Raw genomic sequence first — 1,051,056 nt, 5'->3', positions numbered from 1 at the left:
CTTAGGGATTAATAATGATAATTTCTTCAGCATGTGATGAGAGATGCTGGTGCAGTTTCTCAGTGTTGCACCTTTTCTGGTGCCAGTCTTGAAGAGTGGCTTAGGATCACCATGCACCTGGGTGGGGGAAAGAGGGGTTTCAGCCCCTCCAGGTGCTAAGTTTCTCAGTTTTTATGACAGAGAGAGAAATTATCAAAATCCTGGTTTTCTGGGGAACTAAAATATCTTTTTGATTGTACAACTATGAATGTATTTTTTTAAATAGTGAAAAATTGAATCATGAGGTTTTTATCTGGCAAAAACATTGACATTATTCAACTTGAAATATCTAAAAGATAATAAAAAGACCAAATGAATTTAGTGAAATTAAACACAGGTGCACTTGGCCCTGTAATTTTTTGGTAATGTATTTGACATACATAGTTAGCAAATTCACCTACCTTATTACACTTGGGGAGTGAAAAGATGATTTCCAGATGCTCCCATCCTTTTCTTTTTAATCCTGAAAAGCCAGTGATTTTGCATGTGATCTGATAAATACACGGAATGTAAATTGGCTCTCTAATGTTGTTTAACCCTTCTCCCTTTCTCCTGGCATTGGATCCTAAGGCATAATCAACCACACATCATTGCCGCACACCTTCTATGCGACTCTGTGACAAAAAATGACAAGTTGATTATGCTGGCAACCACAAAACATGTAAGAAATGCTCCTACACCACTGTCTATACTGAGAGAATAAAACAAAGCTTTCATGGCCCCTAAAAGTGGAGACAGATGACACTACTCGGAGACTGAAGGACCATTAAATGCCATAATGTCAGTTTGCAATTTCAACAAACGGAGATGTGCAGATAGGCTATGCCCAAGTGCACATGCTTTGCTAAGCTCAGGCTGAAGTGCTGCCTCATTCCATGGTTGATATCAACATTAAGTGACTCATCTTGTGCAAACTTTTGTCTGTTATTTATGCTGATTACATCATCCTGGCAGTAAAGGCCAATTACCCCATCGCTGTCAGTGTTGCCCTCTTCCCCTTCAGCCAGAAGAAATACCTTCAGTCCTGGAATCCAAAGTCCCTAGAAGACCCTCAAGCTACCAGGAAAAAACTCACATTTCTGTAGCTAGCAGGCATGAAATGACCGCACTGAAATCCCTGCTGTAACACGATGCTGTAGTTTTACTTTAAAACATCACCTGGAAAAAGGCATACGGTGAGATAAAAAAGAAGGTAGAAGCATCACCCGGAAGCTTGCAGGTGCCGTGGTGGTGCGCTGCAGCACAGATGCTTTGATGGCAGACTTTCACCCTGGTGTGTTTAATTGCTGGACTTTGCCTGCCAGCCAGGGTGGGCAGCACGCATGACTGCGGTTTCCTGCCAGGACAAGAATTCTTTATCAGCTACATAAAAGCCAGCAGCCTCTCTGGCGTGAGCCCTGACACTCACCTCCATGGGCTGGCCACATCACTCCAGCAATGCTTGACACCCTGGGGTCCTCCACAGACATGCTAGAAGTCTCAGCCCACTCTGGACCTGCTAAAGCATCCCCATATGTTTCTGTGGCCTATAGGATAACCTTATGCAATAATGGTGCTTGTTCCAAATCCACACAAATCCTGGGTGGGGAACAGGCAGCAAAGCCATGGCCAGAGCAAGGCACCCGAGGAGACTAAAAGCCTGGAGAAGCCCGTTCTACAGTGCCTCTGCATGGCAGCAGGCACAGCAGGGCCAGCTCAAGGTCCAGAATGGACCGGTGGGAGACTGGAAAAGGTCAGGAGGTTTGGAGGCTTCAACATATGCAGCACAACAGGAGTCCTTGGTCACCAGTGTGTTTGTTTCTGTCCACATGCAGCATGCCGACGCAGAAGACCATGGCAGCTCTGTGAGCTCTGTCTCTGGTAGGGACCTGCCCCTTCTCAGGGAGCTTTCAAGTCTGAAGAGGGAAAATGCAGGTGATGGGAAATCCCTGGTCCTGCTCATCCCCAGAATCTCCCTTTCCATCTGAAGCCATTTCATTTTATCTCCATGATTTAGAGCCCACAGGAGTTGATCGGCTCCAGAAACCTGTCCCAGACTGCCTGGAGCCTGAGAGAGCAGCTTGGCAAAGCCAGGTGACTTCTTCACCCCTCGCAGGCAGTTAGGATTACAGTCAGATTTGGTGACTTGACACCCACATAGAGTCATAGAACCATAGAATGGTTTGGGTTGGAAGGAACCTTAAAGATCATCTAGTTCCATCCCCCCTGCCATGGGCAGGGACACCCTCCACTAGACCACGTTGCCCAAAGCCCCATCCAGCCTGGCCTTGAACACTTCCAGGGATGGGGCATCCACAACTTCTCTGGGCAACCTGTGCCAGCGTCTCACCACCCTCACAGTAAAGAATTTCTTCCTAATGTCTAATCTAAATCTACCTTCTTTCAGTTTAAAGCCATTACCCCTTGTCCTATCACTCCATGCCCTTGTAGACAGTCCCTCTCCAGCTTTCTTGTAGGTCTCTTCAGGTACTGGAAGGCTGCTCTAAGCTCTCCCTGGAGCCTTCTCTTCTCCAGGCTGAACAACCCCAACTCTATCAGCTTGTCTTCTTCGGAGAGGTGCTTCAGCCCTCTGATCATCTTTGTGGCCTCCTCTGGACTTGCTCCAACAGTTCAATGTCTTTCTTGTACTGAGGACCCCAGAGCAGGATGCAGTACTCCAGGTAGGGTCTCACAAGAGTGGAGCAGATGGGCAGAATCATCTCCCTTGACCTGCTGGTCACACTTCTTTTGATGCAACCCAGGATACAATTGGCTTTCTGGGCTGCAAGCGCACATTGCCAGGTCACATTGAGCTTCTTGTCCAACAATACCCCCAAGTCCTTCTCCTCAGGGCTGCTCTCAATCCATTCTCCGCCCAGCCTGTAGTTGTAGTTGGGATTGCCCCCACCCATGTGGAGGACCTTGCACTTGGCCTTGTTGAACTTCACCAGGTTTGCACTGGCCCATCTCTCAAGCCTGTCAAGGTCCCTCTGGATGGCATCCCTTCCCTCCAGCATGTCAACTGCACCACGAAGCTTGGTGTCATCAGCAAACTTGCTGAGAGTGCACTCAATCCACATGCTACGCTCCACAACTGTGTCCCAGGGCTGCCCTCCTAATGTGTGGTGCAGCAGCACCATGCAGCTCCATGGAGCAAACAAAGCCAGAACAAACCCCCCTCCCAAGTGGAGACTTTCCTGGGGAGACTTTGCCTTGACCTGAAGCCGCCAGAGAGTCCCAAGCAGGGGCTGCCCTGGCCAGGGGTCCCAGGTGCTGCACCTCAGCCGTGGGGCAGCAGGGCTGTGGGCAGGCGCTGGTGCAATCTGCCAGGCGTCAGGCTGAGCACACTGCTGGTCGCTCTGCAGGAACTAAGCCACAGAAAGGACATTGTCAGAGCGGAGGATTGTTCTGGGAGAACAGGCCACACAAAGAGAGATTGTTTTGCTGTGAAATGAGGCCGTGTTGTAGCTCCAGCCAGGGCTGGGCTTTGCCTGCCCATCCGAGCTGCAGGCTGGCAGGGGATGCTGCCTGCTCCCCAGTGGCTGCCGTCCTCTCCAGCGGCTGCCGTCCTCCCCAGCCTGCCTGGCATTTTCTCTGCTTTCAGGTTCTCCACCGGTGCAGTCAGCAGCACAGTGCATACCCTGAGACCCACAGTGGGTGGGGAGGAAAAGGAAATGAGGGATAAGAGAGCTCATGGCAGGTCCTGCCATGGGCTCCCACAGCTGCCTGGCAGGTTCAAGGGGCACAGGGTCAGGGGAGAGCAGCAGTGGGGCAGCTCCCATGGTGAGGAGCTGCAGTGTTTCTCCCAGATAGCCAGGAACAACCATCCTCCCTTGAAGAGACAGATGTAACCAGGAGGAAAACAGATATGCAGTAAACTGCTCCAAGATAGTGGAAACAGAACATAGTGGCCTCCTTTCTGCAAATACTCATGTCTCCAAAAAGTGTTGTTGATAGTGAACATCACAAGCCTCCTTGGATGCCTTCATGCCTGCACTGTATATGGGGACAAGCATCTTGCACTTGAGCTCCAGCAAGACACAGCAAGGAGCACAGGACATGAAGAAGCAGAGGGAGCTACATGCTCTAAATCTGGGTTGGAGCATTGCTATTAATTCCCATTTTCTTAATTGCCTGCATGAGTGAATACAAACGGTTAAGAGCGGTGGTGGGCGCACCCACAGAGGCTTTGTGTGAGTCATTCCTGGCTTGGCAGCTGCTGTGGGGCTTCGGCAGCCCAGGGCTGCGGGTCCTGCTGCCCGTCTCCTCCTGCCTGCAGACCCATGCTGCCCAGCTCCCTGCCCAGCCCCGAGCTCTGCGGCGTGGGGCAGCACATGATGCATGCTCCCCCAGAGCCCCATGCAATCAAGTCACAACCTGGTGCATTGTTCTGCTGACTGGATTAAAACAGGCTGAGCTACGATGGTGATAATGACTGTGGCTGTTTCTATTGCTGCAATGCCCATGGGAACGTAAATACACACAAACAAGACAGCCAAAATTATGGCTTCTCAGTCCCACTTACGCAGAATGCATTTCTCAGGGGGGATACAAACCAGTCCCGTATTAGCTACTGCCATTAGCTCTTCAGGCAGAGCTTTGATGTCCCACCATGCTGCTGCAGCAGAGCAGGAGACAAGAGCCATCTCTCCCATCCTACACAGCAAGACCCTGACTTCAGTACTGCATCAGTACCAAAAATAAACTCCACGTAAACATTCACCTCACACTTCAAAGCCCAGTTCCCGCGGGAGCAGCATCTCTGTGCTGCCTGTCAGGGTGGGCAGAGCCCAGGACTGGCACATGACAGTGGGAGACAGACATGTCCCACCGAGGCCACCTGGCAATAGGCGTAGAAGGGGGAGGTCTGGGTTCAGAAGAGGAACGTCCTGGGAAATGCTGCAGCTTCAAAATAACACCCACAGACAGCAATGATGCCCCTTTGGCCCACAGCACGGCCAGCAAACACTCAATGAAAAAAGGAATGCAGAAGTACCGCAGGGTACAGTCTTTACTCAGAGGAAGGGAGCTGCCGTGCCAAGCGGCACCTTAGCACCACTGCTAATTCAATGCAGAAACTGCTTGGACATGATGGCAGCAAAGGGAGAAGCCTTACGGCAAGTGGGTAAATCAGTGACAGAATCTGAGCAGCAGTGACAAGATAGGTGCTGCAGGAACCACAGCTCTTGATCCTCTGACTTTGGAAAATATGTGTCTCAGTCAGAAAAATACATCCAGTGATTCCCTTTCTTTAAAAAACCATACACACACATGCTTCTCTGCACACACACAATCACACACATGCTTCTCCTTCAGAGGTGCCAGCCAGCACAATTTGCATTACTCTTATGTGCTTCCTCATGTAACAGGGTTATCCCTGAGCAAATTGCAGAAGGTTTTAATTAATTTCTAAGTGCAGGTTTCCACCAAGGCAATGCTCATGGATCCAGCCAGAGAGCTACTGTATCATAAGGACAATAAATAAACTGTGGAGTCACATCAGCCTGAACTATTTTTACAGCATATATTACACATACATCCAAACATCCCATCTCTCAAGCATGTACTTTTACTACCACAGCATCTATGTGAGGCACAAAGTGGTAACATTTTACTTCTAGGACAGATAAAGATTTATCACACCCGGTTAGAAGGAAGAGCTCCATGGGATTTTTCCAAAGTACCTGTATACTCATGTGTAGGCACCAGCTGTCACGTAGACATGCTCTGGGTCTCCTGGGGCCACCAAGATCATGGGGGGAGCCCAGGGGAAAGTGGAGAGCCACCCTGGGGTTTCTGCTTCTACCACCTGGCCATTTTTCCTCCATTTGTGCCTTTGACTTTCAAGCAGTTTCCGAGCTTTTCAGTGGCCGGTTCAGAGGCACGTTTTGCTGCTGTTTCCATGTGTTTGTCTCTCTTCTGTGAGCTGCAGGTGAAGCTGCTTTGCGGATGCCAAACTTGGCTTACTGCCTTTTGGCAGCACACACCCTGTTATGTTGCTTCTTAGCATTAAAAAGTGCTCAGGATCCTTCAACACAACCACCAGAAGACTTCTCCCTTGATCCCAGAAAGGTCTCATCCTAGCAGGAGAATGAAAAACAGCCACCCAGCTCATGCCAAGAGCCTGCCACCTGCTGTGGTATGGAGAGTGGAGAGCTGCAAAGGTCCCACTCCCTCGACTGTCCCCCTGATCTTTTTGGTCATAGCTCCCCTCCCACCTTATGTACTTCACCTCCACCAGAAAGGCTTAATGACACCACTTAAAAGATGTGTTGGTTAAAAAGCCAAACAAAAGTGTTGTTTTCTTTTTAAAACAAAAGACAACACCTGTGTGCACATCTTTGCTTGGGGACGGGACAACAGAACACACAGACACAGCAGGTATTAGTTGTGCTGATCAGTGGGTGCAAAGAGATATGTGGAAGTGGTGGCACCACACTGAGCTTCACAGCTCCCAGAGGCAAGGCGAGCCAGCCCAGGGCAGCAGCAGGACAGGCTGGGCACCACCCAGCACGGCTGGATGCGTGATACGGCTGGGAATGGTGGGACTGTGGATAGCTGGGCAGGAAGGAAAGGCAATAAATATCTCCCTCCTGTGTTTTGGAGGAAGCCAGATGAAGCATTCCACTCACAAGGGTGAAACACTTTCCACTCTAATAGTAACTCAGGAAGATGTTAAACAACACTTGCATAAGGCAAATGTTAAACTCTCCGGGTATCCTGCATCTCAAAAAAAATAATAATAAAAAAAAAATCTGTTTTTAAAAATCCAAATGATTCATGCTGACATTCAGTAAGACAAGGAAGCCTGGAGAAGCTCCAAAGAACAAGCAAGCTGATGTTATGCCAGCGTTTTAAAAAAGTAAACAGGATGGCCTTGTAAACAGGTGTGTCTATTCAACACTCATCCCATGCAAAATAATGACCAAAAAATATGTGATCGTATCGATAAAGAGTTAAAGCAGAGTAATATAAATACCAATCATCAGGGATTACAGACAATAAACCTGTCACGATAATTTTTGTGGCATTCTATACTCTTAAATATCAGAGAGTGAGCTGGCTGGTATGGCAGCATGTGCGATCAAGGAATGAGAGCACCAGCAACCTGGCTGTGAGGCAGCAGAGGAGATGCTTCCCGGGAAATTGGCACCGAGGATGTGTTTCTAGCAGGGAGTGCTAAATAGCGTAAAGCTGCTGACCTGGAAGGAAACAAAGTAATGACAGGTAAAGCATACTGTCCTGGGAGCTGGGGACACATCAGCGATCTGAAGCTCTTGGGATCCCCAGGGCAGCAGGGCCACGTGGCGAAAGGCATCCATCCTCTGCACTAGAGCCCAACTGGTACCGAGGGGGCCTTGGGGGGCCAGAACAAACCAGCGCCTGCACTCTCCATCACGCTCCCGCACCCAAGCTGGGGCCCAGACAGCCTGGCAGTGCCTGCTGTGCTGGGGCTGAGCCTCCTCCCTGCCAAAATTATCCTACTAGGGAGAGACAAGTTCAAAAAGGGATTGGACAAGGCAGGGGAAAAAACCCCGAAGGCTCGGTGTGGCAGCACATCCCATGCTCACAGGGAGAGTGTGCTTCCCCCATCCCTGCCACAGTGGGGCACAGACCGAGCCTTTGCCCTGAGCCAGCAGGGCTGTGCTTTTATTCTGACACAGTGCACTGGGAACGGTGAATCGCTGTTGGACTTGGAGGCCATGGTGGCAAGCAGCAGACCATGAATTTCCACTCTGTCTTTATGGGTAAAAGGCCTGTTCCTGTTCCCTGTTTAAACATTCAAACACTGGCAGCGACTGGATAAGAGGTTAAAGTCGCTCTGCATTTGAAATTCCCATTTCCACAATTAGAATAGCATGTCCTAGTCCAGCGTCCCAAAGGACATGGATGCATAAGAAGATTTGGACTTCAGCCAAGAAGTGGAAAATGGAAAATATGCCTTATAGCAAAAGGGACTTTCATCAGTTCAGTTTATCTTAAAAAAGGATCAGGAAAGCTTGGTCATAATATCTGACTCCTCTCTCTGGGAGTAACAACTCAGGGGCTCACTCCCTGGCTGAGAAGATCCATTGACTTGAAGGGAATTAAATGCAGCCCCAATATAAGGTGCAGTAAGAAAATTAACCTTTAGAACAACCTACCAGCCAGTGTAGCAGAGACATATCAGGTCAAGATCAACTGTTTTCCTAACAACAGTGCTCTAATTTACACAAGAACTAATTCAGTGCGGCCTGTGTCATGCAGGAAGTTACACTGCTGAGCCTAGCCGGCCTCCCCGGCTCTATAATCTATGGAAAAAAACCCTGCCTGTATTTCCCTTCCTCCCGTCCAAGTGTGTGAAAGGTCTGGCCTGCCTCACTGGAGGCGTTTTCGGGAGAGCCAGGTTAGCGCGGGTAGCAGGCAGCCACACTCTGCCTGTGTCCCAGGCTGCCCGAATCGCCCTGGCCGCCGTGCTGAGACATTTTAGCTTTATAAGGAAGCCAGTCTGGGGGACAAAGTGAAGCAGCATCCTAGAGCTGAGGCTCCATGTACGATGAGTGCCAGGGATCTGACACACTTTCCTCTAACTGTTTTTTGCCTTCCTTCCCAGCCAAAGCAGGGGCATGAGACAGAGCAGGGAACAGCCATCCCCACGGTGCCCATCACAAGGCACAGCCCTGCAGGCTCTGATTCCCCTGCCATCAGGCTCCAGGCATCACACAAACCTCTTGCACCAGCACCAGCAGCGTGCCCCTGCCTTTACACCAGCCCCCCACCACAGCTGGTGGCTCCTGACAAAGCCGGGAGCACGGTGTCCATTAGGAGCAAAAAGCAATCCCATCAGTCTGGCTGGGCTAGTGCCGTTGCAGACATGTCACTGGGCTCGCTCATAGTGGAGTGGCTTTGCTTATCATATAAGCTGCTTGTGTTTCCAGCTCAACTTTCTACTTCCCAGCTCAGTGCTTTTCAAGGGCCCACAAATCAAAATGGGTCGATAGCTGCCCTAGTCACAGCTTTGTGGAAGGTTTTGTTTTCAGAGAACGGCCCACAGCCTCCACAAATAAGCTGGATCTGATTAGCTCAGAGGCAAGCAGTGCAGGAGCAGCTGCAGGCTGTATCTGCTGAGTGGAGATTTCCTCACTTGTAAGATTGCTGACAGATGCTATTGAGTAAAATACAGTGCTGGCTTTCACCACAAGTCAAAAGGGAAGTCCAGGCAAGAGCAGCAAGAGGCACGATGGTTGTCTTTAGGATAGTAGTGTATGTACTGACATGGTCTGTAGGCACACGTTCCCCACCCTTTATTCTCAGAGGAATCTTTCATTAGGCAGATGGTATGTTACAGCTCAAGGGCAGAAAGTGCAACAGGGATGGCTTCACAATGCCCAGTTCCAAAGAGAAACGGGCGAGACCTCACAGCCTGGCTGATTCAGAGGTGCCACGGTCCTGAGCAGATCAAAATACCTCTCTGAAGTGATGAATTAATCCTGAAGGAGCGAAGAAACTTTACAGGAAACACAGAAGCAGAGAACTATGGAAGTTAAATCAGATCCAGGTGATATTTGCAGCAGCATCAGAATAGAAAAGCTCTGTGTTTCTGTCCCTAAAGTGCTGCCTTCTTGCTGTGGTCCTTGTAATGGTCTTTCTCACTATTTTGCTTTCTGGGGAATAGTCATAATGGGTTTACAATGAACAAGGTATTTGCTGCTTATGTTTGTACCCTGCTGACTCACTTCATAACCACCCTTTACATGTAAGCCTGCAGCTCCAGCACTCAGAGTCCAACATTTTATGCGTATTTTAGATTGGAGCTGCTCTGTAGCCTTACCCAAAGGGAAATGAGGGTCCTTATGACCCAAGAGATGAACACCAGTGTCTCACAGTGTACATAACAACGTCTTTATTCAACAAGAGGGAGTAAAGAAAGAACATCCCGAGTGAACAAACAAAAACAAAGAGCAGAGAGCTCCATGCAGCTACTCAGGTTCTGTATCAGGAGAGGATAGCTGTCCTCCAGGCCAGACTTGAAGAAAATGGGATCAATACTAGAAGCAAAGTCCTCTGCTCTGACTGAACAGAGAAGTACTTGTGTCCAGGAGCCATGGCCACTAGCAGCTCCACATAAGCAACCCAGCACTAAATAAAACCCAGGGAAGGGCCTCATAACCCCTATCTCCCTGGATATGGTATGTGGATAATATGTGAAGGGACTTGGAAGTCCTAGAAGGAATCCAGGTGTGGTGGCTGCAGCAGGAACAATGCTGGTACCTGCTGTTCCCTGGGTCTGGTTCATCTCAGCTCATCTCTGATATGGATGCATCGAAGCAGATTTGATGTTTGTTTTTATGCCACTTGGCATTTTTCCTGGAGAGAGAAAAAAAGAAAAAGCAGTGCAAAATCAGCTATATGAGAGGACATTTGCTGCAGAGCATGCAAGACTCACAACAACCCTGTCTGGGCTTTTCCTGTTCCACTCCAGGTACCACACTAGGCTTACCTGCTACAGCATCTTCCAGCTTCTGACCTAACACAGTCGATCTCTTCTACAAATTGGCATCTTTCTCTGTTGAGAAATCTCCTTAACATTTCTTGTGTCCCCCTCTTATCCCCCCAAATGCTATCCTTGTTCCATCTTAAACAAGCCTTTCTCTTTGTCAGGAGGCTCCTACAGAAGTGCGGGACTTGTTTGGTGTCACAGAAGTTGCTGGCAGCAGCACTCACAGAAGTACCCACACTGATCTCCGCTTCCATTTCAGAGACGCAAACACAAGAGCCTGTATCCCCTTCTCTGTAGCATTATTTATCGTCAGGGCATGTATTTAAATTACTAAGCCTCTCTCAGATCTCTTAATTTCTCTTAACCACATCAACCTCTTGGGCATTATTTCTCTTTGCTGATACCAATCACACATGGGAGTGTGTTCAAAGATACTGTACTGGCAGCTTACAATAAGTGTACAGTGCTAAACAAAACTAAGATGATCAGAAAAGATTTGATGAGCAAATGGTTAAAAGAGTAAAGATGATTAAACTTTCTCAAACATATCCAAAGCGGGTCATTGCCTGCAGTGAATTGGCAGGCAATCCGATATCACTTCAGTGCTAATGAGTAGACAAATACTGTCAGACAGTACTCCAAAAGAAAGAGTGAACAGGACTGTACGGTTCACCCACATCTGGAATACTGTGAGTGGTTCTGGTCCTCCCAGTCTTGAAAACAAACAGAAAAGGTCCAGGTAAGAGTGACAAGGATGGTCGAAGATACACTGTTAATTTTCACGCAGACATATAAACAGAACAGGACTCAGTAGCGGGGGGGGAAGAAAAAAAAGAAAAAAAAAAAAGAGATGGACAAAGAGAGGAGGACATAACAGGAAGACATGACAGACTTCCAAAAAATGAAAACTAGTATGGAGAAAGTAGCTGAGGAATGATTATTCGCTGTTTCTCACAAGACGGGTAAAAAGGAAACATGCAATAAAATTATCGGGAAAAAGATTTAAACAAAAAAAGGAAGTTTTTTTAAGCAAAACATGTGATAAAGCCGTGGGACATATTGCCATAGGTGTTGTAGAAGTCAAAATTGTAATTCAAAGAGGAACTGCAAACATCAATGGTTGCTATACCCACTGGTCTCAAACCAAATTCTGGCTTAAAATCCCTAAACAACTGCTGTCAGGATGTACTTTGTTCTTATATTCTTTCAGCCTTGGCTATGGGCCACTGTCAAAAGCAGGATAGTGGCAAAACCCAATATAGCTGTTCTTATCAAACGGGAACTCCCCAGTAACACAGGCTGGACAAGTGGTCTTGTTACCAGTGCATTCTGCTTGATGTACAGAATGTCGTCCCATCCTGCAGCCAGAAATCATGGGCCTTCTCTGTTTCCAAATCACAATGGAAATTACTTTCTAACTCTTACATAAATACATAATTAACTTAGGATTAATATTGTTGCTCAAGTTCATTTCTGAACAACAGTTATTATACAAGCAAGAAAACACCAATTAGGATATCCGATATCCAAAATCTCAATTACCGTGAACATAAGGATGACAGTACAGGGTTAGGCCTGCAGGCCCCCCAGGCCAAACCCATTCCTGACAGCAGAGGACATTTAAGGAGGAATACCAGAACAGGGCAAGCCTGCAGTGATACCTCTGCAGAATACCCCCTCAGCTTCTAACATACTGTGGCTCAGGGACTTGGAGTCAGAGATGGTGTCTTCAGGACTAGCTGTTGACTGATTTCTCATCAGTTTACCTACTTACTTACTTTTCCATCTCATGTAAACTTTATGTACCTATCACACACTTAGCAATGTGCTCTACAGTGTAATTATTTAGTATTCAGAAAAGTATCTCCCTTTTGTTCTGAATCTACAAGCTGGTATTTTCATTCATGCAATCTCATCGATCCTTCTGTATCATGGGAAACAGTGAACAATCATTTCCCACTCACCTGCTGTGTACAATTTGGGATTTCATAGGCTTCCATACTTTCTTCTCCTACCCCAAAGCTACCCCCAGTAGCAGAGCAGAGATCAGAACTGCACATAATATTGCAGGTGTGGATGCCCAATGCATTTATACAATGGACTAATGATATCCTCTATTTCTCTGTTCCTTTTCTAGTAATTCCTAACATTTGGTTTGCATTTTTGCCCCAATTGAATATCCAATTAATGTCTTTACAGAACTATTATATCATGTATCTATTTCCCAAATGCAAGTATCTAGATTAGAGTCCAGGTGCTGGACATGTAAAGTCAAATTGCTACGCTTCTGTGTTTCGCTTTATGTTTAATACAAATGTAATCTGCTATTAAGTGAAGTCACTTGGTATATGAAATCCTTCTGACTCTACAGACAGTTTTTGTTTTTTTCTTACCATCAATTACTCATTATTATCAAACTTTTCCACTTTATTACCTACTCCCAACTTAAATTTGACAGCAAAACACCCAGTATAGATCCCTGCAAAACTACACTGTGATCTCCCTCCATACTGATCCCTATGTTCACTAAGTCTATTACTAAAATGGTATTGCAGCGTGAGTTAAGAAGCTGAAGCTGGATGGCTGGGATCCATTTCAACCTCTGAGCCAATTTTAAGCAGGTATTACTCCACTGTTACAACCTGACTCATGTTATTAAGGCCAGAAAGGAACCTCTTACTCAGTTATATCTAAAAGGTGACTCGGGAAGGATCTCTGCATCTGCATTTATTGCTCCCTGCATTTCAATTGCTCTCAGATACGCAAATTATTTACCTGGCTGACCTGCTTGTGCCATCTGCACGCCTGCCAGCATTGGCTGCTGCTGAGCTGGTGCACCTGCCATTGGGACCTGCTGCATGCCTGAAGCACCCGCAATGATGGCACCAGCTCCTGGTTGGCCCGACTGGACAGATCCTCCAGAGCCAGGGGGTCGCCGATTTGACAATCCTTTCCCAAAGGCCACAGCTGCTACCAGAGCATTGGTATCTGCAGGGTTGAAAGTCTGCTTGTTCTGTCGTAAACCTGTAGAAAAGGAAGTGATTTTGGAGCATTTTAGCAATCAAGTCTAAAAAGTAGCATAGCTGGTCCTGAATTTACTTTTCTGGTATTTTGGTGCACATAATAGAGATCAGCCTCTACCAAGCTGTCCTACAAGAGTCTCAGCAGGGTCAAAGCGGCTGCAAACTCCAGGGGCAGTCGTGATCCAAGAGCTTCTCCACTGAGAGCAGGGCATACGCTGCTCAGGGAAGGGGGACAGAGAGAGCCAACTCCTCCATGCCCATGAGAATGTTCCCACTAAAAGCTCTTCCATGCTGAATCCTATGGCAGGTAACAAGCACTGTGTTTTAGATAAACAATGGCAACATCTCCTTTCTGAGGCTCAGAAGCAGCATGATGCCTGCAACTTTTTCTACCACACACCTGCCCAGTTATACTATTAATCCCAGAAACTAGACAGAATCTGTACTTAGGTCCTTGCTTATACTATGTGTGTGTAAAGGATGACCAAAAAAATCCCCTCTACCTTTGAGAGCTGTGCATAGTACTCCCAGGAATAGCAAACAGCTGATGGCAGAGACCATTAAAATAAGGATGTCGAGCATCAGAGTCAGAACCAGAAAAGTTTAACCATGAGTCTGAAGAAGCCACCATCTAGAGGACTTCACACAAAAGCCTGCCAACAAACATGTTGGGGACTCATTCAGAGCATAGCTAAGGGGTTTCCCGTTCACTGCCACTGCATTTTCACAGCTATTTTTATTAATTCAAGTTGATTGGAATGTTTTCTTGGTAAACACTTATCACTTCCTCAAAGGGGGATATGGCAAAGGGTTGGAATGACTTTCCTGCCACACATAGGTCACACAAGCAGGACACATTGCGCACACAGGACCCCTTTTCAAATTAGGGGCCTCCAGGACAGCCAATCTTGCATCTTCCTGGATGCTTTTGTCTACGCTGCTCACCTGCATTTCCCATGCTTCCAGCTCTCTGATTTTGCCATTGCTTTCTCAAGCCTGCTGCTTGGACCCTGAACCCCACTTCCACCCCAATGGCATACCTCCACTTTCAGATTCACGCTCCTCCTTACTGATTTTCTCCAGCAGATTTGAGCACATTTTGTTCAGACTTTGGATCTGTTTCTGCAAAATGAAAACCATCAGAAACCACCAAGATACCTCCAACCCAGTACAAGTCAGCAAGATAAACGAACAAGCTTTCTCTTCCCAGGGTCTGTGTAACCAAACATAAGCATTTTGGTAGCAGAGCTCAGAGCGCCCAGTGCTAATGCATGCGGGGGGACTATGGAGATGGGATAGCCTTTGCCTTTCCCTGAATGGTCTGATGGTACCTCTTGTGAACAGCCAACGGGCTGGATACCCTTGCTTTGTGAAATTGTGGAGGAAGCCAAACTTCAGCTAGGGTCAGCTGGAGAAATCTCAGACAGGAAAGGACACAGCAAAAGAGAAAACTGTCAGAAGGAAGGGTGAAGGAAGCAGAGTTAAAGGGCATCTCATGCCCGAGGACTGAGGCAGAAGTATCAAACTCTTCTTCACCTACCTGTGCCACATCAGGGCTAATTCGAGCTGCATCTGTGATCAGCTGCTTCTCCTGCTCCTCCACCTCGGGGTCAGGCTTAGTTCGAAGATGGTCAGGCACGACCTCATGGCTGAACACTGGCACGCGCCCCTCTGTCTGACGCTGCAATAGTTGGACAAGACACACTCAGAGCCTCCTCCTCCAGCCCAGCACTCGGACAGCTCAAGGCCAGAGCACAGACCGTGGTGGTGGAGCAAGGCTAGTAGCATGCTGTGGGGAAACCTTGATCTGGGGAGCACTAGGAAGTTTCAACAATTTATCTAGGAATTTGCACTGTGCCTGTGTGGTCAGAGCAACCCATGGGGGCCTGCAGTGCAATCCTCCAGCATGGCCATGATTAGTTGAAATGTTTTCTCACTCAGGCTGAGAATAAACATTGCCAGTGCATGCCAAAGGTTCTGTAAAACACCCCACGTTGGTCAGATGACAAACAGTGCAAATCTAGATGCAGATGTCTGGCTACAGCAGAGAAAACCAGGAGCTTGCAACCCAGCTACACAACAAGACACTATATTTCTTTCAGCCCCAACACCCTGAAAATAACATATTTATGAACAGAAACACCTCCTGTAAAGTGTACCCAGTGCAAGTGTTTGTAGGTGAAAGCCCCCCAGCAAAGCAGCTCCCAGACAGAACTACTTATCACCCTTTCTTTCTCTACACACAGAGCTGAGGAATGCCAAGCACAAGGAACGGCAAGCTGGAGCAGGTACACAGGCATTTTATGATGCTTCAAGGCCAACATTCAGAGGGCAGTTTCTTACCATGATCTCCTCATCACGGTCTGGAGACAGCACTAAGGGTATGATAACCTGGTTTCGCAATAGTGGTGTCTTCTCATGCTTTAGCACTTTATTTAAGGTGTTCAGCTGCCCTGAGAGCAACGCAAAGCTGTCCAGAACTGAAGGCCTGGGAAAGTAAATAAAGAGGACAGGACATGGAAAGGGAGGCCACAGATGGCTTTTTTTATCACTCAAATGTCTGGGAAGTGAGGAAATAACACTATTACTCCTCAAATCAGTCCAGACAGTAAGCAGTAAAACCTAGGGCTGAATGTGCAGGTGTGGACAAACTCCATTCCCTACACACAATGCTGCAAATAGCTCAGGGACATTGCAAGCAGTACCACTGGAAGTGGCGGTTGTTTGAGATTTCAGTAACGTACACAGAAGCAATGGTTTCCTTATCACCAACTCTCCCCATGCAATTCTAGAGCAAGGTCTGAGAAACAATCTAACTGCTAAGCAGTACAGCCAGGAGAGAAAATATTTATAGCTTGGCTATCCAGACTAAGGAATAATGAAGCAAAATAACTGATAATCTTGTCAAGGATGTCCCCTTCAGCTTGCTCTCTTTGGGGGATTCATCACCTCTCCTGCCTTCTGCAACATTAACTATAAAGGCTAACTGCCTGTGAAGCTTTGCTGCAGTGACAGACACTGTCTAAGATACTGTATAGTTTATTAAGCCATAGCTATAACATCTTTATGCTCCAGCAGGAAGAGAATGCCACCTTGCAAGTCTTTCGAACTGTCTGGTAAAACATGCAGAACCAGCAAAACAGAAGAGCTCAGTTTATACCAGAGCCAGAAAAAGCCAGAAAGGTCAAGAAATGCAGAAAGAACCATTGCTCATTTTATAGTGTATGTGAGTCTCTAAGATATTTTGTCCAAGAAGCTTCCAGTCACTGCAGATACAAGTCTAGTTCTCATAAAGTGTCTAGATTAAAAGGCGTTAGCATGACTCTGTTACTATACAGAATGAAACCAATGGATTTCAACTGGTTTTCTGGTGCAAGACCTGTAGTGGTTCCTCCAGCAGAAATGTGAAAAGCGAATTCAAACCTACTGACAATAGGCTAATGGTTTTTAATTATACTTTGTGGTCCTTTGAGCTGAGTCTCGAACAGCTTCAGCAGTGATCCAGGGTGCTCCCAGCTCTGTGAGAGACCTTACCATGTGAGTCGGTCGTACTCGTTCTCCAGCTTGTAGATAAAACTGACCAAAGAGTTCTTCAGGTCGGCCACCTGACTGATGAGCGCCTCCAGGGTCAGCTCCAGCTGCTTCTCCTCTCTCTAAAAAAAGGCAAGAAGAGACAACAGATGAGGACAAAGCTTAACACCTTCCCAAGGTCTTGTGGATACACATGCATACATCCATAGCCCAACCTCTCCTACAGAGAGCCTCCTTTTCAGGGGAAGCAGAGACTCTGCAAATAAAAATCCTATGGTTTCACACTGAGCTCTCTCCTTGGGTTGGAACACTTAGGCAAGAGACTTATGCCTGAGACAAACCTTGACTAGCTGTCCTTTTTAAGACCTAGATGAGTGAAGACATGATTGCTTACAATCTGCTTTTTACCACATCGGGCAAAGTCATCAGTTAGCTCATACCACCTCTGTGAGCCATTTCAGCTAACCCAGCTCATAGCAGACTAGCATTCCCTCAACCTTTTCTGACAGCAGATGTGGGTGCAGTGATGTCTTCATCCAAAACAGCCTTTTGCAAACTGAGTTTCAGGTCCATGGCCTAAAGACTCCAGTTTCTGCCCTTCATCTCATTCTTTACTTTCTTTCTGCCCAAGTGCCACTTCCAGCTGCTAAAGAAACTGGCAGCTCCTATTCTACTTGTGCCTTACTGGCTGTGGGAGGCCCTGCCATGACAGGGACCGCACATACCGACACATGCCGCATCACCTCCTGCCTTTTGCTCTGGATTATTTTGTTTAAATAACCTTTTCCACTGATATCCCTGGGTGAGGGAGGATGGTGACAGACAAAGCATCAGGACAGGGGATCTGTTGCTGAAGACACCAAGGCATACCCTTGACTCTTGCAAAAACCCACTAGAATCTTATCTATTCTAACTTATTCATACTACAGTATTGCACAAAATATAATTAAAGTCCCAACCCTCAGGAACTGCTCATGCAAGCTGAGAACTGTACAATAATAATCCATGAGGAGGGTGGGACAAAGCAATCAAATAATAGAAAGGGAATGCCGATTGGGAAAGCAGATAGAGTGACTCAGGCTGTTGGCACACTTGCTATTGGGTTTGTTGTTGTTCTGTTTAAATACACTGGACCAGTGTGAGCTTCACTGGAGAGACTATCAGGTATTATCTTCCATGTTCATGAGAACACAAAATTCTTCTGTTTTATTTGTAGTCTGACCAGACTATAAAGGCTTTTTTTAGTAATAACTGACCAGACTTCACTTAATCGCCTTAGAAGAAATGGCTGCGTCAACTCTTAAAATTTGATCCTCGGTCCACAGAGTGGAGTCACAGAGCAGATTGCTGAGTGTTCCACCTCGCGATACAAGCACTCTCCTCCATCTTGTGATGGGACTAGTCAGTTCCTGTGCAATTAAGAAATGAGTCTACAACTGTTTGTGTGCACTGTGTTTGTGCAAGAAGATTAACTAATGCCTGTATTACAAGTTGGGCTGGTAGCCAGCCTTTTACTGCAGGGGTGCCAGGCATATGCACCCACGACAATTCACCTGGCCCGTTGCCTGTGCTTATCCAAGCAGCCCTCAAGAGGATGAACGAAATCCTACTGCACACGTGCTGCTCTTGCGGCAGCAGCATACTCCAAGCCTCCTTCTTTCGTAGGCTCTCTGCAAAGCCATTAAGATTTTGAAGCAGATGTAAGCACTGCAAAGCATGCACGCAATAAGATCGACCGGTGTTTCCAAGGAATGCTGTGCCTCTTGCAGGCATATACTATATTCAAGCGGTGCTTTAAGGAGTTTGTTAGCAACAGTAGATTGCCCCGAGGTAGTAAAGATAGGGCTTATGGGAGGGGTTGCTGAAGGACCTCCTGATACAGAGCAACTGACATGTAATGGTGAAACTCATTGTAGGTAAATGTAAAGCAATGCACGTGGCAAAACAAAGGGGAAAAAAAAAATCCTGACTTTCCATACACAAGGACATTCTCTGAGCTGATAACATTATCTCTCAGAATCAAGATCTTGGGATTATCTGTAACCCATGAAAACATCTGCCCAAGGCTCAAGCAGCACTCCAGGAAGTAAAAGCGATAATAAGATTTATTAGGAAAGCAACAGAAAACTAAGCATCACTATGTCATCGCAAAAATGCATGCCTCATTTGCATCTCAAATATTATATGTCACTCTTGTCCCTCCAACTGAAAAGGGATATAGTAGGAATATGTACAAATAAAGGCAACAAGGATGATAAAGAATATTCATCAGTTCCATAGATGCAGCAGTTAAAAACAGAAGAGACCAGTATGTGCGAGGGGCTGAAACAAGGAGAGACAATATAACAAACCCTATAGATGAGGAATTGCAGGACAATCCATTTTCACTTTATTTTCCGGTACGACAACCAGGAGACTTGCATGAAGCCAGCAGGTAGCAGTTTCAAAGAAACCAAAGGAGGTGGATCTTTACAGCCCATTAACCTGTCATTAACCTCTGCAACTCTTTTTCCATTGGATGTTATGGATGCTTAAAATTCACAGCGCTTCAAAAAGTAACTACATCCTTCTTCCATCAATGAAAATTCATTCAAGGCTATTAAACACAAAGAACGTGCTAGCAATAGTTTATACAGAATGACATCAGCAGCCTATTTTGTTCTCACAACTTCTTTTGGACGTTGGCTTCTCAGCTAGCACGAAGCCAGGCCACTGGGCAGGTGGACCTTTGGTTTGACGACTCTTAGTGAGGGCTGCAGCAAGGGCCGAGCGGGAGAGGTGCACTCAGATACCTGTACACACGCTCACCCTGCAGCCGTGCAGCAGGAGGAAGTTGTTGCACAGCGAAGCATTGCACCAGCCGCTCCAGGGCGAGTTGTCTCCCACCCAGGCTGCTTCAGCCCGGGGCGGGTTTGACCCCCGGGAGCAGACGGGCCGAGAACCGGCAGGAATCGCAGCCGGCGGGGGGGGGGGGGGAAGGGAATCGCCGCTCGACGGCCGCAGCCCCCGCCAGAGCCGGGCCAAAGGCGGCAGCAGCGCTGGTCACCGCCTCGGGCCGAGCCCCGCGGTGCTCGGGGCGTCCGTGGCAGGAGGCGCCGAAACGCAGGGCCCGGCCCCGCCACGGAGCGGCCCCGCAGGCCGCGCTGGCCTCCTGCCCGCGGCAAGGCCCCGGCAGCGGCTCGGGCGGGCGTACAGCGCCTCCGAGCCGCGCCCCCGAGCCGGCCCGCAAATCCCGCTGTCCCCGGACGGGCCCCGGCCCCGGCGCCCCTCACCTGCATGGCGGCGCCGCTCCGTTGCCACGGGAGAGCGGCGCTTCCGGGTCAGCCGCGCGCCGCGAGGGGCGGGGCCGGGCGGGCGCGAGGGCGGAGGTCAGAGGGCGCGGGGTGGGGCCGCGCCGGACATGGCGGCCGCCGAGAGGCCCGACTCGGAGGTGAGACGGGGCCGGGGCCGAGCAGGGCAGGGCAGGGCAGAGCAGAGCTGGGGAGAGGGCAGCCGGGGGCAGGAGCGAGGTGAGGGGGGAGCCACGGTGCGGGGGACAGGGCCGCGGTGGGGAGCAGTGGGGCTGGCCTGGTCTGGTCTGCTAGGGAAGGCGAGGGGCGCGGGGCCGAAGCAGCCTGGGGGTGAGCGGCAGGGCGGGGAGCTGGCCGGGGGGTCCTGCTGGGAGCCCGCCGAGCCCTGGCGTGACCGGCACCGCTGTGCTCTCGCCGCAGGTGGAGGAGGCAGGGCACGTCTTCCTCCTGATGAAGAAAGACTATCGCATCTCTCGCAACGTGCGCCTGGCCTGGGTCCTCAGCCGACTCCATCAGGTCATCTGGGCTGTGCCTGAGCCGGAGCTGGTGAGTTGGTGCCCAGGGCTGGATGGTGTCACCAGGGCCTGATGTGGCAGGCTGGCTCTGCACCACTCGTGAGCAGCTGGAACCCTGCAGAAGATTTTAACCCAGTTCCTTTCTCTGATTCTTTCTTTGGCTTGGCTTGATGTTCTCTCGTGTACCGTTTACTTGTTCTTGTAGGTAAAGTCAGAAAATGAACTTGATGTTCTCAGCATCCTGCCCAATGGGTGGCAGCCAGATGAGCCCGTCCAGCCCAGGCCCTATCTCCTCGTGCCCTCTACACGGGTCACTTTCCTGGCCCGCCAGTACCGATTTGTGATTGAACTTGATCTGAGCCCTTCCACAGGGATTGTGGTAAGTGCAGAAACTGCCTCTTTGTGGTATTCTGCGTTAAAAGGTTGGACCCATTTCTATTTGCTGAGAAGGCTTATTCCTCTCTGTGTTAATCTTAGCTTTTGCAAAAGTCTTGCTTTTCCCAGGAGGGAGCCACGCAGTGCTCCTAGCTAGGCAGCTTAATGGCAGAGCCATTTCTGCTGAATGCTCAATACATGACTTGCGTTTACAGGGAGCTGTCATTTTAATCCAGCTGCCGTTGCAGAAGGATGTTTGCTGTTGGCTCTGCGAGGCAACCAGAAGTGAGACTGAAAGTCTGAGAAGATGAAAAAGTTGTTCCCTTTTCTGTTTCTGTAGGATGACTCAACAGGGGAGATAATTTTTGATGAAGTGTTTCATGCCCTCTCCCGATGCTTGGTGGGGTTGTTAAGACCCTTTCGTATCCCTGGTTCAGACATTATCTACCAGCCAGAGATCTTTGTCACCATCCAGGCATATTCCTCCATCATTGGCCTGCAGTCCCATCAGGTAAAGTTCTGCCTCTCCCTTGGCACGGCTTAGCACCTGAGCAGCTTGCTGTATGGGCTTCCTGTGAACACAGAGGAAAGTGGGGGCATGTGGTAGCTGGGCTCTGTTATCTGTGATACTGCAGACTTGTCGCATTAAAATGTGCAGCCTGGTGCAGTGGGGAAGTGTATGTGAGCGACTGCTTCTTTCTGGGCAGGAAGCAGAGGTTTCTCCTGGGGGAGCAGGGCCCAGCAGAGACCGCCTCCCACAGGCATAGTCGCAGAGTTGGGCCGCAAAGAATATTTCCCTCATGTCAAACGTGTGCTTCTTCTTGTTGTTGTTTTGTTGTGTGGGTTTTTTTTTTTTAATTTCTGTTGACTAATTCTTTTTGGCCGGTTACCGTTAGCTTGAAGCATTCAAGAAGAGCTGGTGTGCCCAAAAGCTTGTCTGCCTGCTCCAACTGTGTAGCAGTGGTTTATTCAAAGATAATTGCCTCTTCCTACAAACCTCTTTCTCTTTTTGCACTGATATGATTAAGTTTCTCTTTGCTCAAGAGACCAGCTGGCCCCAGTATTGAGATTATCGATGAGATTTTACTTGAGCCAGGGCAGGTCTGCTTAATACATAGGAGTCTGGTTTGTGGTGCCAGTGGTGGTTTTTGAAGTTTATCCTCGATCCCTTCCACCTCACAGTATTTTCCCATTATTTTCATGTTTCTAATGGCGTATTTCATCCCTTTGCTAATACCAGGGAAAGTGGTTGGTAACAGGAGGAACCTGTTAGCCTGTGCTTGTTCTCTCCCTCTCTTGCCCCAGCCCACCTTTGGCCAAGCCTTCTGCGAGGCTGCAGCCTTTAATGGTCTGTATAGCGCTTGAAGAGCATGGCCCTTGTTTTGGTCTGTTCTTAGGTCCTACTAAAGTAAGCGTAGCAGGAATTTCTCCATTTTCCAGTGAAGCTTTGTGTGTCATCTTGTCCAGCTATCCTGCAGACACCATCATACTTTGCAACATTATCTCCCCTATTTACACTGAATTGAGCATGCTGAAGTTACTACGTTTTTCTTCTTTGGATCTCTCTAAAGACCTATTTATTGTTTGAGGCCAGGAACTGTAATCTCTGCGTAAACTGGATAAGCTTTAAGTTCCTTTTATGGAGGAAAAGGCTTATATGCGTATCACTCATCCAGGAAAGTCTGTCTATATTGTAATCATTTACTTTTCCTATGTCACTGTGAGGTCTTGCCCCTCTGAGATTGAGGGAATGTGGATTACACACAGCATCCCACCTGTCTGTTGAATTCTTTGTCTAGACATTGTATCTCCTTTGCCTCCTGGTTGTGAGCAGAGATTGCCTGCACAATGGTGGTGTCTGTAAAACCTAGTGTCAGGCCTATCAGTTTGGGAGGCTCTGTGGTGGCAGGCTCACTCTGTCATATCACTCAGCCTCTTTTGTAATGTCCAGTCTGTTTTTTTTCTTTATTTCAATTTGCTGTTCCTTTATCCAGCCACTTACTGGAAGATAATTGCATCACTCTATAGGTGAGTTAGATTAGAACAAACAGGCCTTCCTTAGAAATGTCAGACCAGAGTTAATGCCTTCTAACAAGGATCCCACATCGCTTTCTCCTGTTTATCCTGGAAGAAGGCAAATGAAGTAGAAATTTCTCGCCCAAGTGATGTGAGCATCTGTTGCAGAGTGCACAGCAGATGCCACGAGACACCGCTGCTTACAGGCAGTTGGCCTGAGCAGGAATGGTGAGAAGAGGCCTGCGCTGTACCTGTACTTTGTCAGGGACATGTCGGAACTTCACCATGCAGAACTGTGTTCCTGCATACCGTTTTGGGGGCTGGTACTATAAAACCTTAACTTGATGACTGACACATGTGTCCTTGGGCCAGGTGCTATTCCAAGGCTGTCAGCTGGATGAGACAAAACGAGAGGCCTTTCTGCACCAAGTTTACACACAGCTATGTGCCTTCGAGAATAAAGTGGCAGAGATGCTCCAGCAACAGTATGAACCCAAACCGCAGGTAAGGAGGCAGAGGTGGTTGGTGTCTATCGGCTCCCTGGAGATTTGCACTCTGAGGCCCTTCTGGGGTGGGGTGGCAAGAGGAACAGCGGCGTAGGTCTGGAGAAGGAACAGATAAAGAGTTTGTAAGATAACTTTGTAGGATCTAGTAATCAGACATGAACACTGAGGAAAGCAGAACCAGTAAGTGTTTAGAAGGACTGATGAGAATGGTTACCTTCCGCAAGATTATTATGCAATAAAGCAGCCTGACCTCTTGTACATCATGGGACAAACTGTAGGATGTGTTTTCTCTCTGAAGAAGATGGTGGGAGAGGTGATTATGTCTTTATGATTAATCTATAAATAGTTGTGAATGTGCCCTTGGCCCTTGTTACATTTCCTGAATGAAAATACTTCCTTGTTACCACAAAAACTGACCATGAAACTGAATAAACAGCTGGTGCAGTTTCTAATACTCCTTGAAGTCTGTGGCAGATGCTGTTTAGTAGCCATGGATATAGGTATCAGCAAGTTAATGATAGCACTATAAAATCAGCTTAGGATGAAATCAGAAGTGACGTTCTGTAGGGATTCAGAATGTCTATGGATTTCTCATCAAGATCATCTCTCCTGATCTTGGAAATGAAGAATGTGAAGGTTACATTGTGATCCTGCCATGTTCACCTGGCAGTCACGGTTGTATCTATAGGCACGCTTCTTGCAGTCAAAGGCATTATTGGCCTGTCTGAGGTTATTTACTCCTTATTTAGCATTAGTTATGAGAGTTTGGGCAAAAAAAAAAAAAGTCTGAAAATCAGATGAGCAAGAGGCTGCTGATGATCTATTGCAGTTACATACCTGAAGTGCTTCAAAGAATAGCTGAATAGAAAGAAAGATGAATAGAAAGCTTTCAACTTTCTAGCTGAAATTTGTATCTTTGAATGCTAAGACTGTCAGTCCTGGAGCAGAAAGAAAATTGCAGGAAGTAAATACCTTTGCCAGTGCATCCAGCTGATGTTTTTGCAGTGCTTTGCATGCATCCCTGCTTGTTGCAATGTTTCTCTCACGCTAAACTACCCTATAACTTCTTCCATGCAAATGGGGAAAAGAGACGCGCTTGCAGGCCAGAGGGACTGGCGAGTCCTGCCACAGGCTGTGGGGTGGAGGTGGGAGGCCCCAGGGGAAGGGCAGGGACTGAAACTTTTTTACTTTTGAAGTTGCATTAGCTGTATCATTGTCAACAAGTGTCTGAATTTAAGGCATCTGGCAAATTAAAATGATGGATCGTCAGGTTTTTTGCTCACAGCCACAGACTGTTCCCATGTGTGCAGAACAAAATTTTAGTTATTTCTAATTTTATTTTCCCATCTCAATCTGTAGCTTTGCAGGGGAGGGTCTCACTCATTCTCTGTGTTAGTAGTGAGAATGAAGCAATAGTTTATTACAGGGTTGAACTGCCAGAGCCTTCTGGAGATGAGGGAACTATAAACATAGTAGGTTCCTCACCAGTGTAATTATACAAATTTCAGGCTTTGCCTGGGGGATGTTTTTCATAGAAGATGCAGGAAAAGCCTACCTGCATTTGCTTATATCAGCACTGCATAAACAGTGCTGTTTGAACAGAGTTAAATGTATAGGCACTAGACTTTATCCTTATGAGGCTCCTTACCACCTCTGCTGTGGTGTTTCATAAGTGAGACACAGCCATCTCTGCCTCTCCAGTGTTTCTGGGCTTTACCTGAGTAGGTGCTGAATAGCTGCAGCTTCTACTAAATGACAAGGGAAAAAAAGAGGTATTTACTATCTCCTTTAATTGGGACCTGCTTTGCTCTGCAGAGGAACTTTAGTGACCCCAAAGTATCTCATCTATCCCCTAGTGTGAGAAATCAGCTTATAATAAAGCTCTAAGCATGTTATCTCCTTCCTCTGCCTCCAAGCAGCCTTGCCCAGCTGTTCCAAGGGGCCCAAGTGACTAGGACTTTGAGAGCACCTGGGAATTAAACTTAGAAGTTGAGTCTGCTGAAGTGGTCCAGGGCTGTGGTACCATGGGGCTACTAAGGTGAAGGCTGTTTGGGAGAGTGAAAACTAGAGCTAGGCTGAAGTCTGTCCCATGGGGCCTTGTGTTTTGTTGGCTTTTTTTTTTTCTTCACTTTTCCAGGTGGATTTGTCACCCCTAAGCCAAGAGAGCCCTGGTGACATGCAGGAGCTATCTGGGAGGAAGCCCAGTGTGTCTGTTGTCACTGCTGATGTTGGCCTCGTCAGCATGGTCCGGCAGGGGATCCTAGCGCTGCAGCTGCTGCCATCCAACTCCAGCGCAGGTTGGCTTCATCCTCTGGGTTAAGGGTTGCCCAGTAGTTTGTGAAGAGTTGTATTCCTCCTGCCTTAGGCTGAGATTAATTTTCTAAGGGCTGGTGCATGGACCCTTCTGTTAGGGATGAAATTTCAACAGCAGCTTTTGCTCTGCACTCTGTGGGCAAATTGTGGTGGTGGGAATGGGGAGGAGAAGAACGCTGCACCATGTGCCGTGTGTCAGCATTAGGGAATTTGTGAAGAAGCACAGCTGTGACTGTTGCTCAGAACAGCCCAGGGTGTGCAGAGCAGTGTCCAGCCTGAGGGCTTTGCTGCACCTAGTTGGGAACACCTTGGACACTATAAACCAACTTCAGGATTTTCCTTTCTACTTTTGCCCCACCTAAATTTTATCTCTGGTAGATATACTAGGAGACTTGTAGCCTGTTGATATGGAAGATACACTAAGATACCACCTTGTTTGCAGGTATAATAATAATTACGGATGGTGTGACTAGTGTCCCTGATGTGGCTGTGTGCGAGACTTTACTCAACCAGCTCCGCAGTGGCACAGTGGCGTGCTCCTTTGTACAGGTATGTCTGCTGTTAGCAGGGACTGTGGGGGCTGCTGTCTGCCAGAGGGAGGAAGGTGGATTGCTGTTGGTGGCGTTCACCTCCAGAGGGGAAGAGGGGACTTCTCTGCCTGATTGAGACCTTTACTGGTCCTCTGCCTTGTCTTCAGCACTGCTGTACTCTCTCAGGTTATCTTCATCCCATATCATCTCAGGTATCTTCATCCCGTAGGTGGGTGGTGTCTACTCGTACGATTGCAGCTTTGGCCACGTTCCCAATGTGGAACTGATGAAATTCATCGCCATGGCCACTTTTGGTGCTTACCTCTCCACGTGCCCTGAGCTGGATCCCCTGAGCCTGGATCTGAATGTGTATCACAAGGCATTTCTGCTATATTCCTTTCTGCGTACTGGGGAGTCCCTGAATCCAGAATACTACTGCGGTGAGGAATGTGCATGTCCTTCTTCCAGCAATGGGTGTCTTACAGCACCTCTCTTTGGGGTTACAGTCCCAGGGTTGGGTTTGCTGATACTCTCCCTCATCCCTTCTGGGCCATGCCTCCTGTAGGCTCTGGGTGCTATTGGGCTATGCAGCCTCATCTGTGACTCTCCTCCTGGTTCCAGGAATTGGGTGGATTGGGGAAAACTAATGTCCCATTTTGCACCATTCCCCTTTCTGTGGACTTCACTCAGCAAACTGCAGTTACGCCACTGTGTCAGAACTTGGAAGGGGCAAGAGAGCTTCCTGCACACTAGCTAGCTCGCAGATGGGGACGTTCTGGAGAGCTTGTCCAAATCAGGCTTGCAGATGGCAGTTTGGATTGAAAAGCCAGACCCCTGAGAACCATCCCAAATGCCTCTCTTGGTGGTTCTTATTTTGTGAATGTTAGTGACTAAGACTGTGCCAGGAGAGATTAGTTACCAGTAAAACATGGAAGCACCCTTTCATGCCCTGGCGATACGCTGGTGCCATCTGCGCTTTCTGTAATGCAGAAGACACATACAGTGACAAGTGAAGAGACCTGGCCTGGGACTTGGAAATGTTGAATCAAAAAGATCAGGTGTTAGTGGTTTAAATTCAAGGCTGACACATCCTGATACCTTTTTGAAAGCACCTGGGAATTCAAGGTTTTTCAGGGAAAGGGATAAAGCCCAAAAACTTGCTGTGCAACTGTTGCAACAGCTGTGCGGTTTCTGCCTGTCTAGGCCAAGTGTGTAACTCCAACATGTGCCTTGTCACAAAGGCTGCCCCAGAGGAAGCAGGGCTTGGCACCCCATCCTGCCCCTCTGCCAGGCCTCTTGGCCACGCTAGTGGACCTGTTTGCTGCGTTGTAGGATCAGGAGTGGGTGTCAGTGGTGCCTGAAGGACGTACTGTTCTTCAGGCCAGCGAGTGTTCCTGGCGGCTTTTGTAAAGCACTTTGGGAGGGCTGTTGCTGTAGGATGAGGAGCAGGGGAGTTGCTCCCTCACAAACCCCATCTCTGCCGTTTGCAGTGTCCCAGCACAGACTGTTCAATGAGCACCTGGTGTCTGCAAGCAGCAACCCTGCTCTGGCGATGAGGAGGAAGAAGCACACTGAGAAAGAGGTGCATGCTGACCTCGTGAGCATTGTCTCGGTCCGGCTGCGTGAGGGCTACAGCATCCGTGAGGTCAACATCACAAAAGGTGACTGTGCTGCGTTGGGGGCTGGAGGCTCAGACAGGACTCTGCTCCCAGCTGATTAGAGGAAAGTGCAGGGTCTGCCAGCTCAGCAGACTGGCTGGTATTGTGGAGGAAGGAGCCATTTTCTCCAGACTAATTTTTTTCATGAATAATTGCTTGACACAGGACTGTCCAGTATTGTGCAGTTTTGCACTTGCCAGGCTCATCCTCTGTGGCTATAAGTGTCCAGGGAGGGACAGACGGATTGTGACCCTTTCTATGTTGGAAATGAATCCCCACAATTGCAGGGAAACTAGTGACAGAACTTGGGGTTTTGCAGAGTTTTCTGGGATTTCCTCTGTGTTTCTCCTTTTTCCATCCCTCTCTAGTCCTTTGCTAGATGCACTCCAAAACACTAACACAAAGTTGAGCCCTTTGGCACGACAGATTTAATGCCTCTAAATTGCAGTCTTCCGATGGAAGAAATTGAGGGAAACAAGGATATTGTTAGGTGAAAATGCCAGATCAGTCAGGACCACGACCGATAGTGGAAGAACATAAAACCATCCAGTGGTCCTGTTCTCTCATCTGACTTGCTAGAGTTTATGGCACCTGGAGTATGAGAACTAGCTGCTGACTAGGGACCTTGAGGGATTTGAGTATCCCAAGGAGTGCCAGTAAACCCTACCTAACTTTCTGTCTCCAGCTATGACTAGTGGTAATGCTTTAACTGAAGGAGAGATGAAAAAATCCAAATGTGAGTTATGAAGTGCAAGCAAAAGAAGAAATTATTCTTGACCATCGCAATGACCAGCAGAGAGCCTGGAGGATCAGATTCTTAAAACACAGTGTAAATGTGTACAACACATGGTGATCCAGTGTCTTCACTGTTCTTTTGGGGATATTAGTACATGGAATATGTTTTATATCAGAAAATTAAAGTCTGTGATATAACTCAAAAATCATTCCAAACTTGCCATATGAGGTGTTCTATGAATTTACTATGGTCTGCTTTAAAAGCATATAAATATCTTATGCCACTGCTCTGCTTGGAAGATTGTCCATAGCTTCACTGTTCTTTCTTTAGCTTCCTTTCTAAACTCATTCAGACCAAATTAGACATGTGTGACTTTATTATCCTTAATTAAGTTTATCCTCCTCTGGCATTGCACAAACGTGTTTAAGAACAATGCCTTTCTCCTTGTAACCTTCCTTTTGGCAGGTTAAGCAAGTCAACATTTCAGCCTCCTTTTGTAAGGGCAGACTTTCTGTTCTGTTTATTCATCTTAATAGCACTTTTTTTTTTCTTCCCCCTCAGTTGTTTGCTTCTCACAGTTTGGTCTCGTATTTCTTGTAGCAGTTAAGAGTGTTGTAAATGTGGTTTTATCGGTGTCTTGTTCAGTAATGCTAATATTTCTCTGCTTCTAAAGTAAAATACCATATCTTATAGGCCAGGAATCACATGAGCTTTCTCCATGATTGCATTGTTAGTGCAGAAATCCCTGCATCTTTCACACACCTTTGCTTCCACCTGATGAGTCCTTAGGGGTATTTTATTGGTTTTTGTTTGTTTTGTTTAGTAGTCCCTGAATGTGCTGTTCTTCACATAAGAGTACTCTTAAGTTCGTCTCTTCAGCTCACTGTTCCTGTGTGATGATTGGGAATTGCAGTTCTTTTGGCTTGATGCTTCTTACAAACTGAATGGATCTAAACCAGCTTTTTTGGGAAGGTTGCTAACAGTCATTTTAGGTGGGATAATTTGTAAAGTTGATCTTCCAGGAATATCCCTAATTTCTTGTTTCAGGAGTTTTCTATTAAAAGTAAGAACCTGCTAAGGTTTCCCATTGAGACAGCTCTTCTAGTAATGTCTGCAGATTGCTTTCAGTAATCTCCTGTAGGTGTGGCATGAGATACTTCCCTTAAATTGTGGCAGATTAGGTCCATTGCACTCTCCTTGTCTAGGAATGTCTATGAAGCAGACTGACAAGTCAGTTCCTGCCTAAGCTGTGTTCAGTATTGTGTCTTTTATCCTTCTGTGCACCAGTTCACTTGCAGCTTGGACAGTGCCGGAGAAAGAGCCTTTCTTTAATCTGGCAGCAATGGTGAAGTGCTCTTGGTGGCTGTGAAGTCCTATATAGAAATCCTGGAAGAGGTAGCAGGTGTGAGTCATTCAAAACACGATCAGACAAGTTCATGTTGTACCTTTTTGCATAAAGGTGTAGCTACAACCTCTGGCTCAGGATATCATAAAGCAACAATTCCTGGACTCTGGAGGAATGTGTCAGAAATATCACCACATGTTCACCATTCTCCCTGCACTTCTCTCTAAATGTCTTCCCGCTGCCTTTTAGCGCTTGGAATGCTAAATGGATTGGTCTTCAATTTTACAAGAACAGAGAGCAGAAGAGCAGCTACACTGGATCGGAGTTATCTTCTGTGGTGAATAGCTATGGGCAGGTGCACAGGGACGAGTAAGAATAGAGTAAACATTCATGGTATCTCCTTTCTCCTTTCCTATTTTTTCTTCCCTTTGAGCACTCTTGAGCTCTTTGCAGCTCAGAGGCTCCCTGAGCCAGAAATACTGTCTGTGTATTTTGATGGAAGTTTTTTTAGAAGGGATTGAAAAATGAAATGTCAGAGCTATCAAAAATACATTGTGTATTTCTACGCCAGCCTTCAGATTAGTAGCAGGTAATGTTACTTTATACTCTGGAAAGGCTAAATGCTATGGGGAGTTGCTGGCTGTGATCAGAAAAATTGTTGAACTAACATCTTAAAGTAGAATCTACAAAAGATCAAGACATTTAGACATTCAGCACTGCCTCTGCTAAGGAAAAGCATGTTTGGCTAATCAGGGCTCTCTGGGCCATTCTGTAGAGAAGTATATAACAAAGAACAGTTAATTAACCTGGATTGCCAAAAGCTTTTGCCAAAACTTGGAAATTAAAGGCTGTTAAGGAGCCAGCTGGCTGTGAAGCAAAAGGAAGGAGTGCAGTTGTGGACTTTGACACTGTCGCTTTTCTGCTTCACTTTGCCAAAGGCAAAATAGAATAAATAGCTAGCTTTGTGCTCAGAGTTGCCTGGAGAGGTTGTTTGTGATATTTATAAGTGCTCTGGTTACCCTCACTATTTGAGTTTAGATATTTAGGCATTTAGAAGGCTACTATGGTTAGTTAGGAATGCAGAAGCGCTTGCGAAAGGGGGAGGATTGGAAGGTGTGGAAGGGAGAGAAGCTGTGTCTGAGAAGCCGTGGAGCCATGGCGTGTAGTGGAGCTCAGCTCCTCCCCTGTTTCTTCCTGGGACAATGTCAGAGGATTGCCCTCTGTAACGAAACAATTTCTCACTAACCATTTTGTGTTGCTGTGTGTTGAGGTGAGCCTGGAGGACGTTTTTCAAAACTTCATCTTCCCCTGTTAATCAATCCAGGACCAAAAATGGCTGGGCATGAGCTGGCCAGCGAAAAAGGCTGTTCTCGGTATCAGGAATTGGAAAGACAGTTTTCTAAAAACCAGAGCTGGACTTAAAAGTTTTTGCTGCTTCAAATTCTTTCATTATTAGCTATAAAGTCAAGAACCAGAAATAGATTGCTTTGCAGTAAGAACAAGCTAAAGATTCATCTAGGTATGACTTCAAACTAAGCAAATATTTTGCCTGTGTTTTTAGTTTTGCTTGTGTTGGATCGTAGGAGTGAAGCCAGGATGACTAATGGAAACACAGGTGGAAGTAGGAAATATTTACATTAATGATCTAGGCAAAAAATGTCGGAATTTACTTATCATGTTTGCTGTTGATGAAGTAGAAAGGTTTTGTTATGAGAACCAAAATATTGTGCAGAAAGCAGTGGATGACCACTAAAGCAATAAGAGTGAGGTGACAGTATGAAATGGAAAGAGACAAACTTATAAATTCTTGTTTATCCTCTCTGATAAACTAGACAATCTTCATATAGAAACAACAGATGGTACAACCCTGTCAAATGCATTTATAGTAACACAAAGTGCCCACTGTGGAAAATATTAGTGACCTTAAATAAAATCCTAGTGATCCCTCAGATGAAATACAGTTGAAATATAGTATACACCTTTGATCATCTTTGTTCAGGAAAGATGACTTTGAGGTGCAGAAAGGTCTCGGACTGTTAAGGGGAATGGATATTCTGTCATAGGCTGATGACCATGGCTTGGTTTAACCTGTACAGTAACAGCTGAAACTGGGTAAGGATTTCTTTCCCTAGTGCACACTCCTTGTCCATGTTACGGAAATGAAGCTTCTCAGAACAAAAATAATTGAATCAAAAGAACGACTGAGCATGAATTTGGCATGTACTCTGGAAGGTTTCTTCTAAACATTGACAGGGGAAGGGTACTCTGAGGGAGCGTCCCAGCAGGGACCGTGGGAGCAAAAAGCAAGATGGCTTTAAAATGGAGTGTAATCAGCCTCTGACGGGGATGACATGATGTGCCTATGACAGCAGCAAATGCAACTCTGCAGGAAACATAGGATCCAGGCTGATGACCTGTTCGGACGGTTTCCAGCACATCCAATCACTTATCTCACAAATGCTGCAAGTCTGACAAACTATAGTGCAGGCTGGACATCAGAATAGATGATTGAGCAGTTGAAACAGCAGCGTGGCACTGTTATAGAGAGTCATGTGTTTCCCTGGGTTGTTTTGGTACAAATACACATGCACAGTCAGCAGGAGTGTGACAGTTTTCTGCTCTTCTGGCTCAGTGAGGCTTGCTGTCAGGTGTTTGTGTTAATCTTACTAGAGATGCAATGGCCTGCTTAAAGAAAAAGGTAAAAATGTAGTTTGAAGAATGGGTGAATATTCATTCTTAAATTTGGGAGGAGAAGAGAGTAAGCATGGAAAGAAGGTTTTGATGCTTGAAGTTCTAGACTGCATAAAATACTGTCTGTGCAGGAAAAACATGGAATTTAATTCAAGAATTGGGCCTCACCTTCCAGGTTGTTTATGATATGGCCCATCATGTCCAAATGTCCATGTTTGTGCAGTGGGATAGATTAACTCTGCAGAGTGCAGATGAGAAAACTTTATAGCTTAACAGCCCTGCTCATCTGTGCAAAGTAACAGTTTTCTTGGAAACAAAGATGAGGCTGTGAAGAAGAGAGCTCATTGCAAATGTCAGCACCTCCTCCGAGTTTCAGTTGCCTTCTCTAGTGTAGATACTACCTGTACATTTAAAGATCTGTTCATGAAATGCTACTGTGTAAGCAAAGCCTCCCCCTGTTGAGAAGAGAATGACTTCAGCTACAGCAGTTGTTAGATTACTCTATCCTCCTCGTAGCAATCAGACAATCTCATGGTACTCGGGACGGTCAGAGGTAAAGCTCAGATGTGTACCAAACAAGCACTTGAACTTGTTCTTGTGGTCCCATGCAGGTGGGTCTCAGCTGGAGGTGAAGCTAGTGCTGCTTTGGAAGCATAACATGAGGATAGAGTACTTAGCTGTGACACCCTGGCCCCTGGACCCATCAAAGCGCAGCACATGGGTGGAGGTGACGATGGAGGGAAGCTATGACATTTTGCATGACATCAGTTGCACCATGAGGAAGCCTATCACCAGTCTGTACCGCACTACAGTCATCCGGCGCTTCTGGAATACCTTGCAGAGGTGAGCCAGACCATCCCCAACAGTTCCCAGTGTCTGATGTAACCAAGACATTGCTTCCTTGGCATGCTGGGTTGTGGGTTATGCAGGTGGCCATCCCAGCCTGGGGTGCCAAAGGACTGTGCTCTGAGGAAGAGGCATGACTGGCATCAAGCTTGCTGTCTAGCCAAGGAAAAGATTCAAAGTGGCCTGTTACCTAGTCTGTAAGATTGCTTCATGGTGAAGGTATTGCTGCCCCTGACTCCTGATCCTGTGATGCAAACCTTAACTCTGACTGCCATCCCCTGGAGGTGGTGTGTTCTTACAACACAGCCTTGCAGCTGTGTGGCATGTTCACACTAGGAGCAACACCTCGTGTCTCTGGGCCAGGGTGACTGTTACTTCCTGCTGTGTGGCAGATTCTTTTTTCTAGCACTTTATTCCCAACTCTGATCATCCTCCTTATATATTAGGCTGTTACAGTTGAAGTCCCTTAACATGCTCTTTGCAAGCAGGCATTGAATCCCACATTGCCCTGGAAAGCTATGTTGGTGCAGATGGGCTCCCAGTACGTAGGAAGTGCTGCATGTGCAGGCACTGGGCTGACTGGGGCAGCAAGGGGGAGAGCGTGGGCTTTTGTGGCTAGCTTCCTCTTCTCTTTCAGCATCAACCAGACAGATCAGATGTTGGTTCATCTGCAATCTTTTGACACAGTCCCAGAACACTTCACCATTCCTGAAAGCACCAAGAATGGGGTGCCCCTCTTCTACATCCCCCCAGGTTCCACCACTCCGGTATGTTCCTTGTCTCTCCTATTTAATGTGGGATAGGTTGTCTCTCCTGCGTAATGTGTCTTGCACCAGGGCTTGCTGAGTTCCAACAGGCAATCGAGATGATCTGTAACTCCCAAGCTTGATCTCTTGCTCTTTGTCCCACTCAGTAACAGAGTTCAGTTGCAATGCAGTGCCTGTGAACATCCCATAGTTTTTCCCCTCTGAGATGTCACTATATGTCTTCATTACTGCAGCTACACCTCTAAGTCCCACAGCAAGTCTCCTAAGTGTGCTGTGAAGCCTTCTCCTGTAGTGATGTGATGTGTGAGACCAACAGGGAGTCTGACACTCTTTGCCATGCTTTTTCAGTGGATAACTCGTATGTGTGGAGTTGCTGCTGGCAGTCTTGTGCCCTGGTGATGTAGCTCAGCACTGTCAGGTGAAGATATAGGATGTGCTGAGTAGTTGTTGTTTAATAGGCTCATTGCTCTGAGCACTCATGTGGAAGGTGCAAGACAGATACTTGTCTTCTGCACAGTAGAAACTAAACAGATATGAGCTAATATTTTCCACTGCAAAATTGAAATTCATTGAAGCTCGCTGAGCAGAAGTGCTAGCATATTATCTGGTCCCTGCTAGCAGTGTCCTTGGCATTGGTAGATGACTAGGAGATGTCAAAGCTAGGAGAGCTTTAATTAAAGAGAACTGTACCTTTAATTCTATTGCTTAAGCCCTTCTCTAGGTTTGTCTATAAATTTTCACCATGTAGGGTTATGTATCCCACAGTGTATCTGGAGCATCTTATCTTATGGCTAACCACCACTTTATTTCTGTGTCAGCAGAGTTGCTATAGCTGGTGGAATACAGCGTTACCATACAAACATGTTAGAGTTGCCCAGTGCCACCCATTGCTGGTACTGTGTTTGCATGAGCACTGTGAGTTACCTCAGTGTTGAGTTGCTCTGCTGACACAAGCCATGTATCCCCTTCTCAATCAGAAAGCACACCATTACGTATGCCACCTTTTCCATGGTTGATTTACCTGATGCTAAGTAGTTGAAGTCCTAATTAACTTGGTATTTCGAGAACCTACTTTAGTTTTGCTTATATTGTACTGTCTGTTACAATGTGAACGCACTTGGTTATTCTGTTGAGAGGTAGTTAATGAAAGCCAGGGATGTGGCTAGCCTTCTAGGCCTACACAGCTTAGCCGCTAGAGAAATTCCTACTCTCTCTGGGTGGAACCAGACAGTTTCTTTCTGAATATTGCCCTGTCATTTTCTCAGGTGCTGTCCCTGCAGCACAGTGGGTCTGACTCGAGCCATTCCCAGTTTGCCTCCTACTGGAAGCCTATCCTTTCCATGGATGCCAACTTCTGGCAGAGGTGGCTGCACATGCATCGTATAGTCCTCCTTCTGGAGCATGACACGTATGTAACTGGCAGGGCTGAGCTCAGGGGCACAGTGGGGGCCAGCCTGGGAAAACAGGCCATCCAGTTCAGTCCAGTTGCAGAGTTCCCTTCAAGGGAACGGCCTCACTAGTGGAACCTGGTGGATGGTGAAGGCTCATTTGTCTGGGAGGGATGGTGGGTTGGGAAGTCTTCTTTGTCGAAAGGGAGGCTGTTCTCAGGAGCATAAATTGTTTCTCAAGACTCTTTTGGGTTTGAATTTGCTGATTGCAGGGGGTGTGGACCATCCAATTGGAGCTGTCCCACGTTTTTGTTTGCTGCTGGAAAACATCTTCCCCAAAAGCATTGCTTTCCTGAGGCTGGTCCTAGTTGCAGAATTATGTAAATAATAGCTACATATTGTGTGGAGGGAGATACAAATGATACAAGGGTTTGCTCTCTGCAAGGTGGAGAGCAGGATCCCTGTGCACTCAGGGGGTGTGGCTCTTGCCAGCAGGCACAGGTAGAGCAGGTACTTGGGTATCGGCTGCTGTGGAGGAATAAGGCCAATGTACCAGAAGATGAGTTGGAATGCATGTAGCAAAGTTTCTCAGGGCTTTGGGGGGAAGAAGAGAAACTGTGATTCTAAACTAATTTTCTGCCACATCCTGCAGGCCTGTGCCCAAGCACCTGCACACGCCGGGCAACAATGGCCGCTACAGCACCATCCAGTGCCGCATCTCTCACTCTGCGCTCACCTCCTTGCTGCGGGACTGGAGCAGCTTCGTGCTGGTGGAGGGCTACTCCTATGTCAAACTGATACACAGGTGAGTGGCTCTGACATGGTCCTGTGTGAGGAATCAGGCATATGGCCAGACCAAAGATCCAGTTAGACCAGTACGCTGTAATGGGCCAGAAACAGATGTCTAGAGGAGAGTATAAGAGCAAGACAAGCGGGTATGAAACCCTGCATATTCTGAACTGCTGCCACTGCGTTCTAGGCACAGCCCAGAGGGAGAGGGAAGCCAGCTAGGGGATTTCTGCATGCTAGAGCTAGAACTGATGTGTTGCTGCCAGGTTGTGTGGGCTGTTGAGCTCTGCTGAGCAGGCCTCCGCTTGGTCTGACACGACAGAGCAGCAAGATCCGTGCTGTTTCAGCCCTGTCTTAATCCCTTCTCCCTAGCTCTGAGGATCCCACACCTTCCTCGTTTTATGTGGTGCGGATCATCTCCAAAGCTCCCTGCATGGTTCTCCGGCTGGGGTTCCCCATTGGCACACCTGCACAGGCCAGAAACAAGGTGAGTACTGGCTGGCTGCTTCCTGGGGTAGGAGCGAGCAAGACGTTCTGCATGTGGAAGTGATGGATAGATTGCAGGTGTCACTGTGGGCAGGTATCCTCTAATAACTAACTACTATGTTAAGGCTTAGATGGGTGCGAATTTACTGTAAGAGAAAGGGACAGTTTGGACAAAGCTTTCTGTGTTAAGTCTATGAAAGAGCTAAACCCAAAGCCTCAAAGATCAATAGACTAGCTGGTCACATGAATGTTTTTCCCACTGCTTAATTCAACTGTGGGGCTTGAGATGACTCAAAGGTTATCTAGTCTATCCTTGTGACCAAAGCACAATCAATACTGTCTGTCCGCAACAGCAGATATGTGTCTGACTCATCTGTAAAGACCTCTGTGATGGATGTACTACATGTTCCCTAGGCTATCTGCTTCACTAGGTCGTGTGTTGCATATGTATATCGTATCATTTGGCAAGGAGGAGTTAGAGTTGAAATGCAAAGAATGCTCTGCATGAGCAGTACAGGGAGAGAAAAAAAATGTAGTACTCGGAAAATGTTTTAAAGAGATGCAAGTCTGCTAGATAGGCTTTTAATAACCTTTTTGTATCAAAAGAAAGGGGCTGCCCTAGTCAGATGCAAAAGATGGGGTTACTGTGTGGACTGTTTCTCCAGCTCTAATGGCTGAGACCAGTCTAAGTGTTCCTAGGTAAAACAGTAAGTATGAGAAACATGTCCTGCTATTAAGCTGTGTGAATTAAATTATCATTAAATCTTGATCTTTTGTCTTCATGAAGGAAATCTTTGGTTTGCCTCACTTAGCTTTAGTGTTAGATTAGTCTGAGGAGAAGCTGACAGACGTGGGAAGGGCCATCTCTTTCTGAGATAACGAACCTAGATAACACTAAATGCTTTGGCACTGAGCACTCTGCCCTTTCATGTCTTTAGGGGATCCAGGCTTTGGGCACTGGCTGCTGGGCCAACGTGTGGGTTGGTAATGCCAAGTGAGAGGTTTTATGAAGGAGTTCCCTCTGGCAGGTGTAAGTTAATACCTGTCTCACTAAGAAGGTGTGAGACAGACACCATACCCTGCAGCTCTGGGCAAGTTTCAGATCACTGCAGCAGGAGCTGTATGTAGATCATAAATTGTGTCATGCACAACCTTTTCCTTTTTCTTTTTTTTTTTTTTTTAACCTGCCATAGGGCTGATTAGCTACCCAGTGTGGAGGATGCCAGTAGAACTTAGCCTGCCTTGTTTAAGGGGAAGGGCTTTTTGTGTTGAGCTCTTCAAATTTTCAATGTTTAAGGGAAGGAAAGCACCTGGTACAGTCTGGCTTTCAAAAGGCTTTTGGTAAGACTCCATATAGGGCTCAACTGTAGAACTGGAGTAGGAATGAGATGTCATAAAACAGAAAGTGTGTTAGGGAACAAGGCAAGGAAATTGGAAAAAGTGCTCTGTTCTCATCAAAGGAGAAGCTGTTTGTGGTTTTTCCAATCTTTTTACTGGTCGAAAGTAGGGAACTCTTCTGCAGATAGTTAGCAGGTAGTGAGCTGGGAAAATCTCCAGGTGGCACAAAACTGTTTGGTTTTCTCTGCCCTTTCAACCTATGTGCTTTGTGGACACCTAAGCAGCATGGTGATGGCTGGAAGCCAGCATTGGTAACTGCAGAATAGTGCACCTTGGATTTGGGAACTTAAACACCACCAGCATTTCTGTGTTATCAGTATGAAACCACAAAGGGGACCCAAGTGGCATCGTAGTGCAGAAAAGAGCTCTGCTTAACATTTGGATTTGGGGACCCTGTTTTCCTTGAAAAAGACATAATAATGATGGGAAAAGTTGCTGAAATAATTAATGTTGAGGAGGGAGATGGGGAGCTGCTGTTCTCCTGTTTGCCTACAATGGTAATGGAAATTAAAACAAGTTGAACAAAGATCATGAAAAGAAATCTAACCATGGAAATTTCAAAGAAAACACTGGGGCATTGTGGGGATCAGATGCTGCTGTGGGCAGAACCATATTCAGAGCTGCTAAAAAGAGAAATCAGGAAGTCGTTTTGAAAGTATCTTGGAAAAAATTAACTTAAAAAATAACCTAAGCTCTTGAAACCTTTTACCGTAAAGGTTTGACACATGAACACGATAGCAGGGGAACACATCAGTTGTGGGAACACTCTGGCTCTGTCTTATATCTACTAGTTTACATTTACTATAGTCTGTTGAGAGGAGGAGGGTGGGTACTCAGACTGCTTCTGTGGAGGAGCTTGCATGCAATTAATTTGGTTTTCATCAGAGTTATGGAAGGCAATTTCTTCATCCTTGAGATTGTATTTGGGTTTTTTGGACCTTTCTTTTGCTTTTAAAAATATTTGTAGTTGTTTAGAATGTGGACCTAAGAGCCTTGTGTCATCTTGATCTTGGTCTTTCTAGTGCCTCAGAAGAAAAAAATGACCTTTAACTCCTGCTCATCTGTATATTCAAGGAGTGTTCTATTCCTTTTAGTCAGGCTCTTGTTCTGGAAGCTTATTTTGAGTAGCTTATGTCTCCAGACAAAGGTGATCATGTTTACCTTCTGCTTTTGCCATGACAGATAGTGGAGGAGTTACGGGACCGAATCTTGCAGCTGCGCTTTCCCCACAGGGTCCAGAGCAAGGAGGCAACTCCAAAAGCAAAGAGAAAAATGTTTGGCAGTAGCTCTCCCTCCAAGTCTCCACCTGTGGCTGGGGCCCAGTCAGCCCTCTCAGACAGACCCTGCCTCGTTGTGCTGCACAAACCATTGGAGAAGCTACTCATCAGGTAGTGATGGAGATCCAGGCCATCTGCACAGCCACCTTGCCCTGGGAAATGGGAGAGAGGAGGATCTGTGGATGGTGCTGCCAGTTGCAGGATGAGAGTGCTCTGAAGGTGGTGCTTGTTGGGCTGGGTTTGGGTTGTGTGGCTGGGAATGGCAGCTGTCATCTGAGAGGGCTGTGACTTGCAGCAAGGGACCTTGCTGGATTTGTTACTCCTAACTAATATGATGCAGAAGTAAATCTAGTTACTGCTGTCTGAGCAGGATCCTGTGCTAGCCATGTTCTGCTGCTGGAGGGCTCAGTCCTGGGCCTAGCAAGTTGGCCCTGAGCAGAACTTTCTTTCCACCGCAGTGAGCCACATGTCTGCCCTCTCCTAGGTATGAGAAACTGCCTTCTGACTATCGAGCCCCCTTCATTCTCAACCTGGAGCATCCTCCTGTGTCTGGCCCACTCACTATGGTGGCCAATCGCACTGCCTCTTCTACCCTGGCCTCACTGTCCCGCTACTTCTATCACCAGCGATGGATCTGGAGTGTCCAGTCAGGGCTGGCACCAGCTGTGCCCATCACCGCTGTAGCCCAGCTCCTTTCCACACTCACGGAGTAAGTTCCACACCTGAACGGGGCTGCTTTCTCCAGCTAGTCCTGGGGATGCAGAGAAAGCAGGATGGATCTGAGGCCTTATTATAGGTAACAGTTGAAGCTCCTGTGCAGAGAGTTTTGGTCCTGTACACAGCTTCTAGGGCTGCTTGAGCTAGTGCTTTACCCAGTTCTGCAGCTGAGGAAAAGGAGAATCCTGGAAAGCATACAAAAGGGCAAGAGGTGTTATTGTGCCTAGGGTATGCTGATCTTCACACAGGCTGTCCTGTGCAAAGTGTCACATCTCTGCATTTTCTGTATGTAGCTCCCTGTCTTGGGAAGGAAGGTGTTATGGGTTGAAGGATACAGTCATTCTTGTATTTAAGGCCTGTGGTATGAGTAGAGAAGTCCTCCATGTCTGACTGTCTCTCTGTTGCCAGGGTTCGTCTGTCAGAGGGTTTCCACTTTGCATCCAGTGGGGATGGAATTATCAACATGGTGCTGGAGCTGCCCGTACAGGTGAGCCTGGCTGCTGCAGTGTGGACACGATCCTTCATTGCTTCTTCTGAGGTGGATTCACCTTCCCGTGATGGGATTTCCCATCTGCTTCTAGCATAACCCTTGATGTGTACAGGGAGACCTGCCTTCTCCCCTGAAGTAAAGCAGCTTGTGGGTTGGGCATTTTCCTGTCTTCACCTGCAGTCAGAGAGCTGCTTTGCTGGTAGGGACACGCTGTGCCAGAGGAGTTCTTGGGGCTGGGACAGGCTCTCTCTCCACTGCTGCTAGTGGAGCTGGGTGATGGGGCTGTGTTGTGTAGGGGCCACTGAGTAGGTGTGGGCTGTTGTTACTGGCCAGGCTCACACCTTGTTTCCCTTCCAGATTGATGGCTCAAGTGAGAGCAGCAGCAGCAGGGATAAACACACCTGTGTTGTCCAGTACATCCTCTTCCCGCCACACTCTACCTCCACCAAGGACAGGTGAGGCTGTTGCCCTGCTCCCAGGGAGGGCTGGCAGTGGAGTCACGGCTCCAGACTTGCACTTTGTGGGCACTGTGGGAAGGAGGGAGTCCTCCATCATCTCATACAGACAACTGGCTGTCATGGATTGACCACCAGTTAGCTTTGCCTGCAGCCCTAGGGTTTGTGTGGCTGCTCTCACAGCTCTGAGAGGAGCTGCAGTGGACTGCTGGCTCTGTGCCATCTCGCAGGACTCGTCTTATGTCTTTCCTCCAGCTTTTCCACAGATGATGACAATGATACAGAGGTAGAGGCCATTGAGGTGGACACAGAACTGAACCTGGTCACTGAATGCTGGGTGGAGCCACAGAGCGGCCATGTCCACAGTACTGCTGAGAATTGGAAGCACCTCCATGGCTTGCCCTACCAGAAAATACCAAAAGCGGTGAGTCCTTGAAGGGTATGGGCTTTTTTGTGAAGGGAGAAGGGTTTATTGCAAGTGCACCACAACACTGCAGATAAATTATTGAGAGTCGGAAGGGATGGAAATGTTGTTAACAAAAGAGCTTGAGATTTCTAAAAGAAGGACTAGACTGCTAGTTTGCAAGGCAGTGGCTGCTCTGGGATGGGTGGGAACATACAAATTACTTTGTCAAGAGCCATTCCATTGGAGAGGAGCAAGCTGGACCAGAGCAGGGATTGCAGGCAGTACTGCCAATGCACCTGCTGAACAAGGCAAAAAGAGGCTAAAGGGGTGGTGGAGAAGGAGGGAGCAATGAGTGAGAATAGGGCAAGTCAGGGGATGGGATTATGGGTGTTTCCTTTCCTTGCTTTTAGACTGTTTTCTCCTGCATTTGGGGGTAATTCTGCTGCATACAGCTCAGCCTTGACTGCTTATTGCAGCTCTATCCCCGGGACCTTGCATGCATTACCACCATGCTGACCTTCGAGTACATCAGCCAGTTGTGCCAGAACAAGGAGTGGGTCTGCCCTCCTTCAGACACCAAAGCTACTGAAGGTGAGTCCAGCATATATGTCCCAGCAGGCTTGATGGAGCAAGAGGCAGCTAGGCCCTGAATGTCTTGGGGCCTGTTAGAGGTTTCTGGAAGGTAGAACAGATATTTGGACAACGACTTTCTAGACTTTGATGGCTGTCAGCCACTGTTGCACTTGTGCTCAGCTATCAGAGAAATGGCTTCATCCTGGAAAGACCAAAAAAGCATTCAGGCTTTCTGCCTAGGCTAGAGAGGTGACTAGGTGACCCTGCTTGAGCAGGTGGGTTGGACCAGGTGACCTGCAGAGGTCCTTTCCAACCTCAGCCATTCTGTAATTCTGTGAGAGGGGCTGACTTCTGGAGCAGATGGAAGATGAGCTCACCTATACAGTGATGGGCAGAATATGCCTGGGCAGATGGTGTACAGAAGTTCTAAATTATGTGAAAGAAGAGCTCCTCTGTTCTCAGTTACTAGACACAGTTTCCAGAGCAGTTTGTGGGATGCTTGCTTTCTGGTGGTCCTATTCATCTCTGAACCCTCTGTGAATGCTCCATTAGCCAACAAAGATAGGGAAGGGAACCTTAGGAGGTCTGGTCTGTCTTCTTCCTTCAGGATAGGATTGTGTATCTGATCTGACATGATTAACATAATTCACCGAGAACTGCAGGAGTATGTGGAGGGTTCACCCTTGTCAGGCAATGTGTTCCAGAACCTCGCTAATCTGGCTTTCCTGTCAGTAGTTCACCCCATCCTACATCTTTTGTTTGCTTGCCTTGCGGTGAATAACACAGCAGATATCGGGTGGATTTGAGGGAGCCAGAATCATCCCAAAGCCTGAGGGCAGGACCTGAGGGAGCTGTATTGGATGATAGCACTGGCCCTGTGGTAGGGGTGGAGGGCCAGGAAAGCTCAGGGTCTGGAGGGCAGAGACTCCTCCCTGAGGAAAAGGACAGGAAACAATTGTAGGGTTGTGCAGAGCCTGCCAGATAGGAGATCTCTCCAAAGAGCAGAGGTCCTTTGTCCCTGACAACGTTGGTAATTCAGGCTGCCTCTGGCTCCCAGCGTGGTCATTGTTCTCCAGCAGTGTTGGCTGCAACAGTGATGTTTGGGTTTTGCCCCCTAACAGCTCTGGGCCTGAGCTGTGTAAGGCCTTGTGGTGACTCCCTGTCCCTCCTTGTATGAAGGTGGCAGTAAGCCCAGGGGACTCTAACAGTAAGGTAGCTCACAACCTGCTGCAGCCTCTGGCAGGCTTTGCCTTTTCCCCGTGTTCATTCTCTGTATCCCTCTGCCCTTCTCAGCAGAGGGAGCTGGGGTGGTGTTGCTGTGTACCCTCATTTGTGCTACATGCACTGCATTGAGGGCTGGCACCATGTGTGTGGAGGTGGCCTGGGAGGCAGGGCTGTGTGGTGCCCACAGGCACGTTACATTCCTAATTCTCATTGCAGATCCAGACATGGGGGCTGGTTTTCGAGTGCATGAGATCCCATTCCAGTTCAACCTCATGAAGCTGTTGCCCAGGTGCCAGCAGGTTGAAATGTTCTTCCTAATGCTGACAAAAGGTAGGTGCCTCTTCACCACCTGCCTCCCCTTGTCCTCCCTCCATGGCTATGGGCACCCTGCTCTGTGTGTTTGTCCCCTGGGGCAGCAGGTGGGAGAGCTGCCATGCCTCTTTCAGCAGCGCAGTGCTGTTTTTCCCATCTCTGCAGCCCCAGGGCTGTCCAGGTTTATTGCTCTCTTTCTTGGGATGATAGTTGTGGAAGAGTTGCTTTTGAAAACATTAAACCTAGATTATTGCTCTGTGGTGGTGGATTCTTGTCTTTAGCCCCAAACATCTCCAGAACAGTCACAGTAGTATGGTGAGTCAGTGCAGGGTAGCTGATGATGCTGGAACTCCAGGGCTTCCTCAACACCCTCCAAGTCAACCTTGCAGAGGTGCTGGGGAAAATCCTGGCTGTGTGGAAGTGTCACTTTGCAAAGGGCTGTCACCTGGGGGCCTGGGCAGTTTGTGGCTGTGGAGATGCTGTCTCTGAAGCTGCCATGGTTCTGTTTTGGAGCAGAGAATGAGGAGGTGACCAAGGACTCTTCGTTTGTGCCCAATGAAATGCTACTAAACCTCTTCCATGGCTGCCTGCAGCATGACCTCAGTGACCGGGAGATCCCCATGGCTGATGCCGATCATGTGGCTTTCATGGAGCAGGTTCTGCAACGGGATCGTGACGGCCATCAACCCCCCTTCACACTCCCTGTGATCAGAGGTAAGGGTCAGGAGCGTGGCAGCAGTGACACCAGGAGCTGGGGTGTTTTGGGATCCTTGCTTTCAAGTCTTTTCCTCAGCTGGTGTTTCTCAGCTTGGTTTCTCTGTGCTCCATTTCAGAAGAAACCCTGAAAGTCTCTGGGACCCTGGAGCAGCAGGATGCTTCTGCATCCTATCATCTTGTTGGCAGCAATGGCACCAGGGATATGACTGGCTCCACAAGTACTCTGCAGGTACTGCTACACTGCTGTCCTTTTCCTGAGCCCCCTCTGAAGGCAAGGCAGCAGCTGTGGAAGAGCAGGAGAGTTAGTAGAAGGGTTGAGAACAGATTGAAAAGCTGGTGTTTTCCCCACGCTTCACAGCAGTTTAAGCTGTAGCCTGTGGCTGAAGTCAAGCAGGAATCTGGTAGGTGTGTGGACAGTTGCACTCACCATGGGCCTAGCCTGTTACAGCAGCACTGAGGCTGTGCTGCAGATTGCTCAGAAACCATAGGCAGTCACTGCCTGGAGGTCAGAACCAGCCCCAGTAAAGCCGGCTAAGCATCTCCTGACTCTGTGCGCTGGGTTTCCTGGGACCAGGCAGCTCTGAGAATGGTGCAGGGGTGGCCAGGGTGATTACAGCACTGTGCCAACCAGCAGTTATGGAGGAACTTGCTCTGTGTGCTTGCTACCTGCCTTAAGGTAGGCCTGTGCCATGTGCTATGAGCTTATCCAGCCTCTGCTCTTTCCTCAGAGCCTTGGTAACACAGAGCTGCCTGAGGATGATGTGACGCTGAGTGACACAACGGGGCCCTTTCCCCCACAGTGGCGATGTTATGCCAAGCTGGTCAACCCACAGCATGTGTTCCTGACCTTCCTGCCAGCCACCTTCTCAGGTGAGGCCACCTGTTGTGGGGAGCAAGAGGAGGTAGCAGTCTCCAGTGTCTCCTCAGGAAAACAGCAAAAGCAGAATCAGCTCTGGTAGAAAATTGAACAGCGGAGTCTAGACCCAGTCTTTTTGTGCCATATGGCCAGGAATAGAGTAGTGCAAAGTGCTGAGCGTCTTGTTCATCTCCTCTTGGATGTGGTGCTGCCCACATAGCGTTTTCGGGCAGGGGATGTGGTCTAAAGTCATTTGCCGGCTGCAACCATTGGACTGTTTTTCCATTTGGATTGTTAATGAATGGAGAAAGAAGACTGCTAATGGGATGGGCTGGTAGAGTTCCCACTGCTGGGCATTGGCACTGGTCTGGCTTCCACTGAGCTGCTGGTGAAAGCTGCTAGGCTCAGCTGGAAGTACTCTGTAAAGCTGCTCCCCCACACAAAGAAGTAGCAGGGACATGTGCCCTCTTGGGAATGTAGATGGAGAGGTTAATCTGTTATCACTGGACAGAGGATGATTTTATTTTGTTTTCTTCCAGATGTACAGAAGCTGATGGCTTGTGGTTTGGACAAACCTCCAAAAGATGAGAGTCGATCTGGAGAGGATACCCTGGGACCTGTCTGTACAGAGCGAGTCAGAGCTGAGGCTGAAGAAGGGGATGCTGCAGTGCCCTTACCTACCCTCAGCATAACACCAGCTCACGGTACCGTCCTGAGGACAGCACCTTGAAAAGTATTAGTATCCTTGCTATGCCCGAACGTGTTGTTGGGCAGATTGAGATAGGAGGAATAACAGGCTGCTACAGCCTGTCAGCTCCGGCCTGCCAGTCAGCAGAGTCAGAGTCAGGACAAGGGGCACAGTGAAGCCTCAGTCGGCTTTCATAATGTTCATGGGAGGTGAGGGAGTGTAGTATAAGCTGAGTGGCTATGGCCCAAGGCTGGCTCCCTGTGGACAAGGAGCTTGCAGGTAGGTAGAAGCTACTAGGAATGGCAGTACTGGGCTGTAGCGGATAGTCAGTGACTCTTGTGTTGTGATCCAGACTGGCACTAACAGCAGCACATTGTCTTAGGGAGGAGGACACAGGTCTTGAGGTATATGGGATTTGATTGCACAGCCCCTGTTCAGTCAGCCAGGCCTACAATGAGGATGAAGGGTTGTAGAAGGTGATGGTGGTGACCAGTCGTGACTGCCCAAGAAGGGGATTAGTGTGGCCAAAGCACTGGGCTGAGTGGTTGGGTGCTGAGTGAGGAGAATGGCCCCTGAGGCTCAAGTGGTGAAAAGCTTGTAAAACCGATACCCACCTGCAGGTGCTGCTGTGAGGTCTGTGACCTCTCAGACCAGGAACAAGTTGCCCATTGAAAGCCTTTATCATAGGATTTTTTCTTTTGCAGAAGTGAGCCATGACCCTGGAGAACAGGGTGGCCCGTTGCGGAGAGACGTACATATCTCCTTCTGTCGCCAGAACTCACAATCTGAGCTGGGCGAGTGCCGCCGATTTCGCTGCCCCATTTACATCTACAGCTGCTCCTTGGAGCTGTTACGAGAGCAGCTTGTCAGCCCACGGGCACACCGTCCTCCGCGGGACATCTTTTTCAGGTAATACCAACCATACTTGATTCCTAGACAGGAAACAGAGGAACTTCCTTAACAAGAGGCTGGCTCTAGCCCTGCCTTATCCTCTTGGAGTGGCCTCTGCCTTAGAGCAGCCACGGCCTGTGCATGCCCTAGGGCCCTGGTTTTCTGGTGGCCAGAGCTGTTTATCATCTCACACATGCTTCATTGGTGCTGAAGGCTGTGGTTCCTCTTTTCCAGGTCCCAGTCTCTGGAACGTCCTCCTACTGCTGCTTGGCTAGACCACAAGCATAAGGAGCTGGTGAGTTACTGCACGCTGCTGCAGGAGCACTCCCACCAGTGCTATGTGAAAGGTGAGGAGCAGCATGATGGGAGCTGAGACAGGGTTGGGGTTGGACCCTGGATTTTCTTTTTAAGAAAGCAATGTCTCATTTTTCTTGTGATCTTACGCTGAGCAAAGGGAGGAGCTGTGGGACTGATCTCCCACCAGGAGGGATTTAAAGATGCTTCTGTGCCTTCCCTATGGGCCTTCTATAGGCTGTTCCAGGACCTGTGTAGTGCTGTGGAGAGGGGTCCTTTGAGTTTTTCCTCTCACCTACAGGGTGGCAGATCCCTAAGCCACTCTAGTGTGACACAAGCCCAGGCCAACATGTAGCATTAGGCATCCTGGCTGAGTCTTGTCTCCCAGCACCTGCGCTGACTGCAACCCTGTGTTGGGACTTGATGAAAATCTGTATATGGCTATTGCCTTGCATCCCTGTGCTGGGGCGCTCAAGCACTGTGTTTGATCTGTAGGGCTGTTCAAGAGCCTTCAGCAGTCACACAGCATCAGCTCCCAAGACCTGCTTACAGCCATGGATTACTGTGAGGAGCTGCTCCAAGAGATTGATATCACCAACTTCCTGCTAACGGTGTGCAGCCATGTCCGCTCATTCAGAGAGAGCCACCAACATTTCCGTACGCACTCCAAGACAGCCAGCTTCCAAGTGGGCAGCGTAGAGCAAGAAGAGGAGCAGAGCTCTAGGGAACGGGGTGTCTTGGTCTCTGAATCAAGGTAGGGGCCCACTTCAATCTTGCTTCTATTCTTAGCATTGGGCCAGGACGGCTCTTTCTTCAAGCATCTTCTACTGCCTGCTAGAAGGAGTGTTGTAGGACAGGGTCTAACAGAACCACATGTAAGGACAGATATTTCCAGTGGGATACCCACCTGGCATGGTGTCCACCAGGACCTTCTCTTTTTCATAATCTCTGGTGACATCCATCCTTTTGCTTTCTCTTGTAGTCTTAGCTCATTACTGTCCCATCTGGCCTGAGCTGGAGGGCAGTTTGTCTGCAAGTAACTCTCAGACTTGTTGTTTCTGGAGAAATTACGCATCTCTTGCTGCTTGACTCGTTTGAGTTTGCTGTTGACTCTGGTGAAAATGACAAGTTTTTTATCTTTTTCTAATGAATATAAAGTGTCTTTTAATTAAAACTTTGAGAAAAAAAATCCCAAGAGAAATACCAAGACAGAATTGGAATATGCTTGATGCTAAACTTCTGTTCTGCTATTCCTTAGGGTATTTCTGAGGTTTGTATTGCCTCTGGAAACCTAAGCAGGGTAAAAAGTACTCTACTGTGCCTTAGTGTCTGTTGAAGAAACGCCCTCTTTAGGTCCTTCGTCCTTTGTTTGCGGTTGACTATCCTCAGTTCCTTTATGTGAATTCACTAGTATTTGTTGAGAATGCCCATTCCTATTTCTTCTTATACTGTCAGTCATTGAGATGAGGCTGTGGTTTTGAAGAACACTCAGTGTTTGGAAAGTCAGATGACTACTTCTTTAAGTGCTACTTTCCCAGAGAAAAAACTGTGGGAACTTTTTTTTGTTTATAAGATAGTACGAATCACCTATCCCAGTACAGATTGTATAAATGTTACTGAAGGGCATAAAGCTTGTGACACATTGCATCCAGATCTGCCATCTGTATTACTGATTTGAATATCTGAGGAGTACTTTGACCAAATGACGTCCCACTCCCCAGATTGCTTTTTCTGAGTTTTAGGGACTGATTCTGTCATGTAGCTGCTTGAGTGAGCATGGGCCTGAGCTTTGAGCTCTGCTCCATGCTGCCAAGACACTAGGGGTGCTGATGTGGTGGTATTTGCTGCGAGGTGCCCTGGACTGGGTGTTGGTAATTCATATTGGCCCAGGCCTGGGCCAATTACTTGGCCACATGTCTCTTATTTCCCAGGGAGGGTGTGCAGCGTGATATAGAGTACCTGGCCCCAGGAGCAGCATGGTTAAACTGCCTCTGGCTTGGCTTCAGACAGCCTGAGCGTTTACCTGGGTTAGTAGGTGGCAGGAGAGGTTCTGGTGCTGTAGGGGTGGGGGCTGTGTAGGTCACATCGTGTCTACACAGATGAGATGTGGGGAGCTGTGAGGGGGGATGCTTGCAGGATAGATAATACATACAACTATTCTTGATATGCCTGTCTAACCTGTCCACAATCCTGTCAGTGCGGAAATGGAAGACTACAGCGAGCAGGACTCCCATAACATTGCTAGCCCCACAGAGGAGCCAAAGAGCAGTTTGGGCACCAGCTGCTGTTCAGAGTTTCCCCTCTCACTGCTGGAAATCGGACAGCCCTGCCAGGCACACCCTGACCTGCATAAAATTATCCAGGTGAGGAATGTGGGAGCTTGGCTTGGCTTCTGCAGGAGGGTAGAGCAGAATGTCTGCTTCATATTTGGGATTTCTCTTTTAGGAAAAATTCCTGGAAATCGGAAGTTTACATTTCAAGCCAGTGCCATCAAATCCTCACTATTTCTTCTATTGCCCACCATCAGCCAAGAAAGAGGTAGGCATGGTGCTGCCCTGGCAGGCACCTAGTTCTTGTGGAGGGAAGTAGCTTTGCTCGGTGTCAGGTCTGAATTTGGGGCTGACAGACCCATGGGTAGACTGAGCCCCCAGGGGGGCCATCAACAGCCTGCTTCACTGCCTGGCATGGTTCTAGTATCTGCCCTTCCTCTCTCCATCTCAGGAAGAGGCATCTCGGGATCAGGCAGACAGGAAAGGCAGTGAGGACATGGAGGGATCAGAGGCAGAACTGGCAGCTGAAGAAGGTAACATTTGCTTCCTCTGTCCTGGAGAGGAAAGTGTAGTCTCACTGTAGTGATGCCTTTCAGAGCTTGACTTTGTCTGGTGGGGCCTCTGGGGATGTGGGCCTGGTTTGCTAACAGGGAACCTGTGTCAACAGGAACTGTGTCTGGCTGCTGCATTGCCACAGAGAGTGACCCAGAGCTAGAGGTGGAGTACCGTGAGAAGCTGGAGCATGAGTTCCCAGATACAGATTCTCTCTCAGACTCCAACACGGTGAACCAGGATGATGACTCTTTCAGCGTGCTGGGAGGAGATTCGCTCAATGAGCAGGAGTTCCTGGAGCAGGAGATGCCTCCGCTCTTCGTACACCTCACCTGCTCAGTAAAGCTGCGTAGTCAGCACAGCTCAATGCCCGTGCAGTCCCTGCCAACTTGTCTAGGTAAGAGCAAGCCTTGCTCTGAGGTTAAAGGGCAGTAGGACTTCTGTCAGGTCCCTGGTGGGTGAGCAGCCACTGGAACAAACATGCTGTCCTAAACAGCAGTCACTCTGGACTAGCCCTCCCTGTATGAAGCCCTGAGGGTCTCCCAGCATTAGACAAGGGCTTTTTCACTAGGTCTCCCACTTGCTGTGGGATTGGTTGTGGAAGGATGAAAGGATCATGGAGGATGGTGGCCATCTTGAACCTGTCCAGCTGTGTGGGACAGCCACCTCTTGCAGTCTCTGCGCTTGCTACCGGGCTGTGTATGTGTGTAAACAGAACTGTTTGTTGCTTGATTCCCTTTGTCTGTGATCTCTCCTCAGGGGAAGTTCTGGGCTGCCTGGAAAGCTGCCAGGGCTTGAACACCATTGACTTAGGGGACCTCTGTGTGACCCTGGACATCTTCGTGCTGACATTGCCCCTGGAGATAGAAGTTGTGAACGCAGACATTCTCCACAACAGGTAGGGCACCTTCTGCCTGTCCTTCCCAGCCAGCCAGCCTCAGCTCCTCTCCATGTGCTGAGACTTGGGATTCTCCTTCTCAAAGAGCCTCCCACAGCCCTAAGAAAAGTAAGGTTTTTCCAAGATGGCCTCACCTTCTCTAGAGATCCCTTTTTCCTCTCTGGCTCAAAAAGCTGATGTTCAGCCTGCTTTCTCTCCTGTGGCAGATGTACTTCGGAGAGCAGCGTGTCCTTCACACGCTCTCCAGGGCAGCCATCCTCTTTCCGCTCGGATGAGGATATCATGCACAACTTGGAACGGCTCCCATCCACAGGAGATGAGAGGTATGGCACTGCAGATATAGCAAGCCCCTCCTGGTCTCCTTTTGCTGCCTTGGAGCTGCACTGTGGTGGCTGCAAGAATGAGAATGACTGGTTGATTCTTCTCCTCTCTCCTAGGCACCCTGCACTTTCCAACCTTCCTGGAGTGCACAGGCAGGCTATTGAAGCCACTATGAATGAGGTAAGCCAGCCTTGCCTGCTTCTTGCTTCCTGCTGGAGCAATGTGGCCACAGTGCACAGCTGTTGTTCCACACTTCATAGCCTGCTCCAAGCTGCAAGTTCTGTCAACTGAAGTGACTTTCAGGCCTTGCCACTGGCCTTGTGCTCCCCGAAAGCATGGGATTATCCTGACAAAACTCTCATTGCAGTTGGGGTGGGACAAACAGACCTCTCTTCCAAAGACATTTTCTTAGGTACATTCAGAAGGACATGAGGGGATGTAGGTGATGAGAGGGGCTGCCTTCATCCTGTTGGGACTTAGATCAGAATTGGGGCAGGTGTGCAAATGCTGGTCACCCAGGTCTTGCTCTGTGTCCTTGCCCTGCTCAGATTCGCTGGCTCCTGGATGATGAGATTGTGTCTGCGCTGCGCCACTCGCAGGTCATCAGCACCTCCATCCTGCACCGAGTGGCCACCCACATCTATAACTCCAAGGGGCGACCCAGCTGCCACAGTGAGGTGGTGCTGCTCCAGTTTGTCTTTGGACCTGAGCACTCTCTGGAGAAGTTCAAGGAGGTAAAAAGAAAGCCCTGAGGCAGCATCATACGCTTAACTAGCAGGATGCTTATTCTTCCCTGTGTTGCAGGAGTTCAGAAGAATGGCTCTGCCAGGCTACATGCTGAATGCAGAAGGCAGTGACTACCACTACATCTCTATCAGCCGCCTGCACTCCAGGCGGGCAGCTCCAAATCCTTCAGGGACACCCAGCTTGCAGCAGCCAGCTGGAGGGGGCACCAGGACAGCCCTGGGCCACGCGGGCCAAGAGGGAAGCTGTGAAGTAGAGACAGAGAGCTCTGAGCTACACCATGCAAGCTGTGTCCTCCCAGAAGAAGCCCAGGGTCTCTGGGGGTGGCCGGAGAGTGAGTCACGCATTGTGCCAGACTCAGGAAACCCCATACGTGGGGGCAGCCACGCACAGGATGAGGTGAGAGACACTGAGGTGGTCTATTGGTGGGAAGGTGTGGGATGCTCTGGTAACAGAAGGTAGAAGGATACAGGAGTATGATCAGACTTTTTTTGGTGCCTGTTTTTCTGGTAACTTTTGCAACCTTGGCTTGTGTGCAGGTCCCAGGAGAAGCGCTGAGCCTTGAGCAGAGCAGAGCACCTGGTCATGACTCCTTGGAGGAGGCAGCTCTAGAGACAACCATACAGTCGCTGCCATCCTCATCCTCTGAAAAGGGCAACAGCGAGAAGTCACCATTGGTGACACCATCTGCAGCAAGCCTGGCTGACTCCGTAACACAGGGCAGGGAAGGTAGGAGCTGTGAATGTGGTCAGGATGCACCTCAGCCTCAGGAACTTTTAGGGGAAGGGCCTGTTTTGGCTGTAGCATACAAAACATGACTGCTACTCTTGTTCCAGTCCCTAACCACCAGAGTTGGTGGTGTTGCACTGTTGGTCTCTTCCTTGCCAGGGTGCTGGCAATTCACTACTTAACGGTACCTGGAGTACTAGGCTGTGCTGCCACACTGATATCCCCAATGACATGAAGTTCCTGGTGACTCTAGTAATGACTGCGAGAAACCCGTACGCCAGCACTGCCTGGTTGTCCTGTGCCGTAATGTTTCCCCAGCAGATGGGTCGTGTGAAGGGGGCTGAGCAGGCCCTCTCATGATCAAACCCCTCTTCACAGGCTCCAGCAAGCAGCGTCCCAGCCGCGTGCAAAGCCTCGTGTCGAGCCAGGGCAGCATGGACTCCGACCACCTGGGTGAGTATGCCGGGGCAGGGGTGACTGCCAGCGTGCAGGGAGGCACTGGCAGTGACGTGATGGTGTGTGGCCATGGGGGACTGTGCACCTGGGCTGGGGTGACCCCTGAGGACAGGGCTTGTGAATGGCTCTGGTCTCCTAGAGCCTGCTGTGCTCAGGGAGGAGGCTGGCTTGCCAGGCAGTCTGGGACTGAAGCGAGGATACGTTGCAGGTTATGATGGAGGAAGCAGTGACTCGGAGTATGAGGAGGCGCTAATGAGTGACCAGGAACCCAGATGTCCCCTCATGCCAGATTTCTGGCTCATCATAAAAATCCAGCAGGACCGAGTGGAGGTCTATTACCACACACGGTAAGGAGGATCCCTCTGCCTGGCCACGGCTTCTCTGTATCAGGACCTTATTGCTCCTCCCTCATCTCCAGACAAGATCTCCTTCCTGCCCCACGTGGGTGGGAGCTGCAGGACCAGACTGGTGCTCCATATGGGGAAAAAAGCCACCCTTCCCCACTGTGTTCCTGTTCCCAGCACACAGGGACAGGCACTGTTGAGGTGCTCTGCTGACCTCTCTCTCCCCTTCCCTGTAAAGCAGCCTGAGTGTGGAGAAGGCAGCATCAGCAGAGACAGAAGAGGAGCAGCCAGGGGAGTGCCAGAGTCTCAACCAGGTGGTGGTGAAGAAGATAAGTGAAATCTGCAGGGTTGTCAATCAGGTAACAAATCTGCAGAAAGCAGGGGCAGACCTGATAGTCATGAGATTGCTTAGATGAGAAGGGATGTCTGGAGGTTGTCTGGTGTGGGCCCAGCTCAGAGGAGGGCCTGGGGAGCCAGTTCAGTTGGTGGAGTCTCAGCTTGGGGGTCAAAGGGAAAGAGACTCAGTCCAGCCCTAAGCCCTTCTCTGTGCTGTCTTCTGTGGGCTGTGCAAGCAACATAACCACTCTTTTTCATCCTTTGCAGCGCTTGCTGCTGCAGGACCTGCATGACAGCCACATATGCAACTCGTTACTGGTGGCAGAAAGTGAGGAGGACATCTGGAAGAGCGAAACGCCCTATACTTCGTACAGGCAGCGTGTCATGCCCACAGATGGTATGAATATGCCTTTGGCCATACCTCAGTGGCAGTGCCACTGCCTGCCCATGGGTGACTAAAAAGATGGTGACTTCCACACTATGGCCCCAGCTGTGTCCTGTGTTCTTTGTAGATTACTCTGTAGAGGAGAGCTACCAGCCTCGGGACTACTTGGCTGCTACCATGCAGTTCATGCCAGGGCACTTTGCTTGTGATGTTGTGTGGAGCACACTCATCCACGTGCATTCGCGCCTCAAGATGGGCCCCAACATGGGAGTCTCACGAGGTGCGTACAGCCCAGGTTCCCCCTCGTTTTGTGTGTCAAGAGTCTGGCTTCTGGCTGGATTTGCACACCAGAGGAGGGTGTGTGGGATAGCTAACATCCCACGTTGCCCACAGCTATCCAGGCGCTTCGCTCGGTGCTCAACGCCTTCTCTGTGGTGAACAGGAAGAATATGTTTGTCTACCAGGAACGTGCCACTAAATCTGTTTTCTACCTCCGGTAAGAAGCTAGCGTGACTTGTTGACCTGACCCTGCCCTGCGACATACGTTACACCAGACTGAGAGCTCCTTAGGTCAGAAAGTGTCTGCTGGCCTCAGGGACTCTGCTGTGACCCAGGCAGCAAATACCTGATTTCTGATGAGTCAGAGTCACATCAAGCTAGGCCCATCCTGCTCTCCCTGTGCTAAGCCTTCACATGGGAGGGAAAAGGATGATTTTTCTGGGGGAGCCAGAAAGCAATTTTTCACAAGCTCCATATCATAAGGACTAGTCCCCAGAAAGTGCACAGGGGAGAGCAAGGAAGATGTGGATCTTCTGTGGAGGTATGATGCTGTCCTCCTTGGGAATGGAGGCTGACATGTCTTTCTCCTGTATTCAGACTGACTGAAACCACCTACAGTGGGAAGGTGTGGGAAGCAGAGGGCGTCCTTAGTCCAGCATCTCGCTCACTGGCATTGACACGCAGCCAAGAGCCCATTTACACTGAAGATCTAATGGTGAGTCTGCCACTCTGTGAGAGTGGATGTTGGTGCTCTTGATTACAGGAGTGGAGGGAACTCAGTAGTTCCAGCAACCTGGGTTTTATGTAGGATACAACTTATATTGTAGATGTGTGGAGTGGGGCAGCAGTCAGTGGGTTCTGCCTGACCTTGCTGACAGCTCAAGACAATGATGGATCTAGAATTCACATGGAAACTGTTTCAGTGTGGCTGTTTCTGCTTTTCCAGGGTTCTCGTTCCTCTCTGGACACAGCCTCGTGCCGTAGTGTGGACTCCACACGCCCTGTGGGACAGGTAGACAGGCACATCCAGCTCATGGTCCATGGTGTTGCTCCAGCAGGTAAGCGTTACAGCACCTGGCAGCAGATGGACTGTGCTGATGCAAAGCAGAGGAATAGAGCTCCAGTCTCTACCCTCTTTGCTTGAAGAACAGGGAAGGCATCTCCCTCCTGAGCAAGCTGCTTTTCCTTAGCCTAGAGCTGCTCTGTGTTTTATCTGGATGGCAATGTGAGGAAAGGATCCATGGCCCACAATGAAACCTCCCGCAGACTGGGTGGCTTATGCCAGCTTTCGCTATGCAGGAGTGCATTTGTCTTTGCCTGCTGTTCTAGCAGTCTTTTGTGATCATGAATGGGTAGAAAAAGATGCCTGAATAAAGTGATGGTGGGGAAAGACATGTTCCGTGTGGGAATTGACTGTGAGGGTGGTACATCCTGAACAGGCAGGGAGGGGTGGTTGTGGTCGTTCTTACTGGATGAGGTGAAAAAGCTGCTTGTACCTCTGCTTACTTGTCAGGGCCCGAGATCACAGATGAGCTGGTGAAAGTGCTGCGCAGACGCCTGGATGAGGCCACCCTGGATATCATCACTGTGATGTTGGTGCGGAACTGCAAGCTGACCCCAGCAGATGTAGAGGTACCTCACTGGATACCTGCTCTGCTCATCCCAGAGCCCATAATGCTTTCCTACACTTCGACCTGTCTCAGCCTTTCCTGTCCCAGGGCAGTTTGCTGCATCCCATTCCCTGCTCCAGTGGTTGCTGAGGCATATACTGTGTGTTTGCCAGGGTAGGTGGGAGATGCCCTTTGCTGGGGTTTGCTGCATGACAGGGCCTCCCTGCGAGTACCCCTGGAATATCTGCCCACATCTGTCTCACGATGCTGCTGTGGGACTGCATTCTGCCTATCACACTCTTCCTTTGCATAGCCAGCTGGCATAATTTGGATCAGTATCAGAGCCCCAGGGCATCCTGCTAGTCTCAGCTGACTTTTAAAGCCTTCTCTCTGCAGTTTATTCAGCCCCCTGGGACGCCACCCACAGAGGTCCTGCAGTTTGCACTGTCACCCTCCGCTCTGCCTTGGCTGCATGCAGTGGCCTACTATCTGCGCCAGAACCTGCTCATCTTCTTACACACCCCAAAGTACACGGACAGCAACGTGGAGCACCACTTCAAGGTGAGGAGGGGTGTGAGTTGGGACAGCAGTCTACCCAGCTTCTACCTGCTGCTGGGGGTATTTGTTGGGGCAGCTCAATACCATGTTCCCAGCTCTGCCATGTAGTGTTAGAGAGGAACTGACACTGAATACTGAAGCCTGGAAGAGTTTTGCAGGACTGTGAGCAGTTCCTATTTGGCCTGGACAGGTCTTGCTTTCGCACAAGCAGTCGCTTTCTGTGGAAAAAGCCAGCAACCACAAACCTCACGCCCATAATCATCTCCCAGGATCATGGGAGAAGACTCCCTTGCAAAGCTGTGCTTGGCTCCTTGCAAGACTCCTTCAGATCTAAGGACTGAAACATCAAGATTAATAAAGGTTTGGGAGTAGCTACCCACCCTGTCAGCATGGCCATAGCAAGGGTAGAGGGTGATGCCTGATGCGTAGTGCTGTACAACTCTGCATAGAGCTGTAGGAGGTTCCTTCAGCCCAACAGCGGCAAGGGCTCTGCTGGCAAGTGTTTCAAGTAGGTCTGGATTGCTTGCTGCAGGTGTGGGGATGAGTTCTGCACACACATGGGCCTCTGCTCCCACTTAAGACAAGTTCTCTAATCTCTGTCGCTTTTCTGCCTTGCTCTCCTTAGCACTACTTCAACCACAGTGGGAGCATCCCTGACCAGGATCTGTATCTGTACAACAAGCCGGGTGGCCAAGGCACTGGTGGAAAAGGTATCACGCTCAACCCTTTTTCTGAAACAGGATATGGGGCTGCATGTTGGGGAGCTGCTTCCCATGTTGGAGAGCTCTGAGTGACTGAGGAGGGCCAGTGCTGGGGTAGTGTGTTCCTCTGATGGCTGGGAGGTGGCAGGGTGTGTGCTTGGAGGACCACGCGCCCTTGCACATGTGGTGGAGCGAGCTAAGGCCTCTCACAGAGCAACTCGCTAAGCTTGGCCTGTTGCTGTAGGAAGCAGCTCTAGGTGGCAGTAGCTGTGGGGCAAGACACAGAGACACCTCAGTACGAAGTGTGGGGCACAGAGGCTCAAGGGGGCTGGAGGTGGGAGCAGGGACAGTTGTTGAAGGAGCCTTGCTGCGAAGGGGTAGCTGGATGCTGTGTGTAACTGAGCGTGGGCTGTGGGGGCAATGTCACTTCTTTCTTCTCTGGATTGCTGGAGGAGGGATTGGATAGGGCCCATCCTGCAGCAGGCTGTCATGTCATGTTTTGTCCATGCCATGTGGTCTGTCACCTGGCCGTTGTGTGTCTTGTGCCCCTTGTGCACCATCTGAATGTTCTTCTGTTATGTAGGTACCATGTCGGACCTTGTGCAGCACCTATTTCCACTCTCCCACTTCCAAGGTAGCACCTGTGGCTCCAAATATTACTCCGGTTCCCTTTCCCTGGCCCCTCTGATCCCTGCTGTTCTTGTTTTCCTTGTGTTGTGGCTTCAGCTCTGACTCCTCTGTGTGTTTGTGTGTGTGTGTGTGTCCATTTAGCTGAGCCTCCTCTTTTTTGCTGGCTGGATAGATGAGCAAACAGAACCTGCTGCCCTGGGATGGCAGCTCTGCAGTTCTTGGCTGCTGAGGGTCCATGTGCTGCCCTGTTAGCTTGCAAGCAGTGAACTCCAAAACCCTGCACCCTTTTTTCCCACAGGTCCAAACAGGCATCTCCTCCCTGAGACACACAAGGAGTCATGATGTTTCAGCTGTGGTTTCATGCTCCAGGGTGTAGCATCATTCCTTTCCCAGTGGCTGTGTCCTGGAGTGAGAGGTTCCCTTGCAAGGGGCCAGAGTGGCCGGGCACTGCTAGATGTGTACTTTGTATTTCAGTGTGCCTGGGTCAGAGGGGGCTCAGAGTCCCTCTCAGATGGCAGGTAACAGCTCCCTAGCACCCCACCTCTCTGCAGAGTGCGATGGGTGATTACGTAGCCAAACTCCAGCGCACTGGGCAGTAAGGTCCTTCCTTAGCAGCTCTTGCTAACTTACCTCTTCCCATAGCCCCAGAGCTCAGGTCTCGAGTTTCTTACCTGTTTCTTACCTGTGATTTAGTGTTGCATTTCAGCTTCTCTGTGCTCCTGTAACAAGTCTGGAAGCCTTGTTCCATGTGGTGAAGAGATGAGCCTTTCTGCTGGTGGGGCAGGGGCAGCTGTCACCTCTGCCCCAAGAGACTGAGCGAGCTGCAGGGTGCTGAGTGCTTGGCGCTTGCTTGGCAAACCTGCTCTGTCTCAGGGAGCAAATGAGGAGTCTGCTCCTGCGGCTGCTGACCTGGCCTGCTTGAAAGCACTGCCATGTGTGCTCCATCTCTGGAGCATGTGTCCCAGCACAAGGAGGACGTGGGACATTGTGCTTGGTTGTTCTCATGTCCTCACCTCAGATAGACTGAAGCAGAGCAGAGGTACAGGAATGGATGTGATAGGGAAATGCTGCAGAGAGGGGGAGGCTGACGGGACTCAGTGTGGTAATTTATCCAGGAGGAGAAGAGGGGGTGACTACATCTTGGTCTACAATTACCGCATGAGCATGCACTGTCATTTTGGTGGGCCCGGGCTTGACTGTCAAGCCAGACAGATAAAGAGTTTGTGCCCCTTACTGTTTAAAGAAAGAAAGTAAGTCTGCTTGATAGAGCTTATATTCACTGCCATGTGGGGCAGATTTGCTGCTGTTGATCCCTCTGTATCAACACCCACATCCCAGAGAGCTGCCCTGCTGCTGTTAGAGGCTGGGAGAGCCCTGTGTGAGGCTCCCTGCCCTGCTCTGAAGGGGGATAAGGCTGGGTAAAGTCCTGGTCCCCTCTGTCTTTGCTATTTAGGGAATTAGGAATTTCTCCATTGTTTGCTGGTTAAAGGGTTGTTCCTGTGCCTGTCTGGGGGAGAGATGTGTTGGAGGCTTTTGCAGAGTACCTCTGAGACCAGGCAGCTCCTGTACTTTTCTTCAAGTGGTGGGGTGCTCATAGGTGTAGAGTTTCCTTTCTTCAGTGTGAGTGCAAGTGAGCTGCCCTCTGAATTGAATGCCCAGCTCTCTCCTTTGGGAGCAGCTCTCCATCTCAGTGCCCTCTCCCTTGCATCTGGCCTGTCTTGGAGGAAAGGTTGCTGTAGAGCTTAATGCTTCATTACAAATGATGGAGATGGGTGGTTGTGTTGCTGATTTAGACCTGGGTGCAGTCTGCTGGGGCTGGATTTGTCTTAGCACAGAGAGGGCACCCATCTTCCACATGGTGCTGTGGATCCAGTCAGGTGCAGTTTGGTCACTGTGTGGCAGCGGAGCCTGGTGTCACTCCCATCCTCGCTGGGACGGAGAGGGACAGAGTATGGGCTCAGCAATGCTCAGATGGCTCTATCATCTATACAGCCTTCCTTTGCAGGGACTCAAGGTCCTTCATAGCCTGAAGAGGGCTGCTGGAGAGTATCTGGGCTCTGTACTCTGTCCCTTTAGAGGATAAGGATAGTGAGCCCCATCCTGGATCTCTCTGCATAAAGGCCCTCCTGGGGCAAATGGAGTGACTTTCCCCTTGCATATGGGGCTGGACAACCCAGGAAGCTCCTGCAGGGCAAGGTGAAAGCTGCTGTGACTCTGCAGGAGAGAGATTCTCAGATTGATGGGGACACACCATGCTTCTTACCCTGGCTCCCCACAGGCACAGCTAGCCTCTGCTCCCATGGCTGCATTCCTGTGAGCCCTGCCTGCCGCATGGCACTGTGCAACCCAAGTGGTGACATGACAGTCCCAGCTGCGGGGTGGCAGGCTGTAGGCAGGGCTTGTAGGGGTGTACTCAGTGCTGGGCTGACGGAGGCTGTCTCGGGTTCTCCCCTGCAGGAATTGCGTGCATTGCACTGACGTTCGTGGATGAGCATGGCAGCCCCACCTCACTGCCCCATGGGGAGAGGCCTGACCCTCTGAAGCTGTCTTCCTCCTCGCCCATCGTGGGCCTGCTGCAGGACACTGACTTTGAAAGCCTCACTGCAGTCAGCAGGCACCAGCCAGAGGCTGGCACCCTGCATTCAGGTATGGAGTGAAGCAGGCTGCACGCTGCCAGTTCCCTGCTGCCTCTGCATCCCCTGGGGCGCATAGGAGGGCTGGCAAAGGTGGGGGTGCAGAGCCATGCAGGACTGCCCTTTCCCCGCAGAGCCACGCGTGCTGGTGCGCCTGGATATCTGGGAGAAGGGCAACATCAGCCTGCTGCAGCTGTCAGAGAAGCTGCGTGGCGCCCTGCGCCATGCTCTCTGCGATGCTGTCATGGAGTTCCTTGTGCTGCCAGCTCCACTCTGTGTGGAATCTGCTTGCCCCCTGGGTGCCACGGACCTGGAAGAGCTGAGCTCTGCAGGTGAGAGCCTGGCCAGGATGGCCACCCCGAGCCATCCTTGCTCCTCCTGCCTGGCTTGCAGGAGCTGGGCTGTGCTGGGGGGATGCGGGCTGGGAAGGAGGAAGCTGCTCTCCCCTCTGCAAGCTGTGCTATGTGATGTCTCGGGGAAGAAGCATTGTAGAAATTAGGGTTGGAAGACATATTTTAAAGTCTGTCTTCTCCCTAAGACTGAATCCACTTTGCTGGATGTTACTAAGGGCTCTCTCCCTTCTCTCCAGCCAGGCTCTGGCCAGCCACAGTGGGGTACATGGGGACACCAGCAGTGTCACAGCAGGAGGCTCTGGGGAGTCTGATTTGACCTGTCTCCACAGGAGGCCTCAGGAGGACCATGTCAGAGACCAAGGGCCTGGCCCTGGCCACTGGTGGGGCTGGTAGGAGCTGTCCTCCACCGTTGCACTTCACCTCTGCCCCTTCATCCAGCTCTGGGGAGCCAGTGACACCCACAAGCAAGCTGGGACGCCGCAGCTTCTGGGACATGCTGGTAATGTTGCTGGGGGACCAGTGGGGAGCAGGGCCTGTAAGTCCTCGTGGTGTGTCAGGCCAGGAGGAATGGAGAGGAGGGATCTGGCTGGGGTTGGGAGGCCAGGCTGGTAGGGACTTTATGATGAGGCTTTGGGCAATGTGGTCTAGTGGAAGATGTCCCTGCCCGCAGCAGGGGGGTTGGAACTAGATGATCTTTAAGGTCCCTTCCAACCCAAACCATTCTATGATTCTGTGATCAGGGCACTAGCCAGGCTGTGCATGTCTGCAGCATTAACTTAGTCCCTTTTCCCTAGAGCAAGGCAGAGTCTTCAGAGCTGGGCAGCCCCAAAACTACTGATGACATTGTGCTGGAGAGACCAGAAGAGGCTCGCACAAGGCGGCGGCACAAAACTGAGAGCGTCAAGCAGCACCCAAGCCAGGATCGGGCCACAGCCACAGCTGAACTGGAACAGGCACAGAGGCAAGCAGGCTGGGCAGCCAGGGTGTTGTTCCCCTCCATCTGCTGTACATCACTGTGCAGCCTGGCAGCCTGCTGGCTCTATATATGCGTCTCAACCATCTGGACCACATCCTCTTTCCTTGTAGTTTGTCCCTTACACAGCCAGTTAGGGGAGCTGCCTTCTACATGCAAAGCCTCGATCCTTATTGCTGGAGTGCTGCTGGTTCTCCATGCCAGAGACCCCTTCCCTGCATTGTGGGGCCCTGTGCAACACCTGATACCCCTATGGCTACTGACCCAGAGGCACCAAGCTCATGGGCTGTAACAACCCAAAATGGGCTCTGCTCTGGAACTGGGAGGGGACTGTTGCACTTTTGTGCCTTTGTTGCTGTTGACTGATCTGGTATAACTGTGCTTCTCTTCCCTCTTTCCAGGCGCCGAGCCTGCCAGTTGGAAGAAGGGGATGTAGGTACCATGCACCCGCTCTTCAATCAAACCTGCCAGAAGTGGATGGCATTCATGAACCACTTGGGTACGTGTCTCAGGCCCTAGGTCCTCCAGATGGGCTGAGAGTGGGCCTTTCTACCTAGAGCTCTGGGGACAAGTCCTCGTACGATACCAAGCCATCCATCTTCATCCCTTCCTGATCTCTGCCCTAGTTTTGCACCCTGTCTCTCGCCAAACCTCACCAGAGTCCCATTGGTCTCAGAGCCAGCATTAGCTTTACGAAGCTGTGGCAGGAGTCCTGGCATGTGTCCGTGCAGCTGAACAAGCCTGCTAAGGTCTGTGGTTGCGTCTGCCATGCTCAGAGTCCAGGGCTTGCTGGACTTGGCTGCAGCTGCTTTGGAGAGACCTGAACTCCAACAGCAGCTGTGGTAGTGATTTAGCTCCCAGATGTAGGAGGGAGGGAGGATCTGAGCCTCTGCAACATGCTCTGGGGCTGTGAAGCTGCATGGGAGACCCCCCCTCTTGCAGGGAGGGAGAGAAAGAGGGATGCCCTTCATACAGTGGGGTTTGGGTTTGTGTGGCTGCCCTGTTGCTGTTTTCTGGATACCCCTCACTTCAGTGTTTGTACATCCTCTCACACCTCCTGCTGGCAAGGTAGAGATGTCCTCCTTCTCTGATGAGGAGTAAGCCAGGGAGCAAGGAATAAGCAGGGGAATAAAGCGCTGTGCTCAGGGCATGCAGGGAGTTTGGTCCAGGTCCCACTTCAGGCCAGAGCCTGAAACCAGGGGTTATTTCAGCCTTCATCTTCTCCTCCATATAAGGTCCTTGTCCTGCAGCTCTGCCTGCCTCAGTCCCTGGCAAGGCAGGAACTTGGCCTGCTCTGGGCAGCAGGCCTGCAACAAGGCTCCCTTAGCCCTCTCTGCTGCTCAGGTGGGCAGGGCTTGGCTCTGGGGCAGCTTGGCACCTTGTCCTACAGTACTTCTTCCATGCAGGGTGCCCGTCAGTGCAACAGTGCTCGGTGGAGATTGTGTCCCGTTTCCTCCTGTCCTCCATCCTGGTGGAAGTGGTGAGCCTGGTCACTGCCCTGGCGAGTGACACCACTGTCAAGGTGTTTGAGCAGATCTGGTGAGTTACGCGGTTCATAGGGTGCTGTTTGGCATCAGCAAATGCTGATCAGCTGTGCTAGCCTCTGCTCCCATGGCTCTACTTGTCAGCCACCTGTGATGCTCTTCCTTGCAGCTGCCATCAGAGCACTGCCTTCCTGCCCTATAAGCCTGGCCAGAGTGCCAGCCCTCGCCCTGCAGCCGTCAGACACTTCATCCTGCTGGGACGCAACTTCCAGCAGTGGCGTTGCAGTACAGAACAGGGTGAGTGCCCAGGCAGGGTCCACGGGACTGTGGACTGGGGGCTCTTGGGGTGGGAGATGTATGAGCAGGGTTCCCCTCCTTGCTGGGACAGAGTGCTTGTGCCCAGAGGTGAGCAGTGGGTTGTCTATTTTCAGCTGAGACCTTACTCTCAAATTCGCTTGTAACTGCTTATTTCAAGACAAGCTGAGCAGTATTGTGGCAGAACATCCTCTCGTGCCACCTTAATGGCATGTGGAATGTGAGAGCGGGATAAACTGGTACTGAGGGTCATAACTCTGACTTCTTCTAGCTCACAAAGGGCTCCAGCGCTTTGAGGCCATGGAATTCAGCTCAGCAGAGAGAGGGTCCGATCCAAGCCTTGTTGGACGAGACCTGGCACCCCGGCAAAGGTTCCTCTTCATGGAGATCATTGACAAAAAGGTAGCAATGGTGCCTGTCTGATGTTGTCTCCTGAAAGCCTGGCTGTTTCCAACTGGCCCAGGGCTAGAAAGAGGAGAGGAAGAGTGCCTCTGCAGGCAACCAGCCTTGTCTGGGCAGGAGTCCTCCAAAGCAGCTGTGCAGGATGTCTCTGTGCTGCCAGCAGAGCTGGGGGTTCCCTGCAGCACTCTGGGGGGTGCCGGGGGGCAGCAGCTATTGCTGTCTGACTTCAGCTGCCCCGCTGTGGACTATGATTTCCCTTTCCCTACCCACAGCAAGGCCCGCATCGGGCTGGGCAGTTGTGCTGCCGCTGCAAGTACCACCCCCCCCCCGCTGTGGCTGTTAACGGGGGGCTGTGAATGAGCTGTTGCCACTGTTGCCGCTCTCACTGTCCCTGCCTGGTCATCTGAAACAGGCTGCAGCAAGTACCACCCAGAGCACCTGGGGCAGCCTGTGTCACCGTGCAGGCCCTCTCTGAGCAGGTTCTTCAGCCTTCCTCCCTCTCCTCTCTCTCCAGCTAACACTCTACACCTACAACTGGTCCCCAGACCTGGGGGCCAACCTGAACTGCTCCCTCACTCGCCTGCTACAGTGGCAGAATGCTCGGTCCCACATCGTGCACTGTCTGCTCAGCCAGAAGCTGGGACTCTTCCACCACCACTGCTTTATGGACACACCGTGGCACGAGGACAGCAAGCAGGTAGGGCACTCTGCTGGGCAAGGCAGTCCCTTCCCTTTCAGGAGGTGCCTTGGCAGTGTGGGGATCTGAGGAAGGTTGCAGGCATTTGTGTGCTTTTGTGTGCTGGTTGGCAAGGCATCCCTAGGTTCTCACGTGTCCGTCTGTGGCCGTGTCCAGCCAGGCTGTTGCTGTCTACTCTTGGAGACAGCCAGAGGTGGAAAGGGAAGTCAGGTCCTGCTGCTTGCAGCACTTATTTGTGACTGGATTATTTAGGGTGGAGGAGGCTGGGGAACAGGCATCCCACAGCACATTAGGGTCATGCTGGGACAAGCCCTGCTGTCCTTGGGACTGGTGATGGAGAAGGCTAACAGAGATGTCTGCAGATGGTCAAAATTGGGTTTACTCTGGTTTTGTGGGTCCTTGCTTCAAGGCTGGCAGTAAGGAGGCTTTCATGGCTGTGTCTGCTTGCTTAGGAGCCAAATCCTTTCCTCAACTCCACTTTGGAGGTGGATGCGCTGATCCGAAGCTCTAGTCCCCCACCTAGCAAGGAACAAGGCCGGCTGAGCAGCTCTGCCCGCAGCCTGCCATCTCTGCACTTCCATCCCGATGTGGTGCCCTTTGATGAAGCTCTGCGGGATGTTACCACCATCAAGCGTATATCCCATGGGCCTGACTTGGGACCTTTTGACCCCGTGTCTCGGCATGGGGCCCAGTTCCTGGAAATCAAGAGCATGGAGAGGAAAGGTAAAGCAAGGGGCCCAATGTCATGGGAGCCTGCCTGATAATCTCACTCCTGGAAAAACAGAGCTTGGAAAGGGCAGAACAAGAGTTCTGGCAGAGGTGACAGTTCTCGGCTCCTGTTGTCAGGGTGCTGGGAAGGAATGGGTGGGAGTGAACAGGAGTGGCAATACTTGGGGCTGTGGCTTGATACTCTTGTGGCTGCTCTCTTTCCTCCAGAACTGGAGAAGCAAATGAAGATTGAAAACCTCTTTGTTACCTGGCAGCAGAGATCAGCGCAGTCCAACATGCCTATCAGTGTGAGTGCAGTCCAGTCAGGTGGTAGGCTGGGCCCAGAGCAGGGTGTATGGTGGGGATGGTTTTTGGCAGTGGAGCAGCGCTCTCTGCTTTAAGTTCTGGGGTTGCTTGGGCTCTAGCACCACACTTGGGCATGGGGCCTCGCTGCCCAGCACTGGAAGGGCTGTAAAGCAGGGGCTACCCTCTAGCATTTGATCTCCATTTGAGCAGCAGTGCAGTGTCATGTATAGCTTGTTCCCAGGCTTGATGAGGGATGTGTGCTGCAACCATGTTCCTTTTGTGCTGTGCAGCTGGCAGACCTAGAGACCCTGAAGCAGTCTTCACGCCTGGTTCACTACTGTGCTACCCCCTTGCTCTTTGACCCGGCCTTCCGGCAGCAGATCCAGACTGACCAGCAGGGCAAGGTAGAGGGGAAGGTGAGTGTCAGCAAATGCCACTGGGGCAAAGGATGACTTTGCAGTCTTCCCAAGACAGGGCTGCTCTGAGCTTGCTCCTGCATTACAAGATGAATTTGCACCCTGTAAGATGTAGACTGAGAAAATTCTTGGGTCCTCAAAGCCTTTCTCCTGCAGCTACACCATCCCTGGGGAAGACTGACTTCCTTTTTCTACCCAGGGAATTCAGGGCCGAGTCTAGCAAAGCCATCAGAGAGCACTGTCTGGTACTGATCTGTTGGAGAAGCAAAACTTCCCTTTATGCGTTCAGCAGCCAGACCTGGTAAACCTTTCTTGGACCCAGCAAATAGCTGGAACAATTGAAAGCAAACCAGCTGAATCCTGAGCAGGTTGCAACCTGACAGACTCTAACTGGTGCACATCCCTTACCGGCTGTTCATGGTCTGTGTGTGTGTCAAAAGGGAAGAACAGGCTGTTGTAATTTATCTAAATGTTGAAAGGATTCTGACAGGGTCTTTAAGCAGAGGTTGCTGCAGAAATTGAGCACTTGCAAGCAAAAGGCAAAGTATCATCACAGAATGAAAACTTCACTTTGTTTTTGGAACAAAGTGAAATGAAAATTGGTTATTCAATTTGAAGAGCCTGGCAGCAGGGGTTTCAAGGTTGTTTATCGGGTTCTGTATCTCCAGATCATTTATTGCAGTATATATGAGATGCCAAGCTTTGCAGTGCTGTACGGCTGTTCAGATTGGTCAGAACAGAAAAAGACTGCAAGGAACTTGAGGGACCTGAGTAGCCTGTGAAATGAGAGATATTGTGGGAGCTGGTACCTGGTTCCCGGTAAACCAGAGCACAATGTGGAGAGAAATTTTTAACTCAGCAGAGGCTGTACAGAGCAGATAGCTCAGTGGATTTCTTCAATTAGTGAACAGTTGGATACAAAAGGCAAACTGTTTAGAGTATATCAGAAAGGAATGTTAGTATTATGGGTAATATTCCAATAAATTTCTAAAATACTAGTGTATTAATGTCTTCACATCTGGACAGTAAATGTGAGACCAAGCATCTTGTGGCAAAGATAGAAGTATGTAAAAGAGCCGCAGGCTTGAAGTAGATCAAGAAAAGAAACCTCAGTCTCTCACGGTACAAAGACAAGAAGTATTCAAGACATCGAAAGGAGAACTGAAAATGGTTTAAAGGAAACACCTCTCCTATTCACTGCTGCTGAACTACTAGTAAATCCTGAGAAGTCAGCAGGATTTGTGAGGGGATTGGACTCTTACCATGGCAGTAGGAGCTGAAGCTCTGGTGAGCCTTGCACGAACCAGTTGCGAGCCACTAAAACTTTGTGGGAGCTGTTCTGTGGGGGGAGATGTGAATTATCGCCTTTTGCCAGGGCACCTTTTCCTGCAGTCTGTTGAACTGCTGTTAGGTCAGTCCATGGCTGGGTAAAATTTGGATCTTGTGTTTCGGCACATGCACTAGGACAGTGTTCGAGGAACCAGCTGTTAGTGCTGGCTGGCAGAGGGAGATCTGCCCTCCGCTCAACCAGAGCGGCTGGTGGTTTCCCAGACAGTGTCACTTGCTGGGGCCAGACACAGCAGGTCTCCTTAGCAAATTATTTTTCTCTTCCAGAAGCGCCACCGCTCAAATGACTCTACAGCTTCAGGGAGGGACCGCAGCCACAGCTGTGACTCGGCAGAAGCGCTGCCCTGCAAGGTGAAGGAGGAGCCCTGGCTGCAAGAGATGTGCAATGCCTTCTTGCAGCAATACATCCAGTACCTGCAGAGCATGGGCTTCATTCTGGTCCAGGTGCGGCCACCTTCACCCACTACTCGCAGGTCAGTGACAACCTGGGAACTCTGTTGTTGAAGGGCCGACACACTGAGCTATGCCCTGGTTTGACACAACAGGAGACGTTGGCTCTCCTGCTCAAGGCTGTCTCTGCTGTCATTTCCAGTAGCACGAGCCGGATCCGAGCTCTGGCAGCAATGGGTGTGGAGGGGAGAGGGTCCTTTTCCTACACGAAGCCAAAAGCAGAGGGGAGTCCAAAGGTGAGTGCATGTCTTAAAGGGGTGGAACTGGGATGGAAGTCAGGCTATGGAGTGGAGCAGTTATCCTGGTTGGCTTTTGAATCGGTTTAAGACAGAAAGGATGCGAGAGGGCAGAGAAAGCACCAAAGCCAAACAAAGAGTCTGTCTAGACCAGCACTATCTTTGGGATGTTGGGTCAGATGAGACCTCCTTGCCCTCCTGCATGTCTTCCTGCAGCTCCTTCCTGAGACTGGGTGGAACGAGGGCAAATCTCAAAAGGACAGCAACAACTTGGAGGGGGCTCAGAAGAGGAACAGGATGACCTGGGGCCAGGACAGCTACCTTTGGGTGTGATTCTGGAGGTTTACCTGTCAGAGAAGCCTCAGCATCTATGGTGAAGGGCAATTCTGGGGCAGAAGGATCTTTAGTTAAAGTGAGATGAATGCTGCAGTTGAAGAGATCAGAGAAGATAAACCCAAATGGCTGTACTGTGAGAGCAGGCTAAGACTCTTCATTTCTAAAGAAGTGGCAACTAGGGAGGGACAGGACAGAGCTCTACCAAATCGCAGCTATCCTGGAAAGGGATTGACTCCTTGCTGTCTTATTCGGTACAACACCTAGGCACCATCAAATGAAAGTGTTGGCAGACAGTTTCAAAGCAAAAGGGAGTGTTTCTTTATGCAGCAGGTAACAGTGGTCTTTATTGAAAGGTTTTGTGAACACTTAAGAGCTTACATGGGTTTTGTAAGCTCTTACGTTCACAAGAGAGAATAGGTAAGTACCTGGAAGAGGAATCCATCTGAGTTGCTGGACAGGCAGAAACCATCTGTGGCTCATGAAATCACTCAGGGATGATGGGACCACATAGCATTTGCTCACCCTTTTCTGACACTTTATTGGCACCCACCTTTGGCTGATGTTGGTACAGGGTTGTGGGCAAGACAACACTTTGCAGTTAAAATGAGAAGAGAGCAGCCGTCTGGAACAACTTAACAGGGGGGCAAGTGAATTTGCTGGCAGCTAAGCTCTGAGTCTAAACTGGATGCCTGTGACAGCTGCTATGTCAGGCAGATGTGATGGTCTGGGGAGTGCTCAGCAAGGAGAGGTGGGAGTGGGGTTTTGTGGGCAGCATCACCCCCTCAGTTCACAGTGTCCTCAAACTCTAGAGACACCCTGTCCTGAGTAAGCAGGAGGTAAAGGGAGCAGTGTGTCTGGTATGCTCTCTTGAAGGCTGTTGATTAGGTTTGTTAGAATTCTTTTCAGAGTCAGCTCTTGCATGTCTGCTCTGTTCCCCCCGGTGAGGGTGCTCAAATGATGATGCTCCTCTATTTCCACCTCTGCCACAGAGTGTCGTGGCAGCCTCGCACTCTGGTGTGCGGGCTGTTCTCTTGTGCCAGAGAGCCTCTCCAGCTTTGTCCTTCTCTTCCCAGAGCTCAAGCCCTGCTGTTGCCACCTATCACCTACAGAGAGCTCTTCCAGGTGGGATTGTGCTGATGGAGTTGGCCTTCCAGGTAAGAAAGAACAAGAAACAAAGTAGAATCTCTGGGGGTTCGGGGACAGTCTTCAGAGGTGACAAAGTGAGTGATGAGGAGGAGTGCAGCAGGAACATGTGATTCTTCCTTTCTTGTCCTGCCTCTTCTGTGGTCCTGCAGGACTGTGGATCAGCTAGGGTTGGTTCTGCAGGGCTCAGAGCAATGAGACTTGTCTGGAGGGGGGCTAATAAGACGCAAGGGCTCATCCCCAGGTAGAGTGCTCTGTGCTCAGCCACATGTTGGCGGGGCTGGCTTGGTTCAGACAGGAGGGGAGACAAAACATGGAGCAAGAGGGTCTGGGACCCAGCCCAGAGGGTGAAGCATGGGGACTGTTCTCCTTCACTGGAGAGGCTCAAGGCCTGTGCTGTGCTCATGTGCTTTCTCCTCCAGGGCTATTACTTCTGTGTGAAGCAGTATGCACTGGAGTGCTCGCGGATCCCCATGGGCCAGTCTGTGAACTCCCAGGTAATGGCTTTGCAGGCACAGCCGATGCTCCTCAGGGTCAGGGGCCGCTTTGGGGGAGGCGGCAATCTCTGGGACAGAGTGGGCATTTGAGGTGCAGCAAGTTCTGGAGAGGTTTGCTCCCTCCTCCTGGAAAAGAAGAACTGCAGAGTCTTTTGCAGCCACATGCCCTCCATGGCCTTCTGCTTGAGCAGATCTGGAGTGCAGTGAAAGGGAGTGAGAGGTTTGGCAAGAGGATGACTTTTGTCCTAGCTTGGGGAGCAAGACAAAGCAGGCTGGGGAGGAATAGGAGCAATTCTGGCAAAGATGACTACTCCAGGGAAAATCAGTGCATGGAAAGCCAGAAGCTCTCTGCTTCCATTGGAACTAAAGGGAAGCAGAATGGGAACAGGGATCTCTGAATGTGGATGGCTGCCCTTTGCCAGAGGAGATCGCTTTCTGCACCATGAGCCCTGGTTCTTGATACCTTTGTGCCTTGCGCTACAGCACCATGGAGTTGCCTGCTCCCTTCTCTTTTGGTGTGTCAGGGTGCCTTCTGCCTGTCCCCAGGGCACTGGGGTGGCTGGCTAGAGGCTGGCCAGCCCCAGCCCCTCTGAGGCGGGAGGTGTGCATGACCATGCTGTCCTTTCCAAGTGGCTGCGTCTTATATACACCAAGAGTGGCTCTCCTAAGCTTAGAGCCTGCCGAGACCTCACCTGAGGGTTTGCTGAGCCTTTCCAGGGAAGCCTGCACGCGCACAGGGGAGCACTACCAGGCTGCAGCTGGCATTGCAGGGAATATCCAGGCTCTTTCTGGCTGACTTGGTCAAAGACTTTGCCTGGTTTTGCAGTGTGGGTGGGGGGATGGTCCTGGGAGCAGTGGGTGAGAGGCGTGGGGCTTGCTGCAGGGGCCTGGCCAGCCTTCCCACATGCTGGGACTAACCCAGAGTTCCCCCAGGTGGGACAGTTGGGCTCCTCTGCCCCTTCTCTCCCTTTGTCCCACTCTGGGCCTGTGCAGGACAGGCTGGATGCAGGAACAGGGCTGGGCTGTACCCTGTCCCTCTTCCCACTGGCTGTGCATCTCTCTCCATCAGGGCACTCTTACTGCCAGAGCTCGCAGCAAGAGCTGCATGGGACCCAGCTCCGTCTCTGAGTCTGCGGTACGTCCTCTCTTCCCACTGCCATGCTGAGCACGGCAGGACCTGCCAGTGCAGGGCTGAACTCCCCACTGGCTGTGCTTCCACCCATCCTGCCCCAGCATCCAGCAGCGAGAGCTGCCTCTTGCCGCCTGTGCCAGTGCCTTCCGTAGCCATACGTGCCATACTGGGCAGCCCAGCTTGGGAGGAGGGTGGGGTGGGCCCTGGGTGCTGGTGTGGGGGCAGTGTCTTGTATTTCTTGCTCTTCTCCCAGCCTTTCCTGGGGCAGAGCTACAAGCTCCTCTCCAGGCTCATCCTGGCTCTGCGGGTTGCCCTCTGGCTCATGGCAGCAGCAATGTGGGTGGCGCAGAGAGTGAGGGCAGCGTGTTCTCGTGCCAGTGCCTCCTGCCTGCTGGTTTTCCCTGCTTGCCCCCTTCTTAAACCAAGGGATTGTGGTGGGGGTCAACTCTCCAAAGGGATCAGAGAGCTGAAAGACACTAAACTGTGGGCTCTTGGTATGAGGGCAATGCTGAGGCCTTCGCCAACGCTGTCCCCTGGCACAGTAGCTGCGGTTGGGATGGGGGCAATGGCCAGGGGGGTGTGTGTGTGTGAAGGCTGGTGCTGCACCGGCAAAGAACTGGCATGCTGAGCAGAGGTGATGGCCATGTGCTGAAGGGATCCTCTGCAAACACAGCTGTGACACACCAGCAGCCAGTGATCTGGCTTCCCAGCAGCCAGCCTGAGTCCCTGTTAGTTACTGAGCACAGGGTATTAGTAGATCTGTTGTTGCCCATCTCTGGGTCCCGTCACTCCCAATAGGCCCCTGTGCTATCCCCTGCTCTCAGGGGACATTCAGGAAGTCAGTCTTTGCCTGTAGATCCAGAACTTGCTGGGGCTCCAGCCCCAGCGTGTCCTGTACCTGCTCAGGGGCTAGGCAGTGCAGAGCAACACTCAGCTGAAAGGAGGCTGCGTCCTCCTTAACAGCTCAAGGGGGTATATGAACCTCATGGGAGGCAATGCCAATCAGTCCATGCTGCTACTGGAGACGAGGAGTGGGGCCAAGTGTGGAAGGAGCCATCAAGCTGGATCCCTTGGGGCCAGGCCTGCAGGTCTGCTATTTGCACTGTGCACACAGCTTCTTGGCTGCATCCTGCTCTGGTGTTGGGGCAGGGGTGGCTGTACTGGCTCTGCCATGCCTTGCTGTCAGCAGGGCTTTGCACGAGGGTGTGAGGTGCCTGGTAATATTCCTGCCTTGACTCTCTGTCCCTCCACAGCTCTCCATGCTCTTCACGGAGGAGTGTGACAAGGTGCGGGACCTCATGCACGTGCATTCATTCAGCTATGACTTCCACTTGCGTATAGTCCACCAGTATCTGCTGGGTTCCCACATGACCCTCCGCCAGGGCTACCATCTCACCAGCTTCCTGGAGGATTTCATTGCCCACCACCCCGACATCCCCAAATTTGGCCGCAACCACGTTTTCCAAGGTGAGTAGCTTAACATGTGATCAGTCTGGGGTTGATCACCAGCTCATAACTTGGCAAAAGGTTCCCAAGTACTTTATTCCCAGAGTCAGGTTTATTTGTATCCAGGGAGATAACAGGAAGACTTGAGGGGCCCATCTCCAGAGGAAGTCCTTGCTGCCCTGTTGTGGAAGGGAGGCGGGTTGCTCTAGAGCTCTGTCCCCCAGAGTAGTTTGTAGGACATCAGGTAAGATTCACTGAGCAGCTCCTGTGATAGCAATGTGTCCTTCTCCACTAGGCATGCTGGCCCTGCCCACCAACATGATCACTGCACACCAGCTGTATAACTATATTGCTGACCATGCCAACACCTACCACATGAAACCCCTACGCATGGCCCGGCTGGCCACGAGCAGTGACAACAAGAAGGGGACACCAGGCACAGAGCAGAATGAATATGCACTGGTCTCTATTTGGAACAGGTGAGTGCATCTGCTGCAAGTTCTGGAGCTGCTGGAGATGGGTGGGCACCCCCCAGTCCTGGGGACAGTACCCCAAGGTGCCAGCAAAGCTGACTGTTCTACATAGTGGCAGGCAGCAGTTCCGCCTGGGTTTTCTGAGATGGTCAGCGGGGGTGCTGTGCATGTGTGCACAGGCATTTGACATCTCCCATAGCACTTCTGAGTTCTGCTGTGTCAAATTCCCCATGCCCAATAGTTCTGTGGTGACAAAGAGCTGTGGGGGAACAAGGTGAGGTCCCATTCATACTGATGTGCTTTTGCTTCCAGCTCGGGCTCCTACAAAGACTCTGAAGGTCTGCGTCATCATGATGACTTCGATGTGTCCCTCCTGGTGTGTCACAGTGCAGCACCGTTTGAGGAGCAGAGCGAGGCAGAGAGACGCATGCTCCGGTGAGCGCTGGAGGCCAAGAGACATGACACCAAAGCTTCCTGGCTGAGGAGGGGGGCTCTGGGAGGGACTAGCTCTGTCTGGGAGACCTCAAGCAGGTTTGGTGCTGTCTGGGGAGAATTCTCCCAGAGAACTGGGCAGTGTGGTATCTGTCCCTGTCTGGGCAGAGAAGCACCCTTAGGGTGAGAGAGGCCCATCATTCATTCGCAGCCTGGCTGAGAAGGGAGCAGCCCTTCCCCAGGTCACAAGTGTCTCCTTGCTCTCAGCTTGCGTTTCTACGTCATCATGACTAGCCAGCGGGAGCTCTTCCCCCGGCTCACGGCCGATATGCGACGCTTCAAGAAGCTGCCACGCTTGCAGCGGGAAGTGCTGGAGCCTGTGGTGGGCCGGGCAGCGTGGGAGGCAGCAGAGCCAGAGACAAGCCTGGGGCAGCAGCAGCCAGCAGAGCGGGAGCTGTGGCAGGACGTGGAGGACAGCAGCGAGTTCTACGCGGGGGGCACACAAGTCAAACTGGGGCCTGGGCTCTTCTACACCTCGCCGCTCTTCCCCTTGCTGGCCTCCGAGGTGGCCTCGGCGCAGAAGCAGCTCAGCAGCATGGTGCAGCTGGCCAAGTGCCACTGCCGCAGGGACAACCTCTGGAAACGCCTCTTCCTTCTGGAGCCTCTGGCTTCTGACAAACTGAAGCTGGGCAAGCTCTCACTGGTGGAGCTGGAGGAGCTGCTCGACGCCGTGCATGGGAAATCCATTGCCGATGTCGACCCCCAGCTGGTGAGCAGCAGGGGCAGGGTGCACAGCAGCTGCTGTTCTCCTCCGGGGAGGGAGTGGGCACTGGGTGAAGGGCCTGCAGGGCACATCTCCTCCTGTTTGGTGGGAAGATAGAGGCAGGAGTATAGCTCCTAGCTGGCAAGGGAAGGGGAAGGCTGCGTGGACCCTTCTATGGAGAGTGGGTTGCTCTGAGTCAGCATTCCTCAGTGGGCTGTGATGAATACATCTCATTTGGGGTCTGAGGGCTGCTGGTACCATGGCTAAAGGGAGGCTGAAATCAACCCTTCTCCATACCTGTAGGGATGCTTCCTCACCATGACAGTCTCCTGGTACCAGAGCCTCATCAAAGTGCTACTGAGCCGCTTTCCCCAGAGCTGTCGGCACTTCCACAATGCTGAAACCGGCACCCAGTATCTGGTAAGTCCCAGCCTGTCACCCACCTTCACCTCTCTCCCCTGTCCAGGGCCCCTGCCTGCTGTGGCTTCTCGCAGTGCGAGCCTGACTATCAGAACAATGTGGGCGCTGTCATGATGTTGCTCTCCACTCTGCTGCTGGTGCAGCATGAGGTGTGCGCTCTTGTGGTACAGCAGTGTCTGTTTGTCTGCTCCCAGGCAGGCAGGACACTCTTCACACCCAGAGCCTCACGCCGTGTATATCCCCATGGTTTGGCAGTGTCACCTGTGAGTGAGGCAGACTTGCACCTTCATAGCTCTGTCATGCCACTTGTCCTGCAGGTCAGCACATCCCTGGGTGGATGTTGTTTGAATCCCTGTCCTGGGGTTTGTGCTGTCTCCTTTGCAATGTGTGCTGTGGCTCTCTTGACAGGTTGTGCTCAACCAGAAGTTCACAGATTGCTTCGTTCTTGTGTTTCTTGATTCCCATTCAGGAAAGACGGTAAGAACTTGGGAATGTAAGAGCAGCTATATTGGCTCAGGCCAGGAGTCTGTCTAGATTCATCCAGCTGTTGCCAAGGGCAGGTGCCCTTGGGGATAATCAAGTCAAGAAGCTTGTTAACACCTCTCCCAATTACTGTCCTAATATCTGACAAACTGTGGCCCAGGCTTGTCCTGAGCTAGAGGTGGCCTTTGCATTTATTTAATAGCCCTTTGCAGCTTTATTTTCTTTGCTTAATTTGTGGCATCCATAATTTCTCATGACTTGCTGCTCTGTGATGCAGTTACAATGTAGGTGAAGAGCTATCTTCCTTGGCTCGTTTTGAACCTCATTCTGCTCTTTTCATATGATCCCCCTTTATTCTTGTATTGGAAAACAGTGAGCAGTTGATCCCCTTTTCCTTCACAGGGTGCCTTTTGGATCAGACTCTCGGCTGTGTCTCTATCCAGGCTAGAGGGTCCTTCTGTGTTCAGTCCAAAGCCAGAGCACACTGGGTCTGGCTGGGAGGGGTCACCGGTGCTGCGGACTGCTCCTACCTGGGCAGAAAGGAAGGGGACCTGCACTGTGAGGGTCCCAGCAAATCTGCATGGGCCTTGGCCTTCATCGGGCTCGAGGGCAAAGATACTCTGCTTTCAGCTGTGTTCCCGGGCACGGTGTAGGATGGGTTACAGGGAATGCAGCTGCATGTGAGAGCAGCAGGGGATCTACGAGATGCTTTGGTCCACAGTGAGGCTTTAGCAGAGACTGCAGCGTAACCGATCCCTTTGTAAATAAATCAACACTCCATTAAAAGCAGGTAGGGGAGACAGAAGAGGTGGTGCCTGCTGGAAGGCTGCTCAGTGCCTTTTGCCACCTGATGGTGAAGAGCCGTTCCCATTTTGTGCTGGAGCTTTTGTCATGGCCAGTTCTGTCCTCTTCACACCAGTGGTAGCTCAGAGCTGAAACCATTGTTCACTGTGTGGGTGCCCACCTCTTCCCCAGTCCCCTAGATTCACCTCCACATCTGAAAGTGGAATTTTTGCTAACTCCATGCTGCTGCATTAAGCAAGCTGAGCTCTTAAGCCTGCCTTCCCTTCTCCAATGGCTTCATTGTCATTAAGAGCCTTTCAGGGCTCAGGTCAGCCTTTGTAAATACAGGTGTCCAGGACTGTACCCAGTATTCCTGAGAAGTCTCAGCAGAGCCTTCTGCAATTGCACTAAGGCTTTTCTGCCCCTGCACAGTGCTTTTGGTACAGCCTAGGGTGGTATTTGCCTTTTCACAGCCGTGTCTTACTGGTCATAGTGTCACCGTGTGGTCATTGATAGGCTACACCCAGACTCTCCATCACCTCTCCCAATGTCTCCCATCTTAGAACAGAAATCCTTCATGTTCCTCACCTTATATTTTGCGCTTAATGTTCATCCCATTCCTGTGGTCTCTCAAAAGTCTCTAGGGCTTTTTTTTTTTCTTTTTGCATTATCCCAATCCTCTTTTGTATTAGTGCCTCAAATTTTATCACCATGATCCTCATCTTTGTGCCAGGTTTATTAAAGTACTAGGCAATGTGAGTCCCAAAACCTGTCCTGGGGGGAACTCCATTTGTAACCTCTCTCCAGCCTGCTACTTCCCCTTTCAGCACTACCATCTTCACCTTACAGTTCTTGCATTAATTCCTATCTTTTCAGCTTACCTAAATTTCCCATGTGGCAGTACATCAAGTCCTTCCTGAAGCTCAGATAAGATATACCATGATTCCCTTGTCTAGAAATATTACCTTATCAAAAAGAACTCTAGTGTTAGCACATCACTTTGGTAACAAGGAGCTGCATTTTCCTCCTGGTTCTTTCTCTCCAAGTCTGCTGTAAAGCCTTGTACGCTGCTGGAGTTATGATCACAAACCACTTTCTCTTCCCTCTTAAATGATGGTGGTGCATTTGCTGTTTTGCAGTTACACAGCTGTTCTCATGGTTTTATGAGTTTGTTAGGAGACCTTGGCTACTAGATGTGCTGCGTTTCAGCTCTGGAGAACATCCAGTCGCCATGTCTTGCCTCCATGATGCTGATCTCGGTGCACTGAGCTGCTCACATTTTTTCTTCTGCTTCAGTTCCTGTAACCTCCTTTTCTGCCCTTGCCCAGCCTTGTCAGTACAGTCACGAATAAGAATGGAACAGCCAGCATTTATTTTCAGGATTGCAGTTATTACATTTAATCTCCTCCCCTTCCCCATTTGTTGCACTCCTACTCTTTGCCTTGGAAGAAATTTCCCTCTGATTTCCCTGGAAGCCCCTATTACTGTGGAGGCAGTAGGATCCCCTCCTCTCCTGAGGCTGCTGCTGGGGTTGGTATAACTGCAGATGCATGGGGGCTGGGACAGAGTGAGTGGGCAAGTCCTTGCACCTGATTTCCACCAGGAAAAGTGGGAGGAGGCTGAAACACGCTCTGTCACAGGAGGAGGCACTAGCTTGGTGCTGTTAGCATTTTGGGATTTCTCCCACTATCTACCTGACACAGCCAAGCAAGTGCCCATGCGCCTGGGGTTAGGGACTGCACAGGGCTTGTCTGAATCCTGTCCCCTGACCTGCTCCTGCTTCTCGGCAGAGCCTCACCGTGGTTTTCCGGGAACCGTTCCCAGTGCAGCCCCAGAACAGCGAGAGCCCTCTGCCACAGCTTGTGTCCACATACCACCACCTGGAGTCAGTTATCAACACTGCCTGCTTCAACCTCTGGACAGGCCTGCTGTAGCACTGGAACCCACGGCCTGGAGCGATACACGTACCGGACCTCTCGCTGCGGCTGTGCCACAGGTGACGATGGAGAATAACAGGCCTCGGGGTGGAACCTGTGCTCCGGCACTGCAGGCAGCGCTGCTAGTAGGACGCCTGGGTACCAAACTGAGGAGCCTGGGGGTGTGCACCTCCATTGTTTGCTGGCTGGCTGGCATGCCCCTTGGTGCACTGTTTTCGGTGGGTTTGATATTGAATGATCTTGAACCGAACTGCAAAGGCAGGAACTTGGCTGCTGTGGCTTGGCTGAAGCACAGTGGCTCTCAGGGACGTGGCTTTTGCATCTGCAGGTGCCTTCTGCCTGCTGGGAAGGCACAGAGGAGCACACACAGCGCGTCTTATGCACACGGCAGCACTGCACAGCGCTCTGGCTTTAGGCGGAAAGGCTCCTGGACTTCAGGGCTCTGGGCAGTGAGGCTGCCTACTTCTGGCCCTTTGTGTTCATCAGGAGAGTACCAAATGGGACAGGAAGGGTGAACTGGACAAGGGGAAGGTTTTATGGAGATGTACATTAAAGCCATTGATCTATCTGTGAAATAAACTGAACCAGATCCCCACTGACATGCCACAGGCTAGGATGTGGAAAGCCTCCCCCAGGGGATGCAGAGGCAGCCCTGGCTGCAGGGCTGGCTGGTGTTCTACTGGAGTCTCATACTTGCTTGAGTCCTGTCGCCCTGGGCACTGGCAGCTCCCTTGAGAACTTCAGGACTTGGAGCCCAGAGCCCTCTTCCCACAACTCCAGGTACCAGCTGGAGCTGGACTGGGAAAACTCATACCCTTCCTAAAGAGTGAATGCTCCCCTCAGCAGGGGGGACTTGAAACCTGTCCCTGGACAGCCCTGCAGACTGGAGGTGAAGGTGTTCCTGTGTTCCTCAAGTCACCTATGTGGTGGCCAAGTCATCCCCAAATAGGACATGCTGCAGGTGGTGCTAGAGTAGACTATGAGGGTCCAACTGCTTGGGCTGGCCCAGCAGGGCCTGGGGAAGGGCAATAGGCCATAGATGCTCTTAACTTTGCCCTAAGTCATAGAGAAGACAGACATGCTGCTCTGTTAACCCATCACTTTGACTTTTATTCCAGTGTTTTCCTTGTTTTACTTTGCTGCCTTGCTGGTCCCACCATGCTGCAGGCCTCGGCTCTCCCAGTATGAGCGCAGCCAGCCCAGACCTTCCAGAGTGTCTCCTGCAGTGACAGACATGGTCTCCTGTTGGCATTCCCCCCCTCCGGCAAGCTGGAGCAGCTGCTGTTCTGGCAGGGCTCTCATCCCCAGGTAGGGACCCCACGGCCTGCCACCCCCCAGGACGTGCTTGCCTTTGCACAGTCCCTGGCCGACTGGTCCATGCTGGGACCTGCCAGTGGGGCTCCGACCACCCACAGGCCCACTCACCTTTCGGAGCGTACTCGCACCCTACGTAACCAGCATAGCTGAGGGACTCCAGGAGCTCAAAGATGTAGGGGAAGTTCAACTCCCCAGGGCTGTCAGGCTCGTGCCGCCCCGGCACTTGTGCAATCTGGATATGACCTAGGGAGGGAATGGGAGAAGCCCTGTCCAAGGCAGCCCTGCCCGCAGCCTTCTCTCGACATGGGACAAGGTGACCCAGGAGCAGCCCCATACCCCCAGCCAGCCACAGCAGAGCATGGGGCAGTAGGACCCCATCTGAAAGCCATTCCTGCCCCATGGCCACAGAGGAGCTGGTTTGGGTGCAGGGCATTACCGATGAGTGGGAAGTATGTCTCCAGGTTGCGTGACAAATTCCCATCCATGATCTGGCAGTGGAAGAGGTCCTGTGGGAGAGAGAGGAGATGGATGGTACAGCTGTTGAGCAGTCAAGGATGACTGTGCTACGATTCCTGTCCCTCCCCACATCCCCAGGAGGGGGATAACAAGCCCCTAGGACACCCCTGTGGGCTTGTGCAGGGTTCCCTGGTGGAAGGTGGACCCTAGAGATCTTCAGTGCTGACTCACCAGCTGCAGCTTCAGGTTGGGCCGTCCCACCTTTTCCAGGATGGCAGCAGCTAAGGGTGCAAGAAATGAGACACCATCACCACCAGGGCTGCAAACTTCACGGTGAAGCCCTGAGACCCATCTTCATTAACTGTGCTCCCTCAGCATCTCCCTGCAGGTGAAGCAGTCTCCTGCCTTTCAGACTTTGGGGATCCTTCTCCTCCCTTGAAGGAGACTTTAGGGAGAGATGTCTGCCTTACCTTGGTGCGGGGTGTTCAGAAAGTAGCGAGGGTCAGTGATGCGGTTGTTGATAGGCTCCACCAGTCCAATCATGTCTTCCTGTAAGACAGTAATGTCACCCTGCAGAGCATCCTGTCACCTCTGCAGCAGGGAGCACTCCTTCCCTGTGCCAGGCTGGTGGGGGAATTCTCCATCCTCAGTACCCAAAGAGCTGCACCCATGGAGCAGGACCCGTTCCCTGCTTACCTGGCCCAGGAGGTCAGCAGCGTATCTGAGATTCTCAGTGAAGGTGGTTTCCATCTCGCCTGCCACTGCTGCCCGGTCTGCGCCCAGGGGAACCCGCCCAGCCATCAGGTGGATCCTACAGACACAGAGAGATCAGCCACAGGCAGCAGCTCCGCTCTCCAAGCATCTGGTCAGATCTAATACACCTTCCTTTGCCACTGGAAAAGAGTGCCAGGCTGGGGCAGCCGACACAGAAGGGGGTAAGAGGAGCCATCTCCTGTACAGGAAGCACAACAGACTCCAGCAAGCTGCAGGGACACAAACACGCACCATCCCACCTCAGTATGCAGAGGGATGGCTTTGAACCTTTTGCCTGACAAACTGCAGACCTTGATTCTTCCCTCTCTTGCCAACTGCCTCTGGCTCTTTCACTCTGGGGCTGGAACTTTCTTGGGCTCTTGCTCCTGGGGCTGCCCTGAAGCCAGGACGATGGGCAGCAGGCCGGCCGCCTCTGCTTGTCTCACCGCTTGCTGGCTTAGAGGAGGGATGGGATGGTGGCCAGTGCTGGGCTACGCCAGGCTCTGTGCAGAGCAAAATGGCCAGGCGAGAGCAAGGCTCTTCAGCAACCGTTTGGGGAAGGCGTATGGTGGAAACAAAAACCTTTTCAGTCTGCCTGTTACCAGAGAGTGCAAATGGATCTGGGCACCCCCTGGCCTGCCTGGCCCATGCCCTCTGCAGGGCTTTGGACTGCATTTCCAAGGGAGAGAATGATGCAAAGGAAATGGAATAAAAGAGCCACGCTGGTTTTCTGAAGGGGGTTGTGCCAGGCTAATTGCATCTCTTACAGTGTCTCTGCTGTGCTGTGATCAGTGTGGCCTTCAATAAAGCAACTGTTGTGGTGTCCTGGGGGAAACGACTGGTATAACTGGGGAGGAAAAAGGGACTGTTGCGCGGAGGTGTGGACGAGAGCCGCCATGGTGAAGGGCAGGGTCGGACAAGAGCGCCTGGCAGCTTTGGGTCAGCCCCCAGTGAGCACATGAAGGCTGCGGGCCCCGCACAGGGGTCTGCAATGCGCTGGCTCCCACCTGATGCAGCCAAGCGGGGAGACGCTGCCTGGGAAAGGCTCCGTGACCCTGCGGGCTGGAGGCGCAGCGGTGCAAAGGGCGAGCCCCGCTCCTTAGAAGAGCTGGAGCAGGAGGGCTGCGGAGGAGCGCTGCGGTGCCGGGGGAGCCGAGGCGCCGCAGGGGGGGCCCCGCCTCGCACCTACCTGGGGCAGCCCACCGCCTTGGCGTACTGCACCGCCGTGGCCAGGCTCTGGCGGAAGGCAGCCTGGCGCCCGGGCACGGCCGCCAGTCCCATCTCGCCCGCCTCCAGGTCCCCTAGGAGAGAGCGGCGGGGTCAGCGGCACCGGGGCACCCCCCGCGCCCCCCACCCACGCAGCCCGGGGGACGCGGCGGTACCGGGGGGGGTGTTGAGGAGGACGATCCGCACCCCTGCCCGCTCCGCCGCGGTCCGCAGCGCTTGAGCCGGGCAGCCCGCCGGCCAGGCCGCCTCCGCCGCCCGGAACCCGGCGGCCGCCGCCGCCTCCAGCCGCTCCGGCAGCGCCGGGAGCTCCGGGAACAGCCACGAGAGGTTGGCGGAGAAGCGCAGCGACATGGCGGGCGGCGGGGCGGGGCCAGGCGGAGTGGGGCGGGGCTATGCGGAGTGGGGCGGGGCCAGGCGGAGTGGGGGCGGGGTCGAGGCGGAGTAGGGGCGGGGCTATGCGGAGTAGGGGCGGGGCCAGGCGGAGTGGGGGCGGGGTCGAGGCGGCGAGCTCCAGCGCCGCCGCGTGGAGCGGGGTGTCCGGCCCGGCCGATCGCTCCGTCCCGCCTGGGCAGCGGCGGCTGCGGGCGGCAACGGCCCCCCCGTGGGGCTGCTGGGGGGGGCCCGGCTGTGAAGCGAGGCCCCATCAGCTGGGGCAGTGCTGGAGCGCAGCCTCTCCCCGGCAGCTCAGGGCTCCAGCGCCTGTAGCGCTCTGCCCTGCGAGCGTGCAGCAGGGTGACTGCTCCAGCATGTGCCCATGGCAGTGCCGGTGCGTGGGGCCACGGGGGCCGTGTGGGTCAGCGGCCCCACGCCGCGCCCCAGCAGGCAGAGCCGACCCCATGCTGCCTGTAACACGGGTGGGGTTGCTGTCTTTGTCAGAGGGGCCGTGGAACAGGGGCGTGCTGGGGGCGGCCGTCGCGCGGCGCGGCTGGCGTCCTCCCTGGGAAAGGTGTTTTTGCCAGGTGTTGGCCTGACATACACAAAGCGCCGTGTTAATTGGTTTCCTGGGGAGCTTGTCTCTAACAGTGTCTCATTATGCGAGAAGCGCTTTCTCTTTTGTCCCACGCTCTGCATATTTTACCACAAAATGCTCATCTCCACTTCCACAAAGCTGTGGCTCTGGTGTGAGCCAGGTGTGAGCAGGGTCCGACCTCAGCAGTGCCTGCGACCAGCCCCACGTCCCCAGTCCCTGTCCCCTGTGCACCTCCAGGCACAGCTCGCAGGCTGCACCGGTGGGATGGGTGTCCTGTCCAACCCACGGCTGCCCAGGGGCTGTGCCGTGGCTGGCAGAGGTGGCACCGTGAGCCATCGACATTTTGCAGCCCCTTGTGCTGAGCCTGTTCCTGGGGGCTCCCACCTGCCTGCCCGTGCCTGGGGAGTGCAGCATGCCCCGACTCCTCTGTGACCACAGCAGAAGCCCTCTGCAGCCCCTGGCCCCATGGCCCACTGCGAGCCCCAGGAATTCACAGTGCTTTGGGAGAGCCCAGAGGCAGCACTGCCTTCCACAGAGGCCAGCCAGAGCAAGGGGGTTTTGGTGGGAGGTCAGGGTGGTGCCAGCAAAGGGGAAAGCAGTGGTGAAGCTATCCATTAAAGAGTCTCAACTCAATTAAAGCTATTGATTAATCAATTAGAAGAAGCTTGAGTCAACTTCTCAATAATAATCCAAACTGTCCCCAGTGATGGACAGCTGCGCTGGGGGTGGCATCCATGTCCCCAGCACACACCTCCCCAGTGCACATGTCCCCAGCCCACATCCCAGTGCATGTCCCTGGCCCTCATGTCCCCAGCGCGCAGACTGCTCCCTGCCCGCAGTTGCCGGGCCAGAGAAGCCCTGCACCTTTCACGCATCCTTCTGTGGCCTTGCTCCGGGGTGCATGGGGTTTGTCATCCTCTTCAATTACGCCCAGGAGGTGTCTGAGTGCACTGGGCTCAGCAGCAGGAGATGGGTGGTTGGCAAAGCTGTACAGGCATGGGGACCCCAGAATGAGGGGTGGCACCTGCCTGGCCCACGGGTGCAGCCTCGCTGCGTCCTTGCGTTGTGGCCTGCAGAGGCCATGCACTGCTCCAACCATGGCAGTCCTGGCCACATCCCCAGCTGGAGGCCAGGTACCGGGCAGGGGCAAAGCCCAGGAGGCAGTGAGTGGGAGCAGGAGAGCTTTGCTGGGGGGGGGGGGGGGGGCAGTGATTAAACACACAGCTGAGCCCCAGCACACGGGTGACCCAGGCAGCGGGACGGGGATGTGGGGACCCCCTGCAGCAAACCTGCCCTGCCGATGGCAAACGAAGCTGCTGGGCTCCACGCTGTAGCATTAATGGCGTCTTTATATCTCTGGTAATATATCGCATTGATTTTCTCTTGTTATAACTGCGGTTCCTGCATTGCAGGCTGGTGTTTTGTCACTTTACCTTGACAGGGCGCAGTAGATTTACTCCCCGCCGTGCCACTTGCGGCTCTGGAGCCGTGTGCCACGCTGGCATTGGGGCCTGCACCCAGCACCCGCTGTCTGGGGAGCTGGCACCTGTGTCCCCCCAGGGAGGTGGGGAGGGGGCCCAGTGAGGCACTGGTGTGGGAGGTAATCTGGGTGCTGAGCATCCATGCTGCTGCCGGGGAGTTTTATTGGCCCAAAGAAAACGAAGCTCCTGCACATTTTATTAGCAAGCTGACATTTCGGTGCAGACCTGGCTCTGGCCTCTATGACGGCTGGGGTGGGGAGGCGACGGGTGGCCCCCGCGCCCCAGCACGGTGCCTTGGGGTGCCCTGTGGCACCAGCAGCGGCAGCTGAGCCAGCCCCTCCCCAGAGCCCACTGCAGTGGGGGCACCAGTCCCCCCAGTACCCCATAAATCCCCCAGCTCGTTGTGCTGCAGGGAAGGTTTTATCTCTCTCCTTCTTTATGAAACATGTTTTAATTTAAATTGACATTTCTGCATTTTAACTACCTGTCTCCAGGCTCCCAGGCAGCTCAGCTGGCACCCCAGGGACAGGGAGGGCCGAGGTACTGCAGGCTGGGTGGCACCATCCCACCGGGGCTTGTCACCCCCATCCCTCCTGGGCACCCCCAGACCTGTCCCGCTCCCCCTGCACCCTGCAGCTATGCAAGGCAATCCGGGGCTGGGGCTGGGAGGGGACACCCTGGGCATCCCTTCCCCCCAGGCTTTCTTCTTTGCTCTAAAGCACCCCAAAATTTTGCAACCGTGTTTAATTTTCGGCTTTTATAGGTGAGTAAATTCTAGCCTTTTTATGTGTAGAAAAAGGTTGTGAAAAATAATCTGCATGTGACCCAGCATCTCACGGAGGCAGCTGCAAGAGCTTTGCTTCTATTAAACCACATGATTTTTCACCAGTCTTCCCCAAACCCATCCCCTCAGGGTGTGAAGGCACCAAGAGATGAAAACCTCTCCAGCAGGTCCCAGCACCAACCAGCCCCCACTGCATCCCCAAGGGCAGTGTGTCCCCACGATGGCTGTGCCCCCTGCCCCGTCACCCCCAGCCCCTGCCGGGGTGTCCCTCCCAGCTTCCCCATGAGAGTGGCGCGACCTGGCCAGCTGCGTGTGTATCCCCAGCTCTCCTCCTTGCCCAGAATCCCACCCGAACTTCTTGGACTGGACCTCCCTGTTTCATGGCCGTGGGCATCACCATGGGTTTGGGTCAGGGACCTGGCACCAAAGGGATGCACCAGCCCTGTTGCCCACCAGGGACTCAGTGGGATCCGTCACTCTGCCAGGTCCTTCTCCACTTACCACGGTCCATGCATAGTGTGAAGAGATAATTTGTTAATTAGCGTCTTTCTGCTGCTGAGCCGCCTGCTTTACTGCCATCAAAGTCTGCTGTGCCCTTCGCAGCCACCTTTGCTGCTCAGCCTGTTTCCCCCTCCCAAAATGAAGGAGCTGCCAGGGTTGCAAATGGCTAATGATGGGGTGCAGCAGGGCTGTGCCACAGCCAGGGCTTGACATGGTCCTGTGGGGTCCTCCCCTCCCAGTGGGAGCCTCCTTCTCCTCCTTGTCCTTGTCCTTCTCCTCCTCTTCCTCCTCCTCTTCCTCCTGCTGCTCCTCTCCCTCCGTCCCCTCTATACCTCATCTTCTCCATCCCTCCGTCCCCTCCATCCCTCCATCTCCTCTGTGCCTCCTTCCCCTCCGTCCCTTCGGTCCCAGGCACCGGGCAGTATGTGGGAGAAGCGGGGAAAGGTGCCAGCCCCTCCCAAAGCTGTGATGAAGATTTCTGCACGATGCCTTAATGAGCACATTGCCCCTCTCAGGCTTCCCTTTCTTATAGCCTCCAAAAACAGGTAGAATAAAATCTATACATCATATTATGGGAAACAAATGCCCAACCTTTGCTGGTTTATGGCTATTCTTCATCAGGGAGAATCGAACCGGGTGGGACATGATATAAATCCTGGTGGAGCAAAGAGGAGGAGGCGAGGACTGAGCATCCCCATGCCCTCACGGTTCCTGGCACAGGTGGGGTCTCGACTGGCCAGTCGGGATTTTCTTGCTATTCCAAGATTTCACAAGAAATTAATGAGGAGGCCAAATTCTCCTCCAGCTCTTGGAGGAGGCTGGAGCAGGCGGTGCCTGGGCCCGCTGAGCTGGCAGATGTTGTTTAACATTCCCGACAGTAATTAATAGACGGCTTCATCACTCTTGTATGATTCAAGCATGTCGTCCCGCTTCTCTCCAAATACAGAGCAGAAATATTTGTTAAACGTGGCTGGCGTTTTCGTGTGATCATTAGCACTCGAGCAGCTCCAGCGGCTGCAGGATTTATTGCCTTGCCAGGATTTCTTTTGGCCTCACGATGCCGTCACCATCCCTCCCTCCGCTGCCGGCCCCTCCTGGCAAGAGGCTCCCTTTATCACTTTCCCTCTGATTTATGTCCTGCTGGTTGCAACCTCTCCTTTACACCACGGTTACGGATTCCCCCCGCTTTTCCATTCACCGTCCCCCTGACCAGAGGCGCCTGGTGAAATTCATCCCAGCAAGGCTCTGTGGGGATGGCTCCCACCGCCCGGAGCTGGCTGGTGGCGGGATGCAGGAGAAGGGTCCCCCTGGGGATGCTTCAGCCCACAGTACCCAAGTGGGCTGGCAAGGCCACCCCGAGCAGTGACACGTGTGGGGACACAACCTGGGCTGGGCACGGTCACAGCAAGTGGTGGCCTGGGGAGTGGGGGCAGAGGTGGCTGGTGGGAGATGGCAGCCCATCAGCCAGTATCACCAGTGCCCCGGGGAATCACCGAAGAGATAAATTAATAGGAGCCTCCCAGCTCATCCTCGCTCACAAACAAAAACACCAGCACAGTGTCAGCCCCTGCGCCCAGAGCAGGGACGTGGTGGGGACACAGGGAACGGGCACTCAGGAGGGGCCTGATGGCCACACTGATGGCCCGGGGAGGGAAGGGGATGCTCCCACCCCTGCCTGCCTGGCTCAGCCGGGGCTGCCGAGGTGCCCAAGGTCTGGGCTCAGCCCTCCCCTTGCTGGGGGAGCAGGGGCCCGTGCAGCCTGGCACCCCTGGGGCACAGCCTGACCCTGGCTCCCATCCCCTCCTGCAGCCCTGCGGGGCTCAGGGACCAGCCCCAGCTCTGCTGACCCCGGCACGCTCCAGACCCGTGCCCCATGCCATGGGGTGCAGGAGCTGACCCGCGTGGCACCCCTCCCCAGCACGGCCCTCTGCAGCCCGGTCACCATGTTAAGCCATCTCTTAATTAATCAGGCTGATTGTAATGTGGTTTTAGGGCATTAAAATTCAATTGTGGAATTCTCCACTGGCTGGGCTCACAATGAATACAGAAGTTTGCCTAATTAGAGCTGACACGCAGCTGGCGGGAGAACCAGGCAAACGGTCCTGTCAGGGCTGCCCGCCTCGCGTCCCCTCGCCCGGCCCCCAGCTTCCCCATCCCTGTTGCTGCGGGGATTCAGTGGGGACCAGCACCTGCCATGGGCACCCGGACCCTGCCGTGGGCACAGGAAGGGCAGCGCTGCCTGGCCACGGTGTCCCTAGGGACATCCCCAGCCGTGCAGCCATGCCAACCCCCTGGCCAGGCACCAGCCAAGAGCAGCGGAGATGTTTCCTTATCGGCAGCATCAGGTCTTCGCTGTCATTACCACAGCAATTATCATCTCATTTGGAGTCTTTAGCTGCCATAATCTGTCTCTTGCACTGATTTATTCTGCAGGCCTCTTCCCCAGCCATGCAGGAGGGAAGGAGCCATCAATAAGGAGGCAACAAGCTCCATCTCCCGCGGAAGGGTCTCCTCGGCCAGAGTGTAGCAGAGGTGCCCCGTGGCCAGAGCATCCTCCCGGCGAGAGCAGGGCTGTCCCCACAGCAGCACGTGGCTGGAACCAAACCGAAACCCACCACCCCCCAGCACCGGTTCGGAGCCAATTCCCCCAAACCTGACACGTGTTTATTATTTCAGCTGCTGTTGCCACCGGCACGCACGGGGCTCAACTGGCCGTGCACACAGGCAGGCTGGGAAGCAGACGTGGTGTTCACCCGCTGGGGACAGACGGAAGGACACTGAAGCTGCAGCTTCCTTGTCTTTCTCCTGTCTCCAGACCAGGCTGTTGCTTGGAGTTGGTTTTCTCTCCGTTTGCTTCAGTCAGTACCTCCTGTGACTCTGCCACCCTCCAAGAGCTGCGCTGAGACTTTTCTCACCTGCGCTTGCCGACTGCCAACTTGCGCTCTCTGCTCCCAGCTTCCCCGTTTCCCTGGGCTATGGCAGCTCTCGCTTACTCTTTCACCTCCCCTCACAGCTGGGACATCTGGGGCTTTTCCAGGCAGCAATTTGGTGGCCTGGGAACGGTGACAGACACCAGGCAGAGGTCCCCAGGTGCTGTGAGCTGCCCCGGAGGAGCAGCAGAGTGATGGAACAGGGACAACGGGACAGTGCCAGGTGACTGCCAGCCCTGAGTGGGCTCACGCTGTGGCTGAAGCCACCCCGGGGCTGCTGCATGTGGCCACAGCGGCTCCCTGGGCCGGGGCATCGCTCCTGCATGGCTCTGGCACATGAGAGGCCGTGGCTGTGTCAGCAAAGCCCTGCTCCGACCTGCCTGCTCCTTTGTCCCCCTCTCCATCGCTGCCAGGAGGGAGCCGTGCCAGGCCAGGCGCAGGGCAGGCTGGGGCCATGCTGTGGGGCTCGGAGCTGGCGCATCCCCTGGGAAGGGCCCAGCAGTGACGCAGTGGGAGGCCACCTGCTTGCACCAGCTGGCCCCGCTGCCCAGCCCTGCCCAGGCATCGCTGCCTTTAGCATCACCCCAGAGCAGGAGGAGGGTCCCCTGGCTGCTGTGAGCAGCCAGCCCAGCTCCCCAGTACATGGGGGGACCCCAGGCACGGGTGCTGGTGGCAGCAGTCACCCTTGCTGCATGCACGGAGCAGGATGTTGTGCCTGCAGGGGGGACCCTCTGTGCCCCCCACGGCCTCGCTGACACCCTGAGCGAGACAAACCCAGCACCGCAGCAGCCCCGGTGCCCATCCTTGCTCCAACCCACACTCCCATGTTTGTGGTGGGATGCCCGGGGCAGGTGTGGGGTCAGCAGGCAAGGGGAAACCACCAGCTCTGGGCACAGGCAGGAAGCCACCGGCCAAGCCCCCATGCCATGGCTGAGCCCATCTGCAGGGCACAGCGGAGCGGAGCGGGGCAGGACAGGCAGGGTGGCAGCGGAGCCACCGGCCCTCACAGTGGTGCCTGGTCCTTGCAGCGTCCCAGCCCTGCACCCACCATGGCTCAACCTGCCTAATGGAATCCATTTATATGCAAAATCCCCAGAAAAAAGCGGTAATTAATGAAGTCCCTTTCATTACCATTATGCAAATGCGATTAATTTCAGCTGTTATGAATATGCAAATATTACAATTATGATCTAATTGCCAATGTGTGTAGGGGAGCGGGCAGAATATCAAGTCTTAACCCAGGTCCCAGGAGCTTTGGGGTGTGGAGCCACTCTGGGATGGTGCAGGCAGGAGGGGGGAGCCCAGGTGGAGGGTGCCCAGCTAGGGGGGCTCTGCCTGCTCATGCGGGCTTAGCAGGAGCGTGTGTGTGGGGCCAGGCATCAGGGACACACCTTGGCCACTGCCTGGGCCCCCTCTACCTGCCCCCCCAGTGCTCCAGGGCATGACCCCTCAGCCCTGTGCTGGGCAGGTCTGCACCAGGGCTGGGGCTGAAGGACTCCCCAGAAACACTGTCCGTCCATCTGCAGCCCAGTTCAGCCTTATAAGACATTCATCCCTGGCCTGCCGGGAGGAGGAGGAGGAAGGAAGAGGAGGAGGGTTACCAGGCAACTTGGTGTGCATCGATGGAGGGCAAGGAGGCAAATGGCAGCAGGAGGCAGACCTGCCTTGACCCCACTCTCTCCCGTGGCCCCGGCGATGGTGGCCCCGTGCCTGCACGTGCTGCCTGCGGGGTGCCACCGCTGTGAGTAAACACCAGCTGTGTGTCACCAGCCCTGCTGCAATCTCAGCACGGCGCCACTGCCACCCTCACCACGAGGGGGTCCTGTCCTCTGAGCCAGCTGGTGCCCCCCAGCCCTTCACCCACAGTCTTGGGGGGGTGTGGGGGGGTGGCATCCCCCTCTGCCAGGGATGCTCTGGCCTCGTGGTGGGGCTGGGGACAGGCAGCACAGCCGCTCTGTCCCCCGCACAGAGTGAGCCTGCAGCCCGCAGGCTGTAGGGATGCCCTGCGTGGGGATGCCCTGCGTGGGACCATGGGGATGCTCTTTTGGGGACTATGGAGATGCCCTGCGTGGGGCCAGGGGGATGCTCTGCGTGGGGCCACGCTCCCAGAGGAAGGCAGGCTGCGGGCAGGGGCTCGGCTGTGCAGCCGGCAGCCAGCAGGCTGTGCTCCTGCACCCCACAGCGCACAGATGTCACGCAAGGAAGGGCCAGCAGCAGGGCACGGCCCTCCCCGTGCCAGCTCCGGAGCCAGCGGGGGCAGCGGCCTGCAGGGCGGCCCGGGCTGCCCCGGGAGGAGGATGCTCTCTCGCCCGCACCACTGCGCTGAGCCGCCACGCTCGGGCGCGCAGCCCCAGCTCGGCCTGGTGGCAGCCGAGGTTGCGCACAAGGCAGCGCAGCAGCTGGTCCCAGCTGTGCCCGCAGCTGGCAAAAGCACCTTCCCAGGGGGCAGAGCAGCCCACATCTGGCCCAGCGCTTCCCAACCCCGTCCTACCAGGGCGACGGCTCCATCCCTGCCCTCGCAATGGCCGCCGGTACCCCAGGAGAGCAGAATAGGGGTTGCCGCCTGGCCCCGGGTGCCCGCTGCCAGCTGGTGGCGGTGCCTCGTACAGGGGGTTTGTTGTGCCGCAGAGGAGGGGTGTGCTGACGGTTTGGGGAGACTCTCCTGCCTTGGGTCTCTCTGTCCCAACGGTCCCCATCCTGCCACCCCCAGTCTCCCACTCCTGGCCTTGGCACTCCTGGCCTCACTGGTGCACGGGGAGCCCAGGCTGCCACCCCGGGGAAGGTGTGGAGGGTGGGGAGCTGTGAGGACAGTGTCACCTCCCCAAGGGATGCTCATGCTTACCCTCCATGGCCCCAGCTCTGCAGCCCAGCGAGGCCGATGGCCCTGCTCTGAGACTGGGGAGGCTTTTCCTCGCCCATCACCACAACCCTCTTCTCCGCTGCGGCAGGGACCAGCTGGAATCTACTCCTCCCCCCCACCCCTGTGCCCCTGATGTGGGGACGGAGCAGGACCTCCCCCATCGTTCATGCTAATTTGAGCATCGTGTGCTTTAATGTACTTCTTGTACCCAGGGAGGAGGAACCGAGCAAAGCAGCAGGCAGCTGGCATGGGCACGGGCAGGCAGCCCCCAAGCCTGCACCCGGCAGTGCAGCCTGGGCAGCCCCAAACCCCCAAATCCCCTGGCCCCTTCCCGTGGGGTTCAGCTAGGAGGAGGAGGAGAAGGAGGAGGTGGAGAGGCTTCTCAGAGCTGCTGCTCGGTTTCCAAGGCAATGAGACGTAATGGCTGTTCATCCAGGCAGGGTCATCCCTCTGCGCTGGAGCCCAGGAGGAGAGGGCTGGGGAGGAGCCGCAGACCCCATCACCGGCGGGTGTCCTGGCTTCCCACCCTGTTGGGACCTGCTGAGCACCCGCAGCCTCATCCCCACCGGGGCCAGCCCTGCTTCGTGAAGGTCAGTGCAGGCCAGGCACCGTTCGGGGACACAGGGAGTTTCACACAAGCTGTTCCCTGTCAGTCGCCATCACTGCCGGGGATGAAGCAGGATGTTCAATTCCCTGGCACAGCTGCCACCATGTCCTGCAGATGCTGGTGCAGTCCCAGACGCGGTGACCTCAAAGGTTGCAAACCAAGAGGAACACTGATGCACGGCATTTCTCCCATCTCTCCAGGGCAGTGTGGGCACCCATGGGTGCCATCACCACCGTGCCTGGCAGCCCTGCAGTCACTCACAGCAGGTACTGGGTGCCCCATCGCATGGGGCATGACCAGGGCACGCGGCCCTGGCCCCGCTCCCTGCGCCACGCGCTGTGTTTTCCCAACTAATTGAATTCAGAGAGATTTCTTCCCGGCAGTGCCAATCGATGAACCCCGTGTTATCAGCCCCCCCGGCCCTCAGGATGGATATGGGCGAGGGGAAAAATTGAATTTGCGGCCATTTTCATTGGGATTTAATTGGGCAGTCTCACCTCGTTGCCTTAATCCCGGGTGCTGACGTGCACAGCCGAGCCAGCGGCTCCCCTTATTTATCACTTTTCAAATATTTGCCTCTTCGCAGTTGTGGGAAATCGATGCTCCCGCCTGTGGCATGCCGGGAGCGACCTGGCCGGGCAGCCGGGCGGCCGGGGATCCATCAGCCACTGCCATCACTATTGACAGGGTGATTGGGGTTTAAGAGGCACTTTGATAGCAGAACCGGCACACATTAAGTGCTCGTCATCAGGGGATGATCATGACTTATTACGGCTAATTCTCCCTGCGCAGCGGCAGGGCTGCAGGGCTCTTCCTCGCTAATCGCCACACGGCTCTGTGCCGAGGCGCCGGCACGAGGCTCCCGCCCTGCTCCCTGGGGACAGGGTGCCATGCCATCCCCGCCACGCTCTTGTCCTGGCCCTCAACCCTTTTGGAGGTTCTCATCCCCAGGGTGTGGGGTGTTGCTGGAGGGCCAGGGCCTTTCTCTGCCCACTCATTGCAAGTCCAGCCTGGGGGTAGTTGAGTCCCTGCCAGGTTCCTGCCAGCCAGGCTGGGCCGGCAGAGGGGCTGCAAAGCTCTGGTTGCAGCCACAGCTGCGGGTGCTCGCGGAGGGGCAGATGCCCACGCTGCCCCTCTCATCCCTCGCTGGGCATCCTCAGGCCTTGGTGCTGGCTCCAGCTCCCCTATCTCGCACCATCACCCTCCTCAAGCCGTCAGCATCCTGGCCCCTGTGGGTCTCAGCTGGATGGGAGACAGGACCAGCACCTGTGAGAGGGGCAGCAATGTCAGGGTGACCCTGTACAGCTGCCGTGCCAGCCCAGGGACAGGGGGTGTCTGGGCTACATGGTGCCCACCTCTCCTGCAGGCTGGGGAGCAGGGGGAGCTATCTTCCTGAGCTCGTTCCAGGTGGCTTTTGGTGCTGGTGGTTGTGGTCGTGCCAGCTCGGCTCTGGTCCCATGTTCGCCTCCCCAGGTCCCTCCTTGCCGCGATGCTCCAGGATCTCTGTGCAAACCTGGGCAGCCTCCAGCCCTGGTGGCCCCGTTCCCTGGCAGAGCTGTGGTGGGGCAGCCACCGAGCCCTTTGCCGATGCGGGCTCTTGCTGTGAAACCAGCCAGATTAGTGTCATCCAGCCCCGTCACTTGGAAGGCGTCCAGTAATGAGCAGCCAGAGAGAGAGAGATCCTCGGTGGCAGCAAACAGACGCTGCTGTCGCCGCGCAGCGGCTCTGGCACGCGCGGGCTGCCAGCTCGGCGCTGGGAGCAAGACCGTGGAGGCACTTCCCGACAGCCCCATGCAAGGGATGGGAGCAACAGGTGACCCTGTCCTGTCCCCAGGTGGAAAGGGGGATCCATCCTCCCCACAGCGGGACCAGGGCAGGCAGGGGATGTTCCAGGGTTGCATGGGAGGTCCCGCAGCCACAGTGCAGATGAGGACAAGGGTCTTGCTGGAGGGACACCAGAGCCTCACTAGCACAGGGTGGGTGCACCCAAGAGGAAGGGCACACAGAGCTGGGGTCCCACCGGCACCCATCCATCGCCACATGGGGCTTGGCTCCATCTCTAGCCTGGCCTGGGCTCCTGCCCTGGGCAGTCCTGTCCTGGGGCTGCGCCAGGGCTGGCTGCTCTGGCAGTGAGGAACCTGCTTCTAATTTCCAGCCTAAATTTCTTCATGCCCAGTGCAAACCCATCATCCCTGTGGCAACACTATGCTCCAGACTAGCAGCTTTGTGCCCTCCTGGGTGCTCATCCTCGCAGTGTGCTCAGAGCAAGCCCGTCCTCTCCAATTCCTGGGGGACACAGGTCTCCGTGGGGACTTCCTTGGAGCAACAGCAGCCCCTTGCCCTGCGCCCCCAGCCAGGTCATGTCTCCTGCTGCCTGCCCTGGGGATGGAGGTGTCCCTTCCCTGTCCCCAGAGCCACCCCGGGGAGACAGGCTTCACCCGCTTGTCCCCATTGCCATGGCAATGCGTGCATGCTGCCCTCCAGCCCACAGGGTAGCCCTTGAATGGGGCCTAATGAAATAAAGAGGTCAAACAGGGCCTAATGGAGCTGGTGACATGCTGCTGACTCCCGGCACGGCCTCGGTGCCACGGCCACGAGTGACCCCAGCAGAGGTTCCTGGGCTGTGCTGCCCATCCCAGCAGGTACTGCCCCGGGATGCTCCAGAAAGGGCACAGGGGCTGGCTCCCCTCGCTGCTGCCGCCGTGTGGGAACCCCTTTCTGGAGATGAACGATTGAGCGGAGGCTGAGCCAGGGTCTGGGGCTTTGCAGGATGGGAATTGGTTTCCTTGTTAAGCGCTGGGTTTGGTTTTTTTAGTAGCCTGTTTATGGGAACGGAACCGCCCCAGCGTGAATTATTCATGGCCCCTCGCTAGCTCATTCTCAAAATATCAATTTCTCCTGGTCACGCCAAGCAGCACTTAAGCCTAAAAGCCTTGTTAAAATGAACCACCAGCCCAGTGAGCTGGGGAGGGGACGGGAGCAGCCAGGAGTGGGGTTCTGCGGGGGGTGTCCTGCCCTCGGCCCCTGCACCCACCTTGCGGGTTCCCGAGCCGTGGGGCAGGACACGCCAGGAATTGCATGAGGGAACCCATTGTGGGATAGAGGGTGGGCATGGGGATGGCAGGCATCACCCCAGAGGGGAGCAAGGGAAGGTCATTGCAGCACCTGAGGACTCTCCCTCAGGTTCTCTCCCAAGTGAGCTGCTTCCCAGGCAGGGGGGACACGCGGGTCTCCCCGCTCTGGGCATCACAGAGCATTTACGGAGCCCCATGAGGAATTAATCAGGTGGAGGAACAGGGATTGGTGCAGACGTTAGCAGTGGGTGCTGCCGGGGGGCTGGAAGGGAGGGAGCCGCTGTGGCACAAACCAAACCAGCTGCGGCCGCAGATGTCACAGTGCTGCTCCTCTCCCTTGGGGCTGCAGCCAGGACACCGGGGACCACCCACCCCCCCATGCATTCACATGGGGTCCTGCTCAACGAGTCACCCTCGACTGCTGGGGGCCATCAGTGCTAAACCCGCTGCTTGCCTGCTAGCATGGGGAGGGCAGGGCAGGCAGGGTGAGGGCATCTCTGGCTGCTGAGAGCAGGGGCTCAGAGGGCACCAAGCAGCACCCCAACCAGGGCACCACAGCAGCACCCACACCAGGGCCACCCTTGGCACCTGCCAGGGACGCCCGGCATGAGGCAGGTGCAGTGCTACGACCCCGACACTGCCCCAGCGCGGGCAGCCCCGAATGGCAGCAGGGACCCTGCAGGCAACAGCTGGGCTGGAGCAGCACTGCTGGTAATTACTAATTAAAATGCAGATGCTCCCCAAACTGCAACTTTTAGTTTCTCTAGCAACTGCTAAATTAAAAGCAACGAGGCAGGGACACACCAAGTCATGCAGTGGCTGCCACCGTGCTGGTGCTGGTGCCAGTACTGGTGTAAGCAGCGGAGGCTGGTCCTGCCCCAGCACGCCCCAGTCCAGCCACGCGGGGCATTTCCAGCCTCGCTGCTGGGAACTCAGCTGGTGGGTGCCCCACGCAGGACAGAGGGCTGAGCCCACAGGGGCTGGGCAGGCAGCACCCTGCCCTCCTCCTGCTTCACCCCAGCCTGAAGCCCCTACCACAGATCCCCGCAGCCCCTGTGCAGGGGGGGCTCACAAGGCTGGATTTTCTCCTTTGCCCCCTCCAGGCCCACCACCACCTCACACCCCCCCGCTTAACCCCTGCCAGGCCAGCGCAGCCTGCTTTTGCCCTGCATTGGCAGCGGTGTTAGGTGAGCAGAGGGCAGCGTCCACCCCACGGCCAGACTGGGCATCTGAAAGGGGGAATGGGGGCTATTTTCCCCCAGGGCCATCCTCTCCTGCCTCTGAGAGCAGCTGCTCACAGGAAGGCAAAAAAACTGAACAAATAGAAAACTCGGAGATTAACATGCCCTGTCCACTGACCTGTGTTCAAATGTGGTTTAGGAAGGAGGACAGCCCATTTCTCCTTAAACCTCCACGTAAACACCTCCCCGGTGTCACCCCTTACATTGCGCCTGGCTCTGCTGCGCTCGCCCTGGCACCTCAGGCTGTGATGCTGCAGCAAACCAACTTCTTCCTCGTTATTATTTCACAAGTCTTCCTCACACCAGCAAAGTTTTTGCATCCTCACGCTGCCTGTTGGTGCAAACAGTAAATTGGTTTGGTCCCCAGGGCCTCTCCTTGGCACAGCCCTTCCCTGATGCCTCCCCATTACAAGACCGTTTAGGGAATCTGTCCATGAGCGGGTTTTAATCCATCTACTGTGCCCTCTTAATTCCTCATAAAACAAGTTTTTAATCAAAATGTCATGTGGCAATAAGTGAAACGCTGGAGAGAAATCAGTGGTGCTGTGTCGGTGCTGCTGCCCACACCTGCCAGGCTCTGCTCCTGCCCAAAGAGGCAGCAGGTCTGCTGTACAGGGCTGATGCGGGACACACAGCGGTTCCCCTCACAGCTCTTTGACATGACCCCAAGTGAACCATCTGTTTTGCTGAGCCCAGCACGTTCCCACCCGGTCTTTGCTTTTTGCACGGTTCCTATTTCTTTGCCATCCTGGGCCAGGGGAAAGTGGCTCTGCCTTCAGCACGTGGTTCGGGCCAGGCTCCAGGTTTTGGGCATGGCTCCATTTTTCCATCATTTGCACAAATTAGTGGCTCAAGAACTCATCAGCAAGACACCTCGGCAGTGGGGTGGGTTACCTAGACCCAGGGACCTGCCCCTCCTGCACCTGTGCAGCTTCTGCCGCATCCCCTCCCACTGCAGGGCTGCGGGTCACCTGCCTGCCAGCATTGCCAGCCCCAAAGCAGGTGCCAGCGGGGCCATCCGGTACCCAGGTGCCCTGGGTGGGAGGATGTCAGCATGTGACAGTGTAATTACTTCCATGGTAACGGCGTGTGACAGCACAAGCATCAGCTGCTCCACCGTAACGTGCCCAGACCCAGGGTCACCCATCAGTGTGTTTCTCCTGGAGGGCACCAGCACAGTGTGGGCACCCACTGCTGATGATGGGATGCAAGGGGCTGCCAGGAGCCCAAGCTCCACCTGAGCAAACCCACAGCTGGTCCCTGACAGCTGCTCTGTGAAAGTGGGATAGAGGCAGAGGTGGTGCAGGTAGCTGGGGATCCCCTCACCCAGGTCCCCTTGCCCCATGGCAGGGGGAGAAGCCACTCAGGAGCATGACAACACAGTGGGTGCTGCAGCTCCTCCACCAGCATGAGCCAGCGTGGAGCCTGCACCCGCTGATCCCTGTCCCCGGTAGGCATGGGGCAAGGCGGCATCCCCGTGTGCCCTTTGCCCTTCCCCAGAATGGGTGCACCGACACGCAGACATGAAGTTCAACATCCCCGCTCTGAGCAGAGCCAGGAGGAACCCACCCTGAGCCCTGGCGCATGGCACCCTGGCACCCCCTGTTCCCCCTACGCAGGCGATGCCGCAGCCTGCACCGCGCCCAGGGTGAGCACCCATGGGTCAGGGCCTGGTGCCGAGCACGGCGGGGAGGGAGGGAGGGAGGGCAGGTGATCAGCACGGGAGTGCTCAGCCTTGCTCAGCCTTGCTCCCGTCCCCAGCACGCCTGTTGCTTGGAGAGAGCTGCCAGGGAGAATGGAGTGGGCACTTAATCTCCCCCTATAAGTTTAATTAATGGGCTGCAGTGCTCATTCTGTGCTGCTGCCTTAATTGGTACAAGCTGCAAATGCTGTGGAGCCTGGAAAAAAACATTTGGAAATGAAAAATATATTAAGCAGGAAACAGATCAATGGCTCTTAATGAAGCTGATTCGGGGCTGCCTGTCGTCGAGGGGCCGGGGCCCGGAAGACACCGCCGCCACCCAGGCTCCACAGCCCCGGCGCGTGCTGGGCCAAACTGGGTGCACCCACCCTCATTAACACCAACGAGCAGCTCTCGGACAGGAGCAGCGGCCCCGCTCCTGTCTGCGGGAGAGCGGTCTGGGGCTGTACCCCCTCTGTGTGGGGCTGTGAGGCTCTTCCCTTGCATTTTTGGGGGCAGCTTGAGCTCTCCTTGCACAGCTGGAAGAGACAGCCCTGCACAGCTGGAGCCCCTTCCCACCCCTGCACAGCTGGAGAGGCACCCCCAGGCACAGCTGGGAAATCACCTCTGCACAGCTGCAGCCCCTGGCACAGCTGGAAGGTGACCCCAGCTCAGCTGGAAAGGTGACTCTGGCACAGCTGGAAGGGTGACCCAGAGCACAGCTGGAAGGGTGACCCCAGCACAGCTGGCCGATGAGCACCTCCAGCCCCACGGGGCCGGAGCGGGGTGGCCGAGGGCTGCGGGCAGCGCTGGCCGTGTTTCACGGTGGTGGTTCAATCCCGGTTTCTCCCTCTACCCGGGGCACGGAGGGGGCGGAAGGCTGGGGCTGATTTGCATGAGGGGGCCGGGGGGTGGCGGGGCTGCGCTGAGGGCTGCAATTGCCTCGGCTGTGCACAGAACATTAGCTGCGCTTCCCAGATATTTACACAAGGGAAAACAAAGTCATAACTCACCAAATAAATAATCTCCCAGGCGCAGTGCTCGAGGAGCTGGTGCCCCCTCCCACTCACACAGCCGCCCCAGCACTGAGCATCCTCTGTCGGCCCTCGAGAGCTGGCAAAACCCCCCGGGCCATGCGCTGGGGGGGCAGAGAGGGCACCCAGTGAGCAGCAGGGAGCGGGGTCATGGGTGCTGGGGTGCAGCAGTGCAATCCTCCCTACCAGGGACAGAGGGGAGAGAGACCAGGGACTAAGCCCGGGCAGACATCCCAGCTCCTGCACAGAGTGGGACAACACCCAGTCCCCCCCCAAATCTATGGGGTCAGAGGGGTCCTGTGCCACATGCTAGTGCCCAGGCCTGTGAGATGCAGCTGGTGCAAGCGAGTGAGATGTATAAATTTCTCTGAGCCCCGCGCAGTAGCGGAATGCTGCACGGGCAACAAGGACCTCAGCGCCAGCCCCTTTCACACAATACATTTCATTTAATATTTGGCATTTCACTTCGTCTACTTGACAGCCGGCTAACAAATTAGCACGGCATGGTATCAATAGCTCCAGACTGCGTAGATTAAAATCTGTTTAACCAATAGATCCTAAGAATAAAATAGCGAATGAGGGCAGCGTGGCAGTGAGGGAGGCTCCCAGGACCCGGGTGCTGCTCCGGCACAGCTCTGGCACAGTCCGCAGCAGAGCAAACCATGTTCGGGTGACATCCAGGGAGGCTCAGCTACCAGGTGACCGAGCCAGAGGACCCTCTATCTCCCAGTGCCACTGAGAGCAAAGGGGACCCCAGCACAGCCCAGTCCAGTTGTGGCCAGGGAGCGTGCGGGGATGAGCAGCCCTTCCATGCTCCTTGGTTGCCCGGTTCGCTTGGTGATGTGTTGGGGTCTGCAGGGACCACTTTGATTTCCTGCTGCTAAATCCTGACCCCATTAATGTGATTGCTAACAGCACGCAGCCCCTAATGGGGAAAGTACACTAGTGCACTGCAGCCTGCCTGCCTGCCTGCCTGCCTGGGACAAATTGCAAATCTTGTTACGGGGTTGTGTCCAGATTTTTAATATGGTAATAGTTCCCCAGCTCAATTACGCCTTTGGCTTGGTCCCCTGATGGTCCCCAAGAAAGGGCTTAAGCAGCTGCACTCTGCCATGCTCCCAGGGTGAGAGCAGAGGCCAGGGAAGGGGTTGTTTATGGGAACCCCTTTACAATACCCTAGGGTCCCCAGAGCTGCCCCTTCGGTGGCAGTGGCCCCTCACAGTCTCCTGTGATGCCTGGCTGGGGATGAGCATGTGCCAGGCACACTGACCCATGCATGGCCCCCTGCCCCGCAGGCCTGGCTCCCCCATGCTAATCCCAGGGCTGGGCAGGAGCAGATGAAACCCTGCCCCGCATTTGTTTCCCTCTTGCCATGCAGGGGCACTCAGCCCCTGCCGGGCTGGAGCACAGCCGTGCTGCTCCCGGTCAGCCACGCACGGCTGCTCCTCACAATGTCTAGTTAGAAAAAAGAGAGAAAACAAAACCTGAATAAATAATTTAAAACATGCAATCCTTTGCACTTCTTTAGTGCTTTGCACTTTCAAAGCCTGGCATGCCCATTAACTAATGAACCACATCAAATGCGCTCTCGCCTTGCATCTCGCCGGCCTCTCTCTCTGTACCAGCTCCTCGTGACCCGCTGGCCCTGCTGTCCCCAACCCTTCCCAGGCCCCTGGCACGTCATCTCCATCCCCTTCCCCAGCTTGGGGCTCTGTGGTAGCAGCCCTGGCCAGGGCGGGGGGCCCCGTGCAGTGATGGGGTGCCCGTGGGCTCCCCGTGACTCACCCCCACCGTGGGCTGCACCACTCACTGCTCCCGTTGTTGCTGGGATTACTGGTGAGTGCTGTAGCAGAGGGGTGGCGAGCCTGTCACATTTCGGCTGTCATTATGCATTCAGTTGCTCGGCATCTTTTGCAAGCTTTGGAGTGTGTTACGGAGTTAAGACCATGTAAGTACAGGGATCATTTTCCTTCTCCCACCTCCGAAACGCAGCCGCCCCGCAGCAGGGTGTAATAGCTGTTTAGCGACACGCAGGGATGTTACTCAGCAGGGGGAGAGGGATCCCACGTTCCCAAAAGGTGACGGATGCGTAAGTGTAAATTACTCGGAAGGCGTATTTAACTGCAAAAGTGGTGGGCTGGGGCGTGGGGGTCACGCTCAGCCCCCCCACGGGTACACACTACTCTTAGCTCCGCTGCCCCTCCGCATCTCCCCGGCTTGGGAGCCACCCCTGCTCCCAAGGGACATGCAGCCGTGTCGCCAGCGTCACAGCCCCGCACGGAGGATGCTTGGGGGGCCCCAGCCCTGCTGCAGGCAGAGCGGCAGGACCAGGCAGAGCCGGTGCTTTCGGGCAGCCCCCCGGGCACATACTCACTGTCTGCAGGGTAGCAGGAGAAGTGGGGTTTAGTCCAAACAAAGAGGTGTTTTCAGAGGGCTGAAATTAATAAGACAAACCCTAATTTAAAATTATATTAGGCTATCAATTACTCCCCGAGCGTCCAAGAGCTCTGCTGGCAGGATCAAATTGCCAGCTGTGATAAATGATTTTATTGGAATTTCATAAGGTCTGAATTATTTGCAGATAGGAAATTTTTGTAGATTAATTAAAATTTTGTAACGAGCTGGAGCGGTTTGCTGCACTCCTCCTCACTGCTGGCCCAGGGCGGGATCAGGGCTCTCCTGAAACATGTCCCCAGGCTGTCCCCAAGGGACCGCTATGGCAGAGGTGGCTCTGCCAGTGCCTTGGGAGCATCATGAAGAAAAACCCTTCATGTTTGGCAAATTGGTGGTCGGTTATCAAAACCTGAGTGGCTGGAAGATTGCAATGTGCTCGGCTTGAGCCAGCACAGCTTTCGCACAGGAGCATCCAGCCTCATTTGTTACATTAGAGTTCTTCTAATACTTCAGTAAAGAGTGGGTAGAAGAAAAAACCACTCGACATAGTTTATTCAGATTTTCAAAAGGCCTTTCGACGAGATCCAGCACAGGAGGTTACTATAGAAATTAAGTTGTCGTGGAGTGAGAGGCAAAGTATTGCCACGGATCAAAGGCTCACTGAGAGTGGGAAAGCAGAGGAGGAATAAACGGGCAGTTGTCATCCCACCGCAGGGCAGCAGCGGGGGCTTGTAGGCTCCACTGTGACCCTGCGTCACTTAACATATTTATGGGGCATCTGGGGAGAAGGAGCAGCACTTTGAGAGACAGGATGTTGGAGGTATATCAGGGTCCAAGAGGCTGTCAGATGCAGCAGGCGTGGTGCTGGCGTGCAGGTCATGGCAGAGCCGTGGGGCCACGCTGCGGCAAGCATCCCTCAGGGGCTGCTCATGGGCTAGCCCAGCCTCGGGCCTCAACAAACCGCCACGGCATTTCTTGGCTAACAAACTATGAGCCCAGGGAGACACAGCCCGCAGGTGGGGTGTGAGGGGGGCAGTGGGGAGCCGGGGCAGGGCTGCTGGGCAGCTGGGCAGGCCACCCCCCACATCCCTGCTTCTCAGCCCATGCCGTGCCGCCACGGTTATCCCAGCCTGGATGTGGTTTGGGGCAGTGCCAGCCCTGCTGGGCTCTGCGTCCCCCCCAAGGGATCCTGTGCAGGGCATCGTCCCACTAGATGGGTGACACCTCTGCTCCTACAGTGGCAGTGCCAGCAGGAGTGCCGTGGGCACGGCAAGCCCCGACTGCGCTTGCAGGCGGGTCGTGGCAAAGCCCCAGCGCCATGACCAACGTCTTTGGGGTACGGATGGGCTCTCCCACGCTGGCCACGGTGCATTGTGTCCTCACATGGTGCCTTGGTGCGGGGCTCTTGTACAGGGCCACCAACAGGCAAAGCGGTGCTTGCGGGCAGAGGTATCCTGGCGGTGGCACTCCTGGGGGGCCACTGCAGGCAGCGCCGGGGCAGGGAGCTCATGGGCAGCCCACGCACGGATGCAGGCGGGAGCGTGCAGAGCCAGCACCGTACTCACGTGTTTCTCAGGGCTACGGCACATGGTGCTGCGCGGCACGGCCCGGTGAGCCTTTGTTCTTCTCTGGGCTCCAGGAGCTTCTGTCGCTCCCGCAGCCGCCTCCAACTCCACACGTCGGGGAAGTTCCCTCCTTCGCCTGGCAGCGCTGCCCAACCCAGTTGGCCGCTTTGCTGTCATTAGCTCCGGCAAGAGCTGTGCGGGCACAGCCACGGCTCCCTCCTTCCCACTAACAGGCAATTACCAGCCAAGATGAGAGATGGTCATGATTACCACATGGCTGGCTGCTTCCCCCAGCACCGGAGCCCTGCTGCAGGAATGGCCCCAGTCCTGCCCCAGCTGCCCCCCCACAGCCACGGTCCCACAGCTGCTCCTCCGGTGGGAGCCTGGGGGGCCTGTGGGCTGCAGGGCTGTGGGGGGTGGGTGGTCACGACATGTAGCGGCACTGTGTGGGCCCCAGGGAGCCGAGTGTGAGGTCACGCAGCTCCTGCGTGGATCCTGTGTGGGTCCATGTCCTGTTTTTCAGCTGGGATAGAGTTAATTTTCACAAGAAGCTGGGAGGGGACACAGCCAGGACAGGTGACCCAAACTAGCCAAAGGGGTATTCCATACCATACCATGCCCAGCATATAAAGGGGGGTGGCCAGGGAGGAGGTACCACTGCTCGGAGACAGGGTGGGCAGAGACAGGCTGGGCAACCGGTTCCGGGGTGAGCAAATTTCATTGTGTGTCACCCACTTTGTACATTCTAAGTATTGGTGTTGTTATTTCCCCCTCCCTTTGCTGTCCCAGTAAACTGTCCTTATCCCAACCTACGAGTTTTACCTGTTTCTTCCAATTGTCCTCCCCATCCCACCAGGAAAAAGGGGTGAGCGACAGCCCGGTGGTGCTCAGCTGCCGGCTGGGCTGAACCAGGACAGCCCGGCATATGCTGCCTTGCCAGCCCAGCCGTGCCGGTAGTGGGGGATGCCCCAATCACAGGCAGCAGCAGCCGACTTCTCCCAGGTCCTGGGCTGCAAACAGGACACGCTCCCAGGACTAGTAGTTTCCTGGGGAGATGTTCAAGGCTCAGCTTAGTGAGCAGACGGGCTGGCTGTGCCACGCTGCCCTGCAGTCTGGTCCCATCCCTGTAGTCATCCCCTGCTCTGCTGGTGCCCAGGGTGGGAGAGGCTCAGCATCCAGAGGTGCTGCCCGTGCCCACCTCTGGAGCAGAGCCACAGGCCCCCGGGCTCAAGGCACAGCTCTGTCTGCACGCAGCACAACGGGGATGCCACAATCCCCCCCTGCTCCTCCATGGGACCCTTTTGCATGTGTGTCTCCTAGGTGCAAGAAGCAAAGGGGGATTTACACCCTGCCATGCAAAGCCAAACAAGCAAGACCATGATGGGTGACTCAAGAGCCCCCAGATCCCAGACAGAGAGGTGCAGACACAGGAGGAGAGGTAGGGTGTGCTCTGGGGAGCGCCCAGCCTGTCAACCCCCCACAGACACATGGTCAATCAGGCTTTGGCCCATAGCTGCCCCATCCCACGTCCCCATCCCCCGCAGGCAACCCGGGTCACTGAGAAGGGTGCAGGGTGCAGGGTACAGGGCCAGCACTGGCGCCCAGCTCCCTGCTCCCGCACCCACACTCCTCCACCACACCCCCCCTTGCCACAGAGAACCTGTTCAGCGGGAAAGGGGCCCCAGGGGTGCCTGTGCGCAGATAAGGGCGGGAATGTAAACACCCTCCCGGCTCTGGCATCCCAGCTATCTGAGGTAGCAAGTGCCTCCAGAGCAAATTCCTCCCCCTCCGCCGCCCACATCAACTGCGGGGCCCTCCTGCCCTGATCTGCAGGGATGCTGCCGCCCCTCTCACTGTGCTGCAGGGTGAATTTTCATTCACCCCACATGTGTGTTTGCCTCCTTCCCTTCTGCCCTCACCCAGCTCCTCGGGAGCCTCCTGGGGCACCCCACTTTGTCACCCCATCCCACCAGGACTCTCAGCAGAGGGTGGTGATGATCCCCCCCCCTGCTCTGGCAGCCTCAGCCTCCTGCTCAGACCAGTTTTACCAGATCAAAAGTCTCCACCATGCAATCCTGCCAGCGGTCAAGGGGCATTTCTGACTGTTTTTGGCGTTTCTCACTGATTTTAGCAGCCGGAGCACAGCCATGCTGGGGTGGGAGAGGCCTTGGAAGAAGCTCGGGGGGTTGCAGGTCACCCCGGTATGGCAGTGCCTGCCACTTTGGCTGGTGTCAGAGGATAAAACTCTCCTTCCTGCTCTGAAATAAACGCAGCTTCCATCGGTTCCCTTCTGCCTTTCTTGGGCTGGGGGGGGACAGCACCACAGGGGAGCGGGTGCTGAAGGGCTTTGGGAGCAGCCACTGATCCCTGCTGCTCCTTCCCTCGCCCAGCTGCGGGCTCGGTGTCCCACCTGTCCCCCTCGGCACCAGCCACAGCCACTCACACCGCTGCCTTGTGATCAGCACCGGGTGCTGTTGCGTAGCAGGATCTGCCATGCCGTGCTGGCAGCAGGCTGCAAACCGGCATCACCGGGAGAAGCACCTGGGGACATTGCCTGGCAGAGTCCTGGGGAGGCAGAGAGGGGAGGGCACCCGAGGGGACGCAGGGCCATGGCAGTACGAGGGGCTCAGTGCAAACAAGAGGGCTTGCATCACAGCATCCCAAAGCACGGCATCCGCAGTGAGGGGCTCTGTCGGAGAAACTGTTGATATGGCAACCCCGCGTGGTGGGAGCACCCGCCCTGCTCATCTCTGCATCCCCTCCACATCCCCTCCACACTTGGCATCCCCTGGAGCCCCCCGCGGTGTGCAGAGCCAGTGTGGTCCCTGAGGGCCACAGCCGGGCTGGGAAACTGGTGATGGTGGTGGGTGAAATGCAGTCAGATAAAGCAAAATGTCACACGCAGCAGAAAAATAACCCCAGCGTTCACACACAACACAGGGCTTTCAATTGCTGTTTGGATAAGAGACCTCGATGTCCCTGTGGGCTCCTCTATGCAGTGCCAGAGCAGCTCAAAAAGGCAACAAGGAGAGGCATGGACGGATGATGGAAAAAAATGAGAAACTACTCTGGCAGCGCGTGCCAGTGCAGCAGAGCCACAGCCCGAGCAGTGTAGCTGGCGGCTGCCCCAGCTCAGTGAGGGACCAAGCACCACCCAGGCAGGGTGATGAGCTGTGGCCAGCTTTTTGGTTGAGAAGAAATTCAATAGCCTGGGAGTCTTCATCAGTATTCACTGTGTCTCTCAAAACAAGGATAGCACCTGAATTCGATGGTTTGGCAGGTCAATCAAGGAAATATTTTCTTATGACATACAGTTAAACTGTGGAGCTCAAGGCTGCTGGGTCTGGTGGGAGCAGAAGGGGATCACTCCCCACCTGCCCCATTTTTGCCCTTTTTCTGTGTATTCACAGAGTCTGCAAGAGCAGACAGCCCCAGCAGCACTCACCGCTTCACCCAGCCCCGTTCGGCTGCTTTCCCATCACACTCTTCCACGTGCCCACCAGTGGAGTCAGCTTTGGAGCAGTCCTTTCCCCAGGGCTGCCCGTATTTATCAGGAGATGGGAACTGTTGGGCAGAGCCCCCTCCATCCTCCCCCTACTTATTTTTGGAAATGTGAGAGTTTTCCTGACTGTGAAAGTCAGAGCACAGCGAAAAGCTGATGCTCGGGGGTTCAGCAGAGGCACAAGCCTCCCCTTGGCACCCACCACCACCATTTGGGAATGTTCACAAGGTGCCAAAGAAACAGGTGTCAAACATCGCTGGGCACATCAGGCATCGGTTCGCTGGCTGCCGACACTGATTCTGGAGGGGTTGGGGGGCATAGGTGTGGGGGACAGCATGGTGGCACCGCCAGCTCTCAGGGCTGGCTTTGGAAAAGGTGTGCTTGCACTCGCCTGGGAGTTGCTGATGGCGGCAGACTCCGGCTCTTTAAAATCAAACAGTGCTTAAAATTAATTCTGTTCGCTGATCACTGAAGTTTGATGGATGAGCGGCATTTCTCTGCATTTCCAAACGAATTTTTGGTGGCAGCTCTGCTGCCAGCCTCCTCGCCCTCACCTTGGGTGCCAGCCCTGGACATGGTGATGGTCAAGCTGCCCTTGGGGACACACGGGGCACCCTGGCTGTGACCTTGGGGAAAGGTGAGCGCAGACAGCAAGCAAGCAATTGCTATGAGCTGTAATAAAACCAGACAAGGAGCAAGTCCTCATTGCACAGAGCTGCAGTGGGCTGCTGTAGAGCATGATCGGATCCATCTCAAGAGCTGCTGAGCCTTTAATCCCACCTGCTAATCCCCTACCTGAACCTTTCCCTTCATCTTCCAGGGACTTTGGTGCCCTATCGCTGCAGGGTGATCTCTTCAGAGGGACCCCCTGAAGTTTGGTGCCTCAGCACCCTTTTCTAAGGGCCAGAGCCGGTGCTGACATCACTGCAGAGGTTTCTGTCTGGTGGGGGGGGATGGGGCTGCGTGCTCGAGCCCCAGCACAGCCCCAGCCTTTGCTCAGGCTGCTGCTTCATGATGCTGGGGGTGACCCTGGGAGTAGGGCGGCTGCAGAGAAGGTGGGTCACCCCAAGAGCCATTCCAGGGGCAAAGCTGAGACCCTGTGCAGAGCCCTCTGCCTGGAGGCAGGATGTGGGGTGAGGTGTGTGGGCATCGGGGCCCAGGCACAGCCCGCGGGAGGGGATGGGACCACGGAGATGACCTTCAGGAGCAGTGGCAGTATCAGTCACCAGCCCTGCTGCAGGAGGCCGAACGAGGAGGCCATTAGGAGTGTCAGATGTCTGCGATCCCATTACACACGTGATGCTTGTCTCTGCACCCAGTTAATTATTAATGGGGTCCGTGTTGCTGCCAAGGGGGACCCAGCCAAGCTAACCTGGCACTGTCTCTCTGTGCAGTGAGTGCTGCCAGAAGCGAATGTCCCGCTGGAGCATGGCCTTTCCCACAGCAGCCCCCGCTGCCTGCGGCACAGCAGCGAGGCAGCCCTCGGAGCAGGGAATCCCGCATCCCACGGAGGAGCTGTGCCACCAGCCAGGGACAAACACTCGTTCACAATAACGCCTCTCTTTTCTCCCCTGCAGACTTTGTGCCTTTTTTCTCTTCTCCTTCTCTCCTCCTGGCTTTACCATATGCAATAAGGAGTAAATAAAGAACACTGATGTTAAAAAAAAAAAAAAAGAAGGGATCAAGGGAATGGTTTGGAATCCTTTCCCTGGGATCTCGCTCACACCAGCCCCAGGGCTCCGGGACTCCCTGCACATGTGGTTTGCAGGTCAGGGGTCCCTTGATGCTACAGCCAGGAGGGACTTGAGGCAGCCAGGAAAGCTGGGTGAGCCCCGCTGGTGTGAGGGCACCGGGATGCCACACAAGGCCATGGTAGGGACTGGAGCAAGGGGATGACTTGGACAGGTGCAAGAGGTGACTCCCACTCCAAGAAACATATTCAAAGCACTGCTTGGGTATTTTGCAGTATTTTCGGTCTCACGCAAGCCTCAATGTAGCTTCATCTGCTCTTTTAAGTGACTGGAAGAAAAGAAAAAAGATTTCTGAATTTCAGTAAGATCCCCCTTATCTCAGCCTCCTCCACCAAGGCTGCTCCCCATTCTCTGCCCTCCAGCCTCCCTCACACAGTGATTCACATGGTAATGGTGTCTTTGGCCCAGGGTTAAATGGAGAATTTGCACTGGTGCCTGGCTGCTGGCTTGCCCTTGGGGCTGGGGGCCAGGGGAGCAGGGGCCCGGGGGTCTGCCCATTCCCTGCCCACGGCAAAGGCACAGCAGGGAGAGGTGCATGGGGAGAGCCCCGGGCAATGGCGTGTGGGGTGCCCCAAGGCCACCCAGCACACCCATGTGTGTGAGGCGCATGGACGGCACGAGCCTCCCCGCAGGACCGCTCGAGCTTGGCACTCAGCGCTGCTTCTTCCCTGCTCTTGCCAGATGGTGACTGGTGCAGAAAGGCAGAAATGTTTAGTAGATATTTCTGTTCTGTATTTGGAATGAAGCAGGAGGATATATTCATCTCCAGATGATACTGTGGATGGAATATAAATCCTGCCATCTGTAACAATGGGGGATGTGAGGCATGATCTCCTCGAATTCAGCATTTGCAGATCATCCGGACAGCTGATGCTCAAGAGTCTAGAAGGAACAAGCTCAAGCCAATGCTACAGTTTAACAGATCTTAGAAAAATGGGCAAATTCCAAAAGATTGGAGATATGTCAGTGTAGTTGCAGTGCTTAGAAAAATTTAAAGGCACAGCCCAGAGACCTGCACATCAACCAGTCTGTTTCTGGTGTTTTGTGGGGTCTTTTTTTGGATGGACTTACAGTTCTGGTTGATAAAGGCAAGTGTACCAATATAGCAAACTTGGATTTCCTCAAAGAATTTTGCTTATTACTACATGACATTTGGATTAAAAACCCCACGCTATAGAAGGAATTATCAGGGCACACACTAGACGGACTAAAATCTGTCTCAGAGAGATCTCACCGTGCAGTGGTTACTGAGGAGACTTCAGAGGATAGAGGTGTCCTTAGCGGGGTCCCTCAGGGAATCTATTCCTGTTGCAACGCTATGTATGTTTTTATCCAGTGATCAACCTATCACAAAAAAGCTGTGATGGTGAGATCTGCAAGTGACGCAGTGACTGGTAGGGATGTTAATAACAAGCGGGCCAGGTTGCTATTCTAGTATCTTCTAAATCGCCTGGTGAAATGGCCATAATCCAACTAAATACATTTTAACACAGTTGCATGCAAGGGAAGGCATCTGGGAAAAAAGACTGCAGCCTTTATCTCCAGGACAGGACTTGGAAAGATGTGGCTCAGAAGGCGGCTCAGGAATGATTGCAGGTAACTGCCTCGCCATGAGCTCCCATTTCAACAGCATGGTGAAAGCAGCTAACACCTTCCTTGAATATGTAATGGGAGAGTATCAAACAAAATTAGGGGACCAATCTTGCTTCTGTTCACGTTACTGTTGAAATGATTACTATGGATGTTATTTCCAACTTGGGTCCGGAATGAAAAAGGACATGAAAGTTCTGCAAAGGAAAGCCATATGTACAATCCAGGCACCAGAAAACAAGCTCTGGTACGAGACTGGAAGTGTACAAACTGCTCAGCTTGCTGGAGAGAGAAGACTGAGAGATGCCCTGACCTCGGCGTGAAGAGTTTCTGACAGTTCAGCAGTCTGTCTCACAAAAGAGCAACAAGATCTGAAGGCTGAAGCAGAAGTTAGAAAAATTCAGCCTGGAAAGAAGATACAAGATCCTAGCAGGAGGGCAGAAGATGCTGGAAGGGCTGACTAGAAGGCAGCAGATTGACCAATTTCGCGACAAATTCCTGTATGTGAGATAGGTAAATCCAGATTCTGGGGAGGCTCCGTAGCCCTGTTATGCACAACTTCTTCTGCACCTGGGGTGCTTCAGCTGCCCTGGGGACACCAGGACTGCCTGTGATGGCCTCGAGATGTTCATGGCCTGCATGCCACAAGGGACAGGAGGTGGCCCAGGACTGATTTTGTTTCCTTCTCTCCCTCTTTTCCCAGGATGGAGAGTCCAGGTCAGCAGGGCCAGGCAGCTGCTCAGTGCACTGGGTCAGACCCTGCAGAGGTGGTCTGGGATGCTGAGCCCTTGCCGGTGGCTCTGCTCCATGCCCTCCAGGCTACATCCTGACAGTGCTGGGAAAACACAGCAGCGTCGCCCAACACCAGGTACCCTCCTTGTGCTAAGCCAAGCCCTAAGCTCGTACGTAGCAGCACAGCTTGCCTGCGCCCCTGCCCAAGCACCTCTCCAAGCACCCTGCTCCTCTCTGGAAGGTGCAAGCAACTCATTTGGTGAAAAAAAATGCTGTGGATCAAAACCAATGTTTTGGGCTTTTTTTTAAAAAATAAGAAAATACATCTATTTTGTTGAAATCAAAAAGTTTGGAAGTTTGGTGTGTTATTTCCCCTGCCTCTTCTCCCATCTCTTCCCGTTAGTTGTTCCTGCTCTGGAGTGGAGCAGAAGGATGGTGGGTGGGCACTGCCTTATGACTTTTCCCTTTCTAGTTGGAACAGGGCCAAACTTCCTCAACTTTGGAAAAGTGACAAGAGGAAAAAAAGAATCACTAATTCTGGTGATCTGGAATGGCAGATTAAGAAAAACAGGAGTTTGGGGGTTGGATTTTTTTTATTTTTTTTTCAAAGAAGCAAAAGAGGAGAGAGAAAGGAAAACCCATGAAGAAGCAGGTGGAGAGAATGTGGATGGACAAAAACGGGGGAGGGTGTACAGAGAGACTCAGATTTTGGAAACTGAAACAAATTAAGGAAAAGCTTTCATTGGAACCAAGCAAAACAGAAACAAGATTGAGATTTTTCATGAAGTTGCTTTTCCATTTGTCTCTCTCTGGGCAACAGCTAGAGCCCCGGCAGGGGCACAGCAGCATCGCTTCGTGAAATTAGCTCATCTCCTTTGCTAGAGAAATCTCCTGCAGAGCCCCTGCACCAGGCAGCCCTCACAAGAAGAGAGTCCGAGGTGTTTCACCATGTTAGGGCTCTGTCTGAGGGTTTCTGAGTCTGCACAGTCTGTGACGAGAATAGGCAACTTAGGGAGAATTAGAGAGGGAATAAGCAAAATATGTCAGAGCTGTCTCTGCGTTGAGGCTAGAAACCAAGGGAATAGGCAGGAGGAATAAGAGGTTCTCATGCATGAAGACAGTTGCGATTTAGCTGGCATTGCAGAGGCCTGGTGGGACGATATGTGACTGAAATACCGGTGGGGAACTCCACGGAGGCACCATGGTGGGGGGAACCGCGGGGACGAGCGCTGGACTGCCAGCCCCTCAAGCGGGCATGTCGGAGAGGGGGAATTACAAAATCCTGGAGATGACAGCAAAGGCAGCTGCCACCATTGCGCCCGTGGAGCCCTTTTACACCAGGATGGAGCGTTGGTGCCGATCACAGGGCGCATGGGAGGTTCTACCCTTGTTTAGAAGAAAAGCTCTTTTTTATTCATAATTAATTGCAATGCAGATCAGCGGATGCACATGTGACGGGCTTAAACCTTAAAGCTCAAACATAGGATTGTTGAAAACTTAGTGACTCATTAAAAACAGACAGGCTTGTATGGAGAAGATCATTAAGTAAATGAGTTGCAGAGGGCTGTGAGAAACTGCCATAACCTGAACCTCAGCCAGAGGCTTTTGGGGTGAAATTCAGCCTGGGCAGCAGGTCGGCTGCCGGGCGGTACGCAGCTCTCTCCTAAAGATGGGGGGATGAAAAGGCTGGCAGGCGCCAGCCGGGCTCTAATTCCCTCCCCGCAGAATAAGCAGCTATTTACGCTGCATCATTTCCAAAACAAAAACTAAAGACAAAGAAAAGAAAGCAGGAATAAGACATTTTCTGACAGGCAGGAAGTCCCAGTTTGCTAAGTTTTGTTGGAAACGCAAGGTGAAAATCATTTCATATTTAGTCAAATATGCCACAAACCAAGCAGAAAATAATTCTGTCTGGTAGTGGCAGAGTTGTGCCAGGGTGCCTTCTGGCAGAGAGGGCAGAGACAAGACCGCACGTGCAGTGAATGCCAGCGGAGCAAACCCTTGCAGAGGGGCAAATACGCTCATGTGAGCGGTGAAACTTTCCAGGGCAAAAAAAGAGAAATGGGTGTGCAGCCACCAGAAGTTGGCAATATTGCCAAGCACTAAAACTCATGCCTCCATGCACCCGAAATATCACATACTTGGTGTTACTTGCCTTCCAGCTTCTGAGAAGGCAGTTGCATCATCTTTTAATGCCCTTCTCTGAAACTTTGTGGGACATAAACTTATTTCTCTCCCCCTCAGAAAAAAATAAATTGGCCAGAACTGGTGAATATGTTTAAGTGCTGCCCTGAGCCAGCCCTGCCCTAAGCTGTGGGTGCGGGCAGGGGGCGATGGACAGGGGGTGATGGGCAGGGGGTGATGAGCAGGGGGCGATGAGAGGGGGGTGATGAGTGGGGGGGCGATGAGCTGGGGGCAATGGGCAGGGGGCGATGAGCAGGGGGGTGACAGGCAGGGGGTGATGGGCAGGGGGTGATGGGTGCAGGGGCGAGGGGCTGCATAGCAGGAGCCTCCTGCAGGGGAGGCACCAGACACCTCACCTGGGACTGGGGAATGGCACAAACCGCTTCAGAAATCACCATTTGAAAGCAACACAGGGTACCATAGTTGAGGCAATTAATCAGGAGCCTCTAACAAAGACCACTTATTATTTAGGATATAAAAAAGAAAAATACACAACACTGTTTGCCTTTAAACAAGCACCAGGTAATACATTCCCAACAATTCTATCCAGATGCACCACTTGAGAACCTCTCCTAATTGTGAAATTAGAAATGTTTTTGCTGTAAATGCCACAGGATGACATAGAGGGAGATATTCACCCCATGCCACTCCACACTCTTTGTGACAGTCAAGTCCCACTTTAGTTTAAAGGTTGGTGCATAGAATGTCATTTATGTTTAAAAAAAAAAAAAGATTCAGCTGTGAAGTAGGAGAAACATTTGCTATAATAGGCTTAACCCGGGAGGATTCTCAGATATCTGGTTGGGCGGAGGCTGTCTGGAAAGGGAATACCACATTCAACTCCAAAGATCAGTTACTTCAATGATCTCTCCACAACAGAAAAAAAAAAATCCCACTTTTAAGGGGTAAAGCAAAAATGTAACATAATATAGAAAATCTGGGAGTTATTGAAAGGATAAGAAATTTCAGATGGAGCTAATTCTGTATCTGTCATTGAAAAGCCAGCTTAAGGAGAGAGATGCTTTGGTTTACATTATTTAAATGCAGCTGCAACACATGAACACTGTTCTGTGAAACCGCCATATGACAGGCAGGTTCCCAGCAAAAGGGAAAAAAATGACTGTGAAATGAAGGGCATTTGCTTCAGCAAATAAACTGTGAAGAGACAAGCTTAAATCTGACTTCAACAAGATCTTTAATATGCTATTTGGATGTTATAAGGGTATGAGAACGCCCTTTGATATTAGTCCTGCTCCTGAGATATTTCACACAGTAATTGCCTACATCTTTAAGGTACAATGTATTGAAGCCATGGTGACTGCTATTTTAAATTGGGCTATGGCTCTAAAAAAGCAGAACCGAAGAGCCGGGCAAGAACTGCAGAGAGCAGAGAAGACACTTCAGAATGAACTTTAAAAGGTCAAAATTTGGTCTAGCAGAATTACCTGTACTGGCTCTGAGCTGAGCTACGATGGCTTTGTTGCCAATTTAGATAAAATAGAAGCAATAATTAGAATGTCTAGCCTCTAGGATATAAAGTGGATCTACAGAGATTTATGAAAACAATATACTATTTGGCTATATCTATTCCTAAATCTATGGCCAGCATTTCCTCAGGAGAGAAGTGCTGCAATCTGAAATTGCCTGCCGTTAAGGCAGGCAGAGAAGCAAGCGCTGGAAAGGCTAAAGCCATGGTGACGGAGACCCTTTAAGCATGCCCTGGGATTGCTGCCCGACGCCTGCCTGCTCTTTGCAGGCCCTGCCTGAAGGCAGCGGGCAGCGAACCCCCGGTGAGCCATCCGTGGGCTTGTCTTGCGAAAGCCAGGCAGGCGTTTGGCGCTGGAGCAGATTATCTTTGAGCCTTTGTGGGGTCTTTCTCCTGCGCCCGCCAGACAGATGCGGCATGCCCTATGTTTCCCTATAGGTCTGGATGAAAGGGGGGCAGCGAGTTCCGTGGCAGGGTCCTGGCCCCCCTGAAACCTGCTACCTGGGACGTCAGCCTGCGCTAGCAGCGCTAAGCACAGAGAAATACAAAACCACCAAGGGTCTGGCACAGAAGGAGGAGGCTTTGCAGAGCCTGTCTTGCACAAGCCCTGTCCTGCCAGTTCCACCACAGCAAAAAGGATTAAAATAGGCTGCAGACTATTAATTCCTTAGGAAACCCTGCAATTGCTTAAATCCAAGAGAGACGGCACTGCCGAGCGTCCCGGGGGAAGAGTCCTGCTCCATTTCTGCAGGAGTGTGGGATACTTGAACTGGCCTGTTCCCTTTGGTCTGTATAACAATGGTAAAATACAACTGCTGTTGTCAGCATCTAAATTTGGGCTACCAAACGCCGTAAGTAAGCATGCCACACATAGGGGTTCACTTCAAAGGCTCAGCTTCAGGAGGTGCTAAGCACCAAGTCTTTCCCACAGCAAAACACATATACAAGTGTCTTAAACAGCTTTGGAGTCCTGACATACTTTTGTTGGATGCGTGGATGCGTCAGATGCTCTGCCATGTTTATGTCCCACTGCGCAGCACCTCACAGAATCACGCCCGTGGTGGTCAGCAGGCAACAGTTAATAACATCAGTAGTTAGTAACATTGAACTCTGCCCATTGAGATCCAGGTTGAATATCCTTTCCTAGTGACATGCAAGTGCTCCTGTAGAACAGCGAAGCCACCGAGAGTTCCCCATTTGGGTGGGGAGTGGTAGCAAACAGAGGTGGCGAGCCCCACGCCTGCCCCAAGGCAGGGGGACATCGTGAGCACTAGGCGATGACTCACCTGTTTTCCAGGTCCTCCCTGGAGGTGCTGCTGCACCTTCATCAATCCGCTCGCTAGACAGAGCCAGTGGGTCGGTGCCAGGTCCTTTGTCCTGTCCCCACTTAGTTGTAAGCGGCTGATGGATGGTTCTGTCACCCGTGGGCAGTGAATGCCGGGAGGACATCGCGCAGGGAGAATTGCAGTGTGAGCAGCTGGGTGGTGAGCGTAGCGATTCAAAGACAATCCGCGGGTATAAAATGGCAGACGAGAAATGCATAACTAGGAAAGCATAAAAAACCAGCATCAAAATTACAGGAGAGAGTTAGAAAACAAGAAGTAAGAAAACAGTCCATGTATGTGGGCAGAGCCATGACCTACTCATTTAATCTAGCAAAAATACGAGCACGCCAGATCCACATGAAGGCAAGCAAGTGCCAAAACAATGTATACCTGTAACAGTATATGCTCGAACTGTGTATTTTAAACATCCTCCATGTGGATAGCTTTGCTCTAGTCACACTGTGGTGTTTGTGCATTAAGATTTTGTATTTAAAAACAAGAACAGAAGGGCAGAGGAATTAGGGAATAAATCCGAGTCCTCCAGCAACTGAAGGCTGAGTTGGGCTGACTCCAGGGCGGCTTGGGTTGGAGAGAACTGCTCTCACTTACCTTCAGTAATGATAATGAAGAAATTGGAGATTCTTCTGCAGGAAGCAGAGGATTTATGAGAGAGCAGCTGGAGAGGCCAAGAGCAAAGGATAAACAAGGAGATGGTAAAAGAGTATCTGACAAAACTCAACCTACATATTGTAAATCTGCAGGTCCAGACACAGCGCGCCCGAGAATTTTAAAAGAAATCTCTGAAGACAATCTTGAAAAATAATCTTCCCTTCATCACGGGAGTTATCTGGGCCCTGGGAAAGGGCAAATGTGCATCCCATTAAAAAAAAAAAAAAGGTTGAGAAGACAGGACAGGAATCTGCTGCCCACCTGCCCACAGCTCTCTGGCAGGAGGGTTTCAAACTGGACTTTTTTTATCATCCCTCCATCTCTTTCTTTCCTGCTTCTCCTTGTTACAGCCTTACCCAGCCTACAGCCTCTGTCCAAGGCTCCACAAAACCACGGGGAGCTCAGAAGCAAGGCAGCCTGCCTGCAGTCCTCATTGCTTGCCTGCACACAGCCCTCTTTCAGTCCTTCCCGTAGATCAGGAGCGGGTACGTTTCCACTCCACCTTTGCTTTTGCACATGGAGCCTTTTTTTCCAAAATCCAAAGGAAACTGGACCTCAGTGGGAAGCAGGGGGAAGCTAAGTCTACATCTTATTTCCAAACTTCAGCACCTCAAATAACCAGAGCCTTTGTAAGTGCAGTCCCCGGAAAATAAGAATTTCAATAACTTCCATTCTCGGACAACCCACTGAGCTGCTGTGCATTTCTCCCCCTCGCTGGGAAGCAGATGCGTTGCCCTCCTCCCCAGCTCTTTCTTGTTTTGGAAAAGGACTAAGATGTGAGAGAGCTGGTGTGATTCGGGGAGCAAAAGCTGGGGGAATCAGTGGTATGAGGTTTCTTAAGGATGGGGAAACTCCCCTTTGCCCAGCTCCTCCCTGTACACAGCTCACGCCAGGGATGAATCACAGAGAGCTTGCGAGCCGAGCACACGAAAATGTGGTAATGAGGAAGCCGATGTGGGATGTACCTTGAGCTTTACAAGCAGCTTGTGGGTTTGGGACCTCTGGGGTAATCAGAGCTGCTTTGCAATCAGCTGCTGCAAGGCACCCGACCGCACGCTCTCTGCAACCCAGAGGGACATTCAGCAGGTGTGGAGGTGGGACTGCACTGCCTCTAACGCGCTCCGTCCCTATGTGTTACAACTAATTTTCTTCCCTTTTTGAACAGATCGTCCTCATTATGCAGCCTGCTTCTCCATCTCCTGCGTGGCCAGTTGTTCTTGTAGTGCTCTAACTAAGTTTTCTTAAAAACTGAATGAAAACTCTATAGATTTAAAGAATTTGGTGTGGGCTAGAAATTGGTTGATGAGTCACAGACTCAGATAGTAACCATAAAAATGAAACTTCAAAATTGGGAACAATTTTAGTGACGTTACCACAGGAGACAGGACCGGCACTTGCATTTAAAGTTTCATTAAACAGAATGAGGTAACACTGTTCATATCAGCATCACCAGTGGGCACTGAGCACAGCCTGGGATGCATCCAAATCTGCCTGGGAACATTACAGCCATGCACTGAATGCAGCAAGACAAGACCCAGCACTGACAAACAGCAGTCTGGAACCTTGGAAAGAGGAATAGCTCGGATATTTGGAAAGCAGTGAGATCAAGGCTAATGGGTGAGAGCCAAGTTAATACCATATAATCTTGCAGTTTAACAGCCCTGAACAGAGCTGATGCCATTCAGCACGGAAGGCTGGGAAGAGTACTGTACAGCAGCTGCCGTGCGAGTGTCTGCTCCGGCGTCACCCCTCATCAAAGCCAGCAACGCTGCCGGCGTGGTCCCTCACCCATTCTTTTGTCCCAACCGCATCTGAGCGATTGCCAGCCGGGCACCAGCCCCGGGGATGGACCGCTCTTGCACCGGGCTCTTCTCTCCTGCATCCCTGTGGGGAGATGGACCCGAGCAGCAGAGGTGCCGGCAGCATGGTGAAGTGTGTGTCTGCTTGTCTGAATGCAAGTTGTTCTGCATTTAAAATGTGAAAAATGTCCCTCCATTCTGAGAAATATAGGTAATAGGTAAGTACTAGGAACAATGCCAGGATTAAAGCACATAGTTAAGAAAGACTGAAGGAACCAACGTTTCATAAATTAGCAGTGTGAAGAGTCAGAGGGGATGCAGTCTTGCTCTATAAATACCTTCAAGGTAACAATATAAATGAAGGAAGGGAATTAATTCACAGTCTCAGAAGATGGCAGGACAAGGAGCCTGAAGTTAAGGAGGAGAAGCTGAGGCTGGATGTAAGATGCTCTCAGCAGTGAGCATCCCCGGGCAGGGCACTTGGCTCCCCGCGGCACATGAAGCTGGAGCAATACAGCAAGCGGACGGTGCCAAGGAGCAGCCCACGAGCCTGCTCCTCACACACTGCTAATTGCTGGCAGATAAAAGTCGGAAAGAAGTTTGAAGCTCTGGCTCGCCAACAAAATAACACCCGGCAGAGCAGACACACGCTGTGAGCTGGAGGGTTAGTGCATTTGCTGTGGTAAGAAGCTCTGCTGGTGGCCCTGGAGCAAGGACTGTCTCCTGTCCCATCCCAAGGCAGCAGTGACACAGGGCTCCATGGTCCCACTGGGACATGCAGGTTGGGTTAGTGTCTCATCTGCAGAGCAGCCTCTCCTCCAGGAGCTGCCAGGGTGGGTGCTGGCCACACAAGGTACTGCCACACTCCGTCTGGGGCAGAAGGCAGGAGGGAGACTCCAGCAAGACCTACCAGGCATTGCCACCTGTCCCCCATGCCATGGCAGAGCAGCTCATTGGAGGCTTGGGTCCTACTACCTCTTCCATAAATCCAGAACATATTCTGGTTAGGATGTAGGTGAGGACAAATCCAGTATCCAGTGCTGCCACACAGTGGTGAAGAGGCATTTCAGAAAGTAACATCTGCAAAACCACCCCATGGAGGATTTTTGGTTGGAGCCTGAGACAACCCTAGGTTGAACTCAGGGGACACCTGGGCAGGTGCTGGCAAGAGCTCATGGGCACAGGCTCAATTTAAAGCTCTTTGGTGACCAACCCAACTCTTCCCCGGTGAAGACGATTCCCTACAAGGTGCTCCCAAAGGCATGCTTTGCTTTCCACCATTGGTGTTTGGGGACGCGTCCCTCATTATAGTAATATCATTGTGGGGAACATTTTGTTATTATTAATTTAAGTTTCTTCCATTTGATTTCAGCCCAGAGTTTCTGTTTATATCCTCTCAAACCATCCAAACCAAACGGCCTCCCATGTTGGGCTCCATAGACTTCACAGACTCACAGCTCAAGTTTCTCCTTTGGCCATGACCCTGAAAAGTGACACCGTACCAACACAACAGGTTCATACAATAGGTTTTTAAATGTTGGTGCTCAGCTATGTAGAAAGGTACCAAGGGGGACTCCCGAGATATCCAGGTGCCCAACTCACACCTCCTTGCAGGAACCCTGACCTTGCAGCGGTTTACCTTAAAAATGTGATTTCTTGACCAGGCAGCACATACTTGTCTCTGGAACACTGAACAGGGATGAATGAAACACAGAACTCCATTTCCCCATGGTCTGAATTACTCCCCGCAAAATACTTGTGGCTTTCCAGGGTGTAGCTCACTTACTGCAGTAGCTCCTGCCCATATCGCTGAGGTTTACGACCCTTTTGTATTATTTATCTTTCTTCGTGGGTGCGTGCAACACGCCCAGCTTTGGGATGAGCTGCGTGCACACAGTGTGCTATTAATACTCCATTGCAGATCATTACTATAGAAGTTAATTAATACTCTGCCTAAGTATTAGGACTGTAGCAACCTGCTGGAAACTCCATACAATCAGCAGGCTGTAGTTTACTGTTGGTTGTCATTCACCCCGCTGGCATGCCATTTCTCCCATTTCGCCAGTCTCAATTAACTTCTCAGCTATGACAATAGCTGAGATTTAGGCGAGCCCATCATCCAGCAGCTATGAAATTTGATCAAAAGAAATAATTAGATCATGGGAAACAATAAAGTTTTATATAGTATGTATTAATAAATTAAGCTTTATATAATTTAGCTATATAGATATTATAATATATAATAATAAAGAGGCCACACCACAACCGAACACAGAGGCAATGGGATCTCCTGGCCAGCACTTGGGTACTCTACACCCCAGAGTTTGACCAGCTCTTTTGGCCCTGAACCATGCTGGCAGCTCATCTGGAAGTGATTCCCCGCCAAGACCCACGAGCCCTTCTCAGACTCACTGCTTCCAAAGTCCTCATTCCCTATCTGTAGCCATACTTCTTCGGTTTTAGATAAATGAGTTTACTATTGCTCATACTGAAAGATATTGTTTGCCTGCTCCTGTGTTAAACGCTGCAATCTGGATTGCTTAGTAAATGACTCTTTGCTGTTCATCACCTGCGACGCCTGGAAGAGAAGCTGTGGGGTAACAGCCACTGCTCCTGGCAGGCAGCGTGATGGTTCCTGCCAGTTGGAGGGACCTTCTTCCCCAAAGCAGGAAACTGGCAACACGAGCGCTCGCTTTCCTCCTTCACCACCCACTTACCCTCGGCAGGCTGGAAAACACCATTTGCTGGGTTCCCTCGCTCTGTCACGGGCACACAGGTTTCTCAAGACATCTTTGAAGGAGTCTGGAAGCAGAGGGTGAATAGTGAGATGACACAGTCTGAAGATGATACGAGATTATTCAGGTTACTGAAATGAAGCTAAACACAACTAAAGCTGACTGCAAAGAGTGGAGTGTGATCTCATAATATTGAGTCAGTGAATTTAAAAATGAAATTCAGTGTAGCTGCAAAATGATACATGAGGGAAAAAAGTAAGCTTAACTCTACGTATAAAACCCTGGGCCCTAAATGAGCTGTTAGTGCTATGAAAGGGGTTGTGGAGTCACTGCAGAAGGCTCCCTGAAAACAGCACCTCACCCCTCAGTCTAAAAAGTAAATCCAAGGTTAGGAATTACTCAGGAAAGAGTGGAGAACAGAACAGATTAAATCACTGTTGCTCTCTAAATCCCCCTTACAGTCATGTCTTGAATACTGCACTCAGTACTGATTCCTTCTTTTTTCTTCATCTTCCTTCCCTCCCTACATCAAGATCATGTCAATGTATCAGAAGAGGTATGGAAGCCTACACTGTCAGCATAGTCACCAGACATTTGGAAAAGAAAGAGGTTGAACATTGAAGTGACAAAATTTGTTGACAGTATTTATTCAAGGTTAAAAGGCAAGAACTTACCGTGAAGAGATTAGAAGGATCTTACAATTCAGAATGACTGGACAATAAAATGTCATTAAAATCAATGTAGATATCTGCAAAGTGCTGTAACGAGAATACACAAATCTGATTTCAAGTACGTGTGTTGGTCTGTGAGTTGACTGTTGCCACACAGAGAAAAGATTTTGAGGTTATCATCACAGAGGAATGTCTGGAAATGTCATCCAAGTGTTCAGCAGAGATCAGAAAAGCAAGTAGAATAACTGGTGAAATAATACAGACCAAAGCACCAAACAGCACCAGGTCAGTATAAAACCCATGCATGGTGGGTGCTGGGTGCAGATCTGGGTCCCCGTCTGGAAAAGCAGAGAGCAGAGCTGGAGAAGAGAGGAGCTGAGTACGAGGGCAGTTCAAAACCCTGAGTACACAGGGATACAGGAATGGCTGAACAGATGAGGACTCCTAACCCGAACTGACACAACAGTGCTGGATGTTTATAAAATCCTGAACAGTCTGGAAAAGCTGAACGAGGATTTACTGTCCAATGCCTCTTTCAGTACAAGAGGTTGGGGGCAGGAGCAAAGCAACCAGAGGTTCAACACCAACCGGGGGAGATACCCCTTCAGAGGAGCAGCAAATGAGTCGAGGAACTTTGCTGCCAGAGGATGCTGAGCATGATGAAGGATCACAGCGTTCAAGAAGCAACTGATTAATTAAAGAAAATTTTATCATAGTCTATAAACTCAAAAAAAAGTCTCACCTTTTGTAGTTTAGGAAAAGCCTGAGTTGTGACTGGTGGGATGAGGGAGAACAGACCACGAAGGCACCTGCTGTTGTCTCCACAAACTTTTGGTGTGATCCTCGTAACCTTCTTGGGGCCTGTGAGTCATGGAACAACACCTGTGCAAGGAAAGACTGGGATTATGCATCCTGTAAAAGACAGAGCTGAGGAGACACCATAGAAGTCTATAAAATAAAAAATGATACAGAGAAAGTGATCCAAGATAAACTACTCACTCTTTCTCACTAGACAGGAACTGGCAAGCTCCCAGCCGAAATGGGTCACAGGTGTAAAACCAACAAAAGGAAGCACTTTTCTGCACGAGATATATATATATAGAGAGATATATATATATATATAAATACATATATATAAAATTGTGGAATTTATTGCCACAAGATACTGAGTATACATGGGCTTAGAATGGGATTAGACAAGTTCATGAAGGGTAGGCATATTTGTGGCTATGAAACATAATCCTGCGGTTGCAAATTTTCTTTCTAAAGCCGAAAAAAGTGCCGATGTGTTGCAGCTCTAGCTAATTCCTCCCTGGCCCAAGCAACTGAATACAAGTCCTTAGGTTTCTATAAACTGTATAACATTCTGCATATATATTATAAAAAGTATTAAGTGTAAGCTTATGGTTTCTAGTATATTCTTAGCCTTTGATGGAGAATGCAAATGCTATTTTAGAGCATACTGTGAAGAAGGCGCTTTGCCAAGACAAGCCTTTGGTGCAGACTGTCTTCTTTCATCTAGTATCAGGGCTTTCCGCATTCCAGTATTTCCACAATTTTCGTGCCATCGACAAATTAATGATTAACAATTTATATTTTCTTTTTTCTTCAGTGCTAAAACTTTCAAAATGTGCATGGCCAGGAACTGATGGCTTCGGGCTCTTCAGTCACATCTCCTCCTGTGAGCATTCCTCATTTACCATTACACTGCCAAACACACGTCAAAACTGTCGAGGAGCCACCCTCCGATTCATTTAATCTTTAGCATGTTTGCTTGCATGTTTCTAATTTATTAAGGAGAATGTTTGGTATTAGGCAATTAGAAGTCTAGCTGTAGATGGTATTAATAGACTATTACTTTTTTAAATTGAACTTGTCAGCTGTTCAAAAATATATCAAATTAGCTCAGTATTTTCCATAAATTCAATGGGGATGAGTTATATTTGCCAGTTTTAATTCTTCGCCAACGTGCTGTATCAGTCATTTCATTCTTTTTCTGTGGTTAGTTGTCAAGATGAAGGGCCTACAACTGTGTATCTTCTTAAATGTTCGAACAATATTAGTTTTTTAAAAGATCCCTGAACTTTTCTTAGTTCCAAAACTTCTTGAAAACCGATGGTAATCATCCGGACAGCTTCCTGGCTGGCTCCTACAGAATTCTCAGATGTAAATTATCTAAGCTAGTGATTTTAAAATGGTGCTATGCATTGCCTTCCATGATCAACGAGAGTTAATTATGTCTCACCACAATTTAAGATGACAATGTCATCTATCTTTTCCTCTGAAGACAGAGGATGATGATTTATAAAAAAATTGTGCTTTAACAATTTCATCATTTCTAGTAATAGACCAATATTACTGTTAGAATTGTTTTCATTCCAAATACATTTACCAAAAAAAAGGTTTTAAAAATTAATTGTGTTAGGCATAGCTCTCTAGTTTCATCCTGACTGATTCTCCTTTTAAAAAATGATGAAGATTAGCCAGGATTTCAGGTTCTTCTATGCTGATTCTTAAATTTGTTTGGCTTGCGATTATCTTCCGGCAATGAAAAATACTGCTTAGCTCAAACTGAAATGATAATTCGAAATAAATATGAAATGGAAGAAAGGATGCAAATGAGTCAGTACTGGCGAGAGCTTTCTCCCACTTCTGACCATGGCTCTGATTTTCAATTCCTCTCTCAAATTCTCCCTACCTTATTAAAAAAAATAAAATAGTTTAGTAAATTCATCAGTTAGTTCTGGAAATTGTTTTGAAGAAGGGTGAATGTGGTCGTAGGGAGGCCATGCAGAAGGGATACTGCACACATCAAAGTGTGTCCACACAGGAGCTAAGCAGCGGGATGGAGGCAGATGGCCACGGTTAGGAGATGCTGGAGGAGGTGGAGATGGACCGCGGCTCTCTGAGGAGGTGGGAGCTGAGGACCAGCCACGCATCCCCGACATCCCCGACGTGCAGTGCCACCCTTCACACTACAGCAAGAGAAGATAGCTATTATGGCTGAAATACACCTTACATCTCAGTCACACCCTTTAAGTTGCTTGTAATTGCCTTACCCGAGTTCTGCTGGATCTCGAATCCTAGCTCAGATGACATTTTTAAGCCTTTCAGCAAATCCATCCTGCCATTTTGCATTTTGTCTGGGCATAAACCCCCCCCACAGACATGTCGTACAGCTTTCCATCATAAATTTTGCAGAGGCATAACAAATTGTATTAGAAGGAAATAGCTCAGTCAGTTTAAATGCAGAAGTCCTGTTTTCCTTAATACTGATGACCTAAAGATTTTAAAATTTCAGGTAACTTAAGTGTTCAAGAAATTGAGTTTATTAGCCTCTGTAGAATATTAATGATAGATTTGGGTTTTCTTTCAGTTAAGTTAGTAGATTAAATAATATTGATGTTTATCATTCTGAAGATGGTCTCAGAAATACTCTCTATGAAATTAGTAGAATTTTTGCTATTGACTTCGACAGGCCCAAGGTTTTACCCCTAGCAATTAGCAGTCATTCTACTGTATAACATGGCTCCCCGAAGGTCTGCAGAGCTCAGCATAATTATAACAGATTGTGTAATCAGGCTGGCAGGACATGCAACCAGCAAGGAGAACCATGTCTGTCCTTTTGTTTTTTGTTTTTTTTTTTTTTAATTTTAAAATAAGATATTTCCCAAAAGGAAGGGTAAATGTAAATGAATACATTTTCATTATAAATGTCTAAAATGCAAGCTAATGATTAGGATGAATTACAGAAAAAGATTCAACAAAACATCATGTTTGAAAATATTTACATGTTCTATTTAGTTTCTAATGAGGGAGAAGATGATGTGCAGTTAAGGCTGCCAGGCCATTCTTTAATATGACTGGAGTATTCTCCTCTAAAAAGGGAAAAAAGAGAGAGAGGGAAAGAGAGACAGAGACAGAGAGCGAACCCTGTGAGTATAGGACCGAGTCAGCCTTAAATTAGAATTTCCTTTAGCTTTGGGAGTACATGAGACAACCGGCATTATTTAGAAAGACATTGTCAAGGTCGCCGAGCCCCAGACTCACTTCCCTTCCCCCTTACGACTGTTTGCAAACTTGTTAGGATTCTTAATATTTGTTTGCCTTCCTCCCAAACGCTCCAATGCTCTTAGTTTAAATCAAACACACGACACCCCCCCCGGTGTTTCTCTAACCCCAGCAGCCGCAGGCGACCCTGTTACACCCCCGTTACACCAGCCGCACGGTCGGGCTCCCCCGGAGCAAACCCCCAGCAGCGCGTGTGTGCAAAGGCAGCGCGTGTGTGCAAAGGCAGCGCGTGTGTGCAAAGGCAGCGGGTGCAGCCTGGCCCTTGCCCAGGCTACGAGGGACGATGTCCGTGCTCAATGCTCAGCATCAACCCTACACCTGATCTTCAAGGAACAACCCCAGCAGGCTGAAATAGCTGTGCGTTTGCTGGAATTCAGAAGCAACTCCAAAAAAATAAACAACCACCCCACCAAACCACCAGACAAACCCATGTGCATGCGCACCGGGGGGTGGTGAGAAGAGGCTTGGGGAGGGAAGGGAAGCAGATGGGACATTTAATTCAGGGAACAAACTAATTTGAATCTTTCAAGGAGTTTGTTATTATTTCCAGAGTGTTAAGAATGCATTTTTTTCCCTACATATAAAATGCAACATCCCTGCTTGGAAAAGCTCTAAGAAAAAAACCCAGCAATCTAGAATGAAGAGAAAAAGAAGTCCAGAATGTTTTGATGATATCCTTTAAGAATATTATTCTTTACATATTTCACAGATTCATATAAATAATCATAAACGTGCAGTTGGTGTAGGTCTCTTGGGTAAAGGCAAAAGCAGGCAGATTTATAAAATGGGTTTACGTGCCAGGGTGATTGTAATGGCTCCTTCTGTCAGGTAAACCATAATTAGGATGTTTTCAAATAAATGTATTATGCACATGATTGAAGCAAATCCAGGCTGCAGTATAAATATTATGCTTTTTTTTAAAGTTGTATAATTACATATCTACCCATGGAGCTTCTTGCCTGATAGGCATCTATTTATGCAACACCACACTGTGGCTTTTCCACAGGTGCTGTAGCAGATATTTGCTGAACACGCAGCCCGGCTGATTTTTAAACTGCAATATCTCAGCTTTCTCTCAAAATACCAATTCTCCCTCAACCCCTTTTTGCCTAATTGCTTCTTAGATTTATTGTTTAATTAAAACCGTTCTCGGGTTATACAAACAACAAATCCCACTAATGTGTGTTTTTTCCACATACAAATTATTTTCTATGGGGTTATGTATCTTCAGCCCGGGAAAGGATTCCATCCTGCTCGGCTGGGCTGTCATTGACAAGCGCAGCCTCGTGGTCAGAGCTGTAAGTCGAAGTTTATGATGGCAGCGTGACAAAGCTGTATCTATAGAGTCAAAGTGGCAATACTAAACGCCGTTTGAAAGACTGATGCAGTCTTTAAGTCGATGCAGTAAAAACTCTTCCTTACTTTATAGCATTTTCATACGGAGTCTCACAGCACGTCTGGTCGTGCACTAGGGAAACATAAATAAGATGCGAGTAATGAGTTGGATGAGGAGGCACCCCAAGAAGACTCTGAGGGACATCACCTCCATGGCAAGCCTTTCCTCAAAGCCCTCCTTGCCTGGCAGCGTCCCGCGGGCACACGCGGGAAGGGACGGCGTGGGGACACACTGCAGCACTGCGCACACGCTCTGCGGCATCGTCTGAACTCCTCGCTAACAAACTGATGTTTCTAGACGTCTACTCCCAGCCTGGGCATCTACGTCCTGGCTTCAGAGCTGAGGTTTGAGCTCCAGCCCCTCTTTGCCTAGTTTGGACAATACAGGAACCTCTGCTAAAATCCCTGCACCTGGAGAAAGTTCTAGGCAGACACTCAAGTTTCAGCAGCACGACTCTGCCCCTCAGGAAAAAGCGGTATTCAGATATAAACTCGCATTTGGATGTTTTTATAGAAGGAACACTGAAAACATGGAAAGCTTTTCTGCGAGGAGCATATGCTGCAGTTCCTGGAACAAGAACCCAGCTCTTATGAGGATTCTGGCTGTCTCCAGCCTTTCAATATTAAAGGGCTCTCTAGCAGATTAGAGCGGCATAATAAAAGCTAATAAAGATGAAACTGGACAAATTCAGACTAGAAATTAAGATGCACATTTTAAACAGCAATGGAGTTAAACAGTTTCCAAAGGGACGTGATAGATCACCCGAAGCCAGAGCCTGGCGAAGGCACAGCAGATTTGCCAGCAGTCGGAGCGGGCTTGCGGGTGGGATGGAGGATGGCTGGGAGAGGGCAGCTGAACTTAGGGAAGCTCCACACTGGAGTGGGAGGCTGGACAGGGCAGTGGGATGGGGGGGACACTACGAGAAGCAGGCTGGAAGCGTAATGCAACCACCTGGAGGGAGGTTTCTGGGGGCAGAGCTGCCAACTTCTGTATTCCTGTGACCTTCTCCTGTTTCCTTCTCCATCCTCAGCTCATGTCCCTTGGGCAAGGGACTTTCATCCAGCCCAGCCTCTCCCAAGTGCTGTAGGTGTCCCCTTTTTCCTTACAGCCTCTGTGCTCACCTTCAAGTAGCTCCCTTCTCCCTCCTGTTCCTCTCCAGCATCTGTCAGTGCCTCCAGCCTGCTGCAGAGGGGACGGCTCAGGCTCCGCATCCTGCGGGGGAATTGGGATAGGGACTCGCGTAGGAAACAGGAGGAGAAGAGGGTGTTTGTTGCCAGGGCTGAGATGGGGGGATTGCAACTGTTGCTACCGTGAGGGGCTGCCTCCCTGCTCAGAGGTGGGAAAACTGGAGGGTGGAGATGAATCGCCCTCTGGCACAGAGGTTCTCTCTCCTTTTGTCTCTCTGATGCCACATATAAAAAGATGAAGTATATCCCCAATTCACACCAGTGCTGGCTGTGCTGTGCCCCATGGTGATGCAAAGCAGCTACCTGAATTTACAGCTGCTTTACACGGCCAGCGCAGAGCGTAGCAATCAAAGCATGCAGCGCTTTCGGTCCTACGGCTGGAAGTATTGATATATGTTTTAACCTAGGGAAACCTTTTAAATTCAAAGTAGGCACAAAGCAATACCCTTTACATTAGGCTGTAATTTTACATATCATTTAGGCCAGCATAAACTATCGCTGCTGCAGAAAGAAATGTCAGTTGTCCAACAGTAAAAGCATAAAGGAGCCCTGCCGTGGAAAGCAGCCCTGCCTTCCCACTGCCACGGCTCTTCAGCCCGGCCCTTGCACACCTGCACCTTGTGCTGGTGCCAGCATACGCAAGGTTGCAAGGCAAAATGCATTGAGATTAAAACTTGCTTTTTTTTTTTTTTTCAGATGAGTTTTAGTCCAGAACTGTCCCCTGATCTGATTCACAGTGCAGTCACTTCTGTTAATGCAATGGAAAATGTGGAATCAGGCAGGAATAAGATGACATGGATGCTTCTTTTGGTGGCAGCACCAGCTCCTTCTGGATTCAACCATACGTGAAGGTCAGGTCTTAAAACACTGAGTGTGCCTGGCTATGCACGGAGATCCCCCTCATCAGACAGATGGGGAAAGGCTTGTTTTTCAGTGGCAGCTCTGATCTGCCCTGGATGCTGGGGAAGGTGGCAGCGGGTGGGAGGAAGAGATGGAAGAGACGGGGCTCATCGTCCTCCCAGCTCCCTGCAGCAAATCCATACCCGACCACAGCAGCTGAAGCTGGCCTGTCTCCCCTTCTTTGCAGTTTCATTTTTATCAGTTTCAATTGCTCTAAATCAATTCCTAAGACAGTATATGATGCTACAGTGTGCCACAGGAATGCCCAAGGGAACTTATTTGTACAACTTTTTTACAGATCATTTCGTATCTTATGAGAGTGAGATTTTGAGTAGCGGTTTTATTTCTTGATTGCCAAGATAAATTGTTTTAGAATTTAGGGCTCTTTACTTGCTTTTTAAAAATCACTTGGTTTATTACACCTCTCCTCCTGAACTCAGTTTTTCCTTTTCCACTCAGAACCAGCTGGAGGATAGGGAGAGCAGAAACTGAGTCCATCATTTAAACCAAATATGAATCTGATGGTCACACTATTTTCTTTCAATGTCTTTTCTAAAGTGGAGTTCTTACAGTAATTAAAAATATAAAGTATAAATGAGAGAAAAAAAACACCTTCAAGAAACTAGCTTTCTGCTAATATCCCATGGAATGAAAAGTAGGGAAAAAAAAAAAAAAAGGACTGTAATTTTCCTGGTTTTGTGAATTTTGGGGGGGGTACCATGAACAGCATCAACAAAGATTTTTGAGAAACAGAAACACAGAACCGTTCAGCCCGGCCCAGCTCAGGCGTTCGTGTAGCTCCATGTCCTGCCATGACCAGCAGCGATTGATGCAGAGGAAGGTGTAAAAACTGATGGGACACATGGGAACAGCTCTGTTCTCAGCACGTTCTCAGCTTGACCTCTGATAGTTAAAGGCTGACTTGCACCCTGAAACAGAAGACAGAATACTGCTGGATGGTTTTAGTCATTAAATATGGCAATGCAAAACATTCTTGGTATCAGAGGAATGTAGCGCAGAGATAACATAAAAATTGTGAAAATCTTTAACATATCCACAGAGCACATTGAAGGGATGAAAGAATGAAGATTGCGGGTGACAACCCCAGCCTCTAGGTCACAGGAAAATCTCACAAACTGAAACTTTACCCAAACAAAACAAAGACTCCAGCACGGCAGGCACAGCCCTCCTTCTTGGGAGAGAATGGGGAGAGAGAACAAATCACCCGAGCCTGACATGAGTCACATCACTTCACGCATGACTGAAATGTGCTCAGATACTAGAGCTGTGAGCCCAGGCCAAGAACCTATCTAAAGAAAATTTGGCAAGTGACATCCTAAAGACTTGCAGGGGTAGAGAAACAAAAGTGTGGGTGAGTTCAGTACCTCTGTTTTGAAGTTTAACTTGGATGCAGTCTGAGCAAGGAGAGCTTGGAGATCTGGAGAGGGTGGCCCGTCCCCAGGGCGGCGACTCAGCCCTGCAAGTGCTCAGCTGGGGAGTGCTTTGGGGGCGCTGTGTGGGTGCACGCGTGTGTGCATGCGTGTGCACGCGCGTGCAGGAGGGAACACGGGTGGCGAGAGAAGAAAGGCAGACAAACGGCGAGAGCTGCTGGGACGAGGGTCAGGAGAAGGGGAAAGGCAAGCAAGGCTTGGTTTAGAGGAGGGCTGAGGAGGAAGCCTTGCAGCTTTCCCTAGGGGCCACGGTTCAGGCAAGAGACAATCAGAAATGCCCAGCCAGCCCATTTCATTTGCTGAACACGCCTAACCCTTCAGTTTTGGAGAAATGCCATCTCAAGGTGCTTTTAAAAACAAACCCAAACGCCACTCTGTAATATTTGCAGAGTGACTATTGGAGCCAACTCTCCCACACTTTGAACAGCACTGCAGAAACTCTTTATTCCCAAATTTTAGCAAAGTCTCTACCGTGTTTATAGCTTGTTCCTCATCCACTTTATTGCTCTTACTTAAACTTGCAGACAGTCGTCTTCAAAGTTGGGACACATTTTTCAGGAACAGGTTTCCACATCCATTGCTCTGAACACCTTAATGGGAACAGTGCTTAGAAAAGCAATCACCACAAAAGCAATTCTTATGCTGACAGGCTGCACCTTTCTGCTAGAATCCTGATGGAAAGGTTAGTTAATTTAAACAAAATTCATTCCCAGAAATACTGACCATCTTTAATAGGAAAAGCTATCACCTCCCTGATGCACGAAACAGCGCTTGCAGTTGATGTCTGAAGCCGGCACCTGTTATTCCAACAGAGGTGACCTCTGAAACAAGAAAGCCATTCTATATAAACGCTGAGTTAAGTGACTTTCCCCATGTCTCCTCAAATAACACCCAAATATCTTTTCTTGTCAAAATCTTGCACTTGTCCCATAGTATACACAGTAAATCATGACAACCGGTGACTTATTTGAAGGCTGGAGCCCAAAGCAAGAGGTGCTGGTGTTGAAAGAAGTTTAACCAGTCACCAGCCTCTAAAATATTAAGCTATAAAATACAAATCTATTTTTACAAAAGCAGTTTTAAATAACCTGTCAAGACAGCTGGTCCCTGCCGGTTTTTTGGTTGGGTTTTTTTTGAGTGGTAGAAGGAATAAATTAAAGGGAAAAAGTATCATTAGGGGATCGTTTCAGTTTACTTTTATAATACTTGCATGTCCCGCAATAGGGTAGCAAAATTCTGGGAAGCATTTAAGTCCTTTTCGAGCTTGTGAGATTAAGCGTCATATATCCCTCATTCTGGCCTCTTCCTGGGTGCGAATCCTGCCCTGTGAGCGCCGTGAGGATTAGTCCGGCAGGCCAGAGGAGGACCGCTGCTCCAGGCTCGTACCTACCACCACTGGTGCTCGTCATGCCGCGGTCACACTTCACATCACCGCAACATGCCCTGGTACCCTGGCATTCCCGTGCCGTTCAGACGGACCGGCCGCTGCAACCTGGTCTCTGCGCAGAGTTCGGATGCTGAGCTTCACACTGAGAAATTCACTGTTGGTTGTAAGAGGAATAAGCACAATTCAGCCACGCGATTCTGCTTCTGCCAAGTTGACGGCTGCCTGTCGCACCCCAGGCCAGCTCTGGCGCCTGCAATACTTCAACCAGGAGATCCCAGCTTTCCCATACAAAGCTGGGCAGGCCCCAAATCCCTCCTCTGTGCCCTTACTGTAGAAGATCGGAGTGCCCAAATTCTTCTGCGTGATTTCTTTGCAGACCTCAGCTGCGGAGCGGAGCTATAGTAACCATGCCGTGCCCGAGGGCTGCTGCGACCCTTCTGAGGCCACTCTTGCCATTCGCACACAAAAGGCTGCTGAGATTAGCCGATGAGGGAGCAATACTCTATTCCCATCACCTTTTCAGGGCTACAGCTCTAAAACACTGAGGTAAGAATGTGGGACTCCCCATTTATTGCACCTTGATTTCAGATCCGATCTTCTCAGTTAAGAAGAAAATTTGGTAAACGGCAATCGTGTCAGCTCCTTTGGGGATATAAATGTCAATCCAATATATTTGTCCTGTTTGCCTGTCATCTGTTGCAGCAGAGCCGCGGTCAGGGTGATCCTTCTCCCAGTTACGCTTCCTGTCTCTGCTCTCTGAATTACCTTTTTATCTTAGGTGGCTGTTGTCAGAGGGTGCTGCTGCGTGCAGAACTGAGGGCAGAATTCCTCCTGCAATCAGAACTGAGGTCGATGGTATTGTCAAAGAAAAGCACTAGCTTTGCAATCCTACAAAATATTAAAAGTTGGTAAGAGGTGGAGTTCTCCGATGGCAGAGTAGCCATTTGAGCAGAATCATTTTTGGTGCCGGGGAAGAGTATTTTGGGATACTTGCCTTGCTTTAATGTGAAAGATTTGGCATTACCTCATCTGCTACTTGGTGGTGAGCTGAAAATTTGAGGTGGATTTTTATTGCAGAAAGAGGGTGTGGAGAAGTTTAGTCAGCATAAAAGTTCAACCTCGCTAACAAGGTCTATAAATTTGCTGCAAAGATAAGGCAATGCCACTCCCTTTCCTGTCTCAATGCTTATAAGGACAAGCATTTAATCAAAGCCCACTCTTGTAGACATGAGCTGTGCTAGTGGCATTCCTCATCTCTTACTTACAACAAAACCTGAAGTTTTAACACAGAATTGCTTTTAAGATCTCTGAACAGAGCCTCTGGTATTTTCTTAACTGTTTCATGGCTTCTTTTAAAATGCTTTCAACATGTTCTGAAAACTGAATATAAAAGGAAACAGGACTAAAAATTAATATGAAAAAAAAAGAAGGATTGGGCTGAAATTTTGTTTCCAGAAGCTCCTGCTTTTACTGGTGTGAAAGCGAGGAGGGAAGAAGCTCTCAGCCCCCAGATGAATTTTCTGACAAGGCTGAAATCAGCCGAGAGCTTCGATCCAATATTAGGAATCCCTTCTCAACAGTTGTCGGGGGGGGACGACGGGGAAAGCTTCTTCCCCAGAGCAAGTCCAAAAGCCCAGTCACTTTACAAACCTGGCCCAGGCTGGTATTGCTGCCGCTGCCTGACCTGGATCTGAGTGCGAATCTTTCCCTTCCTTCCTAGGTTCCCATGATCTGAAAGCTTGTGCTTTGAATTTTCTGCCCCAGGTTGCCATGTTCTGAAAGCTCATTTCCACAGGGCTATAAAAGCCCGTGGGCACTGACTGGGCTTTCAAAACCCCTTGAGCCAACCTGTCCTCCAGCACGACACTGGGGCTGGCGGCTGATCTCATTTCACTGCTCTGCCACCGGCTCCTCTGCGACATTAGCTAAGTCAATTAGCTTTTGCGTGCATCTGGTTTTCATCTCTAAAAGGGGGACAGTAGTAATTTCCTACCTCACAGAAATCCTGTGAGGATAAATATATTAGCTTAGGAAGTGCTCAAATACTAGTGTGATTAGTGCTCCTCTCCATCTCTTTGACAGCCTGTATTTTGCAGCCTGGAAGCCTGTGGTCTGCCAAAGCATGAAGGATCGGAGCTGAAGACCACCAGAGCAACCCTTGGACTGGCTGAGCACAGATGTCATCGCAATGAAAGCCAGAAAAACATGGATTCTCAGAGACAAGACTGGAAAGAAACGCAGGAGAGGCAAACTCCAGCAGAAACACAGAGCGGAGCAGAGACCACTCCAGCGGCAAGCTCACTGTATGTCGTGTATCGTTTTCTTTAGCTTATGTGTACATGATGTATTTTAGTCTTTCCATTGCCATTCATTTAGGGTTAGGAAAGGACAGTAAGCTGATATCTCGGGGGCTTGAACACATGGAACCCATGCTGCAAAGGATAATTGCTCATCTGTAAATCTGCTTTTCTGAACAAGCCATTGGGTTTCAGGAAGAGTCTTCTGTGGGACGGTTGCCATTAGTACTCCAGATTTTGGCCCTTAGCAGAAGCAGGAGGTCATTTCAATTTCAGTCTCAGTGAGCAGCATTGCCAGGGCCTTCCTCTGTCACATTTTATTCAGTCAGGAGCAGAAAACTTTTCCCATTTAATAATGCCCAAAATATATTTACACACCAGGAACAAATTGTCAGCTTTGTTTGTTGGTTTTTTCCCCCCAGTGAACTTACCTTTCTAGTTTAGTATGAGGAGAAAGGAGGTAAATGAACTATGAGAATTATTACTCATGTTTATGTACTTTGTAGGACCTCTAAGGCATCAATCAAGAGGGGAACTTCGCTGTGCTAAGCACTATGCAAAGCTGCAGTGAGAGAGAGCACGTATCCTGACCAAATCTGGTCAGGCAGCTGAGATGAACAATGCAGAAGGGGAAGGACACTTGTACTCGCTTTACAGAAAGGTACCTGAGGAACAGAAAACGTATGGGCCTTGGCCAGGAAACAGAAGCAAATACTACTTTAGCATTGTGACTGCACTTTTATTAAACCACCAACTTTTATTTCTTCAATCAAGTACAAGCTGTAGTAAAGCAAATTTAAAGGCAAGTTGTTATCCTCAGCTTAAAGATTCCCCAGTCCAGACAACCTAGTGCTGTGGACAAGACAGCATCAGGGCTGTCTCTCCAAGGCTGCAGTTCTTTCAATTGGAGAAGAACAGAAATGGCCAACACAGATTGGTTTTTTTTATTATTATTTGGAGCAAAACAAGAGTATTCTAATAATCCTGTCTTACAAAGGAAATGAAAAAAGTCTTGGGGGTAATATTGAAAAAATGGTGGGCAGTCAGAGTCATGGCCATATGGTCCTCAAGCTGTGCTGTCAAGCAGATCTACAGATGGAGATGTATTATCTTACATGAGCACCAAGTTGAGCATTGCACTAGGCACTTGTGAATCAGACCAGGAGACCTGAGAATACAATATACAATTACTACAAAATCAGGTGAGAAAAAGTCATCAGCAAGAATATTCCCTCAAAGAAAAAAACCAAAAAACAGTTGGAGAAAGCATGAACTTCCGACAGGCTCTGCAGCTTACAGATTCAATCCAGAGTATTTAGCAAGTTTAGCAACACCTGAAACGAAAAGGGAAGTTGCTCTGACAAGTCTTAAAAAATTCAGAATCCTGGTCTTTTGATTTTATACCAATTTATTCTGTTAAAGGCAAGCAAAACTCATCCCACAATATCTATACGTCAGCTGGCTATCAAGTGGCACACATCACAAGACTACGGGTGTGTACATTTGCTCTGAAGAGCTGGATCAAAGGGAAGGAAGAGCTACCAGGAGCAGTGACCTCCAAACCAGGTACAGCAAATACACACCGTGACTTTGCTTTCCAAAAAGCTTACTACAGAAACGGCTGGGCAGGCTGGAGCCATGAGAGCTACCGAGATGACACAACAGGGTGCTATATATAAAGCGGCGGATCAATGTCAGGACTTTAGGACTCTTGTACGCTTCCTTCCAGAATACAGCTCTGGTGACAACGTGCCAGTGTATCCTGCAAACTGCTGAAGTGGATGCCTTTGCTTTGAGGAGCAGTGCCCCGTGACTGCGGAGTCCTCAGGTGACAAACTGGCCGCCTCGTATTCATCGAAGCACAAAGCACCAGCGCCTATTGGACTCACACTATTCATAGTCTTCCAAGTTTTTACGTCATGAAGGCATGGAGTGCACAGGGGAATAATACCGAGCTTTGGGTGGTAGCTGTATGTGAAAACTCTTTGTTTCGTGATTCAGATGATTAATGGCTTACGCTTATGGGACAATCATTTACCTGCAAGTCTCGGCTAGAAGCTCCAGGGCATCAAAAGTTTATGAAGCAGCTCTGTGTCAGTCACATGAATCCAGATTTGTGAAGGTGTTTAGGAACCCGCACCTTTAGGTGTCTAAAAATATCTCAAAAATCTGTCCCGTGGATTGGCCCAACATTTCAGTGTCTCCACTCAAAAGTTCTTAAGCATCTGACAAGATTAGCAAAGGAGCAGTAAGCCACAAATCTTCCATTTTTCAAGCAAACTTCAAAAACCTGTCGCTTCCACAGAGAATGAACAGGGGTCAGGTTGACCTTAAACTTGCCACCATGGCTGCTGTGCGGGCCGGGGGAGCAGCTCTGGCGGCTCCGCAAATCCCCGCTCTGGAGTCGGGATCTCCCGGCTTCCCCGTGGTCTTGTGCTCGGGAGCATCCTGAAGCAGATCCAAATTTTAGCACGGAGAGTGGAGCCCATGGGCACTTTGGCAGTGCTGCGTGGCACCTGGCCAGCACCACTTACTCTAAGCTCCGTGGCCTCGCTGTGTAATGCACAGAAGGGCTGTTTTGCAGCAAAATTTGGATACCGAGTAGGAAGGAAAAAAATCCCCAGAACCAAAGGCTTTCAGTGCCAGAGCTTCCCGCCGTGTGGCTGGGGTGTAAGACTGGCTTCAGGTGCTCAGTTTAGGGCAGAGGCGAGTGACGCACAAGCAAACAGGCATCGAATTCAGGAATGTGAAGCCCAGTGCTCCTCAGAGTGCTTGAAGCAACCACGCTGGGGCAGGGGAAGAACTTCTGCGAAGTATTTGACTCTTACCGCCGCCCTGGCTGAATGGAGATTGGAAGACAACGGCAAAAGATCCTCAGAGGAACACAGTTACCATGCACGAGGAGAAATCCTGGAGACCACTGAGGGGAAAAATATCGACATGCCATGGGAAATGGCAGAGTGACCCCAGTACAGCGCAAAGGAGAACGGCAGCAGGGCGAAACCGCCGAGCACCGTGGTGCTGCCCGTGCTGACGCAAGCCCAGCGCCTAGGAAGGGTTGGGCAAGGAGCCAAAGAGCACCAACACAATCGGTGCAGTTGACTACCTTAACCCCTCCGCCATCTAAAGAGGCCGCAGAAAATCATCCTCGGTTTGGGGATTTCTTAAGTCAGGGCACTGGACGGGGAAGCAGAAAGCACTGGAGTAATTAAGCAGCTGAAGCAGCAGCGCGCTCGCTGATTGCATGGGCTGAAACAACTCCGAGCAGCCACAACACGGTCAAACCCATCATAAATCGCAACAGGTCTCAGCGTGGCGCTCACCCGCCGCCGCCACAGACGGGGAGACCCTCGCGGGGGGGTAGGGAAGGCTCCGGTCCGCCTTGCCGACGGGCGCTCCTTGCACCTACCGGTTCCACCTCCCGCCGGCGGCCCTCGGGCCACCTCGGCTCTGACCGACACAGCGACCCGGGTTTACGAGCGGAGGGACCGGGCGCGGGCAAAGGGACGTCCCTCCGAGGCACGGCGGGGCCCCGGCTCTCTCCCGCGGGCCTTCGGGCGGCCGCTCCCGCGCCGGCGGGGGAGGGCGGCGCGGGGCCCCCCGGCTGCCAGGCCGGGTCCTTCCGGCGGCGCCGCGCGAGCGCCCGCCCCGGGCCGCGCCTTCCCACGCCCCTCCGGGCCGCCCCCCCCCGCCCGCCCGCCCGCCCGCCCACACCTGGCCGGGGCGGGCCCTGCCCGCCGGCTGCGGGCCGACTCGGCGGGCAGGGGGCGGGCGGGCAGCGCAGCGGAGCGGAGGTTGCGGTGGAGCGGGAGGGTTCGGCCGGGAGCAGCGCCGTGCCTCGCCGCGCCTCGCCGCGGGGCCGAGCGCGGCAGCCGGGGCCCAGCCCAGCCCAGGTGAGCCCGCGGGCGGCAGGTGGCGGCGCGGCGGCGGCGGCGGCGGGGCGGGCTGGGCTGGCTGGCGGCGGGGCGGGAGCGGCGCGCGGCCCCGGCGGGGGCGGGCTGGCGGCGGCGGCGCGCGCGGAGCGCGGTCCCGCGCGGCGGCGGCGGCTGAGGCTGAGGGAGCGGAGCCGCTGGGCGGTCGGAGGGAGCGGAGCGGGTTCTCGCGCGGCGTCCGGAGGCAGCATGCGGGCGGCGGAGCCCCGGAGCCTCGGTAAGTGGCTCGGCCGCGGTGCTTTTTCCCCTCAGCCCCGCGCCCCGCTCCCGGCGCTGCGGAAGCGGCTCCCGGGGAGCCGCCAAACTCCGCCGCCTGTTGAGCCCCGCGGATCGTCGCCCCCGAGCGCCGGCCCCTCCGCCCGCCTCGGCCCCGCCGCCGCCCCGGGTGCTCCGCGGGGGCCACCGTGCGGTACCGGGCCCGCCCCCCTCTACCCGCCGGGGCCGCCACGCGGTGGCCGGTGGCCGCCGGCTGCGTCCCGCGGGGCCTCCTCGGGTCAGCGGGGAGCAGCCAGGCACCTGCCGGCGCTGCGCCGCGGTGCCGGGGGCGCGGGGCTCGCCGCCGCGGCGTGACCTTCCCGGCGGGCTGCGGCGCTCGGGGCAGCCCCGGCGGGCGGTGCTCCCTCGGTGGGTTGGGAGGGTGGGGTGGGTACCGTGTCCCGCGGGGCGCAGCGCCGCGGGGCGTCCCGGGCGCGGTGCCTCCGCCGCGCGGGGAGGCGCGAGGCGATCGGCAGCGGCCCGAAGCGTTTCCCCGCGGCTGGTGCTGGCCGTTCCGCGCCGGGAGGAGGGAGGGCGCTGCAGCGGGGCGCGGGCCGGGCGGCGGGGGGCGGCAGATCGCGCCTTCACTCCCCCACCCCACCCCGCGGTGGGGCGAGCCGCCGCCTGGGAGAGCGCGGGGCCGCCGGGCGGCGTCGTCTTGGGTGGCGAGAACAAAGGGTCCCCGGCGGGAGCGGGCGGGGAGCTCCGCGCGGGGTGCGGGCTCCCAGTACCGGGGGGGGGGGGGTGCCGGAGTTCCCCCTCTTCTCCCCTGCCCGTCCTCCCGGGGGATCGCTGCTTCAGCCTCCCCGGGGCCAGCTCCTGTCCCGCAGCCGTCTCCGCAACCTGTTGGGCGGCCTGCCTGGTCGGGAGCCCCGGGGGGTGCCCGGAGGGGCGGGCGGTTCTCCCCCGCGGGACACCCGGGAGTGCCGGGCTCGTGTGGAGGGGCGCTGGGGTGGGCGCAGGCAGCCTGCGGCGAGCGGGAGTTGAAGCTGAAGGCGAATGCTGCAAACGGGTGTGTTTGCTTTCCCGGTGGTTTCGGCACCCAGAAACTGTTTTAAGACCCAACTTCGAGCAGTTCAAATACCTGGCGTAAATGAAATTTAATGAAAGAAAGTATTTCCGCTCTGTTGAACAAAGATCTGTTCCCGCAGACCTCTTGTGTGGAAAAGATGTGCTCTGTTTCCAGGAGACTGACTGGGGCAGCTGTTTTAAAGCGTTTTGGAGTTTTGTATTTATTTCAGATGTAACCAAATGAAGCTGTGTTGTCAGTATCAAATAAAATGTTCTCTTGTGAAGTGTAGAATTGAGCTATAAAAACTGATTTAGTCTGAAGATAACTGGATAATCAAAGCTTCAGACGTAAGTTATGTTGAATATTTGCTGGGTTAGAGATCTCTGAAGGCAGCTAACTTGAGCAGGGACGGCGAGCACATAGAGTTTCCTTATGCTGCTTGTATAACTACCTTTGTTCATTTTTCAAGGTAAATGTTAGAGAAATGACAAATTTAATTTGAGATTACTGAGGTCCTGTGCTGCAAATGACTTATCTCTGTGTCTGGTTACTGGGTGATTGTTCCAAGCCTGCCAGTGTGGCTTTAAAAACAGCATTTTAAATAAAGTCCATTGCACTCCTTAAGATAATGCAGGAAATGCGTGGCTCATGAGAATGGTTTTATGGAGGGAGCAAGTGTACTTTAATCCTGATTTTATTATTTCTGCCATGGTGGTTCGCTGTGGGGCTGAGGACGTAGGAGTAATAGATATCCATACGTTGAAGCGCACGATCAGCAGTCTGAACTTTGAAAGTGAGAAGTAAAATCCATGTGGCAAAACGGCCGGTTTGTGCTCTGAATGTGTGGTGGGCGACAGAGTGGAATTATTTAAGTTCTCGGTTTCTGCCTTTAACCGACCATCTTAATGTGCAAGTTTCTTAGCCTACGTCACTGGCATGCGTCCTGGTCGTTGAAATAGGATGCAGCACGACGAAGGGGTTAAAACAGCTTATGGCCAAAGAGTTAATGCATCACTTCAGCTCAAGAGATTTTTATAATTCAGCTTAGTTACAAATATTGCCATCTGCCCTCTTCTTTGCATGTATGTCTCCATAAATGTCTTGGTTAAATACTGGTTGGGGCTGTTTGTAAAATAGTGGAAGCCACACACAACATTTTATTCTCATGCATGTTGCCAGTGAAAATGTCAGTTTCTGGAAAATCAAAGTAGAAGCTGTCCTACATTGTGTCTGCATTTGGTTGTGGGTTGAGAGGTGTGCAGGTATTTTTTTTATTTTTTTTTAAAACTAAGTCCTGCTCTTGGGAATCTGAGATAACTGTCATTGGCAAAAGCAGAGAAGACAGTCAAAGCTTGTGATTATAAGGAGAAAGATCTAAGCTTGTGGGTAACGGAGAAGAAATGTTTTCCTCTTTGTGTCCACATAATGCAGGGCTGTGGGAAGATATGCTTAATGAGGATGATTATTGCTGTGGCTTTCCATAAATCCACTTGTAATGGAGGCTTTGTACAGTTACTTCTGAATCTGTACATTTAAAAACTGCAAATAGCGATAATGGAGTTGGCTAATAGCAGACTGTCAAGTAAGTGCAATTCTTGTGATAACGTTGAGCCATAGATCTCCATTTAAGTATTACTTTTAAGCAGAAAATGTTTCTTGTAGGTCATAGTATATGCAATTGGGAGGAAAAAACCCACAGTTGTTGCTGCCTGTTCTCGAATCTTAACCAGCTAACTTTAATTGTGCAAAGGGTGCTTCTCTCCAGCTTTTTATCAGATAGCAGGAGATCTAGATTTCGGTAGATCCATTTGACGTGAATTTAGATAGTAGAAAATAATAATAATAATAACCAGCTTTAAAAAACTGACTAAAGAGGTTTACCCGAGCAGCGAACATGTGGCTGTGTGCAAATTAAAGTTGGGACTTGCACCTTTTGAAGGATTGCAAAGTTCCCCATAAAGCATTGGAGTGAGCTGAATGCCAGCAGGCGAGAGTCCGAGCTGATCTTGTTGGTAGTGTTAACCAGGACAAACCTTTCTGTTTCAGTGGTTTTTTTCAGTGCCTCTTAGAAGCCAGGGCTGAGAGTTAAATTACTCATGCCTGTTTTGCAACTTAAAAATAAAAGGTGAAGGTAAGACAGTAGGGAAAATTTTTAATGTGTTATCTCACCCCAGTATAGAAGGATGTAAAATCACCTATTATTTTCAAGTAAAGCACTCGTAGTAACTACTGGATGTTTTATATAGTGTTTTGAATGAATGCATTTTTAACTTGCGTAGCTAAGAAACAGCTTTTGAAGAAATCTGACATGTGAGTTGCTTATGTTTATGTTTGGAAGAATTGATTGAGAAATATTTGCGATACTCACCATCATTGTTACTCTCTTTTAAAAGCAATGTCTTGACTTTCACCTTTCATACAGTTTGTGAAGGCTCCTTACATAGATTTACTTTTGCTCAATATCTGACCATAGAAGTAAGCTTTGTTTCTACAGATCTTAGTGCAGTGTTCAAATCCAAAATGCATGCTTCCTTTCCAGTAAAAACTTATAATTACATGGGGTGGTAGCTAACTGGAAAGTATTGCAAAACATATGTAAGAATACTGTCGTGCAAACTCTAAAACTGACGAATGACTCACTGTGCCAGTGCTGTATCAAATTCTATCTATACACAAGGTTTAAATGACAAGTTTACTTTAGGCAGGGAATATGCAATTTTCTTGTACTCTTTCTTCATCTAATGTCAAGTGAGCTTAATGAAATGGTACATGTGGGCATACAGGAGGCACCAGTTGTAGAGCTTTAATGAGCAAAGGGAACAAGCGCTGCTTGGCTCTATTTGTGAAGATGATAGAGATGTAACTACTCTGTATATTAAAAACCAAGTTCATGGTACTGATGCATGCCTTGAGACATTTGTTTCTTTTAACGTACGTCATCGTGATTTGTTTATGTGCATTTACTAACATTTGTTCTATTTCTTTTTTCTATAGGAGAGGGTATTTGTTTTTTTAGCAGTATATGTATTCATCTTTACAAATTTGTATTAGTTGAGTTTCTAACTGGCATTTCAGAATTTTGGCAACATTTGTGTGAATATAAAATTCAGGTCACTGCCAAAATGCAAACGGGACGATGTTCAGCATGGGAAAGGTGCCCGTGATTGTAGGTTAAAGAGGAAAAGACTGCTTTTCACTGCAACAACACAGGTTTTATTTGTGCCTTTGACTTTGTGATAGTGATTTATTATGAGAAGCTTCACAGAGCTTTGGAGAGCCCCTTGCAAAAAACCCAGGATGTGTAAACAGGCAGTTACATCCTGTAGCTGGGAAGCCCGTGCAAGCTGGCAGGAGGACAGGGAAGAGGAGGATAGGGAAGACGGTGGAGTGGAGGTATCAAGGTCTCGTGCTGGTACGTTGTGTGTCTTGCCTGTACGTCTGTGGATGCCGGGGTGCCTGACGAAACACCTGTGGGGAAGCCTAGCCTGCAAAGCTAAGGAACCTGATATCCACTCAACCCTAGGTGGAAGACTTTAAACCCTTCACAACCTTGTCTTTTAATTTCTAATTTGATTGTAATCCATTCTGTCACAAACCCTATCCCTTCTGCTCTCTGTTAATTGTTGTCTTTCTGGGCTGTGGGGAAGATGTCGTGCACATCATTGGTCTTTGCCTTGTGGTGGTCAGGAGAGCTGTAGTGACCAGTGCCTGCGAGTGTTTTTGCTCTCTGTAGGAAGGTCAAAACCTCCTCGGGCTGTGAAAAGAGGCTAAGGAAGGGAAGCTGGAGCACTTGCTGTTTAATGTCAGCATGCACACAGTGTATATACACCTGTGCCTTATTGGAGAAAAAAAAAAAGATGAAACAGGTCTTGCTCCTTCAATTCAAGGACTCTCTTATCTGAGAATGTTCCTTAAGATCAAAAATACAGAAATAAGTTAGGATTTTTGGAGCAGAGGACGGGAGCAATGTACGTAAAAAGCATCTCCTAATACCTGGGCTTGGTACTCGGAGGAAGTAGCTCTGTTTGGATGCTTTCATTAAGTGCAATCCACTGTGTAGATGAAATACAGCAATACCATTAATCTGGGAAGCGATAGGGTAGTCCACTCTTATTCTTGTCCTTCAGCAGGCATAGAAGCTTCCAGTTTACAACCTGCCCAAAAGACATTTATTTCTTGGCACAAAATTTCAGCTGCAGCTGGCAAGTGGGTAAGTACTTTCTTCCAGCCTTACTGAGAAAGAGAGGAATTATTTAGGTTGGCACAAGAAGTTTATAGTTCAGAGTTGTCAGATGAAATTGAACAGAGGAAAAAAAATGTGAAGGCTGGGCATGTGGCATTGCTCTCTGAAAATCAGTGCTGGAAATCCCATCATTACTTGAAACCAAACAAAACATGCGTGTGCTTGACCGTGGCAACGAATTATCTATTGGCTTCGTAGGCCTCTCTTCCTTGTGGTTTTTTTTTTTTTTTTCCTTCCTGCAAGTGTAGTGTTTGACACTGAATTGCATGTGTATATTCAGAAGATCACATCTGTTCTATTTTATGAGATCCACATAGTGTGGTTGCTTTTTTATCCCTCCAGTGTATGGATTCTTCTCTTGTGTGTCATTCTCGCTGCTGAAGGCAGCCAGGCACTTGTCCTTTGTAATTTCTCTCCTGTCTTCAGGAACGGGAAGTTTTTAATGGGACGGTACTTGATTCTTCAGTTAAACTTCCTCACAAAATTAAGTCTTATGGTGTTTTGGAAAAGCCGTTATTTTTCTAGAGGGTTTTGTGAGTAGGGGTGGAAGCGGGATGATTCTGTGGCTCTTTTTTCTGGAGGAGTTTTGGTAATTGTTATATCAACAGGTTAGATTTTCTGCACCAATGAAGAGCAAGAAAGCTGGTGAAGGGTCTAGAGCACAAATCTGATGAGGAGCGGCTGAGGGTTGTTTAGCCTGGAGTGCAGGAGGCTGAGGGGAGACCACCTCGCTCTCTACAACTACCTGAAGGGAGCTTGCAGCAAGGTGGATGTCAGTCTCTTCTCCCAAATAACAAGTGATAGGACAAGAGGAAATGACCTCAAGTTGCACCAGGGGAGGTTTAGATTGGATATTAGGAAAAATGTCTTCACAGAAAAGGTTGTCAAGCACTGGAACAGGCTGCCCAGGGAAGTGGTGGAGTCACCATCCCTGGAGGTGTTTAAAAGACATGTAGATGTGGTGCTCAGGTACGTGGTTTAGTGGTGGACCTGGCAGTGTTAGGTTAACGGTTGGACTTGACGATCTTGAAGGTCTTTTCCAACCTAATTGATTCTACATATTTTGATAGGATTGTTAATTGGGAAAGTCAATTAGGTCTGAGAAGTATGAAAAAGGCTAGTCTAGTGTTTGGATTTTAGGGTATATATTTCAAAATATTTTTTTTTTAACCTGGCAGATGTTGTGCTTCTGATCTTTTACCTTGAAGCAGAACCATAGAAAAGAGGTAAAAAGGATCCTTTTGGACACAATATGTTAAGATGATGTTGAGGTGTTATGTACTTGGAAGACATAAGATGGGGGGAAAAGAAGAAAAAAGTGACTGTGTTTTTGGCTGGTGATGTTGCCTTTTTATAAACTGTTTTCTTCAAATACAACGGAGTTATGTTTGCTTATATCTTAAGTAACATTTGTTTTGCCAAATTTGATCAAAGGTTTAGTTGTTGCAGAATCAATAATAATTCACTTCTCTTAAGGAAAAACCTGTAACTTATGAATGTACTGTCCGTTGTATTTTAACTACTTGTAATACAGAATTTGCAAGTTTATGCAAATTGACTAGAAGATGCACACAAAATCCAATAATACATTTTCCATGTCAAAGTTCAGTGAAATATAAAACATAATTACCACAAACAATGAAAATGAGTCTCTTAAACCTATGAACTAGAAGGCGTGGAAATAATTTTGTAATATATATTCTCATTGGTTTTGTTGAGACTGTACTTGGGCACTGCCAAAATTCCTTTACAGTCTTATGTATTCTAATCTCTGCATTAGTACATAGATGTTTACAAGTACAATTTTTACTATTTAACCTGAGGAGGAAGCATGCATTTTTTGAACGTGCATTTTAGATATTGACTGTCTCCTCAGTATAGCCTTATTCATGGATAGCTTCCAATTAATAAGTGCAAACTTTGAAGAATCACAGCTAGGGAGACAAGTATTTTGGCAGATTGTAGAGGTACTGCTTTAATTCTGCCTCTCGGCATGAAGGGAGAATTACAAACTTTTTGAAGGAAAGTTTGTCACCTTCAATATGCTTGTGAGATTGAAGACTCTTGCTAGCAGAGGTGCTGCTCTTGTTGGTTTGAATTTTCTCTGGATTCTGCTACATCTTTGGAGCCTGTAAAACTACACTTTGTACTTGGGCATAGTGTTATGATGGACTACCTGTTTGGGGTCTTTGGACTCATTTTAGAATAGCCTTTCTATTAGCCTAATTTCTCGAAGTCTGTCCCGTGGCAGGGGGTCCATTTTAGCACAGGTCGTAGTACCAGATCCTACTTCTTCACCCAGACAGGTCAAGACAGGGAGAGCTCGTGGAAGCCTGTATCATAGCCATGATTTTAGCTGCTGTTATTCAGAGCTGGATTTGGGATGAGACTGAAGTGAGCGTGGGCTCTCACTGCCCCTGCCTTTGAGTGGGCAGGTACTGTCCTTTGCAGAGAGATGCCTACCTCCTGCCAGTGAACATCACACTTTGTTTTTCTCTCTTTGCTGCTGACTTTCCTGGCCGTCTGGATCTGCAGCTGAGGCTGTGAATGATGGCAAGGGGCAGCTTTCACCTGTGTGTGGGAGAAACGCACAGAAGTGTAACACGTGTGCCTTGGTGAGAAAACTCCGGCAGCTCTGTCGGAGCAAGCTGCTGCCTCTGATAATTGTGCTCAGCTCCCTACTATGTTTCTTACCTGAAGCTTTTTCTTTGTAAACAACAACATAAAGTGTGCTGCTCTAATACCTCAGTGCCAATCTCTTGCTTATGTCTGTGGAAGGAATAAGCGCAATTATAAAAAGGGAGAGTTCTGAAGGGTTACGTGGCAGCAGGCTGTCGTGTTCTTCTAGTGATTCCCCCATCCCGGTGTCAGGAAGCTGGGCATCTTCTAAGAAAAGTATTTTACTAAAGAGTGATCAAAGGCTTCTTCATTGGCCAAAACCATCTAGATAGATGGGCAAACCTTTGTCTTAAAATTACTTGCATGGAATTACTGGGATCAGCAACTTGACTGCAGTGACAAAACCCATCTTTAATACACTAGAAATAATGAACTGTATTTTGTTTGTTTAGATCATTAGGTGTTCAGGACAGGCACCATGAATTGTATGGTGTTAAAGAATACCTTGCATAGCAGTTATGCTACTGGAAAGCATTTGTGAATGTAAGTTTGAATTAGTTTTTTTTCCTTTTTAAACTTTGAAGAGTTGTGCTTTGAAAACCATTGATTTTTTGATGCTCTTAAACATTGTCTACAAGGAACAGGTGAGGGATCTCCTGACCTCCTGGGTGGTTTGGGGTTTTTTTTTGTTTGTTTGTTTGTTTTTTCAGATACCTCTATTGTATGTTGGTTTTGGATGTTATGAAAAATGCAGACATACCGGGTTTGGTGTTTAGGTGATAGGATGGTCTGACACAACTGTGTAGGGATGAGCTCTCCGATACTGGCTTTCTTCGTATCTGAAGTGAGTTAACAGCCTCTTGGAGTCTTGTTGCACAGTGTAATTAAAATAAACACTATAATGCTAATCATTTATGTATTTTTGCCTGTGGGTGAAGTTTTAAATTAGAAGTAGCTATACTTTGGTGGAAGTGGATTTTTTTTTTTTTTAATTATTATAATGTTGCTTGCTTCTAGTCTGGTAATATTTCTGTGAGTGCATAAAAATATTGCTAGGCAGATTTGGTTTTGTTTTTTATTACCTATTTGTATATTCTAGTAACAATGTAATTATTGCTTTTAACAAAAACTGCCTCACTTGAGTGTTTAATTCCATCAGACTCAAGCAGTCACTGATGAGGTGATAAATGATAGGTTATATGTAGAAGTGGATTTGCAATTACTTGCTGCTTTGGGAAGAAAAAAAAAAAGATGTTTTGTTTCTGTCCAATGACTAATGTTGAAAATCAAAGTGGCGCACCAGATGTTTTTTCTAATGACTGTGGTTCAAGGTCTCTTTTGTACGGAGAAGGGTTTTGACTGAGTTCGTCTCTTGGCTTTGAAGTTTCTCTCGCTTGTTAATGCAGCACTCCTCTAAATCTTCTGCTCTGGACTTCTCCGTGGACGGATTTTATGGAAGAGCTCCATTCCCAACCCTTCATGCATCTCGCAGCTCCCCGTTCATCAGGAGGCAGAGGGGTGATGGCGTTTTTACAGTGCGGGCTGAGCACTTCCATTCACTTGTGTTTGTTTCACAGAATTAAAACAAGAATAAGTGTTTCGCTTTATTTGTTGATGTCTGATTAGGAATTAGTGGAAGAAACTGAATCGCTGGTGTGATTAACGGTAGGTTTTGTTTCTGGTGTATGAAAGGGCTCATTGTCTGAGGCTTTTCCTCCATCGCACTCTGCCTAATCCTGCTGAAATCATGCTAACGACGGCAGCGCTTGAGGCTCCTCGTCTTGTTTTCCTGTGTGATTAATCATACAACTGGAAAAATTTCCTCTTTGAAGGGACAGTTGCTTCTCGTGCTGAATCTGCTGTTGCATCCTAGGGGCCTTGCTAATAAGGTGGGCATTGGTTTGGTGGGGGAAAGGGAGGCTAATCCGAAATCTACAAACTGGTCTAATTTCTGCTACTTTTGGGTTTCAAATCTGGGCCTGATCGTTTTGTTAATGCTGTCCGTGCCTACCTTTCTGCACCCAAAGCTGAAGGAGGTGAGCTGCCTCGTTCCGATTTTTAATTCCTCCCAAATTTTTGGTAGATCAACTTTCTGTAGTTGCCGATGTAGTACTTCTGCAAGGAGGAACTTTAACATTGCTCAGTGTATGTTTTCAAAAGTGATTTTATAAGTTTGAGGTTTGTAGAAATGAAGACATTTCTGAAATACACAGCAAGAAATTATAGTGGGTCAGAACTGTTCCTCTTTCAGAAAAACCCTGAAAGAAACACAATACCCCACCCCATGAACATTAGCCTTTCTTTTCCTCTGAATCAGGTTGTCATTCCAAGGTCTTGGAGTGATTTAAAAATATAAAATAAACTCCCCTGAGGAATCTATTAAAAATTATTTGGTTCACTGAACATTCAGTGCGCGTTCAGTCTTGGAATCCATTACATGCCTGTAGAAAGACTTTAGAAATCCTTGCTGACGAAGTTGGTCTGAGTTGTGTCCCTTTGGCAGGTGGGAATGAGGGAATTTCATTGCTTTATTTTCAAAACAGAAGTGTGCGGAATTAATATTGATTTTTATTATAGCTGTCTGCTAGTGCCACTGTATCCGGGGGTCGTATGTCAACTCTGCTTCTGTAGTGGCAGCTTTCCCTGTTCCTTTAGTTGAAATCAGTAGTTGTGGAGCTCTGGAAATAATTGGGAAATGCTGTTTTTTTTCCTTTGAATTCAATTTGTAAAGCTTTATTACCTAGAATTAAATTCTTATCAGGTTGAAATGGTGGATAAATTCTTGTTGAATGGAGACAAATGCTATTAGAAATCGGTGAAACTAAGCTATATTTTAATCCTAGATTTATTTTCATTGCCATTGTTGTACATTGAAAATACTTTGCATCTATTTTGTCCATCCGTATTAGTGTTTTTTTATTCTGATAATTTTTAATGGTTAAGTCTCGGAGACACAATGTGTGTTAGATTCCCGCTTACGGTGTGGTTGCGTGCTGTGACATGGGTTGTATTTCCAGGTACCTGGTGTAGGTGTTGTCAGTTCCCATCAGCGTGTGCTGCCTTTGTATGCTGAAGAGAGTTGTCATGTTATTCAGCTAAAGTATTTCTTTTGGAAGAACTTTCCCATGTGTTCAGCTCATGATGGAAAACTGTTGATGTCTGCTTTGTTGGGTTTTGTATACAAGTATTCATGTTTGCTCAGAGCTTCGTAGTTTTTCAGAGTCAGGTAAGGACTTAAAGAAAACACAAACAACAGACAATCCCCTCTGGATATGCAAGTTTATTTGATTAACCCACCTGACCCACAACATTCGAGAGCAGTTAAATATTTGGACAGTCAGCAGTCCTGTTAGTCATGTTTCATTAGGTGATGGCCTCCTCCATTTGGAGTTTACTCCCTTTTGCTGCTCCTGCCAAGTCTTGTGCGATCCTGAAAGGGAGCCGTGCGTGGGGGGCACGGTGGCTGCATTTGGGGGTGTTGCTGAACCAGGGTCCCGGGAGGAGCTGGGGATGCAAGTCGCTGCGGCAGCATCGGCTGCAGAGGGGAGGGGGTTGGAGGCAGGGGAGAAAATTGTTAATTGCGGATTGTCAACACCATAAAGGTTAGCTGGTAGATAAAGTTACTAACCTAAGCAGAAATAGCAATGCTGCCCTGAGAAGTGTAAAAGGCTTGTCAAAACCTAATCTAATCTTCTGCATTAACTGCACATTGCAATAATGAATAAGTGAAATTCCAGCAAGCTGTGATGGTCCAATTTTAATAACTTCTCAAAAAATCAAAATGAAGTATTGCACTGGAAGAGGCATATCACGGTTATCCAAATTTCTTTCTATAGAATCGCTATTAATTTTATATGAGTGTACACTAATGGTTTAAAAGCTCATTTGTCTCCTTGTCAGCAGCTTGACCAGTATTTTAATACAAAAGACATGGTTTTATTTTGCACCAGTCTTGTTTTTCAATGGGTGTTGCTGCCAGCTGGAAAATTGTTTTGACTTTGTAACTTTTTAACTGCTGTGGTTTTTATGCAATGTCTACTGGAAGAAAGCAAAATTTATGTAAAACCAGTGATGCTTTCAGTTGTTGTATTTTCATTTAGATTCAAGAGGAGGGGAGCAGGTGTTTATGCTGAAGCACCCAGTCTTGTCCTTCTTCTGAAGATCTGTGGTAACTCTCTGTATCATGACTAGGTAAAATTCCTGTCCTCACTAAAATCTGAGGAAATTAAGGAGGAAATGGCTGCGTGGTGCATTTCTGGATGCATTGCTGAAGCTGTGCTGGTAGAAGTATGGTTAGTAAGTTTTATGGGAGAAAAAGCTAGTACAAAAAAACCTCAAACACTCTTGGGATTCAAATGTGGTTTTAAAAATGCAGATAGTAGCTTTTTGTCTATTCTGGCAAGAAAAGAACATGATTATAATGTGTTTTCATCATACAGGTTTTGTGAGTGACTAGACGGGATTCAGCTCTGAATTCCTGACTTTGGAGTGTCCAAACTGTGTATAATTAACTTAAAAGTCAGTTTTTGGACACTCAAATGTTTCACAGGAAAATTAGTGAGAAATTTAGTGTAATGTACAACTCTTTTTCAGTATGGTTTTCTCACCTGAAATTACTGAGTTATAAATATTTTAAATCGAAAATGGTTCTTAAACTTTGATTCTGAAATGAGCTATGAACAAGTATTCTCCTGTATTTGTGGTCTCAAAGTGAAAAATGTTTTGATTAATAGAGCCATTACATTGGTTTTTATGGTAGTTTGCTGTGACACAAATGTAGCTTCTAGGTGTGCTTAAAAGGTGTAAGTTTGGCAGACTTTCTGCTGTATCTTTTCACCTAATTGCTTTATGTGTTTGCATATAATCTTGTTAATTAATTGAATTGTTTTTGCATGATAGCTACAGCATCTCTGAATTGGTAAAAAGTGCTTTTTGTGGACCAGAGGGTTCATCGCTCGGTATCAGCTATGCTGTCGGTGTTGGGTGCTGCTGGTAAAGGAGGGCAGCGCAGTGTTGCTCTGTGCCTGCCTGGGGAAATGCAGTTGTCTGAGTCATCAGAAAGGAAAACAAAGTAGTTTGGCTCTGTGTGAAATAACTTGCACCGCTTGGTTTTGCAGTGCTGTCTTTTGTGAGGAGCAAACGTGTTTGCAGGGTGGCTTCTCCATTAATGGCGTGGCAGAGGGGTTTGCGTTGTTGCGTTGGTTGGGGTGCGGAGCTGCTGGAGGGGATGGCGCTGGGCGTTCGTCAGGTTGTCACGCTGCCTTCTGACGCTGCGAGACCTTCTCAGGAGGGTTGTCTTGCTGTGGGTTAAGTGGAAATGAATGGCTTCAGAAGAGTTTTAAGGTAAAGGAAAGTGTCACTGTGAAGGTAACTCCAGGAGACCGATCCAGCCTGGCAGCCGCAGGCTCAGTTTTCTGAGCACTGGCTGTGACCTTGGATGTGCACAGGCCAGCTACAAGAGCTGCTGACAAGCTACAGAAATCCTGGGCGGATGCGTGGCCTCTCGCTTTGTTTAACAGTGGATATTTTTTTTTTTTTTGAGGAGGGACAGAGAAGATGCCGAGAGTTCCCAGCTACAACGCTTTTCAGATCCTTATTTGAAAGTGTTTTAAACAAGGGACATCAGAAGCTGAGGTACAAAGCAACCTTTTGAAGTTAAAAGTGGGTCTGCATGAAAATGAACTGCTTGTCTGTGAAAAGAGTCAAGTGTGAAAGGATAGGATGGTTTCACTAAATGAATTTGATAGTCTGAATAAGTGTGGCGAGGCAGAGAGGAGAATCCGGAAAGGTCAGGACTGAGCATGTGACTCTAGACGAGGTGGTGGAAAGACATGAAAGGAATTGAGTGGAAATGCCTTGGTTTACTTTTTTTTTTTTTTTTTTTTACTTAGAAGCGATTTATTTATTTTGGTAAAGGTGGTCATAAAAAGGGAACTTTAGAAGCTTGCCGCAGAGAAGTGGGGAATCTGATTCCTTTGGGATCTTGTACCTCTTCTATTCAACTTTTGTGTGGTTTCAAATAGCTAAAAGATCAAAGCCCAAAGGAACTCCTTGTTATGTGTGCAGCCCCATTGGTAGGACTGCTCTATCCTGCACGCTCTCTGCAGTTGAGTGCTTCAGCAACTTTTTTGTCCCAAGTACAGGATTTCTTATTATTGCTGGCTTGTTTTCAGTGATCCATGTAACTTGCAGATTTTAACTCAAAGAATGTGACATGTTTTCTAGGTCCCTGGTACTGCTTAAAAGGATAACGTGTGTGATGTCTGCATTTGGTGTAGATAAATGTGAGATGATTTGCATTGGTAGCAGGAAACTGTCTGAACTTTTTGTACAAAATGACGGACTCCAGGTTAACTGTCAGCATTCAGGGTGGGATCTTGAGACTGACAGTAGTTCCATCAAACCATCAGCTCTGTGCTTAGTAATGATCAAAGAAAGCATATCAAATCTTATGAAATGCTATGAAAGTAAAGAATAAGATACAGAGCATTATTATGCCATGTCTAAATCCATGGTTTGTCCATATGTTAGATACTGTTTCATCTCCCCTTCCTTTCATCTCAAGAAGAATATAGAGCAGCTAGAAGCGTGGAGAAATGCAACATGAGTCGTTAGAGATCTGGAATGGCTTCCACGTGACAAATGACTGGGAAAGGGGTGGTTGAAGAAGGATGTGACAGAGGTCTGAAATCATGAGTAGCTTGAAGAGGATTTAGCTATTTCATCTCCCAGTGTAAGAGCAAGGGAAAGTCAACTAAACTTTGTAGGAGTCAGGTTCAGGCCCCGAGAGGAGGAAGTGGTTCTTCACGCAGGGTCAGTAAGGCTGTAGAACTCCCGAAAGAGGTCTTCTGGGGACTACTCAGTGGACTAATCAGCCAGTCTAAGGAATCCTAAGTGAAAGTATTGAAGGCTACAAAGGTGCTTGGTGGAAGTGCTGTTCTCTAGCCCTGTGCTTACAGGCTGTGTTGGAGACGGGGTATTAGGCTGGCAGGACCTGTGGTGTGACCCAGCACATCCATTTTTACGTTTGTGTCCTCTGCTTTGCCATGAACTCTGTGAACTTTGTGTCCCCAGTTTGCTTAACATAGGGCAAGCCCTCTGCACTAAAGCCTTTTCCATGGAACTTATTTTTGAGCAATAGCAATGAATAGATAAACTGCAGCTGGCAAAAGCTGAAAGCAACAAGGGGGAGTTGCTGCTTTCCCATTCCTGTTCCCAGTTGCTGTGGCTTACCTTATGCTATTTTGGTGTTGGGCCGTTTCACTGAAGCAGCAGAAAAATAACTTTAGGGAGGTGAGGGGAACAGCTGAAAAACTTTCTGCTAGTTAGTGGATTAACGCAGTTCACAGGTGCAGCGAATGCCCAAGGGGATGGGACTGCACAGCCTGAGAGAAGGGAGCCAGGCCTTCTCCTGTTCACCACTAGCAAGCCATGAGGTAACTCAGATGTCCCAGGGCACAGCCCACCCCTTTTCCCTTGCTTACAATGACTTTGGTGATTGTTAAAGCAACTTGTGGAAGGCTCCAGCTCAATAATACAAAACTATCAAATTCTGTGCAGTCTTCACAGTTTTTTAGCGAGCTTAAGTAGATTGCAAATGGTGCTCAAGGGTTTGATGCCAGCATGGGGTAAATGGCAGCAGTGCCCAAACAGGCATGAGCAGTCCCTTTTGCAGTGGTGGTAACCTCCCTTGCAAAACCAGACCGCTGCTGATGTAAGTGTGGAGCTACCTTCCACAACGTGGTAGAGACTGCTACTCTCCTTGCCATCAGAAACACCTAATTGGTGTCATTACCTGCCGCGGTAGTCTTGGGGTGCTTTGGAGTGAAGAGGGCACCTACATGTGCAGGTGGGCAGAAGTTATTTACCAACTTTGGCATTGAGAGGAGGGTTAGGAAGTGTTTCTCAAAAAGGACTTGAGAAAGGGAAGGTGATGGGAATTACAGCTGGAGCAGTTTCTTCCTTGGCTTCTGTGGGTGATAGTGTGGAGATGGTGCTTGCCCAGTGAGTAGTGAAAGCCAACTGCTTCTGTGAAAGTGAATTGTTTTCTGTTTTGTTAGAATGAGAGCTTTTGTGTACAAAATGCTGATCAATGTCTTAACACGTTATTAGTGTGTGCAAAAGAGCAATGTTTGCAAATGTGCCCGTTTGTTTTAAAAACAGATGAATTGTGCCTTAGGCCACCTCCTTTTGCCATCAGACACCCCCCTCCCAAGGCTGTGAGAAGCTATGATCTTCAGGGCTTTGTATTTTTATTGGATAAGAAGCAAAAAAAGGCCACTATACAAAATTAAAGAGAGATCTTCTTTTAGTTGAAGGGAGTTACCTTGTGAACATCTTGGACATCTATGAGCAATAATGTTAGAGGATAACAATTTGTGTTTGAATTCTTCTAAGAGAACGAACAGTCAAGATTGATTGGAAAAAATGTGTTTACTTTTAAAAAATATAATACAAAATTAATGACTTCCAACTATTCTGCAAATATCTTCATCTTTCTAGGTAGATCTTTCTACCTTACCTATTTAAAAAGAGATTTGTTCTACTGCTTCTGTCTAGTGCTACATGTCAAAATAATTTTTCTTTTGTGGACAGGCCAGCGAAATGTCATGTAGACTTTTCCATTATCATTTTAGTACAGGCAGGTCAGTAGCACTTCCTACAGGACTAGAAAATTTCCCTGCTTTTGCAAGGCTGTGTAAATAAGCATATCTATGGCCTACTTTTCAACACTACTGTAGTGTCTTAGATTCTCACAAATTTAGAATTTGTTGTTATGGGTTTTTTTTTCCCAGAAAGCTTTACAATTAATTTTTAAACCAGTGCTAATTCAGTGTGTCTAACTAGCTGAAGATCATTAATAGCTCCTCTATTCAGTACAGTTACGCAGTAAAGCTCCTTCTGGAGTGATGCTATTAAATAATTCACTTATTTTCCTCAACTTCTTTTTCTGGTGTCCTAGCTTTTAAAGTCTTTACTAAAATGTTGTTTGAAATCCTAATCTTATTTCTTCTTTAAAGCTTAATTCTATTACTGTGTAGTTTATGGAGGAAAGTGTTCTATTATGTGAGAAACATTCGTAACTTTTATGATGGATTTTGAAAATGTCAGTATGAATATAGGCAGGACTGATGATAGAAGATGACTGTAGAAAAAGCACATTTTGTTTAGCTCTTGGCTGGTATGTGTTAGGACTGTGGATAGGTAAAGCAGGCTACATAAATGGAAATTTGTTGAGTGGTGGAAAATAAAATTCTCTTGATGCACATTTTTTTTTTAAATTATTTTGGTCATAGTCACAAAAGCTTTGCAAAATTTAAACTATTCATTGAGGGGAGCGGGTCATACTGTGACTTTGACAACTGTTTAGCTCCCTGAACTTCTCCCACAGCCACCCTATCAGGAGTTACTTTTTGCAGGGGATATGGCCTGGAGTCACGGCGTGCTTAGGCATCAGTCATGGCTTCTCAACTTGATTTTTACCTGGGATTTGCACTGGCTCATTTCTTCATCTGGGGAACTGGTTCATGATGAGTGACTTGCAATATAGTCATTTCTTCCACATTGCCCGATAGCCTTTTTTATTTTACTCCTTGGTGCATTGCCAGAAATAACAAATCCAAACCTTTACCTGCATTTTATTGAGGGCAGATTTGAACAGATTTCTGATGAGATCTTTGTTCTTTCATGATCATTGTGGTATTTTGGATGTTTTCCAAGCGTGTTTAATGGTCTTCAGTCCCTGGGGTGCATGGAAGAAACTGGCATTTCCTTGAGCTTGGTGACAGTTTGCCCGGCGGTGGTTATCAGCTTGCCAGGGCTCTGTGGGTCGGTCTATGCTTGCCTCATGGTCCTCAGGGCCCACTGGATACGGTTAAAGGTGTTCCTCTGTTCGTGCTGGTGGGGCATGGCTTTGGACATGCTGTATCTCTGTGAAGTGTTGTGCTCAGGGTTATCCCATGGAGATTGTGGCCTCAGGCAGAAAACTCCTTAGCTGGGAGCCTGGGAGAAGTCTGTACCTGGAGGAGAGTCAGCCTTCTCTCCAGATTAGGACTTGTCCTAAGCCTCTCTCTCCTCAAGACCAGGACTGGGTTTCGTTGGAACAGACCGGTGAACCTGTTTTCCTTTGTGTACCTTGTGCTTCAGAGCAGAAGCTTCCTGGTTGGGTGGGCAGCCAGACCCTGTGGGTGAATCTCAAGGTTGGTTGTCCTGGTGGCATAGAGCTCCAGAACAGCAATACGCGGCAGCTCTCACAGTGGACAACAGCATCTGTTTAGAGGCTGTGTTGGGAAGCAGCAACCCAAGTGATGTGGTTGGGAGGACGTTCTCTGCCTGTGCTTGGTGCAGGGGTGTCTCTCATGATGCTGAAGAGCATCTGGTGAGAGCTCTGCTTGCCCCTTGCCCCATCCTGGGCACAGAGCTGCTGGCAGAGTGCCTTGGTACGAGGCTGTGCTTGGCAGGGTGTGCTGAATCTCTGTTCCCCTGAAATACACGACTTCTGGGACCCTTGGAGTTGTGTGTGCATGTCACACTGCTTGCAGACACCTGCAGTTCAAACGAGTGTTTTGACTTCTGCTTAAAGATGGGAACAGGGACTACTTGCCTGTCAGTGGAGTCCCTGAAGACGTGCAGACTATGTGTGGTCATTTGTTGTCCTGGGCTTGCTGGGGGGACCAGGGTTGGAAGGTGTACTCCAGCCCCTTACACTGTGCCTTTGTGCGTGTGTGTGCAGAATCAGCACTGGTACATCTGAGGAGGTCTCTACTCTCTCCTCCGGAGTGCTTTGTGGTTGCCCAGTTTGTGAGCATAATTGTGGGCTACGCATCTGGTATCTTGTGTTGGTAGTTATGTTCTGGCTCACAGGTCCTCCATCAGGTACGTTCCTTTCCCTGATCTGTGGAGTTGCAGCCGCAGCGCTTGCACACAGGGTTTCACAGCTGCCCCTTTCCACCTGTATTGCTCATTCCAAAGGCTATTTGTAGCTGCTAATGATTTGCTGCACAGACTGCTTCGGGAAGTGAAACACTGTATATTTCTTTATTTTAGTCTGGAAAACAGCATTTGACTCATTCACAGCATGATGCAAAATATTTATAGTACTTGAAATGCTTGCAAATACATGTTGCAAGCAACAATATAAGCAATGTCTTAAGCCACGTGGAGCAGTTTAATCTGTCTGAAACTGCTCCCTGGGTAACTTTCTGATCTTATCAATATAGAAGACTGACTCAGGGTAATTCAATCAATGTTACTAATTTTTAAAGTAATAAAAATATAATTTGCTATACCTCCAAATTGGTCAAAATGCTTCTGTTGAAACAGAAGTTCTTCAGATCTCAAGCTCCAGTAATAGTCTGTAAGTAAATACTAAAATATTATTTGAATTTTATTTGGGAGCTTTACATAAGGAATTAAGAGAGGCTAGGAAAGGTGGACAATAATAATCTGTGGCTGGGAAGATTTCACATGAAGAGAAGCTGAACTGTTTTGCATCAAAAAAAGGCAAATCAGAAGGGGCATAAGAAGTCTAGAATGTAATAAATTATTTAGGGAATATAGGTCAGGAGACTGTTCTTGTGTTGTGAGATAGAAAGGAAATTTGAAACACTTTGAAATCAGTCAGTTTGAGATGGGTGAAAAGAAACTCCTTTTTATGGTGTGTGCAGGAAGACCTTAGCAGGCGTTTGTATGGGAGGCCAGGTTTTAAAGTTTAAAGAGGGTTAGATACTTATATTGGGATTTGTGAAAACATTTAAAGAAGAAAGAGTGCTGTGCTTCACTTTTTTTTTTTTTTTTTTGAGCAATCCCAAACTGTTAAAAGACTAGGATGAAGTTTAAACTGAAGTAGACAGTATTGTCTCTGTTGGAGGTTCTTGCATCTTCCCCCAAGCCCCTCAGTGTCTCTGGAACAGGTGGGTGGTGGCTGGGTGGGCTTTGAGGCTGATCCTGCCTTGCTCGTAGAACCTTCTGAGGCTGAGCATCTTCTGCACCTCTGCAGGATCAGCGAAGTGCACTTCATAGAGTGCTATGCAAGTAAAAATTAGTCATGGGATTAAGCCTTCACGTGGGAAACTGGCAGATTGTGTCGACTTTTTGACAGGCTTTTTATCTGCAGGTATAACTGTAAGGGATTTTAATATTTAGATGATTATTAGTATCTGGTGTGATTTCCGCTGAGTTGGTGCGGAGATTCCCTTTGACTTGTGTGGACGTTGGGTCAGGTCCCTTAAAATCAATCCTATATCCTGTGTTAATTACTGCATTAAAATGTCTCTGTACCCTTACTTGCTAGTTTTATACCATTAAAAGAAAATCTTTTAAATGGTAAACAAAAATCTTTTATATTGTTAATCTGGGAGGAATTACCCAATTACCATGATCCCAAAAGTCTGCCCAAAAGTCTTGCCCAGCCAGCAGTATTTTTAGCAGTCTCTGTCTCTAAAGCAGGTCACATAAGTTCTTTTTAGCTACAATTTACTACTAAAATCTGCTTTGTTTTGGGAACACTTCATTCATTTCTCAGAACTGGGGCGATTGCCGAAGGTCACCTCAGAGGGAAAAACTGTTTTTAAACCTTGAGGTTTAACCTTGGGAAGTGTGATGGTGAAAACTCAATGTGCCAGGCAGAACTAAAGCTGCAGTTGCCCTCACAAAAACTGTTGGAGCAAGTGATGATTGAACAGAAAGGACAGGAGAAAACAGAGAACTTGAAATGTGTGTGGTTAATACATTGCTATGGCCATCTTGAAAACCCATGTGTCAGATAGTTAGTGTCATTGGTTCACAAATGACAAATGGAGTTGTACAGATTTACCTTACCTGCAGCTATTATTAAAAAGTTTGGATGAAAATATAAAAAGAAAAAAAATTCCTGATTTTTTGTGATTACAGGCAGCAAACTGGTCTTTAAATTGGTATGTCAGTAGGGGAAAATACTTATGTCTTTAAAATCTCTGGTCTAATCCAGAGTTCAAAATAATATATTTAGAGCTAATGTCTAAGCTAATTCTCAGTGGAAACTGGAATATTTCTGGCAAAGTTGCCACCCTTGTGTATGTCCCTTTTGTGCAGCAGTAACCTGAAAACCACATTGTATTTGAGAAAATCACCAGCCACGAGATCACTGGATTGCGGCACTGTTTGTGCCAAACTCAAGGCACAACTTCTGTTGTGTTGCAATAAAAGTGTTCAATAAACACCACTTGGCAAAGTTATTTAAAAGTTCTGGTGTTACCAAGTTCTAAAATCTCAGTATCTAAATATGCTTGCAGTGTTGTTCTCTGAATTATGCATGCTCATGAAATGATCCGTACTGTGGGAAGACAGGCTGGCTGTACGCGGGCTGGCTAGTCAAGCACTGCGGAAAGGAATGGGAAAACAGAGCACACGCAGCAGCTCAGATAGTCTGACTTTCAGTTATCGTCTACATTTTTCCTTAAAAAAACTTGACTGAACTTGGTATGCTACAGCAACGAAAGAAAACCAGAGCTCTTGCCCTATGAAGTTTACACCTAGGTAGACAAAATGTTGTGACGTGCCCGATACTAAATGCGAGGGTAGTATTCTGTTTTGAGCAATTCTTTGGCATTCATGTTAATGTATCAGTGTTTGGGCTGTGCAGGGAAGATGTGGATTTTGCATGGAGAGGACAGATCCTTGACACTGCAGGAGGAGAAGGTTTTGTGCCTGCTTGGTTTTTCAGCCTTTCTGTCCCAGTGATGAGTGAACTTGAAAGCCAGCCACCCACCGGGAGGTGCGGTACCACTAAGCTTGTGTTTCTTTGCTTTGCTTTTGTTAAAGAAAGCTAGAAATACATGCTGCGTTAAGATACAACAGTTAATTAAAAAAATCTGGAAAAAAAACCTCTCACAAATTTTAACACTGAAGTATGGTATTTCTTTTCTTTGTTTACTGCTCGCGTGTTCTACAAACAAGAGGAGGTTTACCTTCCTCTTCCTCGATACATTTCTGTTATGAAAATTGTGCTTGGAAGGAAATAAATATTTACCTAATCATTTGCTGAGAAATTCACGACCTTCAACCAACTTGAGCTACCCAGACTCATTGTTTCGCCCTGGTGTAGAGTTGCTTTGCACTATTTATATTCCTGCCTCGCCAGGTCCATGCGAAGGTGTTTGCAGAACAAGCCCGTGGTATTTCCTGCGGGAGACCCTTCAGCACGTCTTCAGCTTTCTACTGCTAATCTCATTTGTGCGAGTGAACTCTTCTTAAATGGTCATTTAAGTCTCTCTCGTGGGTCTGGTTGTAATATTGGGGCTTTAGAAAGGTTGTTACAAGGAAGCTTTCAGACACTTATCCCTATTTTTCTTTCTCTTTAAGCATGTCCACCTACTGCTACATACTAGTCTGAGTAAGACCGGTTTCTTTCCAGTAGTGTTTGCATCCATTTTAATACTGCAGACTTCTGTGACTATTTTTTATTTCTATATTGCTTGCTGCCCAAAGTGGGCATGTTTAGCTGTTGCTTCTCTCTTGCTTGATGTGGCCTTTTTTTTTTTTTTTTTTTTTTCATGTGCAGCCAAGGTTTCATTAATCTTTCTTGCTACCAGATCACACTGCAAACCTTATAAGAATTTCTTGGCTCCTCAGTTTGTCACTCCCACTGAATATTTCTTTCAGATTATTTTCCTGTTGGATGTCTTCGCTGCACTTTCCCAAGGAGAACCTTATTTTTAATTGCCTGCTTCTCAACTTTCTCTGTCCTCACTGGGGCTTGCAATTCCTAAATTTAGTATCATCCACAGATTTCAAGAACACACGTTTTACTCCTGTTCTGCATCATGAACTAAAATTTTTAAGTAAGAGAATATATAAGAAAATTTCCTGCATCCTTGAGAGATACTTTCAAAGTTTCGGTATATGATTTTCATTTTCTTTTGTTTATGTTTTTTTGTACAGTGTTCAGCCCACATCAAAACTGGTTTCATAAATTATTTTGAAATGGTATCATTTGATACAGTCAAATGGTTTACTGACATCCAAGTGTATTTTATCTGCTGTGCACTTACTATCAACAAACTACAATTCTCTAAAAAAGTGATGGGCTGTGACAGATTTTGCGCATACTTTATAAACCCCATTTCTCATTTTGGTTGAAAGAAGATAATCATCTTCCAGGAGTCTTAGGGGCTGTTTTCTCCTATCTTAATAAAACTGTTCTTTTAGGAGAAGTAAAATTCGCTTGCTTATATGATAACAATTTCCATGTGCTTTCTGTGAAGTTGAGGTCTAAATATGTCTTTCATCTATAGATATTCCATGTCATAAAGGAATTGGTGGCTATATCTACTAAGCTTGTTTGCTAATTTGTCTTCACTGGCTCAAGTCCTTGGAATAAATGATATTATGGAGTGGTTCTGATATGTATGTCTACATTTCCTAAGGCTTTTACTTGCAATTATTAATGCCCATTTGTAATGGCTATCAATTGGTACTTTACTGAGGTAATACAGATAAAAGCACAGAACTGCAGGAGTGGGTATTGCCAGGAGTGCTTGCTGAGAATAGCTGTCTGTCATAATTTTGATTTCTCTGTGTTTGAGTGCGTATGTTTCTCACTGTAGGTGTCTGAAATGTTGAGGTTTTGTGGTGCTGTTCATACTTGTCGCAGCTAAGTATCTGTGTGAGGGTATATATATGTGTGTGTGTATATGTATAAAAATGTTTTACAAGTTCATAATTATATTCTAATTGTTCAGGCTTTCCTTTATTTTCCCTTTTAGATTTTAAGAGGTGGTCAGCGTAGCAAGCTACTTGAGTTTTTAATTCCTCCTCCTTCATCATTTATTAATGGTCCAGCCTATCCTTGTAATGGCCACAAAGCATTAGCTCGTTTGGCTTTTACGCTGTGCTTATCTTTCCCTGCAGGCTATAACTGGCTGTGTAATTCTTGATAGGGTCTCTTCCTCTTCCTCCTCTTCTCCAGTACAGTGGCTTATTGAGATGCCGATCTTAGCATAGTCTCCCTGGAGCCCACGTTGATCACATCTCGGTTCTTGCAACCTTGCCTTTGAGAAGACCTAGACTTACTAAACTCCTGGGTTATTTTGTAGATCTCATGAGGTTGTTCCACACTCTTAATCCTTTCTTCCACCTGACGTTATTCTGCTTCTAATGCCACATGACTTTTGTTCCTGAAATGAAACTCCAGGACACTGATGGATGTCTTGAATGGTTTTTCCCAGTTCACCTGTGTGCCAAATCCATATAATTACTTGGCACCAAAACTTTTTATTTTCTTGCATCACTGGTAAGTTGTTGGTAGGAAGTGGATTCACGACAGTTTCCCTTCTTGGGAGATCTCTCATAGGTCTAAGTGCCATGCTTTGTGGGCTGTTGCTGCCTAATTTTTTTTAATGTGTGTTAATCAACAAGAAGCCAATTGAGCTGAAGCCCTTCTGAGCGTGGTGTCTGTGCTCTGAGCGTGCTGGTGTTTGGTCCAGGAATGTTTTGTCATCCCCACCACCAAATCCTGCGGGCCTGTGATGAGCATCAGTACTGTCCTTCCTTTCTTCTCCCTATTATTCATGCCCACCCAGCTTCTGTCTTAAATTCTTTCCTTAAACATACCAAGCTTCTTCTGAGTATACAATTTTTATTCCTCTGTAGTTGAGTAAAACTGCTTTAGCCTTTGTCTTTTGTAGCTCAGATTTCATTTGATAGTTAAGTGCCTTAGTGTCTCTTAATCGTAATAGATTTCATCGCAATTCGCATTTGTATCATCTCTCTTAGTTCTGCTGCTTTCTGGGTTACTACTTCTTATTGGATACATGTGTTGGATTATTTTTTCTGCTTCTGTATTTCCAGGTTGAAACTACTTTTATTTTTCTTTTTCTTTCCTGCCATAATATATAATCTCATAGTCTCTGATGGTAGCTTTCCGTTTTGTAGACTCTCTCAGAAAATGTAATTGCAAGGTTTATTCCTATCGTTATATTAAATAAAATACTTAATACACCCCGACAAAATTCTAATCCCTGTGGCAATGTGCTGAATGTATTTGTTGGTATGTAGTTAACTATTTTAGTCCTTCAGCCATTCTTCAAACCACATCATGGGCTTGGTTGTTACAGTCACGCTTCTTTGGAGCTATGTTTTTGGAAGGAATTTTTTTCCCTGTCTTTGTGGCTACCTGTTTCAAGACTAGAAGTACGTTAGATGGTGATTTCCACTTCTGTGTCAAAATGAAAATAAAGGTTGAAAATTTTCTTGCTGTGTGATTTCTCATGTGAAGTTTCAAGTGCAGAGCTTTGTACCTGAAAGTTCAAAACTTTTTGTTTCGTTGGCCTGAAGGATAGCTCTCATGGTCTTTCTGGCTGACCTCACACACTAAAAATGACCGTGAGCATAGTTACCCTCTTCTGGCATTTTTTTTCCCTCTAAGAAAAATCACCAGCCAGTTATGAAAACATAGAATTGACAAAAGAAAGGGTTGTGACGAGTAGGCGAAGGCTGTATTGCCTGTCCTGCAGAGGATGCACAAGTTGCAGTGGCACTGACCTACTGTGCCCCTGGGGAAGCTTGGAAGCTGAATTCTCCTTCAAGAGTCAGTGAAAATTAGCAAGTTTTTGTTAAATTAGGAAAAAAAGGAGTTTTTCATTTAAATTAAATGGACCTCAGATTACTTTTTTAACTGCGTGGAAAATTATGCCTTGCTTTAAAACCCAAAAACTTAATATTAAATTATTTTTTTTCCACGCACTGTATTTTTGCTTCCAGTACTTAAAAATAAAAAAAAAAAAATCAAATTGTTGAACTTGGGAAAGTGTTTGTTTACCACCTAGATTTAGAGTTAGTAGAAATGTTAAATCAGCTGTAGCTCACTCTACATCTGCAGACAAAACAGTATTGCCCTGGTTTATTTAGCAAATTCCATTTGTGGCCTCATTCATACACTGTTAAGCAACTGAAAGATTTTTTTTTTCTTGTACAAGATGGAAAATTAATTTTCTACTGTATATGAATAAAAATTTCTTGAAAGATAAGACTGTTTTGACATATGGTAGGTAGGTCTTCAGTTTAAACCTGATGGATTTAAAATACGAAAATATGTTCAGATAAACCTTTTCCATTTCACGTGAACACTTTGAAAGACTTAAATGTTTTAAGAGTTGCAGTTGCATACTTTTGAGCTCAGTTTCCATCCAAATTCAACTGGAACAAGTCAAAAGAAAAACTGGTTAGTAAACAAAAAGGGAAATTATGCTTGGGGTCAGATCTAAAACTAAAAATGAAAAGTGTGTGTGCATATACACATACATGCATGTACATACACACAAACAGGTAGTACAATTTATGTGGATATTTTAACTGTAGAACTACTTTTTTTAAAGTGTGAAGTGTAGGTTTAGAAGCAAATTAATGCTCATTGGTATGAAGCAATCAATAAGAAACAGCATTTCTTTAGGAAAATAGCTGGAAAGCACAAAAGCAGACACAGATTAAAACTGGTGATTTAAATCATGGGGGGGAATTCTGTTTGTCGACTTTTTAAAAACCCACTTGTATGTACTGTTGAGGTAAATGATATAAAGTGTTGGTTGGTAATTTTTTTTGTAGATGTTTGGTATGGAAGTCTGGTCAAAAGGTGATGAATGGATCTGATGTAATACCTGAAATTAATATTATGTTTTGTAGTTTATCATCACTGAAAATGTGTTCTTCATCATTTGCTTCTTAGATAATCTTTGCATTTCAGCAGTCATACAGTGAGAATTTACTTCTTGAAACTATTTAGCCAGTTTACAACAGGCAGCCTATATGCTGATACAAAGCCTGGGTAGAAGGGGTGGTGTAGGCTTGGCAGAAAACTTAATGAAACCTAGTTGGTAAGGGAGACTTCGGTATGGAAGAAAACTTTACGTTACCTGCAAACATTTAGCGCTCTGCTTGAGTGTAGGTGCATATAATGTATGCAGAACCATGCCATGTAGGTATTTCAGAGAGAAGGTCCAAGTGTTGATTCCCTTATGTTTACTGGGGGGGGGGTGTGTGTGTGGGGTGCGTTTGTGCAGTGGATGCTATGCAGAAAGCTCACAAAAGGACATTATCTGGAAATTTTGCCTTGGTTGTAATTAACCAGATCTTTTCCCTGAACTACAGCTGTTGTTTAGCTGCATCGCAGAGGGCTTTTTTGCAGTCATCAGTCCGTATTGTCAAATTGTGCAGAAACTGAAGCTTCAGCTGACTGAGTGGTGCAGTAGTGATCGTGGAGCAGATGCAGAAATGTTGATGAAGAACCAGCACTGCGGCCAACGTGGCCAGTGGCTGCGGCCGTGCACGCTGCCGAGTGCCTGCAAAACTCGTGGTGGTTGCATGCCACTACTGGGTGTTAGACATGCAGCTATCACATGCACTGACATGCAGCTGACACGCATGTTACTGAGCGTGAGACTTGAAAGCTGAGTGACACTGAGCTCCTGGAACCAGGTCAGCAAATCACAGCGTTCAAGAACTGAGGGGCAGCATAGGTGGCTTTAGGAAAATGGTGTGGACATAGCAAACATTTTCTGTCTGGTCTAGAGAGCTCATCTCTTAAAATGCTTCCTATGTAGGTTTTTGTATGATTTTTTTTGTAGCATAGCCTGTTAGAACACGTGCCCGCTGATGCTGTGAATGACCAGCTTATTCCCGATAAGTTATGTGGTGATACTTAACATTTATGATTTACGTTGCCTAGGAATGCGGCACAATTTCTGGAGTTTGAAATGCTGTGGATTTGTCTTATACTTGTCAATGTGCAGCTTGTTGTTTAAGTGTGCACCTTTCACCTGCAACCCACAGTGAAATTCTTCTTCCCTCCTCCCCTTCCTGGCCCCCATGTTGCATCTGTAAAAGAAAGAAAATGCCTGACAAAGGAAGGCATGTTTCAATTGTACCTTAGTTTTGTGGTCTATAACCTTCATCTGTTCCGTGATTGTAGAGATTTGGGGACAAGGAATTCTTGGGGAGAGTAAATCTTCTGTTTTCTTTTTCTAAGCTGGAAAAAAAATTATATTTTTGAGTATTTTCCAGTCCAGTAACTCAGAAGGATTAACTTTGCACTCTAATAAATAAAACAACCAAGCAGATTTTGTCCAAATGTTTCTTCACCAGACTTAAATCCTAATCCTGGACTAAAATCTCACAGGCTTGTAGTAAAATTGTTCCAGACTAAAACTTGGCAAAGTAAAAAAAAATCTCTGAAAGCAGGGTTCACAATGGAAATGCTGATGCAAGCATAACTAGAGCATTGCAAACACGACGCCATAAGAACAGCTTTGCATATTGCTCATGAATAGCTCAGAGGTAAAAGGATTAACACTTCTTAATACTGCTTTGAATCTGCTAGACTTTTTGCTTGCTGGACTCAACACAGATACTCTGTAGTGTACACAGGCTTCGTATATTAGCCTTTTAGTCTGATCCTTCCTCCCCCCCCCCCCAGCTGAGAGTCCTTTATTGCTGCAAACAGAAGCCTTTGTTACCTCGAATTTCCCGCATCACCTATCGGGATCTGTCAGGAGACAGAAATTAATACCAGAAATAACAATTTGAGCTCAGTGTGTAGCTATTTAATTTGCAGACTAAAGGAACTTTTCCATGTTTTCATATTTGAAGAGGAGAAGGAATGGGACTATCGGTGAAGGAGAGAAGGGACTGGATCTCTTTTAAAATAGTGTGCATGCTCCAGTGAGGCTCTAGGACTGTGGATTAAAAAGCCCCATTTAAAAAAAAATTTAAAAATCGTGAAAATGAAGTGCTGCTTATTTTGCAGGTGACGCTGAATCTGTGCCTGCAGACATTTGGGTTTCTTTTTGGTTATAGCTAAAGCATTCTGAAGTGAGCATGTGTTTGTGTACACACTGTAAATGTTGATAGGTTTCTAGGCTTCTCTCTTGGAAGATTTTCATCATATAAAACTTGCTGCTGCCACCTCAGCCCTTTTGTTTAGAAATGGCTACCTGTTCCTGTGAAAATGAGAGCAAAGAAATTCTTGAGGATCATCTTAACCAGTTCAAGGTTGTGGGTGTGCATGTGAGGGTATATGTGTATATCTGTAAGCACACACATGCACACACATACATAGATATATAAATATCCTATTGCTGTTGCCATAGTCACTCTCTCGCTGGGCTTTATACCAGCAACTGTGCAGGGAGGTGTCATAAACATGATGTATTTTAAATATAATCTGAAACACCATCCAGCAGCAAATCAGATGTTTATTAAAGGTCCCTTTCCTCCACCAAGATTTCACTTAATTTGCTTTCTTACAAAAGGGAACAAACTTGAAATACTTCAGTGTTTAAGCAAATAATATTTTATAAAAAGGGTAATATGCATGATTAAAGATAAAATACAAGGGCTCTGGCTGGTGATTATTTACAACAGGCATGGCCCTCAGACAGCAATGGTAAGAAAAGTGAGTATATAGTAACTGTTAATCCACTTGCAACTGATAACAATAGAAATTGTGTTGGCAAGAAAAGAGAGAGGTCTTGTACAAACATGACATTATTTTCTTTGATTTCTTTTTTCTTTGATTTTTTTTAATAAAACTAAGATAAGTATGTATAGAACAAAGTAATTTGAATTATATACTGAAAAAACCTGTAGTCATGATTGCTGTAATTCATGTTGTTGGTACACCTTGCTGTTTCAGAACTTATGGTCTTGGTCATTTATTACTGGTGGGTGTCAGAGATTTTGATGTTAACACATTTGAGCGTGCTACAGTATGTGCTCTGTGTGTGGTGCTGTATATGTAAAAAATAAGGACATCATGGTAGTCTTTAATTTCTTTAGCTTTGAAAATTGCCAAGTAAAAGAATAAGCAAGAAATGTACATAGTTAAAATTCACAATGGAAAGGAAGATCCTTTAGGAAGATTTGAGTTGGTCTGGATGGTTATTAAAGTTGCTGGTTAATATTTTTAATATAACTTCTGAAACATCTTTTATCGAAAGATCTAGGTGCATATTACAGACTAGTTTAGACTCATAATATCCCTGTGGTGAGCTGGGCAAGTATTTTCAAGAAACTGATGTCCAGAGATGCTTGCCATGTTTGCCAGTGCTAATTTGGAAAGCTGGGTCTTGTTTATGCTTGAAGTGAATGCAGATTAAGGTAGGGTGTAAGCACAGTAGTCGTTTCTGATTAATTAAATGTGCAGAAATTCTTTCTCTGGAACAAGAGCGTCTTGTTTCTGGTTAGCATATCCTCTTTGAAATGGCACTCATTACAGAAAACTGCCCACTCGTGGCTTTAATAAAGAACTATTGTGTGAGCAGGAAGGTCCTTATTACTGAAGCTGGGGAAACAGAACGTGGGGTTTCTTGCTCTTGGTCCTCTGTCCTGTCTGCTGGACCGGTTGGTCCAACAAATGGTCAGACGGTCTCGGGGGATCAGTGGCCGCAAGCGACTGGAGCGGAGGCTTACCAGTTCTTACTAGCATTTGGCAGACGGTGTGTCCACGGCCTGGGAGGTGTGGTGCCTCTCTGGTGCTTCTCGGTTGTCAGGTCAGCAAACCTTAACAAAAACTAAGGGACTCCATTTTGCATTGGATGACATCAAATGCTGTAAGGGAGAAAAGTCTCTATTTTGTAGTTGCTGTAGTGAAATCCTACTGCAACTCGACACTTTTTCTGAAAACTGAGGAGGCTTCCCAGCTGTTTCTCTGCCCCTTGACACTTCGGTGGGTTAGCGAGGTCTCCTAAAATTTGAGGTAATGTTGCTGTTTGTTAGGGAATTATTTCCCCTGTCTTTCTGACTGGTTGTTTAATGTAGCCAAAAGGCTTGTCTTATTTCTGGGTGGAATTTTGCAGCCCTGAAACAGCCCCTTCTGATTACCTTAAAAGATGTGCAGTTGTTGCTTTCATGTGAAGATGTTGCACAAGTCCTTGTCTGTCCAGGCGTCCACCCAGGTACTTGGATACAGCAGCAATACAGGCTGTTATAACAGATTTGCTGTTATTGATATATTTTTATCCTTAGTAAATTCCTGTGGAAGTAGGACAGTAAAAGCCCCACTTGTTGTACATGGAAACAGGGAATCTGGTGGATTAAATAACTTGACATTGAGTTTTTCAGTGGAGCTGTAAATGAAACCAAGGTCTCCTAAATAAATCTCTGCTTGGTAATAGGTATGTTAAGAGTCATTAACAAGAAACAAACTAATACAATTTGCTGGTGTGGATACATCCATTTTGTATTTATTTTGCCTTATTTGGAAAAGATTTGACTTAAAATGTGGGACATCATTGATCTGCACAGATCTTGGTTGGAGTATCGTAGGTTCTCTCCTAAATGTGTCTAGAAACAGCTACGTGGAGCAGAAGAACCTCCTCTCTGCATGGTTGGTTGATCAGGTGTATTAAATGTCTGTTTAAAACAAAACAAACAAAAAAACCCAACACAAACAAAAAGAGTCCAACCACAAACAAAAAGGGCTTAACCCAAAACTTCTTCCCTTTCTTTCAGCAGTTTTCTCTTGCCTTTAGTTTTGCTGGCAGATCCGCTACTTTGAGTGTTGTGTCAATCTGAACTGACGTGGGGGATACTCACAAGAACCTCCATTGGTACATGAGTTAAAGGAGCACCCCTCTCAGAGAGGTCTTGGGGTGGGCTGTGGGGGGGTACCATCCTCCCTCACACAGCTCTTGTTGGGGTGCAACCTGAGACTATCACTGTGGCAGCAGGAAGAAAATGGAAATGAGAAAGGGAGAGTAATGAGATACTTGGATGTCCAAAGACAGGCAGATAAAACACAGATTAGTACCTCATAAATTAGCACTTCCCTGGTTTCTTGGACCCTATGAGCGACACCTCAGATCTGTCTCTGGCAAAAGAGCTGTAAGACTCATGGAACTCGGGGACAGAAATGCAAGAGGAGTAGTTCCACAGGGTCCCACCACTCTTGTGGTCGAGTGTCTGATGTTTCCTAGAGCAAAGCAAGGATGTCAACAGCACGGGCCCCGCTGGCTTGCTGCCGCTTGCTGCTGCAGGCTTGGCTTCCTTGGCATTTAGGGTTACAGTGTGCCAGCATGGTACTTCTGCCAGGCAAAAGCAGCCCCTCTGCCCATCTTGTGAGCAGCACTGCATGTCAGTGACTATGGATTGGACACGTTCGCCATAGATTTTGGTGATGTCAACTGCCATAGCAATTGACCTGAAATGTCTTTCTTGAGTCTCCAGCTGTCTGGGTAATGGGGAGAATAAAACTGATGTACTGTATTTTAATGTGAAAAAATTTTAAGGAAGTATTCTGTAAGTGTAAAGTAATTCATAATTCATCAGGGATAAGTGAATGTCTTGCTTCTCTGTTCTGAAGTGGGCATTGCTTGTTCATGCTGTGGTCTGTTTGCTTGCAGTCTTTAGCGCTTGTTTGATCACTTAAGCAGCTCATGAGAGCACCCTTATAATACAGGAAAAAAGGCCAGTTTGAGGAGCCCTTGTATAATGTAAAATATTATGACTAAAAGATATTACACAGCTCTTTGTCCTTATAAAATACTGCAAAAAGTATTTCCAAGGGTGTCTGTGCACCAGGATCAGTGGCAGCTTATGTGGAAGTAGAAATGGCTTTTGCTTTGCTGATGTTCTGCTTGGAAGGCGCTGTGTTTCTCAGGCAGTGCTTGGCGCGATGCTGGTGTCTCTGGTAAATCTGGGAGGTTTACAGTCTCAAGCGTGGAATTAGAATTACATTTTGAAAGCTTTCCATGATGTTTTTTGTGTGATTCCCAAACACAGCTGAAGATTTTACATGGATTGCTGGAAACTCTTTTTTTTTGGAAAGTAGTCTGACTTTTTTTTATTGAAGGAACAAGCTACCTCTGGTCCCCAGGCAAGTTCGTTTTCCTGGGTTTTCCTTTCAGTTTTGAGGCTGAAGCTGGGTTAAGACTTGTCTATGTTGACCAAGGAGAATGTTCTGGAATAGCTCCTTGTGGTAACCATGCCTATTTTGGGATAATTAGTGTGTTTGCAAAGTGCAGTTGGTAAAACCGTCTCTCTCTGTGGAACAGCATGTCCGCTGGAGGAGTGGTTCCAGTTGTTTTCCACCACGTTTTTTTTGCAGCAAAAGCCTGTCCAGTGACCTTATAGGTTGCTGAGGTGGAGGTACAGACTCTTCCTGCAGTCTTCATTGCTGTGGGCTACTCTCTGTAGTTGAATTCTCTTTTCACTGCCACACATTGCTTAACAATATCTATAGGATGTGTTACTAATTGCATGTTTTCACTGTGGTAGTTAGCATAATTGAAAGCAAAAGTTTCCAATGTAATAGAGTACAGCTTCTCCTGTGTAATGTTTTTTCATGCTGACATTACATTTTAAGGAGTGCAGTGAAGCCAGTTTGATACTTGGGAGAAGCTGAAAGTCCAAGTGGTTAGGCATCTCATGCTGTAATTTTGTATTCATGGAAGGCCTTAGGTACACAGAGGAGTGTAAAAGACGAATTTTGGGGAGTTGAGGTGCTCTGGTAACAGTGCTTTTCACAGTGTGGGTACTCTGGTTTTATTTAGTCAATAGGAGATAATCAGGGGAACACATGATCATTGAAGAGCAAAACATTATTGGCTCTGGGGTCTTCTGACACAAAAGTGAAGAAACCCATCCAAAGTGATAGGGAAGGGCGGTCTGGATTGGAAAGGTTAAAATCATGATCTCCTGGGGGTTTTTTCCATATTAAACGGGTGTGTCTGTTTCAACAGGTACTCTGTTGGCATTGGTTTAGAAATCAGTAAGGTCAGAGCTGTATTGAACTTCAGAGGATGTTTTTTTGCTATCTGCCTCTGCCAAGTCTTAGTGAAAGAAAGCACAGTCTCTCCTTGTCTTTCATCCTGTGTTTGACTCTTCCAGAGTAAAGACTTGCTCAACCAACAGGGTATATCACATGGGTTACGGTTGCTGGGAGATGAGATTTGAGAAGATATCTGGAGTGTGGCAAGAAATGTAGGTATAGTCTCATAGTGTTGTGACCGATAACAGAGAATCAGATAATGACTGTTAAACTGAATAACAAGCAGGCTTGAGCTGACTACTTATATGTTCAAAAAAGTTGGCGTGGAAGAGAAGATTGTTTGATCCTTTTCCACTCCATTGCTCTTTGCATCCCTCTTTCTTAGGTAGAACCTCTATAAAATCCTTGGTGCCATGAGACAGTCTGTGTCGGGGTGATAAGTAACTACAGGGTAAGATTTATTCTGGGTTAGACTGAAGTTCAGGGAAAATGCTTTAGTATTTCTGTCTATACTTGCCTGGTTGATTCTTGCTAGTCTTGCCCTTGCAGATTCGGATACCTGCTGTTTGGTTGATGCTCTGTCTAATCTTGGCTCTTACTTCCCACTTCATGACTTACCATCTCAGATGGGGTTTTTATATGCTCTTAGTTCTCTCAAAACTCTTAACTGTCTTGTCAAGCATGCATTTGCTGGTGTGAAAGCAGCAGGACTTGAAAAGGTTCATGTGATGCTGCTATTGAGAATTCAGCATCTTTACCCTGAGGATGTCAGGCTGCCCAGAAGGTGGGCCATCCCGTGGCAATCTGTTTGCCCAAGCATATATCTATTGCCTTTGTGGGAAGATAGATATCCCCCCACAAGTCCTTAACATAAATGTTTATGCATGTGTGAAAGGTGCAGGTGCACACATGGGTAGTAAGAGCTTTGGTAAGCCTAGGCAGAACCGTTGCTGTTGTACTTGGCTGATGGTGACTTTGCTTCTCTATGAAAGGACCTCACTGTGCTAATCTTCTTGCATTGTAGCACCTCTCACCTACCAGGTAGGTGTTAAATACTGCATTCAGAGGGGATTATCGCCAGAAAAGGAGGACAAGAGAAATTTCAGCTGTTCTGTAAGGGAGGAGTAAAAGGGAATCCACTAACATGGTTGTAAAGGTCAGGAACAGCACTTTGGGAATCCTTTGGGATGTATTGTTAATCCCTACATTTGGGATTTCATATTTGGGATAGATTTTGATGTAGAACTCACAAGCTGGAGATGTGTAGTTCGATGTTATATCACTTGAATCGATGCAGGCTGTTCATCATTGCTATCTAAAAAGCCAGTGTGTTGACATATGACAGTGTTGTTATATCAACATGAATTGTTCTGACAAGCTGTGGGAGTTGTGTACTTTTTTTTTAAGGTATGTAGCTGTAGACTGGACCACTGGATGACATGGTTGAAATTCTGCTTTTACGTGATTCTTACATGATTGCTGTTGTTTCTGTGTGTGTATAGTAATTTCTTGAATTCTTTGAGAAGCTCATTTTGTGGAGCATAACAAAGCAACAACTTGAGTGTTAACAGAAGTCTGGAGTGTTACATGCGTGCGTGTAAATTGCTGCTCCTGTAATAATTTCAAAGCTATGCTTAAAAAAAAAAAACAACAAACAGCAGGAAACATGGATTGCTATCATGGATTTATCCAACCTGAGACAACTCTCCAGCAAGCTTTGCTTGATCTAAGGCTGTTTGTATAAACAGAATATTTTGTAGCTGTGTCATCTTGTGAGATAGGCAGTACAAATTAAAAATTACTTTCAGTATTGCTGCAACATACAGCTCAGCTGGTGACTTACTGGAGGGTGGCTAAAGTGAAATAGTTAACTTGCCCAGAGCATCATAGAGTTACAGAGTGGTTTGAGTTGGAAGGGACTTTAAAGATCATCTAGTTCCACCCCTCCTGCCATAGGCAGGGACACCCTCCACTAGCCCAGGTTGCCCAAAGCCCCATCCAACCTGGCCTTGAACACTTCCAGGGATGGGGCATCCACAGCTTCTCTGGGCAACCTGTGCCAGTGCCTCACCACCCTTGCAAGAAATAATTTCTTCCTAGTATCTAACCTAAATCTACCCTCCTTCAGCTTAAAGCCATTACCCCTTGTCCTATCACTCCATGCCCTTGTAGACAGTCCCTCTCCAGCTTTCCTGTAGGTCGCTTCAGGTACTGGAAGGCTGCTCTGAGGTCTCTCCGGAGCCTTCTCTTCTCCAGGCTGAACAACCCCAACTCTCTCAGCCTGTCTTCGTCGGAGAGGTGCTCCAGCTCTCTGATCATCTTCCTGGCCTTCTGTTTTCTCTCCAGCAGTATGGCCTGTGTTTATCCCTGAGAGCGGTCCTGGCTTCTGAAGTAGTGTACCGGTAGGCATGTGTTGCCCATGCAGTGATGAGGAAAACAAGGGTAATACATGCTGCAGGGTGTTTCCTATGCATCTGCCCAGTTTTATTTTTACATGATATATTTATAACACGTGCTATCTTCCCAGTTTAGATCTAATGCCCTCTAATTCTGGGTATGCAGTTACAAAGAAAGCAAAAATCAATGTAGAGGGAAGAACAAGGACCTTTAAAGCTTTGTAGAATATAAGAAATTCCCAAATCTTCCAGTGTTTTGCATGTTAAATGAATTAGTGCTCCCTATAAAAGTGTTCCTGCTGATAAGTAGAAAATAAAACTCTGGCTTGAGAACTGTAGCAAAATACAAGAAGACTCAAGCTGTCTGATTGTAGGCTTTAAATATCCAGAATGATTCATCCTGCTTTTTTGTTGTCCAAACCTGTAGTTAAAAATTACCGTATACTTTAAGTAAATTGAAGAAGGGTTACTGCAGAAATGTGAGAATAAACTTGAATGACAAAACATCAAATTATTTTCAATTCCTCCTTTATAAGACTGCTCTTACAGTCAAAGAATAATTATTAGTGACCTGCAGTGCTATCCAGAAGGAGTTTGTAATTTTCAGTTGAGTTGACACTGAGGATTTAGCAGCTGCCTATGTAAGAAGAGTGGGCGACATAAGCAAATTGTGAGAATTGGCAGAATGTGGCTTGGATGGCTACTTATTAGATGAACACTGGAGCACATAAGACAGTCTAAACAGACTGCTGATAAATTAGGACGTACCTACTAAGTAGACTGTAAAGAGAAATGACAGTATAACAAGTCTAGGCACTTGTATCTCAGTTCTTCTTAACCGGCGATTAGCAATGAGCTTAGCCTTTTTATATCATCTTCCTCAACATACGGCTTTTGCAGTCCTTCAGCCTTTGCTTGCTGAAAGTAAAGAACAGATGGAGGAAACAATAGCCCTTCGTGTCTGACTGAGGAAAGATAAGAAAATTAGGTTTCTAAAACCTGAAAGTAATCTGGTCATTCTGTTGCATTGTCTGGTATGTAGCTGTGGTATTCGCTCTCATATCAAAAGCCCAAGCACCTTTGGTCAGCAGGGACAAATGCTTGGGATGTGCCAGTTTCTGTGCAGCTGAGAGTTGCACTTTCCTCTGCTTGAACTGTCTGGAAGGGGTGAAATTCAGAAGAACCCCTCTCCTCCTATCCCATCCTGATTACAGACAAGATGGGAACTCACAGGTATTACGGAAGATATCCTGTTAGATGGAGCTACTTGAACAATGTCACCTCTCCTGATCTCCCAAAAGCTTGAGAAGAGGAAAAGAGATGAGAGGGAACTGCAGGGTTAGTTGTGTTTTGGTCTATGAAAGAGAGCATAGCCGCCAAGGAGGGAGGGGATTGTGCAGGTTTACCCATATGGTGCAAGAGGATGAGAAAAGCTGTGCTCCAGCATGGCACTTGTACCTGTGGTGAGCACAGAGTGGACCCTTCATGGACGCACTTTTACACAAGAGGCTAAAAATATTTCCCCAGTTGCCACTTCATAACTTAAGAAAGAACTGAGCTTGGGCATTGTTGTGGCTCTTAAGTGGTACAACTAACTAGTTTTCACTCACCACCCTGTATGCCTCCATGATCTCTCAGCCACAGGTTTAAGTGGTTTGGTAGGTCTGGGTGCTCCATGCGGAAGTGGCAGCTTCTCTCTGCTTCCCCAAGCAAGAAGGAGATGTTTAAGAGCTCTGCATCTTGTGTTTGGTGTCTTAGCTTTTTCCTATGTCCCTTCCGAACTACAGAGTTTGTGTTTTGCAGTACGTTGTGTGAAATCTGTATATGTAAGTGTCACTGTGCTAATAAGTGAAAGCTGTTCTGAGGCCTCTTCTGTTTTTCTGGGGTTGGGGTGACTGGAGTGAGGGAACTTTAGAAGACCAATGCTGTGGTTTATCAGGCAGCATTGCTGCTGTGTTTGTACCACATTCAGCACGAGCAGATGCCTGGGAAGCTGCTTTGACCTTGCTTCTGGGTGGCTTATAAATAGGGAATGGGAATAAATTATTTCTTCATTTGTCATTGTAAAGGAGACATTAAACAGGGAGTCTGCAGTTTCTGAGAAATCCAGTGATGGATGGACAATAAAAGGAAAAACTGTGAGGGGAGAAGAGATTAGGAGGTGGGAACACTACTTGGGTAAGAGTTTTCGATTGGAGCAGCAAAATGTCTGAACCTGGCATATTTTTTAATGAAAAAAATCTGGTTATGATGATAGGATGACTAGGGAAGAAAAACCCTTAGATTTCTGTGGAGTGATCCATGAGTCAGAAATTGCTGGCACTTGGAGAAGCACTGTCTCTGCTCAGCTCCTACCCTGCTGTCCTGTTTTCTTCTCTCTTTAAATGACCATGGTGTGGGTTGAGAGACAAACTTGAGGAGTCCTTGGTCCAGTTCTTAAACAGGGCACCTATCGATGTTAGGTTTCAGCTGTCCTGGTGAACATTAACTTGTCTCCTACTTTCTGAGTTTGCAGACTCAGCCAAGACACAAAGAATTGAATAACCCTTGAAGAATGAACTCCTTTGTTGCCCACCGAGGCGTAGCTGTGGCATTGTTTTCACCATGGGCAGGACAGTGAGTAATAGCGTCGCAGCTGCTTCGCTGAGCTCTGTGTTGGAGGATGCCTTAGTCTCTGGTCTTTTCTTTCCAAAATCATTCACGTGTGGAAAAAGATGAAATGCATTTGTAAGCAAGACTTCATTATTTTTTGTAAATCTAAGAAAACTGAGAGTTGTACTGGGGGGGGGGGGGGGAGCGCTTTCAGACTTCACTCTATAGAAATTTGAAGGTATGTGGCAAAGTGTCAGCACTAACTTTTCAAAATAAATTTTCAAAATGTGGACACAGCTTTCTTCTCATCCTGTGTTCTGCATCTGGTATTACTAGTCTGGGCAGACCTTTATCTCCATTGATCAAGGAGACTGCCCATGCCTAGGCGGTGTTTAGCACTGTTCCATCCTCAAAGCCCAACAAGGAGTAGGCCGCTCATTGCGTTGACTCAAAGCATTTACCTCACAGCATTCCACTTTTATGTTTGATTTAGTAGCACCAACTACCTTTAAAAATGTTTTTGCATTGCTCTCAACTCAGTCTGCCAAGAACTTTTGTCCAGTAGAGTTTAAGCTGCTTTTTAAGTGTAATTTAGACATAATTATCTCACCAAGATTGTATCTATTGAGAGCAAGACTGTATTCATCAAGGACTCCTTTTAAAATAATTTCTCAAGTGGATTCTTCTCTGTTTTGCCAGACCCAGTTTTATATGATGAAAGTGATAAGCCTTCAGTGTCTTTGCACAATAGTCCACTGATCATCAGGGTGGTCAGCAGTGATCAAAAAAGCAAAAAAAAATTACAAATTACTATGAGACAAACAGAAAATAAAAAGAAGGCATAATTGCATTGTTGTCTTGGTCTGTGGTGTGTCTTACACCCTGAATGATGGTCAGATTTTAGTCCTCCACGTAGGAAAGAGCTTAAATTTCAGAGAAACGCAGCAAGGGTGACCAGCTGTCTTCCCAGATCTTCAGCAGAGAAGAACCTGGAGGCAAGGGCGATCCGTGTTAAACTTGACAAAGTCCTAACAGAGAGGAGAAGGGTAAAGAGTGGGGACACTTGTTTTCTCTTCCTCATGTGAGGACTGAAGGTCACCATCAGGTTTAAGATGAAATACTTCATCCTGTGTGCAGCATTGCTGCAGGTTGTCTTTGTTGCCCACAGTTTAAGAGAAGTTCAAAATGTGACTGGACAAGCTTATGAGAAAAAAAATCTTGCAGTCACACAGAAACAAGTTCTGACTGGGAATTAATACGGGTATGCCAGTTTTTCAATGATACAGTAAAAGGAATAATTACTGCAGGTTTTTTCCATGTTTTTCCTACCCAGACAGATTTGGGACCTTGCTTTTGAAGACAGCTTGCAAGTGTGCACATGTTAGTAGAGCCACCCTATCTATCTAATTTAACATCTTTTTTTTTTTTCTTTTCTGTTGTTTGTGTGGTGGGTTTTGTTTTGTGTGTGTGTGTGAAATACCTTGTGTTACCAGGTGGTAGCAAGGAGCTGTGTTTTTCTTTTGTGTGCAACATAGGTGATGCCGTGGATTTTGACTGTTCTGGCAAACTTGATGCAGGGAAGAGACATGATGTGATGAGACACATTGTTTTAGACATGCTGGGCTCATGAGAGAGTCTGTCCCAGCCATAATTTTAGATATAAACCCAGAGTCTAATATTAGAGAGTACATACTACTTTTATTTCATAGACAATGCTATTTTAAATTTTTCTACAAATAATTCTTTGGAAAGCAACCTTTTAGGTATAAATTATGTTTGTTTCTTTGTGCTTTCTTAAAAAAGATTGTTCTACCTATCCTGCCTTATCCTCCTTCAAAAAAGCCTAGTATGAAAGGAGACCAACAGAAGTGTACTTTTCTTGCTATCAGTTAAAAGTGAATTATCTTAACAAGACCTGAAGGCCACACTGTGAATACCAATGTTTTTTTTAACGTAAAGCGTTTGACATCTGTCAGCGTTGTCATACCATGCTGCTATTGCCACATTGGATTCAGAAGTGGAATGCTGCTAGTAATTTGCAGAGCATCATTTAATCATCTTTGTCAAGTAACGGGTTTATTATTGATTTCAGGTTCCTAGTTAGCTTAGAGAATTGTATCTTAATTTGCTTTACCTTTCTTTTTCCCCAGAGGATGTAGTGCCATGCTGCAAATTTTGTAAACCAGCTATGGTAAAAGAACATCAGGGTTGAAAATTCGAACATTCAGTTCAAGCACTGTGAATTTAAGCACAAGTATCATCTGTTTTATTCACTGACTGTGGCATGTTTTTGCGAAAGAAATGATACCTGTAAGTGCATTTAAGTCAGGAAACATATCCAGAAGCTGGACTATTCTAATTTTGGAAGGTACTCTTTTTTTTTTTTTAATGTTTGCCTTTGAATTTTTCCTGTTTTGAATAGCTTTTGCATGTAATATAAGGAATAATGCTCTGTAGTTCTTGATATACAGAGAAAGTAAGTTTGGAGGAAAAGTAATAGTTCCACAACAAGTAAGTGTACTTGCAGATTGTCATCAGCGTTGAATCACAGCATTTCACAGTTCATGGTGAACAAAGAGTAACTAACAGCAGTAGTAGGTTCCTATGCTTTATCCATGTGCTTTAAGGTGGGATGGTGTTACTTGTCTTTTCTGATTTTTCTGCATATTGCAAACCAATATGTTTCATTTAGTCCAAGGCATTAACTCTGATTTTGTTAATACACAGTTTCCTAAAAGAGATCTGCCTCAAGGTGAAGGTGTAGAGAGAAGGAAATACCTGTTCTGTTACTTAATCTACCACTGAGAGCATTAGAAAGGCAAACCTTGTTTTTTGCACTTTCAGCTGGACTAGCTTCAGTGTCTAATTGTGGTTTCTGCCTAAAGTTTTTTCTTCTACGTGGTCCACTCATACCTCTTGTTGTTTGGATATCGTAACCAAGTTGCCTTTTGCTGACTCTTTGATAAACAGAAACATTGCTCTTCCTGGTGTTTTGCAATTTATTACAGCTGCATTTTAAGGTCTCTTAGTGAGTTTGTAATCCAAATAAGATGTGTTCTCCTGGTATTTCATAATGTTAACTTTCTAATTGGAATATCAGGTGATAGTAAATCATGTCCCATTCCTGCCAATGTGGTTCTCAGCTATTTGCTGAGCAGCTGAGGCGTATTGAGATTCATCAATCATGAATTTGTTTTTAGTTTTTAGTCACTTGCCCCTCACTACATTTCTTCCCCCATTCTTTCCTGCTGTTATCCCCATCCTGTCTTCTTTTGTTCTTGTCTGCCCTCCCACCTGTGTTCAGCTCAGGTTGTCTTCCCCTCTGCCCTGCTCCTGGGTCCACCTGAAGCTGGAGACCTGGGGGACAGAGGTAATAGGAAGGGAGGCATCTTTGTTCCTGGTGTCCATTGGGGTCTCTGAGAGGTGGGGGAAGGATCTGCTGGATCACAAGGCAGTTCAGTTTTTTTACCTAAGATCAAGTGTGCAGTCAGGTGGATGCATCAGTGGGAGAAAGGGTGTCACAGGCATGTGGGATGTGGCCAGGATCTTATGCAGCTGCATTGTGAACCTCCAGCAAGGACTGAGCTAGTGCATGCTCTGTGTTTTGTGTAGCCACATGCTTCTTGAAGCCTATACAGATGTCCTGGGGCAGTGTTCTGGTGGGTATTGGAAAAGCTACTTTGAGAGGCAAAAACTTAAAACAATCTCAACCTGGACCTTAGCTGTATGTCAGTGTGCAGACCACATCGAAACAGGGGATGCTGAAATTAGTCATTGCATGACTAAAAAAAAAAAGTAAAAAAAAAAATCCCTAAGTTGATTCTTTGGGAGGTTTAATATTACAGTGTAGCCATCACTTACTACGGAATAACTTCCACTTAATAATAAGCTCTGACATGGCATGGAAAGTGGAGCTCAGTCTGGTCACAGCACTGACCTAAGAAATGGCAATGCTTGAAGAATTCAACTGAGCTTTGCCATCTGAGTTGGCTTAAAGTTGACAAGGGCCACTTGCATTCTTCTATCTCTGTTTAAGAGGCATTTTACTCTAATTGTGTAGTTTAGGTAGGCTGCATCGAATCAATAACCTTTACAAGTAGCAGACTATTTTTCTTCCAGAAGAAAAGGATATTTCTGTAGATTTAGATGGTCCTTATTACTGAATTGCAAAATCACTACCATGGAGAATTTCACTCAGATTGTATGTTCAGTTTCCAAAGAGAGGATATAATTTTTGGGGATGTGGGGTTGTTTTTTTTTCCTTCTGGAAGTACTTAACAATTATACAACTTGTTTCACAGCATCCTTTTAAGCATTCACACCTGAAAGCATTTTATTACAATGAGAAGGCAATTGTTTGTTCAGAAGCATAGTAAAATTTTCCAGTGGTGCAAATCTTGCTCTAAATCCTGTTTTATCAATAACTCAGTTTTCTCAGTAGGGCACCAGAAGTGATGGGAGAATCAACAGGCACTTGTGCTTAGTTTTCTTCTTCAAACCACAGAGAAGCTGTAGTTTTTGTAATAAAGTGGCATCCATTTTGTTAGAGAAAACAGCAAGCTTTTAAAATGGCATTTTATTCTCTTTTATAAACTTAGTTTAAATGAAAATTGCATATGAGAGTACCAAGCTTACGCAGATTTGCCTTTGCAGCTTCTAGAATATGCTTTCTCAAGAGACTACAGAAAATTACAAGTATGCTATGCTCAGTGTCTGCCTAAGGGGAGTTTTGCCCTCCAATAAATAAGAGACTACAGATCATAAATCAGCATTTTATCGTCAGCCACCAGGTGACTCTCAAATGTCAAGAAAAGGTGCATGATAACTCCCAGATTTCTGTTGATGGCAGTAACTGCCATCATGTTGTATTAAGCAGAATTTTGTAAGAGGCAAATGTCACCTCTCCTAAATCTCGCAAGTATCTGCTTTCTGCCTTTTTAATTGAGGCTCTATAAATCCAAATCTAAAATTTGAACTAAAATCTTTGTTGAAACAGAGTAGAAGTGTTTCGAAGAAGAGGATAAGCTGTAGAAGTCTTGGCATTACTGGAGGAGATGCCCAGCTTGGGCTGATGTCTAATGACAGTGAAAGTTTCAGTGCGGAGCATGAAGAGATCGGCTGTTCCGCAGCGTAACTGCGATAGAAGGGGTTATTGAATGTGTTTCTCATGTTCATTTGTATCAGTTTTTGGAAGCGTCATAAACAAGTCTGTGTAACACCTAGGTAGTGATTTGTATTGTAGGAAGAATTGCTGTGAAAACAGTTTTAGAAACTGGAACTTCAGGGGCTCTATTTATTGCTGAGGTGAGAATTTTTTTGTCTTTATTTAAAACAAAACAACTCTCACCCCCCCCCCAGCTTCCTCCTGCTTTCTCTTTTCTACTTCTGCCACTCATAGCATCATGTCACTAAATCATGAAGTGACACAGAGAAAAACAAGTTAATTGTGCATCGCTGGCTATCTGATTAAATCCACTCTTCTGCATTTAGACTCTAGTGGATTTATGAAGATGAAGTAAAGGGGAAGAAATGACATGGCTACTGAGGGAAAAATGAATATTAACGTCTTTTCAACAACAGTCTGATGAAATGTTATATATTTAAGCTACCTGGCTGCTTCAATTACTCATGAAACAGCATGGGTTGGATGTAATTCTGCTTGCTAGTGCTTGTAAATGCTTCATAAGTGCTTTGAGATGACCCAGTTTTGGGATTGATATAAGGAACCTGTAATTGTTGAATGCAAAAGAAACATTCTAAAAGGGCTCAGCAAAACTCCTGAATTAGGCTGTGTTCTCCAGGAAATGTGGGACTGGCGTTTTAAAATGCCAGATGTGTCTATTGTAAAAGTGAAAAAGTGATAGTATGTCGTTAATGAAATAAATAAGTGGAGCAGATCAATAGGTGAATATTTAAGAGGCTCTTTAGATGATTATGCTACAAAAAGTATGCAGGAGGAAGAAATATGAGGCTACTGACAGCTAAATCAGCATTGCTAATACAGATAAACTTGTCATCGAGATTCCTACCCACATGTGAGGAAAGAACCGGGACAAAATTGTTAAAGACTTTTTCAGTCTTCACCCTGAGCTTTTGTTTCCTAAATTATCAAATCTAACTTTGCTTAAATTTAACAAAATAGAGCAAATTAAAGAAATAAAAGTAATACTGGAAAGCTTCAGTCTGAATAGAATGTGCTTTGGAAAGCCTGAGCCTTTGACATCAGGGTTAGATCAGATATACTGCTCTGAAAATTCAGCTGTGAAGAGCTTTTTTGCTCTTTTCTGCATCTTAAGACTTAAATATATGCAGTTTCTGTGGAAGTAGTGAGGAAGGACTTTTCAAAAGGGCAAAAATTTGCTTGGAACCTTATTTTTAGTGTGCCAAATCCCAATTACCGTACACATTGCACATTTAGAGTACATGAACAGTCTCATCCACTGCCTCTTGCCTTATGAATACTTAATAACACTTAAGTGGTTGACTTTTACAGATCCACACCTTTTCTAGAAGTATTTTGTTTTGTAATGCAACTTTTATCAGTTAAGGCGGATAAAAGTGCACTAATGAAGATCGTGAGTGCTAGCTAGCATACTGAAACTATTTAGTCCTTGCACAGAGATGCAATAAAAAACTCAACACTTTCTCTGTACTCTATAGTTAGCCTACATCCCCCACCTCTGTGGAACGGGTTTTACTTAAGTTACCTTGAACCTCATACTCATTTAGTCCAACACAGTGCATAATGAGGTCAGCCTTCTGATGTGTGAGGGTTTCGTGTTATGGTCACACTTGAGCAGGCAACAAATCATGGGTGAACTTTGGTTCCTCCCGGTTCTCGTTAGCATCCTCAGTCCTAGCAGTTTTGCACCTTGCAGCTGGAACGGCGAATGCTGTTGTGTTTCATGATCTTTTGCGACTTCTAGGTGTAGGCTCCCAGTTCAGCCGGACCTCCCATGTGGTGAGATGGTGGATGAGGGAGTGGAGAAGGCGAAGCTGTAAAATAGATGGGTACTTTTGTGAGGGTGGCATTCACGCAGCTTGCTGTGATCCAGGACTCTGGCTTTCACACCAAACTCCCCAGCAGCCATCCTGACCACCGAGCAGTGGGAAACATGTGCCAGTGCTGTGTGTCCCAGCTGAAGTCAGTGAGGAGCTGCATAGGTGATGCTAAAATAAAAGACTTAGTGGCTGCAGACACGAGTGGCTATCTCTCCTTCCCCTCAGGTAGATCCCTGGGTTAACTCTTGTTAAGCCCAGAACATAAGGTCTGGATAGGTCCTGCACATGGGTCGGCGCAATCCCAAGCACAACTATAGGCTGGGCGAGGAATGGATTGAAAGCAGCCCCGGGGAGAAGGACTTGGGGGTATTGATCGATGAGAAACTCAACATGAGCCGGCAGTGTGCGCTTGCAGCCCAGAAAGCCAACCGTGTCCTGGGCTGCGTCAAAAGAGGTGTGACCAGCAGGTCGAGGGAGGTGATCCTGCCCCTCTACTCCGCTCTTGTGAGACCCTACCTGGAGTACTGCGTCCAGCTCTGGGGTCCTCAGTACAAGAAAGACATTGAACTGTTGGAGCAAGTCCAGAGGAGGCCACAAAGCTGATCAGAGGGCTGGAACACCTCTCCTATGAGGACAGGCTGAGTGAGTTGGGGTTGTTCCACCTGGAGAGAAGAAGGTTCTGGGGAGATCTAATTGTGGCTTACAGTTTCTGAAGGGAGTCTACAGGAAAGACGGTGAGGGACTGTTTATGAGGGAGTGTAGTGACAGGACAGGGGGTAATGGGTTCAAGCTGAAGGAGGGTCGATTTAGATTAGATGTTAGAAAGAAATTCTTTACTGTGAGAGTGGTGAGGCACTGGAACAAGTTGCCCAGAGAGGTCGTGGAGGCCCCATCCCTGGAAGTGTTTAAGACCAGGTTGGATGAGGCTTTGGAAAATGTGGTCTATTGGAGGGTGTCCCTGCCCGCAGCAGGGGGGTTGGAACTAGATGATCTTTGAGGTCCCTTCCAACCCAAACCATTCTATGATTCTATAATGTCTAGCATCTACTTTATGGTAGGATTCCCTCAATGTGGAGACTGACTGGTCCTTATTAGTTCAATAGAAAAGCTTTCCTTGTCTCTGCAGTGCACAAGACCAATCTTTTAAAACTTCGGTTTCCACTACTTCTCTACTGTTTTGATGCCAGTAGTGTTGCTGACGTGTTTCCCTGTTCTTGTGCAGAACGTGTCTCTGCTGGAGGACAGTCTTTACTTTGTGGATTACAGACTTTCTTTCCTCGATGGTTTGAAGATTGTTTTCATGGTACTGATTCCAAACATTTAATTTCTCAGTTTGTGGATGGATCCATTTATTGTAACTGTTGGGATTCTCATTAGTGGAAATTAATACAAGCTGTGACATAGCTTGGCTTGACTTTTCCACCACAGACCACAGTTACACCAGCTGAAATAACTCATTACTGAAATCATCTGTAGTAGAGAAGCTTTCTGTCAAGTGGATTTGCAGAGAGTGGAGCACGATTACAGCCTGGGGAGCGGTGTACCACAGAGCAGTTACTCCCCTGGAGCAGGACGTATGGCGAGCCGTCGGCTGAGCCTGCGTCTCCTATTTGATGGCCATGATTGCCTATCTACAGCATGCGCTGTAAGATAGAGTGATGCTGCAGGCGGAAAGAGGTGAGGGTGTTACCTGGAAAGGAGCTGATGTAAGAGTACGTTCTTTTAATGCTGTGCATTTCTGATACTTGTTCTTAGAAAATGTGTTGAAAATGTGAAAGGTTTTTAAAAAAGGTACAGTATGACGTGAGGTCTACAGAGCCTGCCTTGCCTGAGCTTCTGTACTCACTGTTGGTGGCTTATTTCCAGGAAGGTTCAGAGATGATTTAATTACCACCAGCATGCAGGGGACCTTCTGGTGGAAAGCTATTTAGCAGCAGAATGAATGATAAGGTCAGTTGGAGCAAAAAGAAAAAGAAGTTGGGGGCCATAAATACCCTTTCCCAAGGAAGGGATATTTGCAATGAGGATGGCTGAGCAAAGGTGATGGAATATAACCACTCCGTCTATGTACTGCTGAAGATGGTGGCTTGTCCCGGCTGCTGGGTCAGAGGTAGAAGCCGCATGAGGAGGATCTATGCACAGTGGTAAAAAGGACTCCCTGGCCGTAGGAAGGCAAATGTAGGTTTGCTATCATAGATAAGGCTTGTCGGCCTTACTGCCTTTGACATGTTCCATGTTTAGCCTACTTTCTCTGTTCTGTGCCCCCCCTTACCTTTGAAACAAAACAAACAAAAAAAACCAAAAACCAACAACCAACAATAAAACCCATGGTGATGTGTGCAGGAGATCCTGTCTGTATTGTGGTTCTTGTTTACTCCAACTTCTTGGCCTCTCAGTTGCTAGTTGTTCATGTGCTTTTACTGGGAGCTGTAGTTCTGCCATTTGTTCAGCTCCTGGCACAGTTAATTAACCAGTAGACTTGGAAGGAAATGTGCTTCTGTGCTCTTTTGAGTTGAGAATAAAATTGTTAAAACTGATTGTTTCTTATGTTTTTTATATATGATTGAATGATGGGAAGGCAGGTGTAATAATACTATGTATTGATTTTTCATTTCATCAATCCTGAAGGTAATTTTTCTGTTGCATTGTGTATTGTTTGTGGATGAATTGACTCACAAAAAGATGGCTAATGTTGTGAAATGGCTACAAGAAGTTACTGTGAACCCTTAAATCTAGTGACGTGGTGTATCTGTGAGTTCAGCTATTTGGATTTTGTTGTAAACCTCTTAGATATGATACAGTGGAATCCTCTTAAACACAAATTCCATGTAGCAAGTGACAGAACATAATGAAAGCATAAACTGTTACACAAATAAAACTGTCAGATGCATAATGCTGCAGCTATAAACAGCTGTGGATTTCACCATGTTACATGGAGTTTAGCGAGCTGGGTTAGGATGCACATTTTTGGGGTCAGTTTTGACTGTCACAGAAGAGCTTGAAACAGTATTGACACTTGCTAAAATAAAACTTCCTTGCTTGCAAAGGAAGCATTGCCTGTCGATATCTTAAAATATCTGCGCTGCTGAAAAATTAGTCATTATCTTTATATAATGAATTGCAATTGAAAAAACCTGTATGGACATTAGGCGATGCAAATAGTAGGAGATATGACATGTCTTTGATATAGTACAAGAGGATTTCCCAACCTGTGTGGAACAGCACTACTAAAGAATGCTTGAAGTAAGAGTGGGGTTTTTTGTTTATTCTTTAGATGTTTTAAAATGTGTAAGGAAGTATGTTAGCATTGTCAGAACTCATTCAAAGCAGCTTTCCCACCTGTCCTCCGGAGGAGTCTGCATCGTCGCTGCTGGACTTGGTGAATAGCTGAGCTGTTGAAGGAGCGTGCCCATCAAAGGTCTACCCTGGGCGAGGTAGGAAGGAGTAAAGGGGGTCCTGAATGCCTCTGTGCTCCCTGCAGTCAGTCCTCAGACGGCGGCAGTGGTGTTTTACCAAAATCCTTCTGTAGCTGCACGTCTGGGGAAGAGTTTTCGGTAAGATCCCACCGATTAATGTAGCTAAGTGATGTTTCCCTGCTGTGCTGATGTTTTCCTGCTTTGTGGCTGGCACAACCATTTTGGAAAGGATCTTATTAATCATCATTAACCTTGCTCTGCATGGGGATGGATGAATAGAGGCTTTAGCAAAAAAAGACAGATAACCTGTCCTCTGTTGAACAAACAAACCCCACACCATCCCATCAGGTGGTGCCGGCGCCAGCTCTGGGATGCATGTTTGGGAGCTGCTGGACGGCAGCGCATGGCTGCTGCCGACTGTGCTGGTGGGCACCTTGCAGGAGCAGCCGTCTCCGCTTTGCGGCAGCGCGGGGCCATGCGTGGTGTTTGCTGTGGTGTGAATGGATGTGTCAACACAACTTGAGCGTTCTCTCCTTTGCGTGGCCTGTCTCAGCTCAAACTTTTCCATGATGCAGCTGTATAAATATCCAAGTCCTGCCTACGTGGCCAGTTACTGCAGATGGTCCTTGTGCCTGCAGCCAGACACAGAGCATGTGCCTGCCAGTGCTGCTGCAGCTTGGTGATCCCTTCTCTGCTCAGCCCATGCTGTAAAATAAAGCTAGTAAAACACATGTAGGTTTCAGAGACACTTGAAAATTCCAGGTGGGATGCTCAGTATGTTATAGTTGGATATTTGCCCTTTGGATGCTGTAAATAAAATAAAGATTTTCCTGCACTGTGGTGCTTGTGGCCCACAGTTACGTTGTCGTGAGAGGAAGACCATAGCTTACTTTAGTGGGCCTAAAATGAATTAAATGGTTTTTAAGTAGCATGCATTATTTTAACAAGGCAATTTTTTTTTTTCTCCCCAGAGCCATTGTTCCTATGTAAAAATAAAGTAATTTGGATGACTTTGAGGCATGCAGCTCATGTTTTGCATAATGCTGAGTTTTCAGGTGACCTGCTTTGTGACCCAGTATCCCGTTCCTCTGGCAGATTTGTAAATGTTCTTAGTACAAATTTGCAATGCCGGGCATGCTCTTCTTTGCTGCTGGAAGGATGTCTGCTGCCGCTGGAACGGAACGGATGCCCATCACCCTTGTTGCATTGTTACCGACTGGCATCATGCTGAGAGCTCGGTGGCAGGAGGCTGAACCGCTCAGCTTCCATCAAAGAAGCTGAGGCAAGAGCAGCAAGGAGAGGAAAGGGGAGGTTTTATGGTGGTGGAAAAGCCTGGTTGTTGGCTTAGTTCTGCTTAGTCACTGATTCACTGTAGACCCAAGATCCTAAAGAGAAGCTTTCTACAAATTTAGAACACTGTCAAAGGGGAATTAATGATTGGTGTTGCAGTGGCGGTCCTCTCGGAGGAAGAGCTTTTAGGAAACACGGGTATTCCCATTTTGTGTAATTTACGGAGAAGGCTCATACTGGCCTGCTCCGGTGCAGCAGAAGGGTCAGGATCTCTGCTGAAACCTCCAGCAGTGGAGTCCTCCTTGAGCCGTGTCAGCTTCAATTACGAAAATCAATCACTAGGACTTCATTAAACCAAACACTGTATTTTAAAGTTTATAAAAGTTACTATTAGCAGTCATGAAGAAAGATCTGTTTGTTTTTGTAGAGTACATTAAGTGTAACATTGATTTTGACTTGAAAGTGTCCAAAACCAGAATTTAAGGCAAATAAAGTGGGCATGAAGGGACGTGTTTTGCTTACATTCATAAAGATGGTACTTCAGGGATTTATATGAAATAGAAAATCTTCTGCAAGTTGCATGAAATGTAATAAATTGTGCCTGAAAACGCCCCCAGTTTGCCTATAAAGGCCTTATCTCACCCATGTAAAATATTTATGCGTAAATGCATATTTTATATTTTTCCTTTACTATCCTTGGGTTGCTTTATACTTTCATAAATGGCATCTCTGGTGTTTACTTGTAGTGGAGGCAGCAAAAAAACCTCATACGTTTTATTTGATGTTATTACTTTGACTTTCCTTTTGGTTTATTTTGGGTATAAGGAGGAGCAAAAAGGCTGATTAGAGTGGAATGTGCTAGGGTGATAAAAGCAAAAGTGGAGAGCTGGAAATTTTTCTTGAAGATCTTTGGTTAATTGGGACTTACCCCTCAGACACATAAATCTGAAGTTTTTCATGTTGTTTTACATGTCACTGTTCTTTGCCACTTTTACCCCACTTTGAATTGTATCTACTGTTAGTCTAAGAGGATGCCACTTACTGTATCTGATTTCTTTACAGCATTTGTCACTGATTCAGTGGTTAAAAGACCTAAAAAGTTCTTGAGTTTTATAGTTGGATAAAATACTGTCTGAACATACTAAGGTGATGCTGTCTTTGCATTTGGTAGTGATGTGGTTGCTGTAGGAATATTTGTGTCCTATTTTAATATTCATGTTTTCTAAAAATGTTCAGTATTGAGTGTTTTTAATAAAATCTTCCAAGAGTGATTCAAGTTTGGGAGACACTTCAGTGAATGATTTAAAGCACAAACTGGTTATTGAAGAGAAGGTGAAAAGGTGACATTGCTGTTGCTTAGAAATACTTAAATAAGAGAAAGATATCAATTTAGGAAAAAAGGGAAGAAGAAAGCTACAGGAAAAGCCAAAAATTGATAGTTGAAGTTAGACAATTTGCAGGGAGAACATAGAAAACGTGTTTACAGGAGGTAATTAGCAGTTGATGCAATTCTTGAAGGGACTTAGTAGATCAAAGACGCAGTGGTTTTAGCAGCTTTTCACCTTAAAATTTGTAGTTACCATTTTTGTCACAGCATGCTTTGGACTTGCTGAAGTTGAAAGGCTTATAAAAGGATTCCCCCCCTTTCCCGTGTCCTTCCAGTGGCGTTTGTGATTCAACCCTTGACTGTCCCACCTCGTTGCTTTGATCTGTTTGTTTTCAATGGTATAGTCAAGGCAAGGTAAAGGCTGTAGATGCTGATGCTGGGGGAGGTCTTGGTCTTGCTCTTGCTGCCAGCCCCTGCTTCTCTTGTGTTCTTGGTGTGGTGGGGGTGGTGAGTTGCTCCCAGTGCCTAATTAGCAGATGTCCTGGTTTAGGGCTGGCAACATAAATTAGAGGAGCTTTTAGCTCTTTGCCCCAGCTAAAGAGGAGTGTTGTCGGTGCTGGAATAAAAGAGGGACCGGTGCAATCAGAGGCGAGAAATGGGACAGTGCTCTTTGGCAGTGATGCATTGGGTTAGTTCAGTTGTTGTGTGAGCTGCACCCGTATTTCCAGAGATCCGGAGCAGGCTGCCAAAGCAGAGGCAGGCAGGTCACTGGCTGAAGGAGCGATCCAGACAGTTGTGCCTCCCAGCCAGTGGATTAATCCCATGTCTTCCCGTGATTCTGTGACGTGGGTAAATTTAAGACTGTTGTCTAAGATGCACTTTGCTTTCCAAATATCCCAATGAAATGTTTGCATCTTGGGGGAGGGAAAGGATGGGTATCTCCTACGACTCCTACACAGCATGCGATGTGCAGGGTTACACTCTTGTGGTATCTTGTTCTTAACAGTTTTTTCAGGCAAGGCATTGCTGAAGAGGAGAGGGTTTGGGGGTTTTTTGCTTGCAGACCTAGTCTGTGTTTTATCAACTCTTTCTTGAAGAAACTATGAATTTCATAACCCCAAATCCTCAAACTTTTGGGATCCTTCTGGTCATTTCTTGATCAATTGTCCTTTCAGGATGAATGACTGATTTTTCAAGACGTTCCATGAAGAAAACTTAAACACAAGAAACTTGCAGCATGGCTGTTCTAAACCATAGGTCTCTGGCTTAATGATCTCCTCCAATGCTCAGATTTATTTCAGCTAAGTAAAGGAATTGTGGTGTTCTAGTTAAGCTACTGTTTCACTGGATGCTGGGACTGACTGATCCTACAGTGTAAGGAAGTATAAGGAGTTGAGCAAGGGTGAAGAGAGCTGTTGCTATAGTTCTTGCTGTGCTCCCTGGGCTTGCTGAGCTAGCGAGACTCTGCACTGAGAACTTGGTGCTTTAACCTTTTTGGAAGTGGGCCTTGTATATATTAATATTTTAAATTTCATCCCATTAGTGTTAGTCTCTCCAAATAAATAGTTTAATAGCAGCTTGGGACTGGCTGTTGAACCATGATAGCAGTGGCCAGTGGAGAAGGGTCATTCTTATTTAGCTGAAATAAATCTGAGCATTGCAGGGGATCATTAAGCTAGTTAATTCTCATCTCAAAGTAAAACCTTTTTAAACTTGCAGTAACTGAGTATTATCTAATACTTCAAATTCTAAGCCATAGGTTTCTGGCTTTTTCCAGGAAGGGAAAAAGCCCAAACTTATTTAACTTACCACAAGAGGAAAAAGTTGTGTCCAACCAGCCTGGATGGTGTGTTGGCTTTGAATGAATCAAAATTCTTTATTGACATTCAGACTGCAAAATAGATACCTAGAAAGTAGTTCGTTTTCATATGCTATTGCCAACATAGCTATTTGAATGCTGATTTACGTGCTGTGTGAGACCAGAATACAGATTTATGCTACAGGATACATGGCCTGTGTTTGAGATGGCTTTTTGTATCTGCGTAAATATTGTTTAGAAGAGGAGGACGAACTTCTGATGGTAAAAGTACCTTCAGCTTAGGAATGTTTTCGTAAAAGCTTAAATTTTATTTTTGCTATTTCGTAGGGTTGTGAAGCTCCACACATACTGTTGTGATATCTGTGGTATTACGGTGATGGAATTATTCTAAACTCATTTTAGCCATTTGTAAAGCAATTTTGTGAGTACCCGTAGAAGAGGATTGTGCTGACTTAACTAAATCAGTCTCTGAATTGGTACGATTTATGTGAGCCATAGGTTGATGGGCATGCTGGTGAGAGGAGGGGGGAACTGGATGAGAAGTACATACGTGCGTGGGAGCAGAGGCTCGCTCCAGATCCATCGCTGGGGTGGTTTCATTGCTCCTCCGAAACAGCCAGGCGATGGCAGGTGAGCCTGGCGATGGCAGGCGCTCCAGCCTGCCAGCGTGAGGCATCGTACCAACGCTCCAGGTACAGCCGGTCTTCCCATGAAGCTGATGCACATTCAGTAGTTCCTGCAAGATACAAAGATGTCTGGATCATATATTTCCACAATTCCTTGGAAAACACGGGTCACTAGAGTTTGAGGTCACAGCTAAGGAGTCCATTGGCCCATGACTTCTGGGGATGTGGGTAATGGTGTAATGTGTACCCGCAACCTTCTACTGTGAGAAAATCACTTTCTCATTAAGGCTGCATTGCCTGACTGTAGGCGAGTGCAAGGGGCTTTCACTTGCACAGGAGTCATTTTGTGTTGTGAAAAGTTGACAGAAGAGAAGAGGTTAATGAAGCTTCTCAAAACAAAAGCTCTCTTCTCAGCCCTGGGTTTAGTTTTTAATTAGTTTGGATTACAGTTTGATTTAAAGCGGGTAAAGGGATGATGAGTTCATGCGATCTGGAGGTTTGAACCTTATGCTGCTATTTGTACTTTTTTGGTTAATAATGTATCCTTGACTAGAAGGATGACTGGTGGGTTAACAGCATTCCTTCCTGTAAAACTTTATTTTAAGGAAAAAACAGGCTTTTTTGCAAAAAACTTCGTACCAGATTAGAGTTGCCAGACAGCAGTGCAGAATAGAGAAAAAGTGGTTTAATGTGAAATCCGCTTCTGTTTAGGAAAAAAATAAATTCTGTGCTATACCTAATTCAGTGGTGTTATATTTTTTTCCTTCTTCCTCTAAGCTATAGAGGCAGCATAATTTTATGTACTTCATATTGAAAATTCATTCAAATGCAGTCTGGATTTATTTATTTTTACTATCTCATCAGCAGAATATACATTTTTACATGAATGTATTTTATAGATACATAAAAAAGCAGGTTAAAAAGAATGTTCCTGAGGAATTGTTTTATTTCTTAGCACAATATATATGCTTTTAATGCAATTTAGATTGTATCTAGCGAAAACTGAGCTTGAAATTCTGAAGCTAGTGCTTGTTCTTGTAAATAATGCACACTTGAAGTCAACACTTTGCATCATTATCTTGAGCAATAGTTTATCCTCAATATATTTCAAAACAAATGTATTAGATAATGTGCTGTATATGTATATGGTTATTTACAGATATAAACTTTCTGATTAGATATTAATGTTAAAATAATATCAGGATATTTGCTGAAGATGTCTTCCTTGTTCTACGCTTTAATCAAGACATGGTATTAATACTGCATATAAGAAATGATATGCAGGTACTAGAATTTGTCAACTTTTAGTGAATCAGGTAAGCACTCTGTTTATGACTCGAAGCTCTTTTCCTTCAGAATGGTATATTAAATAATATGTAAGATAAATTTAAGAGGATATGCTTTCTAGCAAGCAGTTTATTGTAGTTTGATTGTTGAGAAGACTTTTTTTTTTATTTAAAGGAAGTTTTTCCTGAAAATGTCTTAGCAGAACAAATTACCTGATTGAAGAAAATGCATTTGATACTCCTTATTTCAGCAGTGGAGCTGTTTGTGCAGTCATTTAGAAAGACTGAGCTAGCAGTGGTGTCTGGAGAGCATGTCCTTTGTCTAAATGAAAAACCCAACCTGAGAAAAGATTTATTTTTTTTTTTTTAATTGGGATATTTTGGGAGAAGGCTTAGACATCTGTTCTACTATCTTTACTGTTTTACCTCCAGCTGAGTATTTCATTCTCTGCGTCCTTGCTACACACAGATGATGATCTGTGCCTTATATTGCAAAAGGACTGCCCACAGATGGAAGAAATGGGTAGGAAAAACCTCTTGCCGGCTTCCTTTGCTAGCTGTTATCTGTCTCGGTTGCATGGAGCTTATGTGTAAATGTAAATTTAGTAGTTATTGTTTCTTGAATTTTACTAGGTGGTTAGTCATTGCTGAGATTCATAATGGTGACATTTTGATAAAGTCACAGCATGTGGATGTGTTCGTCTACTTCCGTACGAAGAAACTTGTGTTCTTTTAAGTACATTTAAAGGACCTTTCTTAATTCAAAATACCGTTGTGTAAAAGGTTGCTGTGAAGCTAGTTATTTTGTTTTCTTAGTGTAATTCCACTCCCAGCCTTACTTTCATTTCTTCCTATAGTTAAAACACAACTGGGTTGCTGACTGATTACACCTGCAATGCTCTGGTACTGTAGGTCTCCTATGCTGAAATGAAGATGAGAGTTTGTAGTGTTTAGCAAGAACATCTTTTGGTTGTCCCCTTAAGATGTTGCATTTCCACTGCAGAAAATCATCAAGAGTTACCCTGCAACTTACTCTGGCAGCTGCTATGCAAGAAACTCCCCCTTTGCAGTAGTGGTTTGGATTTTGTCCGTCAGCAGTTTCCAGATAGTAGATACCTGATGGCTAACTTACGGTCACCCACAAATACCAGAGCTTGCTGCTATGGAGATAAAAATCTTTGGTAGTGTATGCAATGTAATTGGAACCTTGCCTTGTAATTTCATATATTGATTGCTTGCATATGTTGGCTAAGCTGGCAGTATACCTTTACTCATCTCATCTGACTTGCATAACCCCTCATCCATGGTGAAGCTGTGCAGATAGGCCATCCCTTGAGGGATGCTGAGCTGCAGTAGGACAGGCGTTGATGTACAGGCTAATTGACCCGTGCTTTCCTCTTCTGCAGTTGCACTGTGATGTTCAGGGTAGAGCAAAAACGTTTTTAACTCTCTGAACCAAGACTTGCCTTAATGATGTAGCACATGCTTTAAAGCTTTTTAGCTGGGGCGCATGCAGGAGTTTCAAGAACTACTGATGTTACTTTGCATACCCAAACTATTCTCTGTAGGTGAAACCAAGGAAATGTAGCTCATGGCATCGGTCTTCTGAGGTTGTCCACGCAGCACTCTTTTTCCCTAGGTGATGTTGTAGGTGGTATCTACAAAGAATTTGATGTGAAAAGGAGCTAAATTTAGTTATAAACTTGTCAGGTGCTAAAATAAAAGTGATGATCTGAGGGAAGTGTTGTTAATGTGGTATTTGGGGATTAATTATTCTTTTGAGTTCTGTGTGTTCTAGCTGTTTGCTAGGTATACTGTGAGCTGAGCAAAGTGAGGCCAATCTGTTCACATCAAATATTTGTCTGCACTCTTCCTGTACCTTTATTTTGCATGTATGTAGGTGTTGACTGATAGTAAGGAAAACAGTTGGTAAACAGTTCAGTCAAAAAAGCTGATTTATAAGATTTTAATATGCATCTAAGAAGGAACCTCTGGCATGGAATGGAATAATGAAGTTTACACAGGCACAGTTTCAATTACTATTTTGGATGAATGCTTGTTGATGGTAGAAAGAGCTGCTTCTGCTAAAGTGCTACTGCTGCCGCTGCTAAAGGACATCAGATGTGCTGTTGTTTCCACAATACAAAATAATCTGATTCCTTGCTAGAAATCTGTTTTCAATCACATTTTCCTTTTTTCTTTCTTGGAGCTTTGTGCATGAGGAAACTGGGAGAATTATCCTCTGCTGATAGTGTCTTCAGCTTACCTCTGCGTTGCCCAGCGAATCCTGCTATCCTGTTGTCACCTGTATGGTTATGAAGATGTATGAGACCCCAGCCTCCATGTAACGCAGCTCTGGGCAGTGGTGGATTTTCGCTCGAGTTGCCTTGCACACCAACGCCAATGTGTCAGATGCAGTTTACACTGTTTGAATGAACGTCAGCCAGCTAGCAGGATCTTTTAAAAACATTACTCAATAAAATTCAGTGCTGAGTTGAGATAGTGAAGATAATCCTCCATTTGCTTGTAGAACAGGTGTACGTTATATAAAACAGGATGGCACTGGGGATGGTTTTTGAGGCTTATGGTTGGGAGGGAAAGAAATTTGCATCGCAGAGCGTGTGCTGGATTTCATTGTCCTGGGCTAGAATTGAGCTGAAATTCCTGTGCGCTTTGCGAGGAGGGATCTGCTCCAGTCTCTGAGACTGCACTGCCGGTTTGACGGCTCAAATACCGATTTCTCATCTTCACACACCTTTTGACTTCTGTAAGCTTTGAAGAAACACAGTTTGTAGAAGAGTAATTTCTCTTCAGTTCTCCTCGAGCTGACCCAGCCCCCTGGTTAATTCGCTGTGTGCTGTAACATTAAGCCTCATAAAACTCAGTATGCTGAGCTCTAAACCTGCATTTGCTATCAGCCTTAAAAGTCAAATCAATAATTTGAAGATGTGTAGCTTCTTATCCAGAAGGAAACGCTGTGCTGGTGCGACATGCCTTGCAGGCTGGAGAGAGGAGTGCAGCTGGGCAGCCCCATCTTGTCCTCAAATTTTGTTCAGCTTGTGTCACACTGTGGGAGAAGGGGTCTCTGCCGTAGACTTTCCCTGTGTGGAAGAGGGGGGCAGGAGGAAGAGTGCTCTCCAAAAGAGAACTCTGTCCCATTCCACAATAAGGAGATGCGAAACGTGAATCTCAATGACGTATCCTTCTTTTGCAGAGTCTGCTCTCCCCTTAACGTCCATCAGCCTTCCTGGACACTGCTCCTCTGCTGAATGTTGTGACCTGATCTTCTGTGAGGTGGTTTGCCCCGTAATTACAGGGAAGGATGTGGTGTTTTTCCTAATGGTGAATGTTTGGCAGAAATCTTGGCCAACCTTTTGATACCAATTGTTCGGCTTTGGCTGGGAGCGCCTGGATGGGGAGAGGAGGAAGGTTAAAGCTGTGTTTGGGGGCAGCTTACAGCTGCGCAAGGCTCATGCAAGGAATTCATTAGAGATTTAATTACACAGAGATATTAGGAAAGAAAAACTTGCCATTGCTGAGGAGGGAGAGCTGCCCCTGCACAGGACTCTAATGGCCATGGTTTTCGGACACAACTAAACTCTTTCTGTGCAAGAGCAGAGCCACAGTGAGGTGGTTTCTTGCATCGGTCCATACGTGCAGAGATGTGTGTAGCAGAGCCTGTCTGTGAAGGGTGGTACGCAGAGGGGTCTGAGGTTAATGGATGGTATGGTTTTATGGATAATTTTGGTTACACTGGTCAGTTTCTGAGTTCAAGCCTCTTGCCATTTAAAAAGAGACTCTTTTCCATTTAGCTTGAAACATGTACCGTGTGGCCAAACAGTAGGACAGCAGGTGACGATGCATCATCAGCTCATAGACCATCAGTCAAAAAGGATAGTGCTTACATCATTAGATGTGAGATCATCGCAGAACAAAATTGATGGTGGAAATTAATTATGCAGCTTTTATATCAATCCAAATATCTCTGGCTGTGATGATGAGTCTACTAGCACACTTATAAAATTTTTAACATATGATCTCTTACCTCACTGGAGAAAAACATCTTTTGGAGTGTTTTAAAATTCTGTTGCCTTGACCACTGAGGTCTGATAGCGTGCTGTCCATGAAGCTACGTTTTGGGAGGTTTGGGTTTTGTCACTGCTAGTAAGTCATTCCTTAGTTTTGCTATGACCCTGCCTCTTACTGAGTGGTTGCATGATTTCTGGAGGCTTTTCATTTAAACTTAATGCAGAAAAGTGAAGAAATATGGAAGTATTTACCAGAAAAATTTTTCTTGGGTTTTTTTTTTTTGATGTAAAGTTACATCCGTTTAAACTTTCCACAAACTCAGAATGATAGTAAGAAGCACTGGAGCACGTAGACAAGCTTTTTGTGGTGCCTGGGAGAGTCTGAGCTTCAGCATCTTCAGGCTGGCTGACAAATGTGGTGGAGGTAATGTAGCAAGATGGAAGGCTGCAACAGAGTCTGTGTTTTGGTATCCTTAAGTTTAATTTCCTTATGTCTAACCATTTTACTTTTTTCCATGTAATCAAGCACTGTAGAGATGTGGAAACCCATCAGGTGCCTTGTGGTGGAAACTGTATTTAACAGTCTTCTGTGGGATGAAAGAGACTTGAGCACAGTTTAGAATTTTTCACAGCAAAGTAGATCACAGGAGCTGTTAAGTGCATGAAGGAATGACACCTTCAGCAAGTGCCTGTAACACGTACACAGTGTGTGTGCAGGCAGAGGGGGGCAACCTCCCCATTTTACGACCAGCTTGTTTCTGCTATGTTTTAAGATAGACTTAGCATTGTGTGAAAAATAACGTACTTGTTTGTTTGTTTTGGAGTTTAAGTTCTACTCTGAGAGACAGGCACATCTAATCTAAACGTGTTTGCCAAAGTCAGAAATGCAAAGGCACATTTTCCTTAGGTGTGGAACATCACAGATTTATTTCATTGTTTACTCCTGCGTTGATAGATGCTGCAAAAGCTTTCGATGTGGAGGTGAAGTAGTACTTCTTCTTCTAGGTCTCTGGGGTGTCCAGAATCAGACCTAATTTGATTAGAGGCACTGTTCTTTTTAAAGCAGTGACAGTGACATCTGAAATCTGTGATTTACATACGCACACAGCCTCCACACTGTTCAGAGACCCCAGGCAAGGCTGTCCACCGTTTTCCGGTGTTGTAAAGCCTCTGGCAATGGCCATTAGGAAAAATGCATCACTAAAAGGCGTAACTGTGGGGAATGGATTATACAAAATGCCTTATTTTGCCCGTACTCTGGAGAACTATTGATGGATATAGAAAACGTGGACGTTTAGCTAGTGTTCGCAGATGTGTCTAAATGCTGTGCCAATAGAATGAGCTATTTAAGGAGAAAAGTTGCTGCTGTTGGTCATTTGTGAATGCAAAAGTACCTCAGGATAGCTGTGATGGAAGGATGGTTTTGAGCGTGCTGACTGATGATGATGATGCTCTGTTTTGAGAGAGAATGTCCCCGGTGTCACACTGGGTGAGGTGGCCGAGCTGTGCATGGGGCTGCAGAGTCACCAGTATTTGTTAATTCTGACAGTTGTTAGGTACTGAAGAAAAAAAAAAGAATAAAACTTGGGTGGTACGGGGAGTCACAGCATGTGTCCGGTGCTGTGTGAGGCGTCCCAGCGGGACCCTGGGTGGCTGCGGGTGAGCCACCTCCCTGGCTGCCAGAGCAGGCAGCAGCCTTCCAGCTGTGCTTTGCTTTTGGAAATGCTTAAGAACAGCAGCAGCACTGCAGCGGTACCCCCATCCTGGCACGTGCTAAGGAGCCCTGGGCGGGCCACGGAGACCTCCTTGTTCCCTCCAGATACAGCAACAAGAAGAGTGAGGACTTTTCTCCTGAAAAATTGCAATTTTCGAGTCTTCAGCCAGCAGAGAGAGAAAAGCTCTTAAATCACTATATCTGCAAGGAGTTGAAAACAAGGAAATCCACTCTCTTCCCTCCATGATCTTGGGCTGAGACAAGAGGAGACGCCTGCATAAGATACTAACATGCCCATTCAAAAAGTATATATATAATGTAGTTTAAAAAGAAACCCAGAACTTGAGTTCAGCCCTAGTGTTTCCTGCCAAGGGTTCCCGGCTTTTTATATAGTTTATGGAACAGTTTCACCTATGCTCAGAAATACTTTTTTTTTTTTAAAATTTGTGCGGAGTGTGCTGTGAGTTTTGAGATGACCTACCCTTCTTGGTCACCAATGGATGTGTCTCATTCAATTAAAAGGGGCAAAAAAAAGTGTGAGACACCCCCATAGGGACGTGTTGGGAGCAGTGCAAAGCAGAGGAGCTTGTGCTTGGACGTGTGATGGTGCAAGATGAGCTGGTGAAGCTCTGGGTCTTGGGCAGCGCCTGCCCCTGCGATGGGAGTTGTGAGAAAGGGATGTGTTCGGCCGCTATCGCCCGTGTCAGAGTCCGCCCTTCGCTTCAGCAGTATGAGATCGTAATAATGAACGCAGGGGAAAGGCGCTCAAAGTGAAAGTGACCTTGTGAACCTTAATTGCCAACTCATTTGCATTGTCTCTGATGCTCCCTGAAGGCTCTGTGGCCGGTGGCTGTTAGTAGAGGCATCCTATGGGAGGGTCTTAACCTTTGTTTCCGTAATTTGGGTATCAGGCTCTTGCATACCAAAATATTCCCGGTCATTTTGCAGTTCTGAGTCTTTTTCCTTCCTTTCCCTCTTGGATTGTTCTCGCTGCTCTGACACGCACTTCAATAGCAAATGTTATTCTGTCTGGGCACGCTCATTAGGAAAATGTTGATGGTGGAGTTAATAGGAAAAATATTCTAATGTTATAGACTAAGTCAAGTAAATTGAGGCTTCATTCTTTGTACCAACCCACAGCATACTGTTACATCTCTGAATTTCTTAATTTGCATGTCTTATATGTATTTTTTTCCTCATTATGTTCATTTTTGTGAAAAGAAATACTGTGTTATTGAAAGACAAAGTAAATTAAGTAACCTTGGATCTAAAATGGTCATCACAGAACATATTAGTTATATGCAGCAATGAGTACCCAAACCTTGGATGGTGCATTTTTTTTTTCTTTTATTGGAAAAGCAAAATTGAAGACTGCCTGCCTTCTTTACACCCTGTTTTCCTTAAATAAATCTCAAAGCAAGATATGATTTCTTTTCCTATTCTGGTGGAGGCCTGGGTAGCCTTTTTTAGACAGATTTGCCAGGATCTATTTTTGGGGCGGATGTCCGCTGGACCCTTAGCAGAAGTCGAGACCTTGACAGATAGCGGAGCCGCTTGGAAGAGGTGGTGCTTGCAGGCAGCTGCTCTGCCAGTGTTCACAGCTGATCAATTCATTACTCTGCTGAGTGCTTAAAGTGAATACCCTTGTGGCTGTTCAACGTGGCTCCAAAACAAAAACATATTTTGTTCATTTAATAATTGAAAATATGTTATTATGTAAGGTTTCATTGGTACTTTATGGTGCTAGAAGAGCTATTGTTGTTGGGATTTAACCCCATACTTAACTCCCCGCTTTTCTGCATCTGATTGAAGATGTTGCTTAAAATCCAAGCAATTTTAATGACTCTGTCCAACTTCTTTATTTTCTTTTTTAGGAATCAATTATGAATCTTGGTCTAAATATGTTCTGTGCTCCCTCTGCTGGCTCAGCAGCAAGGATTAATGCTTTGTCTGCCCTCCCCGTGGGGAGCGGTGATGGACGTGTGCCCACAAAGTACGAACACGGGAGCAGGAGCTTCATTAAAATTGCAACAGGAGAGACCTCGGTGCATCAGAAAGGAAAAGGTGGTTTGGGCCAGGAAACCCATTTTGTATTCAGTGGTCGCGTAAGGTTTTACTAACAGAGATAGAGCTATAATTTGAGAATAGTATGTCACTAAAAGAAGGTAGCATCTTTTAAAGGTAGTTAGCTTTTTCAAAAAATAAAATAGGAAGTGGATGATATTGACAGAAAAATAACATTTTAGTAGTAAGCTTGGGGAAGCTGAAGTTTATACCAGGGTAGAATCAGGCTCTGTACATACAATTAAAAGAGCAGAGGGAATTAAATGCATTTTAGGAGTAATTTGATGCCTACAGTTTCTTTTTCCTTAGAAACCAATGAATATGTGTTAAATTTATCTTGGCATATGAAAAAGATGTAATGACTTGTGCTAACAAGATAAAGGAGAAGGCAGCACTTAATTTCCTAGGTAATACACAAAATAAAAATGATTTGCATGCCTTCAAATGATTATGCACTACCTCGTTAAATGCCGTACAATACAAACAAAGAACAAATGAGTTGTCCAGATAGGACACATTTTTGTGACTGCAGAACGCCCATGGAGGGGCACGAGGTGCAGGACTCGTTCTCCACTGGTGCTCAGGTTTTTGATGATCATTGCTGGCAAGGCAACGCGTTGAGAAACACGACAACGTCAAGAACATAAAATGTCTGTGTGATGTTTCATGGTTACACGGTGTTGCTTTGGTTAAGCATGTGCGCTTGTTCTTTGAATTTAAATTGTCCGAGTTGCTCTCCTCTGTATGTTTAGTCCCCAGTTGCTGCGTAAGGTACAACCCATCGGTGATGCTTGCAGCCTTCCTGCTGTTTTCTTCTAGGGACTCTCCTAGTAACTTGACATTTTCTGCTGGTGTTTTACAGGCAAATTGTGCTCTTTGAGATTCCGGAGGGCATTTGGTTTCTCAGTAGACTACTGTAACGAGTAATGGCCCTAGTTGCAGTAGTGGGTAGTGCTGCGTATATTGACTGGCACGGCGCTGTAATGAGGCGTGGAGAGGAGTTTTGTGCCCAGCTCACTCCGTTCGAGTTGTCAGTCACTGCTACATCATGGTCGAAACGGTTTATTGGGTATGACTGCCAAATTTTACACAGGTGCCAGATTAATTTTGATATATTGTACTTGTAGTGGTGACTCTGGACAGTTTGCGATGTCTCTGCTGGAAGACTGTCAATGGAAGTGTACAAGCAGTTGGCTAACATATCAATGGTGCTGTAAATAATTTCCTCTAGTATTTTCAAAACATCTCAAACAGGAAATATATTAAACAGAAACAGAGAACGGTTTTACTATAAGCTAGACTTCTCTCTGGTTTCATATTGCCTTTTAGATGGGTAAGGGCTGTTCGAAGTGTTGCTTTGCTGCTGTTCCTGTGCCCGTGGTGTGACAAGTCCACTCTGTGCTGGGTCAGATGGGTAATCGAATCTCCTGCTTCTTTTTTTTTTTTTTTTTTTTTTTGCTAGGCTCTTTGTCTCCCAAAACCCTCTTTACAGTTAAGCACTGCAACGGAGATGCTTTTTCTTTGGGAGGTTTGGAATTCGCCATCTTGAGCTTTCTTACATATTCCTGTGATGCACAAATGCCTCCCTCAAAGGTCCCACCTGGCAAATGTCCTTTTCTTCTCTGCCCACCCACCCTGCTCATGTATCTTACAGGAGACTGGTGTGTCATACTGATGGCTCTGTCCGTGCAAAGCCTGGGATGATGCACGTGCTGGGTGGTGGCGTGGACCTTCCCTAAGCTCATGCTGGTTTGAGAAGCAGGAGTCTGGGATAGTGTTGTGGCTGCTGTACTGCAGTCGGGTCACCACTGTATGTCAGGTGCTGGAAAGAGTGCTGTAAGCTGAATCTGGATTCAAGTGGAGTCATGCTATCAGGGCAAACACGGGTGAGTTAGTATGAGGTAGAATAGTTTAGGCTGCAGTTCAAAGGAGTTAGCTTTGGCAGTGCCCGTTACCTGTAATTCCTGGAAAAGAGTGGTCAAAGCAGCACAGGGACCCAGAGTCCTGGCACCCGTCTCTAGTACTGGACTAGTAACTTTCTTGCTTAAGAAGCAATGTAGCAGGTAATTCTAATTCCAAATGTTGCTTCCTTTTTTTTTTTTTTAAATCCTCAGACTTTTATTCTCTTATCTCTGGAAATGAAGAAAAGCCTTTGTGCCCACTGTCTCTAGACTTAGCAAGTGAGAGATCCTGGTTTCTCCTACGAGCCATATCTTGTGTTCTGCAACTGCTGTGTTATGATCAAACTTAGCGATTAGTACAGACCTCTGGATTTCAAGTCATTCACATGGTTTCTTGTACTCTTGCTGTTGTCTTGCCTGACACCCATGCACAGTTGTGTTCCTTAATTATTCAGCTTTTGATATGCTTCTAGAATAGAGATGTGTTTTCTCTGCCCGAGTAATTTGGGGGGAAAAAAACACCCTAATTTTTCAGTATTAGCCATGTTCAAAAACTGTTCTTCAAAAGCAGTTTCAAAAAATTGCTTCCACGAAAAACAGTGTGATATTTAAAACAATCTCTACTGACCATACAAATCATATTAGTTATTTTACTAGCTTGCTTCTTGCCTACTTTTCCATGATTTTATAGCAAGGCATATTGATGAATCTTGCTTTTCAATAACAACCTTCCAAGAATTAAGCTATTACTGGAAACTGATCCAGCTTTGTTTTTTTATTTTGTAATCATATTCCAGTCCACAATGGAAGTTTATCTCATCCCTTCCTGCTCTCCCTGGTGAGGTAGCCTTATGATAAATTCCTTCATTTCCTCATGATACTTCACTGAAGTTAGTGGCTGGTTTGGTTTTTCTTCCCTGCTTTGTTAAAACTTGCAAAGATTTCTAGTAAGTTGAGGAAGCATTTTACAGAAACTGTGCTCATTTTATTTGTAGTCTAAATTTTGTACAGGGTTTTGTAACTTGGCAGTAAGCAGTCATATTGGACAGCCTACTAGGAAATACATGGTGGGAGCAATCTGGGGACAGGGTATCTTTACAGATTTCTTCTGCCTCCAAGTTCTGGGACTTTTTAAAATCTTCTAGCACTGCCAAGAAAATTCAAGTAAAGCCACAAAAAAATAATTTTCTGGAAGTAGTAATTTTTCTTTTTTTTTTTTTACTATAGCTTTATGGTTTGCTCTTAGGCAAAAATAAGTGAAAGAATAGAGCGCTGATCATGTAATTCTCATGCAGCCCGTCTTTGGGACAAAGCAACCACAAATCTCAGTATTATTTGTAGGCTTTTTACAACTGAAATGTATGAATTGGGTAATATTCCTGTCTGTTTGCGAAGTATTTTTTTTCTTTCTTCCCCCCCCCCACTGTGGGCTGGAGTAACCTGATCTCAGCTGGAGGTTTTGGTGGTGTTTCCATACTAATAATCTCAATACTCTGGACCAATTGTTCACCCTTTTCCTCTGGGGAAGTGTTTTGGGTGAAACTAAAGGTGGTACTTGGGGTTAATCAACACAAAATACTTGCATAATATTTGTACTGCCATCTGACCTCTCCAGGTGTAGTAGATGGAAATTGAATTTTTTTCTGGATATATCTAATAGTGATTGTTTTCAGTTGAATGACTACAATTATTTTGTCTCATCAATAGCAGTTACTATATGCAGGTAAAAGATTACAAAGCTTGTAAGAACAAAAAACTCAAACTCTGTTACCCTTACGAGGGCTGCCTTCGTGTCAAGACACGTTTTATGCAGGGATTATGCATGAAATGTTGTAAATGACTGTTTTGTGGAGCAGCTCGGTGGAGAGTCCCTGAAAAGAGAGTCACGTCTTGGTGCAGTGGGTTCGAGGTGGAAGTAGAGTAAAGCCACTGCGACAGCGGCTGTCTTGTACTTGATTTTAGAGCAATAACCTCCCATCACTGTCACATTCGACTTCTGTAATGAGAATGACAGGAAAATTATGACGATAAGAATTTCTTCTCTGGTCTGTCTTCCTTTGTAAAAGAAACAGCTGGAAGTTTAAAGTGGCCGCAGGATACATGGTAACTGCTTAAAGACAGTGGTGAAGAGCAGGCTTATGCCACCAATAAAAAATTTGGTTATTGTCAAGCCAAAGAAGATTACTAGAAGTAAAAAGACACTTCTCAAAGAGGAAGCTGTCATAAACCAAGGAAACTAGAAAAGGGCATGAATTCTGGAAAGTTGAATGTAAGAATGAAATAGGAAAGTCTGTTTCTGAGATTGAAGATCAGCTTATTAATGACTGTAAGTAAAAGCCACTAATAAAACTTCTTCCAAATAGATTGGCTTCCAGATGTAAAAGGAGCATTTGAGAGAGATAGGAATGCAAATGTAAAAACTAAACTATTTCTTTGCGTGTGAGAGGATTGTAGGGTGAGTTGTGCACTTTGGAGCCTTTTTCTTCCAGAAGACTTTTCTGAGGAACTGTCTCAAATTGAAGTGTCAGTGGAATAGGATTTATAATTAATTGGTGAAAGGAACTGTAACAAATCATCAGGACCAGATGGTATTAAATCAAGATTGCTAAAAACATTTGAATGTGAACTTGATGAGCCACTGACTCTGGTGTGTAACCTATTACTTAAGTTGGCCTTGATGCTGAAGAATAGAAGATTACAAATGTGATGCCAGGATTTTCTGCCGCCCCCCCCCCCCCCCCCCCTTTTTTTTTTTCCTTTCAGAGCTTGGTGAGTGTTGCAAGGAGCAGCAGACAGTAAATGTACAGGGCATATTGATAGAAACTGAAATAAAGAATAGACTTAATGAAAACATGGGGAAGAGTCAATATTAGCTCTCAGAGAGGAAAGTTGTTTGAAGGAGCTCGCGAGTGTGTGGGTGTAGGCGAGCTGGCTGGCACGGCAGGCGCAGCTTTCCAGGAAGGTTACAAGAAGGTCCCTCACTGAAAGCTCTTCAGGTACCAAAACTCCCAGGTAGAGCCTCCGCTTGACTGGTCACAGATGCACAACAGGCTCTGTGCAGTTGAGAGGAATATGGAAAAGGGGGTAAGAAAAACCATTGTTTATGATTTCTTGTAATTTCGTGACTCCTGTACTGCCAGTGGGGTTCCCAGACCAGGGATCTGCCAGCAGGAATACTTCAAAACTCATTGCGGAGTGGTCAAATGTTCAAGTGGAGTGAACTAAAGGAGGATGTTTAGTGCCTATTAAATCCCAAGTTTTATGTATCACCTGCAACACGGAAAATCCCTAATTGACAGTTTTAAAAAACTATTAACAGAGGGATTTTTTTTTTTGATACTACTACTGTTTTCACACTTCTTAAAATACCTGCCATAGGCCACTACGAGGGCAGGGGGCTTAGCTGGGCTTTTGGATCTGGTGTGGCCACCAGATACTTTTGGCTGGTTGACGCTGGCAATAACTCAGTTAATACAGCAGCGTTACAGAAAGGCACAGTGGGCTGTACTTCTGTGGCATGCGGATATATAAATACCTATTTTCTTCTTAAGGGTGGAAAAGAGAACATATGGGTTCCCCTCTGGGTATTGTAGTGTAACTTCAGGTTCTACAGCGTGTGAGGTTATTTGAATAAAAATATTTAAAGGAAAGAATAGAAGTCTTTCAGAACCTGTGAGTCTTGTGCATTATGACAAGATAATGAACATTCAGCTTGTTTAAATTATTCTTTGTTTCTGCCACCTTCATCATGTTGAAACTAAAAATGTTCAGAGACTGCAGAGAAGAGAAGAGACAAAGATGTTATGCTCCCATCAGGAAAACAGATTCCCAAGGTTGCCTATTTTCTTGATGTGAGGAAGGGAAAATGGGTTTGAGCCACTTGTCCAAAACCTGTTCTGATGTTCTGGCAATAGCTGTCTATTTAATGCTGTATTTTAGACATCTGCTGTCTTGACTTCTCTCCCTTGCTTCCTGTTATAGTTGAAATTTTACTTTTGATGATCAGCGGTTTGGCCACATAGCAGTTCCTTCGGATGCGTGTGGTGTTCACGTTCATAGCAGGGATGTTATGCATATTGTTACTCCTGTACTGGCGTGTGGAAGAGGGACTGCAAACACTGGAGTGTTTATTACCATTCAGCAGCACTTTCATTTGAGGTTTGTGATGGAATTTGCCAGCTCCTTCAGGACCGTTCTTACTTAGTATTTCTGGCAGCGTATATTTGCTTTTGTTACAAGAAAAACTCCAGGAAAGCAGTAGCGTGTTTACAAAATGAAAAGTGTTTCATCGTGGTGTCTGCAGCTTATAGAAGGCTTTGGGGACTGAACGCGTGCAAGTCTGTGTATGAAGCAACCTTACCTTGTGCGGTCTGTATCAACCCAGGTTGTGCGGTTTTTTACTCCATTTTCTGCCTCCTGACTCTACCTTTCCTGTTCTTCATAGGGCTGGCTCTGCCTGGGATGGTTGCTGGATTAACAAAATGTTTGGGGGGATATGTTGCTCAATAAGTATCAATTAATGTAGATTATACATTATTTTGTTTATATGCAGTGTAAGGACTTTACTAACTTTGTACTGGAAATGCATCGTTTTTGGACAGAGAATAATTATATGCATGTTTTGCTCATCTCAGATTGAGATACAGAAGATTTAATAGCTCAATTTAAAGGGCTTGCTTTTCCTTTTCATCAGTGGAACTTCAAGTAGGGTTATTTCTGAAAGGGAGGAGAACTTGCACTACTTACAATTAGGAAAAGAGAAGTGGAAATAATTTTTATATATATATGTATGTATAGTGTGTGTCTGCTGACATAGTTTATAATTAATAAAGTGATGTTTACAAAGTAATCACTTCATTTCTAGAATTTGCTGCAAGAAAGATTCAATTTTTTTCCTGCCTCAAAAAACCCCAACCCAATAAAAATATAATTATATGATTGCCAACAGTAACAGATATGCAGCACAGGATAATTTTAACCAGCTCTCATTTCTTTAGAATGTAGGATTGCTTGTTTTGAGGGGTCAGGAGTGTATTCCCGGTGACTCTGCTATTTTATTGCTCATGTGCCTTTTCCTCGATTTTTAAGTGTGGGGCACATCAGTGGCTTGCCAGGTGTGGCTTTGGCCACTGCAGCAGGGTTTGTACACATGCATCAGGCCGTCTTCTCTCCTCTAGCTTAAGTGTGACTGTACAAACTAGATTTTAGTCCTTTATAAATCTTTTAAATCCATTTTAATTCCTGTTAGGAATTGTTTTACTAGAGGGATGCTGTTGGGTTTATTATCTTATTACTAGAAGCAAAAAAAATCAAAAGCAATGAATTGTCAGGAATCCACATGTGCTAAAGATGCCAGCCGGGCTGCCCTGGTGGTTCCCAGCTGTTGGCGTGTGAGTTTTCTTCTGTGAGGGAGGCATTTGGATGCATTATCTAGGAGTTGTTAAAGCAGTCTGATTAAGGCAATGTGACTGTGGTGGTTAGTTCTCAGATCAGTTACCTGCTGGAGCGTTTGCTTCTGGCGTTAGGTTGATCTAAGAGAAGTCTCTCTGTTGGACTTAAAAATTTGTTTCTAAATTAAAACCAAAATAATTTAGCCATGAAGTAAAATGCGTCATTCTTCGTGTCCTCATCTTCGCATGTTATCAGAGTGCCTGCAGTAAAGTTCAGATTGAAAAATCTTGGTGAGATCTACTTTGGGAGCTAGACTTGAGCTGAATAGAAACATTTTGAGAAAGAGTTTTAGCGTATTAAGAAAATACTGCTGACCTTTCAGGTTTTCAGAAGACACTGTGTAACACCAAAGGTCCACTTTTTTTTTCCCCTGTAAAACAAAACAAATGCCCTCTTGCTCTTCGTATCACCCTGCTCTGTCTCTTCTTTTTATGAGCCTTCTTTTAAAATGAAACTGGTGTCTGAACAGTGGTTTTGGGGATATTTTACGAAGAGAAGAGAAAACAGAGAACCATGTACTCACTTGCCTGCTCTCTGGTTCCTTCACTAGTGTCCTTCCTGGTTTACCAGAACCAATTTTCTTTCGCTTGGGTTTGTACTGAAGAATTTGCTTTTAAAGAGAAAAGCAATACCAATGCCACTTCAAATTTTCCCCTGTGTTTTTTGCCCTGGTATGAATACACACGTCACATCTAGTGCACTGCTATCGCAGGCACTTGCATCAGAGTCCTCCTTGTAATGTGATCAAGTATCACTTCAAAATTTTTTTGGAGAGTGTTTTGTGTTGGGTTTTTTTTTGGTGTGGCTGTTGCTTTGTGAATGGGCAAAGAATTAATATTAAAAAAAAAAAAAATCTAGTTTCTAGCCTAAACTTGTTTTGGAATTGTTTGTCTGCAGGGTCTTTTTTGAAGAAATATTTTGTGAATATGACGGACCAAGGCTGTACTGAGCCTGGCGTAATGTGAGCAGTGAAAATGCTTCTCTGAGACTTTTCTCAGAGCTATGTCACTTACCTATCCTCCATCTAATACACAAAATTTTTTCTTCCTTAATGATTTTCTACCTGATTGTACCAGAAATTCTTTTTGTTTTCTTCTCGAGTGCACAATTTTGTATGTGGTACTAAGTAACTGGGTCTATATTTGTTACCTGTCCTTAAAATTACCCTGTTCTTAGTGTATGACAGATGTCATCCTCTACACTGTGCAGCAAACTCGATTAGTGTTTTCCTTTTGTCTTCAAGTCACTTTTATTTATATATATACATACACACACATATATAAAATTAGAATATATATATCTCAGGATAAACCTTTGGGAAAAATAATCTATTAGTAACTACTACAGCCTCATTTTTCTTGTTCGCATTTGACCTTTTGACTTTAGCCCCTTTCCTTATTTATCTGAGGATTCTCATGTTGTTTTTTATTTTCTCCCGCTAAATTGGTTATTTCCTCCATAACATCAGTGTTGTTTTCTGATAGCCAGATAAATGGTACCTACCGCATTATGTTTAGAGAAATCTTGTGTTTTATTTGCAAAACATACTGGGAAAATGTGGCATGAATTATTGCTGGTTAACCCAAGTTGTCTTACCCTGGTTTTTTTTCTCTTCAGGTCTCTAATTATCTGTCTTTTGAAATGTTTTAAAACACTTCATTACTCCTGAGATCAAATCAGCCAACGTTTAGATAACAAAATTAGTTTTTCCCTTTTTTTAAACAGACATTTGCATTTGCTATTCCATAATCCCTGGTACCAGTCTAGCTTGATGTATTTGCTATCAGACCTGCAGTAATCGCACCCCATATGAATGTTTTGAAAGGCCTGAGCTGCAGTGAGTTGAGAATCGTAGAGCTGGGCTTCCTCTTTGGTTGCAGTAGTTCCCGTGTCCTCCCTGACTGCCTTCAGCATCCTGCCTTCATCCCACCCTGCTCACTGCGATTGCCCTCACTGAAGACTGAGGCGAGCTATCCAAATAGTTTTGGATAATTTATCCATTCATTCAACAGCCCTATTTTCCTCCGGTTTTGCTCACAGGGATTGAGAACCTTTTTTACTCAATTCCCTTAATGCGAAAGGAACTGAAACTTCAGCGATTATCATCTTGTTCTTAGGCTGCTTATTCTTTACCCATCTTTTTTCTTTTTTCCATTTCTTTTGAGCTCGTTGCTTGTTCCCCCAGTCTTTGTGGAACAACTCTATTTGCAGCGAAGTGTGGATCCCTTCTTTCAACAAGTTTTTCTCTGGTAATTAGGATCTGCATTCCAGCTAGATTTTACAGCTTTGTGCTAGAGAAATGCCAAGTTTTCCCTTACCAGAAAAGTAGCTGAGTAATTTGCCTTTCGTGCAGGTACATGTGCATACATGAGTATGTGTAGAAAATCATGCATGCTGCAGAAGACTAAAATAAAAACACTTTAGTTCAAATGTGCTAAAAGTAAACAAAATTACTTTGGGATAGAGGACATTTATAGTCAACTTAGTGTTGATTAGTGTAGCTTGGCGGCTTAAAGTTACTTTTCTCATGGTTGTGTAAATGCTATGCTAGCAGAAGGACGTTGACTTCTTGAGAATATGAACTGTAGGTTTAATTAGTTGGAAGCAATGAGCTTACATGACAGAGGAGCAGTTCTCAGGGTGTTTCTTGGTAAGTTAATATACTGCAGATTGAACCTTTGAAGCATGGCTCTACAGAAAGCCTCCAGTGAAAATGCGTTCCTAATTGCCAACAGCACTGGTTAACAGGTTGTCTAAGCAATTTAATGGCCCAACTTCAGAATAGCTTTAATATATTCTTGTCACTCCATGTGAATAAATTGATATACTGATTAAGATAAAGCTGCCTCATTATTCAAATATTGATAGTAATTTTTTTTTGTATGTTATCTTTCTTTCTATTTTTATAGCCTTTTGTACGGCTATGCATATTCATATTCATGGCCACTCAGTGGGAATAAAGGACCTCAAGAAAAGGTCTGCTTTTTCCTCGACCAGGGAAGTAAATATTTGGTAACTTCAGATGAGTGAGAGATAACAGGTTATTTTATTTTCATAAAGAATGAAGACTCCATAATTTAGGATTATTTTGAAGCAACGCATACCTTGCCAGCAGGCTTTCGAGACAGTGGTGTAATCAGTAGTATTTGGCTGGGTTCCACATTACGTGTATTTTGCTCAGAAACTCAGGTTCAGTGCAATACAAATGATGGTTTTTTTGGAGGATGAGCATTCAGTAATAAAAAAATACCAAGACGGAGATTGTAATCAGTGCATAGTCTTTACAGCCGCAAGTCTTGATGGTTATTTAGTAAATTGTGGGGGTTTTTTCGTCTCTCCACCTGTGATGTTGCAATGTCAAGGTGTGTTGTCACTGGTGGTGGTTTTCATTTGCTGATGACCTTACTCATCCTGGAGACAGAAGTTCTATGCTGCAGCATCAGCCTTGGACAAGCTTTCAGCTTGGATTTATGGGTTTTGGTTCCCTCCATTCCCCATCGTGACATGTGGCAAATGCCATTGCTAGCCCTTAAACAGAATCTGTTTTACACAGGAAGAACAAATCAGTCACAGTGAAGCGTGGCTTTCAGGAAGATGAATGTGGTCGTGGAAAATGACTTGAACTGGTGGTTGGGTTTGTTTGTTTATTTATTGGGATCCAGTTACATGCTTTGTGTGTTACAAGTTACATTGCCGAATGTCTTACTGCACTGAATATATGAAATCCAGTATTTATTACTTAAGTTTTATTGAGGTGGTATCCAAAGTGGAAGACCTCTTGTCCCAGTGTTCTCCTAATGCGGAAGAATCTCTAACTAGGCTTACAAAATGATTGGTGGTGATGAGAAACAAGTGAGTATTGCAAATTAGATCTGCAAAGGAGGAATAAGGTGAGTGGGCAAGGGTGTTCATAGAAACTGTGGTTCCTTAGATTGCTTTGGTAAAGAGGCAAATGACCTTTAGTTAAGGCAACTAGAAACCTTGGTGAATGTAGTTCTTGTTGAAAATGCCGTGAAAATGAGTGGTTAGGTGAACCTTACCTGTCTTTAACAAAGGACCTTTGTTTTTTGGCAGTATGGGAATAGCTGAACAAACCGAGGACTTCAGGGGGTTATATGAGTTCTTGCTCCTTGGTCACTTGAAACAATCCCTTTTCAGTTGTTCTAGAAAATGGCAAGAATGTAGGTGGCTTATTATTTCTCTCCCACAAACTGATCATGTTTAAGACTATAAATGATATTACGTAGTACTAGTTAAGGTTCAGGTTGGAAAGCACAGAACTACTTAAGTATTTACTGCTTAAAAGGGCTCCTATGGTAACTACTACTATTTATCTTTATTTGCTCCCTGCCTAGAGGGATTTTTAGTAGTTAGAGAACTAACTAACTGTATCTTTAAGTTGGTGACTTCTCACTCTTCTCTTCCTTGATTGCTTGTATTTCTTTGTTGCATCTTGTCTGTATTACATCATAACTTCTTCAAGACAGGAACTGTATGGTGGAGAATCCAGGATCATGAGGTATGATCTTAGTTTAGGACCTTCAGGCAATATTAAAATACAAATAACTATGCTTGAAAGATTTTTAACATATGATCCAAACTGTTACAGGGTAGCAGTTTACATTCTGTTCGAGCTTAGCAATATATGGTTGAGTTCAAACAAGTTGGGAGCTGATTGTCCTGAGTTTTAGTGCTTGCTCTGTGATTTATCTGCTTCTCGAGTCTTAACCAAGCTCTGTTATCAGAAAATGAAGCGCAAACAGGTATGCTAATACAACATTTATTTGGGGATTTTAGTTGTAGGAAAGCCAGATAATTCCAGTATTTCCAGTGGTAGTTTTGCACTGTAGTACAGCTCTTCACAGTGTGATTTTTATATGCAGAATATGCAGTAGTGCACATACAGATGCTGTAAAAGCAGTAGATCTTTATTTTAAAAAAATAAATTTCTTCATAAGGGTAAGCACTTAAAAATTGGGCCACAGCATTCCTTTTTATGCACATGTTAAAGCGTAGTATTCAGCAGCACTATTGCATTCTGTTTCTCGGATGATCAGATAATGTAATTTTTAATAACTTGTCAACTACCAGTAATATGCAGCTGTGTGCAATTTGTATAGGATCCATGAAAGTCTTCAAAGTGGAAAAATGTACAATAAACTGTCTGTGCAGCATATGATGCATTATGTAACATCATAAAGTGTTGTAATGCTGAAAATTTACAGCTGTCTATAAGCCACGTTAATAGGACGGTAAGCTACCTTTGTGATGAATATGCCTTATGTGGGAGCCTCTCCATGCAGCTGCAGCTCCTCTGCCTCCTCGCTGTGAGCGGTGGGGATGCCAGGCTGAGCCTGCTGGTGAGCACCTGTAGAATCGAGATGCATCAGGGTTTTTTGCACTTTAATTCATTTCTGTGTCCACTGATGTCACGGTGATTATGAGTACAATGAAAAAAAAATCTAAACAGAATTGAACAACCTCCGTTGGTGCAGCCGGTTGCCCTTAGTCAAAAGTCCATTTTCTGTTGGTTGAAAGGTTGTCTTATCAGGAATTAAATTTTTCAGCTGAGGAAGCCATCTGACTGAAAATGGAAGAGAAATAGGGGGTTAGGCTTAACTGAACTGTTGGGGGGGCGGGGGGAAGCAGCATAAAAGCATTCTGTTGGCTTTCCTATGGGAGGAGGTGGGTCATCACTCGATTTGCATGGGAAGCATTTGGTGTGCTGAACGCCACTGAAGAAATTACTGTGTTTGACAAATTTTTATGTTGGGTAGGGTTGTATGAACTCATAAACAGGAGACCGATTAAGGGACATCTAAAGCGGATTTTTTGTGTGAAATTTAATTTAAAGTTCCGTAAAATGGACAGTGCTACTAAAACGCAATTTGTTCTTGCAACACTAAGTGTGTCTTTATGGTGAGCCTAATTGGTTTGGAGATAAGTTGCTGAGTTTTAATACTGGGGGAGAAGGTAGGGTTGTTATCAAATAAACCTGATGGAGTGGCAGCGAGTCCTGCTGCCGGTTCCTGGCTGTGGTGGAGCATCGTTCATACCTGATGGCAGGGATGGGGTTTTTTGGGGTGAGGACTTGGGACAGAGGTCTCCTTTGCCTGCTGGCTGTTTTTCGGAGGACAAAATTGAGCTGTGGGTTTTTTTGGTGGTTCTTTATTTTTTGTTTTCTAGCATGATTGGAAACTTTTGAGAACTGAGGAGCTGTTGGAGGTGGGGGTTGATTGTTTTGAAGGTCAGCTTTCTACCTGAGGTTAATTTGGGGAACCTGTGTGTGATACCTAATGCAGGTGGTCCTCTCTGGCCCTGATGTGCACCATCTGGGAAGTCAGGTGCACCTGGAAATAATTTGTTGGGTTAATACTTTGCATTTTCTGTCCACCTGACTGGAGTTTTTCAAGACTTTTTTTTTTTAATACCTCTTCCTTCTCCTCAAAGTCTGGGAATGGATGAAAGCAGGTTGGATGATAATGGGCAGCCATGAAACAAGGTAATAAATGTGTAATATCTGAGTGGGGCTCTTATGTTAGTGCGAATTGCTCCAAAATGAAGTGTGGGGAGGAGGGATAGTTGGGGCAGATTGCTGATTTTCAGAGAAGTCACCTTGTTCGCAATGCCCCGGCAGGAGCCCATCCTGTCCCCAGAGCACTCCCAGCGCCTGCCAGGAGCCCGGGAGCCAAAATACTGAGGTTTGGGGTAGTGGGGAATTACCACCCACCCCACACACACACCCCCCCCCCCCCCCCCCCGGGAAGCTCCTTGGATGATCAGGGTTGTTTTTCTGACACCTTTTAGACATCTGTCCCAGGATTAAATTTCCAAATGCCTGTATAAACTATCTTCAGGTCCTTTAAAGGATGGGATTACATAATAAAATATAACTTGATGCAATGTCATACCATGTTTATATATAATATATATAATTTTCTAAATGTGATTCACATGGAGTGTGAATACATCTGTAAAATTAACCAGGAAGATAGCTGACTAGTTTAGCATGAATTTCTGAATTGTTGCAATTAAAAGGAAGCAAATTTTGGGAAACTGTGGATTGTTAAGGCTTGATTTTTGTTTCAAACGCCAGAGCAATCCTGGGTATTATTGGAAAAGAAAGAAGTAATAGGGCCCTGGGAGATCTTAAATGTGAATATCAGCAGCATGTTTCTGGGTGAAATCCTCCCAAAATGTGAGCTGTGTCTTGGTGCTACTCTGTAATTGCCCCTTTGTTGGCTATCAAAAAAAATTACCAGCAGTGTTCACAACTAGTTTGAAGTGATCTGACAAAATCTACTGGGATAGATCACAGGGCTGAGAGTATTGCTTTGGCCTCACACGGGGCCTGGTTTGGGCTCTTCTGTTCGTATGTTTGCTTTTTAATAAGTAATTCGCTCTGGGAAATTATTTCTCCAGATTTCTGCAATTGGTGAGTGGAGGTCTGAAAATTAGGTGCAACTAATATAAAGATGTTAAATTGATGCTGAAATGTAATACCCAGAAAGGTTCTCTGTTAGCATAGAAGAAATAAGAGTTAAAGCAAATGTGACTTTAAAGTTGTCTGAGGGGTGGGGGGAGAATTCTGTGATTTTTCAGTGGTGCCACTTGAGTTGCCTGCATTTGAGAGACGTACCGCTTGTCCCTTGGTCGTCTTCAAACTTGGAAGACAAGTAATTTTGAAGTAGTCTGCAGTCTCTGCTGAAGTAGACTACTTCCAGGTTAGTTCCTAAACGTACAGGGCAATTTGTATGATGTGAAATTGTTTACTTGCTACTCATGTTGTTAAACTTTCCTTGTATTCAGTAACTGGATCCATGTATGTGAACAAAAATAGCCTCCCTAAAATTCTGCCTTGCAGTTGATTTCGAACCTGCATTTACCTTTTAGTTAAAATACTGAGTTTGAAAAATTTCTCATCAGTGTAAGCGTATTTAAATAAAAAATATCTTTGTCAAATACCATTGTGCTTGTTGGTAATTATTAATATTATGAAAAGCATTCTGAAGCAGTAGCACATGTTTTGAGTGTTGTCTGCCTTTGTCTACACTGAATTTGTACACCATTAGAGTGGTGGGCTGAAAGACCACAGAGATCCTGTTTTCTTCCTTGCATGTGTGGTTCCTGTGTGTTTATGCAGGATTTTAGAAAACCTCTTCTAACGACATCTGAAGTGCTGTTGGAGCCTGTTGCCCTAATGCGGTGTAAGGAGTTTACCTCAAAAGCAGCCTTTTGTTACAGAAGAAATTGGTTGCAGTGAAAAGGCATAAATATTGAGAAGATATTTTTCTGGCTAGATACTGGGAGGAAGCCTTTTAAGCCTTTTTGTTTACCTTCTGTGTTCTGAACAGCACTGTTCTGATTGTGGGAGTAAATAGCAGTGGGTGAAGGGGAAGGCAGAGCCTGGCATTACGTGCTTTCAGGTGAACGTAGAGACTGGCCCCCACGAGAATAAGTTGGTGTGACCACAGATTTGAGTGTACCTTTACAAAAAATAAAAACCTGGGAAGCCACTGAGCGCAGCGTGGAATTAAGACTCATACACCGGCGTGTCGGCAGTTGTTGTTGAAGAGCGAAGTGATGCTTTGGTAACCCGCTGGAGTGAGGACCGAGCGCGTGGGTGAGGCTGCCTGGTGCGTGTTCTTGCTTGGGTTTTCATGGGGGTCAGGTCTCTTGCCAAAATATGTCAACATCCATTCTCCATGGAATAAAAGCAGATGTTTTTAATTGATTATAGAGAGGTAAAGGTGGGACGATATGGCTGGAGTATCAGTCTGTCCCAGACCGCGTTCGTCCCCCATTGCATCTGGGGTGTGAGAGCGTGCCCTCGTACGGGCACAGGGTGGAAGGTGCTACCCCGTGCATTCAGTATTCGCTCTGATCCGTGCTTCTTTGTGCAAACACAATACAAATATTAAATTACTCTTTTTTTTGTTAAACGTTTCCCTTCACAATGCAGACAAATTGCTGTTGGCACAGCCATTGTCTTTGTCGGGGTTACTCTGGGGATATATCTGACAGATCGCTGTTGCAACACATGGAGGAAAATTCTGAGTGGTCTTCTCTTTCAAACAATGCATAAGCTTTTCATTTGGTTTTGTTGTATTTAATTAAAATAAATACACCCAGAGGGTTGAGCAATTGCTGGATGTTTAAAAAATAGAAATAGGAAGATTAAACAATTGAAAAAACATTGTAATGTACAAACTTATTATACAAAATATATAAACTTATGTTAATAGGATGATAAAAATTCAGGGGGAAAACTGGCTTAAATATTTAAAAGTGTATCTGTAGATCCATTGCCCTTTAGGTCCCGTGCCCTCAGGACAAAAACTAGCTTAAATATTTAAAAGTATATCTTTAGATCCATTGCCCTTTAGATCCTGTGCCCTCTTTTGGCATTACTTAGTCTTCATATTTGTATTTTAAAAATATTTAGCTAATTATATCTTAGTATTTCCTCGCTGAAAATTGAGTTGTATTAACACAAGTCCTAATTTTTTTTCTGTATATGGGTCTGTTTAACTTACGTTAGAGTTCTGCATGCCTGTTTGATGGAATATTACTGGTTTTGTTTAACAGCTTTATTAGATTAGAGGGTGATGGTTATTTTGTTACTTTTAAAAAAAACTATTCATAAAAGACATGGTTGCTGTTCTGCATGGCTTTTATTTGATATTACAGGATACACAAATTATCAAACAAAGGTGGGAAGAAAGGAAAAAGCCAAATCTGTAAAATTGTTTCTGGATCATTTGATTGCTTAATCTGTTTGCAAGTGAAAGCATCATACCCCCTGCTGCGGAGTCGTGGTCTTCATGCGCCTTGGCCAACTGTGCAGGGGATGGCACCCTCCTGCCCTCCTAGTGGTGCAGGCTGCAGGGATCCTTCTTGTGGAAGGATTTTATTTTTTCTTTTTGTTGTAGAAAACAAAACGAGTTTAGTTTCCATGGTCCTTAGTTGTCTTCTGGAAGTAGATAGGTGAGTGCTGCTAAGATGGAACAAGCGATGCTGGCAAGATGATCCACAGGCTCTGTTGCCCGTTCGCCAGCCTTGCAGAGGGCTCGCAACCAACCCTCTTGCTTCTGGAGAGAGGATGATGAGCATTTTGGGAACTTTGAATGAAATATTGGAGGTTTTCTCAGTATAAATATTGTCAGCAGAGATCAGAACATTTCACCCTTTGGTGTCAGACGGTGGCACGCACTGAGATCTAAGTGGCATATCTACATATTTCAACAAATATGCTGCCTCTCCCGCCTTCGCATTCACTTTTTAGTTCCATTGGCAGACAGATTGCATTTTATGTCCTTTCTCTGCACATTATGCCAGAAGGTTCTTTTGCAGAAAATAAATTTATAGTTGCTAGCTGATAAAGGTCTTTCCGCTGCGGTCTTGCAGAAACATTTTTGGAGCCATCCTTCCCGTTGCAGTGGCATCGCTCAGCCATCTCTCCCGGCACGGAGGTGACAGCCTACCTGCAGTATTTTCCGCTGTATCTTTCCATGGTAATTTCCCAGACCATGTCAAGATGAAATTGAAGTTTGCAAATGGAGAATCCTTGGCTAACTTGGTCCAAACCATTCTGCTGATTTGAGCTATGTGGTCTTATGAAAATGCTTTTTTCAGGTATGAGCTGTCAGGTTTCTTTGACTATTTGGCAGCCTTTGTATATGTGCTCAAATGCATACGTGTGCATGTGCACGTACATATTTACTCTTCAAAACTGACAATAAGGCAAAGAAGAAATCACTTGTGTTCCCGATGTGCTATTGTGGTTTGATGCCAACGAGCGCTTGAGCCGTTCCGCCGTTAGCCATGCCATTGTATACTGAAGCGATCCCATGTTTAGATAACATTACTTTTAGGTTTTGCAGAACCGTAGTCAGTTTTATGTATGTACGCTATTCAAGTTATTTAACAGTCTCTCAAATCTGCCATTTTACATGCTCCCACCCCTTTTTTTTTTAAATGAATAGAGGTAGGCAAATGAAAAACAGCCTTGCAATCAGAAATTGTTCTTCACAAAAGGTTAGTGGGGAAAGTGGAGATGTGAAAGTACTTCTAAATAGCAGAGGTAGTCTTTGGCATGATTAAAAAAAAAGGCAACATTTTTTCTCACATTCAGTTAAATTAAAAAAAATAATCTTTGGAAATCATGAAAATTAAAACTGCTTTTGTCTCCCCCGTTGCAGCATTCTGAACAGAATTAAAAAAAAGACCAACTGATTTGCTGTAGTTTGAATTCCATCTCTTGATATTTCGCAAGAACAGAACATTGTCTAATACCAGAGCCAGAATTTTGTCTATGCGTTTATTGTGTTAATGTGGTTAGAAAAAAGTGCTTTAAGATTTTGTTGAAGCTTATCCAGTAACAAGATGTATTGAGATGACTTGCATATCTTAATAGCAAATTTTTCATCTTGTTAATAAGGAGGAAATGTAAGGAATATTATCAAAATAGTCTGTCTGACATGCAGCAAATGTTAAACTTTATCACATTGCAACAAAAATAAACTCATTTATGGCCGCACAAAAAATGATTATGCCTTGTGCTTGCCTGCTATAAATTTGATTTATTCCTGTAGTAATTACACTCGCCGATTTGGTAAAAGTTGAAAACATTTTTTTCCCCAAGCATAACAAGACTTTGGCGTTCCCATTGCTACTGCATTGCAACACTTTGAACTTGCTTAGCAGACATGACAAAAGGTTTTAATTAAAATACTAGCAAGATGATAAAAAAATCATTTGTCTGCATTAACTTTGTACGGTTCTCATAATTCTTTAATTCTTGTAATAAAGGAAAAATACCATGACTGAGATAAGAGGTTGTCCTCCCTCCTTACTCCCCTCATCAGTAAAAGATTGTGTCGGAGCTCTGGGATGTTTTGCTTAATCCCACCGCGGGCTCTGAAGCACTTTGAGATGCTACTTGTTGGTGCAGGGATGAGTAGGAGGTGCTTGGGAGGCTTCATTCACCAGCAGGAACATGATCCTAGCATGGCTGGGCTACGCTGAAATCTATCCAAGTATCCCAGCCTTTCCAGCTCCCAAGTAACTGTAAAATAACTCATTCTTGAGTTTTACCCCACCTGAATATTCTGAAATTAAAGACTATCAGCTGCAAAACCAATAGGGTAGCTCAAGGACCTTCAGGAATTTTTGTGCCAAATCCATGGTGAATTTTGGATGAGGCTAAAAATAGAGATCATTGTCAGAGTTCATTAAATCTTTCCACTCTTTTTTTGCTACTTCGTAATAAATAGCTCATTCTCTGGAATATGATTTAAATAATGATGTAAATCAAGCAGAAACTTTGATGTAAATCAGTCACTTTGATCTTACTTTGTTACATTTCTCAAAGGAGTGGTTAATTATGAGTAGTTAAGTAATTATTAGATTGCCTTGAGTTGCTGCTAAGTACAGCTTTTACAGTAAGGTAACACCTCTTGTCAATGTTATAAGCATATGTTATAATTGTCTAACTATGCCAAATAAGCATTCAGATACTTCATGCTCATTTTTTTGGTAGTAAAATATTTGTTTAACATAGATTGAGTGCTGAGTATATAGTTATATTGATACCAAAATTTGAATTCAGTTAAAAGCACAAAACAATATTACATCGTTAACTATGTTTTTTTCTTAAATATGCTTGATACACAAATCAAAAGCAAACTTAACTGCATTTTGCTTTTTGAATTGGTAAGGGAGTGCTTTCAAGGTTTGAAATAGTTATGGTATTAACTCTGCATAGTGACTGGAAAATGGTCTTGGCCCTGGAGGATTTTGAAATGGTAGATCTCATCCTCTTGCACTTAATGTTTATTTCTGGATTGGAAAATGAAAACAAATCTTCATGCTATGTTATTTCTTAATTGATTTCTTATTTTGAGCGAATCAAGTCATTGAATTAACTGCATAAACTGAAATTAGGAAAAAAAGCTATTTCTACATCAGCTGAAAGGTCAGTCACTATTTAGAGTTGGTTTAGTGCATTACTTTCAGTTGTTTAGCCTGGTGATTTGCCTCTCTTGAAGGCAGGGGAAACAAATGTAGGGTTTTTTTTAAACATGTATTACATTTGAATACTTCTGATATATAAATTCATTTTAATGTTATGCATATTTATAAATATATATGTTGTAATGCTTTAGAAACATAAACCTAATTTTTAAGTATTTGAAGACATTATTTAAATATGTTTAAAAGTAAACATTTATTTTCTTCTCAAGGAAAAAACCTTAACAGTGTGAAAAAGAAATTCATTTATCTGAGAGTTTCTTTCATTCAGTGTCACTTGTCTAAGCTCTTTATGGGATTACAAGGAATCACAGTATCTTGTATTTGTGATTGCAAGAAGTAAGAACTCTGACTATCCAAAGTTGGTCATTGTGGTAATTGTACTATTTGGTACTGTTAATTTACTTCTACATATGTAGTACTGATACAAACTTTATCATTAATGTGGAAAACTGTGTTGTAGTGTGGTGGCTACATTTGGTGTCATGTTCAATTTTCTGTGAGCTTCAGAAGACACAAATATTTCAATGCATGATGGTATAAAGGTGGAGTTGTAGAGCAAAATGGATGTGCAATGCGTTTATTTTACTATTATCAATATATTCTGGTTTTTTGTGCTTTATTCACATATATAAAATTGAAATAAAGGCAGCTATGAGACCAGATTTTTTGCTTATTTTACTAAGCAAAAAATAGATTGTTTGTATTGTAAATAACTTTTTAAAGTGCTCTTTATTTTAATACTTTCTGTTATGGCAGATCACTCACTGGGGATTATAACTCATGATAATTCTGGTATGGGAGTGGGGAAAGCTGTTTCTTCCTTTAAAAATATGCTTGCCTAGATTTTGTGAGTATATTCATCCACATTTAATATGCATTTATAATGCATATAATTTATAATGCATTCTGTACTAATGGTTGTGTGATACAGTGTTCATCTATTTCCACTTCAAACATGTGTATTTTATTTTTAAGCTGCAGCTCACCTTTAGTCAGTTGGCAGGGACTGGATATTCCAGTCTGAATGATTATTGCAATTCCAGCTCTTGTTTGGGACACTAGTGTTGCTGCTGCTGAAAGGAAAATCTTTTAGGTTCATGCAGATTGATGCTATTTTATTTCTAATTCTTTCTCACCCTTTTAAAGGAGAGGGAAAGAAAAAAGTAATATTTTTGTAGAGGTGTTAAGAAAGCTTGATTATATTTAGGATGACGGTTTGCTGGTGGTAATTGTTTACTGGTTTGGATGTTGCTGCTAATTCTCCAATGTTAATGCATTCTTACGGGTCTTTGGGCTTTGTGTCAAAAGCCTTGTAGAGAGACAGATAAACATCAGCTTTTCGGTGCAATGGAGGACACGTTTCAGGCAACACTAATGTGAACTTGATCTAATAGTTCCTCTGAAATTTTCCTTCATGCTGTTTATTGCTTTTCTTGGATTTATGCTGTAGCAAGATGTTAACGCTAGCTCCTTGAAGATTATCCTGTTGTGATAGTGTGATGCAATGAATTGCAATGGATTAAAATGAAACAAACCTTCCTATTGTATGTTTTTGCATTAGTTTTGTAACATTTTATTATTTTGGATTCACTTCTGTACGCAGTACTAAAGGTGTTCTGCTCTTCTGGTGTTGACAGAAGTGTGGTCTTCTCTTTTTCTAGAAAACCTCAAAGTCATCTAGATTTCCTTCAAGTCAGTTCTGTACAAGAGTCTGCTTGATGTGGAGTTAAAATCTTGCCAAAGAGGAAGTGGGGAGCCACTGGGCAGTGCTTGGGGAGTGCTCCTTTCTAGCTCATCATGAACAAAGCAGCAGTAACTGTGTTCTGCTCCTTTTCTAAGCTCTAGTTAAGTACCAGCACAGGTTTTTCTTGGACGATGGTGTTACCATGGCTTATACAATGCAGAGAGCTGGGATTTTGAGATCTTGTGTATAGAATGAAATATTCCTTCTGCTTTGTGCTTGGCAGACTCAAAGGTTGGGGTGACTCTTGAGGAACGGGTGCTCTGGATGAGACGAGAGCCATTGCTCAAGCATCCTATCCACAGTGCCAGATACTGTATGTGCAAGAAAAGACACAGTAGGCTGATGTGTAGTAGTTAGTTTCTTCTTAAAAAGAGTAACTCTAATCCTAATTCCTAATAATTAGCTCCACTTAATTCCTAAAACATGTGTCTTTATCCCTTTGATTACTCAGTGGCTAATGGTAATTTGTATGCCTGTCATCCTTGTCTCCTCATTCCTTAAACCTCTGTTAAGTTCTTGGAGACTCCATTCACATTGTGCATTTGTTTAAAAGGTCCGTACTCTTTGAGGGGGAAGAGAAGGTGCTAACGTGGCAACTCGTATCAGAAAGACGGTTCCTACTTTTACTCCTGATTATTTTAGCACTGTGATAAAGAGGGTAAGAGCATGAGTCTTTGGGAGGAGTGGGAGAAGGTGGGAAAGGAGATTTCTGGTGAAAATTAGTCTGTTCCAAGAAAATTGTTCATCTTGTTTTGCTTTGCATCCTCTCCTTTGAGAGAAAAGCCAAGGAGGAGAGTAATGTAATAACTTAATAAAAGCTTCTAAGCAACTAGAAGGTGAATGTGGCCTACGCATGCTTTGACTGCTGAAAGTCCAGTCTGGTCTCTCCAGCAAAGTTTAGTCACCCAGAGCATTACTGTGGTGCTTTGTGTACAGGAATAACACAAGAGCAGGGAGAAGATACATTGATATTGCATCAGCTGCACGAAGAGCTTCAGCCACATCTTGTTTTATCAAGCTTGTGCCTGTATTGACCCACCGGTCTGGCTGTGTCAGTACTGCTGAAATAGAGAAAAGCCTTTAATCTGGTACGTCTCAGAACAAGGTGACGTAGTTGCTTCCCTTCGGTACTCAGCAAGAACTGTGGGCTGCGTATCAACGTGCATCTCTACCCCTGCAATGCAGATTTGCAATTGTTCCTGCTCCTTTGGCAGTACTGGGGATGGGGGTGAGATGTTCAGCTGTGCTTGGATAAAATGGTAGCATGTTGCATATATCTGGAAAAAAATAATGTAGCCCCCCTCCCTCCAGCCGTGTAGACAAGATAACGTTCTTTGACTTCAGCACTGCTTTTGCTGATCAATACAGAAAGCACTGTAGGAGTTACCTTGTTATAGTAAAAAATGTAGGAAGTAAAACACGGGGATGTTATGGGCATCAGAAGTAAAATTCCTGGTCAAACCTTGAGTTCCCCAAGGCAAAATATTATGCCTAATGAATATCCCAGTTGGGTGCAAGGACACAGTTAAACAGGCATCTTCAGTTTGCAGCTCTGGCTGCTGGTGAACTTGTATGAGAACTTTTGATGAACTTGACCTTATAGGCATTTGGGACATGAGTTTTTCCCCTTGCCACAGGATCCTCAAAGAAGATAAAGCATATAAACAATGTTGCTAGATTTCATACAAGCGGGAGTAGTGAAGGTGTCGTTTCTCCTTGAAAATCCTTGTAACTTGTTCATCAAAATTAGTCATGCTTGGTGCTGTAGGTAAGCGAGATTGTTCAGAATTGGAGCATCTTAAGAAATGCTTTGGCTTATGGTGAGAGGTTTGTTTGGTTTGTTCCCAGAACTCAATTTTTGGTGTTCTACCTGCTCCTGAGAGCCTACTACCAAAATAAGAGATAATATTTTACAAAACACTACCAAGAAACCAAACATTTTTCAGCTCTTTTTTTTTTTTTTTTTTCCCTTACCACAGCAAGCTGTGGAAGATTAGGCAAAGATGTGTGTTTATTTTAGTAGTCCTGCTTTGGCTAAAATAGTCTTGGGTGTTGGTGGTTTTTCGGATAGTGCCAAGTGCTCGTCTGCCTTCCATCTCAAAGGGATCTGCAACTGGAAAGGTCACCAGCACGTCAGGATGTGGATACTTAGTGCATCTCCCTGGTTATACGGGGTCTTAATCACTTCAGCCAAGCACGAAATGCCAACTCCTCCAGCTCTAGGAAATACTCATGTGACTCAGTATGGTAAAGGGCCTTGCAAATATTTGCCTGGCGGTGCCAAAAGAAAGGGCATGTTGTTTCTGCTGTGGTGTTGTATGCTTTCTAACTTCCTCAGTGTGTAGGGATGCTGTGTTAGACAGCTTGGAAACACCAAGCCTGTCGGTTGGCGTTCTTGCTGCAGTAGGCAGGAGCAGGGTTTCTTCTCCACCACGTGCCTAGGATTTTTCGAGTGCAGCCCTTTTGAGCACTTCTGAAGCACGTGGGATTCCTCTGTACAATCGTGGCTTGGTTTTCCACGGGTCTAACTAGCCCTTCATTTGAATCATGCATTTTGTTGTCTTTTGTGTTTTGTAGACATTGAAGTCTGAAGTGATTGCTGAGCTGAGAGCTCCCTTGTGACCCAGAATTGCATTTTCCGTAGAGATAAACTGGCACTTGAAATCATGAAAGATGGATTTATTTTTTATTTTTTTTTAATTGTTCTTTCTGCCCAGCTCTGTTTTACACTTTGGAGAAGCCATGATATTCTTTAGATATCCATGGAGTTCTTGAATAAGTTAATGTATGATTTGGAAAACAAACTCACTTTGTACTTTACAATCAAAGCAAAAGATGCCTCAACAGTAACTCTATCTGCATAGCTAAGACCAGTGTAGCTCAGACATGTGCAAATGAAATGTTTCTTCATCTTCTTAAATGAGTTTTCTCACTGATTTGCAGAATATCAGCTTAGTTCTTTATTATACAATATACAATTTCTGCAAGGCAGATATTCACCAAAGGTAACATTAGACACTGAGCAAATAATTGTTTCCTGTCACACTGCATTAGTAACTGGGAAGAGAGTGTTTCCTAATTTGTATTTGTGCAGAACTAAATATAGTTCTAGTGAAGCTTAACTTCAGCTTTAGCCATTCAAGTCCCTAAGAAATTCAGCACCATGTTTGTCAGTTACTGGGAAAATGACTGTAGACATTCTTGTGTGCTTCTTGTCCTCCCACTTGTGAATTTTACAGGCTTAGGAGCTTGAACATGAGGTTAAACAAACTCTCAGAAAATCCTGAATAATCCTGGGTTATTGCTGTCTGCAGGGACCATTGCAGAATTTTTTTCCTAGTAGTTTTAGGGCAGCAAGCCCTGGCTGCAACTCCCCTGTTCCATATTTAGCAAGGACAAGGTTAAATTGTTCTGTAGAGCTGATGGTATGATGCATAAGATCTTAAAAGGTTTTTTAAGTAGTATTCAGATTGGACTGTACCAGTGAAATCATGCTGTGTACCTGGTAAGAAAAAATCTGATGTTGTAGAAAGTTGTATTGAATAGACTGTGTCTCCTCCCAGGGAGGCATACAGAGCGATGTCTGTGCCTTGGTACCAAGTCTGTCAGCTGTGGGATAGCAACCTTCACACTGCATCTGCACTGAAAAGGCAGCACTGCTTCCTAAGATGATGGAGATGTCAAATGCTGGGTTTTGGAGCTTGAGTCTTTCAGTTGGCATCTGTGAGGAGGATGCTTCGGGTTTGTCTCTTCCAGTGGGTCTAGGTGTGAACCCTGACTCAAGGAGTTAGTTCCATACCTTTTTTCATTTGTTTTTGAATTCACCAAAATAAGCTTATCCTCCCTAGTTGTCTGTGCTTGATGACAAGCAGGATGAGCGTATTTCTGAGGTCTGAGGCATCTTGCATCCAGGGTTTGTAGAGAGACCAAGACAGTACTTAGTCATTCATCTGTGTCGCTTCTTCAACCTTAAGTGTGCTACCAGCTTGAGCATTTTATCAGTGCTCTGCCCAACTTTCTCATGTTATGGGTGATGCATATGATTAGGAGGAGGAGGGAACACGTTTGCCGTTGCTAGTGGGGAGGAGGACTCACTCCTGTGTACCTGACATTGACTGTCTGCCTACACCCGTATCTCTTGCCTTCAAAAAGATCCTTTGAGGAAGTGATCTAAAGAAATCCAAATAAAATTGCTTAGGTTTGTAACAGCTTTCCTCCTGGCAGACAGAGATTTATTTATACTGTAGGATGTGACAGGCAATTCCTGGTGCCTCAGCTCTGTCTAAAGTGTGAGTGATTGCTGGAAACGTGAGTGGTTGCATTAGAAGCTTTCCTTCCTCCAGTAGGAAGAGTGTTTGAGCTTGAACTCTCCCCTCATTGAGATCTTTGAAGTTCGGATCTTTAAAACCATTCTCCAATCCAAAAACCTACCAGTGCAGCCGTCATCCTTCCCATCTGAGACGGGCTGGACCAGGCTCCCTTCAGAGGCCATTAAAGCTGCTCTTTTCATCCTCCAGAGAGGTTGGCAGAGAAAGACATAAGTAAGTAATTATTCCCTGCCTCTCCTCCCAGTAGCTGAGCGAGCTGTGGAAGTTGAAACATCATTAAATCTCCAAGCAGCGCGGTGGGGCTGCAAGCCTCTGCTGCCGGGGAGCCTCATGGCACGTAGCGGAGGGGAGGGCTGAGTAACAGGTGGTATTTAGAAACTAATTAATATTTGTGAATAACAATGCGCTATTGGTAAGAAAACAAATCAGTCTGCGTGTGAATATTTATGATGATGACTTTCAACACTGCTTGGATCGCGCAGTCCTTTTCCAGCTGCTGTGTCTCCTCGTGTGTCACAACATTTCACGCCGAGGTGAAAACCTTCTCCGCTGCTCAGCGGAGTACACACTTTTAGAAGAATATTCTCACCAGTTTGGTATTAGTGGGCTACTAGGTCCCAAACATTTAAAGTATTCTTTGCTGGTGGAGTAAGCCATGCAATTTAGCTTGAGATTTCATCCCATTAATAGCCAAGCCATACGCAGAGATAATGCTATGTTTGAAGAGAAAGCAGGTGTTAAAGGTTGTTCTCCCTCTTAATGTTGTGTGCGAGTGTTTTACAGTAGATCAAACTTGCCTAATGTAATCTTCGTAATGCTTTCATTTAAAATGCTCCCTGTGGTTTGTGTTTGTGGAACTGAAAGAGCAGTGTCTACTTTGTAGCTTGGTGGGGCGGGGTGTTCGATTGAACATATGTTCACACTGTCATTTGGGAAAGATAATAGGTTTTTAACCTCTGTCAGTGTTAGACTGAGGTATTTATGGAGCTCTATTAAAGCTGTGCCTAGGCAGCTAACCTTGCAATACAGGTTTTTCACAATTTGCCATTTTCTTGTGATAAGTTGCGGCTTTTCTTGGCCTCTCGCAGCACCTCTTGCTGTGTCAGCCAGCATGGGAGCTTACCAAGAAACGAGGAATTCCTTGCTGTTGTCAGTGCTGCATGAAATGCTCATGGCTACTGGTATTGTCTGTTCAGTAAATACTGTCACATAGATTGAAAAAGCAGCCTTGAGTTTCAGAAAATATTCCTCTGGGCTTGACACACAGAAACTAGCAAAAACCGTGGCGGTAGCGCTTGTGCTTTTGCTTGCAGAGGTTTCCAGGTGCAGCTGTAGGTGCTGAGCTCTTGTTCCAGGGTGCTGCAGGGCGACGTGCAGCGTTGCGCCGCTGTGCGTGGTGGGGAGGCTCTCGGCAGCCTCTCCGCTGCTCCTGCCAGCCTCGAGTTTAACTTGAGGAAGGGGGAAAGCTGCGTGAAATTTAGTGTGCTGAGATGCTATTGGTATGGTCTGTCTTGAGTCACTTTAGGCTTTGAACAACCTAAATTACCACGATGGAGACTGCAGTGTGTTTCAGAGGAGGTTATCTCCAGTGCCATTACCACTTTCATCACTGCTGATTAAATTTTTTTGTTAATGTTTATCCTCAACAGCAAATGCCTAATGTTTATATGCCCTCTCCTTGTATAAGCAGAACATCTGTTTTATAAAGTTGGCTATGATATCTAAAACTGAATCAGTGTAAAATTTTAAATATACATGTCAGACAAACAGATGCAAAGAAATTCAGAGCGTGAGTGATCACTTCAGTGTGCACAGGTCCTGTTGTGGCAGGGGTTTCCAGGGGTCTTAAATTGCATATTAAACAGTGCTTGGTATGACTGAGAGTATTTTCAGACCTCATCTTAAAAGTCTTTGCTCTCTCACTCTTATTATTTCCATATTTCCATATTTCGGAGGCTTTAATGGCCTCTGAAGGGACCCTGGTCCAGCCCGTCTCAGATGGGAAGTGTGTTTTGTTTTGTTTCTGTGGCACGTTTCCCCTTCCTTTCCTAGCAGTAGTGCCACTGTGGTGTAGCTGAGAATAGTTGACTTGAACTGCCCCTACTACACAAATGCAAAATCTACTTAGACTTTTGGCAGAAAGGAGTTTTTACTGAAATACATGCACGTGTACCATGGACAACTGCAACTATGCGTGTTAGAACTATAGGAAATTCCATAGGGTTTCCAAAGAATAAATTCAAAAGAAATGCAGAAAAAGTGATGTAACAATTAGCAGCAAAGACTGGTTTAAGGGAGGATATTGATTTAAATTGTTGGCTTACAGAAATTTCAAGCATTTTTATGCATTTAATAAAGGGTTGCCATTTAAGTAGCTTAAGTATCCTTCTCTGTATACAAGGTGTCCTGGGATTTAACAAAGCACTTACTGCTGGATGGGTTCCACTCAGATGTGATTGCCATTCTTGCAACAAAGACTAGCTGATGAAGAGAGTGAAAAGAGCCAGTACTGAAATGGTCATTGGGTTAGTTGTAGGGGAAGAGAGAAAACAGGTTTGTATAATCTTATCTTCTATTTATTTAGTATGTTAGCCTTTGTCATGAGCATCAAGGTGGATGTGTGCATGCCTAAAAGAGGGCTTTCCTCAAAGCAGGAGGTGCCTGGGTGCTTCTCTAAAATTCTGACCTGAGGGATGGAGACTGGCAGTGTGGGACAGCTGAAGGTGGGAGCTGGTGACCTGACACTGAGGGAGAGATGCAGGGGTAGAAAATTGGGATCCTGTATGAGAGGGGAAAATAACTTACGACATGTTGTATACAAGGGAGCTTGCAGGGACAGAAGAAAGAGGGACAACATGGTCAAAATTATGAAAAGCATATTGAGGAGCATTGTGCACAGATATCGGCAGGGTAAGACCTCCAGGTTTAAAACAGGAACACGCTCTGTATGACTGCAGGGAACGCTGCCGGTGTGTGCCAGGAGTAAATATAGTAGAGTAAGCACTGCTACAGAGTCATTGAAGTCAATGCTGCATAACATAAAATTGCATAATATATTTGTTTGTCAAGGTTATTAGAGCACAGTTTTAAATGGATCTGAGTCCTTGGAAAGGTGACTGAATTCTAGTTCCCTGGGCTGAGGTTTCCAATATGTCCCAGTCTGATCTGGCAGCAGGCTGCCAGCAGAAGGGGTGAGCTTGCCGTTCCCCTCTTACCAGCTCCAGCGCTTGTCTGACCGGCTCACAAGCCGGTTCCATTCACCGTGTCAGGAGGAAGGGAACTGCCCTCTCTCCCCAGAAAGAAAAAAAAGTGAGGGGATTTTTATCCCGGTCAGCTCAGGCTGTGAGGGGATGAGAGAGGGTTTCCAGGCAGTGCGTGGTGAGAGGGTAGGTGGAGGTATCCGTATGTGCGTGGGGCAGTGGGTGGGCAGGTTGTCTGAGCCCTGTGTCCCACCTCAGAGCTGGAGTGCACCAGTGGCGTTCCTCCCCTGCCCCATCAATGATGCGGTCGGTGCATGATGCGGCAACTGTCAGGGACCCAAATTTCAGGGCACTGTCACACTCTCTGAAAGAGTACTGAAACTGTTTATGAAATGAGTACTTTGTAAATGATAAAGCCTAAATAACGCATTCTACACATTTGCATAACTTTGAATCACTTACCCTTCTGAGAGCTGTAGTCATTTGTCTCATGTTAAAGAACGCTTAATGGTGGAATCGAGCTCCAGCCGTCGGTTCCCGAGCCAAGTTGACACTGAAGATAGGAGGTGTGGTTTTGGGGAGACTGTGCACGTTCCCTGTAATGTCCCTGACACCGTGGTGCGCACCCTGAGGGCTCAGAGCACTGCGGGTAGGACAGGTGGGAGGCATGGTCAGGGCGGTGGAGGGTCGGGATGTCTTTCAGAAAGAGCTTGAGACCTGGAGCAATAGAAGTGGGATGTATCTCCATGCTGATAGCAGCATGCAGGGTCATGACCTTCGGAGGCATTAGGGGAAATAAATTTTTGCTCTGAGCTTGGTAGGAAGGAGGGTGTTAGCAATTGGAAATATTGGAGAAACACATTTTTACTTTGTGCAGTTGCAAGGTGACAGCTGCAAGGATGGTGCTGGGCAGAAGATGAAGTGGGGTAGCAGAAGATGTCAGTAATTTCAAGGATGGGGAGTCTTCTGAGAGCAAACTCCATGAACTTGCTTGGTTTGGGTGGTAAAATGAGCCCTGACAGGGAGGTGGTGTAATTCATTTTTATCGTTAGGGAAATAAACTTCAGGAACAGGGAAAAGCTGTTTAAGCTGCTGGATCAATGTTGGCATGAAAACAAATGGATAAAAGCTATTCAGGAGTAAATGTTAGGCTGAAAATTAGAAGTGTTTTAACTATTGGGGGAACTCAGTTCTGCAGTAGTTACCAGATACAGAGACTGAGGAATAGCACTGTCAGTGTGTTGGGGTCTGTCACTGTGGTCGGGGTTCCTTGATGTGGTGCTTGAGCTTGTGATCTGTAAAGGAAACACCTTTCCTGTCTGCATCTGTATGTGGTGGTGGATTATCATGATGGTGTTGTGTCCGAGTAGTAAAGGGGAAACTGTCCCTTGCTGTCATGGTTTTGAGAGTGTCCCAATGGGAATATGTGCTGAATCGAACCACTTCTTCCCCAGAATGGAAAATTCATGTTGTTAAGCAAAGCTTTAACCTTTGCTTTACGTTTAGTCTGTGAATGTCTCTGCTGTTATAGTCATTTATTACACTTATTTTTATGTTTGTTTTTTTTTTCCTAGGTATTTTTATGGCCTCTGTCACAGTGGTGTCTCAGTGTCTCCCAGGCATTTATGGATTTATTGTGAGAATGTTCCTGTGAGGTAGGGAAACCTTATCACCTTTGCTTTACAGACTGGGAACTGAGGCACAGGGAGATAAAGGTTGCAGGAGGAGTCTGTAGCATAGCCAGCAGTCAAATGCTGATTGCCAGCAACTTCTCTATTGTCCTAATCCCTAAAGGTAGCTACCTGTCTTTGCCTCTTTTTCTTCCTTCCCCCCCCCCCCCCCCCCCCCCCCCCCCCCCCCCCCCCCCCCCCCCCGGTCTGACTTTCAGCAGAAAAAAATCTGCAAGGGGCTGGGTGGGCCTGTGGAAAATATGATTAGGATTACTGGTGTCCTTTTTTTAACATTGTTACTTAGAAGTTGAAATGCCTTTCTAAAAATATCAGCAAATCTGTTTATGTTAAATAATTAACATGTTTAGACTTTCAACAGATAAGCTGTCATGCTTTTTTGAGTCAGTAACTCCTTTATCCTACCTGTCTAGGCTTGTGGCTGTTGAATTCTTACCCTGCCTAAGCTAATGCCATCCCAATCACCTAAAGCAATGCCAAGAATGTCATGATCCATGCAAAGATCTGATTCATGTCAAGACAGGTGTAAAGTTTCTCAAGCACATTTATGTATAATTACTGTTTAACTTTATTTTTAAAAGGTCTTTCCAAGCCAGCTAAAATGTTCAGCTTTGAGCTCCCAGATTCTCCCAGAAATTGGATTTCAGTGCCTGATTAGTGATGCTGATCCCTTGCAAAAGTATTGCAAAGTTCCTGACACATGTGTGCGTGCTGAATTACAATTTACATCATAAATATCATGAATAACAGCTTGAAAAATGTCTTCTTTTTTCCCTTCAAGTAAGGAATTTTTAAGATAGGTCTCCCATGAGCCCTTCTTTCCCTTCAAATTGGTATTTTAAGCTTGACTTTTACTACTTAAGGAATTTTCTTAGAGCTATGGCAACATTGCAAATTACAAAGACACCAGCAGGCTCTCACAATTAAATATTTTTATTGTATATTAAAATAAGCAACATTACTAAAATGATAACATTGCAAAGAAATATTTAATGCCATCTTTCTAATTCAGCAATCTGTAAAATACACACATTGGATTACATTTATGCTCTTTATTAATGTATATTATGTGTCTTTGTGTCCCCGAGAATGAAGCCCTAATGACTCATGAACTGTCTCAAAGTATACTAAATAAGATTAAAGAGCTGGCCAGTGACCTTAACAGTCAATTAGGCTATGCATTACTCAGCCCAGTATTTGTGGAGTGCAGACGAGAAGCAAAAACTCATTAGCTAAGATGCTGATGCTTGAAATAAACAAGATTTCTCTAAGCCCAGGAACTGGTCTTGTCGCTTAAGTGGAGATCGAAGCACTTGGAGTAAGTACGTCTTTGCGTATGTGTGTTTGGAAGTACTGCTGGCGTGGTCCTGGGAAGTGGAGAAAAGCCTGCTAGCAAAGCTGGATGACAGCAAGAGCTTTTGGGCTCAAAGCCTTTTGGAATAGATCCTGCCAGGCATGGATGGCGTTGGGTCAGGCAATGGCAGGTGCAGTAGGAGATGATGCTTGGGTGGTGGGATGTGCCATCTGAGGGGTTAGGCAAAGATGGCACAAATGGGAGGGCCGGTTTCAGAAACCTTGTGTTTCACAGAAACAGCAGGGTAGGGAAAAAACGTCTTGGCATGGCATATTGCATGCTTGGTTTTCCTCATAGGTGAGCCCAGGGTTGGCAAGATTGTGTTTGGATGCACGTGGGAGTGTGAGCAGAAAGGCTCTGGGCTGCTGTGCCCACTGAAGGGCGGAGTTTGAAGACTGCATCCCCCTCTCCTGCAGGAGAGTGGAGATGAGGGAGTGCTGGGTACTTAGAGGTACAGACAGGTCAGATCCTCTGTTCTCCACCAGCTCCTCCACCCTTTGCAGGTTCACCTGGCCATGGAGTCATCAGCACGAAGCCAGGCTGGCACAGGCAGCAGGGCTGCACGCATCTCAGTGATGGGTTAACTTGATGAGATGCAAACCCAAGACAGTATCTGAAGTACAGGAGAGTCTCTGTCATCTTTAGGACTTTCATTTCTTAATTCATCATTTGCATGTAGTTTTATACTGTGTTGGGAAGCATCTTAGAGCAATCCTAGGTTGGAGACAGCCACCCTCCTGGGAGGATGCTACGTGGTGACAAAACTGAACCAAGAGCAGTGACAACATTACAGGAGCAGCTTGGTCATGCTGCTCCTCAGCAAAACAGTGGCCCTTGAGGGCTTCTCAGTTTTATAGCACTTCTTTTCTGGTATCTGCAGTTAAATATACTTTCTGAGTATATTTAACTGAGAAGCTGACCCTGAGAAGTTCTTCTATCATTCTTAATGTAAACTCAGCTTTTAGGAAATAAAAGATGACAGACTTGGTCCATGCAAAAAGTGGCTGAAAGTATGGTTTCAGTGGCATGCAATAACATCTTTTAAAGTAAATCAGTTTTTTTTGAACATAAATTGGGCACAATCTCCCTGATCTAGGTCATAGTTTATCTGTAGGGTTTTCTTTTAAAATAATTTCGTTGATAAAGTCCATGTGATGGGGGGGGAGGGGCAGGGCAACCTGGGAAAAAAGTGTACTTTTGCTGTTCAGATGAATGGGGGAAGAAAGAAAAGTAAGCCTTTTCAGTCATGTCAGGCTGAATCTAAACCATTAAGGAATAATGTTACAGGAGAACCCCTGAAGATAAACTCTAACCTAGATTAGCAGAATACAGATTAGTTTTCAGGAGTTTAGAGACTGTGGTCCATCCTGAAGCAGTCTTTTGACATTCATTTAAACTAAAATTGTGGTATGGGGTGCTCTTTCAAGGATATATAAAAATATGTAAAGTTTCCATTTGAATGTTACAGTCCTGAAGTTAATCATAGAATCATAGAATGGTTTGGGTTGGAAGGGACCTTAAAGATCATCTAGTTCCACCTCTCCTGCCATAGGCAGGGACACGCTCCACTAGAACAGGTTGCCCAAAGCCCCATCCAACCTGGCCTTGAACACTTCCAGGGATGGGGCATCCACAGCTTCTCTGGGCAACCTGTGCCAGTGCCTCACCACCCTTGCAAGAAATAATTTCTTCCTAGTATCTAACCTAAATCTACCCTCCTTCAGCTTAAAGCCATTACCCCTTGTCCTATCACTCCATGCCCTTGTAGACAGTCCCTCTCCAGCTTTCCTGTAGATCGCTTCAGGTACTGGAAGGCTGCTCTGAGGTCTCTCCGGAGCCTTCTCTTCGCCAGGCTGAACAACCCCAACTCTCTCAGCCTGTCTTCGTTGGAGAGGTGCTCCAGCCCTCTGATCATCTTTGTGGCCTCCTCTGGACTTGCTCCAACAGTTCAATGTCTTTCTTGTACTGAGGACCCCAGAGCAGGATGCAGCACTCCAGGTGGGGTCTCATGAGAGTAGAGCAGAGGGGGAGAATCACCCCCCTCAACCTGCTGGTCATGCCTCTTTAATTAATAATAATTTTATTACAGTGATGACTGCTTATTACAGTGATGACTGCCTGAAAAGATTAAAAAGCCTAAGCTCCGTATTTTTCATTTGAACTGGCTATTGCTGGGGAAATGTTATGTATCTGATTGTCGTTTGGGGGATTTTTGTACGTGCAACATTACCACTGAAACCTAGAGTCTGGAATCACAGTTAAAACTGAGGCTTCTACACGGTTAGTTTTCTTCATTCTGACTTTAAAGTATAAAACAGTTGTCATCAGGTCCCACTGTCCTCTTTTAATTCTTTAAATATTCTTATTTTTTAATTTATTTGCATTTTGGAAAATGTGTTGTGATACCATGTTCTAATTTAAAGGGATGTTTTCTGTAATATAGCTTACGTATTTCTACAACAGGTTGGCACAAAATTGTGTGATTCGAAGTGATTTGATTGTGTGTTAATGCCACACTGGCTGGAACATATTAATACTTAATGCAGAACAGCGAGTTATCTGTTACTTTTCACTCTGATACGGTGAGCAGTATTTTCTGGCTGTGTTTAAATGACAGCCTCGAAAGGGCATCGGCTGAATTCATTGGCATAGCTCAGCATTCTTTATGTATGGCTGTATATGGGGTTTTTTTGGACTTAAGAGTCTTTACAGGTCCTTTTATCTTACAAATGAGTGGAGATCTTTATTATATTGGTGCCCAAAGGGCATGACTGCTGGCCATTTCCCTGGTTTCACGTGGTGGGTGATGGAGAATGCGTGTGGAGAGGGAAGGGTGAAGTTTAAAGCTCCAAATTCGGACTAGTAAAATTCATTTCTGCTTTGAAGGTGTATGCATTAGCTGTCTACAGGGATATATGTTTTCAAAAGTGTATTTATGAAAACCAGTATCAGCAGAAGCTGGAGATGTTACAAGGTTTAACCGTATTTGCAGAATTGAACATGAGCATTAGCCCTCTGGTCTTTTTCATTTCCTTTTCTATTATATAATCAGCATATTGGTAGGTGGCTTTTGTTTTGTCACTTTACCTATTTAATTAATTTAGCTCTCTGAGGGTTGTGCAATAAAGGTAGAATCACCATAACTGGCAACACTTGCTCACACTCTGGCGCAATGGGTTTGAATAGCTGCCACGCCGTGTGTGTGTGTGTTTTAAACCCAAGACAAGTGCTGAACTCATTAAAAATACATGCTACATAAGTTAATGTGCATAAGGAGTTTTGGTATTGAGATCTCCTTTGAGGATTCATTTAACTCTAATTAACTCGGTTTCGTTCTATCTACTATCACCATAGGCTTGGCTGAAACCAGCCAGTATTGGTTAGACTCCTGGTTTGAAGTAGAGCCCAGCGGGATGGTGGATTAAAAACCACACAGTTATGACTGTGCCGGGGTTCCTGGTGCCCGCGCCGGCTATGCCAGCTCCCAGGGTTGCCTTCTGCAGGAGCACCGGGGCTGTGCCGCTCCTGGGGGCAGAGCACCACACCACGTGGATATGCGTCCTGTCGTATTCCCAGGCAAAACTCTGGATTTCTGAGGGGGCTGGAAATAATGTTTGCCGAGCTGTGATTGAACAGTTGCGTGATACTGAACTCCTCTGACTAAAATAGTCTGAATTTTTCCATTAGCAAAATAAGGAACAGCAGCAGAGAAGACTACCAGTATTTCACTGGTCTGGCTTTTCTCTCTATTCATATCTTCTTTCTTTTCATCATTAGCTGAAGGATAATTTCCAAGGATTCTGCTAATTATGATCTGTTTTTCAGGGGAGTCAGGCAGCAAGACAGGGATTACTGATGGTTGCATTTGTAGTAAGAAAAAGTACGAGCATATGTGGTTTGGAAATACCGGGTGGGTTTTTGGCCTGGCAGTGTTGGAAATCAAGCTTTATTAGTATGTCCAGTAAAGCAGGTTTCACTGTAAGCTGATTATAGTATTTTGTGAGAGAAGGTTTTCCCTGTACCACTCTGGAAGAAAATACTCACGGATCCATATTCAAGAGCAGAGTGCTGTATTTTGTGTAACTGGAAGAATGTATGGATTTTTTTTGCATTTTCATCACAGCTAGCAAAAAAAATGATTTCTTTTTTTCCCTTCTTTTGGGCTAGTACTAGGGCTTTAGTCTTGCAAAAGGATTTTCTAGGTAGAAAGATCAGATAAAATGGATTCTGGATTTAAACAATGGCGGGAGGGGGAAAAACCACCACCCAGCAGTTTCTGAGTGTTCATAATTTCCTGAAAATTGGACCTTTTAAAGTATTTCAGGTTGGGTACACTAGAAGTTGAGGCATTCAGATCACTAACTGCTTTTGAGAATGACAGCCAGAATCTCCATTAATGTTGCATCTTCTGCCTAGGGGATCACAGAGCAGAGACTGATGTATCTTTGAGGATGGAAATGGAGCAGTTTAAGAAGTTGCTGTGCTTCAGCTGAGATGTGGTAGCAGCACACAACCGTGTCTGGTTCATTTTGCTGAAAAACAAAATAGAAATCACAGAGGATGATCTAAGGCTGTCTGTTTTGCTTTGCATAGAAGTAAACTAGCTCCGCTCCTGTAATAAGTTGCTGTGTCTCAGCTATGAGGATGGTAATTTCCAGTTGATGAAAGGTAAATTATAGCTAGAACAGGTGGGTGCATTAAAATCGTAATGTGCTTCAAGATACCTGTCTGTGTTCACAGGGAAGTGGGACTTGCTGTGCTGGTTTGGACCAGTGGTCAGTCTAATTTGGTACCTTACCCCTGGCAATGATCAGTGCCAGATAACTGAGGCAATGATACAGGAAATAATGCATTTGATTATCAAATGTTTTATCTGCTGGGGAAGTGTTGGCTTTTTTTAATGTTTCAAACCAAACCAGGCTGGTTTAGTCACTGAAAGTGTCCCTTCTAAAATGTAGTTAGATTTAGCTTTAAATTTTTCTTTGCAGACAAGGAGTTTATTGACATTTCTTAATGTTTTCCCTTCAGACATCTCAGCTGAGGGTTGGTCTAAGCCATATACAGTCTTTAATCTTGCTTGGTTTCTATTTTATGTTTTTGTTCTGCATCTCCAAAAAGCCAGAGTCATGGTAGATGAAGTCTAGGGGTTTTTTGGCTAACGTTATAACTGAAAGATAAAATACTAAATGGGTTTCATGTAGTTATTGTATTGCTTGAGTGTGTCTTCACATTAATTAAAAATAATTTAAACAAGGTGATAGGAGTAAAGTGCAGAGTAGGAAAAGGATAGATCAGAAAAAGCAGATAAGATAGGTGTATTCAAATAGTCAGAGCCTGATGAAATTTGCCCTAGGGTACATCAGCAACTAGCCAAGCAACCTTTGAACCATTTACAATTATCTTTTAGAAATTGTGAAGAGCAGGAGAGGTCCTGGAGGACTGAAAAGGGCAAATGCAGTACCTGCCTTTGAAAAAGGGAGATCCAGGGAATTACAGACTAGTTAGTCTGACTGCAATGCTTAGAGAATTGGAACAAAATTTTTAATCAGTTTCTAGGAATCTGGAGGGGATAAGATGATGATGAGATCTGGGGGAGCAGTACCTGTGATATTACCTTGACTTCAGTAACTTTTGACATAACCTCTTGTGACATTCCTGTGGAATAGGGAAATATATGTATTTAATTACATGGTAAACAAATAACTGTTTAAAGACTGTATGTGAAGAGTAGTTACCTATAACTTGCTGTGAAAATCAGGGGAAGAAGGGGGGTGGCACGAGGAGTTGTGTGAATACACCCCTGTTTGTCTTGGGCTGAGCTTTATTTGCTGTTCTCTTTACTGATGTGAACAAGGGAATACTTACTAAACCTGCAAGTAAGCCCAAACCGAGAGGGGCTCAAGCATTGTGAAGCATCGTTCAGAAATAAATGGCTATAGTAGGTTGAAAAAATGTTTGGAAATCTGCAGCGTGTAACTTAATGAGCTGAAATGAGGAAATACAAAATGTTGAGGATGTGCCTAGGCTGCACAGCTGTGGAAGACTGCTTTGGGACGTGCTCGATCACCACCTATGCACAAGCTAACAGTTGCAGAGAGGACAACCTCCATCTGGAGTGTTTTAAGAGGACTGTAATTAAAGGTAATGGTTCTGCCGTGGTCAGTGCTGCTCAGTGTGGGTTGGCTGAGGGCATCCCTAGATATGGCTGGGGTCTGGAGAACAGATGAGATGTGGAGGTGGTTGGAGCTGGGTCCAGTCAGCCTGTGGATGAGGAGACCGAGTGATTGGTTGTTGTCTCAACCAAGGGATGGACAAGAGGTCCTCCCAGTTTATGGCAGAGCTGTAATTCAAATCCCACTGGTGATCACAAGTATGAGAAAAGCATTGACAAGTCAAGAAAGTTGCTGAAAAAATGGAGTGAATCCGGCAGAGGACTGCATGGCTGGTTGGGGACTGGAGCAGGAGATGTGTGAGCAGGGGCCAAGGGAGCCGTGCTTCCCGAGCCCAGGGGAGGGAGGGTCTGACCCACCCCAAGTGGGTGGCTGGGGTGACAGCAGTGTCCAGCTCTTCCAGGGGGAGCACAGGGAAGGGAAAAGAGGTAAAGTTCACAGGATGCAGCAAGGAGAGTTCTCAAAGTTCAGCTTTAGAGTGGAAGAGCACTGGAACAAGGATCCACAGGGTTTGTGGCACTTCCATCTTTGGAGGTACTTAAAGTCAACTGAGCCAGGCTGTGGACAACATGGTCTGACTTCAAAGTTAGCCCGGCTTTGAGCAAGGTTTGTGCTAGTGACCTGCAGAAGTCCCTTCCTGCCTGCCTTATTCTGAGGTTCAGTAAACCACTTCCATCCTCCTTCTCTGTAGAGGATGAAATTTGTGAATGATAGGTGTCAGGTCAGTGGCTCTGCTCCTCCAGGTAATCTTAATCATTGGTTCAGAAGGGCCAGGTATTACTGAGATTGCTTCCCTTTGAGTAGTGTCTCTTAATAACAAAAAAACGTTTGTTTTCTCAATCAGGATTCAAGAGGAAACATTATAATCAACTGTTTAAATTTCTTCAATGCTTCAGCATTTTCTTTTGTTAGAAGCACGAGTGTGATTTCTAGGATACAGGTGTTTAACTTCATAGCCTTTAAGAAACCTTTACATCAAGCACGTGGATTGGATTGAGTGCTCAAAGGAGATTGCTGCCTTGTACTATAATAAACATGTACCTAATCAGAGAAGCTGATTATTTTCCATCACAATAAATAGAAAACATGTGATCGTTGACTTCAGCATCTATTTCTTCTTTGCAAAAGTAATAGCTATGAGCTTGTAATAGTGATACGCAACCTCTAACACACAGTGGTTAAATATTAATATACATTGGCTGTGTTTAAAGATCGAGAATGGCTCTTAAGTAATGAAATGTTAACTCTCTCTTAAGCTCCATCAAATTTTGTAAGGTAACTTCTAGAAGCAGAATGTGTTGCTGTTCGGAGTGGTGGTCTGGTGCATGAACCTTAGCAACAATTCAATGCAATTGTTTTTCTGGGTTAGAATATTAAGAAATTGACACTAACATTTCTGTTGAGGTCTGATTTAATCACTTAAAAACATAGCCAGGCTGCTTGACAGGTGACCACATAAAGCATTTCCAAAGACTAATGGTCTGTCTTGCTCATGTGTCCCCATTTCCTCAATCATGCTAATGGGTTTTTTTTTCTTTGTTTTGGTTTTGAACTGATGCCATTAAGCTGACAAGGCCACCTTGTTCAGTGGTGCGGTGGTTGAGGGGTTATTTCCCACGATAGCCATGACAGTCTACAGGGACACGTAGTTACGGAGCTGCCCCATCCTGCCTGTTGGGACAGTCTCTCCTGGCACTTGCACAGTGGCACAGAGACTTTAGACCATGCATGTAATCTCAGTTAATTGTGTTAGATATTTGTTCTCCTGGTTTAATGTTTGTTAAAGTCTTGTAAATGAAGTTACTACAGTGTGAAATTTTATGGTGTCCAAGTTTGAAATGATCCTGCTTATCTTGTTGACTTTCTTCCAAGCTGTTTCTAGTGGTGGTTCTGCTTTGCTGGCCAGCAGGCAGGAGTGGTGAGCGGGGCTTTCTCCTGAGTTTTGCTTGATAGTCATTAACTCTAGATAGCAAATACCTTTTACAACATCATAAAATGGTATTTTGTTCAAATGAAGTTCTGTTTCACAATACAAGGGGGTTGAGGTTTTTTGGAAGTTTCAATTTATGTGTTTATTCCTCTAGGTGATCCTGCTTTAGCAGGGAGGTTGGACTAAATGATCTCCAGAGGTCCCTTCCAACCCCTACCATTCTGTGATCTCAGGAACACAAATTGTCAGCATTGCTGGAGTTGGAGACCCTTACTGATGAGGTACACGAAGAAGGGCTGATAAAACGTACACTACAGATGTTATGACAAGAACGTCATATTTTTTGCTGGATATCAGAGTGACTGATTGGCTGTAGACGTTCCTGACACTGCCTGACAGAAAGGGTTATTTTATCTGAAAACAGTGCAGTTACAGATGAGAGCTCCTGAAAAACATCACTCACTTTTACTAGTGATATCCATCACTTCCTAATTATAGGTGCTTTCAGGTGGAGAAGCAAGTTCTTTCTAAGCTTTTTCTTGTCACTGTAGCAGCAGCGTAGGGTTAAAGTTGGCCCTTCATCCAGGGGCACAGGGACCTGTGGATTAATTTAACGTACACAGGTGACTGTATGTGTTAGATGGGTATCACGCTGTTACAGGAATGGCGATGGCCAGCAACTGTGGAGAATGAATAACTCTTTGTAGCTTAACCACCTACTTTGAAGCACAGAAGATCTGTTAAACTTTTTGGTTTGAAGTCGGGAGTTTTCATGGTCCTTTGAAAAGCTGAATCTGATCAGAGCAAGTCATGAAGTAAGCTCAGTGAAGAGAGAAACCCAGGATACCTGTTCAGAAACAGGAGAGAGTCTCTGAATCTCAGTTTTTGAACACATGGGCTTACTTTTGGTGGCAGGAGCGTGGCTCCCCTGGATGGTCCAGGAGCTCTTGCACCTCTCGATGTTCCTGGAGCTGCTGTGGCAGGTGGTACCTTCTTTCCCTGCCTCCTGCTGCCTCCAAGCATGGGAGAGGGCAGGGTCTTACTGTGTCTTCTGGCCCAGCAGAGCAGCTCCTGGCAGAGCTGCCTGCATGCCATAGGGGCTGGGTGAGAACTTCCACCAGGACAAAAACTTAAGTGGGGTTTTTCCAAAATGCTGAATTGGCTTAACTTTTTCCAGCTGAATTCATTGGTCTAGGTGCCATACTATATACTTTTTTGGAAAGCCATATACATTTTTGGAAAGCGATATACGTTTTCAATGCAATCTCTAGCACTGCCTAGAGGTCCAGTACCGATTCCAAACCGTCTGCTGCTTCCTGGCATCAGAGCAGACGTTGGCAGCCACATCCATTACACAGTGGCCTAATTGATCGGAAATCATCGTATCCGCAGGAGCCCTTTGCCCAGCTGGGTGTCTTACGCTCTGATTTGCTTCAGCCCACCTTCTGTGTGGGGCTTGGATTTTCTGAGTTCTTAAGGAATTTATTTTCCTTTGCAATATTAAATAATTCTCTTGTAGTTTTACAGCAAGAGCAGGGCAGGAAATTTACTTTCTCTGTGTGCTACTGTTTACATATGGATAAAAATAACAGTTGGTTGATGTATTGTTTGTTTTTATGTATAGATGTCCCGTGTGCTCCACCCATGAGCGTGTCTCTCTGCTTAGATTTCTTTGTATTGACTTTGTGTGGCCCATCCGTCAGACCACAGGTATGGAGATGCTGAGGATACCATGATGATATGGTCAGCGTAGGTGCCTGGGTGCTTGGTGTGGTGAGGGGGAAATAAATGGGGACTTTCAAAATTGTTGTTTAATTCCAGTGACTCTGCAGATGGCGAAGTATTTACAGTTGCTGAAACGATCTGTGCTGCCCTGTGCTGCCTTTTCTCTTTGAAGAGTAGGTGCCTTGCAGCCTTCCCCGGCTGCTGGTAATGGCAGTAATTAAACATACCTGGTAATGACAACAGACCTGATGCACCTTCTGCTGCTGAGAACACTGAGGACCTGAGGTTGGGAGTGCCCGTTGCTGTTTCATACGAGCCCTCAATTTAAATGCAGGCTCAAGGTTAAAACCACAGCCCATAGATGAGGTGGGAGTGGATTGCTCTGTTCCCTGAGTACATCCCTGGCTTCCTCCTGGGAAGTGGAAGTAGGACAGTCAATGTCCTGTTGAACCGAGTTGGTATTTTATTGTTTCACTTTTGTCCTTGATTTTGTACCACTAAAGCAGGGCCTCTTCTTTGCAAGAAGACCCAAAGGTATTGTCCATTACTTCTGATAGAAAGAGGGAGTGCAAATGAGATTTAAGCTAATTTAAAACAAAAAGTGTGGGCTTGGTGATGCTGCTGTCCGCAGACTTGCCAACACTTCAGCGGTCAACACCCCAGGCACTGGTTGTGGATGAGCATTGCACATGGGTTGGAGCTTCAGAGTTCTGGAAACGGCTCTGGCCATCAGAGACCTTGAGTAAAAACCCCAAATGTTACTGAAGTTCTAGAGAAAGAAGTGAGTTGCACTGGTGGCTAAGTTTATCCTTTCCTGAAAGTGTGAGTCAAATTTAATTTGCTAAAGAACAAAAAAATTCCCCTAAAACCTGAAGTACCCTGTGCCCACTTTTTTGAGATCTGGAAGACTGAAATGGATCATTATCCATCAACTCCCCAAAGACTAATTTGTGGGGAAGGTGGTGCCAGAGCAGCGGCTTTTGCAGAGGAAGTGTGGGAGAGCCTATCTGTCAATATTGTTCTTGCTGCTTTTTCGATGCTTTTACGAATTGATAGTCTGGGAGTTGTCTCTGCTGCAGGTAAAGCCGCGTTCAGGCCCTTGTGTGCTGGTATTTTATTGAAGTGAGACATGAACGCTCCAGGGGAAAGTGGCATTGTGAGATAAAGGGCTCTGATACATTCGTATGGCTTAAATGTTATCTTACAGAAAGAGAGATAAAGCAGATGTTAATTGTAAAACTGTACTTCGTGTACATTTTTTCTTATTAAAGTTATTTCATCTAATTCAGCGTATCTGAACGCATACGACTGCTGTGTTTATCCGTCCTAAAAATGTTTCTTTCAAACAGTTTTGTGATTATGCAAATAAATAGTTTTAACAGAAGAGAGAGTAGATTTAGTAGTCTCTGATTAGAGAGAATATTTTCTTCCAACATTGAGTCTGAAGTAACAGTTGATTTTATCATTTGTTTTGAAGGAGAGAGTTGCAGGTACACATTTTCTTCAAGCATTAGATAAGCAGTCTGACTGGAATAGCAGTTTTAGTCTGCTTTAATGATGTTTTTCCAATATGAAGGGGGCCAAGAGATGCATAAGTCTAAAGGTCTACTGGTAATTGTCGAAGTGATGGGAGTTGTTTACAGAACATACAATGACTGGATGGTTGCCTCTCGCTAAGAGCATATACGCAACCTTTGTTCTTGGTTTAAAGTATAATTAAGGAATACGTGCCTCTGTGTATTTAAAAACAATAAAACCATCCCATTTGCAGACTGAGAGGTATTTAGGGATTAATACGGATGAAGCATTTTGGGGAGTGCTGGTGTTAACTGTTTTGTTATTTACAGATGTTGTGACGCTTTTCTCTGGTGCAGCTATAATGAGGTCAAATCAAATCATTTATTAAGTATTACTCATACAAGTGAGGTAATGGCTTGTTATCTATGTAGGTAAAACTCTCATCTTTTTCAGGTGATCCCAAAGAAAAAACTAAGAAATCCTGGCCTGCCTCTTGCCTACAATGCATGCCAAGACATTTGCAGACTTGTTACGGAGTTATTAAATAGGCTTTGCTTTTTGTCTTGCTCTGCTGGTGAGGCCATGTGCTTTCAACACGTATCCAGCTGTAGAAATCTCAGAGAGGAAAAACTGTAGGCAATTCACTTCTGAAATCCTTCAAGAGCAGTGCTGTGCTGGCTCTGCAACAGCTGAACCCTGGCGACCTGTGGTCTAGTTGGGACAGGATTTCTTTGTCACAGTTGAATTAACCTAAATATTTCTAATAATGTGTGTATGTGTATAAATATGTATTTATTTAGCAGCTGCAGTGTTTGAACCACAAACTGTGAAGGGAGTAATGTAGCACCTTTTAAACAGAGGAGGCAAGCAAGGGGAATTTCTTAATTTAACCTCTTTTAGCTGGATTGTGAAACCTGATAAACAGCTGCTTTGGAGTATGGGAGGAAAAAGGCATCAGTAAATAGGGGGAAAAGACTGGAAAAGAAATACCCTCTCTCTGTTGTCTTATAGCAGACTATCAGCTGGAAAGACACCTAAGCTCTTTGTAAGAGGTTAAGGAATAAAATTCTAAGGAGTGGGTATTTTTCCACCATCCGTACAGCCATGGTTAGCTGACAACATGAGGAAAGGCCTCTGGTGTGTAAATATCTAGTTTTTCCTTGTGAGGAAGGAACTTGAGATCTGCTGTCAGTGCTGTGCACTAACTGTGGTGCAATCTCCCTTTCTAAGGGTTGGTAATAAATAGAAAAGTGACAACTTAGAGAATTGATTAGAGAGGAAATTATTATTATTTTCTAATTATATTTTTTCAACCCACATGGAGACATGAAAATCTAGTCAGGGATCTTTCTCATCTGTCTTGTTACCGTCTAAGATTAATGCCCAGAGCCTTTTAAAGGCCATTAGTACGAGGAACAGAAGTTAAAAGAAAACAAGTCTCACTTTCAGTCGCTTTCCCAGTTACTCATTTTGGATTCAGCGCATGAACGACTTGTAGTTCGCCGTGGGGCTGAGTCGCAGGATCAAGGCTACAATGGAGGCATTGTGGTCACCTTTCTCTCCCCGCCGCCCTGCGTGGTCGAGTTGAAATCCTGCTTTTTGGCATCCAAGCTGTTGCTTTGGTGACCAATTATGACTCCAGAAGTATACATTGTGGTCTTGCTGAATAGCTGAAAGAGTGTAAGGAAAAAGATAAATGTGTTCAAACACAGCTCTGTTTTGCAAGCCTTCAAGGTGATTCAGAATAGAGTTGTTGGTATATTGGATTTAGCGTGGTATATCAGTGTAATGTTAGGAATTCAAATGTCAGTGTTACAAATCCAGAAAACATAATTAAAGGTGATTTAACACTCAGAATGCTGTGCCCTTTACATATACGTTATAATTACCTCTAATTTTTGGTAGTGTGGAGTTCAGTTTCACTAAGCAGCACTGTTTCTCTGCAATTATTTAATTTTAGAAATAGTTATGTGTTAATCACGCAAACCTTTGTTTTCTAGAAACCTAAGATGCAATCTGTAATTCTGGGTTTAGTGGATGCATCTTGTGCTTCTTGGCCTTATTGATGGTCCTGAAAGTCTTCGTGTGAACCCAACAAGGTTATATAGAGTATTTTTAGAATGATGGAGCTTTATGCCAGTTACATGGCAGGGGTGAAAGAATGAGAAAAATGGTAAATTCTGTAAACACTTGGATATAGCAGCTCCTTCACAGGTAAAGGAAGAAAATTTGCCAAATTTGAGCGTGCAAACAGAAGAAAAATGTGTAGTTTCAAGGAAAAGAATCACATGTGATGGTTGGGCAGAATTTTCTCTTCTTTGAACACTTTCAGCAGGATACTTCCTTAGCTTCCCATGGTGCTTAATCTCCTCCGCTCCACTTTGCGTGGTTGGTGAGGTCCTTGGGTCGGTGATATCTCTGTGGTCAGACACGCCTGTCCACGCCACTCGCACTCACAAGTGACAACTGTAATGATGTCATGACTGTCTCTCCCGTAACGTGCCGATACCACAAGTTACTAACGCTCCTTGTGGGCTAATGAGTGTCTGTTCTCCACGCTGGATACATTGCTTTGTTTGTCCTCCCCAAAGATTAGTGTTTATACTCCCTTGATAACAGAAAAAGCACTCCAAGCATGCGTTCAAAGAGAAAACTCTCATAGATCTGGCAGGCAGTACAGTATCACTAATAGCAGCAAATACTTAAGTATTCTATTTTCATAATCCCACAGGTAGTTGGTAAGAGCATTTTCTCCTGCTGGGAGAATATCTAACCCTTTGTTGAACTTCTTAGCAATCACTATATTTATGACCTCAATGGAGTTTCCAGCAATCATACTATGATATAGTAGGTCCTGTGTATATTCATATTTCAATATTTTGTTACGCCTAGTAGCACCTCATGTTGTAGATGAGATGTTTGGGTCACGTCTGTACTGGTGACACAGACCTTTCCCATACCCTTATTAGTGTTCCTTCCTTGGTGGTTGATCTGTACTAAATTTAGATGAGCTTTGTAGTTGCATTTTGCTCCTTTAAATGAGGCTATTCTCTTGGGCTAGATGGCATCTGCTACTGAAGTAGTACCTAGGGCAGAATTAGTAAATCAGCCATTTCAATTCATTTTCCCAAAATCTGGTGCGTGCGAGAGAATAGATTGACAAACTGGTAACTTCTCACTAGGGTTTATGGAAATTGCTAAGTCAATTATATACTGCAGGAAAGCTGTACAGTGCAGCTTGTTTTCTTTTCCTTGTATAGTTTTTAAATACATTGCGACAGTTTTGAACTGGGAATAGCATTTTAAGAGGTGCCACTGTGAGCACAAATCACACGGTGCTGAAGAACCAGATTGTATAAAGAGGATTTCAGAAGTTAATAATAAAGACCGTACTCGTTGGTGATATAGGAATAACAAGTATGTTGCAAGTCAGATTACAATCTCATTATTTCGAAACAAAAGTTACCTGGGACACATATTCTTATTTTGATCAATAGGACAATCTAGCAAAATGTCGAAGTTTTTGGCCAGGAAGGACTAAGCCTTCAGAATGAAACATCTGTTGCTGAAATCTGAGCCTCTGATCCTTCTATTTAATCACTTGGTAAAGGAAGAGAGAAAGTAAATATTCTCCATGTTACTTATTTTACCAAATATCCTTTTTCTGCAGTTGCATCATTTTTTTTGGCATGATGCAGTAATTTGTGCCTACAGCCAGTAATTTGTAGGCACTAAGAGATGGGGGCCCTAATTATGGTGACTTTGCAACATTCAGTTAAAGCTTTATAAAACTAAGTATTTTGGTAGAGTACAGCCTTATTGCCTTGATGTTTCCTGGACAGCAGGTATTCATCTAAGGGTTGGATGCAAAGCACATGCCACCTCATATTGTTCTCATCAGAGTTTGCTGATGAATACTTTGCTCTGAACCTTTTCCCAGAATAAATGGGAAAATGTTTGAAGAAGTTTCATGAATATAATCCACTCTCCATGGGCTGTTCTCCATTGTTTTCCCCAATTGTTAGGGAATTACAGGTCCTATCTTGCCTCTGCATTGACATCAGCTGTGATTCCCAGGTCAAACGATGGGGCAGAGACACAGTCTTTGATCTGGCTGAGAAAGAAGACAAATCCTCAAAGGCATCTTTTCAAAGAGGGGCTATCCTCATTAATAGATCTTTATCAAATGTAGCTGTGCTGCTTGAAGGAACTTACTTGGTCCAGGTGAGTTGTAAATCCTGAAATCTTCAGTCCCCTTATTCAGTAAATCTCTCATAAAAGATGAGGTGGCAGTGACTCTGATCTGAAAGAGGAGTAGAAAGTCCTGAGTGCTGTGCTGAAACACAACGCTTACCCAAAGATTCTCCTTCTGAAGAGCTGGCAAAGGCTTTAACCTCCTGGAAATTTTGATGCTGAAGGAGGAGCACTGTTCTGGCTGTGGAAGAGTGCTGGTGCTTTCCTTAGAGGTTGTTTTCTGCAGAGGACCTAAGTTTTAAGAATTTTTTTCTGACATTATTGAAATATAACCAGAGACCCTGTATGAGAGATTAGTTTGCAAAGAAAATCAAAATACTGCTTTGAAATATTTTTTTTGAGAGGTTAGTAAGTACTTTACAGTATGCAGTAATTGGACTGCCATGTGTAGTTAGAACGTTTCCTCCAGAGATGGTCTGGGCTTCACCAGTCTCTGCCCATCTCCTCCTCCTCGCTCCAAACCTGCTTTGTCACTAGCAGGAGGGCAATAAATCAGGAGTCTGCTTCAGGTTGAAGAGAATTGTGGTCTTTTCCCCCTTTCTTGTTCACTTTTAACTCAGATTGGTTCCCTGATCCAATCCACTGCACAAAACTGTATTGACGCAGCCGGGGAGGTGACTGGACTTGAGCACCGTGACTGGTTAAGCCATCACTGTTGCTGAAAGGTGTGCTTAGCAAATTACAGCCTCGGTTACAAGAGACAAATGTATTACGTTACGCTGGAGACTACTGCGAAAACTTGGACTATGTACCCTGGGGAGCAGTGATCCCTGTTGATGTGCAAGAGTCCTCTACATCTTTTCAAAGAACCTGCTACAGTTTTGAAAGGATTGAAGTAAAAATTTAAAGTTTTCTACTATCTTAAAGCACATGACGATACTCTCAAAGGTGTGAACACTAGTACTGACATATTTTACTTAAAAGTTTTGGGACTATGAAGTCAGGTCTTAAAAAAAAATCCTTGATTTTTTTTTTTTCCTGCTTTGTAGGTATCAGGCAGTTGGCTCTCAGTTGTGTTCTCAGTGACGTGCCAGTGATGTTATCTCTTTAAGCTTTGTGGATGAGCTCTAGATTTTTCTTCAAAATATTTGAAGTTTAAATGGGGATAACCTCAAAACAGCTGGATATACTGGCTCTGCAGTGAAGAGTTGTGATTGACAAAAATTTTCAACTTGAAGAAGTCTTACAGTTACTTTTTCCAGAAAATGCATTCACTGGTGGCTGGGTCTGGATCTTATTGTCAGTGTTATCCGAGGAGACAACTGGTTGTTTCAGGAACAGTGCTTTAGTGTTTTGAGATGGACTGTGAAGAGGTCTGTTGTTGTCCATTAAATCTCTTGGAGGACATCAACTTTAATTTCTTTTAGAGGAGTGGAAGATAATGGGAGGTAGTTAGATTTTTAAACCTTTTAGTTTGAGGAGTAGTTTTCATTTCATTATCAAAATTGGAGTGATAAATAATACTGAAATCGTGCCTGTTTATATTAAATGGAAGCTGGTTGATTGTACCCTACTGCTCTTGAAGAGGAGGGGAAGTAGGGGGCATGCTTTTTTAACTTTTAGAGCAGATCTATGCTGAACCTCAAATGACTAGACTCATACACGTGAAAAGCACCTGCATACAGAAATAGCGATCATTTTATTCTGAAAATTTCCTAGGAAAAGTAAACTCAGTCTTGTAGCTACATTTTTATTAAAAATTTCCACAAAGAAAAAACACCTTATCTTTACCAACTCCCCGCTCCCTCAGCAGTCGTGCTGTGCTTGATGCTTCTGATGGTGAGATTTATCATTAAAAGGTGATTTTTTTAAGTTGTTTATATGAGAGAGATTGTCCTATACTCTGTAATATTACTTTGCTTTTTACTTACCATCTCCCATCCAAAGATCTGAACTTGCATTGCGAAGTACTAGTCCTGACTCTTGCTTACAGACAGTGGAGCTCAGGAATGCAGAAGTGGAGCAGTATGTTCATTATTAAGGCATGTCTTAAAAGAACAACAACAAAAATTTAAAAAAATCCTGTCTTGTTTAGGTTGGAGGGTTGAGACGGTGCCTGGTACAAAGGCATGAAGTCTCACTTCGGAGGAGGCTGTGGAGCAAGGGTATCACCACCATTGCCCATCATCTTCACAGTATCGCTCCATCCCCCTGAAAATGGAGGTCATGCAATAGTGTTTGCGAGTCATTAGTAAAGTTGTCATTGGTTTTCCTATTCATTAAATGCAAGGGAAGACTGTTAGATATTTTAGGCCTACATTATAACCCAATGTAAGATCAACACAATCACATCAGCTGCAAATTCTGCATGCAGTGCAGGAACACCGGCACGCTTTGCAGGAGAGCGTGGGGGGCTGTGGCCATCGCTCCCTGCCCTCAGACCCGGGGCTCCGCCGCGCTCTTGGCACTAGCACAGCATGTGGAGGTGGGCTCCGCGGCCCCTTGCGCTCGAGGGGGACAGTGGGATGCAGTTTCTTCGGTTCAGTTAAACACTGAACTCTAACGTCCAGGCAGTGCTGATGCTGTTGAAATGGCAGATTTTGTAGTGAGATAAAGGTACACAATTTTTCTGTTACACGGAAGAGGCTGTAGCAATTCCATGTGAGACGTGTGGGAGGATGGGGGAGAATCAACATTTGCCAAACAGAAAGGGATAAAATCTGGTGGAGTAACAGAGACTTTCTGTCAAGCTTCGAGAAAGGCAATAAATAAAAAATGAAAACCCCCAAACCTGAAGAAATTGGCAGGGGAAGAGGGGGAGGCGAGGAGAAAGGATGCTACAGCATCCTTTTACATCTAAAATCATTTCACCTAGATCAAGAAGTGTGCTCCTAGAGGCCACAGGAGTGTCGCTGAATAATGTGTCTCTAAATATTCTGATTATTAGATTGCTCTTTTGTGTGTGCGTGCATGTAACAGGAATTTTCCAAAAGCACTCGGTCACTGAGGCATGCAGACTGTGCAGCGGCTTGGCAGTAAGTGCTTTGGTAAGTCAGTGGGCGAGCACTGTACTGGCATTCCAAAGTTTTTCTTTTCTCTAAGCCCTGGATAAAAAAATTGGCTGTGGGGCCCAGGCAGTGTAAAGATGTCTACAAAGCGTTATGTAAACTGTCTTTGCTTATAGCTTAGTTTGTTCATTTTTCAGTACGTGTCAGAATATGTTTATTCTTGTAAGGCTACGTGACATCATCCACTTAGCAGGGAGGTGTAAGACAGTAAAATAATGTACGAGGCCGGTTCCAGCGGTCTGAGGGGTAAGCGTTTTGCTGAGGGAAAGTGGAACAAAACCAGCTTTAAGGGTGGTTGGTTTTTTTGTTTCACTGGAGGAGCTGTTAAAAGTCTAAATTACAGTTTTCCTGATGGCTATTTGAGCAAGGGTGTAGCTGAGAAGTGTGTGTGTGTCAGTGGAGGATTCATAAGAGGTCGGCTGCAGGAGCTCAGAGAGCGATTTAATTCTTCTCCTCTTCCATTAGCCGATGAAGCAAAATGAGTGGGAGGTCTGTGAAGCCAGATCAGTGTTGATAAGGGAAAACATGGTTCCCAAAACAAGGATTTAAAAATGCTCTTTAATATAGCAGCGAGAAGCAGAGCAAGAAGGTGCGAGACTGGGTGCTGGAGCCAGCAGGACTCGAGCTGGAAGCAAGGCACACGTCTCTCGGGGTCATGTGGGAGGGAGGACAAGTAGTGTGTCCTGCCGTCTGTCCCGGGCATCAGTCCAGATTCCTCCCGTAGTGAATCCAGGTGTGCTTTAGTTAAACAGGCGTTGGGCTGAGGATCATGGTAACTGGATGAAACGCAGCAAAGCTGGGGTTGTGAGAGAGGCTGGGCTAATAATCCAGCTTGTCTTCTGACCTGGGATACTGTAAATCTGAACTGGAGGGCTTGGCAGCAAGCAGAGTTGCATTTGGCTGTGTGGATCATGGCATCACTGCCCCGGGCATCCCCGTTATAAAACAGGCAACTCCGCAACCCGAGGTTTTCATCTCTATCTGAGATAGACAGAGTGATTGGGATGCGGATGTCTCTGGTGTTGGTGAGTTGTTAGAAGAATTTTCTGAAGAGGGAATCACACAATGCAGTGAAGATCTGGCTGGCGCCTGGCTCGGCGTGCAGTTTGTTTCCTTCTCCGAGGTATCTTTGTTTCTGCTTAGTATTCTGCGCACCGTGCTGAGACCTGGGTCTTGTTTAATCAGTTTGGTTCTGATTGCTTCCTTGTATCCATGGGTCGCATCTTGAATTCAGTGTTTTGCATTACAAATCTGCTCTCTAGAGATGGGCAGGATATATAGCTCCATCTGCCACGTCTAGTTTTAGCCCTTTTTCATGGAGCCCTGTTAACAGGTGACATGCACAGCCCACCGAGATTCTAGCTAATTGTTGGTGTGTAATTAGGAAGATGAGTGCTGACCGGATCCTCTTCTGCAAAATGGAGGAACCGCTGCAGGGAGATGGAGAGTCTTGGCTGGACCTCCCGATGCAGCTCCCGTCCTCGCTCCGTCCCGGAGCCTGCCTTGGCTTTGAAGGGTGAGATGAATCACGAGAGCTGGATTATTCTCCTCATGTGCCAGAGGAGATGTGGGGAAGTAAATCTCTCACAGGAGTATCATTTGTTCTCTTTTGTTTTGTGACACTTGGATGACAGCATTTTTGAAATGGGCATTTCCAATATTACTGCTGTGTGAAAGAGGTTAGTCCAAAATCAGTATGTGAAAGTGCTAATAAATACAGTGTTTATGCACCATCAGCGGATAGGTGACCGTTTTGATTTCTTATCTCATTGTTCTTCTGCTAGAGCCGAACCTCTGTTGTTACAGGGTTATAAGAGATAATCTGTATATTTTTAGGCTTTTCTTAAGGTGGACAAACTAGAATTCAAATGGTTTGCAGCTTCTCTCCAAAGTGGTGATATAAATTGTTGGGCTGAGACTAAAAGTTTAGTGGAATTTGAAGAAACTGAAGAATAAAATTAATCCAGAAAATGCTTTCAGGGTAGACTTTTTTGGTTTTTTTATAGAAGCCTGGTAACTGATGTAAGCTTCTGATGTTTTCAAGATAGCTGTATTTACTCTTTACAGTTTCATAGTGGTGCTGTTTTGGTTTTGTGGGGGTTTTTTCTTTAAAAAAAAAAAAAATTATTCTCACAAAATAGTGTCAGGGAGGCAGATGACTGCTATCACTGCTTTTATAGTTGGGGGGTGTAAGGTGCAGGAGTGAAGGCACTTGGCAATGACACAGGAGTCCCTGTGCTCGGAGACAGGGTTGGAGCTCCGGACCTGCCTGGCTGAGAACACAGCCCCTTTGCTCTGCTGCCTCTGACGTAAAAACAAAGCACGATGGTGGTGGTGGTGGAGCTGTTTGAATGAAAATTACAATCCGTCAACTATAAAATACGTGCATGGTATCATTTATATAGAAATGTATGAATGCAAATGTAAAATATGCAGAAGTAACGTGTGAATATGATGTGTGTGCATCATGTATAAACGTCCTTTGGAAAGAAACTCATAGCAGGTCTGTATCAGAGTCAAATAAAAGGCGGCAGATGTGCTTGCTCAGTAAAATCTGGAGAGGCACAGCAGCTGAGACTGGTGGCTGCAAATCACAGTGAGGAGGGTGTCTAGCAAGACCTCTTGCACTGGCCAGCCCCTGCCTTTAGTGAACCTTTTCTGGGGTTTTTCAACCCTGTGGAGCTGTCTCGTAGCACGCACAAAATCTGGTCGTCTGGGAAAGCCCCAATGAAGGAGATTGTGAATTGTATTTTGAACGGAGGGAGTAGGATTGTATCATCCACCTTTAAGTAAGCATTTTCTTTTGTGTACTTGATGACTTGGACAGTTGAAACTAAAAGCTTCCCCTGAAACAATATATCGAGAGATTAAAGTTTTGAACAAGGGCTCTGACAGGTAGTTCTGAAACATGAGTGTAGTTTAAAGCTGTTCTGAAACAGCTGTAATGACAGTAACATCATATATTGCTGTCAGAAAACCACAATTTCTTCCTCTGTGGGGAGAGGGAAATAGCTGTTTAACAGCTAGAGACCTACCTCTCAAGATGTGCCTTATAGATGATGTGCTGAGGAAAAATGTACGGCTTACTTATCAAATGAGTGTTGTGAATTGTATTTACATTAGGCGCTTTGCTGCCAGGGTTAATGAGGTGACTGGAGGGCAAGTATATTTAACGTATTCATAGGTAATGGTATTAAAAAAGAAGCCTGAAAAGGCAGGCTGGCTGGCAGCCAGCCTGGGGTCCCCATTTCTCACTGTTCAGCTGGGAGATAAGCTGTGAAGATGAGCGTCTGTGAAAGATGGGACGCGAGGCAAAAATGTTTAAAGTTGTAGCTTAGTATTTACTTTGCAAACACCACCAGGAGCGCTGGTGCCTATTTGGGAGTTTATGAAGCAGCGTACTGCCTGTAAAGTTGTTGCAGCACAGGTAGCTGTGGTCTGTCAGGGTTGCACTTGCCTCCCCTGGCTCATGGAAACTGGTCTCTGACTTGACCCTGTATTTCTGCTGAACTTGAGTTGTGCATAACACTTTTCAGCAAAAATAGAAATTTATTGTAAAATTGGATATGGATTCTTACATAGAAACCTGATGTAAAACATAGGTGGGGTTAATTTTTTTAGTATTCATGTTTATAAAAATTCCTTTTAGAGACTGTAAAGGATGAGAAGCACACTGTAGTGGTTTATGGTGTTTCATGAAAAAGGCGCCTGCCTCTCCTTTTCTAGAAAGCCTGATGTTAAAATGTGTGGCTTTTAAATTATTACTAAGGCTATATTGCCACCCCCCTTGTTTCTGAGGTGGTGTTTTGTGTTTTTAATGTATGTTTTTGTTTTGATTCATTCTAGTTTCACAGCTATGGCCTTAAGTAATCATTCTGAATAAAGCAAATCTGTTTTGGTTACATCAACAGGGCATTTAATGTCCACACAACTGCTAATCATTCTTCAATTTGTGCAATTAGAATAAAGCTGGGGTCATAAGTTGTAGAAATATGAGAGAGTCTGAAGCTGCTGTGCTGTTGTCTGTTCTTGGCTTATGTGCTACAGAGGTGATTTTAGTCTGCTCCTGAGCCCGGGGTGTATTTACTTCAGCTTAATTAAGCACTAGCCCTCTCAGTGCATCACCTCCTAGTGCAGTCAGTGATCTTGATTCATGGGTTGGTCTGGAAGAAGATACAGCCATGACATAAAGGATGGCGTGTTTTTTCTTGCCGGTATGTACTCATCACTGCTAAGTGCTTCCATTGATTACAGCAGTGCGAACACAGCTGAAAACAACACGGTTGGTGGTTTCTAGGAACGCTTGCACTACTGTTTACTGAGCCCTTGCCTTGTTGCTTGAGGACTTTATTTTGAAACAAAAGTGGAAATGTCAGGCAAACATGTGCAAATGCTTGTTGCGATTGCTGTTTGGAGGGGCTACCCGCTGCCTCCCCACACTGATTTTGCAGCTGTACGTACCGAGCATCCCTAGCAGGCAGGCTCTGGTCGCTGTTGGGGTGTACTGGAACCAGTCTGCAGAAGCAGAGCAGGTACTGACACAACTGGGCTGTCTGCGGCGGGTGAGTGAGTGAATGCAGGTGTAGACTGTCCTGCACTAGTTGTATGCGTGTCGTGTCATTTTATCCCTCACTTTTAAATGGCAGGTGAAAAGCTTCAGCTAATGTTCCTTTAATAATTAATTGATGTGTACAGGCACATCTTAGAGCCATTTTCATTTTATGTGCTATTAGAGACTTTTGATTAATTACCCATGCTTGTAGAGTTGTAATAGATTAGTGCTTACTTAAGGGGAGGAAAGGCTGTACTTTTTTGTCATCGACCAAATACTAATGGGTCAGTTAGGGGATGCAGCCAGCTGTAGTGCATGCCTCCGCACGGGCACGCAGCTTCTCCAACACGCGGCGTGTGAAGTGTGAGCCTGTCTTGAATGCATCTGTTTCTCTTGTTACGTGTTTGGACTGGACACACCACTGCAGGCACTGCTGGAATAGAAATGAATTCTTCTTGCAAAGGTGCAATAAAATAACTTGGAAGAGTTAGGGTGCTTTCTTAACCATCTTGGCTACCTCATGTTGTGCTGAATTGAGATTACAAATGACATCCTCTCAACTGTCTTGAAATGCACTTGGACAGTGGGAAATGTGTGAGGACAGATAGCGAAGGCAGGGGAAATGCAGACATAGGCAGTGATGTATAGGACCTCTCAGGCTAGACCTACTGTCAGTCAAATTGCACGTCGGCTGTCTGAATATGCTCGTTGCCTGGATTAGGGCAGAGCATGCTCTCATAAGGTCTTAAATGCTGCAGCAAGACCCCTTGGTGCTGCAGCTGTTTAAATAACAAGTGTGTATTTTTTTGAATTTAGTATGAAAATGCATGATACAGTGGCCTCTAGGGCACTCCCCTAGATACTATTTGTCTGAGATAGCTCAGCTTCCTTTCATCTACAGCACGCGTACGGCCATCCCCAAGATGCACCCATTCCTCTGAAAACACGGCAGAGTCAGAAGAAAGCTTGAAAGTGCATTTTAAATGGGTTCTTTGATTGTTTTGAAAACAATGTCCCCCACAGGTAGGGTAAGAGAGCCTGGCCTGTATAGGGCCGTTAAAGGCTTCTGGGGCACGAGTGGTACAGATGCTTTCAGCAGGGGTTGTATCAAGCACCTGAGAAGATCTTCTGGTAGCACCAGGCTGGAGCTGGTCTGGTTCTGGCCACTGTCATTTCTCACCGTTCTTTGGCTGCGTGAGTTGAGATGAAAGGGTTAGTTAACTGACGCTTTCTCCAGAAGTTAATAAACTCAAAGGACGTTCTTGATTCTCTCTGCCCCCCAGTATCAGTTGCTGAATGTGGAACAGTTCAGAAGACTTTGTGTAGTTCAGGATTCAAAGCCACTTGAATAAACTCGGGGTTTAATAAACAAAAGACGGATGAGATGGTTTGCTGTTTTTCCCTGCATATTTGCCTAAGGCTTTCAGCTGTCCAGAGAAATGACAAACTACATCCAACAGAACCAGTTATTGGTGGCAGGGTTGGTTTTTTTTTTTTGATATTTCATTTCAAGAAAGTTGCTACTAAGGTTTTTTCCCTAGCTTCTGATACTGTCTATTGGCAAAAAAAAAAAAAAAAAGCTAAAAAATCCTGTTTGAAAAATAGCTTTAAAAGTCTGTGATGATAATAATGAATTTACAAAATCCCTTGAGATAGAAATCTTTCTACAATAATACTAATTGGAAATGTTTTAAAGGTAACATTTAATAATATTTTAGCACTGTCTCCTGTAGTAGGATTTTGACCTTTTCATTGTCCTCGTGAGCCCAGGATGTTAATCAGGGAAATCGCACATGAGATGTGAGGAATGTCTGAGATAATTTATCAAATTCTGCAGGTCCTTTCTTGTGGACAAAAATACCTAAAACTTGGACTTCTTTAAGTTGCAGAAGAGCTTTAACTTGTAGAAGAGCTCAAATTACAATACTTGTACATAGCGTACACCTTAACTCTCAGCTTGCTAGCATTTCAGAGATTGTTGATTGCTCCAAAAGCTTAGGAGGATACGGGTATGTGCATTTACAAACTCGGAGGGGTTAAGAAGGCTTGTAGATAATCCAAAATACAAAAATGCTGCAGCAGCAGAATTGCTTCAAGCTCTTTTAGAAGTCCTTTCAAGTTAAGATGACATTGCTTTTGGTTTAATATAATGAATTCAATAAAGCAAGAAGGCACTAGCTGTTCTGCTTGTTCCCACTCTCTGGTGAGGAAAGGGGGGCTTATAGGATTCTCGTTCGGCTAAATAAAGTTTGACTTGCATGTAGTGTGATAAATTCAAGTAGAACGCTTTCAAAGATAGAGCCAAGTGTCTGCAGCTTTTATGCCTCCAGTAACTTGTAAGAAGCACTCTTGGACAGTTGATGGAAAAGGGTTTGGGGATAGTGGGCTTTCCCAGGGCAGTTGGTCTGTTTGAAAAGAAATAATCAGCTTTGCCTGGTTCATACAACTGGCTGTCAGTAGTTATTCGGTCTTGAACTTAACGACAGTTGCTGACTTAGTCTGCTGTGCCAGTACTTTCGGTTGGCTTTCCTGGTGCATCCTCACTTCAGGCAGGGTTTTGATCAGCTTTTCCTTTCCTATCCACACAGTGAAGAAAGAAAATCCTGCTGGCTCCTTTCGCAGTGCTGATGCTGCTTGGCAGCAAAGGCTCTCAAGGAGGTCACAGGATGGGTGCTTGCAGGTTGGGTAACGGTGTTTGCTAAGCTCTTGAAAGGTTACCTTCCTCCCAGCCATGTTACAGAGTCAGGATTGGTCTTGCAGCTGTTCATCCAGCATAAAGCCAAAACAGGACTTGGAACACAACACCTCCATGGGTGCCCCTCTGGGGGAAGGCTGCCAGGACAAGCATGGGGCAAGTGTTGGTCAAACTTCTGGTGATCGGTGGTGAACTAATAAGTAAAAGAAACTGCAGTGTATCCAGAATCGTTGCCATGTAATCAAGGAACATAGTTTTCTATGTTTGCTGGTGGAGAAACGTGCAGAGAGATGTTTGTATCTTGTGAAGTCCTGACTGGCCATTTCAGCCCTTGTGGAGCTTTCCTGTTGCCATTGCTCAGGACGGGTTTCCATTCTCCACAGATGATCAGTTTGCATTGTGCTAGCAACATGAGTCTTCACTGTTTTTTGACGACCACCGTCAAGGAGGATATGTGCCTTATCTTGCATTTGTAAAAATTCCACCAGACAGTGCTGACTTCCTTAGGAGATGCCAGGTTGCAGCACAGAACACTCCAGTTTGGATGAAAGTGGGTTGGTTGGACTGCAAATTTTTCTGAAGCCTGTAAGCCTCAGCAGAAGAGCAAGCCCAGAACACTTTTGCGCAGACATCTACGCTACCGTGGCCCGTCTGGTGCGAGGCTCTAGTGCTTCTGTGGGTGGGACAGAAGAGTGACAGAGTGGTGGGAAATCTGCAGCGCCTTAAGCAGCCCTTTATTTCTGGTGCCCTCGGTGTGACACAGAAGGTTAATCTATCAGGAATTATCTCTGCGAGCTTGGAGGACAGAATATGCTTTATTAGGAACAGTAGTGCTTCATGAGGAATAGCTATTCAAACTCCTTCATTTATTCTTTTTAAAAGGGCTGTAAACAAATTGTTTCTCATAAACCACCTGCATGCATGAAACACATTTTCTATTGCCAGCATCTCCCAGAGTTGGATTGCTGATTTAGCCCTAACAGTGCCCTGGGTACTTTGTTGTTCTGCTTAAAAAGCTGATCATTGGTATTTTTCCAAATGATGTCATGTCTTTAATGTTAGTTCAAAATATCTAATGCATTGCTCCTGCAGGCAGAGAGGATACCAGCTGCATCAGGCAAGTTCCCATTCAGTTGCCTCCTGTCCTACAGGTGGGAATGGCCCGTGTTCTTCCTAGGAGAGGTTTGAGATTAATTTTCACTAGAAGATGGGGAGAAAGTGGTAAAGATGACAGATACACGAGTGTGTCACAAAATCCTTTCCAGAACCCTTCTCTTCCCCCTGAGAAAATTACCTTGTACATTGTGTACGATTTCGGCTGAATTTTTTCCCCTCACATTTTGACTCCAAAGAACTTTTCTTTTGGAAGGATAAAATATAAAAATAAAATTTAAGCCCAACCTGTCAGCAAAGGGTAATGCATTCTGAAGCAAAGCCTCTCGGCTTTGAACCTTTTGCCAGTTGACCCCTAAAATGCTGCTGGTGGGGTGCTTCTCTGCTATAGCTACTTTTGAAATGTTCTGTGGATGCTTGACAGGTAGAAGGACTTCACTTACTAGCCAAGGGGTGAGGGAGTAAGATTCTTCCAAGAAATTTCTGGGACAGCATCCAGCTCAGTGGAAAATGTCCTGGAATTTCTGACCTGAAGTGTGTGGCTCTGTCCTCAGTATCAGCCTTCCTCCTGCTAGTAGGTGTTGGGCAAATTTGTAGTGTTCCCCATGCAGAGATGAACTAATTTTTTTCAAACAGTAGGTGGGCTGCCTTTACTGCAGGGAGTTTTATGGCTTCTGTGTGAAGGAGAGAGACTCCTTCATTGCTCTGTCCTTAACCCATCCCGTTTTGGGGTCTTTGCTACCTGATGAGTGGGAGCATTTGCTTTTGCTGGAGCTGCTCCTACCTTCCCTGCCAGTGATGTGATGTTGGCACATGTCACTTCAGATGAGCTTATACTGATGATGCTTATGCTATGACAAGAGCAGAGCTGCCCATTACCTGACAAGGATCCAGCAGTACAGCAAGTCCTGTACTTGATGGGTGATATTCCCTACGGTTTCTAAAATGTAATTGCACCGATGCAGAAATCGGGGAATGAGTGCATCCCAAAGATAGACTGGCCTCCCTTCTGCAGGGTCCACACTAGCAGCTCCTTCTGCAGGGCTCTCCTGACCTTGTTTGTTTTGGACTTAGGCACCATAAAATAGCTTGTTAATTGCTGCTCATTTAGAATGATAATTAGGTGTTACCAGATGAGTTCTATCATACTACAATTAAAATGTTATAAAAAATTTTGTGGTTTTTAATACTTCATAAATTGGTTAAAATTTAATTCAAAATACACTGATTGCAAGATCTCTGTGTATGTGCATAATTATTAAAACCCACAAGGATAAAACCAAAGCAGAGAGATCTCATAAAAAATGCACCAGTAAAAACAACTGTGTCCTTTGCATGGTGTTGCTGGGGAAAGTTTGAGTGATGCAGAATCCATGCACCGGCTGAAGGTCAAGCAACCAGGGACACAAGTTCCAGCATTGGGTCTGTTCAGTAGAGAAGGAAGGAGAGTCAGGGCTCTGGTTACTGGCCTGGGGTATGAAAAGAGAAGGTGTCTCTGAGAGCAAGGTACAGCTGAAACCCTTTGGGGTTTGCTTATTGCCACTGTGAAATGCAGGGTGCCTCACATTGAGAAAGGCTCTTAAGCAAGTGGCAGCAGATGCCTTGGGCCTTAGAAAATCCATATATTCTGGGTCATGTGTCACCACACCAGGACTACCTTAGTTAATGCGATGCAGAGTGCTGTACTAGTGCAAGTGCAGTCTGGTGATTCAAGCTGATTCAAAACATTTTGAGGGGATAACTTTGTCCTGCCTTCCCGTGGCCAGACTAAAACACAACTGGCACAAACCCGGTGATGTGTGCTCTAGCTAATTTGGTAAAACTGCCCCTCTGCTCACGCCTGGCTCAGGTCCACTTTAACTAATGGACTGGGCATACATCTAGAAGCGATGGACATAGAGCTGTAGTCTCTGAGCAAACAAGCTTTCAGAGGGAACGTCATCAAAACCACTTTGATGCATTAGTCTGCAGGTAAGAAAAAGCTTGGACATCTGGTGGCATTGTATATCCAAAAGTAAATGCTTAAAACTTGGAGCATGTTCCTCATACGTCGCTAAGGGCCTCAGAGCTGTTGTTTATTGGCAGCTGAGGAGTTGCTCTGCGCTGCTGTTAATTTGATATGTTTGGATTTGATGAACAAGGTGCCGCATCTCGTGTCGTTAGCCCCACGCCAGCATCGGCCAAGTGGAGGAACAGGAGCTGTTTCCTTTCCTTGGAGCTGTACTTAACTAGGTCCTGCTTTAAGCTTTCCTTTGTTTTTCATCAAGCTAGGTAATGTCTTTCCCTTTAAGATCTGTTCTGCTTTTCTGCTGAAAGCTTTTTGCCTTCAGGATTTTACATTCTGGCAACTAACAAAATTAAAATAGCTTTCCTCCTAAGTACTGTAAAACGTACGTTGAATCTGATTTCAATGGCTCCAAGTATGCATTTCAGCACACTAATGTACGAATGGATTGAAAAAGCAGCTAGCAGCAATTTTCTTTCCTTAGGTTTTACTGAATGGTATCCCAAGAAGCTGCACATTATGTATGTCCCCTTTATGTTTTACTCAAGGTCATGTAAAGGTGGTGGCCTGGAAGGAAGGAGCGGATGATTTCAATAGTAAGGCTGCAAACTTGCCGCAGACAGCATATGGGATGTCTTATTTTTCAAAGGTCTTTCCATCTGTTATTGGCAGAAGTCTCCATTACAAAAGGGCAGTTTTGTGTAAGGTACATAATTACTTTTTTTAGGTTGATCTTTTACTAGGATTCAGACTTATTTTGACTCAGACCCTAGCATGGGACCATTCCCCTGGTAAAAAGAATGTATAGAAATTGAGATGTGCTTGTAATACAGAGGAAACACTCTCAAAGTCTGGGGAAGAAGGAATTTTTAAGATTGAATGATGAAAAACAAAAGCTACCTTCTTGTGGAAGCAGAAACATTATGCTGGTGGGTTTTGTTTCTTTTCTTTTGGATACCTTAGGTAAGGTTGAATTGCCAAACTTGAAGTTTAGAGTCATGGAATATCATGGAGGAGAATTGTGCTGAAGGGTGAAAAATATCCCAGGTCTGTATGTCTGTGCCATGCTGAATGTAAGAACTGATCTCTCCTGCTGCCTCTCGAGTGTAGAAATGCCAAAAACATTGCAAGTAGCTACATAGCTGCCATGCACACAATACCCTTGGCTAGCAAAGCATGCCTTTTCTAGTAACCAAAAAACTGCTGGATATCAAAAGCAAAAACCTATGTACGTTTAGCATGGATTTCATGGTGGATGAGCGTCCGTGGGAGGTACAGGATCACACAACATGCAAGGAGCAGCGAGAATTGTGCAGGGGTGGTGATGTGCCCGACTTACCTCAGAGGTAAAGTTGTTTGCTTTTGCCGTATGTTTTGGATTTTTTTCTGAGGTTGGGAGAGGCAATTGTTAGAGGTTCATTAAAATGTGCAGAATATTTTAGCCTCCCACCTTTTCTCATTTTTCTAATCTGAAGCAGATGAGGTTGCGCATCCTTGATAAGGAAGGTGGCAGGCAGCACGGATCCGCAGCCACTTGGAGCTTTGCTGACCGGTACCTCTAAGTTTTCAGAATTTGTGTGTGCTGCTATGCGTGCCCCACGTGTGGGTTTACTTGCAGAATGCATGCATGAAAATGTGAGCGCAGAAGCACATTTTGGCCTGTTTGTGGAGTCCTGGGCTTTACGTTGTGGTGTGAAAGACGGAAGGTGGCTGGTCTGTCCAGAAAGGGTTGGATTTGCTGCAGCCTTGATGCAGCTGTTATCTTGGTCCCTCTAGCCAGAGAGTAACTAGGAAACTACTGCTTTGATCTGCCAAACAAAGAAGGCTTGTAAAATATATTAATTGATTTTCTTCCATCAAACTGTTTTGAACATACCGTCTCAGATCTGAGCGAGACAAAATCTGATGTCTAGATGTTTTGTGTGCCTTACTGTACAGAACGTGATGCAAGAAATCTGAATTTAATTTTTAGCCTGAAGTGCTACTGAAGGAGAAAAATTGTATTTTTGGACTGAATCAGAGTTAAGATTGACTTTGCCACCATTAATTCAGGATTTCTTAATTTACAGACCTTTAGTTTCTTCATCTTCAATAAGCATATTACACCTAGGGCTTGATTTTTATTTACATTCCTTTAATATGGCTTGGGTACTATGTAGTATATGCTACCTCAGAGGGTGTTTTCTTTTGCCAAAGCAAAGCAAGGGGACCTTAGTAGAAGGAAAAAAAAAAAAAGGAATAATCATAAATTTAGCATCTTACTATAATAAGCTTGATTGCATCTTGGTTTCTTTATAGGTTATAGAAACAGTTTTCATTTTTCATACAGAAGGCAATTGCATGAAACTTGTGCTTTCATAGTTCCTGCTTATTAGTTGCGAAGGGAATTTCTGGGTGCTGTCTTCCATGGTAACAGCCAAATGCCTTCAGAGCCAGAGGACTGCAGGATGCTGGGGGCGTTCTGCGTGGAGAGAATTCAGTTTAATAAATGTAATAAGCCCATTTACCCTACCGGGCTATGTTAACTACCTGCATATAAACTGAGCATACATAATGTTTGGGCAAAGGTTAGAGAAGCAGCAGTTTGTAGGAAAAGCTAGCTCCAGAGCACACCAAAGCAGCAGCTATTCTTATTTAGCCCTCAGTAACAGACACAATAATGGGGTTCAAGCAGTATCTGTGGTTGAGACAGTAATAACAACTATGATATAATTAACTTCAAAACCCTTTAGGAGAGAATAATTCCAAAATCTAGCATTGAAAATGTTCATAGTTTCAGAAGATGAGAATTACAGAAAGTTTAATTGGATATATAAGCCCTCCAGTAGGGCATAAGTTGTCTGCTAAATGATGGCATTAGGAAGAACCAGCCCTGTGGCAGCCTCCTGATGTCTTCTCCTGCACGGTCTTTGAGCTGGCTGACACGAGCTGACTGGGGTCCGGTCTGATGTAGTGGTGCTGCCCCTGTATGGGTGGAGACCACGTGTGGAAAGGGCAGCAGCCAAGATGTGTTTGTGAACTTGCCGCTTCATGGGTGCTTGGTGGACCTGTGGAGAAGAATTACTGTCTGTGTTAGCAGGAGCAAAGCAGCAAGTCCTTTTTGCTCCATCGCCGCACGTGACAGCAGCTGGGAGACGGTGGGTGGAGGTTTTGTCGCCAGCACATGCATGCTTTCCAGAGCCCGACTTAAAATAGCTCTGGACGCAAGTAGTCGCTCAGCATTATTTAATCACTTGTGTATTTGTCAAGCTGCTGTTATCTGACTCAGCAAGGCTAAAGTTGTTTGTAGGATCCTCACATAGATCTTCATGAGTGGCCATGACTATGTTGCACATAGTGCATGAGTACGGCCATTGAGCTCAGAAGGGCCAAGAAGAAATCTGAATGTTGAGAATGATGCTAAACTTCAGAAAGACAACTTGAAAGTGAACAAGTTACTCAAAGCATCCCTAAAATTAAAATGGGAGAAAGTAAGAGTAGAAAAGAAGCGGGAGGGGGAACAGACAGTGAAACGGTTCCTTGATGTGGTTTGAAACCAATAGCGGAACATAAGAAGGAAGGCTGGGAAAAGCAGTTAAATTAGCAAGGCTGGGAATAATTCATGCTAGCTAGATGGCAGGTTTGAGAAGCTATTTGAGATGAAAATTTGAAAACCCAACTCCCAGGTATTAGTAGTAGAGTGTATAAAGTATAATGAGTATGAAAGGAAAATTGAAAGATCCAAGGTGGGCTTTGGAGAACTAATGACTTTACATAGAAGATAAATAATTTAGGCAAATCAGTGCTATTGTCTTGTGTGAAAATTGGGTTTACTGGATGATTGGAGGTTAAAGACAGCAATTAAGGAAGAGGGTACTGCTAAAAAGGGAAATTATTTCTTTGCATCAGTTGTTAACTGCTAAAAATGTTCTGGAAAACTTAGTACTAGTATTACGCCCAGTCTTTCTAAATATAAAAGATAAGCAAATTTCAGAAATTGAGGTCTTGGCAAAAGCAGTTTTGGAATAAGCTATTAATCTGAAAAGCATTAAGTGAGCAGACCCCAATAGTATGCTATGTTATATAAAACATAACTGAACTTCCAGCAAAAGTAAGGGATTTTTCAGTTAAAAGAGCCACTTTTTCAGAAGGAAGTTCTTTATATACCTTGTACTTTGGTTGGAGCAAAAATTATTGACAAAATAACAAAATACCTGAAAGATCTTGTTCTCATTGGGCCCAACATTGTGGATTCTGCAAAGGAAAACTGTTCTAGTGGTTGCTTGAAATGCCCAGGAAGCTGCCAGAGAACGGGTTTACATCCAGGAGGTCTCTGAAAAATCTCGACACTGAGGCTGCTAATGAAGCTGAGTAGACATGTGGGTAAAGCGAAGGGGTTCTTAGAAATAAGAAACTGATTTAGTTTGATTCAGGACTGATTCAGGATTTAGTTTGATCTCAAGCCAGTAGACACCATGCAAAAAACCTTGGAGGGAAGGAAGGACAGATTATCCCTAATCTGATTGATTGTTTGCATTCTTGCTGTTTTGGTTAAAATTAGTTTTTGTGCTCGCTGGATCTTATATCTGCTTCGCTTTGCCAGTTCTGTCAGTCTAAGAGATGCAGAACCTGCAGGTTTGGCGTTGCTGGAGCCAGATGCAGAAATAACCGTACCACAGCTGTACAGTAAATAGCAGTCAGCTGCGGCGTGTTGTAAGCAGCAAGCCCAGAAGGACCATGTTTCTCAGCTCTCCTTCTCCTTAGTTTAAAACATTCTGTTCTACATCCTGGATGTGTGGAACTTGATGCCAAGGAGTTGGGGTTTAGAGGAGAGGACTTGGGTACCTTGTGATTTTATTCTTTATGCCATTTTCCATTGTGCTGACTGCAAGCCTGTAATGGCATGGTCATTTGTATTAAAAATATATTGTCACGTGTGTAGTAATTTGTAGAAAAGGAGGAGGAATTCTTGCTTTGTGGAAGTGGCTGACACATGAGTATGTTCCTCCACATTACTGAAATTTTCAGCTATTCCTTAGCTATCAGCATTTCTTGTAGGATTTTCTACTGCCCTTTAATCCATGCTTCTGGTTGCACTGCTGGGCCTATTCTGTACATGTAATAAGACCTTCATTCAAAGGATGCTATGCGATAGTTTACTTCTTTTAAGGAGACTTTACAGCAGGCATTAAGAGCCTTTACACTTGGATAGGGTGATCTACAGCGATCTGTATTTAGTGCTCAGTGTGAGTGATGACTGGGCTTGTGAGGCTCAAGGCTGATCTATATTTTAAGTGGACGTTTTGACTTATCGCTGTAGTTATTTAACGGGGCCCTTCATAATCCTTGTTCCAGTGGAAAAAATCCTCCTTTTTATCTAGGATTGTCTGCAGGCAATGACACTTCCAGAAATTAATATCTTGAGAAGCAAATGTAGGCAGTAAGGCGGACAGGAGTACCCAGACTGTGCTTGCATTCTGCTTAAACGCTTCTCTTTCCCTCTGCTACTCTTCTTGGGTCAAGTTGTGATTGTGTGTTCAGGATCACAAAGTTTTGTAGCGGGGCCAGCTTGTTAAAGTCTTCACACTTGTTTTTTTTAATGCTTTGCCAAAATAAGGAGAATCTTTTTGAAGTACTTCTGAAACGTTCTTGCTGTTGTATATAGTTCCCCATACCAATCTGCTTCTGTCCTTTTTTTATTTTTCTCTAGATTATGGAATATTTTGGAGTGTTCTTTTTTGGGTTGATTTTTCCCCACCTTGTTTTTAATTTGCATCCAAACGGATGATGAAATATTTTCCTGCTAGGTCTGTTCTCTCCTCTTTTTTTCTTTTCTTTTTTGGAGAGTTTACTGAGAATATTGAACATACACTTTCTTTTGCTCTGTCTCATTCCATTACTCACAGTTATATGCCTGTGGCTAATTATACTCCTCCACTCCTTTCTTGGTGTTTGTATCCTTCATGTACTTACAGATGGTTATCAAATCCCCATCTTGCTTAGCCAGTCTGTCTAGCGCTTGCAACTTGACAGAGATTTTTATCCTTCCTGGTTCTTGAATTGCTTTCTCATCCCTCATGTCCAGATGGTTTGAGAGTCTTCAAACTGATGCTCTAGGTCTGCTCACACCTGGGTCCTGGAGGTGATACCTTTGCTCATGTGGCAACCACTTTAGCTTTTGGCCATTTTACTGTATTGCAAGTTCATATGAAGTTCCTCCCTAAATCTATGTGAGCGCTGCCATCTTCATATATCTCCCCACTGAATCTCTCTAATATGTTCCCTGCATGTGGGAGTTTGGAGCGGAATGAGACTCATTTTGTCTTTTTTGGCCATATTGCTGTACTCCCCAAGTCTCTTTATATTATATTTCTCACAGAAAAGCACAAAGAAATCTATGCTAAAGGAATACTAATGTAGTGAAGTGAAACATTCAAAAGTCATTAACTTGTGTGTAACTGTGCTTCTACAACTTTTTAATGTGTGCAATATGATGATCTTGAATTATATGGTGCCTCATGGTTTTCCTCTTCCTCCTTCAGCGCACAGATGAGGCGTTACATACAGAATGAAGCAGTTGAGCTGTAGCCAATTATTGTTCTCATTTTTAATAGAAGAAATAGCTGCCTCGTCGCTTTGTGTGGCATGTGCTCCCTCCTTACTCGGTCAGTTCTTGATTACCATTGAGTGACACCACCAAGTATTGGGGTGATCGGGTCCCTCTAGAGCACTGGTTCCCCTTCAGGGTATTTGCGTAAAACACGAAGTTGTGGGTAGCTATCCAGAAGGAAAATTGGGTTCCTTTGTGTTGCACCTGCGGCAAAGTTGGGAGAAGCTGATGCAGTTTTAGCCCCTTCTTCGCTATCGTCTGGATGTTGTCCACTTGGTATCTTCTGACCTACGTCCTTGGGCTCACGCTGAGAATGTGTAAGAAGTTTCCACCTTGAAAAGCAAACAGAATTGTTTCAGGTTCCTTTATGAAAAGACACTGTTATGTCTCCAGGTCAGATAAGGACAGTGCTCGTGCACTGGGCTTACCTTCCTATCCTCTAAGTTTCTAGAGAGTCTCTTAACTGTGTTTCACAGCAAATGCAGTGTCAGTAGTCACACACACAACTGAACTTGGCAGTTCCGTGGATGTACAGGGGTTCCTGGAGGGAACGTTTTTGTGCTGACTTGTTAGATACTTTGGTTGCAAAGTAGCTTAAACTTAGGAAGTGGTTTTAGTGCAATATTTTTGTCCCTGGTTTGGAACAGGCTGGCTTGCTTTGGGGATGCTTTTCTTCACCGTGTTGTTCACGGCTAGTGACCCACGTGACACTTGCTTCAGTTCAGTTTAGCTTCCAGAAGAGTTCATAGAGAACATGAGCTATTCAGTGCTGATTTGAAATTCCTCTTGACTCTTTAAAGTTGACTGCTTTTTCTAATCTCTTTGCTGTCTCCTGTGGGACACGCTCATTGCCAGAATTTCCTAGTACCATATGAGCTGTTGGTATTCTTGGCTCTGTTTTAAATGAGTCCAGCTTTTTCTGCTTGTCTGAAAGAATCAAACCATGTAGGTTTCAAAAATGTTCTCAAGACCACCTCTTTTCCGTCCACCTGCCCCACGGCAAAATCAGCTATATTTAAATGAAGTTTGCTATTTTTTTTGTTGTGCTTTCCTGCTTTCTAGTTTTCTGCCAAACTAGCACTCAGTAGTTCTAACACTGAGTTTGCAGCAGAGGCAGGAGTTTAGCTTGCTAAACTCAAAGCTGTTTTTACAAAGCCATCTGGAGTGCTTAGCCTCAGCCTTATTTTGGGTTACGTGGTCTAGAGTTGATAATATTGCCAGGACCAGATGCAGAAGTAGCAATGAGAATGTATGTGTGTTTTTGAAAAACCTTCTTCTGCAGAGTCTGGGCTCCCAAATGCAGTGTTAGTTGTGAGATGCTAGCCAAAGCAGTGAGATTAAGGGAGCCCTTCAAATGAAGGGACTTGAGGTCTTCTGGTGCACGGGAGGTGATTCCAGATGCAAGAGGGAGCAGCGTGAAGAGGCACGAGGTGGTTGTGGCAAAAGACGGGCTAAGAGTCTTAAGAGCATTAGTTGGTTGGTTGCTGTTGGACTTGGTTTTACCAAACCAATACTGACTCTGTACCTGTTTAGCTCATTACCAAAATCTACCAAAATTATTTGGTTTATAGCTACTTTCTGTCTTGGGCTGCTCTTCAGCCCCAGGAAAGGAAGCCTTTAGCGTTGGCTTGAGACAGCTGTTCACAACTGTCAGAGTAACACTGGCCTTCTAAGGGTTAACTGAGCTTCAGCTAACACCCTGTCACCTTGCTTTGAATATTGGGTTGTCTTGTTGGGAGAAGAGTACCTCGCTTCTAAAAATGGGAGAGCTGAACCACTGGGAGAGGCTTTTTTGTATTTTCAATTTCAAAAGAGAATGACAGCTACTGAGATTTATAAAATTTTAAACCATTCCAATTTAAAGGGCTTTAAATATTGAATGCAGAGAACTTTTCCATAGGAAGAGCAACACTGGAAAGAGGAAGCGGTGAAGTTTGATCCTGTTAAGGGCCAAAGGTGCTCTATTAACTTTGGAGGGACAGACAGCACTCTTGCGTTAGAAAAGCTAGCTTTTCTACCAGATGGTAAATTATTATAGAGCACTAAACAGTTGCAAAAAGATCAAGTCTATAAAGCATCTGGTAGGGTTACTGACAATTCATCAGTTTTGCATGATGCACATTGTATGTATCTCATGGGCTTGAGAGGAAAGTTATAAATCTGTCAAGCTTGAAACTGGAGAGAAGCTTGATCACATTTGCTGAAAGAAGAGAGAAATGGAGAGACAGACCTATTCCTTAGCTGAGGTTTTTGTGTTCCTGAGAGTTAGTCCTGAATGAGAGCTGTGGAGGTGCCATTCACATGACTGCAGAGCAATCGGCACTCAAGATACACCATTAGATCAGGCTCTTTTGTTGTTAATGGAAGTGAATGAAAGAGGAAAAGCTCTCTGAAAGCTATTCATCCCCAGTCTGGTCTGATACATACCTAAGATGTTTTCAGCACCACCTGTAAAACTTGTTCTCTGTCCTAATCTAAGAGAGTTTGACACACATCATTAGTTTTGACACAGTAATTTCAACCCTTGATGGTGCGTGTGTCCCCCCGCCCCCAAGAAGAGCAGCCTCTTAAGATTCTGGCTGCTGTTGAGCCAGTTATAATGCACTTCAGTGTGCTTCAGTAGGTTCATTTCTCCAGGCTGCGCAAATTAGCACTGTGCACGCAGAATTTAGAGATACAATCTTCACTCTTAATCCAGGCACTTCTTCCTATTCCTGTGTGGGCCGTATCTGGAGAACTGGCTAACACCGGGCAAATGGTTTGGGGATTGAAGAGTTTCCCGTTGGAACAGAGCTTATGCACCTATAAAGATACAACTATCCATATATGTCTCTGCGGTGTAAGACACGTTAATGGTGCTTTTAGTAATTCTTTGGCGAGAGATGAATGAGGATATGGAGGTTGGAGAGCAACAAAGAGAACTGAGTGTGTGGCTGGTACGAAGAGCCTCTTGCAGTATTCAGAATCTTGCTGCTGAGCTTACTTGGATTTATGCTTTCTCATTGAGATAATAAAAGCAGGATGAGATGATCAGTATTCTCTCTGCATCTAGGTTAGAACTAGGTTATTTTGTAAAGTATTTTTAGATGTCTTGGCTGTAGAAGACATTGCATAAATAAAAATTTCTCTGTATTGTGTGATATTATAACGTGTGAAAAGATTTACTGTGCAAATACAGTAACAGAATGGAGAAGAATCATGATCTGCTGTTTGTTAGTACGATGCGATGTAAATATTTGCCTAGGTAGATTCTCTTGAGATTTCTGGTGGATTTCCCTGAGCACTGTCATTGCTGGCATTCTTTGAACACTGTGTTTTTGTCAGATGTAAACATGTTTGTAACATGTGTTACCTCTATCAAAAGCTTTGTGGTTCTGAAAAAAAAAGTAATACACTTCCTCTTCCAAAACCCCAGCAAAATGTGAAAATACCTTTGTTAGAGCAGTTCTTGAAGATGTTTTTGAAATCTCTGCTAACACGAATAGAGCAGTGGGTTATGCCACGTACAGCCTGCGCACTTGCAGATGCTTTGCTCCAAAGATACTCATGGGATGCAGAATCATTCTTACATGTACACTACTGAATACCTCATTTCACTGGGGCACTGTTGAAGTCGGGAAACCTTCCGGTCTCAAGTTATTTCCTCTTTGCCCTCTGCAGGCTGCTGAATCTCAGGCTGGCATCTGCCAGCATTAATTTTTTTTTCATTTTAATGCTGTATTGCCAACTTTCGATAACTCTTGCAGCTTAGTGAAGGAGAATCTCATGAACTTTTGAATTGCTTGTTTGCATTGAGATGCCCAGCACTGAAAGAGTAAGCCCCTGTCCCTGCTGAGCGTTGTCAACTTTGAGGGAATGGGGCTTGCTAGTGCCTTTAAAAACGTGTCTTAACAGGCAGACCTTGGACTTCCAGGTGAAAGTAAAATGAGTGTGTTCTCATGAAAAGATAAAGGCGGCAGATACACAGACATTGCTTTCTTTCTAAATACCTGCCTTTTTTGGTTGGGTTTCAAGGAATTTTCTATATTTCTATATTCAAGCAGATGCTCAGGTTAAGCAAATTTCCAAGATAATTTGCTTTGTTTTGGAGAAGGAATATCCAATCCTCAATCCTTTTAGACAGTCCTCCTCTCCATTTTTGGGAGGTTGAAGCTTAGGTGTTTGCTTTGAGTAAAGCTTCTCTTTATAGACACTTTTGTTAATAACCTTCTGCTGGGACTCTGGTAGCTCTGTGAACTGACAGCTGATGCAGTTCAGCTTCTGTTTCTCCTGCTTGGACCTGTCAAGAGCTGTCTGGTGTACACCAGCCCAGCTGGATGGGCCAAGCTATGCTTAACATGTAGTTGACCACAAACCACCCTACATATGCAATCAAGCATGTCTCTCTTGGGCAGATAGATGAGGAAGAGTTACATGAGCTTAAGACTACTTCTTGTATTGCAACATGCAACGTCAGAACTATTTGTTGTCAATAAGAACAGCTAAAGGATGTATTAATAGGCCATGATAGAGACTGGACATTAAGATAAACTTGGAGATGGGCATGCATTTGTTTCATGACCCTTGAAAACAGCTTACTGGATTTGGGGATATCAATGTGGAGCTCTACTGCTCAAGCAGGAAAGAGAGTTAAATTTCACTTTAAAAGTATCTGTAGCTGTATCTTTACAATGTAGTTTGGTATATTGGCATATTGTTAATCTGTGTGTCATATTTGATCATTTTCCTTTTCTTCCTCTCTTGGTTTGCAGGAGTAAGTCTGTGTCTGTAACGCTGGATGTACTGACCACTTGCCCCAGACTGAAGAGGACTTGCTCTGCTTTGGAATATGGTGCCTAACTTCTGTGTCCCAGTACTCACTGTGCCAGCAGCCATCCTCTGCTGCTTGATGCTGCCTTTAGCAGGAGCGGACAGTAAGTAACATTCAGTTTCAGAAAGCTTGAATACATTGCAAAATTTCTTTCAATAAATATCAAACTTTCTTGGTTTGTACTGGATACATTGAGGACTAAAGGATAACCCCACCCCTCGCCCCGCAATCTCTTTATTTTCCAATGTGCACAATGCAGATAGACAGTATGTGTGCAAAGGGGCACAAATAGAACTAAAAAGACTGACAAAATCTATTCAAGCGCAGGAAGAGCTTCTGTAGTAGCTGCAAGATCAAAACCTGACAATTTGATTTCTAACGTGTACAGAAGAGTGAAGAAAATTGGGGGCGGAGGAAGAGAGAAGTATTGGGGTCGCAGTAATCCCTGTTACTTTATCTTCCTTGTTCTTTTACCAGCTCTCGTAATTTGTGTAGTACTGAGACATCCCTCCTGAGTCAGCAGGTGACTGAGAGCTATTGGGGAAAGGGTGTGAGTTTCTACCTTCTGGTGTAGCTCTCCTACACCTGTATTTCAGCAGAATTGGAGTTGAATGTTTCCTTGTGGTTGTGCTTTAAGCTGTGTGTCCATGCCTGTTGTCCTGATAGTCTTACGGTGCTGCTGTGACTGGCTTTGATTAGCCCCATCCACGCCAGGATGAAAGCTGTGCCCAAAATGCCTTCGTGGACAGACAAGAGGAGAGAAACTTGCCTGATTGTGGACTACTGAAAATACCTTGAAGTAGGAATTTCCCATCACATGAGTTATGCAGAATGCAGGAAACCTTGTGGGTTCTTTGCATAGTGTTGGTTCTCATAACTTGTCTGTATTTGCTAGGCCATCCCCAAGTATTTGTGCAGCCATCTTCCTTTTTTTTTTTTTTTTACCAGTAACCAGTTTTTCAGTTTTCAAACATTTGCACATTCGTTGCAGACTCTGGCAGTTGTGAATACTCTGTGCCTGTGAAAGCACCTAGGACTCCTGGGACACTTGAGTCGGAGCAGAGAGGTGACCGTGATGCACCTCCTGAGCTGCCACCAACCATCTGCTTCTCACTCCAGCTTTAGTCACCAGGCTTATAATTAAGATGTAGTTTTGTGAAAGTTGAAAGGAGATCTTGATACCTGTTGGTAGGAGCCTGGCTGAATGGAGAAAAAAGACTGGGGGTCCTAAATACCCTTGACTGAATGGGAAGGAATAGATTTAGAGAAGCTGGAGAGAAGAGTGAAGGGGGAATGTGAAGAAAGATACAAATTCACTATTTTTGGCATCACTAGGGGTGACTTGCATAGGCAGCAGATTACTGTGTAGTCTGTATGAGTCTGAGCTGCCCAGTTAAACTGGGGGCAGCAGCTGTTTTCCTTCCTCAGCTTTCTTCCCTGGCAGCTGGTGATGCTGGAAGATGCTTATCCAGATCACTTTATGTCTACACGTTGTAGCCCATTTTGGAGTCTGGCACAGAGAAGTATGTGTTTAATGTTCTGAGGTGTATAAGAATTCCTTTATCCTGGCCTCTGTGAAGGAGAGAAGCATCACTCCATCAGGTACGCAGAAGCAGGTGGAGCTTGAGATGTCCTAAGACAGTTCTTGGCCTGAGGATAACTTGTAGTAGACATGTTTTGCTAATTTTGCAGAATACTTCCACATGCTTAAATTTAACAAAATTGGCTCCATTTCACAAGCCCAGATCCAAATATTGGTGTCTGAGATGTGGAATGCTTCTGTGTTGAGAAGCAAGCATATCTATGTACCCCGCCTTCTCTGGCACAGACTGACTCTGAATTACTTTTTCCTAATCTGGAAAGGCAGATCTGGAGGACAACAACCTTTTAACCACCACAGCCACCATGGATTAACCGAGTGTTTCCCAGGATGGAAAGTGTTGCTCTGTGTATTTTAGCAACTTACAGCTTTTCTATTATCTTACCCCACTGAATCTTGCCACCAGCTCTCAGTGACAGGGAGCTGTGTGAAAGGGCCTGCTCTGCACCTCTGCGGGGGCGAAAAAACACCCCCAAACCCTGCATATTTCGTGTCTTGTCATCAGTGGTGCAGGCAGGCAAGATACGGTAGTGAATACGGCATTGGGGAGCCCTGGTTGAGGACAGCAGTGAAGGGCAAGGGGAAGGTATGATAATCGATGCACACTGGAGCTTACTGTAAAAGCTAGAGAGGGATGCTGTGAAAGGAGCACCACATATGCACCCTCTTCAGTTTTTTTTGTCCCCTAAGCATCCTGTTGGCTCCAGTCAAAGACTGTTTATTTAAATGGATTCCTGATGTAATACGGCTGTTCCTGGGATTTGACTGTGATTCTTCTTTTTTCCCCATTGCAGTGCTGCTTGGAGGCAGTGGAGGGATGGGTAGGCTCCGTATCTGCAAAGCATTCCTACATTTCCCCAATTAAAAGCAACCTGATAATGGGAGCAGGGTTATCCCTGGATTTCCTAAAGTCAGTCCCCAAAGTCACCTTTTTACAGGAGCAGTGAGGATTGAGGGCAGGGAAAGAGGGCTGGGGGTGGGCTGTGCTGCAGCCCTGGCTCGTGGTTGGGTGCTCGGGGAGCACCACAACCGGGGCTTCCCTACCTTCCCCGCCTGCGCTTCGTCGCAACACATTTCAGCGTCACTGCCGTAGCTTCCTGACAATTAGGCAGCTGGCAGATAGCTAGATGTTAACGCCTGAGATAAAACAGATTGAATATGTATCGCCTAGCAGAATTAGCGCCGGGTGCGTGCCATGATGCCTCTCCTGGAATTGAGTTCACAGGAGCTGTGAATAATGTCAGCGCCGAGGAATTGAAGGGGCATCCAAAGGTTAAACGTGTGGCAGTGTGGCAGAAAAAGAGGGGTTCACTGGGTGCCTCCGTGCCAGCAGGAAGGGAGCAGTGGTTTCCTAGCTGCTCTGGTGGGGTGCTGGGAGGAGAAGGTGAGTGGGAAGGGGCACGTGCGTGTGAACGGTGGATACAGAAGTGCTAATGTGGCAGAAAGCACTTTCAAATCCTCCCCGGCTTTTACAGACTGCAGTAAGAAATTATTAAATTTTCTCTGTGATCTGACTGTGTTTCTGTCAGGGTGACCCTAATTCCATTAGAGCAGCTCGGAGCTGATTCAGGCTGGCTGTTTTACACTTTCTCCCTCAGCTTGCTTGTGGGTTTTTTTAATGCACTCTGTGCTTCCCTGTCTGTCAGCTTTTGATTGTGCATGAGAAAAATGGCTTTGCAGATTTCATTTAATGTTCAGTTCAATTGTCAGCTAAAAGATGCTCTTTTCCAGCTTTTGGAAATATGTCATTTACTCTAATAAAATAAAAAGCAACAAAAAAAATCCCCTCTCAAAACAAAATGCAGAGAAAACAGGAAAAAATCAATACTGTCATCAGAAATCATCAGCAATGTGTTTCGTTGTTGACTTGTTTTTTTAAAAATTAGGCTTTGTTTTTGAAGTCCTGGGCACAGCTTCCATTAGGCAAAGGAAAAGTCTGGGTGACCCATCCAAAGTATTTCCTAACCGAAATATGTCTTGGTTTGTCTTACACAGAATTTCAAAGAGCTTAAGGAAGAAAACCACTTCAAAAGTGACCTTGTAGAAGGAAAGAACTAAGGCAGTATTAGGCCAACTACCTGTGAAGTGATAGGTGGTAAACAAACAATTTGCACCTTTTGATTTCTAAAGATAGAGCACTCGGGCTTTTGTTTGAGGGGGTGGGGGAAGCTTGCAGCAGTGAGCTGGGGCTGGGGAAGGCAGGACTCTGGCTCTCACCAGCTCTGGTGAGCAAGGACCCTAAGTCTGAAGTGTCTCAAGGCTGCCCTGCCCATTGTGAGAGATAGTCACTTTATATCTGAAAGGTATGCGTGTCGTACAGATTTATTTTTTTCATCGACTGTGTTTCTTGGATGTTAATTGGATTGAGGAGACATTAAAAAAGAAAATAGGAAGACAAGATGTTTGTACTGGTGAAGGTTGAGAAATGGAAGAGTACTGATGCCCCTTCTAGACCTGCCGCTCCAGGTGAGCTCTGTTTCGCCAGGGATTTTGCATTGCACCTGAAATGCCGACCAGAGGTTTTATTTGGACAGAATAGCACTGGAGCGTTTGCTACGGCATTCGGTTCCCCTTGTGTGCCCCAGCTCTGCAGTTACTGTTTTGTGTTCCTGGGACCTAGGAGTAATGTGGCAGATTTTGACACCCTGATTTGGCTCTGCCTCCCTGATTCAGCTCTGCCTTCATTGCTTTATAGCCTGAGTGATGCCTCAACAACAGCTCAGCTCCAAACGTAGCTGCTCTGGGCCACCCTGCGGGACGGACTTGCTGTTGTGCCCTGGGAAACAGCCGCTTCGTGGAGCTGGGCAGTGGGTCCCATCCCAAAAGCTGGACCTGAGGCTTCTCCACTGCTGCCTTGTATCTGTTTCTGCTTGCTGGGTTCTTTGTTTGCATGCCTGTCCCCAAACACTGCACGTAGTGATTATATGTAATTGGTACGATCGGATCCAGGTATCGTAGCACAGGTAAATACTAATTTTCTGCAATTCCAGCTTGACTAGCTTGACAAATTCCATCAGTGAAAAGAACATGTAAAATACTGTTTTGGAAAAGCCCTGTGCCTGAGGTATTGGGGTTGCATCATTAAGGGACAGGTTGAAATATTAACCACAGTTATTGTGCAGCTTTATTTTTGGTGTCCTTATTCATCATATATATATATATCTCTCTAAAAATGTTGCCTGCTTGTAACTGAGCGTTGCAGATATCAAGGTAGGAGGAATGCTGTGAGAGCAAACAACACATTGAGAGTAGATAACACATCTTCTTTTCTGCATTTATAGCCATGCCCCTTTTAGCTCCAGCACTTGCAGGAGTCATATGAATTTGTTTAGGTAGCTACCTACAACAGGTCACAGCATTGCCATTTGTCTTTTTTATTTATTCATAAAGCCAACCTCGCTCATCAATCAACATCAGCCGCTAGGTCAAAGGTCCCCCTAGCTCCGAATCCCTTATCCAGCAATGGTCAGTACAAAGACCTATGGAGGATGTAAGAACAGCATAAATATATAGTGATCGTGATCCCTTCCTGGTGTCATCTTCTATCCTTCAGCAAGTGGTGGCTCCTGAGCCCAAAGAGGTGGTGTAGGTAACTTCAGACAGGCTCACCCTGGGTTTTGCTCTCAGGCAGCTCTGAGCATGTTGTCAGTCATCAGGGACATCCTGGGGCCAGTGGTTTGCCTGAAGACCACAGCGTAGGCTCTGGCTTTTGCCTCTACACCACTGCTCCTTGTTTAACCCACTTTCTGCTGCTCTGCAGGGCTAAGCAGTCTCACTGCTGTTCGCATCATTCAGACTCAGCCGTGTAGCCAGAGCATCTCCCTTGCCTTCGCAAGGGAGTTCCTATGTTTAAGTGTCCATGTAAATTATCCAGCACAGCGGCAAACGTTGAAGGGCTGATATATTTAATACACGTTCTTTGAGACAGAGCGTGCTTATTGGCTTGGTGATATAGAAAAACAGTGAAACTACCTGCTTAAAATTTTATCTTCAGTGTAGATTCATAGATTTTTAAGGCCAGAAATCAGATCAGTATAGTCGTCTACTCTGACCTGCATAGCACAGGCTGTATAAGTTCAGCTAGTAATTTCTGCATCTGCTTTTAACAGCTGTGGATGAGCTAGCACGTAGCTTTTAGGAGGCTATCAAATCACGATTTGAAGACTAAATGCTACAGAATTTACCTGTCTCCTATGTGATCTCTAAAAAGGGCAAGTAATCATTACTTCTACAAATCTGTATTTATTTTAAGCTTCGTTTATGTGGTTTTTGGGTTCAGACACTGCATGTTGTAACCTGTGTCAGCTAGGCTGGAGACTCCTGCTATTTAATGCAATCTCCCTGAGAAGCAAGTTAGTAGGAGTTAGACAAACTGAAAGTTTGTCCTTTTTGTTGTAGAAAAATAGGTTGGTCTTGATTTTTCTGATGAGAGATAATTTTTATAGAGTTCTTCTCTGATTTTCCAGACTTTTCAATAGGTTTCTTTTTAAAGTCAAGGGACCAGGGCCAAGAAGAGAAGTGGCCACATCTTGCCACAGTACAACGGCATGTTAGCCCTTTTATCCGTAGCCTTGAGCTGGTAGCACGGTCCTCCACAATCACCTTTAAAGCCCTTTCTGGGCGTCTGATTCCCAGGATGTGAACTCCTATTTCATTAGTGTGACTTGGTTTTTTCCTTGTGAATATCTGCCCTTAAGCATTAAAATGCATTTTCTTGGATCCCAGCTCATCCAGTCATCCGAGTAATTCTGTACAGGTAATCTTCCTGTGCTGCTGTTAGCTGAGTACCAATCTTGGTAAAGCTTATCCTTTACTTTCCAAATCTACTTGCAAGTTAGTTGCGTTTATTCCCAGATGTTAATCAGTTGTGACTATTTGCAGAGGCTGCTGTGAGTATTTTAAGGAGACATTTAAAATATCCTATAGTAGTGATGGTAACATTCTTTGCAGATGGAAAAGAGTGCCAGGAAACTAATAAAATAATATGGTTTGCTATGCTGCTGCTTGCTACTAGTAGTACTTATGTCAGATGGGGGAAAAGTATGCGGTCTGCTGGATCTTTCAGTGTTTTAGCTGAGCAGTTGTAAAAAGCAATGAAGTGGTAATATGGATGCTCTTCTTTTGTTTCTTCGATTATCTGTTCGTTATATTGGTGCTTCAGAATGATACTGTAATATAAGATGATCAAGCTCATTTTTGTGAACAACCTAGAGTATGAAATATGTTTGCTTAAAATGTTAGTCAATCTTTTTTGATGGTGAACATGTTTGGTTTAAAAAGGAAAAAAAAAAAAAGCATCTGTTCATGGATGCTTTTTCTCTGGTAAGATATCTATCTTTACATATCGGTAGCTGAAAAGCAGTGGTGTAATTCTAATGAATGCTGTATTGCGCCTCTTGTGAGAATCGGTGCTTTGTCTATGCCGGAGACAAATCTCATTTACTTTGTCGGTGTGAAAACACCGTAGGGTGCTTACTGAAAGTTTTAAGTCATAGAAAGGTCTTTTGCCTTGCACGCTTTACTGACATACGATTACTGAATTAACCAAAGCACCTTTTATAGTGGACAATGGCTTTACATTTGTATTTGAATTGTAGCCTGCAATGCTAGACCTTGCCTTGAATGTCAGTTACGTTTGGGCTTTCTCTGATGCATCATAACATTAAGCCTTCACACTAAGGGGCACTCACATGGTATTAAAAAGAAATAATTACAGAATATATTCCATTTCATGTAGTATAGGCTGGAATGAACTTGCAGTCCTGCTGTGCTTTTCGGATGGCTCTTTATTGCTTGTATTACTCATTATTTCCATTTTTTCCCCCCAGTAATTAACAATATAACTTCCAGGAATGTATTTTGTGGAACTGAATTGAGACATATAGATGGTACCTGATGAAAACCTAAAGCAAATGGAGACACCACTATTTTCCAACAGAGGTTCGTGGCACCAAAGATGATCGTTTTGAGTTGGTGCTCTGGATAAAGTCAGCATGTCAAGAAGAGGTTTGGACTTGGTTTGTCTTTGCTACGTGTGGTTATTCTGCTTAAGCCAGTACTGGGTTTTCTGGAAGTAGTCATGGTCTCATAGAAAGGACCATAATCAGTCCGCTGTTGGCACTGGTTAATACTGCACATTTAAAAGGAAGATTTCACTCAGGGAATTCTTTCTTCTTTTGCTGCTTTTCTTGTCTCTTTTTTTTTTATTATTATTATAAACTCTGTCTACATGTGATGACTTTGTTGGCTCACCTCAAAGTTGAGTGATAAAAGCCCTTGCAAGTTAATTGCCACGTGGGAAGGAAAAGACGATGACTCTTGAGCCTCTGTACTTAGATATCAGAGTGCAGAACACCTACGTGTTTTCTTTGGATTTATTTTTAGCCAAGTTCACTTCAACTGTTAGTGCAACAGTTGTTGTGTTACTTTTGTTAAATATTGTTTTGAAAAAGGGGTTTTAAAGAGGCCAGGAAATATTCAACAGCTTTACTTATGTAGGTCTTTTGCCCCTGAAAAACTCTGTTTGTAATAACCATTTTGAGTCTTGGTATTACCACAAACGTGCCTGGCAGGTCAGACTGTTCGTTTTCACCCGATTGTCAAACCCAGTTGGTGGCTTGTGCGGGTGGGAGACGTGAGCGTGTGGCCAAGCTCTGGCTTTTTTTGTGGGGCCGTATGTAGTGTGGAGTTTGGTTTTCAAACTTGAAACTGAAGTTCTCTCTTTTGAGATAAACGTGAGAGTTGGCATGCATTGGTTTCAGAAAGGATTAAAATCTTTGTATTTGAAAAAAACACAGCTTGGAAGGAAGGCTACAGGTATATTGTACTTACATAGTGTATAATTTACATGAGGGAAGATTCATGGGAAGAACTGAATGATGAGTGGTGAAAAATATTGAGAAATTGTGGAATGCTGAAAACAGTTAAAATACTGATATGATGACTATGTATTTTAATCCTATTTAGCACCAAACAGAAGCTTTCAGTAGTTTCAGGATGCAAGAAAACCTGTAGAGAAGTGAACTTATCTCGTGCATTCACCGTATCTAATCTATAGGGCATTTAATAAATGGGTATGCTAGCAGGACGAATCAGTAAAACTTGAAGAAGAAAACAGAGAAAATACTTTCGTATTCCCATGTAAAGGACTGGGATGCCTTGTCCTGGCACGGTGTTCTCGTTCTTGGCATGCTGACTACAAAGAGTTTAGTATAGCTCTCAGGAGGATGGTGAGGGTAGTCCAAGAGCTGGAAAGGCTCCCTTTGCTCCTGTTTGGTGTAACAGGTAATGGTCCTGGCTGTTCACTTGTCATTTATACATGCTGTATATAGACTTCCAACATACTTTATGCTCCATTACACACAGTTTATCAGGGGTTACACAAAGTTCTTTAGTTACAACCTGTTGTTTTCAGCTTTTTACGAGTTTGTTTCATGGCTGAAATGTGTCCTGCTTGGTCTTCAGCCAAAGTTCAAGTCAGGAGGCTGTATTTTATGAGTTGGGCATTTGTTTTTTGGATCTTTCTGCAAAAATTGTCTTTGGATGCTCTTAAAAACAAAGAGAGCAGAAAAATACTTTTGTACCCTGTAAAACAAACTGTGATGGTGTTCGTAGGTCTCAAGTCTAAAATGTCTGTGAAAACATCTGACGTTACTACGGATGTGCTTCAGCAGTCAAGAGAAAATGGAACTTGATTTGTGGAAGGGAGTGACCCATAGAAAAATAAGCTGCTGAATAATGTAAAGGGGATTTCATGCTAAATTATTAAGTGCATGCGAGTAAAGGATGCTGTTTGAGCTTGTGTGTAACTAATTTGCCTGTATATTCATTCTGTGAATGTAGCCAGAGCTGCTCTCATCTCAGCCTTTCAAAGACCCAGAGGTGCACAGCAGAGAGAGTCCTCCAGATCCTACAGCGCATAGCCTGTAACGTAGGCAGAGAGAATTAATTCACATCAACACCGTGGAGTTTGTGTTCTAGTGCATTTGTCTATTTCTTGAGGCAATTGTGCAAATAAAGAATTTTCTTCGTTGAAGTTGCTCTGTGGTTGTACTGTAGGCCACGAGGGTTTGGACTTGTCTTTCTTGACGATGCCTGTTGAACCTTGATTCTGCCTTAGTAAATGCATGAAACATTTAACAGATTTAACTCCCTAAGTTTGGGGTTTTTTTTCCCCTCAAATGCTAAGATAGGCCTCTCTTGCTATGGCTGCAGAGTTGTGGGCCTTTACTCTAGGAGCAGAGTATGATTTTGGGGTTTTTTTTACACATTAAGGCAGAATCCCTGGGAATATGTATTGTTCAGTCAGCATCTATGCACTGCTCAGCATCTTTTCAATTAGACACGCAGCCTTCTGTTGCAGATAAAGCATTTTTTTCTGAGGCAAATTTAGCTAAAATTTCTGGCATTGTCTTTAATCTGTAGTATGTTGTGTGAGAACAGTTTCCTGTGTAATTTTGAGGAATTAAAGAAACTCCAATTAACATATAAAGAGTAAGATGCAGTATATCACATGGTGTTTTCCAGGTTTATGTCAAATTGCAGAAGAGACTATGGATTATTTTGTGTTGTAATCATTGCTGGACTGTGTCAGACTCAAGGTCTAGTTATCCCAGAATTACCCCAATATAAGCCTCCAATGATAGCCAACAAATGCTACATGTTTTAGGGAAGTGCAAAAAGAAAGATCCCCTACTCTTCCCTTTTCTCATCCTACCCAAATTAGTTCCCATTTCCTATGTAAAATTAGAAATTGTAAGAAGCTGGACTTTTATTATTGCTCCTGTAAAGCATTATCGATTGCGACAACTCTAAATATTGTTGCATCCACATATATATGGGCAAAGGAATAATGCCCAGTGTAGATTTGTCAAGGTCAGATCAATCTAATTTCCTTTAATGACAGGATAACAGGCTTTGTGAATGGAGTAGCAGTAGATGTCATTTATCTTTAGTAAAGCTTTCAGTGCTCCCTCATGAGACTTTTTCCTGTGAAACATCTGCTCATAGGGTGGGTATTTGGCAGTTTGGTAGCATTCAGCATTTGCAGTAATGATCTCTCTGATAGAATAGAGAACATGCTTATTAAATTTGCAGGCAACAACAAGCTGGGAAGAGCTGCAAGCATGTTGGAGGACACCATTAGAATTCAAAATGATCTGTACAAATTGGAGAAACTGTCTGAAAGGATGCATGTCAATAAGGAGAAATGTGGATAGATGTTTGAAAATAGGAGTAATCAGCTATATAAATACAGAATGAAACAACTGCCTAGACATCTGGTGTACAGAAAAGGTCTTGCAGTGCTAATGGATCAGAAACCATACAGGAGTCAACAGTGCCATGCTGTTTTGAGAGGGACAAACATCACAGTGATATGCAGAAATAAGGAGTACCATCTTGAAGATACATTAGATGGTCTTTCTACTCTACTCATGTTGATAAGGCCTCCAATGAAATGACATCTCATCTTGAGCATCCCACTGCCAGAGTGGAAGGACTGATTGAGGAGAAGTCAGTCCTCCCCACCCAGTGCTAGGGGAAGAAATAATGTGCTTGAACTGCAGCTGGGAAGGTCAGGTCAGGCACTGAGCAATGCTTGCTGACATGAAGGGTTGTTGAGCACTGAAATGAATTTCTGGAGGAATTTCTGGAATCTCATGTACGAACAGAGAGTGTTCCCTCATCTAGGTTTTGAATTGCCAGTGTTACTTCTTAAATCGAATGTTTCTTTGTCTTCCTTTATGAACCAGAAAGGTACAGGCTGCCAGTCTGTCTTCTCTAGGTCGCCTGATACTCTGATATTTGTATCCTGTCTTTTTTTTCATCCTCCTCTCAAGTAACAATCACTCTCTTCCATCTGACTTTGAAAGCATTTTCCAGGCCCTCAGTCCCCCTCAGTGCCCTTCTCTGACTTTCTGGCTCTCCTCAAAAGGAGCCGATGAGGACAATATGGGGGAGACTATGCCACTAACAAAATGAGACTTAAAATATCCTCTATATGTAGTTTCCTCATGAACCCTCATAGGTTTGCTATCTTTTTGCCCACGTCTGTGCACTGACTAAAGGTCTTTCAGCTGCCTGTTACGATGCGTGGTTCATCTTTTGAAGCCATACAGTGAATTCAGCCCTGCACGTTGTAACAAGTAGTTCTGGGTTTGTTTTTTTTTTCCTCTCTGTACGTGATATGTATTTAACTGTTGGTAGTTGTCTGCCCTGAGACTTTATCATGCTATACATATATGTAGAGGTTTGGTTGCAGGAACTTTGCTGGCCCGGCAGCTGCTGGACCAGGATGGGGAGTTCTGGTGCGTGTGCGGTGGTTGCTGCCATGATGCCCAAAAGCCTGTTTGTGTCGTAGCACCAAATGTCTCTGCTGTTCTGCACTGATTGTCAAATACCGCTAACGAAGCTGGTGTGGTTGTGCCGGACTGTACAACACAGTGCGTGCTGCAGTGGAGCGGGTTGGAGAGTTTGCCTGTCGGACCACTTCAGGAGAGCGATGCTGCTTGCTGTCTAGAGCAACACTAACCAAGGGTGCATTGGAATGGCTTCTGGCACCAAAAAATGCTTTGTGTGACAATTGCAAAGGATGCTGTAGGTCTTGTAAGACCTTCTGACTAAAATCTGTCTTAATACCTATTTGTGTGTATCAAAGGGAAAATGTATTAAAAATGCATGTTTGTGTAGAATGCCTTTAATGGCGATGGTAGTGGAAAGGAAGATGTGTAAGATTTTTTTCCTTCTCCTCCCAGTAGTTATTCTTCCTGTGAATAACTATACATCAGCCCATGAACTTCTGTCTGGTAAGTGGAGTCCTAAGACTGTATGAGACAGGAGTGTCTCATGCTTCATGTAATAAGATTATGGTTAATTCGTTGCATATTGGTTTTGGATAGAAAAAGCTATTTGCCCACCTAAGCTTTTCCTTTCCGGGGTTTCATATAAAAGCCATGTACTTCTTGGAAAGCTTTCTCATAAACACATCAGAGGAAATTTGTCTTTTTAATGAATTGATTTAAATCAAGATGCAGGTCGTTACATGAGTTCCTGAATTCTGGAAACTCTGGCCATTAGGCTGGGATGTTTTTTGCAGTCAGACTTTGGCTTCAAACTGCTATTATTTTTCACAAGACCAAGAATGAAGTCTGTTGCCTGCTATGAATAATAGAGTATGGTAATATCACAGCTATATATGCAAACTCTGCAGACTGGCAGCACAGCTGCTAAGCGTTACGTTTTAAAAATACGTACAATCTTTTGTCAACAGAATTAAACCCAGGAACATTACATGGTTTGTTTCTGCATGAGGGTATTTTGTAGGGAAATGTAATGATGAACTGTTCTATGTTTTGAGCTTTTAAAAAAAAAAAATTTCTGAGGCTTTGCACCTTCTAGTGAATCGGGGAGATTCTCAAATTAAGACATGTGGAATTGTAATGACCACCCTCACATTTCCTAGACCTGGCTGGATACCTGGGCTTGATTAGTTTTCTAACGTACCTGCTCTGCCAAGCTGGAGAGGCTCATGCGCTCTGCAGCTGAGCTTTCTTTGAAACAATTGCGCTGTAAACCTCGTTCCAATTAAAAGGTGATGCTGTTCTGGTAATGGAAAGTTGTTTTATTGTTCCTCTCCCCGATATGCATGTGAGTGGAAGTGTTGTAGGAAAGTGTTATCGCTGCTGTGTTTGTAGTTCGTTCTTATCTTCCATCAGTCTTCATATACAAAAAAGTGAGAAATGCAGCATGCCCAGCTGTCTGAGGGCGAATGTGAATCAGCAAGATAAACCTTCAGAGGGTGTAATGGGCCTGACTACAGATGATCCTTCAGCACTTTGCTGCCATCCTGTAGCCTGTATGGTGTGTTGAACCACAGGCAGCAGGAGGAAATGGGTGGAAACACAGTGAAGGACCCACGGCAACTCATCACTTTGGTGCTGAGAAGGGGATGACGCACGCTCAGGCTATCTTCTCTCCTCCTCCTCCTGCCTGTGGAGCAGGGAAATCAGAGGGAACAACCCAGGAATGTGAGAAAGTAAGAAATGAGGAAATATGAAGAATATAGTACATTTAAGTTTTCTGTCCCTCACCAGGGAATTGCTAGAACAGGTTTTGGAGCCCTGCTGCTTAAGGGAAGAAGCAGACAAGCACTCTCCGAACTGCCAGCACCAGGGTGAGGGAGCCCGGTGCTGCTGAGGCTCCTCGGGTGTTTCTGTGCTCCGTTTCTCTCACCTGCAAAAAGAAATGCCAACATTAGCAGATCACTGATTGTGTCTGTGCTGGCAGAGGGTCCCAGAACTGATTTATAGCACTTGTTCAGCTTTCAGTGAGCAGCAAATGCGTTGCTTAATTATTCATGGCAGATGTATTATTGCAGGAAATTAAGACATCAAGGAAACAAGTAAAAACTATTACTGAATAGAGCTATAAACAAGGTAAGGTGGAAGGAGGTGCAGGGGGACAGCGCTGAGACATTAAAAAAAAAACCTCGTGCTTAGGAACGTTTCACGCCTTCTGAAAATAATTGGTTAAATTCCCAGATCTTTAAGTGATCATTCATAGTACATAATTAAATATTCTATTAGCTAACAAGTTGGGTTTAATTTGTTACATTTGTCATCTAAATTATCACATTTGCGAATGTGTGAAACCTTCCTATGGCTTCTTTCGGCATATCTATTTATATAAAGACACAGTTCTCTTTAAGTCTTCGACTTTCCTCGAAAGATTTGGCAATTAACTTGCACAGGTATGTTAAGGCAACCTTTGGGTTTCTGTACCAAAGAAGCTGGTTTTGGGGCTCTGGGCTACCGTTCTGCCCGGAGCAACGGTGTGGGATGCCGCTGCAGAGAGAGGGACCCAAGTCCAAGCTGCTGGCACTAAATTTCCTAGTTTTGTTTAAAACCACACTGCAGACAGGCTTGTGTGTGCCCAGCTCCCTTTCAGATGTTAGTGTGGCTTTATTTGAAGATTTATTCATGTGTGTTGGTGACCTCTGCCATGAGCCTATCCTCTAATCTGCGTCTAATGCCTCATATTCCTACAGAGGCCAAAGCTGTTGGCTTTGAAGAGCACCAGCATCTTCTTGCTGGTGAGGTGGCAGTAGGAGGTGTCTGGTGTTTGACCCATCTCCTTTATGCGTGGAGGGAGTTTCTCATTTATTGTTGCTCCAAGTTCCCATTAGCTTTAAACCTTGTAGGTTTCATGACAATTTTTCAGATGCATAGCCAGTAACTGACCAAAACTTACCGAGAAGGAAGCGGTTTAAAGAAAACCCTTTCAACTTCTCTTTTTACAGTAGAATTATTATCTTTATTAAAAAAAATTATAGTGAGCATCTCTAAGTTTGTGTGTAACCTCAGGCTTCCAAGAGTTTCCATTTCATTACTGTTCATAAGCTCATTATTTTGGTACATCTGTAGCAATTTTGGAGCCCTTTACTTTATAACTTCAGTTATGTAGTTTGAAATGTAATGATATTAGAAGTCCTGTTATGGAGGACTGGGAGCAATTTTAAGGTGAGCAAACGGATGATTCAGCACCTTATCACAGAGAGTGTGTCTACAGACAGGGTTACTCTTTGAAACATCTTTACTGTGGTGCAGGTATACAAAGTGGCAAAAATTCAGAAGTTGTCGTTATTCGTTGTTGTGGTGGGTTGACCCTGGCTGAGGGCCAGGTGCCCACCAGAGCCGCTCTATCACTCCCCTCTTTCATTAGACAGGGGAGAAAAGGTATAATGAAAAAAAAAAAACTTACGGGTCGAGATAAGGACAGGGAGAGATCATTCTCTAATTATCATCACGAGCAAAACAGACCGAACTTAGAGAGGGAATTCATCTTATTTATTACTAAGCAAAACAGAGTAGAGGAAGGAGAAATAAAACCAAATCTTAAAACACCTCCCCCCACCCCTCCCATCTTCCCGGGCTCAACTTCACTCCCGGCTTCAACCTCCGCCCCCCCCAGCGGCACAGGGGGACGGGGAGTGGGGGTTACGGTCAGTTCATCACGCGGTGTTTCTGCCGCTTCTTCATCCTCAGGGGGAGGACTCATCGTTCCCCCGCTCCAGCGTGGGGTCCCTCTCACGGGAGACAGTCCTTCACGGCCTTCTCCAACGTGAGTCTCCTCCACGGGGTGCAGACCTTCGGGAGCAAACTGCTCCAGCGTGGGTCCCCCACGGGGTCACAAGTCCTGTCAGCAAACCTGCTCTGGCGTGGGCTCCTCTCTCCACGGATCCACAGGTCCTGCCAGGAGCTTGCTCCAGCGCGGGCTTCCCACGGGGCCACAGCCTCCTTCAGGTGTCTCCACCTGCTCCGGCGTGGGGTCCTCCACGGGCTGCAGGTGGAATCTCTACACCCCCTCATCCTCCCTCCATGGGCTGCAGGGGAACAGCCTGCTTCACCATGGTCTTCACCACAGGCTGCAGGGGGATCTTGCTCCGGCGCCTGGAGCACCTCCTCCCCCTCCTTCTTCACTGACCTTGGTGTCTGCAGATGTTCTTACATCTTCTCACTCCTCTCTCTGGCTGCAAAAGCGCTCTCTAACTGTTTTTGTCTTTCTTAAATATGTTATCACAGAGGCGCTGATTGGCTTGGCCTTGGCCAGCGGCGGGTCCGTCTTGGAGCCGGCTGGCATTGGCTCTATCAGACACAGGGGTAGCTTCTAGCAGCTTCTCACAGAAGCCACCCCTGTAGCCCCCCCGCTACCAAAACCTTGCCACGCAAAACCAACACAGTTGTCTTTCAAAATTAGTGACAAAATAAACTCGTGTAGTTCATTCCTACGATGGGCGGTGGTGGAGTCTATTTGCAAACTTAGACTGTTTGGAGACACTGTGAATATGGGAGATAGAAGGAAAATATTCTTTAACTTGTCCTATAAGGTTAATTTTCCTGAATTTTGCAAACATGGTATATGTGCAGCACATATATTAAAATAACATATGATAGGAATTGGGCAAAAAACCAGATTTTGCAAGAAGCTGACGCTCAATCATAAACATTCAGGAACACGTTCATAATCGTGTTTTGTAAAAGCTTGCTGTTCTGTACACGTGCATCTCAGGATCGCCTAAACAGAGCTTTGCTTGCAGACCTAATCAATTGGTTCTCGAGCCGTTTAGCTTTTTTAATTACTCTTGTCAAAGTGAAAATTATGTGAAAGGACTTGACTGTGCAATTAGCTGCTGAACATTTTCTGCAGCAATAGTGGGAAGACAATACCAAGTCCCAGAATAGCAGTAGATACAACCATAGGAACAAATCTGTTTCAGCAAAGAAAGAGATATTCTAGTAACTAATCTGAATGAAAGATAATTTATTTTTTAAATACGCATATATTCACAGATGTGAGCAGAAAAGGCTGTTTGTAATAGAAATGCCTATACCCAACCAAATACCAGGTTAGTTATCGCTTGCTGATTTCCCTCTGATTTGAGAGCCCTGTTCTGTGTAAGCAGAAGCTGCCGCTCTGCGTGCAGTCAGGGCTGAGCACGTTATAAGAGGTGCCAACTCTTTGACCTCCGGGCTGCCAGGGATGGCATGCATTTGGCTTAATTTTAGGAAAAAATGTTCATCTTTCCTGCCTGCAGCTGTGGGAGAGCGCACGGTAGGTTTCTTCTGTGGGCTGCGAGAGCCTGGTTAGTGCTCATTCAATGATCTATAGATCATCTGCTCAGACAAATTATATCTCTCAACAGCTTCACACTAAACTAATCTAGGCATTTAAAAAATAAATAAATGAGGCAGCGTCTATAAAGAGCTCCCGTCTAGTGAAGTGGAGCAGTTGGAGCCTGATTAATGAATCCCATTTACCAGCCTGCGTGTGCGTTCGCTGCTCCCCTCCACTGAGCTCCGCCATCCAGGATGGCCCTTGCCGAACCACGCCGTGCACCACCAGCGCTTCCGGCCGGGACCACAGGCTCCGGGGACTGGGCTCTCGCCTCTGCGGTCGGTGCGTGGCCGCAGTGCAGAAGACGAAGCTCATGCAGGATATCCATACCGCTGCTGGTGCGTCGTGGGACCTGCGCTGTCCCTCTCCCATTTCCAGGACCAAAGTGCAGTGGTGTGTGTTGGGGAAAACCTGATCAGATACGTTCGGTGCCGGTGCCCCTCAGAGGTGCAACACATTGGTTTTTACCAAGTGGAAACAGTGTTTTTACTAAACGTGATAAAAAAAAATATGGTGTAGATTTACTGACTGTTAAATCACTGAGCTGATTGAAGGGACCTGTGCTGGCTGCATGCCGACCAACGGAGCTAACTCCCTTTTCCTGAGAACAGCGCGGTGAGGGCGGCCGAACAAATCCTGGTACTCATCCTCCTGTGTTTGGAAATGCTTAATAGATTCAAAGGCTCAGAATTTTAATGCAGCTCTTTTCTGTATTGATAGAGGTCTTTGAAGTGACTTGAACATTTTACTAAACGTACATGCCAGGTTTTAAGTTATTTGTAGCAGGGTGCTTGATGATTTCTGATCTTCATTAGGCTGTATACCGGAAGGTCAGTCTGCAGGCATACACACATGCCTAAAATCATTTATTCTGCTGCCTTTTAGCACCTGCTGCACCTGGACATGTTACTAGAAAAAGAAATTGCTTTTTTTTGGGTAGTAACAAATAAAATTTCTCCCAAGCACAACGTTTTTTACAAGGACTCAAGTTCCAGGACCGTACATGGGTGGGCATTTTTTCCCAAGAGATGAAGGGGTCAGATCCAGCAGTGCTGAGACATCCATTCCTTGTGGGGAGGTTTGAAAGCAGGTGAAAGGGCTCATAAACTAGAGGAATACTTTTATTGGGTCTGAAATAGCATCATCAACTTCTGTTTTGGATTATAGCTAGAGGCAGCCAGATATTGTGAGTATAGAAAGTTATTTTTAATGATGTAGAATATGTAGCCTGGGTATGTGTATAAGCTGGCTACAGTGAAATCAAGGAAACCAACACATTTTAAGCTTAATTGTATTTTTTGAGTGATTGGAGAGCTCTAAGTATGCGATAACAGCTCCTTTTTGTGTATAATAAATTATTTGGTTCATGAGGCAGAAGAGCGTTGGGAATGAAAGGTCTGTGTGTGGGGAAGGGCTCTGGTGGTGTGAATTGCCAGTTTTTCTTGCTGAAGAAGCTGGAAGGAGCGTAATAAATGGGACGTGGCACTCTGGGAGGGAAAAGTCTCAGGGTTAGAGCAGTTTTTGGTGTCCCAGAAGGCCTGGAGATGCCTGTAATTGTGAAAGGGGAGAAAATCTATAGAGGGAGTAAATTTTAAAGGAAAATGGTAAAATGTAACCTAAATGCAGAAGATGATGCCGCTCCAGTTACATTATGAAAGCATTTACTAAAGGGACAAAACCATATAACTTTTCAGATTACAAAAAGTTCCAGATTGTTTCTAGTGTGTGCCATCATGTGAATGTTAATGCCGAGGCATGTATTACAAATCCCTCGGAAAAGCAATGACTTGACTTGATAAAAAATATGGAGAGCTTGAGACTGGGCTGTGAGCATCAAGTTTTCAAGCTGCAAAAAGGGTGAATAGGAGGGAAAAGGTATATTTGCCTGGGGAAATTTAAATACCTATTCTCAACATGTTTGCAGATGGATCACCTTACAGGTATGCAAGAAATGTTTGCATTTTTGAGTTCCAAGAGATACTGGAGACATGCTGGTCTCCTGTTCTCACCTCCCTCTTTCCCTTTCGCTTCTTGTGATTTAACATTTTTTTTTTTAAGTTCTTTGGGGAGTTATACTTTGTCCCAGCAATCATTTTTAAATTATAAATTATTTTTGTAAGCAAGTCCTCCTGACTGGATCGGCAGTCTCTGTGAATTATTTGGTGGGATACTTAATTTGAAGTTTCTTCATTGCTTATGACAAGATGTTTCTGCTGCTGTCGCTGTTGATGATTCATAACTCAAGTGAAGTGCTTAGCACTTCAGAAAACATGTAATGCAGGCAGTCCTACTCATAAAGTCTTTCCATCCTTTAAAAAAAAAAAAGGGAAAATGTCCCATGAGAGCTGTGGTGGACTGTGCTGAAATGATGTGTGAGGCTTGTCTGCGGGACTGGCTTGGAAACGTGGAGTGGGAGGCAGGGGCCCTTCCTGATACTGAACTGGAAGAGAAACTTGGGATAACACACACTTATAATTCCTTTATTTTCTGCTGAGCATGTGTATGAGCAGCCAGGGGAGTTTGCGAGTCTGTGTGCCTGCACGGGGATAGGGTGGTTGTTGCAATCCCGTAGGATTTGGGGCGTTCTGCTTTAACAGCTGGACTCGTGGCTCTGTATTGCATGTTCTTGCCTCAGCCGTGGGATATCTGGGTGGGTGATTAGAAGGAAGTGGAAAATGAAGAGGCCTTGCACTGGTTAGAGGGGAAAAAAAACATAAAATGGAGTATTGAAGTACTGGCACCATCTGGATGTAGCTGATGCTGTGCTCAGTGTCTGTGTTGGAGCAAAAAGAGATCCCTATTAAAATTATGCAGACACAAACCTTTTAAGGGCAGGAGGAGGGAGTGGCTGGCTGCCTAAATTCCTGCTGGTTTGCCCTTACTGATGTTTTCCCTGTAAGAAGCTTCCATGAGGAAGCCTGACAGATGGCAACAAAGGGAGCGGTGCAAACAAGGGCACTCCTGCAAAATAAACGTTGAGCTTTAACTGTTTCACTGAAGTGTTTAAAACACATGTAAGAATTTGGGCAGAACTACACAGGCATGTTATAGTGGTTAGGTGAAATTTCAGAAAAAAGCAGTGGCAGTTGTTTTTTCCCCAGCCAAGCTGAATTCCAGGGATGCCACCGAGAGCAGCTGCACGCCCTGAATGCTGATGGGCAGCTGGTGCTGGTCGAGTTCCCGCACCAACTTCCTCCATTTTTCAAGAAAATTCTCATGTTCTTGTTTCGGGCAGCACATTAGAGAAGTGCATTTACAGCTGTAGGAGTTCAGTGAAAAGGAACAAAGTCATGAATGAGCCAGAAGGGTTTAAGGGGGGTGGTGGTGGGGGGAATCTGGCTGGTTTGGACAGGTGGTGTTTGAGGGCTCTGTGCTGGCAGGCACTTGGGGGTAGAGAAAATTCATTCATTTTAAGTAGTTATTCCAGATTTTGCTTGGGTTTTAGCTCTTTGACTACTCTTAGTCTCCTGGAAGAGTAGAGGAAACTGGTGAAATGAAAGATTTGTTGCTGGAACTGGATGAGGTAAATGTAAGTGGAGGAAATTTTAGATAAATTGAGAAGATCATGATGTGGGCTGTTTATAGACTTGTATCTTTTAAATCTAAAGCAGTGTTGTAGCTGCTGTATGTTTGAAAGCACTTAAGGTTTGAGTGGACCATAAAAATGCGTGCAGATGTTCTTCCTTCTCGACTCGCAGCATTCAGGATATTCAAACCACTGCGGTGGCTTTCTTCAGAAATTGTTTTATGGGGATCTCCACAGCATTTTAAAACCAAACCAAGACTTTCTCTCCCATACTTAACGTTCACTGGAGAGACATGTAAAAAAACCCCACTCCAGTGTGTGTGTTTCTGCAGGTATAAATTACATCATTTACATTATAAAGAGAAAGCCTTTTTAAGTCAAAAGCAAGAGGAGGTGGAGTGGAAAGGTGAGCTTCTGCACCTCCACCTCATTACCTGATCTCTGAATGCTGGGTTTCTTACCCGGCTTTGTGCTAGTGCTGTGGCGGGCATGAGTTCAAGCTGAATTTATGCTGTATTTGACTGTGGTTTTTGTTTGGAAGTCACTGATGTACTAACGAATGTGAACTCAATTTAGACCCCCATAGGACCTGCCACATTGCCTGTTGCACTTTCCTCTGAAATGCTGATGGAGAAACTAATCTTTTCTTTTTTTAATATTAAAGAACAATAACAGCTTATTTAACACTGGATAAGAAAGAGGCTTCAGCAGCAATGCACTTCAGTGAAATAACAAAGATATTTCTGTGAGCTGCTCTACATCAAAGCTACGGAGCAACATTTCCCTGCCACAATGTGACCTCTGCAGTGCTTCAAAGTGCCAGCGCTTTGCCCATCAGCCAGCTCCCTGTTTTTACTTTGAGTAGTGGTGTTCCTGCTTAAATCACAGAAAAGGACTTCTATCTAAGCACTTTTTTGGGGAAAACTTTTCTTTAAGTATATGAACTTTTGAAATCAAATGCCACAGACGTTTTTTCAGTTGCCATGTGAGCATGCTTTGCGGAAATAGATGAAACTTGAGTATTAGGGGGCTTCTTAGGGAAGAAACTCTCCCTTGTGGTGCTTTCTGCGAAGCTAAATGCATGTTCTTTCAGTGATATTCATTTTTGCTCTTCTCTAGTTGTTGCACGCAAACTTGTATGTTTTTGATGTAGCGCTAATGTTTTAGCACTCTTACTCATTAAAGAGCTCAGTCTCATTTATACACGTGAGTTGCATTTCTGTGCGTTGTGTCATGGGAAGTGAGACTAATTTACTGTCTCTGTTAATGGGATGTGTGATCTGGATCAAAGTTCTCTTGAAACCTCCATAAACCCGTAATAGCCAGCCCGTTATCAGGTAATGCTGACTAATATCAGTCATTTTCCCTACAGGAAGTGAAAATATTCAAGCATTAGGCCAGGGGCCTTAATCGGTTTTCCCTCCCTTTCCTTCCTTATCTCCTTGTTTCAGTCATGTGTTGCTTTACACTGGAGACAGTTTGCCTGCCGTATAGGTTGGGTCTCAATCTACAAAACTTAGTGTTTCCTGTGGATTTTTGCACATCGGTGATTTTTTTCCAAACAGAAGACGCTGGTTCAACCCATCAGCCTCAGGATCTGCTCCGCTTTGGTTGGGATTCCCCTTGCGGGGGGCTGCGTGGTGGGATACCCTTCCCGCTTTCCCCAGGCAGGGCTCCAGGGATGTGCCATGGCATATTACCTCTTGTCTCAAACACGAGCGAAACCATCAGTAGCTCTTTTCTTCCTTTAAGAACGTAAGTGAAAACCAGGAATGGCAGTTGATGTGGTCCAGCTTTGTACGGACCCATTTTCTTCTTGGAAAAGCCAAGATGAGCCTCTAAAAGCAGATGTAGCTCTGGTGACACTGCTCCAGCCGGGCATGCAGGGTGGTTTGGATTCTGCTTCCCACTCTGCTTTTGGCTCGCTGGGAGGAGGAAGGACTTGGCAAGGATGCTTAGTGTGCCGCAGACTTTATTTGTCCTTCCAGACATGGGAATTAAAATGCCTCGGTGTTTATGGAGGAAGGTAGTTACCACGGCTAGTTAGTTAGTCTCCTTATGCTGATTTGCTTATTTTTTATATGTTTTCAGCTATTGCTAATGAATTTTAAGAAACAGATGAGTAATTTTTGCTTTAATTGAGACTAATCTTGCGATTTGAAGTAATATGTTATTTTTTGCTATGCTTTTTCTGTTTTAAAAGCTGATAGGGAGAAAAAGCAGCTCAATAGACCATTTAATAAAGGATAAAAATGATCAGGTCATGCATTCTCTCCTTGTATTGTTCAACCATAACATAATATATATCCTGTCATTATTCTCACCCCATCCATTAGCCATCACAGTTCAGAAATAAACAAATTCCCTGCTCCCTTCTCCATTAAATGTAATTTTATAAACTGCATTATAACAAAGCTAACTGAGCTATAAGTAGGGAAAAAAGACCTTAGTTTTCAATGTAAATGGCATAAATCTGATTGTGCAGAGAGGATGTGTGGGAAGGTATTGTTGCTGTAAGAATATTAGATGAATAAATTTAAAAAAAAATTAAATCAAAGAACTGTTTTAGAATTCAGTAGTTGCAATCAAGAAGTAAAAGTCTTTTGGGAAAAATGGAAATGCTTCTCCTCCTAGACGTGCGTGCTGAAAAACAAGAGTCAAAAATCAGAAGTTGCAACCAGGGTGATACAGTGAAACTTTTTGATGGTGAGAGTGGTGCCCAGTTGGAACACGGGGCAAGAGAGGTTTGAGGATCTTCGTTTGTGCAGATACTCAAAACTCATCAGGACAAGGTCCTTAGCTACCTGCTTTAAACTTTAAACACTACTTTAAATTTAGTGTTTCTCTGAGTAGGAGGTTATTAGAGTAGCTGACCTGCGCATTTCCCTTCCAACTTTAATTATTCAATCCTTTGTGCAATGGACTAGAGCACTTTGCTTAACAAATTTGGGAAACAGCTTTGATGCTGTGAGGTTCTGTATGGCATCCACTCAGAGCACATTGCAGCAGGGTGAGGGTGGTGTGTTTCCCTGATAACCTTGTTTGCAGCTTCTGGAAACGCATGTGTGAAAGTAGCCGGTGAGTTGGAAATGCAGAAATGACGCTTTCTGTCTACAAAAGTAGTACAGAATAGAAGTGATTTAAATTTTACCAGGGTTTAGCTGTTGTCTTCCTTTTCGGAGGGGGAATGGGGGAGATCATTCTTCTTAGCTTTTAGACTGTATTTCCTTTTTATGGGGATGGCAAAAGCTGATATATAACATTATTCAGTATAGCATGCGGTGTGCTGTAAATGAGTGTTGAGCTCTCCTTTCTGGGCTTTGCATTATTTATAGAACAGCCTCTACATAATTGCATTTGAATACTAGTAACTAGTCATGTTTGCCATAAAAATAGAAAATGCATATTTTAGACAATTTCTTTAGAACTGTTTTATCTTTTTCCCTTTGGGTGTCCCTGTCGTTCTGAACTCTGCTAGACCCCAACTCCTCCTTGGTCTGCATTCAAGTGATAGCCACTTTCCAGAGTTAGCCTCCAACACTGTCGGGATATCCACATTTCTGAGATGGCCTCAAACGCTGTTGTTTCTTGTCCTGCATCCCAAAAACATTGTGAAATAATGGGTTGAGTGTTGAGCTCCTGGTGCCTCCTTGGGCACCCTTGTCTTCGGTGATCTTGTGCCTTGTCCTGCTGCTGGTGCCAAGTTTCATGGTGATACCATTGGGCTGACCTTGTCTCCAATGCTGGTGGAGTCACCTGGCCCAGTTTATTTCTGCTCTCATTCGAGTCAACCTGAAATAAAGGTTTTCCTCTTTTCTGTTGAGCGGAGGGAGATGAGCTGATTCTCTCAGCATAGATGAGTGTTTGTAAGAATTCAACCTTGGAGAATCTTGGAGCAAATTTGGAAGAAGAAAAAAAAAAAAATCTGATGCGATAGTCAAAAGTTCAAGTGAGAGCTGTGGGGAAGGTTGAGGTTGCTGCAGAGTGTTTGCTAATTAGGAAGAGGAGGGCAGCACTTTACCACAGAGTCACTGGAGAGCTCTAGACCTGCTTCTATATATCCATAACACCTGTTGGTCTGAAGGGATGCTTCAAAGAGCACGCACTCATGCTTCTGCGGAGATGGTTTGCCAACTCGGGGTGCCACTTGTGTCCTGACTGACTGATCAGTTTTGTTTCTGTAATTGGCAGATGGTGATTAATGCAGTCCTCAGCAAGTTTCTCTTGTTTTTCTTGTGTTTAAAAATGTCAAGTGGACGCATTAAATAATGCTCTTGACTTCCCCATTGTGCTTGCAAAAGTAGCAGCTGGTGTACAGCAAGTAAGTCAGGTAGCTTTTTGTCACCTTTCAGCAGCCCATTCCCTCTTAGGAAGGCATGGTAGGTTCTCTGCTAATTCTGATATGTAGAATTTTTTTTTTCTTTTTAAATCCCCCCTCCCTACATCCACTCCCAGCCCTGTGCACATTCCCTGTGCTGGGAAGGGGCTGGCTGCTGAGACTGTCAGCGTCAGTCGAAAGCTCAGGTGGCTGCAATGGTTAGATGGGGGAGCTGATTATCATTTCAGGGGGAGAAGACAATCGACATTACACCCAATTATAAATGTTCTTGTTTAATCTTTTAACGTTTCTCGTTTGACTTGTGTCGTGCCTGATCCTTCAAGCCTGTGTAAATGGTGTCGAGGATTGCCGCCTCCCCGTTCGCTGTGCTTTGCTGCCGGAGTGTCTTGGCCGTACACATCTGTGTCAGTCCTCTCTTGTTCAGATTGAGGTTAAATCCATTTAAGGTAAACAGATTAACACATTTTCCCATGTCTAACGTGAGAGCAGCAAGCCTGTCATTTCCCTAAAAGCATTGCATGCGACAGGTCCCAGATGCTGAGCTTTTCTGGGCAGCTGTGTTATTTGCTTGACTGGATGGGTTTTACAGCTGGTGTCCGGCTGTTCTTTGTTATGTTTATCTGCAGTCTCTGGGGCTAATCAGATTAGCAGATAGCGTAATCTTGCTAAATATCTGATTCCCTTCTGAGCCCCGGGGTGTCAGCTTTACTGGTCTCTGTGGTTTCTGCGGGTGGGGGGGGGGGCTGTGCTTTGGGAGGTGGTGGAAGTCACTCCGAAGTGGCAGCTGCACCTCCCTGGTCCTGCACTGGAGTCCAGCATAGGCTTGTTCTGGCAACTTCTGTTACGGCTTTGTGCAACGAGTGCGTATGTGAAGATAAAGTCCATTGAAAGGAATTAGCTTGGATGACTGGCTTTAAATTTAGTCCTTTCCAGAGCATCTGTCTTTGGTCCATGTTTTCAGGTTTTCTGCTGCGGGTTCTTCAACCCAAATTACTGTTGCTCGCTTGTGAGATGGAGGCTGTTTGATTTCCAGCAGCCGGTGGCTTCGTCTGTTTGGCGGAAGTGGCAGTTGGACCCGTCACCGTGACCTCTCCAGCCTGGAGAGCCCCAGTGTGGGCTGTGTGCATTGCAGAACATGGCTGCAAAGATGTTGCAGAGAGTAGGACTGGGACAAGTCTGCTGGTGGGTTGTGATGGAGTTCAACTGTAAAGTGTGTTTGATGGGGAGGGGTTACAAAATATACTCTACAATTGCAGAAATTGGGGGGATGACATATTTATGACCTGTTTGTAACATGACATGGGCTGAAACTGAGCACAGCACATCTCAGCCTGAAAGAAATTATTTAGTGGCTGTAAAAGGAATCAGTATGGCAGAATATACTTTTAAAGCACATCCAGCACATGTGATGCATGGATATAGAGTATTATTCCTTCTCTATAAAATATCCTCGATTTTTCTTTTTTGAAGAAGTGTTTCATGCTATTAATACAGTCAAGAGCTCTACAGAGATTGAAACTCTGGTGGTTTTTGTTTTGTTTTTAAAGGTTTGGCTACCAGAGTCCAGTTGCAAAAGCCCTGTTTGTACTGGTAAAGGGTTTTTATTGGACAGTCTTGCTGAATACATCCTCTACTAACTACTTCTTCCCTCTGTGTAAACCAGGACACATTTGTTGCCCCTTTGAACAAACAAACAAAGCTTCCTGGTAGAGCATGGTTACGTGCCTCCTAGCCACCGGAGTAGCATAGGCAGATGAAGATGTCTCTATTCTGTGTACATAATCTTTCTTAACAGAGCCCCTGTTTGCTGCAGACTTGTCCAAGGCTGGAGAAAGCTCACCAAGCTGTTGGTAATCCATGATAATGCATAGGTAAAATGCACCATGGATTGCTGACTTTAGGGGTGTTGCTATTGAATAGACTCTACCTTATGTCTTTTCCCCTTAAAATGATGCCAGCTTTCTTGTTGGTGGACATAATTTAAATAGTATATGGGCTTTTCATGGCATCTTGGGCTTTGTTAGTTTTATTCAGTTGTGTTAGAGGGTCTTGCTCAGGAACCTAAGCTGACTCTCGCTAGCCTTTTCCTAAAGCCTTGGTGTTTTCTGAGGGGGAACGAGGGTCCCTGCGCAAGTGCCAGGCTCTAGTCCCATGGGTCCTGGGTATAGAGTCACGCTGGATCCGTTGGAGCAGCAGCAGCATCCTGCCTCTCTGTGCTGACTCCTGCCAGCATTGAAGAAACCACCCAGCATCTGTCACAGATGCAAGGATCCTTTTTTTTTTTTTTTTTTCTTCTTCCCTTGCAGCTTTAGGAGGGGCTGCATGGAGCTTAAACAGAGAAGTGAACACTCAGAGATTAAACCTCAACATTTTTTACTATAACAAATGGAACAGGAAAAAAGTAATGGAAGGCTCTGGCTAGGAAAGTATGGGATTTATAGACTTCCTAATGCTGTCAAGGGTTTCTGCTTATGCTGCCTACAGGACTGAAGCTTTTCTTTCCCATATTGATGAACTCCTCCATTGCACAACAGCAGTAGGAGAAAAATCAGCAAGCCCGGTGAGATCTTGTGAAGGAGGACACAAATTTCATGCTCAGGATCTCTCCACATAAGGCACAAGCTCCACTTCATGGTACACATATCCTATATGTATTTATTTAAAAATACTTCAGCTAGTCCAGCCTGCAGCTTCCGTAGGAGCCCCACTGTTTGGTGTTGCCAGTGTTTGCTCCTTTATTCCTCCACAGTGCCAAGACTGATCTCCTGCACGCCGTGGATCTCTGACCTGAGTGGTTGCCCTTTAACTTGAACTGCATTTCTAACCATCTGTAATTCTGGGGGCAGATGGTTGTTGTTTATTAAAATGGATGCCAATACTGGTAATGTATTCCTGAACTGGCAGTACGTGGTAGAACCCTTTCCTTACAACACTGTTTAATGAGCTGGAGAGAACGTCCAGCATTTCAGAGGCAGCAGAGTGAAGAGGAGAAGGCTTTCTTTCCCTGCGTGGTGGGCCCTGATGAGCAGGACTCAGTTGCCACTTCAGAGATCAGACTTGATCTGGTCCAGGCAGATTTTTCCTGCACTTGTTGAAACTTGTTTTTTTCATTGTCAAGACTATTGTTTAGGGAAACAAGTGCAGCAGTGCAATAACTTGCTTGGTTGTGTATCGTAGTCACTGAGTGCTTTTACTGAACTTCTGTCCTGTCTGAGTCCAGCGGGGTTTTCCCTGCTTTGGCTCAGGGAATGGCAGGCAGACCTATTGATCAGGCACCAGAGAAGAACTAGCATTCCAAAGCACTATACTGGTTTTCTCTATTTATTTGTCAGCTGTCATTAACATCCCAGGATGCAGTTTCTGCTGCTTTAGCAGGAAATTTGCTTTGACAAATGAAAACATGGCTGCTTTTGTTCTTGACTAAGAGGTGTAAAAGCGGTGGATGTCCCAGTGCGGGATCCGCAGTGCTGTTGGGTGCAGGGGTAGAGGTGGTGGAGCAGGCGCAGATTCTCCGCAGCTCTGGGGTGTGATGTGGAAATGAGTCTCCATCTCCCTTCCCTCCTTCCCCAGAGTTCACTGGAGGGGTGGAAAATACATCAGAGTAGGAATTGTTAGTCTTCGTTTCTGTAAAACCCATATTGAGGTAGAAATGGTTGGAAACTAGATACTTTTAAAAAATAAATTACTAAGTTTTAGATTCTTATTTTATGAAAGGATCCCTTTTGGGTGGATCTTAATGCTTGTATTGAGCCGTATTTAAGCTATGCAGTTCATGAGAATTAACCTTTTCCAGGAAAGGGTCACTTAAAGCTGAACCCTGTTAAAATTAGGAATACAAGTCCTCCTTTTCTTCTTTCAGGGTCGAAGAGGTGAGAATAATATTTTTTTTAAAAAAAAAAAGGTTTTGTTTGTTTCCTGGGTATTTTTTTATCCAAATTTGATTAAAAATGTATCATGACTTGAACATGCTGCCATTCCAAAAGCATTAGCTAGTGGAGAGTGGTGTGATTCCATCATCTGTAACATAAAAATATTGCTGACCTGCATCATGAGAGCCCCACACTTCATTTGTGGGTGGCCTTATGAAAGTGCAGCGACAGCCTGAAACACAGCGTCTGGAGAGGGACTAAGAACGTGATTTCCTGACCCACTGTGGGCGCTCCAGGAGGGTTTTCCATTTCCTGCCTCTGGGATTACTTGACGTAACTGTAGGGTTTATTTCATTCCTGGCACTCAGATCTCAGCTCAATGCTTTATTACCAGATCTTGCTGAGCCAAAATTTGCATCACACCCTCCTTACAGTCTCTGTATTACACCGGAGATCTAGTTCATATAAAGCAGCCTCTTCTGACCTAGCAGAGAAAAGCCTAACAAGGACCAGAGGCTGGAGGAGCTGGCTGAAACTTGTCCTATGTCAGAAGGGAGGTCAGACTGGATGATAGAGTGGACCATTCAGTCCTAAAAATCTATGAATATTAATATGCATTTATTATAGTATAGAGTACAGTGAGGTCATTGATTAATGCCATTTCTGCCCTAAGCTGTTGTCCTGTAAGGGGATTCTCCAAGTCTATTGCTGCTGCTCCGGGGCACCTCGCTGACTGGAGGTTAATTATCTGTTGTGTGGCTATTAAAACAAAAGACTTGCTGTTTTGAATTTATCATTTTTACATTCAGTTGAACTTCTGTTTCTCTTGCAAGTATGAAATAGGAGCACCCAGCTCAATCTGTCTCGGAGACAGTTCTCTATAGAGTTTTGTCAGCCCTGTTGTCCAAGGGCAAAGTCACAGCTGATGCAGGTATTAGATTATTTTGCCTTAGAAATTCTCTTGCCGTTTTACAATAGTGTATTTTTGTATTGTTCCATATCCATTTCTATGCACTTCCTAATGTTTAGTTTCATTTTATGACTGTGCCTGCATTGAGCAGCTCACTGAAAACATCTACTTAGGTAGTTATGTCCAGTGCCTTCCCGAGTGGTTACAGTTAATTTAGAATCCAGAAAATGTATGATTGGTTCAAATTATTCCCTACAAAATGCATTACTTTAAATTAGACAACCCTGACTTTCATCTGCTTTCACTGACCATTTATGCGGGTTTGTTACCATGGATTCTTACGTGGGGAAAAAACCCCAACCCTATTTTGTTACAATTCTGATTTAGTTCCATCTTGCAGAACCTGCTATCCTCGTGCTCGCCCTCTTTTCCTGATTGAATAATAAGCTCTAGTTTCAGGTCAGAACTTCGGGGTACTACAGTGTTGGTCTTTTTGCTGTGCTAAAATGAAAATACTGCTCAGAGAAAATGGCAACTCTAACAAAATCACAAAAAGCAGATGCTGCTGTGCCTTTGGTGGAGGATTGTGAGAGGGGAGCCCTGAGGCACGGGTGGGAGGGAGCTGCAGATGACAAGCCTTTGTTGCTGACTGTCATGGGAACCTGCCCTTGCTTCATCCAGGTCTAAGTACCCAAGTTCAGGGCGAACCCAAAACGATCCTGAGATTATGCCGTAGCAGCCTTAAGAACAAGCAATAACATGGGCAGCGTTAGTTCCTACAGACGGAGTTCTTCACATGTTGGTGGCCACTGCTATGATTAAGATGACTTAATCAAACAGGTTTTCTTTCCTCTGCAGCAGTCTTCCAGGACTTCACAAGTGCCACACAGAGCTGCAGTGGTAGAGGCCAGCATCGTTTTGTGTAGCACAGCACCTTGACTGGGTAGGAAAAAAAGCTGCTGGGGTTCAAACAGGCAGAATCGCTAGGAGAATTGAGTTTTTTTATTTTTTTGCTGCTATCTGGTTTAAAACCGATTAGTTAAGAAAGCTGCTGTTCAGAAATTTACTTCTTTCATAAAGCTTTCCATGACTGTCTAACCAACGAATCAACCAGACAACAACAAAAAAGTTTGAGACCTGCAGTGCTATGAATGTCTTTCAGACATGCATCATATACCTAAACAAAACCTGTTTGTGCCAAAATTTGATTGTAAATGTCTGGAAAGCAAGACTTTTTTTCCTTTTCAGTAGCTCCTCTGTTGAACACGAGTATTAAAAAACAACAGTGGTGGTTAAGCTTGTGCAAAATCCTGTTACTAGGCCTTAAAGGGTTAAGCTGTTGCTGGTTTTAAGTTAAAATTATAGATACTTCACAATCAAGATAATCAGTAAATGAGTAGTCCAGAATATTAGTGTTTTAAATGCTTGTTTTTAAAATACAGGGAAGCCTTAATGCAATTCCTTGCATTAGACATTTTTCCTCTCCAGTCCAATAATCTCTTATGCTGCTCAGGAGTTTTACCTGCATAGTTTATAGATTTAGTAGTCTGATACAGTGCTACGAATTTTCATCTCCATGGAGCCAAGGGACACGGGAGTACCTAATAGTGCTGTAGCTGCAGGAGCCTTAGTTTGCTCCTCTGCAGCTGTCCTCTTGCAGGTACGTTGCAGCCCAGACGTTACAGCTGTGGCCATGACTAAACTTTTCTGCAAAATTTGAAATAGAATTAGGGTTCTTGAACTTTGAAAAGGGGTAGAGTATTTCTACTTGTAGCAAATTGTGGCAGAAGGGAATTTTGTCCCTCCTTTCTCTACTCAAGACAAGATTGCTCTAAGCTGTTCACAGCAGATGTTTGTCTAGCATATTCTTAAAAACTTCTGGTGAGAGAAGAGCCCACCATTTCCTCAGCAAGCTGTTCCAGTGTTTAGCTGTCAGTACATTTATACCATTGGGAGTATGGTATAGGAGTTTATCCCAAACATCCTAACCTTAAACTCCCTTTCAGCAGTTTTGTGACTGAATTCTTGTCCATTCGCATGACATGTCAAAAAAATGGTTTTTTTCATATTGCAGTTTCCTTCCAGATCCTTGAAGACTGTTCTCATGTTCTCTCCTTCCCTGCTGCCACAGCTCCTTCTTTCCTTTATCTAAGTAAGATAAACTTCATTTCATTGTTGTTGTCACCTTGTTTTCCTGCGTTCTCATCCATCCTTTCCTGACTGCTTAGACTCTTCATGAAAGTCTCCTCTTCGGTAGTTTCACCCACCGTTCACATGAGCCGTTTCCTATGTAGGTGAAGTTGTGGTTGGGTGGCAAGGAGTTGGACTCGATGATCCTTATGGGTCCCTTCCAACTCAGGACATTCTATGATTTTTTTGGGGTTTTTTTTGTTTTGTTCTGCTCATTTGCTTTCTCAGAGTAGCCAAATTTTCTAACACTAAGCAGTGTTTGTGACCAGTTCCTAGCAGTTTTCCTGAAAACAGTGTGTATGCTTGCAATCCAACATGATGCAATTTACTGTTGGGGATGCTGAATTCCATTAAAAACACAGGAAAAATATGGTAAGATGACCACTGACTTGACAGGAAATATTTCAAAGGATTATACAACTAATGTGCCTTGGTTGTTGCACCGTGAGCTGTTGTTCACTTCTCTGTATAGACAGGTAATAAAGCGTGACCGTGTTACCTGTCTGGGGTTGCGACAGCACTCAGTACATCGCCTCCTCCCTCCTCCCTGGAAATGCAGGAGGAACAGTGGACCCAGCCTGTCTTCTCCTCATCCCTCCCACCTGCAGAGCCTGCTGCCTTGCTGCTCTGTGCTCTTCAACTAATGGCTGTTAGTTAGTGTATTTAGCTGCGTACTGTGGGTAGGCTTTCTGTCTCCAGTGGCTGACCTTAAAACTAGGAGTGACTTGTCAGGGTAGAAGCTTCCTCAGTGCAGGGGTTGAATTGCCGTGGCTGAAGGAGTATTGCTAGGAATGGGCTCCCTCATTTCCCTGCCTCCCAGCTCCAGTGAAGCTATTATGCTTCTTCTACAGTTAATATTTTTCTTTTGCGAGGGTATATTTCTTCACAGTTGCTCATTCCTCTTCCAGGAGGATGCAGCAAGTGAAAGGCCCTTTTTTTTGTGCCATGTCCTAGGTGCTTAAGCACTAGAGTAAAAGGATTTACCCAGCCTGAACACATTCGTCAGCTCCTTCTCCGGCCAGCTGGTTCTCAGTCTGAGCTCCCAGGCTCAGCTTCAAAGAGGCTAAACCTTAGATGGTCTGCTAGTCTCAGTAACATTTCTCTCCATGTGAAAGATTTAATAACCCCTTCACTTGCACCACAAAAAGCAGGTTGTCTTAGGGATCCAGGCAAGCAAGATACATATGTCCTTCTCCAGCGTGAGGGTTATTACCTAGAGATTGCAGATGGGCAATTCTGCTGTCTCTGCAAAGCTCCTTCCATCTTCCAAGGAGCAAGTAGTTAGCTGTTGCGAGAGGACAGCAAATACCCACGTCTGTACAGCCTGATGGATGGCTAATCAAGGAGGACCCTTCCAGCAAATGATAGATTTCACTAATTCTGCTTCTTGTTACCATTTGGGCATCTTGGAACTCTTGGGAGAAAAGCAGAGTTGTGAGAGCGGTTGATAGTTACACATTGACAAGTTCTCTCATTGGTTCTCAGACTTAAGTTCTCTCATCAGTTCTCAGACTTGAGTCCTTGTCAGTCTAATCATTATCTGCTGACTTGTACACAAACCTCCATAAAGGTTTCGTTGTTCCTGGTGCTCCATGTTACACAAAGTGCTAAGCTTTCCTCTTATGCTATGCGAAGTATAATCAAAGGAGCTTTATCAAATTGCTAAGTAGTAATAGTTCTGCCTCTCCAGGGAGAAATTTAGACCCCTGACCATTAAATGCAGTTTCTCTATAGGCAGGGAGAAAAAATGGAGAGATGTTTTGTTGTCATGTCGCATGTTTTCAGGTAAGATCCATTTTTGTTGGTGCTGTTTTAACACTTGTGTCAGTGCGTTGTCCTCTAGACATTTCTCTAAACTCTCTCCCATACTGAGGTTGAGGCCAGCAGCACTGCTGCTTGACAAACTGGCAAGAACAAGAATTTTGCATGCCTTGTATGTAAAGAGAGAGAAACCAGTAACTGCTGTGCATTGCTCACCTGCTTTGTTGAGACCAAGAGATCTGATGGTAACAAATGTGGTTTTGAAAGTTTACTCCTCGGTGTCCATGAATTAGCTCTTGAACCTGCGTGTAAGTGGGAATTAGCAATGTCTCTAAGAGCTGGATATGATGGAAAGTGAAAGACCACTTGAGGAATCAAGAAGAAAGATCTGTTTATATAAGATACATATAAAATACATATTTCCCATGGCATTAAGTTCTTGTGATAATGCTGGAGTCTAAATAGTTTAGTTTCTCATGGACAAAGTTAAAGTAATTCTGGGATTAGAGGAAAAAAAACTTGTCTGCTCTGATTGCTGCTGTCAGCAGAGCCTGCTCTTTTCCTTCCTTCATGGTCACATGCAGTGGACTGGGGAGTTGCTAATGGTTGGTTTCCTGAAAACCAAGGCTTGATAACAGTCGGCTCTACGTGCTGCTGCTGCTGCTGCTCTTGTTATTCACTGCATGGCTATTGATAGTCTGTGAACAGTGAAAAATAAATAGAAATATGGTAATGCAAAGAGTTAATGGAATCGCCAGTCTGGGATAGTGGTCTCCTGCTCTCATTTTGCCATGTCAGAACCGATAAAGTTTGTTGCAGTCATCACTCTCCTTTCATTAACTGATACAGCCTTCTTTTGAGCATTTTATATCTCAGATGTCAAGCTCTCTTTTTGCAGTGACAAAGGGCTGTGTTAGAATATCCAAAAAAGGCAACATCTTTTGTTTGTGGCTCTAAAATGCTCAGTTACTTAATTACTTAGTGGAAGCTGCAACTGGGATTCATTTGGTGTATAGACTGACATAATAACTGAATGTAAATAGAGGTGATGTGTTGAAACGAAGTGGGAAGTGTCTTTGGAAGTGTTTTAATGTTAGTAGTGTGTGTAGCAGTCCTGTGTAGCAGGAGCTCCATTGAGCTGCGTTTCTTTCTAGAGTGCCGGCATACGATGATTCAGAAATGATAACGATACCTCCACATTTTGTGGTGCACTTCCTAAGCGTCAGTAAGCACAGCAGAAGAACTGTTTGTCTCTCACAACCAACGGAGGGGGGGAAATAAATAGTTGGAAGTCTGATTAAAAAATTAATTGAAGATGGGCTGTCTAGCCAGGGGTGTGAGGAATATGACAAGCACCAGGTACCTGGGAATAACAGTGTTCAGGGGCTTGCCTTTCCCTATGCTAGTGCTGCAAGACGTGAAAACATTTGAAATAATTGTAAGTGAAGTTAATTTGGAAGGGCTGTGGCTGCTAGTCAAGTAATATTTCTGTGTAAGGGAGATAAATTTGCCGGTTGATACCCTGCACAGTTCATATGGTCTTGGAGGTATTGTAAGAAGTCATCTTTCATTAGCAATGGTCATACTTTATGCTTACAGCAGATAGCTTGTAGATGCTTATGAACACAGAGCCATGAACTGAAAGATAGGAGAGGGAGATTGACTCCTAAATGCAGCTCCTCCTGTTTAAGGCAGGTAGCAAAGAGTACCATTTTCTGATGAGGTAGCGAGGAAAGGATTTGCAGCGTTATGGACTGGCGTACAGGCACGCAATACATGGGTACTGAGCTGGTGAGGGGGCTCTGGAGCACCAGCTGTGCCAGGAGGGGCTGGGGGACCTGGGTTTCTTCGGCCGTAGGATGAGATGGCATAAAGGGGGGCCTTGCTGCTGTCTTCAGCTGCCCAGTGGGAGGGAGTAGAGCAGGAGTAGTCAGGCTCTTCTGGCAGGTTGGAGGATGAGAGCCAACAGACATAAGCTAGAACATGGAGAATAGTGATTATATATAATGATTTTAAAAGAAATAACTAATTTCCCCACCATGAAGATGGTGAAACATTGTAGCAGACCTCCAGGGTGGTTGTGGGATTGAATGTCAATCCTCGAAAATACTCAAAGCTTGAGTGGACAGGGACCCAGGCAATCTGAGCCAGCTTCGGAGTTGGACCCAACTTTGAAGTTGGCTGTGCTTTAAGTGGGTGTTTGGAAAGCGTGACCTCCAAAAGTCCCTTCCAACCTAAATTATTCTATGATTCATAAACTCTTGACGTGCTCAAAACTGTGGAAGGGTGTGTGTGTGCACAGAACGTATACAATGAAACTCTGTCCATTTGTTTAATTTCTTTTGTTATTTAATCCACTGCATTTGATTGCACTCCAATTTTTCTTTTATCTTTGAGACATACGGTTGGAATGGAGCTCTGTATTTGTTGAAGCCAGTCCCTGCTGCTGCAACATGCATTCAACCATGTCCTGGAATCCCATTAATAAGTGTATTGATGTGGTGATTAGCCATGTTTGAAAATAGTGTTTTTGTTTATTTAAACATGGGCTGCGCTGCATGCATACAGTCCTAGTATCTGCCATCTTTAGTCATCCAGTTGCTCAATAGCTGTCATAATAGATAAAGATGTTTAGCAGAGATGAGATGCAGAGATAGAAGAAACTGTGTTGAAGTTCACTATTAATAATTGAAATAGAGGATCAGATGTTAGGAACAGCTTTTCCTCTTGGAGGGTAGAGCATCACGGGAGCAGGCTGCTCAGCAAGGTGGTCGGTTCTCCATCCTTGGAGCTTCCCGATGCTCAGCTAGACAGCACGACTGCTCAAATGATCTAGTGTTGGTGAGGGTCCCGCTTCAAGCAGGAGGTTGGACTGGAGACCCCTTGAGGTCTCTTCCTGACTATGCTTTTGTGATTCAATGGACTCTTTTCTATAAACAGTTGAAGAAAATAGTTTCCTTTCCCTCCTTTCCTTACCTGCTTTGTTGCAGAAGTGGTGCCAGGCTCCATGAAGACAGCTATGTCCACTCCAGCTTTCATTTGTATTGCTTCTTTTTCCATCCTTTGCAGGTGTATTAGTCAGAAGACATCTGAAAACACTCACTGTTCTCAAATAAATAGGACAAGAATATTTTCAGCAAGCTGTTACTTGTTTAGCTCAGAGGAGATACAATCAAGCTTGTTGCAAGGTTTGCTCAGGTTTTCAGCCTGGCCTGTGCCACTGGAAATCAGGGTTCAGTGTGTCACATCTGGTAAGCAGAGCACATTCTGGACACTCGGTGCTAGGTGGGAAGAACTGAGCTGCCTTTGGAGCAGTGGATTCTTGTCCTTTCAGAGAGCAGTTATCTCAGCTGCGTGGTCTTGGCTGTTTGTCACCAATACTTAATGAAAGACCATGGAAACAAAACCACTTGTCTCCTCTTAAATTCCTAAAGAACTTGAAAATCCTACTGTAAGCATTGAGTATTTACTTAGAATATACTGGTAAAGAAGTTAATACAATTTTCTCTGATTTTATATTGAAAGTTAATAGAAGGATAGATAAAGCAAGTTCTAGGAACTGAGTGACACTATTACTGCTTTGCTACAGCTTCCTGCAGATAATGGCCCTTTTAAAAGTCCTAATGCAGTGTTTTCCTTGTTTCTTTCATAAATGGAATGGGCTTCTCAATGCAAAAAGAAAAAAAAAAGAGAATAAAAAAAGAGGATTTGCAGTACTTCTGAGTCATTTAGATGCAGTCAGTCTCTTTAAATCATGCCAAGATGGCAACAAACCTGGATTTTAAGGAAACTTCAGAATTCTGAAAAAGGAATTACAGAGCAGATGTCCCAAGCAGCTGAGATCTGTTTGCTCAATAAAATGATGAGCAAAGAATTGGAAGAGAGAAAGGGTCTAAAAAATATACATTACTCCTTAATCCTGCCTCTCAACTCTTAAATTCAGGCTTCTCTTTCCTGTGCAACTGCAAACTCGCACTTGAGCAGCAATGAAGTTGTTTCTGTCCTCCTTCCTTTCTGTAGCACATTTGACAATGTGTGACAGAGTCCTGCATTCAATTTAAGCTATTTTAATTTTAGCAATCCGCGTTCTGACTGATCTGTTAAAGAATCATTATTCCAAGAAAGAAAAAAAGACCCCAGATCCCTGCATCCAAGAATGAGATAAGAATCAGAAAGGCATCTCTGGAGTTTTTCTGGAGTTCCGAGGTCTGTGTTAGAGAACCGCTGTCCTTCTGTGCTGGCTTTCCTAGCCAGTTCAGCTGCGGTGCCACCCAGAAGGGAGTCCATAAAGTGTGTGCTTGGTTGCCAGCCAGCCCATCAGTGCCTAATGGTATTATGTGCAGCGTGGATATACTCAGAAACCGCTGTGGATGAATTACATACGTGGATGCCTGTTAATACAGTAAGAACAACACTAATATTGTTCTATGTAATTTATTTCATGAAGTTCATTTATTCATAGGTGAAGCACCAAATTAGCAAAACAAAAGTGGCTGGTAATATTATTAATAACGATCACAGCAGTCTGAAAGATAAACCCCTGTCTGCTGTAGTGCCACTGCTGAATTTGTAATTCTTTGAATGGGGCTTTCTAATACTTGGGATCTTAAACACTGACCTCTGAAATGTGATTTGATGCAACTCAATGAAAACGTTTAATAGCTTTTAAGACACAGTCACCTGGAATAGGAGGCTGTATTTCCTTATGGTGGTGGACTGGTGTCACTTCTCTCCAGGATGTGGCAGTGTGATGGCTTCACAATGCCTAGACAGTTGGAAGTTTTAAATTAATGTGTGATTAATTTCCGTACTGTCATCATCCTTTCTCAAACCTTTAATTCATATGCCAGCTTTATCACCAGTAATAGTGAGAAAATGCTTGGCTGAAGGAAATGTGCATCTAAGATTATGACTGGTGCTGTTGGGTGGTTTCAGCACTTTGCAAATCGTGTTGTCAGCCTCGGTTTTACGGTCTAAGCACTGAGAATGTGGGCAGCTGCTGTTGTGCTGGTGGGCTAGTTCTCCCAGTTTACAGTTCATTTTCTGCTTTTCTACCTTTAGCTCACTTTCAATTATCTGAGGTTATATCATACAAGAACAGCTGAATTGCATGTTTGGTATGATTCTGCAGCATAGTTCCTAATTTGCACAATAAACATGCCTTTGAGGCTTCTGCCTAGTTACAAATAAAATTTTGTTCACCCCGTAATCATGGTTAAAGTGGAGATCTGGACGTACACTTGCGTTTGAAAGTGCAAGTGCACTTTTATGCAACCTTGTTAACAAACACTTTCTGCATGTGATCAACAGAACTGCAAGTTTTCTTGAAACTTGGAAATGGTACGTTGTGAGGCCTTGGTAGATGTGATCTTACAAATTAAACTAAGACTGAACAGTTTCTTGGTTCAGTTTAAATTATGCTTTTTTCTGGGTTTTCAATAAGATGATGGTGATGAAGTATTATGGATTCTACCAGAAGAGGTTATGAGAGTATGAAGCAGAATTCAAAGAAACCTCATAAGAATTAACATGCAATATCTCTTTCTTTTTTCTTCTTTTTTTTTTTTAATTTAAAAGGAAATCTTTAGTCTGTGAAGTCTCACAGGGGGTATATAAGACAGAAAACACTTTACTGTTATTAAGAAGGGGGTAAAAATGATCTGAGCTATACATTGGGGGAAAGAGAGAAAAGGGACAGAGATGGAACGGAACCCTTTTCAGATGAAAGATCCTGTTAGCATACAAACAAGTGGGTATAACTGACAACAAATAACTTTTAAAACCATGATCTGTTTTCCTACTGTTGTTTCCATGAGCATCATTTTAGAACAGTTTTCCAGTAAGAGGAGTGTGGCTGAAACTCAAACCTATTTTAAGATGATGCGTGATCCATTTACAGAAGCGGTTGTGCAGTGCAGCCCTTGTGAGCTGAGGGACAGGACTCGCCTCGGAGAGCCCCTTCCAGCCCTCTCTGCACGTACGTTTTGGCTGTCCCGTGTCACGCTTGCTCTGACAGGCTCCAGTGCTCGGTTGCTGCTGCTTCATGTTTCTGTTTCAAATTCCTCTTTGATACCGGTGACAGGCAGCAACCCGTTTGATACCCTGTTGCTGTAACTAATTCCAACTCAGCAAATGGGGAACCCCCCTTTGATAAACATTTATTCTTGGAGAACACAAGTGGAGTTGGCAGGCACCCACCTTCAAGTCAGTCTTTAAAACATAACATGAAAATCAAAGATTGGTGATAGGCAGGGGATTATTCCTGCATGGGTAATTCTTAAGCAAGATCCATTTGCCTATCTACAGGTATGCATTCCTCACCATTAACAGAGCTGAGAGACTAATAAAATTCACCTGAGGCAGGCATAATTGGACAGGCTCTTTTGTCTCATCTTCCTGTTCTTTCTAGGCTGTGTTAGGATTTAGTGACGTGCTGACTTGCAGTAGCTAAGGAAAGCTGCTGTTCTTTCAAGCTTTGGATTCACGTACAGATTTGTGTTTTACCCTGATGTACGTCCTTCACAAAATATACTGGGATGTCAGATCCCCGAGGTAGAAACAGTGCTGTCTTTCTCATGCATGCAAAAGCCGAGAAGCGCAGTTAGCTCGCACTGAAGTAGGTTGTCATTCTCTTTGCTGGTATGGATTTTAGTTCAGCAGATCGAGTGTGAAGTCAGGAACCTTGGGACTTGGTCAACAGAGTGGGGATGGGTGAAGGAGACTTAGATACAGCACTGTAAAAGACAAATGTGTCTTCCATTATAAGTATATCCCGTGTAGTCTCCACAAAGAACTTAAAAGCAGGCTGAACCTTGCAGGTTTGACATTTGTGTGTATGGTGCATGTCCCTTAAGCTTGTAGAATGTGATAATTTTGTCTTGCAGTGAGAATGAAAATAAGCGATGCAGGCAAACACTAAGTAGGGCATACTTGCTTACAGCTGTCTCATGGCACCTGCAGCCATCTGTGATTTGTGAGCCTCCGATTTGGGGATAAACATCTTTCCAGGCTGCAAAAGTCAGTGTGAGGGCTGGCATTATGAGTTCTGGGTTCTCCTCCTGATGGGTTTATCCCTGCCGCATGTACGGCAAGGAGTCACAGTGGAACAGCTACTCTCAGTTCCTCGCTACCCTCTGCGATTGTGTGAATTTTGCAATACATCAGGACTTGCTGCTCACATGAGGAGATATGTGGAAGAAGGTGCTGGAGGTCTGGGTTGAGGAACAATCCAGAAGTATTTGTGAGTAGGTCATGGCTAAAATATAAACATATTTGAGTTAAGATGCATGAGAATACAAAAAGAAAAATTACAGGAGCTACTGGATGCTTTTCATTGTTCGTAGACATTCCTAGTCTTTGCACTGAGCTCCTGCTTAATGCCACCCTGGTAAACAGTACTCCTTAGGCGCTATGCCAGCCTGTGCGGCTCGTGAATCTGAGTGTGACCTGAGCAGTAAGGTCTTCTACAGGAGAGGCAGCGGCTGACCGGTACCTGGCCTGAAAGCCCATGTCAGGGATGCCCTTTGGTTTTGGTTGTGTGCTGTAACTCCCTGCCACTACTTTCTGTTGGATTTTGGTCTGCTCGTGTCCCAGCAGGTACTGCAGGAGTTGATGTTGCAGTAAGGTCCATGACCTGCAGCAGGTGCCTTGCAGCGAGCGAGGAACATGTCCTCCTAAACCAATGTGGGTTATCCTTTTGGTGCTTTTAACAAGGGAATTTTGTTTCTGGGTAGCAGGCAGTGTTTCTGACTTTGAGAGGATAAAATACACTCTCTCAAATACCACCTCCTTGGTGGGATATATGCGCTGCTTTGCCAAGATGCCTACTGCAGTGGTGATGTTAACTGGTTTTCCCTTTTCACAGAGACACAGATCTTGTAAGAGGTGCTGAAGAAAGAAATAATTCATGACACAGAAGAAATATTTCCTTTAGACATATTTGGTCCCTTCAGAGCTGCACACTGCCATGCAGTGCGTAGAGTAACTAGGATGCTGGGTTTCCAGTGACCCCTGTGCATAAAGCACCCGCAGGGCTGGCTCCCCAGTCCTTCAGGTCCTGTGCGCAGCCTTTCCTCTTCAGTGCGTACTCCAGCCTGCACACAAGTCCCAGGCCAGCTCTGGAAATTCAAATTCAGCACCTCGTGGTCCCAGTGCTTTATGTTCTGGGCTTCAGGACAGACCTGGTGGCCACAGCAACTTTTCACAGTGTGGTGAACAGTAACTTCTCCACGTGGACCTCAGCTTCCTGCATTTCTTGCAATTCTATGTGTAATCAGGTGAAATCAGGTAAAAGTTTGTGCAAGTAAAAGGCCACAAAAAATCAAATCTGGAACCATGCCTGGTAGCTGGAGATTTAAGGAGTTCAGTTTGGAAACAGAGGCTGACCTGAGCATCTACACAGAGAAAAGTTATTAAAGTGAAAAGAGCTTTTCATTTTATCTCTTAAATTCATAACACAGCAAGGAATGGATGCTAGAAAAATTAAATCAAGAATGCAGCAACTATGAAGATGATTAATTTTGATGCCTCTCTAAAAGTCAGCCCTTGCTGAACCAGAAAGCCCTGGGTGGAGGAGGGGACTGGGCACCTCCTGGGATGAAGCACTTGCCCTGCTTTATGCATGGAGCAGGGCTGGATTGCAGCGACTGTAAAACTGCACACCCCTGGCATGTGTCAATCATTCTCTTTACTGTGGGGTTCGGACACCCAATATTCGTGTTGGATGGAGTCAGATGTTTTCCACATGCATACAGAGCCATTTTGGGGAAACTCGGGGGCAGTTCATGGTCAGGAGACAGCAGCTCCCGGAGCTTCCCCGGCTCCACCACAGATCGCACCAAGGTCAGCGTGCAGCCGGGCGCTGCGCAGCGTGGCCTCGGCACTCCCTTTTGGTTCCTCTCTTTCTGCTGTGGAGAATTGGAATTGCTCAGCAGCCCTCTGCCAGCGCAGTCCTGCTGCCAGGCAGAAGTGGTAGCCCTGGCATCGAAACTCAGCTCAAATGGCTTTTGAGCTGTGTGTGACTCTGTGCCTTCATTTAGCCATTGCTAAAATACATCGTTACGGATAAAAAATGCTGCTTGATGTCTCCCAGAAGCGTTGAACCTCTCCATCCAGGCTTATCAAGGATTCTGACTTGGAGGAAGACTTAATGGGGAAGTATTCCTGTTTCTTGGAGAATTTCAAGTCAGATTAAGCAAAAACTAGTAACTTTTTTCATTTTTCTTTTTTTTTTCTTTACACTTCACAGTATTTTGCTCAGGTGCCTAGCTACCTGCTGAAATTTTTTACACTCTGGTAATCATTTAAATGGTGAAATTACATCTCTTGGTTTTCTGCAGACTGTACTACAGATGCTGCATGATAAAACAGTTGATACAAATAGGGAAAAAAAAAAAAACCCACTGGTGTAACAGAAATGCCAGAGTGCACTCATTATCATTAAGCAGCAAGTTTTCCTCCTCACCAGGTAGATGAGGCAGAAATGTGGTTCATTACTAGGAGGAGAACAGAACAATGTACAGTGGCATTAAAATGAAATGCAGGTCCCTTCCTGAGAGCTTGGGATGCCTTTGCTTTAGTAACGGATATTCTGAAGAGGTCGCTTACTCTGGCTCCCAGTTCTATTAAAATCATTGTACTGTGCTCTCTGTTTACAAAATAAGGTTTACACTCACTTTTAATTCTTAAAAGCAGAGGAAAAACCTGAGCTTGGCAAAGCCTTTTGAACTGCTGAATCAAGAACTAGCTGCTTGCAAAGAGGGATTAAAACCTTTTAATCCTTTTGTGTAAAAGAATATGGTGTTTAATGTGGTAGGCATGCTGGCAAAATTAATTTTCATGTTTTTTCAAGCACAAAATTTCAGTTCTGTCTTTGTTTCCTGGTCCTGCATATCTTACGGGTTCTTTATACTATGCAAGACACTTTACTAACTTTGAAGTTTTGAAGAAATTTGCAAATAACAAAATGCAGATTTGGAAGGAAAAGTAAGTTCCTAGGAGCAGGCACAGCTGTTATGTACTGCCTTGGGTGGCGTTGTGATGACGGATTTCAGAGCCCAGTAGCTCTGGTGTTATTATTCTCTTGTCCGTTGTGCATGTTCTGTGCAAGAGAGAGGAGGCCTGAATTCAGGTACTGAATTTTGTGTATGATTAAATTAACGTTCTATACGTATGCATTTGAAAGCCCTTAAGTGAATGTTGTGTAAATGGTGATAATTGGAGGCAGTCTCCTTGCAGTCCTTTCTCAAGCTAAATAAGGTCTAAGGCCAAAGGCCCAAATGTTTAATTGTATTAAACATAGAGGCTGAAAAATTTATTAACTCAGAAAGTGTATATTACCAAGTTAATTGGAAGTGCCTTTAAGCTATTACCAGGTGGAAATTTGACTTCAGGTTTCAATTTTAAATTAAAGCGAAGCAGAAAACCATTCTGTGAGGCTGTGGGAAGGTCTGCAGTTAGAGCAGCGCTTCTCTGCTCTCCCTTATTCTTCTACTCTATAATACTTGGTATAAATGCTGGTGAGTTAGAATCAAAAGCTAAACCCATATATAGGGGTCTGGCTTTTCCCCAAAATATGTGGCAAGCTGCACACACAGGCTGCAGGTGCTCTAGGGAAACATAAAAGCAGAGGAGGGGAAATGAAGATGACCTCAGGTTCTAGAGAGATGTTTTTCTGGGCTGTTTTTCTGCTTTGTTTTTAATCAATATTCTTCAGCCATATGCAGGACTGCTTTGTGCTTCTTGGCGTATTTTTCTTTTTCTAGTTATTTCGTGTTATCTCAGTTATTGGAAGCAATTGTAAGAATGGTGTCATAGTAGAGAGGTTGATTTATTTTTTCCCCCCCTTTCCTGGCGCACAAAGAACTTTTAAAAACCCATGGACAAGAGTCAATCACAGCACAAGGATTAGCCCCAGTTAGGGATTTTCTTACTAAGATGTAAAGCAGCTCACACTGATAGCCAACCAGGCACGTTGAGAAAGACATTCCAATTACAATAGCCCTGAAAAATAATGGAGAAAATTTGCCACCCAGTGCGCAAAATCTGTAGGCACCCTGTGGATATGATATGAAGAGAAGCCACTTCCCCGTTGTGTCAAGGTCTAAGTTGCCTGCCTGAAACACTCCACAAATAAATCAGCACCCAAAATGTCGAGCACTGCTGAGTGACTTGTGCAGCATCCTTGTGTGATGGTTGCGGAGACAATTCTTTTCAGTATCATGTCAGTTAATTTTAGGCGTTTAAACTCTTTCAGTAATTTCCATGATTCATAAAGAGACAGAATTAGAAATTTACTGAAGTGCAATACTATGATGACAGGCTGTTGCTGTAGTTTATTAATATCCAGTAATTGTGGCCCTACCGCTTGAGTGAACTAACGGCTTTTAACCCGTATTTTTGTGGAATAAGCAGGTTTCTCCAAACATCAGCATTTAACAGTGGATGCCCAGTTTCTACTGGTGCAGGGTTGGTTTACATATAACTGACCAGAAGTACACAGAACACATGAGGTTTTAAGATACTACTTTAAGAAGAAATTTTAAAATATTCAGTTTGACTTAAATAGTATTTAATGTTTTATATCAGATTTAATCAGTATAAATCCTGTATTAGCAAAAGGAAAAAGAGGGCTTGAAAATGCCAGTCTAGGTGTGAAGATTCCCACCTGTGTCTCCAGAGACACCTCAGTCCCATCCAAGGCTTCACCTTTACACTGAGGTTTATGGTAAGGAAAGAGCCTTTAGAAATTGTAGGCAGCACCCGCTTGCTGAGACGGTGAAGCAGCAGGAATCAAAAATTATGAGTTTCTGAGCTTAAGTCATTATAAATACTGATAAATTTATACATTTGACCTAACATGTACCCTTGCATTCTCCTCAGTTAAACTTTCTGTATATAAACAAAGCACAGTGGGTCTTGCCTGCTGAAATGAGTACCTTGCATCTTAGCTCATCCTATCTCCTGCTAGTGTGTAGGGACAATCACAGCCTCTCCTGGATGACTGCTTTTATTAGTTTTATAATGTAATTTTTCTACTGAAAGTTACATGTCACTGAACATGTTAAAAGATCTACTTCTTAGAGATTTGTATATTAATCATTCACTTTATTTGGTTTCATTTTGTGTGAACTCAAAAGGTATCTCTGAGTAACTTTATGGAAGTCAGGAGATGAAGGTGGGGAGAAATGCAACTTGCTTTGAGATAATGTTTGTAGATTTGATTATCAGGGACAACAACACTTGAAGCTGGAAAACTCAACTGCTAAAATTGGATTGAAATAGCAGAATCATTTGTCCTAGCTGTTGGGAATCTCTTAAGCATTAAAACCTAGTAACAGTAAGATGATAAAACAAGAGAGGAGGATGTGCAGGTAACATTAGGTAACCTGCAATTCAGAATGATTTGAGGAATATGGTGAATTTGGAATGCCATTTTCTGTGATTGGGATGCAGTTAAGTGTTTTTTAAAGTGGATGGGAGAAAGGGTTATGATCCGTTCACTGGATAAAAAGAAAATTGTGTGTGTATCTGAGCATGCAACACACCACTATATATATTTGCATTTATTTAATAACTACCTTGCACTAAGCAATAAAGGACAAAAGTTTCATTTACAATGTGTTGTCATCTTAGTGAAATAAAACGGAAATAGGAGAAATAAAGAATGAATTATCATTGTGATCACTGAGACCCACTGATGCTTTAGTAAGCTGTTGTTAAAGAAATGTTATTACAAGGCTCAAACAGGCTCTTTCTACTTGTAAATTACACAAGAATTAAAAACTGCAAGTTTGAAAAATTATATTTCACCAAACAATATTCCTAATGGTCACAGAGGGACAGGAACCACATTTAAATGATGGTGGGTATATTAAAAGGAAAACATAAGGATATTAAACATAAGGATAGCTGGAGAGCCCACTGGCTTGCCTCCTGCCCTGCAGCAGATGCTTAGGAGAGAAATCATAGAGTAGGTTTCACCGGAGTATCCTTCCAGAAGGCATCCATCCGTGCACAGATATCAATCATCCAGGATCATAAAGGAAACAGAGAAATACCCTGGCTGTATATATATAAGAATGGGCCACCTCCGTCTTCTAGACCACTTTATTTCCACTTCAAAGTCAGTCATGAACATGAGAAAGTCTGTGTCATTCTTGGTTTCTTCCCAGTGCTATAACAACTGAGCAACATCATCATTTTTCACGTATTTGTCCTGACAGCAGCCATGGGAGAACAGCAGGCAGGTTCTACAGTGGAAGCTGAGGCACAGTTGTGCCTTTGCATATGTGACAGGGAAGGTTAAAGACAGGGATTTAAATCTGAATTTCACAATTTCCAGACTCAAGAACTATTGCCATTATGATCTTTTCCTGCTTGTGTCAATAACTTCCTTTAATTCATTTAGCCAAGGCACCTAAATAAGGTTACCTGTGTATGCCTATTGTACGTGCTTATCTAGTTCATCTCATATCACAACTGTAATTTTTTCCTTCACAAAGGAGACTACTTTCAATCTTAATTTAGCCCAAGTCATAAAAGCTTTCGGATAAAAATACAAGCTCCCCTCTCCTACAATGCTGGTCTTATTTTTGGCTGCCCTTCTATTTAGAACAGTGGACACTTGTAGCATGAGAACAGAGATATTTTTCTTCAAAATCTCTCGCAGCGGGTGAGAGTTCATAGAATGCTTAATTGCAGACGTGTTTAATAATTCATTTTTCTCAAACCTGCGTGCAACTCTTTGGAAAAATAGCATCCACGAGAACAGGAGGAGCAGTATGATTGCCAGTTTCTGAATTAAAATTTTTGGATGAAATATATTTGATGTGGGTGCTAAATACTGAAAAAGCGTCAGGATTCAATTTAATTTTCCCATTTATTTTAAGAAACCATTTAATGATGGGTCTTTGAAATAAAACAAGTTAATATTTGGGTATATGAAGCATATTTATGTTGGCATATATTATGTTTCAGCCACTTGAAATTTCTCGGCTCTTAAAAAATTACAAGGAAGGATCTTTTATGTGACTGATGTATGCTTAATATGTAGCAAAATACAAGGGTCTGTGCTAAATATACATGACCCAGCATCATTTTTCAAGGCTCTGGCTGCCATTCAAGTCAGGTAATCCAGATCATACGTTACTTCTTAGAGGCCATGGTTCACATAAAAGACACCTTGCCAAGTTAGAGGGAGGTTATACCTCTGTGCCTCAGCCTTGAAGGAAATCTGGCAAAAGAGATTTTTCTCCCTAGGATGGTCCTTTGGGTTCACTGAGAAGCTGCACAGCCTAAAAACAACACGTGATGAAGTGACTCTGAACTGCTCTGGTAAAGAAAGGAAAAGCTGATAAAAGAGAACTGAAATGTTACTGTGCTGCTACAAATGTTTGGTAGGCCAAATTTTGAAATAGCTGCTGAGATGGTTTTCTGATTTGTAACAATTGTTCCAAAACAAGCAAATTGTCTAGAATAGCAGAGAACAACAGTGATTTCATATATAAAATACGGGTGAGAGAGATGCATCTTCATGGTTGGCTGTGTCTCACTCCGAGTTGCCCTGCAGGAAGGCTGTGTCAGTGACTCTCCAGTAGACCAGAGAGATTCTGCCTTTGAGGCTTCAGGTTCCCCTCCCAAACCCATCGCGTTTGCTTTTGCTGGGGAGGGCAGACAGCAGCCTTACTGATAAGTGCATGCCTAACTTGTCTGCTTGTACTTCTCTGGCTTTCTGTACCTGTGTTCTTGTGCACCTCTTAAAATGTAATTCAAGGGAGCATTTCTTTTGAAAGCATCACACACCCTAGCTCAGCCCAGGGCTCTGCATGAGATTGCTGCTGTTTTCCAGTATAGAGAAGTAGACACGTGCATGCCTAAATCTCTGCTAGCATCTCTTCCACACCATGAGGCCCTTCTTGTGATTCACTTTATAGGATTATCAGGAATCTGTGCTTGCTCAGCAAGCGATTTTTTTCCCAATACTATCAACTGTGAAAGGAAAGACCTTTTCTTCTGAAATGTTTAAAAAAAAAATAAAAAGTTTATCAATGGAGAGCATGTCTGAGCAAGTTGTTATTTTTCAGCCCCCAGCCAAAAAAGATGAAGCCTCTTTCTTTCTCTTGTAAGAAAATATTTTTCATGGTCCTCCTCCTCAGAACTGTGTTGTTCCCATAAGCTCTCTAGAATAATTTAGTTGTGAGCAAAGACCAAACAGGGAAAATTTCAGCCAAGAAGGTGAAAGTTTTCCCATTCTCCTGCCTGAAGCTTTTGAGTGAATAGAAATGATGACAGCAGTCATTTCCACTCCTGGTGTAGTGGGAACTTGGTTATGAAATGAGAAACAAGAATTAGTTTAGAGGATGAGGACTGAACGTCCTCCAGGGATCTGACACTGAGCAGAGAGGCCAGGGAGAGGGAGGCTGGAGTTGTTTGGACTTGGAATTACCACATGACAAATACACTGGTCTGGAGTTGTTACTCCACACGGTGGAGTAAGCGAAGGTGGGTGTGATGGGCACCCAGCCATCCAGCACCTCTCCCTGCTGTCACCCAAGACTTCCTTGAGAGCTGTCTCTCAACAAATATCTCCCAGGCTGATATTTGAGAGCTGTCTGGAATCCGATCTCTCTTTTTTTTAGACTTTCAATAAAAAAAATCTTCAACTTTTCCAGATTCTTATGTGATCAGGGAAAAGACATGATTTCACTGTGAAAAACTTTTCAGTTTCTTGTATTTATTTGTAGATTGTTTGAACAACAAACAGTTAACTTCAAGCTTGGCATGTGCATAGTCTTCTGTGGAGACTCTGGTCATTTTGAATTTGAGGGGGAAAAAGAGAAGGATGAGGTTACAGGTTAAATACTGTATTTTCAGTGCATCCTTATTTTTTTCTGGTTGTGTTTCTAGGGCTACCCTAAGAGCGCAAATACTCAAAACAGATTAAAAAAAGACTCCTTGGACCATCACCTGTCCCTGTCCCTAGTGGTTGTTACTGCTGCCCTTTGGAGGTAACTAGTGATGTTCAAGGCCAGGCTGGATGAGGCTTTGGGCAACCTGGTCTAGTGGAGGGCGTCCCTGCCCATGGCAAGGGGATTGGAACTAGATGATCTTTAAGGTCCCTTCCAACCCAAACCATTCTGTGATCCTGTGTGTTCCATGGCAGCCTCCTCCAGTAGAGTTCCAGAGGTGTTATTTGGAGGGGACGAGGTAGTCTAGTCCACTTAATATGCGTTTTCCACAGTCATAAAGATTTTCATGGATGATCTGTTGCACTTCTGTTAGCTCTCACTGAGATAAGTTTTGGGATTTGCTGTAACGGTTACCAATCAGTATAAAAATATGTATGCCCATGCCCAACTCTATTGTTCTGGGGCCAGGACTCAGGATTTTAGGTTTGCTTAATTGGTACTTTCCTTCCATTTCAAAACTTTAGGGCATACAAATGTTTAAAATGGCTTTATAGTAATACCCTTTCCCAGACTGTGTGAGAATTTGTTTTATATACAGGTATACTTTTGTCACCAGTCTCAGTGGATTTAGATGGTTTCCAGAAATCAGTGTTGCTCAATTAAACGTGCAGAAGAAAAAGATTCATTACAGCAATGTAAATTCAAGCTGAACAAGGCAGCAGGTTTTTTAGGTTTTACTGCTAGTGAACATTCCGTTTCCTTTTGTTCTGGTTTTTAATAGTATTGATTTTTTTAAAATGTACAAAAGTAAAGTAAGTCCTCAGTGTACGAGCTGGGGAGTAGGTGTACAGTCAGAGATATAATTGCATTGTATTTTCCAAGGACAGAAGTTTTTTGAATTCTGTTGTATTTGTCATTTGAAAAATTTACACTATTTTACTAAGATCATAGAGTAAATAACAGAAAATCAAAAGAACAAATCAACTGCTGAAATGCAATACAAGACATCAGCTCAGCACACTGCATAGCAAAACAGTCAATCACACTGCAATCACTACCAGCCTGAACAGTAAATTAACATTTCACTAGGATAGATGAGAGGTGAATAAACATAGATATATGTAAATACAAACTAAGTAGAAATAGACATGATTATAGATGAGTAAATATGTGAAATCAGCATCAGTTAAGTAAGCACAATTAATAATTGCTTGTTGTTCATGTCAGGACAATGTGCCAAAGCCTGCAGACAGCAGCCATCGTGCTCATGTTTTAAAAGGCATTTTTTGAGTTTTGAGCTATTTTCTTTGTGCAGTCCCGGCACTCCCTTCACCAAGGATGGCAAAATTCAGTACACCTGTGTGGTGAACTTCTGTGGTCACATCTGTGATATTCCTTCACAGAAGCTTGTCAAGGACAGAGCACGTGGATCCACCATCTGCAAAGGCCTTTTGGAAATAAAGCCAAGCAAGCAGCAGTCAGAGAGGTCTCACCTGCAGCTCACTGTCTCAGCTGTGACCTGCAGATCACCTGGGTTCAGGGTTAGCATGTCCCCTGGTGCCTGTGGTCTGTGTAGGTGGTTGGTGGGCTCCCTCACACACAACCACAGTCTGTGTTGGGCGTCTGATGGTGCAAGTTTTGAAGGGATCTGCTGTCCTGCTGCCTCAGGAGTGGCATGCCACCAGCCCCTCTCTGCTAAGCGTGTCCTCAGCTGGTGGTTGCTTCTCCATGTGGTGCCAACTGGTCTGACCTTGTCCTTCACTCTGAAGCTGCGGTGAGTTGACCTTGGCTGGCTGCAGATGCCCACTCAGCTGAGGGTTGCAGGGCCATACCTGCTCCACTGTGGCATTGTCACAGGCTGCAGGGGAGTCTCTGCTCCAGCACTCAGAGCTCCTTCTCCCTCTCTGACCTGAGTGCTCACAGGGCTGTTTCTCACACTTTTTACCTCACAGTTGTGTTTGCCCCTTCTTAAACCTATTGTTGTGGCAGTGCCTCTGTGGTGAGCTTGATTGTGCCCTGCTGTGGTGTCATTGTGGAACTGGCTGTGGATGGGGCAGCCTTGATGTCTCCTCACAGAGACCCCCCTGCAGCTCCCTCCTGCCACCATCTTCACACCTATACCCCATACAGACAGTGATGATGGTGTGTGTGTGGAGCAAGATGCATCCTGGGCCCTCAGCAGTCTCCCTGGTCTGGTCCCCACACGTTGGAGTAGGGCAGAGCCTGGCCTCTGGGCTTTGTCAGAAGCAGCAAGTGGAGTATGGCACTTGGTCATGCTGCTGTGCGTGCCGAGTCACCTCGTGCCACACTGTAGGGACAGCAGGTGTCTGCATAAGTAGTTACTGTGGGCTAAACCAGAAGGTGAAAGTGGGATTAAGGAGGGTCCTGCAGTTTTAGCAAATTCTTCAGAGATTACTGTTTAAGGGTGAAATTGTACTCCGCAGCTTCAGGTGGCAGGTGCCAGCTTGCAGCTGCTGAGGGAGAGGTGCCATCTTCCATTGCTGCCCCCCCCCCCCCCCCCCCAGCCCCATCTGATCCTGCCCTGAGCCACTGTGCTCCCTACCCTGCTTGGAAAAGAATAAAAAAATCGGCTTTCTGCCAGGTTAGAGGCCTGAATCTGCTCCACAGAGGCTCTGGTTCTCCTCTCCCTCAAGCATGTACTTGCAGACACATCCAGAATGTGAAGATGCAGAACTACCATCAGCTCCACTGGGGACGTTAGTTCAGTGTCTTGAGATTGAACAGGTTTCTCCTCTCACTCTTACTCATTTTCACATCCCAGTAGCTTTCTCTGCCCCGTTTATGGGTCAGGTTAATCTTTGAGGTGGTTTATATATTTGAAACGTGGCCTTTGTGCAGCCTGTGTGCTGAATGACGTCATGGGTGGACTCTGTTCTCCCTCTGTGGAGTTAAATGGTTTAGTGCTTTATAGGGATACAGGATCATCAGACACTTTTCACTTGGACAAAGCGGTGTTTCAAAATGACCTTCTGAGTACATATTGCAAAATTCTATTGTGTGCAGAAGAAGAATATAAACGTTTAACTTGGATGCCTGGTTTTATCCATCCAAGTTTGTCACGTAAATCCAGACGACACAACTGTATTTTCATGGAACTCCTTTTATTGATTATTAAAATGTTACATGATATTTTTTTCATATTTGCTGAGTCTTTCAGGCCTGAATGTCACTTTGGTTTCTTTGCTGACTTTCACTTTTAGTGATTAGTTTCTTACCAAGCATAGGCCAGCCTGTGCAGGCTTCCAGATACTTATAGACTGTAGGATTTCTATGTCGATCCACATCTAAAACGAAATTAAACGTTTTTATTTGTGTACTTAAAATTGTATCTGTTAATTCCGATGTGTGTCTTAACAGCTTTCAGGAAAACTAATGTCAACGTATGGTACATTTTGTAGTTTTGATGTGTCAGCTGTTCTGTAATTTTCAGTGCTATGACCATGTTATAATTGTGCAAAAATCCATTTATTAAAAAAATAAACCGTAAAAATGGTTCCAAATTGTCATATACCTGAATGAATGCCCAGGGGACCAGGGGAGCTCTCTATTGCCCTCATTTACCAGCAAGCCAGATGGACTTTATTCATTTCAGGAAAAAAAGGTACTGAAGCAGAAACTGTGCTTGTCATGTTGCAGTCTGCACTGAATTTGTGTGGCCGAGGCCATTCAACCTGGATTTGTAGTAAGAGCACCAATTATCTTATAATTTAGATTAACATGACACATTCCTTGCTTATCTGATGTTGTGTCCTCATGGGGGTGATTTGGTTATTTTTCCAGGCAAGCCAACGTTTATGAAAGCTCCTGAAGATCAGATTGGGATTTCTGGAGGAGTGGCCTCTTTTGTGTGTCAGGCAACAGGAGAGCCCAAACCTCGTATCACATGGATGAAGAAGGGGAAGAAAGTCAGTTCTCAACGGTTTGAGGTAATTACCAAAAAAAAAAAAAAAAAAAATTTCAGTAATCAATCTAATGCTTGCAGGTCTTAATTACACAATAATCATCACTGCAACCCGGGTATCTCTGCATCACTACAGTACAGACTCTAGAGCTCTGGAGTAAAATAAGTTTCCTTCCCTGCAGCAATGCAATCTGTAGAGCAGGCGTTGTCCATCTGTAGAGCAGGCGTTGTCCTTTGAGCATGATGCTGGAAGCACACACATAAGGCATCGTTCTTCAGATGGGAGACTGGGGCTTACACTGAATTGGATGGCAGATAAGAGTTGGATCTGGCAGTAATTTTCTGTTTTCATTGTAAAAATAGATAAGGCACCTCCTTGGTCTGCTATCCGCAATGATACACAAAAGTAGGATGCCAGAATGCTATAGGAAGGCTTTCTAAGTGATGGCTACTGCCACCCCTCCCACAAATGCCCTTGGAAGGGGAATGGTGAAATCATCCTGAAGGGTGAATTGACTTCCCTGTGAACTAAAGTCTGAGAGAAAGGAATAGGGAAAAGCAGGTATCAGAAGTGCTTTTGAAAAAGGGTCCAATTTGGTTTAGATTTTAAATAGTATTCTTAAATAGCATTTTCACTGACTTTCTCCACCTTTTTCTCCACTTCCTCTTTTTGGAGTTGGGCTCTTTTCTCTAAAACTGCCCTTGGAAATGTGACCTTTCTACCATTCTGCTGCCTTTCTCTAATCCCCTGCCTTTGATGTTTTTGCTTTTCTGACTGGAGCACAAGATGACTTTGCCCAGAATGGATTGATTCAAGTCACCAATTTTAATCATGATTTTGTATGTGAGCAGAAAACCTTGATCAAAGTAATCAATTTTAATCTTGTTTTACATTGTTATTTTTCCCTAATAAAGGTTAAGTTTTCTTGTATAGTAACCATTTAAACATTCTAATTTGTAAGTAGCTATAACCTTTGTAGTGAATTTGGTACTTATTGTGGCTGACCAGAGGGCTATGCCATGTTATATGCATTTATATGAGCAATTTCATACCTTTATTCACATCAGATTTGAAACATAGTTGTGGCATTTTTATTGTGTTAGGAGATAGCGAATACTACCTTTTTTTTTTTCTGTATAACTATTAATTTTAGCTCATTACTAAGCTAGTCTTTATTTGGAGGAAAATTGGAATTCGGTTTAAATGAAAAAATAAAGAAATCTGATGTACACATGCTGAGTTACTACACAAAAGAGTTACCCATCGTTAGCAAATGAACAGCATTTCTGGTCAGTGTCTGTCAGGTCCTTAGTAGTTGTAGCTCTCTTCCTCTCACGTGATGTTTGTTCAAAGGATAGCAAGGGCAAAAGAGCTTTTCTGCTGTTTCATCTCTTAGATTTTAGTCCTTATCACTGAAGTGAATTAATCTCTGCATCTGACTCTGTCCTGTTGTAAAATTTGACAGTAGCCCTGTCTTGTGTAAAGGTTATAGAAAGTTTAGTATTTTGTCACAGTTTCATGTGTAATTTAAAATTGAGTATTCAAAAGAAAAAAATAATGCCTTAAAATGTACTACAGTGATGTTCACGTTTCTCTGTCCTGTCTGCTGCTACTTGATCCCAAATTAGGTTTTTTTGCAAGCTGTTTTTATTACTTAGAACAGAAGGCCTATTCCTTCCAGCATGAGGAATAACGGATATTTGGTGGTCTTGGTTACTTTTTGGTTTCTTTCTATTTCTTCTGTCACTGCAGAGCCTTGTGGTGCATGTTATTTTGCTCCTTCCTGTTTTCCCTCGTTTGGTCTTTATGCTGTGAGAAGCACTCCTAAACAGGGCTCTTGAAAATATGGTAAAGGGTTTGCATGGGGGTACTATAGGTCCTAAACTGAATTACATGCGTCTGGAACCAAGTATAGCTTAGTCTTTCTGTCTCCTCTGCAGTTCCCAAGTGACAGGAGGGGGGCTTGTGCCTTTCCCTCGTGCTGTCACCATCTGCAGTAGAGTTAGTATTTCCAACTTTTGCTGTGCTCAGTAATAGGAGAAGGATGAGTTTGGCATTAACAGTGGCCTGAGGCTGTGCCTTCACAGCTTTGCCATTAAGGAATAGCTTATACTGATCCAGCTGCAAACTAACAAATACCTCTTTCTTCCATGTTACAGCTTAGCAGGATGGATGGAAAGGCAATGATTTATTAAGGACTTAATTTATTATGCTGGGGAAGGGATCGTAATTACATCATTGTTGATTATGCCAGAGTTGCAGAGTACCCAATGCTGAAGGACATTAAAACTCCTCGCTTTCTGCTGGAGTTAGCATGCACTGTAGGTGCTCAAGGTTTTATTCTAGTTTTGTTACTATTTTCCTGGTAATCCCACAGGAATATATCATTCTGCTCTTCCATCAAGGTGAAAGTTGGCACTAAATTGCTATCAGTGTGATTAGTAAAACCATTAGTGCAAATATGGCTCAGATGTTTTAAATCATCAGATCCACATCTTTATTACCAGGTTGATAATTTGTCAACCTTAATTGATTCATAAAGAACCTCGTTGGATCTTCATTTGTTCTGGCCTCCTCAGAGGGCAAATATGTTCTTGACTCTGAAGTTTTTGCATTTCTGGACTTGGAATGCTTGACTAATTACATGGTACTTTATAGCTACAGGGCTTGTTTTGGGCTTTGGTTTTTAACCCATGGATTGTTTTGACTTTTTGTTTTTGTTGCGGAAGATATCAGTAAAGAAGTGCTTTCTTTTCATTGCTAAAGGTTATTGAGTTTGATGATGGATCAGGATCAGTTCTGCGGATACAGCCCCTGCGTGTTCATCGAGATGAAGCTATCTATGAGTGCACAGCAACCAATAGTGTTGGGGAGATAAACACGAGTGCCAAATTAACAGTGTTAGAAGGTAAGTGGGAAGTTTTTTCATGCTTTAGGTGGCAGAAGGCATGGCTTTGGCAGCTACATGTTGGTGTGGTGGTTTTAAATGACATTGTTATATTCTAGCTTGGTTTGGAAAAGCCGTGTTCATCCTGTATCATTTGCTGTAATTTCTCTTAGTCATAGAAGCTAGTTTTTTTCAGACAATAATGAAAGGATTGCAGATTCTGAACTTTCTTTAAAGTATTCTAATTTTATTGTCTGAGGTGTGTCATTTCTAACTTGGAGAGCTCGCTAAAGAGACGTTTGTATACTTTTCTCATCTGTCTGCTTTGATACAATACCAATCTTCAGGGTATCTAAGAATTGTATCTGACAGCCAGAAACTTAATCTATGTTGCTGCACCTTCTGGATTAAATTGGCACAGTTCTTGAATAGATTTTCAGGTAACTCTTCAGATTTTGAGTTTGATGTGGAATTTAGCTGGGTTTACTCTTCACTGTAGTCACAACTTGTTACTCTGTTTCTCCTATTAAAGCCTACATGAGCAGGTTTTACTTTGCTTGCTATGTTGTTTCTTCTAAATGGAATGTATTGTGGAAGAACAGTGTATTAGATATAAAAGGCTTGTGATCAGTTGATGATGTTTTTATATTAGATTGTCAGCATTACTGTCTTTTTAAGGAAATACGGGTTTTTTCAGCACATCGATGTGTTGTAATATTTGTTTACATATATAGGATTTTGTAAATGTACTGAGATGTTACAAATCCAGGGCATTTGGCTGAATGGACTTTATTTTTACTTGCATTTACTAAGACAAGCAGGAAAAGGCTTAGGCAAATTGCTTGGTGTATATGGATGTATTGAATATACTATCCAATATGAATTGGATAGTAATGAAAAAACTAGACTGGAAAGCATTTATTGTTGTATGGTTTTGAACCAGAGGAGACTGGTTATCCCAATAGTGAGTGTGCCAGCTGTACATGACAGGTTACCTGTTGTCCCTTGTTCTCCTATCCATAGAGGTAATCATATTTTCCTCTCTGCTCTGTGACAAAGAATACATTAAACAATTGTAATGTGCTCAGACACTGTGGTGATAGGAATCATAGAAATCATTCAGTACTTGATGTGATTGTGTATCTTGTTTCTGGAGGTGGGGCATCTTAAAGGATCAGCTTGCTCTTCAGTAGTAGTATTATTAAGAATAGGATAACACGTGCTATAGACTTGAAAATTATTGGGGGGAAAAAGCAGATCTTTTTTGTTACTTCTTGCCTTTGCAGCCACATGTGTGAGTGCATAAAGCTCAGTGGAGCTCTTTCAGCAGTTTATGTGCAGATCTGCATTTAAATGGTTCTTGCAACTGGATTTTTGTGATACTACATACTTGAATACCCAACTGTTCCAAACACATTCCTGTTTCCTTTGGTTGCAGTTGCCTTTATGTATCTTCGATCTGTATGCACATTCACACACGCACTAATAATTTATTTGCTCTGTGTTAAATGTTCAAAGGCCTACAGAGACATGCATTGCATAAAGGAGCACAACAGCATTTCTCAGCTCCGTGGTGCTCCTGCTGATTTCCTGATGAGCTAAAACTTGCAGACCACCACATAAATAGGGAACGTTAGAAAACACCAGAGACAGGAAAAGACATGCGTGCACACTAAGAGCCACAGAATAGAAAGTCACTACCAGTCAGGCACAGGACCTGCTTTTTTGTTTGGAAACTTCCTTTAATTGGGAGTAATGCTAGTTTGACATGATTCCATAAGGTCAAAAACGATCCACAGGCTGAGGGGCTGTGTTTTCCTCTCTAACTGAAGAGTATCGACCCCTTGCTAGGCACTCTGATAATGGGCAAAATTAAGAAACATTTGCTGTATAACAGTTTGTATGTGCTCATGCATATAGAGTTGTGACCTTGATTACAGAGGATGAAGAGTTACTTGTGCCTCTTATGTTGGCTTAACTGACAAAGACGATAACTTCTGTTATGATGTATCCGTATTTTTAAAAAACGGTTTGTATTTCTTTTTTCTGAGATGTTCTATGGACAGGTCTGTATTTTTTTCAGTCATGATATCTTATTGTTCTGTTTTACCTGCCTTAGATTATGCTGTTTCTGCATTTTGGGAGTGTGAAATTTTTTTTTATTATTAATATCCCTTTGTTTGCTTGCATGTTGGCAAAGTGGATATTGCAACTCAGTGCCCTGTTTGTGATTGTGTTTAGTCTCAATGGCCTCCAAAAAATAGTGGTAAGTGCCCCACCTCTCTATTACGCCATCGCTTTCCTAACAAGAATTTTGTAGAGGTATTTGAAAATGACACATTTCATGTGGAACCCTTGATACTCTCAAGATTATCAACTAGGATTGGATTTTCCCTCTGCTTCTGGGGTTAAAATAATTTCTGTAATTGCTCTCAGGTGGCATTTTGAATGATGCAGAGATTCTGCACTTCCTTTCAAGAATTTGACTAATGCAGTAGTCCCTGGTGCATGACAAAGCTTATCATAGACGTCCTCATGGTTACATGCTGCTAAATACACAGCACATATTGATTTTTACATTAAAAATCCTTTATAACAATAAATTTTAATGCTTCTTCACAATTTGCTCTTTAGAACATAGGCCTTAACATTAAATCCAGAAGTCACAGTCAGGGTTTAGCAGGCTGTTATTAGATGTCTTTGTAGCTAACTAATCTGGAGCTTTATTTTATTTAGATTTCTGCGATGTTTTACAGATCAGAGGCAGGTAATCCTTTCTAATTGCCAACTTATTCCATTCTGAATATTAAGAGAGAAGCATGAGTCTAGTCTCCTGGAGGAATCGGGAAATCTCACATAAGTGAATCTCTTTTAACAGTTCGGCTCCCTACTACCCTTTTATTCTCTGCTCCCATGTCTCTCATTTTTCCCTTCTAACTGCAAATCCGGTTGTGACCAAACTACGTATACTTAGTGTAACTGGAAATTATTTCTCCTGTTGATAGTAGGAGAAATAGACGTGCATATACCTTCTCTTCTCGTTTCTCCTGGGTAGCTGATAAGCTGAATTATGTATGAGTCATATTGAACATTTCTGTCTTTTTTCCAATTATGACCTGAAGCAGCACAGAAGTACGTTCCTGCCTGCCTGGCAGAGGAGGAAAGCAGTGCAGGGAGGGGAGGGCTAGAATCAATAAGCTGACACACATTCCCAAGAAAAGCCTCAGGGACAGTTAGTGGCACTAACAAATTAATAAATATATTATTCAGTGGTAATGTTGAGAATTACAGAGCTTTTTAAATAGGAAGATTATATGAAATGTGAGTAGGAAGGATGCCAGCGTGGAAGAACATGGCAGCAGGCTGATTGCAGGAGTGTCTACACGATGTCCTTCCACAAGACTTGTGTGTTCAGCATTGCGGCTGCATTAGGAAACGTGATGATAACAGTGTTTGTACACTGAAGTGTAACTTCAGTCTGTGGTTTCTAGCAGTCTCCACCCAACAGGAAGATAGGGAAAAGCAGTGCAAAAATAAAAAAATCTTCAAGGGGTGCGGAGGAGCATATTGATTCTTTGGAAAAGGAAGGAGGCTCAGATACCAAAGTATATTATCAGTCCCTTCTCCCAGGACTTTCCAACTTGGACATTTGGTTACAAGTTTTGATTTCCAGAATTGGGAAACTATTTAATTGTAACTGGTCCTTTAATGCTCTGCAAGCAGGTTTTTTTTACTTTTCTGTAACCCAGAGCATGCAGTCATATCCAAGTGACACTGAATATATTCAGTTTCATTTCCCTTTGTTTTTAAGTAGGTTAAATGAAAATACTATCTCCAATTTCCATTTCCACAGATCTATACAAATCCCCTATGCCCCTATCCCAGACTCTTAATCATGTGGTGTGTAGTTATGTGCCTGGAGAGCGCTGCCAGGCTCCACAGGAGAGCAGCTCCTGGTAAAGAGGACAGACAGAAGAGCTGGGAAAGGGTTGCTTTCAGTCTCAAGGTAAGCTGGTAAGTTAAGTTTTCCTGGCTGGTTTTGCGCTGTCAGAAGTCAGGGAAGTTCTGGTGTGTTTCACTGGAGCCCTAGAAAGTTCCCGAGTGCAGCAGTTGTCCCGGGGTGGGAACCACCTCCACCTTATCATAACTTGCTGTTTACTCAACCATGTCATGAGCTTAATTTCTTTTACCATCTGCCAGCTGCATTCCAGTTCCTGGGGTTACCCTGTTTGAAATGCTGTAAATGATAAACATTTGACTGTTGCAAATGATTTCTGTAGAGAGCTAGATCTCAGAAGGCCTGAAACAATATGCCCATTTTGTAAACACTCTTCTAAAAGTGATTTTGTCATTGGAATAGTAAACAGAAGTTAGCTATGTTTAATCCTTGTTTATGTTTGGTTAGTTACAAAAGGATCAGTCGGATCATTGTACTTGGGCTCATATTTGTCTTCATTGCTTTTGCATCTTTTTGCCAAGAAGAATTTCTAGCAATGTGTTGTAAAATTGAAACAATTACAGAAGGCAAATTGAATCCATTTGGATGCGCTCATTCTGATTGTGTAAATGAATTAAGGCTCCCCATACCCTGCTGCTCCTGGGATTGGTAGTATTCTCTTCATGTCACTGGTCAGAGGAGGACAGGTCTTTCCCCTGCACGTTTCATGTTCATTAACTGTTCCAACTTCATTTGGTCTCTCCCTGGGAAGACAGACTGCTGTGACGGCAGAGATCCTACTCCTGTTCTTTGCTCTCTATCTACACAGGCAATCCAAATAATACTTTCTTTCGGTGTGAGGCAGGCAGTTAATGGACCTCTAACTACTACGTTTCCAAGAGCTGCAGCACGGTGAGCCTCCACCTGCTTCACTGCTTAGGGACATATCCTGAAATACAGTGATGCACAAAGACGTGAAGAAGCCCGAATGTGTTTGCTTTGTGTTAGATCATGGCATGTCCCATGCTTGTTAAAAAGGGAAACATTAAGCCAATTACTCATGATGGCCTCATTGAGAAGTTTAGGTTGTCACCTAGAAGAACGTAAATCCCAGCTCACGTGGACTTATGCTATTAAGGTATAAACACTGTTCACAGTGAAAGAGTGTATGGTGCTGCTTGACAGCAGATTGCCTAGTATTGGTCTACTAAGTCAATTTAGGATCCTTGTTGTCCTTGCTAAGAACTCTAGTTATTTCTCAAGTACTGAGCAGTGGCTAGAAGAATCCTAAAAGTTCAAGGGGAAAGAGGTGGCCTCTTTGTCCCATTGTACAAAGAAGATTGAGCAGAATTGGTGATCTGTTTCAGTTAGACCAAGAAAATTTACAGACTGTTTTACTTTTATCACCATTATGTCCCATGCTGTCAATACCTAGACTGTCACAGTATCTGAAGAACTGTTTCAGCTATTTAATTTATGGTGTATATAGAGCACCTGTTGTCTCAATCCAGGTGTGAAATTCCTGGTTCTCTTAATTTTATTTATTTATTTTCAAAGATTGGATTCAGTAAGAACGTTAGTCTCTTACAGTTTCTTTTTTGTAATATTTAACAAGAAAGACCTTCTTGGCTGTGAGTGAGAGACAAAGAAATAATTTTCTCAGCTGAAGAAAAGTTTTAAGTGTTGTTGGTCTCTCGTCCAAACAGGAGAGTCAGCAGATCTTTAGAATGTATCAGACCCAAATGCTGTAATTTCCATTTCTTATTTCTGTTTAAATGATTAACTAATGGCACATAACCATATAATGTATCCATGATAGCAAGTTCCATCAGAAGACTACCATGCACTAAGGTTAACACCCAGGTTCATTCCACAAGTTTATGAAGCAAGAAATAAAACCTTTGAAAAGTTTTATATGAAATATCACATAGTTAATGCCAAGCTGAACCCTTTGGAGCTGTGCACTCCCATAAAACCTTGTGTCTGAAAAGGTATTGACCTCTTAATCCTGAGAACATTTTTCTTGTACAGCAAATGGCTGTTTCTGCATATTGCCTCTCAAATGAGGTCCTGTGAGATTACACCTGTAACAGGATGGGATGTTGTCACGTTCCTGCCAGCAAGCTAATGGCATCAATGATACTGCAACACCCAAAAGCAGCACCTGCAATTCAGGAGGGACTTCCCAGTTAAAAACAAGGGAGCTTTAAGTGTCGAACAAACGAGAAGGAAGTATATTCTACAGAATTCTACAAAAGCTCTAATGCAGGGTTCATATTGCCAAACACTAGGTAACTTGAAGTTGTAAGTGTGCAGTTATATCCTGTAAAAGACTTCTCAGAGCTTCTTGTCTCACACAATTGATTTATTCCAAGTTTATTCAGCAGTTTATAAGTGCTGACTTCGGTACTGGAAATCATGTTCAGCCAAGGCTTTTTGTTGCCAATAACAGTTGTCTCCTTTCTACTTACTCCATTTCTCAAGTCCCTTGTGAAGGTAATTCAAAAATGTGGATGCTCCTTCAGAGCCTTGTGGCAACCAACTGGTAACTTCTGTCTGTTATGAAAATTGATAATTGAGCCCTGGGCATTATTTTCTCTCTTTTCCTGGGCTCAGGGTGTAGAGACAGGTTGCTTTTCACTCTATGCTATCTTACAGCTTCCTGAGAGATTGTCATGGAAAGTATGTCAGGCTGTTCTCCTACTGCTGCTCTGCTATCAAAACGTTTGGCCTATTCCAATAGGTAAATGAGGCACAAACAGATTAGTTTAACTCTCTGGGCAGAGATACGCTCACACAGGCAGGTTCCTGTCTTGTTGGGGAGGTGTCCCTGTGGGTTACCATCTCCCAGCTGAGACCAGGGATGGCCAGATGACTGCTTCTGTGTCTCTGTTCCAGTTTGAAATCAGACAGGTTAGATTAAATCATCTGTGGTTTAAACTAATCTGTTTTGACTCTCCGTTGGAACAGATCATCGGTCTCAGCTGGGAGGCAGCAACCACCAGCGCAGCCTTTCACGTCACTGCAGAAAGGCTGGCATTCCCACGTGCCGTGACCCCTGTGGCCACAACAACGTCTGAAAGCTTAGACAGGGATGGGATTCTGATGGTGCTGGTAGACAGTAAATGAAGGTGGAAACCTTGACTCAGGCCTAGACTAGAAAGAGTGGTAGTTTAAAAAGGGCAGGAGAGTGGAGCAACAAAGTGAAGGCTGTCAAGGGGGAGATGTCCCATATGATTTTTGGACTAGACACTACGAAGGAAGAAAAGGCAAGAATAACATAGGTGTAATGTAACAGATTGGAGTAAATACGTTTGCTGGGAAAATGTGAGTATTTAGGTTGAGATATGTGCTAGCTAATGTTCTAACTGGTACCAGAAAATGGACAAGTTAGCCTCCCCTGGCAGTAAAATCCCCACATAGTTTCATAGACTATCTGCCAGTCTTTCCAATTCTCCTGGTCTTAGTGGTCCTCTTCTGCACCTCTTCCTGTTTGATTTCAAGTACTTTTTTTTTTGAACGGCCAACTAAAGGTGTCGACACAAGGAATGTTGCAAGTTTCTTTTCAAAAGTACTGAGGGATCCATGGATTTTGGAGATACGCTGTCAGATGTATGCTGGGATCATAGTTGCTTTTTTCATTCAGTTGGTCACTGGCTAGCATAGCTTCTCTCTGTTTCACTAATGCACCTGTATTTGTCTTGTTTCCTCTTGTTTCCAAGCAGTATGTGCCAAGCTTATAGCAAAAATTCTTAGTATTTCTTATGTTTGTTGCTATTATCCCTGTCACTTAAGGTGATACGGCAGCTCTTGCTTGATTTTTTTGACTGTCCTCTTTATAGCATCTCTACAACACTGTCAATTTAGAACCCGCCTTTTGTGCAGAGGTTGTTAATGCATCTAGTCATTTCAAAACTGATATTTGAGGAACTTGTTGATAGAGATCATTGTTGCACTACTAATAATAAAAAAAAGTGAACAAGAGAGTGGAGTTGATTAGGTGTCGGTGAGCTCTGATTTGGCTCTTAAAATGTTTATCTGGTAATAACTAGGCTGAGGCTGGACCTGGTGACTTTCAGATAATGAATTGAGTTTAGAGGTCTTGCAGCCATAACAAAATACTTTTGTTAATGAATTGTGTATACATGGATCTAGAAGTCTTTCAGAGAAGAAAAAACCACACATATGAAACCCCACAATTATAACTTTTAATGAGTTTCTTATTGCAAAAGGAACTTTAATGGAAATGTATTTAATTCATCTGGAACAGGCAAACAATTAGCTAGTTCCTTTAAATAACTTGAGTAACTGTAATTGTAAACCTTGTAAGAATCAAAAATCACATTTCTTGTCAGATTTAACATTTACTGGTGACCATCAGAAGCTAAAATAATAGATCTTTATCATCAGATGTTTCAAAAGACCCTTCTTATTGCTGGATCTCTTTCAAGATGCCTCGTTCTGAGAGTGTCTGTAGCAACCTGTTATTGACAGATGTGCTCGCTGTAGCTTGTATATCAGTCCTGCTGATATCTCCTGCTGACTAATAAAGTTAGTTGCTGGTATGTATTTGTAGAGTCTTTGAAGTCTGTTAGGTTGTGGAATAGCCTTCTGAAAGAGTTAGTAGCTCATTGTTTGAACTATTGGAAATTAATGGGAAGCACTGCTTGATAATGCCATATGGATTATCTGCTATGGTTCCAAGGAAAAAATGAAGGGCAATAGCAAGATGTCCTGAAAAGCCTTTCTGAGTCCTTAACTACTTTGGTAAAATTATCTTCTGTATCTGCTCATAACCGAGAGACTCTTTGCTCAAAGCTTAGTGACCTGTTGTCATTTACTGGTATGCCACGACTTACACAGGCACTTAAGAAGACATAGCACCACAGTGATCTTCTATAACTTCTTCTGCAGAAGTGGGAGAATATATCCACTTAATAGAACTGGAGAGTAAGTTCTTAAATGGAAAATGGAGCATGGAGAGAACAGAATGTGATAACCACGACCGTAGGGAATGCGGTGCTTACAGCTACAAAAGCATAAATCTCTGCGTGCAAGAAAGTTTCTATACAGTCATCTTGGGCTTATGTTCTGTGCCTTATCTTCTTGCACTCACTAAAAAAATCAATCACAGCCCCAATTAAATCATTCTTGGAGAAATCACTATTTTAAAATGAAAGCCAAAAAACCATGAAACTGGAATATCAATGCATGCTAATAAATCTGTAGCCACAACAGCTGTCCAGAAGAGAGGATGTCCATGTAGGAAATCGTATACTTCATGTGTCACCTACTGTACCTGTGGAAGAGAATATTTCACAAGTACTTTAACTTCTTCTCCTGCAGAAAAAGGAAAATCACATAATTGCTACCGATGAGCCACCTTTTGGTCTTGGTCTGAGATGTTGATTGTACAAAACAAAGCTGGCTTTGCATTAAAGACCTGTAGTATTGATCATTCTGACAGCCGGTTTCTGTGCGTCATGCCTATTCACAAGTCCCACATCTAGTTGTCCTTACGGATCTCTTGTTGATCTTGTATTGTTTTTATACAGTCTGGTGTGAGGAAGGCTCTACATTTGTGATGGTTATTAAAATGCAGTGCCCAGATAATGAGCAAAAGGAATAATTGGCCCTAATTTTGGATGCAAGGAAGTAATTATTGTGACTGTTCATTGTTAATTTGTTATTTGAGCTGTTAGTGACTAAAATGTTTGGTATAAAGATGATCTAAAATACATACATTCCACTTGCTGTCTTAGAAGCCCAGAGAATCTTTATAAAAGTATTAATCTTGTAGTAGTAAAACAATACCTTCCCCATAGAGTTTTCTAACAGCTGTTTATTCTTGTGGATATTTCAGTTGCATAATAAAGTAGTGACTCCTTCTGGCACTTTCACCTGCTCAGATTCTTTCTGCACAAAGCGCCAGAATAGCTCTTTCAAATCCTTTATCCTAAGGAAAACCAGCGGGTGTGAGGTATAATAAGATCTGTCTTTTCAAGATCATCTAGTGCCTGGATGAGGCAGGTTGGATGATGCCATGGGAGAACACTACAATGTATTCATCTGTCGTGCTAATCCTGTGCTCTGTTCCTTCAATCCTTTTATCACAAGGGTCCAGCGTAGATGAAACCTTTCCAAGTTCTTGGTGTATGAGTTGATGTGGAGTGGAGATGTTTAAATAGCAATCAGAGCTATAACTTTATCCAGCTGTAGTGTACAAATGTTCACTGTTGTGTTGCTGTTCCAAGCTGGGACTGGGAGGAATTTCCCTGCGGTAAGAGTGCCTGTCAGCACAGGATGCAGAATGCTTTAAATAAAACTAGCTGCACAAAGCACTACATGCAACAGAACTGGCATTATGACCTCTTAGCTACTTTGGGACCACTGGAAAGGCACTGGAAACATTAACCTGTTGGAGACCTTAAAAACTCAAAGTCTTTCTTTTTGGTATTACAGCTCCAAAATGGTACTTTTATTATAAGCAAGGCACTATTGACATTTATTTTTCTATATCTCTTTGATTTAGACAATGCCACAGTAGGTCCCAGTGAGGAGGGAGAACACAAATTATAAATATATTGATGAAAAATGCAGGAACTGCCCACAGGGTGGTATTAACAAAAGCTGTGGCAGGGGAAGGTAATGAATTGGGGAATGCATAGTCCAAGCTGACAGGATATCCGGTATAAAGAAGGGCAGACAAAGGAGGAGGAATGGAATACGCCTTTTAAAGTGAGCCTGCATCTCCTTCACTTCGTCCCAGCAGGGAAGAGCTTGCCCACTTCGTCGGCAGCACTACGATTCAAGGAAGTGCCTTCCACGTAGAGTTCCGTGCCTAACGTGCCACAAAAAAAGCCAGGCAAAGCAGAGAGCTTGCTGTCCCTTGGAGCCTGTCAGGAAGGGAGACAAGAGCCCAGGCTGAAGCCCTGGCAAGTACCAATCCACTGAAAGCCTACATATGCTAGAGATCAAAATGGTTCACCTGGAAGAGCAAAGAGGTCAGCAGGGAGTGTTCTTCCTTGCATGGACCATTCTCTGTAAGAAGATTAGGTGTTGTCTTCTGCCTCCTGCCGGGAAGTTAATTAGGACAGCTTTATTTTTTCTGTAAGAATATCACTGACATGAAACCTATGCATGTAGATGTGTCATCAACAAACCCAGCATTGCAGCTGTTGAATGGGTTGAGGCCGGGGGAAACTCAACATGCGTTCTTTACAGATAACTGATTTGGTTGCTTGATTTGGATGTGAATTTGTACCTTCAAAAAGTAGCATCACAAAGAGCTTTAGCTGATGCTTTGCCTGCAGGAATATTGTGGCCTCATGGAAAAAATAGCAGTTGTTTTGCCTAGAGGTGGTAGGCTTAATCAGAGTCCACCTGATTGGTATGTAGCACATGTCCTAACATTAAAACTTCTGCCTACCATGTACTCATAGTCCTGAGGAAGAAATTGCTGATCAGATGAGTAGTATCTATACTTGAATTTAGCAAACATGAATAAAATCTTTATCTTTTGCAGTAAGACTTTCGGGGGGGGGGGGGGAAGAAAAGGATTCTGGAGGATTCATGTTTTTAGTAATTAGACACTAAATATGAAAGAAGTGCTAAAAAAAATAATAAAATAAACCCTTAGCTCTTGCCCCGGGCATGAATTTACTAGCTTTAGTTTGTTGTTCAGTTCGGTTCATTGATCTTGTCACAATTGATGATTCATTAAGTTGTGACTACTGTAGAAATTACAATGCACAGATGTAGTTGTACCGCACATCTGTGTGTTCCCAATGTGTTAATGATTTAAAAATGGGCTTTCTGTCTGGCCATCCACTGTGCTTCAAGTGCCAACTGACATTTTGTGTTACTGAGACATTTGTTGTGGTTGGCAGAGGGAAAGTCTTTTGGTTCTCCTTGTACTTATTTTGTTTCTTTTATCCATATTTCAGATAGCTGGATGTGATTTTCCCAGCAACCTTGGCCTTGCAAAATGTGCGTTGCGATGTCTGTCTCTTTCTGCAGGCTGCCACCTTTTTCAATGTCACATGCTTTCTCCTGGTGTTTGCTTACAGCAAATGGGGTTATTTCCTGCACTGAGTCACGAGGAACATGTCAGGCTCAAAAGCAGGATTTACTGTTTTCCTGACTTGCTCAGGAGTCTGAATTTTAATTTTTGAAGTTTCACTGAGATGCCGTTGACTTGGTTCCTAGCTTACTGCTAGCAACTCAGATTATCTAAAGCATCTCGTCCTAGCAGGTCCCAGAAGACCTCAAAAACTTTCAGTGTGTTGACTTACAGGCTGATTGGCACCAGCAATTCAACAATGTGTGGCAACACACTGTAAAACAACTTGTTAAACCTATCTCTAGCCTCTTCTGCTAATTCAAACCTCTATTAAGACTGGTCCTTACTAGAGACTTGTTATTTGATCAAAGCATGTATCTGATGAGTTGTCTGTCTGATGGGGCGTGGCTTTGCATTGATGAGGCAAGCTATGCCCGCTATTAAATCATGATAAGGTTATGTCCATGTTGTGCAGTTAACACATTTCCTTGTGTTTGTGTTCTGTCTCTAATACCATTTTCTAGTGCAGACAAACCCATAAGACTCGTCTTGCTTCAGGCCTTTCAGGGAGTACCCAGGGAGAGGAGGCTGCATCAGTTCAAGCACGTACCAGCCAACGTACCTGGCTCTGTATCCATTTCCAATTTGACTGTAGGCTCAGTGGTAAGAGGGTCCGTGTCTAGCATCTCTCACTTGGATCTTCTTTGTTTCAGCCATACAGATATTTTTGAAAGCTATGTTAAAGGATGTCTTTAAGAAAGGAAATACTGTGTAATTGAAAAAAGTGCAAAGCCACTGTGAGTCCAGCACTAACTGGTCAGTTTATTCCAATGATTAATATTTAATTCAAGGGTTGAAACTGTATAATATCAACTTTAATCCAAGCCATTTGGTTCTTTCTGAGACTGTAAACCCTCTTTTCTTCCCTGTCTCTCTGAGATTCCTTCTTTCATGTAAGCTTCTGTAAATTCTCAATATGCTGGATAGCTTGAGCTTCGTAAGCCCCTGTTGTATAGCCAGTTTTCTAGCTTCTGGCTTGCTTTTGTAGCTCATCTTGAAATTCTCCATGCTATTTTCATGCTCTTCTGGAAATGCATGCATTGCAATCCACACTGTATTTTACTGCCTTAAGAAACAGCAGCAATGATTCAAACTGAAGGTCAGTCTATCCCACTGTCTTTTCCAGGAGCCAGTGCTGGATGCCAGGGAAGGGTGTAAGGACAAAGCATGCTTATAGCAATGATTCCTCCAAATACATGCTTCTCTAGCGTCTACTGGTGTGCACCTCTGGCATTTTTGAGCTAGAGATAGTGGTTCTAGTCAAACTAATGAAAGAAGAATCCAGTTATTCTTTGAACTTTAACTTCTAGTGTGCATAATATCCCATAGCAAGACATTTCCCAGCTTAACTATGTGGTCTGTGAAAAAATACCTGTTAATTGCTAATGTCATTTGATGCCCTGTAGTCTTTGTATTAGAAGGGACAGTGGATTATTATTATTATTAGAAGATACCCTAGATTTAATAGCTCTTTATTGCACCCATTCTTGTTTTTGTCTTCCTTACTAAAAAGTGCTGATCTATTTAGTTGTGATCTAACACATGTTGTTTGCAACAGCAAAATCATGCATCCTCACCCAGTAGAAACAGGGCTGGGCAGCACCCTGGAGTTGCTTTGCCTTCTCTGTCACAGTATTGTATGAGTATTGTGAGTCCCCTGAGTTGCCGTCTTCCAGGACTGTCTCCCGTCTTGTGGGTCGAGCATATGTTTTTTGCTTGTTCCTGTGGCAAACAAGAACACACCTGGGAAACCCTAGAATCTCTGTTTGTCCAGGTGAGTCAGTGCACAGGGTCAAACTAGATAAAAATGAAACTTCAGGGGGGAGGCTGTGATGTGAACTAGGAGGGAACTGGCCTCAGTGACTCAGAAGGTGGTTTTTCAAATTCCTTGTGTTCAGATTAGTTTATACTCTTTGTATTCATATATAATCTTTTGGATGTTGCCTCTTTAATTCTGCGCAGTTTGTAGCAGTAGCCTGTCTTCGTTACTTATAATCCTTCTTAGATCTTTCGTGTTCGTGAAGCAGGCCTGCAGCGGGATGTGCTTTGCAGCTTGCCTCAGTACCTATGATGAGGGGAAAAAGCTCCAAGGCCTTTTCGTGCAACTGTGGAAGGTTGCACCCAGGTCTTCCTTACATTGATTTTGGCAGCAGGAGCGTGCACGGCCCTCGTGTCCAGACTTGACTAAGAGCTTTTGCCCAGCACAGGCAAATCTGAAAAGCTGCTGAGCACCAAGGCAATTTTCCGCTCGCTACAATGGCACCTTGCTAAAATTCAGCCCTGGATCAGTGGACCTGCCCTAATACTCAGGCTCCCTAGTTCAAGGTTTTGAGCTACTTGGTGCAAATGAGGGACAGTAAGTGATAGTAACCTACTGAGACTTGATTGAAGCCAGCTTCCCATTTTTTTCTTAGAACATTTAGTCCTAACAGAAGCGAGATGTTATTTGTCAGTTATGCAAGTCATAAGCAATGCTGGAGTAAATTGAGAACTGAGTGGAGCTGAGCCAGACAGAGCTGGTCCTTTTGATCTTTTGTTGCTCTTTTATATACAGAAAGGCAAGAGACTTCAGGGGTGTCCTGTCCTGTGCTGCCATATGGTCTCTTCATCTGACCAATGGCAAATACATAAAAGGTGTCTATAAAAAAAAAATCGGTGTGTTTAACGAAACTGCCTGAAACATAAGTTAAGTCACAAAACTTGACAGCTCATCTTCTCTACCTTCCTAACAACTGTGTCACTAATATTCATTGAAGCATAGAATTGAAATGCCTTCTCTTATCACTTAACCTGTTCTTTTATGGTATACATTTTTTTAAAAAATTGCGGCACTGTTGTCCTTTAGATCTGTGCTGCTATTCTAAGCCTGGCAAGTGTTGTTCTTCTGTGGCTGAAAAATGAATCTGCAGGATCGGAGTATAACCTAGTGATTCATTACTTTATGTACTTTTCAGTTTATTGAGACATGAAGTGCCGGATTTCATGGTAACTGGACCTCACTGCCAAATAACAAAGTTTGAACTTGATCTCCTTGTGACATTAATTGCTAATTTACAGCTACTATGGAAGAGCAGGTATAGTGGTGCGGGCACAAGATTCACCATCAGAAATTGCCCAGACTCCATAGTTACGCAGTTAACAATGACTCTGTAGCGCTACTGTTAGCGTGACCCTTTCAGGATTTTTAAAGTTATTTTGGCATTTCTTGTAGTAGACCGTTCTGTCTTCAAGACACTCCTGACAGATAGTCATTAAAGACTGTGATCTTTAGAGTTGAGGCTTTGTAGTTAAATACAATTTTCAGTAGAGTTATGGCTAAACCATAGGAAGTCTTGTTGCTGTTTCTCCCCATCACCAGCATGTCTCCCAGGCTATTTTTCAGTCCCATGCAGGAGGGGGAAGTCAACCTTGTTTCTAATTGAAATGCTGCTGCCTTGCCACTGGGTACCATTTAAGGGAGCAAATATGCGGAAGTCCAAAGTTTGTTTGAACTACAAGTACAGCTCCTTAGGTTGATGGTGCTTATCTTCAGTCCACTGCTCAGCTATCTTAGATGACGACCTCCTACTTCAGCAATAGAATCCATAGTAGCCTTTTGTTTATTCATATACCACAATATTTTTATAAAAGAAGTCTGCCTATGATCTGCTGATGGTTTTCAGGGAAGTGGAGCATAGTGCCATTTTTCGGGACATGTTTGTCTGTATGTTATCATGTCAGGTGCTCTGAGCAGCAGTGCAGGGTAGACATTCCACTTGCTGTTCCCCCAACAGAGCTGTTGATTTTCATAAAGATATTTTGCAAGTGCCTTATCAGTCTAGCTTTATTAAGTAATGTGTAGAGGGTTCCCTCTGTGAGCTCTGAGGATTTTCCAAACTGAATAGTTTGGAAATTACATTTGGCAAACTCTGAATTCTGAACAAAGCAGGTGCAACAAACGTTTTTAACCTGTTGCCTTTAGTTAGAGTTTTATTTCTTAGTGCTGAGTATTTCCACCAGTCAGAGCAGTGCTCCTTGCTCTAGTATCTAGCTGTGATTGAGTGATGCTACTTCTGTAACTGTACTTGAGGTGGCTCTTCTTCATGTGGGATTAACTCAATAGTGTTTTTACACCAGAAACGTAGTCTGTTACTCCAATCCTGAGACTATGCTAAGTGGAAAAGTCCTGGATAAAAAAAGTAAGTCTTGTGACGTCTTACTTGTGGTGAAATTCGAGTTGGTTTCCTGGATGGCAGCAGAGGAGGAAGGTTCAGCTCGCTGGAAGGGCACAGCAACCTCATGGGCCATTAACTGCATCATTAGAGTAATGAAGGCTCTGATTGCGGAGCCTCATAGAAAACCCCATGAAATAGCGTGCTGTGCAGGCACGTGCTGTGCAGGCACATGCTGTGCTACAGTGAGCTCTGCCTCAGGGGTCTGAAAGTCTAGGTAGGAGACAGGACAGTAGGTGGGTACAGACAAACCTGTATCTATGGCACAAGGTAACACAGAGACAAAGTGATCATGAGGACTATCATTGGTTACAGCATAATCGTTGCTTGACTCCTGAGAAGAGATTTCCAGATTGGAAAAGAAGGATTTGGAGGCCTGTGTCTTGCTGAATGCACTATGGAAGAGCCTCTGCCCTAGCCTGGGGCACTGCATGGGGAAAAAATGTGAAGGAGCTTGTGTGAAAATATGATGTGTATGTGATGAAGCATTGCTGATGCCTGGAGAGAGTCAGCACCTCAGAAGAACGTTATATATCAGGGAGAAGTGCGAGTCTTTCAAACAGAAAAATAGTGCAGTCTGTTGTCTTAGCACAGGATAATAGCTGGGCAGCCCTCGCTGTATGGCCAGACTTCAGCAATTTAATATTGTGTGTCTTCACAGCTCTGCCTGACAAGGATATACTCCTATTCTCTTCTGCATTGGTATAACCCAAACAGCATTTCCAAGGAGCTTCTCACATCTCTTTTAGATACCTGCTTCTGAGGCTCCATAACATTCAGAGTGTTAAATGCTGAAAGAAGCTTAAGGAACAAGGAGTTTTATCATGTGAATACTCACTTTTTTAGTAAAATAGCTACTACTGGAAGGAAAGAAAGAGGGGGGAAAAAAAAAAAGGCAGCACATTTTCAGGCAAATTACTGGCACAGATTCACTAGTTAAAAGTAGGGAAGGTCCTGAAGCGTAATGGAGTGAATCACTTATGACCAGCTTTATGGTGGTATAATCTGACATTTACTTTCAGTGGTAAATAAAGAAAATGATAGTGAAATGTTGAAAATGCGATGTGTCATAAAAGTTACAGCCTCCTCATCAAGTTTATTATGCTTTGGGAGATACAGGGTCTTGGTTGCTTCCTGGAATAGTTAAGAAGTTTGAAATTTAGACACTGAAATGTAAACTAGTCCTTTGCTACATGTACGTTCGAGATGGTCAAATATCAGCATAATTACGCAGCCGACCAGTTCTGCTTGAGTGCCCGCTGCCCACAATTGGTTGAGCATCAGTTGGTCGTGAGCTGCAGGTTTCCACGGAAACTGCATGTACCGCTACCTGTGAATAATTGAGAATGGCAGCTGTAATGAGAGAATTTCGGGCAAATTGTGTAAATATTCGTAACTAGATTATAGTGGTAAAATATTTTCACTCTAGATGAAGATTTAACTTCCAGGCTTAAGGAGATTAAACTGAAGAGGTCCAGGAAAGAATCCATCCTTGTGAAATCCAGGGATGAGTGCTTTAAAATCCGTTACAAATTCCCAGAATTTTAGAGCAGGGTTTGGGAAAGTTGTATTCCCTGTGCTGCCTCAAGGGTATGATACACTTTGTAGTTTTGTTCTTGGGGGCAGGTAATTGGAAGGCAAAAGCTCTGAATTTGTAGCAGCTGTATTGGCTGAGAAGCAACTGCTCAGACCCCACTGCTTCAGGGCAGGTGCCTTGTTCTTGTCCTACTTGCAAAGACATGTGAGGATACACCAGAGGTTTGGAATAAAATAGCCAGATAGCATCTGCCACATCTCCCCTGTTTTTCCTCTTCAGCTTATATATTTATTTTTTAAAAAGTTAGATGCAGTAGCTTAATATTCAGAGCACTCTTGTGCTCTGCAGTGTGATCTGCATAAACTGAAGGAGAGATGCTACAAGCTAGCTCTTTCTATAAAGACAGCTTTGTGTGTGATAGAGAAGGAAAGCCAGCTGGATGTAACAGGATTCACTGTGATTGCTGCTCAGATACTGTAGGCGTGTATATATGTTGGGTTGAGGTGACCTGAAGAATTTCCATTGCCCATCTCTGGGCATACTGTCTCTTGCACTGAGCTTGCAGAAGAAATGTGTGCAGTTGTGCCAGCAGGAGATAGGTGTGTTTTGTTTTAGCCTAAGGTTAAAAAGAAATGGTGACTGGTTTGTGTGCAGCAGCTAATGAAAAGGTTTGGGCATCATAGTTAATTTTGTACAAAATTAACTTGTCTTTGAAACTTGTTTTGTTTTATTTTTTGCCAGCAACAGTTTCTCACCACTGGTAAAGCAGCAGAGTATGTCTATTTTTATGTGAGCCCAGAGCAAGCCAGGGGGTTGGCATTACCTGGAAGAAAGTCATCTTCATATGGGAATCTTAAAAAGACGCTGCTAGACTCCCAGTTGTTCTCATTGCCTCTCAAACCACAGAAAGACCTGGGAAGTAGCTGCTTGTGCAGTTTAGAGAGAGAATGTTAATTGGTGTAACTGAGCTTTCCTCCTCAAAAGTAGCGAACTCTGAAAACTCTCAAATCATGAATGTTGCTAGGTTAATTGGATGGTTAAATTTAGCAAAGCCTCGACTGTGCCTCACTGAATAAAATAGGGCTACCATTTATTATTTAAATGTCTGATGTGTCATGAGGCAGTAGCTCAGGGTGGGCTACCTTACAAATCAGGCAATCTAGTAAACAGTTACTATTGACTTGAGATATGGAGTTGGTCCTGAATTGCATCTGCGCTGATGCTGTCAGTTCATTTTGAGCCAGATAGCTGTAACCAGCTTTCATTCCACTGGCAAATACCTGGGGATATATGGAGCTATGTACTAGCAGTGCCTGGCTGAAGAGGTATTAGTTTTGTCTTACAGTCAGTGATCCACAGCATCTGGCAGCTTTATTAATTAAAACCAGAACATGTCACAAGACTCTGATCTGAGTACGTAAAAAGGAAGTACCTTAAACTTTGTATTTTGCTTAAACCCCCCCCCCCCCCACCTCACTGAAGAAATGCATGGCTGATGACTGAAAGATTTAATAGTAAAGAAGGTTTAATGGGAGGAAATACTCTTGCTCAGGTTTCCCTCTGCTCATGATGCCAGAGCCTTGTCAGAGTGAAATATGTAACACTGGCTGAATGGCTGAGCAGCTTCCATTTGTTTCAGGATCTCTCAAAGATAATCAAGAATGATGAAAATTGTTTCTTCATTTTTGACCTCTAACCAACCTGTTAGCCTTATGTCTATAAAACAAGGGATGACTCCAGACTGGACATAAATTGTCATGCAAGCATAGATCACAACTCCTCTATCAATATTTGAACTGGAAAGAACTTGCATCAGTATAGCAGCAGCTTATGGTATTCATGAGAAGAACTCCATACCCTTAAGACTCGTTAATTTGACAGAACCCTAATAGCAGCTTGCAAATCTTACTGCCATTTCTTGCAGGAAGTGAGGTCCTTCAGGATATGCTGTCCCAAGACTAGAGGAACCATCAGCAACATTCATTGCCCATGCATGCCATCTTTCTGCAAAACAGGAGATTTATTCTTTGCTACCACAAGGATTGGTTTCACGTATGCAACAGTAATGTGACACTGGCCCATCCTCACTTATCTCTGTGCCTGCCAAACGCCCTCCCCCAACAATCTCTGTCTCTTCTGTATAATGCTGGGTGTTTTACTGCCATTGTGAGTTTTCTGTAAGTCCTCTGGCTTTTTTTTTTTTTTTTTCTCCACGTTGTTCTTTCAGCCACATTCTTGCCGTGTACTGACTCCTTGCTTGCAGCTTCACTGCCTTGGAAATGGGCTTCCTGCATTCATCACTTGGTCCTTATTCCCGAGTGCCCTGTTCCTTCCCTTCCCCTCTTGTGCTGTACTGATAGCAGAACACTGATGCTTAACTGGCCATATAAAATGATACATTATCTCACACCCCTCCTTTCCCCAAATTCTTTTTTTTAATTTCTCTGCACAGTCTGTGTGCTGGCTTTGGGCTGCAAGCACCCGGAGGAGGAGGAATGCTTCATGTTTAACTCTGTAAAACCCTGTGCAAACTGCTGGTAAGGGGTCTAACAGCACGGCTGTCACTCTGGAGTAGCACATCTGTGCAGAAATGCTTGCTTAGAGCAAAACAATGCTTGTACTAACTCCTGCCTTTTCTCCAAGGATGAGTGTCATAGCTTTCTGGAGATTTATATCATCTCGCAGAAGTTTTGCTACCCTGTCGAGCAAGTATTGCGTTCCCACAGCTGGTTAGTACAGCCAAGGCAGCCTGTCTGTCCAGCACTGCCAAGCCCCTTGTGCTGTCTGAGGTCAGCGAGTGGGAGTATGGATGTTTACATATATCTCCACCTAACTGTCAGACCTTCCCAAATGTCATTCATCTGTCATTTTGACTGCCACACACTCTGTCTCATTTGCTTACATTTCTTAAACTCTCCCGGCAGTAACTCTCAAGGGGTAATAAAAAAAGATTGTTGGTGTAAACGTTGTTGGGAAAATGCTAAAGATTGGCAATCTACCGAGAGAGGCTGTTGGCTTAAGAAAGATTTAGAGGGCCTTAAATAGCAGAGGTCATATTGGCTGTGGAAGAGAAAAAAACCCCATGCAATATGTTTGCAGTAGATGGAGAAGTCCCTGGAAAACTGAATATTTCAGCTCAGGCAGTCATTGAACTACACATGAACCTGAAAAAGCTGAACTGGAATACACAAACATTGTCCTTTCTGTATTTCTTCACAGCTAAGACTTTAATCTGGGCCTCGATTTTAGTGTGGAATGAAAGGAGGATGTGTAGCTTTAGTTGCAGACTCTGTCCTTTCTAGAAAGCCAAGAAGTCAGGACACGGTCGTCGTTGTTCCCCCAAATATCTGATTTGTCCATTACAGAATTTTAAAGGCAAAATTTGAGACAACTGGCCATATCTTTGGAAGTCTTCCCCTGCCATCCTGTGAACCTTCAGGAGACTCCAGAGAGAGTTTGTTTAAAACTCAATTTAAACTACTGTGCTAATACAGAGGAAGATTGCTCTGTCAAACACCATCCCCATCTGTAAAATTCAAGAGAATGCTCAAATCTTTGAGGCGCTGCAGAATATTTATTTCAGTGATTGAGAAAGGAAAGGACAGATGAGGCACAGGCTGGTATTAGCACTCATCTTTGTTGCTTCTTGTTTCTTATTTTGTATGGGACAGAGATTCGTTACCCTGAGCTCTCTGTCTTTGCATTTGGGTTTCAGAAGGAGCCCCTGTCCTGAAGATGCCTTTGGTATGGCTTGGAGATCTCACTGTTGGAGCATTTTTTTCTGGGAAACATGAGAAGTGAGTGGTTCATTTGAAAGACTTGTTTGCTTGGTGGTCTATCTTTGGTAATTATTTGTGCTGACAACACAGCCGTTGGCTGAAGCAGTCAGCGTGCCGCAGGCTTGGGTTGTAGACTGCAGTGCAGCTGGACTCCTACCAGAGAAATGTTTGTTCACCTGTAGCAACAAAGTGAAATTGTGTTTATAATCCCTGCCATGTCCCTGCAGAGCTGTCTGATCCATGCACCTTTGGGGCTTATGTGAAGAGACGTCGTTGCTCCCTTCCCAGCACCAAGTAGCAAGGGAGGGGTTGTCCACTGCCTGACTGAATTTCTCTCCCTCCTTTGCACTGCATCCCACAGGAGCATCTTTCATAACAGTCATGGTAGCTTCTGCTCCCTTGAAAAAGAGAGGAGTCTCGTGGGGCACTGGCTGTGTTCTGGGGCACTAGGATAGTGCCCGTAACAAGACGATTAGCGTGAATTTGCTGACTGATGGGGATAGAGTCTGAGCGTGCCATCACAGTGCTCATCCTAATGGTGTTGTCCCTGTTAAGGGAAGCGATGAGCATTTCCCTGCCATGTCCCCAGGATGTGTGCTAGTCCAACCCGTAGGAGCATGTGTTCTTTGATCTGCTGCAACACATCTGCTCAAAAGGATTAGCAGAAAACTCCCTTCTCAGCAGCTTACGGTTGTCGTATACTGACACCTGTATTTTGGTATTTGCAAGCTAAGCCTGTGCATTTAAACAAATAAGCAAGCTCAGTTCTACATGGGTAAAATTGTAGGATGAGCCTGCTTTAATTAGGGCTGGTGAGACTCCTCAACACTCCTGCTGTTTGCTATCATAAACATATTGCATATGTTTGCAGCACAGTAAAAAAGAGACTTATGGGGCAGGTGCTTCTTTTAAAGCAACAAATCAACTTCCAGATAACTGAAAAAGCCAGAGTTGCTTTCAGAACCATTTGAGGACACAGAAGGAAATGCCGTTTTGCCAAACATCTGGTACGTGGGAGAGTGGGGAATACCTTACAGTCGTGGGTCTCCTAGGCTCTTTGTCTCTGGAGTCCAGACTGTTCCCTAGGGGATGCTTGGTAAGCAGCTTTTCTGGCAGGTTTTAAAGCAAACAGAGCCCAGTGCGTGGAATTTTCTTTCAGGATCAGCCTAAACTTTTCCTAAGCATAAATCTGAGTGCTTAACGTTTTTCAGATCCATTGATTCATAAATCAAACTGGGAAACTTTCACAGTGCTAAATAAAGACTATTTAAAATAAATAACGTGCATCACAGTATCAGTCTCCAAAGCAATGATCCCATACTGTACAGGCTCTCCACCTGGATTCAGTCTCTCCTGTCAGGGCCTGCAGCAGGAGCCAGTCAGCACAGTGAGCTTTGTTTTTTACCTCAGAACAAAACTAATATGCTATAACCTCTTTATTCCCTCCTGTTACACTTGGTCTATATAAAAGCTCCATTAGTGTTGACTTGCTTCAGACATGTCAGATTTTTTTCCTAAATATCAACCTACTTTACCTTAATTTTATTAGGTAGTAGGTTTCTTCAGTCTTATTTTCTATGCTTGTCACTTTTATTAAGCCCCTTGGTTGCATGCTGCTCAATGTGAGTGGAGTCCTGCTCATGCAAATATTCCAGTTGATATGAGTGAGCTATTCCTGTGCTCCTTTCTGAACTGACTTAGCTTTGCTTTCCTGAAATCCAGTACTGCTGCTCTGCTGCATTTAGAGATTACAAAAATCAGAAAGCTGTGATCTCTCATACAGGCTTTCTCTGGATTAATTCCTGTTTGAACTTGAAAAGATGTTTTAGAAAAGCATCCCGTCTTAACTTGACAATTGTCAGCAATGTGCAGTCCTCTGCAGTTCATGGTATATTGTTTCAGTTGTTAATTAACCTCTCTGTTAAAAGCTCTGCCTTTCAGCCTTCTCCTTTTATCTATTAAGATTCTCTAGACTCTTTATCAAATTTCTATTTCTGTGATGGCATTTAGTTACTTTAATCCAGTTACCTTTCAGTCTTCCCTTTGATAAGGTGAACAGATTGAGACCCCGGAACCTCTCTCTAAAATGTTATGTTTCTCCATGCTTAAACCGTTCCTACAGCTCCGGACAGATTCAGTGTTATCAATATCTTTCCTGGAGGAGTATCAAAGGTGGAGGCAGTGCGGTCTGCTCGCTCCTCGCCAGTGTCTCTGTGCAGCCCAGGGCTGCGTCCTATGGTTTTCTTTCTTACAGACCTGGTTACAGCATCATGCGCTGTGTTAAGAACGTAGCTCCCTTGCACAGAGAGGCTGTTCAGACACAAGGTCTGTAGGAAGAGATAACGTTTTTATTAGACTAGATAACACATATGGAAGAAATGAATGAGAAGCCCTTCATCAAATAAGATCCTCCTCCACCCCCACAAACTTAGCTTTCCTTGCATCTTTTGAGCTGCCTGGTCATAGCAAGACTGTTGCCAAATACGTTGACCTTCATTTTCAGTCTTTATCCTCTCCTTTCTCTGTAGGATTCTTCTGGCCTCACCTTTAGCCTGACAATGAGGCTCATCATGTCAGGGTTCCCCTTCATTTAAGGGATCACAATATTCCTTCTGCAAGATGGCGGTTCTCCCTGCCTTGAAAATTTTATAGTTGACATTTACCCCAAGCACCGCAAAAGTAGACTCAAGGTCTCCTTTTAAACTAGGAACTAAACATGCATAGCACAACCACACAAAAAGACCCTTATCTCTTCGTTGGTTTTTCATTACCTCCTGTGGCTCTAATCTGATTGCTTTGCATATATTAATGAAGAAGGAAATAAAATATTTGTAATAATAGGTGCATGGCATTCTGGGGTTTATTTATTTATTTGTTTGCCTATTTATTTATTTATTTTCCAAAAAGACATGCTCCAGTATTTGTTCTTTTAGGCAATCTTGGGATGCTGGTGGTAACTCCTTAGCTGTTCTTGGGCCACAATCGTGATGCAATGAAATGATGTAATGAACTCCATTCCATGCTGGCTGTTCTTGTGCCAGGAATACCAGTATTTGGGCTGTGACTTTAGTTTGTGCTTTTGTTCGTACTTTGTAGATGTACAGAAGAGAGGCCAGCTTGCACAGATATTTCAGATCCGTTCATCGCTGAAACTGGTTTTGGAATGGAGGGCTGAAGTGAAGGGCTATAGCCCAAACACCCCTCCACCACACCCTGGAGACTCGCCTCTGACTTTGATACTGAAATGTAAATACTTGAAAAATCTTGATATTGCTTACTCATTTACAGAAAAGGCAAGAAAAAAAAAACATGTGGTGTTCCAGCAAACACAATAAGAGAAGGATCCAGGCCTTCAGTTTCTGGTCTGCTTCAGGAACACCAGTATCTGGTTTTCAAATGGTTGAAGGGAAAGTCTAGATAATCTAAAAAAAGCAGATTTACTGTAGGGAAGAACAGATGCTTGCACTGAAAATGTGACTGGTTTTCACGTTATCCAGGGCTGTCAGTGGGTGTTGAATATTTATATACTGTAGGGAAAAGGTGATGAACTAGTTTGCTTCATACTAGCTTTTTTTGCAGGAGTGAAAAAGCCAAGAATTCTCAGATGAAGCTTCCTGTTAGTTGTTTTCAGTGCGTGAATAGCAGGGATCGTGTGGAAGAGTTTGTGGGTGATGAGAGAAAACTCCCCTGGGTTATCTAGCGAGAGATTGGGGCAATTCTTGCTTCTCAGCATGTGCTTGGTTTGACAGTGAAAATAAATAAGAGGGACCTAGGAATGAGAGTTCTTCTATTTCTGAAAGGAAGCCTATGGAAGTGTTTTATATCATATTTTCTTTACAGTCTACAGAAGCTGACAGCCTCTGATTTTAACCTCTACACAGCTGTAAATGCCGCATATTCAAAAGGCATGATGATCATTGAGTCACTGATTGCCTATGGAGATGTCCCTATTTCAGCCACCTTGCTGCTGTCCTGGAAAATCAAAATATAGCTACCTCACACTTGAGATGTTGTTGAGTCCTCTGTCCCTTCTCTCCCAATGGTGATAAGTATAGAGATATTGAAGTGAAAACATCCATGACTTCCTTCTATAATAGGTGAGAGCCTGAGCAGATGGAATATTTTTACCAGGGGCCAGGTCAGGACAGTCTTTTCACAGTAGCTGTGTACTTGAACAGGTCTCAGTTTACATGATTTTATTTTCCCTTGGAGGCAGTTTCTCTGTGATGAGTGGGGTTGTTGTAAGCCTTCCTTCCTTGGGAGGAAGGATGTGAGAATGTGTGTGCAGGCGTGTAGTCTTTTCTCCAGAAACTGCCCTTGCCATGGCGGTACTGCTTGCCCATCCCCTTCTTTTGATTGCTACCTAAAGGCTGACACAAGAATGTGTGTTTATTTAAGAAATATGGTAGGATACTTAATGAGGGCAGAAGTAAAGTTGTCTACCTAAGTTTATTAACTTTTTGTTCATTTGCAAGCTTGACTTGCTCTGAACTAGATATTCTGGAAAGGACCCAGTGTCCACCAGCCAGTCTGTTAACTATATATTAATGCAGCTTTATCACTGATCAGCCTGGCGTTTTACACAGAAAGCTGTTCCCAGAAAGTGTCATCAGTTCCTTGGAACAGGACTCAGGGCTCAGTGAGCTCTTGAGGCTTCGCGCAGCATTGCTCTGTGGGTTAGGGAGGGTTTGGGAGGGAACGATGTGATCTCTGAGTAAAAATGAAGGCTGTTGCGTGTTTCACTCTCATATTCTCTGCTGCAGTGAAAGGGGGATTATGGCTGTGCTTTCAAATGTCTGAAAGTTGTTGACAGAGACAGTGAGAAATCACAGATACTATCTGTATTCCCGAAACTCAGTTGTTTTATTCAGTTCTAGCTACGATAAATTTCAAGGAGGAGAGGAAAAAATGACATGTCTATTCCCTCTATTCCATGTCGGTGTCTTTTGGGCAGCTCATTGCACTTCTTGGTCTGTTAAGTGCTGAGCTTTTGGAGGGCAGGGGGAGGAAGAGTTGCCCAGAAGCCCCAGTGCTATGTGCCTTTCACGGGCCCAGCCTGGGGGACACTCGTGTGCAGCTGTATTTCATACTTCCCATAGCAGGAATGGAGGTTGGGTTTGCTCTCCTCCATTTCTGTGGGAGGCAGGAGGGAGGGACTCAACCCACACTATGGGGCAGGGAAGTCTGTCTTTCCCTGAAGAGTAGGGATTCTGGGGGATTCAGCACCCCAGGGGAGATGAACCATACTCTCATCCCCATATCCCTGGAGCAGGAGGTGGTAGGACCATGAGGGATCCTCATTTGGACGGGAATGGTGTGCACACAGATGTGGGAGAGGGGCAAATGTGGCTGTGCTGAACTCTGCTTGTTTGTTTATGCTCAAACTCTGCCTTGACCAGCATGCAGGTAGAGGGAGGTGGGCTTGTTCTCATCATGGACATATGTGTCACCCCATTCAGGTGGGAAGAGGCCAAGAAGAAGACCATGTCTGGCATGTGCCTGTGTGGTGCAATCCCTTTGGCACTGAGGATGCATGGCTGACTGCTGCCCAGCTCTGGCAGGACCCCACAGAGGAAAGCTGTGCTCTTGTGCTGCCCCAAGCTGCTTAGCTGTGCCGTACCCAGAGCCAGCCTGATTTCCCTGTTCACGGTTCTGAATACCCCATGAGCGAAGGGGTGTTGGCTTCTTTCTAAGTGTTTGCCTGAAGGAGTGGTAGGTTCATGAAATAGATGGGATAAACTCAGAGTAACGGGTGCTGTTTGAGGCATAATAAGAGCTGCAATCGCATTCCCTAGTCTTTGACAATCTCCCAGTACTTTTATGAAACCTTAACAAAAGCCACTTTAGGAGCTTCTGCCTTGGGAATCCTTTGCCTGAAGGGCACCAGATTTGGATTCTAAATCTTAATCTTCGTTTCATGAGGCACCTGCTCGATTTTAGACTATCTGCGACTATTTTAGAGCACTCGGAGCTTACTTTTAAGCCAAGATCCTTCTAAGAAAGATTTTTAACTCTGGCAGAAGCTGTACACAGTTGTAATAGTTTTCCTTTGGGAAAGTTGGCACTGATCATTTATGTTCTGAGAAAAGACTGGTTTTCATTTTACAAAAGAAAGGGAATTAAACCCCAGGTTAGGAAGAGTGAGAATAAAGAATTCCCCTGCTTTTATTTGTACAGGCCGCGTACTTCCTTACACAGCCCCAGTGGCATGGAAACCCCATGGTGACCCTGTCATTGTGCAGCACAGAATGGAGATTAATCTGGAGAGCAGTAGGTAATGAAATGAGTAGTTTTAGCTTTTTTTCATTGTGTTAGTGGTGAGGATATTAAGGGCTCTAAGCGAGAGAAATACACTTACTACCGTTTTGGGGAGTGTTTATCTGAAGTGTGAGTTTAAAACATCATTATACGGAAGTCTACAACCTCTTCTATTTGTGTTTATATTTTTGATCAAAGACCAAGAGGTAGGAAATACTATTTATCAGAAGGAACTGCAGGTGTTTAAGGCTGTGGTATTAACTCCAGGCATTAAGATGGCAAAGGACAGAAGAGAGGTTTTCCAGTATATTTTACTATTCTGCCTCCATTTCCCTGCTTTTGTGATCCTTAATGTCTTTGTACCTGGGTTTTCTACCTGTAAATGGGAGTGAAGATTCTTGCTAAATGTTCTGGTTTCCCGGTGAGACAATAAGAACAGACAAGTTAGGGCTAGTTATTACTGGCTAGCAGCAAGTTGAGAGACTGTAATTTGCAAAGAAAAATACTCACCTATTGTATTAGCAATGCAGTTAAATTGGCCTCATAGGGCTTCCTAAGACAGAGTTAAAAAAGAGGTCTCAGATAGTGATATAGGACACACACACTCACACCTTTGGAGCAGACGCTTCATGGACCTGTAGCAAAGTTTCTGGTGCTGTTATAAGGCAAAGTTTGTGCCTACATAGTGAAGTAGAATCATAGAATAGTTTGGGGTTGAAAGGGACCTTTAAAGCTCATCTAGTCCAACACCGCTGCAATAAGCAGGGACATCTTCAACTAGATCAGGTTGCTCAGAGCCTCATCCAACCTGACCTTGAATGTTTCCAGGGATGAGGCATCTACCACCTCTCTGGGCAACCTGTTCTAGTGTCTCACCACCCTTGTTAAAAAAAAAAATTCTTCCTTATATCTAGTCTAAATCTACCCTCTTTTAGTTTAAAACAATTACCCCTTATCCTATCGCAACAGGCCCTGCTAAAACGTTTGTCCCCATATTTCTTATAGACCCCCTTTAGGTACTAGAAAGCTGCAAAAAGGGTCTCCCCAGAGCTTTCTCTTGTCCAGGCTGAACAACCCCAACTCTCTCAAGTAGCCGCGCTCTACCCAGGGAGCAGTTCCTTGTGCAAACAGACAGCACTTGCTAGAGATCTTGGAGACTGGGAAGGCTGTGCTTGCACTCCTGGCACAGCGAGGTGCCTTCTGGACAATATCCCAGACTGCCAGTCCCTCTGACGTACATGCCAGAGAAATCTGTGTAAAGGTGTTTAACATCTTGATAACTTATTTTTTTAAAATCCTATCCTTTCGAGATCTAAATGTTATAAGAGCTAGGGTTGTGTTATTCCTGTGCTGGCATCTCCTGGGATGACTTTCACATCATATGAAAGTGATGCTTCGAAGCTGGTCTCTTTACTACTTGTTGTGTCTCATAATCTTTCTGTTCTCCCTCAAGCATCTCACACCAACCTCCTTTCTCTGCTCCACTTCCTTTGTAACTGCACAGTTCTGCATCCTGCAGATTCTCAAAACTTCCTAAATATATATGGGGGGAAAGAATTTCCAGAAATCAAAACTGCTTAAGGTGTCTTTCACAAACAGAAGCTGCAGGAACGTAGGAGGAACAAAGTTGAGACTCTTCTCAGCCTTGCGTGTGCTTGTTTTCCTCTGTCCCTGGCCCAAGAAAGTGGCTTTCCATTTGATTATAGACACAGCAACAGTTCTGTTGCTGAGCTCTGATAATCAGACAAAGCAGGCACTTGGCACAACAATCTCTCCTTATTTTGGTCACTCAGTTGACCTTTTTTTCAGTACCCATTGTGCTCTGTGGGTGAGGTGGAGATGCTGCTGCTTGCTCTGGATATTGTCCCTCTTACAGTCCTCTCAATCTTGTCCAAGCCTGGCAGTACTGTGAGTTGTGATGCACAGTCACATCACTCCCATCTCGCGGGCACTTTTGGCAAGACCGGGACCTGCTTTTCCTTGAAACAAGGCTGGGAGCAGCAAATGCCAGACCTACAGGAAATTGTTCCTGGACTGGAAACAAAAACAGAGAAGCCTGCCACAACCAGACAGAAGAGTTATTTGAATTAAAGGCACCTGCTATCCCCAGCTGAGCACTGGATACTAGTACACAGTGTCATTTGCTGGGCAGACCGGTACCCACCTCTGTTTTCAGGGGATTTTGGCTTCTGCAGCATTCTCCCTGCTGTCTCGAAGAGCCAGTTTGTAAGTTTAGAGCTCCGGGGCAAGTAGGTAGGAGATCTGGGGAGAGGGAGAAGGTGGGAGTGTCACCTGTGAGAAACAGGAATCCCACCTTTTCCAGGCCTCCCTGAATTTTTGTGTCATTGGGTAGATGGGACCAGGTGTGCTTTCTGCTCTCTGCATCCCTTCAGGGCTTTATATTGTGAGAGTCTGTTGCATTCTTTCTGTCAGCGGCCTGTGGGAAAAACATGACAACCATGGTAAAAAGGAACTGGAGGAAGGAACTGGGATTTATTATTACTTAAAAATAGTAATACCCTCTCTTCTTTTTCACGTTGCCCTGCTTATCTAGGATGTTGGCTCACTCCCTCTCAGGGCCTCTGAACAAAATGAGATGTGCAGAGCCATATGCACATCTCATCCTGAACAGGCCTATGGCAGCAATGCCTGTCTGGGTGTTTGCATGGGTGCCCACTGCTTTTCCTGTCTGCTTCTAATATGTGGATAAGAGATTGAAATGCAAAATGTGTGTGCTGTGGCTAGGCTTCCTGCCAGCATGCAGGGAAAGCAGTGCACGTGGGGAAAGCGTGTGTGCACACTTGCCCCACAGGTGGAAGACTCAAGTTCATGCTCATTGGTTTGATCTTTGTGTTTGAAAGATGTCATTGGTGGAGTATGATGCGGCTGAACAAAAATGAACTCTTATAAATTGGAGTGCTTATAAAAATGACACATTTATGGAGAAATGCTTCTGTGGCCTTCATTTTATATAGCCCCCTCTGCAGTTAAACAAGTTGTTATTCAAGGAATATAAAAGCATTATGTTAACAGTATTCATGCTTCACATAAGCCAAATAGCGTTTAACCTGTCCTTTAGTTCCAGAGAGACTGGACAATGAAAACCTGATGCAAGCTCAGCTGGGAGAGTCAAGATAAGCCTTTACAGTAGAAGGTTAACCAGGCTCTTGGTGCCTCTGTGCGATGAGGGTTCTCTGCTCTAACAGGACAGCCTGTGGATGGCAGCTGGATCCCATAAGAGGACTTCTACTGCCATACAGAGATCCTTTCCTGGGAGGAAGGTGTCAGGTCTGCTGTCCTGATTACTGCCTTGTTGTCAAGGTTAGGTTCAACTGGTTAGAAGGGACCTTTAGATGTCGCCTAGCCCAGCCTCCTGCTCAAATCAGGACCAGCTTTAGTTAGTCTGTGACAAGAACTACTGCAAACCGTGTGGTGCATGCAGCCTCCTAGAGCACAGACATCTGCCAGGAAGGGGTGATGCTTGTTCCCCTATGGATGCTTAATGAATCATTTGCCTTTTTTGCAATTTAGTGCTCATGCCTGCTCTATCCATGCAGACTCTAAATACAGATCTCGAGAGGTGACTGGGTTAAGGAGGCAAATACTAAAGAAAGGAAGCCTGAGAGCGTAAGAATGGTTTGGTTTTGTGGGGTTTTTTTCCCCAAAATTTTTTAGGAAAAGGGTGCAGTAAGTTAGGATTTAAGCATTCTTCATATGTGTGAGGTGAAAGTCAGCTCTTTGTATTTCCAGGGCTGCAGGTGAAGAGTGCTTGTGCAGGTGCTGGCTGCCTGGAGCATTTTGCTTTTCCCTCCCAAGGAAGGCATGCCTGCAAACCACAAGGACAGACCTTCTGGCTAAGCTGAAAGGCCTGAGCCAGCTGGCCTGATGCTGCTCAGAGAAAACAAACTGCAGGGTGCTTGTGTAAGAGTATAAGAAAACCCCACTCATCCTCTGTTTCAAATCGCTTTTTGAATTCAGTAGATAAAAATCTTCCAGAAACTTTGACCCTCGCCATGGTTGTATTTGGTACTAATTAGGAATTTTTCCCTAATACTCATTGTGGGATGTATCCCCAGGTGCACTATCTGAAGCCTGAGCTTTAACAACTGCATGTTATTCCTTGGTATCTTTTTCTCATGCTTCCCACTCTGAGGAAGCTGCAGGTAGGCATACTCTGATTTCAGAGAGATGGAGCCAATCCACCGTGCAGTTTAGTTGGAAAAGGTGGTATTGGTGCCTGCGATATCTTCACCAGCTATTAAGAGCAGCTAGCGCTTTGAGAGGTTTCAGGTGGCAGGCAAGAGTTGTTGGGTCCCTTTTGAATTACCTTGTGTTCAAATATAAACAAATAATACTTAATTTCTTAAACTTTTCTGCTAATTGGTGATGCTGTAAGAACTAGCTTGGGAAGATAAGTCAGGACTGATTACCTTGACGCATACAGGATTATAGATGAAGCATTCCCATTTCAATTTTTTGCTTTTACATGTGTTGCTCCGCAGGACTCTGGAGTAAAGAGTCTTCAGCTTTGGGGTGATGGGCAAAATGTGTTTTTTCTTAAACTTCAGATTTATTTTAGGGGTAGGGTGGTGGGGTTTTTTTACAGAATTAACAAAGAGCATAGGAAAGATGTTGCTGTCCACCTGCAGCCCCTTGTCTGTGCACACCTCTCTTCCTTACACGCAGTCTGTAGGCTATAGGAAACCTGACTGCAAAATTCAGTAAATGTACATTGCTTTGGGAATATGGCTGAATATGATGCAAAGGAAGGAAAGGAGAATTCAAAGACAAATATTCAGTATGATGATAAATGAGAAGGCTGCATATTGTAATTAGGAGTAGCATTTCTAGATTTTTCGTGGATTGTTAATTTCTTCATCATCTGAAATAATTGAATGAATTTTTTGTTTTGTTTTGTTTTTTTCTTCCCTAGGGAAAATAGAAGGGACTGGCTACTTTGGACCCACCTGTCCTTTATTCTTCTGCTATCTATTTATAGCCTCTGCAGAGGGCAAGGAAAGAGGGAGGCCTTGGAGAAACACTGGGGCTTAGCCTTGTTTGTTTTACATTGGAAACCCTGGCTTTAACCCCTTCCTTGCTCAGCTGCACCAGGAATATCCAAAATCTTTTAGCTTTGGCAAATAAAGGAGCGCATCTCTTGCTGTCTGTTCTATAAATAAAATATGTGTGTTGTTAACTCCACATTATTACAGAGTAGCTGCCCTTCAATATTTATGAAACTGTCATCTGTTGTTGTGAGTTGGCCTCATCTTCACGCTGTGACAGCATGTATGTGTAGCACACGCACGAAGCTCCCGTCCTCTCCGGAGATGCTCTGTGGGCTCTGTGGTGGCAGTGGGTGAAAGGAAGAACAAGTGCAGGCTGATACTTTCAGGTTCACTGTGCTGAAGAGATAAATGGAATTGCCAGAGGGTTACTAATACCCTTTAAAAGAAGAAATATTCTCTCTCCCAAAAGGATGTGGAAAAAATTAGAGCAATTACATTTGTATCGTGAACCTCTGTACCAAAGGGAGCAGGGAAGGGGAGTGGGGAATGCAGTGGAAGGAACAGGACACAGAGTTCTCATTCTGTGCTCCAGACTAAATAGCTGGGCTTAAAACTGGGGCAGGAGAAAATCGTTATCAGTATTTTTCTTAAATATGGTTGCTCGCAAATGCAGGGATGAGCAGGAGGCTGTTTTCCGGTATCACTGTGATGTGGAGTATGTTAAAGCTGCATATTCTGACACAATACGGTACAGCTCCTGTGTAGCTTTATTTGTGTATGCAAAGAGAGCAGGCTCTCTCTAGCACCCTGTGTTGGTAGAGCAGCACTCCTCAAAGTGGGAATGAAAGTAAAGGTGGCTTTTTTTTTTCCCTCCCAGTTAATGCCAATTGATTTTTCCTTATTAAACTGAGTTCTGTCTGCTGCAGCCTCTGCCACTGGGTAACTGGAGATGCCCTGCTTGCAAATGTCTGTGAAGTCAGTCTATTTTCCATCTGTAAGTAATGTTTTAGTGTTTAATGCAATTTATCTTCGCTCAAATTGCAGAAGATGTCAACACTAAAACATTTGCTACAGACATCATAAACTCGAGACATTGGCAGGCACCGCTGAACAGAGCAGAAACAGTGGCAGTGAATACATATTTTTAAGCCATCTGGTATGCAAGTGCTATTGGATCAAAAATTGACATGGTGTAAAAAAACTTGCCACTGTTTGTCAGATGACCTTTGGGCAGTCAACGGAGAAGTCAGTACTGCATGTAAATGCACTTGAAATAGTACGTCCTGTCTCAGGTCATACTCCTGGGCCTTGTTCCCTCGCTTGCCAGATTTCAGAAACTAATAGGCTTATTTAGTAATGTTTAGGAGAAGCTCAGATAAACCCGTGCCTGGAGGGCTTTGCACACCACTCAGCTCTCAGAATACGCACTTCCTTCCCTCTGTGGCCTGCAGGGAAGCGGAGCTGCGAGAGCTGTGGGTGGGAAAGATCGCTTTTCTTTTTTCTCCTCTTGTCTGTTTTGATGTTTTGCTTTCTATTCAGTTTTTCCTTTGTCAGAAGCGGCTTCCATGGGTAGTATATACATGCGCACGTGCGCGCACAAACGCAGGCACCACTGTTTATTTTATCTTTGTGGTGTATGTCTGTAGTGGGAAGAGGACTCATGGGGATCTTCATGTTTTGATGGAGAAGCCCCTTGAAAACAAGGATCCTGGTTATTGCCAGTCTTTGGCTAAGGGTACTGTGTACTTCATCAGGGACATCTCTGCAGACAGCTGTTTCCAAAATAAGTGTTGCAAAATCTCTAGAATTTTCCCCTTTCATTCCCAGAGGATTTCTAGCTCATTTCTGACCGCATGTCAGATGAGTGTGCGCTTACTGCTGCCTATAAGCAGCAGCCAGCATGAGAAATGGTAAAATTTCTCAGCTAGCCCCTAAAGCATGATTGAAAGTAGGGGTCATAGGAGCTGAAAGTCTGAAAGGCTGAGTGTGTGCAGTCTCCCTCAGTTACTGGTGGCTCAGAATGACCCCAGAGAAAAGCGGCAGACAGCTCCTGGCATTAAAAAGCCAGCTACTACGAAAGCCCCATTCCAGGCCTGGCCACCCCCACACAAAGCAACCATGATTCTGCCTTTCATGGTTAAATTAGGCTTTAAAATACACTGTCTAGCAAAGATTACTTGGAATTCCAAACATGGTAAAAACAATAAAAGGAAAAATGAAGGTACCCTCTTTCTGCAGTAGCAACAGGTTGTCCTACAGCATTTCCCTGTCTCAAAATGCATATAAAATACCATGTCCACAACAGGCTTTTGAGACAAGCACCCCATTACTGCACAGAAGAAATCTTCCTCACCCCCACATTTCCTTTTGCTTCAGCTTTGCCTTATTTTTTTTCTTTGGAGAATGAGGTAATTTCCAGATTAATGCTGTCTCTTTGTGAACAGACTTAACTAGGTTGCTCTAGATCTCTTTGTCTTGGAGGATGAATAATATACAGGTGGTAGCAATATGAGTCATTTGCTCCTTTAAAAGCAGCTGATACTATGTTTTCATTAGGCAAAAAATTAAGAGGCTCAGTATGCATTAAGCACCTGAGTTTTTACAGTCTCTGCCTGGTAGGTTTATGTGTATGGGAAAGACAGCCACATCTCCTGGAAGGTGAAGTTGCTCTGAATGAATTTACTGTCACCATTTGGAAAGTTCTTCTGTAGACAGATATTCCTTGCTGAAAAGGAGCATTACTCAATTGCAGACTGTGTCCTCCAGGAGGAACAGGGTACCCCAGGAGTACTTGAGATTATGAATGGGATACATTCAAATGAAACTTCTTCCAGAGCCCTTTGCATTGAGAGGACAGGGACATGAGCAGATAGATCAAGGAGTGGACTTCCCTCCTGCACACATGCACGATCAACTTCAGGATTTGCATATGTCTCTTGACAGAAATGCATTCAAACTACACGTGCTACCTCCTGGGGCTACTGAATAAAATGAGGAGGTGACATAGGGCGTGCTGAGGCATTCTTAGATATTGTTTTCCTTATTCCCATAAGACAGATATTGATATCACAGAGATCGCTAGTTCAGGCTTTAAATAAGCTAGAGCCAAAGTACAAACCTATTTTTAGTTGACTTTAAAATAACCTGACGTGTTTACCAAGCTGGCTTCAAACCAGCTAAAACATGTGTAAACAGTTAATACAATATATTGCCGAGACAGAGAATTTCTGCTTTCTCACAGCGTAGGTTAGTAAGTGCTTTTCTTCACCACACAAGCACTAAAAAGGAAGGAAGATATAAATGTAAGCAACTGTGACACCTGACACAGTGTCAGTCTCCAAGCATCCTCCTGGTGCATGCGAGCACTGCAACACCTTCTCCAAAGTCACACTTTCTATTCAGGCACACATTTAAAAAAAAAAAAAAAAAAGAGAAAACAAAACTGCAATGCACCGCCTTCAGTCTAGCTTTCTAATGCTATATTGCTTAATAATTTAAGGACAGTGATAGCCTAAAAATTGCAGTCTTAGCAGCTTCACATAACCTACATTAGACAGAGGGTGAATATCATATTTATTATGTACTCAAGATGTCTGACTTTATCAAGACAAAGTCTTCTATGTATTTGGCACTATATCACTTAGAAGGGCTCAGCTATATGTTATATATTACTAACAAAGCCATCTATAATCAATTTAAGGGGCTGGTGTTCATGGTCTCTGCTTCTCCCAGTACTACTCATGGGGCCTCACTGGAAGAAACAGCAGCTCTTCTGGGACAGCACAGAGAGAGAGAGGAGCCAACTCAAGTATCATGAACAGTGTCGTCATGCTGTCATGGTGTCTTGCTCCTCATAGGTTTCCCTTTCCCCACGGAGGTGCCTGTCCTCAGTGGATCCTTCTGCTTAGTGCCTATGGCACCAGGAGCAGTGCAGCTGTACTACCACCAGCCCTACTACCTCTGCTGGTTGGGTGGTGTGGTTTGCAGGCAAAGGTGATGTTTTCTGGTGTGATGTTTTTAGAAATTGTGTCTTTCCAGTTATGAGGTCGCTTTTTCTATTTAGAAATGTGTGACATCAGTGCAGGCCTAAAAGGTCATGGGAATTACTTTTTAGCAAGGTAGTTTCTGAGTTCAGGGGACTTCGAATTCAAATGATAATATATCTTAATGTTATTTTCTTACACTGTTGAGGTTTTATCAGAGTACTAAACCAGAAAAACACATTCATCTCTTGAGAATGCAGATGCTTCATGGGGCCTGCTATTGACTGTAGCAGAGAAAAGATATGATTTCAGGGCTTAGAGGATCTGTAGAGAGAACTGATTTCCTCAGGAGATTACAATATTTCCATAAATGTGGCAGGGAACATTGTGGTAATGGCAATTATACACACAAAAAAATATCTGCATTCTTCCTGTCATACTGGTTTCTTCTTGCAGGCTTTGAGACTTTAGCTAGATTTTGTTTTTCAGCTGACAGTCATCCTACAATCTCCAGCTCAGCAGGAGTTACCTGCGTGGATTCCTCTTGATTTTCTCAAAGGATTCCCAGTCTTCTGGATTTTGGCATTACTGTTAGATGTTTGCCACCTATCTTTCTGAGCTCTGGATTATGCGGCTGGCTGGCTGGCTGAGTTGCAAGAGTCTGTTCCCCTTTTGTACTAGTGATGATTAGCCGTTAATACAGGTGCACTGTGCAGCCTCCAGGTGCCTTCTTTGAAAAGGCCTCTGTTTTTCACAAAGAACTGAATTGCGGCCACTCTGAAGTGTTACATCTCCGCTGTTCTGTGCTGCGGCGGGGGGCAGCAGCCTTTATTTCCACCACGATGGCGTGAGAGTTGGCTGTCACAGCATAGTTACAATACCGTACAATACAGTCGCCAGCACCAGTAAATCAGCACAGCCGGTGCTTGCTGGATTGCCATCTTAGTCTGTAACTCCTTTCACTGACACAAAACTCATTCCTGAAATGTGGTATTGGTCAGCTGAATTTGCAGGACCAGAGATCAGCTAAATGTCATCATATCACGATAGCTCACATTCCCCTGTAATGTGACAGCGGTGACAGGGTTATTAATAGGTGTAGGTACCTGTTCTGGATGCTTTATGGGAGCACAGTGCATAAATGGCAGTGAAGGGATTTGTTTGTGGGTTGAGTGACTTCACGGGATAACAAATGTTATCGGCTGCCATGCTGTCAAGGACACAATTAATTCTGGTTGCGCAGTACAGTTAATTTGGTATGCATCTCAAATGTTTTCAATGAGCTTTGCATGCAGATCCAGTGGACCGTAAGAAAAGTTTCTTTTTAGCCCTCAAATCTGCCTCATCTATTTTAAAGTGATTCTAAAGGGACCTGACAGCATCCCTTTATATGAAACAGAGCTGCTGGTTGAAGTCAGAGGCACTCTGGTCCATGCTCTCCCCCTGCCTGGGGGCACTTGGGCTGATTGCCTTTCTGTAAGCTTCCAAACTCCCACCGCATCAGCCTCCTAATCAGCTCCTAGAGCCCTCTAGGTGCAGGACCATCACCCACAAGTGGCAGTCTGTAGGAGGATTCCTGCCTCGGGGAGGTCCAGTTAAAGAGTTGTACTGGCCCTTGTTCATGGAAATGAAAGCATGGTTTAACAATTCTGTTCAAATCTTTCTCAGGTATTTCTAGGGCATCAGTTTTAAAATTGAAGCGCCTAACACAAGAACTCAGCTTTGTAAGGTGCTGTCTGGGTTGGAAAAGTGTGCTGGGTTGGGTTTTTTTATTTTTTAAATTCATAATAAAGAAATAGTCAGACACAGAGTAACAGATTTTTTAATTACCATTCTTCCTAGCCACCCTCTGTGTCTTCTGCTGAGGTTGGTGAAAGTCAAGTTTGTTGTTAGAACAGCGAACTTGGTAGTAATGGGAGCAAGGAAAGAATGAACTCTTTGTTTAGGAACTCACTTAAGTGTGGAGAGGGGAAAAACTCCTCTTAAAAAAAAAAAAAGGGGAAGGGGCAGTAACTTAAAAGCAACTGTTAAGCCGTATTATTGGGACCCAGGGTTTGTTCTTAATGGAGGGAAATTAGCAATGCAAATATTTCTAAGTCACCAATTATCCATGATATAAATAGGTCGGAAATTTGCACTGCTAATACCAGCCGTGTTGAACCCTTTTCTCAGCAGTTCATCAGCAGAGAGATTTTGGGGGTTTTTTTTTCTGATTTGTATTCCTGTGGCTTGTTAAAGGCTTGAAGAGGGGGAGGAGAATGGGAGTAGGAGAAAAACAGGTTTAATGGGCTGTAAGGAGTAAAACTCTTTTCTGTTACTTCTACTGTAAACAAAACGATCAGCTGAAGCCTGACTTTGTTTAAAAGGGGAAAAAAAAGTAAATAGCAATGATTCTTCTGTGCTAGTGCTCTTCCATACTTGTGCTTTATGTGCCTTCCTTACAGGGTTTCATCTTTTAAATACAAAGATGCATTAAAGGCACGTAACTGCGAGAACAGCTCTCCAGCCAGTATTTCTGCAGAGGGTATCAATAATCCAGGGCCGTTGGGGAGATTAGGGTGCCATGCATGCATCAGTCACCCCAACTCTTCCTTGGCAGGTCTTTAGAGCTTTTCAAGGCACCCAGATAGTTTAGCAGCTACTTTTACTCCACATATTTTGTTGAATGAAATATCTTGGTCAGGGACCAGATGTTTCTATTGAAAATGGAATACACACACAGACACATGGAGATGACGAGCCTGCTTCCCTGTCTGCTGTTTAATTTTTAATTGTATGAATTGAGTGATTGTGGGTTTCATGTTTTGCTCCAGTCTGCTTGCATCCCCACTAAGACACAGCAGCTTTTCTGGTGGAGAAAGCCATGAGATAACTCAACATGGTAGTGCTGACAGAAAATGGCTTTTTGTGAATTTGGCATTGGTATTATGGGATGCATTAGCTCAGGCTGTGGAATAGCTGTGCCATCCTACAACATACTTGCTACCTCTCAAAGAGAAAGGGTACTCAGCCTGGGGTAATTCTTTGGAGTAGCCATGTGTTTAGATTTAAAAAAATAAAAAAGAGGGAAGGTAAAGGAATTTTTAGGCTCATGTTCACCATCTTCTTTTGGAGAATATAAGTTACCCATGGGAGGAGGTAAGCCCTGAGCTTCTGCTGGGACTTCTGCTGTATTAGCAACATCCTCCATGGCTTTATGATGTGCCACAACTGCCCAAATGAACTAGGAGGATGGGGTTAGAGATTGGCTGCATAGGTAGCTTATATGCTTTTTTCCCCCCTGGAGATTCCTAGCATGTTGACAGAATAGTACATATGCTGTACCTCTATAACAGCTGTGAGGTGGATGTCACTGTGTTCTACTGCTAATGCAATGGGAATGTTGCTTTATTTGAGGTCCGTGAAAGGACATTGTCAGAACTCAGGCCCGAAGGCAGAAAACCTTGTTTCATTCCAGCAACCAGACCAACTCCCTTGCTGTGGAGCCCAGGCTCACAAACTGCTGGAACTCTGTTGTGGGTTGCTCAGTGAACAATTCCTTGGCTTGCAAAGGAAGTGTTCCAGGTGAAGGATCAGCTTCACTGATACTTTTGGGGTGCCAGACTGGGGGTTCGGGTACGTGCGTTGCTCTTAACCTGCAGTTAAGATTTCTCTGCAAGGACTGGTGGTGCTGTTCCCTCAGCAATTTTTACCCCATTGACTTACGTGGAATTAACAGTGATGCTCACAGAAGTTTGTCTGTGACGTTGGCACTGGAAAGTCAATGAGCAATGCGCTGCATGATCACATTTCCATGTTGCACACAGCGAGAGAGTTTGCAAGGGCTTTTCAGTAGTGTGTGGATGTGCTAGCAGGACAGGTTGGGCTATGATCCCTGCCTGCAACAAATGTGGTCCCACACAAGACAAATTGTTTGGTAAGTGTGTGAGTGTTGACATTGTATGTGTGTGTTTGGCTGAAGTAGGGCAAAGCAAAGTGATCCTTTTTTTTGCTGATTATATTACACTTGTAGTTAAAAAAACCCCAATATTTTGCAGCAATGATTAACCACACTCATGCATGGAGAAGGTAACTGAAGGCCTGGGGCTTATGCCCCTGGTCAGAAGCTATGTGATCTGTGTATTACAGATCATATAGTTTTATACAGGAACATTTCTAGCCTGGTCTTAATATCCTATTTCATCAAAACTCACCCTTTGAAGGAGCAGTGCACAGAGTGAGGGTAGAATGGTTTCATAAAGGCTTCTGCTCCTCAGCCTTTCCTGAGAAGAGCTGTAGCAGCTGCTCCTCTCCCTTGGGTGCTCACTGTAGGACCGTGCTGCTCTCATTACTCTCTATTTTCAGCTGCTGTGTCAGATCAGGCCATTGGTCCATCTACTCCAGCTCTGTGCCTGCTCATGTTTGAGAGCTCACACATACCCACTCCTACACTTAGCTACGTAACTAGCACCAAACACACGCAAGGAAGATGAACTTGTCCTGTCTTTCCCTTCCTATCTCCTGGCATCTGCGCGTGCCTCAAAGCACTTACCCTTCAGCAGGAGCTGGACGTGAGGAGCTGTGCTACAGCAGTGCTTCTGCTGACAGAGAGTCCTAAGAGACTCTAGTGTTGTCCTGTCATCTCCCTCTGTGAATTCACGATACGGTATATGTGCACTTGTGTCCTAGAGAGCTTGGGAACCCCTGTACCTTGAGAACATTATATTTTAGTGATTCAGAAGGGAGCATTATCATCACCTGTCAGAAATATGTTATGAAGGCAGAAGGGAAGGCAGCTTGTCTCTGCATACTTAACTCCATGAGGAATAGCAGCTCTCAAGGGATAGCAGTTCCTATTTAAAAGCTAAAGAATGATAATTTTCTTTCAAATATCCTAGGAGATTTACATGTCAATAGCCCATACTCTCAAATCTGACAGACCCCAAACCACTGAAAACTGGACCAGAGCACTAATCCTGTCCTGAAAACAAAGATGACAGAGGTTCTTCCTCACACTCAGAGGTTAGCAAAAAGCACAAGATTGTTGGTGAAAAGCTAGGCAATTGCAACCCCATTGTGTTGCCAGGAAGGACAGCTTTCCCTGTGTGTGCTGTTCATTATAAAGGTCTGCCTGCAGTTCAAGGGATAACCTGCATTAAAACAATTAATAATTGGATCTTAGATGCTTAAAGGAAAAATATCTTTTAAGAGTGTTGCAGGAGAAGTGACAACAGGAGTTGGGAAGTGTACCCTGTTTAGAATGAGATGAGCCTGTCATGACTGTGCAGTGGCACTGCTGGCCTTGAGTTGCCTTGGCTTTGGAGTGACTTGTGGCAGGCAACAAGAACATGAAGAAATAAACCAAATACTAACACAGAAGCAAACCTTTTGTTAAGTTCTGCAGCTCTTGGCTCTTCAGTCTATGGTTGTGTTTGTTTGGGGGTTTTTCCCCATGACTACATTTTCCTGTCTGCTTGTATCATGGGGTGCAGACGTCAAGGCAGGTGAATGTGGAATGGTGGCAGAGTAGCTTGTTGATGGTATCATCAGCATGTTCAAGTGATGCACTTCTGCTGAGCTAAAGTGATACTGCTACGATAGTTTACTTCGTTTGAGGAGCCAAGGAAGTCTTGATAGCCCCCAGGCCAGGAGAGCTTATTGTGCAAAGCACTGCCGAGTGATGCTTTCTGCACACTTTGTTGGCATGGCAGCATGGCAAACTTCTGGAAAGTGCAGAAGTGAAGAAGATAGAAATTGCCAGGCCCAAATGGTTTGGGAAAAGTACGTGCGTGTGTTAGCTCACGCACAGAATATTGATAACAACATCTTTTTCCAGCATGCTGAGCCAGTTGTCACTGTATGCCAGTTCCTGAATTTCATACATTACTGACTTTGCCTAGCAAGCTTACACTCCTTATCCTTTCCTTCAAGGCTTTCATGTTTGCATCTTGGTGCTTTTGTCTATCTGTCATTGCCTCCTCCTGTCTCCTTAAAGCTGCCTTTGTTGTCTTTTTTCACCCACGACTTCACCTTTTTCGTATCACTCACAGTAATCGTGAGGCTGGAATAGCCTGCCTGCAATACCACCGAGTCCCCTGATGGGAAAGGCCCACTGCAGTACAAAGCGGTGATGCAGAAAAAGCCTGCAACATGTTCAATCACTGTTTCAGTTGCTGTTGATAGAGGTACAAGATGACCTGGTTTTGTGTTTTGTGAAAATGTTGGTATGTGCTGGTTTCTTAAAATTAAGGATGCTAGACGTCACATGCAAAGGCTGTGCATTTTTAAATCATAAGCTCTAAAAATTGGATGCTCCTATTTAATAAAACTTGAAATACCAGGGAACTCCTAGATATTCTACTCTCTTGCTAATTTTTTTTAAAAGTCGTTGACCCAATTAATTAAGCATGCTATTTATGTTAAAAAATATATTTTTAAAATTTTGACAAGATTTTGTCAGTAAAGACTTAGGGTGTTACTAAGCCAATCCCAGATAGTGTGGATTTATGGAAAATGCTTCTATCTTTTGACATTGCAAGTTTAATTAATAAAGATAATTGTGTAGTAGTGATATGCTAACTTTTGTAAGGCATTTGACTTAATGCATCTGATTGAAATCCACAGTGCTGACGGTAGGGTGTCAAACCAGAACTCAAAAGCAGTTCTTGTTGGACAGTCATCAAACAGGGGTGTTTCTAGCAGGACTTAGCAGGGACTGGCGCAGGCTCTAGTGCTAGTCAACACCTCCATCAGAGAGATGGGAAATAAATCTAATATTTGTGGATGACAAATGTAAGAAGATGATTGGTGCAGAGGGTGAGGTTTTTACATGACTATATAAACTAAGAGTTTTTCCAGAGCCATGCACAAGGTTGCACAGTCTTTGGGCAGCGTAATCCGGCTTTTCATTGTACAGAAGCAGCCCTTTTTGATGTGGCACAGGCAGCTGGGGGTTTCTTGTGACTTGCCCAGCCTTTCAGCCTGGTGGAATGGACTATGGTGGTCCTTGGACCTAGATGGGAAACATACAGTAAGGGAAAGTTCCCCACTTTGATGCTGGTAAGAGCAAAAGAGCATCGTCTTCACTTGTGTTTCAAGTGGGGTGTTAAATTGGAGATAAGAAAAATGCAAACATAATCTAGGGTTGAGAAAAATGTGATATAATGGTAGACTGGAGGAGATCAATTTGCCTTCCTTATTAACATGAAGATGGGGAGGAATTTGATTATGGTATATAAATCATTTCATAGGGAGAAGAAAGACTTTTTAAGAGCTTCTTAATCAAGTGAAAAAACGTATTAGAAGGGCTTAATAGGTGGCAACTTTAAATTGTGGTGAATTCAAATGGAAGCAAGGTGCAGGTTTTTAGGAGAGAAGGTGGACAACTGTTGGAACAATACAACACTGGAAGTGACAAATTCTCCATCTTCGGGTGACTTCAGTGACACCTGGGTGATATTCTCAGAGATCATTTAAAGCATACATTTTCTTTGTGAATAGCAAGACAGTGCTGCTTTACAGTCCGTGATGAAACAAGGTATCAGACTGATGATCTCATGTTCTGTCAAGAACTTAAAATCTCCGTGTATCTGGGTACACAGCTTTTCTTTGTATTCCTTGGCTGGTATATTGAACAAACTGGGGGGAAAAAGCAATGGCATGGTTGCCAATTCAAGGAGGTTCAGCGAGACCAGCATGCAGAAATATGCAGGTGACAGCCTTAGGCAGAGCTTTGCAGGAAAGTATGGAAATATTAAACGTGTGAGGGTGGAAAAAGCAGAAGATGGTGGAGTGGTTCCTGTGAGAAGGAGCTGGAGCAGAGCTCATGTGGCATCAGCTGAGCAGTGGGTAAGGAAGGTGATTAGTTGCGGGTTTCTTGGGTGGACTTAGAAGCTCAGAGAGCAAGTGGGGAGCTCCTGTACTAATCAGGAGACAAACAGTGCAGTAACTTCGCAGTGTGAAGGTGAGAAAAAGATGAAGGAATTTTAATATAATATAGGATGGGAAATGCGCAGCAGCCTGGAGGGGCAAGGAAGAGGGGCCTCAGGCTGGGCAACAGGGTCAGCAGTAGTACTGGCAACAGCCAAGGAAACTGAAAGGAGAAAATGGAGAGCTGGGTTGCTCAGCCTTCATCATGGTGAAGCTGACTCACAGCAAGGCAGAATGTTGTAAAGAAATGCTTTGAAGGGAGTCTGGCCATGTTGTGATGCAGGGAGAAGTTGGAGATTTCTGCAGACCCTCTGCCTTCCCTGCTACGTTGTATGTCTCTTCTGAAGGGAGTGCCTGGGGATGTTACTGCAGAAGATGTATGGGATATATATATATGCCCCTAATGGTGGCTGTCAGTCAATAGGGATCTTGCGCTATTGTAATGTGTTTACAGCACAGTTATCGGAAACTAAATGGCCAGGGATGAAGAGAGTGCTGTGCCAGTGATCTTGGCTGCTACTTCAGCTGAATGACAGATACAAATCCTGAACCCAAAAAAAGGAAAAGCAATCTGGGCAAACAGCAGTAATATGTCTGTAGATTCATTTTACAGCTAATCAAAGTTGGATATAACAAGCTTGTAGCATCTGGCAGTCCATAAATGGTATGATGAAACCTTTAACTCTTTGACTTTCTGACAATGCTGCTATGATTTAAACAACTCTTCTTATGTTAAACACTGGAGGAGTGGAAGGGAGGATAGAAAAGAGAAAATTGTTGAATTGTGGGACCTTACATCTTTTGAAGAAGGGGCTGTCATCCCTTCATGCACACAGAACTCAACAGAGTGGAGTTCCGATCTTTTGCAAGATGTGTACTTTCTACAGACACTAAAATCCTACGTCCAGAGTTATCATCAGTACTTGTTCTTCCCTGCATGAAGCTCGCTGAAGGAGAAAACATCTCCAAAACAGATTTTCATCTTTAGGAATTCAGTTTGTATCAAATAATTGTTAATGTAAGACCTGTAATTATGTGTAGTAAGACTTGCTGCTTTGCAGCTTTCAAAAAAAGTCCTTGACCAAAAGGGTCACCTTTTAATATCATCCCAAACAGCCAGAAAGCTATAGTATAAAACCCCAAGTAGTCACGTTCAAATGGGTTCCCTCTTCCTTCTGAGGGAATTCTGCTGAGTGAGTCGCAGGTGCGTTGCATGCAGCATGTACTCCATAGAGCGGCAGCAGCACTAGGAACTATGTCATTTCATTGTTTCTTAATGCAGAAGTCTGAACAGAAAAGAGTGCAACCTCTGAGAAGTAGTTACCTAAAATAGAGACAATATTTTAAGACTACACAATGTTTTGCTTGGAACAGTGGTTTGAGGCTTTTGGTACGCGTTATGCTTATACAAATTTGCATCTAATGTGATCACAGGAGAGATTCAGGAGGATATACAGTGCTTGTTCTTATCCATTTTTGATTAACTCTCTTGGTGTATATCCCTGTTTGTCTTTAATAGATGCTGACCCTTTCAACAAGGGTTTCCTGGGTGGTTTCTGTAGCTACTCTTCTCTACCATTCTTACTCCTGAGCTCTTACCAGATAAAGTTTTCTGAAATTCTGATGCCGTTTTAATGTGGCTCTTAATCTCAACTTTGCCTTGTCCATATGCAATCGTCAATCATTATTATAGCTTGTTATGTACTGGTAATGTGTTTGGCCTTGTACATGGCACAAAATGAGAATGACTGCTGGAAAGATGAACTAATAGACTACGGATGTGCTGGAAAACCTCAGAGGAGGATGAAATGTGGAGGGTTTTAGTTTTATATGTGATTGTTACTATTGGCTCACTTCTGAGTGTTCCGAGTGAGGTTTGAGGACGGGCGTTGCCTTTTCTTATCTGTCCATCCAATTACTTTGTTTTCATTCTGTTCTGTTTTTTAAATTAAGGTAAACTGAGGTGGAAGAGGGTTTTGTGCTGCACTTCTGTAGCATTTTCTGATTCATCCTCGGTGTTGTGTATGTATGGCTCTGCCCCAGCACCTATTTGTGCAGAGAACTTGGAAGCTGTTCTCCGAGGCTTTCCAATAGCCCTCTCCTCTTTTGTCCACCTGTGGAGCATCTGCAAGCAGAGCAGACTGTATCTCAGGGGAGGAACAAGGACTCGTGCTTGTATTCAGAGTGATTGGCAGGGAGCCTCATTCTTAGAAATACTGTAGGAATGTCACATCAGAGCACTTGGAAGACACATATATATAGAGAGCAAGCTCCTCTTCATTCAGCTGTTGTCTAATGGAGTTTCTGCATATTACCTGAAGTTAGGGAGTGTATTCATTATCTAGCACATAACGTGGTTGATTACAGGCTTTAACGTAGGCAACGGTGTTTATAAATCAACAAAAGTTGATCAGAATTAAAGCTGAAGTATCAGTAAAAATGTGTAATCAGCTATTAGGAATAGTTTTAACAGCAATCTTTAGTCAGCTTCCCCTAAAACAAGGCATGTAATCTGCTGGTAATAATGATAAATGTCCTTAGAGATGTTATGAATCAAACCTCAGTTTGATTTTCAGTAATATTTATTGTAAGACTCTGTGACCTGTTCAGTGTCCTCTTATGCACTGCTTATCTTCTGTTGCTCTTTGTATCTGAGATCTGCTTTGAATCTTTATGCAATACTCACTTCAGCCGTATTTTTTGAAAGGGAACATGACATCCAGTCCCCTCCTAGAGTCCCATGAATGAGCATTTTATCAGTGAATCAGCCTTGAAATGTTACAATGTTTTAGAATTTGTCAACGTTTTTATAAAACGTGCACAAAGCCAAACCATAAAGAACTCAACATTTAAACAAAGAGCAGTAAGCATCTGAATTGGCCTGAGAGCTTGAGAGATTACTTGAGCTCCAGAGATTACCATGGGCATTCGTTTCAGTGATTTTTCCTGGCTCTTGGTGGAGCTTGCACCTTTGCTTCTAGGCAGAAAGCCAGTGCCCCTCTGTCAGTGTAGCCCAGAAACGTGTTACTGCGAGGCTGCAGCTTTTTCTAGTCAGACAAGAATACACTGAAACGGTAAAACACTGCTGAATACAAGGCTGAACTATCTCAGCTAACGGTAGTTTTGCCGATAGAGCGATTGATTCTGATCCTGTTGAGTTGATGCCCTTTTCTGGCCTCTGTTAAAAGTAGAGGATAGAGTGGATGTCATTTTGTTTGGTTGAAATACAGAGATTTACTCCCACCTCCATTTCATCTAGCTTTCAGCTTGCTTCCGGCTGGAACAAAGCACTCCTTAAGTTTGGGCAGTGATATCTTGAGCTACTGGAAAGGGGCCAGTCCAAAGTACTTGATTTCAAGGAGATTTAATATAAAGTTTCTCCTCAGAAGAATGTGAACTTGGTGCCAAAGGCCTTGATTAAGACCGTTTCTAAGCCTGTTGGACATTGTCAGATGCCTTTCCTGTTGATTTAATTAGCTTTGTAGGAAGGTTTAGTGTCAGCTCAGAAAACAAATGGGAAGAGAGGGTTTTGCTGGCTGTCAACAATACGTTAAAGTGTTATGTGAGAATTCAGCTTCAAAAGCATTTTCTCAAGTATTAACCACAGTTCTCATAAATCATGGAATAACAGTTTCAAAATTATGCTATACAGGCCGTGCTGAAGAAATCTTCATTATCTGAAAGCTTACGTGAAATGGTGACTCAAGGTTTGTCCCAGCTGGAGGGACTCTGTGACCAATACATCCAAGAGCATGGCAGAGCAATTTATGGAAGATTTTTCACAAGGGTAAAATAAGTAGGAAAGACAGAAATTGGTTGACATTCAGAAATGCAGCTGCCAAATATCACCTTTGCTTAGCAGAAGGCAGGGTGGTCTGTGCTTGAGTGTCCTTAGTAACAGGAGCCCTCTGGAGACCTGTGCCAGCGCAGCCACATCCAGGCTCTTCCTTAGGGCCCTTGCAGGCAGGGTGCTACTCTGGGATTTCAACCGAGCTATCAGCATGGCAACCTCATAGGTATGAAGTGGAAATCAGTGCACAGTCCTGCCTTGGTACGGAAGAAAACCCCACTTGCCTTGCACGCTACTGTCGCTAGGGAAGCTGGGATGCTAATCTGGACATCCAGCTGGTCACAGAGGTTGGACATGCTGTGAGTTGATGCAAGGGGAACCAATGCAGCCCTGCTGTGCACAGGTTAGGGTAAAATGAAATATGAAGTTCTTGCTGGGGGATGGCAATGGACAGCACAGGTAAAGCTGCAATGAACACTGCCTGCTGTGCCAATGTCGTGGAGTTTCCTTTGATGATCCCACATGCCATTCCTTAGAGGAGACTGGGGGGGTGTTAGTTGGTCCTTGGAGGGCTCAGGTGGTGCTGGGGCAAGGACAACTTTCTCATTACTCCAAGTCCCAACACAATACTTTGTTAGCTGGTTTCTAAGTGGAAAACCTGCATTTCAGAGGCACAGGAGGAATCTCTCACTCCTGTCTGATTGCAGCCAGCAGCATGGGGGCTGCCATTACCAGCTGCTCGCTTCGTCGTTCAGGTGCTGTGACATCCCGCATCCTGCTGTCCGGCTTGCACAGACTTACCTTTTCCAATGTGTGCATCTTCCAGAAGTGGAAGCACAATGTGGTGCTGTCCTGGGCAGTAGAGAGGAAAGCACAAAATGGGGTACCCAGCTATATGGGATGAGAGGAAACCCAACCAAAGCATAGGTATAGGTTAGAAAGCTGAGATCACAGCCTGTCACCTTGCTACATCTACTGCTACCTCCACAGAGCAGTTGTGTACACCACTGCAGCACGAGCTATGTACACCTGTCATAGGGCAGGATTATAACCAATGCCCAACGATTATTGTGCTGTAGATCCCCTCAAATTTGGAACGCTTACATTGCTTTCTAGTGAGGATGGACTTTTTTCATATGGAGAAGATTGAAATCTATGTTGCCATTTTGAAAACGTAGATGATGATGATTTCTTCGTCATCTGAAATGTGCTGTTTTCAAGTATAACAGCTTGGCTTGGAGGAGGCAGCAGAGAGGATCCCACCTGCAGCATGTGTCTGCACACTTGCACGCAGTCTTTACCAAACGCTGCCTGGGTCCATCTGTCATGACAGAGTAAAAATAATTCCACAACACTGTACGCTCTGCAGTCTCACTAATATAGAGCCATGCTTAGTAATAAATCAAATGCCTAGGTGTCATGTTTCATCCTGTGCAATTAAACTTTGTAAAAGCTCTGAAAAATGTATTTTAACATAAGTAGCAGTTCAGTGTGAGAACCTCTATTGTGTGTTTGTCACGGTCGATTCAAAAATTCATGTGATGCACTGAGTGTGACAGTGATTAGAGGATCATCATTTCAGTATTCATGCAGCTCCATCATTATTTAACAAAGTTCCAGGTTAGCTGCATGGAAAATACTAATCCAGGCTATTTTGTATGTGAAGTAAATATACAATTAAGCCCATGTCGGATCAGTTGGGGTCAGCAAGCAGTTGCTCCATTTTTTTCCACAGAGCAGTGTAATGTGACATTTATGATACTGGGCTGCGGTGCCTAAACCCTTACGTAGGCTTCCTGAGTCAAGTCTTTGCAAAGCTCATGTCAGCAGGCAGGGTAGCTCCTGTTCATACTGTTATTTAAGCTTATCTCCTTCCTTGCAAGGCAGGCTGTTTAAAAAACACCTAATGTAATTTGTGCCAGTCTCCTGCCCCCACCAAATTCTGGAGAGCTTTTTCTGCACTCTTCACTGTCTTACAGGGGGTCTTTGTGATTTTTGACATTTCTGTGATGGAGCACTCAGTAGGATAAATTTGAGATCATGAGGGAAAACAAAAATAAAATTTGCATGCAATTCTAGGTTGTTTTCATAGCTGTTGAATAAGCTCTGGCATTAGGATGTAGTTGTGATTCACTCAATTAAAAGGTCATCAGCAGATCAAAATGAGAGCTAAATACCTTGACAAAAATATCTACCATGGGTAATTTTTTTTTTTACTTCATCTGTGAGCTTTACTTCAGGAAAGCATTATAGTAGTCTAGTAACGTTTCTGTAATAAACAAGAGCACTTTTAACAGGGCTGTGAAAACTAGCTTGCTGCTGAAATGTTCTGTAGTAGGGAGGACCCCAACAGTGTGTTTTTTCCTTAACAAAATAGAATACAAGCACTTGAAGGACTTTCCTAATTATTATTTTTGTATAGCCATATAAAAAAAATAATTTAACGTTTTACAGTAAAATACGGTGTAGCCTGTGGAGTTACTACTTCTGATATTCTGTAAATAAAATATTTTGACACAGTTGTGATGTGGAGTGTCGAAGCTGTCTGTCTCATATGGGCACTGTGTAATTACCCATCCTAATCGCAATTATGTAATCTAGTATGTTGTTACAAGATTAGGGTATCTATTTATGTAGCTGAATCCCTGAAACGTTCAAAGCACCAAAAATTACTGTGGGGAAAAGAAGGAAACGTAAACATTTGAAAATTACATTTAGGAAAGGCCGTTAGGGTTAGAAGACATGCTGCCAAAATCACAGATATTTGTAATCAAAGGGGAGCACAGCAAGTGTAGGCACAAAGCAGCGCCGCAGCCGTGCCAGCGTGCAGGGCATCCCAGCAAACAGGCTCCTGTCTGCCCAGGACCGCTGTGCATGGTCATCCTAGCCGTGCCTTTCAGGCCACCCAAAAGCTGTCACCCTCACTGGGCTCTGCCCTGTGACTGTCCCAGAGCTGGACATCCCAGGGAGGGGAATGCCTCGGCTTAGTCTTTGCCACCACTGGAGAGCAGCTCAGGCTGGTTGCAAGTCGAAGGCTCGGAGGTTGCTCCTTCCTCTTCTAATTGTCTGCCTCGTCAAGGGAAGCTGTTCACTCTAGGTCAAAACTTGGTGCCATTTTCAAATTAAAGTTCATTGTTGAAGGCTCAAGGCTGAGTTCTGTACTTCTGTGACAGCTTTTCAGTTAGAAGTGCAGTGAATTATTCTTTTGCTGCTTCCCTTGCCAGGTAGGGAGTGAATAGATTACCTGGGGTTTGGCCCTTCTGCTGAGAACAGAGGCTTCTCGCTCAAAGGGAGACTGGTCATTGTGCGCCTCAGCACAGCCCATCGTGTCGGGCTGTTTCACTGTGTACGGAGGAGATGTGTGGGGAGAATTCAGCAAGGAAAAATGTTTTGTGCTTTAAGGAGGAAGCCCTATAGCAGGCAGGGAGAAAAAGGAAAAGAATTATTCACAGTGCTTATAACTGAAAAGGTCTCGGAAGAATAGAAGTCTTAGACTAGTGACATTCATTGTGAATGTGGATTTGAAAACAAGACCAGGTTTTTGGCCTAACTCAGGCAATGTGCACAGGAAATATACCCTTGCAGAAGTGGTTAATGCAAGCAGAGGGGATGATTAAATGAGTTAGACCTTGCAAAAGGATCCGTTTATCAAGGCTGTGTACCAGGGGAGCAGCCATTGCGGGAGGCTGGCAGGGGGATTTGCAGAGCCTTTCTTTGTAGGTCATGGCTTCCAATTTGTCTTAACTTGCTACTGATTAAAAGTTACCAGCAAATCTCTCTGCATTAGCTCTCTGAAATAAATTTGTTACCTCAGTATTGCTCCAGCAAGTGCTGCCTTTTGCATCATAGGAGTTGCCATCACAGCGGCCCTCTTCCCAGCAGACCCGGCAGAGAGCTAGAGACACAAAATGCTGTTTGTTTCTTCCCAAGGCTCAGGTTGGGTCCCCAGAAACCAGTAAGGGTAATTTTGTACAGATCTCTTGGGTGACTGTACAAAATTACTTTCTTTCACAGGGCTCCAAGTCTGTCTGTCAGAGGGGATGGTGGTATACCCTCTTTGTAAAACCATTGAGATTTAGTACCACAGGAGAAACTTGAAGGTAGTGGTGAGGGTTTCCTGGGGTGCAGAGACAGTTCACCAGACCGTATGACCTGTCCTTTTGTGTATTTTCCACCAGTTTTTTATATGTGGTCCCCAGCGCCAGTCACTTGTAAAATGACCTGACAAAGATCATATTCCCCATGGATGGGGAATGAGGGCTAATAACTTCTATTGAAGCCATCAAAAGAAGAGCAGAGCCCATGCATCCAGAGCAAGGGGTCCCTTGGAAACATCAACACGAGTGGCGACCAGCAGCACAGAAAGAAGGAATAATATTGGCAATAGTAGATCTCTTGGCCAGAGCTCTTTTATTCTTTGATGGCCTCTACGCTCTTGAATTTTATGTACACAATATTTCACCTTTAAACTGAATGCAAGTATTCATTAATACCAGTCAAGACTTGCCGTGGAGTTTTTAAATGAGACTCTTCTGCTGAGTCAGATAGATGACACATCCACCTTCTCATGTTACATTGCCTAAAATAGAGATCTTTTTAAAAGCAGAATTAGAGTGCATCTTGTCACACTTCATTCTGCATACTTGCACAGGGATGTCAAAATGCTACTTCTCGGGCCACAAAGCAATTTCACTGCGGATTCAAACATCTCTTGTTTTAATAATATTTCAGGTATTGAAAGGGTGGATAACAATGGTTTAGAGGAAGACTTCTTTCCCAAAGGCTCCAATAGCAGTTTGGTACTTATCTCCCCAGTAGCTTTTAATGGGAATTAAGCACCTACAAGCCATTTTTTCACCTTAGAAAATCTCCCCCACAGGCTATAGAAGAAGATTGGTAGCATTAAAAATGATGACATTTATCCAAGAAGTGGCAAAAGGGAGCACAATAACCCCGCGCTTTACAGGTGCTTTTCATCAAAAAAGAAGCCCTGCATCTTTGCAAATTCAAGATACAAATGTTGCTGCATCCTGACGTTTGACCAATTCAGTGAATTCTTTAAGAGCTTGTATCAATGCTACGTGCCAGCTAAAGACACGAAGTGAAATATATAAGCTGTTTCATTTCTCATTGTGGTATATTTTGACAGTAGAAGTCAGAGCCATGGTCAGAACAAGCAGGGTGAAAAATATGGTGTATTCTGAAGCATTTTATAATCTTAAGGACAATGTAAGTGATGTGTAGGTTACCAGGATAGAAGACTCTGGATGCTTCCTCCTCCCATCAGTCTGTGGGTGGGTTAGTGGTTAATTATAACCTGCCACTTGGGTTTTCCCCATGTGACTAGCAATGATTTCCCTATTCCTAGATTAATTAAAATGTTAAATAAGATCTGTCCCTAACACCAGTCTCAGGGGTAGCATGTTATCATTTATCCATACCCTTTAGTTATGGACATTTAGTAAGTTTTCAGACATCTCCACCAGGATTTAATCCCAGTCAGCTTCAGTTTTGGGGATGGACTTTTATGAAGTGTCATAGCACACTTTTCTGTTGACTCTGTAATCCAACCAGCAGGAAAACCTTGGGTTTATTTCTTCTCACCTGCTGTTTTTGCATCCCTGGTGAGTCCTGGCTTCCTGCTGGTGCTTCAACATAGGCAGGTTTGTCACTTGCATTTGTTCTGTTACGGTTTTGGCATTACGGGGCAGCGATTCCCGGATCACCCTTTTTGCCTCTTCTTGCAGTAGGTTCTGCTGCTTTTCTGATTCTCGGATGGCTTAGCTCTCTACAGACTTTAAAATAATTGCAATTGATATAGTAAATTTGTTAGCTAATTCCCATAACACGTTGGCATTAAAACTAAAAGCTGAGTTTTCTTTCCTATATTTCTTTTTGGAAAAGTGCTGAGCAGCTCAAGTACTTGAATCCTAAACGGTGCTCCATTCTCCCTTATTTATTAGACCTACTTTTCTGTTATTTACTTCTATCTCCTTATTTCTCAGAACTTTCATGGCAGCATTAAGTCATTCTGGATTTTCTACTTTCTTGATTCATCTGTGCTGCTTTTTCTGGTTTTGGTCCTGTGTTGTTTCTGTCATGCCTTTCTACTTTTGCATACCAGCTTTGTTTGGTTTTTTGTTGTTTTTTTTTTTTTAAACTGCTTGTTTCATAGTGGAGCCACGCTGCCCTCCCTGTTCCCACAGACCAGGCTGGCTGAGTTGGTGGGAGAGTCTGTCTACACAGAGCAGATGTATAACGAATTTAGCTATTAATAAATGACTGTACGACAGTTACTATTTCTGTACCCCTTCCTTTTGGGGAGCTGCATGTCAAAATCTGCACATTAACAGAAGTCTCTTTAATTTCACTTTCCTTGTGACTCAATGGCAATAGCATTTGCTCTTTTATTTGGCCATCACAAGGGAATAGTAATAGATTTTCTTTGAAACCATTTTCCCCTCATCATTTCCCATTACAGCAGTATACTTTGGCTTGTAAGGATCTCCTCATACCCTTCTGCTGAAATAGTTTCTTGTACAGCAAAAGTGGTGTAATAGAGCTACAGTTGCCTTGAAACTGTCTGAGGATTTTTATTTTTTTTAAGTCTAAATTCCATTTTAACAAACATAAAGGAGAACCTGGGAGGAGGCAGAGGAAGGTGGTTTATTTCCTGTGATCCCAAATGGACATTCTTCCATTCTCTCACACACCAATATTTTGGATGCTATAAAATGTTTTGAGTTGAAATGCAGGGGGAATATGGACACGTATTTAAGCTGGTTTCCCCTGAGAATGGTAGCAATCATGTACTCATTGTTTTGAAAATGGAGGATTGCAGTAAAAACGAATTCCACCCTGTGATGCTTTAACAGTGCTTTGAGATTCTGCTTGTGTAACAAATGATGGGCTGGTGAGGTTTAAAACCAGAAAGATGCAAGCACCTAGGAATACAAATAAAAGTATTTCTGATCTCACCTTAATAATTGTGATCAAAAATATATCCTGACATTGATAACTAAAGCAAAAGAGCAGCTGACAGAAATCAGCTGGAAAGCACAAGGATTAGCTGGTGACATTCTGATCTGTACAATTAGGTGGATGCTATTAACATTTAAGTAGTTTAAAAATCAGCTCCCTGAAATACAGAACTGTGTGCTTGAACTGTAAAAATGCCGTCGTTCTACCTGACTCAGTGATAATTGCCTAGTAAGTGCTAAACATAGTGAAAATGCAGCAAAGGCTCAGAAATGCAGGCTAGGAACCAGTGATGGGAATGAAAGCAACATTCATCTTAAAACAAATTCAAAACAGCACTCAGTTTAAAGAAGAAAAAAAACAAAAACAAACCCAACAAAAAACCCTCAAGCTTTTAAAATGCCAAGTTTGATGTAACCAAAGGAGAAAATAAGTGGTGGTGGTTTTCAACTCAAGAAATCAGGTATAAAATCTTCACTGTGACTATAACTGTTTTCTCACTGCTACACACACATGCACGCACATGTGTCTGCTCGTACTCATGCTGGAGCCAAAGGGTCTTTTTTTTTTTCCCCATATCCTCAGCCAAAGTCTGTCTAGATAGTTTAGTCTGCCTATGTGAAAGCAGACTTGCTGGATAAATCACAGTTCTGTTTGGCAACAAGTTGCTGCTGTTGTTAGCACATCTAAAAACTCACTTCTTGGCACTGCATCTTCTGCTCCTCAAGTTTTGTCTTGTCTTGCTTACTGAGGCTAATCTACCTCACCAGGATGGTCTGTTCGAGTTGGACTGCCCTCCCTGTGTAGTTAGACCACAGCCCTGCAGAGTTTGTCCCCTCCTGTGGTTTTGCATGCGATGCTGAGCCTCCTCCTAGCACTGAAAGGCTCATTTGCTCCAGTGATCAGCTGCAGGAGAACTTGACAGAAGAGGGGGAGGTAGTCCAAAGGGTTTCATGGGAAAATAAGAGATGGGACTCGGAGATGACCTTTCCAAGTTAACTCCTAGCCCAATGGCAGGATGCGCTCCCTGGGGGAAGGGAGCCCATGGGCTGCTCGGGTATGCTGCAGCTCAGAGGGCCAGGCAGGACACAGGAGAGGCGTGCTGCCTATTGAGGCTGACTGAGAGATTGCTTTAGGGATCTTAACAGGGTAAATAGCAGCACTTTTTTCTTCCTTAATAAGAAAGGAAGCATGTATGTGCAGCTGTAACTATCTCTGTTTCAGGGCTATAAGTCTCTGTCAGCTTCAGTGCCTGGTGCATTCCTCATACAGTTAATGCAGCAGCACCTGGGAGAAAATACGGTCGAAGTCACCCATAGGCTCAGCCAAAATAAGCTGAATCAAGAACCATCTTGCTGTCACCCCTGGCAGCTGCCTCAGTGTGTGAACACCTCGATAGGAAGCTGCTTCAGAGAAACTGTCATGTCAGCGTGCTTGGAGATGTGTCTGGATTTGGAGTGCATCTCCCTAAATCCATTGTCTCTCTTTAAAGCATTTTGCTCGAACGTACATGCCGACTATTTAGAAAAGCTTGCTTTTTTACTGCTATATTTCTACAGAGCTCATCTTATTTGGAAGGAGGGGGATGTATGTGTGTGTTTTGTTATTTCCATCTTTTACTGCAGATAGTGAAGAAGAAAGTCTTTTGACTCCAGAATGAGAATTCACTGGTGATGGTCTCTCTGCTACCACCACTACAGGCTCAGTGGAAAACAGGGAGTAAAACTGGGATATTAGTTCAGTGATACAGTAATTCAAAATTTTGCATATAATTCTATTAATGATGTATGAGCCAGAATAGATGCCAGCTTCCTCTCCTAGAGCTACATTTATTTTGCAAAACAATAGGATAAGAAGATGTTTAGCTTCATTTTTGTTAATGTAGTGAGCAGACATGACTGATCACACACAAGGAACAGAACAGTTACGTTAAAAAAATGATGCAGTCATTTTTTCTGCCTATAGCCACATTTCAAAAACACAAAGGATTATTTGTAGATCACTGGGAAGTGTTAAATGAGTTCATTGAATATTCTGTTAATATGCAGAGATGCATAAACAAAAGATGCAAAGGTAAGAATTCCTTTGCATCTGTACTTTCTCATCAGAGAATACCGAAGACAAACAACAAATTTACAAAAAAAATTCTAACCACCTCTTGCAGGTTTGGATAAGGGAGGAATTAGAACTGTTCCAGAGGGGGGGAAAGAACATTTAGATAAAATAGAAATTTCTTTTTTTTGCTCATAGTAATTTGCATTGACTACTCTTCGCAGGCTGCCAGGACTGAGGAAGTCAGCTGCACTACAGAGGGTACCCCCTCCCGTGAGAGTAGCCTCAGGAGCAGGTCATGAGGCCAGGAAAGGTCCTTGGTCCACATTCGGTGGATTTCAGCTGTGGACGGTGCATCATCTGTGTGATAGTGCCAGTGGAGAAGTGAGGCATGCTTTGGTATGCTGTCTAGCACAAATGGGAAGATCCCATGATCCTTCCACACATGTTCTGTATTTCTGTGTGTCTGGAAAGGCTGAACCGTGCCTCTAGTTTTGTCAAGAGATTTTGTAGTGATTAGTATTTGCCCAGCTCTTAGGAGGTAATGGAGGCTTGTTGTAGTACCTTCCCTATTCAACTCCTGCCACACGCATCTGAATTTATTTTCTTCCTGATTGGCTTTAAAGGTGCGTAATCATGCGAGACTTAGGCTGTTGACAGCACAATTTTAATTCTTACCAGCCACTCAACAGACAATTGGTGCAGCAGGAACAGAGTGCAGGTTCCCACTGTGCCCTCATTTTAATAGATGCACTGCTATCTCCGTTTCATTAATCGTCTCACCTCTGAACGCAGTATTGAAATGTTACCATCTTCTCCCTTGGTCTTTCATATTCTTGCCATGCTCATGTGCGACTGGAAGCAAGCTGCCCGTATCCTTGTAAAGCTGAGGATACACCTACACCACAAGATGCGATTCGGTATACAAGTGCTCACGTTAGGTCTCAAAAAGGATCTTGTTTTGATAGCGTGGAGATAAGCACAGGCTAATTTACCTTGCTTGTGAGTTAACTCAGTTCAGCAGATGCGTACCTGAGCTATCTGCCATCTCTTTAGGCCAGGGGTTCAACTTTGATAGGCTTGGGGTATGCTGTTCCGGTACAAACGGGAGTTGTTGTGCAGGGACCAATTTTGCATCGCTGGCATTCGTGTCTGTAGCAGGAACAGCTTGACACTTTCTCCTGACAGTAAATAGTCCGTGTGTCACTGCTTAGGAGAATAAAAGCAAGGACAGGAGTGCAGTGCTATGGTTGCGGTTGTAACTGAAGACCACCTACTCAGTGCCCTGAAGCTTCTTTTTGCTGCTTGCATTAACTGCTATTTCTTGATTTTCTTCAATTATTTTTCAACTGCAAAATACCAACAATGTCTTTTTTTTCTTTTATTTCCTTTTATAGCACTTTAAGTGCCTCTGGCTCTTTGACTTTAGCCATATATCTATCATCGGGAATGTTGGTTTAGATCTGCCTACGTTTAGCCCGATGCATAAAGAGAAGTATTACTGCTGATCTCATTTTGAAATGTTACTAAGAGGGAAAATGAAATTACTGCAGGTCGTTTTGAAGCAGGAGAAGAGTTTGTAGTTGGAAGCAATGTTTCAGTGTTATTGCAAAGGAAAAAGTGAACTGATGGCAAAACAAACAGTGAGAAGAAGGGGAGGCCGTTCCTGCTTTGAGCAGCACCCTGTGCCATCTACCAGGACTGCCCAGCTTCTCCAGTGACAGGAATCACTGCCTTCATAAAGCGTTCTGGGCAGGCCGAGCTTCATTTCGAAGGATCATCTTTGAAATATGTTGATTATCAATATTTAAAAGGGCTCAATTAGAAGTTCGGGCATATTACACAGTGCAGCTAATAAGAGCCATGGTGTGAAATACAATAGCACTCTGGTGACACTGTTACGGCATCACGGTTAATGACCAAAATATTAAAGAACTTATTGAAGTTCAATCATCAATCAAGGTAAATTGATTCTTCTGGCAAAGAATGCAAATGTGTTCCTTTGATATTGCGTGAATACCAACTACCGAGGCTCTGCTCACGCTCATTTCTATGGTTATCAATTTATGAACAGCTGGGTGAGCCATGGTGAAAGGAAGGGGGGGAGTAGCAATAATTAACTTTCCATTTACTAATTACTGGCTGAAATTGTCATGATAATCCTGATTGCTAGATCTCTGCTCAAAGTTTTCCTCCCTTCTCTTTGCATGTTGGCTCCACTGTTGTCTCTGTTGAACCCAGGGCTACTTTTCAACAGAAGAAGTTGGAGAGGGGATGAACGGTTTAAGTCTTTCTGCAATCAGTGTTTCCTTCAGATGCTAAATGCATGTGAAAGTGTCTCAGTCTGTCGTGGTCAAAGTTACCATTATAATCAAGATACCACTGGAGCAGAGGCTTGTTCCCCTGCTGTCCAGGAGGTCATTGGTGCCTCTTCAGATCCTGCTCTGGTTTTCTTTCACCTTTCTCATCCAATTTGCTCTGTTGGGCCTTGCACTCAGAGGTCTCACACAGCTTCTTCTCTTGGGGAGTTTGTTCCTTTTACTTTCTTAGTTCTTTGGCTGTGCCAGTACCATCAGCCTTTGCCTTGTTCCCTGGTGGAGATCTTGCCTTCAGCTGTACTGCCTCAGGCACACAGCTTGCCTGTTGTCCCTAGACCTGCACACCTAGAGTGCTCTTCCCATCTCTCTCCAAAGCCTGTAAACACAAATACAAAGCCTGCTATTTTAGCATGATCCCTCCTTCCCCCACGTGCACTGTGTTACTGTCACGTGGTATAAGTTCTTGGGGCGCATCCTCTTCTACAGGGAGTAAATTTCAGAACAAGATTAGTATCTTCAGAGGCTGCAGCTGGTTTCCAGCAGTGTGACACGCTGCAGGTAAAGCAGGTGTTTCAAACATGCCATTTGCTTGGATGTCCCCTCCCACCAGCATGGTCCAGTGTGCCTCAAGCTGTGTGACCTCACAACTGCACTTGGCATCCCAGGAGGGTTTCTCACATGGGTGCTTTGTTGGTTTCCAGCCTGGGCGACAGGCAGACTGCCCTCTTACCTGAGTCATCGCAGGAGTTGCAGAGGTCTAATGGGCACTAATGATAAACACAGATCCCCTCTCATGCTGCTTATACAAATGTCACATTATGCTCTTATAATGAAAAGCGAGAACAAGACATTCCTTACTTCAAGGACAAAGAGCTGGCACCATGACCATGGCTAGCAACTCCTGAAATCTTGCCAGGACTGATAGTATACAAACCAAAATTGCTGTAGTAAGAATTACATTTATTATATTTCATAAAAATACCCTCACTAAACATTTTCTGTGAAAGACCAAACTGTCAGAAATAGACCTAGATTTATAATTGATTTTTTCCTATGTGGACTGCTCTCTATCCCAGCCTTTGAGTGAGCTTCATTTATGTGTGAAGTGCATGTCAAGTAAGTGTAGGAGCTGTAGAAGACAGGGACAGAAGAGCTAAGTTGTTGCTGGGAAGGAAGGAAGGAAGTACAAATGAGAGAGAGAGAGGTCAGCCATTCTTCGTAGGAATACAGATTTTTTTTGAGATGGTTCTTGTCTTTTGTTGCTCTGCCCAAAGTTACCCTGAGGACAAGTGCAGTACAGTAACAAAGGTTTTAAATGCCTATATTTTTTCTGACAACAAGGAATGCAGGCCCTAACTACAATACTGGGTACATAAAAGGCCACAAGAAGTAATCTACAAATGGAAAAATATTCCATGCAGCAAAAGACTTGAAGCTCTGTGTGCTGCACTTACCAGAAAGAAGAGCAAGAGGTGAAATATTTGTGGAGTATGAGTACTTAAAGTGAGAGAAGACACTGGCTGCAAAGAATGACTGTTTAATCCATCAGACAGAGCCAGAACAAGAATCAATAACTGAAAGCTGAAACCAGAGAAATTCAAGCAGAAATAAGGCTCAGATCTCCAACAGTGGGGCTGATTTGCCACTGGAAGTGTTGGCTTCTCTCTCTTGATGTTATCTGATGCTGGACACCTTTCTGCAAGACCTTTCAGCCCAGCGTAGGTGGAAATAGAGCACTGCTGCATGGAATTTATCTGATACCATGGGTCAGGTGAGGTGACCAAATGCTCTTTCTGGTCTTACAATTTTTACCTGGAAATATAGCAGGTAATTTCTGGATTAACTCGGCTTTGTGGTTCTGGTTAGATCTTTTCCTTGAAAACAGCAAAGAGCTGATTTTCACTCAGGTTATTTTGAAGTGTGAATGAAATGAAATTTGTGCTTATCAGCAAGTAATGTCCGATGCGGTGGCATGGAGAAAAACCCAGAAAGCAATCATATGAATTAGCAGCAAATCTTCCTCTCCATCTTTGCAGGCACATGGCTTCCATCACAAGGTTAACTAGGTCCTTCTGCCTTGCAATTTCATCTCTGCATCAGATGGCAACTTAAGTTCCTTTACAGGAAAGTCCCTGCTCTGGGGTCTCAGACAGATGGTAGCTGTACTAAAACTCAGGCTGCTGGATCAATGTGCCATGAGTCCTACCAGCACATCCAAAGCAGATGTTTCTCTTTCAGGTGAGAGCCAGCCATGGAACTGGCTCAGCGGTGGTCCTGGGAGGTCACCATAAAAACAGACTCAGAAACCAAGGCTGAGCTTTTTTGTGCAGTGCTGGTTTGGGACTTTCCCGTAGAGTCAACGTAAAGGGAAGGGCTGTTTTGAGACCGTGGTCTGCTAGTGATTGACCACTAACAGCAAACCCTGATTCTCAGCCCATTGACACGGTGCAGAACTGAAAACAGCTCTTTCAGGAAACAAGAGCAGGGATGGATGGAGTACATGGATGCAGGGCTTGCATGTCATCAACTTCTCAGAAAACTAATCTCAAGGTTACTGGAGAGAAATTGGCAGCCCTGAGAGCAGGAAAGGATGTAGCTGCAACGCAGCAGCTGATAGAAGATGCTGTCAGGTTTCCTCAACTGTCAGTTAGGAGGAAAAGAAAATGTAGCACAGAGCTGCCAGCACATCTGGCATAAACTAAAGGTTTGACTAAACTAAAGCATCCGTCCTCCAGCTTGGCCGGTTGCATACTACACAAGAACAAACTCTGTGGAAAAGCTGACAGGTAACAGATGGTGCAAGCAACATAACTTTGTTCATCAGCTCCTGCTGCTGGTCATACTCCATTAGCAGAAGGACTTCTTCTCACCTGAGTTGGGTGGCCTCTAGGAGCACTGCTGTGGACTAAGCTTGGCCTGTGCCAGCAGAGTTGTTCTCCGGTTATTTGACAGTGCCTTGTTTGACGTGTCAGCAACCACAATTGTCTCATGTGGATTTTGGTATCTCCCTTTTTCCTCTGGAAATGGCTCATAACTAATCATGTCTCTGTTCTATTTTTAGGTAAGAACACACAAAGTTCACCCTTTTTCCTATGCTCATTATTCATTAGCAAGCTATTTTCATTAAGTTATTGTAGGTCTCCTATAACTGGTAACTATAGCTAGAAAACGCAGAAAGATGTTAGGGTCTTTCACACTTGGTGGAACCAAGACCCAGACCCCAGTGGTCCCAGAATCTGAATTGGCACAGCATTCAGGATTGGCTGTGCTCAGCAAAGAACAGTATCTGCTGCACTGAGCAGGAAACAGCTAGTTAGGAATAAATGGAGCACTTGGAGATGGGAAGGAGAAATATTCATCCTCTTATCATCACCATCTGCTTTTTTCCCATTGAGGCATGTGGCATACTTCACTTAAGTCTAATGCTAGCTCTGCCCAGGGGGGTTTAGATGAAACAAATGAAATTCCTTTCTTCCTTATGCTATCTATCTTTGTAAAGTTGCCTGACCATAAGTCTTTGCCCTTTTTCCCCAAGGTTGAAAACAAAACAAAACAAACTAGTGGTGGGGACCCTATTACTTTTTGCCTCTGTCTACATTTCCTTACTGGCTTAATGCTTTCTGGTATTTGTATATGATGTGGATGATTGTTGAGGGGGGTGGGGATGGTTGCATTTGTATTAAGATCTCCTCCCTCGTTCCTGGCATCACTGCATCCCATAGCTTATCTGTGCACAGTCATTGGGATGGTGTAGCTGCTGTGTTACTTGAACTTTGTGCCTAGTTAGACTCCTTCTCTCCAGAGAGATTTACCAAACTGGTCCAGTAAATTCTGCTCCCATCCAGCCCAGTCCCATTCTAAAGAGCCTGTGGAGCAAAGTGGCAGCTATGACCATTTCCACCTTCTGAGCTGAATAGCATCTTTGAGACTCTTCTGGGCTTAAAGCCTGGCAGGAGCCCACCTGGCCCAGCCTGCCTGTCCTTATGAGTTCTTCCTTCAATCGCTGCCTTGCCTAGACCTTCTTTTCTCCTCTCCCTCCTGCTCCCTTGCAAAATGATACAGTACACTGGCACATTTCCTCATTAGCAGAAATTTCTGTGGTGGTTGAATTGTTTGAAATGTTAAAATCTGGATTATGGTTGTCACAGACCGGATGCTTAGGAAAGAATGGCTCTGTAAAGAGCCATATGCAGCTCAAGCAAAATTTGAAAAAGAAAAGCTGTCTGGAAAGACAACGGGCGCTTGACTGACTTTTTTTTATATAGAGCACCTCATAACACTTGCAAATATCTACTGTAACCACAGCCTGAGCTTCTTTATGAGCACACATAGTGGGCAGTAGTTTTCCCTGGGCGTTTGAAGATGTGCTGTGTGGGGAGTAGGCAGCAGCTTTGTTGTAGATGCCCAACAGTGATGGGCGGAAGCTGCGCTAGGCAGTAGCATGTACTAAAATCCTATTCATATAGAGCTGTGTATTACTCAGGACTGGCAGTCCTGCCCACTCTTTGGACCTACCGTGTTTAATAAGCTGCGTGTGCTGCCTTGGCATAGCGGCTTTCCCTCTCCCGCACTATGAACTCTGCCAGCTTTCTCCGTGTCCCCGCTGCAGTTTATAAGCTCTGACTGCCAGGGATGCTCTGGAGCTCCTTCAGCTTCAAAAAAATGGTTGTCATGAATATTTTTAAATATAGTCAGCCAATCTCTAAGAAGTACTCAAATACAGATTACTAAACGGAGAATTCAGACAGAATGCTTTGAGATACAGTTTTCTAGGAAAGGTGTGAGAGTGTACAACCTTCTCTCACTATCTCCAAAATACATATTTATTTGACTTCAGATTCCCTTCAGAATTTCTCCTTAGTCAGGACCCTGTACAAGGTGGTTCTTGAAAACAGGGCAGTTAATTAGAGTTATAAATATGCAGTCACTGGCCAGTCTCCCTGGGTAGATACATACCACTGAAATACGTTTTGTGGAATTCGGTTTCGCTGTAGGTGCTGTAGGACATTCAAAATTAATGTCCCCAAATGAGTATCCCATGGGAGGTTGTGGTGATACTGATGTCCTCTTGAAACTCAGGACTGTTGAAAACACACATGAAATAACAGGTATAAGAATTCATATAATTATCTATGAAAAGTTAAACATTAATTAGCAAGAATTGGTTGCTTTAAAAGATAGAAATTTAATGATCTAAAGAGCATCAATAATGGTATCGTTCTTTTCTTCACTACATAGCCCCACAAAAAGAATTACCGTGACGCTGTACAACAAAAATGTTAGAAAATCTAGTGCAACTGTTAAAAACACCTATTTTAAAAGATTTTTGATGATTATGAAATGAATTCTACAACATTTCTGCTAGTGTGAAAAGTGCCTCTGTAGTACAATAAGTGGAACCGTGTGAGCTGTGAAGCCTTAGGATTATAGTTTCATAGAAAGAGGTGCATGGCATGCCTCCTACTACATTATGTATTCCCCCCTGGAGTATTTGCTTCTTCCAGAGTTTCAGGTATGGAAAAGATGAGCTATTACATTAGCAAAAATCATTGCCTGCAATCAGGTATCATTCCAAGAGCCAAGTCTTCGTAATTAGCAAAGGGAGCGAAGTGCTTGCTGTGTTACTGTAGTACAAAATGGGTATTAGGCAAATTCAAGCAGGGCAGTGTGGGTTTTGGATGTGTATGTATGGGACAACTGCAGGTAGCATCTCGATTAAATGTTTCTGTTACTACTTGGTATCCCTCCTCTTTTAAAGCATTTTGTGCTATGCTTTTGGGGGTGTTGCTTTTGCTGGCTCAAAGATTTGTATGGACAACTGCTTATAGTAGTTGCAGCTGCCAATCCTGTATGAAGACAATCAGCTAATGCAGATTCCTGCGTTCTCTGGTTTTAGTACCCATGCACGTCTCCAGTGTAGCCAAGACAGGGCATGTGCCAGCTTGCAGAAGGCTGGGCTCCGTCTTTGGTGCCCAGCAGCCATCCCTTCACAGTGCTGGGAGACACGCTGCTGGGCTGGGTGTTGTGGACACTGACTTACTCCAGGGTCCCCAGCAGGTGTGGGGGAGCTGGGCAGAAGAGCTTGTTTAGGTGACATGTCTGCTGAAGAGGCATTCAATGGGGACATCTCCCTTTCTCCCTCCAGGGTGGCTTAATTCATAGACTACCGCCTACAGAGAGGGGGGTATCATTCAGAGTGAAATTACAGACAACTGACAGGATCCCTGTCCTCATAAATCCCCAATAATTGTGACAAATGTCTGGAGCACCGCAGGCTCTCAGCGCTCTGCCAGCTGCCCTGCCAGCCCAGCGGCAGCCACAGCGGCAGGGCCAGCACCTTGCGAGGCCGCGGCGGCGTGGCAGCGTGGCCCTGTCCCAGGGCTACCAGGGACTGGCTGCTGTCACCCGAGCTGGGGCTTTTAACTGTTTTCTGGCAGGGAGACAGGATCAGATCTGGTTAAAGCAGCGAAAATGGCAGCGGTGGTTTCCTGCTGCCTGATTTTTCTTATTGATTACAGACCCTAGTGGAAACCCACAGCTGAAATAGCAGAGTTTGTTGCCGGTTTTGCTGTGTCAGTAGAATCCTGAGGTATCTGTAGTGTGAGATCAGAAGGGAGATTAGGCTATCTGTCCTAATGTCCTCACATCTTGGGCAGTCACCAGATATTCCTGCGATACACCCAGGCATCTCATTGCACAGGAAACCCACCCCAGGCATGGCTGGAGAGCGGGAGCCTCAGGGGAGCCACTCATGACAAAGCCCCCACAAAGTAAGCGGTGTGTTTGCAAAAGGGCTTGTGCCATCCCTGCAAGCTGTACTGGGCTGCTTGGGTGGGGAAGCAGCCCTTCCTCCCTCTCCCACGGTCCTTGTCTGCTTTCTCTCTCCAGAGGTCCATTAGTATTTCCGATCCCCTAGCTTTGTGCAGATTTCGTGGGATCATTCCTGGTGCAACCCTCAACCATTGCTCTCTCCAGCCCATGGTATACCTATAACTGCTCTCTGCTGCTTCAAGGAAAGCTGGGAAGGAAGTAACACCACGGACACGCTGCAAATAAAATTACTCCCTGAGCAAAGCAGACAGTTGTCTGAAGCCCCGGGCTGTGGGAATTGATTAGAAGTTGTCTTGTTGCAGCTGTTACATGTGTGCTGGGGGTAACCCAAGCTTACACCCTGCCTCTGGCCTGCTCAGTGAGGCAGGTGCCGGGGCTCGGCGGTTTGCCTTCCCAAACCAGGCAGCACCCTCGAGGCCACGAGCCCAAACTCCCTTTTCTACACACATGCACCCGCGATGCAGCTTCTCCAGCAGATTGGAGGAAGACTTTTTATAATTTTTTTCATCTCCTCTGAAAGATCCCAAGCAGCAGTGAATCCATCATCCTTCCTGGTGACATGCCCCAGTTTTGAATCAGCTTCACAGTGAAGTGATGACGCCTGTCCCCAGCACGGCATGTGGCTCTGGGGATGGAGGGCAGCAGCAGAGCCACACCAGCACGTGGGCAGCCATCGGGTCGGCCCCAGCACCTCGTCGAGGGTCACAGGCCGTGGCTGTGTGATGGAAGGAGGTGCAGCCTCTGTGATTTTCTTTCATGCACTCATAATTGACTCTGATTTTAGCAGCTGGTAAAAACCCCACACATTCTTTTAGCGTGTATTTGTCCCTGTGTATTGTTCCTCCCCCTTTTATGTTGCATTGAACTTGCTTACTCAGCACTCTTTTTTTATTTCCAAATTAAGGATGTGAAATTTCTTTCATTTTAAGATCTTTTTTTTAAAAAAAGCAAATATCTGTGGAGCTACCACATTGAGATTGATTCCTCTGAAAAGTGTGGTATTTAAAGCTAATCTTGCTTGAGTTCATAAATTGCTTGTTATGTGTGGTGCTTAGGACTTGAATCGCTTTTCTTGGCCGGGGTGCTCCAAGCTCTAGGGGAAGAAGAGGAGCGTGAAAGGTGCAGCTGCAGTTAAAACTGAAGTGCTAATTTTGAAATATCTCCCTGTAGCGATGGGAATTTTTCTCCCCAAAACAAGTGTTTGGTTTCAGGCTGGTTGGAGACACATCCTTAAGGAAAGAAAATTAAAAAAGAAAAAAGAAAAGTAAAGGACTGTCTGCAGATTCATTTTTTCATTACTTGGAAGTCATCTTGTATATAATTTAGATGGGTCTTAACGAGGCATAAAGTCACTTTCAGAAAATTGATGACTCTTCGTTCACTCCTCTGTGAAATGAGGGCCTGGAGCCTTCCCTTTGTTCCTTTGGTGGGATCATCAGCTCTGATTGCAGAAACCCGATGAAGCTCTTAATCCAAGCACCAGAGTAACCACAGCTCTGGCCTTCTCCTCTTTATTGATCTTGTGGCCAGGCCACATTTCTATTTCAGCCTAGCATACTCCATGTTTCCTTATCTCTAGCAAAACTCATCCCTGGCCTTTTTGGGTTTATTAACTCTTTCAGTCACCTAATGTTTTTCATTAAGGTTCAGAGATTGTGTGGCTGTGCAGAGAGGACTCCTGCCAGCTCCAGCTCCGAATTTGTGGTCATGTGGACGGAGCGGGACTCAAGGCACTCAGGGAGTTGGGATCTGTGCTGATCACGACATGTTCACAGTCTGCACTCCCGCCTCTTTATCTCTATTTGCCCCCTCTGCAAAGCGGGGTGCTGACACATCGTGGTGGGTCCCCGGGCATTTGCAGTGTTCATGCCTGTGGGGGATTTGCATTTGCTTGGAGGCACATCGGCAGCCTGGGAGGCAGGTGAGCGCAAAGGACAGCCAGGGCCTGCGAGAGACAGTGCATGTTGTTCATTCTGCGATTCTCAGTTCCTGAGTTCAAGCTCACCGGAGAAGCCGGCAGTGTGAATTTTTCATTGCTATTTCCTCCCCGTGCCTCAGCGCACCGCGAGCTGCAGTTTGCCGACTTGCCCGCCTCGTAGCAGGAAAGGTCAGGAACCTCATAAACAAGGTGAGAAGCGGAGTGGGGCGGCGCGGCCGCCCGGGCTGCTGATTCCTCCTGACATTAGAGCGCTAATGAATGTTCTGTCATGGTCCCGTGAATATTGCAGGAAGCTTTCGCCTCCCGCCTCCCCTGCCTTCACCGGGCCTCAGAGTTACCAAGGTTACCTGACGTGACTTTCCTGGGAGAGAGGAGCAATAGCTGCAGGTCGGCTGCTCCCGGGAGCATCCTGCCTCCGCAGCAGGCATGGGGAGCGTGGCCAGCGCAGCGTCGCCTTCCTTTCGCTCCCTTTGGCTGCTGCCGTTTCCCTTGCTCCCACCCCACGCTGCCTAAGGTGTCATTGGTTTCATTTTATTTTAAATTTTTTTTTTAGTAAGGATCATATTAATTTTGTTTTGCTTGCATAACCCAGACTTTTATCATCTGACTAATTACTCACACATTTCCTTCAGCAAATGGGAGAGATAAAACTGCAGCAGGTTTATATGATTTCTGCTTATCGAATTACTGTAATTATTTGAAGAATGGCTTAAAATTGTATGGAGTAATGAATTTAATTATGAGTTTGCAGCGATGCCTTGTGCTGCATGCAGCTTGCAAATGGGCAAGTTTATGAGAAGCTCTTCATAAAGCGGCAGCAGACGGGATTGCAGCACACTCCTTGCAAAGAGAGGCTCTGGCATGTCCATACCACGGCAAGGGGGACGGGGCACGCTTTGCAGGTCGGCTTGACAAATTGTGCTCTTCATTCCACTGATCAGCTCACTTAGTTCAATTCTAATACAAACCCAGGCAAGACAGTGCTGGCAGTCTCCTGGTCATGACGTGCTGCAGCCCGTGTGCTTTGCTCGATCTCCTCAGCCCCTGGGGCATGCGGGGGACCAGCTCACTTGCCCAGACCTCTGCACCTCCTCCTGTTCATCAGATCAGCCTGTGGGTAGCTGTCAGCAAAGGCAGGTCAGGCAGTGCTGACAAACCTGTCTCACCAGAGCACCAGCCTGTTGCAACCTGCTTGAAACACTCAAAGTAGCGTTCACCATCTCTCTGCTCCGCACTAGGAAGAGCAAATTTTTTCACAGCTGGGAGATGCACAGGGACATGCATGACCCCCGTGAGCAATGGAGGGCACTCTCTGCTCCCAGGATGTCCCCAAGCCCTCAAATGCAATTAATTTCTCTCTGCCTGCTTCCACTTTTCTTTACACCTCTGCTTAGTTCCAGGTGCTATAAAAAATTGTGTTCTCCTATGCTATACCAAAGGGCTCCATTCCCTCCTGAAACTGGCAGGCAGGGACAGGGCAGCTCTCCATCCCTGCAGCCGTGGGGCCAGTTGAGTGGCTCAAGGGAAGGAGACCCCCACATCCCTGTGGGCTGCTCCCTGCCTCCTGTGCACAGATGTGGGAACTTTGTGTTTCCTGCCAGTTGAGGTAGTAATGTATATCAAATTTCAGTCTTCTTTTGTTGGCTAAGATACAAACAGTAACGAGACAGCCAGTTGTAGGAATACTGAGTTTTACAGGCAGATGGTTGGGACTGGACAATATTTTTTATGCTTTTTTCCATTACATGCTGCTGGTATTTGATGTAGCTGGTGTCACGTAAATGGATAAAGACTCTAGAAAGACCAGTCTGAAAAGGGACAAAGCCAGATGAAATGCTGTCCTTCAGAGCAGGAGACTTTCAGAAAGCAAGAGTATGTTCCTGAGGAACAAGCTGGCAAAGGTGGACCAGGCCACCATTCCCAACAAAACTGGATTGTGGAGAGAGACATAGGGCCAATGGAGTGAAGAGGTTTGGGCTAGGTGCATTTAGGCAGCGGAACAAAAGTGCAGCCAACAGAGAATTGAAACTGGGTGTATGGGAAGTGGAAAAACTACTGGAATTTCAGATCTTCTATGCTGGGATGTTCTGAGCATCGTAAAGGACTACTGGATCATCTGGTACAACCCGACTGCCACTTTGTTTTCTGTGGCATCCCTTATGACATGGTAGATTGTTCAGGCTTAGCTAATTAGAGTATCAGGTGTGGAAGGCAAAAGAATAAGTGACCAAGGGCCGTCCAATGTCTGAAACCTTTGCAAGGGTGAAATGGCTTAGAGATAATTTTAACAGATGGTTCATGATCTACAGTTCAATGATTAAGCTGTATCAATGCTTGGGTTTTTTTTAAATAAATAAAGGTGGCTACAATAAGAGGTTACCAAATTTTGAAAATGCAAGCCTTAGCCTAATTTGAGCTTTAGGCAAATCCAGCATCATATGCAAAGAGAAAGTATTAGCAGTCAAAACCCTTGTCTTTCTTGATGCTTGAATAAGGGAGTTTGTGTGCAGGATGGAGTCGTACATGGTATTATGTCTCTCAAAATACAAGGTCAAAGCAGATTCTAAATGGCATTGACTTTTAAAAGAGCTTGTCACAAGGCAGACATGAATTCTGCATAATCGCTGTAGTTTTATGTAAGTAAGGAAGCAGCAAGGTACGATGAGAGCGCCGAAGGAAAATGTGGTTGCTGAAGCCATAAACCAGGTGTAATTTTTGGTAATCTTTCCGTAACCCTACTTAAGCCAGGAAGAAAGAAAAGCCCACTTTCACTTGGAAAACTCATAAAGATTTGTGCAACGGATGCTGTAATTGTTAGTATGGTGGTGGTGGTCATAAATACAGTTGAGCGAGAAGAGATTGCAGGGCATAGCAGTTTGCTTGAGCCTGACTGGCTGTCGCTCTGACCTCCAGCTGTACCCAGCCCCTCTGGGTGTCTCCAAGGAGAACAGGCTTTCTCCTTCCCATACTGACATGAACTATTTCCACGGTTCAGCATGTGGGACAAGAGGAAGAGAATACCTTAAGCGCCAGAGCATGAGATTTCATTACCCTTAGTGTTTTTAGCCTTTGTAGCTACAAATGTTATTAAACGTCATAAAATTGTCCAGTTCTTTTAAGTTCAGCTACAGTACTTTTCCCAATTTGTGCTTATATGAAGAAAGAAGACAGCAAAGCTTGTCTATGAAAAAATGAGAAAATAAGAGTCAACTTAAATTCTTAAAAACAGTTTGAAAATGTGAAATAAAATTGGCAATAATATTTTGCACACAAAGCTGCCTTCAGGAGGGATCTGTATCAGAGCAAATAACAGTGGCTAATGTTTTCTTCTCTCAATGATTTTTAAAGGTCACTTCATGATCAAAATCTACTTGCTAATTTAATTTCTATTCTCAGTGTAAATGTAAGATGATGCTGTTTATTCTGTTGCAAGTGGTTTGCTGGGGAGAATCAACCTTTCGCCTTTGTTTTCAGTGTGTCAAGGTCTGCACTCAGAGCTTGTGCATGTGGCAGCCCAGCTTTCCAGGCTGGCAGGGCCCTATTTCCCAAACCAGAGTTTCTCAGGTGTTTTAATCCAAGGGCTTTCTGTTCTCTCTGAAAAAATATATAGACTATCTAGCGTAATGTTGTCTCATGGTACCAAATAAAAATTGTATTTTCACTTGCCTCATTTATTTTGCTGTTTTGCTTGCTGCCTGCATGTGTGGGAAGGTGAACCTTTGTTTATTTGCTGTTCTGTAGCAGGCCAGGGTTGTTCATGAGCCACAAGCTGAGGGGAGGCTTTCATGCTCTCCCTGGCTCGCATTACCTTAGAGATTTCCTCTCCCCAACTTTTTCCAGTATTTTCATTCTTTTAGGATGAATCTTTCTGTCTTTAGGCAGGTGCAAACCAAATATATGTCCTGACTAGGCTTCAGCAGAAAGAGAGGAGAAGAAACCTAGGGAGTGAAATGCTTTGGGGAGCCATATTAGCCTTAGATCAAGGACTCAACAGACAGTATGAAACTTGGATTTTCAGCTCACATGGCAACATTCATGGCTTTGTTTGGGACATTCCTCTCCTGCTTTGTCACGGGGAATGATTTCCTCTGTATGGGCTCTGCAGAGATCTGCCTCAGGTCTGCTGTGGAGGAGATGTGGTGAAAATCCCAACAGCTGACTGTCTGCCAGAGAACGTTGTCTGTGGTGTGCAAGCCTCGGGAGCATGGGGCTGTGGTTTCCCTGCCATTTCTGTCTCCTAGAGAAACCCCTAAGATCTTCCTCCAGCTGCTGAGACACGAGGCCAGTCACGAGGAGACTGAGCGCCGTCTGGAGAAGACTGGGACTATATTGGTTTTCACAGACAGGATAGGGACCTACTTTGTCTTCCCTCAGGCAGATCATGGGTCTAAAAACCCCTCTCTGGAAGGAAAGAGATATTTTCCCAAGGAGCCTGAGACCCCCGTGATCATCTCCAACATCAGAGACTCATTGCGCAGGGTGTCTCCGTCTGGCATTTTGTGTTGGTTATCAGGTCAGCAAAGTGAGCCACTAAGGTTCAGCCAATTCCACTTCTGTCCTTGGCAAGTGTGTCCTCTTGCTTCCCAGGTGAGCATGTAGTTTGAGCCTCCATCATCTCTGAAAATCACAGCTATGTCTTCAGGGCCTCCATGGAGTAAGCCCTGCTGCAGGGTTTGCTGTTGACGCTCTGAAAAGGACCACGTGGTTACTTTGTGCATGAGGGATGCCTACTACAGGAGTGCCAGCAGTTATTTTACCTTAAACACACACTCCCTCTCAACTTTTTCCTCTAGCTGAATAGTCCCAACACCAGTGGCCTGTACATGGTATACTGAGCTGAGGAAATGAAGATTCGCAGTGTTCTTATCTGCAAGGAGATACCTGCCTCTTACATCCCCTAGGAAAGACTTAGGCAGCCTCTGCTTAGCAGAAAGTTTTCTTTCCTGTTAGTGATTGCAGCTGGGAGAGCCGTGCCTCATCTCTTGCTTGTAATTACATCAGTAAAGTGTCTTGGGAGAAGGTTAAATAGTCTTTTGTATATCAAATAAAGCCAGTGAACTTCACTGAAATCATTTAATGAAAACAATCCTGATTATCTCTATATACTGCTATGTGATATTTTAAAAGAACATCTTAAAGGGAAACGTGGAATTGTTTAGGGCCTCTAAAGACTAGAGTGCAGAGGCTATGCAGCAAATGCCTTTATAAGCTAGGATCTAAAGTAGACTTTGAATCCAATTGTTTTTTTCACTGTTGTAAAACATGAGAGATTTTGATACGGTAGCTCAGATTTGATTCAGAACTTTCTTATTAACCGTTCTTCATGCACATCAAAATTTAGAGACTGAGCTAAAGGGCTCTGCACATTAAGGATGGAACTGACTCAAGGACAGAGCTATTAAGGTGTGTAATAATCAAGAGAGGAAAATTAATTGTCTTTAATTTGGCATAAATCCCAGGGACTATAACTTTGGTTATTAGGAATTCAGGGCCTGTTTCCAATTAGTTATACCCAAGCATGTTCGCATTTCCAGCTTCGGGAGTCTAAGCCGTGAGCATGTTAGCACAGCAATCGTTGACATGCTAATAAAGGACAGTGCTGCCTGACCTCTCTGTGTGTGGTCGCTGCCAGCCGGTGTTTGCCTGGCAGTAAATCAAACCATGGTATTGCTTTATCGTTTCTGACACCTTGCAGTGAGCAGCTCGGTGCGTGTCAGCTGCTCGGGCAGTCTGTGCAGGCAAAATCACCTGGACTGTGCTGGAGCAGGTCAGAGGCCACTGTGACTTTTACATGCTTTTTAGTATTTGAGCCTCCTTCTAAGGCATTTGCTCCAGCAAAGCCAGGGTGTCTTCCCTTTAGGTATATGAAATGTAAATAGTGCAATTGTTATCTATACCAGAAAATCTGGTTTAACCTGAGCTGGGTTAAAGAAAGAGGCGGCAGTGGTTTCCTGAGTTGGCAGCAGCAGTGAAAGCGCATACTGTGACCGCGAGGCTGGAAATGCAATGCTTCCGTGCTGACAACGTGGGAAAGTATGCGGGACTGCTCGGCCACAGCCAGCCAGCCACCCCTGCACGTACCGACAGAGCAGGGTGGAGGTGCCGCATCCCGCGGCAGGGCTGGCTACTTTACATGCACCAGGAAATGGAGAACACCGTAACATCACCCTGGTTGTAAAGCTCTCGGTGTAAACATCTGAGGGTTTTAGGGAAAGGTGGGCCTTGAGAGCCCTGTAGGAACAACCTCCTCTTGCAAGCCAAGCCATGTGTATCTTGCATCGAAACACCAAAACAGGGCTGGCAGTAACACGTGTAGCCATCTGTATGTGTGAGGGGCAGAAGGAAAGATGGTTCAGAGCAAAAAAGAGCAAGGAAGACAAACCAATTCATGCACTCAGTTCCCCTGTAATTGTTTTCTGAGACCTGCAACCTCATGGTGCTTTAGCCCCTGTCTGTCGAATGCTGCCTGCCAGTCAGTCAGGAATGAAACAAAACTCACACAGGGCAAGAGCACGATGTCCACTCGTAGCTGTTCTCAATTCTGTTTATCCTGAACCTTGACTTTATTGCATGAGAAGGTCTTGGGAAGTCCACAGTGACTATCTTCCTCCCCCCCTTTTCTGTGATTTCCCATTTGAAAAAGAAATAAGGAAACCTCAACAGCTACTGTGGAGACCACTCCTCCTAACCACTAGTGTGTGGAGCTAGTGCAGGGATCTTCCTAAAGAAACCTGGAATTACATTGCAGTGGGAGAAATTGCAGATTGTCTTTAAAGCTTCAAGGCCAATTATTCTCCATTTTCAAGAGGGGAAAAATCCTTTTAAAGTTTTCTTTAAGTTAATTTTGCAGCATAGTGAAGCTGAAGGTTGCCAGATCCAGTTGTTTGTTTAGCTTTCTTGGTCTGTATCTGGTAGATCTAATATTTTGGGGGAGAGGTAGGGACACTATTTCAGGAAAACACAACCTTCCATCTGGGAAGGAGAAGTGCCATGCCACTGAGCTCTGCAGCCCTCCTCGCATGCCAGGGAAGAGAGGTGGGGAAACTCACAATTTCCGTAGTGGTCATTTGATAAAATGAACCTTTGACTAACTGCAAATAAGTCTAATGTTAGGGAATGCATTTTTCTTGAACAGCAAAGGAATTTCAGCTGACCTCCTGCATTTGGTTTATATTAAGATGAGTACCACAGGAGCCAAGAGGTGCCTTTTTTTTTATCCACTTGGCCTTGATGTGGTTTCACTGCCAGCTTTCCATTTATCTGTTGCGTGCTCTTTAATTCATGAGGGCCTGCACTGGGGATTTGTTTAAAGCCTTGGCTGAAATTGTCAGCCACTCCTTTTATTGCACATCTTTCTGAAAAGATGGGTGTTGTGGCAAAGCAGTAAATAGGATATTGAGCCTCTGCAACACTTGCTATCTGTAAAAAGAAGAGTATGTCCTCTGTTAAACTCTGATCAATTACGTCATCCCAGCATTAAAAACCATCACTTGTCTGGCAACAATGTCTTATTTGTGTTTGCGTATCTCCATTGGCTTGCTATGGGTCTTTCACTGGGGGCTTTTCTACTTCATATGGTCTCTGAAAGACTGTTAAGGTAACCAGAGTCTCCATCTAAAGTGATGTTGGAGCCAGTGCAATTAATGGATCTTCTAGAAAGTGATGGCTTAATATAAGACATAAAGCTCATAGTAAGAGAATATTTCTGTCCCTGACTCTGGTCAAGTCTTGCTGTGTTTCTCCCCTTTATAGAAAGTCACTTCCCTACCAAGTAAATAACGTTAGTTACCCAGTATCTCATGATGGTTTTTGTGATGGAGTATTTTAAAACTTCTGAATGGAAAGCAGTGATTTGCCATATCACTGATCTGTCTGGAGTTCAGATTAAATTAAAACCATTCTTACAATTCTCGAGTGATTTCCATGCCTGCTGACCCTCTATGCCTGAGCTGACTGCAATAGAACAAGTGCATTGAAACTTTACATTTATTGTTTCATTTGAAAATAGAATTTCTCTGAGAAAAGGTACATGAGAAACTGTCACAGAGGTACTTGATGTCAATATGTGAATATTTTCTTAAAGGTTAATTTCTTTTTGAATACTATAAAGATACAATGCCTCGGACTATAAACTTAATTCGTGTTTTACTGTATTGGCCTTTACTGGGACTGATTCTATGTACGTGTCTTGCTAACCCATTAAAAATATTTTGATATAATTTCTGAGCATTTGCTCAAAACACCAGTCGCTACAATTAAGGAAATGGCAGATGCAGCCACATGCATGAGAATTTATTGACAGTGGCAGGAAAGGATAGTGCTGGAGAAAAGGCATAGGGTGAGGGAAGAGGCAGTATGGGGGGTAGAGAGTAGAGCAGGTTGTTGAGGACCCGGGCTGGTGCTATTCAGCTTGTTTGCTGCAGAGGAGCCTTGTTTTTGTAAGAATAGTGTTTGTCCTCCTTTCCCACACCCACACGCCTTGATTGCTAGCTTTGGGATTCAAACTCTCACGGCATCACAGAGCCACTCCATCCCATGGCTTGGCGATATTGGAGGTTGCCTTCAAGTTTCCGTTTAGTCTTTGAGATCAGAGAGCAAAGAGGTGTTTTGGGAGAGTGTTCTTCCAGGGGGGAATTCTTTGTTTTCCTTTTGAAGCACTGGCAGTTTGTGAACGCAGAACTGGAGCATATTTGTGCTTTCTCTAATGATTCTCTAGCTCCTCCCCAGTACAATCTTAAATTTCAATTTCCAAGCTAATATTTCCATAATATTTAGAATGTTCTCAAGAGTTTTTGTTTGGGGCTTTTGGGCAAGGTGAAAGACAGACGAGAGTTCTTTCTCAGGTAATATCACAGTTATTATCCCTAAAAAGTCAACAGTCATTGCTCTTCCATGTTTTTTGAATACCTTCTTTTTTCAGTAGCTTAGATGCAAGGAAAGGCAGTGCTTTTTCTTTCCCACGTTGGAACAATTCCTAGAAAAGAAGACTTTTTCAGCAGAGTATTTTGTCAAAACATACAACTTTTTCCTATCTCTAATCTTAAAAGTTTTTTCTTGAGAGTTGCTGGCCACTGTTGCTTTGACAGGCTGTGATGTTTCCCCAGAGAAGCCACTGGGTTGGCAATGGTGCAGACAGGCTGCAGGAGCTAAATAGAAATCAGATTTTAGCACGGTCTAGCCCTTTCAGTAGGAGTTTAAGTGACCGAAAATCTTGCATTCTGGCCTGTGAAGTGGAAATGAACAGATTTAGTATTCCAGCTGAGTGGCAGCAGGAATACTTCACTTTAATCTGAAACTTGATGTTAGAAAGCGTGGGAGAGCTCTGCTGTCAGATTATCTCAGTTCTCGTGCATTTTTTCCTGCACTGAACTGCAACCAAACATACATGGATCAAAAGTCAGATGCTCCATTAATTTAACCACATGTTGAATTTAATGGCATATAGAAATGCATTATTGATTGTACATCTTAAAAATGAAAATCTCTATGCTAATAGCATATCACATCAGTGCAGGTGAAGTAGTATGGAAAATGGAGAGGATTATTAAATGACTTAAAATACAAGTAAGAGCTATTTCCATGCTTTTCTCTGAAAAGATTGAAGTTTTGGGTATGTTTTAGTGGGAGTGTGTTTATATATTCTGTCACGAGGAAACGTGCAGTGGCAATAGTTGTGTTGTATTTCTCAGCATAAAATATTAAAAAGAAACAATGATTTGAAAACAGTTCTACAGGCAGTTACATTCAACAGTTGGTACCAACAAATGGCACAGTCCTGCCTGTAAGCACAGCATGGTCGTCTTTTACTGTTGCTTTACTATGGAGCCTTAATAGCTGGCTGAAAAACCTTTCTGAATTCACTGTGTTTAAAGAACTTTTGTGAGTTTTTTCAATGCATACTTCCAGCTGATGAGGTTTTTTTGTAAGTAATAGTTGTTGAAAGAGTCTAGGCTTATTTATCAGCTGTTGGATATGACCCACAAAACTCTATTTTTACCTACTTGAATTGTGCTGTAATTTTGGGGGAGGAAATAAACCTTTTTTTCTTCTCACCAAACGGGTTAAAAATGGGACTCTTGCTCAGGCAGGGAATCTTGCAGATATGATCTGTTTCAGTTGTGTGTAAGCTCTTCCTCACCTACAATATTGACATTTCTGGCTGTAGTTTCTCCTGTGCTATACTCTGAACCCTTAAATGACTTTAGTACCATACAGTCTAAGCCCTTTTTAGTATTTCATTAATGTGAACAACTAGTTTCTCTGGTCTCTCAGGAAAATGCTTGTTTCAATGTGTCTTTGGCTTTGAGTTGTCTGTGGATATTGCTCTACATTCATGGCAGAATAGCAGGCTCGGATTTGGAGCAGAAGGTCTAGGGCGGTCCTCACCTCTTAAGGGGTTTTGCGTCACACTTCGCACCACTCTACGAGACTGTTATCAGTGTGGAGAGGCTCTACCCTATGGCACAGAGCTTACTTAGCCTGACCACATAAGCTTCTGCTATAATCTTCTTTCTCAAGTTTTTTAGCTCTTTTAGACATAGTGGGCCTAAGTCTTGGAAAAGCTTGAGTTCAGGACCAAGACTGCAAACGTGACTGTCATTGTGAGGAAGCCAGGATGGAAAGCAAGAAGAGGTAAACAGGGTGACTGAATGATGATGTGGTAGTAGGGATTTTGTAAATGGCATCTCTGACTCTTGCAATCTAATCTGATAAAGATTTAAATAATTGTTTTTTTCCAGGATGGGTGGAGGTCTCCTAGCTGACAGCGGACTCCACAGCTGACACATACTGAGCAGAAGTTGTTATTACTTAGGAAGATCCCTAAACTAAGAACTGAAATAGTGGGTTGCAGGTGCAAACCTTTAATTTGCCCGAGTTTGTGACTAAATACTTACTTCTGGTCTGCTCTGAGTGAGCTTCAGCAGCTGTTAATCATCTTTGTGTTGCCCTCCGTCGAGCAGAGGTCACAAGCTGTTATCTGTGAAGGAGAGAGAGGAATTGCTTGTTTGCAATTGAAGCTGGGGCTAGACTCGGTCATCTCAGCACATCTTGCAGTGTTTATGAAGACCCTGGATCAGAGGAGTGCAAGGCCATGGCAGTGGAAGTGCACTTTCTCCCCAGAGGGACCTTTCTCACACCTTCCCTTGGGCTGTGCTTAGGGTACAGCCATGCTGGAGAGTGACAGCTGTTGCCTCCATCAGTGCCTCTAGAGCCTTGGCTCTTTTCTGTGTCCCAGCCTGAATCTACAGTGGATTAGCTACCCCGTGAGAAGCTTAGAGGTAGCCATGGCTGATGTGTCGCTGTAACTGGTGTATCCTGGAGGGCTTTGGTAGTGGCTTGCTACAGCGCTTCTCAAAGGGAAGGAGGACATACTGCCTAAAGGAGGGCTGGCCCTGCATCTGTGGCAGCAGCTTTTGTCCTGGCCAGTTCCTTGTGGCAGGTCGAGAGGCACCATGAGGCACCAAGGAAGGTTGTATGGATGGCAACAGCATCTCCAAGGGCTGGGAGAAACAATTTGTTTCATCCCACTGGGATGCAGTGCCCCCTCAGGCCCAGAGAACCAAGGTTGCGCCCTGGGTGGGAGGGAGCACTGGGGGCCAGAGCACAGCAAACGCAGGATGCTCAGCCCTGGGGAGGGAACGTGTTGCTGCAGCGACCGTGCATTACCTTACTACCACACACGTGGGAGCATGGGGAGAAGCAGCGCTGGGACTTGGCAGGAGCACAGGCTGAATCCGCGTCAGAGCCAGTTGGGAGGTGCTGCCATGTCTTGCTCCTGGGAGCACCCGCCTCTCTGCAAAGCTGTCCTGCTCCCCTCTGAGATAAACAGGTGCTTGGGAATGGCCAGCTGTGCTACCAAGAAGGTACTGGTGGCTTGTAAATGGAGATAATTGCTGTCCAGCCATGAAATGACAACGTTAGCAGCACCCGTCTGGCACTTGAAGGGTAGCCCTGTCTCCATGGGGTGTTTTATGGACTCATAACGTGTAGAATGAGCAGGTCCCATGAGCTCCCATGCCGTGAGCCCCCAGGGTGGGAATGTGCCTGACAGTTTATTCTTTTCTGCCGTGTCTAGTCTCGTATTTCCTTGAATTTTCCTTACAGTGCTTTTCTTTGTTTTGAACTGACTCAGATTCTTTCTTTTGTGAACTGTTTTGCTGCTGCCGCCGCTGTGATCTTTCTAAGAGATAGCGAATACTTTGTTTACTGTAAGCTCTTGTGCAGTAATTCATGTGGTTACATGGTGACACAGAGAAGTCCTTCTGGAGCTCATTTCCACACCCACCCATTCATCTGCGCCCTTCTCCCCATTTTCAGCAGGCGGCTTCAGCATGTCACGTTGGCGTGATGTCATACAAAACCAGCAGTTTGTCATTAAAAACCTTGTCATCAATAGATGACTGTTTGTATTTTCTGCCTGCATGAAACTGTTTTATACTTACTAACCCAGTAATTAAGACTTAGCTGCCTTTGAAACAGGTCGGTTTCACCGCCCCACCTTTTCCTTAGGCAATTACAAGACAGTGCCAAAGTCGAGGGGGCATTCATTAACCTGCATGAGACTTGGCTCCGGCAGCAAGCACACACAAACGCGCTCCTTCTCCCACCACTCCCCGCATGGGCGGTAGCCCAACCCTAGGCAGCCTTTGGAGACCACGAATTTGGATAATATTTCTGGTGCACCTCTTAGGGGGCTTTTGTAAGAAGGAGGATGCAGGAAGAGAGCATCGCCTCAAAATGGCTGATAAAACGCTCTTTGTGCAGCTTCAGTTGAACCTGAACAGAGCAGTGTCAGGGTTTTCTTATCATGTAAAATGATGCCGTTCTTCTGGGCCGCTGGATTGCTCGGCTGCTTTTGATTGTCTTGCAGTAATTGAATAGCTGCGATGTGTAACCTGTGCTGAAGGAATTAGGGCTGTTTATTCAGCAAACAGATGTCCTGGATTTTGGTGTGCTTACGATCTTACCGGCTTGCATCTTTCATTGGTTAGTATTGCCGACTACCCAGGCTATCTTCCTTGCACCAATAATTTTGCATTTACTAATGTGTTTCAGTGTCTCAAAGGGAGATTTGGAAGCTTGTAAAATCTGTAAAGCAATTCCATTGATCCATCAAGTATGAGTCCGTCAGTAGACAAGGGTTACCCTTGCAACACCCTATGTTATTTTGCATCAAAAAGCTACCTCTTACCGGGATGGGTTCAGCCCTGGTGACTTGAACTGGGTGAGATCCCAGCCTGCCCCACCAAATGGGTAGGGAACATGTGAAATAGCGTTTGGTACATGTGTCCTGTCCTGTGCAATGCTGATGACAGTCAGATGCATTTATCAGAGAGATCTCTGCCCTCAATCCGTTTCCTGGCTTGTCCCTAGCAGCGCACACTCCTGAGTGGCTTCAGATAGCTGGCAGAACTGAAAACAAAGCAGCTTTGTGTTTTAATCATCCCTACCAAGCCCTTAAAATTGATGTTGGGCTGGAAGTTCCTCAGCTGATGCAAGCCAGTGGCCCAGATAAGCTGTTTCCAGCCCTGTGTGGGGATAAGGCCCAATATCTCACTTGAAATGAGTTGAGGACACCCTTTTGATAGACTGTAAGAGATTTAACCTCACAGCTATAGCTGTAACATATCGAAGAGCTACTTTTTGCTATTTCCAAATTATATTGGGTTTTTTTTTTTTCTCTCCCTCAGCAGTCTGAGCAATCGGACTCATGATACTAAGCAGGCCTGGCTTTTATAGGAAGAGGAATATAACAAATAACTCCCATAAATGTGTTTACAGTTCACACTGTCATTTCTAAAATATCATTTCCTATGTTGACACAGAGGAAGTTCACAGTGGTAGGGGGAAGGTTTTACAGGTGCCAAGTCATGGTGCGACCCCCCCCCCAAAACACAGTTGTGTGGCTGCAAGACCAGTGAGTGCTGTATGGGGTTTGTGCTAGTAGGAACCCGATATCCAACCTCTCCAACTTTTCTGTTCTGTGTGAGATTACAAGTTTTGAGCAAAATCCTGGGCATAATCCCGCAGGATTCAGCCATCAACAGCTGTGCTCACCGCGGACTCCTCTGCAGGCCTTTTCTGTAAGCAGCTGTTATCCACGTACCATTCCATGCTGGGGCTGATCTGTGCTTCTCATAAGACATAAATTGCAATTGCCTCCATGTCCCTTATCATCACTTGATATTTGGAGTGATGCAGAAAATAAGGACACCCCAAGGGGTATGTGTCTCATGGCAACATCCTCAAGAAAGGCAGTTTTCTGGGGAGCTAGTGAATGAGCTGCGTAATTGCAGCTGCTCTAAAGGAGGTCTCAGCCGGCTCTGGTTTGGGACTGCAGGATAGGTTTCTTACCTTAGCTTTTCCCTTAAAGATGGGAAATGTGTGGCACAAAAGGGCTGTAAGGGAAGGAGGGTTAGATTTCTGTCACCTCAGAAAGGAGATTAGCAAAGGGAGCTGTCAAGTGAGCATGAGATATCCTCTGCACATGCTGTCATGCTAGATGCCAGAGGGACATTCCTGGCTCCTTGGTGACTGCTGCTAGCAAGACCTCAGCCTGGTCATGGATTTTCCAAGTTTCTGTTTGTAATTGTAAAACCCACTCGCTTTTTTCTCTCTTGCTGTTTCCCTCTCTTTTCTTCCTGCTTCTCTCTTCTGTTTCTGCTTTTCTCTCTGTCATTCCTGCTTCTCCTACTACAGTCCATGGAGGGAATTAGAGCTTGCAGTACCTGAAGAAATCCTGCTTGTGCCTAGATTTTGCTAGCTCTAACCTAATGCTTACCTGAGGTACACCCCTTCTGAAAGTATCTGAAACCCAGAAGGAAAAACTGGTTTAGATAGTCTGCACTTGAAAGCAGATTCATAGCCTGGTTTAATGTGCATTAAAAGCACACTAGCTATCCTTGATTAAAACCAAGTGCTGACAAACTCATTTTCTAGAATAAGGGTATCCACGTATTGGCGTGAATAGGAGGATAGTTATTACTGATGAGCTCCGTGTGCGGACAAGTTAGTACAGCTAGCAAGGGCTGAAAGGAGCCAAGGCATGACTGAACCTCGTAATTAGACCTAGATTAGACTTTTGCCAGAGGGGAAGGCAAGGTAAGAACAGCTCCAAACTCCTATCGTCGCCTGTGGTGCTTGAACACAGAGACATCCCTCACTGTCCCAGTGAAGTCAGCAACACCAAGCCAGGCTGGAACGAAGCCCCATTATCTCTGCAGGAGTATTGCTGTCAGGGCAGGTGTGGGCCTGTGCCAGGCTGTGCTCTGTGGTGTGACCAGCTCAGGTTTTCTCCACAGCCGCTCTTCTCCAGGAGAGTTCAGGGGGCTGCCAGAGCCACATATTATGGGGGAGACCTGGAGTAGTTGAGGTCCCCCATTTCACAATGGTACAGGCACCTGAGGTCCTTAGATCACCTCTGGAGAAGGTGATCCTTCTACTTGAGCTCCAGATACTGTGACCTTGGCCTGGTGCAGGTCCCCTGGAACTACCCCAGAACTAATAGCAGGAGAACCCCAGCCTCTGGGTGTCTGAGGAGCTGTCAGAGACCGGCTGTCAGATTTCCCCTGGTGTCTTGTCACACAGTGATGCGACCTGGGACTGCAGCCTCCTGGAAGCACACTGCTACTCTTAAACACCAGAGTTGCCTCTGCATTTGATTGACAAGGGATCAAACAAATCCTTGCTGCCTGTGCATTTTTGTAGATGCAGACATGCCAGCGCAGCTTGCTTGAGTTTTGGTGGTGGTGTGGCCACAGAAGATAGGCAGGTTTCAATCTCCAGGCACGCGTGGGAGCTGGGCTGTACCAGTGCTAGCCCAGGGAGTCTGCTGTGGCTCTGACTGCACAGGATACACGGGTTCTCTACTACTGTCATTTGTTGCTGTAGTGTTGGGGCTTGTGTGCTTTTAAGAGGGAAAAGACTGTGCACCGCATGAGCCTTGCATGCCTGCCTGTGCCTGTCTGTGTCCAGCTCAGCACAGGGTCTGGGGGCTGAGGGTCATCGCCTGGTGGTCACCTGTGCCCTCTGTCCAGGTGATGAGTGCCCAGCATTGCCATCTGGGCTCCATAATGGCTTGGGCTTGCAGAGGGTGCAGGGTATGGGAGCAGCACTGTACGTCTCTTTGGAGTCCAGAAAAGGCTTGATCTAAGCTTTCTAGTATGGCAGAGGTAGTTTTGCTGCTGGGTCTTTGTAATCAGCATCTCTGTTGTACCTGGTGAAGTCAAGGTTAGATCATATAATTTCTGCTGGTCTGTGGCTCATCACAAACTGCTAATTTTGATTGAACAGGCATCTCCAGTGCAGTAGGCTGGTTGTGTACCTGTGGATCAGACACTGTGAAGGATTTTCTGATCTCTGTTGTTTCTGCGGGCAAAGGATCATTGCAGATGGGAAGAGATTTCTTGCACAAATGTTGGTTTCAGATTTGCTTTTAGCTATGTGCTAAGCCTTCACACAGACTTTGGACAAAGTTAACTGGGTGATACTTAGCTCAGTGCATTCTTTGTAAAATCTTGAACAAACCAGAAAGGATTGTCAATGGTAATCATGGTGATTAGATTAGATCACTTCAGGGTTTCAGCCTCCCCAGAGTAAACATCTGCTTTCAATACTGTAAATAGCAAGGTGCTGCACTTTAGGCAAACTTGGCCTCGATCCAAGGGAATGTCATTGTTTACTGCTTTTCCTATGTATCTTCCTTTGCTTTTCAATGTATACCATGCTGTACTTCTGTGTGTACCCTTCTTTTGTTTCTTTTCAGCTATGTAGGAGTATGCATTGTGGTTGCTCAGTATTGAGTGCTTCTGTTGCTTGTTATTGAATGCTAGCTCTGGTGTCATTCCAGTTAAGCTCTATGTACCTTTTGTCTTTGAAAATCAATGGAGAGCAAATTAAAAAGAACTAGTTTTCATGGTACCTTTCATTTTTAAAAAAAAAATAATTTCATTTATGTTTGCTTATGATGAGAGAGGTTTCTAGGGAGGATGGTCTGGAAGACAAAATATGGTTTGTGCTTTTAACAAGCATCAGGAACAGGTTTTTTTCCTTTAGAAAACCTTGGATGCTTCATAGCCACTCTCATCTAAACAGAAAAACAATATTCCAGGGCATTGTTTTGTTTATAGCAGATGTTGCCTTGTGCTACAGAGTCTTGATTTGCAAACAAGTTAAAGGCCTTGGGAATTCTCCTGAGATCTTAGGGAGAGATATGTAAGATTCGCCACCACAGGCTGTGTGTGCTGCAGGAGTGGCAATACAGGTAGAAGGAACCACCTGAGGTGGCCTATTGCTAGTACCTTCCTGTCAGAGTGAGGGGTACGGTTCCAGATATGTGACAACAGCAGGAAAACTCAAATTGCAGCAAGTTTAGACTCCTTTGGGATTTGAAAAGATGCTGAGGTCTTATTTGTTTAAACACTGCAGTGAGCTGGGAGCCTTGCAGAATTGGATTTGCTAAAGGAGGAGGTTTTCTTAAGTTTCCTTAAAACAGGGAAAAAAGAAACATGCTGAAAATAATTGAGTTTCTGGTGCTTTAAAAGCTTCTTAATGTTCTTCAAGTTCTTTTTTTCTGCGAAAGTATGTCCTTTTGATTGCAGTTCAGGCTTAGCAGAGTACAGTACATCTTGCCACAGAATGAGTAAATGAGCTCTGTTCTGCAGCTGCTATTGAATGACGACGTTGGAGCACGCCTTGGCTTATCAGTGAAGGCTGCCTAGTGTATTCCACCCAGCCTACCTGAGCGTGCTCTGCAGCAGCAAACCCAATTAACTGTTTTCATACCTGCTGCATGAATGGTTTTAGCAGTTATGGGGGTGCCTCATTTTAGTCTTTCAGTAAGACACGCCAGAATGTGCACTGGCCATTTCTCACATACCTGTGTTGCTCTCTGCAGCCCAGAAAATGCACCAGGAACTTGCCACAGCATGGTCTGGTGAGGCGGCTCATGAGCAGAGTGTGCTCATTAGCTTTACATTCATTATTTTTCTAAAAGCCTTCTGAATCAGATTTGGGGGTATGAGGAAGAGATTTACAGTCTATCCTACCAGTGTGACAGAATGTTCCTAGTCAAAAAAAAGAGAAAATGGGCCTCTCTGGACCATTCTAAGAGGTTTTATTGTTTAGCTGTTGTTTTTCAAGATGCCTCACACTATTTGGCTTTGTGTTTGTCTGTTATCTTCAAGTCTGCCCTCCCACAAAAAGGCAAATACCTGCTTTTACTGAATTATTAGCAACAATAGATGGAGCTTACGTATCAATGAAAATTATGGACGTTTCCCAAGGCAATTGATTTAAACAGAGTTAAATTTAGTGGAAGCTTCTATTGGTGTAATGAATGCTCATTATAGATCCTAATGTGGTTTAAGGGCTTGAAAACCTTCTCAGTAGGGAAGTCAGGCTGCTGTTTTCCAGCAGAGGCACAGATGCTGTACCATGGCACTGCTGTCACTACAACCATATCCCATGGCTACGCCTGAACGTTTCTCTTTAACCTTGTGTATTTTTTCCCTCTTGCAGAAGACCACCTCCCAGCTGGCTTCCCAACCATTGACATGGGCCCGCAGCTGAAGGTGGTGGAAAAGGCGCGCACAGCCACAATGCTCTGTGCTGCCAGCGGAAACCCTGATCCTGAAATTTCCTGGTTCAAGGACTTCCTGCCTGTTGACACTGCGACTAGCAACGGGCGAATCAAGCAGCTCCGCTCGGGTAAGGTAGCAAAGCCAAGTAAGCCTTCCCTACCTTCTCACTCTTCCTCCCTTTTCTCTGTACTTGCTGCTATTATTTTTTCCCTGAAATGCAATTCTAAACGCAAATGTCAATTTGATTTGAGCTTGTTTCTTTTACAATATAAAAACAGTTTTTGGAGCTGATCCTCTCTGGCAGGATATCGTGGCTTGTTAAAAGGAGACATTAGAGCGAACATGCCTTTTGGAACATCACCTGGATTCCTTCTTCGGTAGACCGTCTTGACATTGCCCCAAATCCTTGGTAGGCTCAGACATTTCACTACCAACTCAACAGGTCTCAGATATTTTTAATAGGAGCACAGTGCAAATCAGGACAATGAGATACTGGTTCAGATTTTACAGTCAGTGGTCACGTACTACTTCATTCCTTACATTGACTCTGCAAGACAGTGCTCTGCTTTCTGTTGAGGTCTTTATCATTCTTGCTATGTGACACCACAAGAATAAAGAGAATCCAAGCAGCAGCAATCCTATGGATTTCGAAGGAAGGTGGACACAGTTTTGAAATATACCATTTATTTTTGATCTTTTTGTTTGATAAGCCAAACACTAGCTTTTGAAATACAGACGGTTAGTTCTTGTGGGTGGCTGAGAATGCACTCATTTTAGCAAGGAACTCTTGGTTTTTTGCTGCACTGTTCGGTCTCCTAGGACTGTAAGGACCATTAGAGAATTAAGGAAAATAAAACATTTCTTTATTCACTGATGAAGTGCAGCTCCCCAGTGTGAATTGCAGTGGCTATCGAACAATGCACAGCAGCACTACACAGCAGCTTTCATCGGGGGGAAAAAAGCCCACAGTACCCTACGGGAAGTACAGAAGGGAACAGAGTGGGAACAACTTTGGTCTAGAAAGGTCTCACGCTTAAAAAAGAGGCAGACTGCCTTGCCTGGCCACGATGTATCTCTGGGCACTCAAAAGCCATTTGTTACGAGTGCTGCTGCCAGAGCAACACCATCTTCCTCCTAGCAAGATGAACGTCTTGACACTTTCCCTATAGCAGGAGCCCTCTGCATAAATGTGATGATGCTTGGATGATAAGAAGTAGGCTTGCACTTGGGGGAGTGGGTAATGAGACATCACTCTCATCAAAAATAGAACCCAGCCTGACACTCCTGATCCCACCTTGATGTACCAGTGAGCGCTAATTATACTAATGCATTTATAGCTTATGAAATTTCCCAGTGACCTTTAGCTTATCTCCCCCACAACATGGTTTAATCTTGATCTGTTTGTGCTGAAAGAAAATATCACACTTGTTAATTATTCTGCGAAGCTTTAGGAAGCAGCAATAGGAAAGTGCACATGGATGTGTTTCACTTCATAGCTGACTAAATCAGCATCAGAAATTACCGTAAATGAGCAGCAAGGCAGCTCCTGATGCACTTGCTGTGCGTTCTCCAGCCTCCTTTTCGCAGGCACTTGGCTGCCTCTCTACCAGCTGCTTCACAAATTTAGTGAGATAGAAAGTTTAAAAACAAACTAGTAAACCCTGTCAGTGTGTCCAAGTTCTGCTTCCTATTTGCTGTTCTTGAGCAACATCTCAATTGAATATTTCACCTGGGATTCAAACTCTAGAGCTAGCTGCTTGCTGAAGACACAGTAATTACCAAGGGAGGTGTCAAGGGAACCTTTTAGAAATCAATGAGCAGCACACATCCTCAGACTCGCAAAAGAAATTGATTAGCTCTCTAATCTAGTAAGGGAGGTTTCCACAGTTCAATGCAAGAAACTTGCAAATACGAGTGAAGGTTTATTTTCAGGGACCTGGTGATACAATGCCAAGATTCACCAAGGCTCTGCTCCATCCTGGAAGGAGTGGGGAGCAGGAAGTTTACATCTTCTCATGGGCCAGAGATTTAACTCCTGCTCACATTTGTGGCTTCGTCCTGTATTTGTGGTTGATATAAAGTAGGGCCTGCACTTTCAAGTGCCTGAGTCCTACTTACCTGACTGCGGTCACCCTGTGTGAGCAACGTGATGGGTTGGGCAGTCTCTGATCCGTTCTGCAAGGTGCTAATTGAGCTCTCCAGCACTACACCGTAGTGGGGCAGAGTTGTTTTTCAAAGAAAAGAGTATTTAAATAGATACCTCATTATATGGGAGAGTTTAATAGTTTGCAAAGTCTCTGCTCCATTAAGATCATATCTTACAGCCAGCCTGGCATATCTGCATGAATGTCAGTTTATACTATCTCAATCTAAATATACGCTCATTTAATTTCATTTAATTAAAACCCAATAAAAGCTAGACAGATGTAATATAGTTAAAATAGTTACAGCACGGTGTGAGCCCAATATTGCATATATAGAGTGTCCGACCTTCAATGAGAACATAATATATTATTATTCAGATGTACTAAATATAGGTGATAAAGGTCAAAGCAGCTTTGGAGTCTGACTTAGGGGGTTGAGGGATGATTTCATTTCTTCAGGGTCCTAGTGTGGAATAAATAGCTAGAGGTAAAGCAGCAGCATGCTTGGGAAAGGTGCTCTCTTCTGACGCTCACAGTTATGTGGGCTGGCAGTGCTCTGGGGGCTTCAGGCAGGCCTTTGAACTTGCATGCAGTCAGATCATGTGCCCGAGGGGGCTCTGAACATCAGTTTCTAGAGGTCTGTTCATCTTCTGTCAAGGTACTAGAGAGTTTGTGGTTTAAGAAACCAAGCCATCATCTTAGGCTATTTCAACCCCAGAGGACTGGTGTCTTTGTCAGGAGCAAATACACAGTTTATAAATTGGCCCTTATCCTACCGTCCCTCATTTACTAATTACATCTCTATGTGTGTATATGCATTTTTCTCATTAACCCTTCTGACAGCGTAACTCTTTACATTTAGAGGGCTTTTTTTCCCATTTCTCCCAAATACATAGATCTTTCCTCTCAAGTAATGCTTATTTCCTTTTTTTAAGTCCAGCTCTTGGGTAGTTTTGCGAGTACATGTTGGGCTAATTGCTCTCAAAATGAGAACACAAATAAATACAGGTTTTCATCTCCATTATCACAGATCAAGGCAAAAGCAAGGTCTCTGACTCATGCTGGTTGTAGCAAAATTCTCCCTTGCTCATCTTGCTAATACTTCCCACCTCTTGTGGAGAGGCTGCTTTTCTGCAAGTGCAATGACTCAGGACAACTCCCTGTTCTCCTCCAGGGTGCATAGCTTCAGTCATTGCCTCTCAGTCATTGACACAGGATCTAAGGCCAGCTCTGGGCTGGGAAACCTCCCCAGCGTGCTAACTCATTTAGAACCTGTTTGGCTGAACTGATTTGAAAACTGTCTGGACATTGTAGTATGGCAGGTGATACATATGAGTTCTGGCAGCAAGGGCCAGTGCTGCACCTCTAACCATGTTTTAAAATTAGTTAACAATGTGGCGGAAACTCTCTTAATATAGGTCAGATTGTACTGAAGCTTCACAGATCTTCTGTAAAGACTCTTGGATCACAAGCTCCTGAAGACTTCAAAGCAACTCTGATGGTATTCGTACTCTCAAAGTTCTGGAATGCTACCAGTGAGTTTAGTAGTTAAAGAATTGCTTTTCCACCTTGGTCTTCAGAAAACTTACAAACAAAATGTCAAATTAGAATAAATAACTATTCTGAATGTTAACATACAGATATTTTTGCCATGTAAGGGAACTCCAGAAATTCAGGGAGCATTGTCATCTTTCACCTAGTAAAGAACTTGGTCTTACAACAAGTATCATTCTCTTTTAATCATCATCAATTAAGTGAGTTGTGGAACCGTGTCCTAGACCCTAGTGTGGCTTTCAGGCAATTAACTGCAAATAAAGTATCAGAGAGGGCACTGCAGGTGACTTCAGTCACTCTCTGGAGAAGCATAGGTGCCTCTAACAAAGAAGCAGTGGGAGCTGGCACACCAGATCATCTCGCTGCATTTATGCTCTCTGAGATGCCAGCAAGCATTTTCATTTTAGTCTTGATCCTATAGGTAGCAGCACTACTTATTTGGAAACAAAAGGAATACCCAACATACACAGGACGAACTTGCAAGAAGAGGTGGTGCTGGTCCCAGTGAAATGGCGGTGATGACCATATCCCGCTTCACTGGTAATAGCCAGCAGTCAGTACTCAGCAGAAGACATTCAGCTCCTGGCAAGAAACAGCTTTGAGTCCAGACATTAGATGGGCATCAACGTGGGACAAGGTGTGTAAGGACAGCCCCAAAGAATGGGGATTGGGGAGTATTACCCAAAAGGATCAGGAAACACATCCAAGGATGGATGGTCTCTCAGGAAGGACTGACTAGATGAGAGTTGAAGCACTGTCATGGCCAGCCAGTTGACAGCTCAAGTTTTATGTCCTGGAAGAACCTATGCTGCACATCTGAGTCTTGCTGTGTGAGGTGCGATGTGTGTCAGCAGTGATGGGATCCATACACACTCCCTGTTGCAGCTGGTGGCAAATAGCCAATCGTTTCTGTAGTACTTTCACTTCTGAAAATAGTTTCCCCTAAAACTACGTTGGGAAGTAGCCAAAACCACTGTCGGATTTCTCTGGGATTCAGTTTTGCACTTCCCTGGTGCCCAGGTGCTGCCAGCAAGAGCTTTGGTTTCCCTGTTTGATGTTGCTTTGGAGTGATTTTTTGGTGGTATAGGTTCCTACAAGGAAGTGGTGTGTTGATAAGTCTGGGGTGAGCTTGTGTCAGCAGAGTGAAGTCCCTTCTCCAACAGAGCCTCTCCTCCACACTGGGAAATACTGATGCAAATAATCCCGTGGGGTTTTCCAGTGTATCATCCCATGTTTTGCCTTGCTTTGGGTGCTTGGCTGTGCACTTCCAATACACAGAGGATGTCAGGATCAAGGTCAGCATTCATGCCTGACTGAAGTGAATGTACAGGTGTTATTCAGTTTCTGTTATCATGAAGGGAAAATAAACTCTCCTTTCTTATGAGTGTTTCACACCTTTCCAACACAACAAATTGGGTTTGAAGTTTGATCTTGGGGTGCCCTTTCCATAAAGTGGCCCAGTGATCACAGGGCACAAGTTGGCCTCAGTGACCATTTGAGTGATGGCGCCTCCATCACTTGATGGACTCTCTTATGTTGGCACTCTGTGGTCTGTGATTTAGCCCCTTTGAGGGACACCCTGAAAGGACAACAGCCAGTGATGCATTGCCGTATGATGTGAAGGGTGAATGGGAACTTTTAGTCCTTCTGGATGAGGAAATATGGGGTCCAACAGAAAAGCCTTGTGCACTCTCCATAATGGTGTCCTCTGAGTGAAGAGTGAATGCCTTAACTTTGCAAAGGTGAGAGAGACCCAGAACAAACACTGCACTAAATGCAGCAAGCCTCTGTGCTGCTCCCACAAGGGTTGGCTTACATTAGAGGCCAGGAGGACTGGGATTTAATGCAGGAAAAAAATGAGCTGGTCACACGTTTTAGGGAATCTGCTTCAAGTATGCAGTTGCTCTTAGAGCTCTGTGTAGACAATTGCATATTAGAGAAAGGGTTTAACCTCTACAGGGAGTAGATTTAAAGATTTGCTGCAAATCTTTTCAGTTCTAGGGCAGAACAACAAACCCTATTTCAGCCAGATGAGAGAGAAGGAAGTCCTGTTTTCTGCCCCTTGGGCTTGTGCTCAAAGTCATTGCACCATTCCCGTGGGAAGTGACACGCTGTGGTGATGCTTTTCTTAACTCTGAGAATGTGGAAAGGGACGGGGAATGGCAGGGGTGGGAGGGGGAAGGCCTTAGACCAAACAGAACAAAAATATCACTTGGCAAACTTTCCAAACAGGCAAAGAAAAATAACCCTGTTTTCCATGGCTGTGCTATTCTATGCGAGTATCTCTGGGTATAACTGTTCTGTCAAGGGTAGCGGTAGTTACTAAGACAGATAAATAAGCAGCAGATTTATTATTGCGAGAGAGAGGTTGCCCACAACTTCAGTCACTGCAAGATCTTTCCTGATGCTTCAGTCATCTGTGGATAGAAAGCATCAGAAAATATAACCAGACATAAAGTTAGAATGGGGTAATGTCATCTTGGCAGAGGAAAATGATAAAATGAGTAGTTTGAATTGCTGCTCCTGCTTAGAGAAAGGACTCTGCCTAAAGGAAAGGGTAGTTAGGAAAGAAAAAGAATAAGTATAAATATTGTAATTACTTTTTAAGAGGCAAGTTAAACATGCTTAAAATATGCCTTCTTTGTATTTACAGAAATTCTTTTCTGTCTTTCTTTCCCATTGGGTGATCATTGTTGTGGATAATGGAATGAGCTGTAAATCTGAGATACACGACACTCTTGTATGCATACTGGTATTTATTAATCAATACACTGAACATGATTTGACACACTGTGTCCTGTTTAACCCTGTTTTTCTGTCTGTTTAAACTCCTCAGTTTTCTTTGGTAAGTGCTTGGTATTCAGATCCTACAAATCTGCATAAAACCAACACATACCATGAACTGCCTACAGATTCGATCTGCATGAATCTCTCCCTTATACTAACAGCCCTCATATGTGCAAAATAAGACCAAGGGGACAAAAGTGGGGATTAGAAAGGTTCCCTGCCAATTTGCCCAGCTGGAGCATCTCCCCTTCGATCATGCTTTGTTATTGATTGTGCGCTGAACTCAAGACACTGACCAGTGGATCCTCCACTTGCTAAACACATTGACCTCATAAAACAAACCTTTATAGATCGTTGCAACAGGATAACTTAACCTCACTCCCAGAGAAGCCCTCCTTATAAGATACTCCTCATTATAGCATGTTAAATTATCTCCAGTGCCTTATAAAGAGGGTAGGGATTCCTTTCTCCAGCTAACAACCAAATTAGGCAGGAACGACAGAGGTCTGGCTAGTGTGCCATTGTTATGTTACCAGAAACTACTTTGTTTCAAAATATTTCTGTATGTAAAGTTGGTTCTGCGTGACACCAATTTTTTTGCCAGAAGGAACCTGATGCAGGGGTTATGCAAATGCAGAGAATGGCTCAAAACTGATTTGTTACCCTCTCCCTTTAGTTTAATTTCTTTAAGCGAGCAGATTTTGTCCCACTGGTCATTCTAACCTCAAAGCAAAACTGCACCTAGTGCCCGCAACCATGCGCTTTCCACCCCTCCTGCCCAGCACACTCACGGTCACACGGCCCCCAGGACACCCCCTCCTTGTTCTGTATGAGGAATGAAGGGGCACCGCACCATCTTCCCAACGTGTCCTCCATCTCAACTGCTTGAACAGTGGTGTGGGTGTGCTGAGGTCAGCCAGCACCACCACCTCGGCAGCTTAGTTTGGCCCCCGTTCAGGAGGGTGGTGGCTTTAATGGCAAGATGCAGGGCTGGATGCTGCACTCCTGGAAGCGATGAGCTTTACTAACCTCCTGAGAGTGTCACTCTGACTTTTATTGCACATCAGTTTCTTTTTGTTTATTCCTGTCGCGCTAATACAAATTCTAGCTTTAAAAAAACTTTCTGCTTTTTAGTTACAATTTTCTTCCTTTTCTCTTTGTACTAATGCTTCTCTCTAATCTTATTTGCATTCAAATTACCTCACCAGGTGGTACACCGATCAGAGGTAAGAATGCTGAAATGTGCCTCCAGTTGTCACGTCACTCCATCTCCTGTCTGCCTTGTCCCTTCGCCGCCGGTGTTTCTCATCTTCAGCTTTTACTCTCAGCCCTAACTCTGCCAGCGCTCTTGCTCATCTGCACTCTCCCGCTAGTGTGTTTATTTTGGTTGGTTTTTAGCGTGATTTCTTGTAGACTCATCCATCGCGATTTTGCACTGTTGAAAGGGGGTTATTTAACGGAAAGTTTGCAATCTGGAAAATGGTCCCTGGCCTCCGCCATGGGAGGGTTGACGTCTCCTGCAGCTCCTGCAAGCCTCTGAACTTCCCGCGCAGTTGTGGCCTCTGAGGTTTTGTGTCTAGGGGGTTTTAGATGGATTGCTTTGGTGTAAGTGTAAGGAGGTAACATTTTCACAAGAGAACAGTCAAATTCTTCTCTGCTGCTGCTGACAGGTATGAAACTCTATTCAGAAGGAGATAAATTCTTGAAAGTTTGAGCAAACCTGGCTCTGGGATAAGGAGCACCTTTGTTTGCATTCCTCATGTTTGCCTTTCAAATGTGCTAACCCTCTACTGTGGCGGCAGAGTGGAGAACCGCTGCCCCAGACCCCCCCTTTCTGAGCCGGACATGCTGATGTTTCTTTGCAGCATAAAGATCTGTTTTGAATAGATGAATCAGAAGCACATCTGGCTGCTTTAAGCCTTCATTAATTAAGCCCACCCCTGGTTTGACAGCCCAGTGTGCGCAGTCCCTGGCTAGTTTTCACAGCCTGTATGCACCAGTAATGACTTTCCATTTGGAGTGTTGTCTTTTCTAGCCTAAACACTCAAAGCTGTCCCTTTAGATTAACATTAGCGTGTTAATCAGAGTTACGTGGCCCTTCTGAATTCTCTTGTGATTTTGGTTACCCCTGTTAACTGACCCCTGGATTTCTCGACAGAATGACTACCACCTCCAAATCAACATGACCTCATTTGTTCAGTTTTCCCCCTTCTCCCCTTTCCTCCCCCTTTTCCCTGAATCACTGCTGGAAGTTAATAATCTGACTCTTTGGAACTGGTTCTGTTGCTGGGGGTTAATGTTTTCAGCTCCTGTTAAGTGATTTTAGAGTAAATGTGAATTGCCATTTGATGCGTATTTGCATTAAGTTGCCTCTGTAGCAAATCCAGGTCAGGGAAAAAGACTGCAAACCTTATTTTGATATGAATGGGCTTATATATCTGTCATTCCTCCCTTTGGAACACTGGAGATTGACAGCTGTGATGTTACAAGCTCCTTAAACTATTTCTTCCTCTCCTATTTCTACTGCAAATCCTAAAATGAAATGACAGATTGAATGCTAACTAGCCGAGCGCTCTGAGCTCCCAGCCGTGCATGCCGAGCACGCAGCCATCCCGGGGCCTCCCCGCGCACTCGCTGCGTGCCCGCCCTGTCTGATGACATTAGTGACTCAGCACCAGAACCGCGTGGATGCTCCATACGTCCTGCTTGGGAACGGAACGCATCTCTGTGAAAAGAACCATCCATCTCATAAAACATAAGTTCCCCGCACCCCCCTCCCCACCCCCGTTTGAGTCCTGATGAGGTATTTTAAGAATGTTCTTGACATTAGTTAAAATATATGTGTCCTGTTTGAATGTCAAAAATGACATTTCTGTGAGAGCAAACAGAAGCCACGTGCTGCTCTCTGGCTTCTCCCAGAGGATTTATGTCAGCTTAATGCCTTTTATTTAAAACGGAGGTCATTGAATTTCTAAAGATAACGACAGATTAGATGAAAGTGCTTTTATGATGGTGAGGTTGTGTCCATGTAGAAGTGACTGTTCTGCCATGTTCTATACCCAGCTGCACTCTTGTTCCTCATTAAGGTAAGTTTGATGCTTTGGAATCCATTCATTTGGTCTGAAAGGAAGGGTGAACTAATGACTCTTAACGAACCCTTTTGGTAATAATGTTTGGGGGAGGAAGGGGAGGTTTTGGGTTGATGTAATTGCTGCTGTGACTGTCGCTAGGAGTTGTGTGTCTGGAGTACTCGGGAGGTTCGAGTGTTACCCAAGGCCTTTGTGCTGGAGCAGCAGAGAACCGACTCACAGGGAGCAGCATGTGGTTAGTGAGATGACAACCTGAGAAATTCTACCATGCACCCCTCCGAAGAGGAGGAAATTTTTCTCACTAAACACTTTGTTTGACCTTACCCCCACATATTTGATCCTTTCTGTCCAAGACATCTCTGGCTTCCCTGAAACGGGAGGAGCTTCCATCTATAATTCAGAATCTCAGTTTGTAGGTTCACTCTTTACCCCTCCGGGACTGCCCCAGATAGTAATTTAATCTTGAAATGCCTCTGTTCATCAGAAAGACATGGAGCTGGCAGATGCCCACCAGATTAGGCATCAGCTAGCTTCATAAGGTGACCCACAGATAGTATCAGCAAATCCATGTTTTAGCAAGTTCTGCCCTATTCTTATTTTCAAAGTGGAATATAAGATGTTAATTTCCAGCATTTCTCTGGAATGGAACTCGCACAACCTTTTGTGAAACGTGGCTATGTTTTCCTACCTCAGGCTGTAAGAGAGAGCTGTTGTGTTTCTGGTGGGTGCTAGACTGAACAGGCATTAGATTGGATGCACATGAGGAGGTAAAGAAATATCATCCCAGGCATTTTCCCTTTCCAGTCAGATTTATTTGTTACTTTTCTGTCACCACAGGAAATATCTGAGGTTCCTATACATAAGAGTATTTCTTCCCTGCAGACGTCAGCGTAGCAGAGGTCTGTCTGAATTAACTTTAGATCAGCTCACTTGGGTGTCAGAAGCTGTCTCTCTGAGAAGCCAGGTAAACACCCGCACCAACTTCTGTATAGCTGCAGCTAAACCTTTTCCAGTCCCAAGCAAACTGGTTTAAATATAGCTCCAGTATTTCAACGCTATCCTGTGAGCTGGAGCGTAAAGCTATCCAAAGAGATTAGAGGAAGCTAAAAGAATTTTGCTGTCTCTTTTTGAGCATATGTTTGTACATTTGATTGCACTTTGTATATGGAAGGATTTTTTTCCTGTTTCTTGAGCTTTTTTATTCACAAAAAAAAAAAGCAAAAGGAGAACAATTTTAAAATGAGAAGACATGCTTGCAGGAGCAGACAGTGTTCGGGGGGAGGTTGGGTGGGGTAGTGCCTGGAAATGCTTGTAATGCCATGTTTCTTACTGTCGGGATTCAGATTGACTCGTGTCCCTTCAGGAGCACACAGAAGCTTTACTGCGCATTTGAGAGTGCTGCCGTTTTGCTTCTGACGCAGAGTCCCCTGAGATTTCCTGTACCTGCTGGTGAGAGATCAGAGCATCCTGCAACTCTGCTGTCTCGGAGGAGACCTTGTGCTGCCGAGCATGTTGGGTCTCCTCTGCTCCCTCTCTGCCTGAGTCTGGCTCGGTGGCGGCAGTCGGGTGTTATCAGCAGCTCTCTCTGGTGCACAGCAGAGTGATTTCTCAGCAGTGCTGCCGTCCAGAGCAGACCCCTTGCGTGCCAATCACTGGCCTCTCAGGCATAATGACCATAATGAACACTAACAATGAAAATATATTTGTAGTTATCTTGGTTTGCATAATTGGCAGTGCTGATGGCTGGTGGAGGCTAGGTGCAATCCTCTGTAACAGCTGGGAGATGCTGCTGTTATAAATTACAGAAAATAGTGAATATTGGAGATGCTTATTTTCATTATTAGTGACTCTCGTGTGGTTTTGGTGTCTTTCAGTTTTTTACAGCTCCCACAGCAAGTGTTGGTTATGTCGGGCAGCAGCCAGGGTGTCAAAGTCCAACTCCCTCATTGTCGGGGCTTCATAGTGTCTCTTTCTCCATCATATTCACATTTATGGGTCCTTGTTTGGTCTGGACTTGCCTCTGGCCCTGCTCCACAACTCCCTGGATTTTATTAGGAGGATTCTCCTTCTCTGGGAGGGAATTTTTAGCAGAAGGGGGATCAGGACCCACACCTGAGCACGGGCTGAAGGGATGGCTAAGAATACTGTTTCAGGAAAAGTCAGGCAGTGTTTCTGTGGAGGAAGCTCGTGGGAGGCGGGGGAAAGAGGAGGGAGGGGTTTGGGGTAGCCATGCTCTAGTGTACAGGGTGGGCAAAATTTACCTCTTCCCTGAGAGCAAGGGCCCTGCTCAGGTAGCTGGGTTCATTAACATCTGCACTGCAAGTCCTTTCCTTACATGAGCGCTGCGACTGCAGCCTGGTTCCCCTGACTCCTGGGTACTTATGGAAGCATTTCATTCCATATCTAATTTTGTAAGCAGGGTGAATGGTCAGTCCTCCCACACCGAACCGGGGGGCTGAGAGTGTGAATGCCCTGCTAGAGAAATGGAGCTGCTCCCACTGCTGGGGATGGAACTCCGACCTGAATAGATACAGAAGAGTGTCATCCCAAGAGCTGCTGTGTTGAGCTCCAGGCAGTGTCTCTGGGAGAAGACAGCACAAGCACCCAACGAGCTACGGAGCAGGATTTCGGAGAGATCAATTTTTATGGCAGCTTGGAGCGTTTTACATTTATTTTGTCACCTAGAGGAGAGAGTGACAAGCCCTCCATGGCATAACAGTGCCCAGTGCTGCCAAGAAGCGGCCCTTATCAGGATCTGCCTTCCCCATGCTCTGTGCAGTGCACTTTGTAAATGCTTCTTTTAACCACTGTCACTGCAGCTGATGTTTCTGCCTGAGCACAAGTGTATTTGAATAGATAAGTATCTTGGAGAGCTGCTAACGGGACTGCTATCTGTGCCCGAGTTTAAAGAGCAAAAGAAAAAGCTGGGAGAGGAAGGAAGGGACCGTCAAGGAGATACCAGCACGGAGTAAAGAACCTATAAGGGATGCTTGTCAGTCAGCAGGGCCGTCTTCTGCCCTCAGCCCCACAAAGCTCTCCCTTGTCACCATTCTCCTGGGCACTGGAGAGCTGCCAGGGGTTTTTCTCAGGAGCTGTCAGCTCTCTGATAAGCTCAGATGTGTTATCGGGAACAGATCTGAGCCACAAGCGAGATTGACATGACATCACAGTGTGGTGAGGAATGGCTGCCCCTTTTCTGCTGGAGCCCCGCTCTGGTTCAGGGTGCTTAGGAGGCAGCGGAGGTCGAGTGGTGCTCAGCAGGGAGAGGTTTCGCTCTGATGCACACATACCACTGCAGAGCCCCACAAACTCCCAAACAAGCTGTTCACTGCTCCTCTCTGTACACATGTGCATGTCCCGATGGTAGATGGTCCTCGTGCATCCACTGAAGCCGTGCTATCTGATTGCACAGCAGGACTCGGCCATGCAAACAAGAACAAGGCACCTGGGATGAGAGCGCTCGAGGAGTCCGTATGAGAAGTCTGCAGTAACATCCTGTGTGAACAAGACCTTACTCAGCAACTTGCACAACATAAATCCCAAAGTAATGAATAAATCAGCCTCCCTAGCCTTGGTTTGCAGAGGTGCAGAAGATTACGAGATGTTGACAGGGGTAGGAATAGAAATCAGGTCCTTTGCACTTGTCAAAGCAAAGAATTCACTGCACTTTTGAGGGTCTTTGGATGCAGCTTCCATGAACTTCAGGGAAAGGAGCTACTCAGGACTCGATTCTTCCTTTCCTGTAGTTGCTTGTGCCCTGTCCAGCTTAAACTTGAACCCTCCAAGAGATGAAGCTATTGTCTTTCTCTGGGATGACTGAACTAGGGCCCAGAGCATTTTACACTTAGGGAGTTTTTCCCAAGGATGAGATGCATATATGTCTCCAGCTTTCTGATCCCAGCAATGTCTGAGCGTCTTAACATTATTCATAAATCTCTGTACCCTGAGATACCCTACGCTTTCCTGTGTCCGTCACATAGTTGTAGGTAGTCCTTCAGGAAAACCCCTGTAGTCCCACTGACTGCCATCAGTTTACTATGATCCTTCCACTTTCTGCTAACAGTCAGCTATACTGCGGGATCTGTATGTTTGTCTAATGATGATTTATTGCAGTAACTGATTTCTTTCTGGTTCAGTTGAGAGGTTTATGTTAACTTCCTTCTGCTTTCTGGGTTCTCTTTTGCTCCTGACATGCCACAGTTTGAATAGTCATGCCAACCCAGACAAAACCAGAATCCCTTGTCCAGTGTCCCTGAGCAGTTGCTGACACAGTTTGCATGTGTGTAGTATGATTCGAGAAGTCAGTCCGTGCTGGCTGCAGAACTGACAGGCAATTACAGCGTGTAATCTGAAACTCCCCTCTGCCTTCATTTTCTTCATCCTCTTATGTTTTCTCTCTCCAGCATTGATGTTGAGGTCCCTAGAGATAAAAATTAGTTTGACTAACCGACATTTAAGAGGCATGGTGATCACAAGTATAAAGGGTATAAATACCAGTGATAGGTATGAAATGGCTGAAAGGGGCATATAAAAAGGCATGTGTTCATGGCAGAATTACCTAGGGATCTTACTTTTTTCTAGGCAGATACCGCTGCCTGTCACCTGAAGCTGGCTCAACTTTCAGCCCAGCCAGCTGATGAGGGCTACAGGCTAAATCGGAGATAGAGTCTTCCTCAGGGTGATGACATCCATTCATTTTTGTTTGGGTTTTTTTTAAAGTTTGGGCAAGTTTTACAGCAAACAGCTTTTCCCAGCCAGGCCTGATGCAGGCACTCAGAATGAACTCTGCAGCACATGGTACCCACAGAGTAACAAGCAGAAATTAAGAAGGGGATAATATATGGTGAGTTCCAGGAAAATCTTCCTGACACAGAGCATAACCAGGCTGTGGCATCAATTCCTTGAGGAAGTGGTGAAAGACCTATCACTCGGCACATTTAAAATGGGATTGGACAGAACACAAGTACATTTACAACAGGGAGCAATCCTGCCCTGGCCCCCAGGGATGCACAAGATAACCTAATAGGTCTTTTCCATTTCTAGATTCTCTGATTCTCTGTGTCTTGTCAATGCTGGGAAGCTTCGTCCTGCTCCGCTGCGTGTCATGCTGCTGTCTGCTTGAAGATGTTTTTCCCAGACAGCATGTAGAAATTCAATGTTCTCCCTGAATTAAGCAGCAGCGCTCTGTAGGCTTTGGCCTGTGGGTGTCCGGAGACCGCCATGGCTAGGGAAAGCTGGCAGGTCCTTTTGTCAGTAGATGGAAAGACTTCTGCAAACAAGCTTTCTCTGTCTAGCTGAAGCCTCATTTCCAGCACTAATGCAACAATAGGGAGGGCTCTGTACATCATTTTTATTCTATGGCAGAACCCAGGGAAGTTCATTTTTCCCCATGACATATAGACTTATGCTACAGTCTCAATTTATCCTTCTAAATAATGTAGGTGGCAGTGGTTGATTCACATTAGTTTTTCTTCTGTTCTGATGATATGAAAAACTGAGTTTGACCTCTGCAGCTTGAACCAGCAAGAAGGGAGAAGGCAATTTCACCAGCTATTCTCAGTGCTGCTCTCAGTGGTCGTTTTGAACTGTGGCAGTCAGAAATGAGTTCAAATCCTTACAAGCAAAGGGGTTAATGTTTTCTTTTAGTTCAGTGTATGGTTTGTGAGCAGATTTCCCTTCTTACAGGCAATCCTAACCAGCAGAATCTGAGCACTTGGAGGCACTTTAGAAATTATTCCCACATTGCCTGGGGGAAGCAGGCTGAGCACCAGTTGCTTCAGTGTCTGGCCAACGGCCGTTCACTCCTGCAGTGCCAGCTTGCTGTCACATGCATCCTGCTTCTTTCTTTCTCTGTGTCTCCATATTTTAGTCTGCATATGGAGCCTGGTTTTCAGAATTTAGATGTGACCAGTTTTGCAGTCATCTGTGCTAGGCAAGAAGTTGGATGAAAGACCAGCATCCTGGGCCGAGCGGTGCTGGACACCAGTGGAATAGGCTGAGCAGATGAGGGAAAACTACCTTAGACCAGCACTCACTTCCACATCATGGGTACTCTACAGGTTCCCCATGTACATTGCTACTCTGTGCGCTCTGACAATTACTGCAATTATTTGGATGCGCCCTTCGTTCATCTGGCACTTTGGGGATGGGATCAGATCATGTCCCAAGGGACCTGCAGTCTGCGCTAAGCAGCTATTCCTGACCCAACGCTGGCACTGCTGGGACAAAGGGACGATGGCTCGCACACCAGCACCGCACGGCAAAACGGGTGTATTGCAGTGGTGTATATCTTTGACGTCTCAGACTGAGTCTCTAATCTTTTTATGTCCCATATAATGAAATCGGAAAGAATGAGGAGGTCACTGACATGGAGAAAGCTGACGAAAGGCGAAGTGTTTTCTCAAAAGGGGATGTCTGTTGGAAGGAGGGCTGGTGAGGTGGGAGAGATGGGACTCTGCCAGTTTCTGCAGGAAGATCGTAATTTGTTGAGTGTTTGTTAGGCTTTGTGTGCATCAGATAAGAAACAAACAGCTACAGTTAGTGTGCTTTGTGCTTGGCTGTTTTGATTAAAGGCTTATTAAAGGTCCTTTTATTAGACAGGAGTCCTATACGAAGCTGTAATTAATATGTGTGTATGTGTATGGTTTTTTCCTTTATTGAAGCAATGAATATAAGTGGTTGGGGCAGTTAGAAATACATCAGTAACTGGTTCCCTGTGCATTAAAAAAATAACAATAATCAATTTCACAAGCTTCTAACAGCAGACTGGGTACCTTTTGGCTGCATGCTGGTACCCTGTGGGTCCAGGAAGATACTTTAAAAGCGTGGGGCACGGCCTTCCTTTTCTGAGGCTGGCTGTTTGATTATCAGATTTGCTATAACCTGAATTGTCTGTGTCATCTTGTTTGTGTACAGGAGCTCTGCAAATAGAGAACAGTGAGGAGTCAGACCAAGGCAAATACGAATGTGTTGCAACCAACAGCGCGGGAACCCGCTACTCTGCCCCAGCCAACCTTTACGTTCGAGGTAAGAGCAGCTTCCACCCAAGGAGGTCACTCTCTTCCTGCCCAAAAGCCTCCATGGCTTTCTGTGAAGGAGTGTGTTCCCTGTCCCAGTGCCCTGATCACACTCTGTGGATTGTGTGGTTTGGCCATTTGCTCAAAAACCAGCCAGTTCCAGGATATCTTTGATCCGCACTGGGTTTGACTCACATTTCTGGAAATCTGGTTTTGCTGTTTATATGGTGTTATGTAAAATGCTGAAATATGGGCAGAATTGGAATTCCTTTCTCCCTTGAACTCCTTAACTTTGTGTCATGGTTATTTTAATTGGGATTGAGGGGTGCTTAATCCCCTTAGTATAAACTAACCTTTGGTGGAGTAGTGTAAAACTGGTCATGCTCTGATGAGCCAGAGGTACTCAGCTTTAGGTGAGCCGATATTCAGGCCTCTGCTTTGGAATGTGTATCTTTAAAAACCGAACAGCTTTTTGGAGTTGTCCTAATCCATCTTATATGCATCAATGATTGAGCCTCTGGGTATTAATGGCTCACACTGGGAACCTGCTGGAAATTAGCCGCAATTCATGTAAAGCTATTTTTCTAATGGTTATGCTGTGTTGCTGATTTAAAACTGTTTTCAACATACCAGAAGAACTAGGTGTTACATTAGGACAGTCTCCTGCCAGTTTTCTTTCTCTACATTAAAGATGTTTGAGTTAGCTTGGAGAGAAGCAAGGGTGAAATTCTCTGTGCACTTTCTGTTCATTTCAGCAAGAAAAGATGTGCTGCTTCGTATGAAACTCTGTATCACCAGAGCCACTGGTCAGAAACCCCTGGGAAACGTGGTTACGGATTTTCCCAAGACGAGAAAGATTCTTGTGCTGGTGCAACCCATTGTTTGTTAGGAAGTTAGAACCAGATTTTCTTTCCACATAGTAAATCAACTGTCTAATAATAAAATCTCATCTTCATTTCTTCCTTCCTCTGTTTTGAAGAAAGAAAATACAATCTTAAAGCTGTATATGCATTGGTTAGTATGGAAAGAGGACTTGAGAATGATTAAGTCTTCACATGTTGTGTGTTTGCTTCTAAGGGTGGCTTCTGGCATTGTTTTCTTTGCTTATTCTAGGGGACCGCTTTCTTATTTTGCAGCGTGATTTGGATTATAAGTCTTTGGAAGACTGAAGAATCCAATTAAGCATATTCAGAATTTGAAGCTATATCTATGCAGTAGAATCACTCATATCACTCTCACAATGTAATTATGGATGATTTTAAACTCCCTGTATTCTTGCAAGTTCATTTTTCAGGCAAGCTATACTAAAACTCATCCCAGATTGTCAATTTGCACTCTGAGGGAAAGGATCCTAGTTACCAGATTGGCTGTTGTTGCATAGGTGTGTGTGGATACCCAACCATTTTGCTGCAGTATTTGGGGTGCTTTTGCTTCCTGTGACATGCTCAGATTCTGAGTGTTCTGTTTTCTATAGAGGTGTGACTGAAAAAAAGCACAGGAGCTTCAGGAGGTTGAAAAATCTCCTCGTAACAACTTTCGGATTTCTTACTAACAAACACTCTTTATTTAGCAAGTGAATCCTGTAGGACTGAGGAGTGTACTGAATTTTATACTTGGCTTGCTGCTCAGCAAGGTTCATCTGTCCTGTTGGGCTAGACGTGGGCTGTGGATGGTCTGCACACATGAGAGGATCCTGATACTCACTGAAGGAAGCATGTTCTTAGACATATGGTTTGCTGTTAACTGTCATTTTCTTACACACAAATTTTTGGAACAAGCCTTTTTATTGCACATAATCTTTACAATGTCAGTCTCCAACCTGTGTGATCCTGATAAAGCCCTGCTGTATATTTAAGACAGGATACCCCATAAATTATTATCAGATTAAATTTACTGTGCGTACTAGGTCCTAGATGGTATTTGTGCTTACAGTTTCTGATAGCAAATGTTCTACAAAAAAAACCCAACATATTGTTACTATATTAGCTAATGACTTTAAAAAGTTAGTCAAACCCAGAACAATATTTTATTTCTTTAACAAGCAAGGAAAAAAATGAAAAATCTTACTTTCTCAGGTCTGGGATGCAGAATAAAAGAAGTTTTTACTTCTTGTGATAGTCCTACAGTGTTGTCATTAGACGGATCAGCGACTTCCAGTAGGGTCTTCAGAAAGTGCTTGCATCTTTACTAGAAAAGACATTAATTAATGCTAAATTACAGTGGAAATTAATTGTGTCAGCTGCACCACCACTGCATGGTGGTTTCATAATGATTGACCTCATTGTGTTGAATACCCAAGAAGTTGGCCACTTTCTCAGAAAGCCTGGCTGAGCACTGAGCAGCAGTACTAATTCCACCCTGTGTAGTTCTCAGGGCTGCTTGTGCCTGCTCTCATTTACAGCCTATTGTATTTTCAATAGTTCAAATGTTTGTTTGTCTCTTAACTCTTGGGGTTTATGTTTTTGATCATGTCCTCCCCTTTCCTAGCCTCCTAGGTAATCCTTTGTGAGTGTGCTGTGTTAGAAGGCACAGGCTCATTAGCATCTTTATCAGACTTTCATGGTAAGAAAGCAAGATACTGGGTGCTGAGGAGTATCCAGGCACTGCTCAGGGCTTCCTGTATCAATGAAAGAGCAGGAGGAGGAAGAAGCAGGCTATGCCAGTGTCTTGTCTCTGTGAATCTGTTAGAGCCAGCACTTCTGCACAGATGGACTTCATTAAAAGTTAAAACATTTCCACACCAGGGATTTGTAAAGGAAAAAGGATGCATTTTCCTTGAAGCTATTATTTTCATCTTGCTAAGTGTGCTGGAAAGCAACCCTTGTAAGCCGTCTGCTTGTGGACTGACAGGTCTATCTGGCTGCTGCTGCAGACCCGGGATGGGGCTGGGGACCAGCACAGGGAGCTGACTGCCTCCCGCTGCTGCTCCTCAGCCCTCCATGCATGAAGCGTTGCAGAAAACCTCCAGACCATTGGAGGAGCAAGAACAGAGTGAAAGCAAGACTGGGGAGCATGCCAGGGCAAGGTAGCTATCTGGGGCATAGCAGGGACTTCAAATGTGGCACAGTGGCATACTCCTGTCCTGCCCTTTCAGCACCAGCATGCTTGCCAGTGCTGGTCTGGATGTTGTCGTTACCACCATGAAGGAACACTTATCCATTTGTGGTGCATGGTTACATGTACTACAGTACATCGTAACAATGATTAGATTTGGGACTTGGTGTTGCAGGGAGAAGGGCAGGGAATAGAAATGTATGGAAGATGTGATTCCTCTAATCCAGAGAGCTTACTGTCTAATTTAGCAGCAAAAATCCAAGAAGTTGATTCAAGACACACAAGAAATTGATTTAAGAGTAGAAGGCAGATTGGACCTAGCGTGGAAAAAACAAAAAAGGTGGTGTCATTTCGTCATGCTCACTGGGAGTATAGTGTAATTGCACTGATTCACCTACGCTATTGGTTTTTTTTATGAACACGTTTCACTCTTCATTCGCCTACAGCTTCAGGGATGTCTACACAAAGAGGAGCATTTTCAGCCAAAAGTCTTGTCCAATGAAATGCCCGTGAAAGTGGTGGCCTGTGTGGTGCTCCCCTCAATAGAGGCACTGTTATTTGACTGTTTCTCTGCATTCAAGGTTTTTTCTGCCCTGCTCTTTCTCTACACATGGCATTATTTTTTTCCTACTTCACTGAAGCAGATGAGCAGGAAGACTGTGTATAGGAATATCCTTATTAATACACTATGGAGTTCCCTAGGTGTGTTCCCCAGTGCTGCTTACAGTGGTGAGCAGTGCAGATGCTGTTCGATTAGTACTTATTGGAGCCTTGGCTGTATACTTCCCATCAAATGAGAAATCTGCTGCCCAGTTTTCACTTCTTAAGTGCTGCTTTTCAGGCCTTCAAGGCACAGTCCAGTGGGGCAAGTGCAGCAAGTTCCCTGGCCCAAAACGCTACACGTACTATAGAGAAGCAGCTGCACAGCTGCTTTTTAAAAAAAGACCATTTAAAACTGAATTATCCCCTCTGTCCCCAAATTGCAAACTAGTAAATCAGACTGCAATAAATAGAAATTATATTACTGCAAAACTCTGTGGTTTCTTGGTCTGCTTTTTGAAAGGCCAGGCTAGTATTTCATTCGGCAGCGGGGAAGCTTGCTTGGAGTCTGAAGTTTTATTTGCCAAGTTTCACTAAGGAGCCATCACCCAAAATGAAATTAGGATTGTGGCTCTGTCCCTAGCAGCGATTCTCTGGCCTCTGCAGGCTTTTACACTTGGGGACTTGGCGGTAGCTTAGGCTTAGACACGGAGGGAGCTTGCTGAAATGGCTACTTGCGGCTATATGATGCTTACTGCAGTGGGAACCTTGTGTAAATAATAATAATCCTGAATGACTGACATGGGCCTGGAGCAACAAAACTTGAAGCCTTTAAAAAGGACATTTTCTGCTTATGTAATATTAAAACAGCTAAAATAGCAACAGCAGTCAAAGCTTGAGGGTATTGCCAGAAGAGTTAAAGCTGAGGCCAGTGGTCAAACAGTCAGCGACCAAAACTGGGGATGTCTCAAAAATGGCTAAATAACAGGGAATACGTTTGTTTACAACCCAGCTGTATGCACACTTCTGGCAATGTGCTCCGTTAAACCTGCCTCTCGTCAGGGTTGGTGGGGGTGACATTACTTGACCAGAGAGGGACACTGCCGGTGCCCAAGGGCCTGGCAGCCATCACAGAAAACAGAGACCTGAGGGACTTGTGAGGGAGGTGTCTGGATGACGTGAAACACGAACAGGCAGTTGAATCAGACTGGATAACCCAGACTGCTGCTTCGGACAGACATCTGCCCTGGACCATCAGAATAAGCAAAACCAGGCTGTGATAGAGGCCACAGAGTAACTACCCCTCAGCAGCTGGTACATAGTGGAGGAGGGCTGTGAGTCTGAAGGGCTATGATCTCCTTGTGTACACTCTGTGCAGTCCTGACCTCAAGATAATGCTGCAGTAGAGCAATGCAACAGAGCGCAATGACCCTTTGATGAAGAAAGCGCACTCCTTTTGATGGGATTTCAGTATTTTTAACTTCATTACGTCTGCCCCCAGGTGCTGCTGCACGCTGAAGCCACTGCTACAGCCAGAGTCAGAGCAGCTGTAGTTTAGGCAGATGCACCTCGGCTAGTTGTAAGCAGACTCGGGGTGACCGCAGCCAGCGGCGTGGCCAGAGCTGCGCAGCACTTGGCACCAGCAGACATTTGCTGCTCAGTCAGCACCGTGGCTCCTGCTGTTCCGACCGTGTATCCTTGTGCTGGAGCTGGCTGGCTTCAGAGATGGAGAGGCATACAGAGGCTTCTGCCAAGTTTTATCTTCCCCATATACTACTATGAATATTTTTGTTATGTTTTCTCCTGGGGTGAAGTGTGTTCACTGTCAGTGTTTCTCTGAGCATTATGCTATGCTGTAATGATTATAATGATCATGGTTTAATAATAATTGTTCTTTGTCCTTCTGCTAGCACATTTCATCTAAAGATTTCAATGTGCTTTACAGAACTCAACTAAATAAGCTTAGCAGTTTTACTCCTTGCAAAGTCCTTTGATGGTTAAAATTGCAACGCAAGGCTCAAGTCCGATTATTTGTAAAATGGCCTTTATGGAAAATAGAAGGAGAGTGGCTGGTGGCTCAGTGCATGATAATGCAACACAGAAATGGACTTGGAAACTATTTCCCCCTCCTCCCCACATGACCTGCATAGACGTCTGTGGAACAATTAGGCCTGCGTATCTGTGCCGACTAAATGTCCGTTCCCTCCCTTTCCATATCCACTTGCACAAAGGGTTAGGAAATCCATCTCTGGTGCTCTGAGATTTTCTGCTCTTAATTGAATTCATGCATGCATGTGTGTGCACTATGAATGGGAAAGGATGGTTGGGTGCCCTGAGCATCCTGTCTGTCTCTCTAGGATGGAATATACTCATCACTGTGGCATGAGAACATTGTTCAGCGCATATAATGGGAGGTTGTCTTATTCTCATGTAATCTGGCGTAAAAAAGACAATCTGTCCTTTTGTTCCTCTATACCTCTAAAAGCTGTAAAGGATGAAATTTGATTTATATGGAGTCCTTGAGACACAAGATGTGCTTTTGGAGATAAGCAGGAAAAGGTTCATCCCCCTCCGGGTTTTTGTTTCCCTCTGTGTCTTTTGGATTCCGAAGTGTCTGGATTTGCCGTTATATTAATGCCTTGCATAGCACCAGAGGGTTTTCAGCTCAGGACAGATGCTGGCAGTTCCCAGCAGAATTGCAGAGCCAATTGGGATAATGAACTTTCTTGTTGCTTTTAGGAAAGTATTAGCTTCCCACTCTGAAAAGCTTTAGAAATGTGTTCCTTTGTTTGAGCTAGTGATCTAAACTCTCAGACCTGTGCATTTGTATCCTGGCCACAGCCCCCTGCCTTGTTTCAGGGAGCCAATGCCCGAGAATACACAAAAGCAGAGCCTCCCATAAGTCCAAACTCACTCTTTCTGCAACAAGCTGCTGTGGTTAGTGTTGCTGCTGCTGCATAAGACAAGTATGTCTGTGGCAGGGTAAAAGCCAAATTCAATCGGCATGGGAATTTCTGCCTACAGAGAGCTGTAGCCATCTGACAGTCAGGACTGGCAGACGCATCTCTGATGCAGCCTCGCTCTTTGCTTCTTTGCTGTTTCAACTTGGATCTCAAAAGGAGCCCCGTTTTTGCCTTCTGGAGTTTGCTATCTGGCGGCATTTCTGCTGTGACTTGACTTGCTTTGTCTCGCACATAGACTGGCGTGTTCGAGTTAGCTGCCAGGCAGCTCAGGTTCATGGGAACACGGTGGTGTGCCTAGTGAGCCATGGCATTCTGCACAGGGGATACTCTGGGTAGCCTCAGCCTTAAGTCTTCTGTCCCTGCGTGGGGGGCAGATGTTATTTGCTGTTACTGCTCATAGTCATTTGGTTTGTAAAAAAGCAGAAAACCTGTTGGTGAAACGTGCTTTTTAGCTTAGGAGTGGCATGGATAGAGAACTGGAGATAAGAGAGAATGTGAATGGGATCTGTAAGGAGATGAAACTTTCAATTTACCATCTATCAGGTTTATCTCAGATAAAGCAGCAGCTGTTTAAGCAGTAAGTAAAGGGAAAGGAGAGGGAACTTTCTGCCCAGGTGTTCCCTCTTGCCTTACAGCTGTTCCAAAATAGCCTGCTACTGGTTTTTATTCCCCATAAGCCACTAATATAATAAGAGATTAAGAGATAATCCAGCAATTAGTGACAAATAGCAGGCCCCAAACTTGTTCCTGTTTGACAGACCAGAAAGTAATCTGTTTGAATTAGTGTGTTTCACATGTGTCTCCTCACCTTTCCAACTCTAATCTGAAGTGTCAACACGTGGGGAAACCCACTGCCGGAGCCTACTCCGTCCATGTACGCTCATGCGGCATGATCCCAAAACAAAGCTCCTGGCCATCCCCCAGCTGCAGCAGCACCCCTCACCTTGCCCCTGGGCAGGCCATGTGGCACCACAGCAAGTCCCCTTGGTATGGCTGGGGTCCGTCAGCCCTTCCAACGGGCAGGGGGAGGCTTTGCACCTGCTGTGCTTCTGCAGCAGGGATGAGTGTTCCCTTAGCTGTTTCAGCATCATCCCCCAGTCTTACACCAGCCTCTTGCTGTTCAGTCACACCGTCCCAAGGGGTGCAGCAGGTTGGTCTGCGCTTGCAGCACTTGGAGTTTGTGTTGCCCTATTGCGATGTTAGTGCTGCTTTCCAGAAATGCGGCTGTTCACAGGTACGCTTGGTTTGCCAGAAACACTGTCCTTCCTGGGCAAGGGCAGGAAACAAATTCTCCCTGTTGGGAAGAGCTGAGCAGAAGGCAGAAGCCCCTCGCTGTCTGCTGTGGCCATGCAGATGTGATATGCTCCATTAGATTAGGAAATAAAATGGTGACTTGGGAGCAGCAATAAAGAGGTTTCCTCCCATCGCAGGGTCTCACAGGATTAAATGAGCCTTATGTTAATGTTTTGTGGACCAAGAGGTAAATCCGGTGTCTGAAGCAAGCCAGGGGAAACCTGGACTTTAAGCTGGGACTCTTTGCTTTGAGGATGTCTTTGTGGGGGTCCTCGCTGGATGTGGCCTTCACCTATGGGCCAGTTAAGCTGAGTTGGCTGGTTCTGGTCCCCTGGTATCAGATCAATTGAGGAAATGTAAACAACTGTTTTGCTGTTCTCCTGCAAGCTCCGTTACACTTCGTAAGCCACTGTTGTAGCTGTTATTGGCAGTTTGTTGCCTGATCTGTACCATGTCGGTGTTGGTTAAAATCCTGTCCTCTAATCACTGGAAATGGCTGACTGTACTGTTGCACTGTATAATGCCACATGCTGTTCTCTAATTTGCAGTGTTTCTGCTGGAAAGCAAATTCCTCCCCCCACCTTCTCCTTTCCCCATCAAAAATGTGACTCATAAGCAGTCTTTAACTATCAAATCCACTTCTGTATTCTCTCAGCGAGGGTTCGATTACAGCTGATATGCCACAGATCTGTAGCTGGAGTGAGGTCACTCCTGCTAGAGAAATAAGATCTCCTTTGTCTGTAAGGAAAATGCAACTAACCTTCTACTGTCTCTCCCGCAGGAGCAAAAACTGGGACCTGCTCAATTCTCTCTGGGTGTTTTTGTCCTTCTGATTTCTTGTCCATCTCTCACTCGCAGCACAGTGTACCAATAAGGCTCTCCCGAAACTGAGCCCAGCTGAGACTGCGCATGTCTGTCACTTGCCTAATACCTCTCTGCTGCATTTAGCTCTTTGTTTGGAGAGGGGGAGCAGCTCTTCATGGTAGAAGATTTTCCATTCACCACTTGGAACATTTCTTTCATACTTGATAAAATTCGGATCTACATATATGCTCTTCCCAGTGTGCGGTCAATGGGTTTAAAGTGCCTTTGCCGTCATCTTTATAGCTGGAGTGAGTGTGTGGGAGCGCATCAGTCTGTGTGATGGCTGGAGTCCCTTGCTCTGTGTGTGTGTGAGTGTTTTGCACATGTAAACGTGTCTGTGCTTCCAGCATCTGGCCCAGCGCCGGGCCGCCCCTGAAGCACCCTCCATGTGAGTATCTGTGGGATGTGCAGTCCCCTCTGCCCTGCCTTGACGAGCGGTGAGCAGGTCAGGGAGGCAGAGGGGCAAGCCCTCCTCCGGGCCAGAGCGGTGCGAGTGGAGCGCATTCTTGTCCATGACATGGAGTGGTGTGTGTGCACGGTGGGAAGTCATGGCTGACCTCTGTAGTCTTGTCTTGTCGTTTCAGTGGTGTGCGGACAGATGAAGCTTGGCCTGTTTTTACTCTCTGTGTTTTTCCTTGTCTTTTTTTATTCCCTCCTCATCTTCATCGCACTCTGCCATCAAACAAAACAAACTTTCATCTCTCAGATCAGCGAGAAGGTTGGTCCTTTTCACTTCTTATCCATCTACAGTACGCCACGTCAGATGGGACTTTTCCAGTAGGGAGAGGAGAGCCATCCCCAAAAGGGGAGGGGGCCCTACAGACTCTGGCTCCCTTCCAGGCACGGCCACAGTGTGCCTGATGAAATCTGCTTACTGTTTGCTGTGACTCTGGTGATGGCATTGATACTTTGCTTGCATGCCTTTGTTGCTTGAGATTTAAAATGCACAGAATATATTTTGCATGCAAATACCAGCCAGGGCAGTTTTGTTCAAAGGTAGGGTGGGAAGAAGTGCATGTTCCTGTATGTGGGGTCCTTCTCTAACCCATTACCTGTGCTACATGCCGGTGTAATACTTCTAAACTGCTGCTGCTTTCTGGCCGGAGATCAAGAGCAGTCTTTGGAAGCAGAGATCAGAATGATCTCCAGTCCCCTCGCGAGCTGCTAGGGAGAGCGGGTTCCTCAATTCCTCCTGTGGCTTTAAAAGTTTTAATTTTCTCTAGAGGCAAACAGCTTACTTTTGATCTCAGCTGGAGAAGAACCCAGCGTGCTGCCCTCCCTTGCCGCAGGGCAGCAGGGGCAGCTGGCTGGGAGACGCAAGACCCTCGCGCTGAGGCAGCCTCCTGCTCCTCAGCAGTCTCCGCTCTGGGGGTGGCCAATTCTCCATGCTCGGACAAGGGCCCTTTGCATGAGCAGGTCTGCCTCTCCTTTCTTCCCTGGGGCTGGGGCTTTCTCTTGCTGGCGGGAGAGCAGGGGGCTCTGGCAGTGGCCCCAGCCTTACCTAGGATGGCTCAAGGAGGCCCGTGGCGACGTGCGCAGGAGCTCGTAGCCACTCAGCAAAACCTGATTTGTGCTTTGCCCTGATCTGTCCTGCTGCCCTCAGAGAGCCAGGGGTGAATAAAGGACAGTAGTGAAGGCGACTCCAGCTTTTAAATTAAATCTAGCTCCAGACCTAGCTTGAGGCATTCATGATTTCATGCTGAGTAAAGCTGGTGTTTTTGGCAGAAGTCCTGAGCTAGTTTCCAGAGATGACTCCTTCACCGAACAGGTACCATGGGGGTCCGTCCCTCCGCACACGTTGGAGGAGAGTGATGCTTGCAGTGGCTCTCCAGCCCGGCGCTGCTCCTGGGTGGCACGGGGAAGAGACCCTGGTTCCTCTCACACACGCCATCAGACAGCTGCATGAGTTGATCTTATAATCATCACTGGAACAAGTTTTAACAAGTTGTCATAGCAGTTGTTCCAGTACACTGACTTCGCTCCCATTTCTCTCCCTGGAACGTGCTCTCGTTTCGATTGTACTGAGGCACGGGGCCCTTGTTGTTTACCCTCTAAAAATAGATTTCGTAGAGGATAAAATTACCTGAGCCCAAGACAATAATGAAAAATGAGAACAAGGAAGAAAAGAGACGAAATTAAAGCCAAGGCCCAAAGCCTCCCAGATTTCAGTGAATTTGGAGCACCGCTGTGATGGCTCAGGCACCTCTGGAGAATAAACCTTTGACAGGGCACTTAAACGTTTTAGCCGCATGGTTTAGCTGAGGGGAGGCAGCCGAGAATGGATATAAACCAGCAGGAGCAGATAATTTCTCATTCTTTGTGTCGACCCCTCCTTCCCACCCCACCAAAAATACCCACGTACACAAATATTTAATGTGAAGCCAGAAATTAGTTTCTAAATATTCCATTGGGATTTGCCGTGCTTATAATTTGTTTGGCACTGATAATTACATCTTACATTTTTCCAGCTTTACTTAAAACTGTGTACTGCTCACCCATGCATTTAATTATTGCTCTGTGACTGCTACAAGGTTATTTATTAACGAGTTATTTTATCTTGATACAGTGGATCTTTTCGCTTATTCCCCTCCTTAATGTTGTGTTATTTTCATCAGAGAAATTTCAGAGAGTGAATGCAAATTGCATAGCTCCACAATCTTGCTCTCCCTTACTTTGCTATTAGTATGTCAGTATGCTGAATGCTGATGTGTCTCCAGTGCTGCACCACTGTAATGATATATCCTCTTTTATATGTGGTTGTCAGCGCAAATAATTAGACCTAAAAGTTATAGCTGAAATATAATCCAAAAATGGCAAGGCCCTGTTTTGGAAATTGTCTATAAAATGTCAGCACTCAAGGATGCATTGGGAGCATAAATAGTACAGCATTGTTTGAGCACAAGATTAGACTGTAAATGCATTTTTTCTGGTTCCAATTTTTCCTCTCCTGCTGTTGATTCTGTCAATAGATTGTGAGACTCCAGCAACTGCCTTTCCATTTGAAGTCCTTCCTTAAAATGATAGCACTAGGGAGAGATGAAAGGTGTCTACAGATGAGTAAACCATGCAGACGGATGATCATGTTTGAGCATATCTCCTAAATTCACTCCTTCCAGACTCTGAGCAGGTGGTTCCTGAGAAAAGCAGGAGTTTGGGGCAGGGTAGCAGTGTGGCAAGGGCACGAGCACACCCCGCGCACCACGGATCCTCCAGCTTGCCTGGCTGTAGTAGTGAAGTTGGGCAGCCTTACCCTCTCAAAGAGGTGCCTCTGCTTCACTCTCTACTACTCATCTTAGTTGGGAGATTAGAGCACAGCCCTCCAAACTTGCCTTTGATGTGCTGGGGGCCGGGGGGGAGCAGCACAGCCCAGGCAGCACTGGTCCTCCTTCAGAGCGGACGGGACTTCAGACTGCTCTTCCTTTGTGCAGAGGAAGAGCAAAGGGGAGAGCATGTCAGGACAGTAGTGCAGGAGCAGAGCAGCTGGGATTGCCTCAGAGAGGAGCAGAGAAGTGTGCAGATCACGGGCACGGCTCTCCATCGCCGTGGGGCAGCGCCCAGTGAGCCTACAATGGGGGTGTTGGGATGGGGAGGATGGAACCCAGAGTTAAGCAGATGCCAAGGAAACCCAGAAGCAGGCAAATAGAGGTCCCTGCATCTCTGCAAACTTGAGGGAGGGGTGTTAGCATTGTCGTGTGGTCAGCTGTGCTGTGGCCAAGACAGCAGGTAAAAGCAATTTGGTTTCCCCTTCCCTAGCAGCACCACACGGTTTTAGAAGTATGGGCAGTCCTCCTGGCACTGTTGTGTTTCCAGCAGAGCCTTGCTGTTTGCCACCAGTGTCTCAGCACACAAGAGAGGGGCTGACAGCACCGGCCTGTGAGCCCTGAGCACTCTGCCCTTGCTCAGAGCTTACAACTCTTGCAGACAGCAGCAGGGAGGGGGGGTTCCTGGTTCTCCAAGGGGGTAACGTCACCCTCAGAGGGAACCTGAGACGTTAGGAAACAGCCACTCCTGTGGTGAAAGGAGCCAGGCAATCGATTCATGCTCTTTGCTCTCAAGGCAAGGAATGTGCATGTTAATGCATGCTGAATTATTAACATTTCTCAATCTCAACCTTTGTGGCTGTTGTGTTGCTTGCTCCCCTCCTTCCTCCCCACGGTCCCCCCAGTGAGTGGGGAACCAGTCTCCACACTGTCCTTTCTCCCTGTCCTGTGGGATCCAGGGCACCAGCTCAGGTTGTGCTGCACTGCTCACCGTCTGGGGTTTCACTTCACTTCCCAGGGAACACTCTCTACGGGGAAGCGTGCTGAATAGTGGAGCAGCGCAGAGCCCTTATGATGCCTGTTCTTGGGATGAATGACAATGAATCTCATTTTTGACAGTCTGCTGGTTTAACTAAACCTCTGAATTATACTATTGTCCATTGAAATCATTTTAATATTCACAGCAATTTTCCCTGTGCTGTTCTTGCAAAACCTCCAAACCACCTTCTCTGATACTTATCCAAAAAGAAGATTTTAAAAAAAAAATTGCAAATTCTTGTCAAGAAAATTGTAATAAAAAGGGAAATTTCATTGCTGCAATAAATGAAGAACAACAAAATTTTCTGGAGCACTTAAGGTAGCATCATGGGCTGTGATTTGACTTGTAAATTGGACAGAAATTTTAAGAATGCTGCTTTTTGAGGAGTTGTACTGATTTAAATTATTACCAGACTCCTATGCTAGAGAAGCAAGCGACTTAAATCGCTGGCTTGAGCCTGAGGAATGTGTTGATGGTGCTCTGCAAGCTGCTGTGAGAGCTCTGCCAGCTCTCGCTAATGCTAACTGACAGCATCTCCCCTTCTCCCTCCATACTGACTGTGACGAGAAGCTGCCAATTATCTCTCAAGAGGATGGGAGGCTGATGGAGCCTGTCTCTTCCTTTGCACATGCTCCTGCCAGAGTATCGTCTGGGCCAGATCTCTCACCAAAGGCATTGCCCTGACCCCCTCCCGCCTCCCGTGTTGAGAGCTGACCCCTACACGTGGCATCCATTTTTAGCAGCTGCGGTGCCTTGGGCACCACTGCTCTCCGGTGCGGAGCAGCAAACCCATCTTAGCAGCTCTGCCGGTGTGCTAACGAGGGGAGGCCAGCTCAACTGTTCTGGGTTGCAAAAATACACCGCAGAGGCCTGTTTGACCACTCATCTGTTGCCAGCCTTGAGACTTGAGACCCTGCACAGCTTCCTGGCATGCCGCAGGCTGCAGTGTGCAGGAGGCATGGCCCGTCTTGAGGTCAGCAATGCTGCAGCCTCTTGTACATTTTGATCCACAGGAGAGTCTTCCTTGCCATTCATCCCTTCTCTAGGCACATGGACGCAGTAGCCACTTCTGCTGCTTCTCTGTGGGCAGGACGGGGTAGAGCCACTTCTGAAGGGGCTCAGCCCTTCCCTTCACCCTGCAAAGCGCTGCTGAGAGAGCCCCCAGGCCCTTTGAAGTGCATCTCCCCTGTGCTGTCCAGAGGGGAGCAAGGGGCAGTTGGCATCTGGCTTCCCTGGGGAGGGCGGGCTGCAGTGCCCACAGGCGCTGCCTCTGCAGGGGACAACAAGGGGGACATGGCACTGATGGGGCTCAGCATGGCCCCAGGAGCACCCTGAAAGCAGTGCTTGACACGGGGTCACAGTGCGGGATGCAGGGGGGTTTGCAGTGGGCTCTGCTGCCTCTGGTCTCACAGGGCTGGGAGTCAAAATCTGTTTGTGCATGCTGGGCTCTGACCTTCCTGCATGGACTCTTATCCTCCAGTCTCTTGTCTTCCCCTGTCCCTGTAGATGAGTTCCTGTGCACCTTCCCTCTCCCTGTCCTGCCCTCACACCGCTTTCTCTCCGACTCTGTAGTGACCTCCGGTGCCTGCCAGCCTGTTTGCCTGGTGCATGTGCGTGAGTGATCTGTGCACATCTATGGCTTTATCCTCAAAGTTTGCTCTTTTTTTATTTTAATACAGCGGGGGTGGGTGGGTTTGGTCCTTGGATGGGGACAGAATTTGAACAGCCTACCTGAAATAATTCGACGCCATGTTCATTGGAAAACGAAACCTGACTTAACGAATGGTGCTGGGATGCTTTGGTTGGAAATACACGCCATCATGTTAAACCATTGCCATGTCCATCAGGTTAACTCCGTATTTTCATGACTGCGTAGCACTTGAGTACACTTTCAGTTCTGTCTCGTTTGGGGAGCGCTGCCCCATCAGTCAGGTAACACCTCACTGGCGATCATTCATGTAGCTATTGATTGGAGATTTAATAATTGATTAAAAGAAACAACCAGCAAGACTTTGGATTTAGACATTCAAAAGAAAAAAAAAAAGCAAAGCAAGTTATCCTTCTCCCCGGCTGGTAAGGAGCTAATTAGCCCTGTTTTGTCACCGAGACGATGTGTAGTACACACACAATGTTGACAGTATTGTCTAATTTATCACGAAGTCTCAGCTCTGTTGTACATGCTAGCGTGGGGGCTTCCGTGTTCAGCCTATTTCTGCAAGCCTGTTGGTTTGGGGATGAATCATCAAAGAGAACACTAGTGAAATTTCATTTGGGGAGAGTCAGTTTGGCAAGCAGAGCTGACACCTCTGCGGCTCGCCGGGCTGTCAGCAGCCTCATCGTCTGCGGAGACGTCATGGTGGCAGGAGCCAAGCCAGCAGAGCCGTGTCCCCCCGGACCTTCAGCACCCGTGGGGCCGGGGTCGTGCCTGCGGCGTGTTGTGAGCTGGCACCGCTCAGGCTCCTGCTCGATTTCCACCTTCCCCCAGCGCTGTGGCTGTTCGCTGCTCCGCCAGCCCGATGCACTGATGGAGGAGCATAATCGGCAGCGAGAGGGTCCTCGGGAGCTGGTCAGTTGGGAACCTAGCCAGTGCTCTGGGGCTGCCTTTCCAGTGGAGGAGGCTAGAGGAGAGCAGGGCTTCTGGGCGAGACACGTTCAAGTAGTTTCCCTTTTTAACTACAGACTAAAATGAGCTTGCCCAGAGGAGACAAAGATTTACCGAGCACAGTTGTTTCTCTACCCTTGCTTAAATAGGCCCATAACACTAACCCTGAAGAAGGGGCCTCGTTTCTCAGTGTCATTTTCCTGACGGGAATGCATATGGCAGGCAGCTTTAGAGCTTTATTGTAGCTGAGAGTTGCTTACAAATAAGTCTTGAATGAAATACCCAGCAAGGGATTGATATGAAGAGAAGCTGTGCAATGAAATAAGGAGGAATACATCTCCCGAAGTGCTGCCACAAAGGTGGGAAGGGTTCTGCCAGCCCAGCTCTCTTCTGTCAAAATGAATATGATCTCACATCTGTCAGGATTAGTTCTCTCCTGCCCAGCAAGGTGATCTGTTCAGGCCCTGACAATGTCATGCAGCTCTGGTGACTATTTTTTCTGAGCCAAGGTAGAACCTGAGTTACATTTTGAAAGGAATTATATTTTATTTAGCAGCACACGTGTGCTAATTCAGAAAGAAACCCTTCTGCTGCTCCTGCCCAGACCCTGCGAGGTTTCGGGGACGAGTTGCTTTACTCTAGAGCTAATAAATTGAGCAGGTAATTCCGTTTTGCAGAGCTTCAGTGGGCCCTGCACAGAGAGAGTGTGTGACTGGCATTTGTGCATGCTCTCTAATTAAAGGGATGTAATTTAAATGGAGGAATGTTTCATGTTAGTAATATGATTTCAAAAGGCTATGTTTGGAGGGAATGGATTGAGCCATCCCTTAATGAGTTCTTCTAATAAGATGCCAGTGGCTAAGGAAGGAGAGCAAAGTGTGTGCAATTTGGCAAAGCAGTGAACAGCTTTTGCACTTCATTTTATCTGTCCCAAGGGATAGACAGGCAAAAACGTTGAACCCCCCTCACGTGCCCCCGCAATGCAACTGAGTGCTCTCTGCTGGTTCTGTGACCCTACTAGCTGTCCCCTCCTTGTTGCAGTGCGGCGTGTTGCTCCTCGATTCTCTATCCCTCCGAGCAACCATGAGGTGATGCCTGGGGGGAGCGTGAACCTCACGTGCGTGGCAGTAGGTGCTCCAATGCCCTATGTGAAGTGGATGGCTGGTGTGGAGGAACTGACCAAAGAGGATGAGATGCCCGTTGGTAGGAACGTCCTGGAGCTGAATAACATCATGCAGTCTGCCAACTACACCTGCGTGGCCATCTCCTCCCTCGGCATGATCGAAGCCACAGCCCAGATCACTGTCAAAGGTAAGGAATTATTTCTCGTGGTGGTCCTACTTGAGTTTCAATGGTATAGCCCTTTGCCAAAGTGTTTTTGGGTGCAGCCAACTGACCGCAGTCGCTTTTACACCTTGCAAGGGAGGTTCCTAAACGCACAACTTTGTTTTTTCCTGCTCACAGTATAATATTTGCTTTGGAGGTCATTTCCTCTCTCCCTACATGTGTCATGATGGCAGACAGGCTTGTGTCAGGCTGGGTCCCTGTTATGCCACGAAGGAATCTCATTGAGTCGGTGCTCATCTCAGCAATTTCTGGCTTGTTCCATGCATCAGCAGGATCAGCTCAGTACAGCGGCAGAGGTCCTGGGGCAGGGGTCTGTGGATGTCTGCAGTCAGAGAGCTGTTTGCACAGAGATGTCCTCTTGCAGTAAGGGCAGGAGAAGAAGGTTAATCCCAGCAATGTGTAGTGTCTGTGGGCCTCACCAGAATGAGCATCCCCCCACCCTGCAGGGAGGAGCTATACGCATTCATTTTAAAATTGTTGCATATTCCTTTGTCAATTTTCCTTTTTCCCTAACTGCTCTGCCTCTTTTCCTTTCTTTTTCTTTTGTTGCTGTCCTTAGGGCATGCTTCCTGCTGCCATTTCACAGGTAGCTTTGTCCCAGAGAGGACGTTATTGCTGATTGCTGACCACTGGGTACAGGGCAGCCCACCCAGGCAGCTCCCTAGCAGGAGGCTGAAGGATGTGTCCTGCCTTTCCCATCTGAGGCTGAACAGATCACACTATCCCTTTCCTCCTGTCCTTGCAGTTGATTTGTAGCTCACATTTCCACAGATATGTCATCTTTTGAGTCCATCTGTTCTTGCAGGCCCCCTCCTGCACTATGGCCACCTTTAGCACCAAGTTCCTGCTTGAACAAATCACAGAATTGAGTGTTAGCCCTCTCTGACCTGGAGATTAACAGCAAATTCTCTTTTCCCTGGTGCTAGTCAGAGAATACTTTTAACCTGAGCCACACATCGCTCCCTTCACTCACAGTCCCTGCTAGTCAGTACCTTTTCCAGCCCCTGTTTTCTTACAGAGCACAGTGTTGCCTTGGTTATATAGTGCCTACCCAAAAGTGTGTGGAAAAGAGGCATGTTGGGGAGGTGGTTTGGATGTGGACATGGAGGCAGGAGGTAGGAACTGCACCATTGCACTCATGGTTCCCAGTATTTAACTCTTTGTACCTGAGACAGCTTTGCCTCGCTCCCTCTTTGGCTGACACCCCAGGACTGCAGAGGCCTCCAGGACAGGGAGCGGTCTGCTCAGCTCCTTTAGCCCTTTGCCTTCCTCCTTGTTTCTCTGTCTTTTCTGCACCTTCATTCTGGATATTGTACTGCCTCTGTCCCTAACTCCTCCACCCAGTGTGGCTTCTCCTGTGCTTGCTGGAAAGCAGACCATTTGCAGGGCAGACAGGAGAAGCAAGATGACACAGAGCTGATTGCAGTAAGTGCAGTGAAGGTACCAGACCTGCTCCTTGCTTACATGGAGGCTGCACACCCAGGGGCTGGCAAGAGTCAAGCTTGCAGCTCTCCAAAGGAAAGTGTGGATGAGTGTCCTCTGTCCTTGAAAGCCTCAGGGAGGCTGCCAATTTCTTGGATGCTCTAGGAGCTGTGTGGCTTCAGGCTGTCCTATTGGGCGGGATGCGTTTGCCCTCCCTGAGTCCTCCACGGGTAGTGGTGTGGTGTCTGGGTGTGGGTTGCATGCCCTTCCATCCCACACCAGTTCAGCCCTCACCAATTTTCTCAGTATTTATGTTGCAGTATTCATGTTGCACTGGAAGAGGCATCCTCCCTGGCACTCGGAGCAGGCACGCTCCTGTGCTAAAGAGCCTGCCCTCCTCAGCTGAACCATGTGGAAACTGGAAACCTGATGGCTTTGCCAAAGACTGAAGTGCTTGAGTATCTTAATTTGGGCTGAGTATTTTTCCTAGTTCCTCGTCAAGCACAGCCGCATTACAAGTCACTAATCACTTTAACTAGAGTGGTTCGTAGCAGGTTTAAACTTACTGTAGACTTTAATTCAGTCATTGTCTTAAAGGTTTTGTGTACTCTGCAAATCTCTCTCACATTCATTCTCTTTGTTTGTTCTTTTGGTAAAATGGCAAATCTGGAAATGTTTGCTTGCAGTAGTCGCGTTCTCATTAACACTTCAGAGATGTCAGTGTCACAGAGTTCTTGTGTAACAGTTTATTGTCTGGTTGCAGTTTGACACACCACCCAGTGAAATAGTGGATGTGAAAGTTGGTAATTTCTCTGGCTGTATCCCTCCTGCATGCACTGTAATACTTACAAGGCATTCCCCCATCAACCCATCTAACAGCACTGTCCATGAACTCCCTATGGCCTAAGATGCTGTCTCTCTGGAAGCAGGAGCATAGCTCCAGATTACTTGTGGTGCTCTGATTGCTTTACTGTGTCCCTTTGTAAATCAGCTGTACACCTGGCTTCTGGGGCCAGCCCAGCCCAGCAAGCACCTTCCCACTGCCAGCTGAACCCCCATGACAGAAACATTCCTGCATCCCTGTTGAATTACCTTTATTTAGCCTGCTGCTGGTAAGTGCGTCAAGCACGTCTAATAACATGATTGCTCTGTTTATCCTTCCATTAAGAACCACTTCAAGCAATATATGGTAATATAAAAATGCATGTTCTAGAGTATGAAATGATTTCTGCCTTTTAAAGAAGAATGTTAATGGGAGGTGGCAGCTCCATTTTTATCCCCGTGCACATTGCAGGGTTTGAGCTGACTGAATTATTTAAATCACACTTCTCTGCCTTCCAATTGCAGCACTGCCAAAACCTCCAACAGAGCCATTAGTGACTGAAACGACAGCTACCAGTGTGACCCTCACCTGGGATTCAGGCAACTCTGACCCCATTTCATATTACGTCATCCAGTACAAGCCCAAATCCTTGGAGGGTCAGTTCCAGGAGGTGGATGGTGTGGCAACAACCCGCTATAGCATAGGTGGGCTCAGCCCCTTCTCAGAGTATGAGTTCCGGGTCATCGCGGTCAATAACATTGGCAGGGGTCCCCCCAGTGAGCTGGTCGAGGCCCGGACAGGAGAACAAGCTCCTTCAAGTCCACCCCTCAAAGTCCAAGCACGGATGCTGAGCGCCAGCACCATGCTGGTCCAGTGGGAGCAGCCAGAGGAGCCAAATGGACAGATCAGAGGGTACCGCGTTTACTATACCACCGACTCGCATCTGCCTTTGAGCATGTGGCAGAAACACAACACCGATGACAGCCACCTCACCACCGTGGGGAGCCTCATCACAGGGACCACATACAGCATCCGCGTCCTGGCCTTTACTTCGGTGGGCGACGGGCCCCCCTCGGACATCATCCAGGTCAAAACACAGCAAGGGGGTACGTATGGAATGAAGCGCTGCAGCTCTGTGTCCACCCCAGTAATGTGCGGCTCAGCTGCCTGTCTGCATCGCAACTGCACTTGGTGCTCAAATGGTTACATGTCAGAGTGGCATCCCCACCCCACAGCCATCAGATTTAAGCTGTCAGCTTGACGTGGGGAGTTGGTATCAATCTCTGTACAAGTAACACACCCCACAGTTTTGTCTGGGATATGATGGCTAAGAGTGTGACATGAGGTCCTGGGCATGAACCTATGCAACTGTGCTGGGGCCTTCTGGGGTGTGAGTACATGTGTGTAAGGAAGGAGCTGGGATGCAGCCAGGGGCTGGAAGCAAGCACAATTCCCACAGTTACCTGCCTGGGTCCCAGAGGTGCTTGCTTGTTGCCTATGTTGTTCCAAGAGCACGGTACAGGAGAGAGGGAAGAAGGGAGGGTGCAGAAGGAATGAAAGAGGATCCTCGCAAGGTGAAACACAGACTCTGCAAAGGCATGCGGCTCCTTTCCCTGCATCTGCCTCCTGGCACTAACCATGTGTTTGGTCCCCAGTTCCCGCCCAGCCAGCTGACTTCCAGGCAGAAGCAGAGTCTGATACCCGCATCCTGTTGACATGGCTGCCTGCCTCTCAGGAACGCATTACCAAATACGAGCTGCTGTACTGGGAAGGGGAGGATGGCACTCAGGTGAGGATCCTGCCTGTGCGTCAGCAGCACTTGGGGCCAGACATTACAATTCAGCAGCTTGGGAAGGGTGTCTGCTTGAGCTGGGGTGGCAACGGGACTGTTTCATCTCCGTGTTTCTTCTGTCTCATGGGTGTGTGATAGGAGTATGGCAATCTCTGTCTGGCTTCTGTGTAAGTGACCCCAGCAGTGCTTGTTGATGCCCAGCAAAGTAGCTAGTGACTGGTTTGGGACTGGAAAGGCTCCAGAATACCATGACACCATCCCTGAGGCATCCTTACTGTTGGTGCCTTTAAACAGTCATGCAGGCCAGTAGGGCTTCCGCATGGGTCTGAAATGGCCTCCAAAATGTGACTGCAGCTCCAGGACTGGTTACACTTAAGGAGCAGATTGAGGGTGGCCTAGAGAAAGCCCTTCCACGTTTACTGTCAGGTTCCTAAACAAAGTGCAGCTCTAAATATATCAAATGTAGTGCTGGCTGCACGGCAGCACAATGAGGACTGTGCCATCGCAGTGTCCCCTGGTCCTCTCCTCCTCCTGTGTTTATAGCGGCATGAGAGCTGCCAGAAATAAGTACCCTCCAGGTGAAGTGGGAGCAAAACAAGTCCTTTACCAGCACTGTTCAGGTGCATTAGAGATGACGACTACTCCAGGGCAAGAGCTTTACTCTGTTTCACAAGCAGACACTGTTGGGAGGAAACAAACTCATGTCCTGTGCCCCTCGTCTGAACTGTATAGCTACACCCAGCATTCCCACAAAGCTGTCAGGCAGTGAGTGCAGTCTGGACACCAGGCAATGTAGCCAGGCTTTCAGAGAGGTCTGCTTCCAACCAGAGTCCTTGTATTTCACCCAGGAAGCTCCATGCCTTGGAGTCCTGCAGGACTGCAGCCTGTTTGGCAGCATGGCTGTGACTTTCTGTGGGGCCAGAATGGGTGATGGGGCTGTCTGTTCCCTTGGCGCTGGGAGCCGAGCGACAGCTTTTCTGTATTCTCCAACTACACCAAATAATTGTGGTTCCCTTTATTTGCCAGCAAAAAGTGGAGTTCGACCCAACCTCCTCGTATGCTGTGGAAGGTCTCAAACCAGACACGCTGTATAAGTTCCGTCTGGGTGCCCGCTCGGAGCTGGGAGTAGGAGTCTACACCCCCACAATCGAAGCCAGAACTGCCCAATCCAGTAAGTGTCTGACACTCTGCACTTCTGAAGACAAAGCAAAAGCAGTCCAGTTTCCATCACCTGGGCACGGAGTAGCTCAGTGCCTCTGCCCTTTTGGGTCATGCCAGCGTACAGTTTGCTAACGGTTGTAATGGGGAAAGCCAGCTGGGGTTTTGGATCAGGGCTCTTTGGCAGAGGGGGTGCACCCAAGTGGTAAGTTCTTTCTTCGTATCCTTTTGAGCATGCTGTCTGTCCCTAAGGGTAGATTCGTAAAAACTGATGGAGGAGTGAAACAGGCTGGGAAATTGCTTTGAAGAGATTGATTTGAGTAGGTTTGTGCATCTCTATGAATTCACTCCCATGCAGAGAAGCTGTATGGACAGGCAGCATATGGGTGTTTGGCTCTAAATGTGACTGTCTCCAAAACCATTGGATTTTCACCCCTTCACTCCCCATTCCAACTGCCTTGCTTCCGCAGGAGTCCATCCCTGGTCCATATACTTGATTGCAAGGTGAGGCATCTTTGGAGGCCAGATGTGGCTGTCAGGTAGCTGGAGGAGTCAGTTTGGGAGAGCGGCTGTTTGCCTGGGTTGTGTGAGTAAGTGAGGCTGCTGCTTCTGGGACTGCAGCACTAGGGGAAACCAGAACAAGCTGCTGCCGAGTTAATAGAGAGGCTAGATAATGAGGTGACCCAGGCAATATCACTTTCATCCTCGCTCTGCCCCGTGTGATCACAGAGCAGGAGTTCGCATTGCTCTGATTGGCAGCTCAAAGTGCTGCGCATAAGCAGATTAGAGCTATCAAAGGGCCCTGCGATAAGCTCGTTTTCACTAACGATTTTTGGGCTTGCCATTATGCAAAGAGCATTAAAAGGGGGAAAAAAGACATTTCGGTTAGCACCGTCTGTCTGGGATTTACTAGCTATGTGGGGTGAGCAGTTGGCAAAGACAGCCAGCCTTCCCTGCAGGGAGGGCGCCAGCATGCACAGCAGCCAGAGTGCCTGAGAAGGCCATTAGAAGGGGAGCTCAGGCAGGGAAGAGCAGCTCTGTTCACTATTGGAACGACCTTCTCTTTGAGGAAAACTCAGCTTCATTAACATATCAGTCACAGGGATTCCTCCACCTCGTTAAGTGAGCTAATGGTGTCTTAGTGCTGAACGATAGACAGGTATGAAAATGGAGAGAGGTTCAGATCATGCAGTTATAAATATTTGAACATTGAGAACAAATTCTGAGTGTGGGGATTTGTATACCTATTTCAGGTAGCTTTTGCATTGATAGGCAAAGGTTGAAGCAACTCTCCTGCAACTTAAATTAATTCCATCAGTGGATGCTCTTATCCTTGAACACACTTAATCGGAGACAGCTCCATGCATAAATGAGTCCTTCAGAGTCTCATAACAGTCTAAGTAAGAGAAACCTTTGCTTCATGGACTCTTCAAGGCAGGCATCTTCCCATGACCTACACCACATGCTATCTGCTCACAGGGGATCTCATACCGGTCTGTTTTTAAGGTTGTCCCTTCACTGGCCGGTGGAGCAGTAGCTGACTGGTTCTGACATCTGTTTAGTGAGAGATGTGCACAGGTTGGAAGAGATTTGGCCAAAAGCCACAGGAGTACCTTGGTTTGACCAGTGAAACCCTCCTTACATTGAGGGACCTAAGAGTTCTTTGATTTATCCAAGAAGGGACTGGGTCCTGGTTGAAAAGATTTCTGATGGCACTCTATTCTATGAGAAAAGTCCTTGGCAGTTTCTACTGGGCTATTCAGTGAGGGCGACAAACCACTGGCTGAACAGTCCCAGAGCAGAGTGCATTCTTGGGTACTGGGGGTCTCAGAGTCAAGTAGGTCTTTCAGAAAGCTCTGCTTTAGCTTGGCAGAAGTTGTGTGTACAATGCACAACTTCCAGGCAGAAATTCTTTGGTCTGCACTTAGCAACACCTCACATTAGATGGTTGGATTGGTCCTCTGTGGCCTTAGAATTTACTAATCTAGAAAGAGTGTTGCTCTCAGCTTTAAACTGGTCTCCTTCCTGCACTCTTCCATCTGGTTGCCCTGAGAAAGGCTGTCAGGTCTTGGAGGTTGACATGTTCAGGTGGGACACAAAGTGCAGGAGCAGTCAGACTCATGCTTTCCAAAGAGCCTATCTTCGGGCTCTATTCCTGGCCCTGACAAAATGGTCAAGGGTAAGGTAGGAGGCACATCATCACTAATGAGTCACTAATGGGCTGGAGAAGGATGTCTGTATTGCTGCTGCTACGCTTTTCTTGTGGCATCCCAGCTCAGGAGTGGTAGGGATGCTTGTCTGGGAAGGCCAGAGGGATGCAGTGCCCCTTTGCACCCTTCCAGCAGCACAGCTCAGATCCCATCTCCTGAGAAGACAGCTGCCTTTCCTGCTAAGGTGCTTGCTTAGTTGCTGGGTGCCCTGCAAAAAGTACAAGCAATGCTGCTTTGAGGGCCTGAGAGGCAGGGGGGAGTTTTCCAGGAGTCTGCTGTGCCTCAGGCAAGCAGTATGATGCAGGAGAGGAGCGTCAGCTCTGTGCCCATCAGGCCTCAGCATTAAAATGCTGTTCTCGATTGAAATACAAAGGTGGGTCTTGAGGCTGCCTTTTCCCTAGCTTAAGGAGTAGGCAGGCTGGATGGGTGCACAGGGCTGCTGTGGGCCAATGGGGGAGGCCAGTGTGAGTAGCCTGGAGGCAGCAGAGGTTTGCAGCGTGTGTGTGTGGGTATATCTGCATGTGTAGGTGCATGCTGGCCACCCAGTCTGCTCTTTGCTGGCCCCAGGAGGGACACTTCCACTCTTTGTGCATTTTAAGTTGATCCTGCTCATGTTACCAAATTTTATTTTGCTTTCTTTAAGTGTTAATCTGAGTTTTTGTCTTGTACATCACGTATATGACTCTTACCCAGTCAACAGCCAACGTTTGACCTGCCCACACTGCCAGCCAAAGCTGCCTTTGTAGAAGGAGCTCACTGCTGCATCCCAAGGGACGCTGTGGAGCCCCAAAGACAGAGCAAGTCTCTTCCTTGAAGGGCGGCTTTGCAGATAGCAAAGGAAAGGCTTGTCAGGCTCCTTATGTCTCACCTGTCTCCTCTGAAGGGTGCCACCAGGTGCTGTGTCTACCTTATGCCCTCCCTGAGTCACTCTTGGTGTTGCTTTGGTACTGTATCTTCCTACTCTCTTCGCTGCCACTTCTCTGCTGATTAACCAGAAGAGCGTGAGGATTCATTTTCTACCACTGCTTCCTTCCGATATACCAGATGGCAGGGCCGATCCTGCTCTGCCTCCCTCACGTAGGCAACTGTTTGCTTCCATGCATTGCTTTGACTTCTCTTTCCTCCACTGTAGCTCCCATAGCAGCAGCCTGACTCTGCTCAGGCAACACCTCTTCCAGCTCTGTCACTGCCCGCTCTCCCTCCATCTTTCATCTCTACAGGCACCCCAGCCCAGGCACCAGGGATGGGCACTAAAAGTTCCATGCAGCCCGCAACTGCCTCTGCAAGCAGGTGGGCCTTATTCCCAGCAAGCAGAGGTCACCAGTGGCATTAGGAGGTCCTGCTGTCCCCAGCTTTCTCAGATCTTGCACTGCCAACCTGTGCCTGGCAAAGCCAAGGCACAATTGTCGAGTGCTTTAATTATCTGAGGTCCGTGCCGCCATCTGGAGTAACGTAGGTTGTGTTCGCCTTTGTGCAGCTGGCGAGCAGGCAGGCTTGTCCTTGTGCCCTGGGACAGCTGGCTCTGGTGCACTGATGGCTTCAAAGACTGCAGCAAGGGGAAGGGCACCAGTCGTCTTTCAGGCGTTTCTGGGTGCAGTGAAGAATGGAAGCAGCCTTTCACCTGCTGTGGCAAAGCAAGATACCTTAAACTCCCTTATTGCTTGGCCAAACAGCTTCCTAGCCTTAGAGTAACTGCACTTACGTGGTGATGGTGCCCTGCCCTCTCTGCTTAGGGCTCTTGCCTTCAGTGCAAGCACTCAGGGATGCACCCATCTCCCTTGTGCCTTCCCCCACCAGGTGGGCTCCCTTCCTTCTCCAGGCTTCCACCCTTGCTTTCTGTGCAAGTGTGCTGTCTGCAGCATCCCTGGGCAGTGAGGGCAAATGAGGAGCTGCTGCTGCCGTGAGAGGGCTCCCGTGCTGCCAGGGCCCTGATGCAACAGGTGAGCAGTTCTGCAAGGCTGGAGAAGGGAGTGAACCAGGCCGGTGTCCTAGACATCCTCTGCTTTGTCCAGGTCATCTCTCCTTTCCCAATCCCTCTCTTCACCCCCCAGATTTGTTTCACTGCTCTTCCCCAGCAATGCTGTGTGGAGGGGACCACTCCTCATCCCAGTGAAAAGCGTCTGCTGCCCAGATCCCGTTGTTCCCCCTGTGGCCAGTTAACATTGCTGGGGCTTAGAAGTTAATGCAAACTGCAGGTGGTTTTTTGCCTGGAAGGGGACAAGACCTGCCTGCCTTCCCTTGTACAGCTCCACAGGCCAGGAAGCAAATGAGGCAGGTAACCAGCTTGGCAGGCATGAAGCAGTCAGTCCCAGATATTAGGCACACGTGCAAAGCAGCACAACCATGTTATCTCCTGTTTCCACATGGTGCCTGGCTCCCACCTGGGTCAGGGTGCAGCTCACAGCTGATAGTCGTGATTTCAAACCCCTCCTGGACGCACTCCAGCCAACCTCAGTCACCTGCTTTCCCCACCCTCTTTTGTTTCCTCCACTTGTCTAGGAGTGAGTTTTTGCAAGCCTTCGTACAATCTGGTGTGTGAGCTTCCCCTTCTGCCACTCTTGCCTTCTGTAGCTTCCTACCTCTTCTGGTTTCCATCTGCTTCAGATCTTCACTGAAAGCATCTTTCTTCTCCCTACCAGTCTCTCTCTCACACACCTCCCTCCTTCCCTTACTGCCATTTGTTGTGTTTGGTAAAGTGAGCGTCCAGAACTGCTTTGGGAAGAGGTGTTCTCTGATGCAGAACAGCACTTCTGTCTCCATGCTGTTCATCAGGCTTTCAAATACAAATTGCCCCTAGTGCCATCTTTGATGATCTGTGAGGAAGGCAGGCGGTTGTCCAGGAGGCTACTGGCTGAATTTCCATGTGTATGTTCAGTGCTCAGTTGACTGGGTAAAAGTTCCCTGTGCGTTTTGGTTTGTTCTTCCACTCATTTCCCTTCATCTCCCCACTTCATTTATTTATCCCCAGCCCCCTCCGCCCCACCCCAAGAAGTCGAGTGTGTAAGCACCAGCTCCACTACCATCCGGGTAAGTTGGGTGCCACCGCCTGCCCAGAGCCGCAATGGGGTCATCACCCAGTACTCCATTGCGTACCAGGCAGTGGAAGGAGATGACAACACCAAGCATGTGGTGGATGGCATTGGACGGGAGCACTCCAGCTGGGAGATCAAGGACCTGGAGAAATGGACCGAGTACAAGGTGTGGGTAAGGGCTCACACCGATGTGGGGCCAGGACCGGAGAGCATCCCTGTGCACGTGCGCACTGACGAGGATGGTAGGTGTTACGGAACAGCTCCTTCAGCTACCGCCTTGGGGTAACCAGGAGTCTCCTAGCTGAGTTGCTGGAAAAGGGGGGCAAGGGAGTGGGGCTATTGGCCTGGGAGTGCTTTTTAAGCAGGACCAGAGGCTGTCAGGAGCAGTGCTTTGGTCAACTGCTGCAGGTGGGGTAGGGGAATTGCTCTGCTGGCCCTTGCTCTGATACGATGGTTGCCTCCAGGCTGTGGGTCATATGTCCTGGCGTGGTCCCACAAGGGTCCTGTGTGCGTTAGCAGTGCTTCCCGTGCGCGTGAACAGCCATTACGCTGCTTTGCCGTTTTGGCTTGCTAGTGTTTGGTGGTGGTGGTGGCTTCCATTTTACTGAAGGTAACGTGAGATCTCCAAGCTAAAGACTTCTCTCACATTGTGAGATCAGGACTTAAAGTTTACTTGTTGAGCTGAAATCCAGCAAACTAAAGAGGGGAAAAGAAATCCATTTGAAACTTGTAGATATCGCAGGAAAGCTGCTTCCTGCCCCAGCTTCCAGGCAAGCCACAGCTTACGTAAATCTGCTCTTCCACTCAAGAGTCAGAATATCGCATGTACAGAACACTTTACTGGATACGACAGCTTTAAAGAGAAATTGCTTTGTATTAGCAGGGCTGTCAGTTATGTCATCATGACTTAAGCCATTTCCTTTGAAAGTGCCAGAGCTCAGGGTGACAGTAGGAGCTTCCATGGCTTCGTGCTGACCCCAGAAGCTGCAAATTTAATGGGAGAAGAAGGAGGTGCAGCATCCAGGCGAAGAAAGGATGATCTCTGCATTGCCCAGTCAGCGTAGCAAATTGAAACCAGACACGTTACAGTTTCCCTAAATGGGCCGCCACTGTCCCCCACATCTCCGTGGCTCTGGAAGTGGTGTCTGGGAACGCTCGCTGACTGCATTCCTGGGCTGGCAAACACATCTGTGTGTCTCCTGCTGCCTGTATTGTTTGCTTCAGTTCTCATTCAGCAGAGTTGTAGCCCAGGGGAAGCTGCTACCCTAGAAATGTCGCAACAAGCCCACTCAGTTTTTGGGCACTGTGGTTGGACGTTCCAGCTTAGCTGTCAGGAGTGATTTCATATCCCTCTGACATGCTGATGCTCAGTAGATACCCGTGATGAAGGAATGAGAAATGCTAAACTGTGATCTGAAAACAAATTGAACTTTCCCTGTGTGGGTCTCAGGCGCAGCACATACCTCCTGTAATGGGGTAGGAGAGTGTTCCTCGAAACACTGTTGTCTGCTCACATTCACATCTTTTTGTGTCCCCACAACATCCCCATATCATGTCCTGCCAAGGTCCCCTGCCTTCTCTTGCCAGCAGAGCTTGACACACAGCTTCTGTCTGGTTCTCGGGGAGGATGTGGTTTTTCACTTGGACTCCCAACTGTGTGTGTGTGGGCAGGTGTCTTGCTAGGGCAGGAGAGCCCTGTGGCTTGTGCAAGGTCACTGCACTAAGTGAATTGTGGATTACAGCGTAGGCGGCTCCAGCCAGGAGGTGGTAACTATTCAAGCACAGCCCCCTCCATTCCCATACCTTGAGCTGGCCTCATGGTGCTAACATGCTCCATTCCTCCCTTCTCTATTTTATTTAATTATCTACAATTAAGAAGGACATCTGGGGAAAATAATGAATTGCCCTGCGGCTTAAAAACTGTGCTTACCTGCTGGGTAGCTGGTTCTTTCCATCTAGTTGGTTGAAATAGCAATACTCATTATGTCTGCTTGTCAGCTATCCATCCCTAATTATCTAATACTGATTATTTCTTGCTGTGTTGAGAATTGGGGCATACAGGGTTCCAGACCCCTGGATTCTCCCGGACAGTGGAGGGTGGAAGGGGTCCTGCAGTAGAGGTGCTAGGATGGAGTCCTTCACTTGGGTACTGGGCACTCGCATGGCAGTGGTATCCTCTGTAGGGAGAGCACACCTCTGCTCCCAGCTGATTCAGCCGGAAGGAGCTCTCCAGGAGCAACTGAGAAGCTAATTTTTTAGCATTGACATTTTTGTCACAGTCAATGCAGGAGCAAAAAGTAATAAGGAGGTAATTTTTCCAAATGGTAAATAGGGTATAAATACATTTTTAAACGGGCCTCACCTTGCAAGAAAATTGATATTTTCTGGGCAGTGTAATTTTTCATTTTATTATCAAAAAGCATTCAGCTAGCCATGCATGAAATACAGTCCCCAGAGCTGTCACAATCCCCATGGGCCCCTTTATCTGGCTGAGTTCAGTGACTGCTGTCTCTGAGCTTTGGGTTATTGTTTTAGGATGGTGCTTTTCCCCCTCATTAACCTCTTGCTGTCACAGGGGAAGAGCATGTGTGCGCTCTGGCTGATGATGGGTACCAGGGCTCCCCGCAAGGTCGGTTCGGCGCCCAGTTGCGCTACCTGCGGCTGTTGGACTGCATTTAGATGTACACAGAGGGATCTGAGCAGAGTTGTTGTGACAGGCAGGATGCAAAGGCGACTTCAAAACCCCTGCCTCTGCTGCAGGGCACCCTGAGCTGCAGGTGGTTACTATATTCTTTATATTCTGCTATATTCTTGTGTTCTTCCTTGCTCCCCTACCACTGGAGACAAGAGGGATAGATGGACCTTGGGTCTGATCCAGCACAGTGGCTTTTATTAGGGGGGCTCCTGCACATCACAGTCACGCTCTTTCCTACTGAGAGTAGCAAAAGTGCTTGGATGCTGGGAAAGGGTTGGGGATATGGTTGCTCTGGAAAACTGCAGTATGACCTCTGGGACAGGTATAGGGAACTGGTGCCAGCAAGGCCATCTTTGCAGTGAGGTGGAAGGGAGATAGCAAAGAAGAGGTAGCTGACAGCAGTTGTGTGGTCCCTGCTAACTGTCCATCCTGTGTGTGTTACAGTGCCCAGCGCCCCACCGCGAAAGGTGGAGCTAGAGTCTGTGAATTCAACTGCCATCCGGGTGAGCTGGAAGCTGCCCATCTCTAACAAGCAGCACGGGCAGATCCGCGGGTACCAGGTTACATACGTGAAGCTGGAAAACAACGAGCCCCGAGGGCAGCCAGTGATCAAGGACGTCATGCTGTCAGAAGCACAGGTACAGTGTGGGGACCATGGGCTGGATGGCACCTTCCCTCTCCGCAGAGGGCCAGGCTGGCTGGATCCAAGTATTTCTTGGCCTCCTCTTGTGGCTCTGGAGTGTGGGACTCAGCCCTGCCTGAGCAAGGCAAACAGTTTATCCCTAAACTGTGGTTTACAAATGGGTAAAAAGTTTAATTGGGAAAGGATTGCTATAGGAAAGATGATATATTGGACAATGCTCCTCTCTTACCCCTTCTCCGATACGTACCTCTCTCTGCCCGCCACGTCCTGTGCAGACTTCAGCTGGAGCAAATTGTGTTTGCCAGTCAGGTTATAAACCTTTGGAGAGTTTTAAATAAGCCTTGAGTCTGATTCTTTCGTGCTGCTTTCTATGTTCAGGGCAAAGCTTCTCTTTGGGCAGAGTCCACCAGGGTGCTGCCTGCTTGTGGGGCACGGAGGGTGGCTCTCCACCGTTGGGTAGGCACAGCACGCCAGGCAGGGCAGCCCTCTTCTGGCTCAGCAAAGCCTCCCTTCCCTCCTGCTTGTGCAAGGCAGGGACTTGACCTTGCATTGCCTCTTGAAACCAAACTGCAGGTGAAGTCAACTGAGTCTGGGAAAGGCTGGGGCCGGGGGGAAGAGTGAGGTGCAGGCCCACATCACCTGTAAATGACTTTGCCCTCTCCAATCCCCATACAACAGTCTGCTTCTATTTATGTGATCTCCTGGATACCTCACCGGCTGTAAGCTGAGGCCCTGTTCCCACACAGTGCTCCAGACATGGTTATGAACTCTGCTCAGCCCAGCAATTTGCAGTTGCCTCTTTCCCAGGGTCCAGGGAAGTTTTTGGTGTCCTGTCTGTGATGAAATACAACTCCTCTTTGGAGCAACGGTCCTTCGTCCTAGATGACCCATGCTGTTCTCAACAAAGATAATCGTATAAATGAAGTACAGGATCTGCTGCTGTTGGAAGCAACGAGTAATCGATTCAGAGCTGGCTTGCTTGAATGATGCCCAATATAAATACTGGAGAGCTGCAACAATTAATTGATCTGTCTCCTGAACGCAGCTGTGAATCATTTATACGTTTGTCAGTGGGGAGTGGAGTGCACAGAGGCGGCTTTACTCCCCATTCATATTCTGAAGGATAAAACTCAGTAATAATGTGGAAGGGGAAAACTTTAAAGAGAGAAAATGCTTTGAGGGTCCTTGCAGTGTTGTCTGGGGCACATGTCTGTTTACATTTCAGATGTTGCTTTGTTTTCATCATTAGAAAAGCTGCTTACTGCCCTTTACTTATTCCAGGAGGATATAATCTTCTGTGTTGTTTGAACAATTGATGCTGTGTTGTTCAGCTGGAGTTTGGAGTTAATGGGTTGGTCCCAAGCGTAGGTGGGCGAAGTTGGCAATGTTGTTCTTGTTGGTGTTTTCAAATATTTTATGCTTGCCCAGCCAGTTCTGCTTTCAATCCTTACTCATACATTTCAGAGAGAGAAACCCCATGCTAATGTGCAGGAGTGAGGATGCCAGAGCCAGAAACCTTCCAAGGAGTGCTGGATTTTGCATTATTTTGAATGTGTGCATCAAGGAGGCAAGTTGCTTGAAGCTTCCTGGCCTGTTGGACCACTTACCAGTCTTTTCATATTTGGTGTGGGAAGGTTCTTGATTGCTGTGATTTTATTTTTTTTCGGGTGTGTATGGTGTTGCACTCATCTGCTGTAGTTTTTGGATGGAAGTGAAGGCCAAAAGATAGTTGCAGGGAAGTGACTGCTCTGGAGGAGTCATGTCACTCTTGACATAAAGTAATGATGACCCCACAGGGAAGAGGTTTTGCTGACTTGGCAGAAATCTCTATTTCCCAAAAGAGTGAGAAGCCAGGCATGACCTGTGCTTGTGATGAAATAAATCTGCTCCAGAAGCTGAGGAATCCTGTAAGAGCTGCCATCTTTCAGTACAGCAGTGCATGTCTTTGCAAACAGCCATATCAAACTTTAATGAGTAGTCCTGGAAGAGTTATTTTCTATGGAAGAAAACAAAAAGATTCACTGGAACACCTGTCCCTGAAGGTCGCAGGATGAAGATGGCCAGAATATAGCCACAGTTCAGTACTCATAAACATTCATAAACATTTATACCAGTGCACAAAGAGAGAATTAAACTGATTGAAAATCTGAGGTCAGAGAAGAAATTCTTTGGACATGCTGGCAGAGCTCTCCTGCCTAGCCAGGCTGTCTGCTGATTTTGAGTAGGTATGTACCACATAATCTGCTTCCTGCAGATGGTATGAAGACACTGGTATTAAAGCTGACTCATGATTTTTCCTGATTGAAGATGAGAAATGTAGAGAGAGTAAACGAAGATGAAAGGAAAAAGGAAAGGGAACAGAGATGTTAGCTATGCAGATAATACAGAGTCTGAGTTTTCAAAACTGAGCAGAAAGGAATAAAACATCAGCAGAGAAGTGGGGGCCCTGTTGCTGGAGAGATCACATTTTATTTTACAGCCTCCTGCGCAGGGAGAGTAATCAGTTGTTAGGAAGGTCCTGCAATGGAGCCGAGGCCTCTCCCTCCCCTCTGTGGCTGCGCCTGTGACTGATTACCTCCGTCAGACTTCTCTGTGCCTTCCAGTCTGAGCTCTCACCTCCTACTGACAGACTGATGGACAAGCAAATATGACCATATGCTGTGAGGGAGCGCCCAGGGAGAGCGTGTGTGGCTGCAGAGCTGGGTCAGATACCCACACCACCTCCTGCACAGGCACTGCCCATCACAGCTCGGCCAGATCTGGTGGTGGGCAATGGCAGAAGATTCATTTCTGTGCCCTGGGTCTTGTGCACAACGCATCTGAGCACCAAGAGAGCGTCTTTGAAAGGAGCAGGGGCACCAGTGCAGGGTCTCAGCTGCTCTCCACCACTCTCATACAAGTCCTTGCTGGCTTGAGGGAGTGGGAGATAGCAGGGCCATGGGGCACAAGCATTAGGTTCTTCAGAGGAGGGCAGGGCCACACATGTTTTCCTTGGTCTCCAATCCCTAGGCAGGTGCAGCATGCTAAGAGGAGCAGTAGGTTTGATCCCCTCCATCCCTTCCCAAGTCCCAGTCCTACGTGCCCTGCAGAGCGCAGTGCTGAGCAGTGCCAGGCGGCAATGCTCGGTCTGGAGCACCAGGCGCAAAGGAGGTGGCAGGTCCAGGGGAGGACAGGCCTTCCCTTTTGAGTTCCCGGGAAAGCGTGACTCTTGATTGCTCTTCCCAAGACAAGGCAGCAAGACCTTGTGTGAATCTAGCTGTTGATCCATTGTGTCCTGCTCCCAGCCTGCTTGTCCTCAGCCCAGACAGGACTTTCTCCCCATGCTGCAATGTGGCCTCAACAACTGCTCCTGCCCTCGACTGTGCAGTATATTTGCCGGGGCGCCTGCTGCCTGCATCACTCTGGGGATGCAGTGTGCACATCAGCCTTGCTGCTTACAGCCCTCTGCAGATCCAGCCTGCCCAGAGAGCTTTGCAGTGCTTCTGCTGCTGGGAGCTGGCTGGGTACAGCTGGGTACAAGGATGTCAAGTTTTGTGCAGGAGAGACTCCTGCCACTGCCTCCTCCTGCTCTGCAGAGTCATGGCAGGGGAGAGGTGTGCTGCCCATGAGAAGGGCTGCAGGCTGACAGGATTGCGTGGTCTTCGCAGGCGGCACTTCTCCATCCAGCATGCAGACCGAGCTTGCTCCAGAAGAGCAGGAAGAAGCGTAACAGCAAGCACTTGAAGCTGTTGGATTGAGATCAAAGGAGAAAGGGGAAGCAAAGACTCCTATTCTCCCTGGGCAGTGCCCACCCCAGGCATAACACAGAGGAATTTACAGCCTCCCTCTTTTGCTGGGTGATAGTCAAGGATCTTTATCTAAATCTATTTGGAACATCTCCTCATGCATGTGTACTTGTCTAGGTGAGAGTTTGCCATGGAGGTGAGATGTACTCTGCTTCATAAGTGGAACAAAACTGAAAGGCATCATCCAAGAGGCATTTCAGTAAAGAACAGAGGTGAGGTTCAGGAGCCCTCAGACCCCCCCACATCCCACAAGCTGAGCACCCAGGTTTACATCTGGAGTTTCACTGTTGCGCCACGGTCACTGAAGCGGAGAAGGATCTGCAGGAAGACCGCAATATCCACTTCCCATAGCTGGGGCTGTTTAGGAGGGCTTGAGTCTGTCTTTTGCAAGAGCCGTGGTCAGGGAAAACAGCCATTCCCTGGTGAGACATGACTACGCTGTGCAGTGTTGAAGTGTAAAATGAAACGTTAAGGCATTGCAGCTGCCATAAATACACACTGTTAGCTTTAGCACTTCCCTGAGCCATCCTGCCTCATGCACACAGCTCTGTCTGAGTTCTTTTTATGACAGCTCCTGGGCTTTTCAGATCAATTTGTCTTACTGACCAACCTTAAACAGTTAAGAAGCAATTGAGCTAGTTTAAGGAAGGAAATGTTTTGATCTGCAGACAATATTTTCATAATGAAACTGAATTTATACCAGGGTATTTATGCAGACCTGGCTTTTCACTGTTATTCCTCCAGCACAGATCTCAAGGCGTTTCTTTGCACTCTGATCTGATGCAAGATTAAAGTCCACTGAAACTTAAGAGCAAACAGAGTTTGAACATTAAACGCTTGCTCTAAAATCCTAGTGGGTGATAAACTCCCTGCTGTGGTGTGGGAGGCGGTGAGCTGCAGTAGCCCTCTGAGCCCAGCTCTACTCCGCTGTTTGTTGCAGTTGGGTGTCACCTTTGCTTCTGCAGCCTCATGGCAGCAGGTTGGGGTGTTACTGGTCATGTGGCCCCCACCCATCAGGGACATGGTGTTAGAGCAGAAGTATACTTCTGGGAGAAAGAGCTACCAGGCCTCGTATCCTTCCCGTAGCAAGACTTTTGCCAGGTTTTAGATCAGCAGGGCAGAGTGTGTGGCTGTTGACCACGGTGTGGGCTGGCTGGCACAGGTAGGACATCAACAGCAATGACTTGGGTTAAGCTAAGCATGCAACACTGGAAATAACACCAAGATGTGTGTGGAAAAGAGGGCCTTTAGTGACCATAATACTTAGTGAGGGCCTTGGATTTATAGGAAGTCTTTAGGGACAGCTTGACCTCTTCGCTGAAATTAAATTTTAAGATGGTTTAGGGGTATAATTCTACAGCAGTCTCATGGCATCAAATAAGTGAGCTATAGTAAAATCTTAGAGGAACATTTCTCCAATAGCTGCTTCTTTCTGAATTTAGAGAATAAAATAACAAATATTTTGAAGGTATGCCATGTATTTTACTGCTGAGGAGAGTACTCTGCCACTGTGATAGGCTGCAGCCTGTGAAAGCCACCTCAAATAGCCTGAGTATAAAAGGCAACCTGTAGCTTTAATACCATTTAGTACTTCTGCCGCACTTGCAGGTTCCCAGGCACTAAAGCAGCGTTAGCTGCTTCCCGATGTCCTGAGGAAGTCAGTATCTGAGCGCCATTTCACAGCTGGCAGCTCAGGCTCAGAAGCAAGGCTTGCCAAGGCTCACGCTGTGAGTCAGGGGCAATAATACCTATCTTGTACTTCCATCTCTGTGCTTGAACCCATCGACCGGTGCTTCCTCCAGGCAGCTTTAGTAACCTGAGATGTAACGTTATCACCTTGGCTGAGAGAGCTCACTGTGATCTCTGCAAACCTTCCTCTGGTGCATCAACCACAAGGAACAGTGCTACAGGCATGCGTGGCAGCAGCCAAGGTCTGCTTAGTCTCACCACCCCAATGTAGCTTTGATGCCTTAGAACCCCAAATCCAGCCAGAAACCTGTGTGTTCCCTCTTCAGAGCCCTAATTGAGCTACCGTGGCTGGGAATCCACATGAGCTTTTGCTGGGAAATGGTTTGTGTAGAAGTCTTACCTGCAGGGCTGCTCTTGCCAAATGAGCGTTTGCCACTTGGTGTTGTGTGATTGGGAGCGAGAAGCTGTTTCCTCAGTAACATGCGCCAGTTTTGAGCCTTGCTCCAAGCCATGCAGCACCATTGGAGAGGAGCAGCTTAGTGTGGAGTTCTGGGTAAGATCTCAGCCTCTCTGGCACTGTTTACAAGAGATGGCACTTCTCAGTTTTCTGAGATCCCAAGAGCATTTTCTTGCAAATGATACAGGAAAGAGTAGCTCTGTGAATGTTACACTGGTGCTCCCCTGCAGAGAGTGTCCTCTGAGTTTTGTGTGTTGAAGTCTTTGGTTCTCAACAAGAGATGATGGCTGGAGAATGACTAGGACAGAAACTGGAGATTAGGCCACAAAACTGTTGAGTGATGTGTGAGCCCCAGAGCTTTGTTGATACAAAACGTTTCCTCTTGCTTCTGCTCGTGGAAGAGGCAGAAAAGTGCAAACAAAGCCAGAAGGGGAAAGGACTGCAAAGTTAGGAAGTGGTGACCTCTCTATCCATGTGAGACGGGAGCTCTTTGCCCCTGTTTGTGTGAATGATCTCAGACCTTCTGCTCAGGCTAGCAGCATGTAGAAAATTGCTCTGTGCCATTTCTTTCCTTGGTACAGCCTGTGCCAAGTTACCCTCTGTGTATAAGTGTTGTAATCCCCCCAACCCAGTCCTGCTAACCCCTGCTGTTGTCATTGTCATCCCTTTCCTACACGTTGCCCCTTAAAATTCTGTGTCTCCATTTTTCTCTCCTCCTTCCTTTCTCCCTCGTCAGTGGAGAGCTGAGGACTCCGTCGACCATGTAAGTACCACTTGTGTGTATTCCAGGTTGGAAAGGAGGGGTTTGGTAAATCGATTTGTGAATTTTGTAGACACAGTGCTGTCAAAACATCCCTTTCACTCTGTTAATGAGGCTGGAGAGTTACATTGTGAAACCTTCCACAAGCAGCAAATCCAGAGAAAATTGGCATTTAGATTGCTACTAAATGCAGAAAAGCAATTGACATTTCCTATAATCTGAATTTCCAGCTTGTTGCAGTGCAGTTTTAGGCAGGCTCAAGTGATCGACTCAGGAGGTGCATCCTACTTTCTGCAGTAGTTGGCCTACCGAGTTACACGGTAAAATTAGATATATAATCTTTAAACCACATTGATCGTAGTCATGAAAAATAACCTACACTCTCAACCGTGACCTTTGGCTGAAACACAGATAGTAATAAGAAAACAATCACATTTAAACAGTTAAATTCAATTTTTCCCACATAATTTTGAAATATAAATTTGGAGGAACAAACTAGAAAATGACCTTTTTAGAGTCAGCAATTCAATTACGTGCCCTACTGTGAGCTTCCCTGGCACGATGCATTTCTCCTCCTGCTTTATATGGAGGATTCTCACTCGGAGTGGCTTTGTCATGACAGCACTGTGTTTACATTATGCAATCAGACCTTCTTTCATCCGTCCCTTGTCTCTCTCCCCTCCTCCCAGCTCGCTTGCTTTGCTCCCGGTGGCATGCTATTGCGTGAGAATTTCTCTTTGCATGGATTTGGGAGGAGTGAATTCTCTTGGGATGTTCAGAGTCTGCAGGTTTTGTGTGAGTGCTTCCCCTGCGGGTCCATTGGCACCGATCGGACTGCGCGTCCACTCACCCGCACACACGATCTGCTGCAGGGGCGGAGTTGGGATTGGACTCTGGTTCACACGGTGATTTTGGTGGGGTTCTTGTTGGTGCTTGTTGATTTTTCTCTGGGCTGGCTGGTTCCGCGATGGTAACACGGTGATTTTGATGAGTAAGCCTGGGCAGGTAACCTGAACCAGCAGCACTGACTGGAAATCAGCAGGTTTAATAGCGTGGGTGTTTGTGTGAGTGATGGAAGACTGACTGTGCTCAACCACCGGCGTCCCTTGTACCCCTGAAGCTGGCAGGGATCCCCTGGGCAGAGATCAGACCCTTGGAGCAGCATCTAACAGTGCCTGTGCTGCCTGTCCTCAGCGACTCGAGCTTAACTCTCCATCTCTGCTCTTCTCCTTGTCTGAAAGAGTAAATAACCAACCCAGAGCCTCTGCCTCCTTTCCAAAAGCTTCCCAGCCCCTTCTCCAGCCTGGTTGTCTCTTGTTCCCTCAGCTGATGGGTTATTAGTGCCAATGGCCCCAGTCCCTTTCATAGCAGATCCCACAGATGAACACAGTTCAGGGATACCTCCCCTGTGCTCACAGAGAGCTGCTAGGAGCAGCTGAGCTCACTATGCTTGCTCATTTGCAGGCCTGGCCAGCTGGGCTTGGCGCGAGTCACATTGCCGCTGGAGGCCAGGAGGGAGGAGTGGTGCTCCCCTCTTTGATCTCAAATTGAAGTGCAGAGCCATGCCCTCCTCCTGCCCAGAGGAAGCCAGAACATGCAAGGGTGCTAGCACCCTGCCGAGTCCGCCCTTCTCCCAGACCTCCCACGGCACAGGGTTTTCCCTCCAGGTCTTGCCAACGCCTTGCGCTGACCTCGTCCCATCCCTGCAATGCTGTGCCTGGCAGGGAGGATGAACACCATGCTGTAGCACTGCAGGTGCTCCCTGCCCGGGGCCCCCCGCCCCTGCGTTGCCTCTCTGTGCTCCCTGCAGCTCTGTTGCAAGAAGCAACTTTTAAGATCCCCAAATTAGCCCCCAAGAGGTTTCCGCAGCTAGCTGAACTGACTTTTGCTCTGGTTCACAGCTCCACAGTCCTCTTACTCTCAGGCTTGCTGCGGCAGGGTGGCTCTGGCTTCACGCAAGACCATCTCTGCAGCAGATCTCCGTCTTGGCAAAAGCCGTGGGAGAGCACAGCTGCTGACACAGGTTGCTGGTGGGTCCCTGGAAAGGCCAAATGTTAGAGGCAGGGGTTGAAATTAGGTAGGCGAGTGTTGGAGTGACAGCGATTGTTGTTTGCTGTCTCTGTGCGAGACGTGTGTGCTGGAGTGCAATGCATGAGTGTGAGCCAGCAAGTGTGTCAGCGTGTTGCTGTTGGAGACGCTGACCCCAGTGCCCTCCTTTTGCTCACTCCAGTAACAACTGTTTGCTCTTCTCGTTTGCCTCTTTCTCTGCCTCGTGGATGCGCTCCCAGGAGACGGTCATTGGAGGCCTGCTGCCGGAAACCACCTACTCCGTCACAGTCGCTGCCTACACCACCAAAGGAGATGGTGCCCGCAGCAAGCCAAAAGTCATCACCACCACAGGGGCAGGTGAGTGTGGACAGCAGATGCCGCAGCCTTGTAGGGGTGATGGTAAAACATCCCAAGAGGTGTATGGGGAGTATGGCCAAGGCACCTGTACAGAAGGAGGCGAGAGGGCTGGAGACGCTGCAGAGGTACATACTCTTGTGATCTCCAGCCCTTCATTACAGGCTTTGCCACTGGATCATCTGAGCAAAGTGCAGCAAACAGATGGACAGACACTGCCAGGGCCTGTGAGAGAGCAATGAAACTCATGGGTCTGAGCTCATCTGCATAGTCCAGAGACCTGGGAAGAGAAAGCCTGAAAGTCCAGGCCCTCCCTCGGCCTTGGAGTCACGGCCTGTCCTCACCTTGTTCCCGTAGGCGAGTCCCATTTCTTGCTTCCTGCGGTGACTGCCGTGCCGCCTGGTATGGCCCCTGGCTCCTCAGAGGTGCTTCTCAGCTCTCCCCGGGGCTTACATAGCTGCTACTCCTGCCTCCCCAGGCTTACCTAGCTGAGCCCAGCTGCTCCTAGAGCCGTGGTAAAATCTGGAATACACCAAATCCTGCCATAGGAGTGCTGCAGACACAACTTCTAGGTCCTGGTGATCCCAGCCAGTTCGGTTCTGCTGTCTCAGTAGAGACTCGTACCCTGTGCCTAGTGCAACACAGGAGCCTTGGCCTGGAGCGGGGGCACCCAGGAGTTCATCAGGTGCTGTCCTCCGGATGCAGTCAAGCTTGCCTTTGGCAGTGGCACCAACTAGTTGACATTGTCTTGTCCTCGATTTCCACTCACTAGACCTGTCCTACAACCAATAGTCTTGCTGCTTCCTCACACCAGCCGCAGGAACAGTATTTACCACTTGTTATTATGGGAATGCAGCTTGTGCAAACTAAGAGTGTTTGTTCCTGGTGCTTTTAAACAAGGAACAGCTTGCCATCTCCTCCGCACTGCATATGGGGAGCTCCAGAGGTAGTTTCCACTGTCACAATCTCAAATGCTGTCTCCCTTGTGCCTCACCATGATGTATGCTCTGTTCATCAAATTGCTACAGCTGTCCTATAAACAGGAAAGGCTTCCTAAACATCCCGGTGTTGCACTGTAAACCACAGTGGGTCTTCCCATGTTATGATGCACATTTAAAGCTAATATTCGGAATCAGCTTTGAAAATAATGTGTCCCTTAATACTAGCTGCTGCTAGACATTGTATTATGAGTGCAAGGAGGATGGCACTGGCAGTGGAAATGTAATTGTATGTCTTAAATACCTACAAAACCACCCCCAGAGCTGCCTTTGTACAGGCGCATCTGCAGGCTTGACCTCAAAGGGGAGTGTTGGTATCGCCCTCTGATGGCAAAATCGGGGCATAATTCTGTCAAAAACGTTTTCCTCTTGTGCTCATCTGTGGGCTCATAGATTTCAAAACTGTGCAAGGATATTTGACTAGGTTTGGCTGCAATCTCATTTTCGTTTTCATATCAATGGCCCCATCCCTTTGATTCTTCCCTATCAGTTGATTTGTTTACAAATCTGAGCTGATGTGAAGTGAAGACGCATCCTTTTTTTAACTGAAGGATATCAAGGTATTAAACCATCAATTTAAAGCCATCAGTTCCTAACCAGTGACGGCAACACCCCTTGACTTGTGCAGCATAAGCAAAAATCCTGTGGAACGCTTGTGTTCACCTCTCACATCGACACTGGCATCACGAATCTGCTCATCAGCCAAACCAAAATGTATTCTGATGGCAAACAGCCCGCCCAGCTCTGCTCGCTGCCTCTGCAGATGGTAAAACTGCAAGGTTTCAGGATGAAATTTGTCTGCCTCCAGACAGATCAGGGCGCTGGACTCGGGCTTCTGTGTGTCTGTTGTGCTACAGTGCACTAGGGCCAGCATGGCCTGGTGCTGTGCGCTAGCTGGAGTGTCTGAAGACCACTGATTGGGAGGACAGGATTCAGATCTTCTCTGAGATAAATATGATGCTTTGAGGTACCTTAAACCTTTCCTGTAAAAGGGGATGAATTTGGGGCTGGATATGGCTGAATTTATTGCGTGTTTAGATGGCAGCACATGGGAAATGGCAGCCGAGAGCTGGCTGGCTCCAGCTTCCCTCACCACCGGATTAGGGTCGGTCTGCTTCTGTCCATGTGAATTGTCTGTCGTCCTCTTCACCCTGTTGTCTGAACTTTCCCACTTTCCTCAATCCTCATGGAGCGAGCAACACAGAAGCGGTTCTTCCTTCCCCTCCTCCCAGGCTATAGATGGTCATTGTGTGTTTATGTTGCAGTCCCGGGGAAGCCCACCATGATGATTAGCACGACAGCCATGAACACAGCCCTCATCCAGTGGCACCCACCCAAGGAGATGGTAGGGGAGCTGCTGGGTTACCGGCTGCAGTACAGACGTCTTGATGAGGAAAAGATGAACACGATAGACTTCGGGAAGAGAGACCATCACTACACTGTGACCAACCTGCACAAGGGGGCCACATACCTCTTCAGATTGTCTGCCAAGAACAGAGCTGGTCCAGGAGAGGAGTTTGAGAAGGAGATCACTACTGCGGAAGACGTGCCAAGCGGCTTTCCACAGAATCTGCGCGTGGTGGGTCTCACCACTTCCACCACAGAAGTTGCATGGGACCCCCCAGTCTTGGCAGAAAGAAACGGCAAGATTGTCAACTACACAGTGGTATACAGGGACATAAATAGCCAGCAGGACCTGGTTAACATCACCAAGGACACAAGTATCACTTTGATGAATTTGAAGCCCGATACCACTTACGACATCAAAGTGAGGGCCCGCACCAATAAGGGGGTTGGGCCGCTCAGCCCCAGCATCCAGTCCCGGACCATGCCTGTTGAGCAAGGTAAGTGCTTCTCTAACAAGCCCTAACAGCAAGCTCTGCCTCCAGGACAGGGACCTTTGCTTCGGTTCATGAGGCTACGCTCCCCTTTGCTGTGACTAATGAGATCAGGTACTGTGTGGCTCCCTAGTCTAAAACCACCTCGGCGAGGGGAGGCTCAACGAAGGTTTCCTTAAAGTTGCCGTTTGGGGGGAGAGGGGCGTTGATGGTAGTTTAATTGCCTTTGTCGCTCCACAGGCACACTTTGCTGTTTTATCTGTACATGAAAGGTTCTTGCTTGAACTGGAGCAGACGGCTGGGTAGGATCATCTGCAGATCCAGTACCTGAGCACCACTGTTCTTTGATCATGGCAAAGGGCCAAGAGAGTGTGAGTGGAGGGGGGAGAGAGGAAAGCTACAGTTCAGCCTACAGCTTCCATTCTGTGATGCTGGAAAGTATAGTCAAAAAGCAAAACTCCACTGGAGACTGGAGACGTGGTAAAAGGCTGCTGCTCTTTTCTCCTCATCTCTCACTTCTCTGCTGTAGCTGAACTCTTTGACCTCTGCTGCTGAGTTAGACAAAGAGAGACTTGGAGTAGAGCTGCTGCCTCGCTCCCTCCTGACTTGGCCTTACAGTGCTCAAATATCTTGTTTTTCATTTCAGTGTTTGCTAAGAACTTCCGCGTCAATGCCGTCATGAAAACGTCTGTGTTGCTGAGCTGGGAAGTGCCTGAGTCGTATAAATCTGCAGTGCCTTTTAAGGTAAGGGTGGGAGGGAGAGGACAGGGAGCTCCACCTGTGGCAGTGAGCAGGACGGTGGAAAGAGCATATTGACCTGCCACATGATGTTTTCAGGCCATCAGACAAGAGACCAGCAAAGCAGGGTCACTTTGCTCACCGGCCTGGGGGCTTCTGGAGTTCAGATCTCCAAGCCCAGGTTAGGTAGCCACTCTTGCTTTGGAGCACCCACACATGAACCATGGCACACAGTAGAGCACACTGCTGCTTGCTTTCCGTCCTCTCACTCTTAGGCCAGAAGGTGTTGTAGTTCTGTTGATTTCTTTCTGTTTTGATCAGTTGTGAAATATCCAGTAAGCATTTGGCTCATGGTAAGAAAACAGGAGTGAATAATGTTGGCTGAAGCACACCAACAGGAAAGGCCAAGTAGTGAAGGCTTGCACTGGACAGAGGCAGTCTGAGAATGGAGATGTCTCAGGGATTGTAATACGTATTTCTGGCTTCTCACCATCCAGCTAGACACCCATCTTGTCTACTTTTGCTAAGTGCCCACTCCTCCCTTGATAGCACCCCTTTTCAAAGGGAAATGGAAACTGGTCCGGCACCCCAAATTACTGACACTTTTCCCATGAGCGGTTGCAGTGGTTGTCCACGCAGTCCCAATCAGTGCTTCACTCCTCCATGAGCTTTCTCAAGTATCTTGTTACCTGGCATCACTCAGCTGAGGCCTGCTGGTCAGGCTGGCCATTGCAGCTCCATGACAGTGGTTACACAAGCTTGTCCTGATGCTTGACTCTGAGTTGAAGCGTGAAGAGTTATAAATGTGATTTAATTGCAAGAGATCACCACGACAAAGTGATCCAGTGAATCAAACTAAGAATGACTCCTTCTGTAACACGTCCTGTCCCAGACATCTGGATTGCCTTTATGAGTTACTTTGGAGCATCAGGGCAGATGCATAATCTCTGGGAGTGAAGGAGAGAAGCATCATCACCTTTCCAGAAGATGTTACAGGTGTGAGCAGCACAAGATGTGTCAGTGCAGAGGGAACTCTGCAGGAGTGGCTGCTGCTCACTTTTCTCCAGCACAGTTCTGGATGTGGTATCATCCACCAGGCCACAGACAACACTGATGACCCAATGTCTTCCTGCTCTTGTCTGTCCTCCAGTATGGATCACTGGTATGGGTAAAAGACTAAAGTGTGGTGGAAATTTCTGCAGATCTCAGTGCAACTTCTCTCCCTTGAGAAACAAGACCAACATGTCACAGCACCAAGGATAATCTTTCACCTAGTCTCAGCAGCTATCTGCTGCCCTTGCAAAGGTGGCCAGGGATGGGAGCAGCGTGACTTCCATTCCTCCTTTCACATGCACCCCACTGTGCTGTGCCGAAAGAGCAAATGCAAGTTCTGCATGAGCTGGGGGGTAGACCATGGCCAGGAGAATGAGGGGATGGTCTTGAACTGCATCCACATCAAAGTGTGTGAGCACCTCCCCTTCCTTGTTGCTAACTCTCCTTGTCTAAATCCTGAAGCTGAATTACCATGATCAATAGCAGACACTTGTTAACATGCAGAGTTTAGCTGAAGCAGACAAGGCTTTTGTGAAGACTTTGTGATATGCAAAGCTTTCCCAGATGTGGGGTGTGTTAGGATCAGCGTTGAGATATCTGGCTGCAAGGAACTTCACAGATCCCTGTTACTTTGCACTCTGCTGAAGAACCAGTCTGCTTCGTCTTGCCTTATTCTTGTGGCACAAAGCCCGCGTCTCTGTCTGACAGCGCAGTGCTAGAAAGGGACAGTGTGACCTTTGGAGCATTACTACCACGTAAGGATGGTGGAGTGGATGGAGGTAGCCAGGAGCTAACGGCGTAATGCTGATGCCTGTCTCAGCCTCTTAACTGCATTGCTTACACAGACGGTGACTCAGGGTCTGCCCCTGCTGCCGGTTAACCCTCAGATGACACAGGAGCAGATGGCATTAGCCACTTGCTAACGGAAGAGCAGTCATGCAAACGAGAGTTACAAGGATATTTCTCTAATAATGTCCTCTTTCTATTAATATTCCCAGACTTGCAGACCCACATGAGTCAAGGCCAGGAGCTAAGAGGGTCAGCTCCAGGTCGCTGACTGTGCCACTCAAAAGAAATCCTTAACCTTCAGGATGTTGTATTTTTATAAACAAGTTTCACCTCTCTCCTCTAATTCAGGCACATGGGATGCTGAGGCCAAAGCCTAATTCCGTAACTAGCATAGCAGATAAATCTCCATGGGAACAATTAGTATTATCTACACTTGATAAACAGTCTCATGCTAAATCTATGTCCCAAAGGGTGTCATATTCTACTTTAACAGATTTAATTAAAGTATATATTGTTCTGACTGAATAGTGAGGCACAGGCAGGACTGGTGCTATTTTTTTTTATAGGGGATGAACTGAGACCTTAGGTATTTTCATTGCTACCAGATCAATAATGAAGGTTTGATTTCTCTTTGGGGAATTTTCACAGCTTCTTCTGGTCCAGGAGATAAATTCTTGTAAAATGTTGCCCAGCAGTTGTGGTGGACCAGAGGCACTATTCCTTTTCTATTCCAGTGTGCTTGCAGAAAGCTGTTCTGGAGCTTTCATGGAAAGTGCAAGATAGATGCAACCTTCTCCTTGGGGAAACTGCACTTTTCTGAGACACATTCTTCAACTTAAGAGCAGAACAGAAGGCAGCATCACAAGGTATTTTACAAATGGGGAGAAGGAACAGCACCTTTTGAAAATGATTATGATACAGGTTCAGAAATTACCCCTGAGCATGTCTACCCTGGGCAGAGCTTTCTCACAGTGCATCCCACAGAACGTAGTAATTATTTCTGCCCAAAAAAAAGGCAACCCCATCTACTTCTCTGTCGAGCAGTTATCTTCTCCAGTGTTGCACACTACGTGTCTTTTCATCTTTTAGTTCAATACATTCTTTACTGCCTTGAAATCAAGCAGCAGACCTTTAGCAGCGACATTTGGACCCACCTAGCCTTGCAAATCTTCTCTTGTGAGTAAGAGCAGCATAAATGACATTTTACAGCAATCCATGGGCTAGTCAGCAATGTTTGGCAGCTTAGAGCCCTTGGGCCAAATTTGCTGCTGACTTAAGTAGTTACCACTGGGCCATGATGCAATCTCTAAATAGCATTCCTGCTTGAGCTCCCGGGCATCTTCAGCCGCACATGAATGACTGTTTCTGAGCCCTTACATTATTGTAAGGTTTGTGTAGAGGTCTTAACTAATGGTGCATAACATTTGAGAAGACAATGTATTATGGCAGGTAAAGGAACGTAGAACTGCTACAGCAACTGTGAAAAGGGGGGATGGTGGAGAATGCTTCAGGAGAACATTGCATATGCCAATTTCACTGTCTTTGGACACAAAATTCTGTGCATGGCAGTAAAAATCATCAACTGGTGTCAGGACTGAATCGAGGACTGTGTCCTGGCCTTTTCCAACGCAGAGCTATCAGGGAAAATCTGAGCTGAAGTGCCTGGCCGTCTCTTCCGCCTCCTCCTGCCACAGAAGAACAGCTCTGTCCCCAGCAGGTGCCTCATGTGCAGGCAGTTGATGGGTGAGTGTCTTCCCTAGAGCACACGCAGAAGCAGTTGGTGATACCTCTGTTAGGGAAGACTTCATCATGAGAAATCTCAGTTGAGAGGCAGCAGAACTCATCATGGGCTTTGCATCTTTCCAGCATAGCTCTTAATGATGGAAGTTTGGTTTTGTTCAAGTATGTGTTGGAGCACATGAAGGGAGGTCCCGCTGCTCCCTCAGGACACGCCTGACTTGCTTTCATCGGGAATATCTGGACCTGTGCTATTGCAATATCATTGCAAGGGGTGGTGCTGGGACAGACAGCAAAGCTACTAGGATGACTTGGAAGTCTGGTGCTCCTGTCTTTGTCGTGCCTAATTCTGTGGCAGAGCAGGGTGAAACCTGCCAACTGAGTATCTGATACTCCAGAACTATGAGAAGCGTTTCCTCATTTTAGCTTTTTGCACTCACTTTAGCACCCATCTGATGTGTATGTCTTTGGAGAAATTGATGAAAGCATAGGAGAAAATATCTTAAGAGGAGTCAGAGCAGAGAACTCCCTCCAGCCATCCTACTTTTGACAGCCTTTCCTGCATGTGGGGCAGCCAGCAAGGGCTTTGTCCCTGCAAACCTCTGTTATTTTGGTACTTGGTACTTATTTCTGCAGTTCATCCTTGAAGATTGGAGGATGTCAACAAACAAGACTCATTGCATCTCTTCTTCATTCCTGGCTCCTCACTGCTGTTCTGTTACCTGTTGGGAGTCTTTCCTCAGCAGCAAAAAAGCTGGGGCTCTTATTCCTGTCCCAACCTCCATGCAAAGTGACCTGACGAGGATTTGTAGCATGCTGCGGGTATCACTGTTTGGATAACACAAAAGCAGAGCTGCAGATTCCAGGCCTAGTCTGGTCCCTGTGCTCCGCTGTCGTTCAGATCTCTTTCCAGAGCTTCCCTCCTCCTCCCAGCTCCAGCACTAAATATTAGAGCAGTGCTAATCAGCTGCCCTTGTCCCAGTGAGCTGGCAGCATTCTGCAGATTTCTGCCACCTGCTAAAAAGGTGACTTGGAAGGAAAGTTTGGTCCTCCCTTGCTGCCTGTCTCAGCCTGAACAGCGGGCTCAGCTGGTGAAAAAATCTGTTTTACTTCAAGTAATTTTTCTTCCACAGAACTGTCTTCTCTCTCTGAAGGCTGCTGTTGGAAAGAGCACGTTTTACTCTGTGGTCTTTGCCAGTGGCATGTAATAGCTGCCATGGTGTAACATGCTGCAGCTCTGCCATTGCCAGTTTTTAGCATGCTGTGTCTCTGCACCACTACCAGAAATCCAGCACTCCCCTGCCATGCTGGACGGTCGCCTGGTGGAAGGAAACATGCTGGTTTATCACAGCTGGGGCACAACCTCTGGTCTCTCTGGTTCTCTACACCCCATTTGTCTCTGTCTCTGGGAACTGTTTGAGTTTCCAGCTTTGCAGAGGCAGCACCCAGGGTTTCGGGGTACAGGAGTTGTTCCAGCAGGATTGGGATCGAGGTTCCCAGGGCAGACAGGCTGTTTGGCGCAGCTGATACAGCAGTGCCATGGCTGCTGTGCCCTGGGGGAGATGGAGGTCCTACGTATCTGCAACAGGGAGCTGAGAAAATGTCATGAGCTGTGGGCCAGCAGGCCCAAGGGGGAAACCTGGGGGGGGGTGAGGGCTGCCTCGGGCCACCAACGGCTGCCTAGCAGCCCCTCACTGCAAGCACAGCAGCGAAAAGCAGCACTGATCTCCTGCCCACAGCTGGGTGCAGCACCAGCATCTGTTGTCATGGCAACGGGGTGTCACACCTGCAGAGCCGCTGTTTCGGGTACCAATTTGTGAGCCCTGTGCAGGATTTGTCAGATCACTGGTGAGGCGTGTAACCCCCCTCCAGTCACCTTGCTGGGAGGGGAATACTCTGCATTTACCAGTCGATCAGGCATCAGCTGGTAGACACGGGAGTGACACCAATTTAAAGCAGACGGGATTTTACACCAAAAGCATATTGTGCGTTGTAGCCTCGTGAGACAAGGAACAAAGACCCATTCATCTCCACACGAGGGCAAAGCACGGCCATCTGGATTCCTCCCCCAAACCGGCACTGAAAAGCAGCGCGTGTGGCACCACCAGCCTCACCACTGGTGTCGGCCACCCGGACTTTGCTGAGGTGACCCTCTCTGCTCCATCGCTGCAAGGCGCAGGGAACACAGCTCAACCCTCTGCTGGGGGTTGCTCTTCTTTAACTAAAGATTTATGGCTGTTTACGAAGCGCACAGTAGCTGAACCACCTGAGGGAGGGCCCAGAGCCAAATTGTCATCCCTAGCGCTGATATTTTGAGGGTGAGTTTTCGTCAGCAGCTGTCGGCTGCATGAGCGTGTCCTTTTCCTGTTTCAGATTCTGTACAATAGCCAGAGTGTGGAGGTGGACGGCCACTCGATGAAGAAACTCATAAGTGACCTCCAGCCAGACACGGACTATTCTTTTGTGCTAATGAATCGTGGGAGCAGTGCTGGGGGGCTCCAGCACCTCGTCTCAATCCGCACCGCTCCTGACGTCTTGCAAAGCAAACCCATCGCCACAAACAAGTACATACAGGAAGGAAAATTCACGCTCACCCTTCCCAAAGTCCAGACCACTGTGCCGGTTAGGTAGGTGCTGTGCCTGGGTGGAAAAGGCAGGGTGGGAGGCTAGAGATGGAAAAAAGGGCAAGGCAGACCTCTGCCAACCTGTGGATTTTGTAACCTGAGAGTGAATTTCCAAGCTGGCTGTGGTACAGAGCCAGGTATTTACCCGTAACATGGGATCACGCTGCTGGCTCTTTCTGAGCAAATATTTATGTGCAGTAAAATTAAGACAATTCTCTGACAGTTTGCCCTCACCCTGGTGGGTATACTCCAGATGCTACCAGCGAAAACACAGTTGAGGATCAGGAGGGGCTTTCTCTGACACTGTATAATATCTTTTAAATAAATAATGCCTAAAGCCTCAAGGAGATTAAAAAAGCGAGTTTGTGGAAGTCTTATTTGTTACTGTGGTATCCTTGTGCTGAAGCACAATTCCCCCAGGGTTCTTGCTACAATCCGATTATATAAATGTCCTTCTCACAGCTCCTACACCACCCTCTGGAGCACAGTCTGTAGATCTTCATTAACCTAATGAGCGCTAACGGGAGTATTCTCTTTTCTGGTGCAGCTGGAAAACCAGCCTCTTCCTACTGAACCCTTTTGCTGCTTAAGGGCACGGAGAGAAGCAGGTCATCCTTGGGAGGCATATGGCATGTGTTATTCGGTGACCTGCCAGAGAGATGACTTAAGGTCCAGTGCTTATGCTTTCCTTCCTTCCCAGGTGGTACTATATCGTGGTTGTGCCAGCGGATCAGAGCACCAGCAGCCCGACTGCTCGGTGGCGGACACCTGATGAGATGGAGCTGGACCAGGTAGGAGTCTGTAGCAGCTGCTGTAATGGAAGTGGCTCCCAGGTGGCCCGGCACATTTTGCCCTGGCCTCCTGGCAACAGCACGGGTGCAGCAACATAGGTGCAGGCTGTACATCAGAGATGGGGGGCTATGGGACTTGCGGTGTCCACTAAGCCTTTCTTGGCTGGTGACAGCATGTAGGAAGGAGGCCGGAGTCAAGCAAGGGAGGAGCCACCTCCCAGAAAGTGGTCCATCGGGAGACCACACCTGAGTGTCTCAGAGTTCTGACCAGGACAGATCCTGTCTCAGGTTGTACACTCTGTGCAGCCTTTTTCAGCTGAAGCAAGCGTGCTGATTTTGAAAACAAGCTAAGAGAGAAATCTGTTGTTTTCAGTTTATTAAACAGTTCTGTCAGGAGGCTTTTCCCTCTCTGGATAGGACGTAAGCCTGCAGTTTGGATAAAGAGTTTACTCAAGTATCTAACAAACCCTGCAAAGCTCCCTTCGCACTTGCTTGTTAAAGACTTTCAGCATTCACCAGCCCGTTCACCCCAAGATGCAGCTTATTCTGTGCAGGATTCTCCAACACCAGTAGCATGGTACATGTGCAGGTGTCAGAAGGGCCCCACAGAAGGAATTTGTGGGCTCTTTCTTCCCCACACACCACCAACCCCCGAAGTAATAAGGAAAAATTCCAAGAAATCACACACAGAAGGGTCCATTAAGAGAACAAAGTTGCAACCTTGAAGCACTCAGAAATTACAGCGTTAGAAGCTATAAGTCAGCCCTTGCTTATCATTAATCTTTAATTACATGATTGCACAGTCTTTTCCATGGGGTCCCAGCTCACGCCGTGTATGAGTGGATCTGTTCTGCACACGAAGCACAATTGTGCGCTGGAGAACCATCACCTGTAGGTCTCCTGCATCGTTTCATTGCAGAAGTTGGAAGATATCACAAGAAATAGAAGAGTAGGATGAGGAAGGATGATTTGGTTTTGAGCTTTAGGAGGTTGAAAGCTATTGAGAGAACTAGTTTCTATCTCTGTTTCACCCACTCCTGGGCAAATGATTTACAACAAAATTTTCGTTAGCAGCCACTGTCTTGTATGTCCTGGTTTTTTGGAGTGCTCAGTTTGAGATCCTGGAGCCTCATTTGCAAAGTCTAAGCATCCCCAGCTGCAGAGAAAGTCAATTGGAGCTCCACTGGATACAGTCAGTGCTAAGAAAAAAATGTTAAGTTTTCCTTAAAAACAAAACAAGCCGATGTCTTTTCAATTTGACATTCAAAAATAATGGGCATTTTTTACATTAATGTCCCTGCGTCTCTTCTCCATCTGTAAAATTAGGATAATCGCTTTCATCTCACCTCGTATGGGTGTTTGGAAGATAAGATCGTCAATGTCTGTGAAGCACTTGTAATATTGTAGTGATCAGCACCATAGAAAAGCCCACGAGGAAATTATTAATTTTGTCTTCAGAGCTGGATTTGAATAGTACGCAATAAACAAGGCCTTGGGCTGCATAATGCAAAGAAGAAAACAAAATATGGAATAGCTGCTCTTTGATTAAGCACTGTCTGTCCTGTGTATTGAACAAAGCAGAGGAGTTACAGAAAAGATAGTATGTGACCGTGCAGTCAAGGATTGTAACACAATGCACATACGTAAGACAGCTGAATTAATTTTGCACAGGCAATATTAATTTTCTAATTTTTCAGAATCTGAACTTTGCAAGCCTAGCATTTCTCTTGGTGCAGTCTTTTAGGGTGTGTGTTCCATATATAGGTGGCAGTAGCACCCTGCAACCTCAATCACAACTGGACCCCTATGGTTTCATGCACATACAGCTGTGCTTTCTGCCCCAGAGAGCCTAGCTGTAATTTCAGCCAAAGTACAAGAGAGGTGTGTGAGGACCAGACTCCACAGACTATCTTTCTGACTTTTCCCCCTGTGGTTACAAGGATATCTGTGAAACTGAGATTTCACCATCCCTTTTATTTCTTCATTTCTTCTTTCTGGGTTTTTTTTTTTTTTTGGTGATATTGCAATGACAAGCTATAGCTTTCCTAAATCGCTCCAATGTGAGTATTCATAAGAGGGCAGGGACGGGCTGTTGAGGGGAGAGAGTGGGGGGTGCCTTACCCAGCTTTTCCTCCTCAGAGGGAGTGAGCTCAGCTCAGCAGCATGGCTTTGTGTGCACATCACTGTCCCCAGCCCCACTGACGTTCCCTGTCTGCCCTGACAATGCTGCACTGATACATTCGTGTGTGAAATGTATTTCATGCCTCCTCCTTCATTTTAAATTAGAATTTCTGTTCCAAGCCTGATACTCGTTTTTATTCATTAGAAAAACATCTTTAAACATCTGAGAGTCTTTCTTAGCAGTGTAATTGAATTTTTGTGTGTTTATATCCTTTTGCATGAATTTGTGGCTGACTATGAAATTTGCCATTTTTACTCTGAACATCCCATGAAATCTGTTATCATTCTGTGTGATTTACACGAAGCTCTGCCTGCAACCCAGCAGCAGGTGAAATATCAAGGCACTGACAGAAGGGAAAGACACAGCAAATGTCACTTTTTCCCTATACATCAGTGTCAGCTGTAATTCACGTCCAGTGTCCATAGAGAGCATGAGCTGCTGCCCGTACCAATATTTGGACCACAGATTCCCTTGCCCGGTTCCCTCGCAGCCCGCTGGGATGCGTTAACTCGGGATGACAGGTACAGCCGGGCAGTCTCAGCCCCAACGTTCACCACATCAGGATCCCAGGGCTCAGGACTCTCCCAAAGCTGAGTTCCTGGCAGAGGTGCTTGCAGTGAGGGTCTGCAGGCGGGTGCCCCAGCAATGCCTAAACAGATAAGGCATCCCTCTGGTTTCTTTGTACCACCAATGTGTCCAAATCAAAACCAGTATCTTCTCCTCCGTTCCCTTCCACCCTGCTGAGTCCTACAACCAGTGAGGTGACAGCGTGAGGCGGTGTCACACTGGGCGAAGCAATAGTGATGCACCTTGTTTGTCCCCAGCTGCTGGAGGCCATAAGCCAAGGGAGTCAGAGCAGGCGCCAGCGACGCCAAGCAGACAGACTCAAGCCCTACATTGCTGCTCAAGTGGATGTGCTGCCTGAGACCTTCACCCTGGGCGACGAGAAGAACTACAAAGGTTTCTACAACAAGCCCCTGTCTCAAGACCTGAGCTATCGCTGCTTCGTGCTGGCTTCACTGGAGGATGGAGACACGGTAAGGACTTTCTGCTGGGGGAGCAGAGCCTTTCCTAGCAGAGCTGAGATGGGCTCAGTGCAGGAAGGGTGAACAATTACTGCAAGCTAGGATTTCTCTGAAGAAATAGCTGGTCTCAACTAGCTGAGGCAGCCGTGGGAGTTGACTTGATAGATGGTATTTTTGGAGGGAAGTGGCACGTATGTTTGACATAACAGATGAGAGTGGAGGGCAGTGTCAACACATGCGTTCTACACCAGCTCGGTTGTGGCTTGCTGGGCTGTGCCCAGAGCAGAGCTTGACACGTGGTTGGGATGGGATAGGTTCTCATTTTGCTTTGGTTCAAGTACGTGCCTGTGGAAAATAGCCCCTTGAAATCCTACCCTGCACAATGGCTGATGAGGCACTGCGGTGAACAGGATGCTCCCCCTGCAAACCTGCCTTCACAGGCTCTTCTCTCGCCGGAATCTCACTTTCAGGTGACATCTGGAGAAGCAAACCTGCCTCCCATCGCAGTGGGTTGTCAGCAGGGCAAAGCTGCACGCTTGCCTGCTGCAAAGGGATTCTTGCTCCTGTGTCTCTCCTTGCTAGAGGCAAATGGGCCATGCCTTTGTCGGCATCGTGCTGCCAAGCACACGGGGCCTGGGCACGTGAGGAGGAAGGGAGTAGCTGATGCAATAAGCAGGGAGCAGCACGGTGAGACCTGTGCATCAGTGTCCAGCTGTAAACACAGAGGGCAGGAGTGGTGGTGGCGGCGGTGGCAGCAGCCGGTGTGTAAATAATGGAAATAATAGAGATGCACAGAATCCTTTGGTCGGCTTCCAAGCTGCGGCTTCCTTCCTCAGCCTTGTTTGCTTGTAATGGCTCATTAGGGCTGATCAAGTTCTTCATTACTCATCCAGCTCACATGTTCTTGTGGCAAGATGTGTACACTGGTGAGGGAAGGAGGCTCACAGATTAACTGCAAGGTAAGGCAGAGGCCTCGGGATGTGCTATCCTGGCAGTCCCTGTCAAGAAGAGATGACGTTAACTAGTTGTTCCCAGACCATCATCATCATCTCCTCCCTCGCATAGATCTGCCACAGCCCTCCAGTGAACCACCAGCCAGCAGAGTTACTACTCTCTGCTCCTAGAGACCACCTTTCTGCATCCCCCGCTGCATTGCACCCATTTTCATTTGAAGTATGAGGCACTCTGTCCAAGGCTGTGCACTATCTCCCCCACTCAGCTCCTTTTAAATCGCTTGCTGTGTCTCTGGTGTCAGCAGGCGAGCGTAACATTGCCATTCTTCAAAGGCAAAGGGGACTGTGGTTGAAATACCATCTCTGAGAGCAGGGGCACCTGCACCTCGCAGTCTGCCTTTGGAAATGCCACCAAGATAACAGTCCTTCTGATCTCTTTTGCTTCTGTCTTCTCTTGGAAGGAGGAATTTCCAAAGTGTGTCTGCAAAAATACGAATCTTTGCCTCTTGCACAAAGCTTTGGAGATGGACACACGTGTTACCTTGCTGCATGCTCCTTTCCCCCCCACCTAATGCAGCTTGACCTTTCTGGGTAGTCACAGGCAGAGCCTTTGTGCCTTCGTCACAGAGTAGCCGCTTGCCCATACAAAGGGAAGCCCCAGGCCTTCTGCCCCATCCTCTCACCACCGATGTAGCATCTTCCTGTCTCTGCCATGCTCAGAGCTGTTGCTGACTCCCTGCCCTGTTGTTTGAATTGGATGAAGAAGCGTAGGAACAGGCCAATGGGTTGCAGTGGTCCTGTGCAGACTTTCTCTGGGAACAGAGCTGAACTGGGAGCCAGCAGTTATTTCAGGGTCATTGAAACAGGGTCTCACAGGGCTGAAAGGTTTCACAGACAAAGCAGCAACCACCCCCGATGCTCCCAGTGCAGCCAGCGGTATCTCTGACTGCTGATAAATCTGAGGAGAGCAGCTAGGATGCTGCACCTGTGCGTGCTGCCAGAAGGATGTTACAGATAAGAGCATTTTCTGTACTCCATGCATGTTTGAAACCAGGCTGGCTGGGATCAAGGGCACCTGTGAGAGGAGATCAAGATGTGCATTTGTGTGACACCAGCACACTTGATTTTTCCCTTTCTTCTCCTATGCACACAGACATGAAGTGCGTGTTTAAACTTCGACCTTAAAGCAGGCGATTTATAGATCCACAGGCACCTCTTCAGTGACCGAAACTTTCTGTGGCAGGAGCAGAGCGTTTCTGGCTCCCTAATGCAGGGCAGCAGGTGCTGCTCAAAAGCCACAGGCACTGAACTGATACAGCTCTGGCCCTCTCTAATAGGGGGAAAGGATTTCTTTTTGCAGCATTTAACCCTTCTGACCCAGCAAGGCTGAGGGACAACACAGCTCCATCAGCCTTAGCAACAGCAGCAGAACAAGCCAGGTGCAGTGTCATTTTTCTGCAGGAAGGGTTTGGGTCTCTGCTAATTCTGTCTTGCTGGTGGGGCTAGAAAGCTGTCCCTCTGGGTTATAAATCACTGGGCTGCCAGATTGCAGAAGTCTCTGGAAAGGAACCTGTGAGCATGAGCCCCTTTCCAAGGTCTGTTTATCAGGGCTGAGACATCAGGTAGAAAATGTTCCTGTCATTTCGTTGCTTTACGAAAACCGCCTAGCCCAGCAGGGGTTTTCCTAATATAGCCCTGTCCTGGAGAGATGTGTTGATATCAGCACAGCAGGTATTATAAACCACTCGGGAATAATCAGCCAGCCCCACTGTGCAATTGGTTGGGATTCAAAAGCTTGTGATTTGGCTCTGAGAGAATCCAGGGCTGGCAAGTGGCTCTTAGCTGGGCTGCTCTAGTTTGGCACCTTAAGGCCAGGTCTGCTAGCCAGAAGGTTGCTGGCACTGGGAGTGTTTCACACCAGGAAGAGACTGTTTCCACAGCGTGACCTCCACTGATGCCAAGGGAGGGAGGATCCCGTGGTGTGCTGTCGGGGCTTGAGAAGCATGACCATTCCCTGCTAGCCAGAGGCAAGGGGAAACCTCGGCATTTCAGGGATGTAGCTGTTGCTTTAGCATAACGGACATTTCCTTTTTTCTCCCTCTCCTGCCGATGCTGTTCAGAAGAGATATGCAGCCAGCCCCTACTCGGATGAGATCGTGATGGAAGTGGCTTCAGCAAAGCAGCAGGATGAACCAGAGATGCTGTGGGTGATGGGACCTGTCCTGGCTGTGATACTAATCATCATCATTGTCATTGCTATACTCCTCTTCAAAAGGTGAGATCCAGTTATGGCATGAGCACTATAGGTGGTGGCACCTTCAAGACCCTCCTTGTAGCCTTCAGATATGGGGTACTCTGATAGACAGTCCTTTGTGGTCATGGGGAGGAGGAAGGTCTCCACCTGGCACAGCAGAAGGCTGCTTTATAAAGAAAGCAGAAGGGCTGGGTATGCAGAAGGTAATTAATATCAGCCCCAGGACACAGAGCTGCTGTGGATTCTGGAAACGTGTGAGCAGTGGGACAGAGGAGAGCAGCTTTGTCCCTAAAGCCAGTCCGACCGCTCTCTGGTGTCACAGCTTGGATTTGCAGCCTAGAGGACATCTGTAGTACTGATTTTCTGTGGAAATTGCCTGCTTGATTTCTGGCAGGTGCCCCCACTGCTGTGAATTTTGAGTGGGGAACACAGTCTTGGTGGTGAGTACAGGGCATGGATGTGACAGGCTGAAACCAGAGTAGGAACTCTCTTTTTGAGGCTACCAGATCAGGACCATCCACGCTCTTGTGCTCCCTGCTGAAGCAACCACCTGCTTTTGCGTAGCAGAGCAGTCCTGCTAGAGCTGTAACTGTAGTGTGAGATGATTGTTAGTCCTCCCGAGGAGCCACAGGTTGCATTTGCATGTGTTCGGGTAGCCTGTTCAATTACAGTAGGTCATTCTCTATCAGCTCAGCTCCAAGGTTCTGCTCCTCCTGGACTCTCTATTTACATATGTATCTGTAGCTCGGGGAAGGGAGCTGGCTTTGTTGTCTGATTAAATGGAGCTCTGCTGTGCATGTGCAGTCAGTGCCTTTCTGTGTCAGTGATCATCTCCTTTCTTCTGTTTCTGCTTTTCCCTGGATCTAGTAAACAAGAAAGGTAGGAATCCATTTTATCTTCTTCTGCTGCTAAAATTTCAAGTCTATTTCCCTTTTTAAAAATCAAGTCTGAAGCTAGTAAGGAGCATCTTTGTTTTTGGGAGCACAGGGCATGCCAGCCCTGGGGGTTTACAAAGACTTTGTTTCCTCAAAGGTATCAGCCTTCTAGCAATTGTCAGCCTCTCACAGCTCTTAGGGAAACAGTTCCAACATAAAGACTTCCCAGATTGTTTTTGCAATTAAATTAAAAATCAAAAAAATGACAACACCAGCAGTTACAGGTATTTCTTTGTTTTCTCAGTCACTTCAGGCTGAGAGCTGTTCAGTCAAGAATGCAGGTGCATTCTTGCTATTTATCATGAGGAAGCTTTGAGGGAATACCAGGCAATTGTAAGAAGCAAAGTGTTTGCTGGTCTTTAAGGAGAGAAGATAGCCCCAGGGGGAATTTCTATACCTGTCCCCATTTTGGCTTAGCCTTGCATTGTCCCAGAGTCTGGTGTGGATGGAGCACCAGGAAGCAGCACCAGCCTGCTGTGCTCAGACCTGACATTCATGTCCCTGCTGTGTCCTAGCCCATGCAGCAGCAGCATATTCCCTTCCAGCACCACACAGAATGATGCTGTGTTTTCCTACAGTTGTTTGCTGTCCAGCGTCTCTTTGGAGGCATCTTCTCCCAAAGCTATCTGTGCAGCATATTCACAGTGTCAAATCTACAATGGGAATGAAGTGAAGCTGAGTAGCAGTGGATAGCTTGGGGTCTGGAGGTTTGTTTAGCAGTTGTCCTGACTAGGCTAATGAGAGAGACAAACATTAATTATGTGCTGTGCCCATTCCCCAGAAAAGCTGGGACACTTTGTTCAAGGGCTCAGGGACATGGCACATCCTGCTGTGCTCCTGATAGGAGAAACACTGCTTTATTTGTTTGCTATGTATTTTCCTTTCTCTCTATCAATGCTCTCAGTCCTTCAGCTCTTTTGTCTCAGTCCAGGCAGCTAGAAGGCTTCTGAGATGTTGAGATGACTCAGAGTAGCCTAAGACTCGCAAGCTGGTCCTCCCCATTGAACAACTCCAGTGTTTGATGCAGCCATGGGCTGCAGATGGAGCTTGCTCACAGTCTGGGTCACAGAAGGAATTCGGGTTTCACTCGTGATTTATGCATGGAATTTTCCCTAATTGCTTCTCACTAGTGCCAGCGCAGCATGCACAGCTCCCCGTGGAAGTGATAGCACCCTGACAGAGTATTTCTTGATCATGCGTGGCTCAGGATCGCCACCATCCAGAGATGCAGCTGCCTCTGTGCAGAACCTGGCAACCCTTCAGGGTGCTTTGAAATGCCTCACAGGAGGGTAGAAAGCAGAGACTGGCCGTTGCAATTTGCAGGATGGTAAATGTGCTAGCATTTGTGCAGACTAGCAGTGATGCAGCTCCCTCTCTTCCAGAAACATCAGGTCAGCAGAGGGGTTCACTGTCAGGCAAAATCCATTTTGGGGCTGTAGCCAAAAGACAAAATCTTTGCATATTGCTGCATGCTCAGCATGTTGGCAAAGCATCAGGGTCAGCACAGGCTCAGAACAGAGTACTGCTGTCCTGCTCCTGGCCAACACCCCTCTCTACTGCATGGGTGTATATCCACTGTACTTGTAATGTAGAGCAACAAGTGGGACTTAGAGAATCGCTAGAAACCCTTCTTGCAGTACTAGATTTTCCTTAATATTCACTTGTCCACTTTTTGATTGGATCTGTCCCTGCTTTGCCTGTGAATTCCAGCAAGAGCCTGAGGTGGTGGCATTGCTCTAGGCATAAATATAGCATGAAGAGACAACAGTATATTTTATTGTTCCATTAATACACGCCTTGGGTGCCTTCAACCATTCAAGACATGTATTAATGGCCCAATAAAACACACCCTGAAGAGCCTTTATACTATTATATTACAGCATTCTATATTTAAATATTTCTAATATTTGAAAAAAAATTTTATTATATCCTTCCACTACAGGAAATAGTTCCTAGAGAGGGTAAGAGGAAACAACGTCTTGCATTTATCTGTTTTTTCTCTAATAAATATTACGCAGACTATCACATTTCAAAGTGCCTCACTAATCAAACCTCTGCCATCGCTTAAATATGATCCTTCCTGTTTCATAGATGGGAAATTGGCGGCATGGAAGAGGATGTGACTTGCTCAGAGCCCAAGGGAGCTGGGTATCTGGGTTGCAGGGACCCAGACTCCTTCCCAGGGTGGTTTATGCCAGTCTTTGCCAGAGCTCACCTGCTTGTCTCTGTCCACAGGAAAAGGGCACACTCCCCCTCTTCCAAGGACGAGCACTCCATCGGCCTGAAGGACTCACTCTTGGCCCACTCCTCTGACCCAGTTGAGATGAGGCGGCTCAACTACCAGACTCCAGGTAAGGAGCAACTTAACCCCCTTGTGCCCCACCTCCTCCGGTTTCCCTTCGCCAGGTCCCCATGCCAGAGAAGGAGTTGCAGTCCTCCCCCCCGCCAGCAGCTCTGCAAATTCTCAGTCACAATGGCACAGAGAGGGCTTAGACCAAGGATATCCAGGTGTCCACTCTCTGGTCTGCAAATCCTTCTCCCTGGCGCTGTCACTGCAAGCACACAAGGCTGGGGAACCTGGACAGGAACAGCCTAGCGTGTGGTGTGTGTCAGACATTACGTGAAGCTCGCCGCAGTTGTCCTGAGCCGGGAGGAGCCTCCACGTAGACTTGGGAGAGCTCACAAGTGCGCACACCTGCGTTGGTCCCGGCTGCTGCACTGGCTTGGTTCAGGCTGAGATTTAGCGCTGAGCACCACTGGTGCAGTGCTGGCCACAGGGGCTGCATCTGGGAGGATCAGGAGGTACAGAGCACCCTTGTACTGTTGAGGGCATCCCAGCAGCTTTGTCCCAGGATCTTTGGTGTGCCGACTCTCCTGCTCTACTCAGCTAAGGGTGAAGAGCTACCTGCAGCCTACATTGCTCCCTGGTCAGTGCTGCGGCCCTGTGAAGGGTGCTGCTGGACACGGTGGTCTCAGCGCAGAGGATGATAGTTCAGTAACAGCTGTTGCTTTCTGCATGCAACTGTTTGGTGCAGAGCACCTCGTCATGCCCGCACTGGCCTGTGGTGCGGTGGGGTGTAGCTAGTTTGCCAGCCCATGGAGGCAGCTGTACTTCACGCTGCAGAAAGGTCTCGTGCTGCTGCTTTTTGTCTGTATGTCTCTGATGGCACCAAAAGCACGATACCTGTCATTGTAGTGATCAAAGACAGGCTCACCCCAACTTGCTCAGAGCCTTTCAGAGACTTCAAGTCCTAGATGAAGTGGGGGAGCGCTTGGGCATTTGTGATGGAGGGAGCAATTCAGCAATCAATGAGGCACATACGGCTCTCTTCTAACTTGCAGCTCCTCCTAGTCTGTAACCTACTTTCCTTTTCCTTCTGCTGCTCATTCATCTAAGAGCTTTCATCTAACAGGAGAGTTTTGAAGGGACCATTTCCTGATGTAAACCTGCAGTGTCTGGGAGGGAGGGTAAGAGAAGCCTTTCCTGTTGCCGCTCGCAGCGGTCTGGCTCAGACCTGGGGTGGGCTTCACCAGCATATCTCCCTCTGTGCCAGCGCAGCTGTCAGAGATCCGTAGGTAATGCATGTCCCACACAGGACCAATAGCAAACCTCACAGGTAGGATCGAGCGACCACCTGGCAGTTACCAGCAGACCTGACCAATTAATTGGCCACAACGCAGCAGCGTGGTATTGCAGTGTGGGAGGAACGCTGTGGGGAGCAAGCAGGGAGGCACTTACGCTAGAGGAAGAACATCCAAACAGGCAGATCACTGGGAGCAGCACTAGGTGGGGGGCCCAGACACAGTCAGCAACAGCACTCCACTTTGAGGAGGAACAAGGTGTTGAACAGGGCTGCTCCAGGACACCTGTGCATGGGGACAGGCCTCTGTTGACATGTCTCCACTGCCCAGGGACACAAGAGCCATCTTTGCTGTGTGCTCATGCTTTACATTGCATGAAGGAGTTTGACAGGTCAGGCTTGCATCTGCTCCCATCCAGCAAGAGATCAGCGTGTTTGCAACAAGAGCATCCCTTGCTAGAGCTGTAGAAAGGGTCAAGAGCTGCCATCAGAGAGAAGAGGGATCCAGGAAATTTTGTCTTCCCACCTGTGCCTAAGAATGGGCCATTCAGAAAGCTTGCAGAGCTCTCTGGAGAGATAAAAACAACCCAAAGTGCCCAGTTCACTAGAGACAGCAGCGGTGCCCTGGGATGCTGCTAGCCAGCGCTCTCCCACCAAGTGACAGCACTGTGTTCTTCTCCCTTCCTCCCCCTCACATCACTTGTGAGGCTCTGTGGGGCGGAAGCGGGTGCTGTGTGGCTAGAAATGACTGTTCCAGCTCCTGATGAGCTTGTCCTCATTAATGAGGAGGCATGAAAACCACTGAGCCCAGTGGGCCCATGCTGTTGCCCCTGTCACCCGCCCGAGGTTGAGGCGGTGCTGCGGTGGATGCGTTGACAAGAGGTGCTGGCCACCAGCCCTGCACGCTTCGGTAGCTGGTCTCCCTGCTGGAGTGTGCTGGGCAGGGAAAACTTGTTTAATGCATCATTAATTAGGCTGCTGTTATTAAATATTAAGCTTTCTCATTTTTGTGGTTTTTACTTCAGACAAGGGTTATTTCCCCTATTGTTGGCCTCTCTGTACTAACATACCACTGTGCCAAGTCACTGAAAGGATCCGGGACCAGGCAGTGTCCCAGTACACCATGAAATGAGGCTGAGTTGCACTGCCGATGAGCTGCGAGCGAGCTGTAGGCTCAGGGACGCTGAGTAGAGGTTGCAGGGGCTGAGTGCAGTCCTCCTGGCCGCCGAGCAGCACGGATGTCCCCTGTACCTGCCATCCACCTGCCCTTGCTGACTGCCCTTAGGCGCTGGGCCGTGGACAGCGGTGTGCAGTGAGAAGTGTACCTCTTGGTGTTAGATGACCTGTGTGCTCACTCCCCTGCCAGTACCTCCAGCCCAACGTGTTTGTCAGCATCAGGGGATGGTGCTGGCTGGAGCCAGAAGCCCGGTGTGTGATGGCCAGCTGCAGAGCAGCCACCAGAGCCAGGCAGCCGGTCCTGTGCAGGAGGGAGGCTCCTGGTGCTGTGGCAGATGGTGCTTTCCTTTGCATCTTCATCTCTTTGTCTTTCCATTTCTGAACCTCTGCGATGATGACTAAAGGCTAATGGGATTTCTGTTCTTGCCCCGTTTCTTTTCTTTGCAGGTGCCAGTGTCCCCAGTTGCCCGAATATCTCAAGTTAGTTTTAACTCCTGTATTTATCTTTTGACACCTTTTGCTTTTTCTTTCCCTTTCTCTCTCGTCTCTGTAATTTTTGTTTCAATGTCATGAAGGTCACCCTCACTCACAGCAGACTGTAGAACGGCAGTGATTTCACTTTCTGACATGATGCGTGGGGCCAAGCTCGGGTACTGTTTGCACGGCACTACAGCAGCTCACCACAGCACCGTGCAGAAGGGAAGGCCCTGGGTGCTGGGCTGCCAGGATGCTCCAGTGGCAGCTCTTTGCCTGCTCCCAGACCTCCTGCCCCTCACAGTGGTATACCAGGCCTGCAGCTGGCCCTGCATGGGGACAGAGAACCTTGGCCATTCTGCAGAGAGTGGCCAGCTAAAAACTTCTAATGGACAAATTGAAGGGTGCTCCGCAGCCCAGTGGTTGAACACACTCTCCTCAGGCTTCCCTAGGCTGGGTTGCCTGTGCCCAGAGTTAGGCAGAACGGATTCCCAAAGGATGCTTATCTTCTCTGAACTGTCGTGCAGTTGGTCTGCTTGGCAGTGTTGGCACCAGAGTCCCAGTGGGTCTCTCCCTTTGGGGAGACCCCATGTATTTCTAAGCAGAGATGAGTGTCTGCAGCTCTGCTGTGGTCCATGGCTCTGCTGTACTTCATACATAACCACGCTGGGATAAGCACATACTGTGGCTATGTTCCAGCCTCTTTCTTCTTCCAGCCCCACACTTCTGCCTTGGTCCCACACTGTTCTCCTCATTCAATTGTTCATTTCTACCAGCCCTGCACTGCAAAGGCTGCTCCTGAGCTACAGCCTCTGGAGCTCTGGCTCTGGCACCAATGATCAAATTGTGCAGAAATTAGAGCATCGTCTTTGTGGGCCTGCTCAACCACCTTGGAGATCCTGATGGGTGAAGTGGGCAACAGAGGACCATTTGCAGGAGGACCTCAGCACAGGGCAGGAGAGGGATCTTTCCTTCTCCATCTGTCCATGTATTCTCAGGCCATCCGTGGATAGCTCTGCGCTGTCAAGTGCTGGAAGGACGAGTGTGTGTTGGATTTGGTCTTGCCGATACACAGCGATGTCAGATGCTTTTGGCAGAGGTGTGAGGAGCCCTGCTGTGCAGCGGCTGTGGTGTAACACTTCCATGTTATCACCTAGTGACTTGTCACCACTGTGTAAAATGCACGTACCCAGCCTGGGGACTGCTCCATCACCTCAGCGGCCCATCACTGCCATCTGTGGCAGTGTTCAGGCTCCTGAGCGATTGAGAAGCTCCTGGCCATGCTCCAGCCTGTCTCCCTGGGTGTGAATCAACAGCTTCAGCCTATTAATAATCTTTATTACCCACGTGGGGTTTCTGGGAAACCCACAGAGCAGCCAATGGAGTCATGAGCCCTAGGATATGGATGAGCCAGGCTTTGGATGAGATGTTTCACAGCCACGTTTCTGCCAGTTCACCATCTCTGCTTCAGAGTAAGAGGTTGTGATGCTTGAGCCCTGAATTGCAGGCCCCCAGTAGGGCTCCTCCCAATCCCACATGTGTACCCCCACAGTACCCATCCCTTGTGGGATCCCCAGGCCTCTCCCCTGTGCCCAGAGTGAGCCATACTGTGCATCCCTGCTTTAGACAGGGCAAGACTTCTGCCATGGCTTGAGCTGCATCCCAGCTCGCAGCAGCTTCCCAGAAGCTGCTGTAGGGCACATCACTGCACATGGTGCCTTGCACAAGCCAGCCCAGTGGAGCTGGATTTGGGCCCTGGAGCTGGCTCTGCCGCCGGAGCACCACTGAAAACCAGTGAGTTATGCAGCTGCGGGCAGAGCTGCTCCTCAGCTCTCGGAAAGCTGTGCGATCTCCGACCAGGGGAGCAGCTATCCTTCCATGGGACCCTTCCCATCTTTCTCCAGCTCCCCAGAGGCTGGGGCAGCACCTGCCTACCCAAAAAGCTGTGCACATATACCACAGAGGTTTCCCATGGTGCAGGTCTGGGCAAGTTTCTTGTAGGCTAATGCCATTGCTAGGGGTAAGCGAGAGGATCAGCCTCAGCCCTTGGTGGTGAGAGCACCAGAGAATCAGTGTGTTCAACTCCAGCCCGCACGGGAGCCCAGGAAGCGCATTGACAGCGTCTCCTCGACCCGTTCCTGCCGGGGGCTTGCCCGAGCCCCTGCCCGCTGCGTGGCCTGCTCTGTGTGCCCAGTGGCTGTACTGTCCGAGCATGCTCACCCGGTCATGCACATTCTGCACATCACCTTTCTTTTTTGTTTCACCGAACCATGTGCTCTGAGAGTGTGTGCAGCATGCCGTGTGATCTCACCAACTTCCCATCCATCCCGCCCAGAGCTTCACATAGTCACACGTGTCCGCCTTGCACCCACCTTTTGGGTTTGCTGTGCACATGCTGTTGTCAAGCCTTCCTCAGCTGTGCAGAGCCGTAACCGTTTTCCTCTCCCTCCTCCCTCCTTGTCTTGCTCTCAGGCATGCGTGACCACCCCCCCATCCCCGTGACGGACCTCGCCGACAACATCGACAGGCTGAAAGCCAACGACGGGCTGAAGTTCTCCCAGGAGTACGAGGTGAGCGTGAGAGCATGCCGGGCAGAGGGGGCAGAGTGATGCTGGCCAGGACCCCCAGCAGAGAGGGCTTGAAAGCTGAGCCGTGCCTCCCCCGCACTGGCATTGCCTGCGCGGGCCCCGAGCCAGGCCTGGGAACTTGCCAGCTCTTCCCTGCCAGCCCCAGAGCGGTGGGAACTCGCCTTGAGCAATTGAAGTATGGCTTGTGCAGGGAAAAGGCCTTGGAGCTGAATGCACAGCAGCCCACCACGCTCCCACCATGGTTATGGTCTTAGGAGTGAATGGAAGCTCGTGTCTACCCGCCTGGGCTGTCACTGTTTACTTTGTTGCTTTGCTCCACGAGGGCTGCCCTCCATGCAGGTTGGCTGAGGTATTTTGAATCCACAACATCCCATGGCCCTTCACTTCCATCTGCATTCAAAGCTTTGCTTTCTGTGCCATCCTCCACTGCTGGTGAACAGGCATTTGGATTTTCATTCCTGCTTTCCCAACCTACTCTCCCCTGCACACTGCTGAACTGTGCTGGCTTTAGCCTGTGCCATTCAGAACCTCTGCCACCGGAAATTCCACTAATGTCCCTCTGCCCTGGAGCAGTCCCAGCTCCCCTCCCTGAATGGAGCTCTCTGCCTGTGCCCTGCAATCCTGAGCTGCAAACTCCCCATCACTGCCAAATCACACTCCCGTCCTCCACCACATCTCTGGTGGAGCCCCTGGATAGGTACAGTCCGCACCCTCTGCCGATGCTGCCTTTGCTCACACTGAGGCAGGTGCTGGGCGTTTGGTGAACTGCCCCCATCCTGCGCTGCACCTCTCGCAGCCTGACCCCCTCCATCCCCATCCTCCTCTGAGGACAACTTGCCGAGGGGGTGCACATGTGGAGGGGAAGGGGCTGACCTGCACAAGGACTGCCTTGCCTTTCTCTCCACTCTCCAGGCTGGATGATTAGGTTGAAAACTTGTAAAAGTCGGGGAAAGTTCCTTTGCAGCCGTGAGATCAGCAGTGGCAGGATATATGTTTTCCTGTGCTTACATGCAGGACCCTCTTGAGCTGCAGGGGACTTGTAAATAAACCCCCCACTGGTATTAAAGAGGGAATAAATTTGGAAAGTGTCCTTTGCATGTGTTATCACTTCTGTTTGAATTGTTATCTGCCTGTGCCTGTGGCCTCCCCTTCCTGCAGCATACCTACACTGATTTATGAGATGAGATCAGAACATTTGCCCACGAGGTAGGATTATATATGCCAGGAAAGGGAAAGCAGATCTCTGTGCTGAGAAGGTAAGGGGCGAATTCCAGCTAGTTCAAAGGGTGTGCTGTGTGTATCTGAAGAAGGCGCAGAGCTCCTTTTTGCTTCAGGATGCCAAGTGGAGGGCTTTGCTGTCCCTCTGCATACTGCTGTCTGGACCAGAGAGAAGCTGAGCTTTCACCAGCTACAGCATTACATCGCAACTTGGGAGATGTTTGGAGAAATAATGTGCTTCCCTTGCAATTACCTGTGTGTTCATGTATGTCCTGCCAGTGATGCCAAGGTATGCAGTCATATCTGTCTGCCTTGGGCTTTTTTCCAGCTGAAATGTTAAGCAGAGCTGTCCACTGCACCGCAAGCAGCCTGTGCCTCTGCTGCGTGGTGGGGATTCAGCAGGATCCAGTGTCTGCACTCCCATCCCCGCACTAGGCCTGCGCCGGTTGGAGCCTGCAGCGTAATATTGAGCTGTGGGAACTGTTTCAGAAAAAATAAGCATTAAGTAAATTCTCTCAGCTCTTTTCACGAGCCTCTCTCTTCTCATTTCTCTTTCTTTAGAATATCATGGCTGGTTGAGAGCACCAATCAGTTGTACTTTTCATGTTGAAGCAGCTATTAAGTAGCTGATTGTTGCATGTAATTTTTTTTCCCTTGGATTCTGCTGTGTTTTACTGCTCATCAGCTAGAAATTACTGAACATGACAGGCTCATACGGTGTTTGATATCAGGATAGACCCCAAAGCAGAAGTGGTTGCCCTTTGTTGGCGTATGGGGATCAGTACAGTCATTTCCCATTTGAGATGCCAATGAGAAAAATCCTGGACTGAGTTTGCAGAGAACGGCAGCTGCCTGTGCAGGATTGCTGTGGCGATGGGTCTGCTCTTGTCCTGGTCCCTGTGTGCGCAGGTTTGACACAGCAACAGCTCTCTTTGGGTCTGTGGTGGGAGGGCTGGAGGGCAGGATGGGCATGGCATGTGCTGCTGAGTAAGGGAATCTGCAGGGTGGGTGTGGAAGCAGCGGAGGTGGGAGAGGAGCAGGCTGTGCAGCCCCTGCGGGAGCTTCAGCTGCTTGTCATGGGAACCACAGCTCACCAAATTCTGTGCAGTTGCAGTCATTAAGTGATGATACAGTCCCAGCTCTCACCCTGGGACCGTGTGAGCCCCACACCTATGCAGACCTGAGTGGTGACCCAGCACTTGGAAAGATGGAGGCCCTGACCCTGTGTCCCTACGGCACGATAGTGCTGCCAGGCTGGGCATATCACAGCTGAGCAGGGAGAGCTGAGGGACGAAGGCATCACAGATGAACCCCCAAGGCCCATTTGCTGTTTGGTTGTGCTTTGGAATTGCTGCATTTTAAGTGTTTTTGCAGAGCAGCCTAGCAGCCTCACATCTCCATGGGGTGCAGGACTGTTTATAGATGGCTCACATTCCAGGAGCAGTGGCACCCCAGGCAGAGAGTGAATATTTAATGACACCTTTATCCACTGAGGCCAGCTGCCCAGAGCCATCAGTCTGGTGCTTGCCTTGGTTGTGCAAGTGATAACATGGTAACCTAGACCCAGGTGACACAAAACAAGACCTGTCAGCACCTCCCCACACACCTGGGAATAGAGCAAGGAGGGTGGCAGAGATTTCTTGGAGCCATCTGGCCTTCATTCCCGCAGGTCAGAGAACCAATACTATTGCTTACACCAGTTTGCCAGCCCACGTGGCTGAGTAGCCTGTGCAACAAAGTCAGCATGGAGCGAGCAATAGCAGGTTTCCAAGTTGCGGGTTAGCCCTCACCCCCGACGGGCAGGGAGCAATCCCAGCTGGACATGCTGGTACCCCTGGTGTGACAGGAGACTGCTGGGAGCTGAGCCGGCTGCAGGCACAGTTCGCTCTGCTGCCCGCTGCTCTGGCGTGGGGCACAGCACAGGCCCACCACGCTCTGCCGGGCATGCAGCAGAGCTGGGGGGAGCGGAATGCAGGGGTCTGGCAGCAGCTCCTGGCCCGGCCACACCAGGAGAGTATTTCATTTTTAGTGTACAGTGAGAGCTACAGTGAATTTACAGTGTGGGATTAATGGAATTAAATAAGTAGAATGGAGGCTGAGTCCCTTAATTATTTATCTGCGGGCTGTGGCGGGTGCTGCAGCTGTGTTGGAGCTCCTCCTGTGGGCCATCTTCCCATGCTGCAGCCTGTGGACGTGGGGCAGGATCCTGCCCTCGGATGGGGGGTACCCGCACTGGTACAAACAAGTGTGCACACGCACACTGCATCTCACACTTTCACTGTGGGATCCGGTAAGCCGGGTGCCGCTGTCCCCTTTGTTGCTGTTGGCAAACACGGAACAGACTGGCTCCAACCAGGGCTGGTTTCCACGGCCATTTCTGGGCTAGATCCTGCACCACGTTCCCAGTGGAAAATTTTTTCCTTATGTCCAGACTGCAACCTGTGGCCATTGCCTCTCATGCCCAGTCCCTTCGGCATGTCCCTCCAGTGAATGGCCCCTGGGAGCAGAGCAGGCTGGGGGTGATGAGAGCCAGGCAGCGTTCCTCTGCCCGGCACGTTAGTCCTTGGTGCATGAGATTTTAGGTTATGCATGAGATTTGATTGTGCTCGGGCTTCCCAGCGCTGTGGGAGGCTGCAGCCCCTTCCCCACAGTTTTGTATGGAGAGAAATACTGCTGGCCTGCCCAAACCCTGTGTTCACTTGCATTTCCCTTAAAGCCACCGAGGACGTTGCATCTCCCATGCCTGTAGCCCTGGTAAGGCAGCTTAGGCAGCAGGAGAGGTGCTTGGGTCCCTGGGGCCCAGGAGGTGCTGGACCCGGGGTGCGGATAGCACCCAGGGAGCCGTGTCTTGTGGGTTTAATGGGCTAATCAGGAAGCTGCCTGGCAGGAATGCAGCACTCACGTTCCGGTAATAAGAATAATAAGGCTGAAGCACTGCCAGCGATTGATTCAGGAGCGCATTATGTCCTCATTTGAGACGCAGCGCAGATTGACAGTGGTCAATGCCTGTGCTAATGTGGTTGATTTCACAGGAGGCCGGGAAGCGCTCGCAGCCCGAGCACCTTCCCCTCCCCATGCCCTTGTGCAGCCGCCTGGGCTGCTGAGCAACATGGGGCCGTGGCCACCCAGCTGTTGGCCGCCTCAGCCAGGGCCAGCGGAGCTGCCATAGTGCCCCAGAGATCTGCCTGCCAGGGCTGCCCATGCCTGCCAGCAGCGGAGGCAGCAGCAGGGACTCTGCATGTGGGGGGATTTTGGAGCTGCAGAGGAAGGGGAGCAGCAAGCCCAAGGTGGACCATATCTGAGAGACAGACTGACACCCAGGGATGTTTTCAAGGTATTTGTAAAGTGTTCTCAAATCTTTCGAGGAAAGAGCCTTTTTCCAATCCTGTTTCAATGGTCTGGCTCTGTCTTTATGTTGATGGCAGTAGCAGCAGGGATCCCTGAGCTGCTTTGGAGAGATTGCCTCTTACACTTTCATGCTGGGAAGGAGGAGTTTTACTAATTGGGCTTTTTCTTAATTTGCACTTGCTGTCTTAGAGCATCTCCCCTGTCACTTTAAAGCAAAGCAAAAGTAAAACTCATGGTGCTTTTAAGTTTGTTCCTGGCTCATTTCCTTCCAATTTCCCAGCCCTTCTGCTTTCTAGGAAAAATGAATTGAAAGTGTTACTCTGATCAAGTTTTGGGATGAAGCAGTGATTCCCATGAGCCCCAGTAAAGGAACAAGAGCAGAGTCCCAGGGCCAGGCAGTTGTGAAACAAGGTGGGGAGACAAGGCAACGCTGCCATAGTCAGGGGCTGCAGAGCATCATTTGGAGATGGGGCAAGACCTGCAAACCACCACTCCATGTAAGGGCTTCAACTGCTCTCCAAGCAGCCCATCATCATCCCGTTTATTTACTCATTTGTTTGCCTTAAAGGGGGGAACAGGTGTACATTAATTCATCACCAGAGTTTAAATTAAATCATTTTACTTCTAAATGAGTCACTAATTTGCAGGAGTATTTAATTAGAGCCTCTTTGCACTCAGGTGCTGTATTACTTCTGACTTTCTCACCTGTTTGCCCTCTTAAGAGGCTGATGATGATTAGACCATTTCTGCACATCCTCGTTGCACATCAAAGCAATTAACCCTAATGGCAACACCTTGATGCTCCTCCTCGGTTCTTGGGGCTCTTGGCAGCCTTGTCTCCCCCAGGAAATAACCCTTTCCACTGCTGTTGCAGGACACAGACTTGCTGTGCAAAGCACGCTGCACCCCACAAGTTGAGCAGCCCTGCAGCCTTTTGGCAGTGATTTGCGGCATAGATCGAGCGTGAATAACTGCACTGAGCTCTCCCTGCCTCCTCTGCAGAGGGGGGACTTGCTCCAGCACCCACCTGTGCCCAGCACTGAGCAAGTGTTCACAGGGTGCAAGCAGAGCTGATGTTTTCTTGTGACGCTCCTCAGCAGCAAGAAAATGCTCACTCTTATCTTCAGGGCTGGTCTCAACTCTGCTGGCAGCTAGCCAGCTCTCTGCCTGGGCTGTCTGTGCAGACTAAGGCCACCTTTTTGAAAAACAAGTGTTATTTATGTCTTTAATAGGCATTGGTGGATGTTCCTCCTTAGTTTGTCTTTGTACTTCTCCTTCAATGTGCTCCGAGTTGACTAGACTGGTATCAAAAACCCTCTCACTCATCTCTACTCCAAACATAAAAGTCCTTGCACATTTTGTTCCTCTTTTTCATGCCTTTGATCATTTATTTCTATTGCCCTTCTCCAGTTCAGCCCCATCATTAGGTGGGCAGCAGTCATCCCTGCCACACAGCTGAGGAAGGGGAGCATCCAAAGAGCCGATTCAGTGAGCAGCCTATCCTGAAAACAAAATATAGGTGCCTGAATGAAACCAAGTGCCCCAGAGAACTGTGACCTGCGCTGGGACATCTCTGTACCCAGCAGAGTGTGCAGGGACTGTGGCAGCCAGGCCCGTGGGTTTCCAGCCAGAAGTGGTGCTTGCGGTCTGCACTCCCTGCTGCAGCGCCTCTGAGCGCTGCTGCTGCCTGCTTATTACACTGATAATAGAAAATTACAGGTTTTCTGTAGGAAATGTCTATTTACATCCTACATTTCCCAACCTACCTATTAGCATCGCTGTGATGTCACATCCTCCTGTGCGTTTTCGTCAGCATTGGCCCCTCTGCCTGCAGGCAGCCTGCTGCTGCAGGGAGGGCTGGTGGTGTGGGCCACACGTGGGGACGGGCAACTGCCGCCTGGCACAGCGCTGGCTCGTGCCCTGCGTGCGCCGCAAAGCCCTCAGGCCATACCCGAGCTGGGTACCTGCAGTCACTGCTGGCCGCTTGGGCAGTGCCTGCTCAGCGGCGCAGGGGAGTAGGGGACAGCGATGGGCGTCACCTTGTGCACAAATGGTGGTTGATGGGGCTGAGCAGAGGGACTGTGAGGGCTGTCCTGGTCAGCCCGGTGAGGGAGCGGTGCTTCCCGGCTAAGCCTTATGCTCACAGCTGAGCTAGAGCTGACAGACTCATGGGCATTTTACTGCCTGAGAAACCTTCTGACATGGCTCTCTGCCAAGCGATGAATGCAGATGTCTGCAGAGAGAATGACATGTGGTGCTTCCCCTGGCCTGTTTACTCAATACTTTTGCCTGTGGGCCAGTGAAGCTTCAGGAACCCTGAGCTGGAGCATGATTTTAAGAATTGTTTGACTGTGCTGGTAACTTCAAGGGGAGGGGGTTTCATGGGATGACTGATTTCTGCTGTAGCTGCCTGCCCCGGGCCTGCCCAGGGCTGCATGTGCAGACCAAATCCCTGCATGAGGCAGCTGTCTTATCTAGGTGCCTCGCATGTCTCTCAGCCAAAGAAGCCATCCCATCTCAGACGGGTGCTTTGGGGGTGGTCCTTTTCCCCCTTGTTTTGTGCATGGACAAAGACAACAGGAAGGGCTTTGGGAAGGGGCTGCCTGGCCACGGAGGAGCCCTGCACCACGTGTGTGAGCACATGGCTCGTGGGAGAGGCGTTGGGTGTGCGTGGCCAGGACGCAGGTGGGATCGGGACCGTGTCCTTTTCAGGCAGTTGCTTAGCATGTGGGCCTTTGGCCAAGATTTATAACCACGTCTCTTCTCCAGGTTTATAGTTCCTTGTCACTCTATTAACTCAAACGAGAGATGTTTACATTGCATAAGTAGCTGGAGCAGTGGATAGTAACCTATCAATTTTCATGACTTTTCCTTGGCAAAAGCTCCTAGGCTGTCTTGCAGGACGCTAATACCCAAAGCTCCTGGGGCACAAGACACCCAGGGCTTGCTATATTTCAGGAGACTGCAGTTCAACAGCTAATAAAACCGCTAGGTCAAGAACTGCGCAGTCAGGTCTCTGTGGAGTCCTGGCATAAGACCAAATTTCTGCTGATGGGTTGCTCCAGAGGAAAGGATGAGTGCACAGTGAGAGTGGAGGTGAAGACTCATCTGCAGCAGGCTGCCCTAGTGAGGGGCTGCTTTGCAGGCAGGTCACAGGAGGCAGGTCCCACTGGGGACTGGGTTTCGGTGTGGTCTGGCTTGACACTGCTGCTAGGGATACCCAGGGAAGCTGCGTCTGGCCTGGGGAGAGGTGTGCGGGGAGATGCTGATTTCCTGACTGAAACACACATGTGCTGCAGTGTCCCGCTGTGCTGTAACCGCTCCTGACTCCCTCCCTCTCTTTCTCTCCACAGTCCATTGATCCGGGGCAGCAGTTCACCTGGGAGAACTCCAACCTGGAAGTGAATAAACCGAAAAATCGCTATGCAAATGTGATCGCCTATGACCACTCACGTGTCATCCTGACCTCCATCGATGGTAAGAGTGAGCTCAGAGCAGGCACCCCAGCAAACAGCTGAACCTGGCTGTAGCAGGAGGCTGTCTCTCCCCCTGTTCTTAGTCGAGCAGGGGCAAACACCAAGAGGCATGTCTAGTGTCGGCATGAGCAAAGGTGTGTTCTGGCTGGCAAGAAGAGAGGAAGGGCTCTGCAGAGCCGCCCCTGCTTTCCCAGTGACCTCAGAGCGGTGTGCCCCATCTGGTTGCTTCTTGCGACTGCTGGTGCCAGCAGAGATGGGACATCAGACTCCACACGTCCCTGCACTCCATGGGAGAAGCATTGGGCCCTAGTGTTCATAGCACTGACCCCCATAGCTCCAAGAACCAGCTCCACATCTCTGGAGTCTAGGCTAATATGTGGGTTTAGTGCCTGTTCTGCAGTCCTCTTGTATGCAGAGGAGCTGGAGCCCAGGTACCGAAGTCCAGGCTCACCCATTCCCGCTGGTCTATAAATCAGCACCCACTTCTGCACACCAGAACGGAGCCCACTCATGGGGGATGAGGAAGATGCAGCTAATTCAATGCACCCCTGCTTGGGGGAGAGACTGGGGCCTGGCTTTGCTTCCAGGCGGCCCTGCAGTCACTAGGTCCTTTTTCTTGGGATGGAGGAGTCTTTTCTAATGCTAATGCACCACTCATCCTCTGGGGGAGAAGGAGGGGGATCCAATCCACAGCAAGGCCTGTTAGCAGCAGCAGCTTTGTGAAGCCCTGGCATCCCTGATCATGGGCAAACCCTGTTAGACAGCTGTGAGGTGAGCACATGGGGGAACCCCTGCTTTCCAGCCTGACTCAGTTGCTGTTAAGTAATGTCTGTGTCTTCCTGGGAACTGTTCCGAAGCACCCTGCCAGGTCCCTGCCGCCCATGCCAAGGGAGCCGCAAGCTGCACTCCAGCTGCTGCTGCTTCCCCAGAGCTGCCAGCACTTTGTTTCTGCTGGAGGCTGCTGGGACCTGTAGAAAATTCCCCAGGACAAAAGGGTGAGGGGGAGACCTCCAGCTTTATTGCCTTCCTCTAATGAAATGCAGATGCACTGTCCTTGGGAGATGAGGAGATTACTGCTGCTTTCCCTCCCTGCAGCCTGGGCAGCCCATGCTGAGCAGGGTTTGGAAACACAGCCCCAGGCCTCTGCTTTGCCACATTTATTTTAGTAACTGTGTGTTTGCATTTTAAAAGCCTTTACAAGAAAGTCCTTTCCTTACTGTGGTGGAGGCAGAGTGGGAGCTGGAGCAGCCTCTGCCAATAGGCAGCAGAGGGGGAATTACACTGAGGAGGGTTTCAGTGGTGGTGGGAGGAAGGTCTCTGGCTCCCCTGGGGTACTTGTCCCTGCAGGAGGGATGGGAGGACATCCTTGCCTGACATCTGCTGCTAACAGAGACAAGCTAATGAAGCAGCCTCATTTTTAAAAGGTGCTGTAGGACCATAACAAATAGCTGGTGAATTTATGACAATTATTTCAATTAGTTGCTTGGGGCCAAATGGAGCTCCTTAATATTCCTGCCTGTGAATTTCCCTTTGTGTGCGGGTGGCAGCTGTCTCTCTGCTTTGGTGCTGCCTGCTTGTTGCATTAATGTGGGAGTTACAAAGGGTTCTTCTTTGTTCGGGCACCATCCCTGTCCTTTGCAGGAACCCTAGGAGAGATTCTGGCTTCGCCCTGTAAAGGAGACTTGTCAAGAGCCTTGTGAACATGCCAGCCTCTTCCCCTGCCTGTGAGGCCATGCAGAGCGATAGGCACAGGGCCGTGGGCTGCCCCTGCATTAACACTTCACCCTCTTTCTCTGCAGGGGTCCCAGGCAGTGATTACATCAATGCAAATTACATTGATGGGTATCGGAAGCAAAACGCCTACATCGCCACACAAGGACCTCTGCCAGAAACCCTCAGCGACTTCTGGAGGATGGTGTGGGAACAGAGAACAGCAACTATAGTCATGATGACCAGGCTGGAGGAGAAGTCCAGGGTACAGTGTGTGCTTTCTCTTTTCTGGAGCTGATGGCAGGGCATGAGAGAGGGATGGGAATGCTTCTCAGCATAAGGACATCCAGGTAGAGGCTGATCCAGTGGTGTGTCTCACTGCTGCAGGCACCCCAGCAGCAAGTGCCTTGTAAGCTCATCCCTGTGGGGTGGCAAAACCTCCTGTCACTGTGCTAGTCGTTAGCCTCTGCCTTGCCCGCGTGTCTGCATGCACACCCATCCTTTCCCTGCTCATATTACTCAAGCCAAAGGGAGAAAGAAAAGCTCTGAGATGGGGAGTGTTGACAGTCCCTGAAAGCCTGGGGGCTGCGTCCCAGAAGCTGAGAAGCTGCAGTGGGTAGGTGGTATCAGCAGCATCTTGCAGCCTGACAGGGCCCTGGCATCTCTGGCAATGCAGGAGAATGGCTGACGGGGTCTCGTTGCAATAACAAGACTAATTTTTGCCTTGTCCAATGACAACAAGTATAAACGATCAGCTCATACTGCCAAGATTAGATATTCTGATGTAATACATGCAAATCTGCCTGCAAACCGTGGGGAAGGCGCAAGGTAGAGAGGAAGGAGCAGGAGCCCTCGCTGCAGATGATGCTTATGGTGTCTCATGACAGAGGTTCTTACTCAGCCCCTGAAGCAGGAGTTTGTAAGCTGTGACCGAAGCACTCCCGTACCCAGACACACCCGTTGGGCAAAGCCTGCCCAAGCAGGAGGCAGCTTCTGCCTCTCATGCTTCAGTTTGTTCCTAAAAGTAAAATTTTAGCGGTGAGCATTTGTGCTTGCAGAATATTTTAGTGTTGCCATGCCAACGGCAGGAGAAGGGGCTGTATTCTCAAGCTGTGAAGCACTGGTTATTTTTAGCCCAATAAGCTCATTCTTGAGAAGCAGAAACTGTCAAGTTTGGGTTTAGTTAAAACTTTTGCCCACATGCTCTCCCTCTGTTTCAAAGCTTTAGCACTGAAATGCTCACAGGGGTGTCCTAGCCCACACTGGCTGGGAGGAAGCACCTGGAACAACCGATCACCGTAGCAAAACAGATCTGCTTTTCCTGCATGTACAAAAATAGGCTTTGTTCATGGGCTTCCCCGGCTCTACAAATGCCCTACAGCCTGCAGGGAAAAATAGTGTTCCTTGGAGATGAGCTGCCTCTAGAGATCCAACGCCAGCTTTGCACTGTGCTCCCCTCTGCACAGCCCTGCCTCTGCCCAATGGCCGCCATCGCCCACCCCAGCCCAAACAGGGGGGTAAATTAACCTGACCCATCCTGCGGCTCAGGGCTGGGCACATGGGCTAAATAAGATCAGAAACTGCTGATCAGCTGCTCTCTGCAGCTGGGGGTCATGTGGGGTCTGGTTTGTGCCTTCACATGTCGGTGATGGAGCGTATATTTGAAGTACAAGGAAAAGCCCTTTTAGGTTGCCAAGTAAATCTGTGCCCAGAGTCCTCACTCTCTCAACTTCTGGGCTGCTTGGTTATGGGAAGGCACTCCAAGATGCGTGTTTCTCAAAGATAACGGGTTTCCTTTAACCCTAAAGGCACTTATCTTTGCCTGAGATGCCTGTGCTGCTGGGCTGTGCGTTATCTCCCCCGAGCACGCTCCCTGTCATCTCATCCTACAATTACCTTCTGCAGTGTTGGTTTCTGTCCAGAACACGGTGCACGTGGTCAGGCTTTTGGTGACGGGACAGGCACTGTGAATCCCTGTCATGGGCAGGGGGTGACCAGAGCCCTCGCAGAAGCTGCAGGCAGCCTGCCTGACCGGGCGTGCTGCCCAGGGGCTCTAGGCTGACCCGACTGGACCCAGACCCCAGCATTTGCTCCCCAACACCGCCTGCCCGTGCCCTGGTGGCTTTTTGGCATGTCCTCAGCACTAGTGAGCCACAGGCAGTTTTCTCAGGCACTGCTGGAGGGGCAGGTTGCCGGGGGAGGCAGCAGGGAAGCCCAGCCACCAGTCGAACCAGCCCTGCACAGCAAGAGCTTCCCTGGATGTGTTTGCTGGACCCTGTAGGTGCCTCAGGGCACCCACTCACAGGAGGGCCTTGGTGGGGAGCTTGGATATGAACTTCCAGGAAATTATTTTCTCTGGCTTCTCCAGCATCTTCCAAGGCAGGATGGCTTTCAGCCACCTTCCTGCTCTGCTTTTCCTCATGCCCCTTTGATGATGGCTAAAGTTCACTGAGGAGCACACCTTTTCGGCACCAAAGAAGATCCCGGTCACTGCCCATTGCTCCCAGCTTTCAGCATGAGTCACTGTTTTACAGCTGACTTCACTCCAGAGCCTTCAGACCTCATCTGAAGCAACCCCTTGGGTCCCTGCAGCATCGCCGCCTGCTGATGTTCACAGTGCTGTGGGACAACACTGCTCCAGGCAGTCACATGGCGTCACACTGTTACCCACGGGCAACCTTGCTTGAAAGTCCCCTTGCCCAGGGGCCTCGGCGCAGGCACAGGACTCTCTCTCGCGGCAGAGCCTGGGGTGGGCAGATGCCCAGCACAGAGCAGGCTCTGCCACCTTCCCAAGCGATTTCCCCAAGTCCCCCTCGGCAGTGCTGTGTGTAGATAAGCCGACCGGGACCAGCAGCAGCTTTGCAGCCCTGTAGGGGTGACACTGCTTTAAAGGGCTCCTGAGCTGCAGGGGGAAAAAAATCTTTAAAGAGCATCAGCTTTTATGGTCTGCAATTTCAGCTGGCTTGATGGTCCAAATCATCCTCCCTTTTTCATGTTTTCACAAAGCGAGAGGCACATAAAGGATAGAAATGGCTGGATTGTGCAATTTAGCTGCCTTCAAAGCTTTACAATCAGTTTTAGAATCATTTGGTGGCAGTTCAGAAACACACATTGTAGATTAGCTTTCCCAAAGCTGCGAGTGTGGCGTGTCCCAGACGGGCTGTGTTGCACGAGATAGGTATTAAAGCAGGATTTCTCCTACCCTGGGCTATCCCCAAGAGCCCGGCAGAGCGAGGTCTCCCAGAGCAGCACCGTGGCTCGTTCTGTCCCAGCCTAGAGCACCAAGCGGCCATCCCTGGGGCGTGATCTCCCCTGGCACTTCATGTCCCCGGGCAGGGGTGCGAAGAGGTGGGTGCTCAAGGGCTCTGGGGAAGAGGGGCCTGGCAGCCATGTCCCTCTCCAGCCCTCTCTCTGGCAGCGATGCCATCTGGAGCTTGCGAGCAGGGCCGGGAACAGAGTACAGCTCTCGAGCTGAGTAGAGGTGCCCGGCTGCTCTTGGGCACAGGGCATCAAAGGGAAGGGACAGGAACCACTCAGCAAAGCTGCACTAAATGGCTGTTCAGGACATTACTGTGCTCCTTAAGTTAATGAGAAGCAAGCACTGCCAGAAGAAAACATCTCTTATCTGCTTTAGTGCCACAGTGCATCGGCTTCAGCATAAAATTTACAGAGCTTGAAAATGGGGCATAAACATTATGGGTAAATTTGGCAGAAAATGTGACTGACTCTTATCTGGTCATGAATAAATAATTTTCAATTACCAGCCCAGGCGCTGCTATTATCCTGCACAGGGAACTCCTCTGAAGTTTGTTTTGTGCTCGAGCACACACGGCCCCGTAGCACGTGGGTGGCAGGAGGGGACCGCTGTCCCCAAGGTGCAGGCCCAGGCCATGCTGTGCTGCTCCCCTGCAAACAGGGCAAGTGGCTGTCCCCAGCATTTGCAGGATGCCATTCTGCCCTCCCCTCTCCTCCTTTAAAGAGGGGTCACATCATCCCCAAGCCAGGTGAGACAGACTCGAGTGGCCAGAGATGCAGCTGCCACCCGCTTGTGAGGATAGGATCGGTTTAGCTGTGAAATAAGGTTTGTGACCTTTGAGTCGTTCACTCTGCAGCTAGTCAGTGTAAAATAACGGGCTGCTCTGTGCCAAGCAAGGAAGAGAAATATTCTGAGATTTGTGCAGGGCTTGCCATGCTGCAAACACGGATCCAAGGCAGCACAGCAGCCTGAAGGGCAGGAGACCCTGGCCAGGAGGCAGCGGAGCTGCTCTGGGTGTGCAGGTGCCCGCAGTACCCCATCAGGCAGCCTTGCTCCAGGCACTTGTGCCAGGGCAGGACTTACTGAGGGAAGATGCCAAAAAAAGCGGGGAGAGATGCATCCCTCTGACCCCAGGTTGCCACACTCCAGCAGCCAGAGTACAGGATGAGGGCTCTTAGCTCTCACAAGTCCCACCCTGCTTGAAGTGCCTTCAATTAAAAGGCAGAACTTCATTGATTTCTAATTAAGCCTGTTGTTTCCCTTCCCACACATTCCCCTGTAAACACGCTCGGCTAATAATTAAGTTTACTATTCCCTGACAAGCACAGATGATCTTCCATTCACTCCTCTCTCCTAGGGCGGGAAACCATTTTCGGTGCAGTGCACATGGGTGGGAATGAAGTCTTCCTCCTGTCAGCCAGGCTCTGTGGGGCGGGGGAGCCAGGTGCCAGATGAAATAGGGATGCTCAGGGCGCCAAATTAAATACGGAGTTCAGGGCTGGAGAGAACAAAACTGGAGGAGTAGTTTGCAAATGCTGAGATGTGAATAGGAGGAGGAGGAGGACATCAGTAGGTGAGCAGGGAGGGATGCACAGGGAGACGAAGGGGGCAGAGGGATGGGGCCCTGGGGATGTGTTAGGGCTTTCTGCCAAGTGGGCTTGCAGCAGGAGCTGTGACCAGTAGCTCAGAGTGTTCTGGCTGTGGGGTTGGGAGGGGGAGAAAAAGATGCTGCAGGCAGGGGTCTCTAGGGAGTAGCGGTGTTTTAGTGATGGAACACTGCTGCCTGCAGGAAGGGGTTGAAGGGATGGTTTGGCCACAGTCTGTGTCTTCTTGCAGATGGAGAACAAGTTGTGTTTGTGTCTGAGCTGGCATCTGTGCCTTGCTGCGGAGCAGTTCTTGAAACACCTGGGAGATGTAGATTTCCAGGGAGGCACCACCTGCCAGAAGGGCAGGCTGGCATCTCTCGCAGATGCTCAATACACTCCAGCCCGCGACAATGCAGAAAGGGTGGCAGGGTCAGCCCCGTGGACATGGCATCCGGGCTGGAGCTCTGGCGTGGGCTGTGTCCTGTCTTTCACCAGAGTGGTTTGCTGTTTGGGGCTCATGGTCGCAGGAATACCCCGGGGACTAGGGATGCTACAAGAGGAAAGTATTACCTGTTGCGTCCTCCACCATAATGGACCCAGAGCTGTGTCCTGTCTCAACTCAGTGCTGTGGGTTGAGGACCTTGGGCTGGAAGAGCACGGAGCTGGTGGCGATACAGGCTGCGTCTTCCTCACCTTGCCTTCCCCAGAGAAACGACTGCTTCCCCTGTCCTGCTCCACCAGCTCTCCTCCCACCAACCCACAGCTGCCAACGTTGTCTCCATCCAGGCATTGCTCTGGCAGAGGGATGCTGCAAGCACAGCCCCAAAGACCCCCATCTTCCCAAACAGGAGGTAGAGAAGAAAAATTATGGCAGGCACAAAAAAAATCCCCTCTTTGAATGTGAATCTTGTGGAAGGGAGCCCAGAGTGTGCTGCCTCTCTGCTGGGGATTGGGACACTCGGAGAGAAGGAAATCTGGGTGTTTGGGACCCCACACACAGTGACTCTTTTCTGTCTTTACCCTTTGGAGGGCACAGCCCTATTCCTCACCCCGAATGCCCCAGTGAGCAGCCAAGCACTGGCCCTTTCTCCTCTCTTCCCCGTAGGTAAAGTGCGACCAGTACTGGCCGAGCCGGGGTACGGAAACCTATGGGATGATCCAGGTGACACTGCTGGACACAGTTGAGCTGGCGACCTACACCGTCCGCACCTTTGCATTGTACAAGGTATGTGCCATGGTGGGGCACTTCCACCGCTGCCCGATGCTGCGGGATGCTGCCGAGCCCACAGGTAGAGCCCGCCGACCATGCCTGGCTTGGCCAAGCCTGTGGCTAGTCCACACATGGGCCGTTTCTCACAGCTGGGCTGCAGTGGGAGACCAGCTGCAGGTTGTGCATCTGGCCACCACTGAATTTTGGCCAGGACACCTGCTGCTCTCCTGTATGCGTACAGACTCTGTGATGGGCCCCAGAGCGGGGCCATGCTCGCCTCTGGCGAGTGTACATGTAACAGCTGTCCTCCCATTAGAAGGACAACACGGGAAGCAGTGAATTTTTAGCACTCCTGTCACTAACAATGCAAATGTAGGGGCCTTGCTGATGTGTGCGCATGCCCTTCTCTCCTGTCTGCTGCGTACCTCATTAGTGTTTGGAAATCCCTTGGGGCATTGCTAGCAGCAGCGTGTCATGGCAATGCAAACAGGCTTTGCAGCAGGCTGCCTCCGTGCGTGACTGAGTCGGGGCCGTGCTGGCAGAGAGCACAGCAGTGTGCCATGGGGACACGCTCACACCCCAGGAAGGCACCTGGCCCCCAGCAGTCACCCAGCCAGTCCTACTGCATTGCTGCATAGATCACTCGGCCACACCTGACAGGAGCCGGGCAGCCTCTGCAGGCACAGGGCTGATCAGCCATCCCACAGAGACCCGTGTGCAGAGGAGCAGGGAGGGAACTGGCTGCTGTGGCCCTTCCATGCCTAGTGCCCGTTCTTCCCTGAACGAGCAGTGAGTACGCGGGTAGTGACCGTGTGCTGTGCAGAAAGGAGTCTTTCACCTTTCTGTCAGTCTGCTCCACTCCCACAGAGCTGCTCTGCTTTCTGTATCAGTTGGCTTTCTATACAGCATCCGTGTGTACAGATGCCTTGCAAGAAGCCTGTATTTTGCCTCCAAATTTTCAGTGGCAAAAGCCCAATACATGCATGATCACACACAGCATTACACGCCTGTTGCTACCCAGCCCCTGGGTACCTTGTTACCTCATCAGTGGGTTCCCATCCTACGATGAGACAGTTCTCATGCAAAACAACTCCTCTTTGTCTTCAACAGAACGGCTCCAGTGAGAAGCGAGAGCTGCGACAGTTCCAGTTCATGGCTTGGCCTGATCACGGGGTACCAGAATACCCAACCCCGATCTTAGCTTTCCTGCGACGGGTCAAGGCTTGTAACCCACCGGATGCTGGGCCCATGGTTGTCCATTGCAGGTAGGACTAAGTGTTTGTGAAGCTGCACCTGGAAACGTGCTGCTTGGCTGAAGGAGCTTTGGCCTGCCCTCATAAAAGTGGGGTCTCCTGTTCCTGCAGGGAAGGTTTCAGGGTACCAAAACACTTTTACAAAACTGCAATTACCATTTAAAAATGAAACGATCTGTGCCCAGCATAAGTACATGGTCCCTTTGAGAGGCACATCATTGACAGACACACATGCAGTGACCTCTACAAACATTCATACACGGTATTTACAGCAGAACTATTTTGCAGGGTAGAAAGGCAGCTCTTTAAGCAAAATATTAGTCCACTAAGGCTCAGCATCTTATCCAGGCAAGATTTATCTATACCAGCCAAGTGGGGACTATTACTGAACAAACCACTCCATCATTGCTCTTCCAGCATACGCCTTACCAGCAGTGTTTAATGCTCTTCTTTCATGCTCTGTTTCAGATGGGAGTGGGGTATAATTAACACACAAACAAGCTGTATTAAAGCCCTGTTAAGGATCTGACTTGCACCATAAATGAGGAAATGTCTAGCTGCGTATCTCTGCCTGTGTTTACATGTCATGATAGCATGTCTGTTGTTTTCAGGGTGTTCTCAGGGTGAGCAGTTTGGGGATTGCTACTGCCTTTCTAACGGACATGGAGGGGCATCCAGTGCTCGAGCAAAGGGCTCAGCATAGAAAGACGTCACCTCGCCTTTCTGCTTTCCCCTCTCGAGCTGGCTGTCCTCATTTTATGGGTTAGGAAACAGTGACCCAGGTTAGGGGACAAGCAGGCTTGAAATTATGGGCTTCACTGATGCCGAGGCCCAGCCTGGACTTTGGGTCTTCTGACTCCATGCACACGTACGCCGTCACTCTCCTGGCTGTTAAACACATTTCTCCTTCCCCCATGGTGGTGCTGCCAGCCACTGCAGGGACCAGCGGGGTGACACCATGTCCTTTCTGCTCCATCAGAGAAAGGGGGACAGCAGAAGGGCTGAGTAGCCCCCACATTCTCCTGTGCCTCTCTCCCTCACTCCTCCTGTCACCTCTTGTTTGGGGCTTAGCTCATCAGCCTTTAGTGTGGGAGCAGCCTTTACTCCCCTTTGTGGGCTCTAGGTCCAGGTGCTCTGTTAAGCAAGAGCAGAGCTTGTGTGGTGTTTGTAGGAGACGGTGTCATCTCAAGCCACCTGCTTTGTTCCCGCAGCGCTGGCGTGGGCCGAACTGGTTGCTTCATTGTCATTGACGCCATGCTGGAGCGGATGAAGCATGAGAAGACCGTGGACATCTATGGCCACGTGACGTGCATGCGCTCTCAGCGCAACTACATGGTGCAGACAGAGGACCAGTACATCTTCATCCACGAGGCCTTGCTGGAGGCAGCCACGTGTGGCAATACCGAGGTGCCTGCACGCAACCTCTTTGCTCACATCCAGAAGCTGACCCAGGTGCCACCAGGCGAGAGCGTTACTGCAATGGAGCTGGAATTCAAGGTAGGTGACAGAGCCCTGGCACCCCCCTTCCCCGGTGCCCTATCTCTGCCCGCACAGCCCCACCGAGCTGCTCGTCCAGGAGCTGGGAGAGGAGAGCCATGGATCATTACAGACAGTTATTCTTTTGTGTGCTTCTAAACCAGGTAGGCAGTGATTTAAAATACATTTGAATTGTAAAGCCTGTGTCAGCCATGGTCCCCCCTGGACTGGCAGCTTCTGGGGAGGATATAAAAGGCAGATGGATGCGCAGTTCTCAGCAGCACGTTCTGCTCTAGGTTCACTGTGTGGCAGGAGCTGCATCTGAAATCAGATGCAGATCGTGTTAGTGATAATTGATGTTACTGTGAACAACTTGTCTGGAAACAGCTCCAATTTAAATATGTGAGACGTTTATAGTCTCATTTCTTCAATGCTGAGCTCTGTTATCTTTTAACCACCTCGACACCCAGCCTCAGCATCTAAAATTGGTGAAGGCAGTGTTTTAAGGCACACTGTTTTTAAGAAGCCAAGCCCACATTTTGCTCTCTGTATCTGTGAATGCCTATTGCAGATATTTATTACAGCCTTGGAGATGGAAGTGAGCTCTGGTAAGCACCCATATTCTCAGATGAGGTGCATTAGTCCAGTGAAGTCGTGCAGGGGAATATAGCTCATGCAGGGACGCAGCAGACCATGCAGGTTGTGAAATGAACTGCAGCAATACGGCTTCACCATGGGGATTCCCTCCAAATGACAAAGGAGCAGGAGAGGCAAAATACTGACTTTCTGCATAACCTGGGGAAAGCTGAGCAGCTCTGTCCCATGGTCACCAGAGCTGCTGGTGTCCTGGGCTTGGCAGAGTAGAACATGCTGCATTAGTATCTCATGGTGACACCTGCCCTGAGGAACTCCTCAAGACAGCCACAGAATTAGACTCGACTCGAGCAGCCCTGTTGTAAGAACAACAAGAGTCTCTCTAGAACAGTAAGTGTCCACTGTGTGGGAAATCCTGCGGAGCAGGATGCAGGAGGGCCTCACATGGCTGCATCACTCTCCAAAGAGCAACCCTGCTCCTTCTGCAGGGAACCTCTGCCAGGGACCAGCTGCCACGCACAGAGAGAAGGGTAGTTCTGGAGATGCTGGAGAGAATCTTTTGGGGAAGGAAGAAAAAAAAAAAGAAATAAAAGAAAAAGGGGGAAAAAAATAAGAGGAACTTCTGTTTGAATGTCTCTGCCAGCAGATCTAAGTAACACATTTACCATGACTCCAGTTTACAGGGCTCAAAGAGAACCATAAAATGTCTCACAGTAACCCAAAATAGATCTTTTTTACCTAAAACTGTCACAATTCTCACATTTTTCTTGGGTTCTTCTGGGGTGAGAAGTAAATAGCAAGACTTTGTTGGAAGATGGAAAGCTTTCCTTCTCTGACACCACCACGCGTGTGTCCCTGGTTCAGCGAGGTACACAGCGTCATGGCCTGGCCCTTTGTGGGTCAGAGAGCTGCTGTGGGTCTCCACTCCTCTATGGGTGGCTTTGGGGCTGCACCAATGGGTCAATGCAGAGCCTAGAGCCATGCACTGAAAGCCAGCAGTGAGGCCAAGGCATACCGAGGTGTGCAGTGTCACGGTACTGAAAAACAGACTGATCTAGTGTGAAATAGAGCAGCTGGGTGCAGCCTCCTTGTAACGTGGTGGCAGAGCCCTTCATGTGGTCCAGAAAGGCCTAGTCCCCAGTGGCTGTCCCTCGATCAGAGGAGGGAGCGCAGCTGCATGCCCAGAGGGACTCCTGCCTGCCCTGCCTGCTGCCATTTTGCCCCCAGACTGATGCATCCACAGCAGGGGTCTGACATGTCTCCTCCTCTTTCAGCTGCTGGCCAACTCTAAAGCACATACCTCACGTTTCATCAGTGCCAACCTCCCATGCAACAAATTCAAGAACCGCCTCGTGAACATCATGCCATATGAGCTGACGAGAGTCTGTCTGCAGCCCATTCGGGGTGTCGAGGGCTCCGATTACATCAACGCCAGCTTCATAGATGGGTACAGGTAAGGACCACCTTAGGAACTGCTTGGAAGCTCTGCTTGGGAAGCTGGGCAGAGCTGCCTTCTCTTTCCCAAGGACTGGTCCTGGAGGTGGGCTGGGGATCACTTTGTTGCATTTAATCTATTTCCATCTTCTCAGACGCTCCAGTGCGTATAGTTACAATATGTGAAGACTGCTAGTGAGTGAGCACTGCCAGGCTGGCTTGTATTGCTGTAGACAGATGCCCACATGGCTGGGGTGGGAGGCTGTGCTGGCTTCTGTGGAGGTTTATAGTATCTTCTGGTAGGCATCCCTTGGCATGTGTTGTATTATCTGCAGCATCTAATGCAAACCTGCCCCCCCTCAGCTGTAGCACCCAGAGGCAGAAGTGTGCTTGCATTGCATGGCTGATCCAGACAGGACCCCAAGGCTCATTGTCCCATGTCTTGATTTTGGGGGGAGTCTGGATCCTCAGGCAGGGCACTCGGGCTGGACACTGGGGAGCCCATCACTGGGTTCTGCTCCCCAGGATACCTTTTAGAAAGCGCAAATTAAGATCTAGTGCAGCAATAATACTTACGGTTTCTCTATCCAACTGCTGGCATCGCATTCTCAGATGCTAAGTGCCGGGAGAAGAGAATGCAGGGAAACAGCTCAGTGGCCACATCGCCTTCCCAGCCAATCCCCGGACGCTAATCCAGACCAAATCCCAACGATGAACATACAAGGATCATTCCTGTCATCGCTTTGTACGCCATCACAGTAGGGTCACCCAGCGCAGGAGCGGGGGATACAACGATGGATGTGGCACGGTGCCTCTCCAGCTTGGCTCTGCCCAAATGCTTCTTATGGCCTGGTGGCCTCGCGGGAGCAACAGCCACTGCCAAAGGGAACAGATGTTGGTGCAGCCAGGCCAGCGGCTCTGTGCCTCTGTCCCTGCTCCAGCAGCTGAGCCCAGAAAGGGTTCCCAGGGGGAAGGGCTACAAGGAGCCAAGAGTGGGCAAGGAGCAGAAGGGGAGCAACCCTGGGAGCATCCCAACACAGCAAAGCCTCAGCAAGCCAGGCTCCTGCAGGGTGGGACAGAGTAATGGGGGAGGATGAAGTTGCTGGAGAAAAGCTGTCACAGAGCAGCCTCTGCTCCCTCCTGCCTGTGTGGCTCCGAGCCGGCCAGCACCATGTCATTACTGCGGCTGCCTGCCTATGCACCCACCCCAGCAGCCCAGGGTCTGGCAGGCGGGCTGCAGACACTGTGTCCTGGCTCCAGAGCTATTAAGAGCGATCCTGGTTTTTGCCCTTTGGTGACGCTATGGAGGGAGGGCTGCCAGCACAGCAGGTGGTACCATTTCATGTGCTACCTACCCATCCCTGAAGAGCACTGTCATCTCTTCCCGTCCTTTCTTTTGAACCGAGCAATCTTCTCTGTATTATCTAAAGAGATCAGTTGGCCCAAGGTCCTGCAAACATCACTGATACTGCATCTTTATTAGCTCTCTTGTTTCATTCTGCACCCCTACTCCCTGCTTTTTATGATGTCTTATAAATCCACCTTGAAGCAGCCCCTGTCTTCATCCTGCACATTACAGCTGTCCTGCAGCACGTTCATTAATTTTTAGCACCAGCAGAGAGATGAAATGCTGGATGGGAGGATGGATGGGAGGATGCCGCCCCTCGTCCCGCGGGCTCCGGCGCCCCGCAGTGGTGAAGCAGGCGTGCCCGGCGTGCCAGACTGGATGCTCAGCAAAGCCAAAGAACCAGCACGCTGGAGCTGGCCCTTCTCAGAGCCCAAAGCATCGAGGGTGCTTTCTTCAGGGGGGGTGCTGGGCTGGGTCAGATCAAGCTCTGCTTTCACACAGGACATTTTGAGAGATGCTCTGGTTTGCAGTGGAACCGAGGACAAATTTGAAAGCTTCAGAGAAGCTGGCAAAATTGTATTTGTGGTTTCCACACTGCTCTAGTTATTAGCTGGCATGCGTGATCCAGGTGACCTGATTCAGTTGCTCTGTGTCTTCCCATGCAATGGGAGGGACAGTGGGTGCTGCTGAGAGTAAATGTGCAGGAACCCAGGGGTGCTGCTGGGATTGTCCCCCAAGCCTCTCCTTTCAGCCCGGATGGGTGCTGGCAGCCCGCTCATGTGGGCCTGGGTGCTGAGAAAGCTCTTAGTGCAGTGGTGCTAGAGACAAGCAGCAGCAAGAGGCTGGGCTGGGACACTCACCCCAGGAAGGACTAGCAGCCTTTCTGGATCCTGCACCCACTGATGCCCACTGCATCTGTGGGGAGCACTTGGAAGACGTGCTGGGCAGGCTCATCCCTCCCCCAGAGTCCATGGCTGATCCTAGAGACCTGCCTCCTGCAGCTGCATTGCCAGCCCTGCTCCCAGTTGCACAGAGCCCCTGCCTCCAGCCCACCAGCCCCTGGGACAGCTGCTGCCCACTTCCCAGGTGCTGGTCTGAGCACTGTTCTGTTTGTCACAGGCAGCAGAAGGCCTACATCGCCACGCAGGGACCGCTGGCTGAGACCACAGAGGATTTCTGGCGGATGCTCTGGGAGCACAACTCCACCATCGTGGTGATGTTGACAAAGCTGCGTGAGATGGGCCGGGTACGAATCCTGCTCGGGGGACAAGGGGGCTGTGTGGCTGCTGTCTGTGGGCACAACCTCTCAGCTCACCCCAGTCTGTTCCCAGTACCAGCCGCTCTGGGCCAGCCTCCTGCTGGCGTATCCCATGGCTGACCCTGTGGCCTCACAGCTACATATGCTCCCAAGGAGTGGGAGGGAGGAGTGGCAGCTTGCCAGTGCTCATGTCTTACCATGCTCCTCATCCACAGGAGAAATGCCATCAGTACTGGCCTGCAGAGCGCTCTGCCCGGTACCAGTACTTCGTGGTGGACCCCATGGCAGAGTACAACATGCCGCAGTACATCCTCCGGGAGTTCAAGGTGACGGATGCCAGGGTGAGTGCAACTGCTGGCTCCCCAGCTCCCCTGCCCCCCGTGCCTCTGCCCCACCTCTGCTCTGCCCCGTGCCTGCAGCAGCTCCTGGAGGGACCAGAAAGCAAGGTGCTGCCTTGCGCTGCAGGCAGAAGGGACTGCTGCCCCTCACCTGCTGCTCCTCTCACAGCAAGTTCCTTCCTTGCCAGCTGCATCAGCCCTGGTGAGCAGCTCACTGATCCCTGTCAGCACCAGACCCTGCCTTGCCTGTGCTGTGCACGTGGGCAAGCATTTAACACGGGCTCCCCTGCACCTGGCGTCTCCATGTGCAGCATCTGACTGGGCGCAGGACCCCTGTGTCACAGCAAACGTGGTGCTGGGGTGGAGCTGGACCCCAAAGAGGACCAGGGCCCAACAGACCTTGCAGGGGCCCAAAGTTCTGCTTCGCTCGGCCGCCCTGGGGTGAACATGAGAGAGCAGAGGCAGGCCCTGAACACTCAGTGAAAAATCTGCCTGGGCTCATCCATGGCCTGTGCACCCTCTCACCTGGCCTGGGCAAGGGGGTCTGAGAGCAAGTCAGCAGCATCAGTGCTGAGGGGAGTGAGATCAGCCCCTCTTGCTGTCTCCTCACCCACGGTTCACGTCTAACGCCCTTGTTCCCACAGGACGGCCAGTCACGGACCATCCGCCAGTTCCAGTTCACAGACTGGCCTGAGCAGGGAGTGCCAAAGACGGGAGAGGGCTTCATCGACTTCATTGGGCAGGTGCACAAGACCAAGGAGCAGTTTGGGCAGGACGGGCCCATCACGGTGCACTGCAGGTGAGTGGGAACAGGTCAGCGCCCACCTCTGCCTTCGGAGATGTCCCCTACCTCGCTCACCCTAGCTGCTGCCAGCTCCCCTGCACATGGTGCCCCTCCTGCATGCCGCTGGCAAGAGGCAGGCAGGGGACAAAGAGGCGACAACATCCATGGGTGCCACTGGCAGCCTTTGTGCCAGGTGACTAGACTAGCCCTGTGCCCTGGTGGTACTGATTTGTAGCCCCTTGGAGGAGTCCTAGGGCAGGGCAGGATGCCACAGCAGCTTGGCCCAGAGGCGAGGCAGAATCGGTGGGCCCCATGGGGCTGGGGGTGCCTTTGTCTGGCAATGTCCCTGTGGCCTCGCCTGGCCCCACTGTGCAGGTCCCCTTGCTCCATGAGCTTGCACCACTCGTAGGAGCTCTGCAGAGCCTCGCTGGGGCTGGCAGGTCTCTAACGGCACCTCTTGCTCTGCGCAGCGCTGGGGTCGGGCGCACAGGCGTGTTCATCACGCTCAGCATCGTGCTGGAGAGGATGCGCTACGAGGGGGTGGTGGACATGTTCCAGACGGTGAAGACCTTGCGAACGCAGCGGCCAGCCATGGTGCAGACAGAGGTGAGTGACCCCTCCTCCCCAGGGTGGTGGGAGATCTGTGGGCAAAGGGAGGGGAGCCGGCATCTCTGGATGTTAAACCCCGCTACCTGATGTCCTTGGGTCGCTGCTTCTCACGCTTCCTCCCTTGTTGCCTTGCAGGACCAGTACCAGCTGTGCTACAGAGCGGCACTGGAGTATCTCGGCAGCTTCGACCACTATGCAACGTAACTAGTGCTTTCCTCCAGTCGCGGTGGGGATGCCTAGGAGTGGAGATGGGTCCCTCTGAGCCAGAGCCGCCCATTCCTCAGTCCTTCTGTACAGACGGAGGTGCTGCCCAGGCAGCAGACCTCCACGCCAACCAGTTCTGACCACGGCATTTAGGAACTTCGCCCCAGCGCCAAATGAGGGAATCCGACTCCAAAATCATTTCCAGTCTCTGGCTGAATTTCTGCTCATGTGCATCTCTCGCCCTCTCTCATGCGACTGCATTTCACAGCCAGGCTTTAGGTGGGTGGAATGGGATCTTTTTTTTAAACATGTAAAATAGTTACTAGTGGTTTTTATAATCTCCTCTCTCTTTATTTTTTATTTTTTGCAAGTCTTAATGTTTTGCCCAGGCAGAACTGGACCCACCAAACCTTTGGGAGTTGGTTGTTGGTTTTTTTTTTTCATTTCCTTTCGCTTTTATATTTTTTACTGTCCTGTGTTTTATTTCAGCCCAGTCACTGCTGGTTCTGCCCATTTTAGTGCAGCTTCCTTGGTAATTTGCAGCAGCTGGCTTGTGGTTCCTGCCCGGCTCCATTCCCCGTAGGCTGCTTTTTAATCCTCTGTAGAATATGAAATTTCATGGAACTGGACCTAAGCTACCAATTATTTTTTTAGCCTTTCCCTCCCCCCCATTATTTCCTGAGTAGGTTTGGGTTTGGGACAGCATGTGGGGTCGCCGGAGAGGCGGTCCCCTTTGTCAGCTGGAAACTGTTCAGTCCTATTACGATGCGTGTTAAAACCGATCCAGTGACCGTGTGTATTGGCAGATCCCGATATGACGTGAGTTGTCGTCGCCTTGTTTGTGAGAGACCCGAAATCCCAGGCTCCGGGCTTCGGAGCCTCTTTTTGTGTGTCTCGCGGGGAAGGGGGCAGGAGAAGTGAGTGGGTCTCACGCTTCCCCAGGGAGGGGATGGAAAGAGCGAGATATGGCCTTTTTTTGTTAATCCCGCGGTTCTATGCGTGCAAGCGCCATTCTGTCACCTCTCACCAGTGAAGTGCATCGGAGCATTTACAAAGGCAAGGAGCACAAGGCCAGCCGCCCCCAGAGCGGAGCCAGGCAGGCTCTCTTTGGAAAGCAGGGTACTGCAGGGAAGGGGAGGGGAGTACACATGGCTTCAGAGGTTGGGTGTATCTATAATTTCTGCTATCCTGCAAATGTTAAAAGTCACTAGAATATTGTACTTTCCGCTACTTCAGGACGTTCTAATGAACCAATGTGGCAAGACTACTGGACTTAATTTAATGGTACTATATATTAATACTCCTTATTATATCACGCTTGCACTAAAGACAGGGAGTGAGCAGCCCTCTTTCGAGTGCATTGAGTTATGAATAAAGGTGGTGGAAGGGTATCTAATTGTATTATCACATGTATTCCGAATGTTAAGAATCCAAACTACGTTGAAATCAGCAATCCAGGGTTGGTAATGTTGGAGGACACATTCATTTTTACCTTGTGGATGCATAGTGCTGTAGGGGTCACTGTTGTATACAGTCTGTTTTCTATTTGTTAATAAAAAAAAAAAAAATCTACAGCATCATTGCATAATTCTTGATGTTAATAAATTTGAATAATCAGGTTTCATACAAGCTGGCTTTGCTGTCTGTTTCTTCAGCAATAATCGGAGGCCGTGGAGTCCCCTGGAGATGGGCATGCTCCCCAGCCTGTTGCCAGAGAAGTCCTTTCCCACAGGCACATCGCAGCCACAAGTGCTCCACATTTTCCGCAGGGACGCTGTGCCAGCAGGGAGCTCAGAGACCCTCTGTGCCAGCCCCCTTTTTGTGTGTGTGTGTATGCTCACCTCCTGCCCACCTGCAGCTGTACCGAGGTGCACCGAGAGCCCTCAGTTCTTGGCACCTGCAGGAATGGCTCCTGCCAAGCCTCTCTCTGCAGCTGTGGCCCTCTTTGGGTCCCCTCCACTTCCCAAAGGATAGATCATTCCCACCAGGAGGAAGCCAGTAGCCGCTTTCTGCCCAGGCCATGCTCTGCATAAGCTGTCCCACTGGTGGCTAGGGCCTGAGAGCTGCTCTACTGCCAGTTACTAATCCTCAGAGGACCCCAGGGTGTAGCAGGATACGGCCCTGGGGTGATGCTGAGCTTTGCTGGAAGCACATCTACCTGCACCCCCTTGCTGGCCAGCATGCTGGCTGCGGGACCAGGCTGGACTTTGCTTGTGGGTTTGCAGGAAAGAGAGGGGTCGGTGGTGGTGGGTTTGGTGGCAATGTCAGTCCTGGATGAGGCTGAGACATTGCCAGCCTCTTGGGATGCTGCAGTAACACTGTTCTGCAGCGCTGAGCAGTTGTGAATGCATTTAGTGCTCAGCAGTAAAACCACCGCCTGGCCCCTTCCTGCAGAGCAGCACCCGAGGACGTTGAGGTGTGAACCTCCTGCGGAGGCATGTGGCTGTGCCCGTGGTGTGTGGGCCGGCCGGCCCCAGCCCTGCCTACACGTGAACTGCAAACCCCTGGTCAGTGCCGGCTCCTAGAGAGAGCAGCACCTGCAAACAGCACCAGCGTGCAAGGGAGGGCCAGTGCAAGGGGCAGCACCACAGGCCAGGGCCTGAGGAAGCCAAATCTGCCCTGACCAGCATGTGCACGATGGGTGGAAGCGTGTGGCAGACAGACTGATGAGCTTTTCCCTGACGTGACTGTGGGCACCTCCTTACTGACTCCTTGCTGACTTTGCTGGAGCTCAGTGACACGTGGTGCTTCCTGCCCGGCCAGACCGGTGCCTGAGCAAGTGCCAGATGCAAAATGGTGTTTTCCCCTCACTCAGCTGGTTCCTACCCCGGTGCTTCACCCCTGGGGTGACCTGAGGCTGATGAAGCCTTTCCCTGGCTCTGCTGTTGGGCAGCCCCACTCGAGGATGCAAACCCGAGGGCAAAGCAAGCTCCTACAGCACGTGTGCGCAGGCGTGTGCATGCATGCACGTCCCAGCACCACTGGCATCAGGACGCTTTGCTTTGCACCGCCACCAGGGCCCAGGATGGCAAGGCTACACGGCCACGCATGCACCTGCTCATATGCGGGTGTGTTTGGGGAGGAAGGACACCATGCTAAGCATCACGCTTTGGGAAGCCAGCCAGCTGGGAAGCAGGGAGCGAGCAGCAAGAATACTTTGGCTGTGCCGGTAAACCACAGCTGGTGACGATGCTTTCGCCACATGGATGTGCCACTCACTGAGCACTGACCGGGCACTGCCATGTGCACAGCTCAAACCTCTGCTTCAAATGCAGCGATTTGCTTTCACCAAAAGCGGCAGTTGGCAGAACGCCTGTATATATGCACATGTACCTTCTTTCCCGTTGTCCAAGAACACTCGGGGTTTCCCTCCCTGTTTGATGCCGTGTTCTTAGCCCAAACCTTTGATAGCTGACCCAGGGAAAACGTGAGGGAACAAACACTCCTGTGGGCTCCACTTCTCTGCCATGTGTAAGGCTTGGTGACTTTTTCAGGTGGTCAACGAGCTTACCTGTGGGCTGAGACAGGAGAAGGGAGAGACAGAGAACGAGCATCTCAGCACAGACCACGCTGGGAATAACATGACCAAGCCCGGGCCACTGCAGCAAGGCTATTGCTGGTAGGCACTGTCTAGGTACTTACACTGCGGAGATGAAGCCATGCAGCCAAAGCCTTGTGCTGGGCTTGCAGGGCCAAGAAAGACTCGGCATGCAGGGGGCCAGGAGGCCCCCAAAGTGTGAGGCAAAGGCAACTGCTGCCAGTGGGGGAAGTCCCACTCACTCATCCTCCTCACAAAAAGCCCAAACTTCTCCCCTAAAGCCAGCTCGTCCCAAAGGGGATGGAGTCCTATGAGTTTGAAAGTGCCTATTTCTTTAACATTTATTTCCATTTATCTCTGCGTATCTCACAAAATAAAAGGGGAAGACAAAAAAAAAAAGACTAAGGTACAGTGGACCAGGTACAATGGACAGACAGGGAGGCTAACCCAGTCTGCCCTCAGAGCCAGCGCCATGGCTTGTGCCGTGCTCCACTCTGCCTCTTCCCAGGGCCTGGACTCCGAGCCTAGGCTGCGGTGCTTAGCTTTCCCTGCCCACAAAGGATTTGTCCTAGCTGGTGGGGTTTTGCCCCATCTTCTTTAGTAGCAGTTTGAGACTTCCTCCATCTGGTATCAGCCTGGCTTCACAGCGCCATGCTGTGCTCCGGATCTGAAGGGAATGGTCCCGAGATGGAGCCATAAGGTGGCGTTTGGCCTCTTCCCTTTGGAGTCTCTCTGACAGACCAACCATATTCGCACTGAGCAATGGAGCTGGGCAGTTACTGCTGGCTTTTTTTTTTTCCCTAGCAAAAATTTTCCATTCCTTAATTGTAGCAGGTAGCCCTAATGCAGCCTCAGATAAGCAGCTTTGTAAAGGGCACAGTTTGGCAGGTGGGACAGCAGCTAAATGGCAGCTAGTCAAAGGTGAATTCCTGGGCACTGAGGTGCTCTTCTGCTCTTTCTGTTTTCATTTTTTGTATTCATTCCATCGATACCTGTAGCAAGATTGCTGCATAGACCCTGCCTAGGCTTGGCTTGCCGCCTAGTGATGCTAAATCATAGGATCATAGGATGGTTTGGATTGGAAGGGATCTTTAAAGATTGTCTAGTCCAAACAACATCCTGCCCAAGCACTTGCCCTTTGGGCTTCCATTACTTTAAATTTTGTTTTTTTCAAGGGCAAAATAGTTGTTAAATAAGGAAAAGAAACAGCTGCACCACTGAACAAATCTGAACTTACTCTGCGCTGTAGCTTGGCAACTCCTTCCCCCACAGTCCTGCTCTCAGCAACATTGCCATTTTCAGTTGTAAAATTTCCCCTCCAGCTGTAGGAGCCTGAGCATTTTGCCTGCTGTGATTTTTTTTTTTTTTTAATCCACCTTGTGGTTCTGGTCTGTATGCCTGGCAATGCAGCATCTGAGTGGGTCAGAGAGGCAGCAGACCACAGGAAAGTTCACTGTATTGGGTTGGCACTTTGGTAAGTCTTTCAGGGCTGCTTCATGCCAGAGCATGACACTGCAGGAAACACATATTGGGAGAAACATACAGGGAAATTAGGGTTTTGTTTAGGTATGACAGGCATGAGGGACTGAGGGTGGTCTCTGAAGATGGTTATGAGCTCGTTCTGGTGGGTTGTGCTTACTTTCAGGGTTGCCTATTGGCACTTACACATTCAAAAAGCATTTAGTACAACATGAACTGTGAAAGTAGCAGCCAGTCCCAGCCAAGGGAGGTCAGGATCCCTAGGCAGGCTCTGTCAAGCATTCAGCCTTGTCCACACTTGAAAGCATTTGCTGCTAAAGCCATACCGTCAGCTCCCAATCCTCAGCACAACGGTGGTGGATTATCGACGACATGTGCTGGCCACAGGGGACTTTTCCACGTTTCTATCACCTGACCGACCTGCGCTGGCGAAGCTCCCTCACGTGGGCCGCGCCTGGCGCCAGTCCAGCCCCAGGTTGCGTTGCTGCCGGAAGTTTGCGTAGTATCGAATTCTACTGTGGCTTTGCTTACAGACAGCAATTGTAGGAGTGCAATTAGCTCGGTTAATACGTTCAGCTGGCACATGTCTATTGTGTGTCACCACTCAGCGCCCAAAAACCATTAGCTCACTGCAGCACCCATTTATACAGGATTAATGCCCAGCACTTCCGACAGCGTTAACCGTGCCTGCACGACCGGCTGCACCGGCTGCGTGCTCCGCAGCGCCGTGAAGGCCCCCTGGGTGTCCCGTGCTGCCGGCCCCGGGCCCTGCCGCCCTCACCGGCCGCTCGGGGCGGGCCCGGGGCCCCTGCACCGGGACTGCACGCTGCAGCCTCACACGTCTGACAGCAAACGGCTGCTGCGCGAGCGGGCGAGGCTCCTCTCCCCGCTCGGCCGGTCCAGCCCGGCCTCTCCCCTGAGGGCAGGACCGGGGAGCCCCGCGGAGGCCGGGCCTGCCCTGGATCGCTGCGAGACTGAACAGTCGTGCTGCCCTCGGGCCTGGGCTCTGCACCCACCCCTGGCGGACGTCCCTGGGGACCAGGAAGCGGGGTCTGGGCGGGGCACGGCTGTGCCGGCCCGCCCGCCGCGACTGCCATGAGGGCCCCGGCTGGCCCCGGCCCGGTCCGGCCTCCCCGGGCGCCTCGAGTAGGCCTGGGCCTCCCTAGCAACCGCCCCCTAGCGACAGCCGCCGGCCCGTCCCTCGGCCCGTCCGCCTAGCAACCGCCCCGCTCCCGGCCTCCTGATTCGCTGGCCCGCTCCGGCCGGCCGTCGAATTTCTATTGGCTGTGAAGCGGGAGCGAGCAGCGATTGGCTGCGGCGGCGGAGGCGGGGCGGGCGGTGGAGGGGAAGGGGGCGGGCCGGGGCGGCAGGGCGGGGCTCGGGCGGTGGGGAACGGCCGCGGTGGCGTCGGCGGCCTGCCGGACTCATTGGGCGCGTGGTGCGGAGGGATACGGCGGCCGGGCGTTGGAGCGGGGGGAGGGCTGAGGCGGCGAAGAAGAGGGACGCCCTGCTGACGTGAGCACGCCGGGCGGGGACTCGAACCCCTCCGCGTCGGAACGGGCTCGCCCCGGCTGGGGGGGGGGGGGGGGGCGTGAATCGGTGGCGTTCTCCGCCGTGAGGAGGAAAGAGAGCCGTGGTCCTGACGGGCAGGCGCCCTTCGCCAATGGGGAGGCAGGGCTGGTGCGGACCCCGCGGAGATTGGCCGGCGGGCGGAGTGGGAGGGGCGTGCGCGCGCGGCGGCTGCTCCCGGAGCGGTGGGGCGGGGCGGCGTGGGGGAGGGGTGCGCGGGGTGACCCGCCCCCCCCCCTCCATACCCCCCCCGCCTCCGTGCAGGGCCGCCCCGGCAACATGGCCTCGGAGCTGGAGAGCCTCAACCCCAGCGCGCGGATCATGACCTTCCGCCCCACCATGGAGCAGTTCCGGGACTTCAGCCGGTACATCGCCTACGTGGAGTCGCAGGGCGCCCACCGCGCCGGGCTGGCCAAGGTGCGACACCCCCACCCTCCTCCCGGGCAGAGGCCGCGCACCGGGTTCGGCCTTCGTCCGCCCGGCGGAGCCCGGCCGCCTCCGCCCTTTGTTTACCCCGCCGCGCCGGTGGGGCGGGCGTGCCCCGGCCGGGGGGTTCAGCCCGACTTCCCCAACTTTGATGCTTTCCCCCGGCAGCGGCCGGGCCGGTGTGCTCGGCGGTTAACGGGCGTGTTTTGCTTCCTGCAGATAGTTCCTCCGAAGGAGTGGAAGCCGCGGCGGTGCTACGATGACATCGACGAGCTCGTCATCCCAGCGCCCATCCAGCAGGTGGTGACGGGGCAGTCCGGCCTCTTCACGCAGTACAACATCCAGAAGAAGGCCATGACAGTCCGCGAGTTCAGGAGAATCGCCAACAGCGACAAGTACGTCCGCACCCGCGTCTCCGTGCAAATAGTTACCGCGGGAGTTCCTGTTGCCCGACTTCCCCGGGGCCAGGTCCTCGCCACAGACCGGTCCCGGTCAGAGGCGTGAACGTGACACCCTGGGTGATGAGGTGTGCCTGTAAAACTGGCTGTGGGGACAGGGACGTTTGTCACTTGTGTCATTTGGCAAGAGGATACATAGCGCCGGCAGAACTTTTTGTTTCTGCTGTGGACTCCTGTCTGTTTGTCCCCACTAGCTAGACCATTAAAATTTTTACTGAGTAGTAGAGAAAAGAATATTCTTGACATGAAAAAGGACAGAGAAAAGATCACTTTAAAAGGAGTAAGCAAAACAGCCTTAGAAATTGCTGTTTGGAAATGGCATTGGAATTGCCGGCTGCACTCTGTCCACTAAAGCTTATTTTGTCTTGCAAGAGCAGTACATGTCAGATATCGTAGGATTCTGTTTCTCAAATACAATAATTTACCGAAAATTACTCTGTAATGCTGCATATGTAATTGTCTGGAATATGCATGTGCACACGCGTGTTAAATAGATGTTAGAGTTTTGAACCCTCAGTGCTGCACAAAGAGGCCAGTATATAGTTAGCAGGGAATGGACATCAAGAGCAGATATTTTTTTGGTAAACTGAGTGTGCTTCACCAGTTTGCTAGCAGGTGAGTCTGGAGGTGTTTGTTACTTCTACAGCGGCAGAAGACTTTGGGTTTAGTTTGGTTGGGTTTTCTTCAAGTTGTTCTTTGTATTATTTCTGGTTTTGACTACAACTGGAAAGTGAAGTTGTTCTGACCCAAGAGAAGTGCACAAAGCAAAAATGAAAGTAAACTGAGAAATGGAGAAAGTAATTTTCTTCCTGATCCTTTATTCCCACGTCTCACAGGAACAGAGCTGTGGCTTTCTGACTGCTGTTCTGGGAGACAGGGGTCTGGCTGATAACATGCGTTTGGTGTCTTTATCGTAGCTTTCAATTCTTTCAGTGGCAGAGAGCGTTGGTTTAGACTCGTCAAGTATCAGACTGTGACGTCTTTAGTATCTTTCTTTGTCCAGGTACTGCACACCCCGCTACACGGACTTTGAAGACCTTGAACGAAAATACTGGAAGAACCTTACATTCAATGCCCCTATCTATGGTGCTGATGTTAATGGCACGCTTTACGACAAGGTAAGAAAACTGTTTTGGTTTTCAAGTAATGGTTGTCCTTGTATATTGCATTCCATAAATACTAATGTAGCATTTGACTCTTCCAGAAAGAGTTAATGATAGACTTAGCAGAGTTCCAGCTTCTGGAGTAGGCAGGAACACAATAAACGATATGTTTATAACATACTCTCCATTTAAGCCAGATAGTTAAGGAAGGCTAATAGAGGTAACGTTCTAAGGGACCTCTGTTAGCGCCTCAGTGTACTACAGATTAGTTCAAGAACGCAAAAACTGCTGTTGCGTAAGTGTTGCTTTTACGGTGCTTTGTCCTGAAAGGCGTATGAGAGTTCAGGTGTTGATCAGTGAACGTGTACTGCTTTGGTATACACTAGTGCCTGTATTTTTGTGCGACAGCTCTGTAGTCGTTATGTGTTAGGATGATGAACATTAGAAAAGGGTATGCATTCTGCTTGCTAGTCTCCTCAATTATGATGATTTACTCATCTTTTAAAAGATGTTTGGAAAGAAAAGTGGTTTTGTTCAAGAGGGTTCAGTCTGCCATCTTTTAAATAGCACATGAGCTCAGGCTCACGGTATTGTTCTCTGCTCTGTAAAGTCTGTAGCTTCATGATTATTTCTCCTTCCTAATCATGATGTTGGCTGATAACTTTTTTCTTTTCTCATAAAGGTGGCTGTATGTAAGCTAACACCATCCAAAACTTTGTTTTGGGTGGATTAGGTAATGGTTTGAGCTGTGCCGGTAGATGATTTGTCTTGATGTACTGTTTCACAAGTGTCTGGTAGCTTTTGCAACTGTCGTCTTGGTTGTGTGGTTCTTTATAATGCTTGTTTAACACGAGGCTTGTGTTTTGCAGCATGTGGACGCGTGGAATATTGGCAGATTGAACACGATCCTGGATATTGTGGAGAATGAAAGCGGCATAACCATTGAAGGAGTGAATACTCCTTACCTATATTTTGGCATGTGGAAAACTTCCTTTGCTTGGCATACCGAGGACATGGATCTCTACAGTATTAATTACTTGCATTTTGGGGAACCCAAGTCATGGTAAGATTTTTCTAGGGAAGCTTCTAGATGCAGAAAAACAATACCATAAAATATTGGAGTCAAAGTTGTGAAGTTAAGAGAGTTGACTACAGGAATTACCATCCCTCTGATCTTTCACTGGAGTAGCATCTGATGACAAGAACACTAGAAACCTGTAAGGAGCTGCACAGCAGTGCGTGTCCTCAGTAGCATTTGTTTCATCACCTTCTAGAAAGTCCATTTGCTGTCCTGATGTAAAGAGTTCTTCAGAATGACAATGTAAGGTGGACGGTCTCTGCTGCGATAGGGCTAGAGCTTGGAACACTTGCTTATGATTTTCTGAGACTCTAAAATGACCGTACAGAGGTAATATGTCTGTTGACACGCAGGCACTAGGGGAAGAGGCAATTTTTAACAGACTTTGAAATGTAGCTCTTTATCGTAGATCCAGAAGCAGGCTAGTGGATCTTGCCGAGTGGTTCATCCAGTGCCTGAGCTTTCGTGATTGTTTTTAAGGGAGGCTCCCGAATTTTTCTGTAGCATGGGTTGCATTTTAAGAGTGAATCATTCCCTTCTGTTCACAAATAAATTTCTCAAGCAACTTCAACAATTGTTTCCATGGCAGTTTTGTTGGAAACTAGTATTTTTGGCTGCCTTTTAATACAACTTTGAAGTCAAAAATTATAGCTAGCACCATGTGACCAGTGAACAACCCCATGCAGTGGCAACAGCATGGGAACGTGAAACAGAATAGTTCAGTCAGATAAACCATTTGGCCATTTCTTCTTTTACAGTAGTACGTGGCAGAAGTTAACTTTGCCGATACCTTAGTCTGATTTATTTAACAAGGAACACTATCAAGAATATAGCACACTATTCCAGAGTGAAAGCAAACTAACCAGGAGTTCTGTGGTGCCCATAAAAAGGTGTGTCCAGAGAGAGAGAACCGTAGCGCTAAAGATCATACAGGAAGTTGTGCACATGTTAAGGATGTGACATTGCGTCTGACTTACCTCTTTCAGCTGCTCAGACTAAGATGAGACTGATTCCATTTTCTCTCTTGCTCTGTGTTCTTCCTTGCACTGAGTATACTAGCAATTACACGGCTGTGACCTGAGTCAGGTTGGGAAGTGCTCTTCGCTTTCTTGCATTTCATGTTTTCCTGCACAGATCTGTGAATGAAATGCATCAGACTTTTTAGTTCCTTGACTACTTAAGCAAAAGTCAACAGAGAAGATGGTCAGCTTTTGGCTCTTGATTTTTTTTTTTTTCTTGGGATAGAGCAGTTAAAAGTCCTTGATAAAGATTTTTAGCTTTATATCATCAAACTTTGAAAGAGACAGTGCAGAGATGGAGGATTTTTTTTTTTTTAATAATTCATACCCTGATGCCTGTTGATGATTTTCAGTCAAACTTTGAGATTTTGTCATGTCACTTGAACTTAACAGACTTCTTGTTGTGACTGTAGGTACTCTATCCCTCCAGAGCATGGGAAGCGACTGGAGAGACTCGCAAAAGGTAATTGGGCAATTCATGTCCTGCTTTTTGCAGAAGGTGGGATGGTCTGCAGTAACTTTTAAAGTACAACATGCCTGTAACGTTCAGGCTGGCACGACTGAACTGATAGTTTGCCGTTTAGAATATAGATTATGTTACTTCTGTTTGTTTGTTTATAGTATACACACAAGAGAAATGTTGTATTAGGAATAATGCAGTTGTGGTCTGTCTAACTTTTAATGAGAAAATCCTTAACTACTGATTATTAGAACTGGAAGATTATAGCTGAGGGAAGATCCTTCTAAGTATGGTCTTTTTTAAGCTCTTTCAAACTGAGATATGTTAAAGATAAATCTCCAGGAGTTTTCCTTTTTCTTCATAACGCAAGCTAGCACACTTCAAATAAGGTGGTCCATACTTGTAGGCCTAGGGAAAATTACTGAAAAATCAATTTAATTCACAACGGAACGGTAACATCTTTCCTTGCCTTTATTTTAAACAGGTTTCTTTCCAGGAAGTGCCCAAAGCTGTGAAGCGTTTCTTCGTCACAAGATGACCCTCATCTCTCCATCAATTCTAAAGAAATACGGCATCCCATTTGATAAGGTGTGTAAAAGTAATCCAGCTCAGTCAGGAGATTCACACAGCCCTGTCTCATCTCCAACAACAACCAATAGCAGATGCGTAGAGAGGAAAACAGGAACAGGGAGGGTATAAGGCAATCCTTTCTCACTGTCCCTCCATTTATCCCGCAGTTGGGGTCTGAAAGAGTTTGAGACAGAAAAATCTGTCAGGGACTATTAAAACAAAGGCTCTGTATTCTGTGATATATGTTTTTTTTTTTTTAACTTAAAACTATACACAACATTCTATGTTAGATTAACTTCACTGCTTAGCTGTGTATTCGGTGAAGAGAGATTGTTCTTTTTTTTTTTTTCCAGACTCATTCCCTCCTAATTTTGTTGTGATCCGCTTCCTCAATAGAAAATATGACTTGTTTCCTATTAATTCTTTTTCATTATATTAATAACTTTTTATAGATGTCCTTACTTTCTCAGGTGATAACCTGCCATGCACACACTGATGATCTAGTTTTTGAGTCCTTATTCAGAAGTACTGTCACATCCGCACGGGCAGCTGAAGGATTTTGTTGTCATGAATCTTTGTTAGACAGTGGGGAAATGTTGAAGGGCAGCAGTGGAAGGCTGACTGAGAGCTGTACTTGAATATGAACAGCAAAAGAAAACAATAGTGAATTTCCAAGTCATGTGCGGATGGAAGTTTTACTTGGCCTTAGATACTCTTCAGCCAAACCTGTAGCTGATACAGATGAGTATCTTTATGGCCTTCAGATAGTGTGTCACAGAGTATTTCATATGTATAACCACTTCTGTGCTATTTTGACCAGTTGTGTTTTAGTAAAAATTGAGCATTGCTTTCCAGTGAAAGATACTTAACGTAAGTAGGAGAACAGTGAAGATAAATATCAAGTCTATCCGTTGGCAGCAAGTCACTCCAACAACCATCTGCGGTTGGGGGTTTCAGATACACTGCATGAGGGCTCCAGGACCTCCTTTTATTCAGACCCGCCAAGTAGACTCTTAGGTTGTGAATAACAATATGATGTCTCATTTGTCTTCTAGGTGACACAGGAGGCTGGAGAGTTCATGATAACCTTTCCTTATAGCTATCATGCTGGCTTTAATCATGGCTTTAACTGTGCCGAATCTACCAACTTCGCTACTCTTCGGTGGATTGAGTACGGAAAGCAGTCTGTACTGGTAAGTGGTCTGTTGCCATCCTATTGCGTACAAATAACCTGAACGCAGTGTCTAATGCTCTGCTGCTCATTAAGACCCCAATGTTTGTTCTGAGGGAGTGAATTCAGTGCTTTGTCCATTTAAGATGCAATCCTTGCTTTCTGATATGGTAACAATCTCCAGTCAGCCTCCTGTTTCGCATCCTTGTTTCAACTATGGATAGCACATAACATGGTTTTTAGCTTTGTGTAGATCAAGTGAGGCTTCAAAGAAAAGCAGAGGACTGGTGGTCTTTCCAAAGATGTAAGGGTGTGCTTGGTGGTCAGGACTCAATGGTATTTTGTCTGATATTTTAACCATTATTTATTGACCATTTAGCCTAGAATTATGACTTTGGTAACTTAAGTTACTAATCAAAATAAGTATCTTGGCTGAACCTTTAGACTGGATAGTGTTATATCCCTGTAGAGATGCCTTATGAACATGGATTATGTTTGAAAAGTTAACATTGAAGTGAATGCTTTGAAGCACTAGTTGTAACTATGTCCAGATGAGGGGAATCTCTACTGCTCTGGGTAGGCCCAGAGTCTGTATGGCTCCAACTTCTTCGTTTTAGTCTCTGGTTTTGCTGACTGTCTGTGACCTCATTTTAAAAGAGTCAGCTTCTACCAGCAGCTCTGTAATTAGGCTGGTGAGCTTTCTTTCTTAGTTATTGTGATAACATCTGGTTTTCTGTTTCGTCGTTTTCTGGCTTTTCTGCCCAGTTTTTAGTAACTTAATATACGCCCTTTTGACTTCCTGGGAAAGAGTCTTGAGAGTTCTGAGGCTCAATTATGTGTAACTGTGGGAATGTTTTCTTCAGTTAAGCTCCTGAAAGCCAAGTTATATAGAAATGCAGAGTAGAATTGTTGAGTATGTGGCCTTACTTGAATATTTTTGTGACTTTAGTGCTCATGTCGGAAGGATATGGTGAAGATCTCCATGGACGTGTTTGTGAGGAAGTACCAACCAGATCGTTACAAGCTTTGGAAAGCCGGGAAGGACGTGACTGTCATTGACCATGCTCTGCCAACCCCAGAGGCAGCAGAGTTCCTTAAAGGGGATCTCATGCAAAAAGTCAAGAATGGGAAACAGTGTGCTGAGGAAATGGAAACAGGAGACACATGTAAAGAGGAGGTGGATGGGGATGAGACAAAAAGGTAGTGCTTTATATAGTCCTCTGCTTTTCTGTTGGATTATTAGGAATTGGACCCAGCTGCCACTGAATGTTTGCCATTCTGATAGAACAACAGCAGTCAGCGTTGGCAGTAGTCTGTTTTCTTGGAAATAGGGTTTACTCTTAATTATTTTTACTATTTGAATCCACATTGATGATGGTCTGTGGTAGTTAGGAAATGCACCAGCTTGGAAGGTAGTTCTTCAACTTCGGGCAGGCGTCCAAAGCCTGGATTGGAAATGTGCACCATATACTTGGAGGCCAGAAGAAAAAGGGGTTGCGTTGGGATCATGGGACAGTACTTGCAAGCAAATTCCAGTACTATCAGTGCTGCAAGCTGCAGCATCAGTGTGCAGTTCCTAGCTGCTGAAGATGGACAGGTTAATCATCTTATATTTTGCAGTTAAATCTTTCAGCCAGTGTCAGCTGCTATTCCTAAAGCTGGATTTTGTGGTGGTTTTCCTGTTGGGTTTTGTTTGGTTTGGGTTTTTTTGTTGTTGTTTAAGGTAAAGAATGTCCCACTAGAACATAGCTGCCTAATACATGATTAACAGATGCTGAGGAGCCATCCCTAAAGGGACTCTGCTTCCCTAAAGGCAATGAAAACACTTCAGAATAATTTGGAAACTATTTGGCTTGCCAGATGCTCTCTCATAAAACACTGATCCAAACCAGGCTGTATTTTGTGCCTCCAGGCACAAATTTAACAAGCTTACGTGTTTGGTAACCTGACATACGGATTTGTCTTCTGCAGCATTCCCAAGCATCGCATAGGAACAAAAAGGCACAGGGTCTGCCTGGAAGTGCCTCAGGAGGTGAGTGAGAGCGAGGCCTTCCCCAAGGAGGAGCTGAGCTCCACACAGTATGAAGCGGACATGGCAGAGCCTCGTGAGGGACCTGCAAGTGAACTTCCACAGCAAGGTGAACAAGGGCTCAAGCTTCCAGGTAACTGTGTGTCAAGCTTTATCCTGGTACGAGGGCACAGGATATTATTCTTCAGGGAGAGAAGCTGCTAGAGCTGATTCTGGAGCAGTCTCTCATATGATGCTAGTCAGTAGCATGTTATTGTGGCCAAAAAAGCAGACACTAGTTTGTCAGAGCCGTGGTAAGCACTTCAGAAATTTCCTGTGATGAGACTTGAGATATTACCATTTGACTTTTTTTCAAGGCCAGAGAGCGCACCTAGAACAATTTTACGTTGTGCCCTTTAGTTAGTTTTGTCTGACATTTGTGCCGTTAGTTTGACTAAATGAAATAACCACAGCTGAAATTGTTAGCTTTTGTGGCCTATCTTTGGATAACTCCCTAGAGAGAATTATATAAAAAAAACATTGGGGCAGAGCAGAGATCTAGCAGTTCATCCTGTAGCTACTTCAATGATTGACTGACCAGGTAGGTCACGCGGATGTTGCCTTTCAGCTGAATTCAAAGGAACAGGTAGTTTTGCATGAGACTTGCTTAAGAAGTGGGTGTTTCTAGCTTCTGATTTTTGCTCTTTTTATTTTGTCTGCCTGCATACAGAAATGTATTGGATGTCTCAGTAGTCTAAGGTCCTCTGTGTCCCTGTTGTGTAGTGTGACCTGTTTATAGAAATTGCTTAGTAAAAACATACGCACGCTTCCTAGTAGTGTGGGTTTGGTATGCTGTATAGATGTTTTATTTATAATTTTTGTGATCTAGACTGGAGGAAAATTAATGTGGCTTGTCATGGGTCAGTTACCCTTGCTCTTATGGGAGGAGCAAGGGGCCTATGCAACAATATAAGAACAAGGCAAACATTGGTGATGCCTCTCTCTAGTATTCTGTTTTCCAGCCCTTTGCAGCTTGTATTTAATAATGTTTTATTGGTTTCTGGGTTTTTATTTTTCTTATATTAAGTCTTCCATGAATGCTTGTAACCTCTTACCCACAGCATCATGTGGCCAGGAGTTGGGCTGTTCAGCTACGCTGTATAAAGGATCATCTCTGTTTATTTTGAACTCACAGTATGCTAGTTTTGTTTGATATACCCTAGTTCTTGTACTGGAAGAGGCAAGGAGCAGATGCTTTTATTCTCTTTCTTCCTCTCTCTCTCAGCCACCCATGAGTTTATAGGTATTTGAATTGATGATCTGCTCTTTACATGACTTAATGTCACTTTTTTGTGTGTAGTAGTTTGCTTTCCTGTTTGGCTTTGTGCAGATGGCTGCACAAGTATTCTCTCTGCTGCCCAGGCTTTAGAAAAAGTCAGTATATCCTTTCTTCTAGATCGTGTGGACTCGGCCAAATTTGAAGAACTGAAAACAGTGAAGCTTGAGGAGGAAGAGCAAGAAGCAGCTGCATTGGATCTCTCCATTTCACATGCTTCAAATTCCACTTCGGTTTTGATGACTTCGAAGCAGGGCACAACTTCCAGCGCGCAGCCCAGCTCGCCTGCATATTCTGGTTCTTCAGACTCTGAGTCGACTGATTTGTTGGCAAAACGAACTCTTCCTGGGCCAGCTGGGGTGCTTACAGTCCATAGCTATGCTAAAGGGGATGCCAGCGGATCTGACAACGAACAGACTTCAGGAAAGAAAGCCAGTGCCACCGCCAGTGTGAATGAACAAGAACTAGCAGAGGTATGAATGGCAAGAGTACCGAAAGCTTAAGGGCTGTATTACATGGTCATGGATTTCCTATGACAAAACTTCCTATCTGTGCAGATTACGTTTTTGTTCCATTGCTGTTTGCATAGCAGGTTGCTTAGTTGTTAATGTGTTTTTTACTAATTATGGGTTTTGCTAAACAAACGAGAATTAAGATGAAAGTCTTATACTCTTCACTCTTCTAGAGAACAAGGAGATCCCTTGTTTTGAGAGCTTTTCTAAATAATTTAACTGCTTTAAGGGAGAAGGTAGTTTGTTGGTTTTGACGTGATAGTGTTACAGGCTGATTCAGGTCCTTTTATAGTAATAGACACCTACTTGTACCTAAAATGAATCTAGTTCAATCCTGTCTTTATTATGAGCACATTAATACATTTGAGGGATTTTTTTTAATATAAAATTGCATATATGTGTACATCTGTGTGTTTCCCCTTTAAAAATAAAGTAATAGTAGAACAAAAATTTTTGGGAGAATATAAATCCTAGTGTTTAAGAATTGTCAATGAATGTTTTATTAGATAACCCAAGATAAGATTGTAATAGTTAAAATCTTACCTGGTGGTGTCTTTTCAAATTATTTTGTTTCCCTCTTTAAATCTGTGTTTAGAGAGTGAGAGGCTGATAATGATAATGTCTTTGAAGTTCAGGAATTACAGAAACAGAACAGCAAATGTGCAAATCTGTTGATAATTAAGCTGAAACTGAGAAAGAGTTCTCATGGATATTTAAACTAAAGAAATTGTGTTGCTGATACTAATGTCTCTGCTACATACTCCATACATGGAAAAGGTGAAATTTTGAATGGGTGTAGATCATTTTCCCCATATGGTGTATTTTGAAACAATTTTTCCATCAGATGGTAACTGGGAGTGCTAATTTCCATTTGAATAAAAGCCTTTCTGTTTCTTAGACGTCTTATATCCAACTCTGTGTAGGAGATCAGAGATAATGATTGTTACACTCTCTTCTGGCTTCTGTTATGAAAAGAAGAGATTTAAAAAGATGTGAGATGCATTTAATCTAAGATTTACTTGTGCTCTTAGAGGAAAAACAGATTAAAAAAAAAGAGGGTTCTTATCTACTGAGAGACTTCCTGGGCTGTTAAAATTGTTGCCTTTATTGCCTTGCTTGTCAGGTTAGCAGTAGTTTTGTCAGTGTGTCACTTGGTTTTTACGTAAGGAGGAGGAAATAACTACTGTTGTAGTCTTCTTCTTCCAGTCTGTCTGGAAAGATGTCAATGCACGTGATAAGCAGAGGGGGGGGGAAGTTTCCTTAGTTTAAAATAAGCCAGTTAGTTTGAGATGCCAATGAAATCTGTAAACTTTTAAAATTATTATTATTAATAATATTTATTATTATTATTTGTTATTATTTCTTAAATTTTGAATTTTTAAGTTGAATTAGAAACAGGATTTCTGCAGAATGCATGAGACGTCTTATCATGGCTCTTCTACGTTGAACCATTCAACTTGCCTTTCTTCATTTCCATCTTTTACACAATTCTTATATAAACAGACTTGCATGAAAAGCTATGCTGGGACCTGTCAAAAGTCTCTATTCTAACAGCTCGACAGAGCTAGTACAGCTCTATCTCATTTTCCCTAGCAAAAGTGCTGCAAGCTTTTCTTTCAAAAACTCAGCTAGTTTAGAGCTGAAGTTAGTTTGTTAGATTAGAAATAAAATCATGGAAGCACGTGCATTTTGTGGAGGCTTTTTTAAAAATAAGTTCCTTTAAAAATAAAGTCAAAAGGACATGTGCTAATTAACTGCTGAATTGCTTCTCCTTGTTCAGGTAGCAAAGGAGTACATAAGATCAATGAAGGAGAGTAAGAAGTCCAAGGGTCGTCGCCAGCCGTTGAGCAAGCTCCCACGCCATCACCCACTCTTGGTTAAAGACTGCACTAGTGATGATGGTAAGTAAGCCTTGTGCTCTTTGGGAAACTGTAGAGAGGGTCTCAGCTTCTGTGGGCAGTGTGGGGTATTGCATTAAGTAAGTGGTGATAAACAGGAGTCAGCAAGTGACACCTCTGCATTCTAGACAAGGTGCACTTTTTTTTTTGTGTGTCTGTCACAAAAGTTTGCATCATTAAACTTCTCTCTTGAATCTCTTCTTTCCTGTTCCATTCTTTGGAAAGTCACAGCTCTGGAAGGAAAATTAAACCAGTACCAGAGACTGTTGCATAATTGTTTCTGCCTTGGAGCATTCCAGTAATTGATGTAAATATTCATGATTTTTAAAAAAAAAAAAAAAAACAAAACAAAACACCAGATTCTTTGGCTGACAGCCTTAGTCTTGATGTAGTTTGGAGCTGGTGCTGTTCTCACCCAATATCTTGTGTCTGCACGGATGCTTGATTAATAGAAGCCCCTTAAAAAGGACACCAAGTTACTGGTTCCCATCACTCTTCTGTCAACTTTATTTCTGGCAGTCTTTCTTTCATCTCTGTTCATAACTTCTTGCCTTAGTTTCATTTGCAAGAAGAGTATCTATAAAGGACACATAATCACTAAGTTAATGCTCTCTTACTGCAGAGGCATCAGAGCAACTAACTCCTGAAGAAGAGGCTGAGGAGACAGAAGCATGGGCCAAGCCACTTAGCCAGCTGTGGCAGAATCGGCCACCAAATTTTGAGGCTGAAAAGGAATACAATCGGACCATGGCTCAGCAGTCTCCTTACTGTGCTGTTTGTATGCTCTTCCAGACGTACCAGGTACGTAGACCAAGTCTGTTAATGTTGTCATAGAGATAACTGAATAGGTTGCGGCTGGGATGCATAGTTTTAAAAATGTTGTTTTGTATGTTGCCAGTTAACAAAAGCTGTATTGGTGTTGCAGTCTTCCCAAGGAATTGTTCCAGGAGAGCACCAGTTGTTCCAGTGAAACTCACCACACTGGTGACGGCCTGCCTGTGGGTTCCCAGGGGCTCGCTCAGCTGTTCAGCAGAAGCTTTTGTGTTCTGTAGCTTTTGCTCAAACCACGGAAAGGAGCTTGAATGTTGCTGGAGCTGACCATAAAAATCCCATTTCTCTTTTCCAGACTGATACCTTCACTTCTATGCTTTTTCAAAAAACTTTAGGGTTGTGTTTGTGGATGGCATAGATGGAAAGCTGTTTTCTTGGAGTATATCCATATTGACAAAAGCTACGGCATGCGAAAACATGCTTTAACCAAGTGTGGCTGTAGCAATGCATAGCTTGGGATGGGCTGCAGAACCCCTCTGACATGGTGACTAAATGCTTAGGCAGGAGTCCCACGCTGAATTTTTTTGTTGTACCTAAGCTAAGTAATTCCAAGGTAGCTTGAATAGTTGTCTGATTGCACGTTCGACCTGGAGATAGTTTGTCCCTTCCCATATGCTAAGCATTTTTGATTCATTTGAGATCACTGTATGATTATGATGGCACTAGAAACATGTTCACAACTGTTTTGGAAATAAAGACCTCAAATTTTTGTGAGGGTTTATGTTGTATATAATTCCTAATTTCTATGAAAACCATAGATGATAGTTTCTGTTCAACCTTGCTATTTCTGAGAGCAGGTTCTTATTAGGATTGGAAATTCTATATAGAGCTGCATAGTACATGGATTTCTCTGGTGCTGACAGTATATAAACAGTTTGAGGATGGCTTAAGTTCTTTAGCTTCTTCTTTAGTTCTAAATGCTATTAAGCAGAAAATTCTAGCTTCAGGTTTTCAAATGTCAGTCTACACTAGGCAGTGAGGCAGAAACTCCTCCAAAATTTGAGCTGTGGTTAGGGTCTTTGTTCCAACTTCAGAAAGTCTGTAGCAAGTCTGGGAACTCACTTCAGTTACCCATTCAAATAAAAAATTGGCACAAAATGCCAGACAAATGCTCACTTTTCCTTTGTGAATATGAAAAATATCTAGCTGCTTGGAAAAAAAATCCTTTTTTCAACTTTGAGATAGATTTGCCTCAATCATTTAGTCTTTTGCTTGACGTGCGATGTTCGGTGTAAATCAGTAAGTTTTACAGAATCTGAATAAACAAGACTTGTTGAAAACACGTCAGTTCCCTTCCAACTGTGATCCTTACCTGAACTTTTTTTTTTCCCCTACGTTTTGAGGCACTGTAGGAGGGACAGTGCAGCTTCATTCTGCCACTGCAATTTCTGCTAATAATATTTTTAAAAGATTAGACAAGCTACTTTTGTGGTGGCCTATGAGGTACAAAAGATGATTTGAAACGTTTCTTCAGAGAGAAAGATTGATTTCTATTTAGCTGTTAAGAAGAGTAACTTGAATGGAAGCATATCTCTGTAAACTTTACATGTAATTGCTGTTTGGTGTGACGTTGATTTAGATGGATAAATTACAAAAGATTGGCCTGAAATTCTCCTGAGCTTTATCTGGGAAACTGCATTTTTAGTTTGTTTATTTCCAAGGAACAGATTTGTTTCAAAGCCCATTAGACTTGTTCAGCATTACACTGGGGGGGGGGAGGATTGCAGTACTATCTGTTTGCGTGATGATAATCCTCCCATACTGAGGTGAGATAAAAGTACAATGTTAGACAGCAGTATTATGATCCTCTGTATGAAGGGGTGGGAGGGTGCAGCAGAGATATTGCCTATCTCTTGTCAGAAGAGATGCAGTTTGTGTACATTGTTGCTCATTAGAAGGATGCAGTTCAGACCTTAGCCGCAGTAGCTGAGGATTTTATAAACTAACTGTATTTTCACCTAACGTACTAACTCTTAATCTTTCAGCACCTTAATTTCTTTAAACTGGATTTATGTATGGAATAATGGGTGAGGAAAGATGATGTGAGACAGTTTTACTTGTAAAACTTAAATTCCCTGTCTATCCCTTACAGGCAGAGTGTGGAGGCAACAGTCAAAACTCTGGAGTAACTCCAGCTGCTGTGGATGGGAAGATCCGAACCAAACCCCTGATTCCTGAAATGTGCTTTACTACAACTGGCTGCAGCACTGACCTCAATCTTTCAACCCCCTACTTAGAGGAAGATGGAACCAGCATCCTCATCACCTGCAAGAACTGCCATGTCTGTGTTCATGCAAGTGAGTGAGTCTAGACTTAACCGTAAACTCTGGCGTTCTCTGTAGTAAGTCTGTACATCATAGCAAGTCTCGATCAGTCTGATTAATGTACAAATAGACCAAGTTCAGCCCTTGTCTGAATGGTGTATACATGAGTGCTGGCCATTGAAATACAGACTTTGCTGCATGGATAACTTGAAATATACAGCATCATCCTTAGGCTCGTGGATTTCAATTTCTGCTTTGCTTCTGGGCCCTAGGGGAATGGGTCTGAGTTTAAGTGAGATGTGTCTGTTCTAGGTTGTTATGGTGTATCCCCTGACAAGGCCACTGAAGACTGGATGTGCTCCAGGTGTACAGAAAATGCCTTAGAAGAGGTAAAGTTTCTCTTAAGATTCTCACAGCTAGAATCTGGTACATCTGGGAATCTTGCTGCAAAGTTAATTTCCGTAGTGGTTTGGGGTTTTTTTTTATTATTCCCTCCTGTGAAAAGAAGGCAATTTAGAGAATGCTTAGGAGCCAGTCTGTTGTATTTTGGCACTTTTTAAGCCATAGTGATATAATTCTTTTACCTAGTGCAAAGCTGCTGAGCTCACTTGAGTCATAGAGATGTTCTGCATGAATGTGGGAATAGCTTCATTGTCTGTTTTGTAGCTACTATTTCTAAATCAGAGAGTAACTTCTGTTAGTAACTAGGGAGATGTGCACATGTGAAGATGGCAAGAAGGATGGGATTCCCTCAGAAAGCTAAATAGGCTCTAGATCAGCAGAATGGGTCAACCTTTCAAATTGTGTTTGTTTGTGTTTGTTCCAGATCCTTTTACACATTCTCAATTGATAGAGGGTATTGTGGTTGTAAAAGGAACCTGTAAAGAGTGAGTTGAACAAGTCTTCAGTGGAAGGTCTGCTTGCCTTCAGCAGACTTGGAGTCTGCATTTGTTGCCTTAAGGGCAGCAGCTTTTGAGAGCTGAAGGGCTGATCTGTACAAGGCGGTTAGCTCTCTTCTGACAGTGAAACCATTTTCTTGCTCTGGACGTGTATTTTGAGGAGGAAGTCCTGAAGTAAGTGTACTGCTCTGGACTTCACTCCTTCAGCTAATGCTTTCTTCCTTGTGCCAGGACTGCTGTTTGTGTTCATTACGTGGAGGAGCACTGCAGAGAGCCAATGATGACAAGTGAGTGTTCTAGCTTTTTTGGTCTTAGGAACTGAACTTCTCCCTTAAGTAGCTGAGCATAAGCTAGTAAAGCCAATGTCCGTGTTTGGTGTAAGGGAGTGACCAACACCACCTTTCACACCTTGTGTTACTGGGGGGCTATGGTAAAGTGTGTTCATTGTCTTCACATGCAGCAGTCATCATCCCTTCAGGTAATACCTCACTCATTCTGTTGACAGCAGTTAATTGCTTTGCATTTTATACTGCAGAGGTGTAATGTGCAGAGGTATAACGTACCACATAAAAATAAGATTCCTGATGAGATAACATCTCTCAGTACCTTCTCACAGAGGATTTTGATTTCTCCATGTAATGTGCGGTGGTGATGGAGACAAAGAACAACCGTAGCTTTAAGTAGCACAACATATTGAAATTCAGGATACCTCTGCAGCGAGTATACTGCGTACAACTGCCTGTCTTGTGTCCTTTAGTGTGGTGGATCATCTGAAGTTATTTCATGCAAAATAGCACTGGGACAGACTTGTAGCACCATGGAGTAACTGAAACTTGGCCTCAAAATTTTGTGGATGCCATGTGGAGCCTCAACCTCTTGTTCACAGTCTCAAAAGTAATTCAGTAGGGACTGAGCAGTTGCTATCGGACAGGTTTGTGAAGGAATAAACCTATTAGGCAGGCTTTTAATGCAGGTATTGCAGCCAGCACAAGGCATGTTAAATTGCTCTCCTGTTAAGCCTGTTAGGAGTAGATTGGAAGTATGAAGAAGTCTTGGTTTTACCCCATATGTGCGGTGTTACTAGCAATAGGAAGATTATACTGCTAGTTCTCAGAGACTGTTTATTGTGATTTATATGGCAATCTTCAACAGAACTGTATTTACTTAAACTCCAAAGTCTCCTCTGTCAGCCTAATGCATATTAATTTATTTTTCCCCTCTTCTGTCCTGACAGGTGGGTTCATGTGATGTGTGCTGTCGCTGTACTGGAGGCAAAATTTGTGAACATTGCAGAGCGGAGTCCTGTAGATGTTGGCAAAATCCCCCTGCAGCGTTTCAGACTGGTAAGAATCACCTGTGCTTCACTGGTGAGGTTTTAAAGTGTCTCGCCAGTCTGTTCAGAATCTGGAAGACTTTGCTTATCCCTCTAACCCCAAGTTATCTTCTCTCTGGACTGAAAAATTTAATCCGCTCTTTTCTTTGTATGGGAAATGGCATTTGTCCCTGTTGCCATTTTTTGAACCTTTCTAATACATGCTTATTCAGATGACGAGCAAGCAAGGGGGGCACAGTTTTACGTATGTAGCAAATTACATTTATGCAGTGGTGTAATGGTGATATTTGATTTGTTTTCCTAATCCCTAGTATTTGACTTGCTTTATTGACTGCTGTTGAGCACTGAGATGCTTCAGGATATGCAAGATATTTGTATAATGAGTGGATGTCTTCAGCAAGAAAACAACTGTACTAAACTCTTCTAACAGCTCAGTCTTGAGGCGAAAATGATTTTAACTGCTTTCCAAATGCTAATGCATTACAGATAACATTATTTTCTCACAACACCCCATTAGGTCTGACCAAAGTGTAGTTAGGTCACTCATAGTAGTGATAGAATTTTAACTGTTACTTCCGTGGTTTGGTTTGTTGGGGTGGTTTTTTTTTTGATCTCTGGTCTTTGCCCATTATTCTGACCTTGTTGCTCTTTGTGTAATTTAATAACCAAGTGCTGAAAGGCTTGGTTGACTTCTGAGCATTGTAGACTGATTTAATCCAAGGTCTCCTGTTGTTGGCATCCTTGAGTGGTATGCTTTGTGCCTGTTGAGCTGGTAGATATCTAATGTACATTCTTCATCTGTGGGATTACGCTAAATTTATGGATTATTGCCTTGTCATAAACTAGAACTGGTAGCCTTTTGCTTCTTTTTAATCAGAAAGTAGCAGTGCTCTCACAGAGAGTAAATAGCACAGTATCAGGCACTTAGTGCTGGCCCTTTGTATGGGGTAAAAGCTAGTGCCAACCAATAACCGTTAGTTTCCTGCCCACAGAAATGCATCTTCTGCAAGAAAAGAAGAAAGAGAATTGCAGGTTGCTGTGTGCAGTGCTCACATGGTCGATGTCCCACATCCTTTCATGTCAGCTGTGCCCAAGCAGCAGGAGTCATGATGCAGCCTGATGACTGGCCATTTGTTGTCTTCATTACCTGCTTCAGGCATAAGATTCCATCTCAGGCAGAGGTGAGTAGGTGTGGGACTCCCAGGATTTGAACTGCAGATTCTTGGAGTGACTGAAAAGTTTGTCTCTTTCAGAACATTCAGTATAATCTAATGGTGTTGGTCTTGGACTCTGATCTCAACCTTGCTGCTGAGTGACCTTAGTCAGGTCCTTCGTTCTATTTTGGTTTGCAGCCCAGAAGGACTGAGAGTATTGCATCCTTCCTGTGGCTGTTGTAATGAGGAATAACAGTGGATTTTATGCTGTGAAATTTAATATTCAGGAGTTAGCGCTGGGACTCCAGCAGGCTGCATGAGTGGTCATAGAATTTAATGTTTAAGTGATTGATTGATTAATTTGTAAAGTTCCCATGTAACGCTTTTAGCCATCAAAACCACAACAGTCTATTAGACAATATTTACTGTAAAGGCCTTGCATTGCTCTGAAGAATGAGAGTTTAATTTACTGAGCAAATTAACAACAGCTGCATCTAATAGATCAGGTTTTAAGCAGTTGAAATACCAAAGACAGAAGTTTTCTAAAAATGCACCTGATGGTGTCTTGAGTAGAGTTACTTACCTCATTTTGCTGCTTTATCTGCCAGCACTGCAGCTACAGTCCTCAGCACGTTCTTTATTGAGTCATTGTGTAAAAAGTGATTTTTTTTTTATTATTTTTTTCCCCCCTTCTCAGCGAGCTAAGGCTGCACTCCAGGATCTGTCACCTGGACAGATAGTCATCAGCAAGCACAAGAATGGCCGCTTCTATCAATGTGAAGTGGTCAGCCTTGCAAAGGAGACTTTCTACGAGGTCAACTTCGATGATGGTTCCTTCAGTGATAACCTGTATCCAGAAGACATTGTGGTACGTTCTGCAATGGGGATCTGGCTCCGGTAGAGGGCACATGGTGCGAGTCAATTCTTGCTGCTGCAGAGCAGACACACCAGGGGATTCGGTAATTGTTCCAACCCTAGGTCACATTGTGGCTGAGATGTGCTGCAAGATGCCTTAGGGGTGTTACATGAGACTCACTTAACTGAGGGCACATAGGAACAGGTGTAGCAGGGAGTGCAGCAGATCTTTGGCTCCTTAGCAGTGGTGGGTCTGAAGGAAAACTTGGTGATACTTGCATACCATTCCTGCATGAAATACTTTGAAGTTGGGCCCACTGTTGGGATTTAAATACAGATGACATAGATGGATGTCGCTCAGCCTAGCTCTCCATCCCTAAAATGGAGTAATTGTTGGGGTGGTGTGCAGTGTGACTGGGATGGACTCCCTGGTGGTTTGCTGAGTCCTCACAAAAGGAGGCTGCTTATACCCTTCTCCATGTCTCTCCCACCTTCCTCCTTCATGCTGTAGAGTCGAGACTGTCTTCAGTTAGGTCCCCCTGCTGAAGATGAAGTTGTGCAGGTGAGATGGACGGATGGACAGGTTTATGGAGCCAAGTTTGTTGCATCACATGCCATCCAGATGTACCAGGTACAGAACTGTCGTCTGAAAATTCATCATTCATAACAAACTGATTATGTTAACAGAGCTGTTCTTAAAGCCAGCAGAGCTATAGAGGACTCATGCTTAAACACTTCAGCGGAAGTTACTCAGTGTTGTTAGCAATGCCAGATGCTGGTAACAGTTGGTGGCGTTAAGAGCAAAGTGATTGCTTGCAGCTCTACTTATATCTGGCCTCCTTCTTGAAAGTGTCAGCTTCTGAAGAATTGTTGGTCTGCAGTTCTTCAGCAGACTCTGTTCCTGTAGCTTGAACTACTTAAAATAAGTTTGGTTTTGCTTTTCTCTGTTTAGTCAGAGTGCGTCATGCCTTGCACACTTCCAAAAGGATGAATGTCCAGGCCACTTTAAAGTGACCAGCCAGACTGTCTTGTCAGGTGTTACAAGAATATCCCAAAACTTGCTGGGCTACTTTTAATGTCCTGGGATTGGTGAGGTTTTGGTCAAAGTCTGTTGCAGTGTGCATACCTGCATGTGTATCTTACAAAATGCAAGTGGTAGAAGATTATTTCATGAGAGGCCTTTGTGGGGAGGAGAAGGCAAGTTCTGGGTAGCTGTGGGAGGGTTCTAACTTCTGAGACTTTTGGCAGAACAACTTCGGGTTTTCTTCTAGGTGGAATTTGAGGATGGGTCACAGCTGATGGTGAAAAGGGATGATGTGTATACTCTTGAAGAGGAGCTTCCTAAGAGAGTGAAGTCAAGGCTGGTAGGTAACCAGGGTGCAAACTTCTACTAAAGAAACTCATTTAACTTAATTTGTCCTGCAGGCTGAGTGCATGGCAGCAGCAGATTACAATCTGATGCTCTCCTCCATCATTGTGAAGCTGGGTAGTTGATGAGGCTACAAAAGCAAAGTTCTGTCTCTCTCTGGAAAGACTTTAGTTCTTCTGCAGAGATGGGAGTTTATAGCATAGAGTCGCTCTTTGAGACAGCCTGTTAATTCCCTTTCCTGCCTGCATTCGTAGGTTTCGTTGTCTGTTCCCATCGCAAAGAATGGGCAAGTTCCTACACTTACCCTTTGTTCTGAAAAGCCCTTAGTAGTTCAAGAGAACTAGCCATTTTTTAAAATTGTAAGATAATTCAGGTGGGAAAGGAGCTCTGCAGGTCTGTGCTCCAGTCACCTGTTCAAAGCGGGGGTAACTTTGAAGGCAGGCAGGGTTGCTCAGGGCTCTTTCCAGTCAAGTTTTGATTATCTCCAGGGATAGATATCCCACAGCCCTTTTGGCTCCCTGTTGTGTTGCTTTATGCCTTCCGCTGTAAAAACCGTAACTATGGACAGCATGCTATGGTGTTGGCGAGCACACAGGATGTTGGAGGTTTAAGAAAGAATGTATCATAGCTGAATCCTGTGACCAGGTGTTTAAACATAGCATAAGGCACAAAATGTACAAGACTGCTTGAAAGTTGGAACAGATGAGGGTGTTTATTCCTTTAAGAAAGTGATTGTGAACTTAAATTAGCTACACAGTTGAATTTGAAACCTGTGATTCTTTAGATCTCTTATTATAGTTCACTTAAAGTTATCCCCATGCTTTTAAATCTAGTTTCTTAAATATTTTTCTTCTTGTGTTTGGTCAGTTTTTGAAGAAGGCTGAATGTTCCCAAGTGTCCTGGCTTGGTTCTTTCTTACATGCAGTAGGAGGATGTGGAGGCAGGGATTTGATCTGTGTTCTGGTAACTAATTCTGGTTTTTTTCTTAGTCAATAGCTTCAGATATGCGCTTCACAGAGATCTTCGCAGAGAAGGAGGTCAGGCAAGAGAGGAAGAGACAAAGAGTGATCAATTCACGCTACCGTGAAGATTACATTGAACCTGCATTGTACCGGGCCATCATGGAGTAAGCGCTGCCTGTGGCAGAGGAAGAAGATGCCCGCCTCCCCCAAGGATTTAAACGCTCCAGTACAACAGGCCATATTTGGATGCTTCGAATCCAGGGTTTTTTTGTTTTGTTTTTTTTAAGGAAGCTAAAAAGCTGATGCTCTGCAGTAGCTGAAAGGCAGCTGTTGGATAGTGAAACAGATCCCATTTGCTGAAGCTGATGCCTGCAGACTCCTGGTCTGAAGTTGGGTCCTTACTGAATAAGCCGGCTTGGGGGTGTCGCTTTCATCTCGTCAAGCAGTCTTGCTTTTTCTATTAGAGACAATTTTGACAGGTGGCAAACTCTTACGGGAGTTGTAGCCAGGAATCTTGGCAGCTGCAGAATAGTATGGTCTATTGTTTTAAATGAATAATGTTCCTGATTTTGGGAGTCTCCCTGGTGACCACACCTGGGCTTGAGCAGGCAGTATTACTGGTGCTTGAATTTGAACCTCTTTTTATATTTATATCCATCTTTCTGTCACAAGCACCTTCAGTCTCTTGTTTCTCAGCACCTCCTTTCTGAGGGTTGAGCTGTAGGCTGTTCAGATCCAAGCAGACAGGAGGTGCTTGTGTGAACAGGTGAAATGTGAAATTGAATCCTATAGGACAAATTATTTAACCCTCCATTTAATATTTTTGTTCTGATACTTGTTTTGACTTACTCTAATCCTAAGTTTAACTGTAATAGTATGTGCCTCAGAATCAATGAAATCTGTCTGGAGCCCTGCGCAGTGCAGCCTTCTAACAAGAATAAGGATTCAGCTCCCAATAGACATTCAGCTCCCAAAGAGTTTCTTTTGAGTTTCTCCCAGCCCTCTTTAAGGCAATAATAACCAAAGGGACAGAGTCCTGACTCGCCCTTTGTGAAATCCAAGCATCACAGTATTGGGGATGACAGGGCAGGGGTATCTGAAGCAGTGCAGTACGTCTTCTGTGGCAGCACTGTCTGTCATGTGGCTGCAGGCTTTTGCTTACAACAGCTAATACTGGGTCTGAGACAGATAAAGCACGCACTGAACTGTATGTATTACTGAAAGGCTGTGCAATGCTTTTCTGAAGCAGGAGTGCTGCTGTGTTGCTGTCTGGCAAAGGTTACCACAGCGTTTTTATAGAGTATTAGTAGGGCACATCTCAGTTGTGTTGGAGAGAACTTGCTACCCCAGCAATAGGAAGCTGAGTTAAGCTGGGGAGTAGGTGTACCTGGAAGTTGTGCCAACTTGCTCCTAGTAATTTAAGCATTAACACACCACAGTAGGAGTCGTGTAAATATGTGTTCCTTTCCCATTGTGTAGGAAAGGGATTTTAGGATGTGGAGCAGATTGGCCACCTTCTTTTTGCATGGAATGATGGGGTGACTTTTCCTGCTGGAGAAAATTATGGTTCCATGTTCTCCAGAACAGTTAAAGAGGAGAATTTTCTAGTGAAACAGACCTAATGCATCCCTGCTTCTATAGGGACGTGGCAATGTGTCTGCAAAGTCTGGATTTGTAACTCTTTTTTTCCTTTTGTTACATAGGAACGCTATAAACCAAACTCTTCTGAAACCCCAGTGCATCAATTTGTGATTAGCAATAAAATGTAGTATTGTGTAGTGATACAACTCTTGATCAGAAAAGAAATAAACTACAACTTTTATAAAGAAAATCTTACTTAGCCCTACATTTTTATAGGGTCAGGAGGCTGATACAAATAGCAAAGATTTGCACAAGCACTATTTTGCATAGAGGTATTCTGTCCCATTTTTGTGGTGGGATACCTCATTCATCAGTATTGGAAGGCTTAAACAGATTCTGAAAGGAAATAGCACCTTTCCTTTGTGGTGGTGTTTTTGGGTTTTTATTTGTTTGGGTTGGTTTTTCTTCTTTTCCGCATGTCCAAAACTCCTGGTCTCAGGGTATTAAATCGCTTTCTGATGAATGGGATAGTTGGCTTGATAAAACCAGGATCTGTTAAGACTGAAGTCTAGTAGCTGCAGTTACTCTGGTCTAGACAACGGGAATGAAATCGCCCTTTGACATCTTAGCTTGTACGTAAGCCTCTCTGAAGTGATGTGCTGTGAGCAAACGTGGAGAAGAGCTGGCAGGGCTTTAACAAACTTGCCTCTGTTCTGTCAGCATATCTTAAGATTTGGTATTAGCTTCTTGTAGGCTGAACACTACCTGTACATTACTGAAAAACATACTCTTCGTATCATCAGCCATTCTCCCTCCAGAGAAAATGTGCCTGTGTTCAGGCTTTCTTCCCAAACTGCCATATAACTTAAATGCACCTTTTAGGTGCCATGAGCTACTTGTGCTGCAAAACACCTGGCTCAACAGCTTTGTCCTAAAATGATGACCTAGTACGAAACAGCTGGATTTGCAGTGTTGTGGTTGAACTGCAGCAGGTTTTGCCATCCACCTCTAACAGTATTGAGTGACTTTCAAGAGTTCCTGTGCCTAGTATTTGTTCTGGAAGAGGAGCTTTGTTTTGCTGCGTTTTCTGTGGGCTCCAGATTTGCTCTTGTCAGTTGGCTGCACTGTGTTAGAAACCGCTGCCATCCTGCACTCTTGAGACAAAGGGCCTTCTCATTTTTCCTGTCAGTTCTTGTGCTGCATGGCTCAAATGTGAGCAGTGATTGAACTGCATTTTAGCCTCTCTCCGTGAATTTAAAATTGGTGACCCTAATGTTTGAAGGGTCTGTATTATTTGACTCCGCAACAACAGTTGGGTTTATGGCTTGAAGTATAACAGGCAGCAATAAAAGCTCTTTACAGAGTAGCTGTCTCGAAGGTACATATGCTTTCCATTACCTGTACTTTGATCTTGACTGATAATAATTTTCTCCAGTGGTTCGTTTTTGGAAGTGTATCTATCCCTGTTACAGCATCATTCAAGTGAGGGCAAGGTGCTGTCAGCGTATCAGCTAGGCAGGTGCTTCTTGAATGTGTTCAGTAGGAGGTCACGCTCAATACGTCCCACGGAAGCTCTGACGGCCCTTCCTTAGGTCCATTGCATGTGATGCTGCAGGCAGTAGACCTCCTCACTTCACTTTTCATGAAGCTTCCATCTGTGACTGGTTCAGGTTGGACCCATAAAAAGCATTTTTAGTATAAACAAAGAGTGGCTTGCTCTTGATTCAGGATGAGCTTGGCAAGCCAGTGATTACTTTTTATAAGGTTTAAAAAGGTGACTGTATTCTTTGTAAAGCACCTGATTGCAGTAGTGTTTCTGCCTGTGGCTGGACTTCTGGGAGACCTCTTTTCTCCGTCAGCAGACCCCTCAGATGACCAGAGACAGTACCATCAGTAGGAGGACCCATTCTCCTTGCTCCTTCTCTCTCTTCCCAGTGTTTTGAGCTGGGTTTAATTGATTCTGCACTGTTTGAGGAGCATAGCCACATATCCCAAGGCTTCCCATGCATCTCTGTTCTTCCGTTCTGTAACTGGGCTCCTGTTGTCTGACATGTCTGCAGTTGTGCTTGGTTGGTTGTTTTTTTAGTTGGGTTTTTTTTTAAATGCAAACATGGGATGAAATCAAGACTCCGGTAGCCTGTATATTGTTTTCAATTTGATCAAGTAATAAATCTAATTTCAAAATGGACAATCTGTAGACTAATTTAAGAACCAAAGAAATGTAACTTGGAAATTCTCATCATGCTTCTAACTCTTCTATTAGCGTTACTCCTTTCTGATACCCATCTCCTTAAGGTGTCTTTCAGAGACGCTAAGCGGAGTTCTGTTATTTAAGGACTCGGTCCAGCATGGCTGTTCAATTAGAATAGGGGCAGAGCTGCAGATTTGTCTTTCCTCATTGAGGTACAGACCTGCAGTAACAGCTGAGTTGCCTTAGGTTCCCTCAGTAGCTGAAGAGTGGCAGTGCCAGAAGAGGAGTCATCAGAAAATCTTAACCTGCCTGCGGAGTCGGACAACTCTGTTCTTTACTTCGGTGTTGACTCTTGAATTTCGCAGTGCTGGTTAAGACTTGCTGAACTGGCAGTCAGGGAGAGGAGATTCTTCTACCTTAGCTCAGGGATTTTTGTTACTGATACACCAAATGACCTTGAGTAAATTGCTTATTCGTTGTATTATTACTTTGGCCCATATCTTTGGAGCCTAAATTGCCAGGTATTCCTGGGGCCAGCTTTTGTAGTTGGGGAAAATGTTAACATCTCCTTTTCCCTGACAAATTTGTAGACATTGCACAAACCTTGAAGTTTGTGCACTTAGGTTAAAGTGTGCAGTATTTTAGGTTCAACATGAACAATGTAAGGTATTGCTAAAGGTCAAAATAAGCCTTTTTCCTCTTTTCCCATAATCATTTTTCATTTCTTTGCATTGCTGTTAGAGCTGTTCAGCAGCTCTAGGTTTCTCCCTCAGATGAGTGAAGAATGCAGCACTTCAGGTGGGGTGAGCGTGTTGTTGCTTGGCTCCAGTAATGAGCATAGCTGAGAGCGTGTATCAGGAGTTTCCTTTGACCGCACCAGAATTGTCTACAGAGGAATGGGAAATGTTGATCTGATGCTATCTTTTGAGGAATCTGTGACAGATCCACGCAGAAATGTTGCCACAGCCTCCTTGCTGCAGCATGAGTAATGTGACAGTGCTGAAGTCAAAAGTGTTCTGACAGCGCCTGACACAGGAAATATGTGGGATGGTACTGGAAGAAGATTAAAATGGTATAGTATGTGCGTTAATTTGTAGACAAAACTGAGTGAAGGTAGGAGAGCCTGAAGAGAAGTGTCCTTGGCCTGGAATTCTGCGTTTTAAGAAAAGTTCTCACTTTTTATGAATGGTTCTAGTGGGCTGTGAACGCCTTCGGTACATGATGCAAGAGAGAAATGAAACAGGCCAGCTGTCTGGGCTCTGCCACCTTGGCTGGGGAAGTGAATTCCGTGTCAGTCGCTGCCTGGTGTACCCAGCAAAGGCCCCTCACGTTGCAAGAGGAGCCAACACCCCAGGAACTGGGATGCTCCATCTTATCCACACTGCTGGCTGCAGGGACAGCTGCCTCCTCACAGCTGGGTGAGATGTTTTCATACCCAGGCTGAAGTTCTCCACGTAGAGTTAGGAGAAACCTCTCTTTGCAGGTCAAGAATTTGTACCAGCCAGGCTCCTGTCCAAGCAGTACCTGTGACTGCACTGTGATGCGTTACATACCAGTATGCTATAGACCAGAGCAAACTACTTCTGAGTCCACAGTCTTGCTGAATTTAGGCAGGTGGGGGAGTGTTATACCCATGGACCTCCAGAGAAGCCATAGACATGGGGATCAGATGGTTGTGAATGTGAGTTGATGTTAGTTGAAACGCTTGGACACACTCATTTCCTTACGTGCTGCTGCTTTTCTTGAATACAGTGTCTCGACACCTTTTGGGTTAATTTCTGTGTCTATCTTCACAACAGGGATTAACTCAAACTTCATTACTGATAGCCACAAGCAATTTAAAAAAAAACCCACAAAGTGCATCCAGGATACTGGATGTAGGTCTTGGGTGCCTTTAGTGTGGGTGGTGGGTCCTGACTGGCTGCAGGTTGCATGTGCAGAGGAGCTATTACTTGCAGCCTGTTCTGTGGAACATAGGAGTGGTGCGTGGTGCTGGTGAGCTGCTGATGGAGATACAGGACCGTTCTGCTGAGAGCAAGGAAATTGGCGATGAGGAGCAGATGTGCTGAAGGGCTTAGCAGCCTGTCTGGTTAGACCTGCGGCTGCCCAGGCTGCTTGGCTCCGCAGCAGGGACGTAGATTTTGCTTGTGCAGGCCTGGCAGAGCCAGGGCAGGATGAAGAGAGCAGTTGTGTTGGCAGCCAGAGAAGGGTCTGTCCCAAGTCTTCTCTGGCTTTCCTGTTTCCAGCTGGATAGATGTTTCCAAACGCCATTTAACAGCTGGTGTCCTCGGGGACTGGAGAGAAGTTAATGCTCTGACTCTGCCTCTCTCCCTTGCATATGGGGAGGTAACACAGGATGTCCTGCTTGGACCCTCGGCCGTCCTTGCAGGGAGGTTGGGGCAGCCCTGCTCGCTCTCGTTGGTTGGGGGTGAAGGCTCCTCTTGGATGTCTCTGGGAGCAGGGGGTCTGTCCCCAGTGGGGAGGCCCCAACTTGGGCTCTCGGTGCTGTGGAGAGCCTGGCAAGGGGAAAGGGACAGAAAAACAGACCTTGGCTTTTCTCCCTCTCCAGCCAGAGCAGCTGAAGGGCTGCCAAGGGCTGCACGGCAGGGAGAAGAAAGACGGCGTTCATGGGATCTGCGTGGCTCCGAGCTGCCGGGCTGGGAGCCAGGCACGTCAGCACCTGATGAGCCAGCTCAAGGAAGCGCTTCTCACTCCTTGCCATCTCCAGCTGAGCTCAGGACTTCTCCAGAAAAGCTGTGCTTAAGGGGTGCAGGGTAGCGAGGTCTTTCCTGCCCCACTGCGCTGCCTTTTCTGGGCTGGGCTGTCACCTGTGTGGGGCATTGCTTTGGCACCAGCGAGCTGAGGAGTCTTTCCCCAGGAGCCTGGCTCCTGCACTGCTGCCCTGGACAACGCTGCCTGAGGCAGATGCCCGGGGTCCCTCCTTCCTGCCTGTGTCCCCCAGCCTCTGTCAGTTTGGGGGGGCAGCCCTGGGGAACCTGGATCAGTCCCTTGCCCAGTTGTGCACTCTGTAAACAAGCAGCCTCCGGTCCAGCGCTGGCTGAGCTGAGGCTGCAGCAATGGTTCCCAGCGAGAGGTGCAGGGCCAGGCTGTGGGGACAATCCCTGGGGGCTGGGCTGTCTTGGCCTCCCACAGCTGGTTCCCACCCCTTCTCCAGGCAGGCTGGGGCACCTCGGTCCTTCTCCAGGAGCTGCTGGACAGAAGAGCCCTTGTGCAGCCCTTTGGGGAGGTGCCTGGTACCTGCTGGGGGAGACTTTTCCCCTTCCCAGCGAAGGATGGCTGGCCACGGCTGGGTCCTGCCCAGAAGTGTGTTGGTCTGACCCCTCTCCCAGCACAACCTGTCCCACCATCCTAGAAGAAGCAGGTGAGATGACTCAGAGCTTTGCTCCCTGGGGATGGCTCTGTGTGGGCTCTGGGAGCTGCAGGAAGAGGTGAGACAGGTCTGTGCCTGGTGCGTGTCCCTCTGGGAGGTGCTGCCCTGGCAGTGTGGCTTTTGTCCTGGGTTACCAGTCCAGGAGTTCAGCTGTGCTGGGGAAGAGGGTAACCGTGCTGGCCTGGGCTGTGGCAGAAGTGCAGTGTGGGACGGGGGGGATTTGGTGGCACTTCAGGTTTGGGGTCAGGATGCTTGTGACATCCTGGGGACACCAGCTGGGCTGGGATGAAATCAGTGTGGGTTGGCTGCGGGCTGGAGCAGCAGGTGGTTCCTCTCAGATAACACAGCACCAGGGGACGTCCCAATGGAGGGACCAGGGCTTGTGACTTAGGGCAGGGAGCAGTCATGCTGCCCGTGGGCTGGGCTGGGTACACGTGTGGGTCTCCCAGCGCCCAGCCAGCAGTGATGGTGGTGGCTGCAATGGGCCCTTGGGCTGGTACCCTGGAGGCCAGAGGGGCTTCCTGGAGATGTGTCTGTGTGCTGGCAGGGCTGCCCTTAGCCCTCTGCTTCCACAGACCCTGCAGCTGCTCACGAGCTGGCGGAGGGCCTGCGCGGGTGCCGATGTGCTCCGTGCACCCCAGCACAGTCATGCACAGTGGCAGCAAATGCAGAGGGTGCTTCAGGTCTAGTGGCTGAAAGTATGTGAAATGCATCCTGAAGGTGAGTGAGTAGCAGCTCATGCAGTTGAGAGGACTGTGGGATGCTGGGCTGGGTGGTAAGACCTTATGCCCGATGTGCTGTTGCTTTGGGAGGAGTATGGACAGGTATCTTGCTGACCAGCTCTGGAGCGAGAGAGAGGAGATGGCTACAGAGGGATGACACGGCTGCCAGTGGGATTGGGGTGCAAGGACAGCACAGGTGAGAGATTGTCAGCCCCTGCGTGATCCTGGGCTCCTAGTCCATGCATAGGGCTGGACCCTGAAGAAAGCGCTTGGCTGTTGCAAAGACAGTGCTGTGGGGCCAGTGTTTACCCTGCCACGGTGTGCTCTGCCCAAGCATGGGCTCCTTCTGGGCAGCAGCACTCCTGGGAATGCTGGGGTGGCAGGAGGCCAGCCTGGGCATGGGTTGGTGAACCTGTCCCCGTGTGTCAGGCAGCTCTGATGGGGCTGTGCTTGCCTTCCCAAAGCAGCTCTGCCCCCTGCCCTGACCCGCTACCACCTTCAGGGCAAGGAATGGGCTCTGTCTTCCAGCCATGAGTCTGTGTCAGAGCCTCTGCTTGGGGCTGGATTTGTGCTCTTATCCTGTAAGCCATTCCTACAAGAGCTGGCACATCCTTCCTGGCTCTTCCAGCAGCATCTCTGCTCCTTTTCCCACTCCGTCAGGTTTATCGGGTGGGTGATTGCCTGAGGTTCAATGTCAGCAGCTCTGCTTGCTATCAGGCCCTGTGGATTTAGGAGCTACAGGGAGGGAGGGGAGGAGCTGACAACTTTACCCTTTGCCTGCGTGTTGCAGGGCACAAGGCCAGCCCTCTTCCCGGACGGGCTGCAAACTGAGCCATGTTCTTCTGCTTCTCCAGCTTTTCCTGTGGGCTGAGGGCTGAGCCTGCCTTCCTGCTGCTGCTGCTCCACCGCCTTGCCCTCCAGCTCCCTGACCTGCTGTGCTTACACTTGCTGTGCTGTCAGTTTGGCCGCCTGGGTGCACTTTTGACTTGTTTTGGCTGTCTGAGCAGCACACCCCCCCCATTTCGTCATTGTTAGGGGTTCATGGCAGTGGGCTGTGAAACCCCCTCTTCCCCTTTTCCCTGCCCTGCTTAGTCCTGTGCACCCAGGAGGGATGATCCCTGTGGAGCTGGCTGTCTCCCCTGGCCCAGACAGCCCCAGCTCTGATGCTGCGCCTGGCCGGGATGCTCTGTGCCAAGCGCTGTCCCTGGCACGCCTCCACTATGGGGATTACAGAGGCACGGCACAGGATCCCAAAATCCTGTGCTGGTGCAGGGCAGAAGAGCTGGCTCTGCCCCGGGTGCTCTGGCAGGGACCAGCCATTTCCATCTGTGTAATGGAGACTGTAGCACAACCACCATCGGCCCACTCCTGGGATATTTTTAGGTCTGGCTATGCCGATGAGGGAGAGATGACAGGCTCGCTCCGCATCCAGACCACGAGATGCTTCTCCCAGCTGCAGCTGCCTGGGGCGATGAGAGGAGTGTGGGCCTCTGGCAAGGCTGCGCAGGGCCACGGTGTGCCGGGGGTTGAAGCCACAACCATACCCCCAGGAAAGGCAGCACCACCCGGGTGCTGTGGTTGTGGGCTTGCTGGGAGCAGCTGCTGGTGCAGGATTCCTCCATCCTTCTCCCTCTGGACTTGCATAGCTTCACTGCTCTTGAGAGAGCAGGTTAATGAATCCCCCAGATCTCACTGGCTGTTGAGCTTGAGGGTGTTTCCTGGCTTGTGAAGGAAAAGGAGAGAGGTATCTGAGCAGATGATGCCGTGGGACTCAAGCATGGGCAGCGACACACTTGCACGTGGTCACTTGCTGTGGCAGAACTGGAGAGCCCCTTCAGCTGAGGAGCTTTTCTTTTCTGTGGGGCCTGAGGCTCAGGAAAGCATTGCGGAGGAAGGGATCAAAAACTCCCCTTTGGGCAGAGCCCTGGGTGAGGACGGAGAGGAAAGAGCCGTGAGTCAGAGGTGACTCTGGGGTGAGATGCTGGAGGACAGGAGGGCTGGGGCAGGAGGCTGTCCCCTGAGGCCAGCCTTGTCTGCAGCTGATCCTCCAGCACTGCTGGGCATGCCTGGCATGAAGCGGGTGCCTGATGCTCTGAGCACACGCAGTGATGCATCACTGCTGGGAGGTGGCAGTGCCAAGCCACAGCTGTGTCCTGGGTGCTGGCAGAGGGAACGAGAGCCCAACGCTCCCAGCAGCGTGAGGGTCTATGGCTGAGTCGCAGGGGAGCTGGGCTGGGGCAGGCTGCTCTGCCCAGCTTCACACCGGGGCTCACGCACCATCCAGATGGGTTGTAGGCGCTGGACTCTGAACACGGGACCTTTCTGGGTGGCTGCGCAAATCGGAGATGCTAATCTATCTCATCCCCCAGGAACCGGTCTGCCAGTGAGGATGTCATTGGTACCAGCACCTCACTGTGGTTAACTTCCCCGTCCCTGCGTTGGAAGGACCAGTCCTGCTGCAGATGCAAACCTCCCTTGACTGGGTGCTGAGCCCCGGAAAGCTCCAGCCCTGAGCTGCCACCTCTGCCTGGCCCTGTGGACCTGCCAGCCTCCCCCAGCGCAGTGGTGGTTCAGGTGATGGCTGCAGCAAGTTCATACTCCCTCTGCTCTGGCACAGGGAGTTGGTTCCTGGGGGAGCAGGGTGCGGAAGCTTTGCTGCAGAGGCTGAGCTCTGTCCCTGCCTTCTTGCGGCTGGGTTGGGTGGGCTGCAGCTGCCTCCCAGCTGCGGTGTGTGGGGAAATGAGGGACCTGTTGGCCTGGCTCTTCCCCCGTGGTTGCTGGGCCAGGGGCAGAGCCCTCCGTGGCTGGCAGCTCTGCACACACCCTGTTTAGGACCTCTCTTGCTACAAGAGGATCCAGAGTCCTGTTCTTGCTCGTAGCTACCACTGTGGGACTGCTGGTGGAAAGGTTTGCTGTCTGTGTCCCTTGCCTGTGGCTGGCAGCTGCCTCCTCAAGGTGTTGTCCCTTTAAGTCGGGTTCGTTACCCTGGTGTGCAATGAGCCAATCTAATACATAGAGACAACATATTTACATAAAGATGGGTGCTAGGTAGTTTCCCACAAAGTTAGCACAGGGGTTACAGTTACATCATATATTTATTCAGTCCAGGGTGTTAGTTCTGCTCATTATTCACACCTGCTAAACTACAATTGGTTAACTCTTTGCTCACCTCGATTTAAGGACAGAGTACCTTCTAAATTCACTATGCATGTTCAGTGAGCAGGGGTCTTTATCTGGGGAGGGGGTGTTTTTAGCACTGGAGGTGTGGTTTTCATGTTATAATGAGACAGTTCACTCTGACAGCCATTAGAAGACTTTTGTCTCTCAAGGATGTACATCTCCTTAACAAGTGTTCCTCTGTTCAAGATTCCTTTTCTACATCTTATCTAAGTACACCTCATTCTAATTAAATACATTTGAAGGTTCCAAAGATGGTCATCTTTTTCTTAAATCCCTAGTTATCTTATTCTCAAGCAATAAACAATAATGAATACACAGTCTAAATGTTAACTCCTTTCATATTTCAGGCAACAATGGCTGCTGTTAGCCCATGGCCTCCAGCAAACACAGCACCCACAGGCACTTCCTCCTGGTTGTGCTAACTCCTTGTTATGCAAAGTGGCTGCAAGAACACACAGGTTGCCACAACTGCTGAATGTCCAAAACACAGCGTGCCCCCCAGCAGAGCATGAAACCTTGGCCACATCCTCCCACAAAGGAGGTGTGCAAACCCACAAGCCCAGCTCCTGCACCTACATCCCACCCCTCTCCTTCCTTCCCTTTCCTAAGGGAGCAAGTAAGTCTCAGCACTGAGGAGTGGGGCGGGCACGGAGGCATGGTGGGGCTGCCTCAGCTGGGCGCTGCTAGCCCAGCACCCTGAGCCAGGCAGCCAGTCTTGCACCTATGGGTGAAGCACGGGCAGCTCTGGCACCTCCTCCCACCACCTTCCCAGAGACTGGCAGGATTCATGCAAAGCCATCAAGTCATCTGGCGCATCCCTTTCCTTCCACTGCTGTTCCTCGCCCCCTGCCCTTGCTACCTCCCCTCTCCTTGGTCTCTTTCCCCAGCATTGTGCTTGCCCCGGTCTTGGGTGAGCAGGTGGTGGGATGCTGCAAAGAGCATCTTCACTCTGGGCACGTGGCCATGCACCCTGGGAGGTTTTGATGGCCCTTGGTGTGTCGCAGAGTGTTTCAACAGGGAGTGCAGCCTGTGGCTCTGCAGACAAGATGTGCCCTGGGAGCTGCTTATCACGGCAGCATGGCCCACCATCCTGCAGTACAACCTGCGCAGGCCGTGTTGCAAAATCTGTGCTTTTTATAACAAATCATGCAAGATTTGAAAGGCCTTGTTCCAAAGAAAGGCGCTCGTACCCATGCTATCAGTTCTGACCCAGCCTGGCAGGAAAAGTACACATAGCCATGATTCATGTCTGAAATCATGACAAATGACATCATGAAATTTCAAACAGGGCACGACTTGGCTGCTGCGTGAGTGGGACCAATGCTGGCTCGCAGCCATTTCCTTGGGGCATGTGGGGAAGAGATCAGAGAGATGCAAGGCAGGGGAGGTTTGTAAATCTAAAGTGGGGACTGACCCAGCAGAGCTGTGGGCTGCTGTGCTTATGCTGTGGGTGTTGGCACCAACTCGCTTGGGTACGTGTGGGAGAGAGCAGTATGAGCAACAGAGCTGGTTGCGTAAAGATCGCTGGTGTGTTACTCGGGTTCAGAGGCTTCAGTTCACCAGGCATCAGGGAGCAGTGGAGACAAGATGGGTTTCAGGTTGAAAAGCCTGAAAAGAGGAACCGGTGGCCACGTGGCTCCATCACCACAACCAACTAGCTGAAGGTGCACAAAGGTTTGCTTGCTCCAGTGCAATTAATTTAAGTACCCAAGCTCCAGGCTGGAAACGTGGCATTCCCTGGGTACAGGGCTGGCAACGCGCACTGCTGCAGGCAACCTGCCTGCGCTTGAGAGCAGTCTGATGCCCAGGAGCCAGGGCAGGCTGCGTCATGCCTGGTTTTACAAAAACATGTCCATGCACTGGAAGAGTGGGTCAAGAAGCCTGTCCTCAGGCTGAGCCCCTCTGCACCCTCCCCACTGCCTTCTCTGGCACACAGGAATCACTCCTGGCCTCCTCTTTGCTGCCAGAGCTGGTTGAATGGGAGACAAGGTGCTTCCCCACACGCAGCTGGGAAGGAGGGGTGAACCAACAGTTGTGTATGGATCAGGGTGAAACAACAAGTATGACCATGTGGCAGCCCTTCTTGTGCCCAAGCTACGGATACAAAAAAATTAAAACTCGAGACCATCTAATCTTATTTGCAAGCTGCTGCACACTGAGCATGGCTGCCCCTGCAGCCTTCAGCAATCATGCTGCAAAGAAATGTACTTAATTTCAGGCTTGAGTTTTTCCACCTTCAACTCGGCACCACAGTGGTGTCGCTGATCCTCAGGATTTCTGTGTCTATTTTGAAGTTTGGAGAACTGGCCTGGCTGTCAAGATGGCTTTGCCGATGCTGTAGAGGCACAAATACTGCCATGCATCTGCTTGGAAATCCCCTCTGTGCCCCTCTGCCTCATGGCTCTTGAGTGATAAGATGACAGAGAGCAAGCTCACAGCAGCAGTTGCATGTGGGGACAGCTCTTTTTTGGTTTTTTTTTTTTTTTTTTTGGCTTTTTTCCTTATTTCTCCCCCTCACCCTGCTTCCCAGGAGATCCCCCACCCTGCAGTAGAGTCTGTCCTCTCTGTACCCACGTACCTTCCTTTGCAGCCCGTCACTGTGCCGTGGGTTGTGATCGTTTTACCAGGCTGTTTGGCTCACGCTGTAGCACCAAACAGCCTGTTCAGTGTTTTATCAGCCGCAATTGTAAGCCTTCATCTTGTCAACTAGACGATTTTAAAAACTATTAAATGGCACTGGACCAGGAAACGGTCGCTGGGGGTCTAGGTACGCTCCCCGTTGTTGATGTCTCCCCATTAAGACTTGGCTGACTGACAGACCTCAAAACGTAGCTGTTAATGCACGTGGTTGTTAATCTAGCATGATCCTTATTCATTCTTTATAATACATACTTTTAATTAAAATCCTATGTCATTGTTGATGGCAGTGGAAAAGCCAAAGTGCGCTGTATAGCTGTTCCTGCTCTTACCAGCCAGACCTTTCCCTTTGCCCAGGGCAGAGTTTCCCTGCAAGGTCCGTGCTGTGGAGCACAGCCCCAGGATGCCCTTAGCTGTGCTTCCACCTCCCCAGCAGCAGTCTGGGTCTCTCTGCCATTCCTCTGCACGTTGCTTTGGCTCTTTGAACTACACCGGCCTCCCCCCAGCCGAGTATTTGTTAAAAATTAACGTGTGTGTTTAGGAGAGCCCATGATTGTGTCATCAAAATGTTGTTTGCTAATTACCTGGGCCTGTGGCATGAACATGGCTGGTTTGGGGAGCTGCAGCCTCTCCTTGTGCCACTGCTGGGCCAAATTCCCTCCCCTCCATGACAGCATATGAGACGAGGTCATTCCTGCCATGCCTGTGCAAGAGGAGGCAGCGGCTGGACCAGAGCTGCCTGTCCTGCCTCTTTCAGCTATTTTTATGGCATGAAAGGGGATGAGGCAATGCCTGGCTGAAGGCCTCAGTATTAGCCCATCAGGGTTCATGGCCATCGCAGCTCCAACCATCTCTGAAATTCAGGTTTATTCAGCAGTCACCTCAGAAACTCAAGGGGCAGCAAACCGGTGGTTCGCTCTCGGCTCCGGAGAGGCAGTGCGGGCACAGCCGGAGGTGGGCTCCTTCCAGGTTCCCGCAGCAGCGGTGTGGGCAAGAGCACTGTGATATCTGATGGTGGTGTGTGGGCTGGAAAAGACACACCACCCCCCACCCCCCCCCCGTTTCACCCCCAGGTCTCAGGTAATCTTCACTGAGGGGGTCTGCTGGGCAGAAAGAAAACCCTTTGAATGGCAAATATACAAAGACTATTTGAGCTGGTGTCTTTCAGGGGCAGAATTAAGACGGAAACTCCACCCAGTTTATTATTTTTGAGAGGCTGTTTTCACAGTGTGCAGCCCAGTAACTAGGCAGTGCACCAGATTCCTCAGTGACTGCTGACACTGAGAGCAGGTTGGGTAAAATGTTAAGAGCTATTGTGAAATATTTCCCCAACATCACGCCCAAAGCAGCCTGGATGCTGGCAGGCACCATGCGGTTCTGCACTCTACTTTATTTCACCTCCCAGTCACCTACTGAGAGCTGGGACATCCGTTCCCGGAGACCTCACTAGCATTCAGCAAACCTTGCTCCCATCTGCCAGGTTCAGCTTCCTAAGGCCCTCCAAAAGTGGCACCCCCTCTCCCCTGCGGTGAGGTCTGCATCCAGCCCTGGATGGGTGATGTGAACCTGCAGCAACATGCTGAGAAACAGAGGCTGCCTGGGTAAAACAATGGCCGGCCAGAGGGAAATCCTGCCAGACTCTGCCTGCAGACGGTCTCTTGGCCACCCGACGACCTTGCGAGTACAAGCCCACCTTTGCAGACTACTCTGGGATGCTGCTGGAGAGGCAGCCACAACATCCATGACAGGGAGCAAGTGAGGGAGGTGTGCAGGAGCGGAGGTGTCCTCCACCACCCAACTCTATGTGTCAAGGTCCTCGATGTGCAGCTGAGACATGCGCTGGCCAGCCCAGGCAGCTCTAACCCAGCCAGCAGCGGGTCTGGAAAAGATTTGGGACAATCCTGCCAGAATGGTTACTCTGATTGATGCTATGGCAGAAAGCACCAACACAATCCTTTGAGACAGAAAATAGGAAAAGGCAGATTTAATCCCTGTGTCAAAGCATTAGGGGGGCTCCTTGTGGGATTCTACATCTTGAAAAGGATTCAGGAAAATCAGAGAGGCTGTGTAGAGCAGAAATGCAAAAAATGGCTTGAGGGTGGGAGGAAAAGCCTGGCAGTAAGAGAATTAAGCAACTCAGTATATTTAGCTTATCAGATGAAGATGGATGAGAGGGGGTTTGCTTGCAGCATATGTGTAGTGTCACAAAGAGAAAATGCTAGGCTCTGAAAGGCTCTTTAATCAAGCAGAAGGCAGAACAAAATGGTATGTCTGCAAGCTGAAGCCAGACACAGGGATGTGGGATGCTCTTCTGAACGTGAGGGTGAGGGACTCCTGAAACAGACCCAGAAAGGTGGGAGTCTCCAACACTTATCTTCAAATCAAGCCTACCTCCTTTCTTAGAAAATATGCGTGAAGCAAACACAGTGTATTGGAATTAATGCAAGGAGATGAACCGCTGAGTGGCGTGCTGGCCGGCTGCTCGCACTCCTATAGCCGCGTGTCAGGCAGGATCACTGGATCATTGCAGCTGAGGAAGACCCTGGGAAACCTGGTCCGGTCGGGCAGCGTGCTCGGGGAGCTATTCAGGCAGGCTCCGGATGTTTACCTGCATGCATAGTGGTAAGTGTGACTCTTTGCTGTTGAAAACATCTGGAGGGTGACAGAATTTTTCAGTCAAGTTCAGCTTGTTTTGTGTGGGACTGCTGATGATGCCATTTAATATTTCTATTCTTATAGTAGCCAGAGCACCAGAAATGTAAAGTGCTGTCCACAGACTGATCACACTCAGAGCCTGTGTTTAAGAGTAATATGTAATGAGTGTGTGAGATGAAACAAGTTTGGCCAGAGAAATAAAGCCAAAATACGAGCACGTTACAGCCCAGATTGCATTTCCCAAGCCTGTGCATCAGCAAAGGTAATCTCTATCGAGCCATTACTGGAAAGAGATCTTTGCTGTGGTATTTAGTGGTATTTAATTAATAATAAAATACTATGTTAATTAGTATCAGGTCTGATTTGATGTAATTTGGGGGCAAGGATTACAGTGTATTAGAATGAGAATTTTTATAGGGCAGAGAGTCAAAACGAGATTAGCAGTCTCGCTACAGAGGGAGCCTGGAGGCTGACGTGTGTGTTTGGCAACCAGTGCGGATAGTTACAGCATAACTTTATTTACTGATGGGAAAAGAACCTGTAGCTGTCATTTACCTTTATGTGTCACCTCGTATAATGTGTGGCCAAGCCACCATGAAAGAAAAAAAGCAAGCAGCGCCATTTCAGCAGGAACGCCCTGTGGTGCTCAGCACCACGCATGAGGTGAGTTTGCAGGCCAATTTTGGTATGCCCCAGCCGGGCTCCTTCCAGAGGAAGAGAAGGAGGAAGCTTTGCTGATGGTCACCCCCACGTGCCCAAATCCCACTGGGGATGTGAGCAGCTGAACCAGCATCTGGCCCCTTGCACAGCTTTCACCCAGGCACACTACATGTGCCGAGGGCACCGGGTTATGCCTAGTCCAGCGTGAGTGCCCCAAGCAGCACGCAGAGTTGATGCAGGGACATGGGGTGTAGGACCCCCGCCGCCTGCTCCAGGCACTGACCAGTCCCGACTGTCCCAAGCTCCCTGCTAACGCAGCCACTGGCTGTGCCCTCTGCCAGAGCCTTTTTTCCCAGCTCATGGCCAGCGTTGCTGCGGGACATGCTCTGCAGGCACATAGGCAGCCATGGGCTCAGCAGGTTGGCTGCAAGTGGGTTTTGTTGAGCAGGATGGGCTGCAGCTCTTGCCCTTTCATTTGGTCAGTTTGGCTTTGAAAAGCTCCAGAGCATTCTGGAAAGCAGCACGGCAATATGATAGGATTTAATCAGACTTAATTATTCCCCTGCTGTCGATCTCCTAGCAACATCCAGCTTGACATCTGCCTGCAAATGAAACGTGTAAGCTAAGTAGGAACATGTTCAGACTAAAGCCCTGCTACTTGAACCAAATCACTTCAGTAATCATCGCCTTAATTCATCTCGTGGCCGTTAGACAGCTGCCGGAAGCTGGTACCTGATTTCCATGGATGCACAACACTCTCCTCCCAAGTTTTTTCCAGGCTGGCAAGAAGCGTGACTTCATCCTGGACTCTTTCCAGCGCGCTGACACCTGATAACAGGGGATAGAGTTTCCCGAGTGACAAATGAGGTCTCAGGAGCAAGCCCCAGTCTTGTCGCTATCTGCCTTCGTGCTGTAGGTCCCCGCTTATCTCATCATCAAAATCAGATCACCTGCTGTGCCTGCAGACCACAGGGTTTAAACTCCGAGCATGCAAACAGTAGAGTCGGGGCAGTTTAGGTGAGGTTTGAGGACGGTCAGAGCAGATGTGGCATGGTGGCAGCAGGCATCGCAGGCAGCTCCGTGTCGCTGGGGCACTGGGGGGGTTGAGGCAGGGAGAAGAGACTCAGCTTACGCAGCTGGAGGGATGAAGAGTTGAAGAGAGGAGCAAGCATAAAGCAAGTGTTTGTAAAGCAAAACCGGGCTCCAGACAGACGCGGCACGGCGCAGGAGTCTGTGGGGTTATTGGAGGAAATGAGCCCGGTGGCTGAGCGGGGGCCGGTGGAGGAGGCTGCCCAGCCCTGCCCTGGGTGCTGGCTCGCCGTGAAGCCGGAGGGAAGGGAGCTGCCTCGGCCGGGTGAGAGCGACCAGCGTCCTGAGTGGGTCAGCCCTGGGGCACTGGGGGTCGGTGCGGGCTGCAGTGTGTGTGTGGGGGGCAGACCAGCAAATGGATGGGGCTGCATAGATGCAGTTGTGGCCCCTCTCCACGCAGCTCCTCGGTGGGTATCAGGGCTAGTGATACCTGGGTGTTGGCATGAGTCTGTTCAGCTCCTGTGCTGTATCTAGAAGTTGTCATTGGAATAAAAAAAATCCCACCTGGATGCCAGCACAGCACGTCTCCCTCGTGTCTCTGTGGAGGAGCATGGTGGATCTGCAAGCCCGGCTGTGTGGGTGCCACACTTGCAGCCAGCTCGCACTGACTTCACTCATGCTGAGCACAAAGTGGGGTTTCTGGCTGTGAAAGTGGGGCTACACGAGCCCCTGCCAGCTTCCCGTGACCTGTGTGAGCTCTGCCTCTTGCCGAGTGCTGGGGAGCAGGCTCGGGCAGTGCTCAGCCAGCCCTGAGCCATCTGAGGCAATGTCTGCTGGTCGGCATTGGCACCTGGGCTTGCCTGCAGTGGGAACAGCCACCAGGCTGGACATGCTCCTACATAGTTTCCCTTAAATTCATGTGGCTTTTTGGTTTCCTTGTGTTATCAGTGATTCATGGAAGGTGGAAACAGGAAATCACTGGGTTTCTTTACTGTCCAGAAGATGCAGGTTTATTCCTTACAGTCTTTTTCCTTTCAAATGACTTCCCCCCCCCCATGCCTAATAATTTCCCTCTTTATCATTCCCTCCCTGTGCTGCCTTATACTTCTGTGTTTCTCACTTGCTCTGTGCCTAACGAGCATTAGGGACACGCAGCAAGGCTGTGGGGCCAGCGGCAAGGAGGGCCATGCCATGGGAAGGGTGAGGCACAGGCCGGCCCTGCCGCTGCAGTGCTCACGAGGCAACCGTGCAGTGAGAAGATGGAGACTGTACCGTAACAGGAACCGTGTGGAAGCGGTGCTGACTGCGCAGAACTGGCTGCACGGTGTGAGCCGTGCCGTGCTGTGGGAGGCAGCTGGTGTGGACTGTGCGGCCCAGCACGGTCCAGTGGTGGAGGCTGTGCAGCCCTGGGAAGCCCAGGGAGGTGGTGCAGTGCCGTGCAGTGGCTGGGCAGGATCCTGTTGGGTATGCAGTGATGTGAAGATCTGGAGAGGCTGGAGGATGGTGTGAAGGCAGTGACCTGGAACAGGGATGGATCTTAAACTCGACTGTGTGGCATGGGTAGGTGCAGTGTGGTGCAGTGACTGGAAGCAAGACAGGGCTGCTCTGTGCAGCGGCCGTAGGCTAGGCCGGGCAGAGCAGGGGGTAGAGGCTGTTCTGAGCAGTGCTTGGAGGCTGGGCAGCACAGCAGTTGAAGGGAGACGCAGTGACTAGAGGCCAGGCTGTGCAGTGTCCTGTGGGGATGCAGCAGACGGATAGGAGGGAGGTGTGGTACAGTGTCGTGGCTGCAGTAACTGCGAGATTTGGAGGTGTCTCAGCTGCAGGAAGGTGCAGTGTTGTGCAGCGTCGTGCAGTGTCGTGCAGTTGGAGCAATGAGACAATGCGGAGCTTGACAGGCTGTACAGTGCCTGGGGGGGGTCCTGCAGTGCCGTCCTGCAGAGGAAGGGATGGCGCAGTGGAGTGCCTGAAGGCACTGCAGTGGTTTGGAGGTGCCAACGAGTGACGGAAAGCGCTGCTGTGATGTGACAGAGCGATGCCAGGCAGTGACTGGCGAAGTGTGAAGCAGTGCCCTGCAGCCACTGGAAGCGGGGGGGTGCAGTGCAGCGATGGAGGAGCGCAGTGATGGAAGGGGGCAGTGCGGTGCAGTGACGGGGGGGGGGGGGGGGGGGGGCAGCCATGGGAGCAGCGCCGTGCAGTGATGGGGGGGGGCGGGAAGCGCGAGGGGGTTCCGCGCATGCGCGCCACCGCCCTGCCGCAGCGCCCCTCCGGCGGCGACCCCCTGCCGCCCGCCCACCATTGGCTGCGGGTGCCTCCCGCGATAGGCTGCAGGCGCGGCCCCCGTGCTGCCCCATTGGCCGACGGCGGCCGCTATGCGGGCGGGTTGGCGGCGCGGCGACCCGCCCCGGCGCCCCATTGGTGGTCGCTGTGCCCCTCAGCGCCGCGGCGGCCGGTCCCGCTGCGCCGCGCCCGGCATGGCGGCGCCCGCAGCCCCGCGCCCGGGGACCGCAGCCGGCGGCCGAACGCCCAGGGCCGGCGGCGGCCGGGTAAGGAGGGGCGGAGGGTGCGGGGGAGGGCTCGGTCCGGCTCGGCCCGGCCCGACCCGACCCGACCCAGCGGCCACCGCCGTTTGCGGCGAGGGGGGCTCGGCGGGGCGGGGAGAGCGGAGCAAAGCCGGGCGAGGTGGGGGCAGGCGGCGGGGTCCCTGGCCCGCGCCCTGCCGCCAGCCCGGCCGTGGCGTGGCGGTGCCGCTGCTCGTTCAAATTCAGATTTTAGCCGGCCGTTGGCAGCTGTCAGCCGGAGGCGAGCTGCCCTCCTGCTCGGGCCGGGCGGGCCCCGCTCCCCCGGTGCCGTCCTCGCCTTCGGGGCAGCGCGTCTCCTCAGCGCGGAGTGCCCGGGGCTCCCGCCGGGCTCCAGCAGGGACCTGCGCTGCGCCCGGCCGGCTGGCGGGCTCCTGCGGGCCCCGCTGTCCGTGGGACCCCCCCGGGGAGCCCCTGGGCGCTGAGGGTTCGCTCTCTGGCCCGTCTGGGCTCTCCTGTGCTTGGGAGGACCGTGGTGCTCGCCGGGCCTCGGCTGTGGCGGTTCTGGGACTGGTTGTCTGAAGTGGGCTGGGGCGTAAGTGCAAACACGGAGTTGGGCTGCTGCCCTGTCATAGCGTTGCAGTGTCCTCCTGCCTCTCTGGAATGGCATTCACCCTTGTGACAAAAAAAAAATAAAATGCAGCTGCTTAGGGTGGTAGTTCTTATTTCACTGATGTGGTTTGGGTAATTGGTGTGTTTTACCTTGTAGAGAGCACGGTTTTGGATCTGTTCGTTATTGTGGGTATGGGATTGGATGTTTTGGAAGGATGACTGTTGGGGAAGGTGGCTCCAACCTCAAACAGTTTTTCTTTCTCAGGTCATGTAGAAGAGCAGATTTAATGTGAAGATGGGACTGTTGGTGTTTATGCGTAACCTGCTGCTAGCCCTCTGCCTCTTTCTGGTTCTGGGATTTCTGTACTATTCTGCTTGGAAGTTGCACCTTCTCAGATGGGAGGATTCAAGTAAGTATGAGCACTGTGTAGCTGTTCGTGGGCTCCCTAAAATGTCTGTCAAATAGTTGGAATAGTACTGAGATGGTTCTGATTTAGTAGTATTAGAGGGATGTGATTAAGCCCAATCAAATGCTGGAGCTTTTAGTATACTTAAGGGTTTGAATTTGTGATTACCTAATGCTCTTTATGGCTTTACTTTTATTACTGGGTACAAAAGCAGGTTCACGCTCTATAAATCCTAGTATTAGAGACTTCAGTTCTTAGAATATTCTGTGTTAGTTTGTGATTCCTAATTGTCAAAATAAAGAGTTTGTGTACTGAGGCTTTTGTTCCCTGAATCTTTCTGTACATTTTAAATATCTAAGACAAAAGTGTTTTCTCTGGTGGACTTTTCTTTCTCTAGTCATATAGGCTGGTTATCTCATCACTGTACTTTGTCCTTCAGAAATCCTCATCTTCCATTTGTCTTCCATGTTGTTATCTGCCAACTATCTGTCATCTAAAAGGATGTCTCTCAACCCTTTTAAGTCCAAAGAGACATCTGACCTCATTGAATACAATCTGAGGATTGTACTGTGCAGTAATGCCATAGGAAGTTTTAGTTGCAATGAGATACAAATTAGGCTGAGGTTTGATTGCTCAGTTACTGCTCTTATTTTTGCTTGTGTTGATTGCTTTCTTGCTTTTGCGTGAGAATTGTTTGTTGAAAATATAAAAACAGGAAAACAATTCCCTCCTCTCCCCCTCCTGCCTAAAACACAAGCCAGCCTTCTTTGCAGCTGTTCCACGGGCTGTTTCAGTTGTCTCACAGCCGACCGTTGCTCCCTGGATCAGCGGCTGAGAAACACTGATCCAGAAAGATTGTTTTTCTGTCTGACAAAAAGCCATCGGTCAAATTCCATCTTCACTGTATAGCATTTCTGTGCATGCTGCTGGAGGTTTCTACTGCAATGCTTATTAAACTTAATATTTTTCTACCTCTACATTCTCCGTATCTGTTGTTACATGCTCTAAGAAGTTTTGCATGATGGCCGATGTTGACTTGGATATGATATTTGCACTGATGCAGTCATTTTGACAGGAGAACTGCTGAAGTGTCTTGTACTAGAACAGGTGTTGGAAGACTGAATTTGTAAAAGGAGATGCATAGTGTCTTTCTGAGCAGGGATTGTTTCATCAGGTTTGTGCTTCAGAGAGAGAGTCAAAAATCTTGATTGTGACCTTCTGAAAACTAGCACTTTTGTCAATGAGGTATAGAAAATCCTTCCCACATGAAAATAAGTGCAGAATGTAGTTAAAAGAACAGTTTTGCTGTATCTGCTACCATGTGATGATGTGTTATGAAATTATGCCACCTGCCATCCTTTACTTCCTTCATACAACCAGAAATTGTGTTAGGTCCTCCCAAGGCCTGCAAAAAACCCCTTCAGGCTACAACCTGTACGTGAACTTTGGAGGAGAAGCTTTGTGTTTATGTGCTGTATACCGAGGTGTTGGGGTGGGTTCTAAATTTCTTCAGGTTTTGCCTTTTTGGATTTTGTGCCTTTAGTTTTGTGTTCCATTTGTTATTTTACACCATGACAGTCCCTGGCGAGTTTTGTGGTTACTGTGCCTTGTGATGCAACGTTGCAAATCTATATGCAAACATTGTGGATTTCTATAAATGCAACACTACCTGGAAAGATGACTTCAAGTTGCATCCTAGTTAGAGTAATTCCTGTTGAGCATACTGCCTTCTTTCGGGTACTCAGGATGTTCTGACAGCAGCACTGTGAGGTGATGTCACAGACTTTTTGTCAGGTGTGTGTCTCCTTTTTTCTAATCTTGTGTGTAAAAAATGTATTCTTCATTTATTCTTGGAAGTTGCAGTGCTTTCATTAAGCTTTTCAACGTGTACAAAGCAATGATGCTAGTTTGAAGATTTAGCTTATTGATCTTTATGAGTTGTCACAATTGATATAGGCTGTACCATTGTTCCTTTTCTTCTAGACACTTTTATGGATTGTGTCTTAAATATCAGATGAAGCTCCTTGAAATACTAGTGTAAACAGCAGTTTAGTGCAAGAGGGCAAAATTGTATGTGATTATTTTTGAAAACAGTTAAGGTGGTACCAGTTTTCAGTTGATCTTCAGAGTTTCCTATGTATCAAAATGTTGTATTATGTAATTTTACACATGAGGAACTTATGCATATTTAAAATACAAATTTAAAAGCCTGTATTGTGAAACTTGATAGGAAGAGTTAATGTTAAGCTTCTATAAATATGCATTTGGAAGTTAACAAATGACAGAATTGAAGTTGTCGTTTAACCATGATTAGGGTTCCTTGAGCATGTGTAGTACGATACAATGTATAATTGTGCAATTATACTTTCTATTTTCTGAAGGGGAGCCTTGCTTAGTTCAGTGCACAAGACAGGTGGTGCTTGATAGCTGTTTGTGGTTTTATTTCCTGAATTACAATTCCGTGTGTGACCTTGTAAATTTCCTTAAGATTAATATGATAATGCTGATGCCCTCAAAAGCAAAACTAAATTAGATCTGTTAATTTTGGGGTGCTTAATAATCTAAGATTATTGATTTTATGTGTAAGTTGTCTTTTTATTAAATTATTTTCTCTTTTCTGGTGACCCATGTCTTTATTCTGTGTAATAATGACTCCCTAGGTTCAGTAGTCACATTCATCTTTTCTCTGTTGCTTTTTTTGTGCTAGACGAGGCATGAAACTAAGCTGATCCGACACCCTTGCAATCTCTTCAGAGACTGGTTTTAGTAAGCTTGCCACCTGTATTTAATGTTGGACACAAACAAATTTGCCATAGAGTATGGTGAAAAATACTTCATCTGCTTACTTGCTGCTTATGTGTTTGTTCACTTAATATTTTAGAAAATGCCTGTGCATGTTGTTGTTATGGATGAATTTGGTAACTCAGTAAGAAATCTACTAGCTCTGAGACATCAATGTTTGTATATTTAGCTGCTAGAGTAAATGGATAGTTAAAGTACTTTGTACTTCTGAGACCTCCAAGAAAGGAGACTAAACTTCTGAATAGACTGAAAGATACACATCAATGTTTCTCTTACCATTTCCATTTATCTTTAAATCTGTCCTCCTTGAGTGATGCCTTAGTGAGTTCTGAGAGAGTGTTCTCCTTACTGTGTGACTCTATACCTTGCCAAAATACAAAGGAAAATAGGAAAGAATTTATTCTCTAAGGCTTTTCTTTCCTGTGACAAGAATAGATTGAATTCAGCTAATGTGAACTAATTAAGGTTGAATTAAGTTCAGCTGCTTCTTCTATTAAAGACAAACCTCCAGTGACTGTTACCCCTCTCTCATCCTTTTAGAGAGTGTGGTGGCTGGCTGCTCTTCCCCAGGCATTGTTTCATGTTGGTAGCAATATATTCTTAGTTCTCACGGCAGTAGCAAAGTGCAAAAAAAGTGGTGTGTAACACTGTGAATGCAGGAGGGCCTTTGAGTTCTGGTGGTCATTGGGAGTATATGAGCAGTGTTTAGGACAGAGGTAAAGCTTTCCTTTTTTCTTTTTTTCTTTCCTGATTTCTGTAATGCAGCTTCAGTATCTGACAGTAGCAGTAAGAGATGTACACCGTCCTTGCACGTTCTTCCCAGACAGGCAATAATGACAGATGCCTCAGCCCTCTGATTAAGAGTGTTGAGTTGTGTGGAGCTGTGCTAAGCATGAGGAACTGATAATGTGATATGGGAGACGCACAAGGAAATAATAAGTTTGGTATCAGGTTTAGCTGTCCTGTACATTCTAGAAGGACCTTGCAGCAGCAGATTATCATAACTCTGTTCATTGTGTTTCTGGACACTGAGTTGTTAGGGAATTCTTACATAGTAATGGTAGCGATAGGAGCAGGTTTTGAAGGTCTGAGACATGCACTGCAGCCCCTTTCCTAACAACTCCCTGTCCTATCCCTTCCACCTTCCCTGATGCATTTGACTCTGAAGTGGAAGGAAAATGTTGGAGTGTGAAGAAGACAGCACATGGGAAGGTGCCCCATTATCTTTGAAAAGTGCAATAGGAGATGGACTCTTGCTGACAGTGCCTCTTAGATATGCTTTATCAGCTTGGAGGAATGCATTTTTACCCATAACTGAAGGACAGAATATAGTCATGTTAAAATTTAATATTGATGTTTGTTACTTAACCTGGTGTGTATATAGCTGATTTTGCAACTTAAAAATGAATGTGTTGTAAGGAAGGAATGATTCCATTTAAAAATGTCCTGGCTATGGAAATATTGGACAGATTCCCTCAAGGCAGCTTTTTTATATTTTTTTTCCCTTTCAAAATATTGAAATATATTTGGGACAAGGACAGCATGATGCTATTTTCCTGTTCTCTATTGTATTTCTATCTACATTAGCATTGAATTAATTTAAAGAAATATATACTCTACTGTAGGTACTTTTGCCAGAACCTAAGTTAATACAATTTGTAGCTATAGATTTTGAGCTTGTCAGTTTGAATGTGGCATTTGAAACGTCTCCAGGTATGTTCTGTTGACGTCTCCATAAAGAAATCAAGTCACTATTCTGTCATCTGTTGCTCTGTGTTATTTTCAACTCTAATTCTGGAAAGGCAGCCAGAGAGATGAAGCTCTAGGAAGAGATTTTCTGAAGGTATTTCAGGACCCTTATCCTTTTTATGCCTTTTTTTTTTTAAATGCCTGTTTCCATGGGAACAGAGGAGACATAAACAGGCAAAACTGACTCACTTCTGGTTGCAGGTTTTTAGTCTGCTTGCATTTCCATGGAAACCAGTCTCCCAGCAAAAAAGGCTAAATTAATCAACAGCAATCAAACCTTTATCTTTAATATAAATACCATTTCACTTTGAAAGAGAAATCAGTGTTTTTGACAATTCTTGTATTAGGGACTGAAAATGTACTGAAGAAATGGACCATTTTACAAGGGTTTGGAACACGCATGCTCTTTGTCCTGTGGCTAAAGCCTCACGGTATGTGTGATGGTATGTAGTGTGGATACAACTGTTGTATCTTGAGTTACTGGCGGTGTCGTTTATTCTACATTAAGGGAGTGAATCTTGCATACACTGACATCTGACTTCTTTCCCTTCTGTTGTTTATTGAAGCACAGATGAAAGAACATTCAATCACTGTGTAAGCAACTAGGCCACAGAGACAAACTCGTCCCCTTTGTGGAGAGAGGCGTGTAATAGTTTTGTGTTCAGACCCTCATCCCTGGGAGTAAACTGTCCTACTTGCCTTTGCCAGAAGGAGGAAATGAAGGAGTGCTCCTATAAAAAAATAACAGCTCCAGGCCAGCTCAGCTTGGCATTGGGAGCATAAAGCTCTGATGAAAGTGATTTGAGCTAAGCTGGCTGAATTTATGGTTAGGTGGATGAGGGAGCGTGTCCTTTTTTACTATAGAATGACAAGGCGCTCATGCCCCTCTTCTGACAGGTGGCAAGCAAATGGTGATGGTAACTATTTCAGTTGCTCTGTATCTATCTATGGCCTTAGCCTTAGGACATGTGTGTTCTTTATGGTAGACTTTATTGCTGTTGCTGCTGCTCCCCAAACTGAAAAGCCTGAGAGACTTTAACCTTGTGGGCATTAGCTTTTTTTTAAAAAAAAAAAAAACAAACCTGTTTTGGACAGTTATGCAGCAGTGTAAGTTTCCTGAAACAGTTGCTTTTTTGCTTTGCAGGAGGAGACTGGGAACAGCATTGAGATGGATTATTGTGAATTCACTAATGTTTGAGTTGTTAGTAACTCCAAGGTTTGTTTCATCTACTCATCTGTTCTGTGGTCTGTGTTAGTGCTCTACTTATTGCACCAAAATGGAGAACAAATGTTTAGAAAGTTCTCATAACATGGATCCAGCTACAGATTTAAGGAATCTCTTTGCTATTTTTCAGATGCTTTACGGATTTGAGGGTCACAATGATACTTTTTGAAATAACTGTTCCAAATAGGAAGTAATGTTATCAAGGCAGCAGTGAGTATTAGAAACAAAGATGTAAAAATAGGAGTTAAAACAACAGTTGTCAGGTAAAGTAGCTTAACTTTTTTAAGAATTCTTCTGTTGGGCTGAAATGTTCCACTTGTGTTCAGCTTGAAACTGAAAACTTTAGTGCACTAACTATGGTGGATGATTCTCTTATCTGTGCAGAACACAGAAAAATTAATTTAGTGCCCAGAAATTCTAACCACTGTTCAAGTTACTTAGTGCTCCCTCTTAACCTGCCAGAATAAGGAGCATGGCTAAACTTAAACTCCTGCAACTCAGGACGTTCAGTTGTGATCGTATCTTCCACAGCTGTAATTGTGCCAGCTACTTTTCGCTTGGCTGGAGACAGATGTGTACGTTCCTGATGCCTCTTGCTCTGGCTGTTTGATGAAACCACACAAGCTGCCTGCCTGCCACCAGGACAGAAGAGACAGTCTACTCAGTGAATATGAATCAAAACTTTTAAGGTCTATGAAAGAGTTAAAAGCAAAATAAAAGTCATGAATGCCTCTCTGTCTTTTAGAAGGCAGCGCTTCACAAGGTAGGCCAAAGAAATAGGGGAATGAAAGTGCTTCATCTTTTTCTGACCTCTTACTGCATATTTAGTGAAATACCCAATGTCACCTTACAACCTTGCTGTTCTAGGGACCCTGCTGTCTCTCCACGAATTTCTAGTGCTGCTGTAATGTTAACAGTGCAGGACAAAACTCTGCTGGGGCAACGAGAAATGATGCATGACAGAGCTGTTGAGGGAGGGAGCAAGCATAATGTTGCCTGTCCTTGGGATTTCTCCAGAGGAGGAAAAATTCCTGAACACTCTTCAGGCTTTAGGAACCTATAGGGGCTGGTTTAGTGAAGGGCATTAAGAGCATAGCACCCTAAGTGCTTTGTGGATTGAGGAGTGGTTGTAATGCTGTACTTGTACTCGTCTTCATTCTGTCATCGTTTTAGCTTTTTCAGCCCTCAGTTACTGTTTCGGTTCTGATCTAATGTTGACTTTTTAGCAAGATGGAAAAGCAAGGGCCCGTCCCCCTACACACAGCTGGACCTTAGTTTTGCATCCTAAAATAGTAAGGTGCTCTTGCTTCTTTTGACAACAGTGGTCTTGTTGCTGTTCGAGTCCCTGTTCAAGCCTTTATATTTTCGCCTCTCCGTTTGTGTGGCTAGCTGATGGGTGCAGTTGAGGAACTTGCCCTGTTTAAAACAGAGTGTGGTTTTATTTGTTTCTCTCAGTTGACCTTAACCTGACTTAATGTTTCACTTGCTCAACTATTGTGCATTTTCTCCCTGCCCCCCCCCCCCGCCTCCAGTTTGGGAAGGATGTATTCCTATGACTTTTGATAAGCTGATTGGGATAGTGTTCCTAAGGGGCAGCACTCAGTGTCTTGCATGCAGCCGAAGCTGTGTCCTCCGATACCGTTTTTCAGAGGTCAAAGTTAGCAGCTTTTCATAATCTGGAAGGTACAATGCAGTGAAAGCACTTTACCTCTCTTAGCAATTGCTCTGCAGCTGAGTGCTTTCAGAGGTGAAAAGACTTACTCATCTCAGCTGACTGTGAACCCCTTAGCAATGAGTTCAGCTGGAAACAATACCTCCCTCTGAGGACTGTCTCAATCTGTGTTAGCAAGTGGTTCTCTGCCTTTCCTCCATCTTGTCACTGTACATCCCTTGGCGCACAAAGCACCCACCTCTGACCTGTACTCACTGCAGCAGTGGCTCTTGTGCCTTAAGATATATTACCCGCCTTAATGGCAGCTCCACGCTATCCCTTGTTTGATAGCATAGATCATGTGGACCTTCTCCATCGGCTTTAATACAGGCAGGCTGGCTTTGGGCACCTTTCATACTCATTTAAATTCTGCTTCATGTCAGTTCTGCTGACATTGTTGGGGCAATAACTTCTGGCACGAAGGAGATAATACGTGACTTGAGTTGGACAGCTGTTGCTGCCGTGATCTTCTGACCATGGCCTTAGTACTGATTCTGACCATGTCTGTCATGCTTAGGGATGTTTTGCAGAGGAGATTTTTCCTAGATTGTTATCTTCTGCCAACCTTTTTGGTGCTCTTGTCACTGTAACATCTCATTTTTTTTCTCATTGCAGTCTGGGTTTACATCACGGTGTCAGGCTGAGGCAATAAAACAGCCAAGCCTGGGTATGACTTGCAAGGACAAGTACAACTGGGTCATGAGGTGCAGCTCCGTACGAATTATGTATCTCTTCTGCACTTCAGAAGGAATGTAATTGTGCACCCATGCATCAAGGAAAAAGTAATTTGTACTGTGTGTGCATATCCTGAATAGGTGTTTGAACCTGAGATAGCTGATTTCAAGTGCTTACTCCTTCATGGCATCACATGATTATATTGCTCTTGTATGCATTACTTGCTTGAGGAAGTAATAGCGTGTGAGGCTAGTGCCAAAACTCTAGTCAGGTACAGAAACTACAGGATGTGTCTTAACCAGTTCTTGGTATTTTGAATAACCAAATGCCTAGACAATCCAAGATATATGTATATATATCTATGTATCTAGGGTCAGAATTTAACATTTCTTGCTCTGTTCCAAAAAAGAAAAATCAGAAAGTGTTAAAATTAGCTATTTCCATTTTTAAGAACTTATAAGCATATATGTTGCTTGTCTTTAACTTTTTCCAGATGATGCTAGGATCCCTCCTACTCTAACTCAGTCCCTGTTACAGCATGTCATTTTTTTGCGGCTATTATCCTGTGGATTTCAGTGTTAGGGACACTGATTAAACATGAGGTTCATCTGAGCTGCAACACTGCATTAAGGATGCCCCTAATAGCTCCTGGAACAAAAAGAATCAACACAGTGTAGCTACAGAAAAGTTTAACTGGTATCTCTTCTAGTTACAGTCAATGGATATGTTGTGAGGAGTATCTTTGTTCAAAACATTGTTAAAGCATACAGATGGATGTATGCTGTAAAAGAAGTAGTGAAAATGAAATGGCACAGAAATCAATAAAAGTTGAGGTTTACCAGCAGGTGAGTAGCCAATGGCTTCCTACGTGTGAAGGCTTACTTTAAATAAATGTTGACAAAGTTAATAATTTATAAGTACAATTGCATCTTTTTCTCTTTGTCAGAAAATAATCAATCTCTAGATAGCTTTAATACTACGTAAGTATTGCTTTTAGGCTGTGAGTTTGTCTCGAGAGCCTAATCAAAAAAATGTACTGAGACACATTTCTTAGGATGAAGGTTGATAACTTAAATAGACTTGACTCAGGAAGGCAGAGGAAGCTGAGGCACAGGAAAGTGAAATTATTCTGTCACACAACAGCTCAAGGGCAGAGCTGTGAATAGAATAAAGGTCTCAAGGTTCTTAATCTAGTGTCCAGTTGGTCACCTGAGGCTCACTCTCCTGCAGTTACACATTTTACATCTATGTAGTTGAGGAGAGCAGTAAAGTACACTGAAGTTGCTTGCTTGGGGCAGAGACCATCTGCTGACATCTGTAAAAACACAACAGTATGTCAAAGTACTGTATTGTTAATAACAAAACTGGTGATGGTCTGCATGGGCAGTGCTGGTGACTTGATGTAGGTACTGTGATTAGGGTATGATGTGGCTTGTGTAAGTTGCTGCTAGAAGTTGCCTGAGTTGCATCTGTGCAAGTGCCTTGAGAACCAAGTGTACAACTTGAACAGTTGTGAATGCTGGTTTGGGGTTTTTCAGCCTTCAGATTCACCACATCAAAGGCACCATACTTCATGCTTTCCAGCTGCATTAATACTGCAGCCTCCTTTTCTTTTTCAAGGTACTATTTTTTTTTATAATGGAAAATTTTAATTTTGCTCTCCATACTCAAGCACAGAACTCTCTTTTCTTCTATTTAAACTTCTAAAAAAATTATGTTCAGGCACAGGCTAAGCTTCTAGAATTTCTACTCAAAGGATGAAGAACTGAACTTTTGAAAAGAAGGGAATAATGGAACAGTTCAGGCAGTTTTAACCATAGCAATCACTAATGGTCTAGGTATAATTAGAAATCTAATTACTGTGAATTTAGTTGCTGAGACGTTTCTGCCTTTTGAGACTTGCCCCACACAATTCTATCAGGTTCCAAATAGAGCATAGGCAGTTCTCTGTTATACTGCTAGGAAATTAGTAATGCTACTTTTTTTTTTCCTGTTAGCACTGTTCTCGTAATCTCTGTTTAGAAGTCCCTTATCTGAACATTGGAAAGGCTTTTATTATTTTTAAATATGATTCATTATAACATTAATTTCTGTATATTTGAGTTCAGAGCTTTTGTGTTTGAGTCCAGTACTTCATTAGAAGCAGAAGCCTGAGTTAATACAATGTAAAGACTGCAAATTGAATTCTAGTGAAAAAAGTGTTAATTCTGATTGAATTTTCTAAATTTGCCTCATATTTAGGGATGCTTCAGATGTAGTTTGAATATTTTTAAACTTTTGAAAGCTAAGTTTGCACATTGAAAAATAGGCTTTATTTGTATTACAAAAATGTGAAAGCTTCAGTACTGTATAATAATATATTACTTCTGCTTGCTACATATTTTCTTTCCCACAAAGTTAGTTTTGCAATTACAGCATATTGTATTATTTGAGAAATAGTTTGTGCTTCTATGAATAGAGACCATGGTGTTACATGAAAGGACTGGTGGTGTTTCCTGACCTTTGAATGCTTTAAGTTTCCTGATGTAGTTACTGAAACTTTTCTTTTTTTAAGAAGAATTAAAAATAGCTCATAAACTAGGACTAAATATTCTTTATGAGGTACTTTCCTACACAAATTACACTTCCTGCTTCGATGGATGGATGAATGAAGGACTAGAGAAATCTGCTGTTGTCTAGTGATTTGCTGCTTTTCTGATGGAGCCTTGCTGCAGAATTCCTGTTTGTGATTAACTGTAAGTATGGCTTCAGAAAATGGCAATTTAGAACTGAGAGGAACCATTAGGTGAAGAACAAAAAACTTGGTATTGGGAAGTTCACGCATTTCTGGCAAACTTAATAATTTTGGCATAAAAAAGAACTAAGATAAGATTTTTTTTTTCAGACTTTAATGTAATTTCATGAAGTTAGAGCTACTTGGATTTCATTTAAGATTTAAGAGTGTAGGCAAAAGGTTTAAAAAACCCCCTCTTGGCTGTTGTGTATTACTTGCTGGTTTTGACGAAATGCTGCGCTGGTATAACTCGCTCAGCAGTCATGTATTTGTGCCCTTGCAGGAATGGAATTACCCCATAAATAGCTTTCCTTATCCTTGTCCTTGTTCACGGTGTTAAGTAATCTTGTGATGGTTTCTTTCTGCAAGGACCTGTTTATAAAAATGTTTGAGATATCTGTATGATTAATTTTGAATTTTTCAACTGTTTGTCTGGAAGAGCTGGATAAACCTTCTAAGACAATGTATTCCACAGCCAGCTTTGCTACTTGTGTTGTGGACCAGCAAGATTTGAAGAGTTGTTCACACTTGTGTGGAAGCGTTTAGCAGACGTGTGATATTTACTGTCAAATCTTATTCCCTGAGAGCTCTATATAATGTACCTGGAACTGCCTGCTACAGTATGCCTATTACCTCTTCCTGGGGGAGCAGTTCCTTTTTTTTGTTTTGTTTTGTGCTGGTCTGTTTCTATAAGCAACGATTTTTTTTTTTTAAAGGCACATTGTGTCATGCTTGAAGTAAAAGTTGCATGGGATACAGTGATTTTTTTTTTTCTTTGTTCTCTGATCTAATTTTTTTTTTGTTAAATGCTTTAATCTTCGTAAAGACTAAATAACATGATAGGGTAGGTAATGTGAAATGAATTCTGGACTTGCTGTACTGGAAAAGTTTCTGCTGAGCCCATGGCTAAACAGCTTCTGCTCCTCTGGCTTGTGTTCAGATATGCTGGAAAACTTGTTTGTATAGTGAATTGGACCAGTAAACTGATATAGTGTGAAAATACAGAGGCCTTCTCTTCTCTCTCCCTCCAGCTCTTTAGGAAATGTTATTTTTAATCCATACCAGGTAGGCTGACATGCTTAAACCAGTATTTTTGCCGAAGTCTTCTCGCAGCCCCGCAGGTGAAGGGTCAGCCTTGTTGCAGCGTGCGGTTATTGCCGGGACCGCGTGAGGGCAGCAGATGTCTGCTGCTGCACCCTGCCACGGCAAAACCTACTGCAAGTTGGATAAATACTATTTAAAACCAAACAACCCACAAACAAAACCCCAAAACAAACCGAAAAGCACAGCGTTCTTCTTTTCTTTGCAGTTACAAAGTGTCAGCTGCCATTCCCCGGGTGAACTTCAGTAAATACTGCATTACAAAAACCTTCTATAGAGTCATTTGGTTTTAGAGTAACTTAATTTGGATGAACCTTGCTATTCATATCCACTCCACTACTGTTGCCAGTAGCTATTTTCATAATCTGATCAAATCCCATCTTGTGACAAGTTTCTGGTTTTGCCTCCTGACGCTCATATTCAGAAGGTCTTTTAGTTCCTTACCCTAATAGCTGGATTTTATTTTTTTAATTCAGTTACTGCAGAGGGAAGAAAATCTAGACAAATCTAAAATTCTTAGGAAACCAGGCTTTGCTACTTCAATTGTTTCCTGAATAGCTCACTTTTATTTAAAGGACTTTTCCTAGTTGAGGAGAAAGAAGAAAAGTTCTAACTATGTAATCTTATCTCCTGGGTTGGTGCTGTGATGAAAATCTGGACGCTTCTAATCCTTGCAGAGTTTGAAGCAGAGAAGGAGAATAAAGACAGACAGACACAGTTAGTGATTTGAATTGCTTTTTGACAGGTAGAATTTACATGGGAACTGAAGACTAAAAAATGCTGAAGTCCTCTGCCAAGTGATGATGATGTGTTTATAATTTCTAAAACAACTAGTGCTGTTAATTTCACATACTTCAAAGAGAGAAGCAAAATAAAAATTTGGGGAGACAAGTTTGTGTTAAGAAGCACATCTGTCGTGTATCTCTTTCATGTTTCATGGCAAAATCTGTATGAGTAAGTGCTGCCCCTCTGCCACTGGTAACACTCTTGGGTAAGAACGGCTGTGTCTGGTTAAGACTGGAGGTCCGTGTAGTGTGGTGTCTTGGAAAACTGTCAGTGGGGTTAGCATTTACTGTTGTTTCTCCCATCCCGCTTTCTTGTCTTCCTGCAATGTTTGACCTTTGATTTCCTGAGGTAGATGTGTTGTCTTTTCATCTAATAGTGCCTGCTAAGATTTTCTGACATAAACTTGTCTGACTGCTTTTCAAACCTATTTATAAGCTTCTAGTACCATCTTTCCATGGTACTGAGCTTCCCAAAGTAATAGTGTTATGTGAAAAAGCACCCCTAAAGTCTAGTGAAACCATGAGTTAAGAAGATGGGGAAATAATTTAGTTTTCTAGAAACATTTGGTAAAATTGCCCTAAATAAAGAGCAAAGTGGGGGTTTTTGTGGTTTTTTTGATTTTTTTTTTTTTTTTTTTAAAGTGATTAAGAAGATAGTGAGTGAATGTTTAACTCCGGGTAGAAATTACAATGATAGTCTAAGAATTTATCTGGGTTCAGGAAGGAATTTAATATCCATATAGAGGTTGAAAAAATAAGTGTCTGACTAACCAACATATTAGAAAGCCAGATTTGGAAGGAGAATGAATCTCACTTCAAGGTGATAATCTTCTTTATGTGAACTTACTGGGAAAAAATATATTCTGAATGAAGGGTTTCTTTTAAGCATGTCTCAGATGTGGTTGAATGGAGGCATATTCCTTTCCTTTGAATTTTTGCCCTAATCTTGTAGTGGATGCTCTTGACAGAGGAATTCCTGTGTATTGGATCCTGATGATTTTAGGTTCCAAATCTACCCTTTTAGGAAACCTACTCCAAATTCCTGTGCTTTTCCAAACATTTCCAGTGTTGTAAGCACCTAAAAGATTAAGTGCACATATTACATTATTTCTTTGAAAGCAACTAATCTTTGTACTTGTTAGGTTTGCATGTGGTAACCATTGGTACTAGATCAGCTTGAAGATGAAAGTAGATTTATTCTAGCAAAGCAGGGTTAGATTTGGAATTAGGCTTGGGAAGTATTCACAATTAGTCTGGTTGATGCTGGTCTCTTCTCTGTTACTTTCTCATGTCATTGTTTTGAAACTCAGAAAAGCTTAATAATACTCTGTCTTCTGGCTCGGGCTGATTTTGAGAAGTAAATTAAGGCTAATTTGGAGTGACCAATCAATCAATCCCTTCCTGATTTGCTTTTGTAGCAAATTAAGAAGGCAGTGTTTTTTCTGGACCAGAATCTCCATCTCTATCTTTATTCTGTTGTTTAACACAGAATCCTTTTTGCTTCTCTCTCATCTGAGTTTATATCCATATATATTTTTTGGGTCCATTTAGCCATTATCATTGCAGACTTAGTAGTAAAAAAGTAAATTTATGTTTTTAGTAAATGTAACTGCAGTATACTCTCACATTTGTGCGCACACATGTATAATGTGTAAAAAGTGGGGGAAGAAACAGTTTTCATCCTGTACTATGTGTCCAAATAAAGAAATCTAGAGGAAAATACACCTACATTTATTAGTCTTAATGTGCCCCTTACTGTCCAATTCTTTCTAGTTTAAAGTATCTTTAAAAGAAATTCAATGTTTTTTAAGAATAGAGCAAGATTTGCAAAATTATAGGATAATACCAGTTGGAATGAATGTAAGGAGGTTTCCAACCTCCTGGTCAAAGCAGTGTCAGTTGCTGGTGAGACCAGGTCTTTATCCAGTCAGGTTTTGAAAACCTCCAACGCTTCACTGTCTTCATGGTGAATAGACTTTTCTTTACATCCAGTCTAAACCCCTCTCATTTCAACTCATGCCTACTGCCTCTCATCGTCCCACCATGTGACACTTCAGGAACCAGGCTCTGTATTCTTGGGTATCTTCCTGCAGGTACTGGAGGGGTGCTGTTTTGTCCCCCTCAAAGCTTTGTCTTCTGAAGGCTAAACAAGCCTCATTCCCTCAGTCTCTCCTCACAGGACTTGTGTTAGCACTCTGATATTTGATCATCTGCACAATCCCTTGTTTGTCTGTAGCCCTCCCTAGAGACCATGCGTTAAGACAGAGGGCTCGTTGTGTGGAGAGGTTTGTGGTTTTGTTGTTTTTCCCTAAACGTTTTTCCTGCTTCACGTCAGTTAAATTGTTCAATATATTTTCTGGTATTTCACCTTCTGTTTCAAACACCTCTTTATTGTGCGTTTGTTGCACAGGAGTTGCATGGTGCCTGTACTTGATCTTGTTGAAGAAATGCCAGATCAATGAAGGGCACTTAATGTTAAGTGTATGATGTGGAATGTATTGAATATACGATAATGATATCGGTACTGCTGTTGCTACCACGAAAGACCTTTTGCTTCTTAAGAAGCTCAGTCCAAAAGCAGTCACTGTGAAGGGAGTATAGAACAGACGGGTGAGTACAAAACCGGACTTTGGGCAACAGATACCCTTTCTAGGCAACCTGTTTCATGGTGCTCTAGTAGAGAAATTTTTCCTCATGTCCAGTTTGAACCTCCTAGTCAGTAACTTGTGGCCGTTGTCACTTCCTTCCCCTGAAGGACTCACAGGATGGTATGGGCATTGAGTATATTTTCCATATGCCTACTTTTTTTTTTTTTCTTTCTATAAATGTAATTGTAGGTAGAAAGTGAAGTCCTGAAGGCAGTGTGAAAAGTGGGGTATTCCAAGATAATCAGAGCGCTCTCTTGAAATTCCAGAGCTCACTAGATGAGAAGGTCAGTGAGGAAAGGCAGTGGCTGTTTGTACAATACTACTAATTTAGGCTCTGAGTATTTGACACGCAGCTATTTAGTAAGCTCAGAATAACAAAGAACTATTTGGAAGAGGATGGCTGTTACAGACTGCTATATAATCAGAAGTCAAGGACTGGTGCGGAGACGATGGTTGCAAGGGAGGCCGTGCATGTGGTAATTGGCTCCTTCTGGAGAAGACAGTGCTGCTGAAAATAGCTGGATTGAGTGTGAACACTGCTGCATTTGAGCTGCTGCTGGCAGCTATTAATGATAGGCATGTCTGTTGTGACTAAAAATGTGGAGATATTTGGAGTGCTGAACACAGCTTTGATATTTACTGAAGTGACTACAAATTTGGGTTTGCAACCAGTTTTGGGGGGGAGTTGGGCAACTGCAATGTGTTGCAATCAAAAGGAGTTGTGCCCTCAATGTCTCCCTGTGTACTTATGTTTGGTTCTTCTAATCCTTTTTGAGCTTTTGTATTGCTTACTCTGTCATGTTTCAACTTTCTGGACTTCAACTCCTCCTAGTTCTGCAGTTTCCGGCATAGCGCAGATATTATTTTCCAAACTGTTTTTGAGGTAGTTCATTTTTTTTTTTTTAGTCAGGCATCCACACTAAACTGTTTAAATCTGTCCCATGAATTGCTTCATTGATTCAAAACCCTCTGTGGTATAGGAACACTTGAGATATTCCCTTAGTTGTACAATAAGATGTGTGCTGGTGGCAACTGTAGTCTAGTATGTTGCCGATTCATCTACCTTTTGAGTCCTTTTAGTCATTGCATGCAATGGTCTGTGTTTCTGTCTGCAGAGTGACTACACCAACAGTAGTGATTGTCTCTTTTTCATAGCAGCTCCACTTGTCCTTCAGAGGTGAGATTTCCAAAGCATACAAGCTAATAATCAATGACAAATACGATAATCTCTTATTTCAGTAAGAGTTGAGAAGTGAATATATTCCTCTTCTAAGCTATTTTCTCTTAAAATAACTTTTATCGGTTCCTCATAGCATGTGCCAGTATACGCTTTATAAAACATTTTAATTAAAAAACATTATTTGTGCTATTTCCTTTGTCTGTGTCCGGTGGGAGCTATTGGGATGAATGTTTCCAGAAGGCTTCATTTTGCATTGATTGCTGGGTGGTTCCCTTCCTACATCCTGTACAGTGTGAAGCCTCATCTCTGGAATGTCTGTCTGGTCCCATAAAATGTTTGGGGAAATGCAGTTATATGCTGTCACGTGGGGTATAAATCCCCTGCAATTGCATGTTGGATGCCGTACTCTCAGACAGGATTATAAACACGTGGAGGCGCTTGTATATTAGAAGTTTCATCTTGAAGATAGGAGCAAATCCAACTTAATTTTTAATTTCTCTTTTCTCCCATCTTGTTTCTCCATCAAAGCAGATGCTTTTGGCTTCTCTTAAAGGCCAGGCTTGAAAGATGAATGCTGGGCAGTTGCACTGAGAAAGAAGTTATGTTGCTGTGACTGTAACCATCTTGGGGCTTGGGCTGTATTGTAAAATACTGTGTCTTCTGCCATAAGGCAGGAGCCTCCTTATTGCTGTCCTGGTATTAAAAATGGGTGAAACTTATTAATTTTTTTTTAAAAGCAATAACAACAGAAAGATATAGCTGAGAATAGCAGTCCTGAACAGTCAATCTGTAGGTAAGGAAGGGATGGTGTTAAGTTCCAAAATATGTATTTAAGTTTAAAAAAAAAAAAAAAGAAAAGAAAAAAAAGAGTATTTAACAGCTAAAATTTTACTTAGTTTCATATTTATGTTTTCTATCTCGGGGCCATTATCTTGCATTTTTGTACTCCTGATGCTCTGTCTTTTAGCCCAGCTACCTCACTGGCATTAAAAAACAACTACTAGTGAGCTGGAATTGCAAGGCAGTTTCCTTTTCTGTTGTATAACTGTTTAGTTACTTTCTAAGATACCGGAGTAAATATTTAAATTGTAAACTGATTGTCCTATTTTTTTTTTAGTGTACATTAATACACTTTATTTCTAGTACTGTTTATTTTCTTGGTTATCTGATCTTAAATATTGCCACTCATTTTAGAAGCTGTATTTTTTAACAATGGCCAGTCACGATATTTTCCTTCATAGGAAGTTGTAGAAAATAGCCTTGGAAAGAACTGCAGGAGGTCTTTCTCCGGGCCTTTAGACACAATATTTTTAACATAATTTCATGCCAACATATGTCAGAAGTACTCTATAAAATCTAATGATGGAAACTTGGACAATCTATCCTAGTGCCTAATTTTTCTTCTCTGTAGACAGATTTCTCCTGATGTCTATGCTAAATCACTTTGGCCACAATGAAGTCAATGGCAAGCTTTTCTGATCCTCACCTTCTCTTTTTTTTTCTTTTTCTTTTTTCTTTTTTTCTTTCTTTTTTTGTTTGTTTTGGTTTTTCTTCTTCCCTCATCATGTATTTATGTATTTCAAGTTAGTCGATCGGCTTTTCTTTTTCTTCAGATTTGGGATTTTTTAATCTTTCTAGTGTAGAAGATTTTTTGGAATCTGATTAGTCTTACTTCTAAAGACTCTACAACTTGTGCATATGTTTCCTGGAATGTGGTACTCCAGAATATATTTCTTTGGAGGCTTTATCTGTATGAGTGGAGTAGAGAAATGTAGCTTGCAGTTACGGTCTAGTTCATGCTCTTCAGTGCAAAGACATTGGGCTGTCAATATTGTGGTGCTGATTCAGATCAGCTTGCCATTCACTATAACTCATTATAATGCCATAATGTCCGCTTGGAAGTACTGTGTTCCCTTGCCAAGATTCAAATATTTGTATACTTGCCATATACTTGGATGTCTTGTTGGTATGGAATGTATAAAAATGTGGTTCTGAGTCTGCTCTGCTGGAAAGTCATGAAACCATCTTTGATGCTTAAAAGTTGTGTGCTTTGGTCAAAGGCAATTGACTGCTGTCTCCCATACTGAACTGGGTGGAAGTGTCTTGTGAACAATATTATGGACAACATGTTTTGTTGGGTTTCTTTCAGTTTCAAGCTCTGTAGACATTGTCATGTGTATCCCTGCCCTGATATGCTTTCTAGATCAAGCTGTATAGGGTTGTTTTCTGTTGCAAGTTGTACAACTTTGTTTCTTCTCTTCTCTGTACTGAAAGATTTTTCTTTTCTTTTTTTTTTTCTGAAGACAGGTGGTGTGTAGTTCTGGATTATACTTCAGTGTATTTATTCTCAGTTCAATTTTCGGATAGTAATCTTAACCATGTAGTCTAGTTAGAGCATACCTTGGTCTTGTATGTCTCTTCCTCCTTGCTGCTTGTTCATACAAACATTCTGTAATGAATATGCCTGTGCTTCAACAAAGCTTAGGAGCATTTTTTGCCCTATAGTGCTCACATAGTCTGTGTTTGTCCTCCCTCCCCTTGCTTTCCACATGATGTGAGAAGAACAGTATGTACACCCAGTTTCTGAATTTCTCTGCTGATAAAGATCATTAACTGGACACTGTGAGGATGGTGTTTCCTGAAGTTCATGGCTTGTGGTGAAGCTTCACAGTGACCCTCTGAATGGGTCTGGAAACTTCATCCCAAGGAGAAGCTAAGGTACTCTCTGCCTGATCTCCCCACTTCTGCTCTTGCTTTGCTGAATCTGCAACGTGATGGTCCTTCTTCCAGCATGGGGATGGTGGGTGGTCACAGGATATCAGAACCAGAGGAGTCGGCCTGTGTTGTTACCCCTGGGGCCGTTTGCAGATGAGATGTAGCCTTCAAGTTGCTTTTTGAAGAACCTTCTGATAGAATATTTGGATTTCTTTATGATGTATGGCTGTTGGATGATGCACTGAAGTTAAAAATCTAAAAGCCACTTTTGGATATACAGAAATGATCCAGAAGGTATTACTGTGGTGTTCACTGGCTCTGGTCTTTAGAGGATAGACTTCCTTTTTTTTTTTTTAAATCTTTTTAAATTTTAAAATTATTTTTAAGGCTAAAACTATCTGTCATTTTCCAATCACAGATAAAGGTCTTGGGAAAATAAATAGATTAACATTGTAAACAACCCAAAACCTGGCTCTGTAGTGGGAAGAAACACACAAACCTGGAGCATCTTTACAGGAAACTAGGTAGTTGATAAATAAAGCTAGGTAGGTGCTCTTGATGTATTGGGTGTTCCTGATGGTCAGGGCTGGGCATCACCTTATGCTATGCTGCTTTGTAACAGTAGAGGGTACTGTTGGTGTAAGATAAAAATGAGTTCAGATGGAGCTTGGTTGGGTTGGGTTTTTGTTTTTTTTTTTTTCTCCTAACATATTGGGCATTGGAACTGTGGACATGTTATTGCATAGTCATCTTTGGGTTGCCGCCTTGTCTTTATCACAACCATTTATGGATTTACTAAGTAGTTGGTGGACAATCCCCTAATTAAGTATGAATGTTTTCTCATTATTTTTGCTGTCACAAAAAATGCTTCAAAGATGTGTCTTCAGATATAGCTTGTTTTTCCTTCAGTGCTGTGGAAAGGCTGTTCCTTCTTTGTTCTAGATTGAGGCATTGATTATGCTGGACAGTTTTCCAGAGAGTTTTTCTTCTGGAAATAAATTATAAAAAAAGAACAGTAATGGTTTGGGGACAAAGTTGCAATTATTCCATCTCTTCTTGTTGGACAGCCTTACAACAATCTCTCCTCCTCTGTTTTATGTACCACATTCTTACATAGTCTCTGGCTGCAGTTCACCACAGAGTTGTGTTTTATTTGAATGTTGACAGGTGTGCAGTTATTTAAGACCTGCTTTTAAGGAATGTTACTGCTTTGCTAGGGATCATTTCAGTTCTGTGGAAAGGACCTCAGCTTTCCAAATCTAAGTTGCTGAGAGTATAGTTACATGCTATGTTGATTTTGGTGGCAAATCTACTGTAAGTAACTGCATAGTAGCATTTTTAAGGAGTTTTTTGGGTGTTTTTTTGTCCCATACTTTTGCAGTGATCTGGTTTACAACCTGCCCCCACCCTGTGAGCAGTTGTCTTGGCACAGCCATGCTGGGGGCAGTTGCAGTGATGTGCTGGGTCACACGAGGTGTGGAAACTTCCTTAATTTTGCTTTGCTGCCAAAGTACTGTGTAAGTACACCTTGAGGTGGGTGTTAATTTGGAGTTGGAATTGGTAATCCTGATGCGAGTGAGACACCTTCAGCTCACTGAAGGTGACTGAATATGGTAACTGTCATATTCTAACTGTACTGTTACGTACTTAATGCTGTTGGAAATCCTCATATGGGTTTATTTGTTATTGTGCTGGCAAAAAGTACTAGTTTGTGAGTGAAGTTTTCCACTTGGCAAACTGATTTAAGCTATAATGTCAGAAAAGACCCCTTGTAGGTACAAGGTATAGTAGATAGAGTAGCAAACTCATTGAAGCCCCAGGTTCTTCAGCTGCTGAGCCTACCTTTCATTATGGTTTGTCCACATGGATACTGGTACTACAGTGTGATTTCATTGGGAGAAGACCTTATGTAGACAACTGTGAAAGAATTTTATTTATAGGCCCCCGATAACTGTTTCCCCAATCTGTCTTCATTCTTCTGCACGTTTCTGGGATCATAGGGTAGCTTTTAGTGATGAAGTCAGTTGGGAGCAGAAAACAGAAGAGAGGTATTTAGTAGGGGTTGAGCTAAGATGGAAGAGGAGTGGATAGGAAGGTATTGGTGTGCTTTTGGTCTTTGGCTACAGGAAATACTGCCAGCACTGGTTATAAATGTGTTTTGAAACATCACACGTGTTCTTTGAGCTTCAATCCTAACCCTTGTTTCTACTGCTTACCTTGAGCCAACTCTTTCTGTTCAACTGGTGGTGTGACAAACAATGCCAGCCTACTCTAAAGTAGTAGAAGACCAAAAGGGTCTAATTCATTCTGAATCAGTCTAACATGAGGGGAGGTACTTGCACTAAAACCCTGAAAGCAATACTGATAAATAACAAGGCTGTTTCACAGAATCACAAAATAGTTAAGACTAGAAGGCACCTCTGGAGATCATCTTCACCCTCATAGTACAATTGAGTAGAGTTTCCTGCTTTTCAGTTTGTTCCCATTGCCTCTTGTCCTTTCACTGGGCACCTCTGAAAAGAGTCTGTCTTTGCTTGCTTTATTCCTTCCCATCAGGTTACATTACTAAGATCCTCCTGAGCCTTCTCTGCTCAAGGCTAAACAATCCCAGCTCTCTCAAGCCTCTCATATGGCAGATGCTCCCGTCCTTTAATCATCTTAGTTCACTGGACTTGCTCCAACATATTTCTCTTGTAGTGAGGACCCAGCACTGGACCCAGCCCTCCAGCAGTGCCTCCCCAGCACTGAGCAGAGGTGAAGGATCCCCTCCCTCGCCCTGCTGGCAGCCCTTTGCCTCGTGCCACCCAGGATGCTGTTGGCTGCCTTTGCCACCAGCACATATCACTGGCTCAGTTCACCAGCTCCACCAGGACTCCCAGGTCCTTCTCTGCAAAGCTGTTATCCAATAGATTGGTGCCCAGCCTTTATGGCATAGTCTTCCTCCTCCCCAGGAGCAGGACTTTGCATTTCCCTTTGCTGCATTTCATGAGATCTGTCTGCCCATTTCTCCTGGCCTTTTCAATACTTTTTGTAGGCCCACATTTTTCCTAGTCTTCCTTTTGCTGCTAAATTACCTGTAGAAGTGCTTCTTGCTGCACCTGGTGGTCCCTCACCATTTTCAACTCCAGACAGGCTTTGACCCTCCTAAGCCTGTCTGTGCACACTAGGGCAGTGTCTCTATATTCGTCCTAGCTGACCCTGCTCACACCTCTTGCATGCATTCCTTTTATGTTTAAGTTTTGTCAAAAGCTCCTTGTTCATCCGTTCAGGTCTGCTGGTGCCTTTGCTTGATTTCCTGCCCAATGGGCTGGACCATTGATCTTGGAGGAGGTCATCCTTCAACCAGCTCTCGTGCACCTGTCTTTTCTCCAGGCCCCTATCATGCTGGAGGGAAGTAATGCCATCCAGAGGGACATTGACAGGCTTGAGATGTGGGCCCGTGTGAACTTCATATGTTCAACAAGGCCAAGTGCAAGGTCCTGCACATGGGTCAGGGCAATCCCAAGCACAGCTGCAGGCTGGGTGGAGAATGGATTGAGAGCAGGTGGGTTGGAACTAGATGATCTTTCAGGTCCCTCCCAACCCAAAACATTTTATGATTCTATATCCTGTGGGTTTCTCTGAAACAGGTCCCTGAACAGGCTGAATTCTGCTCTTGTGAAGCCCAGACTTATGATCCTGCGATTTGCCTTGGTTGTGACTTAAGGCTTGGTTCTGTGACTTCCCTGGCTTGAGCATCAGTAGTGTTGATACCTCAGACTCTGTTTGTGGTGAGCTGGCTAGGTCGCATGTTTTAATCTGAACTAGAGATTTTTGTATCTGAAATTCATACCTTGAGTGAACCAGAGAGGCCAGATCTGAGTAAGTGCTAAATGTTCCTGCGGAAGGCTATACTTTCTGTTGGCATGTTCTTAACTTACATTTACTGATACATCTGTTCCTTAAGTGTGTTGGTCTTGTGTACTGATGCTGGTACTGATGCCATTAGTCTCTCTGATTCTGATTGCTGGACACAGATTTACCTTAGAAAAACTTCCATCTAGTTAGGTGTCAGTAAAATTACTCCCTTGCTAGACACATTTCCATCCCCTTATGTGTGCCTAGAAATAGGGCTTAAATTTGCACAATCTAGCCATGTCCTGGATTGTTCTAAGATTGTGGTGTAACCCAAAGTATTTCTTCATGGAAAAGCTCTCCTATCCTGTGTGTATCCACAAAAGAAAAACTGGCCTAGAGGAGTTGACCATACAACTAGCCTAGGAATTATATAGGCTGTTCTGTTTCTTAGAGCTCCAAAATCTGTTCAATATCCACATGGTCATTAATAAGTTTCGTGTAGCATGGGTATGGCCAAGGTAGAACGGGATTGTGGCAAGTGGTCCAGCTGCCTTTTCAGGAGTGGTTTTCTCGGGTACCTTTCCTCATGTTCTGCATCTTCTCCCCACACCTAGCTACCTGTAAGCAGTGGTTGTACCAGCTGATATTTAAGGGGAATGGATACACCACTCTTAAATGCTGTACCTCAGACAGAATTGCAGAATAACGTCCTAGTTAGTGTCCAGTATTCCTGGTCAGCACAGATGGTGAAGTGCTGGCAAAAATACTTGCAAAGTGATTTGAGAAGGCTCTGCTTGCTGTTAGTCACTGCCACCAAATTAGCTTAATTAAAACCAGCTGTGGGAAAGTAGTTTGCTGCAACTGATAAATCTCATTTCCTTCTCTCAAGTGTCTGTGGGCCTGGAGCTGGTGATAACTGCCTGCTTGGATACAGTGAGGATCTTAAGGTGGTTGCAGTTCTTTTCCATATGTGCAATTTTGAAGTTGGCCCTAAACCCTGCTTTTGGCTCACGTTTCTCCATATGGAGTCCTTGGCCTTGAGATACTCGGGTTTGTGTATTGCGTTGAATAGCGTCTATTATGGCTAGTGTTGCCTTTACTTGATTTGGTTTGGGAGAACTAGTGGGCATGTTTGTTTTAATGTGGTTTAGAAAGAATGTCAAGGTTATCCAGCTTGAGAAAGATGCTCTTTTATTAAAGTTTAAAACCATCACAAAACCAAAAGAACCCCTTTCCCCCAGCCAAACCCTGACTTTAAAAACCAACAGCTTAAGCCATTTAGAAACACACAGTTTGCTTTCTCTGAATGACCAGCGGTCCTTTGTGTCTTGTGCATTGGTGTCTCAGGCTTCTGTGATATTCTTTATTCGCAGAATGCCCTATTCGTTGCTGTTTCCCCTCACTTATTCCTCTCCTCCCTTTCCCTATCATCTGTTCAGCTGTGCAGGCAATTTCACACTCAAACTTATGGCCAAAAAGTTGCCTGTGTTGATGGCTTGTCACAAACCAAGAAGAGGCCATTTTCCATTTCTGAATTGATCCCAGACCTGCCAACATCAAGCTGTTGGATTTTTTTTTTTTTTTTTTTTTTTGCCAGTCAGATGAAGCTGTGTTAGATGAGGCAGCTGTTTTAGAGAAAGGTTAATAAAATGACTGTTGCCTTTTATAAGGGGCTCTGCTAGTGGAGTAATCCAGAAATGGCGAAACTCTAAAATTTGTGAATCCCAGTGAGCCTGTGAAATCCTGGCTGGGATCATACTTCAGCAGGTGGCTGGAAATGCTAATAAGGAATGGGGTCTGTCGTGGCGCGCTGTGAAAGGTTTGTCTTTCTGACATTATGATGAGTTTTCTTTGTGGAAATTGAATTCATTTAAGAATGGGAGTTGCTCTTGGCAGCTCTCAATTTCTGAAGTTCCAGCTTTTGGTGAAGTAGAGTTGGCAGTTTCACATGAACTTCATCAAAACTGTTTGATGTTTCAGTGATGCTGGTACTGCTGGATTACTGTTCTTAAGCAAGCTGCTCCCTTGTCTTGATGTTTTGATTAAAATAGTCCATTGATCTGAGGTGGTTTTTGCTTTCTGGTTTTTGGGGTGTTTTGTTTTGTTTGTTTTCCAGAGGCCCTGCAAGTCCTCTGAAAGTCTACATGGCCGCTCTAAAGAGCAAAGCTAATATGGGTGTTTCAGAGGCATGACTGAACAATGTATTGCATTGTGGCAGATCTGATCATTTGGAGCTTAACGTTTCTAGTATTTGTTTCAGAAAGATGTGAAGAAAAATGTGTGTGAATGCATGTGAACAAAAGGAGTTGCATTTATAATTACCTTTCTACTGAAAAAAAAACCAACTAGTTTATTTCCTTCAATATTGTTCCAGCTTATAATAATGATGGTGATGTTATCTATTATGTTTGCATGTTACAAACATGCAAGAGACTTCGTGGCTTTCCCAAATAGGGTCACCCAAGATTTTTGGACGCAACACAGCTTGGTCATACTGCTCATTTGCATGCCAGTTCTCTGGTAATTTCCTGCCTATTTCCATTTTGCAAATGAGTTCTGTGTCACTGCAAGCTTAATTTCTGACAGACAAGAATCTTTTCAATACAGTTTATCCTTGTACAGCAAGTGTTCTTGTGGCTGGGGGTGAGACTGTCTTCTTCCTTAGGCATAGCCCACCTTGGGGAAGTGGCAGCTTGGTTGTCCTTTTAGCCACTGTTGACTTGGAAACTGTACTGAGTTGGTTGTGGTTTGGTGTTTCGGGTTATTTTTACTTTTTTAAAAAAGGCTTGCTTGGTTTGTGAAACAATTTAGTTAGGTGCTCAGAAATTTAATTCCATCGATCCTAGAGTGGAACCAATGTTTCTCAGTGTTTAACCTTCTGGGTGCCTTGAAGTGTGCTTTCTCACTGGCTTGTTTCTCTGCCAGGTGCTAATTTAAAGGGATTCATTGTATTTTCATATGTGCTGTGATAGGAAGAACCCTTTTTCTTTAGATCACCTCCAGCTGTATTTGTCCAGGGGCTGGGTGGTGTGATGATCGACTTCCGCTGCTGCTATTGGAATAACTTTTTCATTGTCCTGCAATTTCTGCACATGGAAATGAGGTGCTACTGACAGTATCTAGTCCATCTCTGGGTTATTTTTCTTATGTTTTGGTGAAGCAAAATTTTATTCAAATCAAATGCTTCTGTAAAAGAGAATAATAGGAAATGAAAATCTATGTGCACTGTTCAAAGTTTCTGTGGGGTTTTTTGTTTGTTTGGAGGGCATATATATATATTTTTTTCCCTCTGAGTATGGGGGCTTTCATAGTCAAGCAGAGATACTCTGGGAACAGAACAGCATTTGGTTTTGGCATCCTTTTAGGATGCACAAATGCTCTCTGGAACACCTTTATTTCAGATTTGCATCTGTCAGTGTTTGTTTGGTTTAGGACATTGCTTTTGCATACTCATAATGCCCTTTGTGGACCACTTAGTGTGGCTGGAAGGTGAAGAGAAGCCGAAGGCACACAAGCTGCTCTAAGACATTTGGCTTTGAAAGAACATATGCTCAGTATTTTTCAGTATATATCTACTATCTATGTACCGTATAAGACCTCGCAAATCCAAATTTTAGTGCATGTTTTGGAAACTTAATGAGTTGTAGGATTTGATGGGCCAGAAACCTCTTCAGATTTTGGAATCAGTTGTGGCAATGCTGTTAAAAACCAAACAAAATGACCCAAACTTTCCCCTGGCCCCAAACTACAAAAAACAGGAGTGAAAAATGGATCCAACAGACTTTCTGTTCAGTATCACCTTTCACGTTAATAAATGATCTCGGTCCTTGTAATATAAAAGAAAAGTAGGACATTGCTATTTTTTGGAGAAGGTGCTTATAAAGCACTTGTATTCGGGAGACGTTTTATGCTCATACGATTTTCTTGTACCTTACTCCTTCCTGTCGTTTGTTTGTGTTCTGGGCAGACACCAGAGAGATGAGAATTGTCACTATAAAGCTGTCCATATGAACTTGTTGGCAGATATTCTGGCAGCTGGGCCAGATGTTGTGTGCTTTAAGGTTTTGGGAGGCTTTTGACCACTGGCTGAATATCATAATTAGTAGATCATTTTCAAACAAACTCGAGAACATGAGTTTCCTGATGGAAGTATTTAAATTTGTTTTTGAGGAAGGAGAGGTTTCCGAGAGGTAGCTCGGAAAAGCCAGCACACAGAAAAAGTTTTCTCCATACCAGGGAGAAGGAGAAAAAAAAATGGTTGAATGACTCCAGTAGGCATAAAACCAAGACCAGGCTATTAAAATAGTTCTTGTCCTAATTGCCATTAATTGCATGTAGGTATTTTTGTTTATGTAAAACAAAGGTAATGTGCAGGAGCCTTCCAGAGCTCTCTGACACTTGTGTGAGTATACGTAAGTTTAAGACACTGTCACAAATACAGTTCCTAGGCTGTGCTTTGTTAAGGTTAAAAGCCCATGCCCGTTTTAATAAAAATACAAGAGTAAAGCAATTAATTTCTAATTTTGAATGCTTTGTATTTATCATATCTAAAGTAACAATATATATTTTGCTTGCAGTATAAAAATACAGAATTCATTTTCCTTGTGCCAGTGCTGTGCACTAACCTCATGAAGAAATCTTAGCGTATTTGTCTTTAGTTTGAAACTGAACTTTTTGTAAGGACAAATTTATGGGTATTTTGCTTTCTTCATAGTTTCAGGTTGCTAGTATGTAGTGAAGAGTAACAATGTTTGAAAGTTTTGAGGGATTTCCGATAGGGAAATTGTTTGGTATTCCAAAAGTTATATGAAAATTACAAGCATGAGCATTAACCAAGAAAACTGAAGGGAGTATGCTATTTACATTTTTCTAATGATTGAAATAAAACAGTATTATTAGGTTAAAATTACTTAAAAATACTTTAAAAACAATTTGCACCTTTTGAAGTGTGATTGAAAGCAGCCAGAGAGCATTGGCTAATTAATTTTTGTTTACATCTGTTTTGCATCACCAAAATACTATGTTGAGTCTGGCCCTAAGTTTGCAAATGACATAGTGGAGTATTTTCAATGGTTTATGTCCAAATGAGTGTTGGTAGGTGCTTTAATTAAAAAATTAAAAAACAAAATAATTTTAGTTGTGATTTGTAACCCTCCTGTCCAGTATTCTTGTTTGAACCAAATAATGGCTATACTAATGATTATTAGACATATTCCACATGGAATAATGAGAGTTAACGTTGATTCAGTAGTTTTCTGTCTTTAATCGTGTCTGTGGTTAAATTGGTCTGTCCTCTAAATGTGTTAAAGAATTCATAATTTTGAAGCATTAGCTGGAGATATACATTAGAAGAAGGTACATATTCTGAAGCTAAAGCAAGTGCTTTTACATTTGAGTGCACAAGTACCCTATTTCTTGGCAAAAAGAGTGAATCTTTTATTCACAAAGTATGGTTTCACTTCATATTGCTTTGATTAAAGACTGGTACTACCACTGATGCTCAAGAAAATGTTCTTGTGCTGAGCTGGTACTATTTTACTGACCCACCTTTTCACGTTTGTTCCTGTGTAATTCCCCAACTGCCAATATCCATTTTCTGTCTTGCATGTGTATTGTAAGCTTAGAAGAGAGAAGTTTTACTGGTTTGTAACTTATTGCATGTTCCGCTATGGAATTTGAGTGTATGACTGACTTAGTGCTACAATAATAATTGAAACCAAAATATGAGACTTGGCTTAGGAGGATATGAGCTCCTTAAAATACTGAGAATCTGCTTGGGATTAAGTAAAGGTTTTCTCTCTCACAAGAAAAACCTCTCAGGTACCAGCTTTATTGGTACAGTTTGGCCTGTTTGTGACTTTATGGTAGATCTGTACCTTCTCCGCGGTTGTGTTCCTCAAAGCCAAGTATATTTTCATTGAACTTCTGCAGCACCTTGATCTCCCCTTCTTCTTTGCATTTGGGGGCTGTTTGTCCATCTCTTCTGGAAAGAGCAACCTGAGAGGCCGGTGGTGTTGGCCTTCCCTTGAAATGGGGAGCTGGGATGGACACCGAGGAGCTACACGTACCAGATGTTCAGAGGGAAGCACCATGTTGTCCTCGTGCCCAGAGTTTGGTTGGTCACGGCACTGCGAAGTTATTAGTAGATCCAAATAAATACTGATCTTATGGGTAAAACATACCAGCCCTTCCTGCTACTCAACAGTTGTTTGGGCACTGCCGAAGACAATAGCAATGTAATATCCTTCTGAAGCATTTGCCAGCTGGCGCAAGGCACCACATCTTTTCATTCTGTTCATTCATTGCAGAATAAAGAAAATTGGCATGCTCCGAGCATTTTAAAAATACATCTGTTCGGAACATGAGCATTGTTTCTTGCTTAGTTAATTTGCCACTTCAGTACGAACGTCCTGATGGAAAAGGAGCAATGCACACAACAGCAAGTGTAAAAGTTGGTTAGGTTCCATGAAATTCATAAAAATTCATTAAAGAAATATTACTGCATCTTTGAAGTTCTGTATCACTAAGAGTTGTAGTGTCAATTAAATGTCAGGAAATGGCGAGTTGATAGAGAATTACTTTGCAGTTTACAATGTAACCAGTAGATCTTGATGCCACATAAAACTGAGACAAGTTATAATACTTTGTTACATCCATTCTTAGCTCTCAAGTCTTTTTTCCAAGGGTCTTTGGAAAAAAGCAGATTGATTATTTTTACAAATGAGACAATTTCATTAAAGGACTTGTTCAGGGTTGCACCGGTCATAGCAAGATTACTCATATTGGCCATGCTTCTGTTTGGCCATGAGTTTGAAGGAGCTCTGGACCCGTTGAGTCTGTGCTCCCTGGGGCAGAGCTTGTGCATGGACCTCGTCGCTCTGTGTCTGGTTTCTCAGTGTGGAAACTGGCTGGCTCCAGGCTGAAGCAAAAAAGGGATCTGATGTCTGCCCAGAGTGGATGACCAAGGAATTTGGGTTCCACTCTAAGCTTGGCTGTGAAGTCATCTGTCAAAAAAAGGGTGTGGGTTTGGGTCAGCCATGGAAATAGAGAACCTGCATGGCCTACTGTATGCTTAAAAAGTTAGTACTATATAAATGAGGGTAGTATTTAAAGAGATGCTGGCTAGGGCAAAAATGCAGAAACTTTTCAACTTTGTGCAGGACAAACATGAATTAATATTTAGATCAGAATGAAATTTTGCCATTTTTATGAATCTTTCCCTACAGGTATGCTATGTGAATCAAGCACCAGTCTGTTCCCACATCTCCGTACCAATACAATTATAGCCAGGTCACACACAGCGTAGGCATTCAAGTTTTAGTGCAACAGAAACACTGTAGTGCAGCCTTGTTTTATGACAATTTACTGAAGCAGAAAAATCCAGAATTTATTGGAAGTGTTCTTTACAATCGGATCTAAGGAATTTGAGGGTGCACAGGTCCATGGGACCTTTGATGGATCTCCAGGGGTAATAGCTTTAAACTGAAGGAGGGTAGATTTAGATTAGATATTAGGAAGAAATTCTTCACTATGGGGATGGTGAGACACTGGAACAGGTTGCCCAGAGAAGCTGTGGATGCCTCCTTCCTGGAAGTGTTCAAGGCCAGGCTGGATGGGGCTTTGGGCAGCCTGGTCTAGTGGAGGGTGTCCCTGCCCATGGTAGGGGGGGTGGAACTATATGATCTTTAAGGTCCCTTTGAACCCAAACTAATCTATGGTGAGTCTGTGTTTCGTGTTGCTGAAGATGTGTCCTGTTGCTGAGTGACTTTTCCTCTCCCACAAAGGGAATAGGTTTGAACTTTGAACCTGGGTCTCCTATCAGTTACAGACAGCACTGGACTGAAACTCTTCATATAGTTTGCTTGTCAAAACATGCAGTCCCTGTGTTTACTGCTGTAAGCTTGCACATCTGTGATTAGGAAGTGGGCCTGTGCTCTGTGTGTGTCATCTTTATATATTCCTTATCTTAGATATTGGAAATGTTTGAGTAATGCTGCTCAAACAATATACTTGAGATTTTAGCCTTTTGCAGTGCCTAAGCGTAGGAACACTACTGATGGGTTTTCACAGAGTACATATGTAGGAGCTGACATTACTAAGAGTGGTCTTATATATGTTTCCTTTGACCTTCGCTGATGCTGTGTGAAGTGGTGCATAGAGGATTTATAATTAGTGCCTTGAGTTTTGAATAAAGACTATGAGTAACTTGGAGCATCCTTGAGGCCATAATACAGAAGATGTTCTTGTATTGACTAGTGCTCTTAACAGAGTCATTTCACTGTGTTGAGAAAAAGGTGGAGAGGTATGAAAATCAGTTGTACTGCAGAAGAAAGAGCTTAATAAAGAGGAATAAACCAAATGATGAGGGGAGAACACAGCATTAATGCAAAAGTAGGATACTTAATAAATTAGTAGAATGGCATTTATCATTAGACTGAATAAATGACTTAGCCCTTCCCTAAATCTGTCTTCAAGTAAAACAAAGGATTAGGAAGTGAAGGATACCCTGTCAAGTAACATCTAAGTTCAGGCAGGGAATAATACAGTAATACAACAATAAGAACATAATTAATATAATATCTTTCTCTTATGTTTGCCAAAGTAGAGGAATATGCTTGACATCTGTTTGAAGGAAAGAAAATGTCATATGAATTACAAAAGTTGCCACTTTTTTGTGTGTGAATACTTGCTTAAATTCTTGTCTCTAAATTTATCTGCTCTTAATTGGGGAGGTTTAGAGTGTTCCTTCTTGTATTTAATAGCCACATACTGGACAGGATTTATTTTTCTCTTTGTGTAGCAGTTAGCATTGTGATGTCTGATTTTTCTAAGTTTTCTTGATTTATAAGACCAATCAATTGGTCCAATTAGATTGATCTCAATATTTAGGCAGTCTAATGTATTTTATTAAACTGGCTGATAGTTATGTTTGGAAGAAGCAGGTGAGCATTCAGGTGCAGAGGCTGCTCTTCAGGTCTGAATCAGAGCAGAACAAGTCAGGCTAAGTTTAGTTGAGGAACTGTGACTTTGTATTTTACTTAATGATGTTAATGGATTAGTCTGAGAGAAAAAGTTAGGTGGCACTTGTAGATTACAGGGGAGTATTAACAAAAAGCTGGAGAAAGTAATTTCTTGAGAGAGATGTAGGAAACTGTCGTGTGGGTTAAAGTGTAATGCATCCAGTGAGTGCATGAGACTGGAGAAGAACATTCTCAGTCAAGTGTGACCACAGCAACTCTAGCGATTCATGTTCTAGTTTTAGTAAAATGTTTTTTCTGTGTTTGCTTGATGTCTTCCAGTTAGCTTATTAGTGCTTATACTACAGAGGTGTGGTTGTTACTGGCAATGTACTGCTGCTGTTTCTAATGTAAGTCTTAGTTTTCAGATACTCATAGTTTTGTTGTGCTCCCATTTTCAATGGCAAAACTTGATTTGATTTCTACCTGTAGCTGAATTTATTATTTCAATGTTTGGGTAAGACTGCTTCAGCTTTGTCTGGGTGAATGGAGAGTGAGGCAGAGATCCAGTTCAAATAAAAGGACTACAGTATGTCAGTGTGGTGTTTCTTAGCAGCAATCCTATTGCATACTTGTCCTTGTTTGTATATGAAAATAGAAAGGCTGCTTATTTCATGTATAAAGGGTGCTTACCTTCATAGTGATTTCTGTAACGCTGCCTTTTCTGTATCTTAACTAAAGATAGCTAGTATTTAAGGCATGGTTTGTTTGAATGTGAAAAACCCGTATTCGTTCTTTTGGAGATGAAGTTGTTGTTGTTTTACCAAATATGAGGAAGGTTGTTCATGCTTTAGATAACCGAGATTTCTATGAAATAGAACTGAAATGATTTAGTTCCCTTCAATTCCTTGGATATAAGAATTATCCAGCGTATTGCCAAGTCATGATAAGAGTGGGGTTTTTCCCAAATATTTTTTTTCTTTGGGGTGGGGGTTGTTCTTAGACAGGTCTTGTTGCCAAATGAATCCTGACAGTAGCATGTTTTCTAGGAGTGGCACTGCTTTTGTGAGCTTCATTTTCTGACTAGATGAAATGTTAAAGATAGTTTTTGTTATTACTGGCCTTTTTGCCACTAAGTTATGAAGTGTTTTGTGCATTAAATATACTTTCTCTGGTATATGTCATGTTATAGAATATTTATCTCAAATAGAAAATAGATTTTGATGGCTAATAGGGTGTTTGATCCTGTCCTTTTCAGTACTGAGCTGAAAAAGGGAGATGGCTGAATGACAGACACTTTTCTTTATGGATAGTCTTCTAATTCCATGGTAAAAAAGCAGCTAAAATTTTTCTTTTCATTCTGACTCTGAATCAAAATTTTATTCTTTAATGTTGTTACTGCAGTTGCCATCCCCAGTCCAGGTGATGGAGCTCTGCAGGATATCTGGTCTCTGATCAAGCTCCAGAGGTAGAAATTACATGAAATATTATTAAATATAGGTTGCATTTCTGTGGGAGTCCATCTGAGTATCCGGAGAGCAGGGATATGGAATGAGAAACTTAACAGTGATCATGCATACAAGAAAGCAATGCAGACCTCAGAGCTTGAGTCTCTGTATGAGGATGTCCCGAATTACAGCCTTATGTTGCGATGTATTATTGTATTCCCTGTTTGGCTTGGTCTGTGGAGTGTATTACTGTAATGGTATGTGGTATCAAGGCTGTGTTAAGCCTTTATTATTAAACTCTTATAACTCCTGTGGGAATGATAGTTTGTGGTTTCTCAGGACCACTTCCAAAGCAGCACGCAATATTTTTTTTACTATTTTTTTTTTTTCCTGGGGAAGTTGGTTTATTGCTAAAGTCTGGATTTTTTTTTTTTGTTTTTTTTTTAAAGAATAAGAGAAGTTATTGGTTCAACTTCTTTGGTTTCCAATAGGATGAGACAAGTATCTACAAGTCCTTGCAAGGAGAATCTGTAAAAAGCAAAAATGTTAGTGGCTTCTCAGAGGGACTTAGTGTAAAAGTCTCGACTGACTTTCTGAAACAGCATTTGGGTAAACATACAGATTTTATACAGTTCTTGTTTAAATGTGGATTATATTTGCTGTTCTCATTCTGTGTTGCCTCTGCCTATTTTCAGTTTGTATATTGCGTTTTCATCAATGTTGAAATCAAAGCAAGGACAGTATTTGTGCTGGGAGTTGGTATTTGCTCTTACATGATTTCAGAAACTTGACACAATTGGGCTCAAAGAGCTGTTTCCACACATCTCTCAAGTATAGTACCCATGCATGATATCAAACGTTTATCCTATGATGTCCGTATATCTTTCCTGAAGTATAAAACTTAGATTCCCCCCCCCCCCCAACATGGCCATGTTTCTCTCTCTCTTTCTCTCTCTCTCTCTCCTACAAATCTGCAGCTTTTGGTCAAGATCATCATTCCTTTATGAAGACCCAAATCTTCATTTACTTTTCTTTTCAGAGACTAGAGGAATGGAAAAGATATAGCGATCTGTAAGGAATAGCAGTTAAATAGTTACCTGGTGTCCAGAATCGCCTAGATCCAAGGTGCACAATATCTGCATCAAGATGAGTAATTTAATTTGCCTGTGTTGGGGACAGGGGAGTGTGGTGCAGAGTTACTCAGGCCCTGAGAAACCTCGGGGTTAACAAAACAAACTGGAGGAAGGATTTGTAGGAGACCTAAGGTGTGGGATGCTGGAGTGGAAAAGGGTCATGTGCTTGTGAAGAGGTAAGGGGTCAGCAACATTTGAACTGCATCCCTTGCTTTGAAATACAATCAATCCTCATACCTGGGTGGCTTATAGGGACTGTGGTGTAAGTGCAGCAACAAACGTAGCCACCTCAGATTTGTAGGATTTTTTTTACTTCAAGACAGAACTGTGCAAATCCAGTCGTGTTCCTTCAAAGGCAAGTTCAGCTCTACGTCCAGTACAGAGCATTGTTGGATGAGAGTTTAAATTTGTTCCCAGAGCAACACTGAGTCTCTGCACAGTCTGTCTTGGAGCTCCTGGTGCCTGAACCAAACAGAATCCTTGTGTGTGTTCCACAGTGGTGAGCTTTCCTGGAACAGGGGTCTGGTACAGCTCTGGTCCACACTCCAAAAGGGCTGTGATGGACACATTCAGGTAGCCCTGCACAGCACCGTTTTTTTGGGATGATGGCGCAGATTCATGTGCTGGTCCAATTTTTGATGCTATAGCTGGATGGTGGGTGGGAGGAGAAAGTGACCCAGAACATAGGTCCCAATACAAATTTGACCCAAAGTGACCCAAAACAACTTTGCAGCCTGGCTGGTGAGGTCTCAGCCATTGTTATTTCTGGCACAGAGTGCCTTCTAAATAAGTGAGTGTTTCTGCTGTCTTTGCTGCTTCTGATGGATTGGATCAGATCCAGAACTGCATTTGGATTTTGTTGTGTATTTTTTCTTTTCTTTTTTAAACTACTGTAGCCACTGACAAAATTATTATAGCTAACGTGGAAACAGATATAAAAGGCTGGTGTTGTGGTGTGTGCAGCCTTAAGCTCTGCATATTGGCAAGTTATTGGATGTGAGCGTTCATGATTTGGATGTAAAGGCTGCTCTTCAGTTAATAAGGCAGGAGAAAAAACACTTAAGTTGCTTCATGCAAGTAGGCAGTTGAAAGGTTAGGGACTGCTCCTTTAGACATAAACACTTTTTTGGCACCTAAAGCAAAGGCACACATAAGTGGGTATGTTTTACACTGTGCCCTTAAGTTTTATTTGCCTTTGAAAGATAGAACAGAATCAGGGGCATGGGGGAAGGTACTGGGCACAGATTGAGCAGCCACTTTGGCTCTGCAAAAAAAAGTCTAGAAAGCTGGGAGGATTTTGAATTTTTCTGAACTTTTGAAAGAGATTTGAAGCTAGAAGTAAAGAAACTGTTCTTGTGTTCATGAAAGCAGGACTCAGTGTATTTGCAAATAAATCTGGCTTGCCTCAAAGAAATGCTTATCTCAATCAACTTCTGAAAAAAAATAACCCATAGCTCTGAATTTGGCTGCATGCGAATACCTGTCTGGGTGGAAGAAAGGTGACACATGATTATCTTAGCCTTTTTCAAGTTTATAGTTTCTTCCCTTTTGAGGTGTTAATGCCAGAAATAAACATAGTGTTTGAATAAAGATCCATGGCTTGTGGAATTACTTGTGGGGGGCAGGAATTGACTGTAATACAGGTTATTCACAGAGAACTTGATGTTGAAACTGTGAAACTAATGGTCACGTGGAGGACTGGATTGGAAAAAGTAGTTTACATGCTTACTCTGCTCGTAATTTTTTTGTTGTTTATAGGAGGAAGATGATGTTCTCAGTTAAGGGAATGAAACGTTGTACTATTTTTGTGGGCTGCAATAATGGTATTAATTTGGTGCTTGCAATGCTTTTCAGCCATTCTTAGATAAGTCCTAATATTTCATACACAGTGTTTGAATGCAAAATATATTGGAGGGAAATGAACAACATTTAAATTTGGCGTTAACTACAAAGCAATACTTTATGTTGATAAAAATCTCAACAGTTTTTAAAAAGTAGAACCCCACAGAGATAGTTCGGAATTAATTGATGGCAGATGAATTCAACGCAGTTAAAATGAATTAAACCCCTTGCTATTTAGAATAATATAAAGATGTCTGAATTTTATTCCCAAAAGAGGAAATACAGTTGTTAAGTCCAGATGGATTTTTATTTTTATTGGAATAAGTTTTGAGACTAGTATGGTCTATCTTTTTTTTGTTAGTGTTACTACCATAGTGTTGGATCTGGGACAGCACAGACCTGCTTTTTAAAAATTGTTTTAAATCCAGTTCATTTAACAGTTTTACTATGTTTATTTTGAAAATTAGCACTTATTGAATTTGTAAGAACTGGAAAATAAGCAGGAGGATGATGTACAGTATGAAAAAGCCAAGGGGTCGGTCCTACGTCTAGTTACTGTCAGCTGGAATGTGGTAACTATCAGTGTGTGCGATTGTAACCTGCCCAGACATAAGGTGATGCAGCGGGAGCTTAACCTCTTTTCAGCATGCTAAATCCGATTGTGCTTGGGCTTTTTGCCTTGCACGAAGGGCTTGCACTGAGGCAGCTGCTGTGGTGCTGCAAGTGATGAGATCGGTTGATCACATCTGAGGCCCAAGTTAGAAAAAGAAATTTTAAGAGATTCAATCTATTCATTTAGCTGAAGATGAGAAGCAGTTCTGCAATTACTTGCTGTGTCGGTTTAAAGTTTCTTATTCCATAAAATGATTAATCCTATCATGGTGGTTTGTTCTTTGCTGTGTTTTAACCACTGGCAAGCTGACCTTAAGTTCTGAGCCTAATTCTGCTCCACTGGTGGTGGAGTAGAATTCAGTAGACTTTCTGCTTCAGTTGGGATTGGCATCAAAATGAATGGCAAACCAGGAGGCTTACTGCCAAAATAAGTGTTGGTTTGTCTCAAGTAAGATTAAAGCTGGAAAACAACCTCATCATTGAGCATGGTACCATGTTGCAGCTCCGCTTGGAACAGAATATCAAATTTTTACTGATAAATTTTGCAAACAGGTTCTAGGCTGGGAGAGTGGTATACGAGGGAAATGAATGACTAATAAAGGGGTCTGGATCATGGCGTGAGCTAAGTGCAAGCAGGCAATGAGGGTTTCTATGTAGCCAAATGTCAAGTTGCATGTATAAGAACTAGGAACTGTAAACCGCAATTGCGCCAAGTGTGCCCCATCACGTGAAACGGTGACTGAAAGTATTGGTCATTAACTGGTGAGCAAGAATGGTCATTGCGACCATGGATAAAAGCGCTATTGTGATCCACAGATGGCAAAATAAAAGGTGTCAGGTAGAGAGGTTATATTTTCTTGATACTGGGCACATGCTGCATATAGTGCAAAGGTGAAGGATATTGATAAATTGAAATGCATTCAGTTGGGAGCCACTAGTGTGAGTAAAGATGTGGAAAACATGGTGAGAATTGAAGGAGCACAAAATACTTGGCTTAGCAAACGGTGTCAGGGAAGAGCTGATCGTGACAGGCGAGTCCCCTAAGCAGGGACAAAATATTGATTATACATTTGATAAGAAAAAGCTTTCCAGTCTAGCAGTCGAAAGCATGTTATGATTCAGTTTTCGTAAGGTTGACCAAGCTTATTAGCCATAAAATGAACTTATTCTCAATAAATTGTAGCTACTTCTTTGGTTAATGACGTTGTGATTTGGTGCATACTCCAGCATTCTGCCTTTGCTAGATGCCTGTTGTTTCATCTGGCTGGTGAAGAAGTTGTTCTGCGTCCTGACGGAAGGGAGCATAAGGAGTTATTTAAGCAACATAACAAGAAAATGTTACAGCAAGAAATGGTTCTAAGAAAAAGGGGAAAATGAACTTGTACTCTTGTGTTACAGATTCAGTGGTTCTTTCCTTTGACTCCGTTGGACATACAATAGGCTCAGGTACAACATTGCCTTCTTCTCTATCTCCCACCTCATGACAAGGCTTCTACTTAATCGGACATGGTGGCCATGTTGGGAGGCAGGTCACTGAGTTAGACTTCTGTGGGAATCAACCATCTAGCCAGAGTGGGTAAATAGGTCCTTTCCTAAGTGTAGTGGAAGTGTTAAGGGTCTTCGTGCGACACGAGGATTAACATATGGGACCCTTTTCATTACCCAGCGAGGCAGATGACCTGGACACGTTACATGCGTTAGCGATGCGGTTTGTGCTTCTTTCTCATGTGAAAGGCATTAAGATGATGTCACCCAGCAGCTGAAGAAAACACTGTTCCATGCTACTAGGAGAGTTTCTCAGCTAAACAAACAGCTGAGTTATTTGGGGAAAGACATCAGGAATGTTTCCAGGAAGGAGAAGACGAAAGAGTCATTGCTAAACAAATAGGGATGGAAACTGGGGTTTTTTGGGTGGAGATTGACCAGCATTATTGAACCCCAGGGCAAATCCTGCCTAATCTAATTTCCTTTGGAACCTGAGCACAACCTTCAATTAAACTGAACCAGAAATCAAAAATTCTTTTGTGTTGAGGGCACTTCATAAGATCAGTACCTATCCATTTGGCTACGTGTAATACGCAAGCTGTAGCCAAGGCACACCATAGTGAGCATGATACAGTGTATGTATAATGAAATATGAAGTACAAGGGAAAGGCTAAGAATTACTTTTAGAACTTAGCACCCCTTAACACTTAAAAGATGGGGATATTTACTGTCTTGCAGACAAGAAAAAATAATCCAAGTGAAGGTTTTGTATTTTATCTTGCGTACTAGCCTTTTGTCTTAGGTTGATAGGGGGAACGTGCTGCCTTCCAACATAGCACCTGTCTTCTGCCTGCACAGTTTGAAAGAGAGCCTGCTGCCTGACACTAACAGCAAAGCTTGAACACAAATTTCTGATTTACTAACCCCCAAGCCTAGTGGTAGTAACTTGCTTTGTTTACAACACCCCAAATGCTTTCTGCTCTCCCTGCATCTTCTCTAAAACTTACATCTGGAAATGGATCTATTGTGGGTGCATGGTCTGATGTGGGAATATCTCTAGGGTGCTGAGTGCAGAGTGGTTATGTTGTTGTGTTTATGGGGGGAAGAGACCCTCCATTAACTCCTTTCTACTAATTAATTTTAGTCGTAACAGAAGTGTGGTGTTGCCTGCCTTCTCCTGTATTGGGTGATGGTTTCTTTAGTCTGCAAAAGCAGGGGGAAGTTGCATAGGTCTGAGATGTGAAATCTGTGAGTGAAATTCAGGGAAATATTTTGATTACAGCTGAGCATGTCTGAATCAGCATACCTACTCTGGAGTTATGCTGGATTGATGTTGGTACAGCTAAGACCACAATTTGTCCTGGAGTAAAACTTTTAAATATTACCTACTACAGATTTTTTTTTCCTAATACTATTTTGGCTGTGAAAACAGTTAACCCTGTGGGATAGTTTCCAGTGCAGGGTATCTATGGAGTTAATCATAAATGTTGTGTTATGATACTACCAATAGGGTGGTAAACTTAGTTATGAAAAGTAGTTCAACTGCTCCATATCTTTTGGAGCTCTGTTAATATGGAGGGTGGGGGACAAGCTAATGCAAGCCAATGGACTGTCAGGGTCTGTTCTAAAAGCACTGGTCTTTGTTCTGCTTGTATATTGCAACTCAAGCTTGGATCAGTCGGGAGTAAGACCGTAAAATTTGATCTTTCATAAAACCCTTTCACAATTTAATTTCTTCATTGAAGAAATATGAAGAAAACTCATAATATTTGAGAAGGGAGGCTCGGAAATGTCTGAGAGCTCTATGTTTATTGCTTTCATATTTAGTACGTTGCATTCACTGTGCTGCAAAATTTAATTTGCTCTGAACTGATATGTGTAATAAGATGTCAAGATGTGTGATGTCTGTCCAACTGAGGGATAGCTTTCCTTGTTGAACAGGAAGGAGAGAGAGAAAAACTGTGGCTATTGTGCTTCCGCTGTCCATCCCATCTCACCTTGCTGCAGACCCAGGAAAAGACAGAGCCCAGAAAGAACCCAAAGAAACAATGGCAGCTCCAGGCCCAGCCATTCCTAGTAGGTGATCTTTCAGGTTGGGGTAAGAAGGGACTAAAGTTACATACTTCAGAACATAAAAATACATATACCTTTTTCTTTATTAGTTAGAATGAAATAGCTGTGAATAATAGTCTCCCTGTTAAGATTTTATGCGGCTTAAAACTAGTACTCATTGATTTATATTTGCATATTAAACAACTTCTTACAATTGTTCTTTTGTAAATGTTAATCGTGCCATGCAAAGGGCAACATCTTGTTGCAGCTTCTGTGTTTCATTTGAATTGACTGTTTGTCCTTATCTTGGTTTTCCCCTTAGCTTTTTGTCCCACATGCAAATCTCAGTTTTCGGGGAGGCTGGAAATCTGCCCTTATACACCTCAGATTAATGACACTCACTAGTTTATTCTGGATAAACTTTCTGAACTGAGTGTTCAGAAGATCATCTGGCCTTAAAGTACTGCTTCACAGAAGATTATTAGCCTAGAGGACATGAGAATCAAATATGCTTGGAGTGAGACTGAGCTGTCTGAGGTTTATGCTGTGGTCTAGCCTTCACAAGTCCAGATGTTTTTGTGATTCTCTTCATGACTACCCCTTCCCTTGAAAGATAAAATTTGAGCAGCAAAGATAAATGTTTGATGTGATGTCTAGGCCAGTGTTTCAGCTGAGACCATTTCAGAAAGGAGGGTGTCATTCTCTGAACTTGGGAAACATTAAGCAGGACACAGGGTGTTTGAGGAGACCTAGATTTCATTCGCTTGCCATAGACAGCTAGTACTCCTTTTTTTTTTTTATTCCCCCCCTTCCCTCTCTAGTTGCTTTGTTTTACTTCGTTGCTAGCAAATCAAACATTAGACCTTGAAAGTCAGATTTATACCCTGCTATTTTTGCTCAAAACTTTTTCTACCTCCTGTGTCTGAGAGCAAGCAGGTTAAATTTTTCTTTTCTAAGCCTCATTAGGATAGGAGTGCACTGAGTGTGCAATTTTCTCATCTGCTAATGCGCTTGCTGGAAATATTGAGGTTCGAAGTACATTATGGCTGTAGGCTTACGCTGTTGTGAAACATGTTTCATTGCAGTACTGGCCACTGGTTGTGTAGCAGTTGTTCTCGCTGCAGGCTTTAAACATAATAGTTCTAACATCTTCTCAAGGGACCAAGTGTTAGCTAGGTCTTGCTCAAACTGTTTGAATATTTTAACTTTGTTGTTGTTGTTGCTTTTTTCTTTTCAATTTAATTCTTAACTCTTATCAAAAGTTTGACTTATGCAAAGAAAATGGAGCTTTTTAAACTTGGTTTAGAGTAGCATATCTGCTGCAGCTCATTGTGCTTGTGAAAGCCCACATCCAAGACCATGCTTCCAGATGCTGAGTTCAAAATGATAGTGGAGTAATCATCTGAGAGTTTAAATCTGTGCTTATTTAGGAGTTTACTGTTAGTAACTCCTTATGCTAAAGTTCTTAACCATTTTGGGAGAAGCTATGAGAACTATGAAGGAAACTTACTGTTTCCTTCAGCTGCTGAAGATGCTCAGATAACCATTTTGTGAAGGATGAGAAGAACCCTGTGTCTGTCCTCCCAAATACAACTCCAGAGTGAATTTGGTGACTACTTTCCTATGTTTTGGATGGAGAGTGGTATGGATGGAGGCCAGGAATAGGAATACAACTGAAATTGTCAGGTATCAGATTGGTAGAATAGTGACAGATTCCTAGCATGAGAGAGAAACGTTGGTGACTTGCAGAAGATCACTTGCTGTTCTTTGGCTTTCTCGATGAGAATCTGGTAGTATAGGTGGCTACAATTATAAACTCTGATCTTTCCCAGATTTCTAGGTTAGTGGTAGTTAATTTAGATATTATGTTAATAGATTTTGTGAGGTTCTGGTAGTTGTTCTTGGTTTGAGGAAAACAGTTTTAATTTACGTTTGGAGCTGATGTGGTTCTAGTGTGTTGGGGTTTTTGTATTGTTTTTTTTCCCCCAAACTGGATTTCTGACTATCTGTCTTAATGCCTCGTGGTAGTGATGGGAAAGGAGAGGTGAACTTAATTGTGCTGCATTTTTCAGCATTCCTGTAAAGTTGAAAATAAATGGGAAAGATTTTTTTTTTCTGGTTTTAGTGGCTTTATTCTGCAAAAATGCTTCTCCCTTTTAATTTCTGATTAATGAAGTTCTACTTCATTCTTTATTTCTTTGAGCTGTAGACTGTGGGAGCTGCTTGAATCTTTGCCAATGACTGTCATGTATCGGTTGCATAGTCCTTATGTGACTTTGCCAGCATGTTCAGTATCAGCATCTGTCTTCTTATTAATGCTCTGTTCCTCCAGTTGAAAATACAGCTGTGAATGAGTTGAGGAGCAAATGCCAAGAAGTGGCTTAAAGAATACCTCAAAATACAAGTATTTTAATGGGATTTTTCTCTATCATGTGGCATCCCTCTGCATCAAGTCAGTACATCTTGTAAGTCGCTAAAAGCCACTATAGATTACTGTTTTGTTAATATTGTTCTTGACTTTTATTAGGAAATACGATACAATTTCTAAAATAAAGACTTTGTTGGAAGATTCAGTAGAGCAGCATTAACTCCATTAGCCAAGTGGATACGTGGTAGTAAATGAAACAACTGTTTATTTAGCAAAGGTTGCAGTCTGGCTTTGAACAGATGACTCCCTGGGAAAAGAAAAAGGGCATATGCAGTTCATAGGAGGAAATTTTTCATCTTCCTATTGAAGTCTTTCATAAATTCAGCTTAAAGCAGTCACTCTTCTACCCTTGGAGGTTACTATAGTTTTATTGGGGAAAAAAATTGTAAGGAGTTATACAGTCCATGTTACAGTAACTAGAGCCTTTTAAAAACGGAATATGCTAGAATGACATCTTTTTTGTTTTAGTATACCTATTTTGGAGGTAAGACAAGCAGGCAAAAGACCTTTCTGATGGATGACCCATGCAGCACTATCAGCAAGTGATTGCTTATTTGTTCTTTCTCTGCCTGGGGGATGAATAATGTAGCTGCAGTGTCTAATGAAGGAGACCCCTCTGGTGTATTGCTTTCTTCAGGCTGTAAAGCTGGGCCAGATGTCTTTGGGGGCCCCAGTCAGGAATTACAGGGAGGGGAAAAAAAGAACCTTGAAGGTATAGAGCTGGAAATTACTTCCTTTTGCTGCTAAATCTGAAACAATAAGTAGTATCCTCATGATTTTAGGTGTCACCAGGGCACGCAGGGGTTTAACTGAAGGCAGATTTCCCCCTTCCCTGCTTTGAACTCTCAGGTTTGTATTTCAGTTGTGCTGATAGTGCTTGGTATATCTATTTCCATCAAATATGACTGTTTGCATCAGGTGCAGTGTCTGGAAAACGAACGTTGAGCTTGGTGCAGCAGGATTGGTGTCTTTAGATCAGTTTGCACATTTTTAATAAAAGTGAAATTCCAAGTTTTGCTGCCAATGTTGAGAATTGCTTTGTGGTTCTTTTTTTTGTGGCTTAGAATATTGCCCAGTTTTTAACCATTTTGACTGAAATATTCTAGGGGGAAGGGAAGGAGGAGTGTGTTTCAAATTTTGCACATTTTCTTAAAAATTTAAGTTATTCAGTCTTTTCTGAGAATAAAATAGCAAAAAAGCCACCTCACAAGAAAATATTGTACCAGCAGTTATCAAAATGTTTTCTGTACTTCTTGCTTTAGTCTTGGTTCTCTAGACCAGGCGCTCCAGGTAGAAGTAGTAGTATTGTCAAGGAAGTTCTCTTGCTCCCCAGAAAAAAGGAAGCCTGAATGAGGCTACATTAGAAGTTCTTGAAGAATAATTTTTTAACACACTTAGTTGAAATGTCAAATGGGCAGATAGTTCTATACAGATGTAGATTGGTGAGGCATGCTTCTAGCCCAGGGCTGCAAAGGTTAAGCAGTTATCTTTTACAGATGTCAGTTCTGCTCCTTCTGTGTATTTTTAACAGAGCAAGGAAAGGCACTAAGGACTGGGCTTTATCTTGCCAGTACACTTGGGATTCTCCCTGTTGTTGGATAACTTGGAGAAAAAGGCTGTTAAACTTGTATGCAAAAGAGTAAATGGGGATGAGGAAGAAACTGGAACGTAGACTTTAGGAGATGGGCATGGAGTCTATGCACCGACAAGGCTACGGAGCCCAGGTGGCCTCAGATCTACCCCTTCCGAACTTGGCTTTACAATCTGATTTTTTTTTACAGTTATTTAAATAGCTTCAGAAAAGAACGCTTTCATCATAAGTTCCATCACTGAAGAGTTTAAAGTTGAAAATCCTAATGTAAGGATGCAACATTAAGTCCTTGTTTGTCCAGTACTTTCATTGTTGCTCAGTAATCCTGAGTGGTATTTTTTTAACCCTGGGAAAAAACCTTTCTTTTGTCCTTTTCAGTTGATCCATTGCATATGACTTTTTTCATTAGTTCGTTCTTGTCTCTTGAGTTCTAGCAGAATTGCTTTACATCAGCTGAACTTTTTTGTAACTGTCCATATGTGTTTTCTTAATCTAAGGTGAATGTTAGGTGTTTGACCTTTTTCGTTGCTGGGTAAGTCATTTTACCTGGCCTTTGCCACAGATGTAGAACCTGCATGTGGACAGTGACCAAGACTTAGCTCAGTTGCAACCTCAGTTCCGCAGAGACCAAGCTGCACTGGACAGGATGAAATGTATCAGGGTGGTCTGAGCTGTTCTTGACAGGACTTCTGTCTCCTGGGTGTCATACCGATTTCTTGGACAAACACAAACTTTTTGAATAAAAGAGCTAAAATTGGATGTTCTGCCTTCCCCCCTGTACTCACAATTACCAATTAAACACAGAACTAGAGTTGCATATAGCCCATCTTTTAAAAAAGTTTAATTTTCTGTTTCTGGGGGCAAAGTTATTTGTACTGTGCTTCTAAGTATCTAGACGCTAAAGGAATACTACTCAAGTCATCAGTGAAATCATTTATGGGTAGTTTGGAAGGATAAAACCAGTGAGCCAAGTTAATTCCTGGATTGTTGATTTCTGATTAGTGGCATAAGGGGAGATTTTGCGCGTTTTGCAATAGCTATATTGGCTACAGATGCAAAATGCAATTTGAAATCTTGATAGATATTGTACACTGTCCTTAATGACTTTTTGGGTGGTCTGTATGGAGTTTACAGACATTAGACAACGCATTTCACGCTTGCTGCCTGGTAGCTGGATTTCTGTTGGATACTTGGAAGAAATTTCCATGCTAATGCTAGCATTGAATTTGGCACAGGATTCGCATCATTTATAGAAATTGCTATGCTTGGCTGTACTTCTGTTCATATAATTGTAATTACATGCTTTATTATGAAATTGTTGTCAGTTATTAGATTCTTAATTCAATTCTGATCTTCCTGGAAATGTAGAAATGCATTTTATTTCCAACCTAAGATGACCTCTTGTTCTTATGGGGCATGATGAAACTTCATGTCCCATGTTCGTTTCTTTCTGTGCTTCTGTATGCTACTATACCACATGATCAACTGAGATCTATAGCTTCCTAGCACAAGTGAGCGTGTGGTCCTTAGATTGCCTTGCTCTCTTTTAATACTGTTGCTTTTTTCCCTCCTGGGCCTTTCAGTCTCTTATGGGCTGAGAATGTAAAGCCTTGTTCAGATTCTTCCATGATATTCTTCTAGTGGATGCAAAGTAAGTGCTCTATTACCTTTTACTCATTTTTGGCTTAAAAAAATAAATCCTATTCCACACAGCCATATAAATACCTTGTCTGGAGACTGGTGGCTCAGACATGGCCTGAGCTGAGTCAGACCTACCAGCCTGGTTAGATGTGAAGGGAGTTCTCCAGAACTACACACATTGGTAGCTCTGCGTTGTGCTTCAGTGCAGAGACCCTCTAATTGGGGGGTCATCATGATGCTGTTGGCAGAGGCCAACATCAAACCACAGTTAACATGGCCAGCTGGTCCAAGCTAGTTCTTGGTGGAGATGCTGGAGTATTTCTACCTTGTTCTTCCTAGCTGTTTTGTTCCGTTTTCTCTAATACTCCAGCACTTCTTTATCCCACTGAATGGAAAAGAGGAGAAATGTTTTTGTGCATCAGCTGGTTAACTTGGTGAGTAAGGCTTTAAACTAAGGTGATGGGAGGTGAAAGCAACCTGTAGGTCAGGGCATGGAGAGGTTATGTGAGTGCCAAGGCAGGCTCTTGCAGCCAGAATTTTTAAGGGAGGAAAGGGTGGGAGTGTGATTGCCCCTTTCTCTAGAAGTGAGCTTGTGCAATCAGCTCTCAGTCCGTCTCCTGTAATCATCGCACCCTGACCGTACTGTATTTTAGATTCAGTTGTACTTGTCTTTAATTTAGTGGGTCTGTGTTTTATTTTGTTTTAAATTAAATACATAACTCCAGACAAGGATTGCCTTTTCCTGCAGCTGGGCTATGTGTGTTTGGCTTTCTCCAGGTATTTGGGGTTTTATCTCTCTTTTGTGAATCCAGACTGTTTCCAGCCAGCGTGTGGGCTGCACTGCTGTGTGTTGCAGCGACTTTTGGCGCCTGTATTTGTAGTAATACAGCTAAATGACATTGGAAGTCTGTAACAAGGCTGGGTTTTGCTGAAAAGCAAGCTAATTTTAAATCTGTAATTTAGAGGCTCCTGGTGTCTTTCTTGGGGGAGCAGCATGTGATAGAGATTAATTTCCAAGCCAATAGTAATGCTGTGACTTCCAGAAGTCCCAGTGAGTGTGAGATGGCCCGTGGTGAGGGCAGCATTTCTCTGCCTGCAGTAGTTGGCACGTTTCGCCAGCCAGTGAGAAGGAGCATAGATGCTTCTGGTTTGATGTTACAGCTTGGAAAGATAATTTACACCCTACTGAAAATCAAGAACATGCCTGTGCTTCTAGTTTGAAACCAGAAATGTTATTTTGTTTTGTTATACTTCATACATTTTTTTTTTTAAAGTGCCTGTTGCAAGATAGTTGACATATATAATTTTACAAGAATACTTTATATCTCTGTTAGTAATCATCAGTGAACATCAAAAGTAACCACTTAAACCTAGGGAAGCTGTATGTGAGAAACAGAAGGTAAATCTTATGAAACATTGCAGTGTAGGTATGTCATCTGTGGCACTTAGCCTTTAGTATGTGTGTGTCTTCTGGTGCTTTGATTGCAAAGCTCATAAAGTGCTGAGTTAGTAGAAACCCCAGGATGTTGTAGTTATGAGGTGATGTATCTCTTATTGCATTTCTTCTTCTTGTATTTCCTGTTGGGATGAAGGGACTATTAGCTCGAATGAGGTAAAGCTGATGACAGGTTGGTCAGTGACTGTAGATTTTTTTTTTTTTTTTTTAATAATATTAATAAAATCTCTGTTGCTGTTTTCTCAGTATGGATGTTGATTTTGGGAGGAGGAAGGGTTAATAAAAATTGAAGGCTTTTTTTTTTTTTTTCTGGAACGGGTACCTTCCTATGCACAATGCTACATGCAGAGAAGGTAAGGTTGGACAGGAAATAATTTCTTGTAGGAGGAATAAACTGTGAGGAACTGTACGAGGAAAGCAGCACATGGGGGAAGCACAACTGTCAGTATGTGGAAGGTGGAGGAAGGATGCACAGGTGCATTTCTGACATCAAGTACAACGGGGATGGTGGGTGGCACGTGGGTGCTGGCAGAGAACGGGTAGTATGTACCAATATCAAGTGCACACATGTTCTGCAACTTCTGTTACGTAAGTTATGTCAATCATTGTCTTCCCTTGACTCGGGAATTAAATCTTAATGGCATTGAAATCAATGACACAGTTTACACTGACCTACATGGTGCAAGCATTTTGTCTTGGGTACACGTATAGGATTTCCTGTTCTGCCGGTAAGTGATAGCATGAAAAGCTTGTGATTTTAGGGAAACTGCAGCAGAAATTCTGGTGGTGTTTTGTAAGGAAAGCAAATTCTCAATTTCCACTGAACTCTTTCTAAAAGACTATGAGATTTTTTTTTTTTCTTCTTGTTTCTTTTAATACATCCTGATTATTAAACTCTGGAGGGATTATCTTTTACTTCTGTTTGTATTGGGTTTTTATTGTACGGTAGTGAGACCCAGTGGTTCTCAGGGCGAGGAGACCCCTGAGCTTAACCCACTGCAAGAAGGATGCTACACCTTATAGTTTTTCTTGTGTATTTCATTTGAATTTTAATAGTTTTATTTTTTGTATCAAGTATTTGATTTACAAGATCACAATGTATTCAAAGATGTTGAATGCAAAGCTTACTTTATACAGGAGTTACAGATGTTCTGCGTGAAACTTTATTTCTGTGGCTGTTCCCTGTTTGTGGCATAAACTGTAACTTTGCAGTTTCCTATTGAACATCATCACCTGAACTTGAAGCGTTTTTATGACTGTGAGTGACTTTCTCTTGAAGATGGGCTGCTTGATCACGAAGTTGTAGGTTGGAATAGATAAGGAATCAAGAAAAATTTCAAAGCTCTACCACATTATGACCTAGGAGGAGTGTTTGTCATACAAATTACTGGCAAAATGATTTCTACTGCAAGCAGGAAAGCCTTTTATATCATTGCACATGTGGTTTCAGTAGTGCTTTTTTTTATGACTACAGATATCTTGCTTAATTCTAGCGATTTCTAAATTAATGATTATCCACACATTCTCTTGCTTTACTATTTCCTGGAGAGTCACAAATGTTAATTTGGGAATACCTTGAAGTAACAATAATCTGTGATAACAGTTACTAGTGACTGGAAATTACAATATAGCTATTTTCAGTTAGAAATAATTATTGACCTTCCATAATGACTTGCTGCTTTTTGGTTTTGGTGCCTTTTGCAGAGGAGACACTTAGAGTTTTTATGATATTGTGTCCCTTGCTTTTGTTTTCCAGAATATGACAAACTGGGCTTTCTCCTGAACCTGGACTCAAAATTGTAAGTAGAACAGTAGGACTCTTCTTTGTTTCTGTAGTTACAGACTTCTGTTGTAAGCAACTTTTGTGTCACCTGGGCAGTTGGTTCACTGGACTATACGTTTCTACCTGTGACAGCCAAGTCCTGTGCAACCTGGCAATTAAGACTTCTTTCCTTACACTAGGCTTTGCTGGCCGGCTTGGCTTGTAGTTCACTGTCATTAATTCCTTAACGACTGATCAAGAGGCTATAAATGTCCACCTGAAGCAATGACTCTGTGTCTGCTCTAGATATTCTACTGTTAATTTTCATATGAGGAAAAAACGTATTAAACTTTTGAAAGCAAGAGGAATATCAATCTGCAATTTACTGGGATGCTTAGAAGTTTCTATTTCTTTTCCACTTTTTTCTTTAAAAATGGATACTACTATTTTTGTTTGTAAACTGGAGTGGAAAGAACGTCAACACAAGGCAGTGACCGTTTGCTGTGTCAGAAGAACAACAAAGTGCTGAATGATGATACTCATGCTTTTTGCCATAAAGTAGTCAAATTGAGACCGAACTTCTTAACACCAGGGGTCACTAGAGACTCTTGCTGAGGTCAAACAGCCTTGTGGAAATTTTGGTATTGGGAGCAAAAAGACTACAAAACACTTTCTGCATCTACTGCTTAAAAAGATACTGAAGCAATCCATTGACTTTGAATGACTTGAGGATGCATCCCTTGTACAATGTATCATGTTACTATAAAAAACATTCTTAATGTTTAGAAAGTTTCATTGTACTTATAGGGTGTAACATTAAAGTTTTGAGTTTAGTCTTGCTGAGCAGCTTGGGAACTTCCATAATGAAATAAAGACCTTGTAAGTGTGTTGGGAACCGCTCTTTGTGGGACATGAAAAGTCTCTAAGTAGGAGCTTCTTTTACAGGACAAGCTGCGTACGCACTCAACTGTAGTAATTTGTCTGGCAAAAAAGGTGCTGTAGAAGAACTCATACGAGAGAGAAGGAATATTGGCGGGGGTTTTTTGTTTGTTTTTTTGTTTTGTTTTGTTTTTTTCTTTTCTAAAGGCTCTGTATCTCATTCAGTGCGCAGGAAGGATGACGTTTACTGCATGAATAGATTTCTTTCTGGTCTCATTTAATGTAGTATTCCGTGAGGGTTTTGTGCATGCTGTCTGGAACCCATGCTGGTTGCATAGTTACTAATTTTCTTTATCAAATTTTCTGTATTGGGCCATCCTTGTAAGGATGGCCCATTTAAAGACAATAGCATATGTACTCTTACAACACTGTGGGATGAGATGATACGTTATCTTCAATTTATACATGTAGAAGTCAAGGCAAAGAGATTAGTCCAAAATTGTGAAGTGGGTAAGTAACCTTTGAATGAACGTCTTGATGCTAGTAAGGGAAAAATGTTTTTTAAGTTTTTAAATAGTCTGATTTTTGTTTTTTTCCAGACTACTTTGCTTATTTTGTAATGTCATTTATTGAACATGCCCGTTGACTGTCCACACACTTTTGACCTTCCAGCTTTGGTTACCAGCCCGTGCTGTGTCCAAACCACAGCTTCAGTTTTGTTCTTTCTATCCTTCCTTCTGTGCTCACTGTTCTTTTTTTTTTTTTTTTTTTTTTTTTCTTTTAGGAAGTCCCATTGAGTCTTCCTTCCCTTCAAGCCTCTGTTACATAATTTTTTTCTCTTCTTTGCTGACTTACCTTCTTTGATTACAGCTCTCTGAGACATGGCCTGCTCCTTCTTATGCTTAGTATGAGGCCAAGTGAAGTTTTTAGCTGCTGGAGGGCGTCCAAAATCCTAAATTTTTTTATTAAAGCCTCCCCATGACAAAAACTCTCCATTATTTTTGATTAAAGTTAGTTAGTTTGATTAAGTTGACTACTTAAAAAATAGATGTTTATATACCACCCTAAATGTGCATGTTTGCTTTTCAAAGCCATAAAGTTACTTCTGGAAGGGCTTGTAATAAAATCAGCATGATTAAAATAAATATTATGAGGATAAGTTAAGGATTAAAGAAAGCAAGTATTATACGTAGGTGAAATAACTTTTTTTTTTTACAGTATTTGTCCTTTGTTGGTTTTAGGTTTGGCGGTTTTTTCCTTCATTGTTGGTTGTTTGTTTCTTCTATGGAAGTAAAGCTGGCCCTGCTTTGAGAATGGATGTGGTGACCTGCAGAGTTTCCTTCCAGCCTGAATTATTCTATGATTTTTTTTTTTCAATAGCAAGGCAGACAGGAAAAAAAAAAAAGCTGAAAATACCATAAAGCGTGCTACATAAATTTGGAAAGAAAAATGGGTGACAGCGTAGAGGAATTTACTGCTGTTACACAAGTTCACCATGTGTGGTCAGGGTACCAAATACTTATTTCTAAGTACACACTGAATTCAGTGGAACTTAGTGGTTAAAAATACTTTCTGTGACTCAGTCAAGATGGTACCATCATAGAAGCACTTCTTGGTTAAAAAAAAAATTTGCTTAGAGTTGAAAGGGGTAATGTATTCTGTACCAATGACTTTATTGTCAGAAATAATTTAATTACATCTGTTGTTGTGATATAATCATTCTGGTGGAATTTTGCCATAGATCATAGGGTTTACTTAATTGACAGCATGTGAGAGTCTTGTGTGACTTGAAGTACTTGGGGCAACAATTAGTTTTTTCTCTTATTTTCCTTAATTTTCATTTGTGCAAAATCTGTTTCTGTCTGTTAGTTGATGTCATTTAAACTAATGACCTGGAGGACTAACATTTTCTGCAAAGGTAGATCTACATTAAAACTTAAGTGCTTTGACTTGCAATTGAAATGATATTATTAGGTTGGATATTAGGAAAAGGTTCGTCACTGAGAGGGTGGTCGGGCACTGGAACAGGCTCCCCAGGGAAGTGGTCACAGCACCGAGCTTGACGGAGTTCAAGAAGCGTCTGGATAACGCTTTCAGTCATATGCTCTGATTCGGCTGGTCCTGTGTGGAGCCAGGAGTTAGACTTGATGATCCTTATGGGTCCCTTCCAACTCAGGACATTTTATGATTCTATGATTATACAGAGGAAAGTGTTTTACGTGAATAAATAGTAACGTGTCCATTTGCCTTTGCATCTTTAATTTTTTCATGTATTACTACTTTAGCATCCTCTACCCTGTAGATGTTATTCAGGTATAATACATTTTGTTGCGGTTACAGCAATGTAATGATTCGGTTCACTGGTTCTCTTTGAGTTCATGGAAATGGTAACGAAACCAGATTTGTTCACTTGGGAAAGAAAATCTGTCAGAAGTACTTGAGAAGTGTTTCCTGTGGGAACTGTGTCTGATGCATGCTTTGCTTTAGCGTTAGGGAGGCTGGTATGGCCAGGACTCTCACCTGGGAGAGGATGGCAAGTTTTTGAGATGCTGTACAGATGCTTCGTGGAAATACCTGGTTCTGACCAGAAGCCTTGTCAGAAAGGAGAATATCAAGAAGGAAGATGCTTCCTTTCTGTTGCCAGTGCTTGGGCTAACTCTTCTTTGGAAAGTCTTTTAGCTTCTAAAAAGCAGGATGATATCCAGGTAGGGATTGTTAATAAAATACATGATGAATGGAAAGCTGAGGACATCTGTAGGCAACATAGTTTATGAATTAGTTGTTTTCTTAGTCAAAACAGACGTAAGGCTCCTGAGGGCCAGCTTAGTGAAAAAGATCTATTGCAAGAGGAGTTTATCTTGTACCAACCATAACATCATTACCAAAGTTAAGATACCTAAACAAAATATGCTCAAAGTATAGAAACAGGCAGGTTGCTTCACTTTCTCGCAGGTGAAGGGTTTTCCCTAGCAGCAGAGCCACATACCATTTTAAAACCTTTAAGAATAAAATCCAACATTCACTAGTTGTATAGAGAAGAGTATTTATACAAAAAATAGGATACAATTCACAGGTCTTAATTTGTTGAGGGGCCAGTAGTTCCTGAACAACTTAAGGCCATCAATCACATTAGTGACTCAGCCAGTGGATTACTAGGTGCCACCAAATGCCAAGATTTGCAATCGCTTTCTAACATCTGTGCTTGGCAAAGGGTTGCATGCTTTTGTTATTATTAAATATTTATATTGTAGTAGTTCTTTGAAGCTGACCAGGTCTTAGAAACAAGAGTCTCATTCATACAAAGTCTGACTCATTCTCTGAGCAGAATCTATGTTTACATTGAAATAAATGAGATTTCTAAAGGAGGATCAGCATATGATCATCTAGTTAATTATAGGCTATATCTTAATGCGTATTTAGTGGGTCCAGTTGAAGGTTGCTTGGTCATTCTTTATTCTGTCAGTTACTACTCTGTGAATGCTTGGTTTAGTCACCATAATGATTACTTTCAATATGCCTTGGCATATTACAACTGTAGATTCACTTGTCTTGAGTGTGTGAAAAGCTCCTTCTTTATAATAATCTGTGTGATTTAGGGGCTTTTCCTTTGCGTTGTTGCCCTCATGCTTCTATACCAGCTTTCCTTACTCTGCTGGCATGCCATTTACTTGGTGAGATGGAAGCTAGTGACTGCTACTTCTGTCCTCTTTTCAAACTCATCCTTCAAAAGCTGTTTTCAAAGATACTTTAGCAGTTAGTTTGCAATTTGATGCTTCTAAACAACAGCCAGAAAAAAGCTGGCCTTGGGTGGAAGTGGATCTCATCACCTGCTGCCACAGTCAGCTCAAAACCATAGATGTTAAAATCTCAGCTGACGAATGATGGAGGAAGCATCCTAGGGTTTGACTTTGGTGAAGAACCACTCACTCCTAAAGTTTTGCAAGTATTAGATGTTCTTGAGCTTACTGGAATCATTCTTCACTTAAACAAAAAGATAGTGGGTATTATAATGTGTTAACTTGAGAGAGAAAGTAAATTCTTTTTAAAGGTAGAAATAGGCAAAAAACCTGCTACTTCTCTCAATTAGAAAAATGATCAGTATAATTGACCACAATAACATAACACTAACATAGTTGATATACTGTATTTATTTGATATATGGTATATATCTTATATTGTGTACTTTGGGCATTTTTAGGCAGTACTTAATTAAAATTAAGAATATTTTTCTCCAGTGGGCTCTGTGCTTTGCCTGACATTTTGTGATACTATGTATTTATATGTTTTTCCAATATTATAGAGTAGATTTGGGATGTGCAACAAAGATTTTTTTTTTTTTGGAATATTCATGATAATTTCAAACTTCACTTTAAAAAAAAAAAAGACAAAGAAATTGAGTCTTTGGGGGGGGGGGGGAGAGGCCAGAAATAACAACCTTCACCATGCAAACTCACATGAAACTTGATCTAGACTTTGGAAAGACCGTAAAAATTGAAGGAGTTTGGGCTAGGGAAACACACAGATTGGGTTACTTCTGTTTGTTGAAATTTCTTTACTTCAGAGTTTTAATAATGAAGAACTAAAACAGAGCCCCTTCCCCTCATTTTGTTTCTAGGCTGGGAGGTTGCTTTGAAACTGTTTGTGTCTTATGTGTGGTACTTCACCATTAAGCACTGTAAAAATAAGCAATAAACGTGTTGGAATGCTGGACCTTCCCTGTGCCTGCTGCTGTGGGATTGCTTTGTGCCCCATTTCCCTTCCCATTTGTCCTTCTTTTTTTTTTTTTTTTTTTTCATTTCTGCGATCCTGAGGGGGTGGGGGAAGAAAAGAAGTGAGAAGTCCCGATGATCTCCCATTCTGCCTAGGCAGGAGTAAGAGTGTGTCTCATGGGCTAAATGGATGGATTCTGAGCATCACAAGCAAGACCGTCCTACTAGTTTTTTTGAACGATTATTTCAAGGTTTAGCATACTTTATGACATTGGTATTTTCCTGGCAGTTATTTATTTCTCTTTCATTTCAGATTTTTCTTTGACTTTTAATTCATGTCCTTCTACCTAATCTCTTCCAATCTGTGCTAATTGTTTGAGCACTTGAAATATTTAAGAAAATGAACCCTAGCTATTCACAGTGATTGAATTACTGGGCTGTTTGTTGTTCATCCATCAAACCTCCCACATTTGGGTGGGATGTAACTGCCATTCCCTTTTTTGTTGTTGTTGTTTCCTTTTTCTTGGCTCATTTCATTTTCTTATTTCTTTTTTTTTTTAAATTTTTTTCCTTTGGCATTCTCGTAAAGATTTCTTATGTGAGTATCTAACTTTGGGATTCCTGTGTTAGAGACAGCCTCAGTTGATGAAGAAGATAAAGACTGTAGAACTCAGAATTACTGACTACTTAGAACCAATTCATTACTTGATTTGTTAAGTGTAAACAAAGTCAAAAACTTATGATTGGTGCTTTTGAAAAGGCCAGTTTCCTGAAGCTGGAAGTAATTATGAACCAAACCATGTGGGAAAAGAATGTAAAGCAAAAAATATGAATGGCTGGGCATTGTTTAGAGCAGTTTTATACTGTTTGCCCCAACAAGTTCAGTTTCATAAGAAAGAAATGTTCATGGAAAAACAGTTTTACAGAGAGCACAAGGGAAAACAGCGACAATGTATTACAGAAAAGGTAGAAGTGTGCAGTAAATACATGGGGTTTTGCTCTGGATGAGGGACGAAGAAAGTAGTTTTCGTAGTATCAACAACAAAAATTCAAGCAGCAGATACCTAAGTTTATGTGCTTTAGAATTGGTATGTCTGGACAACATTCTTGCAAGAATTTCTAAAGAAGCAGCTGAGAACTATTTGGACTGCTAGAGATTATTAATAAATCTTCAAACACTAGGGGTTCTCCATATTCTTGGCAGAAAGTTGATGTACAAATATTTTTAAAAGCAAAAAGGAATGACTCATAAGCTTTTCAACCTGTTTTTGATTCTGAGCACAATAACATGATGGCCAATATAAGTTTCCACCAAAAAAAAAAAAAAAGGTAATACATATAGTTCCAATTAGTGTGCATATTAAATAGGAAACACTTTTTGTTAGATGGGCTTGTTCTTCAAGTGAACATCCATGAAGGTGCCTGGTATGTGTGAGATTGATTTCTTTCTTGGTATGTTCCTCTTATGACTGGATTTGCACATTTTGTGTTCTTTTAACCAGCCAGACAGGTTGTATAAAACCTGGGACATCTATAAAGAAAAGACTCAGTTATTTTTTTCCCCTCCGTATCTGTAAGGTGGAACACTTATTTGCTTGTAGTTCTTCACCACAGTAGCATTAGCCTAATTAAATGTATGTTTGTTTGTTCTCCTGGGGTGGATGTGGTTACAGCTAGTTAACTTACAAGTTTATATTAACTGTTGTTTGAGCAAAAATTTTTACAGTTGTGTTCACAGGATGGTAAACTTACTTTAGCAGCAAAACCCAATTCAGGGATTATCTATAAGCTCATAAATGACATAGGGCCCTCCTGTTGCTCCATTCTCTTGGGAGAACATAGAAAAAGCCACGCTTTGTGTTTTTCCTACAGAAAACTGTTCAAAAATTCAGAGATAAATTACTTAGTTTTGGCCTGCTCCTGCACTGGTAAGCTCATTGAATGTCTAGTTACTGAATATCCTCCTACAACAACCTTCTTGCTCTCTGAATAACTGAGGAAAATTGAATGAATTGGGCTATCTAAGCATAGATCATTCCCAAAACTTCAGTTAAAGAAGTTAGAAATAATTTGTTAAGACTATTAAAGGAATTAGTCTCATTCTAATTTTAATTGGCTATCCAGTTTACTGCAAGGACTAGATGTTCTGTGGGATCATGGGTTTTGATACAGATTTATGTTAAAACACTAGCGTCCATCATTGTATTCCTGATAGTGGTCTTAATGAACAAAGTACCAGCATACTTTGTGGAAATGGGTGATTCGTTGCTGCCTGTCCTGAATCAAACCACTTGTGAGCTTATTAAACTGATGCAGGAGTTGCCTCTGGGAATCCCTAAGGCATGTATGTCATCACCAAGCATCAGCTCTTCTGCACCTGCCTTGCTTGACATAGATCCCTTCTTGCAGGCCAGCACTATGCCACCTCCAAAGAGAAATCTACTTCCTTTTTATTTCCCCTTGGAAATGTTTTGGGGAATTCTGATCTGATGGTTGAATGGAAATCAAGTGTATTCTAGCAAGGGAACGTTTTACTGTTTATCAAGCCTGCCTCTGACACATGTCACTTACTCTGAAGAACACTCTTGCTATGGTATCTAGACACAGCTTAGTTACGAGCTCCTCGTTTATATTCTTCTGTAGCTGGCTGTGAGGAGGTTTTGTAAATGGGATGTATGGGAAGAGATAGCTTACTCAGTCTGCCTCTAAATTTGTCTTCTGCATTGCTTTAATGTGACCAGAGACGTCAAAGCTTTGCTGTCTGTATGTGCTAGGAATGCCATACATAAATTTTAAGAATATGTGGTAGGTCATCAAGGCAGGGAAGAATTTGGTGGAACAAACACATACAGTTTTCTTGCACACTGGGGATGGACAGTAAAACCAAGACAAACTTTTAACAGCTGGGATTATAATCTATAGGTAAGAAAACAGTATTTCAGGAAAGCAGGAAGCCTTATTGCTGTGCTTGAGAAGAATTGCCTAGCAGAAGAGAGGATGTTACCTGCCAGGTAGCGACATGCTGTAAAACAATGATCCTTAGCTTTCTAGAGAGATGACAGGCTAGAGCAACTCAAGGTGAGAGACACAGATGGAACCCTGTTAAATATAATCCAGAGGTGTATTTCATTTTACTTGTCTTATGACTAGGAACCTCACTGTAAGTCTTTCTTAGTAAAAATCTCTTTATTTTACTGTTTAAAGTTCTAGGACTGAAGGACAAGGTAAGCTTGGATCAGGTTAATAAACGTAGAATATGCTTTTTCCTTGAGGAAGCATGAAGTTGCTGCTAGCGTCCTTGACAAATCTGCACTGGAGAAGTACTCTAAAGGACCCCAGACCGGAGAAGGGCTGGTGGGATAGCTGGTGGTGTGTGGTGCCCATCACAATGAACAAAACACAATGAAGGCTGCTGCGCGGCAGGAAGGTTACTTACAGCTGCGTCTGATGTGCCACATCAGGGAGGGAGTTGTGGAGCAGTTGTTGCTGTAGGATGTTTTTGAGGTTATGGATGTTTAAAATGAATTGTGAGGCTCAGAGGAGGTTTTCTCTAGTTACTTTTGAGAAAACCAAACAATTAAACGTTAACTTTTATGAAATACTTTGTACTCTTATGTTACACAGAAGCCCATGTGATTCTTTCTCAGCTTGCGGCAGAAACGCTACTCCTGACGCTTGCTGCAGCCCCAGTCCTGCTCTCAGCAGTGAGAATCAGAACCACAAAGGGAAGGACAGAAAACTGTCAGAACATGTATGTGCGGTTTCTTCCTTGTCTGCCATGCAATCTGTTCCAGCTCGTTAAAGAAGGATAAACTGAAAAGCCAACGAACAAAATGGTTTTGATTTGCATATTGAATGTGTTTGGATACTTCTGTTTGATTTCAGACGTTTTAATTCCTGCTTAGAAATATATTCCCCCGGCTCTTTAAAAGGGCTAATCTTGAAGACCTGAAAAATGTGAGCAGTGTCCTGTACAGCTGCAAAATGCTGAGTGCTTTCCTCCCACTCCCTTTCATCCTCTTTCAGTGACCCTTTTTTACATCATCGAAGGCAAAAATCCTCAAAGGTGGTTGTGTATTTTGATTGTTTGAGTCAGGGACTCTGATCTGTACAGGATTCAAAGCTGTATTTTATCATCATGGAACTCAGGCTCAGGTGATTTTGTGAAGTGTTGCTATTTTGATGAGTTAACAAGGAAGAGAGGATAGGATTTGTCCTGTTGAAAAGTGAAACCTCTTTCAACGCTCAGTCTTGGAGCTCTCCTTCAGTCTGTACACCAAACATCTTAGAAAACCACTTCAGCGTATATTCTTTTGCAGAGCCACGAATAACCTCTTCCTGATGTAGGACTGATGTTCAGTGAGGTCAGGGGTGATTTAAGATGAGGGAAGGGCTGATTAATTGGGCTGTTTGCAGTTCTTTGAGACAAACTTTATTCTGTTCTCTGACTAATCATGTTACATATGGCAGTTTAGATGTTGGTTGGATGGCCTTTTCGGACAAGCAGCTGCTCTTTGAAGTGAAAAAAAGAAGTTATCTTAGCAGAAGAGCATTCACTAGAACAATGTATGGAGTAAACAGGAGAGTGTTTTGATCTGGGTGGCTCTGCAACTGTTCTTACTGTTAAGAGTCCTGGCTATTCTTAATTATTTACCCTAAAGCAATTTGGATTTTTGTTACTTTCATGAGGGCACATTTAGTCACAGTATCTGCAAGGGTTCCTCCAGGTCAGAGTTTTGTTCTGTATTCGCAGCAAGGTTTCTGGAGGAAACCGTGAGTCTTCAGTGTGGTGCTTATTAGATTAGTTGATGTCTGTTTGAATTCATTGTATCTGTCTCTAATACAGGTCAGTGAAGACAGCTTTTTTTGGACTACTGCTTCAGAAAGAAGAGAGAAAAATTCCGAGCCTCATGACTATATACAGCATTTTGTAAAACTACTGTTAAACCACATTCCCCAATTGTGAGGTCACCTCTACGTATCATCTAAAGCAATTTATTCACTGACCAGTGTTTCTTTCCTCTCAGTCCAGGAAAAAAACCCACAACCTTGCCATATCCAGAGTCATCTTTTTCTTTGGTTAAGAGGAGTTAAGTTGTTATTCCTTCTCAGGCTGTCCAGATCTTTCAAAGAAAAGTTTAAAGGACAACCTTTATCACCCTTACCTCTGCAAAGTTATCAAAGAAACTGAAAATGGAGGGTGTTGTGAACTGTTTCTATTAAAGATGTAATGTCAGGTAGCTGAGATTTTTCCAAGTGGGATTTATTCCCCTAAGGTTTGGTCTCTGCCAGTTGCCTGTGCAATAGAACTGCTACTGCAACAGAAAGGGTTGAACTTCCTTTATGGGAAAATAAAAATGGCCAGATTAAAGATTCACCTGCCCCAATGGCTTGTCTCCCTCGAATTGCTTAGGGAAGGAGAAAAATACACGAGTGCGAAGCGATCCTTGCTCCAGTGTCGCTCTCCAGCTTCTGAAGAGAGGAAGTTGGGGATGCTGTTTGACCTCTTAATAGCTTTTGATCCCATTTTATACATCTGGCTTCTATAACATACTGATGTAAAGAAATCTACTGATTAACTGCATGTTATATGAAAGAAGTGCTTCCTTCTGTCAGCGTTTTATTGTCTTTAGGATAATTTTGGATGCTGTTCCAATGATATGGGAAATAGTGACTAATAAATCACTGTTGATCTTTTCCATAGCACTGTACTGTGCCAGTGTGCTGTCACGCCTGGCTAAATGCTGTGAGTCTCTCTGAAATGAAGTGTTCCATGCCCTGGCTGTGTTTGGCAGTGAAATGAACTACATTTTTCAGAAGGAAGATTTAGTGATTAAAACCTTAGTGTAACTAATTTTCTCATTTGGCATTTAAAACTGCTAAGTGCTGGATTTTGACATTTAACTCTACTAAACTGTAGGATCCACAGACATAAAACTATAATTTCAGTTATGATGCTTCAGGAATTCTTAGTTGATTTCCCACCCCCCAGCTGTAGGCTTTGGGGGAGTATCCTTGTTTTCAGATGTACTGGTTCCTGAGTTTAAGCAGGGGATTCCTGGATTCTTAATGAGTTGAATTATTTATTCTCATCTCCTCAGCACTTGTTTGTCTCTCCTGGACCTACACTGCTGGATTCATTACACTACAAATAGAAAAACACTGTTCCTGATCCAAAGAAAGCATTGTCCATTTGTAGATGTAACAGATGAGGGTTGGTGATGAAGACTTAAGGGTTACAGCAACAAAATTAAGACATTTCAATTTATCATCTTGCATTCCTTCATTTGGCCAAAAATAGATGTAATAGGTGAGTGTTTTATTTCCCATCAGACTTTTAATTGGCTCACTTTTTATGGCCACTGTGCTAACAGTGAGTTTTGAGAGATATTTAAATAGAGAATTGCAGCATTTAATTTTTGCAAGTTTTGAGAATTACACGTTCTAATATTAGGGAGCACTATCATTTCTGACTTTGGGGAAAAAGCGTTATTCAGACATTCTTTAGACAGCTCTTTCATAAAGCAGTTCAGGTAGGGATCTTAACTGACTGCTGAGAGAGTTTTTAGTGACTACTGAGTGAGTTCTAACACATCTCATCTCCAGAAAATAAGTGACATCCTCCATTAGGACATCCTTGTCATTTATCTGTAAAACCAGAATCTTGATACTTATTACTGAGGATGGAAACCAGTAATTTTACATCTATGGAAAAAAACTAGAATAGTTAAGTCCAATAATATACATTCAGGAATTATGTTGATTGTCAGCAAGTTACTTTATCCAAAGATTAATAAATATCAAAAACTCAGGAAGCAATCATCTTCACATTTTTTTTTCTTTAGTAAACAGCTGCCTTCTGTGAAAACAAATTTTCTGTATTTCATGCTTTTTGTTTAGTCTAACAATTGGTATTTCAGCCAGTTGTTTTCTCCTTTCCATATTTCTTTAAAAACACAAACAAACAAACCCTCAAATGGACTGTTTTCTTTACTCCTTATCTGTGACTATTTGAACACAATCCTGCTTTTTCTCTCTGCTACTAGTCTTAAAGGTAAGATGGAACAGAAACAGAATTTTTTTTTAAAAGGGGAAAGTTTATAAAAACCAAAGGAGAGCAGGAGATCAGGGATGTTACTCAATTCTTGGAGGAGTACGCAGCATGAGGTCACATACAAAATGTGCCATGGACTTTTCTTGGATTTTATCATCTATATCCTTTGAATCTGGTTTTATAAACTCAGCATTTAGTTTCTTTATTTACTTATTTCAAACAAACAAAAACTTTCTCGCTGGAAAACCTCTGATTCTTTTGTCCACAGGGATCCCAACACTTTTTTAGGAGTTCATAAAAGGTTATTAATGGAGAAGCTCCAGGCAGGGTTGTTAGATTCTGTAAACTCTAAGAGATTGTACAATGATATAGTCCTTTCTGATAGCGAAATCACTTATAGCTGTGTTCCTTAAGATGTTTTTGTATTTAGCACTGTTGACACTAATCTGAAATTCCTTCTTCTGCCCAGTGATCTAATTCCTAGTATGTCGAAGACCAGGAATGGTATTTTGTAAGGAAGTAGGATCCTCGTGCCTTTTTTGTGCGTGGAAACCTCTTTGGTGTGTTTGTGCAAAGATGACATTTCACAAAGGGTGAATGGCGTTGCCAGTGCTAGTGGCCTTCTGCTGTCGGTGCCCCTCTGCCTAGTGTGTGTCTCCCAAAGGCTACCACTGACTTCGCATCGTGTCTTCATTCAGGGCTATGGAGGTGGATTATGGGTTTTGGTGGAATGTCTTTAAAACTTTGTTTTCCTGAGCCAGTTTAATGTAACCTAATCTTCTTCAGCTGGTGTTCTTGAGTAGTCCAAATAAATAAATAAAAGTATGTGTTGATTATCTTCGCTGTTAAGGAATTAATTTCATGAGAAACCACAATTCTTGGTGGAGAAGCAGAACAGGACATTTTTTTTAGGGTGCATCATATCTTTTTAGAAAGAGGGATTTGGGCCCTGTCTCCTCCTATTCGGTCATACAACCTCCTTGAGGAATTTGCTTACATACTGAAGTAACATTTGAAAATATTTACATCTATTTAGCTGGCTATAGTGTGATAGATGCATTTCCTGTCTCTTTCAGTGTAAGCATTCTGTTTTTCCTCTTCTTTCAATCTCCTCATTCCGTTCTGTTTGTTTAGTTTTGCCTCAGCTGGAACTAGAAAAATAGCAAATATCACATGATCAGGCCTTGTAATTCTTTGAACCAAAGTTTAGAAACTTCTAACAGAGCTGTAATCAGAGTTTCTTAAACTTCTGTCTCTGTGTTTCCTAATCCACGCTGCGCTCCTGTTGAACGTGGAGCTCCAGCTACGAACCAAGAGGAGGGTTCATCAGCTCATCTTGTTTCCGTAGTGTCTCACACTCAAGGAGATTCCGCCTGTTAAAATGACGTGATAGATCATGACTCTACTTATAAAGTCAAATGTGCAAACACAGTTTTTCAGTCCCTTGCTGTTACTGGTGTATGGGAGTTGCCTACTATACAGGTGAAGGCTGCTGTGGTGGTTAATGACCCCTGTTGTTAAGGACTTCTCTTTCTCTGCAGCAGTAACTGAAGGAGAGTAAAAGAGCTGCATCACCAGACCTGCTAAAGGTGTCCTCCTGTGCCTTTAAGTGACCTGGTAGCATTTATTTGCTGTGAGGCTGACCATCTGTAATGAAGGGGAGAGTTGATGGGGCACTTACTTTCTCACCCGTCTCTTTAATAGAAGCCTTTGCCACTTTGGAAGGGAGGGCTGGTTTGTGGTTTTGTTTCAGGGCTTTTCCCCCTCAATGGGATTTGTTGCTTTACAGGCTTATGAGTATTATGAAAAAGTATATTGAGGACTGGAAACCGTCTATTTTTGAGACTATAAGTGATGTATAAACCAAATACCATGCACTGACCCTTTGATATTAACTAAAATATAAACAAATGTATACCCTAGCCACTCTGGTTGTGTCTTCGTTAGTGTCTTGTATGGATCAGTCCTGCAATTTTGAAGCAAATCCCATAATTGTTTCTTACTGTAAGCTGATTAAGTTCACAAACTGGTTTTGAAATGTAGTCCTGAGCTTATTTGGGGGAAACTAAACTGAAAGCTTTATTCCAGGAGTTTATGAAATGCAACAGTATTTAATTGGGAGCGTAAGAGTCCAAACTAAAACTTGGTATTTTGGCCAACACTGAGCCATGTATGTATGTGATGGATACATCTGGCCCAGGGAATCTGACTGGAGTCCTATCTAAAATAAAGTGCCCTGAATCTCAGGGGGTCTCAGCATTAGCAGCTTTGATTTAGTGACCTGACCTTTTTTTGATCTGCCAAATTACTTGCTAATATTACTTCATTATTATTTCATAAATAATACTATATTTTACATGTCTTTCATTTCATGTTCTCATCGTGTCTTCTATTCATTCTTCAGGTATCATTTCATACACTTAAGCTGCTGTATAGGTCTAAGGCTCAGGTTATTTTGGACCAAAGAGAAGGAAATCCCAAGGCAAAGGGTCAACCTAGAGAGCACATTGCCAAAGAACTCCTTCTCCTTGTTTCAGAAATGTGTCAGTATGTGTATTTTGTGTGCAAGAATAACAGCAAGAGAAATCAGTCCTCATATAAGATGACCTCAAGCAGATTGAGTTTTTCAGTTTTTACAATCCACAATTTAAATTCCCTGTGGAAGGCAAAGTGGCAAAATCTGTCTCTTAAAGTAGATTTTTGTAATATTCAATTACATGAGCTTAGTTGTGGACATTTTTTTAGTAGTCCAAACACTGAGTTTGTATTACTAATTTCTTTTTTTTAAATGGATTTAGATTCCAGTCCCATGAGGATGACATACTGTCCCCAATCAAGACATGATGAAGGAATTAACCATGGTGACGTTTTCATATTTGAGATTAAAAGAAGAGACACATCTGCCAAATGCAAGCAGAAGGAAAAATCTTGTTACATTTTCTAAATCCTCTGAAAGCGGCTGGATTTTTAACTTAACAAAATTTCACAATTTGGATAAGATTGATGTCCACATAGCTGTGTAGAGAAGCACAGAAAATCTTAAGAATTCAGGATGTATGCTAGTCTCACAGGAGAAAAGTCAGAAAAAAAAGCGAGAATGCATTTTATTTTTAGTGGAATAAGCCAATTACTTCCCTTTAACTTCACCTTCATGCAGGCACTTGCTTAAAAACTGCAGATGTTTACAGTTACTGACAATGAATTGTTTCCCTCACTTATTCTGTATAAATTTATTATCTTACTGGAGTTTCCCTGTACAAAATCTGAGCAAAGTTTAAGGGTGCACAGTGTATCTAATGATATCCTTTCTGCTATCTCCACTAGCTGTTTAACTACCTCAACCCAACTGATGCTGTCGCTGTAATTAGGAGCATGAGAATCAGGAGCTGCAATAGATGTGCTTGGACCTGGAAGATGTAGAGGAGATTTGCACCTTTGTGCCGTAACAGTCACGTCAGCCCTGGTTGTCTTACCGCAACGGCTTTCTGTGTGAGCGGGATATCCTTGGATTCCAGGCACAGCAATGCAGCTAGTGAGATGAGGCTATTTACTAGTAAAGCACTAAGAATGTAATATTGTTTGGTCTGGTGCATAGTTCTTGACCCATCTGTTGTAAGCAGCATTGAGGATTACAAAACGAAAATCAAAGCTAAGCTCTTGTAATGCCTTGCACCATGTTTTGGTAATTTGTCAGGCAGCCTTTGCAAAGTGTACTTTCAGTAATAGTGCTTCTTCCATTTGGAAATAAGAAACATAATCAAAGAAGCAGCAATACACGCGGCAGTGTAATAAGTACATTGTCATCAGATATGAAGGAGATGTTTATTCATACACTTCAGTTCTGCATACTTTCTTTGTGACAGAACTGTGTACCTACCTACAGCAGTGTAATTTTACAAAGCTGGATTTGTTTGGAAAATGTGTGGTTCTCTATGGGACGCTTCATGCAGGATGTCTGGTGGTCTGATTTATGGAAGAACATGTGAATCTTGCAGAAAAAAACCCATAAAGCCAATTTATATATCTAAAAGGATGTTAGCTTGGAGAGCTTCATGAGGTAGCAGAATGGTAGACAGCAAGGCTGTATCCAGCCTTACTCTAAATGTTTGGCTTTGAGTTACACCTAATGTAGGCTTATTGTTAAGAGCATGCTGGCAATGACAGTGTGTAATGTGTAATACAAATCAAATGTGTCCCTAGATGGATTTAAAATATAGAGAGCCCGTTTCTCGTTTTCTGTAGCCTGCTGGCTCAATACGTGGCTAGAAGAAAGAGACGAGCAAATGTTGAACAATACGAGATGGCAGCTACAATTGGCTTAGGAGAATTGTTCTGCCTCTGGCACTCTGGATCATGAACTTCATCACATCCAAGCAATGTTAACAGCCCAACCCCTCGGGCTTTAGCGGCTCTGACTATCTTTGTGGGTTTTATAATTGACAGCTCCACCATCAGTATGCGGCTCTGATTGGCATTCTGTGCGACTCAAATGCATGAGGGTTTCAGCCTACTATTTTGCAGAAACACCATGATGGGCATCTGAGTGACATTTTAATTTGATAATGAAAGCGCCATTAAATCAGAAAAGAGAAAAATGCCTGTGTTTGTGGCACAAGATATTTTGTGTGACCACTGAGGTCATTTGAGAGAGGCCTGCTGTTGAAGTAGTTATACAAGTTTGCCAGCAATGACTCACTACTGTGGTGGCTGTGGATAAATTCCAGTTGCTTTCTACTTGTTTTTGAAGATTTTGGTATTAGGGATTTCTGTATGTTGCTTAAACAGTAAAAATCCACCAACACTTAAGTTTGCTTGATAAAGATTAAGATTTCCCACACTTCTTCATATCTGAAATGCTGCAACAGGCTCTGATCTGTACACCCTGCCATCCCTTTGGACTGTGTCAGAAGGAGATGTATTTTAGCACCATGAAAACCTTGTGTTTTGTCAGCAACAGGCCTTTCCTTCCCGTGCCTATTTTCTAAAGAGATCCTGACTGGCGTCAGAAATGACTCAGTGCAAGCCTTCAGGATTCAAACTTCTAGATGTTCATGTCTTAGATGCTTTCTCATCTCTCTCATTTAGAGATACGTATTATAGTATCAAGTGTGGAAACTGAACTTGTGCGTTTGCATTGTGCTAGACAATGTTACACTTGTATCTATCTCTCCACATCCATATAATATATTTAGAGAAATCTAAACTTTGCTGTAAATAATTGACAGTGTAAATAGTCAAATGTATTGTTCTGCCATCCTATAGATGAGGAATTGTGATCGTAAAATATTACGTTTTGGCCAAAACTGTGTGGGAAATCTGTGGCAGAATTAGAATCGTGTCCATGTTCTTAAGCTTTTTCTGGTGCTTTTCATCTGCAAAGATCTTGAGAAATTGAATACTTACAATGACTTTCCTCTTCAAGCTGCTGAAGGTTTAGATTTGTTGACCTGTAGGAAAAAAACCTTTCATTACTTGCCTACTAATAACATAAATGGTGTAGCAAATACTCTCCGCAACGGTTAACACTTGCAACTTCCACCGAATGTTGAGTATGTAACTGTAAACGCTTCTTTTTTTTGGAAGGAATATTAATAATTCTCATACTGTGACTGACATTAAGGTATCAAATGTTACTTTGAAAGCACAAGTGAGTTACTGTTGTAATGTTTTTGTGAAATGGATGAATGTAAAAATTTTGCAGGTGGTGAACAGGGACACAAGTAAAATGAAATGTTTTTTCCAGATGACTCAGTAGATCTATGGTAAAAGTATGTACTGGACTTAAATACCTTTTCTTGAGTTGCTGATCTCGTTTCTGTACAAAAACTAAATGAAAAAAACCACCCAATATTCAGAATTTGGTCCTGAAATCACTACTAGGCAAGCTGAATTAAGGCACATCTCAATAGAACAGCAGCAATGTCATCTGTTCCAAATGCTGAAAGCATCCATCCCTTGATGATAGCCTGTCAGAACTGCTTGGCAGTTTGTTTCAAATGCTTGAAAGGTATCTTCTAAATAATATTCTAAATAATACTTTTCTATAATTTTAACTTCAGTCGTGCTTCAGAAAAATAGCCAAAGTGCTGTTTGTTTCCTTCTCTTTGAAATGTTGAAGTCTGAAATGATATCTTGACATTTTTCTTCCGTGAGCTTTACCTTCCTAGGTAGGAAAATCTTTCAGCAAAATTTTAGTAGTATCTCAGATACCTTTAACCCTATCCTTTATTTGTTGTTCTCCTGTGATGCTATATTGCAACTAATAAATACCCATCTGTATTTCCTATTATTCCTCACAGCTGTTTTTGAGAAAAGCTATAAGGAAAAAAGTAACTTGGATGATTGTAGAAGCCATGTCATAGCCAGGAGAGTCCTGACTCTCTACTTATTTTTTCACAGGCCTCCAGAATTGGCATCAAAGTATGCAAATTTCTCTGAGGGAGTGTGCAAGCCTGGTTATGCATCAGCGCTCATGACTGTCATCTTTCCAAAGTAAGTAATTATTTTACTGGGGTTTTTTTCCCCTCTTCCACTGATGACTTCTCATCCTTCAAGGTGGGTGATCTGCAGAGATTGTCTTAAAGTGTCATTACTCTGTCACTTGATTGGTTCAAGGGGAGACCGATGTTGAAATTTTGGGCTGAGTGGTCAGTGGCAATGGCTTAATTGATTTTAGTCTGACAAGGAGTCTGCTCAGAGTTCTTGAATAATAAATTATATTGTCAGTGCATGATACAGATGTGTGGTCAAGCTCACTGCTGGTACCAGATGATGCAATCCTTAGGAAAGTTAGGTCATGAAATGACAGATTAAGTTATCTGGGGTAGTAAAGTGGTCTCTTTTTTTTTTTTTTTTTTTTTTTTTTTTACTTGGGAGAACAGGGTAAAGCACTCCTCTTTGCAATACTGTAAGGATCTCAGTTTGATCCATCAAATGAAAAATGTTACTGATTGGTTATCTCACCTTCTAATATCTAAGCTTCTAATGCACATGGGAAAGATGCTCTAGTGCAGGGATCTCTTTGGCAAATGAGGTTGTGGACTTTTTAAACTAACTGGTAATTTTCTAAAAGATTATCTTCTGTGTAAATTTTGGAACTCTGTTAACATACAAATAAATACTAGAACTGAAGGTAGATACATTATCATCCTCTTCTTTCTGAGTGCTTTTAAATCTGTGTTTGTGTACATATTAAATGTAAGTAGTATAGAACAGGAATATAAGGTACTATAACTGTGGTAAGCTGTCTGAAGCTAAAGCCTTCCTTTCTTCATACAGCTGAAACCTAATTGCCTTTTCCAAGGCATTGGCTGTTGTTACATATTGATTCTGCAAAGATAAACTATATATGCTGAAGAAGGAAGACTGTTTAGTACGGTTATTAAGGCCAGAAAAGTACCATTAATGGTCCCTTACCCTGATTTTGTTTCATGACACAGGACGTGATATTTTCTTCCAGTAAATTCATGCTGTATCACGGACTAGTTAGCTTGACTTAAAGATTTCGATTGATAGAGAATCTGGTAATAATGTGCTACATTATTCCTATGGATAAACTCACTATTGCAAAAATATTAATTTTTTCTTAATTTTAAATTTATTTAAGACTTTGGCTTCAAGAAGGAGGTTTTTGTGCCTGGTAGAATTTGAAATGTGATTTATTCTCTCCCTCAGTAACTACTTACAGATGGCTGTTCAGTCACCTTCTCCCAGTAGCTAACTGCATTGAACTAATACTATGCAAAGTGGTAATAACTTGTCTTTAGTCTAAGTAGATAGTTGTTCTCTTGTTCATACATTGAAAAATCATGTTCTAAAGACAGCATCTCACTGGGGATTTATGTTCAGTTGCTTCTCTAATGTGAACCCTAAACCTTACTAAATTTGACATTTTTTTCCAGTATGTCCTGTAATTCTTTATTATTAGAGTTCAGTGTTGGACATTTCATTATTTTACCTAGGATTGGTGTAAGAATGGCTGGTTGGTAGTTCTGCAAAGAATTAAGATTCTTTCTCTTCTGAAACTTCTCTTGTACTCAAAGAACAATGCAAAGTTAATATTACCAAGCCACATATCGTAAGTTAATATATTTAGAAATTATCTTGCCTGTTGATTTAAGAATTTGAGCTGCATGACTTGTTTTATTTTAGCTTTTGTTTTCAGTTGCTCGTATCGTTAGGAAAACATCATCTCTGGGGCTGACATCTTTCAGGCTTGGTCTTCACTATAAAATGTGTGGGTTTCTTGGGGTTTTTTATTATTTGGATAAAGTTGCTTTGGCTGTTTTCAAGCATGAATAAAATGAATAAATGTTTTCCCATTCTAAAGGTTCCTGACTTTTTAGTGCAGTTTTAAATGTAAATAGGCAAAATATGATGGAAATAGTTGAGATAGAATAAATATTTTTCAGAGGATGTAACTCTTCTTGGTAAGTGCTTCTTTAATGGTAAAAATGTGAGTTCAGACTTTACCAAGCATAAGCAAGTGCTAGACAAATTAAAGAGCAATGCCCTGAGAAATCGCAAAATGCGGTTGCTGGTAAGGAAAGACTAAATGATTTGGGGTTTTTCTATGAGGTCCTCAGTCGATCAGTTCTCATTCTAGCAATGCTTGACACCTTCATCAATAATCCTAGCTGGAAAAAATTCTAGGTTAAGTGTGCAGATTATATGCCTATTGGAGAGTACTAAATAAAGGATTTTAGAGAACAATCTGGATTGCCTGACTTAAATGGCCACAGTCCAGCAAAATATATGTTAGTACATTCAATATGAAATAAGACATCTGGGAGGAACAAATGCAGATTATACCTTCAAGATAGAAATACTCTTGTCTTGGAAACAGACACTGAGAAAGCTTCGTGTAATCTCAACAAAATTTCATAGCTGAAATGCTATTTTGGGTTCATATGTACACACATAAGTTGAGAAATTTTGTGCGTAGCACTGATTTAAAATTAAAACCCCCAACCCCCCACAATCCGAGACTTCTAGAATAGTATGTCCAGTTTTGATGGTGAAAGTCTGAGAAGGGGGGAGAAATAAGAGATTGAAGGAAAGCCACAAAAATTAACAGGGACTGGCTTAAATAGTAAAGTAAACAAGGCTCCTAGAAATAAGTCATCTTTCTGAAGCAGGAATTGTATCCAAATGAGGAGAATAGGAAAGAGCATTAACTTTGGCAAGTTAAATATAAACCATAATGAGGTAGGCCAAAAAAATGTTGAGGAACAACTTTATAAAAGCATTAAAAAAAAAAAAAAGCAGCTTTTTGTCTAACTGTCAAAAGCAGACAGCCTGCCAGAGATGCCGATGGGCTGATAGATGATCATAATATTACATGTGAGCTAAGGGAAGGTAAAGCCATAGCAGAGAAGTTATTTGCATTGCTATTCACAGCAGCGCAGTTCCCACGTGGAGCCTTCCTTTCTGGGGAGGAAGCTGGGGGAAGCTGACAGAAGGCTGACGTTTTGGAGCAAATCAACACAATGAATTGCTAGGAAAAGTTCTCACTTTGTGAAGAACTCGGTGGTGAAGTTGCCGAGTTACACACCGTTGTGTATAATCATTGCTTAAATTGGCCTTAGAATGGAAGAATGAAAAGCAGTAAACGTGTCAGGCTTTTCAAGAGGGGCCCATGGAGCGTTTGGGAAACTGGAAACTAATAGTGAGCCTGGTTTCTGTAATAGGCATCTTGGTAGAAACTATAAAACAAGAATAAAATTAGTGTTCGTTTACAGGAATAAAGGTGATGGTAGAGAGGAGTCAGGCAGAAGTCCTGCCCTGTAAATCTGCTTATGTAGTTTGAATGACTAGATGAGCATTTGATAAAAGGTGATTTAACTAATACAATATGTCTGGATTTCTTTAAAAACCAAACAAACAAACCCCCATAAAACAAAACAAAAAAACCCCAAACCCACAACCAAACACTTGGTGTTTCGAAGACTTTTGGGAAATTAAACTGGTGTAATCCTGTAGTGGTTAGGTAGTGACTAATTAAAGATTGGAAACTGTATGGAAGAAAATAAGAAGGTTGGACAAAATAGAGATGTTACCCCTGGAGTCCTCTGAAAACGTGCGCAGGGATCTCTGCTGTTCCAAGTGCTCAAAAGTTATCTGGAATGGAGGATGAATAATAAAGTGCTGACAGATTTTTCCAGGTAGCAAGACCAAAAGCTGACTGTGAGGAATGTCAGAGGGATCTCACAGCACCCAGTGAAGGGGCCACACAATAGCAGGCCAAATTCAGTTCTGATAGATGTAAGGCAGTGTTTGTTCAGAAGATTGATCTGACAGCTTATACCTAATGCTGGACTTAGTTATGCCTTGCCGATCAGGAAAGAGATCTTGGAATTATTGTGGATGGTTCTGTGATTTACTGACCAGCAATGGTTAAAAGACTGTGGACATATTAGGAGATAAATGCAAAAAAACCAAGAATATGTTCTGATACTGTATAATTACCCCTTGTGCCTCTCTCTTCAATAAAGCATCTAATTCTCTTCAACTAATTTTGAAACAGATCTGGAGGAATTAGGTGTAGGTATATAGTGGTAATAAAGACTAAACAAAAACATGGAGTTATTTCCATGCTCAGAAAGATTGACTAGACCTAGACTTTCCAGTTTGAGGTAGAGCAAGCAGAGGGTATTCACAAGTATGTGTAACATGGTGAATGGCATGGAGAAGATGTTTAGGTGATTACTTCTCTCAGTACAAGATTCGGAGGCATTAAATACAGATATTGTGCACCAGGTTTAAAATAAGCAAAGGGAAGTGCTATTTCATGCTATTTCCAGTTACATTTTTCTGAGAATGAGTTCCATAGAGGCCAAAAGATTTTTAAAAAAAAAAAAAAAAAAAGGAAAAAGATTGAGAGTCAGGTTCTATTGACTGTGAGGATTCAGGAGCAGGCACAGAAATCTCCAAGTTACAGAAGGCTGGAACCTAAATGGATGTTGAGGGCAGAGTGGAGCTTTATGTACTCCCTGTTTCTTAGGATTTTTACTGAAATATTGACCAATGGACACAAATACCAAGTATTGGGCTGTTGTGGTTTAATGAAGTAGTTATGTAATTTTTCCACTTTCCAGGACAATACAATTCTGCCTCTTGCAAAACTCCCAACAGCAGATAATGACTCAAAGTGCCTGAAGTTAGGTTACTGGTTTCAGAATGATACAAAGAAAATGACAAGCGTCTTTGGTAAAATGGCATCAGTAGGTCAGTGAATTAGACTACTATGTTCAGTGAATCAGACTATTTTTAGTAGGTCTGAGGTCACCTACAAGTCTGGAGCTAATGCTTTGACCTTCTTGTAGAAGGCACTAACTTGTGTTTGCAGTGGTACTGCAGTCTCCTGCGTGTCTGGCCTTACTGTGGAAACGATGCTGCCTGTGTACAGTTCTTTCTATGCCCTATTCTTTATCAAATGAGAAAGGAGACCTCTGCCCACAATTTGCGGCTGACATGCCAGCCTGGGACAGTTCAGCTACTGACAATTTTCCAACCGCAAGCTCTTGTAAGTTGGCAGCTAATACTAGAAATTAGAGGAGGCGGTGAATAGAGAGGGAATGTCTGCAGCCTGCAGACTTGTGGATCTGTGTTTGGTAAGAGAACATGGGAAAGAAGTATTTAAAGAAAGATGAAGAGTGTCTGAAGGGATTTCAGAGTAAGGGGCAAAGGAGAAATTCAATATACAAGAAATCTATAGGTGTTGTGACCAAAATAATGAACTTAACATATGCGATTCAGATACATGACTATTTTTAGCACCAAGGATATGATTGTAAACACCTCTTTCTAGTCAACTGGTGCTAAGAAATAGTCTTACATGAATCACAAGCCTCAAGTCAGTTGAGAAACAAAATCAGTTTAGTTTGGTTCGATTATTCTGGTGCAAACTTTCTAGCTATTAGCAATTGGCATTTTTGTCACAGTCGTCTTTGTTTTCCTTATTTTTCAGTACTGCAGCCTGCTCTCCACTCTAAGGAAAAACAGCTTTCCTGTAAACTCTTCTGGGTTTATATTTTCATGCTGAATTGTTTCTTTGTACGTAAAGTTAAAAACTTTTTAAGCTTTCGTATCAGCAGAGAATGCATGGCACGGATTTATGCCAGCCATAGACATTTCAGTGGCTTTCAAGTCATTCTTCTGTGTTTTTTTCCTGATGTTCAGTTCCCCCTTGATATTGTAGGTGACAGACTCCTGTGTGTTTCTCCACTTCCTCAGGCCGGTTGTGTATAGCTGGGACAGCTCCAGAAGGCCTTTCTCTAGAGTAAAAAGGGGAGACTCCCGTCTCCTTGATACCAGCGCCTGGCAAAAATTTCTTTGCCATTGCTGTTTTGCAGGTATAGTTTCTGCAGCTTTTATACTTCAGGAAAAAACTCAACATTCTTACATGCATTCTTACATGCAAATGGAGGACGGGAGCTTCAGGTGGGACTGGGGCTTTAGCAGGGATCAGGATAATTTAAAAATGTGGTCCCCTCATCCTAAATACTTCCCTGCTCGTCTCCATATCCCCTTCCAGGAAGCTATGCCTCTTGTAATAAGCACACAAGAGCATCTTTCCCTTTGACACTTTCCTGCTTTGTAACTTAGGTATTAAAAAAATTTTTTTTTTTTTAAAGAGAATTTTTAACCCTCTGCTTAGAACTGACTTTATTCAAGTTTGGCTGTCTCGGTGCCTCATGAATTGCCACCATACCCAGCATGGGCTTGTGCTGAAGTGACAGGGCATGAGCTCAGTGCTTAGAGCCTGTCAGCAGAGGTGACGGCTGTTTCCTTTGTGATTAACTATTTAAGGAGGAAGCCAAAGGATGGCAGCTTCACGTGGTTCGTGAGACCTCACTGAAGAAATAGGCTGGATAATTAGTTTGCCACTGAGGATTGCTATGGGAATTCAAAACTATTCCCTGACTCTAGCAAGATCCATCTGCTACGTATTTTACAGTCTCTTCAGGTACAGTGGGTAGTATCTCTTTTTTTTTTTTTAAGCTATTTAAAATTGTATAGATATGCTGAATTAGCTATTGATAGTACAGGGTGTTTGTGGGGGTTTTTTTGTCTTCTAAATATATGTATAATGTAAAAATACACTGAAGTGCATAATTTTGTTAATTTGAATGTGAAAGTGGCTTGTGTCCAATGAAAGAGTGGACACTGAGGCTCCCACTGAAGTCAGGGTCCCTGTGTCCCAGATGCTGCTGTGAGAAAGACTTTCTGCTTTTCTTCAAAACGATATTATTCCTGTTCTAGGAATGGGGAGCACTCGACCCCTGTCCCTTCTTTAAGTCTCTTGCTCTGTGCTGTGCATTCAGGAATGGTGTACAATGATGGCAGAGACTGTTTCAGAGCTCAAAGCTACATTTGGTGTCCCAGTAACTGCTGTACTCACAGCTCTGTAAGGAAATTTGTACGTGCCAGTGACTGAAAGGGTGTTTGGGGCTGCTGGAGCACTGACCTGGACTCTTTATCACAACTCCCCTCAGATCCTGTATCTTGCTTGTTCTGCCTATCCCCACAGCAAAGATGAAGGAAATATTTGTTGTTGCATTATTAAGGTTTGAATTTGCAGGGACAAGTTGATGCAGGTGGATTTTCTCCTGGGCAGTACTGAACATCATTAGCTTCCCTCAGTTCCTTGGTTAATTCTGGCTAAAGGAGTTTAGGACTCGTGGGAGGAGAAAGGAGGGATGGAGTAGGAATTGATGGTGCCCTTGGTCGCTTAAGCTGCTGGTGTTTCCCATTTCTCCAAGCTGCGCAGTGCCTGGATCGTGCTGGGGGCATTGAAGCATGCCACTGCTCACGTTTACCTCCTGTCACCTCCTTACTCTGTGTTTTGTAAAACCTAGGCTAAATAAACATGCGAGCCAAAACATGCACACTCTAACGCTCCTCAAATCACTTCTGGTGTCTGGGCAGCACCTCCCCACCCAGAGCTCCGTGGATTTTCCAGGAATACATCTTCCCATGCAGTCAGCTGCTGGCAAAGGGAGCATTTTGCACTGCTCTACCTTTCTGTCCTTATGATTTTTATGAAGTAGTGCCTTTTTTCTCTCTTCTATATTGGTTCTGGAGTGAAATTTTTTTCTCACTTTTTCACCTTTGCGGTTAGTGTGTTGGGTATTATACACAATTTGAAGGCACTTCGAGGATGATTTTTAAAAATATATATTAATGTAGATTTTGAGTGACAGAATTGGGTCACAGAGCATACAACAGGTATAATTCCTATGTTTGTCTTATTGTCACGTGCTCATTTGAGAGACTTAAATCTCTCACACTTCTGCCTGAAGGGGAAAAAGTATGTTATCTCACAAAATATTTTGTCACAGCTGGCTGTACTTTAGTGAACATACAGGACAGTCTGTTAGGAGACATTTGCTTTTAATGTTCAAACGAGGGTTGCTGTCTGAGCTGTTGTTGCTATTTATAACTGGGGCAGTTGGATTGCCCTTCACAGCACCATCACTGCTTTAGCCCCTTATTTCTCCACAACAGTTTTTATGCATGCATTTTTTTTTTTAGAGAACAATGATCAGGAACATAATTCCAGAGATGAGCAGATGAAACTGTACACAGAACTTCACTGCTAGCTCTTCAATTCAGAGCACCAATTAACAAGCGGGAGCTGGTACTTCAAAACAAACTTCAATGGCAACAGCTTATTTCTTCACTTCTAGCTGCCTCTGAAGATGTGCATGCTGCTGCAGTGAGGTTGAAATAGATGTGGCATAATGTAAGAGTAGATTTTTTTTTTTTTAAAAAAGCTTGGGTTCTGTGTCTGCCACCCCCTTTTCTACACGGCACTGTTAGCTGTAGGATTCATGCTGCCCCTTGCACTGCTCTGTTACCCAAGCTACTGTAATTGCCTGTGGACAGTGCAATAAACAAAGTAAAGTAATTCTTATGTCTAAACATGAGTTTTCCCTCATCCATCTACTTGTTTTGTGCAAGATTATTTTTAATCCAGATCAGTTCGCTGATCCAGTTCAAGGAATTACCAGATCATTATACAAACCCCGCCAAGGTTGCAGCTTGGGAATGAAGAACTGAGGTGATGGGACTGCAAAAAAACTCCGTAAGGCAGCCTGGGCACCAGGACAGAGGTATGGGGAGCTGTTGCTCAGGAGGTAGGGATCTGGTTTCACCTTCAGTTCATGCAGGTTGTTCTCTCTATCCCATGTTGACTTTTTAACCTTCACAAGAATGTGCAAAGAAGTACACGCTATTCCCGTGTGCTGATCGTGACAGCTCCATTTTTGGAGCTGAAATCTTTCATGCTTAACCTCTCTCAAGAGTTTAAAGAAATAAAACCATGTGAATCCATGTGATGTGCAGGCTTTGCGCCTGAAAAGTTTGTCTTCAGATTCCTTTTCGTGACTTCTGAATTAAGTGACACTTTTAGATGAAAGCTGGAATATGGGCACATGGACCTTACTGAGCATGTGCCTTTCCGGTTTCGAAAAAGGTGCAGAGCATATGTGCTCTCGCTTCAGTATGAGTACACTGCATCTTATGCCAGAGTGGGAACAGGACAGGGGTTTTTGTTTTGTTTTGCATTCCTTTTGCTTTCCAGAATACTATGTTATTTCTAAATTGTGACCTTTAACCAAAAAAAAAAAAAAAGAGACAATTTTGCAAATGTACAAATAAATAACTGTATTTGCATGAGCATGCTGACTGTAATAGAAACAATAAACTTAATCCCTTCCACCAAATAAGCATATTTTATTGTGCAAGTGTGTTTGGGCTGTGTTGCTGTGGCCCATCTGCTCTAAAGCTACACCAATAAGAATGTTTAACTTTCAGGAAAAATCTTGCAGAAAAGATTGCTTGAGGATCTAAATGCATTTGAGTGAATGAAAATATCAGTGAACGTGAAATGAAACGAATGAAAAATACCAGTGAACATGACAGTTAAGCAGGGTATGTAATATCACTATGGTTTTGATATGCATGTCTTGTCTTTTCCTCACATCCCCCTAAGAAAGTGGTTGTGGGTATCTCTCTTTTTATTTAAACTCTGCCTTGGACTCTCTGAAGGTTCATCTTTATCGGTCCAGCCCATCACTGCCCCAGAGCCCCAAGAAGTTCCCTGGTATCTCTGAGGCTCTGTCTGTCACCAGTGATTTCCTCTTGCCATGGAAAAGCGTGCAGCTTCCCTCAGTTTTCTGAATTGTGTTCAAGAGGGGATAATTGTTCTTTCTGAACTCCCTACTGGTGGTTTTCATCAAGTTTCCTATCTTTGGGGAGATTTCAAGTCAATTTACTTTCCTCTTCTACCTTTCCCTTCTCCTCTCTTACTGTCACACTTTGTTCTATTGTTGAAACGTTACAGGAGTGTCAGTGCATGCAAATGCTGTCACCGAGCCAATGTACGTTGGCTAAGAATATTGATGAAAAGAAAGTCTGATAATTTATGCAAGATTATTAGGCCAAATTAGAAACAGTCTGGGGAACCCTCCAACTCTACATTAGGCAGATGAAGGTAAAAACTGGAAAGATTAAAAATTCTCTTTGTAGCAACGTGAAAAGTCCCTTGAGAATGTTGTTCAGATAACACCGTAGAAGCTCTGACTCCACTGCAGCGTGAACAGTGTAAGCTCCTTTGGCAATCATTTTCTTGGTACCTTTTACTATAATTCTGAGCTAACTATGCAGCAAAATAAAATCTGTAAATTAATTGCTAAATACTATAGAAACAATGCTGTGACTGTTGTAATAGTGTCAGGGATCACAGTAGCTTGGTGAAGTTCCTGTAGTTTCCCAAGGACTTTTGCTCACTGGTTCAAGCCAACCCAAATCACTTGTAACGCTGGAAACCAAGGCAAGAGCGTTCCCACATCCTGCAGTGAAGCTGACTGCAGTGGGACAGCATGTTTCACTAGTATTACTCACTGTGGCTTTTAATTCTGATCTATTTTGCTAGATTCTGAAGATTTACGCGTTCAGAAAAAAGTTGTTTCCTTTTTGTGTAATCTGCCATACCTTTAAGGATGATCACATCTTTTTATCTCCTGAAGCACTTCAGGTTTATAGCTTACTCCGGTGTCCAGCTTGTAAACCAGAAAAACCACGTCCAGCTCTCTTAAGAGATGTGTTTCATTGTGATTTTCCTGAAAATCATTGCATCTGCCATGCTAATTTGTTATTCTTCCAAGCTTAAACAACCCATGTAAGCTTCAGAATTGTGTACGCTTCAAATAACGTCTTGTACTGTTCTTGGAAAAAGAAAATTAAAAAAAAATATTTTAGAGGCTTGTATGGTTTCCCTTTTCAAAATTGATACTTGTCACACCAATTTTAGGATGTTTCTAATCCGTTTATCAGCTGTGCCAGCCTGGGTTCATGTTTACACCAAGGCACACCTAGGAATAGATGTAGAACTGCACTGCTGAAAATGACATCAGTATGATAAAGAGATTCCTAACAATGAAACAGATTGAAATACCTGTGACTTTGTGGGGTCTCAGAGAGCCTGAAACCAGAAGAATATATAAATATGCCCGTGCACAAAACCACAATGCTTTACCTATTGCCATCCTAAATAAATAAGGTGTGTGTGCATCTACTTTTACTTTGGGCCTGCCTCTGTTACAGAATCTCTGCTGTCCTCAGTGAAAGGTGATGCTGTATTAGCCACCAGAAGTGTTCGTTTCTGGACTTGGATTTTTTTTTTTTTTATTACAGAAGGTTTACGCTTAGAGCAAAGACTGGCCCATGGATGAGCTGTTCCAATTATAAACAGTTCCCATGAACACTTCAGGAAAGGTGGAATAGTGTTAAGTCACCTAAAAATGAGAAGCTAGGGAAAGCTGTGTGGGACACAATGGTTTTCCCTGTCCCTGCAGCCAGCGTTGGGGTCTGTGAGGTGCTGTCCTGGGCTGGCCAGGCACGGCTGGCCCTGCACCTTGCAGCCCGAGCAAGTCTGTAGGACAGCAGCTGTTGTGGTGGGAGTCTCCAGCTCCATTTTGGAAAGAAAACACCTACTTTAGAATGGTCTCAGGGATGCTGAAAGCCACATCAGGCAGTGAATTAGGGATAAGTAGCACAGCATGTATTTGTTCTGCAAGTTTTGTTTATATATCTTAAGAATTTGTTTGTAAATGTGTAACCTGATGGATGTGTAGGTATTTAAAGCTACAGTACAGCTCCAGGCAGTCTTAATGTAACCTGTGGCAAGCGGTTCCTGAGAGCCCGTGGTGGCCAACTTTTTTTTTTTTTTTTTGCTTTTGATTTGTTTCTTAAATAGTGTCTGTGGAGTTTAGGCATCTGCAGAGGAAGATGCTGGTCCCAAGGCTCTGATTAGAGGCCAGCATACATTCTGTTGTTGCTGGACTTGTTCCTGCTACCCTTGGAACAGTTGAGAAGGGTGTCCAGAATTTGAAGGAGGCAAAGTATGCTTACAGGTCCTGGTTTAAGCAAAGAAAACTAAAATAAGACAACAACAAACTTTCTCTTTTTTTTTTTTTCTTTTTTTTCCCTTGTTGGGGATTTTAGTCAGCACATGTACCATGCATTTCTTCTCCTTTGGACAGATCTGATCTCCTGGGTAATAATAACTATTTATGGAACAGCAGGATACCAAACAGTTTATAAATGCTAGGCTTGTTTACTTCTGCTCTGTGAATGCTCATTTCACATAGGGGTTTCCTCATCTGTCAAGGGTAAAGAAACTTGACTGAGTAGGTAAATCTGTAAAGAAGTAGTTGGCCTTGCTCCACCATGGTGTCCTGGCAGAAGATCTGTCCTATTAAGCCCACAAAATTTTCCACCTGTGCTCAGTAAGGAAAGTATTTTAGCAGGAAAGTAATTGTCTCGTATTTTCTAAGAGGAAAGGAGGAACTGTTCTGCTTCACTCCTCCCAGGTCTGGCATCTGCATCTCGTGGGGGTGGGGGTTTGAAATGCCCATCTCCTCTGTCTCCTCTTTGAGAAGCAGATTCTTCATTCTTTGGTACTACACTATTAGGATGTGCTATAGCTGGGGGGACTCCTAAACCATGTCCAGACAGGAAATGAGAGGAAATAGGGCTAATAGTTTGAGTGAGGTTTTTATCTTCTTATTAATAGGATTTGATTTCCAGTGTTTTACCATCTCTTGTGGGTTGTTGGACAAAAAACAGAGAGGGGAAGCAGCACTTCATGCTGCATAGTTAGCTGCCAGACATTGCACCTTCTGAGGAGGAGGTGACAGTGCTGGTCCAGGAGGAAGAGGAGAGAAATCGTGTGAAACAGGTCATGTCTGGAGTGCTCTCAGATATGGAATAATTCACTGAGAAATTCAGAGCTGTGTGAGATTTGCATTGCGGGCTGTTGCACATTCTGTCTCCATCTAAACGGTGGCTGTGCGATGATGAACTGCTGAGATGTTTTGACAGATGCCAGTCAGAGGGATGTTTTTGACAGATTTTTTGGTAATGATTAATATCACTCTAAGCAGTTGTTTGTGTTTCTACATGTTTGTTTTCATTTGTCTCCTATTTGTTGCCTTTTCGCAGCAGTGCACAGCTTACCGTAATGAGATTCAGGAAGCTGAAATCAGTCTCAATTAGTGAGGTTACTGTAAATATTTTCACTGACAGAACTGTCTTTATTCAGTTAAGATCTCAAAATATTTCAATGTTGTTTTATGATAAACAGTTAGAATATCCAGTAATTCAAATAAAGTGATACCAGGAGGGCAGTTTATTCTGAGATAATCCTGTCTTTAGCTAATGTAAAGAAATTGTGCTCTCTAAAGATGCAAGAATCCCAATAAAAGGCAGAGGAGAGGTGAGAAGGATGAGAGGAAATGGAAGAGGAAAAGCTTCCCACAGACAAAATAATTTATTACTAGATATAACTTTATTTAACAAAGTTGTCTGGTCTGTTTAGAAGTGCACAAGGCATTGCTGCCTGCAGTTGATAAACTGAGTAATAATCTGAGTTGCTCGTGTCTGGAGAGCGTGAAGCTGCCATCTCTGATGAGACCTTCTGCCTTGGTAGGGGAGATGACCCATAAGTATCCAAGATATCTGGCCTAGGAGGAGTCCTCAACAGCTTGTTTGCAATGACCACTCTGTGGCTGTTAAGGAGCAAAAAATTAAGGGGGAAAAGCAGCGTTAAGTACTGGGGCACTTGAGGTTTTTCTAGAGTTGTGGGAATCTCTCATTTCTATAAGTTGTTTTTTTAGCATGGCACTGACTTTCAGCTGCTACTGAGTTTTCTTCCTAATATCTAAGACCTGGCATGTCAGCCCATCTAAAGAGTTAGACACACAAGAAAGGAGGTTTCCAAACTTGTCGCAGTTTGCAGGTGTTGAGAGGGTTTGTCTGCTACGTTTTATTTTGGTTTGGGGGTTTTTTGTAATTACAATGCACCTTCTGCATGTCAAACCACTAAACAAAATTAAAAAAGAACAACCCAATTTCTCTAGCAAATGACAGTTTCAGTTCTTGCTCAGTAGCTTGGAAATAGCTACAAAACAAAAGCTTAAAATTAACCAAATGCATCTTCTGATTATACCTGGCATCAATCTCTTCATTTCATCAGCTGCTAGGAGATTTTGAAGCCTTGACTGTGGAAGTCAAATGTCAACTCTGCAATACTCTGACTCCAAAATGCTGCTTTTCACAGCAGTCCTGGGGAGGAAGACGCTTGTTCCCTGTCTCTGCCTTCCAGGATGTGCTCTATGCCACAGCCCTGGGCTGGTTTCTCTTTCATGCAAGACAATCACTTCCCTCCCTCTCCCCTGTTTGTCCTCAGAGCTCTCCTCTTGGCTCCATCTGCCTTTCCGTGTGGATGGAGCACACGTTGCGTAGGATGTGGCCCTCCTTTACCCTTCGTGGGCTACATCTCTATTTACTTTTTTTATAAATAAAATAGTAACCTTTGTTGTTCACAGCATTTTTAAGTCTTCTACAGCAGTTCATAAATCCTGTATCAGGCAGCATGTTTAGTGTGCCTATGTCCTAGTCGTACTGCTTCCTAGCTGAGCTTGGCTGTCTGTAGACTTCCCAAAGCACAGTAACGGTACAGATGAGAACCTGAGACAAGTCTGAACTTTTTGCGGGAGTTTTGGATCTCCAGTTATCCCATTTTGAAACAGCTGGTTCCAGCTAGCATGTGCCTACCCAAACCTTAGGTGCTCTTACATTGTTTTTGACTTAAAAATCTGAAAGTCGCTTCCAGTCTTGAACTGCCTAGAAGCTGAAGATGGCAGGACCAAGTGTATTAGCAGGTGAAGTAACTGAATTGTGGGTATGCGGCTTTCAGGCTTAAATTTGAGTACAGGCATTTTAGAGGAGTGGTGGTGAGAAGAGCCACGAGAGGATTAAGTTTCGAGGCGTAGATTAGAATTATGTTTTATGTTTGTTTACTTGCTTCTGTGTTCTGTATTTCTACCTTTGTATCTAAAGCCCTGACTTTATATCGAGTTTGATAGATTTGCACTTTACAAATTCTCTAGTTTTAGGAAGTAAGGAGGAGTGGAGTGGAACGGGCAGACTCGGAGGCAGCAGCTAAGACTGAGAGAGCATGTGCTGGTGGACCAGAGGGTTCTGGCTCTCCAGGGCATTTTAAGGGAGCACGAGGACCAGGGAGGGAGTACTGCAGGGATTTGTAACGGGCCAGTGCAAAGCTTTGCCTCCCAGCCCCTGGAAACTCTCTCAGTTCCCTCTGGCAGGTAGAAACTGGAGGGGTTCCAGTAAGGGTCGCTCAGGAAAAGACCCCACAGTTCATTCTCATCACCCCTAGAGCATGACAGCCACCTTTACTCTGCTGAAATGAAATGAGCTAATTTGTTTCCCAGCAGACTAATTGCTCGTGGTTTATTATAGAGACTATTTGGTGCCCTGTTCTGAAGACTGTTTGTTCCGGACAGCGTGTTTTAGAATATGTTTGTATGTGCTGGCAAATTTTTCAGGTTGTTTTTTTTTTTTGTTGGGTTTTTTTTTTTTTTAATAAAAAAGGTCACCTTGGGTTTAGGAAAGTTTAAAGAGCTGCAACAGCTAAATAGATACGAGAAATTCAAACAACTCCTGAAGGTGGTTGGACTGTGGAATTCTTTTCAGCTTTTCAGTCTGAACTTCCTTAAATTTGACAAATTAGTGAATTGACTCATTTACATCTGTATTCTAAGACCTTCCTGGCTTTATTGCCTACAACTGCCTTAGAACTTCCTGGCTTTTCTTAAATTACAGTATTTCATTAAAATTATCTTTGTAGTATTGCCTTAGTTTCTTCATACCATGTCATGTCATTCTGACCTGAACCCGTTTCTCAAATTCTGGAGCTAAAATAACTACTGCCATTGTGTAGTTCCCTCTGCTTGTGCGATTGCCTTTCCCTTATCTGTCTAACTGAATGACAGCCGTTTCTGCATGGGCTGCTCAGTGGGTTTATGCTGCACAGCACAATAGGACCTCAGCTTTGGTCCTCGGGCTTAGCCATGATTAACATTGTGAGTAACATTCCTGGAGGCTACTGGATTATTCTGCTGGCAAAAGATTATTCTGCCCTTTCTGTGCTGAGTCTTTCTGCCAGTTCTGCAGTTCTGTATGCTGTCCTGTCTCGGTAACCCTGGGGCTGAGAGCCACTGCCTTATCCATCCTTTTCCTTCCATGGTAAAATCTTGTCCTGTAGACCACCATGTCTCCTGCTTTGTTGTGATACTATAGTGCGATACCACAAGCGTTAAAACACTTGTCAGCTCGTTCTGGTGAACCACTGTTCGTGATTTCTGTTACTCTCTGCCTCTGAACCTGTAGGAACTGTTTGGCAGCTGGATGATAATGATCGTGCTTTAACATTTGATGTGGTGCCATGTTTTTTGTGTTTGGAATGTACGTTGGAAAGAGCAGAAATGAGTTTTGGCTGGAACTTCAGTGCAATCTTGCAGGCAGTAAATAACAAAGACTTTAACAGGAAAAGAGAACCCAAACACTTTGTGTTCTGGGTTGGCTTGTATGAATCAGCAAGTCCTGCATCTGTGTTGCTAAATAACAAGACCCGATTGCTAAATGTAACCCAAATAGTATACCCATGTAGAGGCATAACCCATGGGATTCTGCTCCAAAATTGACCTACAAAACACATGAAGCTGCCTCCTCTTCACATAGCTGAGCCCTGAGCTGGGGCTTTATCTTTTTAGTATTATTACAGTAATGTGCTTCTTTCTGCTCTTGTTTACACTTGTATCGTTCCTTTTAGTCTCTTGTAAAACTGCTGTTAAGTTCATCCTCCTCATTTGTCATGCTTTCAGCGACAAGATCTGCCTCCTTTCACTGACTCTCTCTTTTCCACTCTATTAAATTCAGGCTTATTGGCCTCCGCAGGACTCTGTGGACAGTTACTGCCAACCACTTAACTGTCAGCTGAATTAAACGTAAAATCTTTTTCTCTGTCCAAGCAAATCTGGGAACGTTCTGACAGCTCATACAAGCTGTTTGCAAGCCTATAGTGGATTTAATTGCAAAGGATAAATTATTAGATGATACTTGCATGTAAAATATTCAGAATTATTTAATCCTTGTATCTGGGTACCTGAGACTAGGGAGAAAAACAAGATGAGGCAGAAGAGAGCTCATCTGTCTGGCAGAAGGAAAAGAAACTCAATTTGAATTGCCTGCTCTTTGTCTGCCAGATGTTGCCACAAACTACCCTGCGAGTTTGAACACGGTAAGTGTGAGCAGCCTGTTATGTAGTGCATACGCTAGGCATGAAACAGTGGTGAACCTGCCTTTGGGAGAAGGAGGAGTAACTCGTCTGTGGCTCTTGTGCCAGAGCTCATAGGCCTTGTGGGTAGCTTTATTCTCTCTGACATGGCTCTACTGCTTTTGGGACCAAGCTCTTCCCCTAGAGTGGTGTGTCGCTGTGCATGACAGGTAGTAGCTTGAGGTCCTAGCACGATGCTGTGTTACGCAATGTGGATGTGCTGTAAGGTCTCTGACCTCAAGGTAGGTTAGAGCATCCATCAGGTTTTATGTTGTATTTCTTGGTTGTGTTCGTTAGTCAGAGGGAGGTGGAGTCTGTCTAATGCATTGTGAACATCCTGGACAACTCTGTGCATCGCAGAAGAGTAAACCCACATTTTATTAACAAATAACAGAAATGCACAGCAATGATGGAAATCATCATAAAGTGACCGTGGTACGAATATAATAGAGGCTATAAATGTTAAGGATCAGCCTCATGAGAAATTTCTGTCAAATCCTTTGCTGCCTTTGCTATTTCTTCTTACAATTTTCATTTACAGATGCTCTGAATTATGCTGATGAGGAGGGAAGAGAAGCTCTTACTTTGTTGTCTTTCAATTTGCAGACAACTGGCAAAGCATTGTGACCACAGGGAAAGAGAAGAGTTTTTCTTTTCGCCTGTGTCGGTTAAGCACAGTGGTTTAGTCCTCGGGTTTGGAACTAGATGGAAAATGAAAAGACTAATAATGGGAATTCTTCTAAGGTGTTAATTTGGTTTGTCAGTGTTTTCTGCAGTGCTTGCTTGTACCATCTGAGTTTAATTGATGCAACTCTGAATTTACTGTCATGGTTTGCCTACAGTGAGTGGATAATAAAAAAAAAAAGCTCAGTAGTTATGTCTGTAGCTTGGTATCTGGAAGACTGAAGGGGAAGCTAGAATAATTCAATTACAAGTGTAAGAACTCTGCCTGCTGGGACGTGTGCCACAGAAAGGTATAGATTTCTTTTCACTTTTTTCTAAAGAGCACATCTCCTGTAAGTGCTGTGAAAAGTAGTTACAGAAGGAAGGAAGGCAGCTGAGGTACCAGAGCAACATTCAAAGTGCATGTGTCACACTCTTGCAAACACTAGGAATTATGTACGAAAATAAGCATTAGCACAGCTACATGGAAGCACTCAGTATATTTCATAGAGGACATTTAATAGTCCATTAGTACTTCTGGCGACGTTTCTGCAGTGTCTAAGGTGCTTATTAAAAGTGCATCCATTATGGATTATGCTTCAAAAAGGGGACATTTGTGGGCATGGATCCCCCACTGCAATGTAATATTAATGTTAGTTTTTTAAAATTTATTCAAAAAGAAAGAGAAGAATGTGCCTGATGAAGCCATAACTCAGTAATTCTTTGCAGTGTGCATGATGCTTTATACTGCTGTGGCATAAATACGCTGAGAAAAAATGCACAGAAAATATTTTCACAAGCTGACTCTGGTTTCTTTGTGATCAGTTTCAAATCTCTGACTTTAAACCAACATTTCCGAAGTTTAGTCTATATCCATATTTTATGTACCTTAAAGTCTGATTTTTAGCTATATATGCTATGGAGCTGGAAGCGCTGAATGCTTTCCATACCTCTGAAATCTAGGCCAAAGATTTTTAGACTTATTTTACTTAAATTGACTTAGAAAACTGAACTCTAGGTATCCTATTTTGAAAATGTTGACCTCAATCACTGAAAGTTTCTAAAGCACAAAATTTCACTTGGAGATGGAAAGGCATCCTTCATGCTGCCTGTCCCTTCAAATGATGTAACGGGGGAATGGTTGAACTGTTCTGATAAAACTTATCTCAAAATCATTTCTGAGTCAGTCTTCTCATTCAAGAGGAAATAGTCTGTGAAAGTTGTAGATGGCTTAGGAATAAATCTGACAGACTTGGTGCCTACTTCACAAGCAGGCAAAGGATTAACTTCAGCATTTCCTCCTCCTTCATTTGGACAGGGAAAGATAACGAAGTAAGGGCTAAGCAGACTAAGGCGCTTCCAGAAGCAGATAACAGGGCCTGCTCCAGGGTGGCTGCTGCGAAGTAGGAGTGGCAAATTTCTGGATGAAGGGCAGTTCTGTGTCCTGTGAATTACAGGAGCAGCAGCTGTTTGTGGGATTGACAGCCTTTGGTAAATCTCTGAAATATGGTGTTTGTGTCGTCAGGAACCTTGGCTTCATCAGAGGGATTCTGCCCACTTTTTGGATGTCCACAGGCTCTTTCATGCCTGGGAGGCTCTGGGCTCGAAGACCCTTTTGGACTCAGGCTTTGATAGTACTTCTGGAGAATAAAACCTGCCATCTAGCTGCCAGTGTAACCCAAGTGCTGACTGCTATTTCTTTTCTCCAGTCTCTTGCTTAATCCCTTTTGTCAGATCTGCTGGCTTGATGCTGAAACAATGTAGAAATGAAATCTCAGATCAGATAAACTGAAGTCCTTATTGCTCCCATGGTGTGTTTGGATTCAGGAAATGTCCTGCTTTGTGCTGGCCAAGATGGTTCATGGGTACGAATTATGAAACCAGATCACATGTTTGCATAATTTACAAATTTGTGACTTCTCTGCTAACCGCTACATGTTTCATAAGGTTATTGGGAGCTACAACTAATAGAGGAATTGACAGATTGTTGAATTATTAATTTGACTTGAGGACAAAAGTGAAGCAGCTTCCCTGTTTATACTTACTAGCTGTATGAGTTTATAAGTTTATATTAGCTTATAAGTTGCACAGTTTCCATAGTTTGTCAGAGGACTGTGCTGAAGAGTAGCTTAAAAGAAAATAATCAAAACATGAGGGAGGAGTAGTTGTCACTTTTGCTATCCATTTCCTTTACAACACAACTTAACATTTTGCAGCAATGCCATAATGTGCACGCTCGCTGGACGTGCTGGGCTTTCTTGTTCTTTTTATCTCTGCTCTGTCACTGTCCTTTTGTCCTTGCCTGCAGCAGCACTGCTGGCTGTATCATAGTCCTGAGTCTCCTGACACAGTTCCCCATTGTGTCACAGGGCTCTGATGTTAACTTATTTGTCAGTCCTACCACTCCAGTTAAACTGTGAAGGTGTTAAATGGTGTGGGTAGACATTGGGCATTTGCATACTTAGGAGACCTTTGACTGAACTGCAAATATTCAGGCTCACACTTCCCCATTTTGGTTAATTTTCTGTTCTTCAGCATCAACTGAAAGGAGTAGTTCTTTGCTTTCCTTATATCTATTCTGAAGGAGGCATCAAACTTGTACGGGCGCCCTCAATCCAGAGTAAGTGTAGGATTTACACTTAAACGCATGCCTCTATTGGTTGAAATTATCCTTGTGTGTTTTATACCAGGTAAATATGCCCATTAGCAACGGGATGACATTAAAGCTACACATTTCCAGTTTTGTCGAATGGCAAATTTAAGCTGTGATTCCCAGAGGATAAAATCCTGTAGTCATATGCATTAATCCAATTTTCACTGGCCAAGCATTAGCCCAGTGGAATAGCTACTGGTATTGATCAAATAAAATGCCTTTTTTCCGTTTTATAATCTTATCACTTGATTAGGCTGTTTGAGGTCAGCAAGAATTATAGCATTTGTATAAAATGGAGTTTTAGCTGACCCTTGTTTCTGACATTTGACCTGGATAGGAATTGAGCTCTTGCAATGTTAATGTTCCTTGCTCTGCGGGGAGAAGGATCACCAAATCACTGACCAGGTGGGGTGAGCAAGGACCTCTGGAGATGGTCTAGTCCAACCCTCCTGCTCAAAGCAATGTCACTTGGGACAGGTTGCTCAGGGCTATGTTCAGTTGGGTTTGAATATCTCCACAGATGGAGACTCCACAACCTCTCTGGGCAACTTGTTCCCATGTTTGACAACCCTTGCAGTAAAAGTTGTTTTTCTTATTTTGAATGGAATTTTTTGTATTTCATTTTTTTCCTGTTGCCCTGTACATTGGGCACCACTGAGAAGAGTCTCCCTGCCTTCTTGACTGCCCCCATCAGGTATTTATCCACATTGATATGAGCCCCCTGAGCCTTCTCTGCTCAAAGCTAAACAATCCTGGCGCTCTCAGCCCCCCCTCATATGGCAGATGCTCCAATCCCTTAATCATCTTACCTCGTTGGACTTACTCCAACATGTCCATGTCCCTCTTGTAGTGGGGATCCCAGCAGTCGACCCAGCCCTCCAGCAGTGCCTTCCCGAGGGAAGGATCCCCTCCCTCACCTTGCTGGCAACCCTCTGCCTTGTGCTGCCCGGGATGCGGTTGGCCGCCTTTGCCGCAAGGGCGCAATGCTGGCTCGTGTTCAACTTGTCCACCAGGACGCTCATCTTTGCTTGTCTTACAGTCTCCGCTCCTCACAGATACTTTGAATAAAGGCCTTGTTCATCTTTGAGTTATCTTTCTTCCTTCATTTTCCTTAATTACACCTTTGCTAATAATTTAAAAAGAACCCCACTGATCAAGAGGTAGAGTACCATGGAAGCTATCACTACAACTAGTTGGAGGGCTTATTCTTCTCTGTGCTTCTGCCCATAGTAGCAGCAAGTATTTTTTGAAAGTTAGTTTGAGTAGAGGCATTTTGTTTTCATTTGTACAGGTAGGAAGGAGGTGGAGGATAGACTGTATCCGATTCAAGCCTTAACTCTCCTCCGTGTTGTGGGTTTGTAAATCTGCCCTCCTATCTTCTTGCTTTCAAGACCTGTACACTTAGGAACCAACTTCAGAATAGTAAAATCTCTCTGCAGCAGTGTCTCTGGTCCTCTCACTGCTAAACTAATGACCGTAAATCACCTGCCCTGGACTGTATACATCTAGGAATTTTAAAGAGGCTTGAGAATGTAATGATTGAGCTGCTAACCAAAATGTGCAATCTCTCATTATAATCAGACTTTCAGCTGCAGGAACGGAAGGAGCAAATATATTACCTAAACTTGCAAAAGGACTTGAGAAACCACAACACAATAAACTTGCTTACCAGGAAAACTCTTTAAAAGGAATATTAAAAATAGACTTCTAAACATTTGGATGACCATGGTATGACACAGACCCGCATAACTCCTATAATTGAAAATCATGCACTGTGAACCCATTTGAAGTTTTACTATGCACGTAGTGGCTCAAATCTCACAATTCATTGCCCTCTTTTTTTTTTTTCTGTGACCTTTTGTATTATGTAGGACAACTCATTTGCTTTCCTTATATTACCTTATATCCATTTCTTTTCCTCCATTGGCAGGTGTTTTGTTCTCCCTGTCCTCTTTTTGCTTGCTACTTATGTCTTCCACCAGGTCTACCCTGGCTTGCCCCACAGTGTCCTGCTGTTCTGACCCTGCCAGAAATCTGGGACCAGTCTGACCTCTTCAGTGTTACAAATGGGATTTTCGCTTTGGTTTTGTACTCTTCCTAGTGAAACTACCCTAACCGCCTGCTGTAGCCACAGAGATAAATGCTTTGTGGTGTGTGACTTGCCCTCAAGCCCTCTTTGGTATATGTTGCCCATAGTCTCACTGCTCCCTACTCCAACTGAGAGAGAATGACAACATTCAGCACAAGGTTTTTGCCTTCTTGTCCCCTAACTTGCTTTCTTTTCTTCTTTTACATTTTTTTTTCCCCTCATTCCTTGTGAGGTCTTTTCCCGAAATTTCTGCTCTTCTGCTTGCTTGTCTGCTCCCTTACGATACTTCAGGATCTGAGGAGTTTATCTCTCCACCTTAGAGAATACTTGTCTTTTATCCCATTGCACTAGTGATTGCCCCTCTTCCCTTCATCTCTGCTCAATGATAACACTCCATTCATGTTCCTCCAGTTCAGCTTCTCCTCCAGTTCCATCCTGGGTTGCTTCCAGTACAGCTTACACCTTTCAAAGACCCCTGGAAACTTCTAGACAGAGGTGCTGGTGGCTTCTTTGTAGGCAGAGTCCTTGACTTTTTCACTGCGAAGCTGCAAGGGCCAGTCTCAGATGGGTTCCAAGCAGAATTTAGAGGTGCGACTCTGAAATATGTTTTTAAAAAGCAAATCCTCTCGTCCCAGTCACCAGAGAGCCTGTCCCATGGCCTATGTAATCTTGTGTTTACTGTTTCCCTTGTTACATCTCCTTAGTTCTTCAAATCACAAAACAGTGTCCAGCCTCCCTTGTCACCATGCCATACTCTGGCAACTCTTTAGTCTCCCCTGTTGTGTACTGTGACCTGCACAGACCAGCATCCTGACTCCACACCCCTTAACAGCAGGAGGACGTTTTCTCCACCGTGCTTTTCCAGTACCTTCCACTTTTCCCAGCTGTGGCCCTTGTTCCCTGTCTCCTAAGCTTCTCTTGCCTTTTCCTGACCTGGAAGCACAAATTCTGGCACAACATTCAGTGTGGCTGAGGTGTGGTACAGCAGGAACTGCCGTGATGCAGTAGCAGTTTGGTGAATATTATCAGATCTGCAGGAATTGTGGTGTGCAGACAGTGTTTCAGGCCATTCCTGGAGATGAGCTGATGTGATGTGACTTTACAGGAAGGGGTGGAAGAAGCAGTGTGACAAGTGATTGCTTAAAACTGGTAGTCTTTTAGGTTGTTCCAGCCAACAGCTTATACCACCATCAAGATGGCTCTTCTCAAAAGAAGAATGTTGTTTTTCCCTTACTTACTTGTCCCCTCTTTCCTTCTCTCACTGCAGCGCTCCTTCACAGGTCCTTCACAAGCTCTTTCACACCCAGCTCTATCAAGCTTCCTCTAGGAGGCGGCCCACAGAGCTCAGGCCTTGGTCCTCTGCTCTTCCTCTTTTGCTTTTTGCTAAGAAGAGGTAGTGGTAGAAAAGACCTGTGTGTCTGCACACCTACTTCAGACCCGCTTTCTGATCAATGCCAAAATAAAATTATAGATTGTCTCTCTAGGAAGGAGGGTTCTGTATGAAGAAAATGTGATGTATTTAGTTTGCAGAGAAAATACCAGCGGTGTGTGCAATTTAGTGAATGGTAGAAAAGTAGTAAATTGCATTAATAGTAACCTTTCTTGGCTCCCAATTAAATGGAAACAGACCATGGTTCAAACTGGTCTAACCTTATAGACTTCATTGAGACAGGATCTGAATAAGAGATGCATCGGTGAATACTAATACAATGAACCAGCTATAGTAACAGTAGATTTTTAAAATAGTAAGAACGTGAATTCTTGCTCTTTAAAACATTGATTTTGAAGCTGATCAGGATTGGAAAGAAACTGCATCTCTGGTCAGTTTATTCCACTGTGGCTTAGTGGAAAAGTTATTTTACTTTTGTGGGAAGTATGTTGCTGTTTTTTGGTTTAGGTGGGATTGCTTATCTGATTTGATGTAGCCTTGATGCTTGAAATAATACATGTCCTACTGTCATGTAATTGAGTAAAAACATGTGCGGCTGCACACATCTTATTCATAGTGTTTTTCCAAACCTACTAGCTAATCTAATCTTAGTTAATTGGTTGAGTGATTTCAGTGTCTACCAGAGGTAATTCGTCAACACTTCCCACACAAGACTGGGTCTTAAGTCGGTATTGCTGGATCAAAGCATGCGTATTACTGTACTTCCCACAGGTCAGCAGACAAAACGTGTGAATGTCCAAGGCAAAGCTGTACAGAAAGTGGAATGAGGGTGTCTCTCTATGGTCACCTACTTTTGTGCTGTCATGTTGAGACTCCGAAATTGCTCAGCTGGCCAGGGTTGCAGTAGCACTTCTCTTCTTCCTGTGCCTGACTTGTTCACATGCCAGCTCTTTGACAGCTGCAGGACATTGCTACAGAGGCAGTTTTCCTGTGTCTGAGCTTTATTCCCACGCTAGCTAGTGGGTAAGGAGGAGTAATGTGCCTGTTTGTCATTTCTGTCTGGACAGACCTCATCTCCTTATGAAATATGTCTTTTTGAAAGCTAGTGTTTTACTCCTTGTGTGCAGCTGCTGGAGAACATTGGCCAGCTCAGAAGAGCAAGAGGCAATCTCCTTGAAGCAGTTCATAGCTGTCATAACTGCCACTTCTTGTTCAGTGCAGTCTGTGGACATAGTGACTTCATGTTCTTCACCAGCTGGAAGCCCAGACCAGTTCCTGAGCGTGCCATGGTTTCTGTGCTTGTGAGCTGTTTCCCAGAAAGCAGCTGGGGTTCATTGTACATGTATGGTCCTTCAGTCCTTTACAGATACCTCATTTCTGGTGCTCCTGTCGGGAACTACATTGTGCAGAGAGAGATTTTCAGTCATGTGCAATAAATCTGAAACTTCCCAGCCATCTACAGCTACCAGACATTTTAGGGAAAGCTGTCCTGTGTGAATACAGGAGGAGGCTGCGCTCCTTATGTGGTGGGAGAGGGACTACTGCCTGTGGTACTCCCCACTCTTAAAAGTTGCTAACTGATCTGCCAGGCCAAAAAGGGGTAGTTGCTCACTTAGTAGGTGAGAGCAAACGGCTTGAGGTAGATACCAGGTAAGTCAATTGAGAGCTTTGGGTGATATAGTCTGAGGAACACATAAGGAACATAAGAAATGGCTGTAAAGGCCTCTACCACGCAGAGGTCGAGCATGCTTCCTAGATGTGAGCTGCATGAAACAAAACTTCTTGAAGCTTGGTAACTTCAAATCCCAAAGGCAGAATAAGGGAAGACCTTGAGGGCAAAGGGGATTGGTAGGTAGGAGGCGATGTGATTGCTGAGTCAGCTGGATGTGTAACGAGTGGGATAAAAACATATGTCCTGGTTAGTGTCCAAGGGGAAGGAAACAAGAGCAGAGGGAGATCTGATCTTCTGTGGTGGGTCTTCTGGCTGAGCTGCGCTGAACTCTCTCTTGGCTTTTACTACGGGGAAGAAAGGTAGAAGGGAAAAAACACTGATACAGTCTTTCTGCATAATGTGTTTCTACTTCCATGTATTGGAACAAAAAGGATTTAGTTCTTCATGCATCAGGTTATATACCTGGGCAACTCCTTGCCAAAGCATGTGACGGCTGCAAAATGTCTGTATGAATTCCAGGGGAGCCTGGACAAACATTTGGAGGGGAGAGATCTATTGCTGGGAGGGAAAGGGGGGTTGCTGATTAGACAAACCACATCAAGCTCAGGAAATCCACTTGGCTGAAAATGTTTGAAAGCTGTGTGAATGTTAGGGAGGAAGTATTTTATCTCTTTGCCCTGTTCTTGCTTTACCTTGGACATCCATTTATTGCCATTTTTGGAAAAGAGATTTTGAACTCTGATCTGACCCAGCACAGTCTCACTTGCATCCTTAAGTAGGATTTTCCTTACTGCTCTTACTGCTGGGCAAGCAAGTCGATGAATTCTTAAAAAAATAATCCCAAGTTAAAAATCAAACAACACTTTCCTCTCTGAGACAATCAATTCTGATGCAGTAACTGTCATTACCAAGAAAGCACACATCTCTGATCCCCATGCTGATGTTCTGGGGTTAGTGTTGATGGTTAACGCTTGCGCAGCTCAGTGCCTCGAGATCGCTGCTGTCAGAGTCCAGGCTCTTCACGTGCGTTTCAAGAAATGCCCATGATAACTTTGAGAGGGTGGTAACAGTAAGCAAAACAGGCAAAGTTTGTTCAGATTTGCACTTTGCAGCATTAAGCACGCTCTGGATATCAAAAGAAGCCATGGAATGAAAGCTCGTACTAACTGACTCTCCAAAGCTTTGCTGGCCATGAGCAGGTTTGGAAGCAGTTTGTTGATACTGCTGCACATCAGCCTATTCTTGTTTCTACTAGAGCTGCTCTTGTATTTTTACTCCTAATTCCTATTCTCAGTATGGGAGATACTAATCCCTATAAGTAGTGATGTCATTTATCAAAGGTTAGCTGATAAAAGTTGATGGGAGTAAACTTGTTTTGTTGCCTCTGAAGCTTGGTATCACCAGAGGAGCTGTTGATTTGATTCACTTCATGACTGGCCAAGATACTAAAATGAAAACCATTGCTGCAGAGCATGTATCAGGCTGTTGCAGTGGAAAAGTGTGCACTGGGAATATTCAGAAGTAATTACTAGTAGGTAAGTACAGTAATGTGAGTGACCTGAATTGTTCAGAAAACAGGTTACTCTGCAGTTTCTGCTGAATTCAACCAAGTGCTGATCAACTCTGAAAAATCTTTTGTTCAGTCATTTGTAGGCTTAACTTTAGACAGTGATGTTTACACAGCATTGACATGAGAATCTGCAGGTTTTATAGTTGTGTTGCTTGTGAATTCGCTGCCAAGTACACTTAGTCTGCACCTCAGGAAAAACAAAATGCTCAACAGAAAGGAAAGGTGCAATTCAGGAGGGCTGAGCAGAAGTATTACAGAGGCAGAGAGTGTAATGTGGGATGATATTGTACTGGTTTCTCGTTCCGTGGTTGTCTGTCTGGAGTCTGAACACTTGCCCAAAGAGCACCCATAAATACTTGTGGGAAGTTCTGCTTTTGGTGTTGCTATTTTGCTGGCTAATGGAAATCTGCTGCTTCTCTTGTCATTGAGATCAGGGGATACTCGGCTAAAGTAGTCCTTCAACTTTTCTGTTTAGACAGGGGAATTTTGAAGTATCCTGAATTAGATGGGGTTGTGGGCTTTAACTTTTTTTAAACTACTCTAAGCTAATATGGGGAAATTGTTTTTAGAAAAATAACTATTTGGGAAAAATCTGGAAGGGCAATCAAAATGTTTTCTGGGATTTTATTACAGCTTTGAATAATAAATTATTATTACTTTTTTCAAGGAACTTTGATTTGGTAGCTTGAACCATAGCTTTCCTGTTCTTTCTTGTTACTACTTCTATTGTTCTTCAGTAAGTTCAAAGAAGTGACTAAGTATTTGTTGATTTATTGGAGTGTAGAAGTACTTAAGATGATAAGATATTAGAAATAGCTGGTGATTAAGATTACTCATGATTTATATTATGGTCTTTGTTTTCTTTTGCCAGTGCATTCCAAAGCTTTCACTTTTTAGGCTGTGAGCTTTCATGACTTTTTCCAGTTTTTCTTACCAAGGTGATTTTTTTGTTAAAAGTAAGATTAAACGAGAACAAAATGACTGCAATTTGTCATTGTAGCAGAGAGATTTCTTGTACTGTCACACCAAGCTTGTCTACTTCCAAAATGTCTGGAGAGAAAAGTTTAATACCTTCATGGAATTAGTTTTAAAACTTTCAAGAAGTGGAATGAAAACACGAACACCTTCTCTATGACAGATGTAAATTGTAAGAAATTGTTTGTGGAACGCTTGAATACTGTAATGGCTGTGTAGGCCATCTAAGTGGTTAGACAAACATAGGTGGGCAAACAAAAGAATGAGAAAATAAACCAAAACCGGATGATGCTAAGAAAATACAGTGAATAGACTGAATTCCAGGCTGAGGCGGAGAGTAAGTTACTTCTTTTGTAGCTGCCTGATGGATGCGTGGAGATGCTGGGTTACAAGGTCGCTCTCTGTACTTTGTTCCACCCACTCAGTAAGGGTGAGGAAAACTCACGAGTGTGGCAGGATTTCTGCATCAACTAGCAGTGCTGCACACTGAAACTACTTACTGTTGGGTCGCCTGAGGGGGTCGGTGGGAGAATATCAATGATAGGAGTGAACTTATTGATGCTTTCCATAAAGGCTGAACGCAGTTTACGCAATTAAATGTTGCTACTGGGACAAAAGTAGTGGATCAGCAATGTTCACTGCTCTGTAATGTTCAGGAGTGAATACAAATGCCGATGATGAATATGCCTGGAGCATTTCTTTGGTTTGGACCTTGGGATCGCTCAGACTGCATTTTGTCCATGTGCTATAGCTCCCTTTGATAACAGCCAAAAGATGTGTAACTTTAACTTCACCGTTACGTCTTGTTTTCTTTCCCACAGCTGCAGGAAAAGTGCTTTCTTTATCAAGTGTACTGAAAGAGAAGGCATATTTGTGTGGGTTTTTTATCCCCTCATCTTCACCATAACTATTTCCTTTAGTAGCTAATAATATTTAGTTTTTATTTCAGTGACTTACATAAATCTCAAATGCATAAACCAGCAGCATCCTTCTTTCTACTGGCTTTTCTTGTGGGAACTTGTTGAAATGAACTATCTCATTGAAATGCTCCTTTTCTGGAATGAGGAGGACTGTTGTACTTCTGAAGTGTTGTATCACTTCAGGTGGTGCAGTAAGAGTAATTGGGAGGGTGTCTGCTTTGGTGAGTGAATCAGGGAGGGTATCTGTTCCTCCAAAAGATTTCTAGTTTTTTGGAGAGCAGGCTTGTAAGAACTTACCTCGTGCTTCAGGTATCCATCAAGCCTCGGAGCAGAGTCCCTAGAAGTTACTGCCGTGGGTGCCGTTGTTGCCGCACAGGTTGTGGCAGACACATGTTGAACTTTCACTTGGGGACACAACAGAGCACAGGACCCTGGTCAGAGGACACCAGAAAGTGTGCTGGCTGGAAGGATAGGTCTTACTTTTTGCACCTGTATAGCAGGTAGGACAGGAGAGGTCCGCATGGTTCATGATTCTTTTCTTTGCCAGAGTAGTCAAGTGGCACCTCCAGTCTCTTCTTCCCTGTCTAGTCTCTAACTCAAACCAGACACTTTCTGTGTGGGATGATGAAGAAACGATACAGCTGTCTGTGCTGTCTCCTGTTTGCAGTTTTCTCCACTGCACCCACTTGCTCCTTGAGTCAGTAAATCCTTTCAGTTTTGTCATGTGGCCTCTTAGATGGAAACTTTCTTCAGTGTCCACTGTCTATGTCTTATCTCTGGAAGCAGTACCCAGAAAGAGGTTTTACAAGCTCAGTGTCTTACCCTTGTTTTGTTAAAATACTTGTTTAGTTTTAAAACCATGAGACCAAAGGAGAGAGGCTTATATTAAACAGTACTGATATTATCTGGAAGATTTTAATGCATGTTGCTTTAGAGAAAACTCTTAGGCTAAGAGCTGGAATTCATAAGGTGACAGAGGAGACAGAGAATTACATGAAACTGGGCACAGGGTCCATGTCTCCCATATCAAACATTCTCTCCAGTTACAGAAGGACCTGCTGGCACTGGCACCTGTGGGGAAAAGCCCCCTCTGAAAACACTCCTTCCACTTGGGGTACATGCTTTGGCCTTTTTTGGCTAGGTTCCCAGTCGGAGCCTGTGAGATGCTAAAATCCTTGGAGGTTTTTGCATCTGGTTAAAGGAAGAAAAAAAACCTCTGTCTGAACCTTAAATAGTAACAACTGGCTGCCACCAGTTTGTCCTGTGCTGCAATGTGAAGTCTATTGTGCAGCAGAGTAACAGAAACACATCTGGAATTTTTCCCATCGGGATTGACATGGATCTCATTAATAGCAGCTTTGTAATCTGTCTGTAACTGGTTTTTGGTAAGTGATATTATTCCGATATTAGTAATCATTTTGTATACATTGTGCAAATGCACATCAAGTGGCTGCACCTGGGAGATGGCACCTAAAGCGATATTATTCTCTGATCGGATGAATTACACTCCTTTGACTACTAGGTAAGCTTGAAAATCACACAGCTGTTTCTTGAACAACTTCCTACAAGAAAGAGCATGCCAAGGTAAATTGTTCAGGCATTAGGAGTTTGTGCAATGGAGAACATTTCCACCTTCACTTTTTTTTTCCAGTTTTTTTTGTCCATCTTCTTAATGATGCAAACAATGATGTGGATTCCAACCAAAAAGCCTTGTCTAATTTCAAAATGTTCAGAGAGAACTCTGCTTGCCCAGCATCTTCCACGCGTTCAGTCCCTTCTTGATTTTGCTGCAGATTTCATTTTTGTTTCTGGTTCATATCTTCCTGTTTTCTCAACGAAACTGTAGACTTGATTTGATATTGTCATTGCTATGCCAGTTTATGTCAAACCCAGATTGTGATGACTTAAAATCTTTTTGAAATTACTGACAAAAAATTTCTAAGAAACATCACAATGGACTGTGTGGTCGTCTTTGAGCATCAATTTATATAGTGTACAAAGAAGCTGAGCAATTTACTTCTTGTCTGTGTTTCCTTGCATTTAATTATCTGCCTGTCTTGTGTGCTGTAGGCAAGTATTGGTGCAATAGCTTCTACAGACTTCTTTTTTCCCTCACTTTTATTGTTTTGCTTTCATTTCCTGTTTGTGTCTGAAAGCAGGCTTGTCCTTTGCCTGCGTTTTCACTGGGGAGGCTTTCTCTGGAACACCTTAAACTCACTGTTGGGAGTTGCACTGATGAGAATTGCAACCTGCAAATATTCAGTAATAATGAGTCAGGACAGAAAATGTGGGCAGTTGGAAAATAATGGTTTCCTTTTATTTTTGGTCAGGTTTCTTGGCCTTTATTAGTTATTGAGGTCTCATTTTGAAATATAAGGGTAGGAAAAGTATTATTTGTTTGGTTGAGTTTTGGTGTGTTTTTTTTTTTAATGAAAGCTGAGATTCTCTCAGGAGCATGATATGAGGAACTGGGTCCCACAGAACTTTCAGAATATTGGACTCCATGTAAGAAAATCAGAAGAGCTGACAATACCTCTGTTAATGCCATGGTGTGCACTTCACAGCAGATCAATAATTTTCACATCATCTTAAAAGGAATATTTTGTCTGGGTTCTGAAATGGCATTGATTGTTCTGGAAGAATGTGAGCCTGGAAAAAATGAAGACTATTCTGTCTCAGAACAACCCATCTGTTTCAGTAACGATGCTTGAAACATTGACATTGCTTCTGCCAGCATCCTCACTCTAGTAAGACTTGTGCAGGAAAATTTTGCTCCAAGCAGATTTTTGGCCTGGATAAGAGCAATATGCCAGATGTGAAGGAAGATCAGGCATTCAGGAACCAAATGAATTGTGAAGTCCAGTCCCCTGCCTATGCAGACACCAAATCATACAACCCCTTTCATAAACTGACCAAGCTTCACCTCAAGTAATTTGTTTTGCACTTTCCTGTCTTTCTCGGCATCCATCACAAGGCTGTTTTGGAGCTTACTCATTTTAAACATTTCTGACCTTATTTTCATCTTTAGCTGGCTGTATCATGAGCAAGTTGTACTCATTTGTTCTTTGTGCCTATGTGTTCGTTAGCTTTGATAGCTCTTTTCCTTCCGTGCTGCATCCCCTGTGGTGTGTGTAGACAGAGCAGTCACATCTGTTGTGTCTTGTGCTTGGCTGTGCTGAACAACATGTGCATTTTTGGTTGAAGGCTCTTTTTCATCATTGTCCTATTCTCCACATATGTACCAGTTTCTTTGCAGTGGCATTATTACTTGTTATGAAGGCCACTATGGATTTCACTATTCCCTTCAATGCTTTCAAATAAGAAAATTGCTCAGATATGGTAGGATGACATCAAAGTAGATACATTAAATAATGTGGTAGGAAGAAACAAGATCAGAGGCTTTTGAAACAGTCAAGCGCAATTTGATGTGCTCTGCCCCAAGGCTGCCAGCAGCTCAGGACGGTCTGATGTGTCGGTGGTGGCAGGAAGGAGCAGCGGATGGGAAGGATTGCTGGCGATGGCATGGCTGTGGATTAACTTTTCTCTGCAAGTAGAATAAAGAGAAGAGTAAGATGGCTTTATAAAGCAAAGTGCAGTCACTGTGTTTTAACAGACCGGTTAATTAGTATCTATGCCAAAAGATAGGTCAGTAATGAGAAGTGTGCTCATCATCTGCAGACTTCTGGAATGTATGTTAGATCTTCACCAGAAAAATCAGATTCCCTGCCTTTTGGGAGTGCAGTGTTGCACAGCAGCAATGACTGCTGTCTTACTCTTTTTCATGAGAAACAGCAATCTCCTTCCTGTCCCGGTGGAATGTGAGCAGGAAGTAACTGTGCTAAACTTTAGCAAACTGGCAGAATTGCTGGCTGGCATCTTCCATGTGAGCTCTTTTTTGCTAAGGAGAAGGATTGGACCCTTTCTCCTTCCCTCCTCATCTCATTTTCTATTTGCACAGAAAGCTTTGAAAACTCAGGCAGTAATTATAGTCTGCTTTTGCTCACCTTCATCATGTTTCCAAATACCATGTAATCTCATCTGTTTGGCTCAGTGCTCCCTCAGAGGCCTTGAACACCCTACCTGGCTTTTGGTGGGAAAACTGGCTGTAATTCAATCTCACATCTTTGACAATAACACATGAAAAACAAACTATGACATTGAAATGATGTTAGGAGACTGGTTTTTAAACTAACATCATTCTACGCTGTCTAGAAGTCAGCTTTTCAGCCTTGCATAATTGTGTTTTGGTATTAGAGGGTTCGGTGAACAATGGCAAATTTTGCATGTTGTCTTATATGCTGCACCATGAGGCAGGTCGGGACAAAGTTTCTGCCTTGTCTGAATTTCCCCCCCCCCAAAGGAAGCCAACCTTTAAACCAAGCTTCTTGTTATTTTTGTGCACGCATGTGTGGGTTTTGTCTGAAATGTTTGGAGAATCAGTAGGAAAGTCTGAGGATTTCATTAGAGCAGGCAAACTGATTTTTTTGTCTTTAATATTTATAGTTTATCTCAAAACTTTCCAGTCTGCATAGTCATTATTTGCATTATGAAGGTAGGTTGTTCAGGACACTTTGTTGGATTTCATGCATGTCAGAACGTAGTCAGTTAGCAGGAGGGACTCAGCTGATATTAAATCAGTCTTTGATTTTGTGCCTTGGTGGTGCGTAAGCACAAGATATTAATGACTGCAGAAAGGTTAAACTTTACGTGTCTTCCTGTTTATCACAAAGGTACAGGGTACAAACAGAAAGCAGTCTTGGCAGGCAACAGGCTTGCAAAATCCATGTGCTGCTTATCTACAGTTGTGTTTGTACTGAAATTTGATTACCGTATATGAAGGTAAATACTTAAGAAGCACAGGGAGTGTGAAGGGCAGCTCTTGATTCCCCACCACTACAGCAGACTGTAGCTTGGATACTTGGTCACCTCCCAGCAACATCAGCCCAGTGTGAAAATGGTTTTAAAAGAGAGAGACCTGTACAGAGCTTCAAAAGATTATCTATTTTCCCTCTTAAAAGTAAGCATAGCTATGGCTAACCCATGCTTAATAGATGTAAACTTGTTCTTAAAAATAATACTATAAAATCAGAAACCAGTGTAGTTGATGCAAGTTCTGTAACCCATGTCCAAGCAATAGATTCCAGTGTGTAATAATCCCAAGCATAAGAAACCTTTTTCTAATGTTTAATTTAAGTTTCTTTTGCTGCATTTTAAGTCCAGGGCCACTACTTCTATTTACCAGGGATGTGGAGACACTACCTTTCTCTTCTGCAGCAGCCTTGGCGTATTTAACAGCTTATCATGTTGTCTTTCGATTTTCTCTTCTCTAGACTAAACAAATTCATTTCTTTCTAGCTGCTACTCAGAGATGATGTTTTCTAGACCTTAGATCTTTTTCACAGCTCTCCTGCAGCCTTTTTCCAGTTTGTTCATGCTTTTTGCGTGAGGCCCAGAACCGTGCATGGTTCTTGAGCTGATGCTTTCTGATCCTGAATAAAATGGAGTACTTAACAGGTTTTGCAGCTGTGATAGTTACATTTTTCAGTCATGATAGGATGTTTATCTTTTCTGCAGTAGTATGACAATGTTCTGTGTATGAACCACAGTGCAGAGTAAGGAGGCCCTTTAAGATACGTTGGAGCAGCTGGTCCGGCTCTGAGTTGAGCGGGCAATGGGAAAATGCCTGCACCGATGAGTTTAAACAACCTACTTGATGATGGAGAGCAAAGATGGCAAGAAGGTTGATGATGCTCCAAAGTGCCTCAAAGGTACAGAGCAACTGGTCCCAGGGGAGGAGGCTGGGATAACTGAGATAAATGGGATAACTGCAGGTTATGGCCTGCAGGTGGGTAGAGGATTTTTTGTTCAGTGGACTTAATTTTTCCCTTCCTTTTCTTTGTTTATGGAATAAAGCTTGTTCAGAGGCTTTTGTTCTTTGGAGTGGCTGTGACATTTACTGCCCCTTCATGTCAGAAGGAAGGATCATGGTTTACGCTTCATGGTCCTTCTTGCAGAGCTGTGAAGGAGCAAGTGATTGCACCATCTCAGTGATGGACAAAGCCCAAACGGTAGAGTTATTAGGAAAGGGCAGAGAACAAACCAAAGCAGTGTTATACCACTGCATAATTCAGTGGCATCTGTTTAGAGAGTTGCTAAGTAGTTGAGGACTTTTAAGCCTGGAAGAGACAACTGTATAGATACGCTCGGGGTCTTTAGGCATGAGTAGCTTGGGAGAAGATGGGTAGGGATCAGTGGCTCATTGTCTCTTCCTAAAAAAGAAACTAGGGGTCTCAAACGGCAGTGGTAGGGTTTGCTGTGGCCATTCTTCAGTACAAAGCTGTCTTTACTGTTTTGTCTGATTTTATTTTAGACCATTTGTAAAGTTTGCTGAGATCAACTTAATTTTTGGCCTGATCTTTACTGTTAAAGATTTTCTTCTTGCAGCCATCCATTTTTTAGGGCTCATTTATTTGCTAATTTAGGAAAAGAGGTATGTTGGTTGTAGGATGGGGTTAATCCTTATTAATGCAGTTTCTTAAATTTTTCAGCTGCTTGAGGAATCTTTGAGCTGCTTGGATTTTTGACAGAGGATTAACGTCAATAAAAAATGTGAAATCAGGACATCACAAGCCCCCTCATTCCCTGTGCTATCACACCGTGCTGCTCCCCAGACAAGGGAGACAAGGGAGAGAACATACACCTAGGTCTCAGTGGGGAAAAAGGAAAAAGTTATTTTAGATTTTTCTCTCTGATAAATGCCTCTATCAGAGCTAATGATTCAGTGCTAGAGTGCTTTGGTTTGTGTTTTGGCCATTTTTTATTAATAAAATTGGTAGATTTTGTGCTTTCTGTCTAACCATGGATACTTTTGAGCATAAGCAAACAACAGAGAGGATAGAAGTCATTCCAGAACAAATAAGTCAATCTTTTGTGTATTTAAAAACCAAACCAACAAACAAAAAAACGAAAAACAAACAAACAAAAAAAAGCAAACAAAAAAAAAGGTTGTTCATGGCCTTTTACAAATGCAATGTGCAGGTTACATACAACGTTAGGTTCTAGCACCATTTGTGGTTTTTTCCTACAGCTTCCAGTTTTTCTTTGCTGCTGGTTCTCCTTAACTAAAGAGGAAACAAAAGGGCAGGGTAGCTTAAAGGAGGAGGGGGAAAAAAGGAAGGAAATATCTTAGAAATAAGCCCCCAATGGAACTTAGCGGCTGCCAGTCTCCCTTTCCTTAGTGTCGTGATTTCTAGAAGTGTGGTGTCATCTTCTCATCTACTCTTTCAAGGACTTGGCCTTGTCTTCTTCCCTCCTTGTTATAGCCAAAAGCTATCAATTGCTTTGTTTATTTTACTTTCTCTCTGGTCTAGCTTATTCCTTTCTGCACGTTTACATATTAATTGCCTTGAAAGCAGCAGGTAGGAGTAGGGAGCATATTCTAGTTAGGATTAAATGTCTGAAACTGTTCAATAGCTACTTTGATAGAGGCAGTGCTGGTCTAGAATTTGCACAATGCTTTGGGAAGTTAGCACTGCTGATGTCGAATTCCTCAGCGCGCATCAAAGAGAAGTGGTTCTGAATGGATCTGTGTGTCGGGGACAGAATGGAAATGGTCGGAAAACTTGTCTGGGGAGATTCTGGCAGGCTAGTTCAGCCTTCTAGATAGAAATGTTTTGGGGTCACAGCTCTTCTTACTCGTCAGGGAGAAAATAACTGGAAATGCATTTTTTTGTCGCGTAAGCCAGAATCCCCTTGGCACAAATATGTATCAGACTTTCTTGTGTATGTAGATTCCTGTTTAAGAATAGTTTTCTGGCAGTACACTTCCTTTCACTGTGACAAATAGTGTTAAGAGATTTTACTAATGTCTTTGTATAAGAAGTGCAAACTTCAGAGCTGTGAGAGATTTGGACTGTACCTTGTAATTATCATATCCAGCTTTTCATCTATTTAGATGTCATTTGCTGTTTTATTGGAGTACGTCATTCAAACTAGTGATTTTAGATGCTGGCGTTTCTCTCCCAAATCACACAGGTCATAAGTGTGTGCCACAGGCACTCAAATTTCTCACCGGCTGTCATGTGCTGTGAGGTTGTATTACGTCTGTTCTGGAATTTGGGGTGGGGTAGAGAGGAAGCGCTTAAAATTTAAATCTGAAAAATCAAAACTCGCTTTACCTGCTGTTTGTCTGTAGAGCACAAACCTGTTTCACTTCTGGAGCTGTGGTTGTCGGTGAAGCTAACCTGCCTGTAGGTAGCAGTGGCAGACGACTCGGGTAAAATGCAGCATATGTACGTATGTAAGCTGCTCAGTAGATACAAAATTTAACATAGTTCAGAAACATTTACTTTTTCTGTTTGACAAACTCCCACGCATTCCTTGGAATGTATTTTAGGTGCTCTGCAGAGAGCATTCCCATGGCCTGTTTGAGGCATATCCTGATGTTTCCTGAAGGGTCCTAGAATACACCAGACGTGCTTCAGAGCCGAGACAGAACAGCCATGCTCCTGGAGAGGTCTGGCAGACAGCGTTTCCCTGTCACTGCTGGACATCGGGTCTGGCCTGCTCTGATTTATTGAGGTGGCAAAGCACTCTTCATAGATCATGAGCTTACAGCATTCATGATTTCTTAATATTTCCAAAATGGAATTACCTTCAAGATTTATGGGAGCTAAATTTCCTCTAATTTGTTCCTTTTTTTCCCCCCATATGGATATAATATTTCCCCCTCAAACCATTCCTCCCCCCTGTTAAATGAAGCAAAAGTATAAATTAAAAATCGGTTTTCCTAACCCTGTGTACAGAGCTACTATTACCATATAATAGTAGCTGGTCTAAGGCTATTGTGTTCTTTGCTAGAAAAATCTCTCTAATACAATACAAATACAGTAAAAAGGCCAATGACCACCTCACCTATCTCTTTGGGCATCACTTTGGTCCCCTGGTTGTCACGTGCAGAAGGGACAGCATAGAGCATCAGGTCAGTCCTGCTAGTGCTTCGCTGATTTTGGGGAGTCCCAGGAGGATCTGACCTTCCTCCTGGTTTTACCAGGCACCTTGTAAGGGGGAATCTGCATTAGAGAGAGACACTCAATACTCCATGTCAGACTGCTGCAAATTGTCTTTTCCTGGTGTATGACTTGCAAATTGGCCAGTTAATTGCAACTATAAATAATACCAACCTCTGAGTTAGGCCTGACCTTACAGCCTGTACCTTCTTTCTCGTGCAGTGCTCTTAAACTGAGCCAGTTCAGTTCACCTATTCAAAAAGTTATATAGATCCTTTCCTATTGTGAGCTCTTGAAAAACATTCCTTTCCTTCTAGATCAGCTATGTAATCTGTCCATCCTGCTTTTATGGTTATAGATGATCTTATTAATGATTACATGAGTGGATGTGAAGCAGTATGCATGGATGAGTTGGAGTCTTGTGTTCTTGTTTTGCTAAATGCTCTTGGTATCTCTCTTCCCCCTTCCCAGAGATTTCTGCAACCTCTGATTTACTGGGCATCTGTGATAGGACTGTACTTCGAGCAGTTTATAGATCAGAATTCATTCCGTCCGTTCCCGACTGTGCTGCTATCTGAAATTGTTGCTCTGTACCTGGCTGCGGCGTAGTGTACATGAGTTTATCTTAAATTGGGTAGTTCAAGTCCAAAAGTTATCTGATTGCAGTAGCATGGAGTTGCATGCCGAGTACAAAAACAGCCTGAAGGGAGGGTTAAACCGGTGCCTTACATCTAGCCTGCTACCAGTACCCGGGTTAGCCAGGCTGTATCTATTTCAGATACGTGTACATTGCACTTGCAGTATGGCTGTAGCGGAGACATACTCTGAACATGCAGTACATTCCTTTCTTCATTTCTATAGCATGGTGTGATTGATTTTGATCCAGAACATCCCTGCTACTGTTTTGCTATGATTGAATGAACAGATTTCTAATAGTATTAGCATATTTTCTAGCTGTTATCTTGATACACTCAGAAATGGTCCCATATGACAGTTAATATTTCTGTAGTTTCTTTTGCTAATTGTTTCCTTTTATCTGGCCACTGTACTAATTGTTTCTAGAAGAGACAATTTTTAGTAGCTGCTGTGTTTGTCTGTTGAGGGTGTAATTAGGATAATGTATTCCCATAATGACACAGTTAAGAAGGACTAGTTCTCTCTTTTGTGACTGATTTTGGATAGATCACAACTGTTTGGTTTGGCAACGACGTCTCTAGAATCATTTATATGTTAATGAATGCAGAAGAAAACACCTACATCTGTACTGAATTTCCATTCTCTGTAAACCAAGTGCTGCTTCATGATCTCCTGAACGGCTTCCTTTCTTGCCAGCGTTACAATAGCTGCTCTGTGTGTGCATGAGTGAGGCAGAAGCAGCCATGAGAGCAGATAACTCCGGCCTTGCTCGCCACACACATTTGCCCAGTGCATTCACACTTGCACAGAGCAGCACACGTGTATGTCACGAGCAACGTAATGGCAGCTCCGCACCCCTTCCTCACACACATGCATAGACAGCACGTAAATTGGCTTGTGCTTACAAAGCTGGAAGTAAAACTGCCTAAACTCTGGTTGCAATTTACAACTTATTGTAGCTAAATTAATAGCCAAACAGTAGTGTGGAAGTTCTAAATTGCTGAGTGGAAGTGATTGCCAGGCTCACGACTTGAGTGTTTTGGGTGTCCTCATGGCACAAATTCTGACAGATTTATTCCACTGCAGGCACCTTTGGGTAAAAGTAAAATATTCCACATTACTGTATTGCCAATGAGAACGTAGAATCAGCACTTAGGTATGGATTCTCTCAACCTCCCTACAGAAATTTATCCTTCCTAGTTCAGGAGTTAATTTCTCTCTCATTTTGGTTTTCTCAGGTTCTCAAAGCCGGCACCAATGTTCTTGGATGATTCCTTCAGGAAATGGGCACGTATCAGGGACTTTGTACCCCCCTTTGGAATTAAAGGACAAGGTATGAGAAAACTATACAGCTGTTGTAAAAGAAGGTCGTTCTGCAAATGCTTGCTATGTCTTGTTTTTCTGTTTTAAAAACTCAGGTGGTCCCTTGGGGTCAGCTTTTTCCATGTTCTGAAGAAACATTGTACATGCAGCTCTCAAGCTCAAAAGGGTTTTCACAGCTGGAACGTGGACCTCAGGCTTGTCTTAGGGAGGATGGTTTAGCACATGGGGGAGAGTCAGTGTGACAATGGCGATTTAGATGTACCGTCACATTCTGGAAGAAGCATTTTGACATTGACTGCTGTAGCATCTTGTAGCATCTTGGCTGACAGCAGCAGAGAGTCCAAACTGATATAAAGTACCTTTAAGTGAGTAATTCTCTAAAGAACAGGAAAGACTCCTCTTTCTCAGTTTTGGAGCATTGGGATTGACTACGGATAGAAATCTTCATTTTCTTTTCATAGCTTTTGGACTTATAATTATTTTATAGTTGTTCTACTTGTGGACTTGTATAACAAATAGGAAAAAATCTGTTGAGATGCTTTGGTGATGATTTGTAATATGCCCTGTCCTCCAGCTGGAGCACAGTAGCCCAGACTGCAGCTCAGGTATGCTGTGGGAGAGCAAGAGTGATGCTGGTGGTGATGAGATGGGAGTGAGTAGCCCACCCAGCAAACGGTGTATTTTGCAGGTGACACAAGCTCCTCGCTATCCTGCATGTGCTACCAAAGGCCTCTCTGGGAGATAGTGGTGGAGCAGAAGGGTTATGCTCATAGCCGTGATTTGCTGCAGACTTCCTGAAGTCTCATGTATTTATTAGGAAGTGCTTGTAGCATTGCGTCAACTTCCAAGATTTTTTTTCTTCCACTGACAAACTCAAGATTACAGATGGCCCCCAGAGGAATTGAAATACCTGGTGGGGAAAGGACTGCAGCCACAATGGCTTGGGTCTGTCCCTCTCCCTGGAACAGATGTGGTAGTTGTCAGAACAATCTCTGATCAAATCAAAGGCTGTGCTGACAAATTTCTTTTGGCTTACATCAATTCCCTTCTTTGTTTTCTGTATGTCCATTCCTTGTCCAGTCAGTCTTTTGCAGCTCAATAGGCAACTAATTACTGTCCTCTAAATCAGCCAGCAGTTTGCAGCAAAGAAGTAGCAGCGGCAGCACAAACGAAGGCTGCGTTGACCGCAGGAGGGCTTGTCCCCTTCTAACAGGCACGCAAGGTGTACAAAGCTCGGGCAAGCTGCCTGACCAACGTGGAGGTAGGATGTGCAGATCACGCATGTCAGCTAGACCTAATAAAAATCATTCTGTTAAACTGAATCCAAATGGAGAAATTCACCAAAAGGGGATGACGGAACAGCTCTGGCAGCCTTCTCCCTGGGTTTGTTGCCAGCTTGTATCACCACTGCAATGTTATGTAAATCTGGTGTTTTATATTGGATTTCCTCAGTTAAAAGGAGAAATGAGAAATTGCCATCATTTAAATGGTTGTGAGCTGAAGCCATGGGACGGAAACCGTTGAATGGGTTATTTTTTTAATGCCCTCCTGGGACTGAATTTTGTGCCAAGTTTCAGTCTGGAGCAAGTTCTGTGTGTGGGAGGGTTGAATTATAAATCTCTGTAGCCCAGGATTTCTAATGGCCGTGCTGACAGGCTGTGAGTCCTAGCGATGCGAATGGCGCCCTTTCATGTTACACATCACTTGGAATTCTTGCATCAGTCTTTTCTAGCCATCCCACGGGACACGTTCTGGCTCAGCTGAGTGATTGGATGATGGGATCAGCACCTCATTAGGGCTTTCAGTCAGGGCAGTCTAATGATATCCAAACAACTGACCCAGGCAGGCAGCGTGGAGCTCCGTCACGTGCTGGTGCGAGATGAAGATGGGGATGTGCATGGGAAAAAGAGTAGTTGGGGTGGCTGAGGAAGCGTGGAAAGACGTGCCTGTGTTGAAACAGACGGGGCAGGGTTTTGCTCTGTGCGTTAGGAAGCCCGGTGACACCGTCAGCTGGGATTTCCGACGTGCATCACGCTGGGAAAGGCAGTCGGTGTTTATAGACGCTGACTGTGGCTGGGTTGGTAATGGGAAGATTTTGCTGAGAACTTCGGTGAATATCACCCAGCGTTTTCAAGTTACTGTGCTCTAGTCCAAGTTAAAATGGCTTTTTTTGTGTGTGAAATATAGCTACAGGATGAGCTCACTTTCAGTAATGCTGCATGTTCCAAGAAACTTCTAGAAACTAATCTGTGGTAGCTTGAAAGTACTAAAGTTATGAAATCAAGAGATTCTTAGCAGCTTGGAGGCTAATCCACGATTTCTGCTGTCTTTTGTTAAAAGTTTCTCTCTATTCTTAAGACTCTTAGCTAAGTTCTTCTTTGCTTTGTCTCTGGAAAAAAAATGAAAGTTTTTTTTCATCCATCACTTGGTGTTTACTGGTCCAAGAGAGAACAATTCCAAGATATTTAGAGAGAACAAGTCTTGCGATATTTAGGGGAAAGCAGCTTTTGGGGAGTGTTGTCTACTGAGCTGTGCTAATTTGGAGTAACATGTCTGTATAAATTACATGTAAAAAAGTAGAAGTGGCTCAAAGATTTTCAGGGCAGGACTATCTAAAGGCGATCATATCAAGGAGAAGGCAGTATGCTGATCACTTTGACACAGTTCATCAGGAATCTTCATTTTCTTCAAAAACAATCTGATTGTAAAGACAGTCCTTCCATCTCCAGATGCTAAAAAGTACTCAGTGTAACATCGAAAGCTTAACGTTGTTTCGTTTACCTCTGTAGCTAAAGCAAAAGGAAAGAGTTATTTGGAGAAGTGCAACAAACAAGGCTGGAGAAATACCTGACTATTAATAGAATTTCTCAGTACATGTGGCTTAAAGAATATAAAAGACTTTCATAAGAAAGAGTAGCTAGTATCTGGCATCCTCTCTGTGTAATGAGAACGGGAGAGTTGCTGCAGATTTTTTTCAACTTAAGTGAAAACATATGGCACAGCATACACTAAAACTAAACAAACACGATCTGTGTAATATCTCTTCCATGCATTTAGTCAGTAATTGTGTCGTTGCTTAGCAGTAATTATAGGTCTTCACTTCTACCTTTGTTCCTGCCTGATTGTTTTAAGCAGAGAGGCTGCTTTGTTGGCCCTGAATCAGTTTGTCTTTGAAGGTGATATTTATTTCTTAGGGAGTGACTGTCTTGTCACCATCTCAGAGTTTGCCTCCCACCAGGAGTCTAGGAAGCAATTTGTGCCCCATGGTGATAAGGAACAGTGCTACAGTTTTATCAAATGTCATATGTAGCATTGGCCAGGAGACTTCGTACTTTCATCTGATACGAGAGGGGCATCTGGAATTGGTGACACGTTTGGTGACAAAGAAGTCAAGTCTGCCCAGAGCACCAACACTAACAGATGTATTGTGCAATGGTTAATTGTTCTCCTACTTGGTTTTATTTGGATATTTTCTTTTGTGTTAGTGCTTCTGGGAAGACCCATGGTTCAGTGCTGCTTAGCAGTGATTTCATTAGTCTCATGGGGGAGAGGTCATTCATCTTCAGTGAAAATGTTGAGTTTTCGGGCATGCAAAAGTTGGCATATCAAAATGTTATCGGGAGAAAATCTCTTTTCTTTTCATGCATGTTTTTTTTCTTGCATAGCTTTTTCTTCCACATCAACTTTCTTGGCATGAGCAATACTTTATCTCTGAGAAAACATATTTGCTTGGACATTACAATTGACATTTACAGCTGACCCAAAGAAAAACTATCAGAAAAGTAGGTCTAACCTACTCTTCCAGCTCTTTATAGAGGCTGGAATACCACATGCAAGCACCTTCCCTACATTTGACTGGGTCTGCTTAATAATGAGGTGTCTCTTTTCTGCTTTAATTCTCCAACCTTGTCTTTATTTTGTTAGCTGTACTCTGTTGTACAGATGATTTTCCTACTGTGAGCATTTTTTTTGTTCTTCGTGTGTTCTTCCTTAACCAAATAAGCAAGAAGCACAAGCGTGTATAGCTATTAGTTCTGTTCAGAGCAGGTATTAACACAAGATTGTTGTTTCTTCTTGAGTTTGAGGCAGATTTCTGAACTAGTTTCCACTAGAATTTTACATTTGACCAAAATTGGTAATAGTTGCCATTATCACATGGGAATATATCTATAAAAACGTTGCTTTTCCCCAGGGAATCTAGCTGATTTTATAGCCTCAAGAAAGTAAATGAGAGGTTTGAAGGGGGGGAAAAATGTAAAAGTTTCAGAAGAGGTAGAGGATCAGCTTTTCATTACTGAATAAAGCCTCTTAGGGAAGTTATATTATGAATTTTGAAGTTAAATCAACTCTCACTCTTGAGCCCTCTTGACGAAAGTACAAGCCTCCAGTGCAGTCCCTTATTTCAATCAAAATTGATGCTTTGCTGTTTAATGTGCTTAAAGAATGGTCTTTCTCCTGACCCACTGAGAAGGGAATGGTGCCCCAGGGAGATCTCAGACCCCAAGTTTGCAGCTAATTGGGTGACTCCATATTGGAGTTCTTCCCAGAAGTGTTGAAGTGCAATTGAGACATGGGTATTATTCCTATCTTTTACCTCCTAGAGAGAAGAGCAGGTCTTCTCTGGCTGTTGTGTTTTGAAGTGCCACATCTTAATGCTTCTGGAAGGGTCGGGAGAATTAGAAATCACTGTATTAGTTATTGAGTTTTTTGAAGACATTGCCTTGCCACCTGTGAAGGGGCATCAAAAATGCAGCAATAAAGGGAAGAACAGCCCTCTATAACAACTGTATTTATTTTCCTGCTTGTCTTTGGACAGCACATTATGAATCTTTCAAGGTCCATTTTCATTTGGCGTGAATTAGCCTGTATCTAAAGGCTTTATTGCTTCCTGTGCATCAGGCTTGAGTTTGGATCAAAATGGTTAATGTGTGGTTATTGCAAAATGTTGCCCATTTTTTTTGGCATAATTGTTTTTTAAATTAATGTTCCAACTTTCCAGGCCCTGGGATTATGTTGGGAACTTAGCTTGTATTCTGAAAAAACAAACTCTTGGTTGTGAAGAAAAGCTTGAAAAAAAAAATCCCTAAAGGCTCCAAAACTACGATGTAAATCAAGAGTCCAAATGTTATGTATTTTATTTATATCTTGTTATTAAAAAAGGCCTTAAGGTCTTTTTGGAGCTTACATTTAACGCATGCCAGGTTTTTTCGTTAGGGAGGTACCATGTGTCTTCAGACTTTCTTTTTTTTTCTTTTGTGTTTTGTATCTATGCAACACTATATGCATGTTGTCTTAATACCATTAAAAATCATCAATGGAAGTATTGTGATATTGGAAGTAGTGGCAGGTTTAAGTCCTGTTGCTAGTAAGGTGTATCTCAAGTAAACCACCTAAGCTGGCACAGCTAATGACCTTAAACCATTCGCTTGTATTTACTCACAAGAGCTGATTTCGGGACAGATTCCTGCAGTTCATAGTTAACTGTCTTTGAGAGCCAGTTCATGTGTTTGCAATTTGCTTCTAAGTTCTGGAAGTCTTTGCGGCTTCTTTTCTCCTGCATAGACCTCATAAAGTTAGCTGATCAATAAAAAGAAGTGTTGCAGGAAATTTTGGACTCATTTTGATATCTGTTGTACTCACTGGATTCACAGCTTCACTAAAATATGAATAACGTTGTCTGCCTACAGCTGGACATGGTGTTTCTGGGAGAGAGCTGGGAGGACAGAATATGTGGTGGGACTTGGGTCTATGGCCTCATGCTGGGCACCAGGGTGACAAATCCTTCTGTAAAAGATAATTTCTCAGCTTCTGTGTGGAGTGAGATCTTAAGGAAAAAAGAATGCTGAAGAAGGAACTTTATACAGACCTGAACTTCTGGGTAGTGTAAAAAAAAAAGTATGCACTGAGTTTGTGCTTACAGCATGTTTGTAAATATTACCGTTTGTTTAATCCATAGCATTGATAGTGTTTAGCTTACTCTCCCCACGAAGTTGATGCACACGTGGCATTCTCTTATCGTGGGACAGGGGCCCATCTGCAGAGGAGACTGGCATGTTTCGAGGATGTCTGTCCACCTCACTCTAGTCAGTGTATTCCTAAAAGCTGAAGGTGATGCCCGGTGTCTGCAGAAGTGCTGCCTAGAGGTGTGGCAGCTGGGTGACCAGCTGTGGAGATGGGCACCGGCCACAGCTCACGGGGCAAACACAAGGAACTGCAGCGGTACATTGTTCCCTGACCCTAAGGCATGGCATTCAAATACTGACTGCTGGCAATAAGGGCATGGAGACTTGCTGATTTTTGAGGAAGATGGCTGGTATGGACAACTTGAAAAATTACAGCTCTTGGCAGCCTGAGGGTGCATGAACAACCCAATTTGCCTACTTTCAAGGCAGATGGAAGGTAGATCCTGTGAGATGCCTGCAGTAAGCCCTGTGGAGTGGAAAAGTCTCCCATCTTTGTTTAATGATACAAGCGAGAAGCTTATGCATTAGAAACAACAATGTTAAGTGTTGTTGACATTTACAGTGAAGGTCTCTCCTCTACATAAATAACAAAGAAAAAGGCTAGAATTGAGACTTAGGCTGATTCTCACTGTGTGGTCACTGCCCGCCTAATTTCTAACTATTTACTTTTAGTTTTTCCAAATGTCTGAAAATTTCAGGGTCAACCTGAAGTCAAGACGTACTTGTGTTCAGAGAAATCATGCAGTCCTGAGCTGCTTTTGAATCTTCTGATGTTATAAGGCAAAGCTGATAGAATACATCATGATAACTCAGGATTCTTAGATAAATGTAGTCAACTCCTCCTCTAGATGAAGAAAATGTGCAGAGGCTTCTTGCTTTGTTTGTACAGTAATAGTGTGTACATAGTGTTGATAGATGAATGGGTTAAATAATCTCCTGCTCTCCACAATAATCTAAATTCTCCAAGACAAGAAAAAAATATAACAAACTATGGCTGCAGAAAACTGCAGTAGATTTCTTGCCCTGTTGATGTGTTCATTATATAATAATGGGAGAAAGTGAGGGTGAAAATGCAAGATACTGGTTTTCATTTCCATTAATTTATCGTTAAAGGATAGTAGCAGACCTGTGTGAAGAACATGTAAGCCAGAGGGCTATCTGAAGATGAAAGCCTTTGCAGAGGGCTCCTTATCAAGGAGTCAAAGGCCTTATTCTGTTCCTAGTTAAGTCATTTACGTGCCTTGTGACCTCTGGTAAGTTTGATTCTCTCAGAGTATAAAGACACTGCTTTCAGAAATGAGGAGAACAGGTGCAGGACCCAAAAGGGTGAATTCAGGAATATGCATGTATATGTATATGTATCACTTCATAGCCATTGACTTGAAGAAGCTGCATAAAAGCCACGTATTTTTACTGTTGGAATAAGTTCACATGCCTAATACTTCAACTAGAACTAAACAGCACCTATGTTCCTCCCTATATATAACGTATGTATGTACACTGTGTTCTTACGCATACCAGATGGATGGTTTCAGGTAAGCAGAACCGCTGCATTGCAATTTGCTCTTTCTGACATGAACTATCGGAGCTAATACAACTAACGGGCTGCCAGTGAGCTGCTGCCGAGACCTGTTCCGCTGCCAGGACAGCTAACATCTGTAGCCCTAAGGATGGTGGCATGGCCATTGCCATTTAAACGTCAGTGTTTGACTACAGACCAGAGAAAGGATTTTGTTTTGTAACATCCGTCTTGAATCTCTCACAAGGATGTAAAGGAGGAACAGCGCATGGGAAGCAATATTGCTGTTGGGTTTACTCAGCCTTCAAGGAGTTATGGCCACTGAATAGCTGTTGCGTGATCTGCATGAGACACATTTAGTGTTTGAAGGCAGTTTCCAGTGGGAAGTTTCTATTTCACAAACCATGCAGCTAATTAGCACCTGCTGGGCTGCCTGTTTGGCAGCTGGGAAGAGGCCAAAAAATAAATGCTTTTCAAAGATGAATTCACCTTTTATTTGTACTGGTTAGGGGAGGAGAGTGACAGGGAAGAAGTGCATGGTTTTGCCCATGCTGTTCTGTTCCTGCCTGCTCAGTACGTCTGAAGGATTCCATGGAGGGTGCAAGGTGGCCGTGGTACAGTGCTGCCAGCTCTCTTTGTCCGGGATAAACATGACGTAGAGCTGCTGGATCTGCGGGAGCCGTCTCAGTGCCAGCAGTCAATGGCAGGTAGTAAGTTCTGCTTGGTCTGAGCTGACCTTGCACAGAGCCCTGCAGGTCTCCGCAGCATGCTTTCCATGGTTCATGTTTCTGGGCATATGATGCTGAGACATGTCTGCTGGACTGATTTGCTGGAGTTCTGCACTGAGCAAAAGTAGCTGAAACTTTTCTAGGCTGGAAATGGCCCTCAAAGAACGAGAGGCTTATTTGAATGGGGATGTGTCTGAGATAATGAATTGTGTTATACCTGAGCTGGCTGCGTGCCTGGGCCCTGGAAGCAAGAGGTGAGCGCACGCATACCTGTTGCTTGTAGTAGGAAGGATTTTTTTTTCCTTTGTAGTATTCAGAACATGTATACTCAGGCCCCTCCTGGCCCCTCCTTGGTGCACTGGTGTACAAGGCAGAGCACACCCACCACTGTTTTTCCCACTTGCCAAGCAAGAGAGAAGTTGTGCCTGGGCTAGCATTGTGTCTGCATCTATGCCGTGGTTTCTTTGCAACCTGGGTAAACCATCTGCCAAAAAAAAAAAAAAACCCAAAACAAATTGTTTGCATAGCTGTTGCCCTAATAAAACAATCTTTCTTTTAAGCGTGGGTTCATGTTAAAGCAAGGGCTGTACGCAGCTGGTGCCTTTTAAAACAACAGAAAATAAAATTGATGGGTGAATGGAGAAAAGCTGACGGTTATCGGGAACAAAATGTGCTCCCCTGGAACACTGATCTTGGGTTGCTCTGTGTGCTGTTCTTTGCTGTGTTCAATGCAAGTAGGTCCCAATCGCAAACTCTATCCCTCTGTCTTAAGAATATGCCTACCCCAGAGAAATGCGCTGCCCTGGGTGCCAGCTGTTCCCACTGCTGTCCTACCCCAGTGGAGAGCTTTGGTGGCTGAGGTGCAGCATACCAGGTCTGCTGCCGATCAGATTTGCTACTAAATCGGGTAATGGTTTACTGTAAGTTGTTTAGATGTTCAGCATCAATGTGTATGACATCAAATCTGGTTTGGTAACCTTTCTGCCACTGTTCTGTAGAGCAGTTTTTGAGTCTGCCCAGAAGCTACTGCATGAAGATAGAATGTGTCGGTTATTGCCTAGATCGCAGGGATACCAACCATGTTGTGCGTACGCTGGAGCAGTCTCAGTGGCTCAGGTCTTGCAGACTTGGCCTTTCTTTTACCCTTGCAAAACTTGCTTTCAGTCCTTGACAGATCAGTGTTCAGCCAGTGCTGTGCACAAATCCTGTTACTTGAAACAGGAAGGGATTTTTCTTTGTAGCATGTGTCACATGCATTTGCACCCATTATTATCACTCAGTACCTAGGTATACAAGGCAGAGTATACTCATCACCCTTTCAATTTCTCACCCTGAAGCTCCATCAATTAACTTTACATAATGTGCCTGCTTTCCTGGCCCCTGATTTTCTTTAGTCATAGTCTGGAGATGAACACTGCTTTGTGTCCTGCAGGTCGCTATCTGTGTTAGCAGTCTTCGCAGTGTTGATGTCAAGTCACTCTCCGCCTTAACCCAGCTGTGGTTAAAGATCCTGCCAGTCGTTGTCTGTTGTAGGTATCTTCATTGTCTTGTGGAAGATCAGCCCAGCAGCATCTGCTGATCCTTCAAACCTTGCCCCAAGAAGATACAGGAACTCCTTCTGAAGGAGGTCTTGTCCTTCCATCCTGGTGCCGATGCGCAAGGTGCCAAATGCAAGTGCCCACCTCAGCAGCAGTGTAGTGTCCATCTTCTAGTGCAGTTCCACCTCAGTCAAAAAGATCTAGTGCCTCTCCTCTGCCCATTAGCTTTTCCTGTTGGCGCTCGTGGCTCCTGCTCCTAGCTTCCGATGAGGATGCTAGACTAGAGAAACTGGCACTGAGGGCATCTGTGCCACCTTCATTCCTACTGTGAGTCAACACTTGGCAGTGAAGTACTTTGGTTTTTATTGAGCTTCATTCAGCAGTTTTGAATGATAACACCGTGCTTTGTGTAACTTCCAAACTTCTTGGATGCTACGTGCTGTTGGACTGTGGGGGCTGCTGAAGAGATACCTCCCATTTGGCCATTCATATCATTAGTCACGTATTAATGCATGAGTCAACTGTATTCCTTCACTGTGCTTTTTAATACTGTATAACGGATGACCTCCAAGTAGTGCGGGGTGTTAACTTGTGGGTGGTAGAGCAAACCTGGCATAAGAAAAGCTTGGTAGATGGGAGGTTGCAGCCCTTGACGTGCATTCCTTTGATCTCTTTTCAGAGACTGTGGGAAAATAACCTCAGTAACGTACACTGTCCAGTAAAAGTCAACGTATGAGACAGGCCAAGGAGAGGACTGTGGCATGGTGCCATCATAGGTCACAACAACCTACTGCTGTTGCAGCAGACTTAGGGAAATAGCATTCCTCTTGGAGAGGGAGCCTGCTGCCAATGCATCAAAAGAAATTCTTCAGATGTAGGAAAATTAAACAAAACCACTGTTTTGTTAACAAGTTGCTTTTGCCCTACAAATTGCCTCTTTCCTTACTCCACTCCAAAATACGATCTTCTGAAAGTAATCACAGTTCCCAGCTTCTAATGGTTGGCAGGGGCTGTCAGTAATGTCACGTCAAAAACTTCCCCAAATCTAAAAGTAACTGATAAACAGAGTTTTCTGTTTATCACGTTTGGTTTTGGGTCTCACCAGTTTGTTGTCATGTTCAAAGCTGTTTGGCACATGGGATGCCTCAAGCTTGTGAGTTCGTCCCACACCCTCATCCTGTAGTTTCTGCAGAGGATATAATAAATAAGAACAGAACTCTTTATTTGAAAGGGACTCCCCTAACTGTGCTGATTGCAGTAAGTGGTGTCTATCAGGAAAACTATTTAACTTCACTGTAAACAATCACTTGATGTCAGTCTTCTTAATGTTCCTGTGTCATTTTTAATCTTTTGTAAAGAAATGAGACATTTATTCCTTTTGGCCGGTTGTTTCCTAAGAAGTTTTGAACTAGTTGACTGATCTATTTGAGGGAAGGATATGATAGATATTTACAGTCTTCCAAGAAAAATGGAAGGGGGATGATTGTTCACAATATTGTCCAGCATAAATGAAGCTCAGAGAAGCCATATTCAGAATCAGGAAAGGGAAGTGATTGAAAGTCCATATGGATCCAGGAGGATTCCTGAGCTCATGCAAGAGAAATCACTGAGGGCTGCCAGATACATAGAAGCTATACCTGACACATGAAATCCTTAATTTGAAAATAATTAAATGGTAGAAGAGAATTTCAGGGAAATTCTGTCTGTCTGGTTTGTTCTTATGCTTCTCTTAGGCATCTGCTTAAGGCCACAGTTAGAGCCAGGATTTGGAGACAGATGGGCTTTTTGTCAGACCCAGTGCAGCCAGTTTCAAGTTATAATAGTTATAATATCATTTGTAAATCCAGACTAGCCAAAGCATTGCTGCTTCTTGACCCTGAGTGGGTCACAGTAAAGGGGTTTGGACCTTTATGGAAGAGAGAGGTGGAAAAATTAGGGATGAAGGACAAAATCTAGAAGGAAGCAGACTTTAAAAATTCCATAGTCGATAGAATTATTTATGTGTAATCATTGTGCTTCTACAATTTAATACATTTAATTTGGGTGCGTGTCTATGCTTGCGTAACTTATACCATCTGGGTGCTGCAGCATTCACTGGTTATCAGGGTAGGTTGTAGTTCCAGGAACGTTTCTTTAAGCAGCTATGACTGTTTAACTGGATTCTGCCATGAAGAAAGCCAGACTGAGGAACTGAACCTAAACTAAAAGTAACGTAGGAAAATAAAAAGCATCAGTTTTAACCTGGTGCTGTTGCAGCATCCAGTTCACCGCTCAGCTGCATAAAAGCTTGTCTGAAAGCAAGCATTGATGGTGATACTGGCTTTTTCATGTCTGAAGTGTTTGTGAAACTGCCATCTCAGGGAAGTGGGTATGAAACCACTGCCTTAAACTGTGCTGCGTTTGTTCCCTGTCGCTCTCTGTGCCAGGCATTTGCACACTGCGTTGGGAATTGGCACATAACGTGTCTTTGCAGCCAGCGTGAAGGTCATTGTCCAGAGAAAATAGGAATATGCAAGTTGAAGTGTTTATTGCTAATGTGAACCTTATTTCGGTTCCTCCAAGTAACTGCTTCAGATGCTTTACATCACTTTGGTTTTCATTTCCATTAGAAGTCAGAACTTGTTCCTAATGTATTCTTTCTTTCTCCCCAGATAATCTGATCAAAGCCATCCTGTCAGCAACCAAAGATTACCGTCTAACTCCAGCTCTTGACAGGTAAGATGAGACCTTTTAGAATAGAAGGAGTAGAAGTGATTATTTTCCACGTGTCCTAAATAAATTTTTCTAGATATTTTTGCCAGAAATTATTGCCAGTAAATTTGTCTGTGCTGTGGAGGTAGATCAGGAGCTGGAAACTGAGTCCCCTTTCCAGTAAAATCTGTAAACTCTGGAGACCTCTGTTAAGTCAAAGATGAGTAGAAAAAAGCATTTACCTTTTGACTATTTCCTAATCTTTTGTTTCATATGGTGTCACAATACACCCTCTTGTCCCTTTTTCAAATAAGCAAATAGCCAGTTTTCAACAAAAACATTCTTCTTCAGCCTTTCTGACAAAGCAACAGGATCGCAAGAAACTCTTAGAGGAAGAGAAGGGACTGGCTTGTTTTAACAACGTTTCACTAATACCTCATTCTTAAAGCAGGAATGTGTGATTGCGTCGGCCAAGGCTGTGCCAGGATGTGATAGCAGTCTCCTGGGTCCTGTGGTATTTGAATTGATGCCTTTAGAAGAAGCTCCTTTGATTCTTCAGTCCTATTGTAGAGGTTCCTCTGAAACTCACTGGCATGTTTACGACCAGCTTCCCAGTGATAGTCCTTTAGTCTTGCCTCTCCTTGCTTTTCTGTCATTCCTTCCCTTTGCCCTGCAGTTTTGGTTTAGTGCCAAAGGTAGTTTAGAGGTGGTTTCTTTCAGAGGCTGTCAGAGGTTTTTACTGGGACATAATCTCTTTTCAAAGTCCTGGTACTATTCCTTTGCAAGCAGTGGTGCTTCCTTGAACCTAGCCTGATAGCACAGTTCCTGTGTTCTAAACACATTGGTTTTATTTCCTGGCCCAGCTCCTCTTCTGCAACTTTCCCATGACAAAGTTCATAAGCTTTCCAGCCTTTCGTCCACATCTCTCACATTGTAGATCTTGCCTGCTGTAGTTAGAGTTGGGAGTTACTCTCTATGTGAAAGTTTATTCTTAGTTTTTTGCAATCCATGTGCTAATTTAAGTTGCTTTGAAGTTTGCCCTCCCTCACAGCAATGACAGATAGGGTTAGCCTTCAGAATTTGGATTAATTTGAGAAATGATGTCCAGAAGGCAAAATCATTTTACAAATGACCTTCTTAGAGATTTTGCACACAACTGAGTTTCACCCATCTGGGGTTTATCTCGGTTGTAGTTGGAGAGTTAAGATTTTAATCTGCTGAAAAATCCACATGTAGACTCTTTCAGAAGGTTGCTCATGGGAAATTAGTGTTAATGGCATAGAAGGCAGGTGGAAGATTCTTTCAGGAAAGGTTAATGTAATTGACTCTTGCTGCTCACCTGTTTTTTGATGTGTGGTATGTGTGTTGGGTTTTTTAAAAGTAATTTCTGAGGAGGTTGTGAAACATAGCCACTCTAGCTTGAGCTGCTCGCTTTGGTTTTGCATCCTTTATAATGGGTTTGGTGCAGAGATAAGAAAGACCTAACACTCACCCTTCATGAAAGTTATGTAAAGTCCCTGAAATATCAAGTATGAATAAGACTTAAGGAACAAGCTAGAAACGTATTTCTGTAGTATTACAGTAGAATGGTTTGGTGGTGTTGTATGCTTGTAACACCCAGATATCTTGGGGAAGTACTGTTTTCCTGGGAACTTTTGTGATAAATGCAAAGCAGTGGATGTTAGTTGTGTGGTACATATGCCTCACAGTCAAATCCCTCCCATAGCCCCTCCAAGTGAGCAAGTCTTAGGAAAGATAAAAATTGAAGCTGGTGTGGAAGAAAGGGACAAGAAAGGCTTGGGATAGCAAGTCGCAAAGTGAGAGCCTGAAGCAGTAGGTGGATGGAGTTGCAACAGAGGGGTTATTATCAGAGAGAGCTTGGGTGCTGTAGGAGGTGTTGAGGCTACCGCAGTGCTGCTCTTGGAAACCCGCTTAGTCAGTAGGGCATAGATGAAGACTTGGGTATGCTCCCAAAATGGTCTTCAGCTGTGATTGTCAATGAATTACAGTGCTGGCAGCAATGGATATCTGCTATTCTGGATTCCAGAAGAGCTGATGGAGCAGACTGATGAGGGAAGGTTAGCTACTTTCTCATGTTGTCTCAGGCTCAAAGTGGAACCTGACAGTTCCTCTCTGTGGCACCTCCAGTGTGCTGGGAGCAGGGTCTTGAGATTCAGCTCACTCCCTTACAGCTCACTGGTCACGGAGAAAGTCCAGACCTGCCCCGCTTTGCTCACCTCCTTGTAGCAACTGGAGAGGGCCTGACTCGAGGGCTGAAAAAATGCATTATTGTGAAAGAGTTAGGTAAGAGATGTAGCTAGAGTCTGTGAGGTATGAGGGGTCACACTAGGAGATTCTGTGAACCCTTCCACTTGTATCCTCCCTGAAGGATACAAGTAGGCTGATTCTAGCAGTAGGGAAAAAGCTCCAGGTTCATCTGCTCTTTAGGATGTGGTTATACCAACATTTAAGTTTAAGAAGCTATCTTTGCTGCTGCCGCCTGCTCTTGGACTGTAGCTCCCTGCCCTCTCTTTGTGCTGCTGCTATTTGAAGAGAGGCTTTAAAGTGGGTCACTGAAATTATCCCAATTTAAAAGTTTTTCTCTTAACCCAGGTCATTCCAGTGACCTCATTTACAGAGCTCGCCTCCCACTGAAGTTTCTGTGCCAACAGTGGGATGAGAGGCAGAGGGCTGGGGATGGGTGGGGAGGGTGAGCACTGCTGAGCCTATTGAAGCAAGCGTTCATGTAACCACATGCTGAATGCAGCTTTCCCAGGGGAGGGGTGGGAGAGGCAGGAGAGGTGAGGTCAGAGCAGTACATGAGAGCATAGGAAGGAAAGAGGGGATTAGAGTTGTGTGGTGGGAGATCTACACCAAGCCTTTGGTCTTGTCCCCACCCAAGCTTCTCCACTTCTTTCTTCCTTCACAAAGCTGTCCCTTTGAGATGTTACCTTCACTTGCCTCCCATAAGCCCTGGAAATGAAGTTGTTTGATTATCCCTGTGCCAAAAGAGCATCCATATGCACCGTTTCTGACACAATGTACCGACGTGGTGCTGAAATGAGGCAAACTCAGTCCTTCCGGGTGTGCATACACCTTTCATCATCCCAAAGCAGCCCTGCGAACTCGCTCCAGCTAATGCCTCCATTGTGTTAATACCTAGCAGCAGCTGGAGGGCATGTGAACAAATGCTATAGCTCACGCCTGTAGCATAGTCTAAGTGATGCTGTGCTTGCTTAGCTTTCTTCATGACTCCTCATTATGGCACCTTTCTGTTGAACTGCTTACAGTAACCTGCTTCTGCTCCAGGGCAGGAGGTAGGTGAAGCTGCAGCTGTGTTTGTGAGGGTAGATGCAACTCAGCTCTGAGCTTTTCTGGAGAAGATTGGAGAGCCAGGGAACTTTAGAATTAGTGTCTTTTTCCTTCAGTGCTGCCATGTCTTTCTCCCTAATGCAGACATTGGTGGACCTCATCTTTGATACTTCAGAGTTCTCTTCCCCTTAGTTGGCTTTTCCGGGCCCGTTTATATCACTGATATTTCCAGTGCTTGTTTTAGTGGCTCCTCCAGTGGCCTGCCCCTCATTCTGTGAATTGACCAGGGCTTGGTTTCTAGTTCTGTGGCTCTTCTGGCTGGACTTTAGTGATTTTTTTGGGTTAAATCTCTGTGGTGATGACCTGTAAATTTCCTATGAAAAGACATAATTATAAAAGCCTGGCTGACCCTTTTGTACTGCCTCCAGGTGTGGTAATGAAGAAAAACTGAGAGTGAGTTTATAACCAAGAGGAGTCTTTACTAGTGCAGTATACAACTAAGTGAGGAAGGAACTTGATAGAGCAGAAGACATGTGTGTGTCCCTCTGGCTCAGGCTGATAGCAGCAGTTTAAGTAGCAGCAGCCAGATCAAACCAGAATATGCTACGCCTCCCTAAGCACCAGTTACCCTAAAGAAGTGTTTCTTGATTATTCTATTATATCTTTCCTCAAAGCCTTTAGTTCCAAAGTTGCGTAAAGGAAGGCTTTGTGGTTTTTCTCCTCTGACAAATCCCTAAAGTGCTTTGATAAGAGAGGAAGAGGAAGTAGCAATTGCTACAATGCATACATGTGTTTACAGTGCTATATTGTTGAAGAAAATCTGTGTGAATCCCAGTTTTGGTGTAGATGAACTCAACCTTTGAGCATCTGTCAGAGGCTGTACATCTGGCTGCAGCTCCCAGCTTAGGGCTTTAGGGAAAGTCTTTCTGGTGTGGAAAGTCCGTGACCCTCCTTCATACCACCCTGGTAGCAAGCTGGAACCTGGGCTGTGTCCCATGTGGTTAATCCTTGAGCTCTTCTGGAAAAGAAATACAGCTTTGACATACTGTGTAAACAAACAAAAAGGTGTTTGCATACCTCTTTGTGGAGAAACAATTGAGCTGTAACTGATGCTGCCCACACAGTGTTTCTTCAGCCAGAAACTTGCCTGGAGCCAGCAGTGACTTTGCAGATTTCCCGTGCTCAGACACCGTCAGTCAACGCCAGCTGCAAAGGTGCCCAGCTACGGTGGTGCCAGGTGTCCAGATTTCTGGTCGGGATGTGACGTCAGGTGCCTGATGTCCCTGCCGAATGCTTCCCTTTTTCACAGTGCCATCAGGGTGGCCCTGCAATCTTCTCACTGTCCCACAATGTGACCACCAAAGCTGGTGAGACCAGGCCAGCTCACCTTTCTGCCTGTCTTGATCAAAACAGTCCAGGCTGCCCAGACTCGATGTGTACGCCTGATGTGCAGAACCCAGGCAAAGCCCAAGACTCGCCGTATCTTCATCATGTGCACCTGAAGAAAGCAATCTACACCTGGGTACTGCCTTCTCTGTGTGCAAGGGAAACTTCCAGTTTTGCGATGAGAGCGGGCAGAGTATTTCTGAAGGAAATTTAAGAAAAAACTGCTAGAAGATCAAAGATTAGACCTTAATGTCAAAAAGATACTAATGAAAAATCCTATCTGTGGACTTAAGAAAAAAGGAGGATGCATTTAAATATGTCAAGACCACCAGGCTATAAGAGTGGTCCAGACGTGAAGCTGGGCAAAGGTGATTAACCTATCAGTTATGATGAGTTCAGAACCGTTCAGTTAAGTATTTAATTTATTTGGGTAAAGATAGAATGGTGTTGCCCCATTTTACAGCAACAATGAAATACTTCCTGTATTTTTGTTAGTAACTGTGAGGATGTTAAATAACAATTATATGTCTTTTTAAATTGGTAACCACTGAAGAGTTTTTAAGAGTTAAATACAGAGTTCTTTTTGTTATTACTGTTTGCTTTTTAACCCTTCTTGGAATGTTGGATAGAACAGCAAATGTTGTGCTGTTCCTGGAAAAGTATGGGAGATGGCAAAGAGGTGGCTGTAAGTCGATTAGCTTGGTTTTGCAGGAAAAACCCTAGGAAGTTATATCTGGAACAGGGCCAGGATGGCAACATAATTGCTATCAGTGATCTTGGATTTTGTGAACATGAAATCTTGTCATGTAGATGAAGGTGGTTTTTTGGGTTTTGGGGTTTTTTTAGATGAACTAGAAGCTTGATTGATAAAGGTAACCTTTTTAAGATAGGCATTAGTTATTTGTCTTGGTCTGTTAGATTCTGATTCTACACAACAGCATTGTAGACATATCCTTTTTAGGAATGGGATGTGTCACACAGCTTTAAAAAGTGACGGTCAGGTTTGAGAATTAGTCCTTTAGTGACACTTATAGCGTAATCCTGCTGCAGGTGTTCGCAGTGGTTAAAACCGATCTGCAGGAAATGTAAAATTACACTAGGACAATTTGCTACAGCCAAAGACTGGGGAAGTATGGAGTGGGAGGACTGGGTCAGTCTAGACCTTTTTGTAGGGCCCTTTTCTGAGCAACCCTTTACTGGAGCCAAATTGAAAGTCAGGCATCTAAGAAGGGACAACAGATCGTGCTTACAAGATGAGGATTATATTCTGAAAACCAATGACTATAAAAAGAGCACTGGAATGATGTACATAAAATCTCTGTGTAAAAGGGACCCTGCTTTGAGCAGCATTAGCTCCGCATGCTGGTCTTCCAGAGTCAGTGCTTTGGAGATTTGGGGAGAAGTTGAAAACGGTTCAGAGAGGTACTGCAAATGTGACTCAAGATCTAGGAGAGATGCCATACCATGAGAGGTGTGATGAGCTCGCTCCGGTTTGTATGGTCAAGAGAAAATTAAGAATGGGCTTTGATCAGTCTACAAGTACTCTGTGGGAACAGGGTCATGAAGAGAAGGGTGCTGGAACAGCTTTGGCTGGTGGAACTGGTTCTTTTATCTCATGCGTAGCGGCTTGTGCTCACCAGTCTGACCCGTTACTGATTATCCACCCAGAGGCAGATGTTTACATGCAGTGGTTTGTCAGTAAGTGAATCACATGCAGATGTGGAAGGGACTGCTGACAGTAGATGGTGCTTTAATTTAGCAGAAAAGAGAAGAATGCGATTAAGTGGTTTGAGGCTAAAACAAACACATCCGTATTCAAAATTGGTAAGAGCTAGCATCCTAACAGTAAGTGGGAAAGGGATAGAGGGGAGTGTCTATGGCTTTGCAGCCTTCGGATTTCAGCATGGCTTTCTTCTTCAAAATGTAAAATGAAGAAAAATCATGGCTCAGAGACAACTGGGTAGAGAAATTACAGTATTTCACCCAACAGTCTTGTTTAGGAGGTCAAACTTTCTTATCATAATCATGAAAAGAGTATATTTTTGTCTGAAATTTCACTTGGCCAGAACTGAACTATGTCTTTTTCCCCTCCTACAGCACCTTTAAAGATTTTGACAAAGCTGTTACCATCTCTGTCACTCAGTTGGGCATACTTGGGGCTGACTCTTTCCCTTCCCTTCTTGACACAATATACTGCCTGAACCAGATCTTGCCTCTGCTTTCTCCTTGTCACCAGAAATGTATTTTTTTTTCTGTGCCATTGTCTATAAAGTTCTTTCTCTGTTGTGATTTGATTATCACAAACAACCACGCATCTTCGGCCCTTAGGGACACGAGCACTGGGCTAATATGCCCGTCTTCTTGAGGAGGATTTTTCTTTTGAAAAGGCTGGGATCTGCAGTGAAACTTTATCTGGGCTGGGGAAGCTGTTCCTGAGCATTTCTTGGTGCTTTTAATTCAGCGCATATCTGCAGCTAATGGCTCTGTCAGCAGGGTAACCCTCAGTGGTTTAGTTGAGTCTTTAAGTGCGCTCCAGCCTTGCTCTGCAAAGACAGACCCCACATAAGCAGAGCTTTTCTCACGCTGGCTCTTTAGACTGATCACAGCGAGGACAGCTTACGAGAGACCAGTCGACTGTTCCTGGGACTAGGAAGGCCGCCTAGCCCAGAGATTTGCTCCAAACAACTGATTGCCTTGGACCCTTTCCGAAAAAAGGCTCTACAGACACGTATTCCTTCAGTGAACTACCAGAGATGGAGGCACGTTGCCAGAAGAGCCAGCTGCGTTTGGGATTAGATGGCTGGAAAGAAGTCCTCTCTCCGTCTTCAAAACGGAATCGCTTTTTAACATCTGCTGCAGAGAGTACTCGTGACTCGCAGTTCCACGAGAAACTGTGCTCTTCCTTCTCTTTCCTGTTTCTTTGCTAATTAAGGTTATTTTCCTTCCCCTTCCTCACCATTGTGTCTCCATATATGTTTCCTACTGGACAGGAATGGGGAGGGGAGTCCTTTTTCTATCCATTTAATGTTTTTCTGTCTTTTGAAGTCTCGTGATAACTGCAGCAATTTTGCACTCAGCAAGGTGAGCACACCCCAGATAACCTGGCAAGATCTGCCTGCACTCAGAAAATTGCTTGGAGAGAGGACTTCCTCACTTAGCCTTTGGTTTATTGTTATTTCAGTGCTAAATGAATAATGAGAAGGTTTAAGTAAACAGATGGGTTTGATTCAAGCCCATCATACCAGGGGTGTGGGGGGAGAGGAGCTGCTTGTCCTGACAGCTCATCTCATTAGGCCACACGTGGTGTGAGGTGTTGAAAGCGGTTTATCACGTGTAATGCCTGGGCATGATGGGGTGAGCTGGGGATCAAGTGAATCTCTGTCCTCCCCTTAATTCTTAATATCCCAAAAGGTTTCCTGTAGTTCTCAGATAGTTGCAAACTAAATACGTGCAGGTTGGTGTGTTTGAAGTTATGTTACAAAAATCACCTCTTGCCTCTGTTTCTTCCACAGTCTCAGCTGCCGGCGATGTATTATTGTGGGAAATGGTGGAGTACTTGCAAATAAGTCGTTGGGGTTAAAAATTGATGACTATGATGTTGTTGTCAGGTGAGTCTTTGCCATCACGGTTTTCTTGTCATATATTCATTTTTTCTGTTGGTTCACATGCTATGCAGGCAAAGGTTAAACCTACACTAGTGACAACATCTATTAGTATGGAAGTATTAACTAATATAGAGGGGGAAAAACAAAGCATGTGTTTGTTATAAATGGTGATCACATCAAAGGATAAAGGCACTCCTCACTCATTCCATTTTCTACAGCTCTGGGAGCGTGCTTTCTCCTATGATCCCACTTGGACCTTCTCTTCATAACTCCTTTCTAAAAGCTGCCTCTCTTGTGATGCCCTTAGGTGGTGAAGCAGTAAAACATACTGTTAGACCTGCTCCCAGATACATCCCCTAGGTAGCTGAGGAAAATAGTATTGGTCATACGTGTGTAGCATTCCCCGGGACCCACACTTCATGGTTAGGCTGGGAAGAACTAAGAACAGAGCAGCATAGGGTCTTAGGAAGCAGTAAACCTCCATGAGTGAGGACCCAGTAATGATTAAACATCTCTGTTTCACTTTGGATGATGATGTTGAATAAGGGAGCAGAAGCAGAGTGGCGTAGGAACGGAAACGACCACAGTCAAAGTTAGGACTTTTGCTTTCACTGAGGAACTGGATCATCGCCATCTCAGAATGCTTGAAAAACGTGCTGATATGTGAAATCACAGGTCTGGTCATAACTCTTAGTAATAAATCTGTCAAGTCAGGGAGGTGTTCTGGGTGACTGGAGATTAACAAACATAATACCTGTACTAATGGAGAGTGAGAGAGAGTGCGTGTGTAGGAGGGAGGGGGGAAGTGCTCTAGGGAGCTACAGACCCATTAGTCTGACTTGAAAATAATGTAGAGCTTTATAGCAGGTTCTGAATCTTGACTAACAAAATATTATGATGGTAAATAGGAAAAGTGGGGTAAACCGCAGTGTAAGTTTATAAAAACTGGTTTAACGTAATCTAAGCTGGTATTTTTTTCCTTGGTAAGATAACTGATTTCATATTAAAGGGAATGTAACTGGTATCATCCGTCTGAACTTTAGTAAACCATGAGACATGGTGGCAAATAGCAAATTCTTAGCTAAGGTGGAAGAAAGAAAAGGATTAGTGAAAGAATTTAAGGCATAGAGAAGGTATCACTTAGCATGGTCTCCTTTCTCTCCCCTGCGCTAGTGATGGGCACATGAGGAAAGAATAGGCTATACATAGAGTAATAAATACCCTCTAACTCTGGACAGAAAAGACCAAGAAGATCCCTTTCAGTCCTTTGTTCCTGTGAATGGTTCCCTGCTTCCCTGACAGTGCTCTGGACACAGGGATGACTGTTCGGAACAGGATGAAACTTTTACAGCCCTTCTTCTAGTTCATCCCACTATCAGTTGCTAGTGAAGAGCTCTTGCTGCTTGTCATAGTCTGGTGACTTGCAGTTATTTGAGCTGAATTAAAATTCAGTTATAGCTTCTTCTTGGGCTCAGACTGTTCAAAAAGTAGCAAGAGAACAGTTTCAATCCATCTGGACTGAGCCACCCACTAAGATTTACATCAGAAAGTCCACTATTTAATTTCCAAATGAAAAGTTCGACCTTTTCTCTCCGCATCAGTAAATCTAAGTCAGTTTGCAAGCTGAGAGGATAAGAGGGCAGCTAAGCACCTGTGCTGTTTGTGGGACGGATAAAGGAGAGAAAAGTCAACTGTAAAGGTTAAATGAAGCCAGGTGCTTGGATGTGGGACTGAGGACGTGAGAACAGACTTCTTAAATGTATCCAACTGCTTCCTTTACTCCTGCGGAAGTCCCTTGTGTATAGCATCCGTTTTCAGGTGTTGCAAAACTCCTGTGAAGGATCAGATTTGGGACCTAGGAGGTGAATTTTAAGGGAAAAAATGTGATGCATTTGTGAACAAAGGAGCGATCCAGCAGTATGTGGAGTTTTTTGACGCACCGTGTCTTATCATGTGAGGATCACTAATTGCAGCAAGAAATTTTGATCTTGTGGTGAAGAGAGTCAGATCAGCTTTGACAGTTCTAAAACAGCTTGGAGTGAGTTAGTTACTGTTGGGATTTTGGTTTTGGTTTTTTTTTTTTCACCGGATATTATCAGATGTCAGTGCAGATGTTACTCCCAGCTGTGACACTGTTTACCTGGCAGGAGCTTCTTGCAGAAGTCATCCATCAGTGCTCTGAAATGCCTCCTTAGAATAGATAGCAGACAAGGGAAAAACAAGTGCGTATCAGAAATTGCTGATTAGAATGAGATAGGGATTCACCTGATGATGATGCTTTAGTCATATTTGGGAGGGTGTTCATGGTACTTAGGTTAAGAGTCAGTGTCTTTAAGCTCCCTGTGTCATCAGTGGATACAGAGATAGAAAAACACTCTGAAAGCTCTTACAGAGAAAACTTCCTGTCCATCATCAGCATCCTAACTGAGGTTTTCTAAAATTTAGCTGTGTTTATAACCACCAACGTGTCCTGCCTGAGAAAGGGTTCAAACTCTGTAGTATGCACCTTCATGAACACGGGTTGTGGCTGCCAGAACTTTTCGGGCTCTGTTGCCTGTGCTGCCCCTGGGGCCGTGCCCGTGGGGCTGACAGTACAGGCTGGTTAACAGGACTCCATCGCTATGACTCCATCAGCAACTCACAGTCTGGCCCTTTGCTGGAGACCCGAGTTCATTTTACTTGGGGAAATGGTTTGTTTTGTTTCCTGTCTAGATGCAAAGTAGGGGTCCCAAATTTTAGGAGCTTTAACAAGATAAGCAGGAAAACAGCAAACCCAGCAGCTGGGGGTGGGGAAAACCCGGCCAAAGAGCTACATGTTGACGTCTGAAATGACTGCAGACGCTAACCTTCCCCTCAACTTCAAGAAGACAGATGAAAATATGTATAACCAGCTTTCTTTATGGTCGTATTTCATTGTATTTATCTCTGTTACCTTTAGGGCCATGTGATTTTACGTTATGTAGGCTTATCTACCCCAAAGAGGCACAATGCTTGAAGTTTAAATAATGTCCATAGCAAAAGTGAGTGACGTGTGAATGCGCCATCAACCTCAGAGGAAAAAGCAAGGGATCAGGCTGGCTGGGAGCACTGTTTTTACAGGCAATCAGATCTAGATACCTCAAAGTCAGGGTACAAAGTGAGGGTTTATAAACCACAAAAAAAAAGGCTTCATCTCCTGTATATGTTGTGGTGGTGCTGATTCTTAAGTTGTTTTCCCTTTAATATTTTATTCCTAATGATAAAGTAAGTATTTTTACTAAAAATACATAGGAATTTATTCTCCTTAATTCTGAATAGAATTTCAGATTGCAGACAGGGATTTTCTTCTACTAAAAGGTTTCCCCACCTAAAATGCTTACCCGGGCTGAAAAAGACAAATCCAGAGCCTCATTAACATTCCTACACGGCAAAATTTGCTGTCCATAAGCACTTTCCAGTATATTGAACTACCCCAAGTCAAGAAGGCTGCAATAATTCAAGCAAGCAATGCTGTTCCATCAGAGGCTGCTGTTTGATGTCAGCAAGATTTGTGTTCCAAGTTACTTGACAATTCCTCAGCTTTGGGTTTCTAGTTTTTAATAGAAGTTCCGAATAACTTTAATGTCATGAAAGTCATCATTGCTGTTGACACCAGAGCAGATTTTTTTTTTTTTTAAGAGAAAAAAACTTTGTCCCTGAGGCAGATTTTAACAAAAGCACGGCTAAACACATAACATTCCCTTAGAAATCAGTGTGCCCAAGAGCAAAGCTCTGTGTCTGCTTGGGTGTTTTCAGAGTGGGATGCACTTCCACAGCAGAAACTCCTCTGAGTCAGTGAGACCGCAGCGGTGCTGAGCCTTACCCCAGCTGTGCAGCCCAGCCTCTTCCTTTGCATTGGCATTGCAGGGCAGCTCGCCCTCTGGATGGGCCAGTTTGGGGAATTAAACCAGGTGGAGATTGTTCCTTTGTTTTTTTGAAAATTATTAGCTGGCTTAGTTTCCTAAACAATCTCACTGCAGTTAAGATGAGCAGTATAAGCTCTGGACTGGGGCAGGAGCATGAGACCGGTTTCAGTCCTCTATTTCAGCCCAGCCTTGCAGAATCCAAGTAAGATAATCCTAGGAGTAATGGGGTGTTAAAATATTAATGCTTAGTTTATAAATCTGAATTTGCAAGGACAATATTTTTCAGTTTCCTTTTCCAAAGCTTCCAACCCAATTTAAATCACAAGAGTAGATAGGCAGAAATTGTTTGCATTATATTCAATGAAATCACTTAAATAGCTTTAATTAAACTATTGTCACTTGGTCTAAAGCTGCATAAATGTGATGAAGACCTGCAAGAGTTAACATTTGCTGCTGTAACAGCTGCGTACAGGGAGCTCTTGCCTGGCAGTGAGTGCTCTCTCATCAACACGCACGAGTGTAAGTGGGAATCCATGACAGTGTCTTCTCTGGTTGCCCTGCAGGCTGAACTCGGCTCCAGTGAAGGGCTTTGAAAAAGATGTGGGTGGCAAGACAACTCTCCGGATCACATATCCTGAAGGTGCAATCCAGAAGATGGAGCAGTATGAGAAGGATTCCCTGTTTGTTCTGGCAGGATTCAAATGGCAAGATTTCAAGTGGCTGAAATACATTGTTTACAAGGAGAAAGTGGTAAGAACGCTGTCACTGACATTGTGAAGGTCACCTAATTACAAACGGCAGGCAGACATGATATCACAGTCAGATTTGCCATGTTTTGGTCTGAGGAGAGTTTCTCTGTGTGTCCTGCTGCATTTACCTCCACGGACTTCAGCTTTAATTAAATATGTTTTACAAAGACCTCTCTCTGTAACCTGACCTTGCATCACAGATGAGGCGTTCTATTCAAGATTATGTTGGTGTGTACTATGAACAATGAATTTATTTTTCATTTATTTTAAAGAGTATATAAAAGGAACAGATTTCACATGGATTTTTATGGGCTCTTACGATTTAATAGCAGAGGAAGGAAAAGTGCAAGGGGAAGAAATGGGAGTTTGGGGGTAAGGATGTGATGGCACAGGAGGGAAGGAGGAGACAGCAGCAGCGCAGCTTGTTGAAAAGGCTACAATCCACAGACTTAGTGTGACCACCTGAATACGACAAGTCGTCATATTTTGCTCTGACATTGCTATACTGAGATTAGTGATTTGTGTTTGACTAAAGTATCACCCAGAAGAACAGTATCAAATCTAATTTTAAAACACTGAGATGGTGAACCCATTGCTTTCCCCGTGTAAATATTTTGTCGCAATCAGTTGCATTAGTGCCTTTCTGAAGTACCATGGACCTGATACTAGTCAGGGTTGTTCTCTGTAATTCACCCATCCTAAATGGAATCAGGCTGTCATCAATGACTTCTCATTCAGTGGATGTCATGAAATATAGAATAAATGTCCTCCATTTGGGTGCAGATCTTGTTTTACAAATCTTATATATCTGTTTTCAAATGCTCTTTAATGATTTTTCAACAAATAACCAGACAAACGCATTAATGTTCAGAGGATGGAATGTTATGTCGTGTGTTTAGAGACAGAGAGAGGAGGTTGGCAGCTCACCATATGCAGAATGAAACAGCCTGGGAATATAATTGTGTACGGTTGTTACATAGATGGCCTTAAGGGCTCATACTTTGCTCTTGTCTCACACTGGCACCAACTTGCAATTATTTTCCTGGTATCAGACGGATGAAGTTACCTGTCAGCCTCTGGGCAAGCACAAGCGGGCTTTCTTGACATGAATAATTGAGTCAAAAGTCATTTTCTTTCATTTATGTCATGCTCTTGTTCTTCATTCTGGGCAAGGGAAAGCCTTGGCAGTGTCAGTGCCCTGCAACCTGAACGCAGTTGTACGGACTCCTAGTGTTTAGCTTGAAGTTTAAAGGATGGATTGATTTGCTTCAAAACAAATTGAATTTCCACCTGATGCTTACAGTCATGCAGTTATCACTAGATTCTAATGGGGTATCCCCTGCTCCTGGAAAGATGTAGCAAATAGTTTGTTAAAACTTGCTAGAAGACTGGGGAGAGCGACTGCAGGAATCTTACCTGAGTGCTTCAGTGCCCAGCCTGGCAGAGAGCAGAGAGAACTTGAGGGGTTTTTATTGCATGTTACTTGAAGGCTCTTGTGGTTGGCTCCTTATCGTTCATTTCTGTGCAATAAACACTCAATTTTTTTAGTTCTTGTAGGTGATGTTTTCCAGATCTCTTAATTCCTGTTGTTCTTTTGAATGCCTGCGGTTGATTCATCTTTTTCATAAAGAGCAGTGCCCAAAAATGTACAGAGTGCAGCAAATAGAGAGGAGCAAATAGCTACTTCACTAGCCTCGCAGTTCTCGTTCTTTATACATCCGCTCTTTTGTCTATCTTTTCCTCAGTGGCATGGGATTGAAGGTGAGTGTCCATTTTCTTGAGACTTCCAGGTCCCGGGAAGAACCGAAGAGCAGTTGCCTCCCCGGCTCCGCACCCTGTGTTTGTGCCGTTGGCTCTTTCTGCCATAGAGCAGCACCGTGCGCTTATCTCTACCGATTCTTTCTTCCAGAGCACTGCTCCAGTTTGCCAAGTCCTTTGGCAGAGCTTTCCAGCATACCTGCCGTTCTTTCCAGATTCATGTCCTCTGCAATTTAATAAACATACTTCTTACTCCATCATCCAGGTTCATAATGAAAACACTAAACAAAGTTGGTTCCTAGGCAGACCCCAAAGTAATAACATCCTTCAATTTCTGTAGTGAGCCCACGAGAACTCCTCCTGGATAGTTTTTTGGCCGCTTCCAAACTTGTATCACAGTAGTATCGTTAATAACGTTTTTTGGCATGTTTGTGAAAGTGGTATGTCAGAAGCCTTATGGAATTCCAGTTCATGTCTTGCTTCTCCCCTATGATACTTTTTTTCCTGTATAAAGAAATACTTTTTTTTTTCAATAACGATTCACTCTTGACAAATCCACCTGGGTTGCTACTCATCTTTGTTATTTTTTTTCAGGTCCCTACAAATAATTAATCTTGCTATTCTGAGAACTGAAATCATAAATCAACTCTTTTCCCTTTTTTGCCTTCTTAAGGCTAGGCACTACTTTTGTCTGTTTTTCAGTCCTTTGACACCCTACCTGTTCTACACAAGTTCCCAAAGGGAATCATTGCTGGGTTTGAGGCTGCTGAGCCAGTTCACTGAATACTGTAGGATGCAGTCCAGGTGACTGGAAAACATTTGTCTTGTCCTCTCTAGTCTGATCTCTCTCTATTTGAGGCTGAGATCTTGCTGTCACTGGCGTTAGCTGCAAGCAGGTGGCTAGCACAGCTGCTTTTTCTAGTGGAGATTGATGCAAAAAGTGCTCTCTCTTAGCTAGAAGTGACCCAATGGAGAACTAACAGTGCTATGGGATAAGGCGTAGGCATCTGTTTGTTCTGGTAGTGAGTGTTAGTATTTTTATCAGTGTGTGGTAAATTCAAAATGACAAATGGCTGCCCAGTGCTCTCTGTGCAGAGTTTCTGTTTCTCTCTCAGCTGATTTTCCAGAGAAAAGGGACTTTCTTCTTTTCCTGGATTCATCTAGAGGCACTTGCTTGACATAGGAGCTCTGTATCCCCGCTGCAAACCAGCGGTTGCAGTCGGCAGTCTGACCTCAGGATGGAGATAAAGGAAGTAGCAGCATCCTGCTAAAGAACACAACTGCTGTGGAAGTAGACACATTCCTCAAAAAAAAATTGGGCCAAACTCTGCACTCTGATGTTTCCTTTGCCCCTGAATGTTGATGGCAACTGCATGTGTCCATGGTAGTTTCACAGATGGGCTCTGAGGCTTTCTGAATTCCTTCAGACACTAGACCTGGGGCTGCTTGGACCTGCTTCACCAGAGATTCTGGGCCAGGTACTAGGATCCTTATTTAGTGCTCTCTTGATTAAGTGAAATCAAAGGGAGTTTGTCTGAGAAAGTATGTGAAAGGCAAATGGCTATTTATTGCTGGGGTCAGTGGTCAGATAAGCTTATTCTCCCTGCAGCTGAGAGGGATTTGCTCTGTGTTATGTTAGTCTTTTGGCAGCACTTGCATACTGAGGAAGGGATAAGTACTTTGTAGAGAGGAGGATTTTCAGGAGATATTATAAGGAAGAAGAATCAGTGTGATGCAGAAGCAGCAGCAGAACGGTGAGGCAGAGGATATATTACATACAGTCTGGTGCGACAGCCTTCCTGAGATCTGCATGATTCCTCCGTGCCTGGAGACACTATGCAGAAAGAGGAGCACTGGAATGTGGACCAAAGAAAAAGTAAAGGCTCAGTTCCTTTTATTTCACACTAAAAATGAAATCTCTAGACGCAAATAAAAACTTGAGAGAAAAGATTAATCTAGGAAAAGGACAGGTTTGACTAAATATTCATACTGCCTTATCAGCAAAACAAAGGTAGTCTCCATCACAGAGCTCTGGGTGAGCTGGCACTCAAAACTGTGAGTCTGGTAGCAAGTTAGGGCAGTGCCGTATCACTGGTGAGTATAGACCTGCCTATAAGAAAGGGAAAGGTGGATGAACCTGGGCAACCCGGTAATCTGATTTCAGTCATTTAATAAGCATTAGAATAAACTGAAGGAGAAAATAATTGCACTCGTTGCAAGTAAAAGGAGGTAAAAGGGGTGTGGGATGCAGAAAGGTGACATGCTCAGCAGAGGGGAGGATTGCACCATGCTGACCTAATATGTCAATGAACAAGTGGAAAGGAAGTGGGTTGGAGTCCCACAGCCCACTGTCGCAGGAACCCAGGGTTATTGCAGAAGGGTCACAGATGTGAGTCGTTCGTGCGTCTGTGGTGACTGGTCTGGCAGTGCTGACTTGCAGTCATTGCTGCGAGAGCCTGCTGATGCTTCCAGGCACCCCTCCTCTGATGAAACGGCTGCTGCTAGTGCATCCCCAGAGGTGCATTACTCATAGACAGTCACTCAGAACAGTTACACTCTCTCCTGGACTGTTCTTTTTGCTAAGAGACATTACCCGTAGGTATTGTGATCCACCCTGCCTGCTTCCCACTGCTGTACTGTCTTGCATCACCCCAGGTCTCTCAGTGACAGAAACTCTTCCTGAATACCCAGAGTACCAGAGGAGTTGTAGGGGGAGAGAGGCTTGGCCATATACTGCTCTTCTCTATTCAAATAATGGTCAAAAGGTGAAGGTTTCTCTGTTGCATTGAGGGTAGATGCTTCCTGAAACAAACGGAGGAGTTTACAAGTGCCAATTATGCAAACCAGCCATCACAGCCTGGCGCTGAGGCTGATTCCAGGGTGGGTTTTTTGCCCATCATTAGTGAATCAGGAGCTGTCTTGCTTGCTGGGGCTCACTTCCCTGAACATCTGGCACACGGTGGTAAAGCAGCCAAGTGAGGGCAAAGGTTTCACTAGAAATTGGCAGCTCACAAGCTTCCTTCTCATGCAGTAATGAGCCTGCGGATGCTTCCAGCAGGAATCTCTGCAGCCTTTGCCAGGAGGAGTCACTTGTGCAGCAAGTGCCTGCGGCACCTTGAAGCTCTCTTTAATAGTGAAAGTCATAGGAGCGAGTGAGCACCTGCCTGTGAGCAAGGCCAAGTTCAGTTGTCTGTCCCTTGCAGGGGCATGCCTCTGACAACTTGCACACAGCAGTGATGCCATCTGAAAAGCAGCCGTCCTCCAGCAGATGTTGACACTCCAGCAGCAGGCACGACATAACCCCTCCTCCTTTGTCACAGCATGTGGTGCTGCTTGTGGAGATCTTGTGGATGTGGCAGCAGCGGAGATGATTTTTATTTTTTTTATAAACTTTTTTTTGGGACCTACATTTCTGCTTTAAGTCAACGGGTTTCTTCTAGTCCTGCTAAAATGTACGTTACAATACCTTCCTGCCTTGATCAGCCTGTGTTACTGTGCGAGAGCCAAGGACGGACTGCTGCCAGAGCCCTCACTGCCTGCTGAGCTTTTGTTTAGAACTTCTCTTCTTCCATTAGTTAATGGCCTTGTCATGCTACGTGTTTGCTAGGGCAGACTGTGAACGTCACAGCCTTGTAGTACACTGTGGATTCCTTGCATTCTGAACTAGCCTTGCCTGTAGGCTGTTTTGCATCCCTGAAAAAAACCTGAGAAGCCACCACGCTCCTCCTGTCGGCTTGAGGGAAATAGTGAGGCTGTGAATCCGTTCTTGCTGTCCAACCCCAAGTAAAACTTCATCCACATGCGTGTATTTCCAGCTTGTTTGGAACTTGAGCTCAGCACTTGAGCAGGTGGTTTCTCTGAGCCTGGGCTAAGGAGGGAGAACGTGTTTTTTCCAATGCTGTCACTTGCCTTTGGTGACAAATGGAGTGGCCACTGCCACCGGCACTTTCACTCCAGAGTCTGCTTCTGAGTTGCAAATATTTTCTTTCCCTTTCCTCCTCCCAGAAGCTTGTTGCTTTAAAATATTTTGCATACAGTTGGTCTTTTCAGTTTTTAAAGGACTGTGAGAAAGACTTTTCATCTGGGTTTGGTGCACCTGTAAATCCACCACTAGTTTTCTTAATGCATTATGAATTCCAGACTTGATTACAGATTTGGGATGCCTGATCCTGTGCTGAGACAGCTCTAGTCCACTTGCTTAGAGCTGTGCCTGGGGAGGCATTGCCTTGTGTCCTCCTGCTCTCCTTGGACTCAGGTGGAAGGGGGCAGAAGCTGGACTTGCTGCCTCATCATAAATGAGAAGAAACGTCTGAATTGGGAAGTCAGCTTAAGGGTTGTCCTATTTCTTTCACAAATTTGAGTTTTCACCTAAATAGCAATTTACAACTAATCCCTTCAGAAGTATAATATAGGAGGACATGGTTGGCGAGTAAGGCAGCCAGCGTGCATAAAGGACATGATGAGGCTTGCACTGGGGAAGAGGCAGAAAGCCTTTTCAGTGGTGAGTGTCCTGTGGTCCTAGCACGCAGTGCAAAAGGCCACTTCCACTCACAGAGTCGGGGGGGGGGATTTTTAGGAGCAACTGATAGCAGAGAATACCTTATCACATCATGAGGATGGTTCAGTGCTTCAGTCAAGGCAACTGAACCGTTACTAAATGTTGAAGCAGAGAAAATGCCTGTAATGAAGCAAAAATGTGAGGCAGACTCTTCTGGCTCCTACCAAGTCTCTGACTGAGAAGAAGAGGCGGGAGAGTCTGAATGATGTAGTCCGTGGAGAATATTCAGTATTCCTTTGACAGAGAGTAGCTGGGAGTTAGTTTGTCTTTCTGGGATGATTCTTGGGACAACATTGAATTTTTTTGTAGGGTTTTGATCTCTCTCTGGCTGTGCAGAAGGCTAGTCTGCACTGCCTGAGGGGTTGTGCTCCCACGGTCGGGACCTGCTTCCCCATTGCAGTGCATCAATGGGAATGGCCCAAGGGAGCCAAGGAAGACTTGCATATTAAAAAATAAATTCTTCTTTGTGACTGGTCTAGGAGACCAGAGCCATTTCCAGAAGACATAAGGAGAAGTATGAACACTGGTGCCCTATGAGAGAAGGTGAGCCAGGCTGGAAAATATATAGGTATGCTATATAAAATCTTGTCCCTGCTGACCAGAAGAGGGAGAACACCTTAGTTCTGTATTGTATAGCTTTTAACAAGCTTTCAGGTAGCACTGTGGTGAGGACCATACAGGAACCTCGGTAGACAAATGACCCAGTTTGCAAGATGGGCCTTGGGGGAGACTTCCTGGACAGATTCCCAAAAGAAGGTTGTTGGTATGGAAAGTGCAGGCTGGAGCTTGCCCTTCATACATACCTGTATGCAACAGCATAATAAGATTAGGCAGGTCACTACATAGCTGAGAGCTGTTCCCACCCAGGCGTACGTAGTGTGTCTGTAAGTACACTGTCAAGCGTCAGCTGGTGACAGGGGCTGCTCTGATGCAGTTGCAGTGTGTCTACGTAGCATTTAATATTTTCAGATAGATGCATGCTGGACAATAAAACTTGTCGACCTGGATTGGGTAGTTATCATATCCACAAGTAGGCACGTTCACCTAAGCTTCTGGGGTAGATGAAGAAAGTAAAAAATATCCCTAAGTACACTATTTTCTGGATGAAAAAAATTCCAAGTATCAAAAGTTTGAGAAGTGTCTGTATTCGTAGGAATTACATTATTGATTACCCCAGTTTTAGACAGTTTCTACTTAAAAATTAAGTTGGTATGCCTGCCATTCCAGTCATTCCCACACCATGCATGGCTTTTGTCCCTTTTTTGTCCCTTGTTTTGCTTGCTATTACCTAACTCCAGTCTTCCCTGTGCTATACTTCCTATTAAAAGATGAGAAGCATTTACCCATGCTAGGCTTCAGTAGTCCTTGAAGAACCTTTATCCCACATTTGCCAAGACAGCAGCATCACCGTTTCTGGCTCAGTAATCCTAGCTGTGACATGAAAATCGGAGAGCTCCAGTCAGATTTTTATTCTTCTTTAGTTCCTTTTCCTTCACATCATTCTTAAATGAAAAGACCCAAGCAGAATTTACCCCCTGAAGAGACTGAATCACTGCCCTAGTAGGAAATCCTTTCTGGGATTGCCTCACTATCCTGCTTTATCCTGAGACAATTTCTTCCTAAAATTGTCATCCTCTAATCTCTTCTGACATCTGCTGCCATCCAACTGGCAGTTGCTGTCCTTTCCTAGACATTTGATTACTCCTTCCTTCTTCATCCATGACTCAACCAAAGTCAAAAAAGATGGATAATTTAAAGAGTTGCAGTTTTTCCACGTCTCTTCTTTTGAAAAGCCAACATGAGCGACATCCAACTGAAGAGCTAGTGCAGCTGTCTAGAAAAGCCATCGGGAGGGTGTACATTTGCTCACCCTCTTTGGCAGGCTCTGGCAGTATTCAGACATCAATATTATGCAAATCGTGGTAGGTGCATTTCAAGGTCATAGTGCATGTAAACTCAGGTTATACTGGTTAGCTGCATTGATCAAAGATAGGCTTGGAATATCTGAGGCAATGTAAAGAAATTCATTCCAAATCTGATGCTGATCTTAATGAAAAACACAATTCCATGAACAGCAGAGCTAACGAAATTGTCCGATTGCCTGTGGATTTATGTCCTGCTCCCTCATGCCTCCCTCTTGCACCACAATACTCTCACATTTCCCCCACCTCATAAATACTCCGTATGCTCTGTCCTCCCTTTGATCCCTGACTACTGCCTGGTGGTTGCACGCTGGCCAAGACATGCATGTTCGCTGGTCCAAACATACATGGTTGTCCACCTGGCAGACCAAATGAGCAGATAGGTGCTGAGCTCACATGGCATCATCTCCACCTGGCCTCACACGCAGACATGTGGGTGTCTCTTCCATCCAGACGTACATGGCTTTACCACCAGTGCAGCCCGTGCCTGCTGAGGATATTGCATTGCCCACGTGTGCAGCAGATGTTCCTCTGTACCGGAGCAAGGTTTTGTGAATCCAGCACATGGAAAATGTCAGAGGACTGAGACATCACCCCGAGGGTATCAGCTATTCATGCGCGTGTGAGTGGAATAAAGATGTTCTGTGTTAACACTTTGGTAAAGAACTACAGGAATCATGTGAAGTCTGCAAAGCCTCCCTTAGTCTAAGAGATTTGAGTTCAATTTATTTAGCTTATGCATGAGACTTTGGGGAGATTTACATGTAGTCTCTATCTACCTAGAGGGAACATTTTTTCTCAGAAGACTTTTTAATTTAGTAGGAAGAAGTATATCTAAAGCTATGCAAACGACCAAAAAAGGCAGCACTTTTATATCAGTATAATTATTTTTGCTACGTCTGCCCTACAGGCTTGATGAATTTACTCTTGAAGTCTTAAAATCAAGACTGGATATCTTGGTAAAGTTCTGCTCAAGCAATGTACGAGTGAAGGACTGGAAGAAGTTGCTGGTGGTGGGAGCACTGCTCCCTGCTGTGCAGGGCGTCCAGGAGGATGTCGGCAGGATCTCTCTTGGCCATTCGAGCAGTGCTGATAAGAAATATCAGAATGTGGTGGCTAGGAGCTGAAGCTACATAAAACTGGCCTGGACAGATGCAATTTCCTAGAAATCTGCACTTATGATACTCGAATGACATACTTGCAGAGGTGAGCACTGACTGCTGACACCTTTTTCTGAAAGACAGACTTAATCCAGTATCTGGGAAAGTTCTCTTTCCTGGGAGTACCCAGGATGGGGCTACATTCTTGTGTTGCCTTCTCGCCATCCTGTTCTGTGACTCTGGGCACCCCTGTCCTCACTCTTTATGACCCGTTTGTTGACTATGAGGAGCAGGATAGCAGGTCAGTAATACCCTTGACAGCTTTTCATGACAGTAAGTTATTTGCTTCACAGCAAATTTTTTTCTTGCTGGGGCCCAAGGGAGAAGGTTTCGTTGATCCCAGAGGTAAGCAACCTTTGGCATAACAAAACTCCCCAGAAGATCACTTCGGAAAGCATTGCAACACCACAGGATGCTCTTGAGTTCACCCATGTGCAGTATGAAGACTCACAGAGGAGGGGAAAAACACTGATTTGATTTTGTAAATAAAATCACATGCTTTCTATCAGTGGCTGAAAAGAGAGTTCCCTTTCGCAGCTCCAGGAATTTTGCTATCTGCATTTTTTCTTTAAACTGAAGAAAAAGGAAAAAAAAAGGTCTGAACAGTAAATATTTATCCAAGATGTGTGGTTGTTAATATGATCCAGTCTTCAGTCATTTTGAATGGTGTCATGATGACAGATGTTAATTCAGAAAGGAATAGATTGGACGATTTATGCCTGAAACACATGTGTTCCTTGGCGGACTCCATGGATTTCTTGCATAGTTAGTGCTGTCTGAGCAATTTGTAACATTTTCTCTGCCTCGAAGCACCAAGGGCTCCAGGACAGGGGGTTGACCTATACCTCCAGTTTGCTATAATAAACACTGAGGTAACTAAACTCCCCGTGTGCTTTTATCTTCCTAAATTTGTCTGTCCCTTTGTGCTGCAGCTGTGTGTGGTGCTTCTGGTTCTTCCCAAGAAGAACAGCAGCTTCTTTCTGCAGAAGAGCAGGATGCTCCTGTGTGCGCACGGTGCAAATCCCTGACCTCCTCCCCCTCTAGATCCAGCTTCCCTCCTACCTTAACACTCGCAGTTATTTAAAGCGAACACTTGTCCTGACAACAGAAATGAAAATAAACCAAGCCCTGTGAAGGTAGTAAGCCAGAGAGAGATTCTGGGAAGACCTCAATTTTTTTTTTTTTGGTAGTATTTGTATTCTTACAGTTGCAAATTTATGGGATACACCTAAGGGTGTTTCTTCTCAGTTAAGGCCAGGTTTGTAAAACTGTTAGTATCTTATTTTTTTAATCAGAGACATAAAATTGAAGGTAAATGGCCAAGCTGTTGGGTGCACAAAGCTTTTGCTAGGTCTACTCAGAAGTGTATCTCAGCTGGTCCATCAGTCGTGTTCTGGCCATTTGCCATGAAATGAACTTTGCCCACAACTGATGAGTACAGAAAATACTGAGCCTGGACCAGACAATCAGCGCTTTGACTATTTGGAAAAAACTCTTAAATGTAAATGTTCTGTTTGGATTACAGTTTATTTAAATTCTCATCTTTTTAAGAATATTAAATAATGTTACTTAAAAACTCTTCTGTTGTAAAACACCTATTATTAATGCAAGTCTAGAAAATAAAGTAGGGCAGGAAGTCCCTGGCATCTTCCCAGCCTCTTGTCGTTTTGACCTTTCTGCTTTCTCCTAAAGGATGCTGAATAATTTGTATATATTCTATACGAACACTCAGTGAACATACAAATTATTTGGCTTCTTGTCTCAGCAAAGATGCCAAAATAGGAGAAGACAGATTTTCTGTGTACTCTTGCTGTAAAAACAATGTAAAAATTTCCCTAGAGACTCACTTTGAGATAACTTCGGAAAGCGATGAGGGTTTCTAGGCCATAATTCTTCCTGTGGTGATCCTTTAGCTTTTTTTGTTGTCATGTGCCAAGAGTTTAGTCTAAATATGTGTTGTTTAATGAGACATTGTTTGTATTCAAACTCATGAACCAGTTCAGCTCCCTAAAAAAGACTTTGCTGATGGGTGTCCTCAGATGCCCTGGGATGCCCTCATGCTTTGTCACCAAAGCCTGCAAAGACAGCTTTTTTTTTTTTTGGCTTTTTTTTTTTTCATTCAGGCACACTGGTGGGAGTGGAGCAGGTAGCTGTGTGCTTGTAGTTGGGATCACGTCATATTTTCTGTTACAAGCAACTGGGAAAACGCACTTATTTTATTACACTGTCACCTTTGAGCTGATGTTTTCCATGCCACGTGTTTGGCCCAGCTGGAAAGTTCAGCTAAAATAACTTAGCTGTCTCTTAGGATGAGACTACTGAAAACGCATAGTTTTATCCCTTTTTTTAAAAAAAAAAAAAAGTCTCCCACTCTGTTTTGCTGAGATACTCCAATCCTTGAGGGCAGCGGCTGGGAATCAGTGAGGCTGTGTTACCATGGCAGCCTGCTGTGGCTCCTGCTGTTCCTGTGGAATCCCACGGCTCGCTCTCATGGTCCATGGGGGCTGTTAGACGCTGGCAGCACTGCGTGCGCCGGGCACAGTCTGTCCTACCAGGGTACCTACGGGTACCCTCCCTGTACGGTTAGTTGGGATGCAGCATCTCCGGGGATGTGGGAATGAAATAGGATTTTTTCCCTTCAATTGCTCCTCCACAAAGAGGTTGGGGCATGAACTGGGAGGAGGAACTGGACTCTCAGGAACCCCCTCTCCTCCTGCCCGCCACCTGGGCAATGTGAAGGAGCATTAGCCTGGTCTGGTGCATGGCAGGAGAGCAAAACAGGAGCATTAGAGGTTGAAGGGTGATGGGTACTGGGGACAGCAGAATAGGGAAGGGTTTACAACCAGCAGAGAACTCCTCAAACACTTGCAGTTTTGTTAGGTGTAAATACTTCAGGAGCTCTTTAAGAGGGTGCATTATTTCTCCTCTAAGGGTGGATCTAGAATACGATAGCTTACTGGAGCTTGTAGTTGTGCCCTGGGTTTAACTGCTCTATTTGGTGGAGTTTTGCTTGAGTTAATTTTTTTTTTTTTTTAAACATATTAAGGTACCCTTTAAGACTTTTTAAATAGCTTTATGGTTATAAAAATCAAGCTGCCAGAAGTTAGGAAAAGCAAAAGAATAACATTGCATTTTCAACATTAATTCAGTTCTCCTGTGCAGATGTTATCCTTAATTACATAATTACATTCTGGCTCTTTTAGAACACAGCTGTCTATCTAGTAGAAGAGGGAAGACTGGGATTTAGCCTAATTTCTCTAATGCAAGACATTCAGCCTTGGCATGAGTAGTTGCAGAAGCTGTAGAATGTGTTGTGGATAGGAGAGGGGAGAGGAGAAAGAATGGTCTCCTGATTGCAGACACTGAGGATTCCTCTTGAGGAGGTGGTTTAGCCTTTAACTGACTAATGTGATGCTGGGCAAGTTCGATCAGAACGTCCTTAAGACGGTTTAAGTCTCGTGGGGTGGATATGCAGGAGAGCTGGGTGTTCGGCAGCAGCAAAGTCAGTGGAGTTGTACCATCAGCTTAACGAATGTTCTGAAAATTCTGCTTAAGGTGTCTGAAGTAGAGCATCAGAAGGCAATGGAAACTGTGGGCATTTGTCTTTGTTTTCTCCTCCGTAAAATGGTGTAATACATGTCAAATATCGCAGAAATGCTCAAAATGTGAAAGTATTGTTTGTAAAACACTTAAGTATATGGTGATATCAGAAGAATCTTGTGGGGAAAATTGGACTGTCACTGTTCACAACAGAAATCCTGAGCTGAGGTTGCAGGGCTGTCCTACTTCAGCGCTTCCTAACACGTGGATTTGGCCTTTCAGCCATGGTATTCTTTTAATAGATGTTATATGTATATGGCATTTCACAAATTATATCATAAAAATAATAGCGAAATAAAGGGGCTGGTCCTTTATGGGAATAAAATACCCTGTAAATACTGGTGGTACTATAGGGCCTGTTCTTCTTTGGGATTTTTCTGAAACTGTACTACTTTCGATCATAGAATCATTTAGGTTGGAAAAGACCCTTAAGATCAAGTCCAACCATAAACCTAACACTGCCAAGTCCACCACTAAACCATGTCCCTAAGCGCCATGTCTGCTTGTCTTTTAAATACCTCCAGGGATGGTTAGATGTTTTTTCAATGAAGAATTGTTGTTGTTGTTGTTGTTGTTATCCAGACAGAAAAGGCAACACAAACATAATTTTTTCTAAATCCATTCCTTTTACTAAAAACTTCCATCTTTTCTAAGATACTTCAAAACAGGAATATTTCTTCAAATTTTGGCTCAAAATCCAGCTTACATTTTGAACAAAAGAGCCTGTAGTACAGTCTATCTATCCATCACCCTGGTTGTGCATAGTACAAACATGTCTTCTGACCCACCGTATGTGAGCTATCATTTATGCCTTGACTTGTGAAACACAGTATTCATCAGAATAATCTTTAGTTTTTCTCTGCAGCTCATCTGACATGTTCCAAGTTCCATTTTCTTCACAAGACAATCTCTTTTTTCAACACCATTTTGTTATCTTACAACTGTGAACCATATTTTGCTCTGTTTCATGGGTAAAACTGTAGAAATACGTTAAAAACAAAGGAATTCCTTTTCATTTACAGCATAACATAAAAATAAATTTGCTCTCCTGACTCTTTAGAGCTGGTCTTGGCCTCATGCTACCTAGTCCTGAAACTAATTGCTAGCCAGTGCAGTGGCTCAACTATACCAACAAAGAAGAATAGTTAGATTTTTGCCTTAAAAAAAAAAAAAGGCTCTAGTAGTACCATGTAGTGAGGTGCTTTTGTCTCCATCATGCTTTGCTGCTCTTTGCCACTGAAAACACTAGGTAGAAAATGTATTTGGGTTTCATACTGAGAAACATTAGCAAAAGCTAAATTTGGGGGGGGATTTACAGCTTGTCAGGAGTTCTCTTGGGTGCTGCAAGGCTATTGGGAGGTGGGGAATGGCCTGGGAAATTACAACCATTGGATTTTAGCCTGGGTCAGTGGGAGGCCATTCGGAGAGAAGAAACAGAAATGGTAAAAGCATAGAAGTATCATATTGTTGGATAGTCCAAGAGCTGCATCTCTTTGGGCAGTGGGACAAAGAGAAGATGAGGGAAGGGCTTGAGCAGAGTCTGCAGTGTTCCTGCTTCAGGCAGAGTAAGAGCTTTTCAGTGGGGCAGGTAAGAGTGAAACAAAATGTTCCAGACTCTAGAGCATTGCTAGACTCTAGAAACTGAAGATAGGGAAATGCAGAGCAAGTGGTGGCCATTGGAGCCGTGTACAGAGGGTGGTGAGGGGTTCTCTATCACTTTGAGAGAGTAGGGTAAATATATTTCAAGTGTGGGCTAGTGAGTCTGGTAGTTGACCATCAACCCAGACTGCAGGCTCTGAGCACCTCTGTTATTGCTAAAAATTCCTTGTTGCTTTGATAATTGGTGCAAATGATGCAACTTCATTTATGTTACCACTTGTAGAAGAGCATTTTCTAGGCCTCTGTGTCTACTTGACTGCTGAGGAATGCAGCATTGGCTGATAAGATAGTTATTTTCTAGTGGAAACACACCTTTCACATCTAATCCAGTTACACCTGAGCAAAGACCTTTCAAAAGCCTCTGTAGATGGATTGCAGCAGTCCTGCTGTACCGTGTGTTTGTGTGACAGCGAGTGCTTGTGGATGACAGGTATAGAATAAACCACATTCCAGCCTAGGTGGGGGCAGAGATCCCAGTGCTCCCAGGCACGGTGAGGTCTTGTGACATCATCGTCTGGATTTTTCTTTCCCTCATGCCCTTTTTCCTCTCCATTTCTGGTGTTATCCGAGTTTGAAAGAGCAATAATCTCCAATTACCACAGGTTCTGTCTCCAGTCTTTTCATCTTTCATATTGCTTTGCAGCGGAGTATTGCATACCCAGATTTTATTCAACTTTGTGTTGCGCATAGCCGACTTTCACGATCTCCTTAGACTTAAAAGTCTTCCAGAGCAATGCTGCTTGTACTCCTAAATCCAGTAATATCAGAGAGGTAGAGAAGAGGCAGCATCCGTGTCATCAGGATGCAGTAGCATTGCCCCTCATTTTGCTTAGTATATTAGAGATGATGTTATTCTGGGAGACTCGTCCTGCTTCTAGCTGTTTGGATCTTCCATTGAGGTGTGCTTCTTGGCTAAGGCTCTGAGTTTCCACATTTTATTTTAGTATATGTTGTGATTCGCCTTGGTAAATCTGAGAACAGGAGATGGAAAACTGAATGGAGACAAAAATAGTTTTACAACCAGCTGTCCCTATTACCCTTCCATATTCTGCAAACGGACAGAATGAGGGATTATAGCTGGATTGTCTTGTCTCTGTAGCTATTAGGCGAGCCTTGCCATTTTTTATCCCTTCCTCACAACCTGCCATCTCTGGTCTGTCGTGTCCATACCTGTTTATTCCTGGAGTGATGTCTCTAGAGGGGATATTTCTGCATCTCTCCCTGGATGAGAGCTGTACAAGAGACTGGCTTGAAAGCCCTGGCCCATCTAAATTCTTTCTACTTTTTAAATAGTCTCCTCTAAAGCCTTTAGTGATGTCCTTTACAATTATACAATTTTGAAAACACTCCAAGATTGCTTAAAAATGCTGTGGCCCTTAGAAACTTGCTCTTCAGTCATGTTTTCCTGTCTGCCTGTCTCTCTGTGTTGCTTCTTTCTTTATGCTTTTATTATAAGCTCTTTTTGGCAGCCCTTGGCACCATGAAGGCTGATCTGTGACTGAGACTTAAGTGGTAACTTAACACGGGGAAACACAGTTTCCAGCCTGGACCTGGAATGGTTTCCACCTCCTTGCCAGGAGGTGAGGATGCACTGTAGGAACATTGCCTAGGCAGTTTTCATACTCATTTTCTGACTCATTATCATTCTGATAATCAGGAAGGGAGGTGTTACATCCTCAGAGGCCCATCCTTAAGCATTGCAGGCTTAGTCAAAGTAGCAGAGAACAGAGGATGCCCCGAACCTCAAACTGCGAGTCTGAGCTCCTGAATCTGGCAGGAAAAGCGTGCCTTCCCTCCCAGCACCTGCTGCTCCTCAGGTGGCTGCCTGTCTCCTCCCAGCCTAAAAAGGGACAGGCTTCCCCGACGGGAAGTAATTGCATTGGAAACCTCGCCGAACATCTGTGTACAATCAGACCGAACATCCAGGCTAGGCGTAGCGACGGCCCGCGGCCGAGCATCAGCAGTAGCACGGAGCCTTGGAAGGGGCTGCACTCCCGCCGCCGCAGCTCCCCGGAGGGTTGCGTCAGGGGAGCAGCCTCCCGGGGTCTGCGGTTGTGGTGGTGCTGTGTTTTGTAGCTTGCCAGGGACAAGCTGCAGAACAAAACCACAAGGCTTGAGATGTAGCTCAAAACTACAGGGTTTGTAGAGCCAAACCACAAGGCTGAGATTTTCAGTAATTATAAGCCAGGAAAACAGATTTTGGTTCTTTAGCCCTACGCAGGGCTTTGCCTACTTTATAGGTGTAAACATGTGAGCTGCCTGCTGAGACTCCACCTTTCTCCCTAGAATTGTTTTAGGAACTACAGAGGGAAAACATATCAAAAGGAAAGATTACACTCGATAATCTAAGGGGAACTGCACAGAAACGTTACAGGGGAGAACACAGAGAAAATGGAAGTGAGACAGAAGGGACAAACCAGGTCAGTTTTGGGGCTGTGTTGATAGGTGAGGGAAGTGATCAGGGAAATTGTCTGGATGAATGACAGAAGTACTGAAGGGACCAAAGCAGACAGGTTACGTTCTCACCTGTAAATGGGATCCACTGGCATTGAACTCGCTGAGGAGCCCAGGTATGGCCCTACCAGTCTGCACAGCACTGGGAAAATGGGCAACTGTGATATGTGTCATTATCTTTTTGAACAGCTCAAGAAACCACAAAGAATAAAAGTCTCAAGTGTTCGTAATATTTCCTCCCCCCCCCCTTAATATTTCATGTGTGATGTAAAAGCTGTGTAAAAGCTACTTAAATCCCAGAACTTACATAGAATCTCTTATGGAGTGTGAGTCTAAACAAAAGGCGGCTTTTGTCCACTTTAAATAGCTTGCAGACCTTTGATTTGAATTATTTGCAAAATTTAGATGATGCCATATTTAGAGTTGCACATGAAATCATAATTCAACTTACAAATTTATTTTAGTTTCAGGGTCACACACTATTTTTCCAGGGTGTGCCTGCTTAAACCCATGATAAGATGGTTTCACTGAATGAGTAGCTGTTCAAGATTTTTGTTTATCATCTTCATTTCTGTGAGACCTGGAGCATGCTTAATGCAAGTGGGATCGGGGGGGGGGGGGTGTTATTACTTAATTTTCTTCCCTTCTTCCCTGGAATTGGAAGACCTCTGCTTTACATGTACCTTTAGGAAATTCCAAAGGTTTCATATTTATCCAATTTTTAATGAATTTTCACAGGGAGGCAAAACTCAGTTGATATACCAAATCCCTCAAATCCCCTGGTCGAATGGATGTTGGATTTTATTAACATTTGTTTTTTCTATTTTTTTTTAATAGTGGGATCACTCAGAGGCTGAAAATGTTGTAATGTAATGGAAAGTGTTACACCACTTTGACACAAGACATTCTTTCTAATTCAACTATGATGAAAGAACATTAAGGTTAATTGTGATTTTTTTCCATTTAGGGTCCTGGGAGCACTTTGTCATTGTTGAAATGCAAACTTAAATGCACAGGATCCTTGCCCTCGTCAGCACAAGTGTATTATGTTTGGGCAGCTTTGAGGGGGAATGTGGGGTCAAAATAGGATAGCGATGGCATTTAGCTATCTCAGGCAGTTGGTTTGGATAATAACGTGCCTCCTCCTCAAGTTTGCTGTCTTAAATGCCTTTTGTAAGGCGAGAGCCATCTACCAAAGTTTCATTCTTCAGGATCTGAAATTCGGCAGCTAAAGCTAACCACGGGATCATTCCACAAAGAAGCCTCTGTAAGGTGTTTAGCACCACAGGGCACGAGAGTTGACAGGCGCCATGCGCAGTACAAGCAGCGTGTGAGATGCAGCAGGCATCGGCTGTGGCAAAATTACCGTCGATAATTACAGGGGTGATCATTACCGGGCAGGGGAGGCTCCTGAGGATTTTGCAGGAGATCATCATTATTTTTGGCAGTGCTTTGAAAGCAACTGCAAAGTCAGTGTTAAGCTACAACCAACCCAAAACTGGTGTAAATAATGACTTCCAAAGCACATGCGTTTTATGTGGAGTGTAACATCTGCCTCTCTTGCTTGTCACGGAGATCACAGGGAAGATGTCTCAGTGCTGTGAGAAGGAGGTATTCAGTCAGATTACCCTGCCAAAGCTGTTGGTTAGCAGATTAAAATTCCTGCCATCCTCCCTGTGCCTTGCTCTGAATTTTTGACCTAAACAGAAGTGAAACGTTAGAACGTAATTGTTCTGTAAGTCCCGTGAACGTGGAGCCTCTGGTTACTTTGAGGGCAGTCTGCACTCTACCCGCTGCGGGGTGTAGCAGGAGCGATGATAGAAAGTAAAGCGGCAGAGAGGCATGAGCTGCTCTCTAGGCAGGTCTGGCTAGCGGGGTTGCAATCGTCAAGGCCAGCGTTCTCTCAGGTTCGCAGGGTGAAGACTTTCATTTAAAACCAATTTACTGGGAAGACATAAAGGACATACTTAGTAGTTTTTTCCCTCGTGCCATGAACATGCATGGCCCTTCACAAGACAAGATGGCGACTTTGTGAGCTTACAGCTTAATTTACATAAAACCTAACAGAAGGGAACAAATCTAGGATAAAGTGGGAAGCATGTAGCTCGCACTGAAAGTAGATCTGTACGGTCATTTTTAGCTCTTTGAATGTTCTTAAAAGCATTTGCTATCCAAGGGTACATCCCCTTGTATGCAGGTGGGAGTGATCACAGCATGTGCTGGAATGCTTAAGCCATTAACCAAACAAGCTGAAGTGCCAGTACGAGTGAAGAGACCAAGATGGGGGTTATTCATGCTGAGGCCCAGGCCTCTCTGTCTTCCTCACACTTGTCATCCAGACTAGTTCAAGTGCATCTACACACGCTGCTGTCACCCCTCCAGGATGCATCCTCCCACTAAAACCTTGTGACAGTGAGCAGGGACAGCAGGAACTGCTGCCAGTAACACATTTTAATTTTTTTTTTTAAGAATAATAGCAATCTGCTATCTCTTCTGTATAATTGTGTTTGTTGTTTTATCTATCTTTTTTTTCTTTTTTACTTTTTGTTACCAGAGTGCCTCTGATGGCTTTTGGAAGTCAGTGGCAACCCGCGTCCCAAGAGAACCTCATGAGATACGTATCCTGAATCCCTACTTCATCCAGGAGGCAGCTTTCAGCTTCATCGGACTGCCTTTCAACAACGGCCTGATGGGCAGAGGGGTAGGTATAAAGCGGAGCAAGCAAAACCAGGGGGAAGGACAAGAGGCCAAGCAGCAGAGTAGGCTTACACTGTTCTTATGTTTCCTTTGGGCCTCCACTGTTGGACATTGAAGGGAAGGGACTTTGGCCCTTTTATGGTGGCAGCACTCAAGGCAAGATCCATCTTGTCTGGTACTAGAGCCGCTTTTCTGGAGGCAGCTCTGAGGCTTCCAGCACCAGCTGGGTGATTTCCTGGCACCCACAGCCTGCCAGAAGGGCACTTTTCTGGCTGGGTGGAGGGAGTTCCTTCCCAAAAGGAAGAAGGAACCCTGCTCTTTGCACCCTCAGCACATCTGGAAGCGGAGCAGGTCTCCCTAAAGGTCGTGCTACTGTTTTACAATTAACTATCCTCATAGAGACTGCAGCCTAAAATCACTGATATCGCACATCTCGTCCTGTATCCCAGGCTTATAGTAAAAGAGGGTAAAGGTTTGTTTGATGAGGCCTTTGGTGAGAAATTCTGATCTTACAGTAGAAACTTTTAGATGTAAAAGCTTACAAAAGAAAACAATGCAAAACACGATTTTAGGTCATAGTTATTAACAAAATACCTTCATGATCATTCTAAGTATCTGTCACCCCCAGTGCAACTTTTGGGAGTGTTAGTGTGGAGTACGTGGTGACTTGTTTTTTCTGGATTATCTCTGACTGCAACGCTGTCCTCAGAACCTGTTTATATTTGCTCTACCTAATATATCAACCATTAGAGAAAGTATTACTTGGGTGGGTAAATTATTCATGTACACATGTGATATAGTTGTTGGTAGAGACCACACGGGACTTTTTTGGGCACATTAGCACAGCTGACAAACCTGAAGAGAAGCACTTTTGCTGGACAAGGTCTGCTTGCTCTGCCCCTGGCATTGTCCTTCCATTGTTATGAGGACAGGAGATTTGCCATGTTGCAGCAGGGGTTTGGACTAGACAGAATAGTGCCTCGTTTCCCATGTTCTAATTATATCATGAAGTCTTCAGAAATATTAAAGGCGTTTGTTTTGTGCAGGTCAGATGGGTGGGTGTCTGGAGATAAGAAATTCACTTCTTAAAATGCGGTGTGCAATATGTGCAGATGGATTTGGCCACATGGAATGAGTCTTTCGTGAAATGCATTGCTGCATATGTATGTACAGAAGCTGTCCTGGGGTTCTGGAAGGAAGCACTGAATTTTTGCTCCATCGCTGAAGCTATCTTATCTCAAATATTCCCATCAGCTTGGAAGGAACTTACTTTGCCTCTCTGCGTTCTCCAGAACTTACCCTTAGAACAACGTGGTCTTGATTTGTCTTCCAGAAAATCAGGACTGCTGCCCCAGTGAAGGATAGAAATCATCAGACTTTTGCCTTTATTTTCTCCAGATTTGTTTTTATTTTTAAACACGTTATTTTAATACACAAGATATTACTTAAGCTGAGAGGAGAAGAGAGAATCCGGAAATGAAAATGCTGTGAACTGAAGTTTATGAGGTTTTGATAGGTTGTTTAACACACATCAGATTGGGAAATGACGGCATCTTAATTGAAACCTGATGTTTCACTTCATGAAAGTCCATTTGAGCATTTAAAAATAGTTTATGGAGCTTTAAGTCAAGCAATCTCTGCCCATGACCCCTGCTAGGTTGTGTAAATTGTAGTTCATGCCTTCAGATGGGGCAACAGGGGCTCTGCAGGTGCACCTGTGGGGCTGAGACATTAGTATACCCTGTGCTCTCTGTGCAAGGACACTCTAATGTAGTGATCCTGTCAGAGTTTAAAAATAGGGAGAGGGTATTTCTAGCCTGTGGGTACAAATTTGACTGCAGACATCAACTATGGAGCTGCTGGGACTTCACACTTTAGCGAATGCTGCTGCATCAGCGCAAAGGCTTCAACAGAAGCTACTGCTGCTGGTGTAAAGAGGGAAGAAGAGTTTGAGTAGGATCCTGGTGATACAAATTTGCTACAGACCTTTTTTCACTGAGACTAAATGGGAAGAGTAGAAATCAGAGCCTGTAGACCAAGAATCCAACTCTCATTAAAGATTTGAGAGAGATCCAGCATGATAATGAGGCAGCTAGAGCAAGGAGAATTGCTTCACAAGAGACAGGGTGACCCCGCAGCCGCAGAGCATAGCTGGTTGGGTTCAAGGTCATGCTTTAGAGATGTGAGACAGCCTGGAAAGCTTTACTCTAGAAAGAAGCATAGGAACATGGAAATAGAAAATGCTGAGGTCTAGTAAGCAAAGTGTCCTGAGTTTCTCCCAGGGAACCAGGATGGGGGCAGATTGGTGCCCCCTTGCTGCAGTGTGCTGTGCTATGTTGGGCAGGCTACACACAGGAGGATCAAGGCTGGGAAAGCCTTAGTAATCAAGACCAAGACGAAATCCTCATAAAGAGCGGTAATATTCCACTCTTCTTTGGTTCTGATGCCTAAATAAACTTCAGTGCTTCTCTTGCACACCACATATGGTAACAATGTGCTGCCAATTAACTTTGTAATTTGGGGGCTTTTTCAGCAACGTTGAGGAGAGCTAGTAAAATAGTTTGGGGATGATCTCAAAGCGTTTTTCCCAGGATTCAATAAAGGGTGAATGTAGTAACATCCTCTGCTTTGATAATATAATTTGGGCCAGATGGTTCTGGAGGATAGTAGGGGGGTACAACTCAGATGTGCATTTTGATTGTACTTGCGGCATTAGTAGCCGAAAGTCTGAGCAAGGAGCAAAACTGGTCACCCACAATGAACAGTGACTTCTCTCTGGGACCAGTAAAGCTTTTCAGGAGTTTCCTCAGTCCATTTACTGAAGGCTAAAGAAGAGGGAGAGCTGTTTCCTACTACGTGTGGACTTCTCTCTTCTTGGGATAAGCTGATGATAAAGAAAAACTTTAGTTTAGGATCCTAGCAATATCTGGGGAAAATTAAATGTTAATGCATGAAGATGGTTTAGCATGAAAGAAACAAGCTATTAAAGATCCTCTGATTAAAGAATCCTGTTAAGGGCACAGGCTCGGCTGTCTCACTAGTCACAGGTGTGTGCATGTGATTTATGTTTAGGTGGAAGTTCTGTGTATACAGGTCTTTTGGGCTTGAAACCAGACATCACTGGTATTGCAGCTGGTAATTCAGGCATGCAATAACCTACTTTACACTGCAGGCAGCTTACTGGGGGACAAGCATGAGCATCGGTTCAGAGGTGTCATTGCCTGTTGCATGTACAACACTAGGGATGGCTATTGCCAGGGTGCTTTTTGCTGTGAATAGTCCTACCCACTCTGTAGCGCTCAGAGCCATTGGAGCAGTGGCTTTCTGGCTCCTCTGGGATGCCCAAGCATGGTGTGAGGTGGACAGCAGAACCTTTCACATGGCACAAGTTGTCAGGACTCTGAGGACTCCAGTGCAGACTGTGGTGTTTGTTTCTCTCTGCTGGTGCTGTGCATCCATGGAACTGCTTATGATTTAACTTCTCATGAGATTAAGCTCTGCTGCCCAAAACTGTAAGCCTTTGGTTTGTCCATGTACTGGAAATGGCTGAATCTATAGACCCCTTACTAAAAAGATAAAGCATCCTCCTCTGGACTCCACCCAGCCTCTGCACCAACTTGGTGAAAGAGCAGCCATGTGCAGGAGGTGTTACCAGGCCATGGATTAGCACCTCTGCAGAGTGCTGACAGCCCACATGCACTCGGGGGATTAACCTCTGATGCTGGAGCATTAGCACCTCCTGCCCCAGGGCTTCTCTTTGCTGTTAGGTGGTTCTGCCTGTGGGCAGGCAGCCTTTCTGGAGATGCCGGTGGTGACCCTTTGCTCCTTAGGCAGGTTTTCAGCTCCCCTGGCTGGTCATAATGACACTTTCTCTCATTAATACTGGGTTGCCCTGGTGCCAGCAAGCTTTGTCTCCTGGGCTGTTCTTGCTGGACTGTCACTGTGTGAAGGCCGTGTCTTGGGACCTGTTGGAGCAGAAGAGAGGTGGGGGATGGCAGGAGCAGAGCGGTCTGACACTCCTTCCTTCCAATTGCATGCTTCTCCTTTTTTTACACTCTGATGGCATCTTCTAAGGCAGGAAGATGGAGAGGTAAAGGACCATTGCAGCTGCAGCCAGTTAAATAGAGAGACTTAGTGTCATTGTAAGTGTTGGGTTTGTAAGACAGCACATCTGCTTCATGGGCTGGACTGTTAAATCCATTAGCACTGCAGTGTGATCAGTCCAGGAGCTGCTGGGGAATGGACACTCGGACAAGCCATTATAGGGTAGCAGGTAAATGCATACCGGCTACTTCTTGGTAAATGCCCAACCACGTGCTTCTGCACATGATAAATGCAAAGTAACTGAACAGCGTTTACCCTTCAATGAAAGAGTAGGCCATGAACTCCTGTTTAGCATAGGGTGAAGCATATACGTGGTTACCACAGTGCAGCTAGCATGTAGTAAAGTGATGCACTTGTTTGCCCTCTGCTAAATCGTTAGGTCCTTAAGAAATACTCTCTGCATTGCACAGGAATCTGCTCTATAGCAAATGGTGAATCAAAGCCTGTGCATCAGGTTAGATGTGGTCAGAGATATTTGATTTGGGTTAAGTCGTATGGGAGCTCAGCAGTTAAATGGCAGAACAGAAACCTGCTGAGCAGCTCGTCATGGCTCCAGCAACAGGCCCCTGGTCCTTCCCTTTTGCTCTGCTGCAGACCACCAGTTCAGGAGGCTCTCTCCCACTTACAGCAAGGGATAACTAGGGGAGATGAAGGAAGAGTGTTGGAGATGCTCTGCTTTGTCTTTTGAAGCCCAGTATTGCAGCTGATTCTGTGCATGGATGGAGGTAGCTGTGGGAGCAGCACTGTGGGTTGTAAGCTCCTGTGAGAGGGACCACTCTGCAGAATGCCAGACATTTGTCTGCTCATAGTAAGTGATGCTAAATTGCTTTTTATGCCCTATTTCCAAACTTGCCAGCTAAAGGAAGCAAAGAGTAGGTTTGGGATTGTACCTATGCGAACATAAATGAACAGAGAGAAAATACAGTGACTGTTGTGTATAGCATGTGATGGCTATTATAGTTTTGGTTTGTATTTCTTTTGTTTTGAAAACTTTATTGCTATTAGGTGATCAGGTCTGTAACTGGTAAAACTAAGGCAGCATTTTTTCTCAGGTAAGCAATTTTTCACATTTTCCTCAAATAAGTTAATATACTAGTCGAGCCAGTTTGAATATCTAGGTGCGTTATTGTTTGCAGGGAGTTTATTCTTTAGCAATGCTTACCCTTTTACTGAAAAAGGTAACAATTGGAATAGTCTGAACAATCCAATATGTCTTACCCTGAGCTAAGTAAAATCCCATAAATAACTGGAATTCATTTAACATATTAAGGGAGTCAAATATTTCTAAAAACAGATTTACAGCAGTCATTTCCTTCCAGTCCAGCAGGCAGTGACACAGGAATGACCTGGGCATGGAATGAAAAGCAGCAAGAGCTTTTCACATGCACCAAGCAAAGAGCAGTTACAGTCCCCTGGTTCAGTCTCGAGCACCGGATCTCCAGCGCAAGCCCACAAAGTGATGCTCAGCCTCCATTAAGTCCAAAGGAGGGCTGGTGTTCATTTCTGCTGACTGGCTGCTTCTGTGAGAAGAAGTCAATCTTTAAAGCCTCTTCAGGGGAACCAATGGAAGATGAAACAGCAATGTCTTGAGGGGAAGCCTTTTATCTTTCCTTTTGCAGCAGAGAAGAGTGTAGGAGAACCCGTCCTGTGTCTGTCTGTCTACTGCTAAAGGCTTTTCTGGTCCCCTGACCTGGTGGTGCAGACTGGCTGTGTTTGATCCCTGATGCAGCACAAGAGCAGATATCTTTGCCTCTCTTGTCGTTATGCTTTTCTCACCCAGGATCCACCATGCATGTGCTCACCTCACCCGTGGAGGACACGTGCCAGTGGGCCCCTGGAAGGAACTGCGCTCCAGATGCACAGGCAGCCTTTGCTCAGCACTGCGGCGGTGACGTGTCGCTCACCACTGCTGTGTTTGCTGCTTCTGTTGGTCAGACAGCCTTTTGGTGTCCTCTCTGGCTCGCCTGTCAGCCTGCTGCGTTCTCTCAAATAGGAGCAGGCAAAGGGCTGGTCCCTGAGGAGCATTATATTAGATAGGAGCATGACATTTTCCGGATATTTGGGCTTAGACAACCAGGCCAGGCTTGGAGATGTGGACTGTCAGGCTGATCACGTTATCCAGGGAGGTTGCCCTTGCAGTTGTTTACCAGTGCTGGAGAGGGGATGCTAAACCTGGTAAGCACTCTGGACCCCAGCTGGGACAGACACCTGTGAGACACAGCAGCAGGTACAGAGCTTGCAAGGCCAAGTTCAAGTGGTGGGGGAGAGGACTTCCAATGCTTTTCAGGGTCTTGCCATTCTCAACTCTGCCCAGTTGGTGGACACCTGTTCAGGTCAGAAACTCATCATGGCCACATCTGGAGCAGCAATCCTGCTGGGCCGCCCCAGGCAGCCCCCATCGCTCCCCCCCGAGGCTGTGCATGCCATGACCTGACCTGCACTGGCCAGTCTTTGTGTGGCTGGGCAGCATCCCAGGAGACTCGCCTAGGCACTGGCACAATTGGGCTGCCTTTCTTCAGCCATTCAGATGAAAGCAGCATTGCTTGGTGGTACAGGAGTATCCAGGCACATAGAGGGCCACGAGCAGGAAGACAGACTTTGAGCTGCTCCAGCCCCAGATTATTGTGAGGGGGGATGTTGGGATTTTGGCTTGTTTCTTTAGCAATGGCCTAAAATAACAAGAGGCCTGCTCAGTTGTTTGAGAGAGCTGTATTTTAATAACTCAATGGAAGAGGTGTGGTGGTTGCTTTGGTATGTCTTTGGGGCACGGCACAAGGGTGTGTGTGCTGAGATAGGACTGACGCATTGTGCAGGGCACAGCAAACCAAGTTTGGCACAACCATGTCCGTGATGCCTAACTTGTTTTGGAGTGACCTGTCCCCCAACTTGCCCCAAAAGTTGTACGTGATTTATTAGGTCCAGATGAGAGCTCAGCAGCAAATGAATTTATATGCCTGTGAACAATCAGGAGAGCTTGGAAGCTGTGTAGATGCAGCTACACAGAGAATAATTATAACCGTTTCCTCTCTCTGATACATGTCCCCTCTCATTTGGCACTTCTCTGCTGAGAGGAGAGCCCTTTCCCCTGGACCTAGAGAACACTGCTGAGCTCGCTTTTCTGCAGCACAGCCTGGGATGCATCTCTAGATCCTACGGGGCCTTTTCTTTCCCATGCCACAAGCTGGGCATGAGACAGTGCTTCATTTTCAACAGAGGGAAGGAGTAGCAGAAGTTCAGCAGGCTGTCACAGGAGAAAACTGCTCAGTTTCTATAGTTTAAACCAAATCAGGACCAAATCACTGTATTGACTTACTAATGACATGTAGTTAACCGGTGATCGTGCTTCTTTTATACTTCTGTTCAAGCTGGCTCCTTTTTTTTTCAAGTCTCTCCAATTCCCCAGTTATTGTTTAATCTGTCCAATGGTTGTCTCTTCTTCAAGATAAGCAGTTTGGAGCAAATGCCTAGTTAACGTGTATTTGATCCAGTTGCATGTGAGTGCGCACACAGAGTTTGTACTCACGTTCTCCTCTTAGCAGGTGCTGTTATCCACACTACTTACTAAGGGTGGGCTCTGCAAGCATCCCCATGCTGCCCTAAGAGTTACTGCCCTCAGTGAATAGCAGGTATAATAATTTTTACAGTATTTTCTAGGTGGTCCTCTCTATCCCCCAGAGCTCTGACTGCAGCAGTGGGAGGTGAGGCTGCATCTCAGCAGTGAAAGGGTGAATGGCTGCAGATCTCTGTCTTCAAGGGGGACACGTGCACTAGGATGTAGCTACCGTAGTATTGGAGGGTGCTAACATAAATAAGGCATAACTTAATTAAAAACTGCCATCAGATCATCAGTTTCTGAATGTGATTTTAGGGCAACACAAAATTGTTTTGCTAAGGACACCATGTGAATTTCTGATAGTTGTAGGGGCCAAATCAGATACTTCTATTACAGTCCAAGAGGTTAGGAAGTCTTTGGTAGTCTTTCTCAAAAATTATTAAAATACCAAAGTAGCAGGCAGTGCTGAGATGCATATGGCATGAGATGAGTGGCATGTCAGAACCTACTGAAGAACAGAAGCAGATGAGAAAATTACCTTCTATTTTTCCATAAAGGCCATTGGAGGTATTATATGTAGAATAAAGTCAGGCAGATATTTGGTGACCAAAGGAACGTTCACTTTTGATTTCTGTGATAACAGAAATAACAGCAGTGTTATTCTCCAAACAGAAATAAGAATACGCTTGAAAGAAAGTTATGGTGGTTTGGCAGTCCTCCCATAAGGTTGGGTAGTATGAATAATTCTCTGTGGTTTGTAAGACTCGCATTAGAAAGTTAGCTCTTAAATGTTAACTTGGCCAGTGAAATTCCCTCCAGGCGAAGACCCCGTGTCTCCCTTGAGCTGTACCGTGGGAATGGCCCCAGTGCAAGTGTGGGTGGTGTTAACACCATCGTATTCCCAACGACGACACATTCTCAAGGACGTAACCATTTAGTCACTATGTTTTGGACACCGTAACTACAGCTCAGCTGAGGGAAATGATTTTGTGGCAAGTCCACTTACCAGCTGATGCAATTCCAGTGACATCCAAATGTCATCTCCTATGTAAAACATAAAGCTGAGAATATCTGAATTTAAACTGCCATGCCTGGGAAGACAGGATGTTCTTGCATAATTTGAAATTTGGGGGAACTTTCTTGTCCTTGCCTAATAAACTTTTTTCAATTTTTTTTAACCCCCTTCTTGATATTTTATGGCCACCAGTGAATTAACAATTAACTAAACAGTATTGTTTGTGGTGAGTATCAATTGAAATTAAGTAGCGAGAACAAAATGACTCTGCCATTTTTGCTAACATCTAGAGCTGGCACAGAAGGATGTAGTAAAATCTTTTCGTTTCAGGTGTGTGCTGTTACAGTTGCACTGCAAATGTTTGAGTTTAACGTCTCGCTGATTTAGACATAAGCATTTTTTGCACGTTTGTCTTCAGATCAGTGTAACTCCAGTGCACTGTAGTGGAGTTCTCTGTAGCAGATGGGTTGTGCTCCCAGCTCTGCACATCTCAGCTAGAGTATGGGTGGCATTCTTTGTTTGGAAAATGTTGATCTTGGGACACGGTCAGGCAATCAGAAGTGAGCAAGGTAGTGTGCTGCCAAAAGCCGGTTCCTTTGAAAGAGAGGCAGAAACTCAAAACATTGTGTTCCCACTCTGTTACGAACATCAGGTGAAATGCAATAGCGTTGCTCACTGGTTCAGGGTAAACCATTTTAAATGCAAAATAGAAGCATGCAGTTGGTTTCTACATCTCACCTAAGAGGCTGTCACCCCTGGTGACTGTCTGAGCATGTCCTCTGAATTCATGATAGTTTTGATACGGCGGTGTTGGATGCTCTGCAAATGAAGATAAGATATGTGGGTGGATTTCTCAGCCTCTCCCTAGCCCCTGGGGTAAAGCTACCTCTGGATTCATCTGGCTAAAGGGGAGCTAGAAGAGTCTGTGAGCTGAGGTTTTATGCTGGAAACACTCCTCTGTCACAGCAGCCGTGTTCATCTGAACGCACAAGAGGAGTTGCAGCCGTACAGCGCCACTGTCACAGGGCCCCAGCAGAAGCCAGATGAAATGGGAAGGGCTGAGGCTGGACTTTGGTGCAAATGGCAGGTCAGCAGACGGGAGAGGACAGTCGGGGTGTCCCTGCTCAGAGTGCTAGCACCCATCTCTGACTGGCTTCCCACTGCTCCTCGTCTTCCCAGCATGCTGCGGCTAGGAAGGGTATGGCACAGGCCAGAGTGCCCTTCGCCTGTGGGGGTGCCCCTGAGCAAGGGAAGGGGTCTCCACACTGCTGTCTGGGTCTTCCTGACCTCCCCTCCATCTCCCAGAGCTGTTTAACGGCCTCCTTAAACTGCTTTTGCCATCAGTAAAATAAAGTTTGTACTGTTCTTCACTTCTGCTCCTGTGTGGTGGCCCGTTTGGGATAAGTATTCCTCTTAGCCTAGCTGGATGCCAGTATGTGCATAGAACTGTAATCCAGTATCTACATCTGTTTTAATTTCAGAAAACTAACGTACCCACTGTGATTCATCCTCCAGCTCGTCAGCTGCCCCATTCTTAGGACAGAAGAGTTGAGGAAGGAGAGTCTGACCATTTGCATTAATCCCTCTGCCCTGCAATACTCCGCTGGACAGTCAGGTCATAGACCGTCAAACAAGAGCCGCTGCTTTTGTGCTAGACACTTTGCAGGAAGCTGGCTAACGTATGATTTTCTTTACAAGTTGGGAGGCTATTGACCCCGCAAGCTGGCATTGGGCAGCTGATGTGCAGATATAGCCAAACACCTGTTCCTGGTTTTCTGCTTAGTAGCAGCAGTGCCCCTGTGAGCAGAGACAATAGGAGGAAATCTTTGATTATAGAAATGGCAACCTGCTAATGACTTCCATTCCTGCTTTCTCTCCTCTCAGAACATCCCCACCTTGGGAAGCGTAGCAATAACCATGGCACTCCACAACTGTGATGAGGTGGCGGTAGCTGGGTTTGGCTATGACATGAGTTCACCCAATGCACCGCTGCACTACTATGAGAACATCAAGATGTCTGCCATCAAAGAGGTAGGGAGCTCCTGCCGAGCACATCTTCCTCCCAAGCCCACCGACCTCCCCGACTCCAGAGCCTGACTGGGATGGTGATGTCAACTTACAGCTTTCCTGTATGGGTCAAAACACAACTCCACCCATGCATTTGCCTGTAAAATTCTAGATATTCTCCCAAGCGCAATGTGTGTTAAAAACGGTTATTTCTGCTGGGAAAAGTTCTCTGGAATGTGTATATAATGTGATTCCTCCTTTTGAGCAGCAAGGAAAAGATTCACATAAATGTTAACTCGAGTAGGGTGAAAGGGAGCAATTCTGCTCTGGCGTTGAAAAGATGTGGCCACGTCCTGCTTTTTGATTCATTGTGTTGTTCTCTAATCCAGAGGCTTCTTTTGCTGGATGATCCCCTCCTCAGCCCCTGTGCAACGTGGGGGAGGTGAGATTAGCCCGTGCATGTTCGCTCTCAGCTGCCTGTTCAGCAGCAGTTAGCTAGTGTAAACACATCGTGGCTCTATGGAGACTGCTTCTTAAAGCCAGATCTACATTAGAAACGTTTTCTGGTACTATCACAGTGAGATGAACAGCATATTTAGAGGAACAAAAGTTCTCATGCTGGTATAATGCAGCAGTATAAAGATGTTCTTTCAGGTCTGTCCATTCCCTGTACCAAACTAGAGCAAACTTGAACACTGGTCAAAGCTTCTACAGTGGGAAGGTTTGCTTCTTTTTTGGTAGAGCTCAATCTTTCCCAGCACAGATGTGGCCCGGGTCTTCCTAAGATTGCTTTTCCCTCTTCACTGCCTCCTAGGTAGAGAAACTTTCTCTATCCTACTCCACGTTGTGAGAAGTTGTGCTGTTCATGGACAGTATCTGCCTCCTGGCACTTGGCATTTGTTCATCTCAAGCACTTTGCTATTGATCCAGGCCAGGAGGGAAGCTGGGAAGTTGTGTTTTTCCAAATCACAAGATTGTACGTGTCTTAGGACTCTCACAGGCTGCAGGCTGCATGAGCCTAGGCAGACGGAGAGGAATTAGAAACCAGTGATTAGTCAGCTTGAGAAATGAGAAGAGCATGTCTAATTATCAGAGTAATGAGGCTTTGGAACAACCTCTCAGCAGAGGCCAAGAGAACAAACTGAGTTTGGGAAAAGACTGTGAGGAGGTCCCTAATATATCGAGGGACTGGACATTGTGGTCCTGAGGTATCTTCTGAACCTGTGGAGGTAGCAAGAAAGTCTGCCTTGCTGAATGGAATAGCCATGGATTTAATCTGTCCTGGCTGGGAGAGCAAGTGCCCATTAACAGGGTTTAAGGGATATGTCCAGAGAGGAAAACTGAATTGAGACACTATGTACAGAGGTGGTGTCTTGCTTGTGAAATCCCTGGACAGAAAATAGCTGAGGAATATCATTCTTGCAGAAATAGAGGAGGTGCCACCATGGGCTTGCTGAGTTCTGACTCTTCCCTGGGTGTCTGCTAATAACCACTGCCTGAGACAGGACCCTGGGCTACCCCAGCCCAGGTCTGAGTCAGTACAGCTGGTTCCTTAGTCTTCCAGCAAAGACACGACTACACCATGAAAATGGATGCAGATGCCTGGCTCCAGCAGTGGGTACAGAAACTGTTCATGAAAGTTTCAGGAAGGGCTTTTGTCTCTGGTGCCACTGTGGCAACTCTGGTGAATCGGCTGCCTTTGGTGGAGGATCACTCTTGCCCAGTTGTTCCTCGTGTCTCATAAGGGTGTCAGTCCCACGGTCTGCTCTTGGACGTGGGGACACTCACAGCGGGTGTCCTGTGCCAAGCCTGTTTTGCAACCTGGTAGGCATCTCTGACCTCAAGGACACCTACACAGGAGCTGACAAGAATAAAGTCTTCTTGCTCTTCATCCTTATGTGGATCAATGGGAAAAGTTGGCAAAAAGAGTTGGATTGACAGAGTCTCTGGTTGAAGTCACCAGTCTCGATCACTTGGATCTTTGATTCTGGAGGCCAGCACCTTGAGTGGGATGCAGAAGCCAGTGGAAGACAGGTGGGAATCACACCGTATGCGGTCTCAGAAATAAACCTTGCATGGCACAGGGCAGTAGATGAGGATGAACATGTGAAATGCAACCAGTACGGTCTCCTAGAGAGACCAGCTGGTGCTTGTTTTGTCAGGCCGCTGCTGTCTGGAAGCTGTCAGTCATCACGTCCAGGATGTTCTGTATGGAGGTGAGGGAGCGTTGAAAGGTTCTGGTGAAGCCTCACTAATTCAGATGTCAGTGGATTTGTTTCTGCAGCCGGGGCTGTTGATGAGAGCTCTGCAGGCCAGTGGAGCTGGTTCTAGGAGGAAGGTTCCTGTTCCATTTGAAGGCTGGTTATCTGATATGTGTCTGCCCATCTAATCCTCACATCCTCACCCACAGGCTCCTCTTACGTTTTGCTGCCCTGGTACAAGAAAAGCCATCTGTTCCCAAGTATCAATAATTAATGCTCATCCTGCCTCTGCCCCTCCCAATATGACAAATTGTTTGTGATATTGTGGAATGTGAAGAGCAGAGAGAGGATTGCATTTCTTTCTTTCCCATTTAATATTAATGGTAGCTGGTAATTGTTAGTCACCTGAGGGTGAAGTTGAAAGGTGAAGGGCACGATAGTTGGGTTGTGTCTTCTGCAGTTGCCTTCAAAGAACACACAAATGTAGATTTGCCCCAGTCTAGACTGGAAGCATCCTACACGCTCTGCTTGAAGAGGGTCCTGCATGTGGTTTGCAAATTGGGAGGCTGCCCTGCATTAGCACCTTGTGCCAAACATTGCCCTTGGCACTAGTGAAAGAAGACTGACCCAGAGCCAAGCTCCACCAAGGTTTTTGCCTGTTCCTTCTGCTCTGACAACCAAAGGCCCAAGAGCATCCACAGCATTTTCCTCAGTGTTACTTTGGACCTCCAGGATTGTGTCCAGGTCTCATTCTTCCTAGTCCTCCTCTACATTTCAGCCTCTAAAGGAGCCACTAAAGCAGGCTGTGCTTTGAAAGTATGCAAGTATCATCTTTGTCCTCTGGCCTGCTGACCCATGCAGGCTGGAGTACTCATTCCTGAGTGGGGAAGAGGACAAGGTTTGCTTAACGTAGCAACATCACAGCACTGAAACAATTGCTATGGGATGCAGCTGTTCCATCATAACAAACATCTCACACAGGAGTTTGACCAGACTTTGGTGGGGCAGCACCTCTGTTTCTGAAATTCAAATTTTTTCCCTGACTGCTGGACTTCTCCAGCCCGGATGACCCAAAATCTTCAGTGTTTAAGCCTGGAGAGCAGCTGCAGGGAAGCACTCCAGCTCCACCCTGAAACCATCACTGTCTTTACAGAGAAAATGTAAACACCAGTAGCATCCTGGGTCTGGAGGTGCCACACGTGTGTGGGACTCGTAGGACCCTCCCTGGGAACATCCATCGAGCCCCTTGCCTTGCCTGGTGTCCGCAGGAGGAACTGGCCTGCCGGCGAGCGTGCGTCCTCTCGGCAAGGTGTGCCATTGATTTACACTTGAGTCCTGCTTGACATCTCTCTGGACACCCGTGAAACGCTGTGACTCATCTCTGAGGAATTTGTTCTGATTACATAAAAAAAGCCAGCAAAATGCATTCGTTTGCTCACAGCTGGGCGGAGATGCCTCTCCCATGCCAAGACTGAGGTGATAAAATCTCTGTGGAAATGAATGTGATTTTTCCTGTTGCTCTGTGGGACTGGCAGCTGAATTTCCAAGAGGCGAAACAGGCAGCACGAGCGTATAGTTTTGCTTAGTCTGTGCTTTCCCCGCAGGGGTAAAAGCCCTCGAGGTCCAAGATTGTGCTGCAGTGGCTACCACAGGAGGCGGCTGCCTCTGCTGCCTCGCACAGCATCTCAGACTCCCGAGGGCTGGGCAAGTGCTTCTTCCCCCAGAGGAGAAGGCTCTGCGAGGAGGAGCTCTCTGGAGCTTCATCGATGTTACCAGTCAGGGAGAGGTATATGATCTTGGGACCCTGGTCAGTAGTATGGCTGCAAAGCACGTATGGATTCTCCTGTGCTTGTTAATGCTCATGGGAGTAAATTTCTCCAGTTTAGTCCTGGATGGCTTCCCTGCCTTCTGTCCTGGGTAGCTCGGTGTGCTCCAGCCAGGGTATGTCCAGGCAGACCTGATGGAGAAGACCCTTTGTTGTTCCTAAGCGTGCTCCGGAGAGCTGGAAGCACACTGGTGCAGAGCTTTCAGTTTCAGGCTGTGAGCTGGAGATCAGTGCTTGCAGTGCCCAGCACCTTCTCTCCTTGTCTCTCCTCCCCATCGTGGCTGGGGGTGCAGAGTCTCTGGCCTGCTCTTCGGCAGGGGTTTTCTGGGCGGTATGAAGACCCTCTGCTGTTCTCTGATCTGTTACTAGGACACCACTGCCCAATAGACCCTGTGCTGTTGTGTAAATTCTCACAGGTGATTTTTCAGCTCTGATCCTGTCTCTTTGTTTTAACTTACAAAATCCAGAACGTCTAAGTTGTCATCTCCCTTCGGTTGCTATTTTCCCTATTCCCAATAATTTACAACAGCTTTCGACCCTTGCCTGCTTCCATGAATGCTGTACAGAAAATGATTGAGTCCTTGCCAAGGTGTCTGCTCACTTGTTTCTGGTTTTGTGGCAATGAGTCCATCAGAGCTGAATTTTTATATTATTTATTGTATTTTTATTTCTTGCTCAGGTCCTGTAATGCTTCCTGCCCAAGCACTCCATAAAAGTGTATTTTTATCACAGGTCACTGTCTTCTATTAATGTAGAAGTGTCAGATCTACTGGGAACATAACAAAGGAAACATGGAAATGTTTCCATGAGGTGAGGAAAACGGGAATAATTTTTAAATAGAGTGAAGGCTTTTCTGGATAAAAAAATTAATGAACCTGCCTATAAGGATTAGAATAGACCTTCATTGCTAATGGCAAAACAGGCTAGTGTTTCAGGCAGAAATTATTTCAGGATGGGAAAGTGACAGTGTTTAGAATAGTAAAACCATATCCGTAAGGAGCTGATGAAACTGAGAGAGCAGGAGGTTGTGCTAAACCATGGGAACGAAGCACAAGTCTGGCTCCCAGCATCCCTCCTCAGCTGGGCAGCACACAGACTTCCCTGGCCTCGTGATCCAGAGGTGAGCTTCAGTCTCCTGGCCATTTCTCGCAGGAGCAAGAACGTGAGCAAGGAGTCACCTCGGATGCCACGCAGGGAGCACCCCGCGCTGTTTTCTCAGCAGCTGGCTGCACTTGCAGTTGGTAAAAATGGAGAATGTGTGGTTCAATGCCACCCTTATCCATCCAGAGCCCATCTGCAGCGTTTGTGTCGCGCGGTGGAGCTGCTGGCTGGTCTCCTTTTCACTGTAGAAGCAGATCAAGCGCCGGCGCCGATGTTGTTGGAGGTGTCAGCTCCTTTGATACAGCTGTGCCTGGCACTTCAGCGACTCGCTGCCTGACCCGAGGGGGAGGTGGCACGACTGCCTTTGATGGCTTCTTTCTGATCGTTGGCTCCGCTTTCCCGGCAGGTCTTTGTGGGATGCTGGAGGACACCATCTTGTAGCACTTCTTATTCAGCCTGTGTAAGAGCTGTCACAAGGGCCAGGGGAGGTGGCCTGCAGCACACAGTGACACACAGCTTTGTCTCTGTCTCTCCCCGCCAGCAGCTACCTCTCAGAATAATCCACAAACATCAAGTTTGGAGCCTCGGCCCATAAAGGCACAAACAATAGTGCTTTATCATCAGCTGGGCTCTCTCTGTGAAGCCGTCCTTTGCATTTTAAATCAACGCAAGTGGCTTGGGAGGGGGTGGTTGGGCTGCTTCAGGGCTCCACGTACCTTAAAGTTTGCGGTAGCCAAGAAGAAGAACAAAACTCCTTTGAAAGCCGGGCAGATGTCTAGCCTGGTGATTTATAGACTGAAAACACAGCTATTCGAGCCTGGCTGATGAATTGTGATTGGAGTACAAGGAATGGTGCAGACTGAAATGGAGGTCAGCTTTGGAGGGGGAGGTTAGGGGCTGGGGCAGGGGGACCTCTGAAAGGGCAGTGCTTTTTCTTGGGGCCGGCAGTGATGACTGATGAGGTTTATACATTTTTGTCTTTGTTTAAAAGCCACCTGTTTGACAGCGTTTTGGCTGAACGAAGGCCTCACATGCTGTTCCTGTGCATAAGGACTGTGTGTCTGTGTAATAGAAATCTGGAAAAGATTGATGGAATAGCAGTCACGATCAGAGCACAGGTATCGCCTTGTTCAGTAGGACAAAAGTACAGTAACACTCGTGGGGTACCACTGTGCCCTAATAACAGCAAGGAAGGTAAGGCTGTAGGATGGACAAAAACAGAATTAAGGTTTGGGCAAGATCTCTGCAGGAAAAGACAGTAAAAGATCTACAGGGGTGTGCTAGAGCCCAGCTGCTGACCCCAACATGCAACACAGAGCTCTGTAGGGGTGCCAGGTACCACCAGAATCGCACTGTCACAGAGGTACAGTATGGCTGTCAAGGGGAGAGCCCAGGTATTCCCAGACGCAGTAGCTAGCACAGCTCTTCTCACCAACCGTGAGGGCACAGGAAGAGCTGATGGCCTTTCAGAGCTGCTTTTAGCAGGCGTGAAGACCTCGCAGAGGGACATTTTACGAAATAGCCTTTGATCAAGTGCCTTCATGGTTAAATTAAATAGAAAGGCAACAGAAGGGACATTGTAACTCAGGTTTTGCTTCCAAAAGGAGGGAGCTTGATAAGCAGGGCTGTATCTAGACTGCGGGGTGGTGCTCAGTGGAGTTAGGACGTGTGTGCAGACTCTGTCCTCTCTGAATTTAGGCCTAGCTTAGGAGAATGCACTGAAGCAGATGCACTGAAGAGCTTGTGGAGTCATTGTAGACTTGAGATTGCTATTGTTCTTTTTTGAAAGTACAAAAATTATCTGCAATTTATGTTTGCAGCAAAGGGGGGAACTGGCAGGAAAAGGCTGTAGACGTAACTTCGTGAGCAACTGCCTCACAGAGGTATTAGAAATAACAGAGGAGTGGGAGAGAGCATTGGGCACTGAGGAGACCTTACCCTGATGGTTGAAAAGGACAGAGATAAAGTGGAAATCGGCAAAAGTCAAGCTGAATTAGATCTTGCAAAGGAAAATAAACAAACACTGGACAGTCCCGTTGCCAAACAAGTAATATGGAAACAAGGAAAGAATTACCAGGCCTGTGGCATCCAGGGAGAATGAAGGAAGCAGAAGGCGTAGGGATTAAAGAGCCAAAGTGGGAACTGTATGAATGAATATATTACCTCCATAGGGGTGATATGATGGATGTGAGGGAAAGGATGGCTTACAGGGAGAAGTTCATAGAAACAGAAAATGACTGGGTCAGCAGTGAAAGGCAAAAGCCGTTGGAGCTAATGCACTAGATGTGAGAGCCTGAGAGATCTCTGTTCCAGCCACCCCACTGCTGAGCCAATTAAGCTGCAAGTCCAGAGGAAAAGGTCCTCAATAAATCTATCAGGTTACACATGGTTCCACAGGATTAGATTGTAGTGGACATAATACCTCTTTTTTCCTGTTTTTTTTTTTTGGGGGGGGGGGGGAACAGGGCAAGGAAAATAATCCTGTCAAATTCAGCCCTCTTAATCTAACCTCAGAAGTACTATTCAGAACTTCAGAGCAGAGTTTAAATGAAAGAATAATTAAATCCTGAAAGCAAACACAACATGGATTTACCAAAGGCAGGTTACAAAAACTAATTTAATACCTTTATTTGATTAAAAAATCATTCTGGGGAGAGAGGAAGTGGAGTAGCTCAGTCGGTCTGAAGTTCAGTTAAGCATGCCATACTGTGCCGTGTGAGATATTATTAGTTAAGCTTCAGAAGCTACGGTTTGGTGCAACACCTGTACGTGAATAGTCTTTGTAAAGGAGAACACAAAGAGCAGCACTGAATGGACGGCTGGGAGTTCCCCCGCAGGAGGTCATGCTTAGCGTTTGCTTTAATGATTTTTGGCACAGGAGGCAATGGTGTGCAAGTGGAATTTGTGATGATACAAAACCAGGTGTGGTCAATAGAAGGGAGGATCAAAATACCATTCAGGAAGACCATGAGCACCTTGAGAACAGGAGTAAGCTGGGTGGTATGAAACCTAAGAGTATGAACGGAAGGTCATGCTGTTTGGGGCAATACCAGAAGTTGTGACTTTAAGCTGGGATAGCATTATTTGGCAGCGGCAGAGGAGGAAAGTGCTTAGATAGGTATACATAAATCACAGGATAATTCAGGATGTTAGGCTGTTACTTTAAAAAAAGGCAAATACAGGTCTGGAAAGACTAGAGGAAGGGACTTCTTGTAGAGAGAGAGAATTGCCTCTGCATGAGGCAATGGTGAGCCTTTTTTCTGGTTTGCGAGAAGTAAATTTGGGGTAAATAGGGACAGAGGGAGCTACTACTACTTCTGGGAAATTTCCCAGTTTTCATGGGGGAAATGAACAGCCTGTTCTGGTAGAAGGAAAAAGAAAACATGAGTTGTTTAGCTTGGTAAAATGAAGACTGAGAAGAGATACAATTGCTCTGTTTCAAGTTGGCATAAGAATGACTGGGCATAAAGGAGCTGTGAATAAATCTGGACATGAAGAGAGGAGGGTGCCCAGCCCTCCCTTTTGTTTCAATACGTGCGACTCCCAAGGGGTGCAGGTGGGACAGAGGTCCACAGTGCTGCCACGTCGCAGCGGATGGACTGAGAGGGGAGGGGGCAACGGGTCCTGAGTGAGGCAGGGCACTGGTGTCACGGGAGGTGCCCTGGGAGGTGAAACTGCGGCTCCGGGTGGCCATAAACACCTGGTGTACGTGGTCACCGTGCGGGACCAGACCAAGGGCGTGGGCAAGACAGAATCACAAAAAATAAGCAGGTCTAGAGACAAGGCAGTGAAGGTTGAAGGTAGAGATAAATTAGCACCAGTGGAGACTGGAAACCGACTGTTACCAGTGAAGCAGCGCTTCTTGCTGCTGCTGTGGTTTCTGTGCGGGTTTTTGGGGAGGAATGCTGCTGACCTGCAGAAATAGAGGGGATGTAACAGAACTGAGAAACCTCCTGTTTTACAACTCACTGTTTTTCTTGAATGCATTCCTCATTGACTTCACTCTGATTTAATCTTCCTGTATTTTAAAGTACTGCAATATATTTGATAAGACTAATGTGCTCTGAAGCTGGGGCATTCCCCGATTGTAATTGATTACAGATGGGGAGCTTGCCTTCCTCCTGGGTTGGTCTCTGAAACATTTGCTTAGTTTTAAAATATTCTACTTGAATAGGGACAGAGGATGTTTTGTGCTTTCTCATAGAGTCGTCAAGAAAAAAAGGACAGGTGGTTTGAGGCTGCTGCATTTGCATAACCCTGAAAGGTGGCTTTAATGAATGATAAATTTTGATCTAATAACTGTGACCAAACAATCACACATCAGACCCACTGCCACCTCTCTGGGATGGACAGCCATAACAGTGCATCTGCTTGCAGAGCAACTCTCCTCCTGCTGTTTTTCTCTACACTGAAAAGGAGAAAATCAGCTAATCATAGAGACCCCAAAGCAAAGGAAATCCCAGCCTGATCCCCAAACAGCAAGAAGGGGTCTGAAGCTTCCTGGGATGTTCCTGATGAAGCTCCCAGAAGTTCATTGCTCCATCTTTGGGCGCAGACAAGCAGCTTGTTTGCACAAGTGGAAACGAACGCTCGGGCTTGATGATCTTAAAGGTCTTTCCCAACCTAAATGATTCTATGATTCTAAGCTGTACTGGCTGCCTGCTCAATGCAAACGGCAGAGGGGACAGAGGGCAGAGCTAGTCTGCCAGGTCGCAGGAGCAGTGGTGGTAGTGACGTGTGGGGACAAGAAGGTGGAGGTGGCAGTGAATGCTCCGAGCTGCTCCGCTGCTATCTGGAGGTGCAGACTTAGGAGAGAAGAGCTGGAGTTTTCTGCTTGTAACGCTGAGGTGTAGCTTCAGGACTTGGGGCAGGAGCTTTGTGAATGTGAATAATCTGAATACAGAAGTAGGAGATGGGGCAGTAACGGCTCGGTGTGCGTGGGAAGGGAGGGTCAAAGCAGTCAGAAGGGACAGTGAGCATCTTGCTAGCACAGCCAAAGCGCATCCAGTGTCCAAGGGCAGGAGAAGGCTTCTTTGCAGTAGTAGCAGGAATAAACCACCAGCACTGCAGCCGCTTCATATAAACCTTCTCCAGGTGTGGATCCCACTCACAACGCTCTGCTTAAAATGTCAAAATGAGCACTCTGACAGCACAGCCCTGGCTGTGGGGACATGGGTGGCCAGAGCATTGCCTCTTTCTTACCATCCTGCTGCAGCTCAGGACATTGTGCCAGCTGAAAGATTTCCAGGACAACTTGCCCATGAGCTTGGTTGCACAGAACACCTCGGCTTACCCAGTGAGGGATGGCGAAAGAGAACTTCCCCTTACAACAGCCATGACATGTCCTGGCCCCAAAGCAAACCTGAGCCTGCCAAGACCTGGCTTTTCATGAGACCCTGCAGGCAGCTTTCAGATCCCTTCCGCCTGCCGGGCCCTGCCGGCAGCGTGTGCTACCCAGGCTGCTATTTAGGGTGTATGCACCCTAAAACCTGCTGAGTTTTAGGGTGTATTTTGTTGCCTTTCACTTGTCCAGGCAATGGGACCGGGGTGCCTGCCTCTCTCTGGCAGCGTTGGGAAATCTGCCGCGGCTCTTCTCCCCACTGCCGCCGCTGCTGGAATGCAGCTTCCTTCGCCTGATTAGCTCTGTCTGTCAGTGAGGTGAGTCTCTCTCCTGTAATCAGTAACCGGAGCTGGTGTTGGAGACATGCCTCATCCCTCCTGCCCACATTGCTGTTGGGGGTGTGGGGGGAGCAGCACCGCACCAAGCGCCCTGCTAGTGCTCCTTGGAGGGGGGCAAAAGCCCGCCCTCACGAGGGAATCCTCTTTCTCTGTGGTCCTACATTCAACCACAAAACATTTGAGAATCCTGCTGCAGACAGTAAGATCCATGGATCAAGTGGGAGGCTGAATTCCCTTACACGTGGCTTTCTGCTTGGAAAGAGGAGTTTGTGGCAGTGCCCAGGGTATAGACCAGCCCCAATGCCGAACAGCCAGAGGTTTATAGGTCTCGCCAGCAGCCTTGCAGTCAGTGCTGGAGCCAGACATAGCTGTAATGTGAGACACTGCAATGGTATTGCCCAAAGTTTTATTATCCACCTCCTGTACTTAAATTCCTGCTCCACTTGTACCTTTCACAAAGCGGATTTCCTCTTGCCATCAGATAAGGCACTTGCCTGTGGCCTGAGGTGGCGTTTTAGGTGGTTTCAGTTTTGCCTAGAAGTGGCTGCTTCTGCAGTTGGCTTCTCTTAGTTTGATGAGGCTGAAAGTCGTGAAGGAGGGATCAGCTTGTGCTATGATGTATCAGGTACACCAGGCTCCCTGGTGCTCCAGATAGGCTTTGAACAGCAAGCCCAGCCAGATGTAAGCGGATGCATCGAGACCCGGTGTTCCCAGCATGGCCTCTGTGCCAGCAGACACTGTTCACTGCCTCTTGGCAGGAGCACACAGGCACATTTGGCTGCTTCTGCCGGTGCTGTGCATTCCTAGCAAGGGGCTGTGTTGTCAAAAGAGACGTTGCTGCATGGTGGGGGCCAAGCCCGGGACCCCCAGCTGACGTGCCACACGTAGGACTGTTTGCAGCACGTTGGGGGATCTTGGATGTCCTGCTCCGAGTGACAGGCACACGCAGCCTGCTCTCCCAGCTCCCTTTGCAGCACCATCACTCGCTCCCACTGCTGCTTTCTGAAATTCATGTTTTTTTCCTTTTACGAGCCAGCTTTCTTCCCAGTGCCAGTTTTCAGTTTCTGCTTTTCTGCTAGCAGAAGCCAAGCACTGAGTTGTTTCTGGGCAGCGTCTTTTCAGTTTAGAGCTGGGGTCTTCTGCATTTTCAGGGTCCCAAAGAGCACCAGCACAGTTTACCACGTGTGGCCCCGTTCCTGGTGCTGGTGCGCCCTTTGCAGCACTCACATAACAGTGTCACTGGAAGCAGAGGAAGTCAAAGACTTCTTTTGAACACAGGTTGCAAGATAAGACCTGCCTGAACTTTCCTTAGCAGCTTTAACTGTTGTCATTCCTGTGCACTCAGGGTATGAAAGTGGTTTTTAAATGTACAGTAGCAGCAAAAGAGGTATTTCCAAAATGTGCTGGAGATCTACAGAGGGACCTTCAGTCCCTTGGACCTCTTGGCAGCAGGCTCCACACCATGACCGGGGCTGTCTGTGCCACACAGTCAGCAGTCATGGCTGAGAGCTGCTTGTCCTGGACATGACAGGACATCCACGGATGAGAGGAGAGCCACATTGCATGGTGGGTGTGATGGATGCAACCAGTGCTTTGCAGGCAGGTGCCCAGGGTTTTGCAGCGGGTAAACTGGGTTTAGATACCTATGACAAAGCACCCTCAGAGGGCTCGTTGGGCTGGTGCTTTGTCAGTTGATGTCATTTCAGGGAGGCTCCTGCAGAGTGATTTTATCATGGTCCAGATCATATTTAGAGCTCAGATTACCTGCTGGCCAGAGCACTGTGCTGCAGACCTGGATCAATTTACTGGGATTCTTGTCCCGTTGGGAGATTTTGGGGAAAGTTTCTTTTCCCTTCTCTGCCTTGGTCTCCCCAGGGGACAAACCACTTACTGCTTTCATTAAGTGCTTTAATAGTACCAGCACAGGGGGGTGATGGCAGATGCTCTGATCGCAGCTAACGCCTGCTGCAGGGAACACATCTGGGTGGGCTGACACCAGCTATCGCAATTAGAGCTCTGAAGTGCCTGGCTGGGAGATGTGACCATTTCACCCTTCACATTCTATTAGTGTAACCTGTAGCGTGTGATTTCCTCTTGACAGGGCTAGCAGAGGCAAGAGCCAGCCTTTATGGGGCTGGTCTTGGGGCTTTTCAGCTGCATGTACCCACATGCATTCCCCAGAGACCTCCCTTGGCAGGGAGCTGTATGTGGGTACAACATGTCCTGCCACCGTGTTCTCTGCCAGCTCTGTTCCCCGGCACACATCATCGTTAATGATGCACCGTTGGACTCTTTTGTGCCATGGCTGGGAGGGCACTGTAACCACCTACATCTGCCCAAGATACCTGCGTTGCCCAGGTCTCACCATGCCAAAAAAATCTTCACCCAGCCCCCTGGGAGACCTCCTACCTCAGGTACCCAGGTCTGACCCTGCTGGCTGTATTGGCTTTAGATAAGAGAAGGCCCTTGGTCTGTGAGGGCTCTTCTGGTCCACAGTGGGGTCTGTCTCCTTGGCAGAAGCCACTGCCCTGCCCCAGCTGGAGTCTCTCGCAGTGTGGGGAATGGGAGCACGCTTGGCCAGGATAGCTGCTGACCTCCTGTCTTTCCCATTTCCTTCCAGTCCTGGACGCACAATATCCAGCGGGAGAAGGAGTTCCTGCGGAAGCTGGTGAAAGCCCGAGTCATCACTGACCTAACCAGTGGGATCTGAGTGGCTGCAGCCACTGCCTCCAAGGGAGGAGACGAAGATGCACACTGCAGCTCTGGGAGCAGGCACTGGCAGCCCCCCCGCAAGAATCCCACCTCACTGAAGACACACAGAGACACCCAGGTGCTCTGGGAAGACCCTCTCGTATTGCCAGTCTGCATGAGGGTTGCGTCTGCTGCCTCCAGGGCCCAGAGCTGGCAGGAGGTGGGCAAGGGGCTGAGTGGGCCATTCTTGAACTCTGCATCGCAGACAGATCTTCTGTGTCCTGAATTAAACAGGAAAGACTCAGGAGAGAGAAGAAAGGTTTGTGAATAAAACGATTTGTGCCAAATGGGAGGTGACGCTGCCCCGAGGCAGCAATGCCTGAATGTACAAAGTATTATTTTTTAAAAGACACTCTGCTGGAATCATACTAGAAATACCAAGGTGCAAGGCACAGTCTGTTTGTGCACAGCCCTGCAAAAAGCCCAGCCTCTCCATGATCCATCTGTGTCATCACCGGCCTCAGACCTTTCCCCAGGAAAACAAATCCGTCCAAAACTTTGGTGGTGTTGGTGCTGCTATAATTCAAAGGGAGAATAATGGCTTTCCCTCCTTCTCCACTTGGAGCTTCTGGTTGGAGATGAGCATGGGTTTGTTTTTCTGCACTTTTCCTTGCTTCCTGCATAGAGGCAGCGGCAGCAGCCACGTACTTGGCTGAGTTTTCCATAGCTGTTTGCCCTGCTCTGCCTCTGCCCTGACCCCAAGGTGGAGCAGGGAGCCGGTGGCTTTCTCTGCCTGCAGCAGACCCTCCCCACCTTCCTGCCTGTCACAGCACTGAGGAACCCGCCTCGTTGTGCTCAAGGCTTTCAGGCCTCTTGGTTTGTGCCTGCTGTGCAGAGTCCCCGTGGAGTCCGTGCAGATTGGTGTCACTGTTTCTGGACAGCATCTCACTTTATTTTTATGTGGGAGAGGAGTAATTTGTTCTTTGGAAGGAGGTCAGATCTTGCGCAGAGATCTGAAGCTTTACAGTTTCAGAGCAGGCTGCCGAAGATGTTTGTTTTACGTTCCAGACTCAATCGTGTTCCCTATTTAAGTGACATGTGACCTCAGTGATGATGGAGCCTGCTGGCACGGGTGGGGGCCTGCTGGGAACCCTCACCCTCTGCTCGGCCCCTGCTCACTTCATTTCCAAGCTCCTCCCGTGCTGCTCTAGCACTGCTGCTCCTCCTGCTCTCAGGAGCACGTCCCTTCCTTTGCCGTCTTGGTCCCGAGACGCAGTATTTGCACATTTGATTTGTATATGTATTTCAGAGGAGCTGGAATAAGCTGAGCAACGTGGCCGAGTGCGAGGACAGCAGGGTGGTCTCATCCACCTGGAGAGCATGGGCAGAAGGGGGATTGCAGGGGAATGGTTACAGGTGGAAATCGGCTCTCACGCTCTCCTAGCCTGGAGCAGGCTGGGCTGCGCCCGTGGGCACTGTCCCGACCCGAGTCCCGGTGTGTCGAGGCACCGGTGTGCAGCCAGCCAGCGGGGTCAGTGGAGAGGAGATCCCAGAGGGATGCTGGCTGGGCTCATGGGCCTGGCGCTGCATCTGACGTAGCCCAAGGATTGCAGTCTGCCTTGCTCTGAGCTGAAGGGAGAGCGTGGCCCTAACATGGACAAGGGGTGCTCAGAGCAGGGCTCGCATAGCTCCCCTGGGTTACCTCTGCTCCTGCTGACTGCAGGGGGCTGTGGCTCCAGGGCTGACAGCCCAGAGGGGACGTGCGGGAGGGGCAGGCAATGACCCAGGCGTGGGGTAGAGGAGCAAACTGTACGGAATGGTTTGAGACCAGGCTGCAGGCAGAGGCAGCTCTCAGGACATGGTGCTGGGTGCTGCCCACAGACCATTGTGGGATGTGCCCCTCAGGAGCATCTCCTGCGTGGCACATCCATAGCCAAGGAGCTCGCTCAGGGGCAAGTCCTGTCCAGCTTCTGATCACGGCTGCTGCTTGCCTTGTAGTCTGGGAGCAGCTCAAAGATTCTGCCTCTTCCAGGCTGCAGAAGACACATGCTGGGAGGTTCTCCCTTCCCTTTCCCCTTCCTGTGTCCCTTCCCCTGTCCCTCTGGCTCCCAGCCCGGTGGTCCCTGCTCCCCTTCAGTACATGTTTGCCTGGGCAGCGCCTCCCCCCAGGATGCTCTGTAAGGTTTCCAGCAGGTTTTTGGCATATGCTGTGGCAGATACTCGTTTGACTCTTCCCCCCTAATTTGTTTTTCACGCTCAAGGAGCTTGAGGGACTGGATTTCCATGGCTCTTGCCAACGGTCCCTTTGCAGTTTCTGTGTGTCAGCCTGGACCTGGGACCATCAGCCATAGGCTTGCCACCTTGCCACGGTGGCGGTGCCTGGGCTGGACTTGGCCAAGGTTGTGGCTGGGGAAGGGTGGGCTTGAACTGGGTCTTTAACCAGCTGCTATGAGAGCCCTGGAGCAGTGGTGGGCCACATCCATATGCTACAGTGAGCTGAGATGCCAGAGAACTGGTGGCTGCAACCAGGAGGAAGAAGAGGGGGCTGAAGAGCCTTCAGTGTCCATGCTGGGCTCCTCTCCACTCCCCTATAGAGGCTTGTGATGGCATTAATTCGATTTAGTCCATTTTATTGAGCACTACAAAGCTACGAGGCACCTTTATCTTCCAGTTCACTGGCTCCAAGTCCACAGAGGGAGCACAGCCCCTGCTATGCTTTCCCTGGCATCCCAGCTCCCCACCACAGTCAGGGACAGGTCCTGATGGGAAGCTGTCCGTGCAGGCCAAGGAGGTGACTCCAAGCCCTTCCCTCCACCTTGGTGGGAGACTCCAGGCAGAAGTGCCCAGACTGACTAGATGAGTGCATGGCCCAGGGTGACCGTGGTGGGTCAGGACCACCTGCAGGTAGAAGGAAAGATGATGGGGAGGTGTTTGAGGGCCAAAGGCTCCCCTGTAACTCATTGTCCCATTTGATGTTGGTGGGGCAAACACACCCACAGAGCAACCTATGGCCGGGTTCTGGGGGTGCACACCCCAGCCCCAGGGACAGTGTGCGGCGCTGGGTTTCGCTCCTGGATGCTGTTCCTTTGGCTGCCTCCCTGCGTGCACCTGCAGCCACCTCCCGCCCTCCAAAACGCTGCAGTCCTGCCAGCTCGGAGCAGTGCGCGGGTCAGAGCAGGGTCAGTGGGACGGATGTGAGTCTTGGCCTCTCCCTCGCAGTGACTCACCTTTTCAGCTCGGAAGGGAGAGCCCAGGGGAATTCTCCACAGCCTAAATATAGAGCGGGGTTGCCTGGTGCCTCTGACGCGCTGCGGTGCGGTGCAGTGCAGAAAGGCCACTCGAGTGGCAGGGAACCTGCCTAGAGAGAGGCAGGGGAAGTGCGGGGAGGCTGGGGAGCCAGCTCCCACAGTGGGGTTTTGCTCCAGTTGGTGCAGAGAGCAGGTCTGGGGAGCCGCAGGCCAGCCAGCACACACTGCTCTGGGGCAGAGGAGCTGCTGGGGAGCTGCTGCTGTGCTGACCGCACTGTGAGCACGGGCAGCTTGTGCATTTGTGGTGTACAGCCCTCCCCGGTGCCCACCACCCCAGCGTCAGACCCCCTCCACCAGCTCATGCCATTGGGGCTGGCCATGCTGTGGCCTCAGGCTCACACATGCCAAACAGAGGCACCACCACCAAGGAGCACAAGGCAGCAGCGGGATCCTCTGCAGCCCAGCATCCTTCAGCCCAGCATCTCGGGGCTTCCAGCATCTCCTTTTCCTGGGAGGGGGCAGTGGGGAGGCCCTGCCCCACCGTGCTGCTTTACCCCTCTGTGTGGGCACTGGTGGGAGATGGGAAGGTGTCAGGACAGGGCTGGCTGGCTGGCTGTATCAAATGGGTAGGCAGGCTGGGGACGGGCAGCACTGGGGACGGGCAAGGGCTTCCAGGCTGCCTGGTAGGGATGCAAGCGCCACGCCGAGCTCCAGCAGCACCAGCACGGTACGTGCCATCGGTCCAAGCGTGCATGGCAGTATTAGAGAGGTGTCCTTTGGTGCAGGCAGCGTGGGCCACTACCCAGCTCCTCTGGGTACCGGCTCCTCACACGGGGACTCGCTCCAAAGGCCAGTGCGCTCGCCGGTACTGTACCAAGCTGAGATGCAAAAACTCAATGAGTTTTTAAAATTAGTTTTAGTTTCTGCAATTTTTTTTTTTTAATTTCCCCTCTAGGCAGGGAGGGCAAGAGTCTTGCAGGCTCCTCCAAGCCAGCTTATGTCACATCAATTCAGTCATATCAGAGAAGCAATAAAGCTATCAAACAAGCTTGGCTGGCCTCTTTCTTCTGCTGCCTTTGGCCTTTTTTTAGGGGAGGCAGAGGGATTCCCCTGCTCGGGCTGTCCCCAGCCTGGTTTCACTGCTGACTCCTCCAGCACAGTAACCCGGAGGCAGCTGCTGGGAGCTGCAGCTGGCCGATGCCACTGGCCTGGCGCTGGGGACAGGAGAGGGCTGTGCTCCTCCTTGCAGGTGACCTGAGGGGTGGGAGAGGGGCTCACGGGTTGGGTGCATGTCATGTTGGGGGGCAGAGGGATCGGGACGGGCTGCCAGAGACTGCCTGCTCTCTTGGGGACTCCCTTCCAGCAGGGTGGCTTCCCGCCAAGGATCAGAGCAATAACTAGGCTGGGTGCTGCTCCCACAGAGGCAGGTGTCCAGCCAAGTGACCTTCTCGCCACAGCGTCCAGGAAGGAAGCGGTTTAGGAAGCTGGGGGCTGAGGCCGTGACCAGCTCCCGACACCTGCCAGGTCCCAGCGGGAGGAGCGTAACCCCTGCAGCAAACCCTGGCGATGCTGCGGGGCTTCCAAAGCCGCGGGATGAGTCGGGGACAGTCCGGTCGCCTGGGCGAACGGGGTGGCTGATTCCAGGTGGGTGACAGGTCTGCCAGACCTGCCAGCTCCCTAAACACAAGAGGTGCCTTCCTGTCCGACGGGACACCGCTGAGGCTACTGCTCAGTCCTCCCCAGTGTGTGCAGATCCTTTCCAGAAAGGAGATGCTGGAGCTGCTCAAATCCTCCTTCCTGCCCTCCTCTCTTCCTGGCCCTTAAGGAGCAGAGCCACTGCTGCCATCAGGCTGGGCCAGCCCCGGGGGGATCCCTGTGCCCCGTCCTGACCTTGGGAGGGCTGTGGAGGGGGAAAGAGCAGAGCCTGGGAGCGGGGCACACAGGGACAGCCTGTGGGGGTTGAAGTCAGTGGAGACAAGGACACTTGTTCTGGAGCAGGTGTCCCCAAAGGAGCCACATCAGCACTGAGATGGGGACGATGCAGCCAGTCAGTTCATCTGCATCACAGCTCTCCCCCACGTGTGTTTTGTCACACTGAGCCATGGTCTCGCATGGACATGGCAACAGCTATGGCATGCTCAGTCCTGCCATCTGGCTGGACCGCGTCGCCCCCATCCCGCCTCACGCAAGGATGGCACCTTTGGGGACAGATGTCACAGCGGGCCCTGGCCCCGCAGGGCTCATTCCAGACCAGACAAGGGACACGGGGACACCCCAGCCCTGAGGGTGCCTTGGGAGGCACCAAACCAACTACTGCCAGCAGCAGCCAGGGAGCAGCTCACCCATCTGGCTGGAGACCCATGGGGCCAGGGACCCTGCTCTGCACCCCGGCACCCTGTGGGGCCCAGCCCACACTCAGCACTCCCCAAGGCAGAGCTGATGCTCGTGGGAGCCCAAGGGGAGAGAGCAGTGCCTGGATTCAGGCACAGTGCTGGGATGTGCCACCTCCTGCCACCGTGATCTCAGGGAGAGAGGGATGAGATGCCACTGGTGGGACATGACCGTCCCGAGCTGATGGCAGCAGCAGGGTCACATCTCCCGGTACAAGGGCCAGGGGCAGGGGAGGGAACCAGGGCCCCCAAGTTTCTGGGGGTTCCACAAAGGGGGCACCCCAGGAGAGGCCAGAGGCCAGGCTTTGCACAAGCCACCCCTTTCACAGGAACGGGGACACCATGGGCCCACTTGTATGGAATCCCCCAAGATATCCCCCTGTGCCATGCCCCACACAGCCCCCCTGTCCACAGCAGCTCCTGGCTGTGCTCTGGGGACATGAGGGGACCAGCCCAACTCACAGGGAAGGTGGGAGGGGATAGGGCACCCCTGTGGGGTGAGCGAGCACCTGGGGCTGTCTCCAAGCCCAGAGCGCTGTCCGTGGGGGAGGCAGCCTTCCCCTCCTGGGCAGCCCCTGCATGGGCAGGGCTGTGGCCAGTCCCAGCCCCATGGGGACGACCAGGCAACCTGGGGCAGAACGTGCCGCTCACGCAGAAACTTTCCAAGCAGGCAGCTCTGTTAGTCTGCAGCCCTGCAAAGCGGAGGATCCTGATCCCTGTCCTCCGTCCCCTGCCCCTGGCTGATCCCCCACACCAGAGGTGCTCCTGGGCCTCCAAACCTCTGCTGGGCCAAGGCATCCAGGGCATCACCTCTGCCAGCTCCAATGCGGGCATCACAGATGGGAGCAGCCCCAGGCCACAGCCGTGGGGCAGTGCAGCCCCAGTGAAGCCCCACACAGTGCCACAAGGAGACCTAGGGCCATGCCCAGCCACAGGCTTGTGCTGGGAGCAGGGGGGTACTGGGGCCACTTGGTGTCAAGCCGGGGCAGGGGCAGTGGCTCTGGGCTGCATGCCACCTCCACCGTCCCTGCTAGCGGTGGTGGGGACAGCTTAGCCGATGCCGCCTGTGTCAGCACATTCCCTGGCAGGTGATGCCGCAGGAGGGACGCAGGAGTTGTCATCCCTGTGCCGGATAATCCGACGAGATGAGACAAGACGAGGCGGCCGGCTCTGCCGGTGGCTCACACACACCGGCCAGCACTCCCCATCACAGGGCTGTGGGGTCCGGACTGCCGTGCGGCGGGGAAGCAGTTAACGCCACGCGGGGGGCCCCGGTGCCGGGGCAGACCCCACGGGTGCCCCAGGGTGCCCCAGGGCCGGCGTGCAGCCGCGGCACAGCCAGCGATCGAGCCGCTGGCCCCGCTCCAGCCGGGGAGTTATATAAGCCCGGGGAGGTTGCACCAAGGCGGTGAAGTGCTGCCGGGGCAGATGACACGGCAGGCAGCATCCCGGGGTGCACAGCCCGCCGGGACCCCTCCGGACCCCGCCGCAGGCTGGGCCCGAGGGGCCGGCGGGCCATGAGGACCGGCCCCGGGGGGTTTGCCCGGCCTGGGCTCTGCCCCGGCGGCCGGCTCCGGCCAGGGGAGCACGTGTGAAGCCGGGCCGAGCGGAGGCGGCCCTGGGATTTGGCACGTTTGCAAGGAGCACTCGAGAGCCCCGGGATGGACGTGGAGGGCCCTGGGCGGTGACGTAAGGACTCGCACGGGCTCGGCTCGGTTCGCCAGCCGGCCCCCATGTCCCCGGGGCCTGCGACGGCCCCGGCGGAGGGAGGCAGGGAGACGGCGGAGGTAAGGAGCCCGGCGGCGGATGGCCCCGCTGGGGTGGACCTGGCCGCGGGGCGCCCGTGGGCCGTGGCCGCGGGGCGCGGGCGGGCTGGGAGGCAGGGCAGGGAGGCCGGACTCCTCCTCCGGCGAGGCCGGACGTGAACGCCAGGCACACCGGTGGCCCGCGGTGGCTCGGGGTGCGTGGGACGCCGGCCAGCCCCGCCGCAGCCCAGGCGCTGCCGGGATGGCCCCCGCCCTGCCCCCCCAAACCCGTCCCCGTGGGTCCCCTCGGGGCCCGGGCGGCCCGCTGTGTGCAAGGCGTCCCCCGCGGGGCTCTGCTCCCGGAGCGCTCCGGGAAGGGGCTGAACTCGTCCCCGGGAGTTTCTGTGTGTCCGTCCTGCCGGCGCTGTGACCGGGCTGGCCGGGCAGGGAGTCCCGCTCGGGGGGCATCCGTCCGTCCACGCTGCGCGTCCGTCTGCCCGGCCGCCTGCCCGGCGGTGCAGAGAGGTGTCCGCCGGCCCGGGGGCTGGCTGTCCGGGCAGGTGGCGGTGGCGGGGATCGGGTGCTGCCGCGGGTCCGGTGCCGTTCCCGGCGGGGTGCGAGTCTCCGCGGGAGCTCGGCGGCGGTGCGGGTCCCGGCGCGGAGCCGGTGCTGATGCGGGTCGGGCTGCGGCTCCTGCTGATGGCGGGATCCCGATGCTGTCCTGGTCCCGGGGCGGTCCCGGTGCCGGTGCGGGTCGGAGTCCCGGTGCCGGTGCGGTGCGGGTCGGGGTGCTGTGCGGGTCGGGATCCTGGTGCCGATGCGGCTCGGGGTCCCGGTGCCGGTGCCCGCCCCGCCGGTCAGGTGACGGCGACTGGAATTTGACACCCGCGGCGGCGGCGGCGGGAGCGGGATGGAGCCGCCGCTGCCCCGCACTGCGCGCCCGCCCGCCGCCGCCAGCACCGCACCCCGAGGCGCACCGGGACCGGGACCCGCACCCCGAGGCGCAGCGGGAGCGGCACCGGGAGCGGCGCCAGGAGCAGCGGTGGGAGCCGGTGCCGGTGGGGCAGCGCTGGCCCCCGCCCGCGCCCCGCCCCGGCGCGGCGGCGGCGGCGGGCGGCGGGGGGCGGCGGGGAGAGGAGGCGATGCGGGGCCGCGGCGGCCCGGGGGATGGTCCCCGCCGCGGGCACGGTGAGTGCGGGCTGGGGCGGCGGGCGGCAGCGTCCGCCCCAGCCTGCCGGCGGCGCCGGGCCTCGGCGGCGGCTCGGACCGGGGCTACGAGGGGGGCGGGGGGCGGGGGGGGGGGGGGGGGTGGGTGCCGCTTCGCCGCCCGTCCCCGGCAAAACCCGCGGGGCGGCGAGAGGGCTCGGGCCGCCCCCGGGCAGGTCCCCGCCGGGCGGCTCCCGGGGTGCCAAGCCCGGCCCGGCGACGGGAAGCGCCCGGGGCAGCGTCGGGGACGTGGTTCCCTGCCCGGGCGGGGAGAGACGGGACCCCGCCGCGGGTGCCGGGGGGCACGGGGACGGTCTCACCCGCCTCTTCCCTGGGCTCCCGGCCCGGCCCTTTGCGCAGGTCGCTGCCCGGGCGGTGGGCGAGGGAGAGCCCCGGGGGTGGTGCCCGGGCCGACACTGCCCAGTGCCCACCGGCTCTGCTTTCCCCGGGCTGGGGCCGAGTTTGGTCTCGCCCGTGTGCCCCACGTGTCCGACTTCGGCATCCCGCGGCTTTGCGGGGCAGGTGCCAGCTCCGCGTCACACGTGGGGTTGATTTCTGATCCCTCGCCACTCCTCCTGCCAGGGGCAGCGCGGTGGGATGCCGGGCCTCCGCCGGCTCCACAGGTGCCCGCAGGTGCCCGCGGGGGGGTCTCCGGGCATCACCCCCCGAGCTGCCAGGCAGGACCCGCGGCTGCGGGGCCGGTACAGCGAGCAGCGCGAGTGAGGCCCCAGTCCAGGCTCTTTCCAAAAGCAGCCCCTCCGTGTGCTGAGACCCTCACCCCGGGGCTGGGGCACCCGCTGGCCCCGCGTGGATGCACTTCGAGAGCAGCTCCTGCCTCCCCCGGGGACCTGGTGCAGCCCACGGGGCACACGCTCACCAGCGCCCCGTGCGCAACGTGGGCAGCGGGGCTCTCGCCAGAGCTCTGCACGGGTGGGTGTGGGGTGACCCCAGCACGCTGCTGCTCAGCCCCCGGGGCGGGGGACGCATGTGGCACGTCCTCACATGGATGGGCCTGATCCGGGCCCTGGAAAGGGCTCCTGCGCCTGTTAATGGCCCAGCTGAGCTCTTGCAGCCGTGGCAGGGGCGGACCCCAGCAAATCCTCCCCATGCGGGAGCTGGGGGTCTGTCGTGGGGGGGTACAGGTCTGGCAACCCCCGTTGGGTGCCCGGGAGCTTGGCTCAGCCCTGTCCGCGCTGGGGGAAAACAGGGGCTGAGCAAGGGTGCGGGGTCAGCGCGGTCTGCGGTCCTGCGTGGGCTGCGGTCCTGCGCGCTCGGGGAGCTGCGCCTGGGGACGGGTCTCCGTGCCTGCAGAGACACTGACACGGCCGGCTCCGGGGCTCCCGGGGGCCAAGGGAGGCTGCCCTCGCCCGGCGCCCCGCCGGCAGCGCTCCCGCCGCAGAGCTCGGGGCCGTGCTGCCGCCGGACGGGAGAAGCCTGAATTGCACCGGCTGCGCCGTCCCGTGCCATCCCATCCTATCCCGTTCCGTTCCGTCCCGTCCAGTGCCGTCCAGTCCCTCCGGGATGCTGGGGCCGAGGGGCCGCAGCCGGGCGGCCGGCCGCGGGAGCGGAGACCGGGGGGCGGCGCGTCCCCTCCCCGCGGGGCGCGGGGACCCTCTCCTGGCCCCTCCGGGGGTGCCGGCCTGGGAAAACCATGACCTGGCGGCAGTGGCTGGCACGGGGCCACGGGCCGCCACGGGAGCAACGTGCTGCGTGGGCTGTGCTTGGCCAGGCTGTGGCGGCTGGCGGGGCCGGGGGGCCCGGTGCCAGCCCTGCCTGCACCAGGGACGCATCCTGCCCGGTGCACGGCCCCCAGAGGAAGCACATGGGCCTGGCACTGCCCATCACAGCCCCTTGCCATGGTGTGGCCAGTGCAGGATGGCATCAGATACGGCAATCAGGACTTGGGGACCATGCCCTGAAACGCTGGGGGGCTGGGGGGAACTGATTTGGTCTCCTTGTCGCAGCGGTGCCCAGCCATGTCCCTTCATTTTTTGGCCAGGAGTGCTCTCCTCAGCATGTCCCATCCCAGCTTTGCCATGGAAACACCTGAGATATGCTGGGGCAAAGCCATGGAGGGGACAGTGGAACTCCCTGCAGCAGGATGCCACCGAGCTCCAAGGGGACACTCCCATCCTGAGAGACAGGGAGAGACCCAAAGAGGGTTAAAGTCCCCTTGGAAGCCACCTCTGGGGGGATCCTGGCTTAGGACAGTGGGGCACAGGGGCCTCCCCACACCCCAGGAAAGCTGGGGAAGGAGGTACAACGCGTGGCAGCAAACTGGGAGTTGCCCCTGCACCTCCTGGGGGACATTGCTCCCCTGAGACTGTAGTGGCTGCTCGACGGTGGGGACCAAGTTTTCCTGTGTGTATCAGGAGAGCAGACGCAGAGCAGTGGTGTTGGGTCCCCATGGGACCTGCCTGCCCATCTGCCCCTCGTGGCCCCACTTGCTTGGGCTGCACTGGGGCTGCGTGTCCCAGCTCAGCGCAGGCGGTGGGGCTGGGGAGACAGCTCAGGACCGGGGGGTGGCTGCACCCAGGGACCCTGCACTAATGGGTTTGGAGTTTCCAAGGTCAGGCTCCCACCGCAAGCAAGAAAAACATTCCCAGGGAAGGGCCATGGGAAAGGGGCCCCCCCGCGGCACTCCCAGCCCCAGCTGCTGCCTCGCGGCCCAGCCTGGCATCCCAGGCCACTCGCGCAAGGAGGCGGCTGCATCCCCCTGAGGAGAGGTGCTGGGTGAAGGTTGGGCCACCCTGGTTGCCAAATCGCTGAGAGGGGGTGCATGGGGTGGTGAGGGTGCCTGGCTATACAAGAAAGGACAAGGGGGGGGTCATGCATAGGGTGTAGGAGGTGTTTTGGGGTACTGGGGGGCGAGGGAGGGGATGGCATGCTTGGCAGGGGCAGGGGAGAGGTGTTCCAGCTCCCAGCTGGCCAGCTCAATGTCCACCCCATCCCCTCTGCGTGGGAGCTGACCCCCACCTCTGCACTTGCAGCCAGCATGGAGCAGCGAGCGGGGCCACCAGAGCCAAGACCTGCAGGACCCACTACGCACCCGCAGCCCAAGGTGAGCTCAGGCCTGGCTGGCCGCGATGGCCAGGACCCAATGTCCCCATCCCCATCATGGAGCTCATGGAGCCTCGTCCCTGGTGTGGAGACCCCGGTCGGGACTCACCTGCTATGCTGTGCGTTGTCACAGGAGGGAATGCTGTGGGGGCTCCTCGCCATCCTCTCGCTGCTGGCTGGGCTGGCTGCAGGCACCCTGCGAACGCCACTCTGCAACGAGACGCTGGACGCGGCCCCTACGCCACGGGGCATGGCCACCGCCAGCCCGGCTGTGGAGGACAGCGTGGAGGTACCGCTCGCCGCTGCCTGGAGCCAGCAGTACGGTGCGTGTTGGGGCAGGGATGCCACCCTGGGGGGGGGGGGGCCCAGCATCATGCATAGGACCCCCATCCTGGGCACGAGCGCGGGGCACAGGTGGGATGAAAGACACTGTGGGGAGCTCCAGCTTGTGTGGGGCTGCCTCTGTGCATGGGGGTCACATAGGAAGGCTGAATACATGGGGTCCTGTGCCTTGTGCTGGGGATGGTTGCAGAGCCCTGGGGACAGAAAGATGCTTGGCCAGGTGCCCCCCCATCAATGAGTGGGCACACAGCGCTGTGGCGGGTGGTCAGGAGGGTTCGGCAAGTCACAGCAGGGGACAGGCGGGCCCCAGGAGGGCAGCGGGTGCAGGATGGGGTCTGATGGTGTCGTCCCCTCTGTGTGCAGGGGACAACGTGACGACGGGTGGCCCAGGCACCATGGAGCTGGCAGAGGACCTGCTGCTGCGTGCCGAGCGCTCACCGCCGGGCACCGGCAAAGCCAAGAAGGGGGCACGGAAACCCTCACGGGGAGCCCGCGGGCGCAACTGTCACATCCGCAACCTGATGGTGAAGGTGCGCGACCTGGGCCTGGGCTTCAACTCAGACGAGATTGTGCTCTTCAAGTACTGCAGCGGGTCCTGCCACCGGGCACGCAGCAACTACGACCTGACACTGGGCAGCCTGCTGCGGCAGCAACTCATCGCCCCGGGGCCACAGGAGCGGGTCCTCAGCCACCCCTGCTGCCGGCCCACCCGCTACGAGGCTGTCTCCTTCATGGACGTGCAGAATACGTGGCAGACAGTGGAGAAGCTCTCAGCAGCCGAGTGCAGCTGCATTGGCTGAGGAGGGGGCCGCCAGCTCAGTCCCGGCTCGATGCACGCCAACAGACCCCCAGCTGGCTGCGCACAGTGGCACTGGTGCTCGGAGGAAGGGTCTGGCAAAGGCCAGTGCCCCTGGTTTAATGTGGCCACAAGGGACTGAGGAGAGATGGAGCCATGATGGGGGGTGGGCGTCCGAGCGCCTTCCTGTTCAGTGCCAAGGAGCTGGTGCCAGCGGCTACACGGGGTCCTGCCTGGGTGCACCTCGGCTCAGCCCTGGGGAGGAGCTGGAAGGGGTACAAAGCATCCTCACTGCTCGCAGAGGTCTGCCAGCCTGGTGTTCACCACAGTGCCCGGCTTGCCTGCACCCTGCCTGGACTGGTGCTCCTGCACCCCTGCTTTAGGGGAGCTGGGGCCAAGCATCACCCAAGCTTTGGAGGGGGACAGAAAGGGGACAAAACCTCCCTGTCCCCTCGGGCACCCTGGGGCTGGCAGTGACCGGAGCCGCCCTGCAGGGAGGAGGTGTCTCCGGGGACAGGGGTGCAGCGGGGCCAAACCGCACCAGCGCGGGGTGGGGGACCTGCACCCCGGCTGGCAGCAGCCCCCCGTGCTCCGCAGAGTGGTGGGGCACCGGCACCCACCGGGACCCCTGCCCGGCTCCCAGGGGGATGGCAGGGTCCCCCCGCTGCCCCCGCGGTGCTGCGGCACTAAACTATTTATTACTCTAAATTATTTATTTATTGTTCTCGAGCGGCAGCTCCTATTTATGACTTCGGGCTCCCGGAGGCCGGGTGTAATTTAACCCCAGCGCTGCTGTGAAGCCCTGGGCAGCGCCCCGGCCCCGGTGCCCTGTGCCCCCAGCCCCCTTTTTCTATTATTTGTAAAATTTGAGGGATAAACTCTATTTTTGTACAGTCGCCTTTTCCTGTAGCAATAAAGCGATGGGCTGCGTGTCCAACCCCTTGCGTGTGCCCGTGATAGGGCGTGGGAACGGGGGTGCCCGGCGCGTTTGACACCCGTGGGCTAGCAAGCGGTGCTGAGCGGGGCTCCTGTCGGCACTGCCCGCACCCACGCGTGGGGAGCAAGGGCTGCGCTCGGTGCCGGTGCCCGGTAGGGGACGCGCGTGGGCCGGGACTACGGCTCCCAGCGTGCGGCGCGGCGCTGCGGCAGGTCCCGGGCTGCCCGGCCGCGCCTGCGGGGCAGCGGGGCGAGGCGGTGCCGGAGCAGAGCGGAGCGGCGGTGCTGCTCGGGGCGTCCTTGGGGGGCGTCCGGCCCGACCGCCGCTGGCCGCCGCGCCACGCCGCGCCGGTGCCGCCGCCCTCGTCGGGGCGGGGAGGCGGGTCCCGCCGCGATGCGGCTGCCCGTGCGCCGCCGCTGTCGCCCGCCCGCCGCCGCCGCCGCCTCCTAAGCGCCGCCGCAGTCATGGAGCGGAGGGCGGAGGCGCCGCCGCCGCCGCAGGGCCTCGACTTCACCGTGGAGAACGTGGAGAAGGTGAGCGAGCCGCCCCCCAACCCATGCAGCCCACCCGCGGCGTTGGCGGGGCGCGGGGACGCGTCCGCGGGATGCTGATGCTGCCGCGGGGGTGCGGGGGCTGCGGCTCGGGGGGCACCTGCTCGGCGGTGCCGGGCCCGGGGAGGGCGGCGGGGCGGCATCCCCGCTGTCCTGCCCGCCTTGCCCGCCGAGGGGGCGGCGGGGACCCGCCTGCGCGCCCAGGGGGGTCCGGTGCGCGGCGCGGGAGGTGGAGCCGCCGGGTCCTGTGCACCGGGGCAGCCCGGGGAGGGAAAATGATGTAGCAGAAATGGGAGCAGAAGGGAGGAGTTGTGTCTCCGACGGGCGTCCTCTGGGTCGCCGCGTTGCAGCGCCGGGCGGGGAGAGCCTACGGGTCTAGTCCTGGTTGCCCCCCGACGTTATCAGTGTCTCCATCAGGCAGGGAAGGGAGGGCACCCGGGGTCTCGCCAGGTGCTGGGAATTGTTGGGAATTGTTGAATTGTTGGGAATTACGGTTGGGAAAAGCCTTCAGAGGGCAGATGGCCCGGTGATGCCTCTCTTAAACCTGGACTGATCCAGCCCCCATGCTCCTGCTGATGCTCGAGGTCCTCCTAAGCAGCTGCAGGGCAAGAGGAGCGAGGTTGCGATTGCCGAAACCTGGGATCCAGGGAACGGCCATGGCAAACCAAGGGCTGCCGGCATCACGCCGCTGCTGGGAAGAGCTCCGAGCAGCCTCTGCGTGACCTGAGGTTCATCACGGAGATGGAGCTGGGCACCCCAGCAAGCGCTGGAGGAGGCAGCTGAGCAAAACCCGTCTCTTGGGCCATCTTGGAGGTGGTGGGGGCAGGGCAGCAGAGGATGCATGCCTGAAGGGCAAACAGCAAGACAGTGCTGCTCCCTTCCACTCACCCTGTAGCCAGACATCCGCTCGGAGACCGTCAGCCCATCGAGCTGCAGCTCGGTCCCCAGACAGCTAGTGGGAATCCCAGCGTCCTCATTTTTCCTCGATAAGAATAGACTGAGTTCCTTGCCAAAGCGATGCCCACGGGCGTGCTGGTGGGCACATGGCTTGTGTTTCGCACCTGTCCCTCTCCAGCAGCTTGCCCAGCCTCGTGGAAGGTGTCGGGTCAGGGATGTCAGGTTTGTAAGTGGGCACTGGTTGCCTTTGTGGCCGCAGGTGAGACAGCCCACCTCTGCTAGGGAGACGGAGCACGGCCGGGGGGATTAACTGATGTCTGGAAAATGCTACATTAATGCAACCTTCTGCAGCTTAATCTGCATATATCCAGGGCTGCTGGATGATTTTGCCTCCGACTTCCTTTCTTTTTGGCAGACACAAACCGCTCCTTTGTTTGCACCAACAATACAGCGCACACTTGCCCGGGAAGGGTGGGCAGTGCCAGGGCACTGGCTGGGCGAGATGGGGCTGTGCCGAGAGGCAGCTCACCCTCGCCACGCTGCTCTGCATTTAGTCTCCTGCCGCCTGGAAGGCAAAGATGCCCTCTAGGATGCTTTGGCTCCCCTCCCCCAGCCTGCCCGGCTTCTCCCAGTCTCCGCAGGCTTTGCCATCTCGGTGGTGTCTTGTGAAGGTGCGGCTGAGGACCACGGTGGGGCTCTGAGCTGGTGGCTGGGGACAGCAGCACGGTCCCTGCCCAGAGGAAGAAATGTGGAGTGGGATCAGAAAAACCTGAGAGGTTCAGCAGCTCGGAGCCCTCCTGTGTCTGTCTTCAAGGGAGGGCTGGTTCCGGTACAAAGCGAAGGAAAGGTGGGCTTTGCTGGGGGCTGGGCTGGTGGGAGGCAGGTGGGTAGAGCCGCTTTGTCAGAGGTGATGCCAGCAGATAAATGATGCTCCTGCTGGCCTGGGCTCTTCTGCTTGCCAGGTTTTGTGCATGGCTCTGTTAATAACACTGAATACTGATTAAAGTCAGGGTTTGACTCCACTCTGAGTCAGTGATAAGTGCTGGGGTTAGGAACAGCGTGAGGAGCCTCTCCAGGTCACCCGCAGTGGAAGTCATCACGTGTGGCAGTTGTAGCCAAGGAAGTCTCTGGTGAGACCATGCCTGTCATGCTCTTCTAGTGGTTTTCATGGAGAGGATTCACATCTCTGGAAGACCCTTCTGTACCCCCACTGTTGTTTATTATGCAGTGGGCTGGGCAAATGCCCCCGCAGTTTTGCAGGGCCCTGGGTGCCCGTGTAGCTGAAGAGGATGATCGCTGTGTTTATCCAGTGTGACCTGTGCCAGAGAGAGCCGGTTAGATCCCTCCAGCTGTGACCAGTGGTTGCAGGGAGGCAGGAGGGTGCGGATGCCGTAGGCTGGGCCCACGCTGCCCTTTGCCAGCTGGCAGCTACCTTTCTTCCTAAGGAGGGGTCAGGTTCAGGTGCTGCACTTCGGGAGCCATCTGAAAGTTGCTCCCTCTATTTTTTGCTCCGTTTTTCCATGGGGAGCTCTCCTGTGACACAGGGAAGGAGCAGGGCCATTCTGGGGCTGAGCTGTCGTGGTATGGTTACTGTGTCAGCATCCCCCAGTTCCAACTGAGGGCTGCTCGGCTGCTTTTTGTTTGCTTCCAAGCCTGACCTAGATGCCGCTCTGGCTTCGGCGCAGCTCAAGCAGGCTGGCATGGCCGTGCCGTGTGGACCTGCTGGGCAGCCGGCAGCTCTGGGCTGGCTCTGCTTCCCCTGTGCCTGCTCCTGAGCGGGGCTCTGCTCTGCAGTTGGAGGGGTCGGAGGGAAGGGAAGGCTGGGCAAGCGAGGGCGTCAGGCTGCAAGGGTGCTCAGCCTCCCCTTGCCTACACGGTGCAGTCTGGTTCGTGACCTGAGTGCGCTTTTGTGTGCCCAAGGGCTGTCTCCGGCGTGACTGACAGCCTGGTGATGGGGTGACGCTGCCCTGGGGAGGTGACGCTCCTGCTGCAGTATGAACCCTGCTCTGGTGAAGACGGATTGTGGACGTTTGGTCTCTGCTGGCTGTGTCCATCTCGGAGGAGTAATGCACAAGCAGGACTTGTGCCTTGCATTTTGGTCTCCCCCAGGTCATGGTAGCAGCACCTAACGCTGCGGTGTTGGAGAGGAGAACAGGAATGCGAGACCCTCTTCACCTCTTCTGAGTGCAGTTGAATCTGCCCTAGCAGTATCCCCCTCTTTGAAATAAGAAAGAAGGCAGTGCTATTCCTCCATGAATTTCCCAAGTGCCTGCTCTCGCTCTCTTTTTTTTTTTTGTCTCGCTCCTTCCAGGTCTTTCCTCCCTTGGCCTGCCTCTCATCCTCTGGGGTGTTTGTAATATTCATTGACGTCTTTTCCCTAGCACATTAGCGGTCTGGCATCTCAGGCCTTCCAGATTGCCGTGTGCCTCTCTGGAGATGCCTGATGAATGCACAGAGCCTCTCTGGCAGGATGGGTAGGCGGGGTGTCGTGGAGCTGACATCCGGAGTCTACTGTGATGGGAGAGGGGTGGCTTTGATCACCGCTTCTCGGAGATGCTGAGCCTCGGGGATGTGGCAGCTGCCGGGGCTGCCTTCCACCCGGGAGGATGGGGAGGAGAAACCCAAGAGCATCTGCTTTCTTCAGAAAAAGGTTATTGCCTGTCTTTGGAAACCTGATCAAGAGAATTATGGATACATCAGGATGGGGGAATGGCATCTCGTGTCTCTGGTGTACCGCTGTCAGCGGCTTGGCCACCTCTTCCTTAGAGGCAGCTCATGTACACAAGTTGTGGCAGCTGTGCTGGGGATGGTAAGTTAGGGGCCTTGGGAGGGGAGATTCTTGCAAAGCTAAGGGAAGCAAGGAGTCACCTTGTTTGGCATTTAAGCAGATCTTCACTGCAAAAGCAGATTCCATGCAGAGCCAACCTTGGCTGAACACCGTGCTCCTTCCCGTGGCGTGGTGGTGATGGGATAAGAGGGCAGCACCTTGTGTTTGCCAGGGCTTGGCTTTGCCTTACAGGGGCCATCGCTGGAGCCTCATCTCAGCTCTGACATCTCATGGAGCAGGCATGGGTGGGATCGGCACCTAGACACCGGTGGGGATTCCTCTCAAAACGTTTGCAAACTTGTTCACCAAAGTGATGGGTACAAACACAAGATGGTGGGCAGAGGTGTTTGGGTCACCCTTGCAACTCATCCTGGCCTCTGTGCTCCCAGGGTTTCTCTCTGGTCCTGCTCACCCTTTGCTTGTGCAGGCCCCCAGCCACCACCTCCGAGAGCACGTGTCTCCTATAGCCCCCGTCCCTGCTGGGGACCACGCCGTTCTCTGCAAGGGGCTGCAGGCAGCAAAGCAGCAGGAGGGATGCTGAGGCTGCAGAGCCACGTCTGGGCTGCAGCCCCTCCTGGACTACTGAGGGCTCGGTGTGGGCAAGCTGGGCTCAAGAGGGGTGTGAAGTGGCAGCACCTCTTAATAGGAGTGGGGGAAAAAACCCCGTTCCTTGGGACTGCTGGTAAAGTGTGGGTGCCTCGAGCGGGAGCAGCACGCCTGGCAGCACGCACACGGCTTTATCTTGCATCCATTTGCTATCCTCGGCGCTTCGGCAGGCTGCCGGCTTCCCGGGGCTGCTGGCTGCTCAGCCTGCCCCGCCGCGGCAGGGGGAGGACAGGGGGAGAACGGCTGCTGCGCAGGGCGGGGGGAGGCAGGGATGACGTTCCCTTCGCTTGGCAGAGCCGTGGTAATGGCTGTGCTGTCACAGGCCTGGAGCGCTGGCGGTGTGAGTGCGTTCAGCTAGAAAGGACAGCAAGAGACTGCGGCGGCAGACGTCCCGGGGGTCCTGCTGGAAGAAGGCTGGTGGCTGCCGAGGGGCCGTGGCCACTGCTGCCCCCCGGCATGCTGCGTCTGTGGGCACGGGGCAAGGAGCAGAACAGGAATATGTTTTGCATCTTGCTGTTTTCCCTGCTGGGTTGGAGACCTCAGAGCTGTGCCCACTGTTACCTCCATTAGCTCAAGGAGACTGGCCCCCGGAGGTGACCCATCTCCCCGTGGACCCCCCCGGGAACAGCAGGCAGCATGCTCCTGCACGTCTGGGGCTCCTCTTATCACCCCACAAATGGCACGGACACACCACCTCTCTGCTGGGAACCCTATGTTAATGGATTTACACAGTGCAGTCGGGGAGACAGGCTCTTGGCTTTGGGGTCTCTGCAGAATCTCTGAGGGGTGAGGGCTGGGAGATGCTGGGCTGGTAGCAGCTCCTTTCCCCTTGTGATGCCAGACTGCGAGGTAAGGTGCCTTTGCTTGGCAATAACTCTCCTTGGACTGGTCCCCCTCCTGCTGTCCAAAGTGACCAGCGTGGGACCTCTGACCTGGGCCTTTGGGGCAAGCTCCCCTGCCCCAGGGCATCTTCAGGTTCTCTTGAGCAGCTGATAGCACTCCAGTATCTAAAGCCTGAGACTTTGGCCACAGCTTTTTGGGGCAGGAAAGAGCCATCATAACAAGTTTGAATTATTTTCAGCCAAGCAGAACTGATGTTGGAGCAAGCTCCTTCCCTGGCCAAAGGGCATAGCTGACAGCCGGGCTGTTTACCAGCTCTCGTGTTACAGGTCTGATTGCGGAGGGGGCAGGTCTGGTGGCAGCCACTCGTTCAAATCAGAATGCACAAAGCCTCCCTGTTAGATGTCACTGCCCAATTTCATGCCTTCTGCTTCTCCCTCCTGGTGCTAATGAGTTTCCTTCATCATCTCCAGTGCTTCCTGATGGGCCTGAGAGTGCTGGCTGGTGTGGTCGTGTCAAAGTCCACCAGCAGCTGGTGCCTGCCTCTGGGATGAGGATAGTGCCTTTCCTTGCTGGGGAGGAGCACGCTGGGCGTTCAGGTGCCCTTCTGCAGGGCACGGTGCCTTGCAGCCCCCTGTCCCACGCTCTCAGCAGAGGATGGTGCTCAGCCGATGTGTGTGGTAGGCTAGGGAAAGAGCCTAGTCTTCTCCCAGGGGTTTCATTGCTGCTTTGAGCTGGGCTAGGATGGTTCCAGTGTTGATGCCCATCCTTGGAGGTCCTCTGGAAAGCTCTCCCCTGTTGTGTAGAGCACCAGATGGAGTGCGCTGTCAGCAGCGCTGGGGCACGTGCTGCCTTGCCTCTCTACCTGGCATCCTGCATGCAGGCAGGAACAGCCGTGCTCCGGCCAGGAGCTGCCATGGCCAGTCCCCCCAGGGAGGGTGCTTGGGAAAGGGGGGTGAGAAAGCCAGCAGCTGCATTTTACCAGAGTATTCTTCTGACTGCCAACAGTTTGCAGCATGACTCTTCAGCATTAGCTTTGTTTCCATCCTCTGAATAACTTAGTGTAGTTGGTAGACTTTGTCATCTTGCCGCTCACCCTTTCTCCCCAAGGTGCTGAGCAATGGAGGCTCCCTGCGGGAGGAGTGGGGCTCTGGGGTGGTGTTGCTGGGCGATGGGTGCCTCTCTGGAGAGCTCACGGGTGACAGTGGGCACCGCTGCACGGTGGACGGATCATGAGGGGTGCAAGGTGAGGTGCTGGGGTGGTGGTGGTGGGAAAGCCATCTGCGCGGCTGGAAAGGTATCGTGACCTGATTGCTCACTGTTCCTCTAATGCGGTGGTAGCGACATCTCCCCAGCATGAGCGTCAAGGGGAGCATCTATGACAACGCTCCCTCTTTGCCATCGTTACAATGCAGCAGTCATTTTTTTGGCTTAGACAGTGCCAGAGTCTCTGCTGCCGGGGCTGCAGGCAGGATGTTTGTGCAGGGGCTGCGTGCAGGATGCTCACGCCTCAGCCTCATGCTGCGCTCTGCCTGGTTGCTCGCTCCTCTCCCTTCAGTCGGGTGATCCCATGAAAGCACCGGGGTCTGCTTGCTTGGAGGCGTTGGCAGGATCAGGCCTCAGCCAGCAGTGCCGGAGGATGAGCCCGCAGCTTCTTCCCGGTGCGCAGGCTGCATACGCCAGCCCCCGCTCTGCTGCCCTGCCACATTCCCCATCACCCGTGGCGCTGTGTAAGGCTCACCCCGTGTGCACATCGCTGCGTGGGCTCGCTTCGGTGTGCCCGGGGTGTGTGCGGCGCTGTGCTACCCCTGCACGGCTCCCCACCGTGAGGCCGTGAGGAAGCAGCCCTGAAGCCAGCGGAGGTGAGGTTGGGGAGCTTGCGGGTTGGAAGTCCAGCGCTGGAGGCCAGGTCCGTCCTCCACATCTGGTGTGGTCTGTGCTTTACAAACCTCCCGCTGGATTAGAGGTTGGGGCTCCTGGGGCACGTGTACAGCTTGTGCCTCACAATATATGATGCATAGGGATTTCCTCCCCTCCCCCCCCAATTTTCTAAGTGTTAGCAGGAAGACTAATCAAAATAGAAGCAGCAATTAGGGAATGCGTGGGAGTGTAAATGGAGAGGCTGGGAGGAGGTGGGGAGGGGTCCCAGGCTGGGGAGCGGGCGGAGGGGACTGCTGCCGGCCTTTGCACCTTGTTGGGGTGCCCAGTGAGCAGGGAAGGAGAAGAGTGGGCTGTCACCGACACTGGGAATCTCAAGTGAGATTTCTTTTGGAAAGAAAATAAGCAGCAAGCTCTGATGAGAGCAAATAAGAGACTGAGCCAGTAACGGAGGAGATAGTTGGGAGCTCCAGCTCTGCTGCAGGATGACTCAGTCTTCAGCGACAGAGCAGGGGTAGGAGCCAGGTTCTTACCCCCAGGAGCGGTTGAGCTTTTAGCACATCTGCAGCTACTGCTCGACAGTGAAGTGAATTGCTGCTTTGATGGAAGGGGATGACAGGGCTTAATGCCTGAGTGATGGTTCAGGCAAGAGTTGGAGATAACTGAGAACAGAGCAGGTTTCAGGTAGTTGCTGATACCTCCTGGGCTCCCCCTGGCCACTCTGTCGGGACAGATTTCTCTCTCCCCGTGTCCCGCTTATCTAGGGTTAACCTTTTCTGTGTCAGGATGCATCTTTTAGTGGGACAGACGCCTGTCCCTCTGCAGCCTGCGTCGGCTGGCTCTGTCTCCTATGATGTGCTTCATAACCTCTTTCTCTCTCACAAAGAGGTTATCCTCATTTCCCCCCACCACAGAGTCTCAAACAGAGATGTTTCCGTTTCAAATGATGGCCCAGGCAATGCCATCTCTGTAAGGTTCCTGCCATTTTGTCCTGCTCTTTGGTCTTGTGCTGGGAAGCAGCGGGGAGGCACAAGCGCTTGCTTGGGAAGCTTGTTCCTGTGCCCCAGGCTGCCAGCTCTGCATGCTTAAAAATAGGGTTTAAATCCTCTCCTGGGTAGAAGAACCACACAAGAATTTCATAGAGCTTTATAGGGGGGAGGAGGAGGATATTTGAGACCTGGAGCCAGGATGGGGACACAAAAAATCCTCTGCACCTGCTGGAACCATCCTCGGATTTGATGGTGGGGTGTGACGGGTGCCTGATAGCCTGACAAATGCCGTTGCTTTTCCTCGCTCCTGGCGTGTGCAGTCAGTGATTTGAAATGAAACGCGCTGTGCCAGGCAGAAAACCTCGCTGCTGGAAGATGGAGTTCAGGCAAAGGGTAGTTACTCACCCCCTCCGTGTGTGAGGGCATCGCTGGCTACCAGTTGCACGCACTCAGGATAAGTAACTAATTAATGTTGGTCTTAAGAGCTATGTGATATTCTTCTGCAAATAAAGCCTTGCAGCCTGTGTGAGGCTGTTCATGTGGATCTGGGCTCTGCAAAGCAGTAACTAGATCTCCCAGAGCTCTCAGAGCAGGTAAGTGATGATCCCCTTCTCCGTACGGAGAGATGGAGTGAGCAGTCCCAGACTGTCGCAGGAGGTGGTGGCAGAGGCAGGGTTAGATCCCAGCTCTCCTGGCTCAGCTGTAGCTGGGCATTTGGGAATACTTCAGAGGGACTCTATGGAGGAATTAATCCCTGAGCTTAGTGACTGTGGGTTTCCAGGGCTCTGTACAACCTGACAGATGGAAATATCTGCAGCGGCTCTTGCATTCCTTGGGCTCCCGGACACAAGCTTTGGGCCACGCGTGCTTTCTGGGAGCTGCTGCATCCACAGCATCTTTCTGAGAGCAAGTGTAGGTGGAAGGCAGGAGTGCCAGTGTGCCGTGTCCCTTACAGCCCTTGCGCTGAGAGGGGTCCTGCGCCCACCCCAGTGACAGCACATCAGCAGGGAAGCAGGCGGGGTCAGCATGAGTGAAGGTGAGGGTGGGAGATGACTAAGGAAAAGAAATTTCCAGAGTGCTGCCTGAGAGGAGGAGGGGAAGAATGCTTTGCAGGTCCTCACCCGCTGCCAGATCGCTCTCGCTTTGCTGAGAGTCCAAGGAAGGAGGTCAGCTAATGCAGGCTGACACGGGGAGCGGGGCTGGCTTTGCAGGGCAGAGGCTGGTGGGCAGCCCGGGCAGTGGGCTCCGTCCTGGTGAGTCTTCCTGGTGAGCCTGCTGGGACTGGCTGCAGCTGTGCTCCTTGGCTGCTTTAGGACACTTCCCTCTCTTCCAGGCTCTCCATCAGCTGTATTACGACCCAAACATCGAGAACAAGAACTTGGCTCAGAAATGGTTGATGCAGGCACAGGTCTCCCCCCAGGCGTGGCACTTCAGCTGGCTGCTTCTCAACATGGACAAGGTCCCCGAGATCCAGTACTTCGGTGCCAGCGCTCTCCACATCAAAATTTCCCGTTACTGGAATGACATCCCAGCTGACCAGTACGAGAGTCTCAAATCGCAGCTCTTCACCCACATCACCCGCTTTGCCAGCGGCTCCAAGATCGTGCTGACCCGGCTGTGCGTGGCGCTGGCCTCCCTGGCCCTCAGCATGATGCCGGAGGCTTGGCCCTGCGCCGTGGCAGACATGGTGCGCATGTTCCAGGCGGAGGACTCCAATGTGGACGGGCGGGCACGGTGCCTGGCGCTGCTGGAGCTGCTGACGGTGCTGCCCGAGGAGTTTCAGACCAGCCGCCTGCCACAGTACCGCAAGGGCCAGGTACGCAGCGTCCTGGCACAGGAGTGCGGGTCTGTCTTCCCTTTGCTGGAGCAGCTGCTGCAGCAGCAGGACTCCCCGGGTTTCATCAAGCAGAAGGTGTTGAAGTGCTTCTCCAGCTGGGTGCAGCTGGAGATCCCGCTGATGGACTGCGAGAACCTGATCCAGGCAGCTTTCACCTCTCTGCAGGACCCGGAGCTCTTCGACACAGCAGTGGAGGCTGTTGTCAATGCCATTTCCCAGCCCGATGCCCAGAGGTAAGGGCGGCCTCTCCCATGCACTGCAGGTTGGTGTTCCTGGGCACCAGTGAGGGAACGGGGTGGGGAGGAAAAACCTCAGGCTTTTTACTAGCTAGCATCGGTCCTGGAGGTGATGATGGCAGGGTTTGGAAGTGGGAGATGTTAAAAGCAGCCAGAGGCTCCCGGTTTCACATGGTTGATCCTGGAAGTCATTGCACCATGGTTGACTTGTGGGCACCATGTAGTCTCGAGCAGCCGCAGCCCATCTCCACCGTCCTGCTCTCAAGCAGAGGAGGATGATCCTTTCTGGCTCCTTGTTCCAGACACCGCAGTGCCCAACCAGGGAGCAGTTACCCGGCTCTGGCCAGAGGGAGTTCAGAGACCCAAGAAGCTGATTTGATGCAGAGATAATAAAACCAGACCTGTCCATCTTCTCCCTCCTCCTGGCTCCGACAGCTCGTCCTTTGTTTGTGGCTGTGGCTGCCCCTGGAGCAGCTGAGCTGGAGCCGGGGCTGGGGCAGGTCCTGCCAGGGTGTGCTGCGAGGCTCCGAGCTCGTCTGTTGTCCAAGCTGCTGTCAGCTCTCGGTCCAGTGCTCACGGAAAGGAAAGTACATCTCCTCCGGTTCCTGTGGCCACATCCCCTCCTGGCTGCTTAGCAACCTTCCCCCGAAGAGGAGGGTTTCCTTGAAGGCTGGGCTGAGCTGTTGCTGCTCTGCATCGCTGTGCATCGCGCAGGCTCCGACCCTCTGCAGCGGTGCAGATGCTGCTGCCGCTGCGTAGTGAGCCCTGGTCCTCCCCTTGGCTTCAGAGTAGGGGCAGCCAGCGTGGCCACCAGCTCAGAGGGACCTCGGCTCCTCGATGACAAAGGGGTTGCATCTGGGGACTGCAAGTCCCCGTGTGCAAAGGGACCCATCAGGATCTTAATGAGATGCTGGGTGTGGGGAGGGGTTCCCTCATTTGCTGGCATTCAGAAGATGACCACAAGTAGCTTTTCCTTGTACCAGGCAAAGGCTGTGGGCCGATCCAAGCCCTTGTAGCAGGATTGGTACAGAAAATGAGAAGGTGAGAGAAGGTGACTTGCAGTTCTGAAGTGTTGAACTCTCTGCCTTCCTCCTTTCAGTTTCCCTTGAGTCTCAGAAGTCCCTTGGCTGTGATTCCCCACCTGTGTGCAGGAGCCTGGCCATGCAGTGCTGTTCTTCAGTTGCATTAAAAAACCTGAGCTTTCTGTTGAGCTTTCAAAGATAATTTTGGTGAGAATCATGGCTGACAGTGGAGTTTCCGCTCTGCTCCTGTGCTGACCCTGCCGTGCAGTTTCCGGCCCCGTTCGGTCCTGCCACGCTTGCCGCTTCCTTACAGCTTCACCGGTGCTTGCTCTCCATCCTTTTCCCTGGAGACATCCTCTACCATGGCGGAGCACCCTGCTGTCCATAGGCGTGTGGGCAGCCGGCCTGAAAGGCTGCCCAGTGTGTGCGAGCCTGGCGCAGCCCCCTCTCCCGGGGCGCAGGGACAGCGGTGGCATTGTCACAGGGCCGCCCTGCCAGGCAGCGTGTGGCGTCGGCTGCTCCAGGGAGGAGCAGGACTGTGCTCGGTGCTGAGATCCGGAATAGCTTCAGGAGTGGGGTAGCTCAGAGCCACCACTTCCCAGCCCCCATGGGCTCTCTCTTCCCCTTTGTTCCTTCTGTCCTCCATCCTGCATCCCTCCTCCCGCTTCCCCTGGTGCCGGCTGTCCCGCCCCTCCGGCTTTGTTACTCAGCTGCAGCGGATCCAGCTCTTCCCCGAGCCCCCAGGGAGTGTCCTGACCTTTCTGTCTCTTTTCTCGAGAGTCTGGGAGATCCCTGCTGCTTTTCAGCTGCTCTTTTCCTCCACAATCTCTTGCCTTTGTTTCCACGGGGCTCCCTGCTGCCCTTGGCCACAGGCTCAGAGCATCCTCGGTGTTGGGCTGCTGACATGGTCCTCTCCAGAGCTTTGTAGGGTATTGCTCTGTGAGAGGGTCAGCATCAGAGCTCCCAGCTTTCCCATGGGTTCCCCTGGGTGTTATGGACCCTTTCCTCCTTGCCCCCTCCCAGCTGGCTTCATTGACATTGGTGCGGAGGCGATCACGCAGGTGTGCTTCTAACATCAGCAGAAGGTTCAATGGTTCACGAGCTTGGCTTCTGCCACTGAGGGTTAGGTAGCCTGGGGGTCATCTTCCCAGGGGAGCACTGACTTGCAAGGCATCCCTCACACTGCAGCTCCTTACCCCAGGAGCAGCTGGCTGCCACCCGTGTCCAGGTGAAGGGCAGGTGGGACTTCATGGGCAAGGAGGTGCCTCACTCTTGGGTAAGTCGCTTGTGCCAGTGGCTTCCATTTCCCTGCCTGCGAGCAGCAGTGGGTGGCTTTCCTGCCTCTGAGGTGTTACTAGAGATGATGTAGCAGAGATTTGTTGGTGCAAAGTGTTTGATCTCCTTACCTACCAGGCGGGTGGGAGCCCTTTGCACCCAGAGGAGGGGATGTCTCAGGCATTGCTGGAGTCTGGGCGCCACTCCTCTGTTAGTATACGGCCTTCCTGAGAAGAAACCTTGGAGGCTTGGCCTGGAACAGAGACATTATTGCATGTCATTTGCAGAGGAGGCTTGGGCTGGATTTTCCGTCTCGTTTGAGGATTATCCCGTGGCTAAGCAGGTCAGAGAGCTCGGCAGCACGTGCTGCAGGGGGAGAGCTGGCACGCAGCGCTTGGCCATGCTCCTGCAGCCTGGTGGGTGGTGTTGGAGGGCAGAGGGACCTCCACATGGTGTGTGCCCGTGGTGGGAGTTACGGAGTGTTGGCGCTGGATACTGAGCCGCCTCTCTGAAAGCAGCAGGGTGTCGCTGCAGTGGTGGAGCTGGCAGGATTGCAGGTGTCCGGGTGCGATTGCTCAGTGTCCAGCCCACCCCTTCCTGGTCTTGGCACCTGGTGCTGAATCCCTGCAGAGGAGTTGCGCTAGAAGAGTTTTCCAAGAGCTTCATTAGAAACAGGTTTTTAATATGTTGGGTTTTTTCATCAGGACGTTGCTCAGGTTTTAGATTAGGAAGGATGAGATTGTCCCATGTGAGCTGCCTGTATCTCCCTTCTGCAGGTTGTCCCCTGCACCGTGGTGTGGTTTGGGGCGGGTTGTGGAAAGAGCAGAGGTGGTGCTGGCCCCATGGAGGGAGCTGTGGATGCTGCAGTTCACTGGGCTTTGAGAAGGGACCGGACAAACACAGAAGAAAAATTTGCTCAGCTGCTAAATACCAAGATAGCAAATCCTGCTCAGGAAGGCTAACTTAAATCGCTGGAGGAAATACATGGGGAACTGTCACCGTATGGCTGCCACGTTCATACACCCTTTCACGGGCATTCCCAGTCTTTAGCTGCTGGAGACAGGCTGCTCAGCTGGGTGGCCAGGGGCTCACCTGGGCCAGGATGGTCTGGTCCTCTCCTGCCTGGTGCTGGGGTGCCAGGAAGCAGCGGCTGGCGTGGGATGAGTTGCAACGTGGAAGCAAATCCAGGTGCTTCTCTCTGTTGGCTGTACAGGAAGTCCAGAGGACTAGCTCAGCTCTGGGAATCTGCCCTCTGAGTATTTCAAGGTAACCAGCAGAAGCAGGATCCTTCTCATAAACTGAAGTCGTGAAAATATCTTTAAGGTAATGTGAGCCCAGTGCTGCGGAGGAAGGATGGCTTTGCCCTACACTGGAGCAGTGGAAGGTCCCCTGTGCCACAGCTGCCCCGGTGCCAGCTCCTTGGGCTGACCCTGGCTGCACATCAGTTCCCTGGGAGAAAAGCTGGCGAATTCCCAAATTCTCCATTATCACAGCACTCCCACACTGCCATGGGCATCACTCACGGGGCATCAGAGACTTGAAAATAGTTTACACACAAATACCTGTGATTTCCTCTCGGGGAGAGGGGCAAGGGGGGATGACCCCCAACAGCACACAGAGGAGGTGCCAAGGTGGAGACTCCCTCTTCTCTCTGTCTTCTCCCACTGACCCAGACCTAGAAGCAGCCACCACAGCGTGGCTCTCTCCCTGCGCTGGTGGCACTGATGGCTTTGTTTGCTCTTACATCGGCCATAGTGAGAGCTGTGGGCGGGCTGGGCAGCCCTGCTGCTCCAGGGTGGACGTGTGGCTGTCCTGCTGTCAGCACGCACATCTCTTCCCTGTGGTGGGCACAGGAGAGCGGGCATCACATGTGCCTCCCGCTCTGAGCATCCTTGGTCCTGCATCTGCGTGCGGTGGGGCAGGCAGGGAGCGTATGGAATAGCTGCAGCTCCGGATAACGTGCCTCGGCGGGCAGGAGAATGGCAGGCTGCTCATCAGCCTCCGGCACAGCCTCTCTCCAGGGGCCCTGGGCTGCGTTTCACCTTGGCTGCCTCCTTCTCGTTGCCTTGGTTACCATCACTTACAGGCAGCGGTGCGGAGGGGAGGCTGATGTGCGTGATGTGATGTGGGAGAGCTGTGCCGTGCAGGGCTGCGGCAGCCCAGGAGGGTGGGAGGCTGAGGGGACGTACCATGAGGCCAGCATCCTCCCTAGGTAGGACTCCCCAGGGGTGGCTGCCTGCTTCATCCCAGCCAGAGAGTGCAATCTAGATGTGCCCATACTGGAGAGTCATGCAGTTTCCCACTGGCAGTTAGAATCATAGAATAGTTTGGGTTGGAAGGGACCTTAAATATGATCCAGTTCCAATCCCCCCGCCATGGACAGGGACACCCTCCACTAGCCCACGTTGCCCAAAGCCCCATCCAACCTGGCCTTGAACACTTCCAGGGATGGGGCATCCACAGCTTCTCTGGGCAACCTGTGCCAGTGCCTCACCACTCTCACAGTAAAGAATTTCTTTCTAACATCTAATCTAAATCCACCCTCTTTTAGTTTAAACCCATTACCCCTTGTCCCATCACTACACTCCCTGATAAACAGTCCCTCTCCAGTTCTGGCTGCCCTCATGCAGAGCTGAGAAGCATGGGCTGCAAGCATGGCGAAAAGAGCCCACAGGTCTGCCCTCGCCACCCTTCTCCCACTCCCCATCCCCACCGACGCTGCAACACGTGGGCACAGGTCGCTCGGAGCTGGTCATGGCAGTGACAATTTAGTGCTGGTCGGGGGGTGCTGGCAGCCCTGCCCAGATGCCCACAGTGTGGTGCAGTTGGGGGGTTTGCCCAGAGCTGATGGCTGCTGGTTCAGCCCTTCTCTTCACTTGCAGAGGCTCTGCTGCAGGACTACTTGTGACTTCAGCCTTTATCCAATGCCACAGGCTGGGAGGAGAGTCCCTGGAAGTAGTAAAGGCTCCTGGATGTATCCCATTGCACAAAGCAGCCTTCCAGTAGGGAAAGCTGGGCAGGAGCCCGGGGACAGCATCAGAAGGGATGGATGCCACGGCAGCCGGTGCCGGCACTGATTCAGGCTGTGCTTGCAGGTATGTGAACACCCTCCTGAAGCTCATCCCCCCTGTGCTGGGGCTCCAAGAGCAGCTGCGCCAGGCGGTACAGAGCGGGGACATGGAGACGTCGCATGGGATCTGCCGCATCGCTGTGGCCTTGGGGGAGAACCACTCCCGGTGAGTGCTGGGGACGGTCCCCAGGAGAGGGAATGAGCTTGGAGCAGCCCACTGTTCCCCACGTGCTGCTTCGTCCAGGGCCTGTCCTGCACCTGGTGATACGTGTTGGGGCAGAGAAGCCAGCGGTGGTGTCACCCTGACCCTGCTCTCTGCTCCCCAGGGCCCTCCTGGACCAGGTGGAGCACTGGCAGAGCTTCCTGGCTCTGGTCAACATGATCATGTTCTGCACCGGCATCCCTGGGCACTACCCTGTCAACGAAACCACCAGCTCCTTGACGCTCACCTTCTGGTACACGCTGCAGGTCAGTGGCCATCATGGGGCAGCCTGCCTGGATTCCGTGCTCCAGGCAGGGCTGGAGCTGCCGGTGCACAGGGACTGGGGTCTGGTCTGGCTGCGTTTGGTCCCCAGGGATTTCTGGTGCCCCTGCTCCTCACCCTGTACTCGCAGCTGCTGCAGGGCACATACCTTAGAAATGCTGGCCCCATGGCTTGCTTTTTCCACCCCCAGTCTTCCTTGGTAGTCTGAGCCAGCCTTTAAGGGCCTTGTTAACATAACTAATTAAAACTTCGTGCAATTTTTTGGTTTTTTGCAGCAGCAGACCTGGTTGGTTAGCTCCTTGCTGCGTGGCTGCAGGCAGGGAGGAGAGCACGTGGTGGCTTAGACCCTGGTGCCAGGCTGGCAGTCATGGTCTCTTGGAGGGGGAAAGGGAGGGCTGGGGGCTGCTAGTGGCTGCCCGGCATGGGGTCCCTCTCCCAGGGCCAGCGTTCCCTGTGCCAACAGAGCAGCCCTGCCACGTCACGCTCTATTTTTAGCCCCCATTCATCCCCCCAGCTCCGTTCTCCGCAATCTGATGCGGCATGGCTGAGCATGGGCATGGAGGGGGCCAATGTCGGCGCCGTACTGGCAGCCCCTCTGATCCGTGGGGCTCCCTGAGGCTCCCACCTCCTCTCGCTGCTTCTCTGGGTGGGTCTGAGGATACAGGTGCAGGCAGGAGAGCGCTGTGCTCCCCAGGCACCCGGCCCAGCCTGCCTCGTGGCGGTCCGAGGCATACGTGCTCCTGATGCAGGCACGCTCGTGAGGCTAGGACACGGCAGGGCATTGCCACCCCGCTGTAACCCTGCTGTCCTCAAATGCCCGAGGGTCTGCCCGGCTGCTGGGGCTTCTGTCATCTTGGCTCTAGTTAACGCTGCTGCTGCAGAAGGGCTCGGCATCAGGCAGAGCTGGAAATGCACCCTCTGGGGTGTGACAGGTCCCACCAGCCCTGGGAGATGCCCCTCAGCCCCTCGTGCAGCAGGCGTGTTGGCTCCGTTTTCTTTCCTCTGACGTATTCCTCCTCCTGCCACCAGGACGACATCCTCTCCTTCGAGCCAGACAAGCAGGCAGTGTACCAGCAGGTCTACAGGCCCGTCTACTTCCAGCTGGTGGATGTGCTGCTGCACAAAGCCCAGTTCCCCTCTGATGAGGAGTATGGCTTCTGGTCTTCAGATGAGAAGGAGCAGTTTCGGATATACAGGTACAGCTGGGGCATGCCTTTCCCTGGGTAGCAGGAGCGGAGCACATTGGATGTGACTTTAGGCTTGGAGCTGGGTTTGCTTGTCAGGCAGGCGAGGACGCAGGCAACATCTTGCCTCCCTGGAGCCTGAGCACTGTGGGGACACCTAAGGAGGAACATGGAGGAGATTCCTTCCACCAAGAGTTGTTTTGGTCATAGTGGTGATATGGAAACAAGCTGATGTTTTGGGGTGGCACCAGCTGCCCTGCCTAGGAAGCCCTGGGATTAGTCTGCGTTGGGCTGGGGCAGTGTCCTTGTGCAGGCAGTGCCTGCACCCTGCCTGGCAGCGGGAGGGGAAGTATGCGCCTGTGCGTGGAGAGCTCTGCAGGGGATGGGGACAGCGTTTGGAGACCCTCTTTGTTCTCTGCAGGGTGGACATCTCTGACACACTGATGTACGTGTACGAGATGCTGGGCGCTGAGCTCCTGAGCAGCCTCTATGACAAACTGGGACGTCTCCTGACCAACACAGAGCAGCCATCCACGTGGCAGGTGAGCGAGGGGACCCAGGTGACAGGTCGTCTTCTGCCTCTCTGTCCTTAGCGCTGCTCAGGGACCAGCCTCCTTGGCCGCTGCAGAGGCAAGGGACTGGGGTGGGCATCGGGGTCAGCACACGGCTCTGATGGTGCTTCTCCCACCCTGGCAGCATACAGAGGCCTTGCTCTACGGCTTCCAGTCCATTGCCGAGACCATCGATGTGAACTACTCCGACGTGGTGCCAGGACTGATTGGCCTCATTCCCCGGATCAGCATCAGCAACGTGCAACTCGCTGACACCGTCATGTTCACTATTGGTGAGGCTTTTGCGCGCAGGCAGGCTGGGCTGGGGAGGGGGACCCCCTCTGAGCCTGCTCCTGCCCAGCAATAACGGCCATGAAAAACAAAGCTGAGCATCTTGGGACGTGGGGAGCAAGAACCCGCGGCGCAGTCCTGCGGTCTGATCCCATCTGTGTGTGCAGGGGCTCTGTCGGAGTGGCTGGCTGATCACCCTGTCATGATTAACAACGTGCTGCCACTGGTGCTCCAAGCCTTGGGCAACCCTGAGCTCTCCATCTCCAGCGTCTCCACCCTGAAGAAGATCTGCCGTGAGTGCAAGTACGACCTGCCGCCATATGCCGCCAACATCGTCGCCGTGTCGCAGGTATGAGCTGGATGCAGGCGGACACATGGCAGTGACCTGGGATGTGCTCTGTGCACACCCTTTCCTCCGCATGGATCAGGGCAGAGGGACGCAAAGCAGCAGCTCAGGGCATCTTACTTGGCCTGGGGGACTTCTTGTCTGTTGTGTTTCTAGGCCAGTAGACCCAGGTGGCAGGCTCTCTGTCCTGCTGGGAGTGCAGAAGTGGCAGGCAGTGGCAGACATGACTGCCAGCGGGTCTGCTGGGTTTGCACTTGGAAATCCATCCTTTCCCTGGGGTTTTGTTTGCCTTGTTCAGAGCAGCATCGTGCCAGCTCTGCACCTTCCAGGCAGCAGGTGCTGCTGAGCATCTTGGGGAGCGTCCTGGTGTCGAAGCCTCCCTGTGGAGACCGAGCTGGTCCCTGCAGTGCTGGGGCAGATTGTCCCATGGTCTTTCTTTGCTCTCAAGATTTGGGGCAGATGGGAGTCGGAGTCCCGAGGCACTAGGAGGAGGGCTGGGCGTAGGGGAGCTGCCAGGGTGCACACTAGGAGCAGAGAGGGGCTGGCGGAGGGGATGAGTCTCTGCTCTTGGAGTCTGGGGGAAACCGTCACTGGGGTAAGGAGGACCTGGCTGAGGTTGGCTCCTCGAGCCATCCTGCTGCAGAGCTCATCTGAGCCAGGGGCTCCCCTCGCTGAGTGGCTGAGGGGGCTGGCTGGGGGAAGAGCTTACCAGGGGACAATGATTTTGCTCTGTGACTGTGGCGGGTTGTGGGGACTGCATGCTGCTTGTCTGTGCCCATGCTGGTTTTGGTTGTCTTGACTTCCTGTGTCAGTCCTGCCTCCTGGAAGGGAAGGGGCTTTCTGCAGCACTCACCCTCCTCTTTATCTCTCCCCTTCCCTTCGGCAGGAGGTGTTGATGAAGCAGATTCACAAGGTAAGAGGAGCTGGCTCATACCTCTGGCTGGTTCTGCTTGCCCCCTCCCCACCCCCATACCCCTTAGTCGCACCTAGCTGAAGACACAAGCGGTGCCATTGCAAGTTGGGGTGTCCCCAGAGGAGAGCTCAGCACTGCAGCCAGCTTGTGCAGGGCCAGTAGAACCTGCTGGCTGCCTCTCGCTGTGCTGCCGGGCTCATGTAGGCTGGGGTCATGCTGGGGGAGTGTGTCCCCGTAGAGGGGGAGGCCCCTAAGGAGACTTAACTCTGGCAGTTCCCAGTCCCTCCAAGCCCAAGGATGCCGAGATGGCAGGCATGTCGTCAAGAGGGAAAAGAAGGGAGATAAGTGTGGGCACAGAGCCCAGGCTGTGCCTGCGACCGGGATGGGGTGGGACACCCGACCCCACAGGGGCTGAGACAGGCTGTGCAAAGGATGGTGTGCTGAGGTAGGGTGAGTGGTGCCAGCATGGAGATCTCTGGGCACCAGCTGGTCTTTCCTTGGCAGGTTGCTGGGAAGAGGGCAGGTGCTGGTGGCAGAGCGCCTGTTCCCTGGGTTCTGCCATGCTGGCAGGGAGCTGCTCCACTCTCCTGCAGTGAGATACATGTAGGGTGACCCAGATAGAGCAGCTCTGGAGCTGCAGCACACCAGGGTCCTGGCTTTGCTGCTTGGGCCCCTGGCACTTGTCTCAGCTAGTATGTGTGCAGTAGGGCTGCAGGCTGGGCAGTGACCTGCCCCGTTGTGTCTCCTCTTTGTCCCAGACGAGCCAGTGCATGTGGCTGATGCAGGCTCTAGGTTTCCTGCTCTCTGCACTGCAAGTGGAGGAGATCCTGAAGAACCTGCACTCCCTGATCACCCCCTACATCCAGCAGCTGGAAAAGCTGGCTGACGAAACGGTGAGTGCCCTCGTGCTAGCTCCATCCAGAAGTGGCTTCTCCCGCTGGCTGTAGCCCTGGGGCTGCTGTGTTGAAGCAGCACTCTTGATTGTGGGCTTGAGAGAGCGCAGTGCAGGGAACCCCTCTCTGGCTCTTTGCCTCTGCAGTCCTGGTTCCTCAGGATCCCAAAGGCGTGACTGCGATTGAGCAGCGCTGTCCGTGTCATGCTTTGACCTTGTTTTCCCTCGCAGCCCAATCCCTCCAACAAGCTGGCCATCATCCACATCCTGGGCCTGCTCTCCAACCTCTTCACCACCCTAGACATCAGCCACCACGATGATGACCACGAAAGCACTGAGGTCAAGAAAATGCCAGTGCAGCAAGGACCCAACCCAGTGAGTAGAATGTTGGCTCGATGCTCTTTGCCACATCCTGGCCAAACCCTTGCTCTTCACTGCTGGTGCTAGAAGGAGAAAGGGGTTAATGGGGAATGCAGTGTGTACCATGAAGAGGGTAGTGCTAGTGCATTCCAGCTAAAACAACTCCTTCAGCTCATCCCACTGCTTCTGAGGTGGGCAGAGGTGACCTGCAGGATCCCTCTTGGCTGGGCACTGCTCTGGAGGACAGCCCGGGCGCTGCCTGCTGGCTTTGAGAGCTGCCAGCTGTGGAGGGGGAGGCAGTGGTGCCTGAAGGTTTGACTTCAGGCCATGCTTAGTCTCAAATCTCCCCTCCTCGGTGCTATGGGGGCCGATTCTCTTCAGTCCTTCTTGTTCCTTACAGGTGGTGGTGGTTCTGCAGCAAGTCTTCCAGCTCATACAGAAGGTCCTCAGCAAGTGGCTGAATGATGCCCAGGTGGTGGAGGTAACCAGGATCCTCCTGTGTACTGCCTGCAGCTCTGCCTGTCCTTGCTGACCTGAACTGGGGACAGCAAAGGACGGACACTGGCTGATGCCCTGTCAGAGGGGTGTCTTTCTGGGTTGTCTGGACCCGCGCTGCTTGCAGTCACCATCAGCGTCCAGCCGTTCTTGTCTGTCTTGTGCCCCCATCAGCTCTGCTCCTCTCCAGTTACAGAGGCCCTGCCATCAGCAGGGAGATGGGGTCTACCAAACCTGTGTTCCTTAAGGGGAGAGCTCTGCTCTGATCTGGACCTGTGTCAACTGTTTTTTTTCTCCAGTTTGCTCAGTCCAGTAATGCCCATGTGCAGTGTCCCACCAGCCACTCTTCCCCCTGACCCTCGGGGAGTCTTCCTGCAGCAGTGGGAAGGGTGTTTCCCAGTGTCTGGGAGCATCCTGTGCTGCAGGACGGGCCACTAGGACCAGAGCAGGTCTGAGCCCTCTTCCTGGCTGGTCCCCGTCCCCACTGCGAGTTCTTCCCTCCCTTGGGACCCATCTGTCAAGCCTTGGCCGCCCTGGAAGAGGTCTCCTGATGCCCATTGCTCACGCTGTCCTTCTCCCACAGTCTGTCTGTGCCATCTTTGAGAAGTCTGTGAAGACTCTCCTGGATGATTTTGCCCCCATGGTGCCTCAGCTGTGCGAGATGCTGGGGCAGATGTACAGCACCATCCCCCAGGCCTCTGCCATTGACCTCACCCGGCAGGTACGAAGCCGTGCTCGGGGCTGGGGCTGCCGCTCCCCGGGGAGACCGGGGGTATGCAGGGCCAGCAGCAGCTTCAGTCGTTCTCTCTGTCTTGCAGCTGGTTCACATCTTTGCTCATGAGCCTGCCCACTTCCCTCCCATCAAGGCCCTCTTCTTGCTCGTTACCTCAGTCACGCTGACCCTCTTCCAGCAAGGTACGTGGGATTAACTCTTCTTCGCGCTGGGGCTGTCAGGCTGTTGCATGCATGGAGTCTGGAGGCGTCTTACCAGGAATGGCTGTTTTCACTCCTAGCTAAGCTAATGGGGCCATCTCTGTTTCTTGGATTCATCCCAACCCCTGGAAGGTGGGTACCTTCCCTGCAGGGCAGCAGAAGCAGGAAATCCCCGGGCGAGACTCTGCTGTGACAGCCCCGCTTCTGCAGCAGGGCTGGGCGTCGCGTGCTGCGAGGGTCGAGCCGGAGCTCCAGTCCTGCTTGGCAGGGAGGCTGTGCTCCCCAGGAGATCCTGGGGCTCCTCCGGGGGCCAGTGCTGCTTGTAGTGGCCAGGAATCAAGCCCTCGCGTGAGCAGGAGGGGGTGTGTGTGGACATCTGGGAAACAACCTTTTCAGAGTCACTGCTGGCCACTGAGTCACCGCTGTGATGCTGAGGATGCTGGCATCCTCCCGCAGGGCAGGGGCCCCTCTTCTGCTCGCTGTCCACACTACAAAAAGCGAATGGGGTTAGGACAGGCCCCTCTGCGCCATGGCTCCCCTCAGACTCTGGGTGACTTGGCCCCTGACAGGGACAAATGTACCTTGGAGCTGCTGGCTCTGGTCCTTCAGCACCTCGGTATGCGGTCCCCAAGGGGTCTTGTCCTTTGCTCACAGCTGGGTGCCAGCTAGGGTGATGCCGTCCCCCAGTACAAGGCTGAGAGCTCTTTAGAGAGGTGGGAGAGGCGTGAGGACCCCTGCTTCTACATCATGCCATGGTCCGAGCAAATCCCGCTGTGCTGAGGTGTCACTGGGGTCAGTGGCAAGCAAGCCGGGCTTACCCGGAGACCAGGTCCCTGCTTCTGCCAGCGGCGTGTGGATGTCTACACTGAAACCCTTTGGCTCGGCGCCCGGGGAGGTGGCGATGCCTCCGGGCAGCAGCAGGCATGTCTGCAGGAGAAAAGGGGAGGGGGCAGAGCCCAAGCTGTCCCAGCGCTTGAACACAAGCTTTGCTCAAGCAAGCGGCCGTCCAGCTCGCTGTGTGCCCAGGACTGTGCGCTCCCACCCGCCCCCGTGGGTCCCCTTCGGTGGGCAGCCCGCCCTGAGCAGGGTGAGCCCCTTCCGCTGAGCCCACGGGCGGCAGGAGAGGAGGGGACGCCTGACCCCACAGGGGCCAAGACGTGTCTGTGCAGTCAGATGCCAAGGTAGGGCGAGTGGTGCTGGCATGGAGATCTCTGGGCACTGAGCTGCTCTCTCCCAGGAGGGTGCTGGAGGAGACCCCCAGGAGGGTCCTGGACTCAGGGTCTCAGAGAGCATCTGGGAACGGGGCGGGAGGGTGACTGTGCCAGGCGCTCCTGAGCAGCTGGTGCTGGTGATGAGCATGTGCACGCCTGAGCCAGGCCGGGCCTGTCAAGCGTTTGCTGAGGTGTTGTCGTTCACTTGCAGTTATCTTCCAGGACCAAACAGTGCTCTGAAGACACCCGCTCAGTCCCCACAGTGCAAAAACTCTAATTCTCCTTGTGGAGATGGTGCCCAGCTAGCCCCTGCTCCTCCTCCTCTTCCTCCCCAAGGACACGAAGATCTCCTCCTTGGCTCTGCAGCACCCAGGTGCTAGCTGGAGACCCTGGGGCTTCAGACCCTTTCCTTTGCAGTTTCTTTCTGTTCTTGGGTTCTCCAAGTTTCATGATTTTTTGTATGTTTTGTTTCTTTAACTTGCTTCAAGCTGCTCATGTTGCCCATCCCCTTCCCCACACACCCCTCCTCCCTTACACTCCTGTTTTCACTTGTAAATTCTTTCTGTATCACATAACTATATGATGTTGAGTTGCTGTTTGTATGATTTTTCTCTTAAGTTACATCTTTATTATATTTTAGGGCCCAGGGATCATCCTGATATTGTTGATTCATTTATGCAACTCCTGGCACAGGTGTGTTTTAGTTTCTTATTCATTCACTTTCTGTTCTCTCTCTTTCTCTTTTTAATTCAATTTAAACCTATTTTTAGCTTTCTGTTGACAACGTTTTTTTCCTTTTAGTTGAATATCGAGTTTCTCCATCTGTTTCCGTGGAAGTTGAAAACAAAACATTCTCCTTTAGTTCTGGGTTCGCACCATCCCCAGGGCAGTGCCCTCCTCTGCAGGGGCAGCCTCCAGCTGCCACCCCCTCGCCTTGCCGAAGCTGGCGCGGAGCGCTTGGGGCTGCTGCCGCAGTCGCCCTCGGGTGACAGACAAATCAGAGCATTAAGTGGATGTTTTCCGACCCGTTCACCTGCCCTGCAATGGGTCTTCCTGAGCACAGACGGGCTGAGCTGGCTGCCTTGCCCCAGGGCCGGTGGGAGGAAGCCCCTGCCCGCGGTTGCAGGCAGCTGCCGGGGTTTGGCTCTGAGCAACGTGCTTGCGATGGCGTCTGGACCTGCCAGGGTGCCACGCTGCCTCCTGCCCCGGCAGCCTCTCAGGGTGGTGGCAGCTCTTGCATGGGCAGCCCAGGAGCATTCCCGTGCTGCTGGCTCGGCGGTATGCGGGGACGGTTTGTGTCGGTGTGGTGGGGGCCGGGCGCGGGCTGGCTTTGTGGGGCCGGCACTCGTGTCACCGCTGGCGGTGGGCAGGCAGGGCCGGTGCTATGCTGTGTGTGTATATACAGCTGGCGGGAGCAGCGGGAGCCCAGCGTGCTCCTCAGCCCACCGTGGCCCAAGGGAGAAGCCCTGATGTCCTCGATGCACTCAGTGCTCCCACCAGAGATGCATCGCCCGGCACCTACCCAGAGGGTGGGTCGGTGGCAAGGAGGGGCTCGGCAGTCGCTTTCTGCTTTGTTTCTGTAATGGTGAGACCTCTAACCCCACGTGCTGGCCTGGTGGCTGCGCAGGAACACCCACCCAGGCAGCTGCCAGAGCTGTGGCCATCCTGCCCTTGCCGGCAGCCCGGGAAGGGAGCCTGGCATGTCTGTCATGCCCTGGCCGGCAGTGCCCTCCAACAGCTGCTCAGCTTGTGTGTGGATCTTGCAGGATGGAGCGGGCGAGGGGGCTGCACCTCACCCCCCTGGGCAGGATCTGCTCCTCACGGGTCTCACCTTGATGCCCAGATCCCACTGAGACCCATCACATCTCACAAGACATACTGCTGTGTTTTCTTCCCTGCTTTTCATCTTGAAAGACGTAACATAATCGAGGTTATCAGAAGGTGTTCACAGCTTTTTCCAATACTGGTTTTGGAAGCTGTGACCTTTTAACAAGGGTTTTGAACGTGACGGGAGGATGGTAAATGGGATCTGTGTATGAGGTTCATGGAGGTGTCCTCCCCAGCCACTTAGTGCTAGTGGGACCTCTGCTTGAGCACTGAGCCCAGTTTGGGGCACAACATTTCTGTAGATACAGACCAGAGAGCACAGAGAAAAGCATCTGGGAAGATGACCACCTTGTACACATGGTGAGGAGGGAAGGCTGAGGGGAGCCTGAGGAGCTGTATGAGTCTTGGAGTGTGTAAAAGGTAATGTCCCAGTCGTAGGTAAAAATCCCTTTTCTGTTCTCCTCGAGTGGGACAAACAGTAGGAGCTCTTTCTAAGAGTGTGGGGAAGCACCGGAAGGTCACTCGGGGAGCTGCTGTCACTTGGAGGGCTTGAAAGGACTCAACAAGCCTGTTGCTCTTGAAGGGCAGGTAGAGGTGATCCTGCCAGAGGGTAGGGCATTAGGTGACCCTGAGAGACTCTTCCAAGGCTATTTGTTGTTTCTTTGGAAAGTGCTGAGCTTCCTTCTGGCTTGGGGTCCTTCTCTGTGTCTGGACATGGCACATTTGTGATTTCTTGGAGAGAAAAGTGCAACTGTGCTGCACTTCCGTGGGGTCTGCAGTGAGAGCAAACACCACCCATCCCAGCTGCTGGGAAGCTGCTACATGCTGTCCTTGTGGGCAGGATCCGCAGGCAATGCTGGGGCAGCGTGCTGGCAGCTGGCCTGGTCTCCAGCGTGCTGATCTCTGGACAGCCCGTATCCTTCAGGGACCTTGCTGCAGTAGCAGCTCAGAGGCTCCTACCTCCATGGCTGCTCTGTCTTGGATCACTGCAAGACATCTGACATTGTGCTGCCAGCCCACCACCACCCATTCAAGACCTGATGTTTTCCTGGGCTTTTTATTCCAGCAACTCCATGGTGACCAAAGGATCCCATTCCCATCCTCTCTCCTGACACGCAAGACTTGTTTCAAGGTTTCCTCCTCTTCCTTGGCCTGCCCCTCTTCCCAGACTGATGATGTGGCAGGGTGCTTTGAAACCCATCAAGAAATGGCCGTACCATCCCTGCTTGGCTCCTTGCTCTCAGGACTTCAAGAACTGTCTGATGGCAGAGGTCAGTCCAGCCTGTCCTCTTCTAGAGGACCATGCTCTGCAGTGATGCTGTTGAGCATTTGTAGATCCAAGGGTTTCAGTTGGAGAGAACTGCAGATTGCTTCAGATCAGATTTTCATGTGGTGGGGGCTGTTTTCATCCCAGTCTGCTCCACCTGCGGAGCCCTTGGTGAAGTAATGCATCTTCCAGAGCAGCAGCGGGTTTGGACACAAGAGTGTGTCAAGGTGGAGACTTTCTGCTGCCAGACTGCTCCTGTGGTTGATCACCTTAGTGGAAATATCATCTTTCCTGATCCAAATTTGTCTGTTTTCTCCTAAAAGGCAGTGGTTTTGTCTTCTCCCTCTGCCAGCAAGTACTCTCCTACCTCCTGACACCAGCATGGCAGCCCGCTGTCACCAGCTCACAGGGAACCATCTCTCCGTGTGACAGGATTTCAGTTGACTTTACAGTATATTTATTTGGGCTTGGTTGCAGCCCATGGGACTGCCCGTGTGGTGCGGCTGATCGTTTTGCCACCACGTTAATTGGCAATCCACCCTTGACAACGGCTGGCTGATCACAAGAGCATGCTGGCTTAAACCAAATGTCTTACAGATGCCAGCGACCCTGGAGTTATTGTGACTACTCAAAGCTAAGTATAAAATAACCAGGCTGCCATGGCGCTGCTCGGAGCGGTGCCGGCACCTTTTGCAATGAGATCTGTCCTCAGGTTGGGGCTGGCACCCGGGTCTGCGTTGGCAAAGCCAGGCAGGTTCTGGTGTTTGGGAGCTCTTGCCCGCTCCCTGGCCAGCGGGTATCGCTCATGTGCATGCTCCCAGTTGCAGGTAGGGTTTTGGGGCTATCCAGCCTGCCTCCCCACGGGGGCTGCAGGCACATCCACGCACCCCTGGCAGGCCTCCACGCCAGCACGGACCTCAGGAGCACTGCAATGACCTCCCCTGACCAGCAGCCCAAGGGCAGACTGGCCAATGGGGCCTCACCGGGCAGAAGTTGCAAGATTGACCTTCTGTGATGGCCCAGCCACCGCCGTTGCCCACCTCCCTCCCTCCCTGGGCTGGCCCAGGCTGTATGCAGCACTCCTTGAGCTCTCCACCACACCTGCTCCAGCCAGAGTCATAGAGCCCTATGGAGGACATGGGCTCGGTATCCCCTCTACCCAGCAGGCAGGGGCTGACTGCTGCTCCCTGGCCCCAGTACCTGGCCAAGCTCATGTGCCTTTTCCAAAGCTGGAGGCTCTAGGAAGAGGCAGTGGTGCCAGACACAAGGGCTTGATCTGTGTGCTCTGGAGAGCTGCAGGAACTGGCCGTGCAGCCCCCCGCTGTCCCCTGTCTGTTGGAGGAGTGGGGTTCCATGTCCTGTCCATGCCTGCCGGCCTCTGAAGAGCCAGGCACAGAAGAGGAGCCTGCTCTGAAGACCTGTCTGGGGTTCTCCCAGCTGCCATGGAGAAGAACCCGACATCTTTTCTGTGCCAGCCTGCAGGACAGCCCTCGCCAGAGAGCCAGTGCCTAACTCAGCAGTGGCTGCTGCAGCAGAGGATGTGGGGAGATGTTTGAAAGCATTTAAAGACCTGTCCCCATCCCAGAACACATAAGCAGAGGTGCTCTGGCAGGAGACAGGGAGGACAGGCTGGCAGTAAGAGGCCCTGGAGCTGGACAGGGTTCCTGATGCTGGGAAAGAGCAGCTGGACCTACCCAGTGCTGCTTGCTAATGGGAGAAGCTCCACAGGGCCCCATCTCGTGGGGGTAAAAAGCATCTCTGTCTACGTTAGACATGTGCACGTGTGCCCAGATTGAGCTTGCACTCTGCATTCCCTTGGTAGAGATGTCCTATGGGAAAGAGGACAATATTGACACACTTTTCCCCATGGCGCTGATGGAGCGAGGAGCAGATGCTGCAGTGAGCCTGTGGGAGAGCTTGAGGGGCTCTGCCTGCCACGGGTCTGGTTTGGCCGGGAGAAGCACCCTGCAGGTAGGTGGCAACCTTGGCACATTGGAAAACTTGTGCCAGCTGAAGAGTCTGGCAGTGTGCAGGACTTGGATTAAAACCAGCCCCTTGGCAGGGTAGAGGAACCTGCAGCTGGGTGGTAGCATGGGAGCCAGCTGCCCTCGAGCAGCATGCTGTGGTCACCGCTCTGGAGCCTGCACCAGGGCCTCAACAGGGGTAGTCTCCCATGGCTAAAACTGCAACGTCTCTTGCAAGGGTTTGGGGCTGACTAGACAGCAGCAGCCGTGATGAGTGGGTGTGTTTCTAAGCCATTGCCCATCCCCTAGCTAGCTTTCTGATGTTGGTGCCAGCGCATCAGGAGGGATGGTGCGCACAGTCTGTATATATACACACACAGAGGTAAAAATGTGGCCCCTGATCGCCCCTGTGAAGGTCTCTGCTTGTATCTAGCAGGGAAGCAGGTCCCTGTGATTGTGCCACCTCCGCCTGGTACAGCGATGCCTTCAGTGCCCAAGCCTGAGTCCTCTCTTGCAGTGTGTGATACAAAGGGTCAGAAAGGAGCTGGGGTAACCCTCAAACCTGCTCCTCAGCTTCTTGGTTTCCATCTGCACTGGGCAGATGGCCGTGGGCTTTCCCTCGAGAGGAAAGGGTGGGAAATAAGTAGAGACCATGGCTGTGGGCAGATGGCCATGCGTCCTGGGTGCTGCTGGCTGCAAGCTGTCCCTGCTTTTATCCTCAGGAGCAGGCTCAGAGGGAGGCAGTGGTCCTGCACACAGCTCAGCCTGAGGGCTGCCCGCCCTGGTATCCTGCTCTCTGAGCTCTAGGCACAGAGTGAGGACACTCCAGTGCTGTGGCTGCTGCCCCCGGTGTCGCAGTGACAGCAGGGCAGGAAGCATGTCTGCAACCCCAGTGCTGGCCCACAGCAGCAGGCACGGTGGCATGGTGGCCAGGGCACGGATGTGACTGTCTGACATAGCAGGGCTTGCTGTGGCAGGGCAGAAACCTTTCCTATGGAGTGGAAGGTACAGGCTGAAACACTGGTGTCCAGTAACTGCCCAGTGCTGGTACAGGGTGGCTGAGCCATTGCACAGGGTGCCACAGCGCAGGGTGTCCCCAGCAGCCGTGCCTGACCCCCACAGTGGCTGGTGAAGTCGCCGTGCAGCAGAAAAACCTGAAGCTTTTCTGATCTCGTACTCACTGCTCAGGAACTGCCCAGCAATCTTGGCATCTTGTTGTCTCTCTGCCCTGGAGCCCAAGCAGAGCGAGCTGCTGGTCCAGTCTGGGGTTATTGCTTGAACCACGTGCTGTGACCCCGGGGACACCAGCACCTTTGAGAGGAGAGGAGCAAAGCACACGGGTGGCTGGTCTCTGCTGGGCCCCACATGGCTGTTTCTTGTGCTGGGAGCGCTGCCACTGCCTGGCCTGCTCTGGAGGGACAGGAGCCCTCTGTCCCGTCTCCGTGTCTGAAGTGTTTGTGTGTACGCCAGTGGCATCTATCCTCAGGTCCTGGGGTCAGTGGTCCCTGAGCATAGCAAACCGCCTGGCTGCTTGATTGACATTTTCTTGGCGGGGGGAAAGTGATGGTTTCCTGCTGTACTGTGTGAATCTGCTGTTTACCATGGGCGTGCCCAGGTAAGTGTGCATCCAGGCAGAGGCTGTCTGGGGCACTGGGTTCCTCGGAGGTTTCCTGGCTGCCTCTGCAGCGCTGGATTTATGCTGCCTGTCTGTGTGCCTTGCAGGCTCTGAAAAGGAAGCCGGACCTCTTCCTGTGTAGCAACCTGGATGTTAAAGCAGTGTTTCAGTGTGGTGAGTACCACGGGCACGCGTTCTAAATTGCTCTGCGGAGAAGCCAGCCTGCTCCTAGTGTGGAGCCAGGAGCTGGGGACCGCAGGGCTGGTTTGGGCTAGCATGGGGTGTTTTTGGCTGCTAACCTGAGCAATTTCTGTCCGCAGGTGTCCTTTCACTCAAATTTCCCGAGGCCCCAACAGTCAAAGCATCCTGCGGCTTTTTTGTGAGTATCGGGGCATTGTGCAGCCTCCTGAGAGCTGGGAGGGCAGGAGCAGGGCTGCAGGTTGGGCAAGGGTGTTGCGTTGTGGCACCCGCTCTGGCACTGAGCGGGCCGGGCTCTGTGTTGCAGACGGAGCTGCTGCCCCGCTGCGGAGAGATCGCCCCAGTGGGACAGGTCGTGCATGAGAACGGCAAAGTGTTGCTGCAGGCAGTGCTGGAGGTGAGAGACACCGGGACTGTGGGCAGCTTTGGGCTGTATTCCTGAGCAGCACCCCTGCAGAGCTGGGGTCAGAGAGCCTGGCAGCACGGGTGGGTGCAGGCAGGGTGACGCCAGGGGCTCAGCAGGGTCTGTCTGCTCTATGGCAGGGTGTCGGTGGCCAGGCTTCCCGCAGCCTCATGGATCACTTTGCAGAAATCCTCTTTGCCTTGAACAAGCACTGCTTCAGCTACCTGAGCGTCTGGATCAAGGAGGCCATGCAGCAGGACGGCTTCCCCTCAGCCCGTGTCAACCCTGAGCAGAAGGAGACCTTCAGCCAGCAGATCCTCAGGTTCGTGCACCTCTGCCTGTGGTGGCCGCACTCCATGTGCGGTGGGAATGACCCTCCTGCATGGCCTGGTGTGTCCCCCCCCGATTCATGTTTGTCCCTTCCCTCTGTCTTAGCAGAGAGCGTGTGAACAAGCGGCGAGTGAAGGAGATGGTGAAGGAGTTCACCTTGCTGTGCCGAGGGCTGCATGGCACGGAGTACACAGCAGACTACTGAGCACCTGGCCAGGACCGTGGACAATTTGCCCAGACCAGCTCTTTCCCGCAAGGAAGCCCCCCATCCTCCCCGCCCTGCTGCAGTACGGCTCGTAGAATAACCCTCCACCTAGACTTAACCCACTCGGGACGCTCCTCAGCTAGATTTGGTGGCTGCATCTTGGTGTCAGCATCTTTTTTTTCCCCCAGCATGCTCCCCCCTCGCAGGGGACGGGAGTGCCGGCTGCAGGAGGCGGCAGCAGGGGTGGGAAGCCTGGGCAGGACTGTCCCAGCACGGGCTGCCCTGTGCCCGGGTTACCGGCCCTTTCCCAGCAGTTCCCTGTGGGTGCCCGTGCCCCTCAGCAGGGAGGCTGCCCCTGTGGCAGTGGCTGGCTGGGCGGGAGGGCTCGCCCCCTGCTCATTTGTGCGTGTGCAGTTGGGAGGGGGGAGACCCTGCACCTAATTATATTAAGAATATTTCTATGTTGTGGCTGTCATTATTGTGGTGCCCGGACTCTGCCTGCCCCTTGCCTCTGGGGAAGTGCCCAGTGGAGGGGGTTAAAATCAAGATTGGGGTGCCTCAAAGCCTCCTGTCCCTCCTGGCTGCAGCAGGGATGACAAAAACCGGTTCCCCTGCTCGCTGTGTTTTCCTGCCCCGCATGGGGCAGCTCATGGAGCAGAACGGTCCTGCCCCACACAAGAGGGGCCAGACTCCATCCCCACCATGGGGTGCGTGCGCCCCTCTGCCATTCCTCAGACCAGGTGAGGGGCTTGCTCAGGCCGAGAGCACTCTCCCCTTTGCCTTAGTTCCCCAGCCCGTGAATGTGCTTTCACTTCTGGGGGTCCCAGTTCTGGTTTTCTGTTCTCTGGAGCTGGTTTTGGCCGACACGTGGGGCTGCGCTCCCCGAGCAGGCACCACAATCTGAGTTTTCACTCTGGGGCGCCTGGTATCATCCCTGTCCGCACTTTCTCAGCCCAAGTTTTATTCTAGAAGACAATTGACTCACAAGTCCTTTTCAGTTCAGCTTTAGTTAGTGGCAGTAGCCCACATCAGCCAAGTCCTGGTGCTGTCGGCTCGTTGTGAAGCTGTGACCTTTCCGTGTAGGGCCAAAGCTGCCCTGGACTGGGTTGCCCTCGGAGGCCGGGTCTGGACCAAGTGCCCGCCCTGGCCCTGCTGCTGCCCTGGCCATGAGCACGCACGCAACTCCTGCTCTCCCACCGCAGTACTGACCCAAGGCCGCATCCGGCGCGGGGCCAGCTGGTGGCAGGTCTGGACCCTTGTGAGACCCCCACAGGTCCGACACCCAGTGGCAGGCAACACCTGGGCCCCTGCACGCCTCCTGCTCCTGCCGAAGCTGCTGCTGAATCAGGGTTGCTCGTGCCCCTCGTCCTCATAGGCAATGGCAATCCCTCGTCGGCCATGCACAGCCTTGGAGATGGGCGTCTGCCCCAGCTGCTGCTCCAGGCCCCGCCAGCTGCGGGACTCCAGGAAGGAGGCTGGGAGGAGAGAGAAAGGGAATTGTTACTGGGAGCAGGGAGGGGGCACTGGCCCTGCACCCGGGCTCAGCCCCACCACAAAACCAAATCACGAACCAGCAGGGCTGATCTCCGCGAGGGCCCGAGTCTGGTCCCTGCAGGCCAGAGCAGTGCTGGGGGGCAGCTGGGTAGTCGGGGGGTCACGGAGGTGGGCAGCACGCATCTCCCCCGTGATCAGCGAGATGTCAGGAACAGCCTCTGCTGCAGGGACGGCCGGTGGGAGCTCAATGTGCGCACAGGCACCTGCCAGGAAATGGTAACGTTAGCCTGGTGCTCGTGTCTACCCTCCGGCTGGCACAGAGCCAGAGCAACCCAGGCAGGGGAGCAGGGCAGGACATGCCCTAGGAAGGTGCTGGGCAGCTGATATCCAGCTGCTACCTGGCAGCAGGTCTCGGAAGTCAGTGAAGTAGTTCCCTGTCCATTCGCGGGCCGGGTTACAGGCCAGCTCCAGCTCGTAGGGGGTCACAATGGGCCGGTAGAAGTTGCTGGAGTCCAGCAGGGAGTTCTGAGCACAGGCCACCAGGACGAAGATGTCCACCTCCAGGAAGTTGGCCAGCTTGGCGGGGTTCGGCTTCCCCACAGCCAGTGTGTAGCTGCGCTTGCCGGCCCGGTGCAGAAGCTTGCGGAGGTGCTGCAGCACAGCCAGGTAGCCCGCCACGCCGAGGGTGCCCACCAGGATGCCCACCACCTGCGCATCCCGGGTCCGCTCCACCAGGTAGAGGCGTCGCATCAGGGCCCGGTTGATGTTAAGGGTCTCGCGGCGGCCACAGCCAGTGGCAGGGTTGAAGGAGCTGAAGGGGCAGCAGTTCCAGGTCAGCATGAAGCTGGTGAGAAGCAGGCCCTCAGCTCCCACATAGAACATGGCGCAGTCCTGCAGCCCTCCAGGCGCCTCCACCAGGAACTGGCGACCAAACTGCCGCACCTCCCCGGGCAGCGCAGGGCCAGGAGGGTCCCCGCACACCACCCTGGAGAAAACGATATTGGGGTACTCGGGGCACAACTGCTGCTCCAGCTCACCTGAAGGAGAGAGGAGAACGAAACATAGCCACAGACCTGACCCGCAGAAGGTGGGATAGCAGATTAGGGGAGAGGAGAGGGCAGACACCAAGGCTGACAGTGCTGGGGACTGCCTGCCTGCCTGTTGCTGCCTCTCCCCCTAGCAACTCAGTACAGCTCAGAGCAGGACTAGAGACCCTCCCCTCCCTGTCCCGGAGCACTCACCCATCGCATGGGCATAAACCACATCGCTCAGCACCACCACATGGCTCTGCCGGTCGGGGTAGAGCTCCCGAAAGGCCTCCGCACAACGCCCGATGTCCAGGGGCTGCCGCCCGAAGATGTGCAGCACCGGGAGCTTTCTGCAGGGGCTGAGGCAGGCCGGGCCGTAGTGCAGCACCGCCTCGGCACCAGCGTGCTCGGCGGCCACCTCGTCCACGCAGCAGCTGCGGGGAGGACCCCGTATCAGACGGGCTCCGCACCACGGAGCTCTTCCTCCTCCCTGGCACCGCTGTCCCCAGCCCGGCAGCTCCAGCCCTCGGCCCTGCCAGGCCGGGGACGAGCAGCCCCGTTCCTGCCCGCGGAGGACCCACGGGATACACCCCAGGGCGCCGCACCGACCTGCCGTACGTGGTGTCTCCCAGGACGTACATGTCGGCCCCAGTCGCCGCCTCCATCCGGGCCGCCACCGCTGCCGCGTCCGCCAAGAGCTCGTCGGGGAACTGGAGGGCGACCTGGGGGGGGGACAGGCCGTGAGGCACCGGGGACGGGCGGCCCGCAGCCCCCGACCCCGCTCCAATCCCGGCCCCGCTCACCTTGCGGAACCCGCCGCCCTGCACGAAGGCGGCGGCCCGGCCCATCTCGTAGAAGCCATCGAGGTCCTCCCGCGGCGCCGCCGCCGCCGGGCCCAGCTCCCGCCGCAGCGCGGCCTCCCCGTCGCTGCTGAAGGCCGTTGCCATGGCGCCGCGGGGCCGGGAGTCAGGCCCGCCACGCGGGGCCCCTGCGTCCGCTTCCGGGCTGAGGCACGAAGACAACCAATGAGAACTCGGCACCGCCCTTCCCGTTCACGGAAATCCCGCCTCTGAGGGAGCGGGGCCTATCGCCCTTCACGGCAGCGCGGAGAGGAGAAGGACAGCCAATAGAAAGAGGCGCGCTCGCGGTGCATTCTGGTCTATGTAGTTTTCGCGCGGCTGTCAGACCGGGCAGCCAATAAGCGGGCTCGGTGGAAGCGGTGGCGTCACTCGCTTTCCGCTCGGGCGCTGCGGTTCCGCTCACGTGTCCTGCGTGGGTCAGGTGACGCGGTCGCGCCCGGCAGCTCCGCTTGGCTCCGCTCCGTCCCGTGCCGCCGCCATGACGGGGCTCGCGCTGCTGTACTCGGGGCTCGGCCTCGCCTTCTGGACCACGCTGCTGGGCGTCGGTCAGCGCCGGGCCGGGGGCTGGGCTGGGCTGGGGGGCGGTGGGTCACGGGGCAGGGCCGTGAGGCAGAGGGGGCGGTGGGTCACGGAAAGTACCGGGCCGTGAGGCAGAGAGGGCCGGGCTGTGGGGCCGGGCCGTGGGTCACAGGCAGGGCCGGGCTGTGGGGCCGGGCCGTGGGTCACAGGCAGGGCCGGGCTGTGGGGCCGGGCCGTGGGGCAGGAGGGGGCTCTGGGCGTGAGGAGAGACTGCGGCAATCGCTCTGGTTTGTGTCCCTGTGGCTGCTCCGGAGAGAGGCTGAGGGGGGTTGCTGTGGCGTGGAAGAGGAGGGTGGGGGTCGGGGGGGGGTGCAGCGTTGTCGGTCCCCCGCTGGCTGAGCTGCTGTCGGGCAGAGGCGGGAGGGCTGGCCCCTGGCCTGCCGCGGCACCGGGGGCTCCTCAGCCTGGGCATCGCCCCGTGGGTGCTTTGAGTTGCTCCCTCAGAGGGCTCGGACCCCCAGCGGTGCCGTGTAACTGTCAGCTGCTGTTGGATGTGCAGCTTTCAGCTCGGAGTCTGTCCGGCTTGAGCAGTTGATTTGCTTCTCTGTGTGTGTGAGAGCAGAAAGGTGCTGGTGCCGGTCAAGGGTTGTGTTTGGATTTGGCCGATCAGAGGAGGTAAAGACAGGTGCCAGTTGATGTCTCTGGGATGGAGGAAATCACCCTCCTGCTTTGTCAAGCTGTGACAGCATAAGGGAACGTGCAAGTTTGGATGATTGCAGAGCTAGTGCATGGTTGTGTTGCAGCTTGTGGCAGCCGAGGCCCTACTGCTGATGGTCTTGGGCTCAGCAGCACTGAGGATGGATATAATGCCCAGGGGGTAGTGGGAAGACTTTGTGCTGGAGCTGCTGGTTATTTCCTCTTTCAGCACAGGGTGAAGTGACCGCAAGCCAGGCAGAGGCTGGAGAGATCTTGGCTCCTGCCTCAGTGTTTGGGTGAGGGGAGAGACTGAGTGAGATGTGAAGGGTGTCTCACTCCCTCGTGTTTCCAGAGCCTGGTGAACCCAGGGCTGGGCCCAGGGCTGCCTTACTGGCCTCTCTGAATCATGTGGCTCGCACCAGCGCAGATCCACACTGTGAACTTGAGACTGTCGGAAAATCTCGACAAGCTGAGCCCAGATGCTCTTAACTTCCCCTGCCCTGTTGCAATCCCTTTTTCGGGAAGGCACGAGCAGGAAGTGATCTTGCTCCGCACAGTGTTGCGGTGACGCCTTTTTGTGCTTTTCCTCCTTGTGCTGAGCTATGCTTTGGTGCTCTGGTGCTGCCCTGGCTCTTTTCTGTCCTCCTGGCTGCAGGGCTGGAAGCCAGAGCTCACAGGAAGGCTTCTTTCACCCTGTTTCTTTTGTACATGAGCCCAAGGCTACACCTGCTCTTGAAGAGATGGAAGGTGCCCTGAGGATTTGCCCTGAGCTGCCTGTAGCTCTTCTTTACCGCTCCTGGCAGGTGGAGGCAGCTGGGGCTGGCTGGGTTCAGTTTCTGCTCTGCCAGCCAAGCAGCAAAGCCAAAACACAAGTCATAGACTGGCCAGGCCCAGCACCGTAGAGATCATCCCTGAAGGTCGACAGGTGTTGTGGACTGGGGTGCAGCCTCCCTCTGCACTCCCTGGCTGTGGTGGCACCATTCCGTGTGTGGCACTGCAGGGAAGGGGGGCACCCCGATTCTGCCTGCGGGAGGAGTGACAAGTATTACCACTTCCCATTTCAGGGCTGACTTGCCTGGCAGTGCCTGTGTGTTCTCCTGGTGCGCTGAGCCCTGAGTTGCGTGTGGAGAGGTTTGGCACACAGGGATGGTGGGGACAGCCCTGCTGTGAGGCCAGCAGGTCTCCCTACGCTGCAGTGTTGAGGTCTTCCCGTGGGATGAGTTGTTCTCGTGAGGTCTTGGCCATGGGGCACATGGTCCTGCCCCTGTATTGCTGCCGGGCACATCGCTAGCTTGCCATCACCCCCTGCCTCCAGGCTGCACCTCTAGGGGGAAGGGAGCAGTGGGATCCATGCAGTGACCCCTTTGCTACTTTTAAGCATTTCAGAAGTCTCCTGTTTCCTCTTTTCCCGACCGTACATGGGATTGGTGTCACACAGCCACTGGCTCCAGTCAGCAATGGTAGAGCTGTCCCTTCACCCTCTTTATCTGGTGTGGAACAAACAGTGCCTGCACTTATCTGTTCCTTAGGGCCGGGTTGCCCTCTCTTTTCCAGCCATGTGGCATGAGCTGTGCAAAAAGCAAGTGTCTCTTCTGGTCTGCAGCCGTGTTTCCTGCTCATGAGCTCAGAGCAAGGCAGGGTTTCGGTGTGAGCACTTCTGCGTGTGCTTGGGTTGTGTGCGGCTGCTGAGTGTGACTCCTGGATGCCATTCAGCACGGGAGAGGAGCACTCTCAGTATAGTAGGGCAAGCTGTCCTTGTAATCCCTCCCTGGAAAGGAAGGGCTTTTCTGGGTTTCTCAGGGTGGCACTTTGGTGTGTGCTGCCTGTGTTGGAGTACAAATTTCTCTGGGAATGATTAGCCCTGGGGGAAACACTGAGGACAGCAGGCACGTCTTGAATGTCTACAGCCTTTGAATGGGGGCTGCTGGAGGGCAGCTGCAGCTTCTGGTGTTGACTGGCTCCTGGGCAGCAGGTGATGGAGCAGCATGTGATGGTCAGTCAGGCACGGCCTCGGTCCTCTCGCCTTCCCTGTGAGAGAGAGGAGCTCACAGCTGGTCACCTGGTGCCATGGCTCTCCAGCAGAGCTGAGCTGTTGGGTGATGCGGATGGTGCCCATGCTGGGGCACAGGGCTGTGGGTTGCCCTTGAGCCTCTGTAGCCCAGCATGACCTGTGGGCACTCAGCAGGGTCAGGGAACAGAGAATGGTGTGACAACCACCGTGATCCCCTTCTGGGCAAAGACTGGGATGGAGTTTGGGAGTATGGCAGGTCTGGACTTTTTCTGTCCTGCACTGATGTGGGAGTGCTGGGATTACTGGGGCAGCACTTTGAGGGAGCGGGGGGCACCCTGCTCCACAGCTCTGCATGCCTGGGCCGGTTTTCCTAGTAACCCTCCTGTGTGCAGTGCCGTGCCCCTGGGCCTCTGACCCAAGGCTTTGCAGGTCGAGGAGGAAACAGCAGTGGTGGGCTAGTAGCTGGTACCTCTCTGAAGGTTCCCATGTTGCTCTTGCTTTCTAGGGATCTGCTACACAATATTTGACCTAGGCTTCCGCTTCGATGTGGCCTGGTGAGTTCCCTGTAAATACCGGCATCCTGAGGGCTGTGTGAGGAGGTGGGTGGTGTGGCAGTCCGCAGGGAACAGTGGACTTGCTTCCGAGCTATGGGCAGTGGTCACTCCATCGCAGGGGAGAAAGAGCTATGGTGAGCAGGGCCTCTGCTACCCTTAAGGCAGGATAGATGCAGCCCATGTGTATGCGTTGCTGGCTCTATACAGGGTCCTGGTACAGCCATCACTGCCCTTCCCACCACCTCTCCCAGCTCAAGCTTCCCCTTTGCAGCGAGGGTTTGGGAGGAAGAACTCGGTCCATGCAGATGAGGGTCCTGGGTTGCCAGCTGGCAGAGAGAAGCTCTTGTGTCCCACTGTCTGGCAGTGCCCAACCCATCTTGGGCTGCGTGATCCTGTGGGGGGTACCCGTTTTGAGGCTGTGCCCCATGACTAGTGGGGCTCAGCCTGTGTGCTAACTTGGAGCACTTCTTCCTCTCCAGGTTCCTGACGGAGACCTCACCCTTCATGTGGTCCAACCTGGGCATTGGCCTGGCCATCTCCCTGTCCGTGGTGGGAGCTGCCTGGTGAGTGGATCTGGTTCTTCAGCAGATTCATGCTGTTCCACCTCAGTAGCTGTGTATACACCGCGGTTTCTCCGCAGCAGGACAGGGACAGAACAGCGTGTATGTGCAGGGGTGTGGGACTGTGTACATCCCTGCAGTGGTGGGGCCAGGTTGCTGGGCTCCTGGTGGGTCTGGGCAGACCACCTTGCAGGCTGCAACGGCAGTGGAGAGGCAGGGATGTCACTGGCTCTCTGGAAGCTGTAGCCCTGAGCCCAGGCTGTGCAGTGGTGGCTCTTGTGCCCCAGCAGTTCTGCTGGTGTAGGTGGTAGAGATTGGGACCACTTGCACCCTGGGGGTGGACAGGCCAAGTCTGCAGTGTCCCCCAGCTGCATGCCCAATTCTTTGCTCAGCTGGAAGATCCTGGTTTCCCTCTTGAATCCTTCTGCGAGTGCCAGACCCTCCACCAACCATCCTTGTCTGCCACAGGGGGATTTACATCACGGGCTCCAGCATCATCGGTGGTGGAGTCAAAGCCCCTCGGATCAAAACCAAGAACCTGGTCAGGTAAGCACAGACCTGGGGTTAGTGCTCGTGTCATGCCTGAGTGGGGCAGGTCCCAGCCTATGCAGACACTCCTGCTGCTGGCAGACCGTTCCTTGCTGACCTGCTGATGCTGTTTGCGTTCAAAACAAAAGAGCCCTAAAGGAGCCAGAGTGCTGCTTTGAAGAGTCACTGTGTGATAGCAGGCAGTGAATGAGCCCAGTGTGTTCAAAACAAGCACCCTGAGATCACACTTCCTGCCCCAGGCAGGATTCCCCTGGCGGGACCTTCCACAGCCCTTCCCTGAAAGGAGCAGAAGGGGGCTGGTGGAGGGCAGGGCTCCCTAGGCCTGCTTCCCACAGGACCATCATAGCTTACTTGGGTGGCCCAGCACAACCAGCACCCAGCCTTTGTGTTTGGCAGCTCCCCCTTGTTTGAGAGGAAAGCAGTGGGTAGGCTGGGCTGCCTTTCTGCCCTTGGCAGCAGTGGGGCAGGCTCAGATATGGCTGTGGAAGGGTCTGGCTGTTGGCTCACTGGGCATGAAGTGACGGGGGCTGCCCAGGGTGGGGCAGAGCCTGGGACACTGTGCTCAGACTTCGCCTTTCTCCCACAGTATCATTTTCTGTGAGGCTGTGGCTATCTACGGGATCATCATGGCAATTGTCATCAGTAACATGGCTGAGGTATGGGAGGACTCGGGTTGCCCTGCAGGCCCTGTGCCAGCCTCGGGGCCGCGGTGGGGGGTGGGCAGCTGAGCATGGGCCAGTGTTGTTAGCAGTGGTCCTCTGGGGACTTTGGACACTGTTGTGGCTCTGGGAGCCCCTGGACTGGTGGTCTGTGCAGTGGCCCTTGTCCACACTGAAGAGTGGGTTGGGGGAGCACACACAAGGCAGGTGTCATGAAGCTGCCCAGTGACATGGAGTCAGGGACCAGCTCTGGCCAAAATGTGGCTGCCTTGTGCCATATCGGGGACAGGTACCTCTCCCAGAGACCACGGACTTGCCACTAACCCAGGCCCTGTGCTTTCTCTCAGCCTTTCTCTGCAGTCACCCCAGAGGCGATTGGAGCCAGGAACTACCATGCAGGTAAGGACTGTGCGGTCCCTGGTGCCACTGCTGAGTATTCCCACCCCCTGACTGCCACCTTCTGACTGGCCCGTGGCTGCTTCGATTGTTTGAAGAACATGTGACTTTTCTGCCGAAAAGTGTCTTTTTCGTTATCTTCTTGAGGCCCTCCTGCACCCAGCTGGGCTGTGCTGCCCAGCAGCAGCACTGCTCCTCCCTCGGGCGGCAGCAGATTGCAGGAGCTGGGGCACACCCTGGAGCAGTCCTGCTCCCCAAAGAGGAGGATGCTGCTGGTGCTTGGCAGCTCTGGGTCTTCTGTCACCTCAAGGCAGAGCTGCTGCAGTGTGCCCTGGGTGCAGGTAGAAGGGGGTTACCCCCTGCTCTTGCAGCGTTCCTTTCTCACAGGTTTCTCCATGTTTGGGGCTGGCCTGACCGTGGGTTTATGCAATCTCTTCTGTGGGGTCTGCGTGGGCATCGTGGGCAGCGGGGCTGCCCTGGCTGATGCCCAGAATGCCAGCCTCTTCGTCAAGATCCTGATCGTGGAGATCTTTGGCAGTGCCATAGGGCTGTTTGGAGTCATCGTTGCTATCCTGCAGGTACTTACCTCCTGGGGCCACCAGGCTTATGTGGGCACAAGGTGCCTGCCACCCTGGGTGCTCTTCAGCCTTGGAGAGACACAACTGGGCTCCAGCACAATCATCTGCATTGGGATGGGGAGGCTGCTCATGAGGTTTGGGGCAGCACAGCTCTCCCCACAGTATACCGTGCCTGTTTGCAGCAGAGTGAACTCTTGATGGCTCCTCTGAGCAACTGTCACCAAAGGTGTCACCTTGGGTGTGCCCTGTGATGCTAGTGTCTTATCAGTGTGGCTGATGAGTTCTCTGCAGCTTCTGGATGGTCCCGGGGTGCTTGGGTGGGACTGGGGTGCTGGGCTGGGGTTTGTGGGGTGTGCCCTAACCTCTTTTCTTTCTTTCTAGACATCTAAAGTAAAAATGGGCAACTGAGCTCTGTCCCACCCAGCCTGTTCCAGCCCGCCCCAAGAGGTGCTGTATATATTTATTTAATGTTTCTATCCTTGACTGGGGCGGGAGCTGCCTGGCGGCAGGAGCGGGAGCCTGGCTGTGTAGAGCCCCGTCCCTCCGATTGATCGGCCCCTTGGAAGAAACAAATTTCTCTGTGTGAATTCTGCCCCCAGCGGCCTGGACCAGCCCACGGGGCCCTGCTGCTGCGTGTCCCCGGTGTGTGTAGAATCAAACCACCAGTGCAATTCTGTGTCCGTGAAATAAATATGGTTCTCGTCCAAGGATGCAGCTCTTCCTCTGCTCTGCGTGTGCTGGGGAGGCTTACAGGGAGAAAGTGCTGATTTGGGCTGACGCCCTGCTTGGAGATTCCCCTCTGTGCCTCTGGCAAAGTCCCTGCCTGGCTGCAGGAGCCTGGTGGTGTCCTCCCTGTGTGGGGTTAACCCTGCTGCCGGCTCAGCCTGCAAGAGGCTGCCCTCTCTGGGCTGTGGGAACACACACAGAGCTCTGCTTTGCTACCCAGAGCAGGTAGGAGGCTGCTAGAGCAGGCAGCAGGCAGCTCCTACCAGCGCTGGCACTGCCTCACGCGAGGCATGCTGGAGGCGCAAGCACAAGCTGGTTTGGGTCTTTCGGCTCCCATCCAGGTAATTTAGCCTAGAGGGAGTGTACATGGTGTCCGTCACACCATTGTGCAGCTGAGGAGCACCAGAAGGGCAGAGGAGCAAAGCTTTTGCCCCTTCCAAGGCTGTCTTCCAGCCAGCAGCTCCCTGGTGTGACCGCTGGCTGGTTGCTGCTGCCTGGGCAAGTCCTGCTGGGTGCTGGGGCTCTCCAGTCTGCAGTGCCTCTCCATCCTGGGGGGCCCTGGCAGAGGTCCCAGGGGTGGGGACGCTTCGTGCTGGCTCTGCTTCCCTCTCCCTGGCCGCAGTAAATGCGGCGTTGGGAAGCCGGCTGGGGACAGCTGGGCCTGCAGCTCTTCTGCTGCTTGGGGGAAGGGAAGAACAAGGTCCTGTCTCAGCTCTGCAGAGAGCCTGGAGCCGATACTTCTGCAGTCTGCTGTATCCAACACAAAGCCCTCATCCTGCTGTGTTGCCAGTACACCTTCGTAGGTGTTCCTGGTGCTGTTAGTGCTGTGTTGGAGCAGATGCGCACCTGGAGCTGCCCATCTCTCTTCCCAGCTGGGAAGAAACAGGCTGGGGCAGCAGTGCGGCTGCTGGAGCCAGGGGAAGCATTCATGCCTGTTTATTTTTGCCCTTGGTACTAGGGCAGCTGCCTCTGCACAGCCTCCCTGAGCTCTGCCGGTTTCCCGGCTCTGCTCCTCATCTCAGCTCTGCTCCCCATTGACCTGGGCATTTTGGGACAGCACTGTCTCAGCCTGGAGTATAGGAAGACTGCTGGGACAAACCATGCCACTGTTCCTGCCAGCTGTGCTGGCTGCTCTGAGGCTGGAGGCTGTGACAGGAACCCTGTGTGACCCATGTAACGGCAGGGATGCAAGCTTGGCCCTGCCCGCTCACAAGAAAGCGTGTCCGTTGTGGGCAGAGTTTTGCCCGTCCTGCGTGAGGGCTGTACCCCCATCCCCTGGCGTTGCCACTGCTGCTGTGGGCCAGAGATGCCTGAGCCCCTGGGAGCTGCAGGGCTGTCCCGTCAGACCTGTGCCAAAGTAGTGGGGCTGCCTTCAGGAAGAGATGCCTGAGGTCAGAGAACCTGTGCTGGCATAAGAGAAGCTTGTTCCAGGTTAACAACTGTCTTGAAAGACTTGCCCACTTGTCTTTCAGCAATGGGTGTCACCTTGTCCTGCCCTACCTTGGCTTGATAGAAATCCATCCGCTGTCATAAATCTCCCTCTGTGAGGTGCTTTTCTGCCCTCCAAATCCTGCCTCTGTGTATCACAGCTTTGGCCGGGCAATGGGCTCTGGATTTGCCCACGGGCCACTTGTAAGGACGAAGACCCACTAGGGATGGTCTTGCGGCCCGCAGCTCCCCCTCCTGCAGCTGGTGGAGGTGAGGTAAGCGCGCCCTGCACTCCCTTGGTTTAGGTGCATGCACTTGAGTTCTAGGACTTTGCACTTGGGTGTGCTAAATACCTGCTGCTCAAGCATGGAGGAAAAATGCTTAATTGGGGCTCCAGCATCTTGCGCCTCGTCTCAGGAGCAGCAGCGGCGGGAGTTGAAAGATGATTTGGTGACCACATGTTCACGGGGGAAATGCCACACACTGAAGAACCGAACCAGGAGCTAGAGGCAGAAATTGGTCGGATTTCAGCTGGGCTTGCTTGCAGGGGTGTAGCAGGGCTGGGCTGTTTGGGTGCTGCTGTGATCTCTGCTGTAAGGTTGTCTTCTGAAGGGAGCCCTTGCGCAGGGCATGAGGAGAGCCCTTGGAGGGCAGGGGCTGCTCAAAACGGGGACAAATGCCGTGGGGTGGCTGGCGAGAAGGGAAGGGCTGTGGACAGCACAAAAATTATTCATGGTGGGCCGAACTCTCGGTGGGACCAGCCCAAGATCTTTTGGTGATGCCATTGTGGTAGGGAGAGTGATATTGCTAGGAAACACCGAGAAACATGGGAAGGGGGGAGGAGAGGGCGGAAGGAGCCACAAATAGGTTGCGATGGGAGCTGAGCCAGCACCAACACTCAGGAACGTGGGAGTTGTCCTGGGTGGGTCGGTGAAAGCGCTGCCTCCCACCTTGCCAAAAACGCAGCAGGAAGGAAGGGAGAACGAAACACTGAGAGACCCTGTCCCTGTGTCCCCGGGGGTGCGTGGAGGGTCCCGGTGCTGGGGGCCAAGGGCTGAGCATTTCGGGGCGGAGCGGGGGGGGGGGCATCGAGCATCCCGGGGGGGGTGTGGGGTCCGCATCCGCGGAGTCCCGGTCCCGGCGGGGCTGCCCTCGCCCGGCGGCAGCGCGGTCCCGGAGCGCAGGGCGGTCGGCGGCGGCGGCCCCGCCCGGTGCGGCGGCGGGCGGAGCCGGCGTGCGGGCGCGGCCCCGTCTCCCTGCGGCTCTCGGTTGTGCGGCGGCCCGGCCGGCAGGGCCCCCCCCGCAGCCCCGGGCATGGGAGCCCGCGGGCCGGCGGCCGGGGCTGGAGGAGGAAGAGGAGGAGGAGGAGGAGGAGGCGGCGGCGGGGGCCGCTGACCGGCGCCGGGGCGGCGCGGCAGCCCCGAGGCCGCGGTGAGTGGAACGGCGCGGACAGGCCTGGCCGGGTGGGGGAGGCCCGGGATGCGACCCGGGGGATGCGATCCCGGTCACTTACGGGTGGCACCGCCCCGGCTCGGGAAGAAGCCTCTTTTTGAGGTTGTTTCTCGGTTTTTAATAAGTTTTTGTGTGTGTCGGGGACTGGGAAAAATTTAGGGGGGGATTGGTTGTGCTGAACGTGCCCCTTCACCTCGCTTTTGGCTGGGAGGAGGGAGGCGCGGGGGGAGCCGATGGCCCCGGTGCCACCTTTGGCACCTCCCTTTGCCTGGCCCAGGGATGTCCTGGGGGAAGAAGGATGGAGCCCAAGGGGATGAGCATCCCCTCCAAAACGAGCATCACCAGCCCCATGGCACGCACCACACCAGCATGAATCCCTGGGGACCAGCTCCCCAACCCCCAGGTTGCTTTCGGCCTCTCACACCTTGTAACGATGCTGCAGTATAGGGGGGGAAACATTATATTTCATAGCCCCCCACTTAGCGGGTGTTTTTAAGCTCACTCATGCTTGTGGCATCCCATGGCCGCCGTTCGATGGAGTGCTTCGCTTTTGTTCCCATCGAGCATCGCACTCCACTCACCTCTTGGACCACCCCACTAAAGGATCCCTAAAACCTGCTCTTATTTTTCCCTAACACCTCCCTGCCTGGCTGTTGAGATGCCACCACTCCATGTGCTGCCTGCTGCAAGGGTTTTTGGATTTTGGGGAGGGTTTCTGGCAGGCGCTGGGGGCAGGTAGGTCCCTCCATTAAGGGCTGTGCTCAGTGACAGGGCACTGTGACCATGAGAAGGTTTGGGAGATAATGACAAACCCAGCTTTTCTCCAGGGGGTGACTTTCTAGAACATACCTGGCTGTGGGGTTGGGGTCCTGGCACAGGGACCCTGCCCTGCGTCCTGTGGAGAGGGTGGACACAGGTGGGGCATTGGGCTCCGAGCCTTTTCCAGCACCTCCCTGCCTGCAGTGGGTTCCTGCCAGCACCCCGCTGCCTGTCGGGGTCAGCCTGTGGCTGGGACAGGGCAGCTGGAGCGGGGTTGGGTGCGAGTCCTGCTTCGCACTTCCCCTCTGATCCCTGTTCCCAGCCGGCTGGGTGCTCTGCAGCTCCCCGGGGGGCCCCACCGGCCTGGGCTGGCAGTTGCCGGTGGGCTGGCCCAGGCCCTGGGCTGGTTGCCAGCCCGTTCAGGTCCTAGCTGCGCTCCTGCTGGGGGGTCCTGCCACAGCTCCCCGCCTGCCGGGGTTCCTGCAGCGGCACTGCCCTGTCCCAGGGTCCCCAGGGCGTTGCGAGCCCCTGTGCCTGTCCCTCGCCGTTGCCTTGCCCTGTCCTAGCAGCTTCCCTGAGAGCGGGGACGCAGGCTGGGACCTGGGGTGCACAGCCGTGCTGCAGCCCGAGCCCCGGCAGTGGTGGGACTGGGAAGGGCCGGACGGTTTGGCTTGGCTGGGGCTGTCTGGTGACGCTCCCGGCTGGCTTCCCAGCAGGGCTCTGGCCCAGCTCCAGGTGTCATGTGGGAGATAAGGGGACCCTGGCTCCCAGCAGCTCCCAGCGTCCCAGGGGCCTCACCACCGGCAGCAGGAGGAGAGAGGACCTGCGCCACTGGCTGTAAGCTGGAACCCCTGGATGCAGCAGGGACCCCTGCCCTGGGGGCTGGGACGTCCCGCTCGGCTAAATGTCTGTCGTGCAGCTGCTCACCCCGCTGAGCACCCCAAGGAGGGCCCCTGCCAGCATGGCGCTTGCTGCCGGCCCTGCTTCAGTGCTGCTGCTGGGCTGCAATACTGGGGGGGGCAGTGGGATGGGGAGGAGGGAAATGGGGTGCCTCGGAAAGGGTTTGCTGGTGGGGGCACCCATGGTGCCCTTAGGCCACCCCAGACTGGCCGCGTTTTGGGAGAGCATGACCTCTGAGGGCCCAGCTTCCATGGAGGCTCTTTGCAGCACCCTTGGTGGTATCCCAGTCCCCTGCTTGGAAGTGATGGGAATGGGGAGTGGGTCTGGCCTGGTCTTGGACTTTGAGAGCAGGGAGGAGACTTACTGCATGGGTCTGGAGACCTCTCATGTCTTCATGGCTGTGCCTTCAAAGCAGGGGTCCAAATGCTGCATCCCCCCCGGGGTGCTCTCTGGCATACCTACCTGTGAGCCCATCACCTCATCAGGCCTGTGCTGCTCCTGCTGCCATTTGGACTGGGGTTGGGGGCTCGCTGTGGTGGTTTCCTGAGCATGGGCTATCTCGGCAGGATCAGAACCGTGGCTGGAGCCGCCCCCCTGCCCCGCTGAGTGCACATGTCCGCCTGCCCGCGCCCAGAAGATGACCAGGCTGCTCTTGGGGGTGACCCTGGAAAGGATTTGCAAGGCTGTGCTGCTGCTCTGCCTGCTTCACTTCGTCATCATCATGATCCTCTACTTCGACGTCTACGCGCAGCACCTGGACTTCTTCAGCCGCTTCAACGCCAGGAACGCCTCGCGCGCCCACCCCTTCTCCAACTCCTCCCGCCCCAACAGCACCGTCCCCAGCTATGGGCCGGCCGGTGCTGAGGCCCCATCTCCCAGCGCCAAGCCCAGCACCAACCAGTCTGCCACCGAGAAGCCCTTGCAGCCCTGCCAGGAGACACCTCCCGGCTTAGGTGAGACATGCGGGGCGAGCGCCGGGGGTAGTTGGGCTCTGGCTCCAAGTGTGGGGCTTGTGGGTGGCATCTCCATCCCCTGGGTCCTGCACATGGCTTCCCAGTGGTCCCAGCGGTGGAGCAGTGGAGAAACCCCAGCCTAGAACTGGTACCAGGACAGCTGTTTCAGGTTTTGTCAGCGGCTTGTCCAGTCTCTCTGCCCCTGTTTGGGAAAAGTTTTGGGCATCCTCTGCCCTCAATAGTGCCAGTCCCCCTTGCAGGTCCCGCTCGCTGCTTGCTCCACTGGCCTGGGTGGGAGCAGCAGGTGACCATGACCCGGGCTGTGTCTCGTTCTGCGGGCATCACCCTGCCCTCCCTCTTGCAGTTGGGCGCCTGCTCATCGAGTTCAGCTCTCCCATGAGCATGGAGCGGGTGCAGCGGGAGAACCCCGATGTGCGCCAGGGTGGCAAGTACACCCCCCCGGACTGCCTGCCCCGGCAGAAGGTGGCCATCCTCATCCCGTTCCGGCACCGTGAACACCACCTCAAGTACTGGCTGCACTACCTGCACCCCATCCTGCGCCGGCAGAAGGTGGCTTACGGGATCTACATCATCAACCAGGTGAGGGGGGTAGGGGCCAGGGGTTGACAGGGCCAGGGTGGGCAAGTGGGCGTTGCTGAGCTCTGCCCTGCAGTTCGGCGAGGACACCTTCAACCGGGCCAAGCTGCTCAACGTGGGGTTCCTGGAGGCCCTCAAGGATGATGAAGAGTACGACTGCTTCATCTTCAGCGACGTGGACCTCATCCCCATGGACGACCGCAACCTCTATCGCTGCTACGAGCAGCCGCGGCACTTTGCTGTTGGCATGGACAAGTTTGGGTTCAGGTGGGTTCTCTGCAGGGCTGGGGTGTTTCCCTGAGCAGGGCTGGGATGACGCCGGGGCCACCGACCTCAGTGGTCGCCTGGGGCAGGCGTGGGGTCACTGGTTCGAATTAAGGAAGTGGGATGGGAGAGGACGCAGAGCCCTGGGTGGGAGGGTGACACAGGGGAGGGCTGGTGCTTGTCCCTGGGTGTCCCCATGGGGCTGACCCCTATCCCTGCCTGTCCCTGGGGGCTGACCTGTTTGCTGTCACCCTGCAGGCTGCCCTACGCCGGCTACTTCGGTGGTGTTTCTGGGCTGAGCAAGTCCCAGTTCCTGAAGATCAATGGCTTTCCAAACGAGTACTGGGGCTGGGGAGGAGAGGACGATGACATCTTTAACCGGTAGGTGCCAACCCCTTGCCAGCACCGGCTGGTTGGGGTGTGCTGGGGCTCCCCACCGAGCACCGAACTGGCACCCTCACCAGCACCAGGGCTCCTGGGTTTGCAGGGAACATGCACGGGGCATGCCACGTGGCAGGGAGGGATTTAATTACCCTCCAACTTGAGAGGTGGTGGCCCTCAGGGATCGAACTGGCCCCTCCCAGGGTGTTGGGGGGCCATGGGGCACCCACATGCCTTCCTTGTGACTAAACTGCCCCCAGCGCCGTGGGGCCTGGACCCCTCCCTCTGCGGTGTGAGCTGCGCCAGTGGGGTGGCATGCCTGTGGGCTCCGTTCCAGGCTGGGGCCGGGATGCTAAACTTGGAAGTGTCCAGGGCTGGGATGTAAAACTTGGAAGCGTCTCAGTGGTGGCCACGCAGCAGCCGAACAGGCATTTCTGCCAGCAGCCGGCAGGCCGCAGCACAGCCGCATGCAGAGCCGCAGCCGAATCCCCCACACACACCCTGCGTTGGGTGCTGGAGCCGGATGGCTCCCGCCTCATCTCCTGCCTGGGGGAGCAGTGTGTGACCGGTGGGGCACAACCAGCCTATAATGGCCGGGCGAGCAAAACAGCCCTTGCAGGTGCCGCAGGCACGGTGGCACAGTTGCAGTTCCCATCCAAGATGGGCTCGGGGTGGGGAACAAGCAGCGTGTGGAGCTCTGGGAGAGCTTCAGGCAGCCCTTAACGTGTGGGGGGGGCGCGAGGGCAGGGCCGGGCACTGGCATTTGGAGAATGTGAGCAGCACGGTGGGCTGACTGCAGCTGCCAGCCTGTGGAGCCGGAGGAGCTTTGGGCACACTCTGCCATGAGGCATGTGGCACCCTTGATCGTGGCGCTGGCCCAGCCGTGGCGTGGCTTTGCTCAGCTTGGCTTGGGACTGCCCTGTTTAAGCAGGGACGAGTTTATCTGGGCTGCGGGCTGACCCTGGAGGTCTCTGGTGCCCACACGCTGATCCCCCTCTGGTCCCGACCCCCAGCATCTCCCTGAATGGCATGAAGGTGTCGAGGCCCGACATCCGCATCGGGAGGTACCGCATGATCAAGCACGAACGTGACAAACACAACGAGCCCAACCCGCAGAGGTGAGTGAGACGCAGGGGCCGGGGCAGTCAGGACGCTGGGCAATCGCTGGGCTCCCTCCGGCTGCCAGCTCCCCTGCCCTGCTCACCCCCGTGGAGGTCAGGTACAGCTGGCACCACCCCCCACTTCCCCCCCCGCCTCATCCCACTCCCATTTGCACCAGATTCACCAAGATCCAGAACACCAAAATGACGATGAAGCGGGACGGGATCAGCTCACTGCAGTACCGGCTGGTGGAGGTCTCGCGCCAGCCCATGTACACCAACATCACGGTGGAGATCGGCAGGCCGCCCCCCCGCCTGGCCCGGGGCTAGTGCTTGCGCCGCCAGCGGAGCCGCCGGGAGCCAGCTCTGTGTCCGAGCTGGCTGGGCACGTCGAGTTTTGCCCCGGCTCGAGAGCCAGGACTGGACGGGGATGTTTTCTGCCTACTCTGCTGCCTTCCGGAGACAGCTGCCCCCCCAGCCTGCCCCTCAGTCCCCAGGATTTCTCTGTCCCTGCCCTGTTCCCACGAGTGTGTTTGCAGGACCCCCGCCCCATACTCGGTGTGTCGGCGGACGAGCCCGGCTGCCCAACGTGCAGCTCCTGGCACAGAGGGAGGGGGCAGCGCCAGCCCTGGTGAGGAGCCTCCTGGCCATGCCAGCTCCTGCCTGCACCCTGGGTGGGGAGGGTGAGATCCCGCTGCTCTGGGAGAGCTGGGGGGTCCCCGCCAGCGCTACGAGAAGCGGGGTGCAGGCTTCCCCCTTCGCCAGCGCTGGAGCTGCTGCTGCCCACGCCGGGGGTGGGAGCAGCCTGGGCCCCCCCCCCCCCCCCCAGCAGGCAGGATCAGGGCGAGGTTGCTGCCCCAGCTGGGCGCTGCCCACGCTGCTGGGCACACAGACATGGCTCGCTGTCTTCCTCTGCTTTAGTCTGGTGCTTAGAGCCGGGCCCTGTCTCAGCTCTGCCAAACAGAGACCTCTGGTTAGCAAACACCCCTCACCGTGCCTCAGTTTCCCCAGGGCTGGGGGGTGGTGACTATATCCCGTCCCCCCCCTCCCCAAAGGCAGATGCTGTGTGCGTGTGCAGCCCCTGCCTGCGCCTGCCGTCCCTGCTTTGAGGGGATATGGGGCTCATTTGACATCCCCCCCAGCCCCTCTTGGTGAGTGGGGGGCTGCCCCACAGCTCCCTCCAGCAGCAGGTGCCCCACTGACCGTTTGGGGGCCATTGGGGTCTCCCCCTTCTCTGGCTTCCCCCCCTCCAGGCCTGGGACAGGGGGACTGCAGGCAGGAGAGGCCAAGGTCGTGCAGGGTGGGCACCCCCTGGTCCCCCATGGGACTTGGAGTCCCGGCACCCCCCACCCCCCCGGGGGGCTGGAGGCAGTGGGGCCAGGAGCCGGGCAGCAGGCCGGGGCGGGGGGGGGGCACCGGCGACTTTTGTACATTTGAATGTCTGACCCTTTTTTTGAGCGTACGTTGAATGCAGCGTTCGGTCGTAGTGACCGGGGTTTTTGTATTTAATAAAAGTTTCAAAAGTTTGCGGGTTTTGTGGGGCTGGTTGGGGGGGTAACCATGAAATGGTTTCAGCATCCAGTGTTGGGGGGGCAGCCCTGCTTGCCACCTCCAGCTGGGGGGGGCAGAGCCCCCCCCCCCGGCCTTCCCTGCCCACCCTCAGACCTCCCCCAGCTTGCCCAGCCCTGGGGCAGCACGGGGTGGCTCCTGCCCTGCAAGGTACCCAGCCCCAGCTAGGGCGAGGTGCCCAGGGCACACGTGGGGCAAAGCTGGGTGCCCTCACTGTGCCATGGGACACTTGCTGCCCCTCCTGCCCTTGGGGACAGTGCTGTCCCCCAACAGGGACAAGCCCCTATCCCTTAGTGCCCAGCCTGGCTGTTCAGTGCCAGTGCCAGGCATCCAAGGGGAAAAGGGCTGCATCCATGGCACATGGTCCCCCCCTCTCCAGTTCCCCCCTCAGGGTCCCCAAAGAAGGGCACAGTGGGACACAGCCTCAGGAATATAAATCTCATTAAAATCTAGGATACTTTAGAACTCTACACCGGGAGAGACACTGGCACAGGCAGCGCTGCCCAGGGACGCGCGCGTTATTGCTAACAATTAGAGGTGAAGAGTAGCGGCGTGACACATGGGGCAGGGCATGGGCGCCATGCAGGAACCTATGCCCCTCGCTGTGGCACGGCGGGGGGCTTGGGACAGGGGAGCTGGAACGTCCTGCCGGGGCTCAGCGCCCGCCGCCTGCCACCTCCTGCCACCATGCCAAACCGTGCCATGTCCCTGTGCCAACCCCAGGGCTGCGGCATGGGGAGCACAGGGTGCTGGCTGGGAGGGGAGGAGCAGGGTGGGAAGGGTCCCACCCCATCCACCCAAATCGAGAGCTCCAACCCTTTGGCTGGAGCTGGAAGACAGATTTAAGAACTCCCGGCTTTGCCAGCGCATCCTGCTCCACTAATACTGGTTGGGGACCGAGTGTCCCCAGATGGCTCAGAGCAAGTGGGCTGGCACAGCCCTCTGTGTCTCCACTGGTACCTCTCACTAGCAGCAGCTGGGGGACCGGTCCATCCTGCTCCCCCTTAGCACCATGGAAGGCCTCCCCTGCCCATGCTGGAGCTGCTGGGGAGAGCTGGACCCCAGCCCTGGCCCATCACCCCTGGGCCAGGCTTAAGTGCTCCTCAGCCTCCTGCCCCGCTGCAGGGCAGGCAGCAGTGCCGGGCTGTGCCCACGCTGCTTACGGCTGCGCCCAGCTTTGCGGGTGGTGCCTGGCCACCCAGGCGGGCACCCACAGCCCCTCAACGGGGCCGCAGGGTGCTGTGGGGTGGGGGGGTTGTAGTGCTGCATGGCGAGGAGGGGGTCAAACCAGCTCGCCGCCTGCACAGCCCTGGGGTACTGTGCATATATGCGCGCCCATGCGTGCTGCATGCGTGCTCGTACCGTGTCTGCAAGGGACACGCACACGCGCACACAGGTGCTTTAAGTGCTTGTGTCTTGTGCCGTGAGATCCCACTGCCCGTGCAGGCAGCGTGCTTGTCCCCATCTCCCTGTGCTGGCTCAGTGCCTGGCGCCGTCCCCAGGCACAGCCACCCACGGGACCCTGCAGGGTCTGAGCCACAGCAGGTGCCCACCCATGCTGGGGGGTCCCTGCAGTGCCAACCCTTGCCACAACGTCCCTGTGCACACGCAGCTTGGGGGCGGCTGTGGGCAGTCCCTGCAAGCCCCAGCCCTGGTCCCACCCCATGCCAGGAGCATGCCCCACGGTGAGGCAGGCTGTCCGGCTGCGGGAGGGCCGGGAGCCGGGGGGCATCCCGCTCCCACCCCCCCCATCCTGTGCATCCCCCCGGGGCAGGGCCCCTGCAAAGTGCCTCTGGCTCCCGGCCCTCCCGGGGCTGTGCCCCCTCCTCTCTTGTCCCAGCGTTGTGCACAAAGGTTACCGTAAACACGAGGGTTAACGAACGCCACGGGAGGGGGGGGCAGGGGGAGGGTTAACCGGCGAGGAGGTGGGGGGGGGTCTCGGGGATGGGCACTGAGAGCCCCCCGCGGTCCGGTGCAGCCCAGAGCCAGGCTCCGCCAGCGGAAGGTGCGAAAGTGTCGCGGGAGAGGTTAGAGGGGTTGTGGGGATGGCGGGGGGGTCACAGTCTGGAGTCCTGGCTGTGGGCTGAGCCGTTGCTGCCCTGCACAGGGGAGGCAGCCGCCGCCTCGCTCCGGCCCTTCTCTGGCTGCAGGGGCTGCACCTCCAGGTGGGACTCGGTGGAGGGGCTGAACGCTGGGGCGTAGCGCCCGCTGCGGTGCTCTGCCAGGGCCGGGCCCCAGTCCTTGCTTGCCTTGGTAGCATTTTTCAAGCGCTACAGAGAGAGACAGAGGGGCAGAGGATGGGGACAGGGTTAGCATCCACCATGCTCCCCTGCCCCAGCCTCCCCCAGCATGCCAGCAGCTCCTGGGGGTGCCCGGAGATGGGGTACCCCACAGATGCTGCCTGCACACAGCCACTGACAGCTCCAGTGGGGTGGGGGACAGCCTTGCAGGCAGCCCCAGGTAGGACATGGACAAGGGGGGGGTGGGGGGTCTAGCCCCTGGCCACCCACCTCCAGCAGCGTGTCCCCCTCAGAGCGGCACACTTTGTAGATGGCGTAGATGGGGATGCAGATGACAGAGGAGAGCGCCATGAGGAAGCCGATGCTGATGGCCCAGGTGGGGTAGACATAGTCATTGTAGGAGATGGGCCGGTACTGGATCACTGTGAAGATCAGGATGAACTGGGGAGGGACAGGCAGGATCAGCCAGTGGAGAGCAGCCAGCTTGCTCTGCCTCCCCGCAACTGCCCCGCTCTGCCTCATCCCTGCTGCCCCCCTGCAACCCAGCACCTCCTTCCCAAGTGTGGGGCCCGGGTGGGCTCCCAGCCCCCTCCTCCTGTGGCCCCATGCCCCATGGCCGTGATGCTCACAAAGATGATGGCGGGCGAGATGAAGCGCCAGCAGATCTGGAAAAAGAGCGGGGGCGGGAAGCCCAGCATCATCTCAATGTCCTTGAAGTAGTTGCGGTGCCCTGTGGGGACAAGTGGCCGTCAGCCCCAGCACGGCTGGTCTGGGGCCCCGGTGGAACCCCGAACCCCCTCCCACCCCTGCGCCAGCACCAGCTCCAGACCCCGGGTGATGGGACCCACAGATTCCTCAGGTCATGGCTGCCTTGATTGGCCAAAGGCCTTGCACTCCTCAGCCAGTTAGCATGCAGCAAACTGGTGATTGGTCAGAAGTTAGCACATCCCCTTCCCCAGTGGTTGGCAGGGGCACCCCTGCCAGCTGATTGGCTGGAGGCAGTTGCACCTACCATAGATGTACATGATGGCCACGCACATGATGCAGGAGATGATGACCAGGGAGAAGCTGGCGGCATAGTTGTCCATCAGCAGGAGCCAGTAGATGCCCGCCTGCGAGAGGGACTAGTTGGCACAGCTGCCCCGGCAGTACCGCCACCATTGGCAGGGCAATGGCACAGCCGTGCTGCCGGGGCCAGCATGGCAACACACAGCCCAGATACCACCACCACGGTTGGCATGGCAATGCCTGATGGCAGGGTCGGCATGGCGACGCTTAGTCTGGATACCATTGCCAGTGTTGGCATGGCAACACCAGGCCCTGAGTGTCACCACCACCACCAGGGTGGTCATGGCAACAATAAGGACATGGCTCAAGGTGTCAGCGTGGCAAGGTTGCCATGGCAACAGCACCCCGTCACCACAGTCCCATGGTCACCTACCTGTGTGGTAAGTGGGACACCCAGCAGGAAGCCTGCCACGGCCACCCCCAGCGTCACAAAGGTCTTCCTGCGGATGATCCACTCATTGCCCACCTCGTCCACGATGGCCGTGACCAGGGTCTCCAGCAGGCAGAACTGTGCATGTGGTGGAAAGGGCAGCACATCAGCTCGGACCACCACCTTGTCCCCACCATGCCCCCCTGACACAGCATTCCAACCTGCTGGCCCCACCACACTGCCCCACCATGACCTACCTGTGTGCCCAGCCCCAGGAGGATGAGCATGAAGAAGAAGAGGATGGACCAGAGGGGCGAGATGGGAAGCAGGGTGAGGGCCTCAGGGTAGGCGACAAAGGCCAGACCAGGGCCGTGGTCAGCCACCTTGGAGACGTCCACACCCAAGTGGTTGGCCATAAAGCCCAGGATGGAGAAGATGACAAAGCCGGCGTAGACACTAGTGGCGCAGTTGGTGATGCTGATGATGATGCTGTCCCTGCAGGGAGAGGGATCAGGGTTGGTGGTGGGGCTGGGGAACAGCGGGGGGGTGCCGGGGGGCCGCGGCCGAGAACTCACCGGTAGCAGTTGTTGTGGAACTTGTTGTAGGAGGCCATGGTAATGAGCCCGCCCCAGGCACAGCCCAGCGAGTAGAAGATCTGCGAGGCTGCATCACCCCACACCTGCAGCAGTGAGGTGGTCAGTGCTGGTCCCCCAGCCCTGCTCCCCCCACCACGGCCACCCACCGTCCCTTGTCCCCGCTCACCTTGGCGTCGAGGATCTTGTCCCACTGGGGCGTCAGGTAGTACGCGATGCCAGTGAGGGCCCCGTCCAGCGTGATGCCGCGCACGAAGAGGATGGTGAGCACCACGTAGGGGAAGGTGGCCGTGAAGTACACCACCTGTGGGGCAGCACCACGGAGGGGCAGGCCTGGGGGTGGGGCCATGGACAAGGGGTGTGGCCTGGGATGGGGTGTGGCTATGGACTGGGAAGGCGGGGCCATGGCCACATGGGAGGAGCTGTGCAGGAAGGGGTGGAGCCTTTCCCAGAGTGGGAGGAGCATGCAGCAGGCTGGGACCACCCCTGAAAGGGGCCACATCCACAATGGGAGGTGCGTCCTGATAGGGGAGGGGCCGAGGGCCCACGCGGGGGCAGGGCCGAGGGGGACGCACGGGTACCTTCCCCGAGGACTTGACGCCCTTGATGAGGCAGAGGAAGACGACGACCCAGGAGACGCTGAGGCAGCCCAGGAGGGGCAGCCGCACTTCTCCCAGGTTCCCGATGTCATCCGACAGGTCCAGCACGTACCTCCTGCGCAGGGGACAGCTGGCATCAGAGCGGCCCCGCCGCCACCACCTTCCCCACCCCCCGTCCCTGTCCCCAGTACCTCCAGTACTCCTCGCTGGGGCTGGTGCGCTTCTGGGTGGCATTGAGGAAGTCGGTGAAGTTGAGGGCAGCGCGGCCAGAGAGGTTCCTGTCCAGCACCCCCGTGCAGTCAGGCGTGTTCCAGGCGTTGCTGCAGTACGTCCAGGGCAGCACGTGCGTCATGGACACAAAGAAGTAGTAGAAGGCAATACAGATCACCACGTTGTAGTAGATCCCGATGTATGTGGACACCACCATCATCCCGTAGCCCACACCTGGGAACAGCACCAGGGAGGGGTGAGCGGCACAGTGCAGCACAGTGCGGGCATTGCATGTCGCGGTGCGAGTGGGCGGCACGTGGCGCTGTCAGCAGCCTTGCAGCCACGCTGCGGCTTGGGGCCTGGCTGTTGCACTGGGCTGGGGAGCACCGCACAGCTCAACCCACCACCTTGCATGGGGTCCTCTACCTCCAAGCAAGCCTGGTGGTGCTGGGGGTCCCCTGGGACATGTGGCAATGCACCTTGGGGTCTGCAGCCCTGGAGAACCACTGGGTGGGGATCTCTCCTTGCATAGCCATGGTGACTTAAGGCTGCAGCTACCTGGTGGCAGGTGACTGACGCCACACGAGCACAGGGACATACACGCCATGGTGCAGAGCACGTAGGGATCTGTGCACGGGCTGCCATGCGTGCAGGCTTGTCACTTGGCAGGCAGTGTGCAGGTGTGTGCCAGGGGGGGAGCAGCAGCATGGGAGCACACCAAGGTGCACCCAGAGCAGGGTCCAGCCATGGCAGGACAAGCTCTGAGCACGGCCAGCATCCACGTGTGTGGGCACAGCACCCATGGGGCAGGGAGAGGACTGCAGGAGTGTGCCCACAGCTGGAGGGTCCATGGGCATCTGCAGCACGTTCAGAGGACCTGAGTGGCCTCTGCAAGGGTGATGCACCGGGGACACTACACGCCACACATGTGGCATGTGCACAAGGACGTGTGTGTAATGCCTGCAGCGGATGCCAGTGCAGGGCTGGGGTGTGCACAGGGGATGCATTGTGTGTGCAGGGACGCGTGTAATGGCGTGCAGGGGATGCCAAGTGGGCTGTGTGTGCAGGGCAGTGTGGCCTAGGATGGGTGTGCATGCAGGGGACCTCTGCAACACAGGCAGCGGTGTGTGTACAAGGTGTGTGTGTGCAAGGCGTGCAGGGCTGTGCAAGCCCCAGGTGCCTGCGTGGGGCTGTGCAACATGCCAGAGGTGCGTGTGCAGGGGACACACAGGGTGTGCGGGGGGGCCTACCACGTGCTGGGGGCTGTGCCTGCAGGCACCCCGTGCCAGCGTGTGCTGGTGGGGACGGGCAGCCCCTTACCTTTGAACATGGGGCTGACCCTCCAGACGCCGAGGCAGCCCTGGCTGGCGAACTGCCCGAAGGAGAGCTCCATGAAGAAGAGGGGGATGCCACAGAACACCAGCATGATGAAGTAGGGGAACATGAAGGCACCTGGAGGGCAGGAACCAGAGGGTGAGAGTGGGCAATGACCCCGGCATGGCCGTGACCCCACGCCCTGCACCTGGGGCCAGTAGCACCAAATGGAGCTGGGCGCACACCCCCATCCCTGCCCCGGAGCACCCCACTCCCCCAGCCCCCCGACACCCACCTCCCCCATTGCGGTAGCAGAGGTACGGGAAGCGCCAGACGTTGCCCAGCCCCACGGCGTAGCCCACGCTGGTCAGCACGAACTCGATCTGGTTGCCCCAGTTGCCACGCTTGACGCTCTTGTCCTGCTTGCCCCGCTCCCCAGGCACGGTGCCATTCTGCGGAGAGATGTCGTAGGGCGCATCAACCGGGGACCCCCCTGCCAGCCCCATCAGAGGGGTGACAGCCGCTGAGCGGGCCGGGTGGTCCCCTGCATCCTGCCCCATCCCTCCCCCATGCCAGTGTCCCCCCCCCCCCGCCCTTGCCATACACAGACAGTGCCAAGGAGGGGGGAGGGCGGCGGCAGTGGCCCCCCCCAATGAATAGCTCTGCCTGGAGCCCGGCTGCAGCGAAGGAAGAGCCTGCAACTCATACAAAGCAGGTCCAGGCGCCCGAGCACAAAGGGGCCTCTGTTCCCGTGCCCCCCCCCCCTTCCCGCGCCCAGCAACAGAGAGGCCCCGCTGGGTGACCACTGCCCACGGCTGGGGAGAAATGGTGGGACCCCTGGGGTGAAGCAGGGGCCTCCCTCAATGGGGAGTGGGGTGCAGTGACTAGAGCAGGCGGGGAGCTGGGTACCCCTGGGAAAGGCACCCCGATGCAGCCGGCATCCTGCCGCTGGCTCCGTGCCCAGTGAGGGCACCGTGCTCAGGGCAGCGCAGGGGGGTCCCGTGCAGGTGGGTCCCCTGGGGACAGCCCCAGCACCCAGCCAGCCCTCCCCACAGAGGAACTGGGAGGGGCTGGACAGGGGCAAGAAAGGGTGCTTTGTGCAGGCTGCCACACAATGCGAGCTCACACCCGGGACAACAACAACAACAACAGGGACAGGCGCCCGTTACCCCTGACGGAGATGGCACCCATCACCCCGTGGCTCTGTCCCAGCGTGGCCCCAAGCTCGCACTAATATCCTGTCCAGATGCTGCTGAGCTCCAGCAGGTTGGGCTGAGGGCGGATGGCATTTTGGGGTGCCACGGGTGCCTCAGCCCTCCCATCCCCACCCGAGGCCAGGCGATGGGTGCGCAGGGTGAGGGTGCTGGTCAGTCCATGGCCCCACAGCACCCACAGGAGCAGCACGGGGTGCCACCAGCCCTAGGACACCAGAAATCCATGGTGCCAGTCACCCCACCACCGACACCCCTGTGCCCATTGCCCGTTCGCGCTGCTCCCCCCATTACACTCCACCCCCCACCACCCCCCCCCCCCGTGGCTCCGATGGCTGACGCTGGCAGCGAGTGGGCCACAAATGGGAGCCGTCGCTTCGGATCTACTCACGCCAGCGGGGCGCGGGCAGCAGGCGCGGTGCACCTAACCGTATCATTCGATTAGGGCCGGCACAGCCGGGACGTGATGCCCGGCAACTCCGGCACCGCGCTGCCAAACAAAGCCATCTGCTGTGAGCGGGGCCCGCACGCGCCGGGGGCTGCGGGGGGGCTGCAGGGTGCAGGGCTGAGGGAGAGGGGCAATGGGGGGGGCGGCGGGCACTTTGGGCTAGGCTATAGGGGCTGTAAGGGCGGTACGCTGGCCGTGCCCACCCAGGGCAGTGGGGTGCCCACGCCAGAACCCACGGGCAAAGGCTCCATCAGAAATGAGCTCACAGCAGCCCTGGGTGCTGGGGGATACCCCGGGGGAGGCTCTGATTGTGGGGTGCCTAACAGGAGCTGGGCTGAGGGATCTCCAGGGTGGGGGGGCACGCTGGCACTGTCCCCACGCTGGGGCATGCTGCCTGCTCGAGCAGGCTGAGCCGATCGGGAAGCCTCTGATTAAGCTGCTCACACTAACGAGGCTCCTAATGAGCAGCATGGCCAGCAGGAGGGGGGCAGCACTGCAGCCTCCCTGGAAAGGGTCCTGGGGGGGCCGACAGTGCATGGCCCCAGCTCATCCTGGAGCCCCAGTGCCCAATGGGGACCTCACCCCTTTCCCAAAGCCAGAGGGTCACCCCTCTGCCCAGGTGACTCCAGCATGGCTTCACCCCCATGCCCAAGGGGGCACCCCAGCTTTGAGCTGCCTGGCACCAGTGCAACAAGAGTGCCAGGCCTCTGCTGCCCCCCCCCCCCCCTTTCCTGCAGTGTAGGCCTTCGGCACGCTTGTCCCCAATAAGGGGGCGGCCACATGTGTGCTCGTGCATGCACAAGCACGCACACGTGCGCACACGCTTGCATGCTCACTCCTCAGCATGCTACAACCCCTCCTCTCCCCAATTCTGGGAAGGTCACCCTGTCCTTTGCACTCATCAACCTCCCTCCCAGCCCCAAATGGTAAAAAGGGGGGGGGGGGCATAGAGAACTCAGATGTTCAGGAAGATTGGAACCCCCACACACACTATGGGCTGGAACAGACCTGGGCTGCAACAGGGGAGCTACACCCTCCAGCAAGGATGCAGCTTCTATATGGGGGGGGCTCCCACATCACAAATTTTCCATGCATGTGCTCCCATGCAGCCCAAAAGATGCCTGGTTTGGGTGAAAACATTGTAAGGGGGGAGGAAGGATACCCCGGGCACCCCGAACGTCCCCTTTGGGGACGTTCGGGGTGCCCGGGGTATCCTTCCTCCCTTTTCCCCTTTCCCCAAGGTGCCCCCCCCTCAACATGGCCAAAGCTTCCCTAGCCCAGCAGAGTGGGCATCATCCATCACGCTGCCTGGCACCGAAGCCTTTCTCATGCTAAGCAGCATCGCCTTGCATAATGACAGCTTGGCTGGGGTGCCCGGATGCCCCCCGCTTCCCGAAGGGGCCCTAATTTATGGCTGGGAAGTTTGTGGCAATGGTGGGGGCGATGCTAGGAGGGGATGTCTTCATGGGAGGCATCTCCAGCGTGGGGTCCCCCCCTCTTTTTGCCCCACTCAAACTGCCCGCCATGGCGGTATTTCAGCACATAAGCACCCTGTGGGGCATCAGCCTTATCCAGCTCTCCCGAACGAGTGAGGGACCCCTAATTCTTTCTCCAGCCTCCTAATGGGGTGCCAGGGCTGCTCCTGCAATGCCCATGCAGGGTACCAGTCAGCCCTTGACGTCATCAGCCTGACGTCATCGCTCTTCGCCATGGCGATGCAGTTATAGCCAGGCGAGGCAGGCGCTGCCAGAAGGTACAAATAGATGCTAATTACATCGTTTGCCAAAATAGCCACTCCTCCAGGTCAGGGAAGTGGGGTGCATGATGCCTGGAGCAGGGGAAGCCCAGCCTGGGGTGGGGGGTCCCTGGGGATGGAGGGATGGGGTGACTTGGAGAGGGTTCCCTGGGGATGGGGCGACTTTGATGATTGTTTCAGGTACCTTCACCGTGCAGCCACGGCTCCTGGGTGCTGCAGTGGCAGGGGGTGCCCCTATGATCAGCCTCCACACTCCCTGCCCCTGGCACATGAGGTGATGAACCCACAAGCGCCTGCCCCGTGCCAGAGGCTGTCATGCCCTGCCAGCCTGCCCGTCCCGGCTCTGCCAGCCCCACCGACACATCCCAGCCATCCCTGCCCTCTCTCTGCAGCGCCCAGCCCCACATTTACCTCTGCCCTGCTATGGCAGAGGCACGGGCACCTGGCACAGCCCGAGCAGTGGCAGCATCAGCCATGGGTGCCAGGATGGGCACAAGCAAGGGGGCACTCCCAGCGCCGGAGCGATACAGTGCTGAGGGAGATGTCCAAATCCCAGGACCCCCCAGCAGTGCTACACAGCCCTGACCACCCCTGATGCAGGGAGGCTGCCCAGCCCCACCGACAGCCCTGAGTGTGCTCTGCCAGCCACCCGCAGCAGCACCAGTGCAGCCCTGGGGTGCTATGGGGGGCTAGGGCAAACTTTGACATTGCTCACTGATGCCCATGAAATGGGAGGGTGAGGGTGGGCAGAAGGGAGGTAAATCTTCACTAGACTCTGCTCCTGCAGCACTGAGCAAGGCAAAGGGCTGCTGTGCACCCCTCTTGCAATCAGTAGGTTCCAGAGTTAACAAACACACAATTGTCAGGTATAAATATAAACCTCTTTTCACTCCCAACACAGCTGAGGCCGTGGAGGGGCTTGGTGAGGTGCCATGCTCTCCCTCTCCCGGGGCACCCCACGTCCCTGGCTGTGGGGCTTGGGGGGTGCCTCCCCAGCGTCCCATGGCACAGAACTGCAGCTGTGCCTCAGCCCCACTTAGCCATTGCCCCGGAGCCAGCACAAAGGGGCTTGGAGAGCCATGGCAGTGGGGGGACAGCACTGGCATGGATGCCATCCAGCCCGGCCCCCCACTCTGCCCCCCAGACCCTGCTCTCACCTCCCCACTGACCTGATGAGGGGGCCGGGGGGGGCCCAGCTGCCCGTGGCCGCCATCCGGGGGGCCAGGCTGGCCGGCTCGGTGAGTCCCCAGCTTCATTGGCACCTCAGGCTCCGGCGCAGCAGCCGCCCGCCCGCCTCCCCCCCCCCCGCCCGCTGCCTCCGGCGCTTGGCACCACTCCCCGCTCGCCTCCCGGCCAGGCTCAGCCCCTCGCCGCCCGCCCTGCTGTGGCACTGGTGCCCCACCATCCCTGCCTGCCCCATGCCACGGGGACCCCCGTGCCTCAGTTTCCCTCCAACGAGTCATGCCCCTGCAAGGCAGTGCCCCCCCGGCAGCAGGCTGCGCAGTGGGCTGAGCCCCGTCTTGCTTAATGAGGCCTCATTAGCAGGGTCCAGCTGCTCGCAGCCCCGCACGCTCCAGTGGGCAGCGCTGCCCCCCCTGCGGGCACCGCTGCCTGTCTGACCAGGGACCTGTGTTTGGAGTGTGGCAGAGGGCCGTGTCCCCTCGGAGCCCCCTGTTCCCACACCCCAACACCCCCAGCCCCACACACGTGTTCCTGCCCCTATGCCCATCACCCACGCAGCTGCCCGGCCCCACACTCCAGACCCCAACCCTGGGCACTCGAGGGCTGCGAGAACTGGGCATGGCCCCACCGCGGGACGGGGGCATGGGGACAAGCCTGCCTGCTGGCACATCCCCAGCCCAGTGCCATGCTACTTCGCTCTGACGTCATACCACTGGCGACATCATGGGGTCTCCATGGCAACTCTCACAAGGTCACTGCCCCACGGGGGACCATCTGGCTAGCAGGAGGGTTGTGCCATGACCCCCCGCCACACGGGCACCCCACAGCCTCCCCACTTGCCCTCTTGCCAGCGTGGGGTGGGACCCCAGTGGGGTGCTGTGTCCCACAGGACGGGGGGCGCAGGATGCCCCCCCAGCTAGGCTTGGGGTGCCCCAGCTGCTCCCAGCCCTGCACCCCGGCTGGGGAGCATGGCCAAGGCGCCAGCGAGGCGTGATGGTGTGCCGAAGGCGGGGGGACGGGCCAGTGCTTTCGGGCGACCATCTGGGGTCTGGGCAGCGGCAGCCATGCACGTGAACAGCACACGTGTGCGGGGCGGGCGCTCGGCCCCCCGCACGCTGGCACCCAGTGCCTGTCCCCATCCCTTCCTGCACCGGACACCCAGTAGCTTGGGACATGCCCCATCCATGTGATGGCAGCACCCATCTGTGCCCCCCTGGGATGTGCGCAAGCCCAGAGCTACCCCACGCTGTGCCAGCCCCAGTGACCGCAGACCAGCCCTGCCAGCTCACACCTCCAGCCCTGCCCCACATGCAACCGGGCACCCACACACCCTGCAAGGTGCCCACACAAGCATCCCTCCATGCCCTGGTTCAGCTGCATCGCTTTGCCTGGGCCACCTGCGTGCCACCACCAGACATCCTGCCCTGGGCACGGTGCCCCTGCAGCAACCTGAGCATGGCACAAGCAGGACCCGCTGCCCCATCCCGGGGATCCCAAGCCCCGCGCCAGCCCACAGGAACACAGCGCAGCGGACAGCCCCACACGGACACGCTGCTGGAAACAGAAGTCCTGCAGCTGGACCCTGATCTCCTCTGACAGCCTGGTCCCCAGCCCGGCTGGCTGGCTGTGCTGGGGCTGCACCAGTGAGGCAGAGGCACTGGGCACATTGGGGATGGCCGTGGGTCTCCCAGCCCCTGTCACCTCATTCCCGAGCAGAGCTGCAGGGACAACGCACAGGGACCTGCCCTGGTGCCACCATCCCCTTTCCAGGCTCTTCCTACCCAGGCTGCCTTTGTCCAGCTCCATTCTCCTGGGGTGGACACGATTCTCCCAGGGCGTTCAGGCAGAAAAATCCCCCGCCGGCCCCCCCCCATTGCTGCCCCTTGGTATTCCAGGAAGGGCTCCCGCAGCCAAGAGCCACTTCCGCAGCTCAGCGCGCTGCTGGCCCCCCTGCCCGCGGCCACTGCCCAGCGGCACTGCACCGCTGGGGGTGTCTGGGACAGGCAGGGCCCCCCCCAGCCCTTAAGCCCTAGCAGCGCAGTGGGAGCAGCACCCCAGTGTCCACCCAGGGTGAGCTGAGGCGATGGCAGGAGCCCACCTGAGCGAGGCACCCCGCAGCCGAAGGCTGCCCGGCCGTGCCAGCAAGGCAGCCCTGGGAGTCAGGAGCTGCTGGCACTGCTGGAGCCTGAACAAAGCGCCCTGAGGTGGACAAAACAAAATGTCCTTAAAGTCTGGGGAGGGAGAGGCTGTCAGACCCTCCCTGCCCTCCTGTGGCCCCAGGGGGACCTCCCTGCCTGGCTACACAGGGACTGATCCAGGCCCTGGAGCTGCCCTGCACCCCAGTGCCCCGTTGGGCACCCACTGCCTCTGCCCATTTTCAGAGGGGGGGGGGCACTACCCGCCCTCGTGCCTGCAATTTTGCAGTGAGCGTGCAGAGCTTCCCAGGGGCATCCACAAAATACAGAGCCTGCAAGAGCAGGACATGGCACCCTCATCACCCCAGGACCAATGGGAGGGTGCAGGTCCTAGCTCACACGTGGGGAAACTGAGGCACAGCAGCACACTGCCCAGCTGCTGCCTCCACCACCCCAGGCTGGGCACCCCAAGCCCCACCACTGCTGCACACACACCCCTGGGTAGGGGTTTGCACTGTGGGACCCCAGCTGGGCTGGGGGCTGTGGTGGCACGATCTGCACCTGCAGGCAGGGATGAGAGGACAGGCAGGGGCAGCGCTTTACCAAGCAACTGGCAGGGCCCTGGAGGAAGGCCAAGAAGATGAGCTTCCTTCCCCAGTGACCCTGGCAGCTCAGCAGCCAGTGCCTGTCCCACCGCACCCCCTCCTGAGGCTCCCACAGCTGGTGCAGCACAGGGATGCTCCAGGAACAGGGATGCTATCACAGGGACCTGCCTTCCTCCCCGCAGCCCCCTATGCCAGTCCCCCAGCATCCCCCGTGCCCTGCCCAGAGGTGTTCTTGCGCCCCACAAATGGAGGAGCTCTAGGCAGAGGGCCGCAGGCCAGGGCAGCCAGCACGGCAGGTGCCAGACTCCCTGGTCCTGCACCCGTCCCCAACTCTACGCAAGCCCTGTCCCCCGGGCGGGCTGGTCAGGTACTTCTGAGAAGCGAGTTAAAGATTGACCGGGAGCGGGTGGACGCTCCCACACCTGGCTCCCTGCCGTGGGTGCCAGGCTCGGCCCTCACCCCAGTGCGATGCTGGCTGCTCTGGCCAGGACAAGGACACAGAGGCAGCACGGAGCCATGGCAAGTGCCTTGCACACGCAGGAGCGTGTCCCTGTGACAGACCTCTGATCAAGCCCAGGTATGTTCCCGTTCCCAGCCAAGAGCTTCTCCTGGAGAAAACTGCCTTCCCATCCCACCAACTGCCCTGACCCCTCCACACTGCCTGCTGTGGGCAGGACGGGCACTGGGCTCCCTGCTGCAGGCAGAGCCAGCGGGGCCACGCTGGGACATGCGAGCGGAGGAACCGCACACACGCGAGCGCACTGGAAGCATCTGCTGGAGCACGCCGCTCCCCTGGCTCTAGGCTTCCCAGGGAAGTCCTGGCTCCAGGCCCTCTGGCTGGAGTGTGCAGCTATTTCAGGAAGCCCCCCAGGAAGGGGAGGGCCCGGCGACTGTGTTAGCCCAGCATTCAGCTCCCATCCATCGGGAAAAAGGGAAAAAGTCAAGTCCACGCTGGGGTCACCTGCCTAGCACAGCTGCCCGGCAAAGGGAACCCGAGCTCGGGGCTCCCAAATCGCTCACTGCAAGGTCCGGCATCGCAAAGCCACCACAAGCACGGGGCCATTGCAGCCCTCCAAAGAGGACACATGCCGAGCACGTCCTGCATCTGCCCAGCGCACTGAAGCTGTCCCTGGTGCAGGTGAGCAGAGGGCAGCGCACAGCATCCTGTGACACACCGCTTGTGAGGACGGAGGGTCGGGCACTGCACTGGTGCCTGGAAAAACCTAGCTCTGTCTGTGCACCATCCTACCAGCCCAGTCCAGGAGAGCCCGACGGGTGGAGGCAGAGGGGAAGCAGCCCCACATCGTGCCCCTCTGGGGGCACCTGGCACGGAGGGGCGCCTGCACCCTCTGCAGGGACCAGGCAGAGGAGCTGCCCGAATGGGGCTTTCCCACCTTCACCACCCACCCAGAGAGCTTGGGGCAGGCGATAAGGCCAGGCAGAGTGGCTGAGACAGGCGATAGCATCTCCAGGCGCAGCAGGACACCGCACCCAGGGAGCCTCGCAGGCGGCGGGCTCAGGGCAAGCAGCAGCTTGCCGCGGGCATTGTGCTGAGGAATACCGGGGTGGCACAATGCAGATGGGGGTCTCGGGTGGTCACCAAGCCTTACAGGCGCCCTGGTGTCCTGCTCCCTACGCTGGGTGCTCCAGGTCCCCGAGGCAGTAGCCCATGCCAGCCTGCTTCCCGCGCCCCAGCACTTACCAGCAGCCCCTCGCTGCACTTATCGGCCATCCCTGGAGGCTGGAGCGCAGTGCCGGCTGTCCGCCGTGGGGTCCCTTGCCTGCCTGCTCTCCGTTGCGCTGGCTGCGGCACCAGCACCGGTGCACTTCAGTCCACCGTCAGAACAAGCTGGGCAGAAGGGAGAGACACCAAGAGAGACGTGACTGGTGGGGTGGGCATGTCCCCGCCCCGGGCCTCCCCCTCCCTCCAGGAACCAGGGGGCCGTGCCAGGCGGATTGCTCCCCCATACCTGCCCATGGGGCACATGGGAGCGGGGCTGGCCAGCGACACAGGGCCTGGGGTCGGGTGGGCTGGCAATGGGGTCTCGTCCTGCTGGCTCCCACCCCCTCCGTTGTTTCCGAACCCCCTGGCACCCACGAGCGGTGGCTCCCAGGTGTTTTCCAAGAAGCAGTTAAAGATTTACCCAGTGTGGACAGACGACCTTGCGGGCAGCTGGCTGCTGGCCTCCCGGCAGGTGGGCGTCAGGGGCCACAGGCAGAAGCGGGGGGCCCCCCAAGCTCTCCCCAAGCGAAAGCAGGAGCCGAAGTGGCTGCGGCACACGGCGGCACCGGGACTGGGCGCTGAGCGGGGCCAGCTCAGGGCTCAGCTGCCGCGCAGGACACAGATGGGAAACGATTGCCTTCTGCCCCGGTGCATCGCGTGCACGTGCGGTGCAGGGGGGCCAAGCCGCTGGGCTCTGCCGGATGCCAGGTGCTGCCGGACAGGGCATGGACACAAGCAGCTGCCTCCCCTGCCCTTACCTCTGCCCCAGCCTGGGGCTGCTGGGGGCCCCAGGGGAGCACCGGGGCCTGACCTCACTGGGAGGGACAGCAGCTCTTGCAAAACACCAGTTTGTTTGTCCATGCGACAGCACTGGTGTTTGCAGATCCCGCACCAGCACTCAGTGCCCTTGCCAGCCAGGGAAGGACCCCCATCCCCACCAAGGGTCCCCAACCACTGTCACCACCAGCTGCCAAGCTCCCCTGGGCCTGTCCCCAGGCTGCCACGGGTCTGGAGCAATCAGTAGAGGGGCATGAAGCCCTGAAGCCGTGGGGAGGGAGCGTGGGTGCTGGAGATAAAGGGCAGGAGGCCGGGGGATGTAGGGCGAGCCCCTAACCCCTGCCACAGCCCCTCCAGCACAGGCACGCTGCTGCCAGCAGATACTGCGTCCCACCGCCAAACCCCTCCCCAGGAGCGGCTGCATTTCCAAGGGGAGCGGAGATGTCGTCACTGCCACAAGCCCAGCTCCTCGCATGGCACAGGGACCTCTCGGAGGTGGGAGGCGCAGGGCTGGTGGCTGAACGTCCTCCCCACCACACATCTATCGCTAGCCAGCCAAAAGCTGCCCGCCCCGCGGCCCTGAATTCAGCGCACACTTGTCCTGTGTCGCAGGAGGGGAAAGCGCCCAAGGGGACGGCCCGCCGCTCCTCCCTAGGTCTGCCAGCCGCTGATAAGACTGCGTGCCTGCATAGACGCTGCCCGGCTTCGGCTCCCAGCCTGACAAGGAGGTGAGCACCCAGCTAGGCACGGGGCAGCAACGGGATGGATGCAGGGGTGCCCCAGGCTGTGGCTTCCCCTGGGAGAGCCAGGCAGGGATGGGGATGCAATGCAATGCATCGGTGCTCCGGGGCAGCAGGATGCCGTGACAGCTCAGAGGGCAGGACAGCCAGTACCTCGAGACGGGACGGGTGGTACCGTGCCAGTGGGGACAGCTGGGCACCCACGGGGGCTCCTGGCTAGGGTGTCACACCTCTGCAGGGAGGCAGCCCACGGCACCCAGGGGACCGCAGCATAGAACCCCGCCAGGCCAGAAGGGCCCGGGGCGCCGACGCAGCCGCTGCCACCTGCAAGGCCATTTTCTCCGCCAGCATCCGCTGGGCCCGCCGCAGCCGGGGCTCCCCGGTACCCACGGGACGCGGGCAGCAGGCCAGCTTGCCGCCCTGGCCACCCCCGAGGCCGCTTCGGCCGCAGCCCCGCGGGCAGCGCCCGCCGCCCGGCACCCCCCGCCGCCGCCTCCCGGTGCAACACGGCGGCGGGGGGGGGCCCGGTTACATCAGCCGCCACGTGGTGGCTGCTCTGCCGCCCCGCCGCCCCGCCCCGGCACATGCCCGTGGAAAATTACCGCCAGCCCCCCCGCCCCGCCACCGGGCCGGGCCTCCCCGGTCCCCGCTATATCCCCGGGTGCAGCGGCGGGCGGCCGCGCTCTGCCCGCCGCGCCCCCACGCTCCCCCAGTACCGCGCCGCCGCGCCGGGGCAGCAACAGATGCGGGACCGCTCCGCATCCCGCTCCCGGCGCCGTCCTGGTGGGGGAGGGCCGCTCCCGGTACCGTTCCCGGTGCCGTTCTCGTTGTCGCTCCCGGTGTCCCCGGCCCCGCCGCCCCGGAGCCCCTCGCCGCCCCCCGTTCAGTCCCGTCCCCTCCCCGGTACCCCCTCCCGTCTCGGCCGGTGTTCCCCGCGGCTGCCGGCCGGGCCGGGCACCCGGTGCCGGCGGAGGTGCGCGCCCCTTACCGTGCCCATTCCGCCACCCGGCCCCTCCCGCTGTGCCGGGTGGGTCCGCGGGGGCACAGCCCCGCCGCGCCCGGCCCGCTGCCGGTACCGGTGCCGTGCCAGGCCCGGAGCCGCCACCGCCGGTGCCGCCGAGTTAATGAAAGTTTGGAGGTCGGTGGGGGCTGGCGCCGCCTCTCGCCCCCGCCGCCGCGCTCCGCCCCCCGCGGCCGCCGCGCTCCCCAGCGCCCCGCTCCGGGGGCGCGGGCACCGCCGGGCACCGCGGGCACTCGCGGGGCGTGAGAGCGGACACCTGGACACACGTGGGCACACGTGGTACACACGGTACACACGGCACACGCACACACGCGTGGGCGCGCATGTACACATGGCACATACGGGCACATATCAGCACACACGGGCACGCTGCGTACATGGGTGTGCACAAGCACGTGTGGACACACACGGGCACATGACACACACGGGCGTGCTATGCGCTTGGCACACATGCAGCCCACAGGCATGTGGACATGCAGGGGCACATGCAGGCTCGCGCAGGCACGTGGCACACATGGACATATATGGGACATATGGTCACACACAGGCTCCTACAGGGCACGCATGCACCCGCATGCGCATGTTTTCACACACACAAGCACACACAGATATACACCCGCATGCAGTGTGCACGCACACAGATGCACACCGCCAGGGCACAGCACCATGACAACCCCGGGGAGGGGGGGATAGCTGCAGGCTCCGGCCAAGATCCGTGCAGTTAGTGTGACTGGTGTATGCATGTGTAGGTGTGTGTGCATGTGTGTGCGTGCCTGTGTCTGTTGCACATGTGTGGGTCCACGTGTCCATGCATGTGTATGCTGCAGCATGATTGTTGGCACATGTACGCACGTCTGTATGTGCAAAACTGTACCTGTATATCTATGTATATAGGTTTGGATATATGTGTGTGTGTGCACATGTAAGTCTACATGTCTGTATGCATACATGTATATGTGTGTGTAAGCCTCCGTGCCTGCATGTACACATACATGAGTATACAAAGGTGTGGATGCAAGTACTCATATACGTATACCCATAAATACATATGTTCATCTGTGTGTCTCATATCCATGTGCATGTGTGCACATGCATGTGCAGCCAGCGCACGCCCCCACAGCCCAGGCCAGACATTTCCAGTAATGCATGACGGATGTGCCGGGGGCCGCCCCTTGCCTGGCCCCTCGCCGAGGCCTCCTCTCCTTCCCCTCCCCTTCCTACTGGGCTTCCAGCATGCCGGGACGGGTGCCTGCACCCCTGCACCGTGCCCTGCCCCAGGATCCCTCCCAGCTCCCAGGGTGTACTGCTCACTGGGGCCCTGGGGCAGCTGTGGGGAGCGTGGCAGGGGTGTAGCGGGGACCCTGCACCCCATAGCCCAGCACCCTGAGTATACCAACAACACAGCCGTTCCCACATCCCCATCCCATTGGGTGCTCTCTGGTCCTTTCCGACTCCGCAGCCCTGCACCCCATCCCAGCACTGACCCCCTGGTGCTCCAGCCGACTTGGGGAGCATCACTCACCTGTCTTTCCACAGATCCCCGTTGTCTCTAGAGGTTGCTGCCTGGTTGAGGAAATCCTCAGCATGGGATGGGGTGGAGGTGGGGGCGGTGATAGGGTGGGTGCCCAAGGGGTGTCTGGCCAGCTACTGTGGGCTCCACTGCTGCAGACTCACCAGGACGCTGGGCTGCAGGATGGGAAACGGCACCAGTGTACTGACGCTGCTTTCGCTTTGCAAGCGTGGTAAAGCCAGAGTCAGGGCACCCACAGCAGGAAGGGGAAGGCAGCAGTGAAACTGGCGGGTGCTCAGGTCCTCCCACGCCCTCCCAGCACCCGCGCATAGCTGCTCCACACCAGATACCAGGGTGCTCACTAGCAGCCTCAATCCTGGCAGCACATGGCATCACACCCCACCCTGCAGCCCAAATCTGGCACCCAGCATCCCGAATCCAGCATCCCACGCCCAGTGCCCTGCGTCAGAGCTAGCACCAGGCTGCAAACCACACCCCTGCCCCAGGGTCTGGGCTTTGAGGAGCTGCCAGGCGCAGAGTTGCAGACTTGACCCTCAAGGGATGGATTTCCGTGGATGAAACTCATGCTTTCAACCCTCAGCATGGCTTTGTGCAGGCAGGGCTGGCTCCGGAGCTCCTGTGCCCAACATCTCCGTCCTTGCACAAACCAAACCCAAGGACAGGCATTGGGGTATGCCAGGCGGGACAGGCTGTGCTGGCTCCACAGGGACTGGAGGCCTCTGTGTCCCAACCCTCAGGGCTCCTCAGGGTCTCGCTCCCTTTCTGTGCATCTCCTCTGTGTGCTCTCCCATGTCTTGACTTGGTGAAACAGGAGGAGGGGCCCTGCAGTCTCCATTGGGTTGATGAGGGGCTGCTCCTGCCCACTTGCAGCCTCCAAGATGCTGCGGTGCCCTTGCAGCACGCTGCACCTGGGTGCAAACATCCCCTCTTGTGGAGCCTGGGCACTTTGTGCAGCTGTGGCTTTGGCCATGGTCCTGCTGTGCCAGCCAGGACTTCCCCAGGGTCTCACGGTGCCCAAAGTCATGGCAGGAGCAGAGGCCAAGGGTGGTTCGTGAGGTGGGAGGCTGTGGTGCCAGAGGGATGTGAGACAGGTCTGAATCTCCGGCCTGTGCTTGTGCCCCCCTTCACCTGTTGGTCTCTACCTGGTAACAATCATCCCTCTGTTCCCGGCTTCGGGGCACTGGTCTCCTTCCCTCCTCACCATCCTTCCTCTAGGCTGGCAGGTGTCACAGCATCCCCCAAGTCCCCACAGGGTGGTGGGGGTGATGCCACAGTACCCCTTCCCCAGTGTCACTCAAATCTGTGGGGCTGGTGGCTTCCCTCCCTGTGGGCAGGTGCAGTCACCTCATGGCGGCTGTGGCATCTCTGTGGGGGACATGGGTCAGCGAGCGGGTGGCATCGCCGCCTCAGCAGCACAGCCTCTCCTCTCCCATCTCCATGGGTGCTGTTGCCTGGGAAACTGTGGGCAAACACAGGCAGGGATCCAGAGGGGTGAAGGGTAGGCAGGAAATGCCAGCTCCCAGCACCTGAGAGAGAGGGCTGGGCCAGCTGAAACGCCACCGATCTCGGCAGACTGCCAGTGCGCCAGGCCGGTGGCACGGGGCCATGGAGATCCCTGAGTGCTCAGAGCCCTTGTGTGGTCCAGAGCTTGTCCCTGAGTTTGGGGGTACACCAAATAGAGCAGCATTAATGCTGTGTGCCCAGCATGGGGGCTGGCTGTGCACCTCCCCAGTGTGTCCCAACCCACTGCCCGAGCACTGGGAGCCCCAAGCGGCGCTGGGTCTGGATCTGGCCTCGAGATCTCCCTGCCGGCAGGATGCTGCGTGCAGAGCCGGGGGTTTCCTGCCCTCCCTGCCCTGCATCACACCCCCAGGGCTTGCCTGTGTCCTGAGATGGGAGGCAGGCAGAGGGCAAGTTAGGCTTTGGCATGATGCTACGTCACCAAAATCAACCAGTTTTCTTTTACAGCAGCTTCTCGGAAGTGGTTGACAGCTCCCCAGGCTGTGGGCCAGTGGTGGAGGAGACCAGGCTGCTGGGGAGCTGCAGAGACTGGGGGACCATGTGCTCTGGGGTGCCCCTCATCCTGGTTCCCTGGCTCCCTGCCAGAGTGCTGGAGCCTGCGGAGGGAGTGGGCTGGCAGGGGACACCCTCTGCCATCAGGATGGCACACATAGGGGTAGAAGTCTCCACACAGCCTGGATGTGCCCACTCTGGGGATGGCACAGCCGCCCCTGCATTATCAGGAAGGACCCTGCAAGAGGGGCAGAGGAAGCTCCAGGGAAGAGCCACTAGCTCATGTTTTGCCCTTTCAGCTTTCCCATCTTTCTTTTCTCCCCAGTATGTCCTCCAAATCCAGCCCACCATGCAGGGAGAGGAACTGGTCTATGACAGCATCTCATCTCCCAACCCATGGCGCTGCTGCTGGTATCAGAGCTCTTGGAAAGCCCTCAAAGTTGTCCCTGGTTTGCCAGTGATTTGAAGCCACCCCATGGGAGCTGCCTCACCCCCCAGCAAAGACCTGGCATGTTTGCAACGCTGTGCAGCTGTGCCTTACTCCTGCCCTGGCATGTCCCTACGTGCCAGGACCCCTGTCCTGGCTGTGCCAGAAGCTGCCCCTCACCCAGCCCCGGGCTTGGCTCCCCCCCAGGCCCCAATGTGTCCCTGTCCTGGGCTTCGCCAGCAGCTCACACCCATCCAGCTCCAGGCTTCGGCTGAGTGCCGCAGCCTGGGCGAGTGCCAGGGCGGGTAAGTGGCGTGGGGAATGGGAGGAGACGCCGCGGGCTGGCCACAGGGAGCTGCACCCCCAGCAGCCACAGCTCCTGGGGACTTTCCACTCCAGTGTCTGCTAGTGTCCTGGGAAAAGATCCAGCCAGCCTGGAGGAAGCACTGGCTCAGGTGGGCAGCGAGATGGGTGGGCAAACCCGCAGCATCACAGGGCCGGTGGCCGTGGAGGATGAAGCCAGGCGCCGGCACTGCCCTGCGCTGCCCTCCCTGCAGCCTGCCTCAGCGGCACACGCAGCACTCAGCTCACAGCACAGGGCTTGTGTTTCACACTGCAGACATGTGTGACCTATGGGGACAGCCCTGGGCACAGACAAGGGCTCCATTGCTGGAAGCTCATACTTTGGCTGCAGGTCTTGAGGCTGCGGATCCTCCCTCTGCCCTGGTTGCAGCTGCCTGGGAGGCACTGAGCTGTCTGGATGGGTTCAGCATCACCCATGTTGGCTCTGCACTGGGCTGCCTCGTCCCTGGGATGTGGCTCTCTTCTGGGTGCGGGGAGCAGCGGGGTGCTAGGGACCCCATGGGAAGCACATGCATCTCCCCTAATGCTGTCCAGGGCAGCACCCAGGTCCCTGCCCCAGCACAGGCTCGGTGCTGCAGAGAGCATGACAGCTGGGGTGCCTTGGGCTGCCCAAAATAGCTGTCCCTGCTCCCCTTGCTGCCTGGCCACTGGGAGCTATCCCATGACAGCACCCCACAGACCTGGAGCAGCTGGAGGTGGCTGCCATCCTGCTGCAGTGTTCAGCCCACCGCCCACGGGCTGCTGGCCGCTGAGCACCGCAGGCTGGAACAAGCATCACCCCAAGGACTGTCTCCCCCGAGCACCACCCTGCCCCGGTGCACCCATGGGTGCTTTGCCCATGGAGGGTGTGTGGCTGCAGCCCTGGGGCTCTGCAAAGCCACCTTTGCCCCCCCCCCCCGTCCCCCCCGGACAGGGATAGCTGGTGCCCGGAGGCTGGGCAGGGCTCGCAGAGCTGCTCCCGGCTCCTGTTGCAATTTGGCAGCCAGCCACTTGCCGCAGGGTGCCCGTCCACACCCCCACCCCCGCACCCCCCCGCCCCGTCCCTGTCCCCGTCCCTGCCACGCCACGAGCCAGCCGTACACAGGGACCGGGCTCGTCTTCCCCGCCTGACCAGCCGGCTCTTGGGCCCTGGCAAAAAGGGGTGGTGTTGCTCCCCTGCCCGGGCCGTGCTGCGTCCCCGGGGAGTGGTGGGCAGGCCGGCGGCCAGGCATAAATCACGCCTGGCTGCTGGGGCTGGGCTGGGCAGCGTCCCTGGGGTGTGGGGTTGTGGTTCTCCCACAGAGAGGGCACGAGGGTGAGGGACAGGGGACAATGGCTGCACCAGCCTGGCAAAGCAGCAGCTGGCACTTGCTCACATTTGACATTTGCTGATGCAGGTCCCTGGGGACGTTCCCGAAACCTGTCTCCTCTGTATCCTCGAGGGCAGCAAGGCCTGGCCAGCTCACCCTGTGTGACATAGGGGTTTCGGTTCCCCTCAAGGCACTCGCATGGTGCAACCATCCACGCAGACGTGCACCCTCCCTCATCCTCCACCACGCCATGCCCCTGAACCCTGCAGAAGTTCCCTGTGGGGAACTCAGCCAAGTGTTCCCGGAGCTGTAGCGTGGCAGGATGTGGTGATGGTGTGGAAATAGCACAGCCCCCTACAGCTCTGACACCCTGCTCCAGCCAGGGTGCTGCCACCGTGGTCTTGGCCAGCTGATCATGGTATGCCAAGGAGTTAGTGACCTGCGTAACAGCAAGCCTGAGCAGGCCCAGTCCGGTGCTGTGGGCATCCCTTGGCTTCGAGGTAAGCCCAGTTGGGTTAGAAGCCAGGCTGTAGCAAGGGAGTCTACAGGGAGCTTGTACCTGGTACCTGCCACGTGCATATCTGTGTCTTTATCTAAACCAGTTCAGTTTTAGATAAACTCCAGAAAACAGAAGTTTTCATGTGAGCATCTTTCTTTTTGGCAGTAGAAATAATCAATGGAGCTGTTTTCTTCTAAGAAAACTCTATAATAGCTCAAATTACTAAAATGGGGTAACCCTTTTTTGGTCTCTTCTCCCAAGTAACTAGCAAAAGGACAAGAGGAAATGGTCTCAAGAAAGGAGGAAATGGACAAGAGAAAATGGTCTCAACTTGCATCAGGGGAGGTTTAGATTAGATAATAGGAAAAATTTCTTCACCGAAAGAGTGGTCGGGCATTAAAACAGGCTGCCCAGAGAGGTGGTGGAGTCACCATCCCTGGAGATGTTCAAAAAAACATGTAGACGTGGCACTTTGGGACATGGTTTAGTAGACGTGGTGGTGTTGGGTCGACAGTTGGACTTTATGATCTTAGAGGTCTTTTCCAACCTTAAAAATTCTATGATTCTTTCCACCGATGGGGTCGGCATGGTGTGCTGTGTGTGGATTGGAGGTCTGTTCGATACTGCGCAGCTCAGGGTTCCTGCATCAGAAGGGCTCTAAGGTTATCTGTAGTAGTCTCTCTATAGTGTGACCTCTAACAAATAGCATTTTAAATGACATTTAAAGAGTCTGAGTGCCTTTCTCACTGGGATCATGACAAACCAGCGCTTCCTAGTGCAAAACAAACACAAGCTGTGTTTGGAGTGGGGGTCCCACAGTGGGAAGGGGACAGCTGGAGGGCTCCATGGTTGAAGTCCACAGACCCCAGGAAGGGTGAAATTCCTGGTGCTGGCGGAGATGAGTGGGTGCTATGGCTGCTGCCTACAGGCATGGCCAGACATGAGTGCTGGGGCTGCCCCAAGCGGCTGGGGGGGGGGGTCTCCCCAGCACAGGTACAGAGGGATGGAGGCAGGGGTGCCACATGGACAGGGACCTAACCGTGCCCGGGGGTGGGGGGGCTCACCCCTCTGCCGGCCTGACCCGCAGCTCTCCCCATTCTGCGCAGGGGACCCCGGGGAACCTGGTGCGTGCCGAGGACCCACACTCTCATCTCACGGGCAAAGGGCCCGGGGCCCGGAGGGGAGCTGCCGGCCTGAGCGCGGCGGCGGCGGCGGCGGCGGCGGCGGAGGAGGAGGAGGAGGAGGAGGAGGAGGAGGAGGAGGAGGAGGAGGAGGAAGGCCGGGTGCCAGGGCGTCCCCCGCCGCCGGGAGTACAGGGAAGAGGTCGGGCTCCCTCTGCGGACAGCTGCCCCTCACTGCAGCCGCCGGCAAAGCAGCCGGGGCCGGCTCCTGCCCGGCTCTTGCAGCACCCCAGACATGGGTAGTGTCCCGCGGCAGTGGGCACAGCCCGGCGTGGGACCCTTCGCCCCCGCAGCTGGCAGGGACAAGGGCTGCTTCCTCCTGGGGTGTGCCCGTGCTCCCCTGCAGCGGGGCACCCATCGTCCCCAGAACAGCTCGTGTCTCCCTGGGGAGAGCTGGCAGGAGCTCGCATGGAAAGCTGGGGGGTGGCTCCCTTCGGAGCCGTTCACAGCAGATAAAATCCAGATATCTCTGCCCTGTGCTGCTGAGAGCGTCCCTGAGCCTGAAAACAAGCTCTGGAATGCCCGGGGACAGGGACAGGCAGCCCCCGGGCACAGCCGGGCTCTGCCACGCAGCGCTGTCTGTCCCTGGGACAAGCACCCCAGCCGGCCCTGCCATATGGCTTTGCAGCATTTAACGTGACCTGACAGCAGTGAGGGAAGCAGGGGACAGAGGGGACAGCTGCAAAAGCCTGGGAGGGATGAACCAGGCCAGGGGAGCACCCCGGGTGCATGGTCCCCATGGGGTGGGATGCTGGGGTGGTGGGCATGCAGACCCTGTTCAGGCTGGCCGGCCCTGAGCTCCACTGCTCGGAGATAGAGTTGTTTAGGACCTTTTTTTGGTTCAGGAGGCAAGGATTTTAGGGCAAGCTGGAGGTGAAAGGCTCGGTGTCTGAGTAGGATGAGGTGCAGCACATATATGGGAGGACATGGGGCTGTCTTAGCTGTCAAGGGCAATCACAGGCTGGTGAGCGTCACATCTGTCCTGGAGAAATGGAGGAAACTGAGATGGGATCTAATTAATAAAGACTGAACAAGTCGGGATCCTAACGCACATTGCCTTTGCCTTGTGGAGACTTGACCTCGCCTGTCCAAACCTATTGGGTCCCTCTCCAAGATAAGGAATTAACTTGATAAAGACACTGGGCAGACCAGCAAGCAGTCTGGTAAGATGAGCACAGTGGCACGTCCACACAGTGCAAGGCTGCAAGTGTTTGAGGGATGCATGAGCACCCACGGTACCTCACAGAGGGTCCACACGGGACACGGGGCAGCCAGGCCTGCGGGTGCCTGGAGGGTGCTCTGCACTTCACGGCAGGGCAGGGGCAGTGCCAAACCGCTGCTGATCAAGCCGTGTAGACCCAACTCTGCAGACGATGCTGTAGCGATGAGGACAGAGCGACACATCGAACAGCCGGAAACTGCGGAAAATGTCTCATTTCGCCCAAAGCTGGATGGAAAGGAAGAAGGGGGCAGCGGGCCTGGCTGGCAGGAGACAGTAGGCGTGCTGCCCTGGAGCTGAGGGACTGCGGATCCCGGAGCTCCAAGAGCCAGGGAGCGGTAGCCGGGGAGCAGCGGGTGCCCGGCTGCCGGCAGAGGGAGGCAGACACCGCGGCGGGGAGAGCCGCGGCGGCGGGGCGGGGGATGCTCGGCACGGCCCCGCCGGCCCGGGACCAGCGGCTGGAGGCGACATGGGGACATGGGGACATGGGGGCAGGGACCAAAGCCTGAGGACTCCGGGTGGCGCAGCGTGCCCTGCGGCCCCGGGGCTGCTCCAAGCCCAGCCGTGACTGAGCTCTGAGCTGTAATTTCGGGATGTAGCCCAAAGGTTATTTCTGACCCCACAACCAGCACAGCATGGCACTGAGCACTGGGATGGGAAGGTGTCAGCTTGGCCCAGGGTGCTTTGGGGTCAGGGAGATGTGGACCTGCCCTGCTGGCACTGGTGTCCTCACTGCATGGGCATGGATCCTGTGCCATCATCCCTGGGAGCCCTGTCCCTCCGGGGTGCCAGCCTCATCCTGTCCCCAGTGAGAAGCACCGCCATCCCGACAGCCGTGCTTCTGTGCCTCGTACCCCACAGTGGGTGTTTGTCCTGGGGGTGCCGCTCCTGGGGCACATCTGGTGCCGCTGGTGCACCCACTACTCATGCCAACGCATGCTGTGCCGGGAGCTCCCCCACGGCTGTCAGCGCTGGATGGTTGCCTGGGTGTGTCCCCAGCTAAATTTAAAGGACTTTGTGGTATAAATATCCTCGGTCATAAATAAACAGAGAGGCTAGATGTTTATCAGGGCCTTCCTGGCAGCCTTGCTCCAGCGTGCCGGGCACCCCATGCATTCCCGTGGTCCTCCCCAGGCTGTCCCCTCTGTCAGCAGAGCAGCCAAGTCCTGCGCTGCCCAGCTGGGATGGGGGACAGGGTCCTGCCTCAATCCCGCTGGGCCCTCGGGAAAAAGGTCCAGCAGCAGCTGTTGCCCCTCTGGAGATGTTGACTCTGGCTTCTCACTTCTGGGAGCAGGGATGGCCTCAGGCCCTGTGCTGTCCCTGCCACCAGCCCTGTTTCCCTGGTGCCCTGGGAACAGGTTTGTGTGGGGACAGGGGATGGTGGGGCTGGCACCCACTGCGGCTGGGGTGGGCCACCACCCGCCTGGCCCTAGGGACCACCCTGGGGACCTGTGCCACCGCTGCTGTGGCCCTGGGGACCCTGAGGCACTGCTGGCCCAGCCCCAGAGCTGGTGCATGGGGAGTCCCCAGGCTGTGCTGGCACTGCCCCTTGGGGACAGGCCACCATGGGGGAACCGTGGGGCAGGGCCAGAGCTACAATGAGGGGCGGGGCCAGGACCACAATAGGGGGAGGAGCCAGACTACAATGTGGGGTGGAGCAGGAGGTGCTGGGGCAGAGCTGGGGCAGTAAATGGGAGGCGAGAGCCAGGCAGAGGGGCAGGAGCGGCCCCACGACGCTGGCAAGAGGGTCCCGTGGGCCCAGTGCCCATGGGCTCCCCCAGCCCTGCCCCTGCCTGCCCACCAGTGTCCCAGCACCGCTGCTGTGGACCCCCCATGCTGGCACCAGCCTGTGCACACCCGGGTGCATTTGCCCCCTCCCAGCTTCACTGAGGGGGAGCTCTGGGGCCCTGTGGGTATCCCCTGGGAATGAGGGCTTTCTGTAGGATGTGCAGCCTCTCTGCAGCCTGTGGGATGGCATCAAGGCCAGAGCAGCAGCTGTGTGCCCCCACCTGCCCCTATATCTGTACTCTGGGCCAGGCTTTTGGCCAGTTCCTCCCAGTCCTTCCTGGACTGCCCATTTCCAGCCCCTGTCCTACACCCTGCACTTCTCAGGTTCTCCCACTGCTCACTTCTACCTGGTCCCAACTGACCTGCCAGAGCCACGCTGCACAGCCCTCCACCTCACGGCTGCCATCGTGGGGCCTCTTCAACCCTCCTGCTGCACACGGGCACTCGAGCATCCCTCTGCAAGAGCCAGCAGCTCCCCTGTGACTCGTGGCTGTCCCAGGAGCATGGGCTGAGCTGAGGGGGGATGCTCTGATGGGGATGCTGCCTTGAGCAAAGCCCCACTGTGCTGTGCCATGCCATGCTGTGGGGTGGCCATGGGGCTGTGGGCATGCTGGGCTGACAGCAGGTTTGCCACACCTTGCAGAGGTGTGAGGGGAAACCTCTGGCACGTCGGCACCTGGTAAAAGGTCACCAGAATTTGTCTGGAGCCAGTCCCCAGCACTGGCAAACTGTTCCTGGCTGGCTCGGATCCGTCCTCTTCACCATCTGCAGCCTGGGGTTAATGAGTAGCTCTAGGGTACACAACTGGAGGGTCATTAAACAGCAGTCGAACAAGCCAGGACTGCCAGCAGCACTCGAACAAAGGGGGCTGATTCACTGTTTGCCCTGCAACAATATTTACTGTGGCTGGGAGTGAGGGAATGTTGTGTGGGGCAGAATGGCAGGGCGACACAGGGACTGCCAGGGGAGGGCAGCCGCGCTGGGAAGAGGAACACACTCACTGCCGCAGTCCTGCCCACTGCAGGCAGGCTGCCTGGCATGGCCATGCATGCCCTTGGCTCAGTGGGGTGTCCCTACATCCCCTGGTGTGTCCATCCACCCCAGGGAGCTGAGGCCACTGAGCTGCATGGGACCGGGTTCAGCACCAACCTCCCCCAGCCCGGCAGTCTGCTCCAGCATCATCGCCAGTCCATTGTCCTCAGGAACTCAGCCTGTTCCCAAGGAAAGCTGGGAGCTGGGGACAGAGGCGACAGGGATGGGGATACCTGGCTGAAGATGGGGAAGGCCCCCCAGGAGGTATCTATCCCTGACCCTGGTGTGAGGCTGCTTGTGGCTCAGGAGTAGCTGGGAGGGGTGCTGGGACCTGTGTCCCCACTGATCCTTACTGATCCTCACTTGTCTGCTTTCCTGTCCCCAGAAAGTCAACAAGGGAAGGTTCCTTGCTGATTAGCTCACTATCTAATTAGCCTGAACTGAAGATGTGTCACGTGCACAGCCGATATGCTCATGCTCATACATACGTGTACAAGCACACACGTGTGAGTGCACACTCAGCAGCCCCAGGGTTGTGACACCTGCAGGGGAACACACTGCATCGCCTGGGAGATGCTAAGACAAGAGAGGTGCTCAGCAAAGACGCTTCTTCATGCCAGGGCCTGCCACACAGCTGGCTTCTCTAATGCAGCGGTGATGGGCTGGGGCACGCAGGCTATATGATTCCCATGAGCCCTCGAGCTGCTCCAGCTCCCAATCCTCTCGGCACTGCCTGGCACAGCCTTTTCCCACAGCTGTGCATGTACTGCACCTTGCTGGGGCATCTCTCTGCACCCTGCCAGAATCACGTTCCCACCCACACGCAGGGACGGGAGCTGCAGGGCTGTTGGTGGCTGGTGGCTGTCAGGATCAGAAGGAGCCCTCCAGCTCACCCCAGCACGTGCCCCCAGCATAGGGACTGTGTTGGCCATGGTGGTTGTGCATGTGCAGCTGCAGAGTGGGTGAGCAGCTCGCACCGATCCCAGCTTCCTCCCCAGCATCCCACCAGTGCATCCAGACTCACATCCGTGGGGCAGAGGGGTCCTGGTCAGGTACAGTGGCACTGAGAGTGCCCTGCCCCAGCAAGGGGGGCTGCCTGCTCTGCCTGCTCTGCCTGCACAGGCTCACGGCACAGCAGCCCACCTGTGCACCCCTCCCTGCCCCTCCAGGCCCTGCAGCCTCCTGGGCTGAGGGCGGAGGGAGGCAGATTCCTTTCCAGGTGGAAGATTTCTCTCCAGGGAGCAGTGAATTATCCCCAGCCCGTCGCACGCGATCCGTCTACCTCTCCACCCGCCTGCTTGCCAGGCTGCAGGCACGGTGCCTGCCCGCTGTGCTGGGTGCACCATGGTCCCACCACAGGGTCCTGCCATGCACGCTATGTCCAGCCTGGGTTCCCCATGTCCTTGCAGCCTCACAGGGTGCAGGACCCCGGCAGGGCTGAAGCGTGTCCAGGCACTGGCCGTGTGAGCTTGCCTAAAGTGGGGACCCACACCTTTCCCTGCTCTGCCCTGGATGTTCCCAGGTACAGCATCCAGCTCAGCCCATGCAGAACCAGACCCTGTCCCTGGGTCCCAGCAGCCATGGGCTTGAATACATGTCCCCAGCTGATGTGTGCCCCCATGCTGGCCCCTGCATGGGAGAGCAGCGTGGGGGGCAACTGCCTCTGTGTGTCTCTGCACCCCATGCTGCTCTGGTCCAGGACTGATGCAGGCTGGAGCCTGCTGTCCAGGCATCTGTCCCATCCTGGGTACACCCTGCCCACCAGAAATGTGGTGTCCCAAGACAGTTTCCCAGCTGTGAGCAGGATCTCTAGGCCTGGGGGTAACAGTGCTGGGATGTCCCCCCGACGACGACACACTGGGGCTTGGCAGCCAAGCTGGAGCCAGGACTCCTGGGTCCCAGGCCAGGCTGGGGCAGAGAAGGCATCCCTTTAGCGTGACACTGCAGGGGGGGGTGGGAATGGCCGGGACTTGCTGAGTTCAGCCCTTCGGTACCCACTCTTTGCCTGGGGCATCCTCATCCACCTGCCTCTGTCGGGGACAGGAGCAGAGGGGACAAAAGCCTGTCATTACCTGGCCCAGGGAAGCCTCCCTGTGCCCAGAGCCAGCCCCCTGCCCCGCTAATCACACTCCCCTCATTAGCCAGCCCCTCATTCAGCCCTGATGAAGGGGAACAGCAGGGGATCCAATTAGAGCTGAAATGACAGGTTGGGGCAGGGATCCTGCTCTACCTGTCCTGGCCCCAGGCGAGCATTGCTCATGGGGTGAGGGTTCCAGCAGGACAACGTGGGGGACAACAGGGACACTGTGGGCTTGCTGGGGCCCTTATGTCCAGCACCCTTGCCGTAGACGCTGCTGTAATCTGCCAATGCTGGAGCTGGGGCAGGGGTTGCAGATGCTGCCCACATGCTGCTGCAGGGGATCAGCCCATGCTCTGCACATCCCTGTGTGTGCCAGGCATGTACAGCTCCGTGCACATGTGTGTGCAGATGTGCCAGGCTCTGCCATCCCCTTGTGCCCAGGATTAGGTCCCTCCAATGATGCAAATCACTGCTGTCCCATCTGGGGCAATGCGCTTGCTGCCTTACACCACAGCAGGCCCTGGCCCTGCCATGCAATCACCACCGGCTATGGTGGGCAGAGCTGCCCCCCAAATGCCCACTGGGGGTGCAGCCTGGCCCCTGCCACTGCCCCATCCCTGCACTCCTACCCTGCTGCCCTGTGTAGAATATGGGGACCTTTGGGTCTCCCCAACATAGCTGTCCCCCAACCCACTCCCTGGGACACTTGTGGGGGTGGATGGGACCACACAAGCTGGGCACATTCTGGCTCTGCCGGGGCATCTGGACTCGTCAGTGCCCCCAAAGTCAGGATCCCTATGGCTGGTGCATCCTCACCCTCTGGGTGCTGGCAAGGAGAGGGTGCAGGACAGGCTGCGGGAGCCTGGGCAGGGAAGGGTTACAGCAGCAGCAGGATAAGGTTCCCAGCACCTTCCAGGCAGGAGCTACAGGGCTCATTAACCAGATGTCAATGGCAGGGATGGGAGGGACATCATTAGGGATGGAGAGCGGAGCTTAAGGGCCCAGCCTCTGGGCACCATGGAGCTCTATAGCTCCTCCGGCAGCCAGGATCCAGCCTTGCTTGCTCAGGAGGGAGACCCTGACTCGTCCTCCATCCCGTGGGCTGTGGCAGGGGTTCCCCCTTCACTTACCTCCTGCCCTGGCACCCAGCACCCTGTGCAGTGGCTGTGAGGGGCTCCTGGAAAGGCTTGGGATGAAGGGAGCCCTTCCGTCCCTCCGGTGGGGATGCAGCCCCTGGGTGTGGCAAGGGTACCAGGAGGAACTTCTAGCCCGGGGGTCCCTCTGTCTCCCTGCTGGGGGATTGCTCCAGTGTGACCCTGACTACCCCTGTGCTCCCCAGGCAGCCCCTGCTCCAGGCAGGGAGAGCCGTGGGTAATTAGAGACCCCAGCAGCAATGCTAATCACCAGTTGTGCGAATAAACAGAGCAGGCTGGGGTGCCTGGGGACCCGCACCTTTCCTGCCCCAGCCAAGAGCCCGCGTCCTGCCCGGCGTGGCCAGGAGGGCATGGAGGCACAGCCTCGCATGGCCTGGAGGCAGATGTCCCCAGGACAGTCCCCTGGCTGCTGGGGACACTGAAACGGGTCTGGCTGTGCCACGGTACCTGAGTCCCACACTTCAGCTCTCCCCGAAGGATGGTCTGTGGGACTGCGTGGGGCTGGGCAGGGCTGCCGGCTCGGTGGCCACAGCTTCTCTGGGGCTTAACCCAGCACATCTCTTCTGCCATGCTCTCTGCCTTGATTTCCCCATGTGGAGAAGGAGGGGTGAGCAAGCGGGCATGTGAGCTGTCCTGCTGCTGGGGCAGGAGTGGTGGCACGGCCCGAGTTGCCCCGGGCAGGCTGCGGGGACAGCGAGGCACGGCAGGGCTCGGCACAGCAAGAGGCTCCCACGCACCTGCCTGCGGCCACGACTACACCCTCTGCTCAAAACCACGTCCTCATCCCTGGCACGGAGCTGCGGGCGGCTCTGGGCAGGGAAGGGGTTTTCCTCGGGCAGCGCGAGTATGGCCGAAGGTCCAGCCTCTCCCCAAGGCCGAGCATCCCCATGTGGCTGGTACCATCCTGCGCAGTGGGAGGGAGAGCCCAGCTCACCGGAGCCAGCCCAGCCCAGCTCTGCCTGCCCAGCTCCCAGCCCGGTGCAGCCCCTGCCCTCCTGCCCAGCCCCGGTGGGCACCTCTCCCCAGGCTCTGGCACCGGGAGGTGCCCATCCCCACCAGCACCGATCCTCCCAGCACGTCCTCAAGCCGCAGTGGCAAACGAAAGGCACCCGCGCTGCCAACCCGGGCCTGACTCGCCCAGCCAGTCTGGCCGCCCCAACCGCCCGGCAGAGAGGTGGCAGGTTTCTCCCCACACCTCCTGGCCCCAGTGTGACTCAGTGCCTGCCTGCAGCCAGCGCTCGCAGCCTGGCACCCTCAACCACCCGCCCAGCATCACCCAGGCACGGCAGCCACAGCACCACAGGGAGCCGGCCAGCACCAGGGCAGGATGCCGGAGCTAGAGCATGGAGCTGGGGAGGCAGGGTAGGGGCCAGGGTGATGCGCTGTCCTAGCTTGGTGCTCCAGGAACTTGCCCATCCGGACAGGGAAGAGGTAGGTGCCAAGCAGCCATCCGGGAAATCGTGGCAAGACCTGACATGACTGGCCTGACAGGCTGGGAAACAGCAGGAAAGAGACAGCCCGGCCCCTGTGTCACGGCTTGGAGCCACCGCTCTGGGGAGAGGCACCAGGAAGGGCTTGGGGCTGATCCCCATCTACCTGCTTGGACAAGAGCTTGCCAACCCACTGCCAAGTGAGCCAGCGGTGCTCACCAACACACCGCTGCACACCAGGAACTGCTACCGGGAACACTTGCACATGTATACATGTAGCACAGGTGGACGGACACGTGCCCTGACACTGCGTGCACCTTGCGGTGCACACCCCTGCGTACACACACACGTCACCCGAATGCATGCTCCCTGCACCCCCCTCTACACTGTCCCCCCCAGACAGCTGTGGACATGCCTGCACATATGTCCTACATGCATGCACAGGCCTCCCCACACACACACCCCTCAAACATGTTGCGCATACAATAATGTCCCCAATATACATATGCACCCTCAAATGCCCCCATCTGAATCCATGTGCATCCCTCACATGCATGCACCCCCTACGCATGTATATACACGCCCTACATATATGCATACATCACGTAGACACCATGCACACCCACCACATCCATGCATACCCCACCTGGACCTCACACCACGTATCCCCCCCACCCACGTGCACACCCTTCATGCATGCAAACCCCCTGTGTGCCCACTCACCCAACTCCCTTCACCCCACTCCTCCCCCTGCCCCACAACTCACTTTGGGCTCGCATGTGCCTGCATGCCACGTGGGGACAGGGACACCTGGCACACCCCCATGGACACCCCCAGACCACACACACACAGCTGCCACACTCCCCCACACTTCTATATGTCCCACATGCACACTGATCCCCCACCTGGCTGCTCCCCTCGGGGTTGTCCCAGTGTGGGGCTGGTGAGGTGCATGGCGTGTCGGTCACCCAAACTCATCCTCCACCCACGTGGCCTCCACCCAAGCAGCCATGCTGCCCTCGGCTTGGCTGTGGCTCTGCAAAGCCACTGCACATGCTGGCACTGGTGTGAGCCCACGGCCCCGCGGGAGGGCAGCTAGGGTGGGAGCTGTTGCCGTGCCGAGGGGCTCAGACCTTCACGCGGCACGGGGCCAGGTCTCGGCAATCCCTGGTACGGCTTTGCTGGGCCCTGAAGTGGATTTGGGGAGCGCCATGCCGGGAGGGATGGGCAGGTGGTGGGAGAGGCACGTGCATTCCTTGCCAGCAGCAAGCCATCCCAAGGGGCTGCCAGGGGGGATGCAGGGGGGGAGCCCGATGCACGCCTCCCTCCGCACCCCATCCCTGCAGCCTCGTCAGCACTCAGCACCACCAGCCAAGTGCTTCCCACGTGCCCAAGTCCTTGGTTGCGGCTACTTTTGCAAGCACTGATCATCCCTGGTGCTGAGGGGTGACACTCCCGGTGTGCCCGGATGGGGACGTGGGGCAGCGCAGGTGGCCCTGAGCAAGGGCCGGGGCGGGCTGGCTGCTGGCAGGGTGAGGTTGCTGGCAGCACTGCTATGCTCTTCGAAAGAGTCAGGCGCGGTGAGCCAGTGCAGGAGGCAGCAGGAGGTTAGGGAGGCCATGTGCAGCACCCAGAGCCAGGGCGCTGGGGCCCGAAGCAGTGGCAGAGGATGCAAACCCCTTCCCCAGGCTGTTTGGGGCAAAGGGGACAAGGGTGGGAGCTCCCCATCTCCCCGAGGGGTGCAGGACTCCCAGCACTGAAGCTTTCCCGGGGCAGGACAGGAGCGTTTGCCCTGCGCTGCGAGGGTCCAGGGTGGGAAACCCAGCCCCGGGGCAGGGGAGGGCACCACGGAGGGTGCACAGAGCCACACGCAGCCGCTGGAGCCGGCACAAGCTGCCAGCACGGCCGGGCGCGGGTAAAGGTTTTGGCAGTGGAGGTGCGGTGACTCAGAACCGGAAGGAATGTGGAAAATGCAGCCCGGCCACCGCGCCACGTGAGATGCAGGGCCAGGCCTGCCAGCGCAGCCGGGCTCCAGCGCCGCGTGCACCGTGCCGCGCACAGCGATGCTCGGCCGGGGCAGCGAGGGCGCCCTGCTGACGAGGCGCCGCGAAGGCCCTAATTAAGTGCGTGGGTCGCCAGGATGGGTTCAGCTCACCCTCCTCTGTAGCATTGAGCAACCATGCGGCAGGCTGGCACGGTGCGGCAGCCTGCCTGGCTGGCAGCAGCAGCTGGCCGGGATGCTTTTGGGAGCCCAGGGACCATGGAGCAGCCCCTGCCTGCCATAGCCGGTGCCGGTGGCAGGTGGCAGCTCCACTGGTGATCGCCATCGGCTGGGCAGTGTGAAGAAAAGCTGTCTGAGCTTGCAGGGTGGTGGGGCGTGGGAAATCAGGATCCCAGCTCCAGGCTTGTGTTTCCCACTGTGACATGCCACTGCCCCAGTGCCCATGGATGCTGTCTATGCCTCCACTGCCCTCCAGGGCCCTCAGCCCAGCCCCAGCCCACCCCTGGTGTGTTTACTCCCAAACAGACCTCATGCTGCTGAAAGAATCTGCCCAAGGACCTCCCAGTCCTCCCAAGGTGTCATCTGGAGGTGGCATGAGCTGCTTCTCCACTCCTAGGTGCCTCCAACCACCCTGGGACAAGCAGAGGATGGCCCTGGAGACCAGCTCTTGCTGGCAAAACCTGGAGCAGTGGCATTTGCAGGCGATGTTGCCTTCAACTGGGGATGGAGAAGACCCTGCAGGAGCAGATGGCAGCAGCTCCTGGGCACCCATGCTCTCCACCCAGGGCAGAGCTCACAAGTCCCCCTGGGCAGGGCCAGCATGTGCCCGAGGGGAAGTGGCCAAGTGATTTAATGCCACAGGGAGAGGGAAAGGCTGCAGAGAGGTGGGTCCCAGCCGGTGGCTTTCCTGGAGCATCCCAGGAGCGTGGGCAGGACTCGGGGCCGGCTGCAATCCAATTAACCACAGTGCTCAGTCACCAGGTCAAAGCCAGCAGAGTGAGGGCATCGATAGAATGAGTGGCAGGGGCCAAATCCAGGCTGTAAAACACAAGGGGGTTGTTCGCATCTTCTCTTCCACCTACGACTGTGCTGACGACCCCCTCCTGGACCAGGGACATGTCCTTGGGGTCCAGGTGGGATGAAAATAGTGTCCAGAGATTTGGTTTGAGGGAACAGCTACGTGACACTTGCCTGCTTGTCCCCATCCTACCAAAGGACAACTTGGAAAAGCAAAGACCCAGGGGCAGAGGTGTTCAGGAGCCAGGGAACACTCCCAGTGCGGTGGTCTCAGGGCCAGGGAGGTGTTTACAGGCAGGGCTGGTTTGGATGCCTGGAAAAGGGGGTGAGAGCCAAGAGGTAAAGCTGTAGCTGGAGCAGGGATGTCTGGGGGCAGAGGCACCCCCCGGACCATGGGCAGTGAAAGGCGGGAGGGCAGGAAGCTGTGGGGTCAAAGTGAGTCAGGTGCGAGTCACGGCCAAACAAAAGGTGAGATGCTTGGATAAGAACCGCAGCTGACTCAGAGTTTCCACCTCTTCCAGATGGTGACCACAGGGGACAGCCAGGGACCAGCCAGGACCCCCCTTTTGTGTGGAGCCAGCACTGGGAGGAGGCAGCGATGTCATCCCGAAGCCTTCGGGACCCCAGAGCCCAGACCTGATGGGGGGAACAGCACACGCTGCTGCCCAGGGCCCCTATCCAGCACCCATGTCCTGGGGCATTGGGGGGTTCCCAGCAGGAGCCCAGCAGCCAGCCTGGGAACCTGGGCTGAGAGCCCATACCTTCCTGGAGTGCCCAGGCAGAGGCTGTTTGAATTAAATAGGAGAGATTTCCCCCTTATTAGCGGGCTATTAATCACATTCAGTTTTTTTTTAAATTGAGCTGTTGCACAACAGGTTGAGTAACAGCCTAATAACAGGCTGTAAATCTCAGTTTGCTCTCCGGGAGATTACAGATGTTAATAACAGATAATGACCCACAACTCACGAGCTGCTCCTCTCCCCCACCCCTTTGATCCCTCTGCTCTGCCCCTCACTGTACTGTCGAGGTTCAGCCTAGCGTAGCTGAGCACCACGGGGCCGTTGCTCACCCCTTTTTCCTGGTGGGATGGGGAGGAGAATTGGAAGAAACAGGTAAAACTCGTGGGTTGGGATAAGGACAGTTTACTGGGACAGCAAAGGGAGGGGGAAATAACATCACCAATACTTAGAATATACAAAGTGGGTGACACACAATGAAATTTGCTCACCCCAGAGCCCAATGCTCAGCCCATCTCTGAGCAGTGCCTCCTCCTCCGCAGCCAGCCCCCTTTATATGCTGAGCATGACGTCGTATGGTTTGGAATACCCTTTTGGCTAGTTTGGGTCACCTGTCCCAGCTGTGTCCCCTCCCAGCTTCTTGTGAAAATTAACTCTATTCCCAACCAAAAACCAGGACATGCACCCAGCCCGCAGGATGGAGCGGGGCTGCAGGGAAACCCCTAAAAATGCAAACTGCCAACTAACCCCCTCAGCACCACCGCCCAGCGGAGCCAGGCTGCCCAGGCCTGCCTGCAGAAACCAGCCCCCACTCACCCTAACTTCTCCTGCAGCTCCCCGCTACCACCTGTGCCATGCCCTGCACCTCTCCAGAGCACTGTTTTTGGGGTCCTTGGCTCCGTGCGCTGGTTCGCACAACCCATCTTTCGCCGTGGGAGCACAGGGAGCAGCAAAGCATCTGTGCCTCCACGCCGTGCTCCTGCAGCCTGGGGGTGCAGCCGAGAGCTGGTGCTGGTCCCCTGAAGCTCAGGTGCCCCCAGGACTGGTGCGGGACGGCTGGGCAGGCAGGGCTCGGTCTCTGCTCGGCCAGCCCCAAGCCTGCCTGCTGCCAGACCCCAGGCATAAATCTCCTTGTCCCATGTTCTCTCTGCTGCCATCGGTGCAGGGGTCCAGGCCTCACGCACAGTCAGGGGCTGCTCTTGGGCTTGCTACCACCCTGGACGTGGCAAGACCAGAGCACATCGCACACTGCAAGAGACGGTTGCACTGAAACAGGCACACACTTGCTGCAGCAGCCACACAGAGGAGCTAACCGCTGTGAAACCTCCTGGGGAGATTTCCAAAGATGGTCACCTCCCCACCTCCTGCCTGCTGCCCCCATTCCTACCTGCCTCCTCGACCCAGAGGCCCCTTCCCAAAATGAGGGCTGACCACCTGGACGCATCCCAGCATAACTTTCTGTCCTCCCTGGATACACGCACACGCTGCCTGCATCCTTCCTCTGGGACAGGCACAGCCCTGCGAGCCCCAGGGCAGCCCCAGGCACTGTTCTGGGGACAGGGACAGCCCCAAAAGAGCTCCTCTCTGCCTGCCCTCTGCACCAGCCAGGAGGAAGGGGATGGAGGGATCCTACAGGAGGGGTTGGATGTGTATTGCCCCCAGAGGGGGGAAAGCAGGGAAAAAGGGGTGGAGGCTGACTTTCTCCCATCCCCTATCCTGGGTCTGGCACCACCAAGCCAAGACACGGGAGCAGGGTGACAAGGTCACAGCTGCAGGACTGGTGCAGCCTTTGCCATGGGGCATGGGGTCCCTCCATCCCCCGCGGGGGGCAGCCGTCCCTGCCAGCATCCTTCCAGTGCCTCGCAAGATCTGGGCCCGCGGCCGCTGCCACAGGAGCTGGCAGGAGCCAAGGGACGGGGTGTAGGAGGAGTCGCCCGGCAGGCAGGGCCGGCGAGGGCGGTGAATCACCACCAGCTTTCCCTGCTGGGGTGGGACTGCCGCAGATGCCCGGCATCCCGCTGCGCTCCCCAGTTGCACTGGGCAGCACTAAGCAACTGGCAGGCTTGGCAAAACCTGCTCCCCTGCCCCAAGGGCTCTTTCCCCAGCATGTGGGGGGCTCCCGGCCATGCCAGGAGCCCATCCCCATCTCCAGCATGCCAGACCAGGCAGCGGTGGGGCCCTGTCCCACCTGATGTCCCCCATCCTGCTCCTTGCAAAAGGGTGAAGATGTTTGGGGGGTTCTGGGTCCCCCCCCAGTGCAAGCACTCGTGCTGAGCTGTGCCTACCCAGGCACTGTGTACACATCAGCACCATAAAGCAACAGTCACTGGCACCAGTGCTGGCACCACTAGTGGGGTATGGAGAAGGATGGGGAAGCAGCTGTGTTTGCCGTAAGAGGCGACTGCTGGCTGGGAGCCACGGGCCAGCGCCCTGGATGGCACCAAGCCAGCACAGGCAGCAACCCTGTGCCACCAAGTAGGTGTATTCATGTCCCTCCAGGAGCACTGTGCCATCCCTCCAGCAGACCTGGGACACTGCTGTAGATGGACACTAGGAGAGCTTGTCCAGGCAGGGCTTGGTCTCCAGCAGCTGCCTACAGTGAGGATTATACAGTGACCCAAGGGGGCTCTGGGGTCCTCCCGAGCAGGAGGTGTAGGGCCACCAGCCCACAGTGTGGGAGCACCCAGCACATCCCTCTGGAAGCAGAGATGGCTCAGGTCTGTCCTGCGGGTGCAGTGTGATGGCACCTTGGGTCATGGGGCAGTGTCCTCTCCACACCCAGGGAAGGTGCTCAGGGGAGACCCTAGGGGGTGCAGAGAGGATGAGCAAGGGGGAAAGCACTTTCCCAAGAGGAGGAGACACTGGTCGATCTGCAAGCACGCCTTGGGGGATGCAGCAGCCACAGCCGGGCCACCCTGGGGTGCTGGTGGTCCCACCCAGCCCAGCCTGCAGCACCTGGCACCCCGTTAGGCGGATGCTGAGCAGCGCTCTCCCTGCCGGTATGCGGCACTGGGGCCGCTGGTCCTTTCCCTAGGGACACCTCGCAGCAGGATGAGGACGGTGCCACTCCCTGGTGCAGGGAATGTGGGCCAGGGCTGCCCCAGCCAGTTTCCTTTCGGATGTTGTTAGTAACCCTGGACGTGAGTCAGGGTGTTTGTGGGTGCTCCTGCCCCACACTGGCCCCACGGCCCCCCCTCGGGCAGGCAGCAGAGGCTGCGGCCCCCTCCCGGGCTTGTCCACAGCTACGTTCCTCCATGACCTGCATGAGGACAAAATCTCCTCCATGCAGCCCTGCAGGGAAGGAAAGCTCAGCAGCTGGGTGCCAGAGAGGGGTGCAGGCAAGGGCGCAGTGGTGTCCCCATCCCGGTACCCAGGGAGGGCTGGTGGCCGTTCTCCGTCCCTGTTCCTTGGGCTTCCCCCGCAGTCGGGGGCTCCCAGGAGCGGGGTGACAGCCACCCCGGCAGTGATGAAAGGTGGCAGAGGGGAGGATTGTGGCCGGGAGGCTGCTATAAGAGAGCCCGGGACCTTTGATATGCAGAAGCCTCCGGCCCCGCTGATTGCATTAGCGGGTTTAGTGACCGAGCAGGCACCCAGCCCCCGCTATCAGGAGCGGACAAGCTGCTAAAGGGCCCCGCTCCCATTTTAGATGCAAATGACCCTGCAATTGTGGACTCGGAGGGGAGAAGAATCCCAGAATCACCATCGGGTGGAAGCAGACCTGGCTGGAGACAAAAAGGTTCCCAGGCGGCTTGAGTGGCCCCGTAATCGTCCCATTGATGCCTCAGGTGCGGGACATCGCGGCCTCAATGCCTTCCTGGAACCAGCCCCTTTATGGGAAGTGCAGATTCCCGGAGGAATCTCCCACCATCCCCACCGCCGGGGCTGCCCGCATGTCCCCCTGCCTGCCACTAATGTCCCCAGGGCAGGCGGCTCCTGCCCCAGGGCCTGGAGCTGGGCTCTGCTCTCGGCTTTGAAGTGCATCAGATTGGGCTAATGGGGAGGTGCATCCACCAAACCCGCACCCAGAGAGGCTGGGGGAGGCGATCCCCCACGGGGGCAGGGGTGGTCCGGGAGAGGTGACCAGGCACGGCTGGAGCCCCCACAGTGTCCCCCGAGCCCCCGCATGCCCCGAGCCCCTGTGCCCGCTGGGAGCCCGTTTGCACTGGGTGAGCTGGAGCAGATTCACTAGGTCAAACCTGGATTTGAGTTACTTTAGCAGCATCTTGGCTCCCTAAATCCACCCAAATGCTTGGAGTGAGGCTGGGCCACCATCCCTGCTGGGATGTAGCAGCTCCCAAACCCCCAGGGCAGCGAGGAAAGCTTTCCTCCTCCTCCTCCCAGCTCCATCCCAGTGCCGCTATACTGTCCCCAGGGCACCTTGTGCCACCCCACAAACCCACCCCACACCTGTCCCCTAAGCTGCTGTGGGCTGTCCCTCAGGCAGGGTGGTAGTGGGGCTGCTCACCACCCCAAGGCTCCCTACCCCCACCCCTGGGCTGTGAGCGTGCGAGGGCAGGGTCTGCAAAGGTCTCGGGAGTGCCTGGGATGCAGGGCTGGCCCCCCCCTGCATGGTCCCTTGCCCACTGCCCTGGGGACAGCCCAAAAACCAGCCCCACAGAGCCCCCCAGCTTCACGGAGAGCTCCACAGCCCCACAGAGCCTGACTGCAGCCCCAGAGAAACTCCCCTTGCCCGCAGCAGCCTCAGCCCCAGAGCAGGGGTGTGTGTGGGGCCATGCATGAAGGACAGCAGTGGGGCCAGGGTGGTCTGGAAGCTCCAACCTCCCAAAGATCCCCTCTCCCCCTCCCCATACTCTGCCCTCCCCATGACATGGGCATGGCCGTGCCATGGACCCCCCCTCTAGCAGCCTTCTCATCCTCACAACGTGCCATGAGTTCAGTTAGGTCTCATTCATCCCACATTTCTGTGAGGGGAGATGGCTTTAGGGCCATCAGCCCTGGGAAAGTCCCCCGGGTCCCCTGCATCCCACAGTGCATAGAGTGCCAGGGAGGCAGGAGGGGCTGAACTGGCATGGTGGGGAGCAGGGGACCTCAGGGTCCTGTGTGGTCACTCGCTCACAGTCACCACCACTTTCCAAAACAAGGAGGTGAGCAGGCAGGTGCACAGGGCACGGCCTCCATGTCCGTCCCTGCAAAACTGCGCGGCTCTGCTTTGATGTAGGTGGAAAATTCCCTGTTTGGCTGGGAATCTGGGGGGGCTGGGGACTCCAATGCCGGCTACACTCGGCGAGGAATTAAAAGCATGTTTTGTTGGAAAGATTTTTCCTCTCCTGATTGGGGAGGTGACATCCGAACCTTATTTTCCTTTCCGCGCTGGGACATGCGCCAGTGGGGCTGAGCAGTCCCCGGGGAGCCCCGGGACACCGTGGCTGTGCCGAGCCCCTCACCGGCATGTGGGAGGTAGCGGCGGAGTGGGACCGAGGTGTGGCGGGGAAGATGGAGCTGGGGAAAATGGAGGCCGCTAGAGGTTGGGTGTGGGCTTGGGGCTGTTTGCCTGTAGCCCAAACACGTGCCGAGGTCGAGCAGGGAGCCGGCTCGGCTGTGGATTTTAAAATAGCACCTTGTTTGCCAAGGACCCTCCTACTCTGCCACGGGCTGGGTGGATGCCGGCCCCGCTGTACACCTTGTGCTGCTGGCAAAGCGCTGCACGCCTGGCCGGCTCTGCTCCAGTGTTGCAGCCGCTGCGGGGCCGGGAGGCAGGGAGGGGTGTGCTGGCTGCTCCTGCTGCACGCCCGGCCGTGGCTGTGCACCAAGCCCAGCTCGGGGACAAGGAGCCCGCAGCCACCCCTGGGCACTGTCCGGCCAGAGGACACTTCTCCACAGGCACCCTCTGGGCAGGCTGCTGTGCTCCCTCCCCAGCAGCACAGTGCCCTGGAGCAGGTGGAGGGGAGCATCCCCGTATCCCGGCATTGCTCCCAGCAGCTGGGAGTCCCAGGGACCCTTCACCCCAGGTCGGTGGTCTCTGCTTTGGGACCACGCATGCGGGATGGCGGTACCCTTTCTGCCTGCTTCCTGCAGGGCACCGGCTTAGGGCAGGAGCAAATTGGGGTTGTTACACCAGGACCACCCAGGGAGTGCGGAGGAGAGCGGGGTGTGTGTGCTGGGGCTGGGAAAGCACAGGCTTCCCCCTAATCTCTCCCCCGGGGACTGCCCCGCTCTCCCACCGCTTGTGAATGGCAACTGGGTCCCCTTGGGAGCAAAACCTGCAAGAGCCCACCCTCCAAGGAACCTGCTGCCCTGCCAGCCCCGCAGGATGCTTGGGGATCGAAGGCTGTGATAAGGATCTTCCTCCATCTTTTCAGATGCCGGTGCTGCCCTGGAGGACGTTGACAGCCAGGCACAGGCTCTGCCAGAGCTGCACATGCGTGTGCACGTTCACCTGCAGAAGAGCTTGTGAACTTCCTGGGGATTATGCTCATGCCATGAAGCTTCAAAGCTTGATGGGTGCTCTGAGGCAACCCACCTCCACCCCCAGAAATGTCTTGCAGCCCCGGTGAAAGGGAGGGCAGGATTCAGGCTGCGGGTCTGCAGCGATCTTTGTTCATCCCTCTACTGCCTGCCCGGATTTGGTTTGGTCCATCCTTGGACCAAGAGCACCCAGAGGTCCCCTCCATCCCTGCTGTCCCCACCGTCCCCAGTGCATGCCAGCACCGCCAGCACCGCCAGGGTAGGTGAAGCAGCCGGTTCTATCCAAGTGACTCATGCTGAGATACATGACGTTCACCATATTTCAGGGCTTTCGGATTGGATGAGAAAAACACCAGGGCGTAAGAGAGTTTCTTTGCGAGCTGTTCTTGAAACACTGGAGGGACTTCTTCTGCCGCTTTGCTCACACTCTACTTTGTTGGGAGAAAAGTAGATTATTTGTTTGACTGTTTATAACATGGAAAATAGACAATTATGCAAAATGCTTTGTCTTGATTTACAAAAAAAAAAACCACACAACAACCAACTGAAGACTATCTGGGTCCATCCCAAACAGCTCCTGGCTGCATGCAGCAAGCAGCGAGTGCGTGGCCCTGCAGATGTACACGCCAGCTCCGCCGCCTCCTCCCTCCGCCCTGGCCCCTCCAGCCGAGCCTTTGCGTGGGGGACCAGGGAGCCATGCGGCCGCTGCACCCGCTTGCCGCCTGCCTGCGGGACCGTGCCATGGCCATACCCGGCAACGCTGCCCGTCCTGGCGCGGCTCTCCTGGCAGCTCGGCGTGGTTTCGCTGCTGCGTTTACTCGCACGGTTATCTGCTCCGGAGCTGGTGTTGGTTTTGGCACGCAGTGCTGGGACCACACCTACTATTTAAATACCACAGCCAAGGGCTCGGAGGGGGAAAAAAAAAAAAGGGGGGGGGGAAAGAAAGAAAATGAATATGAAATATTTGTTGCGGTTTGGAGGTACACACACACATGCACACACAACACAAACACAGCAGCCTGGCTCCGGGTCGCTGGCAGCCGAGGAAGGAAGACTCCGGCTAAGATTGTCTTCAAAACCATGCTGGCGGCAGAGTCTGCTGAAGGGAAACCCTTTGGGCCAAAATTAGCCCCTGCTGCATGCCAAGCCAGAGCCTGCTCTCGCCCGGGCTGGGGAAGCCGGGGCAACCCTGGCAGCACAGCTGGGGCCAGGGAGCCATGCCAGCCCTTCCCGGGTGGCTGCCCTCCTGCCAGGCTGTGAAAACCTGGGGAAAAGGTGCCAGGGATGGAGATCCCCAGGGAGGCAGCCCTCACGGGGATGGGAGAGTTTTCGCTCTGCAGAGCCCTGGAATAGCAGGTCCTGTCCCAGAAATGCCCGTCAGGGCGGCAGCAGTCACATTGGGGCTGGGGCTGCTGGGGGTGGAGATGGCAGCGCTGCCGCTTGGTGCTGGTATGGGATCAATGGGCACCCAGCAGCTAAGGATGGGCTGGGGCTGGAAACGAGGAGGACGGGTGTCCCGTGGGAGCAGGTGGCTCCAGCCACAGCCCTGCCTTTGGGACCCGGGGGGTATCCGGGACGGGCTTGGTGACACTGTGACCCTGCCAGTGGTGGTGGCACCGTAGTGGATGGGAAGCACGGTGTCATTTACCCCCTGTCCCTGCTCAGCTAACCCCACTGGGGCAGGTCCCGCTGCCTCCTTCCCTGGTGTTGGCCCCGGCGGGGCGGCTGCTGGCGTGAAGCCGCAGAAATGTGGCCCAAGGGGGGGCTGGGTGGCCGTGCCGTGCCGTGCCATGCAGTGAGGCCTGCCAAGGCGGCTGGAGCAGGTGGATTACCACCACCTTCCTTTCCCCAGGCTCCTTCCTGGAGAAGTTTTCCCGATGAGCTCACTGGATGCACATTTCTAAATTGCTTGGTTGATTGTTTCATCATCGGAGGTCAATTAAAGAGAAGGCGAGTTCCTGTCGCCCTGCTCCGAACCCCTTCACTGCCAGAGCCCCAGAACAAAGGGAGGAATTGGGCTTGGGCTTGGCCAGCTTGGATTCCCATTTGATTATTTCCAACAAGGGAGCAAATCTATTTTGGAGCCAGTAGTCCCAGGGGATGAGCTCACCAGCGCAGCACATGAGCAAGGTTGGGGAAAAAAAAAAAAGCTCCAGCTGCCTTTTGTTATGTGTTGCAAACCTATTTACTACCAGGGAGGCCGGGTAATTAAATGCCACTTCCTGGAGCAGAATGAAGCAGCTTTATGTAATACCAGCGCAAAGGGGTTTGCTCCCAATGCGGGGCAGCCACTGTTCCTGCCGGACACCGCCGCGCATGTCGCGGGCGGGAGGATGCACTTTCGCATGTTGCACGTGTGCAACCGCACCGTGGCATCCGCGTGTGGCCAGCCATGAGCCGGGGCCGGTGTCCCGTGCCGGAGTGGGTGGCCTCGGTGCAGCCCGTGTCTCAGGGGCGCAGGATGGTGGCAGGGCATCTTTTCCACGCAGTGCTCTACGGTGTGTGATTTACACCTGCGAGGTACCTGATGGCAGATGGCTGCATGGGGGGAATAACAAAATCACATGTCCTGGAAAACAGCTTCCGTGCAGAGCGGGATGGTTCCCCAGCTCCCTGCTTGTCCTGCTGTCCCCTGGGTTGTTCCCCGCTGCCTCACACCAGGGCTGTGCCCCCATGGGTGCCAGTGACTCATGGCACAGTCCGTTCACTCAGCTCCACATCACAGCTCCCATCGGAAAGTCGTTCCCCCGTACCACAGCCACACCGGTGCCCGGCCTCCAGGGCCAGCCGGGCTTTCTCCAGGCTGAGAAACGGTGTGAACCTGCTTGGAGCAGGGCTGACCAGCGCTGGGCTTAACGCCTGCACTTTCCCTGCCTCTTGCATGGGCGAGGGAGGTTTTCCCTACCCGCTGAGGGTCCAGGTACCTTGGAGGCTGAATACCTTAAAGTATCACCGGGGAGGAGGGATGGAGGCTGCTTGGAAAAGAGTGGTGGAGATTTTTACCTGGATAATTTGAACCTTTTGTCAGTCAACTTGCTCATACACGATGTACAGCTAGTAACCCCCAACGCGTGAGAGAAGGGCTCTAACACACACATCCCCTGTGCTGTGCAGCTGTACCACAATGCCCACTGCAAAACTCCCGTGCAACCTGGTGGCACTGCATGTAGGGGCTATTTTTTTTTAAAGATTAAACCAGAGATGTTGGGAAAAATATCCTGTGTTCCTCCTGGCCTTCCCTATGGCTCACAAGGAACCAGAAAACAGCTCCTTTTACCCTTGGAGCCGCTGGGGTGGCACAAGTCTTCTCCAGCACTGTTGTAGGTGGCAGCCAAAGCACACGGCTCCCATGGCCGTGGTCCAGACCCGGCTGCTGTGGCTAGGACTGGGGGGACTCGCCGGGCCAGGAGGCAGGATGCGGCCCTGGGCTGGCACGTGAGCACACACGTTCGCACGTGAGGCCGCTGCTCCGAGGGCTGGCCGGACGCCTCGAGCACGTCGCACTGCCGATGGAGGCTGCGGCATGTGTTAGGGGCTGGGAGATCTCTTGGCACCGCTGAGATACCCCGTCCGTCGCGGTGCTGGACCCTGTGGCTCTGTGCAGAGCCCAGTGCTTTCAGCTTTCCTGTACCAGTGAAAGTTAAGTAGTGGAGGAAATTCGTTGCTGTATGTTATAGAGGAAGAGAGGTAAAAAGGGCAGGAAATTTGCACCATGTCCATTTCCCCTTGGCCCCTGGCCGCTGCTCATTCCGGATTCGGGATTTGCGTAGGCAGAGTTAAAAATAACAGGGGTATATAAAGAAGGACGGAGAGGTCTGCGCTGGCCCCGCAGCCGCCAGGGCATAGCCAGGCAGCAGGCAGAGATCAAAGCAGGATGCGGTCCAGGCGGCGCAGTGGGGCTGGGAGCGTGTGCGGGGTCTGGGGATGCCACGGTGCTGCCGCGCTGCCGTGCCGGGGGTCAGGATGCGCAGCTCTGCACCCTCCCTGGGTGGGCATCTGGGCAGCACCCATGGGAGATGGGGCCATGTATGTTCCCATAAGCAAAGACATCACTCCCGAGCTCTGTCCCTCCGCAGTGCTTACTCCACGGTGACATTCACCGGGAGGGACCTGACCCAGCTGCCCCAGCCGCCCCAGCCAGAGAGCTGTGCTGGGAGCCTGGATGTGGCCCACAGCCAGAGCACCCCGTCCCGGGGCTGAGCTCCCTGCCAGTGCTGCCGGGGCGCTGCCTGCCTCCCCAAACCCCGGCAGCCCTGGTCCTCGGCCGTGCATCCCAGTGCTCCCTGGGCCCGGGGCAGGCAGGGCGGACACAGCAGCTCGCTCGGCCGGTGCAAACGAATCTGCCCTCTGTGCCCTGATAACATTGTGTTTGTTGCAGAGCGGGAAGAGCCTGCCAACACACGATAAGAGCAGATGACTTTACACTGGACCCGCTCCGGATTGAATTATGCTTTAATTTCATTTTCGGTTCCTCTTTTTTTTTTTTTTCAGGAGGTGAAGGGGGCTTAGGGGGTGCCTGCAGGTCTGGGGGCTCCCAGACCCTTCTCCAGGCAGGCCAACCCTGTGCAGAGGGGAGGACAGAGAGTGAAACCCAGACAGATCCGCTTTCTCCTCTCAGGGATGTAACTCTGGAGCATCACAGCAGCCTGGGGTGTCCTGCTGTGTGGGTCCCCACAGCACCTCCCCATAGGTTCCCCTGCAGAGCTTTTGGGGTTTGGGTTTTGCCTCCCACCGAACCAGAAGGTCCCCAGGCTGTGACGCTGTGGCCGGTGTTGGAGGGGCTCCATGGTTCCCTTCAGAGGAGGGGCACCAGAGATGCCCCAGAGGAAAGTCTTCAGGTTTGCTCCAGGGTCCCCGCTCCAGCTGACGGAGCACTGAGTGGAGGGGGGGACGACACACACAACATGGGTGTTTTTCAGTCCCCAGTGTTTTGTGGGGTAGGGGACTCCCCTGGGTCTCCTGGGGTCCTGCCAGGCAATCCAGGCACCACCACCATCTCTGGCAGTGTCGCCGGGACATTGCACCCCTGCCTGCCCCACGGGTGCTTTGAGCAGTGGGGAGGAGACCACGCTGGGCAAGGCACGAGAGCAGGGATAACCATTAACCCTTTCCTCTCTGGCCATCGCCTGGGCGGGTGGCCCTTCCCACCCTCTGTTTGCTCTCCTGCCCGGCCGCCGTTTGATCTCCTGGGATGCCAGCGACTTTACAGCCTGCCGTAGTGGCGCGGGAGATAATCCACGTTTCCTAAATGGGCTTCTGTCAACAGCGGGTTGTGTGCGCACCGGCTGCTCCCGCTCGCCTCCCCCTCGGCTCGGAGGAGGCTCCTGCCAGGGCAGGGCACCCATTCTGTGGCCAGGGGGCTGGCAGGGACCCCCCCGTGCCCACGCCGCGGCTCACAGCAGACACATCCCTCCCATGCTGCCCTCCCCGGCTCCCTGTGCGGTCAGTGCTGGCAGCGCTTGTGTTGGTGCGGTGCCTGGCACGGTGCCGCTCCCCTCCGCACCAGCCCTCCCACCACAGCAGCAGTAATAAGAGTTTCCTGGGGAATATCCCACATTTATAAGAAATATTGGCTGTAAAAATGAATCCATTCTGCTGGCGACGCCTCTCTCAAAATAAGCCAGCGTTGCACAGGTACAGACGCCAAAACTGCCTGGAAAAGGGGAAAACCGAGTGGAATTAGTGCTTGTCTCCTGTGGCATCTGCTCTCACTTATCTATAAAAGTTTGGGGCAGGAACTGCCTTGCTATTAATTATTATTTGGCCAAGAAACAAATAATGGGATTAACTAGTGACTTAAATAAGCTACTCTGGGGGCCAGGTTAAAAGGGATTTTGGGTGATGCCCACATGCTTCTTGCCTTTGCCACTTCGGAGGTGACTTTTTCCGAGGAAGGACTTTGAAGCCTGTGTGTTTCAACCCGCCGGGTGGCATTAATAAACCCGCTGCCCCGCCAGCACCCGGGCATACGGGGCCCAGGCAGCGACCCAGTGTGCGCTCTGGAAACCAGGGCAGGGATTCTTGGTAAAAGGGGGAAGATTTGAATCGTTGTTGTTCCACTGGATTACTGAAATAATTTATTGCAATGCTCCACCCTTATAATTAAAGCATGATGATGAAAGCAACTGGTAGAGTAGCTTTGGATCCAGAGGCAGCGTGTGCGTGTGTGTGCGCGCACCTCACCTTTGGTGTTTATATTTGTTTTTTTTTAAATCGACTCCTCGCTTCTGAATAGCGCAAGCAGCAGCCCCAGTTCTTAGAAAGGTATCTGGGGATGGAAAGCCCCAGAAAGCAGGGAGACAGGCTCCAGGAGATAAGGGCCATTGCTTCTTGACAAGCACAACAGTAGCAGGACCATTCCTGGTACTGGCTGGACGGGGGCCAAGCGGAGAAGGTCTCACTACGAGCTGGACAGGGAGGCAGAGAACCCCTGAGGAGGCCTGCCCAGCTCCCTGGGTCTCCATGCCACGTCCTGACTCACCAGCACAGAGTGGGGTACCTGGGGGTCTCCTGCAAGGTGGGACATCCCAGTCCCCTCATGTCCTGTGCCATGGGAAGCCCTCGGGCGGACAGCGCAGTCCCAGGGACTCCGCAGGGTGGGCAGGTCAGCCAGCCAGCCCGTGCCCCCCACGGCAGAGCGGTTGGAGGCTCGGCTGCGGCGCTGGTCCCCAGGCAGGACAAGCAAACGTCCCACGAGGGCTGTGGGGCGAGATGAGGCGATGCAGGCAGGGTGCCAGCCCCCCGGCAGGGTCTGTGGGGTGGTTATCTCGGCTTGCACACGCAGCCTGAGCACGGCCAGATGGGAGCTGGTGTGCTCTGGACTGCTGATTGCCTCACCGACAGCACCGGCGTGGGGGGACGTGGCCTCACGGGCGCCATTATATGAAGCGAGTGGTATGGGGGCACTGGGGCTCAGCCACCCCAGCTCAGCTCCCCAGCTCGCACGAGCACCCATTGCGATGTCATCTTCGCTTGCTGACGCACTTGGCGTCCCCCATGGCGAGCGCTGTGCGCTCAGGTGTAACCCCGCACCAGGCCTCCCCAGCACGGTCCCACTTGCGTGCGCACACGCTAGCGTACAACACGGCCATCGCCGCTGCCCCACTCGGGGCGCAGCGCCGGGGCGATCTACAGGCCCCCGACTCACTCGCGGCGTGGGGCAAGGCGTCAGGGCACGGCCGCCCCACTCACGTTGTGGGGACGGGCAGGAGGGACCCTGGGCTCTCCTAGCCACACGTGGAGCCCGGCTACGCAACCCACGGTCTCAGCGTGGGCAGGGCGCGGGGACCCCCGCCACGTTGCCCCGGCAGCGCGGGGAGGCGGGCGGCGGAACAACGTCGGGGCAGCGGCGGCCGCCGACCCCCGCCCGCCGGGGCAGCCCCATGGGAGGGGGCGTGGCTCGGGCCATAGGAGAGCCAATAGAAAGTGGCGGCGGTGAATATCAATACGGACCGAGCCAATAGGGGCGCAGCCATGCTGTTAACAGCTTAGAGGCGCGGGGCGGCGCAGAGCAGCGCTGCCGCCGCCGCGGGGAGCGGAGCGGAGCGGTGCTGGGCTCCGCGCACCCCCCCCCTCCCCAGCCCGCCCCGGCCCTGGTTCGGCCGCCCAGCCCGCCATGGCGGCGGCTGTGGACGAGAGCACCCTGCCCTCCATCTCCACCTTCGCCAACCTGCTGCCGCTGGAGGAGCGGCCCGCCGACATGCTCCACGTAAGCACCGGGCACCGGGGAGTGCGCGGCGAGGGGGGTGCGGGGCAGAACGTCCCGGGCTGGGGCTCAGCCCGGTTGGTGGGGGTGGGCCCCCTCCCGCCGTCGGAGGGCGCCCCGAGGGCGGCGCAGCCGGAGCGGTGCCGACCCGTCGGACGGGTTGGGGGGAGCCGCCGCCCGGAGCGGGAGGCGCGGACCGCGGTGCCCGAGCGGCGGGCGCCGCCGCAACCGTCGCCCGGCCGGTCCTGACGCCCCTCTCCCCACAGAGGATGCTGCAGCAGGACGGCGCCGCCGCTGTCAAGAGGGAGGAGGACGACTTGGGCAAGTTCGTGGACTTGGATTTCATCCTGGCGCACACCAGCAGCGGCGGGCAGGGGCCGCCCGGCCCCAACTACCCCCTGCCCGAGACCCCCGAGAGCTGCGGCACCACCTACGACAGCGACGGCTCCTACCCCACGCCGGGCAAGTTCCCGGCGCCTTACCCCGAGGGCCAGGGCCACAGCTACGTGGCCGAGCTGCTCACCCCGGACCTGCCCGGCCACTGCGACCTGCAACGGAGGGAATACACGGAGCTGCGGGTGCCCGGCGGCCCCCACCACTCCCATCACCACCCGGCCCTGCACCCGGCCCTGGCCCGCCCGCTGCCCCTGGACCCCGTGCAGCCCTTCGGGCCCCGCATCAAGAAGGAGCAGCCGGAGGAGCGCGCCTGCATGCTGGGGCTGCCCGCCGCCGAGTACCTGGGGCCGGGCGGCGGCGAGCACAAGCCACGCGTGGCACCGGGTCCCGGGCCGGGGCCGGTGCCGGGGCCGCCGCTGCCTTACCCGGGCTTCGCCCACGGCCGCCTGGGGCCCCCCGAGGAGCCGCTGCCCAGCACCGACCCCCACCTCCTGGCCGACCTGCCGCCCCACTACACCGTGGCCCCGCACCGCTACGCGCCCCACTTCGCCCCCCAGCCGCCGCAGTTTCATGGACACTTCAGTGTTTTCAGGGAGCCCCTGAAGGGGCCGGGGCCGGGCCCGGCGGGGCTGCCCGGGCTGCTGGTCACGCCGCCCAACTCCCCGGTGCTGGAGTACTTCCCGGCCGGGGCCCCCCCCGAGGACTGCAAGCCCAAGCGCGGCCGCCGCTCGTGGGCGCGCAAGCGGACGGCCACGCACAACTGTGAATACCCGGGCTGCGGCAAGACCTATACCAAGAGCTCCCACCTCAAGGCGCACATGCGGACCCACACGGGTAAGGGCGCACCGGAGGAGTGGGCGGCCACGGGGGGGGGGGGGATGCGCAAAGGGTCCCGAGTGGGGGGACCGAGGCGCACGGTGAGACCCGCGAGCCCGCTCCGGCGTGGTTCCCGGCAGTGTGGAGGGGTCCACGGAGAGGACCCCCCCCCCCCGTGGTCAGTCTGGGGGCACACGGAGGGTATCTGCAGTGGGGCTGGGTGGGGGCACCCAGAGTGACCCTGCGTCTGGCATGGGGCAGCACGGAGGGGTCCTGTGTGGGGCAGGGTGCAAGTGGGGATGCCCCCGGGAGAGCTCAGAAGGACCCCCGTGGTGGGGCCTGGCAGGGGCACGTGGGGACCAAGGCACACAGGGAGACCACCCCTGTGACACCCTGCCCTGGCCTCGGGGCCCAGGGGTGCCTGAAGGGGCAGGGCCTGGGGGACATGGAGAAGCCCCCCAACTGGGCTGGGGGTGAATCGAGGGGGTGTATGGTGAGACTTAGTGGGGACACCCCCCAGTGACAGACTGGGGGTATATAGTGAGACCCCTGGCAGAGGTCGGATGGGGCACATGGTATGGCCCCACAGCAGGGATGGGGAGGGGAGCGAGCACCCCCAGCCTGAAGGAGGAGACAGGCACATGGAGGGGCATTGCAATGGGACATGGGTGCCCAGAAGACAGACCCCAGTGCAGGGCACATGGGACAGGGGAGCACATGGGGAAGGGCAGGAAGACTAGGGACAAAGAGAAAGGATAGTCAGGCAGAGGTGTGCAGGGGACGAGTACACAGTGGGGCTCCCCTTTCCTAAGGGTGGTGGGTATGGGTACCCTCTGAAAAGGGGGGGTGCTGGGCAGGGATCATAGGGGTGAAGACACAGGGAGGATGGGGACCTCTAAGCCCACTGACACCCCCTCTCCTCCGCAGGTGAGAAGCCCTACCACTGCACCTGGGAAGGCTGTGGCTGGAAATTTGCCCGCTCCGATGAGCTGACCCGCCACTACCGCAAGCACACAGGGCACCGGCCCTTTCAGTGCCACCTCTGCGAGCGGGCTTTCTCCCGCTCTGACCACCTTGCCCTCCACATGAAGCGGCACATGTGAGCGGCAGGCCACGGCCGGACTTGGTGTCCCTGGAGCCAGCTCACGATGTAAATAGCGTCGGGCCGGGGATGGCACTGGGGAGCAGCCCGGCTGCCCAGCCCTCTCCGCTTATAGTTGATAACTAGTTTTTTCCTCCTGGGCCCAGCTGAGTGGTGGGGAAGGGCTGCTTTGGGGTGTAGATGGGGAGCAAAGCTGCAAGAAGTGTCTCCAGCCTCGCCTCTGCCCAGGCACCGCCACTCAGCTCCCCACACCTGGAAGGTCCCCCCTCTGCCAGCCAGGCACCTGGTGAGTGGGGGGGCTGGTGCAGCAGGGATCTGTCCCCAGAGCTGCTAGCATGTATTTGGCATCAGCTTAAAAACTGTGCTCCCCCGATCTTGGCACTGCCCCCCCCCCCCCCCCCCCCCCAGCTCCAGGAACTGTGGTGGCTGACTCCAGCCAGGTTTCAGCCAGAGACCCTCACCCACTGGGTGCGTGGGTTGTGGTGCTGGGAAGTGGGTTGCTGGTCTTCTCGGTTGTGGCCATGAGAACAAACCTCCTGACCCAAAAGCCCAGGCTGGATGGGGTGAGGGTGCGGGACCTGACTGTGGCTCATGGCTCTAAAGGTTTGCAGGGGCTGACAGCACAGTGTCACCCTCGCACAGGGAGCGGGGATGCTCCCATCGCCAGCTTGGGATCCCACTGGGCAGTCCTGTCCTGGCCATTCCCACAGTTTTGTGCTCAGGAGCCTAAAGTGGCTCTTGTCTGCTTTCATTTGTCTTGTTCTTCCCCTCAGGATGACACCAGGTACTGCTGCAGCTGCTTTCCCCATGCTGCTTTTTTAAATTTAGTGTGTAAAGGACAGTGAGTCCAGCTATGAATGCCCAGGTCTCTGCTATACTTGAAACTTTCATAGAGGGAAAAAAGAGACAACTCAAAAGAAAATGAGTCTTTTTATGTGCAGCTTCTGCAAAGCAAGTTGTAAATTAAACAAAGCAGTAATATATAATGTTTCTGTTTTTTTTAATATATTTTTTTTCTTCCAGCTGGGAACATAGATGAGTCTCGGCTTTGGGAAGTGCACTGTTCCTGTCTGTGTATATTGTTAATTAACATTTCTCTGCTTGGGCATGTTAGGTCTCTCGCACTCTGAAATGTTACTTTTCTTTATATGCAAACTGTTGAAATATTGTGATCTGCTGTATAATAAATAAACAAGATGTAAACATGAAAGAGCCAGGAGAGTTTACTTTAAAGCTTTCTTCTAAGAGGAGAGGGTGAGGCTGGGCTTGCTTGTCAGTAAATATTTACATCGATGTTCATTTCTGCTTAAGTTAGCTGTGGAGGATCGATGGGGAACGCCCAAGCCTCGGCATCCGAGCAGCATCTCCTGTGTAACAGCTCTTGAGTCACCCCACTTCCCCGTGCCTCAGTTTCCCTAATCTGCAGATGGGGCAATTGCGGCACCAGGATGGCGTGACTGGTCCCGCGGTGAGTCACTGCCGAGGTGAACGGCAGCCGAAACTGTACCGGGAGCTTTGCTGGTCCTGTCTTTTCTTCCCGAGCGGTCCTGTCCCGCTGTCCCCTGCAGCGGGAGCTCTGTGGTACCGGCCTTGTGGTCACAACCGGGAGATGGGTGGCAGCTGCCCAGCCCTGTGTGCTGTCCCCGCTGTCCTCCTGGGGGTGGCCCAGCAGCTTGGCGGGGTTCAGGTGCTGAGGTTTCCCTGCGTTAATAGGTGGTGACTCAGCACAAGCGTGCTGGCAGGTCCCAAGCTCAGCAAGCAGGTCTGGCTCCATCCCTCCCACGGCTGATTACCTGTGATGCACGCATCCCTCTGAAGGCTGGGGCTTGTCCAGACCTGACACCATGCTGGCAGTGCAGGGAGCATGCTGTACAGGCCATGTGGTGGCCTGGCCCAGCGGGGTGGCGGTGGCTTTCTCCTCCCGTGCTCACTACCGCAACCTCAGGCGGCCAGCCAGGGCTAGGGGATGCCCTGGGGTTCCTTGCCCCACAAGTGGAAATGGAATGTAGCTGTGCTGTGAACGTGGGCTGGACAGGGCTGATCCTGCTCCTTCATGCTTGTAGATGTGGGGAAGTCGAGATGGGAATGGCAGAGCGGGACTGATGCCTCCTCAAGGGATGGCTAGTATTTTGGGGTCAGGCTGAGCATCCTGGGGCCAGCACCCAGCCTTGGGGTCTGCCCTGAGCAGGTAAAAAACCATGTGTGTTTCCAGGCAGAGCGGCAGCAGCTCAGGATGTCATGTCCTGCCTGCAGGCCCAGGCATGGGACCATGGGACTGCATCTGCAGGTGTCACAGATCCACCAGGCTCAATCACTTGTCCTTTCCACAGCTGTCTCCACCCTCCACTTGCCCCAATTTCTGAGAGGTGCCTGTGCGGGGGTGACCGTGCAGGGACACAAGTGACCTGTGATGGGGTACCGGGGATGTCTTGCTCCTGGGACCTCCGGTACCCAAAGGCGACGGTCTGACACCGGTTGGGTGGCCAGAGCAAAACTGCTGCCTCTTCTCCAGAGACTTGTTCAAAACGTCACATGGAGGGAGAGGGAGAGGGAGAGGGAAAGGTGTGGGCTGTTTGAATTAGCGATGAGTCAGGCTGGCAAAGCCAGATGGGGAGAGAGTGCATGCCTGTGTGTTTGTGTGCGTATAAGTAATCTCTGGCTTTGTGTTTTTATTATGATTATTATTTTTATTTCCAGGGGAACGATGAATTTCTCCAACCATCCTGTCTCACTGGAAAGGCTGGCTCTTCTGTCCTGTCCTCCCTAAGCATCCTGGGAGCCAGAGTGACGGTCCGCGGCTGTTTTGAGGTTCGTCTCTGAGATCAGAGCACAAACCAGTTCTTCCTCGCCTTTCATCATCACTGCGTCGGGGCGGGAGCGAGGCCTGGCTCTGCTGCCGCTGCCTTACATGGAGGCGAGAGCAGGGGAAGGCGCTTTGGCTCCTTTTCTGGGTAGAGCCGCTCCAGGTTCGCTCCCTTGGGCCCAGGGCAAGGTGCTCCTTTGGGCACCTGATGGGGCATGGCGGTTGCAGGGACCAGCACGGCCAGGAACCTTGCCTGGGCAAGGAGCGGCTGTAGTGGAAATGGCAATTACAGTTAATTTGTTGTTAATAAAAAACACCCTCTTCCAATTGCCTGGGCCAAGACACACTCTCTGTTGGTAGAGCCCAGTCCCATCCCCAGCAAAACCTGCCCTGCAAAGCAATGAGGGCAGCAAGAAAACACCTTCGGCAGTGCTGAGGAAGGCAGGGCTGGGGCACAATCCCTGCCTGCGGTCCATGTGCCCACGGTCATCTGGAAAGCGCTTTGCCCTGGCCTGGTAGGGGAATATGGGGACCCAAAATACACCAGTCAACAGGGTGGGACCTTGCTTTGCAGGAGATGTGGCACTAGCAGTGTGTCCTGTGCCATGACTGTGCCAGAGAGAAGAGGAAGGTGCTCCAGAGAAGCCAGGCTGGTGCCTGAAGAGCTGATTTATCCGTGTGCGGCCCCTGGATCTGTGGCTGGCCCAGCCTGGGGCAGGTCCCCGTGGCCTGGATCACACACTGGGCTGCTGCAGGGATGGTGCAGAGGGAAAGCTGGCTGGCAGGGCAATGCAGACCCCACACCAGGTCATATCTCCCCCCAACAGCCTGGCCTCCCTTTTCCCCTTGGTCACCTCCTGGCAAAAAAGCCCTCAGGAGCTGCGGTCGTGGGCAAAGCAGAGGTCCCTGAGCTCCCCTTCAAACCTTAAGGTGCAGCCCCGTGTCTTTGGGGTGCAGCCAAACCAGCACAGCAGGGACGCAAGCCGGGAAGGGAAGGAGTGAGGCATGGAGCAACAGCTCCCGGCAGAGGAGTGAGTCACGGCCGCAGCATGGCCTGGCACCCTGCAGCACCTGCCAGCAGGAGCGGGGCCCCAGGGGTTTCATGGCTGCGGGGTGGGGGGCAAAGAACAGCTCGGGTGGGTTTCTGTCCTATGGGGATAACCCAGCTTGTGGGGATCCCCCATGCCACAGCCCACAGGGCTGGCCCAGGGATGCGGGGCCGTGGGAAGAAGGGGTGGGAGGGACGATTTGGGGATGCTTGGAGGGGCTGACACAGACCTTTCCTAGCCACAATGAGAAGCGGGAGCTCGGCTCCCCTGGCTGAGGCATCCCTTGCTGAAGGATGCTCCTAGGGCTGGTGTACCCCCTCCAGTGGGAAGTGTCCCATCCCTGCCATGGGGGGAAGGTCCAGCAGCCTGCCCCCACGTCCCCGCCACTTGGGGTGGGCCAGGCGCCGTGATAACGGGGCTGTGGCTGTCACCGCACCCTTAGGAAACATTTGGCTTCAGGCACCTGAACCCACGGGTAAGTGATAACTCCCAGGCTCACTTGCCCTGCCTGGACCCACACCTGGTGCTATCGTGCCTTAGTCACACACCAAGAGTTTTTCCACTGCCGGGCCCCAGATAACCTCCTCCCGTCCCACTGGCCACAGTGTTTGCACTTGTCCTCCTCCGCTGGTGCCAGGCCGGGAGACACGCACACCTTGAGCCCTGGGCTGGAGACACACACACCTCTGGCCTGGGGCCACCTTCGTCCATGCCTGGCAGCCGGGGCATGGGCAAAGGGCACGAGGAGCATCCTTCCCCCAGGACCCTGGGGTGGGCGGGCAGCTGGCCAGGAGGGGGCCAGCACTGCCCTCCTGCCAGGGCTAAATTTGGGGGGGACATCCCTCCCCCAGATGCTGGGTGGCAGTGAGGTCGCCCAGGCTTGGTACCCTGTGCCCGCAGGACAGCAGGAGGTGGGTGATGGGGTTGCAGTGACAGGACAGCAAAGCTGGCTGTGTTGCTGACCCCTGCCAATGTCCTGGGGCACAGGAGCACTAGGCTCTCTGCTTATGCTGGCTTTTCCCAACCTGCTGCATCTCCTGGGGTCTCCCTGTGCCCAGGAAGGCAGGACCCCCATGCTCCGGGGAGATGACAGACCTGGCCACGTGTCCCCATGCAGGACTCTCAAGGATGGACCAGGTGCATGCAGGCTGACCAAGGTCTCCAGCTGTGCCCTTTTGCTCTTTGAAGGCTGTGCAAGCTCCGGGATGCAGTGGCTGCTGCCCAGAAACAACATCTCTGGGTTCCTTTGAAGGCAGTGCTAATTGCTCCACTGCTGATCAGGTTAGCAGAAGCACCCTGCTAATGTGTTTTGCTTGCAGGTCCACACAGCTCCTGGTGGGATGCAGCCCCCCAGTGACACCTACACTCACAGGGGTGTGGGGGAGGCAGGCTGTGAATAACAGCCCGGCTGCCCACAATCTCCACCTTTCATGAGGTTAAAAAGCTGCTGCCCTCTGGGGAGAGGAGCTCAAAATGTGCTGCGAGCTTAGTTCGTTGAGGAGTGAGTTGATTGTCCTGCAGTGGAGCGGAGCTTGAGCTGAGCCCTGCTGGGATAGGGCTGGAAGCTGGGCTTTGGCAGGTCAGGCCTAAAGGTGGGGGATGTAATCAAAACCCGAGGACACCCAGAGTTGCCCAGAGAAGCTGTGGATGTCCCATCCCTGGAAGTGTTCAAGGCCAGGTTGGATGGGGCTTTGGGCAACCTGGTCTAGTGGAGGGTGTCCCTGCCCATGGCAGGGGGGTTGGAACTAGGTGATCTTTAAGGTCTCTTCCAACCCAAACCATTCTATGATTCTATGACACCAAATGGCCACTTGTCTCTGGATTTTATTTTGGGACTTGGCATTGTTTTCTATAAGTGCTGTTTAACGACATGAACAGACTGCGAACGACCCATCAGCGAGGGGCGAAGAGAGAGGTCCTCCTTCTCTGGTCTTACAAAGGTCTCCTTGGAGCAGCAGTGCCAGGCTTGCCAGGCAGGAAGAGCAGGGGTGACGGGTGTCAGCAAAGGAAGCGCTGGGAAAGCTCTGTCTCCCTCTGCAGACCCACCTCGAGTCAGCTGCAGCAAGAGAGCAAGGGAAGATGCTAGAAATGATTAGGAACCGCCACACGTGCTGGCCGGGGGAGGACTTGGGTGGATGTGGCAGAGCTGAGAGCAAACGGGCAGGACAGGAAAAACCTTGGGATGAGCTCAGTCCTTGTGGGAAGAAGGGCCAAGATGCTAAAAGCCATCCCTGGCAGCACGGGAGGGGGCAGAAAAGGGGTTAAATGATTCCTGTGAACAACAGATGACATACTGTGGGTGTCACCAGCTCCCGTTGGGGCACACTGGTGCTGCCTGGGCCCTGGTGCGGAGGTGACGTGCCGGTCCCTGCAGGAACAGTGGCAACTTGAGCACAGTCTGGCTGGTGTTGAGGGGCTGTGTGCTGGAGTTACGCCCAGCACAGCGGGGTTCGGCTCATCTTGGGGCTGCTGCACAGGAGAAGAGATCCCCTCAGGGACACCCCCTCTCCTGGGCTGAGGTGGCTGGCAGGTCCCCGCGGATCTCTGTGCCCTGTGCCAAAACCTTCTGCTTCAGAAGCAGCTTTCCACCAAGCACCTTTCTCCACCAAGCAGCTTTGCTCCTGCCTCGATGCAGCGGGAAGGTGATTTCTCGAGGTCCCTCCTGGCCCCACACTGCTGTTTCCTCCCCTTTCCCTTCCCCTCCCCCCTTTCCTCCCACAGGGAAGAGGAAACAGGGCAGTCCTGGCTGCTCGCAGCCTCAGGTAAGCCCTGCGGCTATGGAGCGCTTCGGGAGGGTTTCCTTGCCAAGCGTGAAGGCAAGGAGCGTACGCTTTGTAAAGCGAAGACAGGACAGGCAGCCCGAACGTGCCACGTGGTACAGCGCCCGCCTGGCAGGTGGCCACCTGGCATGGCTGGCTCGCTGCTGGCGAGGCCGACACGGGCTAGCAGGGAGAGCAGGAGGGTGCGACAGCCTTGAGCAAGAGCCGTGCGACCCAGTGAGGAGACGGGAATATGAGCGCTGTGAGGAGCCGGGGTCAGCCCCAAGACCCTGGGGAGAGCAGGGCACGGCCACTGAGCTGCCCTCTGCCATCGTGCTGGGCAGGTGGTGGGGTGCGGGTGGCCTGCCCCAGCTCTGCCCCGCAGCCCCGGTGTCCCCAGCTGAGGCGGTGTCCAGCGACCCACCACGAAGGCCCTGGGGGAACGGGCACCCCCAGCTCGTCGCTTCGAGCAACCAGGGGGTGGGAGCACGCTGGAAGGGCCCGGGCGCCCTGCAGCCCCCTGCTCCTGCACACGGGCCGCGATGAGGGGCAGGGGTGCCCCGGGCTAGGCTCGGGGACACCCATCGGGCCCGGGCCGGGCACGGCTGTGCTGCCACCTCCTGGCGCGGGACCGAGTCCCGCCTGCAGCGGGCTCTCCGCCCGGAGCGGGGAAGCACGTACGTCGGCCCCGGGCAGGGACGGGTGCTGCAGCTGGGCCACAGGGGAGGCGGTCGCCGGGCCCGGGGCGGCCGCGACCTGCGAGGAGCGGGGCGCGAAACGGGTACCCGGTCCCCGCCATCCGCACCTCTCACCCCCCCCATGGTGCGTCCCTCAAAGCGCTCCGGGCACTTCCGGGGCCTCTCGGCGGCAGCGGAAGTGATGCTGCCCGGGCCGCTGTGGTGGTCGCACCGTCCCGGTGGCTGCGGAGCCGGCGCGGGTGGGTGAGCGAGCGCGGGAGCGGGTCCGCTCGGGGCTGCTGCGTCCCCACGGCGGCGCCTCGTCCCGTCCGTCCTCCCGCGGGCTTCCCGGGACCCCGCCGTGGGGCTCCTGGCCGCGGGCTCGGCGTGCGTGGCCCCTGGGACCGGCCGGGTACAAGGCCCCGTTGTTGGGCCTGGGGGGGGTGGTGGTGTGTGTGTGTATACAGCGATACGCCTGTGTACCTCTGTATCCGTGTGTGTGTGTAGATATCCATGTACGTGTATATACACATATGTTTGTGTATGGGATAGCCCCCGCGGGATGTGCACGTTAACCCCGGCCCCCTGGTTTCTCCCCCAGCGCTGGAGGGGACGGACAGGACGGCGGCGGGCGAGGCCAGCGGGCAGGCGGAGAGATGGCGACAGGCGCAGACGTGCGGGACATCCTGGAGCTGGGCGGCGTGGAGTCGGAGAACACGGGCACCATCAACAAAAAGGATATCATTAACTCGGATAAGGTGAACTGCGATGCCCTGAGGGGCTCCTGCTTGTTTTCTAGGCACTGACTGACCTTGCATGTAGTGTCTGGAGTGAATATTGGGAAAAAAAGATGTAATAAAGCATGTTCCTACCGTAGTCCGTTTATTTTCAGGCATACTAGGAGCATCTGGAAATGCCTGGAGGGCCCCACTCCTGGGTTCCTGGTGTTATTAGTTAACTGTGCTGTGGCATTTGGGGTGGTATTTAAGATGGAGCTGTGTAAGTGGCGTCCTGGTGAGCTGGGCCTGGCCCCAGGACATTTTCAGCTGTCTCTAAAATTCCCATTTTGTGGAGTTAGTGTGAAGTGCGTTTAACATCCAGCCCCAAAGCAGATGGAAGTAATATAAAGCAGTTCTGTTCTAGAAGAAAAAAACATTTTCTGCCTTGGTTGAATGGTAGATGTGTTCAAACCATGGGGACAGTTCCCATGAGGGGGAGGTGTGTGACTGGGGTTTGGGAGAACTGGGATGTGTTGCCTGTGGGAATGTGGGCAAGTTAGTAAGCTCTGTTAATGATGTATGCTGTCATGTGCTGCATTCCATGTGATACTATGCTACGGTATGTTGTTGCCTTTTGTATTTTAAGATCGGGCAACGTCTTGGCTGTCCCATGCTTTGCAAGGCATTGGGAAGGTCAATTCAGAAGTATTTACAAGATGTGGAGGTGCTTGGAAATGAGCCAGGGAAGACTGAAATCACCAGGAGCGCTCTGGTACAGAGATGGTCTGATTTGAAGTAAAGCCTGTGTATTTGGAAAAAAACCCAAACCAAACATATGCAACCACCCCATCCCTGAAAGTACTTCCTGACTTTGTGTCCACTGAAATGTTTGTCTCTGAAGAGGAGCACAGTGGTTTCATGACTGCCTTGCTGGGGATAGGACACATAGTATAATTGGTGTAATGGAAAACTGACGAGTTTCAGTAATTTAAAGGCTGAAGTGTTAAAATCACCAGTTATCAGCTGTATTGGTGAATAGTGTGTCTGGTGAGCAGCTCCTTGGCTGGATTCAGCCTGCGATGTTGTGCCACTGAGTGTTTGGAGTTGCGAGTTCTTTGATGTAGATGCGTTTGTCTGTTAGCTAGCAGAGAGCTGAATGACTCCTGGTGACTGGCTGTCTCTCTTTCGGAGCAGAGAATAAGATGGGTTTCTCCTCAAATTTACTGTAATGAAAAGAGAGAGGAAGGGGAGATGCAGTGAGAGGTTTCGGGAGGAGTGCAGAAGTGCAGCCGTGAGTGAAACATTCTGAATTTCTACAAAGTACAGAAACTAAATCAAACCAAAGGTATAAGCCATTATCGTGTGGAGAGTGCAAAATTTCTAATAACAGTGTGGCACTTGCTCAGGAAATAGATCTGTTCTCAATTAAAAAAGAAGCAGATTGATGTCTTTAAATCACAAGAGAACCGTGAAGTACTTTTCAGTCCATTAGTGACTGAGAATGTTAAAATAAAAATTACTAGGCATAAAAACATTTAAATCAGCAGGACCAAGTAATTTGTTCTCAACTCCTAAAAGAGCTGCCTGAGCTGATCTCTGGCCTGCTGATATTAACTTTTAATAAATCTGGGAACTCTGGGGGAATTCCAGAAGGCTGTGTTCAAACAGGGTGTGTGGTGACCCATGGGTAACTGCCTCGATTGGCCTTACATCGCTCCTGGGCAAAGTGATGGACACTCTAGGAGAAAGGTGTTTGATTAGGAGTGAAAAGGTGCTAATATAATGAATGTCTGTCATGAAGTTTTATGGAAAGTAGTTGTAGTGCAAGCAGATAGATTATTATTTTTTTAATGGGATTTTGAATTTGCTTGATAAAGGTGACTGTATGGATTTAATAAAATTTATGATACAGTGTTACTTTTACTACTGCAAAATATTCTGATTTAAAAGTTGGTAGCAATATGGCAAACAAGTAGTTGAAAGTGGTGACATGGCTAGTAGTTCCAAAGATGGTACAGTTAGACCAAATGCTCTGGACTACTCAGTAAACTTGGCCCACTTAAAGTGTACCTTGTTAATGTGGCTGTTACTATATCTACCTGAATCCAAAGCTGACTACTTTATAAACTTGTATAGGTGATATGAGGTGGACTGTGTCTTGGAAACCATCAGTTATAACAAGGTTTTAGGGGCCAGATTGAGTCATCTACACTGAATTCCTAGTATGAAGAAACTACATTAAAAAAAAAAAATTCTTTGCTGTATAAATGGGAGAGTGGAGGCTGGAACGGGGGTTTACTTTTCTAGGTGATACCAGTAGTTTTGACATGGGGCTACTGTAAGTGCTTGATCACAGCTGGTAAAAACTGAAGTTGCTGCAGAACAAAGTGACAAAAACTGAGAGGGTGGGAAAACAATAAGAAATATCTTCTCTAAAATGTAGAGAATCACTTAAATGCATTAATACCTTCACGTGAGGACAGTGCTTACCTAGTAAAAAAAGTCTTAGTGCACCAGCCCCAGAAAGCTACAGCCAGATGTTCAGCTTGGAATTTAAGTGTGCGTTATCAGCAACAGCAAGTGTCTGAGTACTGGTGAGTGCTATCACTGAAAGTGGGCACATTTTGTCTGTCAGTGTCTTCCACCAGGAACAGACACTTTCCTGGAGAAATTCAAGGTGTCCAAAACCAGATAAAAGTGAAAACCATTTCAGGGCACCAGGTTATGTAGCTTAGTGTTCCCTCAGGGACTGCTACTTTTGAATCTAAAATGCAATTCTTTTTTTCAGAAAAAATCCAAGAAATCTTCAGAGACATTGACGTTTAAGAGGCCAGAAGGAATGCACCGAGAAGTTTATGCACTCCTCTACTCTGACAAAAAGTAAGAGCTTATGGTCATCTGTGCAAGTTGTGGGGTACCCTGGGCTTTTGGTGGCAGGGCAGCATCCTTTTGAAACCACAGGCAGTCTCACTTCCCAGGTTGATTCCCCTTTGTGCTTGGCCCATGCTTGTGCCCTTCTCTCGTAGGCAGTCATGGACAGTGTCTGTCTTCTCTTCTAAATTTGGGGGGTTTGCTCTGTGTAAGAGATGAATTAGGTACAGGCACAATAGTCTAGTGCAGACAAGGCAGTGTTCTTACCCTTCTATGTCTAATTCTCTTTTATTTGCAACTGGGAATAGCACCTGCTTTTATTTCTGCAAAAAGAGTTCTGCTGCAGCCTGTACTTAGCTTGTTATGGATTGTGCCCTTGCCCCAGAGGTCTCTTGCATAGTTTGCTTTCCAGACGGTTCTGTTCAAACCTATCTGTGCTGTGTATTCTGCCCTTTGATGTGGGAAGCATTGCAGTCTGGGAAGTCCAAAACCTGAAATAAAGCTTAAACTCAGATTTTCCCACCCTAAACACTGTGGTGGCAGATCCCACTCTGAGTCTGAAATCTCTTTGGGTTTGTCCTGGGCTGCTTCTTGCTTCTTGTCAGCCAGTGCTTTTCTCCACCACAGGGATGCACCTCCACTGCTGCCAAGTGATACAACTCAGGGTTATCGAACAGTCAAAGCAAAACTGGGGTCCAAGAAAGTCCGGCCTTGGAAGTGGATGCCTTTCACCAACCCAGCGAGAAAAGATGGAGCGATGTTCTACCACTGGAGGAGGGCAGCAGAGGAAGGGAAGGACTACCCTTTTGCCAGGTTCAATAAAGTAAGTGGGAGCACTTTCAAACAAAAGCATATAAATACTAGCTGGAAAATACCCTTCAGTCAGCTTCTTGAATGTCCAGACAGGAAGTTGGTTCTTTCAACACGTGAAGGCTGAGTTAGATTTGGCAATTGCATTTTAAATTGCAGCATGGCCTGCAGCAGACTATAATGTCTTCAAATCATTCAAGCTAAGTGGGCTCAGTATGTGGTCAGAGCTTGCTAGAGCCCCCTGTGTTCAAGGTGTGCAGTCATTGGTTTGGTCAGGAGGCAGTCTGCCATCTAATTCAGTTCCTAACCAACATCTTCCCCCTGATTACAGGCTCTGAGTAGTAAAAGATATTCTATTCTGAGTAAGACATTAAAGTCATAAGTCTTGTTATTTTGCCCAGTATGAAAAAAATCGCTTGAGCTTCGTGGCCAAAAAGCTGGCTCGCAGCCTCTTGGCTGGATTCCAGTACAGATGCTGAATTACGTTGTGTTCCCTCTGAAATTGCTGCTGTGGTGTCAGTGTGGTGCAGTACCCTGTTCTTTGCGTCTTATATTAAATTGTCACAATGTGTTGTTGTAATCTCCTGCTGTCTTTTGTCCCAGATGTATCTGCTTTGAGTGGTTGGGGCTTTCATGTGTATGCAAAAAGAAAACTACGTCAAGATTTATACTTCAAAGTCAGGACCTCCAAAGTTAGGAAGGAGCAGAGTTAGGGTGCCTCCATAATGTAATTTAACCCCCTTTCTGATGCAAATTTGAAGGGGGGGAAAAAAAGTGTGTGCTAACATGGTTCCACAAAAGCTCTGCTTGCATGTGACTGTATACAACATTTAAAGTTTGTAACCCACAGAGCATCAGCTCTAACAAAGCCTGGCTTCCTGCAGAGTTAAGTGGTTGGTTGACCTTATATGTTAGAAGGCTCAAGCTCTGACTGATGCTTTTCCTCTTGCTGGAACATTGGTAAGAGCCTCCTGTGGTATCTCTTCTCTGATGTCTAGGGTGGAAGTCTGAAGCATGACTCAGTCGAGGCACCTACCTAGCTGTCTGAGTGAAACTTTGGGAGTGTAATTGTCTTGAAGACTCTACTGCTGTAGCAGGTTTTGGCTGAGTTCAACCGAGTTTATCAGAGGGGGCCACACATGGGTGTTGTAATTGTATGATTCTTGTTTCCTTAACTTTATCATGTACTGTGAATTGACAGACAGAAGAGCCTTCAGCAAGGCTGCAACCTTTAGATTAGTGGTACAGACCTCTGCCATCTGCACATGCACAATTATATAATATTAGGAGCGAGCTGTTACCCTTGTGGATCTGTGGTTGAGAGGGTGGAAGGCACTGATGATACTGGTTTGCAGATGTTTGCTATGTCAGAGGACTTACTTTTCCAGACTCTTGTGTGGGTTTCTTCTCACATGCTTAATGCCTCTGCCCAAATCTCTCACTCCCCTTGGCCTGAGCACATTTTCCCATGTAGGTGGTCCTGCTGGTCGCTCGAGCTCTTTAACCCGGCTCCTGTGTTACTGCTCAGTTGCTTTGCCTTTTCTCTGTGCTTCCAGTCTCCAAACCAAATCCCTCCTCTTCATTGTGAGATCCAAAATGTAAACTTAGGTTTCACAGTGCACACTGAGCCTTGATCCAGAGTGTGAAATAGGAATATAAAAGCAGCTTCGGTGGTGTCAGAGCAACAGCCTCTCTCAGCTGATACTCTGTTTCTGGCTACCGTTAGTAAAGGCTTAGAGAAAGAGCATGAAAATGAGGCAAATATGGAGCATTTTTTCCTAGCTTCTGGTGGTGTTTGGTTTAAGGATTTCTTGACTTGGAATTTGTGTTTAATAATTCTTGCATGTTTAGGGCAGAAAGCTGCTTTGTGAATATCTCCTGGTAATGAGTTCTTCAGGTTAATTTTGTATGGTGTGCAAAGGTGCTTTCTTCTGTTCATTTTATACTGCTGCCTTGGGGTTTCATTTGGTGCCTCTGAGATCTTGTGTTACACGACATAGCAAATTGTCCTTGCTATGTACTGTGTTTTCTGTAATTTGATGTACATCTGCCCTTCTGCGCCCTGTCTCATCCTTTTGTTCTCAAATATCTTTTTGTTGAGACAGGTGGACTAGGAGTGAGTGTTTCACTTAGGGAAGCATGGCGGGTTTGTACATTGTACTGTATTTCCCTGATCATTTTTACTGTTCAGTTTGTCTTTTCACCACTACTAGGCATTGTGCTGATGTTTTCACAGAACTGTCTCATGGCTCCAGGATCTTTCCTGAGCAGTTTCAGCTAATTTAATGCCCATCATTGTGTGAGTTTATAGTGTGAAATGTAGGACTGAGAGGGGTTTCTGAGCCATTGAATTCTCTTCTTGGCTCTTTCAGGTCCTGCACCATCCAGTCCCTTTCATAAACTGATTAAGTTCCTTTTGAAAATTACTTGGATTTTCCTGCCTTCGTGCTTCCTTGGGAAGCTATTCCAGACTCTCTCTGCTCCATTTCTCATTTCCATGTTAAATTTTCCATGTTAAATTGGTATTTCTTTGCAAGCCAATTTCTTTGTCCTTATTTAAGTTGTTCATTTCTTCCTGTGGGTATTCCATTCATTCCACCTAGCATACTTCATGCCTGCAGTCAGATTCCCTTTCAGACTTCCTTTGCTAGGCTCCTTTCTCTTCCAATCTGCTGTGGGAAGACAAGCTCCCCACCCCATTGTATTTGTTCCCATTTCAGTTCATCTTTCCCAAACAGGGGTCAGTAGAGTTGTAGTTGGTATTCCTGCCAAGGTCTTGTAGTACAATTGAAACCCTGCTAGTTTCTGCTGGAAATCCCTCTCTGGGGGTCATATTTGCGTTTTCATGGCTATGTTGCATTTGAACTTTTAGTCATCCCGTGGTTGGCTCAAGCTTTCCATCTGAGTTCCCACCTTTTCACTTCTCAGCAGTTCTCACCTGAGCAGCCATGACTGGGGCTGAGGAAGTGTTTTGGGGACTGTCCTTTGCTCTTGTCCCATTCTCTTCTCTGATCAGGCCTTTGCCATCTTCTCTTGCATCCACCACAGAGGGCCTTGCTGGCTCTTTTCACGTGTGTATGCTACTCTAGAAATTTTTTTTTTCATGATGTACATGGACATCCTTACAGTGTCTAGTAGGATGGTTTTTCTCCTGGTGGAAGTGGTACTTGAAGGTTGAGGTGCAGTGCATCCCCAAGTGATATGCTTCTCCTTTAAGCTTCTGTGTCTAAGTGTTGGAGGAAGGGCAGTAGACCTAAAGAGGCTGTTCTTTGGAGGCTCAGAAACACCTCTCTGAGCTGCATGGAGTTCATGAGGATGGCTTTTCTGGTGTAGGGCTCAGGAGGGCACAGAGGTGTTGAAGCATGCGTGCTGCTTGTGTGCACACAATGTTTTCTTGTGGAGGTAGGACCTCCTCAGGCTGAGCAAAGTTCTGCTGCAGGAGTGGTGAGATCTGTTCTGGACAGAGCCCTTGCAGAGCTGGGAACAGTGGTGTGCGTCTGGCCTTTTAGGTATCTGGGACACTCTTGAGAGTCATTTGGCCCTGTGGGTCTGCTGGAGAAAGGGTGAATGAGGAAGGGAGGAACAAAGTTGTCTGCTAAGTTTACGGCCCTCAATTGTACAGCACGCAGCCTTTCAGATTTTCATGGCACTGTCTGCACCAAACATGAAATAAATGGGTTGTGTATCAAAGCAGGTGTTCTAAAGGCTTAGGAGCTACCGCTCCTTGTCTTTCCCGTTCTTCCTGTACAAGTGAGCATGCCGCAACCCAAGTAAAGAGACAACTGTCAGAGCAGTTTATGTCGAGGTATTGGTGCTGCTATATGGGAGGAATGCAGGAAGGCTGGCTGAACCTTGGTTTCACTGTCATGTTAGCCTGATAATTTTGAAACCTATTGTCAGGATGTGGGTTGCTGACCTCTGCCTGTGTCAGCCACCTGAAACAGGTTTCAGCCTCCCAGGCGGTAGTTCCTGGCAGGCTCCCCAGAAAGTCATGTTTGTGGTCCTGAGATCACACATCACTCCTTATCAAGTCCTCTGCCTGCTCGTCATGTTTCCTACCAGGACCCACTGCTCAGGGTTCTGGCAGCCCCTCCTGTCTGTGCGCTGCTCTTGTTCTTGGCTCAAGTATCTCAGCACTTACCAGCTGGCAGTGAGAAGGGCAGTGCTGCAAGAGAGCTACCATGTTTTTCTTTTCTCTGCATAGACAGTGCAGGTACCTGTCTACTCGGAGCAGGAGTACCAGATGTATCTCCATGATGATGCGTGGACCAAAGCTGAGACAGACCACCTCTTTGACCTGGCTCGGCGTTTTGATCTGCGCTTTGTGGTGATTCATGACCGTTATGATCACCAGCAGTTCAAGGTGAGTCCCAGGGGCCAAGGTGCTGCTAGCAACCTGCTGCTATGGCACGTGCAGGGCTTGCTGTGCTGCAAAGACCAAATTACCCTTTATATCAACTTAATTAGGGGAAAATAATGAATTATTGGCAGCAAGGAATATTGAATTTCCAGCACAGGGCATTGCTGCTTGCTTTGTTTGTGATTAAATCCACTGTGACTTGTGCTCATTCCCTGTTGTGTTTTATTAGAAAGTTAGAAGGTTTGCCTCTGCCAGGAGAACAGCTCATTGTTCCTTGAAGATGAGGCAGCTGGGGAGTTTGTTTAGCTGAGCAGGCTAAGTGTCCTGGATTCCAGTCTAGGCCTGGGAGAAGCATCTGCTAACAGTCCCTGGGGATTGAGATTTTTCCCTGGTGCTGCTCCTGATTTGTGGTCTGACCTGGTGCAGGTTTCTGTCATCTCTGCTGTGAAGCAGGGACCATCAGTGATATGAAGATACAGCCCTGGTGTCATGATCGTAAATTTCCTGTAACTGCTGGTTCCGGTCACGCAGGGGAATGATGTGACTCCTACAGAACAGCTCCAAATGCTGGAGCTTTTTGTCGCCCTCTGAAATGCTCACATGAAGAGCCTGTAGCAGAGTGAAATAATAAGACTCTGCCCAGCTGGGCAGCCCAAACACCTTTGGTGCTTGGAGTAGGGCAATGCAGCTCAGACTCCACGTAATGAGGGGCAATGAATTACTGCAGCTGATGCTTTCTTGCTTATGGCTTGAATGGCCATTGTCTTGAGCAGCTCAGGCCTCCTGTGTGTTTGTCACAATTTTCTGTTCGCAGGTTTTTTCCTCTTGAGACGACTATTCTTGCATCCTTTTATATGGGAGGGCTTCGCTGCTGTATAGTCTCTAACCCTCAGCTGTATTGTTGGACCCTCTGATGGGTGTTTTTAAAGCAGTGGCTGTGAACCCGTGACAGTTAATTCACACCGTTCACGGAGAAACTCCTTCTTCCCGGTGGTTCCACTGGGACTGGCAAGGCTCCCTGCTGATCTTCCTCCCAGGCACTGTGTTTTATACCCTGTCTGACATCCTTCAGCCAGTGGTCCTTAGCTGGCTATGCACAAGGTTTTGCTTGGTTCTTCTATAATGTTGTCCTTCTGTGATGTCTTCCACAGAAAAGATCAGTGGAGGACCTGAAGGAACGGTATTATCACATCTGTGCCAAGCTGGCTAATATTCGTGCAGCTCCGGGCACAGACCTGAAAATCCCAGTCTTCGATGCTGGCCATGAGAGGAGAAGGAAGGAACAACTGGAACGGCTGTACAATAGGACACCAGAGCAGGTAACGGGTAAAAGAGCATCACTGATCCAAAAGATTTATGATAAGTTGAACCAGTTGGTGGATGAAATAGGCCAGAGGGTGGGAAAGGGAAAGAAAGACTGGACAAGAAAAGAGCAACACATAAGTACTGCTTTTGGTTTTGAGTTTGTGTCATTTTTAAGGGGTACAAAAGGACAATAACTGACAAATTTGACTATAAAGGAGAGAGGGCTAAGTGAGCAGAGTTATGGTCTCTGGTAACTGCCAACATCTTCCCTGTGACACTTACAGTACTAGTCCTCTGAAGAGAGCAAATTGTGAGATCAGTGTCCTTATGAGTCCCTGAGTCCCATGGGGAGAGAATTATTTCCTTGATAGTAAAAATCTTGCCAGAAAACATCAGACTGTAAATCTGCATGTTTAGTTCTCCTCTTTGTTGAAGCTGTGTAACAGTCCCGGGGTTTAGAGGTTAAGGAACTGTGCATTCCCCCAAGGCTGGGGGACAGCATCCTTTTCTGTTAGGAGTTCCCTCTAATGACAAGTTCATAAGTGTAATGACTCTGCTTGTCCTTCCCACATTGGCAGGTGTGCTGATACTAGGCATAGCTGCTCTAGGTTCTATGTGCTCTGTCTGGGAAGGGGAGCCAGCTTTTCATAGCACTGCATTTGCAACTACAGTATATTTGGGCTTTTTTTATCTGTCTGTGCTCGTGGTCTCTGGAGGTCAGATTAATCATTTATGGGTGTTGCTGAAGAGTGCATCATGGATGTTGCAATACAGTACCTGCCAGTTTGTAGACTGGCATTGCCATGGATGCAGGGTAAGGCTATGGAGCATAATGTGCTCTGCAAAGCCAAGATATTAGGCAGAGGAGCTTAAAGCCATTCCCAGACTGACCCGGAGCAGAGCTGTTATCAGTAGATGGCCCCCTTGCCTTGCTGGCCCTCCTCTGCTGCTCTTATTGCCTTTACGTGCTCTGGTCTGCAGGTGGCAGAAGAAGAATACCTCATCCAGGAGCTCCGCAAAATCGAAACCAGAAAGAAAGAGAGAGAAAAGAGAACCCAAGACCTGCAGAAGCTCATCACAGCTGCTGACACCACCACTGAGCAGAGACGTGCTGAGCGCAAGGCTCCCAAGAAGAAGCTGCCACAGAAGAAGGAGACAGAGAAGCCTGTAAACATTTCTCTCTTTTTTCTTTTTTTTTTTCTTTTCTTTTTTCTTTCTCCTGCTTATGGTCTGGCTGGGTAACGTGTTTCCTTCAGCAATCCTACTGGGATCAGGCCATCAGCTCTTTTTGGGAGGAGTAGCTGCTGGCTGCCTTCTGGTAGATGCTTTTTCAGTTACATCTTTTGGAAGGCAGATTGGTCTAAGGCAGCCATTGTCAGAGTCCTCTGGTGTGCTCTCTGTCTCTCTCCCATTTGAAAAATGCTGGTTTAAGTCCTGTTTCCCTTTCCTTTCCTGAGAAATGGGATGAAATTATTCCAGCCATTCATGGCAGGGAGAAGCATCTGTCCCCTGCTTCTCCCAAGTCTATTCTGTCCTGCTGTTCAGGGTTGTTCCACAAACCCATTGTCTTTCACCCGCCTTCTTTTTCTAGTCCAGGTTTCCCTTTCCTTCCTCACTCCTGGGTCTCAGCAGCGTCTCCCCAAACTCTGTACATGCCCCTCTCCTGATCCTCAGCTGTGATCAGAGCAGCCCTGCTGGGGGACTCTTGTATTCTGGGAGCTATTGCTTCTTATTTCTCCCTGAACTGAGCAGAAGTCTAAGGAGCCTAGAACACAGGTTTCAGTTCACATTTGATGTTACCTCAATTTCCCTTTCTGGAAAGAGGACAGTGTGGACTGAACTAAATTCAACACCTTCAGTAGGAAAGGGCTGTTACAAAAATCTCAGATGTTTCCAGTGCATGCCTGGGAATTCCTGTCCCTCCACCTTGTGAACAGAGAGCGCTTGTGTCATTGTCGTCCAAAAGGGTCTATGCAGAGAGGGGAGAGAAGTAGTGAATGCTAGGCAGTTACTGCTTGATGAAGTGTGCCTAATAACCACCGCTTCCTTAAAACATTGTTTTGATTCCCCCCCGTCCCTCTGTGTAATTAATATAATATCACTGGGCACCTTGTACATTGAATTCCCTTGAGGGTTGATCTGGTAAAGCTCAGCCATGGCTGGCATATCTCCCTCTAAAGAAATCAGCTCCTTGTTGGTGATAAAGAAAAAAGGGTGGTGATGGAAAATGGGACTGGAAAGATGCTGAGGTTGCCAAGGTGAGGGAGTCCAGCCCTAAATATTGCCTGTTGGCTGGTGCCTGTCTGCAGGCACATAGTGCATAAGCGCACCAGGGTGGGCACAGAAGCAGTTTCTGTTGTTGCACTAGCATCATTTCAACCATGACGGAGTCCATTAGGAGTCAATTACCAACTATAGCCGGGAAATGTTAAGAAAAAAATTGCATTTTAACTAAGAATTTGAATCGGGAGCTGCATCAGCATCATTTCAACAAAGGAAAATCATTTACCAAAGAGTCAATTGAGGTTGAAGCGTTTACAGCATGTACAGGCACGCAAGGCAAAAGAACCCATTTAATTGCTTATGCGCCGCGCGCAGTCAGAGTTGTCTCGGCTAAGCCAACAATGCTGATTTACCCTCCCTGCTTGTGTCAGGGTGTTCAGCAACAGGCTGGGGGGCAGAGTGTGGGGAGTCTGAAAGCCAGCCTTCATCCAAAGGAAGCAGAGAGGATTGGGGTTTGATTGCAGCCTTCTTTGTCTCTAATAATGCAAGCAGGGAGGCTACATCCTACTAAAGATCAAAGGGTTCCCTACAAGTTCATGAGCCCTGTTGGTAGTTATAAAATACTTTTTCTGTCATGGTCATGTTTAGAAATCTCTTCCTGGGGCCTCTGTTTAGTGGATCGACCACAGATAACTGAAAAAAATCTTAATGCCTGGCCATGCAGAGTGGTTTACAAGGTGCCACCTCAAGACCAAGACATAGAGGTAGCTGATAGAGATGTGAGAGTCATTGGCGGGGAACTTGAGGAACTGAGTCACTGTCCTTCAGCATCTCTTACAATCTTGGGGCAGCCCTGGGTTGTTTCAGCTGTGTCTGGAACGAACAAAGAGCAAGCTGCAGAGCCTCTGCAGAGAAGTATGGGAGCGGCAAGGTGAACACCGTCTCCAAAGAAATCGGGAGATTTGTGGTGACTCTTCCTTTTGGAGAAGCATCACTGAGCATGTGTTTGCAGAGATTGTGGCTATTCTTAGATTTGAGTCGTGAGTGTCGCTGACCCATTCAGGGGACCCCACACCGTTCGGGGCACAGGGCCCTGCAGATAGCCTAGTTTAATCATTTAAAAGTTTGCTCACCTTGTGCTTTGCTCAACAGCACAGATTTTTAAGGGAGTGCATTTTTTTTTCCATTTTGTTGAAATGCAGCTAAATGCTATACTGTCTAGCATCAGCATTAGAAGTTTGCCACCTTGTATTACTATGCTTAAAATGTGAAGTGGGAAAGAAAGAAAACTGTCTAATGAGTGGATAAATGGCAAAACGTGTATAAACAGCAGGCTTTCCTGGAGGGGTGCAGTCCTTACATCCTCATTAGTGGGCTCATGTCTCTACAGATCAGAGGTTTCTCAGCTCATTCCTTAGAGGACTTGCAGTCAGAAGCCAAGATTTAGGGAAGTCCTGGGCTGTTTTGATCAGTGAAATGGACCTGAGTTAGATAAGGATGATATTGTGCAAATATGCCTATGTTCATATAAGGAGTACCATTTAGGGTTAGGGTTTAAGCTTGCGTGGATGGGTGTAAGGCTCTGTGTAGAGCAGTGCATTTAAACCAACCAAACAGAAATGCTTGAACTCCCCAATGATACCTTGAGCTGCAGTATTTTTCTCAATGAATTGCTTGGGATTTTCCCACTGAATCCCATTGCTTGAGATTTTCCTCTTGCCTCAGCAATGACATGTGGCCATGGCAGGTGGTTCTCTGTCATAGGAAGCAGTGTTTCCCCCTTCAGATAGTCTCTATATGAAATCTTGTGTTTCCTCCATCAACACATCCTGTTTCGATCTCTTTCAGGCTGTTCCTGAGACTGCTGGCATCAAGTTTCCTGACTTCAAATCTGCAGGTGTCACGCTGCGAAGCCAGAGGGTAGGCTGTTGTCCTGGTCCCTTGGGACTTCTGTTAATGTCTTTCAGTCTGCCTGTCTGTCTCCTCATCTGTTCTCCTTTTATAGCTAAAGAAAGTCAAGTTCTTGCCTCTAAAATAAGAAAGGAATTCCATAAATGTGGAGACTCAGAAACCTGGAATGCTGGCTCTGTGAAAGCCAGCTCATCGCCTTGCAGGGGCACCTGAACTGGCTGGTGTTTGTTACTGGTGTGTGCCTGTTCTTCTGTTAGACACACGTGACAGACCCAAATGGAGCTCTCTAGTCCAAACAGAGCTCGCAGCCAAATGTAATAGGCCTCAGAGAGCACGTGTTAGCAGATGAGAGTTGCTTTTAAGAACCAATGTTCAGGTTGTGACTTGGAAAAAGAGAAATACATAAATGCATACAATTTTTAGCCTTCCTATTTCCATTATCTTCAGAAAATATTTTGGGAAAAGGCCTTTTGTTCATTCTATTGCACAGATATCCCTGAGAAAAGAACTTTCTTGCTGTTTTATCAGCGAGGCTTGACACCTGTCTCTTAGTGACAGGTTTTGGAATATCAAGTAAGTTAAACCTGCCTGGCCGACTGAATGTTTTCAGGGGAGTTTTGATAGAAAAATCCTGTTTGCCCAGTACAAGTGCTTCCCCCCCCCCCCCCCCAGCCAAATAAAATAATCCTTAGTTGCTTTATTGTAGCAAAGGTAGAGAAGTAGGTTCCCTGCACCACACCCTCCCTTGGCATAGTAATTTTCTAGGTTAAAAGACTGTTTTATGGGATTTTTTTCTGATGTCAGAATAGTTTCAGATCTTCCTGGGAACACCCCAGGGCTGTTAATGGAAATGTGTTTGAGATCTTGCTGCTTCAACATATGGGTGCATGTATACATTAGAGGCAGTATGCCTTGGCAGGGTCACTGCTGGGGGACCCCTTTTGTGTAGGAGTGCTACCATCTGCAGGCTACCTGTTTGAATGAGGGGCTGCAGCCTTGAGGAAGTCAAAAAACTCAGCAAGTGACAGGCAAGACTGCAGTGCACGCGTTGAGATTTATGGAGACGTGGCAGATGTGTTCTCCGGCGCTAAGATAAATAGAGTAATTTATGGAGATTGATTTGGATTTTGAAAACTACTAAGTGATGGTTGATCTTTCCTATTTTTTTTTACCCCCCTGGAAGAGAAGCTGAGCAATAACCTGTCAGTGATGGAACCATCTGGCAAAGCCACCAGTCTTTTCATGTGCCAAACAGGCAATTCAAATTGCAGCTTTTGTGAAGATGGGTGCTACATGCTTCTCCCTGTTCTCTTTAATGCTCACAAAATGCAGTGATAAGCTGAGGCATGGCAGTCTGATTCAGCAACTTTCAGCCTGCAGTATCTGCCCTCCTGAGATGACCTAGAGCAACTTCCTATGCTCTGCTTGAAGTTTTTAAGGAGAGAAATACTGTTATTAGAAGTACCGGTGGTTTCCAGATTGAAAAAGATTGCAAATCACTGATCTAGGTAAAAAAACAACACTTTGTTGCTTGGAAATGTGAAACCTGCCTCCAACCCAGCAAAATTAATTCATTTGTGGTTTTTAGTCAGTCACTTGGCTTCCTTATTGAAGTCTTCCCTGGTTTGAAAATGGGAGCTAATAGACTTACTTGCTTCACATATAGGTGATGGGGAGAATTAATTACATGAGGTCAGTACAGGCTTTTTGAACTGGTGAGAGATGCTGGAGTGCTAAGTGGTATAGAGTTGACAATCCATGCTAATCCAAATTATTTTACTTGTGGGATTTGCATGGCAAACTCTCTACATGCCAGTGGTGTGGAATCGATAAGGATGGGAGCCGGACAGGACTAAGTGAGAAATTGGCATACTGTGCTGGAAACTTGTACTCTGGCAACATCCAGTGTAAGATGTTTTGCCCTGAGCACATTGGAAAATGATTTCTAAATGCTTGTGGCATCCTGCAGTAAGTTCTTTTGTCTGAGGACCTAAAGGGTTCCTCACCTAAAGGCTTCTATTGTCCTCTTTTATTTTGTACTTTGCTACCGCACTTTACACCTTCGTACTTAGGCAAAGTTGGATTTTGCGCTGAGATCAGGGTCTCAACCTCTGTCACGTGTGAAAAATGTACCATATCATCCTCAGGATAATAGCACTTACTCTTTGATTAGAGATATTTTTTTTTTTTCTCCTGAAGATTTACAATTAGTCTGAAAACTTGAGTTAAAATTAATTTATAGAAATGAGTCCTTGAAGAAGAAGTTAGCAATCTGTATTCAACTTAATTTGTTCCCAGTAGTTGTTACGACAATAGCCCTGGCTTTTCAAATTTCCCCTGTCGTTAAAGCTTACACAATCTTATGCACAGGCTGAATTTGAAGACTTTTTTTTCTCCCCTAGGATTAATGGTCACTTACGGCCATTATTCTTCATAACCGAACGTTTCTCCTTCAGCAGACGCTGAAGAGTAATCTTCTCCAGTGAGTTCGACAAGCTGCCTTCTATCACAATGGCTTCAGTCTCCCATTGTTCTCCATGGGCTGTGGCCGCAGGCAAAGAAGGCCACAGCCCTCGTGCCCTTGCTCTGCATGGAATTTCCCCTCTGCCTCCCGACAGCACAGACTGCAAGTTTCTCTAAGGCAGTAGAAAGCTGGACATTATGAAAAGCTTCCTCTTAATTCAAGACAGTGTATTGCCTTGGTGCCACTGAGAACAGGATGCAGTAGCAGATGTTTTGGAAGGGGGTAAGCCTTTCATGAGTTTCTTGAAAAGGAATTTTAGACTTTTTCCCTTTGCTGTTGGTAAAACAGTGTTATGACAGTAACACCAGAATGTATTATTAATCCGAAGTGTCACTTCTAGAAAACTTCCTGTTATACCAGGTCTGCTCAGCTGGGAGGACAGCCAGCCAAAGATCCAGAGGAAACGAGAGATGGGTGTGGAATTTGTGCAGGGAAAGGAGAGGAAAGGACTAAAGGGAAAGCAGGGAGCTATGAGGAAGGAAAGCTTTACTGAGGACCTGCCTGAAGGAAAGGAAAACGGGAGCTGTTGAACTTAAATCTTTTCCAGGACCCAGACAAACCAATAATAACTGCACGTTTGTGATCTAGGCATCGTGTTGGTTCTGTAGTACAGAGCTGAGCTTGTTTTAAATTCACTGCAGTGTTTCTGTACCATGTCATGTTCAGCTTTCTTTTAAGTTTAACCTTTGTCTTTGACTTCATTGTGTTCAGAGCACTTGACTTTGGCATACTTAACATCTCTTCAGTGTGTTTAAGTTGCTCATCTTCTGTCTCAGCCTTATCTGTGAATTGTAAGTTATGATTTTGTTAATGCTGTTGAATTGCAGCAGCAGTGCTTTTAAGAAGGAAGGTGATAGGTGGAAAAAGGTGGATGTTTGTCCCCGCTCCTGCATGTGGAGGTATAAGTCTGTGTCCTTGCTCTGTTGTCATGGGTTTGGAAACAAAGGAACTGGAAGAGAATCGATTGAGTGATGTCTCATCTGGTAACAAAACAAAACTCCAGGATGAAAAGGAGTTTGTGGAGATCTCAGTCCGCAGAAAGGACTTGAAGGATGCTCCAGCTCAGTCATTCAGAGCCGGCCACCTCCCCTCAGAAAAGGCTTCCAGCCAGCAGCCCGACTCCATCTGCTAACTGGGATCTTGTAGACAGTTTGCCAGTTGGACCAATTAAAAAAGCAGAGGAAGGAAAAATACAAGTATAGCTTTAGTACCCATTGGTTTAAATATTCACACTCGCCAGCTTTTAAATATTTACTAGCCTGCTGAGCATTTTTTTAGCACTGATTAATGAGTAAGAATTTACTGTGGTTGTGGGGGGAATGTGTGTGTGTGAGTTCTTCCCTTTTTTTTTTTTTTCCTTGGAGTGGGAACTGAGTGCTTACTACAGCTCCAAGGTGAATGATACTTCTAGAGGAAGATGGGGTTGTACGTATGTGTTTAGACATGTTTATTCTCCATATTTGATCTGACCCTCAATTAAATGGCCAAGCACGCCGCCTGTTTACTCTGCATCAGAGGCTGTTGGCTCTGTTCCTTCCCTGTCATTAATGCAAACCCAGACCTCATTGGCTTGAATGTGTGAAACATCTGTCTGTCCTCCTGTGATCAATACTGTCCCTTCAGAGGTTCAGCTTTGGAAGCAGTTCCATAAAATATCAGTTATTTTTATTTGGATTTGATAAATTTAATTACTTGGAGCAATTAATAATTTATTTGCTTTGTATTGATTGCACTCCAAGGCATCCTGGCATCAATCTGATGGAGATCAGTGCACCCTTATTAGGGAGGAAAGTTTATGTTTCCAGATCTGAACATCCCATGGATTAGTTAGCTGAGATGTGCTTGTTGCTTCTGCTAGCAGTTTTTCATTAGCAGAGTTGTATGTTTTGCACTTGACAAGAGAGTGGGTGAGAGTAATTTCCATGGGGAGCCTGACAGAGTTGTGGAAGGAAAGTAGTAGTCTCATTTCTGTGAATGAAAGTTATGAACAAATGATGCAGGCTGGATTGAATTCATGTGGCATTGTCATCTTTTTGTTGTATTACCTACCCTTTAATTAGGGCCGAGTGCTGGTGCATTTCCTAATCAAACTCCTGCTTGTAAAGACTGAAATAAGATGAAAATATGGGAGTATTCATTTTTAAAGAGAACAGCGAAGGATACAAAATCTTGAATGAGCTAGAGAAGGTGAATCCAACACTTCATTTCCTCCATTCTCATTCTTAGCTAAACTGAAAGGCAGTCAATGTTAAAATGCTGAAAGAAAATGCATCCGTCACCTTTTTTGCAGAGCTCTTTGGTGTGGGAGAGCATCTGGACTAAAGCCTTAGTAGGGTCTCAGGTATAAAGGAGCACTCTGGGTACAGTAATAGGGTCTTTTAAAGTAAGTTGTAGTTCTGGAAAGGACACTCTGTGTTGCTGCTTCTGTTGAATCGTCTGGTACCAAATAGTGTCTGTGCAGTACAAGGCCTCGGGGACCTTTGTCTGTCAGTCCTGGACCGATTTGAGAAGCCTTTACCTGTGTGTGCTTGTGGTGACGCAGTGTTAGGTGTCATTTCTCAGGTAATCTGATTGTATGTAACTTGTGCAGAGCACCATATATATTACTTTTTTCTTTCATTAGCGTAACCAATATAATGATCGGAGTGTAATTAGTCACTGTGGGTTTTTTGTATTTGTTTAAGTGTAGTTTTGGTTCAATTGTTTAAGAGAAAGGCAACATCAATTCAAGAGTAGATGCATGTTTTGCTACAGTTTCTTGGGTTTGTGTCTGATCTGGAAGTTTACATAATGTTCTTGTCCTGGCAGTTCCCCCTCCGGTGGCCTATCTTAGGGCCCTCCCTGTGATCATAGCACACTCCTCCGTACTCAATTGATTTGTTTCGGCCAGATGCAGCTCAGAGGCTGCAGCTGTTTCTGTTCCCTGCAGCCACCTCTACAGGTCTCAGCTTGGTTTCCGCACCTGTAGCAAGAGGCAGGGGTAGGACTATCTGCCAATCTGCAGATCTCCTAAAGCAAAATATTACAGTGTCACACTGATAATGCGCGTTTAACATAAAACACCCTCCAGTAAAGATGTCCTGTGCAGTTCTTTCTTCTGCAGCATGTGTTTTACTATTTTTTCCCCTATACAAACACTTCCTGTAGTCCTTTTGAATTTGTTTTACGGGCTTGCGCTATATTTAAAGCAAAAGGTATTTAAGGGCAAGGAAACTCAGGATTGGTAAGTGGCAGATAACACTTTACTTGCCAGAAGGTGACCATCTTCTCGATCGCAGGCAGTCCTAGCAAGGTGTGAATTGTTCTTGTCTTCTCAGGTGTCTTGTTTCTTGTCACACCCTGTATGTCAAATTGGGAGAAAGCTGACTCTTTCCAGGTTATCAGCCATCCTTTATGTGGATTCCAAGTCATTTTAGGCCACTTATGCAGGGTCAAAGCAATCTGTAGCCCCTTCCTAAGTGGGGAAAGAGTGGGAGAGAATAAAAACTTGGAAAACCTTGTTACCTGCGCTGGTGAAAACCCTGTCATGCTGAGACGTTGATGGTCCAGGACCTTTGGTTTCTTTAGGAAGTATCTCTTAGCTTTACCCCTTGAATTAGTGCTATAGATGCATAACGAGGCATTAATGTTTGTAGGATCAGTGAGGTGCTACTTTGCTGTGTGCCTGAGTGTGCTGTGCTTCTCCGGGATCTGTTGTCCTCCCTCATCCTTGACAAAGCTTTCACTAGATATATTCCACTAACAAGTAAAGCTGTTTTAATTTACTAGGAGAATTCAAGTACAGAATTTATATTTTTGCACAATTGATTTGGGAATTTGAGGGGTATGTCTAACTTCAGTCTAAAAAACCCCTGGAATAACCATTTACATTAGTTAATATAGAAATGTTTTCTTCTTAAAAGATTGGTTTATTTAGCATTAAGCCTCATTGATGGAGCAAGTTGATGATTACATGCCATCCCAAAATGATTGCATTGTGTTTAATGTGTTCCATAGCATAGAAGAGATGGCATAGCGGTATGACTCTTTTTATCTGTCCTAAATTTTAGTCTGGCAGATCAGCAGGCACTGGTGTAAGACATGGGGTCTATGGCTGTAAGCTGGGGCGGGGGGAAGCGTGTATGTTCATTGAGAGAGGGAATACCTGGGCAATTTCAAACTTTTCTAACTTTTGCATATATCCATTGCAGTTACCCATCCAGCTTTCATTGTAGCACTTTAGTTCTGAGCAGTTAAGCACTTCAAATTTCCAGAAATGTGCACGTTAGTATCTGAAATTGAATTTTTCTGTTGGGTTTTTTCCAGAGCTCTAAGGCTAAAGTACTTAATATGGTTCTTTCCTTCCTTGAGTCTTAAAACTGTGCAGAAGTGGAAGCTCTCTGCTCCTGCAGTGTAGAGCCATGCAGCCGGGGAAAGGTTGACCTTCCTTCCCCATCTTAAGTCAGAAAATGCAAAAAACATTATTCATCTGAAACTTTAGCACTCCTTCCCGGAAACCCACTAAGCAATTCAGTACTCTAAAGATACCCATGAAGAAAGTGCCTAATGAGAAAGTTTTCTTGCTGCTGAAATCCACGAAGAAGGTGGTTTTCAATGTCAGTGAGATGTATCATAATGCTGAGCAACAAAACCAGTGCCAGTGCATAAAACCAGTTTATAGCTGTACAGACACAGGTCAGATATGTGAAGTTTTTTAGGATTAATGATTTTAGGACAGTCGTATTATTTAGGGTTGGGGAGAGGTGAGTTTAAGGAAAAGGTTGCCTCAAAATTGAATTATAATGAAGTGCAGCATCAGGGAGGGTGCATGTGAAATATCCAAAGAACCATTGATTAATTTTAAAAACCTTGTATTTTGGTGGGAGACAAAACAAAAGGTTTCAGTACAGAAGTGGGATTTTTTTTATTTGTGAATACCGGAAATGGAGCATTTCTGAAGAAAGCGATAAATTGAGAGCAGGACATTTAAGATGACCACATAGATATAGTCACACACCTCTCCCATTCCTAGTGCAGATCCCCATGGCAATCTCTACCTGCCAGGTGGTGATGCTGTAAGACATAACAAGGAACTGTGTTGCAAGCTCTGCTATTACTTAAGACTTCATTAATCTACCAAAATATACTCAAATACATTTACAACTATGCTTAAAAGTATTAGCATAAATCATGAAAACTGAATGGCACACAAAAATAAATGAACCAAGTCTGTTTGGGGAGGTTTTATCTTCAGTTATTTCTTATCATGTTTGTTCATTTAATGAATTTTGCCAATTAGCAATTAATTTGCAGTAGGTCTCCTAGTCATTAGTGTGAATTAGCAAGGTTTTGTTGGCGGAATGTCTTGAACATTAAATAAAAATCCTGTATCATTCAAAACCTCAAGGGAACTCTGTGGTGAGACCCTCTATAGAAATAGTACCGCTTGAGGCCACCCCCCAGTCTCCCAGCCCCTGGCATGGAAGTGCGGTGGATGTTCTCTTTGTCTATTTAAGCTGCAATCCCTGAGCAACGTCCTCCTCCTTCAGGGGAGAGCAGACCGGGTCGGTACCGGTGTACTCCGTGCCTCCTGGGCCAGGTGCATGGCAGCAGCGGCTCTGTATCCCAGGATCAGGCAAAGCTCCTCTCTGCATAGATAGGTCTGGTGCTGTGGGTTCATGGTGTTGATTCACACAATTTTCTGTAGCTCTTTATTTATTTTTCTCTTGGTACATGCAGTTCATGTGTTTAATGCAGGTTGTTTCTAGCAAGGACAAAGGATTGCAGTCCTTAAATCAAAAGTGACGTTGGTGTAATTATAAGCGCAGGCTGGTGTTGCAAAGAGGGCTGTAGGGAGAGGCTGTCAAAGGAGAAGAGCATCCGAAATATAGTAACCTCAAAAATCCTGGCTAATCAGTTTTCTGACTGGAGCAATCTGTTTCCCAGGTATTATTATTATATTGGGACTTTAAAGATAATAAATAACAATAGTAGTCTGGTCTGAGGAAGGAAAGAAAAGGGCAAATGCCATTCACCTCGGAAGCTGTGGTTGCTCACTGGAGTTGTCCGAGGAACATAATTTTTTCTCAGCCCCTGCGGAGGACTCGATCCATGACAACACCAAGAACATCCCAGGAGCTGTGGTGTAAGCAACGGGTTTGCCCTGAGTGTCGTTTTCATTAACGCAGAGATATGGCCTGCAGAAACCACATATCCCAGCACACACATCTTGAGCCAGAGAGCTTTTCTCTGTGCCGTAGGCCAGAACCTGTGGTCCCTGTGGGTGGACTCATCGCTCAGGAATGAGGACAGGTGATACACCACTTCCAGTAATCTGGTGCATCTCTGGACATCTACTTAAAAGACCAAAACAAAGAAGGCTTGCTGAAGTAAGCTTGGGCTTATCAGGGCTGTACAGGGCATGAAGGCTTCTCTCCTGCAACAGGGCAGCCCAGCTAACGGACCCTGGCTAACTGATTATCAGCAGCATTTGAGTAATAGACTGCTCATTTAGTTTTAATACATTTTGCATAGAGAGCAATCAGCCTTCATCAGTCTTAGAGATGAATTGGCTTAGCCAGCTAAATTCTAAAGATATTAGTCTGACAGCAGCCACATAAATCATAACATTTTCTTAATGATGGTAAAATTAAAATATACTCTTGCTTTGAGAAACCAATGAAGCCTTCCTGTTTGTAGGCCAGATCCTCCTGCCTGAATTAAAAGGAAGCTTAGTTGATGTGTTTTTAAACTAAACTCATAGCCCCACTCCTGAGCATCTCGAGACTTCCTTTCTTTGAAGTTACATTAATTTGTCCTGCCGTTCCCTGCTTCATCCTGTGATCTTCAGGAATGTCAGTGAAGACCTTGGCTCGGTGTTCATTGACCAGACTCCTGTGGGATGTCAGCAGGACACACGTAACATTACAATTGAAGGCTTTGCCAGGTTAGTCGTTTGTGTTGCCAATAGTTCCTTGAGCTAGTGGAAGCCTCCCAGGAGAAGAGCCTGTGCTCTTCCTCTAACCAACAAACCAAGGCCTCCTGTCTGTCCACCTAGCCTAGCAAAGCATGAACTGCTCCTATTCCTTGTCCTTTGTTCCTGAAGTCCAGCATGCTTTTGCCAGCTGGTGTTTGACTGAAGGGAATCCTGCCTTTAGCTAGAAAGACCATGATGTCAATGTTAGGGGTGGGGGTGAAGACAGACTCTCAGGGCTCTGATGATTACACAAATATTGTGTGTCCAGAGCTCTTCAATGGGGACATGCTGGGCTTTGTTAACTCTTTGTGTCCTAGAAGTTAAGGATAGCACAGCCTGACTAGGCCAGCCCATATATCCCTCAGCTGAGGCAGAGCTGGGTGCATTGCCCATCTTAAATGTTCTGTGTAATTCCTCCTGGGGCAGAACAATTCTCTGGACCGAGGGCTCTTGCTCTCAGGAATGTCTTCCTGGTGCTCCAGGCTAACTGTTCTGTCTCCTGCTAAGCTGTGCTAAGTGATCTTTCCTTCCTTGGCCACCCAAGGAAGCAAAGAATGGCTCTTCCTTCAGGTCATTGCCAGCCCAGTGTTGCAGTCTCGTGGTTGGTTTGGCCAAGGTTGGAGCCCCTGATCAGTAAGTGGTGTGCAGGATGGCTGCAGGATGCTCTCACCTCTCGGCTATTCAATAGTCTGCTGGGCAGCTTGGGTTGGTGATGGTGATCCCCGGGTGGAGGTGTAAGCTCACCTTCCCAGGGCTGGATATGGAGGGACAGACCACAACTGTGCAATAAGATGTTTGACACTGCAGTGTTGAGAATCATCTCTTTCCTGGTGTGTCTTCTAGCATTGCTGAGGAAGGAAAGTGCTTTCATTTGTTCTTAGATATATCCACAGGGCTTGGAAACCTGTTCTCCCTGCCATATTGTGCCAGCTGCGTTTGTGCTGCTTGTAATCTAATAAATGCTTGGTCTGAGCAGCTAGCACTCCTGCTAGAGCCCAAATGAATGCAGAGGAAGGACCCTGCTAAGTGTATGCATTCTTCCTCTCCTGGCCAGCTCCGATTCCCTTTCATAGCTCACATCTGATGCTTCCTCTCTCACCTAGCCCCTTAGCTCCGATGTAAATGTGTGTTCACACTTCCGCCAGTCAAGTAACTGTGCTCTCTCTGTCTCTCCCCTTTGTTATAAAGCCTGCTCTGTAAATGAATCCCACAGGTCTGGGGCTCAGCAGGTAAAAGGAGAAGTGAGTCTGTTAGCGCATGAGTCTAATCAGGCCGGCTAAAGCGAATAAAGTAGGGCAGCATTGCACATTAGCCGCTGTGTAAATGAGCCCTTTGATGGGCTGGGCACTGCGGGAGAGGGTTTGAAGCCAAGAAGAACTTTTGTTGTTAATTCAGTGACACATGGAAACTGTAAAACAGCGTGTCTTGCACACACACGAGAGAGAAAATAAAAGCCCTCGCGACCGGGCTTTTCAATACCTGCCCTCGGACCTAGTCTGAAAACTTTCAGCCCCTGTCTCCCTCTCTTACCACTTGATTTTCCTTTCTCTCCCTTTCTTTTTTTGTTCCCCCTGCACTATAAAAAGAAAAGCTCTCTTGCCTTTTGAACTAGATGGCTGTGAGTGAGGGCTATCTCTGAGCTGTGTGGCTCTGTTACCTTTGTGTTTCAGATGAAACTGCCAAGCTCGGTGGGACAGAAGAAGATTAAAGCCCTGGAGCAGATGCTGATGGAACTCGGAGTAGGTGAGTAAAGGGGGCACGCGAGAGAGAAAGAGACACACAGAGCTAGCCTTTGTTCTCGAGATGGGCTATTTTTTCCCCTAGTAATACAGCCAGTTTCTTGAATAACAGTATGTGAATGGTTTTTAAAATATTTTATGTGTTAAAAAAAAAAAAAAAAAGAGGGGGTAAAAGCCAGAACAAGATGCACAGGGTTTTTTTTTTTTTTTCCTCCCAGCAGAAAAATGTTTTAAAAGAGCCTTTGTTTCTCTCTTGTTTGGGCCTTTTTAACCATCAAGAGAGGCAGCACAGTATTAGGAAGGCAAATCTCAGCCTTGCCAGGAGAGGTACTTCTAAGTGTGTTAGTGACCACGGCACGCACATTGTTCGGGGCTGCCCTGTCTTGCTTTCATGCTTCGTTTCCTCTTAATTTACTGCTCACGGTGGCAAGTCCAAAATGCGCCGGGGACTGTTCATCCCCCCTTTATAGGTTACATGCTGCGTGAAAATCTGGAGCATCTCAGCTGAAAGGCGAGTAAACACACATCCCTCACTCTTGAACTCCAGTGTCTTAGCAGCAGAAAGAAGGGTTCACTTAACATGTACAATACCCGCTTGTAGCTAGAGGGGAAGAAGTGCAGCCCATGGCTAGCTGCTGCCCTCCATGCAGTGGGTACAGTGTGCAGGTACTACAGGTCCCAGCATGCAGTGCCCCTTGATTAGACACCTATTGATCCCTTTTCCCCCAACTGTGGCTGGGGGGAATTTTAAAAAAAGAAAAAAAAAAAGAAAAAAAAGCCTTATTGGTGATTTACAAGAGATTACTGAGCCTGCTCCCAGCACTGACTTCTGTTTAACTCTTGTTAGTTTTTTGGGCCATCTGGTTTATGGCTTGATGGCTTGGTTTATGGTTGTCTTGGAGACTGTGTGCAGTTCTGAAGGCTTCCCGTGGCTGGTGAAAGCAGCTCAATCAGGGTGTTTTCCCCCTTTCTGCTTTAAAACTCAGGGAGTTACCATCTTTGCTTGCTAGGGAAGCCTTGGGAAAGGATGTGAGTGCTGCTTTCCACAAGGGTAAGGAGGGGTTCCTGACTCCCCATTCCTGTTTTACAAAATACACATATCTCAAGGGCTTCCTGGTACTCCAGCTCTGCTGTGTCTTAAGGACAGAAACACACCTAGGCTTTATGGGTGAACACAGTGGTAGCAGGATGGGGTTGTATGGACAGCCCTGCGGACAGGGGGCCACTGCTGTACATCAGGGCAAATGTGCAAAGCTTTGTCCTTTTCTTCTCCAGAACATGCAGCTCTTCCTGGCTGCATGTGTGATGGGCTGCAGCAGAATGCATGGTGCTGGGAGGCGATCTGCCAGCCCCTGCTACAAGCAGTTGAGGTCTGCATTAAAACATGTCTGTAACACAGCAGCAGGGCAATTCTCTGCCTCTGTCCTACCCTGGGAGGAGCAACAAGAGAGGCAAGGGAGCTCAGCTTGTCCTCCTGTTGTTGGTGAAGGTGTAGGAAACAGCAGGAGCTCTTCTGTCCTCTGCAGCAGTGCGTGAGGACTTGTTCCCAAGACTGAGCTCCCTTCATATGACCTGGTGGGTAGCAAGGTTCAGTCATCTGGTCTAATCAGCATCTTCCATCATCCCTCACTTGCTGAGTCCTGGGCTTTGCAGGTTTACCCTTAGTCCTTGGCCAGAGCCAAAGGACAGCCTGGAAATTCAGGTCTCCAACCCTTAGGGGTGCGAATTGCTCATGATCTGTGTGATGGGAGCAAGGCTCCTGGTGTGTCTTTGTGGGAGTGAATGGGCAGCCAGGAACTTTCTAGGGATCTTCCATTGTAGGGTTGCAGGCCTGGGTGTTCAACAAAACTTCTTTTTCTCCCTAGATCTCAACCCTATGCCCACAGAGGAGATCGTGCAGATGTTCAACGAGCTGCGGAGCGACCTTGTGCTGCTGTATGAGCTGAAGCAAGCTTTTGCCAACTGTGAATATGAGCTGCAGATGTTACGGCACCGCTATGAGGCCCTGGCCAAAGCTGGTAGTATTGGCCCCCTCAGTGCGGAAGGCGCCCATCCAGATGGCCAGGCAGGCCTCGGCATCGAGGAAGGCAAGGGAGATGCCAAGGACCAGATCATTGATGTAGTAGGAGCACCACTGACCCCCAACTCGGTGAGAAGGAAGGTTGTGGGGGCAGAACAGGGAGCACTCAGGTCTCCAACGCAGATGCCCTGACAAGCGCTGGGGATGCTGCCCTGCTCTCCCTCCAGGCATGCGCGTCCAAGAGAGCACAGCACGCCTGTTCCCCCCAAGTCCCAGTGCTGCTCTCTGGGCTCGTCTCCTGTGCTGGACAGTGTTCTTGGTGCTAATAGGTGGGGTCAGCAGGGCTTTCTACATCCTCCATGCAGGCAGATGGCTTGACGTGGGTGCCACCGTGGACCAAAGCAGCAAGGCTTTGGGTGACGAGAGCTTGCGGTAGGGCAGCAACAGTGATGCCAGTGCAGATGCAGGCCTGAGGCATTTTCCTTCTAGACGCAGCCCCATAGGGCTGCTCAGCAGAGGGAAGCAAGTGGGGAAAGCAGTCTTGAGATGATGAGCCATGACCTGCCCAAGTCCCTGGAGTCAAGCAGTAGCCCTGCCTGGAGCCAGAGGCTTGGGAAGGAGAGAGGTGTTTCAAGAGCAAAGGGGTGTTTTTATGCCCTACTTCCAGTGCAAGAAAGGAAAGCCAGACCTAGGGGTTCTTTCACTGTGAGCCTTGTGACAGTGTCCTGTGCGTGTACTTCCACAGGATGCAAATCACCAGCCTCTCCTCCCTGCCTCCGTGAGGGCAGGCTGCCCAGCCCCTCACCACTGCCTCAGGGCCAAGGGTATGCCCGGAGATCAGCTGAGATTGCTTTCCCCTCTGCAGTCCCCTGGCACAGCTGAGCTGAATGCCTGATGAAAGCTGCCCGTCTCCACACAGTGGCATCCTCGACGCCTTGAATATACTGCCCCGGTAGTGGCACAGACCTTTACTTTCTAAAATGTATAATGTATTGCAGGATATTGAGAACACCGTATTTGTCAACGGCAGAGGTGATACGTTAATCTGGACTTGAGTAATGTCCTATTTGATTGTGACAATATGGAGTCGTAAGGAAGCATTCCACTGAGACAGGTTCATGTTTGCAAAGGAGTCTTCTGAATTATTTTTATTTTCCCCTATTGTATTCAATCCAAAATCTCACCCCTCCCTGTTGTCCGGAGTGTTCTGGTTTGCAAACTTTTCGGGCTGATTCACAACACATTTGCTCTCCCTTGAGACTTTGCTTGTTGGGAAGGTGGGAGAGGTGGTGGTGATGGTGGCCATGGCTGCAGGAGGAGGGAGCCCATCTGTGTGTTTCTGACCACATTGTTCCTCAGTGCCACCTCCTGGAATCAGAAACAAAGGGGTGGGCCCAGGCAGCACAGAGGGGGTTAAACTGACCTGGTCTCTGACATATTTGAAAGAAATATAATCAAGTTAATTCACTGCAAGGCAAATTCAGTACCTAAAGGGCCCCTATGTTAAATACAGCACTGACCTTTACCGGCTGATTACACAAAGACGACACAATTAGATTAGTCCAAGACAAAAGGTCAAGCACATTCACACTGTGACCATTTTATGCTACCTTTTGGGGGGGGGGGGAATTACATCCGAGCTGGAGGGGTATCTTGGAGAGGAGGGGAATGGGGCTGCTGTCCCACATTCTGCCTGGCTCAGGTATATTTGGAGAGTCAGGCAGGGCCTGGCACTGTGCTTGACCTGAACCTTTCCTGTGGTTCTGGGCACTGAGGCGGTGGGAGAGACCAGCAGCCTGTGGCCCACAACCAGCTTTTGCAAGGATGGGCTGAGCTGAGTGGAGGCCATGTGTTGGTGATGCTGCTGGCCCTGCCCAGAGCTGGCAGGAGCAGCCCCACTGCCTCTCGCTCATGGTCACAGCTAAAATTGGCCTCTGCAAGGTCAGTGGGCTGGGGTCAGCCCTGAGAAGGGAGGGGGCTGGGGTAGTTGCTGGCTCTTTGGCTGGTGGGGTGCATGCACATGTCCCCACACTGCAGAGCGATTGCCCTGAGGTGTCCCAGGTCCTGGTGCAATGGGGACAGTGTGGGAAGCAGTGTGCCCAAAACATGGCGCTGAGAAAGCAGCCTGCCTCTGCAAGTACAGTGCTTTTCCCCCGCCCTGGGGTGCTTGCAGCAGGGTGGCAGTTTTGGTAGCACAAACAAGCAGCTCTCTGTAGAAGAAGTGTTTTGCTGGGACGTATCTGGCCTGTCTGCTCAGCAGCATGACACACGCAAGCCCAGTGGTGCTTTGTAGTGGCCTCTCCCTCCCTCGCCTCCTGCAGCCCTGGCCATGGGTTCTTGGCGGCTGACACCTTGCTCTTCCCCTCGCCGGGGCTGCTTCAGCGGTTTAACCCTGCCACCAGCCTTGAACTCCGGAGTTGAAGTGTGTGCTTTGCCACTGAGCTGCTGGGGACCCTGGGGGGAATCATTTAATCTCCCTGCTTCAGATTCCTCTGAGTTGGAGAATCCCTTTGTGCGGTCTAGCACTGCCCATCCATGCCACTCCACATGTTGGATTAAGTATGGATTAGTTCAGCCTCCAAACCAGCTGCTCCCCTGAAGCCTGGTTTGTTTCCCTGGAGAGAAGTATCTTGCTCCAGATGTTGGAGGGAGTGAGTGGCAAAGCCAGGAATAGGACTAGGAGTCCTGACTCCCGAGCCCTGCCTGGCATGCCTGGATTCCTTTCCAGGAATTGGCATGAATGGGCAAAGACACAACAGGGTCCTGAGGTGCTGATTGTGGCAACAGCGGGATTGTGGCAACAGTGGGCTGCCGCTGGCCCCCTTGGTCAGCACTGGGGACGGGGGACATCTCAGTGGGGTATTTTAGCCAGGTTAGGAGAGGCATCTGCCTGTCTCGGCAGCGAGACCCCGCGGGGCAGCGGGAAGCCCGGCACTGTTCTGCCCTGCCGTGTCCACCACATCTCTCCTACCCTGGCTGCCTGTCCACCCTCCCCGAGGGGCTGTGGTACCCATTGCTGACCATTAAAGCCGAGCTGGGATCCCCCCAGTGCTGTCTGCTGCTGACCCCGGTAGGGACTTTACTCTGGGCCTTCGGGAGGTGAAAGGTGAGCCGAACTCGGAACAAATTAGTTCCAAGCAGAAGTTCAGCCAGTTACTCCAGATTGGATCCTTTGATTTCCGCAACTCAGACTCCACTCAGTGATCTGTAATGAGTGACTCTCAGAAATCCTCACATTGCAGCACTTTGTTCCTGAGCTCACAAGTCAGCCCATTAATGGGTAAAGGAAAGGACCTTGAGTCTAAGAAGTCTCAGGTTCAGAGTCAGAATTATTTGACTTTTAAGCTTCCTTTATCTGAACTCCTGCTGACTTCTTGTTTTCTGAGCCTGTTTGAAAGCTAGAAGTTACATTGTTAAGATCAAACATTCTCTCTTTCCAGATGGAGTTACAATATCTGTCTTTTATATATATATATATTTTAATATATATATAGTGCATATATACCAGGGTGTATATATATTCCTCTTTTTTTTTTTTAATCGTTCTTTCCATTAAAAGAAACTAGACTTGTAGGCTCTTGTAAATTATAATGTAAAACATTTTTTTTAACCAGACAGTTCCCAATTTTGCCCAAGGCAACTGGAATAGCTGCGCCACAGAAGGCAATAGGAAGGTGATTAATATGAATTTGTGACATATTTGAAAGATGGGTCTTTTGCCATATAAAGATTATCAAACACATGTGCTCTTCCCCATTAATTCCGTAGCCCTCCCAGGAAAGCCACAAAGCCCAGCTCCTTTGTTTCCAGGGTGGGTTTTTGTTTTTTTAAATGTACCTTTCGGTCCCCTTGATTACCATGTATTTGATTTTTATAGGGCATCTGTTCACACTGCTGTGTGGGTTCTCTGGCCCTTTTATTTCCCCGTTAATCGGATCCCGCAAAGGCAGCCGTGCCAGGGCCTCTGACGAAATCCGTGTGTGTGTTGTATTTAACTTTTAGCCGTGCAAATTCCATGCTCTGTTTGCCGTCTGCCCGGTGCCCAGCGGGGACTGGGGGCCGCCTTCCCGCCGGGGGAGGCAGCGGGGCCTCCCACCACGCACACTGCCGCCAGGAGCAGAAGCATGTGGGACCAGCAGGGCCAGAGGAGCAGGGATGGGCTGGCCCGGCTTGTTTCGGAGAGTGCGTCGGTGCTGCCCTGTCCATTCCCTGGGTGCTTGCCAGCCGGGGCAGCGGCTCTGCAGGTCTTTGAGGACAGGGGTGGCTGCAGGGCTGGGCATGGCAGGGACCTGACCGCGGTCACTGTGCCTGCGCAACACGTCCTGCAGTGCCAGCCTCCACTGCTGCCTGCAGTGTGCAGTGCAGCGGGGTCCGCAGGGCTCTGGCACTGCATGTCCCTGTGGCACCCAGTGACTGGGGTACCTGGTGGCTCTGGCGTGCCCTGTGGCACCCTGCACAGAGCCTGGCTTTGGGTGCTGAACCCGCCGCGGTCTTGGCCATGGCATCTGTGCAGCACCTAGCACCAAGTGTCACTGCAACGCAGTGCAAAAGGCTCCATCTTTCCTAGGGCCAGATTCAGCCTTGAAGCCTTGTCTGTGAAGGGCGAGGCTCACCAGAGCCCGCCGGTCTCACTCAGGCGTATCAGTGCACGCTGACCAGAAAAGTGGTGGGTTTTTTGAGGAGCCGTGGTTCTCTGTCAGTCTTCTGCTCTGTTCCTAGGCCACTTCATGGCAGGTCTGGGTGGTGGAGGAGCATTTCCAGGCTCTGCCCTGTCCTGTTCCAAGCATCCTGGGCAAAACTGGCCATAGCACAGAGCTGCTCTGTCCCTCTGTCAAGGCTCTGCTCCTTAGGTCTTGTTGCATGCCAGCTTGCTTGGTCAGGGCTCCTGGCACCACTGGGTCTTGCAGAGCTCAGCCCCTTTATCCTGCTCACTCCCACAGGCCGTGCACCGCAAAGATGACGACCCACAGCCCTGTCCGTGTCAGGGACGTGACATCCCAGCCCCTGCTCACTGCTGGATTAGCTCTGTTCCTCCCATCACGCAAGGACGTGGCTGTGCCTTCAGCTGGGCAGGTGGCAGCGTGGTCCATTGGGCACTGCCAAATGTGATGCGGGAGCCCCGTGGCCAGCTCTGGGACAGGCAGTTGTGTTTTCCCTGTGACCTGAGCGCTCCCACCCGCTTACCCTGGTGTTTTTTTTGTTTCCCGTCTCCCTCTTGGAGCAGAGAAAGCAAAGGGAGTTGGCCTCCAGCTCCTCCTCCATCAAGATGAAGAAGCTGTAAGCCCCCTGCGCTGGGTGAGGAGGAGGTGCGGAGCCATGTGCAGGATCAGTCCCATCCTGCACCCCCCAGGGACAGCTGCGGTTTGTTCTGGTGGTTTTGGTTTTTACATGCCGGGTTTTTGTGAGCATCCCTGTAGATACAGAACCTGTCACTTGCACTGGAGCAGAGCTGTCATTAGCCCTGGTGAGCCTGTGCGGAGCAGGGGGAGGCAGTGCAAGCCAGCTCTCCTCCACCCTGGGCAGGCCAAGTGCTGCTAGCCACACTGGGAGCCCTGGTTGCCGGTGGCTCTCCCTGAGCCCATCCGCCTCAGTCACAGGGATGCAGCGGGGGTTGCTGCAGCCCCTGCTGCCTTCAGGACCACCAGGCCCTGCTCCGGGCTGCTGCTTGTGCCGGGCTGGGAAGCTCCCTCCAGCATCCCACGTGTCTGGCCCCTGTGCAGCTGCTCTCTGGCAGCTGAGAAATGTGTCCTTGCTGAGGAACGTGTTGTCCCCGGCACATGCCGTCAGGCCCGGTTCCTCCTGCTGACCTGCCCAAGGCAAGTGGACACCTCTGGCTTCAGCCTGCGGTGAGAGGGGCCCCTGGTCCCTGTGCCCCATGTTTTGCAGTGCCTTCGAGGGGCTGAGGCGTCGCTGAAGGCAGTGATGGGAGCCTGGGCCGGTGCACTGCCCACCGTGGGTGCAGGTGGCCCCGGCTGCGTGCCCTGCTCTGAGCTGTGGGCCTGCTGCCTGCCCGCCCACCCCACGTCCCCTCCGCCTGCCTGTCAAGTGTAACTGGCCATCGATCCGCCGTGACAACGTCCTCTGAGTCACATTCTCGCCTGCAGGAGTGAAGGGCAAAGGCCAAGTTCTTAGTTTTCATAGAAAACTAATTAGACGACTCCATCGAAAATAGGTCAATAAAGCTGATCAGGGGCTGCACAGAGGGAGCTATTAAAACCCCTGTGACCTTTGCTTGGAGCAAGTGGGCTGGGGCTGCCCCTTCCCTCTGGGGGCTGCCCACTCTGTGCCAGCTGGACCACTGCGTCCCAGTCACCCAGTGGCACTGTGGCGCTGGGCAGGGTCCCTTAGGCACCTGGACATAGCAGCGTTTCCTGCACAGCTCGGTATGGCTCCTGTGCATCATGGTGGTGCTGTGCTTGCGCTGGCTCTGCTTCCTGGGGCAGCGTGGGTGCCCCAGCGCCCTGGGCAGAGCCATGCTGGTTCCAGCCTGTAGCAGAGGCTCTAAGTGTGGTAGTGGCTGTGCGAGTACAGCGTGCCAGGCTGCAGCGCAGGGTGACAGATGCCAGCAGGAGATGGTGGTGGCTGTCACCCCACACCGGGCAGAAGGCTGCACTGGGGTGCACCTGTGGGTGCAGCCCAGCTGGGATGGGCTGGTGGCATCCTCAGGGTAGAGCCGTCCTGGGGCACAAGCAAACCCGAGGTGGTGGTGGAGACTGCTGGGCCCACCCACGGTGCCCATGCTGGAGAGGGGGCAGTGCTCCCAGCAGCAGGGAACTCAGACCTCCCTTTCAGAGCCAAAGAGTTTGCCTTTTTGGGGAGCATGGGCATGCTGGCATGACATACGCCAGGGAGGGCAGCCCCGCTGGTGGAGCACCCTGCTCCCACGTACCCAAGCGGCACACCCCCACCTCTGCCCCCCCCCCATACACACTTGCACATGCATGGGCACAGCCCGGGCTCCTTTACCCCCAAACTTTATTCATGTGGCACATTTACAGCAAGGATTGGAATAACTAGACAATGAAAATGCTGGGTTTGCATTATCGGTTGGTTTAACTGGAACACCACACACCATGCAGTCATGTACCGCCAAGTTCAGTGCCTGTATTGCCCTTCTGGCTGCCGTCACCGGCTTCGCTCCAGGCCATGCACGCACGGGCCCAGGGCTGCAGCCTCCCTGCAGGTCAGCGCCCGGATGAGGGCTCCATTCAGCAGGGCCCCGGGGCTGGGTGACACCGGCGGGGGGGGGACGACGCACACCCTCAGCCTGCCCCACAGCTGCCCCCCAACTGCTCTGGCCGGCCGGGAGCCCACCCAGCCGGAGGGGATGTGCTCGGCAACTCTCTCAGGCAACAAGCCAGCTGCTGCTGAGCGTCCGTGGGGACCTGCGAGGGGCACGGCATGGCCTGCAGGGACCGTGGGCACACGGAGGGGGCTGAGCCTCAGTTTGGGAACTGAGGGAGGCCGGACAGGGTCGGAGGGGAGCGGGGTCAGGGGCCTGGAGCAACTTGCAGCTCCCCTGCTCGGGTACCTGTGGGCCGGGGGCCAGCGCGCGCTGGCACGTCCACCGCCGGCAATGGACGCGGTGCTGCGGCGGGCCTGGCTCCGGTGGAGCTGAGCGTGGTCGGCGGGGCCGGGGCAGGGCTGGGCACCCAGCCCCGCAAGAGGCACGAGCAGAGGGGATGGGGACGGGATGGGGCTCCGTGCGGACACTGTCACCTCCCTCCTGCCGCCTGCCCACCCGCTGGGCCCCCGCCCCACTGAAGGGAGCCCTCCGGGCCCCACAGCCCACGGTGGGGCTGCCAGAGGCTCTGCAGCGGAGAATACAGGCACTTCACCTTGAACATAAAGAGACGGATCGCGTTTGTCACATACAGGAGTCAGAGAGGGGTTAGTGTTGACTCAAAAAGGGGAAAAGGCGCTCGAGGGAGAGGCGGGGGGGCTGGCGGGGAGGGCGAGGGGCCGTCTCGATAGTGCTGAGCCTCCGTCAGCGCAGCCCGGGTGCGGGCGAGCGCCGGCCTCGCTACAGCAGCTGTCGAGGCCTGAAAACATAAAACCAGAGAAAAGAAAGAAGAAGGGAAGGTGGGGACGGCCCATGCCGGGGAGGAGATGGGGGAATGCTCTGGCTACGGGGTGGGAAAGGGAGGACGGGGTGGGATATGGAGGGAGGGACGGAAATCAGGAGCCAAAGAAAAAATACAAACTACAAGTCTAAAATGTGGTGCAAGCGCCCTACGCGGCTGTCCGCTAGCATGGCATAATGTCCGGAGCAGCCCAGAGAGGGAGTCACATCAGGTCTACACAGATTTGCCTTCCCATATATACAACCTCTACTGGAGTTAACAGCTGAAATTGAGATTTTTTTTTTTTTTTTTTTTTTTTGTATCGGTTCCTCTGGCCTCAGTTGCCGTTTTTATTTTAATGCTGGAGCCCGTCCTCCCCGCCTCACCGGCGCCGGGCGCATGCAGCCCTTGCCTGGCTTGCCTTGGGGATCAAAAGGGTTTGGAGGTCTGCTTGAAGATGAAGCCTCTATGGGCCAGTGTCTTCATGATGTTGGCGATGTTCTTACAGTCATCTGCAGAGAGAGGACAGAGATGCTGGGTTAGAGCCACGATCCGACCAGGAGCTGCTGAATTAAGCCCCCACACTGGGGCTATGCCCCCCTTTAGGGGGGTACGGGTCCACGCAGCTCCGGCACAGCCCCTATGTCCCCACCAGTGCAGGCACTCTGTCCCAAATGCCTTGCAGTGGTGTGGGGCAATTGTGGGGTCCCCGGCTCACCGGGGATGGCAGGTGATGCCGGAGCTGCCCTTCCACCAGCCAAGCAGGGTCCTCTCCTTCCCCTCGCCCTTCTCGGGCAGGGGGGGTCCTCTTTTCGGGGTCCTCTCCATTCCCCGCCACAGCCATCCCCCCAGCGCAGGGCTGCGGTTGAAGCAGGCATCGGGGGCCGGCCGGCAGCACTGTGGCCACCAGCGCGAGCGGTGGTGGGGTGGCGAGCTGGGGAGGGGGAAGGCTCCGGCTGGTGTTATTTACCTGGGACTAAACGCAGGCACCGTTTGCTAAAATAGAAGCCGGGTTTAAATTGATTCCTGGTGTCTATATTTCATGTTGAAAATTGGCTTGTAAATCCATGTTTTGATCTATGAGGGCCGTCTCCTTAAGAAAAAGCAAGAGTAAATGTGTAATTTCTCCCTTGACAGCACACGGCGCAGAGGCGATCCTTCTTCCCGCTCCCCTCCGTTTCGGGACAGCTCCACTCGTTCCGATTACCACTCTTTCTTCCTCGCCCCACGCCTTGATGTCTCCATTTCATTACCGCCCGCCCATTTATCAAGCTGTTACCGTAAGGGTGACTTTGCCCACTTGCGTGTGGCAGTGGGGCCCAGCTGACACGGGGAGAGGGTGCCCCGGGAGGGGGGGGCAGGGGCGCAGTCAGGGCCCCCCTCTCCTTGCCGCCGCTGGATGGATGTTGTGGTGGAGGGAAGGCTGCATCATTACTGATGTGTAAATGATAAAGAAGCCTCCACATCCATCTCCCAACTGTAAATCCAGGGAGTGCTTTATAATCAAGCTACAGCGATAATAATGTGAAATTAGGTCTCTCTATCAACGGGAGGAGGCCTTTTAATCACGGCTTAAAGGGTGCAAACGCTGTTTATCATAATTGAACTGTATCCGGGCTAATTGTGGCCATATTTCACTGTCTAGGAGACAGCAGGCTGCCTGCTGACAGTGCCGCGTGCCGGATTGAGGGCCCCGCGCAGACGGGCAGCGCTGCCCCGCTGCCAGGCGCCTGCCCGCAGGGAGGGGGCTGCCCGGCTGCCTTGCCTCTCCCTGCCAGACCAGCAGCCCTGCCCAGCCCCACTGTGCCCAGTGACCCGGTGGCAAAGCCATCGCCCGTCCCCCAGCGTCGGCTGGAGGTGCAGGGGGCTTCCCCCGCGCGCAGCCCCCCAAGGGACTGCCCTGAGTTGCCGGGGTCCCTCCTGGCTGATGGGCGGCAGTGGGAGAGGTAACGTCCCCGTCAGAGCCACGTGCTTGCCTGGCACCAGGACCAGGTGTCCCCCCCAGCCCTCTCGTGTTATCCTGTCCCCTGGGTGGCAAGGGGACAGCCCGTCAAAGGAGAGGTGTCCCCAGCCACACCGGTGAGCACAGGGGCAGGGACGAGCCCGTCTCTCAGTGCCTCTGTCCCCTCCGCTGGCTGAGGTGGCACTGATGGCTCCAGAAGGGCCCTGGAGATGACGGGTGTCCTGCCTGACCAAGCCATAGTGCCAGCTCCCGCTGACACTTGTTCCCGCCCAAGCGAGCCCCTCACCATCCTTAGGACCCCCTGCTCCATCCATCTTGCCCCCCGGGAACCCAGCACTGGATCTAACGGTGGGACCTAATGGGGAACTGGTGCCTCAAAAGCCAGGAAAATGGCGGCAGGGAGGGCACAATCATCTGGGACAACAGCACCCGCACCCCACAGCCAGCCCTGGCCTGGTCCCCCAAAAAAGTAAGAGAAAAGCAAATTCTGGCCCATGAGCTGCGTGGGACGGGCAGCGGGCGTGCAGCTTGGATTTGAAAGTGCACTGCAGGGTGCAACCCCGGCCGCTGCCCTTCACGGCTCCCAGGTATCCTGCTGCCCACCTCCCTGCCCGCAGCATTGCCCCGGGCCAGCACGGGCAGCTGGGCCTTGGCTATTGCTCCATATTGCTGAAAGGGAAACTGCGCGGAGACCTGGGGAGCGGCCAAACTGGCAGCGAGACCCCATGGCACCTCCTGGGACCCCGAGCTGGTCCCCAGGGAGACCCTCTGGGACCACTGGCTGCTTCCTAAACCCCACCAGCCGTCTCCCCAAAGCCCTGACGTGCTCTCATGCCGGGTGCCAGTGCTGGGAGCTGCACTGGACTCCGGGCTGCTGCCCTGCGAAGCCGGTGGGACCCCGGTGCCACCCGCACGCCTGTGCTGGCAGCATCCTCCTTGCCGTCCCAAACGATGCCAGGGCCCCCTGGCAGCGGGAGCGTCAAGCTCGTCATAAGTCATTTAGTGAGACTCATTCCAAATCAGCGCTAAGGTAAACACGCTTATTATAATTATCCATGTAAAAAAAAAAATCAACAACAGCAGAACAACTTTCTAATATGCAATTACAGCCATCTATTGATTTTACAATGTAATCCGCTCCGATTGATTTAATAACACAATTATAGGCTGGCTCTCGGGATATTAGAGTGGGAGATTTTCATAAACTCCAAAGCAAAAAACTAAGCGGCTTTTAAAACAACACAGTCAGATGGCTGTTTGGGGAATTATTAGCAATATGAAATCCTCTAAATCTGGCCGTCGTTACCTTGTGAAAGGAATTTCTATTACAAAAATGGCAATTGACAGCCTAAGAGAGCACGAACGGGATTGCTTTGCTGCTCTTTCAGTGCTTAATCCATCGCAAAGGTGACCACGGGGCGGGGGACGAGCGGGGTCCAAGGCAGGCAGGGAGGTGCAGGCAGCCCTGCCCAGCCTGTGTCCCTGGCCCGGCTCTCCGTGGGGGGGGCATGTGGTGGCAGGGCTGCCCCGGCACCCAGGCTGGCACCCACCAGCCCTGTCCCACCAGGGTGACCCTGCCTGGGGCCACGGAGGCTGGCAGGGTGCAGAGCCCTCCCTCAACCCCTACCCCGGCGTACCCGGCTGACCCTGGCCCTGGCCACCCCCAGGGGCTGTCGGGGTGCCCACCCGTGTCCCCAAGCCTGAGCAGGTGTCGGGGGGAAGGTGGCCCCGCGCCGCCGGCCGGCATGGCTCTGCGGGTGCCGCACAGGCGTGCACACGCACGCGCGCCCCCACTCCCCTCGTGCTCGCTCCCTCAATGTATTCCCGACTTTATGGGCACATTTTTCTTGTCAAGCTGACAGGGTTGCTAAGTGGATTTCTCCCTGATATGCGGACGGATTATCACATTACTCCAATGTCCTACACAAACATATTACTTTATATTCAATAGCCCTAATGAATATAAACTGCTTTTTCTTTTTTGGGGGTGGGGGGTAATCTATAGATTTTTAATGAGGGCACTATTAACTCCCTCCTCTTTAAAACAGACTTAGGTGCAGCCTCTGAGTAGAAAATCAATGGTGTTATTGTAGGAATATTGTATATTGATATTGTAATAATAAGATGCAATTGATTTAGGGGTGTTGTGCGGTGTGTGTGAAAGGGGTCAGCCTGGGGTTATCCTGCCTCCTGCAAACGCCGCGGTGGCTCTGCCCTGCCTCCCTGCCCCTCGCCTTGTCATGCCGCTTCCGAGTATTGCCCCGCGTGCCCCCCGCGGTGGCCGTGGGACGCCCAGGGTTTTGCTCGCCCCGAGGCGCTGGGTCCCGGCCACCTCTGGGACCCTCCTCAGCCAGGCTGCCAGCGCAGCGGGGGTGATGTGCTGCCCCAACCTGCCCTCGCCCGGGCTGCCTTAGCCTTGCTGGGTTTTAACCCTTCCACCCGCTGTTTTAGTGTTACCCGCTGCAGCGCCACGCTGCCTTGACACCCACGTCCCAGCCCTCTCTGCGTCTTGCCGAGCTCTTGGCCGCAGGGACAGCCAGGGACAGCAGCACGTGCACACAGGCAGGGCGGCAGGACCTGTCCTCTAATTAGGGCTGGAGTTTGCTGCCATGTAGCATCGCTGGCTGCCCTTGTCCTCGAGGGGGACAGACGTTCCTACCGCGCTTTTCTGCCGGGACGGAGGCAGATATCCCCTCAGCACCGGGCTGTCCGCCCTGCGTGCGTGCGTCCTCCCTCTGGCCGCTGCAAAGCGGCACTGCTGCAAAACCAGGACAAGCTCAAGGATTTCGGCAGCAAGAGGCTGGCCCGCAGCCCGGACACGATGCCGCCATGCCGCAGGAATGGGCTGCGAGGAGGAGCAATGCTCGAGCAGGGAGACCATCACGTCCACAGGCACGGGCAGAAGGGAAGGGGCCGCATCCCCACACACGCTGTCCTGCCGGCATTTCCCCCACTCTCCCGCCTCCCCATGGGACCAGACCGCCCGGACGCCACTGCCACAGGGGCTTGGAGGGCCGAGTGCTGCCATGGCCGCCACGCGCTGGGCCGAGACGCTTGCGGTGCAAGGAGCGAGCTTTTCAATCCCGACAGCAGCCCGGGTGGGCTGCGGGGGGCTGGGGGAGCCCAGGGCCCCCCTAAATGTGCTCATTTGGAGGCAGCCCCGCCGCACCTGTGCTATGGCCGGGAAGACAGATCACCCCCGGCCCAAGCTGAGCAGGTCCATATTTAAACTGTCCCCATGCTTTATGGGCTGTACAAGAACTGATGCTCAGGCGACGAGGGGCCATTTATCAATGTTCTAATGGCAGATTACTGTTAATGAATAATATCACTGCTGCCTTTGTATAACAGCTCTCTGCAAAGCGGAAACAGGGCCGCCCGGCCGCCGCCGCCCTTCGTCTCCCCACTGCCGACCCCGGGTGACAGCAGGTGGCCTTGTGACCGGCCAGAGCCGTATGGTCCCCACGCAGTCCGGCACCGCTGCTAGTGTCCCCGGCAATTGCAAAGGGGAGCGCTGGGTGCTGCCCCCCCCTCAGCGGGCTGTACTGCTCTCCCTGAGTGGGCACGTCCCCAGGAGAGGACAGAGCCGTCACAGGCAAGGAGTGACAGCACTCACCTGGCATGTGGAGCCAGGCTCTCACAGCCGCTTGCCCTGTCCCTGCTGGAGCCAGGAGGGAGCTGTGTCTGGTCTGCATCTGTCCCCACCACAACACATCCCATTCAGCTGGCGCCTGGGTCATGCTCAGCTCTGCAGCAGCCCTGAGACAGCCCTGAGGTGGGGTGACCCTGAGAAACGTGGCTGCTGTTGGGCTTCGTGTGCTCCAAGGCACCCCCTGCCCAGGGAGGGGGACACTGACACTCGTTCCATCGCTTGTGCTGCACTGGGAGGCAGCGCCCGTGCAGAGCCCAGCCCCATGGGCAGCGGCCACCCCCCCTGCAGGGACCAGGCACCCACCAGCTTCAGGGACGAGAGGTCCCACTTCAGTCCTGGGGTGACCTTGGCCATAAGCATCCTGGGGGATCCAGCGCTCAGTGGTGTTGAGCAAGGTGGGGACACCGGGATGCCTGGCCGCAGCGGTGACAAGGACACGCAGAGCCCCGAGCTGTGGGGACGCCAGGGACGGTCCTGCCACGCTGCTCCCAAACGAATGGCTTCATAATCCTGCGTGGAGGGCAAGGGGCTCCGCATGCCCCGCACAGCCGGCAGGTATATTAGGTGGAGCTGACAGCGACACGCAGAATATTAAGAATAACTTACCTCATTATCTGCAATTACGTTACTGCCACACACCTCATTTCTTCACGAAGAAAAGAAAATTAGTTTTATATTGACTTCATCCCAGTGCCTCCCCCGCCACAAAGCGCCCGCACGGGCTCTAAAGAGGGTTTGGACACAATTAATACTCATGTCCCCCCCCGCCCCCACCTGTTGCTGTCCCTGTCCCAAGGGGACGGGATGCCCGTCCCACCCCCTGCACACCAAGGTCAGGGAAGCCCCCCCCAGTCCGGCTCACCCCAGCAGGGATGCTGGGATGGGGAGGGCCTGTTCCTGGCAGCTCCCAGGTCTGCAGGGAGGTGACGCCGCCGGGCGTCCCCGGGAAGCAGCCAGGCAGACGAGTGCAGCGGAGGGGACCTATCCCAGGGATCAACCTGCCACCTCAGGCGCCTGCTTCCTCCCGCCTGGGCTGGCCACCATCACCCCGTGGGTGACGGGCCGCTTCCTCCTGTCCCTGGCGCTGGGGATCGGAAGAAGGGCGACTGGATCTGGGTGACTGGGGAGACACACAGCGCTGTGAGACACCCGCCAGCCGCACAGGCTGCCAGACGGCCTGGCACAGGCGATGCCGTGCAGGGGCACCCTGCGATCAGGGGCATCCTAGCTGGAGGGGATGGGCTGAGCTCTCTCGCACCATCCCCAAAGCTCCTGGAGCCCACGAGCCTGAAGGGCATCAACACTGCTGGTGGCACAGGGTGCACCGAGCCCTCGGTTTGCCCTGCAGCCCCTGTGACCGTCCCCGCACACCCAGCATCCTTGCAGGCTGGCAGCATCCCCGGGCAAACAAAGCGAGCGCTGCCATCGCCCCGCTCCCGGCTGCGGCTGCTCACCGGCCGGGAGGGAAGGGGAGCGGCGTGCGTGGCAATACAGGGAAAAAAGCCAATTTCATCTTTATTAGAAGGAGATTTCTCTTTTAGTAATAAGCACACTTCAAATAATTAGCGTGTTTTACGTAATAATGAAATTATGGAAATGCAGGCCACTTATTCAAACAAGTCACCATTACCATATTTTTAAATATTAGACTTAATTAGAGTTTATCACTTCAGAGAAGTACGAGGAGTGGAGATTTTTTTTCCTTTACAAAAAAAATCCTCATAAAGTGTTTATTAAGAGCGGGTAAGAAGGGGATAATGATCTGTTTGGAAATTAAGGCAATCAAACATTTAATGCTCTGCACTCCTGTAGGCAAAAGCATTCAAATGAGTCAATTATACATCCATTATCCAGGCACGATTAAACAAGGCAGGACGGGGAATTTGTCCTCCGCATCATGCGATTGTCGCCAGGACTTATGTCCACTTAAAGGCAGCTAATAAAACACTAAACTTGGGGAAGAAGAGGAAGAGAGGACTGAGAAAAGGGAAGAAAGGGGAAGAGAGGCGGCGGGTCAGTGGGACCGCAGAGGGGCGAGGGTGGGAGGTGGGTAAGGCTGGAGCCGTGTCTGCATCCCAGCCCTTCATAAATCAATGTAATTAAGTTAACATGAAAATCAACTTCACCATCCCGTTAAATTACAGCATTTGCATATTAGGACTCAAATGAAGTAGGTAGCGGGCGAGTGGGGCGGGAGGGGAGGGGGGGGGGTCGGGGAAAAGGATGGGGGGGACTGTGCACCAAAAAGGGAACCATTTATTACGGTGAATAACTAATTTCAGAATTTATAGCGCTGGATTTTCGTTCCCGTGCCATTTATATTACAGAAGGAAATTAAGGGGCGGGCAGGAGGCTGGCTGGACATCTTTCTGCGTTATTGCTTGTCTGCCATTTGCAAATCATTATTAATTGTGGCCCGTGTCGCTGGTGCAGCAGGGCAGGGTGCCTGGACAGCCGGAGCAGACACACATATCTCTTCATCAGGACCCCAGCCGCTAGCCCTGGAGAGCCAATTACCCCTCCCTGATTGGTATCAGATAAGGAGGGAATTTTTACAAATTAGGGAATAAATAGAATTTCCACACGTGGAGCAGGGAGGGCTTGAGAGGCAGTAATGAAAAACGATACATCACCATCAGCCAGACAACCCTATTCATACGCCGATGCATTACGCTCACTACTCATAATCCCGCCGAGTGACAGACAGCCGCCGGAGCCGGCCGAGCCGGAGGGGAGCGCATCCCGCCGGCCAGCCTGCTCCAGAGCACGGCCTCCAGCCACCAGCACCCTCGCGGCAGCCCGGGAGGTCTCCTCTCCGCTGGCCCCATGGCGCAGCCTCTGCCGTGGCCCCGCTGGCTGCACGCTGCCGGTTCGGCATCGCTCGGCTGCGCAGGCGGTGGGGACAGACCTCCTGGCAGAGGTGACACCATGCAGGAGCCGTCCCTGCTCTGCTGCCCGCAGGAGAAGCCCAGCAGGACGAGCTTCCAAATGCAGCCCTGAGTTTGGTGGTTAAAGCTGGCAGCAGGGCACCCGGCGGCACCCCAGCCCCTTGCCCAACTCCTGTGTTCCTGCAGGTGAAGCACATGTTCCCCAAAATTATCCAGGTCAAACCATGCCCTCAAGAAGATTCCTTCTTCCCTCGGTGGCTCATGGCAGTATCCTGCTATTACAAGATCCCTATGTAATTTCTGGCAAGGATTTGCCTTTTTGCACTATTCAGCCCCCAAATCAGCCTCACGGCTCTCAGCCCTGCTGCTCCGCCAGCCCTGGCTCCTCTGGCACCAGCGGGGTCCCTGTGTCACCTTGTGAGCGGTGCTGGGGCTCGAGGACGGGGTAGGCAGCGCCGGCTCCAACCAGCCGCATGAGCAAAGGCTGCGCTCCTGCACGGCTCTGCTCCATTGGGAATATACTCGGATGGGGCACCTCCATCCCCCCGTGAGCCTGCTGCCGAGGCAGCCCCAACGCCAGCCCTCGTCCAGAGCAGACCCCAGAGCCGCCGGCCGGCTGTGTCCCCCCGAGCTGGGGCGATGCTTTCAGACATCGGCAGCTCCCCGTGGCAGCACAGTCCTTTGCCCTGGGCTGCGACGGAGCTGGATGGCCCTGAGGACAGGGCTGGCACCCAGCTAATGGCGACCTGGCATGTGGCCACCTTGGAAAGAGCAAATCCTGGAAGTGCAGGGACCCCGCTGGCATTCGGAGCCCAGTTTGCACCATACGCCCCAGCGTCGGAGCCACGCACCTCCGCGCCCGTAATTAGCTCTCCCTTATGACAAGCACGTCACTAAACAAAATGCTCGGCAGGAGATCAATCTTGCCTCTAAGTCACGCAGCCTTTAATTTATTCAGCATACAATGTCGCTCCACCGCTGGCTTCCTGTAATTTATACCGTACACTGTCGTGTATTATTTAACTCGCCTGAGTGTTTTACAGCTCGCCTGAAAGTCGCCGTGCAAAACAGTCACGGTGGGGCACTGGCGAGGTGCAGGGAGGATGCAAGCTGGCCCCTTGCTTCAGGGCTGGTACAGGACCCCGGCTTGGGGACAAGGTGACAGTGACAAGTTGCTGCAGAAGTTGGTGGCTCAGGACCCCCTCGCCTCCAGGGCTCTGTGGGTGTGAATGGAAATGGGAATGGGAGGTGGGTCCCCACAGGAGCCCAGTAAACCACAGGCCCCAGTGCTGGTGCTTTCTTCGAGGAGGAAAGGATGGTGGCAGGAGGGAGAGGGCAGCAGGGGCTGGGGCGCCTGGGGAGACCCGGTGGGACTTGGGGATGGGACAGGGCAGAGGTGCTCTCGGCACCCCTCCTCCTAGCTGTGCTGGATGCCGGGGACGGCCAGGCTGGTGCCCGCCCCTCTGCAACATGGATGGAGGGTCCATGCCCACAGGCTCTGCTTGAACACAGCCGGAGATGCCAGAGCAAAGTCTGGCGAGGGAGGAGGCTGGGAGCCCCACGGGGTGGCTCAACAGATGCAACAGCCTCATCTCCTGGACTGGCCTGGGCAGACTGTAGGGCTGCCAGAAGGGGATGGGGCAGGCAGGGGAGGTGAGCGAGCAGCAGCACTGCCGGCGTGTCCAGCCCCAGCAGCACCACAGCAAGAGAGAAGGCCAGGGGATGAGCGGGAGCCGGGATGCTGCTGCAGCAACGCTGCCCAGCCCACGGCCTGTCACAACCACAGCTCTGCCTTTGCCCTGCCTGCACAGCCAGGACCACTGCTGCCACTGGAGCCGGTCCCTGGGGATCCGGGGGGCGCGGTGGGAGCAGGCAGCCCCGCCAGGGTGGTGGGGCTTCATCTGACAGGCAGGACACCAGGGCTGTCCCGTCGCCCCTTCTCCCATTGCACATCCCAGAGTGGGCAGAGGGCAGGCAGGCAGCGTGCGGTGAGACGGCTCCTTCCTGGCCCCTCCACCAGGACACACGGCAGCGGCAGCCGGGCCCTGAGAGCAGGAGGGAGGGAGGGCCTACCCCAAAACTGGGGTAAGGACTGGGGCTGGACTGGGCTGAGAGCTGGCTGGTAGCTGGTGTGGCCCCTCCGAGCAGCTTACTTAGTGCTTGTCTTCGGCCATGCAGCTGGATAGAAACAGTCAGTGATGTAGAGCTGGATATCCTCCACAGGGAAGGTTAAAACCTCTGTTCAGTGTAAAGTTGCCATACCTAAGCACTTATGATCACGATATTTATGGCTAGTTTATTCCAGGCTGTTAAAGGCAGCAGTAGTTATCCACAGATAAAGGGAATTCGGCTCCCCTGACGCCTTTTCTCCCCGCGACAAAGGCATGCCTGGCCAGGGCCGGGCGCTCGTGGTGTGTAACTCACCCGATGGCCCCTGCTAGAGCCAGCGCCAAGGCTGGGCACAAGGATGCTCGACATGGCAGGGACGGCGGCTCTGGTTCTGCTGCGTGCGAGCTGCGGGGACAGACGTGGGAGACGCTGTCTCCCTGCCCCTCACTGATGCTGCTGGGGGCCAGGAGGTCCCCAGGCTGCAGGGAGCAATTTGGTGTGCCTTCCCGCTGGTCCCCCGCGCCGGTGCAGGTGTCCCTTGCCTCCCGTATCCCCTCTGCATGCTGCCATGCCTCTGCCAGGCCCTGCTCCGACAGAAGGTTTATTTAGGGCAGCGGAAGGCCAAACCGCTCCGGGGTTTTGCAGGGACCCACAAGCTCCCCACCACTGCCCAGCTGTTCGCTCTGCTCCACATCCAGCTCTTGACACCCAGTCCCACCACTGGGATTGGGACCCTAATTAGGGAGAAATTTCAAGGGAGAAATGAGAGAGTTTATAAAGCTGAGTTTCTCCTGCCTGTGAGTGACACAAGATGTCAGAGAAAGGAAATAAAAGGCAAGGATGCAATTCCAGTGCCGCCGAGAGTGTGTGGCGAGTCCTAATGGAAAGTTCTCCTGCTCTTTAAAGCTTGGTCAGATGGCCTAGTTATTGCTTTAAAAGGACCCAGAATCAAACCGCGGCGCCGCACTCGAAGCCTTCAAATAAAGCGAGCTGTGTTTCTGCAGGTCCAGCGAGGCAGAGGCAGGCGATTACACAGAGAAGGGCAGGTCTCTTTATCTTGGAGGGAGACCTACCTATTTTTAAACATTAGCTCCAAATCAGCAGCTCACCTCTTTGTCTCACACAAACCCTCTCTCGCCTTCTGGAGGAGAGATCAAACGCCAGCCCTGCTGCCATTGTTTCTCTCCCAGCGAGATGGATGCGGGACTGTAATCTTCCCACAAAGCCGCACGCTTCAAAGGCATCAAAAGTGCTTATTAAAAGTCCTAGGAAACTAATTTAATAACATCCCAAAGGGCTGGAAAAATCAGTGCGGGCAGCTCAAAATATAACCTGGTGAGGGAGACGGGCCCCTGTTCGACACGGCTCCATCTGCAGGCAGCCGCACACAGGGCCGGGGCACTTCGGCACGCAGACCTGCCCCGCTCCCCGCGGCGTGACCGCCCTGGCACTGCCCGCTCTTCTACCAGGGACACGGCCAGGCGAGCAGGAGCATGAAGCACCCTGCCCGATGGCACCCCAGCGCAGCTCATGTGGGACTGTGTCCCCACCAAGGGCTTTGCTGGGCCAGAGGCATCTTCGTATGCTGGGGACAGGGTCTGTCCATCCACCCCAGCTCCCCGGCTCGGCTCCCCTTGTTGAGCTGAAGAGCCCTGCAGCGTCCCAGAGGGAGGATTTCAGGCTTGCCTCTGAAACATGAAAAGCACCAGGCGGTCTTTGCCGGCCATTTCGGCGGCTGCTGGAGTGGTGGCTTTGTGCAATGCTCACCCAGCCCGCCGGGGATGTCAGCCAGACCTGCAAAGCCACACAGAGAGACCCGCGTGCTACGTGTGAGACAGACCTGCACATCGCCCGCAGGGCCGGGCCGGTGCACGTGCCTTCCCGCTAACGCGTACGTGCGGCAGGCACGTGCTCACAGCTGCAGCGGCACGAGGGCTGCGCTCCCTTGCAGCCTCCAGAGCCCGTCCCTGCTCCCAGCCCGTGCTGGGCAACGCGCGGGTCCCTGAGGCTGCGTCCCGTCTCCACAGTGCGGGCTCCGGCAGAAAGGGGCAGGGGATGGAAATTAACGCTCCAGCCTCCGTCTCATCCTGCCCATTAGCGGGGCTGTTTTACTCCGGATCATTAAATATGTATATCTTATTACATGCCTTGTTACAGTATTGAGCTCTATTGACTGATAATAAATTCCAAGCATCATCCTGGTCATAAATTTATCTGGAGATGATGAAGACTCAATAATCTAGTCATGCAGATAATATGATAGGGCCTTAAAAAAGATCATTACATTATATGCCAAAATTAAAAGTGAAATACACTTTATTAACACTGTTTCCACACTTGGGGCCATTACTTGTTATATCCCCTCCTGCCCTCCCACCCACCCGCACACCGTCCCTCGGGTGAGCCGGGAAAGGCGAGACGAGGCAGAGCCGCCACAGCTCTGCCCTGGCAGGAGCCCGGCAGATGGGTACAGGGGGACGGCAGGCGGCACAGACGATCACACCGGGACTTTCCAGCCTGACACCGAGGATGCAGGGCCCTGCCTGGCACAGCACCGCTGCCCTGCCCATTGGGCAATGGTCTCTGACATCTCCACGTGTCTCAACAAGTTCCCACACCCGGTGCCATTCGCTGCCGGCACGCAGCTTTATCAGCAGGCTGCAGCCATCAGGAGGAAGGGCAGCCTTGTCCCCAACCTCCAGAAGGAAAAAGTGATCCCCTGCGGCTAGAGAGCTGCCCACCCGCGGGGGTTAACCCAACAGCTCCCACCCGACAGCAGCTCTCCCCCAGGCTCTGACAAGTTGCAGAGCCTGGACAGGGTTCAGGTTCCCCCTCGTGCCTGGCTGCCCTGTGGTGTGGCACAGACAGCCAGGGAGCAGAAAAGGCGATATGGGTGCAGCGGGTGTCCCCTCCGAGAGAGGAGGGCTCCCGGCAGGCTCCAGGTACGCCGATGCCAGTCTCACCAAATTGTCCCGTGGCAGGATGGTGAGAGCCGGGCAGCTCCCAGCCACCCTCCCCGGGGACGGGGGCTCGGCCCCCTCCTCCCGCCAGCCCTCTGAAGCCATTCCTCTCCTTTAACAAGAAGGTCACAGCCATTTAAACTCCTCTGATGAGGGCAGGCAGCTCGCGCCCCTCCTGCCTGGCGGGGCCAGCCTGGCCATGCTCCCGCCTGCGGATCAATGGCACGCCGCAAGTTTAAAGCGTCCCCCGCCCCGGCCCCCCTTCCCTCCGCCACCTTCCTCTCCAGACACGCAAGGTGACGAGCGCCGGGGGGGCCCACGGATCGATGCCGCAACACGGATCGGCTGCTGGGAAAAACCAATCGTGGATCAGATGGAAACTGACTTCTTCTTGTATCTGCCTGGTTCTCGCCGGGATAGATTGGCTGGAGAAATCCGATGGCAAGAGGAGACAAAGCAGGAGGCGATGGGGAGAGGAGGAAAGGGCTGATAATGCTCCTGCCACGTCCGCTCTAATCTGTGACAGCCCGAGGATTTGCTGAAAACCATTATCACATTGCTCTCCCTTCTCTTGTCCCTGATAAAGCCCCGGCTAATCTGTTTGTTGCAGGTATTGAACGAATGCATTTAGCGAAACAAGGGGTGTGTGTGCGCCTCCCTGCCCGCGGAGCAGATTTTTTTTTTTCCCTGCGCCTCCGGCCTGGCTGGGAGGCAACGGGGGAGCCGGGAGGGCAGGGATGGGTTTGGGTGCAGCCTTACTGCAGGTGCGGGCTCTGCCCCACCAGGCCGTGCCATGGGCAGAGCTGCCATGCCTGCCACAGGGGAACCATCTTCACCGATGGCCCTTTGCGTGTTTTGGGGAGCTTTTCTCTAGGCACTGCGTTTTAACTTTGCAACACAACTCACGGAGAACGGCGAGCGAAGCCCTGGGGCCGGCAGGCGATGTGGCGGTGCCGTGGCACATCCCAGCTGGGACCACCGCCGCAGCCCAGCGCGCGGGCAGGCAGAGAGCAGCCGAGATGGGGGGACATGGGGTCTGTGCCGCAGGAAAAGCTCTCGGGTCCCCCGTTCTCTGGAGCCCGGCTCTTGCCTGCCTGTCCCGGTGCTGACCTCGGCCCTCCCCTTGCGAGAGGCTCTTTCTCCAGGGAGGAGAGATAATTCAGTGGCTGTGAAAGCCCAGACCCAGGGCTCCCGCAGCCGCCTGTTACAAACAGTTCTAGTGGAACATTAATTATAGTAATTTAGCCGTGGAACACTAACTGCAGCCAGTGCAATAGCATTCAGTACATTAGTGGCTATAACCCACTCCTTAAAAAAGACATTTGGCTACTGACAGCTGATAAAATGAGTTGTGAAGCATAACCAAAGGGGAAAAAAAAAAAATAATCAGAAGCGCGCTGGGAGCGAGCCGTGGGGCGGCCAGGCGGGGGGCAGCACCCCCACGGGGTGCCGGGGGGCACGGGGGGGTGTAGGCGGAGGGGCAGGTGGCGGGGGGATGCAGCGGGCACCCTCTTGCTCGCCACACGGGCCAGCGGGTTCCCCATGCCGCGGGCAGGGCTCGGCGAGGCGGGGGGCGTGGGGCCGCGTCTTGGCAGTATGTCAAACAGAAGGACATTTCCTTCTATCTCCCAGCCGCCGCCCCAGGGCACAATCCACCTACATTCAATCTTTACTCCACTACACATGTTTCCTTTCCAGCCTCGGATTATTTTTTATCATCAAATTACCGTGGCGATAAGATGGAGTAGATGTGATAGCGAGCAGAGAGCCTCCCCTCCCCTCTCCCCCCCTTCCCTGGCATCCCTCCTCCCTCCGCCACCCCCAGCCTGCCGGCTCTGAGCAGGCGGGGGGGTTATCCAAATGTCAGGGGGTGAGGAGAGACCCCCCGGCAGCTGGATTCACTGGCTGGGACGAAACCGCAGCTGACAGCAAGTGCCCGGGTGCAGGCAGGCAGCAGCTGCCGCACAGCTCGATTGCCCACCAAGGCGGCCGGCAAAACTTGCAAGGTGCCCGGTCGCGGCGTGGGACCCCGGCGGCAGCTGTGCCGTGGCAGAGCCGGAGCCAAGCATCTGCTCCCCGCTGCTCTGCCGCAGCGCCCCGGCTCCCCCACTGCACCCGATGCCCCAGCCTGGCACCGGAGGTGCGACAGGCCGGTGACGCCAGTGAGGCGGCAGGGACACGGGGAGCCCTGGCGCGGGGGGCCGGGAAAAGCGCGGCCGTGCTGTTCCAAGCCGGAGCAGTGCCGCAAGGCCCTGCTGTGATGAATCCTCCCCATCTCCTTGTTTACTCCAGTCTGCAACAAATGAGTCGCTGCCCGTCCGGGGATAGCTCATCCAGAGGAATGCTCTTTCAGGCCTCTCTCTCTAATCCCTATTAATTTAAATAATGCTCGGCCACTCTTCTCAAACTATTTATTATTTATCAGGTTTGTTTATTTGTAGCTAACAGGTAGCACTCAGCATGTGTCCCCGGCATGGGGACAGGGGCCGTTCATCACACCGGCTCCCCCGCCATCCACCATCCGTCAATTACTCCTGCTTCCTTTAATTAGTAATGAGGACTAATATCTCTGCCTGGGATGGTGGCTGGAGCGGAACTTCCCTCCGGTGGCATCCAAGCAGCACAAGGGAAGGAATGAAAAATAAATACCTGCGCCAGGCTGCTGCTGCTGCTCCCGGTCGAGTAGGGGTGCTCGCCAGCCCCCATGTACCCCCTCCCGGGGGGGGGGGGATCCATCCCTGGCAGCTCCCCAAGTGTCTCCTGTACATCAGAGGCTCCTACCCAGCAAGGCAGGGGAGGTGATGCCAGCCAGGTCTGGATCCACGGGTGCCCTTTCCCGCACGGCAGGGCTATCCCAAACCACGGGGGATCCCCTGCCGAGCCCCAGCTGCTGAGCTCCGCATGGGTATCAGCAAGGGGAAGCCTAAATTAAATGCCCATTAGAGCCTCTGGCCTCGCCTGGCGGTTCTGGGGAGCTCTGTATCAGAACATGCCATCCAGAGGCAGCCTAATAGCGAAGGCAGCACATGATATAAATGGAGCCCCTTTGATTTATTGACTGGGAGAAGTTTTTACACGATAGCCCATTAAGACGGACGGCTCTGTTTACAGCCAGGCCATCTAGCTATAGGGACCCTGAACTGGATGGTGTGTTTGGCTATTGCTCTTCAGGCAGACATCTCATTAAGGGGAACAGCATATGGAGCTCTCTGGATCTATACTTCATGAGTCCTGAGGGAGGCTTTTACCATTTTTAATAAGCGGGCAAGGTTAGCAAACCTGCAACGCGGTGACCTCCCCTCCCCATGCGATGGATCTCCCTGAAACGCAGAGAGGTGGACTCACCGGGTGTGCACAGGACTCCATAAATCACCTCCTCGCTGCCGGCCAGGGAATCCGGCCAGGGAAGACAGCAAGGGGGGGTCCGGACCAGGCAATGCCGCTTTCCGAAATGCGGCGGCAGCGTGTGGCTCAGCCAAATGCGCCGGGGGCAGGCAGTTCGGCCATCACGCCAGCAGGGTCATGGGCAGCACACGGGCAGCTCAGCCGGCAAAGGTGCTTTAAGGAGAGAGTGTTAACACGATAGCCGCAGTGCAGGAAACGAAACCCCCGGCTGGCTGTCGAGGGGGAGATTATTCCATATTCAGTAACACGGCTGTTTAGGAGAACAAGTAATCTCTGGCAAAGACCTCCGGCTCTTCTCCGATCTGATAAAGCCCTGCAGTCTACAGGCAAGCTGGTCCCTGTGGGAGCTGCCGTGGATGGATGCTGTGGGCTGGGGCTGCTGGAGCTGGATGCCATGGGCTGGGACTGCTGGGGCCGGAGGGCAGGAGAAGGAGCAGGGGGGCAGGCACGTGGGGCAAGCTGCCGAGGGATCGGGTGGACATGCTGCAAACAGCTTGCCTGGGACACCTCTCCAAAGCGCAAAGGCTCGTGCAAGGTTTGGGTGCCCCTGCTCAGGCACCGCTCACACTCCCACGTACAGCAGCACAGACGTACGGCTCAAGGCAGCGGGTTACACGCGCTTATGGGCACAGCTCCCGCCATCCCCTCCCGGCCCGGGTACGCAGCTGTGTGCACACCCGCTCCCCGACAACGGCAATCTGGCTTTTGCCCATCAGCCAGCCCTTAAATCCCTGTTTTTCACTCCTGTGGTACCAGCTAAGCACTATAACCATCAACAATCATTGGCATTTAACTTACACACCTAAAATTCACACCATGGAAAAATCTGCAAGAAAAGCAGGAGACTGAGAACAGGATTGTTTCCTTTCCGAGAAGCCTGCCTGGCTCTGGTTGGGAAAGAGGGAAGGCAGAGAAGGACAAATGGACAGACACGGTGGCTATTTGGGTCTCTTTTCAGCAATTCTCTCACAAACAGTCTGAGCATCTTTGAAATGAAATTTTGTAGGTGATTAGCTCACAATGTGAACTTAATTGCTTTTGGTATTTAAAAAACCCCATTAAATTAAATGGCTGAGATATTGAGGCTTAAGCAATGGCTGCTTCCAATGCACAGTAACTACCAGCCTCATTACTGGGATGCCAATTCCAGCGGCGGAAGGCGCAGACCCATGCGACGTGACCGGTGCAGCTCTAACTCTCCCTCCCAGCTCACAGCCCATGGGTGAGAGGATCATCGACAGCAGTGCGAGGATGGCTCAGAGCAAGGCTGGCACGGAGCAGCAGCCCAACAGTGTTCTGAGCTCTTGGTTCCCCAAAGCATCCTTGTTGGACCAGACAAGCCAGACCTGGGCATCTGGAAGCCAAGGGAATATTGGGCACCTTCGGCTCAACGAGAGGAGCAGCTGGAGTGGGACAGTGCCACACTCCAGGAGATCAGGGTGACCTCCATGCAGCTGCTTTGGTCCCCGTTGCTCGGGGATGCCATGGTGCTCGCACTACCTGCACTCGGAGACCCACGGGTGCGCAGCTCCCACGAGTAACTATTAAGCAACTCTGAACACAAGCTCGGCTGATATCTCTTTTCCCCAGGGTCAGCCCCAAAGCTGGCACCTTGTACCTCTTCATGCCGGCACCGTGCAAAGGAGCTCTCCTCCGCCACAGAGCCGGCAGCACTGCCCCGCTTTGCATTTAGTGCTGTAATACAATAGAGCGGCCAACAGTAGTGCTTTCACCTTACTTTACTTGTTTGTTTAAATTATTTACACTCCTCAGATGCAAGATTGCTCTCCAAAAGGAGCATCCTTTTGGCTGCTGCAGCTTTAAAATGACTTGCATCCATCACTCAATCGCTTTCAGGTCAAACACACGCTCCCGACTTAATGACCACATTTCCGCAGCAACAAATCTGTCACTGCTGTTTGTTTAAAGCCAACAATCTGCAGGAGCACTGTGTGCAAGGATTGAATTAACTCAGCATCTGAATGACTGCGGTGCCAGATCATTCAAATTGCACCTTTCCTAAGATCTTCCAGCAATGTTAATTAATGTTCCTTAGGTGATGTGCAACATGCTGCAGTGCACAGGGCTGCCGGAGAAAGAAAAGCCTGATCCCTGTGGGCCCGGAGCCACTGGAGCCGGGTTCCCGGCTGCCCCAGCCCCAGGAGCATGTAGGGACATGTGTGTGTGTTGGGAAAAAGAGAGGCTGGTGGCTCCCCCTTGCTCTGACATGACCTACCCTGATTTCCCCAAAGTTTAGCAATTTGGCTGAGATATTCTGTGCTGGATGTCTGACTCACGCTGAATTTTTTTCCCAGGAAATTCCAGCCCAAACTGTTAATACATTGCCATCAACAAGAATGAAAAATATGTCCTTATTTCCCTTAAATTCTAACTACTTGTTGCTGGGGTTTTTTTTTTTGTGTGTGCCCAGATGTTTCAGAACAAAGCCTTGAAGTCTGCCGGGAAGGTGATTTTGGGGCCAGGGAGTGTTTTAGATTTCCCATCGGAATCTCGCTAACTTTGGGCAAAGTCAGCCCTGCCCGCAGCCTCGGGGCAGCCGCACCTGCGCTGACGCCCAGCCCCAGGCCAGCCCCCTGCTCCCAGCTGCTGCAAACCCCCTGGCACCCGCTCCAGGCACCTGCGCGGGGAGCGGGGACCCGGCTCTCCAGGCGCTCGATGACTTCCCCAGGAAGCAGGAGGGAGGAAACTGCTTCATTGAAACACTTGCGCCAACAAGAGCTGGAGTCGGGGGCAGGAGAAGCAGGAGGAAATGGTGACGGGGAGCTGGTGGGGCTGGTGGCAGTGGGAGCTGAGATGATACCAGAGAAATGGGGGGGACTGGGACAAGGAAACGAGGACAAAGAGCTGGGACAGGGATGGGGAGGCAGACTGAGCCTAGCAAGGTGTACAGAGAAGGAAGGAGGGAGTGGAATTCAATCCAACACCAAACCACCGAGGTCTCCTGCTGCCATCTGCAGCCTCCACCTACTCCAGCCCTTGTCCACCAGCAAGTCCTTGGCCCAGTGTCCTTGTCCGAGGCCCCCGGCCACGGTCCCTGTTCGTCTGTGGCATTCGCATCTCCACAGAGACCTGGGGTCCACTGGGGGGTCCTAACCTTGAGAGCTAGAGCCCTCCCTCAGCCTCCCCTCAGCCCGCTGCAGTTAATTGGGGCACTGCTCTAATCTCTACCTGCCATTGATTTCAATTCGGCTCCAATTTTCTTCTTTGACCTTCTCTCCTCCAGACCCCGCTCGCAAACAGAACACAAATCCTCAAAGATCCCCTTTGTCTTTCCCTGCAATATTCCAGTGTACCCCAGTCCCAGGCTGGGGAAGGGCGATGAGCGATGCCTGTTTGAGCCCACACACTCGTGCACAGGGATGGACACATCGCTGCCCACACAAACACCCTCCCCTGAGCACGCTCACCCCAGCTCTGGCATGGAGAGGGAAGCGGTGATGCTCTTGACACCGTCCAAACCACCACAAGAGGAAACCATGACAGATGGGTTTCCTCCGGGACATCTGCCTTTTTTCGAGCAGCCTCTCGTCCAAAGGGGCATGCAGGAGCACTCCTGACTGTGCCCTGGTTTCAGCTGCCAGGTTTGCATCCAGCACCCGTACCACTGGAGGGATCTTCTGCCCATCTGAAAACCGGTCCATCCGTGCCGAGCCCCAGCCCTGTGTGGCCTGGGATGCTCCAAAGGCAAGTGGGAGGAGATGAGGTGGCCATGAGCTAGGGGAAGATCTCTCCTTCACTGTGTCCCTGGGGCCATGGATTGAGCACAGAGACCGGGAACACCTGCCCCCAGCTCCCTGATGCCCCTGACGCTCTGTGCTGTGATCTGGAAGGGGAGCCAGCCACTCGGAAGCAGTTAAAATCAGATTGCAGTCTGCTGGTGCAGACAAGCAAGGGAGGAGAGGGCCCTAGACAGCGCCTGGGAGATGTCCCCCAGAGAGAGACACTGCCAGCACCAGGGGAAGGGGAGAGGAGCTGTCGGGGGAGTACGGAATGGGAAAGGCATCATCCCTTAATGCCCACCCCTTCCTGGCACCCCAAAATGGGTGGGGAACATCTGCCAAGGCTCCTTTCTCAAGAAAGCCTGGATGCCAGAATTTCAGCCCTCCCGGGTCCCTTCTTTTCCTGGCAGCAATTCACTATGTAAAGAGGCTGGATATTTATAATTATGCTCAAAGTGGCCACTTTGAAAATCTATATGTCTCTAGGCTCCCTGTACATCATAATGTCAAGTCTGTGAATGGAGGCATCCATCAGAGGCCTCACATCACAGACCTCGGAGCTGTGATAAACACTCGGGAAATGCTCACTGAACCCCGTGTCCCACCGCTGCCTTCTGGGGAAGAGATTAGGTCTTTGGGGGGTGCCCCATGGGGGCTCCTCCAGGAGGGATGCCACTGGGTGCTCGTGAGTCACTGATAAGAGATGGGGATGGGAGCAGGGTCTGGTTCCTCCAGCCAGACCCTTCCCTGCTGACCCTTGCTGTCCCCCACGAAGCAGGGCTTTCCTCCAGGTGGGACCACCCAAGCTGTCACCCTGTTTTCATGCCGTGGCCATGCTGAGGGCACACCACCTGCAAAAAGGCACCTCCCACCCCTCCACCTCTGGGAAAGCCCCGATGCCAGGAGGGTGGTGCGCTACAGGGACAGGAAGCACCCCTTGAACATCATCTCCACTCTCAGGCATCAAATCCCCATCCCTTGGCCTTGTCAGCCCCAGGATCTCCTGAGTTTGACTGGGAAAGACCAGCTCAGCATCAGAGAACCAGGCTCAGCCCCCGTTCCCAGCAGGGAAACTGAGGCAGGGAGCTGAAGTCTTTTGTCCAGGACAGCAAACGTCAGAACTGACCCTGAAGGGATGCTCCAGCCTGCTGCCCCACCGTGCTTGTGGGGAGTTTCTACCGCACCTCGCCTGGTGTGGGGATGCGAAGCCCCCCCTTTGCGTCATCTCCTTAGAAGTGGGGCAGGCGCCCTGCCGGCGAGATGCCCGCGGGAGACCAGGAATGCCGCTCTCTGCCGACAGCGTGGCGAGAGGACGTGCGGGCTTCGCTAACGCTTTGCCCAGGCTGTTCTTAAAAATTTATTACTCTGTTGCAACATGAAAAATAAGACAGAGAAGTAATCATTAGTATAACTATAACTCCCCGTGCAATAGTCCCACTTGTAAATTGAGATTTATGATTGCAGCTGCCGATATTTTAGAGGCCGGTGCAGGCAGCGGTGGCAGTACAGCCCAGCTACGCGCTGCCCCGCCGCAGTTACAGTTTATCACAATCTGCAGAGATTATTGCAATGAATAATACACAACAGGCTGGCAGTGAAGAACTATTCCCGATCAAACGCTTCTGTAAACAACTGAATAAATAATATTGCTCAGCCCCTCTTTAGAGCCCTCGGAGGCCCAGGGAAATCTCTCATTACTCAGCAGGAGAGGCAGCGGGGGGCTTGGAGGTGCCACGAGGGAGGGACGCAGTGACTCTGGGCAGGCACTGGACATCCCAGGCACTGGCACCTCCCATGCAGACAGCTCACTCTGCCATTTTTTGTCAGAAAAGGAGGCTGAGACACAGGAAAGATCCGCTCATGGTCCCACAGCTCCATGTGCAGGGCTGTCACTGCTACCAACAACCTGCAAGCCCAGACAGGCAGGTATTGCTGTCCTCTCTTCTGCTTGGCAAGGCTTTTGCTCGCTCCTGCTATTACCAGGGCCCAGTGGGTGAGTTGGCAGCAGTTAAAGAGCAGCTTTGGGGGCAGCCGAGCCCGCAGGCAGCCGGCCCCTGTCCGCGGCAGGGATGGGGCAGTCGGGGCTGAGCCCACCAGGAGCGGGGCTCCACGTGCTCCCTGAAATGTCAGTAAGTAATGCAAAACGGCCAGGGTTGTGCGCCAGCAGCAGTAGAAATGGCATTTCTTACACAGCTCGAAAGGATAAAGTTCACCTCTGCGACGGCCTGGGTTTCCCTGCTGCAGCGAGCTCCGGCTCAGCCGCCACACCATGCTGCCACGGGCACCAGGGCTGCAGAGACCCCTGCCCAGAGGGTGAGCAGGGAGATTCACCCCTTCCCCAGCACCCATCACACAGAGGTGCTTTATTAACCCTCCAAACATCTACGCTGAAAATGCAGTGAGCAGAGGAGGAGGAACCTGAAAGGAGCTAAGGGAAGGTTATAACCCCCCTTGGGCTATAAACCAGCCCTGCAGTGGCTCTCTGACGTTTCAGAGCCCTCACACCAAGCTTCCCAGGCAGTGGATGCCCGTGTGCCTCTGCCCAGACACTGCCAGGCAGGGAGCATCCCTCTGCACCTGCATCCTGCCTGCTCCAGGACCAGCTCCCAGGGTTGTTCCCTGCTCCCCGCAGGCTCTCCCCATGGCCGGGTCCTGGGGAAGGGAGAGAGAAGCAAAGCAGGAAAGTTTGCATCTCTGCGTCGGCTGCTCTACAGTGTCTGCATGTGCAGGAATCGCCTCCAATTAATCCCTCCTCAGCTTGGCCCGCCCGCTTCATTACCTCCCCTTGATGAGAACCATCAGTGGGGCCTGTATGATTTTGCTAATTAGCCTCACTTCGTTTATCATTTCCATTTTCTCCCAGAGACGCTCGGCTTGCTGGGCGACAGCTTCATCTCCCGCTGAAACAATGCGGCCCCTTCTGTGCCTGTCTCACTTAGCGCTGTCACTGCAGCCATTATGAAATTGGGGTTTCATTTACACACTAATTAAACATTACAGCTTGTTCACAATTACAACATGGGGATGAGGAGGTAACTAATTACTTAAGAAATGAGCTAACATTTATCTCCAATTCCTCCCCCCCAGCCCGCCGCCCTCCTCTCCAATCAAGATTAGAAATTGTTGTTCAACGGTGGCAGCCCAGCGGGCCGCTGCCTACCTCTGCATGTGCCGTCCCCTTTGGGGGGCCGTACTGAGACCCTGGCCCGGGGACAATCCATCAACCCCTAATTGCAGCCGGGATGACGGGGGGCCGTGGCAGCGGCACGTGGCGCTGCGCCAAACGGGCTACACGGGGACGAGCTGCGATGCTAGGGATGCGTCCGTCCTGGTCAGCCCTGCCTGCCGACGCGGTGTCCCCAAGACAGCCCGGCCATTGGGGCCGCAGGGACCGAGGTGCTCCCTGGGCATCACGGCTCCCCACACCTACAGGGCTCTTGCCTGGCTCTGCACAGAGGCTGGGGATGCCAGCACGCTCTCCCCAGCCCTGCTGATAGGCAACTCAGCCTGAAAAGACATTTTCTTGAGGGAGGAATTAACATTTCAAACTGAGAAGCACTGGAGTAAATAAAGCAGGCTGTCACTCGGATCAAAAGGCAATGCAAAGTGTGGGCTTGGGACACAAATGTGACTGGGGAGATGGGCCCTGGGGAGCAGCAAGGAGAGAGAGGAGCAGGCGCCCCTTCACTCATCCCTGGGGGTGGGGTGGCTGGCACGGGCAGGCTGGCGCCCCGTGTGCAGCCTAGGAAGGCCGGGTGCTGCCGCCGAGAGCGCAAGAGCCTCCTTGCACAGGTAGCACGGGTCTGCCATGTGCTGCTGTTGCAGGCGAGCGGTCCTCGCCTTGCCGCAGCGCGAGGAGCGGATGGAGGGTGCAGGCAGGCTGCACCCACAGCTACTGATGGGTTAGAGGGCAGTGGAGAAGGGTGACAGCGACCAGGATTGTCTTGGGATGGATGAGTGGATGCATGGTCGCCTGCAAAGCAGCAAGCTGGCTGGTGGCAGAGAGGCTGGAGAGGCTGGGGACACTGGTGCGGTGCCTGGACACTGGTGCGGTGCCTGGACACTCCTTCAGGCTCTGGGAAAAGGCAGCATTGCTGCAGGGCTTTTGAAACACAAGAGCCTCCCGCATAAACAGCCCTAAGCACTGGAAATGCTCACAGAAAAAATACCTAGTTCAGCACCAGGCAATTAAGGTTCTTTTGCAACTCTTAACCTGCGATTTTGAGACAAAGAATTTGGCCTTGGCATAATTTGAACTGCTAATTGCTTTCCTGATCCACAGTCAGAGAACTGAGCTGAAGCGGACACACAAAAAAAAAAAAATCACCTTCCCTGTCTGGGAGAAAATTCAGAGCTGCTCTCCGGGGGAAGAGGATGCTCTCTTCTTCTCTCTGAGCAGCTTAAAAAATAATGATCAGGAAACAGTTAAGCAAAAGGGGGGTGAACTGGCGGTTTAAAAAAAAAAAACTCACACCACTTTATAATAATAGTAACAACTCATTCCCATAGTTTTTATCCTTCCTGTCTTTAGCCCACAAAAAAAAAAAAAAAAAAAAAAAAAAGAAACCCTGAGCTAAACTACTGACACTGGCTGGGAGCTTAGAACTGCCGCATCAAACAGAGCCCTTGAATCTCCTGAACATAATTGTGCTGCCCTCTAACCTCAACCTTCAATCAGTGCAGTGTAACTATCTCATTTTAGCCTACAGGACACACCCCTCTGCTAACTAGCAGCCATATTCTTCTCATTAGGAGACTGCTCTGGACGGGAGCGTGGAGGCAAAGCCGTTGTCTCTCTCTTTCTCTCCCCCTCTGCCTCTCTCGGCTGTTATATATGTACTTCTGGAGGGGGAAGAGAACTACCAGAGGGCTTTGTGGGTGCTGGAGATGGCCCAGCTGCCAAGCTCTGAGTCCCCTGGGCATGCAAGCAAAGCCAAATTGCTGGTTCTCTGTTGGAAACACACGGGATGGGAGAGGGGTCCTGGTCCCAGTATCCCCGGTACCGGGCAGCTGGCCCCAGGGAGCTGCAGCTAACGGCTGGAGCCAGCTTCCCCGCAAGATGCTGCTGCTGTGCCCTCCGCGGGGCAAGGGGCCGGGGGTCCCACCCGCCCTGGGCTCACCCCGGGGAAGGGTCCCGAGGCGGCAGTGCCCACTGGTGCCAGGCTGAGAGGCGGCGGGCAGGGGGACGTGCGTGCCCCGGCAGGCAGGGGCGACCAGCAGCGCCAGCACCGTGCCTGCTGCCGAGGGGCTGGGGCGCAGCAGGAAGGTTTGCCCAGAGACAGCCCCTCTGGCTGGAAGATGGCTCCCCCTGCACGTTACAGGCCTGCAGGTAATTAACAGCATGGCTAAATACAGCAGGAAAACTTACCCAGGGCAACTGGGGGGTTTTGCATCACATCACTGGGTAGGGGTTTTTCCATGGTTAAAGATCAGCTCAGCGCCGTGGGGGGATAAGTTGGGACACTCCTATAGCCCTCCCGGCACAGCAGCCCAGCCCCGCGGGTCCTGCTGCATCTCCGGGGCACTGCCTGGCCACAAACTGATAGGAGCTCTTGAGCCCCTGCTTCATGCCGTCCCCTCAGGGACCTCTGAGCACGCAGGGCAGACATGTCAGACCACAGCACTGGACACCTCAGTCCCAGAAGCGTGGACCGGTGCGCCCACCCTTAGCAGTGACCATGACCGTCTCCTCCTGTCTCCCCTCCAGGTCCAGCACACCAGCAGCACCCAGTTCGGGGCCCAGGCTGGGAGGAGCTGCTCGGGCTCTCGCTGGGTTTGAAGGACCCGGCTGGAGCAGGATTGCCCACCGCAAGGCTCTGCCGCAGGACCGGGAAGAAACCAGGGCTCGGGTGGTTAATGGCACAGCCAGGATCAGCCTGCGTAGTGGTGGCTGTGGCTTTGGGAAGAACCTCATGCTGTGGAGGATAAAGAGGAGAGCAGGTCCCCTCTGATCCCACTGCAGACCCACAAAGTGAACGAGGCCACAGCGGGAAACGGCAGCAGTTGGGCTGGCACAGCCCTCCCCTCCTGCCAGAGCCCTTTGCCCTGGGATTTCAACGCGTTAGCAACTTGGGAGAGGGGAAATTACACTGATTTGTGTAAGGACAGGGAAAAACACAGCACCGGAGAGATTCTTGATACCTCAGTGCCCATCTTCCCCACCCAGCAGCATCTTCCCCATCCAGGCCTCGTCCCTGCATCCTCTGCTGAATTAGACCAGCTATTAACACACTCCAAGTTCGTTATCTTAAACAGGCCACTCAGGACACGGGGCAGCGATCCTTAAACCAATTAATGTGATCCTTTGATTTCAGGGGAGAATGAAGAGGGGACTGTCAGCGCAACGACGAGGCAGGAGTTACGGGTCAGAGCCTAGCAGCACAGAGGTGCCCGTTAGCTCTTAACAAGAGGTGGGGGCAGCGGGCAGCTGCCATACCTGGCTTCTGTCAGAGCCCTTCTCCGCAGCCTCAGCCCCGGCCCAAGCGCAGCTTCCAGGGCACCGGCGAGAGTGAAGGATGGGGGTCCAGATGCCAAAAAAGCCTCTGCCACCCTGTGTCTGGGTCAGGGCTGCCAGGAGGAGAGCAGCGATGGCACCATGTCGCAGAGCTCATCCCGGCACAGCGGATGCACGGCACGGAGGGAGCTCCTCTCTGCCGTGGCAGGGACGGCCACGGTGCCGGCGGTGCTCGGCCTGAATCCCCTGGGCACCCCAGGGGCAGCATCACCCCGCAGCCCAAAACTTTCCTCTCTTTCTTTCTTTGCTTGGCTGTTTTTTAAAGCAGAAGTTCTCTCTTAGTGAAGTCTTTTGGGGGAGGTGGAGAGAGAGTAGGAAGCCAAAGAGAATCGTCTTGCTAGTCAAAGCCTTTAACAACTATTTTTAATATCAGGCAGAGGAGCAGGATTTTGAAATGAAACAGCCGGTGCCTCTTTGATGGGCGAGCTACAGATCTTGAAACAAGGTCCATTCCCTCCTCCTTCACTAACTAACAGCCATATTTCTCTCATTAAAGACAATCTGGCCGTATTTTCAAACTTCTTAACAAGGCGATCACCGTAATTTGAGATTTCTATTATCCATGCTCCTATTACAGCAGTCTTTTAAGCAGCTAGCTTTTTTTTTTTTTTGCTTTCTTTCCCCGACTTTGTCTCTCCCCTCAAACTGCCATCAGTGGTAATGACGTGCAGGAAACAAGAGCACCAAGAACCATCTTTTTTTTTTTTTTTTTCCCCTTCTTTTTGGTACTAGGTTGTGTGGGGGTAGCAATAAGGAATAAAATAAAAAGCAAAATGAAGTTTGGTTATCTCTTATCTGGAGTTTGGTTTTTAATCCGCCCAGGAGCGCAAACGGAGCCAATGCAGTACCTTATCTCCCCTGCCGATCACGGACCCCCCCCCCTCCCCAAAGACCCCCAGCTCTCTCCCCTTCCCAAAGGCGCCCGGCCATGGCCCCCTCCCTGCCCCATTAGTCCTTCGCTGGGCTCTGCCAGATGGATGCAATTTGCATAATATCACCGGCGGAGGCTGGCAGATCAACCGGGGTCAGGCTCTGACATCTCCAGCACAGTCTATCTCCAAGTGCTAATTTGGACTGCATTGATCTCTCTTTCTGATTTCTTTGTCATTTACGTCTGCAACGGGTTGACAGGAGATACAGAGACAGACAAGGGGGGAAAAGGAGAAGGGGGGGGGAGAAGAGGAGAGAAACAAAGATTGTAGTTACAGATGTCTTTAAGGGAAAAAACAGATTAATCCAAGGACTCCTCTGAGGGTCGCAGCTTTGAAACATCCTAATTATCCTATTCTTATGAATTCCTGTACAGACTTAGAGGGGGGTCTCGTCAGGGAACTCAGGGGAATGCAAACTTGTAAAATTGTGGTGGAGTCTCTCCGGCTGACTGCTGCCCCTTCCCCTCCTGCACCTCGCAATCATTTCTCATTAGGTGAAGCGGGGCAGCTTTAAACCTGGCGTCCCTCGCTGACACAGCCTTCGCTCCGTACCTGCCACCACTCTCCTTATAGGCAGATCTCTGGTAGAACTGGGGCAGGAGCATCTCCTCCTCACAGAGGGGAACGCAGTGCTCACAGCCACCAGCCCTGCGCTGCCTGGGGAGGTCAGAGACAAGGGCTGACCCGAGAGGGACAGCAGCATCCTCACGATCCCTCGGGATGCAGGTGCAGAAGGGCAGGTTTGGGGACACATTGCTGTTGTGGGACCACACGATGTTAAAAGACACCTTCCACCGGAGTTTGGCGCACAGCAGGACAGGCAATCCATGCTCTTAATTGAGATGTTTATGTTCATTAACAGGAAACTCTCCCCCTCTCACAGGTAAAGGAAGACACGCTACCATTTAGCCTTGTCTGGGACACATCGCAGAGACACCAAGGCACCAAAAGAATCCACAGGGAAATCAAAATGTCACTCGGTGTTTTACATCACTACTTTCTATGGGAAAAGCTCCCTAGAAAGTTAATGATCTTCCAAGGCCTCTCACCTAACATGTGTCTCACTGTGTCGGAGGATGCATCACGGTGCATGGGAAGTGCTGCTTTTTACACAGGCTGCAAACATGTTTTACCCACCCAGCACAACGTGGGACAGGGCTTGGTCGGTGCAAGGGTTGTCCCAGCAGTGTGTGTGTGTGATATTTTGCAAGGCTCAGCCACAGGACCAGACAAACAGCCAGCAGCAGGATGGGTCCGAGGCAGCGCAAGGGTCTCTATAGTACAGATCAGTTCACATCTGCACGTTCCTGGGCTTGGGACTGGCTGATTGGTAAGACAGAGCACACAAAATACAAACCACCAGCCTCTACCCGTGCTCCCAGTATGCCAACAACACTTTAGAGTGATATGAAAAACATATTTAAGAGGTTTCTTATCTGTCATTGGGGAAAGGAATTGGGCCAGGTGTTGGGCTGCGGATCACAACTGGCTTGGGAGGGAGGGACAGCAGATCTGCTCTTCTTACCAAGGCAGACAGCCCTCACCACTGGTGGGATGAGTCCGGGGAAAGCCTAAAACCAGAAGCCAAAGGAAGGGGGATACAGCAGCAGTCGTGCAAAAGGGTGGCTCCAGGACGACGCAACGCTGTCCTGCTGGGGGTCAGCCAGGTCTGGGGCTTGAGATAGACCTGCCCTGATCTGCAGCTGGGCCTCCCAGGCATCACAGCACGGCAAACAGCAGATAATCCAGAAATCCCTCTGAAATCTTCAGCATGACACCTGTGCTGCGCGTAACTGCTGCCAGCCAGAAAAGAAGGGCTCACGCCTATCTTCCGCACATCCCAAGCGAGTGGACACTGTCACTGCCAGCCCCGGGGCTGGGAGGAGCGCACGGTGGCACCCTGACTTTTCTCAGGCAGCTGAAGCCCAGCAGCCTGTCTCAGCTTCCCCTCCAAATGCTGCTCCCTCCGGGGACCACGAGCCCTCAGGCGAGGGGCAAGGTGCGAGGAACCCATCGCACCCCCGGCAGGCAGCGGGGTCGGGCGAGCGTGCGTGCCCCCAACCCAGCGGGCAGGCGACCAACTTTCGGCAGGGTGGGACGGAGGGGTGAGTGCAGTCAACACAAACACTCAATCATCCTTCCTTTCTTTCTTCTGTGCCTCCTTTGTTAACTGCAGGAAACAGCTGAAAGACCTTGAGTTTCCCATTGTAGCGTGTATGGGAACAGAGCTGCAGTGATCAGAACATACCCCCCGCTGCTCCCGGGGAAAAAGGGAGAGCAGAATCCTTTCTAAAAAGGGTTTACGATTAGAAGAGTGTTCTGTCACTCTGGCGCGCAGTAATCCACTGCGCCACCAAGTCCCTTCAGAGAGATGTCGAAAACTTAAATGACTGAAAGCAAAAGAGCCCCGGCTCAGGTTCCCAGGCAGCCAGACATCCTAATTATCTTTAGATCCACTCCCACATGGAGGGGAGAGAGCACACAAGAGTAAAAAAAAAAAAAAAAAAAAAAAAAAAAAGGGAAGAAAAGAAAAAGAAAGAGGGGAAAAAAAAAGAAGACTGTCACATTGCTTTTTTTCTTTTTTTAAAAGCTTGTCTCCGCTCACTGCTTTTCCAGCTGTGACACCTCTCACGGTAGTTAATTAGAATCATGTCACCGCGTTAATGTGCTCTGACTGGACTCTGACAGACGTGTGTTCTCTAACCGGCCGCTCCGGCCGTCCCTCCCTCCCCACCCCTCCTTGGGGACGCGGGGCCTGGTGCTTGCAGCGGGACCCCTTGCCACCCGCCTGCCCCCCGTCCCCGTGCCTGTGGTCCAGCGGGTGCCCCGGTGCGGCTGGGCCGGTCCCTGCACCCTGCGTCCCTGGGTGCCGGGATGTGCTGCCTGGCCGCGACACTCGGCACGCAGCCGCTCCACCTGTTCTGGATCTGCCTGACCTTTACAAGCGCTAATTCAAAATGACACTGCTCATTTGATGACATTTCTGTTGATTTTTACTTAAGTCTCTTTTAATTATTTAACTTGGAGTCTCTCCCCTTCTGCCTTGGGAGTGTGCGGGGCAGTGGCCCCGAGGCAGCCCCGTGCCCTGCTTCGCAGCAGTGAGCCCCGTGCTCAGCTTTCCCTGGCAAAAGGATGCTGCGGGGCAAAGGGCACTGCCCCCGGGCACAGCACCAGCCGCGTGCCACCACAAAGAGCAGAACAGGGTTTGCCCGGTCCGGGGGCGCATGGGGTTTTCCAAGGCTTCTCCCATCCCCTGGGAGGGATGGGGAGGGTGGGACTGGCTCTGCCAGCCGGGGCCACGTGGGCTGGGATGGAAAGTGGTCAATAAACCTGAGGGGAGTTTCATAAAATGTTGTCCCTATCTCCTTGCTCCTCCTGCCCCATCAAAGAGGAGGCAGGTGGGCACCAAGAGTGACCAGGGCTCCTGCAGATGCTGCGGGGCTGCAGGCTTCCCTGCACCCCTGGGAGAGCCAGGAAAACGCAAGAAGGGAAAGAAAAGCAGGGAAGAACAAGAGGAAGCTGAAATAAAGCCAGCAAGCTCCCAGGACTGCAAGCTGCCAGGATCACAGGCTCCCAGCACCTCGCAGGGCGAGGCGAAGCCTCATCAGCCCCCGTCGAGCTCCTGGGGGGAAAGCCGGCGCTGACAGCCAAAGGCACCCATTGCGGCGGGTGGCCCACCACCTGCCACCGCACTTAGCGAGCGCGGCCCTCGCTGCCCTCTCCTTCAATGTCAGTGCGGAGAGCAGCCCGGCACCGCCGGGACACGAGCAGGCAGAGCGATGTGGGGAGAGGGACGGCTGCGCTGGGGAGGAGGCACCCCCGGCAGGCGCTGGCCCGGCTTCCCGCGGCGGTGGCAGCTCACGGTAGTTAATTAGAATCGTGTCACTAAGTAAATGCGCTCTGACTGGACTCTGACAGACGCTCACCTATGACACTGGGGGCCAGGAGACAATCCACATCAAACTACTGCAGTGTGACCCTTTTAACACAAAGAGTAAACTCACTGCACATCGAGTTGAAGCTCATTAAAACTGTCTACTCTGCGAGCATCCCATTAACCTCACTGTTAAAAACACGCAATTCCTCTTCTTCTTTCCGAGGCCTAATTAATGCTCTGGATCAGGAACAATATCACACCCTAACCTTCCGAGATTTCCAATCAGTAAATGAAAAGAGAGAGATGGAGCCGGGAAGGCACGGTGGCTTGCTGGGTTGCTCACCGCATGGGCAGGTATGGCTTTTCCATTTGGCACGGCAGAGATCCCCACGGAGGGAGCACGGCACAGCCCTGGCCGGAGGCACCGCGGGCACAGGGAAGATGGTGAAGCCCTGCGTGAAGGCTCACGGCTCATGGGATTATGGCAGCTGGCGTAAAACAGCGCAGCGAGGGCATCGCGTCAAGACAGGCGCTACGATGGGACCAGATCTCCTGGGTCCTGCAGGTGCGTTAGCAAGAGGCACAGCAGCCTGGCTACCCTCTTCCCTCAAAAAAGAAAAAAAAAAATCCAAACCAGGCATTTAGAACTTACTCTAAAATCATAATAATCTGTGTGCTAAAGTCTAAACTTTAAAGATTCTATTAAACTCATTTAGATTCAAAAAAGACTAGTAGCAAGCGGTAACAGCATGTTTTAAGGACAGTCAGTGCACTGGAGGTGGAAGCAGAGTTGAGTAACAAATTTTCCCAGCAGCAGCTACATCTCCAGATTTGGAAACTTTAAACTTTTTTCAGTATATTTTCAGTTCAGTAACTGGCTCGTTCAGAGCTGAGAAAAAACAAATGACTAAAAAAAACGCCAACACCAAACAGAAGCTGTGCCTTTTATCTTTCCTATGGTCAGGGAAACAAACCAACCAATAGACTAAGGTGGGAGAGGATGAGATGTGCCAATTCTAAAATTCGAAAAGGATAGTTTCCAGAAACACTCCTTCAACTCACCAATCACTTCTTGCTTCGGTTTCATGCACCAGGTAGTTTTAACTAAAACATATTCTGAAATTTACTTTTCCTTCTGTATTGACTATATGCAAGGGAAACAGGATTTTACTAACAAAACCAATTCAAGCTACTGCTGGGGCACTTTAACATGGCATTCCAATTTTTATCCAAAAGAATCACAACTTAAATCAAGAGTAATAATTTAATCACCACCTCTTTAAGAACAAACAGTAATTCACCATTTTTCTAATGTAACAAATATCTAAAAATGAAGACTAAAGACATATTATGTTACATAATTGATCAAAATAAATAGTAGCAAATATAGGGCATTTGATGAATAAAAGAATAACCAGATTTAACTACTGGGCAGTGGTAAGGAGAGCTGCACTTAGTTTGACAGGTGCTGGTCAGTAAAACTTGACCTTTTTTCAGGGAAAGAGGTGGAAAAAAAAGAAAGAAAGGCAAAAATAGAAGAAAATCAATTACGGAATCTACGTGATCTGCTGGCTGATTTAAAACCCAACTAAAGCTTGGGATTTTAATCCTTCTGATTTATATCAGTCTCTGAAACTCAGTAGAGAGACCCCAATGCAAGAACCCAGCGAATGCTGGTCTTTGCGTGAGAGTGCCAAGACCCCCATGACAAGCTGCAGCTCGTTTTTGGCAAGCAGCACCTCAAACGCATGTTTTAAGAACCGCAACGTGCACACATCTGTAAGATGAGTAACTTCTTGACAAGACTCAACTTCATTTTCTTGAGGGCCAGGAAAACACCTGACAAAAAGAAGTTCCTCACCCCAAGATCCTACAGGGCACACTAGGGCTGACACACATTTAATCCATGTTTGAAGAGCGATGGAAGCTGCGAAAGAAAAGCTCTCTCTGGTCCTCAGGGCCACATTCAGCCCAGAGGGAACCCTTAGAGCTGAAATACCAAAAGGTATGAAAGAACAGGTTTCACTCCCCTTTTGCTCCTTTCCCATCTCCCAAAGATTTTCTGCGTTCTCGCTCTCTGGAGCAGGACTTTCCAACCTCCTTATTCTGCTCAGCACTCCTCAGCGGGCTGAAATATTGACATTTTCCCCCTTCCTTTTTCTTTTCCCTCCTGTGAAACAACTGCAGCAGACCCCTACCCGTCCTACCCCAAGGCAGTCTATGCGAATACACTTTGCACTTTGGTGTGTTTGGTGACACAAACTCCTTTTCTAACCCCTCAACAAGATGTGCAGCTCACTTGTTCGCGAGTAGAAATCAGATGAAAGCTAGAATGTGAGCTCTGCTCAGCAACGTGCTGTTTGCACAGCCGTATGTCCCCAGGCATGTGGTGAGACTTCACCGTGCTCCACCACGAGCCTGTCCTGCCCGCACGCACCAGCTGCTAAAGGTGAGGTTCCCATCCAGAATCCGGCCTTGGCCCTGCAGGGTGTTGAGCACCCTGAACTCCATGGATTTTGAACAAATCGAAGGAGAGGAGATGAAGCACGGAGCAGGACTGGTCCCAGAGCATGCCAAGCGCAAGGATTTGGAGCAGATACCTGCCAAGGCAGTGAATCTGAGAGTGATTTGAAAACAAAGCAATACACAACCGATCAGGCGAGACGGCAAAATTCCTTGCAAATTGTCTGCAAAAACAAGTGGCCATCCACCGCAATTTTTCTGTCAGATGTGAAGGGAAACATCCTTGTTGTACATCCCTGCATAAGCAAGCTGAGGCTTCACAGGACTGCCTGCATCCCCCCGGACCGTTCCCCGTGCTGCTGGGAAAAGGGCCGTGCAGAGGTTCTCCTGCAGGCACGATATTCATGAACCCTCTGTGGCTGGTGAACACATTGCATTGCTGCTCCCTCCTTAGCCCTCTTTGGTTTGCAGACTTCTGGATATCAGCAACCCACGAGGGCCGTGAGAGTCAGGGGCTGACCGTGCTTACACCCGCCTCGGGCAGCCCTGGGGACCCCTCTTCTCAGCTCCCCAACTTCCCTTGATCTTGCTGCACTCTGGGACCAGCCACAAAAGAGAAGGGAGGCTCTAGATCGCATGGGAGCATCCCCAGAGCCACGGCCCGCTCCTGTCTCACCACAGGCAGCAAGAGGTGGGCAGGCAGTGTGCTTCACCATTCTCCACTCTCTTCTCCAGCAGCAGTCCTCGAGAAGGGACCATTGATTCGGCTGAGTGGGCAGGGCTGTGTCAGGAGCAAGGCTCCCTACAGCCAGGGAGGGAAGGGGATGGCAGCCCTGGGCAGGGAAAGGGATGGCTCCTCCCAGCCCTGAAGTAAAAGCAGTTGAGAGCATGAAGGAGAGCGGTGAGGACTGCTCAGGTCACAGGGCAACCGTCAGCAGTCGAGATGACGTGCCCAGTCTCAGTGGCCGATATGGAAGGACTCGGCTGTGGAGGGCCGAGACTTGCTCCAGGGCAAGGCAGCAAAGCTGGACCCAAGGAAGCCAGCCCAGCCCGCCTCTGCAGCCCCTCCTCGGCCCTTGGCCTGGGGACCTCTCAGGCTGTCACTGCAGCCAACGTTTGATCCATGGCTAGGACCTGAAAAGCCAGCAGGAAATGAAGTGGCTAAAAGTCCAGGAGGCTGGTGCCCTAACAAAATGCCAGGCAAAGCATGTCTCCAGACACCAGCATCACCCCGAGCCTTCTCCCAGGAGGGACGCTGGGTTATCAAGCCCTAAAGCCAGCAGCCCTGACACTGCAGGCAGCAGCTGTGCCTGGGGCTCCCAAGCTGGCCAGGAGAAGCAGCCACTCAATGAGCCGTGCCCCCAGCTCACTCCCGAGGGCTCAGCCTATGGTAAAGCCACTGGCACGGGGTGCCAGCAGCTGCTGCCTCTGCAGGCGGGCTGAGGATCACAGACGCCCGGGGGCAGAGCTGCTCCAGACCCAGCCCAAATGGAGCAGCCAGCAGGCTGCAAACACACAGGGCACGTGTGCACCGTTGGCGATGCCAGGGAGATGGAGACCATGACACTGCTGGCCTGGCATCCTTTGCAGCACCCACGCAAACCCCGTTCCCAGCAGCGTGTGAAAGGCAGGTTGGCCACTGGGACGGAGCGCTGCAAGAAGGGAGCGTGGCTGCTCGACCCTGACATGCCGCTTCTCTGTAGGCAATTTGCCCATGGCTCACCCTGTACTGGGAGAGCTGGAGTGGGCCCCCACAGAGGGAGTCTGGCAGAAATTAAGAAGCAAAACCTTCCTAAAGGATTGGAGCGGGGAGGGACATGAACAGCACCTCTCTGAACTCCATCAGGCAGAGACACCTGTGCAAGACAACAGCACTGATATAGACACAGGCAGAAACCATCGGCAGACAGATGACACTCCAGAGCTGGGGATGCTTTGTCAGAGTAAGAGATGACAGCAACGGAGAGCTCTTGCCATAAATAAAATTGGGAAAGACAAGGCACAAACCAACCCTGCATCCCCCAGGAGACCCAAGGAAAAGCCCAAGCCCCCAGTGCAGGACACACACACACAACTCCTGCAGTCCTCGCTCCCTCCCCGTGATCCCCCCAACATGGTACACAAGCAAAGCAAATCTGCTCCCAGGCAAGGAAACAAATTTTAATGCTACGTCTGTCAATAATGCAACCAGATCCATAGTTCAAAAGGAGCTTGCTAATTAAAAGCTGGTGAGCTTTAAATAATTCATCTCCTTAACTTGGATTGATTGGAGAGTTTAATGGTTAGAGTCTTGAAACAATATTAAACAGCCTCTCAAGGCCCAAGTCACAGGTGACTTTTTCAAGTAAATCTTACCTCCTTGCAAACTTTAATGCTCATGAGTTACCATGGATGAAGGGATGGGTGGCAGAGGGAACACCTGACCACTGGTCTCCAAGAGGTGATTCAACGCCCCGCAGAAAAACAAGACAGGCAAGAGCGATGCAGCCCTGTGTTACAGCCCTGCCTACAGCCCCGTAAATCTGAGCTCCTGCCCGTACCGCAGCTTGCTGCTGCCCCAGCTCTGCACCCCCAGCATTAAGCAGCAGGGAGATATATGGCCTCAGTGTTCTGGGCCAGGTCTCCCTCCTCATATCACTTTGATCCCTGGTGCAGAGGAGCTAGGGGAAACATGGAGCTCTGCCACTGTGCATGGTAGTCTCAGTTGTTTATCTTGGAGCAGGCTGCGGGGCCATGAAACTCATCACACGTGTGAGCAAATGGGACGATGATTTAGTTCCCCAGCTGGGGCCATGCATCTTCACTCTGCAGTGCGTTTCCAGCCAGCTCCCAAAGCTGCACTGCCTGGCAGAGCCTCTGTTCCAAGGAAAGATGCAGCATCCAGAGCAGCTGGAGGACTGGCCCAACAGGGAGAGCATCCTGTCCAGCCTGGGGACTCCTGCCCTGCGCTCCAGGCACCATGCAAGCCCTGGTGCTGCCCACATCCACCCCCAGCCCGAGCACTGCCAGAGCGGCTGAGGAGGGGAGCACTCCCTGGCCAGAGGGACACGCAGGGGTGTTTGCCACGCTGGGATGTGCCAGGGACCAAGACCTCATCCCAGGTGCCAATCCTGCTCTGACACATCTTCATCCCTTCCACCAGCCAAATACCCCGCAGCCCTTCGGCTGGCTTTCAGCACCCCAGCCTGGACCAGCTCCGGAGCCGAGGCACATCCCGCACACCTGGAGCAGCAGCTGCGGGGACGGGAAGGGCGCGGGGCGGCAGCACTCACCTATCCCGCTGTGAGGCCTCCCTATGTGCTGTAGGTTCAGTCCTTTGTTCATGTCTAAGAGCCCGTTCTTTGGCCAACTCCCCATGGCAAAGCTGTACGCCTGGAAGAGAGAAGCAGAGGGTCAGACCAGTGCACAGCGCACACACGTTTTGTACTCGCCCAGGCCTGGCTGCTCCAGGGGCAGACGTGGGTCTGCGTTCCCTGTGTTCCGTGCGGACCCACCCACGCATCACCCTCACAGCAGCTCTCCTGGAACCGCCTGCACAAACCACCCTCACACTGGCCTGTCCCACCTGATGCTCCTCAAAGAAGAGATGTCCAGGACTTGTCCTTGTATGGGTGACAACCTTCACAAGGTTTGCCAAGCACTGTGCTGTAAGCTCATCCCACATGTCCCTGGGTTGCTCCAACATCATTTCCTCATTCCTGCCTCACCAAGGATGGAGTTGGCAGCAGGAGTCAGGGGGGTTTGGAAAGGGGTGCTCATGTCCAGGCTGGCCTGGCCGGCAACCCCCTTCCCCTCTGGCAAGTGCAGCCCTCCCGGCCTCCCGTCTCCTTTCCATCCCCAGACCCCAGTTGCCACGGGCCTCTCCGTCACTGGGAGCCAGCACCGCTCCCCCCACCCAGCCTGCCCAGAGGGAGCCTGCTTCTTCCCCGTCGTATCCCCCGGCAGGAGGGAGGCAGCCGGGAACCCGAGCAGCACAAAAACCCACTGGAAAACGCAGAAGTGAAAGCAGCCGGGCCTCCGTGTCACAGGCACGGCTGTAATAACAGCCTGACAGCCACGTATCTTCTTCATCTTGAGGAATTAAGCTCAGCGCCGCATTGTGAGCAGTAAGAAGGGTGCGTGGGCTTAGCGTCGCTCACGCTGGTGCTATCTCTGCTGCCGCAAGGGCCATTGTTCCCAGATGAGATCAGGTCAATCCCGCAGCCCTATCTCCCTCCTGCAGCGGGGATCATCGCTAACTGCAGCCACAGCACAGCGGGGCATCGCCGACACCCTCCGTGGGCTGGGAACGCCGGGGGAGATGCTCTCTGCAGCGGGAACGGGGCCGAACTGGATGAGCGGAGCTGAGCGGTCCCCCCCACCAGCCCACCACCCACCTGCCTGCCACGGGGACCTGCTGCCAGTCCCTCTGCCCCCGCTACCTGCTGCTCTGCCCAGCACAGGCAGGGCTGGCCCCTACGCAGCCCCCGCCGCCAGCAGCCCCCTGAGAGCTACGCAGCTTGGGGGAGTTAATTTATTACCGGCCTACGTAACCATTCATGCTGCTTTGTTACTCCTGCCTTAGCAAAACAGAGGCCTCCACAGATAATTAATAGACAGCATTGCTAATCCTGTTGGGAGATGATTAGCAATTAAAACTCCTAATTAAGTCTATGCATAATTCACTGAAATTACACTTTGTGTACACAACGGGGAGGTTTCCTTTGCATTCAACAAACACGCTCTGGTATCTCCATCGCTATGGCCAGGATGCAGGCTGGCTGGCTGTGGGCAGGTGGGAGTCAGGGGGTCAGGGTGCAGGATGGGACCCCGCCACCCACCTGCTGGGTGGCCCTGGGTGATGGTGGCAGCGGCTCCGCATGTGGCTCCCTCTCCTGGGCTCCGTCCCAAAGAGCAAGCCCAGGCACAGCACAGGAGCGTCCCTGTACTCAGCACCAGTGGATCCAGGCCTGTGGTTGCCAGCAGTGCGGGGCATCCCTGGGGAAGGGGTGTCCCCGCATGATTTGGAGGGAGGATGCATGGGACAGGAAGGCAGCAGGGCTGTCCCTGCACTGGGCAAGGCAGGCTCTGAGCCACCGTATCACAGGCTGCCTTCCCAGCCCAGACACATCCCTCAGACCCCGGCCAGGAGCAACCGAGGGAGCACAGCGGGAGGCTGGCAGGATCCCGGGAAAGCCACGGGGACAGTTCTGGAAAGTTCCTGACAGCTGGGCGCTAGTGCCAACGCCAGCCTGCCTCCCCCAGCCCCGCAGCAGCAGCGTCAGCAGGGAGCCGGCGGCGCGTGCCCCGGCCCCGGGATCAGCACCGGGCCCATCTTTACATCACATTTTGCTTTCCTAATCAAGGTCATTCGGTACAGCAGCAATACCTGAGCAAACTAGCTAAGCAGCTGGGGTGGAAGTTGGCCTGACCACTGAAGGTCAAGTGTGCACTTATGCATATTCAAAGCTGCCTGCAGGATCGATCGGGTTTTAATTGTTTTTCCTGGGGTTTTGGAAGGAAGTGCCAGGGGCATTGATCAGTCCCAGACGAGGCCGCTCACACTTCGGGGCTGGCAGGGACCGTCACTTTGCTGCAGGCAGAGGGAAACGCAGGCAGAGACAGAGATGAAGGCAGGCCAGGGGACAGGCCAACCAGCCCCGGCCGGGAGGAGGAGCCACCGCTGGGCTGTGTTGGAAAATAAAGTTTTTTAATTAAAATTGGTAATTCTGAGCCGCCTGCTGGCAGCAGCCACGCAATCAAAAGCGAGGAGCTTTGCTGTTTAATATTTAAAGAAAATGTTTAATCTTTAAACAGGAAAGTTCTTCTTCTGACTGTTAAAGCGAGGTAGAAAGTGCCGGAGGCTCCCCAGTGCGGGGCTCCCCAGCCCGCCAGGCTGGCCATGGCCACTGGCTCGCTGCCGGCTCACCGCAGCCACCAGGACGCCAGCGTCAACCGGAGCCGCTCTCCCGCCGGCTCCGCTGCCGCTCCAGCCCCGCACAGCCGCCAGGCCCCTTCAGCACTTATCCCTACGGCAAACTGTGAGAAAGTCTGAGATGCCCCTGGTTCGCACACCTTTGCTGGAGGATTTAAAAAAAATGCCACAAAACCCTTTTTGCGAGGAAATCACGCTAATTTGTCCCTCCCTCTGGGTCAGTGCTGGTGTTGCAGGGACTGGATTGCTCCCTTCTAGGTCAGACACTGAAGCAGGGCCAGGATCCTGTGGCATTTTATTCTCACCTGCATTTTAATTGGTAAAAAATGCGGGCATCTTTTAAAAAAGCTATTTTTAAATGGTTTTGGTCAAAATTTTGATTTAGAGACAAACTCAATGCCTCTGATCTGCTAAAAAACACCCAAACAATGTTTGCAGAATAATTTTCAAGCAGCTCGAACACAATTATTTCCATTCATACCAGCCCCTAGAAAGGTCTCCCTTTTCTCCTGATTTTGTTTGTAATTCTATGAAGGCTACATTTACCTCCCTGCCAATGCTGCTCTGAAGTCAGATGATTATTAATTATATTTATTTACTTATACAATCCCATAGGCACACACAGCAGTTCACAGACAAATACCGCCCTGGGTCCCTGATGTAGGGATCTCGAATCAAAGGTAAGCAGATACTCCTGTGATAAATGTGAGCTAACAGCAGCAGGAGATTAGGAACATACTGTGTTTCCATGCGTAGAGCCAGCACCGCGGATAATCCACACCCTGTTAAAAGCGCCAGTATGGAGAGGTAGGTCCTTAGGTAACCTGTACCTCACATAACCTGCAGAAAATCCAAAAAACAGAGGTGGGGAGCTAGTAGGGGATAAGACATGGAGTACGGCAGCCTGGGGCAGGGAGATGACTTTACAATAAAGCAATAAGGGTCTGAAACTGTGCTCCTGTTGCTCTGGGTCACAAAACTTCCTCATGGCCACGATGCATGTGTCACAATTTGCCAAAAGCCTGAAACAAGAGCTCCATGGATCACTTAGTAGAGCTGAGGGTCAAAGGATTTGTCCAGTTCTTCTAAAAATGCTGCCCGGTTTGGCACTGAGTTCAGTGCCTCGCCTGCCCTTACTGCAATCCCAGTGCAAACCAGTCCCCATCCCCAGCAATGGGGCTGGCAAGGCAGCAGTGCCAACACAGCCGGGTCTTGATGCTCCGCTCACCAGAGCTTGTTTGGGCTACGCACTGTGGTTTATAAGCAGCACAGCTGCAGAGAAGATGTTCCAGGGGGTCAGAAAATTCCCAGAACTGGAACTTGTCAAGCTGATGTATTGATCTAAGTGGACTGAATAATGCTCCATCATTTATTTATGGGGAAGTGCCCGGCGCACTTCACAAAAACGGGTGTTCGGCAGTCACATTAAGGCAAGATTTAACGTCCCGCATCATGCAAACAGGGCACCTGCGCAGAGGTCAGGATGCTCACACACACGGGGAGCCCCACAAATCCTTCCCGTATGCGCAGGGAGGGATGGGGCTGGTCCTCATGGAGCTGATGGAGCTCTGCTAAGGCAAGGCACCGATGCTGACAGAGCCAGCCCCGTCCCTTCCATGCAGACCGATGCTGTGACCTGCTCGGTCAGCCCCCAGCCCCTCTATCCTGCACTAAAGCTGCTGGAGTTGCATTGCCCTGGGTGCTTTAGCTGAAGGGCAGGAGGGAAGAGGGGCTCTGTGCTTTTGCAACAGCAGAAGCATGTCCACAAACCGCAGCAACAAGAATTGCCAGACTAGAGTCTCCTCCTGCCCTGCCCAGCCCAGCAACCCTGTCGTTTTTTATGTCCTATCAAGAGGTTTTAAATGTTTCACCCACTAATTGTAATTTTAATATTAATATGGACACTTTCAGGCAGGGAGAAAATATTTCCTTTTGGAAAAAGTCCTCCCAGGAGCAAAGAGGCTCAGTGGTTTGAGAAGATGCTGAAGGGTGGGTACTAAGGAATTAAAAAAGTGGTGGCTTTTGCTGAAAGTTTCCATTAAGACTTTCAAAAAGATGCCTGAGAAAAACATGTTTTAATACAGATAGACAGTGTCAGAGAGATCTCCCCAGCCACCCTCAGCTCTGGCAAGCGGTGGGCGCCGGCTGTGCTCCCCCAGGATCAGGCTGGGCACAGCAGCCTGCCGATCGGAGCCGACCCCTCTGACATTTTCGCAATGGAGAAAATGACTGTGCGACAGCAAAAGTGTCTTCCTCCTCTTGTCATGTCAGCTACGTGCCATGTCTGCCCAAAATAAGCAATTCCTTCTAACTCCCCTCATTCTGCTGCTGCCACGACGAGGTGTCAAGGTTTTATATTACTTTGTATGGTGGGAAGAAAAAAAACGAGGTCATGTCTACAACTAAGTGGACTTTTAAACACAGCTCAAAATATTTTCAGTGCCACCTAGTAACGGTAGGGTTTTGGGACTGGGGGTGCCTTGGAGGCCATCCCTGAATAGCAGCCAGGACACTGGGGAGTCCAGGGTGGTCTACTGACATCCCATTTTAATTGCATGCCACTTCAGGGATGGGAGGCGGACATTTCTTGCTGGGATTTCTTGCCACGCAAACTTACCGGCACGACAGAAGGCACATTTACCACCACTGAGGGCTTGACCCCACCGCCAAATCATTTAGTAGCAAGGCTGCTGGATCGAGGCTGAATGCAATTAAAGAAGATGCAGGTAATGAATAAGCAGCTTGCCAAGCCCCAGCTGACATCGGCAGAGCTCCTCTGCTGCAGGGAAGGCACGGAGGAAAGCTCATCCGGCAGGACGGAGGCACGGAGCCCGGGCTGGTTCAGTCCCGGCAGCGCTGGAGCCCGCTGCCCTCGCTGGCAGTCAGGAGGCAGGAGCTAAACCCAGGTGTAATGTGCCCCTTTTGAGCAGTTTAGTTAGAAGTGCTGCGGCATTCACAGCTTTTCAAGTATTTTTAAATCACTTACAAAAGCAGGATTAAACAATCAGGAATTCCATTTAATAGGACAAATAAAGAAATAACAATCTAGTCCATCAGCCCTGCGAAAGGCAGGTTTGATTTAAGAAAAAAAAAGTATAAAAGAGGGAGAGAAAAAAGGAAAGGAGGGTGGAAAAAAAAGGATAATGTGTGTTTACTCAAGCAAAGAAAAAAATATTTAAGTGATGTAGGGGAGAAGATTGCGGTAACTAGTGAAGAATAACATCGTCTGCTTTGCTGTCAAATCACACAAGAATTTCAGTAATAGATTCTCATTCTGACACTCAATTCAATTCGAAGGTGATCCTGCTTTATCCCAACACATCAAATATTAAACACTCGTATTAGCCAGGGTGCCGTCGCATTTCCCGGCTTAGACGCGGCAGGAAGCTTTTCCCCCTACTTTCTCTCACTCGCTATAATATTCTCAATGTTATCTAAACATGCCTTCATACACTGGGGTTCCTTATCAATCCCATTTGGGGAGGGAGGGGGGGTGTACTTAAAACGGTATTAGTTTGGGGGGCTTTTATTATTATTATTTCCAAAGCTTTTCAATTTTGTGTGGAAAAAGCTTAGAAAAAAAAAGGCGGAGGGAGGGGAGGCGGCGAGAGAGGGAGAGGGAGCGCGGGAGCGAGAGAAAGTCTAAGAAAGGGAAAAGCAGCCAGCAGCTCTTGTTTGACTGATGCCTTTCAACAAGGGCAGTCTAGCTTGTCAAAGCCCAGGCTCGAGATGAATTGGCATATCTATTCAGCCTGCCTCTGGATGTCATGCAATACAGTTTCATATTCCCAGATAAGGCATGATAAGCAATTGCTGCCCTGACACCAACTCCATCCATCCCTGCCTTTCTGTCCACACGTATTACAGATCTCTGCTGCGCCGCTAATAAGAGGCATTTAATTTTTACAAACACAGCGGCAAGAGGGGCCTCCAGGACTGACCAGGCACAGCGTTAACACCGTTCACGTTTAATTACTTTTTGTCGGTGCATCGAGCTCCCCAAACACTCATGAGTGGCACCGTGTGCATGAAAACAACTTCTGCCCAACGTGGCACCCGCCGAAACCTCGGATCTGTGCTAATATTAAGGGGTAGGGATGACGAGAGGGCATTTGTCCTCTGCCAAATGAATCTGTAGTGCCACCGAGCAGGACGTGGTTTGGCTGGGGTTTAGACATGGGAGGAAGCAGGAGAAGATGCAAGCGGTGCCCTTTCCCAGGGAATGTCCCTCTCTGGAGCACAAACCCCCGGAGAGCTGTGGAGGAGAGGTGCTGACACACCGAATGTGGGGACAACACAAATGGGTCTGGCCCCACTTAGGTGGAAGCAAGTACTGCCCTTGGAAATTCCTGCCATTGCCAGCACCCTGCAGCGGGAGGATGGGATCTGGACACAATCCTCCCACGTTGCCGTAAAGGTGCTGGGACCCTGCCTGGTGCTCTGCCCTCTTCGTGCAATGGTATGTGAAAGTTTTTTGGAGAACAGTGGCACACAGCCACCTTCTCACACGTCCTGGACGAGCAGGGAGCCCTCGGCACACGAGCCACCTTCCCAGCCCTACCTGGCCTTGCCAAGCAACCTTCAGCAAGCCCAGCTGGCATCCACCTCAGGCCATTGGCAAAGCTGCTGGTTAAAACAGCCGCATCCTTATGCCTCACATCAGGCAGTAAATTAAAGAAATAAAAACATGAATGGTCTATTTTCGGAAAGGTGAATGCTGGACACACAAGAGTTACCTGGCTCTGCCCACCTTTGGGAAGTGGTTCAGAGGTGAGGTGCCCTCAGTCCACGGGAGAAGGACAGACCAAGGTTAAGGGAAGGCAGCATGGTGTCAGATAAGATGTGGAGGATGCAGCATAACTGTACATGTTTTCTCCTTCTTAACAGCCCATGCCAACAGATCTCTGTCCACTGCAAAAGGGAAACTGAGGCACGCGATGATCTCGTGCCCGGCCCTTCTTCCCCCCCCAGACACACGCCTGAGCAGCCTCAGCCTGCCCATGTCCCGACAATACCCCCAGTCAGCCACAGCCGTGTAAATTCACTGTCAAAACTCCTCTTAACTTCAGGAGGGGCAGGACGGACCCTGCAGCCACCAACAGCCCTTCTCCAGGGTGCATTTGGATGCTGTGACCCTGCTGGGCAGCAGGGAGGTGGCCCGGCCACTGCGCAGGATTAGCACGTGCCCTGGCTTAGGCTGCAATAGAAACACGCCGGCGTGCCTGACTCCGGAGTGTCAAAGTGCCAAGCGGTTTAGACTTCGCATTTCCCTGTGTTTGAACAAGAACAGTCTCTGCCTTGCTCCCAGGCTAGGGATTATCCTGGATAAAATGTTCTCGACTGCTGCGTGCTCTGCAGCTGGTGACACACTAGGTTAATGCCGTGGAGACCTGGGTCCAAGCCCTGGGTTTGGTCATAAGCAAAACAAAGCTACAGGTCTGGGTCCCTGGAGGGCTGGGAAGTAGAGCTGGAGCGTGCATGAGCCAGCGCTGGCCCAGGAGAGGGGACAAGCAGAGCTGTAAACTGCCAAGAAAGCAGCTCTAGGATGGGGGCTGCTGGCAGGACTTGGGGGTCTGGGCTTGGGGTCAGGCGACCGAGCAGAGAGCTGCGGGGGGGCTGTAGCAGAGACAAGGGGCTGGATGACACAGGTCCAGCGCCTTTCCTGGTCCAGGCCAAGTGGCCCTGACCTTGCCTCGGCTGCAGGTCACATCTGTTTGAATGGGGCTGCCTTCTCGTGGTGTCCCAGCATTTCTGGCTGCACCACAGGCCAACCGAGACCCAGACTGGGTTATGCTGATATATGCAATGAGTGCCCAACGCTGAGAAACACAAGCAGATCCTCGATTAGTGCCTGAAAGGCAGAGACACATAACAGGGAGCAACTACACGCAGCTGATTTACTCCGCCAGCCCCAGGAAGGACGGGCTCACGTCCTGCAGTGCTGTCTCCTAGGGACTGCCCCGGCCCCTGTGGGGCCAATTCAAGCAGGAAAGCGGCGCTAAGCCTTCCCCCACCAAAGCACCGTGGCAGGCAGAGCGGGGAAGCTGCGTATGACACCAAGGAAAACCCGCAAACACGCTTCATGGATGATTCACCACAGCCACGGTCATCTCTCCATGCAGACAAGAACAGACCAGTCCGATTCTGGCTGCTCCTGGGGAAACTGGGGGTTCAGGGGGAAGGGGAAGATGCTTCCAATGGTGGTGGAAAACAGGGAGCCACTGTCAGCCCCTGGATACATGAGGACAGAAAACGGCATGACGGGGCCCCAACAGATTTGCTGCAGAGCTGGGTCGCCGAGGCAGCAGCGAGGTGGACACATCTCCCCCTCCTTGGGCTTAGCTGGACATTAACAATCACCAGAGCGAGCTGTGGTTTTGCCATATTACACGAGGATGGGTGACAGTATCCACCGATCCCGCCCTTCTTCTCTTTCCAGGGCCACGAACAATGGCTGTGATGCTCAGATGTGCCCCACAGTTCCCCAAACACGCACCCCTTTAATCTAACCCCATGTCTTTCCCAAGCAAATCCAGCACCGGGCTTGCTGTCAAAACCTTCAAATCCTTCCGAAGGGGGTATTTTCCCCGCTTCGATTTCTATTTTTACACACGCACACACTCGCCTCTCCCCCGCTCGCTGTTTAATTTCCGTGTGAGAGGGAAGCAGGTGCCCGTGCTCCCGTGAGCTCTCCCTTCTCTAGGTTTTTTTTCCCTTCTTGGATCCTGCCCCATTAGTTTAGTGCCCAGCCATCTGCGACGTCTCCTGTAATGCTGTCCCCCTTGTGTACCAGGGAGCTTTTCCATTAGCGCCTTTAATATTCTGACACCTTAGCACAGGCTGCTATTACATTCAAACACTGATCGCCCTGTGAAATTACATCGCAGGGCTTGCTAAAATGGAATTGTGTATAATCAGGCTCCTCCATGCACTGTCAGTCCCATCACAAATACAACGTAAAGCAGGCTTATGGATGGGCTTAGCAGCTGCTACAAGTGTATTTTTTTTTAATAGATGAAGTATCCCTTATTTAAAGCATTTCCTTAAGAAAAAAAAACCCAACAGTGAAAGACAAATCAACAGCTGCTGCACTATGTTAACCATACCACCGGTCTCTTAAAAACATGTTATTTACTAAGGTAGCTATCTGTTTATCTATAACTATATCAAACAGAGAAGGAGGGTGAGATAAAGATAGTTAAACAGACAGCCGAGGAGATATCTGCCACTGGGAAATAATAGCTAAATAAAAAGTACCATTATTTACTCCAGAGAGGGGAGGAGGGAGAGCTGGTGCTTTCCTCCCAGTGCTGCACAGCCGGTAACACACAGCACGGAGCTGCCGTGGGAGCCTCCGGTTCCTAAGGGCAGCCCATGCCAGCCTGCACGTGCCCCACTTGCCCGGCTCCAGCCCACCCATCTCCCCATGACCGCATCAGCGAAATCTGGGGGGAAAAAAACAGCTCAGGACCCAAGTACCGCACCTCTCCGGGGAGGCTGCGATGCGGGGAAGGTGAGCGAGGGCAGGGGAGCTGTGCCGCTGCCGGGGGCTGGCTTGGCGGGACAGCCCCCACCTCCATGCAGGCTGAGCGCGGCTCAACTTAAGGCAAAATTGACCACGGCAGAGGGGCTGGGTGTGTTCCCACAGGGTAAGCTGGTCTCTGCTTGGCTGGTACACAAGGGACTGACTCCCCAGCTTTTTTTTTAATTCCAGCTAAGGAAGTGATGGATTAGGACAAAGGTATTTCAGGGGGATGCAGGAAGCGGCAGGGACGCAGATGATGTGTCAGAGAAATGAGCTCCCGAGCTCCCCGGCTCGGAGTTCAAAACGCTGCCTCTTACCATGCCCTAAAGGTTATTCTGTCTGTCTGCTGTGAAATGCGACAGCACATCGCCTGAACGGAGATTTCCAGAGGCGCTGTGACCCTTCCGCTATCTCCTCCGAGAAGCCTCTGCAGGAATGATGAGATTGTAGCTCATTTCCACACACCTTGAAAGAGCCAGGCTGGATCAAACGTGCTGGAAGCAGAAGCAGCACATCCCTGGGACTCGTCCTCACCTCCTGGCAGGGAGTGTGCTCTTGCTGTAACGGGCTGGGAAACCACATCCACCCCACCGAAATACCAACGCTCTGACATTGACTTTCATCCTGAACCAGGATGGAAAAGCCAAAATATTGTCTCGTTTCACTGTGTGGGAACAGTTCTGCTTGTGAACCACAAAGTAAAACCCAGTGACAGAAATGTTGCCTTCTGGAAAGGAGCAATCTATTCCCGTGTGAAACAGTGACGTGACATTTTGACTCCAGTTTTTCCAGTGCAAAACAAAGCCATTTGTCCAGAGCAGACGCACCGCTCCTTTGCACCACACATTTTTGGAGGGGACGCGTCTGGTGACGGTTCGGCTGCTGTGCCCAAACGTGCCAGACTGCCGAGGCCAGAGACCCAGGGACAGGTTACCAGGAGAAAAGCGTAGGGGAGGTGCTGTACAACTGCACGTCCGTTCACATTGCCGGTGTGAGACAAGGCAATTCAACCCTTTGGTTTTCACTGCCTGGCATTGTCACGGTTACGTGCTTCCAAGGTTGCAGCAAGGGAGGGGTGCTGGGCGACCAGCAGGTTCATGTCTCAGTTTCACAATCTGTTCCTAAAACCCAAGCCCTGGGGGATGGGAAAAAAATCAGAGAGTGATCCTGCAGGACCATCTCACCACTTCTATGCACTTGCCTGCACGTCTTATCACATACATCTCTCCCTCTGCTCACATCCTACAACTCCTTCCACGCTCTCATGTCCACCATGCCTGGCCACCACCATGACCTTCTCCAAAACCTACCTCTGGCACCATGCAGAGAAACTGGCCCATATAGGACAGACCAGAGGGGCATGGAAAGATGTGCCCTGCTCCCTCTTACCTCCTCTTCCTAGACAGCAGACTCTCAGGAGCAAACCCCAACCTTTCCTATTTGGCACAGCACCCATCCAACAGAGCTATGGGGGCCACCGAGTGTTACTGCTCTGCAAGAATCGAATAAAACAGAGTTTCTCAGCACTCCCACAAGATGCAAAGCCACTCAGAGGAGAGACAGCTGGAAGAGCAAGAGAAAGGCAGGAGAATACAATGCATGAGGCATCAGGGAAAAGATCAATAAAGATTAGGAGGGCAGCGGCTACGTCTCTTGCCCACGTTGGAGGCTCTCATGGCTGCAGTGAGGGAACACCAAGGAAAGTTAACAAGGCGCTGCTGTGCCGGTGCCAGGGGATGATACCTGTCTAATCAAAGGTAGAGTTTACACTGGATCATCTAAGCAGCAGCTCTTCCCCACGATTGTTGACTCAGGTCAGGGTTAAGACTGAGGAGGTTAAAGCAGAGGCGCCTCTAAGAGCTCCCATGGATGCAAACACCAGGCGAGCAGGCAACGCACGCGGGCCCAGCCAGCACAGACTACCGGGCAGCTGGCGGCAAAATTGAGGGTCCCTGATTCTGATGGAAGAGCAAACAGAAGGAGATGGTCTGAGGGGCCGGGCAGCACACCATGAGAGAATCGATTTGGACACAGGTCAGGAAAGCAGCAAATAAAGGGACCTGAGAGGAGGACATGGCGAGGTTCTGAGGAGAGGTTATTAAAGGAGGCATGGAGGGATGAATTGCAGCAGCTACGGCCAAGTGAGAGTGGCAGACTGGCTACCTGGACTGGGAAGAGGGAACCAGCACTGTGTTACAGTGCTGAGAAGGTCACAGAGGAGATCATGACATGGATGATAGAAAATTAAGGTCTTTGGGTCCCCAAGGCCTGAACTCCCATCTCCCAGGGGAGTGAAAGGTACCTCCACGGCGTTTTGGTGCCACCAGGCTCACCGATCGCCAGCCAGGCTGGGCTCCCACAAGGACATAGGCAGCGACCACCCTCTCCCGCACCCAGCCGGGGTCTCCTTACCAGGCAAGCTGGGACACTCTGGCTATGGCTTTTAGCCATGCCTGCAGTTCTGCCTGTAGAAGGGCGCTGGGGAAGGCTGCGACACCCAGCCACAGGGACGCCCCTGGGCCCCGTTCCCTGTGGAAGGAGGCATCATTGCCGTGTCGCTGCTGAGGGGCAGATTCAGCAGCTCAGCGGGCCCTTCCCTGTCAGCGTGCCTGTGAAACACTATTAGGATTTGCCTAGTTGCTGCCTGCTGATGATCAGGAGGAGGAGCAGGTCTCAGGAGCATGTGCCCAGTGGAGCATGGGAGCAGAGAGATGGCCCCCACACAGCCACGGTGTAAGAACAGAGCTGTGGGTTCACGTAATGTTCATGCCACCCGTCTCAGCATCCTTCAGCTGCCCCATGAAACCATCCCTAACCTACACGTGCTGTCTCAGCTCTAGCTATAGCTGGTGGAAACAAGAGCAAGCGAGAAGAAAAGCCCCCCCCAGGGGGAGCAGCTGGTCTGCAGCAGCGTGCTGGAGGGCTGAGATGTGACGAGGAGGTTCATGGGCTGTCTAGAAAGCCCTTGGCCGTGGACCGCCTGGCTTTCCCAGCCACAGAGCCGTGCCAGGCAGCCTGCCCGCCACCTCCTGCCAACGTGCCAGCAAAGAGCGAGCGGCTGGTGTGGAACAAGGTGTCCCAATTAGCTCTCCACTGATCTAATTAGATCTCCACAGGGAGGACTGGATCTGGAAAAACAACACGGCTGCCTCCTTGACCAGACACTCAACCTTTCCTGCCTGCAGCATTTTATTTTTCAGATTTTTAACTTGCAGTACCTTTTTGTCCGGCTCAGCAGAACCTGCCCTGCCTCGAGTCCTGCCGCAGCTCCTCACCAGCAAAGAGCAATTACGTGTGTACACAAACAGGCGTTCAGCGACCACGCACAGCATCCAAGCTCTCTGTTCCTGTGTCAGGGAACAGCAGCTGGGGTTGCAAATCAGAGGCATAAGGAGAGAGAAAAGCAGCACCAGGAGGCAGAGCCGATCAGGAGGACATGGCAGAGCACGCCAGGTCCCTCTCACTCCCGCTCCGAGTGACAGCAAGCCGTGCGAGCGTGCCTGCCCTCCCCACTGCTGCCCCGCACCACCCCAGAGAGCTGGCAAACAAGCTTCAAACCAGCCCGCTCCTTGTAATCGGAGTCAGTCAGTGTGTGTGTTACGCTTGAGTTGATGGCTGCTGTTAAATTCAATGCCTTGAGTATTGATTTCCTTGCACATCCCGGACTTTGTTAAAGGGTTAGCCGTGAACCGAGATCAAAGGGAGGTTAACTCGTTTCTCGTAAGTGGTAAAGCAGACCTCTAGCAAAACCGGGCGCCAGGCCTCCTCCGCAGAGGATGCTCCATGCATGTTGTTAGCTACCCTGGTCGCCTCAAAAGCCAGATAAAGCCACAAAGCTGCCTCAAAGCAGGGAGATAAAATGATCCCGACAACTTCCCGTGGATCCCCAGGCTATTAAGAGTGCGCACTGGGGACAGGCAGCATGGGCCACTGCGTTCCTCCTCCCCAACCCGTCCCCACACCACGGGGAGCTGCTCCCCTCATTTGGCCATGGAAAAGGGGGGCAAGTCTTTCCCAGCTGCACCCCAAAGAGGCTGCTCCCGAGGGGCTTGAGAAAGGGGGGGAGCCCTCCCCAGGAAGACTAGGGTGTCCTAGAGCTGCAGGCGGGAGAGAGGGAAGGCAGAGGGCTGCTCCTCAAAGGACCATCCGGCAGCGACACAGCTCCCTCCCCGCCATGGCCAGGTGGAGTGAACACCTTCACTTGAGCTGACATCGCCATCAGCACCATCTCAACCTGCATGGCACCTGCTTGCTCCATTTTACTTTACTCCTTGGCTTTCCCTGCCCCAAACAAATTAATTTTGGCACTGATAGCACCAAGATCAGCAGGTTTTGCCAAGGCGGTAAGAGTTAAGTGCATGAATAACGTGGCACTAACAGGGTTTTGGCTTTACCTTTGTAGTTTTGAAGGGATGGAAGCAGGGAAAGAGGTGTAGGAGACAATCTGGAATTGTTATCACTAGTATTAATGAATGCCCAGAGGCACCAAGCAAGAAGCGTCTATTTCAGATGAACATCTGTCAACAATTAAGAGGTAAAATTTCAAAAGTAGCTAAGGTACTTCGGAGCCTTGATTGCACCAACTTCCCGGGAGGCTTAAGCACCCAAGTAATTTCTAACAACAGGACCCTTGTCCCCTAAGTCATCTTGTCACCAATGCTATTTCTCAACCCCTCTCCTCTATGCCAAGAACTACTTACAGCACAGTCCAGCTTTCCAGCAGCCACGTTGTTCTTCAACCAGATTAATTTGGTTTCAATGGCACTGTATCCTCCACTCCGGGGTGACACCATGACCGGTCGCCACCCCTCCCAGGAGCCATGTAGCTTCAGCTGCAGAAAATGCAGCACACTCTGCCCTCCCACCCCTAAAAAAACCCAAGTCAAAGCAACCCATCAATACTGGTGGTGTAACTCCTCCTGTCCTGCAGCATCTGTAGGGAAGAAGGCTCCATCACAGCCCATCTTGGGGCTGAAACCCTCAGTGAGAGCTTTATTCCCAAGCACCTCTAGTCATGTTTGACTATGAGGCTCTCCCTAGGGTACTAAACAGGTACCCCCCCTTCTCCCCTCTCCCAAACTCCTGCCACCCAGCACTCCCCCAGCAGCCGATTTGCTTTTAAGTGAAAGGTTTATACCAAAGAGCTTAGGGAATATCTGCTCAGTGCCCAGCATACCAAGCGCTGAAGATTTCACTTAAACTCTCAGCATCTGTGTATCTCAACTAAATTAAGCTATTTGCTATAAAAGAGCACAATGACAGTAATGGAATAATAACAGCATTAATAAAACACAACAATCCTCGAATGAGAAGCGGACGCATCAGCTAGCTTCAACCAAGAGAAGAAGGCTATTTTAAAATCACACACAAAAACCATCTGGGGGTGGAGAAAACCAACAAAAGCTCCGAAACTCAGAGGTCAGACTGAAATTATGTTTTTAACCTCAAAAGAAAGATGCTTGCCAGAGCCTTCCCAGCCAGAGCGCTCCCACACCAGCTGGAAATGAATTTCCACAGCTCCCAGCAACACAAGGGCTTATAATGGGAACGCTGAAAATTTCCAGGGGGGGCATGCTGGCTCCACAAAAGGGGGCTGGGACCACTCGTAGGAGGGAGGACACGGAATCGAAAGCCTGAAATAGAAATGACCCCTCAAGCATCAGCAAGGTTTGTAACCCAGCTCCTGGGACAGACGCATTGGAGCAGGGCGTGATGCCGTGCCGGATGTGTGAATGTCGAGCTAGCGACGCAGGGCCAGATGCTGGCGCATCATTATGCAAACATCCAGATGTCTCAAGCTCACTACGCTGCCATTCCCCTCTTGGTTGGAAAAGTCGCCTTCACTCCATCCACAAATTCCTCCTTCCTTTGTTTTGGATGAGGTTGAGACTAAACACAGCACCTTCAGTTTCAAAGTCACCTACGTGCTGGCTCATGGGGATAAAATAACCATGGGGACCTGCAGTAGGGTTGGGGACAGGTGTACCCGAGTCCTAATCACAGCTCTGGGAGGCCACATCCCCTCGCTGGCCCCCTTTACAGGAGGAGACTTAGCACGTCGTCACCATCAGAGCAATTAATGTGCATTAAGCACATCATGCTGTATCTCTGAGGTCTTGCCACAGCCCAGTCCTGCCCAGGGCAAGACCCCAAACTACCACTTGCCTTGTGGGGGACTGGGAGAGTGGGTGACAGTTATTTCCCTGGAAGGGGAGGAGATGGAGGAAAAGGAGACCTTTGTGTTCATCACCAGCTTCTTGCTCACCACCATGTTGAGAAGGACCAGTAGTAGGTTTGTGCCACCAGCAGGTAGGGTCTTCGTGCTTCTCCCGCAGGCACGTTTCTCTAGCCCAAGCTTTGCCCCAGCCACACGGGCAGAGAGAGCAGAGTCCCTTCCCTGCCCAGGCTCTGGTTTAGCTGGCTGCCTCTGCAGAGGGTACACGATAGCTGCTCCTCTCCTCGCCCCAGCTGCCCAGAGCCCACGTGCAGATCCTCCCGAGGATAATGCGGCAGAGACAGATGTCACCTCTTCTCACTGCTATGGAAGGAAAAAAGACCTGGGTCGCAGTGCTGCAGGCAAGCTCACCGCTGCCTCCCTGCCCTCTGCGGCATGGCCCAAACCAAATGCGGGCAGCTGAGCGATCACTGACTCCAAAAAAGGCAGAATTAGGCAGAAGGTGAGGAGCAGCTGGCTGGCTTTCCCACAGCACAAAGTACCATCTTTGGGTCCACTTGCCTTTTAAAAAGGAGCCAAGAGGGGCTGGTAGGTCAGTGGTATAGCGTCCATAGCGCCCAGGCTCACGTGATGCAAGATGGCTGGAAACCTTCTGGGGACAGGTCCATAACACAAGTCCTCCTGCTCGTCCCCTGAGCAGACAACTTCACCTTGGCTGATCTATCTCCTCCAGCTGATCCACAAGATTGTGCTCCCAACTTACACCTGTCTAAATTCCTATGGAGAAAAAGTCAAAGCAGCAGTGGCCCCAGACTTGAACAAGCTGCAAGTTTCTTTGTTTTCATTACAATTTCTAATCCTGATGCCTTTTTTTTTTTTTTTTTTTTAGCCATTTCTGCTCTGCCCCCCGGAGGTGCTGCTGTGATTGAATGAAACACGACCCCAGGCTCCAATAAGTGTATTTCAATTACATCTGTCACCATGTAACAATGTAATGATATATCATGTGATATTAAATCCATGGTAATCATATCAGCGATTTTTTTAATAGTGCACTAATCACATTATTACATCTCAATAATTAACAACAGAAGGCCTAAAAAACCTGGGTATAAAGCAGAAAGCTCAGAAGGTCCCCAGCTCCTGCCCAGGAGAGGCCTAAAGGAGAACAGGACGGCGAGGTGCTGCCAGGCAGGCACAGCATGACAAGTAGCAAGGCACAGAAGTTTTGCACAAGCGGCATTGTGCAGAACAGCCAGGTAAGATCAGATTCTTCCCCGGTCCCAGATTAAAGAAGAAGTGAGTATTTTGGAGCTGGGAAGAGACAATTGACACGTCCCATCTTGCCCAGCATCGCTCACTTCTCTGCTGCTGCTCCTGTACTGCCACTTTCCACCAGCAAACCATGCCCTCTGCTCTGGAAAGTGCCTTGCAAAGGTGCCGTCCTGCTGCAGAGAGGCACTGCTGGTGCCCCATTGCAGAGGGAAGGACGGTGTCTTGAAAGGGAAGGACCAATCCTACCAACACATCCTTACCAGGCTGCTGGAAGAATTACATTATTTTCCTTCTCCCCTTGCACCAGCTAGAGAGGAAGCAGAGAGAGCACCCCACCTCACATAGCCACTGCAAGGCTGGAAGTCACTCTGATTTTTGCAGCAAAACAAATCTGTCAGCTTAAAACTGAGAACCGTTGAGAATCCTTTGGAGGGACAGGGGCCCTCTGGGTTGCCGCCTGTGCCCCAAGCTCTTACCCACATGCCTGGAGCAAACTGGGGCTGGACTCCAAAGCACTGACTGACGCACACCCCCCCCCTCCCCCAATGCAAAAGGGAGTCACCCCATTTTGGGCAAACAGGCTGCTCCCCCCACCTCCCAGCTGTATTTTACTCCTTGTGGGATGAGGGCGAAGACGGGCGCAGGCGGCAGGGAGCCGTGGGCGGCAGCAGGCTGGCACAGAGTGCCGGGGCGTGGGGAGTCCCGTGCCGCACCATCCCCGGCTGTGACAGCTTTCTTCCAGTTGCAGCCTGGTCAATCTAGCAGTTTCCACATCACAAGCTGATCTGAAGACAGCCTCATTACCTGCCTTAAAGTTCCAGCCAAGCACTTAGCTCTTAAAGACAGGATTTAAGAAATATTTGACTGATCATTTCTCTCTTCATTTAGTTTGGCTGCTCTGAACCAATTCAACCTGTGAAGTTGAAACAGAACAGGAGGAAATGTGTGTGCAGGCAGTCACACCATGCACTGCACACAACGTCCCAGCTCCCCCACCAGCTCTTCCCAAAGGGCCAGATCCTGGCTCAGCCTGGTCTGCACAGCATCTCCTGCACCAGGAGTGCCCAAGGGGCCTTTCCTAACACCAAAGGGGAGCCACCTCTTCCTTCCCCCTGCGGGACAGGCATCTGGGGAGTCACTAACTCCCCCGCATCCAGACAGCACCTCTATGTATGCTACAAGTGTCAAGTGCAGCATCCCAGACCTGGGAGCAAGGGATGGAGAAAGGGATGAGCCAGCCAGGACTGACAGCATCGCCATCCCCATATCTTCAGCCAACCCAGGACAGGACATTCCTGTGTCCTTCATCTCCTTGCATGCCTTCCTCCTATTCTGCTTTCCAGCTCCACTGTCCCCACAGCTGTGCCGTACAGCAGCTGGGCTGCCTGCCCTCCCACTGCGTGCCCAGCAAAGGTGCTGCCTGCCACGCTCTCGCACGCCCAGAGGTGCCCTGCTCCTTCGCCCTGGGGACAGAAGCCTTTGGAGGGGCTGTGGGGGGGGGCCTCGGGGAGACGAGAAGGTTCCCAGGGCCAAATGGGAGTTGCAGCAGCAAGCAAAGAGACCCTGCTAGTAGACAGACGCCTCGCTGGCCAAGACAGTGCAGTTGGACTTTCTCTCCTTCCCCCATCCCTTCCTTTTTTTTTTCTTTTAATTTTGTCTCGGAAGCCACGATCCTTTAAAGATGTGCACGTCTCATTAGCTCTACCTTGACAATCATTACCGTTCCTGCAAAGGCAGGAGGAGAGCTCAGCCCGAGCGTGGGGGAGTCCATTACCTTGTAGTTAAAGGGACATTGACAACTCTGGGCTGCCCGTGGTCTGACTCCCCCTTCGAAGCACAGTCCCTCCCGCGCACCGCTGCTCCCCCTCCTGTACCGAGCAATAATCTCCTGCTCAACGCGGGCAAGATGCAAACCCTGCAGTGATGGGTGGTCCTGCACTCACCACCAGACACTTAGTGCTCCCCTGGAGGGGGCTGTAGGGCCAAGTCCATGTCCACACCCCCTGGGGTGAGGGGCACTGAACCACCCAAACCTTCCCAACACATTGCACGTGGTCTTCACGCAACCACATCTCACTTCAGCAAATGCACACTCCGGGGCTGGACCGCAGGACCCAAACCTAGCCATGACAGCAAGCAGTGAGCCCAAAATGTCCACAGCAGAAGCCATAGCACAGGCTGGGGTAAGGATCACCGTGAGGGCCCTAGGACAAGGGCACAGTCCCCATGTATGAATGCCTGGTCCACAAGTGCAACAGGGCAGTGAGCTCTGTGCTCATGAATCAACTTAAAAGTGCGATGTACCCTACACCTACGAGTCTGCCCCTAGCTTTTCTGGCTCTGTAGGGTACAACATGGACCACCGCACAAACACAGGGATGAAGAAGGGTTCAAGTGGGTGAGTGTGCAGTGGGGTGACCCCGGGGAAGGACCCCACTCACTAAAGATGCTGGTCCAGACAGTCCTGCTTTGCCCTATAGCTGGGGGCCATTGCTCTGCCTGGCTGTCCAGAGCCTGCTTTGCTCCCTGCAAGCTTGATAAACAGGGGACCTGACTCACATTATGCAAGGACAGGACCCCTCATTCAGGAGATTTCAGGGCAAAGACCCCAAAGCAACTTTTGATGAAACACCCCCTGCCTTCTCCCAGCCCCACGGGGCTTTGAAGCCCAGTGCAAACCTCAGGAGGAAAACGCAGCAGGGTGCAGCCCTACAGAGATGTTCCTGCTTTTTTGTGCCTTGCGGGACCGCAGCTCTGCTGCAGCCACACTAACTCCCCGCTGCCCTTGGCAAAGCCACGGCAGGAGACAGTAACGCACGGCCACGGCTCCGAGCCATACTCCAAGGAAGGATCCTACCTCCACACAAAGCTGTCCAAGAACTTGACAGGACTCTGTTTGAAAAAGATGTTGAAAGAAATGATCTCTTTAAGTGCAATGGGAGATATTTGTCTCTGATTTACCCTTGGCTTTTTGCTCTGGTTCAGGTAGGAGCGGTGTGGGATGGCTGGCAGATCTGAGAGCATGGCACGCCCCAGCGGGCAAAGCGAGCAGTGCGGAGGAAGGCGCGAGTCAGTTTGGAGTGCTCCCCATTTATCAAACTCACGCAGCCCGCCAGCAGAGCGAGTCTTTCTATCATTACAGCTCTCAAAATCCGATTCATACCACTAATCCTGCCTTCATTCTCCCAGATTAATAACATCTCTTTCAACCTTCACAGTGTGATAAATAGACAAAGAGAGAACAAAAGGAGAAACAGAAGTGAGAGAAAGAGCCAGAGCAACTCCACATAATAAAGAGAACCAAGAAAGGGGAAAGAAAAAAAAAAAAGGGAAAAGAAAAGAGAAAGAAAGGAGCCAGCACACTTGACTCTGCCATTTACTTTAGCAGATTCTCCCCAAGAGCTCCCTGCGATCTTTAAAGAATGTAAAACATTGCTCAAAGGAAAGGCTCGTTAGCAACCCTGACCAGCCCAGGTCTGCTGGAAATCTTTTCACTTCCAGCCTCCGCTCAGGTCAGCGCTGAAAATGAGTTTGTTGGTTTCTTGTCTTGCTCCTTCCCAGACTCCTGCAGAGGCAAAGCCTCCAGCACACGCTTGCTCTCTCCTTTACTTGCACCAGCTTCTCGAAGAGGAACGAGGCGGGGGTCTTGGCTGGTGTCTGCTTCCAGGGGTGCCCCAGCAGCTCAGCGAGCCCAGAGCAGCAGCACCCTCGGGCTGGCACAGCAGGGGCTGTCCCAGAAGCCAGTACCACGCATTGAGCTTGGGATGGGGACGAAGACCAAAACCATGGCAGCAGCATAGCAGATGCAGGGCTCTACACCAGCAGTCTGGCTGGAGGGTGCCCAAGGGGCCGGAGGAAAGAGGGAGCCTGCGTGGACACAGCCATACTGTAATGCAGGTGTCACAAGCCCCAGCTCCCTGAGCTGCACCTCTCTGCCCCTACCTAGTCCCCTGCCCATGCTGCACAGCCTGGACCCATATTTGGGGGTCCACCCAAGTCCCACTGGCCATTGTGAAGGCTGGAGCTCCCCTGTATGTTCATGGAGCTCAGCCACGCCTGCTCCAAGCAAGGGGGTGGCAGCCACAGGCACCCCCTTCCCAGCACTCCTCTGCTCTGGTCCGTTCGGAAACAACTGAGCCCCAGGGAAAGCTGATCCTGCAGCCCAGGACCCCAGAAAGCCAGCCCCACTGGCTCTGGGGCACATGGACAGAGACAATTTGCCATTTCCCACCCACAGCCTTCACCGGAGCTGCGCTGTTCAGCTTTTTCGCTCTGCCGTGCCATACTGAACACTCCATGCAATCTCCGAGTTATTTTAATAATTAAATGTTTATTGGCACATTTTTCCCATACTGCTTCCAGACTTGCCTGATTTTCTTTCCGGCGAGTGACTTCCCTTGGTTCAATCCTTCCATAGGATGCACACCAACAAAATGTTTCCTCCGCTCCCCCCCCTCAACCAGCACCCCCCTTTCAGCCCATCCCCGTGGACTCCTGGCCAGGTGCTGTGCACACTGAGTAACGCTATGCCAAGGCCAGGCGAATGGCTGGGGCAGAGCGCTGGATTTCTGGCCAGGATGGTGCTCTATTATGGCCCTGCATTCACAGCCCCTGTGCAGAGGCTGGGCTAGGTTGGTTTTTTTTTTTCTCTCTTCTTTTACACTGTTCCATATTACTCCAGGCTTTGAAGTACAGAGAAAACCAACACTCAATGTGCTTTTTTTTTTTTTTTTTTTTTAAAGCTACCTTTATCATAGGAAATCTTTTCCTTCTCCGCTGTGTCGCTAGAGATAGATATCAAGCAAAAAGAAAGTCTCCTCTTCTAACAATGGATTTCCCTTCCCTTCTGAACTTCAAATAGAAAACTCTTATCTACAGCCACAGTTGACCAGAAGAAGAAAAGAAAAGAAAACAGACATATGAACTGAACCCGGGCTCTCTTTCTATTTACTCAAAAAGGCTGTGCTGGGTTCTTCACGCAGAGATGCTCTGAACGTGTTTATAGCACGTATTTACTCACTTCACTAACTATCCCCCCACCATTGAAACCCACCTGCAGAACAACTGTCCTCTGCTCCATGTACCCTCTGCAATCTGTTCTTTGCTTAGCAAGCTCCATGCACATGGGCCATGCAGCACAACAAAGCCTACACCTAAAGCTGGGGACAGCAAGAGCTCTTCAAACTCAGCTAAGAGTAACAGCAGCAATGCCCCTGGCTCACATAAAGCATCACTTCTGTCTAATGCAAGTTCTTTAAGTGACAGGATGGATTGCAGGTCAGACCTTGCTGACTGTACTCGCACAGGGTGTCTTAAACAGCTCTGGCTGAGACCAGGGTGCTTCAGCTGCCCATGACCTACCCACACGCACATCCTACGTAGCACCCATGTGCTACTGCTGGTGCCAGCCAGCTCCTCTGCAGGTTTTAAGATCTCCCTTTGAACCATCTTCTTGCCTTTGATGGAGCTGCTCCAAGGAGAAATGTACAGAACCATGAAACTCCTCTTGCCCACTTCAGTCCCTGGGTGCAGCCCTCTCCTGCTGGGTTGAACACCCACCTCCTGGGACTCTGTGAGGTCCAGCCGCTGCCAAACCACCCTCGCTCCCTGCCCGGATAACAGAAATTAAAATGTGAGCACTGTGCTTAAGAGGTAGTGCTTCTCCCAAAGTCACAGTGCCAGGACCAACATACACAAGAAACTCAAGGAGGCAGGTGCTATTGCTTTCCCCACCTCCCAGTGTGTCCTGCCAGGCGACATGTGCTTCTCGAACCATTCTCGCTTTCAGCCATGACAGACATGGTCACACAAGCCTTGGGAAACCTGGACTCATGGCCATGGAGCATCTCCTGACCACAGCCACAGAGCTCCCATTCCTCCTTAACCTCTCAAACCCACCTTGAATTCAGACATAAATTTATTCACACAAGACAGCTAGACAGACAAACGGTCCTCCCCACCACCTGTGGCACCATGGGCTCTGCCACCAGAGATGGACATGGCTACTGCCACGTGTTGTCCCTCAGCCTGTGAGGGGGACTCCCCAGCCGAAGAGACTTGCTGCTGGAACTGGAGCCAGAGTCCCAAATCAATCGGGGCAGAGAGGGCTGGAAACTTTCCAGATCACTTTCCATTAGAAATAAGAAGTTTCTTTCATCAAAAGCCAAATATCATTCTCATTAGGAGAATTTGGAGCTCCCAGCCAAAGGGAAGATGAACTCCCACCTGAGACACGGCCAGGAATCCTCCGCAGTCACGTGTAGGTACAATGTGCAAGTCCGAGCTGCGCCTCATTCAGAGCAGAGACAATTCTGGTAACTCTGTCTGGCTTCAAAGCAGCCCCCAGCCAGGACACAGCCCCAGCTGTCCAACAGAGTCTCCTGTGGTCCCCCACAGAGCTTTCCAGGCAGCAGCAGCATTCCCTTCATGTTAAACTGCACAAAAGCCCCAGTGCTCTTCCCTCGGGGCAGTCCCAGTGTTGCAGGAGGCTCCTCCCTGTGGAGCCTCAATGGGAAGATCCATCAGACAAAGCACCTTCTCTTCAAGCTGTCTGATGACAGATGTTCAGCCAACGGAGCAGTGGGATTGGCGGAGCACCGCAGAAGCGCTTTATAATTCCTGCTCCTCTCCTCCTTTCTCAGTGTCTCCTGGGAGAGACGTGATGATGGACGGTGACATAACTGACTGTTCCCAATCAAGGTAATGTAAGTAATGACAGCTGACGTGATTCCTGGAACGTGCAGGCGCTGCTGGCCCACGTGCCTTGCCTACCACTGCCAGAGGTTGTGGAAGGAGAGGAGACCAGAGCATGGAGGCTTGGCTGGGGGACAGGGGAGGAAGAGCCCCAAGACACAGAGGCTGTCTCCAAACCAGCTGCAAATAACTCATTACATCAGCCTGAAAACTAAGCGGGAGCTGAGGGGAGATGGGTAGCACATATCTCCCGGAGCGAACACCTCCTGGGTGGTGCACAACACCTGCCCCAGACCGGGATGCAGGCATATCTCTCTCTAGTGTCACCTAAGACTGTAGTGCCTCCATTCCTCAGGAAGTGGCTTGTTGGGGCCTCACCTGGCCCCTCAAGGTTCGGCAAGGCTTTCACTGCTCTGGCCCTGCCCCTGCTCCACCCCTCTCCACCATCAGTGACTATCTGGAAATGGGAACATGAGGTCAGTAACACAGAGCTCACTTTCCCATGTGGCCTGCACCCAGGCAGCACCATGTTGTCTGAACCCAAGGCGAGGGGCTGCAGCAGCCCCAGAACACATGCACGGGTACGGAGACTCATGGAAGGAAAATACTGTGCAAGCTCGCAGCCGCAGCCCTCTTCCAGAGCCTTGAAATTAGTAGGCAAATTTAACATGCAGAGAAGCGACCGATTAATAACCCAGCATTGACTTAAGAAGACCTTGAATAATACATAGTGCTTGTACACGGAAGGGGAAAAAGTCAAGTCCTTCTGCTTGTCAAGTGTATCCGCCTCCCAAGCACCGACACTTGACGAGAAACCTCCCTGCCAGCCGCAGCTTTAAGCAGCTCTTCAGAAATGCCTTTTGCTAAGATGAATGGCAAAACTTTGCGCCAAGTTAGACTGGCGTGTGGACAGGTCTAAGTGTGGTGTTGTTTTAAATGTAATTAGCACTGCCTGTTAATAAAGTCCCTTTAAACCTGCCAAGCAGAAGACGACGCTGAGCATTTGGAGCCCACAATGATGAGCCGTGCAGATGCCTCATGTTGGCTATGCTGATAGGCGAGAGAGATGATCCTACCATGAGGCCGCCCCAACCTCTCCTCCACCCCGTCTGCACTGCAATCCTCCCAGCAGCTTGGCCGTGTCAAGGAAAAATCAGACCCAAATAGACAAAAGATTGGCAGAAGCTCAGCTGCAGGCGCTGGGCTCCACCGCATGATGATGACAGCAGATGAAGCTATGAACGGAGTATTCCCTTCCACAGCTTGCTTCTGGCTTCTGTTGTTTAATGTTGACTTTGGTAGTGAGACACTGAGCAGTGGTATCAGCATCCCTGTGTAGTGCTGTCTACTCTCCTAAATAATGATGGCTGGAGAAAAATTTTCTCCCTTTTGGGAATATTCCAAACTAGAACTACCAGAAAAATGGTGTTTACCTTGACGACAGCCACTATTTTTGTATAGGGGCTACATACACAATGCCCGTTGCGAGAGGAGTGCAGTGCTGCAGAGCACCAGGGACTTGTATATCACCAGTGAAATACTGTGAATCTCAAACGCCTTAATTTTTGAGAGGAGGAGGAAGACTCTGAACAGCATCTCAGGCAGAGGCTCCCAGCAGCCGGGCGTTGACTCTCGTGGCTGAGTGACCCTCCTGCGCAGCCAGCCCACGAGGATGCTGTGTGGATTTAATGTCTGCAAAGCAATTTGAAAGTGAAAAGCCTTGCAAACAAGCCTTGTGGCTGAAGCCCAGGAGCAGGAGAGATGAGACCTAATTTCTGTTCCAATCTCTGATATGGATTCACAGGAAAATCTTTCTACCCGCCCATGCCTCAGTATCCCCACAATAATAGCTATTGAATGTTATGAGCCTAAATTCACTCACGTCTTTAAAGAGCTTTAGCATCTAGTGCGTGAAGACCAAAGGACCATCATTACGCAAAACATGAGCCGTGTATGACATAAGGTCAGAAGGCATTTAAAAAAGCAGCCACCTAGTGCAAAACACAAGGGAAAAGATTTGAGCAGAAAACAGGATTTGTCTTCTTCGGATGTAAATGAGTGCCAGCTACCAGCAGAGCTCCAAAGACATACATTTTAGCACCGAAAAGTGTTTCCACAAAAGGAACCAAGAAAAAAAATGCAATAGGCTCAATTCTTAGAGTTTGATTTCCAGAGCAATAAGTGCAGAAACTGAGCCCAAAGAAAAGATCCATATTAGCAACCAAATCCAATCATTCTGATAATAAAGAAGAGACATCCGGACTGGTGCAGAACTATTTCCAGAGAGAAGTTTGTCTCCCCAACCCTTTCACACCCTGCAGTGACTCAATGGAAGAATACTTAAGAAGTTGCAAGTTTGGTCATAATGTGTAAAAAGCCTCTGAAATGCGACATCATTTACTCTTCTGTGGTATTGCTCAGCAGAGCTAATAAATCTTGCATGAGCAGAGCTGATTCTAATTTTCTAATATGAAAAGGCATTTGGATTGAGAGAGGGGAAGATAAAAGTGATTGAATCTCCAATAGCCCAGCGTCACTGACAAGAAACATCCTGCTACGGACCCCAAGGAAGAATGGCTCCCCCTCCTCCCCGAACCACAGGCACACTCACCCGCTCGCACATCCAATTCTCCCTGCTTACTGCTCGCCACGTCTCAGTCTCCCCTATTGACAGGACGTGGTTTTAAACACAGTTACACAAGTTATCATTTCTGCCTTTTGATCAATCTGAATTTTCAGGACAATTACCCACTTAATCAATGATTGCTATCAGCAGCCCCTTGGATTCTTCACCAAGGCAATCGTGCCGCCGGGGCAGACGGCATGTGCATATGCAATGAAGCTGCGGGGAGGCGCAAGTCCATCTTCCCCTGACGTAGTCGTCGGCTGAAAGGGTGGAGAGCTGTGAAGGCCACTTCAAGGAACACCTGACGTAAAAAATAAGTGGAGGGAATTAAAAGGGACGTCGTGTGAGGTATCTGTGGCAAAGCTGGGCCGGGGGAACTAGGGACCTGCTGAAAATATCGAGTTGAAAAATAAGCCAACTAAAACAACAGATTTACCATCCACCAAAACCATATATTTAAGAACTATCTATAGCCAGCACTAACCGCTCCTAATGAGGCTAATAAAGTCCGTTTCCAATTAGAGACTGAAACTATTAGAAGAAGAAAAGGTGGAGAGGCAGCTTTTAACAACCTCTAAAGATGTGGAGTTTGGATTTGGGGTTTTCTGTATTTTTTCTCCATCAGAAATTATTTAATATCACCAAAATGCCCCCAGCACTTACACACACAAAGCAAGCCTCCCGCCGCTCTTCCCCAGCGGGAGTATGTGTTCCGGTAATTGATGTTTGCACAGAACCTCAGCTCTTAGAGGATGCAGCTCCTCCGAGACATCTCTTCACCACCACAGAAACACGGCCTTAGATATTTAGATGCCACAAGAAACACCAAAGCAGCCGAAGGCCATTTGCAGGGGCCATGGGTTAGCTGGGGGACAAGGCTTAGCATCCCTGCCCTTGCAAGAGCACCACCAGGCCATTGGCAGGTTCATGCCGCTTGGCTCATGTTTTTGGCACTCCAGACAAGGCAGGGCAAAGGAGCACACCGGTCCCACCCGCACATTGCTCTGCTCTGCTCCCTCGACTACCTTACAGGTTTCCCTCAGGCACAGGATTCCTTGACACAGCACTCTGTCCAAAAAATAGCTCTGCCGGATCCAGGCACTGTTGTGTCTTTCTGAACAGCTCCAGCAGGTAGAGAGGCTTCATCTTCTCCCAGGCCTGGAAAGCATCCCACACCTCTTGGGCACTGTGTTGGCAGGATGGGAGCTCTGGGACATGGATGGCAGCAGGGAAATGCTGCCGGAAAGCAGCCGAGCTCCTGCAGGGGAAGGCGGTGTGGTGGCAGTGTGGTGGCTTCACCATCCTGACCACCAGATCGGGCTGGCAGTAAGCAGCAGAGGCAGCGCCAGGTGAGGCTGGCGGGCCAGCTGCCTTCGCAGGCTGCTGGCTGGAGGAGCTCTCCGAAAGGCACAGTATTTCACTAGCTATTTTACATGGAGAATTGCCGATCAAAGATATCCCCACTGTGTACTCCAGAGCAATAAAAATAAAAAAAACCCACAAGAAGAATTCTTTAGGCGGGTAATGGGCATTTTATTCCTTTTTATGACACTAAACATAGGCAGCTGGCATAATTACACCACAATAAAGGCATAATGTGCACCTAGCAGAACAAACTCATACTTTTGATAATTAGGCAGAGCAAACACAGTCTGGGATTGAGTCACACTGCTTCACTGTCTCCTGGATCTGCTGGAGCCCCCGGCCCTGCAGCACGTCAGCCCCATTCCCACAGCTGGATTTAGCCGGGCCCCATCGGGAAGGCTGAGCAAGCAGAGCATCACCAGAGCTCTCCCGCACCGAGAGGAATGGCCACGCTGCTCCGCTGTTTAGAGCGGACCGAGGGCAAAGAGCAAGGCAGGGAGGTACAGGATGGGTCCATGTGCAGCTCCTGTGAGGCAGCCGGAGATGGTGCGCTGCAGAACACTGACAAAGGATGTCAGTCACCTCCCGATCGGCACCCGGGATGGATCTGGGAGCTGTGAGGGCACGGGTGAACTCTGCAACTTGAGCTTAAAGACTGACCCCACAGACAAGGCTGCAGTAGAACCAACTCCACATGGCCAAGTCATACATGGTGTAATGGCAAAAGGGGACCCAAAACACAGGAGACATGCAGAGCTCTTTTGGGTTTGGCAGCTCTGCTGAGGCCAGCTCCAGGAACTGGAAAGGCTCAGCAGAGGCATGGGTACACCCCTCCGCAGCAAGGAGTTGGCCAAATGCAGTCAGTGGGACAAGGTCCAGAGGGAAGTTGGCCCCTTTGCCAAAAGGCAAGGACAAAAGGGACTGTCCCAGGGAGGCTAAAAGACCCTCTACACAAAGGACCAACTTGGACCTGCTAGAGGCTAGCAATTAGCTCTTTGAAGGCTTTGTGCTCCCATTAGTGTTGGTGGCCCTGCTAACTTGCTGACCTGCCTCCTCCAAAACACGCTGGCAGGCAGCAAGCGCGCTCCTCTGGCAGCTGCAGGCATCTACGCAGGATGGCTCTTCCTTGAGCGAGGAGCACAGCCAAGGCGGAGATCCTAAATGATCTCTAAAATATTAATAGCATCAATCAGAGCCAGGCTGACAGAGGTTACAACACTGGGAGAGTGCAGAGAGCAGGCTTTCCTGAAGCTGGCACAAGACCACACACAAAATATCCAGAGTTTGTTTAAAAATACATCTGCAGGATGCATGCAGGAGCAGCACTGGCAGAAGGGCATGCTGAGGTTTCATATCCACACCACTGAAACCCACTGGGGATGCCCACCACTGCACACAGGAGGAGACCAGCTCAGCAACTCTCCATCCTACATAGTTTAATGGAAGTTGGTGGCTTTAAGATATATTGAATGCAGTCCAGAAATGGTAGAATACCTTGACTCAAAGAAAGGTGAGGGAGGTGGAGCTGATCCATCAGCCATGAGTGAGACCCTGCATATTCATCTGTGGATAGGATGCCCAAGAAAACATTAAACAATATCATTATAGGCTTTTTCAACACAATATTCAACACGAGGAGGGGGAAGATGCATGTTGTCAGCAAATATAAGCATTTCGTCTCCATACCTACTGACACCCAGAAGGGCACTGCTGAGAAGTGGATGGGTACTGAGCAAGCTTGGGAAGGCTGCAATGCAGCAACCCAGACCACGACTTCAGGACAGCCATTTGCTCGGGAGCTTTGATGCCCTATAGAGCTGGGAGCAACATTCATGTCAGAGCAGCCAAGGAGAAGTTGATCCCAGTCTGCAGGAGACAGTGCCCAGGCAACTGGGAAAACCAGCCACCATGGTTTTGGGCTCATGCTTGATAGCTGTCCTCATGAACAGAGCTGCCCTCCCTAGCGGGCCACAGAATAGAAGTTTATGCCTAGATGAGGGCAAAAGATGGGTTGTTTCCTAAACAAAAGCAGACTGTATCTGCAGACTTTCCAGCCAGTTCTTAGTAAGCCACTGTGACAGATCCAATCCACAGGCTGCAGGCAAAGAGCTCAAGCAAGGAAATCTGCAAGTGGAAAGAGCAAAAGCCAGGACGGAGCCAGAAGTGATGTGCCAGCGTGGGGGAAGGGCAGCAGGAGACTTTTAATCCCAACTCTGAAATCAACTTTGCTTAGTAGCCTTAGGGTTCTGAGGGATTTAATTAATTAATTTAATGAGCACGAAGCACTCTAAGTTATTAACATACAAATTCCACTACAGTATCTCCCATCTCCCAGTTCAGCATCTCTTGCTGCTTTATATCGAGCCCATGAGAAGCAAAAGCCAAGGCACGGGATGCCTCTGTGCAATGGGGCAGAGGCTGCACACCCACACATCCCCAGCCCAGACAGCAGTAGCAAAGTCCCATCCCTTTGAGCAGGATAATGAATGACACTCAGCACAGGGCACCAGGAACACCTCATACAAAAAAAAAAAAGCTCTTTCCACTCACCGGCAAGCCAATAGCTACCATAAACCAGCCTGCTGCTGCTTTTGGAAGCAGCAGGCAGTCATTCTCCCTCCTGTAGCCATACTGGCTTGGTGGGACAATGAGGACTAAACCAGTTTATGTTTTAATCCCCAAGCCTAGAAAATCTGATTAACCCCACATCCCTCCCCGGAGAACTACGCAGGTCTGTTTTCATGCTCCAACATTGAGCTCCTGTCTTTTAAACGCAGAGAAAAGAGGACACGGCTCCTTTCCCAGGCACTAGGCAGCTGTGCTGGTACCCATGTAAAGCTCCAGCTGAAAGGCTGGGGTGCAGGGATGCTCAGCCCCTCATCTGACCCACGGGAGTCTGGGAAAGGCCATCTCTCACACATTGCGCCTTCGCCTCCCAGCTCCTCCTGGCCTGGAATGCAGCACACGTTGCAGGATTATTGTAAAACATGCCCTGCCTCTAATCCCTTCTCCTCTTGCCTTGCTCTGGTATTGACTGCTGGGAGCTGTGTCAGGCCCGGGGTCAGGCTTGCCTCTCGCAGTACCAGGGCGGGCGGAAGGCTCCAGCCTCCCCGGCTGACCACAGCACGCAGGAGACGTGGGGAAACACAGGCTGCCCCGCTCCTTCACGTGAGCAGGCACGTGAGATTGGAGGCCCCCAGCTTCTGCCGGTGCCTCGCAGGCACAGCCGCAGTGCTGCACACAGGTGACAGACCTGTGCCAGACAGACGCCTGCAAGCCGGGAGATCGAGGGCCTAATTCTGACCATCTTTATGGTTTCCCTGGTTTGCTCCTGGGCTGCCATGCCAAGGGCACATCACAGGGCAAGTCTGGATGCAAGTGTGTGGCACATCAGCCGTGCTGCGGTCACACTGTACACATCGTTACCCCCAGCTTCAGAGAGCGCCCAGCTGACAGGTCCAAGTCACACCATGACCAGCCCTGCAGCAACTCCCTGCCTGTCCAGAGCCTACCGTGGGGACCATCAGGCCACCTCAGCCTGCATAACCTTGACATTGCAGAAAGACTTCTTGTCAAAAGCACAAGTTGCTTAGATTTCCTTGTGGGTTATTTTGCTTGCTTTTGAATGCTCTTTCCAAAACTTTGTCTTTAGCACCTACAACACACTGCCCCATAAACAGGCAGGACCAGGAAGAGCCAGTGTGGCTCCTTCCTCAACCTGCAAATAGCAACCAGACTCGTGGTGTAAAGGCCCGAGCAGTACGTTTAACCTCAGCAGCAGCACGCATGCAGCCAGATGGGAACCAGGAGGCTCCTCGGTGCAGGGGACAGATGTTCAAATCCCCCAGCAAGGGGAGCGCAGGCACAGCAAGGTGCAGCGGAGCAATATGGCACTCAGCAGGAAGAGCAGCACGCAAGGTCTGAGCAGCTGCCTCTCCGCCTTTCACCTGCAGGCTACGGCGATGTGCACGTAGAACCACAAATGCCAACCTGCCTCCAACCACTTGCGTAGACAAGGCTGCTGTCGGTAAAGCAACCATTGCAGTGCTGAGCAAACTGCTGCTTCAAATTTCATCTAGAAGGCAAAGCTTTTGCACTGGTTAAAAAAAGCACAAAAGCAACAAATTCTACTCTCTGCTTTGTCCTGTACCTGCAGGCTGCATGGGGCCAAGTAAGACAACTGCGTTCCTCAGTTTCTCTTGAATCACCACCTTCCTGCCTTATCCGAGAGCCCTCTGTACCACACGTGGCACCAGGAAGCCCTAGTCCTTGCTGGAGCTCAAAGGTGCTGTGAAATAATAAAGGCTGCCTCTGGATTTTCCCAGTACAAACATCCTGATCAGGGCACACAATGTCAGGAGGGGAGCGGAGACAATACATGGCACCCAAGGCGACCATCCCTTCTTTCTCTGCTCAGGTACTCCAAGTTTCAGCGACGTGTCCCAAGGAAAGCAGACAGCCTGCGTCCAAGTGTAAAGGAGCAGGAAGTGTCACAGCAAACAGGGTAGGAAGGGACAAGTGATGACCCATACTGTCTGCTTCAAGGCAAGACCATCTCCACCCAAACCATCCCCACCATATTCTTCCAAACTCTGAAAATCTCAAGAACTAAAGGTCCCACATCCCTGTCCTCACCCACAGTGACTGTTTACTGATCTTCTCGCAGCAGGTAAGGACATGACTAAGAGCTGTCCACCGCAGCCACCCAGAATAAACCTTTCCCTTCCTCTGAGCACTTTCATTCCCACAAAAACAATTTCTGCTCAGTCTTCTCTAAGCTGAACATCTCAGATCTCTCAAACTTCTCCTGGAGGTCACAACTTCCAGCTCTCCGATTCTTCTTCTGTTTTCTTCCAGGCTTTCTCCACCTGTGCCAGGTCCTTCCCGAGTGCAATATGCAAAACCGGTTTGCCCCAAAGGGTGAAAGTAGGCTCCAAAACACCTTGTCTAGGAAAAGAAGTGAGATTTTAACATGCGCCTAGCGCAGTTTTAATATGTATTAGCAAAAGACAGTGTAGGAGAAACCCTGATGGTAAAGAAGTTAATTGGTGTGTGAAATGCCATGAGATGAACGTGTGCTAAAGCACACGCAGGATAGCTATGGGAAGGAAGGAAAAGCTTCTTGTTAATAGGACCGACATACTGACATGCCCCCTTTGCATGGGAGTATCTCTAAATGGCTTCCATGTAACAGGACCTTGTTGGAGATTGTCTTTGCGCACCCAGCAGAGTCTAAACTGCAGTGAGAGAGGAACTGGCTGCCTGTGCCCAGCCCACAACCTTCTGCTTGGCATGAGTTTGGCAGCAAGAAGGGTGCTCTTTCACAGTTTGGATTTTATGGCCAGAAGGAATTACTGAACTAATCCACTATTTTGCAAGCCAGGAAATGTAGCTACTTTCTGATGAACCAAGACCAAGAACTTACATTAACCCTCTGAGGATCACGTCTTTCACGTCTGCTCCCAGAACAGTTCGTACAGACACATGCTGCGCAGAAAATTGCTCCTGTGCTTTTAGGACACAATAAAAAAAAACCAAAAAACAAAACCACCAACAAAAGCCAAAGGAGAGGGAAACACACAAAACCATTTGATTTAGGTGAAGATGGACGCTGCTCTTTTTTGCTCTCCTGGGATGGGCACATATGTTACCGCTCAAGTCATCCAAAACCAGTGAAGCCTCCAGGCTGCATCTAGAGCCCCTCTCAGCTGTAGCAAGACCAGCTCCTGAGACTGTAAGAAAAGGAAATGAAATGCGAGGCTGGGATCATTACTTTGAAACTATAAGCTCGTGCCACTGAGCCAAAGCCTGTTATATCGACATGGGTTTGTGTCACCCCAGCAGCAGAGATCATTCTCCATCTCCGCTTGCTCAGCTCCCCTCCTCCCGGGACAGCTGCCGGCACGGTATTCTGCAACGCTCTGTGAAGTCTAGCTACAGAAAAACTCCCAACGCCTCACCCAGCAGGTTAAAGTTATAGGGCTGAGCTACTGCAGAGTGAAAAGTACTCTGCTGACTGTTCCACCACGCTTGGAAGCTGCCGGCAAAGCACCAAGTGCCACTTGCAGAGGAGCAAATAGCAAAAACCCCAAGTCTCTTTCCCTAGGGCAGACAGCCCGGGGGGGGGGGGGTGTTGCTTCTTAAAGCCTCCAGTATGTAAAACGAACTGAATTTGCACTTAGCTGTCACACAGGATGCTCCTACTCTGCGTCTCCATGTACCAGCCTGGGCAGCAGCTCCAAGGGAGGGAGACAACCCTGCCTGCCAGCGACTCTCGGGCTGAAGAGCTGGAGGGCAGAGCCCTGAACAACAACTGGCCATACAGTCCATACGCCATGCCTTTGCTTCCTTCGTTTTATGCTAAAGTGGATACCAAACCCAACCCTGATGGTCACTGCGCTTCAGATGAGCACCCTGCCTTAGCACGCATTGCAAACCCACCGCACCAACAACCCCTCTGTCATCTGGTTATAGCTGCCAGGGAAATGGAGGCAAAGAAGTCCGATGCATCAACCCATCCTGTCTGTATGCCCTTCTAATGAGTCCAGGAGGAGAAACGGGAAAAGGCTGCCAAGAACTGGCAGAATCTCACCCTCTCTTCCCAGCACAACCCCCCCGCTTGTTGGTTTTCCTTGAAAATGTGTTTTTACTCAGCACTCCTTGCTGAGTAAGAAAAGGAGGACAGGTCCCCCTGCAGCGGGACAGAGAGGGCTGCTCCTTTAAGGCCTCTCCTGGATGCCCTTTCCCTTTGAGATGACTATCCTCAACTCCCTCCTTGTCTCCCTCCCTTTGATTTAAGAGTTCCTCTCCTGGCCCTGACAGTAAGGTATTTCTGTCCCACAGATTATAACTCACTCTGGGCTATTATTCAACTCCCAAGCCCTGGCCCTGCTGCATTTAGTCCAAACATAATATCCTTCATGCATATATTATCTGTCTCCCTATTATCTGGAATCATTTCGGAATTAAATTTCAGTCCTGCAATATTGGCTTGAAGAGCGGCTCGCTTTATGGGCTAGTCAAAGGTTAGAATACCAATCAAAATAACACTGCCGATGCAGAGAGACATTTTAATATTCCAAAACCCGGTAATTGTAAAAGGACATAATATTTTTTCCCTGATTACCCCAAAGGCAACACATGTTAACAAGGCGAGGGAGAGAGTGAAAGAAATTTCAGAGTTCAGACAGCTGCACGACAGATTTAAAGGAGAAGTCGTGGACGGCTGCCACGCTCCAGCCCTCGGAGCAGGAGGGCTGCCCTGCCCGCGCTGGCAGCACCACGTTCCCCGGGATGCCATTCCCCTCGTCCCCAGCCTCGTGGCGTCTGTGCCACCCACGTTCCCCCAAGTCAGGAGCCTTCGAGGGTGCTCTCACCGCAAGGAAATGGAGCAGCCAGAGCTACGCCGAGACAGACGGTCGAAGATTATCACGGCAGGAGAAAACACCGTGATCGGCTGGCCTGACCTGCATAGGCCACGAGGCTGCCCCAAATTAATTCCTGTTTGAACCAGAGCTGATCTTTGTAGGAAAAAAACCTTCCCTCCTGAGCTGCAGAATCCACGACGGCCCTCGGTAAGTTGTTCCAACGGTTAATTACCCTCGCTGTAGAAATCTGCACCTGAATTACCTCGCTTTGGCTTCCAGGCACTGGAACTGCTTATGCTTTTGTCTGCTAGACTGGAGGAGCCCCTCGCCACATTTCAGCTCTCCCTTTAGATGCTTCGGGACTACAGCCAAGTCTCCCTTACGCTTCTCTCCAGTTCCCTAAAAGGCTCCCAGGGGCTTCGCAGCATGGTGAGTGTTTCCGTGGGTCTTGCAGTTCTCATCCAGTCTTCAAGTCTCCAGAATCCTATCTGATGCTGAGATGCTGGAGAGGGATCCAGCATCCCATACCAGTTAAGTCAGTCCCAAAGAAAGAGATGATCCAGCCCTTCTGCTCCTACTCACCATTGCCTGTTTATAAATCCAACAGCAGCCGCCTTCTAGATGCGGTATCTGCACACTTTATCGAAAATGATTTTTATGTTTTCTTTCAGGGCATTGATAAAAGTGTTAAATACAAGAGGTCTGAGAAATAGATCCCTGTGGGACCCCACTAGGAAGACATGCACTCCATGATGATTACCCATTTACAATTAAATGCTAGGAGCTGTCAGTTTGCTCGTTCTTAATCAATGTAATGTGTGCCATGTTGATTTTGTATCACTCTTGTTTCTTAATCAAAATGTCATAAGGTACCAAGTCAGATGCCTTTCAGAAGTATATTACATTGACATGGTTACCTTTATCAACCAAACATGTAGTCTCATAAAAAAAATATCAAGTTAGTTTGAAAAAGATCTAGTTTCCATAAATCCACATTGATTGGCATTATATTACCCTCTTTTCATTCTTTATTAATCAACTATGATATCTGGCTTTTCATTACTTTGCCCAGAATTAATGTCAAGCTGATAGGGCTATAATTACTTCATCGGTCATCCCATTTGCCCTTCTAAATTACTGGTACAACATTAGCTTTCTTCCAGTCCTCTAGAACTTCCCCCCATGTTCAAAGACTTATTAACAGTCCAGGGCTTCTCAGCCAGCTCTTTAAAACTCCTGTAAACCAGCTATGCAAAATGCCAACTGAAAGCTACCACTTAACTTTATCAAAAATTGTGTTCTAACAGCAAACCTCTTGCTCAGCGATACGGCATACTCTGCCTTTCTGTAAATACAGAGCAAAGTATTTATTAAACACAGTCATTTTGCTGTTATAAGCAATTCTTCCATTTCCTTCCATTTCCTTACTATTATGAACCAATGCCATTGGCAGAGGCACTTTTCTTTCCTAATCTCCATGGAAAAGACACTCTTACTCTCCTTAACCCTGAAGTCATAGAATCACAGAATCATAGAATAATTTGGGGTTGAAAAAGACCTTCAAGACCTCCCAACTCCCCTGCCATGGGCAGGGACACCCTCCACTAGACCAGGTTGCCCAAAGCCCCATCCAACCTGGCCTTGAACACTTCCAGGGATGGGGCATCCACAACTTCTCTGGGCAACTTGTTCCAGTGTCTCACCACCCTCACAGTGAAGAATGTCTTCCTAATATCTAATCTAGTCACACTTCTCCTTCTGTGTCCTTTCACAACCTCTCCCATTCCTGCCTTCTGAGAGAGACTTTCTAAAGCCAAGAGCTCTGCAGCCAGGGATGAGGAGCCCAGGAAAGCACAGCTCCCACTGAAGGAAGGTGTGACAGGGTCTCAGAGCACTCCCCCATGCTGCAAACCGGCAAAGCACGGAGCATCTTGGGTGTATGAGCAGCTCTTTGCAGTTAAGTGGCAACATCTACTCAAGTGCTTGATGCTTTGGCCGTGAAGCACTCTGCCTGAGGAGTCCTCCTCCATTGTTTCTAACTTTACTAGGCATTTTATATTCCTGATAGACAGTAACCAAATAAACAGGCAATTCAAAACAATCACAGTAAGTCCTCAAGAAGTCAGCAAACTCCTCATGAAAGCAAACTTCCATGGTCAAATAATGAACCACTTCTCAGTTGCACCCATGTCAAGCTCTTAGTCCAAAGCACTCCAAACACTTTAGCACCAAGTGCGTGAGAAGCACTCGGAGCTCCTCCTCCCACCCCTGAAGGCAGAAGGAATTGTTAATTCAGGAGAGACAAAAAGCTGTTAGCAAATCTTTGTTTGTTTAGGATGTGTTTATTTCTAGTTGCCGAATATTAACAAAAACATCCTCTTACATGCTTCCTCTGTCAGATTTCACAGTGTGAGTAGGTGACCTTAAAACATTTGTGTATGTGTATTAACAGTTTGCTTCCAACTACGAGTATCTACAGATCAATAAAGGCTGGGCCTGGAAAAGGCCAGCTCTGCACACAGCCACGGCACCCCAGCACGGCCACACTGTGCTCCCCAAGGCTCCATCAACTCTGCTTCGTGATGCCCAGAGAAGGAAAGTTGCATTCATCTACATACATCATTCAACCCTTGCCTTTCATACAAACTCTCCCAAACTTCAGGAGGATGTCAAACCAGGACCAGTTTTCTGTCACTTCTAAAGCAACTGCTATTATTGTATCTAAAGTCATGCTGCCCTCTGTGAACACAAATCAAAGATGGTCAAACACGCCAGGACAGCTGTCCTGAGAAAAGGGCAGCTCTGTGATAGCTATGAAGATTGCCTTTTCTAAGAACTAAATAAAATATCATAAAACATTCCTCTGTTGTCTTTTAACTGCATAATGTCCAGAGATGAAATGGAAGATCAGGATAGCGTATACAGTGTTAAAAACAGCTTCCACAACCCAGTTCCAGAGTCACAGAGCCTGCGAGTGCCTTTGCGCCAGCCCTCCGAGAAGTTATGCTGCCCTGGAAGAGAGACAACTAAGCAAGAGCATGGCAGAAGTCTTAAGTCAGGAGTAACACAAGGGAGAAGAACTGGAAACACTTATTTGCTCTTTCACACAATGCAAGACCTAGGCCCAAGAAAATGATCCTACAGTAGATTTAAAAGAAACAAAAGAACATGCACTTTTGCACAACATATGAATAAACAGAGTATAATTAATGCATAATTAAATAGCAAAACTCATTGCTGCAGGATGCTGTGGAACCGAAAGCACGAGCAGATTCAGAAAAGGGCGTACAATATCCTGGTAGACAGACGTGGTAAAAACAGTGGGTGCTAGACACATTGGTCCAGGGGCAGCTGCCAAATCACAGTCCTTGAAGAGACCGTGGGAACCAGAGAAAGCTGACTAGAACCATGCTCTCCTTGCCACCCCTGCAAGCATCAGTTACTGGCCTCTGGCATGGAGAGGATCTGGGTTAGACCTTTGCCGTTTTGACACCTTCATCATCCTTGTTTTTTCATCATCCCATGTTTTTCTTGCACAAGCTCATTGTAAGAAAATCTAGCTTCACCACCCTTCTTCCACCTCCTCCCTCCATCAAATCACTCTCCGCTTGGTGACATGCTCCCAAACCCAGCAGTGCTGGCACTCCTGCTGCCCGCCGGGTTTCCCATTCCCAAGCTCCCGGCCACCCTACAATCGCAGGCACTGTGTCCTCAGCCTAACACAGCGCTGGCTCCATCCCCGCAGGGTGAGGATCCATCACGGGACCAACCACGTCGCTAACTCAAGCGGGACCTGGAACGATAAACCACAGAAGCTCCTGAAAGAGCAAAGGGAGCACAAACAAGAGCTGATCCTTGTGTTAGAATAAACACTAATGAATTTATCCAGGCTACCTGAAGATACTCTTGGGGCAGCAGCTTGGTTGCAGCTTGTTAACTGCAGCAGCTTTCCTTTTCACATAAATCTTGACCCACAACCTCCTGCTTTCTGCACGTATTTCTCCACTGGTGCCCCTCACTCCTGACATGAAGCACTCTCTGCTATTTACATCCCGAGCATCTGGCTCCAACGACAGAGCTCAGGTTCTGCACCTCCGTCCTAACCCACAGGGCCTCTGTGGATCGACAGGCATATAAGGAGAACTGGCAGACAGGATGGTGGCTCTCTATCAAGATGGTTTAGGGGGATATCTGAAATGTTGCAGCATTCAAAGAAAGCCTCCTCTGCTTTCTGCTGCCCTCCCACAAGGCTGAGCTAATCGAAGTGAAGAACATGATAAACTCTCTGCCCCGAGTCAGCTCTACACTGACAGTTCACCAGAGATACAAGATCGCTCAGTGACATTAAAAATGTCAGCAAACACCGATCAGGCTTGACGGAAGGGATGCATTAGCAGGCTGGGGGGGCATAGGGCAAGGTAAAACTTCAGCAAACGCGGTCAAGTGCACAGGCAGCTTTTTTACTTTTGTCCTCCATAGAAGGCTTTTTCACAGATCCCAAGACACTGTGGCCACCATCGCAGCAGTCAGGTGTGGAGCTCACCACCACCTCCACGGTCAGATCAATCCAAAAAGGTTTCCTTGGGCAACACAAGCGTGGCAGCTAGCGGGGGCTGATTCCCATCTGCAGCTTGCCCAAGAGGCAAGTCTTGGATACTCGGAAAGAGGCCTGGAGGCACAGGGTGCTCACCTCAACTGCTCCTTCAGCACAGAAGTGACAAGCAAAGGAGTTTATTGGAGAATGAGGACAAAGAGGAGCTGAAGCCTTGTGTGCATAGGCAGAGGGAACCCGGAACACGTTTTGTTGCTACCGCACTACACACAGGTACACAAACATGTCTGGCCCATGCACCCACCTTTCTGTACATAGTCCCACTCTTTTGCATTGCCTTGTGTTTGCAGCAGCAGTTCCCTAACTCAGTAGTGTCCTCTTGGTATCAGTGGTCACAGGCAGAGACCCAAAGGACAGACAGCAGATGCAGGTGGGGCCATCCTGCAGGAAACTGCTCAGTCACATATACCATTTACACTCACATGAACTGTTTTCTCAACATTTGAAACATCCAAGTCTCTGCATTATCCATGACCTAGAAATTAGCAGTTTCACACCACCCCTTCCCCAACACCTTCACTTCATGGATCAGATCAGAGGCAGACTCAGCCTAGGAGGTATTTCTAAGTCAGGAACATGCCAGAGGGAGGGGAAAAGGGGCCACCTGAGCTATGCAGGGAAGAGCAGGAGGGCTAGATACCTGTCCAACCTTATCTGTCTCACACTGGGAGCTCAGTCAAAAGAGACTGAGGTCCCACTGGGTCCTGCTGCTTGGCCAGAATTACTAATCTAGGCTGGAAATCCTCTCTCGTGACAACACACAGGTGGTTCCCCCACAAGCACCCCCAGAGAGCAGGGCAGTGAGTAGCATGGAAAGATTCTCATCCCGGGGTAAGAGCAAACCCCAGGGAGGGCAGCTCTTTAGCCACAGGCCAGGAGAGGTCCTGCTTGCCTCTTCAACCTGGGTCACTTCCCAGAGGGGTGCAGGGACCCTGGAACGACCCTGTATCGCAGGGCATCAGATATTAAAGAGTCAGAAAAACTTCAGATGTTTAAGGGATTAGAGGGGTTGCAGGAAGATGAAAATTTCTCCCGCACATCCTCTCCCCACATGATCTGAAGGAGATTGGAGCCTTACTTTCTGAGTAACACATCCGCAGAGGGGTTCAACTCCAACCCATGTGCCCCCATCCTACATGCACAGCCTGCGACCCCTTCGGAGAGCTGGGCAGGGGAACACTTCCCTGCAACACCTTCACTCCTCCTCCTCCTGCCTTTAGCTCTCTGCTTGGTACTTCACGGATGCTCACCAGCCCTCAACTTAGTATCACAGTACTTGCTGAAACCCAGTACATGAATGCCCATCCTGAAGAACAGCCACTTGCCTGGATGTCCACGTTACAATGAATCCCAGCTTCTAACACGCTAAATCCAGGAGCCTCGAGCCATGGGAAAGAGCCAGAAGTCATTCATCCTGAGGCCCAGAGGAGGAGCGTGGCTAGATCAACCTACTTCTTAGCGAACATCACAGAACACAGGGATTTTTTTTTTCTTTTTTAAATATTATTATTCTGCAGCCATCAACCTGCTGGTTATATAGCTGCTATCCATTCACCGGAAGTTTAGTGAACTTCAAATGGCGATCATTAATGGTCACTGAACTGCAGAATGCCCCAATGTGCTTTCAGATTTCATTTACCAAGGACCAGCAATCAGCCAAAAGATTTGCTCTGACAGCAGGGAAATACAAGACCCTTTGACAAGTTCAGCCGGGAATGTGCTGCCAGCATCCCTTGTTAAGTTCATGTTCTACCCTATTTGACGGAACAGATCATGCAAATTGTCCTTCTGCGGCCACTCAGCCTGTCACTCATGCTTCCATTTAAAACAGTAAATAAATAAAAGAACAAAAGAAAAGTCCACAAGTACAATGAGCTGTTTACAAGCAAATTTCACTTACTGAGACCCCTAATTATCAGGAAAAGGAGCAGAAACCCAAATAAAATGTTAAAGTGGATAGGGAAAGGGAATCTTACTCATCCAAAGGTTTAACCAGGAGGGTCACCCCAGTTTCTCCTGGGCACAGACCCCAGCTTCCCCCATCATCCTGCTACTGCTTGTAATCATACTTGTTCTTTTCTTCCCACTTTGATTTGTGGCTTGTGGCATCACCACATTTTTCTGTGCAGATGGAGCAGCTGTGCCAGGAGACCCTGCGGATGCACACCAGGCTGCTCTTTAACCACCCAGAGAAGGTGTGGAGCAACACAAGGCACCAGACAGTAAAGTCCAAGATATTTTGCTTTGCGAAATGACCACTGGTTTCTCAGGTGGACATGCTGCTGAGACAGCTCCCCTTCCCCACAGCACAAGAGGAAATACTGATTTTTGTTTGGGAATATTTCCACACGTTTATCAAGCAGAATTTGATCTGAAGGGAAATGAGCTCCTAGGAGCCTTAAACGGCTGCAAAACAAAACAGAGTCAGCAATGCTGGGGCCAACACAACCTTTGCTGAAGAGGGGCCTCACAGTGTCCCACTATTATGCGGAGACACCGCACTGTGCCTGCCACAATGGGATTTCTCCCCAGCTGCAGAACACATCCCATCAAGTACAGTAAGACTCTATTAGAGGAGATACAATAGGGAGCTGGAGGACTCGCTCAGCCCAGCTTCTGAGAAAATAACTCATTTCAATGCAAAACAGCAGTAGTTATTAGACACCTCCTTAAAGAGGAAAGGAGAAGGACAAGGGGAGGGGGGAGAGAGGGAGACAGGGACCATGGCAGTTTGCACAAAAGTACCTTTTTCAGATTAATCCACTGTTTGAAGTAATCAGCAACCGGCAGCCCTAAGTACTGGCATTGTCCTGGTAACCTGTAAGAGAGAAGAGAGAGCAGGTTTGATTCAATCAGTGTCCTGACAACACAAACTCTGTTTTCTTAAGTGCATTTCGTTCGGAGATGGAAGAGACCCTCAAGTCTGCTGTAACATGCTGCACGTCAGAAGGACTGTAGCTCTTGCCAAAAAAACCTCACAAGAGCACAGCTTGGCTGAAGACTTACATACATCCAGCCACATCCAGGCTGCTGACACCTTTCAGGCTGAACATTTTGAACAGGAGCTGTGTGCAAGCACAGCCTGCACCTCTTTTCCGTACGGCTAACACACAAACACGACTGGAGCATCCGGGCTGTCCTTAGCTAAGTGAACTCATCCCAAATCTCTGCAGAACCACCCTGCTCAGCCAGTGGCTTCCAGGGCAGACAGAAGGACTGACAATGCACCTGTCATGCCCTGGTGCTTTTCCACTTGGCCTTTGCAGTTAAAACACTGAATGAGACATGAGGGAGGGAAGGAGGCACCAATACATTTGGGTTTTGTGTAGTAATGCTGCAGGACCATTTTCAGGGCTAAGAAAGCAGAGGCTGTTTTCCAAGTGGGTGCTCAGAAGAAGAGAGCAGTCACAACGCTGAAGATGCAAGGTGCTGCACACTGTCTCACTACAGGTTTCAGCACCAGCAGCCAGAGCTGCAAGCACACGTATTTAACCTCTCCCTTCCTACAGCACGCTGCCAGAACAGGGCTCACAAAACAGCACCGGTAAGGGAGGCGGATTTCCTGAAGGGACAGCGGGACCTCAGGATTTGGAAATCTGTTTCTCTCACACGGTGCCGACCCCAGTGTGTTCACAGGGGAGCTACGACGTGCCCCTCAGATGGGAAAGGCTGAGTTGCAAAGCTGTGCGGCTCCAGTCAAGCCTGTGCAGGGAGATGAGTTATGTGAGTTTTCCCCGGCCGGTTTGATCTGATCAAGAATAATTGATGGATCTTGTTCATTCACGTACTGCTGAGCATGCCTGGGGCACTGGTCACAGGATCTTTAACTGAAGCAAAGGAACATCCCAAATAAATATGTCAACTAAATAAATGACTAAATTAGACCCGTTTGTGCATGTTAAAAGCCACAACCCCAGAAATCAGCTTTTGCAAACAGAGGGGGATGGGGATTCTCACAACTTCCTCAGGCATCTGGGGGCTGTCAGGGAGGTTGTAGGGGAAAAGGGAAGAGCTGCGAGTGCCAGCATCAGCTGCTGAAACATCCCAAAACAGACCATGACCACAGCAAAGTCTTCTTCCACTCTCCATAGGGGAAAGCGTGAATAATCCAGACTTCAGACTCAAGGCTGAAATTCAGGAACAAGCTCTGGTCAGATGTGGATATGAGCTAGATACACCGCCTTGAGCCGGGGTGCACCACCAGCACCTCGTGCAGCACCTGAGTGCTCAGCGCAGCTCCAAACCCTCTGGTGAACAGGGCAGTGTTGCTTCAGCCCCACAAGCAGTTTCCCAATAAGGAGATGAAGGAAGGACACAGTAAGGCACTTGTGGATAATGTGAGACTCAGGGTAGTGCAGTACCAGAGGGGTTTGGTCTATGGGAAGAAAAGGAAGGAAGCTGGCAAACATTTCCAGGGGATTCTCCTGGGAACACGTGGCCAATGGAGCCAGCACACACAGCAGTGTACTGGCTTTGTGAGCCCTGCTTAGGCTAAGAAAGGAAAAGACTCTCTGTGCCAAAACCAAATGCCTCGTCCTGAAAAGATGTACATGTCATTGTTTAAGAGCATTAATTTAAGTCATACAAACACATTTGAATAAAGAGGACCAGAGGAACCTCTTTGGAAGTAGGAAGCCTGTCAAAAGCATGAGCTTGCAAGCAGCAGGGCTACGGCAATTTGCAGGGTAAGCAATGTGACTTGACAGCACGGCCTCATCTCTGGGCACGGCTCATCTGATGCTAGCACCATCACGCTGAAATAAACCACCTGGAGTCACTCCTCACAACTGCATAGCCGTCACATAAATAGCAGCCTGGCCCATGCATTTTACAGCCATTATACATATATCCATGACATCCCATAGTTGAACAGACCCCACCAGCCCCAACCAGCACACTAAGAAAGCTCTTCCTCCAGGAAAGCTGCTTTCTGTTGGTGTCCAAATAAGAAAAAGATCACAAGAAAAGGAACCATTTAAAACAAACGACCACTCTAATACAGACACATCATCAGCTTAACCTCTCCTTACACTGCTCACATTTAGCTAGAGAAGATGATGACAGTGGTTTGCAAGAGATATGTTACTAAAAGCTGGGTTTCTCCTCCCAAACCAAGAGGTTTTCATTAATACAGGTCTCAGCCTAGCTCCAGTTAGAGGAATAATTATCATCTGGCTTAACATTTGGATAGGGCCCCGAAGAAGAGAGTACAGCATCGTTCCTGTTAGCCACAGGAATTGACAGCTAACCACCCAGTGCAATGAATGACATCTCAAGCGTTTCCATCCCTGTGGGACCGAAAGGCCCAGCAAACTGGACAGCCTGGTTCTGCTTCCACCCTGAGACTGATGGCAGTATGCCCTGGGCGCTGGACAGTGGTCTTTAATTGGAGAAAATAAATGCTCCAAATAAATATGTCAACTAAATAAATGACCCATTTTTGCAAACAAGTAACAACCCCAGAAACTGCCTGTGAAGCTGTGTGACCTAAGGACATTCCCCCTCCCCCTCTGTGCTTCTGCTCCCCTCATTCATGTCAGCACCAGAGAGACTTCACCAAGTTTTTCAAGCCCTACAAGACCTACGCTCATGCTATAACCTGGGTGGGCTGTCAGCAGTACCAACCAAAGCATGAGTCTGCTCCCTGAGCAGGAGTAGACAGCAGGGATACAGCCACTCAATACGCTTGCCTTTAGGAAAGGATTGTCCTGTGGGTCTGGTCTAGTCGGGGTTACGCAACGCTCCCTGGCTTCAGGTTGGACTGCACGTGATACAGAGAAACTTGGAAGGTGGCCATGGGATCTTCCCAGCCTCCAGTGCAGCTCTGGTAAAGCCTGTCCTCCCAGAAGCAGAGATGGGAGCGCACAGACTCTGCCCGCTCCCAAAACACAGGTCCCCGTGGGACAGAAGAGCAAGTGACAGCAGGTATCACGGTCTCCTCTGCCAACCAAGCGAGTCCAAGTCCTCCTTGGAGCGTGGTCAGCAGTGGCAGCTCTGCACCATTTTCAGAGAGCTTCATTGCCCCAGGCTCTGATTTCCATCCAGCCCCGCTCCTCCACTCCGCAGGGTAAATGGGGCCTGGAGATGAACGGGATGCAAATGGGAGGCGAGGTGACATGGCTGCCTTTCTCCCATTGAAGCTGGCTCTCTCCAAGGCGGCAAGAAGCGCACAGCTCGGCGGTGATAAACGGCCTTGCTTTAGTTATCACTTTCCTTAAGTTAAGGAGAGCAGCCTAGTGATGGATGGGCTGGAATTCGGTTATCAGGGAAGGCTGTCAGCCAGAGTTGCCTATCTCCACACACATTTAGCAGGGCGTCATTATGCGATGGCATGGAGTTAAAATATGACCAAGGGTATTGAAAGAAAAAGAACAGGATTAAAAAAAAAAAAAAAGGCAAATTGAGCAACAATAAAGGAGCATGAGGCAAGAACGTTATCGTACTAGTGACACCTTTTATCTCAGTCTGGTTAGCTAGAGCAGGGCACAAATTGGTCCTTCCTCCACTATTGTATCCTCTTGTACAAACAGAGGCAGATAAAATGTGTCACCAGTGCGATAGCATATCAATTTAACCCTAATTATCTAGGGGGTCACACTAAGAAATAGGGGTTTCTCATTTCAACAGGTTCCTCCGTCTCTGCTCGGAGCCACCACATTAATATGGAAGGGGGAGGGGCAGCCATAATTGATTTCCGTCACTCAGGTGGTCCTGGCGTATAAAAAATTAATGCTTGATTCTCCCAACTCATCAGAGCTGGTTAACGTCCATCTGCTTCTGGGTTCAGGATGTCAGGAGACAAAGAAATTGAGCCACTTTCTACACGCTGGGTGTATTGATATTGAGCCAGTTAAAAGAACAAGTCCCTCTACGGGAAAGATAGAGAGACATAAAATCTTGGGTTTTATAGACCTGGTCTAAGCCTTCCAAAAAGTCCATAGCCTGAAGACCTTGAGCTGTAAGAGATGCAGAACATTTTAATTGCCTCTCGGCCAACCCCACTGCACTGGGCTGCAAAGGAGAGGGCAGGCAGGCTCCCACCCTGGAAATCCTGCGCTGAAGGAGGCTGCTTGGATGCTGCAGCACGCAACAGCAACAAGGTGATAGCCGAAGAGAGGAGCTGTCAAACCATCTCAGCCTTGCACCCTAGTTCAGAGCAAGGCTGGTCAAGACAAGGCTCTGGACCACATGGCACAGAGGTGCTGTTCTGCTTTGACGTAGAGTGGGATGTCTGCGAGGCCAAGAGGAAAGCTTGGGTGCCCTCTCCTAACAGAGAAAGCTAGCGAGGGAATAACGCCCTGTGCTAAGGCACCTGAGGTGTTTTAGCAGAGAAGCAGCACCATGACAGGCAAAGCCACATGTGTCTGCACTGAACCTTGCATGACTGGAGCCAAGCTAGGAATTTAAAGTAGTTTAGGTAAACCCACACCCTCCCAAAGAGGCAGCCTTAAGTTGATCCATACTCGGTTAAAACAGTAAGTCCCAGCAAGCAGCGTTCAATGGCCTGGGGATGCAAAGAGGTGAGACCTTGCTCCAAAGCGCTGAGGCAGCAGGAGCATCCCACGGAGGTGCAGAAAGCCTGGCCAGGCTTTGCCAAAACCACCGTGCCAGGCCAGGAGGGCTGCTCTGACAGTGTGATGCCACAGCACCGACACACGAGCAGAGCATCCCAGGCACACAACACGGACCAAGCCACGCTGCAGCCTGCAGAAATTGAAAACTGCTGACCCACACCTCCAAAAAAAACCAAAACCAACCAACAACCCAAACCCCAACTCGCCCATCCCAATAATTCAAGCTAGACTGGAGCAGTTTTCCTGCGTAATCCAAGGCTTTGGCAGGTAGATGTTTCCTCCCCCAGCACTGGAGTCACCATGCCACTCAGTGCAAAGAGGCAAGAGCAGAACTAGTCTCCCCTTATGCTCCTGTCCAAAGCGAAGAATGGAGGGATGAACCCCCTGCCAGACCTCTGGCACCCTACTCACTCCTCAGCCAAGGAGCTGGAGGAGCCCACCTGCCCTTGCTTCCCACTGGATGAGCCCTTGCTGGGTGATTGCACCCCCCTCTCACCAGGCATACCCATGGCACCATCCCTCTGCCCTCCATCACTGCAGACCAAACCACCTCAGCACGGCTGTACTTAAAATTCATAAGCAGTAGCTGTGGAAAGACAATACATTTGGAAAGGGTCTGAAACGCCCTGGGCTTTCACAGAAACCCTGAGACAGGTCCCGTCTCCCTCCCTCTTTGCTTTCCTTCCACCCTCTCAGTTCTCTCAACCACCCCCAAACTTGTCACAGTGCAACAAGCCTACGAGCTGCACATCAGCTTTAAATATCAGCATGCGTGAAGCAGGGACATGAGAGCAGGGAAGTGGGAACAGACAGAGCAAGCCTCCATCGCCTGTCAGGAAGCACTAATGAATTTCAACACCAGCAGCCATTGCCTCAGACGGGCTGGCGAGAGGAAGAGACGGAGTTACAGCGAGGAGCCTTTGCAGGAGCAGCCTGCCTTTTTTTCAAAGCCCCCTCTGTTAATAAATGTCATTGCCGAGCGGGCTGCAGCAGTCCTCGAGCCAGGATGGGGTGGGTCGAGGGAGAGACAGGCGACTGACAGCACTCAGGATGCCTGGGCAGTGCAGCCTTTTCTTCTGCTGCATCCCCAGACAGGAGCCAGGAAAAGGCAGCAGATGGGACATCGTCATTGGCATGAAGCTGTCTCCCATCAAGGTCCCGGTACCTAAATAACAAACTCCACGAGTGCAACCCCAACACCCCCCAGTCCCATTCACTGGGATGGACAGAGGCTCTACAGGGAACGGTCCTTGGGACGGGCAGAGGGATGCAGAGACATCCAGACATACTGCCTGCGTTCCCGGCAACAGCCAAGGGTTACAGAGCAGCCTGTCCCTTTGCTAACACAAATGCACTCCCGAGGCAGCGCAGGAAGAAGCATCCAGCACAGGGCACCGCATGGCAACCGCACCGATGCACAACATGAAGGTCAATGCAAGTCTTCTTTACAAATGTCAACCTGTCATCTCTGGATATTAATGAGGGCTGACCAGCAGCTAAAATGCATCCATGCTCCATTAGTAATAAGAAAGACACGATGCAGGAGAAGAGCGCACACCACAGCATGTGGAGGCACCAGTGGGTCTGCAGGGCCCGGGGAGGTGTGGTGATGCACAAGATAACCAGGGCCACTCCAGCTGCCCAGGAAGGAAAGCAGTCACCACACAAACCCTTTCACTGGAGTGTGTGTTATCTTTTTCCATCAATCTTTAATTGGATTAGTGTAATGAGGCCAAAAAACCCAGGCTAAGCAGCGAGGCTAATACCTGGCACTTTCAGACCTTCCTTTCTTTTTCTGCGATGTCCATTCTGGACAGCGTTGCTTTCTCTCTCTACTAGGCATATTCCTGCCTAGGAAGCTTAAAAGGTAAGCTGCAAGCCTTGGGACTCACAGCAGCAGTGGCTGAAATGTCTGAACACCCACCATCCATCATGCGCAAACAGCCAGATCCCTCTTCTCAAAATTTTTGCCGGGCACTAAGCAATTTGGGAGCACCTCAACACCCATGCTTTTCAAGCAGCTAGTCTGCGTATGGAAAAGGCTGTTAGCCCAGACTGCAACCAGAGCAATGTATACACTAGGAAAATAATTCTGCCACAAAAGCACACAGGGCAAGTGGCTCGTCATGACTTGCTCGTCCTGCAAAGCACTGTGTGCTTTCTGCTGCCATCAACCTTAATGAAACATGAAGGCATTTAACACCATGCGAGATCTGGCCCTTTTATGGGTATCTGTCTGTGCGTCAGCTAGATGCTGACAGAGATGCTATCTCAACATTAAAAGGAGGCTGTAACACAGCAGGTATTCAGCCTCCAACAGAAGATGTTCATCAACAATTGCACACACATGATGCTACAATAAATCTATGTGCTACTGCTTAACAGCTTTTCTTAAAAAAGATTCATAGCTCTATTTACTGGGCCTGATTCTGCTGCTGTGCATGTGGGAGTAAATCTAGAGTAACTCTACCTGGAGTTAGTAAGTAGCCAGTGAGAGTAGGATCAGAATTGAGCCTTATGATTTTTAAATAACTACTTAATTACCATGCAGGAAACCAGAGCTTGCTGGCTCCACAGTTCAGCTGAGGTTAGGAGTGCAGCAGGCAGAAGCTTTGCACTCCTCCATACTGAGTCTTCCAGATCTGTGAAGGGGTAGAGCAAATGCTCTCACCAGCCCTTCCAAACAGGGAGGATGACTGGGTGGGCTTCCCTTTGACATGAGAAATGCATCACCCTGCTCCCAAGGAAACAGAAACTGGAGAGTCTCCAAGGATGAGGTTGCCCCCCCAGCCTTGGGAACCTGACACTATGAAAACCCCTTAAAAACAGATTTCTACACACAAGCTTGCTGTGATAGTCCGTCTGCTTATTAAATACAACATCATACAGCATCTAAGGAATAGGAGTATATAAAATTGGATACTGTGTACATCTACCACGCAGGCATGTTCTCAGCAAAGTCACCTGTAATGACCACGGGCTGCAGCAGGTGAACTTCCACAGGAAAAACTCTTCACCGTGCAGGTAATAAAACACTGGAACAGACTGGTGGGGGAATCTCCTCCCCTGGAGACATTCAACTCATCTGGAGAAGATCCTGAGCAACCTGATCTAAGTTTGAAGCTAGCTCTGCTTTGAGCAGGGGGCTGGATTAGAGATCTCTATTTAAATTGTTCTGTGATTCACACTGCACTGGAGCCTGATTACACAGAGCGCGTCCGTTCTCCGCCTATGTGGTCTCTTATGAAGTCTTTCATATAGACACTAATTTAGTAATCGCCTGGTCCTCTGCATACTAGCTGTTTTAAGAGGGAGTGTTCAGACTCCTGCTGCAGAATGCTGTAATTACACACTGAGTAAGGGAGTATATGATGCAATGGATGCACCCACAACGCATCGTGTCTAAGCCCCCTCAAAACCAAAACACACAGAAATAAAGCTAAAATTAAATGTGCTTCTCCTCCCACCACACAATTCCCATTTGCAGAAGCATTTCTCCCCAGCAAACCAGAGCACGCAAGGCACTGCTCTAGCACTGAGAAGACACGTCCTGTCCCAGTCCTTCCTTAGACCTGCTGCACAACAGGCAGGAGGAAACCTTGCCTCTTCCATGCCTCGCCTGTCCAGACCATTTAGCGTATAAACTCTTCAGGACAAGGGCTTCTCTGCTATGAGTCATAAACTGCTTAGTGCCTAATGGTAAAGCCTATAGACGCTTAACATAATACAATCATGTCACTTAAAGGCCATTAGTCTCCAGTCTAAACAGCATTTTTCCAGTCACAAAGGGGACCTGCCAACTCAGGAAGGCAGCAGAAGGGACGTGGGTGGCCAGTCGGGTCACTGGACTCAGACACCCGACATGAAGCCCTAAGCAGGTCGGAGCCCAGCCAAACAGCGTGGGGGAAAGCCACGGCAGCTCTAACAGTCAAAGAGCTTTATCTTTTGGGCTTTCTTGAACCACTTGAATCAGCTGAAAGCCCCTGCCGGCCAGGTGAAAATATCTTTCCACCTCCAGCCACGGCTATCCCACTTGTAATGGGGGCAGAAGCCCCTCACCCACACAGAGGGTCTCCAGCCTTCTGCATCACATTTCTTGCCACTAAGTGAAGCAGATCATTTATCTACGAGAAAATATGCCATTCTGTCTTGTGATGCTGTTTAAACCCCTCTTCTTTCTTGGCACCATCTCTGCCGCCCTCTGGCACCACATCATCCAGTCTACTCTCTCGACTGACTTCTGTGATTGCCTCTTCTTCCTTCTCCACACTAAGGGGAAGACAGAAGTCCCTTAAGGAGCCAGTGGGATGGGGTAAACCCCCTCCCCATCACCTCTGATGATACACGACCCAAAATTACACACACAACAGCTCCAGGGGCTCTCGGCACAGCCTCCGGGCTGGCAGCAGCGGGGAGCCTGGCACGTCGCGTAACAGGATCTGAGCACAAGTTTCTGTGCACCTGTAAATTCCGCCTGCACGAGGGGAAACAGGTTTGTCTTTTCCTTGTGGGGAAGAGACCGCTCCCCACCTCCAAGCTGCCATTAGTATTTGCTTCGCCGGAGAGAAGGAGCAGCGAATCCTCCAGAGCAAAGGACAAGTGCAGCAATTAGGATGCAGGGGCTGCGGGAGCTGTTTAACAGCACGACCCGGAGGTCAGTGCCGCCGACTCCCAGCCCTGCATAAATATTGTATGAGTAGGGGAGAGGGGCTGTTACAGCCACCCCCAGCACCAGCCCTCCCCCCTCCATCGCCACTCTGCATCTAGCTAGATACGCCAGCGACATTATTTACGGATGTGACAGTTGGGAAAATCACTTGAGTAACTGGGGGAATGGGAAAGAGGGCTGCTCGGTGGAGCAGGAGCCTGGGAGCGGGCTCCCACCTGCACCTTCTGTTTTCCCTTGCAGGGCGCTCGTCTGCATGGGTAATCGCCAGACGGCTCGGCCCGTCCTCAAACCGGAGGATGAAATACCACCAAGAACAAGGAGGGGAGGCTGTGAGCTCCCCTCTCAAAGGTTGCCCAGGTGTTTGATTATAAGTGCTGCTGAAGGACACTTCAGCTAGCAGCTGCCTTCCAGTTTCCTATCAGTATCTCTGCTAGACCCTCCCTTTGGAGGGAGCTTTATAGCAATATAATGAAATGCTTTATAGAGAGCTTCCCCTCAGACTGCGTCTGTGTAGCTCTGCAGAAGGGTCCCTACTCCAACACAGCCACAGAGGCCTCGTCCCTGCAGAGACTCCCCCAGCTGCTCTGTTTGGTACCAACCACCTTCTTCACCCGTGACCTGTCTGCTGTTTATTCTCTGAAGGATCATCTTCACCCGCAGGTTCAGCCATGCTGATCGGCACTGTCCCTACTGCATCCTGGAAGAACCTTTCATCCCTCTGCCTATTTTTTTTTTGCTGGAGATGCCAGTTGGCTGCACATTAGCCATGATGCTCTGCACAAATACAAACCTACTTTCAGGCTCACTGAGACTGGAGGGTCCCGAGGACAAGGACACAGGCCATTCTCCAGCTGTACCAGCAGACCAGGAATTCCTAGGGGCACACTGCTAATAAACATTACTGCCTTGGGCAACGCACAAGGGCTGCAAGATAGGAAACACAGCTTGGATGTGTTTCTGCCCATGATATCTCTCCAGAAATTCCTCCACTGCTCTGTGGCTGGCTGCTGAATCCAGGGAAAGCAGAAGCCTGGGCTTACCATTCTCAGCTTTCCTGAACTCACCGTGCAATTAATGGTCTTAATTATTGATGGCAAAGGCAGGGAAAGGAGGAAAGGAAGAAAAAGCCAATGAGAAGGGAATGATGTGGGGGCGGCGGGCGCCAAAGGTCTCCGAAGATCTTCCCTCAGCCTAGAACAGAGAAAGAGCCCCTAGCCGCTCTGCTGCTCCCACGGCCCTGCTCTAATGCTCCCTGACATGCCTCTGAAGACAGCGAGCTGTTTGCAGTCACCACCGTGATTTGTTAGTAATTATTTTCACGGTGTCACATTGCTGTCACTCTCTTAACAAAGAGACAGGCAGCCTGAGGCTGCCTGCGAGAAAGAACCAGCAGAGAAAAGGAATTGTCAGGCACCCAGGGATCCTCTTTGCTTCCCAGGTTTCACAACCAGAGCCCTTACCAGCTTCTGAAGAAACTTCTGAGGAGAAGTGGCAAGTCAGAATCATCTCCCATCCTGGTCACAGCAAGAAGAATTAATTACTTAGCCTCCTCCTAATTTCACCTTACCTGTAAATCCAGTGCAAGACCCAAGTACTTAGAGCCCCTTAAGCCAGCGATTTGCTTCAGGCCTGCAGCAAACACAAAAAAACTTTGGCAATTGATGACTTTTAGCGCTCTCCTTGCAAGCTCCAATGTCTTTTCATGTGGTCTTGCCATTAGACCGTGCTTCCCAAGCACGGGAACCCTGATAACAAACCCTGCCTAAGCCTATCACCCTCACACACATTAACCCTCCAGACCAGCCACGTGTGCTCTTCCTACACCAGTCTCATTAATTCCGACACACTGCTGCGCTCCGCATGGCAGTAACATTTCACTTGGCATTTGGCAATGCCAGGGGACCTCAGCAGCTTCCTCACACCTGAAATACACAGCCTAATGGCTCGCCATCTCTGTTTTCTCATACGCAGCACAGTGACTTGACAAGAATCTCCCCTTGAACCACCTCCCATCCATCCATCTCACACCTGCTGTGCAACCACAGCCATCCATCCTTCGGCTAACTTGTCACTCCAAGGTAATCACTCCTTTCCCAGTAAGCGTGGAGCTTGCTTGGGCCCCCAAGGAATGGAAGCTATTCTGGCACCTGAAGTGTCACACAATATAAGGATATAGAGATGAAAGACTGAGACACCTGGCCGGCCAGCCCTTAAAGCGCCCTTGATCTCTATGCAGAAAGCAAGTGAACTTCCTCCAGAGCAATTCCAAGTTTGAATTACTCCCGACAGAAACGTTCTTCCCCCAACTGCTTACTGATGGTGCACAAGGGTCAGTCCCCGCAGCCGCAAGGAGACTTGGGTATTAATTCACCCTCTTAGCACAGGGAGAGTTTGGAAATATTAAGCCTCACAGTCTAAGCAAAACCCTCCTGCAATTAACTGCATGGAAGAGCACTGACTCAGAGGGCAGCTCCTTTTCAGGGGTCCTTTTAATAACCAAGAAATGGCACATACATGCTGTGAAGAATTAGGATCACCATTGGGAAGCTAAATGGTCCATAAAATGTAACAGTTCTCTTCAGAGCTGGGAGCACAGCGAGCTGGAGGAGAGGTCCTGGCAACCTCCCACCAGCTTCCTCCGTCCGCCCGGTTTGCAGAACACACGTGTCTCCAGGCAGGGACAGGGAGCTGAGCGCAGCCGGTGCCTGGGCACCTCTGGCACGCTGGTCAACGGTCAGCACCGAGACCTGGCTCAACACCCAGATGGAAAAATTGAGGCAGGGAAATTAAAGCTGACCAAGAGGGACCTACAAAGGGAAGAAAAAGAGTGTCACGGAGTGTAGGTGCTGGGCAGAGGGAAGGAGAAAGCCCCACTCGAAGAGGCAGACAAAGCTGGTGGGACCAAGGCAGGACAAAGTCCTGGGTAGCAGGAGCTTCCCGTACACAGCCCTGCCAGCACATCGCGCTGCTTCCTCAGTCGCCTTCCCCCAAACTCCTCTATTCTGCTCTTTCTTCTAGTACCACCTCCACATGCCTCATGTCATTGCTAACGCCTGGTCCAGAGCAATCTCTGAGCACAAGGCACCATCTTCAGGGTGCCAGGCTGAGGCAGCACCCTGACCAAACACACAGAAAAAGGTGACTCCAGCGTTGAATGGACTCAGCTCTAAAAGTTAGTTTGCAGCTCTGGTGTCCTCCCAAGAGTCCTGCACACACCCAGACATCCACTCCTCAGGATGTGGAGAGTGGCTGGACAAGGCACATGAGAATACGCTGGAGGAAAAATACCAGGGATGACCTCAAGATGGCCCAGTAGGTCTTTACCAGCCAGGAGCTTCAGGAGGAAAGGGACTGAACCCATCCAGGAAAATGGCTCCCAACAGGAAACAAACAGGCAAACAAAATAAAATGCTTTCAAGAAAGCTACAGACTCAGACAAGGCTTGAATAGAGTGAGCGAAGGGGAAGGATGCTGCTCCCAGGCTGGCAGTATTTTTCAAGCAGAGCTCTCTAAGCAGAGAAGCCGTGAGAGCTCCACTCCCAGCCAAGCCACTGGGAGGGCAGCACTGGTGCCAACACGCGACCGCTTTTCTTCGGCTGGGAAGTAAGAAGAGCTGAGATCCAAAGGGAGACAGCTGACATTTTAGCCCCAGCGCGAAACACTATGTCTGTCTAACACTAGAAAAATTAAGCTTTTTGAAGTAATACAGAAAATTCACACTTTGTGAAGCTAATCCTATTTTTCACACGTGCCATAGATAACGAAATTCAGATGGCAAACAGCCCTCCCGTGGTTTATCCTCTGCAGTCCCCAAGCCAACCAGCTTTTCAGTTCCCCAGGGCACAGGATAACCATGATGTTGAGTTGCTGTTAGAGGGCTCTCTAATACGGGCAGAGGCCAGGATGTGCTTTTTACCAAATATCCATTATAGATCCATTGGTTTTGAAACAATTTTGCCTGAATTCATTGTAACACTGGGCACAGAATTCACCTTAGCAATTCCTGCTGCAGAGGGAATTATGGTTCCTTACTATATGAGCAGATGACACCGAGACCAACAGCTTGCCTTCAGTTCAGCGTGACTTTTTGCCAAACACAGCTTGAGTTAAGTTATCCAGTGATGGAAAATCCACCTTCTCCATTCATTATCCCATCCCAACGGTTCAGTGCTGGAAATAAAGCACTTGATGCAATGCCTGTCTCATTCCCCCCTGCACTGTAAATTTATTCCAAGGTTCTCCACCATCTTTCATGCTGTTTCGAACTTCTTTGGTCCTAATTCCCAGGCAGCAGAGTCCGTGCTCTCCAGAGTGCGTCAGGCATCACAGCTCAATAAATCTGTGGCCACTACAGTCCTGACTATGACAAATGTCTTTGCTATGACATGCCAGACAAGTAGCAGACCTGAAGGTGATAGTCCATTGCATGATGATCCCTATGCAAAGATTTCATGTCCAAAGCTTAACACAAAGGCATTCCCAGAATCCCACATCTCAGACAACATAACTTGCAGAAGCTCGTACAACCAGTGGATTTCAAACAAAGGCAAGAACAGCAGACAGCCCGGGGAACTGCCGCAGAAGGATAACAAAAGTCAAGTGTGCTATATTAATTTTAAATAAGAGTGAACAGAGGGAGAACCTTAAAATCCAAAATTTATTTTGCATTAAGTGATATCATTTCCTTTAAAAACAAAAAGCTGGACTGCAAGGTCGCAGAAGTGAATGGGGTCAGTGCTACTCCCTGTAAGTGCTAGAGAAGAGCATGCTCACAAGGCTGCCTCGCGTAGCTCTGGCAAAGCACTTTAGGATGTAATTACATGAACGACTCCATCAGCAAAGCTGACTCGAAAGGTTCCTGACCCTGGATGCTCAGTCCCATCGCTGCACTGTAGTTCACATCACCATCTTCCTTCAGCCAATGTAACCATGTGAAGAGACACACCATAGGGTTGGTCAGCAGAAATGATCCCCGCGAAAAGCAGCAACAACAACAACAAGCGAATCAAAAGATCTTAGCTGGAAAGGAATTGTTTTGGTATTTTTAAACACAGAGTACTGTATTATCTTTTCATTACCAGCTCTTTCTTGTTACTCTCAAAAGCCACCCTCTGAACATACCTCCTGCCACCCAACCACTTCTCCTGCCTTTCCCCATGGCTACCCAAGCGGTCCCATTCGCTCCATTCAGTGGCTGGCTGCAATTTCTCCCCCAGGCAGACGCTACCAACACCCTCCCGGTCCTGTGATAAAGAACAACATACACAAGGGACACTAACACCATCAATCCGTCTTCATTCATGACCTAAGGCTGATCTCAAACCAAGCATCCAGGACAGAAGGCTGGAAAGACCAACCCGTTGCTGCACTCGGAGCTGGTCTGAGAAGGCAAGCATCCTCCCAGCCTGTAACTTGCAAAGAAAGAATTAAAACAGTAAGATAAAATTAAGCAACAGTGTAATTTACTGCTCAGAATTTACTAATATGCAACCTAGGAAGAGCACCAAGGGCTATAAACATTTCAAGACACTTCACTGTGTTTTATCACTATATTAGAGAGTACTTGCCTTTTAACACTTATTTAAGGAAATGAAAAACTTCTGAGCAGTAGTTTCCTATAAAGGCATAAATTAGCATGTTCTGATCAGCCACGGTAAGTGCAGTATAAGCACCCTCATGTCAGAGGTATACAGACCAAAGCCTACATGCATGTTTACCTATGTTCAATGCATTTGCAGAATGATCCAAAACTGGAAGGAAAAGGATTAACTGATGCTCTTGACATTAAGATGCAGGTCTGAGATTCAGCACGTGTGGCTTCAGCTCCTTCCTCTGCCCCTGCCTGTCTGCACGACCACAGGCGTATCACTTAGCCTCACTGCAGCTCAGCTCTGTAGCTATGAACCCACAGTAAAAATGCTTCTTCGGTTGCCAGGATTAATTCACATTGTGCTTAAGAGCAGGTAAACCGGCTCTGTACGTGAAGGGAGCCAATTTGACATTTCAGAGGACACAAACCACACTAAAGAGCTCACGCTACAAGGGCTCAACCCTGGCATACACAGAGTACCCTCTTTCCACTAAAACCATCTCCTGCAGTCAGCGGCACCCTCAGCCCTTCAGAGGCACGTTACCCTCACCACCCAATGCCATGTCGATGCAATTTGCCTAATCACTAGTGACAGTTCCATCCTAGGTGCAGGATGAGGTCCAAGCACTAAAGCTGACTACACCAGGTGTCCGAATCCGGCCCTGGAGATGTTAAACTTGGAGGATAGCTCCTTGCAACAGGCTAAAGGAATCCTCCCGCTGAGCGCTCAGAGGCCCAAGGACCGTGTGCCTAACGAGGCTGTATCCCCACTCATATTTTAGCTTGGCAGGTCTGGTGCTCCTTTCATCTTTTGCTTCAGGTAGCTCTCTTTAATTAATAACATTTCCGTGTCGACACAGGGAACTTTCCACCCAGAATGAATGGCCCTTTCTCATTAGAACCACCACTTGTCATGATGTATTCAAGAGCAGGAGTGTGATTCATTCCCTTGTCTGGGAACGAGGGGTGTTGCTGGGGGGGTTGGGGGGGAGAAGAGTCTCTGTAATGAGTGACTGATATTTGCTGAAGTTGATATGCGACTCTGTCGGCTTGAACTGCCTTGTCAGGCCAAGCCTTCAGAAAGGTGATGTTCCTACTCAAGAGGTTTTCCTCATTAAAGAAATTGCATCTTAACAAGAGGGAAGAGGAGGGGTGGCAGGAGAGCTGCTGTCTCCCTGACTCCAGCCTGGTTCTCACACACCGAGCACTGAAAGCCAGTTGATCCAAGTGCAGCCAGCAGAGGATCGGTGCTCCATTTCTGAGCCCTCTTGTGCAATGGGCTCTCTCCAGTAGCAGCCAAATCCCTCCAACAGGGACTCTCCTTCTGCTCACAAAAAAACCTTTGATGGCACAGCCGAGGACCTAGACTCACGTGAAACCTCCACAAGCCCCTCCTAGATGCTTGGTGTGTCCTCTTCTAGGCACCCACCTCCTTGTGACTAGTACTCCTTGTTGCCAGAGGGAAGCCAAACAGCTCTCTGATCTTCCAAGAAAGCTGCAACGTTCAAGAGAAATCAAGTCTGCAGCCACACAGTGCCTCATTCCCTCAAGATCCCTGAGACAAGTAGAGGCTTTGCAGGTCCTTTAACAGCTGAGTTTCCATCTTGAATCCTGCACACTCAGTGCTAGACACCACCAGCAGAAAGCAGTACCTTGACAACCGCTACTCCTTTTGTGCTTGTCTTGGAGCTAGCAGTGCTACGCATATTGCAGCTCCTGGCTTTGACAGGACTATTTGCTCACCTTGTACCCATATCCACCACCAACAGGCTTGTATATCCCTCCTCTTTGTTCCAGCCACCATCCCCACACAGCTTGCTCACCCCACTGTGCCTCCCAGCACCCTGGCACCCGCCAGTGGCACCCACTAGAAACACCCACAGTAGACAGGCCTGTCTAGAAGATACTATGCCTTAACTCTTCAACAGTACATGCAGACCAAAGCCAAACTGAATGCCCAGGTCATTGCTGGAGAAGCCATGAACAAGGCTGCATGGTTTCCCACCATCAGCTGAGCTAAGGAGAACAGAGGACAGGAACTCCAAATCACACAAGACACTGGGTAAGAGGACCGCAGCTTGCTTCACAGGCAGCTGTGCAAGTAGCTGACATTACTAAGGAAGCTGAGAAGAGGAGCAGCAGAGTTAGGATCGGCCCTGCCCCAAGATGCCACTCCCTAAGCCAGGAAGCGCTGCTCTCGCCTCACTGTCTTGAATTCCTCTGGAACTCAGTGGGGTTTCTACCACGCAATGCTTCCACCAGCACACTTCTCCAAACGTGGACAAGCAGCACCACCTCCCTTCGTACTTACCACAGTGCCTTCCGTGCCCAGCACGTGGTCTCCACGCAGCAGCAAAGGGCACCAGGTACAACACAAGCCTTGCAGGGAAGCACGGGGCGATTCCCTGGAATACACTCAGGATGTTCCACATCTCTAAGGCTCTATCTCCCTGTCTGAGCAGCCTTGTTTCAGCTTTCTGCCTTTCCTCTTTAAAAAGAGATGCTCAGTTCTGCTTTGCTAAACCCTATTTGGCAATGTGTCTAAACACACGCAAACTTAATTAGTTCAGGAGGAAGACTCGGCATTTGTGGTGACGGATAAAAGTAATGGGAAATGAGACAAGTCAGAGCTGGCAGGGAGTCCTCACTCAAGCCTCATTCACTGGCACGGCGCTAATCAGATGTGACGCTACACGCTGCGGCACCCAATCGGCGACGGAGTGGTGTGATGTGCTACTCACCAAGCGGCTGCAGCCAGACTCCTGCTATCCATGTGGGTGGAAACACAAAATGTATTTTTTGCTTTGCCCTGGAGACGCTTCAGGATTGAATTCTGAAGTTAATGGTTTAAAAAAATTTTTTAAAAGGAAGAGGGAGAAATGAACCACTCGCTGCAACCTCATGGCTAGGAGTGGAGTCTTCTTTTCCAGCTGACTAGTGAGGCACAATCCATGCGAGAGACCACTGCAAATGGTGAATCAAATATCTCTGCTCCAGAACTGCACGTCCTGCTGAGCCAGCTCACCCCACAAGCCCTATGGCTCACCAGAAATGGGGCTCATCTTTACCCCTCTTTGCCCACTGTAGAGCTCTGAAGCAAAAAAACCTAACATCCAGAAGGTTGCCCACTCCATACAGACACCAAATTAGGATGTCATTATCTGGAAACCTTGTTATCCCACTGGGAAAGTGATGGAAAGATGGGCTTTGAGCACAGATAACTCTGTTCCTCACAACCAGCACCAAAAGCAGTAAACTGGACTCGCAGAACAGCAGTACAGGAGTAAAGAACTTAGAAAACAGAACAGATGAGAAACAGGAGTTCAGCATCTCTGCAGCTGTCTTTGTGCTGGTCTCTAATAAAAGTTTAAACATGATATATAAAGAAAAATAAGCCTCACTCTTAATTTAAACCAGTAACACAGGAACTGGCAATATATACCAGCTCTGGACACAGCCACAGCAGAGACCAAGATTTTGACTCAAAAGTTCGCATACCTCACTCCTGTCTGGAGCATGGCAAATTTCTCATCTCCACTAGTGCCTGTGCTGCTGCTTTGGTCCTCATATCTCATGTCTCGCTAATCACACCAAGAAGAGGCAAGGAGCTGCCACTCTACAAAGACCACTCTGCGGGAAGAACTGGTGCTGATTGCTCCCAGGCTGTGTGCAGTTTATTTAGGCTTCCAACTTGGGGAAACCAATGTCACACACAAAACCAAGTAACACTACTAACGAGTTGTGGATGTCAGTTTAGCATCAGATGTGTCAAGTCAATGCTTTACCAGTGTGATAACAACAGGAGTCTTTACCCAGTGCTCTGAGGAAATGAAAAGCTGAAGCGGGATTACAGGAATCCAAGTGAATTCAACACAATACGACACTGATCTGCAAACACCTTACAGATTAGACTAATCTAATTCTTAGACATTTAACTCCATTCTTTTAAATAACATTTTTAGGCTGGTGGTCTAGCCATTTTCATAACAAACCATGTGCATACACTGACATTTGCAGGTCCCCACCTGGTTCTCTCCAGATACAGTCGCCCAGCTGATGAAGATGACCTTAACAATAAGAACACCGATGAAGTGTGCCAGACTTGGCTTGTACTCTCTTTCCAAAGACTATTCTGTGATTCACATCCAGTCAGTGTGCCAAGATGACAGAGAGAAAGCCTTGCACATGGAAGTCGGGTAAGGACCATTGCTTCATTTGGGTGTACAGAAACAGAGTTCCATGTATGCGCTCAGAAATATCCATCCCTTTGCAAAGTATATTGGATAAAAGGGAACACATCACAAAGTTCCAGTTTAAACCTTTCTTGGGCTTCCAAAAGGATTCATTCACTATAGGGAATATCCCAGGCAGCGATATTGCACTATGCCCAGCACTGACCTGTCTTCTTAAACAACCCTCCACTCCCAATTATGCATGGCAAACAACGACTTCCCTAAGAAACAAAGACTAGGGACAGTCAGAGGCTTGTAAGGATAGACACAGGCACTACAGGCAAACATAGAGCAATAAAGCCCAGAAAAATCTCCCTCCCCTTCCATACTCACATCACTTTCAAATCCCAGTCTCCACAGGTCACAAAAATCGACTTGACGCTGGGATCTAAGAGGCCTTCCTTCGCCATCCACTCGTCAACCCTCTGAAAGGAAGGCAAGAAAAGGGGATGAGTTTTGCAGAGACAGGCCGAGCCACAACAGTTAAACTCAGATAAGCTGCTTGCAATCAAGAGAGAAGAAAATTGTGATCTTATCCTCCCTCTCTCTCTTCTCTCTTTGCTTGCCATCTCAACAACAGCACGTTTGGACCTTTGAAGATTTCTGATAGCAGACATCAGGCAACCAGAGCAGAGATGATCTTATCAGACACCGCAGCAGCTCTGCTCACAGAGGGATGGAAGTTGTACAGCGTTAGCGGGACGATACAACTGCACTGTTACCTGACATTCCTCCTCCGTTTTTCCTTTCCCTGTACCAAACGGGCTCGCAGTGAGCGTAACTTGTGTCCCCTCCAGCGAGGGGAAAACACTGGCATCCTGGGATGGCATCCCTCACCTACAGCACTTCTCACGTGCTCCCATTCATACAGCTCCAAGGAGATGGGGGAGAGGGGGACAAATGGGCACACACAGGCACTGTGCAGCAGTAACAAGCAAAGCCATGCGTCCCCTTTCTCTCCAGGCTGGGTCTCTCTTTCCTCCTTATGGTTCCGAGGAAGTGCTTGTTCAGGGTACGGCATGGATTTAAAGTGAATCTGCTACTCCAGATCAACTTCTCATAGGGACAGATGTTCTGGATCTACTTCAGAAACGGGTCACATTAATCTGGAGGATGCAGATCCACCTCAGGGATTAACCAGGAGGAACTTAGATTCAAACCCCTGCATAGATGCTTTTTCCAGCTGGAACTAGCAAATGATGTCCCCAAAATCTTCCAGTGGCACATGACAGGCAATCAGCTGCTATTATGCAGCCTCACTAGCAGCATTTCCAGTGCTTCAGCAAGAGAAATCCCTCCTCTTTTCCCTTGCTCAACACCTTCCACTGCTGAATAAACTAGCATGCCCCAGAAGCTGCCTGACCCAAATCTCATTTTAACCTAGAAACATGCTGCTGTACGAACACCTTCAGTTCAAATTTAAAAAAAAAACCCTACATAAATGTGTCCACACTCTAAGAAACTCCTGTAGAAAGAGAATGAACCATTCTCTGTAATACTCCAGAGGCGATGTATGTTCACCCATCCAGGCAAAGAGGGCTCTCCCTCCTGGGGAAGCAGGCACAGGCATCTGTATGCTTACGGACACACATTCTGCTACGTGCTCACTGGAGAGCACCAGGGACCGGGGAGAGTCGGGAGTTTGCGTCCATGCGAGGTGTCACCACCGCAGAGCACCATCTTCGGTCTCATATCATGGCCGCAGCCTTTCTGGCAGACGATGGCGCTCCTTTCTGCGACCGACTGTACAATGTCCCTTTAAAGTAAAACTCCTGGCAAAGCAGCATCCAGCTTCTCAGCCCCATTTTTGCCTCCCTGGGGCTGCTGAGATCTTACCGCCAGCCCCACACAAGGCTTCCCGGAGCAAGGGACAGCAGCAGTAACCTTTTTAAACTCCTTGATGTGAGCGCCCATGAAGTGCTGTCTCCATGGAGGATTTTAAAGCCTTTAATTTGATTTCCTCACATAAGCAATTGTTGCAATTATTCTGATTAGGAACAATTAGGTAACACAGCAGTGGAAATCCTGACAGAGACAATGCATCGAACACCAACCTGCAGCTCAAGCAGGCTCTGCTTGAGGAGGTTTCCTTCACTATTTGACTACCAACAAAAGCTATTGATGGAGAAATACTTCCAAGCTAATTAAGCCCTAAATGCTGTAGGAATTCAACATTAAGCAGATGGCATTATTAGGGCTATATCTACATTCGCACATCCTCCAGATTAGATTTGAGAGGCATTTTCTTTCTATACTACATGTATTATTGAGCATTTAAATAGGTAGAAAAAATTAATTTAATAAAGTGCTGAGGGAGGGGAAAGAAAATGAAGGCAGAAGCTCCCGGAGCAGCAGTCTCGAGCAATGTCTGGGTGCTTTAAAACTGGCTCAAGCAAGAATCGCCTCTTCTCCTATCTACTGGCAGGAGTCTGGATATCTTGTCAGCACCCTTGACGTGAACAGCTGGAGATGACAGATCAATGGTTCAATACTCTCAGCAGCGTGTCACCAACATGACAGCAAATGTTATTCTAATGAAGCTGTAATCATAGTCAAATTACGCGGTTCGATTCTCAGCAAGGGGAGGGTGCAGAGAAAGAGATGAAGCGGGGAGGACAGGACCAGAGGTCAGAGTTCGGGAACTAAAGGTTACTCTGCTTACCTCAAGCACTTGCTGGAGGCTCGGCTGCCCATCCACCATGCCTTGAATAATCCCAGTCAGCTGAAACGAGAGACAGAGAGCAGGTGTCAGAGCAGCGCTCAAAAGATCATTAGATAGGTCTCCTCTCCTGTCCATCTCGCTGCAACCAACACGTGCTCCTGTGACCCACACGGACATTGCCGAGGAGCCAGCCACAGCAGAGCGACCCTGGCAGCTCCTCAGCCATGGGCAAGGGCACAGCTTCATCCCAAACACAGAAGTGTAGGGGGGGCTCCTACCCACACCATAAAACAGCAAACTCTCGGCAGGGCAGGATGCACTTGGGGAGCAAGTGTACCAGCACAATGCCCAAAATGCTGCCCTTTTTCAACATGCATTTCACCAGTTTTTATGCTGCTCTGACTTACACAGGCAGGGGTAACTACCAGGGTCTGTGGTCGCTCCCCTGCTACCGCAGCGACACCAAAATTGCACAGCGTTAGATGGACAGAATAGACCATTATTGGTAAGTGAGACCCAGAGCGGACCCAGTCATCCTCCCCTGCGCTGGGCAGCCACCACGTGTGCTTTCCCATAGTCCATCACTGCATCCCTCTGCATTTCAAAATTGCATATAAAACAACTTTGAAATCTGAAGAAAACCACCTTCTTCTAGAACCCTGGTCTACTCTGTTTTTCAGCAGGTTCCTTAGGAACAGGTCTTGCCAACAGATAGTCCTACTGACTGTACCCACACTGCTTGGCTGTTTAAAGATAGACACATGCATAAAAAGATGCGGTCTCATGGGTTTCTGCCTGTGTCTGTCTGGGATAGCTTGAGGCACATGGAAAATAGATAATTTTTCTGTCTGCCTTCCAACTGACAAAACTGTCTTTTAACATATTGAATATCGGAGGTCAGTAGCTTGCCATCAATGCACCCAAGTAATTAAAAAAATCATTATTAAAACAAGTGCACACTACAGGATTTCACTTCATACGGCACTTTCCTGAAGCTAAACATCTCACACATTTTCATAAAATAAAGGTCAAACACAGCCTAGGAGCATGCCCTGCTGCCTGCACAGGCATCCAAGCCTCCGGAAGCCATAGCGTCCAGCGGAGAGGTGCTGACAGCCCCATCACCACCCAGGAGTAACTTCCACACAGATCAGCTCAACCTACTCGTAAAACATAAGCCCTCTCGCAAACCACAGGGCTCTGCTTTATTAAACATGTGGCAACTGAAAGAAGCTCAATGGTTTCTACCTCTCCGTTTCTCGGGCTGCTTGGCTTACAGCGCTGAACTTGGAGGAAGATTAAAAAAAAAGAGATTAAACTCCAATTAAACTGTAATTACATTTAATGAATACCAAATACCTGACTCACTGAATAAACTGTAAGTGGAAAGATTATTTTCTCATAGTGACTTCCATGGAATGGTAATATATACGTTTTAGGGAAAGTATTTTAATTTTAAGAATGCAGAGTTCCTCTAGGTGGGTTTCTCAAGTTCATCAAGCCATTACAAGGTGGAATTTTAAGGAAGTGGAGGGACACAGACATTCTTTTATAGTCCAGAAACTGTTTTTCTATTAATCTGTATTTTAATTGGGTAACAGCTGCTACCTACAGACTTCTCATACTCTGAGAGGCAAACACATTTGAGAGATTAACACACAGCTCTTTAGAGCAGTTTATAAAGCTCACTGGTGGTTTTTTTTTCCTTTGCTTGCCGTTTCTCTCAATGCCTGGCAGAGGTGGACAGCTCACCTACTGCAAAGTGCTGGCTCTGCCTCTCAGAGGGCAGCTCAAATCAAACCTCTGGAAGTGGCTGAAAGATCAGCTTTTGGGAAAGGATCATAGAATCATAGAATAGTTTGAGTTAGAAGGGACCTTTAAAGGTCCTCCAGTCTAACCCTCCCCGCAATGAGCCAGGGACATCTTCAACTAGATCACGTTGCTCAGAGCCCCGTCCATCCTGACCTTGAATGTTTCCAGGGATGGGGCATCTACCACCTCTCTGGGCAACCTGTCCCAGTGTTTCACCACCCTCATCGTAAAAAAATTTCTTCCTTATATATAATCTAAATCTACCCTCTTTCAGTTTAAAACCACTATCCTTTGTCCTGTCACAACAGGCCCTACTAAAAGTTTGTCCCCATCTCTCTTACAGACCCCCTTTAAGTATGGAAAGGCTGCTATAAGGTCCAGGCTAAACCACCACAACTCTCTCAGCCTTTACTCATAAGAGAGGTGCTCCAGCCCCCTGATCATTTTTTGTGGCCTGCTCTGGACCCACTCCAGCAGGTCCATGTCTTTCCTGTACTAAGGATGACAGGCAACCTTTTGGTATCACAGTCGGCACTGATGTCAATGGCTTCTACCACTCCAGGCACCTTCAGGACTGCTTCTGTTCAGCGCTATGGCCATGGGACGACAGGGTGAAATGGCCTCATCCAGACACTTCCCATCAGAAGGGCGGGATGGGAAGGCAGACACAGAGGTCCCACCAAAGAGTCACTGCTTGATCTTGCCCAAGACTCCTTCCCTATTAGGCCAAGCAAAGTACCAACTTATCTGTACAAGAACACATCATCAAGCACACATCAGTACAAAGGGATATACCTGCTACATGGGAACATTTCAATACAGGTCAGAGAGTGCTCAAAAGGGACCAGATTTCTACTCTCTCATCCTTTCTGATCCTTTCTGTTCTCAGTTACGTTCATCTGTAACACCCGACCTAGCGCACTGGGTCTCTGCAGCATTATCTGGTCTTGCAGCTTTGATAAAGTATAAAAACATAAAACTGCACAATTGTAAAGTTTCACTGGTGATTCCAAGAAGCACATGGTACTTGGGAGCATAAACAAGCTATAAGACATTTATCTTTTTGTACTTTTATTGTCTGTTCCTTCAGGAAAAAAAAAATCAATAAAAATTAATCATAAAAAGAGAGCAAAGTACCACGAAAAAGCCTGTACAAGCACCTTCAGTGTGGAGCGAACCTTTCACTTAAGCTGCTGGCACGAACTTTCTTGGGCATCAGGCAAACCACTTGCATCTTCCAAAAGGGCTTTATACACCTAACAACAGCTTTTAACCGCTTGCGAGCACTTTCCACCTTCTGTCTAAATGTTCAGCACACGCCTCATCATAACCAAGCCTCATGACCTGTTGTTTTACAAAGCCGTTCAAGAGAAAGGGAACCAGATCAGGGCTACAGAGCCAGCCAGCCCTGGAAGACATGCTCCTGGCCACTGGTGTGGGGAGTGGGAGAAACCTCCTGTAGCCAGGGAAGAGCACAGACACATCAAAAGCTAAGCAAAGGGATGCCCTGAGGGTGACCATGAGCTCTCCAACCTTGCAGACACCCTTCCCGTGCTGTCTTCTCAAGAAGGAAGACGGATGTGAGAGGTACTCCAGACCCAAGGAGTAGCATCGAGCATCCCCAGTAATCCTCCCCCACACAGTCTATACCAAGCAGTCCTAGTGCTTCCCAGCAAAGGCAGCGAGCGGAGGGGAAAGGGGAAAGCAGCAGCACAGCAGACAGGCTCCCGTGTAATGTCAACATCACTGCTTTTCCTACAGAGTTTATCTGGCAAACCATCGTATTTCTACTCCAAGACAGTTTGCTGATTACCTAAGCACTTGTCTCTGGTGTACAATCTGATAATCAGGCCTGGTCTTTCTTTGTAGACAAAGAGGCCAATAAATCTCACCCTTTGTAAGTAGAGGTGCCTAGACAAAGCCCTTTACTGGCATTTAGCAAAATGGGTATTTTTCAGAAAACATAAAACAGCTGAAAGTCAATGGTAAATGCTGGAGCTGTGCAGGCAGCGGCTCCACAGGAGCTGGACGCACAGCACGCCCCAGTTGCGTCCCCGGGGTCTCAGGGGAACCTACACCAGCAGCACGGGGCTGACCCCTGTGCCACCTAGCAGGAGCCACTGACCCCACAGGTCTCTACGCAGCCACTACAGCTTCCGCAAAAAAGCAGTTGCAAATATGAAAGGATATTTTTGTAACTGTTTAGTAAGGTCCTCGGTACAACCAGCTCACCCATGGCTCTTAGGGTAGGGTTTCAAAGTCAGCCCCAGATACGGGAACCAGGGACAACACACTTACCCCCCAGCACAATCCCACTCTCTGGAGCTCATGGCAGCCCCTACAACAGGCACGGCAGGGACTGCCAAGCCAGGAGGGACCGGGGCCATACTGTGCGAGGATCAAAACCAGCTCCCTAACCCAGGCTGTTAATAACAGAGAATTTGCCAAACCTGGTGAGTTGGACCATTTTGTGCCACTGATACCCACCAGTGGAGGTTCTGCGATCATTTTGCCTGCTGACCTCAGCACTGCCCATTTTTATCCAACTCTGGACACAAGACACCAGACCGAGGTCAGCGGCAGAGTCTGCAGCACAACGCTGCAGCTGGGACACCCGTGCACATCCTGGGGACTCCTGCAAACGCAGAGCCAGCACACACACACACGGCTTTGCTTGCTCCAGGGCTCCACACAGGAGACACAAACCTGCAGAGACACAAACAGCTGTTCCAGTCTCCTGTGAGCAAGAGAAGACAGAGAAACCAGCACCACGGTGCGGGAACATTAGATGAGCTGAATGTCTCGGTCACAAGCTCGGCATCCAGAGAACCTCTCAATGTCCCCAGGCTGCAGCAGGCTGGAGGCTCTGTTCAGCTCGAACAGCCACACCAAGCAAGTCATGAAGACTCTCCTGCAACAACTGAGCCGCAGCCTTTAGCGGCAGGGGGAAGGACGCAACAGAGGAATTTCCAGAAAAAGGAATTTTGGTGGGAGTTAATGAGACAACTTCTCTCTGGAATTTAGATGACATGCTGAACGAATATTTTGGGCTCTACTTTAGAAGATGACATTGCTTTTAGCAAAGATCAGGTGCAAGCTGTGAGATTTATCACATATGTACAAGCATATGTCCAGCAAGTCTCATGAGGATAAGGACAGCCAAAGTAGTTGTCCAGCCTTCTAGTATTAAGGTTGCAAAACCGTTTCCATTATAGCCCTCTGTTTCCCCACATTTATAGCCTTCTGAAAGCCTCTCTCCTGGGAATAATGTTTTCTGTGCTTAGTCTTTTTTTTTTAAAGTTTAAATAAAATACCTTCAGATGGTTTTTAGTTACAAGAGAATAAAAAAAAAAGTATTTGTTTTTACAACATGGAAATATGAAAGGGGCTGGTTGGTCCTGGAGGGGACTCCACCTAACGCAGAGGAGTCATTTTTCATCAAGTTAGTACTCATGGCACAAGCACTTCATGGGCTTAAACCTGCAGCCACAGAGGTCGGGGAAAACACACCACAGTATCGATGATCCTGGATGAGATGGGGACAGAACAAAGAACTTGGATACCCTGATTCTCACAGTCAGTACTTTAAGAGTGGCTGAGCCGGCCAACATCGAACCAGTGGAGTGACAGGAAAAAAAGCCCAAAGCAAAAGGAACTTAAGCTTTGTTTTGATGGTTACAGCAGGGAGCAAGAACACACTTGCAGAAACAGTTAACTTTTTGTGCTGAATGAAAAAACCAAAACAACCCCCCCAAAAAACAACTCCTGCCCCCCTATTCCTTTGAACCCTCAGGGATCGCATTTAACACCTTCATCCTCTTGTCTGTATCTGGGGAAAGGCATCCACAGCTCGAGAGAACTGTCCTTGGCAATGAGAATAACCAAGTAACAAGAAGCCACTTCTCCAGCAATCATTTCAAGTGCCCCACAAGTACAACATCAAAAAGAAAGTCTTAAAAACATAGACATGGGTTATCCTACTACCCTGAAAGACTCATCAAATCCCAACAGGCAGGCCCACAGGAGAGTCATTTAGAGCCTCTGAACCATGCAGCAGTACGACACTTTCTTCCCTCGGACCATGTTCTCTTTGACCTTCCCCACCAAAGAGCAGCACGGCAAAATCGCAAAGAGCTCACAGAGAGGTTGCAAGGTTTTGAGCATCAGTTAACACACACGAGTGCTTTTATTTTGTGGTCACTCAGGAAGACGTCCGTTAGTCGTAAATACAACTGATCTTAGTTAGCAGAGTTATTTATGAATCCAAACCGAGGTCTTTACACCCTATTGCAACGACAAAAAAAAATAATTATTCCCCTTGTCCTTAGCTCAAGGTTGGCATGACAGCCTGCCTCGCAACCGCACCGCGAGGAGGTGACCCCAACCCCCGATGCAATGGCAACCTGCTTCCCAGGGAGACTCTCGGAGCACCGGGGAACCTTTGCACTTTACCTCTGTACAGAAGGGCGTAAGCTGGGGATGCACCACAGGCTGAACATACATGTGAAAGGTGGATTCAATCTCCATCGTCCTGCCATTCAGCTTCAGAATAGGGAATTCGATGATTTCCTGAATAGGGCAAAAAGAAAAGCAGCTGTTCATTTAAAACAAACAAAAAATGAAGCTGGAAATGATCCCGCCTAGCAAGCCAGCTGTAAAAAGAGGGTCCTGGCAGTCCCAAACAAAACCAAGCCTGACACGAAGCTCTGCACGACGAGGGGGAAAGCGGTGCCGGAGCACATCCAATGCTGTGAGTGCGCAGGAGGATGGTGCCGAAGCTCACTGCAGCTGGGACACGTGGTGGGGACGTCTTTGTGCTCAGCGCTGCAACCGCACACACCGCTGCCTGAGCCGGACCTAAAGAAGATGGTCCGGCACCACTCACATGTGCTGGCACCCCCCAGGGAACACGGAGACGCACTTGCAACAGGCTCACGTCAGCTTAGCAAGGCCACCCCGGGGGCTGTGCCCTCCCCAAGACCAGTCCCACCTTCTCCACCTTGGTGTCCTTTAGGAGGACACCACCAGCCAGACAACAGGAGCTACTGCATGAAGCACCTCCTTCCCAGGAGAAGCTGAGGAGCACTGCTCTCCTCCAACAGAGCGAGGAGAGGAGCTGAAAGTCCCCCCTGCCAAATCCATCCCTATGGGATACAACACAGTAGCAAGCCCTGCTTAATTTTCCTCTTTGTAGCCAATTTATGCTGATAGGGAAATAAAAATGTTCCTTCATCAGAAGAATGTTCAATTATTTGAATAATCAGCAATCAAAAATTTACATGGACCTGTTAATAAAAAGTTTAAACAAATCCAGTTGCGATGGATTTCTCAATTATTAAAAAATATACATGAAATTAAAAAAGCCGACCACTGAATAAAAGCGATAAAATCCTTTGTGTTCACCCTCCTCCTTCTCCACTCCCTCTCCTCCTTCCAGTTTAATGTAAGAGGAGAAGTGACAATTTGTTTGGTGTCTTTAAAGAATAATTTGTCTATGTTATTTAATAGAGATGCATGGCACCAAGGTTCTGGAGTGCAAATGAGCCCGCTGAGTGATATCCATGCAACAAGCCTCTCAAATCACTTCTGGAGAGAAACAGAGAGAGGGAGAGAGAATAAAAAAAATATTGCTTTTTAATATTCAAAAACAGTTTGCAAAATTTAATCAAAGCAGAGCAAAAGCTAACATTTTTACCACTTTGACATTTTTATTAGTGCTTTCATAAATTTTTAAAACATGAATGGAATTAGTTTAACAACAAAAAAAACTGCCTGAAAACATCTGGAAGAGACAAATAAGAAATAATAAAAAATAAAAAAAATCCAACTCCTGTGAGTAAAATCAGCATGTGGAAAACGGAGCTGCTGCAGAGGAACTAACACAGTTTTTGGACCCTGGCTGCAACCCTCATGACCCGCAGGCGGAAATTATCGTGAGGTCATACATATGAGCTGATGACATCACCACCCCGGCAGGCAGAAGGAGGGAAAGAAGCTGGGTGGGTAAATGGAAACAACAAATAATTTAAATAGCCCAGGAGAAACACCCAATTTCCTCGGTGGACAGCGCCGATGGCCGCAGCAAAGTTGCTCCCCAAAGCAGCAGGCACACAGCCCAGACCAGGGCACGCGGGGAGCACGTGCCGCTGAGATGGAAAGTTAGAAAAAAAAGTTAAAATAAAGCATTAACAGCGCTGAAGTGCCCAGGTGTAGACACTGAACAGTCAAGCTGCAGAGGACACAGGGCTTAATCATTGCCCCACGGTCGGCTGTGCCACACTCGGTGGATGTCATGTGGGCTACGGCAGAGCAGAGATTTGGGCACATCCTTCCCCACAGCCATACCACCCCGTCGGGAATCACCAAGTTTCCCCAGGAAAGAGACAAAACTCCACCCATAGGCTGGAGGGGGAGGAGGACAGAGGCAAAACACCTGAGCATCGCCCAGATCGCCTGTTGTGGTGCAGCCACACTCACCAGCCTCAGCCACCCAGGAGGACCTGTGGAAACACGAGAAACTCAACCTGAGTAAGAAATGCTGGACACAGCTGCTCCTCCCTTCCAAAGAGCTACCAGAGATAAGCTCCGAATGCAGCAAGTTTTTGTTCAGAAGGAAAACTGACTGCAAAGTTTGAAGCCAACGGACAGGACACCATAACAGAGCCAGGCTTAACCCCAGGATAACACCACTCCGTCCTTCAAACCGGGCTGGGGCGGTTCATTACCCCTTAGGTCTGCACCCCACTCAAGGGGGTGACCGTGGAAGCGGGCAAGCCCACGGCAGGGCAAGACGAGCGTTCCCCCTCCTGGAGATGGACACGCACCGGCTGGATTTCACAGCAGGGCTGTGCTGCAACACCGAGATCGGTCTAAGGGACCAGAAACATCCTCAGGGGCCATCAAGTGGCTGGATGCAAAGCGAGACTGAAAGACAGCCCTGCTGCTGATCTGATACACAAAGGCGTCGCTCGCCTTCCAGAACCAAAGGCAAAAAGCACTTCCAGGAGGGTCGGATTAAGACAGACGGAGGAAATAAAAAGCTATACTAAAAAAATGTGGAAAATTTAACAATATCCAGAATTAGTGCAGGTCTGCAGGAAGAGTGCGGCCAGGAACCGGGGTGGAACCCCAGGAGCGACGAGCATCTCAGGAGAAAGCGCAGCCACTCTTTTGAGCTTATTTGGTCAGTTTTTGAAGCAAGTGGTAAAGGACCTTTCCCAAAAGGCTGTTTATCTGCACGCTTCCTATAGCAGAGATTTTTCCAGTCTCTGGCAGTGTTTGCTCCACTGGTATCTAAGGCAACAGATACCAGCCCCATGAAATCAGTCCCACTCCTCACTAACGACGTTAGCCAGTCCTGCAATGAAATTTAACCTGTGACACTGCTGTACTTTTCATTTAAACTTTCATTTGGAGAGAAGCAGTGTTTGGAGACCCTGCAGTTTGTCCTGCTAATAAAGACAAGTGTTGGGACCTTTAAAGGTGCCATTCATCTTTTGCCTTTATTAAATTCAATTTTCTTAAGCCCATGATACATCATGAAATTAAGAGTTGACATTCCTGCAGAAACAAAAATATCTATCAAACATAAACAGAAAGGGGAGGGGGAGGAAAGAGGCCTCTATTACCAAGAATTTATGGCTTAAAGTTGATCTGTTTCCACTTTTTTTTTTTTTACAAGCATATGGTTTGTTTTAGATATCCAAAATGTTATTACAGATCTAGAATTTCATTAGTAATTATTATGGAATGGTGAGCACTTAGACACTCACACACACACACACAGAGAACCCCCCAACAGACCGTGATGCAGGGAGGCTGCCGGGTGCTCTCTCACGTTTCACAGCAGCCCGGTGAGCTCAACACGCTCAGCTCCACCTCCAGCATCAAGGACCTTCACTGCTTCTTCCCAGGTGGGAAAAGTGGAGGAGAACAGCACGAGGGAATTAAAAGGAGAGGTTTCCTTTCTTTTATCAGAGTCTGATCACCCATAAACGTCACCTTGAGATCCTCACCCATTTCCACTTCCAACACCGAGTATGCATTCCGACTTCAGCAGGGATTTGTGCCAGCAGCATTTGGGGCTTCTTCCCCCCGCCCTGCCCCCAGCTTTTCCTTATAGCGCAACCAGAAGTTATGGATGTGCTGAAATAATGCTGAGGGTGTCCAGAGGCTGCCAATAGCCGCAAGCTACCAGAAGAACAAATGTACCCATTTGAATTTTGCGAGCACTGCAATTAGGTATTTTATTTAGCACTGCAAAGTAACTTGAAAGGAAATCCAGGATTCAAACCACCAGCAATAAATAAGCGTCTTTTTATTTTCCTTTCATTGTCATGAAAAGTTGAACATGTTTTCTGTTGAGAAATTCTGCACGCGGCTCCCAATTACAGGCATTTGCATTTATATTGTTGGAACACAGAGCTTCTAAAATCAATATTAACACGCTTAAAGAAAAAGACATCGGCACCCTGTCCCTCCCCTCAGCTGCGCCCCCAAACACGGTAACAATAGGAACCTACAGAGCCGGAGGCTTATACATATCCATTACCAGGTTCGCTCTCTTTACAACAATCTTGCATTTATGGTTTCACAGTACTTCAAGCAAATCTATGTGACAGCTTGCTCAGAATTTTTGCCTTTATTAAAAAAAGCAATGTTCCCCCTCCCCCCCCCAAAAAAGAGGTCCCAGGTGCAAGGCTCCCGTGCAACCTGGCTGTCCCAGGCCAGCGGGCTGAGCAGCAGCAGGAGGCTGCAGGGTGACTGCAGAATGGCTAGGGACTTCCTTTTAAGAGGGATTTGAAAAATTCATGAGGGCATGTGAAAGCACTGCTATAAACCCAGCCTTTCCCTACCCAACCGTCCGAAATGAAACTCCCCACCCTTTAACACCAGAGTAGGGATGCACAAATTCAGCTGTCTTCATCTTCTTGTTAATAAAAGAAATGAACAAGCGCACAACTATACTCGCTAAATTATTTCCTGTAACAGACAGATCTCTGGAGTTCAGAGAAGAAAGTACCTGAATGTACACAAATTCCCACAGAGGAATCTTTTTGTTTATCCTTTTGGATCTGGGGAGCACTAACATCATTAGACAAAATGAATACAGTGCCCAGCAAGAACTTCCCATCTCTCAAAATGTTTTAATCCAGAAGCCCACACATAAAGTGGACAGGACACACTTCAGGACACTGATTTATATTTTTGAGGAAGACTGTGTGGCCTATTCAGTTCAAAAACTACCAGAGAATAATTTATCCCTTACGCCCACCCCCATGTGAAGAAGTTTAATAAACACAAGAATAAAAGATGCCCATAAAAATCAGAGCTGACTGTTCAAAATGCAATAAAAACAAGCAGAGGGTGTTGAGAGAAAGGGATTTTTTCTGATAAGGAAAAGCATAAAACTTCCTACCAAAAGACCTCTTTACACCTTCAAAAAAGTTAAGGGCAGAAGGGGCAAGGGATTCTCCGTGGAGGGGACACAGCATCAGCACCAGCTCATTTTGTTCAGGGATGCTTCTCCCCCCCCCCTCTTTAAAGAAAAAAAGTCATTTTATGCACAAGGAGCTTATTTCTTAAACAAACACTTGTGTTTTTGATTTACACCACGGGCTGCTCCTAAATAATTTATGGCGGGTTAAATTTATTGCACAGCCCTGGCCGGCTGCAAATTCGAATTGCCAAATAATTAGATTTTAGGGCAATGCTTATAAATTATCCGCCGATTTGTCCGGACTTGTTTGTCAGTTGCTTTGTGCTTCGGGTCATCTTTGGCATTTCGCTGTTTGTGTTTTAATTGCTGATTTACACTTTGACAGATGAGAGTTGATGCCTCCAAGATCGGGGAGGGGGCGAGGGGGTGAAGAGCAGGAAGAATCAGAGCTTTTAAAGCCTTGTGATTTCCTTTTTTTTCCAAGGCAATTAAAATCGAAAAGGGACATAGTAAGGACAGCACTAGCCTAACAGATCTGCCTCCCCAGTTTCCATCCTCTGCCTTAATTATTATTTTAACTAAAGCCGTTTCCAAGTGAGCAGCCTTGCACTGGCCCTCAGGGGCAGTAACCAAGATGACCTCATAGGTCTTTTCCCCACTTCTACATTTTTATTAAACTAACCAAAACAAGTACCATAAAGGCAATACCTCTGCAGTGGGGGACAGCAGGACTTCTGCTGAATCAGGGCTATGCTGACTTTCTAAAGAATGCTTACCTGAGGAGTCTCTCAATGCTGCTGTCCCGGGTAAGTTATCCAGTGTACTGATTAACCCTGTCAAAAGGTCTTTGGGGAAGCAGCTGACTCCCAGATTTCTTTTTCCTTCACTACCTAGCTTAAAGTACACATATTTAAACAACCGCTTAAACTCTTATATCCTGGAAAAGCGTGAAGAGAAATACACATCAAAATCAAAACACAGGACAACTGGCAGGAATGTGGAAAGATCATGAAACATGGAGACAAGATAACATGAAGACAAGTTCTGCTGCCCGATCATTGAATATCCAAGGTTTTTTACTCCCCCCGCCCCTAGGTGAGCCTCACTGCCTACCCCCAACACCGAGGCACTGGAGCCCTATGTCAAAGGCTGGATTTCCTCAAAGATAAATTTTGAGTTGCATTTTGGGTTCTGCACTGACATCAAATCTGAACCTGGCTCTTATTTTCAGGTGCTTCCTTACCACTGTGAGGGTGAGGGATCATTTCTCTTTCTTTAATAGAAGCTGAAATTCCCATCTAATCACATGCCTCCAGGAGCTTGAGCTTTAAGAGAGACATCTAGTCCATGCACCTGCCTGAGGGCAGCATCACCTCCCCCTAAATCATTTCTGACTTTGTCTAGGCTGTTTTTACAGACTCCAATAAGAGAGACTCATGCACTCCCCAGGCACTCTATCCTCCTGTTTCATTAGTCTTATCATTGAAAAGTTTTTCCTAAAGTCTAATCAGAATTTCCCTCGCCATTGTTTAAATTCATGACTGCTCTCCCTACCCACAGCAGACACAAGCCAGAACATTGCTTTTCTCATTTTTTGTAACAGAAGACCTCATCGTACATATCCCTCTCGTCACTGCACTAAATGCAACCCCAATGCCGTTCAGCCTGCACTCACAGTTGTGTTTTGCAGACCCCGGATCACACTAACTGTTTCTTTTCTGGATGCTCTTGAAATGGTCTCAATTTTTTTTTTTTTTTTTGAAGTATGGAGTCCGAAGTGAAACACTTCCCCAGCTGAGGTCTCATCTTCCAGGGCCAAGAAAAGGAGGATCTGCATGCCTTGCAAATAACATTTTCCCCCTAAACTTACCACTGTGGTCTTTGGGACTTCTTTCATAGCTGCCATTGTACCTGACACCTCGACAACTGGCTCACAACCCTTGTCCTGCCATCCTGAACAAAACTTTTGGTAGTCATTTGCACCCAGACGGGTTCCTGCCTCTCAACATCAGCATCAGCTCTCCTGCCAAAACCTGCAAAGCCCTTTTGATCTTTCCAGCAGCACCCAGACATCATGAACGAGGCAGAACCTCCCTCCTCTTTCCACACCTGGGATGAGAAATATAGACAAACAGAGATCAACATCTCAACTTGTTTCTTCAAGCACTACTGACATATGTTTAACCGCCCAAAAAATCTCTACCGACACAGCCAGCAACAATTTAAGCTTGACAGTTTGGAGGAAGTTTAGTACTCAAACTAGGTTACAAACAGCATATACACATTTCCAAATATTACCTTTCTATTGCAAAATGACAACTACACTATATCCTTTCACATCCGCTCCATTCTACTGCAGGCAACCGGCCTGTGCAGTCCTCGTTGCAGAATTATCAAATCAAGACCCAACCTCTTCACCCAATATCGAGCAGCACAAACGATCAATGTTCCCAGCAACACTAAAACATCTGGGATGGGTAGAAAGGGCACGCTAGTGCATGTAAATGAACACCCAGGGTTTTACAAACATCACAACTAGCTGCTGGTGACAGCGCATTTCTGCCTGGCAGAGAGAGGAATTAAATAACATAACGAAGAGCTATGTTGCCAGCTAACAAGTGCGCAGACTGACAAAGACAACACAGGGACGGTTGCACAGCCAGCTTGGCACAAAGGGGAGGAAAAGCACAAGACTTAGACATGTCCTGGGCCCATCTCAGCAAAAGAGCTGAGCTGTGCCTTCTCTTTATCAGGAAGGTTTTGTTCAAAACTAAGAAAAGACCACCTTCACGCAGCAAAGACCATTCCCCAGGAACCACAGCAGCCTGAAAAGCTGTGTCCCCATGCAGCACTAGATAGATGCTACATCATGGAAGAATGCCACTCATTTTCAAAACATCATGCTGGGAGGGATGCAAAATACCCTCCCCATCTCAGAGGCTGTGAAACAGCAATGGGCACACACCGACCATCAGCGACCGTACCGGGCCACGCACGCGGCAGGAGTCACGCGGGACAAGCACAGCGAATTTACAAACCTGTGGCACCCGTTCACTTCAGAAATGCACATGGTGTGAACATTTCCAGCGGCACACGTTACCCTCAGCAGCAGCTTTACGAAGAGGCGAAGGAACCTTTAAACACAATACAGCGGACTTGCACATTCCTGAGCTAGCCTGGATCTTTTCTTTTCAGGGTGACTGCCGCTCAACTACTTTCTGCTGTAACAACAAGTCTACTTAACTTTGCAACTTGTCACCTAAACGATGTGTAATGTTTGCACAGCTAAGGATACAGTGTTCAAACAGCACAGGTGGGGAATTGCACGCCAGGATGCATAACTGATGCGGGGTCTCCGCACGCTGCAAGGGAAAGGGCAACATGACTGATTGCTTTAAAGTAGTCATCTCATCGGCCTGTCAATAACCAGCCGAAAGCTAAGCAGGTTGGGTCAGGTTAGGACTGCAGCAATTGGCCACCTGAGTGCCTTGGTATTTTAGGCTCGTTGCTATAATAATGCTGGGTTTATATCTTTAAATAAGAAATTGCTTTGAATTTTTTTTTTTTTTTTCATACATCAGATATCTTGCCTGGTGGTCTCGTGGTTGTGCTCTCCAGGATATTTGGGTTCAGTAACTGTTCATGTTCTCTAGTTCATCAGGTTTTAAATAAATACAGGTAATTCTGTTGCCTGAAGACATAACCCGCCCTGTCAGATTCATATGGGTCACGGCGAGGTTGTCCCCACTTACTGGGAGAACGAGGGAGGTCTCCAAGGCAAAATGACTGCTGCGGAGAATGGGGGTTTGGAGGGTTACACCACACCTGGTCCCTCAGACCCTGCAGAAGCCTCTCCGAAACACTGCTCTTCGCTCCTCATCACAACAGTCCAACAGAATTGCAATGAAGCACGTGACATACGGAAAACATGATTAAAAAAGAATGGCATCTCTTTAGTTTCAGATGCCCCTTGTAGGATGTTGAGCTACGGATATTCATGTGCTCTTCACAACATTTCTAACTGTTCAGAGGAACTAGCTACAAGGCCTCAAAAGGTTTTTTTCAAAAGGTTGTTCAAAATGTTAACGCAAACAGAAAAATCCATTTGAAACAGCTTTTATATGAACTATTTCCTACCATTCTAGGAACTTAAAGCATTCCAACGTAACAAGAATGGCATAACAGCAGCCATAATTGGCAAAGAGATGATAAATACATGCTTTTTTTAAACTTACTTTTAGTAAAAAGAAAAAGAAAACACTTAAAGTGACTGTTACATGTATTTTTAACAGTATTCCTCTAGAAACAACATTGTAAGAAGCTGAACTGAGAACTAGGTATTTAACACTACACCCAAGCCTAAGCTGCATGAAGACAGGTAATTGCAGATTAATATTCCACTATAATACTTATGCACAAGAGTGCCAGTTAAAGTTGCCATGGGAAACAAGCCTGAATTTCTTCACTTTTCAGCAATTTACGATCATCCTTAATAAAGGTTTTGGCAGGTGATTTCTAATGCACTGAGCTTAAGAGCCACACAAAAACCATGCAAGGAGCAAGCTGCTATGCAGGGATGTCTAGATAGAATAGGTAGGCATGGGCACATCTCCATTATCCGCCTCTGGGTAGGACTGTGACAATCTCCGTTACTTTGTGAGCCACCTTCTGTATTCCCATCCCAGCCTTCGGCATCTGCAGGCTCTGCAGAGCACCACTTGAAGAGCACACAGAGGATACCTCACAGCCTGCTTCCCAGCGGTCCCTCCATAACCTTTTCCTGCAGCAGGTCTGTGATTTCAGGGGTATATTCACAGAATCACAGAATGGTTTGGGTTGGAAGGGACCTTAAAGATCATCTAGTTCCAACCCCCCTGCCATGGGCAGGGACACCCTCCCCACTAGACCACGTTGCCCAAAGCCCCATCCAACCTGGCCTTGAACACTTCCAGGGAGGGGGCAACCACAGCCTCTCTGGGCAACCTGTGCCAGTGCCTCACCGCTCTCACAGTAAAGAATTTCTTCCTCACATCTAATCTAAATCCACCCTCCTTCAGCTTAAAGCCATTACCCCTTGTCCTATCACTACATGCCCCTGTAAACAGTCCCTCTCCAGCTGTCTTGGAGGTCCCTTCAGGTACTGGAAGGCTGCTCTAAGGTCTCCCCAGAGCCTTCTCTTCTCCAGGCTGAACAACCCCAACTCTCTCAGCCTGTCTTCAAAGGAAAGGTGCTCCAGCCCTCTGATTATCTTCATGGCCTCCTCTGGGATCGCTCCAACAGGTCCATGTCTTTCTTGTACTGAGGACCCCAGAACAGGATGCAGCACTCCAGGTGGGGTCTCATGAGAGCGGCGTAGACGGGCAGAATCATCTCCCTCGACCTGCTGGTCACACCTCTTTTGATGCAGCCCAGGACACGGTTGGCTTTCTGGGCTGCAAGCACACATTGCCAGGTCATGTTGAGCTTCTCATCCACAAACGCCCCCAAGCCCTTCTCCTCAGGGCTGCTCTCAATTCGTTCTCCACCCAGCCTGTAGCTGTGCTTGGGATTGCCCCGACCCATGTGCAGGACCTTGCACTTGGCCTTGTTGAACTTAACGAGGTTCGCACAGGCCCACCTCTCAAACCTGTCAAGGTCCTTCTGGATGGCATCCCTTCCCTCCAGCGTGTCAACCACACCACACAGCTTGGTGCTGTTGGCAAACTTGCTGAGGGTGCACTCAGTCCCACTGTCCATGTCATCAACAAAGATGTTAAACAGCAGTGGTCCCTGAGGAACGCCATTCCTCCAGCAGCTTCCTCTGAGCCTACGCTACGGCTCCCAAGGCAGCTTGCCTATTCCCTCTCTCCTCACCCTAAGCAGGGAGCTTGGCAGGGACTGCACATCTGTTGCTACGATTGCACCTAAATTTGGTGGAAAACAACATCCATTCCCATTACAAGGTCAGTCTATATATCACAGCATCTCAGGAGCAGAGACACATCATTCAGTTGTCTCTGCCATGGGAACGAGACCACGGGTAGAGCGGTACGGGCAGTGGAGAGGCAGCGATCCAATCATTGCAGCCACTCCAACTGCACCTGCCCATGACCGCCAGCCAGAATCACAAGACGCATGTTCAGGGAAAAACACCTTTAATGCTCTTTTAGACTAGCACTCAAGGAAACACACCTGAAAAGAATTTAACCTCGTCATGCATTTGTACTTAATATTAATGCTACAGAAAGACTGGTTCCCATTTGTTAATATGCTTTTGCAGATCAGGAAATGTACTATGATCATCCAGATTTGTTTGTACACTTAAAAATAAATTAGTAACTGAACATATGCTTATTCATAGTCTCAATATTTACGGTTTTATATTGAAATGGTGAGTGATGTTCTGTACGTATTAGTAGGTCCAGTTTCATTTGACAGCAATTATAATTAAAAATTCCCCAAAAATAACAATAAAAATGCACGCTAAACACTTGAAATGTGTAGGATACACTAAAGAACAATATCAAGATATTTTTCTATTTAAAATGTGCTGTTTAACGGAACAAGGAAAGTATCGTCTGTAAACAATTTATTCTTCTGTCTCTGCTAACAACCTCTCCTTCAGCAATTAGAAGATCTGACCATTTCATACCTTCCTCTTACAGAGAGTTTGGAAGAGGTAAAATTCTAATTCCCAACTGATTATCAAATTTATCAAATCTGAGACACAGAAGTCAAGCATCTGAAAAAAATTACATGAAAAAAAAGCAACTTCATCATTACCAAAAGCTCATTTAGCAGCTTAGCAACTCCTAGATCCAGCTCCTTCTGCCAGGTCCAGGGTCTGATACTCTTTTACACTTCCAGGCAGCAGACATACAAAGCTTGAATTTTATTTGGTTTTCATTTAAGTGGCTTTAACAGATTATAGTAGAGATTAACATATTATGTAGAAGCCTAACTTCAAATTCAGTTTTGAACAGATTTTATTTCTACCTTCACACTTTTTACATTTAAAAAAATGATTGCTTTTCATCCGCTCTGCTGAAGTTGAAGGCAAGATACTTCACTTGCTGACCGAAAGAGGCACACCCACTCACTGCATTAATAAAATAAGGTTACAAGCAGCTGCGGATCTCAGCCTGGGGAGCTCCTTAGCACAGTCACCGAAAGCACTGACCACCATAAACACTGGTGTATACAAGGACAAAGGGACAAAAGAGCGAGACTCCCACTTATTAATGCATCTTCTCTTGTGTAGCTAAAGCACCGTATGTAACCAGCTCTACAGGCTGACAGCATATAAAAGCAGCAGGTACTTATAAACTCTTAGCAGACAGTAAAGGAAAAAAAGTCAGAGTTAGAGCTGAAAAATGAAGCACACTATCACTATCATGGTCCGAGGTCCGCCGACCTCGGCAAAACGACAGCTCCCACCTGACCCCACTGGGCTTTGGATCAAATTCCAAATGCTCAAGGTAAGCTTTAAAGGGATGCGAGGGGCCAGCCATAAACATGCCTTACTGCCAACCCTCCTGACCTTTGGCTGGCTAAAACACTACACGATGCAGATTGTGCCTCTATTGCTTCAGGTTTTCCCATCCATCCATCTGGGGCAATGCAGTTAAACCCCCCACCTTCTTTTCTCTCTAGATGGTCTCATTATTCATAAATGTATCCAAAAACCCCATAAAGCTAAGCTGCTGCTTTGTGCATATGAACATGTACTCTGATTTAGGGGCATAGGTGTTGAAAGCCATCAGAAGTCAGGACTACAAGGATGCTGCTGTGGGTGTAGGGCAGGGAACATGAAGGACCCTCCATGCCCGACCCAGAAGTGGTAAAGCAAAGGGCAGCGCCACGAGGCACTCAGCCAGTGGTCCCAGCCACTGGAGCCACAATGCAGACAGCTTCCCAGGGGAACACCACTGTCCTTGACCCTCCTTGATCCCAATTACGGAGGCCATACCACGAGACCTCAGAGGGAGATTGGGTGGCGTGAAAGGGAATGGAAATGACGGAGTCTTCAGGGCTCCCGAATGAGCATGAAGGACTTCCCCAGGGATAAAGCCAGCGAGGCTGCCGGTTGCAGAAGAGCACAAGTAAATACAGTGAGGGGGGGAGCAGACGTGGCAATCACACACCTTAGTGTAGATAAAAAGATTGCTCTTTCAGTAGTTTCTGGTAAGAAGCTGGGATATTTTGCAGAGCAGTCAGTGGGAAATTTCAAGTGTGCTGCACAGTGGCACGTGCGTTCTGCAAGACTTTTAGGCTGAGCTGGCTAAACTTACAGCTATGCCTACCTACCTAAAGTAACCTGGATCACAGCTTCGCTCTGTATGTAGCCTCCTCGTTAAATCCCCACACACTTGAAATTCACTGATCTAGACTTCTATTTTGCAGGCAGTAAAACAAAAGCAGAAAAAGGATCGGGATCACAGTGAAGATCAGCACCCAACCATTCCTAGCTCCCAGGTCTGTCCTCAGACCACATCTCTCAAACCTGTCTGCCACTGCTCCAGTGAAAGATCCTGCCAGTAAAAACGTTGCACAAAACATCGCTGAAATACACGGCACAGTTTGCTCGCCATGACATACAGCCTAGCAGTGAAGAGGACAAAAGCCATGCTGGTCAGCAAAAAGGTAAGACGTAGGCAGGGGCATCAACTAAAGTCTCATTTTATAAAAGTTGCTCCATTCCACCAGGCACCTTCAGCCTTTCCAGCTACACTGATTCCCATGCAGCAAGAGCCATTTCTTTATTTGTCAAACTAATTTGTTTGTGGTGATGTGAGGGACTGACAGCCCTTTCCACGCACAATGTGATGCAGACAGGCACTGAACACAGCAGACTGGAAAAACAACACTGAAGAACATCTCCACCTTAAAGGTGTTATCTCACCAACAAAATATATAGCAGATCTGCATTGGCCCAGACCATTACTTTCCCTGGCAAGGACTTGGGGACAAAGCTCCTTAAAACAGTAGTAATCATATTCCACTCATGCTCCTTTTTACTGCCAGCTGTAAACTAGCTCCACATGCATCATGGTTTTGCATCAAAATGTGCACAGACCAAACCCATATCCAAAGGGACAAGGTAGATCCAATTTACAGCTTTGACAGGTCTGTGCACCCGAGGCAGAGCGTGCAGGAAATAGCCTGACATCTCACTTGGAGAGCAGTTAAGACCCTGCTAGCAGAACTGGATGCAGAGCCACAAAAGGCTCCCACAAAGACCCAGCAAAAGAGCAGGGAATTTACTGTCCATTTTTCAGGAAACATGAGAGGCAGGTGGCACTCGCCAAGGCACTACTGGGGAAGAGAGGAGTCAAGTTTGATCCCAACCTGCAGCATCCCTTGGACAGGATAAGCCCAAGGGAAACCACAGGTGCACTGGGAAACGAACACAACACACTGTATTGAGTCACTTCAGTAATGAGATACCGCATTGAAAACCGCTTAGCCTTTAGTATATTCCAAGCAAAGCAAAAGGAAGTTATTCTGACCCAATGCATATATACCGGCAATACCTGTAAGAGGCCAATTCCTTGGTAGAGGTTCGATTTAGAGACTCAGAAATTCTGTTCATTACCAACCCAATGTTAGTCTCTTTCTTTTTAGCATGGTTTTCCAATTATAATGGAAACCCCAGATCCATCCTGCTGACAACTGAAAATGTGTTTACTACCAAGCTCTATGCTACTAGGGAAGAATTGTCTGCAGAAAAACCCCCGTACTTCATCTAGATCTCTGTATGTCTCGAGCGGTAGGGCACTGGAAAATCCCTCTGAAGCTGAACTCTTCCAGTCTCATTACACTCCAGAGTTAACACCCAGGCAGGATAACTTCAGCAAGATCAGATAACTCCAAATTATTGCTCTTCTCTACTTAGAAACACCATTATGTCGCACATATTCATATTATTCAAACTATTCTTTTCCAAAAGCTGTTGGCCACCAACAGAATGACACCTTGCAGAATCAAACAAGGCTGCCACGAGTACTCTACTAATGCAGGTTCCCAGTGAAAAATTTTTAGACCCTCTCCAGTTCAGGCAAATGACAAGCGTACATGACTTAAAGATGGTTTTGACAACACATGAACTTCCACTTCCTTGATGGAAACCAGGCTCCTTCATTTCATTCCCACCAAATGGTCCTGGCATTGCTCCTGAGAGAGCAAGTGATTGACAAGAGCCCTTTAGGACCAGCAACAGAAAGGAGGTGGGACATACCAGAGAAAACAAGTGAGCCAGCACTGTGCTTTTTCCTTCCACCTCTCAGAACAGCAGCAGCAACTTGCAAGGGGATAATTGACTGGATAGACTATTTACCTGAGGATGGATCTGTGGTTTATCGCACGTTGCCTCAAAATCCAGCACTAAGAAGTAGTGATATCTCTGTGGAGGGAAGGATGACATTGCTGCCATGGAAGCTCCAAAGCCGTGGGACGCCAGTTTCCTGCTTACGATGGAGCTGTAGCCTTTGAGAACACCAGCTGGGAGGAGGGAGCACACAGCTTGTCTTGCCCTTGGAAGTAAGTTTTGGGGAAACTTTGCTGCTCCAGTATGGAGGAGTGCTATCATTGAACATCCAGAGGCATCTGAAACTGAAGACAGACTCGCGTTACTCATGCACACATACATCTCACCTCTGCTAGTAACTCCTCACTGGCCTCCTCTGCCAGGGATTTTCTCTGTGCTTCCCGGTGGAGGTTCCAGCACTGCAAACCTGAAATAGCACAATAACCCGCTCTAAGCACAACAGATGACATTTGGACTAAGCTCAAGGTGTCCAGAATCACAGGCAACTGGGAATTAACCTCTGCAAATAGCTCTAAATTAAGAGCTATGAGACACAAAACAGTTGTGGCTCCAGGCACCAGATCGCACCCCCCTGCTGAACCTTATCATAGCAGAACACAACACAAACCACTTAAACATAGACAATCTCAGGCCTTTCGTCTTTTCACATACATTGCAACTTCTGACATATAGTAGGAATTAAATATATCGATACACATATCAAGACTACAACCCATCCAAAGAGCTTGGCCCTGAAATGCCTGTTAGTCACACCACGATCTCCCACTTCCATTACAAATCCACACGTCTGGTGGCTGGAAGGCTCCTCTCCAGGGAAGTTCTCATTTGCTCTGTGTACAAGGTTTGTCAGAGATGTGATTCTAGTGCTACACCCGATTTCTTACTTCAGGTATTTCTCAGAGGAGGATATTGGTTCTTCAACAAACCCACACATGAACCACGGGGACTGCAGGAACTGTAAAATGCAAGCAGGACTCTAAGTTACAGTCTCCCTCCAAAAGAATTACCTCACCCAGCCATTACCTTTTGACGCTTCTATTCAACAAATGCTATTTAATAAATTACATTATTTATGTGAGACTGCCTGGATTTCCCCCCCCCCCATCCTTTTTATTTTAAAACATTGCACAAAAAGCTTGGCAGAATTGTCACTGCCCAAGGTGGGCCAGCCTTGGGGCTGTTTGTCGACGTGCGTTTATTGGTTTGAGAGTTCAAGCCAAACTCACGGAGGCATTGCATAGCTGGGTACAGTGATCAACGGCAAAGAAACGGGCGAATCGCAACAACCCAGTCCTCTCGAACAAGGATATGATTACTCCCTCTAACTGCATATACACATATACACACCTCGCTACGTAGACAGGGAGATTTAAATCCATCCCTGTGGTTGGTCCCAAGAGCTCCATCGTACCACGTGCCACCCACCCGCCTGGTTTCTGAGCCCGACCTCCCCACACCTGCGCTCGCTTTTCGCTCCACCACGAAGGGCTGGAAGCACTCGCCGTGAGACACGGAGCCGAAACGGGCAAGGCGAAACGGAGGACTCGCCACCCGCAAACAAAGTCGCTGTTTGCACAAAAGACAGCGTTTGCTCTCTCCCATCCGTTAGTCTGGCAGGTAAATAATGCACGTGCCAAAACACACACTTAATGAGGCAAATAATATGCCTCGAATAACGGCTAAATCTGTATTTACCTGCGAGACCAGAGAAACTCGGAAGGACCAGATTAGGAGATAATTGCGGCTGAGCAGGTTGTGTGCTTCAAGTAAACACACATTTGGTAACCTTCCCTTTCCAAGGTTTTGAGTGAAAGGCAAAAATCAAAGGAGCTGAGACATTTAAGACGAAGCCAGTGCCCAGGCTGTCAATTCCATGGTATAAATGCATCCCCTTTTTGTGGCTTTCACGTTTCGGGGGGGGGGCTGCTTGCTTTATTAAAGCAGCGTGCCAGGCAGCAGGTACCCGGAAAACTGAAAACTCAAGTTACAAAACCATAACAAAGAGCCCAACATCACATTTTTCCTAAAGGGGCTCAGCTCTACCTATTGCTTTTCCATCTACAGTTTTCACTGTCATTAATAAATGCATTACAGCCAAATAAAAGTTAGTTGTACTCACTTCTAACCTGCCCCAGATAAGAGATATTTAAAGTATACATGCTTTAAATCTTCAAGCTACCAGCTATGAACGTAAAGGCCCATCACAGCAAATACAGTATCTCAGAATAAAGCAGCTTGTAAGTTAGTTGTGGTTTTTAGCCTACTGCATAAAGTAAAATATACAGCTGGAGTGGGGGAGGCAGGCAGGCTCCAACCCCTGTATCAAACACGGGCAATAAAACATACACGATCCACCCCCACGCAGCAAGATCAGTGCTTCTCTAATGTATCTTAACGGGCAAGACTAGGGCATGAACCCCAGGAATCTTCAGGCTGGCTCGCACCACGCACAGCAGTGCAGAGGTCCCCAAGCCGCTTGAGTCCACACCGCAAAGATAAACCAGCCGTCTCAGCAGGATTCAGGCACGTCACCACGCGGGACATGGCATCACCACTCCAGACCCCGCAGGTCTGTGGCACACAGGTACCGTGGGACATCAGCAGAGGGAAATAGCCACAATCTAGCGCCTGCTTAAACCAACAGCTTCTGCAGGTGGTCCGTGTCTAAGCACAGGATCAGGCTCCCCATCCAAAACACAGCCTCCCTCCCCGCTCTCCCGGGTAACAGAGGGAGCAATGCTCCGAACAAAGGTACGCACGTGGGGTATTGCATGCCCATTCCCCTACACAGACAGCATACAAATAAGAGCAGCCCCACTGCAAACTCTGCACCTTCAGCCAATTGAAGTTTTAACTGCGTGTTTACCCAGCCACTGCTCTAGGTGCCCTGGGAAGACCTCACATCATCTTCTTTGGCAAGGTCAGAGTGCCTCAGAGCACAAGGTAGCTGGTGAGCAAACACACTTTATTAGAAGTCATGTAAAGCATTTGTAACGGCTATGACAATGCAAAGCAGTAGTAATTATTCCTTTTTTTTCTTCCCCAACAGACGACAATGCAAGCATTGCAGCTTCAAAAATTAGAAACCCAGCTCCATACATATAAATCCACATGTTCAATGATTCCATTTCCAAACCTACGTAAAACACCACATATTTATTTCTTATGCACACAGGGTCAGATTATAATCTCAGACAGTGCAAGCTGTCACATCTGGCATTCAACCCTACCAGGTTAATATTTCATATCACACAGCTCCAATTCCTTACACAGACACGTATGAAACTTAATGGGACCATGAACTGAGGCTGGACCTCAGGAATTATTTTGACAGATTGTACACAGACCTAGGAAAACGTGACAGCATTTTACATTTGCAACACCCAATAACACGGGAAACTGCCACGTGTGGTGCATTTCGGCTGAAAGATAAAGTTTGCATTATGTGCTGTATAACAGCACGTGCTACATGTGACATCACCAGCTATAATCAGCAACTTTTAAAAATAATTTAAAACAAATTAATCTCTGGATATCAGTTGCAGGTAACAGGATAAACCGAGGCTGACCGCAGCTCTTGTTGTTAGTGGTCCAAGCACACGATACTAAAGCACGACAGTTTGACCACCAGCAAGTAAGGAAAGCCAAGAGAAAGGCAAGCGCCAGCTGTAGCTGCCAGCTTGCCAGGGGCCCCACCGAGCGCAAAGCGGAGAATCTGCACCGGTGGCTGTCGCGCTCATCCTGGCTTCCCACCGGGGAAGCCGCTTAGGGGCAAGCACAAGCGGTAAGAAACAGGATGGGGAACTCCTGCCACGAGAAGGACACTGGTGACAAAAGCCAGCAGGGCATTGCAAGTGCTCTCCCCCACCTGCGAGACAGCCCCAAAGCTACATACAGAGAGATGTGCACCGTGCAGAGGACTCAAATTCATCAACAGCTGGACAAATTAGCCTACAAACTTGAGCTTAATGGGTTCTTTGCACATAACATTAGTATTTACTTTTTACAACCAGATCTAATTAAAATCACCTGGCAGCAAAAGAAGATATAACTTTAAGAGTTTGCCTTTAACTCAAAAATATTCCCCTTCACTCCCCAATTTGATAAGCTGATGCAGGGAAGGGATAAGACGACAAACACCTAAGTTCAGGTTGGAGGTGCAACCCAAGAAACGATATCTTTTATGAGAGCCTCCATTTACACATTAAATGACTTTGCTAGGGCAATACGGCCCTCCACTGTATTAAAAATAAACAAACACCACCACACACACACACACACACACACACTAATCTAAAGGACAAGACAAACTAAAATTAAAAAAATAAAAGCAAGCAAGCTTTGGGAGTCATATGCTCCAGTTTATTCCCTGTGCAAAGCCTGGGAAGGGGCAGCTGTGACTCCCTGCCTCCAACAGACAACTGAACTCAAGGCTGGAGCAACCAAAACCAATCCAAAATGTAAGTCAGGTTTGTCTTATTTTATTAAAGTGTCTTATTTTATTAAATTATAAAGAGTAAAAAGTAGGGTAATAAAGATGCTTTTTGTAGAACAAAATTGCATACATTTAGCAACACCTGGAACAGAGTATAACAAGAAATGCAGGACTTTAATTTTGGTAGCTGTTCAAATACATACTCAGAGGTCAAATGTGAGCCCATATTTCAGCTGTGAGAAGATGTAACTGAAGAACAATAGAGATAACTCCTTTTTTTTTTTTTTTTTAATCAACCTTAACCTAAACCGAAATATTTCATTAGATGAACTACAGTCCAAAAATGACAGCACCTGGCTAGCCTGCAAGGCAGGAAACGAGAGACTGTGAACAAAACCAGCTTATCCACTGTCACCGTCCAATATTGCAAAAAATAAAATAAAATACATAAAGTAAAACAAACAACAAAACACAAAGCTTTTAGAACCATTTTAATAATGTAACATGATTTTAGACAGGTAAATTTGCTTAATTAGTTAACCTCACAGTATCATCCCTTGAACATGAATCCAGTACACTTCCATGGTTGCACTCCCTTCACTTTTGGCTGGGTGTGTGTCCGGAACTGCTAGACAACCAAGCCCATATTTTGGAAAATTCGTAACTCAACTTGCCCAAAGCATTGCCACAGGACGCCTATATGATGTCCCATCATTACTCAGCTCAGATACAACTTGGCATCAATTGTTTTGTTTTTACAGCACTCCACAATCGCACCCAGCCTCTTCCCCACTACAGATGAAGAGGTCCCTGTTCTCAAGAACTTACAGTCTAAAAGTAGATGCAATACAACAAATGAGGGTAATAGCAGAGAAGAATGAGGGTTACATGAGCGAAGTCAGGCAACTGCTCATCCGGGAGACACTTTTTTTTTTTTTAAATTGAATTACCAAGATGCATAATTCATTCTATAGAGGCACCAGCTTCCCTCTATATGGGCATTATGGAAGAGGTAAGTGAACACAGAAAGGGTTGACTAAAGGATGGAGGGCACTCTCAGGTTAAGGAAGGTCTCTCCCATTCTTGAGCTCATTCTTCCCGCTGCGTTCCTTGGCTGATATGTCAAAGGCATCAGATATGTCAGAGCACCAGAATCTCTTCCATTGTGACATCACAGACGTGATGGCTTGTGAGATCACAATGAGTGAGGCCGAAGGCGCTGATTACTTAGGGAAGCGCTTGCTGGGGCTATCACACCCTACGAGGCTGGGAAACAAACACATCTCAGTTCACTTGACAACACAGTGAAACCCGCACGAGATTCCACACCGGTAGGACGCGAAATCGTCCAAACAGACCACCCAGAAGCCATCCCAAAGAGGCACAGTACAATTCCACTCCAATTTTATTAGGCCACCTCCGCTAGGCAACCCACTTTCGTCAGCTCCTGGACTGGTCTCCTAAGGCAGGCTTTGCTGTGTATTTTTAAAACATCTCCAAGAGTAACTGCGGATAGGCAAAGGGGTCTAAGCTGGAGTCTGAAGAAGTTCCACACAGTAAAGGACTGGTCACTTAGAGGAAATGTAGAGGAAGGAAATTACAAAAATTAAAACAAAGAAGCAACAACAGAGATGCATATAGCAAGAGACTGAAAAGCCGCAGTGGAAAAGCCAATTTGCTTTTAAGGAAAAGAACAGTTGCAGACGATCGGACCAAGAAACCTCTAGTCCAGTCTCCTGCCTCTGCATGGGGGCCAAAAGAAAATGCACCAGGGTGAAGCTACACAAAATGGGGTTAACCAAGCCAATAGTTCGGGGAGGCCAAAAGGAGGCAGACCTGTCCTCCCCTCTCTGTCTTACACTCCTGCTGATTACTTTACACCAGTTCCTGAGCTTGTCCGGCCCCTCCGTGAGCCGATTCAACCACAAGAACCTATAAAAGGGCTAATGCAGCCAGAACAAAACCCAATTAAAACAAGATAGTTTCCTGCTGGTTTAGTGAGATGAATCAGCTCAGGGCCAGGCTGGATGAGTGCCAAAGCTCAAAGGAGGGGATGGGCCCACACTGGCAGAAGCAGGAGGGAGATGAGCTATTGGGAGCTGTTGGCTGGCTCAGCCACTCACCAAACCACGTACTCAGACCAGGATACACACATGGCATGGCAGGAAACGGAGAAGGTATCTTGGCTCTAGCAGTATAAACACATAAAACTTGAGTTAGGAAAGCCCATCGGACCATCCTTTCTGAACCTCATGTAATGCTGGCCATAAAGTTTCCACTTCATTACTCCTGAATTGAGCCCAAAGACTTGAACATCTTTCAGAAAAAGTTTCTGGCCTTGAATTGCAGCATCAAGTACAGAGGCTCCTCACTGCCTTCAGACCACCCATTCCAATGGTCAATCCACTCACTGTCAAAAAAATAACACATCTTCATTTTCATTCAAACTTTCCCAGCCCTAGTCTTTGGAGTGAGTTCTAAAATTTATGGCATTTCAGTGCTCTCAATCCACAGCAGAACTCCCAGAGCCAGGAGTAAGAGATTTGTAGCTACTACGATTCTAGTCAGTAAAAGCTACTATTGCATATTGGCCTAATTTAGTGGAGAGGAGACATAGCAGGCCACCCTTTGTTTAATGGAATCTAGCACGCATAATTACTTGATTTTCATACACATGAATGCCACAGTTGTTCAAACCACTTATACAGCTGCACACCTTCATTACCTGAAAAAGGAACTTGAAAGTTAACACCAGAGAGTTCCAAATGAATCTCAGTCTGGATTCAGGGAGAAAACATTTGCACTGCTCAATATGCTGTTCACTTTTCATCTTCACATATGAACTCCAGAAATGTTAAAAGAAAGTCTATACGCTGCCAAAGCTCTGTCCTGGTGGACAGGCAAATGCTCCAAGCAGGATAGCAGCTACAGTGGGGCATGATTTCCACATAACCCCATCTCAGTGAGCCTGCAAAACCAGCCAGGGAAGATGCTGACCCTAATATTCAACCACAGAAAAAAAACCCAACAACTGTCATTTTCATTGGGACTGAAGTATCTTTACCTGCACAACAGATCTGGAGAGAATGCAACTTCTCAGCTGGCATTTGGCCCGCACAGGTAACTTTTCTTAGGGGAGAGAAAACTTGCCAAATGGTATCTAGCGGCCACAGCCAGCATCTCTGTTCTAGGTTACACTTTGAGAGCAACAGCTTGTCCTCCTCTCATTCCCCTGCTTGCCATTAGCTCAGCACTACTGCAGTAAGACACCAGGAGTCTCTGCGATGACCATTTCCAACAGCAACACGTGCTTCAGATCCCAGGACAGACTTGTGACAAACGCACAGTTACTTAATAGCCTTCAGTGTTCTATAAGTACAGCCACAGTGGCTGGTCCTACACCGTTTACCTGAACTTCACCAGACCGACACTCTACAGTCTTGTTGCCCTTTACTGGAGTTGGCTACTGGATCGACACAGAGGCAGAGGCAAAGTGCAAAAACTTTGCACATTTCAGTCTCTTCCAGAACTCCATTTCCAAAATTTAAGGGGAGGGGAATGTAAAAAAAATCAACGCCTACCAAAGTCAAAACAAGATAAGCACCGAAACAGTTGTAATCAGGCCTCCTAAAGGAATCAAACTGAAGTTAAGTATCTCTCAACTGCAGAGCAGAAACTTTAGGTCTTATCAGTGTACGCTCAATCCAAGGACTTCTTTATTTAGCATCAAGCACATGAACATTTTCTTTTTAATGCTTTAACAGGTTGTTTCTTTTGGATTTGGGTAACACTCAAATCTGTTTGGCTATACACACTAACTTTAAAAAAACAAATGAAAAAAACCCCAACACAACATTCATGTAGAACAAACCAAAGTTTGAGATTAACAAGAACCGCAAAAGGGCCACTCTTTGAAACAAGACAAGCATTTAGTCCACATTATAAATTAAGGTGAAAATTTAGTTGCAAAGGCCAGAATTCAGTTCTTGAAAAGGGAAACAAAAATATTTGAAATCAAATTTCCCAAGCCCACACACTGCAGAGTAGTCAACTGGACTTCTAACACATTACTTATTTTAAGAATAATTCATTCTTGGAAATAAAAGTTCAAATGCCAACTTTAACATCAAATGATACGAGATGCTACAATGTTGCAAAGAGCAACTAAAGAATAAAATAAATTCAAGTTACCATTAAAAATATAAATAAATAAAATCCTCAAACAACTGTCTAACAGCATCCGATGGGACAAGCGCCTTTGAGATGTACCTGCCCGGAGCCCTGTGCACCTCATCCTCCCTGAAGCACCCTGCAAGCATTAACCTATTAGAAAACTTGCTGGTCCCCTGCATTGCAGCTGAAAGAATATTAAGAGTTCAGACTAAACAGCAGCTGTCAATCCACCCATTTCTGAAACCAAAAGCTCAATAAGGAGGAGAGATAAGTAAAGGAAGAGTAAACCAAGCGTCAGACTTATTAGCAAACAGGCCAGCAACGACCACGTAAATCCACCAGACACAGGACTTGTAAAAGACAGAACATAAGGAGTAAATGACAACGCCTTTTCGTACATCTCAGTTCAGAAGGAACACCTGTAACAGTACAGCAGCCAGAAAAGAACAGGAGAAGAAATTCCTACTGCCAGTCAGGAAACAAGTAAACAGATCCTGCTCTTCTAAGCCTTCTCAAGTTTACTTCAGTCTCGAGATCTGAGACAGGTGACCAGTTCAATTTCACAGGATAAAAAATAGGAAAAAAAAAAAATAAAATCAAACCTCCTACCCCCCCCCATCCCCTCTGCCTATGAGCCTCCACATCCCAAAAGGAACACGGAAAATCCTCGTCGCTGCTGCCTCTCGCTCACCCCGTGCACACACCTTTTTCCCCATCCTCAAGCCCTAACGGCAACTGATCCCGCTCCGGCTGGGACCCGGGGGCCGCTACCACCGCCACCCCTGACACTTCCACCCAAGGCAAAGCCCGGGGAGCGGAGGGCCCGGCGGCCCCCAGCTCCGGCAGACAGGAGCCGGGGCTCGGCGTCGAGCGGACGAGGCGCCGCCACGCCTGCCCGCCGCCGCCCCGCGTCCTCCCGTCGGGCCGGGGCCGCCCCCCAGTCCCCAACGGCCTCCCCACGCCCCCGCCGCCGCCCCGCCCCGGCCCGGCGCCCGCCTCGCCGCCCCACGGTCCCGGCCGCGGGCCGCCGCCCCGGCGCAAGCCCCGCCGCCGCGGGGGACCAGGCCGCGCCCCCCCCCGCCTTCTCCGGGCCAGGCCTCCACCCCCCGCCCCGGGCCACGGCGGCCCCACGCCTCCACCAGGCCTGCCGGGCCCCCGCGCCGGCCGGGCCCCGCCACGGCCGTGCCGCCGCCCGCTGCCCCGCGGGCGCCGTGCCCCCCTCCCCCGCGGCGGGGGCCGCCCCGGCCCGGCCCTGCCCCCCCCCCACCCCCCCGCCCCGCACACACTCCGCACCACGAGTCCCCAACACCGCCACTCACCTCCGCGCACTCTGACCCCCGACCCCGCTTTGAGCGGCAGCGCCGCCGGCCAACCGCAGCGCCGCCTGCCGCCGCCGGGGGCGGGGCTTCCTCCCCGCCGCGCCCCTTCGCGCAGGCGCACTGCCGCAGGCCGCGGCGCGGGGCACGCCGGGCCTTGTAGTTCGCCGCCGCCGCGCCGCCCCCTCGCCCTGCCCCGCCGCGTGGCCGCCTCTCGACGCCGCCGCCGCGCCGGCCCCGCCGCGTCCCCCGGCGCCGCCCCCTGCCGCCAACGGCCACCCCCTCGCGTGCCCCGGGCCCCCGCGCCTCCGGCCTTCAGCCGGCCCAGCCTCAGTGCGAGCGGGGTACCGTGCCCGCGGGGAGTTCACGCGTCC

At 48.3% G+C, this 1,051,056-nt stretch overlaps 15 protein-coding genes across 62 annotated transcripts; 10 read left to right on the top strand and 5 right to left on the bottom strand.

The window, feature by feature from the left end:
• Positions 1-9,878: 9,878 nt before the first annotated feature.
• MED8 (mediator complex subunit 8) lies at positions 9,879-20,410 on the bottom strand. Of its 3 annotated transcripts, none has more exons than XM_075759657.1 (7): positions 20,325-20,410; positions 17,056-17,174; positions 15,865-16,009; positions 15,062-15,202; positions 14,562-14,643; positions 13,274-13,522; positions 9,879-10,365 (listed from the first exon to the last, which is right to left on the bottom strand). In XM_075759657.1, the coding sequence occupies exons 1-7, from the start codon at positions 20,328-20,330 to the stop codon at positions 10,301-10,303; spliced, it is 807 nt and encodes a 268-aa protein (XP_075615772.1). In that variant the 5' UTR covers positions 20,331-20,410; the 3' UTR covers positions 9,879-10,300. The 3 variants fall into 3 exon arrangements, with proteins under 3 accessions (XP_075615772.1, XP_075615774.1, XP_075615773.1); XM_075759659.1 differs by lacking the exon at positions 20,325-20,410 and adding an exon at positions 19,404-19,648; XM_075759658.1 differs by having other exon boundaries at positions 10,159-10,365; positions 13,283-13,522.
• SZT2 (SZT2 subunit of KICSTOR complex) lies at positions 20,403-79,178 on the top strand. Of its 8 annotated transcripts, none has more exons than XM_075759653.1 (73): positions 20,403-20,482; positions 20,763-20,888; positions 21,063-21,236; positions 21,573-21,743; positions 23,621-23,752; positions 25,892-26,051; positions 26,510-26,616; positions 26,827-27,037; positions 28,088-28,258; positions 33,639-33,870; positions 34,511-34,640; positions 35,906-36,048; positions 36,681-36,833; positions 37,190-37,304; positions 39,884-40,089; positions 40,463-40,687; positions 41,104-41,182; positions 41,543-41,640; positions 41,896-42,064; positions 42,523-42,637; positions 44,060-44,173; positions 44,669-44,869; positions 44,989-45,101; positions 45,601-45,742; positions 46,268-46,432; positions 47,121-47,325; positions 47,542-47,654; positions 48,097-48,355; positions 49,799-49,964; positions 50,047-50,139; positions 50,323-50,404; positions 50,539-50,820; positions 51,183-51,321; positions 51,528-51,644; positions 51,759-51,822; positions 52,191-52,376; positions 52,447-52,785; positions 52,926-53,115; positions 53,494-53,568; positions 53,780-53,918; positions 54,154-54,274; positions 54,519-54,648; positions 54,764-54,916; positions 55,030-55,132; positions 55,513-55,630; positions 55,862-55,973; positions 56,429-56,547; positions 56,922-57,086; positions 57,709-57,793; positions 60,872-61,060; positions 61,182-61,379; positions 61,730-61,899; positions 62,195-62,361; positions 62,775-62,872; positions 63,780-63,912; positions 64,027-64,154; positions 64,444-64,574; positions 65,089-65,271; positions 65,724-65,994; positions 66,208-66,287; positions 66,576-66,701; positions 68,316-68,521; positions 68,641-68,734; positions 70,144-70,224; positions 70,636-70,710; positions 71,780-71,845; positions 73,096-73,309; positions 73,584-73,767; positions 74,074-74,196; positions 74,461-74,962; positions 75,260-75,376; positions 75,785-75,853; positions 78,433-79,178. In XM_075759653.1, the coding sequence occupies exons 1-73, from the start codon at positions 20,453-20,455 to the stop codon at positions 78,574-78,576; spliced, it is 10,986 nt and encodes a 3,661-aa protein (XP_075615768.1). In that variant the 5' UTR covers positions 20,403-20,452; the 3' UTR covers positions 78,577-79,178. The 8 variants fall into 8 exon arrangements, with proteins under 8 accessions (XP_075615768.1, XP_075615762.1, XP_075615770.1 ...); XM_075759647.1 differs by having other exon boundaries at positions 20,407-20,482; positions 44,672-44,869; XM_075759648.1 differs by having other exon boundaries at positions 20,426-20,482; positions 54,157-54,274.
• A 486-nt stretch (positions 79,179-79,664) lies between these two features.
• HYI (hydroxypyruvate isomerase (putative)) lies at positions 79,665-82,706 on the bottom strand. The gene is made up of 8 exons (XM_075759656.1): positions 82,488-82,706; positions 82,295-82,406; positions 81,049-81,163; positions 80,823-80,901; positions 80,584-80,633; positions 80,333-80,402; positions 80,005-80,139; positions 79,665-79,799 (listed from the first exon to the last, which is right to left on the bottom strand). The coding sequence occupies exons 1-8, from the start codon at positions 82,681-82,683 to the stop codon at positions 79,711-79,713; spliced, it is 846 nt and encodes a 281-aa protein (XP_075615771.1). The 5' UTR covers positions 82,684-82,706; the 3' UTR covers positions 79,665-79,710.
• A 55,617-nt stretch (positions 82,707-138,323) lies between these two features.
• Positions 138,324-527,722, top strand: PTPRF (protein tyrosine phosphatase receptor type F). Of its 22 annotated transcripts, none has more exons than XM_075759624.1 (36): positions 138,343-138,480; positions 233,180-233,260; positions 274,958-275,119; positions 328,593-328,738; positions 331,481-331,622; positions 418,773-418,961; positions 426,528-426,545; positions 435,324-435,434; positions 452,081-452,350; positions 455,156-455,737; positions 456,287-456,420; positions 457,450-457,594; positions 462,760-463,065; positions 465,963-466,156; positions 472,829-472,855; positions 475,141-475,258; positions 477,519-478,097; positions 478,738-478,835; positions 484,782-485,035; positions 485,733-485,823; positions 488,830-489,042; positions 492,104-492,258; positions 495,408-495,523; positions 498,377-498,409; positions 500,876-500,973; positions 508,911-509,034; positions 510,833-511,008; positions 516,691-516,810; positions 517,906-518,060; positions 519,260-519,545; positions 521,393-521,571; positions 524,020-524,146; positions 524,374-524,499; positions 525,141-525,295; positions 525,751-525,886; positions 526,025-527,722. In XM_075759624.1, exons 3-36 carry the CDS (start codon positions 275,035-275,037, stop codon positions 526,091-526,093), a joined length of 5,757 nt encoding a protein of 1,918 aa, XP_075615739.1. In that variant the 5' UTR covers positions 138,343-138,480; positions 233,180-233,260; positions 274,958-275,034; the 3' UTR covers positions 526,094-527,722. The 22 variants fall into 22 exon arrangements, with proteins under 22 accessions (XP_075615741.1, XP_075615744.1, XP_075615739.1 ...); XM_075759623.1 differs by lacking the exon at positions 138,343-138,480 and adding an exon at positions 138,583-138,736; XM_075759635.1 differs by lacking the exons at positions 138,343-138,480; positions 426,528-426,545; positions 498,377-498,409 and adding exons at positions 138,603-138,736; positions 242,902-243,028; positions 244,372-244,457.
• A 4,750-nt stretch (positions 527,723-532,472) lies between these two features.
• KDM4A (lysine demethylase 4A) lies at positions 532,473-558,157 on the top strand. Its single transcript, XM_075759622.1, has 22 exons — positions 532,473-532,625; positions 532,944-533,096; positions 533,325-533,500; positions 534,567-534,681; positions 535,536-535,729; positions 537,177-537,226; positions 537,708-537,811; positions 538,849-538,986; positions 539,914-540,164; positions 540,936-541,126; positions 542,429-542,781; positions 544,601-544,721; positions 545,341-545,519; positions 547,642-547,846; positions 548,126-548,202; positions 548,944-548,999; positions 549,947-550,055; positions 551,038-551,226; positions 551,897-552,067; positions 552,566-552,685; positions 553,326-553,418; positions 554,413-558,157. The coding sequence occupies exons 2-22, from the start codon at positions 532,959-532,961 to the stop codon at positions 554,551-554,553; spliced, it is 3,171 nt and encodes a 1,056-aa protein (XP_075615737.1). The 5' UTR covers positions 532,473-532,625; positions 532,944-532,958; the 3' UTR covers positions 554,554-558,157.
• Positions 558,158-574,815: 16,658 nt separating this feature from the next.
• ST3GAL3 (ST3 beta-galactoside alpha-2,3-sialyltransferase 3) lies at positions 574,816-758,474 on the top strand. Of its 5 annotated transcripts, XM_075759617.1 has the most exons (14): positions 574,816-574,974; positions 575,825-575,969; positions 614,558-614,605; positions 616,586-616,720; positions 625,569-625,611; positions 644,616-644,708; positions 684,735-684,829; positions 697,219-697,282; positions 705,469-705,564; positions 710,009-710,195; positions 729,860-730,006; positions 740,559-740,705; positions 754,108-755,842; positions 756,883-758,474. In XM_075759617.1, exons 2-13 carry the CDS (start codon positions 575,855-575,857, stop codon positions 754,195-754,197), a joined length of 1,260 nt encoding a protein of 419 aa, XP_075615732.1. In that variant the 5' UTR covers positions 574,816-574,974; positions 575,825-575,854; the 3' UTR covers positions 754,198-755,842; positions 756,883-758,474. The 5 variants fall into 5 exon arrangements, with proteins under 5 accessions (XP_075615732.1, XP_075615733.1, XP_075615734.1 ...); XM_075759618.1 differs by lacking the exon at positions 616,586-616,720; XM_075759619.1 differs by lacking the exons at positions 614,558-614,605; positions 616,586-616,720.
• Positions 758,475-761,629: 3,155 nt separating this feature from the next.
• On the top strand, positions 761,630-767,866 carry ARTN (artemin). Its single transcript, XM_075759616.1, has 4 exons — positions 761,630-762,749; positions 765,758-765,828; positions 765,961-766,150; positions 766,533-767,866. The coding sequence occupies exons 1-4, from the start codon at positions 762,275-762,277 to the stop codon at positions 766,967-766,969; spliced, it is 1,173 nt and encodes a 390-aa protein (XP_075615731.1). The 5' UTR covers positions 761,630-762,274; the 3' UTR covers positions 766,970-767,866.
• A 263-nt stretch (positions 767,867-768,129) lies between these two features.
• On the top strand, positions 768,130-799,860 carry IPO13 (importin 13). Of its 2 annotated transcripts, none has more exons than XM_075759604.1 (20): positions 768,130-768,435; positions 777,824-778,560; positions 783,956-784,096; positions 784,257-784,398; positions 785,444-785,610; positions 786,020-786,140; positions 786,295-786,442; positions 786,608-786,789; positions 787,673-787,699; positions 788,458-788,592; positions 788,823-788,966; positions 789,352-789,432; positions 790,030-790,167; positions 790,265-790,361; positions 792,231-792,283; positions 798,371-798,437; positions 798,584-798,642; positions 798,769-798,858; positions 799,005-799,186; positions 799,300-799,860. In XM_075759604.1, exons 1-20 carry the CDS (start codon positions 768,367-768,369, stop codon positions 799,397-799,399), a joined length of 2,880 nt encoding a protein of 959 aa, XP_075615719.1. In that variant the 5' UTR covers positions 768,130-768,366; the 3' UTR covers positions 799,400-799,860. The 2 variants fall into 2 exon arrangements, with proteins under 2 accessions (XP_075615719.1, XP_075615716.1); XM_075759601.1 differs by having other exon boundaries at positions 768,228-768,435; positions 799,303-799,860.
• A 527-nt stretch (positions 799,861-800,387) lies between these two features.
• Positions 800,388-802,951, bottom strand: DPH2 (diphthamide biosynthesis 2). Of its 2 annotated transcripts, none has more exons than XM_075759599.1 (6): positions 802,725-802,951; positions 802,531-802,643; positions 802,135-802,355; positions 801,292-801,930; positions 800,971-801,156; positions 800,388-800,874 (listed from the first exon to the last, which is right to left on the bottom strand). In XM_075759599.1, exons 1-6 carry the CDS (start codon positions 802,866-802,868, stop codon positions 800,744-800,746), a joined length of 1,434 nt encoding a protein of 477 aa, XP_075615714.1. In that variant the 5' UTR covers positions 802,869-802,951; the 3' UTR covers positions 800,388-800,743. The 2 variants fall into 2 exon arrangements, with proteins under 2 accessions (XP_075615714.1, XP_075615713.1); XM_075759598.1 differs by having other exon boundaries at positions 800,609-800,874; positions 801,289-801,930; positions 802,725-802,948.
• Positions 802,952-803,168: 217 nt separating this feature from the next.
• On the top strand, positions 803,169-810,013 carry ATP6V0B (ATPase H+ transporting V0 subunit b). The gene is made up of 8 exons (XM_075759600.1): positions 803,169-803,326; positions 806,513-806,561; positions 807,041-807,124; positions 807,590-807,667; positions 808,257-808,326; positions 808,677-808,728; positions 809,113-809,303; positions 809,685-810,013. The coding sequence occupies exons 1-8, from the start codon at positions 803,260-803,262 to the stop codon at positions 809,709-809,711; spliced, it is 618 nt and encodes a 205-aa protein (XP_075615715.1). The 5' UTR covers positions 803,169-803,259; the 3' UTR covers positions 809,712-810,013.
• Positions 810,014-812,392: 2,379 nt separating this feature from the next.
• B4GALT2 (beta-1,4-galactosyltransferase 2) lies at positions 812,393-819,389 on the top strand. Of its 3 annotated transcripts, XM_075759595.1 has the most exons (8): positions 812,763-812,888; positions 814,385-814,505; positions 815,135-815,521; positions 815,886-816,121; positions 816,195-816,385; positions 816,641-816,763; positions 817,777-817,881; positions 818,043-819,389. In XM_075759595.1, the coding sequence occupies exons 3-8, from the start codon at positions 815,206-815,208 to the stop codon at positions 818,191-818,193; spliced, it is 1,122 nt and encodes a 373-aa protein (XP_075615710.1). In that variant the 5' UTR covers positions 812,763-812,888; positions 814,385-814,505; positions 815,135-815,205; the 3' UTR covers positions 818,194-819,389. The 3 variants fall into 3 exon arrangements, with proteins under 3 accessions (XP_075615712.1, XP_075615711.1, XP_075615710.1); XM_075759597.1 differs by lacking the exons at positions 812,763-812,888; positions 814,385-814,505 and adding an exon at positions 812,393-812,477; XM_075759596.1 differs by lacking the exon at positions 814,385-814,505 and having other exon boundaries at positions 812,678-812,888.
• A 467-nt stretch (positions 819,390-819,856) lies between these two features.
• Positions 819,857-837,558, bottom strand: SLC6A9 (solute carrier family 6 member 9). 3 transcript variants are annotated; one of them, XM_075759592.1, is made up of 15 exons: positions 837,392-837,558; positions 835,308-835,490; positions 834,866-835,012; positions 826,122-826,278; positions 825,833-825,964; positions 824,494-824,746; positions 824,285-824,417; positions 823,873-824,007; positions 823,686-823,789; positions 823,368-823,605; positions 823,114-823,248; positions 822,685-822,784; positions 822,302-822,402; positions 821,943-822,113; positions 819,857-821,702 (listed from the first exon to the last, which is right to left on the bottom strand). In XM_075759592.1, exons 3-15 carry the CDS (start codon positions 834,893-834,895, stop codon positions 821,490-821,492), a joined length of 1,902 nt encoding a protein of 633 aa, XP_075615707.1. In that variant the 5' UTR covers positions 834,896-835,012; positions 835,308-835,490; positions 837,392-837,558; the 3' UTR covers positions 819,857-821,489. The 3 variants fall into 3 exon arrangements, with proteins under 3 accessions (XP_075615707.1, XP_075615706.1, XP_075615709.1); XM_075759591.1 differs by lacking the exon at positions 835,308-835,490; XM_075759594.1 differs by lacking the exons at positions 834,866-835,012; positions 835,308-835,490.
• Positions 837,559-870,726: 33,168 nt separating this feature from the next.
• Positions 870,727-876,761, top strand: KLF17 (KLF transcription factor 17). Of its 4 annotated transcripts, none has more exons than XR_012836511.1 (5): positions 870,727-871,320; positions 871,584-872,547; positions 873,457-873,679; positions 874,943-875,099; positions 876,329-876,761. XR_012836511.1 is itself a non-coding variant. In XM_075759590.1 (4 exons), exons 1-3 carry the CDS (start codon positions 871,228-871,230, stop codon positions 873,630-873,632), a joined length of 1,233 nt encoding a protein of 410 aa, XP_075615705.1. In that variant the 5' UTR covers positions 870,727-871,227; the 3' UTR covers positions 873,633-873,679; positions 876,329-876,761. The 4 variants fall into 4 exon arrangements, 2 of the variants coding, with proteins under 2 accessions (XP_075615705.1, XP_075615704.1); XR_012836510.1 differs by having other exon boundaries at positions 874,943-875,212; XM_075759590.1 differs by lacking the exon at positions 874,943-875,099.
• Positions 876,762-881,082: 4,321 nt separating this feature from the next.
• DMAP1 (DNA methyltransferase 1 associated protein 1) lies at positions 881,083-917,776 on the top strand. 3 transcript variants are annotated; one of them, XM_075759613.1, is made up of 11 exons: positions 881,083-881,183; positions 881,521-881,677; positions 884,427-884,518; positions 885,137-885,332; positions 889,524-889,682; positions 890,831-890,998; positions 891,966-892,151; positions 895,056-895,127; positions 906,268-906,340; positions 908,202-908,485; positions 917,557-917,776. In XM_075759613.1, exons 1-11 carry the CDS (start codon positions 881,122-881,124, stop codon positions 917,653-917,655), a joined length of 1,548 nt encoding a protein of 515 aa, XP_075615728.1. In that variant the 5' UTR covers positions 881,083-881,121; the 3' UTR covers positions 917,656-917,776. The 3 variants fall into 3 exon arrangements, with proteins under 3 accessions (XP_075615728.1, XP_075615726.1, XP_075615727.1); XM_075759611.1 differs by lacking the exon at positions 917,557-917,776 and having other exon boundaries at positions 881,084-881,183; positions 908,202-909,545; XM_075759612.1 differs by lacking the exon at positions 917,557-917,776 and having other exon boundaries at positions 881,100-881,179; positions 908,202-909,545.
• Positions 915,315-1,050,791, bottom strand: ERI3 (ERI1 exoribonuclease family member 3). Of its 3 annotated transcripts, XR_012836512.1 has the most exons (9): positions 1,050,686-1,050,791; positions 1,040,768-1,041,042; positions 1,025,466-1,025,582; positions 1,019,202-1,019,261; positions 1,016,873-1,016,964; positions 997,220-997,292; positions 954,195-954,294; positions 917,390-917,512; positions 916,797-916,931 (listed from the first exon to the last, which is right to left on the bottom strand). XR_012836512.1 is itself a non-coding variant. In XM_075759614.1 (8 exons), the coding sequence occupies exons 2-8, from the start codon at positions 1,041,017-1,041,019 to the stop codon at positions 916,849-916,851; spliced, it is 777 nt and encodes a 258-aa protein (XP_075615729.1). In that variant the 5' UTR covers positions 1,041,020-1,041,042; positions 1,050,686-1,050,791; the 3' UTR covers positions 915,315-916,848. The 3 variants fall into 3 exon arrangements, 2 of the variants coding, with proteins under 2 accessions (XP_075615729.1, XP_075615730.1); XM_075759614.1 differs by lacking the exon at positions 917,390-917,512 and having other exon boundaries at positions 915,315-916,931; XM_075759615.1 differs by lacking the exons at positions 917,390-917,512; positions 1,025,466-1,025,582 and having other exon boundaries at positions 915,315-916,931.
• Between the last annotated feature and the right edge of the window lie 265 nt (positions 1,050,792-1,051,056).

This window comes from Balearica regulorum, chromosome 8, assembly GCF_011004875.1.
Source record: "Balearica regulorum gibbericeps isolate bBalReg1 chromosome 8, bBalReg1.pri, whole genome shotgun sequence".
Classification (NCBI taxonomy): domain Eukaryota; kingdom Metazoa; phylum Chordata; class Aves; order Gruiformes; family Gruidae; genus Balearica; species Balearica regulorum.
Note: the sequence above shows the minus strand (reverse complement) of the source record. Positions and strands in the feature narration are given on the sequence as shown.

Coding starts and splice junctions, on each gene's coding strand:
- MED8 (XM_075759657.1), bottom strand. Junction 16,010..17,055: donor GAGTACGACCGACTCACATG/GTAAGGTCTCTC, acceptor TTACTTTCCCAG/GCCTTCAGTTCTGGACAGCT. Junction 15,203..15,864: donor ACCGTGATGAGGAGATCATG/GTAAGAAACTGC, acceptor CAACTATTGCAG/CGTCAGACAGAGGGGCGCGT.
- SZT2 (XM_075759653.1), top strand. CDS start 20,453: ATGGCGGCCGCCGAGAGGCCCGACTCGGAG. Junction 50,821..51,182: donor GTCCCTGCCAACTTGTCTAG/GTAAGAGCAAGC, acceptor ATCTCTCCTCAG/GGGAAGTTCTGGGCTGCCTG. Junction 68,522..68,640: donor CCTTCACCCACTACTCGCAG/GTCAGTGACAAC, acceptor TGTCATTTCCAG/TAGCACGAGCCGGATCCGAG.
- HYI (XM_075759656.1), bottom strand. CDS start 82,683: ATGTCGCTGCGCTTCTCCGCCAACCTCTCGTGGCTGTTCCCGGAGCTC. Junction 80,902..81,048: donor CTGCTGACCTCCTGGGCCAG/GTAAGCAGGGAA, acceptor ACTGTCTTACAG/GAAGACATGATTGGACTGGT. Junction 80,634..80,822: donor TCTGAACACCCCGCACCAAG/GTAAGGCAGACA, acceptor TTGCACCCTTAG/CTGCTGCCATCCTGGAAAAG.
- PTPRF (XM_075759626.1), top strand. CDS start 275,035: ATGGTGCCTAACTTCTGTGTCCCAGTACTCACTGTGCCAGCAGCCATC. Junction 463,066..465,962: donor CGTGCGCACTGACGAGGATG/GTAGGTGTTACG, acceptor TGTGTGTTACAG/TGCCCAGCGCCCCACCGCGA. Junction 489,043..492,103: donor CACTGGAGGATGGAGACACG/GTAAGGACTTTC, acceptor GATGCTGTTCAG/AAGAGATATGCAGCCAGCCC.
- KDM4A (XM_075759622.1), top strand. CDS start 532,959: ATGGCCTCGGAGCTGGAGAGCCTCAACCCCAGCGCGCGGATCATGACC. Junction 542,782..544,600: donor ATGAACAAGAACTAGCAGAG/GTATGAATGGCA, acceptor CTCCTTGTTCAG/GTAGCAAAGGAGTACATAAG. Junction 544,722..545,340: donor AGACTGCACTAGTGATGATG/GTAAGTAAGCCT, acceptor CTCTTACTGCAG/AGGCATCAGAGCAACTAACT.
- ST3GAL3 (XM_075759617.1), top strand. CDS start 575,855: ATGGGACTGTTGGTGTTTATGCGTAACCTGCTGCTAGCCCTCTGCCTC. Junction 644,709..684,734: donor ATGACTGTCATCTTTCCAAA/GTAAGTAATTAT, acceptor TGGTTTTCTCAG/GTTCTCAAAGCCGGCACCAA. Junction 740,706..754,107: donor AGATGTCTGCCATCAAAGAG/GTAGGGAGCTCC, acceptor ATTTCCTTCCAG/TCCTGGACGCACAATATCCA.
- ARTN (XM_075759616.1), top strand. CDS start 762,275: ATGCTGTCCTGGTCCCGGGGCGGTCCCGGTGCCGGTGCGGGTCGGAGT. Junction 765,829..765,960: donor CTACGCACCCGCAGCCCAAG/GTGAGCTCAGGC, acceptor GCGTTGTCACAG/GAGGGAATGCTGTGGGGGCT. Junction 766,151..766,532: donor TGCCTGGAGCCAGCAGTACG/GTGCGTGTTGGG, acceptor CTCTGTGTGCAG/GGGACAACGTGACGACGGGT.
- IPO13 (XM_075759604.1), top strand. CDS start 768,367: ATGGAGCGGAGGGCGGAGGCGCCGCCGCCGCCGCAGGGCCTCGACTTC. Junction 786,790..787,672: donor ACATCGTCGCCGTGTCGCAG/GTATGAGCTGGA, acceptor TCCCTTCGGCAG/GAGGTGTTGATGAAGCAGAT. Junction 787,700..788,457: donor TGATGAAGCAGATTCACAAG/GTAAGAGGAGCT, acceptor TCTTTGTCCCAG/ACGAGCCAGTGCATGTGGCT.
- DPH2 (XM_075759598.1), bottom strand. CDS start 802,868: ATGGCAACGGCCTTCAGCAGCGACGGGGAGGCCGCGCTGCGGCGGGAG. Junction 802,356..802,530: donor GGAGACACCACGTACGGCAG/GTCGGTGCGGCG, acceptor TCCTCCCCGCAG/CTGCTGCGTGGACGAGGTGG. Junction 801,157..801,288: donor CCGAGACCTGCTGCCAGGTA/GCAGCTGGATAT, acceptor ATTTCCTGGCAG/GTGCCTGTGCGCACATTGAG.
- ATP6V0B (XM_075759600.1), top strand. CDS start 803,260: ATGACGGGGCTCGCGCTGCTGTACTCGGGGCTCGGCCTCGCCTTCTGG. Junction 806,562..807,040: donor TTCCGCTTCGATGTGGCCTG/GTGAGTTCCCTG, acceptor CTTCCTCTCCAG/GTTCCTGACGGAGACCTCAC. Junction 808,729..809,112: donor AGCCAGGAACTACCATGCAG/GTAAGGACTGTG, acceptor CCTTTCTCACAG/GTTTCTCCATGTTTGGGGCT.
- B4GALT2 (XM_075759597.1), top strand. CDS start 815,206: ATGACCAGGCTGCTCTTGGGGGTGACCCTGGAAAGGATTTGCAAGGCT. Junction 816,386..816,640: donor ATGGACAAGTTTGGGTTCAG/GTGGGTTCTCTG, acceptor GTCACCCTGCAG/GCTGCCCTACGCCGGCTACT. Junction 816,764..817,776: donor GACGATGACATCTTTAACCG/GTAGGTGCCAAC, acceptor CCCGACCCCCAG/CATCTCCCTGAATGGCATGA.
- SLC6A9 (XM_075759592.1), bottom strand. CDS start 834,895: ATGGCCGATAAGTGCAGCGAGGGGCTGCTG. Junction 824,008..824,284: donor GCGTCAAGTCCTCGGGGAAG/GTACCCGTGCGT, acceptor GCTGCCCCACAG/GTGGTGTACTTCACGGCCAC. Junction 823,606..823,685: donor TTCCACAACAACTGCTACCG/GTGAGTTCTCGG, acceptor CTCTCCCTGCAG/GGACAGCATCATCATCAGCA.
- KLF17 (XM_075759590.1), top strand. CDS start 871,228: ATGGCGGCGGCTGTGGACGAGAGCACCCTGCCCTCCATCTCCACCTTC. Junction 871,321..871,583: donor GGCCCGCCGACATGCTCCAC/GTAAGCACCGGG, acceptor CTCTCCCCACAG/AGGATGCTGCAGCAGGACGG. Junction 872,548..873,456: donor GCACATGCGGACCCACACGG/GTAAGGGCGCAC, acceptor TCTCCTCCGCAG/GTGAGAAGCCCTACCACTGC.
- DMAP1 (XM_075759613.1), top strand. CDS start 881,122: ATGCTGCCCGGGCCGCTGTGGTGGTCGCACCGTCCCGGTGGCTGCGGA. Junction 890,999..891,965: donor ACAATAGGACACCAGAGCAG/GTAACGGGTAAA, acceptor TCTGGTCTGCAG/GTGGCAGAAGAAGAATACCT. Junction 906,341..908,201: donor GCTGATGGAACTCGGAGTAG/GTGAGTAAAGGG, acceptor TTTTCTCCCTAG/ATCTCAACCCTATGCCCACA.
- ERI3 (XM_075759614.1), bottom strand. CDS start 1,041,019: ATGATAGCACTCCTCCATACTGGAGCAGCAAAGTTTCCCCAAAACTTA. Junction 1,025,583..1,040,767: donor AACCACAGATCCATCCTCAG/GTAAATAGTCTA, acceptor TGCCCTATTCAG/GAAATCATCGAATTCCCTAT. Junction 954,295..997,219: donor AGTGGATTAATCTGAAAAAG/GTACTTTTGTGC, acceptor TCTCTCTTCCAG/GCGTACAGCTTTGCCATGGG.